Source organism: Lissotriton vulgaris, chromosome 7, assembly GCF_964263255.1.
Source record: "Lissotriton vulgaris chromosome 7, aLisVul1.2, whole genome shotgun sequence".
Taxonomy (NCBI): Eukaryota; Metazoa; Chordata; class Amphibia; order Caudata; family Salamandridae; genus Lissotriton; species Lissotriton vulgaris.
Window position 1 is genome coordinate 807,183,228 of NC_141695.1, and position 1,153,433 is coordinate 808,336,660.

General features: G+C 48.1%; 2 protein-coding genes across 2 annotated transcripts in view; both read left to right on the forward strand.

Annotated features, from left to right (window-relative positions):
* Positions 1–39,906: 39,906 nt before the first annotated feature.
* Positions 39,907–675,468, forward strand: CYTH1 (cytohesin 1). The gene is made up of 11 exons (XM_086931079.1): positions 39,907–39,971; positions 64,784–64,850; positions 68,161–68,279; positions 222,142–222,222; positions 222,944–223,056; positions 263,733–263,881; positions 410,072–410,183; positions 469,789–469,865; positions 480,418–480,489; positions 542,465–542,619; positions 673,101–675,468. The coding sequence occupies exons 2-11, from the start codon at positions 64,791–64,793 to the stop codon at positions 673,177–673,179; spliced, it is 1,017 nt and encodes a 338-aa protein (XP_086787205.1). The 5' UTR covers positions 39,907–39,971; positions 64,784–64,790; the 3' UTR covers positions 673,180–675,468.
* A 234,017-nt stretch (positions 675,469–909,485) lies between these two features.
* Positions 909,486–1,153,433, forward strand: part of DNAH17 (dynein axonemal heavy chain 17) — a 15,539,113-nt gene continuing 15,295,165 nt past the window's right edge. The window contains exon 1 of the mRNA XM_086931082.1: positions 909,486–909,960. Coding sequence (XP_086787208.1) covers positions 909,619–909,960 — 342 coding nt within the window. The 5' untranslated portion in view covers positions 909,486–909,618. The remainder of the gene's footprint in view (positions 909,961–1,153,433) is intronic.

Below are 1,153,433 nucleotides of genomic sequence, written 5' to 3' on the forward strand. Positions count from 1 at the left end.
CTTGGATCTCGTCTTGCGAGAGACTGGTTCTTTGCCCCTCAGGGGCCGTGTTGGTATTTTTCGCGGTGCTTTGCTCAGGGGCTTCGACATCCCCGGTCTCTGCCCAAGACTCTAGGGCATACTTAAAATCGTCCTTGGTACTTAGTCCGGTGGTAGCGATACCTAGTTCGATGCAGAACTGCTTTAGTTCACGATGGCTGTATTCCTCTAGTTTTTCCATTTGGAACTTCTCAGTTGATCCGCTCTCTTTAGTCGACATTGTTGTTCGTTGTGGGGTGAGCTACTCTCTGTACGTTATGCGGTGATTCGGATCGCGCCGCTGGCCACCAATGTTAGACGGACCGGGAGGGTCGGCCGAGATTACGGGGAGAGGTCTCCAGGGAGAGCCGTCTCCAACGACTGTACAGATAAGTAACTTCCCCCCCACAGACGGACACCACACAAGATTGAAGGTTAACGAGACTTTATATGCAATTCTTAGGTTACGTCGATATGATACAAGGAGGTCTGGACTCAGGGGTCCCCTCGGTTCTGATCTCTGGTTGAGGAAAAAGGGTAGCGGGACAGTCTTAGTTACCAATGAGTTAAATAGCTCTCAATCCTCGAGCTCGGCGTGGTTGCTGATCGGGCCGTGGAGGAGCCAAGCAGATCCCGAGATGGATGAAGGATGGTCGACGGGCCGTGGAGAAGCCAAGCAGATCCCGAGATGGATGAAGGATGGTCGACGGGCCGTGGAGAAGCCAAGCAGGTCCCGATGAAGATGACGGTTACAACGGTCCGCGGCCTCGCCAGCAGATCCGGACGACGGTGAAGGATGAAGGTTACGACGGCTGTGGCAGCGCCAACAGGCAGGACGATGGTGCACAGGACAGAGCTACGGCAGCGCCAGTAGTCCGTCCAGGATGAGTTCCTCTTACGTCTCTCGACTCCAAGATACAACTGACCTCCTGCTCTGGAGCTGCCCCAGTTATAGGGCTGGCGTGCTTTGATGTCCGGACCCTCGCACTTGGAGGTCGGGAGGTCCGGGATGAGGGAGTCCAGACACCCAGCAGGGGGGTGGAGCCAGCGCCCGGGGAGGCGATGGGCGAGCGGCACTGGGCGGGGGGAGAGCCATCGGCACCTCTTTCTCCCATTGACTTGCCAAGTAGCCCGCTCACCTCCTGGGTGGAGGGTGGTGCCGGATTGTCTGAGGCTGGGCTAGGCCCAGGGTTGAGGTCGATCGGGGGCCAGGCGGCCTCGTGGCGAGGTGTCCAAGATGGCGGCCCGGGCTGGGTGCATGGGCCGGCAGTGGATCGGACCCACGAGGTTATCATGTTCGAGGGCAGGGGTCCCTGAGGGGACGTAGGGCGTGCAATGGTGGTGTGTGGTGCTTGTGTGACTGGGCTCGGGCCTGGTCGAGCCGGGGGAGAGCGGCCCGTCATGTGGCCTGTCCAACAGGAAACATACCTACAAAAAGAGAAGACGAGAGGGAAACGAGGGGGGGGGAGGAACAACGTAGGTAAGGCAACGCAACCAAGCGCAGCCACGCGAGGATCCAGGAAGACAGCACCAAACAAGGAAGGGTTCCTGTGGAGACAAAGAGGGGAAAACGAGAACAGGTTACAAACGCCGGTCAAGCAAATACCATGAAGCAAACAATAACAATGCAACGTAAGGGAGGTAACAGTCAAACAAGTGAGACGTCATAGGAGATAAACTATGACCAAAAACGAGAACATTATAAAGACAAGCGGGGTTTCAGCTTAGCCAGGACAAGAGAAGGAGGGTCCAGAGGCGTCCATAGCGGTGGTCTTATGTGCGCTAATAAAGCTCTGCAATCGCACCGGATCTTCATAAGTGGTCGTTCTGTTGTTGTAGGTGACTTTAAACAGGCAAGGATGATACAGTCCATAGCGAGCACCCTTGGAGCGAAGGACATCTCTCATGCCCAGGAAAGCCTTCCTACGATTCGCAGTTGCTTTGGCATAGTCCTGAGCGAAGAACAGAGAAGAGCCAGACCATGCTAACTTGGGAATAGCCTTGGCAGCTGCTAGAACTTTCAAAAGGTCAGTATACTCCAGAAAGTAGAGAATGACCCCTCTTGGTCGCTGTGACATGGACGCAGAAGTAGGTAGACGGCCAAGACGATGAGCACGCTGGATGTTAAGAGTCATGCCTTCTGGTAAATGAAGCAATTTGGGGAGGAATGATTTGAAGAAAGCAAGCGGGTCCGAGCCCTCAAGACCTTCCGCCAAGCCGTAATTGCGAAGGTTATTCCGCCTGCTTCTGTTTTCCAATTCCTCCACCTGCTTCTGTAAAGTGCCCACCTGCGAGGTTAAATGTGAAACTGTGGTCTGAGTTTCCTGAAATGATGAGACTGACTGTCGTTTCGATTTGTGACCAGTTGTCCGTAAGAATCTGAAGCTTGGCATTAGTTTCCTCCATAAAAGGGCACAATGTCCCGATCTCCTCTATAAAAGGGCGAAAAGACCGTATCTCTTCCAGCAAAAGTTCCATAGAGACAGGTGTGGATTGCTTGAGTCGCGAAGTGGGGTCCTTTTTTGGTCGTTTAGCGTGGTTTTCCCCGGTGCTGGCGGAGAAGATTCCATGGCTGCGTCCGAGCCAGACGAGGCGAGAGAGTCCTCTAATTTAGAGAGAGCAGAACATATTTTGGAATTTTTCACAAAGGCCACCTTCGTTGGTGTTTTGGAGGGTAGGCGCGACATAGATTTGAGTCGTCCCATAAAGAAGCAATTGGAGAGGAACAACTGCACAACGCGCTCAGTCAGTGCAATAAGAGAGATTATGCCACCAAGGAACGTGAGAGCTATGAAGGACGCCCCCGAAGTGAGAAGGAGGCACTGTTGATGATGAGATAAGTCACTTGATGAAATGCCGAATACAAGGTGCTAATCAGAGGCTGTATTAATGTAAGCAAGGAGCAATGGTAGCATCAGGCACATCAGCAATCAAGAAGTAGAGCAATAAAGCCAATGGAAATCAAAACCAGCAACTGGTCAAGTGAGAGTCAATAGAAGGCAGGAGCGCAGACACAGACATGATGAAAGGAGTCTGAGGAGCCCCGACTGTTGGAACATGGAAACCTCCAGGCAGAAAATGCGAAGATGATGAGGTCGTAATTGCGTCACAAGCCACATAGGGAGGACATCATTGCCAGTGGAAGCAACGACAAACAGGACTCTCGGGTCTAAGGGCACCGCATAAAGAATGCCCAAGTAAAGGCGCAACAGTGTGTAGAGAGCAGGCGAAGCATACAGGATCACCAACAAGCCATAGACTTCAGGGCCCGCAGTAACTGTGGTTTAATGCAATGTCCATCCAGTTGAGAATTGCCTAAGTAGACATATGGGGCATGAAAGAAAGTCTCTTGAAGTATTTGAAATAACCGCTATGCCAATGCGTAGGCGACAAGCAATCTGCCGCACTTACACAGTGTCAAAATGATGCCAAGAACATGCTACGCCAGCGAGATGAAACATATTGTGAGGCGTCATGGAAAGCAAGCCAAAGTTAGAGAAATTTGAGAGGCACAGTACAGCTCGGCGTGGAGAGCGCGGTGCGCCAGGTTCCACAAAATGGCGGCCGCGCTTAAGATGGAGACGCTCACACTCACTTGAAAAAAGGCACTTCGTCCGGAGGGTTGCAAAGGGGCTCCAAACATCACATTAGCAGCAGGAATGTTCGGAGTTCGGCAACAGCCGCCAAAAAGGAGATGTCGTGGAAGACGTGCACAGCCCTAAGAAAGGAGCAAAGAAAGTCAGCTCACCTAAGATGGAGGCCGCAACCATGTAGATAGTCCTCCGACAACAACTCGATAAATTATGCCGCCTCCGGTGAATGCGGGAACACCTCAGGGGTCGCGAAGCATTGCAGAAGGATTCCGACGACCAACCATCGCCTCCAGCTAGGAAACCGGGAACTCTAAGCAGTAGGTCTCCCAGAGCCGCGACAGAGCCTCACTCGGGCGCCACCATTACCTTTGGGCGCCAAGCCTCGCCCCCCATGGTAATTATTGTTGGTAAGTGTGTATGTATGTATGTATGTATTTATATCTATATATAATTACCTACTGGCAGGCGGGCAACTGGAGCCAAATTTCGGGGGGGGGGGGGGGCTGAAAAATATTTCGGGGAGGGGGGGGGCTAATTCTTCCAACCACAGACAGAGTGGCTGTAAGAAGGGGTGAACACACAACAAAAGCCTCATTTACAATTAATGGTCTTTTAAAGACCTGTTAAGTACTCTGGTGCTGCTGCAGAGTACTCGGGTGCGGCTGCAGTTAGATGCTCGCCAGCCCAGGCTGACACACACAACGGGGGGGGGCTGAAGCCCCGTGAGCCCAATGGGTATTGCGCGCCTGCCTACTGGCATTCGCCAGTAGTTAGTAATAGTTAGAACCTTGTTTCTATTCAAAAAGCGTTTTTTCCTTTGCCAATAACTTTGGCGCCGTTTGACAAATCTTCACGAAATTTTCAAAACAAATGGCCACACTTGGGTCAGCTGCTGTCTTGAAAGTTTCAGGGTGATTCGTCAAGCGGGGGCCATGTTAATTTCCATAGGAAATTTTGGACAAGGCTACAGCCTGAACTGCTGAACGAATTGCACCCGAATTTGGCAACAAGGTGATTTTGGTCCAGAAAGCATGCTTTTCTTTAAATTGTGTAAATCCGTTAAGTAGTTTTTGAGATATTTAAAGATTTAGAGATATCGATACTTGAAAATTGTGAGATCTGATTGGCTGCTAACACTTCAAACCAGGAAGTGTTGGCAGCCATGTTGTGATTCTGTACCGAGTGAGAAGCAAAAAAGTGAGGGAAACATAAAAAAACAAGGAAAGGGGGCAGGGTCAAAACACCCTGACCCCCTAGGCCTTGTGAGAGGGGGTCCTTGTAAAAAGCATTGTTTTTTACATTATCAACCCTGAAGCAAAGCAGAACTTCTTTTGGACATGTTAGCAGCTCCCTTTGCCCAAAAGCAATGCCGGCTCCCGCAGGATGCAGGTACCACAGTGGTATTGGTGCTCCTCCCTTTGTCCCCATCGTGTGGCCATGCCCCGCGGGATGAGGTTCCCAGGGCCAAAGGTGACCCAGGAAACGAGGCCACAAGAGTCCCCCTCCTGCAATTAAATAAATAAATAAAAAAATGAAAGAGGCAAAGCCCCGGGATATGCGGTCCCCGGAGCCAAAAATGGCTTCTGGAGGGGGGCAGTGCTGGCCCCTCCTATAAAGTGTCAAATAAATTAGTGGCCATGCCCTGGGGATTGCTGTTGTACTACGGAGCTGTACATGTCAGAATCCAGCAAATTACTATCCGGATGCCTGATAAATGTGATGTATTGATGATTTCTGGAAAACGTCTCTAAACCCCAATAAAGAATGTTTACAAAAAAAATGCCCGGGGGATGGGGTCCCGCAGCTGAAATCGACCTCTGGATGGGGCCATGAGGCATAGAGTGTTCCTCCTGTACCTCAGGCAACGTCTCGGACAACAGGGAGGTATTAAGAGTGATTGATTTATCGGTGTTAATTTTGAACCCGGAGGCGAGCGCGAAACTGTGCAGTTCAATAAAAAGCGCGCAAAGAGATTGGACGGGGTCAGTGAGGGAGAGTAAAATATCATCAGCGTATAGGCTAATCTTGTGTGTGTCCCCTCTGAATTTAATTCCTTTGATGAGGGCATGTTGCCGAATCCTTTGCACCAGCGGTTCCATGTATAGGGCAAACAAGATACGGGAGAGGGGCACCCTTGTCTGGTCCCCCTGCCAATCGGGAAGCGAGAGGATGTATGCCCATTGACGCACACTGCAGCATTAGGCAGCTTGTAGCAATTCAAAATACATGTGCAGAGAACGCCCCCCAGACCAAAGAGGTGCAAGACCTGTTCCAGATAGGGCCAGTGCACCCTATCGAAGGCCTTTTCGGCATCTATTGCTAGTAGCATGCAGTCTGGTCGCATGCGTGACCATGCTTCAATGAGGTGGAGTACCCGCTTAGTGTTGTCACTGGTTTGGCGCTGAAGTATGAAGCCGACTTGGTCCGGTTCCACCAGCTGTGACATGTAGGGTGCTAACTGTCCTGCCAGAATGCCCGTGTACAGTTTGAAGTCAATGTTCAGGAGCGAAATCAGTCGATACGAGCTACAGCGAGTTGCGTCCCGGTCGGGCTTCGGTATAACCGTGATCGCTGCTTCTAAAAGTTCTGCAGGGATCGCTCCAGGTTGGGCAAAAGAGTTAAACAGGGCTCGCAACAGGGGGGCCACCTGGTGATGGAACGTTTTGTAAAAAATCGCCTGGTATCCATCGGGCCGGGGGATTTCCCAAGTTTCAGGCGTGAGATCGCTGACACCACTTCCTCGAGGCCGATGGGTCTGTCTAGAAAATCCGCCTGAGCTGAGTTTAGGGAGGGAAGGCGCGCACCCCGCAAGTATTCCTGACGCGCCTGCGGGTCAAGGGTTTCACCGGCATAGAGGGACTCATAAAATGCCCCAAAGGCCTCCACTATTGCCACGTCATCCGATACCAAGTAACCTTGATCGGTTCGTATGGCCTGTACTCCTTGTCTCTGGCGCTGCTCACGCAGCTTGCCGAAGACGGAGGGGCGCATATTCCGCTCTGTCTTGGTCCAAAGCCGCTAACATTTTCCTCTCTGCGCACAGTTGGCGCCAGGCCCGTGCTGCTCCTGTACGCTGGTGCATTTGCTCCAGTTCGGCTACCCTCTGCGCAATTTCCGCCCGTTTTTGCGCACGCTCTTTGTTATTGGCCGTAGCAATAGAAATAAATTTGCCCCGCAATACAGCTTTAAGGGCAGCCCACTGCGTTGCACATGAAGTCTCAGTGTTGTGGGTGATTTAATCTGGTCCACCGTCGATGGGGTATGTAGGAGGGATTCCCTAAGGCGCCAGTGTTGGTGCGGCTGGGAGTAGGAAGGTAGCTACCATCGGGGGATGGTCAGACAGTGATGCCGGCATGATGTCTACCTCCTGTGCTCGCGGCACCAGAGGGGAAGAGCAGAGAAAGTAATCAAGCCTAGCATAGGACTTATGAGCCCCCGAATAGTAGGTGTAAGCTGTACTGCGTGGGTGTAAGTGTCTCCACAAGTCAATGAGGCCTAGGTCCCGGAGGTGCGCATGTCCGGACTTAGAAAGAGCTCCCACCTGACCCGACCTTTGGCAGGAGTGGTCTGTCGTGTTATGGAAGACTTAAGTTAAGGTCGCCCCCCAGCAGTAACTGTCGTTCAGTGTTGGCCGTGACTGCTGCTAACGCTTTCTGGAGAAAGACTTCTTGCCCCTCGTTGAGTGCGTATACAGAACCCACCACTACCTGCTATTAGGAAACGATACACCGTTAGTCGCCCTTTTATCTCTGCTTCTCGGTGGAGGACTTTGCCCGGAAATGATCTAGATACCAGAATTGCGACCCCTGCCGCTTTCTTGAAGGAAGATGAGAAGAGTTGCGTGGGGAAGGCACAGGACTTAAGTCGATGCTGGTCTTTAGGTAGCAAGTGAGTCTCCTGGAGAAGGCATAAATCAGCTGTGGGGTGCTCTAAAAGGGACAGGACCGCCTGCCGTTTTATGGGGTTGTTTAGCCCACGCACACTATGGGAGAGAATCTTAAGTCGGGAGCGAGTCATCGTCTCTCAATGTAGACTTTGGAGCTCTGTGTAGCCTGTGGGAATTGAAACATAAAAAAAAGTGGACAGAGGGGTGCCCCCCCTATAACAAACCCCAACTCACCCCTTCCCACCCCAACCCGCTCCCCGCAACCACCATGTGGTACCCCAACAAACAAACATAGTCTCAGTCCTATCCTCTTAGCGCAGGGCTGTGGTGCGTTACCTGTGAGGACGTGCAGCCATGTCGCTTCCCGTGGCTCCCACCCCCACCCCCCGGACTCGCGTAATGACTGATGCTAGTGAGTACCCCTCCCCTCTCCCCGGAGAACAATCAATCTTAAGAGGTGGTGTCTTTGGCCACCTCCTGGATGGTGTTGTCCATCTCTTTCTTAATGGTATGTGTGTCCGGCCTCAAGCTCGCCGCTAGCGAGCGTCGCCTAACAATTTGCTGCCAGCCATCCCTGGAGGGCTGCCGAGTTGTTCGGCGATGTACTCTCCTCCGTTTGGGTGATGCCCAGCAAAGTGCATGTCTCCTCGAGGGACCGAAGCTGGTGCAGGGCACCGTTTCACTTAAATATCAGGCGAAAAGGGTGCCCCCAGGAGTATGGGATCTCTTTGCCTCAGGAAGTCTGTCGCAACCTTGAAGGCCTTGCGCTTTTGTAGCGTGATCGCTGACTGGTCCTGAAATAAGGCCACTGCATGACCCTGGAAGCGCAGGGGTTGCTTCCGTCGCGCCTCCCTGAGGATGCGTTCCTTGAGAGTAAAGTCCGGTAGAAAGGCCAGAATGTCTGGAGGCGAGGCGTATTCACCTCTCGCCATCCCAACTCTGTGTGCTCTGTCAATCCTGATGTCAAGGTCCGCCGTTTCTCCCAGGATGTCCCAGAATAGGGCCTGCAGGTAGCCCGTGATGTCTGTTCCTCCCTCTTTAGGTGGAACTACCTGGACCCGAATGTTGTTCCGCCGGGACCTATTTTCCAAATCTTCTGCATGTGCTTGCAGATCCACTTGTTGTTCCTTTAGTCGTAGTAGGTCCTGCTGCAGTTGTTCCACTTCCTCACTTCTTGCGCGGTCCGCGTCCTCGATGGTGGCCACTCTTTCTCCGAGTCCGTCTACCTCCCTCCTGATCTCCCAGACCTCCCCTGCAACCTCCTGCTTCAAGGCGTGGAAGTCATCTCGGAGGGAGTTGAATAGAGTCTTGATGATGGGTACCTCGCCTTCATTGGGGTCATTTTGCTGCCTGGGCGCCCCTGGGGACGACTGACCCTTGTCGCCTTTTGGCCGTCCTTTGCCGAGCATTTCTGGGAGGGTGCGGTCTCCTTTCTTCCTCTGGCCCGCCATGGTGCATCCCCCGTCGGGGATTACTGCGCCTCTGTTCCTTCTTCTCTGGATGGGGACCCCGCCGGACTCCCTTTGCCCTGGGTGCTTGCCACGACCTGTGGGGGGATCGATTGGGCCTTTCCTCCTGGCTACTCCTGGTGCCCCTTACATCAAGTTCACTGTGGATATTGCCCCTGCACCGGAGTCCTTGGGTGCTGTGCCTCGTGTCGGATGCCCGCCTGTAGCGCGAATGTGGGGCCGCTACCTCATCAACTGCCTCCCCCGCCTCTCCTCTCCTCACCTCTTCCTACCGCTCTGTGTTTGGGGGCCGTGGGGGGTCACCGGCTGCTCCTGTGTGTGTTGGCCGGCGGTCGCGCTCCACGTGGCTGCCGGGTCCTCGGTACCGCCACCGGCCTCCTGCCTCTTGTTTCCGTCTGCTCGGGCCCGCGTTCTCTCTCGGGCCGCAAAGAATGCAGGTGGCCTCTAGAGGGTCGCTCCGCTACTCCTTGGTTGTTTCTGTGGCCCCCTGCCGAAGTCTGGAGGGGCCAATCCCCAAAGCAGGGTAGCGTGTGTAGGTCCGGGCACCTTCGGTCATAGGCCGCGTCCCGGCCTCAGTTTCGGCGTTCACCCTCAGGCCGCAGGGGACGCCGGCAGCTGTGAGTGAGTCGCTTCACCACTCCTTGGTTGCTTCTGTGGCCCCCTGCTGATGTCCAGAGGGGTCAGCCCGCGAAACAGGATGGCGCAGGTAGGCCCGGGCACTCCGGTCGTAGGCCGCGCCCCGGGCCTCAATTTTCAGCGCTCACCCTCGGGCGACTAAGAATGCAGGCGGCCGCGAGGGGGTCGTCCTGCCACTCCTTGTCACCTTCTGAGGCCCCCTCCAGATGTCTGGTGGGGCCAGTCTGCTGGGCAGGGCCGCGCGGGAAGGTCCGGGCACTCCCAGTAGTAGGCCGCGTCCCCGGCCTCAATTTCTGCACCGCTACTCACAGGACACGTCTCAACCGCCGGGCCGCCCCCCCAGCACCTGTCCCGGGTCGCAGCCCCTCCGGAGGCAGCAGCGGGGCCGCAGGGATCAGCGTCGGGAGTCGTGGGGGCCATCGCCACCCCTCCGATCACCTCGGGTGCTGCAGCTGCAAGGTCTTCTCGTTTCGTGCCTCGGGCACAAGCGGCTCCCGTCACCTTTCTGGCGCCAGTCGCTGCCGTTGGCCTCCGTACGCTCTTGCCACTACCGACCCGGAATCGGCAGCTTCAGCTCTCCCAACAGCCAGGGTGAGCCTCCTCTCTCTCCTGCCCCGGTTGCAGCTCTATGGGGGGGAGAAGTGCGGTGTAGACGGTCCGGGAAGGGCAGAAGCTGAGGAGCGCCCGGGATGTGCGACCTCTCACGCCTCCTCTAAGGTTTTCTAAATGCTAATTTCTAACTACAACGCCCCTGAAACTTATGATTTTTCCAGTGAGAGTTTAAAAAAAAAAAAATATATATATATATGTATATGTATAAAATTTTATTTATCTCCATCCTACTGGTGGTCGCCAGTTGTTAGTTATAGTTAGGACCAAAGTTTCCATAGGAAACCGTTTTTTAGGTCTCGCTATAGCAATTGCGTAAGCAATGCTTTGCGAGAATTAAGTAAGGGGCTTTTAAAAATGCTCCCAAAGTCTGCAGGCAGATCAGGCATAGTGCATGTGTGCCGGGCGAGCGCACCATTTGTCCGCCTGCAGCCTTTGGGAACAATTTGGCCGCCGCTTTGATGTTCAGTGAGCCTCGTTGCCACTGAGAATATCAAAGCGGCTGCGAAAGTGCTCACCATTTGCCACCCCCTCCCTTATCCCACTTCCTGAATGTTTATTATTCAGACCACTGCTTCAAATATGCTCAAATCGATCTGTTTGCTAATAGTTGTGCAATAACTTCACAGCTCCAGCTTAATTTTTGTTGAAGTGGCACAAATGAACTGCGATGTTTGAAAAATTATAATTCTGCTCTTGTAGTTGGGCATGATTCATAAATTTGCAAGTACAAGAGAATGCAGAAATCCGATGTTTTTTTTAATATGTCTTTGATTTGAAATTATTCTGTAAAAAGCCATTACTGTATGTGAAAAAATGTTTGAAAAAAGTCTGCATAGAGAATATTCCAGAGTTTTGTTTAAACAAAACCTTTTTCTCACACTACTGTTAAAATGTTTTTAAAATGTAATATAGTCCACAATTTCTCAAAAATTGAGGAACAAAGGATCTTCATCTTCGCACACCCATAAAATGAACATCTATAATGATATCGTTTTCTTAGAGGTCAATGTCTCATTTAGAGAACAGTCTTACCTTCCCACCTGCTCCAAATTCGAGCCGGGGCAAATAGTGTGGGGAATCTTTTGTGGGGAATCTTTGTCCCCTGTTGACGACACAAGTTCCCAAGAGTCACAGTCCCACAGATTTTTCAGGCACTAATTCCACTCTAGACCCCTCATTACGAGTGGTCAATAAAATAAGACACCTCAGGTGCTTCGAATTTCTCAGGTGCGATAATTATTACCTTTTTAAATTTGGTTCTTTAAAAAAATGGGGGATAACATGCACATTTTGGTGTTCAGTGCTCCAGAAACTACAGGTCATTGTAAATACTGTACTCTTGTCACCTAAAGAAATTTAATAAAGGGTGTGGAATTTAAAGCAGCTGGTAATTACTGTGGGTGGTACAGTCCCCACAAGTCAGAAATCTGGCCAAACGGAAAACTCAGTCGCACTCATAATCAGGGCTTTAGTCGCTGAGAAAAGTTTTTTTTTTCAGTACAAATATTTTTATTACTGTAGTTAAAAAGAAATCTATCTCTATCTATCTATCGCCCCCACTCTATCTATCTGTCGCCCTCACTCTATCTATCGCCCTCACTCTATCTATCTATCGCCCTCACTCTATCTATCTATCGCCCTCACTCTATCTATCGCCCTCACACTATCTATCGCCCTCACTCTATCTATCTATCGCCCTCACTCTATCTATTGCCCTCACTCTATCTATCGCCCTCACTCTATCGCCCTCATTCTATCTATCGCCCTCATTCTATCTATCGCCCTCATTCTATCTATCGCCCTCACTCTATCTATCGCCCTCACTCTATCGCCCTCACTCTAGCTATCTATCGCCCTCACTCTAGCTATCTATCGCCCTCACTCTAGCTATCTATCTATCGCCCTCACTCTATCTATCTATCTATCGCCCTCACTCTATCTATCTATCGCCCTCACTCTATCTATCGCCCTTACTCACTCTATCGGTCTCACTCTATCGCCCTCACTCTTATCTATCTAACTATATATCTATCTATCTAACTATCTATCTTATCTCCCTCACTCTATCGCCCTCACTATCTATTGCCTTCCCTCTATCTATTTCCCTCACTCTCTATCTATCTATCTATCTATCTATCTATCTATCTATCTATCTATCTATCTATCTATCTATCTATCTATCTATCTATCTATCTATCTCCCTATCTCCCTCAATCTATGTATCTATCTCCCTATCTCCCTCAATCTATCTGTCTATCGCCCTCACTCTATCTATCTGTCACTCACTCTATCTATCTATCTATCTATATCTATCTATCTATCTATCTATCACCTTCACTATCTATCGCCCTCACTCTATCTGTCTATCGCCCTCACTCTATCTATCTGTCACTCACTCTATCTATCTATCTATATCTATCTATCTATCTATCTATCTATCTATCTATCTATCTATCTATCACCTTCACTATCTATCGCCCTCACTCTATCTATCGCCCTCACTCTATCTATCGCCCTCACTCTATCTATCGCCCTCACTCTATCTATCGCCCTCACTCTATCTGTCTATCGCCCTCACTCTATCTATCTGTCACTCACTCTATCTATCTATCTATATCTATCTATCTATCTATCTATCTATCTATCTATCTATCTATCTATCTATCACCTTCACTATCTATCGCCCTCACTCTATCTATCGCCCTCACTCTATCTATCGCCCTCACTCTATCTATCGCCCTCTATCTATCTATATATCGCCCTCACTCTATCTACATATCTATCTATCTATTGCCCTCACTCTATCTATCTGTCACCTTCCCTCACTCTATCTGTCTGTCGCCCTCACTCTGTCTATCTGTCTGTCTCCCTCACTCTGTCTATCTGTCTGTCTCCCTCACTCTGTCTATCTGTCTGTCTCCCTCACTCTGTCGCCCTCACTCTGTCTGTCTGTCTGTCGCCCTCACTCTGTCTGTCTGTCTGTCGCCCTCACTCTGTCTGTCTGTCTGTCGCCCTCACTCTGTCGCCCTCACTCTGTCTGTCTGTCTGTCGCCCTCACTCTGTCGCCCTCACTCTGCCTGTCTGTCTGTCGCCCTCACTCTGTCGCCCTCACTCTGTCGCCCTCACTCTGTCTATCTGTCTGTCGCCCTCACTCTGTCGCCCTCACTCTGTCTATCTGTCTGTCTCCCTCACTCTATCTGTCTGTCGCCCTCACTCTGTCGCCCTCACTCTGTCTGTCTGTCTGTCGCCCTCACTCTGTCTGTCTGTCGCCCTCACTCTGTCGCCCTCACTCTGTCTGTCTGTCGCCCTCACTCTGTCGCCCTCACTCTGTCTGTCTGTCTGTCGCCCTCACTCTGTCGCCCTCACTCTGTCTGTCTGTCTGTCTCCCTCACTCTGTCGCCCTCACTCTATCTGTCTGTCTCCCTATCTGTCTGTCGCCCTCACTCTGTCTATCTGTCTGTCTCCCTCACTCTGTCGCCCTCACTCTGTCTATCTGTCTGTCGCCCTCACTCTGTCGCCCTCACTCTGTCGCCCTCACTCTGTCGCCCTCACTCTGTCGCCCTCACTCTGTCGCCCTCACTCTGTCGCCCTCACTCTGTCGCCCTCACTCTGTCGCCCTCACTCTGTCGCCCTCACTCTGTCGCCCTCACTCTGTCGCCCTCACTCTGTCGCCCTCACTCTGTCGCCCTCACTCTGTCGCCCTCACTCTGTCGCCCTCACTCTGTCGCCCTCACTCTGTCGCCCTCACTCTGTCGCCCTCACTCTGTCGCCCTCACTCTGTCGCCCTCACTCTGTCGCCCTCACTCTGTCGCCCTCACTCTGTCGCCCTCACTCTGTCGCCCTCACTCTGTCGCCCTCACTCTGTCGCCCTCACTCTGTCGCCCTCACTCTGTCGCCCTCACTCTGTCGCCCTCACTCTGTCGCCCTCACTCTGTCGCCCTCACTCTGTCGCCCTCACTCTGTCGCCCTCACTCTGTCGCCCTCACTCTGTCGCCCTCACTCTGTCGCCCTCACTCTGTCGCCCTCACTCTGTCGCCCTCACTCTGTCGCCCTCACTCTGTCGCCCTCACTCTGTCGCCCTCACTCTGTCGCCCTCACTCTGTCGCCCTCACTCTGTCGCCCTCACTCTGTCGCCCTCACTCTGTCGCCCTCACTCTGTCGCCCTCACTCTGTCGCCCTCACTCTGTCGCCCTCACTCTGTCGCCCTCACTCTGTCGCCCTCACTCTGTCGCCCTCACTCTGTCGCCCTCACTCTGTCGCCCTCACTCTGTCGCCCTCACTCTGTCGCCCTCACTCTGTCGCCCTCACTCTGTCGCCCTCACTCTGTCGCCCTCACTCTGTCGCCCTCACTCTGTCGCCCTCACTCTGTCGCCCTCACTCTGTCGCCCTCACTCTGTCGCCCTCACTCTGTCGCCCTCACTCTGTCGCCCTCACTCTGTCGCCCTCACTCTGTCGCCCTCACTCTGTCGCCCTCACTCTGTCTATCTGTCTGTCTCCCTCACTCTGTCTATCTGTCTGTCGCCCTCACTCTGTCTATCTGTCTGTCGCCCTCACTCTGTCGCCCTCACTCTGTCTATCTGTCTGTCGCCCTCACTCTGTCGCCCTCACTCTGTCTATCTGTCTGTCTCCCTCACTCTGTCTATCTGTCTGTCTCCCTCACTCTGTCTATCTGTCTGTCTCCCTCACTCTGTCTATCTGTCTGTCTCCCTCACTCTGTCTATCTGTCTGTCTCCCTCACTCTGTCTATCTGTCTGTCGCCCTCACTCTGTCTATCTGTCTGTCGCCCTCACTCTGTCTATCTGTCTGTCGCCCTCACTCTGTCTATCTGTCTGTCGCCCTCACTCTGTCTATCTGTCTGTCGCCCTCACTCTGTCTATCTGTCTGTCGCCCTCACTCTGTCGCCCTCACTCTGTCTATCTGTCTGTCGCCCTCACTCTGTCGCCCTCACTCTGTCTATCTGTCTGTCGCCCTCACTCTGTCGCCCTCACTCTGTCTATCTGTCTGTCGCCCTCACTCTGTCGCCCTCACTCTGTCTATCTGTCTGTCGCCCTCACTCTGTCGCCCTCACTCTGTCTATCTGTCTGTCGCCCTCACTCTGTCGCCCTCACTCTGTCTATCTGTCTGTCGCCCTCACTCTGTCGCCCTCACTCTGAACAAAAGGGATTTGTTTGCGTCTCTCGAGCTTTTGGATGCATACTTCCACATTCCCATTCACGCCAAACACCGTCAGTTCCTGAGATTCGGGGTGCCACTATCTGTTCAAAGTTCTTCTTTTTCTGCCTCCGCTCAGCTCCCAGAGTTTTCACAAAGTGCAGGGCTCCGGTAGCAGTTTTCCTGAGAAGGCAGGTCCACCAGGCGTTTCCCTACCTGGACGATTGGCTGGTAAAAGGTTTCACGTTCCGGTCTGCAAGAAGATCTACATCGGCCTGTTGCCAGCTTATCAAATATCTAGGCTTGCTACTAAATGTAGAGAAGTCCTGTCTGATTCCAAGCCAGGAAAAAATATTTCTCGGAGCGGTATTAGACACCAGAATAATGAAAGCAATTCCCACTCCAGAGCGAAAGCACATATAATGCACTTGGCAGCCCTACTGCATGCAAAAGAGTCTACTTCAATAAGAGTATACAAGTCTATGCTGGGAATGCTTTTATTACTCTTGGCATCTCTGTGATAGTACAGCCCCAAATCCTATATTAATCGGTTCCGTACTCAAGAAGCAAATCAACCCTTGGTCAAAACTATCTAAGGTAGGCACTTTTTTCAAGTCATACTTGATCCTACAGAACTTTGCTTCATACTGAGTCTCACAGAAACTTCATATGTTTTTGAGCTGTTGCCTAATGTTATACACCTTGTCTGCAAAATTAGGGATACATTTTGCGCAGTACTTGGCCATCCCCAGGAACGACCTTACCTCATCCTTTTTTGCAGGCGCTGGGGCCCCTGTAATAAAATGTTTGAGGCATATGAGCTGTAGATCGTATACTTTTACATAGATCGCCATCTGGTGTTGGGCTCCGATGTTTGCACTTTGTTTTTGTCTTGGAAGAAGTATTTTGTAGTAATGAGGTAGGTGACTCCTTCTTAGGACGATAGTGCGAATGGGCATCGATCCATCTCCAGATTCTTTTTTTCCGCCATCGGGTATGGATGTGATTTGATGCGCTCCGGGTCGGTGTCTGTTTCGAATCCCCCTTTGACGCGCAATCCCTCTACACTCAACGTTATTGTCTCGATCGCTTTTCCCTTTCGACGTGCATCTTTAAAATCAAACTCCTCGATCTTTGACGCGGATCGTTGGGCCTATGCAGTCAATGGAAAAGACTCCTTTCAAAAAATGCCCCAGGTGTGGTGCTAAGTTCCCACACCCGGACTTGCACGAGGTTTGTAACTTCTACCTCTACCCGGACCACAAAGACAAGATCTGTGAGGCCTGTTCATCTTTCAGGTCGAAGAAAACCATCTGTGATAGTCGGGCTCGACATCACAAAAGGTCACGCGGAAGCAGCTCGATTCCTGACATCTTCAGAGCAGATCCCAATGTCAAGCAGGAGCAACAAGGTGATGATGAAGAAACCATCTCCATCTCGTAGACTGACGACTCCGACGTCGAAGAGGAGACACTCACCCCTGCTCAGCGGTCCATGAGTTCCGAAACCTCTCTCCCCATAAACAAACCTAAGGCTCCGGTAACGCCCTCGCCCACGGGCTCGGGTTGACACTGGCAACATGTCCCAGACGCCCTGCCCTCGGGCCCAGCTATCAAACATAAAGAGAAGCCTTCTGGCTCGGGCTCGAGCAAACCCCATTCTCTCGACGAAAAGTCACCTTCGGCACCAAAGCACAAGACCAAAGATGTGCCACACCCATCTTCGTTGGCACCGAAGACAGCCTCGACGCCGAAGCCCTTGGCGTCCAAATATACCAAAGATAAACATTCGTAACCGAAAAACTCTTTGGAGACGAAAAAATCTTTGGGGGCGGAAAAAGTCTTGGACTCACAAACTCCTATAACAAAACCTAAGGAGAACAAAACCTCACAGAAAACCTCAGAAACTCAGTCCAAAGAACTTTCGGATTCAAAATCTTCTGCAACGAAAAAAGACACTTTACCCACACAAGAGGTACCTGATTTTTCGGATCCAAAACAAGACTCTTTTTATTGACCCAGAGAATGGCAAAGTCGTTGCCAAGCCTCCAAAAAAGAGGAAACTGGCACTTAAGAGGAGTCTAAAATACCCTTGAAGCAAAAGGAGATGAGTACTAACACCTCACCTCCTTCTCTTCCTCCAGTTGATCCAAATCTTCTGAGTTCTCCACCTCACTCCCCACAACATACTTTTTCACCTCAAACATCTGACACTGAGGATGATCATACTGAAAGGGGAGGGAATATAGATCAACATGAGGATGATGATGCACATACCATCCCACATGACATAGACCCTTGGGATGACTACAACACAGATCCCGACCCACACAATGACCCGGACCTCTATCCCTCTAGGCCATCACCACCAGATGACAATATTGGGTTCGCCCAATTAATAAATAGGGCTGTCCAATACCATGGGGTACAATTACATTGTGATCCCTTAGAGGAAAACTTTTTACTTGAAACCTTTGCACCCTCGCAAACGTCCACACACACCCTGCCAATGTTAAAAGGTATGCATAAACATGCCCCAGAAGTTTTTAAAGACCCTGTCAAAGCCAGGATTCTCAACACCAGGATAGATAAAAAATATAAGGAGAGTGGAGAAGTGTGGCTCACGGTGTAGAGCAGGCAGACCCGGAAGCTGAGGTCAGACCCGGGACCAGGGTTCAATTCCCGACGCGGCAGAGTCTTGAGCTCAAATGTCCACGGACTCGATAATTCTCGCTTCGGTGCCTGCTCTAATCATGGGTTCTCACTCTGCAACTCTGGGCATTAAGCTTGCTTAATCTCCACAACGGCCCCCCTGCGACGGGATGCCTGGCTTTCACCTTGGGGATGCCCTGTAGGGGCTATCTCACAGGGAAAAGCCAGGACGGGTTCCCAAGGCAAGCGCCGGGAAACCTCCGGGTAGCTGTGCGCTCAATAAATGCAATAATAATAATAATAATAATAATAAGGCAGCTCCCAATGACCCAGTTTATATTAAAGGTCAAATCCCTTTGGATTCTCTTGTGGTGTCTAATGCACACAAAAGGGCAAACTCACAGAGTACAGGCGACAAGACCCTCCTGGATTGCGTCACAGGCTGCAAATCATTGACGGATAGCCAGTGCCCAAGCTTTATTGGCCAGATACGACAGGGCCTACTATGAGGAGCTTGAAAGGGTCATGCAACACCTTCCTGACCAGTACAAACAAAAGGACAACAACCTTATCCAAGAAGGGAAATTGATAACAAACACCTCAATCAACGCAGCTGATACAGCATCCCGCGCCATTTAACACTAGCGTTTTGTTGCGCAGGCACGCTTGGCTCCGGATTCAAACAGGAGGTGCAATCTGCTATCCTAAATCATCCCTTTGATCAAGAGCATCTTTACGGGCCTTCAGTTGACACATCTTTAGAAAAGATGAAAAAAGATACAGAAACTGCTAAGTACATGGGGGCCTTACAATTCCCTTCCCCTAGAGGCTCTTTTTACCACTCCTTAAACAGAGCTGGTTCCAAAACCTTTGGCTGAGAACATCCCTCTTTCACCAACAAGAGCCCCACTCAAACGTCCTCCAAAGGATACTTTCATGGAGGCTACAGAGCAACAATGGTAAAGGAAGAGGTCGCGGCAACAATAAACGTACCTCCCCTACCACTAAACTGTGACTTGCCTGCACTTCCCCCCCTATCATTCCACTCCTGTCGGGGACGTCTTTCACAGTTCCTACCGGTCTGGAATTAAATCACAATTAACAGGTGGGTCAGACAAATTATCCAGTATGGTTACTGCCTGGAACTCACCTCTACCCCCCCCCCCCCCCCCCCTCCCCAACATTTCTCCCAGACAACGTCCAATGTCCTTGGAACATCTAACACTTCTCAAACAAGAGGTTCTCTCTCTATTACAGAAACGTGCAATAGAACAAGTCCCCTTGCCTCCCCAAGGCACGGGGTTTACTCCCTCTATTTCCTAATTCTAAAAAAGGTCAGATCTCTCAGGCCCATATTGGACCTCAGACTGCTAAACCTCTACATTCAGTCAGATCACTTCCACATGGTCACTCTCCAACAGGTGCTCCCACTACTTCAACAAGGCGATTTTCTCTCCACTCTTGATTTAAAGGATGCCTACTTTCATATTCCCATTTACCCTGCTCACAGAAAATATCTCATGTTAGTGGTAGATGGTTAACACTACCAATTCAAAGTCCTCCTATACGGGGTGACTACAGCACCCAGAGTCTTCACCAAATACCTTGCAGCAGTTGCAGCCCACTTAAGAAGACAGCACATTCATGTCTTTCCTTATCTAGACGACTGGCTCATAAAAGCCAAGTCACACAGCAGCTGTGTGCAACACACACACACACACAAAACAATTCAACTGCTTCACACCTTGGTATTCACGGTAAACCTTACCAAATCCCATCTCCAACCATCCAACATTCAACAGTATCTAGGGGCTACAATAGACACTTCAAAAGCTCTAGCATACCCCAACCAAGTCAGGATACGCACCATACAAGCTCTAATAGCAACATTTCAACCTCAACAATCACTACCAGCGCAAATGTTCATGCAATTAATCAGGATGATGGCCTCTTGCATTCTCATCGTCCCTCATGCAAGACTCCAAATGCGTCCCTTGCCGGAGTGTTTGGCACGTCAGTGGAACCAGGCTCAAGGTCAGCTAACCGATCTGGTGTTGGTAGACGACCGCACCCATCGCTGTCTGCAGTGGTGAAACGCACAAAACCTTTCCAAAGGGTGGCCGTTCCTCGACCCGGTTCCACAGATAGTGCTAACAGACTGGGGAGCTCATCTTCAAACCCATACTATTCAGGGCATATGGACCCCCAAAAAAAACAATTCCACATAAATTACCTGGAATTGTTGTCAAAATTCCTAGTGTTAAAATCTTTTCAACTCCACCTCTTAAGTAAAGCTGTCCTAGTCAGTACAGACAACATGACAGCAATGTCATATATACAAAAACAGGGGGACACACTCTTTCCAGCTTTCTCACACGGCTCAAAGCATATGGAGATGGGCCATTCCTCTAAACATATATCTCCTTGCAGAAAACCACCCAGGAGTACACTATCAAATTGCGGATCTACTCAGTCGCCAAAATCAGCAGATCCGCGAATGAGAACTTCATCCTCAAGTTCTGCTTCCATTCTTTCAAGTGTGGGGCCACCCAGAAATAGACCTGTTTGCCACACACCAAAGCGCAAAATGCCCAAGCTTCACATCCAGATATCCACACCCATTGTCCAAAGGCAATGTGCTATGGATGAACTGGTCAGACTAATTTGCTTACGCTTTTCCGCCTCTCCCACTCATTCCGCTAGTGGTTTGGAAACTCAACAGCATTCCCTCACTGTGATCCTAATTGCTCCAACATGGGCCCGACAACCATGGTTCACAACCCTCTTGGAACTATCTGTAGTTCCTCATCAAAAGCTACGACTCTCACCCAAGCTTCTCACTCAGAACCATGGAGAGATAAGGCATCCAGATCCCAACCAACTCAACCTTGCAATCTGGCACCTGAAGTCTTAGAGTTTGGCTACCTTAATCTCCCAGAAAAGGTGAGACATGCGATGTGCGAGCCACCTAAGAGTTGCACAGCCTTGTGCACATTTGTGATCAACATTCTACACGTATTCAGAAGTATTCAAAAAAGTTTAATCTGTTTATTTCTTCTCATTTTTCAATCTTTGTCCGTCACATCAAATGTACGAGGTTCCATAATTTCAAGCATTTTATTTGCACAGGAACTGACCATCTGGACCTAATCGCGGGCATAATAAGAAACTCGAATTTTCCATTTACATTTGAATTCACCCAATGCATTTTGGTCATCTTTTAACTTCGTCAGGTGTATCTACAATAGTTAATAAATGTCAGCCAAACAAAATGGTTCTTGTACAGCAACAGTAAATTAACAAACCCCTGCCCCTTAAACGAAAAATTCAGTGTTACTGGAACTAATATTTAATACCATCTTACATGTTCAGTACCAATCACCCCCTGTCCTCCATTTGTTACCAACCACAAACCGCGAAGCAGTGCTCCGTAACCTTAAGTGCAAACGTAACTATCCTGTTCAAGTTCAAGTTCAGAAATTTGTATAGCGCACTACTCACCCGGAGGATCTCAAGGCGCTTGAGGAAGGGTGGATGTGTTATTTGTCGAATAGCCAGGCTTTTAGCTGCTTTCTGAAAGAGAGGTGGTTCTGTGTGAGGCGGAGGTGAGTGGGGAGAGAGTTCCAGGTCTTGGCCGCTAAGTAAGAAAAGGATCTTCCTCCCATGGTGGATCTATTAATGCGTGGAATTGCGGCGAGGGCTTGATTGGATGAACGTAGTTGGCGGGTGGGTGTGTAGAAGGATAGTCGTTTGTTGAGGCATTCGGGTCCTAGGTCGTAGAGGGCCTTGTGTGCGTGGGTGAGGAGACGAAACTTTATTCTCTTGTTGACGGGGAGCCGGTGGAGGTCTTTCAGGTGACCGGAGATGTGCTCTTGACGGGGGATGTCTAGTATAAGTCTGGCTGAGGCGTTTTGGATGCGTTGGAGTTTTTTCTGTAGTTTGGCTGTGGTTCCGGCGTAGAGGGTGTTTCCGTAATCTAGTCGGCTAGTGACTAGTGCGTATGTGACTGTCTTTCTTGTTTCGGTGGGAATCCAGCGGAAGATTTTTTTAAGTATGCGCAGGATGTTGAAGCATGATGATGAGACGGCGTTGACTTGTCTGGTCATCGATAGGGAGGAGTCAAGGATGAAGCCCAGGTTGCGTGCATGGTACGTAGGAGTGGGTGCGGTTCCCAGAGCCGGTGGCCACCATGAGTTGTCCCAGGAAGAGGGGGATGAGCCTAAGATGAGGACTTCCGTTTTGTCCGAGTTCATTTTTAAACGGCTGTTCTTCATCCACTCGGCTACTTCTTTCATTCCTTCGCGTAGGTTGGTTTTGGCGGTGTTAGGGTCTTTGGTGAGGGAGAGGATCAGCTGGGTGTCTCAGCGTAGGAGATGATGTTGAGGTTGTATTGTCGCGCGATGGCTGCGAGGGGACTCATGTATACGTTGAAGAGGTTGGGACTGAGTGATAATCCTTGTGGTATTCCGCAGATGACTTCGGTGGCCTCTGATTTGAAAGGGGGGAGGCGGACTCTCTGGGTTCTTCCGGCGAGGAACGAGATGATCCAGTCCAAGGCTTTTCCTTGTACTCCGACGTCGTTGAGGCGTTTAATGAGTGTGTTATGACAGACTGTGTCGAATGCGGCGGAGAGGTCGAGTAGGATGAGGGCAACTGTTTCTCCGTTGTCCAGTAGCGTTCAGATGTCATCCGTAGCGGCGATGAGGGCGGTTTCGGTGCTGTGTTTGGCTCGGAAGCCAGACTGTGAGGGGTCAAGAGAGTTGTTGGATTCAAGGAAGGCGGCGAGCTGACTATTGACGGCTTTCTCGATGACTTTGGCCGGGAAGGGGAGGAGTGAGATGGGGCTGTAGTTCTTGAGTTCAGAGGGGTCCGCTGTGGGTTTCTTCAGAAGGGCGCTGAGTTCGGCGTGTTTCCAGCTTTCTGGGAAAGTAGCGGAGATGAAGGAGCAGTTGATGACATCGCGGAGATGGGGTGTGATGATGAGGTCTGCTTTGTTGAAAAAGTGGTGGGGGTAAGGGTCAGTTGGCGATCCCGAGTGGATGGAGGTCATCAAGCGGATGGTATCTTCAGTCGTGATTGGGTTCCAGGCGCAAAGGTTGTGAGGGTGTTGTTTAGTTCGGAGGTGGGTGGAGTGGGTTGTTCTTCGGACAGGTTTACAAAGCTGTTATGAATGTCGGCAATTTTGTTGTGGAAGAAGGAGGATAGAGAGTCGCAGAGGTCCTGGGAGGGAGTGATGTCGTTGGTGCCGGCGGTGGGGTTGGTAAATTCTTTGACGATGTTGAATAGTTCCTTGCTGTTGTGGGTGTTGTTGTCGAGTCGATCCTTGAAAGCTGATTTCTTAGTGGATCGGATCAATTGGTGGTGTTTGCGGGTGGCGTCCTTGAAGGCGATCAGGTTGTCAGTAGTTTGGTTTTTTCTCCATGTTTTTTCGAGGATACGACGTAGCTTCTTGGATTTCTTAAGGTCCTCGTTGAACCAAGGGGCCTTTTTGTTTCCTTGTTTGAACTGGTGGTTTTTAAAGGGTGCTAATTCGTCAGCGCTGTGGGTGATCCATTGTGTGAGATTAGTGGCAGCTTGGTTTGGGTCCGAAGATCTGGCGGGGGGGTTTTGGTTAAGCGATGTGAAGAGATGGTCAGTGGTGATTTTGTTCCAGTTTCTTAGAGGAATGGGTTTTGGTGGGATGTGAGTCGTGGTCTTTTTGTATCTGAAGTGGACGCAGCTGTGGTCCGTCCAGTGAAGGGCTGTGGTGTGATCGAAGGAGATGTGTTTGCTGGAGGTGAAGATGGGGTCGAGCGTGTGTCCGGCTAAGTGGGTTGGGGTGTCAACAAGTTGTTTGAGTCCGAGATTGGCCAGGTTGTCCAGAAGGGTGGTGGTGTTGCTGTCGTTTTTCTTTTCCAGGTGGAAGTTGAGGTCTCCTAGTAGAATGTAGTTTGCGGAGGTGATGGCATGTGCGCTGATGAAGTCAGTGATGTCTTTGTTAAATTGTGATCGGGATCCTGGTGGTCTGTAGATGAGGGTGCCTCTAAGTGTGGTTCTGGGGTCGGTGTGGATCTGGAAGTGAAGGTGTTCAGCGCTCGCGAGGTTGTCGTCAGAGCTGGCCGTGATTCGGATGGTGTTCTTATGGGCGATGGCGATGCCTCCTCCTGTTTGGTTTGTGCGATCTATTCGGATGATCTTGTAGGCGTCCGGGATGGCTATGGCGATGTCGGGCGCTGAAGAGGTGTTCATCCATGTTTCTGTAAGGAAGGCGACGTCCGTGATGTGATGTCGAGTAGGTCCCAGAGTTCGGTGGCGTGTTTGTGGACTGAGCGAGTGTTCAGCAGGATGCATTTCAGGTGCTTTGAATCGGAGCTGTGTCTGGAGGTGGAGGATTTGGTATGGGTCTTGATGCAAGTGAACTTGCAGGAGAAAGGTGTGTCCTGGGGTAGTTTCGCAGCATTGTGGGGTGCGACCGGGGTTAAGGGCAAGGAGAGTAGCGGCGTCATACGTTATGCGGGTGGAGTGGATTTTGCGGGTGCCAGGGGGTATGGCAATTGGCTCGGTCCAGGCACGGACGGGCGCAGACTGGCTTACATTTGGCGCACCTTCGGCGCGCATTGGGCACGACCGCTGCGTGTGAACGCTGCGCGCAAAAGCATCTGTCATATGTGGATAGTGGAAGGGGAGGGGCGAGGGAGGGTCAGCTGGGAGGCGGGGCGGGCTGTAGAGGACGGGCTCCGAGGCGCAACAACAACTAAAATGGCAGCGAAAACGAAACTAGAGATAGGCTGGGGCACAGAGATTAATTAATGACTGAGACAATGTGTCTTGAAAGCGCGACAATGATCGAGTGAAAAAACAGGCAATGCAAATTCCAATAAAGCAACACAAATAGCGCTACAGCTGGGAAAGCGCGAATCAAAGCACAGTGCTAAAATCTCCTTAAAGCGCTACAAATATTTCTTATTATTCCACAATGGTAATCGCGTTACAGCGCTATGCTATATAGGAGCCAGCAGATTTGAGAGCAGCAGATCAGTAAAGAGCGATACCAGATGAGAGCTGGGAGCATGGGGAGCGACCGCTTCTGAGAGCGTCAGGACGGTCTCAGAAGCGATCATGTGCAGCTTGCGAAGATTCTGCTAGTAAAACTAAATATAAACCACTGACGCCACCTATAAGAATCCTCCCCGATTTACAGCTGACCGAATCTGCTATCTTAAACGTTTCAGTCCCTGGGTCCCACCTGCGGTAATCCTGCCACATTACAAACAGCGTACCTTCCTTCTCTATGCTCGAGCATAGTCAAATTTGAATCAACCCCGTGCAACTGCTTATAAAACCACACGTAACATTCTCCAGCTGTAAACAGTCCATGTCACCTGATCATATGCTCCACCCTCTAGGATTCTCCTACAACCCAACTACAATACCCACAATCCATCTTACTTGAAATACGCATTGTCATGCACCCCATGCGACTGGAATTCCACAAAAGACAAACAGTGTCTCCCAAGGATCAATGAGGTTGAAACTCTGTGGCATAAAAGGCACCATAATGAGCATTCTTGATGCAAGTGAAAAGATCTATCTAAGTCACACCACACTAGTTGCAGCAGGGGACGGCCCTCCACCCGAACCTGTCCAGCCTCCACTTCCTTGCGTGGAGATTGAGCGGTGGCAGTTGACTTTGTTTGACCTGCCTCCCGAAGTCTGCGATGTAATCTTGGCAGCCAGGCGTCCCTCCACTAAGACGGTATACGCCTGTCGGTGAAAAAAATTTGTGGCATGGTGCACAGCGAAGGCTGTGGACCCCCTCCCTGCCCCTCTTTCTGAGGTTCTCTTGTTCCTCCTTTCTTTGGCTCAGCAGGCGTCTCATGCTTAAGACTGCTTTCCTGGTTGCCATCTCCTCTGCCAGGAGAGTGACTGAGCTCCAGGCTCTTTCATCAAAACCTCCTTTCTTATCTGTCCATCCGGACAAAGTGGTCCTTAGAACCCGTCCATCCTTCTTGCCAAAGGTCGTCACTACCTTTCACATCAGACAGACCATCACTTTTCCCACCTTCTTCCCACCTCCTCCTCCTTTGAAAGAGGAGGAGAGCCTCCACGGTCTGGACCCAAAATGTGCGCTTTCCTTCTATTTGGATCGCACAAAACCGTTCCGGATGGATGACCAGCTCTTTGGTGGGTATTTGGGTGCAAAGAAAGGTCAGGCCGCATACAAACAAACTATCTCCGGATGGGTCGTTTTGTGTATCAAAGCAAGCTAATCTCTGGTGAAGAAGAAGCCTCCAATGGGGATGCGCGCCCATTCTACCAGGGCGACGGCAGCAACTACTGCTCTGGGACGAGGTGTTCCTCTAAATGGCATCTGTCAGGCAGCTATGTGGGCCTCGCTGCACACGTTTACAAAACACTACTGTCTTGACGGTCAAGTCCGGCAAGACAGCTTCTTTGGCCATTCTGTTCTCCAGGACTTTATGGTGTGCGATTTATTCGCAGACCCACCACCGGAGTTGGTATTGCTGGGTTATCTATTCTAAGGTAAGCAATCTATAACTAACGTGTTTCTTTTAGATGAACAAGTTACTTACCTTTGGTAACAATATATCTGTAATAAACATTAGTTAGTTATAGATTCCTTACCGCCCCACCCATCCTCCCCGTTCTGCAAACTGATTTCTATGGTTAAGGTTATCCTTTCAGGGCCCTAGTTTTGTGCACCAGTGGTCAGTGTCTTGCATGGCTCTGTGTTTCGGGCACAGAAAGTCTTGTACAGAGCTGACGTCCGCACTCGAGGGCAGTGTTTACGTAGCTGCTGCAATGTCATCCCAGCAACACGACTCCAACGAAGGATGCGGAGCCGACCGACGCCACCTTCCGACGCGCAGAGATACTACTGAGGAAAAAACTTTCCGGATCCAGTCTGATGCCTGGGGGTAATTCTAAGGTAAGGAATCAATAACTAACTATAAATAACTAACTAATGTTTCTTACAGATATATCTTTAGCGACGGTAAGTACGCTAAGAGGACAAGAGACTGCACTACGATCTAAAAATCATCAGGCGGAATAAAAGGTTGGATTTTCTTGATATTTTTAATAGTGTACAATACTCCTTTGACTGAGTTGTTGATGTGGTCTTTCATTGATTGATTTTTGTCCAGAGTGATGCCCAAGGACTTTACGGAGTTGGATAGTGTAAGAGAGCAGGAAAGGTGTCGACGTTAGTGAGCCAATCGTGGATTCGGAGAGGGTTGTTATTCGGGGAGAAAAGTAGTAATTCAGTTTTGTTGATGTTCAACTTTAAGTGGTTGGTGTTAAGCCATGTTTGCACCTTGATTAGTGTATCATTCAGATGAATGATGTCACGTGGTGAATTAATGTTGTAATAAAGTTGAGTGTCATCGGCATAAAAGTGTTATTTTTCCCTTGCTTGGTTCAGGATAAAAGTAAGGGGTTCCATGAAGAGATTGACAAGAGAAGGAGAGAGAATTAAGCCTTGGGGTACACCATGGGAAACAATTGTTGGTTTTGATAGTTGTTGATTTTTAGGTCTCGTCTACGCAGCGCGCATGCACTGCATAGGAGACCTTTAGTAATAGTCTCTTTTTCTGGTAAGAATGTGAATGCTTTGCATTGCTTTCAATGGCAACGCATGCACCTTTAGCGATTCCCTTGCGGGAGCGAGCTTTGATACCATCTGTTTGTAATTAACAGATGGTTCCTGCTCGCTCCCGGAAGGGAAACCGGCGCAGGCCCTATCCTCTCTCCCCTCTCCCTGCTGCTTCCTCCTCTCCTAGTCTTTTTTTTTACTTTCAGAGCGAGGCCTGCACGCTTGTTTAATTTGAAATGTGATTAAATAAAGCACCAAACTGAGCTTTTGCCAACATCCCTCGAAACCTTGAATATAAAAAAACTCCAGATATTTTGTATTTCCAAGAATTTTGAACTCCTTTGACCTTGCGCATTCTCTGCTAACTAAGAAACCGGGCCACATCCTTCTGTGTAAAACAAGCTGTGCTAGGTTGCTGCTGGAAAATGGAACTATAAAGACAAGAGGGTATAGCGGCTGATATTAAACACACCCTCGAAGGGCAGGCCCTTCCCACAGTGAATCTGACTGAGAGGCAGAGAGGACGCCACGTTGGAACAGTTTTTAAGAAACGCACCCCACTAGGGACTGAAATGTGGCAACTTGTCCTGTCTGGAAATGAAATTTACATGCGTGGGGAATCTGTGGGGGAAAGAGGGGGGGGAGGACAGGCTCCAGCAACACTTCCTATCCCTGATTGCCTCTTACAACAAATCACCCAACCTGCGGGCGAGGCTTTGCATTAAAACCGTGCAGGTTATCTCCTGTGCTCCGAGGACAACTTTAACATGCTTAGTGGGGGGTCAAAGGCTAGCAAGGTGAGGCGCAGCCCTACGGCGAAGATCTGTGGCGGGAAACATCTCCAACGGACAGGGGCTTGAATGACATTTTCCGCCCCAGACCTGAAACATGGCGCTGGAGGGCACTGCCGACGCAGGTGTTTGCACCTTTGTGCCTTATTGCCCCACCTCCACGCTAAGCCCTCGAACATCTCTGTGATCTGGCAGGTCCGGTTAATCTCGCGGCAGGGGAAATGACGATTCGCCGTGTGGTTTACATCTGTTCCGGTTGATAGGCATAGATTTATAGCAGGGCGTCGATTCTGCGTCTGGGGACAAGGTAGCCCCTGCAAAATTCACCCCTAAGTCAAATCGTCGCCCTCAGTGTTGAATGTGCGCGCCCATTTTACCACTTTTACGGTGCACACCCCATTGCATTCACGACTGCGAATTAAAAAAACCCACTGTGATTCACCCCCAGCTCTCGTAGGGTCTGGCACAACAACCCTTCCCCCGGTTCACATTTTTAACACGTGGATTATTCACAACACAGATGAAAGGCACAAAGCACTACAAATATTAGCGCCCAGAGAGCCAGTCTCAACAACTCTCAGCCGCCTTAGCTGGCCCTCACTCCCTAGGAGCACTGTGACATCTTGCCTGGCGTCACTCTCCCTGGGAGCCTCGTTTGGAAACGTCCTATCCTAAAAACATATACTATCTCCTGCACCCGGTTCAACAAGTGCTGTTTGTTGTGTGATTCTATCATGTGTGGGAAAAGCCCTACAGGGTCCTGAAAGTTATAACCGTCAGTATAAGGCTTGTGAGCATCACATTAAAAAAAAGCATTCACCCAGTCATCCATAATGTGTCCATTTCCTCTGTGTCTCCTCCTCGTTCCCGACTTTCCCCCTCCTGTTTCTTCTCAGTGTGTCTCCGGTTGCCTCGCTCTCTCTCCTCCATGTCTGTCTGTCAGTTGGTTGCATTTTTCTCTCCTCTCCGTCTACTTCTCTTCCCTTTATTTTTTCCCTCTGTGCCCCCTTCTAGCTGCCTCTGCCGTCCCTGCACCCCCTCACACGGTATTAATACAAGTTTAGTTTTCAATTAGCCCTCTTTACTACTGTGATTAGGTGCCCAGTGCTGACAAAGATTATACCATTGGAAGCATGGACTATCAATAGAAAGCTAATGACTTCACGCGCAGCCAAGCAGTGAGATGTGCTGCGCAGTCTCCATCTCGCGCGTCTCTCACTGAACCCCTGCCCCAAAATGTCTTTTAATTCACCCTTCATTGCCCACCTCTCGTTCCTTCTATTTCCTCTGTCTCCCCATACTTTACTCATGCTTTATATTAATTCCCTTCCCACCAGTGGCGCTCTCCCCCCATACTCCTTTCCTCTCATTCATAGCATCTCTCCCTCTTCAGCCCGCCCTCCTTCCCGTCAGTGGCATCCTGTCCCCTCCTTACCACATATTTGTCCCTTCACCTCCCTTTCGCCTTAGCCCGCTCCCTGCCCTCAGTAGAATCCTTTCTTCCTCTTCATAACAACTTCTTCCCTCATACTCTTCGTCTCTCTCCCTCTTCATCCCGCCCCTTCCCTCCAGTTACTCCTCTCTCCCTCTCTGTCACATCTTCCCTCCCAGACAAGTGTGCCTCTCTCCCTCCTGATCTCACGCCCCTTCACTCCCTGTCTCAGTGCACTACAATAAAAAACAAGCATTGGCATAGCCAATAGGTCTCAATTTTGGGACCTTATAAGCATTTAGTTATGCAGCACAATATCCTTGGTGCTACAACATTAACTGTTGCATGGTTAAACACTTATAAGGGCCCAAAGGTGAGACCTATTGGCTTTGCCAATGCTTGTTATTTGTTGCGAGCGATGTTTCAAGTACGAGGTGAACCAACTAAGGACTGTCATTGATACCACTGCGGTTCTTGAGTGTCTCAATTAATCCGGGGTAGTTAACAGTATCAAAAGCAGCGGATAGGTCAAGTAGGATTAGGAGGCATGTGTCCCCTTCATCCAAGGATCTGCAAATCTCATACGTGATATTTTGCATAGCAGTTTCTGTGCTACATCCTTTTCTGAATCCTGACTGGAAGGTGTTGAGGAGACGGAATTGCTCTATATGATGGTTGAGTTGTAGAAGGACGCATTTCTCCATTGTTTTGGCTAGGAATGGGAGGTTGGTGATAGGTCAGAGGTTATTGAAGGAATTGGGGTTAGCCTCTGTTTTTTAGGTCTCGTAGGCGTTAGCCGCACGAAGCGCGGTCTCGCCAGAGACCTATTGTCAGCGAGTCTTCTTTCCAGGAGAGGGGACAGGAACTGGCCGCGCGCTCGGAATTGAGCGGGCCACGCGCACGTGAACGCGCTCGCTGTGGCCAGCTCCTGTCTCCTCTCCTGGAAAGCTCCAACACGACACACGCATGCGCACACACAGACACACACAAGCGCCCATACACGCAGGCATACAGACACCCCCGCCGTCGCACACATACCCACACACACACACCAGCGCACCGAGACCTCCACCCCCCCGGGCCCCTCCCCACCCCCGGCGGCCGCCCTAGTGTTTGCACATGATCCAGACGAGCGTTCAAGAAACTCCGAGTCCCAAGAGCACACAGTGATACACGAGAGCACGTACCTGCCCCTACAGCTGCACAGGTCCGTGGAGTAGGAGCCCAGCACAGAGTGCACGATCCCGAGGTACAGGAGGAAGGGTAGCCAGAGCATCTTCACGCCAAGCCCCTGCGCACGACACACGGCATCAGCCTCCACTGGCAGCTTGCATGGTTCCCGAGGATCACAAGAGGGAGGCGCCGAGACTCGCGGAAAAACATCCACCACCAACAACCGCTGCTGCTCGGCTCCCGGCAGGGCAAGGAGGAAGGGGGGCAGGGGCCGGTCAATCTGACAAGGCCGGACAACTTTTGACCAATCAGAGACCGACGAGCCTGGAGGGGGAGATAAACTTCACAAGTCCGGGAGGCGGGCGGCAGGTTTAGTGGGAGAGGCATGTGCATTCCTCGCTCCTCCTCTGACAGCGAATCTGATCCCATCCGAAGAGTTTATTTATTTATTTAGGTGTTTGCCGAGCGCTATTGCTTCGAAGCACTGTTGACTTAGAGTCTTTAATCAGGAGAAAGACAATATTTGGCAGGTAAGGATGCCTTCTCTAGGCAGCTGGCCACCCACTGTCTACTCCCACACATTTTCTTTATTTTTGTGCGTCATGTAAGTTTGCAATGAAATTGTACACATAGTGCAAAAATCAGCCGGGCGTCTTCATGGGTCTTTTTAAACTAGTTTGCTTGTTTCTTACATTCTAGGGTGCTAGTGTATACTCTGCTGTTGAAAACTAGGTCATGCTTGGTAGCGCTAACATTCTCCTATGGGAGCGTTCAACCCACTACAAGTTTGATCTTAGGCTGAAGAAAGTATCCAAAGGCCTCTCAAACAGGATCAGTTTCATTTCGGGCTTCTCAGCACGTCTATGGCAATCAGAATCCCAGCACTTGCCTGACGCTTGGTGTGATCCTCTTTTTTCTTTGCCCAGAGGGTACACAGCTTTGAGGTTACGAAAGGATGCTAGCGCCTTGAAGCACAACCAGTTTCAGTCCCGCGCATTGTTTTTGTCAAACTTGTTGTCAGGTGTGGCACTCCAATTGGTTGCGTTGAAGTTTGCGAAGACTGCAGTCCCCAGAATGCATCTGCTTGATGATGGAAAGCCTGTGCTTTTGTTCATAATGTCATGGAAAGGTTATTCGTACATGTGACCCAGCGCAGCATCTGGTCTAGTATGTCACACCGTTCATGCTTGCGCCAGGACCTTTATTTTTTTGCATTGTGAGGTGCTTCTGTGTGCGCATATGCAAAGATTTGTCTCTCTCCGGGTGATTGTTGCCTGTATTTCATGCACAGAGTGTGAGTTCTATACCTTATCTGGGTGTGTGTGCATTTGGCATTGATGTGTGCGTACACTGACATGACGTATGCATGTGTGTGTTCTAGGAGAGTGTGTGTTGGTGTGTGTATGCTTGTTTTCATTATTGGACTCATCCGCCTGCAGAGGATTCTGTGCTCAGAAATGACTGCTTCAACTTAACACAAGCACAAATAGTTTTTAAATAGAAAAATGTGACAAATCCAGGTTTTGACAGCTCAGTTGGCCATCTCGAGAGAACAAAGTGACACTCTTTGATAGTCCATCTTTCAGCTTCAACATTTCTCACGGCGCTGTGACTACCCGCCCTTCTGAGACGCCGTAGCCCGCCGCCATTACACAGCGGAGCTCTGAACCCGCGCGCGCACGGGCACTAAATTGAATGCAAGAGGCCAAGTTAGTACAGGAACATTTTAAAAGCAGTAAGGTGTCTTTAAAGCGAAACCCTAGCCTGGGTGTCACTTAACCTTTCTTCGTCAGTCCCGGGCGGATGAGAGCCTATGACTGGGGCTGTCAAAAGTAGATTTGAGAGAGTAGATGTACTCACTCAGGATGGGGTGGCATCTGAGGCAGGGGTAATAGCAACTTTGACATATGGCACTTGTGTTGGGCTGTTTCTCTGCTTTTAGCAGTTGTGTGCCCAGCAGTAGTATTGCCTGCAATGGTAAATGACAGAAGGAGATGTTATAGCACAAGTGGTTGATGTGATGATTACAAGTGTTGAAGCAGAGGGGGTGGATGTGGTGACCACAGGTGTTGCAGCAGCGATGGTGGTCATGGTGGCTATACGAGTGTCAGCAGATGTGCTGCTTCCTGCCATGTTTGCGGTCCATCTGATGGACATGTAGGTAGGTGACTTTGAGCGGCTTGTGGCTCATTTTCATCGTCCAAACTCGCCTCGAACACCCAAACAATGGGACAGTCTCGCACCACACTCCATCCCTCGCCCCACACGCCATCCCTCGCCCCACACGCCATCCCTTGCCCCACACGCCATCCCTCGCCCCACACGCCATCCCTCGCCCCACACGCCATCCCTCGCCCCACACGCCATCCCTCGCCCCACACGCCATCCCTCGCCCCACACGCCATCCCTCGCCCCACACGCCATCCCTCGCCCCACACTCCATCCATCGCACACCCTCTATCTCTTTCTCGCCCTGCCTCTATCTCTCTCTCGCCCTCCCTCTATCTCTCCCTCCCTCTATCTCTCTCTCGGCCTCCCTCTATCTATCTATCGCCCTCGCTATCTATCCTATCACCACAGCATCACTCGGCACCACCACAGCATCACTCGGCACCACCACAGCATCACTCGGCACCACCACAGCATCACTCGGCACCACCACAGCATCACTCGGCACCACCACAGCATCACTCGGCACCACCACAGCATCACTCGGCACCACCACAGCATCACTCGGCACCACCACAGCATCACTCGGCACCACCACAGCATCACTCAGGGGCACCACAACATCACTATGCGCTACCAAAATGCTTATTAAGTACAACAGTAACTTACAATATTATTATAATATAATATTATTGCCAACATTGCTTAATATTTTGCAACAGCTATCATCTTGCAAATCATCTTTATACACCAATACAGACTTTGCTAATAATTTAATGCAACACATAGTCATATACAATGCCAATAACTCAAACTTTAATGCTGCGAGACCTATTGCATTGTAAATGCTTGTTTAAGTATGTGTGTGATTTGGCCTAGTTGCAGCGAGTCCGTTAAATTTCCTGAGGAGAAAGAGGCGTTAATGAATTTTGTCCAGAATGGGGCGATGATTTGGTTGAGGTTCTGTACTAATGTCGATGGGAGGGGATCATTGGGTACCCAGTTAGTGTTGCTTTCTGGTCATACCACTCCTTGGTCTGTTCATGGCTTGCCTGAAAGTCTTTCAACCCCCCCCCCCCCCCCCCATCCATCTCTGACTAACACGAGTGGGCCCCACAGTGGGTGCCCAAACTGAAATTTGAAGGACCTGATCTTTACTCCCAACCCTCTCCCTCCGTCTGCAGCTTTTCTCTGTAGACAACAAAAGTTATCAAAAGACATGGCAGGAGAAGATTCCACTTTCCTCTGAGGGGCACTTGCACACTTACCATTATGCTCTTAACAGTCTTGTTAACCTTTCTACCAACCCATTGGTTTGTGGATATATGCTGTGTAGAAGTGGTAGGTCACACTAGCTTTCTCCTACATTTTCTCTACTGTAAGATAAGAGGAAGTCTATTCCCTGGTCGGAAATTCAACCCTTGATGCTATCCATTGCTCTTGTGCTCCTCAGAAGTTCTGCTCGGGGTAGCTGGTGGAATGGTGCACCATAATCAAGATACATTTGATGAAGATTGTGGGCCTCTATCACTCTCATTCCAATCATTCAACACACCATCAATTCAAATACAAACGGAACACTATTCATCCTGTCCCTGTCTTTGAATCTTTGAAATTACAGAGCTGGCATCAGAGCAAGCCATCTAATTGGAGCTTCCTTTGTGTGCTCATATTTTATTTAATCAGCTACAGCCATACCTTCTAAAGACTACTGTACCTTTCATGGGAAAGCAGCTCATTACATTGTTCACCTTGGACACATCTTTGAAAAGCCTATATTTTACAAGCGATTTCAAAGCTGACAAACCAGTCCAAAATATCCTGGCCTTCCACAGCCATATGGTCAGTCTCTTAATGGAACCATTGCAGTTATTTATGTAAAGTTGAAGGCGGAGCCGCCTCCGCAAAATGTATTGGTCTCTGCTGCTACTCTGAACCTTTACTTCTCTAAAGCTGCCCTTTCCCTCTCCAGTTCCCCCTTTCTCTTTTCTTTGCTGTCTTTCTATTTGTTTTTTCTTCCTCCACCTTCCTAGTTATCTCTCTTTCCTCACAGGTCCATTCTTTCGGCTTCTCAGTTTCTTATTCTTCTTTTCCTCTTGTATCTGCTTTGTTAATCTCTACTCCTCCATGCTTTCTTCTCCTTCTCAGTCTTAGCTTTTGGTCGAGCCAGAAGCAAGTTCGGAGTCTCAGGTTAACCCCTTTCAAGAGAAAAACTCCTGGTGTTGGTGACAGTGAGAATCTTGAAATGTAGACTGGCAGGTATGAGCGATGTCTCTGGAAAACTGTGGGGTCACAATGGTGAAACGCTAATATGGCCTTTGTGCAGTTCAATACCTTAGAACTGCTCCAGAGACCAGGTGACCAGTTAACTATGCTGGTTGCTGCTAGCTTTGCTTTCTGATATTGTCTCCTTTTACAAGATACTACACACACCAGGATTATATACTCCACACACCAGGATTATACTGAGTGTTTCCTCTTTGACAGTCTCTCCTCTTGCAGGGCCAGGCACACTACTTCCCTCTCTCAGGTGGCAGACTGTTTTCTAGACACTAGGGGCAGCTCTTTCTGCAGAAAAGGCACACTATGTGATGTCCCCTGACCTTTGGAAACTGAGTAAGAGGCCGACAACAGCCCTGATTACACTGGAGGTCTGAGAGTACTCTGGGGAACACTCCTTTTCTTTAGTCAAGACAAACTTGGAACAGAAACTAAGTTGGGTGGTTTAGGTCGCATTTATCCACTAATTTATCCACTAATTTAGATGTGGATTCTCTGTCTTAGACCTGATTTAGGGCAGTTCTCTTTCAAATGTCGTTCTTGGGCTGCTCTTCGGAGGTAGAGTAAATCTTAGCTTTTCACAGCAGGTAACACGTGGGCTGTCACCATGCAGGAGCACTCGTCACATTGGCATAATGACGAGTGAAACCTCTGTCAGTGTGGCTGCCATTAGCCTGCCAAAAAGCAGTAACATAGGCCTGACAAAAGGGCGGTCCTCCCGTAAAAATGTCTTCAAAGTGAACAACATAAACTGCAGTCACACTGTTCAGCAGTGCTGAAGAACAACAAATCATCAGCCACTTGCTAACAAGGGCTTCATGGAATTTCTCAAGGTAGACCTGTATCCTTTCTCTTCACTTCAGGAATGCAGACAATAGACTTCCACTGTATCGGAAACTGTCCTTGTCCTCCATCTTGTACTATGTTAAACCCAAGGCATCTGTGCATACCCCACTCCTAGTACACTTCATCGAGTGGGGCACCTATAGAGTTCTGATTGCCCGCGCTGTACAGATACACCCGCAGACATTTATCATATGACATGGTCATGTCAGGTCACAGCAAGATACTGGAGGCGAATGGTCGAGGAGTTGACTGAGGTACTGGGTGGGAGGTCCCTCTTGCACCCGAGTCCTATGCCTAGGGGTGTTGGAGGGTATTGGAGGAACAAATGCAGACAAGGCATTCCTGGGGGCAGCCACTATGATCGCAAAGAGAGACCTTGCCGCTGCTTGGAAGAACCCCTGTCCTCCTACGATCTCCCAATGGCGAAGGGGATTGAATTGGTGCTCTGCACAAGAACCGCCAGTATATAATGCCCAGGTTGTCCGAATGAACATAAGAAGGCTTGGGGATATAGTTGAGCCTGTTGGGCTAAGAATGTGCAGGAAATGCCTAGGTATGAAGGATGATTTGTGACGTAATGTTATGTAAAAGAAGCAGTTGAATATGACCTATGTGGCAGAGATGTTAAAAATTCATGTGATGACGTAGTGTAGTTTTTGTTTAACAAAACACCAATAAAGTTGCGTATCAAAAAACAAAACGGGTATTGGCATAGCCAATAAGTCTCGCCTTTGGGTATTTATAAGTATTTAATTATGCAGCAAAAGGGCTTATGTTGAAAAAGAAAAAGTATAAAGTTCCCCCATGCCTTTTGCGTCATGCTGCGTAGGTATCCACCCAGGAGCAGCAGGAGCTAAAGAGCCCCCACCCTCGGACACTGATCAAAGCTAACTAAACACAGCATGATCTGCCTTCAATAAATACCACCCTATGTCCAGATGTCCAGAAGCGACACTGGCAGGGCAGCGTGGAAGGGAGATCGGGGGGGGGGTGGCAGGCAGGATGTCCACCACCCATGCCATCCCCATTCCTAGTCGCCTCCATTGCAAGGTGAGTAAGGAGATTGGAGGGTCTCTGTGCTGGGCAGCAACTTACCTCGCCAGTCTGTTCCTAAAGCAAAGGGGGCATATGAATTCCCATTAACCTCGCTGCCACCAGGAGGCTGGCACTCACTTGGGGCATGGACATAGGTAAGCTTCAAAAGAGAGGCACTTGGGTGCTGTCTAGGCCAGTAAGGGGGAAAGGCCTTCTTCTCTTTTGCCCTCTGCTTCGATGCAGAGCAGAAGGTGGAATTCTCAGGTTCTGAGGGGATGTATGCACTACACGTAAGAGCCATGGGCAGGTGACAACAGTTTCTCAAGGACAACTATGATGAAAAAGGGCAGTAAAAGATGTGAGAGTGTCAGAGAGACTAGGTGACACAGTGGACTCAGTACATGGCATGGCACCTGTGGTCCTTCAGGGATGCCTATTCCTGTTTTCCTACATGATGCCAATCATTGAATTCAATGCATGTGCCTTTCCGATCTCAACAGCATACCGCGTCTTCCCAGGACATAGTGCCACACAAGGCTTCCATTTATTAAGAGCTGCATCCAGAGAGCTTCTGTACATGAACTCTGCAATTCATTCTAAAAAGAACATTTGGTTATCTCTGCGCCAGTTTTAGATTATGCATTCGAACGTATGTTTAGACTTCATTCTCCGTGAACGAGATGAAAAAAGTGCAAGAGAAAGTGACGGTGGGAAGGAGAGAGAAAAAGAAAGAGGGGAAAAAGTGAGAATGAAAAAATGACAAGAAAACAAATAGAGACAGCTAGGGGTGATAAAAGGGGAGTTGAGGGGACATAAGAGTACGAGAGAGGTGAGCGAGGATGTGAGAACCCAAAAGAGCTGGATATACCAAAATAAAAAAAGACGACGATGTGCATGTGACTGAGAAGAAGGGAAAGGCTGCGAGTGTGTTTCGGGGGAACTGTTTGTGCTCGTATGCAAACAAGACATAGAGAAGCCCGGGAGTGGTGCGCGCGTGCTTGTGCCCCACACTGCACGTGAAGAGAGCAGTCTGCTCATTTTCAAGCACTGCACTCATGCTTGTGGCACACCCCTGCTCGTTCCGCCAAGGTGGATGCCGCCACAAGCACAAGTGTATGCTTGAAAATGACCAGAGCGACGACTAAAGGTCCTCCTATGCAGTGCATGCGCTCTGCGTAGGCGAGACCTAAAAACCTGGGGCATCAAAAATTAATAACATCGGTTTTAGTACTCAGATTCTCAGAGACACACACAAAGTCCTACTACAATGCATGTCATGATGTCCGTGCTAGGTCTTGCTTTGCTCATAACAAAGGGCACAATTAGTGCACCACCTCAGGTCACAGAATGGGCCCTAAACCTCGCATTGGTTAAGGCAGCCACATTCTAGTTTAGCATAACACCATAGCCAAAATAGAAGTCAGGATACCAGATTCACCTGCGCTCAGGGCTGTATACCATTCTTGGTACATTCCTACCACAAAGCTTATTCAACACGTGTTTTCAGAGTCACAAACCCACGGTTTCTTATAACAACTACATGTCTACATATACGCCAAGTGGTCTTTCTACAGCTGACAGCACTTTATGACGCATACCATATATGTAGACAGCTGCTTGTTGTGGGTTGAAAATATACCCAGACCACATGATGGTCACTACTTTGGTGGGACTCCACCACCCTTAGTGAATGGGTATCTTACCACAGATGTTTTTCCACTTTTGTATTTTTTTATACATTGGTATGATTCGTTCCGTTTGTGACTTCAATCACCTTGTAGCCTGTCTGCTGTGACCTTGTAGCCTGTCTTCTGTGACTTGAGCCTTGTGCCCTTGAAAAAGTCCAAGTTATCTGAACAAACCACTTTAGCATTTCTATGATGAGTTGGCTGTAATGAAGCAAATCTTTCTTTGTGAAAGAAGAATGAAAATGAGTGGAGTTCATTTGTATGTCTGCATAGTGTGTTTTGCAACAGTTGCCTATGTTCAATTATTGTACAGACTTTTGTGTTTTAAACCTCTGTGTTCATATGTTCTTGCCCAATGTATCAATATGGTTTATAATTATTGCTTGCCAGTTCGTTTACCACTGTTTCAAAATGGGTGCCTCTATTTTTGAAGAAAAAGGTTGTCTAGCCCCATCGTGGTTGCGTTAGATCGGTTTCAAGTCTTTGTGTCCCAGTAACATTTGTTGAGAAAGCACCTTTTTTGGGCGGCTCTATACGACTAAATGATGTATACTTTAGGTGTTAAAGATAATCGATTTATGCCACACTCTTGCATCCAAAAACAGAGTTAAATATGATTTTGCCCATCGATTTTGTTGTACTTCCGCGTGTAACTGCAGGCCGAGGCAAAACGAGAGGTATACCCATCTTCAACCACTGACTCCTTCTCTGCTCTCATGCCCTTTACCCTTTCCGCTCCTGTTACATCTTCCTCCCCTACGTCTGTCTTTTTCCTCCCCCCCAAATTAATTTGCATCATCACTTCCCGTATAGGTTGGTTACTGCTCTTATTTCATCCAAGCCCCATGTTTGTATTGAAACGTATCTCCTTCTCTCTGCAGCGGCTCAAGGATGAGATAGCAGAAGTTACAAGTGAGATTGAAAATCTGGGTTCCACAGAAGAAAGGTGAGTAATGCACCTGTAGGTCCTCATGTAACTACTGCGGAGTGCAAGGTGGGCCGCACTTTGCCGATTTTCCTATGAATCTGCGATCTCTCAGTGTTGAGATCTTTGTCTCTGTGACTTCCCCATGTGGGCTTCAAAAATGGAGGGGTGCTGGATCCTGATTGTTTGCCCTATCTGCGTTCAATGAGGATAATTATATTGCCACTTGTCCTTGGGAATGGTGAACTACTGATTGTATTCTTCATAATGTGGAAATTGGATAACCACATTTGGGAATATTTGCAATGTCTCACACGTTTTTCACCTGTAGGTTATATTGGATTTTATACACTTTCTTTGTGGTTTTATTTAGATTAACCTAACAGCGTTGAAAAAGCCCCAAGCTTGCAAGTCAGTAAGGAGCGAAAACTAGTTGGCTGTGCCTTACAACTGCCTTGGTTTTAGTGATTCTGGGTCTGGTGGCTTAGTGGACTAATGCATCCACTGCAGGGGCCTGTGTTCAACCTCATGGTCACAGGTTCAAATCCTGGCGGGTCCATCCATCCTTCCATCCTTTCTGTTTTGTTGGGTGACAATAAAAATCTATTCAGCGTCAAGAGGCCCCTCTGGGGGTGAAAGTGCGCCTTACAAATAAACATTAGGTTTTCAAGAAGCACCTCTGCCCTTTGAACTTTGATTTTGCAAAATAAACACCAGATGTGTATACTACAATGATTTTTCCAGTTTACTTTGAATACACCCACTTGTTCTGCCACATTTTCGCACTTCCACATGTGCGGTTGGGATATTCATCTGCCGCTGTAATTATCCTATTTTTTTCCAGTTTAGCCACGTCTCGGGTTGTTAGCTCCCAATCTTAAGGCATTTAGAGCTGTGGGCTCCTGTATAGTATTTGAGGGGCTGTGAGCTGTGGGGCACCCAATATGGCAGTCACTCACGGTTTGTTCTAGTGCAGTGGTTGTTAACTTGAAGTCCCCAATACCTTCTATGCAACTTTACTTTTAGCAAATTAATAGAGTATATGTATGGATAAAAATATAAATGTAAGGGCCAGCAGCCGGCGATGGCGGCAGCTTAGGAGGAGAGCTCCGTAACTGAAGCGGCTCCCAGAGAAATCCGACCATTTATCCTTCCACAAAAATTCCCAGGCGGGAAGGCAACGAAGCCCAGGACCGGGCGGCAGCGATCCAGACCAGCGGGACTTCAATCCGAGGTCGGGAAAAGCAGTTTTGACAGCACCCAGTGTGGGCCTGCGTGAAACATCCGGGCCGGGGAGCAGATTGTGCTGCTGACCTGGCAGGAAGCGGACTGTCCCGGGCAGGGTGACACCGGAAGTGCCCGACCGCGGCCGGCGACGGCGGAGAGGGAACCGGAGCGTCCAGCTATCGACACCGGACCTCAGGAGCCCGTACTGTGTGCCCGAGCGCCCGTCCAAGGTGAGGAGGAGGACGACCCGGACAGCCTGCAGGGACGGGTAAAGGCGCGCAGTGCGGCGGCATCGGGACTGGTGTCCGCCATCTTGAGTCCCATTAAAGCCCTGCTTCAGCCGCTGCAGACCCGGCGTGGCAGACAGAGCACTGGGACGGGCGGCGGAAGAACTCGTGCTGCCAAATTGACCGCAGTGTAGCTCCGGGGCCCCTCCGCTGAACAAGGACGCAGTGCGTGGCGGGGAGCCCGGGCGAGCAATAGACCTGGTTGCGCCTCCTCCCGGTGCTGACTCCGAGAGCAGCAGTGCGTCCACGCGGGACGCTTACCTTAAATCCGGACAGATTGACCTGAAGGTGTCACGGGCCCCACACTACCATCAGGGGTACCAGGCGGGAGATCCGACGGCCACAGGACAAGGGCGGCACACGAGGGACTGGAGGGGAGCAGCGGACGCCCTTCCAGGGGGAAAATAGGATATAGACTGCCCCACGTAGGGGTCTGAGTCTCAGCTGGCAACTTCACCCCACCGTCCCCATTTGAAATTGTAAGAGCACCACCAGACTACGGGGACCCTGCAATACCTGCTGTCGTCGCTGGCCGCAGGGGCCACGAACAACTCTCAGGGGCCACACATACCCTCTGAACGCAGCGTGGGCCCTTAGACTGTGTCCGGTAGCTGTCTGGGGAAGGTACGCTTGGGTCGGCCCCAGAGGAACCAGGTGTAAACACGAACGAAAAGTTAGACCGGCTCAGGAGACTGGGACACCGGCTACATTCACCTTTGGCGAGTCCCGCAGCCAAGATGGCCGGCAAGGGGCCGAAAAACGTGGCGGCGCAGTCGCGCCTGGACCGGTTTGCATACGAAAAGCCCGGCTCTCCCTCACCGGACGCCAAATCACAATCGGGCAAGACTGCTGAAGTAGCCGGTGGCAAGAAGGCGACCATAGACGACGTCATGCGGGCCCTCACACAGGTGCAAGCCACGGTGGGGTCGATCTCAGCCGAAATCACACTTATAAGGGCGGACTTTCATAAGATGACGGAGAAGGTGAATAATATGGAGGTGGTGACCAAATCCCTGGTTGAAGACGTATCGGAGCTGCAGATTAGTATGGAACGCATCTCAAAGGAAAATAAGGAACTGCGCGACAAGCTCGATGACCAGGAAGGGCGCTCGAGGCGGAATAACATCCGTATAATAGGTGTGCCGGAATCGGAAGACACGAGGGCGATGGACCTATACGTGGAGAACCTAATCACGCAGACCCTAAAGCCCAAAGGTCTCTCCGCCTTCTTCACAGTGGAAAGGGCGCACCGGGTCCCGGGGGGACGCCATAAGACGGGCGCTAACCCTAGACCGATCGTAGCGAGGCTCTTCAATTTCAGGGATCGGGACGCCATCCTACAGGCGGCAAGGAACTCACCCCCTATTAAGATCCAGAACGCCACACTGGCCTTCTTTCCGGACTACACAGCCGAGGTTGCACGGAGGAGGAGAACCTTTTTCGAAGTCAAAAAGGAACTGAGAGCCAGGGAAATCCCGTACTCAATGCTTTTTCCGGCCAAGCTTCGGATCGTGGCAGATAACAAAACTTGGTTTTTTGATTCCCCGGAGGTGGCGCAGGAATGGCTGGAGGGGTGGAGGACGGCGGGCCTCCCTCGTCGCTCCAACAGGCAGAACAAACACCGTAATGCTGGATCCCGACAGGGCTCACAAGCCAACGACGAGGATGCGGAGATACATTCCCCTTTGACTGATCTTCAAGAGGAGAGCGCCGATGGGGAACAGTGAGTCACTGCTAATGTCTGGCTGAATTGACGACAACGACGACCGGCAGTGCCGTCTTGGACACTGGGCTGAGGGGCCTCCGCGGCCGAAGAAGGGGGCCGCTGACTACGGAGATTCCTCCACCCCAGCGAGCAAGTACTATGTTTTGGGTTGGGGTCAGGCACTCTGCTGAGTTGGGGGGGCGGGCAGTTTGGAGTCCGTTGAGCAGGGGGGCAGGGAGGGGGGAGTTGGGGGTAGGATGTGGTTTTGGTTTTTAGTTTGTACACAGGGTCTAGGAAGATACCATGGGGCACACAAGCGTAGAATGGTAGTGTCGCGGCACAGCGCGCAGGCTCACTTCACAGGCTGCCTAGTCCTCCACGCGCACCAATTATCCTTCCGCTCATCCAAACATGATGGGGGGGGGGCACTAATATGGGGCAAGCATCCCCGCTAAGCCTCATGTCCTGGAACGTGAGGGGTCTGGGAGACAAAATTAAACGTGGGCTGGTCCTACAGAGTATAAAAAGGTTGAATCCCGCCCTGGTCCTACTACAGGAAACACACCTCACTGGCACAGCCACACGGGCCCTAGATAGGAAAGGCTACAGCATGGTTGTCCACTCTGAGTTTACTAAAGGGTCCCGGGGTACAGGGATATTAATGCATCGCTCGTCCAAGTTCATAACCCAATCAGTTAGCATTGACACTCAGGGGCGCTTTGCGGCGATACATGGGCAGTGGGAGGGAAAGCCGCTTAACGTGGTCTCGGTGTATATCCCGCCGGCACTGCACACCATAGCTCTCCCGGAACTGGGGAAATTTTTGTTAGACCTTCCAGAAGGGGATCTCATCGTGGGAGGTGATTTCAATGCAGTGGCAGACAACTCCCTAGACCGCCACCCAGTGCGTACACAAACACCAGGGCCCTCCAGATTGCATGACTTCGTGGAAGCACAGGGTTTAATAGATATATGGAGGCGTTTCCACCCAGAAGACCGGCAATACACATACTATTCGGCAGTTCACGACAGCCTATCACAGATTGATTATTTCCTTACGTTGGGGGGGGGGCCTCCTCAATTTCACTGACTCTCAGATCAGACCGCGAGGGGTCTCCGATCACTCCCCGCTGACACTGACTCTGTCCAGTCAGGAACGAACCCATAGACGCGTCTACCCTATCTACCCGGGATACCTCAGGGAACCGGGTATAGCCAGGGCTTTGAAGAGAGGTACGCGATCGTACCTCACCGAAAATGCAGGTTCGGTGGCGTCACATACCATCCTGTGGGAGGCCTACAAGACGGTTCTTCGCGGGCAGGCAATCTCAGTTATCACGCAGCACAAGCGCACACAGCGTCAAGAATTGGTAGAGCTAGAGGAACAACTTGACAAGGCAACACAGGACCACGAGAGGAACCCGACTGGGGTTACCCAACACACGCTCCGACTGTGCCAGCAGCGTCATACCGACCATGTACGCCGCAGGGTAATGGACAGTATGGCAGCAACAACGAGTAGGGTGTATGACATAGGAGATAAAGCAGGGAAGCTCCTGGCGTGGCTGGAGAAGACACGGGGAGGGCAGAGGGCCATACTGCAACTGAAAGACCCAGCTGGTGAGATACATACCAGTCCGGCGCGAATAGTAGAACTCCTGGCAGACCATTTTCACTCCGTATACTCCCCTGAGTTCGAGGTCACGCAGGAGATGGCAGAAGGTTTCCTCATAGGAGTGCCTACCCGTACTCTCCCGCAAGACAAACGGGACGATCTTGACTCCGACCTGACGGCCGAAGAAATACAGATAGCTATAGCAGCGTTACACCCAGGGAAAGCGCTGGGCCCCAATGGAGTGCCGATAGAATGGTACAAACTCATGTCCGAAACGCTGTCCACACCATTGCTCCATATGTTCAGGGAGTGCCAGGAGCGGGGGCGACTGCCTCCTGATCAGCGCACGGCCACAATCATCGCAATACCAAAGCCCGGCAAACCCCCTGAAGAGTGCGGATCATACCGCCCGATCTCCCTCCTCAACGCCGAGAGTAACATTTTGGCAAAACTATTGGCCACCAGACTGCTGCCCCATCTGGCGCACCTGATACATCCGGACCAGTCGGGCTTTATGCCACACCGGAGTACGGCGCTGAATTTGCGACGGCTGCACGGGGTGCTAGCACGAGCCCCACAGTTGGAGGAGCCGGCAGCGGTGCTGTCATTGGATGCCAAGATGGCGTTTGACATGGTGGAGTGGCGCTATCTCTTTGCGGTCCTGGAACACATGGGTATTGGCTCGAAATTCATATCATGGGTCAGGTTACTGTACACCGAACCCGTGGCAAGGGTGACTGCAAATGGGCATATCTCGAGGGAGCTTCCGCTGGCAAGGGGCACGAGACAAGGATGCCCGCTTTCACCGCTGTTATTCGCCTTAGTGCTGGAACCCCTGGCCACGATTATCAGAACCACCCAGCTACTGAAAGGCATACCGTGGGGAGGTGGATGGGAAGATAGGGTTTCCCTGTACGCCGACGACATGCTCGTCTACCTCACGGACCTTACGAACGGTATCCCGGTCCTACTGGCACTGTGTGAGAGGCACGGTGCAGCTTCAGGCTATAAACTTAACTGGTCCAAGTCCATAATCTATATGGTGCAGGGCGACCCTCCGGTCCTACCTACGGATTGCCAATTGCTCGTAGAACCCATCTCCTTTAAGTACCTAGGGATTCAAATTACAAGGGAACATTCAACCTTTCTAGACCTGGACCTTAAGCCCCAGCTGGACAGGCTGAAGGCAGACGTGCGCCACTGGAAGAATCTCCCCTTGACACTTCTAGGTAGGGCGGCGCTCTTTAAAATGATGGCGCTGCCTCGCTTCCTATATGTCCTGGAAAACACGCCGGCGATGGTCCCCGTATCATTCTTCCGCCAAGTGTCGGCGCAATTGTCAGGCCTCCTGTGAGGCGGCAAACCGGCCAGGGTAGCGCAGTTGAAATTAACTAGAGACTGGTACAGCGGGGGATAGCCCTCCCCAACCTTGAATTGTACTACTGGGCAGCTCACCTTAAGGTGATCAACCAGTGGATCCATAGTGCACAAGATGACCCGGCTTACATGGCGGATAGACGCCAACTGGGCACGACCACCCTCCTGGCCCCACTCTACAACAAAGGAATGGTGAGGAAGCTGGAAGGACCTACCAAACACACTGTATCTCTATGGCATAAAGCTCAGAGGCGGCTTGCATGGGAGGGAGTGATCACTAAACTCACACCACTATGGGATGCCAAGGCCCTCGGTAACTTGCGCAGTTCTAAAGGGTTTGACCAATGGGATAACATCGGAATCTCCACGGTGGGCGATCTATGGACGAGAGAGGGCGTGCTCTCCTTTGCGACCCTGAGGGAGCAGTATGACCTTGGGGTAACTGAAACATACAGATACGTACAAAGCCGGGTGTGACAGTTCCGGAGTCGGCTCCGTTAGAGGACCGACTGTTTACGGACTATATGGAGGCAAGTGCGACTTCCCTCACTTACCGCAAACTACTGAACAACCTACCGGATCCGCTGGGGAAGCTGAAGGAATATTGGGAGGACGAGATAGGGGACCTGGATGAGGCGGACTGGAATGCAGCTCTGGCATCGCCCAGGGAGGCAGGTATATCCACCCGATTCAGATTGGTCCAATTTAAAGTATTACATAGGGTCTACTACACCCGCACGACACTAAATAGAATACACAGGGCAGAACACCCATATTGCCTGAGGAATTGTGGGGAGGAGGGTACACTGTTCCACACTGTGTGGACCTGTCCTAATATACAAGAATACTGGAGGCGTGTAACACGCACGATAAGCCAGACCGTACAGAACCCGTTCACGCCTTACCCTAGGGTTTGCCTATTGAATGTATGGGGCCCAACAGACATGTCACTGCATGCGAAACAATGGGTGATCATTGGGGTGATGCTGGCAAAGCGGGACATCGCAAAAAATGGGGGGGCACTGGAGACACCGACACTGGCGCAGTGGTGCAGGAACATGGATATGCTTATGGTGACGGAGAGGGCGGTGTACCAACAGAGGCGTAATCCACGCAAATGGAACAAAATCTGGACACCCTGGAACACATACAGAGGGGACATTTGTGAGCCTCTGCCTGAGGAGGAAGATGGGGACAGCTCAGGAGAAGACGAGGATATGGAGTAGTGGGTGGGGGCGAGGAGTAGGTATCAGAAGCAGCGCACGACATGAGGCCCTGGGAATTGTAAGTGCAGGCGAGCTTGTTTTTATCAATAAATGTGTAAAATGCCGTTAGATGCTTCTAGACGCGCCAATTGTTATAATGGATTTCTGACACGGATCGTGTACCTTGACCCTTGTAGTAGCAAGTTTAAAGTTGGGGGGGTAAAATTTAAAAAGTTGCTCTATTGATTGAAGGCAGCTAAATGTTGACGCTGCACTGAAGAATGATTCACCGTTACTGTGTACCATGTGATAGCAACAATAAAAACAAATTAAAAAAAAAATATATATATATATAAATGTAAAATGTAAAAACAGTCTGTAAAAATGGGCGCATTTGATATTGGAATCTAAAAATAAGTTGATATCCTTATCTTCATTGATGGGAGCAGCTCAAGCATTGCAAGCAGTAAGTATGGCCACCTGATGACTTTAATTAAAGCATTAGTATGCACCCGCAAACAGAGCATACATTAGGAGTGAAAAAGACAACTCTCTAACCTTCCAATTAAAATTCCAATATTTGTAGATCTTTTTTCTGTGTTTTTTTGAGGGGGACAGAAAGGTGATAAATGTGTACCCTGCCCTGAGTGCCCAACTGTGCGGTTGTCTGGATTCCTAAAGCTGATTTTTTTGTCATAGGCGAAAACCGATCTTGCGTTTGCGACATGTCAGAGGCCTGTCTCATGGATGTTGGACCAGGGAGGGGTCCCCAAAGCGCTACCCTGGTATTGAAGGAAGGCTATTACATTCATCAGGAGTTAAACAGCATGAGCGCGGTGGTGGCCTTATCCCATGTAGTGATCAGTAGTAGTCAAGTGGACCCTTTTTACCATGTGTCCTTGGAGTGAGGCTTACAGGCTCACTCATATTCTTAAATGTTCTACAGCTGGGTCCCCAACTCACCCTTGGTCTTCATCAGCTGGATGTGGAATGCTGCATAGTTCAGGAGTAGTGACTCTGTTAGTTGTACGTATGCCTGTACAGTGCAAGGATGGAGCAGCGCTGTGCAGTACATGTGCAGTTTGTCCATGTACTGGGTGTTTATATGCCTGAGAGGAATACATTACTTGAGAGATGTAGTGCTGTGTAGTTAATCCCAAAGCAAGAGTGGTTCTGGCTAAAGTCAGCTGCACAGGTGCTAGTTCCACAAAGTAATAGTGATCTGCACTCACCCTCTAATGGTCAAACTACTCCAAAACCCTAAATACATTAAAACAGAAACAATTGTATTGTAGAGTTTGTTCTTTGTTTCTTCTCTCTGCCTTTCATGAAGTACACATAGTTCAATGGTGTCAATATCAATGTACTCTTCTCCAAGATCAAAATAACATGGGAGCCATGGTATGAAGTCTTGAAGCAATTCTCTTTATTTATTATTCTTGAATACGTCAAAGAAACACCTCAGCCAACACGTTTCGTGCTACGAGAGGACTTCGTCAGGGTTAATGTTTTTTTTAACAGCAATGTCTCATCTGCATCTCAATAACTTAAGGCCCATCTGTAGGAAACTGGCTCTATATATACTAATCCAAAATGAGGTATAGTGTGTATAGAGTCCAGGTGACCCCAGAGGTAGGCAGAGGTTAAAGTTAGATAGAACCTTACTCTCTATTTGTGGTAGAGTGGTCGAGCAGTAAGGCAGTATCTGAGGACAGTGTTAAGCCTTTGATGTGCACACTCAGTCAGCAAATGAATTCACACACTCAAGAACTGAACTCTAGGCCAATTGTTTTTGTATAAAAAATATACTGTTGTTTTATTTTTAGAACCAAGCAAGCCTGGCACAGGTAAGCATTAAATATTTTTCAGTAATAAGTTGCTGAATGTAAAACAGTTTGAAAATGGAATAGGAATTGTACTTTGTTTGATTTACAGGGGATGCACTAGGTTGCAATACTTAGCAAATACAGGTCATTGAAATGAATAGGCTTTTTCAGTAAATTACTGGAAAGTTACTTTTTACGTTACTTTTCTAACTCCGTGCTGGATACCTAGATTCAGCACTGGGACATTTCCTGCAAACAGGTAAATAAATATGTTTTGATTATTTGAGCAATTTTTAAAGAATACTTTTAGGTTTCAAAACTCCACACTTCGAAACTTTTTGGAAGAAAATTGTCAATGTTATCCTATGGAGGAAAAGAAATGCGTTACTTACCTGTAACTGCAGTTATCCAGTATTGGTATCTTTCATAGATTCACATGCCTGAATCATTCCCCGTCGTCGGGATGAGAGTGCCCGGTATATAAAAATAGTAATGTCATAAAGACATATATACACTAATAGGCCGGAGGCCTCACATTTGTAACCTATCCGAGTCCTTTTGTAAAAATGGACCAAACTTTGGCCAGGAGCCAATCGGCTACTACCACCCTCTAGAACCTTCCTGGAAGGAGCCCTAGTCCCTCAGATTTTCGTAAGCACAGTGCTAAGTAGTACCTACTGAGAGAACCAAGGTGAGCCCTTCCAGGGGAGGCGGGTGGGTTGCATGTAAATCTATGAAAGATACCAATACTGGATAACTGCAGTTACCGGTAAGTAACGCATTTCTTATCCATTATTATGGGTATCTTTCATAGATTCACATGCCTGAATCAGAGTAGCAAGTAGTAGGCAGCACATTTCGCATAATATAGCATGTAAGACACTTGATAATACCTTATCAATAGTGCAACAGAATAAACTGCAAACAGTAGCAGGATAAGAAATGTGCAATTAGGAAATAGGAAAGGTGGGATGAAAGGAAGAAGGCTCACCTCTAATGAAATAGATGACGGAGCACCGACTAGCCCTCTGCTGCATCCTTCATAAGTTTCGAATCCAAGCAGTAGTGCTTGGTGAACGTATGTGGTGTCTTCCATGTCGCCGCTCTGCAAATGTCGACAATGGGCACCCCAGAAAAGAGCGCCATGGAGGTGAAAACCGCTCTAGTGGAATGAGCCCGAACTTCGGCGGGCAGAGGATGGTCCCGCCTGTTGGTGGCAGAAGGCGATGGCCGCAGAGATCCACCTTGAAATGCTCTGCTTTGTCAATGGTAGGCCCTTCCTGGGCCTGCTGAAGGCAATAAATAATTGGTTGGACTTGCGAAATTGTTCTGTTCTATGAAGGTAGAATTTCAGACATCTTTTCAGATCTAAGGAATGTAGAGATCTCTCCGCTGTTAAAGATGGATTAGGGAAGAAAGATCTCAGGACAATAGGTTCGTTTAGATGAAAAGTAGACGGAACCTTTGGTATGAATTTGGGGTTAGTCCGTAGAATGACTCGGTCCTGTTTAAACTGAAGAAACGGGTCCTGAATACAGAAAGCCTGCATGGTTATTTGAGCAATTTTTAAAGAATACTTTTAGGTTTCAAAACTCCACACTTCGAAACTTTTTGGAAGAAAATTGTCAATGTTATCCTATGGAGGAAAACAGGTTATTGATTCGCAGGTAAGTAATCGACTGTGGGAGTTAAGGTTGTGGCGTTAGACTCCGGGGTCCCCCAGGGTCAGTGATGCACTCTTATTACACCCTCAGCGACAGTAGGGCAGCTGGGTGCAGAGTTTTGCAGCCCTATGTTATCCAATGCAGGATAGAGTCCTCCAGATGGTGGCTGCTGGCAAGCAGGCCACTGGGTTGTGGGAGTCAATCTCCTAGGGTTTAGGTCAGGGCAAATGGGGAATCAAAGTAGCATAAAAGGTGCACACTCATCGGCACTGCGGCGGCTGGATGCAGAGTGCTGTTTGGACGTCTGGCGCCCTGTTTTCAATGGAGAACCTCCGGTTTGCAAAAGCACTGCAAGCAGGGAGAGGAATGGCTTCTGGGTGCGACCACCACTTGGAGAGGTAAGTTGGGAAGTTAAGGGTTGGTTAGGCACTGTCCGTTTGGCCACACAAGGCCGTGGGGCGTCGGGTGCAGGGGTGCCTTTTGGGGTCGGATCTTCTTACCATCTCCTTGTCGCCGTTAGGCGGTCCTTCTGGATTTAGGCTGCAGGCGTCGGCTGGAGACTTGAGGCAGCTCAGGGGTCGCCGGATCTCGGGCCAGGATCGCCGGGGTGACCTCCTCGTGGTTTTTTTCCACTCGAGCTCGGGCCGGGGAAGACTGGTGCAGAGTGAGCTGGATTCGCGGTCTCTGGCTGCTGCCAGACGTTGCAGTTGAACAAATCCAGTGTTCACTGGAGAAGCAGTCTTTGGAAGTGAAGACAAGCAGGTCCTCTGGGGTTTTTAAAGGTTGCTGGCGGCAAGACACACTGGGATTTAGCAGGAGCAGGTTTGAGGGGAGACAGGCAGGTAGGGCTCGGGCCAAGTCAGTGGGCGTCTTCTTCTTGTTAGCTGGCTGCACGGCTGTTCGGTCCTTCTTCTTGTCAGGCTGGATCTGAGGAAGCAAGGTTCAGGGTGCCCCCTAAATACTAGAGTTAGGGGCGTTACAGGTAGGTAAAGGGCGGGGACCGATGGATCCCTTCCCTGGTGGGTACACCCGCTATCGTGCCACCATCCAGTGGGAGGGGGGCAGGAGCCTGTCCCTGGTTGGCTAGGTCCCCCCATCCTCAAGATGGCGGGGACTCAGAGATGTTCTTCACCTTGCCCTCCCCCACCTGATGGGTGAAGTTGGCAAAGGTGGGCACACCTCTTTCTCTCTCTTGTTTTTCCCGCTGGTTCTCCCACCCAAAGTGGGGGGTAGAGCCAGTGGGGACCAGTTGCTGAAAGCAGCAAATGGTGTGGATAGGCTGTGTTTCAAAGGTGGTATGCCTTTGAAACTTCCCCTTTGTGAACCCTGCCCATCCTGGGGGAGGAGGCTTGGCACCTCGTCCCAGGATGTGCATTGTTTCAGGCCCCCGAGAGCTGCAGGCTCTTGACCCAGGGATCCAGAAACATGTCTGGTGGTGGCAGCCTAAGCAGCCACTCGGTCAGATCACTAGAATGTGGTCGAGTTTCAGGGGGCATCTCTAAGTTGCCCTCTGTTGTGCATTTTATATTAAATCCCACACTGGCATCAGTGTGGTTTTTATGTGCTGAGAAGTTTGGCACCAAACTTCCCGGTCTTTAGTGTAGCCATTATGGTGTTGTGGAGTTCGTAATGACAAACTCCCAGCACCCTATATTCTTAATGGCAGCACTGCACTTACAATGCCCAAGAATGGACTTGGGCACTGTAGGGGTACAGGGCTCATGCACCTGTACCCTCTGCACTGGTAAAGTGCACCCTGCCAGAGGGGTGACTGATGTAGGCCAGGGCAGTGGTTTGTGGGCATGACACATAGAGATGTGTAAAACCAAAAGGGATGATGGACTGAGTGTTGAAAATTGCAAGCACTCGCCCCCCAGTCAACTGATCTGGGGTTAATCCATCATCATTCTTTAGCTCACTCCACCACCCAAGTTCAGACATGGCCATATGCATATCAGTCTGACCCTGTGCCACATGGGAACAGTCCAGCCCGAACTGCAAATCCATGTCTTCCCTGGACCGGAAACAAGCATCCTGGGACCGGTTTCTGGCTAATCAGCCGTCATCAGCCAGGCTAGCTTGAATCTAGTGGCAAAGTGAGCAAGGGACCGACGTCTGCGCATTCCGTGCCAACTTAGGGCGAACAAAGCAAAACCAAAGGGGATGACGGGCAGAGTATTGAACATTGCAAGCACTCACCCCCAGTCAACTGATCTGGGTTTAATCCAGATAGAGATGTGTGCCATGTTGACTCTTCACTTTGTTCTGCACCAAGACACGCAGCCGGCAAAGGCCGTGTGTGTGTGTGTGTCAGGGGACATGATCTATAAGGGTGGCACAATAAGTGCTGCAGCCCTTAGAGGCCTTCTCTGGTCACAGTGCCCTGGGTACCTGTGGTATCATTTACCAGGGGCTGACATGTGGCCAGAGATGCCAATTGGGTTTAGGCTTCAGTGCAATTTTAGGGAAGGAACATAGGCCCTAGGTACCTGATTAGCAGGAGCCAGGGCATACTCAGTCAAAGAACATCAGCAATTCAGCAAAAAGTGGGGGCATACCATGCAAGAAAGAGGGTACTTTCTCACACCATCTCACTGCTCCCTTTTGCCACGGAAGTCATTGTAAAAGCTGTCAACACCCAGCTAGCACTCCTCATAGAAACCAGCAATATCCTAGATACCTCTCAATCCAGATACCAAAGCTACCACAGCAGCGAGACCGCCCTTATAGCTGCCACTGATGACATCTGCATCCACCTCGACCAAGGCCTCACAGCTGCCCTCATCCTCCTGGACCTTTCAGCAGCCTTCAACACCTTCTCCCACTGCACACTAGCCTGCAGGCTCCACAACGCTGTTATACAAGGCACAGCCTTAGACTAGATTTGATCTTTCTTCTCAGACCAAACACAAAGAAGAAGACTGCTGCCCTTCCTCTCCGAACTGACAGCGATCAGATGTGGAGTACCCCAAGGATCCTCCCTCTGCCCCACGCTCTTCGTCTACATGTCCACTTTTGCAGCCATCGTAAGAAACCATGGCCTCAACATCGTCTCATGGGCTGACGACACCCAGCTCATCCTCTCCCTCACCAAGGAACCCAAATTCACCAGGCACATTTTCCAAGAAAGGATGAAAGATGTCGCAACCTGGATGAGCACCAGCTGCTTGAAGATCAACTCGGAGAAAACAGAAGTCTTCATCCTCTGCTCCACCCCTCCACATGGGACAACACCTGGTGGTCCCCACCCTCGGAAACCCACCCACTCAAAAGGACCACACACGCAACCTCTGCATCATACTCGACTCTTCACTTACCATGAACCGCCAGATCAATGCCGTGTCCTCCACATGCTTCAACACTGTCTGCATACTTCGCAAGACCTTTAAATGTATTCCTACTCGACTCCTGGAAGAACGTCACCCACGCACTCATCACCAGCAGTCAGGACTACAAAAACGCTCTTTAAGCCGGAATCAACAAAAAACTCCTCTGCAAACTCCAGACCTTCCAGAATGCCGCAGCTAGACTTATCCTCGACATCCCACGACAAGACTACATCACCCAACACTTCTGAGGCCTCCACTGGCTCCCAGTCGAAAGAAGAACATTCAAACTGCTCACACACTCCTACAAAGCCCTCCTAACACCGGACCCCAATACCTCAACGAACGAATCTCCTTCCACACCCCCAAAAGAAACCTCCTTTCTGCCGACCTCCCTAGCCACGGACCCTCTCATCCACAGGGTCAGAACAGGGGGCAGATCCTTCTCCTACCTCTCATCCAAGATCTGGAACAAATTCCCTCTTTGCATCCAACAAAGCCCGACACTGCACCAGTTCAGAAAGTACCTCAAAACCTGGCTCTTCGAGTGACCAACGGAGCTGGCCCCCACCCCAGCGCCTTGAGACCCTCACACGCTCCAAAAAACCCTGATTGATTGATTGAAGTCGAAGTGTAAACTGAATCGGATCTCCAAAATTCCTGTAGCACTTGTACTGCTCCTATATTGTTGTAGGGAAATACCATGTGTTAGACGGACCGGGAGGGTCGGCCGAGATTACGGGGAGAGGTCTCCAGGGAGAGCCGTCTCCAACGACTGTACAGATAAGTAACTTCCCCCCCCACAGACGGACACCACACAAGATTGAAGGTTAACGAGACTTTATATGCACTTCTTAGGTTACGTTGATATAATACAAGGAGGTCTGGACTCAGGGGTCCCCTCGGTTCTGATCTCTGGTTGAGGAAAAGGGTAGCGGGACAGTCTTAGTTACCAATGAGTTCAATAGCTCTCAATCCTCGAGCTCGGCGTGGTTGCTGATCGGGCCGTGGAGGAGCCAAGCAGGTCCCGAGATGGATGAAGGGTGGTCGGCGGGCCGTGGAGAAGCCAAGCAGGTCCCGATATGGATGAAGGATGGTCGACGGGCCGTGGAGAAGCCAAGCAGGTCCCGATGCAGATGACAGTTACAACGGTCCGCGGCCTCGCCAGCAGATCCGGACGACGGTGAAGGATGAAGGTTACGACGGCTGTGGCAGCGCCAACAGGCAGGATGATGGTGCACAGGACAGAGCTATGGCAGCGCCAGTAGTCCGTCCAGGATGAGTTCTTCTTTCGTCTCTCGACTCCAAGATACAACTGCCTTCCTGTTCTGGAGCTGCCCCAGTTATAGGGCTGGCGTGCTTTGATGTCCGGACCCTCGCACTTGGAGGTCGGGAGGTCCGGGATGAGGGAGTCCAGACACCCAGCAGGGGGGTGGAGCCAGCGCCCGGGGAGGCGATGGGCGAGCGGCACTGGCCGGGGGAGAACCATCGACACCTCTTTCTCCCATTGACTGGCCAAGTAGCTCGCTCGCCTCCTGGGTGGAGGGTGGTGCCGGAATGTCTGAGGCCGGGCTAGGCCCAGGGTTGAGGTCGATCGGGGGCCAGGCGGCCTCGTGGCGAGTGTCCAAGATGGCGGCCCGGGCTGGGCGCGTGGGTCGGCCGTGGATCGGACCCACGAGGTTATCATGCTCGAGGGCAGGTGTCCCTGAGGGGACGTAGGACGTGCAATGGTGGTGTGTGGTGCTTGTATGACTGGCTCGGGCTTGGTCGAGCCGGGGGAGAGCGGCCCGTCATGTGGCCTGTCCAACATGCGTCCCCCCCAGCTGAAGGCGGGGAGAGTTACCCATCCTCTTGGGGACTCTCTTCGTCGAGGCGGAAAAACCGGGACAGGCCATCCGCGTTGGCGTGGTCAGACCCAGGCCGGTGTTCAACGGTAAAGTCCATACCTTGCAAGGAGATGGACCAGCGTAGCAGCTTTGGGTTTTCCCCCCGCATATGCATCAACCACTGCAGGGGTCGGTGGTCAGTCTGCACCCGGAAGTGGGTGCCAAAAAGGTAGGGTCGGAGCTTCTTGAGGGCCCATACCACAGCGAAGGCTTCCCTCTCTATGGTGCTCCAGCGTTGCTCCCGTGGTAGGAGTCTCCGGCTGATGAAGGCCACCGGTTGATCAAGGCCTTCGGTGTTCACCTGGGACAGGACCGCCCCAATGCCCTGGTCGGAGGCATCCGTCTGGACGACGAACTCCCGGCTGTAGTCTGGGGCCTGGAGTACAGGAGCGGAACACATGGCGGCCTTTAGCTGTTCGAAGGCCGCTTGACACTCTGGGGTCCAGTTCACCTTCTTGGGCTGATTTTTCGACGTGAGTTCGGTGAGAGGCCCCACGATGGTACCATAGTCTTTCACGAACCTTCGGTAGTAGCCCGTGAGGCCCAGGAAGGCTCGCACCTCAGTTTGAGTGTTAGGGGGTTGCCAGTTCTGGATGGCGGCAATTTTCAGTTGAAGAGGGGCCACTAGACCGCTTCCCACTTGGTGTCCGAGGTAGGTCACTGACCCTTGTCCAATTTGACATTTGCTGGCCTTGATCGTGAGGCCAGCTCGCTGAAGGGCTTGCAACACTGCTTGGAGGTGGTGGAGGTGCTCGGTCCAGTGGTGGCTGTACACGGCGATGTCGTCCAGGTAGGCGGCGCTGAACTCTTCGAGCCCCGCCAGGACCTGATTGACGAGCCGTTGGAACGTCGCTGGGGCATTTTTCATGCCGAAGGGCATGACCGTGAAGTGATAGTGGCCATCGGGGGTGGAGAAGGCAGAACGTTCTTGTGCTCGGGGTGTGAGGCCGATCTGCCAATATCCTGCCGTTAGATCGAAGATGCTGAGGTAGCGGGCAGCGCCCATTCGGTCGACCAGTTCATCTGCCCGGGGGATGGGGTGTGCGTCCGTTCTGGTGACTTCATTCAGGCCCCGGTAGTCGACACAGAACCGGAGTTCGGGTGTGGTTCCGGGGGCGGCTGCTTTGGGGACCAGTACGACCGGGCTGGCCCATGGACTGTCGGAGGGCTCGATGACCCCGAGCGTGAGCATCTTAGTTACTTCCGCCTGGATGCAGGCCCGTACCCGATCAGGTACGCGGTAGGCCCGGTGGCGGATAGGAGGGCTGTCTCCGGTGTCCACATCGTGCACACACCAGGAAGTGACACCTGGGGTGAGGGAGAACAGGCTGGCAAACCGTGATAGGAGGGCTTGGCACTCTTGGCGTTGTTCCTGGGAGAGGGTCTCCGAGAGTCGGACCCCATCCACGGAGCCGTCTTGCTCCTGGGTCCGCAAGAGGTCAGGGAGAGGCTCGGAGTCGTCCTCAACCCCGTTGTCTGTGGCCATCAAGAGGCTGAGTTCTGTTCGTGCAAAGTGGGGTTTCAGTCTGTTGGTGTGGAGGACTCGGAGCGGATTCCGGGCGGACTCCATATCGATCAGATAGGTGGCGGGTCCCTTGCGCTCGATTACTTTGAAGGGTCCCGTCCATTTGTCTTGGAGAGCGCACGGTTCTGTGGGGGACATTACCCAGACCTGTTGCCCCGGCTCGAATTCAATAGATGAGGCGTTCTGGTCATACCATCTCTTCATGTCCTCTTGACTGGCCTCTAGGTTGGCTTTCGCTAGGTCTCTGAACCGCTGGGACTGGTTGCGGAGGGTGAGGAGGTACCGGAAGACATCTGGAGGACTCTTGGCCGGAGGCAACTCCCAGCCTTCTTTGATCAGGCTGAGTGGCCCCCGTACTGGGTGCCCATAGAGCAGCTCGAATGGGCTGAAGCCTAGGGACTTCTGTGGGACCTCCCGGTAGGCGAAGAGGAGGCACGGCAGCAGCACGTCCCACTGGCGACGGAGGGGTTCTTCCAATCCCCCGATCATCCCTTTTAGAGTGCGATTGAACCGCTCAACAAGTCCGTTTCCTTGGGGGTGATAGGGGGTCGTGAAGCGGTAGGTGACCCCACACTGTTGCCAGAGGGACTTCATGTATTTGGAAATAAAGTTCGTGCCTCTGTCACTGACGACTTCTCGGGGGAACCCCACACGGGAGAAGATCCCCATCAGGGCCCTGCCGACCACTGGGGCTGTGACGGTCCGGAGAGGAATAGCCTCAGGGTAGCGGGTGGCGTGGTCCACTAGTACTAGGATGAAGCGATGGCCTTGTCTTGTACGTGGGTCTAGGGGTCCCACAATGTCTATTCCGACCCTCTCAAATGGGGTCGTGACTACGGGAAAGGGTTGCAGGGGGGCCTTTAATTTGCGGCCGCTCTTCCCACTGGCTTGGCACGTGGGGCAAGATCGGCAATGCTGGTGCACATCGTTTCTCATTTTTGGCCAGAAGAAGTGGGTCACTAGGCGGCTGTAGGTTTTATCTTGTCCCAGGTGCCCTGCCAGGGGGACATCGTGGGCCAGATTTAGCAGGAAGTCTCTAAAGCGGAGTGGCACCACTAGTACTCGGTTGGCCCCCAGCTCGGCGATTCGTTGCTCGCTGTACAGTAGGTCATTGTCCCAGTAGACCCAATGAGTTCCGGAGGTATCCCCTGCGCTTTGGGCGAGCGCTTGTTGTCGGAGTCCCTCAAGGGAGGGACAGGTCTTCTGCTCCTGACGAAATTGTTCTTGTGTGGGCCCCCCTTCTTGAGCCCACTGGTCGAGATTAGCAAGGTCGGAAGGTTGAGCAGGTTCGAGGGGGATGCCCTGGTCGGGGGTCTCGGCGGGGGCGACCGGAGGCGGAGGCGCCGGCCATTCTGGTTCTTCCGGGTGATGGTTGGCACGGGCGGCCATAGACCGGGTGGTGACGCACGCCCAGTCTGGGACGCCCAACATCCCCAAGTGTTCTTTTCGCTCCACGGCTGCCCACGGGGAGCTTTCCAGGTCATTTCCGAGGAGGCAGTCCACGGGGGCGTCGTCTCGGACCGTTACTTTCAACATGCCGGAGACCCCTCCCCACTCAAAGGGGACGCAGGCCATCCGACACAGACTCTCCGAGTTGTCGGCTGATCGTACAGGGCAGAGAATGTTCGGTAGATATTGTTCTGGGGTCACCAGATGACAGCGGACGGCTGTCACACTGGCCCCGGTGTCTCGAAGGGCTTCGGCCCGTTGTCCATTGATGCTCACCCATTGGCTGTACTTCTGGGTGTTAGCGGGTAGGGGGACCCGCGGGACCATGTCTCTTCCCCCTAAGCACGCGAGAGTCATGGCGGCTGGCTCCCACCCTTGATACTCTTGCTCGTCTGTTTCTGGTTCCTCGGAGATCTGTTCTTCCCCTAGTGCCGCGGCGGCCACCTGGCGGGGTCTTGGGCTCGGATACTGCGGGCAGCTTGGGTCATTTGCATAGTGGCCTACTCGTTGGCATCGGTGACATGTAACATTGGCTCTGTATCCCGGTCGCGCCGGGGTGCTGCCCCGGTTGGCCGGGGGGGTGGTGCTGGTAGTGGGGGCGGCCGGAGTGTTGTCTCTTCCTCGTCCTTGGCCCCCTCCTCCTCCTCTGGATCGGTGGTGACCATTGTTGTTCCTGTTCTGCTCGTAGGACCCATTCCGGCCCACTCGGGTGATCTCCCACCGGTCAGCTTCGGCTGCGAGCTGCCGGGGATCGGTTAACTTGCTGTCGAGGAGGTGTTGGCGTAGTTCAATGAAGCAGTTGTTGGACAGATGCTCCCATACCATCAGATTGAACAACTGCTCGTAGGTCGTGACGTTGTTCCCTCTGATCCAGCCTTCGAAGGCTCGGCTGAAGTACGTTACATAGTCCACCCAAGTTGTACCTGGAATGCGTGTGCAGTCTCGGAACCTCTGACGGTACATCTCGGGCGTGAGGCCATAGCGAGTGAGGAGGGCCGCTTTCATATGGTCGTAGGAGGTCATCTGGTGGTCTGGGAGCTGTAACAGAGTATCGCGGCCCTCATTGAGGAATTTGCCCCATAGGCCGGCTCCCCAGTCGGCTCTATCGATCCGGTGCGCAGTCATCGCGATTTCATATGCCTTAAACCATTGCTGGATGTCGTCTTCTCGAAAATATTCTCGGACCACATCCTTGGGGATGTGCACTTTTTTGTCCGTGGTCCCGGGGGTGGACGGTCTGTCGGGCACCCCTAATTCTTTATTCTGTTTGCGCAGGTTGATCTCGGCTAGGTTCCGCTCGTGCTCGTACGTTAGTCTTTTTTCCTCGAGCTCCCTTTGCCTCTGTTTCTCCTCTCTTTCTTCTCGGAGGCGAAGGTGCTCTAAGTTTATTTTTTGCTCGGCCAATTTGAGTTCTATGTCCATCTTGAGTCGGGCCATTTCAAGTTCGTGTAGTCGGGCTTTTTCTCTTTCTTGGATCTCGTCTTGCGAGAGACCCGTTCTTTGCTCTTCAGGGGCCGTGTTGGTTTTTTTCGCGGTGCTTTGCTCCGGGGCTTCGACATCCCCGGTCTCTGCCCAAGATTCTAGGGCATGCTTAAAATCGTCCTTGGTACTTAGTCCGGTGGTAGCGATACCTAGTTCGATGCAGAACTGCTTTAGTTCACGATGGCTGTATTCCTCTAGCTTTTCCATTTGGAACTTCTCAGTTGATCCGCTCTCTTTAGTCGACATTGTTGTTCGTTGTGGGGTGAGCTACTCTCTGTACGTTATGCGGTGATTCGGATCGCGCCGCTGGCCACCAATGTTAGACGGACCGGGAGGGTCGGCCGAGATTACGGGGAGAGGTCTCCAGGGAGAGCCGTCTCCAACGACTGTACAGATAAGTAACTTCCCCCCCCACAGACGGACACCACACAAGATTGAAGGTTAACGAGACTTTATATGCACTTCTTAGGTTACGTTGATATAATACAAGGAGGTCTGGACTCAGGGGTCCCCTCGGTTCTGATCTCTGGTTGAGGAAAAGGGTAGCGGGACAGTCTTAGTTACCAATGAGTTCAATAGCTCTCAATCCTCGAGCTCGGCGTGGTTGCTGATCGGGCCGTGGAGGAGCCAAGCAGGTCCCGAGATGGATGAAGGGTGGTCGGCGGGCCGTGGAGAAGCCAAGCAGGTCCCGATATGGATGAAGGATGGTCGACGGGCCGTGGAGAAGCCAAGCAGGTCCCGATGCAGATGACAGTTACAACGGTCCGCGGCCTCGCCAGCAGATCCGGACGACGGTGAAGGATGAAGGTTACGACGGCTGTGGCAGCGCCAACAGGCAGGATGATGGTGCACAGGACAGAGCTATGGCAGCGCCAGTAGTCCGTCCAGGATGAGTTCTTCTTTCGTCTCTCGACTCCAAGATACAACTGCCTTCCTGTTCTGGAGCTGCCCCAGTTATAGGGCTGGCGTGCTTTGATGTCCGGACCCTCGCACTTGGAGGTCGGGAGGTCCGGGATGAGGGAGTCCAGACACCCAGCAGGGGGGTGGAGCCAGCGCCCGGGGAGGCGATGGGCGAGCGGCACTGGCCGGGGGAGAACCATCGACACCTCTTTCTCCCATTGACTGGCCAAGTAGCTCGCTCGCCTCCTGGGTGGAGGGTGGTGCCGGAATGTCTGAGGCCGGGCTAGGCCCAGGGTTGAGGTCGATCGGGGGCCAGGCGGCCTCGTGGCGAGTGTCCAAGATGGCGGCCCGGGCTGGGCGCGTGGGTCGGCCGTGGATCGGACCCACGAGGTTATCATGCTCGAGGGCAGGTGTCCCTGAGGGGACGTAGGACGTGCAATGGTGGTGTGTGGTGCTTGTATGACTGGCTCGGGCTTGGTCGAGCCGGGGGAGAGCGGCCCGTCATGTGGCCTGTCCAACACCATGTGACCTTATATAAATATCACAGCTTAATATCCACACCCCATTTGGTTCTGTAAACTCAGACAGGATAATACGACACACCAACAAGGTTACTGACCTTCGGTATGGCGATATTTATATATGATCACCATTGAACTATGTATACTTAATGAAAGGAGGAGAGTAGAAACAAAGAGAACAAACTCTACAATACAGTTGTTGGACTCTTGAGTTCCCAAAAAATTGTCCTCTACCAAGCAGCCATACGGGCTGTGTGAGAAAGGGAAACTGCAAGGTGTCTGCCTGTGACTAGGACTGGTGTCAAAGGCCTGCTAGTCTCTCTGCTGGGTAAGGGGACATGACCCAGGACACCAAGCTCACCAGCCCTGGAGCACCATCACCTGCCTAGTTGCCAATACCAGTGTGCCCTGTGAGGGAGAGGAGAGTATTGGAGGGAGAGAGGTCCAGTGGGGAGCACTGCACGAGGATTTCCTAAGCGAAGTGTGAGGCTATGCACTGCTTGACCGTGAGATTGTACACTGCTGGGTTTTGCTGTGTCCATCACCAGTGACCTGACTTCGCCATATGGATCTGGTCTTGGGAGCACCGGTGGAGAGACCAGTCACTGCACACTGCCATACCGCCTAGTAGAAAAGACTGAAACAAGGCCTTTTGGCCCCTGGGGGACTTGCTTCTAACTGTGCTGCGGAGCTAGATACACTTTTCCCTAAGTTCCTAAAAGCTTAGGAGGGAGAACTCTTGAGTATGACCTAATAGTTTGTATTCCCTGATGTGTCAACTAGTGAATGAGAAATAACCCTGAACATGTTACAAGAAGGAGGGTGGGATAGGGATTCGCCTAACAGCTACTAAAGACCAGGCCTCAAGGGGATTTGAATGTTGCATCTCTTTGCATCTGTAGAATCAGAAATAAAATGTTTTTGCTCAAAGTTTCCACCATGGAAGAGAATAATCGCGCACTCACATGGGCTTTTGGATTCTGTATTAAATGAAACGTAGACAAACGCATTTCGTCTTGTCAACTTTGTCAATGTCAATAAATACTTTTTATTTTTATTTTTTTAAAGCAAGTATTTGGCTATACATTGATTTATTATCCGTACTGTTAGCATTTAGGGTTACGAGTCGTGTTTTCTGACCTGTATCTACACCATCCCCCTTCCCCTGAGGGAGACTACACTGCTCGATCACTGCTCTCACTACAAGTGAAGTGCAGAAGGAGTACTTGGCTTTGTTGAGTGGGGTCCACACATATTAGGTCGGGCCCCGGGACATCAGGAGTAAAAGGCCTCCACCACCACGATTGGGCCTAGTAGCCCCTGTGACATTTTATAAGGGACTCTGAAGAGTATTGAAGAAAATTATCATATTTTATGTATTTGTTTAATATACACTTGTTTCTGTTGTTTGTTTGTTGATTTGAGGTTCACATTGTCGAAATTGCTTCGGTGGGATGATCCCAGGTTTTCAGTAGCCATTCATTGGGTTCCCAGAAGTCAAAAGGTTAAGAAAAGTTGGTGTAGTGTATTATGGCGCTTCTCTCTCGGTTTAAAATCATAGGGGAATGGGAGGACTCGGTGTAGGACCCAGTGGAGTGGTGGTAGAAGTGTCTTGCACATTAAGCTTATTACAATGAAGAGTGAGGGATAGCATCCCACGTCTTAATTGCTATTATGAATTCAAGATGACTTTAGAGCATAATTATTCCCTATAGAAGGTGTCCATTGCTAACATGTCCGGAAAGAGAAATAACTCCCTTCCAATTGGGTATTTGATGGGAGTCTACCTAGGCCCAACTCACAGAGGTGCTGTTAACAATATGAACTACACTGAGTCCAAGAAGTAACGCTCAAAAACCCCGGAGGCCCTCTTAAATCTCAAGTAACATTTTAAGTGCATACAATGTAATTCTTGTCAACTAGAAAATGCTTATCGGCTTGCACACCACCTTTGATGTGCTGTTGTCCTAGTAATTTTTTTATGTCAATTTTCCGGAGCACAGTGGGAGCATACAAGTGCAACCATGGGTCAACGGGTAGCCAGACTTCAAGAGTGCCCTTAGCCTATGTGAGATTTTAAAAATGCTCTTTCAATTAATTGTGAAGCAAGAAAATGCCACATGCATTGAATAACTCAGCAATCAAGCAATAGCTGATGAATGTGACTACAACCAATGACTTAAGTGGCCTTTTGCCACTTTTCTATGAAAAGTCCTGTAAACTTTGTTTGGGTCTCTTTTGGGCTGAGAGCTTCCGGTGAAGCAACCTCTTTCGACATTGCTCCTAAGTGCTCTCAGAGTTTGTTGCTGTTATTTTTCCAGTGTAATACCCTATTATTACCCCATCCTATAGAGCTATGCTCTCCCTGTGTAGGATCAAGGGGGGCTGCGAGTGCTCAGTGTAGGGCCCTGTGGAGCTCTGATCTTGCGTAATGCACCCCTATGGTGCTGGTCTTCTATTCTCTGTTCAAGGGCCCTCCAGTTCTTTGATCCTCCAGTACAGTGCCTAATGCAGTTTTGGCTTATTCTACAGAGGTGTGAGCTCCCAGTGTAGGACGTTTGGTACTAATTTCATAGTACAAGACCCTTTAGACGACTAACCTCTTGTGCAAACCAGAATGAGCTCTCAGAGTCTGATATTACCGAATAAGTGAACCATGCTCCTGTTCACAATTTAGCAGCAGGGTTGACGGTAGTTTCTATAGCAGTTTTGAGATGTGTTGGAGGGGTGGTGGGCCGTGGGTGGGGATGGGGATTGTGCTGCTTTGGGACTTGGATACTGTGGTAGAGAAACAAGCAGAATAAAAGAAACTGAACATTTGTCTTTATTTTTTTGCAGGAAAAATATGCAGAGGAACAAACAGGTGGCAATGGGAAGGAAGAAGTTCAACATGGACCCTAAGAAGGTATTGGAGGAGCATATGTTGGTTACAGTGTGGCATGGCATGGCCATAGTACCAAAAATCAAGAGGGCCAGAAGTGGAGGACGACGTTTTTCTTATGTTGCCTCCAAGAAATGGAATGATCTTCCGGAACATATTCGGTTGACAAAAGATCATCTTTCTTTCCGAAAAATGTTGAAGACCCATCTATTCCCAGCCAGATAATCAGTTCTTACCTGTACGCTCTCTTCTTAGTGCTGGGAGGCCTACGGGTAGCCAAGCGCTTTATAAATGTCTCTTTCATTATAAATGTCTCATTTCACAGCAGAGAGGATATAGGATGGTAGAGGGTATTTCAGGATGAAGAAGAGAGCAGGGGGTTGACGGGAAAAGTTAAGGCAGTGGACAAGAGACTTTGTTACATTGTCAGGAAAGCATAGTGAAGCATGACAGGAGACATGGTAGCAGGAGCTAATTGGAGCAGAGGTAGAAGAAAGTAAGTCATCCGTCCAGGAGAGTGTGGAGGTGAAAGTTGCATGAGCTAATCGCGCTGGCTCAATGAACATAGGACATAGTGAAACTGAGAAAATTAGCTTATGCATAGACCAGTAGAGGATTAGCCAGTGGGAAGGTTGTAGCAAAGATGGCGTGTCGGAGGGTAAGTCAGAAAAGGCGCCAGTGGAGAATGCTGGAGAAGCGAGGAGAGTGCATGGACATTGGCAGTAAGTAAATAATACCTTATTAGTTTCAATTAGTTAAAATTGTTACAAAATGTTATGACACTTAAAATACAGATAAAACAACATCCATCGCACTTGAAAGCTTTTGGCTATATGAATGTAAATTACGTTAGTCTTGGCACTGCCCAATAAAATGTAATTTATTTATGCATTGTTATTTGTCAGTCAAACTGTATATATGAATGGCTTTTTGACATTAACAGTAGAGAGCATGCTATTGAAATGAGTGATGGGCTTTGAAAGTTGGCAAAGGGGATAATAAAGAGTTTGAAAATGGATGCTTTGAGAGAGGTGGGGTACAGGAATTTGAGGCGTCCTCTCCATCGACAAGTAGTGGCTGTAATTGTGGTGGGAGCATAAGAGCACTGCCCTCCACTGTCTCTGTCATCAGTGGTCCAGCCCTCGACAAGACTCAAGTTCTGAATTGACACTTATTTTTTTGCCTCGTGCTGGTATGAATGTTTCTAACATCTGTTATAACCAGTACCTAGCCATTTGCACTAATGTTGCCTGGCCCCTTGCATGACCTTTGCTTGGCTCCTTGCATGACCTTACCTAGCACCCTTGCCTGATGGTTGCCTCCCAATGCGAGTCAATTGCTTGCCCCATGGGTACAGATTGTATTGATTTGTAATTGCATTTCATTCCCTTTCCCAACTGTTGTCTACACTTGCATAATCATCTAATTCCTCCATTCATTACATGCATCCCTAAAAGAACTGGTTGGACTCCCAAGTATGCTCTCTAATATCCCTAACTATACTTTTTCTCTGCCCACTTAGGACATTTCAAGACCATGCATACTATTAGCAGTGTTGATTAGGACATTGTCGATGTAACCCTTGGAAATGACACTTATCTTTTCTGATGTCCCCCGGAATACACTGATTGATCAGATGATCGCTAAACCAACTGTAGCAGAGCTGAATCAGAGCCATGAGATAAATCATGAGAACTAACTCTTCTTCCTCTGTCCAGCGCTTAGTGAGTCTATCTCTTGTGGTCATTATCTCAGAGTTATAACCAAAACCTGAGCAGCAGCCTGGTACTATCAGCAAAGCACATTTTATGTATAAAGAGACCCAATCAAGGAAAAATATATTACATATACCATGATGCCCGATACCACACAAATAGATAGTGTGATGTCCACTGGATCTTGATCAGAGGGTAAATAAAACTTGTTATTGTAGGAGATGGTCATCACACTTGGTTGTTTGCTGGCATCATCAGAAGAAGGGCATGGACATAGTAGCCAGACTAAGCCTGATATAGAGTTTGGTTTAACTGTTACTCTGTCACAAATGTGACGGATAGCCTGTCCACCATATTACTAGGCCATTCTATCTTATGGCACCTGTAATACAGTGGATTAATGTCAGTCTTATTTGTGACGGGGTTAACCCTTTTCCAAACTCGAAATCGGGGCCCAAGACTCCTCTAAACTGTGCTTACTGAAAAGCAGTAATTCTAAACAAAGACAGTGAAACAGAGTAGCTATTTTCGATTGGAGAGCAACCTGTCGTGCAGAGCACTTATTCCCTCGCTGACAGACCAACAGTGACAATTGCATAGCACTCTAGTAGATCAATGGTTATAGGTGAAAGATGGAAAAAGTTCCAGCCAAACATACCTCACCAGAGCCTCTCATCGCCATGTCAAAAGAGCCCCTCAGTATTTTTCAAATATGAACATATCATATTAGTGACATCGCAAGAGCCTCCATATTTTTTCTTCGTGGCTGCTCTGCCTCAAGTTAAACTATTGTTCAGATTGAGGAGTGTCAATAGCTGTTCTCATGAAGCACATGGTCAAGGCTGATTTGCATATGGCTGGGTCCAAACTGGGCTGGCATGGTGAGTAAAAGAACAATGGATTTAACCCAGATCTCTTGACTGGAGGGTGAATGTTTTATTTGCTCTGCATTCCGTCCATCATCTATGTGTCATTAGCAACTTAACGAAGCAGAGTTCCCACCAGCATGCATGCATAGAGTCAAATTTCTGACTAAGTTTCCCAAAGTTGAAAGAGAAATGCACACAATAGACATGGAGGAATGTGTAGCAAGAATCGACTAATAACCGGGCCCCTAGCTGTTGTTAACAAACACAAGTGGTGTATGAAAATTAACCATATTGATAAATTCCAAAATTGAGAGTCCTCCAAAATGGGCTCATAAATTTGGTCAGTTATATAGGATAATAAGATAGATGCAATGTTTCAGAGTATAGTGCAGAATAGAGTCCATTCAACATGTGAGAGTTCTCAGAGTTGCTTGGAGGACGCCGCATAGTTGATCTATTAGTTGCCTTCAGAGGCTTGCTATTGACAGCTCTGGTCTTTGCAAGCCATCTTTACCATTTTCAACTTTGAATTCAAGCAAAATAAACAGGTGATCGAAGCAGCTGCCTGTGTTCTAAAAGATTCTTAGCCCTGCCCTTTGCTCCGCCACATTCTTGTCAGTTCATCAGGTTAACAAGAAGGCAGATAGATCAGTCTGTCTTTCTTTTGAGAGAGCCCCCTTGTATAAACTGGAATCCTCCAACCTAGCAGGATCTGGACAAAATTGTTTATGCTTCCATTTCTCTTCCCAGGGTATCCAGTTCCTGATTGAGAATGACCTGTTAAAGAAGACATGTGAGGACATTGCGCAGTTCCTTTACAAAGGAGAAGGTCTGAACAAGACGGCTATTGGAGATTACCTGGGAGAGAGGTACATACAGGATAATGATCTTAAGGATACCAGGTTTAGTGGTGGTCCTAAGGCATCAATGATGAGTACTGGTTGATGGACCCAAAGAACCTAAAGAAAACGGGTGGCAGAGAGGACTTCTTCTGAACCATCTTTGCATTATTTCTTTCCTCACCTCTGTCTATTTTCATTTTCATTGTGATGTTTATCTCGTCTGACTATAATGTTTGTGTTTTGGCATAGAAGTAATTAATACCTCTAAAGGGAAGTAGACTATATGTAAAATATTGTTCGAGGCATGTGTGCTCTAGATACACATGATTTGCATACTCCTGCCATTTAGTGTTGGGTCCGGATGTTTGCAAGTTGTTTTTCTTAGAAGTCTTTCCATTCACGAGGTAAGGTGATTCCTCCTTTCGGTGACCGTGTGAATGGGCATCGACTCCATTGTTAGATTATTTTTTTGCGCCAACGGTTTCGGACGTGTATTGCTGTGCTCCAGTTCGAAAGCGTTCTTTGGGTTCCCCTCTGTGCGTAATGCACTCTACCCTCGACTGTATTCTTTCCGTACGTGTTTTACTGTTCTCCCCATTCAAATTGCTTGCCAAATTCTCAATTTTTGATCGAAAACCTCGTGGGCGGCCGTGGGTCCAGCCTTCTGCCAATGGAACGGATTCCATTCCAATTCAGTCCTCGGTGCCACGGTAAGTACCCTCGCACGGATGTATGACGTTACAACGCATGCTTTTACCACGCATGCCTTTACAACGCGGTTTTTACAACGCATGCCTTTACAACGCATAGTGCTTTGGGGCGCTGGATAGTGAATAGTTTAATTTACTATTCCAACTCCAGTCCCCGTGGATAGTAGAGAAGGTGTTGGATAGTACATTAAACCTATTCTCTATCCTAGAGCGCCCCCCAGCGCAATGCGTTGTAATGGTTTGCGTTGTAAAAGTTGCGTCGTAATGGTAGTGCGTTGTAAAAGTTTCGTTGTAAAGGTTGTTTACCCCCTCGCACTAACCTACATCGCTTGTAACCTGTGCCTCTCCCTGGAGCACAAGGAGGAAGACTGTGATGCCTGTTTATCGTTTCGGTGCATGAAGACACTACCCTATCTTCGGGCTCGATGACGAGAGAAGCAACATCAAAGCATCTAGCACACTCCAGATATATTCAGGGAAGAATTTGCGCAAGAGGAGATAGTCGCATCCACTGCAGAAAGAGAGTCCTTCTGCGTTCCAGAGTCCGATTTAGTATTAAATCTTTTATTGAGCAGAAAATTAGTCGCACTGCACCTCACAAAAAGCATCAGCGCCGACCTCGAGGGGAGGCAGTCTAAGCCTGAGGCATTGCTTACGCCCTACATAGTGATACCAGACGTAGTTAGTTAACACAGCAAGTCGCCTACAACCCAACCGGGCCGGCAGCGTCAAAAGAGGTGCCCAAGAGGTGCAGGCGGAGCCAATAAGAATGCAAGAATGAACAGGAGTCTTGAACACAAGACAAAACAACCCCCAAAACCCCCCCTCCTCCCACACCCCCCCCCCCCCCCCCCCCCCCCTCTCCTTGTCCAATAGTCAAGCATGGGGTGACACGCCAGCACTGCCTCATCTACGAGCCAATCGGAGCCACACGCGCTGGGCCCTTATGTTTATGTGTGCGCGTCTTAGGCTCCGGTAGTGGGGTATCTGCGAGGCGCAGCAGCCGCAGGTACCGGGGGCAACTCACCTCCCGGAATTTCCCAGTCAACAGGGAGAGGAAGGGTTGCCATAAAGCTGCAAAGTCAGACCCCCTCCCTGCCGCGGTCAGTGATAGCTTCTCCATTCCCAGGAACGCCCATAACCGATGCAGCCAGCCTAGCTGCAGCGGAGCCTGGGCCGCCCTCCAATGAGCCACAATGTTCTGTACCGCCGCCCCCAATGCCAGTGCGATCAGTTTCCCCCTCCAGGATTTCAGGGGGTACATAAGGGCGTTGGGCAGGCCTAGTATAATGTAGGCTGGGAAACGAGGCAGCTGCGTGTCTAGGTGAGAGTCAATTAGATCCAGAATGGGAGTCCAGTACGACGAAGTTTGTCACAGCTCCACAGTAAATGCTCCAGTGTCCCCAGTTCCCCGCATCCCCGCCAGCAGCGATTGCTCACCTGGGGGTCCCACCGGTGCAGCCTCTCGGGTGTATGATACCAATATGTGGCAATTTTGGTCATCGTCTCAGTGAAACCGGCATGGTGTGCTGAATGTCTGGCCCTGTAGTAAACACCCTCCCATTCCTTCAGTGTGAGTTGGCGCCCCAAGTCCCTTTCCAATCTGATCCTGCCCGCGTTGTATGTGTGGGTGTTGGTGAGGAGCAACTGTTGGTAGAGATCTGAGATCAATTTCTTGTCCGACGTGCGTGTCAGCAGCCACTTCTCATAGTGTGTGAGGTGTCGTTGGGCGCCTGGCAGGATCGAAGGGTGAAGGACCCAGTGTCGTACCTGCAGATATTGCAAGCGGTCCGCCTCGGCAACACCATAGTCCTGTTTCACCTTGTGAAATGGGAGGATACCCTTAAGGTCAAACATGTGTCCCACATCTCTGCAGGGGGTCGCTCTCCATGCCGCAAATGCCCTGGTGTCCAGGCCCGGTGTGAAGTCTGGGTTATCGAAAATCGGTGTCATCGGCGACGGGAAGGAAGTCAGCCCTTTCGTCACGGCCACCCTGTCCCAGACTCCAAGGACAGTGCTCGTGATTTCCGAGGCGTACAAGTTGGGAGGTCTATGGCACCGTGGGAGGAATGGGACTCCCTGTAGTGGGCGACCGGCCACTGCCTGGTCTTGAAAGAGCCAGTGTTTGCCCGACTCTAGTTGATGCCAGTCCACCAGTGTGCGTAGTTGAGCCGCCTGAAAGTATAGCGCGAGGTCGGGTATCCCCACTCCCCCGTGCTCCGGCGGTAGGGTCGCAATAGTATGTTTGAAACGCGGGCGCCGACTGTTCCAGATAAACCCCGTTAATTCTGTTTGGGTTTTCTTCAGCCACTCGCGTGGTGGTCGCAAGGGGAGCGTCTGGAACAGGTACAAAATCTGCGGGAGCAATGTCATCTTGACAGCCGCGATCCGGCCGAGCCAGGACAGCGTGAGCGGCCTCCAACGCCGCAATTGATCACGGACCTTGTTCGTCAGGGTCACGTAGTTGGCCTCCGCTGTGGCCCGCACCGTCGGGGCCAGCTGGACCCCTAAATAGGAGATGGAGGTGGTCGACCACTGTACCTTGAACTCCGCTTTGACCTCTGCCAGGGTGTCAGGGGGTAGCGAGATGTTTAGGGCCTCCGATTTCGCCTCATTGATTTTAAAGCCCGAGGCCTGCGCAAAGGCGTCGAGTTCCACAAAGAGGGCTCGCATCATTGCATCGGGTCAGTGAGGGACAACAGTACGTCATCCGCGTATAAACTAATTTTATGCGTGTCACCGCCGAAGCGGACACCAGAGATGCGGTCGTGTTGTCGCACTCTCTGTGCCATCGGTTCCATATAGAGGGCGAACAGGAGGGGGGAGAGCGGGCAGCCCTGCCGGGTATCTCTGCCAATGTCGAATCTCGGAGATGTATGGCCGTTAACTCGCACCGCCGCATTGGGACGTCGGTAGCAGTTGAATATGCGGTGGCGGAGGACTTCCCCAAATCCGAAGCGTTGCAGTACCTGTTCAAGATAAGGCCAGTGTACCCTATCGAACGCCTTTTCTGCGTCGATGGTAAGGAGCATGCAACCTGGTTTTGTACGCGAGCCAGCCTCGATGAGGTGGAGGACTCGCCGGGTGTTGTCACTAGTCTGCCTTTGGGGGATGAAGCCCGACTGGTCAGGGTCGACCAGTTGCTGCATGTACGCCGCTAGGCGACTCGCGAGGATGCCGGTGTAGAGCTTCAGATCCACGTTCAGCAAGGAAATGGGCCAGTAAGAGCCACAGTCCGCCGGGTCACGGACGGCCTTAGGGATCACCGAAATGGCCGCCTCGAGCAGGTCAGGGGGGGGTGGCACCGGGTCGATCGAATGTATTAAACAGGTCGCGCAGGATAGGGGCAACCTGTGGGCAAAATGTTTTATAGAAGGCCGCTGTGTAGCCATCCGGACCTGGGGATTTCCCAACTTTAAGGCGGGATATCGCTGATATGACCTCCTCCAGGCCAATGGGCCGGTCTAGGAAGTCCGCCTGCGCTTGGGTGAGGGTGGGAAGCGATGCGCCGTGCAGGTAATCCAGGCCTGCCTTCGGATCAAGGCAATCCGCATCGTAGAGGCCGGCGTAGAATTTACCGAAGGCCGCCGCTATGGCTGCATCCTCCGTGACCTGTGTCCCGAGCGCGGAGTTGAGGGAGCGTACGTGGCGTTTCTGATCCTGCGCCCGTAGTCTGCTCGCCAAGAGCTTCCCGCAGCGGTCACCTCCGGTGTAGTACACGTGCTTGAGACGCATGGCGGCGTATTCGGCCACATCCTGGTCCAGGGCTGCGAGCATCTTTCGTTCAGTGCACAACTGGCGCCACGCCCGCACGGCCCCGGTGCGTTGGTGCATCTGCTCCAATTCAGCCACTCGCTGAGTGAGTTCAGCCCTTTTCAGAGCCCTGTCCTTATTATCGATTCAGAAAACGGTGATGGATCAAGCCCTGATCTTTGGACTGGGTAAGAGTGGTCTGCTTAATTCAGACACTGTTCATCACCACCCCCTTTTCTGAATCGTTTTTGTCCACCATAAGCGTGGAAGGGTATACTCAGATGTGAGTCCCTTGCTCATTGCACCATCAGGATTCAAGCAAGCCGGGCCGAAGACGGCTGAAATGCCAGAAACCGGTCCCCGGTAGCTTGTTTCCTTCCCAGTATAAGAATTGGCTTGGTAGTTTGGTCTGCCCTGTTCCCATGATGCACTGGGCCAGGGACAGACTAATTTGCATATAGCCAGGTTCTGAGCTGGGATGGTGCAGTGAGCTAAAAAACGGTGATGGATCAAGCCCTGATCTTTGGACTGGGTAAGAGTGGTCTGCTTAATTCAGACACTCTGTTCATCACCACCCCCTTTTCTGAATCTGTCCTTATTATCAGCGGCGGCAATGGAGATGATCTCGCCCCGCAGGACCGCCTTGAGCGCCGTCCATTGAGTAGCTTTGGTCGTGTCATCATTGGCATTGTGAGCCAAGAATTGCGTGAGTGCAGTCTTGAGCCTGTCCTGTACGGCGGGGTTCAGTAAGAGCCCATCTCGGAGCCGCCAGTGACGCCGCGGTGTTGGCGCGGATGTCACCCGGAAGGTCGCTACCACCGGCGAGTGGTCAGACAGTGAGGCCGGGAGGATCTCTACGTCCTCCGCTTGCGCCTTCAGCTGTGAAGAGCACAGAAAATAGTCCAGTCTCGCATAGGTCTTGTGGGCCGCCGAGTAGTAGGTGTATGCCACCATGTGTGGGTGGAAGTGTCGCCATAGGTCAGTGAGGTCCAGGTCAGAAAGGTGTGCATGTCCTGTCGCTGAGAGCGCCCCAACTTGTCCAAACCTTTGCCCTGTGCGGTCTGCCGTGTTATGGAACACCAGGTTTCGGTCCCCCCCCAAGTAGTAAGTGTGGATGTGTAGTGGCGGTGGCAGCCTCCAGTGCTGTGAGAAGGAACCTTTCCTGACTTTCGTTCGGTGTGTAAACCGATCCCACTAATAATGTCTGACCCGCCACCTGAAAGCTGTGGATGACGAGCCGCCCCTTGATCTCAGCTTCTTTCTGCATGACCCGTCCCTCAAAGGTCCTGGCTACCAGTATAGCTACTCCAGCAGCCTTTTTCTGGGTGGAGGAGAAAAACTGCCATGGGAAAGAGCGCGACCTCAGCCTGTGATGGTCCTTTGACACCATGTGTGTCTCTTGCAGGAGGCAGATGTCGGCCTTCGAGTGGTCTAGGAAGGACAAGACCGCCCTGCGTTTGACCGGGTTGTTGAGGCCTCGCACATTAAGGGAAAGTATTCGCAATGGACGTGTCATGGTGGGCGTAGTGTGTGGAAATCTATGGCCGGCGCTTGTGTTATGGCAGCATGGTGTGGAGCAACCTCTCGTCTAACGCATATCCAGCTCGGCACTCCCATTGGAGTACCCAAATCCCCTGGACAAGGAGAGCACTCTGCCCCTCCCCCCCCTCAACCAACTCCCTCCCAACTCCACGATGCACAACACCCCCCTCCCGCTCCACCCTCCCAGCCCTCACCCCAACTATGAAAAAAATTCGATCCAACATAGTCCCAAGTCCAGTTAATAGGCCACTGGACCTGTGGTAAAGTGAGTCCGTAGATTGGAGGCAGTGGTGACGGTGCGAGCGAGTCAACCCTTCCCCCGTCCACCACTGGCGGCGAAGAGTCAATGTCTCCGCCAGGGAAGAACGGGAAGCACTCAGTCACCGCCCCCGCCGCCGGCCCAAGCAGGTCCGGCCCTACATCGCTCGCCAGGGCCAGCGCGCCGTCCTCGCGGTGATCAGCTATTGTCCGATTTCACCAGGCCCTGCGCCACGGTTTCCACTGCAGCCCGTTGCCCCTCCTCTATCTCAGTAGCTGCGGGGCGTCGGGGCCTGCGTCGGCGCCGCTGTTGTTGCCATCGCCCCGGGATCACCTCGCCAGAGGCACCTTCTCCCGTGGGTTCCTCGTCGACCGTTGGCTCCTCAATGCCTAACAGGCGGCAGGCGGCCCTGAGGGAACGTGGTTGGTGGAGAATGTTGCCGAGCCGGAACACCAGACGGAAGGGATGTTCCCAGCTGTAGGAGATACTGCGCTTCCGCAGTTCCGCCGTAACTGGTCGAAAGGTGCGTCGCTTCTCCAGGGTGATCGCGGCCAGATCCTGATACAAAGATGGGGAGTGGTCACCATAGGTGATTGGTGCCATCTGGCGCGCTTTGGCAAGGATCTCTTCTTTCGTCCTGAAGTCCTGTACACAGACCAGAATGTCCGCCGGGTGGGCTGCGTTGGCTCTAGGTGGGCCCGTCCGGTGGGCCCTGTCCAATCGCAACGGGGTGTCCGCTGGCCGGCCCAGAACCTGGTTGAAGAGACCCTGCGTGAACTTAAAGAGATCTTCCGTGTCTGGTGACTGCTTCACTCCCCTGATCCTAATGTTGTGCCGCCGGGAGCGGTTTTCCAGATCTTCGGTATGCGTCTGGAGGTCCACTTGCTGATCATGTATGCGGGCTAGCTCCTGTCGTAGGGCCTCCATCTCCGTGTCCCGTGCGTCGCTTTTGGCCTCCAGGTCCGCTACCCTCTCCCCAATGGCGTCGGTGTCACGGAGAACTTCCTTTATATCCTCCTGAAACTCCTTCTTTAAGGCGTGGATGTCTTCCCTCAGGCCGGTGAACAGGGACTCCTGGAAAGACCGTGTGACTGGGCCCTCGGGGTCCGCCCGTCCAGAGGGCGGTGTGACTACCGCCTTCTTCTCTGTGTCCCCCCGGTGGCCGGTCGTCGTGGGGTCCGTCCGCTTCCCCATTGAGGTAGGGGTGAAGAGGTCCTTTATGGTGCGGTCTTTCCGGAGCCGCCCGCCGGACATGCCCCCTGCGGAGCCCCTCCGGAGTGCCGGCCGATTGCCACCAATGACAGTTGCTTGTGGGGCTCAGGGCCTCGAGTGTGGTCCGCTCCACAGGGTCAGGGTGCAAGGCGTCGACGAGGACCAGTCGCAGAGCGGTAGACTGCTCCCAGGGATCCCAGGCGGTCACCTGGCACCAGCCACGGCAGCCGCTGATGAAACCGCCAGGGCGGGAGACCTCGCTAGTCCAGCACCGCGTGGCGGCGATCCTCTGTGTCCCCCAGCCAGCAGACGTCCCTCAAGTTGTTAGGCTGCCGCCGCCTCTCGATAAAGCGGCCAGAGTGGGGGGCCTCCCCAGGTCAACACCACGCGGGGGTGGCTCTTCGTGGTCCCCCAGCCAGCAGTCCCCGCACAAGCTGTAGGGCCGCCGCCACCCCCTGCCGGACCCACAGTCCCGAGGTCGTGGCAGTGTACAGTGGGCTCTGTGTGGCGGGGGCAGAGCCGCAGGAGAGAGCCAGCAATGAGGGGGGTGGGCGCGAGGCCGGGCCCGGGTAAGGCGCGCTATGTCTCAAAATGGCGCCTGTATGCTGACCCACCGTGCCGCCAGGGCCCGCGGCGGGGGCAGCCACCCCATAGCCCCCGAAGGAGTTCCGCGTGACAGCTGCCGTCCCTCCGCAGTCACCGCTCCACTGAGGCAGACTCGCTGGGCGCTGGGGGGCCGCCCGTCCACCCCCGCTCCTCACCTCCGAGTTCAGGGCGTCCGCCGGGCACCTCCACGCGATCCTCCAGCAGGCGTCGGTGAAGGCCGTAGCTGTCGGGGCCGAGCCGCCGATGTGACGGGAAGATGTGGCAAGCCCGCAGAAGCCCCCGCCCTGGGATCGCAGGGGGCCTCGCGCACCACAGCGCGGGTCGGGTCAATTGCCGCTGCAGCTGCCAGCTTCGGGTGCACCTGAGGCGGCCTCCGGACTCCGCCCACCACGGCCTCGTTTTCGCTGCACCACTCTCCTCAGGCCTCAACGGCCGCCACCGCACCGGGCAGGGGCAGCGGGGATCACGCGCCGGTGATCGGCGATGCTACTCTCCAGCACTCGGTCGCAGCAGTGCCGGCTGCAGGCCCGCCAGGGAAGCGCTCGGGCCGGGTCGAATGCTGTGATTATTCTATTAAACGGCGGCCGGCGGCGGGAGCTCGGCAATGCACGTCTGCTCACACCGCCATCTTCAGCTAAAGCCTCCCAGAGTCCGATTTAGAGCTCGAGATTTATCTGGATTCCGAAGATGTGCCTCCGGGACAAAGTGCTGTAAGTATTTGAGACCCCTTGCCCCCTAAATCCTGTTCCAAAACACATATGGATACGGCACCACCTCTGCCTTCTGGCCAAGGTCGGCACTGAGACAATGTTTCCGACTCACCGCCCGGCACCAAAACAAACCGCCAAGCCTTCCAGTTTGGGACCTAGTCTAACGAAATTACATTCGGATCCAAAACCATCAGGCTCCAAGGACAAATCTAGTTCTGAGACGAAACCCTCCACTACGAAACAAAAACATGCTTCAGAACCAAAACCCTCTGCTTCCAAACAAAAACCTGCTTCAAAGCCGAAACCTTCCACTACCAAAGACCAGTCGATTTCGACGCAGAATTCTAAGGACAGTCTCTCCGAACCTCTCAAACCAATTTTAGACGTTCTTGAGGCCAAATTGGATCCTAAGCAGAAAAAAGATTTATATTAATCCTGACACTGGACTTTGTTCTGTTAAAACACCAGCAAAACACAAACTTCCTTCAGAGATCACTGCCAATAAGATCCTTCTATAGAAGGACATGGCTGTCAACCCTGTTTTTCCTGCCCCACAACTCTCTACGCCTCCATTATGTTCTCCACAGTTACTAATGTAAGATCAGATACACATAACACCTCGGATCTCCACATACAGATCCAGATGGAGATTATGGTGATGATGATACTCATGTGCCTGTAGACCCATGGAATGTTTAAACCATTGACCCTCCAGTAGATAACGACCCTAAACTTTACCCTGCAAAACCATCACCACTAGACGATAATATGGTTTCCAACAACTCATTTGTAGAGCAGCAGAGTATCATGGGGTGGCCTTACATAAAAAGACCTTAGAGTATTTTGTATTTGAAACACTTGAGTCCACACACAGGTCATGTCAAACACTCACTATGCTTGAAGGCATGATGAGGCAGGCAGATGATATCTTTAAAGACCCTGTTCGAGCACGTATTTTAACTCCAAGAGTAGATCAAAAATATAAACCCTCACCATCGGATTCTGTGTTTATCAAAGGTCAATTACCTCTTGACTCCCTAGTGGTGTCCAGTGCTCGCAAGAGAGCTAATTCGCAAACCTCTGGGGAGGCACCTCTCCCAGACAAGGAATCTAAACTTATAAGATGCCTCAGGAAAGCAGGTAGCTGTTCAAGCCGCTAACAACTAGTGCATTTTCAAGCACACAGTGCCTACTAGCTAGGTATGACAGGGCACACTGGGAAGAGATTGAGCAACTGCTCCAGTATCTCCCAGTCAAACACAAAACTAAGGCACAGCAGTTAGTTGAAGAGGCAAAACTCATCCCTCATCCCTCACTCCTCAATCAGATGTGCTTTAGATGCAGCTGACACTGCAGCTAGGGAAATCAAACCCAGCATCCTCCTCAGAAGGCATGTATGGCTTATGATCTCTGAGTTTAAGCCTGAAGTTCAACAGTCCATTTTGAGCACCCCCTTTGACAAGGAACACCTGTTTGGTCTTGTAATCGACCAGTCATTAGAAAAGATGAAAAAGACACCGAAGTGGCAAAGTCTATGGGAGCGCACCAGTCCCCATAAAATAGAGGCTTCTTTCGCCACTCATTTTATAGAGCAGGGTCTAAGACAACACCCCCAGACCCAAATTCTTCCTCTTATAAAGGCAACAATCAATCCTTTCCCTCCAGAGGTTCCTATAGAGGAGGATATAGAGGAAACAATTCCAAAGGTAGGGGTAAAGGGACCACACCACGTAAAACCCCTTCCCCTAGTAAACAGTCACTAGCCCACACTTCCCCCAATCACTTAACACCTGTCGGGGGAGTCTTTAATAGTTTCTCCCCATTTGGCAATCTAAAACAGCTGACAAATGGGTGCTTGACTGTGTCCAACATGGGTATTGCCTGGAGCTAACCTCCAATTCATCAAACATTACACCTCGCGTTCACAAACCTTTCGTCAGACCACATACGGTTACTCAAACAAGAGGTTCAATCTCTCTTAGAAAAGGGAGCTGTAGATCCTGTTCTGTTTCATTACCAAGGTTCAGGGGTTTACTCTCTCTATTTTCTAATCCCCAAAAAGGACTGCTCCTTAAGACCAATTTTGGCTCTCAGAGAGTTAAACCAGTACATACTGTCAGAACATTTCCACATGGTAATGCTTCAACAGGTCCTTCCACATATGCAGAAAGGAGATTTTATGTACACACTAGACCAGTGGTTCCCAAACTTTTTCGACCAGCGACTCCCTTGGGCTGTTGGCTGCGGCTCCCTAATATTTTACTTTTGTTTGGCGGGTAGTAGGGATGTAAGCTCAGCCTCTGCAGTACTTTCATTTTTCTCCCTGAAAATAATTGAGATGAAGGTATTATAATCATAGATGTATTCCTATCCTATCCACTGCAGAGCCCCATGCAGTGTCAACGACTGATTGGAGGGATACAGAGATCTCAAAGAAGTAAATTGTTACCTCATTGCCATGTAGAGCTCTTTAAAGAGGTGCATCTTTAGCTCATTCATGAGCAGGGTTTGTGAGGCCCAATAGAAAGAGGAATGTTGTTACAGAATGGTGTCCAATCTGTGCGACGCAGCACCCAGGTGGGCCATCAAAACTAGCCAGGGGCGCCGCGCACGAAAGGTATCCGTAGAGGACATGAAGCGTGCAAATGAGCATCACTCCGTGTTCGCCTCCAACTCTTGTGTGATGCTTCTGGCTTTGTGGCTTTATGTAGCTCATGTGCATGTCTCCTGCCATGAGAACTATGTATATTATCACATGTATGCATCTGCCAGTGCCCTCAGCTACACAACAAATCTGTGTGCCTATAGTTTCTTTCAAAGAAAGATTAGCGGCTGATAACTATCTCTAAAACTGACCAACAAATGATGAAGCAGAAAAGCATCTCAAGCAAACAAGCAACAGGGTCTAATCCACTCTAGGCATTTAGTTTCTCTGCAGGACTTGTCTGTTCCTGGTTCTGTGTCTTCTTGTGTGAGGACTAAAGAGATTGTTATCCAGTATTAGGGGTGTCTTTCATAGATTCACATGCCTGAATCATTCCCCGTTGTCGAGACGGGAGCCTCCGGTACATAAAAAAGTAATGTCCTATAGACATACATAGAGAAAAAGGGCCTAAGGGCCTCCCCTTAGTAGCCTTTCCTTGTCCTTATGTAAAAAGGACCAAACTCTCATAGTCAGCCAATCAGCTCCGACCTCCCTCTAGAACCTTCCTGGGAGGAGCCTCAGTCCCTCAGATTTTCTACCGCACGTTGTGCTAGGGAGTCTCCAGCCTGAGCTCTCCTCAGGATTCCTTCAAATTCAACAAACTTTCTTTGAAAGTGATATCTGAACCCTCAACTCTTCAAGGATTACTTCACTACACTGTCTTAGCAGTAAGTGATTTCTTTCCACTGCTTCTTCCATGTCTGAATCACAGAAGAAAGCCCTTTTCAGGGCCTGCTCTTCCTGTGGGAAGAAAAGGATCCATGTGGATGATCAGCACGACCTGTGCTTGTATTGCCTTTACCCGGACCATGTCTCAGACAAATGCAAGATTTGTAGGTCTTTTCCTAAAAAGACCGTGAGAGATAGGGAAGGTCGCCTTCTCATTTGGCTTGACAGGCTTAAGGACAGAGACAACCTGGACTCCTCTGTGAGCAGCGTTTCCAGGACCTCAGCTGTCTCTCAAAAGAGGCCTAGGGTGTCTTCCCCTGGCCCCTCAGACACTCCTCCTAAGAAGACCCACAGGAAGTCTTCAGAGGCGAGATCTGCGACATCTTCAGTGTCTGCTAAGGATGATCAAACCTTCAAGAAGCCTGCTCCGTCATCTAGACAAGCCCAGAGGACTACCTCAGTCACGACCACAGTGTCTACCACATCAGCGTCGTCGCCTTCAGCGTCGACGACGACGACTACATCTTCCTCATCTTCAGGTAGACCGGTTTCCTCTATTATACTCCTAAAATCGGCGTCGACGACAAAGACCATGTCGACAACGAAGACTACATCGTCGACGACGCCGTCGTCATTGACGAGCCCATCGTCGTCAAAGACGTTGCCAAAGATCCCACCGTCGACGACGAAGATGTCGACGAGAGACTCGACGACGAGGACGTCGTCTACGAAAACACCGTCGACGACGACTTCGCAGTCGTCGACGACCAAGAATCCATCGCCTACTCCATCGTCGACGAAGACCTCGTCGACGACTCCGTCGACGAAAGACTCGTCGTCGACGTCGAAGACCCCGTCGCCGACGAAAGACTCTTCGTCGACGGCGAAAACTCCGTCGACGAAAGACTCGACGACGACAACACCGTCGACGGAAGGCTCGTCGTCGAAGATGGCACTGTCTGAGACATGGAAAAAATCGAAACTGGTGGAAGTATCGACCCTCATGCTGCCGCCGTCGACGGCTCCCTCGACGACGACAGGCTCTGATGCGAAGTCTGGCAAGCCAAACAAACTGCAAATTACCCCGGAAACAACATCTCCGAGCAAAGTGGAAACGCAGCCACCTCAGGAAATCTTCCAAAGTGAGGAATCCGAAGAGGATGACCACCTGGATCCCGCTACTTCGGTCTCGGACCTTAATATCAAATGCCAAAGCACTGATGAAGAACAGGAAGACTTCACCTATCAGGAACACTCTGTCCATACTAGCGTCCGCACGGAAGTCACCCCCATGATATGCTTACCGGCGACCCTTGTCAATGACTTGAGATTCCTTGTACAGGATTACAAACAACGCTTTCCGGATGCCGACAGAGGCAGTCAAGCGCCTACGGTTCAATCGCCTGAGGACAAGGGGAATCAGACACCTACAGTCCAAGTACCAGTGTCCGCCCCAAAACAAACTCACCCTCAACCTCAAACCCACCGTGACGTCCAGCCTCAGGTGGTGGTCTCTTCAGACGAAGATGAGGATGAGGAGGAATTGGAGGAAGGAGAGGTCCAGGAGGTACACTCGGACCAGGATGAAGAGGATGAATATGTGGCATCATCCCCAGCTTCACCACAACCACGTCAAGTGGACTCCCCGCCTGTGGACATTGCCGGCTTCCATAAGCTTGTGGAGAGGGCAGCAAAGAGATTCCATATGGCTGTGGAATCAACAGAAACGGACTGCTTCTTGCACGATTTCAAAGAACAGACACAAAAGTCCACTAAATCTATTCCGATTATAGAGTTCTTGTGGGAACAAGGAAAGAAATTAATGCTGACACCTGCTTCTGTACCGGCGGTTGTTCCACGCCTGGACAAGAAATACAGAGCCCCACTTACTGCGGCAGCTTGCCTCAATGGTCACCCCAAACCAGACTCGGTGGTGACACAGGCAGCCCAGAAACACTCCCGTAACCCTTCCTCCCCACTGTCCGCTCCCCCGGACAAGGAAGGCAGGAAACTTGACACGATTGGAAAACGCTTCACAACCACATCGGCCATGACCATCAAGGTGGCCAACTCCATTGCCTTGTTGGGACGTTACAATCGCCAACTCTGGGAGGACATAGCCCCTTACGTGAAGGAACTGCCTGACACAGTCCAGGGTGAGGTAAAGGCTCTCCTGGTGGAAGGTCAATCTTCAGCGGCGGAACTAATCGACTGTGCTATCGACGCAGCCATGACAGGCTTCCGTCAGCTTGCGGGGGCTGCAGTCCTGCGACGTCAAGGGTGGCTGAGAGCGACATCATTCCGCCAGGAAGTGCAATCGAAGGTTCTGGACATGCCCTTTGACGGACAACACCTTTTTGGGGAAAAAAATCGACGAGGCACTGCAGACCATTAAGAAGGACACCGACACGGCAAGGGCACTGGGCACTCTGCAGTCCAGAAACCAGTCCTTTCGAGGCAACAGATCCAGAGGTCAGTCCTCTTATCGAGGTTCCTATCAGAACAGGTCCTCGTATTCATACAATAACAAAGGTCAATACCAACACAAACAGCAGCAAGGCCGCCAATCTTCGTTTGGAAGATCTGGCTACAGAGGAAAGAATACCAAGAGGGGCGCTGGCGGCCGCCAGTGACCGATTACTCCAGCCAGTCCAACCACCCTCTCCATCCTTTCAAATTGGAGGAAAACTGACCCATTTCCTCACCAATTGGCAATACATCACCACGGACCGGTGGGTCCTTCAAATTATTCGATTCGGCCATTCTCTCAAATTCACCTCCATCCCTCCCAATACACCTCCACGCAGACGGACGCACAAACACCTGCGCCTGCTTCTCAAGGAACTTTCGATAATGCTACAGAAGGGAGCAATCGAAAGAGTGCCAGCATCCTCAAAGGGGAAGGGATTTTACTCCCACTTCTTTCTTGTACAACAAAAAGAGAACAAGTGGAGGCCCATCCTGGATCTCCGGGCGCTCAACGCCTTCCTACGGAGCCAATCGTTCAGGATGGTAACGATTCAAGAAATTCTGGGCATTCTAGAAAGAGGAGATTTCATGACATCCTTAGATCTCCAGGATGCCTACTACCACATCCCCATCCTCAGAAGTCACCGGAATTCCTGAGGTTCGAGGTGGCGGGCCGTCACTATCAGTTCAAAGTCCTGCCGTTCGGCCTCAAATCCGCGCCGCGGATTTTCACGAAGTGCCTTGCGCCGGTGGCAGCCTTCCTACGTCAACTGGGTCACCAAGTCTTCCCCTACCTAGACGATTGGCTGGTGAAAGCACCCTCACCTGGAGACGCAGCCGAATCCTCCAACGCCTGCACCAATCTTTTTCAGAGGCTGGGATTAACGCTCAAACTCAAAAAATCCTGCATGGTCCCCACAACGAAAATTACCTTCCTAGGGGCCTCCTTGGACATGAAGTGCACAAGAGCCTTCCCCTCGAAGGAGAGGACGGACAAGATCCTATCTCTGGCCACGGCTGTGGCGGCAAAAACACACCTAAAAGTTCGGACTTACACCTCCCTCCTAGGGATGATGTCTTCCTGCATACTCCTCAACCCGCACTGCAGACTCAGGATGCGCCCGTTGCAGGAGGCACTCACGAGCCAATGGACTCAAAGTACTGGCTCCTTCGAAGACATTATTCGGATCACACCAAAAATGTCCAAAGGTCTGGAATGGTGGAAACGTCGCAAGAATCTAACCGTAGGGTTACAGTTTCTCCTTCCAGCATCACCTCTGGTGATAACCACAGACGCCTCCCTAGAGGGATGGGGCGCTGTTCTCCAGGACCTTCAGATCAGCGGCAAATGGGACACTCAGGAAAAATTGCTCCATATAAACCTTTTAGAGCTGAGAGCCGTGTATCTGGCTCTCCAGGCCTTCTTGCCACGCATCCAGAACTCCCCGGTGCTCGTCAGGACAGACAACACCACGACGATGCACTATCTCAACAAACAAGGGGGAACGCGTTCGCTCTCTCTCTCACGCGAATCGCAAAAGATCTGGAACTGGCTAGTGCTGCACGGAATCCCGCTCAAAGCGGAATATGTACCCGGAAAGGACAATACCATCGCGGACGCCCTGAGCAGGCAAAGATCCCTCTCCCACGAGTGGGAACTATGCAACAGCGCTCTGACTCACATCTTCTCTCAATGGGGAGTCCCGAACATCGACCTGTTTGCCACCAAGGGGAACGCCAAATGCCCAAGCTACGCAAGTTGGCATCCCCAACAAGGGTCACTAGGAAATGCATTTTCCATCGGATGGTTCAGCGCCTTTGCATACGCTTTTCCTCCATTCCCGATGATCCCGAGGCTCTTCAGGAAGATGAAGGCGGAGCCCTGTACCCTGATCCTAATTGCCCCGTTCTGGCCGAGGCAACACTGGTTCTCGGATCTGCTTCGACTCTCCATCAGATCACCGATTCGCCTGAAACAGCACCCGAACCTCCTGACGATGTCCAACGGGCAAGTACAGCACCCGAACCTCCAATCGCTCAAATTATCGGCCTGGCTCCTGAGCACAGAGAGTTCGGTGGCCTGAATATCCCACAGGACTGCAGGGATGTATTAGCTAAAGCAAGGGCGGACAGTACAAACAAAACCTACACTCTCAAATGGAAGAGGTTCTGCATTTGGTGTTCGGAACGGGGCCTGCGGCCCCTCACCATCACCCCTGAACAGATATTACCATACCTCCTGCATTTGGCTCAGTCGGGACTAGCGCATGCGTCCATTAAGGTTCACCTAGCGGCTATCTCGAGGTTCACCAGAACTGTCACAGGGCCTTCTCTGTGTTCCAGTCGGCTAGTCAAGCAATTCCTGAAGGGACTCTACAGATCCTTTCCGAGGCCTCGGAAAGTCCCTCCTACATGGCAGCTTAATCTGGTACTCAACCAACTCATGCGTCATCCGTTTGAGCCCATTCATCGGGCATCTATTAAACACATCTCATGGAAAACAGCACTCTTGCTCGCTCTAACATCTGCCAAAAGGGTTAGCGAGCTGCAAGCTTTGTCCATTCAGGAACCATATATGCAATTCAGACAGGACAGGGTGATACTGAGACCAAACCCTAAATTCATTCCAAAAGTGCCTTCGGACTTTCATCTCAATGAACCGATAGTCCTTAAGTCCTTCTTTGCCAACCCTTCAACAGCAGCGGAACGGTCGCTGCATTCTTTGGACCTTATGAGATGCCTGAAGTTCTACCTGGACAAGACTAAGGCTCTCAGGAAATCTTCACAACTGTTCGTGGCATACAGCAGACCGAGAATGGGCCTGCCTCTCACGAAGCAAAGCATCTCCAGATGGATCTCCTCTGCGATTTCATTCTGCCACGACAAGGCCGGCCGGCCTTTGAACGATCATGTCACTGCTCATTCCACCAGGGCGATGTCCACGTCAGCAGCACTGTTCGCTGGAGTGCCGATCCTGGACATCTGCAGAGCGGCGACCTGGAAGTCACCGCACACTTTCTCCAGACACTACTGCCTGGATATCGAACTCCAGAAGGATGCAGCAGTGGGCCAGCCGGTGCTTCGCCATCTCTTTCAGTAAGGTGAGCCTTCCTACATCCCGCCATCCAGGTATGCACATTCTTGCTCTTGTGATATTCTATCTATGCTGTCTCCATGTTGTATGATATTATATGCTTTATCTAACATGACGGCAGAGCAACCTTACTTTACAAATGTGCTCCTATGATTGCTAGCTATTCTGATTCAGGCATGTGAATCTATGAAAGACACCCCTAATACTGGATAAGAAATGCGTTACTTACCTGTAACAGCAGTTATCCAGTATTGGTGTCTTTCATAGATTCACATGCAACCCTCCCGCCTCCCCTGGAAGGACTCACTTCCCTCTCGGACTATATTACGCCAACCTAGCTGGGTGCGTACGAAAATCTGAGGGACTGAGGCTCCTCCCAGGAAGGTTCTAGAGGGAGGTCAGAGCTGATTGGCTGACTATGAGAGTTTGGTCCTTTTTACATAAGGACAAGGAAAGGCTACTAAGGGGAGGCCCTTAGGCCCTTTTTCTCTATGTATGTCTATAGGACATTACTTTTTTATGTACCGGAGGCTCCCGTCTCGACGACGGGGAATGATTCAGGCATGTGAATCTATGAAAGACACCAATACTGGATAACTGCTGTTACAGGTAAGTAACGCATTTCATACATGACTTGTGGCGTATCTCTGTGCTTGTTACATGACTACTGTGGCATCATTCTCTTCTTGTTGTGTGATTGCTGTAGCAACTCTCAGTTCCTATACCAAGATTGTATTTGCATGTGCATCACCTCTGTGGTTGTAACGTCTGCTGGGGCATATTGTTGGCCTCATGTCAGTGGGTTCCTGGATCACCTTGTTTTGTTCTTGAATTATAAACATATTTGTATTCATTCTTGTCAATGTCATGTTGCTCTTTGGTCCACATGGATCACAGTTTGTGTTTGATTGGTGGGAATTATATACATTATGAATTTATTTGTGTCCCTTATGGGCTGAGCCGCAGGGTGCCAGTGACCTTCCCCACACTCCTATCCACTGAACAGCAGCGATAGTGCGCTCCATGTGGTCTGGTCTGCTGCCCACAAAGCAAAGCTAATTGAGCACTGAGCAGTAATTGTGAAAAGCTCTGTTGTGGCACACCCCGCCAGTACCAAGGTTGTTTTTGGGGAATCTGATTTTGTGGTAGGAGCAGTGCCAGCCCCCCACATTCCAGTCTTTGCCTGCACAATACTCGATAATACTTTTTGTTTGAGGCATGTGGGCTGCTGAATTCATATCTGTGCATAGATCGCCGCCTATTTTTGGATCCGGATGAATGCACATTGTTGTCCTGGAAGAGTCTTCGAAGTATCACGAGATAGGTGGCTCCTCCCCTGGACTACAATGTGCATGGGCATCCTCTCCATCCTCAGATTGTTTTTTTCCGCCATTGGGTTCGGATGTTACTATCTTAGCTCAAGTTAGGAAAACTTTCTACAAAGCCAAAAGGCTTTCGACACCGTCGGTATTGTTTCGTTCGGTACCGATAACTTTGCTTCGAGAGGACATCGAGGAATTAGCCGGCTTTTTTCCAGACTCGACCCGATCTTCGATCCACGATGGAAAGAAGCCCATTCAAAAGGTGTCCACTTTGTAATGCAAAATACCCGCACATCTATGTCCACCCCGTGTGCAACAAGTGCCTGTCTCCGGATCACAACGAAGAAAACTCTTCGGATTCGACGCGCAGCTCAATTGGAGTCGAAGAGATCAGCGCCTGTTCCAGAAAACATCTTCGGGACCGAAGACGAAGAGGTCGTTGATCTGGAGGATCAGGAAGAACACTCTGATCCGGCTTCGGACCATGACTCCGAGTATGACGCCGAAGATGAAGAAGTATTAGAAGAAGATGAAAACGTCGTCGATGAGGTAGGAGACGACGCAGAGGCCCTTGGGGCCGTAGAAGATAGCTCAGACGAGGAGCTAGGCCCAACCGGCTATACGGGGGCCGACGATGAAGCGCTCAATAAGGCTCATGTCGAGGGATCGCCACAAGGCCTTACCCAAGATTTACAGAATCGTTCTACAGCCCCGCATACAGGCCCGGCTTCGAACGTATATAAAAAGCCATCGGTATCGAAACCGCCATCGGTCGATCCAAAGAAACCGAAAGTGCAGCTGGCTCTGGTCTGCTCCAAGGCCTCGAACCCCTCGGAGCCTAAGAAACAAAAAAAGGCAGTCGATACCGAGAGACTCAAAAAGGTAATTGAGCCGAAGATCGGGGCACCGAAGACCAAAGTCAAGGCTGTCAAGCCAACGAAGCCGACACTGAAGGGAGTCGACACTCACAAAAGGAAGGGTTCAATCCTCGGTCGCAGCCTACGGACAAGACAAAGACGGGCTCCAAGGACCCTGTCGAGTCGACGCAGCCGAGCCCATTCATAGCTGAAGAAGTGTCGGAGTCACTCCCAACGCATCAAAGATAAGGCTACAGCCGTCGGGCCGAAGAAGGCCCCAACACCGAAGCTGGTCGGAAACGTTCAAACCGCATCGACACCAATCCAATTCGGGTTGCCACCGACGGAGCGTCCGAAAATGTTCGAACCAAAGAAAGGTATCGGAGCATTTAAAAAAGTGTCGATGGAAGTGGAGGCCACAGAGGAGCCTGAAGAACAGGAGTCGAGGCAGTTCATCGACTCGGTAACTGGTAGACTATCCATATATAAAAGGAAGATAATACCAGAAACACTCATGGAGTCATACAGGATTCCCTTAAAAAAAAAAGGGATTCAACAACATCGCCAGCTCTTGTGGAACCTCTCCAATCCTATGGACAAGACCCTCAGACTTTTTTCACCCACATACTCAGATGTGGATGCAGGGGATGACGAAAATGAGGATGACATTTATCATGTGGACACTGACCTCGATGATCAAAGCCAACCATGGGCAGACCCAAATGACCCAAAAGATCCACAGTCTGCCCCTGACACACATGTGTACAGTGTAAAAACATCTCCTACTGAGGAAACTACTGCCTTTAACGCCCTCATTGAAAGAGCTGCAAGTAACCATGACGTGCAACTACATGCTGACCCTGTGGAGGAAGACTTTCTGGTCGACACCTTTTCCACTTCAGAACGCACAGTCAAAACCCTGCCCATGCTAAAAGGCGTCCTTAAGCATGCTGGTGACATTTTCAAAGAAACCACCAGGGCCAGGGTATTAAACCCAAGAATTGAGAAAAAATATAGACCGGCACCTGTGGACCCTACTTATATAAGAGGACAGTTGCCATTGGACTCATTAGTTGTTTCTAATGCACGTAAGAGAGAAAACTCCCAGACTACAGGTGATGCTCCTCCTCCTCATAATGAGTCAAAAGTACTGGAGACTTCAGGAAAAAGGGTGGCAGCGCAGGCAGATAACATCTGGCGCATTGCCAACACTCAGGCACTCTTAGCCAGATATGACAGGTCCCATTATGATACCCTTGAGACACTGTTGCAACACCTACCAGATCAGTACAAGGAGGGTGCAGAACTGCTAATCCAAGAAGGAAAGCTTATAACAAATGCTTCCATCAAATGCGCGCTAGACGCAGCTGACACTGCAGCCAGGGCCATTAACACTAGCGTCCTGTTAAGGAGACATGCCTGGTTAAGATTCTCGGGATTCAAACCAGAAATACAAACATCTATCCTCAATCAGCCAGTTAACCCGGACTACTTATTTGGACCTGAGGTTGTCACCACCCTTGAAAAAATTTAAAAAAGACACAGAGACTGCAAAATCTATGGGGGCTCTGCAGTCCCAGCAGTTTCGGGGTGGCTCCTTTCGTCGCTCCAATACTAGAGGACCTTCAAGAGGCCAGTCCGCACAGCAGACACAGTGCAATAAAGGAAATTCACAATCCACCTACAATAAAAACAACAGGGGTGGATATCGTGGAAACAACATCCAGGGCAGAGGAAGAGGAAACAACAGTTCCAGATCCTCTGCCAATAACAAACAGTGACGCCCTGTCACTGTCCCCCGACCATATAACACCCGTCGGGGGGAGACTACAACAGTTCGTGCCGGTCTGGAAATCCATCACCACAGACAGGTGGGTGAGAGACATTGTCCAGTACGGGTATTGTCTGGAATTAACATCCACTCCACCCAACATACCACCAAGACACTGTCCTATGTCCGCATAGCACTTACACTTATTGCAGCAGGAGGTCGTCGGCATGCTGCAAAAAGGAGCCATAGAGCTCGTGCCTGTAGAATACCAAGGCTCAGGGGTGTACTCTCTGTATTTCTTAATACCCAAAAATCACGGGTCTCTCAGACCTATACTAGACCTCAGGCCTCTGAACAGATACATTCTCTCAGAGCATTTTCATATGCTCACCCTACAACAGGTTTTGCCGTTACTCAGTCAGGGAGACTTCCTCGCAACACTGGATCTAAAAGATGCGTATTTCCATATACCCATACACCCATCACACAGACAGTATCTCAGGTTCACTATTCAAAATCAACATTATTAGTTCAAAGTCCTCCCTTTCGGAGTAACAACGGCACCCAGGGTGAACAGCTAAGCTCTCGCAACCACAAATAAAGTTACACAATTCAATTGATTGGTGATATACAACACAAAAAGTAACATAGAAGCAGATCCTTTGGTGTGAATCCTGTCCCAGCAGGATGGAGTTTTAATGGGTCCAGACTTGAGAAATAACAGTCAGCCGACACGTGTTTCGTCGTGTGCCGTTGAGTCAACACGACTCTTCAGGGCTGATGGTATAAAACACAAAGTATGTACATTTACTGGTGCGTCAATTTACAAGTTTGTACTGCATATGGTGACATAAAGTGCATCATACATGCAGTAGTGATACGTGTACCCACTCGCACAAGGAGTGGATGTGATGAATGAAGACTTTCAAAACACTGCGAGTGTCACACTCTACGGAAGTGAGTTGGTTACCGAGAGTGATTGTGCCTTTCGGTATAAAGTGACTAGTATTTCGGTAAAAAATAGTGGCAAGTGTTCTCGTGCACACGGTGGTCCTGTCCTTCTAGGGTTGCAGTGTGGTGAGAATAGGTTCGTAAAGGCAAGCAAATGTGCAGTGAACGTTCCTTTTGTGACAAGTTCTTGGTATCAAGTGGGAATAATCATGTGTAGTTGTACACTGCGTGATATTTTTGAGCCAAAATTCAGAGTGATAAGTTAGAAGCATGCTCTCCCTATTGCGAGTAGTATATTACCTTAGAGTCAACCCTTACGATGGGGTTGAGTGAGGTCTGGGCCTTATAGCGGTGTACCCTGTAGGTAAATTGGCGAGATGCTGTCTAACCAAACGAAAAGGCAGAACAAAAAGGGGGGGGAGAAAAAAGGAAAACATAATCAGGAAGGCATAAAAAGGGGGAGTGTGGTACAGTCCGTCCTAGGAGGGTGGGCTGAAAAAAAGGGAATAACCAGGATACTGGAAAGGAAGTGTCCTTACCACTAGGAGTAGTAGAATTTTGAGAAATTTAGTTGCCAAAGGATGGATTATCCTGTAGTCCCGAAAAAAAAGGTCACGTGCTAATCGACTAGTGACGTCTGTTTCTTAGTGGTATCAGAGATTTCCTGGTGCAGGGCCTCTAGTAGAGAAATATGATTACAAAACACCAAGGTTAGTAAACCATGGGTGATGAATTGTAACGTTCACATGATGAGTTCGGGAAACATAATGTATAAGGATGTAGCGTTAGAAAAGTACCTGAATTAAGTTATGTAGATTACGAAAACCGGGAGGGGATCCATAAAGAAGAAAACCATGGAAGACGGGTGTGCTTCCTGTTTATCGGTGAGCTGGAACAAGAAAGGTTTACACCAATTGGAAATTGCCCCGCGCCGCTGTAGCGTGTTGCTCCTGTAGTCAGGAAGCTCTCATTAGAGGGGGTCTGTTTGGTTCCTAGCGCGTGGGCAGCCACTTACCTATTAATCGGTATCCCTCCTCCGTGTGTTCCCGGTGGCCGTCTGTCATGAGCGGACCCTGGGCTGGAGGAGGAAGTGACGTTATATTGGCAAAAGACTAAAAATCGACGATGTCCGGGAACTCGAGGAGAAACGGTATGCGAGCGGCCGCCATCTTGGAATGGTAAAATAGTACACGGCGAGTGTATCAAGGTCTCTTGTCTGGGAATTGTAAAGCGCTAGGTGTAAGCAGGATTACAATATTCCGGTATTGGCATAGAAGGTCCTATTATAGAAACAATAAGTTTCTAAATAGCATATGTTTCACAGGGACACAGGGTGTAGCCCTATTTCTGGGTAGAGTCTAGAGTTCTCGCCCTATCTGAGAAGTAAAAACGTGAACTTGTCCCGTCCCACAGTAAGGGTGCAAGCATGCCAATGTGACAAAGTGATAAATTCAACTACACCCCCCAATTGCAAATGGGTGCAGAGAAGTAAAACTGTTAAAAATTCATATATCTCGTCCCTTCATGTACGGTATAACATATACCTCACTGTTCATGGTGACAAATCAAACAAGTACAAAATGTGTAAAGATAATCTGAGAAGGGTGACATCACAGAGACAATCATTAGGATTATATAACACACATAAACTGCACATTCCAGTCTGTAATCGGAAGTATTGTTGATAAATCCTATAATGGTGGCCCTCTCACTTACCCATGTTAAAGTATGGGCTGTTATCACAAAGGTAAATACGGTTATAGATTTTCAGTGTAACAGCATATATTCCAAGCTCTGTCTGCTACAAAAGTCTGTTCTAAATTAGTCCCAGGTGACATGGACTCATTAGAATTGAAACACTTCAGGTAGTATGTGTCTATTCGGGGTAGAAAGTATTGGTTTTCATAGGTTAGGAGCCCCCTTAGGCTACTGCTTAGTCGCCTAGAAAGTACTGCATCTCAGGGTCGTAGTTAAGCCCATGTTCAACGCTCTGAAGGCGCAGTATCCATGTGGCCTCTCTGCGTCTGAGTGTCAGTTCCCTATTACCCCCTCGGATATTGAGGGGAATTACATCAATGCCAAAAACACGTACTTTAAAATCTTCCTCCGGGGGTTGGCACTCTGCTACATGTAGGGCTACTGGGTACCGTGGGTCCCTTTTCTGTATTGCTCTCATGTGTTCCGCAACTCGATCCTTGAGTGCCCTAATGGTACTGCCGACATATATTTTGCCACACTTACATTCAATCAAGTAGACCACAAATTTCGTCAGACAAGTGATGTTGTGTTTGATTTTGTACAAGGATCCATCCGGACCCTTGAAAGTGGTGGTTCCATGTTTCCCCCAAATGCACATGGAACATGAACCACACTTGTAGAAGCCCAGACCCTTAGTAGAAAGCCAATCTCGCATCCCAGTGTTAGGAGGCACCGTAGGGCTCAGTTTATTTTTAAGGGTGAAGCCCCTCTTGTATGTGATGGCTGGTCTGTCAGGAAGAAACGGCACCCAGGGTGTTCACAAAGTGCCTGGTGACAGTAGCAGCACACCTAAGGAGACAGCACATACATGTCTACCCTTATCTGGACGACTGGCTTATTCAAGCAAAGACGACCCAGCAGTGGGCCAGCCACATGTCCCACACCATTCATCTCCTTCACAATCTGGGATTCTCGCTGAATTATCCAAAGTCACATTTTCAACCCGCCCACGTGCGACAGTACCTGGGCGCGACAATAAACACTCTGGCAGCCAAAGCTCAGCCAAATTCAGCGAGAATAAACAGCATACAATTGCTGATACAAAAATTCAGACCTCAACACTCGCTTCCAGCAAGAGTGTTCATGCAGTTGATAGGCATGATGGCCTCCTGCATCTTCATAGTCCCGCACGCGAGACTACATATGCGTCCGCTTCAGGAGTGCTTAGCACGTCAGTGGAATCAGGCTCAAGGACAATTGAAAGACCTAGTGTTGGTGAGCTGTCGGGCATACAACTCTCTGCATTGGTGGAACCCACAAAACCTTTGCACGGGCTGACCGTTCCAGGAGTCTGTGCCACAGATTATACTGACAACGGACGCGTCTCTCCAGGGATGGGGAGCTCATGTACTCCACTACACAGTGCAGGGACTATGGACAGCACAGCAAAAGAAGATGCACATCAATCTTCTAGAATTGATGGCAATCTTCATGGCAATGAAGGCTTTCAAAGTACACTTGTGCAACAAAGCCGTGTTGATCCGGACGGACAACATGACTGCCATGTACTACATACAGAAGCAGGGAGGTACACACTCTCCACAGTTGTCTCATCTGGCTCAGAGCATGTGGAAGTGGGCCATTCAAAGGAACATCTTCCTCATGGCGGAACACCTTCCGGACAAGGACAACCAGATGGCGGATCTGCTCAGCAGACACAGTCAACAAATGCACGAGTGGGAGATACATCCATCGGTACTCCAACCGTACTTCCAGCAGTAGGGTCATCCAGAGATAGACCTATTCGCCACACAGGAAAACGCAAAATGCCGAAGCTTCACCGCCAGGTTCCCACATCCGCAGTCACAGGGCAATGCGATATTGATGAACTGGTCAGGCAGATTTGCGTACGCTTTTCCCCCAGCACCTCTAATACTGCTGGTGGCACGCAAGCTGAAGCAACACTCGATGACACCCATCCTAGTTGCTCCAACGTGGGCACGCCAGCCATGGTACACCACGCTAGTAGAACTTTCCGTGGTACCGCATCAAAGACTGCGGCTAACACCCAGACATTTAACGCAGAGCCATGGCGAAATTCAGCACCCAGATCCGCAACAGCTCAACCTGGCGATCTGGCTCCTGAAGTCTTAGAATTTGGCTACCTCAACTTGCCACCAGAATGCATGAACATCATCAAGGAGGCAAGAAGACCCACAACCAGAGCATGTTATGCGGCTAAATGGAAGAGGTTTGTCATATATTGTAACAATAATGACATTAACCCACTGGATGCATCTATTCAAAACATTATCTGTTATTTGTTGCACTTATATAGATGTAATCTAGCGTACAGATCCATTCATATACATTTATCCGCAATAGCAGCTTATCTTCAAAACAGGCAGCACCTCTCACTATTCAGAGTGCCTGCCATTAAAGCTTTTCTGGAGGGACTCAAACGAGTAATCCCTCCCAGACACCCACCTTCACCTATCTGGAATCTAAATGTGGTCCTCACCAGACTGATGGGACCACCTTTTGAACCTCTACACTCTTGTGAGATTCAATTTCTGACCTGGAAAGTTGCTTTCCTAGTAGCCATTACCTCACTAAGAAGAGTTAGTGAACTCCAGGCACTAACCATTCAAGAGCCATTCATACAGGTCCATGCAAATAGAGTTGTACTACGCACCAACCCTACATTCATGCCTAAGGTGATTTTGCAGTTCCACATTAACCAAACCATAGAACTGCCTGTTTTCTTTCCTAATCCAGAAAATGTCGCAGAGCGATCTCTGCATACATTAGATGTCAAAAGAGCTCTTATGTACTATATAGACAGACCTCGGGATTTCAGGAAAACAAAACAACTGTTTGTTGCCTTTTCTCCACAGCACAAAGGCAACCCCATTTCCAAAGCAGGAATAGGAGATGGATAGTTAAGTGTATACAGATATGCTACGCAAAGGCTAAACGCACACTAACCATTCCTCCGAGAGCACACTCCACACGTAAGTTAGGAGCCTCCATGGCTTTCCTGGGGAATATTCCTTTAGAAGAGATATGTAAAGCAGCCACATGGTCCACTACACATACATTTACAAAACACTACTGCGTAGATGTACATTCAAAACAGCAGGCAGCTGTAGGACAGGCTGTTCTCAAAACTCTGTTTCAGACTGCTGCAGCTGGCACGGGCGGCCGCTGCTAATGAGAGGGACTGCTATATAATCTATGCACAGATATGAATTCAGCAGCCCACATGCCTCGAACCGAATGTGCTACTTACCAGTATGCATCTGTTCTTGGCATGTAGGGCTGCTGACATTCATATCGCCCTCAAGTTCATGCCAGAGCCCATCTACACTCCTGTTTACCTCGGAGGTCAAAGTGCAGCTGGGCAGGTATTTTCAAAGTGATTAGTTTATATTACTCATCACTTAGCAAGTAAATGTTGCCTGTTCCGTCCGCAGAAGTTAAAAGTGATTTCAAAAATAATTGAACTTCCCTAAAGAAATGCCTAAACAAGTTCGGGCAGTGTCTTTCTCTTAATACACATTCGGTCTAAAAATACAGATAGTGATGGGTAGTGTTACACCCTGCAGTGGTTCCCAAGCTGTGTGTTTGGTGCGCGGTGCTCCTAGCAGGTTTTGATGGCGCACTGCGGTGCCACGGCGCACAGATTGGGAAACACTGCACTAGACTAAAAAGTATATTTTCACATTCACATTCATCCAGCTGATTTCAAATACCTCAGATCGTGATAGCAGGCAAACACTATCAGTTCAAAGTGCTTCCATTCAGAGGGACTACTGCTCCCAGAGTATTTACCAAATGTCTAGCAGCGGTGGCAGCTCATTTCAGAAGACAACAAATTCATGTCTTCCCATACCTAGACAACTAGCTCATCAAAGCCAGCACCCACCAAAAGTGCCTAGAACACACTCAAACCACACTACACCTACTCTACCAATTAGGTTTCACGGTCAACATTCAAAAGTCTCACCTACAGTCTTCACAGATGCAATCTTATCTAGGAGCCGCTCTCAACACTTACACGGCTCTAGCCTCCCCAATGCAGCCAGAATTTCCAATATCCAAGCTCTATTGCTGCTGTTCCAAACAAACCAAACCTTGCCAGCCAGGGCTTTCATGCGCCTACTGGTAATGATGGCTTCATGCATTGCAATAGTGCCTCATGCAAGACTGCACATGCGTCCACTACAAGAATGCTTAGCATGTCCGTGGAATCAGTCACAGGGTCTATTAACAGATCTAGTGTAGATGGACAGCTGCACCCATAGCTCTCTGCAGTGGCAGAATCCACAAAATGTATCAAAAGGGTGACCTTTCATCAACCCTATTCCACAAGTGTCATCTCTCACTGGTTGGGGTGCACATCTCCATCATTACACAATTCAGGGTCTCTGGGACGACAAACACAAACGTCTACTCATCTACACTCTAGAGCTTCTAGCAGTATTTCTAGCGCTGAAAGCTTTTCAGTCTCACCTCATAAGCAAAGTTGTCATAGTCCGCACGGACAACATGACAGCGATGTACTGTGTACAAAAAAAAGAGGAGACACACACACTCTCTCAAACTCTCACCACTATCTCAGACAATTTGGAAATAAGCAATCCATCACTAGTTTCACCTTTTAACAATGGGGATACCTGCAAGTAGATCTGTTAGCCACAGCAGACTATGCACGATGCCAGACTTCGCCTCCAGGTTCCCACACCCTCTATCCAAAGGCAATACCCTATGGATGATTTTGTCAGGGATATTTGCCTACGCTTTTCCGCCTCTCTCACTCCTTCAGTTTCTGGTTCGGAAACTCGGGCAAACATCACTCACACTGATTTTAACAGCTCCCACATGGACCTGTCAACCGTTGTACGCCACTCTGTTAGAGCTCAAAGTACTTCCACATCAAAAGCTACATCTCATCTCCAGTCTCCTCGCTCACCACCATGGAGAAATCAAGCATCCGAATCCAAAGGACCACAAATTAGCAATTTGGCTCCTGAAGTCATAGAGTTTGGATATTTAAATTTGCTACCCGGCTGTATGACTATTCTGAAGGAAGCAAGAAAACCTACTACCAGTGCTTGCTATGCAGCAAAATGGAAACTATTTGTTGTCTACTGAAATAACAACAACATTCTAGCTCTAGCTGCTTCTGTTCAGAACCCTGTCTGTTACCTTCTGCACCTACAGTAATGTGGGTTAGCTTACACATCTGTTTGATTGCACCTTGCAGCAGTAGCTGCGTATTTGCAAAACAGACTGCATTTGCCTTTGTTCAAAGCCTTTATGGAGGGCATAAAGAGAGTTAAACCACCAAGAATCCCACCGGCACCAGTGTGGAATCCTAACTTTGTACTTACAAGACTCATGGATCCATTCGTTAAACCACTACACAAGTGTCCTTTACAGTTTCTTTCATGGAAAGTTGCCTTCCTCATTGCAATCACTTCATCTGAAAGAAACAGGTTAGTATTAGATTCCTTACCTTAGAATATCCCCGGGCGTCGGACTGGATCCGTAAAATTTGCGTAGCAGTACTCCTGCGCGTCGGTAGGCATCGTCTGCGGCTCCGTCTGCGTCGTTGGCGCCGGGATGATGTCAGAGTACTTAGATGCCTCCCTCGCGCGCTGACGTCAGTTCTTTTTTCGGCGCCAGCAAGCGCAGGTCCGGAGAAAGTGGTACCCTTTAGTCAATTTTTGACTAAACTTTTTGGTTCTTTTTGATCTGTTTTTCGAGTCGAACGACTCCAACGGTGCCGATAGAGATGCCCGGATTCAAACCCTGCGTCGACTGCAGCCGACTGATGTCGGTTACCGACCCCCTTCGCCGGTGTCTTTATTGCCTGGGGCCGGACCACGATGACAAGTTATGCCCCGATTGCCGGGCCTTGATGTCGAAGGCTAGACGGGAGCGGTCCTGCAAGCGCCTCGAGCTCCGGCAGTCGGCCCCGCGGCGTTCGAGGTCCCGGTCCAGAAGGAGGTCGAGGGACCGGTCGCGGGGCCAGAGTCATCTTAGCTCCGGATGTCATCATCATTCCTCGGGCTCTAAGTCCTCAGGTAAGAGGCACAAGAAGTTGAAGAGGCGTCATCGCTCTTCTGACTCCCCCGACGCTCGCGCGACGCGGCAGGGGATTTGGGCGACACTGCACAGACGGCTCCATACCCGCTGGTCCCTGGGCAGAGCGCGACGTCGGAGGAGATCGAGGACTTCCTCATGGCCATGAGGTCGCTCACTCCTCCGTCGGGTTCCGCGGCGCCTTTGGGCCAAGCGGCCCCGACTGGGTCCCCAAGCGGGTCGGGTTCTTCGGCCCCGGCGCCGTCGGGTGCTTCGGCCCGGCGCCGTCGGCGACTTCGGTCCCGACGCCGCAGGGTCCCGTTGAATCCGTATCCGGGTTGTCGCCGGTCGACCTTACGACCTAGCTGGCCCTCAGGGTGTCGCCGGGGGCAACGTCGTCCCTGGTCCTACCCTCGATTCGGGTTCGGCGCCGGAGCGGCGATGCTCGGTGCCGTATTAGACGCCGCTAGGAGATTTTGACTTCTTTGACCCGGGCCCATCCTTTAAACCTGAGTTTCAGGAGATGGGTGGCGAGGAGGATTGGAAGGGGTCTGAGGACCCTCTGGCACCTGAGTGCCAGCCTTATCAGAACTGGGCAGGTGAGCTAGGGGATGCCAGTTGTCTGGACACTTCGCCAGACACTGGTTTTTTCTCCCCTCCTACCGTGGCTACGGAGGAGGAGGCTGCCTATAGTGTGGTGTTGATGCGGGCGGCCAAGGCCTTATCCCTTGAACTCCCCGTCACGGCCGTGAGGACTAACCTCCTCACTGAGGTCCTTAAACCGCAGGCAAGTTCCTCAGAGCCTCTGCTGCCGTTTAATGAGGCCTTATCTGACGTTCTTTTGGGCACCTGGTCCAGGCCCGCTACAGGTCCCCCTGTAGATAGGAACGTGGCCAGACGCCACCACCCGGTGTGAGAAGGTGGCCTGATATGCAGTGCTCACTATTCTAGTGAACACTATGTATCAGTCCAGCAACCCTTATTGATGATTGGTTGTAAGTCAACCTTATAGACCAGCTATCCTAGTAGCGTGGATACGAGCAGTCTAAGGCTAAAGACTCGAGAGGGCGTGTTAAGCCAGCTGTTATACCACACATATACCCCTTGAACACCAAGTGAAAGGACACCACACAAGTGTTATGAAAATAAACAGTTATTTATTAAGTATCACAACAGCCCTGTACTCTTTATGAGGACAGGGTACTAAGCACAAACCAAAACTCTTACAAAAATACTTAAGTTAGCACAGTATATACAAATGCCCGAGGGGCACGGAAAACCATATACTTGAAAAGTGGAATGCGAAATTACTAGCAGGTAAGTACAGTACTAATAGCTTTTGGAATCGCTAGGACTTGACTAGGGAATCGTTAGATTACTTCTAGGAGGCCTAGGGGACTCGGGTGCAGTGTGTGCACTCTCACACGAGATGCGGACAAAAGTCTATGGTAGCTAGAAATTGCAAAGTTAGTGTTCTCGGGCAAACCCGACCTGGTAGGAGGAAAACGAAAGTAGATTCTGACCCTTGAATAGTGAGGCTATGCTGGGGCACCGAAATGCCGAAGTTACCTAGCCCAGGGGCTGCAGCTGCATAGGACTCAAAAGACGTCGGGAATCCTCGTTGACGGACCAGGAGCCTGGAAGAAAGAAGTTGCTGGCAGGCGACCAGTGAAGAAAGTTCGGTGGATCCAAGCCTGGATCGATGGAAGATGACACCTGAAAGCAGAGGGGACCAAGTTCGAGACTACTAGCCAGTAGTCAGTGGGCACCAGGAGGGCACCGGATGGTAGCCACCTCGACTAGGTGAGTGGGTGACGCTGTGCTCGAAGATCTCACGGACCAGGAGGCGTTGTCGGCGACCAGGATGGAGGATCGAGCTGTCCCACGAAGATAGAAGCTGTCGGCGTCGCTGGACCCAGGATTGGGCAACAAAGCCTTGGCAAATTCAAGCCCACGCGGTGGACTCAAAATGGCGTCTGGAGTGGACCAGGAGGGTCCGGGGTGCCTCTCTTCAAGAAGGAAGCAAGGGCCAGTCTGGAGCAACCAGACCAGCAGCAGTGATGTCGTCGGGCGTCGTTCAGAAGGCCACCAGCCAGCCGGCTAGTAGCCAAACAACGCGGTGCACAGCAAACAGCAGAAGGGCACCACGCAGATCGTGGAGATGCAGGGAGGCTGACCTTGGGTGCTGGAGCTGCGCAGGGTCGGGGCTTCTCGGACCCCAAAGCACTCACCAGTGGAGGACACGGTGGGCTTGCAGTAAAGATGTCGTGCAGTCTTGGCGATCGTCGGTCCCTCGAGGTCTCGTCGCACTCACGGTTCTCAGCTGTGCTGTAGAGGTGAGTAGAGGTCAGAGGTGCCAGGGAAGCCGGGTCTCGTCGAGCTGGGTCGTCGGATTCGTGAAGGACTTGCAGCAGACCGCAGTGTTTCTTAGGATGGTGCCCGCTTGATGCAGGGTGACTACTCCTTAGCCACAAGGGAGAATCTTGATGAAGAAATCGTGAAGTCCTTTCGAAGAAAGTCGTATCTTGATTCCAAAGATGATCTAATTTGAACAGGGGTCCCGCTCCTATCTTTATACTAAAAAAGGGGGCTGACCCGGTGACTAGGTCCTGCCTATGGGTGGGACCAGGAGGGGGGTGGTTACACCCCTCTCCCCTGCCGGACTTCCCCAGGCCAGGGGCTGGTGTGCCCCTGGAACTGGTTCTGACTGGCCTATGCGTAGTGAGCACCGGGGTGCCACTCAGCAGTCACCTTCCTGAAAAGCCCTGCCTACCCAGGATACACAAAACCATGTCTGGGACGGTGCTAGCACCGCCCCGGACAGGAAACCCTTTGTCCAGGCCTCCCTCGCTGGAAGGACTCCCAGCAGCAGGAGGTCAGACTCGTGTCTGTGGTGGCAGCATCCATTTTGTGGAGCTGAGGCTTCAGTTAACTTTAACCGGGGTTCACAGTTACATACATGTCGTGTCCCTCTAGAAGGGTGGAATGCTAACCCCGTCGCCAGAATTGGCGAGGGGTTAGTATTCCAATTCGTATGACACCTTACTCGACATGTTTTGATAAAGCAATACCAAAGATAGCATTTAACCGCGAGGATTATAATGCACTTAAGAGTATATGGTATGCGATATCATGGAACAGCTATTAGGACTTGATTCCGCAAGCTGCAGACAGGCTCAGCTCATGCCAGAGCACCATCTCACACGATTCCAAGCACTCTGCCTTCAGGATTGTCAAGGCCTGCCATAGGAGTGACTGATAGGAATCTGTGTGTCCATTTTAGGGTTAGGTATAGGTATACTACACCTACAGCAAAGGGTGATTACACAACTTTGCCCCAGCTGTCATGCAGCCAGTTGTGTCAAATTTAGGAGGTCAGCCAGGGGTGGCATAATACATGCTGCAGCCCCTGGCAGCCCTGGGTACACCTATGCCCTGAGTAACAGGGTCTGATAAGGTGGCCCAGTACCAATTGGTAGATGCACCTAGGGTACATGTTGTAATTTAGAAAGAGAACAGCCAGGCTGTGGGTCTGATTGGCAGGCCCACAGCCAGAGAAAGTCGTAAACCAGTGAAACAAAAGCAAAAAATCTGGGTGATCATAGGATTGCAGACCCTACTCTCCTACACCCGGCTCCGGGCGACCCTTGCTGCCTGTCCACCCACCCCACCCCCGAGATCCTGGTCATACAGGCCTCTAACTCCCAGACCGCATTGCCGACGGCTCCCCCCCCCGATGGGGAATCCAAGAGGTACGAACAGTATGGCAAGAAGATGTTCTCCTCACTAAGTTTGGGGTTGCGGTCCGTTAACACTGCGTGCCTCTTGGGCTGTTATACCCACTCTCTGTGGGACACGGTCGCGGCCGTGCTGCCAAAATGTCCGGAGGAGGCCCGGACTAAACTCGCCCAAGCCCTTGCGGAGGGTCGAGATGCGGCACGGTATTCCATCCGGTGTGGACTGGATAAAACGGACTCGCTAGGTAGAGCGATGGCAACGACGGTGGCGATTCGTCGCCACGCCTGGCTGAGGTCCGCCAACTTTTCGGCTGATGTCCAAAACACACTTATGGACATGCCGTTTGATGGCCGTTGCCTCTTTGGCGACAAGGCAGACAATGCGCTTGAGCCCTTTAAGGACTCCGGGGCTACGACCAAGTCCATGGGCCTGTCGGCCCCGCGCCAGCAACCTGCTGCCTTTCGCTCCTTTCGTGGCCAAGGAAGGGGTGCCCCCACACGTCCTGCCGGCCACGGGCCGCAGACTAACATCCAGCGCGGTGGCGGACGTGGTAACTGCCATGGGGGTGCCCGGGGACAACGGCGAGGCCAGTCCACATCCACCCCCGCAGCATCCGCCTTAAAGCCTTCCTAGTCCGAGCTTTCAGGCCCACATGACGCCAGAGGGGGGGCAGGGTTCGCCATCACTTCCTTCACTGGCACAACATGACTTCGGACAGGTGGGTGCTGCGAATCGTCCGAAGGGGCTACTCCCTCCCCTTCGAGGCGACCCCTCCAGCCATGCCACCGCAGTGCCACCGCATGTCGGGGGATCACTTGAATCTTCTGCGAGAGGAAGTTACGGACCTCTTGGCCAAGGGGGCCATCGAGCGCGTTCCTGGGCCAGAAGTAGGGTGTGGTTGTTACTCCCACTACTTTCTGGTTCCCAAGAAGGGCAAAGGGGGCCTACGCCCTACCTTGGACCTGCGGAACGTCAACGGCTTCTTCCGGAAGGAGAAGTTCAAAATGCTGACTTTGGCTCAGGTCTTAGCTGCCCTAGACCCGGGAGACTGGATGGTAGCATTGGACTTGCAGGACGCTTATTTTCACATCCCCGTCCTGCCGGCCCTCCGGCGTTACCTGCGGTTCACGGTAGGCCACGAGCACTTTCAGTTTACCGTGCTCCCCTTCGGCCTTACCAGCGCCCCAGGGGTGTTCACGAAAGGGATGGCGGTGGCCGCAGCTCATCTGCGCAGGTTAGGGGTTACAGTCTTCCCCTACCTCGACGACTTGTTGTTGAAGGCGGGCTCGCCCCAGACAATCGTCAGCCACCTCCAGACTACGGCCGACCTCCTGCACCTGCTGGGGTTCTCCATCAATGTGTCCCTCTCAGAAGTTCCTCTTCATCGGAGCGGTTCTAGACTCTGCGCAGTTTCAGGTTTATCCTCCCGAGCAGCGGGTTCGGGATATTCAGGCTCTGATTCTGATCTTTCAGCCATTACCCCGAGTCTCGGTCAGGTTGACGCTGCGGCTTCTGGGGCTGATGGCCTCCTGCATCCTTCTGGTGCATCACGCCAGGTGGCGGATGCGGGCTCTGCAGTGGGACCTGAAGTTTCAGTGGGCCCAGCATCAGGGCAACTTGTCTGACCATGTCTTGATCTCGGAGGGCACTGCAAGACAGTTGCAGTGGTAGCTCACGGACCGCGATTGGGTGAGCGGCAGATCCCTCTCCCTACCCCAACTGGAGCACGTAGTTTTGACGGACGCGTCCCTCCAGGACGGGGGGTCCACATGGGAGAGGCGGAGATCAGAGGCCTCTGGTCTCGGGCGGAGTCCCGGCTCCACATCAACCTTCTGGAGCTGCGGGCGATCCGGCTTGCACTAAAGGCATTCCTCCCCTCTGTCCGGGGAGTGTAGTGCAGGTGTTCACGGACAATACCACCGCCATGTGGTACCGCAACAAACAGGGCGGGGTGGGGTCGTGGACCCTATGCCAGGAGGCTCTGCGCCTCTGGCAGTGGCTGGAACATCAGGGCGTGACCCTGGTGGTTCAACACCTGGCAGGTTCCCTGAACTCCAGGGCGGATGAACTCAGCCGTCGGTGCATGATAGATCACGAATGGCGTCTGAACTCGGACGTGGCGCAAGGCCTCTTTCAGCAGTGGGGAGAGCCTTGGTTAGATCTATTCGCCACAGAAGAGAAGGTGCAATGTCATCAGTTCTGCGCGTTGGAATTTCCAAGGCGGCACTCGCTTGGAGACGCTTTTCGTCACGAGTGGAGTTGCGGTCTGTTGTACGCCTTTCCGCCTATACCACTTCTGCCCAGAGTGCTGAAGATCAGACGCGACCGGGCCCAAGTCATCCTTGTGGCTCCGGACTGGGCACGAAGATACTGGTATCCCGAGCTACTCAGCATGTCAGTCGATCCCCCGATTCGTCTGCCTCTTCAGGAGGACCTTCGGTTGCAGCAGCAAGGGACGGTCCTCCACCCGAACCTGTCCAGTCTCCACTTACATGCGTAGAGATTGAGCGGCGGCAGATGAGGCCATTTGACATGCCTCCTGAAGTCTGTAATGTGATTCTGGCAGCCAGGCGTCCCTCCACAAAATCGGTATACGCCTGCAGGTGGAACAAATTTGTGGCATGGTGCACAGCAAAGGCTGTGGTTCTCCTTTCTGCCCCTCTTTCTCTCTCTTGCCCAGCAGGGCTCTGCTCTGGGCACTATCAAGGGCTACCTCTCTGCTATTTCCGCCTTCTTAAGGCTCCCTGATCCGCCCTCTTTGTTCAAGTCCCCAGTTGTAAATAGGTTTTTGAAGGGCATCACTCATATGATTCCTCCTGTTCCTTTCGTGATGCCAGAGTGGGACTTGAACCTTGTTCTGACTTATCTGATGTGCGCTCCTTTCGAGCCACTTCATAACTGTCCTCTTCGTCTCCTTACTCTGAAGACTGCATTCCTGGTTGCCATCACCTCTGCCAGGAGTGAGCACCAGGCTCTTTCCTCTAAACCTCCTTTCCTTTCTGTCCATCCGGACAAAGTTGTGTTGCGGACGCGATCCTCTTTCCTGCCCAAGGTAGTCACAGCCTTCTACATCAGGCAGTCCATCACCTTGCCCACCTTCTTCCGCCTCCCTCGAAAGAGAAAGAGAGGCTCCACCGTCTGGACCCAAAACGTGCGCTCTCATTCTATTTGGATCGCACACGCCAGTTCTGGGTGGATGACCAACTCTTTGTTGGTTACTTGGGCGCTAAGAAAGGTTGGGCGGTGCGCAAGCGGACCATCTCTCGGTGGGTCGTGTTCTGCATCAAGGTATGCTACTCTTTGGCTAAAAAGGAGCCTCCGAGTACAAATATGGCACGCGGCGACGGCGGCTCTGGGCTGGAAAGGAAAGATCACGAAGATGACACCACTGTGGGACTCCCGCGCACTGGGCAACCTTAGGAATACCAAAGGGTTCACACAATGGGACACAATAGGTATCTCTACGGTGGGCGATCTGTGGGAGAGGAATGAGGTGGTACCCTTTGCCTGCCTCCAAGAACTCTACGAGCTCAATGATAGGGAACTATATAGGTACATTCAGATCCGCCACGCCCTGCCTGCGGCCATCCCGGCCGACACGCCACTACCAGAATCTTCGCCCTTAGAGGACTGCTTACTCACAGACTGCATGATAGAACGTGCGACGTCCCTCACCTATCGCAAATTACTTAATAACACCCCCGAACCCACGTCCCACCTGAAAGAGAAATGGGAAGGGGACATTGATGACATGGACGAACACGAATGGAACGAGGCACTTGGGTCCCCTAAAGAGGTGGGCATCTCAGCACGCATGCGACTGTACACGCGGACAATGCTGCACCGCATACACAGAGCACCACACCCCTATTGTTTGCGAGGGTGCGGGGAGGAGGGCACGTTCTTCCACACCATATGGGACTGCCCCAAGATACAGGAATATTGGAAACAAATACACCGCACTCTCTCACAGACACTTAATCACTCTATACTACCTAACCCAAGACGGGGCTTACTGAACATCTGGGAACCCACCGACTTGTCCCGTTATGAGCAGCTGTGGGTCACGGCGGGGATAATGGTAGCAAAGCGGGACATAGCGCAACGCTGGGGGGCAGTGGATCTCCCAACTAAATCCCAATGGTGCCTTAACATGGACCGTGTGATGTTGACCGAACGGGCAGTCTACTCCAACCGAGCCTGCCCGGTTAAATGGAATAAAATATGGCTGAAGTGGAACGAATATAGAGGGGACATTTGCGAGCCCTTGCGGGAGGAAGATCTGGAGGATTCTGATGACGAGGGTGAAGGAGGGTAACTTAGATGGGTTGCAGGGGTGAGATAGCAGCCCTGCTTGCGGCGGGAGGCAGCTTATGGGCACCTGCACTGTGGATCTGTGAGGGGGGAGGGGGGTTCTTGGGACTCGGAGGCGCACAGGTACTGACCAGGGACACCGAATCTTCATGTTCCCGAGGGACGATTGCAATCTGTACTGCACTGATGCATACCAGACCACATAGCCATTCCTACCTGTTAATGTTCTGTGTTTGTTATTTTCCAAAAAATTAAAAAACTCCATCAAAACCTCAATTCCTGCATTGAATAATTGCTCAACATGCACTTTTACTATTCCAGTAGGTCTTGTCATGACCTTAATGTATCTATGACTTCGCTACTTGTTTAACTGGAAACACGCTATGCACTGATCCTTGATAGCGGCCGGCCCGCAGGGTTGTAGGCGTTCCGCTGTGTACTATGCAAAGTGCAATAAAGGTTTTTCTGGAAAAAAAAAAAAGGAGCCTCCGGTTGGGCTGAGGGCCCATTCCTCGGGCCACGACGGCTACTACTCCCCTTGCAGGACATCTGTCAGGCAGCTACGTGGGCCTCGCTGCACACGTTTGCAAGACACTATTGCCTGGACAGCCAAGTCCGGAGACATGGCTTTTTCGGCCGTTCCGTTCTCCAGGACTTTCTGATGTGATCATTGGTTCGCAGACCCACAACCGGGGTTGGTATTGCTGGAGTATCTATTCTAAGGTAAGGAATCTAACACTAACCTGTTTATTTCATATGCACAAGTTACTTACCTTTGGTAACAATATATCTGTAAGAAGCAGTAGTTAGTATTAGATTCCTTACCGCCCCACCCATCCTCCCCGTTCTGCGAACCGATATCTAGGGTTAAGGTCATCCCCTTTCAGGGCCCTAGTTTCATGGCACCAGTGTTGGTTTTTATCATGGCTCTGCGTTTCTGGCGTGGAAAAGCTATGTATAAGAACGGGGGCGGCGTCTAAGTATGATGACGATGTCATCACGGCGCCAACGACGAAGCCGACGACGGACGTGGAGCCGCAGACGCCTACCGACGCGCAGGGGTACTGCTACGCAAAATTTCCAGATCCAGTCTGACGCCTGGGGATATTCTAAGGTAAGGAATCTAATACTAACTACTGTTTCTTACAGATAAATCGTTAACGAAGGTAAGTAACTTGTACAATAGGCTTAGTCAGTACCATCAGGAGAGAGCCTTGAGATCTAATCACCTGCGACTCTTGCGCATCCCCAGGTTTGCTAAGATTTGTCGAGGTGGCAGGTCTTTCTAGGTACCGACTGCTAGGCTTTGGAACACCTTGCCTATCCATCTTCGCATGGCTGAGTCCAAACACTCTTTCAGGAAAGATTTAAAAACCTGGCTCTTTAATCAAATGTAGATATGAGAGGCCTGTTCTTCAGTCTTGCTTTTGAGCCCCGGGATGCTTCTGCTGAGGTATCCCTGCGCTGTACACTTTACTTTGATTTTTTTTTTTTGTACACTTAACTTTGATTGATAGATTCTTCCCATAAGAGAAATTACCCTCTCTCTCTCCCTCCTCCTCCACTATGCACTCCTTAGCATCTATGATAGAGAAAATAATGCCAATCAACTAAACTCGTTTAGAGACAGTTGGATTCTCTATATTTTTCAGACTTGGTACTTGTATGGATAGTTTGGCACCAGTGGCGGCTGGTGAAAAGTGGTGAGGCGTAAAGCAATTGTCGTATAGCACTGTAGCGAGCGAGCCTGAACCACCTACAGGGTGTTTGGGGGGTTCTCACCCGAGAAAATGTTGAAAAAAAGAGTGGGCAAATGGCGCATTTTCAAGCAAGTTTGAGAAAGCAGTGTGTTATGCGACTGTATTTCACCAATAAATCAGCGGCTTCACAGTCATTGCTGGCCATCTCTTTCTTGCCCATTCTGTGCTCTATCGCTTGTTCTGCTGACATCTTTTAACGTGAGGTAGTTTTTTAAAGAAATATCCATGTTTTTATGCGAAGGCTGTATCACAGCGTACTATTTACTTGTAGCGGAAAACGGTACTAAAGGTATGAACCTGCAAGGTTATCCTCCCATATATGATGCTTATAAGTTTTATTTTCAATGAAAATAAATTCATAACCAATAAACCTTGATTAGCTAAACTTTATGTGCCTAGATTTTATGCCTTTTTAGGTCTCGTGGCGTTTAACAGCGCGTAAGCGCTGTGTCCGCCAGAGATCTATTGTCGCTGGGTCTGCTTCCCAGGAGACAGGGCCTGGCCGCGAGCATGGCGATTGGAGCGGGTCACGCGCTCGCTGTGGCTGTCTCCTGGGAAGCTCCAACACACACGCATGCGCACACACAGAAACACACACACAAGCGCCCATGCATGCACGCATACAGAGACACACCCCCCACACATACACGCGTGCGCGCACACAAACATGCACACAGACACACGAGCACACACACGCCGCCGCCCCCCGCCCCCGCCAGGCAGCCTAGCGCTGGATACTGTAAGACGCCGGGCTCTGGCCTGTCACTCAAGGCAACGTGGTAATGACACTAGCGGCCACGGGAAGCCCTCACCTCTAGATCGGACTGGGTGCCTCGGGGTATTAACGGGATCTGCCTCCTCTCCTCGCGGGTTGGTGGCAGTGCGTGTTTCGATAAATGTGCGCCTTGGTGTGAGCTCTGGGCGCCGCGCCTAACTGTACTAGGGCCTTCCCATCAGAGAGGAGGCCCCGCCTCACTGGGCCGACGCCAACAAGCCAAGGGCCTATTACAGTGGCAGGCCGGGAGTACTCTTCCAAACCGAGCTCCTCCCAAATCCTACTCTCGGGCATAACACCGCTCTAGACCTCACAGCTCTCGCGCTCGGGGCGGCCTCCAGATGCAAGCCCCGCCCCCACGCCTCCTCGAGGAACCCTTACTGGTTAGCAGGTGATATTTCAAGAAACAAAAGGCGTGCATTTTTTTTTTTTTATTAACTTTTCTTTGACAACGAGGGCACCAGCGCTTAGACTTTGAACATTTTAAGCTAAAGCATGGGTGTCGCAATACCTTTAAAAGTAAAAAAATAAAAAAATCGTTACTTTTACAGCAATCGCGACACCCAAACTGGCCTAACCTCAGCAAGAATGACAACATTGCGCATGTTCGAGCCCGTCTGCCCAGGCCATAGCACATCGCAGGAACTTCACATGCATGATGTGATGAGCATGCAGGGAGTACGTTTTATTTTAAAATAGTCAACATGAGTGGGTAGTGAAGTGACTACGGAAGCAGTTGGGCAGAGTCTGACAGCGTTTCAAGCAAGAAGCGAGGTACGGTCAGCTGGCAGCACGGAGCAGAGTGACCTGGCAGCAAGGTGGCTAGGTTTGGGAACCCAGCACAGGTCGGTGGTTTGTTATAATGCTCCCGGGTAGTCCCCCCGCACCCCTCGTAGTCGTGCTCGCCGTACTCCCTGCCCTATCGCTGCCTCCAGCCCCGTACCCCCCCCCCCCCCCTCAAGTGTTTGGAGAGGGAGCGGGTGAAAAGCTGCCTCTGCTGCAGGGGTAGTAGAGTCCCGTATGAGCCTTGCAGGATTGCTGGATTGAGGGCCATTTGAGGCTAGTGATAGCGAGAAGGCAGGCATTAGGTTGCGGTCCTCTTGACGGTGGTGAAGAAGTGTCCGGAATCAGCAAGTGCGGTTTGCGCCACATCGAGGGACCAGCGCGCTCATATGCGTGTATTTGCTACTATGCATAGGCTCTCTCACAGTTAACTTCCTGAAAATAAAGAACACCTATAATTTGGAGCCATGTTTAGGTGAGATACAACTGGCCCTAGCCAGGAAACCCTATGTACAGTTTAGGCACGGTTCTCTCCCTCTGCGTGCATTTTTAGGTCTCGGCTAAAAGACGCGCGTAAGCGCGTCTCCGCCGAGATCTTATGTTAGCGAGTAGCAGTCCCAGGAGACACTCCTGGCCGCGCGCAGGCATTTCTAAACTGGCACGCGCATTAGCACGAGCGCTGCGCGAGGCTCCCACACAACACACGCATACATAGAAACAGAAGCGCTCACGCACGCACATACATACAGAACCCCCCCACTCATACACACACACACACACACACACACACACACACACACACACGCGCGCGCACCGGCCCCCCCTCTCCCCTTTAACTTACTGCTCCGCACCGGCAGGGAGAGTTGACGCTGCGGCTCCTATCCCGGGACTCCCTCTTGGTCAAGGGAGCCCCGCAACACGCGTACAACGTCCTGTTGTCGGCCCCGGGGGCTCTCCACGCTCGCAGGAGCCCCGGGCCGCTCCACGCATTTCCTCCGCCTGCCTCCTCTTCCGGTCCGGACGCGGCTCCGCCCCCGTCACAGGCGACCTTGCCTGACTTCCGGTGCGGCCGCGGCGGAATTCCGGGGGCAGTAAGTTATTGTATATTTGGCTGCTAAATGAAAGCGTGTCCATCTGCCACTGACATTTAAATTTACTAAAAATATGTGAATATGCCCTAAATCCAAATGTAAATTTAATTTAGCTAAAAACTATTATTATTTTAAGTGAAATTAATGTTTTCATGTAAATCAAAACCCATGCTGAACAGTTTGTTTCGGCATTACTGTTTGCATGTCATATTTTTATCTTTTTGAAGGAAATGTACTACTTTTGAGTAGAGAAGTAGTCTAAAGCGTGATTTAACACATGCTGCTCGAAATGTGAACTTGGCGTGGTACAGACAGCTTCAGTGTGTTTCCTTGTTTTCTCTGTTTTGACATTATGCACTAGTTCTAGCTGTGGAAGGAAGCTGTAGTGAGTGCAGAGTAGTGAGTGCAGAGTAGTGAGTGCAGAGTAGTGAGTGCAGAGTAGTGAGTGCAGAGTAGTGAGTGCAGAGTAGTGAGTGCAGAGTAGTGAGTGCAGAGTAGTGAGTGCAGAGTAGTGAGTGCAGAGTAGTGAGTGCAGAGTAGTGAGTGCAGAGTAGTGAGTGCAGAGTAGTGAGTGCAGAGTAGTGAGTGCAGAGTAGTGAGTGCAGAGTAGTGAGTGCAGAGTAGTGAGTAGTGAGTGCAGAGTAGTGAGTAGTGAGTGCAGAGTAGTGAGTAGTGAGTGCAGAGTAGTGAGTAGTGAGTGCAGAGTAGTGAGTAGTGAGTGTAGAGTAGTGAGTAGTGAGTGCAGAGTAGTGAGTAGTGAGTGCAGAGTGCAGAGTAGTGAGTGCAGAGTGCAGAGTAGTGAGTGCAGAGTAGTGAGTAGTGAGTGCAGAGTGCAGAGTAGTGAGTGCAGAGTGCAGAGTAGTGAGTGCAGAGTGCAGAGTAGTGAGTGCAGAGTGCAGAGTAGTGAGTAGTGAGTGCAGAGTAGTGAGTGCAGAGTGCAGAGTAGTGAGTGCAGAGTGCAGAGTAGTGAGTGCAGAGTGCAGAGTAGTGAGTGCAGAGTGCAGAGTAGTGAGTGCAGAGTGCAGAGTAGTGAGTGCAGAGTGCAGAGTAGTGAGTGCAGAGTGCAGAGTAGTGAGTGCAGAGTGCAGAGTAGTGAGTGCAGAGTGCAGAGTAGTGAGTGCAGAGTGCAGAGTAGTGAGTGCAGAGTAGTGAGTGCAGAGTAGTGAGTGCAGAGTAGTGAGTGCAGAGTAGTGAGTGCAGAGTAGTGAGTGCAGAGTAGTGAGTGCAGAGTAGTGAGTGCAGAGTAGTGAGTGCAGAGTAGTGAGTGCAGAGTAGTGAGTGCAGAGTAGTGAGTGAGTGCAGAGTAGTGAGTGAGTGCAGAGTAGTGAGTGCAGAGTAGTGAGTGCAGAGTAGTGAGTAGTGAGTGCAGAGTAGTGAGTAGTGAGTGCAGAGTAGTGAGTGCAGAGTGCAGAGTAGTGAGTGCAGAGTGCAGAGTAGTGAGTGCAGAGTGCAGAGTAGTGAGTGCAGAGTGCAGAGTAGTGAGTGCAGAGTGCAGAGTAGTGAGTGCAGAGTAGTGAGTGCAGAGTGCAGAGTAGTGAGTGCAGAGTGCAGAGTAGTGAGTGCAGAGTGCAGAGTAGTGAGTGCAGAGTAGTGAGTGCAGAGTGCAGAGTAGTGAGTGCAGAGTGCAGAGTAGTGAGTGCAGAGTGCAGAGTAGTGAGTGCAGAGTGCAGAGTAGTGAGTGCAGAGTGCAGAGTAGTGAGTGTGCAGAGTGCAGAGTAGTGAGTGTGCAGAGTGCAGAGTAGTGAGTGTGCAGAGTGCAGAGTAGTGAGTGTGCAGAGTAGTGAGTGTGCAGAGTAGTGAGTGTGCAGAGTAGTGAGTGTGCAGAGTAGTGAGTGTGCAGAGTAGTGAGTGTGCAGAGTAGTGAGTGTGCAGAGTAGTGAGTGCAGAGTAGTGAGTGCAGAGTGCAGAGTAGTGAGTGCAGAGTAGTGAGTGCAGAGTGCAGAGTAGTGAGTGCAGAGTGCAGAGTAGTGAGTGCAGAGTGCAGAGTAGTGAGTGCAGAGTAGTGAGTGCAGAGTGCAGAGTAGTGAGTGCAGAGTGCAGAGTAGTGAGTGCAGAGTGCAGAGTAGTGAGTGCAGAGTGCAGAGTAGTGAGTGCAGAGTGCAGAGTAGTGAGTGCAGAGTGCAGAGTAGTGAGTGTGCAGAGTGCAGAGTAGTGAGTGTGCAGAGTGCAGAGTAGTGAGTGTGCAGAGTGCAGAGTAGTGAGTGTGCAGAGTAGTGAGTGTGCAGAGTAGTGAGTGTGCAGAGTAGTGAGTGTGCAGAGTAGTGAGTGTGCAGAGTAGTGAGTGTGCAGAGTAGTGAGTGTGCAGAGTAGTGAGTGTGCAGAGTAGTGAGTGTGCAGAGCAGTGAGTGCAGGTGCAGAGTGGTGTGTATTGGCAATGTAAATGACAATGCCATTTATTTATGATTTAAAGAAAAAAAAATATGACATGAGCAATGCCAATTGCTCTACCTTTAATGATGCCGAGACCATTGCATTGCAAATGCTTGTTTATTTTTATTTTGTTGCTGTGCATGTTTAGCCGTACTGACATCTTTTTGTCTAACACGGCCTACTTTGCAGGGCTGGCATAACGGTGCATAGATGCTTATAGCAGCTACAGGCCGCCCGCTTGTCGCACTCTATCCAGTCTCAGCTCTGTCTTTGTGTTTGTACTTGGATTACTTTCCTGTGTCTGTCCGGGTATTTTTCCGTCGTGTTATAGCTCACATGACCATAACAAAGCATATCCAGTGCATAGAAGGGTGCATTTTGAATGGATTTTTTGTGGGGTGATTACATGTGGAGGGTGTCGATGGGACCCAGGATCTGCACCGGGCTGTCTATAAGATAAAGGATTCACCCTCCCAGAATAAAAAATATCTAAAATAGACCCTTTCAACCCCCTCAGAACACTTTTTTTTGGCCTACAATTTAGTTGGAATATTAAGCAATGCCAAAAGCTCAAACTTAATTACTGCGAGACCTATTGCATTGCAAATGCTTGTTTAATAATAGAATTCAGTTAGAGAAAAAGAACGAAGGAGCAGTGATGACTTTTTTTTTTTTAAGTAGCAATATTTTTAAAACTCCTTCAATCTAAACTGTAATTCAAATTTAGTATTAAATCAAGGTAGCGGGTGCAGCTGTTTAACTTAAATTTGAGATTAATTTTATCTACGGATCTAGAAGACAAGAATGCACGTTTTCAAAAGAATGGTTTAAGGGAGAAGGACGGCATAGTGTTTGAATGTTTCCATGCATGGGAAGCAGTGCTCGAAGGGAGAGGGGCTGTGTAGGGGAAAGAAGGGGCGATGTACGTACTGTCTGAATGTGTGCATGGTGGGAGGAGTGCCTGGAGGGAGAGGGGCTGTGTAGGAGAAAGGAGGGGTGATGTATCAATTGTCTGAATGTGTGCATGGTGGGTAGGAGTGCCCGGAGTGGCTGGAGCGAGGAAAGGAGGAGGGTGAGGACAGAGCTGCGGACAATGCAGACAAGGTCTAGCATAGGCATTGTGCCCTCCCCCCACCCAAAGGAGTGTGCACAAAGGCGAGCAGTTTCAGAATGGGGGGCGGGGGGGGGGGGCCTGGAACTGCGCAGAGTACTGAGGGTGCCGGGGGGGGGGCATTGTTTGGATTGAGCACGGCTGTGCCGGAGGTACGGGGCTGGCAGAGACACTCCCAGGGTTGTGCACACAGAAAGTGAAGGATTCACTCGAGCAGTAAAAGCACTATACTACAGGCGTAGACACGGGGGTTGGGGGTGTGGTCAGGTGTGCACTTGCAGACGGGACATAGTCACAGACAGAACTGTGCTGCGGCGAACGGAAGGAGCACAAGACTGCGCAAAGGAGGTGCAAGGACAGGCTCACAGCCAGGGCTCCGCAGACAGGGTATAGAGGGCAGGCAGGTGCTGTGTCTGTGCATAGGACTGGGGTGCTGTGTCTGTGCACGGGCGGGTGCTGTGTCTATGCACAGGACTGTGGTGCTGTGTCTACACGGGAGGGTGCTGTGTCTGTGCAGACAGGGCCCGGGATGGCGTCATGGGTGTGCAGACATGCCTATGAACAGGCTCTGATGTGCATGGCTCCAGCAGGAGGCTACGGAAAGCGTGTGCGGATGTGCAGACAGGGTGTGGAGGTGGAAAGGGCTGTGCAGACTATGGAAGTGGATAGGCCCTACAAGCGAGGCCACGGAGGGTGCACGGTGTAGTGCAGACAGTGTATGGAGGTGTACAGCCAGGGCTGTGCAGTGTATGAGGCTGGATGGGGTCGTGCAGACAGAGTATAAAGGTAGGAGGGAATCTGACAGTATGAAAGTGCACAAGGCTGTGCAGGCACGGTATGAAGGTGCAACAGCCTGGCGGCAGGCAGGGTCTGATGGCGCACAGGTTTATGCAAGCAGGATATGAAGGTGCACGGGCTTTGTAGGCAGTGCTGTGCAAAGTACACAAGACTGTGCAGGTAGTATATGACGGCGAAAGGGGTGTGAAAGCAGGGGATGTACGGGATTATCAACACCATGTATGACGGTTCACAGAGCTGTGCAGGCATGGCTATAGAGGAAGGTTGCAGGGCTATGGACGGGGGAGGGGATTAGATGCATTTCAAATGACCTCTGTCTTTTGATATTCCTAAAGAAAGTAGCAATATGAAATCTTAAACGAAATACGCACAAATCACACATAAAAGTGACCAAAAACAAAACAATTCTGACAACAAACTCGCCCACAACACCCCCGTCTTGTACACTCCTGTGGGAATCTCACCAGAATATGTCTGGTCCAACTGAAGAGATTACATCACAATCATCTCGGCATTGGGTAGCAGCACATACTAGCGATCACAGTATCAGTGTTACACCGTTAAAGTGGTCACTTACTATTTCGACTTTATAAATGACTCATCTAAACCCGTGAAATCTACAACACAAGTGAAGGCATAGATTTTTCAAAGCACGTGCGAGATGGCACTGCGGCAATTGCAACACAGTCAAACCAAACCCAAACTTACCCATAACTAGGGTGACCAACTGGCATTGGTGCAAATTCAGGACGGTGAGTGTAAAAATTCAGGACAAAGGGTCAAAATTCAGGACACAAATTCAGGACAGGAGGTCAAAATTCAGGACAAAACTTCAGGACAATAGGTACATTTTACAGACACATCAGAGGTCGCGCAATAGTATATAAGTAAGCCCAGCCATTTCCAAACATATTCAACCATTTGCAAACCTATCCATCATGTATCCTTCCATCCATCCTTTCACTCATCCTCCATTATCCATCCATCCATCCATCCATCCTTTCACCCTATCCATCTGTACACTTATCCATCCACTCTTCATCCCATCCATCCATTCACTCATCCATTCAGCCATTTACCCTTTCACTAATCCAGCCATCCTTTCACTTACTAATCCTTCCACCCATCCACTATTTTAGTTATCCATCCTCCCTTTCTCTCTCCATCAACCCTTTCACTTAGCCATCCTTCCATCCATCCATCCACCCACCCACCCATCCATCTACTCATCCACTCATGAATCCATCCATTGACCCTATCACTCATCCATCTATCATTTCACTCCTTCAAACATCTATTCATCCCTTTGTCCATCTACCCTCCCTTTCACTCAATCATCCATCCTTACATCCACCCTTTCACTCATACGTCCATTCATTCACCCTTGCACTTATCAATCCATCAATCCATCCATCATTTCACTCATCCACCTACCCACCCATCATCCACACAACCATCCACCCACCCACCATCCACCCACCCACTCATCCATCATTTCACCCACCCACCATCCAATCCACTGATCCATCTTTTCACCCACCCACTATCCACCCACCCACTCATCCATCCATCCTTTCACCCACTCATCATCCATCCATCCTTTCACCCACCGACTCTCCATCCATCCATCCTTTCAAATGTACAGGTACAGGAATTTTTATATAGCGCAAATCACCACTGGTTTCTAAGCGCTTGCTTAGGGAACCCGTCCTGGTATTCCCCTGTGAGATAACCCCGGCAGGGTATCCGCAAGGTGAAAGCCAGGCATCCCGCCACGAGGGGCCGTTGTGGAGATTAAGCAAGCTATTGCCCAGAGTCGCAGAGTGTGAACCCGTGAGTCGAGTAGGCACCGGAGCGAGAATTGTCGAGTCCATGGACATTTTAGGACTCAAGACCCCGCCGAGTCGGGAATTGAACCCTGGTCCCGGGCTGACCTCTGCTTCCAGGTCTGCCTCCTCTAACCAGTGAGCCACACTTCTCCACCCACCCATCATCCATCCATCCATCCATCCATCCATCCATCCTTCTCCTCATCCATCCATCCTTCCCCTCATCCATCCATCCTTCCCCTCCATCCATCCATCCATCCTTCCCCTCATCCATCCATCCTTCCCCTCCATCCATTCATCCTTCCCCTCATCTATCCATCCTTCCCCTCCATCCATCCATCCATCCATCCATCCTTCTCCTCATCCATCATCCTTCCCCCATCCATCATCCAGCTACCCTTCCACCCATACATCACGCTATTTACATTTTATCTCCATCCTTCCCCTCACTCATCAATCCATCCATCATCTCTCATTATCAATTTATTCAATCTTTCATTCATCCATTCACCCTTTCACTAATTCATCCAGCCATTCACCCATCCCCTCACTTACTTACTCGCCGACCTTTCCATATTAATTTTGAGCTGAGCCCTTTTGAGAAGAGGCCCATCAAGAACTTCACCCTCGCTGCAGGGGCCGTTCCAGGACTGGGACAGAAGCCACCCAGGGCGGAGACAGGGTTCATCACAGGGTGGGGGGGGACAGGAGACATCACAGGCAGGGGGGGGGGGCTGGAGCCATCACATGGGGGGACAGTAGCCATTACTGGGGGGGGGTAAGAGCCATCACAGAAGGGGGAACAGGATCCACCAGGGTGGGCATGCAGTATTCTAGTATCATCTTGGGCTCCTCGCCCCCTCCTGCACAAGACAACGAGAAGACAGGCTCTCTATCCAAAATGCCATCCCCCACTGTGATGTACAGTACTTACAGGAGATGCTCTAAGAGAACTGATTGAACTGATTGTCCTCCATACTCGGTTAATCAGTGTGGGTGCGATTGTGCCATTTCTTTATTTTCTTACATTATAGACTGGATGTTTGAAGAACCAAGGTTTGCTTACAATTTAGTGACAGTAATTACGCTCCGTGAAGAGAACCACGTGCTGCCTCGGTGTAATAAGGGGTGTAATCTGGCCGAGTCTCAGACGTTTGGGGCCCTGGGTAGAAATGGAACGTGTGAGCCCCCCTCTAAATAGCAGAGACAAGACGCATTCAGGGCTGTTTGCATGTGAATAGATGTCGCTGCTCCTGAAGCTGCAGCCCCTCCCTCTCAGTCACCTTCGAAGCACCTCTTAACAGGTCATCCAGGGCTGGAGGTGTGAGGGTAGCCATCCCGCTGTGACGCTTCAATGCTGCGGGGCATCTGAGGAGCTTTGGTGCAGCATTGGAGTGAAGAAAAGAGGTGGGTGCAAGCTGTGCCGGCTTTAGGGTGGAGCAACCGGTGCCCTGTTAAAATGACGGACAAATGGCGTCCGTTAAAGATTCCTTCACGGACAACGGACAGACGGCCGAAATTACGGACTGTCCGTGAAATTTACGGACGGTTGGTCACCCTACCCATAACCTATATGAAGTAGACCAGGGCTTTGAGAGGGATCAAAAAACTGGGGGGTCTCTCAAAGGGGCGTGGTCAATGTAATTAAGGGCGTGGCTTAAAACACGTAAGCTAAAAATCTGTGTTAAGCACAGTGTGCCGCCCGACTTGTATTTTGCTGCTTCTGTCATTGCATCCAGATATATGATGCAACAAGTCAGATCATACCTACAAGTCAGGACTATAGGATTTGTCAATGGTTGTTAGTTGCATAAGATAAATAGGCAGCAACTATGGCTTGTATATAATATTGAAAAAGCTTCCACTTAAAACCCTGTGACACCACGACAATCTTGCTGCTCCTGAGGTTCAAAAAGAAAAGGAAAATGACTCTTTAAAGGATTTCCCTTCTAGAACACTCACCTGGCATGAGGTCATGCCGTAACTTCTCCACTAGTGAGAAGTGAGCAGTGTGAGCACGTGCACATCATGTGCCTGCTGTCACAGCAGTCCAGAAAAAAAACTGGCCGCCTGTGCCAGGGCACAAAACAGAGCCCGATTGAAACCCGTTTCGAGGCCCCTTAAACAAGCATTAGAAATGCAATAGGTCTCGCAGCATTAGAGTTAGTGCTTTTAGAATTGTTTATGGGTTTTTTTGTTGTAAATTTTTTGCATTTTTATTTTTTGTAGCCAATGCTAAAGAATTACAAATCAAAAAAGCAATAAACAATTGTAAAAGCTTTAACTAAAAATCCTGTGAGACCTATTGCACTGTGTGAGGGTGAGGTGTTGAGGGTGAGTGAGGGTGGGGGTGAGTGAGGAGTTGAGGGTGAGTGAGGTGTTGAGGGTGAGTGAGGTGTTGAGGGTGAGTGAGAGTGAGAGTGAGTGAGGGTGAGGGAGGGTTATTGTGAGTTAGGGTGAGGGGTTGAGGGTGGGTGAGGGTGAGGGTGAGGTGTTGAGGGTGAGTGAGGATGAGTGAGGGTGAGTGAGGGGTTGAGGGTGAGTGAGGGTGAGTGAGGGTGAGTGAGGGTGAGTGAGGGTGAGTGAGTGAGGGTGAGTGAGGGTGAGTGAGTGAGGGTGAGGGTGAGTGAGGGTGAGGTGTTGAGGGTGAGGTGTTGAGGGTGAGGTGTTGAGGGTGAGGTGTTGAGGGTGAGGTGTTGAGGGTGAGGTGTTGAGGGTGAGGTGTTGAGGGTGAGGTGTAGCGGGTGATTGAGTGTGAGAGGGTGAGGTGTTGAGGGTGAGTGAGGGTGAGTGAGTGTGTGGTGTTGAGGGTGAGTGAGGATGAGTGAGAGTGAGGGTGAGTGAGGATTTGAGGGTGAGGCGTTGAGGGTGAGGCGTTGCGGGTGAGTGAGGGTGAGAGTGATTGAGTGTGAGTGAGTGTCAGTGAGGTGTTGAGTGTGAGTGAGGATGAGTGTGAGTGATGGTGAGTCATGTGTTGAGGGTGAGTGAGGTGTTGAGGGTGAGTGAGGAGTTGAGGGTGAGTGATGTTCAGGCTGACGGAGGGTAAGTGAAATTGTATTTATGCGTCTCAGAGGACTGAAATCAGTGAACAGCGAAATGGTCTTGAGAACTGTCCAGTTTCCGTAAGGTTGTGGATTTCTTGTTCCTACAGTACTTCCAATGGCTTTATTGGCTTTATTTTGGTAGAGATTTTTTTCACAGCAGACTTACATGTGGGAGAAGAAGTATGGCTTTGGCGTGTTCCTCCGGTCCTTGGCCAAGATCAACTTGATCTCCTGCTCCCTGACGGACCATCGGGGCATTAGGGAACATAGTGAACAAGCTGCAGTGTTATAGTCAGAGCAAATACACCACTTGCAGATGTCATGAGGAACTGATAACGGCAACTATCTTTGGCACTGACAGTAAGGTTTGAACCCTGAAACCTTCAGAGGAGGCATTTGACCAAGATGCGGTTGGAGCTCGTGAAGCATACATAGAGAGCTCAGGAAAAACATGAGCTCATGCCAGCACACTCGTTGCTAGTTATTATATGCCGGTGATGTGATTTCCAGCGGGTGGGATCATGCCTACAGCCGCAAGGGTCGACCTGATGGCCCTGGAGTATTAATGCTGGGGATACCTTTTCCAGATCTGTTTGAGGCCTGGTGAATATTTATAAGATGAAGAATCTGCAGGAAACCGTGTCCATCAAAACTGTCATCTACTAGGCAATGATTTAAAAAAAAAAAAGATCCTAGGAATTGAACAATAATCAAAGCTTCATTTCTGCAAAAAATAATAAAATTAAAAAAAAAGAACCAAGGCAGCAGGTGATGAGATGATATTTTTTTAATAACGTCTATTGAAAACATCCGTTTCCTTGGTGCAATCAAATATTTGTCCCATGGACTGGTGCAAGACCTACCTTTTGCTTATTCTTTTTTTTTATATAGCATCCCTGTATACTTAAAAAGGTAACTATACAGCTTATTGTCCAGCATTGGATTTAATCTTGTAAATCGGACATTGGTGTATTTGTACGTTAGTTATATATGCATATCCACTAGAATACCATGACAACACTTTATTTCACTTAATTGGAGATATTTGTTCACAGCTGCTCATTTCCAAAGAGTTTAAGTAGTTGCAATGTTTTCACAAGCACTGAATGGGCTTGGTATTAATGTATGCGATAGTGAGCTATGCTTATTACTGATCAGGATTATGGCAATGTTCGCGAAAAATAGTATGTAGTCTTTGCAATTCACTGAATAGGTTAAGGGTTTTTTACAATGTTAAAGATTTAGGAGTTATGCGTATTTTGTGTGAAAAGATGGAGATTTCCAAAAAGCCAGAACCTTCCTCTCGGACACAGTATTTCGACTCTCTGGTAGTTAAACAAGGGTAGCACCTAAACAATAACGGACCGGTGCGCTATATTCTCCTCTATTGCTAGGCAGAGTGCCAGAACACAAGTGCACGCGCAATCCACACACGCGCATTGTTTGTCTTTCCTCTCATGCATGCAAATGGACTGGTGAGTTTAGGGAAATTGACTGCCAGAAAATGCTTCTCTTTTCACGCCAATGTTTAAGCGATACTTTGACTAACACAAGATTTGCATGAGTAAACCAGGCTTTATCACGTGTAAAAAAGACACTGGACTGAATGGAGTTCACGCAGGCTGTCTCACTGCGTTCCAATTTTAAACTCTCCTATTTTTAAAGGGCACAAAGGAATATTTCTTGAATAGACGTTTTCTGCAGGCATCTTACGAGATGTTATCTTTGCTTTCGATTCGGAGAAAACTGCTCTAATAACGGCTGTAGCCTGTATTCTTAGAAGTGTAACTGCGTGTGCAGACAGGATAAAATGCAACACATTCTGAAAATGCAGTATTCAAAATGAAAAATAGTCACCCAAATCTGTAGAGCAGTTAAGCACCTTCTGCCCAACGTTGTTCATGTTTTACTTTAGGACACAAATCAAAATCATCTTTCTGAAATTTGCATATTGTACATTGCTCATTGGTGAGCCTATTTAGTGCGGTTGTGTAGATTTGCCGGCGGTTAGAGTGCGCAGGGCCGCCTGCAGCGGGGAGTGAAGCCAGCAGGCGTGTGAGGCGGCCGGGGAGGAGTGCGGGAACAGACGGGAGGAGAGTGGGAGGAGAGTAGGAGGAGTAGGGGAGGCGAAGCCTTCAACAACAGGAAAACAAAAGGGGAACAGCGATACGAGGCAGACATCAGCAGTACTCAAATTATCGGACGTCTGCTCAATCTATACCCCAGACCCCGGGTTTACATGGGTAAATCCACGCAAACTGTATAGTACCAACAAAAAAAAAGAAGCCGGAGGGAAGAGAGGGGAGGGGGGAGGAGAAATGCGACACGAAGGGGAGGGGGCGGAACGGGGGCGGAGAGGGGAGAGAGAGTAGGCAAGGCGACACGGCGGGAGGGGGCGGAACGGGGGAGGGGGCGGAGAGGGGAGAGGTGCGAGTAAAATAAACAAAAAAAAAGAAGCCGGAGGGAAGAGAGGGGAGGGGGGAGGAGAAATGCGACACGAAGGGGAGGGGGCGGAACGGGGGCGGAGAGGGGAGAGAGAGAGTAGGCAAGGCGACACGGCGGGAGGGGGCGGAGCGGGTAAACAAACACGGACGTGCACGCGCCCGTGACTTTTAAGGTCAATGCGCATGCGCATAAGCTTAATGCGCATGCGCATTGACCTTAAAAGTCACGGGCACTGCAAGGAATCGCCACGATTCCTTGCAGTTAGATAAAGAGTTGATGAGCCCCTATAGTCTCGCTTGCTCGATGCGCATGCGCATCGACAGGCGAGACCTAAAAACACTGCCGGTGCTCAGACCCGGTGCGACCCGGCCCACTTAAAGCCCTGAAGTAGACACAGCTGACAGATCCTAGCGCAGATGCATATTACGCTGACCTTTAACCTCCTCACTAGTAAGGAGATTGTACGGGTTCAGTGCGAACTGAATTTAAAAGAAAATACCTAACATTTGAGGACATTTGCCTTTAATGTAGTCTTGGATGAGTTATACACTAAAAATAAATGAAGACGCTGGCCATTAAGTACCAGGAAATGCCAACCGGCCACGTCCTGGATTGTAAAACACACTCCATCGGTCGTGGCCGGCAAGACTGGGGAGATGGGGGGGGGGTTTCGGGCGGGGGGGTTGAGGGGACAACAGCGGGACAATAATAAAAATGTATGTAAAACTTACCTTACTCCTAACGCGCAGCAGCCTCAGCTCCTGCTGCTCCTGGCCGAGCCTGCGTTAACCTAGGCAGGCTCCCTCCAGCTCCCCTAAGTCAATCACAACGCTGCAATGGCAGCGTTGTGATTGGTGCGGCCTGCGCCCAGCTGGGGGCATGTAGGCCAGGGAGCCATTTTCTCTATGTAGGCTGCATGCAGCCTACATAGAGAAAAAGAGAGAGTGCGCAACTGCGCATGACTGGTTTGGTAGGCCCTGGGGCCGAACAAACAGTCAGCACCGCACACAGTCATATTGCCACGCCCCCCCCCCCCCCCCCCCCCACCCGCACTCGCGCAGGAACACGCACCCGCCGTCCCCCAACCAGGCACTCCAGGCACTTCTGCTTTCTCACCTTGCGAGAAGCAGGAACATGAAATTGTCGTTTTACCATTTCATATTTCTGCTTCTCGCAGGGCGCGAAGGCAGTGGGGCCATGCCCCAATGGAGGAGCCGCCACTGTTTGGCACATTTTCCAGACCTACCTTATGTTTTATCCCACTTGGTCCAGCAATATCTGAGTTAATTGAACTTGTTCGATATTTTGGCTGGATGTTAATTTTCTGAATCCTGGAATGTACAATTAGGGTGTGTATCTAAACTATACCCCAACCAATAAGGGAAGTGTCGCTATTGTTCATCTTATTTCTGATGAAAACTTCTACCAGAAAATTCCTAGATCCTCTGCGCTGGCAGACGGAATCACAGCGTCAATACGATTCTGACACCACCTCTTATGTGACATGGAGCTATATAGGGTGTCACTCCAATGCTTGTGACATCAGTTCTGTTTTTTCTACGCTCTAGATTTATTCTTCATTCCAAATGTTTCCTTTATACTTTTCTAACTGCAGTGCTTAGGCACAATGGCATAAAAAGAGGTCAGTTTGCCATACGTGCAGTCCCAGCCATTCTCAGCACTCTTCTTCGGGTTCACACAGTGTTGGTCTTTGGAGTCTACATTATACGTGTGCCTTGAAAGCCACTAATGACTATGGCTGTTTAACTTCATTATCGGTAAACGGATGGACGGCATCTTCTTTCGCATTTGAGGCCACTGCAAACATTGGTACCCCTTCAGATTCCAGTCCTGGCATAGGAATCCTTCCCACTCAAAGTTCAGAACTTACCATGCAGAAGATCCATCTTCGTTTCGACGTTAGTAGCAATTGATGTATAGGTCTTTGGATCTGCAGATTGGTTTCCTGACTACCTACCGTAACATCCTCGTCGGAACGATGTTCTACCATTGTGGACCTAATCCTTGCATTGGTGGTCAGCTGAATTTACTACTAAGCCTAATGCCACTTCAGCGTTTGTGGCAAATCTCCTGCCACCACCAAAGACCTTGTTTCCCTCTTCAGTGTTGGTGTCGAGATTGGCACCCTTTTTTTAGTCTCCCACTGTTCTTGCCATAATTGCAAATGTTACTGTCAAAAGATAGAGGCGGGGGTTCTTTGGGCCTGAAAACAAATTCTTAGCACTTTTGGTACAGTATCTTCAGATGACTTCCCAACAGTTCCTTCTGTGGATTGTGCACATTTTAATATGATATTGAGGGGCCAGCTGAGTCCTTTAATTGTCCCCATTCCTAGGAGAGGTTAAAAGCAACATTTTTACAGAAATTTTGAAGATCGTTTTTTCTTTGTCAAAACCTTCTACAGGTTCTCTGTCATAACCCTTGATGCCTTTTAATGAGATCTTGGAATTAGATATTTCAGTTTAGAATGGGCCGCTTCAGTCAAAGCCTTCCACTATAGTGGCTCATCACCGACTGCCTCATGTTGACCTGGCGTTTCTATCTTCTAATCCGGCTATAAAGAGGGCCTACAGATTCCCACTTTTATGGGTGTCACCGCTGTTACTTTACTTCCTCAACTGACTAGGAGTTTTTGTGGATGAAGCAGATGCTGACGAAATTGTTTCCTTTGGATGTGTGGCTGTTCGCTCGTCTAAGGCTACGTGCAAGCTAGTGCTTTGCTCCCTCACTCTCTGGGAGATGGCACAGAGGGTGGTTCTTCTCATGCCGAATCATGGAGCTGCCACTTCACTGACCTGGTTAATGATGCTTTTGTGGTTGCTAGACAACGTCTTTGTTCTGGTTTTGACATTGTGTAATCTTCTCCCTATTTTTGGGATCCTGTGTTTTCCTTCATAGATGTGCTTGATTGAACTCTTTGGGCCTTCATAAAAATGCTCAGACAAATGTGCTGAATGTGTGCATTGATGATTCTCACCTCTTTATTAAGCAGCCTTCCCTAGCTGTAGGTGATGCAGCCGTAGGATATGCTGATGACCGATGCGTGAGCCCAGCCATAATGACCATGCAACATGGAAGATTTTAATGTTTTACAGAACTATGAACTTATTGGCAGGGTCAGCGCTCCCTTCTTATAACCAGCAAGACCTGCCTTCTCGCAGGTGTAGGGGTCCTGGTTTCTTTGCATAGCAAAGTGATCAGCAGCGCCAATTTTTGTCATCTGGTGAAACCATGCAGAATGCCTTGTTTGGGTGCAAGTTGGAATGGGTTCTTGCGTTCTTGAGAACAGAGATGTTTGTGCTGAGTCTGTATGGATGTTTTTTCTTCGATATGTTCACTTGTTGCACTGTCTCTTTTGCTGTGTTATGCACATTTTCCCTGACATACTAGTGCGTGGAATTTATTCTGTCTGCCATGGAATCTGTCTTTTTAGAAGGGTCCTTTGTGATCTCTGAGTGGGGATTTTACCTTTGTATACTTGTTTCGCAGTTTCTCATTTCATCCCTGGTAGGTGACATTGTTTAGGTACAAACTGGTTGCTAGAAGGTCCTGCTGATCTACCTTGCGACTGGCACAAGTTCAATGCCTATTTCCGTTGTTTGCATCTTAAGGATGTGCTGATGGGGCTGCAGTGCTCATTGAGCAACGGACCGTTGTTTTAACCACCCAGTCTGCCCTTCTGTTTGTGTTATTATGCCTCTTATATTGCGAGTGTGTAACCAAATTCTTCAGTTTGCCTTTGCTGCCTAATTTTCAGGTTATTGGGACTTCGTCACTTGCCAACAGTAGGTGCCTCTTTCTGTAGCAGCCTGGATTAGGTTATGGACCCCCTGCTGCTTCTTCCGAGAGAAAGAGAGTGGGTCAGGTTGGTTGGTAACTAACTAACCTGTGGTTATGGCAGATGCTGGGATACTTTCCTTCATTTGTTGGCATGTGGTGTATCTACCTGTTGAAACTCAGCTGAGTCTTTGCTCGCTCCTTGGTGTTCTCTTTCACAAGTGACTCCAAGTTTTCTACAATTTGTAAGCTCGACAGTTGGGCTCGGAAGGTCCTCCTTTTTATCACGCAATTTCAGTCCTGTAAGTGTTTGTACTGAAGTTGTTGTATGGGCAAAGTGTGCTTCATTTTAGGCCTAAATAGTTCCTTCTGTAACATGATTTTTTTGTCTCTCTCTGCTTGAATAATTCTTCTTCTGCCTAGAATGAATGACGTTGAGAGATGGTGTAGGAAAGTATGATCTGCTTTTATGGCTACCCCCGCATTTGCCTGGTGTTATGCTGTTTCTCACTAGTCTGACTGGGATCCTGTTAATCACGACCCCAGTCTCTGTTCTTTTTCCCCTAAATTGGTTATGATGAGTACTTGGGTACATCCCAGTTTGGCTACTGATGTACGCTTACAAGTCCCTAGTATATGGTACTCAGGTACCCAGGGCATAGGTACACCAGGGGCCCCCCATGGACTGAATCATGTATTATGCCACCCATGGGAGACCTCTCAAACTGGGACTACAGGCCTGGCATATCTGCCTGCATAAGCGGGTGCTAGCACCACTTACGACAAATACAGGTTTCCACAAAACAGAGGTCACATCACTTAAAAACTATGTCACCCCTAAGGCAGGCCTTTCAATCATGAAGGCAGGGTGATCAGTCCTAAGTGTGAGGGTGCCCCTGCATGAGCAGGGCACCCCTACAAACTTTGAAGTCCATTTTCCCAGGTTGTAAGTGCGTAAGCCACTAAGATGTATAGAGTGGCCATGCACCATTACGCGATGACCATCTCTAAACTTGCAGAAACGAACCCGGTCATGTTTTGTGTCAAACATGTTGGAATCATACCCCCACACAATAAACCGTGTGGGAGGTATGATTCCATGCACTGTAAAGCTGCTCTGGGAGGCCCGATGTTCTCCCGGTAATAGTCTTCTAGACCCGGACAGCAAGCTATGGCTTCTGCCGACCAGAGACCGGATTCTGCACTCCTGCTGCTGAGCTAAGCTCGAGCAGAGGAAGGAAGGACAATAGGTACCCTGTCTTCTTGAATGGCACATTTGGTGCCCTCCTTTCATACTCCAGTACAAACTAGCTCAGGGAGCCTTTGTCTCCCACTCTGGCGCGAAACTGGACAAAGGACATGGGAGCATCCTCCCTACTGTCCGACCCCTAACCTGGGAGGGACCCCTGAATCCTCACAACCCTTTCCTTAGGGTACCTTTGGGCTTACCTGTGGGTGGGTCCCTAGATTCGTTGTGGGACAAGATTTTTAACAAGACCACTTCTTCGACTGTCTGGACACTCTGGTCTTTGCTCTAGGCAACAAGACTGCACCTGGGAAGACTCCTGCTGCTCCTGGTCTTGTCATCCTGCTCGTTTTCTGCAGCATATGTGCCTGTGCTCCATACAGGATCCACCCAAGACTTACGGACATTCAAGACACCTGAAAGAATCACCCTTGAAGTGAAGGAGTCACTTCCCTGCATCTGCAGGCACTGCAACAAAGCTGACCTGTCTGCTGATCCTGGACTCCGAAGGGCTCAGCAACACAGGTGGTGGTTCTTCAATTCCCTCAGGGCTGCACTTCCCCTCACCGAGTCTGAAGCCAGTATCCCTCATCGGAACCGGAGGAACCGGACCCTTGTGCACCCCCTTGACTTGTCGTTGGCTCCCCTGATTGCTCGGGGCCTACTCTGACTCCCCTGCTTGTGGTAAGTCACTTGGACCTTGCTGTTTCCGACACCACCTTTTTCGCTTGCCACATTGTTAGCAGTTGCCAAGGCTTGTGGTGTTCCCGATGGACACCGACCCCTCAACTCTCGACATCTGACGTGGGGCAGCTCGTGTACGGCTGGTGGTCTTCCACAGTTCGCCTGGTCCACACAGCTTCAGCTCCAAGGTCACAGTCAACTCTCCTGCAACACCTGACATCAGTGGGCATTCGTCTTCGGTGCTTCCTGGTCACTCCTGGGTGGCATATTCTCTGTCGCCCCTGCTTGCAGGTACTTCTCATCTTGAATCCACCTTTGGATTCCACCGGATACTTTCACCTTTCTCGCCAGCGGCATCTTCCTGAAGTGCTCCATTGAGTTCAACTGCGATTTCTGAAGCCACTACGCACCAATACACCCGGCTTCGCTGGTGTAGGTATCCTGGTTCCTCGGGTATCCACGGGTGGGGTGGCTCTCCAACCTTCTGTCTTCCCCTGGGTTTCTTCAGGGTCCACTGGGATGGGTCCGTCTTTAAAATTGCAACTGCGTCTTACGCATTGACTTGAAATGAGCACATGTGTGACAGTCGGGCTGGGGAAAGGATGGACGCTACGAACTGAGGTGCTCAGATAACCCTTTTATTTATAAGTACACTTGCTTTGGGTTGTCTAGAGTTCAGGAGTCCAATAAGCAAGGTTTCCTTCCTGTGTTGGGCTTCCTTTTCTTGAATCCCCGTCTTGGCTTTCCCTGTGGCTCTTCTCGGGTCCGGTTAGGCTCAGGAAGAAAGGAAAACAAATAGCCGTATTAATGGCTGAAACCAGGGTCAATGAGTGTGAGGGGGGCAGGGGAGTGAGGGATCACCAGGGTTCCACCACCTTCTTAAGTCTTAAGTCGTAACATCCGAGTGACGCTGGGAACAGTGCACGGAGCCAGTGACCACCCTCACCCTACCCCGTCCCACCCCGTGAATTAAACAGCCCTTGAAAACGCCCTCGTACCTTGTGGAGCCACGCTTCTCCCCAGGAAGCGTGGCAGGGCGGCTCGTGGTTCCGTTGGTCTCCTGGCTTGTAGAGTCTCTGCTCCGGCAGTCCTTGCAGCGGCTCTTCGGTACTTCCGTCTTCTTCTTCTTTGGCGTTCTCCTCGCGGGTCAGCTTCTCTCCTGGAGGTTCCGCCCCGGCAGATAGAAACGGGGCTTCCTTAAACGCCCCTGGCTCATCTGATTGGTTTGGGTCAAATGACGAACGCTTTCCTGATTGGTTGAATGTCGGGAATGCCGGGGAACTCCCTTCTATCGTCAAGGAAGGCAGGCCCAGTGACGGGGTCAGCGAAGGCAGAGCTGAGGAAATCCAGGAAACGTCCAAGGGATCCTGCGGACGGGGCGGAAATGGACAAACGTTAGCAGGTACACCCCGTCCGTCCGTGTCAGGGACCATGTCCTCTTGACAACATGGTTGTGTTCCCACACTGCACACGGCCTCCGTGGGGCTCCAGGTAACTTACCTTGGGTGGTTCCTTGGGTCACCAGCACTTCTACGTCTTCTGGGTATTGTCTTGACTTGAGTCGTAGTTTGCATCCCACTATTTTAGTAGAAGGTTTGGTCTACCCTGGCCACCACTGTGTATTCGTGCTACTTACCTGTTTTTATTGCAAAGTATTGTGTGCTTTGTGTATATCTCCGGGTAGGAGATCTTTGTATGTGTTAGGGAGTGTCAGATAATAAATACCTATTAAATATACTGTGTGGTTCTTTTTCACTTTATCTATACCAATAAGATTATGTTATGGTAAAACAACTTGCTTTACACTCCTTCTGAACTAAGCCTTAAGGCTGCTCTCCACAGATACCACATAGAGAGCTTTCTAAGGTTGTCTAATACCACTAAAACCACCATAAGGGTTGTCTGGATTAGTGCAGGGTACCCACCTACATAAGTGTGCACCATATACTAAGCCAGCCTCCTACAGATGGCCTCTCTCCATTGGTTCTGTTGCCTTTTTCCTTGACTAGGTAGGTGTGCTGATGATGAAGAATGTTGGGTTCCTTTAGCTAAGAAGAGTCCTTTTGGGCTGCCTGTATGATCAGGTGGGTGTCACCTCTCCGTCTCCAAGAAGTGAATGTCAACTTTGAGATCATATTTGTTGTGCCCCTTTTACAGATTACCCTCCAATCAGTGTTAGTGGTGTTTTTATATCCTTGTTTTCTCTGGTCCTTTTATGGAACTAGGTAAGGCCTAGTTTGCCATGTTCATGGGTCGTGTTGAGTTCAACCTCTGTGCAGCGTTGTTTTTTTTCTCTGTGCCCTCGTTAGTTGTTGTTCCACCTATTCTTGCCTGATCCTGTTGTTGTAGTCATGTTAATAGAATGTTGTTTCTTGTGTGTTTTCACCTTCTCCGTCACTGGTGAGAGGTGGTATATTGGGGGTAGAAGGCACACTCCTTAAAAAAACATTATACACAGCAACTACCTCTCAAATTGTTTGTTGACTATATCCTTACCTTTGACATTGTACAGTACTCTGTCGTCTATGGCTAGGTTTGTGCTTAGAAATATCACATTGAATCATAGTTGCCTAAATACAAGCAAAGATCAGTTATTATTCCCTGGTGTACGTGAATTGTGGCTTGGCTTTTGACATGTCTATTCTCATGTGCCATTGAGTCTGTATGGACAGGTGGCCTTTCTTGGACTTGACATTCATTACAATTACAGGCTGGATTAAAGAGTCGTTTTCTGGTCTGTATGTTATAGTTTTGAACCTGGGAGTATGATGACATCTTCCCGGAGTTTAGGCCATATGTGCAAATCATTTTTGCTGACAGAAAAGGCCAGATTAATTGATTCGACCCGGTTTCTGACCACAAAAATGCTTTTGCATGTGTACCAATCTCAAGTTGCAGTTAAGTAACGCGTTACTGAATTGCTGTATGTATTTGAGATTCGGTATGTGGAAGGGGCTTGTTAAGTGCATCCCTTCCAAAAACAGATTTGCAGTGGTATCTATCAATTTTTAGCGACCCAATTATGGTCGAAAAGCATACATTTTTTACCGACACATCAAAGGAAGTGGTAACTATTTGCAATTGGGAAGAGGTACTCTAGGGGCCCTGCCCCTTTGGGACTGTTGAAGCAAATATTTTTAAGAGCAGGCAGTGGTCTGCCAACTCTTAAAAAAAGAATGTTAAAGTATCATTTTCCGTTTTGTTTTTTAAACGCATCCGGTTTCCTTTTAAGGAACACGGGCTGCATTTAAAGAAAAAAGGCTTTATTTAAAAGCAATCACAGACCTGGTGGTCTGCTGACCTCAACAGGCCAACTTCCCTGTGCTGGCTGTAGGAGAGTAGGGTCTGCTATCCTATGGTCCCCCCAATTTTTTGCTTTTGCTTCACTGGTTTATGACTTAATGTGGCTGTGGGCCTGCTAATCAGACCCACAGCCTGCTGTTCTCTCTCTAAATTACTGCCAATGCACTCTAGGTGCATCACGAATTGGAACTGGTTCACCTTATTGGCCCCTGTAACAGTGTACCCTAGGTACCCAGGGCATAGGTGTTTCCAAGGCCTACCAGGGGCTGCAGCATATATTGTGCCACCCCTGGCCTTGCCTCCATATTTGACACAACTGGCTGATCACTCAGCTGGGGTAAGTTGGTGTAATCACCTCTTGCTTAGATATAGTATCCCTATATCTAACCTTAAACTGGACACATATGTTCCTATCAGCCACTCCTATGGAAGGCCTCATCAATCCTGGAGGCAGAGTGCTTGGAAATATGTGAGATGGTGCTCTAGCATGAGCCGAGCCTGTTTGCAGCTGTCGGGAACCACTCCCTTAGCTGTTCCGGGATATTGCCATACCATATACTCTTAAGTGCATTATAATCCTCGCGGTTATATGCTAAGTTTGGTTTGGCTTTATCAAAACATGTCGAGTAAGGTGTCATACGATTTGGAATACTATCCCCTCGACAGTTCTGTCGACGGGGATAGCATTTCACCCTTCTAGAGGGACACGACATGTACGTAGCCTTAACCCCGGTTAAAGTTAACCAGAGCCTCAACATCACAAAATGGATGCTGCCACCACAGACACAAGTCTGACCTCCTGCTGCTGGGAGTCCTTCCAGCGAGGGAGGCTCGGACAAAGGGTTTCCTGCCTTGGGAGGTGCGAGCACCACCCCAGACAGGATTTTGTGTATTGGATAGGACAGGGCTGAATAGATTAAGACATGCCCGGGGCACACATGGTGTCCCCGTGCATAAGCCAGTCCAAACCGGTCCGGGGACTTTCCAGACCCAGGCCTGACGAGGAGCTGGACAAAGGAAAGGGGGTGTAACCGCCCCCCCTTCCTGGTCCCACCCAGAGGAGGGACCTAGCAGGTGATCCACCCCTCAGATTGGTAATAAGAGTGGGAGCAGTACCATAGCACCTCAGATCATCCTGAATCAACTTTAAACGAAGAAGACGACTGGACTTCGACATTCTGCTGCACAGAAGACTGAAGAGAATCTCCCTTGTGGCCTAGGAGTGGCCACCCTGTGAACACAGGCACCAACCAGCAACTCGACGTCTGCTTTGCCGCCGCCTCCCGCCGGAGCCTGAGCCCAGAGCCTGACAAGACCCAGACTCCCAGACTTCTCACAGCCCGATCCACAGTCCCTGCAAAGAAGGGACCCGTGGAGGCATCGAGAGACGTGGGACCGGACCTCTTGGAAGACCCCTGAAAAGCTGACTGCGCAGCATCCGAGGCACCCTCGACGTTGTTCTTTGGGGACTGAGAAGCCCCACCACCGAGCAGCCCTTGCACCGAAGATCAGCCCCCCAGCCTCTCCACGATCTGCGTGGGGCCCTTTTGCATTGTGCCACTCGACGCGCCATCCCGGCCACTTGCCACGTGGTCAGCGGCCATCGTGGCGACGAAACCTACAAACTACACTGCGGGTCTGGTTGCTCCAGACTTGCCCACGCTCCTGTAAAAGGGAGCACCCGCTCTGACCTTGCTGGTCCGAGTGATAAGCCTTTTTCGATTCCTGCGTGGCTTGCATTAGCCAAGGCCTGTTTGCTCCAATCAAGTTGCCGACACCGCCAACAGCGAGAAGCCTGCGTGGGACAGCTCGTGATCGACTCCTGGACGTCCTCGACCCCTCGTGTCCACATGGCTGCAGAGAGAAGCTACACCTCATCGCCTGTTTGCATCCGACATCGCCTGGTTCCAATCTGGTTCCACGGTAGTCACTGGCTAGTGACTTTGAACATTGTCCCCTCTGCTTTCAGGTCTTCACAACTTCAGATCCACCCTTGGATGCACCGGAACTCTTCACATCGAGCCGCCTGCAGCATCTTCAGCTCCAAGCACCATCGACCAGCGTGACGAAACCCGACACTACTTAGACCCTATGCACCCACGTCCTGTGGGTGAGGTAACTCAGCAACGCCGGTGTTCCCCCACTGGTACACACCTCTAGTGTCTGTGTCTTAAGTTTCAGCTTTCTAGGTCACTCGGAAGGTTCCTAACTAACTAACTTTATAACTTTTACGCACCATAGACATTGCATTGGTGAGTGCGTGCACTTTAAACACTGCACCGAGTCCCGCAGGCCTTTCCTGACTTAGTCACTGCTAGTCCCGATCAGCTCCAGCGATTCCCAAGGCCCTAGGCCTGTTTCCTTTTCGATTGGTATCTCTTATACCACTTTCTTAGTATATGGTTTAGGTGGCCCCTAGGGCTCATCCATATTGTGCAACTTTTGTGTATTTTAAACTGTGTTTTGTTTAACGCTTGTGCTTCTTGCTCATAAAGAGTTCAGGGGATATTTGTAGTTAGTAAATATATATATATTTTCAATATACATCTGTGTGGTGTCCTTTCATTTGGTATTCAAGGGGATTGTGTATGGTAATACAGCTGGCTTCACATGCCTTTCAGAGTTTAGCCTAAGACTGCTTTGTCCACGTTGTTCACGTTACCACTAGGATAACTGGTCTATAAGGTTGACTTACAACCGATCATTATAAGGGTTGCTTGGCATGGTACAAGGTGATCACTAGAACTAGTGAGCATCATATACCAGGCCAACTTCCGACACTGGCCACGATTGCTAATGAGTCACAAGTTGCAACCTAACTCGTTAATATTCATGAGGTAGGCCTATTTGTGAACCCATTGGAAATCACGTTTTTGGAAATCTTTATTTTTTACATTAGGAATTGAGATTTTGCAATTGTGATTTGGTAAGAATGGTCCTTACTAGTTTGGGATTGATATAAAAAATTTCAGAAGGGAAAAATGACTTGCCTTTGGTAACAATGTTTCTAGTGAAAAAATCATCGTCCTCCGGCTCTCTGGTTCTCATCTACTTTACAAAAAGTGAAGAGTAGGTGTAAAGCATTAGAGAGACACTGGAGTAGAGATTATGCCTCAGAATCTAAAGTGATATATAAACAGTCAATCAGAGATTACCATTCTCAATACTATCCGGGCCGAGTATGTAAGTACTACTATTTCTAATGCTCAAAACTGCCCTATAGTCCTGTTTAACTTGGTTAAGGAACTCTCTGGTGCTGTTTGTCAAGCTCCACAACCAATTCTATTAGATTCGCAATGTGGGGAGCTTGCAATATTTTTTCTTGATAAAGTGGAGCAGATCTATTCTAGTTTAAATACCTCTATGACTTCTACTCTACAACAATGCATGGCCTCTACTGTTTTATCTAATCTTGGAATTCAGTCGGAGGTTCAGGAGGAGACCAGTATAAATAAACTTGAACAATGGACTCTGTTTAACACAATCTCTTTTAATCGTATTTTGAAAAGTATTAAATCAGGTTCCCCTCGGGACCCGCTTCCTATTACTATACTGCAAAAAATGGACTTACCTGCTTTACAGTTGATTAAGGAGCTACTTAATGCTTCCTTACACGAAGCCCTGATTCCTCCTGAATGGAAGCATGCAATGGTTCTTCAGCTGTTAAAGAAACCTAATGTTGACCCGCCCAATTATCCAACTTTTGACCCATTTCCCTGCTCCCAATTTTCTCCAAGTTATTGGAGAAACATGTGAATTCACAACTAACTCGCTATGTGGAAACCCACAAGCGTGAAATGTTGCGTAGTCGTTTGGATGTTGGTGACACTGTGGCGCTCATATTGTTAGATCTGAGCACTGCATTTGACAGTGTCACATACCGTGCTTTTGCAAACACTACGATCCATTGGCGTGACTGGAGTTGCCTTGAAATGGCTGGCAAATTTCTTGTCTGGTTTCTTCGATGAAAGCAGTCTCTGAAATCCATGCTTCCCCCTATGGGGTGGCACAGGGTTCGATTCTTAGCCCCTTATTGTTTAACAGTTATGTTAAACCATTGGCTGACATTGCTGAGGAGGCAGGACTGTCAATTTTTTCCTACGCTGACGACACCCAAACAGTCTTCTCTCTTTCTGCTAAAGGAGCTTCTAGGCCCTCTCCCCTTCAAGATGGGCTGAGTAAAATCATGCAGTGGATGCAAGTTAATTCACTTAAGCTCAATGAGGAGAAGACAGAGGTGCTTATTTTAGGGAAAAACAAAGAGCTCTTCGGCCCCCAACATTGGCCCCCTGAATTGGGTTCCACTCCTCAGCCTACTAAACAAGCCTGTAATTTGGGATTCATAATCGATGATCATCTCTCCATGAGACCTCAAGCCATAAAGGTGGCTGCAACATGCTTCTCCATACTTATGTGGCTCAAAAAGATTTTGTGGATGTTGCCGGACTCCACAAAAAGAACGGTAATCCAGGCTTTGGTCACCTCTCGCCTGGATTACGGCAACATCCTTTTTCTTGGAGCCAATGAGGAGGTGATTCATAAGTTGCAAATTGTCCAAAATGCTGCTGCTCGCTTGCTCTACCAGATTCCTAAATTTACATCTGTCTCTAGTTCCTTGCGTGATCTCCACTGGTTGAAAGTGGAGAATCGCATTAAATGTAATACCTTAACTTATATGTATAGGATTAAAATAGGTAAGGCCACTCAATATCTGAGATCCATGGCTCAATTGTATGTCCCTCCTCGTCCTCTCTGCTCAGCCAATCAGATCAAATTTGTGGTTCCAAGAAATAGGTTATCCAGGGTAGGTGGTCGATCCTTTTCTTATTTGCGTCCTACTTTGTGGAATTCTCTCCCTCTGCCTTTGAGGAATGAGCCTAGCTTTGTGCACTTTCGTAGGATGTTGAAAACCATGGCTTTTTAATCAATAGGTTTCCATCTTTCTTTGGTTTTCAGACCTTCAGGCGGCGCCGGGAAACCCTTGGGTAGCTGAGCGCCTTATAAAAATAAATAACCTAACATGTCCTACCTGGAGATTTCTGTCCAACCTACTTGTCTTCCTATTCTGTGGTGTATGTTGTATACTTATGTGGAGCACTGCATTTCTGACAGAGTGCCACCATCTACCGGTCTGTTATGTCACACCCTGGATAGTACCGGAATCACAGTGCCGCCTGCGAGGACGAGAGCTATTTCCAGATCTAGCCTGCTAAACAGAGAAGATTTAGAAGTTGAGGATACTCTATTGCCTCACATGAAGCGTACAAGGAAGGGAGGTAAGACGTTTTCATTGTTAGCAGCCAAAACATGGAATCAGCTTCCGCTGGATCTCTGGATGCTTCCTCCGGAAGATGTCTACCGATGGAAATTGAAAACTTGGCTCTTTTTTGCCACCCTTTAGGGTCTTCTGTGTGTGTTTGTACTTTTTTGCTCGAGTGCCGAGACACTCTGATTAGTTGTGTGTTTTACATATAAACCTCATTCATTCAGAAATCTAAAGGTAGATATTCAATCATAAATATTATGTTCGTAGCATGTTTGGATATAATCTAATATTGATTTCTCCTGCTGTCAGGGCCAGACGTTCTAGTGCCTGCACTGGCATCAGCAACACATTTTTTTGGGGACTTAAGCTCAGGAAATGATTTAAACCTTCTTGGTACCTGCCATAGAGACTTTCCTTTAGAAAACCAACAGGATTCAAAGCACTGTAACCGAGGACTTCTCATTGGTCCATGACCGGTGACCCTTACAGATGGTCGTCATTGAAAACGCCATGAGAATGTCATTGGAGTGTTATGGAGCGAACACCCTGCTGCTTCTGCCCTATGCGCAACACATAATTCCCCTTGCAGGATTTAAACAGGTTGTGTAACGTGTGCTTGTCACCTTAACACAAAATCGCCACCTGCACTGCCTATAAGGCATTTTGTTTCAAGAAGACACTTGAATGTTTTTGGGAGAGGCGCTAGGCACACTAAAAGATGCAGCATAAAAAATGGTGCAATCCCTTGAGACTACGGGTGGGTTGTACTTCAAGGCTTCGGTGTCATAGCAGGAGGAGTAGCACAATCTCTAAAGGTCCTCTGTTCCAAAAGCTAAGACTACATTCAGAGTCCCTATTACTCGTTAAACACAGGAGGGTTAACCCGACCCTGATGATTTGACATCGAAATCACAGCCAGGAGATCTTTGTATATGTTAAGGAGTGTCATATAATAAATACCTATTTTTATAAATATACTGTGTGGTTCTTTTTCACTTTATCTATATACAAGTCAGAGCACTGCTCCTGAGGGAGTCTGTCATCAAGTCCTGAGCTAAGCCTCAAGAGGCATCAACATTTGGGTGTGGCTTCAGCAACTGAAACCTCTTGACTCTGAGAGCTACCCTGGACTCCAAGCAAGCCATCGATGAAGAGCACTGAGTCACGCCAGCTGTCACCATCACCTCAACCCAGAGGCACTGATAAACCGTCATCAGAACTAAAGTCGATGCCACCAGCCAGATCAACACGATTTGGCACCAAACAAACCCTCGAGCTTGCAGGGCCCAATTGCGCTCAAAATCATGGATGTTATGGACAAAAGCTGTATACCCACCCTTCCACTGGGAAAATCCTGACCAGGAGCACCTGCAGACACCCTTTCAAATCCCCAGGAAGAGGAGGCTAACATTTGAGGAACAACTCTTTTGAGACTCCTCCTCCTACATATTTTGTATGCTTTTATGATTGTTTTGTGAAATAATTGAAAAACCTTTTGAAACGAAACGACTCCTCCTCCTCCTTTTCCAAAGATGGTGTGGGATAGGCCTACCACTCCACTGCTGCTAACGCCTGCACTTACAGTACGTATAATGCATCCACACACCTCCATACACACAGTCTTGCAGTCCCTTCTGGAGGCAGTTCACAGTGACTGCAACCATGAGGTCCATACCAACAGGAGACACTAAATGTATGAGTGTTTGACCCCTGGTGGTGGCTATGACACCTGAGTAGACTACCATGTAGCCCCTCGAGATGAATTCGAGCTGGACCCATACCCTGTTAAGGCTTCCCCATCAGAAAATACAGAGCGCTGCACCGTACATCAATGTTATAATGTTCATGGTGCAGGAGGAGGATGACTTCCTCACTGAGTCAGTCTCTTGAAACTGAGATGTCTGTTCAGTACCTCCCAATGCTTCGAGGCATGGTCAGTACTGTCCCAGAGAACGTTTTAGATTTGGTGAAGGTCACCCCCGAGGTAGAAAAGAAACTCAGTGTATCCTCTGTAACTTGTATTTATCAGGGGTTATGTCCCTCCTTTCTCAATGGTGGTCCACACAGCGAGAAAATGAGCTTCAGCACAGGCCCCTCCTCCAGAAAAGGAGATCAAGAGAAAAGATGACACAAGTGTATGACGGTGGAAGGGCACCACCCAGTGAAGAACTAAAAACTCTTGTCGGCTTGTGCCACCACATCTGGGAGGAAATGCAGAAGTTGAACACCTCTATAGGCCCAAATTAAAAGGGGCCAAGAACTGGTAGCGGAAGGAAGAATAATTTCCCACATGCCAATAGCATGCTTAAAAAGGATAATGGATGACCTGAAAACAGCCAAAATATTTTTGTAAAATCTTCGTAAGAGGAAGCAGTAAAGCAACAATGTCACTGCAGAGGCGAGGCTAACAGCAGCTGCAGAGCTTTCAGGACACCCAGCCAGCACAGTCTTTGGCAAAGGTAGATACAGGGGCAACTAAAAAAACAGAGCTTCAGGGGGCTATTCAAGGAAGAAGTGCATGCGCTGTTCACCAAAGGTGCCATAGAGCTGATGCCACCAACCAGTACATGGGTGGGGGGTTTAACGCTATAGGTTGTCATTTCCGAAAAGTACAGGACCGTATGCCCAATCCTGGGCCTCCAGCCTTTAAATTACTGTCTCCTGTTGGATCACTCCACACGACCACCTTGCAGGAGTCATCCTATTGCCCTGAAAAGGGAACTTCATGGAGGCCCTTGTACTCAGGGATGCCTACTTCCACATCCTCATACATCCAGCAACCATCTGTATCGTTGCTTTGTGGTAAGTGGACAGCGCTAATAGATAAAAGCACTAACTTCTAGGTTTACTAAGGTTCTAAGGGTGTTAAAGTGTCTAGAAGTTGTGACAGCACATCTGCACAAAAACACCATGCATGTCTTTCTGTATCTAGACAACTGACTGATCGAGAGCAGCAGAGAGAACAACCTAGGACTCACTCAGAAAGCAGTGTCTTTGTTGCACATGTTAGAGGTCACCATCTCTGGCAGAAAATCAGCCCCAGCAGATCAGCCCTTTTTGGGGTCGACCTTAAATGCTGTCTTGGAAAAGCCAACCTCAAATAAGAGATGGTGATGGCATCCCCAAAGGTGCTGCTTCTTTTTCAGACAGGACGTCCCCTAATTGTACTAATGGTGATTAGATTGCTGAGGTTGTATGACGTTACCCCGCATGCTTTTACCCTGCATGCTTTTACCACACAGTTTTTACTCTGCAAAATCTTTTACAACGCAGGGCTTTTCAACGCACTCTCTTACAACGCATTCCCCATTACAACACAATTACTATTCTAACTCCAGGTTGGCGTTACTTTGGGGAATGCGTTGTAACAGTTTGCGGAGTAAAGCCCAGCGTTGTAAAAGTTTTTGCGGAGTAAAAAATGCGGGGCAAAGACATGCGGAGTAGAAAATGCGGGGTAAAGGATGCTTCCCGATTGTTGAGGATGATGGCATTAGTATTTTAGTAGTACTGCACACCAGACTGCGTACGTGCACTTTGCAAGTGTCTAGTAAGGCAATAGGGACTGGTGGAGGCTCACCAGCAGGATCTAGTGCTAGTGAAGACCAAAACGCAGCACACATTCCTGTGGTTGGACAACAACAACTTGTTGGTAGGCAGACCTTCCTCAACCCTATTCTGCATGTGACCATTGCCATGGAAGCTTCACTGAGAGGGTACGAAGTATATTACCGACTACATCACTGCACAATACCTAAATCCCCCACTGGTAGGGTTGCCACATTGTACTAACTCTCAAGTTTGATCCAATGGTATTCTCTCTCTAAAGAGTCCTCCCTCTTGCTAGAGATTGAGGTCCCTATGGAACTTATAGAAGCATTGGAATAGACAGAGGAGGATCTAGACCTCCCCCTGCTTTTTCTGCACCCTTCAAGAAGGAACAAAGATGAACCTACCTCTAGGTACACCCTCTGTACCGTCTGTACTATTCCCTGGGGGATCAAAGTTCACCAGGGTGGAGTCATCAGACTCCTCCTGGTTGCTCACAATTAAGGTCACTAGGGGCAACCCCTCCTAACCCATCTTCTGGAGCATCCCCACACACTTGATCCTGCTCTTCTGACCTATCAGGATTCTGTAGGTCTTCTAGGATGAGCAGCTCTAAGAGGTCATTAGTGGTGGTGTTACTACCTGTCTTTAACTTTCTAGAGGCATCCAGGGTCCTTAGTTCCTGGAGCTTAAGACCACTGTAAATGTAAATGTATTTGAGCTTGTAAAGCGCACTGCTACCCGTAGGTTTCCTGGCGCTGTATAACGCTGGGGAACCCGCCCTGGCTTTCCCTGTGAGATGGTCCCTATTGGGCACCCCCAAGGTGAAGCCAGGCATCCCCGGCGTTGATGGGGCCGTTTGTGGAGTTTGACAAGCTATTGCTCAGAGTTGCTGAGTGGGACCCATGGTTAGAGTGGCACACTGTATCTAGAGGGTTGGGACCTACTGGGTTCCATAATTCAAGACATGGTGTCTAGGTGTTGCACCTACCTATCCTAGTGAAAACTAAAGTTCCTAGAGAAAGGGTTGTGCTAGACCCTTAACAACCAATATAAAAGTTCAGTAAAACCTGTTTACGAAAATATGTTATAGGTGCCTGATGCTAATGAGGGTTTTCATTTAATCCAGATATAGATTAACTGGTAAAATAGTGGAGGCCCACCACTGCCACCAATGTAGAAGGCTGGCTTAGTATATGGTGCACACTTAGTTAAGTGAAGCACCATGCAATAATTCAGACAGCCCTTATGTTGATTTTAGAGGTCTTAGAACCATAGAAAGCTCTCTAATTGGTAGCTGTGGAGAGGAGACTTCAGGCTTAGTCCAGAAGTAGTGTTAAGCAGCTCGTTTCACCAGACTAATCGTGTAATGTAGGTTAAACGAAAAAGAACAACACAGTGTAGTTATAAAAATAGTAACAATTATTATACACACTTCCTAACACATTGGTATCTCTCCTACCTGGAGATTTAAACACAATACGCATAATATTTCAAAAGGATAACAGGTAAGTAGCACAAATACCCAGTGGTCTCCAGGGTGAGACCAAACTATATAATAATAAAGTGGAATGCGCACTGCGACCGAAGTCGAGCCTTGACCCATAAGACTTAGAAGAGCTGTGACCCAAGGGACCACCGAGGTAGGACCCAGGAAACCCACCTGGGCGGTATGCTGGAAACACAGCCACGTACTCAAGTTGCAGTTTTGAAGAAGGAACTTCCCAGAGGACCCTGAAGTAACTCTTTGGAAGATTGAAGGTTGGAAAGGTACCCCAACCTTGGATACCCTCAGGAACCGGGATACCTACACCAGGGAAGCCGGGTGCATAGGTGCGAAGTGATGTCAAAAACATCTGTAGACCACAATGGAGGATTTCAGTGAAGATGCCGCTGGTAAAGAAGGTGAAAGAGTCCGCGGGAATCCAAGGATGGATCCTTTCGAGAGAAGTAGCTGTAAGCACAGGGGACATAGTCTAGGCCACTCAGGAGTGACCAGGAGGCACAGAAGACCAATGACCACCGATGACGGAAGATGTAGAAGAGTTGATGGTGCGCTTGTTGTTGCAGCTGTGAGGACCAGGCGATGCTGTGGAAGACCATCAGCCCTTCACGAGCTGTCCCACGTTGGAAGTCGAGAACTAGGAGGTTGTTTGCTGGCGGGAGCACCAACAAACCTTATCAGCAGCAACAGACGTGGGAAACGAAGAAGGTGCAGTGTGGGGACCACCAGGTCAAAGGGACTCAACAAATACAGGAGAGTCGGAGCAGGCCCAGAGCAACCAGTGAAGCCCACTGGAGCCAAAGAAGACCCTCAAGAGAGCCCACAGGCCAAAGGCACAAGAGTCGCAAGAGGACCTCGAGCAGCTCATCAAAGATGCAGGCCCACGTTGCAGAGGATGCGATGAGAATGAAGATCTTGGCAGGAAGAGATGCTGGAGGCTGGAGCTTCTTGAAGCCCAAAGATCTCTGGAGAAGATAATCAACAAGCCTTGGCAACAGCAAGTTGTCGCAGTCCTATTCCAGCAGTTTCAACAAGGGATACTGGCCTCAAACTCGGCGACAAGACAGTGTTGGCCTCCAAGGAGTTGTAGAACCACAACCTGTGTTGCTGGGTCTTTTCTTCAGGGCACATTGATATACCCAAAATAAGTAAGGAGAGTTATGAAAGGGGACAAAAACATATCTGTAGCACTAAAATATACTGGTAAATACATTGATGTGGGTTCGTACTCAAAGATAATATCCTAAAAATAAATAAATAATACTGAAAGTATATAAAGTATTTGACATTATGTGTATACTCGACAAATTGAGAAAACCAATAAATAAACCACCCCCCAAATCACCAATGTAAAGCGAAGAATAAACAGATCACCACTTGATCACCCTTGTGAACACTCAATGTGACCTCAGGCCGTGTCTCTAATACCTTAGATATACCACCACCAACAGGTTAAGTTATGAACGAAGGCATATATAGTGGAAATGTAATTATATGACTCTGATGATAACCATTACCTGCAATAACCACATCAATACCTCATAGTTCAATCATAAACACTTTAAGGCGATCCATAGGAAAACAAAATTCTGGCAGGGACCGGATGTAGGTAAATATATGGAAGTTTGATCCGTACAACATACCATAAATTAGCCAAAGGTTGCCCAATCACAAATAAAAAGAAAAGATTCACTTTCCTTTGCAGAGATCTTGCAATCCAATAGTAAAATATGGAGAATCAATCATCCATTCGATATACTTAGTATATTTTCAGGTGGTTCTTACAGCTTAAAGGTAACCAATAGCCTCAAAAGTATCCATTCTACAAGAAATATTTATAACAACAATGAACCAATCCAAACCCATAAGGCTATTCATAATTCCATATGATACACTAATATCTTGACCACTCATCTCTATAATAGTTCAAACCCACCCCATTGAGGAGCATACATCTATTTGAAAACCTCCCTGTTGCTCTGTACCTCTACCTAATTTGTCTCATGAGTCTTCGAGAAAGGACGATAGGAAGATGCATGATAGTAGCTTACGCACAGGTATATTTCCATCTTTATTAAATGCTCGTATTTCAAGCTTAAGGTAAAAGAAGCCCAATGTAACATCCATTTCAATCAGGAACCTTCTTGTGGCCCGATACCTAGTTTCTGAAATTGATCCCAAAAAAGAGCTCCTTACCTCATTCGACGGCCACATAGTTTGGCATACACGTCTTCTCCAAATAGAGAAATCCAAGATGCCCTGATTTTCCTTTTTTTCCACCTCTGTGCACGTGACCCTAGAGTGTCCGTAAATCTGCTATAATAATGACAAATGTGCTATGAAACGGAGCCACCATCTTGGAATGATTTTCTGGAGGTACTACCAACCAAACATATTCCAGATTATAGCCAATTAGAGTATCATATGCTGAAATACTCACTATGACAGTGCTTCCTTTGCAGTGGTAATGCTGTGTGATACTGAGGTCTTGGACCTACAACTGCTTCTTTTGAGGTTAAAGCAGAGGTCCTAGTGTCTTGTCCCACTTCATCTGAGCCCTTAGTTTCATTCATTTAAGCCCTAACTGATATTCGAAAGGGCACCTGGTTTAAGACTAACTCTTGCCTACTGCTGACAGGCATGTGGCTAGATGCCACAGACTGGTGCTGCAGCATTTTACTCCAGAGAGCCTGGGGGTCCAGGGTCCTACCAGCAAGGTACACCCCAATTCTTTACCTATGACACCCCTGGACAGGGAGTCAAAGAGGATTGAGACATTCTAAATACAAATGTTCGTAGCACGTGTTCCTGTAGATACAGATTTTCTGCATATTCCTTCCTTGTAGTGTTGGGCTTGCACATTTGCAACTTTTTTAGAAGATGTCTTTTGTGTCGTGAAGTATATGGTGGCTCCTCCTTATGCCTGCTTTGGGCATGGGCACCGACTTAATGTTTTTTTCTGTCATCAGGTTCAGATGTGACAATCGAATCTCCAGGATCGAGGCACCCTTTCTTGCTTTCTCCACGGTCCCAGGTCTTCCTTTCGACACCTGTTATAGGATAAAACCATAATCTACTGCAGACTTGCAACTGAGATATCCCGACACCAAGGATCAACAGACTCTACGTCTCTGGGTCCCTGGCCTGGCTAGGGATCTTGAGCCCCTACGCCTTTCAATGTTTCAATGTTTCTCCCTCAAGAATACATAGTTGGTGATGGAAAAGACTCTGTTACAACACTGCTCTCACTGTAACTCGAAATACCCCTCTGACTACCACCAGGTGTGTGTGTAATTTGTGTTTGTCCCCACAACACAATGACACCAAGTATGAGGCCTGCCTCTTTGTTTCCATAGGGACAGATTCTGGGCACATCATAAGATGTACAGACATTCTGCAGAAGACTCCTTGGACCTCTTTTTTAAATGAACCCCCAGTGCTGAAGACATCGAAGGAACAGACCTTTGAACATTCCGGCCCACCAACCGTCACTTGAGGCAACCTTCTCTTCCAGCTCTAACGAAGGAGGAACAATCCCAGCTCGGTTAGAGGTAACAGGGCCACACAGACGGACATCGCCCTGGGCTGTGAGTATACCAGACACCAACACCAAACCCACCAAATCTCCTTGAGGCAAGGTGGTCAGGCCACTATAATAATAATAATACTACGACTTATAGAGTACATGGCTACTTCAGGCGAAGTGTTTCAACTCTGAAGTCCAACTCCTGAGGGTCGAGATCACACCTAATGTATTGTAAAATCAGCACGAGCTAAATAGATAGGTTTTTATATTTTTTGGAAAAGAGCTTCTGACATGGCCTGCGGAATCTGAAGGGGCAAGGAGTTCCACAGTTTTGGCACTAAGTAACTAAATGAGGAACCCCCGATACCTGCACCAGATGCACAGGGCTTTAAAGGAGTCTGTTTCACCTGCAACTTGTGAACCTTAGAGAGTGCAACCCCCACAGGAGCCCATCTGGGAAGATCAAATAGAAGGCGCACCGCCACATTCTGCACTCACTAAAGTCCCTTCAGCTGGGTTTTAGACCTGCCCCAAGCCCCTTACTTCTCTCCACCCCCCACCCCCTCCTCCTCCAGGTACAGGACATAGCCAGTGCCTGGACTATTGTTTACTTTTTTACGGACTCTGGCAGGAAGCAAAACATTTTTTAAAGGTCTTCAATAGCACAATATTATTCCCTGCCTAAGTTGTGTTTTGGCAGTCGAAAGTGAGCTTCTCGTCAAACCAAATGCCTAGCTTTTTAACCCTAGGGTTTGACGTGGGTAAAGGACCAAGACAGTTCGACCACCATGCGGTGGACCAAATGGAAGGCTGTTTGCCCAAGATGAGAACCTTAGTTTTTCCTGCGTTCAACTTGAGACTGTTGAGATCAATTCACTGGGCGACTTCCATGAGGCAAAATACCAACTCGGTAGCCAAGTTGACTGTCTTCTATGACAGGGTTATAAGGAGCTGAGTGTCATCGGCATACATAATGATGTTAAAACTGTGACGCTTGATGACCTCTGCCTGGGGGCACATGTACAAGTTAAATAACTTTCAGCTCGGAAGAGCCCTGAGGCACTCCTTGCTGCAACTGGAAGATCTGTGAATGGAATGGTATTTGAAACACCTGGAAGGAACGTTCCTGCAAAAAGGTGGCATTTATTGCAGGGCTTTCTAACCAACACCGCAACTCCCCAAACGCTCAATCAAGAGGTTGTTGGAAACGGTGTCGAAAGCTGCACTGAGATCTAGCATTAGCAGTGCTGCAGTGTCATCACTGTCCAGAATTTGGCAAATGGATTCTAAAGCAAATAACAGGGCAGAATCCGTACTATAGGAGGGGCAGAAGCCTGACTGCGTTCTGTGAAGTAGATCATTAGCCTCAATGAAAGTGGAGAGCTGCTGATTGACATACTTTTCTGTGACCTTGGAAAAAAATGGTAAAAGTGAGCTGGGCCGATAGATAGATCCCACCAAGCCCGAAAAGTAACAGAGGTTTTTTTTTTAAGCAATGAAACCACAATTCCATGTTTCCATTGCAATGGAACCTAGTCTGATGCCAGGAAGCTATTGAGTAGGTTTTGGAGCACAAGCTAGACAGCTTCTGCCCCTCGCTCCAGTATGGGAGGGGAAGCCGAGTCAAGTGGAGAGCCAGACTTTAGAAACGCAATAAAAGGAGACAACTCCTGTTCAATATGCTTGATATGAAGCAACCTAGGGCACTCATCTGAGGATTCAAACCAGATGTTAAGGCAAGGAGATTCTCTGGACTAGCCCCTCGAAATCGAGCCAACTCTCCATGGCACCATATGGCTGCAGCACAGGTCAACATTAACAGAAGCTCATGGAGCCGGTAGCCCCTGTATTCACAGGCTCTCAACCTACTCGACTGTCTGCCAAAACAAAAATCTTAGCTTTCTCTGCTCCAAAGCCCATGCCGGCATCAAAATTGCCAACCAGCCCCAAGATGCCACTGGCACCGAAATCTCCCTCTGAGCTGAAGCTACAGGACCTGAGACCAACCTTGATGCCAATTATGCCGACTCCTAGAGACTCCACGCTGCTTCTGGAGGACACATCTTTAGTGTCGAGAACCACCTGCTCCAAAAATCCCAGTGATTCGGAACAGCCATTCCTTGAGCATCTTCATGTGGAGCTCTATGCAAACCAAACAAGACTTTATTATCATCACACACTGGGAGGATTTCGTCCCCTTATCACATAAGCAGAAGCCAACTTTTGAGTAGGACTTGGCCTCAGTTCTAGAACCAGTTCTGAACCACAAAGAGAAGGTAAAGACAAGGGCACAAGCCTGATCCACGTTGCCTCTTCCACTCCTCTTCCATCATAACTGCCTCTCTTACTCCTACTTTACCCCCTCCTCTTCCTCCTTTTCCTTTTCCAGACACACTACCAAGTGCATACACTGCGGGGTTCACCTCAATACTTGGCTGGATTGCACAGCCCATACCACCAGCATAAGATACAACATTTCTGGTGGACCAGTTGAGGGGGGAGACCTCTGGGAAGTCTTTACTATAGACCTTCCTGGGTATCCTGACCCAGACTTGTATCACGCCAAACCCCCACCCGAACCCTGTTGATACAATCTCCTACCATTAGTTGATACAATGAGAAGCCCAGTATGACCAAGGGGACCTTCGTGTACTGCAGGAGGGGCTGAATTTTTAGTTGAGACCATCTCCAAGATGGAATATACTGTTCAGTTCCTACCCATGCTTAATGGCATGTTAAAACCTGCTGCAAAGCCATTTAAGGATTGTGTCAAAGCAATTGTAGTAACCCCAAGGATGTAAGGTCTGATCCACCATACTTTAGGGAACATGTAGATCCAGACTCCTTTGTTGCCCAATTTGCACATAAGCGTGCAAACTTTCGGGAGACGGGGTACGATCTACCTTCCGTCAAGAGTAAGAAGTAGGACGCAGTTCATCTGTACCCTGGGTTACGTCACCTTTATTTACTTCTTTCTCTCTCTCCATACCTCGCATATGTTTTGTAATTGAACTCTATTCCTATCCCCCCACCCCCTTCTTGTCACTTGTTATAATGTTCTCTTCATACCTCAGTCCATCTTTTGTTTCTTGCCCTGTCCCATCACTCAACAGTGTCACAGCTAACGGTATAGCCAGTGGAGTGTGCATACATATATATATAAGAATCATGCAAGAACGTCCAGGGATAGTGGCATTACAAGAAACTTGGGCCACTACAAACTTCGATCATCCTGATTACTTTGTTTACGATATTCCAGCTGAGCCAGTTACTCATGGGCACGCAAAAGAAGGAATAGCAATTCTTCTATCCGAAGAATACTATTGGGCCCAAGAAATCATACCCACATATTCTAAGAACTTCCAATGTTTAAAGATCAAAATTGGGGCAGAAAAGACCAAAAGCACAGACAAAATGCTCATTTTTAACGTCTATATACCCCCAGGAGCAAAAATGGACGCACTAGGGTTAAATATTCTAGAGGCCATAGAAAAGGTGGTCGAAAAACCGGATTACCCGTTAATATTCCTAACTGGCGATTTAAATGGGCAAATCTCTAACGATCTTTTGGAAAAAAGGGAATCTGGAGAAAAGGAACAAGCATTGGCAATACCTGTACCACAATTTCCCTCAGGGAGTAAATCAAATAAGAGCGGGAAAATCATTCTATCAATACTTGCAAACCTGAATGGAGTCATACTAAACGGTAATGTCGAAGGAGATATCCCGGCTTCCTACACAAGAAAAGGCGGCCTGAAAGCATCAATTCTTGATTACATGATCTGTAGCTTAGGCCTCTTTGGATCTGCCCTACAACTTAACATAAAATTCGAGTAAGGAAGCGATCATGCAATTCTACAACTATCAACTGGTTTAATATTGAAACAAACTTCTCCTGTGCACATAATGAAATTGCAGAACACGGCACTGGTAAATCCTATTCAAGGTCGGGTAACGTGGAACTCTAGATCCTTTGATAAAATCACTCAACTAATCAAGAACTTAAATCTACTAACAACAATCCACTCTACAGACCCAATAATAAACTTTGAGGCAGTGCTTAAGAAACTGGTCCAAATGCTACAGGAAAGCGTAAAACAACGATTAATAAAAAAACAAAGTATTAAAAGATGGAATACTGAACCCAGGATATAGGAAATAAACAAATTAATCAAGAAACAATTCCTTCATTTTTCTGAGGCAAGAAAACTGGAAATTAACAAGCTAAAAAACTTTCGTAGAAGAAAAAAAGCAAAAGAAAAACAAAAGATCCAAGACAAAAAATGGATAGATTTACAGATAGCAGCTACACAAAAGGACAACCCCTCCTATTGGACCATAATAGCGCTAGAAACTGGAACAAAAAAACAGCTAAAAGCAAACCCTGTACCACCCTCAGAATGGGAAATATACATAACCAACTTATACAAACCAAAATCAAACCTCCAACTGTGACTTTTGCAAACTAATAGAGGGCAGGAAAAAAGCTAACACATCGTGGCTCCAGTACCATCCCAAATAGAATACTACATAAAAAAGGCAAGACCATCGGCTGCAATGGGTCCAGACGAAATTCCAATTACGGTCCTAAAAAGCAACCCAAAGGAAAGGAGTCAGCTTTTAGCATGCCTCTTTAAATACATATATAGAACAGGAAAAACCCCAAAGTCCTGGAATGGAAGCATTGTTCTTCCAATACACAAGAAAGGCTCCAGGCTGCTCCCAAGCAATTACCGCCAGATCGCTCTTCTGGACGCAACCGGGAAGATTTTTGCCGCTGCTGTTTTAGACCATCTAAAAGAGTGGGCCTTCTCTACCGGCTCTATTCCACTTAACCAAGCCGGGTTTAGATCCAAACATTCGGTGACAGATAACATCGCAGTACTCCAAACACTACTAGAAAAATACGTGATCAGAAAGTCGCAGGCAGTGTATGCAGCCTTCGTTGATTTTACGACCGCATTTGATAGGGTTGACCGAGACAAACTTTGGAAAAAAACTGCAGCAAATGGGAATCCCTCAAAATCTTCTTTACCTAATAATCACACTGCACTCTGGGTCATGGTGCCAAGTCCAAATGGGGAGAGAGAAGGGCCTTACAAGTCCAATACCAACTTTAAATGGCCTGCGTCAAAGATGCCTATTAGCTCCCTTGCTGTTTACCTTATATCTGAGTGACCTACCGGAAAACCTTAATCAGGTAAATTTTCCACCTAAGATTGCAAATTTTAAAATCCATTGTTTGATGTACGCAGATGACGTAGTGATTCTAGACCTGACCCCATTTGGGCTCCAAAGAAATCTGTTGGCACTCACTAAATATACTGGAGAAAATCATTTAATTCCAAATGTCACCAAAACAAAAATAGTACCATTCACAGGAAAGAAGAATCATGTCAAATATAACTGGACAATAGGGGGAAACCATTGGAAATTGTAAAAGAATATATATATCTCTGGAGAATTTTCACCCTTTGCCTGCACAACCTGCCTCACTTGCAAAAAATGGGTCGAAAAGCCTGACGTCCACCTAGGAGCCCTCCAAAGATTATACACCTCCACCGGTCAAAGACACTTCTCTTCTTTGTTACAGGTCTACAGCTCTAAAATTCCAGCCGTTCTATCATACGTAATAGAACATATTCCAATCAACGAATGGAAACTAATTGATATCAAAGAAGGGAAAATCCTGCGGAAACTAACCAGGATGCTGCAAGCTGTGCCGGTTCAAGCTCTCCAGCTCGAACTATCATTACTTAGCTCTTTTTCCAGAGGGATCACAAATATAATTAGATGGGCATATAACCTGGTCCATGCTGATCAAGGAACTTTACGAGCTCTGTTAAAAACTGAAACACTCTACCCAGACTCTCCAAAGTATATGTTTTTTAAAAGCTTATGCAGAGCTTTCAAATTATCTTCTGTCACTTTGGATATGCTAAAATCTTGGTCCGCTTTTGGCCACCATAAGTGTGGCAGGGTATGCTCAGACGTGAGTACCTTGCTCACTTTGCCACTGGATTCAAGCAAGCCGGGCTGAAGACGGCTGGAATGCCAGAAACCGATCCTCGGAAGCTTGTTTCCGGTCCAGGGAAGACATGGTTTGGCAGTTCGGGCTGGACTGTTCCCATGAGGCACAGGGTCAGACTGATTTGCATATAGCCATGTCTGAACTGGGGTGGCAGAGTGGGCTAAAGAACGGTGATGGATTAAACCCAGATCTTTTGACTGGGTGTCAATACCCCCTTTTGTACAGCTTAAATCTAACAGCACAATGGAGTTAGAATTTCACTGCTTAGGGTCTAAAATCATGATGAAATGTAGGTTCCAGTACTCTGAGGTCTGTTTACAAACTTTTACCTGCAGGTCTTTGGTAATTAAATGTTACTGTCAAGAAGATGCAGCAGCCTATTTTGTATTTAAATTTTGTGAATCAGCAATCAAAGCATTTAATATGGCAACTAATACTCTGTAATGCTGACTAATTTGTCTGAAGCGGGCGGACTAGATGATTCTTGGAAAAGTTTATTTCGCAGTCATTAAGTCGGAGATACACTCCTTATGAGTCTTTTTTTGTCGAAGTCTGAAATTAGGACGTCTTGTAATCTGCAGATTCATGTTGCCTTTTTCCAATGAACGTCCAAAGCTGTAAAATCTGAAGCTTTACAAGATGGAACAGCACCTCTGTGCCCATTAACTGTCACTGAAGTGGCAGAACCACGCCGTTATCACTTTAAAAAGTTTCCATCACAAAAGTTACAAGAATAAGAGTCGCACTCATGTTGCAGGAATCTTTCAGAATTTAATTGTAGAGAACACAGTCTGCAGCGAAACCCTACACGTTTACACTACAACTACCAGCATGCACTGTATTGAACAACAATGGAACGGAAAAATCTTATATTAAAATGGTCACAAACAGCAAAGTAGGACTCTTTTACAGTCTTGATCAAGGTCCAAGAACGCATAGGGTTTCACTACTGCCTGTGTTCTCTACAGTTAAGTACTGAAAGCTTCCTGCAACTTGAGTGCAACTCTAATTCTTTACTTTTAAGACAGGAGACGAAAGATAGATTCACCAGGGACTTACCTTTCCGCAGATTAGGAGCGGTATCTTCTGTCCACAGCACAGAAAGAGAGGAACGTAGAGCAGGAGGGGGTGGGGGGGCTGAGGACAAGATGGTATTCAAGGAGGGAGGAGGGCTGGGGTGAAGGCGGACCCAGCCCTGCAGTTACCTCTGTTTACATGGTGGTCCCGGGAAGCTCGTGTTCTCGCAGCAAGAGAGAGTGAGGGGGAGGGCAAACACTCCTTCCAAAACACAGCATCGCTGCGAACAGGAACGCTCCCAAATAAAGATTCATTTGACCTAGTTAAACTGTAAACCAGCAACAGAGCGGGAGGTGCGTCTGTAATGATAAAAGATGAAGTGTGGCATCCAGGTACAGGGGACAATAAACTGAGCGGGACCTTAAAAGTGTTTAGCCATGCATCAGTTGATGTTGTTGCACCACGGATATTTTGCTGGATAACTAAACACTTATAAGGTCCCAAAGGTGAGGCCTATTGTCTTTGACAATGCTTGCTGTTCTTTGTTGCAGGGATCGCGCTACATATGGAGGGGGATAGTCCTGACATGGGGGTGACACGGGTAGGCTGGAGTGAACACACACACACCCAGCTTTATACTGAACTTCTTATTTTGAACATTCGGGGGATGGGCTCGGCCACCAAACACCATAACATTCATAGGTATTTGAGGAGACGATGGGTACAAGTGGCTATGCTCCAGGAGACACATCTCACACAGGTGGAAGTGAATTGTTTGCACTGCAAGTGGTGTGGCCAGTTATTTGCTACCTCCTACTATGCCTTTGACCGAGGGTCATTGATCTGGGTTAGGGTTGGAAGTCTGTTTGAACCCGTTCACACCTGCATAGATAGAGAGGGTCTCTATGTCCTAATCAAGGGTGGGTTGCTGGGCCGAGATATCATCCTGGGGAGCATTTATGCCGAGCCAGGATGATACGAGGACAAGGTAGAATTCCTCCACTCCCTTTCAACTTCCCTGGCACCACTAGTGACAAACAACCTCCTGTTGGGAATGGATTTTAAATGTGTAGCAGTTGTGCTGCTTGATTGCTCAACTTCCCCTTTGCCAGACGTGCCTACTCATAAGACTGCCTCAGGGACGGGATGGGACACTATGACTTAAATGATGTTTGGAGGAACAACATGGGAAAACCCGGTATTACTCATACTACCAACATATTTATCAAGTACACACCAGGATAGACAATTTTGTATGCTCCCATAGACTCAGCCCACATGTACTAAAAAATTAATACTTGAGGTGCCCTCTCTCCGACCACAGACCTTTGCTGTTGGACTTCCAGCCAATTGGGAAGCGCCCGCAGATCCCCACGTGGAGAATCAATCCATTGTCCCTAGAAGAAACTTTCTTCCACGATTCTCTGGGGGAGGCAACAGAGTGGTGGATACAACGTAAATGAAGTCCATCAAGGGGGGCCAGGCAGTAGTCCTGTGAGAAAGCACATGGAGGTTACTCTATGTTGAGAATTGATTCTATAGGATAGCGCTTAGAGGTTAATAAACACTCTGTTGATGTAAATAAAGCAAAACTCTCAAAAATATATGCTGAGAAATGGAACTATGGGAAAGAGCTTGGAGATTATAAATAAGCAAAACAAGCACGTTCGGGTAGAGGCATTCTGTGCTTGTAAGAGTAGGCGCCAGTCCAGTTGGAAATCGCAAAGGGGTTGCACACCACTCTATGAGAAAGCACATCACGATTACTCTGCTTGTAGAATGACAATGGCCAGAGCACATGGGGATAAAAGCACTTAGTGCGTGCAAAGGCATTGGCTGATGCCTGGAAACTTGCTTTCTAGTCCGTCTTGGTGAATTGGAAATGCCAGCACTTGCGCAAGGGTATAGAACCCCGTGCTTTTAAACTATGCAGACGGAAGCATTGTGTGTTTGAAAAAGGGAGATTCGCAGTTGCCGCAGGAGCTCGCTTCCTAATCCGTCTTTTAGAGGGGATAATATTAGAAAATGCACACAGGGATGTAAAATCTCTGTGCATGTAAAGTATGCAAACGTGAGAGAACTCGCTTACCTGTATTAGAGCTATCGGGTCACCAGTGCTCTGCTTCAGTCTTGAATACAGCTGTAAACCAGCTGGTGAAATACTGGAGTTGAGTCACGTCACGGCCGGCATGCCGAAGGTGTGCACTGCCTGTGACAGCAGCTAAATACTGTGTTCGAGGCTTGTGGGCTTCTGAATTCATATCTGTGCATAGATCGCCGCCTAGTGTTGGGTCCGGATGATTGCACTTTGTTGTCTTGGAAGAGTCTTCGAAGTATCACGAGATAGGTGACTCCTCCCCTGGACTACAGTGTGCATGGGCATCTTCTCCATCCTCAGATTGTTTTTTTCTGCCATTGGGTTCGGATGCTAACTCCTATACTCCAACTTCGGAATCGAAAACAAAACTTTTCTAAAGGCCAAAAGGCCTTCGACTTCGACGGTATTGTTCTCGTTCAGTACCTCTCTACTCGATCCAGCCTTCCATCTCGAATCAGTCGTCGACGCGGGCCTTTGGGCCTTTTCGAAGCCACGTGAGCCGACCGTCGATGGAAAAAAGCCCGTTTAAAAGGTGCCCACAATGCCACTCCAAGTTCCCACATACTGATAAACACTCCGTATGCAACAAGTGCCTTTCCCCAGACCATAGCGAAGAAACCTGTCCAGCCTGCGCCCAGTTTCGATCGAAGAAAACTATATGAAACCGACGGGCCGCTAGGCAAGAAATGCAGCGACAGGCACCGGAAACGGACAACATCTTCGATGATGACCAGGATCTACCGGAAGCTCCAGACTCGGACCTAGAAATCGTCACCGTTGAGGACTACTCTGACTCCGATGACGAGATCCCACCGGGGCACCCTGCCCCCGACACCAATTAGCCCGTTACCAAAGGCTCCGGTCGAGGCATCGCCAAAAGGCCTTAGCCAAGATCATAAAGTTTCGCCAGCCCCGCCATCCGGCTCGGCTCCGAACCCGAAACCTTCAGAGACCCTAGGGCCCAGTACCTTCGTCCCAACGAAGGTTCCAGAGCCAAAGAAGGTCGTCGACCCGAAGGGCATCGATCCAAAAAAGGCCGTACAGCCAAAGAGCGTTGAGCCAAAGAAGACTGTCGACCCCAAAAAGGCCGTTCAGCCAAAAACTGTCGACCCCAAAAAAGTAGTCGAACTGAACAAAGGCACACAGCCGAAGGGCGCCGAACCAAAGAAGGTCGCCGACCCGAACAAGCCTACTGTTCCGAAATCCGTCGACCCGGCAAAGGGTGCCGTACCGAAGCCCGTAGCAAGGCTGGAAAAACCTGTCGACCCAAAGATAACTGCTCCAAAGACACCAGTCGATCCAAAAAAGAACATCGACTTGGAAAAGGACACTCATCCCAAAAAGCCTACGGAGCACAAAAAACGTGTCGAACCGAAAGTTCCGGTCGGCCCGAAGACACTCATCGACCCGAAAAAAGGGCCTGAGACGAAAAAATCCAACAAAACACCAAAAGTTGTCGAAAAACCAGGTGTTACCGACCCAAAGAAGTATAACACTCAACCCAGGACTGTAGAGGAAGAACTATTCCACCCAGATCCATCAGACGACCAGGCAAAGATATATATTAATCCAGAGACTCGGAAAGCTACCATCCTGCATAGGAAAAAGAGGCCTTTGGACTTTGAACCTCATTCCCCTATTCCATTGAGAAAAAAAAGGACTTTGGGGCTTCTCCCTCTAGACCCTTCATCCCTTTTCAACCCATCATGCCTACTACACCTTTTGCTCCTTACTCTCCTTCTCGCCACGGGGACAATGAGGGGAACACAGGGGATGAGTCACAGCCTCTATATGATTTCCCACAGGATCCTGAACCACAAGAGGAACCTTGGGACGGACCCTACAACACCCATCCCATCCCTGATGTACCTACTTATCCTACTAAGCCGTCACCTACTGATGACACCGTAGTCTTCAATCAACTCCTAGACAGGGCAGCACAATTCCACAACGTGGACATGCATAATGACCCTGTAGAGGAGGACTTCTTATTTGACACATTCCCTACTGCAGAAAAAAGTGTCAAAACACTTCCCATGTTAAAGGGAGTTCTAAAACACGCACCTGACATATTTAAGGATACAGCCAGGGCACGGGTAATCAATCCCAGAATAGAAAAAAAGTATAGGGCAGCTCCTACAGACCCTACTTACATCAAAGGGCAATTGCCACTAGACTCACTGGTAGTGGCTAACGCACGTTAAAGAGCTAACTCCCAGACAACAGGGGACGCACCTCCCCCTGACAAAGAATCAAAAATACTGGAGGCATCAGCAAAAGGGTAGCAGCACAAGCCTCCAACTCATGGAGGATTGCTAATACACAAGCCCTACTGGCTCGTTATGACAGGGCGCACTATGATCAGCTCGAAAGCCTAATGCAACACCTACCTGAGCCTTTTAAAGCACAAGCTGATGATCTCATACAGGAGGGAAAATTCATATCAAACGCCTTCATCGAATGTGCGCTTGACGCAGCAGACACCGCAGCTAGGTCAATTAACACTAGCGTCCTACTACGCAGACATGCATGGCTGCGTATTTCCAGTTTTAAGAATGAAGTGCAGTCCACCATTCTTTTTTTTAATTTTTTTAAAATATTTTTATTTGCATTTTATCAAAACTCAACAATACAGTCGTGAAATCAGCAGTACATAGACCTCTACTCCCACTCACCTCAAAGCCACGAATGTCTGTCACAATGCGTAAGACCCCAGTTCAACTTCCACATATACAAAGTACAATCATCATGTTGTGTCCCACCCGGAGCCCTCTTGTCAGTGCTCTAGTGACCGAATAGCCCGATTTTCAAGTCCCCCCCCCCATCCAACCCATGGTGGTGCCGCCATTTGGTCCAGACCCTCTGAAATTTCTTCGGACACCCCCTTGCTTTATATGTCACTCTCTCGGCTGCCATGTAAAGGTCCAACCCTCTCCTCCATTCCTCCAATACTGGCGACTCCGGTGACCCCCAGTACTTCGCTATATCTCTTTTCGCTACTACTAATGCGAGAACTAGGAAGGTGAGGAGTGGATGCAGTAGGCCCACCTCATTAGTCATACCCAGTAGTGCCAGTTTGGGTTCCTGTTGGAGCGGGACCTCCAACACCTCTCTCAGTTCTGTGAAGACGTGCGTCCAGTAATTTTGTATCCTGTCGCATGCCCAAATGGTGTGATAAAAGTCTCCATCATGTTGGCGGCATCTAAGACAGTGTGTTTCTTCTATTTTCCCCATTCTATGGAGTCACATTCTGTCGTAGTAGGTTCTGTGAAGCACATTGAATTGAATAAGGCTTAGTCTTGATTTAATTGCCACCTCCCGGGGATGCATTAGTACTATGTCCCAGTCCAGGTCTTCCATGCCTTTCGCCTCCGCTTCCCATGTGTGTCTAAGCTTCTCCAGATCACCTAGCATATTGTTAGTTAAGGTTTTGTATGTGAGGGAGACCGCCTTCCCTTAGATTCGTTCTTGGAGGAGCGTCCCTCCAGAGGTGCATATTCTGGGATATCGCTTAGGTGGACATCCTGAGCCTTCCACACATGTCGCAGCTGCGTATATTTGAAGAGCTGTGAATGGTGAAGCCCAAATTCCGACTTTAGGGCCGTAAAGGATTTCAGCTCCCCTTTAGCTATCACATCCCCTATAGTGGAGATACCTATGTCGTCCCATCTTCGGAAGCCGCGTAGTTTGAGCTCTGTTAACCACTGACAGTGCCATAACGGTGTTTGCCGGGTGGGCTTCTTCTCCCATCCCATGCGTTTTGTGGCCTTAGTCCACGCATTTAACTTAAGAATCGTTGCTGGGAGGAGCGGTTCCCATCTAGTGCCCCCATAGAGATAATGTAATAAGTTCTGTGACGACAGTTTAAGCCTCTCTAGGGCATAAGTGGGGTGGTCCGCCGGGGCATGTAGCCAATCATTAATCGGTACCATATGTTACGCCCAGTAGTAGGCCTCCAGGTTAGGGAGTGAGATCCCCCCACTATATTGGTGTCTTTGGAGTGTAGTCAGGGGCACTCTAGGTTGCTTACCCAGCCAGAGAAAAGTTCTCAGATCAGAGTGAATTTTAGCCATCAACGTTGTTGGAAGCGGATAGTATTCATTCTGTAGGGCATATAGATACTTGGGTAGGATGATCATCTTATACATGGCCGCTCGACCTAGAAGTGTAAGTGGGAGCTGTCTCCAGCGGTCCATATCCGCCGCGGAGTTCATTATGATCCGCTCCAAGTTCTTTTGGAATGATAGCGTCTTATCAAGGGTGATGTATATCCCAAGATACTGGAAGCCCTCCACCGTCGTCAGTAGTTGCCCCGGTAGCCGCCCCCATAGGTTTCGTCCCCCTGGGTCGTACAAGATCGATTTGTGCCAATTAATTGTGTATCCCGCTCGTCCACCATATCGCTCTAATTCCCCGAATAGCTCCGGTACAGTGGTCTCTGGTTTCGTAATATACAAAAATACATCATCCGCATAGAGGGATATCTTTTCTTGTGTGGGGTCTGTGTCAATTCTCTCAAAACCGGAAATGTCCGCATTTTGTCAGATCCTGGCTGCAAGTATCTCAAAAGTGAGTGCAAAGAGGAGGGGAGACGGGGGCAACTCTGACGGGTCCCTCTCTGGATCCGGAATTCACGCGATAGCCTCCCATTCACCCTCACCCTGGCTCTTGGTTCTGTGTAGAGGAGCTGGACCCACCTCTGGAACCTAGGGCTAAAACCACATTTTTGCAACACAGCATAAAGGAACGGCCAGTGAACCGCGTCTAAGGCTTTCTCAGCGTCAAGGGAGAGAAACCAGTGCAGGTCATTCTTTCTCCGCACTTCCTGCAGCCAATTGTGGATACGCCTAAGGTTCAGTCTAGTAGCTCTGTCCGGCAGGAAGCCCATTTGGTCCAGATGTATAAGGTCTGGAATCACCGACCTCAGGCGGAGCGCCAAGATAGTCGCTAGAAGTTTCACTTCCGTCTACAGGAGTGAGATGGGGCGGTAGGACGCACAGTCCTCTCTCGGTTTGCCCTCTTTATGTATTGGGACGATCGTAGCCAGGGAGAGGTCTGGGGGGAGCCCCCCTCCTGGTAGGCCCCGGCAAAGAGACCCTTCAACTGGCGAGCCAAGAGGTCTGCCGTACTCTTAAAAAACTCTGCCGGGTAACCGTTTGGACCTGGTGTTTTACCCGGTCTCAGTCTGGCTATAGCTTCCGATATGTCATCTACTGTGATGTCAGCCTCCAACATCAGAAAGGCCTCAGGAGACAGCATGGGCAGGTCAGTCTGCGTCATATAATGTAGGGCTTCCTCACGCGTCCCCAGATCCCTGGCTGCGTAGAAGAGTTCATAATGTGTAGCGAATGTCTCGGCAATTTGTGCGTCAGAACTGACAAGCATCCCGTCTGTATTTCTAATGTGATCCACCCATCTAGTCGCTCTCTCCTTTTTACTTAGCCAAGCTAGTAGTTTGCCTGACTTATCTCCCACGTCGTAGAGGCGGTGAAGGGTGGCTAGGGTTTGAGTTTTAGCCTCATTAGTAACCATCTCTCTATATTTTCTCTGGGCGTCTAGCAGTTTTCTAAGAGTCTCAGCTTGTTTCAAATTCTGATATTCCCTCTCGAAACCCAAAATAGTCTGTTCCAGTGCAGTAACCTCATCTGCCTCATACAAAAGTAACACACAAGGTTCCTTCAACAAGAACACACCCAGAGAAGGTTACAGAGTTAACAATAATAAAGGAAGAGGACGTGGAGGCAATAACACCAGAGCCTCCACTGCCACAAAACAGTGACTTCATTACGCTACCTCCAGACCACTTAACACCGGTCGGAGGCAGACTCCCAACAGTTCCTACCTGTCTGGCAGGCAATTACCACTGACAGGTGGGTGAGAGAAATTATCCAGTCTGGTTATTGCCTAGAACTGACTTCTACACCACCAAACATACCACCCAGACATCGTCCTATGTCCACAGAACACATCACCCTGCTACAACAAGAGGTGAAATGCATGCTGGAAAAGGGAGCCATAGAGCAACTCCCTTTCTACCAACAAGGGACAGGAGTATACTCCCTATACTTCCTTATTCCAAAGGACGGTTCCCTCAGACCAATATTGGACCTCAGACCCCTAAATCAATATATACCATCGGAGCACTTCCATAAGATCACACTACAACAAGTGCTCCCGTTGCTACAACAGGGAGATTTCCTAGCAACACTGGACCTCAAAGATGCATATTTTCACATACCTATCCATCCAGCCCACAGAAAATACCTCAGGTTCACAATAGAAGGTCAACACTACCAATTCAAGGTTTTGAACCGAGAGGATCTAGACACAGCCTTACCGTCATAACAGACAGAGGTAGGAAAATTGTGCCTTTCCAGTCTGGAGCCAGTCACACTGTGCTGCCCCAGGTGGTCTAGTAAGCATGGGAATTAATTTTTTTGCAGAACTGATCTTCTGTTATGTTGAATTTCTGCGGCTCACAGCCCCTCGTGAACAATTGGACCACGAGACCGTAACGCCTTTTCATGAAGGTAACTAGTCCGGTAACTCTCAGCAACCATAGGGGGGTAAAAAGCGACTATTTCCCATTTATTAAAACAAACTTCCTTTATATTCTTATTTGTATAGATCAACTACAATGAAAGAGCCCTGAGGAGAATCTGCGACCTGTTACAGATTCGGAACGCGTCGGCAAACGGCAGACAGGCACTATAAAATATCTGCCCCTGAAGGGATTATTCATTATCTCTGAATTGATTGCTAAACAAAAAATTCAATTCTTGTTGCCATTCTTTCACCTTGTGGGTTTTATAGTGGTTTGAAACTTCGCAAAGAGGAATTATTTGTGGACATAATCACTATATTCTTTTGTAAAAGAAGTTTGTGCATAATTGTTTGTTTAATTGTATATATGTCAATTGTATAGTAGTTGTAAATATGTGTCATTGTGTTTTGTAAAGGTTTTTGTAAAGTGTTCTTCTCGCCTTTGAAATAGGTAAATACTACCAAAATAAGTTCAAAAGGGTTAAATAAAATTACCCTCACAAACAATTGACTCATTTTTGTTTGTAGTCTCAAAATGTTTAGAGACTAAACGATTGAGAGGGCTAGCAACTTTCTTTCTTGCATGATATATTTGGTCCAGCTGCCCCCTCGTCCCAGGACCAGACTCCGTTGTTTTACAATCAAAAGCTGATCCAGGCACCAAAACCGGTCGAACCAAAAAAAGGCATCGACCCGAAAAAGGGCAAACCTAAAACATCGGCGCCAAGGCAAAAGACTGTGGAAGAGGAGATCATCCATCCAGACCCCTCTACATAAGATCAGTCTAAACTATATATTGATCCAAATACTGGGAAAGTGACTGTTTACAAAAGGAAGAAAAGACCAGCGCCTGCTGAAGGCTTTTCTACCATTCCACTCAAAAAGAAAAGAGACTGTGCAACCTCTCCTATTCTTTTCGAGCCTATCTCTCCAGCTATGCCTACTACTCCATATGCACCATACTCACTTACACGCTCTGACTACAAGCCAGATGTAGATCATGACACAGATGCTAATTTTGGATATCCACAAAACCCAGATGTAGACCCCAACTCACAACCATGGGGGATGACCCAGACCCTGATGAGGCTCAACCCATTACAGACACACCTGCATACCCAGCTAGACCATCACCTACAGAAGACACAGTGGCATTCAACTCATTAATAGATAGAGCAGTGCTCTACCATAATCTATGTTGGACTTGGCCCTCTTGGCAGGGTCATCCCTGAAATTTTTGCCTTCCTCCAATATTCTCTCTGACCTGTTTTTGTTGGTTTAATGACTCTGGGCACTTTACCACTGCTGACCAGTGCTAAAGTGCATATGCTCTCCCTGTGCAAAATGTATATGTGACTGAACTCAGACAAGACGGAAGTCCTCATCCTGGGATCATCGCCCTCCGCCTGGGACGACTCCTGGTGGCCCCCTGCCCTGGGCATCACTCCGAAACCAACGGACCTCGCACGCAACCTGGACTTCATCCTGGACTCCTCCCTCTCGATGACCAGACAAATCAACGCCGTCTCATCATCATGCTTCAACACCCTGCGCATGCTCCGCAAGATCTTCCGATGGATCCCCACTGAAACTAGGAAGACGGTCACACAAGCACTCGTCACCAGCCGGCTGGACTACGGAAACACCCTCTACGCCGGAACCACAGCCAAACTTCAGAAAAGATTCCAGCTCATCCAGAACGCCTCCGCACGACACGTCCTGGACATCCCCCGACACAGCCACATCTCCGGCCACCTGAGAGACCTGCACTGGCTCCCCGTCAGCAAGAGAATCACGTTCAGGCTCCTCACCCACGCACACAAGGCCCTTCACGACCTCGGCCCCAAGTACCTCAACAGCCGCCTGACCTTCTACGCGTCCGCCAGCTACGATCGACCAGCCATGCCCTCGCCACCGTACCATGCATCCGCAAGGCCACCGCCGGGGGAAGATCCTTCTCCTACCTGGCAGCCAAGACATGGAACTCCCTCCCCATCCACCTGCGACTGACCCAGGATCACCTCTCCTTCAGGAAGCTCCTCAAGACCTGGCTCTTCGAGCAGTAGCGGACCCCTCCCCCCCAGTGCCTTGAGACCCTTACGGGTGAGTAGCGCGCTATACAAATTACCATGATTGATTGATTGATTTCCATGATTGGTTCATTGGATTTACTGTCAGTCCCCAGTAAAGTGCACCAGGAGTGCCAGGGCTTGTAAATGCCAATACTGCTAGTGGGCCTGCAGGGCTGGTTGCGCCACCCACAGAAGCAGCCTTTTAAAATATGTTTAGGATCTGCCATTGAAGAATCTGCATGCAGTTTAGTACTGTCATGCTGGCTCGGCAAGTGTACACACTTGCCAGCCTCAAAACCTTCCCTTTGCTTCATATTAGTCACCCCTATGGTAGGCACTAGGGCAGGGTGCATTGTAAGTGTAAGGAAGGACAAGCCCTGATGTGTGTGGCATGTCCTAAAAGTGAATTACAGCCAATTTCGTTTTTCACTTTTGGAAGGCTACCTGTTCTCTTAGGCCAAGATGGGCTGCTGGAATTATTACACCCTATAATCCCAGCAGGTTCAGGGAACATGGTAGAAAGTCAAGTTTAGTATGGCTGAACTCAGAATAATAAAATACTTCTTTTAGTAAAGTTTATTTTAATATCCTGTGTTTGCAAATGCTACTTTTAGAAAGTTAGCATTTGCTTGCCTAACCATTTCAGCCCGCCTCTGCTCTTATGTGTATCTGACTCTCTGGGGTGTGTGAGTGACAGGGCTGGGGGATGACAGGTGATGAATGCTAGGATTACACTTTGGTGGGAGGTGGGAGTGCTCCTTGACTCTGAATAGGGCTGTGCTCTGCCACCACATTGCTGTCTCTGCCCCCTGGGGAGCGACTGATGACTCAGCCCGACACCTGGCCCAGGAAGGAGGAAGCCTCTCAACAAGGTACTCCTGGCTGCCCCTTGTGAGAAGGTGGCCTGATATGCAGTGCTCACTATTCTAGTGAACACTATGTATCAGTCCAACAACCCTTATTGATGATTGGTTGTAAGTCAACCTTATAGACCAGCTATCCTAGTAGCGTGGATACGAGCAGTCTAAGGCTAAAGACTCGAGAGGGCGTGTTAAGCCAGCTGTTATACCACACATATACCCCTTGAACACCAAGTGAAAGGACACCACACAAGTGTTATGAAAATAAACAATGTATTTATTAGAATCACAACAGCCCTGTACTCTTTATGAGGACAGGGTACTAAGCACAAAACAAAACTCTTACGAAAATACTTAAGTTAGCACAGTATATACAAATGCCCGAGGGGCACGGAAAACCATATACTCTGAAAGTGGAATGCGAAATTACTAGCAGGTAAGTACAGTACTAATAGGCTTTGGAATCGCTAGGACTTGACTATAGAATCTTTAGATTACTTCTAGGAGGCCCAGGGGACTCGGGTGCAGAGTGTGCACTCTCACGCGTGATGCGGGACAAAGTCTATGGTAGCTAGATTTCACAGAGTTAGTGTTCTCGGGCGAACCCGACCTGGTAGGAGGAAAACGAAAGTGGATTCTGACCCTTGGATAGTGAGGCTATGCTGGGGCACCGAAATGCCGAAGTTACCTAGCCCAGGGGCTGCAGCTGCATAGGTCTCAAAAGACGTCGGGAATCCTCGTAGACTGACCAGGAGCCTGGAAGAAAGATGCTGGCAGGCGACCAGTGAAGAGAGTTCGAAGTGATCCAAGCCTGGATCTTGAAGATGGACGATACCTGAAAGCAGAGGGGACCAAGTTCGTGACTACTAGCCAGTAGTGAGGTGGCACCAGGAGGGCACCGGATGGTAGTCACCTCGACTAGGTGAGTGGGCGACGCTGTGCTCTGCAGATCTCACGGACCAGGAGGCGTTGTCGGCGACCAGGATGGAGGAGCGAGCTGTCCCACGATGGATGGAGCTGTCGGCGTCGCTGGACCCAGGGTTGGGCAACAAAGCCGTGGCTAATTCAAGCCCACGCGGTGGACCTAAAATGGCGTCTGGAGTGGACCAGGAGGGTCCGGGGTGCTCCTCTTTTGGAAGGGAGCAAGGGCCAGTCTGGAGCAACCAGACCAGCAGCGGTGATGTTGTCGGGCGTCGTTAAGAAGGCCACAGGCCAGCCAGCTAGTAGCCAAACAACGCGGTGAGCAGCAAATAGCAGAAGGGCCCCACGCAGGTCGTGGAGATGCTGGGAGGCTGTACTTCGGTGCTGGAGCTGCTCAGGGTCGGGGCTTCTCGGACCCCAAAGCACTCACCAGAGGATCCCTCGGCGGTCGTGCTGGAAAGAAGTCGTGCAGTCTTGAAGATGGCCGGTCCCTCGAGGTCTCGTCGCACTCACGGTTCTCAGCTTGGCTGTAGAGGTGAGTAGAGGTCAGAGGTGCCAGGGAAGCCGGTTCTCGTCGAGCTGGGCAGTCGGATTCCGGAGGAAGGACTTGCAGCAGACCGCAGTGTTCTTAAGATGGTGCCTGCGGATGCAGGGTGACTACTCCTTAGTCACAAGGGAGAATCTTGAAGAAGAAATCTTGAAGTCCTTTCGAAGAAAGTCGTGTCTTGATTCCAAAGATGATCTAATTTGGAAGGGTCCCCGCTCCTGCCTTTATCCTAAAGAAAGGGGTGGGTACGCGACTAGGTCCTGCCCTAGGGGTGGGACCAGGAAGGGGGGTGGTTACACCCCTCTCCCATGTCGGACTTTCCCCAGGCCAGGGGCTGGTGTGCCCCTGGAACTGGTTCTAGCCGGCAGATGCGTAGTGAGCACCGGGGTGCCACTCAGCAGTCACCTTCCTGTAAAGCCCTGCCTACCCAGGATACACAAAACCCTGTCTGGGATGGTGCTAGCACCGCCCCTGACAGGAAACCCTTTGTCCAAGCTCTCCTCGCTGGAAGGTCTCCCAGCAGCAGGAGGTCAGACTCGTGTCTGTGGTGGCAGCATCCATTTTGTGGAGCTGAGGCTTCGTTTAACTTTAACCGGGGTTCACAGTTACATACATGTCGTGTCCCTCTAGAAGGGTGGAATGCTAACCCCGTCGCCAGAATTGGCGAGGGGTTAGTATTCCAATTCGTATGACACCTTACTCGACATGTTTTGATAAAGCAATACCAGAGATAGCATTTAACCGCGAGGATTATAATGCACTTAAGAGTATATGGTATGCGTTATCATGGAACAGCTATTAGGACTTGGTTCCGCAAGCTGCAAACGGGCTCAGCTCATGCCAGAGCACCATTTCACACGATTCCAAGCACTCTGCCTTCAGGATTGTTAAGGCCTGCCATAGGAGTGACTGATAGAATCTGTGTGTCCATTTTTAGGGTTAGATATAGGTATACTATATCTAAAGCAAGGGGTGATTACACCACCTTGCCCCAGCTGTCGGGCAGTCAGTTGTGTCAGATTTAGATGGCCATCCAGGGGTGGCATAATACATGCTTCAGCCCCTGGTAGGCCCTGGGTACATTTATGCCCTGAGTTACAGGGTCTGATAAGGTGGCCCAGTACCAATTGGAAATGTACCTAAGGTACATGGAATCCATTTTACAGAGAGAGCAGTAGGCCTGGGGTCCTGATTGGCAGGGTCCCAGGTCGACTATGTCAGAAACCAGCTAAAACACAGGGCAAAAAGTTGGGGGCAACCATAGTCAGGAGGTACCTTCCTACACCCCTGTCCACACAATGCTGGCTCCACCTCCTGCGGAGCGTCTGATGTCCCTGCCCCTCACACTGAAAGGAAAAGCCAGGAACAGCACAACAGAGTACTTCAAAACTGAAATGGGCTATGCAAAGGGCCCCCTGGCCAGAAAAGACAAAAGAAACTGAGTATAAATATAGGAGCCCTGCTCCTAACAAACTAGATCTGCTTGAAGCCAAGAAGAAGCTCTGCCTGAGGAGGAGACGCCGAGAAAACTCTAAGGAGAAAGACTGTCCCTCTCCTGGGGACTGGCCTGCAGTGGTGAACTTGCTGCGAAAGGAGAGCAGAGAGGAGCCTTTAAAAGACTTGCTGCATCTTAAACTACTAAAGAAACTTGTGCTGTCAACAATCTCCAAGGGCCTGGAAGAGAGCTTGCCACCTGACCTGAGCCACAGGATCATCTGGCTCAACCTGTGCTTTGCCCGTCTGTGATCGCTGTGAGGATTTCTTCCCCGCCGGAGCCATGACCCTGGTGCCCCCACAGCCCCTCGTTGGCCGTGTCTACTGCCGCCTGACCGTTCCCGCAGGGAGAGAGCCCCGCTCTGTTGAGCCGCTCTTCCCCCGCTGGGCCAGGCCGCCCCTGCCACCTCGGCGCTGGAGGCTCGCTGAAGGGCCCCCCCACGCTCCCGCTGATGCCCCCACCGTGACCACGGATCCAAAGACCAGACTCCGTGAAGCTTCGGGAGCCCCAGACGCCGGCCTCGCCCTGCCTAGAGCCGCCGTGCGCCCCGCACCCGCCTTCGCTGGAATCATCAAGAAAAAAAAAGGTACAGTGCGCACCGGACTCGGGTCCCGCAACGTGACTTACCCGTACTTCAGCGCGTAATCACTGCCTGTGTGCTTTGTATTACCAGCAAGTGATTGTGCGCTTAATATTTCAAGTAACTGGGCGTTCTGTATCTCTCATTGCAAGATTGTACGCTACTGTGCGCATCCTCACCCGTAACCTGTGCGCCCTATTCTGCCAAGCTGCTTGTTTGAACTGTACGCTTCAAGGAGTGCACTGTAATGTATGCTTCCCGCCTTTAGACTTGAACTGTACTTCGCCCCGCTGTGCGCATCGTATGGCCTGAGCTAGACTGTACGCTCTCAAAGCTGTACGCCGCGTACACGGCTCACGCGTGATGTGTGAGACTTGGTAGGGTGCCGTGATTTCTCCCGTTCAGAGCGCACAGAAGCGCTACAAAGCGCCCAGCTGGCCTAAAGCACCTACAAATACAGAAGAAGCATTTTTAAAAGGAGTATCAACCTTGCCAAAGAGACTAAACCTGTTTTGAACTATTCTAAAGGAACCTTTATTTAAAAAGTATTGTGGCCCTCTTGAACAACGTTACGGAGTCTTGTAATAAGTCTGCTTAAGAATATATATAAATACTATTTTTATATAAAACCTGTTTGGTGTCCCTTTGTGGTGCAATTGATGTGTTTACTGTGTGTATCTATAAATGCTTAACTTATAACGCCTGGAGTTTAGCCTTGTCTGCTCGCACCACGCACCTAGAGGGTGAGCAAGGGTTAATCTTGAGGGTAATCCTACGCCCTGACTTAGAGGAGAGGGTCCCTGCTTGTCACAAGTGAAAACTTGCGCCAACCAGAGACCCCCAATTCTAACAGTAGAAATGCATGCAGATCCTATAGAGGAAGATTTTCTGTTTGATACGCTTGCAACATCAGGAAAAAGTGTCAAAACACTTCCCATGTTAACCCGTTTAGCGCGTCGAACATTCCGCCCCAGTGCGGACGTTCGATCGCGCTAACAGGATTCGGACGTCCAACGGTCGTGCGCAGCACCAGCGAGGTAGTGCACGCGACGACCGTTGGACGTTCGCAGCACGGAAAGGGCTAAAAGGGGTCCTAAAGCACGCAAATGACATATTCAAGGACACTGCTAGGGCACGTGTCATCAACCCTAGAATTGAAAACAAGTATAGGGCTGCACCATTAGACCCTACTTACCCTACTTATCGCGCCAGGATACTCCCAAGTAATAGAGCGCGCTATAAAATGGTTTATAACATAACATAACATACTTACATCAGGGGACAACTGCCTCTGGACTCCATGGTAGTCTCCAAAATTCTCAAACTACTGGAGCGGCTCCTCCTCCTAATAAGGAGTCAAAGATTTTAGAAGCATCAGGCAAGAGAGTAGCTGCTCAAGCAGCAAACTCGTGGAGAATTGCCAATACTCAAGCCTTGTTGGCTAGATACAACAGAGTGCACTATGACAGCTTAGAAGCACTTCTCCAACACTTACCTGAGCCTTTCAAAGAGCAGGCCAATGAACTTGTACAGGAGGGAAAGTTCATTACCAATGCCTCCATTAAGTGTGCTCTAGACGCGGAAGACACAGCTGCCAGATCTATCAACACAAGCGTACTGCTTAGGAGACACGCATGGCTTCACATATCTGGATTTAAGAGTGAGGTCCAGACCACAATTCTTAACCAGCCAATCAATCCAGATTTTTTATTTGGTCCAGCAGTTGACTCAATTCTGGACAAAATGAAAAAGGACACAGAGACGGTAAAGTCAATGGGGGCTCTGCAGTCACAACAACACAGAGGCTCCTTTCGTCGCTCCAACTACAGAGGAGGTAATGCATCCCAGCAATCCTCCACATACAAAAGTAATACGCAATCCACATACAATAAAAACACAAATCGTGGTGGATACAGAGGAAATAATAACGAGGGCAGAGGGCGTGGAGGCAATGCCAATAGATCCTCCACTAATACCAAACAGTGACTTCTTGGCATACCCCCAGACCATACAACACCATTCGGTGGAATACTACAACAGTTCCTACCAGTCTGGCTAAACATCACTACAGACAAGTGGGTCAGGCAAATTATCCAACATGGCTATTGCCTAGAACTCACATCCGCACCACCCAACATACCACCCGTACACCGTCCAATGTCAAAGGAACATATAACATTATTGCAGCAAGAGGTCATCAGTATGCTGCAAAAGGGGGCCATAGAACCAGTCCCATTAAAACATCAAGGAACAGGAGTATACTCACTATACTTCCTCATTCCCAAAAAGGACAGGTCTCTCAGACCAATATTGGACCTCAGGCCTCTCAACCAGTACATTTTATCAGAGCATTTTCACATGCTCACTCTCCAACAAGTCTTACCACTGCTGCAGCAGGGAGACTTCCTAGCAACTCTAGACCTCAAAGACGCATACTTTCATATACCAATACACCCTGCTCACAGAAAGTATCTCAGGTTTACAATTCAAGGACAACACTACCAATTCAAAGTCCTACCATTTGGTGTAACAACAGCTCCACGAGTGTTCACAAAATGCCTAGCAACAGTGGCGGCGCATCTCAGGAGACAACACATTCATGTCTACCCATATCTGGACCATTGGCTAATACAAGCGCCATCGGCCCAGCAATGTGCCAGCCACATGTCAAAGACCATTCATCTCCTGCACAGCCTAGGTTTCTCGCTGAACTACCCAAAGTCACACCTACAACCCTCCAACGTAAGACAGTATCTGGGAGCTACAGTAGATACACTAGCAGCAAAGGCATATCCAAACACAGCACGGATCAACGGAATGCAAACGTTAATCCAAAGGTTCAAACCACAACACTCATTGCCAGCTCGAGTGTTCATGCAACTAATAGGCATGATGGCCTTGTACATATTCATAGTCCCTCATGCCAGACTACCCATGCGTCCGCTACAGGAGTGCCTAGCAAGGCAGTGGTACCAGGCTCAGGGACAATTAAAAGACCTAGTGTTGGTGACCAGTCGGGCATGCAACTCTGTGCATTGGTGGAATCCACAAAACCTTTGCAAAGGACGACTGTTCCAAGAGCCTGTCGCACAAATAGTGATGACGCATCCCTGATAGGCTGGGGAGCCCATGTACTGCATTACACAGTCCAGGGTCTAGGGACTATACAACAGAAGAAGATGCACATCAACCTACTAGAGTTGATGGCGGTCTTTCTAGCACTAAAAGCGTTCAAAAAACACTTATGCAACAAGACTGTGTTGATCCGGACTGACAACATGACAGCTATGTATTATATTCAAAAACAGGGAGGAACACATTCCCCACAACTATCGCATCTAGCTCAAAGTGTGTGGAAATGGGCCCTTCAGAGGAACATGTTTCTCATGGCAGAACACCTCCCAGGCAAGAACAATCAAATAGCCGACCTGCTCAGCAGGCACAGTCAACAGATGCACGAATGGGAGATTCACCCCAATGTGCTCCGACCATTCTTCTGGCAGTGGGGAAAACCGGAGATAGATCTGTTTGCCACAAGCGAAAACGCAAAATACCAGTACCTTGCCGCCAGGTTCCCACATCCGCAGTCGCAGGGCAATGCGATATGGATGAACTGGTCAGGCAAATTTGCGTACGCTTTTCCCCCAGCTCCATTAATACCGCTAGTGGCATGCAAAATGCGCCAACATTCACTGACGCTAATCCTAGTTGCTCCCACATGGGCGAGGCAAGCATGGTACACAACCTTCCTAGGACTGTCAGTGGTGCCTCATCAAAGTCTGCGACTCACACCCAATCTTCTAACTCAGAGCCATGGAGAAATCCAACACCCAGATCCGCAATAGCTGAACCTGGCGATCTGGCTCCTGAAATCCTAGAGCTTGGATACCGGAACTTGCCTCCAGACTGCATGAATATTATCAAGGAGGCAAGAAAACCCACTACCAGGGCATGTTATGCAGCAAAGTGGAAACATTACGTCATTTACTGCAGTAACAACGATATAAACCCATTAGATGCTTCTACACAAAACATCATTTGCTATCTCTTGCACCTACAACGTTGCAATTTAGCCTACTCATCCATCAGGATACATTTAGCTGCGTTAGCAGCATGTCTCCTAAACCGGCAACACCTTTCACTGTTTAGAGTGCCAGCAATTAAAGCATTTATGGAGGGACTTAAACGAGTAATTCCCCCAAGGCACCCACCTTCACCAGTCTGGAATCTAAACCTCGTTTTAACCAGACTTATGGGACCACCTTTTAACCCACTACACTCATGCGAAATAAAATTTCTTACTTGGAAGGTGGCTTTCCTTTTTGCCATTACTTCATTTACAAGAGTTAGTGAGCTGCAAGCCCTAACTATTCAAGAACCATTCATTCAAGTACATGCAAATAGAGTAGTTCTCAGAACAAACCCTAAATTCATGCCAAAAGTGGTATCCCATTTTCATATAAATCAAACAATGAACTGCCAGTGTTCTTTCAAAATCCACAGACAGTTGCTGAAAGGGCCTTACATACTCTAATGTCAAAAGAGCTCTGCTATACTATATAGATAGAACTAAGGCATTTCGCAAAACAGTTGTTTGTTGCTTTCTCACCGCAACACAAAGGCAACCCTATTTCAAAATCAGGTATAGCCAGATGGATCGTTAAGTGCATTCAAATATGTTATTTAAAGGCAAAACGCACCTTAACAGTTCCCCCTAGGGCGCATTCATGGCTTTCCTAGGAAATAGTCCGTTACACGAAATTTGTAGAGCAGCCACATGGTCAACCATACATACATTTACCAAACACTATTGTGTAGATGTACATTCCAAACAGCAAGCTGCTGTAGGCCAGGCTGTCCTCAAAACTCTTTTTCAAACTGCTGCAGCTGGCACAGGTAGCCACCGCTAGAGGAGATACTGCTATACAGTCTATGCACAGATATGAATTCAGCTGCCCACATGCCTCGAACGGAATATGCTACTTACCAATATGCATCTGTTCTTAGCATGTAGGGCTGCTGACATTCATATCGCCCGCCCTCCTCCCCGGTGCCTGTCGCAGCTGCAGCATTATCTCTGGCATGGCTATCTCTCACTTTACTATCTCCATCTCTGCCACAATGGCGAAAAAATCTGAGGATGGGGAAGATGCCCATGCGCACTGTAGTCCAGGGGAGGAGTCACCTATCTCGTGATACTTCGAAGACTCTTCCAAGACAAAAAAGTGCAATCATCCGGACCCAACACTAGGCGGCTATCTATGCACAGATATGAATTTCAGCAGCCCTACATACCAAGAACAGATGCATACTGGTAAGTAGCATATTCCTATCTCTGGCATCAAAAACGCGGAAGGTCGAAAATCCGTGTAGATGACACTGACGAGTTACTGGTTAAACTCCAGACACGGGAATATATGCAAATCCGTGTGCCGCTTGTAGAAAGTTAACATACTTTTTGAAATTAATAAAAGTGATGTTTGGAGGATACTGACAACTCAATTAGACCGCGTTGTGGGCGATTTAATAATGAAGGGGAGAAAGAACATGTAGTGCAACAAGCCCGTTCTGGTAACGAAAGAATCGGGAAGAGTCCACATCTATGTTTAACCCCTTCGATGCTGATGACGAGCTCAGCTCGTCATCAGCCACGGGGGGCGTGTGCGGATGACGAGCTGAGCTCGTCATCTAACGCAGCTTTTAGAAAAAAGCCGCGTAGGGGAAAAATAACCGCCGCAGCGATGGGGTTAAAAATACCAGATGCCTGTTCTGTTATGATAAGAATCGCGAAAACAAAATCAGAGAGGCGGAGCGAGGCACGCGCGCGCCTGTGATAGCAAGAGGAAAGCCAAATGGCACCTCTGCTCATGCGCGTAACCGCACGCAGTATGCTGTATCTGTTTTAAGTACAAAAGACCACCTTTCTATTGTATTCATTGCACTGGATATGTTGTCAAGGTCATCAATAAAGTATGTATACAGTTTTTTTAAAAATAATTCACAAATATATACATGATGGCGGGTGCAAATACCTAACTGACAACCTCCTAACTGTTCACACTCCAAATGAGCCCAGACACTTTACCCACAATACCCCCATATGCACTAGAAACAGAATATGTAGGTGTAGCTATCAATGGCTTTATTAGGAATCACCACGGTAATACAATCAGAAATATGGCATAATAATCTAATGCAACGCCATAAAAATTACAAAGGACGGTAGCAGCTTGCAATTGCACTCATTAGAGCATGTTATGACTCTGTAACGGCGTGAGACCGTCCCAATTACAGGGAGGTGGGCATGATTCACATAACCAGATGTCTACTACTACCTCTCATTCATTGTACTCTCCACAGAACATCGAGACGGATTTGGACATACAATCAGGACAATGGCCCTTTAATTCTGACTGGAACTACGGATGGGAGGAGTCCCCACAAGACGCAGAGACGTCTTATACCAAAGACGACGAAACAGCGGTGTGTTTATTCACCCGGAGCGAGCGAGAGAGCGGAGCAGCGAAGTGTTTGGCGGAGTTCGAGGAGAGGAGACCGACGGACGGAGCATCAGACGTGATTGAGGAGAGGCCAGGAGGCCACCGACACCACGAGCCGCCCAGCCATACACCCGCGGGAGGTGTATGGCTCACACAGGTACGGGATAAAATCAAGGGCTGGGCCAGTCGTAAGGGACTGTTTAGTGAACAAACCGAGTAAAATCCTCATCCTTTCCCCCCCCCCCCCCCCCCCCCCCCTACCCTGAGCACTGAACCCTCACGTCGGCATTTAGTTATAGCTGTGTGTCACGGGTTGTTTGGATCCTCACTCCCTTTCCCTGAAGGTCTTAGACCACACGAACCACAAACTCATACCCTGTTATCTCCTTCTGTTTACACCGAGTGGCAAGACGGAACCCGACGAGCCCATACCCCGACGGAAACCCGATAGAGGTCGCCGAACGAAGTCTGCAGAATCCGGTATCAGGAAAGCGGCGAGGACTCGATCATCGCGAGGAACTGTATGCAACAGGAAGAAGAGTTCAGATTCCCTATATGTAAAAATAAAGTCTAAGAAGACTAAGATTCACGTGTTGCCTATTTATCCCGCACCCGTAACAGTGGTGGAGAATGCGGGCATAGGCACTGTCTTTGGAGAAAAGATGGAAACTGTTGTAGAACAACTCGTAAAAGGACAGGAACGAATCGAATGGGTATTGGAACAACATTTGGTATTCGCCCAGGCAGATAGGGAAGTGATAAAGAAGGCATTTGAAGATAAAACCGAACAACCATGGGTTGACCCCGTTGCTAGGGGAGGAGCAACCGAGAGAACCATGTCACATGGGACACCAGCCGTGTCCCTACAGAAATATAGGACTGGAGAAGATCCTGATGCATTTTTGCTAAATTTCGAAAGAGCAGCCAGAGCCTGTGGCTGGCCTGTAAGCAAGTGGCCTTTCTTTCTAGCCCCGTTATTAGGAGGAGAAGCCCAGGCCGCTTATCAAGTGGCAAATCCTCACGGAGATAATACGTATGCCGAAATAAAAAGAATTATATTAGACCATTTGGGACTGGATCCTGAGGCTTATCGCCTACGGTTTCGCAAAGGAAGAGGCACAGTTGGGGAAAACCCCAAAACCCTGTTCGTGAGACTAAAAATGGCTGCAGACAAGTGGCTGACACCAACGACTAGCAGCAAAGAAGAGATACTTGATCGCATATACTTAGAGCAGTTCCTTGAAGCACTCCCCTATGCCACACAAAAATGGCCTCAATAGCATCATAATTTAACAACCGCTCAAGCAGTTGAGATGGCCTCCTCATTTTCTCGTGCACAACCGAAAAACCCTCGATTTGATATAGAAAGAGAAAAGAAAATGATAATGCGATCTGAAAGAAATTTTTCTAGAGGAAAAGAACCTGCACGGCCCCGTACTTGGAGGTCCGAGAACAGTGGAATGTCCGGACCACAGTGCTTTGATTGTGGGCAATGGGGCCACATTGCTCGTTTGTGTCCAAAGAAAAGACCCGAAGAGGAACCTATGGAGGTCGGGTACCTCCCCAAAACTGTCCTCTACTCGGCGGAAATGTGCGGTTCCTTCCGAGTAAGTGTAAAAGTCAATGGGTACTCCTTACTGGCTTTATTAGATTCCGGCTGTCGCCAGTCCGTGATACAATCTCCATATGTAACTGCAAAACAATATATTTCCAGGGGTACTGTTAATATTAAGTGTGTGCACGGAGATATTAGACCCTACCCAACAGCAAACATTGTTATAGAACCCACAGTAGGAACTTCACACACGGTAAGGGTGGGAGTTATGTCCAGCTTACCTGAAGACCTAATCATTGGAACCGATAACCCAGGCTTCTTGAATATGTTTAAAAAGACTCTAGAACCTGGTAACAAGGACGAACTTGTGGGAAAAAGTCATGCGACGATGGAGGGTAGAGCGTCAAATGTACAGCCGCGAGAAGTCAGCCTTAACTTTGTAAAGTTAACAAAACATGCTACAAAGCCCACCAAGGGTTCCGCCAAAGCAGCTGGATATGATCTATACAGCGCATATGAGTATGTCATACCGGCTCGGGGAAAGGCGTTGATCAAAACAGACCTTCAAATAGCAGTCCCGCCGGGTTGTTATGGCAGGATTGCTCCCCGCTCCGGCTTAGCTGCTAAACACTTCATAGATGCTGGCGCCGGTGTCATTGATGAGGACTACAGAGGAAATATAGTGATCCTATTGTTTAATTTTGGGTCTGAATCATTTCTTGTCCGGAAAGGAGACCGAGTGGCGCAACTCATATGCGAGAGTATAACTTCAACCGCATTGTGTGAATTGGATGAATTGGATGACACTGATCGGGGATCTAAAGGTTTTGGGTCCACAGACCTGCAAGGCGAGCCGGTACACGCTGTTCTTTAACCTGATCCATGGGTTCTTGATAGGAACTTTAAATTTGCACAAATCAGTGACTCCACTCTCTTTAATGCATGGGAACAGGCCCAACAAAGAAATGAGGATGCCATGGTTTATCCAGGGTTCGTGATTCAAGATGGACTACTATATCGAATAGGGAAACAGGGGGATCCTGCTCAACTCCTGGTCCACGTGTCTTTTAGAGAGCAAGTTCTTTATTTTGGACATAGCCATCTAGTTGCCGGCCATGCCGGCGCCGAAAAAAACACTCAGGGTATCCTCAGACATTTTTTTTGGCCTGGGATTTATAAGGACACAGAATCATACTGTAGCAAGTGCGAGATATGCCAGAGAATGAATATGGTCAAACCCTCGGCTGTCCCTCTTCAGCCGTTGCCCATTATTGGGAAGCCGTTTGAGAGAGTCGGCATGGACCTTATTGGACCGTTACCTAAAACTAAGAAGGGGTTTCAACACATATTAGTCGTGGTCGACTATGCCACGAGATTCCCGGAGGCATTCCCTTTATCTGCTGCCAATTCAAAACAAGTCGGTGACAGAATGATCGAACTTTTCAGCAGGGTTGGTTTTCCTAAAGAAATTTTGACGGACCAAGGTACTCCATTCATTTCTAAATTAATGAAGGAGATATGTAGCACGTTGGACATCCACCAGATCCGTACCTCTTTTTATCATCCTCAGACGGACGGTCTGGTGGAGTTTTACAACCGTACATTGAAATCCACTCTCTGCAAAATGATGGAGGTTAGCGGGGCCGATTGGGACAAAATGTTACCACTAGCCTTGTACGCAATAAGGGCTCAAAAACAGAGCAGCATGGGCGTGTCGGCCTTTGAACTGTTGTACGGGCGGCAACCCCGCTCTCTCTTGGAAATGACTAGGGATGCATGGATTAATGAGACATCGGAAGAAACATCGACAACCCTTGACTACGCTAGAAGTCTAAAATCCAAAATTGGAAAATTGAGGGATTTAGCATGGTCCAACCTTGAGACTAGCCAACATAAGCAAAAAATTGCTTATGACCGGGGAAAGAAGTGGAGGCGGCTACAAGTCAATGACTGGGCCTTGGTTCTGCTGCCTTCCTCCTCTCATAAATTTAAGGCAGAATGGATGGGTCCATATAAAGTGGTCAGAGTAATTGGCAGTACTAGCTATAAATTACAGATCAGCCCACATAAACAACAGTCCTACCACATCAACCTTTTAAAAAAGTGGTGGGTCCCCTCCCCGCTGAAATTCATATGACTGAGGTCTCCAAGACTGATTTATCTACTTGTGAACAACTTGTACAAAACGACAAACTCCCTGGACATCAAAAATTGGAACTGAAAGACACTCTAAATACTTATGGGGCCGTTTTTTCCAATCGCCCAGGGCGTACATCCCTCGCGGAACATTGTATCGTGACTCCCCCTGACAAGAAGGTTAGGATTAGACCATACCGGGTCCCTGAGGCCAGGAGAGCGGCTATCAAAACGGAAGTTGATGAGATGCTGCGCCTTGGGGTTATACGGCCTTCTAAAAGTGATTGGTCCAGTCCCATTGTCATGGTACCTAAACCTGACGGCAGCAGGAGGTTTTGTATGGACTTCCGTGCTTTAAATGACATTTCGCTCTTTGATGCTTATCCCATCCCTAGAGTGGATGAATTAATTGAGAAACTGGGCAACTCGAAATACATCTCTACCCTCGATTTGACTAAGGGTTATTGGCAAGTACCACTATGGCCCGAAGATGCGAAAAAAACTGCCTTTTCAACAGATGAGGGACATTTTGAGTACACAGTCCTTCCCTTTGAGCTTCATGGGGCGCCAGCGACGTTCCAACGTCTAATGAACACTGTTTTAGCGGGGTTGTCCGACTTCACGTCCGCCTATCTGGACGACATTGTGATCTACAGTCCAGATTGGCAGACGCATCTCAGGCACCTGAGCAAGGTGCTGTTGGCCCTCCAGAAAGCAGGACTTACTGTCCACGCCAAGAAATGTAAGATGGTGTTCCAAAAGGTTAAATACCTTGGCTATGTTCTGGGACACGGGTTGGTTGAACCTCAAATTGAAACGGTTAGGGCAATTGCCGACACGCCATTTCCCTCGAATCGGAAAGGATTGAGATCTTTTTTGGGACTTGTCGGCTATTATCATCGATTTATCCCGCAGTTTGCCAATATAGCCGCCCCCCTTACCGATGCTCTGAGAGACACAGGGAAAGCATCTACGCCTGTACGTCCTACAGTACAAATGCAGGAGGCCTTTAGGATACTGAAGTCTATCATTACCTCGACTCCAGTGCTCTCATCACCCGATTTTTCTCGCCCCTTTTCTTTGCATACTGATACATCGGATTATGGCATTGGGGCCGTTCTGTCTCAATGGGGCTTGTATGTCAGCAGAAAGTTGTTACCTCGTGAATTAAAATATGCCACGATTGAAAAGGAATGCCTCGCAATTAAATGGGCTATTGACAAATTGGCATATTAGCTCCAGGGACGTCGATTTGACGTGTTTACTGATCATGCTCCACTGCTGTGGATGGCCCGCAATAAGGCTAATAATGCTAGAGTTCTACGATGGTTCCTGTCGTTGCAGCCTTATGTTTTCTCTATTCATCATAGAAAAGGCACTGATAACGTAGGTGCTGACTTTCTGTCTCGTCACCCACTCACCGATCGTGAGTGTCCGGAGGGGGAGGTATGTAACGGCGTGGGACCTTCCCAATTACAGGGAGGTGGACATGATTCACATAACCAGATGTCTACTACTACCTCTCATTCATTGTACTCTCCACAGAACATCGAGACGGATTTGGACATACAATCAGGACAGTGGCCCTTTAATTCTGACTGGAACTACGGATGGGAGGAGTCCCCACAAGACGCAGAGACGTCTTATACCAAAGACGACGAATCAGCGGTGTGTTTATTCACCCGGAGGGAGCGAGCGAGAGAGCGGAGCGAAGAGGAAGGAGAAAGCGGAGCAGCGAAGTGTTTGGCGGAGTTCGAGGAGACAGACGGACGGAGCATCAGACGTGATTAAGGAGAAACCAGGAGGCCACCGACACCACGAGCCGCCCAGCCATACACCCGCGGGAGGTGTATGGCTCACACAGGTACGGGATAAAATCAAGGGCTGGGCCAGTCTTAAGGGACTGTTTAGTGAACAAACCGAGTAAAATCCTCATCCTTTCCCCCCCCTACCCTGAGCACTGAACCCTCACGTCGGCATTTAGTTATAGCTGTGTGTCGCGGGTTGTTTGGATCCTCACTCCCTTTCCCTGAAGGTCTTAGACCACACGAACAACGAACTCATACCCTGTTATCTCCTTCTGTTTACACCGAGTGGCAAGACGGAACCCGACGAGCCCATACCCCGACGGAAACCCGATAGAGGTCGCCGAACGGAGTCTGCAGAATCCGGTATCAGGAAAGCGGCGAGGAGTCGATCATCGCGAGGAACTGTATGCAACAGGAAGAAGAGTTCAGATTCCCTATATGTAAAAATAAAGTCTAAGAAGACTAAGATTCACGTGTTGCCTATTTATCCCGCACCCGTTACAGACTCACTGTTATGTTTGTGACTGTTAATAAATCAAGCATTTCATTGTTCAGCAACAAAAACAAAGTAGGCAGGTGTCCATGAGACCACTTCAAACTCCTAAATAAACTAAAAAAAATAACTTCTGGGTTTCTTTAAGGAAAAGGGGTTACATTTGCAAAAAAAAAACTTTATTGAAATGTGATCACAGAGATGGTGGTCTACTGACCCCAGCAAGGCACCATCACTTTGATAGCCGTTGGTGAGTCATAGTTTGAGTCCTATGACACAATATCCGCCTCACGCTTCCCAGCTTCCTTCTGCCCTGCTAAACGCATTCACTGTTCTTTTTCAGCGCCATTTCGGTGCACTTCTAAATAGGAGTGGGAAAAGCATTCACATTTCAGGCCATTTACTGTTACCAATTAATTCGGCAGCATTTCCTTTCAATTTACCCAATTTACACATAGCTCGTCTGGAAGGGCTCTTTCTTCACCTGGGAGAAGAGTCAGAATTAATCACTTACAAGGAAGACGACAGACAGTGCTCTTGTTTACAGACTGCAGCCACAACAGAAACAAAAATTAACATGCAATCACTGGCTTCCTCTAAGCGACCATGCATTAGAATTAACATGTGAAAAATGTCACATAGTTTTCCTAATAAATGGTCGGCGGAGAGGAAGCCAGTGGCTGCATGTTAATTTTCGTTTCTGTTTTTGCTGCATTCTGTAGCTAGTCAATATGTTAGAATACCAATTAAGTTAATTGATATTGTAACATATTGACTAGTTTGCAACGTGTTGGGTTTGGTGGTGAGCAGGGTGTGATGAGCCGAGGTCAACCTCAAGCACTTTAGTTCGTTCACTGAAAATGGCCGGGCATGCTTGGTTACTGCAATTTTAGCTTATGCAACGCTGTTTTGGTGTAGCACATCGTTGACTGTGGCATTGCCTCTTGGTACTCTTAAATGGCACAGTGTGCGGACGTGTGCCCACCTCCTGTTGCCAATGGCTGCGCTCATGTTTGCACTGGTTCCTGTCTGAAGGCACATTAATGCACAAGGGCAGGCAGGCTCGCTCGTAACGCTTGCCAATTCTGCCTCCCGGGGGTTAGGTGGACAGGAGAGGCATAATTATGAATGAACCTAAGGGGCGGTGAAGTATTAAATCCCGGGTTTGTATGCTGAGGGTGCGTCGCCTTCCAGTACTAGCTTCTCATTTATTTGTTGGGGTATCTGAGCAGGGTGCCCTCTGAATGCTGTTTTGCTGCTGCTCACGCGAGAGGCGATTTATAGCACCGAGTGGTTCTACGTGATTGGCCCGGCGCAGGCATCTGGTCACACTGGTACTGCAGGTCTGGGGCAGCAGCATTCCTGCCCTGTGCTACAGTGGGTACTTATCAGGGGACCAGCTGCAGATATCCGTGGTGTGGGGTCACGTAACAAGGGGGGGCACAGGCCAATGGCTGGACTGGGAGCCCAAAGCAGCTGTGGCCCGTAGCACATTGTCAGGCCAGTCCCATACGGTGCACAGCGAGAGCAGCGTGCAAGTCTGACCACACAGACACACATCCAAACACAACAACACACAAACACACACACACACAAACAAACACACACACACACACAAACACACACACACACACACAAACACACACACAAACACACACACAATCACACACAACCACACACAGAAACAAACACACAAACACACACCCACACACAACCACGCACACAAACACACACACAAACACCCACACACAAATCCAAACACAACCACACACAATCACACACACACACACTAAACCACACAACCACAATCACACACAACAACCACACGCACAACCACACACACAACTACACACACACACAACACACCGTCACTGCATGCTTTCACCAGGCACACACACACCACCAGCCGTCAGTGCCACTTTCGCCAAGCACAAACCACCAGCCGTCAGTGCACAATTTCATCAGGCACACACACCACCAGCCGTCAGTGCACACTTCCACCAGGCACACACACCACCAGCCGGCAATGCCAATAGCTCCAAGTTAATTAATGCGAGACCTATTGCATTGTAAATGCTTGTTTAGGAACCGAGTTATTTGTATATAGGTGGGTTATTGATTGCCCCCCCCGCCCCCACACACACACACACACACACACTCTTCCGGCACTCTGTCAGGAGAAAACGGCACGGCATCAGAATACAGAATAGTGAAAGGAAACAACTGTTCCTTCAAAAAATTTCAGTTATGGAAAATATGATGACCATGGAACCAGAGCGCCTGATAAAAGAAAAAAGTTAATATATTTATTTTTTATTAATCTAGAAATGCTACAAGAAGCACTGTGACAAACGTTTAGTATTGACACAATAAACGTACCTTTAGTCTTCCAGTACGGGACAATATGACGGGGAGACAAGACTCAGCTTTATGTGACTCTACTAAAGAGTCAAGTCAACCTTTATTGTTAAATCAGCTAAAATTATTACAAAGTGCTAGTGCAAATCAGAACTGTCATTTAAACTTTAAAATTAGTGCAGTAAGTAAGGTGCAAATGCAAAAGGGAACAATACATTTGTTTTAAAATGTGCACTTTAAAAGGAGAATGTGGTTTGTTAAAACTTTACGTGCGGGTACAACTAAAATATTCCAATGTACCCGAAGCCAGTACGTTAAAAGGAGTATGGTTTGATTCCTATCCAAGTGAAAGTTCAATAGCTGTTGCCCTCTTTGTGACCCCCCTTGACTCCTTGGAGGTATTTTACAGTCCGGGAGACTGACCTGCCTCAACTCAGCCGCCCAGGAAGGAATGTGGCTTGTTTGCAGGAGCACACGCCTAGCTGGCTCTAGAGAGGATGCAGCCTTTGTCGATGTAGGCTTAGAGTAGAATGGCAGAGGCTGAAGATGTGCACCAAGTCTTCGGCCGTGAGGCCGCATAGTCGATAGGCCAACCAGGGCGAGTTGTGCGTGGAGGGCAAGATCCCTAGGCGACATTTCAGGTATTTGCTTTTTGTCCTGCAGTTTAGAACTTCTCCCAGGTATTGCTGTGTTTTCAGGATCTTGTAGCTGTTTAATATTGACCAAACATGGGAGGGTTTTTCTAGAGTTGCCCTTTCTCTAATTAAGGGATTATTTTAGTTGTTTTATTGATGGCTCTTTTGAAAATGTTGTGGCTTGCTGCTGCCGGCCATAGTTCTCCTATCCGGAACAGGTCAATCGTTTCATCAAGGTAGTCTTGTGCTGGTGAACTTGGTTTTTAGAAATTTCCTCCTATATATGACAGTTAATTGAGTCTCCCTCAGCGGATTTTAGCTTGTGGCAACAGATGGTGAAGGCTGCATGCCTGGCATAGGTCTGTTTTGTTAACCAAAACTCCAGCCTTATCTGGGCTGGTGATGTGTGGCAGGGAGCGGTAAAGATTTGCCTATATATTCTTGAAATTGTGTTGTCCAGAGTTATTGTGTCTCTGCCCGAAGGGCCTCACAACCATAGGCCACAGTTCGGAACACTTTCGCCCTGATGATTTGGAGTATGGGGCTGAACAAGTTCCCATTCAGGTTCCTAAACATGAACGTGAGCCCTGCTCCAGGGCAATCCCTTTCCTTTTTATTCCCTCCTTCTGTGGTTTGAATGAGCCGCTGTTATTGAAAAGGAGGCCAAGGTATTTATATTTTTCTGTTTCCTCGACCTTGCTCCATTCAAGATGCCAACTAGCATTTCCTTTGAGTGTGCCCTTGGTGAGGATCATGATTTTTGTCTTTTTGCTGTTTATTCTTAGCCCGTTCGCCAGGGAGTATACGTGAGTGGCTCCCAGGAGACGCATGCCGACCCTGGTTCATCTTAGTAACACCATGTCGTTGGCATATCAACCCTAATTTCGAGCATTCAAGTTTACAGAGATGAGTACTGAAGTTAGATCTGCCAGGAATAGATTGTATAAAATGGGTGTCATGACACCCCTGTTTGAGACCTCTTGCTGTTAGGATAGCCCTCAGTGAATTAGCTCTGCTCCTTAGCATGAGTCTAACACGTGTTAGTATATAGGTTTTCGATTGCTTTTAAAAGAAACGAGAGGGAGGCACCAGTCTTTGTTTTCTCCGGAGACTTTAGCGATTTGCTCAGTCAAAGGTGGCTTGGTAGTCAATGTAACCGAGGTAGACAGGCATTGTGTTTGTCGAGGTTCTGGTTTTCCTTTGTGAAGCCTATTTGGTTAGAGGGGATGATTGAATCAGTGACGGCCCAATTACTGAGATGTTCCAGTAGGATTCTGGTGTAGTATTTTGCCTCTTTATTAATGAGGGCTATCAACCTGTAATTCCCCGGCTCGAGTTTGTTGCCTTCTTTGAAAATAGGGGAGATAATTAAGCTTCTCTATGAGGCTGGGATTGTTACCCCAGTTAGAGCGTGATTGAAAATTAGTGCCATTGCTTCTGCCTATTTTTCCCGACCTGTCTTGTAAATTGCCTGGAGGATATTGTTTGAGCCGGGAGCTCCTGTGATACTCCCAATTGTTATCTGCCAGAGTGCATCGTTGGCTTAAATGGTGTTTACTCCCTGAGACTGATCCTGGCTCCTCTGCCGAGACAGTTCCCCCAGGGAGGTCGGCCCCTGAGCCTTCAAAGATTGCGCTTGTGCCGATTTGCGAGTGCAAGTGTGAATATAGATAGGCGACTCAAACGTTTTCTGAGATGTTGGATTCCAGCCTGCAATGGTTTTGTTGGGCAGGGTTTTTACGAGCATTCACTATTTTTCATAACATGTTGGAATTGTGGTGCTTGAGGTCCGAAATAAGATTGGCCAAGAAGGTCTCTGTATTTTGCCTCTTGATAGCCCATATTGCATATTTAAATTCTTGTTTAGCGGGCCTTTGGTTGACGGTATGTTTCTTTGAGCGGGAACCAGTGTACTGTGCGAAGGGCTTTATTGACTTTCCTATTTAATTGTTTCAGAGCGCTAGCCTTGTGCAGTTTTTTGTCTGCTAAGAGGAGTGGGTTCATGTTGGGTCCCAACTGGATTTACTCTAGTGGCGAACTGTTTGTCGAAGATGTTGGTAAATTCCTCCCATTGTTCTCTATCATGTCAGAGGGCCACTTCACTCTTTTTAGATCTGTAGAGTAGATGGAGTCCTCAAGTTCTGATGTGTGTTTGTTTTTGATCAGATTGAAGGTGAGTTCCAGTACCTGGGGGAGGTGATCGATTTTGTGTCTTGGCCCAATTTTGAAGGAGAGGACCGAGTGTAGCAGGGGGAGGGATACCAGTGTGTAGTCTATTACTTAGTTTACATTTGAGGCTGGAGGGATGTCCCCCTTCTAACAGCTGTTTTGGACCCGCAAGCCTAGGTGCTGTAGTTTGCTGAGCAGGTTTAGGCCCATTGAGTCCCTCCTTCCTAACTTAATTTGTGCTTGTTTGGGGATTTTCCATTGATGTTCCCGGGCCTCTATAATTTCATTCCTCATGGATTGGCAGAGCAGTTTCATGTTCAAGTCTCCCGTCACTATTCGCAGTGATCTGAGTGTGACCACTCCCTACTTTGAAGATGTTATCTGTCAGGTTTTTTGATGTCTCTCCACAGTCCTTGCGCGTGGGTGGCCCATAGATATCAGTGTCATAGCCTGTTCCTTCCCACTGTTTCCTAATGTTATATGCAAAATTTGAAGGTTTCCAGAATCTGTTGTTGGTTTCTTGCCTTTGACTTTGGTTTCTGTCGATTGCTATATTCCTAGGCCTCCGCTACTTTGGCGGAAATTTGCGTCTTTGGTGGCCAGGATCAAATTGTGGGAGATACTAGGAATTGAGACTGGCTCCGAGGCCCATGTTCTTGCAGGGCTATGACTGCTAAGGATTGGAGGTATCTTAGTATTTCCAGGTATTCTAACTTGTCCCCCATGAGCAAAGTCTAAAATTGGATGATCTGTGCGCCAGTCTGCCTTCTATAGCGTCGGTTCACTTTAATGGCAGCTCTCGGTTGTTTGTTTCCACGATCCACCCCATACATTTCTTGTGGTCTCCTCTCTGGTTTGAGTAATTGAATAGGTGTTTAGATCTGGACCTGTGAATTTTTTGATTTTGGTGGCGATGCCTCTTTCGCATTCCTTAGGACGGAGTATTGCACAGATAAGCGATTCATGTTCTCCTTGTTAGCGTATTTGAGCCCCCTTTGGGGGTGCAGATACCCCGGTTCAGGAAAGGTTTCCTTTATGAACCCCCAGTCCATGAATTGTTTGCTCTCGTTTAAGACTTTCTGGGATCTGTTCTAGTGTGGAAATCTACTTTAGCATTCTGATGATGTTCCCTTGCTTTTAAATATCTTTTCCCATTGAACGATATTTCGGGTGAAACAGGGTTACCTGTTACCTGTTTAGGAGGTTCGCTGATAAGTTCCTTTAGGCCGACGTCTAGTAGGTTGTGGCATTGTAGGCCAGGATCCTGTTGGGGGCAAATAGACCTTGCGTGGGCTTGTGGTGGGGGATCTATTTGGATGAGTTGGCTTATAGGCAATATGAGCTGAGATTCCTCCCGTACCTACAGGGTCCTTGTCCATTTTTTTTAACCTGCTGTGAGTTATACGACTCACCTTGGTTCTGCGCCTTTTGAGAGAGGCCATGTCCTGCCATGAAGTTACAGACCGTCCTTTTCTAAGGATATCATTTTTTCAGGCGTCGAGTGCGGAAGCCACAGGGCCCTGGCAGGGGGTGTTGAGTGTCCTGCTCTGGTTGCTGTTTGGGTCAGGAAGATGTATGACAGTTTCTGGAGGATTGTTTACCGTGCGAGTCTCTGGGGTCTTGGTCCAGGGGCAGAACAGGGTCTCTGGTGGGGACTTTTTGGGTCTCAGTGTCTGGGTTTGGTTGTTTGAGTGATTTTTTTTTCATTAATTACTTGGTCTGATGTTGCCTTGTTCAGTGGCGGAGGGTCTCTGTTATGTCATCGTGATCTAGGACCTGTGTCATGAAAATGGCATAGTTCTGTACCCAGTTCGTTTTTGGGAAGTATTTCTTTTGTGATTTCAGTTTTTGGCTTAGTTTGGATTTAGTTTTGCATCCATTTACCGTGGTAGGATGGACTCCTTCTTTGGTAAGTAGTTGGTTTTGGAGTAGTTCATCCCTTTTGCTGGCAATCTCAGGAGTTCTGTTTTTTTCTATGGTGCCTGTTATCTCTTCCTTGTCTTTTCTCTGGGAGTTCTCTGTTTTTTGGGTGCTGGATGAGCTGCTCTGATGGTCTGGAGGGGACTTAGCAGGCCCCTCCTTTTTTGGTTTATTTTGTTTAGTATCCAAGGCTTCCCTACTAAGTACTTTGCATTCCTGTCATAGAAGTGGTTCCACTTCGCTTTGACCTTGTTGATCGCTTTTAAGTCCTCAATGATTCCCCCCCCAGGACCTCGGGTAGAGTGCTCCGCTTCCATAGGACAGGGGAACATATACATCTAGGAGTAAGTTCCATTGTGTCGACTTTAGCTCTTTTAATAAGCTTGTTCCATAACTGGATGAAGGACAGCTGCCTCAAGCTCAACTCAAGCAAGACCGAAGTCCTCATCTTGAGCTCCACCCCTCCGCCTGGGAGGACTGCTGGTGGCCCACAGAGCCCGCAACCACCTTCTCTCCCCTGGACCATGCATGAAACCTCAGCATCATCCTGGACTTCTCACTCTCAATGAACCACCATATCAGTACTGTCTTGTCCTCGTGCTCCCACACACTCCTCCTGCTTCGTAAGATCTTCAAGTGGATTTCCATTGAGTTCAGGAAAGCGGTCAGAGATGCACTCATCAGCAGCAGAATCCACTATGGCAATGCACTCTACATTGACACCACTCAGAAACTCCTTAAAAAAACAACAACCACCGCAGAACATCCAGAATGCCTCCGCCATACTCCTCCTGAACATCCCACGCACAGTCACATCACTGGCCACCTGAGACATTCACTGGCTTCATCTCAACAAAATAATTATCTTTAAGCTCCTCACTCATGCCTACAAAGCCCTCGACAACGTCGGACCTGCATACCTCAATCACTGCCTCTCCTTCTACACACCCACTAGATGTCTGCTCTGCCCAACTTGCCCTGGCCACCATCCCACAGATCCGCAAGACCACTGCTGGAGGAAGATCCTTCTCCTACCTGTCTGCAAAGATTTGGCACTCCTTTCCTCTGCACCTCAGGCAGTCACCATCACTGCCACAATTCAGGAAGGACAACCAGACCTGGCTCTTCGACTGAACCGCAGACCATCATCCCTCTCCCCTCACCCCCTCAGCGCCTTGAGACCCTAATGGGTGAGTAGTCATGCTTGACAAGAAACTTAATTGATTGATTGTTGAGGCCTGCAATTGTGCCGTCAATGCTAGCTATGTGGACTGCTACATTGTTAAATAACTAAATCTGTACATCCATTTTGACTGAGTGGTATACCAAGGGATCGAACCTTGATTGAATGGTCTTCAGCACTATTGTGTTTTTATCTAGGAACCTACATTGATATTTCTATTTTATGCCCTTGTACGGTTATAATCAATAATATCCCTATAATGGCATAGGAATCATATCCATATCTAGTTGTAGCCCATGCAGTCACATTAAGCAAGGTTACTTCCCCGGACTCCTAGAAAGCACAACGAGTTCTCTAAACAAACCAAACCTCCAGCAACCTGGGAAATCCCCACTTGCTTTTGTTTTGATTTCGTCCTAGAACTCCTGTGAAGCACTGTGAGAACGGGCAGTTCTTAGTGACATCTTTATTGACGTCTTATGTCCAACCTTACGTCAAACCCGGCACCTTTCAGGTATAAATATACCAACGTTGCCTTAAGCAAACACACGGTGGTGGTTTTGGAGCAGAGCAGCTATCTACTTGACCGAGAGCCCAGCTGATGCGAGAGCCCACGGACGCTGCCCCATCTCCTTCGACGCACTGAGAGAGACGCTGTCTTTTCTCCTGCCGAGAAAATCCAGCTCCAGTGTTCTCAGCCGCCTTCACGGGCTGCTGGGATATCGAGTCCTGAAAGAGAGATACCAGACCTCCTGCATTCTATTACCCAGGTACGGAGCTGACTAAACCCTTAAAGAGAATTCTTGAATCAGATTCTTGGCAAAACCAACTTAACTTAAACTGCTATTTACTTACTCCTTCCCACGTATTAGGCTTAGGTCAGGTACACCGGGGTAGGCGTATTTAGAAGCACCAGCTGAGTACGTTTGTCATTGTATATATGTATGTATATATTTTATCCATTTTAAAGTATCTTATGGCTAAGAAACCATATCAATGCTTTTACAGTATTATTTCATAATACTCTTTTTACTGTATGCACTTTACATTAAGTATTGCAATTATGGCAATTCATTTCTCTTGCATGAGAAAGAAGACTGCTCAATAAATTACACCTTATATTGAAAACGCCTGTCTCTTTTCTCTGCACTCTGGTGAAACTGAGTACGCACAAAGACTGAGTGAAATAGCTGTCTATTGTTTCACACGACTCTAGAGATACACTCTTATTCTGAGGGAGCAAAGTTGTCATGTTATATGGTTGTCAGAAGCTAATCCCTTCTTGTCTATCCAGGGAGGTTAAACTCCTCCTCGCTTATTCGAGAAAGTTTCTAGTGACCTCTGAGCTAGCTGGCAAACCTTAAGTCTAATATAGTCAGTAGAGACCTAGTCGACCTCAGTCCTACGTCTACACTGCTGAGTATATTATTCCAATGTGCAGAGCCTATTGGGAATATAGGAACTACACTACATGGCGCCCAATGTTTGGTAAGGCGATAAAACGAACGCAAGATGTTAGAGTAACTCAGTTGTGCTTTTTCACACAGACCCTTTTTCCCGTAAATGCTCCAAAAGACGTCTGGAGTAGGTAAGAGGTTAAAATCCGCCGGAACTTAGTAGGAAGAGATTCCTATGTAGAGTTTTTGGTTTAGTCAACGTTGAAGGATACAGTGTTCCAAAATATTGTGCACCTAATCTTTGTTTCCTTGAAACTTGATCTGCAACAAAAACTTTCTACCAGTAAAAATGGTGGAAAGTGAAGAAGAAAGGGAGGCAGCTAGAATAGCAGCTCAACTCCTATAGGAGGACACGAGTCTCCTACAGAATGATTGAAATGCTATACTCATTCCGGTCAACATAAGAAAAACTAGAACTCCTAAACTTATAGAAAACGGACTGACATCACGAGGTGGTACGGTCATGTTCGTGGTAGAGGCTCATGAATATCGGCAGACTGAGGTATTCTACTCATGGATAAACTTTCCAGCAGCAAACGCTGTAACACATGAATTCCACTATTACAAAATAGAGGAACCTCCGGATGAATACACTCCTATCGAGGAAGTTGAAATCCCATTAAAATACCAAGAGCACCTGCTCTGGTTTAAAGGCGCCCTAAAACATAATAATCACATTACCAGGCTCGGTCCACTAGGTAGACCAGGAGCAACGTGGCCGGTTCTAGCCAGCTACACACCACATCCAGACATCGAAAAAATGCCAGACCAGGAACTTTTAGCCCAGCTAAAAGTACTAATTAAAATACATAGACAATTAGTCCAATATGTAATGCGGACTTAAACAGTCCAACCAGCTATTAACATTCCACAGCTGATCCCTCATCAGGGAAACACAAACAAAATTACACCGCAGAACATACAATCAGGTCTTGGTAAAACACCCGCAAAACGGGAACAAATTCCATTCTGGCTAACACAAAAGATAACTCAAATAGTGGCAGTATTTCCAGATTCTACCCCTAGTGAGAAACACAGAATTCTGACTATCTGCCTTCCAATGGGGATCGCACCACATGTGGAGGATTGTGACACTTGGGGCACAGTCTTTGCTTCTATTTACACAAAAACACATGGTGTTCCGTCCATGGCGGTAATACCAGATGTAGTAAGACAGATTCAAATTGAATACGGTCCAGAACCTGCTTTAACTCTGGGTATGAAATTACTGAAAGACTTCAAACAGGTCTCGGCTATATTATTAGCCAACATAAAAGGAGAAGCAGCATCTGTGGCGATCCGCCAAAAGCTGAAGGAAACGGATATAGCAGCCCAACCAATTGAACTTGCCAGAATCATAGAAAAATCCTATGAAGAACTAGGTAGATATAGTTTGGGTGGGAAACCGGTAAAACCCCAACTAACTGAAAATCCTGAAAAGATATTTATTAAAAATAATCTAAACACTCCAAAAAAGAGCTAGGATGGAAATAAACAATCCACTCCCAAAGGAAAAAGATTCCAGTCCAGAGGAAGGTCTCCTCAGCGTAGAGAGAGATCTCCAGGCCGAGAAGACAAGTCTCCCCAAAGGGAGCCCTCTGAAAAAAGATACAACCCTAGAGATAGGGATAAAATAAGAAAACCTGACAGATATCATGTTGATACACGTCCCTCTCGATCCTTCTCACTCAATCTTTCTCGATCTTCCTCACAGAAATCGGAAAGAAGAGGACGGTCAGAACAAAGAGAAGAGCACGTCAAGTCCAAAGACAAGGAACCTGCTCAAAGTAAAAAAATCACAATTTCCAATAAAGAAGGTGGCCAGTATTAAAATAATCAAACATGCCGAGGATACTGAGGACACAGCTGAATGCTAGACAGCGCAGCAGAAGTGACAATAGCGCGCAAGATCCTGATGAATCATCTGGAGACAGTGGACAGAAATGAGTACATTCAGGTGGAAACTGCAGATACCAGAGTTAACAAACCTCATAAAATATACGAAATAACATTATGTATAGAGGGAGATGAGACTATGAAAGTAAGGGGTCTGTTTTGGGATAACCTTTCGAAAGGCTATGACATCCTATTAGCTGAGAAAGACTGGCCACCAGAGTTTGTCAGGGAGTGCCCTCATGGCGAAGAAATGATTATGCCTGCCTTCTCAAATCATATTCCAATTCATAGAAAATACATATATGCTAGAAAATGGGCAGTAGCCCAAGCTCCTACATTATATAAAAATCATGTAGGATGGGATGAGGACTCCCCTCCTCACAAAATCCAGTTAAAATGTCAACCCACTGCACAAAGGCAGTACCCAATTAAGCAAGAAGCTAAAAAATAAGTCAGAGAGATCTTAGATCAGCTTGAATACCAAGGGGTAATCGAAACATGCACCTCTCAAATATACAATCCTTTGTTTCCGGTCTCCAAACCAGACGACTCATATCGTCTAGTCTTGGACTACAGACACCTTAATTCATGTTGCAAGACATTTGCAGTACAAAACTCACACAGTGCAGCACTAATAAAAAACATCGTTCTCAAAAAATACAAAACAACATTCGACCTCTCTAATGGATTCTTTTGTCAAAATATTGCACCTGAAAGCAGGTATTTAACCGCTTTCTCAATAATGGGGTCACAGAAAATTTGTCGACTCCCACAGGGATTCAAGAATAGCCCAGGATTATTCTCAGCAAGGGTAACAGAGTTACTACAAATATATGATGATGAGGCATTATCCTATGTCGATGACATCTATCTCACAGAGGATGACCTGGATACTCACTTGAAAAGAGTGAACACCATAATACTTGGGTTCGCAGCAGAGGGTTACAAATTCAACTTTAAAAAGTCACGAATTGCCCATCTAACTGTCCTGTTTTTAGGATATGAATTATCAAGTGAAGGCAAAAGCCTAGCAGACAACTTCTTAGAGAAATGTGCTGTACTCCAAGCACCAAAAACGCTGAAGAACTTACAATCAATACTAGGTTTCCTGAATTTCGGAAGAACTTACATTTTAAATTATGCAGAGAGGGTTAAACCTCTATAAAACCGGATTTTAAACCGATCAATTGTACTCAGAAACACACAGAAATTTTGAGATCATTGCAAACAGACATGTTAGCTAAAACAAAATTACAAACTCTCGACAACACATGCAACCTTGTAATCCGAGTCATCCCAGGAAGATGCGGATTCACGTACCTGACCTCTAATGAGGGAGCAACTGTACCAATAGCTTCCAAATCACATTTGTACACAGAAGCTGAAAAAACATTCAGTCTTTCAGAAAATATTGTAAATGCGGTTCAAACTGCTGTAGCAAAAGAAAGAGCCCAACCCCAAGGCAAAAGAATAACTGTTTTTACAGCAGAATCAGCCCTTGAGGCGTTATTAAGCCCAGTTAATCTAAAAACAGTGGCATTAGATCCAAAATGGATACAGTGGGAAAATTCTCTTTCTGCAGAAGACGTGAAATACTATTTTGACCCGAACATGAAAAAAATGAAAGATCTAAAATATGAAGAAGAATATCCTCTGCCAATCGAAATTCTGCCTCTCCAACAGTACTCTTGTGTAATCTATATGGACAGATTTACACAACATTATAATGTGGATAATAAATCCTACAATGCAGCATGCGCGATTGTTAAAGGTCGCTGGTGCTGTGGTAAATTCAGACCGAAAATAACAAAAACTGAATCATTAAGAAACTGTTCGGCTCAGCGAGCTGAAATCAGATCTTTAAAGATGGCGCTTGAAAATGCAGATCGTGAATTCCCGACACTAATAGTGTGCGATTCACATTTCTGCATCAATTCTTACAATAATGACTTGCAGAACTGGGTTCAAACCGAATACAAGGGTGACACAGGTGCCACAATAAAGCATAAGAAGCTTTGGAAACAAGTAGTTCTTTTGTAGAAAGAACTACGAAAGACTCACGTGATACATACACTGAGTCATCAACGTGATGGCGTTCACGTTGCAGGGAATTCATTGGCTAATACAGCCACAGCAGAAGCAACTCAACCGGCTTCCGTAGCCATAAAAAAGCGTTCAGAAAAATACATAGACGGGGAAACCATGCTGGCGGTAAAAACGTCTTCAAAAGGAGACACTGCAGCACTACCCGTGAACTATCCACTCAATTATACATACATAATTGATGCAAACTCCGTTCCTTTTGCTCGAATCCCTGGAGTGGGGGATAGAGTAATTCCAAACACGAACAGGAGAATCTTTTTAATAGCGGATGCACACATGGAATTGGGTCTAAGGCAACAAGAGATTAAGGAGTCTCTGAAAGAATTACAATCAGAATACTGGTGGCCGGGGATGAGCCTGCAACATCACAAATTTGCAAAGAGCGGTCCGAACTGCAACGAACTGCAACAGAGATCGCAGTAGCGAACCGACCGGAGTATTGCCATGGCCATTCTTGTAGTTAGTATAAGGCTATCTATACGAAAATCCAGCGTCCCATTAATTTCTTTTTAAGACTAGATTCAAAATACAGACACCAGCGCTCGGCTGATGCCAGAACTGTTATAAAAGATTTGCGAGTCTTTATCAGCACATACGCAATTGGCATGCTACATTCTGACCAGGGTCCTGCTTTTAGCTGCAGCATGGGCATTGCATTGCGGTACTCTTGTCCCTTCCATCCTGAAGGAAATGGGATTGTGGAAAGAAAAAACCGGGACATAAAGCAATCTATAACGGCGAGGGTATTAGGTTCGGGTGATGGGTGGGTCCAACATTTAACAAGTGTCCAACGTAGTCTTAACAATCTGCCAAGAAATTCTCTTAAAGGTTTCAGTCTGTACGAACTATTGATCGGGACTAGAATGCATATTCAGGACTTAGATAGTCAGACTTCAGTGGTAGAAAGAAAATGCTTTGATATCAAAGATCGTTTGGCTGTTTTACAGGACTTAAATGAAACAAGAAAAGACCTGAGCAACATAAAGTTAAAACAGCAGCCAACAACCACTGAAGATAAACCACCTGTTTCAACGAGGCCTGTCTGGATTCCAAAGATTGGGGATCTGGTCAGAGAAAAGATCGCAGTGACGAAGAAATTTGGGCCTTCTTACAGAAAAGCAGTACCTGTCTTAGTTGTCAGCGGAACAAGATCAGTTGTACTACCGCCCCTTGCTGGTAAAAAGGAGAACCGAGTTGTATCCATCGACCTGGTAAAACCACAATCATGTGGCCAATAATAAGTAGTAGGCCCAGTGGACTCCCAAGAAATAGCAGAATACCAAAATGTGCTACAATCCAAGAGGTTCAAACTGAGAGACTAATCACATTTGATAAACCTGCAGTGAATAAGAAAGGACTATGCAACAATGTAAATGTAAATGTAAATGTATTGGCATTTATATAGCGCACTACTTACCCGTAGGGTCCCAAGGCGCTTCGACCACTGCGAAACCCTTCCTGGCTTCCCTGAGAGATGGTCCCTTAATGGGTATCTCCAGGGTGAGACCAGGCATCCCCGGCGGTCTGGTGGGGCCGTTAGTGAAGATGAGGCAAGCTAATGCCCAGAGTTGCCGAGTGTGATCGCTGATCAGAGTGGGCACCGAGGCGAGAGAATTATCGAGTCCGCTGACCCTGGTCCAGAAACCTGCTGCGCCGGGAATCGAACCCTGGTCCCGGGCCGTCCTCTGCTCTCGGGTCTGCCGCCTCTAACCAGTGAGCCACACTACTTCACAATGCCATGGAACTTGTGCCTCTTGAACCCAAATTGAAACAGTTCGTCAAGATTCACCTGTCTACAACGATGTAGCCTCAGACTATGCTGATGAAACAAAAAAAGAATAAGCAAAAGAAAATTCGAAAGCAATTCCAACAATTGACAGAACTGCATCTGGCTACTTCATCAATTTCGATAACTTTTCTGAAGATCCAAGCGAACCTGAAGACACACCAACAACAAAAACTTTCAAAGTTAAAGTAACTGAATTCTTTCATCAACTCGAAGAAACCTATCTGATTTCTCCATGGATTGAATTTTGGATTGTGTTAGGTGTACTTTTCCTCCTGCTTTGGCTCATCATGGTACTTTGTTTGGGAAAATTCATTGGGGGAAAATACAGTACAATGGACACAGCAAGTCTGAACATCAACTTGGTCCTAAAGCCACACAAGTCATCTCACATCGAGAAAAGAGAACTATCGTCAGTGAATGTCACAGCCATTCCAATACCCGGTGGGGTAGCTTGGGACAAAACGGATTACGAAATCTATGGCCCGGTTGAACTCTTGAAATATCCACATCAGTTCAAGGTTTCATTGAGTGACTTTGTAAAACCAAGTACTTTCTCTGATGATTGGGACTCTGAAAGCATAAATAATATGATGTCAGATTTAGTAATGTCAGCAAAATTTACAGAACATGATTATTTACAGGGTTCATCGAACTATGAACAAATGTACAGTTACAACCACTATGCACATCACTATTTGCATAAATCTGCTCAACCTAGAGATGTTTTTAAGTATAATCAATGGGAACATTGTGCAACTCCTCCTAAAAGCAGTTCGAAAACATTTTATGAGAAATTCCCATACTTCACAGGGTTTAACACAAGTGATGCAGAAACTTTTTATTTTAAAATGTTAAATAAGACCGGGATAAAAACGATGTTGACAAATACTAAATTGATTTATTCTGAAACATTTTATGAAAAAATGATTACATTTGGTTTTGATTTCTGGAAAAATAACATTGAAACGAAAACCATCTGGGGTACAAAAGAATGGCAGGTCCAAGGTTTAGAAGCATTATTTAGAGCCTGCATGATCCCAGAACAAATTTAATTCTTGAATGACACCATTCAACAGACCAGTTGTCTTGGCCCAGCCAAGATTAAAGACTTAAATAAACAGTCTATTCCAAAGCCGATACCTGATAGTAATACAGATGTTGAGATAAACGTATCCCATATTTTACAGCAAAACAGAACACATCCTGATTGGAAAAATTGGTTGATCTGGCCAACAGACACAAATAACAGTCAAGATAAATTCCTGAACAAAATACAGGGGTTCAAAATGACCAGACCAGACCCGAGATACTCCCAGAGACAACATCCAGGGATAGTTACAACATACAGTGTAGGGAAACTGTGCCTTGAATGGCTAGAAACATCCACACTGGCAGAAATTAAGCAACACTTGACTTCACTTAAAGACGGTGCTGACTTGCGTGATTTCATAATGGGACCACGCGAACAGCGCCAAAAACGTTTCATAGCGGCCGGTATATATGCTGCGTACAACGAAGCTTGGAAAGTAATGCAAATTGAGACAGCAGAAAAAATACGAGAAATTGATCGTATTAATTTGGAAAAATCACTTTCTGTTGTGGACAATGGGTTAATGACTCTGTCCTCCAGAATATATTCACTGGACAGTATTGTATCATCTGCAATCGATATAATAGATCAGGACTTACTAATGTTACAACACGGTCAGTCCCAATTACGTTCTATTGTACAGCTGGGCTGGACGTTGCAAAATCTGCGTTCAGGATACGTGCCATGGCGTTTGATAAACACAACGTCATTATTCTCGATCTTTAACCTTACTGATGAACAAATCAGTTTGGCACAAAAAGGAGCAGACTATACGATTCTGAGCATTGAAAAACTTGAGAGATTAACATTGACAATGTCAGAAAGACCTGTCATTGAATGGATAATACATGGAATAATTACAATTCTGATAACAACTTTCCAATTTAAATAGTGCCAAGAGTATATACCAGCGGGCCAGTATGAAAGGTTGGGTAAAGGGTACATTAAGTCATCATGGAAAGTGCCTTACACACACACATGTTATAGTGAGAGGAAACAGAATGTATTTCTTAGTGGTAACAAATGTAAACATTCACTAAGCGGTATACTTCTGTGTCAAGGTATTAATTTACATGGGACCTGTGAGGGGACTTCAAATAACCTTTCATGTCACCAGCACGGCACACCTGCAACACAAATAGAGCCATTCTTTAGACTGCTTTCTAACAGAAGCTATATTCTAATAGTGGACCACAGCTGTTTTGGCATGATGCCAGGAAAAGCCTATCTCGTAAGCGTTAGTTCCATGGTCACTTGCTGTATGCACGTATTGTATCCAAACAGCACTCCAGATACGGAGGTGACGATTTGGCCTTCTTTGAATATCTCTTCTATTCGAATTGATACTTTAAGCAGAATGAAGTCTGTTCTTTTACAGACAACCGTGCCTTTAACGTCATCTAAAGAAACGTATGATCTTCTAGTTGCAAGGACAGCGGCAGAGATACATACCATTTTATCAACAAATTGCCCCGTGCATTTCGTAGAAATGCTAAGCCAAATCCTAAATATGTCTGATACCAGCGGTATCCCACATATATTTAAGACAATTTTTTCGGGACTGCTAACACCCTTCGAAGCAGTTCTGGGCATTTTTCCCAATTTTGTCCATTCTGTCTTTGGCGGCCTACCACTACTTTTGGGACTCGTAACAGGAATTTTATTTTTGATACTTCTGCTCCGATATGGCAAGCCAAGTCGCAGACAAGACTCCAGCAACGATGGAAGAAACTATCCTAGCTATACGCTATCGGGACCGCATAACTAGAGTCCGTGGAATAGCCAGGCTAAGAGATCTGAATATGACCTGGTTTCTTTCATTCAGACCTATCTGGCAAAATTGCATCCTACCTGTGCTTCGATGTATGCTATGCGGAGAAGAATGCGTGTTGGACGTCTGTCTTACACTACCATCAGCAGTACCATTGGATACAGATACTTTGCTAAGTCCTGTAACGGCTCATGCATCGTTTTGTCCCCAGCGGCTACCCATTCTGATGACGGCATTCGTTGAGACTTCACCACTACGATTAGGTGGCAGTGAAGTACGAGATGAGAGCAGCATCACCCAGGTACGACCTTCTGTGAGCATTGCTGATCCTGACATCGATGATGGCAATCATTCTCACGACTGCACTATTGCGGCACTTTCAAACTTGGTCGAACTTTCACCTGAATACGTAGACCAATTTTTTGCGAGTCTGTCTGAAATGATGTTCTCCCCTGAACAGAAAGAATAACTTTTAAGCAACGAGCACATAGCGTTCCCCTGAACTCTGAATTCGGCCTTCGGCTTTGATAAACAAAAGCTACTTAAAACATTTGGAACTATTTTCTCCCCTGAAAGGGAAATTATTTTTTTTTAACTTCCATAATATTTACCCTTTTCTGGCACATGTACTCTGCTTAAAGTAGAACTATTCTTAAAGAACAGAGCTTCTATTTTTAGGAACTCTAGAGACAATATATTACCTCAGCCTCTAGCACATTTAAAGCAACTGTATTTATATGTGATGGAATGGTCTCGACCTCCTTTTCTGTATTAAGAGCCATTTCATGTGAAAATTTCGCAAAATCGTTCAGCTGATATATATATAAGCATTTTTTAACTGAATAATTGCACTGCTTGAAAAGCATACAGTACCAATAATCACTTTCGTGTATTTCGCATACACCATTTCGAATGCAAAAAATGTATTTTAGGGTGGGTTGGAATGCACATGCATCTTTAAATATTATCAATTGCTTCGTTTTTAGTAATGATGGACATTAGATCGTGGAGTGGGTATAGTGTTTTTATCTAGGAACCTAAATCGATATTTCTATTTTATGCCCTTGTACGGTTATAATCAATAATATCCCTATAATGGCATAGGAGTCATATTCATATCTAGTTGTAGCCCATGCAGTCACATTAAGCAAGGTTACTTCCCCGGACTCTTAAAAAGCACAACGAGTTCTCTAAACAAACCAAACCTCCAGCAACCTGGGAAATCCCCACTTGCTTTTGTTTTGATTTCGTCCTAGAACTCCTGTGAAGCACTGCAAGAACGGCCAGTTCTTAGTGACATCTTTATTGACGTCTTATGTCCAACCTTACGTCAAACCTGGCACCTTTCAGGTATAAATATACCAACGTTGCCTTAAGCAAACACATGGTGGTGGTTTTGGAGCAGAGCAGCTATCTACTTGACAGAGAGCCCAGCTGATGCCAGAGCCCACGGACGCTGCCCCTCCTCCTTCGACGCACTGAGAGAGACGCTGTCTTTTCTCCTGCTGAGAAAATCCAGCTCCGGTGTTCTCAGCCGCCTTCACGGGCTGCTGGGATATCGAGTCCTGAAAGAGAGATACCAGACCTCCTGCATTCTATTACCCAGGTACAGAGCTGACTAAACCCTTAAAGAGAATTCTTGAATCAGATTCTTGGCAAAACCGACTTAACTTAAACTGCTACTTACTTAATCCTTCCCACGTATTAGGCTTGGGTCAGGTACACCGGGGTAGGCGTATTTAGAAGCACCAGTTGAGTACGTTAGTCAATGTATATATGTATGTATATATTTTATCCATTTTAAAGTATCTTATGGCTAAGAAACCATATCAATGCTTTTACAGTATTATTTCATAATACTCTTTGTACTGTACGCACTTTACTTTACATTAAGTATTGCAATTATGGCAATTCATTTCTCTTGCATGAGAAAGAAGACTGCTCAATAAATTACACCTTTTATTGAAAACTAAAGTGAAACTAAGTACGCACAAAGACTAGGTGAAATAGCTGTCTATTGTTTCACACGACTCTAGAGATACACTCTTATTCTGAGGGAGCAAAGTTGTCATGTTATATGGTTGTCAGAAGCTAAACCCATCTTCTCTATCCAGGGAGGTTAAACTCCTCCTCGCTTATTCGAGAAAGTTTCTAGTGACCTCTGAGCTAGCTGGCAAACCTTAAGTCTAATATAGTCAGTAGAGACCTAGTCGACCTCAGTCCTACGTCTACACTGCTGAGTATATTATTCCAATGCGCAGAGCCTATTGGAAATATAGGAACTACACTACAGCACGAAAGACAAGACACCATTATTTAGCTGGCAGTTTACTTTGATGCTTATCTGGGGAATAGGCCGCTAGGTGTTGATAGGATTTCCTCTGTTGTGCTCTCATGATACTTCTCTGATGCAGATGAGGCCAGCAGCTTGTTCCACTTTTCTTGCGTAAAGTCAGAGAGTTCTGTATCTGCCTTAGTAGCATCCGTTGCTGAAGTCAAGTGGTCTTAGGCTGTGTCGTTCCTTACTTTTCTTTTTGGACATGGTGGCTATTTAGGGGGACCAAATTTTGGAACTTCGCCCCATCGTGCAGCTCAAGGGTTGGCTCTCTGATTGCTGGGGGATCCTGTTGAGGTTCTCTGAGTTGCTAGCTGTCTGTGTGTTTGCTTTGGTCTGAGTTTCGTTCCCCCTTGACGTTGCTTGGTTGATGGATCTATTTTTACTCAAACTCGGCTCCAGCTTGAAGTCTTCTTTCTTACTTGCACTATCGTGGTCTCCCCCTTGTTGCTCTGTCTGGGTCGTCAGGGGTTTCCCAGCGTTAAGTGTCTTTTGGCACACTGATGGAAAGATCAAGTGCAGTGACCAGCGTTATTCCAGTGTCGGAGGGTAGAGTTCGGTGAGAAGTTTGACCTCTCGTTTGTAGAAAGAATGGTTGGTGTGAGAAGGACGGGCAGCCCCGCAATTGGTATAACTCAGCTACTATCCCGTTCTCCGACAGCACCAGACAGCCCACCATCTCCTCTTGGACCCCGGCCATGACCGAAAAGACCACCTCGACAATGAAAGGCATCAACTCTGGGGCCCCAACAGACCCCTGCCCACCACACATCTATCTCAGGGCCTCTGCCGCCGTCGCACCAGAATAAAGACGCACCATCAACACAACCTTCAAGACCGGCACCTTCCCCAGCGACTGGAAGCACGCAGAGGTCAGACCCCTACTCAAGAAGCTCTCAGCAGACCCTATGGACCTCAAGAACTACTGGCCCATCTCGCTTCTCCCCTTCGTGACAAAAGTCCCTGAGAACACAATCAAAGAACAAGACTACTTCCTAGATGTGATAAATATACGGGCTCATATAGAGTCCCCAACAATAAAAAATAGTCGGAAGCTCACTAGAACCAAATTATTTTAACATCACACAGCCACAGAGATATTGGAGAAGAGATTTCATTTTTTATTTTATTATTTAAATATGTTTTGTTTCAAAACGTCAGATAGAAAACATCATTATAAATACATAAAAAATAATTGCAATATTCAAACAGCCTCCCACACATCCCTTTCAGTAATCAAATTATAACACTCATACATCAACAAAATTCATTCATCCTCAACACATCACAATCAGATTGCCAACTGATGGATGACTCGGTTCCCATGGGGTCTCATACACAGTTGAGACCAGATGGAACAGATTTGGAACTATCTTCAAACGTAGACGCGTGTTTCGGTGTCAGGCCTGGTTTAGGGCCGCACCTTCATCGGTGCACAGTGGAGAAGGGAGGGGAGCAGCAGCAAAACTCTGGAAATTTTAGAAGGGCTGGAAGAATTTATATCGAGGTCCCTCAGTATTCAGCACCTATGACGCAGGGGGTGCTCGAAAATTAGTCAGGGATAATGTTTCTTCCTATTAGGTAGGCAGAGAATTACGAATCAGCTCCAGCAGATTACAGAAAATAGATCTGGACATGAAGGTTGTTCTGCGTGGTCAGAGTCTTAAGAACACCGACAACAGGCAATATGATCGTCCGGTCATGGTGTCTTTAATAAGTCCAGGCAACCGTGGGATTTAGTTCTTTAAGACGTATACGGTAGCATGGCGCCGCCGAAGGTGTGCCCGATCGTCCAGAGGCTACAGGCTGGCTAATTTAGGCTCACTGCCATGGGAGGCGGCTTCCCTTCGTACAGGACTCTTCAGTAAACGCTGAGAAGACCGTCAATGGCCAACTACCCAGATTCATCGAAGACCGTGCCATCCTTGACCCTTCTCAATCCGGTTTCCTCAGCAACCACAGCACCGAGTCTGCCCTACTCGCCGCCACAGACGACATCCACACCCTCCTCGACCAAGGCCACACCGCTGCCTGATCCTACTCAACCTGTCAGCAGCATTCAACACCGTCTCCCACCGCACACTCGCCACCAGACTACACGCCACCAGCATACAAGGAACCACCCTCAACTGTATACGCTTGTTCCTCACCAGCAGGAGACAGAAGATCAGACTGCCACCCTTCCTCTCCGAACCCACGGAAATCAACTACGGAGTACCCCAGGGAACATCGCTCAGCCCTATCCTCTTCAACATATACATGGCCCCCCTCGTCGCCATCATCAGACAGCATGGCCTCAGCATAGTATGCTACGGCGACAACACCCAAATCATCCTCTTCCCTCACCAAGGACCCCACCACCACCAGACGCAGTTTCTAGGAAGGAATGCAGGACGTCTCATTCTGGATGAGCAACAGCTGCCTGAAGCTCACTCGGAGAAGACAGAAGTCCTCGTCCTTGGAACCACCCAGTCAGCATGGAACAACACCTGATGGCCCACCGCCCTCGGCACCCCTCCCACCTCCACGGACCACGCCAGAAACCTCAACACGGTACTCCACTCCTCCCTATCCATGAACCGACAGGTCAACTCCATCACCTCCAGCTGCTTCAACACCCTCCTCATCCTCCGCAAGCCTTTCAAATGGATCCCCCCTGAGTCAAGGAAGACAGTCCCCCACACCCTCATAACCAGCAGACTCGACTATGGGAACGCTCTCTACACAGGCATCAACAAGTCTCTAATCCGCACGCTCCATACGATACAGAACACCGCCGCCAGACTCGTCCTCAGCCTCCCCCGACACGAACACATCAGCCAGCACCTTCGTAACCTTCACTGACTCCCCATTGAGAAAAGAATCACCTTTAAAATACTCACCAATGCTTGCAAATCCCTCCACAACACCGGACCCCAATACCTCAATGAGAGAATCTCCTTCCACGCACCCAAGAAAGACCTCCGATCCACCAACCTCTCCGAAACCCCACTCATACGCATAGCCAGAACTGGGGGAAGAGCTTTCTCCCACATCGCGGCCAAGACCTGGAACGAGTTCCCGATCGACATCAGACGTGCTCCCTCCCTGAACAATTTTAGGAAGGCCCTCAAGACCTGTCCCCCCCACCCCCTCCCGTGCGCCTTCAGACACTAGTGGGTGAGTAGCGCGCTTACAATTCCCTTATTGATTGAGTAGATTGCGGCACCTGCGTCGTTCAGAAGTTGGAACTTAGTGGTAATTTTTGGCAGACCGTCAGGGGAGACCCCTGTCTCTGACATTTATTAGTGGTGTTGTGCTAATGAGGTGTTTCTTCTGATTGCCTCAGTATTATGTGGATTTTCTCGTTCTTCCCAACCTCCTAGTTGGTTATGGCTGTGATGGCACAACACAATGCTGCGGTGGCAGGGCAGGTTGACAGTGCATGTTGATCCCCAGTCCTGTCCTGTGGGGTTCCGCTGTGCTGCACTGGTTTTCAACTGTTCGCTGTGGCAAGCTTTGTAGTAGACTTTGTTTGATGGTAGCCTCTAGCTTATTACACTAAGGTTCTTAATATTCCTTCAAATTCCCCTATGTAGCTGGTGTTATTTCTGTACCTGGTCCTCTTGGATTTCCCAGTACTCTAGATATATTAAGCCTGCTGGTCAGCTGATCATTTGGTCTTTTATAGGAGTGCCTCCTCACCACCATGCTGTTCCTCCTTTTGTTTAATTTAGTTTCTTATGCTGTCATTGTTGTTTTCTGCTGGAGGCTGGTGGGGGTAGGTGGGATGGGGGGGTGGAGGATAGTTCCCTGCTTCATACCTCAAAGATGCAGGGGATGTAGAATGGGGAGCAGGGTTTGCCTGTGCACTGGTGTACCTGGCAACCATTCCAGATGTCACTCTGAAAAGGGGGTAACCCACAGACAACTGGGCGCTCTGCACGATCAAGGGGATACAGTTAGAATAGCACAGTATATATTATAAAGGGTGCTTCTAGGGAAGAAGATGCGGTTACCATACACCCACCAAGGTTTACCTCAGTAATCCCAAACGTTAAGAAATTACCTCCCGAGCACTCATAATAATGGACACATATTTCATGGATATAGTATAGTAATTAGTCCAGATCAGATAGACACAGTCACCACATACAAAGTCCAAATATAACTCCAATATTCCAGAGTAAGTGATCCAAAAGCGTTTTAATTCTTCAAATTCTCCTTCATCTCAAAAGATACAATAGGTTTCTCCAAAAGTAGCAGCCAACATGTATTTCGTCGTGACTTGAACACATTGACTTCCTCGGGCTGCAACCCAAATAAAAATTATTACAATGATGGAAACCTCCTCTGTATCCACAGTAGACAACCAGAAAACAAAATAAGACATCATAGTTATGCAAGGTCCCAGTGAAAAGAGAGAAAGAAAAAAGAACGGACCCCAAAAGCCCATTCATCAGCAGCACCTCCTTCATGTGCCCAATGTAGAATGCCAGTCACATCAAGTAGAAAATAGATGTCAAAAGTTTTATTAAAGAAATAAGTAAAGCAAGAAAGTCAGTAAGGTGGAAGAACGTCACCTGTTTGTAAAGTACGATAATCATGTTCATCATCCTCCAATATGCATGTCTAACCATCAGAACCACCTGAAATAATAATATATCTTAGTTGTCTGAAACCTTCAAAACGCTGACCACATACGTTTACCCAAACTCATATCCTCAAATCCTGAAACATATCATACACATTCTAATCCCCCTGAATCAAATCGACAAAGCCACCAACCTATTTTGTTAACATTCCAGAAGTCGATTGGGCTGTTGCTGGGCTAAACTGTTGACGATGTGTTGACAATGTGGCAGCTATTAAATTCACATGTTAGGCTGTTGGGCCAGGGTGCTGCCACTATGCTTGTGCTACAATTGTTAATATACAGTGGTTTGTCCACAGGTAGTCCACTAGTTTGTTCACTAGTTCGTAGGTGAAACGAGGAGATGAGCAGAGTAGCGTTGAGACGAGCAGTGAGAGGAAAGGGGTGGGGAAAGGCAACACAGTGCACAAGCCACAGCTGCAGCTGCTCATAGCCTGGCCGCCTCTGCTCACTGTGGCCCTCAATCCTATGGAAGAGCCCCTACTGCACTGCAGCCTCACTGCACTGTATGTGTTCTCGGAGCTCCTGCACTCTGGTCCAAGCTCCCACTCTTTCTCCCAAGTAGCATGTGGCACTGTGTCCTCCGCTGACCCCTCTCCTCTAGTCAGCCGGGATAAGGAGGAGTTGGGCAGGAGAGCGGGCTCGCAGGAGACGGTAGCGGCCACAAGTTGGTAGAACCCCTGTGCGCTCCGGGCCCCAACTGAGCACCAGGGCGGGGCTTCAGGCCCTGCACTTCCTCGTGGCCCCTGCAGCCTTGAAAGCCTTAGTGGGATCCGGTGCCGGAATTTTCCGATCTACTGACGTTAGCCCCACAGCTGCTTACTGATTACTTTCTGCTGTTTCCTGCTGCTTGCTAGACGTCCTGGACACTCTCTTGCGTTTCTGACATTCTGCTGCATGCGTGCACACTGCTCCCAGTTCAGTTTCTGCTTTAATATTTTAAGCAATTTGTTTGGGAATCAATTGGCTACGAATCCTAGATTGAGCAGACCTTCGTTGTAAGCCAAGCTCATACAACAGCGGCTGTCGAATGTGAGGTCCTAGAAATTTTCTTTTAAATTATTTTTCAGAAAACTGTTAAAAATGTCGGGCAACACAGCCGCCCAATGCCTATGAACATCCCTTAAGAAAGAGACAATGGTCCTTTCCTCAAGCAAGTGGAGATTCTCTCATTTTGCCTGACATCCAGTTAGATAGCAAATGTCAGTGACTTTAAACTGACTTTGGGGTGAATAATTCCAATTGGTTTTTGGTTGAATGAAGCCCATGCCTTTTAGTTGAATGAGTCCCATTGCCGTTTTTGATGATTCATTTTTACCTTTTTCTCATTTTTAGTTTTTTCTCATTGTAAGCATAGCAGACATAAACTTTTGGTTAAATAGGACGATTACTCTTGGTTTTATTGCACATCGTTTTTTTTTTTAAGAGTGCCTTATATCGTTAATTGTGGGATAATTCATATGTTTGCTTTGAGAAGACCAACGTGTTTGATTGAGGGGGACCTCTTGTCTTAGATTTTAGCGATTGCTGCTGACCTAGAATTGCGCATGCCCAATGTTTGGTTGATGCCGATCCAGTGTCTTTGGATTGAGGGAGGACTATCATGGTTGTGAAAGGTATGGTCATGATCTTGATGCTTAGTGAGAGCCACATTGGTTGCTCTTGAGAAGAACATTGAGGCGGGCTCTTCCTTTAGTTTGGTTAGTGACGCTTGTGTTTGTCTGAGGGAGGACTATATTGTAGGAAAGTAGCTCTATATATACTGGACCAAAGTAAGGTACTGTGTGTATAGAGTCCCCAGAGGTTTGGCAGAGGCTAAAGTTAAATATACCCGTACTCTCTAAAGTGTTAGCTTGGTCGAGCAGTAAGGCAGTATCAGAGGACAGTGTAAAGCATTTTTTGTACTCACTCAGTCAGCAAATGGTCTCACACACTCAAGAACTGAACTCTAGGCCAATTGTTTAGTATCAAAAGATATAGTTGTTTTATTTTAGAAACAACAAGGTATCAAAATTTACTTTCTCAAGATGAGTTACTTTAGTTAAATACTTTTCAAATAGGCAATAGGCTTTTTGAATGCAATAGTTACAGTTTGTTGCAATAGGCAACACAGTTTCAAACACAATGCAACATTGAGCTCAATGGGAATTTTTAGTTAAATGCCATTAGTTAGGGGGGACGGAGCTTGCTCGCAACCAAGATGGCTGCTTGAGCCGAGAGCTCCGCTAGTCCGCCAGAAAATCCGTAATCTTTCCTGCAGCTGCATCGTTCTGTTGGCGCCACGGAGACTTGCATGCAGTCTTCTGTCACCCAGAGAGATCGACGATGGCGCGGATACGGCTGCCGGATTCCCCCCTGATCGGCACGCCAACTAGCATCCGGCACAGGACTTGCTGCGGCCTGTGAGGGTGTGCGCTGGTAGTGCAGCGTCCGGAGTTGGAGAGGCGGCGACTGGAGTGCGGAGGAGGCCGAACGGGCCTTGCGCGTCCCGAGGGCCTCGGGCGTGAGGCCAGAGCCCGCGAAATATCCGAGGATTGTCCCGCGCTGTCCCTGCGGGGCCCACAGGAGGGGGAGAAACACTAGCGGCCGGTTCGCATCGGAGGAGGAGCTCGGCGGACCGGCAGACGAGAGACTGAGGCCTATTTGAGCTACTCTTAGAGGTTATGAATAGTGCCCTAGAGCACGGTGTATTTCCCTCGGCTTGGAAGAAGGCCATTGTCAGGCCGTTACTGAAGAAATCCTCTCTGGATCCTACAGTGTTAAAAAACTTCAGACCAATCTCTTTACTAACTGCCCCGGCCAAAATGCTTGAGATGCACCTGAACCTTCACCTGTCTGCTTTCCTGGACTCCTCTGGATTCCTTGATCAGACCCAACATGGTTTCAGAAAACTACATAGCACGGAGTCCGCACTCACTGTAGTGACCAATAACATCAGGATGAATGTGGACAAAGGACAGACCACGCTGCTGGTGTTACTGGATCTGACCGCTGCATTCGACAACCTATCTCCCTCAGTCCTAACATCTTGACTGAGGGAGCTGGGGGTGGAGGGGCCTGCCCTTAACCTTCTATCCTCCTTTCTAGAGCTTAGAGAGCAGAGGGTTCAACTGGGCAAATACCTCTCCCCTGTAAAGTCCTTGCAATGTGGGGTGCCACAAGGGTCGGCCTTAAGTCCGACCCTATTCAACATCTACGTGGCCCCACTTGCTAGACTAGTAAGAGCTCAGGGGATGGAGGTAGTGTCGTATGCAGACGACACTCAGATCATGGTGTCCCTGTCCCGGTCGGTCAGCACCTCAGCGTTCAGTTTCAGGAGTTGCATGCAATCGGTCGCCGATTGGATGACGCCTAATTCCCTGAAGCTGAATGGCGACAAGACCGAGGTGCTGATCTTCGGAAAGGACAGGGATGCCTGGTTGAGTGAATGGTGGCCGCCATCACTGGGAACCTGTCCGACTCCTTCACAGTCGGCAAGGAACCTGGGGGTCATTTTTGACACCGAGCTGGCAATGACCCTACAGATCAACAGAACTGTAGCTACCTGCTGGGGAGTCTTAAAAATCCTTCGCCGAATCGCTCACTATTTATCCCCGCAGGCAAGAAAACAAACAGTAGTAGCACTGGTAGGATCGCGATTGGATTACTGCAATGCGCTGTAACCCGAGATTAACAAGGGACTGGTACAGCGCCTGCAAGTAACACAGAATGCAGCGGCGAGATTTGTGTTGGACCTTCCTTGCTCTGCTTCCGCTACACTAGCCAGAAAGAACCTTCACTGGCTACCCATTGAGCAACGAATTTCTTTTAAAATCACTTGCTTAGTTCATAAGGCTCTTAGGGCAGGACCGGCCAACGGCCTGGGATCTCTGCTTTCCAACTATGTACCCAGCAGATGCCTCAGATCCTCACAACAGAACCTCCTTGTAACCCCTTGCACTAAAAAGACAAAATGGGGAGGAAGAGCCTTTGCATCAGTGGCCCCTCGACTCTGGAATGCCCTCCCCTGTGAGCTCAAGGCCCTTTCATCTCTGCCCCTCTTTAAGAGAGCTCTTAAGACCTGGTATTTTAGGAAAGCCTATTATTAAGCATCTCCTGGTCATTCAATATATTATGTTAGGCGCCTTGATGCCCATTGGGCTGAGTTCAGCTCGTTATAAATCTATTTTCATTTCATTTCTTCATTCATTACTCGGGGCCTGTGGACCTGTAAGGGCGACGCGTACCATTGCTGCAGCGGTGGAGCTCTGCCCTAACGATTTACGGTGTGCCACAGGCTGAAGGTTGGTGCCAGGAAGTGGTGATTGAATGTCGCTGGCTGCGTGAGCACTTGAGGGGCAACCTAGAAGCCCTGCGCTACCCTCTTTACGGTGATGTGGTGAGGCCCTGAGTGTGGTGGATGATCCAGTAAATGCACTTTACGTCACTGTTGGGCCTGACCATTTGCTGCGCCCGGGTTGAGCTGTAAGGTTCTGAAGACCCATTTGCTGGGAACCCCCCCACCCCACCCCCACCCCCATTGGATGGCCCTGGGATCAGACAGTGCATAAGCAAGGCGGAGAGACATTGCCTTTTTGCACCCACGGTTTGCCAACGCAGATCTACACAGGGGTTTGGCCTGCCCCGGAGGGCGCTATAAACTGGAGACATAGTTTGTGGAACGTGAGCGCTTTCCGGCAGAGGCTGGGTTACTCGGAGTCGATCTGTGGTGCCCGACTGTGAGCTCGCTAGCTGTCCTGGGCTGGGTCCGCGATTCCCTTTCTACCGGATAGGCGCCAAGCTGTGACGTTCTCGGCGGGGGTCGCTGTGAGGCCCTGTGGCCCTGAAGCGCGTGGCTCCTTGAGGCCTGTTGCCTGTCTGCTACGGTCTGGACCCAGGGAGACGCGTTTGCCGGCCTCCCCCTCCACTGCTGGCTGGAATGGGGCGAGTAGACAGGTCGCAAACTAAACTGTTGTTTGACCCTAAGAGACCCAAGCCTGGGGAGTCCTCCACTGAGGACAGTCTTGGGGAGCAGGAGCAGACAGTGGGCGACCAGCAACAGGACATCCGCAGCTTGTTGGTCACAATGGAGAAGAACCTACAAGGCGGGATGGCCTCCCTGGGCACCAAGATGGATGCGCTTACGTATCGGGTGGACCGCATGGGCGAAAGATTGGATAAGCATGCAGAGAGGCATGATATGTCGGAGCGCAGGATAACCGAGGAGGAAGAGGCTCAAACCGGCCTGGATACGGAGCACAAACTGTTGGGCAGGGTGATACAGCTACTACAGGACAAAACAGAGGACTTGGAAGCGCGTTCTAGGCACTGTAATCTGCGCATCACGGGTCTGCCGGAGTCCACCTCCACGGGGAATATGGAACTCTTTATCGAGCAACTCCTCAAGACACTTCTGGGAGATGCTTCTTTCTCAGAGATGTTCGTAGTGGAGAGGGCGCACCGCTCTCTCGCACCTCGTCCTAAGCCGGGTGCCCCCCCTCGACCAAATATAGTGAAGTTGTTGAACTACAGAGACAGAGACGTGGTCCTTGGATTGGCGCACGAAAAACAGCTGCTGAGCTTTGAGGGGTCCACGATCTCCCTATTCCCGGATTTTACTGCTAGGGTGCAGGAGGCGAGGCGTTTGTTTGCCCCGATGAAGAGACAGCTCAGGGATATGGGGGCTGATTATGCGATGCTTTATCCCGCAAAGCTAAGAGTTAACCGGCAGGGCCGCTCGTTCATCTTCACGTACCCTAAAGTTCTGCAAAAGGCCCTAAAAGACTGGTCGAAGGAACGGCGCAAGTCTCCAGGCACACCTTTACTGGACGAGGCGGCTGGTGGATCCTTGGAGGAGCAGGACTGAGAGGGGAGCGCGATATGACACTGCTGAGTATTCTTTTGTATTGCAACTATGTTGACAAAGAAATATGAGGTCCCTCCACCCCCCTACCCCTGCTTGCAGATTATGTACCCTTTTCTGGGAAAGATGCATTATATTTTGTGTAAAATGTCTTCCGTGCGACCGAGTAATAGATGTTATTGAGACAGTTTGCTTTGACGTATCCTCTAGGGCGTGGGGTTGTGAGGGTAGCGGGTAGGGGGGGTGGAAAGATGTGAGTGAGCTTGGTTTGGGGACCGAGGAAGGGCCTTGGAGGGGTGATCCATGTATGATGTCTTTATAATTTAATTTGATAATTTTTTTGCAGCAGCAAACGCACCTAATTGGCGGTATTCGGGGTGTGGTTATTTGAAACTGCTATTTTGTTTTTCACTGCGAGCTACATCCACCCCTGAGTGAACCTCACCTGGGATGTTTTGTTGTTTGGGTAGGGGGGGGTTCTTTCTGGGGCAGTCGTGGGAGAGATCCAGGGGGGGGTTGGGTGATGCGGGCCTGTTGAGTTTGCTGATGTTAGATATGTTCGCTCGTTGTAGCATTGTAGGGGTCTACATCCATAGATTTCAGCAACAGGTACTGGGCTGCGGTTGGGTGGGTGGATGGCAGGTTGGGGGAATGTTCTATGACGTCTTAGAGTTCTTAGCCTTTAGGTCTACAGCTATGAGGGGACGCAACCCAGGCACACACGCACAAATTACACTTCATTTTCGATCGCAATGGCTTCTGACACACCAGTAACTGCACAGGAGTGTGCTCTAGATTCTATGACCCTACTCACGTGGAATGTACATGGCCTGAATGACCATCGCAAGGTTAGAAACATTTTGAATTATTTTAATAGGCACAATGTGGATGTGGCTCTTCTACAGGAGACCCACCTACGTCCAGACAGCCCCATTTTGCGCTCCAAAGGACTTCTGGGCAATATCCATGCTGCGGGGTTCACGTCGCATGTTAGGGGGGTCCTGATATGGGTGAACCCGAGGTCTGCGCTGACTTTGGAGCCCCTTGTGACTGACCGGGAGGGCAGGTACGTACTGTCTAGATGTAACGGAAAGGGGCTGGAACTTCTCCTTCTCAATGTTTATGGTCCCAACTATGATAACCCTGACTTTTACACAGTTATCCCTAGAGGTCCAGCCATATGCCCAGTCCCAGACTTTGTGGGGGGGGGGGGGAGATTTCAACTTCTTCAGACAGACAGCCTTGGATAGATCGGACGGTCCGGACAGACACCCTTCGGTCGCGGCTAGGGTGGTGGAAACCGAGCTATTGCGCTTTGATATGACGGATGTATGGCGACACAGGTCCCCTCGCCAGGGCGACTACCCGCACTATTCTGCGCAGTACCATATTCGCCTCCTGTCAACTGCTTCAGCAGATCCGAGCGTGTGTAATCCTACCGTGCACATACTCGGACCACTCCCCTCTGCTACAGACATTAGCCTCGCCTAAGAAACGAATCCCTCCATTCCAATGGTGTTTCCCGCCCTATTCCCTACTGGACGCTGCTTTCAGAGAGGAGCTGGCTGAGTCCATTATGATATTTTTTTAGAAGAATGTTGCATCGGTAGACTCCTTCCAAACGGTTTGGGAGGCTTTCAAGGCGTACATTAGGGGTATCACCATCTCTAAGCACGCAGGAGTTCTCAAATCTATACGTGGTAGGCTGGCGACCCTGGAGCGTAAACTAAAGGAACTGGAGTGCACTCGCTCCACTACTCCGACTGAGGATAATACCCGGGAGCTAGCCCAGACTCTACGTGAATTCCATGATGAGGCTGATTCGGAAATTAAGCATCTTGGGAAATACGCCATGGCCAGATCCTATGGCGAGGGTGAACGACCGGGGAAGGTTTTAGCGCAACTCCTCAAACAACGCAGGGATACTACCGCGGTCCCGAATATTGCGTCTGGCCCGGATGCGCCACCATTCGCGGAAGAGCAGGTGGTGGAGAAGTTCCGGGAATATTATGGAAGGCTGTACTCTTCCTGGGGAAGTGGCTCGGAGGAACGTATCCTTGATTACTTGACTCATATTGAGCTGCCCTGGCTGTCTAATGTGCACCGTAAATTCCTGATGCGCCCATAGAGCGCGATGAGATAACTTTAGCCTTATCCAAGATGAGAGCGGGGAGCGCTCCAGGCAGTGATGGTCTCACTGTTTTGTTCTATAAGGCTTTCTTGGATATACTGTTACCGCATTTACTCACATTGTTTGAAGACTTATGCACTTCAGGGACGATGCCCCCGACTATGCGGGAGGCGATTGTGGTCACCATACTCAAGCTGGGGAAGCCCCCAGACGAATGCGCCTCTTACAGGCCTTTATCTTTAATGAACGTGGACACGAAAATCTTTGCAAAGATACTAGCCAATCGACTCCATCCCCTGGTGACCACTCTGGTAGGCCCTGAGCAGGCCCGATTTGTCCCTACGCGTAACTTGACATATAATTTGCGGACTGTTTTTGCGGCTATGAGGCACACTCTCCCAGAAGTTCCTGCGATTGCAGTTTTTCTGGACATGGAAAAGGCCTTTGACTCTGTTGAGTGGCCTTTTATGAGATTGGTCTTGAGCAGAATGGGAGTGGAAGAGGTCTTTTTGCAGTTGCTCGCTACATTGTACTCCGCACCCACGGCCAGAGTTCGGATAGGCTTGTTGGTCACTGACCCCATACCAATCGGCAGAGGTACTAGGCAGGGCTGTGAGAAGGTGGCCTGATATGCAGTGCTCACTATCCTAGTGAACACTATGTATCAGTCCAGCAACCCTTATTGATGATTGGTTGTAAGTCAACCTTATAGACCAGCTATCCTAGTAGCATGGATACGAGCAGTCTAAGGCTAAAGACTCGAGAGGGCGTGTTAAGCCAGCTGTTATACCACACATATACCCCTTGAACACCAAGTGAAAGGACACCACACAAGTGTTATGAAAATAAACAGTGTATTTATTAAAATCACAACAGCCCTGTACTCTTTATGAGGACAGGGTACTAAGCACAACACAAAACTCTTACGAAAATACTTAAGTTAGCACAGTATATACAAATGACCGAGGGGCACGGAAAACCATATACTCTGAAAGTGGAATGCGAAATTACTAGCAGGTAAGTACAGTACTAATAGGCTTTGGAATTTCTAGGACTTGACTATAGAATCGTTAGATTACTTCTAGGAGACCCAGGGGACTCGGGTGCAGAGTGTGCACTCTCACGCGTGATGCGGGACAAAGTCTATAGTAGCTAGTAAAGACAAAGTTAGTGTTCTCGGGCGAACCCGACCTGGTAGGAGGAAAACGAAAGTGGATTCTGACCCTTGGATAGTGAGGCTATGCTGGGGCACCGAAATGCCGAAGTTACCTAGCCCAGGGGCTGCAGCTGCATATGTCTCAAAAGACGTCGGGAATCCTCGTAGACGGACCAGGAGCCTGGAAGAAAGATGCTGGCAGGCGACCAGTGCAGAGAGTTCGAAGTGATCCAAGCCTGGATCTTGAAGAGAGATGACACCTGAAAGCAGAGGGGACCAAGTTCGTGACTACTAGCCAGTAGTCAGGTGGCACCAGGAGGGCACCGGATGGTAGTCACCTCGACTAGGTGAGTGGGTGACGCTGTGCTCTGCAGATCTCACGGACCAGGCGGCGTTGTCGGCGACCAGGATGGAGGAGCGAGCTGTCCCACGATGGATGAAGCTGTCGGCGTCGCTGGACCCAGGATTGGGCAACAAAGCCTTGGCAAATTCAAGCCCACGCGGTGGACCTAAAATGGCGTCTGGAGTGGACCAGGAGGGTCCGGGGTGCTTCTCTTTTGGAAGGAAGCAAGGGCCAGTCTGGAGCAACCAGACCAGCAGCAGTGATGTCGTCGGGCGTCGTTAAGAAGGCCACAAGCCAGCCGGCTAGTAGCCAAACAACGCGGTGAGCAGCCAAAAGCAGAAGGGCCCCACGCAGATCGTGGAGATGCTGGGAGGCTGATCTTCGGTGCTGGAGCTGCTCAGGGTCGGGGCTTCTCGGACCCCAAAGCACTCACCAGTGGAACACTCGGCGGGCTTGCTGTAAAGAAGCCGTGCAGTTTTGGCGATCGTCGGTCCCTCGAGGTCTCGTCGCACTCACGGTTCTCAGCTTGGCTGTAGAGGTGAGTAGAGGTCAGAGGTGCCAGGGAAGCCGGGTCTCGTCGAGCTGTGTCGTCGGATTCCTGAGGAAGGACTTGCAGCAGACCGCAGTGTTCTTAAGATGGTGCCCGCTTGATGCAGGGTGACTACTCCTTAGTCACAAGGGAGAATCTTGAAGAAGAAATCTTGATGTCCTTTCGCAGAAAGTCGTGTCTTGATTCCAAAGATGATCTAATTTGAACAGGGGGCCCGCTCCTATCTTTATACTAAGAAAAGGGGCTGACCCGGTGACTAGGTCCTGCCTATGGGTGGGACTAGGAGGGGGGTGGTTACACTCCTCTCCCATGCCGGACTTTCCCCAGGCCAGGGGCTGGTGTGCCCCTGGAACTGGTTCTGACCGGCCTATGCGTAGTGAGCACCGGGGTGCCACTCAGCAGTCACCTTCCTGTAAAGCCCTGCCTACCCAGGATACACAAAACCCTGTCTGGGATGGTGCTAGCACCGCCCCGGACAGGAAACCCTTTGTCCAAGCTCTCCTCGCTGGATGGACTCCCAGCAGCAGGAGGTCAGACTCGTGTCTGTGGTGGCAGCATCCATTTTGTGGAGCTGAGGCTTCGTTTAACTTTAACCAGGGTTCACAGTTACATACATGTCGTGTCCCTCTAGAAGGGTGGAATGCTAACCCCGTCGCCAGAATTGGCGAGGGGTTAGTATTCCAATTCGTATGACACCTTACTCGACATGTTTTGATAAAGCAATACCAAAGATAGCATTTAACCGCAAGGATTATAATGCACTTAGGAGTATATGGTATGCGATATCATGGAACAGCTATTAGGACTTGGTTCCGCAAGCTGCAGACAGGCTCAGCTCATGCCAGAGCACCATCTCACACGATTCCAAGCACTCTGCCTTCAGGATTGTCAAGGCCTGCCATAGGAGTGACTGATAGGAATCTGTGTGTCCATTTTTAGGGTTAGATATAGGTATACTATATCTACAGCAAAGGGTGATTACACTACTCTGCCCCAGCTGTCATGCAGCCAGTTGTGTCAAATTTAGGAGGCCAGCCAGGGGTGGCATAATACATGCTTCAGCCCCTTGTAGGCCCTGGGTACACCTATGCCCTGAGTTACAGGGTCTGATAAGGTGGCCCAGTCCCAATTGGAAATGTACCTAAGGTACATGGAATCCATTTTAGAGAGAGAGCAGTAGGCCTGGGGTCCTGATTGGCAGGGCCCCAGGTCAACTATGTCAAAAACCAGCTAAAACACAGGGCAAAAAGTTGGGGGCAACCATAGTCAGGAGGTACCTTCCTACAAGGGCTGCCCCTTATCCCCGATACTTTATGCGTTGACGGCGGAACCCCTGGCATGTGCTCTGCATGAGTATCATGGATACAGGGGCATCGGATTTCCTAATTACAGGTTGATAGTGTCTACTTACGCTGACGACACTTTATTATATATCAGGGAGCCCGAGATCAACCTGTCCCCAGTCCTGCACGAGGTGGTTTTGTTTGGTTCACTTTCGGGCATACAAGTGAATTGGGGCAAGTCCATCATGTTTCCACTTACCCCTGCTACGACACGATTAGACCCGGAATACCCACTACAATGGACCACGGATGCGGTGAGATACCTGGGCATCCGGCTCCATACAGTTTCAGAAATTGTTCTGAGGGAGAACTGCGGGGTCGCTACTTCCAAACTGGAGGACGACATTGAAAGATGGATCAAACTCCCGTTGTCTCTGATGGGTAGAATTTCACTTATGAAGATGGTGATACTTCCCCGGTTTCTTTTCCTGTTCACGAACATCCCTATGGTACTGTCTAGGGCCTTCTTCCAACGTCTGCAATCTTTGATGGGCTGCCTGGCGTGGGCTGGCAAGCAGCCGCGAGTGACCTGGCGGATACTGACCCTGCCCTATTCTATGGGCGGACTGGGCGCCCCTGATTTGGCCTTATATTATAGGGCAGCTCAGGGCTCGCATGCATACCATTGGATGCACGGCCCCTCTGATATACCGCACACGCTGATTGAAAATATTGTGGCTGCTCCGGTCCCCCTGCCGGCCATGCTGTTTCAACCACATGATAGGCGTACTGGGATTCTGGACTCTCTTAACTCTGTTGTCCATGCATGGCAGTGGCTGTTGAACGCGCAGGCAGGTAACCAGTTCTACTCCCCATTGGCCCATATCGACTGGTGCCATTGGCTGGCGCCCTGTCGGGACAGCGGTGTCATAGTTGCGTTGTGGATGCTGGATATAAATACGGTTGGGGACCTCTTTGCAAATGGTACAGCACGCTCCTGAGAGGAGGTTTTAGTGGGGAGAGGCGCCCTCCACGCTCGTGCAGTTCCAATTTCACAGGGTGAGGCATGCACTCAGGGATCAGCTCGGCGAGGATATGGCGGAGCCCCGGAGGTTCGGGCCTTGACCGAAATAGTGGGGGGCCACCTCGCCCACCAGGTTGGTTTCAACGTTATCTCGTGCTGTACTCTCCGAGAGGGACGACACATACACTAAGCCCCGTCTGGAATGGCAGAGGGACCTGCAGGTGGAATTAACGGATGACAAATGGCACTATTGCTGTTCTAGTACAAAGCGCATATCGCTTAATGGGAGTCATAGACTGGTGCACTTTAAATTTTTTAACAGGGTGTATTACACTCCGGAGCGTTTACATAGATACGGTCTCGCGAAAGCCTGCAGTGTGAAAGGTGTGGTAAGCTGGTTGCATATTTCGTGCACGTGGCTTGGAAATGTCTCGGTGTTGCTACCTTCTTGGGGGAAGTATTTGCTGAAGTTAACCGCATCACAGACTTGACGCTCACCCCAAATCCGCCTTTAGCCTTACTGGGTTGCTCTAAGCGTACCCTAAATCACATAGGCGACTAGTGGATATGGCCTTTCTCATTGCTAGGCTATGTGTTGCCGTGCGCTGGCTGAGGGGACCGACCCCTACTATGACACAATGGTCTAGGGATATGCTGTTCTGCTGCACCCAGACTGAGGCATACAGTAAACTGCTCCCGCCCCGAAACAGGCCCAAAAACGTTTGGTCCCTATATGTATCTAGAAGACCTGTGCTTGAGGAGCCTGAGATTAGGGACGCTTCACAACCGGGGAAGCCCATTTCTGATGCACCGGAATCAGTCACGTGAATGTGCCCCTGCATCTCACTTCCTACATCACATCCCCTTCTTTCTTGTTATTCCATATCTCTTTTGCGCACATGGGGGTGCATGTAAGTTCATGTGCCTATAACATGAATCAAGTGAGAATTTGTAATGAAGGTCACTGTCATTCTGCTTTTGATATTGTATACTTGGTTGGTGCTATTTAGCCAGGAAGATAACCTGCTGTATTGATTGGAAGTGTGTCTGCGTCTTCTATGAGCTGTACTGTTTTGTTTTAACCCCTTCCGTGCTTCGAACGTCCAACGGTCGTCGCACGCGCTACCTCGCTGGTGCTGCTCACGACCGTTGGACGTCCGAATCCCGTTAGCGCGATCGAACGTCCGCACTGGGGCGGAATGTTCGACGCGCTAAAGGGGTTAATGCTCTTCTGAAAACTTCAATAAAGATATTACATTTTTTTTTTAAATGCCATTAGTTACTTTGTAGATTACTTCTCTAACCACAGGACTGGATCCTAGATTTAGTCCCAGGACATGCGCTGTAAACAGTTAAGTAAATGCGTTTTGGTTACAATAGTTATTTTTAAGGAATATTTTGTATTTTAAAAGTTGACACCGAAACTTTTTCAGTTGAAATTACCTATGTTATCCTATGGGAGGAAATTCAATTTACAGGTAAAGTATGTTCATATTAGTTTTGTAATCCAGTGCTGGACTCCTAGGTTCAGCACTGGGACCTCTATCAAAAACAGACAAGTAATTACGTTTTTATCATTGGCACGATTTTTAGAGAATTTTTGTAAGTTTCAAAAATCGACACTTAGAAACTTTTTCAGCAAAAAGCATACAATGATATCCTATGGAAGGAAATTCAAGTTACTGGTAAGTACGGTTAGAATTACTTTTCAATGTCAGTACTGGGCTCAAAGATGCAGCACTGAGGTCTCTCCTGATAACAGGGGAGTAAATCAGAATTCGTAGTTCGGCTGATTTTAGGTGAATATTTTAAAGTTCCAAAACTCCACACTTAAAAGAATTTCCAAGTGAAACCAGTCAATATTAGCCTATGAATGAAAGTGAGTTATCCGTTTTTAGGGAAGTACTCGACTGGCAGAGTTAAGGTTCTGGGCATAGACTCAGTGGCCTTCCAGGGTCAGGTAGATAAAGTTGGTGCACTCTCAGCGGCACAGGGGCAGCCGGGTGCAGAGGTAGTTAGGCCCAATGTTATCCAATGAGAGGCAGGGGGCCTTCGGTTGGTGGCTGCTGGCTAGCAGACCACGCGGCTGAGGGAGCTGGGCTCCTGGTCACTTGCTCAGGGCAAAAGGGGGAGTAGGATAGGACAAAGGTTGCACTGCCAGGGGCACTCGGGCGGCTGGGTGCAGGGTGCTTTTGAGCCTTCGGCGCTCAATGTTAGTCAACAGAGATCTTAAAAAGGGAACAAAGGCTGCAGGCTCGGGGACGGAGGATCTTCTGGAGCGACCAACACTTCGAGGGGTAAGTTGGGATATTGGAGGGTAGGTAGGCACCCCGGAGTTGGGCACAAGAGGCCGGGGGGGCGCCGGGTTCAGGGGTGTCTTTTGGCATCAGGAAATCTGTCCCTCTTCAGGTCCCGGTCCCTGGTTCTGAGGCTGCAGGCGTCCTCTGGATTGTTGAGGAGGGTCCTTGGGCACTGGATTCCAGGTCAGAATCACCTGGGGGACGGCCTCAGGGTCTTTGTCCACTCGAGCACAGGCCGGGCTCAGCGGATGCAGAGTGGGCTGGATTTGCGATTCCTGGCTGGCACCAGGGGTATTGTTGTTTAAGCAGAACCACTGCTCATGGGAGTCCCAGTCTCTAAGAGGGTCAAGGCAAGCAGGTCCTCCGGGTTTCTCAAGGTTGCTGTCCGCAGGAGACACCGGGTTTTAGCAGGAGCAGGTTCAAGGATCAACAGGCCGGTAGGGCTGGGGCAGAGTCAGTTGGTGTCGTCCTCTTGTTAGCAGCTGCATGGCAGGTCGTCTTCTTCTTGGTCTTCTTTCTTGTTTCGAAATCGGGATATCGGGAAGGAAGGTTCAGGGTGCCTAAATACTAAATTATGGGGCGTTACAGGTAGGGTGAGGGCATGGACCAGTAGGTCCCTCTCCTGGGGTGGGTACACCCCCTAACCTGCTCCTCTACTGTGGGAGGGGGGCAGGAGCCTAGCTGTGAGTGGGTAGGGCTCCAGATCCTCAAGATGGCGGTAGCCCGGAGTCGTGCTTCACCTCGCCTCTCCCACCTGAGAGGTGTAGTCGGCACAGGCTGCCCCCCCCCCCCTTCCCTGACGGAGGGTTTCCTGCCAGTCTTCCCGCCAGAGTGGGGTTCAGAACTGGTGGGGGCCAGTTGCTGAGTACAGCAAATGGCCTGGAGAAGCTCACAAAGGTGGCATGCCTTTGAAGTATCTGCCCATCCTGGGAGAGGAGACCTATCACCTCGCCCAGGATGTGCATTGTTGCAGGCCCAGGAGAGTGGGGGGCTCACCACCCAGGGGTCCAGCAACATGTCTGCTTTGTGGCAGCCTAGGCAGCCTCTCAGACAAGATGTGGATTGTAGGTTAGGTTTCAGGGGGCATCTCTAAGATGCCCTCTGTAGTGCATTTTACTTTAAATCCCACACTGGCATCAGTGTGGGTTTAATGTGCTAAGAAGTTTGGTATCAAACTTGTCAGTCTTCAGTGTAGCCATTATGGGGCTGTGGAGTTCAGAAATGACAACCTCCCAGCACCATATACTCTTAATGGCATCACTGCACTTACAGTGCCCAGGAATGGCCCTGGGTACTGTAGGGGCACAGGGCTCATGCACCTGTGCCCACACCACTGGCATAGGGCACCCAGCTAGAGGGGTGACTGATGTAGGCCAGGGCAGTGGGTTTGTGGGCATGGCACACAGGGATGTGTGCCATGTCGACTCTTTGTTTAGTTCTGCACCAGGACACTCAGCCTGCAAAGGCACTGTGTGTGTGTGGGTCAGGGTGCAGGGCCCCTAAGGGTGGCACAATAAGTGCTGCAGCCCTTAGGGGTCTCCTCTGGTAACAATGCCCTGGGTACCATTTACCAGGGGCTGACATGTGGCCAGAGATGCCAATTGGGTTTTAGCTTCAATACAGTTTTAGGGAAGGAACACAGGCCCTGGGCACTTGATTGGCAGGAGCCCAGGACACACTCAGTGAAAGCACATCAGCAATTCAGCAAAAAGTGGGGGCATGCCATGCAAGAAAGATGGCACTTTCTCACATATGTTGTTTGTTGTTTCGGGTGATTGGCATGTTACCAGAGGGTCAAGGCTATTCGGGTGAAAGATGTTAATTAAAGATAACATTGTAAAATATTTCATGATGGAATTTACCTTGTCAATGTGGATAGTGGTTAACTCATTGCTTGGACTCTCTTTCTACTTCTAGAGATGACTTTAATATCCAGGTCCTACATGCGTTTGTAGAGCTGCACGAATTCATGGACCTCAACTTAGTGCAGGCTCTAAGGTAAGTGGGCAGCTTAGAAGGGTCCGCTGCATCCATACTAAAAATTTTGGAAAGAACATAAGTGCAGAAGAAGAAAAATATCAAGAGGAAGGGTGGTTGGATTCGTATGGTGGATGACCAACGGATATATGTTCAGGCGCAAGATGAGATGTAGCATTGTGGGGCAGGCTTTGCCTGGCAAAGTGTGCAGAATAGTGGATGTGCTAAATTCTGTTCCTGGAGGAGGTTCATTAGGATTGTTACAATTGTAGTTTGTGGCGCACAGTGCAGCAATTTGAGAGACCAGGTGAGCTAAGAAGCATGTGGGGCATGTAGATTGGCTGAAGAACCTGGGGAGCTATTGCAGGCTGAGATTGTGGCTACTGCAGGATGGCTGAGTGGTACATGGGGAGGTCCAGGGAGATTCCAGAGCACATTTGAACTTTAGGTAGACAAGCGATCCAGGCAAAATGAGGAAACGGTGGGAGGTGAAGGCAAACTTGAGACTACATGAAAGTTGGAAGTAGGTCGAGGAGTATGTGGGAAGACCAGAACTAAACAGCAGCATGATGGTAGTTCTTTAGACATTAAGCTTGCAAGAGCTCCTGGCATACTGAAGAACATTGATAAATTTGAGTAGTGCGTTGGCCGTCCAGGTACAATGAAGGTATATGTATTCTCTGCTCAGAGGGAGTACATTGTAGATGCATGCTTTAATTATTTGCTTACTTCTGACCCACAGACAGTTCCTATGGAGCTTCCGGCTCCCTGGAGAAGCCCAGAAGATCGACCGTATGATGGAAGCATTTGCTCAGCGGTACTGCCAGTGTAATCCTGGTGTTTTTCAGTCCACAGGTATGTGCCAGTCCATCTTGAGGGCATCTCGCTTATTGACAGTATAAAAAGTCTTGCATGTGCCACATACTGTCAAACAGAAGCACTTTGTTTGCATGAGTCGTACATTGTGAGCATGTTGTGCTTTTGATGTAGTGTCCATGATGTAGTGATCCTTGTCAATCCATACCTTTTTGTGTGATTTGAAATGTGGCTGCTTTAAGATGCCCCAAAGTTCTCAGGATGTTTATCTGTTTCTTATAGTTTATATTTGTTGCAAGCTTAAGAAGAAGACTGCCTAAAATTCCTCAACCCATAAGTCCCTGACACACTCATTTTGGGGTTCACAGAACTTAATAGTGTCATCTAAGGTCAGAACATAAGTAAGAAAGTTAAAAGCCAATGATCTTTTAGTTTTTCAATGTCCGCGATGATTATGGCAATTCTTTGTAAAGCCTGTCAGCTGCTCTGATGGGCATTTCAACTCTAGAATTCTGCTGAATAGGAACATTCCTAGCAAACATCCAAGTGTAGTTGACTCTGACGAGCAAGCAACAAACTATTCCAAGCATTAGTATGAAAGGGTCTTGTCTTCTTTGTGAACTCTATGAACAGTTGTTATAGCGAGAAGAAACACTGATATAGTTAGGAGCAAGAAAAAACGTGCCAATTAAAAGGAGTTTAAAGAATTAACCAGCCTGATTTGTAGATCATCTAAAAGCGCTTGCACAGAAAGAACTCTCCTGCCTCCAACGAGCCAGTGTAGACCAACTTTTAGGTGAGGTCTCTACGTGTGAGTGAACGGATGAGTTTGGTGGCAACACTTTGTGTCAGTTGAAGTTGTAAGATATTAGGACAGAGCAAGGGAGGCAGTCACCCTCCAGCCTATTAATCCGCATCAATCTGTTCATAGGAGCAGAGGAATTTTACTCATGCTTTTTAAATGCAGAAAGCAGCGGAAGTCTGTTTATTAATCTGTGGCTTGTATGTTAGTTTATTGTTATAGACAAAGCCTAGATTGCAGACTGTTGTAGTGGAAAAGGAAGTGCAGTCCATTTTGTTTGGCACCCAAGTGTCAGACCACGTGAAGTGGAGCCTCCTCGTACAAGAATCACAATCTTATAGGAGTTCCATTTCCTAGCGTTGAGATCCGTCGACATCGCGAGAGCAACTTGAGGAGACCTTTGTGTTATCTAAACAAATATAGAGATGGTTATTATCTGCATAACAACAAAAAATACGCTAAACTAAAATTATCCAGTATTATGGGTATCTTTCATAGATTCACATGCCTGAATCATTTCCCGTCGTCGGGGTGGGAGTCCCCGGTATATAAAAAGAGTAATGTCATAAAGACATATACATAGCAATAGGCCAGAGGCCTCTCATTAGTAACATATCCATGTCCTTTTGTAAAAAGGACAAAACTTTGGCCAAGAGCCAATCCGATCTCACCACCCTCTAGAACCTTCCTGGAAGGAGCCCTAGTCCCTCAGATTTTCTACCGCACGTCGTGCTAAGGAAGTCTCCTCTGAGCTCTGCTCAGTTTCTTTGTATTTCTGGATTTATTTCCACATATTTGTCTCAGAATTATCTTTCTGTGAGTAATCTTCTGTTTAGCCGTGGCTGATACTCCAAAAAGGGACTTTTCAGACCATGTGCCTCTTGTGGCAAAAAGAGGCTTCATGTGGATGACAGGCATGAAGACTGCCTTTACTGTCTATATCCTGACCATTCAGCAAAGGATTGTAAAGTCTGCCGTACTTTTTCGGCCAAAACTCTCAAGGATAGAGAGGGCCGACTGCTGATATGGCTCCAGAGACTTAAGGACAAAGATCATCCAGTCTCTTCAGGTGAGAGTGAGTGTTCCTTCGGGAGTGTACACTCTACTCCTAAAAGGCCTAGAACTTCATCCCCAGGACCATCTGTACAGCCTCCTCAAAAGAAGACACCCAAGTCTTCAGAGGTTCGTTCTAAGGCTACTGCTGTAAAGGTTTCTCTACAAGATCCTGCCTTCAAGAAACCTTTGGTGACATCTTCAGCCCTACCTGTGACAATGTCGACAGCCACGATCTCCACGTCGGTGGCGTCATCTTTATCATCAACGTCGACAACTACTACATCCTCATCGTCGACGGGTAGGTCTGTTCCATCTCTGAATATTATTAAAAAGACCTCGACGGCGCCACCGTCGACGAGTGCCTCATCGTCGACGAAGTCTAAACTGTCGTCGTCGACAAAATCTTCGACGTCGACAAAACTCTCTTTATTGTCGACAAAATCATCACCGGCGTTGAAGGCCCCATCATCGACGACAAGTTCATCGTCGATGAAGTCATCGTCGTCGATACCAGCGTCGACGAGGCAGTCGACGGGCCCGTCGACGGCGATCCCAGCGAAGCCGACGACGACACCAGCGTCGACGAAGCCGTCAACGACAACACCAGCGTCGACGAAGTCGTCCACGAAGCAAACATCGTCGACGACGCTGCCGTCGACGACGTCGTCGTTGAAGAAGACACCGTCGACGACACAGTCCGAGTTGACTGTCAACGTTCCCCCTTCGACGACCATTCCATCAACGGCAGGATCACCTCCATTTGAAGTGTACCTATACACACTTCAGGATGACTACGCGTACACTTACGCCAGAGTTAACCTCGCCGAGCAGGGTGCAACCATTTCCCCCGGCTCATCTCCTGGATGCTGAAGACTCGGATGAGGGCTCTATGTTTCAGCAAGCGACAAGCCCATCTGAACTGCATGTAAAGCTTAACGAAAGCTCAGATTATGAGGAACACGGACAGTAAAGTTTGGAGTACCAGGAGGAATTCCAACCTCCACCGCCTCCACAACAGCCTATGGTGTGTCTCCCAGCTTCTATTGTGACAGACCTGCAGTTTCTCATTGCGGACTACAAGTAGAGGTTCCCGTCCACTGCTCCACCTCTGCCAGTGGTAACACAGCCAGTTGTGACACCTACAGTTGTCACACCGCCACCTAGACCTCGGCCTGCTCCTTTAGTCCTCTGACCAGATCCGACTCCCTTACGTCCTCTACCATCCTCTGATGAGGAAGAGGAAGAAGAAGTGGAGCAACAACGTGAGGAAGGGGAGCTCCAGGAAGACGAATGGGATAAGTATGTAATTTCAGGTCCAGCATCCCCTGTGCAGGCACAAACGGATTCTCCCCCGGAAGACATGGGGGTTTCCACAACATCGTAGAGAGAGCGGCGTTGCGCTTCAGCCTCAAAGTAACGGCAACTCCTCAGGATTGCTTCCTTTATGATTTTAAAGAGCCATTCCAAAAGGCGGTACGATCTATTCCCATCATTGATCACGTCTGGGAACAAGGGGAGAAAATAATGCAAAACCCTTCATCTCTGGTTCCAGTGCTGCCCAGACTGGATAAAAAATATAAAGCCCCGGACACAGCCCCAGCTTGACTTATTGGCCATCCAAAGCCGGACTCTGTGATAACCCAGGCAGCACAACGCAAGTCAAAAAATCCTTCGGCTGCATTGACTGCGCCGCCAGATAAGGAAGGCCAAAAGCTAGACAACATAGGGAAAAGGTTTTCGTCTGTCAGCTTTACAAGTGCGTGCAGCAAACTCTTTAGCTTTACTGGGACGTTATAACCGTCAAATGTGGGCAGACATAGCTCCATACTTGGGTTCTCTTCAAGAGGAGCAGAAAGAAGAGGTGAAGAAGATTCTCCTCAAAGGCGAGCGCTCCGCCTCAGAGATGATTGATGTGGCAATGAATATCGCATCCACGGGGTTCCGACAGCTAGCAGGAGCTGCAGTCCTGAGAAGCCAAGGTTGACTTAAGGCAACATCTTTCCGGCCTGAAATTCAAGCCAAGGTATTGGACATGCCGTATGACGGTCAGCTTCTGTTTGGACAACACATCGATGAGATGCTTCAGGGTATCAAGAAAGATACTGATACCGCAAGAGCTCTAGGTACTCTTCAATACAAAAATCCTTCCTTTCGAGGCTCCAGGGGAAGAGGTCAGTCCTCAAGAGGCACCTATCAGGGATACAAATCCACGTACAGCTCGGGCCAACAATACAAACCCCAGTACCAGCAAAGGCAGCAGCAAAACCAGTCGTCCTACAACAAGTCTTCCTTTTGCGGACGAGGGGGAAAGAAGGACGTAGGCAGAAGGCAATGACTTCTCTCTGCCACAGGTTTCTAGTTTCTCTCCACCTTGCAAAGTTGGCGGGAGAATTTCATCCTTCCTTCACAATTGGCAACAAATTACGACGGATCAGTGGGTGCTCCAACTTGTTCAATTCGGACACTCTCTGGAGTTTGTAGAAACTCCTCCTCAAAAGCCTCCAATCCCAATGCGGCACAGAAATCTAAAACTACTACAATTGGAACTCTCCCTCATGCTCAGAAAAGGAGCGATAGAAAGAGTCTCCTGGAATCAGAAAAACAAGGGATTCTATTCCCGATTCTTCTTAATTCGAAAGGAGAAAAAATGGAGACCTATATTGGACTTGAGAAACCTCAACCAATACCTCAAAAAAAAGTCATTCCGCATGGTGTCCATCCAGGAGGTGCTACAACTCTTTAATGCAAACAACTTTATGGTGTCTTTAGACCTTCAAGACGCTTATTTTCATATACCTATCCACAAGAACCACAAGCAATTTCTCAGGTTCGAAGTGGCGGGCAAACAATACCAGTTTCGAGTGTTGCCCTTCGGCCTAAAGTCGGCACCACGCATTTTCACCAAGTGTCTGTCTCCAGTAGCAGCATACCTTCGCCAACAACATCACCAGGTCTTCCCGTACATAGACGACTGGCTCGTCAAGGCACCTACTTATGCAGGCGTGACCAAGTCCTCCAACGCCTGTCTTCAGCTCTTCAATGCTCTGGGACTTACACTCAACTAAGAAAAATCCGTCCTTCAACCGTCCCAGTGTCTCACTTTCCTCTGAGCTGTCCTAGATACTGCTCAAAGGAAGGCTTTCCCTTCACTGGAATGTCAAGGGAAACTAAGGACCTTGGCCGTCGGGATTCAGTCCAAAAAGTCTATCACTGTGCGCCTATACAAGTCCTTGTTAGGAATGATGTCCTCGAACATCCTGTTGGTCCCACACTGCCGCCTTCGTATGCGCCCACTTCAGGAGGCGCTTTCTGCTCAGTGGATTCAATGTGGGGGATCCTTGGACGACGTCATCCGGATAACTCCTGCCATTGTCCAGGCTCTGAACTGGTGGCTTCATTCACAAAATCTACGGCGGGGCCTATCCTTCATTCTTCCAATCTCGCCACATGTGATAACTACGGATGCGTCCTTGGAAGGTTGGGGGGCGTTCCTTCAGGACCTCCAAATCAATGGGTAGTGGTCCCCGGCAGAGAAGCAACTGCACATAAACCTCCTCGAGTTGAGGGCAGTGTACCTGGCACTAAAAGTGTTTCTGCCCAGGATCAGGAATTCCCCAGTGCTTGTGAGAACAGACAACACCACCACAATGCACTATCTGAACAAACAAGGGGGAACACGCTCTCTATCGTTGTCTCAAGAATCTCCAAAAATTTGGAATTGGCTTCTGCAGCACAACATTTCCCTTCGGGCGGAGTACGTCCCAGGGACAGACAATGTCCTGGCGGACTCTCTGAGCAGGCAACGTTCCATATGCCACGAGTGGGAGCTAGATCATCATCTTCTCAGCTCGGTATTCGCCCGATGGGGCACACCACATCTGGATCTGTTTGCGACGCAACGCAACACAACGCAAAATGCCAACATTACGCAAGCTGGCATCCCCAGAAGGGATCTCTGGGGAATGCATTTTCGATCGGATGGTGCAACATCTTTGCGTACACATTTCTGCTATTTCCCCTGATTCCCAGGGTTCTCCGGAAACTGAAGACAGAGCATTGCACCCTGATCCTAATAGCTCCAGCGTGGACGCGCCAACATTGGTTTACAGAGCTTCATCTCCTATCGCTGGAACCGCCAATTCTATTCAAGACTTGCCCGACTCTCCTTACAATGAACCAAGGTCAAGTCCAGCATCCGGATCCAGCATCTCTCAGATTGTTGGCTTGGCTCCTGAGTTCAGAGAGTTTCAAAACCTAGACATTTCTCAAGAATGCAGGACAGTCTTAGCCCGGGCTCGGGCGGACAGTACCAACAAGACGTATTCTCTTAAGTGGAAAAGGTTCTGTGTATGGTGTAAAGAAAATAAGATACACCCCTTTTCTTCCACACCTGCACAAATTCTACCTTACCTGCTCCATTTGGCGCACTCAGGACTGGCGCATGCCTCTATTAAGGTCCACCTGGCTGTAATTTCTCGCTTCAGGCGTTCGTCATCTGGTTCTTCCCTCTGGTCCGAGAGACTAGTTAAGCAGTTTTTAAAAGGTCTTTTCAGGACATTCCCTCCGGTGAGAGCTTTACCACCCACCTGGCAATTAAACATCGTCCTTGCTCAACTGATGAAACATCCCTTTGAGCCAATACACAAAGCTGACATCAAATACCTGTCCTGGAAAACCGCTCTCTTGTTAGCGCTCACATCAGCAAGGTGTGTAAGTGAGCTGCAAGCTTTCTCTATTCAGGATCCTTTCTTGCAATTCAAACAGGACAGAGTTGTGAGAAGGTGGCCTGATATGCAGTGCTCACTATTCTAGTGAACACTATGTATCAGTCCAGCAACCCTTATTCATGATTGGTTGTAAGTCAACCTTATAGACCAGCTATCCTAGTAGCATGGATACGAGCAGTCTAAGGCTAAAGACTCGAGAGGGCGTGTTAAGCCAGCTGTTTACCACACATATACCCCTTGAACACCAAGTGAAAGGACACCACACAAGTGTTATGAAAATAAACAGTTATTTATTAAGAATCACAACAGCCCTGTACTCTTTATGAGGACAGGGTACTAAGCACAAACCAAAACTCTTACAAAAATACTTAAGTTAGCACAGTATACACAAATGCCCGAGGGGCACGGAAAACCATATACTTGAAAAGTGGAATGCGAAATTACTAGCAGGTAAGTACAGTACTAATAGCCTTTGGAATCGCTAGGACTTGACTATAGAATCGTTAGATTACTTCTAGGAGACCCAGGGGACTCGGGTGCAGAGTGTGCACTCTCACGCGTGATGCGGGACAAAGTCTATGGTAGCTAGGAATTGCAAAGTTAGTGTTCTCGGGCGAACCCGACCTGGTAGGAGGAAAACGAAAGTGGATTCTGACCCTTGGATAGTGAGGCTATGCTGGGGCACCGAAATGCCGAAGTTACCTAGCCCAGGGGCTGCAGCTGCATAGGACTCAAAGGACGTCGGGAATCCTCGTAGACGGACCAGGAGCCTGGAAGAAAGAAGTTGCTGGCAGGCGACCAGTGAAGAAAGTTCGATGGATCCAAGCCTGGATCGAAGGAAGATGACACCTGAAAGCAGAGGGGACCAAGTTCGTGACTACTAGCCAGTAGTCAGGTGGCACCAGGAGGGCACCGGATGGTAGTCACCTCGACTAGGTGAGTGGGTGACGCTGTGCTCGCAGATCTCACGGACCAGGAGGCGTTGTCGGCGACCAGGATGGAGGAGCGAGCTGTCCCACGATGGATGAAGCTGTCGGCGTCGCTGGACCCAGGATTGGGCAACAAGCCTTGGCAAATTCAAGCCCACGCGGTGGACTCAAAATGGCGTCTGGAGTGGACCAGGAGGGTCCGGGGTGCCTCCCTTGAAGAAGGAAGCAAGGGCCAGTCTGGAGCAACCAGACCAGCAGCAGTGATGTCGTCGGGCATCGTGAAGAAGGCCACAAGCCAGCCGGCTAGTAGCCACACAGCGCGGTGAGCACGCAAAAGCAGAAGGGCCCCACGCAGATCGTGGAGATGCTGGAGGGCTGATCTTCGGTGCTGGAGCTGCTCAGGGTTGGGGCTTCTCGGACCCCAAAGCACTCACCAGTGGAGCACACGGTGGGCTGGTTACAAAGAAGTCGTGCAGTCTTGGCGATCGTCAGTCCCTCGAGGTCTCGTCGCACTCACAGTTCTCAGCTTTGCTGTAGAGGTGAGTAGAGGTCAGAGGTGCCAGGGAAGCCGGGTCTCGTCGAGCTGGGTCGTCGGATTCGTGAAGAAGGACTTGCAGCAGACCGCAGTGTTCTTAGGATGGTGCCCGCTTGATGCAGGGTGACTACTCCTTAGCCACAAGGGAGAATCTTGAAGAAGAAATCTTGAAGTCCTTTCGAAGAAAGTCGTGTCTTGATTCCAAAGATGATCTAATTTGAACAGGGGGCCCGCTCCCATCTTTATACTAAAAAAAGGGGGCTGACCCGGTGACTAGGTCCTGCCTATGGGTGGGACAAGGAGGGGGGTGGTTACACCCCTCTGCCATGCCGGACTTTCCCCAGGCCAGGGGCTGGTGTGCCCCTGGAACTGGTTCTGACCGGCCTATGCGTGGTGAGCACCGGGGTGCCACTCAGCAGTCACCTTCCTGAAAAGTCCTGCCTACCCAGGATACACAAAACCATGTCTGGGACGGTGCTAGCACCGCCCCTGACAGGAAACCCTTTGTCCAGGCTCCCCTCGCTGGAAGGACTCCCAGCTGCAGGGGGTCAGACTCGTGTCTGTGGTGGCAGCATCCATTTTGTGGAGCTGAGGCTTCAGTTAACTTTAACCGGGGTTCACAGTTACATCCATGTCGTGTCCCTCTAGAAGGGTGGAATGCTAACCCCGTCGCCAGAATTGGCGAGGGGTTAGTATTCCAATTCGTATGACACCTTACTCGACATGTTTTGATAAAGCAATACCAAAGATAGCATTTAACCGCGAGGATTATAATGCACTTAAGAGTATATGGTATGCGATATCATGGAACAGCTATTAGGACTTGGTTCCGCAAGCTGCAGACAGGCTCAGCTCATGCCAGAGCACCATCTCACACGATTCCAAGCACTCTGCCTTCAGGATTGTTAAGGCCTGCCATAGGAGTGACTGATAGGAATCTGTGTGTCCATTTTAGGGTTAGATATAGGTATACTATATCTACAGCAAAGGGTGATTACACGACTTTGCCCCAGCTGTCATGCAGCCAGTTGTGTCAAATTTAGGAGGCCAGCCAGGGGTGGCATAATACATGCTTCAGCCCCTGGTAGGCCCTGGGTACACCTATGCCCTGAGTTACAGGGTCTGATAAGGTGGCCCAGTACCAATTGGTAAATGCACCTAGGGTACATGTGGTAGTTTAGAGAGAGAACAGCCAGGCTGTGGGTCTGATTGGCAGGCCCACAGCCAGAGAAAGTCGTAAACCAGTGAAACAAAAGCAAAAAATCTGGGTGATCATAGGATTGCAGACCCTACTCTCCTACATGACCCCCCCCCCCCCAAACTTTGGGACAATAAGCTAACCTTGACCAGGTGAGTCTTCTTGTTCTAAGTGGAAATATCTGGAGAGCCCATCGGTATTGCCATGATCAGTACCAGATCTATGTTCCACTGTAAAGTCCATCCCCTGTAGGGAAATGGACCACCTAAGCAGTTTGGGGTTTTCACCCTTCATCTGATTTAGCCACAAGAGGGGCTTATGGTCGGTCTGAATCTTGAAGTGAGTGCCAAACAAGTATGGCCTCAGCTTCTTCAGGGCCCAAACCACAGCAAAGGCCTCCCTCTCAATAGCTGACCAATTCTTCTCTCTGGGGGTCAGCCTCCTGCTTATGAAAGCAATGGGCTGGTCTTGACCATCAAAATTCAGTTGAGATAGAACAGCTCCCACACCCAACTCAGAAGCATCTGTTTGGACAATGAATGGTTTGGAGTAGTCTGGACTCTTAAGGATAGGTGCTGTGCACATGGCCTGCTTTAGGTCATCGAATGCTTTTCGACAGCCTGCTGTCCACTGAACCTTTTTTGGCATTTTCTTACTTGTCAGTTCATTTAATGGAGTCACAATTGATCCATAGTTCCTGACAAACTTTCTGTAGTAACCAGTCAGGCCCAAGAAAGCTCGAACCTGAGTCTGGGTGGTTGGAGGAGCCCAGTCCCTGATTGACTGTATTTTGCTCTCCAGTGGCTGAACCTGGCCTCCACCTACAAGGTGGCCCAGGTATACAACCTGTGTCTGCCCTATCTGGCACTTGGTGGCCTTGATAGTGAGGCCTGCTGCTTGCAGAGCCTCTAACACTTTCCTCAGGTGGACCAGGTGATCCTCCCAGGTGGAGCTAAAGACAGCAATATCATCTAGATATGCTGCACAGAAGTCATCCAGCCCAGTGAGAACATGATTCACCAACCTTTGGAAGGTGGCAGGTGCATTTTTCAGACCAAAGGGCATTACCACAAATTGATAATGCCCACCAGGGGTTGAAAATGCTGTCTTGGGCTTGGCATCCTCAGCTAACCTGATTTGCCAATACCCAGCTGTCAGGTCAAATGTACTTAAGTAGTTGGCAGAAGCCAATCTATCTATAAGTTCATCTGCCCTTGGTATTGGGTGGGCATCAGTCTTAGTGACTGCATTGAGACCCCTGTAGTCTACGCAGAACCTCATCTCTCTCTTACCATCCTGGGTGTGAGGTTTTGGCACAAGAACTACTGGACTAGCCCAAGGGCTATCTGAGGGTTCAATGACTCCCAACTCCAACATTTTCTGCACTTCAGTTTTTATGCAGTCTCTAACATGATCAGGCTGCCTGTAGATTTTACTCTTGACTGGCAGGCTGTCACCAGTGTCAACCTCATGGGTGCACCAATTGGTCTGACTGTGTGTCAGAGAGAACATATGTCTGAAAGACTGAAGAACCTGTTTACAGTCTTTCTGTTGATGCTCAGAGAGGCTGCCACAAAAGACAACACCATCTACTGACCCATCATCAGGATTCTGAGTGAGCAGGTCTGGGAGAGGGTCACTCTCTTCCTCCTGTCCCTCATCTATGGCCATGAGCAAGCTCATGTCCTTCCTGTCGACATATGCTTTGAGCCTGTTGACATGGAGTACCCTGTGGGGGCTCCTGGGAGTTCCAAGGTCCACCAGGTAGGTGACCTCTCCCTTTTGCTCAAGAATTGTGTGGGGCCCAGACCATTTATCTTTGAGTGCTGCTGGTGCCACTGGCTCCAACACCCACACCTTCTGTCCAGGCTGGTAAACAGTCAGGACAGCCTTTTGGTCATGCCAAGCTTTTTGAAGTTCTTGACTGGCCTTAAGGTTTTCAGATGCCTTCTCCATATACTCAGCCATCCTGGAGCGGAGACCAAGTACATAGTCCACTATGTTGGTTGCAGGCTTTTTGAGAGGTCTCTCCCATCCTTCCTTCACCAAACACAGGGGGCCTCTCACAGGATGCCCATACAAAAGTTCAAAAGGGCTGTAGCCAACCCCCTTTTGTGGGACCTCTCTGTAAGCAAACAGAAGGCAGGGAATCAGGACATCCCATCTACGCCTGAGCTTTTCAGGTAGTCCATGAATCATCCCTTTGAGGGTCCTGTTGAACCTTTCAACAAGCCCATTGCATTGTGGATGATAGGGTGTAGTGAACTTGTAGTTGACACCACATTCCTTCCACATAGCAGTTAAGTAGCTTGACATGAAGTTTGCACCTCTGTCAGAGACAACCTCCTTAGGGAAGCCCACTCTGGAGAACACTCCAACTAGGGCCCTTGCCACTACAGGTGCTGTAGTGGTCCTAAGTGGAATAGCTTCAGGATACCTGGTGGCATGATCCACTACCACCAGTATAAACTTGTGCCCTGATGCTGTCTGGCGTTCCATTGGTCCAACAATGTCAATCCCCACCCTTTCAAAGGGCACCCCCACCACAGGCATTGGTATAAGGGGGGGCCTTTGTTGTGCCACCTGACTTACCACTGGCTTGGCAAGTGACACAGGAGCGACAAAACTCCTTGGTATCCTCATTCATGTGAGGCCAGTGAAAGTGTGAGACAAGCCTGTCCCAAGTCTTTGTCTGGCCTAAGTGACCTGCTAAGGGAATCTCATGGGCCAAGGTAAGGAGGAAACCTCTCTGAGACAAGGGTACAACCAGCCTCCTGGTCATGCCAGGCTTGGGGTCTCTTGCCTCAGTATACAGGAGTCCATCTTCCCAGTATAGCTTGTGGGTACCTGTGGCGTTCCCAGCAGCCTCAGCAGCAGCCTGCTGTCTGAGGGGTTCAAGGGAAGGGCAGTCTAACTGGTCCTTCCCCAGGTCTTCCCTTGAGGGTCCCCCTGAGCCCAGGAATTCAACTTGATCAAGTTCAAACTCTTTAGGCTCAGTTTCCCTCAATTCCTATAGGCCAGCCCCCTTGCCCCAACCTGGGGCAAGGGGGAAGGCACAGCCTTAACCCTACTGCTCTTCTTCTTGGAAGGTGTCTGGTCCATTGTTCCAGGATCCAGCACCTGTTCAGTGGGGCATTTCCTGACCTGTGACCTGGTCACAGCAAGCACATGTGCTGGCAAGCCTAACATTTCCATGTGAGTCCTCTGCTCCACTTCTGACCATTGTGATGACTCCAAATCATTGCCCAACAAACAATCCACTGGGAGGTCTGAGCTAACTACAACCTTCTTTTGGCCAGTGACCCCTCCCCAGGAGAAAGCTACAATTGCCATACTGTGACTGGTAGTGACATTGCTTGCATTGGTCACCAGGAAATCTGTACCTGGCATGATCTGTCCAGGGTCCACAAAGTTAGGTGTCACCATTGTGACACTGGCACAAGTGTCCCTATAGGCCTGAGCCATTTTTCCATTAATGAAAGGTGTCTGTCTGTATTTGCCCAAAGTATTGGGACTTATATCAGGGGACATATCCACATCCCCTGTACAAACAAGGACAGCCTGAGTGAGTGTACAAACTAAGTTGTCACACCCCTCAGAACCCAGGGTTAACCCTACTAAACCCTTGGGAGGTGCACTACCACTGCTGACTGTACTAGGGGGCACAGGTGCCTTAGGGGCTGCAGTGGCAGGAGTCTGCCCTCCTCCTTTCTTGGTGCACTCACTAAACCAGTGAGTTTTACTTTTGCAGTATTGGCACCACCTTTTAGATTGGCCTTCTTGATTTTTCTTCTTCTGGGGAGCCTGACCCCCACCCTCTTTGGGTTGTTGGGGACCTGTCGAAGACTTCTGGTCATTTTGTTCCCCCTTTGAATCTTTACCCTTCTGGTCTGCTTTCTTCTGACCACCTTGATTCTGGCCCTGGTTCTGTTTAACTCTTGTTCTGACCCATCTGTCTGCCTTCTTTCCCAATTCTTGGGGAGAGGTCAGATCTGAATCAACAAGATGCTGATGCAACAACTGGTTCTGTCAATTGTTTAAAATTTGTTCTCTCGTGATCAAATTGTACAATCCTGTATAATCAGTAACCTTACTGACCAGCAACCAGCCCTCCAAAGCCTTAGTGGCACAATCTACAAAATCAGACCAATCTTGAGACTGAGTTTTCTGGGTATCCCTGAACAGCACCCTGTACTGCTCAGTGGTTAGGCCAAACCCATCAACCAGTGTGTTTTTCAAGACTTGGTAATTGTTAGCATCCTCCACTCTAGTAGTGAGGACCTTATCTCTACCTTTACCTTCAAAGGAGAGCCACAAGATAGCTGCCCACTGACTCTGGGGAACACCCTGCACAGTGCAGGCCCTCTCCAAAGCAGTAATCCATTTGTGGATGTCATCCCCTTGCTTAAAGGGGGGCACTATCTTATTCAGGTGCTTTGTATCAAAACTCCTTTCCCTATTGCTAGGTACATTGCTGCCACCAGTGGGGGCTACCCCACTTAACTGTTGCTCTCTAGCAAAGGCAAGCCTCTCTTTGGCCAGGGCAAGTTCTTCCCTTTCAATCCTCAGATTGGCTGCCCTTTCTTTAGCTTCATACATTCTCCTCTATGGGGAAGTCATCCTCCTCGCAGCAGAGTTCTGAGAGCCATTGGTTTGAATGGATCTGCCAGAGCCTCTTAATAGAGACCTGACTCGTCCATTCCCAATGTTAAGCTGGCCTGAGAGAGGTCCCAGGGGTCCCCTAGTACCATTCTCATGCCTGCTTAAGTTGGCCCTAGTTAGCTGACTAACTATTTCTGGACCTTTGTCTGCCTCATCTCCAGATGTCTCCTGATCATCATCCTCCTCACCTGAGAGATGGATGAGATCTGGGTCACCCCTGGTTCCTTCTAGGGCTGGCATGTCCCCTTCTGGATGAGAAGAGCTAAGAAGCTTCTCAGCTTTCCTGGCATCATAAGTCTCTAAGAGACCTATCAGAAATTGGATTGTGGGGTTAGACCCCTGTTTTAGCTTCCTGGAGGTACACACTTGTCTCATCTCCTGGAAGCTAAGGGCTGCATATCTAGAAGAGGCCTGTGGAGGGTCCTCAACCACCTGAGGGGTCTCAGTAGACTCTACGTGGTTAGACATGCTTCTAGTGTGGTGTAAGTGATGCACCTACCTACACTATGTCTTTGCCTACTGATCCCTTGCTAAGAGTTGCAGCCAAGGTGTGCTAAGCCTTGAGGAGCTGCAACAGCTGGTTCAGTAGAACTCAGAGTATTCTAAGCTAAGTTATATGTACCTAAAAGTACTTATGTGATCTTTCAGCAAGATATTCTTAGGATAGTGTGGTAAAACAACAGCAAGCTCAAATCCCAACCGCTGCTCACCAATGTGAGAAGGTGGCCTGATATGCAGTGCTCACTATTCTAGTGAACACTATGTTATCAGTCCAGCAACCCTTATTGATGATTGGTTGTAAGTCAACCTTATAGACCAGCTATCCTAGTAGCGTGGATACGAGCAGTCTAAGGCTAAAGACTCGAGAGGGCGTGTTAAGCCAGCTGTTATACCACACATATACCCCTTGAATACCAAGTGAAAGGACACCACACAAGTGTTATGAAAATAAACAAGATATTTATTAAGAATCACAACAGCCCTGTACTCTTTATGAGGACAGGGTACTAAGCACAAAACAAAACTCTTACGAAAATACTTAAGTTAGCACAGTATATACAAATGCCCGAGGGGCACGGAAAACCATATACTCTGAAAGTGGAATGCGAAATTACTAGCAGGTAAGTACAGTACTAATAGGCTTTGGAATCGCTAGGTCTTGACTATAGAATCTTCGGATTACTTCTAGGAGGCCTAGGGGACTCGGGTGCAGAGTGTGCACTCTCACGCGGGATGCGGGACAAAGTCTATGGTAGCTAGATTTCACAGAGTTAGTGTTCTCGGGCGAACCCGACCTGGTAGGAGGAAAACGAAAGTGGATTCTGACCCTTGGATAGTGAGGCTATGCTGGGGCACCGAAATACCGAAGTTACCTAGCCCAGGGGCTGCAGCTGCATAGGTCTCAAAAGACGTCGGGAATCCTCGTAGACTGACCAGGAGCCTGGAAGAAAGAAGTTGCTGGCAGGCGACCAGTGAAGAAAGTTCGATGGATCCAAGCCTGGATCGAAGAGAGATGACACCTGAAAGCAGAGGGGACCAAGTTCGAGACTACTAGCCAGTAGTCAGGTGGCACCAGGAGGGCACCGGATGGTAGTCACCTCGACTAGGTGAGTGGGTGACGCTGTGCTCGCAGATCTCACGGACCAGGAGGCGTTGTCGGCGACCAGGATGAAGGAGCGAGCTGTCCCACGATGGATGAAGCTGTCGGCGTCGCTGGACCCAGGATTGGGCAACAAAGCCTTGGCAAATTCAAGCCCACGCGGTGGACTCAAAATGGCGTCTGGAGTGGACCAGGAGGGTCCGGGGTGCTTCTCTTATGCAAGGAAGCAAGGGCCAGTCTGGAGCAACCAGACCAGAAGAAGTGATGTCGTCGGGCGTCGTGAAGAAGGCCACAAGCCAGCCGGCTAGTAGCCACACAGCGCGGTGAGCAGGCAAAAGCAGAAGGGGCCCATGCAGATCGTGGAGATGCTGGAGGGCTGATCTTCGGTGCTGGAGCTGCTCAGGGTTGGGGCTTCTCGGACCCCAAAGCACTCACCAGTGGAGCACACGGTGGGCTTCTTGCAAAGAAGTCGTGCAGTCTTGGCGATCGTCGGTCCCTCGAGGTCTCGTCGCACTCACAGTTCTCAGCTTGGCTGTAGAGGTGAGTAGAGGTCAGAGGTGCCAGGGAAGCCGGGTCTCGTCGAGCTGGGTCGTCGGATTCCGGAGGAAGGACTTGCAGCAGACCGCAGTGTTCTTAGGATGGTGCCCGCTTGATGCAGGGTGACTACTCCTTAGCCACAAGGGAGAATCTTGAAGAAGGAAATCTTGATGTCCTTTTGCAGAAAGTTGTGTCTTGATTCCAAAGATGATCTAATTTGAACAGGGGGCCCGCTCCTATCTTTATACTAAAAAAGGGGGCTGACCCGGTGACTAGGTCCTGCCTATGGGTGGGACTAGGAGGGGGGTGGTTACACCCCTCTCCCATGCCGGACTTCCCCCAGGCCAGGGGCTGGTGTGCCCCTGGAACTGGTTCTGACCAGCCTATGCGTAGTGAGCACCGGGGTGCCACTCAGCAGTCACCTTCCTGTAAAGCCCTGCCTACCCAGGATACACAAAACCCTGTCTGGGACGGTGCTAGCACCGCCCTCGACAGGAAACCCTTTGTCCAGGCTCCCCTTGCTGGAAGGACTCCCAACTGCAGGGGGTCAGACTCGTGTCTGTGGTGGCAGCATCCATTTTGTGGAGCTGAGGCTTCGTTTAACTTTAACCGGGGTTCACAGTTACATCCATGTCGTGTCCCTCTAGAAGGGTGGAATGCTAACCCCGTCGCCAGAATTGGCGAGGGGTTAGTATTCCAATTCGTATGACACCTTACTCGACATGTTTTGATAAAGCAATACCAAAGATAGCATATAACCGCGAGGATTATAATGCACTTAAGAGTATATGGTATGCGATATCATGGAACAGCTATTAGGACTTGGTTCCGCAAGCTGCAGACAGGCTCAGCTCATGCCAGAGCATCTCACACGATTCCAAGCACTCTGCCTTCAGGATTGTTAAGGCCTGCCATAGGAGTGACTGATAGGAATCTGTGTGTCCATTTTAGGGTTAGATATAGGTATACTATATCTACAGCAAAGGGTGATTACACGACTTTGCCCCAGCTGTCATGCAGCCAGTTGTGTCAAATTTAGGAGGCCAGCCAGGGGTGGCATAATACATGCTTCAGCCCCTGGTAGGCCCTGGGTACACCTATGCCCTGAGTTACAGGGTCTGATAAGGTGGCCCAGTACCAATTGGTAAATGCACCTAGGGTACATGTGGTAGTTTAGAGAGAGAACAGCCAGGCTGTGGGTCTGATTGGCAGGCCCACAGCCAGAGAAAGTCGTAAACCAGTGAAACAAAAGCAAAAAATCTGGGTGATCATAGGATTGCAGACCCTACTCTCCTACACCTCTTACTTTCAGTTATTTTTTCCGGCTCCTGCTAACAGGACCCTGGCATTGAGCTCTTCCTTGTTTCAAGGGTTTATTGGATTTTTGTCACTTTTTTGGATAAAAGTGTTTGTGTATTCTTTCTTGGTGATTCTCTTCTCTCCTGTGTGTTGGTTCAGGCTTTTTAGGGCTCTAAAATGCCTGGTCTTTTCGACAAATGCCCAGCATGTGGAAGGAAGAAGGCCAAGAGTGATCCACACGATGTCTGCATCGTCTGTCTCCCTGACACACATGTCCCTGAAGACTGTGACATCTGCCAGCAATTTTCAGCAAGGACCCTGAGGGACAGGCTGAAGATTAAACTTCAAGGCCTTGAAGAAAGACGACTGCAGGCTGCAGGTGGGTCTGGGCAGGCTGGGAAGGTACCCTCTGCCTCTGCTGAGGCCTCTGGGGGGCTCCCCAGAGGCAGGAAGGCCATCAAACGGTTCCGGTCTCCGTTGGCGTCGATTGCATCGACGACGACGTCGAGAGGGATGACGACGGTTTGTTCCCCATCTCCCCGGGGCTCCGGGTCGAGACGGCGTGAAGATTCGACGTCGAAGGGCCTGGATAGGCCGCCGTTTAAACCACCGTCAACGGCTTCTTCATCGTCGACGTCGGAGTCGACCTATCGACATCGAAGACGGAGCGACAAGCATCGGCGCTCGCCGTCGAGGCGACACCGCCGATCGCCGTCGAGACAACGGTCGGCGTCGAGGGGCTCCTCGACGTCGAGGACCTCGAGAAGGAGGAATCGACGCTCGTCGTCGAGGATGGAATGGTCGATGTCGCGGAGGCGGCGGTCGACGTCGTGGAGGAAGAGATCGATGTCGCGGAGGCGGCGTTCGACGCCGGAGTCGCGGAGGCGACGTTGGACGCCGGAAAATTGACGCTCAGTGTCGAGAAGGAAGAGATCGGCGTCTAGGAGTCGCTCCACCTCTCCTAAGCGGCGCAAGAGGAGTTCTGGCGCCAGAGGTCAGGCTGGATCTAGTGGAGGACGCAAGAGGAAGCGATCGCCTGCTGAAGGGCCTGTGTCACAGTCCCCTTCACCGAAGAAGTCACCGGGCTTGGTGTACTCGGTGGTGTACACACCATCTCGCCCAGGTCGCCCCCTCCGCCTGTACCTAAGGAGGACACTCCCACCAACCCTCCACTTCCGCCAGGCCGACCACTACCACCACTTCCACCGCATGGGCCTGCCCCTCGGTCGGTGATACCTCTGGTCCCTCCGCCGAGGTTGACGTCATTACCTCCTCTGCCGACACCTCCTAAGGGGACCCCGAAACCTAGACCCCAGGACGAACCGAGGAAGACGCCCCCACGGAAACCTGTGGAGCGTCCACGGGCCGGGAGATCACGCTCTCGCTCTAGGAGGAAGGAGCGATCGCGCCACAGATCGTCCATGCGGTCAAGACACCGCTATAGGAGGCACAGATCTCGCTCTCGCGCGAGGTCCTCAGGGACCAGGGACTACTCTCCGACCTTGTCGGGATCACCGGACACGAGGGTGTCTCCGATTGATGACCTGGTGGCGTTCCATGATGTTCTTTTGAGAGGCACTGCAAAATTGGGCATATCTTTGACGGTGCCCACGCCTAAGACATCAGTCATTTTCGAGACACTGCACCAGAAACACCTGTCTCGTCCACTGCTGCCTCTGGTACCGGGCCTGGAGGAACCGGCCATGGACCTTTTTCTCACCCCCGCGTTGACGAAGGCGGTCCTATCAAGATTGCTGAAAAAATACAGGGCTCCCGATTCGGACCCGGCCTTTCTGAGGGCGGAACCTCCTCCGGATTCTGTAATTGTGACTGCGGCCCGCAAACAACATGCCACCACCCCGTCATCCACGGTTCCCCCGGATAAAGAGTCTAGATGGATGGATTCAGCTGGAAGGAAAGTATGTGGAACATCGGCGACCTCTATGAAGGCTGCGAGTGCCACAGCTTTGTTGGGACGCTACGACCGCGGCCTGTGGGACTCCCTCCAGCAGTTTGCGGAACACTTGCCCCGCGATAAGCGGGAAGATTTCCAGGAAGGGCTGAATGAAGGGATGCTGGTAGCGAATCAGATTATCAGCGCTGCAGTAGACTCATCCCTATTAGCGGCGCATGGTTTTTGCCATGGGGTTAACCAGCGACGTCACGCCTGGCTCCGCCTTACGTCACTAAAATCGGACGCACAGCAAAGGATAGCCAACCTTCCTTTCTCTGGCGAGACCCTTTTTGGGAAGCATGCGGATGACGAAATGGCCCGCATGAAGGCGGAGGCCGAAACGCTCACGGCTGTGGGCCTGGAGAAGCCCAAAGGAGCGAAGAAATCATACCGCCCATTCCAACGGCGGTTCGGTGGGCAGGGCAGAGGATGTGGCCAACCTTCGGGACAGTCACAGCAACATCAACAGTTCCGTAAGCCGTTCCAGAAACGCCAGAAGGGCAGAGGAGGCCAACAGTCGGCTCCAGCGACCAAAGGCCCGGCCAGGTCTAGGTCCTGAGCACTTACTTCCCCCGGATCTGTTACCCACTCCGGTAGGGGGAAGCATTCAATTTTTTCTGGCAGAGTGGAGAAAAATTACTCAGGACAAGTGGGTGCTGAATATTGTTGGCAATGGATACAGTCTTCGGTGGAATTGCTGGAGGCGGGCTGCTGAACCGGTCAGCTCGCAGTTTCAGCTGCGCGAGCTCCAGGCGGAGGCAGATATCCGGTTAAGGAAAAGGGCGATAGAAGACGTACCTCTGTCTCAGAGAGGAAGAGGTCTGTACTCCTGGTTCTTCCTGGTTCGCAAGAAGGACAAGAACCAGTTCAGGCCCATTCTGGACTTGCGACAGGCAAACAGATGGATTCGCAGGGAAAAGTTTTGCATGCTGTCGTTGCATCAGATTTATCCTCAGTTGCAACAGGGAGACTGGCTATGTGCTATAGACCTACAGGATGCGTACTTCCATGTGCCCATTGCACACAAACACAGGAAGTTCCTGCGGTTCCAAGTCGGCGCCAATCATTATCAATACACAGTACTCCCATTCGGACTAAAGTCTGTGCCGAGAACCTTCTCGAAGTGCATGGCGGTGGTAGCAGTACACCTACGGAAGAACAAGGTGTTTGTCTACCCGTACCTGGACGATTGGTTGATCAAGGCATCCTCCTTCTCGGAAGCGCGAGCACACTTCCAGAAGACGTGCGTTCTCTTGAACAAGCTGGGGATGCACATCAACATGTCCAAGTCTGTCCCGACTCCGGTCCAATGCATACAGTACTTGGGAGCCTCCATCAATACGCTGTCAGCAAGCGTGTCTCCTTCGGAAGAGCGACGATTATCACTCCTTCGGAAGGCTCAGGCTCTTATGACCACTCCATCTACAACAGTGAGGACGGTGTCTTCTCTACTGGGATCGATGGCCTCTTGTATCTTCCTGACGCCACACGCACGGCTGCACATTAGACCGCTGCAGGAGTGCTTGGAAGACCAGTGGGATCAGAGGAAAGGATCTTGGGACGACAAGATACGACTGTCTCTGCATGCTCTTCAGTCTCTGCAGTGGTGGTGTTCAGCGGAGAATCTCCTCAGAGGGGTTCCCTTCCACAAGGACATTCCCACGCAGTCTGTCGTGACTGATGCTTCTCTCCTGGGGTGGGGAGCGCACTCTGGAAACCTACAGATTCAAGGAACGTGGTCCCCGATGGAGGCCACGTATCACATCAATTTCCTGGAACACAGAGCTGTTCACTTGGCACTGAAGGCCTTTCTTTCGTCCTTTCAGACCAACTCTCTGCTTGTACAGACGGACAATACCACCACGATGTATTACCTCAACAAGCAGGGGGGCTCGAGATCACGCACTCTGTCGCAGGAGACGCAGACGATCTGGCACTGGCTTCTGGCCAGAGGACTGACGATAACGGCTACCCATCTGCCAGGTGTGCAGAATGTTCAGGCAGACGCACTGAGCAGACTGGTTCAGGAAAACCACGAATGGGTCATAAACGACGAAGTACTAGGAGAAGTCTTAGCAAGGTGGGGAACTCCAGACGTAGATCTGTTCGCCACCGCCGAAAACAGCAAATGCCGAGACTTCGCCTCCAGGTACTACCAGCAGGGGACGCTGGGGAATGCGTTATGGATCAACTTGTCGAACAGCTTTCTGTACGCTTTTCCGCCCATTCCCCTGATTCCGGCGGTGCTCATCAAGCTGGCCCGGTCCAGGGCTCGGATGATACTCATTGCCCCGGAAAGGCCCAGACAGTGGTGGTTCACGGACCTGCTTCACCAGTCTCTCCTTCCTCACATTCGGCTGCCGTGCAGGCCGGACCTTCTCACGAAGTTTGGGGGACAGATGTTACACCCCAACCTCTCGTCTTTGAGTTTGGCGGCATGGCTCCTGAGTGCAATATGGCCATCTGAATCTGCCCGATGATTGCATGGACATACTGAAGGAGTCTGAGAGACCTTCCACTCGGACTTCCTATGCTTACAAGTGGAAGAGGTTCTGTATCTGGTGCCAGTCTAAGAACTATGACGCTACGACGTGCAAGGAATATGTCATCCTTCCTTACCTTCTACATTTGGCGCAGTCTGGACTCAATGTTCATTCCATTAAGGTTCATCTCGCTGCATTGACTGCCTACAGGAAATGCCCTTCACAGACTTCCTTCTTCTAGATCCCTGTGATCAAAGATTTTTTGGAAGGCTTGTAGAAAGTATTCCCTCCTGTCAGGCTTCCTTCGCCTTCATGGGAACTGAATGCGGTGCTGTCCAGGTTGATGAAGGAGCCTTTTGAACCTATTCATAAGGCTTCGTTGCAGCACCTGTCCTGGAAGGCGGCGTTCTTCGTGGCCATTACATCGGCCTGCAGGGTGAGTGAAATTCAGGCGTTGTGTAGCCAAGAACCTTATACTGTATTTCATGCTGCTAAGGTTGTTATGCGTACTCACCCTAAATTTCTTCCCAAGGTTATTTCTGATTTTCATGTCAACCAGACCATAACTTTGCCTACGTTTTTTCAGAACCCTTCCTCTCCAGCGGAGAGGTCTCTCCATTCCTTGGATGTTAGGAGGGTGTTGAAAATTTATCTGGATAAAACCAAAGATATTCGTAGGTCTGACCAGTTGTTTATTAATTATGGATCAGTCAGGACGGGTCTAGCGACCTCTAAGCAGTCCATCTCTAGGTGGATTGTGTCCTGCATACAATTATGTTACCAATAGGCTAATAAGACCTTAGGAGGTAAGCCTAAGGCTCATTCCACCAGGGGCAAAGCTGCCACGACGGCTCTGCTCCGTAACGTGCCGATTGCTGAAATCTGCAAAGCAGCCACTTGGAAGTCGGTTTATACCTTTGCTAAGCATTACTGTCTTGACACTGATGCCAGGGCAGATGCTCAGGTTGGACAGGCTTCGCTGCGGAATTTGTTCGCGCAATAGTGGTGTTCATTTCGTTCTCCACCGCCGCTTTGGTGTGGGGATGGGCTTGCCATTCTATTCACTAGATTATGACTATACACAGAGATCCCCTACTATAGAAGGAGTAGTTTCTGTCCTGTAACTCCAGTTCTGTAGTAGGGGTATCTCTGTTATAGTCATAAGCGCCCGCCCTACTCCCCGGTGGAGATATTTCTTCATGTAAGGAATGCTACAGGTCTGGCGTACTGTGCCTTCAAAAAGAACTGAAAGTAAGAGGGACCAGCTATGCATTCTGGGATACTGGGAGAAAGTTCTGGAAAGTTCTCTTAAAGGCACAGTATCCTATTTAAGCCACATAATGGCAGCCTATGGGGCTTGTCTGTCCATGCCTTCCTCTCTATCATTCCAGAGTCTTTTACTGGTGGAGGCAAGTTTCTCTGTAGTAGAAACTGGGCAGGCTGTGTTGTGTGTGGTGTTGTTTGGTGAAATTTCTAGTTGAAGTACTGGACAGTGTAGCCTGTGGATATAGGCTGCATTATTTGTCTTTAAATTCTCTCTTAAGTGTCTTTGCATGATTTGACAATTTAAGAGATTATTTTTGATTGCCGGGGTCCACGGACATGGGCGGGACTATTCACTAGATTATGACTATAACAGAGATACCCCTACTACAGAACTGGAGTTACAGGACAGAAACTACTCCATATTCGTTATCTGGTTTAACCCCCATACCCCTCTTTTTCTAGGCATGAGTTTTAATCTTTTAAACAGTTTTCTAATATTTGATATATATATCTACACACACACACACGCACACGCACACACACACACATATACATACATACATACCGGCTGGAAACCGGTAAGGAGGCACTGACTCAGGTTGTTTCAGTTTAGACCAACTGCTTTTATTTCAGCATGCTCGTCCTAACCCAACGCGTTTCGCCTTCAGCCGAAGGCTTGATCACGGGTGTTGAGCTCTAACACGAGCCTACTTTTATTTCAGTTCACAGTGAAAAAACTGTTCGAGGCATGTGAGCTGCTGAATTCATATCTGTGCATAGATCGCCGCCTAATGTTGGGTCCGGATGATTGCACATTGTTGTCCTGGAAGAGTCTTCGAAGTATCACGAGATAGGTGGCTCCTCCCCTGGACTACAGTGCGCATGGGCATCGCCTCCATCCCCAGATTGTTTTTTTCCGCCATTGGGTTCGGATGTGTTTCGGTTCCCTCTGTCGGAATCGATAGTTGTTTAACTTTCCTTACTTGAGACCAAAAGGTCTTTAGGACTCGCGTCTGTATTGTCTATCGTTCGGGTTGGTTTATTCATCGGCTCCGAACACTTGCTGCCCTTCCGCGTGCTGTCGGCGCGGACGGGCCTACACGACCCTCCAGACTACTTCAACATGTAACGAACTCCGTTTAAGAGGTGCCCGGTGTGTGCCTCAAAGTATTCGCACCTCGACGTGCACCCAGTGTGCAATAGATGCTTGTCGCCGGACTACGACGAGGCCAGGTGTATGGCCTGCTCCAAGTTCCGGTCGAAGAAGACTCTCAAGCTACGTCGGGCCGCGAGACTGCAGGCCCAGTTATCGGCACCCCCTCCAGCGAACATCTTTGAAGAAGATGCTGAAGACGACACCATCCACAATGTTTCGGACTCTAACCCGGCGTCGGAGGAAGAAGACTACGACGCGGGAGACGAAGAGTTCGAGGAAGTCGTCGAGGAGGTAGGGGACGACGACGGGGCCATTGCCACCGTAGAGGATAGCTCGGAAGAGGAGCATCCTCCTACTGACTCCGGGGCCGAACCCCAGCATAAGGCCCAGGTCGAGGGATCGCCTTCGGGCCTTACCCAAGACCTCAATACTCGTCCCACGGCCCCGCCTCCGGGCCCGGCCACGGACATTGGTGATGCGCCACTCCCTGTACAGAAACCGAAAGTGAAGCCATCGGGGTCCACACCATCTGGATCGAAACCGAAAGTGCAAGTCGCACTGGTGGGATCAAAGGCTCCAGAGGCCTCGGCGCCGAAGAAAACAAAGATGGCCGCCGATCTCAAGAGCCACGCCAAAATGGCCGATCCGAAGACCCCCGTGTCGAAGCCGAAGGCGAAGACGCCCGACGCGGCTGCGTCGGCGCCGAAGCTGGTCGACGCTCTGAAGAGCTGCGTCGACGCCAAGAAGGTCGATGACCCTAAGAAAGCCTCTAAGAGGCGTCAGGACGACCCCAAGTCTCTGGCTGCACCGGTCCCTGTCGACAAGGCAAAAGGAGGTGCTGTATCGGCTCCGAAGACTGCGCCTGCGATCGCCGACCCGAATCCGGACTCGGAGGACTCGCTCGAGCTGGTCCGGCCCTCCCCCTCATTTACCAAGAAGGTCACGGAGTCTCTTCAACGTATTCGGAAGGAGGCAGTGGCTCTCGAGCCGAAGGATGTGACGCCGAAGCCTCCACAGAAACCGGCAAAGGCGCAAACGCCTATTCACTTCACGCTGCCGCCAAAGACGACGCCGAAGGCTTTCGCTCCGAAGCATGGGGCCGGGGTGCCCTTAAAACTGGTGTCTACGCCGAAAGCATCCCTGGTAGTGCCGAAGCCACGGCACCAGCCACTAGCGGACGAGGAGCGTCGAGAGGTTGTCATCGACGCCAACACCGGCAAGCTCTCTCTCCTTAAAAGGAAGATCACCCCGGAGCCTGTGTTGGAGCATTTTCATATTCCCCTTAAAAAGAAGTTGGACTCTGCGGGTGCATCTGCCCCTATGGAGCCTGCATCTCTACAAGGTCTGGAGCTCTCACCCACTCACTCTAACGCTGGGGAGGGTGACGGGGACGAGGAGGACGAGTACAGTTACCCAGCATACTCGGATCCAGAGGATGTCAATGAGCCATGGTCTGCTGGAGGCGACCCTCAGGACCCTCAGTCAGGACATAAGCCGCAGCTTTTTGCTGCGAAAACTTCCCCAACAGAGGACTCTGCAGCCTTTAACGCTCTAATTGAGAGAGCTGCGGCCAATCATGATGTCGACCTCCATGCGGACCCAGTGGATGTCGATTTTCTTTTTGACACTTTCTCAGTGGCTGAAAAGACTGTCAAGACATTGCCAATGCTCAAAGGAGTGCTAAAGCATGCGCCTGAGGTTTTCAGGGAGCCCACCCGGGCGAGAGTCATTAATCCTCGTATTGACAAAAAATACAAGGCAGCGCCCACTGATCCAACGTACATCAAGGGACAGTTGCCACTGGACTCTTTGGTGGTCTCCAACGCACGTAAGCGGGCGAACTCACAGACTACGGGTGATGCTCCTCCCCCAGACAAAGAATCGAAGGTCTTTGAAGCTTCAGGGAAACGTATTGCTGCGCAGGCAGCTAATATGTGGCGCATTTCAAACACCCAAGCACTACTTGCACGCTACGATAGGGCACACTATGACACCCTAGAAACCCTTCTACAGCACTTACCTGATCAGTACAAGGAGGGAGCTGAAATGTTGATTCAGGAGGGGAAGCTTATCACCAACGCTTCAATTAAGTGCGCACTAGACGTGGCTGATACCGCCTCCAGAGCTATAAACACTAGCGTGCTACTGCGTAGGCATGCATGGCTTAGAATATCAGGCTTTAAACCAGACATTCAGACTACCATCTTAAACCAAACAGTTAATCCAGACCACCTGTTTGGGCCAGAAGTGGATGCAACCCTTGAAAAAATGAAAAAAGACACTGACACTGCTAAATCTATGGGTGCCTTACAGTCCCAGCAGTTTTGGGGTGGTTCCTTTCGCCGCTCCAATAACAGAGGCACCTCAAGGGGTCAAGCGTCACAATCCACGCAATACTATAAAAGCAACACCCAATCCTCGTACACCAACAAGGGTAGAGGTGGTTACCGGGGCAACAACGTCAAAGGCAGGGGACGTGGAAATAACAGCTCCAGGTCCTCCACCGCCAGCAAACAGTGACGCCTTGTCACTGCCCCCCGACCACACAACACCAGTCGGGGGGAGACTCCAGCAGTTCCTGCCTGCGTGGAAATCCATCACCACGGACAGGTGGGTCAATTCTCTTATCCAATACGGTTATTGTCTAGAACTCACTTCCACTCCACCGAACATACCTCCAAGACACCGTCCTATGTCCGGCGAGCACTTGTTGCAGCAGGAAGTCCAAGTCATGCTGCAAAAAGGGGCAATAGAGCTCGTCCCACTGCAAGAAAGGGGAACAGGGGTCTACTCTCTGTACTTTCTAATCCCCAAAAAGGACGGATCCCTCAGGCCCATCCTGGACCTCAGGCCCCTCAACTGGTACATTCTGTCAGAGCATTTCCATATGCTCACGTTGCAGCAGGTTCTCCCGCTGCTTCGGCAAGGGGACTTCCTAGCTACTCTGGATCTCAAGGATGCATACTTTCACATTCCCCTGCATCCTTCGCACAGGAAGTACCAAAGGTTCACCATTCAAGACCAGCACTACCAGTTCAGGGTTCTGCCTTTTGTGGTCACCACAGCGCCCAGGGTCTTCACGAAGTGCCTGGCGACCGTGGCGGCGCATCTAAGACGTCAAAACATCCACGTCTATCCCTATCTGGACGACTGGCTCATTCAGGCGAAGTCGGAACAACAGTGCGCCAACCACGTGTCCCGCACCATTCATCTCCTGCACGATCTGGGATTCTCACTGAATTACCCAAAATCCCATCTCCAGCCCGCCCACATACGGCAGTATCTGGGCGCGGCAATAGACACTCTGGCGGCCACTGCGCAGCCAAATTCAGTGAGAGTCGCCAGTATGCAGACGCTGATCCAGAGGTTCAGACCTCAGCACTCGCTTCCAGCGAAAGTGTTCATGCAGTTGATAGGCATGATGGCCTCCTGCATCTCCATTGTCCCGCACGCGAGGTTACATATGCGTCCGCTTCAGGAGTGCCTAGCACGTCAGTGGACTCAGGCTCACGGGCAACTAACAGACCTAGTGTTGGTGAGCGGTCGGGCGTACAACTCTCTGCATTGGTGGAATCCACAAAACCTTTGCAAGGGCCGACCGTTCCAAGAGCCTGTGCCACAGATTATCCTGACGACGGACGCTTCTCTCCAGAGATGGGGAGCGCATGTACTCCACTACACAGTGCAGGGACTATGGACACTACAGCAAAGGAAGATGCACATCAATGTATTGGAACTGATGGCAATCTTCATGGCCTTAAAGGCATTCAAAGTACATCTGTGCAACAAGGTCGTGTTGATCCGGACGGACAACATGACGGCCATGTACTACATTCAGAAACAGGGGGGCACACACTCTCCGCAGCTGTCTCATCTGGCTCAGAGCATGTGGAAGTGGGCCATTCAGACGAACATTTTCCTAATGGCAGAACATCTCCCAGGCAAAGACAATCAGATGGCGGACCTGCTCAGCAGGCACAGCCACCAAATGCACGAGTGGGAGATACATCCATCAGTACTCCAACCGTACTTCCAAAGGTGGGGTCATCCAGAGATAGACCTGTTCGCCACAAAAGAGAACGCAAAATGCCAAAGCTTCGCCGCCAGGTTCCCACACCCGCAATCGCAGGGCAATGCGATATGGATGAACTGGTCAGGCAGATTTGCGTACGCTTTTCCCCCAGCACCTCTGATACTGCTGGTGGCACGCAAGCTCAGGCAGCACTCGATGACTCTCATCCTGGTTGCTCCAACGTGGGCTCGCCAACCATGGTACACCACGTTTCTGGAACTTTCCGTGGTACCGCATCAAAGGCTTCATCTCACACCCAGCCTTCTGACGCAGAGCCATGGTGACATTCAGCACCCAGATCCGCAACAGCTCAACCTGGCGATCTGGCTCCTGAAGTCCTAGAGTTTGGCTACCTCAATCTTCCCCCGGATTGCATGGAAATCATTCGGGAGGCAAGAAAGCCCACTACTAGAGCATGTTATGCGGCTAAATGGAAGCGGTTTGTCATTTATTGTGCGAACCACGACATTAACCCGCTGGATGCTTCCATTCAGAACATCATCTGTTACCTGTTCCATCTGTACCAATGCAATTTGGCGTATACTTCCATCCGCATTCACCTGTCTGCGATGGCCGCATACCTCCAGAATAGGCAACACCTTTCGCTTTTCAAAGTGCCTGCTATCAAAGCATTTCTGGAAGGACTCAAAAGGGTCATTCCACCACGGACACCACCAGCTCCAGAATGGAACGTCAATGTGGTTCTTACAAGGCTGATGGGTCCTCCCTTTGAGCCACTACACTCTTGCGAGCTTCAGTTCCTAACTTGGAAAGTGGCTTTCTTAGTAGCAATTACATCGCTACGGAGGGTTAGCGAGTTGCAGGCCCTCACCATCCAAGAGCCTTTTTTCCAAGTCCATGCTAACAGGGTGGTGCTTCGCACTAACCCTAAATTGCTACCCAAGGTTGTGTCTCAATTCCACATGAACCAAACAATCGAGTTGCCGGTGTTTTTTCAAAATCCTGAGTCGCTGGCGGAGCGGATGCTCCACACCCTTGACGTTAAAAGGGCCCTAATGTATTACATTGACAGGACCAAGGATTTTCGAAAGACTAAGCAGCTTTTCGTTGCCTTTGCATCACACCACAAGGGTAACGCTATTTCCAAGGCTGGTATTGCTAGGTGGATCGTGAAATGTATTCAGATCTGTTACGCAAAGGCTAAACGCACTCTTACAATTCCACCAAGAGCCCACTCCACCAGAAAGTTGGGGGCCTCTATGGCTTTCCTTGGGAACATTCCCTTAGAGGATATATGTAGAGCAGCCACATGGTCTACCACACATACATTTACTAAACATTACTGTGTAGACGTGCACTCTAAACAGCAGGCAGCTGTAGGTCAGGCTGTTCTCAAGACACTATTCCAAACTGCTGCAGCTGGCACGGGCGGCCGCCGATAATGGAGGGACTGCTATATATTCTATGCACAGATATGAATTCAGCAGCCCACATGCCTCGAACTGCAAATGCTACTTACCAGTATGCATCTGTTCTTGGCATGTAGGGCTGCTGACATTCATATCGCCCGCCCTCCTCCCCGGCGCCTGTAGCAGCTGCAGTATTCATATATATGCTCATAGCATGGTCATCACTCACATAGTTCACTCCATCTCGGCCACAATGGCTAAAAACAATCTGGGGATGGAGGCGATGCCCATGCGCACTGTAGTCCAGGGGAGGAGCCACCTATCTCGTGATACTTCGAAGACTCTTCCAGGACAACAATGTGCAATCATCCGGACCCAACACTAGGCGGCGATCTATGCACAGATATGAATGTCAGCAGCCCTACATGCCAAGAACAGATGCATACTGGTAAGTAGCATTTGCATTACAGTGAAAATGCATTGCATTGTGGGTAACGTCGTTTTTCATGTGAACAAGTGTTAACGTGCTCCATTTACAATAAAATGCAACTGTTTGTTTGGATTTTGCAGACTTAACAAAATAATTAGAACAATGTTTTTATCAAAGTTCTTGTTTTTGAGTCAGTAATGACTGTCATTCACGTCCGTGAATGTTTTCATGGTTTTTGCTCACTGGTGAGCAATTTCACAATACTCTCGGGTTGATCATGTTTGTTCTTTATGTCTCTCAGTAGTTGTCACGGTTCTTTCTCTCTGGTGAGTGGATCCCATGAAGTCCTTGTGAATTACATCAATTTTGCGGTTTGCTGTTGCTGTCAGTTTCAGGACAGATTACAAATGTACATGTAGTTCTTCCGTCTGGTTGAGGCCGTATGGCTCAAGGGTCCTGAAACTGATAATGTGTTTTGATTCTTTTTGTCTCAATGCCTTTCTTCGATTTCCTCCTCTTTCTGAGCTCGTTTGTTGATCAATTGCGCAGTATTTGAGGGTTTCCCAGTTGTTATTGTGGTGCTGTATCATGTGTTTGGCGATTGCATTGGACTGGTCTTGATGGGTGACAGCTCTTGTATGTTTCAAGGATTCTTTTCTTTGCCTCAAAGATTGTGCTGCCGATGTAACTTTTGGCGCAGGGGCATGTCACCATATAAACTACGAACGTGCTTTTGCACATCAGATGTTGTTTTATTTTCCATTTTTTTCCTCCAAACATAGAGAGTTCTTTCGTCGGTGATGCAATACGGCAAACCTTGCATTGTTTGCACGGCCAAAAACCCTCAAGGTGCATCCAATTTATATTGGGAGATTTTTTGAAGTGGCTGTGGACTAATTGGTCAACCAGATTTTTTGCTCTGCGGAAGGTTACATGCGGATGTTCTCCAATTATTTTTAATAGAGTTGAATCTGTCCGTAAAATACCCCAGTGTTTTTTGATTATTTTCATTAATGTTCCCTTTTCCGCATTGTAAGATGTTATTAATCTGATTTTGATGTCAGTTTTAGTCTCTTGGACTTTGTGTAGGATTTCTTTTCTCTCCGTTTCTACTACTTTTTTGAGGCATTTTTTCACATTGTTCGGTTGGTATTTTCTTTTTATGAATCTTTTTGAGGCTTCCATGCTGTGTTTGAGGAATTCTGAGTTTTTAGAACAATTTCTTTTTATGCAGAGAAATTCTCCATATGGGATACTTCTTTTTAGTTTGTCCTCATGGAAGCTTTGTCCATGTAGTACAGAATTGGTTGCAGTCTTCTACCGGTGTAGTGTGGTTTCAAGGCAGTTGTTCTCAATGTATATTTCTGTGTCCAGGAACACAACCCGGTTGCTGCTTATTTCGTACGTGAACTTCAGATTTGTAGGTGTGTTGTTTAGTTTTTCAAAGTATTGTTTAAAATCTGTTTGTTCACCGTCTATCTAAGCCATAGTATTGTCCTCTTTTTCCACGCATAGTTTTCTGTTTTCCAGGCCTCATTTTGTTCATACCAACCCATAGTAAGATTAGCATAACTTGGTGAAAAAGAAAAGCCCATGGCACATCCCCGTGTTTGTTTAAAGATGTTTTTGTCAAATAGGAAGTAGTTGTTGTGTAGGCATAAGAAGATCATGTGATTTAACATTTCATTATGAATCTTCAATTCTGCCTCATGTTTGCACAGTTCTCGAAGAGAGTCGACTTGACAGACTCGCTCTCCCGGGAGAGCGAGTCTGTCAAGTCGGGATTTGTGGTGAAAGCACAGGACATAGCCACAACACGCCGGGGAGGCATAAAACAGGAAAAAACGCCCGGCCCTGTTTAAGCTCAATTTAAACAACACAACTCTCTTCGAGAACTGTGCAAACATGAGGCAGAATTGAAGATCTAGCCACAGAACCCGAGGCATCTCCGGTACAACAGAACCTCGGTAAGAACCTGTTGTAACAAACAAGCGCTATAACTAAAGATACATAGACTGTGATTAAAACAGCGTCTAAATAGTGTTTTTTCTCCCAAGAATACGTTGGGAGCTTTACACATTATACATAAATTGGAACCCTCTACATAATCAGAGATCAGGGGATTACATATGAATTTTATATAAACAAGTAAGATTCACTAACCCCCAAATCCAAGCAGGATATTGAAATCAGGGTTAACCCAAAGGACCAATAATAATTGAAAAAAGAACCGGCTGGTTCAAAAACAAAATATAAATTAATAAACAAACTCGTCATGGAAGAAAGAGAAGCAAGGAGGATAGCAGACATAAACAACTTTTTCACATACCAGAGCACAAAAAATACAGAAAGGGGCCAAACAGGCACACCCCCGGATACCATCAGAGATAAATTTAAATGGGAATGCTTATCCAAAAGAGAAATCAATAAATGATGGGAACTTCTAAGTCTGCAAAAGTACATGGAAGTAAAAAGAAAACCTCAGGGTTTAAGGCTAACCCTAATGTCAAGTCACCAAGACACAAGTGAATTATTGCAAGAATGGGGTGAGCATCTCTTAGATTCATCCATGGGCTTAATGGTAATCCTCATTAAACACATTGAAAAAATCTTAAAAATAATAACAACGGAACTGAAAACCTTGGAAGATGAAATTAAATCTCTAACGTTAAATGATGACCAACAAAAATTGAAAACAGATATATTGAAAAATCTGGAAAGACATGAAGCACACGTAAAAGCGCTGAAACACAAATTCCAGAGAGATAAAGAGGATTTTGAGGAGGGACGAATCTTCACCTTTGGCAAACAACAATTCCCAAAGAAGGCAAACAACCTGAACAACAAGAAACTAATGAAACCTCAAGTTTTGACTCCCTAACAAGTTTGGAATTAAGTGACCAGGATGAACAGACAACACCGAGCACTGCTCTACCAAAAAAGACCAATTTTTTAATAGAGATGCAAAAGGCATTAGAACAACAACTAGAGGGAGAGGCAGGGGCCGTCCCCGTGGAAAGGGAGGAAAACAAGAAGAGGCCAGAGAGGCCAGAAACGAGGCAAAGGAAGACTCTAGGACCACATCGAGACTCAGACAACCTCGCCGATAACAGATCCATCCTCTGACTCCCAAGAACTAAGTATCATCAACCTCTCAACAAGAATCCTAACAGATGAAGAAAAGGACACACTCAAAAAGGGATTAAACTTCTGCCCCATGACACATCTAAACATTGCAGACACCCGCGTAGATTTGTATAAATATACGCGGAAACTGAAACTTGCAAAAATCCATGCAGAGAAGACCACCAAAAAAACTACCCAATTGAAACAAACGTCAAATATAAATCTGAATGCTGAGGATATTGAGGCACTCTCCACCTTAATGACAATGGGTGCCATGTCAATATCACAGGAAGAAGAGCTCATTGCAATGGAATATTCCATGGAACAAGAAGGTGCCAACGAGAGTGGTTTAAAAGAAAAATCCAAATATAACCCTATACTGCCTCCTGGCAACAAGATTGATTTATTCCAGGAACTTGTAATCGATGAGCTATATAAAATCAAACAAAACCAGACAAAAAACAACGTTTCTTTGAAAGAAAAACTGATCATAGGAAATCTCTCTGAAGATAAAAAAAATAGAGATAAAGCCAGCGGACAAGGGTGGAAACATCATCATCATAGACAAAATAGATTACGCAGAGGAAGCACAACGTCAACTGCAGGATAAAAACTGCTATGAGCTCCTGAACCACGATCCAACTGCAGACTTACAAAAAGAAATTACCGAATTATTAAAGACTTGGACTGATGCAGGCCTCATAAGTGATGATGAACAAAAATATATGACAAATAAATTTCCAACTCTACCCACATTCTATTGCCTCCGAAAAATCCACAAAAACAGCCAGAAACCACCAGGGTGGCCAATAGTTTCGGCAAACAATTCTTTGTTCGAAAGGAATTGTAGGAAGGTACCTCCTGACTATGGTTGCCCCCAACTTTTTGCCCTGTGTTTTAGCTGGTTTTTGACATAGTCGACCTGGGGCCCTGCCAATCAGGACCCCAGGCCTACTGCTCTCTCTGTAAAATGGATTCCATGTACCGTAGGTGCATTTCCAATTGGTACTGGGCCACCCTATCAGGCCCTGTAACTCAGGGCATGGGTGTACCCAGGGCTGCCAGGGGCTGCAGCATGCATTATGCCACTCCTGGCTGGCCTCCTAAATTTGACACAACTGGCTGCATGACAGCTGGGGCAAAGTCGTGTAATCACCCTTTGCTGTAGATATAGTATACCTATATCTAACCCTAAAAATGGACACACAGATTCCTATTAGTCACTCCTATGGCAGGCCTTGACAATCCTGAAGGCAGAGTGCTTGGAATCGTGTGAGATGGTGCTCTTGCATGAGCTGAGCCTGTCTGCAGCTTGCGGAACCAAGTCCTAATAGCTGTTCCATGATATCGCTTACCATATACTCTTAAGTGCATTATAATCCTCGCGGTTAAATGCTATCTTTGGTATTGCTTTATCAAAACATGTCGAGTAAGGTGTCATACGAATTGGAATACTAACCCCTCGCCAATTCTGGCGACGGGGTTAGCATTCCACCCTTCTAGAGGGACATGACATGTATGTAACTGTGAACCCCGGTTAAAGTTAAGCGAAGCCTCAGCTCCACAAAATGGATGCTGCCACCACAGACACGAGTCTGACCCCCTGCAGCTGGGAGTCCTTCCAGAGAGGGGAGCCTGGACAAAGGGTTTCCTGTCGTGGGCGGTGCTAGCACCGTCCCAGACAGGGTTTTGTGTATCCTGGGTAGGCAGGGCTTTACAGGAAGGTGACTGCTGAGTGGCACCCCGGTGCTCACTACGCATAGGCCAGTCAGAACCAGTTCCAGGGGCACACCAGCCCCTGGCCTGGGGAAAGTCCGGCATGGGAGAGGGATGTAACCACCCCCCTCCTAGTCCCACCCATAGGCAGGACCTCGTCACCGGGTCAGCCCCCTTTTTTAGTATAAAGATGGGAGCGGGCCCCCTGTTAAAATTAGATCATCTTTGGAATCAAGACACGACTTTCTGCGAAAGACATCAAGATTTCCTTCTTCAAGATTCTCCCTTGTGGCTAAGGAGTAGTCACCCTGCATCAAGCAGGCACCATCCTAAGAACACTGCGGTCTGCTGCAAGTCCTTCCTCAGGAATCCGACGACCCAGCTCGACGAGACCCGGCTTCCCTGGCACCTCTGACCTCTACTCACCTCTACAGCAAAGCTGAGAACTGTGAGTGCGACGAGACCTCGAGGGACCGACGATCGCCAAGACTGCACGACTTCTTTGCAACAAGCCCACCGTGTGCTCCACTGGTGAGTGCTTTGGGGTCCGAGAAGCCCCAACCCTGAGCAGCTCCAGCACCGAAGATCAGCCCTCCAGCATCTCCACGATCTGCGTGGGGCCCTTCTGCTTTTGCCTGTTCACCGCGCTGTGTGGCTACTAGCCGGCTGGCTTGTGGCCTTCTTCACGACGCCCGACGACATCACTGCTGCTGGTCTGGTTGCCTCAGACTGGCCCTTGCTTCCTTCTTCAAGAGAGGCACCCCGGACCCTCCTGGTCCACTCCAGACGCCAGTTTGAGTCCACCGCGTGGGCTTGAATTTGCCAAGGCTTTGTTGTCCAATCCTGGGTCCAGCGACGCCGACAGCTTCATCCATCGTGGGACAGCTCGCTCCTCCATCCTGGTCGCCGACAACGCCTCCTGGTCCGTGAGATCTGCGAGCACAGCGTCACCCACTCACCTAGTCGAGGTGACTACCATCCGGTGCCCTCCTGGTGCCACCTGACTACTGGCTAGTAGTCTCGAACTTGGTCCCCTTTGCTTTCAGGTGTCATCTTCCTTCGATCCAGGCTTGGATCCATCGAACTTTCTTCACTGGTCGCCTGCCAGCAACTTCTTTCTTCCAGGCTCCTGCTCCTGCTCCGTCTACGAGGATTCCCGACGTCTTTTGAGACCTATGCAGCTGCAGCCCCTGGGCTAGGTAACTTCGGCATTTCGGTGCCCCAGCATAGCCTCACTATCCAAGGGTCAGAATCCACTTTCGTTTTCCTCCTACCAGGTCGGGTTCGCCCGAGAACACTAACTTTGTCATTACTAGCTACCATAGACTTTGTCCCGCATCACGCGTGAGAGTTCACACTCTGCACCCGAGTCCCCTGGGTCTCCTAGAAGTAATCTGAAGATTCTATAGTCAAGATCTAGCGATTCCAAAGCCTATTAGTACTGTACTTACCTGCTAGTAATTTCGCATTCCACTTTCAGAGTATATGGTTTTCCGTACCCCTCGGGCATTTGTATATACTGTGCTAACTTAAGTATTTTTGTAAGAGTTTTGTTTTGTGCTTAGTACCCTGTCCTCATAAAGAGTACAGGGCTGTTGTGATTCTTAATAAATATCTTGTTTATTTTCATAACACTTGTGTGGTGTCCTTTCACTGGGTATTCAAGGGGTATATGTGTGGTATAACAGCTGGCTTAACACGCCCTCTCGAGTCTTTAGCCTTAGACTGCTCGTATCCACGCTACTAGGATAGCTGGTCTATAAGGTTGACTTACAACCAATCATCAATAAGGGTTGCTGGACTGATACATAGTGTTCACTAGAATAGTGAGCACTGCATATCAGGCCACCTTCTCACAGGAATGTCAAATTACATCGACCAATTCCTAGCTCCTCTGGTCAGAGATCTCCCATCATTCATAAAGGATACTACTGATCTTCTAAAACAACTGGAAAAAATGTCTGGAAACCTTCTTTTAAACTAATCACAATGGATGTGACATCATTATACACGAACATCGAGCACACCATTGGTATGAATGCATGCAGATACTATTTGGGGAAAAACGAACATAAGATACAAAGAACATAATGAAATGTTAAATCACATGATCTTCTTATGCCTACACAACAACTACTTCCTATTTGACAAAAACATATTTAAACAAACACGGGGATGTGCCATGGGCTTTTCTTTTTCACCAAATTATGCCAATCTTACTATGGGTTGGTATGAACAAAATGAGGCCTGGAAAACAGAAAACTACACGTGGAAAAAGAGGACGATACTATGGCTTAGATTTATAGACAATCTTTTTATAATATGGGACGGTGAACAAACAGATTTTGAACAATACTTTGAAAAACTAAACACACCTACAAATCTGAAGTTCACGTACGAAATAAGCAGCAACCGGGTTGTGTTCCTGGACACAGAAATATACATTGAGAACAACTGCCTTGAAACCACACTACACCTGAAGAAGACTGCAACCAATTCTGTACTACATGGACAAAGCTTCCATGAGGACAAACTAAAAAGAAGTATCCCATATGGAGAATTTCTCCGCATAAAAAGAAACTGTTCTAAAAACTCAGAATTCCTCAAACACAGCATGGAAGCCTCAAATAGATTCATAAAAAGAAAATACCAACCGAACAATGTGAAAAAATGCCTCAAAAAAGTAGTAGAAACGGACAGAAAAGAAATCCTACACAAAGTCCAAGAGACTAAAACTGACAACAAAATCAGATTAATAACATCATACAATGCGGAAAAGGGAACATTAATGAAAATAATCAAAAAACACTGGGGTATTTTACGGACAGATTCAACTCTATTAAAAATCATTGGAGAACATCCGCATGTAACCTTCCGCAGAGCAAAAAATCTGGGTGACCAATTAGTCCACAGCCACTTCAAAAAATCTCCCAATATAAACTGGATGCACCGTGAGGGTTTTTGGCCGTGCAAACAATGCAAGGTTTGCCGTACTGCATCACCGACGAAAGAACAATGTTTGGAGGAAAAAAATGGAAAATAAAAAACATCTGACGTGCAAAAGCACGTTTGTAGTTTATATGGTGACATGCCCCTGCGCCAGAAGTTACATCGGCAGCACAATCTTTGAGGCAAAGAAAAGAATCCTTGAACATACAAGAGCTGTCACCCATCAAGACCAGTCCAATGCAATCGCCAAACACATGATACAGCACCGCAATAACAACTGGGAAACCCTCAAATACTGCGCAATTGACCAACAAACGAGCTCAGAAAGAGGAGGAAATCGAAGAAAGGCATTGAGACAAAAAGAATCAAAACACATTATCAGTTTCAGGACCCTTGAGCCATACGGCCTCAACCAGACGGAAGAACTACATGTACATTTGTAATCTGTCCTGAAACTGACAGCAACGGCAAACCGCAACATTGATGTAATTCACAAGGACTTCATGGGATCCACTCACCAGAGAGAAAGAACTGTGACAACTACTGAGAGACATAAAGAACAAACATGATCAACCCGAGAGTATTGTGAAATTGCTCACCAGTGAGCAAAAACCATGAAAACATTCACGGACGTGAATGACAGTCACTACTGACTCAAAAACAAGAACTTTGATAACAAAATAATTAGAACAATGTTTTTATGTCTGCAAAATCCAAACAGTTGCATTTTATTGTAAATGGAGCACGTTAACACTTGTTCACATGAAAAACTACGTTACCCACAATGCAATGCATTTTCACTGTAAAGTTTTTTCACTGTGCACTGAAATAAAAGTAGGCTTGTGTTAGAGCTCAACACCCGTGATCAAGCCTTCGGCTGAAGGCGAAACGCGTTGGGTTAGGACGAGCATGCTGAAATAAAAGCAGTTGGTCTAAACTGAAACAACCTGAGTGAGTGCCTCCTTACCGGTTTCCAGCCAGTATTCTTGTGTGCAAATTTTACGACTGGTTCTGTGGTTCTGTCGTTTAAGGAGGGCACCACGCTACTATCAAGAGCGCCGGCGTTTCACACAAAACCAAACCACGAAAAAAAAATATATATATATATATATGTATATATATATAATACATTACAAGTATCAATATAATATGGTCCAATATTAACATTGAGGAGTTCTGGTAACCACAAAAAACCACACATCTAAATCAGAGTGGTAGTAAATGTCTCCAGAACCCAGAGATGGCAATATAGGACCATATAACGCATGTTAACCTTTTATAAATTGTTTTCCCTTTTTACTTGTGTATTTTGGGGTAGATATCTTGAAAAGAAAAGTGTTCTTCAAATTATAACGGGCAGTGATTGCAATTAAATAGGTTTACATTTCATGAATCATTGAAATCGTTGATAAAACAATGGACAGTGGATTTATGCGATTGTCAACTGCAGCATTTACTACTTATGGAATTACTGCATTTGCCACCTAATTTTCTACATAATTATTAGTTTTTGCAAAGAAAATCTATCTAAAATAGATTAAAATACTACTGCCAGAAAATGTGCTGTATAATTTGCATTTTTTTGCTTGCTTCATAATTAAGAAAACCTTGCAGCTTAATTTGGTTCTTCATGTCATATAATCCTAGTAGTCCAGAATATGTAAAAGCTCTTCAGAGTGGTTTGTAGGCTGTCATTATGGTGATAATCTGTATTTCATAGGTAACCATGAAATAATTCCTATATTTGACAGTTTTCTCTGAAACATGGGTTTTATACCACTGCATATTGTATTATAAAATCACCAAATGATGTAACTATTGTGTAACTTTTCTAAAGGTCTATTTATTAATACTTAGTGTTTTTTAATTAATTTAGTTTTTGATACATTTTTAATGAATCATTCTTATTGTTATGTTTTTTGTTGCCTAAACCTCAATTTAGATTTTTAGAACATGCATATTAAAAAGAATATTCCTCTGTATCTATACTTACTTGCAATGTAATATTCCATGCGAAGTAGTCACTCTCGATGTAAAAGTAGGAAAGCTTCTGTGCGATATACTGACTCCCAACATCGAGCCCTTGGAGTAATGGGGGTACACCACACACGGACTAGTAGTCACACATTATCAACAGCACTTACAGAGTAGCAGCCTGAACTTACAGAAATCACTCACAGCCGTCTCATGGAAGTTGACTGAGCGTGGGTTATTGTTAATTGCAAGAAAGAGTTAATTAATGCGTGCAATTATGAGTGACTGAGCGCACAGATGATGAGTAAGTGCATGGAAGGAGGCATTCAGGTGCTTTCACATCTAAGACTGACCTATTAGCTGTGACTTTGCTTGTTAACCTTTTGAAGATGTTACCACCAAAACTGGACATAATACTCTACCTGTAATCTTCAGTAAGTCATACATCAGATTTTGCTTTCAGAACAGACAGTGCTCCACATGTAAGCACCACCACAGGACACATTTCTCCTGATGCGGTCTCTGAAACATGGTATTGGAGAGAAGGCCTCCGAAACTAGACACCAATTACCCAATATGGTATCCAGAACTAAACAACAATTAGCTTTTAGGTATTTTCATCAGGTGTAGCCTTCAAAACTGAGCACAATACTCCAAATTAGCCTTCAGAACTGAGTAAAATACCTTGAATGTACGAGCAGCAGATTTGACTTTATTCCCTTTTCCTGTATGTCTGTTCTGAGTGCTTGAACACCTAAAGCGTGAAGCTGTCTCAACAATTCCATTCCAACCTGTGAAGTATTTTAATTTCACTTTATTATAATGACAGTGACCGATTTCCTTTCATTGGTGTGCTGTTCTCTTCTCTCCCCAGACACTTGTTATGTGTTGTCATTTGCCATCATTATGCTGAATACCAGTCTCCACAACCCAAACGTGAAAGACAAGCCAGGCGTGGAGCGCTTCATTGCTATGAACAGAGGTATCAATGATGGAGGAGACCTGCCAGAGGAGCTGCTACGGGTCAGTACACTGTGGCAAAGCTGGTGCAGTGTTGGGTCATTGAAGAGGCGCTGCAGTACTGATCTTAACAAAGCGAGCGATCTTCTTGACCACATATTCAAAAAGTCTGTTCAGCTAAATTTCTTAATCTTCAAATGCTGAAGAAAATTCTTCCGTTTATTCTAGCAACAAAAATGCGTCTTTTAAGGCATGTGTGCTGGACTTAAGGTAATGTGAGGAAGGACAGGGCTATTGGCCATATATATGCTTTGTCCAGGGCAATTGCAGACGGATTGAGAGGCTTGCTAATTTGCTGCTCTATTGTAATGTGTGCTTGTAGTCCGTGCAGGAAACTGAGCCAGCACAGAGCTAGGTGAGTAAAAGCATGTGGGCCTGGACCACCTGAAAACTGGTGCAGTGCTGTTTGTTAAGTCCTTTCTTGGTTTGTAGGCTTAATAGTGCTCGTTCCTGGATCTGCTATGTGCGGTTAGCCGGGTTTTGTTCAAACAATCCATTCTCATGTGGTCGAAGAAGGATGAGGGCTCGCACAGTGCTGTGTACCAGGTACAATAAAAAAACTTATGAGGAACTTTAGAATAACAAAAGATTAGGAAAAAACAATCCTTTGTGTTTCGGTTTCATGCAGCTGTTTGATGCCGGTTCATATCTCGCCGTAGAAAGAGTGTAGCTCATGATCTACAAGATAAAAATCTATCTCTGTGACAAAAGCAGTTACCGATTGAGCCATCTATGTAAAATACTAATCTTTGATCTAAATCTTATACATTATGCTTTGCAACAGCCTTATTAATCCTTTTTGCTACTCTATGATGTGTCAAAACTCTGACTTTAGACAATACACAGATCTTGCCAGCAAATGCATTAACCACCAGTGCTATATTGTCATTATTGTTATCCCCTAAAATTGCTAGGCACACAAAAATCTTCCCAGCAGGTGCCTTGAATACCGTAAGATATTTTAAAATGGAACCTGTGTGCAACCCAGTTAAGTATGCTGGTTACACAGAAGGGTAAACCCCTAATCACTGAGACCTGGGTACTTGACAGTATATAATGGGGTGGTTCCTAGTTTTTATAACATCACAAGTGTTTGCAGTCAAAGCAAATTTGTAAAGCGAATACTCAAGATAAACAAATCATAACCAACTTTTAGTTAGTGTTATTTATTCACAATGATGCTGATTATAGGTTATTCAGACGGAATAAAACCACATTGAATACAAAATTGTCGATATTACTGTGCCATGGGGACGGGGTAGGAGTGGGGAAGGCTGTGACTCTGGTAAGGTAGTGGGGTGGAGAAAGTGCAAATCGCATATAATGCAAGCACATATTATTGTTGTGCCACAAAAGAACATGAATCACAAACATATAACAGAAGTACACAGTATTTGTACTTGCATGCCATGTAACATATAATTGCTCAGTAATTCAAGTACTGTAGGTAAGACTGGCATTTTACAGTTGTCGACGTTTCGACCCCTTTAAAATTGTAGGCCTCCTCGAGAGCCTTACAGTTGGGGGTCTTCCTCAGGACAGTGAGTGGGGTTACGATGCACCGTTAATGGGGAAGTGAGGTCTACTCACAGATTAATGGTTGGGACAAACATGGCCAAGTGGGCTCATGACACGGGAGGAGTGAGATGCCACTCTGAAAATAAATTGTACCAAGTACTGTCCATGTGGATCAATGGAACAGGTGAGCTAGGATACGAATCCGAAAGTCAACATGCGTCGGAGACCTGAATAAATCAGGGAACCATCTTTGTAAACATGACCTCCCAAGGTTATGTTTACCAAGATGGTTCCCTGATTCCGGGCTCTTGAGGAGACCTACGATTTCAATGGGTTCAAAGTCGACCCTGTGAGGTCTTAGCTACTCACCCCATACCTGAATCCTGCCACACAAAGGGAGCGACGTTAGAATTGTGCGCACATAGCGACGCGCAATGTGATAGAAAGGACATTTTGGGTCCTAAAATCACGATTCCGCATCCTACACAAGACCGGGGGTGCATTGCAGTATAGACCGGAGAAATGCTGTAAGATTGTGGCAACGTGTGCTATGTTGCACAATATAGCCACTAATAGAGGCATACCCTTGGTGGACTCTGATAGCAAGCCAGAACAGGACATACAGCCGACACAACCACCCCATGCAGCAGGCGGCCCAAATGCAGCAGAGGGCAGACAAAGAAGAGCAGAAATCACCAACATTACTTCTGAGGTGAGTAAGCACATGACAACACCGTATTTGCTTGAAGGTTCAAGTAGGCTGCTAAGGCTGGAGGCCTCCTCACTGCCCCCCCCCCCCTCCATGCATGAGGTTCCCACTGGCTGCTGCTGTCTGTAGCCCTTCCACAGCAGTGGCGACCTGGATTAGGCCCCTGGCCACATCCCCACAGCAGTGGTTCATTGCAACCTGCATGCCGACTACACGCCTGTAAAGCGGAGCTGTTGTACTTCTCAGCCTGTTGATGGCCCTGTGTATCCGCGCATGCGCCCCAAAGAATGTTGTTACCTCCTGGCATTAGAGACATCCTCAGCCTGGATGACCCTGCACATCTGTTCAATGGCTGTTTCTACACGGTCAAGTTTCTCAGTGTTCCCTGAGCCCCTCAACAACTGCAGTTGTCTGCTCCTTCATGCAGTCACGTATACCACCCATGTGTGTGACCATTGTTCCCAGTTGCACCTGCATATTACGCATTATCTTTTGCTGCAGGCGCTGGACCCTTAGCATCTTGGACTCCCAGCACACTGCAGGCAGCTTCCCCATCATCCCCAGCAGACCTCAGAAATGCACTCGGCCTTTGCCTGCGAAACGGACTTTGACGTTGCGGGGTTGTTCCCTCTGGTGGTGGGGGTGGTGGTGTATGGGCAGTTCCCTGTGGGTGCGCTCCTGTCTGGTTGTCCTCATCACTATCCAAATCCGGCAGTGATTGGACTCTTCTCCTGTGATGAGTGGGAACATGTAGGGGCTAGTTCCTCATCTGGCTGTTCTGCATGTCCCTCAGAATCGTGGACGTCTGGCTCGTCACTCTCCTGTGCTGCATCTTTGAGGGGAACAGTGCAAGATCATGTGTTTTTTAGAAAAATGAAATATTTATTTTGCACATGTTTGTAACATTGCGCTTACAGGGGTCTCATACATTTACTTCTGTGATGTTAAAAGTCTACTGTTGTCAATGCCTTGCTATACTCTGATGCAGTTGAGCTGTGCTACTCCCTCCATGCTTTGCCATTACATTTGTATGCAAACAACTCCCACAATGCATTAGGGGGTTGCAAGTAAGAGATGGACTGGACTCATGTCTGCTACACTACACTGGATCTGCATTTGTGGCAGTTTGGGCTACATTTCTAGGAAAATATGCTTGGTTGTGCTCTTTGTTTGGGAGACCCCCGCATGGCCTGAGGTGTCAATCTGCATGGTCCCGATAACTGCCTCTGGATGCAGAGTGGATTCCACCAGGTCGTCCAGTGGGGTGTTTGCAGACTGAGTGGATGTTCCCCCTCCTGTTTTTCTTGCTGAGGCCAGCCTTTGAGCCACTCTCTTTTGCTCGGCTGTGAAGGTCATACCATCTCTTCTGTAGGTTGGTGATGTCACGGTGTGTTACCCCCACAGAATTGACCCTGGCTTGTATCTCTAGCCAGATCTTCCTCTTCACTGACTCTGCAACATGCAGAGATAGTTTACCAAACAGCTGGTCTTTTTTTTGCACAACTTCCTCAGTCAGTATTTCCAATTCTCCAGTATTGGGGTGTCTTTCATAGATTCACATGCCTGAATCATTCCCCGTCGTCGGAGTGGGAGTCCCACGGTACATAAAAAAGCAATAAAATGCCATACTAACATAGAAAACCTTGGTAATAACCAACCAGGAAGTAAAGTAGCCCAAGCTACAGGAGAAATAACTTCCACACTCATGACTATCCTAGTCATTTTGTACAGCCCAAACTGCAGCCAATCAGGCGTCAGCACCCACCAGAAGGTTCTCCTCAGATGCTCAGGCTCTCAGATTTTCTACCGCACGTCGTGTGAAGGGAGTCTCCCTGAGCTCTGCTCAGTACTTCTCTATTTCCCTTCTGGAATTTAGTTTTGAGGATGTCTACTTCCAAGAAATCTTTGTTCAGTCGTTGTGACTCTTGTGGTATGCTCTGGCTTTTTAAGGAAGATCCCCACAAGAAGTGCATTTATTGCCTATACCCCGACCATCAGGTGAAGGACAGCAAGATTTGTAGGACCTTCCCTCAGAAGACTCTCGGACAGAGAAGGTCGCCTGCTTTTGTGGCTACAAAAGCTGAAAGATCAAGACTATTCTGTTTCTGAGGTAGGCAGTATTGCCTCTGGATCTACAACACCATCTAGAAAGAGGGCTGCTGAAGAGGTGTTATCTTCTCCTGGGGCTAAAATTGTAAAGAGGCAACAATCTTCTAAGGGGTCTGAGAGGCCTTCCACTTCTAAGGCTACTCACCCTGCTAAGGCCAAATTTGGGCCATCTACGTCCCCGAGAAGAACAACCAAAATTCCCTCAAAAGCTGGCTTCTGAGAAGACTTTACCTCAGAAACAGCCTCCGTCGACGATACCGTCGTCAACTCAGATCCCCGTCGATGCAACGTCTACGGTAACTTTTACTTCACCTAAGCCTGAGATGTTAATGTCGGCAGCGTCTTCACCGTCGATGATGGTCTATGTTGCTGTTAGACCTATCTCGTCGACGAAGGAATCTTCATCTGCCATAGTCAGCGCCTCATCGACGGCCAAGCCTAAGAAGATCCTGTCGACAATAGCTTCGTCGACGCCACCGTCGACGGCTGTTCCATCACCGTCGCTGAACATCCCGTCGTCGACGAGCTCGTCGACAAATCCGACACCGTCTTCGACGAAGACACCGTCGTCGACGAAGACACCGTCGTCGACTAAGACCCCGTCGTCGACTAAATCTTTCTCGTCGGCGAAAATAACTCAATCGTTTTCTTTATCATCTGGAGCCAAACCTCCGTCGACGAGCACGTCGATTGGGGCCTCCGTCGACGCCGCAACTGTCCACATGTACCACCATGCAGGTTTGGGCACCGTCTACAGCTTTTGCGTCCACGCCAAAGCCATCTTTGCTCCAGAGACGCGATTCTGGCCTAGAGCCTTTGTCTCCTCTACGCCTATCGCCTCAAAAGGTACCACTTCAAGTCCCTGACAAGTTGCTGGACTCTGATGACAGTGAGGAGGAATCGGATATGGATGAAAGGTTTGGCACGGCTACAAGTCCTTCTAATTTGAACATCAAATACCGGGAGGACGACCAAGACGACCATCATTCGCCTGAGCTTGTGTCATCTCCTATCACAACTGTTCCCTCAGCTCAGATGCCAGTAGCATTGCTAACAAATCTTCAGCATATGCTCAACAATTATTACAGGCGTTTTCCACCGTCGGAGTTCGCGGACTCTATGCCTCCTACACCTGTGGTGCAAATGGCAATATCGGATTTTAGACCTCCGAAATCTCCCCCACCTGTAGTATCCGATCAGCCTGAAGAACCACATTCTTCTGAGGAAGAAGAGAGAGAAGAAGGGGAAGTTAATGAAGGTTCCATAATGTCGGAGTGGAACGAATATCAAGTTCAGACACCTTCTCCTTCACCTCTGGCTACTTCTGATTCACCTCCGGTTGACGTAGGACGGTTTCATCTTCTCATGGAAAGAGCTACAAAACGCTTTCATATCAACATGGAAGCTACACAACAAGAATGCTTTCTTTACGATTTCAAGGATCAGCCAAGGAGACAAGTTTAATCGATACCTATTATTGATTTCATTTGGAAGGAGGTGGGTTAAAGTCATGTCTACTCCTGCATCTATTCCTCCAGTCCTGCCAAGGATAGATAAGAAATATAAGGCTCCTGATAAGTCCCAGCTTGCCTTATAGGACAACCGAAATTAGATTCGGTAATCATACAAGCTGCACAGAAGCGGTCCAGAAACCCTTCCTCTCCAATCGCAGCCCCGCCGGATAGAGACGGCAGGCGTCTCGATGCAATTGGTGTGTCAACAGTGTCAACAATGGCAGCGACCACAGTCCGGGCGGCTAACTCATTGGCCATACTGGGCAGATATGACCGGCAAATGTGGTCTGACATCTCACCTTATATCAACATGCTTCCAGAGCCCTACAAGTCTGATGCTTTTAAAATCCTGCAGGAATGGGAAAGGATCTCGGCGGAGATGATTGACTCTGCAGTTGATGTTGCCTCAACTGGATTCAGAAAATTGGCAGGGCGGCTTTTTTACGCAGGCAGGGCTGGCTAAAAGTGACGTCGTTCCTCCAGGAGGTTCAAGCAAAGGTATTGGACATGCCTTACAACGGACAGATTTTGTTTGGCCCTCATATTGAAGAAGCCCTTCAAACAATCAAGAAGGACATGGAAACCGCTAGATCCCTGGGCACCTTACAATTTCGGAAGCCGCCCTTTCGAGGTGCGAGAGGGCGTGGATGGTCCTCTAAAAGAGGAGATTATAGTCAGCAGTCCTCCTACAGGCAAGGGAATCAACGTTACCAAGGCCAGCGTTACCAGTCCTATGGTCAGCGCAACACCAATTATTCCCAAAACAAAAGGAAGCCTGCCTATCGTGGGAAGGATAAAAGACAATGAGTGTCATCTCCTGCCACAACTACTGCCGCAGCCTCACAAAAAGATTGGAGGAAAAATCTCAAATTTCTTCTCAAATGGTCCTCAATAACATCGGACAAGTGGGTCCTGGAGATTGTGGCCAAGGGCCATGCCCTCGAATTCGAAAAGTTCCCTCCAAACGTACCCCCAAAGGGCCCACCTCCAGCTCATCTCAAGGAGTTGTTTTCCCAGATCAATTTGATGTTAAAGAAAGGAGCAATAGAAAAGATTCCTCAGGCTCAAAGAGGCTCAAAGAGGAGCAGGTTTCTACTCCAGATTCTTTCTCATAAAGAAGAAGAATGGAGAATGGTGTCCAATTCTGGATCTCCGTGCTCTAAAAAAGTACCTGAAAAAGCTGACGTTCCGGATGCTGTCACTGCAAGAAATACTGCATCTTCTTTCGGAGGGAGAATACATGGCCACCTTAGATCTCCAAGATGCATATTTCCACATCCCCATTTTGCCTCGGCACAGGAAATTCCTACAATTCAGAGTGGCTGACAGGGATTATCAGTTCAAAGTCCTTCCCATTGGACTACGCTCGGCACCCAAGGTGTTCACGAAGGTCCTGGCTCCAGTAGCAGCACTCCTCCGGCTGGAGGGAATACAGATATTTCCATACTTACACGACTGCCTTATCAAGGCGAATTCTTACACAAACACAAGCAACCATATCCTGCGGTGTCTGTGCCTCTTCCAATCACTGGGTCTCTCCGTCAATTACAACAAGTCACAACTAGAACTGTCCCAAAGACAAGCTTTCTTGGGAGCAACCCTGGACACACAGTTAGTCCAAGCTTTCGTGTTAGACGAGAGACAAGACAAGATACAGGACGTTGCTCGAAGCTTACTTTCAAAAAGGTCCGTTTCAGCCTGACAATTCAAATCTTTTCTGGGGATGGTCTCTTCTTGCATTCCTTTGATACCGAATTGCCGTATAAGGATGAGACCAAGAAGAGCTCAGCCTGCAATGGCTGCAGATCTCCGGCTCATTCGAGGACCTCATTTGGATCACCCCTCATATTCGAGAAAATCTTCTCTGGTGGATTCAGAGAAAGAAGCTGAGAGCCATCTTCCTAGCCCTTAAGTCCTTTTGCGCAATTGTTCAAGGGGCCACAGTATTGGTGCGCACATACAATACTACAAGCATGTACTATTTGAACAAACCGGGAGGAACAAGATCGACTCTTCTGTCTCAGGAAGCCCAAGAAATATGGGCATGGGCAATACGACACAGAATTAATCTACTGGTGGTCCATATTCCGGGAACGGCAAACGTTCTTGCGGACACTCTCAGCAGGACAAAGGTGTCCACCCATGAATGGGAACTACACCAACCCACATTGAATTGGATCTTTCAGCAGTGGGTTCATCCGGATCTAGACCTTTTTGCGACCAAGGAAAACAGCAAGTGCCGGTTCTTTGCAAGCTGGCATACCCACAAAGACTCTCAGGGGAATGCGTTTTTGATCAACTGGTATCAAATATATGCTTACGCCTTTCCTCCGATACCGTTGGTTCCCAGGGTTCTTCGGAAGATGAAGAAAGAACTGTGCCGCCTGATCCAGATTGCTCCCAGATGGCCTCGCCAATACTGGTTCACCGAGCTCCTTTTCCTATCAGAGTGCGAACCAATACAGTTTCGACCGATTCCGGACCTCCTCTTCATCCAGGATGGTCAGATTTACCACCCGGACCCGACATCTCTGAAATTAGCAGCTTGGCGCCTGAGTACCTTGAATTCGCCCACCTGAATTTGCCTGCAGATTGCAAAGAGGTGCTAGCCAAAGCTAGAGCACCTGCTACGATTAAAACATACAGACTTAAATGGAAGAGATTCTCTGTCTGGTGTCACTCAGCTGGGATTCATCCTTTTCTAGCCAAGCCATAGCAGATATTACTGTTTTTTTTCCTACATCTGGCAAGGTCGGGATTATCGCACGCAACTCTAGCAGCCATTTCAAGGTACCGCCAGGATGGGTCCACTTCACTCTATTTTTCCAGAATAATACAACAGTTCTTCAAGGGACTTTTTAGAATGTTCCCTCCTGTTCGCCGTCCACCGCCATCGTGGCATCTAAATGTGGTGTTAGCGCAACTCATGCGCCATCCTTTTGAACCAATTCACAGATTGAATTTGAAATTTCTGAAATGGAAGGTGTCACTTTTATTGGCTTTAACTTCATCTAGAAGAGTCAGTGATGTCCAAGCTTTCACGGTCCAGCCACCTTTTCTGCAGTTCACGTCCGATTCAGTAGTGCTCCACACAAATCCAAAATTCATGCCTAAGGTGCCTTCGGACTTTCACCTGAATGAGCCAGTCGTCTTAAAACATTCTTTCCTAACCCGCAATCCCATGCTGAAAGGGCATTGCATACACTAAACATCGAGGTGTTCGAAGTTTTACTTACAAAGGACTTTTGCAATGCGCAAATCAGATCAATTGTTCGTTGCCTATGGAACAATTCGTCAAGGTCATGCAGTGTCTAAACAAACAATTGCAAGATGGAACTCTGCATCTATTGACTTTTGTCATACACAAGCAGGTAGACCTCTGCAGACAACACCAAGGGCTCATCCAACGAGAGCCATGTCTTCCTCGACTGCTCTTTTCGCTGGAGTTCCTCTTCAGCACATCTGCAGAACAGCAACCTGGGCTAGGAGGCATACTTTCACCAAACACTATTGTTTGGACGCAGCCAGCGAGACTGATGCTTCAGTGGGTCAAGCAGTTCTTCGTAATCTTTTCAGATAAGGTGAGCCTCTGTTTCCCTCCTCCTCTTAAAGCTTTTCAGACGCTTTTTTTGATGCTTATTATTATGTACATGCTCATGGTACTGCATTCTTTCATGTTTTAGAATGTGATATTTCTATTATATGTGTAGGAGAGTATGGTCTGCTTTCCTATGGTCACCCCACTTGTTGCTTTTTGCTTCTCTGGTTTTCGCTCTTAATATGGCTGTGGGCCTGATAATCAGACCCACAGCCCAGCTGTGCTCTCTCTAAATTAAATACCATGTACTTTAGGTACATTACCAATTGGGAATTGGGTCACATTATGAGACCCTGTACAGTGTACTATAGGTACCTAGGGCGTAGGTGCATCCAAGGCCTACCAGGGGCTGCAGCATATCTTTTGCCACCCCTCGCTGGCCATCCAAACTGACACAACTGGCTGATCACTCAGCTGGGGCAAGGTCGTGTAATCACCCCTTGCTTAGATATAGTATTCCTATATCTAACCTTATATCTAGACACATATACATCTATAAGTCATTCCTATGGCACACCTTAACAATCCTGGAGGCAGAATGCTTGGTTTTGTGTGAGATGAGGCTCTAGCATGAGCTGAGCCTGTCTGCAGCTTTCGGAACCATGTCCTTATAGCTGTTCTAGGATATAGCCATACCACATACTCTTAAGTGCATTATGAACCTTTTGGCTTTATCAAAACATGTTGTGTAAGGTGTCATCCGCTTTGGAATACTGCCCCCTTTCCAGTTCTGGCGACGGGGGTAGCATTCCACCCTTCTAGAGGGAGAAGACATGTTGTTCCTACTAATCCCGGTTAAAGTTAACCAGAGCCTCAGCATCACAATATGGATGCTGCTGCCACAGACACAGGTCTGACCTCCTGCTGCTGGGAGTCCTTCCAGCGAGGGAGGCTTGGACAATAGGTTTCCTGTCTTGGGAGGTGCTAGCACCACCCCAGACAGGCTATAGTGTATCGGGGCAGGGAGGGCTGTATGAAACGAGACACTGCCTAGGGCACGCAAGGTGTCCCATGCATAGTCCAGTTCAAACCGGTGCTGGGGCACTCCAGCCCCAGCTCTGGCGCGAAACTGGAAAAAGGGAAAGGGGTGTAACCACCCCCTTCCCTGATCCCACACATAGGAGGGACCTTGCAGGTAATCCAGCCCCTAAATGTGGTATATAGGTAGGAGCTGAGTCCCAAGACTTGAGATTAATCCTGACTGAAACTTGAAACGAAAATCTGGACCTTGGACGTTCTACTTGAAGATAGGAGATTGAAGAATCTCCCTTGTGGTCGAAGAGTGACCACCCTGCACAAGCAGGCACTGTGAGAAGTTGGCCTGATATATAATGTTCACTATTCTAGTGAGCACTTTGTATCAGTCCAAACAACCCTTATGGTGATTGGTTGTAAGTCAACCTTATAGACCAGCTATCCTAGTAGCGTGGATACGAGCAGTCTTCGGGCTAAACTCTAGAGGGCGTGTTAAGCCATCACATATACCCCTTGAACACCAAGTGAAAGGACACCACACAAGTGTTATGAAAATAAACAGTGTATTTATTTAGATCACAACAGCCCTGTACTCTTTATGAGGACAGGGTACTAAGCACACAACAAAACTCTTACGAAAATACTTCAAGTTGCACAATTTACACAAATGCCCGAGGGGCACGGAAAACCATATACTATGGAAGTGGAATGCGAAATTACTAGCAGGTAAGTACTATACTAATAGGCTTTGGAATCGCTAGGACTACGTTACTGAACCTTCAGATTACTAGTAGGAGGCCTAGGGGACTCGGGTGCAGAGTGTGCACTCTAACGCGGGATGCGGGACAAAGTCTAGGGTAGCTAGATTTCACAAAGTTAGTGTTCTCGGGCGAACCCGACTAGGTAGATCGAAAACGACAGTGTATCCTGACCCTTGGATAGTGAGGCTATGCTGGGGCACCGAAATGCCGAAGTTACCTAGCCCAGGGGCTGCAGCTGCATAGGTCTCAAAAGACGTCGGGAATCCTCGTAGACGAACCAGGAGCCTGAAGAAAGAAGTTGCTGGCAGGCGACCAGTGAAGATTGTTCGAGTGATCCAAGCCTGGATCGAAGATAGATGACACCTGAAAGCAGAGGGGACCAAGTTCGTGACTACTAGCCAGTGGTCAGGTGGCACCAGGAGGGCACCGGATGGTAGTCACCTCGACTAGGTGAGTGGGCGACGCTGTGCTCTGCAGATCTCACGGACCAGGAGGCGTTGTCGGCGACCAGGATGGAGGTGCGAGCTGTCCCACGATGGATGAAGCTGTCGACGTCGCTGGACCCAGGATTGGGGCAACAAGTCTTGGCAAATTCAAGCCCACGCGGTGGACCTAAAATGGCGTCTGGTGTGGACCAGGAGGGTCCGGGGTGCTCCTCTTTTGGAAGGGAGCAAGGGCCAGTCTGGAGCAACCAGACCAGCAGCAGTGATATCGTCGGGCGTCGTTAAGAAGGCCACAAGCCAGCGGGCTAGTAGCCAAAAAACGCGGTGAGCAGCAAAAAGCAGAAGGGCCCCACGCAGATCGTGGAGATGCTGGGAGGCTGGACTTCGGTGCTGAAGCTGCTCAGGGTCGGGGCTTCTCGGACCCCAAAGCACTCACCAGAGGATCCCTCGGCGGTCGTGCTGGATGGAAGTCGTGCAGTTCTGATGATGGCCGGTCCCTCGAGGTCTCGTCGCACCTACGGTTCTCAGCTTAGCTGTAGAGGTAGGTAGAGGTCAGAGGTGCCAGGGAAGCCGAGTCTTGTCGTGCTGGTCGTCGGATTCCTGAGGAAGGACGTGCAGCAAACCGCAGAGTTCTTAGATGGTGCCTGCGGATGCAGGGTGACTACTCCTTAGCCACAAGGGAGAAATCTTGAGAAGAAGTCGAGAGTTCCTTTCGTAGAAAGTAGTTTCTTGATTCAAAGATGATCTGATTTGGAAGGGTCCCCGCTCCTGCCTTTATCCTAAGGAAAGGGGTGGGTACGCGACTAGGTCCTGCCCTTGGGGTGGAACCAGGAAGGGGGGTGGTTACACCCCTCTCCCATGCCGGACTTTCCCCAGGCCAGGGGCTGGTGTGCCCCTGGAACTGGTTCTAGCCGGCAGATGCGTAGTGAGCACCGGGGTGCCACTCTGCAGTCACCTTCCTGTAAAACCCTGCCTACCCAGGATACACAAAACCCTGTCTGGGATGGTGCTAGCACCGCCCCTGACAGGAAAACCTTTGTCCAAGCTCTCCTCGCTGGAAGGACTCCCAGCAGCAGGAGGTCAGACTCGTGTCTGTGGTGGCAGCATCCATTTTGTGGAGCTGAGGCTTCAGTTCACTTTAACCGGGGTTCACAGTTACATCCATGTCGTGTCCCTCTAGAAGGGTGGAATGCTAACCCCGTCGCCAGAATTGGCGAGGGGTTAGTATTCCAATTCGTATGACACCTTACTCGACATGTTTTGATAAAGCAATACCAGAGATAGCATTTAACCGTGAGGATTATAATGCACTTAAGAGTATATGGTATGCGTTATCATGGAACAGCTATTAGGACTTGGTTCCGCAAGCTGCAAACGGGCTCAGCTCATGCCAGAGCACCATTTCACACGATTCCAAGCACTCTGCCTTCAGGATTGTCAAGGCCTGCCATAGGAGTTACTGATAGGAATCTGTGTGTCCATTTTTAGGGTTAGATATAGGGATACTATATCTAAAGCAAGGGGTGATTACACCACCTTGCCCCAGCTGTCGTGCAGCCAGTTGTCAGATTTAGATGGCCATCCAGGGGTGGCATAATACATGCTTCAGCCCCTGGTAGGCCCTGGGTACACCTATGCCCTGAGTTACAGGGTCTGATAAGGTGGCCCAGTCCCAATTGGAAATGTACCTAAGGTACATGGAATCCATTTTACAGAGAGAGCAGTAGGCCTGGGGTCCTGATTGGCAGGGTCCCAGGCCAACTAAGTCGGAAAACCAGCAAAACACCAGGCAAAAAGTTGGGGGTAACCATAGTCAGGTATCCACCTTCCCACAGGCACCATCAATCGATCAATGGTTTGCTTTGTCGTCGCTCCCGCCGGAGCCCGAGCACAGAGCCTGACAAGACCCGGACTTCCAGACTTCCTTCAGCCCGATCCACAGCCACAGCAAACTGAGACCCGTGGAGGCGATGCGAGACGTGGGACCGGCCATCTTGGAAAGCCAGCGAATTGCTTTCCGTGCAACTTCTGAGGCACCCTCAAAGTTGTGCATTGGGGATTGAGAAGCCCCAGCCCCGAGAATCATCTTCACCAAAGATCATCCCTCCATACTCCTCGAGTGCTGCGTGGGGCCCTTTTGCATTTTCCTGCTCGACGCGTCTGTCCTGTCACTTGCCCGTTGGCTAGTGGCCCCTGTGACGAAGAAACCTTGAATCTACACTGCTGGTCTGGTTGCTCCAGACTGGCCCTTGCTTCCCTGAAAAGGAGAAGCTTATCAGACCTTGCTGGTCTGATTAAAAAGCCATCTTCAATTCCTGCGTGGGTTGCCTTAGCCAAGGCTTGTTGACTCCAATCCGGAAGCAGACACCGCCGACAGCGAGATCCTTCGTGGGACAGTCCGTGCCCAGCTCCTGGTAGTCGTCGACACCTCCTGGTCCTTGTGGCTGCAGAGACGAGCTTCACGACATCACCTGATTGCTTCGCGACATCGCCTGGTTCCTTTCTGGTCACTGGCTAGTGACTCAGACTCTGTCCCCTCTGCTTTCAGGTACTCTTCATCCTCGATCCACCCGTGGATCCAACCGGACACTTCTCTACTGGTCGCCTGCAGCATCTTTCTTCAAGGCTCTATAGGATTCAGCGACGAAACCCGACACACTTTGACACCTATGCACCCACTTCCTGTGGCTGAGGTAACGTGAGTACTCCGGTGCTCCTGTGGGTATTAACTATCCTAGTATCTAAGTTTCAAGTAGCTTTCTCCTAGTCCATCCGAAAGTGCCCTAAAAGAACTAGTTTTCAATTCTTTTGTTCCCATTCTAACTTTATGGTAACTTGTGTGTGTGTAAAGACTCTGCACACGCCTCCCGTGGGCCTCCTACTTCCTATCCTTTGGTAGTACAGTGTAGCCCCAGCGATGCCCTAGGCCTATCCTTTATTCGTGACGTGGTTCTTATACCACTATTTTAGTATATAGTTTGACGTGCCCCTAGGGTGCTACTGTATTTTGTGCAACTTATTGTATGATAATTAAGTATTTTGTTATGTGCTTGCGCCTCTGACCTCATAAAGAGTTCAGAGGGGTTGTGTTAGAAATAAATACATAGGTTCGAGACATGTGGGCTGCTGAATTCATATCTTGTGCATAGATCGCCGCCTAGTGTTGGGTCCGTATGATTGCACTTGTTGTCTTGGAAGAGTCTTCGAAGTATCAAGAGATAGGTGACTCCTCCCCTGGACTACAGTGCGCATGGGCATCCTCTCCATCCTCAGATAGTTTTTTTCCGCCATTGGGTTCGGATGCAAACTCCTATACTCCAACTTTGGAATCAAAAACAAAACTTTTCTAAAGGCCAAAAGGCCTTCGATTCAACGGTATTGTTCTCGCTCGGTACCTCTGTACTCAATCCAGCCTTCCATTTCCAAGCGGTCGTCGACGCGGGCCGTTGGGCCTTTTCAACGCCACTTGAGCCGACCGTCGATGGAAAGAAGCCCGTTTAAAAGGTGCCCACAATGCCACTCCAAGTTCCCACATACTGATAAGCACTCAGTATGCAACAAGTGCCTTTCCCCAGACCATAAGAAGGAAAGCTGTCCAGTCTGCGCACAGTTTCGATCCAAAAAAACTATTCGGAACATACGTGCCGCCAGTCAAGAAATGCAGCGACAGGCACCAGTCCCGAACAACATCTTTGATGATGACCAAGATCTACAACAAGCGCCAGACTCGGACCTAGAGATCGTCACCGTAGAGGACTACTCGGACTCCGATGACGACATCCCACCGGGGCAAATCGTGAGTAACCTGCCGCCCGACACCATCTACCCCGTTAACAGCGGCTCCGGTCAAGGCATCGCCAAAGGGCCTTAGCCAAGATCATGAAAATGTTTTGCTTGCCCCGCCATCCGGCTCGGCTCCGAAACCGAAACCTTCCGAAACCCCAGGGCCCAGTAACATCGTCCCAAAGAAGGTTCCAGAGCCAAAGAAGGTCGTGGACCCGAAGGGCATCGATCCGAAACCGGCCGCACAGCCAAAAAGCGTCGAGCCGAAAAAGACTGTCGACCCCAAGAAGGACGTGCAGCCCAAACCTGTTGAGCCAAACGTTGTTGTCGAACCGAACAAGGCCACACAACCAAAGGGCGCCGAACCAAAGAAGATCGCCGACCCAAACAAGCCTTCGGCACCAAAATCTGTCGACCCGGCAAAAGGCACCGTACCTAAGCCTGCGTCGAAGCCAGAACGACCTTTCGGCCCGAAGACACCGGCTCCGAAAACACCAGTCGATCCAAAAAAGACAATCGACTCGGGAAAGGACACTCATCCAAGCAAACCAACTCCAGTCGATCCGAACAGGAACATCAACTCGGGAGAGAACACTCCTCCGAAGAAGCCTACGGAGCACAAAAAACGCGTCGACCCGAAAGTCACGGTCGACCCGAAAATAAGCCCGAGACAAAAAAATCGTCTGCTAAACCAAAAGTCGTCGACAAACCAAAGTCAAACATTCAACCCAGGACTTTTGAGGAAGAACTCTTCCACAAAGATCCCTCTGACGACCAAGCAAAGATTTATATCAACCCAGAGACTGGTAAAGTTACCATCCTGCATAGAAAAAAGAGGCCTTTGGACTTTGAACCTCAGTCCCCTATTCCACTGAAGAAAAAGGACTTTGGGACTTCTCCTTCTAGACCCTTCATTCCTTTTCAAGCTATCATGCCTACTACTCCTTTTAATCCATACACTCCTTATTCTCCTTCTCATCACGGGGACGATGAAGGTAACACAGGGGATGAGCCACAGCCCCAATATGACTTCCCACAGGACCCTGAACCACAAGAGGAACCATGGGAAGAGCCAACTGACCCTTACAACACCCATCCCATCCCTGATATGTCCTCTTATCCTACAAAGCCGTCACCCACTGATGACACCGTAGTTTTTAATCAACTCAGACAGGGCTGCACAGTTCCACAATGTGGATATGCATAACGACCCTATTGAAGAAGACTTCTTGTTTGACACCTTCCCTACATCAGAAAAAAGTGTCAAAAAACTTCCCATGTTAAAGGAAGTTCTGAAACATGCACCTGACATCTTTAAGGATACAGCCAGGGCACTGGTAATCAACCTCAGAATAGAAAAAAAGTATAGGGCAGCTCCTACAGACCCTACTTACATCAAAGGACAGTTACCACTTGATTCCCTAGTAGTGGCAAAACGCACGTAAAAGAGCCAACTCTCAACCCACTGGGGAGGCACCTCCCCCAGACAAGGAGTCAAAAATACTAGAGGCATCAGGGAAAAGAGTAGCAGCACAAGCCTCCAACTCGTGGAGGATCGCTAATACACAAGTCCTACTGGCTCGTTACGACAGGGCGCATTACGACCAGCTAGAGACCCTAATGCAACACCTACCTGAGCCTTTCAAAGCACAAGCCCAAGATCTCATACAGGAAGGGAAATTCATAACAAACGCCTCCATCAAATGCGCGCTTGACGCGGCAGACACTGCAGCTAGGTCAATCAACACTAGCGTTCTACTCCGCAGACATGCATGGCTGCGTATTTCTGGCTTTAAAAATGAGGTGCAGTCCACTATCCTTAACCAACCTGCTAATCAGGATTTTCTATTTGGCCCTGCTGTCGACACCATTTTAGATAAAATGAAAAAGGACACAGAGACGGCAAAATCAATGGGGGCATTGCAATTTCAGCAACATAGGGGCTCCTTTCGTCGCTCCTCGTACAGGGCAAATACACGAAGACGTACCTCACAAACAACGGCCTCATATAAAGGTAACACACAAAGTTCCCTTACCAAAAACACAACCAAAGGAGGCTACAGAGGTAACAATACCAAGGGACGAGAACGTGGAGGCAATAACACCAGAGCCTCCACTGCCTCAAAACAGTGACTCAATTACACTACCTCCAGACCACTTCACACCGGTCGGAGGCAGACTCCAACAGTTCCTACCTGTCTGGAACGCAATTACCACAGACAGGTGGGTGAGAGAAATTATCCAGTCTGGCTACTGCCTAGAACTGACTTCTACACCACCAAACATACCACCCAGACATCGTCCAATGTCCAGAGAACACTTCATCCTGTTACAACAAGAGGTGAACTGCATGCTAGAAAAGGGGACCATAGAGCAAGTCCCTTTCCAACAGCAAGGGGCAGGAGTATACTCCCTATATTTCCTGATTCCCAAGAAGGACGGCTCTCTCAGACCAATATTGGACCTCAGGCCCCTAAATCAATACATAATGTCGGAGCACTTTCATATGATAACATTACAACAAGTGCTCCCGTTGCTACAACAGGTGGATTTCCTAGCAACACTGGACCTCAAAGATGCGTATTTCCACATACCCATCCATCCAGCCCACAGAAAATACCTCAGGTTCACAATAGAAGGTCAACACTACCAATTCAAGGTTTTGCCCTTCGGGGTTACCACGGCTCCAAGAGTGTTTACAAAATGCTTAGAGACAGTGGCAGCACATCTCAGGAGGCAGCACGTCCATGTGTACCCTTACCTGGACGATAGCAAAATCGTACCAACAATGTGCAGCACACACGTCTCAAACAATCCAGCTGCTACACAGCTTAGGATTCTCAATCAACTACACAAAATCACATCTGCAACCGTCCCACATACAGCAGTACCTGGGAGCCACCATAAACACCTCAGTGGCAAAGGTATATCCAAACTCAGCAAGGATAGCCAGTATGCAGACACTCATTCGCAAATTCCTGCCAAAACACTCTTTGCCAGCTCAAGTCTTCATGCAACTCATAGGCATTATGGCCTCCTGCATTTTCAATGTCCCCCATGCCAGACTTCATATGCGCCCATTGCAGGAATGCCTAGCACGGCAATGGAACCAGGCTCAAGGACAACTAAAAGACCTAGTGTTGGTAGACAGTCGCACTCACAACTCTCTGCAGTGGTGGAACCCACAAAACCTTTCCAAGGGGCGACTGTTCCAAGAGCCGGTTCCACAACTAGTACTAACAGCGGACGCATCACTGACAGGCTGGGGAGCCCATCTCCTTCAATACACAGTACAGGGGCTCTGGACAAACAAACAGAAAAGGCTGCATATAAACCAACTGGAGTTGCTAGCGATATTCCTAGCCCTAAAAGCATTTCAGAAATACTTGTACAGCAAGACGGTGTTGATCCGGTCTGACAACATGACCGCGATGTACTATATCCAGAAACAGGGAAGAACGCACTCTCCACTGCTGTCCCATCTGGCACTAAGCATCTGGAAGTGGGCGATTCCAAAAAACATTTTCCTCCTAGCAGAACACCTTCCAGGGAAGGACAATCGAGTTGCCGACCTGCTCAGCAGGCACAGCCAGCAATTACACGAATGGGAGATTCACCCCCAGGTCCTTCAGCCATTCTTCGAGGAGTGGGGTCACCCAGAAATAGACCTGTTCGCCACAAAAGAAAACTCGAAATTCCAATACTTTGCCGCCAGGTTCCCACATCCATTGTCACAGGGCAATGTGATATGGATGAACTGGTCAGGCAGATTTGCGTACGCTTTTTCCCCAGCACCACTGATCCCGCTGGTGGCACGCAAACTGCGGCAACACTCCCTCACACTAATCCTAGTTGCTCCCACATGGGCGAGACAATCATGGTACACAACGTTCCTGGAACTCTCAGTAGTTCCCCATCAAAGACTGCACCTTGCACCTCAACTTCTAACTCAGAACCATGGAGAAATCAGACACCCAGATCCCAATCAAATGAACCTAGCGATCTGGCTCCTGAGGTCTTAGAGTTTGGATACCTTAACTTGCCCCCAGATTGCTTAAATATCATTAGGGAGGCAAGAAGACCAACCACACAAGCATGCTATGCAGCTAAATGGAAAAGATTTGTTATTTACTGCACAAATAACCAAATCAACCCCTTAGATGCTTCAATACAAAACATTATATGTTACTTGCTGCACCTAAAAAGATGCAACTTAGCATACTCTTCAATACGGCTACACCTCGCTGCCATAGCAGCATACCTTCAAAACAGGCAACACCTTTTATGGAGGGTTTAAAAAGGGTGATTCCTCCTAGGCAACCCCCTTCCCCAGTCTGGAATCTCAATATAGTGCTTACCAGACTCATGGGCCCTCCTTTCGAACCTTTACATTCATGCGAACTACAATTCCTAACGTGGAAAGTTGCATTCTTGGTGGCCATCACCTCACTCAGAAGAGTGAGTGAATTACAAGCGCTTACAATTCAAGAACCTTTCATGCAGGTACATGCCAACAGGGTGGATATTAGACCAAACCCTAAATTCATGCCTATGGTTGTATCCAATTTCCATATCAACCAATCAATAGAACTGCCAGTGTTCTTTCAAAATCCAGAGTCAGAAGCTGTAAAGAGACGTAAAGAGAGCTCTACTTTACTATGTGGACAGAACTAAATCCTTTAGGAAAACAAAGCAACTGTTTGTTGCTTTTGCACCACAACACAAGGGGAATCCATTTTTGAAAATCAGGAATAGCCAGATGGGTAGTTAAATGCATTCAGATATGCTATCAAAATGCAAAATGCACTTTAACCGTCCCCCCAAGAGCACACTCCACTAGGAAAATGGGGGCATCCATGGCTTTCCTAGGAAATATTCCTCTTGAAGATATCTGTAAGGCAGCCACATGGACCACCATACACACTTTCACAAAACACTACTGTGTAGATGTGCAAACAAAACAGCAAGCTGCTGTAGGCAAGGCTGTCCTCAAAACTCTTTTTCAAACTGCTGCAGCTGGCACAGGTAGCCACAGCTAGAGGAGATACTGCTATACAGTCTATGCACAAAATATGAATTCACCAGCCCACATGCCTCGAACGGAATATGCTACTTACCAGTATGCATCTGTTCTTGGCATGTAGGGCTGCTGACATTCATATCGCCCACCCTCCTCCCCGGTGCCTGTAGCAGCTGCAGCATTCTCTCTGGCATGGCTATCTCTTACTTTACTATCTCCATCTCTGCCACAATGGCGAAAAACAATCTGAGGATGGAGAGGATGCCCATGCGCACTGTAGTCCAGGGGAGGAGTCACCTATCTTGTGATACTTCGAAGACTCTTCCAAGACAACAAGTGCAATCATCCGGACCCAACACTAGGCTGCAATCTATGCACAAGATATGAATGTCAGCAGTCTTTCATGCCAAGAACAGATGCATACTGGTAAGTAGCATATTCCATATTTTATATATAACCTGTGTGGTGTCCTTTCATTTGGTATTAAAGGGGTTACATATGGTAAAACAGCTGGCTTCACATGCCCTCTTGAGTTTAGCCTAAGACTGCTTTGTCCATGCTACCACTAGGATAGCTGGACTATAAGGTTGACTTTACAACCATCACCATAAGGGTTGTTTGGACTGATACAGGGTGCCCATTAGAATAGTGGACATCACATATCAGGTCAACTTCTCACAATATGGTCATGTGATATATATATATGTATATATATATGTGTATGTATGTGTGTGTATATATATATATATATATATATTGAAGCTCGTTAGTCTCCCTCGCCACTCGGAAAGAAGACCTTAAGCACTCCGGGTATGGTACTAGATTTTATTCACGGCACACACAGCAAAGATGACAAACGCGTTTCGGACAGCAGTCCTTCCTCAGTGTCGTCGACACACAGTTTCTCGCGACATTTTATGTTCACGCCCCCATAAAGACTGAGAGCGGACAACATAACAGGAGTATTTACGACGTGATGTCAAACAAAGGTAAAAACGTGGCGGCCATATTGCAACCCAAAACACAAAAGGAAACGTTAATGTTAAATCATATTAAAACGTTTTCACAATCCTTTAAATGCAATTTAAACTTGTTAACCTGGTGCAAGTTATTCGCCACTGCCAAAAGGTAGAACATCATAATGCCGTGAATCGGCGTTGAACTGGCCAGCAAACCGAGGAATTAACCCTCGTGCATCTAGTGATCATCTCACTGTACTTAACATACCGAAGACAGAAAAAAGATCTAGCCGTGTATCGGCATGGCTCCGGTAACATAAAATTATATGTCATCCGGAGAAAAAACCTGTCCAAAAGTGCAATTAATTATACTGAAATGCATAGCATAAAAGTGAATTCTAATAACTAAGAGATTTCATAACATATAATTATTTCAACAACACAGAATCATCTTCACATTTCCATTGCTTAAGATGAATATTCAGTTCCCTCAGTTCATATTGGTTGTCGAACTTGTCTTTAGCAAAGAATATATGTGACTATAATTCATGAGATAAACAGGTAATGAAACTTAATCAAAATTCAACGGAAGGCACAAGAGAATAAATACAGAATTATAGGTGGTGTTGCCAAATCTGATTTCAACAGAGAAAATATCATAGTATGTACTCGAATTCATATTGGTTCAAAAGAGAATTACAAACAGCATCTGAGTCTTAAACCTGATGTAATTAAGGAGATTCTTCATCGTCTACCGAGGTGCACTGTTAATTCTTCCCCTATGTTTAACCCAGACGGGTTCTTGGTTTGAAGATCTATGATAAATCTCGATTCTAGTCTTCGGAGACTTAATAATCTGTCTCCTCCTCTGGGGTGTAGGGGCACATGATCGATGCCAAAAAAAGTAGCAATTCCCTATTGCTACCGTGCATCTTGGCAAAGTGTCGGGCAACTGGGTAGGCAGCATCTTTGTTTGAGATTGCCCTTTGGTGTTCCAGTATACGTAGTTTAACGTTATTGATGGTACTGCCGATATACTGTAACCCGCAGGGACAAACCGGACAGTACACCACGAATGGGGTTGTATAGGTGATGAATTTATTGATTGTTCTTGGTTTGCTGAGACCAGGTACCGTGTAGGTTAAAGTTCTTCTACTATTCTCGCAGGCTCTACACTTCCCACAGGGAAAGAACCCCTTCATGTCTTTTAGAGTGTTTACAGTTCTCGGAGGGGGTGGCATGAGGTGACTCTGTACAAGGTTGTCCTTAATCGACTTAGATTTTCTAAAAGTTATCAGCGGTTTGTCTGGGACGTCACTTCCTATGATAGGATCTGTACGAAGGATGTGCCAGTTCCTTGTAAGAATCTGCCTGAGTTGACTAACTTCATCCGAGTATGTGGTGATCAGACGGAATTTAGTCTTGGAATCTGATTCACCAGTGGTTGGAGGTGTCTGAGCTAGTAAGTGTTTCCTAGGAATTCTCAGAACTCTCCTAAGTGTATTATCAAGGAGAGCTTGCTCGTAGCCTCTGACTAGGAATCTAGCAACACATTCATTTGCAGCTCTGATTAACTCTGAATCCAATGAGCAATTCCGTCTTAATCTTAGTAGCTCCCCATAGGGGATGCTACGAATCAGACTGGGGGGTGGCTACTTTCAGCATGCAAAATGCTGTTGCCTGCCGTAGGCTTCCTATAGAGGCTGGTCTCCAGTTTACCTTCATGTACAAAGACCCGTAGATCTAAGTAGTGTACCTCCTGATCACTTATGTCTGATGTAAATCTCAGATTCAGATCGTTTTTATTGAGATCCTCAATAAATTCCTCTGCCTGTGTGGAGGAGCCCCTCCACACCAGGAAGAGGTCGTCGATATATCGACCCCATGTGATGATGTGTTTAGCCCATCGCTGGTTCTCAACAGCTAGGGCAACCTGCTCCTCCCACAAGCCTACGAAAAGATTCGCGTAGCTGGGGGCGAAGCAGGTTCCCATCGCTGTGCCGCTAGTTTGCCTGAATAAGTCACTCTGGAAAAGAAAAATGTTATTTCTTTAACAGAAATTTAAACATTCAATCAAAAATTGTCCATGCAACACAAATTTGGCTGGTCTCTTATCCAGGAAGTATCTGATGGCCTCTAAACCATGGTCATGTTGAATGCTGGTGTAGAGGCTTGCTATATCCAAGGTGATTAGCACATAAGATGGATCCCATACGATTTGATCGAGCTGTCCAATAAAATCCTTAGTGTCTTTCACATAAGATTGTAAGTCAGTGACAAATTTAGAAAGAAAGGAATCAATGAAAATAGATAAGTTCTCAGTCAGGCTCCCCTTCGAGGAGACAACCGGTCGTCCTGGTGGGTATTTAGAGTCTTTGTGAACCTTCGGTAATTGGTAGAAGGTCGGCAAAACTGGGTCAGGATTTCGTAGAAAGAGAAACTCATCAGTATCTATCATGGATTTATTGCGCAATTTTGTTAGTAAGTCGTGATAGGCTTTGATACTGCTCGTGTATTCATCTTTGTTAATTTTTTGGTAATTTCTCGGATCTTGTAGTTGTTTTAAAGACTCTTGGCAGTACTGGTTGCGGGTTAATAAGACCACATTACCACCCTTATCCGAGGGTTTCACAATTATCTCACTGTTATTATGCAAGTTGATCAAAGCATCACGTTGGGCCAAGGTTAGATTGTTCTTCTTTTGAGTTATTTTTCTCCCACTAGAAAGTCTATGAGAAATCAGGTCTTGTGTTACTGCGTCTGAAAAGGTGTCTATTGCATCATATGGCATTTGCGGATTGAATTGTGATGGAGCCTTGAAGATTGTTATTGGTGATTGTTGTTCAATACTCCCCACTTCAGAAGTTCTATTGACATCAGCAGTTCCTGCCTCTTGTTCTATTTGTAGCTCATCCAATATGCGTGCCGTATTCAAATCCTTAATGGAAAGGACATCCGTAGGATACACAGTGACTTTCTTTTTTGTTTTCTTCGTGACTTCCGTGCTTGGTTTAATATATATATATATCAAATAGCGTCTTCCAAGCACCGATATGTACTGCTATCTACTCTGATTCAGGCATGTGAATCTATGAAAGACACCCCAATACTGGAGAAGAACAATTGTTACTTACCTGTAATCTGTGGTTCTCCAGTATTGGTGTCTTTCATAGATTCACATGCCACCCGCCCACCTCTCCGCAGAGGCTCATAAGCCACTTTGTTTACCATCACTCCTGTGAGAGAAAATCTGAGAGCCTGAGCCTCTGAGGTGGATGCTGACGCCTGATTGGCTGCAGTTTGGGCTGTACAAAATGACTAGAATAGTCATGTGTGGAACTTTTTTCTCCTGTAGCTTTAGCTACTTTACTTCCTGGTTGGTTATTACCAAGGTTTTCTATGTTATTATGGCATTTTATTGCTTTTTTATGTACCGTGGGACTCCCACTCCGACGACTGGGAATGATTCAGGCATGTGAATCTATGAAAGACACCAATACTGGACAACCACAGATTAAAGGTAAGTAACTATTGTTCTTCCTTCTCGCTGAATTTAATCTTCCCTCTTCCTGCCTTCTCCTTTTTGCTGGTTTTTTGCTGTGTCCATGGTGTTTGTTTGTCTCAGCTGCAGGGATAAGTGTTTTCCAGGCTGAGCAACAACAGTCTTCCTCCTCCTCAGTCTCTCCCTGTGCACAGGTTTGTGGAATCTCGGAATCACTCCCTGCTTGGAATGTCATCTACATGAGACGATTGGCGTTTTCGCACTTACCGATTCTGTAATTGCGAATTCGCAAATACAGATTCGGTAATTAAGTAATCGGTAAATATTTTAGCGACATTTAAGGAATCGCAAATATTTACCGATTGTTTTTTTTTTTTTTTTTTTTTTTTTTTTCTTGGTGCATTCGGTTTAACGATTCTTATATAGCGATTCCTTGGTTCGAGGCATATGGGCTGCAGATGGTACATTATGAATAGATCGCCATCTGGTGTTGGGCTCGGATGATTGCACTTTGTTTTTCTCTTGGAGAGTCTTTTGTATCTTGGTGACTCCTCCCTTAGTTGGTAGTGCGCATGGGCATCGGCTCCATCCTTAGATTGTTTTTTTCCGCCATCGGGTTCGGATGAGGATCGAGACGCTCCAGATCAACTTCGAAAGAAAGTGATTTATCGGCGCGTATTACCTTTCCAATTCGACGGTATTGTTATCGAACGCGTTCATCTCCATTCCGACGCGTTGCAAATTAAAAATCAAAGAGAAAAACTTGGATCTACGTCGAAGAACAGGAGACCTTTCTCGGCGCAGTCAAGCCCGGAGTCCATGGAAAGGACTCCATTCAAAAAATGTCCAAAGTGTGGTGCTAAGTTCCCACACAAGGACCTACACGAGGTGTGCAACCTCTGTCTGTCGCCGGAACACGAATCCAGGGACTGCGAAGCCTGCGCAGCATTCTCCTCCAAGCTAACGATTAGAAATCGTCGAGCTCGAAGACACGAGGTTTCCAGAATGCAGGCGGAAGCGATCCCGGAGTTGTTCGGAGACGACCAAATCGAAATCGAGGAAGAAGAAGAAGAACAGTCGGGGTCGGAAGGGGACCAGTCGGAGACTGAGGAACTCATCGATCAACAAACCGTGAGTGACGACGTCCCCTTACCGAAAAACCGACCCCGTGCGGTAACGACCCCGCCCTCGGGCCCGGTCAAACCGCTGAAAAAAAGTTTCCGACGCCCCGCCCTCGGGCCCGGCAACGAAACCGAAAGTGAAACCGAAACACTCGGACTCCCACCATGTCGGATCCGACAAAAGGGCGACATCGACTTCGACACCGAGGCTACATGCAAAGGAGAGCTCGGTACCGAAACACTCCATGTCGAAACATAAATATTCCTTATCGCCCAAAAGACACTCGATACCAAGAAAGTCGGAATCGAGCAAACATTCGGTGCCGAAAACAACAAGATCTGACGATCGAAAACAAAAGCACCTCTCGGAACCAGCACCTTCGGTACCGATGCAGGAGCAACAGACAGATCCAAAACAAAAGATCTTGTTTATTGATCCACAAACTGGGAAAGTGGTCACAAAGAAGAGAAAGAGTGAACAATCAGAAGATAAACCTCTTCCTCCAAAGAAGAGAACAATGGGGACTAATATAACTCCTCCTGCTTCTCCTCGTCCTAGGGTCACACCCTCTTCTCCTATTCCTCACAATAGGCCAAATATTCCTACACCTTCCACACCAAGACCAGCTACACCTCAGTCAGATGTAGACAGTGATCTAGGGGAGGGAGAACCTCAGGGGGATGATGAAACCATCCCAGATGAGGAGGACCCATGGGAAAATTATGATGTAGAGTCAGATGAGGACAATGACCCAGAACTATATCCCTCAAAGCCTTCACCACCTGATGATAACACAGGCTTTGTGCAGCTAATTAATAGGGCAGCAAAATATCACAAGTTAGACATGCACACAGAACCTCAAATAGAAGATTTCTTGTTAGAGACTCTACCTAATGCACAGAGAACATCAGGTACTCTGCCTATGTTAAAGGGTCTTCTTACTCACACAGAGGAAATATTCGAAAACCCAGTGAGAGCCAGGGTGTTAAACCCAAGAATTGATAAAAAATACAAAGCGGCTCCAAAGGACCCAATTTTTATTAAAGGACATGTACCTCTAGACTCGCTGGTGGTCTCAAACGCTCGTAAAAGAGCAAACTCACTATCTACAGGAGAGGCACCTCCACCAGATAAAGAATCAAAGCTGATAGATGCATCAGGCAAAAGAGTAGCATCACAGGCAGCGAATAGCTGGCGTATAGCAAATACACAGGCACTACTCGCACGATATGACAGGGCACATTACGATGAGTTAGAGAAACTTCTCATACATCTCCCAAAAGAACACCAGAAAAAGGCAGATCAATTAATACAGGAAGGTAAAATAATAACCAATACTTCCATTAAGTGTGCATTAGACGCAGCAGACACTGCAGCAAGGTCTATTAACACAAGTGTCATGCTAAGAAGGCATGCATGGCTTAGAATCTCAGGATTCAAACAAGAAGTACAAACGGCCTTACTCAACAAACCATTTGATCAAAAAACATTGTTTGGTTCAAGCACAGACGAGACATTAGAGAAAATGAAGAAAGATACGGAAACGGCTAAGTCAATGGGAGCATTGCAACAGCCAACACACAGAGGTTCCTTTCGTAGATCCACCTATAGAGGGGGCTCAAAGAACACAGGAACAAATCAGCAAACCACATCTTTCACACCAACATCACCCAGAGGTAATTCAAGAGGGAGTTACAGAGGTAACAACAATAAGGGTAGAGGCCGCGGAAATAATAACAACCGCAACGCCTCAACACCAAAACAGTGACTTCATAGAACTCCCCCCAGACCACATAACACCGGTCGGGGGACGTCTATCACAGTTCCTACCTGTCTGGGAAAACATCACGTCAGACAAGTGGGTGAGACAAATTATCCAACATGGTTATTGCCTAGAACTCACAGATACCCCGCCAAACATCCCCCCCAAACAGCGTCCAATGAGTCAAGATCATCTAACATTGTTAAGAGAAGAAGTTCTAGCACTTCTACAAAAGCATGCAATAGAGAAGGTCCCAAAGGATCAACAAGGAACGGGAGTATACTCTCTATACTTCCTGATCCCCAAAAAGGACGGGTCCCTAAGACCGATATTAGACCTAAGACCTCTCAATGCGTACATAAATTCGGAGCACTTCCACATGGTCACGCTCCAACAAGTACTCCCTTTACTGAAGAAAGGGGACTTTCTTTCTACACTGGATCTAAAAGACGCTTACTTTCATATCCCAATTCACAAAGCCCACAGGAAATACCTAAGGTTTGTGTTAGAAGGACAACACTATCAGTTCAAAGTCCTTCCGTTCGGTGTCACAACAGCACCAAGAGTTTTCACAAAATGTCTAGCTGTGGTGGCAGCACACCTAAGAAGACAACAAATACATGTCTTCCCATACTTGGACGATTGGCTAATAAAGGCCAAGTCAAAGGAAGAATGTCTTCACAACACACAGAAGACAATCCAATTGCTGCACCACCTACGGTTCACGGTGAACTACAAAAAATCACACCTGCAACCAAACCAGATTCAGCAATACCTGGGGGCTACAGTAGACACAGAGAAGGCAATAGCATACCCCAACCCAATCAGAGTACAGACAATGGTCGGGTTAATACAAAGATTTCAACCACAACACTTACTACCAGCACGAGTGTTTATGCAACTATTAGGCATGATGTCCTCCTGCATACAGCTAATACCACATGCCAGACTACAAATGCGCCCACTACAAGAGTGTCTAGCGACACAGTGGAATCAGGCTCAAGGTCAGATTACAGATCTGGTGTTGGTAAACGACCGGACGCATCGCTCTCTGAAGTGGTGGAACACAGAAAACATTTCCAAGGGACGGTCGTTCCTAGAGCCAATTCCACAAGTGACAATAACAGCGGACGCATCGCTCTCCGGATGGGGAGCGCATATGGACAGATACACAGTACAGGGGAAGTGGAGTGTGCAGCAAAAGAAACTGCACATCAACCATCTAGAACTATTAGCAATATTTCTAGCACTAAAGGCTTTCCTAATACAAATAGCAGGAAAAGCAGTCCTGATCAGAACAGACAACATGACTGCAATGTATTATATTCAAAAACAGGGGGGGACACACTCTCTCCAACTGTCCAGACTAGCACAGGACATATGGAGATGGGCCATTCCTCAAAAGATCTACCTGTTAGCGGAACACCTACCAGGAGTTCAAAATCAAATAGCAGACATCCTAAGCAGACAGTCAGAACAAGTACACGAATGGGAGCTGCACGACCAAATACTACAGCCATTCTTCCAAAAATGGGGGCAACCAGAGATAGATCTGTTTGCCAATCATCAGAACGCAAAATGCAAAGAATTCGCATCCAGGTACCCACACCAAAGGTCCCAGGGCAATGCACTGTGGATAGATTGGTCCAACAAATTTGCTTACGCGTTCCCTCCTCTACCACTAATTCCATTACTGGTTCGGAAACTACAGCAACACTCAATGACAATGATACTAGTGGCACCCACGTGGGCAAGACAGCCGTGGTTCACCACGCTGCTACAACTCTCACAAGTACCACATCAAAAGCTAAGGTTATTACCCATGCATCTTACACAGAACCATGGAGAAATAATGCACCCAGATCCCAAACAACTGAACCTAGCGATCTGGCTCCTGAGGTCATAGAGTTTGGGTATTTAGATTTACCACCAGAATGCATGGAAATCATTAAACAAGCAAGACGTCCTACCACCAGAGCATGCTATGCAGCAAAATGGAAGAGGTTTGCTATACACTGTAACAGTAAGCACATCAACCCTCTGGACGCATCCACTAAACAAATCATTTGCTATCTATTACACCTACAGCAATGTAATCTAGCATATACCTCTATCACAGTTCATCTCGCAGCCATAGCGGCATACCTACAAAACAGGCAACATCTGTCACTGTTTAAAGTACCAGCAATTAAAGCTTTCATGGAAGGACTCAAAAGAGTCATTCCACCAAGAAGACCACCTTCCCCAGCCTGGAATCTCAACATAGTGCTTACCAGACTAATGGGGCCACCCTTTGAACCGATGCATAGGTGTGAAATACAATTCCTCACATGGAAGGTGGCCTTCCTCATAGCTATCACGTCACTTAGAAGAGTAAGTGAGCTGCAGGCTTTTACGATTCAAGAACCATTTATGCAGCTACACCAAAATAAAGTGGTTCTTAGAACAAACCCAAAGTTCTTACCGAAGGTTATTTCAGCATTCCACATCAATCAGTCAGTGGAATTACCGGTTTTCTTTCCAAAACCACAAACAGTAGCTGAAAGAGCCCTACATACACTGGACGTTAAAAGGGCCATATTGTACTATATAGAAAGAACACAAACTTTCAGAAAGACAAAACAGCTATTTGTTGCGTTTTCTCCTACACATAAAGGCAATCCCATCTCCAAAGCGGGCATTGCCAGATGGATTGTAAAATGCATTCAAATATGCTACTTAAAGGCAAAGAGAACATTAACTGTTCCTCCTAGAGCTCACTCTACACGTAAACTAGGAGCATCTATGGCATTTTTGGGAAACATTCCACTAGATGACATATGCAGAGCAGCTACCTGGGTTACACCGCACACCTTCACAAAGCACTATTGTGTAGATGTGCACACAACACAACAAGCTAGAGTGGGACAAGCAGTATTAAAAACATTGTTTCAGACAGTTGCAACAGACACGGGCGACCACCGCTAGGGAGAGAACTGCTGTATAGTCTATTCATAATGTACCATCTGCAGCCCATATGCCTCGAACGGAATATGCTACTTACCAGTATGCATCTGTTCTTGGCATAGAGGGCTGCAGAGTGGTACATGCCCTCCCAGCCTCCCCGGAAACCTGTGTCTGTTCCAACATTATCTTATTTAGATACACTTACATGGGCACTCTTATCTGTATTCTACTATACTACTCCATCTAACCCTAATATGGCAAAACAATCTAAGGATGGAGCCGATGCCCATGCGCACTACCAACTAAGGGAGGAGTCACCAAGATACAAAAGACTCTCCAAGAGAAAAACAAAGTGCAATCATCCGAGCCCAACACCAGATGGCGATCTATTCATAATGTACCACTCTGCAGCCCTCTATGCCAAGAACAGATGCATACTGGTAAGTAGCATATTCCTTTCTCGCTATTTCAGAATCGCTAAATCTTATTTTGATGCAAGGGGGCCTAAGGTTCTTAAACAAGTTCATAAGGACACAAAGATTAAAAATGACATCTCTGCAAGAAGATATACCCCAGATACAGGAGGGGGATTACATGGCAACTATAGACTTAAAAGACGCGTACTTACACATCCCCATCAACAAAAAACACAAACACCTACTAAGGTTTGTGATCAACCAAACTCACTACCAGTTCATAGTGCTGGCATTCGGATTCAAGTCCGTACCAAGTGTGTTTACAAAATGCCTAGCAGCGGTAGCAGCGCACCTAAGGAGGCAAGGAATACATGTATACCCTTACCTCGACGACTGGCTCATACAGGCAAGCTCTTACAGCCAATGCAAACAACACATCCAGCAGGTCATACAAACACTAATCCAACTGGGTTTTTCAATCCATTGGGGAAAGTCTTCAAAAGAACAGGAACAGGTGAAGGTATTCTTTGGGCAGAGATCAACACCATACAGGGCAAGGTGTTCCCCAGCACAAAGAGAACTTTGGCCATACTGAAGGAGACCCGTCTTTACCACAAGGTGTGGTAGTGGGCCTCAGCAAGGCCTACCAATGCTAGGGGTTCTCCCTTCTTTGCACAGAGTCCTCAGACCATAGAATAGAAGTTGGCACAGAAACTGGAATACAAAATACAAAGTTTATTAAACTTCATGAGGTGGAACTATATTCACACAGCAACCTTCGGTAATGTATGAAGTACCACACTGAATGGAAGGAGCTTTGTCCTTTTATACCCACACGGGGGCTCAAATGAAGGCGGTACAAGTACAGAATGCTGGTTGTAAGTACATATAAGGTCATACAGAAAGTGTACATGCAACAAGTGGGAGGAGCGAAGTTAGCTAATTCTGGTGGACACATCCTGACAGTTACAAGTTGAGGACAGCTGTAAGCTCAACTGAGCATGTGCGAAGCAGAAGAGGCTAAATATATCTCGTCTCTAGGCAGATTTCAAGAGCAGTTAACAGGGAGGTAGGACAGAACACATGGCGAGCACATGGCAAACAAAATGGCTGCCAGAAATACAAAATGGTGTCCGCAAAATGGACAAGATAGTCTCTAAATACAAGATGTCTTCTGCTAATGCTTAACCTACTCGCTGCTAAATTATTACAAAGAAGCAAGCTCCAACAGTGAGGACAGTGAGCAAACTAATGGGAATGATGGCGGCATGCATATACCTGGTCCCAAATATTCGCCTCCACATGAGACCATTCCAAGAATGGATACAGTAGCAATGGTCACAGGCAACAGGAAGTTGGGAAGATCTAGTGATTGTCACACACGCAGTGCATCAGGAAAAAGCGTGGTGGAACAAGGAAAACATATCACAGGGGAAACCATTCACACAGTCAATTACAACATTGACCATAACAGACGCCTCCCAGCTGGGGTGGGGCACGCACATGAACAGACTCAAGGTGAGGGGGTTATGGTCACAGCAGGATGCGGTCAAACACATTAACTACCTAGAGCTAAAGACAGTGTACCTAGCCTTAAAAACCTTTCAGAAGGAGCTGTACGGAAACAGGGTGTTGATAAAAACTGACAACCCAACCACAATGTTCCACATCAACAAACAAGGAGAAAAACAATCAGTGGCACTATCAGGGCTAGCGCAGGAAATATGGCCATTCCACTAAGAATAGACCTACTAGCAATAAATCTCCCAAGGAAGGACAATGTGGAAGCAGACAGACTCAGCAGGCAGACGTCAGCATCCCACAAATGGGAGCGCAACCAACAGGAAATAGAGATGAGAAATGGGGTACACTGCAAATAGACCTATTTGCAACACACCTAAATGCAAAGTGCCAACACTCCGCATCCAGACAACCAGGCATATCAGTCCCAAGGGAATGCGCTATGGATCAGTTGGTCAAAGACATTTACCTACGCTTTTCCCCAGATACCACTGATACACAGGGTACTCAACAAATGCAGGATCAGCAACATGACGCTAATACTAATAGCACCTCAGTGGGCCGGACAGTCCTGGTTCTCACAAATAGTAGAAATGGCGCAAGCGCCAGCACACAGGTTTCCTAAAAGAAGGTACCTGTTAACAATGCAGAACAAAATGGTGCTACACCCAGAGCCAGATAGCCTCAACCTAGCAGCGTGGCTCCTGAAGACCTAGAATTTGCACACATCAAACTACCCACAAGCACAATAGCAGTGCTCAGGGAAGGCAACGAGACGTACCACAAGAAAGTGCTACGTAGCAAAGTGGAAAAGATTCTCCGAATGGTGCATTAGGGAGAAATTACAAAGGAAAATTACAAATGAATCAACAGTACTAAAATACTTAACGCATCTTTTACAGAATAAGCTAAGCTACACATCCCTAAGGAGGCACTTAGCGGCGATAGTGGCTTACTCAAGAGTAAAGACAAGAAAGAGTTTCTTCACCTCCCAAGTAGTAAAGAGATTTCTAGAAGGGGCAAAGAGAATCGCACCTCCAAACAGAATGCCAGCACCAGCATGGAAATTCAAAGTAGTGCTAACTCAATTGATGAAGGCACCATTTGAGCCTATTCACAAACCTACACTGCACATGCTAAAGACAGCCTTCTTAGTAGCTATCACATGGCTACGAAGAGTGAATAAATTACAAGCGCTAACACTTCCAAGAGCCTTACATACAAATAGACAATGATAGGATTGTAATGAGAACAGATCCACATTTCACGCCAAAGGTGGTGTCACAGTTCCACACCCCTGTTGGACAGGCCACATGACGGGCCGCTCTCCCCCGGCTCGACCAAGCCCGAGCCAGTCATACAAGCACCACACACCACCATTGCACGTCCTACGTCCCCTCAGGGACACCTGCCCTCAAGCATGATAACCTCGTGGGTCCGATCCACGGCCGACCCACGCGCCCAGCCCGGGCCGCCACCTTGGACACTTCGCCACGAGGCCGCCTGGCCCCCGATCGACCTCAACCCTGGGCCTAGCCCGGCCTCAGACATTCCGGCACCACCCTCCACCCAGGAGGCGAGCGAGCTACTTGGCCAGTCAATGGGAGAAAGAGGTGTCGATGGTTCTCCCCCGGCCAGTGCCGCTCGCCCATCGCCTCCCCGGGCGCTGGCTCCACCCCCCTGCTGGGTGTCTGGACTCCCTCATCCCGGACCTCCCGACCTCCAAGTGCGAGGGTCCGGACATCAAAGCACGCCAGCCCTATAACTGGGGCAGCTCCAGAACAGGAAGGCAGTTGTATCTTGGAGTCGAGAGACGAAAGAAGAACTCATCCTGGACGGACTACTGGCGCTGCCGTAGCTCTGTCCTGTGCACCATCATCCTGCCTGTTGGCGCTGCCACAGCCGTCGTAACCTTCATCCTTCACCGTCGTCCGGATCTGCTGGCGAGGCCGCGGACCGTTGTAACTGTCATCTGCATCGGGACCTGCTTGGCTTCTCCACGGCCCGTCGACCATCCTTCATCCATATCGGGACCTGCTTGGCTTCTCCACGGCCCGCCGACCACCCTTCATCCATCTCGGGACCTGCTTGGCTCCTCCACGGCCCGATCAGCAACCACGCCGAGCTCGAGGATTGAGAGCTATTGAACTCATTGGTAACTAAGACTGTCCCGCTACCCTTTTCCTCAACCAGAGATCAGAACCGAGGGGACCCCTGAGTCCAGACCTCCTTGTATTATAACAACGTAACCTAAGAAGTGCATATAAAGTCTCGTTAACCTCCAATCTTGTGTGGTGTCCGTCTGTGGGGGGGAAGTTACTTATCTGTACAGTCGTTGGAGACGGCTCTCCCTGGAGACCTCTCCCCGTAATCTCGGCCGACCCTCCCGGTCCGTCTAACATTGGTGGCCAGCGGCGCGATCCGAATCACCGCATAACGTACAGAGAGTAGCTCACCCCACAACGAACAACAATGTCGACTAAAGAGAGCGGATCAACTGAGAAGTTCCAAATGGAAAAGCTAGAGGAATACAGCCATCGTGAACTAAAGCAGTTCTGCATCGAACTAGGTATCGCTACCACCGGACTAAGTACCAAGGACGATTTTAAGCATGCCCTAGAATCTTGGGCAGAGACCGGGGATGTCGAAGCCCCGGAGCAAAGCACCGCGAAAAAGACCAACACGGCCCCTGAAGAGCAAAGAACGGGTCTCTCGCAAGACGAGATCCAAGAAAGAGAAAAAGCCCGACTACACGAACTTGAAATGGCCCGACTCAAGATGGACATAGAACTCAAATTGGCCGAGCAAAAAATAAACTTAGAGCACCTTCGCCTCCGAGAAGAAAGAGAGGAGAAACAGAGGCAAAGGGAGCTCGAGGAAAAAAGACTAACGTACGAGCACGAGCGGAACCTAGCCGAGATCAACCTGCGCAAACAGAATAAAGAATTAGGGGTGCCCGACAGACCGTCCACCCCCGGGACCACGGACAAAAAAGTGCACATCCCCAAGGATGTGGTCCGAGAATATTTTCGAGAAGACGACATCCAGCAATGGTTTAAGGCATATGAAATCGCGATGACTGCGCACCGGATCGATAGAGCCGACTGGGGAGCCGGCCTATGGGGCAAATTCCTCAATGAGGGCCGCGATACTCTGTTACAGCTCCCAGACCACCAGATGACCTCCTACGACCATATGAAAGCGGCCCTCCTCACTCGCTATGGCCTCACGCCCGAGATGTACCGTCAGAGGTTCCGAGACTGCACACGCATTCCAGGTACAACTTGGGTGGACTATGTAACGTACTTCAGCCGAGCCTTCGAAGGCTGGATCAGAGGGAACAACGTCACGACCTACGAGCAGTTGTTCAATCTGATGGTATGGGAGCATCTGTCCAACAACTGCTTCATTGAACTACGCCAACACCTCCTCGACAGCAAGTTAACCGATCCCCGGCAGCTCGCAGCCGAAGCTGACCGGTGGGAGATCACCCGAGTGGGCCGGAATGGGTCCTACGAGCAGAACAGGAACAACAATGGTCACCACCGATCCAGAGGAGGAGGAGGGGGCCAAGGACGAGGAAGAGACAACACTCCGGCCGCCCCCACTACCAGCACCACCCCCCCGGCCAACCGGGGCAGCACCCCGGCGCGACCGGGATACAGAGCCAATGTTACATGTCACCGATGCCAACGAGTAGGCCACTATGCAAATGACCCAAGCTGCCCGCAGTATCCGAGCCCAAGACCCCGCCAGGTGGCCGCCGCGGCACTAGGGGAAGAACAGATCTCCGAGGAACCAGAAACAGACGAGCAAGAGTATCAAGGGTGGGAGCCAGCCGCCATGACTCTCGCGTGCTTAGGGGGAAGAGACATGGTCCCGCGGGTCCCCCTACCCGCTAACACCCAGAAGTACAGCCAATGGGTGAGCATCAATGGACAACGGGCCGAAGCCCTTCGAGACACCGGGGCCAGTGTGACAGCCGTCCGCTGTCATCTGGTGACCCCAGAACAATATCTACCGAACATTCTCTGCCCTGTACGATCAGCCGACAACTCGGAGAGTCTGTGTCGGATGGCCTGCGTCCCCTTTGAGTGGGGAGGGGTCTCCGGCATGTTGAAAGTAACGGTCCGAGACGACGCCCCCGTGGACTGCCTCCTCGGAAATGACCTGGAAAGCTCCCCGTGGGCAGCCGTGGAGCGAAAAGAACACTTGGGGATGTTGGGCGTCCCAGACTGGGCGTGCGTCACCACCCGGTCTATGGCCGCCCGTGCCAACCATCACCCGGAAGAACCAGAATGGCCGGCGCCTCCGCCTCCGGTCGCCCCCGCCGAGACCCCCGACCAGGGCATCCCCCTCGAACCTGCTCAACCTTCCGACCTTGCTAATCTCGACCAGTGGGCTCAAGAAGGGGGGCCCACACAAGAACAATTTCGTCAGGAGCAGAAGACCTGTCCCTCCCTTGAGGGACTCCGACAACAAGCGCTCGCCCAAAGCGCAGGGGATACCTCCGGAACTCATTGGGTCTACTGGGACAATGACCTACTGTACAGCGAGCAACGAATCGCCGAGCTGGGGGCCAACCGAGTACTAGTGGTGCCACTCCGCTTTAGAGACTTCCTGCTAAATCTGGCCCACGATGTCCCCCTGGCAGGGCACCTGGGACAAGATAAAACCTACAGCCGCCTAGTGACCCACTTCTTCTGGCCAAAAATGAGAAACGATGTGCACCAGCATTGCCGATCTTGCCCCACGTGCCAAGCCAGTGGGAAGAGCGGCCGCAAATTAAAGGCCCCCCTGCAACCCTTTCCCGTAGTCACGACCCCATTTGAGAGGGTCGGAATAGACATTGTGGGACCCCTAGACCCACGTACAAGACAAGGCCATCGCTTCATCCTAGTACTAGTGGACCACGCCACCCGCTACCCTGAGGCTATTCCTCTCCGGACCGTCACAGCCCCAGTGGTCGGCAGGGCCCTGATGGGGATCTTCTCCCGGGTGGGGTTCCCCCGAGAAGTCGTCAGTGACAGAGGCACGAACTTTATTTCCAAATACATGAAGTCCCTCTGGCAACAGTGTGGGGTCACCTACCGCTTCACGACCCCCTATCACCCCCAAGGAAACGGACTTGTTGAGCGGTTCAATCGCACTCTAAAAGGGATGATCGGGGGATTGGAAGAACCCCTCCGTCGCCAGTGGGACGTGCTGCTGCCGTGCCTCCTCTTCGCCTACCGGGAGGTCCCACAGAAGTCCCTAGGCTTCAGCCCATTCGAGCTGCTCTATGGGCACCCAGTACGGGGGCCACTCAGCCTGATCAAAGAAGGCTGGGAGTTGCCTCCGGCCAAGAGTCCTCCAGATGTCTTCCGGTACCTCCTCACCCTCCGCAACCAGTCCCAGCGGTTCAGAGACCTAGCGAAAGCCAACCTAGAGGCCAGTCAAGAGGACATGAAGAGATGGTATGACCAGAACGCCTCATCTATTGAATTCGAGCCGGGGCAACAGGTCTGGGTAATGTCCCCCACAGAACCGTGCGCTCTCCAAGACAAATGGACGGGACCCTTCAAAGTAATCGAGCGCAAGGGACCCGCCACCTATCTGATCGATATGGAGTCCGCCCGGAATCCGCTCCGAGTCCTCCACACCAACAGACTGAAACCCCACTTTGCACGAACAGAACTCAGCCTCTTGATGGCCACAGACAACGGGGTTGAGGACGACTCCGAGCCTCTCCCTGACCTCTTGCGGACCCAGGAGCAAGACGGCTCCGTGGATGGGGTCCGACTCTCGGAGACCCTCTCCCAGGAACAACGCCAAGAGTGCCAAGCCCTCCTATCACGGTTTGCCAGCCTGTTCTCCCTCACCCCAGGTGTCACTTCCTGGTGTGTGCACGATGTGGACACCGGAGACAGCCCTCCTATCCGCCACCGGGCCTACCGCGTACCTGATCGGGTACGGGCCTGCATCCAGGCGGAAGTAACTAAGATGCTCACGCTCGGGGTCATCAAGCCCTCCGACAGTCCATGGGCCAGCCCGGTCGTACTGGTCCCCAAAGCAGCCGCCCCCGGAACCACACCCGAACTCCGGTTCTGTGTCGACTACCGGGGCCTGAATGAAGTCACCAGAACGGACGCACACCCCATCCCCCGGGCAGATGAACTGGTCGACCGAATGGGCGCTGCCCGCTACCTCAGCATCTTCGATCTAACGGCAGGATATTGGCAGATCGGCCTCACACCCCGAGCACAAGAACGTTCTGCCTTCTCCACCCCCGATGGCCACTATCACTTCACGGTCATGCCCTTCGGCATGAAAAATGCCCCAGCGACGTTCCAACGGCTCGTCAATCAGGTCCTGGCGGGGCTCGAAGAGTTCAGCGCCGCCTACCTGGACGACATCGCTGTGTACAGCCACCACTGGACCGAGCACCTCCACCACCTCCAAGCAGTGTTGCAAGCCCTTCAGCGAGCTGGCCTCACGATCAAGGCCAGCAAATGTCAAATTGGACAAGGGTCAGTGACCTACCTCGGACACCAAGTGGGAAGCGGTCTAGTGGCCCCTCTTCAACTGAAAATTGCCGCCATCCAGAACTGGCAACCCCCTAACACTCAAACTGAGGTGCGAGCCTTCCTGGGCCTCACGGGCTACTACCGAAGGTTCGTGAAAGACTATGGTACCATCGTGGGGCCTCTCACCGAACTCACGTCGAAAAATCAGCCCAAGAAGGTGAACTGGACCCCAGAGTGTCAAGCGGCCTTCGAACAGCTAAAGGCCGCCATGTGTTCCGCTCCTGTACTCCAGGCCCCAGACTACAGCCGGGAGTTCGTCGTCCAGACGGATGCCTCCGACCAGGGCATTGGGGCGGTCCTGTCCCAGGTGAACACCGAAGGCCTTGATCAACCGGTGGCCTTCATCAGCCGGAGACTCCTACCACGGGAGCAACGCTGGAGCACCATAGAGAGGGAAGCCTTCGCTGTGGTATGGGCCCTCAAGAAGCTCCGACCCTACCTTTTTGGCACCCACTTCCGGGTGCAGACTGACCACCGACCCCTGCAGTGGTTGATGCATATGCGGGGGGAAAACCCAAAACTGCTACGCTGGTCCATCTCCTTGCAAGGTATGGACTTTACCGTTGAACACCGGCCTGGGTCTGACCACGCCAACGCGGATGGCCTGTCCCGGTTTTTCCGCCTCGACGAAGAGAGTCCCCAAGAGGATGGGTAACTCTCCCCGCCTTCAGCTGGGGGGGACGCATGTTGGACAGGCCACATGACGGGCCGCTCTCCCCCGGCTCGACCAAGCCCGAGCCAGTCATACAAGCACCACACACCACCATTGCACGTCCTACGTCCCCTCAGGGACACCTGCCCTCAAGCATGATAACCTCGTGGGTCCGATCCACGGCCGACCCACGCGCCCAGCCCGGGCCGCCATCTTGGACACTTCGCCACGAGGCCGCCTGGCCCCCGATCGACCTCAACCCTGGGCCTAGCCCGGCCTCAGACATTCCGGCACCACCCTCCACCCAGGAGGCGAGCGAGCTACTTGGCCAGTCAATGGGAGAAAGAGGTGTCGATGGTTCTCCCCCGGCCAGTGCCGCTCGCCCATCGCCTCCCCGGGCGCTGGCTCCACCCCCCTGCTGGGTGTCTGGACTCCCTCATCCCGGACCTCCCGACCTCCAAGTGCGAGGGTCCGGACATCAAAGCACGCCAGCCCTATAACTGGGGCAGCTCCAGAACAGGAAGGCAGTTGTATCTTGGAGTCGAGAGACGAAAGAAGAACTCATCCTGGACGGACTACTGGCGCTGCCGTAGCTCTGTCCTGTGCACCATCATCCTGCCTGTTGGCGCTGCCACAGCCGTCGTAACCTTCATCCTTCACCGTCGTCCGGATCTGCTGGCGAGGCCGCGGACCGTTGTAACTGTCATCTGCATCGGGACCTGCTTGGCTTCTCCACGGCCCGTCGACCATCCTTCATCCATATCGGGACCTGCTTGGCTTCTCCACGGCCCGCCGACCACCCTTCATCCATCTCGGGACCTGCTTGGCTCCTCCACGGCCCGATCAGCAACCACGCCGAGCTCGAGGATTGAGAGCTATTGAACTCATTGGTAACTAAGACTGTCCCGCTACCCTTTTCCTCAACCAGAGATCAGAACCGAGGGGACCCCTGAGTCCAGACCTCCTTGTATTATAACAACGTAACCTAAGAAGTGCATATAAAGTCTCGTTAACCTCCAATCTTGTGTGGTGTCCGTCTGTGGGGGGGAAGTTACTTATCTGTACAGTCGTTGGAGACGGCTCTCCCTGGAGACCTCTCCCCGTAATCTCGGCCGACCCTCCCGGTCCGTCTAACAACCCCTATTCGAGCTCGGCGGTGATGGGTAGGTGACTCAGCACGGACACGGGTAACTTGAGCCTGATTTATAGGCAATTCCTGCTGTACCGACCCGCCGACTACTCAGGTGGCCATTAGTCCAAGACCTTTAGGCATAGGATTATCCCCTGAGGTAAACCACACGAGATTCATGACACTAGCATGGTTTCTTTTAATTTAATTTTTCACTCACTACATCACTAGGTCCTGACGAATCGCGGGAAATTCCCATGCGAGAAACATGTCGACCGACCTTCACTTTAGTCTTGCTTTGGATTACGCTACTTAACTCTCCGTGACCCTACGAGCTAATTACACCTTTTAATGGTAGCAGGAGGACCTCCAGAATAAAGTGTTTTTCCGGCACCCCCTACTACATTTTAAATCACCCTTTCATTTCAGGATACTGATTGCCCTGGCCCACACACCCGCACTTCACCAACAGGCAGCTGGACAAAAAGATCTCCTCCCCGACGAGGAGCAACCGCCGATGATGAAGCATGACATCCTTCGGGGTGTGTGAGGCAAACATGTCCAACATAATGGATGCCCAATGGTGTTAAATACACACCTTCGGTCAAGCCAATCTCCTTTCAATACCCTTGAGGAACAGTTCAGCAACCCCCTTTTGTTGTTAACATGTATTCTACACGGGCACACGCTGATACTGGACCTTCCACCCTCCCTGGGGTGGTAATCGGTGCCCGTCTGATCAACTGATCTCCCTCCCTCCTTCTTGACGACAGTTCCACATCAATCAGACAATTCAAATACCAAGTTTTTTCCAAAAACCTTCCACAAGCACCGAAAGGGTGTTACACATGCTGGACGCCAGAAGGGCAGTAATGCACTATATAGAAAGGACAAAGGGGTGCAGAAAGACAAAGCAGTTCTTTGTATTCTTTGCCAGCAGCTTTTTGGGAGGACCAGTTACCAAAAATACCATTGCACAGTGGATTGCATAAACCATACAGCTGTGCCACAAAAGAGCAGGGCAACAGTTACAAGGAGAAGCTCATGCTCCCTCAACAATGAAGAAAGGAGCAACAATTGCTTTTCTAGTGAACACACCTATTTAAGACATTTGCCAAGCCGCAACATGATCTACAGTGCACATGTTCACTAAGCACTACTGTGTAGATATTTAAATGAACAAGGAAGCGCAAGTGGGACAGAAGGTCTTACAACACATATTCAGTAACCAGAGCTCATCTTCCACCCAGCCACCACAAAAATAACAAACCTCTACAAAGTCTATGCACAGCATAGTGAATCCAGAAATATTCACACTGCCAGACGTATAGTTTCTTACCTGTCGGTGTAGTTTTGCAGCTTGAAGACTTTCTGGATTCACTAGCGATCCCACCCGACAGAAAGATGAAATAGGAGGAAGAGGATTAAAACAGGAGAAATACTTTAAAGTTAAAAGAAGAAAAAGAGTAACACAAGACAAGAAAAAAGAATCCAAAGATAGCGACCAAAGGTGGGAGCGTCCGGAGGAAGCGCGTCGACGTCACAGTGGACACCAAATGGTGGTATGTCGACTCCCACCTGGGCTACGGAAAAAAAAGAGAAGAAAGACTACAATTCCGGACCCAACCACTAGATGGCGGAATAATGCACAGCATAGTGAATCCAGAAAGTCTTCAAGCTGCAAAACTACACAGACTATACGTTCTACAGATTGTGAAGGGTTTTTGTTCTTATTAGGAAGTCTTGTGTGTACCCCACAATGTCTTCTATTCCGACTCGTTTTAGTTTTTTTTTTTTTTTTGGGGATCCTTGCCACCTTACATCCAGAAGTGTTGTGTGAAACTGGCCGCACGCAGAGCAGAGCGTGCATGGAGAAGAGAATACTGCCCCGCCAAAAAAAACACTTACCTCTCCGTGCTCAAGGCATACAAGCAAGGCATCCTCGATGCCAAGACCTTGTTCTATTCTAATAGGATACTGGCAGCAGAATCCCAAACCAAGGAAATCTTTGCTACAGTACATGAGCTTGCCTCATCTAATAGAGCCACGGCCTCGATCCCCCCCTCCCAACCGCTCTGCGACTCGCTCAACGATTTCTTAGTTGACAAGGTCGCAAAGATCAAGGCGAACATCCCCCTCCCTTCCCCCGCATTCACCAACCCTTCCCCACCTGCTGTCACTTCCAAACTCGCTTCCATCCCCCCCCTGACTAAGGCCACGTTCCTCCCCCTGCTCCAAAAGGTAAAGTCAGGCTCCCCCCTAGACTTTGCCCCTGCTCACATCCTGAGAGAAATCTTCCTAACCTGCCCTACTCCTCCCCTCACACTTCTGAATGACTCACTCAGCAATGGAGTGGTCCCCACTGCCCACAAATTTGCGGCTGTTATCCCCATCTTAAAAAAGCCCGGTGCCGACCCTTCATCCCCTTCCAACTACCGTCCCATCTCCCTTCTGCCTTACCTGGGTAAGGTTCTAGAAACCCCTGTAACCAGCACCCTGAGCACCTATGTGGAAACCAATCACTGCCTCTCCCCCCGGCAGGCGGGCTTTCGCCCCCCTCCACTCCACGGAGAAGGTGGTGACCTCAGTGATGGACAGCCTACGCGAGGGCATTGACACCAACCTCCCGCAGGCCCTCATTCTTTTAGACCTGTCCGCCGCTTTTGACACGGTGGACCACTCCATCCTCCTCACCCGTGTCAGGGCGGCAGGCATAGAGGGCCTGGCCTTCGCCTGGCTTGAGTCCTTCCTGAGTGATAGGGCTCAGGCGGTCCACCTAGCTGGTTTCACTGCTGCCTCCCGTAAGGTTGTATGTGGGGTCCCCCAAGGTTCCTCACTTTCCCCTCTTTTGTTTCATTTATACATCTACCCCCTTATTTTTATGTTACAGCAGCTTGAGGTCACGGTGTTCAATTACGCCGATGACCTCCAGCTAATTTTCAACCTTTCCCACTCTTCCTCATCTTCCCAGAACGTCCAATCCGTCATGTTGTTCATCCAGGATTGGATGAACTGCAACCACCTCAAACTCAACCCGGACAAGACGGAGTTAGTCTTGACCGGAGGTGGTTGCAGTCCCTGGTCCCCTTCCCACTGGCCACTTTCACTTGGTGTTCCCCCGCTCCCTGTCCCCAAGGTCAAAACCCTTGGTATTTTCCTCAATTCTTCACTTTCCGTTCACTCACAGGTCAACTCGGTTGTTTCCTCCTGCTTTTTTTCCCTCAGAACCATTAGGAAGATCTCTCGCTTTTTCTCTCTACCTGCCCTAAAGATCATAGTGATGGCTATGGTGCTCTCGCGCCTTGACTATGGCAACATCATTTACAACGGCGCCCCAGCCTACGCCATTCACCGTCTGCAGCTAGTGCAGAACCAGGCCGCCCGCCTGATCCACGGCCTGCCCAAATTCCACCGTGCTACTCCCTTACTGCAGGCACTGCACTGGCTGCCGGTGAAAGAGCGAGCCCTGTTCAAGCTTGGCTGTACCACCTTTCAGGCCAAAATGGGCACTGCCCCGGAGTTCATCTGCTCCGCCATCAAGCCCTATACACCGGGCAGAGAGCTTCGATCCACCCATCAGGCACTGCTAACCACCCCCCGTTTCAGAAAGAAAAAGGCGGGCGGAACAAAATTTGCAGTTCTCGCTCCTGTGTTCTGGAACTCCCTTCCGACGGAACTCCGCATGACATCTTCTTACACTGAGTTCCGGAAAGGTCTTAAAACCCTGCTCTTCTCCCGAGCCTACAATGTCTAGATTCCCTCCGCTCTTGTTGTCTCCTCGCAATCCAAAAGCGCCAAGAAACCGCGTGGTAGAAGCGCGCTATACAAATGTTTTTAAATTCAAATTCAATTCAAATTCAAATACCACAATATCTTATATTCAGACTCCTTTTCAGGTCTCGCCTACGCAGCGCACATGCGCTGCATGGGCAAAAAGACCTTTTGCAATCGCTTTGGCTTTTCAGCCAAAAACATGCACACGTTCCATTTCCTTCAATGGCAACGCAACCACTTGTGGCAATTCACTTGCCGGAGCGCGCGGCGCCATATGGTAGCAATCATCACTCCTGGCGCTGCTTGCTTTCGTAAGTGAAACGCTTTTTTTTTATGTCATAGTTGGACCTTCGCAAATAATGAATTGTATGGTGCGTGCCCAGTAGAAAAAAATCCTTGTCTTGCCCTTACAATTTGAGTAGATTCAGACCACAAAACAAAATTAAAAAACAAAACTGATAACTTCTCTAAATTACTCTGCTTTTGGTTATTAACCTACTAGCAGTGTACTAATGTTTTTGTGTCAACGTTGACAAAAAGTAAATCTAATGTTTCCACAAACCAGTTTCGAACAGTTTACTTCACATTAGAATAACCCAGTATTGGACTTTAAGCAGATTCATGTTTTAGAGCTCGAAACTATAGCCCCCGCCTTCCCCCAGGTGTTAAAAACATGAACCTGGGACATGGACCTTGGCACAACGTAGTCTTTGTTGCTTTCTGCCTTGCAAAACAATCGGACCCGTTAACATTAGTTGTAAACAACTTCTGGCGCATTTTTAAGAAATGCAGTTAAAGTAAATAATGTTTCTCTTATCAAATCATGTGGAAAAGTAAAGGGTAAAAGAGGGCTTTCTGTGCTCAGGAGTACAGCACTGCACCGTGATGTGCAGGCTCTCAGTCACACGTATATGTGCTTTATTTATTAACTTGACGTTTTGTTTTAGGCAAGGTTTAAAAATAAACCCTTTCCCCGGACTTTGCCTAGGCCTTCTCGCATTACAGCAGAGCTCACATAGATGCTGATCTAGGAATTCGCTGGCTTCTGACATGGCTGTAACATCGGTGGGCCATAGGCGTGTGCCCTGACTGTAGTTGGTGCAGTGTAGATGGACATGTATTTTAGTTGAACTTTGGAAGTAAGCCACCCTTTTATGAGATTTTTGTAGCGAACCAGTATTTCCTCTACCATGTATTGATAATTTCTGTTCTCTGTCGAGCTTTTAACAGATCCCTAATGGACATACAGTTATCAATGGGTCCTTCTTTCTGATTACAGCAGAGAGAACCAAGATCTGTTTTGAACACTGGTAGGAAAAGACTGGCCGGCATTGCTGCTGACCAATGTGTGTAGATTGTCTTAAAATAAATGCCAGTGAGACTGAGGTCCGAGGAGCTAGAGACAGAGCTCCACTATCAACTGTACCTTTTCTCCATGTTTACCTACTTAACTTGCGAGACTCTGCCGCTTACCCTCTCACCCCACCTTACCTGCTAGGTCCTTTGTCTTGTCTCACCTACCTTAGCATCATAAGTGAAAATGTGAATGTTATTGTGACAGACACCAGTTAAAGTAATTTGCATATCCACGTGCCTGTCTATCCCGAGGGTGACACCCTCTTTTATGAATTATTAATAAACAATTATTGCGGAGAGGCTGTGGCAGAACGGCTAGGGTGGTCCACCTCAAAGATGCGCAACCAGGTTTCAGTCTCGGCAGGGGCGCTCAACATCCTGTGATTCTGGGCAAACCACTTACTCTTCCAGTACCTCATAAAACAAGCATTTGCAATGCAATAGGTCCAGCATTTACGCAAGTTTAAGCTATTGGCATTGTAAATGACAACACCTTTTATTTATGTTTTAAAAACCAAAGCATAAATAAAAGGCTTTGCCATTTTCCATGCCAATAGCTAAAAGTCGTGTAAATGCTAGACCTATTGCATTGCAAATGCTTGTTGTTTTTTTCTTTTGGATCCTATCACCTTACATCCAGTCTCCCGTTAAACACTTGTTAACTGGCTGCCCTCTGGGGGGGGGGGGGGGCTATGCTTTTCTTCAAAGGGGTCTCAGGCCATTACTCTGCTTTACTTTCCCTTTCCAGCTGAACTTGGCATTACCATTGAGCAGGTCGCCCTATCGTCTGATTCCTCGAGTCTGAAGCGGGCCACACATGGCATCCTGCAAACAGTTTAGTGTACAGGGAATCCCATGTCGGAGCATATGAAGAATAATACAGTGTTGTCAGAAGGTTAAAATACCTTAAACCACACCCTTTTGAAGTATTTAAAACTTATAGAGAAACCCAAACTCAGGACCATGGGTACCTATCATAGCCCTAAACATTTGATCTGTATCGATATTTTCCACTTAAATTGAAATGCCTCGGTCTCTTCCATGACTGTGTCCCCTTGCCCGTGGTCAGACCATGCCCTGATTTCCTTTTCCCTTTCCCTTAAATCGGCAAAAAAGATCTTGCCGGCCAAAAACACCTGGGCACGGAATTGGAATAGGGTAGACCTTCCCGCTCTGTCATCCTCGCTGTTGAACGCCGCACCCAACTTAGAGGGCTTATCTTCCACCTCTCAAGCCGCAGCAATTGACACCTGGCTTGCTGGAGGCTGTGACACGGTAGCCCCATTACGACGGATTTCGATCCGTAGATCCAAGGAGTCTAATCGGTGGTTTGGTGACGACTTGAAGGCAAAAAAACTGACCCTTCGGCAGGCCGAGAGACAATGGAGAAAGGACTATTGCCCGCTACAAAAAAATCGATACCTGACTTTGCTGAGTGACTACAAAAGAGCCATACTAAGTGCTAAAACTACACACTTCTCAGCAAAAATCCTGACAGCGGAAAACAAATCCAGGGAGATTTTCTCCATTGTCCAGGAATTGGCCTATTCTGACAGAGCCACTCTCAAGCCCCTCCCTTCTCAGTCCCTCTGTGATTCTTTGAATACTTATTTTCTAGAAAAAATTGTCAACATCAGAGCTAACATTCCACCCCCCTCTCCCACTTTTTCTGAGCCCTCTCTCCCGACTATTCACGGTTCTCTTTCTTCTATCCCGTCGATCACTAAAGAAGGGTTTTTGGCAATCCTTCCCAAAGTAAAATCTGGTTCCCCGGCGGACATTTGCCCAGCCCACATTCTGCAACAGATTTACTCCGCTTGTCCCGAACCGCCTATATCCTTTCTCAATAGCTCGCTGGCCCAGGGGGTGGTAATTCCATCTCTTAAATCTGCCACCATAGTCCCCATCCTCAAGAAGCCTGGCGCGGACCCTTCCGCTCCAGCCAACTACCGTCCCATCTCTCTCTTGCCCTTTCTGGGCAAGGTGCTGGAGCGGCATGTAACATCGGTCCTCAGTGCCCATGTAGAAACTAATGGGGGCCTTGCGTCCCGCCAGGCAGGCTTTCGGCCTAGGCACTCCACCGAGTCCGTCGTGGTGTCGGTCCTGAACAATCTCAGGGAGGGCATGGACTATGGCAGTCACCAGGCTCTGGTGCTCCTCGATCTTTCCGCCGCATTCGACACGGTGGACCATTCCATCTTACTCTCCCGTGTCGGTGCGGCGGGGATCGAGGGCTCAGCCCTGGTCTGGTTATCGTCCTTCCTGAGGGACCGCACCCAGGCGGTCCGGTTGGGGGATTTCTCGGCCACCCAACTCAAAGTCACCTGTGGTGTCCCTCAGGGTTCTTCTCTTTCCCCCCTCTTGTTTAATCTCTACATCTATCCTCTGATTGCTGCACTTCAACAACTGGAGGTCACTGTGTTTAATTACGCAGATGACCTCCAGCTTATCTTTAATCTGTCTTCTTCTCCTCATTCTATCTCTAATTTTCAGTCAATTATGATTTTCATCAGAGACTGGATGAACCACAACCATCTGAAGTTGAATCCAGATAAAACAGAATTGGTCCTTACGGGTGGTTCCTCCAGTCCCTGGAACTCTTCTTTCTGGCCTTCCTCTTTAGGTTCCCCTCCTGCACCTTCTTCCTCAGTTAAAACTCTGGGCATTAAACTTAATAACCAACTCAATCTTCATTCTCAAATTACTTCTGTGGTTTCTTCTTGCTTTTTTATTCTTCGAACTATCCGCTCTGTCTCTCGTTTTTTTTCTCCTCTCGCACTTAAGCTAATCATGTCCGCTCTGGTTATTTCCCGGCTGGACTACGCCAATGCCCTCTACAACGGCATCCCAGCGTATAGCCTGCGGAAGCTCCAGCTGGTTCAAAACCAGGCGGCCAGATTGGTGTATGGCCTCCCCCGATCCTGTCACTCTACTCCCCTGCTGAAAGCACTACATTGGCTACCTGTGAGGGAGCGTTCCCTCTTTAAAACCGGATGTATGGTCTTTCAGGCGCGCCAAGGGACTGCCCCGGCCTTCATCTCCTCCTTACTTAAAGAGTACATCCCTGTCCGCGAGCTTCGGTCATCCACACAATCACTCCTTCAGGTTCCCCGGTACAGACGCAAGAAATGGGGTGGAGCCAATTTCTCTTTTTTGGCACCCTCCTTTTGGAATTCCCTTCCTGATCACTTGCGCCTGGCCACACATTACTCCTCCTTTCGCAAAGATCTTAAGACCCTCCTTTTTACCCAGGCCTTTCTTAATATAAACTGATCTTTTTTACTCTCTATTAGTCCTGGATTTTTACTGCTAATTGAGCCTCCAAAGCGCCAAGAAACCGCATGGTGTACGCCGCGCTATATAAATATTTTAAATTCAAATTCAAATTCATGCAATAGAATACAGTTGAACATCAGGCAATTGTAGCCACCCGATTGTCTTCTGATGTTTTTTCCATGATATCCTCGCCCACTTAGAAGCCCATATGGAACTATTATTAATACACTGTATCGTTTGTATTTGCTTATTCCTAACTGTTAAGGGAACTTAGTTACACAGAAAAGTAAACCTGGGGAGGGTTTTCATTATAATCTGAATGACTCTACCATAGATTGTCCAAGGTAGGTTCTGGCATCTTTTGAGCATTTTATTTACCTCATTTGAGGCTTTTTTCCAAATGAATCTGTTCTTAAATCAAGGTTGTATATATCAGGATGCCCAATACCTCAGTTCTAGAATATTCTGCCACTGTATGTTCCAAAACACGACCTCTGTTTTAACCTAATTAATCGCATAACCTGATATTGCCCCAAAGTCACTGGCTAAGCACTTGAAGCTTCGAATAGTTGTTCTGGCTCTATAGTATATATTAAGTCATCTTCGTATAGGCCTTTTTTTGTGTTTTTGTATCCCCATACCCTAAAAAAGCTAATGGCTGGCTCGTTCATTACCCTTTGATCTAACTGTTTGCTATGTAAATTAAATAGTAGAGGAGGGAGCGTGGCCTGAGGCTGATGGAGTGAGCTACGTTACTCGGGGCTCCGCTCAGCTGACCTGCATCCATCGCCATCCTGATGAACTGAGACCAGCTGGAGATCCCTAACTAAGTCTCCACATTGAAAAAATATGTTCGAGGCATGTGGGCTGCTGAATTCATATCTGTGCATAGATCGCCGCCTAGTGTTGGGTCCGGATGATTGCACATTGTTGTACTGGAAGAGTCTTCGAAGTATCACGAGATAGGTGGCTCCTCCCCTGGACTACAGTGCGCATGGGCATCGACTCCATCCCCAGATTGTTTTTTTCCGCCATTGGATTCGGATGTCTTTGGTTCCCTCTTGTCGGGATCGATAGAAAAACTTTCCTTGAGACCAAAAGGTCTTTAGTCTTACGTCGGTATTGTCTTGCGTTCGGCTTAACAACTTTACTTCGGCTCAGAGCCGAGCTCTGTACTTTCGGCGCGGAAGGCCTTGTCGACGCTCCAGACTCATCGACCATCCATCATGGACCGAAGTCCATTCAAAAGATGTCCGGTCTGTAACTCGAAGTACCCACACATAGACGTCCACCCGGTGTACAACAAATGTCTGTCGCTGGACCACGATGAGGCCAAGTGTATGGCTTGTTCGCGATTCAGGTCCAAGAAGACACTCAAGCTCCGTCGAGCTGCGCGCCTGGAGGCCCAGCAATCTGCACCGGCGTCTATGGACATTTTCGATGCTGGGGAGGTCGAGGATGAAGATATCCAGGACGTCTCAGAATCAAACCCCGCGTCGGACGTCGAAGAAGACTACGACGCTGAGGCCGAAGTTTTCGAAAGCGAAGAAGTCGTCGAGGAGGTAGGAGACGACGACGGGGCCCTCGGGGCCATGGAGGATAATTTAGACGAGGAGCTCCCTCAGACTGACTCTGGGGCCGTGCCAATCTATAAGGCCCAGGTCGAGGGATCGCCTTCGGGTCTTACCCAAGACCTCGATATGAGTTCCTCGGCCCCGCCTTCGGGCCCGGCCACGGACATTGTTACCGAGTCACTCCCGGTGAAAACAAAACCGAAAGTGAAATCTACGGTCTCGAAGCCAGATACTGCGCAGGTGCAGATATCGAAACCGAAAGTGCGCATCGCATTGGTCGGATCAAAGTCTTCGGAGGCCTCGGCGCCGAAGAAACCTAAGATGGCCGTCGAGCTGAAAGGCCAAGTCAAGGTTGCCGAGCCTAAGGCTACCTAGTCGAAGACTAAGGTGAAGGTGTTCGACACGGGCGCATCGGCGCCGAAGACGATCGACGCCGGCAAGGGTCGGGTCGAGCACAAGAAGGCTGTCGACGACCCCAGGAAGTCTCTCGGCGACCCGAAGAAGCGGCCCGATGACCCGAAGGTCCTCTCTGCCCCGCTTCCACACGACAAGGCCAAGGGTGCTGCGCCACGTGAGTCGACTCCGATGGTGACCTCGAAGGACTCAAATCCAAAACCGTCCTGGAAGAACTCCGTTGAACCGGCACGTCCATCTGCCACGTTCACGATAAAGGTCGCGGAGTCCCTGCAGCGCATTAAGGACGGTGCCGCGGCAGTCGAGCCGAAGGACCCTCCGCCTGCCAAGCCTCTGGAGAAGCCGGCTAAGGCGTCCACGCCGATCCTCTTTACCTTGCCGTCTAAGACGGCGCCGAAGGCTTTCGCTGCTAGGCCGGGGGCCGGCGTGCCCGAGAAGGTCTCTTCGGCGCCGAAGGCGTCGATGGTGGTCCACGCGCGCGGCCTCGACAACACTCGGAGGAGGAGCGTCAAGAACATTTCATCGACGCCGAAACGGGCAGGCTTTCCCTTCTGAAGAGGAAAATCACCCCAGAACCCCAATTGGAGTCTTACAAAATCCCCCTCAAGAAGAAAATGGACTCTGCTGGTACTCCGGCCTTGGTGGAGCCCCTTTCACCACAAGCTCATGAGGTCTCGCCCACTTACTCCGATGTGGACGCTGGTGAGGGCGATGAGGAGGATGAATATAGCTATCCGGTCTATACAGACCCAGAGGATACAACTGAGCCCTGGTCAGCTGGTGGTGACCCTGGGGATCCTCATTCGGGACAAGACCCTCAACTCTTCTCTGCTAAAACTTCACCTACTGAAGACTCTGCTGCTTTCAATGCCCTCATTGAACGGGCCGCTGCCAATCATAATGTCCAGCTGCATGCTGACCCTGTGGATGTGGATTTCCTCTTTGACACCTTTTCTGTGTCTGAAAAGACTGTGAAAACTCTGCCAATGCTGAAAGGTGTATTGAAGCATGCTGCTGAGTGTGAGAAGGTGGCCTGATATGCAGTGGTCACTATTCTAGTGCCCACTATGTATCAGTCCAGCAACCCTTATTGATGATTGGTTGTAAGTCAACCTTATAGACCAGCTATCCTAGTAGCATGGATACGAGCAGTCTAAGGCTAAAGACTCGAGAGGGCGTGTTAAGCCAGCTGTTTACCACACATATACCCCTTGAATACCCAGTGAAAGGACACCACACAAGTGTTATGAAAATAAACAGTTATTTATTAAAGATCACAACAGCCCTGTACTCTTTATGAGGACAGGGTACTAAGCACAAACCAAAACTCTTACAAAAATACTTAAGTTAGCACAGTATATACAAATGCCCGAGGGGCACGGAAAACCATATACTCTAAAAGTGGAATGTGAAATTCCTAGCAGGTAAGTACAGTACTAATAGCTTTTGGAATCGCTAGGACTTGTCTAGGGAATCGTTAGATTACGACTAGGAGGCCTAGGGGACTCGGGTGCAGTGTGTGCACTCTCACGCGAGATGCGGACAAAAGTCTATGGTAGCTAGGAAATAGAAAGTTAGTGTTCTCGGGCGAACCCGACCTGGTAGGGAGAAAACGAAGATAGATTCTGACCCTTGGATAGTGAGGCTATGCTGGGGCACCGAAATGCCGAAGTTACCTAGCCCAGGGGCTGCAGCTGCATAGGTCTGAAAAGACGTCGGGAATCCTCGTAGACGGACCAGGAGCCGGAAGAAAAGATGCTGGCCGGTGACCAGTGAAGAAAGTTCAGTTGGATCCAAGCCTGGATCTCGAAGCTAGATGACACCTGAAAGCAGAGGGGACCAAGTTCGAGACTACTAGCCAGTAGTCAGTGGGCACCAGGAGGGCACCGGATGGTAGCCACCTCGACAAGGTGAGTGGGTGACGCTGGAGCTCGAAGATCTCACGGACCAGGAGGCGTTGTCGGCGACCAGGATGGAGGATCGAGCTGTCCCACGAAGATAGAAGCTGTCGGCGTCGCTGGACCCAGGATTGGGCAACAAAGCCTTGGCAAATTCAAGCCCACGCGGTGGACCTAAAATGGCGTCTGGAGTGGACCAGGAGGGTCCGGGGTGCCTCTCTTGAAAAAGGAAGCAAGGGCCAGCCTGGAGCAACCAGACCAGCAGAAGAGTTGTCGTCGGGCGTCGTTCGGAAGGCCACAAGCCAGCCGGCTAGTAGCCAAACAACGCGGCGCACAGCAAACAGCAGAAGGGCCCCACGCCGATCGTGGAGATGCAGGGAGGCTGACCTTGGGTGCTGGAGCTGCGCAGGGTCGGGGCTTCTCGGACCCCAAAGCACTCACCAGTGGAGGACACGGTGGGCTTGCAGTAAAGATGTCGTGCAGTCTTGGCGATCGTCGGTCCCTCGAGGTCTCGTCGCACTCACGGTTCTCAGCTTGGCTGTAGAGGTGAGTAGAGGTCAGAGGTGCCAGGGAAGCCGGGTCTCGTCGAGCTGGGTCGTCGGATTCGTGATGAAGGACTTGCAGCAGACCGCAGTGTTCTTTAGGATGGTGCCTGCGGATGCAGGGTGACTACTCCTTAGCCACAAGGGAGAATCTTGAAGAAGAAATCGTGAAGTCCTTTCGAAGAAAGTGGTATCTTGATTCCAAAGATGATCTAATTTGAACAGGGGGCCCGCTCCTATCTTTATACTAAAAAAGGGGGCTGACCCGGTGACTAGGTCCTGCCTATGGTTGGGACCAGGAGGGGGGTGGTTACACCCCTCTCCCCTGCCGGACTTCCCCAGGCCAGGGGCTGGTGTGCCCCTGGAACTGGTTCTGACTGGCCTATGCGTAGTGAGCACCGGGGTGCCACTCAGCAGTCACCTTCCTGAAAAGCCCTGCCTACCCAGGATACACAAAACCATGTCTGGGACGGTGCTAGCACCGCCCCGGACAGGAAACCCTTTGTCCAGGCCTCCCTCGCTGGAAGGACTCCCAGCAGCAGGAGGTCAGACTCGTGTCTGTGGTGGCAGCATCCATTTTGTGGAGCTGAGGCTTCAGTTAACTTTAACCGGGGTTCACAGTTACATACATGTCGTGTCCCTCTAGAAGGGTGGAATGCTAACCCCGTCGCCAGAATTGGCGAGGGGTTAGTATTCCAATTCGTATGACACCTTACTCGACATGTTTTGATAAAGCAATACCAAAGTTAGCATTTAACCGCGAGGATTATAATGCACTTAAGAGTATATGGTATGCGATATCATGGAACAGCTATTAGGACTTGGTTCCGCAAGCTGCAAACAGGCTCAGCTCATGCCAGAGCACCATCTCACACGATTCCAAGCACTCTGCCTTCAGGATTGTCAAGGCCTGCCATAGGAGTGACTGATAGGAATCTGTGTGTCCATTTTTAGGGTTAGGTATAGGTATACTACACCTACAGCAAAGGGTGATTACACGACTTTGCCCCAGCTGTCATGCAGCCAGTTGTGTCAAATTTAGGAGGCCAGCCAGGGGTGGCATAATACATGCTGCAGCCCCTGGCAGCCCTGGGTACACCTATGCCCTGAGTTACAGGGTCTGATAAGGTGGCCCAGTACCAATTGGTAGATGCACCTAGGGTACATAAGGTAATTTAGAAAGAGAACAGCCAGGCTGTGGGTCTCATTGGCAGGCCCACAGCCAGAGAAAGTCGTAAACCAGTGAAACAAAAGCAAAAAATCTGGGTGATCATAGGATTGCAGACCCTACTCTCCTACATGACCCCCCCCCAAACTTTGGGACAATAAGCTAACCTTGACCAGGTGAGTCTTCTTGTTCTAAGTGGAAATATCTGGAGAGCCCATCGGCATTGCCATGATCAGTACCAGGTCTATGTTCCACTGTAAAGTCCATCCCCTGTAGGGAAATGGACCACCTAAGCAGTTTGGGGTTTTCACCCTTCATCTGATTTAGCCACAAGAGGGGCTTATGGTCGGTCTGAATCTTGAAGTGAGTGCCAAACAAGTATGGCCTCAGCTTCTTCAGGGCCCAAACCACAGCAAAGGCCTCCCTCTCAATAGCTGACCAATTCTTCTCTCTGGGGGTCAGCCTTCTACTTATAAAAGCAATGGGCTGATCCTGACCATCAAAATTCAGTTGAGAAAGAACAGCTCCCACACCCAACTCAGAAGCATCTGTTTGGACAATGAATGGTTTGGAGTAGTCTGGACTCTTAAGGATAGGTGCTGTGCACATGGCCTGCTTTAGGTCATCGAATGCTTTTTGACAGCCTGCTGTCCACTGAACCTTTTTTGGCATTTTCTTACTTGTCAGTTCATTTAATGGTGTCACAATTGAACCATAGTTCCTGACAAACTTTCTGTAGTATCCAGTCAGGCCCAAGAAAGCTCGAACCTGAGTCTGGGTGGTTGGAGGAGCCCAGTCCCTGATTGACTGTATTTTGCTCTCCAGTGGCTGAACCTGGCCTCCACCTACAAGGTGGCCCAGGTATACAACCTGTGTCTGCCCTATCTGGCACTTGGTGGCCTTGATAGTGAGGCCTGCTGCTTGCAGAGCCTTTAACACTTTCCTCAGGTGGACCAGGTGATCCTCCCAGGTGGAGCTAAAGACAGCAATATCATCTAGATATGCTGCACAGAAGTCATCCAGCCCAGTAAGGACTTGATTCACCAACCTTTGGAAGGTGGCAGGTGCATTTTTCAGACCAAAGGGCATTACCACAAATTGATAATGCCCACCAGGGGTTGAAAATGCTGTCTTGGGCTTGGCATCCTCAGCTAACCTGATTTGCCAATACCCAGCTGTTAAGTCAAATGTACTTAAGTAGTTGGCAGAAGCCAATCTATCTATAAGTTCATCTGCCCTTGGTATTGGGTGGGCATCAGTCTTAGTGACTGCATTGAGACCCCTGTAGTCTACGCAAAACCTCATCTCTCTCTTACCATCTTGGGTGTGAGGCTTTGGCACTAGAACTACAGGACTAGCCCAAGGGCTATCTGAGGGTTCAATGACTCCCAACTCCAACATTTTCTGCACTTCAGTTTTTATGCAGTCTCTAACATGATCAGGCTGCCTGTAGATTTTACTCTTGACAGGTAGGCTGTCACCAGTGTCAACCTCATGGGTGCACCAATTGGTCTGACTGGGTGTCAGAGAGAACATATGTCTGAAAGACTGAAGAACCTGTTTACAGTCTTTCTGCTGATGTTCAGAGAGGCTGCCACAAAAGACAACACCATCTACTGACCCATCATCAGGATTCTGAGTGAGCAGGTCTGGGAGAGGGTCACTCTCCTCCTCCTGTCCCTCATCTATGGCCATGAGCAAGCTCATGTCCTTCCTGTCGACATATGCTTTGAGCCTGTTGACATGGAGTACCCTGTGGGGACTCCTGGGAGTTCCAAGGTCCACCAGGTAGGTGACCTCTCCCTTTTGCTCAAGAATTGTGTGGGGCCCAGACCATTTGTCTTTGAGTGCTGCTGGGGCCACTGGCTCCAACACCCACACCTTCTGTCCAGGCTGGTAAACAGTCAGGACAGCCTTTTGGTCATGCCAAGCTTTTTGAAGTTCTTGACTGGCCTTAAGGTTTTCAGATGCCTTCTCCATATACTCAGCCATCCTGGAGCGGAGACCAAGTACATAGTCCATTATGTTGGTTGCAGGCTTTTTGAGAGGTCTCTCCCATCCTTCCTTCACCAAACACAAGGGGCCTCTCACAGGATGCCCATACAAAAGTTCAAAAGGGCTGTAGCCAACCCCCTTTTGTGGGACCTCTCTGTAAGCAAACAGAAGGCAGGGCATCAGGACATCCCATCTACGCCTGAGGGTTTCAGGTAGTCCATGAATCATCCCTTTTAGGGTCCTGTTGAACCTTTCAACAAGCCCATTGCATTGTGGGTGATAGGGTGTAGTGAATTTGTAATTGACACCACACTCCTTCCACATAGCAGTTAAGTAGCTTGACATGAAGTTTGCACCTCTGTCAGAGACAACCTCCTTAGGGAAGCCCACTCTGGAGAACACTCCAACTAGGGCCCTTGCCACCACAGGTGCTGTGGTGGTCCTAAGTGGAATAGCTTCAGGATACCTGGTGGCATGATCCACTACCACCAGTATAAACTTGTGCCCTGATGCTGTCTGGGGTTCCATTGGACCAACAATGTCAATCCCCACCCTTTCAAAGGGCACCCCCACCACAGGCATTGGTATAAGGGGGGCCTTTGTTGTGCCACCTGACTTACCACTGGCTTGGCAAGTGACACAGGAGCGACAAAACTCCTTGGTATCCTCATTCATGTGAGGCCAGTGAAAGTGTGAGACAAGCCTGTCCCAAGTCTTTGTCTGGCCTAAGTGACCTGCTAAGGGAATCTCATGGGCCAAGGTAAGTAGGAAACCTCTCTGAGACAAGGGTACAACCAGCCTCCTGGTCATGCCAGGCTTGGGGTCTCTTGACTCAGTGTACAGGAGTCCATCTTCCCAGTATACCTTGTGGGTACCTGTGGCGTTCCCAGCAGCCTCAGCAGCAGCCTGCTGTCTGAGGGGTTCAAGAGAAGGGCAGTCTAACTGGTCCTTCCCCAGGTCTTCCCTTGAGGGTCCCCCTGAACCCAAGAATTCAACTTGATCAAGTTCAAACTCTCTAGGCTCAGTTTCCCTCAATTCCTGTAGGTCAGCCTCCTCTGAGACTTGATCCACAACCTGGGGCAAGGGGGAAGGCACAGCCTTAACCCTACTGCTCTTTTTCTTGGAAGGTGTCTGGTCCATTGTTCCAGGATCCAGCACCTGTTCAGTGGGGCATCTTCTGGCCTGTGACCTGGTCACAGCAAACACATGTGCTGGCAAGCCTAACATTTCCAGATGAGTCCTCTGCTCCACTTCTGACCATTGTGATGACTCCAAATCATTGCCCAACAAACAATCCACTGGGAGGTCTGAACTAACTACAACCTTCTTTTGGCCAGTTACCCCTCCCCAGGAGAAAGCTACAATTGCCATACTGTGATTGGTAGTGACATTGCTTGCATTGGTCACCAGGAATTCTGTACCTGGCATGATCTGTCCAGGGTCCACAAAGCTAGGTGTCACCATTGTGACACTGGCACAAGTGTCCCTATAGGCCTGAGCCATTTTTCCATTAATAAACGGTGTCTGTCTGTATTTGCCCAAAGTATTGGGACTGATGTCAGGGGACATATCCATATCCCCTGTACTGACAAGGACAGCTTGAGTAAGGGTGCCAACTAAGTTGTCACTCCCCTCAGAACCCAGGGTTAACCCTACTAAACCCTTGGGAGGTGCACTACCACTGCTGGCTGTACTAGGGGGCACAGGTGCCTTAGGGGCTGCAGTGGCAGGAGTCTGCCCTCCTCCTTTCTTGGTGCACTCACTAAACCAGTGAGTTTTACTTTTGCAGTATTGGCACCACCTTTTAGATAGGCCTTCTTTCTTCTTTTGGGGAGCCTGACCCCCACCCTCTTTGGGTTGTTGGGGACCTGTCGAAGACTTCTGGTCATTTTGTTCCCCTTTAGAATCCTTACCCTTCTGGTCTGCTTTCTTCTGACCACCTTGATTCTGGCCCTGGTTCTGTTTAACTCTTGTTCTAACCCATCTGTCTGCCTTCTTTCCCAATTCTTGGGGAGAGGTCAGATCTGAGTCAACAAGATGCTGATGCAACAACTGGTTCTGACAATTGTTTAAAATTTGTTCTCTCATCATCAAATTGTACAATCCTTTATAATCAGTAACCTTACTGCCCAGCAACCAGCCCTCAAAAGCCTTAGTGGCACAATCTACAAAGTCAGCCCAATCTTGAGACTGAGTTTTCTGGGTATCCCTGAACAGCACCCTGTACTGCTCAGTGGTTAGGCCAAACCCTTCAACCAGTGCATTCTTCAAGACTTGGTAATCATTAGCATCCTCTACCCTTGTGGTGAGGAGCTTGTCTCTTCCTTTACCCTCAAAGGAGAGCCACAAGATAGCTGCCCACTGACTTGGGGGAACACCTTGCACAGTGCAGGCCCTCTCCAAAGCAGTAATCCATTTGTGGATGTCATCCCCTTGTTTAAAGGGGGGCACTATCTTACCAAGGTGTTTTGTATCAAAACTCCTTTCCCTATTGCTAGGTACAATGCTGCCACCAGTGGGGACTGCCCCACTCAATTGTTGCTCTCTAGCAAAGGCAAGCCTTTCTTTGGCCAGGGCAAGTTCTTCCCTTTCAATCCTCAGATTGGCTGCCTTTTCCTTTGCCTCATACACTCTCCTCTGGGGAGATGTCATTCCCCTTTGAGAGGAACGTTGAGAGCCATTGGTATGAAGGGATCTGTTAGAGCCTCTAGATAGAGACCTAACTCGTCCATTCCCAATGTTAAGCTGACCTGAGAGTGGCCCCAGGGCTCCCCTAGAGTCCCTCTCATGTCTGCTTAAGTTGGTCCGGGTTAGTCTAACGACTTCTACCTGTCCCTGGTCTGCCTCACCCCTAGACTCCAAGTCATCATCCTCATCATCAGCATCATCTGCTTCCTGAAGGGGATGGTCTTGGCTATCAAAGGGACCCTGTAGGGAGGGCATGTTGCCTTCTGAAGTAGAAGGGTCTGGGTTACCAGCCCTTCTTGCATCATGAGTCTCTAAGAGACCAATCAGAAAAGCAGTTGTGGGGTTAGACCCCTGCTTAATCTTCCTAGAGGTACATACTTGTCGTAACTCCTGGAAGCTAAGCACAGCATATCTTGAAGGTATGACCTGTGGAGGGTCAACTGACACAAGGGGAGACTCAGTGTTTCCTCCTTTGTCTGACATGCTGATTCTAGTGTGGTGTAAGTGATGCACCTACCTACACTATGTGTTATCTACTGATCCCTTGCTAGAGTTGCAGCCAAGGTGTGCTAAGCCTTGAGGAGCTACAACAGCTGGTTCAGTAGAACTCAGAGTATTCTAAGCTTTAGTTATATGTACCTAACAGTACTTATGTGATCTTTCAACAAGATATTCTTAGGATACGTGTGGTAAAACAACAGCAAGCTCAAATCCCAACCGCTGCTCACCAATGTGAGAAGGTGGCCTGATATGCAGTGGTCACTATTCTAGTGCCCACTATGTATCAGTCCAGCAACCCTTATTGATGATTGGTTGTAAGTCAACCTTATAGACCAGCTATCCTAGTAGCATGGATACGAGCAGTCTAAGGCTAAAGACTCGAGAGGGCGTGTTAAGCCAGCTGTTTACCACACATATACCCCTTGAATACCCAGTGAAAGGACACCACACAAGTGTTATGAAAATAAACAGTTATTTATTAAAGATCACAACAGCCCTGTACTCTTTATGAGGACAGGGTACTAAGCACAAACCAAAACTCTTACAAAAATACTTAAGTTAGCACAGTATATACAAATGCCCGAGGGGCACGGAAAACCATATACTCTAAAAGTGGAATGTGAAATTCCTAGCAGGTAAGTACAGTACTAATAGCTTTTGGAATCGCTAGGACTTGTCTAGGGAATCGTTAGATTACGACTAGGAGGCCTAGGGGACTCGGGTGCAGTGTGTGCACTCTCACGCGAGATGCGGACAAAAGTCTATGGTAGCTAGGAAATAGAAAGTTAGTGTTCTCGGGCGAACCCGACCTGGTAGGGAGAAAACGAAGATAGATTCTGACCCTTGGATAGTGAGGCTATGCTGGGGCACCGAAATGCCGAAGTTACCTAGCCCAGGGGCTGCAGCTGCATAGGTCTGAAAAGACGTCGGGAATCCTCGTAGACGGACCAGGAGCCGGAAGAAAAGATGCTGGCCGGTGACCAGTGAAGAAAGTTCAGTTGGATCCAAGCCTGGATCTCGAAGCTAGATGACACCTGAAAGCAGAGGGGACCAAGTTCGAGACTACTAGCCAGTAGTCAGTGGGCACCAGGAGGGCACCGGATGGTAGCCACCTCGACAAGGTGAGTGGGTGACGCTGGAGCTCGAAGATCTCACGGACCAGGAGGCGTTGTCGGCGACCAGGATGGAGGATCGAGCTGTCCCACGAAGATAGAAGCTGTCGGCGTCGCTGGACCCAGGATTGGGCAACAAAGCCTTGGCAAATTCAAGCCCACGCGGTGGACCTAAAATGGCGTCTGGAGTGGACCAGGAGGGTCCGGGGTGCCTCTCTTGAAAAAGGAAGCAAGGGCCAGCCTGGAGCAACCAGACCAGCAGAAGAGTTGTCGTCGGGCGTCGTTCGGAAGGCCACAAGCCAGCCGGCTAGTAGCCAAACAACGCGGCGCACAGCAAACAGCAGAAGGGCCCCACGCCGATCGTGGAGATGCAGGGAGGCTGACCTTGGGTGCTGGAGCTGCGCAGGGTCAGGGCTTCTCGGACCCCAAAGCACTCACCAGTGGAGGACACGGTGGGCTTGCAGTAAAGATGTCGTGCAGTCTTGGCGATCGTCGGTCCCTCGAGGTCTCGTCGCACTCACGGTTCTCAGCTTGGCTGTAGAGGTGAGTAGAGGTCAGAGGTGCCAGGGAAGCCGGGTCTCGTCGAGCTGGGTCGTCGGATTCGTGATGAAGGACTTGCAGCAGACCGCAGTGTTCTTTAGGATGGTGCCTGCGGATGCAGGGTGACTACTCCTTAGCCACAAGGGAGAATCTTGAAGAAGAAATCGTGAAGTCCTTTCGAAGAAAGTGGTATCTTGATTCCAAAGATGATCTAATTTGAACAGGGGGCCCGCTCCTATCTTTATACTAAAAAAGGGGGCTGACCCGGTGACTAGGTCCTGCCTATGGGTGGGACCAGGAGGGGGGTGGTTACACCCCTCTCCCCTGCCGGACTTCCCCAGGCCAGGGGCTGGTGTGCCCCTGGAACTGGTTCTGACTGGCCTATGCGTAGTGAGCACCGGGGTGCCACTCAGCAGTCACCTTCCTGAAAAGCCCTGCCTACCCAGGATACACAAAACCATGTCTGGGACGGTGCTAGCACCGCCCCGGACAGGAAACCCTTTGTCCAGGCCTCCCTCGCTGGAAGGACTCCCAGCAGCAGGAGGTCAGACTCGTGTCTGTGGTGGCAGCATCCATTTTGTGGAGCTGAGGCTTCAGTTAACTTTAACCGGGGTTCACAGTTACATACATGTCGTGTCCCTCTAGAAGGGTGGAATGCTAACCCCGTCGCCAGAATTGGCGAGGGGTTAGTATTCCAATTCGTATGACACCTTACTCGACATGTTTTGATAAAGCAATACCAAAGTTAGCATTTAACCGCGAGGATTATAATGCACTTAAGAGTATATGGTATGCGATATCATGGAACAGCTATTAGGACTTGGTTCCGCAAGCTGCAGACAGGCTCAGCTCATGCCAGAGCACCATCTCACACGATTCCAAGCACTCTGCCTTCAGGATTGTCAAGGCCTGCCATAGGAGTGACTGATAGGAATCTGTGTGTCCATTTTTAGGGTTAGGTATAGGTATACTACACCTACAGCAAAGGGTGATTACACGACTTTGCCCCAGCTGTCATGCAGCCAGTTGTGTCAAATTTAGGAGGCCAGCCAGGGGTGGCATAATACATGCTGCAGCCCCTGGCAGCCCTGGGTACACCTATGCCCTGAGTTACAGGGTCTGATAAGGTGGCCCAGTACCAATTGGTAGATGCACCTAGGGTACATAAGGTAATTTAGAAAGAGAACAGCCAGGCTGTGGGTCTGATTGGCAGGCCCACAGCCAGAGAAAGTCGTAAACCAGTGAAACAAAAGCAAAAAATCTGGGTGATCATAGGATTGCAGACCCTACTCTCCTACACTGAGGTCTTCAAAGAACCTACCAGGGCGAGAGTCATCAACCCAAGGATTGACAAAAAATACAAAGCGGCGCCTACTGATCCAACTTACATTAAAGGACAGTTGCCTCTGGACTCCCTGGTCGTCTTGAATGCCCGGAAGAGGGCCAATTCTCAGACTACGGGTGATGCTCCTCCCCCAGACAAAGAATCCAAGGTCTTTGAGGCTTCAGGGAAGAGGGTAGCAGCACAGGCAGCCAACATATGGCGCATCTCAAACACACATGCGCTTCTGGCGCGTTATGACAGGGGGCACTACGATACACTAGAGACCCTTTTGCAACACCTGCCTGATCAATACAAAGAAGGGGCTGAGATGCTAATCCAGGAGGGGAAGCTGATCTCCAACGCTTCCATTAAGGGCGCTCTGGACGCGGCTGACACCGCTGTGCGAGCCATTAACACCAGTGTTTTGCTTTGGAGACATGCCTGGCTGAGAATCTCTGGTTTCAAGCCAGACATCCAAACCACCATCTTGAACCAAACGGTCAACCCAGATCACCTGTTTGGCCCGGAGGTTGACACCACCCTAGAGAAAATGAAGAAGGACACTGACACTGCAAAATCCATGGGTGCCTTGCAGTCCCAGCAGTTTCGGGGTGGGTCCTTTCGTTGCTCAAATACCGGGGGCACCTCAAGGTGTCAGCTTTCGCAGTCCGTGCAATTCTACAAGGGCAACACCCAGACTACTTCTGCCAACAAGAGTCGAGGTGGATATCGCGGCAACAGCGCCAAAGGCAGAGGACGTGGCAACAACAGCTCCAGGTCCTCTACCGCCAGCAAACAGTGACGCCTTGTCACTGCTCCCCGACCACACAACGCCGGTCGGGGGGAGACTCCAGCAGTTCCTACCCGTGTGGAAGTCTATCACCACGGACAGGTGGGTCAGAAAGCTTATCCAATTTGGTTATTTTCTGGAGTTAACATCCACTCCACCAAACATTCCCCCAAGGCACCGTCCTATGTCGGACGAGCACTTGCACTTATTGCAGCAGGAGGTCAACGTCATGCTGCAAAAAGGGGCAATAGAGCTCGTGCCTATGCAGGAAAGAGGCACAGGAGTTTACTCCCTGTACTTCCTGATTCCAAAGAAGGACGGGTCCCTCAGGCCCATCCTGGATCTCAGGCCCCTCAACTTCTATATCATCCTGTCGGAGCACTTCCATATGCTAACGCTGCAGCAAGTGCTCCCGCTGCTCCAGCAGGGGGACTTTCTCGCAACTTTAGACCTGAAGGATGCGTACTTTCACATTCCACTACATCCTTCACACAGGAAATACCTCAGGTTCACCATCCAAAACCAGCACTACCAATTCAGGGTTTTGCCTTTCGGTGTCACCACGGCACCCAGGGTGTTCACAAAGTGCCTGGCGACGGTGGCGGCACATCTGAGGAGACGAAACATCCATGTCTACCCCTATCTGGACGACTGGCTCATCCAAGCGAAGTCAGCCCAGCAGTGTGCCGCCCACGTGTACCACACCATTCACCTCCTGCACGATCTGGGATTCTCACTGAATTACCCAAAATCCCACCTCCAGCCCGCCCACATACGGCAGTATCTGGGTGCGACCATAGACACTCTGGCGGCCACAGCACAGCCGAATTCAGTGAGAGTCAGCAGCATTCAATCGCTGATCCAAAAATTCAGGCCTCAACACTCGCTTCCAGCAGGAGTGTTTATGCAGTTGATAGGCATGATGGCCTCCTGCATCTCCATTGTCCCGCACGCAAGACTACATATGCGTCCGCTTCAGGAGTGCTTAGCACGTCAGTGGACTCAGGCTCACAACCAGTTGAAAGACCTAGTGTTGGTGAGCGGTCGGGCATACACCTCTTTGCATTGGTGGAATCCATGAAACCTTTGCAAGGGCCGACCGTTCCAGGAGCCTGTGCCACAGATCATCCTGACGACGGACGCTTCTCTCCAGGGATGGGGAGCGCATGTACTCCAATACACTGTGCAGGGACTATGGACGCAACAACAAGGGAAGATGCACATCAATGTTCTGGAACTGATGGCAATCTTCATGGCACTAAAAGCCTTCAAAGTACATCCGTGCAACACGGTCGTGTTGATCCGGACGGACAACATGACGGCAATGTACTACATTCAAAAGCAGGGAGGAACACACTCTCCGCAGCTGTCTCATCTGGCTCTGAGCATGTGGAAGTGGGCCATTCAGAGGAACATCTTCCTCATGGCAGGGCACCTCCTGGGCAAGGACAATCAGATGGCGGACCTGCTCAGCAGGCACAGCCACCAAATGCACGAGTGGGAGATACATCCATCAGTTCTCCAACCGTACTTCCGAAGGTGGGGTCATCCAGAGATCGACCTCTTCGCCACAAGGGAGAACGCAAAATGCCAAAGCTTCGCCGCCAGGTTCCCACACCCACAGTCGCAGGGCAATGCGATATGGATGAACTGGTCAGGCAAATTTGCGTACGCTTTTCCCCCAGCACCTCTGATACTGCTGGTGGCACGCAAGCTCAGGCAGCACTCGATGACTCTCATCCTGGTTTTTCCAACGTGGGCTTGCCAACCATGGTACACCACGTTTCTAGAACTGTCCGTGGTACCGCATCAGAGGCTACATCTCACACCCAGCCTTCTGACGCAGAGCCATGGCGACATTCAGCACCCAGATCCGCAACAGCTCAACCTGGCGATCTGGCTCCTGAAGTCCTAGAGTTTGGCTACCTGCACTTACCTTCCGACTGTATGAACATCATTCGGGAGGCAAGAAAGCCCACCACCAGAGCATGCTATGCGGCAAAATGGAAGCGGTTTGTCATTTATTGTGCAGAGTACCACATTAACCCGCTGGATGCTTCTATTCAGAACATTATCTGTTACCTTTTCCATCTGTACAAGTGTAATCTGGCCTATGCTTCCATTCGCATTCATCTGTCTGCAATGGCCGCTTATCTCCAAAATAGGCAGCACCTCTCCCTCTTCAGGGTGCCTGCCATTAAGGCTTTTCTGGAAGGGCTCAAACGAGTCATTCCGCCACGGACTCCACCAGCTCCTGAGTGGAACCTCAATGTGGTCCTTACCAGGCTGATAAGTCCTCCCTTTGAACCACTGCATTCCTGCGAGATTCAGTTCTTGACGTGGAAAGTGGCTTTCCTCATAGCAATTACATCGCTAAGGAGGGTTAGTGAATTGCAAGCCCTCACTATCCAAGAGCCATTTATTCAAATTCATTCCAACAGGGTAGTGCTTCGCACTAACCCTAAATTTCTACCCAAGGTTGTGTCTCAATTTCATATCAACCAAACAATCGAATTACCTGTTTTCTTTCAAAATCCTGAGTCACTGGCGGAGCGGATGCTCCATACCCTTGACGTTAAACGGGCCCTAATGTATTACATCGATAGGACCAAGGATTTTAGGAAAACTAGGCAACTCTTTGTCGCCTTTGCACCACACCACAAAGGTAACCCTATTTCCAAGGCTGGTATTGCTAGGTGGATCGTTAAATGTATCCAGATCTGCTATCTAAAAGCAAAACGCACTCTTACCATTCCGCCAAGAGCCCACTCCACCAGAAAGTTGGGGGCCTCTATGGCATTCCTTGGAAACATTCCTTTGGAAGACATATGTAGAGCAGCCACATGGTCTACCACACACACATTTACTAAGCATTACTGTGTTGATGTGCACTCCAAACAGCAGGCAGCTGTAGGGCAGGCTGTTCTCAAAACACTTTTCCAAACTGCTGTAGCTGGCACGGGCGGCCGCCGCTAATGGGGGGACTGCTATGTATTCTATGCACAGATATGAATTCAGCAGCCCACATGCCTCGAACCGAATATGCTACTTACCAGTATGCATCTGTTCTTGGCATGTAGGGCTGCTGACATTCATATCGCCCGCCCTCCTCCCCGGCGCCTGTAGCAGCTGCAGTATTCACATATACTCATAGCATGGTCATCATTCAAGGAGTTTCACTCCATCTTGGCCACAATGGCTAAAAACAATCTGGGGATGGAGTCGATGCCCATGCGCACTGTAGTCCAGGGGAGGAGCCACCTATCTCGTGATACTTCGAAGACTCTTCCAGGACAACAATGTGCAATCATCCGGACCCAACACTAGGTGGCGATCTATGCACAGATATGAATGTCAGCAGCCCTACATGCCAAGAACAGATGCATACTGGTAAGTAGCATATTCGATACAGAACGTTACACTAGATGTCAGTCTTGTTGTATAGTGATGTTCTGCTGCCCCTTCACAATTCAAGGTTAAACCTGGGCAATAGAGCGCAATGGAAGTTGTGGCCAAGATGAATAGGAAAAGGACGGGATCTGCGTCGCCAGGGACTGATCTTCCCACCCACGAGTCAGACTCACCATGGCTCTAATGCTTCACAGGGTTCGAGTCTGGAAATGTCCAATTTAACACCAAAACAGTTGGACGACATCTGAGCTTAACGAAAAACTGGTTACATGTTGGGGGAACACTACAATAGAATAACATAGTTGTCTCTCCCATAGGACACCTACGAAAGATGCTGAGAGCTGCATAATAGGCCGAACTTGCAATACTATTGAATTGAGCCGGATGGGGGTTTAATAGACGAGAGAGCTCATTGGCTACCCCCCTCACTTATACATAGTGTGGAAGAACTTCTGTGACTGACTCAGTTCTCTTTTATTGTTTGGATGGGTGAGGTTACTCTGCTTGTCCTGAGGAGGGAAAGTTGGGACACAAGTGTTTGTTACAAGTTGGGAATTGATGAGTCGTACAACAATGTATATTGTGCCTATACGGTGCATGCTTGGGTTGAGGGACAGGTGACTGAAAGGGGGCTTGGGTAAAGACTTTTCCCCAAATGAAACCATGTCAGGACAAATGGCATATAAGGGCTTAACGAAGAACATCCGGGGAATGCATTCTATGTCAAACAGCTATAAGGTGTTGTCTTACACGAACAGGAGAGGTATCCAAATAGCATTCCTGCAGGAGACACATTTGACCGATAAAGAAGTACTGCTGCATTGCTGAAGAGGCCATGCGTACTATACCTCATTCTCCGCCTATGCCAGGGGGGTCCTCATTTTGATTAGAGCGGGAAACAAATTGATAGACCCAGAGGGTAGATTTGTAGTGGTAAGGGGCGACTCGAGAGCCATGATGTAACTATAGTGAATGTTTATTCCCCCAAACGTAGACCAGCTCATTGCGACAATTAGCACCATACTTGACTGCTTCATCCATAATGGGGTGGACTTCAAATGCTTATCGGACACCCCTTTGAACTAGTCGCACCCTCCACTCCATAACTCCCCAAACTGTTCATAGAGCCAGTGCTTTCAAAGACTGGCAACAGCATTGGGAGCTCACCAACTCATGGAGACGACTGTACCCAATGAGGCGGGATTAATCCCTATTTTCTGGGCGCCACGAGGTTCATGTCTGACTGCACCTTTTTCTCTGCACCACAAATGTGCATAGGTTAGTGCATACTGTGGAGTATCTCTGCCGCACCATATCGTATCACAATCCTGTCCTGTTAAAGTTGCCATGGGCTGAACCCCGACCCTCAATCCTTATGTGGAAGCTTAAACCAGAGTCACTGGAAGACTAGGTCTTCTGTAAGTCGAACAGAACCAAGATAATCCAGTATTTTACCGATTACACTGCTACGGCTTCCTCCCCTCAGAATGGAATGATTTAAAGACGATGCTTATGGGGTATTCCGTGGCCGTATTGAAAGGTATTAGGCACACACTATTGGGCGATCTCCAAACTTCTGAGAGCTTTAAAGGAAGTAGAGACCTGACTGCTTGGCCATCCTGAGCTACAATCTGAACTCCTAGAAGCTAAAGAGGAGGTGGCGGTGCAGGTAGAATGGCTTAGATGCTTTCACTAAAATACAGTACATGGAAATAACGCACGCTGAGCGAGAGAAATTCGGTTCATTACTGGCTTGGCTCAGGCTGGCCAACCCAGATAAACAGTTCAACAATAGTAGAATTGGAAGACGAAGAGGGTAACAGAATATACTCACATGAGAGTATCAGTGATATATTCGCTCATTAATACTCAACCCTTTATACTAGATCCCCCATGCATGACACAAACATATATCTAGGGGCCTTGCCGTCGACACAGCTCGAGGTTGAGGCGATAGCACTTGGTGGAGATATTACTCTGCAGGAAATAACCTCTGCCATTAAACATGTGGCGGGCAATAAGACCTAGGCACTGATAGTTTCCCGGTGGAATTCTACGCCACAAACTCTGCTGAGTTAATACATTCGTTGGTGGATTTATATATGGCGGCCAAGGCTACCGGCTCCTTACCGGACACTTCTAGAGAAGAAGTGATAGTCTCCATCCTAACATCGGGTAAACCTGCCTATGACCAATCGGCCTATCGACCACTATTGATGCTTAACACAGATTACAAATCCGAAATAAGATTCCGGTAGCTCGGCTTTTAACCTTAATGCCTCAATTGATACATCCAGATCAGGCAGGATTCATCCCATGCCGTAATCCAGCATGAAATATCCGACAGCTATTAGCAATCCTGGATGCTGAAAAGGAAGGCAGAGGGGATGCAGTAGTCTTCGCTGTTGATATTGAAAAAGCATTTGATAACCTGGAGTGGCACTATTTGTACGAAGTGATGGCTCACATGGGTCTGGGTAAGAACTACATTGCATGAGCTTGATTATTTTATACTAGACCTACTGCTAGAGTGCGCACGGGGAAGGTCATTTCTGCGGGTTGTCTGGTGGGACAGGGAACAGGACAGGGATGCCCCCTATCCCCGCTGCTTTTCTCCCTTGCTATGGAGTCCCTCGCGGCTTCAGCTAGGTCTGGACATATGCATAGGGGATTTGCATAGGACCGCATCATCACCGAATTTCGCTCTGTGCAGGTGATCTAATACTCTTCTATCGCGGAGAGGAAGACCTGAGAGGTGCCCGATCCAAGCTGGAGATGTTTGGTTTATTGTCTGGTCTAAGAGTTCATTGGCAGAAATCCAGGCTCTTTCCTACAATACGGAGTGAGAATACTTCAGTCAGCCTAACTTGGCGGCAGTGGGAACCCCAATGCTTGGCCTACCTTGGGGTTTGGATCCATCATAACCTGACTGACATGTTTAAAGGAAACCTGGAGCGAGCGGTTAGATCACTGAGGGCAACATTTGACTTCTGGAGGACGCTACCGCTTTCGGTGGCAGGCAGAATAGAACTCCTGAAAATGGTATGTTCGAGGCATGTGTGCTGTAGATACACATGCTTTGTATACATACTCCTGCCATGTAGCGTTGGGTCCGTATATTTGCAAGTTGTTTTTCTTCGAAGATTGTCTTTCCTAGTTGTGAGGTAAGATGACTCCTTTCGGTGATCGTGCGCATGGGCATCAACTCCATTGTCCGATTGTTTTTTTTCTGCCATCGGATTCGGGGGTGTACTGCTGCGCTCCGGTTCGAAACCGTTCTTCAGGTTCCCTCAGCGTGCATTCCTCTCTACACACGATGGTATTGTTTTCCAACTTGTTTCCCACTTCTCCGCGTATCAACGGAATAGAATTTTTGATCGGAAAGCTTCGTGGACAGCCTTCAGGCCTAATTGCGCAGAGTCCGCTCTCCGGCGAAGGATCTGACTCTGTTTAAATTCTGCCCCGGGTGCCCTACTAAGTACCCTCGCACCGACTCACATGAAGTGTACAACCTTTGCTTGTCTCCCGAGCACAAAGAAGAAGACTAACGGTTGCATATTGTTCAGATCAAAGAAAACTCTTCAAGATTGTCGGACTCGATGTCGAGAGATGCAGCGTCAAAGCATCGAAGATACACTGTACATCTTCGGACAAGAGTCCGGACAAGAAGACATCGATGCATCAGCGGCATAGGAGGAGGAAGCTTTCTCTGAACAAGACTTGGAATCGGAGTTCAAGATAGACCTCAACGCCGAAGAACTGCAGCAGGGACAAGGTGACGTGAGCACAGAAGACCCCTTGCCCCCACAAACTCTGAAAAAACATAGGGCTTCGGTACCACCTCTGCCTCCTAGCCAAGGTCTGCACCGAGACAACGTTTTTGATGCCTTGCCTCTGGGCCAAGCTCCGAAACAGCCAGTCAAGCCTTCCGGCTCAGTACTGAGTCATCAAAAGTCCTCTTCGGAACCGAAACCCTCTGGTTTCAATCAAAAGTCCGGCTCGGAGCCAAAATCCTCTGTGCCGAAAATCAAGCAGCCTTCGGAGCCAAAACCTTCCACACCGAAAGGCCAACTTAAACCGGCACTGAAAACTTTGGCACCGAAACAGAAAGAGACCCCTTCGGATCCGGGAGGGGACATTATTACATTAACACCAGATCCAAAGCAAAGGAAGCTATATATTAATACCCAAGACTGGCCATATTCACACAAAACCTTCTCAAAAACGCATGCTTCATGATGACATTTCTTACAAGATCCCTTTAAAGGAAAAATCTGTGGCTACAATTCCTTTTGATCTACCATCACCACCACCTCCACCGCCTCTTTCTCCACCAGGGAATCCCTTGCAAATTACATCTCAGGATTCCCCGCAATCTCACCATAATGATGATGCTGATGATGGGGGGGATATATCTTCCAATAGATCCATGGACAAATTATACAATTGATCCCCCTGGTGATAATGATCCAGACATTTACCCAGCCAAACCTTCTCCTCCAGATGACAGTGTATCCCATCAAGAACTCATTGCCAGGGCTGCACAGAACCATGGGGTGGCATTGCACAAAGATTCACTAGAGGAAGATTTTCTGTTGGAAACCCTAGCTTCCATACACAGGTTAATCACAAACACCTCCCATGCTTAAAGGCATAATGCAACACGCTGAAGAGATTTTTAAGGACTCAGAGCGCACATCTTGACCCCTAGAGTGGACAAAAAGTATAAGGCCTTTCCAACTGACCCTATATTTATCAAGGGCCAGTTTCAATTAGATTCCCTAGTAGTGTCTAATTCTCGTAAGCTGGCCAATTCTCAGACATCAGGAGATGCTCCTCCGCCAGACAGAGTCCAACTTAATTGACGCTTCTGGCAAGCACATAGCTGCTCAAGCTCTGAGTCAATGGTGCATTGCGAATGCACAGGGTCTTTCAGCCAGGTAAACCTGGCACACTGGGATGAGATGGAGCAATTGCTTCAATATCTCCCAAATGAGCATAAAGCTAAGGCACAGGAAAAGTAGGTAAACTAATTTCTGTTTCCTCTATACGATGTGCTCTAGATGCTGCAGAGACCGCGGCTAGAGAGGTTAGTACCAGCATCTCAATCAGGAGACATGCTTGATTGAGGATTTATGGGTTCAAGCCAGAGGTCCAACAATCCTTCCTTAACACAACTTTTGATAAAGAACATAGGTTTGGTCCGAACGTAGATCAAGCATTAGAAAAGATGAAAAAGGACACTGACATGGCCACATCTATGGAAGCACTCCAGTATGAGTCCAACAGAGGCTCTTTTCGTCGCTCCTTTTACAGAGCAGCGTCCAAAACCCGATCCCCAGATCAAAATACCTTAACATATAAAGGTAACAACCAGTCTTCTCCTTTCAGAGGATTTTTTTTGAGGAGGTTATAGAGGGAACAACTTAAAGGATAGGGTAAAGGGCAACACACCCTGTAACTCTCCTTCCCCCAACAAACAGTGACTTGTGCACGCTTACCCCGACTACACCACACCTGTGGGGGGAGACATCAACAATTTCTCCCCATTTAGCAGTCTATAACAGACACCTCAATCCCACAAATTGTCTCCAGATCACCTACAGTTGCTAGAACAAGAGGTCCAATCTCTCTTGCTAAAAGGAGCAATTGAGCCAGTCCCAATACTTTACCAGGGCTCGGGAGTTTACTCTATGTATTTTCTCATTCTCAAAAAGGATGGTTCCCTATGACCTATTCTGGATCTAAGAGAGTTAAACCATAATATACTGTCAAAACACTTCCACTTGGTTACGCTTCAACAGCTACTCCCACTTTGCAAAGAGCAGATATTATGTCTGCTCTAGATTTAAAAGATGATATTTTCATGTTCCAATTCATCTGGCTCATTGCAAATACCTCAGATTTGTGATTGCAGGCAAGCATTACCAGTTCAAGGTGCTTCCCTTCGCAGTGACTACAGCGCCCAGAATTTTTACCAAATGTCTGGCGGTAGTTGCAGCTCATTTCGGAAGACCGCATATTCACGTCTTCCCCTATCTAGATGACTGGCTTATCAAAGCCAGCACTCACCAGAACTGTCTACAGGACACATCACAATAGATCTACTTCATCAACTGGGCTTCACCATCAATACTAAAAAATCTCACCTGTTTCTGTCCCAGATGTAGCCAGGATACACAATATTCAGGCTATGATTCTGCAGTTTCAACCCAACCAATCTTTGCCAGCGAGTGTGTTGATGCAACGGATGAGAATGATGGCGTCTTGCATTGCAATTGTACCCATGCAAGGTTTCACATGCGTCCCGTACAAGAGTGATTAGCACGTCAGTGGAATCAATTGTAGGGTCTATTAACCGATCTAGTGTTGGTAGACAGCCATATCCATCGCTTTCTGCATTGGTGGAACCCACAAAACTTATCAAAAGGACATCCTTTTATCAACCCAGTTCCACAGATCGTGCTCACGTGCTCACAGCAGACGCATCTCTTAACATTTTGGAGAACTCATCTCAGAGGTTGCACAATACAAGGCCTGTGGAGCAACAAGCATAAGATGCTCCACATTAACTATCTAGAGCTTTTAGCAGTTTTTCTAGCACTCAAAGCTTTTCAAACTTACCTCATAGCCAAAGAACATGACAGCGATGTATTATGTGAAGAAGTAGGGGGGGGGGGGACACACTCTGTCCAACTGTCGACACTTGCTCAAACCATGTGGAATTGGGCAATCCATCACAAGATTTATCTTCTGGCAGAACATCTCCCAGGAGTAAACAAGCAAATTGCCAATCTCACCAGCATAAGAAGGCAGCAAATTCGCGAGTGGGAACTTCATCCCCAAGTTCTCCATTTATACTTTCAACAATGGGTATTTTCACAAATAAACCTGTTTGCCACAGCCGAAAACACAAAATGCCCAAACTTCGGCTCCAGGTTCCCACACCCACTTCCAAAGGGCAATGCCCTATATATGAACTGGTCAGGGATATTTGCCTACGCTTTTCTGCCTCTCCCGCTCATTCCGTGTGTGGTTTGGAAACTCAGAAAAACATCCCTCACACTGATTATAGTAGATCCCACATGGGCCCGTCAACCATGGTACACTACCCTGTTGGAGCTGTCAATATTTCCACATCAAAAACTGCACCCATAGATCCCATAGAAATGAATTTAGCGATCTGGCTCCTAAGTCATAGAGTTTGGTTATTTAAATTTACCACCAGACTGTATGGATATCCTAAAAGACGACCTATTTATATGCATATAAATAACTTTGTCTCTTATTACCCCACAGACAACTTCCTGGTTTTTCTGAGATTCATCTATTACATCTTGGTCCTGAGAAAGGTGGCTTGGCCACTGAAACGCACGTAGGCCAATTTCACCCCCGAGGAGTGGTCCTCGAGAGAAAATGCCATCAGAAGCTGTGTCTGTTGGCAATAACAAATACTGCCCTCCCGAATTCAACTTGGGACCCCTCATAGGGTCGAATCTCTTGTGGTTTGTGTGTATAAGTATAACTGTAGATTGAATGAGTGCGAATGTTTGGCGAGAGTTAACAGGTATAGGTGACTGTGGGTTTATGTATATCTGTATTCAAAGTAACGAGTCCTGGGTAAGCCATTCATTTTGGCGTTACTGTTTTGAAAAGATAACAACAGTACTGTATGTATATATGTATTTTTGTGAAATGTTATTGAAATGTACACAAAAAAGATAAAAATAATAATACAATTTATACAAAAAAGTTTTTAATGTCTAAAGAAAATATGCTATAGATGCAATAAAATAAAGAATTAAATATAATTTATTTCAATTTCTGATAAGTTTGTAGAAAAATGGTGGGTTTATTGGCATGTTAGAACCTGTTTAAGTCACATGGAAATTAATATAGGTCGGAACAGAGGTATATTGTATTAGTAGGAGCTGTCAATAGTTCCACATCAAAAACTGCACCTTACCTCAAGTCTTCTCACACAGAGCCATGGAGAAGTCAGACATCCAAATCCCAAAGAACTGAATTTAGCGATCTGACTCCTGAAGTCATAGAGTTTGGTTATTTAAATTTAGCATTAGACAGTATGAATATCCTAAAAGAAGCAAGAAGGCCGACCACCAGGGTTTGCTATGCAGCAAAATTGAAAAGATTTGTTGTATACTGCAATAACAACAAAATCAATCCTTTAGATACTTCCATTCAAAACATTAACTGTTATTTGTTACATTTACAGCGAACAGTACTGGCTTATACGTCTATTTGTTTGCACCTTGCAGAGGCAGATGTTGCCAGAATAGGCAACATCTGTCACTATTCAGAGTTCCAGCTTTAAAGCTTTCATGGAAGGCTTAAAAAGAGTAATCCCACCAAGCATTCCTCCTGCCCCAGTGTGGAATCTCAACATTGTTCTCACAAGGCTCATGGGTCTACTGTTTGAACCATTGCACAAGTGCCCTTTACAATTCCTCTCATGGAAAGTTGCTTTCCTCATTGCCATAACATCACTGAGGAGAGTAGGTGAGCTACAGGCATTAACTTTAGAAGAACCCTTCTTTCAGCTACACAAGGACAGGATAGTTTTCCTCACCAACCCGAAATTCCTTCCAAAAGTAGTTTCTGCTTTTCATATAAACCAATCGGTTGAGTTACCAGTCTTCTTTCCTCAATCCGATTCTGTCGCAGAACGCGCTCTTCATACAATTGACTTTAAAAGAGCTGTACTGTATGTACTGTACAGTTTCTATGTACTGTACTACATAGAAAGGACAAAAGACTTTCGCAAAACAACTGTTTGTTGCATTTGCTCCACCTCACAAAGGCGATCCTATCTCTAAATCTGGTATTGCCAGATGGATTGTTAAATGCATTGAAACATGCTGTGCTAAAGCTAAAATAACTTTAACCATACCCCCTAGAGCGCATTCCACTCGCAAGATAGGGGCTTCTATGGCCTTTCTAGGTAACATTCCTTTAGCTGACATATGTAGGGCACATACATGGTCTACAGCACACACATTTACCAAACACTATTATGTAGATGTGTTAGCATGTCAATAGGCTAATGTAGGCCAAGCAGTACTTAAAACACTGTTCCAAACAACTGCAACATCTACAGGTTAGCCACTGCTTTGCGAGTATACTGCTTTTTAGTCTATGCAAAACGTGTATCTACAGCACACGTGCCTTGAACGGATTATGTTACGTGCACAGTAAGCATCTGATCATGGCATGTAGAGCTGTAGATTCACATGCGCCCACCCGTCTCCCCAGGTACCTGTAGTTGTTGCCGTTCTTCATTATACATTTATATACATGGACATCTTTATACTACACTTACTTACTCCATTCTCACCCTCTTGCCGGAAAACAATCTAACAGTGGAGTCGATGCCCATGTGCACTGTTACCGAAAGGAGGAGTCGCCTTGCCTCTAGACTAAAAAAGACTTTGAAGAAAAACAACTTGCAAACATCCAGACCCAACACTATATGGCAGGAGAATACAGAGCATGTGAATCTACAGCTCTACGTGCCCAGAACCAGATGCTTACTGGGTATGTAACATTATCCTTCTCCCCGTCTCCTATACAATTTTAGCATACTTTCTGCATTTATCCTGAATGCATTTTTTAAGGAGTTAGACTCATTGATCACTTCGTTTGTTTGGGGCACAGGGCGTAGGCGAGTAGTGCTGATGACGCTGCAACGTCCTACAACTTCTGTGGGGCTCTGCTTTCAAGACTTCTTACATTGCAGCCCAGCTGCAAGGCTGGTCCAGAGACAAAACACTCCTGGGGCCCCTTTGTGCCATCATTGCTTGACCTCCTTCGGGTGTTTCTCAGAGTGAGAAGATCTCTATAACCGACTCGCGAGGATTCAGAGTGCTAGCTAAATGCTGGAGCAGAGGTTTACAGAAGATACTTACTAAAACTCATTACTTAACTGAATTTCCTCTAGATATATTGAGGGCACTTCCACATGGCGGCAGTTAGCCAAGCCTTGACCTCTGGATTGAGGCTGCGGCGACAAAAGTGGGGGATCTTTTTAGAGACTCATAACTGCTCCCGTTCCAGGAATTCAGCGTAGAGTTCGACATACCCCAGGGACACTTCCTACTGCACAGAGCCCTCACGACCGCACTAAGCAAACATTGGCTCACAGGATCTAATGAACCTCCGATATCGCAGAGCTATCAATATATGGCTCTCTCTGCAAGTACCATGAAGACAGTCTTGCTTATATTGAGCATTTCACACAGACCAACAACAGCCATTAGAAAAGCTGCAATCTCCGTGGGAGGATGACCCTATTACAGCAAGGGACTGGGACAATGTTATAGTCCGAACGCTCAATGGTCTCTAGGAATGCACGCTTTAAGCACATCAACTACTATATCCTAAATAGATGCTATCTGACCCCGAAGCGCATAGGTAGGTATTTTTCCAGGTAGCTGACACCGCATGTCCTAGATGCGGTGAGGGTGGGGGCACACATCCTTCACTTGTTTTTGGACATGCCCCATACTGCATACATTCTGGGAAGAGGTCTTCCGCGCGATTGAGGAGATTATCGAGAGAGAGGTTCCCCATACCCCGGAGTATTGCTTACTGGGATGGTTTACCCTCACATCTAAGGCAAAAGTTAAAAGCAAGTTCCAAGACTTAGCGTTTTTCCTTGCAAAACGCTGGATAGCGAGTAATTGGAAGAAACCTGGGGGTCCCAGAGTGCACATGTGGAGAAGAGAAATTATAAAATGGGCAGATTGTGAGAGGAGAATACTCCTGAGGAAATTTCGCCAGAAGAGTCATAGGAAATATTGATCTAGCCCGAGCTTGGGGAACCATGGTAGATAGCTTATCCAACTCGGAAGTGGACACACCCACGAGGTCGCTTGCGGGGCCACCATGATATCTCCTTATAGGGGTGGTCTCTTCTACCCGGGCCTACACTGTGGACCCTCAAACATTTTCTAAGAATGGATACCAAATTCTGAATGTCCCATGTCTCCTTGCTTTCTATGCTGGTGCACTTCCTGAACCACAGTGTTTACTTTCATTTTGTAATGCAGTACTGACTCATGGAGGGAAGGGGGAGGGGAGGGACTATTTTGTATCATTACCATGATTTTTGTTTTATGTACTGAAATTACACAGATCCATGTGGATCACACATAAATATAACAACTATATTGGTGAATGCATAAAAAACAAAATCTGAGAAAAGGGCACCTGTGACGTGTACCTCTGCTAATAGTGAAACTCTCAATTAAATCTCCTTTAGCTAGCACCCTAGCCGAAATATTCTAATAAAGTGCTTTTAACGCCTGTGTGTGTCTCTGGTACAACATTAAACAGAGGCTCATGCGCTGCCCTTTCACTGTCTACCTGGCCTTCCAGTTCATGATAACTCAGACCAAATCCATTCAACACTGGTACTGCAATATTAGTATTAACACCCTGAACCAAAGGGACGAGGGCCTTACTGGGAGAACTGTGTTCAGAGCACCTCCTTGGGCTTTTGTGGTTGTGTTGTCACTTTTGAGAAATCCGACAAGTAGTTTTCACTGACTTAGTAGGTTTAGGGATTTAAATTTGAGCTTTAGACTTTTGTTTAATGCTCTTGCATCCACCCTCATGTTTTTTTCCAGCTATTTTCCCTTTATTTACTAAGTTCTCTCCTTCTGTTGCTGCTATGAGCAAGTGCTGGGGTTCCTGATCAAAGATGCTAAGAAGCCCTTCGCAACTTGCATTGGCTAGAAATTAAGAATAGAATTAAATTTAAGGCTCTATTTTATATCTTCAAGATAAAACAGGGCTCTGCCCCCAGGTATTTCACAGTCTTATTCATGCCTACACACCTAGCCGTACTCTCAGATCTGCAGGTAAAGGAGATTTTGTCGTTCCTAGATTTAGGCTGGTGAAGATGGGCGGCCGCTCATTCTCTTACCTGGGCACCAAATCTTGGAATGCTTTGCCTGTTAGGCTGAAGTTGGAAACTGATCTTATCAGGTTTCGCAAGGGATTAAAAGAACAGTCTTTTTCTGATTGTCCCACTTTTTAAAGCTTTGTAGTTCTTTCCTCTCCAGTCTATCCCTTGGCGCCGGGAAACCCATTGCGGGTAGCTGCGCGACGTATAAGTTTAAATAAATAAATAAAACTGTAAACCCCTCCCTGTTTTGTCTTTGCGGACACTCCACCTTGTTTATTTGAGCATTGTGCATATGTAAATATTTAACTCCTTCTCCAACTCCTTCTCCAATCAGTATCTTGGTCCCCCATAAGTTACCTGGCAGGGTTTGAACTTATGAAGATTTGTCAGTTTGTGGGCTCAAATGTATTAAGTCCTCAGTCCAGCGGAGCTCCCTTCTCGATGCTGTTGCTGTGAGCGCCATGAGCAGCATTCCAGCCTGTGCTGACACCTCCAATGCCTCAGAAGTAGATTCTCCAAGCGGTGAGGTGGTCTATTTAAACTGCTGCTGCAGCCGTCGCAACCTGGAACCAGCTGCTTGCAGAATTGCACATAGGGCACCATGCTGCCCCAGCCACTCTGCTGCAGAACCAGGCTTCAGGTAATCTCCAGTTTCTCGAAGAGCTGTGTCAGCTTAGCTCCTTGAGAAGGGGGAGTTTTACAGCTAGTTACAAAACATTATGACAACCTTAACGTCTTCACAGCAGAGGAAGATCAGCCTGCCATCATGTTCCCCTGAGATGTCTCATTCCAAATTCTTTTTCGTACGAAAATAAGGGAAGTTCTCAAGCTATGCAAACAAAAGGAGATGATGAACAGAAGGCTGAAATTTTTCAGACAAGTATCCTGGACTAGCTTGAATCCAGTGACAAAGTGAGCAAGAGACCCACGTCTGGGCATACCCTGCCACCTTAGGGCGAACAAAGAAAACACAAGAAGATGATGAACGGAGCGCTGAAACCTTTCAGACACTCACCCCCAGACGTGGGTCCCATGCTCATTTTGCCACTGGATTCAAGCTAGCCTGTCTGATATGCGATGTTAACTCAAAACAGGTCCCAGGATGCTTATTTCCGGTCCAGGGAAGACCTGGCTTAGCAGTTTGTGCTGGGCTGTTCCCAGTCAAGACTGATTTGCATGTAGCTGGGTCTGAACTGGGGTGGTGAAGTGAGCTAAAAAACGATGGTGGATTCATCCCAGATCTGTGTATGGGGGTGAGTGTCTGAAAAGTTTCAGCGCTCCATCCATCATCTACTTTTGTTTGCTAAGTTCTCAAGCTACACCTGTAGCTGTCAATATCTTCCAATGTTTCAGAACAGCTTTTTGTACTTTTTTTTGGATATGTGAGCATATGTAGTTACACAAGTGATCCATTACATTTCAAGTCAGTTGTGGGTTTTCGAAAAGAGCAGCTCGATGGTTATGTGTCCTTTTTAAGGCTCGTTTGATAGTCTTATCAGGGTGTTTTTTAGCCCAATGTTTTTGGGTTAATTCTTGTGCGTGCTCATTGAATTTTTTAATTTTGGAACAGTTCTTACGTATTAGAAAACTGGCCATAAGGTACGTTTTCTCTCAAAGTTCATGGATGGTAACTGTTAGACCCGAGGAGACTGTTCTTTTCAATCAGTTAGGATCCCCTCCTCAGTTGCTCTAAACTCTGCGTCAAGGAAAGCAATACTAATTCCCCCGAAAGTGTGAGTACATTTCGAATTCCTATAGTGGATATTCATCCATTCGATAAGTTTGATCACTAAATCCTTCCCTACTGACAAAATCATAAGGATATCATCAATATTTTGACATCATAGTTTGTTCTACGAAATTGTTGTTCTTATAAACGTGTTCCGCCTCAAATTGACTCACATAGATGCAGGCTACACTCGGGGCGAAGGTGCTACCCAAACGTTCTCTATAAACGCTAGTCTGGTGCATGCTACCACGAAATGTGGAGATGTTAGGAAGTCTCATTCAGTGCATCAGAGAACAGACTTGATCACCGCCAGAGCTTGTTCCTGCGGGATGCCGGTATATAATGCTTCGATGTCCAAACTTATTAACACACTATTACTGATATCAGATGTTGTGTCTTTGAAGATTGACAAAACATACTGTTCGAGGCATATGAGCTGCAGAATACACACTATGCATAAATGGCCACCAAGTGTTGGGCCCGGATGTTTGCAGTTTGTTTTGTTGTAGAAAAGTCTTTGGAAGTCACTGGATAGGTGACTCCTCCTTTGGATGATACTGTGCATGGGCATCGGCTTCATCCCCAGATTGTTTTTTTCCGCCACCGGGCTCGGATGTGTTTCCAGCGCTCCGTGTTGGAACCGATTTCCTTCGGCGCGCAATCCTCACCAATTTACAGAAATTAAGTTTTGCTTGCTTTTCCAGTCGACTCTACTCTTCAACACCGAAGACTTCGATTCCGGTAGTCGTCGGCGGCCTTCGGGCCTAACAGGGCCTCGACCCTAGCTCATGGAAAGGACACCATTTAAAAAGTTTCCTCAATGTGGGTCCAAGTTTCCCCACACCGACCTTCATGAAGTGTGTAACCTTTGCCTCTCCCCGGAGCACGAGGCCAAAGACTGTTCCGCTTGTGCCTCTTTCCGCTCCAAAAAGACTATCCAGGACCGAAGAGCGAGGAGAACAATGGCTCGATCTTTAGCTTCGATTCTGGATGACATCTTTGAAGAAGGCGTCAATGTTCCAGAACAACACGACGTCAACAGCAATTTCGAGGCAGAAGATTCCGAAGTCGAGGACATCGCTCCAGCACAGCGGGTCGTAAGTAAGACCATCAACCCCGACCCTTCCTCGACGCACCCAAAGAAGGCCCCGGTCACACCCTCGCCCTCGGGTGCACACCGACACACTGCTTCTACTGCCCCACCTTTGGGCCCGGCTAAGAAGCTAATTAAGCCTTCAGGCGACTCGGGCTCGAGTCGGCCTTTGCACGGTGTCGGCGCACATTTACCGGCACCGAAAAAGACAACTTAACCGGCTACGCCGACATCCAAACCATCTGCGCCGAAACATACCACCACTCCTTTGGCACCGAAACTCAGGCCGGAACCAAGTAAACCCGCTTCGGATTCGAAAAAGCCACCAGAACCGAAAAAACCATCGGATCCAAAAAATATACCAGAGCCGAAAAAATCCTCGGAACCGGAAAAAGCTTCGGAGACGAAAAAGTCTCCTGCTTCTCCGGTTAAAGACATTGCCGAAAAAACAAAACAAACCGCTTCGGTGCCGAAACCTTCTTCTGCACCAAAAGATCGGCCTCCTGCAGAGGACTTACTTTATCCAGACCCTGCTCAGAAGACTCAAGCTAAAGATTCAATCACTGGACAGCTAATTTTGGCTTCAAAAAAGCGACCACAGGGCACACCAGCTCCAGCTCCGCATTCAAAGAAAAAGGACATGGCTACCTCTCCCTTAAGACTGCCTTCCCCTTCTCTTTCGCCTGTACCATCACCACATCCTCCCATACCACAACATTCCCCAGCATCCTCTATCATACCAGACAATGACAACAGGGAAGATAGGTCTGACGACATGCCCGATCCAGCTACTCCTACAGGATCACCTGACCCGTGGGATGATTATAACACCCCAGATGTCCCAAATGTCCCTCAGGATGACTTATACCCCTCAAGGCCTTCCCCACCAGAAGACACTATGGGTTTCCATCAATTAATTCACAGGGCTGCGCAATATCATGGGGTAGACATGCATACAGACCCTGTAGATGAAGACTTCCTAATGGATACCTTTGATAATGCACAAAGGTCTTCATCCATTTTACCAATGCTTAAATGAGTGATTAAGCATGCTCCTGAAGTTTTCAAGGACCCAGTCAGAACTCGGGTCAATAACCCTTGTAAAGAGAAAAAATATACAGCTGCCCCCTCAGACCCAGCATACATTAAGGCCCAGTGCCACTAGACTCACTTGTAGTTTCCAACGCACGCAAGAGGGCAAACTCACAAACATCCGGTGAAGCTCCACCACCAGATAAAGAGTATAAGCTGCTTGAGGCATCAAGGAGTAAGAACGGCGTCTCAAGCAGCAAACGTGGCGTATCGCCAATACACAGGCATTATTAGCCAGATACGACAGGGCACATTATGACGAATTAGAATCATTAATGAGGCAACTCCCCGATAAGTACAAGGATAGAGGAAATGAGCTTATCCAAGAGGGGAAAAATATTACAAACACCTCTATTCGATGAGCACTTAACGCAGCAGATACTGCCTCTAGGGCACTTAACACCAGCGTTTTATTACGTAGACATGCCTGGTTACAAGTCAAATAATGCTTTATTCGAGAGTTCACTCATAAAAGCATGAACAATAAAGAATATTAAATCAGATTAAAAATAATTTCTGTTACAAGGTAAAACTTTAAGTTAAAAAATAAGACTTGATTACTATAAAACAGATTAAAACTTGGATACTGATACAGAGTAAAATTTTATAATAACATTTAAAAAAAAACAAGTATAAAATGCAGACAGACTAAAAATAAAAGACAATCATGTGACTAACAATCTCTGTCTAATAGACCACACCCATCCAAGGTACTTAGCTGTGGCTATTGCTAGGGGCATTAAAGTGCTGGTGCATATAATACGTAGAGCTACGGTGCTACTAGTGGTACCCAAGTTCTTGCACTTTGGAGTTAGCCAAATGCGTCTTGGGTCAGCATAAGCTGTGCAAGAGAACAGGAAATGTCCAATTGTTTCTTTAGCGACACCGTAAGCGGGGCAGCTATCGGTAGAGCCGCTTCCCCACCTTCCTGTCAGAGATCTAAGGGGAAGTGCGCCCGCTCTTAATTGATAAAGGAGCTTTCTGTCGTCCGGTCTAGTTATAGCGTCCCAATAGGGTTTAAGGCAGGGATACAACTTAGCTTCTAAGAATCCTCCAGCCCTGGACGCTGCACTAGAACTACTCCAATTCCGAGTAGCCACCTTCTCCCAATAGATTTCTTTTATGATTTTTTTAGTAGGAAAGATGGTTCCTGCTGGATCTTCCCAAAGCGACCGGAGACCAAGTTAGCTCAGAATTGTTCTAAGTGTTTTAAGCTCCAGCCAATTGCCTATGCCTTAATGTGGCAATATCTATGTGCTGGGACCATTTGAGATCATTAGATACATGGATTCCCAGATATGTAAAGGCATTCACTACTTCTAAAGAACGACCGTTCATGGTCAACTTAGATTTGAAGCTAGGGTGGGGGTTAAAGACCATAAGTTTTGTTTTAGCCACGTTCACTTCGAGGCCATGCTCCCCGCAAAATGGTCGAAAATAGACAGAGCACACTGTAGTCCACTCGGGGTCTTAGATAAAATCAGTGTGTCGTCTGCGAACATTAAAATAGGTATTTTAGTGCCAGCTAAGGAGGAAGCATCCACATTCGAAGACAACATACGAGCCACAACCCCGTTGATATATAATGTAAAAAGTGTGGGTGCCATCGAGCACCCTTGTCGGACACCCCACTCCACCGGGAAGTCTGCAGTCACCCCTCCCTAGCCCCCCCACTGGATTTTAGCGAAGTTAGCTTCGTGGAGCCTCATGATCATTGTCAGCAACTCTCCTGGTAGACCCTGGTTCCTCAGCACCTGCCACAGCTTGGACCTAGGTACTAGGTCGAAGGCAGCCCGCAAGTCGACAAAAGCCGCATACAGGCTGCCCCCGCCCAGCAACACGGTCCTCCACTGCACCAAGGTGAAACGGAGCACCTGATCCACCGTACTAGTAGACCTACGAAATCCCGCTTGGAATGGGGACAGAGCGTTGTCTCCTCAGCCCAGTCAAGGAGCCTGTTTACAACCAATCGACCAACTACCTTTTGAATGGTGTCAATGAGGCTTATGGGCCTATAGTTGCCCGGGTGGGATCGGTCACCTTTCTTGTATACAGGTATTATTACTGCACCCTGCCAGGATGTCGGAATGGATGCACCCTGAGCTATTGCATTGTTAAGGAGATGTACATACTTACACCAATGCTCTTTATCGTTTATGAAGACGTCTGCTGGTACTCCATCTAAACCTGGGGCTCTACCACTGGGCACTGTACTGAGGCCCATCATCACCTTGCTGGTACTAAAAGAATTGTCTTTATAGTAAACTGGACTTAACTCGACCGCCACGGTGGCTGGCTGTGTCTCGGCATACTGGGGTTTAAAATAATTGACCCAATCCTCCTCGGGTACGTTATTATTAGGAGGGTCGGGTACTCCCTCTCTGCCCCACTTTACGATGTTCCAAAAGAACCTGGAGTCTTTCCTATCGCTAGCTGCTTTTAACTCTAACCAATGGAGCTCGTCCCACAGTTTCTTTGCCTTTATTATACTACCTTTATATTCTTTCCTGGCAGAACGAATAGCCACAGGTTGTCTACCTTTAATGGCAATTCCTAGGGCTAAATGTGCCTCCCTGCATTGGGCGTTGTACCATTTTGCCTGCTTGCGTGTTCCCCCTCTGTTGTTTTTCGCAGGTTTCAAAAAACAATTCCTGATGGCAGCAAACAGGGTGTCGTGGATTACAGTGACACTGCTAGTTTCGGGATTGGACAGATTAATTTGTTCAATGGCCAGTATTGCTTTGTCAGCTTCAGTATTAATAGTAGCAATGGCCTGTTGATTGGTTTCAACGTGTGCCCATCTTAACCTGAGCATGTTGTTTTTAGGGACGATCGAAGGTGGGGCAACCCCCTCAGTGTTTGTGATCACATTAACAGGTGTCCACCATTTGTGCTCTATGCACAATGGGTTGTGATCACCATTGTCTGTCCTCTTCGTCCCCAAGGAAATCGTCGTCAATTGCAAGGGGTTCAAAGGTTCGATTTAGATCACCAGCAATCAAAATATTATTATCTTGGGAGTGGGTTTCAAGGAGGAGACCCAGAGCCACTAAAACTTCTGACCCCCGCCCCCCCCCCCCACTACCCCTTGCGTAGATATTGTAGACATCGATCTGACCCTGAATACCTGAGTCTAATCTAATAAGTTGGATGTCTCTGTTTCTGGTGTCTATCGCCTTAATGGTTAACGCAAGGCTCTGCTGGACCCAAATTGATAGACCACCCATAGGTCTTCCCTTTGTACCCTTGGATGCTGGTACAGAGTAGTTTAAGTATCCCTGGGCAAAAGATGGTTCACGTAGCCATGTCTCCTGAAAAATGCACATATCAAACCTGTTAACAAAATTTAGCCAATCCTGGGAATCTTGTTTTGAACGCAACCCAGCAACATTCCATGAAACTAACCTCCCCACACCATCCTTGATACCATCAGATGGTTTTGACATAGTAATTACAGGGATATCTATAGTTTGCCCTCGTTCTAATTCACATGGCATCCCTTTGCCTGGTTACGCATATCAGGGTTCAAACCTGAAGTACAAAGTGCCATTCTTAATCAACCCTTTGATGAGCAACAACTTTTCGGACCTAACGTAGATGTATCACTTCATAAAATGAAAAAGAATACAGATACTGCCAAATCTATGGGAGCCCTGCAGTCGCAGCCTCCCAGACGTTCATTTCGACGCTCATCCTATCGAGGTGCCACCAGAGGATACTCTTTAGACACACCTTCTACCTCATACAAAGCCCCTACACAGTCCACTTACAACAAGGGCTACCAAAGGGGTGGTTACAGGGGGAACAATATCAGGTTACTGAATAGAACTAACATCCACCCCCCAAACATACCACCCAAGCAGTGTCCAATGACACAAGAACATTTAACACTGCTCAGACCGGAGGTAATATCCCTCCTGTAGAAAAATGCAATAGAAATAGTTCCAGAGCATCAGAAAAACAAAGGAGTATACTCTCTATATTTCCTAATACCAAAGAAGGATGGATCTCTAAGACCCATCCAAAACCCCAGACCTCTATACATTTACATAAAGTTGGATCATTTTCAGATGGTCACACTCCAACAAGTCTTTCCACTTCTGGTACTAAACGACTTCCTTGTCACTCTAGATCTCAAGGACGCCTACTTCCATATTCCCATCCACCAGCACACAGAAAATATCTCAGATTTGTGCTAGCACTACCAGTTGAGAAGTGTGGCTCAACGGTTATAGGCGGCAGACCCGGAGGCAGAGGTCGGCCCGGGACCAGGGTTCAATTCCAGACGCGGCCGGGTGCAGGACCAATGTCAGCGGGCACGATAAATCTCGCCTCGGTGCCACTCTAACCATGGGGTCCCACGCTGCAACTCTGGGCAATAGCTTGCTTAATCTCCACTCCGGCCCCATCACCGCCGGGGATGCCTGGCTGCACTTTGGGGATGCCCAGTAAAGGGACCATCTCACAGGGAAAGCCAGGACGGGTTCCCCAGGGGTACAGTGCTGGGACTCTCCAGGGTAACCACGCGCTCTATAAATCCAACATTCATTCATTCAGTTCAAGGTGCTCCCATTCGGAGTCACAACAGCGCCAAGGGTGTTTACAAAATGCCTAGCAGTAGTAGCAGCACACTTAAGAAGACAACATATTCATGTCTTCCCATATCTAGACGACTGGCTCATAAAAGACAGCTCATACAGCCAGTGTGTACAACACACACACAAGCTACTATTCAACTGCTTCACGACTTGGGATTCACAGTAAATCACACCAAATCGCATCTGCAACCCTGTCACATACACCAGTATCTTGGCGCTACAATAAATACCCAACTAACACTAGCTTATCCCTCTCCAGCCAGGATAACAAGTGTATAAACTCTCCTAACAAAATTCAAACCGCAACATTCACTACCAGCTCGAGTGTTCATGCAGCTCATAAGAATGATGGCATCTTGCATATCTGTAGTACCTCACGCAAGACTACAAATGCGTCCACTTCAAGAGTGCCTAGCACGCCAATGGAACCAGGCTGAAGGTCAACTAACAGACCTAGTGTTGGTAGACAGTCAGACTCATCTTTCTGTGCAATGGTGGAACACCAAAAACCTTTCCAAAGTGCGACCGTTTCGAGAGCCAGTTCCTCAAATAGTCATGACAGCCGACGCATCGCTCTCCAGCTGGGGAGCTCACCTGCATCACACCATGCAAGGCAGGTGGACATTGCAACAAAAGTTACTCCACATCAACCATTTGGAGTTGCTAGCTGTGTTTCTAGCCCTGAAAGCATTTCAAATTCAAGTGTCAGGCAAAGCTGTCTTAGTCCGCACAGACAATATGACATCTATGTACTACATAAACAAACAAGGGGGAACACACTCTCTATAGCTCTCTGTTAGCACAGCAGATATGGAGATGGGCTATACCACTAAAGATCTTCCTCTTAGCCCAACACGTCCCAGGAGTACAAAACACTATGGCAGATCTGCTAAGTCGACAAACACTACCGATCCACGAGTGGGAACTTCATCCGCAAGTTCATCACCTGTTCTTTTAAATGTGGGTACAACCTCAGATAGACCTCTTTGCCACCCATGAAAACGCAAAATGCCCAAACTTTGCCGCCAGATACCCACACCCATTGTCCAAAGGCAATGCGATATGAATGAACTGGTCAAAACTATTTGCCTACGCTTTTCCTCCTCTCCCACTACTTCCGTTAGTGGTATGCAAACTACAACAACATTCCCTGACGCTCATTCTAGTCGCTCCAACTTGGGTCAGACAACCGTAGTACACCACGCTGTTGCAGATGTCTGCAGTACCACACCAAAAATCAAACCTATCTCCACGCCTATTAACACAGAACCATGGAGAGATCAGACACCCGGACCCAGCTCAGCTCAACCTAGCGATCTGGCTCCTGAAGTCATAGAGTTTGGTTACCTCAACCTTCCTCCAGAATGTATGAACGTTATCAAAGAAGCTAGACGTCCCACTACTAGAGCATGCAATGCTGCTAAGTGGAAACGGTTTATCATATACTGCCAAAACAAGCAAGTAAATCCTTTAGACATGTCTATTCAACACATCATAGGATATCTATTACACCTTCAAAAGTGTAATTTAGCCTATACATCTATCAGACTACACCTCGCTGTCATTGCAGCATACTTGCAAAATAGACAACATCTATCTCTTTTTAGTGTACCAGCTATAAATGCTTTCATGGAAGGACTCAAAAGAATAATTCCTCCCAGAACGCCACCTGCACCAGTGTGGAACTTAAACATTGTTCTCACAAGATTGATGGGACCTCCCTTTGAACCATTACATAAATGTGAATTGCAATTCCTAACCTGTAACGTAGCTTTCCTAGTAGCAATTACTTCTATCAGAAGGGTTAGTGAACTACAAGCATTTACCATTCAAGAACCCTTTCTGCAAATGCATCATAACAAAGTGGTTCTTCGTACTAATCTTAAATTCCTTCCTAAAGTCATTTCACCATTCTTTCTAAATCAATCAGTTGAGCTGCCCGTATTTTTCTCGCAGCCTCAAACAGTCGCAGAAAGAGCTCTACACACCTTAGATGTCAAAAGAGCATTACTGTACTATATCGAAAGGACACAAACTTTTCGTAAAACAAAACAACTTTTTGTGTCTTTTTCACCGCCACATAAAGGCAACCCCATCTCAAAATCAGGGACCGCTAGGTGGATTGTTAAATGCATACACATATATTACCACAAAGCCAAACGTACATTAACAATTCCTCCAAAAGCCAATTCTGCAAGAAAAATAGGGGCTTCAATCGCATTCTTGGGTAACATTCCCCTAGATGATATATGCAAAGCAGCTACATGGCTTACACCGCACACATTCACAAAGCATTACTGTGTAGGTGTGCAAACTAAACAACATGCCACTGTGGGCCAGGCTGTACTAAAACACTGTTTCAAACAACTGCAACAGATACTGGTGTCGCCGCTAAGTGTGGGTACTGCTATACAATCTATGCATAGTGTGTAATCTGCAGCTCATATGCCTCGAACGGAAAATGCTACTTACCAGTATGCATCTGTTCTTGGCATGTAGAGCTGCAGAGTTGCACATGCCCACCCGCCTCCCCGGCTACCTTTATCTGTTCCAGTATTATCTTAATTGGATACAAATCACATGGACATCACTACCTCTTGTACAGCTCCATCACTTCCCTAATGGCGAAAAACAATCTGGGGATGGAGCCGATACCCATGCGCAGTATCATCCAAAGGAGGAGTCACCTATCCTGTGACTTCCAAAGTCTTTTCTACAACAAAACAAACTGCAAACATCCGGGCCCAACACTAGGTGGCCATCTATGCATAGTGTGTAACTCCGCAGCTCTACATGCCAAGAACAGATGCATACTGGTAAGTAGCATTTTCCTTCTGTCTTTCAAAATGGAGCGGGTGTTATCCAGCAATTGTTTCAGGAACCAGTCGCACAAGCTTGATAGAGGTCAAAGAATGGATATGACACCAGAGAGAATTGGTGTACCTAGAGGCGAGTGTAAAAATTAGGGGTGCATGCATTTTTTGCATCCAAAAAATCTGCTTCTTCATGGATGATCGAGTCATTTAATTTAACTTCTGTTAGCATTTCAAAGGTGATTTTGTGAAGTTTAGGTTTAGGTTCACTTTCCAAGAACTCGTAAGTGGTTCAATCTGAGAGTAGCCTCTGAAATTCATTTTTATACATTTGTGGATTGAACCACTATGGCCCACCTTTATTGGAGGGTTTGATGGTTATGTCTCCATTGTTAATTGAAGACGTAAGGGCTTCCTCTTTGACCTTGGTGAGATTAATAAATGATTTGTTATGAGGTAGGGCCCCAAGTGTTCAATGTAGTTAATAACAGCCTGTTCCAATGGTAGGACAGCAAGGGGGGGTGGGGGAGGGTGGGTGTACTGCATCAGTGTTTGAAAAGTAGATTTCTCAAATCTGTGTTTTTGTTAGTCTTTGGTATCCGCTTCCTCAAAGAAGGACTTGTGGCGTATTTTAAGGGAAACTTCACTAGTTCACATCTCAGGGACAACTCAGGGAAAACATGTCCAGTTTCTAGGTTGGTACGAATCCCAGTCCCTTGTTCAACACTTGCATCTCCATGGTGGAAAAGGTATAGCCACTCAAGTTGGGACACTAGATCACCGTCCAATTCAGCTTGAGATGTGAACTGAAATAATTTTTCCGTAAAAAATACAACTTAAGTTCTTCTTCGAGAAAGTGGATACAGATGACTCTGCATCGATCTGCACAAACCTGGGAAATAGGTCTGCGTAGCATGTAGTGCTATAGTTTCACATGCTCTGCATACCTTGCCACCTGGTGTTGAGTTTGGACGTTTGCAAGGTTGTTTTACTTCAAATAAGTTTTTAGAGTTACAAGGTATAGCAGATCCTCCTACAGCTAGAAATGTGCATGGGCAATAGCTCCATTGTTAGATTGTTTTTATTTCTGCTATCAGATTCAGGTGTGTACTGAACAGTGCTTAATAGTGCCTTCTGCTGGGCCTCTTGGACCATCTGTCTCCTGTTGCTTCGGCACAATCTTCCTGCAATGCCTCTTCATGGCTGCCGATGTTCAGCTGACACCTGCGCCAGCCTCAATTCTTTCAACTGGGGCTTCATCCGCTTCTTGGGGCCTACTCCCCCCCCCCTCCACCATTATCTTTTGGTGGACAATGCTGGGTCAGTGTTGGTAAAGACGCCTTTCCAGTACTGCCTTAGTATCATTCCAAGATCACCAGGATTGACCCCCACTAGTTCTACAATCTCTTCCCTTCCCCTCTAGCACGACAAGACTGCATGCCAGGCCTGTTGCACTTTCTGGTCAAAGAAAACCCTTCAGACCGACGTGCGCGGAGGTGGGCCCATCCCAGGTTGCAGAGACTGGACAATGAAGACTCCTCCGATATCTTCAGTGAACATGTCGTTGAGGATCAAGAGGATGCCAGCCCTTTCTGGGGTACAATTACTTCAATGCCGTTCAGGGGCCAACTTCAATGATGGCACCATCCGTCTCATTGTATGAGAAGACCACCATTACAAAAAGATGTTTCTTTGTAATATTTTGCAGAAGAAGCTTGAAATTCCGTAAAATCCCTTATGTAGTTGTTTAAATTGTTTCACTGTTCAGGAAAAAGCAGTCTGCTTAAGAAACCTTGGGTTCCTACAAAACCCAAGCCCAATTGTAGAGAAAAGACCTGGAGAAGACACAAACTGTGAAAAGGTACACACAAACCTACACTTGCACCTCAGGAGAAACTTGAGGTAGGGAAATATATGTTCATGGAGAAAGTCAACCACCAGATCATAGAAAAGGAACACTGCACCTGTAACATGATGAGGAGGATGCTCTTTGGCTGATAATTTACACAAGAAGAATTGGAAATGTATCTAGATAGGTCATTTCCCCCAAATGATATTGTACTGAATCATGCAGTAGTTTAGTCTGAAGAAACCATTTTTTCCAGTGTTTTTTAGTGTGTTGCAGCCAACTAAAGGGAAGTCAAGCCTGCTTCATCAAGTGCCTCATATAGAAAATAAATAAAGACTATCGCCACAGTTTATAAATTCAACACGTGGAACTTGAGTCCCTGATAGTGACCAAACACAGGGAAATGGCACACAATCCATATGTACTGGGATTACCCCCAATCCGGGACTGTACACTTCTGGATGTGCTAGGTAGAAAATGAGTAGCTGCAACCCAATGATACATTAGTAATTCCAGTGTGCTACTTGATAGATGTGGGAAAACATGCAGCACCTCTCTGAAGAGTTTCAGGGGAAAGAAAATACAATGTTTGAAGAAGGTAAAATAATTTTAAACACTTTTGAATTCAGCTAAACCTACCATTGGGCAATTTCAGGATTTGAACCATATATATATATATATATATATATATATATATATTTATATTTAACCCTTCACTGCTAGGCCTTCCATCATCTCCCCTCACCCCCTGTGCTAAGCCTTTTTTTGGCTATTTGGGGAAGTGCACGCTTAGGCACCCATAACTTTTTATCCACATAAGGTAGTCACGCCACATTTGTGTTCTTTTCTTCCAGCATCCTGAGGATTCTAAAGATACCCAAGGTTTGTGGATTCCCCTGGAGGGGACCGAGCAATTAGACAAAATACACCTAGTTTGATTTTTTGGGGGGGGGAATGGGGAAAAAGGCGCTGCAGAAGAAAGCTTCAATTTTTTTCTCTGCAAATGGTATCAACATCAGGTTTGTGGCGCTAAAATCAGCATCTTCCTTGCTTTCATGAGTAGGCACACTTTTGTCAGAAAACTAACATTTTCTACACCGTGTTGGCATTTTAGTGGGACATAGCCTATTTTTCTTATTTTTTGTTTTCTCAATCTCCTTTCAGATAGTGGTAGTAATGGTTGTGAAACCAATAATGGATCCTGGAAAGCTATAAACGTCTGATACCTCACTTGTGTTGGTGGGCCAAGTGCCTGCGACAGATTCAACAAGCATTGGCATAGCCAATAGGTCTCGCTTTTGGGACCTTCTAAGTATTTAGTTATGCCTCACAATATTCTTGGTACAACAACAACTGTTGCATGGCTAAACACTTAAAAGGTCCGAAAGGCGAGACCTAGTGGCTATGCCAATGCTTGTTTTCATTCCTACGTGGCATTTTGTATACACTTCTGTCTCTTACAGGTTGGACTTCGCACAAACTTTTGAAATGAAAATTACGCTTCAGACTTGTTTGATGTACTTCAGCAAATGTCATGTAAAGAATTAAAAAAGGGAAAAATGCTTCTGATCATTAAGAATGTGGGATTATTTTGCCCTTCCCCTGCTCCGTATATTTATAATTGAGTCTAAGCTGTGCTTTTAGCAAGTCTTGTCCCTTCTTTTTAGTGTTTCACTAATTTCTTTGAATCCCATGAAGCATGTTGTATTCAGTGGTGAATAAACAACCCGCACATGTGAATTATAAAAACGGTGGAGAAGTAGATGTGATGTCAGTAGTGCATAGAAGGAAATGCACCAGGGTACTGTGCTGATGCTGAGACGATGGATGATGGGGACCTTAGACTTCGCATGGTGTGCAGAGATGTCCCAAGAAAGCTGACTGGCGAGCTGGCGAGGGGCTGGATCGTGTGACCTGTGCTCCATCAGTGTTCATTTGCTGCATGCAGTCGCCACTGTTTATACAAACATCCCAATCAAGCACTGTGATAATGACTTCTTTTATTTACTGGTTCTTAAATTGGAAGTGGAATGTATTTTGCAGTTTGGGCGTTTCAGAAGCAGCTAAGCATTCCAGGGTATGACGTATTCCTTTACTTTTCTTCGTGAGGACTAAATACATTGCGGTTTGCAGATCTCAATTGCCAAAAAATAAACGGCCGAGGCAGAGACGGTAATGAACATGGCGGCGCCCCCGGAGCCTGAATAACGCCACGCAGAGGTGACTAATCGGAGTGCCGAAAGACGCGCTCTGTGGTGAGCGAGGGGGAGGGGCGTTGAAGCTCAGCCGGGCTGATAGTGAAAAGACCCGCTCTGTGGTGAGGGTGGGGGGAGGGAGCAGGAGAAGCATAGCGTGCATTGAGGTGCTATGGCCGCGCTGCCGTGAAAGTGACACGGCCGCGCATCGCGAAAGTGAAAAAAATATGAAGAGCTAAAGAGGAGGGAGTGGAAGGAGGTGGGAGGGGAATCACACGCACGAAAGTAAAGAAGCTGACAAAAGCCAGATGTGCACGTAACACCAAGCTGGTGGCCGACAAAAACCTCTGGGTAGCACTTTCAAAACCCGCTTACTAAATGTCTCGCTTGAGGCAGCGCATGCGCTGGCTCAGGTGAGACCTAAAAATTAGGACAACTGTGCTTTGTATGGTTATACCGGGAGACCAAGACTCCCAACATCACTGGCAGAAACTTAGGACTTCGAAAGTTAGGAGCCCTTGTGCGAGTGAATGAGGATGTGTGTTTTTGGTCTGGTTAAATTATCTCTGGCATGCCCTACTGTACCAAATGCCTGCATATTATGGGCATTCTGGGTCACCTCGGCATGGTTGCCCATCAGCGATTTAGTGAAATGTTTGGCTATATCTGTCATGGTGTACCAGACATATTTCTAAGCCTTCTTGGGGACATTCAGGCTGACCTTTGCATCAGGAGCCCGTCAGTGATTTTTTGACGTACTAATCTTGGCAAATTGGCAGTCAGTATAATTTCTGAACATTTTAAGCATGTTAGCAATATTTGCTCAGTCGCCACCCAATGACACTTTTATTACCATTCTAGGCAACATCTGGCTATCCAAGGCATCATGGTGGTAATCCTTCCTGTAAGTGGTATAGCCACCTATAATGTGGGCATGCTAGGCAATAGTTTGACTACCATGACAGAATAGTGGCTCATCCATGCCATATTCTGGCCAAGATTAATAACATTTTTAATATCACTGCAATAACATAAGTCCATCCTTAACTTATTGATCCGATCCGTGCCATAATTGGCATATCTGGAATAATCCTACTGAACATTGTGGATATGTGATCAACATCCCTGGTATGGGATGATAAATCGACATGAAATATGCCTATATTAGGCAATCAAATGTGAAAGTAATTGATGAAAACGAAAATGCCAAGATGTTTGTGGACACAAAATATATTTATTAAAAATCAAAACCTAGACAACATTTCATGACAAAATATTATTTTCCTGGAAGTGAGGAGCTTGTTTTTTTAGGAATTGAGTGCATTTACAAAAACAAAAATGTGTTTCACGATCAATACTTATTTTCAGAAATTCACAAACTGATGTTTTGAACATTTCTGAAGTATATTGAAAGTTAATATTTGACAGAGAATTCATGCCGAGTATGGGGGACTTATTTCTTAATTCAATTCCCTGATACCAAAAGACACTTCCTACCATGCTTATTATTTCATGACTTGCCTGAAGGCATTTTGTCTTCTATATTCATAAAGCTTTTATGATATCACAACTACTGCTAAGACCACGAAGCATGGGGGGTAGGTGTGAAGCATGCAATCTGATTCTGTGTCACTTAGCAGTAAGTAGTGTTGAGCCTGTAGGTTCTGTGTAGCTCTGTCGTCTCCAACATGTGATTCTGAGATTTGAATTACATTTGAGTTGCCCGCCTGCCTCTTCCGTGCAGAGTCTCAGCCACAACAAATGACTGAAAATCGATATGCGGACTTTGGGCCGCATTTTGTTTGCTGGCAGATAATTCGCCGTTTGCACTGCAGTGCCTACTAATTAAATAGCTCTGGTGTTGAAGGTGGCAAACTGCATGGGGGCAGGGTGGGCAGCAGGGGGAGGGGGTAAACACCGACGTTGAGAGTGTGCCAGTGTTTGCCCTGCTGTGAATTGCCTTCCCGAAAATCTGCTGTGAAAGGACTACACTGAAATAAAGGATGGAAGAACCATTTTATATGCATTTTGAAAACTGCTAAGCCACGTTAGCTTGTATTACAAGATATTCTACCTGCCTGTGATAAAGATCTGTGTAGCTCTTTTAGCTAATATTGCATCCATTGTCTTGGCATCATTTTAAGAAAGGTTTCAGAAGAGGCAACATCCCCGGGGAAGGTATGGTTTGTCTCACACTCAACAAAATTATTAAAATGGGTCAACAATGTGCTTTTGACACTGCTCTTTTTACAACCCGTCCTACAGAAGTCCGGCTGAGGTAGGATTGGTCACTTCGTTGCACTCAGTGAGTCCGATTCAAGGAAGGTATTTACAACCAAAAACTTTCAAAGTTTGTCAGCTCTTCTAGGCTGCGATGCACAACGACCACAGTGCCTGCTCCAACAAACCGAAACGATACAGACGCAAAATGCACAAGTCACTCAAACAGAGAAAACAAGAGCGCAGCAGCAGGGGAGGGGGCCTGCGTGATTCCCTTCCGGGAGCGTGTAACCATATGGCGCCGCGTGCTCCCGCAAGGAAATCGCCAGACGTGCACGCGTTGCCCTTGCAAGCAATGCAAGGCGTGCACGTTTTTGCACCCAAAGCTGTGCCGATGGCATTAGGTCTCTCCTATGCAGCGCATGTTTGCTGCGTAGGCGAGACCTAAAAACCTATAAAGATTGAGGGGGAACCACAGTTGGTCCAAAAGGGCAATTTCTTTATAAGTTTTAAGGCTGACTGCTTTGGGCACCCACAGAAGTGAGGTATCATGTTGATCGATAGGCTGAGGGGAACCCTGGGTGTTAAGAAATTTGTGCTGGTGCGGTGATCCTACAACTTTCCCACACAGAAATGTCAGAAAAATTACTTTTTAGCTAAATTTGAGGTTTGCAGGGGCTTCTTGGTAAAGAAAAACACTGTGGGATCCACACAAACCACATTGACAGTCCACGCACAACCAGGCGCGACTGGTGTGCTGGACAATGGACGGGCAGTGGGGTAGGTGGGCTGGCAGGGGAAGGGCATAGGTGCCAGAGGTGGGAAAAATGAATAAATAACTCACCTGCAGCTGGCCGCGTTGCGATCTTCCTCTCTTCTTACCAGGTGGCACAGGCTCCCAGAATGCCCTGCGGCCAAACCTGAAGAGCTTCAGGATTGGCCTGAATGCTCTAGATTGGCTCTCGCGGACAGACTGTGAGTTTTTCCCGACTCTCACCAACCCATCTGTGTTGCTGGGTTGGAGAGAGCTTTTACTGCGCTTTACAGTTTGGCCAGCCTGAGACCGCCGGCTAAACCGCCAAGCGCAGTGAAGCACTACCCTCAGTAACCTCCCTTGGCCCCCCCCTCCCCCCTCCCCAAGACTAGGGAAGAAAGGAAAAATAAAACAAGTGTTTATCATAGTTTTATTTTTCCTTTACTGGTGTTTTTTGGGCGGAGGAGCCACTGATGCGCACACCGCCAGCCAAGCGCAATCCACACACACCGCCAGCCAAGCGACATCCACACACACCGCCTGCCAAGCGTCATCCACGGACACCTCCTGCCAAGCACCATCCATGCACATCGTCAGCCAAGCACCAGTCCATGCTTACCGCCAGACAGGCGCCAGTCCACGCACAACGACAAGCAAGCGCCAGTGTACGCACACCGCCACCAAGAGCTAGTCCACACACACGGCCAGCAAAATACCAGTACACACACAGCCAGCCAAATGCCAGTACACGCAGACCGTCAGCAGAACTCCAGTTCACACACCTAGTAGCCTTCCCTGGTAACTGTAGGAAGCTGGCTCTGTATATACAATACCAAAGTGAGGTATAGTGTGCACAGAGTCCAGTGGAACCCCAAAGGTAGGCAGAGGAAAAATTGGATAGAACCTTACTCTCTATTTGTGGTAGTCTGGTCGAGCAGTAAGGCAGTATCAGAGGACAGTGTTAAGCATTTGTTGTACACACTCAGTCAACAAACGAATTCACACACTCAAAGACTGAACTTCAGACCAATTATTTTGTATCAAAATATTCTTTAAGTTATTTTCTTTTCTAGAACCAAGCAAGTCGGGCCACTCGCGGTTTGGGAAAGGGGGTTCTCCGTGCAGAGGCTGCAGGTGACGTCGGGGAGTCCCAGAGGAGTCAACCCACAGTAGACTCGGACTCTGGAGCACTGTGGGAATTCGCTGGGACCAGTGGGCCACTCGAACTCGGGCGGTAGGCGACTGGTGCATTGGTAGTTCCAGGCGTCTGGTTTCTTTGTCCTCAGCAGGCTCAGAGTCTGTTTTCGGAGTTTCTTTTATACAGGGCTGCTGTTCACAGGGGATCCGGTCTTTGTTGAAGGCAGTCAGTCCTCCCAGGGGTTCTGGAGGCCGCTGGCTGCAGGACAAGACAAATTTTGTCACAGGATCTCCGTAAACTGCAGACGGGCCGGTAGGGCTGGTGCCAAGTCAGTTGTTCTCTGCAGTCTCCTCTGCTGGCCGTCTTCTTTAGTCCTTTTTCTTTAGTTGGGTGAATCTGCTTTCTTGGTTCAGGGCTACCCCCTAAATACTGTATTTAGGGGGCGTTTTAGGGGTCTTGAGGTCAGTAGCCAATGGGCTACTGACCTTAGGGTAACTACACCCTTGGTGTGCTCACCCCACGTGGGGTAGTGAGTGCAATCCCTAATCCTGATCGGGGAGTGCCTGCCATTTGCAAGATGGCGAGCACTGAAGAGAGGGCTTCACCTAAACTCCCCCACCTGAGGGATGGGGTTGGCAGAGATGGGCACACCTTCTGGGCTGGCTAGTGTTTCCCGTCTATCGGCCTGCTCTTGCTAGCAGGAGAGGCTGGAATCGCATTACAAAGGCTGCCAGGCCTTTGGAGCTCCCCTGCCACAGATGGCTCTTCCTGGCCTGGGGGAGGTGTGAATATCTCCGCCCAGGAAAGTCTTTTTCTGGGCTTAGGGAGCAAAGGCTCCTATCCTTGGGGTCTACAAACATGTCTTGTGGTGGCAGGCTGGTGGGTACCAGTCTGGGAACCCACCAGAGGGTGGTCGTTTTTCAGGGGGCATCTCTAAGATGCCCTCTCTGTGCATTTTTCATTAAATCCCACACTGGCATCAGTGTGGGTTCGATGTGCTGAGAAGTTTGATACCAAACGTCTCAGTTTTCAGTGTAGCCATTATGGTGCTATGGAGTTCGTAATGACAAGCTCCCAGCACCATGTACCCTTAATGGCAGGGGCCGTTCTAGGGAGCCCCCCTTCTGACCTACAAAAAATAGTCCCTGGCTTCCTAGTGGGCTTTCTGCTCCCCTGGGGCGGGGGCAGACCGGGGGCTATTGCCCCCAAGGGAGGCAGAGAGACCGTCAAATTAGTTTTTGGGTGGAGGGAGGGGGGGGTGAGGGCACTGGCAAAGTCCAGACCCTTGGAAGGCATACAATGTTGTGCTGCCGGACCCAAACATTGAGGCGCAAGTCACAGCTAAAGCATCATCGCCTGACGACACTTCCTCCTAGTATTGTGTTATTCAGTGTTCTGTTGAATACCATAAAGTACAGATGCATACTACGGACAAAGAAACCGACTTCTTGGTTGAGACACTCTCCAAGACAGAACGTACAATATTTGTCAATGATAGGATCAAGGCTGAAAGTCTCAAAGGAGCTATTCAAAGTCAATGCTTAAAGTTTCAAAGGAGATATTCAAAGACCAAGTGAAATCTAGGGTGCGAACATCATGCATTGAACGAAAATACAAGCCTTCCCCTGCTAATCCACTTTATATCAGGGGACACCTACCAGCTGAATGCCTGGTGTTAACAACTGCAAGGAAGAGGGCAGCCTCCCAGGGTAGTGGAGCCGCATGTCCTTCTGATAAAGAAAGCAGACATATAGATGCAGTAGGAAAGCTGGGGCAGTGGGCCATGCAAATCATTGGCTCATAGCCAACTCAGTAGGTTTGCTATTGCTCTATAACAGGGCCACTTGGGATGACATAGAAGAGTTGCTACAACGTCTTCCAGAGCAAAACAGAAAGAGAGCAGAAGAGTTAATTACATAAGGAAGGCAGATGTCAAATGCAACTATACGCTCCACCCCAGACAGCGCGGACACCGCAGCAAGAGGGATGAACTCTTCAGGCCTCCTGCGTAGGCATACCTTTCTGTGCATCTCCGAGTTCTAACCTGAGGTTCAACAACACCTGCTTAGCGTCCCATTTGATGGGGAACATCTCTTCGGGCTGGAGGTAGACTCCCAGTTAGAAAAAATAGAAAAGGATACAGAGACTGTGAAATCCAAGGGGCACTGCAGACCACTACACCATGTTAGCAGTCCTTTCATAAATATCATGATAGACTAGCCTCCGAGACCTCCGCCTCGGACACCAAGACGTATCAAAGGCAGCGGCAAACATATCACCAGCAAAGGGGTAAAAGTGACTACAGAGAAGGCTTCCAGGGGTGTAACCAGAGAGGCAGAGTTAGGGTAACTTCCAGAAAGGAAGCCTACACCTCCAAACAGTGGCGCACCATACATTCCCCTCTGAGACACAACACCTGTCGAGGGAAGGCTGCAGCAGTTTCACCACCTTTAGCCAGAGATAACATCAGACCAGTGGGTACACAGGCATCAAAGCAAGGGACTATGCTACCTATACTTTTTAATACCCAATAAAAGCTGGGACACTCGGACCGATTCTGGACCTATGCCTTCTCAATCATTACAGTCTGTCAGAACACTTACACATGGTGACACTACAGGATATAATACCTCTGCGGCAAGAAGGCAACTTCATGACGGCGCTCGACCTGAAGGACGCATACTTTCATATACCGATTTACCTTGCACATCGTTGGTACCTCAGATTTGTGGTAAGTGGACCCCATTACCATTTCAATGTTCTGCCTTTGGGCTAACAGCCCCAAGAGTGTTTACAAAATGCCTGGCAGTGGTGGCAGCCCAGCTAAGAAGAAACAATATTCATGCCTTCCTGTTTCTTGCCGATTGGCCGATAAAGAGTGCAATGAGGCAGAGGTGCCTGCAGGATACACAGGCCACCATCAATCTGTTACACAAATTGGGGCTCTCAATAAATGCTACCAAATCACATTTACAGCCTCTTCAGACACAGCTGTATCTTGAAGTAATCCTCAATTTGGTTTAAGCCACAGCATACCCCAATGCCCAGAGGGTTTTCAGTCTTAAGAACCAACTGGCTTTTTCACACACGTGGTCATGTAATGTAATGTAATGTAAGAGACATTTCTACCGCGCAACTTCCACTCCAAGGAGTATCTTGGCGCTCACACAACTCAGATGGGGGAGTTGGAAGGGAAAAGAGTGTCCTGATGTCTGCACACACATGCCCGTCAAAATAGGGAATTGCCTTCTGGGCATGATAGCCTCTTTTATCACAATAGTTCCTCATGCCAGGCTCAACATGCAACATTTACAAGAGTGTTAAGCATCTCATCTGTCGCAAGCAATGGGATTTTGGAGGACCTAGTGTTGGTTCCCCCCATGGTCCATCAATCAATCAATGCAATGGTGGGGCACATTGAATTTCCAAGGACAGACTTTTTTTGGACCCAATCCCACAAGGGACTGTCACCACAGACACATATGCCATAGGGTGAGGTGCTCATATGGAGAACATCATGGTTACACCAGTATTGGAACATTCATAGATTCCCATAGCTTGTATCATTCCCCGTCATCGGAATGGGAGCCTCTGTAAATAAAAAATAACATAGCATTAGGTACAAAAGAGAAAGAAAGGCCTAGGCCACATCTTATTTTGTAGCATATCCACCTCTTTTTGCAAAAGAGACCAAAAGCATGTAACAACCAATCGGATTAGCCTCACCCCATAGAACCTTCCTGAGAGAGCCTCAGATTTTGTACTGCACATTGTGCTAAGGGAGTCTCCACTGAGCTAGATTTCTTTACAACTCTTTGATTTTTCATCTTTTTCTCTTCAAGATAAGAAAAGACTTTACATTGAGGACAAGCATAAAGACTGCATTTATTGATTGTACCCTGATCATAAGGCTACTGAATGTAGGATCTGCAGGACCCTTTCTACCACGACTCTGAGGGACAGAGAAGGACGTCTGTTAACCTGGTTACAGAAGATGTGGTCACGTAAAGAGGTACTATCCAGAGACAGTGAGGATTCCTCCTCAGCTTCATCTTCAAGGAGGTCTAAAAAGAGGGGTAGGACTTCCCCTTCAACTTCGTCTGAACCTCCTTCTAAGGCCTTATAAAAGACCTCTGATAGGTCTGACATGCCCAGTCACAAAACATCTCCTGAACGAGGTGTAAAGGAGAGGGAGGGACCAGTTCCTGAGGTACTTTCAACTTAGAAGGTGAGCCATGTACCTTCTGTTGTCTCTCCACCATCTGAAAAGGCAAATTGTTCAAAAAACCTGCTTCTGTACCTCAGGAGTGAAGATCGGAGAAGAAAATCTGTCCGCCGATGACGACAATATCAGGTATGTCGACGCCGGCATCTAAAACTCACCTGGCTTCGATTCCAGCTCCGTCGACGGGCCCGTTCTCGTCGTGAGCTTTGCAGACGACTACATCGTCGACGCTACAGGCACCTCTCACTATGTTGTTGACGACGTCGACGCCGCCGGTGATGGTGTCGGCGCTATGTAAATGACAACAGCTACGATGGTACTGACGTCAAGCTCGTCGATGGTACCGTCGGCGATCAGCCCATTGTTGTTGACGATCCATTCTCTGTCGACGATTCCTTCGACGACGACCTCGTCGACGACTTAGTCGACAATATAAAAAGTTCATATTTCTATAAAAAGAAGCCAAATCACACCGGAAATGACATCTCCTCGTAGAGTGACACCGTTACCTCCGGCTTTGCTCTTGGATGAGGAATATTCAGAGGACGAGGAAGATCCTTATGGGGATGGTTATAGGCCATCCGATCTTCAAGTAAAGTACCAGGACTCTGATTCTGAAGATTATTATATGGAACAACAACAATACGTTCCACGGGATAGACCACAAGAGCAATCACAGCAGAGTATGGTGGCCATGCCGTCTTCACTTATCAGTGACTTGCAGATCATTTTGTTGGATTACAAGAGGAGATTTCCATCTCAAACCTCTGATCAGCAACCAATGCAACCACCGCCTCCACCAACTTTGTCCTATCCATCGGCTACAGTGGCTCCTTAAGTATCTCAACCTCCGGAGCCAGAACCAGTGGCAGGTCACTAGAATGTTGTCACGGTACATGAGGATGATGATTCATCAGGTGATGATCAGAATGTGGAACAAGTGCCGGATCCGGATAGGGAATGGGACGATTATGTCATTCCTGATCCTGCTTCACCATCACCGGATCCTGTAGATTCGCCTCCAGCAGACATTGGAGGTTTCCATAACCTTATGGAGAGAGCTTCCAAGCAGTTTCCCATTCCAACTGCACAATCGGAATGCTTTCTCTATGATTTTAAGGAGCCTTATAGAAAATCAATCAGCTCTATCCCGATTGTGGAGCATGTATAGAGTGAGGGAACAAAGGTGATGCAATCTACAGCTAGCGTCATTTCTATTCTTCCGCGACAGGAGAAGAAATATAAGGCTTCGGAAGATAGTCCCGCCTGTCTGGTTGGTCAACCAAAGCCGGACTCTGTTATCTCGCATGGGGCTCAAAGAAAATCAAAGAATCCATCGGCGCCCGTTACCACACCACTGGATAAGGAGGGCAGGCTCCTAGGCAACGTGGGGAAGAGGTTTTCCTCTGTCCAGCCATTTTGTTAGAGCTGCTAATGCACTTGAAATTTTGGGACGATATGATCGCCAAATGTGCAATTGTTCTCTATTTATGGATCACCTGCTAGATATTTCCAAGGCTGATGCGAAGAAGATTCTAGAAGGAGAGTGGTCTCCTTCAGAAACTGTAGACTGTGCAATGGACATTGCCACCACTGCTTTCTGTGCCTTGGCATGTTCAGCTGTTCTGAGACGGCAAGGCTGGCTTCGGGCTACCTGGTTTCGCCCTGAGGTCCAGAATAAGATCTTAGACTTGCCGTTTGATGGAGAAATGCTTTTTGGAAAGCATGTGGACGACGCTCTACAGGACATCAAAAAGGACACAGAGACGGCATAGTCCCTGGGGACTTTGCAATACAGCAAAGTGCCCTTCCGGGGGGCAAGAGGAAAAGGTTTTTCTACATACAGAGGAGGATACCAACAACGTTAATGCTCCTACTCACAGTTTTCGCAGTCATACAAACCTCAGTACTCTTAGCGACAAGGCTAATCGGCGTCTTTCTCTCGCCAGCCTTCCAGAGGACGACAATGGCGTCAGGGAAGAAATGTTCTCCAGTATTAGGGGTGTCTTTCATAGATTCACATGCCTGAATCATTCCCCGTCGTCGGAGTGGGAGTCCCACGGTACATAAAAAAGTAATAGTATGCCAAAAATATATAGCAAATACCAGTTATACTAAACCAGGAAGTAAAGTAGCCCCAGCTACAGTAGAAAAAACTTCCACATTAGTGACCATCCCTGTCATTTTGTATAGCCCAAACTGCAGCCAATCAGGCGACAGCACCCACCAGAAGGTTCTCCCCAGAGGCTCAGGCTGTCAGATTTTTTACCGCACGTCGTGTGAAGGGAGTCTTCCCTGAGCTCTGCTCAGTTTCTTCATTTACTTCATTTATATTAATTTTTTTTCTTCATATTTCACAGTTTTGTGATGTCTTCTTCCATGAAGTCTATTTGTTGACCTGTGTCACTTGTGGAAAGCTGAGACCGTTTCCGGTTATCTTCACGAATATATGGATCATTTTCTCTGCCTGTCGCTGACATGGTAGGATGAGAAGGGGATGTTCTTGTGATTTGGCTCTACCCCCCTTCTGATGTGGGAGGATTTTCTTTATTTATATGGCACCTTAATGTTGCAGTGATGTTTTTGGCTTTACTTCACCAACTGAGGTTGCTTCAAAAGTAAAGGGTCTTTGACCTACTCTGAGTCTGCCTCCCACATCTACGCCCACGAGATTTACTCTCAGGCGTTTAGACTCGTTCTGCGCACTTTTCTTCTGAGAACGTGCCAGCTTGTTGACAAGACACTCTTTGTATTTTACGACGACAATCTACCGTCACTGGTGCTCTACGGTGTCAGAGGGCTACAGGATCCTGTTGACAGTGCCCTCTTATGCACTGGTTGTAAGTCGCAGGGAGCTGCACAACCGTCAAAGAGCTTCTTCAACAAACAGCCTCATCTTCGAGTGCATTTTTGCCTCGTCGATGGTGTGCCTCGTCGACAACGAGTTTAGCCTCGTCGACGCTAAGCCTCGTCGACGGTGCAGGTGGTATCGTCGACGGAAAGCATCGTCGACGACGAGGGAGCTCCGTCGACGACGAGCCTCGTCGACGGTGCAGGGTGTCCCTCGTCGACGGTGAAGAGCAATCGTCGACGGTGAAGTGCAATCGTCGACGGTGAGGAGCCTCGTCGACGACGGGCCTCGTCGACGACGAGGGAGCTCTGTTGACGATGAGCCTCGTCAACGGTGAAGTGCAATCGTCGACAGTGAGGAGCCTCGTCGACGGTGAGGAGCCTCGTCGGCGGTGAGGTGCCTCGTCGACGGTGAAGAGCCTCGTCGACGTTTGAGAGCCTCTTCAGCTGACATAGTCACTGAAAGCTTTGGCGACGGTTGGCTCAATACCAGTGGGCCACTGACAGTGGCCCTTTTGACATGTGGTCCATCGGCAGTTGTCCATTGGCAGTGGGCCCAGCATCTCTTGGCTATCAACAGTGGACCTATAAACAGTGCAATTGGGGCCATTAACAGTGGACACATCAACAGTTGGCCCGCAAGCTTTAGGTCCGTGAACAGTTGGCCATTGACGACAGTTCAGCTTAGTTAATAGCAGGCTCGTCAACGACATTCTAAGTCGACAAAATACTCTGTTCATCAATCATCCTCAGAGATGGTGAGTTTTATTATTGAACGTTGGCCAAGTTAAGGATCAGTTTAGTTGACGACAAGAAGTACGTCTACGGAGAGTTTGTAAACTGACAGCATCAGCAGTCACCTCCATAGTAGTTTAAGGCTGCAACAGTTTTCCTATGTGGACACTGAGGGTCATGTTTTTTGGTTGACCTCTTTGATGCTGGACACAGTCCATGGTTAGGTTCGTCGAAGCTTGATCCAGTTGGGTTTCTGTACAGTGTTCCTGTAGCCTACTTATTAGTCGTAGCATCCTTTCAGCAAGATCCTCCGGATGGAGCGATGTCGTTTTACTCGACGCCATATTTTCTTGGAATGGCTTAAGTCTTAGCCAGACTCTTAGCCTCGGTTTCTTGGGACCGGTTCTGCGAAGGAGGCACAACAGGTCCCACGCTGCTGCTGGCCAGAAATCCTGGCCACACCTTGCAACTTCAATAACCTTGGAGCAAAAAACAAGCCTTGAAAGCGTGATCTTGAGAAGGGAATCCCCCCTCTCACAGTTAGATACACTTTAGGGCGTGTAGACACATAGACTACACTACACAACCCTATTTTAACTCACACATATTTTACAGCCCTGATGAAAGCCAGATTAATATAAGGCACGGGCTGAAACATGTTGACACTCTAAGGACGTAGGAGGTCGTAACCCGCCTCTAACGTCCCATAGCCTTATTTTTAACCGCTGACGGAGGCCCTTTTAATAAAGTATCCTCACCTCAGGGACCATCCGCCAAGCCGTTTTAACTTCACATACCTGAACACCCCACACCGCACACACAGTGACATACCTGCTCCGCTGTAATCAGGCGTCGAAGCACACCCGGGACACGCTAGGTGTCACTGGGTGGGCCCGATGATGAAGCATGCCACCAACTAGGTTGGTGGGTGAGGGCTTTCCAAAGACACCCAACAGGTGCCACTGCCAATCGGCAAAACCATACTGAGTCGCTAGGAAAACAATAATAATAATGTCAGATTAACCCCTGCTCTTGAGCTAGTCTCCTTTTGATAAACTTACATATAACCGGGGATCTGGACTAGCTATCTGGTCCTCTCTCTCCCTCTTGATTTTCGCAATCTATGAAAGACACCAATACTGGAGAACCACCTGTTTACAGGTAAGTAACTATTGTTCATTCTAAACGTCAATAGCGGCGTCCTGGCTCTGCCTACTGTTCCTCCACCCCCTGTTAGGGCAGGATATCACAATGCCTCCACAGCTGGGAGATCCTAACATCAGATCGGTGGGTCTTCAATATCATCCGGTTTGGCCACACTTTAGAGTTTCAACACCTTCCACCTTCCAGAGTCCCTCGCACCACCGAATTAAAACATCTACGTCTTCTTCGTCTCGAAGCTCATCAACTGCTCATCAAGGGAGCAATAGAGCCTGTTCCTCTATCCTAACTAGGGAAAGTGTTCTATTCCAGGTTTTTCCTGGTTCGCAAAACAGAAGAAAAATGGCGCCCAATATTTGACCTGAGGGAGCTCAACACCTATCTCATTAAACTCTCGTTTCTGATGGTATCTCTTCGGGATATCTTGTGTCTCCTGAATCCGGGTGATTATATGGCAACTCTGGATCTCGAGAACGCGTACTTCCATGTTCCTATTCACCCAGGAGGTTTCTGCGCTTCACAGTAGCCAAGAGCCACTTTCAGTTCAGGGTCCTGCCTTTCGGACTCCGATCCGCTCCGCGGATATTCACAAAGGTGTTGGCCCCAGTTGCAGCTTTTCTCAGAAGACAGTCACTGCAAGTCTTTCTCTACCTAGACGATTGGTTGCTAAACGCTCCATCTTTCCAAGCAACGATAAGAGCAGTCGAAAGTTGCATTCAGCTTTTCAATCATCTGGGTCCTCAACTCAACAGACAAATCAGTTCTTCTTCCTTCCATCCAGGTCGACAAAGTTTCTGGGTTCCATTCTGGATACAACTTGTTGCAAGGCTTTCCCATCAGAGGAAAGACAGAAAAGGCTGATTCTTTCTGCCCGTGAATTGCAGAAGAAACGAACTTTGTCGGTCCGTCTTTACAAGTCTCTCCTAGGATCGATGTCATCCTTTATTTCCTTAATTCCGCATTGCAGACTTCATATTCGCTCCTTGCAAGAGCAACTGGACATGCAATGGCGCCAGGCGGAAGGCTTGTTCGACGACAAGAGTGAAGTCACTCTTCTTATGAAGGAGCGGTCGCCTGGTGGACCGTCAAGGTCAACATCTTGAAAGGTCTCACTTTCAAAGTTGCTCCAGCTCCTTTAATACGGACCATGGATGCCTCTCTAGAAGGTTGAGGAGTGGTGTTGCAAGACCTTCAAGTAAGCGGTCACTGGACACCCGAACAGCGCACTCTCCACATCAATCTTCTGGAGCTCAAGGCGATTCGTTTAGCTTTACAAGCTTTCCTTCGAGGATTCGGAACTCCACCTTCCTGGTCCATACGGACAATACAACAGCCATGCACTATGTGAAGAAGCAAGGTGGAACGAGATCTCAACTTCTTTCAAAGGAGACCCTAGAGATTTAGGAATGGGCAATTCTTCAAAGAATCACTCTCTCGGCAGAGCATCTTCCAGGTACCTTCAACACAACAGCAGATATGTTGAGTGGTCTGAAATCAGTCTGTCACGAGTGGGAACTAGATCAGGGCACTCTGGATGGAATTTTCACTCGTTGGGGCACTCCGTCCATATACCTGTTCGCTACACCAGACAACAGGAAATGCTGGTTTTATGCAATCAGAGATCACCATCGAGGATCGTTGGGGAATGCTCTTTCGATGGCCTAGTCAGGCGCATTTGTTTACGCCTTTCCGCCAATTCCCCTGATTCCAAGATTGCTCGGAAAACTCAAGTCAGAACCCTGCACAATGATCCTGCCAGATCTTGTTCTCAGAGCTTGTCCTACTCTCCCAAGATCAGCGGCTTCACCTGACGATGTCGCAGGGCCAAGTGGTACATCGGACCCGAACTCACTTCAGTTGACAGCGTGGCTCCTGAGCACCGAGAGTTCCAGAGTTTAAATATCCCTCAAGACTGTAAAGAGGTTTTAGCTCAAGCCTGTGCACCAAGTACAAATAAAACCTATTGCACAACATGGAAACGATTATGATTATGGTGCCACCGGGAGAACCTTCATCCGTTTTCTTCTGCTCCTCATCAGATATTACCCTACATTCTGTCTCTGGCCAAATCAGGTCTGGCACATTCTTCCATCAAGGTTCACCTGGCGGCTATCTCTAGATTCAGACGGACAGCCTCTGGCCCTTCCGTCTGGTCTGCGAGGATTGTTAAACATTTCCTGAAAGCCCCTTTAGAGTTTTCCCTCCGGTTCGGCCTCCACCTCCAATGTGGCAGCTCAGCTTGGTTCTTGCTCATCTCATGAGACCTCCGTTTTGAGCCTATTCATAGAGCGGATCTTAAATTCCTGTCATGGAAGGTGGCTCTCCTTCTGGCCAGAACGTCAGCCAGGAGAGTTGGGGAACTTCAAGCTCTCATGATTAAGGAACCCTTTTTACAGTTCAAAGACGACACTCTAATTCTAAGCACAAATCCGAAATTTATTCCAAAGGTCCCTTCGGATTTACATTTGAATGAACCTGTTGTTCTAAATTCTTTCTTTCCTCGACCTATGACTCCAGCGGAAAGGTCTCTTCATTCCCTGGATGTCCAGAGATGCCTAAAATTGTATCTTCAAATCACGAAGGATTTTAGGAAGTCCACACAACTCTTTGTCGCTTTCAATGCTCCTCGAAAAGGTTTTCCCCTTTCAAAACAAGGGATTTCACGTTGGATTGTCAGCGCAATTCACTACTGTCCTCAAGCGGGGTGTAAGGCTCTAGAAGGATGTGTCCGCACTCAAGCCACGAGATCAGTTTCATCATCTGCTGCTCTCTTCGCTGGAGTTCCTATCAAAGACATTTGTAGGGCAGCTACATGAGCAGTGCCCACACTTTTACAAAACAATACTGCTTGGATTCTTCCACACGGAGTGAGGCAGCAGTGGGACAAGCAGTCCTGAGGAATCTCTTCCAATGAGAGGTGAGCTTTCCCTTTTATCCCTCCTTCCTATTATTGCACATTTTGTATCTGATAATGTTTACTGATTATTATTTCAAGATTTATTATGAAAGTATGGATACAGTGTTGTTTCAGTATTTCTGTCACAAAATGTGCTTCATGGATAACTACTATCTACTGATACAAGCTATGGTAATCTATGAAAGTTCCAATACTGGAGTAAGAAAACAAGTTACTTACCTGTTACTTTGGTCCTCCAGTATTGGTAACTTGCATAGATTCACATGAGCACACCCTTCTCCCCTGGGAAAGCTCCGCCTTCAGCAAATGTGGTTACTGTTACACAACGGTTACGTAAATCTGAGGCTCTCTTAGGAAGGTTCTATGGAGTGAGGCTAATCTGATTGGTTGTTACATGTTTTTGGTCTCTTTCGCAAAAAGAGATGGATATGCTACAAAATGAGATGAGACCTATGCCTTTCTTTCTCTTTTGTACCTACTGCTATGTTATTTTTTATTTACTGAGACTCCCATTCCGACGACGGGGAATGATGCAAGCCATGGGAATCTATGAAAGTTACCAATACTGGAGAGCCAAAGTTACAGGTAAATAACTTGTTTTCTTCAGATTCTTGGACCAGTCATTAGCAAACGCTACATATCAATATGCTGGAGCTCGTTGTGATTCAGATGGCTTTAAAACCCTTCTTCCCCAGTATAACCGGGAAGACCGTTCTTCTCGAAACAGACCACGTAACGGAAATGTATTACATTAAAAAAAACAAGGAAGAACACACTTGATATCAGCTGGCACAGGGCAATTGGAACTGGGCTTTCTGACATCACATCCACCTCCTGGCAGAGTATCTCCCGGGACTCGACAATTTGGTGGTGGACCTGCCAAGTAGGACGTAGCAACAAGCCCACAAGTGCGAATTCTACCCCAGAGTCCTCCACCGCTACTTTCAGTGGTGGGGAACACACCGGATGTGGATCTGTTCGCCACCGTAGAAAACATAAAATGCCAAAACTTCACCTCCAGGTACCACAGTCTATGAGAAATGCTCTTTGGATGAATTGGTCTGGGATATTTGCATATGCTTTTCCACCTCTCACACTCATTCCTTATCTTGTCAGGAAACTCAGACCGACATCTCTCAAGATGATTCTTGTAGCTCCCATCTGGGATCGACAACTGTGGTTCACGACGCTCTCAGAGTTGTTCCTTGTAGCTCACCAGAGGCTACCCAACATACCAAAATTTCTCAATCACAGCAAGGGCAGGGTCAGGCATCCGAACCCTAAAAACACAACCTAGCAATCTTGCTCCTGAAGACACAGAGTTTGGATACTTGCAATTGCCTCCAGAGTGTATGGACATTCTAAGAGAGGCAAAACGCCCAACCACAAGAGCTTGTATGCTGCTAAGTGGAAACGGTTTGTAGACTACTATATAGTCCAGCACCTAGATCCCTGTGCTCCTACTGTATAACAGATAGTATGCTACTTGTTACACCTACAAAAGTCACATCTAGCATTCACCTCCATACATCTGCACCGTGCAGCGATTGCAGCTTACCTGCAGAACTGCGAGCATCAGTCACTTTGTTGGATACCAGACATTAAGGCTTTCATGGAAGGGTTGAAAAGAATAATTCTACCATGTGCACCACGGGAACCCACCTGGAATTTAAATTATGTTCTTGCAAGCTTAATGTCCACACCCTTCGAACTATTGCATTCCTGCCCACTACAGTTCCTGTCTTGGTAGGTTTCTTTCCTTGTGGATATCGCCTCCCCAAGAAGAGTTAGCGAAATTCTTACAATAGAAGAACTTTATTTTCAGATTTTTCAAGATAAAGTACATCTGCGGACAAACCCCAAATTTCTTCCAAAGGTCGTCTGTCCTTTACATTTAAACCAAACAATTGATTTACATGTTTTCTTCCCTAAACCAGACACTGTGGCAGAGAGAGCATTTCATATACTTGTTGTTAAAGGGGCATTAATGTACCACATTCAAAGGGCTAGACCTTTCAGGAAAACTCAGCAGCTTTTTGTGGCTTTCTCAAATCCAAGAAAGGGTAACACAATTTCTAAAACAGGTTTTGCATAGTGAAATGTACTCAAATTTGCTACATGAAGTCAAACTAACTTAGTTAACAGTTTCTATCAGAAAGAAATGTGCTTCAGTGGCTTTCTTGGGTAACATCCCATTAGCTGATTTTTGTAAAGCAGCTACTTGGTCAAATCCACACACATTCACTAAACACTATTGCAGGGCTGTCCTGGCAAGGCCGCAATCTCTTATGGGTTGCTATTTCAAACCTCTGCATGAAATGATGCCTAGTGCCACAGTGTGAGTAGTACTTCTTTACAGTCTATGCATAGGATGTGTATCTGAAGGCAACACATACTGCGAATGGAGTATGTTACCATGTAAGCATCTATTTGTATTGTGTAATGTTGCAGATTCACATGCACCCTGCTGCCTTCCCGACAGGCATACACTGTTGTCAGATTTACATATATTATATATGCACATATTCATTCTTTTATAATCTCTTCTCTAGCTCCTTTCTCACTTGCCATTATGGCGGGAAACGATGAACAATCTTACAATGTAGCCGTTAAACATACTCATTATCCAGTATTAAAGGTGTCTTTCATAGATTCACATGCCTGAATCATTCCCCGTCGTCGAGACGGGAGCCTCCGGTACATAGAAAAGTAATGTCCTATAGACATACATAGAGAAAAATAGGCCTAAGGTCCTCCCCTTAGTAGCCTATCCTTGTCCTTATGTAAAAAGGACCAAACTCTTAGAGCCAGCCAATCAGCTAACACCTCCCTCTAGAACCTTCCTGTCAGGAGCCTCAGTCCCTCAGATTTTCTACCGCACGTTGTGCTAAGGGAGTCTCCCCTGAGCTCTGCTCAGATTCTGTGTTTTTTCACTTAATTTACAATAATTTTGCTTTCTACTATGGATTACCTTCACAGATGAATGAAAGAATTTTATTTTAAAGTCTGCGCTTCTTGTTCCAGAAGGTTGCTTTGCTCTGTTCCTCACACTCACAGGCCAAAGGCTGCAAGGTATGTTGCACTTTCTCAAGTAATTTCTTGAGGAGTCGTGAAGAGAGACTTTTAATATTGTTCAGACCAGAAAGGAGGTTTTTATTTTCTCCAGTTACTGCTATGAGGCGTGGCCCTCAAAGTCCAGGAGACCTCTAAAGAAGAGAATCTCCTCAGACTCATTCCTCAGGGGACCGTCCTGAGAAGGCCCTAAAAAAGACCGCTCAAGGGTCTTCCGGGCGCAGTCCTTCAAAAATCTCCTCACTCTGTGGAAAAGGAGATTAAAGGACTTGCTTTTGGAGAAAAAATCAGGTAAAAAGACGACTTCTGAGCCGTCAAAATCACCTCCACTGGTCATGGGATCATTCAGAAAGGCGTCTTCTATACCTCCTAAGGTAAAGACTAAGAAGCCAACATCGTCAACTGGATCGTCGATGACAAAACCACCATCATTGCCTATGACAGCCTCTTCGTCTACGATGGCCTCGTCTACGCTGGCCTCGTCTACGATGGCCTCGTCTACAATGGCACGTCGACGAGAGCGTCGACGACGACGAGTGCGTCGACGACGAGGGCGTCGACGACGAGGGCGTCGACGACGAGAGTGTCGACGACGAGAGTGTCGACGACGAGAGTGTCGCCGACGAGAGTGTCGACGACGAGAGTGTCGACGACGAGAGTGTCGACGACGAGAGTGTCGACGACGAGAGTGTCGACGACGAGAGTGTCGACGACGAGAGTGTCGACGACGAGAGTGTCGACGACGAGAGTGTCGACGACGAGAGTGTCGACGACGAGAGTGTCGACGACGAGAGTGTCGACGACGGAAGTGTCGACGACGGAAGTGTCGACGACGGAAGTGTCGACGACGGAAGTGTCGACGACGGAAGTGAGAGCGTCGACGAGAGTGTCGACGAGAGTGGACGAGAGTGTCGACGAGAGCGGACGAGAGTGTCGACGACGGCAGCGAGAGCGTCGACGGCGAGAGCGTCGACGACGACTGCTTGTCTATATGACGGCCTAGTCTATGACGGCCTCATCTACAAAGGCTAGTCTATGACGGCGTTGACGGCCTTGTCTACGACGGATCGTCTATGGAGTCGACTGCTCGTCTATGACAACCTGTCTACGGTATCGACGATGGCCTCGTCTACGACGGCCTCATCTACGAAGGCTCGTCTACGATGGCTCGTCTACGATGGCATAGTCCCGACGACCTCGTCTATGACGGCCTGTCTACGGCGGCCTGTCTACAGCGTCGACAAGGGCCTAGTATACGATGGCCTAGTCTACGATGGCCTAATCTACGAGGGCCTGGTCTACGATGGCCTAGTCTACGTGGCCTAGTCTTCGAGGGCCTAGTCTACGATGACCTAATCTACGATGGCCTCGTCTACGATGGCCTCATCTACGATGGCCTCGTCTACGATGGACTCGTCTATGATGGCCTCGTCTATGATGACCTCATCTACGACGGCCTCATCTACAAAGGCTAGTCTCCGACGTTGTCGATGACTGCTCGTCTACGACGGCATGGTCTATGGCGGCGATCTCGTCGAAGGGCTCGTGGACGAAGGAAAAAATCCGCCAATTCTGGAATCTCTTCTAAGGTGGTAGAGAGGGCTGCTCAACGTTTTAAGATCCAATAACCTCTCAGGAAGAGGCCTGTCTCTTGTTCGTCATCGAAGAACCCTTCAAGAAGGCAGTAAGGTCAATACTGATTATCTATTACCCATAGTCAGGAACGGTAAGGGTCATGATGTACCCCTCCTCTGTATCACTGGTGATCCCTCAGTTGGATAAGACGTATAAGGCGCCAGATACAGCACCGGCGTGTTTCACAGGAACATCCTAAGCCGGACTCCGTGGTGACACAGGCGGCCCAGAAGAGCTCCGGGACTCCTTCGGTCCCGTTGTCGCCTCCTCCTGATAAGGAGGGAATAAGAGTGGACGACATTGGGAACAGGCTTTCCCCAGCGAACGCTCTAACGCCCTTGGGACGCTATTGTGAACAATTGTGAGCACACATGCCCCATACCAAAGTGGAGTCTGCTAGATGGTGAAGCATCGGCGTCAAGCCATAGACTGCGCGAGGAATATCGCTATGACAGGGTTCCACCGGTTGGCTGGAGCAGCAGTCTTGCGGATCCAAGGAGGGCCCTTTCCGTCCTGAGGTGCGAACAACGTTTTTTGGGACAAACCATATGATAGCCAGTTACTATTTGGCACAAAAAGTTAACGAAGCAGACAATGCAAGAGCTTTGGCCACTCTTCAGTATAGGAACCAGTCCTTTAGTAGAAATGGAGGAAGAAGACGGTCTTCCTACAGAGGAAATTATCAATTCGAGTCTTCCTGCTCTTCAGGCCAGAATGGACTGCGATGCCCTCGGCGCCAACAATAGCAAAACAAGCGCTCTTCTTTTGCGAAGTTGTCCTTTCAGGGAGAGGACAGCGGAGATATCAAAATTTACGGCTGCTTCTTCGAGAGATCTGGATTATGCTGTAGAAAGGAGCTATGGCGAGAATACCTCCTCATAAGGGAAAAGGATTTTATTCCTGCTTCCTTTTGATCCAGAAAAAAAAAAAAAAAAAAAAAAAAAAGATAAGCGGTGGAGACCAATCTTAGATTTCAGAGCCATCAACAAATTCCTACGGAAGCATTCGTTTCGCATGATAATCCAGGAGGTCTTGCAAACAGGACGCTTACTCCCATGTCCCAATTCACAGGAATAGCTGACCGTACTTACGATTTGCAGTAGTGGGCAGACGCTTGCAGTTTCGCGTTCTGCCTTTTGGGCTCAAGTCTGCGCCGCAAACATTCAAGAAATACCGTTCCCCGGTGGCGGCATATCTCAGACACCAAGTCTTTCAGTATCTGAATGACTGGCTGGTCAAGGCTTCATCCTTAGAAGATGTGTCCAGGTCTTCCAACGCCTGTTTTCAGCTTTGATTGCTTGGATCTCACCCTCAATCAAGAAAACGCCTATTTTCAGCTTTGATTGCTTGGATCTCACCCTCAATCAAGAAAAATCGGTCCTAAAACCTTTTCACTACATAAGTTTCCTAGGTGCAACCCTGGACGCACGGTCAGCAAAGGTTTTCCCTTCCAGAGAGTGATTGTGTATCCTCCTGATTCCTCACTGTCAACTACGAATGAGACCTCTACAGGAGGCGCTCTAGAAGCAGTGGGTCCACTGCACAGGGTCATCTGACGACCACATAAAAAATGAATTCTCATATGGCCGGAGCCCTACAATGGGGGATATCATCTCAAAACCTGTCTCAAAGCTCGTCATTCCTACTTCCGGCTGTTCCTCATGTCGTCACAAAAGGCGTCTCTTTGGAAGGCTCTGGAGTTTTTTCTGCAAGAGCTACAGATATGTGGAAGGTGGTCTCCTATGGAGAAGAAACTACATATCAATCTGCTTGAACTATGGGCGGTCTTCCTGGCCCTTCAAGCTTGCCTGCCAAAAATAGGACGGACAATGAGCTCACAAAGGTGTTGTGCAGCCAGAAAACATCGTCACACGAGTGGGAGCTTGTCCAACAAATCATTGGCCAAATCTTCTCCAGATAAAGCACGCAGCAAATTGATCTATTTGCAACGAGAATGAACGCCAAATGCCCACACTTCGCAAATTGGCAACCCCAGTCAGGGTCCCTAGGGAATGCATCTCCAATCGCATGGCGCAACGTCTTTGCGTAGGCCTTTCCGCCACTCCCGATGCTTCCCATGGTCTTCACTAAAATTTACTTGGAGCCTTGTATTCTGATTTTAATAGCCTCAATTTGGCCGAGGCAACATTGGTTCAAAGAGCTCCACCGTCTATCCCTGGAGCCACCGGCCCACCTGCGCCAGTACCTATCCCTGCTTACAATGAACTATAATCAAGTTCAACGTCCGGATCTGAAGTCTCTCAAGTTAGTCTCCTGGCCCCTGGGTTCAGAGTTCCACCTTCTGAAATTTCCACAAGACTGTGGACATTCTTACCAGAGCAGGGGCGGATACACCTAAACATATTCCCTGAAATGGAAGCGCTTTTGTGTTTAGGGTGCAGATCACGGAAATTGGCCTTTCTCCACGTCACCGGAGCAAATATTGCCTTATCTATTACATCCGGCACAGTCGGACCTAGCCCACTCCTCCAGTAAAGTACACTTAGCAGCAATATCTCGTTATGAAATAATTTCAACGAGTCCATCGCTCTGGTCAAGCGGGCTGATTAAGCAAGTTCTAAAACGATTATACAGATCTTTCCCGCCAGTAAGGATGTTGCCACCTCCTGGCATCTCAATGTGGTTCTTAACCAGCTCATAAAACATCTGTTTGAACCAGTACACAGAGCTGACCCAAAGTATGTCTCGTGGACAATCCACACCCCTCCTGGCGCTCAAATCCGCAAGGAGGGTCAGTGAGCTACAGGCGGTTTTGTATCCAGGATCCTTTTCTGCAGTTTAATAGAGACTGGGTGACTCTGAGATCCACTCCTAGGTTTATCTCAAAAGTTCAGTCGAACTTACACCTAAATGAACCTGTGGTTATGCGTTCCTTTTTTCCGAACCACAGCACGGCAGCTGAGAGATCGCTGTTTTTTTCCTTGGATCTCAAGCAATGTTTACAGTTTTACAGTGACAAAACGAAAACATACAGGAAATCTAACCAGCTATTACGAACTTACAGCAGACCTAGGAAGGGTCTACCGCTTGCCAAGCAGAGCATCTCCAAATGGAATTCTGCAGCCATTGCTTTCTGCCATGACCAAGTTGGACAGCCATTGCATTCCAAAGTGAGAGCGCTCACCATGAGAGCTATGTCCACTTCTATGGTTCTCATTCACATTACAGGGCGACAACATGGAAGTCGCCGCATACCTTTACTAGGCAATTCTGCCTGGATACGGAGCTGATGAATGATGCAGCAGTGGGACAAACAGTGTAACGCCATCTATTTCGGTAAGGTGTAACGCCATCTATTTCGGTAAGGTGAGCCTTCCTCCGTCCCTCCATCCTACCCTGGTATGCACATTTCTTTAGTGTTATTTATTGTGGATACCTAGTGATGGTTCATGCTCTAGTGATGGTTCATGCTCGCAGGATGTCTTATCTAAGGACTTCTATATGCTGTTCCATCAGAAATGTGCACTCTGCATTGCTTGCTACTCTGATTCAGGCATGTGAATCTATGAAAGACACCTTTAATACTGGATAAGAAATGAGTTACTTACCTGTAACTACAGTTATCCAGTATTGGTGTCTTTCATAGATTCACATGCAACCCTCCCGCCTCCCCTGGAAGGACTCACCTATCTCTCTATCAGTGCTACGCCTACTTAGCTTGGTGCGTACGAAAATCTGAGGGACTGAGGCTCCTGACAGGAAGGTTCTAGAGGGAGGTGTTAGCTGATTGGCTGGCTCTAAGAGTTTGGTCCTTTTTACATAAGGACAAGGATAGGCTACTAAGGGGAGGACCTTAGGCCTATTTTTCTCTATGTATGTCTATAGGACATTACTTTTCTATGTACCGGAGGCTCCCGTCTCGACGACGGGGAATGATTCAGGCATGTGAATCTATGAAAGACACCAATACTGGATAACTGTAGTTACAGGTAAGTAACTCATTTCTTCTCTCTCGAAGATGAGACTTAATGTCACATCAGCAATAAAAGACCTCTTTGAGAACAAGTTGTAGAGTTCGAGCTCAAAACTAGATGGCAGGAGTGTGCATGGCTAGGGTAAAGTAAGTAACATGTTTATTGGTATGTGTGGCTGCAAATACTCTTTCTCTGCATACTCCTGCCATTTAGTGTTGAGTCCAAAGTTGTTCAAGTTTTTTCTCTTTGAAGAAGTCTTTCGAGTCACAAGATTGGTTGAGTTTTCCTCTTGGTGGTACTGCGCATAGGCATCGACTCCGTTCAGTGCGACTCTTCGTTCTTTTTACTGTCTTCAACAGTATTGTTTCGATCATGCTTTCCACTTCCTCACTGCTCTCAAATTTCATCGGTTCGGGCTTCCACAGAGCGCCTACTCCCAAGTGCACTCATTCTCCATCGAGGATGCCTTACTGATGGAACACACAATCTTCAGCATTTGCCAGTGTTGCCACGAGAGGTATCTGTACACTTATCAATGCCTTGTAGCAACTTGTCTTTCGCCAAGCTGCCATCGGGAGGCCGACAGCAACATGTGTACGTCTTTTCGGTCCAAGAAAACCCTGCGGGATGGAAGAGCGTGTCGGTTGAAACTGTCTTGCAGAAGCAGAGATGATACCCCAATATTTTCAGGGACGAAAATGACCAGGAGGAGCCAACTTCGGGAGAAGAACAAGGTGTTTTCTCCCCTGATAAAAAGCACTGGCTCCCATGTGGAGATCAATATGGAGATGCATAGCCTACCATCTGGTCAGCGCATGGGCACTGGTGCCCCTGACCCAACTCCAACACCCATGTACCCCTCCAAACATTCATATACAGAGGTCACCTAACCACCACTGCCTTCGGCCCATGGTCGAATCCGAAAGAATGCTTTGGTCACCTCTGGCCCGGCACTGAAATCTAACACCAAGGCCATGCCTTTGGCGTCGACTTCTTCGGACCAAGACCGACCTTCGAGGCCTAGCTGGTAACCAACCACTTCTACATTGGTGATGGCCAAAAAACTATGTTTCATACCAAAACCCTCAGGTCCGAAAACTATGTAGGTGAAAGCTTTTAAATATTTATCAGCTTCTATGTCTCTGCTTGAACCCATTCTCGAGCAAATGGACATTCAACAGAAAATTAAGATTCAGGAAGGTACAGGATGGATCCTTGCTTCTCCACCTCCTAAGAGGAAGCTGTCCTTGCAAGAACCACTGGACAGCCCTATCTCTCAAAAGAGGAAGATGTAGGACAACGCCAACAGTCCAACACAAAAGCCTTCTCCTCCTTCACCTCCTCCACCCCCCTCCTTCACCTCCTACATCCTCATCACCTGCTCACTTGATGCTACACCTCCAGGGTTACCAGGTGCAGATGATGGGGGGGTTGCAAGGGCCATTAGGAGATCCTGATCCATGGGATTCATACATTTTTTAATGAAATTAAAAAGGCCAAAGAACAGTATTTCTTAACAACCATCACTAAGGCAATTAAGACGATAAAAAAAGCCTTTGATATTGTAAAATAGCTTGCTCCCTAGATTTCACAAAATGTGCAGTAGCACCGTCACAGGAGCTGTGCAACAAGTTATCAGGCTTATTCCATAATAAATTGGAGCTATTTCCTAATTATATTAGCAGAGAGAATTTACACGGACAAGGGAAACACCCTATAGCTCTGGCCTCACCTGGGATTCCCTCCTACAGCCCCACAGAGAGACCTCAGCAGTTAGGGCTCGGAGAGAAGGTGTCCAAAATTGAACTACTAAACGAAGGAGAGTTCAACACGTTAGCTATGTCAATCTCTGCCGGGTCACTTCTAGACCCACTATCACACAGGATATAGAGAGAGGCCATGAGCTAATCCCAGACATTAAAAAATCAGCAACTAGTCACTAGAGACAGGGTCGGAACCTTCAGCCTGGAAGAAGGCATTGATCACTCCCTTCCTGAAGAAACCGCAAGCAGACTCACAGGACCCTAGTAACTTTCAGCCAATCTCGCTGCTTCCATATCCGGTCAGGATTGTGGAAAAACACGTGAGCAAAATACTGTTGAATTTCTTAGAATCAAACTAACATCTTGAATCCAAACAGATGGGTTTTAGGCAAGCACATGGCACAGAATTGGCCCTAATTTTAGTAACAGATGAATTATGGGGGCATGGTTGACGGGAAACAGTGGGTTATCCTAATTCTGTTAAACCTGTCGGCAGTGTTCGTCATCATCAACCATCAAATCCTACTCAGTAGATTAAAGGCGACAAAGGAAGAAGGGTTTGTTCCTAAAGTGGATTGAATCCTACTTGTCAGAGAGATATCAAGCAATCTCCCTCCTACCTTTTAAATCCAATTTTAAAGAAATCTTGCAAGGGGTGCCACATGGCTCTGCGCTAAGCCCAAATTTATTCAATGTATATTTACGCCCCCTACTAACACTAATCAAATCATTTGGGTTGGCTTATCAACTAATGCGAATGACACCCAATTGATAGTATCACTAGATAAAGATGACCCTGGCCAGATGGGCGAATTTCACGCCTGTCTAAAAGATGGGGAAATGGCTTAACAATAAAACATTAAAATTTAATGGGAGTAAAACAGAGTTCCTCTGCTGTTCCTCCAGCAAGGTTCCAGGTCAACTTCCAAACAATTTCTGGCTATGGACGAAAGACAAGGATCTGACTCAGTGCGAAATGTAGGAGTAATAATAGATGATACACCTTCTATGGAAGCTCAGGTCAGTAGGGCAGTGTCTAATTGCCATGGACTTATGAGGAACTTGAGAAAAATTGTACTTCTACTCCCACAGCCGGCAAGAAAGCTGGTTGTACAGAGCACGATATTAAGTAGGATTGATCACTGTAATGCCCTCCTACTGGGAATAAGGGACTATGTGCTTAAAAAACTGTATAGAATACATGCGATGGCGGCCAAACTAGCACTCAATAAAACAAGGTTTAATTCAGCAAAAAATACCCTAAGAGGACTCCACTGGCTACCAGTGAGAGAAAGAAGCGTCTTTATGGCAATATGCATAGTTCACAAAGCCTTAAATGGCATTGGGCCAAAACTCCTACAGGACAAATAAATTCACTACAAACCTGCACGGAAGCTGAGCTCTGCCTCAGCTAATCTTGTCTCTATACCAAGGTTTAAAAAAGCCAGGATAGGAGGGGGAGTTTTTCAAGTTATTGCAGCACAACTATGGAACAAGCTGCCCACCCCTCTCAAATCTGACAAACATCTACCCACTTTTAGGAGGAGCCTAAAAATGTGGCTCTTCCGTAAATAATTAAACAAGGTCGAGTATGATCCCCACTAGCCTAGGTTTTTTTGGGTCGAGCATGCTGTATTGGAGTATGACATTGAAGCCCCACCCACTCTCCGCCCGTATCTGCCATTGGCTTGTGTCATTGCCCTTTTTAAATACTGGCTTCTGATTCATTAACAGGCTTGTTAGTCCCTCCTTAGTAGCGTGTTGTCTCCATCTGTAACCTCCTATGAGGACTGGCCCTTTTACTTATGTTGTAACACGATATGTCGTCGTTCGTCTTTAAGCACTATTTTCTTTCATTAGTTTCTCCTACTGCAGGCACAACATGCAACATTTCGCGCACCATGCATGCTTTCACTTTCTGATCGGCCTAGGACAGTGGCTGCCGCTTCGTTGGATAGCTCTTGCATTTACAGGAGTTTGAGCTATTGGCATTGTAAATGACAATGCCTTTTATATATGTGTTTATTAGCTAAACAGATAAATAGAAGGCATTGTCATTTACAATGCCAATAACTTAAACTCTCACAAATGCGAGACCTATTGCATTGCAAATGCTTGTTTCTTTTGTGGTTCGCTAATCGTGCCAGGAGGCCTGCTAGGTGAACGTTGCATTCTATAAATGACAAATAATAATAATAAAAACACTGATCTCTTTACCCCTAACGACCCAGATCTATATCATGCCCATCCCTCACCTCCTGAAAACGTCACTTCTTACTATCAAGTCATTGCCAGGGCAGCTGCATTCCATAATGTTGAGCTTCACAAAGATTCCTTGGAACAGGATTTTTGTTTGCTGCCCTATCTTCCACACATGGACACACAATTTGTACCCGTGCTTCCTGTCATAAGGCATGCAGACAACCTTTTTAAAGAGCCAGTCCGTGCCAGAGTTATTACCTCATGTGTGGACAAAAAATACAAGGCACCCCTTCTGACCCACTTCTTTTTATTGGGGGGTATGTCCCACCGAACTCCATAGTTGCCACAACAGCTTGCAAAAGAGCTAATAGCTAGGCTACCGGAAGCACTCCACCACCTGAAAAAGAAAGTAAGAAAACACAGCTGGAAAAAGTTGCAGCACAGGCAGCTGATCAAGGCGTATTCCCAATTTTCAAACCTTTCTGGCCTATTCGATGAGCAATAGATGCTGCGGATACAGCTGCTAGGAGTGTCAATATCACCGTACTTCTTAGACAACATGCATGGCTTAGGTCTGAAGCTCATTTCTACACCACCCAATATCCAAAGGGGCTATAGAACCTGTCCCCCTTGCACAGCAAGGACGAGAGGTATATACTCTGTATTTTCTCATTCCCAAGAAAGATGGGTCACCTAGACCAATCTTAGATCTCAGACCCCTGAACCATTGCACCTTCTTAGAACATATCCATATGGTTACTCTATGGGATTTTATTCCACTTATCCAACAGGGTGACTTTATGGCTAAACTAGAACAAAAGGACACCTACTTTCATAGACCAGTACACCCTGCACACCCCAAATACCTCAGAGTTGTCATAGCAGGCAAATACTACCAATTCAAACTTCTACCATTCGAGATGACCACAGCACCTCTGGTTTTCACAAAATGATTGGCAGCAGTTTCAGCACATCTGCGCAAACAAAACGTCCATGCATTTCTATACCAAGACTATTGGCTCATCAAAGCCAGCACCCACCTTCAATGTCAACAGTCTACTCAATTGACAGTGAATTTACTTTACAGACTAGAGTTCAAAATAAACGTTCACAAGTCTCATCTTCAACTTCTCTAAATTCAAACTCACCTACGGGCCATCCTCAACACACAGTTAGGGCCAGCTTATCCTAATCCTGCGCAAGTCCAGAACTTTCAGGTAACTCTACCATAGTTCCAGCCAAACAAAACTCTCTCAGTTTGGACAGTGACGGGTCTGTATATGCAATGGTGGAACCCCAATAACCTGCTACAAGGATGGCCTTTTCTGGACCATGTGCCCCACCTCACTCCGACAACAGACGCATCGGAGACTGGTAGGGGTGCTCTTCTATAGGACCTCACAGTACAAGGTCTGTGGCATGTCAAACATCAATCCCTACATATCAACTACCTGGCGCTTCAAACGATCTTCCTTGCACTAAAACCTTTCCTTCCTCAACTTTCTCACAATGTTGTCCTAGTCTGGATGGACGATATGACAGCCATGTATTTTCAAACACATGGCGGGACATGGTCCTCTCAACTATCACAGCTGTCTCAGGCCATATGAAACTGGACTATTCACCACCACATTCAACGATTTAGCAGGCCTCTACAGCAGGATGCAGCAACAGATGCACAAGTGGAAACTCCAACCACAAGCCCTTCTTTCCTAATTTCAAAGGTTGGACTTTTCTCATATATACCTTTTCGCCACAGCCCAAAAGACGAAATGCCCAGCCTTCCCCTCCAGGTACCCACACCCACCATTCAAGGGCAACGCACAATGGATGAGTTTGTCAGGCAAAGGTAATATTTGCCTATTCTTTTCCACCTCTCCCTCTCATGCCCTTTCAGGTTCAGATAAATAGGCAAACATCTCTCACTATGATTCTAGTAGCTCCCACTTGGGCTCATCAGCCCTGGTTCACAACACTGCTGGATCTCTCAGTGGTTCCTCGCGAGAAGCTGCCCAACAGGCTGGACTTTCTCACTAAGAATCAAGGACAAATAAGACATCCAGATCCCAAAGCTCTCAATTTAGCTTCTGGTGCCACAGAGTTTGGTTACCTCAATTCACCTGAAGAATGTATAAATATTCATAAACAAGCATGTAAACCCACACCTAGAGCATATTATGTTGCAAAGTGGAAAACGTTTTGTTTACTACTGCCAACCTATGCAAATCGATCCAGTGAAAGCCACAGTGCAAGACATTATCTGCTACCTACTTCATTTCCAAAAAGCTAGTTTAGCCTCTCCAAAACAGACACTGTGTCTCACTGTTAAAAATCCCAGACATTAAGGGTTTTATGGAAGGTCTGAAAAGAGTCATTCCTCTTTGAGTTCCCCCAGCACCTTTATGGAACCTTAACATTATTCTGACCAGATTGATGAGTCTCCCGTTTGAGCCTCTTCACTCATGCCCCCTTCAGTTTCTCTCTTGGAAAGTGGCATTCTTAGTTGCCATTACTTCACTCGGACGAGTTATTGAGTTACAGGCTTAAACCTTGGAAGAGCCATTATCCCAAATACATAGAGACAACCGTTTTCTTTGTTCTAATCCTAAATTCCTACCTAAGGTAGTTTCTCAATTTCATATCAATCAATCAATGGAGCTCTCAGTCTTTTTCCCTAACCTAGATTCATTAGCGGAAAGAGCTGTACATACTCTAAAAGTAAAAAGAGCACTAATGTTCTATATAGATCCAACTAAAACTTTCAAAAACAAAAAGCAACTCTTTGTAGCCCTTTTTTCACTTCATAAAGGTAAACCTATATTCAAATCCGGCGTAGCCAGATGGAGAATCAAATGTATTGAGACTTGTTACATAAAGGCCAAATTAACTTTACCAGTTACTCCCCGAGCACACTTCATACGTAAACAAGCTTTTTCAATACAAAAGTTTTCGCATTGCCGAAAGTTTGAGCTATTGGTGTTGCTAATAATAACACAGTGCCAATAGCTCAAACTTAAAGTAATGTGAGAACAATTGCATTGTAAATAAATCGGGGTACTCACACTTTAGCTGTAAACATCTTAAGCTAAAGTGTGGGTGCTGCGATTGCTTCAAAAGTAAAGAAATAGAAAAAACCTTTCTATTTCTTTACTTTTGAGGCAGTCTTGGCACCCGCGCTTTAGCTTAAGATGTTTACAGCTAAAGCTCGGGTGCTGCAATTGTAAGAAAAGAAAACGCATTTTAAAAATTGGCAGCCACGTGCTTTTTTTCTATTCATTTACTTTTGTTACAATGTTGGCACCTGTGCTTTAGCTTTAAACATCTTAAGCTAAAGGGCAGGTCCCGCTATTGGTTCAAAAGTAAAGACATAGAAGATATTTTTTTTTTCTTGTTTTTACTTTTTAACTAATTGCGACACCCAAGGTTTAGCTTAAGATGTTTAAAGCTAAAGCGTGGGTGCTGCTGTTGTAACCAAATTAAATAAAGAGAAATAAAAGGCATGGGGACGCTTCGGGTCTTAACTAACCCCAAAAAAGGCACGGCTAAATTATTCCAGCCAAAGTGTGGCGCGTGGATAAATACATTTTTACAGTAGCATTGCGGAAGAAGGTGTCCTGGCAGGACAAAGCTATTTAGGAAAATAGTGCTCTGAGGCTGTAATTAAAACATACCAAGTAGCATGACATTTAACAGGGAGTGTCCTTATGGGGGGTTACAAGAAGAGAAAAGGCGGTACTAAGGAGGAACTACTAAGCCTATTGACCGATGATAAGCCACCATTTACAAAAGACAGTGACAAGAGGCAATTAAAAAGATGGGGGGAAAATGGGCAGAGCTTCATGCCCATATCCTGAATACAGCATGTCTCGAAAAGATAGTGCAAGCGCTGCCTAAGCGAGCCCTAAAAAAGGAGCTACTATGGCCTCTTTAAGGAATAGTCCCATAGACAACATTTGTAAAGCAGCTAAATCATCTCCCCTCACACATTTACCAAACACTATTGTGTGGATGTTTTAGCTTGCCAACAAGCCAATATAGGCCAGGCAGGACTAGGTACCATTTTCCAAACAACTGCAACTCCCACAAGCTAGCCACATCTTCTAAGGAGGGACTGCTTTAGAGTCTGTTTCAGAGCATGTGCATCTACAGCCACACATGCCATTGAATGGATTGTTACTTATCCTAGAAGCATCTGTTCGTGGCATGTAATGCTGTAGATTCACATGTGCCCTCCCTCCTCCCCCAGACGTCTATAGCGGTTGTAGTTACATTTCATACTTATAAGATAGTTACATTTAGCATGGGCATCTTTGTTCTTATACAGTCCCTACACTCCTTTCTCACCCACCTGTTGGAAAACAATCCAACAAAGGAGTTGATACCGATGCGCAGTATCACTGAGAGGATGTGTCCCCCAATCTTGTGACTCGAAAGACTTCTTTGAAGAAACTTGGACAGCTCCAAACTCAACACTAGATGGCAGGAGTATGCAGAGCATGTGAATCTACAGCACAACATGCCACGAACAGATGCTTACAGGATAAGTCACATAATCCACTCCATCTCTGCTAGGATTGTTATGTTGTGATTAACTAATTTTTATTCATATTGTGAAAGAAAAATGAATACATTTGATTTTATATTTTTGTAAATTTGTTTTCATCCCATGTATTAGTGTTTGACTATGAATCATGATGCGCTGATACAGTTTCTTAACTTTTGGCATATAATGAATAGTGTTCTTATCAGGTTATCTGTTGTGCACAATGCACTAAATAAGCACATGAGCACCCATTGACTTTGAGCAGACCGCATCCGTGTCAGCACTGAAGAAGGTTTCGGTTAGGTTAATACCATCGTCTTCTGGGATTTTTAATGGAGCTTTCAAAGGAAGTTCGCCGCTTTGGCAAACTTACTCTCTCGCAGTCTAGGCAGGGCATAGACCCTGACAGTTGTTTCTCTGTTGCCCCAAGTGTTGGTGTCAGATGTGTTGTAGCCATGTGATTTAACTTGCATCCCACCACACGTTCCTTCCACCCCATAGTTCCATACAACGGGCTTCAAACTACTCCCCAAACCATACTTCTGCCAATGCAGGAAGCATCTGTCATCCACTGTCTTTAACACAACTAACATAATACACCACCTATATTTCTTATCCACCATGCCTGGTTACCAGGTGAGATATTAAACCAACAAATGTCCACAGTTCTCCTATTTCACCCTGCTTGCATCGTCCTGTTTCTTTGGTATTTGGGTTTTGATTCTCTGTCTCAGTGCTGTGCATCCGTCTTGGTCTTTATCATACTGGATCATACTTTGCTCCTAGGTCTCTTCACTTGGATATCTGTCTTGTGCTCTCTGCCTCTATTCCTTTGGTCTGTCACCCAGCAGCGTCTGATCTGCTGTGCTTTAAGCCCTGCTCGTCTTGTGGACGCCTGATGTCGGCGACGGACCCTCACCCCATCTGCATGTAGTGTTTGGAGGAACACCACGACTCCACTGATTGTGAAGCGTGCCAGCAGATGAAGCCGAAGTCCCGGCGGGATCGCCGGATGAAGATTCTCTAGGCTCGCAAGTCCAGGTCAGCATCAACATCTTGCCTGGCCCCTGTTTCACGGTGTGGGGGCAACTAGAGCCCAGATGGCTGGCTTCTCCCCCTCCTCCCCCTCCTGAGATGTCAGCAGATCCCTTGCAGTGTGCGGGGCCCTCCGTGGCATCGCCGGCGGCTCCGGCTGGCTCCGATCCAGGTTTGGAGGATGTGGTGCCGTTGGGGCCCGGCCCTTCGGGGTTCCATACTTTGGACCAAGGTGTAGGAAGGTGGATACCTGACTATGGTTACCCCCAACTTTTTGCCTGGTGTTTTGCTGGTTTTCTGACTTAGTTGACCTGGGGCCCTGCTATTCAGGACCCCAGGCCCACTGCTCTCTCTCTAAAATGGATTCCATGTACCTTAGGTACATTTCAAATTGGTACTGGGCCACCTTATCAGACCCTGTAACTCAGGGCATAGGTGTACCCAGGGCCTACCAGGGGCTGAAGCATGTATTATGCCACCTCTGGATGGCCATCTAAATCTGACACAACTGGCTGCACGACAGCTGGGGCAAGGTGGTGTAATCACCCTTTGCTTTAGATATAGTATACCTATATCTAACCCTAAAAATGGACACACAGATTCCTATCAGTCACTCCTATGGCAGGCCTTGACAATCCTGAAGGCAGAGTGCTTGGAATCGTGTGAGATGGTGCTCTGGCATGAGCTGAGCCCGTTTGCAGCTTGCGGAACCAAGTCCTAATAGCTGTTCCATGATAACGCGTACCATATACTCTTAAGTGCATTATAATCCTCACGGTTAAATGCTATCTCTGGTATCGCTTTATCAAAACATGTCGAGTAAGGTGTCATACGAATTGGAATACTAACCCCTCGCCAATTCTGGCGACGGCGTTAGCATTCCACCCTTCTAGAGGGACACGACATGTATGTAACTGTGAACCCCGGTTAAAGTTAACTGAAGCCTCAGCTCCACAAAATGGATGCTGCCACAACAGACACGAGTCTGACCTCCTGCTGCTGGGAGTCCTTCCAGCGAGGAGAGCTTGGACAAAGGGTTTCCTGTCAGGGGCGGTGCTAGCACCATCCCAGACAGGGTTTTGTGTATCCTGTGTAGGCAGGGCTTTTCAGGAAGGTGACTGCAAGTGGCACCCCGGTGCTCACTACGCATCTGCCGGCTAGAACCAGTTCCAGGGGCACACCAGCCCCTGGCCTGGGGAAAGTCCGGCATGGGAGAGGGGTGTAACCACCCCCCTTCCTGGTCCCACCCCTAGGGCGGGACCTAGTCGCGTACCCACCCCTTTCTTTAGGATAAAGGCAGGAGCGGGGACCCTTCCAAATTAGATCATCTTTGAATCAAGAAACTACTTTCTACGAAAGGAACTCTCGACTTCTTCTCAAGATTTCTCCCTTGTGGCTAAGGAGTAGTCACCCTGCATCCGCAGGCACCATCTAAGAACTCTGCGGTTTGCTGCACGTCCTTCCTCAGGAATCCGACCGACCAGCACGACGAGACCCGGCTTCCCTGGCACCTCTGACCTCTACCTACCTCTACAGCTAAGCTGAGAACCGTAGGTGCGACGAGACCTCGAGGGACCAGCCATCATCAGAACTGCACGACTTCTATCCAGCACGATCGCCGAGGGATCCTCTGGTGAGTGCTTTGGGGTCCGAGAAGCCCCGACCCTGAGCAGCTCCAGCACCGAAGTCCAGCCTCCCAGCATCTCCACGATCTGCGTGGGGCCCTTCTGCTTTTTGCTGCTCACCGCGTTGTTTGGCTACTAGCCCGCTGGCTTGTGGCCTTCTTAACGACGCCCGACGACATCACTGCTGCTGGTCTGGTTTCTCCAGACTGGCCCTTGCTCCCTTCCAAAAGAGGAGCACCCCGGACCCTCCTGGTCCACTCAAGACGCCATTTTAGGTCCACCGCGTGGGCTTGAATTTGCCAAGACTTGTTGCCCCAATCCTGGGTCCAGCGACGTCGACGGCATCATCCATCGTGGGACAGCTCGCACCTCCATCCTGGTCGCCGACAACGCCTCCTGGTCCGTGAGATCTGCAGAGCACAGCGTCGCCCACTCACCTAGTCGAGGTGACTACCATCCGGTGCCCTCCTGGTGCCACCTGACTACTGGCTAGTAGTCACGAACTTGGTCCCCTCTGCTTTCAGGTGTCATCCATCTTCGATCCAGGCTTGGATCACTCGAACTACCTTCACTGGTCGCCTGCCAGCAACTTCTTTCTTCAGGCTCCTGGTTCGTCTACGAGGATTCCCGACGTCTTTTGAGACATATGCAGCTGCAGCCCCTGGGCTAGGTAACTTCGGCATTTCGGTGCCCCAGCATAGCTTCACTATCCAAGGGTCAGGATCCACTGTCGTTTTCGATCTACCTTATCGGGTTCGCCCGAGAACACTAACTTTGTCTTTACTAGCTCCCATAGACTTTGTCCCGCATCCCGCGTGAGAGTGCACACTCTGCACCCGAGTCCCCTAGGCCTCCTGCTAGTAATCTGAAGGTTCAGTAACGTAGTCCTAGCGATTCCAAAGCCTATTAGTACAGTACTTACCTGCTAGTGATTTCGCATTCCACTTCCATAGTATATGGTTTTTTCGTGCCCCTCGGGCATTTGTGTAATTTGTGCAACTTGAAGTATTTTCTTAAGAGTTTTGTTGTGTGCTTAGTACCCTGTCCTCATAAAGAGTACAGGGCTGTTGTGATCTAAATAAATACACTGTTTATTTTCATAACACTTGTGTGGTGTCCTTTCACTTGGTGTTCAAGGGGTATATGTGATGGTATAACAGCTGGCTTAACACGCCCTCTAGAGTTTAGCCCGAAGACTGCTCGTATCCACGCTACTAGGATAGCTGGTCTATAAGGTTGACTTACAACCTATCACCATAAGGGTTGTTTGGACTGATGCATAGTGATCACTAGAATAGTGAGCACTGCATATCAGGCCAACTTCTCACACAAGGCGCCTCTGCTTCGCCCCAAACTCCTGCAGGAGTCCCTGTGGTGTCACGGGAGGTCGCCGGGGCTCGGGGCGCACCCCGAGCCCCTCTCTGTCTTCTGGACAGGCGGCGGTCTTGTTCGAGGCTGAGGTGACGCGGCGGCTGCTGGTCCTGTCGGCACTACAGGTGTCGGCAGAGGGCCCCTCTCGCCCCGTAAGGGGACGAGGCTGGCGGGTGATTCCTCGTCCCACCCAGGGTCCCTCTCGTCCCTCCACGCAGGCGGGTGTCTCGTCGGAGGCCAGGTCGGCACCGCTCCTTCGCCGCCCTGGCTCAGGCCCAGCCCCGGACTCCTGCACCGTGCTCTGGGTCGGAGGCCGCCCCGGCGCTGGACGACGACTATGTCCTGCCTCAGATTGAGGAATCTACGGCACCAGGCTGGCGTCGGGCTGTTGACTCATCTTCGGACACCTCCTCTTCTCCAGAGGTTCGGCGTTTGCTGGTCTCATCGTAGCTGGAGACGGGTCCCCGCGTCGTGGCTTTTTCACAGACGTCGTCTGAGAGCGGCTCCTCGCCGTCTCCGAGGCTGCGGTCTTCGCCAGAGGAGCCGCAGGTTCCCCACTCCTCGTTCCCTCTTTCTTCTTTCCGGACCTGGCCCTTCCCTCCTCCGGTTGGCTTAGGGGATGACCGCCTTAGCTTTCAGCCGTCGCCTAACGAGAAGCTGCTTTTACCTCCGAGGAGCCCTACGGAGGCGGGTGTGGCTTTCACTCGCGCTGTTTCCACGGCTGTGGGAATTTTGTGCATGGGTGACCCAGCTACCCATTTCCCTGCAGATAATCTTCTGGAGGTTCTCCATCAGGGCTCTGGTGGCAGGGAGCTGTTGCTTCCCTTCGAGGGTTCACTCCATTCTTCTCTCTTTGGGACTTGGGGCCGCCCCGTCACGGTGGACTCGGTTCCCCAACACCTTATGCACCGCCATCATCTTGCGCCGCGTGATCCGGTGTGTCTTTCCCTTCACTCCTCTACCAGAGGCCCCCTTTTGCAGACTGCTTTTCATTTTCTGCCGCCGCCGTTGTCTCTCCCCGTCACTGGAGGCCCGCTGGCTGGACTATTGGGGGCGCAATATGTTCGCCTCGACCAGTGCAGCTCTGCGGGCCCTTAACACGCTGTGTGTTTTGGCTAGGGCCACTTCTTGTTTGTAGGACTCGGCGGAGTCCCTTATGTCTACTGCTTCACAGGAAGGTGTCTGTGTTGATTTGAGACACCATGTGTTGGATGGCTAGGAGCTGGCTCGGTTTATTCTTCGCTCCGCTCTGGACATCTCAGAGGTGCTGGGTCGTACCATGGCTTCTTCGGTTGCCCTTCGTCGCCATGCCTGGCTTCAGGACAGTGTGTTCCCGGAGAACGTTCGAGAGCAGTTGGTGGACCTTCCCTTTTGATGGTGCTCCTTTGTTCCATGCCCTTGCGGACTTGGCCATCCAGAGGTTCTTGGCGTGGCTTTGTCCTCCTCCTCCTCCTCCTCCTCCTCCTCCTCCTCCTCCTCCTCATCCTCCTCCTCGCACCTCATCCTCATCCTCTTCCTCATCCTTGATCTGGTTCTTGGAGGTGTTTTTCCGTTGGGCGGGTCACCCCGGTTGTCTGTTCTGTGTGCTTTGTGGTCACTTGTGTCCTCCTTGTTGGGACTGTGGCTCTGTTGGCTGCTGGCCAGCCCTTCTTGATTGTGTGTTTTTGCTTTGGGTTTTCTACACCATGATGACCCTGAGATTGGGCCTTCTGTGTTTTCCTCTCTGGCTGCTTGATAAACCTTCTGCAGGGTTTTTGCTGCGGGTCTTTTCTGTTATCCTCTGCTGCAGAAGTTTTTTCCTAAGAGGTTCTCATGTCTTGGGATGTGACCTGCCCTATGTGGCGTACTGGTGGTTGTTATATAGCCCTGTTATGTGCTGGGGAGCTGTGGCCGCCTGCGGTCTTCTGCTCTCCGTGACGTTCTGGTATGTTGCAAATGCAATCTTCTTGCTGATGGCTTGGACTAGCTTGAGTTACACCCCAGAGTGTTCTTCTCTGGGGTCGCTGCGCTGTTGTCCTGGTCTGGCCTGCTGTCAGTGGCCTGGCTTCATGGTCCTGTCCTGTCCCACTTCTTTTTGGGCCGTGTGTGCGGTCTCCTCCCTAGGGCGTGTCCAGACTCTTCTTCTTCGCCTTCCTGCTTTCTGTCTTCAGCTGGCGTCTGGCTTGCCCTGGGTGCTTTGTTCTGTGGTGCCCTCTACATCTGGCAGAGCTTGCCGGTGCCGACCTATTGTTTCTCTGCACCGTTTTGCCTTCTTGGGGCATTAGTGGGAGTGTCATCCTGCCTTGTGCGCTTCTTCCAGTGGGCCTTGCACCCAGTTCTGCCTCTTCGTCCTGTGGTGGGAGTTGGTCTCTGACTTCTTGTCAGTTGGACGGTTCTTCCTAGGTGACCTTGGGTTTTTTCAACTTCTTTCTGCTTCTTGCTGGTGGCACCATCCTGTCTGGTATTGCCTTGGCTCTGCCTCTTCTCCTTGGGGTCTCTAGGTTGCTCTTCTCCTTCGGTGCTCCTCTCCCTTGCCTTGGCCTTGGCCTTGGGCGGAGGTTTTGTTGCCTCGTATGGGCGTGGGGTGTTTGGCCTCCTTTCGCCTTGCCTTGTTTCCTGTGCAGAGTGAAGACATGCTTCCTCTTATCTTCTTTTTCCCGCATCCCCTTTGGGGTTGGTGGTCTTTTGCTGGTGGGGGGTTTCCTTTTGCCTGAGGGGACGGGGCTCTTCGTCCTGTCTTGGGACTCTGCCCCTGAGGGACCCTCTGTTACGACCAGGCGGGTGGGGTCCCCTCGCAGCCCCTCCTTCTCCTTGGGTATGGCCAGGGTATCTATTCTACGTGAAGTAATCTGCGGCTAGTAGTCTCTATCAGATGTACGAGTTACTTACCTTCGGTAACAATGTATCTGGTAGAGACAATTCTAGCCGCAGATTCCTTCACTGCCCTCCGTTCTGCTAGGACTTTTGGCTTGGTTCTTTGCATTTGCCTCCCTGTGGGTGGCTGTGTCTTCTATGAGTACATTCTTCCCCTCTCTCTGACAAGATGTTGGTCCTGTTTGATTGTTCCTTTTCCTCCCCTTTTGGCGTATTGGAGGATAGGTTTATAGGTACTTCTGTGCCTTTATGCTCTGGTTGCTCCAGGTTGGGGCCTACCTCTCCCCCCTTCCCCTTTATTACTGGGGCTCTGGGCCCTCTGCTATCTTCTAGGTGGCTGTGCCTCAGCCCTTTGTTGTCGCACTCTGTGATGCGGCTGTCTTGGAGTTTTGTCGTTCCTTGTGTGTCCCGGACTTGTTCCCCTTCATAGTTTTTGGTTGGGGTTGAAGTCCTACTACATATTATCATGACATTTTTACATATGTCCTTTGTCTCCAGGGGGGCTATCTCCGTACTGGCAGGGTTGCTGCTCAGGGCTGGGCTCTGTTCTTTATCCTTTCCATGCCTTTGGGTGCTGCAGTGCTTGGCACTGCTCTTTATGGTGCTGTTCCTTACCATTCCTTTTTCTGTTCTTTCGCACACTGTTCCTATACACTGAGTTTTGTCTGATGGCTCTGCGTTGTGGTGCGGAAAAGTTCTCAGAAGAAGACTGACGTAGGCGCGCCGGGGTGGGACTTATGTGATCTCGCTGACGTCACGTACGCGGACAACGCTTGGGCGGAGTCGCGTGATGCCGTCCCCTCAGCGCGCAGGGATGCTGGGCAAAAAAATAAGGAAAGTCTCACGCCTGGGAATAATTCTTCATGAAGAATCTGCAGCTAGAAACGTCTCTACCAGATACATCGTTACCGAAGGTAAGTAACTCGTACATCACAGTCAAATTGTTGGAAGCTGTTTTAGTATATGGTGTACACTTATTCAAGTGATGCACCTTGAACTAATCCAGACAACCTAGAAGATGATTTTGCCCCAGTATTGGAACTTTCATAGATTCCCATGCTTTGTATCATTCCCCGTCGTCGGAATGGGAGCCTCGGTAGTATCACAACCATAGAAACAAAAGAGAAACATAGGCCTAGGCCTCATCTCATTTTGTATCCTATCACTCTCTTTGTGTAAAAGAGACCAAACTTTTGCCAGGACCAATCAGAGCAGCCTCACCCCATAGAACCTTCCTGAGAGAGCTCAGAGCCTCAGATTTTTCTACCGCACATTGTGCTAGGGAGTCTCCACTGAGCTCTGCTCAGTTTTCTCATTCTTTCAAGTTATTTCTACAACTTTTCAACTTCAATTAAGACATGTCTGACAAGGAGAAGAAGGCCTTATTCAGGTCCTGTGCCTCTTGTGGGAAAAAACGACTTTTTGTGGAAGATAAGCATGAAAACTGTATATATTGCTTATACCCGGACCACAAGGCCACTGACTGCAAGATTTGTAGAACCTTCTCTACAAAAACACTTAGGGACAGAGAGGGCCGGCTATTGACCTGGCTTCAAAAAATGAAGACTCGGAAGGAGGTGCTTTCATCAGATGAAGAGGATTTGACATCTATGGCTTCCTCTCACAGATCCAAGAAGAGGGGTAGGTCTCCACCTTCTTCTTCTTCAGCTGAGCCCCCTATCAAGGCCCCTCATAAGATCTCTGACAGGTCTGAGAGGGCTAGTCCCATTAAATCTCCTCACGGAAGTGAAAAGGAGAGGCAGGGACAGGCTGCTGGATTGGTTACAGCCACTAAGGACAAAAAGGAGGTTGCTTTCACTTCTCCCCCGTCCAAAAAGGAAAAGACTGGTGAAAAACACTCTACAGTCATTCCAGGGACCGTTCCTGAGAAAAAACAGCGTCCGTCGACGCCAAAAACATCAGGTACGTCGACGACGAGTACTTCTATGAAAATTCCCGCTGTTTCCTTGGCCCCGTCGACGGGATCGTCGTCGGTGGCGGTTTCGACGTCGACGACTTCATCGTCGTTTAAGGTACCAGGTTCGTCGACGATGACTTCTTCCTCGTCGACGATGATGAAGATCTCCGGTAAGGTGCTGTTGAAGGCCTCGTCGTCGACGAAGACTACGTCGACAACAACAACGACGTCGACGACAACGCTTATGGTGATGACGACGAGTTCGTCGGCGAGACCGTCGACGATAATACCGTCGACGACGTCCAACTGTACCGTTGACGATTCCATCGACGATAGCGTCGACGACTAGCGCACCGTCGACGACGGCTCCGTCGATGAGGTCGTCGACGGGTCAAAAATTGCAATTTCCTATTCAAAAGCCGAAGATTACACTTGAAATGACGTCTCCAAGACGGGTTTCAACGCTTCCACCTAAACTGCTTCTGGATGACGAGTCGGATGAGGAAGAGGATGATGGAGGCCAATATGGGGATGCCTACAGTCCCTCAGATTTACATGTGAAATTGCGAGAGACTGACACGGAGGAATATTATGAGCAGGCATATGATCAAGAGGCTCATCGCTATGTTCCTCAGGAGCGACGTCCACCTGGTTTAGGACAGGACATGGTGGCCATGCCGGCCTCTCTAATCTCTGATCTTCAGATTATGCTGCAAGACTATAGAACCAGGTTTCCTTCGGAACCTTTATTGCAGCCTGCGCAACCTCTGCCTCAGGTGTTGCCGCAAGCACAACCAGTGTTCGTGCAGCCTCCTTCGCAAGCGGTGCCTCTCACGCCAGTGGTCATACCAACGGCCCTTTCCCGGACATCGGATCCCGAGCCCGCAATACCATTCAGCAGGATTCCTCTTCTGATGAGGAAGTACAGGTGGATCTTTTGACTGATCCATTGCAGGGCCCAGACTTGGATCCCGGTGACAGTGGACTACAAGATCCAGACGCCACTGGTCGAGATACTTCTATTTCCCCTCCAGTCGATATAGGGGGATTCCATAACCTCATGGAGAGAGCGTCAAAGAGGTTTGGACTACCAATTACAAGAGAAGAGTCTGAATGTTTCCTGTATGACTTCAAATAACAATACAAAAGATCAGTCTAATCCATTCCCATAATTGAGCATGTGTGGGATGAAGGGATAAAGATCATGCAAAATCCAGCCACTGTTATCCCAGTTCTTCTTTGGCTGGAAAAGAAATACAAGGCTCCAGAGGGCAGTCCAGCTTGTCTTCTTGGTCAGCCGAAGCCTGATTCGGTGATCTCCCAGGCTGCTCAAAGCAAATCCAAAAACCCATCACCGCCTTTGACTACGCCTCTGGACAAGGACGGTAGGCGCCTGGATAACGTGGGATAGAGGTTTTCTTCCATGGCCAGCTTGCTTGTTCGAGCAGCAAATGCTCTCGCCATTCTAGGCAGATACGACCGCCAGATGTGGTGTGACATGGAGCCATTTGTGGAACAACTGCCAGACTCCGCGAAGGAAGAGGCTAGGAGAATCCTTATGGAGGGAGAAAAATCTTCCTCCGAAGTAATTGACTGTGTGATGGATATTGCTTCCACGGCTTTTCGTGCCTTAGCAGGGTCAGCAGTACTTCGTCGTCAGGGCTGGCTGAGAGCCACCTGGTTTCGTCAGGAGGTCAAAAATAAGATCCTGGACCTCCCATTTGATGGGGAGATGCTTTTTGGTAAGCATGTTGATGATGCCCTGCAAAGTATAAAGAAAGACACGGACACGGCGAAGTCATTGGGATCTCTGAACTATCGTAAGGTCCCATTTAGAGGTGCACGAGGCAGAGGCTTCTCTTCTTATAGAGGAAACACCCAGCAGAGATATTCCTCACAGTCTTCGCAGTCTTACAAGACTCAATATTCAAATCAACGGCAGGGACAATCAGCGTCTTTCTCTCGCCAGCCTCAGCGAGGGCGTCGGAACCGCCAAGGACGTGACCATGCCAAGAGGCAATAGCGGCCTCCTGGCTCTACCTACTGTTCCTTCCCTCCCAGTAACATCAGTGGGGGGCAGGATGTCCTTTTGTCTGAACAGCTGGAAGTGTATAACATCGGACCAGTGGGTCCTGAATATTGTTCAGAGTGGCCATACGTTGGAATTCCAAGATCTTCCTCCAACAAAAGCTCCGGGCGCCAACCGCACAAAACATCTGAGTCGGCTCCATCTCGAAGCCCACCAATTGTTCATCAAGGGGGCAATAGAACCGGTACCTCTCTCTCAGAGGGGCAGAGGTTTTTATTCCAGGTTCTTCCTGGTTCGGAAGACAGCAGAGACTTGGCGTCCCATACTAGACCTACGAGAGCTCAACACTTATCTCATCAAACTCTCTTTCAGGATGGTCACTCTCCAAGAAATTCTTCCTCTTTTGAACCCAGGCGATTTTTTTGGCATCTCTGGATTTAGAAGATGCGTATTTCCACATACCAATACACCCAGCTCACAGACAATATCTACGCTTTACAGTGGGCAAGAGCCATTTCCAATTCAAGGTGCTTCCGTTTGGCCTTCGGTCTGCACCACAGGTCTTCACCAAAGTGTTAGCACCAGTAGCAGTATTCCTACGAAAACAATCCCTGAAAGTTTTCCCTTACTTGGACGACTGGCTCGTCAAGGCTCCATCTTTCAAGGAAACTTCTCAAGCCGTTTCAACTTGTATCCAGTTGTTCAATCACCTGGGCTTTCAGCTAAACAAACACAAGTCAGTTCTGCAGCCCTCAAGATCCACAAGGTTCCTTGGGGCCATTTTGGACACAACGCAATGCACAGCTCGTCCTTTGGAGGAACGTCAACAAAAGTTAATCGTCTCTGCTCGCCAGGTGCTCAACAAGAAATGCCTTTCAGTCCGACAATACAAGTCCCTGCTCGGGTCGATGTCATCCTGCATTCCATTAATACCGCATTGCAGGTTGTGAATGAGTCCTCTGCAAGAAGAGCTATACAATCAATGGTGCTAGGCAGAGGGATCATTCAACGACAAGGTGTTTGTGACGCAACAAATGAGAACAGCATGCGGGTGGTGGCTAATAAAAGACAATATCGCGGAAGGTCTGACATTCAGGATTTCACCATCCCCCCTGATTATGACTACAGATGCCTCTTTGGAAGGCTGGGGAGCAGTGCTCCGAGAGCTTCAAGTCAACGGACACTGGAGACCAGAAGAGCGCCAGGGCCATATACATTTTTTGGAGCTAACGGCCATTCGGTTGGCTTTGCAGGCTTTCCTTCCCAGAGTTCAAAATCAGACCGTGCTGGTCCGGACGGACAATACGACGGCCATGCACTACATCAACAAGCCAGGAGGAACGAAGTCACAAACTCTACCCAAAGAGGCTCAGAGAATCTGGGATTCTGCGATTCTGCACGGGATCAATTTGAAGGCCGAACACCTGGCAGGTTCTCTAAATGTCACGGCGGATGCCCTGAGTCGCCAGACAGAGGCGAATCACAAATGGGAATTGAATCAGTCCATTCTGGAGAGTGTGTTCTCGGTCTGGGGGACACCGACCATCGACCTCTTTGCCTCTCCGGTGAACGCCAAATGCCTGTTCTACGCAAGCAAAGTTCCCCATCAGGGATCTCTGGGGAACGCTCTTTCGATTGCCTGGTACGGCGCGTTCTTTTACGCTTTTCCGCCAATTCCCCTCATCCCTCGAGTACTCAGGAAGATGAAGGCGGAAGCTTGCAAGATTGTCATTGCACCGGTGTGGCCCCGGCAATTCTGGTACACAGAACTCCTTCTACTCTCCCAGGATCATCCAATTCGCTTGAGACCAATTCCATCCCTGTTATCGAGGAATCAGGGGCAGGTGTTCCATCCGGATCCGAAATCGCTGCACTTGACAGCGTGGCTCCTGAACACAGAGAGTTCCGTCATCTGAATCTCCCCAAGGAGTGTAGAGAAGTGTTATCCCAGGCTCGGGCACCAAGCACTAATAAAACTTACAAGGCGAAATGGAAGAGGTTCTGCCTCTGGTGTCAAAGACAAGGTCTCCATCCTTACAAATCTCTACCGCATCAACTTTTGCCATATATACTATCATTGGCTAAGTCTGGTTTGGCGCATTCGTCTCTGAAGGTACATCTTGCAGCCATATCGAGGTTTCGGCGCAGTTCTTCAGGCCCGTCCTTATGGTCCTCTAGGATTGTTAAACAATTCTTGAAAGGCTTGTTTCGGATGTATCCTCCTCTTCGCCCTCCTCCGCCAGTTTGGCAACTCAATCTTGTCCTGGTTCAACTCATGAAAGCTCCGTTTGAGCCGGTGCACAAGGCGGACTTGAAATTCCTGTCCTGGAAACTTAATGTTAATGTTAATGTAAGCCAAACTTTTAGAGCGCACGGCTACCCCAAAGGGTGTCCCGGCGCTTTAGCAAAGAGGCCCCTAGAAACAGGAAAAACTAAAGGCAAACACACTACAGTTATCGCGGGTTACTTGGTGAAGAGCAGAGTCTTCAGCTCCTTCCTGAAAGCCAAGAGGTTGTTTGCTTTCCGAAGGGACAGTGGGAGCTCGTTCCACAGGCAAGCTGTCACGTGTTGGAAGGAGCGACCTCCCATCCGGACACGTTTGACCACAGGCACCTCCATTTTGGCCAGTTCCGCCGACCGCAACGACCTCCGTGGCACATAGAAAGCAGTACGCTTCCTCAGATAGTAAGGACCAATCGCATGGAGGGCTTTAAACGCCAAAGTGAGGAGTTTAAATCTAATTCTCCCAGCGATTGGCAGCCAGTGCAGCCTAGCTAAAAGCGCTGAGGCACTGGCTCTCCTGGGCAGGCCATAGATGGCTCTGGCCGCCGAATTCTGTACAATCTGCAGCCTAGATAACAGATATTTAGGTAGGCCCGCAAAGAGCGCATTTGCATAGTCCAGGCGTGATCCCACCAACGCCTGAACTACATTCCTACGGTACTGCAGTGAAAGCAGGGGAAGAAATTTCCTAAGCATCTTGAGGATGCTGAAACATTTCCCTGCTAAACCCAGGATGTGAGGACGAAAAGAGAGGTCATCGTCAAACACCACTCCGAGATTTTTTACCTGAGCAGATGGTGTCTCTGGGGGGAACATGTCCTGGGGCCACCATGTCTTCCAGCCCGGGTCTGGGGCACAGCCGAAGAAGAGCAGCTCAGACTTGTCTGAGTTGCATTTCAGGCTGTGCCGCTGAAACCACGCAAAGACTGCGCTCAGACAGTCCTTGATTCTGCCGCCGTTGAAGACCTCTCCCTTCCTGCAGGTGAACAGGAGCTGGGTGTCATCAGCATATGAGATGACCCGGGCCCCAAACGCCTCCGCTACCTCCGCTAGAGGGGCCATATATATGTTGAAAATGGTGGGGCTCAAGATAGATCCTTGAGGCACCCCCACCTCCAGCGAAGGCATTTCGGCCGAGAACGGCGGAGCCCAGATCACCTGTCGGCGGTCGGCAAGAAAGGATTGAAACCAGTCCAGCACCGTCCCTCGCAGACCAATCTCCCTGAGTCTTGAGAGAAGGCCTGCGTGTGGGACGGTGTCGAACGCCGCCGATAGGTCCAACATGACTAACATCGCCTTTCCCCCATGATCGAGTGTCTCCCTGATGGCGTCAGTAACCTCTACCAGAGCGGTCTCCGTGCTGTAGTTTGCACGAAAGCCGGACTGGGAGTCATGCAGCAGATTGTTGTTCTCAATAAAGGTGGATAGAGTATGCTGAACATGTTTCTCCAACACCTTCGCCAGAGCAGGGAGGAGGGAGATCGGACGGTAGTTAGCCCATTGCAGGGGGTCAAGCAGAGGCTTCTTAATCAACGGCAGAATGAGTGCGTGTTTCCACTGTCGTGGGACCACCCCCGAGCTCAATGATAGATTCAGCAGGGGGTTCAGCAAGCTGTTCAACGCTGAGGCCACCCTGCCCAGGCATTTCGCCGGACAGGCATCCAGTGGCGAGCCAGATTTCAGCCGAGATAGCAGCTCCAGCGAGGTTTCGCAGGACAGCTGGGGAAAGACAGATAGTGTGGGCCCTGAGTCAGCCTGAGAGGGATCTAAATAGGTCGGCTTACCCCCTAAAGCGGCGTCGGCCATGCGGGAGTCCACAGATGGAAAGGTGTCCTGAATCTTTAGAATTTTGGCCACAAAAAAGTCGGCCAGCTGTTTGATCCATTCCTCCGTGTGTGAATGGACGGGGGTACCTACAACTGGATTGACAAACTCCTTCACAATTCTAAAGAGTTCCCGGCTGGTATTATCGGCTTTGTCGATTCTCTGTTCGAGATAACTTTTTTTAGCTGCGGCAATCTGTTTGTAGTATGCCTTTATCGCGTCGCGGTATTTCGTTTTCTCCACAAGGTCATACTTGCGCCGCCAGCGCCTTTCCAACTTCTCCCTTTGCCCTCCTCTTAGCTCTAACATCAGCTTGAAGAGTTAGTGAGCTTCAAGCCCTATCCATAGTGCATCCATTCCTTCAGTTCAAAAAGGATGTGCTTATTCTTCGCACCAATCCGAAATTTATTCCGAATGTGTCTTCTGAGTTCCACTTGAATGAACCTTTGATTTTAAAGTCTTTCTTTCCGCGCCCTTCTACGTCTGCGGAACGCACATTACATTCTTTGGACTTTCAAAGATGCTTGAAATTCTACTTAGAACGCACACGACCCTTTCGAAAATCATCCCAATTGTTTGTGTCCTACAGCGCACCACGTAAGGGGTTTCCTTTGGCAAAGAGTGGCATTTCCCGCTGGATCTCAAGTGCGATTCAATTCTGCCATCAGGAGGCGGGCAAGCCACTGGACAGAAAGGTCCGTGCACATTCCACAAGGTCTGTGGCATCGTCTGTGGCTCTTTTCTCTGGAGTCGCCATTAAGGACATATCCAGGGCAGCAACGTGGAGCAGTACTCGTACCTTCACGAAACACTACTGCCTGGAATCTGCAGGACGAGACGACGCGGCTCTTGGTCAGGCAGTTCTGCGGAATCTTTTTCATTGAGAGGTGAGCTTTTCCCTACAGTCCCTCTTTCCTGGTGAGCACATTTTGTTTCTTGTTTTTGCTATGCTATAAGTATTGCTATGTGGTTATGTGATACCATGTATTTACAAAATGTGTCTTGGTAATTTACTGCTAGCTACTCTGATACAAAGCATGGGAATCTATGAAAGTTCCAATACTGGGGCAAGAAAACAAGTTACTTACCTGTAACTTTGGTTCCCCAGTATTGGTAACTTTCATAGATTCCCATGCGCCCACCCTCCTCCCCTGGGAAAGCTCGGTCTTTTTACAGAGTTAGTGGCGGTTTGCACAACGGCTACGAAAATCTGAGGCTCTGAGCTCTCTCAAGAAGGTTCTATGGGGTGAGGCTGCTCTGATTGGTCCTGGCAAAAATTTGGTCTCTTTTACCCAAAGAGAGTGATAGGATGCAAAATGAGATAAAGCCTAGGCCTATGTTTCCCTTTTGTTTCTATGGTTGTGATACTACCGAGGCTCCCATTCCGACGACGGGGAATGATACTAAGCATGGGAATCTATGAAAGTTCCAATACTGGGGCAAGAAAACAAGTTACTTACCTGTAACTTTGGTTCCCCAGTATTGGTAACTTTCATAGATTCCCATGCGCCCACCCTCCTCCCCTGGGAAAGCTCGGTCTTTTTACAGAGTTAGTGGCGGTTTGCACAACGGCTATGAAAATCTGAGGCTCTGAGCTCTCTCAAGAAGATTCTATGGGGTGAGGCTGCTCTGATTGGTCCTGGCAAAAATTTGGTCTCTTTTACACAAAGAGAGTGCAAGGATACAAAATGAGATAAAGCCTAGGCCTATGTTTCTCTTTTGTTTCTATGGTTGTGATACTACCGAGGCTCCCATTCCGACGACGGGGAATGATACAAAGCATGGGAATCTATGAAAGTTACCAATACTGGGGAACCAAAGTTACAGGTAAGTAACTTGTTTTCTTAGGTGTCTTTGATAACTTTTCAAAGCTCTCAAAGTGGTAGCAGTGGAGAGCAGCCATCAGGCTTATCTTGAAGGAGTGAGAAGTAGCTTGTTTTACCAACTTTAATCAGCAGTGTAGGTTAGATGAAAATAAAAAATAAAACAGTGTTTATAAAAGTAGGTCTTATTTATTACACACTCTTATCACTAATATATTGGTATATTTCCTACCCGAAGATATCCACAAAATACACAAGTATACTTTGAAAACAATCCGGTAAGTAGCACAGAATGCAGTCGTCTCTAGGCGTGACCAAACCATATATTAAGAAAGAGGAATGTGAACTGCAAAGGAGAATGAGGCGTGGACCAGAAGACCCACAGGAGCTGTGGACACAAGGAACCACCCAAAGAAAGTACCCAGACACCCCACGGAGGCTGTGTGCAGAGAGGTAACAAAGCTGTGTGGCCAATGTTAGTCAATGGATAAGTGACATTTGCAGTTTTAAAGAAGGACCCTTCCTGGAGGACCCTGAAGAAACCCTTTGGAAAACAGAAGATTGGAGAGCCAACCACCCGTGGATGCCCCAGGAACCAGGTTAATTGCTCCAGGGAAGCCAGGTGCATAGGGGTGAAGTGATATTAGTAACCTGCTGTAGACAGCAATGGAAAACTTTGAAAAAGATGCCTCTGGAGAAGATGGAGAAGGAGTCCAGTGGAATCCAAGGGTGGATTCAGGAAGTGACGAACCTACAAGCAGAAGAAACAATCTATGCCACTCAAAGGTGACCAGTAGGCACCCTATACTTAAGTGAATATGCAACACAAAAAGATGATGGATGAAATGCTAAACACTGTCAAACATTCACCCCCAGTCAGAGATCTGGTTTTACTTCAGTTATTTTGCTCGCCACACCATTCCAGTTTGGACCCAGCCATATACAAATAAGCCATGACCCTGTTCCCCAAGGGAACAGTCCAGCCCGTACTTGCAGACCAGGTCCTTCCTGGACCGGAAAACAAGCATCCTGGACTGGTTTCAGGGCATCAGCCAGGCTAGCTTGAAACCAGTGGCATAGCGACCATAGGACCCACGTCTGGGCATACCCTTCACAATTAGGGTGAAAATGCAACATAAAAAGATAGACAGAATGTTGAACATTGGCAAACATTCACTCAGTCACAGATTTGGGTTTAATCCATTTTTATTTTGCTCACCATGCGTTTCCAGTTTTGACCCAGCCATATGAAATCAGCCTTGACCCTGTTCCCCGTGGGAAAAGTCCAGCCTGATAGATTAAACCCAGATCTTTTTGATTGGAGGTTAATGTTTACATTGTTCAGCATTCTGTCCATCATTTGTTCCTTTTGCATATTTCTGGTACTGAGCACCTAGTTTGCTGTCTTGAGCCTACTCTCTAAGAATTTTTATTTCTCCCTGTTAAATTTGTATTCTCTTCCTAATGACTGCTTTTATGCATTAACTTCCATTATTCACATTTAATACAAATCAATAATTGTGTAAATCACCTCAAAACAGCAGTAAAGTAGTCATATAGCCAGCATTAGAGGCCTGCTCTGTGAATTTACTTATGTTTATTTGTTTCTGTTTCAGAACCTCTATGACAGTATCAAGAACGAGCCATTCAAAATACCAGAAGATGATGGTAACGATCTGACTCACACATTCTTCAATCCCGACCGGGAGGGCTGGTTGCTCAAACTCGGTGAGTGCAAATCTGTCTATGTAGGCGCACTGTACACAACCAAATAAAATCGATAAAAACACTAATACTTTTTGTTATTTTCGCTAAACAGTAAAATGGTTTCTGGCCAACATGCTTCATAAATACTAAAACATGGGCTGAAAACAACTATATATTTTGATTTGTTCATTCTTCTTACACAATATGGATAAACATTAGCCAATAAGAGCGATTTGCATATTCTGTGCCTTGTTCATTTTGCCAAATGGACATTTCGCCTTCTGCACTGCAGCTCCTAACTAAACAGTGCTGCAGTTGGAGCTGGTGAAATGCCCTTGGGCAGGGTGGGGAGAGAAGAGGAAAAGCCACAAAAATAAAACCAAAAACTGCAATCACAGCGATGTCAAGAGTGTGTTGGTCTTTGAACTGCGGTGAAATGTCTGCAAATCACTTGGAACTGAACTCATAATGCATCCTATGAGAGGCATGAGCTAAAATGTAACCATCAAACAACAAACCATCAATGACTATTGGACATCCTTGAGTATTGAAAATACTACTCAGAAAAACATAAAACGTGTATCCGATCTGTAACAATTCAGCTTGGACAAATATTGGGACAGAAACGTATGCTCTGTTTTTTGGTCTATTATCAACAACAATATCTCAATCGGATTCAGTGGGGGGGGGGCAAGTGTATGTGTGTGTATATATATATATATATATATATATATATATATATATATATATATATATCAGCAACGAGAGGCCCAATCTGAATCACCAACGTTTCAGCTCACAGAAAGACCAACAAATCCCAAAATGTTGGCAAAAGGTAGTTTATTCCGATAAAGTTAACAGCAGCGTGGCAGACGACGCGTTTCGGGCGGTTGCCCTTGTTCACATCAGAAATATTTCCCATAATGCCTGTAGGAAGGTACATCCTGACTATGGTTGCCCCCAACTTTTTGCCCTGTGTTTTAGCTGGTTTTTGACATAGTCGACCTGGGACCCTGCCAATCAGGACCCCAGGCCTACTGCTCTCTCTTTAAAATGGATTCCATGTACCCTAGGTGCATTTCCAATTGGTACTGGGCCACCTTATCAGACCCTGTAACTCAGGGCATAGGTGTACCCAGGGCTGCCAGGGGCTGCAGCATGTATTATGCCACCCCTGGCTGGCCTCCTAAATTTGACACAACTGGCTGCATGACCGCTGGGGCAAAGTCGTGTAATCACCCTTTGCTGTAGATATAGTATACCTATATCTAACCCTAAAATGGACACACAGATTCCTATCAGTCACTCCTATGGCAGGCCTTGACAATCCTGAAGGCAGAGTGCTTGGAATCGTGTGAGATGGTGCTCTGGCATGAGCTGAGCCTGTCTGCAGCTTGCGGAATCAAGTCCTAATAGCTGTTCCATGATATCGCATACCATATACTCTTAAGTGCATTATAATCCTCGCGGTTAAATGCTATCTTTGGTATTGCTTTATCAAAACATGTCGAGTAAGGTGTCATACGAATTGGAATACTAACCCCTCCCCAATTCTGGCGACGGGGTTAGCATTCCACCCTTCTAGAGGGACACGACATGTATGTAACTGTGAACCCCGGTTAAAGTTAACTGAAGCCTCAGCTCCACAAAATGGATGCTGCCACCACAGACACGAGTCTGACCCCCTGCAGCTGGGAGTCCTTCCAGCGAGGGGAGCCTGGACAAAGGGTTTCCTGTCAGGGGCGGTGCTAGCACCGTCCCAGACATGGTTTTGTGTATCCTGGGTAGGCAGGGCTTTTCAGGAAGGTGACTGCTGAGTGGCACCCCGGTGCTCACTACGCATAGGCCAGTCAGAACCAGTTCCAGGGGCACACCAGCCCCTGGCCTGGGGAAGTCCGGCAGGGGAGAGGGGTGTAACCACCCCCCTCCTGGTCCCACCCATAGGCAGGACCTAGTCACCGGGTCAGCCCCCTTTTTTAGTATAAAGATAGGAGCGGGCCCCCTGTTCAAATTAGATCATCTTTGGAATCAAGATACGACTTTCTTCGAAAGGACTTCACGATTTCTTCATCAAGATTCTCCCTTGTGGCTAAGGAGTAGTCACCCTGCATCAAGCGGGCACCATCCTAAAGAACCACTGCGGTCTGCTGCAAGTCCTTCATCACGAATCCGACGACCCAGCTCGACGAGACCCGGCTTCCCTGGCACCTCTGACCTCTACTCACCTCTACAGCAAAGCTGAGAACCGTGAGTGCGACGAGACCTCGAGGGACCGACGATCGCCAAGACTGCACGACATCTTTACTGCAAGCCCACCGTGTCCTCCACTGCTGAGTGCTTCGGGGTCCGAGAAGCCCCGACCCTGCGCAGCTCCAGCACCCAAGGTCAGCCTCCCTGCATCTCCACGATCTGCGTGGGGCCCTTCTGCTGTTTGCTGTGCACCGCGTTGTTTGGCTACTAGCCGGCTGGCTTGTGGCCTTCTGAACGACGCCCGACGACATCTCTGCTGCTGGTCTGGTTGCTCCAGGCTGGCCCTTGCTTCCTTCTTCAAGAGAGGCACCCCGGACCCTCCTGGTCCACTCCAGACGCCATTTTGAGTCCACCGCGTGGGCTTGAATTTGCCAAGGCTTTGTTGCCCAATCCTGGGTCCAGCGACGCCGACAGCTTCTATCTTCGTGGGACAGCTCGATCCTCCATCCGGGTCGCCGACAACGCCTCCTGGTCCGTGAGATCTTCGAGTACAGCGTCACCCACTCACCTTGTCGAGGTGGCTACCATCCGTTGCCCTCCTGGTGCCCACTGACTACTGGCTAGTAGTCTCGAACTTGGTCCCCTCTGCTTTCAGGTGTCATCTCTCTTCGAGATCCAGGCTTGGATCCAACTGAACTTTCTTCACTGGTTTCCGGCCAGCATCTTTTCTTCCGGCTCCTGGTCCGTCTACGAGGATTCCCGACGTCTTTTCAGACCTATGCAGCTGCAGCCCCTGGGCTAAGTAACTTCGGCATTTCGGTGCCCCAGCATAGCCTCACGATCCAAGGGTCAGAATCTACTTTCGTTTTCTCCCTACCAGGTCGGGTTCGCCCGAGAACACTAACTCTTCAATTTCTAGCTACCATAGACTTTTGTCCGCATCTCGCGTGAGAGTGCACACACTGCACCCGAGTCCCCTAAGCCTCCTAGAAGTAATCTAACGATTCCCTAGTCAAGTCCTAGCGATTCCAAAAGCTATTAGTACTGTACTTACCTGCTAGGAATTTCGCATTCCACTTTCAGAGTATATGGTTTTCCGTGCCCCTCGGGCATTTGTGTATACTGTGCTAACTTAAGTATTTTTGTAAGAGTTTTGGTTTGTGCTTAGTACCCTGTCCTCATAAAGAGTACAGGGCTGTTGTGATCTTTAATAAATAACTGTTTATTTTCATAACACTTGTGTGGTGTCCTTTCACTTGGTGTTCAAGGGGTATATGTGTGGTAAACAGCTGGCTTAACACGCCCTTTCGAGTCTTTAGCCTTAGACTGCTCGTACCCATGCTACTAGGATAGCTGGTCTATAAGGTTGACTTACAACCAATCATCAATAAGGGTTGCTGGACTGATACATAGTGTTCACTAGAATAGTGAGCACTGCATATCAGGCCACCTTCTCACAATGCCCTCTTTTTAACTAAATCTGTGTGCACCATGTGACCAAAATAAACATAAACAAAATACTGGTAGGTTAACGTCACAAAAAATTCGTCCGGGGCTTTTGCCATTTCTTACTCAATCTTGGATACTTTATTTTCATTTCATGATTGATAACAGTTGTTTGATATCTGCATAAATGCATTATACATATTTGTTCCAAACTAGCATTTATAAAGTGCGATGTGCAATTGCGCATGTGCAAAATGCAAATAAATACCATGCTAAGGACATACATCATATTGAATATATACATAAATAAAAAATATTTTCAATAAATATGTATATAAAAAATCACTTTCCATATTAATTCATGGTTAAAAAGTAATAATATACATACTTAAAAACCTTCAATTTCATCACTGTGAGTATTATTCAAGTGTAAAGCAATAATAATGTAAACTTGACACTCAAATGTGCAATATGGCGCAAAGCATTAAAATACTATTAGGAAACTAATATATCTACATAATTACAATCATGACATTTTTCTGTGTTTACCCAAATACCGGGGACATCTTTGTTGGATGGCAACCCCTACTATGATTACTGTATGAACCTACTTATAGTGTGTATAAATGTGATTAAGTGTCCGCAGGAGGATCATTGATCCATCACAAAACATTTCAAGAACGTGGAAAAAAGAGGAGAGACAGGAATTTTTTAGAAAAGTGCTCATAGCATCATGTATTTGAGGATACATTTTATTCAAAACAGTTAAAGCAGCACTGTGGGCATGGAATGCGGTGGCAACCCAAGGGGGCTTTGTGTACTAAGTGTTAGTGAAGCAAAGAGTGACGTTTCAAGTGACAGGTGGGTGAATGCAGCGAGGACGCAATGTGACCAAAACGCAATATATACAAAAACCAAGGTTGATGGTGCGCCATAAGTCACGCTGTAGAAGGGTCGACGGCGTTTCGATCCTATTTATTTGGGATCTTCATCAGGACTGGGTTTCCAGATTGGTGAGTGAGCAGCCAGAAATGGCAGGGAGTGAAAAAGTTGGTTCTCAGGAGGACTCAAGGCTGTGGGTACAGTCTTTAAATTACCAGAGGAGTTTTGTTGCGGCTCAACTAGGTCTGGATTGCGGTCCAAGAGGGTTGAAGCGTGGGCACAGAAATGGAGCCCCGATCTGGCCCGGGGGGGGAAAAACGTCTTCATCGAATTAGGATATATGGGGTCAGGCTCTGGATAAGTTGGAACTACAGCCTGTAGCGTTAAGAGGTTTCCTCGTGTCGGGAGCTGTCCGCCATCAAAGTCCGGGGGCCGGGGAGCAGTTCGTCAGTGGTGCAAATCCGCGTCGGGCAACTGGGAGAAGTTTTTAGGTCTAGCATAGGCTGTGTATGGTCTGTGTGCAAGACTGTTGTATCGCTCCTCTGTGGGCTTTCTGGCACGCTCATCATTGCCATTTGTTATTTGTTGTGCATTCAGAAAGTCTGCCTTTTTATTGGTGCATTTGCTGTAATTGTCCTTCCTTTGGGTGCTTGGTTCCCTCCCAGTTGATTTCACTAAGTGAATCTTTTTGTTGCCCAGCGCCCCTTGTTTACCCTTCCTTCTGTTACAGTGTGTGATGGTCCCTTCTTCCATTTGGCCATCGCAGCTTCAGTCAAAACACAGTGTTCAGAAAGACACCGAAGGTTTTGTGTGTTTTTATTTTATTAAAATCAGTGCAACTGCTGCTGTGCTTTATCTTTGGCGGCCTCGTGCCTTTGCTGCCTGTTAGCATTCTACCGACAACAGACTCCCTTAGAGCCATTACTTTCCTGGCAAAGACCTGTAAAGTATTTAAATATTGTGTTTTGCCAGAGAGTACTTTTTTATAAGCTTTAAAATTGAGATTGAAAGACTGCAATTGGACAATAAAAGTGTGCTTTCACGTGCCCCATCAAGTACACTGGTATGGACAAATGAAATGGAGATTGTTTTGCTATGGCACACATGCATTTTATTACCACAGCGGAGGAATAGGCATCTCAACTTTGAGAAACGAGAAGTACTTCGAACATTACGTTTTAGCTCAATGAAATTCTGTCATGACATTTAACGAGATTGATCTTTCTGCGTAGAATGTCATTTGTATAAGAGTAGGTGTGCCAGATTATGAAGATTTTTATTCAGAACTGGCAGGTCTGTTCCCAGGAATTAGTTGCATTTAACTCTGAGAAAAAGACCAGCTCAAATTTCAGTTTTGCAGGGATCTTAAGGGTAATGAATCTGTTTTTTTATTTTTATTTTGGCGTGTGGTTTACGTTTCAGGCGGCTTTTAGGAGATCACTGAGTGACTAGGGTGAAGCAAGATGTTAACGCCGGGTTGAAAAATTGGCTGAAATATTTGACAGTGGCAAATGTGCTTGACGTTTGTAGGCCTCATTTGTTTAGTTCCTCATTGCCCAGTCTTTAAAGGAACATTCAGTCGATGCAATACATCTGGTGCCTATATGCAATCCACTTTTCTAAACACTGTCAAGCAAATTATAGAACACTAACAGCGTGAGAACGTTAAGTCGAAATAGAGGTAAAAGCTATTCTGCTCACATGAGGGTCAGAGAATAGCCGAGCCATATTACCAAATTCTACAAATGTTTATACTCCTCCACGATTGATGCCTCCGCGGACGCTGGGGCATTTCTGATCGTGATGTTGTTGCATCTTGATCTATCTTCAAGGTCTTCGGCATGGGCCTGGAGATCTAGCTGCTGATCAGTGAGGCGGATTAGTTACTGTCTGAGCTGCTCAAGTTCCTCGTCTCTGGTGCTCTTGTGATTCTCCAGGGCGTCCACTCTGTCCCCAGTGCTTGAGATCTCCTTCCTGACTCCCTCCAGGTCCTGCGCCAAATCATTCTTAATCGACTGAAGGTCTTACCTAAGGGACGTGAAGAAGGTCCCCAGGTAGGATTAGGTGATTGGTGCATCTCCATCGTCCGCGTCTTCAGAGGGCCGGGGAGCAGCCGAAAGGCTCGGGTGCTCCGAGGCAGGAATCTTGGTTAGCATGTCATTCAGGGAGTGGTCCTTCTTGGCCCAGGGAGCTGTCATATTTCTGTCTGTGGTGCGATTGGCCTGGGCTTTGCGCTACAAGGGTGGGGAAGTCTCTTCCACAGCGCGACAGATCTGTGTCAACAGGGATCCTGCTTGCCCCCACATCCAAGAGGGCGCAGTATCTTAATGTGCGACGTTCAGTTGGGGGAACGCAACCCAGGGGAGCCTCTACCCCGAGTCACAGGCATCCGCGCATTGCCTCGGCCAGGTAGGGTCAAAGTGAAGTAGTTCACAAGGCTCTGGCCGCTCTGCTGGGCATCTCTGTGGTGATCTCAAGGGTCCCCAATGCTTAGTCTTTGAGAGGGGTAGGCCAAGCAGTACGCCCCTTGGGAGCCTAGATGTGTGCAGCACTCATCAGACTGTCTCCCCCTCTTCACCCTTTACCTCACTCGCCTGTCACACTCACTCCAGATGGTGTTGTAAGGGACTTTGTCGCTCGCTCTCCGGGGAGTGAGGTCTGCAACTGGATACTGGCTTCCCCAGAATCTCTCTTAGGAGAGGGCTCCCTCTACCTTCGTCGCTCTCTGTTGCTCAAGGCCTCTTTTCTTGTTGGCCCATTGGGCCCTGGCTGTGAACCATGTATCTTGTGCCCCGGCGTCTGTCTCTCCTCTCTGTCTCTCGGGCCACTAGACCCAATCAGATGTGCTGTCTGTGAGCAAAATTGGGGAAAATATTATCACTGAGTTAAGCTTACTGCTTCATGCTGCTTTGTATAACCAGCTGTCAGACACATGCAGCTGTGGAAAGTCATTAAGGCTTTCATTCTCCTCACGCAGAACAGTTGGCACCATTTGATTGGATATTCTGCAAATGTTATTCATAATCCAGTTTGTGGCTGTGCCCGGTACAAGGTCTATTATGTCCTCATTTATTCTAATGCAGCCGTTTCAAATGTGTTAAGGTAACCTTGTTGTTCCTACTTACATTTCACATGCTTTATATAATCTTTCATTCCCTATGAGTGTTTGCTTTTTGCTGTTGTTACTTATTTTTTTTTTAGGCAGCATATTACTGGTCTTCCCCTCCCTCGTAACCTATTTCCTGGTTCTCGAGTGCCGCTAGGTCATATGAATAACAATAGCGCTATGCAAATATGATCACTCCACTGCAAATAAAAAATTCAAAAATAAAGAATATTGTCATTTTCTACGCCAAGAGCTCTAACTTTCAGAAATGCAAGACCGATTGCATTGCAGATGCCTGTTTCATTTCTCATTACTAAAATAAAATGAATAATTTACCATGGGGCATGGACTAAAAAGATGGGCACCTAGACATTTTTCTCCTGAGCTCCTTGGGGGCAAACTTCAATCTACTTTCATCCAATTCACAAAGCGATCATCCATTATGATCCCACGCGCAAAACAAACCTTTTGAGGATAGGTCGGCTGAGAGGGATGAAAGTTCAACAGGCAACAGAGACTTAAACCATAAAACTCTGAATGAGGCACCAAGGTAGCCCTGAGACTATTGTGAAAGGCGATGCCTGTTTGGAGAGTGGGGCGGAGCTAGTTCCTGGAGTAGCCTGCAGGAGGACGGAGAGACCTGAAGAGACAAAATACGCTCACTGAGTGACAAGGACTGCCCCGGTTTTACGGTGCTAGTGGGGTAGATTGGATTGGTGTGGGGTAAATTGGGATGAGGTGAGGTAGATTGCAGTGGGGTAGAGTGGTGTAGATTGGAGTGGAGTATATTGGGGTAGATTGGAGTGGTGTAGATTGAATTCGGGTGAAATGGAGTAGTTTGGAGTGGGGTAGATTGGGCAGATTAAGGTGGATTGGGGTAGATTGGAGTGGGATATATTGGGGTGGAGTGGAGTGGAGTGGGGTAGATTGGTGAAGAGTGGACTGAAGTAGATTTGGACAGGTTGGAGTGGGGTAGAGTGTGGTGGTGTGGAGTTGATTGGGTGGATTATTTTAGGGTAGATTGGGGAGAAGTGGGGTAGATTGGAGTGGGGTAGATTGGAGTGGAGTAGATTGGAGAGGGGTGGGGTAGATTGGAGAGGGGTGGGGTAGATTGGAGTGGAGTGGGGTAGATTGGAGTGAAGTGGGATAGTGTGCTGCGGGAGCCGAATTCAATCCTTCCTGGGAACTGCAAGACCTCCAGTGGCTCAGTCAGGGCTGAAGACCTACTCTGTTGTGGCGTGCCGATGTGAGCGCTGGAGGTAGCGAGAGTACGCGGTCACTACTGGTTGCGGCCTCTGGGGGTGAGTCGCAAGCAAGCGGCTGGCTCTAAGTGGTGCGCTGGGCCGCGATGTGGCAGCAAATGTGAGGATTAATTAGGCTTCGCCTCCGAATTGGATTGACAACACAGCCATATTCAGGACCCTCGTTGGCTTGTCCCCCCCCTCCCTTTTTTACATTGCATATATGGATCCAATGATTGTGGTGTGGCATGCCTGAAGACTAGGAGACCAGAGTGCCTGCACGCACCAATAAGGTGCATAAGGCACCCTCACGCCCTAGATAATGTGAGCAGCATGTGTGATCCCCTTGCTCTTTAGGGGGGATGTTTGCCACTAATCAAGTGTCATTCTCTTTTACAGATACGCCATTGAAATACAAATCGTATGTATAAAAACGCATGTTTTAAATTAACAGCGCAAAGAAAAATATCAAATCAATCCTATTTATTTAAATATAGGAGTTGTATATACAGGGCTGGACCCTGTATGGTCCTGATGAAAAGCTTGGGGAGCTTGAAACATGTTGACCACAAAACACTGATCTAGCCCAATTCAAGGTTAGATAACAGTGTTACCCCATTTTAATATACCAAACTAGGAGCAGAATAAATTGTTGAGGCCCACTAGCACGGTATTTTTAATCACACAACCACTCCACCACCACAACACTCTACACCACACATAGCCTTTCACAAATATAGTGCTCCTGCGTAGTCCGCTAGTCGCAGCACGCCCCTTTTCGTAGAGAACTGGGATGGCCCCAATGATGAAGCATGTCACTGTGGAGAAACCCCGGTGAGTGAGGGGACTCTAGAAAGAAATTTTTCTTTCTCTTTATGGCAGATACTGACAGAATTACGCAGTAACCATACATACAAACTAGGTCTCTGGACCCATTACTGTGGGTTTCTGACTTTCTGCTAAAACAGACATCGAGAAGATACTGGGCTTATCAAAGACAAGAATGAGGACATTGAAGCGCTTTCAGGACGCAATAATGTACGCATCCTGGGACTACCAGAGTCAACAAATGTAGGACGGCTGGAGGAATACGTTGAAGCTCTATGTTCGAGGCATGTGGGCTGCTGAATTCATATCTGTGCATAGATCGCCGCCTAGTGTTGGGTCCGGATGATTGCACATTGTTGTCTTGGAAGAGTCTTCGAAGTATCACGAGATAGGTGGCTCCTCCCCTGGACTACAGTGCGCATGGGCATCGACTCCATCCTCAGATTGTTTTTTTCCGCCATTGGGTTCGGATGTCTTAGAATTCCCTCTTGTCGGAATCGATAGAAAACTTCTTGAGACCAAAAGGTCTTTAGTATACTACGTCGGTATAGTCTTGCGTTCGGTCTTAGTTCTTCCAGCTCGGTTCCGAGCCGGATTCTCTACACCCGCGTGCTCTCGGCGCGGAAGGCCCAGTCGACGCTCCAGACCTATCGACCGTCCATCATGGAACGAAGTCCATTCAAGAGATGTCCCGTCTGCAACTTGAAGTATCCCCACATCGACGTCCACCCGGTGTGCAACAAGTGTCTGTCACCGGACCACGATGAAGACAAGTGTATGGCTTGTTCCCGCTTCAGGTCCAAGAAGACGCTTAAGCTTCGACGAGCTGCGCGCCAGGAGGCCCAGCATGCTGCACCGGCGCCTGTGAACATCTTCGATGCAGGGGATGTCGAGGACGAATCTATCCAGGACATTTCTGAATCGAACCCCGCGTCGGACGTCGACTACGAGTACGACGCGGATGCAGAGATGGTCGAGGCCGAAGAAGTCGTCGACGAGGTAGGGGACGACGACGGGGCCCTCGGGGCCATGGAGGATAGCTCGGATGAGGATCTTCCTCAATCTGACTCTGGGGCCGTGCCAATTTATAAGGCTCAGGTCGAGGGATCGCCTTCGGGCCTTACCCAAGATCTCACTATGGGTTCTACGGCCCCGCCTTCGGGCTCGGCCACGGACATTGCTGTCGAGCCACTCCCTGGCAAAACGAAACCGAAAGCGAACCCTACGGTCTCGACTCCAGATACTGCTCAGGTGCCGTCCTCGAAACCGAAAGTGCTCATCGCTTTGGTCGGCTCCAAGGCCTTGGAGACCTCGGCGCCGAAGAAGCCGAAGGTGGCTGTCGAGCCGAAGGCTCAAGTCAAGGGCGTCGAAACGAAGTCTGCCGCGCCGAAGACTAAAGTGAAGGTGGTCGAGCCGAGCGCGTCGGCGCCGAAGACGGTCGACGCCGGTAAAAGCCTCGGCGACCCGAAGAAGGCTGTCGGCGACCCGAAGAAAACTCTCGGTGACCCGAAAAGCGGCTGGATGACCCGAAGGTTCTCGCGCCTCCGCGTCAGCAGGACAAGGCCAAGGGCACCGCGCCCCGAGAGTCGACTCCAGGTGTGACCTCGAAGGATTCCATTGAACCGGTGCGCCCATCCGCCGCGTTCACCAAGAAGGTGACGGACTCCCTGCAGCGCATCAGGGACGGGACCGCGTCAGTTGGTCCGAAGGATCCTCCGCCTACGAAACCGGTGGAGAAACCACTTAAGGCGTCCACGCCCATCCATTTCACGTTGCCGCCGAAGACGGCGCCAAAGGCTTTCGCTCCTAAGGCAGTCGCCAGCGTGCCCGAAAAGGTCTCCTCTGCGCCGAAGTCGTCAGTGGTGGTCCCCGGCCCGCGACCTCGACGACCTTCAGTGGAAGAGCATCAGGAACCTTTCATTGATGCTGAAACGGGCAAGCTTTCCCTCCACAAGCGGAAAATCGCCCCAGAACGCTCAATGGAGTCTTACAAGATCCCTCTCAAGAAAAAGAAGGTTCTCTTCCAGGGGATCCTCATCAATAGTCATAAGCACTGAATATTCCCGCCCATGTGCGGGACCCCGGAAACAATATAAAAATATATATGTATAAAAACACATATATCTTGCTCCACATATATGTATGTACATATATCATTTTTCTCACATCAATGCAGCTCTAAAACTGAGGCTAAAACAATGTAAATACATGTACTGCAATTAGTAAGGAAACAAAAAACACATTAGGTCAAAAAACCCTTGAACTTTGTGTTTTAATGAGTCAAACCACTCATAAATCCTGAAAATTGCTTATAAATAGACATTGTTAGCCCTCAGGCTGCATTGCAAAACAATATCATAGAAAATGAAACCATTTTCAACAAAAACCGGCACCGTGCCTTTAAGGCAGCCATGACCCCAGGCTTCCCATCATGCCTCAGGGGTGACAGTTAGGTCAGTTGTTCTTTCCGGCTCCTTCAGTCAGGACCCTGGTGAAACAGCTCCTTTTCTTTTTTGACTTTGTCAAAAAATATTCAAATTTAACTACAATTTTTGCCTTCACTCGACGTCTTTTTGACATAGAGTGTTGCTTAAACCTTTTTTAGGCTTAAAAAAGGTATTATTCCTGTCAAAGATACCTTCTCTCTTTGAACCTTTTTTAGGCTTAAAAAAGGTATTATTCCTGTCAAAGATACCTTCTCTCTTTGACAAGTGTCCTTCATGTGGAAGGAAGAAGGCCAAGACTGACACTCATTCAGTCTGTATCCTGTGCCTACCAGAATCTCATTCCTCTAAAACCTGTGAACACTGCCAGGTTTTATCTTCCAGGACTCTTAAAGATCGGGAGAGGATTCGAATTTATGGGCTTTCTGAGAGAGGAAGATCTCCAAAGAAGCAGAAAAGTCGGAAGGCGCGGTCGACGTCGAGAGAAAACCCGACTGGTTCACATTCGACGTCGGGATCGGCGTTGGAGAAGCAGTCGACTACGACGTAGAAGATGTCTTCAGCGTCTACATCTAAGGTACCTCCGTTTCAGTCAGCGTCGAGGGACAGGTCACCGTCGAAGCGGAAGAGCTCGACGGCGAGCCGTATGACGCCGAAACAGCATCGTCATGCTGTGACGTCGAGGCATTCTCCGTCGACGCCGGGCCATCGGCGTTCGACGTCGAGTCATCCTCCGTCGACGACTGGTCATGGTCGTTCGGCATCGAGGGAGCCTCTGTCGACACATCATCGGTCGACGTCGATGCAACCAACGTCGATGCCTGGACAAGAGCGTTCGACGTCGGAGCGGCATTTGGAGTCGAGGCACGCCCAGTCGCCGTCGAGTCAACGGCGATCGGCGTCGAAACAGCCTCCATCGACGTCGAGCAGACAACCTTCAACGTCGAAGGACAGTCATCGCCACCCGAGGTCGACGTTATAGAAATCACGGTCGACGTCGTGAGAACGCCTACCTGCTCGGCGCTCGGCGTCGATACGACCGCCGTCGATGGATCAGCAAAGATCCAGGGAACGAAGTTCTTCGCAGTCAAAGAACATTACTCCTGCAAGATCAAAGGAGAGGTCACCTTTGAATCAGGTGGTTCAGGACAAGGAAAGTGACTCATTGGACCAGGCTCACGTCCTAGGGCCACAGTTGGGTTCTCCAGGTTCAGCATCGGCTGCGGAGGTGGAACAATCTCCAGTGCAGGATCCTCCTGCCAAGAGACGGAGGATTGCAGTAGAAAGATCTCGGTCGAGGTCTTCCTCTGGATCTCTGGTGAGTCTTTCCTCATCTTCCTCATCATCTCGGAGTGGCAGATCCTCGGATGGACAGAGCGGCGCATCTAATAGGGGGAGGTCCAAATCCCCTGCAAGATCGCAACAGGATCGAACGGATCAACCTCCACGGTCACGTACACCAGTGAAGGATTCCATCCACAAGTCTCCTTCTATTCATCTTTCCCCAAGGTGGAATAGACCTCTGCTCTGTGAGAAGTTGGCCTGATATGCAGTGCTCACTATTCTAGTGATCACTATGCATCAGTCCAAACGACCCTTATGGTGATTGGTTGTAAGTCAACCTTTTAGACCAGCTATCCTAGTAGCGTGGATACGAGCAGTCTTCGGGCTAAACTCTAGAGGGCGTGTTAAGCCAGCTGTTATACCATCACATATACCCCTTGAACACCAAGTGAAAGGACACCACACAAGTGTTATGAAAATAAACAGTGTATTTATTTAAGTCACAACAGCCCTGTACTCTTTATGAGGACAGGGTACTAAGCACACAACAAAACTCTTATGAAAATACTTCAAGTCGCACAATTTACACAAATGCCCGAGGGGCACGGAAAACCATATACTATGGAAGTGGAATGCGAAATTACTAGCAGGTAAGTACTGTACTAATAGGCTTTGGAATCGCTAGGACTACGTTACTGAACCTTCAGATTACTAGTAGGAGGCCTACGGGACTCGGGTGCAGAGTGTGCACTCTCGCGCGGGATGCGGGACAAAGTCTATGGGAGCTAGTAAAAGCAAAGTTAGTGTTCTCGGGCGAACCCGATAAGGTAGGTCGAAAACGACAGTGACTCTGGACCCTTAGATAGTGAGGCTGTGCTGGGGCACCGAAATGCCGAAGTTACCTAGCCCAGGGGCTGCGGCTGCATAGGTCTGTTTAGACGTCGGGAATCCTCGCTGACGAACCAGGAGCCTGAAGAAAGAAGTTGCTGGCAGGCGACCAGTGAAGATAGTTCAAAGTGATCCAAGCCTGGATCGAAGATGGATGACACCTGAAAGCAGAGGGGACCAAGTACGTGAATACTAGCCAGTAGTCAGAGGGCACCAGGAGGGCACCGGATGGTAGTCACCTCGACTAGGTGAGTGGGCGATGCTGGGCTCTGCAGTCTCACGGACCAGGAGGCGTTGTCGGTGACCAGGATGGAGGTGCGAGCTGTCCCACGATGGTTGATGCTGTCGGCGTCGCTGGGCCCAGGATTGGGGCAACAAGCCTTGGCAAATTCAAGCCCACGCGGTGGACCTAAAATGGCGTCTTGAGTGGACCAGGAGGGTCCGGGGTGCTCCTCTTTTGGAAGGGAGCAAGGGCCAGTCTGGAGCAACCAGACCAGCAGCGTTGTTGTCGTCGGGCGTCGTCGAGAAGGCCACAAGCCAGCGGGCTAGTAGCCAGACAACGCGGTGAGCAGCAAAAAGCAGAAGGGCCCCACGCAGATCGTGGAGATGCTGGGAGGCTGGACTTCGGTGCTGGAGCTGCTCAGGGTCGGGGCTTCTCGGACCCCAAAGCACTCACCAGAGGATCCCTCGGCGGTCGTGCTGGATAGAAGTCGTGCAGTTCTGATGATGGCCGGTCCCTCGAGGTCTCGTCGCACCTACGGTTCTCAGCTTAGCTGTAGAGGTAGGTAGGTAGAGGTCAGAGGTGCCAGGGAAGCCGGGTCTCGTCGTGCTAGTCGGTCGGATTCCTGAGGAAGGACGTGCAGCAAACCGCAAAGTTCTTAGATGGTGCCTGCGGATGCAGGGTGACTGCTCCTTAGCCACAAGGGAGAAATCTTGAGAAGAAGTCGAGAGTTCCTTTCGTAGAAAGTAGTTTCTTGATTCAAAGATGATCTAATTTGGAAGGGTCCCCGCTCCTGCCTTTATCCTAAAGAAAGGGGTGGGTACGCGACTAGGTCCTGCCCTAGGGGTGGGACCAGGAAGGGGGGTGGTTACACCCCTCTCCCATGCCGGACTTTCCCCAGGCCAGGGGCTGGTGTGCCCCTGGAACTGGTTCTAGCCGGCAGATGCGTAGTGAGCACCGGGGTGCCACTTGCAGTCACCTTCCTGTAAAGCCCTGCCTACCCAGGATACACAAAACCCTGTCTGGGATGGTGCTAGCACCGCCCCTGACAGGAAACCCTTTGTCCAAGCTCTCCTCGCTGGAAGGACTCCCAGCAGCAGGAGGTCAGACTCGTGTCTGTGGTGGCAGCATCCATTTTGTGGAGCTGAGGCTTCAGTTAACTTTAACCGGGGTTCACAGTTACATACATGTCGTGTCCCTCTAGAAGGGTGGAATGCTAACCCCGTCGCCAGAATTGGCGAGGGGTTAGTATTCCAATTCGTATGACACCTTACTCGACATGTTTTGATAAAGCAATACCAAAGATAGCATTTAACCGCGAGGATTATAATGCACTTAAGAGTATATGGTATGCGTTATCATGGAACAGCTATTAGGACTTGGTTCCGCAAGCTGCAAACGGGCTCAGCTCATGCCAGAGCACCATCTCACACGATTCCAAGCACTCTGCCTTCAGGATTGTCAAGGCCTGCCATAGGAGTGACTGATAGGAATTTGTGTGTCCATTTTTAGGGTTAGATATAGGTATACTATATCTAAAGCAAAGGGTGATTACACCACCTTGCCCCAGCTGTCGTGCAGCCAGTTGTGTCAGATTTAGATGGCCATCCAGGGGTGGCATAATACATGCTTCAGCCCCTGGTAGGCCCTGGGTACGCCTATGCCCTGAGTTACAGGGTCTGATAAGGTGGCCCAGTACCAATTGGAAATGTACCTAAGGTACATGGAATCCATTTTAGAGAGAGAGCAGTAGGCCTGGGGTCCTGATTGGCAGGGTCCCAGGCCAACTAATTCGGAAAACCAGCAAAACACCAGGCAAAAAGTTGGGGGTAACCATAGTCAGGTATCTACCTTCCTACATTCACCACTGGGCAAAGGACAAGGAGACGGCAGATCGCCTAAAGCGATATCGAGACCAACCTCTTCACCGCAGAGAACGGTCTCGTTCTAGGCATTCAAGTAAGAGACATTCTCGTCACAGAGAGCGATCTCGTTCTAAGACGCGTTCAAGCAGAAGATCTAGGTCCAGGAGGACACGTAGCTCTTCAAGTTCGTCGAGAACACGATCTCACAGGAAGTACTCCCCGACTCTTACAAACAATCCACGCTCAAGAGTGTCTCCAACTGAAGATATTTTCTCGTTCCAAGATATCTTGGGCAGGGGAGCCCTGAAGCTGGGAGTACCGATGACAGCTCCACAAGTCAAGACGACTGTCATTTTCGAAACCCTGCAACACAGAACAGCACCCAAACCGTTGTTGCCGTTGGTTCCGGGTATAATGGAACCTGTGAACGAAGTCTTCCTCACTCCGGCTACGGTGAAGTCCGTTCCAGCGAGGATTCTCAAAAAGTATCGTCCACCGGAAGAGGATCCTCTGTTCCTCAAAGCTGATCCCCCGCCAGATTCAGTAATCATTACGGCGGCAAGAAAATCCAATGCGGTAGCTTCCTCATCCACGGTACCTCCGGATAAGGAAAGCAAGGTGCAAGACTCATGGGGGAGAAGGGTGTGTAACACCTCGGCCTCTTTCCTCAAGGTCTCCAATGCGGAAGCCCTGCTCGGCAGGTATGACAGGTCTCTGTGGGACTCACTTCAGAGATTTACCGCAAAACTTCCTCAGGAAGATAGAAAAGACTTTGAGGAGGTTCTGATGGAGGGCAGTCAAGTCTCCAATCAGATTATAGGAGCGGCAGCAGATGGGGCAACACTGGCTGCGCATGGTGTGAGAAGGTGGCCTGATATGCAGTGCTCACTATTCTAGTGAACACTATGTATCAGTCCAGCAACCCTTATTGATGATTGCTTGTAAGTCAACCTTATAGACCAGCTATCCTAGTAGCGTGGATACGAGCAGTCTAAGGCTAAAGACTCGAGAGGGCGTGTTAAGCCAGCTGTTTACCACACATATACCCCTTGAACACCAAGTGAAAGGACACCACACAAGTGTTATGAAAATAAACAAGTTATTTATTAAGATTCACAACAGCCCTGTACTCTTTATGAGGACAGGGTACTAAGCACAAAACAAAACTCCTACGAAAATACTTAAGTTAGCACAGTATATACAAATGCCCGAGGGGCACGGAAAACCATATACTCTGAAAGTGGAATGCGAAATTACTAGCAGGTAAGTACAGTACTAATAGGCTTTGGAATCGCTAGATCTTGACTATAGAATCTTCAGATTACTTCTAGGAGACCCAGGGGACTCGGGTGCAGAGTGTGCACTCTCACGCGTGATGCGGGACAAAGTCTATGATAGCTAGTAATGACAAAGTTAGTGTTCTCGGGCGAACTCGACCTGGTAGGAGGAAAACGAAAGTGGATTCTGACCCTTGGATAGTGAGGCTATGCTGGGGCACCGAAATGCCGAAGTTACCTAGCCCAGGGGCTGCAGCTGCATAGGTCTCAAGAGACGTCGGGAATCCTTGTAGACGGACCAGGAGCCTGGAAGAAAGAAGTTGCTGGCAGGCGACCAGTGAAGAAAGTTCGATGGATCCAAGCCTGGATCGAAGGAAGATGACACCTGAAAGCAGAGGGGACCAAGTTCGAGACTACTAGCCAGTAGTCAGGTGGCACCAGGAGGGCACCGGATGGTAGTCACCTCGACTAGGTGAGTGGGTGACGCTGTGCTCGCAGATCTCACGGACCAGGAGGCGTTGTCGGCGACCAGGATGGAGGAGCGAGCTGTCCCACGATGGATGAAGCTGTCGGCGTCGCTGGACCCAGGATTGGGCAACAAAGCCTTGGCAAATTCAAGCCCACGCGGTGGACTCAAAATGGCGTCTGGAGTGGACGAGGAGGGTCCGGGGTGCCTCTCTTGAAGAAGGAAGCAAGGGGCAGTCTGGAGCAACCAGACCAGCAGCAGTGATGTCGTCGGGCGTCGTGAAGAAGGCCACAAGCCAGCCGGCTAGTAGCCACCCAGCGCGGTGAGCACGCAAAAGCAGAAGGGCCCCACGCAGATCGTGGAGATGCTGGAGGGCTGATCTTCGGTGCTGGAGCTGCTCAGGGTTGGGGCTTCTCGGACCCCAAAGCACTCACCAGTGGAGCACTCGGTGGGCTTGTTGCAAAGAAGTCGTGCAGTCTTGGCGATCGTCGGTCCCTCGAGGTCTCGTCGCACTCACAGTTCTCAGCTTTGCTGTAGAGGTGAGTAGAGGTCAGAGGTGCCAGGGAAGCCGGGTCTCGTCGAGCTGGGTCGTCGGATTCGTGAAGAAGGACTTGCAGCAGACCGCCGTGTTCTTAGGATGGTGCCCGCTTGATGCAGGGTGACTACTCCTTAGCCACAAGGGAGAATCTTGAAGAAGGAAATCTTGATGTCTTTCGCAGAAAGTCGTGTCTTGATTCCAAAGATGATCTAACTTGGACAGGGGGCCCGCTCCCATCTTTATACTAAAAAAGGGGGCTGACCCGGTCACTAGGTCCTGCCTATGGGTGGGACTAGGAGGGGGGTGGTTACACCCCTCTGCCATGCCGGACTTCCCCCAGGCCAGGGGCTGGTGTGCCCCTGGAACTGGTTCTGACCGGCCTATGCGTAGTGAGCACCGGGGTGCCACTTGCAGTCACCTTCCTGAAAAGCCCTGCCTACCCAGGATACACAAAACCATGTCTGGGACGGTGCTAGCACCGCCCTTGACAGGAAACCCTTTGTCCAGGCTCCCCTCGCTGGAAGGACTCCCAGCTGCAGGGGGTCAGACTCGTGTCTGTGGTGGCAGCATCCATTTTGTGGAGCTGAGGCTTCGTTTAACTTTAACCGGGGTTCACAGTTACATACATGTCGTGTCCCTCTAGAAGGGTGGAATGCTAACCCCGTCGCCAGAATTGGTGAGGGGTTAGTATTCCAATTCATATGACACCTTACTCGACATGTTTTGATAAAGCAATACCAAAGTTAGCATTTAACCGCGAGGATTATAATGCACTTAAGAGTATATGGTATGCGATATCATGGAACAGCTATTAGGACTTGGTTCCGCAAGCTGCAGACAGGCTCAGCTCATGCCAGAGCACCATCTCACACGATTCCAAGCACTCTACCTTCAGGATTGTTAAGGCCTGCCATAGGAGTGACTAATAGGAATCTGTGTGTCCATTTTAGGGTTAGATATAGGTATACTATATCTATAGCAAAGGGTGATTACACGACTTTGCCCCAGCTGTCATGCAGCCAGTTGTGTCAAATTTAGGAGGCCAGCCAGGGGTGGCATAATACATGCTGCAGCCCCTGGCAGCCCTGGGTACACCTATGCCCTGAGTTACAGGGTCTGATAAGGTGGCCCAGTACCAATTGGTAAATGCACCTAGGGTACATGTTGTAGTTTAGAGAGAGAACAGCCAGGCTGTGGGTCTGATTGGCAGGCCCACAGCCAGAGAAAGTCGTAAACCAGTGAAACAAAAGCAAAAAATCTGGGTGATCATAGGATTGCAGACCCTACTCTCCTACACATGGCTATGTACACGGAGTTACAGCAAGGAGAACATCTTGGTTACGCCTCACAGCATTAAAACCAGAGGCTCAAGCAAGAATCCTAAACCTTCCTTTTTCAGGCACATCTCTTTTTGGAGCAAGTGTGGATGAGGAGATGCAACGGATGAAGACCGAGTTGGACACCCTCAAAGCGGTGGGACTCGATAAGAAAAAGGAATTCAAGAAGAAATTCCGTTCGAACAACAAAGGTTCTTCGAAGCAGAGGGTTCAAACCCCTCACTCGCAGAAAGGCCAGAACCAGCAAGGCCAGCAAAAGTCACAGTACAAAGGCAAGGGCAATTCCAAGGGAAAGTGAAATCAGCGCCAAGGCAACAACTTCAATAAATCTCAGCAGAAGCAATGAGTCTTCACTTCCCCCAGCGCCGTTACCCACTCCAGTGGGGGGAAGCATTGCGCATCACAGGACAGAGTGGCAGGCCATTACAAAAGATCAATTGGTGTTGTCTACGCTGCAGAATGGGTACTGTCTTAGTTTCCATCGTCTACCTCCACCCGTTTCCCCGATGTCAACATCAAGCCACCAGCTACAAAGGTTAAAGACAGAAGTAGCTACACTCCTCGAAAAAGAAGCCATCGAGAGAGTTCCGGTGTCCCAAAGGGGGAAAGGAGTGTACTCGAGGTACTTTCTGGTCAGAAAAAAGGGCCAAAAGGAAGAATACAGACCCATTCTGGACTTGAGAACACTCAATCTGCATGTCCGAAAAGAAAAGTTTCGCATGTTGGCGCTTCACCAGCTATATCCACATCTCAGGCAGGGGGATTGGATGTGTTCGATGGACCTTCAAGACGCGTACTTCCATATACCTATACGGCGAGATCACAGGAGATTCCTTCGATTCCGGGTGGGGACCTCTCACTACCAGTTCAAAGTCCTTCCGTTTGGGTTGAAGTCGGCCCCCAGGGTGTTCACGAAGTGTGTCGCAGTGGTGGCGGCAGCTCTACGCCGCAGGGGAGTCTCATCACTCACAACTGTGTTCATCCATTCCTCACCAACCTTCCCCCGAGCACTCCCTCCTTTTCCTTCCTTCCCTATCGGGGCACAACAATTCTGTGATAATTGTATGAAATTCCCTTGAAATTGTCAATCAATGTATTGTGAATAATTGACAATACACACTTCTCAAAAGTATAGAATGTTATTTTAGTTTTTCTTTCTAATGTGGTTCTAACTACTTTTTGTTGGTCGTGTATTATAACCTTCTCCCAGACGGGGACCCCCCTTTACATGTACTACTTACCGCCCAGGTCCCCGTGACTGCTTGGGTAAAACCCTCTTTCCTGTAATGTCACCAGATATATCCACATCTCAGGCAGGGGGATTGGATGTGTTCGATGGACCTTCAAGACGCGTACTTCCATATACCTATACGGCGAGATCACAGGAGATTCCTTCGATTCCGGGTGGGGACCTCTCACTACCAGTTCAAAGTCCTTCCGTTTGGGTTGAAGTCGGCCCCCAGGGTGTTCACGAAGTGTGTCGCAGTGGTGGCGGCAGCTCTACGCCGCAGGGGAGTCTTCGTATACCCATACTTAGACGATTGGCTGTTAAAAGGTCCAACTCCAGGCAATGTATAAGGCTTGTTTCCAGCTCTTCCATCCTATGCGCCTTGATGCCCCTGGGCAAAGTTCTGCGCAATACAAATCTATTTTCATTCATTTTCATTCATTAAGGAATCAATTCCAGACATGCATAGAACTTCGTCAGCGTCTAGGACTGCATGTCAACTACAGCAAGTCTGTCTCACAGCCCACTCAGAGGATCCACTTCCTAGGAGCTCTGCTAGACTCCGAAGTAGGAAAAGTGTTTCCTTCGGAGGAGAGTCAGTTTTCGATAGCCCTCAAGTGCCAGCAAGTTCTTCTCCACAGGTCCCAGAAAGTGCGGAAGATAGCCTCACTCTTAGGGTCGATGGCTTCCTGCATCTTCCTAGTTCCGAACGCCAGACTTCGGATGCGTCCTCTTCAGCAGGATCTGGAGGACAAATGGGACCAACACTCAGATCGATGGGACGATCGGATCACTTTGTCGGAGGTAGCTCAATCTTCCCTCCAGTGGTGGACGAAGAAACAGAACATGCAGGTGGGAGTTCTCTTCCATCAACCTCCTCCAACACAAACGATCATCACAGATGCATCATTACAGGGATGAGGGGCTCACATGGGACCCCTACAAGTGCAGGGCCTGTGGTCTCCCAAGGAAAGCACTTATCATATCAACTTGCTGGAATTGAGAGCGGTTCACCTGGCTCTCAAAGCGTTCCTTCCCTCGCTTCAAGAGAAAATGGTTCTAGTACAGACGGACAACACCACCACGATGTACTATTTAAACAAGCAGGGAGGAACACGCTCAAGGACTCTGTCTCTGGAAGCTCAGCGCATCTGGCATTGGCTTCTGGCTCGCAAGTTGTCTGTTCAGGCAGTCCACCTCCCAGGAGAGCAGAACGTGAGGGCGGACGCACTAAGTCGGCACTTAGAAGACAAAGAAGACTGGGTTCTCAACGACGAAGTGCTAGACGACATTTTCCAGTCTTGGGGTCGTCCTTCAATAGATCTCTTCGCGGACGACAAAAACACCAAATGCCCAAGCTTCGCCTCCAGGTTCTATCGACCAGGAACGAGAGGGAATGCTCTTTTAATCGACTGGTCAGGGCAGTTTGTGTACGCCTTTCCACCCCTTCCGCTGATCTCGAAGGTGGTGAGCAAGCTGAGCCACTCGTGCACAACGATGATCCTGATTGCCCCCGACTGGCCGAGACAATGGTGGTACACGGACCTACTTAACCGATCAGTGTCTCCTCACAAGAGGCTTCCATGCAGGCAGGACCTGTTCTCGAAGATGAACGGGAGGATTCACTATCCCAACCTTCCGTCACTGAACTTGGCAGCATGGCTCCTGAGGTCATTCAGTACGGCCATCTAGGACTGCCACAGGACTGCATGTCTATTCTGAAAGAAGCACGACGTCCTTCCACGAGACATTCTTATGCATGCAAGTGGAAGAGATTCTATATATGGTGCATGCAGAATGGTCACAATCCGGTAAAGAGTCAGGAAGAAGCAGTTCTCCCATGCTTGTTGTACCTGACTAAAGCAGGTTTGAAGTTTAACTCCATTAAGGTGCATTTAGCCGCTATTACAGCTTATAGGCGATCACTTTCACAGACTTCTTTTTTTCAGCTTCCAGCAGTAAAAGATTTCCTGCAGGGTCTAAAGAAGGTGTACCCTCCTGTACGGCCTCCTGCTCCGCCTTGGGAGCTGAACCTAGTCCTATCAAAATTGATGGACCCTCCTTTTGAGCCCATTCATAAAGCTACTTTACAGCATATTTCCTGGAAAGCGGCTTTTTTGATAGCGATTACGTCAGCCCGTAGGGTGAGCGAAATTCAGGCCCTATGTACTAAAGAACCGTATACAGTTTTTCATTTGAACAGAGTGGTGCTTAGAACGCATCCTTCTTTCCTGCCAAAAGTGGTATCTGATTTTCATGTCAATCAGTCTATCTCTTTACCCACTTTCTTTCCTAATTCCTCTACTCCAGCTGAGAGGGCGTTACACTCTTTGGACCTGAAAAGGGTTTTAAAGTTCTATCTGGACAGGTCCAAGTCTATTCGACATTCTGATCAATTGTTTGTTAACTACGGATCGATCAGAACTGGTCATGCAGCCTCGAAACGTTCTATCTCTAGGTGGATCGTTTCGTGTATCAAGCTTGCTTACCAATTGGCGCAGAAGCCTTTAGGAGGTACTCCTAAGGCGCATTCTACTAGAGGTAGAGCAGCCACGGCGGCTTACCTGCAGGATGTGCCCATGTCTGAGATTTGTAAAGCGGCGACCTGGCGGTCTGCCCATACATTTACCAGACATTACTGTCTAGATTCTGACACGAGAGCAGATACCCAGGTGGGCCAGGCCTCCCTGAGGAATCTGTTTAACAGCTGAAGATTTGGCTGTTATGATTTGGTTGGGTCATGTACTTCTCATTTACCTGCAGGTGGTTGATGGGCTTGCTATTCTATTCAGTGCTTATGACTATTGATGAGGATCCCCTGGAAGAGAAGGATAAGTTACTTACCTGTAATCCTAGTTCTCTTCCAGGGGTATCCTCATCAAAGTCATAAGCAACCCACCCGCCTCCCCAGGTAAATGAGATTTGGTACTATTTCAATCTTGTGGTTTAGCCCTGTCTTCAGGGTTATGCAAAGAACAACTGACCTAACTGTCACCCCTGAGGCATGATGGGAAGCCTGGGGTCATGGCTGCCTTAAAGGCACGGTGCCAGTTTTTGTTGAAAATGGTTTCATTTTCTATGATATTATTTTGCAATGCAGCCTGAGGGCTAACAATGTCTATTTATAAGCAATTTTCAGGATTTATGAGTGGTTTGACTAATTAAAACACAAAGTTCAAGGGTTTTTTGACCTAATGTGTTTTTTGTTTCCTTACTAATTGCAGTACATGTATATGTGTTTACATTGTTTTAGCCTCAGAATTAGAGCTGCATTGATGTGAGAAAAATGATATATGTACATACATATATGTGGAGCGAGATATATGTGTTTTTATACATATATATTTTTATATTGTTTCCGGGGTCCCGCACATGGGCGGGAATATTCAGTGCTTATGACTTTGATGAGGATACCCCTGGAAGAGAACTAGGTTTACAGGTAAGTAACTTATCCATTCTGCTTTCACTCCAGCCTTGGTGGAACCACTTTCCCCACAGACTCATAATGTTTCGCCCACTTACTCGGATGTGGACGCTGGGGAGGGGAATGATGAGGATGAGTACAGTTATCCTGTCTATACAGACCCTGAGGATACCAGCGAACCCTGGGCAGCTGGTGGTGACCCAGGGGATCCTCAATCAGGACAAGACCCTCAACTTTTGTCTGCAAAAACGTCCCCTACAGAAGACTCTGCAGCTTTCAATACCCTCATTGAGCGGGCAGCTAACAATCACAACGTACAGCTCCATGCTGACCCTGTGGATGCCGATTTCCTTTTCGATACCTTCTCAGTATCAGAAAAAACTGTAAAGACTCATCCTATGCTGAAAGGTGTTTTAAAGCATGCTGCTGAGATCTTTAAAGAACCTACCAGGGCGAGGGTGATAAACCCTAGGATTGATAAGAAATACAAGTCAGCGCCTACTGATCCTACCTACAACAAAGGACAGTTGCCTCTGGACTCCCTGGTTGTCTCGAATGCCCGGAAGAGGGCTAATTCTCAGACTACGGGTGATGCTCCTCCCCCAGACAAAGAATCCACGGTCTTTGAGGCATCGGGGAAGAGGGTAGCAGCACAGGCAGCCAACATCTGGCGCATTTCTAACACACAAGCGCTTCTGGCGCGCTATGACAGGGCACACTACGACACACTGGAGACCCTGTTGCAGCACCTGCCTGATGAATACAAGGAGGCGGCTGAGATGCTGATTCAGGAAGGGAAGTTGATCTCTAACGCTTCAATTAAGTGCGCTCTGGACGCAGCTGATACCGCTGCCAGAGCTATAAACACTAGTGTTATGCTACGGCGACATGCCTGGCTGAGAATCTCTGGATTTAAGCCAGAAATCCAAACCACCATCCTTAACCAAACGGTCAACCCAGATCACCTGTTTGGCCCGAAGGTTGACACCACCCTAGAAAAGATAAAGAAGGACACGGAGACTGCGAAATCCAGGGGTGTCTTACAGTCCCAGCAGTGTCGGGGCAGGTCTTTTCGTCGCTCAAGCACTAGGAGCGTTTCCAGGGGCCAGCTCTCCCAGTCCACGCAGTACTACAAGGGCAACACTCAGTCCACATACACCAACAAGAGTCGAGGTGGACATCGTGGTAACAGCGCCAAGGGCAGAGGTCGTGGAAACAGCTCCGGAACCTCTGCCACCAGCAAACAGTGACGCCTTGTCACTGCCCCCCGACCATACAACACTGGCTGGGGGGAGACTCCAGCAGTTCCTGCCCGTCTGGAAGTCCATCACCACAGACAGGTGGGTCAGGAAACTTATCCAATACGGTTATTGTCTGGAGTTACCATCCACTCCACCCAACATGCCCCCAAGAAACCGTCCTATGTCGGCCGAGCATTTGCACTTATTGCAGCAGGAAGTCACAGTTATGCTGCAAAAAGGAGCAATAGAGCTCGTTCCTATGCAAGAAAGAGGCACAGGAGTGTACTCCCTGTACTTCTTAGTACCAAAGAAGGACGGGTCTCTCAGGCCCATTCTGGACCTCAGGCCACTAAACCATTACATCCTGTCGGAGCACTTCCATATCCTAACCCTGCAGCAAGTGCTCCCGTTGCTCTGTCAGGGGGATTTTCTCGCAACTTTAGGCCTGAAGGATGCGTACTTTCACATTCCACTGCACCCTTCACACAGGAAATACCTCCGGTTCACCATACAAAACCAGCACTACCAGTTCAATGTTTTGCCTTTCGGTGTCACCACGGCACCCAGGGTGTTCACAAAATGCCTGGCGACAGTGGCGGCACATCTCAGGAGACGGAACATCCACGTCTACCCTTATCTGGACGACTGGCTCGTCCAGGCAAAGTCAGCCCAGCAGTGTGCCGCCCACATGTCCCACACCATTCACCTCCTGCACGATCTGGGATTCTCACTGAATTACCCAAAATCCCACCTCCAACCCGCCCACATACGGCAGTATCTGGGTGCGACCATAAACACTCTGGCAGCCACAGCACAGCCAAATTCAGTGAGGGTCAGCAGCATTCAATCGCTGGTACAAAAGTTCAGACCTCAACACTCGCTTCCAGCAAGAGTGTTCATGCAGTTGATAGGCATGATGGCCTCCTGCATTTCCATAGTCCCGCACGCGAGACTACATATGCGCCCGCTTCAGGAGTGCTTAGCACGTCAGTGGACTCAGGCTCACGGGCAGTTGAAAGACCTAGTGTTGGTGAGCGGTCGGGCATACAACTCTCTGCATTGGTGGAATCCACGAAACCTTTGCAAGGGCCGACCGTTCCAAGAGCCTGTGCTACAGATCATCCTGACAACGGACGCCTCTCTCCAGGGATGGGGAGCTCATGTACTCCATTACACAGTGCAGGGACTATGGACGCAACAGCAACGGAAGATGCACATCAATGTTCTCGAACTGATGGCAATCTTCATGGCACTCAAAGCCTTCAAAGTACATCTGTGCAACAAGGTCGTGTTGATCCGGACGGACAACATGACAGCCATGTACTACATTCAAAAGCAGGGAGGAACACACTCTCCGCAGCTGTCTCATCTGGCTCAGAGCATGTGGAAGTGGCCCATTCAGAGAAACATCTTCCTCATGGCAGAACACCTCCCGGGCAAGGACAATCAGATGGTGGACCTGCTCAGCAGGCACAGCCACCAAATGCACGAGTGAGAGATACATCCATCAGTCCTCCACCAGTACTTCCAAAGGTGGGGTCATCCAGAGATAGACCTGTTCGCCACAAGGGAGAACGCAAAATGCCAAAGCTTCGCCGCCAGGTTCCCACACCCACAGTCGCTGGGCAATGCGATATGGATGAACTGGTCAGGCAAATTTGCGTATGCTTTTCCCCCAGCACCTCTAATACCGCTGGTGGCACGGAAGCTCAGGCAGCACTCGATGACTCTCATCCTGGTTGCTCCAACGTGGGCTCGCCAACCATGGTACACCACGTTTCTAGACCTGTACCGCATCAGAGGCTCCGTCTCACGCCCAGCCTTCTGACGCAGAACCATGGCGACATTAAGCATCCAGATCCGCAACAGCTCAATCTGGCGATCTGGCTCCTGAAGTCTTAGTTTGGCTACCTGCACTTGCCTTCTGACTGTATGGACATCATTCGGGAGGCAAGGAAGCCCACCACCAGAGCATGCTATGCAGCAAAATGGAAGCGGTTTGTCGTTTAGTGTGCAGACCACAACATTAACCCGCTAGATGCGTCTATTCAGAATATCATCTGTTACCTTTTCCATCTGTACAAATGTAATCTGGCTTATGCTTCCATTCGCATACATCTATCTGCGATGGCCGCTTATCTCCAGAACAAGGGGAAACTGGGGGAGGCTTGGGCCCTGTCACTGACCGGCCTAGGCCACTATTACTTAGAACAACAAAACAATGGCCGGACAGTATTTGATTAGCGTCAGAGTACACAGACCTAGTGTAATGAATCACTGGGTTGGACAACCATTTGTATTGATTGACTTATTTTTTTATATAAAATATTTTTTGCAAGAAATTCTTTGGCATCAAAAGTTACACCACAACATTTCATAAATATACAAAAACAAATTCAGTGGACTGAACGAAAAATGGTCAAAACAGTGCAAGAAACAAAGAAATTGTCATACATAAATAACATAGACAACTGTGAAAAGGCCTCAAATTAATCACTTTACAGAGGCTCCAATCCTGAATATGAAATGGACAAGGGGAATGTTATGTTTAAAAAGAAAACCTCCTTGTTACAACCATCACGAGACACACAAAAAAGATACCACATCAGGTGCTTAGGCTAGGAAGAACATAGGAACAGTTAAACAATTCCAAAATGGGTTTTAGTTGAATCCTAGCGTGCCCTAATAATTTTGTGTCTCGGAGGTGAAAACGTCGACGCGTTTCGAACCCAATATCATTCGACGGGTTCTCCTCAGGACAGGGACTGGGGGGTCGTTGTCACTGTGAAACAATTAAGACACTGTGTAAGCGAGGAATTGGGCCTTTCATTTGTACCCGACACCCGAATGGATTTCACCAAAGTGAAACTGGAAATCATTGAATTCTTCAGAAAAATCCGTCTGAAATGGTTCTTCAGAGAGTCGACAAACCAACAACAATCGGAAGTTTCGGGCCTCAGGAATAAGTCTTCCTTCTGCCCCCCAAGCAATAACATGGCCAAAAACATCATCACCTTCGAGCAAAAAGTTCTGTCCTCACTGAATGTGTTGGAGAAAAAGAAACGATTTACACCAGCGAATCTCTCGAAAGATCAAAGACAAGCCATCACGACCCTAAAAAACCAACAAGACGTGGTCATCAGACCAGCTGACAAGGGAGGGGCAGTGGTCTTATGGTCGAAGGAACTTTACAAAGCAGAAGGCAGAAGTCATGTCTACAACCTGAACTGGTATCGCCGCATCACACAGGATCCGACAGCGGAAATAACCTTTGAAATAACACGACTAGTGAAGGAAGCAAAAGAACAAGGAATCCTCGGTCCTAAGGAAGCTGAATTTCTGGTGAAACGCTACCCCAGAACTCCACACCTGTACTTTCTTCCAAAAGTACATAAAGACCCCAAGACCCCACCTGGTCGACCGATAGTATCGGGATGCGATTCAGTGCTGGAGCCTATTTCTAAATTTGTGGACGTGTTCCTGAAAGAATTCATCACGAAGGTACCATCGTACCTCCGTGATACTATGGATTTTATCAACAAAGTGGAAGGTGTGGATTTTGACCCAAATACTCAACTTCTGGTCACGATGGACGTTTCGTCCCTATATACTCAGATCCCTCAACAAGACGGAGTCGATGTGATTGAAATGTATTTGGACACCAGACCACGTCCTCACAGAGTACCAACTGAGCTGATTGTCAACTTCGCGGCCCTTGCCCTAAAGAAGAATTTCTTTATGTTTGAAGAGGAAATGTTCCTACAAATTAAAGGATCAGCAATGGGGTGCCCGTTCGCACCCGAGATGGCAATACTGTACATGGCCCAGTACGAGGAGAGGTTCGTTTACAACAACCACCCGTACAAAGCCCATATTGGGCAATGGATGAGGTACATAGACGACGTGTGGTGTATCTGGAATGGTACACCACAAACTCTAGAAGAGTTTCATGACTGGTTGAATAATAGGAGTCCAGATATAAAGTTCAGCCTGTCGTATGACTGCCAAGTGATGCCATTTCTGGATGTCGAGATCAAAGCTACACCTGATGGTCTCCAGTCGACCTTATACCAGAAAAAAACCGATAAGAACAATTCGCTCCATTACAGAAGTTACCATCCTAAGACCCTGAAGAACAACCTCCCCTACGGACAGTTCCTTAGGGTGAGAAGGAATTGTTCAAAAACCGAAGATTTCAGCATCCATGGCCAAGCCCTTATGAACAAACTGAGAGAGAGAGGATACCCGGAGAAACTCGTCAAACACTCCATGAAGAGGGCGAGGTGGACACCTCGAGAACACCTACTCGAGAAAAGGGTGAAGCCACAAACAGATCGGATGGTATGCGTGTCTACATTCGGACCACATACGAATCCAGTACAAAAAATCATTCGGAACAACTGGCACCTTGTGGAGGAAATCATCCCAGATATAGGCAAGCCTTTGTTCGCATTGAAGAAAAACCGAAGTATTGGACAGCAAATCTCATCCACCAGGGGTGCCATCAAAAAAGTGACACAAAGCACACTATTTAATATGGGTCCAGTGAAAGGTCACCACAAATGTGGAACTTGTTCAGTCTGCGGCTTGACGATTGAAGGCACTCATTTCACCGATGGAACTAAACACTGGCGCCATGAGGATTTCACAAATTGCAAAACGAAATATGCAGTGTATGCCATAACCTGTCCATGCGGCAAAATTTATATAGGGAAGACGACACAAGAAGTGCGCCAGCGGATAATCCAACATAAATCCCGTATCAACAACAAAGTGCTCACTGCGCCACTGGTTTCGCACTTTCTGAAAAAAGATCACACCACGAACGATCTCAAGTGGACCATCTTGGCAAGCATAAAGTATGTTCCTGGTTCCGGAGGGGACCCTGATGTAAGACTGGCACAGAAAGAGGCGTACCTCATACTGAAATTCGATACTGCAGCGTCAGGTTTGAACGATCTGAATGAACTTGGCAATCTATGAACTTGGCAATCTATGAATTTTCTGTCTGTTCGCTCTGTCAGTCTGCTTAAGCTGTTGCTACTCACGTGACCGTATCGTACCTAAATAGCGGTATTATGAGATTAACCCATATACAAGTCCCTTGTAGAAGATTTACTATCCCTGTGCTGCGCACCTCCTGTTACAATCTTTTAGAAAAAACTCCAAATCCCATAATGCACCGGGACCACAGGTCGTTTAAATACAGGGAGACACGCCCCCTTCAGCAACAAGCTGTCTCTCAGGAGTCACTGTGTGCCGGACCGTTGCAGCTTCCATTCTGCGCTGAAAAGTAAGTCACCCGCTTGGGATATGTATCCCCTCGTTGGACGATCATCCCAATGCCAGTCTAAACGTGTGCCCCCTTTTTTCTTTAACAGCACGCCAGCCCGTGCGGCGGCCGCTGCCTCCCACGCGCTTAACTTGAATAATTCGCCACGCTAAAAAAGGTAGGATTTCCTTCACCTACTTCACGCGTTTCAAGTGCAGTACTGTGGCTGTAAGAGAAACACTAAGTTCCAACCCTCTCCTCAGATTCTAGATCTACACAGAGAGAAATAGCTAACGGCCGGCACTACGTTCTTGTTCAGCGGCGACTTCGCCCACTGTCAAGGTACGCTTTGATCTTATGTTACAACTCCTTCACAGCACAGCGTAAACAGAGGTAGACTGTATCTAATGTAAATCTCGTATTTCATTCCTCCTGCAGGGAGTGACCCCCCGTTCCACAAATAAGGTACTTTTTTGATTTGTAAGTGGATGAGTCCTCGCGATGAGCTAATTTAAAAAAATTCCTCGCTTACACAGTGTCTTAATTGTTTCACAGTGACAACGACCCCCCAGTCCCTGTCCTGAGGAGAACCCGTCGAATGATATTGGGTTCGAAACGCGTCGACGTTTTCACCTCCGAGACACAAAATTATTAGGGCACGCTAGGATTCAACTAAAACCCATTTTGGAATTGTTTAACTGTTCCTATGTTCTTCCTAGCCTAAGCACCTGATGTGGTATCTTTTTTGTGTGTCTCGTGATGGTTGTAACAAGGAGGTTTTCTTTTTAAACATAACATTCCCCTTGTCCATTTCATATTCAGGATTGGAGCCTCTGTAAAGTGATTAATTTGAGGCCTTTTCACAGTTGTCTATGTTATTTATGTATGACAATTTCTTTGTTTCTTGCACTGTTTTGACCATTTTTCGTTCAGTCCACTGAATTTGTTTTTGTATATTTATGAAATGTTGTGGTGTAACTTTTGATGCCAAAGAATTTCTTGCAAAAAATATTTTATATAAAAAAATAAGTCAATCAATACAAATGGTTGTCCAACCTAGTGATTCATTACACTAGGTCTGTGTACTCTGACGCTAATCAAATACTGTCCGGCCATTGTATCTCCAGAACAGGCAGCACCTCTCACTCTTCAGAGTGCCTGCCATTAAGGCATTTCTAGAAGGACTCAAACGAGTCATTCCTCCGCGGACTTCACCAGCTCCGGAGTGGAACCTCAATGTGGTCCTCTCCCGGCTGATGGGTCCTCCCTTTGAACCACTGTATTCCTGCGAGATTCAATTCTTGACGTGGAAAGTGGCTTTCCTCATAGTGATTACGTCGCTACGGCGAGTTAGTGAACTACAAGCCCTAACTATCCAAGAGCCATTTATTCAAATTCATTTTAACAGGGTAGTGCTTCGCACTAACCCTAAATTCCTTCCTAAGGTCGTGTCTCAATTCCATATCAATCAGACGATTGAATTGCCTGTTTTCTTCCAAAATCCAGAGTCATTGGCGGAGAGAATGCTCCACACCCTTGACGTCAAAAGGGCCCTGATGTATTACATCGATAGGACCAAGGATTTTAGGAAGACTAAGCAACTTTTTGTTGCCTTTGCACCACACCACAAAGGTAACCCCATTTCCAAGGCTGGTATTTTCTAGGTGGATCGTTAAATGTATCCAGATCTGCTATCTGAAAGCCAAACGTACTCTCACCATTCCACCAAGGGCCCACTCCACCAGAAAGTTGGGGGCCTCTATGGCATTCCTTGGAAATATTCCTTTGGAAGACATATGTAGAGCAGCCACATGGTCTACCACACACACATTTATTTACAAAGCATTATTGTGTTGATGTGCACTCCAAACAGCAGGCAGATGTGGGGCAGGCTGTTCTCAAAACACTTTTCCAAACTGCTGCAGCTGGCACGGGCGGCCGCCGTTAATGGAGGGACTGCTATGTATTTTATGCACAGATATGAATTCAGCAGCCCACATGCCTCGAACCGAATATGCTACTTACCAGTATGCATCTGCTGACATTCATATCGCCCGCCCTCCTCCCCGGCGCCCGTAGCAGCTGCAGAATTCACACATACTTCTAGCATGGTCATCATTCACTTAGTTTCACTCCATCTTGGCCACAATGGCTAAAAACAATCTGAGGATGGAGTCGATGCCCATGCGCACTGTAGTCCAGGGGAGGAGCCACCTATCTCGTGATACTTCGAAGAATCTTCCAGGACAACAATGTGCAATCATCCGGACCCAACACTAGGCGGCGATCTATGCACAGATATGAATGTCAGCAGCCCTACATGCCAAGAACAGATGCATACTGGTAAGTAGCATATTCGTTCGGGAGGTATGTGGACCAGACACTCCTTCGAACATGCTGGTGGTGGAGCGCGCTCACAGATCTCTGGCGGCGCGACCGCCACCGGGCGATCCACCTCGGCCCATTATTGCATGACTTCTAAATTTCAGAGATAGAGACACAGTGCTGCGTGTGGCCTGACGGAAAGGAACTGTGCAGTATCAAGAGAATGAACTCTCATTCTATCCAGATTTTACAGCTTCAGTCCAAGCTGTGTGAAAAGAGTTCCAGGGTGTAAAGAAAGTGTTGCTGAAGGAGCAGGTACCATACGCTATGCTGTATCCCGCGCGCCTGCTAATTGGGGTTGATAATGCGGCAAAGATCTTCAGCTATGGACTATGCAAAGTCGTTGAGACGCAAAAAACAGGCATCGGGCAATCGGACAATGATGAGTGACATTACATATCTGTATTTTTATTTCTTCTCTTGTTTGTGGGTTCGGGGGCTGCATGCAATTTCATGTTTGACTTCCAGGCACTAGTTTTATCCGAGCTGTACGGCAACAATAAACTTGTTGTAGATCTGATGACATTGAGTATAGTGCATTTTAGGGTTGTCTAAAGCGATTGGTTGCAAATGGAGGATCACTTCACGTCATGTGTGAATTGGGAACTACTGGAGTAGTATTTACTGTAGTGTATTGAGCACTGCTGAACTGAAGGTTATAATGTTGACTTAGATTGCCACTGTTGGAAGAAGAATATTCAACTGCTCAGGGAAATCTATTAATGTTATGTGTTACATGTCCCTTCTGGACACGGGTGGGTTGTACCAGTAACTATACATCCGGTGGTGGCCCCCTCCCTCTAGTAAGGGAGAGAGATGTGCGTCACTACGATCCCCCTCTATGGGTATACCCCATAATGACTTGGGTGTACAAAGTTTTCTGTTGGGTGGGAAAGTTACCAAAGGGAATGTCTTTGGCTTATTGGGGTTGCCAAAGTGGGTAGGGGGGAGAGGTGGGTTACTGCATAATTTGGGGTTGTTGATATCTTGAATGAAATGGAAACAGACACAGATCGAAATAGGCTTTTGCTGAGCTTGAGTGAATTAGCACCGAAGTATGGACTCACACAACACAGCAGTAGTGATGGGTGAGAGGTACGACTGTATAACGTGGAACATTCGTGGCCTAAAAACTCCTAAAAAAGTAAGACAAGTATTAGCGTATCTTGATAGGCACAACATTCATATAGCCCTCCTGCAGGAAATAATCTATGCAAGCAAAGAGAGAACAATATTGCACATAAATGGGCGGGGTACAATATAGCATCCTCGTTTTCCACATACTCCAGGGGTGTTCCTATTTTAATAAAGAAAGGTATACCGTTTCTCCCCATGCTGTCGCATACTGACAATGAGGGCTGCTGGGCTCTGGTACAGGGCAAGTTAGGTAATACATTGATTACACTCATTAATGTATATTGTCCAGTAGTGGATGAGCCGCAGACTTTTATACAATTGCTGGGAATACTCCGTAAATGGCCGGAAGTGGCGACATTGTTGGGAGGCGACTTTAATACACACCTTGACCCGAGCCTAGACAAGTCCAATCCCCAGGGGGCACGCACTATCAAAATTGCGCAGTGAGTGCGTGATGTTATGGCGGAGTTGGGCCTGGTCGATGCGTGGAGGCTACGCAATGCAACTGACAGGGTGGGAGCACATATAACGCCGGCGTATCAAAGCTGGTCCAGATTAGACTATTGGTTATTGAATGAAGAAGCTAATGGATGGGTAACAAATGTGCATAATTTGCCGCGCACACTTTCAGATCATAACCCAATACTGCTAGGAATCCAAATACCAACTAACATGCACTTTCCTTTCACCTGGAGATTTAGAGCTGAGGCGAGGCATTTCTTGATCCTCTATACGAGGACACTATAAGGCAAGCCATAACGCAATATTTTGAATGAATGTAGGGACAGTGGATAGCCCGGCTGTCTTGTGGGAGGCATTTAAGGTCACGATCCGTGGAGTTTGTATTAGCATCACTTCGGGTATCTTGAAAGATCTTAGGGGTCAGCTGACAAAGCTTGAGAAAACAGTTGAGCGAATTTGAAAAACAATATATAATAGACCCGGCAATAACCCCCTCGACAGACGTCACACTTTATTAAAAGAGTATGATGAATTAACGGACTCTGAGATACGATATAAGTCGCGGCGGCATGTGGCCAGAGCCTATGGTGAGGCTGGCCGCCCCGGTAGGAAGCTTGCTGAGACGCTACGATTTAGAGCGAACCACAATCATATTAGTAAGATAGTGGATGTGGAAGGGGAGGAACACTATAGGCCTCAGGACATTGTGGAACAGTTTAGGATCTTTTACGGAGAGCTGTACGCCACACGTGGCACATGTGACGAAGCTGCCCTGTCTGAATATCTGGATGAGGTCGCTTGTGTGTGGCTTGCGGGCAGACCTCGCGAATACCTTAGTCAGCCTATAGGGGGGTCGGATATTAAGGAGGCAATTAAGTCTCTCCCTAATAATAAGGCCCCTGGCCCTGACGGGCTCACTTCGGAATTTTATAAACAATATGCAGACATCATTTCCCCTTGTTTATCAGAGCTGTATGCGGAAGCTCATGATTCAGGGATCCTGCCACCATCGCTCACACAGGCGCTTTTCATCACTCTTCTCAAGAAGGATAAAGATCCAACATTGTGCAAATCGTATCGCTCTTTGTCATTAATAAACGTTGACGCAAAAATATTGGTGAAAATATTGGCCACCAGATTGCAACCGTTGCTTCCCGGCATGGTTTTACCAGACCAGTCTGGTTTCGTGCCGGGGTGCTCCACCTCCAATAACCTCCCCACAATATTCTTCATGTATCATATTTTAAATCCTGATCTCCAAGCGGCGGCGGTCATGCTTGATGCCGCAAAGGCATTCGACTCCATTGAATGGGTTATATGTTCCATATTCTTAGGAGAACAGGATTTCCCAATGTTTTACTTTGCTGGCTGCAAATACTCTACACCAATACCTCGGCGAGAGTCAGAGTAGGCAGCCTCACTTCCGAGTAGACCGTGGCACCAGGCAGGGATGCCCAGTGTCGCCTCTTTTGTTTGCTATAATGCTTAAGCTGCTACCCTGTATAATCTGTCTGTCAGGTCTGTCGTGGTTGCTCCTCAGGATTGGATCGATGCTATAGGGGGGCCCACCTCTAGATCATCCCAAGTCTGACTGTACAACGTCACAGACTGTTAAGGAGATCAAGCGGGGGAAAAATATAGGTCCGGAGGGGAACAGCTGGGCAACTGGAACCGCAACCTGTAAGTACAGAAGCAAGGGATAAGTGCACCTATAACCTTAAGCTGGAAAACAGGCTAATCAATATACCACGTGCTATCTCACCTGTATCCTACAGGTCTGCATAAACAAAGGAACGATCTAAAGGGCGGCTTCTAAATCCCCTGGTTCTGCTACTAGAAGATATAATAAAGAGAACATTAGAAAACCCCCATGTTCCCTCCCTTCCTTCGGGCTGGACCTTATGGATAATGAAACTGGAAGAACCCCTACCCAGATTTAGGATGAAGATAACCCAACACTGCCCAGAACAAAAAGGAAGGATGAGTACTCTCCTTGACAGAAGATCGCAACCAAATGTTCCTCCTCCGAGGAAATGTATGAAACGAATGTTCCCTGGGATTTTGCAGGAAAAGTTAACCCCAAGTTATTGCATACATTCCCTAAACAGTTTGTTGATTAAAGGAGCAAAAGGTACTAAATCATAAGCCCAGCGTAAAGCAAAAACAAAGCGTCTTTACAGATCCTTCTCTGTAAGCACTAATGGGTAAGTACTGTGAAATGACTGGTTTAGCGGCACCTAAGCCCAGGTGTCCTGCACGAACCGGAGCAAGACGCTCCCTGAAGGTATTAGTATAACTAATACACGAACACCAGGTTCCAACAAAGTAATGCACACACTCAAGAACCCCACTCCGTAATGGAAAACCTGAGACTTTGTTGACAGTTCACGATATGGGCGTTTCCTAAGCCCCACCAGGGTAATCCAGAAAGCAGGTGCAAAGAATCCTGGGGACCGTTCAGATGCAGGCGCTTCCTAAGCCCCACCAGGGTAATCCAAGAACCACAAGCAAAATAGCGCTAAAGCACAGCGCTCGTAGCGGGCGCTTCCTAAGCCCCACCTCGATAAGCCACGATCCGAACCAAACGGACCAACGCTTACCGCCGCCGATATCCAACAAACCTTCAGCTCGAAAACAGGATACACGCTAAGACACTCTCCTCGCCAGCAGGAATAATCGGCAGCGCATCCACCGTAAGACGCCATATTAATCCTTTTAGTCGCACAGCGTCATAGCAGCGTGCCGCGCAAAGGATCATGGGATATGTAGTTTCCCAACCCGTTCCATAATAAAGAGCAGGCAGTGATTTACCAGCGGTCGGGGGAATCGTGACACTGTCAACGTCACGGACAGACAAGACAGCGCTTAATTTCAATCATAGACCGGTTGGGATTTCCATGTACGCAGATGATGTGGTTCTTTTCATACGTTATCCGCAGACCCACCTTTCACCGGTACTGCGAGAAAACGTTCGGTTTGGCCTATTTTTCGGCCTTACGATCAAATGGGAAAAGTCAGTGATTGTTCCATTAACATTGTGCACTTGTCCTTCCCCCTTAGAATATCCTTTAGTCTGGACAACCAAGCCTGTTAAATATCTGGGTGTGTGGGTGCACCTGGATCCAGAGATAGTTATAAAGGAGAACTACGGTAGAGCATTCCATCATTTGGAAGAGCAGGTAAAAAAGTGGATACATCTCCCTTTATCTTTGGCAGATCGGGTTGCAGTGGTCAAAATGGTAGTTTTGCCCCACTTTTTGTATCTTTTCTGTAACATTCCAATTAACCAGACACTTCTTTGATGTGGTTAAGGCACAACTTTTAAAACTTTTGTGGGGAGGGAAACAGGTGAGCATCAGCTGGGCCACATTTATGCTTCCATATGCCAGAGGGGGATTTGGGGCGCCAGATCTATATATTTATTATTTATGTGCGCAGGCTCAATACGCCTATTAGTGGTTCAGGCCACATGACTTCACCCCGCACATAGCGGTGGAAGTCGGGGATGCAAGTCCCATACCGTTGTCAGGAATAATTACTCATGTCAATAGGGGTACACCTAAACAAGAGATTAACCCAATAGATGTGACGGTGGGAGTGAGCTTTGAAATGTCATTATCCATCATTCCCGGTTGAACCACCGACTCTCCATTCTTTGCAGTTATTGCTTGTAGCTCCCACAAAAAAGAAACCAATCACTAAGCTCACTTAGCTTTATAAATCGGTTCAGGAGGAAGCGCTAAAGGGGGTGGATCGCAGCCTTGAGTGTTGGAATTCCACGTTAGAGACCCCACTAAAAGTGAATGCATGGGCACATATATGCACCCTGACTGGGAAACTTTCGCCCAATGGAAATTTACACATTTTTCATTTTAAGTTTCTTAACCAAGTGTATCATACTCCTCTCAAACTGCACAAAATCGGACTTTGAGATTCGGCACAGTGTAGGAGGTGCGGGCATGGTAACGCAGACTTCTGTCACCTTACGTGGAACTGCGCCGCTGTATTCACATATGGGAAAGAGATATTTAGCCAAATACATAAAATGACTGGCGCCAAGTTACAATGCACACCTGCCACATGTCTGCTTTGCTACTTACCACAATTAAAAGGGGTGACAGGCAGATATGTTCGCATTATTCTTTTGCTGGCCAAAAGGCGAGTAGCTATGACTTGGGATGGTCGACTAAGTCCTCAGATAAAGGAGTGGATCAAAGACTTAGTCTACTGTAAAGAAACTCTTGCACTGTACGCTGAGGAGCTGCCTACTACATCTAGGCCTAAAGATATTTGGGAGACGCTTAGGCAATATTTGCTGACTTATGCCACGACCGATGTTACCTCACATTGAACTGTATATCACATGCTACCCTGATTGTTGTATTTTTAGAGCCAGATGCAAGCCTGAGATTTGACTGAAGGTGGATGTTTTGGTCTGTAATGTAAATCAGATACATTAGGCACAAGCCTATCACTTGAGATCCTTTGATTCATGCGCTCTGCGAGGCGGAATGTATGCTGTTTTCGTTGACTCTGAAACTCAATAAAGAGATTTTAAAAAGAAAACAGTGGGGACCAGTTGCTGAGAGCAGCAAATGGTCTGGGGAGGCTCACAAAGGCGGCATGGCATGCCTTTGAAGCTTCCCCTTCTTCAACCCTGCCCGTCCTGAGGGTGGAGACTTGGCACCAGGATGTGCATTGTTTCAGGCCCCAGAGAGCAGCAGGCTCTCGACCCAAGGGTCCAGAAACATGTCTGGAGGTGGCAGCTGAAAGCAGCCACTCAGCCTGGACACAAGTGGTGGGTTAGTTTTGAGGGGGCATCTCTGAGATGCCCTCTGTGTGCATTTTTTATTAAATCTCACACTGGCATCAATGTGGGTTTAGTGTGCTGAGAAGTTTGATACCAAACGTCTCAGTTTTCAGTGTAGCCATTATGGCACTGTGTTGTTCGTAATGACAAGCTCCCAGCAGCATATACTCCTAATGGCATCACTGCACTTACAATACCCAGGAATGGACTTGGGCACTGTAGGAGTACAGGGCTCATGCACCTGTACCCTCGGCACTGGTATAGTGCACTCTGCCAGAGGGGTGACTGGTCTATGCCAGGGCAGTGGGTTGTAGGCATGGCACACAGGGATGTGTGCCATGTCGACTCTTTACTTTGTTCTGCACCAAAACACCCAGCCTGCAAAAGCAGTGTGTGTGTGTGTGTGTGTGTAAAGGTACAGGGCCTCTTAGGGTGGCACAATAAGTGCTGCTGCCCATGGAGGTCTTCCCTGGTCACAGTGCCTTGGGTACCTGTGATACCATTTAACAGGGCCTGACCTGTGGTCAGAAATGTCAATTGTGTTAGTTTTTGGGAAAGAACACAGGCCCTGGGAACCTGATTGGCAGGGGCCCAAGGCACACCTAGAGAATGTGCATCAGTAGTCTGGCAAAAAGTGGGGGGTTACTGCAACAGAAACCCACTTTCCTAAAGATTGACATCAAGTTATTTCTTCAGATCAGTTAACATCCTTGATATTTTGTTTCTTTGTCACCACAGATTGCTGTATAAAACCACTCCTTTTAAATGAAAATGGAAGTGCCATCTTGTCTATTATCGAGTCACAAACTGACTATGCCAGCAAGTCTATATGTGGGTTTTTGATCAATATCCTTAAAAGAATTAATTCACCAAAAGTAATTTGGGTGGCTTAGCTTCTAGGTCTGTGATGCGAATATCTAGAATAAGCTCTGAGATTGCCTTCACTGGATTACTTGATTAGCAAATTTAGACACAAGATTATTCATTTTAGCTTCTTACTTTCCAACTACAGGTTCAGTTGTCCTCTGTTGATCAACAACACTAAGAAACCTCTGACGTACAAGCATTTTATAAATTACAGTACATAACAGATGTTTGTTTGTTTGTTGTAATGCTCATGGTATTGAAAGTAGGAACATGTTAGTAACCCCAGCGAAATTTGTTCCTAAGACCATGTGGTCTAATACAGATCCATGCAGTGAATACATTTCTGCTTTAACTGCCCGAACACACTAATGAGGTGTTAGTCAGAGTTTCACTTGACTCAACAATGAAACTAGTTCTCCATATTTTTGTGGTGAAAGATAGGTATGCTGTAAAACTGACACAGCCACCTCTGCCTTAGTCAGCTTTGCAGGAACGTCTACACGAGGTTGAAATTTGCAGTTGAAAGTGTGAAGACTTAGCTTTCCTCTGTTGACTTTCCTTCATTGTGTTCAGACAGCCATGGCCAAACCTTGTCCTAACTTAAGTAGCAACGGAGCCACGCTTACCCTTGGAAAATCGCAATGATATTTCTCCTACTACCTTTGTAAGGAAACATTTGAGACTGATCCGCTGCATCTTGGGTCTTCTCTGTTCTCAACCACTTCCTTCTGTGGCACATCAAGATATTGAGTATGGCAGAGGTCCTGGAAACTGTTCAAATCAAGGACTGGCTATGTTCAGTGGACAATCCTAATTCTTATATTAATACACATTTTAAAATATTCGTCCCTGCGGCAGCTTTTCATTAGCTCTAGCAAGTTTCTTGGCACCTTCATTGTGGAGTACTTTGTTCAGGGAACTAGTGGGGTCCAGTCTGGACCCTTCTTAATCTTGGGTTTGTACTAATGAACTATCCAAAATCATTCCTGGTCCAACCTAAACAATCTTTCTTTCTGTGTCCACAAGCTTCCTTGGATGATGAAATGCTATTTTATATTATCTTATCTTTACCAAATCAGGGCCTTGTATAGTTTGGGCTAGCTGCTTGTAACCTTTGCTGCAATGATAAATGCAGAGGAACTGATTTGTCACCATTGCTTGATGGATTGCTTCTTGTCTTTCAGATGCATGTACCTTATCCTCTTTCCATTGTCTTGAAGCACTCTTGTCAACTCTATGTCCACTTCCTTGTCTTTTTATAGGCATCAGCCTTTCAAATTTAAAAACTCACACACATTATGCTTTATGTATAAATGAATGCTCTTTAATTTACCTATTGAAGAGTTTGTATATACAGGCGCTTCCAAGAATATTGTTGTCTAGCCTAGGAGTGTTGAACTTTGGTTCATGGTGAGTGGATCTGTTCTAGATTTTCAGGCTACTCACATAAGATATATTTACCGACAGTGATTGTAAATGGAACTTCTTTATATATTGGTTATTAATGAAATTTGCCCTTGCTGGATGACATCACTGGCTTAAGCCTGTGTTCCACTCGCTGCTTTCTCTTCCTTCCCAAATATCATCAGCCTTCTGCCATCCCTTAGAAATCAGTAAATAATAAGTCACTAGATGACTACTTGTTACCAAAGGGTAATGGTATTGATGTGCCTGCAAGCAGATGAAAGGGTCTTTCAGTGTGGCACATGATTGGGAGTTATGGGGCATGCTTTTCCTTTTCTCATTTATCCTTCACCTGTGATGTGGATGAACTTGTCATTCATAACAAAGATACTGTGATTGAGAAGGAAAAATTAATTATTGTAATTCTAGTTCTCAGTCAAGCATATCTTTGTTAAATTCATAACACACTCACTTCCTCGAATAGACCAAAGCAAGGATGAAAGAGGTTTTACTGGATCATGGGCTATAATTGCTGCCTTGAAGAGGATGTACTTCATTTGCTTCCTAGTCCTTTTTAAATAAGAATTTATGCAAAAATAAATATTTTTAATTATTTCAGCCCATTTTGCCTATGAGTATCTTTTTTTAAATTGTAAATTTCTTCCTTTAAAATATGCAGAATAGTACCTTAAGGTACGCTATTGTCGTTGAACAGACCTCATTAAAAGTTTATTTGGGGTGATGCACGTAGGTGGGGAAATTCTATGGTCATTTAAATAAGATGCACATGATGGTTAACAGTAATTACAAGTCAGTATCTCTTAATTTATTGAATTGTCAGTTGAAACTAATTTTCATTTTCTATCTATATCCTTTCATATGGCTACAGAAAAAAGGTCTGAGTTGTGACTAGCTTTTTGGTGCATAGCCAGGCAGGCCGTATAGCCAAGTATGTGTATCATGATTCCCTATTTGATAGTATATTTTTGCTATGCGACCAATATTCCTTACTCTTTTCTGCAGTCAGGACATCCCATGAAACCTTAGGAGGGATATTCCCACTGGTTGTCTAGGGTGTGCTATTTATCCTGATATGTTAGCGTGCTTCCCCTAGCTGGCCGTGGGGTGTGCTTTATGTCCTGCTCTGTTTGAGTATTCCCACTTTCTTGCTCTGGGCTGCATCATGCTTGTTTATTTCCTCTGTTTGAACACATGTATACTGCATAATATGCTGTCTTAGGGTGCTACCAACATCCAGCCATGTGGCACTCTACTTTCCTTTCCCTGCTAGAATATTTCAGTGATATCACAGTCGAATTTTCTAGTTGATTTGCAGCACGTATACTGCATTGCATTATATGTCTGTGGATTCCAAACCTTGGGGCTGAGACATGTTAAATGCCCCAAGCTTTCCTTAAATTCAGTCCATGAGAGTGGCTTTGACATGCTGCATACATTGTCTTGTGGGAATATTTTCATTAAATGACCATAAGGCATTGTTCATACTGTGCTTTAAGCTATATTAGATCCAATGTAGATTGCACTCCCTATTCCAATATTGTAGTATACATTCAAGATTCAGTTATGCTGCCTTCCCAGCTCTATTACAGTTTTACATTATCTGTCCTTGAGGCATACTATATTTGCTGCTGTTTTAGAATAGTTACACACATAAGGCGTACTGCATTCACTACTTTGTTAGGATATTGCCATACATCAAACCAGTGCATGTGCTGCATACCCAGCTTCTTTAGGATATTTCTCCGTCGAGCCGTAAACTATGTTCCATACCATGCTCTGTTGAGCTATTCCCAGTATATGACCATAAGGCATGCAGCGCACACTTCCTTCTCTTTGATAATATTCCTAAATATTTGGTTCTGAACATTGTGAGAAGTTAGCCTGGCATATGATGTCCACTATTGTAGTGGGCACCTTGCACCAGTCTAATCGACCCTTACTGATGGTGGTTGTAAAGTCAACCTTATAGACCAGCTATCCTAGTGGTAGCATGGACCAGCAGTCTTAGGCTAAGACTTCAGAGAGCATGTGAAGCAAGCTGTTTTACCAATTATAATCCCTTGAATACCAAATGAAAGGACACCACACAAAGTATACATCAAATATATATGTATTTATTCTAAACACAACCCTTCTGCACTCTTTGTGGTCAGAGATCGAAGTACATCACAAGTTACTCAATTAGCATACGATAAGTTGCACAAATACAGTTATGCCCTAGGGGCCTCACAAACCATATACTAAAGAAGTGGTATAAGAACCACGTGAGAGTTAGTCAGCAGGCCTAGGGCCTGTAGAATCGTTGGGGCTACACTAAACAACCAAAGGTTAGGAAGTAGGAGGCCCATGGGAGACGCGTGCAGTGTCTAAACACAGTAGCGAGTTACCGTTGACTTATAATGGGAAATGAAGAAATTACAAAGTTACTGTTTAAGGACACATCTAGATGGACTACGGTAAAACCCCTTTAGAGTAGGAGACTTCGAGAGTCAAGGCCCACGGGAGCACCGGAGTTCTCGTGTTACCTCACCCAGGGAAGCCGGGTGCATAGGTGCCTTTTTGGTGTCGGGTTTCGTTGTCGTTTTTTATGGAGAGCTGCAAAGAAGGGCTGCAGGCGCCCAGAGGAAAAGTGTCCGGGTGGATCCAAGGATGGATCGGTTAAGTGAAGAACCTGAAAGCAGAGGGGACAGAGTCTGGGTCACTAGCTAGTTACCAGGAAGGAACCAGGCAATGTTGCGTGCTTGAAGGTGAAGAAGGTGAGTTTGTCTCTTCAGCCACAAAGTCCAGGAGGCATCGACGATGACCAGGAGCTGTATACGAGCTGTTCCACAATGGATCTAGTTGACTGCGGAGTCGGTATCCGGATCGGACCCAACAAGCCTTGGCAACCACAACCCACGCAGGATGACGAGATTGGCTCTGTTGAAGACCAGCAAGGTCTGTGGCGCTTCTCCTTTGAAGGGAAGCTGGAGCAAGCCTGGAGCAACCAGGAATGCAGTTCAGTTCAAAAAGAAAGTCTTCAGGGGGCTCACTAGCCAACGGACAAGGAACCGGGAAGACGCATCGAGCTGAAATGCAAGAGCAGGCCCCACGCGGCACTCGTGGAGTGTGGAGGGCTGAGCTTCGGTGCAAATGGCGCTTGGGTCTGGGGCTTCTCGTACCCCAATGCACAACTGCGAGGGTACCTCAGCCGTCGAGCCGTTACTAAAATGCAGGATGTCCAGGGTGTCCGATCCCACGTCTCTCGTGTCCGCCACGGGTCTCAGCTTTGCTGTGGATGTTGGTCGGAGTTAGAGAAGTCTGAGAATCCAGTTCCTGTGTAGCTGAGTCTTTGGGTTCCGGCAGGAGCGTCGACAAAGCAGACTGGCAAGTAACTGGCGGTGTCTGTTTGCACAGGGTGGTCACTCCTTGACCACAAGGGAGATGTCTTCAGTCTTCTAGTCAGAATAGAACGTCGAAGGTCCAAGAGTTCTGTATCCCAGTTTCTTTCCAGGATAATCTAAAATCCTGGGGACACAGCTCCTATACTTATACTAAGCTAAGAGGCTGGATTACCTGCCTAGGTCCCTCCTATGGGTGGACCTGAGAAGGGGGTGGTTACCCCCTTTCCCTTTGTACAGTTTTGCTCCAGAGCTGGGGCTGGAGTGCCCCAGCAACTGGTTTGAACCGGGCTGTGCATCGAGCACCTTGTGCGCCCCAGGCAGTGTCTAGATGCATTCACTGAATACAGCCCTCCCTGCCCCAATACACATAACCCCTGTCTGGGGAGGTGCTGGCACCTCCCTGGACAGGAAACCTATTTTCCAGGTCGCCCTTGCCGGAGTTTCCCCCAGCACCAGGTGGTCAGACTCGTGTCTTTGGCAGCAGCATCCAATTTGTGATGCTGAGGCTCTGTTTAACTTTAACCGGGTAAAGCAGTAACATACATGTTTTTTCGCTCTAGAAGGGTGGAATGCTACCCCCGCCGCCAGAATTAGTGGGGTGGGGGGTTGTATTTCAAAGTGTTTGACACCTTACACAACATGTTTTGATAAAGCCAAACCAAAGTTAGCATTAACCGCGAGGATTATAATGCACTTAAGAGTATATGGCATGGCTATATCATAGAACAGCTATAAGGAGATGGTTCCGAAACCTGCAGAGGGGCTCAGCTCATGCTAGGGCACCCTCTCACATAAAACCAAGCACTCTTCCTCCAGGATTGTCGAGGCCTACCATAGGAGTGACTTATAGGTGTATATCTGTCTATATGTAAAGGTAGATATAGGTATACTATATCTAAGTAAGGGGTGATTACACCAGCTTACCCGAGCTGAGTGATAAGCCTGTGGTGTCCTTTTGGAGGGCCAGCCAGGGGTGGCCTAATACATGCTGCAGCCCCTGGTAGGCCTTGGATCAATCAATCAATCAAAGACATTTATAGAGCGCACTACTTACCCGTAGGGTCTCAAGGCGCTTGGGGGGGTGGGGGGGGGGGGGGGGGGGGGTGCCGTTACTGCTCGAACAGCCAGGTCTTGAGCTTCTTCCTGAAGGAGAGGTGGTCTTGGGTCAGGCGCAGGTCGGGAGGGAGGGAGTTCCAGGTCTTGGGGGCCAGGTAGGAGAAGGACCTTCCTCCTGTTGTCGCTCTTCGGATGCGGGGGACGGCGGCGAGGGCGTGGCTGGCTGATCGGAGGTGGCGTTTGGGAGCGTAGAAGTTGATGCGGTTGTTGAGGTAGCTCGGGCCTTGATCGTGTAGGGCTTTGTGTGCGTGGGTGAGGAGACGGAAGGTGATTCTTTTGTTGACTGGGAGCCAATGCAGGTCTCTCAGATGTCCAGAGATGTGGCTGTTTCTTGGGATGTCGAGGATGAGTCTGGCTGAGGTGTTCTGGATCCGCTGGAGTCTCTTCTGGAGCTTGGCGGTGGTTCCGGCGTAGAGGGCGTTGCCGTAGTCCAGTCGGCTGGTGACGAGGGCCTGGGTGACAGTCTTCCTGGTCTCGGTGGGGATCCACCGGAAGATCTTCCGTAGTATGCGCAGGATGTTGAAGCACGACGAGGAGACGGCGTTGACTTGTCTGGTCATGGAGAGGGAGGAGTCCAGGATGAAGCCAGGTTGCGTGCGTGGTCCGTCGGTTTGGGTGCGGTGCCCAGGGCGGGGGGCCACCAGGAGTCGTCCCAGGCGGAGGTCGAGGAGCCTAGGATGAGGACCTCCGTCTTGTCTGAGTTCAGTTTCAGGCGGCTGGTCGTCATCCACTCGGCTACATCTTTCATCCCTTCGTGAAGGTTGGTTCTGGCGGCGGCGGGGTCGTTGGTCAGGGAGAGGATCAGCTGGGTATCGTCGGCGTAGGAGATGATGTTGAGGTTGTGTTGGCGTGCGATGGCCGCGAGGGGGCTCATGTAGACGTTGAAGAGGGTGGGGCTCAGCGAGGATCCTTGAGGGACGCCGCAGATGACTTCGGTGGCCTCTGACTTGTACGGTGGTAGGCGGACTCTCTGTGTTGTTCCGTCGAGGAAGGAGATGATCCATTCCAGTGCCTTCTCCTGGATTCCGACGTTGCTGAGGCGCTGCACTAGGGTGCGGTGGCAGACAGTGTTGAATGCCGCAGAGAGGTCTAGGAGGATGAGGGCCGCTGTTTCTCCGTTGTCCATCAGGGCTCGGATGTCATCGGTGGCAGCGATGAGGGCGGTCTCGGTGCTGTGGTTGGCTCGGAAGCTAGACTGTGAGGGGTCGAGGGATCCATTCGTCTTGAGGAAGGCGGCCAGCTGTTTGTTGACGGTCTTCTCGATGACTTTGGCTGGAAACGGGAGGAGCGAGATGGGGCGGTAATTCTTGAGTTCGGTGGGGTCCGCTGTTGGTTTCTTGAGTAGAGCGCTGAGTTCAATGTGTTTCCAGCTCTCCGGGAAGGTGGCGGTGTCGAAGGAGGTGTTGATGATGTCCCGCAGGTGGGGTGCGATGACCGCGTCGGCCTTGTTGAAGACGTGGTGGGGTGGGGGTGGACACCAGCTGCCTGAGTCCGAGGTTGTCGAGCAGGTTGATGGTGTTGCGGTCGTTGTTGTTTGGATGCACCTATGCCCTGGGTACCTATGGTACACTATACAGGGGCTCACAGAGATGACCCAATACCCAATCTGGTATGTACCTAAAGTACATGGTCTCAATTTAGAGAATAATAGCTGGGCTGTGGGTCTGATTAGCAGGCCCACAGCCACACTAAAGTCGAAAACCAGAGAATCACAGCAAAAAGTGGGGGTGACCATAGGAAGCAGACCCTACTCTCCTACAAACATGATGCATACCTTGCAGTGTTTGGATTTTATTACTGTGTAGGCTTGAGTGGGGTGGTTCTCTAGCACTTTATCTTAGAGTGGTTCATATGCCGTAAATCGTTTCTACCAGTCGGGCTGAGAATTTGTGTTGTAAATAGTGCATCCATGTTATCTGGGCCAATCAGAAGTAGCCTGTGAGTCGATGACTATTAACCTCTTCCAATGGAGGCAATCACAGATTTCTTTAAGCTTGAGTTCCTTTCGAATTGCACATTTTTGATTTTCCATTTGTATTAAGAGTGTTTGTTTACCATACATTTGCAACATCTGTGTGATAAGTCTTTGCCTGTACAGATTTTTTTTAACATGGCTTACAAGCCTTCATGATGATTTATGGATTTGCTTCGAATGTTATTAGATTGTGCATCAAAGTGGATGCATTCCTTCAGCTTTTAACAAGGAGGGTAGCTAGATACTGCATTAAGCGGCAGGCACAAAGATTCTAACTGCTTCTCTTATTAATCTGTTACTTTTGCAAAGAAAAAGTCTTCAGATAATCTGAAGAGCTTTTTTAACCTCTGATTTGAACGCAAAGGGGTGCCCCTTTTTAAATCTGAAATTGCCAGACAGATCACCTCGTCCATAGGACTTTATTAAATGTAAGTGATAATACCCCTTCTTAGAGAAAATAAGAGTATCATTGAAAGGCAGATTATTAGCAGCAGCGCAATATACCAACATATCATTGTAGATAGTAGTTAAGCTGTTTTAAAGACAATTTTCCCTCTGTATTGTATGTAGTTCAAACGATCCAAATGTATCAAACAATCAAGCTTGGAGGAGAATCCTTTTCTTGCTTAATAGTACAGTTCATATATTCACCTTGTACAGCCTCTTTGCTTGTGACTCAACATGACACTAAAGTATACTCAACATGCTCGTAGTTTAGACAAAGGGCCTAATTTAGATCTGTCCTGATGGAGATACCGTCCGTCTAATTTAGAAATCAAAACTGAACTGACGTTTCTAAAGCATATGCAGGAGATCGTCAGCAGTTCCTGTCAGTGCTGTTAACAGTTTGGTGCAGGGCTCCGTCAACATGACCGAGCCCTGCACCAAACCGTTTTATTTTTAATTTTCAAAATGAAAATCCTAAAGGGGTTAAAAAAAAAATTTCCCTCACCATGGGACTCTTCTGCCATTGCGAGGGAAGCATTTAACAGTTTTCTCTGCTTCCTACCATCAAGATTTTTGTGCCAGTGACTGGCAGTGAAAACCGACCTCAAATTCCACCCATCTTAATTAGGTAGGCAGAATTAAAGGCCTGTGTCAGACAGCCCTTACTACATAGGGCCCTCAGAGGGGTTTAATCACAGCAGATATAGAGTAGTCGCTACCGTGATTAAACCTAAGTTCTGCCTGCTTTTACATTTGGCAATGTGTGTTTATCTTGGTAGTATATATACACCGTCCTTGTGATGGACTATACATGCCGCCAAGATATAAATAGGGCCCATAGTCTAAGATGTCCTATGAGGATGAGGCCAGAGAAATCCACTAAATAACTAGTATTGGAAAAAGTACTAATGATAATGTTAGTGGGTTCCTGTTTTAAAATTATTTTTAAAACTGCTATTGTAAATTACAAGGATCCCTAAGTCAACTATTCAAACCATCTTATTCTAGGAAATTTACAAACACTGGAGAATTGTAGTAACAGGTAAGTAGCATTTTCGTTACCTGCTTTGTCCCATGTATGCCGCAAATCCTGCTCTCATAGGATATTTTTGATATTTTGTTCCAAGTGTGCTGGATAGCCCCCTCCTCTGTTGGGATGTTTCTTTCATCTGTCTTTTAGGGGTGGCGCATTCTCTGTTCTGGTAGTATAGTTCCACAGTCATGCTTCGCCACGCTTTTACCCTGCTCTGTTAAGACATCCTGATGATACTCGGGCATGCTGCATACCCTTTTCTTTTAGGCTATTTTCTCTGCCGGAATGTCTCCATTCTCACGTGTGCTTTAAACTTTTCTCTGTTACACCATTTTCACTAGCAGTGCTGAAACATGCTTGTAACCCCGCCACAGTAACATTTTGGCACTTTCGAGGCTCAGAAGTGTAACATACCATGCTCCATAAGAATATTCTCACTATATGTCAAGGTGACTTGGTGCATACTTCATTATTTCAGGATATTCTCATCATTCGTATTCTGGCATTTTGCATACCCTACTCAGTTTATTAGTCTACTCCATCTGTTTGGGCCTGTGGGTGCTGCATTTACTTGTTATGAACTACTTTTACACTATTTGAGCTGAGGTGTGCGGTATACCGTATTTTGTTAAGGTCCTCATGACATGCACTTTATGCACTGCTCTATTAGAATAGTCTCACTGCTGGTCCTGAGTATCCTGCAAACCCTACTCCATTAAGATTTTGCACATTTCTAGGTTGGTGCATGTGGCAATCTCTGCTCTGTTAATCCCACTTCCCTTCCTCAGATGTGCTGCATACCCTACTTTGTTAATATATTGCCTTTCTAAGAGCCTGGAGTGTGGCCTGTGCGGCTGCTCTTATAGGATATTCCAAGTGCACTGCCTGATTCCTTTGTTTTATTTTTTTTTTCTCCCTTGTTTATATGTTCCCATGATTTATGGCTCTTCCCTTCCTCCCCCACACCTCAGGAGGTACGTAAACCTGCGCTCTGCTGCCCCTGCTCTCTTGTACTTGGCTGCCTGCCTAACATTTTCCTGTGGGTGCTTTGCGGTTCCATGCCTCACTCCCACTCTGTATGCTGATTTGTGCTGTTTTTTGCTGGTGCTTAAAATCAATGCACAGTCCCTAGGGAAGTGTACATGGGAGCATCTTTTGAAGTCATGTGTGATTGTCGGATGGTGTTTGGGATTTGGAAGTGGTTATGTGTGTCAAGCACACTATGGAAACCTGATGCGGAAACAGTGGGAGATAGTAATTATGAGGGGTTTTAGAGGCCTTCTCTAATGTGCCAGGAGCCAGCGGCAGTCCAGAATAATATTATGTTCCCACTAGTGTTTGGACACAACTAAGCATTAAACACCCTGTCCCATTGTATTACATCGAGCACCTCATTTATGTCCCCTCTCTCCCTTCTTCCTCATCCTTCAAATATGGTTGTTTCTAGAATTCTGGGCAGCTCCTTACTGTTTTAAGACAAAGCATTCACCTGGAGGAAAGGTCAGCCTGCGAAATTATCCCTCAGCTGTTGTGGAATCTGAGCAAGGCAATCTGCTATATCTGACGAAGGTGCAGATCAAGAACAAGAGCTATAGAGAGGAACTATGTGGGTGTTAACACCAGTCCATGAGGCATAGAACAGAGAGAGGAAATTTAGGGACTGTAATCCCAGGATACAGCAAGAAAATCTCTTGCCTGGTTCCCAATGACTAAGAGGCAGATATAATTGTACCTTTGCAAATAAAATAAATCTTTGTATTATCTTAAGGTAGAAGGGTTAAAACTATGGTAAACCAGCAAATAATTCAGGGAAAAGTTTAGGAAGCCTTATTACATTTTAAGCAGATTAGGGTATTCTTTGGTGACTGCTAACCATGGTGCATCCAATACAAAGGAAAAAAAACGAGACATTTAATTATTTAGTGCATACATTACCATGCACTAAATTTGGCCAAACAGCAGAGACAAAGTAAGAGCAAGTTTTATACTATATTTCATTTTTTTGTTGGAATTTCATCTATAATTTTATCAAATCATAATTTACAAAACAGTGCTCAACATAAGTGGCCTTTTCAAAGGAGAATGATGATGCAAGGCCATTGCTAGAGAGGCAAATTTGATTCTATCCAGTTGGTCCGCATTCTTGACCACTAATCCAGATGAGGGTGTTGCAAGAAGGAGATAAATTGGTAAATTTTCAGTTCCCCTCAAAGTAGTGCTGGAGTTTGTTTTATAAAAGCCATAATACTTTTCAGTTCAACTTTGGTGTACATTCTGAGGCTTTCCTATTGCAAATGGATTGCTGTTTTGTATTTTTAGGCTGCTGGTATTTAATCAGCAATGTACTTGGCCCTCTGTAGTGGGTCCAGTTGTGCAGGCATGCCCAACTGGCAGGTTGCACTAGTGCCAAATTTTTGCTGGATGAACGGTAGGATGCACTTAATTACTTTTATTGTCTTGTGGAAGGAGATGGCCTTGCTGATCAAAGCTGTTAGCACAGAGATTTACCGGCTTTGGTACTGTGTATGTGAGTGCATATACCTGACCAAGCCACACTTTCTAGGCAGATGCACACTTTGTTAGCTGATTTGTGTGGACTGGAACTTGCTTTGATTGTGCTCTGCAGATTTGTGACATGGAGCCACTGCTATATCTATGGTTTGGGTTTTATCTGCTTTCTCCTTTTTCTTCTTTTTCTTTGGCTGATAAAGACTGTTTCACATTATTCAGGATTACAGATGAAGTACCACAAGCAGGTCGCATCAGTTGGTCTATTATTTTATGTATAGGTATCTGGATTAGGTCTCACAAAGTGTCTGGGGCGTAGGATGGGTGTGGGTTAGAAGAGTGGTAGGCACAGTAATGAGAACATCCTGGAAACCAGGCATGGTACCAAGCACTCTATCAGTCTGTGAAAAAAAGCAGGACACACTATACCGCATGAAAGTCGCCTACATTGGGGAAAGAAAATAGCAAATCCAAAAAGTCTTAAGAAGTTGAGAAGGCTGTCACACACAACCATCCTTCTTCTGATACCTGGTAAATTGTTCTGGCTGAATTTTATTTTTACGGTCCATGGAATGGTCTTCTGAGACTGCACCTTCCTTTGCTCCAAGATCCAGTTACATCATTGAGTTGGGATCATTTTTTTGTGTTGGTGTGGTCTCAGGAAAGGTTTCAGCTCACTGTTACACTGTGGGTTCAGATATGTTTCAACTGGGCGCATTAGTATGAAAAGTTGTTCCAGGAGCTGGGAACGTCTCCATCCATTGGACCTTTTTTGGAGGCCAGGTCTTCACTGTTCTCTTGACATTGAGAGAATCAACATTGTGTATCTCAAGTCCTCCTGCTGCTGGCGCCCATGAAGTCAGCCACAGTCTGACGAAACTTGCTACTGACTCGTCAAGTTTCAGCCCTGATACTGGATAGCACAGTATTACATAGGCTTGATATAGGTTTACAACTCACCAGTTTGCACATGCCATTGGAAGAAACCCAGGAGTTGCAAATGTATGGCACCTATCTCTGTCCTTCTTCACCAAATGAGTATACAACACTGCCTTCCACTTTTTACCAGATCTTGACGTTTCTCTTCATCACTCCTCCCCTGCCATATTTCGATTTAGCCTAGCTTGGACTCTTCCGCAGCTTTCGTTGTCTGCCTCAGGCAAATCATTTCGATACGAGTCATCTTTGACTGTAACCTTCTTTGGAAAGTTTGGATCGCTGGAGGATGAAGCAGCATATTCGCCGTCTACAGATTTGGATTACAGGGACTATGAGAATGAGTTCCAACTTATCATTGCTTCTGATATGGTATTCCTTCTTTGATGAATAAAGTACCAAGCAGAGTTTCAGAGATGTAGCAATTACCACATGTGCACCTCAGATATCGACTGTTTCTTTGCTCTGTCATTCTAGTAAAGATAACACATTATTCCTTTTGCTCCCAACTCTAGTGTAGACAATTCCTGCTCTTGTACTAGTACTCTGGGCACAAAATGTCATATTTGCCACTCTTGTTTTGGAGATGCAGATAAAAAGGACAACACTCCTAATGTAAGGTACTTTTTGTTCCACACAAAAGCCCTGCAGGCACTGTCATTTATAACAAGAATGGCAAACAGGGAAGCAAATTACTGAGATGCCCTCATACTCAATAAATAAAACACAAAATCTCCTTTATTACGACAGATGGGTTTGCAACAGGATAATCGTCACTCTCTAGATACCAAATATTGTGCTTGGTCTCCCATTTGCTAAATGTTCAAGTAGAGCAAAGCCAATGACTAATGTTTAACTGTAAAAGTTAACAGGAACCATAGTAAGCTATGATATAAGCTAATGTGACATATGTACATCCTCCTCGCAGCACAGCTGTCCTAATGTTGTCCCCTGCTTAGATAAGTTGATTGTTGAGGAAAACACTTATTCTCCCAACCGTCTCTTTTTGTGTCATACAGATGTGTGGCCCGGATATGCTCATTTTACTGAACATGCTGATCAATAGTGTGTAGCTAGTGCCAGGCTCCTGAACTAACTAGAGGGAACAAGGAAAACCTATGCATTGGGCAAGAAGGATTGAAAGGACACTGACAATTGGGCAAGGAGCTCAACAGTCTCATTAACTGATGATGGCATGTCCATACATTTTAAATCAGTTTTCAACATGTTTCAGTGTAAATTGGGTGAAGCAAATCATCGCTTTCTTCAGGATATGAACACCTGAATTGCTACTTGCGGAACATAGAATGGTGTCATGGTCTCCACTGAAGCTTAAGAACAGATTTTCTTGAAAAGAGGCTTACTCGTTTTCTTGCTATTTAATATTAACTCTGCTGAGAGTGGGACTGTATATTCGCTGGTTAATTTGTTGTAATTTATAAGGTATTCTTCACAGGTTAGTGCTCATCCAAATCGGCCACAGACCTGTCCTTACTTTAGCTGCTGTATTATAGCCAAAACAGAAACTGAGGACTCCACAATAGTAGATATTTATAAGACCTACTAAGCAATTATGGGAAGCCCAATGAATTGACTCAGTGAATCATGTCCTGCCTCAGCAAGACTACCACATGTCATCAGACTGGCCTGTTAAATTTGTTTACCTGGTAAGGCCTACTAACATGTAGCACTCGAGCCTTGTTCCATCATTTCTCATGCACAGCCTTTTCATGGCTGTTTGATATATAGAATTGATTTCGTGTAAAGTAACGTTCTCATGTGCCGTTCCAAGAGCAAAGTATTTCAGCAAGCTACAAGACATCTGTGGCTCTGAATAATATACTAATTTCCACTGTGACAAGGTGACACTCTAGGCACATCACTCATTCATTGGAAAGGTTTTAGATAAATTTCACTTAAAGGAGATTTAACTTGCATTCCATTAGTTCACGCCTTCACTCTTGCTTGCTCAGGAGGTGTTAAATAACATCATTGTCCAGCGTTCAGTTCACTTCTATCTGTACTCAATCAGAGATACCTCGGTTTATAACCAGCTTGTCATAAGATACAGTGAACCTGACTTAGAAAAGGCTACTTCACAGACTATTATTGCCAGATTGGTTCCATACTGTGTATTTCAAAGCTACTCCTTATAAGGGCAATCGCCAAGCTTATATGTCCCTACACATTCCACCAGTCGGGCCGGAGCTGTGGCCAAGGAAGATGGAATGCAGGTACACTGCCCACCCCACTTGAATTCTGCATTCCTTCTGCTCTTGATGCTTCATCCAGTGGTTCTGTGGTGATGCAGATCATATCTATGCCTGTTTGCTTAGTTTGTTGATCGTCCTATCCAGTATTTACCCTCCACTGCCTCTTTGTTCTTCCCGTGGAATGCACTCCAGTTACTGAATTTCTGCCTTTGTATCCTTGCTGACATGTGTACTACCAACCACAAAGCTCTTTATTGATAGCTATGAGATATGGTTTCAAGGCCATTATGTGATCGTCTTTCATTTGTCTACCTGTCACCTTTGTAAAATCAGCTGAAAATGTGGTTATCCTTGACGTAGACCAGAGTATCAGCTACCAAACCAGTGCAGACACAAAAGCAAGTTTTCTCCTCCTGAAAAAAGCATGAAGTTGTATTATAGCTACGAACTTAATCATAGTCTTTCTGTTCTCTCCCGTTCTTAATCCTTGGGTATCCTGCCACACAAATGCAGAAACTATTAACTATATGGGTGCTGTTTTTCTGTCCTCTTCAAAAGGATCTATCTCTGTTATTGTTCTTACTGATTGTCGAAAGATAGGCAAGGGGGTGCTGGGAATTAAAGAGCCAAAGCCTAATACTAATGAATGACAAAAAAGATAACTTTATCCGACTATTATGCCTAGTTTCTTACCTCTTCTGTGACTGGAATACATGGACGAACAGAATCTGAAGTTTTTGGAATAGATGTTGCATTATAACCAGTTTGTGGTATTTATTCATCGCTCTCTGTCCTCCTTTCCTATTACCAGAGAGCATGGTAAGTTGTTCTTTATGAGTCAACTTATCAAAATCTGCCAAAGGACAAACCTTGTGGACTTTGTAGTTCTAGGACACGGGCTTTGGGTTGATGTGAAATCCTCTTGGGGTGGTAATGGAAAAGCACACTGCTGGGATCAAAAGGCCACCTTTAGTATCATGACACAGGACAAGCTTTAAGTGGAGAAATCTGTGAGATGTGTAATACAAAGACAATTAACACGTGTCTGAGAAGAAAACATGAAGGACTGTAAAATAAGAGCAGACACATGAGACTGCCAAAAAGAGACGTGACTATTGTAATAACAATGCATAAGAGTGAAATCACAGAAACTATTGGACTGTAATGGCATGGCAGATGGTAGGAACTAAGTGGACAACCTCTATAGAATGTACATGCAGAACCCATTAGAAAGAAAAACCTTGTGAAGGCTGCAATTCCAGATCCCAGACAGAGACCAAGAGAGGATAACATTGGCACTCCAATATCAGGCCACAGGTATAGGAATGGTTTTGGGAAGTAATAAGTACTGGATACCTGGGCACAGGAATGGTACTTTGAGAGGAACATACTTGTAAAATAACAAAGCACATGAGTGGGTCCGATAGCTGGAAATTTGAATAACAATATAACAAATGTGTATTAAGGTTACCAGCCTCCATTCATAGCCTTCCATATCTCTCGTGTCCTCCCTTTCTTATTCTTTCGCTCCACACCTCAGTCTATCTCTCTGTGCTCCCTGGTGGATGGATTGATAATGAGTTCCAACTTTGTGATCTGCGCAAGGCATTTGAAATGGGATGAATCCAGGGTTACTTCTTTTAGCTCACTGTGAAGTAGTTGAAAAACAAAAGAGATGCACCAGGGATTTCTCCACTCGGAGTATGTGGGGCTTAGCCTGCAGCAATTGTGTTACTTTTTGGAGCAGTACAATGATGTAAGCCTGAAATGGGGTAGTACTCTGAGTCTGCCGTGAACGTAGTAAATGCTTCTAAGTGAAATATGATTGTTCCAGGATTTACCACCTTGAGCATATTACATGGTGCTTAATCTGCAGTCTTTTGCGACAGTATGTGGTGCTTGGTTTACATTGGGATAGAGAGGGGCTACTTCCTTGAGGACAATACAAGGCTGTTAGCTACTATAGGATGGATTGGGTTTACATCTTTGGGGATGGTGTAACATGTTGGCTTACAATGGAATTTGTCAGGGACTTCTCAGAAAATATAAAACTTATTCATCCTTGTTGCTTAATTACAGATACTTCCTTGGGGACTGTACACATGCTCCCAGCTTCTCAAACCCATTTGCTGCTTCCTTATTTTGTGGTTGTTTGTTCTCTTATTGCGGGCACCACCCAGGGTATCCGAATTCCATTTCCTCCATTATGCCAGCTGCATTTGTCCTTTTGCTTTATTGGGGTGTTTGTGATGCTTCTTCTGTTAATGCATCCATGCCCACATTCGACATGTCTGACAAAAGCTGTGCTGAATAAAACCTTTCAATATCTACTAAACGTTTGTCTCCCACATGGACACAGTGATCTAGCTAAGCATGGTTGCATGCAACTTGGCTTTTATATTTTCAGTTCTCTTTTGTGGATGCTGACTGGGCTGTACATCTTCTGTGTGTTGGGAATGCTTGATGCTTGCCTTGCTGCTGTCAGTGTTGTGTTTACTCTGTGCGTGAGGGATGTGTCCACTGCTGTTATCTGTGCTGTTTTTATTTTTAAAGGGCACTTGCATTGCTCCTGCCTAGTCTGTATATGTTCTGTGCATTTGTGAAATTGCTGTGCTGTTGTATGTGATCTACCTGTACTAAATGTGGAGGAATCTGCCTCTGTGTTGTGTGTTTTATGGGAAAGGGAAGTTTACACTTCTTCTACTAATGTTGTTCTGTTTAAATATGAGTGAGGAAAACGTGAACTGCTGCGGCCTTTTGGGGTGAAAAGGGGTTGATATGCTGGTGTATGAGGCATGCACTGCTGCATTGTGAAGTGTAAATTAGGAAATTAGGGCAATCTGTTTCAGTGCATTACCCTTTAGCTGTGGATTGAGTGCGTCCCAAGCCCTCATAAGGCCCCTAATTGAGGAGACTGCATTGCATGTCTGAGAGGGATAATGCTGGTGCCAGAAAGGGATTTCTTGACTACCAAAAAAGACACTTGAAATATCCGTAAATACTACTGGTTATTTAACATTTTCCTCCTTTCCAAAATAAATAAGCCTTATGCCAGCCCCACATATCCTTGTAATTTGTCTACCGTGTTGGAGATAAGCACAGTGACAGTACAGGGTGGAATCTGTTTCCCTCTAGCTCCTAAAACTGGACTTATTAAGTCTTTTTTCACTGGCATCATCTGTTGCCGAATGTAACCCCATATATGAAGTTCCCTATGGTAAAATTGTGAAGGTGTTAAGAGAAAGATGCCCCTGAGTGCCTAAGAATCTCTTTCCACCAACCATTAGACGCTTCTTGCTCTCCATAATCCCCTGTGTTTTCTCAGTATATTCTTTCACGCTTTCCCTTGAATTGGATCCATGGCAGCTGCTTTTCTAAATCAGAACAATTCTCTTCCTCCTTCCCCACGTTTTGCCACTCTGTCGCCAGCTCACAGTCATTCTCCCACTTCTGTTTCCTCTCCTACTTCCACCCTGGTTTCAGGGGATGCCTGGCTTTTGGACAGTCCGACCTGCTTGTTCGACACTGGTTCTTGCATTGCTTTGAGCATTAAGCTTTGTATGTTTTTATGTTTTTCAATCTGACTTTTATCTGTACAATAATTGTAAACTTGTAGTTTTCCCGTGCCATGCTTTTAATCCTTGAGGCCTCCTCTTTTTCTGGACTCTCCTCTAGTAATTAACACTTCCTGCTTTGTGTCTGTGCTTTGCTTTGTTGCCTTTTTGTCGAACGTCCGTCTCTTCACTTTACAGGTGGACGTGTCAAGACTTGGAAGAGACGCTGGTTTATTCTGACCGACAACTGTCTTTACTACTTTGAATACACCACGGTAAGTACACAGTAATTTTGATATTGGGAAGGGAGGCACTGCAGGGACTGCCCAATGGCCATTACAGATGTCCTAGAATAGGTCTCACCGTGGTTCAAAAATCTTCTGGGCTTCTACAAAGTGTAATAGTGCACATTTATATGAGGAGTTGAGGTTTGAGTATAGCCTGTTGACCTTTTTGGGCTAACAATGCAGCGACATGTGGCACTGCGAAAAATAGTACTGTTTACCTCAATTCACATTCAGAAATTTAAATGTGACCACGCTAGAGCTGGGTATAACTGACATTACCAATTTGAGGCACTTTAATGTAGCTGATGGCAGGAGTATCTATGCATCAGTATTCACTTGAATTACTGTTGTGGATGTCCTGCTGGGTTTGTCCTGAACAAAATGCATGTTATTTCCTATAATTACTTTGGAACCACAAAACCATAAGTGCCACCACCTTCATACTGGTGTGATGTCACAACTGACCGCAAAAGTGCCCTTCACATATGTGGACAACGAGACCCATGTGCATGCTCACTGCAGACTCTACTCTTCTATATTTTACTATTTTTCACTCTGCCTACACATCCCAGTGCAGGTAGAGGTAGATGGTAAATATATATATATATATATATATATATATATATATATATATATATATATATATATATATATATATATATATATATATATATATGAACCTACTCACTAGTAGTAGTTTCACTAGTGAAACTGGGCATCAGCTTGTGAAGGGATGTTCATCATGCAATGTTTACTGAACATGGACCTCCAAAGAAACGTGATGCTAAAAATCAATTGAGGGTGACTTTGCTCTCATTAAACACACCAGATACTCCTAAAGAAAGAAGACAAATTCTAGAGATGCGATAGACTAATCAGTGAACAATAAAGTTACTTGAGGCATATTTCATTGAAAAGGCAGTACAAGTTTGTCAGAAGGCGCTCCAGGATCTCCCAAGTATATTTTAAACATTTTCCAACATTCAGAGTGTGCAGGTTTGCCCCAGTATTGGAACTTTCATAGATTCCCATGCGTTTGTATCATTCCCCGTTGTCGGAATGGGAGTCTCGGTAACAAAAATACCTTGCAGTAGGAGCAAAAGAGAAAGAAAAAGGCCTAGGCCTCATTCCCTTTTGTAGCATATCCGCCTCTTTTTGTAAAATAGACCAAACTAAGCATCAGCCAATCAGAAGAGCCTCGTCCCCTAGAAGCCTCCTGAAGGAGCCTCAGATTTGCTACTGCACGTTGTGCTTAGGGAGTCTCCTTTGAGCTCTGCTCAATCTTCTACTCTTATGAGGTTTTTCTTCAGTTCTTTCTTCAGGATTGTTGGCTGTTCCTCCCAGAATGTCTGACAAGGAGAAGAAGGCCCTTTTCAAGTCATGTTCCACCTGTGGCAAGAAAATGCTGTATGTAGAGGACAGGCTTAAGGACTGTATATATTGCCTGTACCCGGATCATAAGGCTGCGGACTGCAAGATCTGCCGCAGCTTTTCTACTAAGACCCTCCGGGACTGTTAGGGTCGGCTCCTCACTTGGCTCCAGAAATTGAAGTCTAGAAAAGACACGGTGTCCAGCGACAGTGAGGACTCCTCTTCAGCTTCATTTTCTAGAAGGTCAGTCAAAAGGGTTAGGGTTTCCCCTTCACCTTCTGTGGAGCGTCCAGTGAAGGCCTCGAAAAGACCCCCCCGTGAGTCTGAGAGCCAAAGTCCTGTGAAATCTCCTCACCACGGTGTAAAGGAGAGGGAGGGACCATCTACGCCATCCACTGTGATGAAGACTGCCCCAGCCTTCAAAAAGCCATCTTCTCGGTCATCTGAGAAGTCAGACAAAAGTTCCAAGTCGTCGACGACGCTGCAGAAGGCTCCGTCGACGAAGGCGTCGAAGTCCAAGGTTAAAGTGGTGCAGTCGATGGGCTTGTCGACGGTACGGTCGACGTCGACAGGATTGTCGGTGTCTATGGGATCGTTGACGGTGGTGGCAGCGACGTCGACGGGAACATCGACGATACTGTCGTCGACGGAGAAAATTACTATTTCTTTGAAAATAATTACTCCGGACATGATGTCTCCAAGGAGGGTTACCCCCTTGCCTCCCGCTTTGTTGTTAGAAGAGGAAGATGAGGATTCTGATAATGATGATCAGGACTCGTTTGGGTATGCGAACAGTCCATCCCAACTGCTTGTTAAATGTCAGGAGACAGATTCGGAGGGAGAGTTTCTTCAGGAGTGTTCATATCAACATTCTTCTCAACCGCAGTGGTTCACAGGCCAAGAGATGAAATCTGTTCCTACTTCTTTCTTGCAAGATCTCCATAACATGTTGCAGGATTACAAATCAAGGTGCTCTCAGCCTGCTGCTATTCTGGCTACTCAAGCCTTGCCTACCCCTACAACCCCACTGATGATCTCTCCAGAATTGCCAACTCAGGTGGTCTCTCAGCCACAGACACCTGCTCCACATGTACCTTCAACACTACCTGACATACAGGATGATTCCTCGGATGAGGATCAGAATCTCGGTGACAGGCCTAATCTGGGTTTAGAATGGGATGAGTACGTAATCCCGGACCCGGCGTCACCATGTCCAGACCCTGCGGATTCCCCTCCGGTGGATATCGGGGGGGTTTCATAAGTTAATGGAAAGGGCATCTAGCAGATTCCAGCTGCATATGTCTTCTGTTGCCACTGAGTGTTTTCTCTATGACTTTAAAGAGCCATATAAAAAGGTTACCAAATCTATCTATTGTACAACATGTATGGGATGAAGGTCTTAAGGCTATGAAGAACCCGGCTACGGTGGTCCCTGTCCTACCGCACCTGGAAAAGAAATATAAGGCGCCTGAGGATGGTCCGGTGTCTTTGACTGGGCACCCAAAACCAGACTCTGTGATTTCATAGGCGGCACAGAGGAAGTCCCGCAACCTTCGGTTCCTTTGACTACCCCCCCTGATAAAGAGGGCAGGAGACTAGATAACGCTGGAAAAAGATTCTCTTCAATGGCTAGTATTCTGGTAAGGGCAGCTAATGCCTTGGCGATACTGGGCAGGCATGATCGCCGTTTATGGTGTGACCTTTCACCTTATTTAGATCAACTTCCCCAAGAAGCGGAAGGTGACACGAAGAAGATACTACAGGAAGGGGAAGCAACATCAGCAGAGGTAATCGATTGTGCCATGGACATTGCCACAACAGCTTTTCGCTCACTAGCTGGGGCAGCGGTTCTACGTCGCCAAGGATGGCTCAGAGCGACTTGGTTCAGGCCGGAGGTCCAGAATAAAATCTTGGACCTTCCTTTCTATGGAGAGGCATTGTTTGGAAAACACATAGATAATACCCTCCAAGATATTAAGAAGGATACAGAGACGGTTAGGTCTCTTGGTACGCTTCAATACCGGAAGGCTCCTTTCAGGGGTGCCAGGGGCAGGAGTACCACATACAGAGGCTCATACCAGCAGCAGCGGTACTCGTCATATGGATCAGGGTCACAACAGTATCGCCAGCCCTATCATCAGAAACTGGGTCAAACCTCGACTTTCTCAAGATCAAATACCAGAGAGAAACAGAACCACCAGGGATGTGATACGTCCAAGAGGCAATAGCGGCGTTCTGACTCTTCCTGCTGTGCCCAACTCCAGGAAAGCATCTGTAGGAGGCAGGGTATCACAATACCTCCTCAACTGGTCTCAGATAACATCAGACCGTTGGGTGCTCAACATAATTCGAAACGGTCATACCTTGGAATTCACTCAAATCCCACCTTCTAAGCCCCCTGCTGCCATTCCATCGAAACATCTGCGTCTCTTGAAGCTTGAAGTTCATCAGATGCTACTGAAGGGAGTTGTGGAGCTGGTTCCCTCATCTCAAAGAGGGAAAGGGTTTTATCCCAGGTTCTTCCTGGTGAAGAAGACGCTGGAGAAATGGCGCCCTATTTTAGACCTCAGGGAGCTAAACACCAATCTCATTTCCCAATCCTTTCGAATGGTTTCCCTTCAGGATGTCTTACATCTCATCAATCCAGGGGATTTCATGACCACTCTCGATCTAGATGATGCGTATTTTTACTTTCCCATTCACCCAGCACACAGGAGGTTTCTACGATTTACAGTAGCCAAGAGCCACTTTCAATTCAGGGTTTTACCCTTCGGGCTTCGCTCTGCTCCAAGAAACTTTACCAAGGTGCTGGCACCGGTGGCAGCTTTCCTGCGGAGACATCACTTTCAGGTCTTCCCTTACCTGGACGATTGGTTGCTGAAGGCACTGTCCAGGGAGGCTGCGAGGGAAGCGGTCAACGCATGTACGAACCTATTCCAGAATTTGGGTCTTACTCTCAACAAGGGAAAATAATCTCTGATTCCGTCCAGGACAGCGCGTTTCCTGGGTGCCATCTTGGACTCAAATCTCAACAAGGCTTTCCCATCCTTAGAAAGGCAGGAAAAACTGCGAGCCATGGCACTGCTCTTGAGAAAAAGGTGTCTTTCAGTACGCCGTTACAAATCCCTTCTGGGGTGATCTCCTCATGCATCCCTCTAATACCTCACTGCAGATTGCTGATGCGGCCTCTTCAAGAGCAGCTAGACAAACAGTGGAATCAAATTCACGGTTCATTCGACGACAAGGTGACGATAACTTTTGCAATGAAAAGAGCGGCCTTGTGGTGGACAAGACAGGAAAACCTTTCCCAAGGTCTATCCTTCGTAGGGAATCCGTCTCCTCAAGTGGTGACAATGGATGCGTCACTGGACGTCTGAGGTGCGGTGCTTCAGGATCTTCATGTCAGTGGGCATTGGTTGCCCCAGCACCGTCTTCTTCACATCAACCTCCTAGAACTCAGGGCTATCAAGCTGGCACTTCAAGTATTTCTTCCTCTGCTGCAGGGGTCGAAGGTTCTCATCCGAACGGACAACAACACGGCCATGCACTACATAAACAAGGAAGGGGGTACCAGATCTCTTCCGTTGTCTCAGGAAGCCCAGAAGATTTGGGAGTGGGCCATTCTGCATGGAATAACGCTACAGGCAGAACATCTACCAGGAATTCTAAACTAAAAGGCGGACAGGCTCAGCAGGCTATCTTCCGTCAGTCACGAATGGGAGCTGAACCAGGTGGTCTTGGAGGAGGTTTTCCAACGATGGGGCAAACCCTCAATAGATTGATTTGCCACCCCGGCCAACAAGAAATGCCGGTTTTACGCAAGCAGGCTTCACCATCGAGGGTCGTTGGGGAATGCGCTTTCGATAGCTTGGTCAAAAGAATTTGTGTACGCCTTTCCCCCCATTCCAGTGATCCCCAGGCTTCTCAGGAAGATCAAAGCGGAACCGTGCAAGATGATCTTGATAGCCCCTGCGTGGCCACAACAGTTCTGGTTCACGGAACTTCACCTTCTGTCTCTCGTCCCTCCTCTTCCTTTGTGGACGATTCCGGACCTTCTCACGATGTCCTGCGTGCAGATTTGGCATCCGGATTGTTAGATCTGGGGGTCTCTAATTGGCAGAGGTAAGTACCTTAGAGTAGGGACCCTTGCTTCTAGTCAGGGTGAAGGAATACACACAGTAGATAACCCCTGCTCACCCTCTAGGTAGCTTGGCTCGAGCAGACAGGCTTATCCCCAAGGCAATGTGTATAATAAATGCACTTAACACAAAACAATGATCCCCAATCCACCACAAACTGAGACCACACAGGTAAGTATATTTATAGAAATATAACTATCTAGTTGCAGCAATAAAAATCAACAGTACACTATGGTTGCTTCTTTAGTAGAAGGTTGCACTTAATCTTGATGGTTGCATTAATGTTAGGAAGTTCTTACTCTTAAAAACGAATCAGTCTCAGTGTCACTTTAAATCAGTAGGGAAAATACTATCACTGATCTATATACTTCAGTCAGCTCTTCAAATTATTAGCCAACGCAATATCTGGAGGTTATTACCCTGTTCCCCTCGCTGCCGTGTTTACTCTAGGAGCCTCGGCGTGGGCGGAGCCTTCATCGACAGCCCCGGCCGGTCCCGACTGCTCTCCCGCCCGCTCTCGACAATCCAACGAGCGGCGGGGAGATCGAGCAGCACTCTTTTGGAGGGTCAACGGGCCAGGGGCTGTGAACTCACACGTGGCTCCCTCGGCGAGATCGGGTCCCGGAGAGGACTCGACGTTGGATCCCCCGCTGGTCGCGGCTCTCAATGGTGGTGACGCCGTGGGCCAATCCGGTCGCGGCGTTCTCGGCAAGCCTCCACACCCACCCAGGAATCAGCCAATGGCAGTGCGGCTCCCGGGGCAGGCCCTTGATGACGCTAACGCCGGCAACCACTCACCACCCGGCTTCAGCGATGACGCGTCGGCGCTCGGGCCAATCCCGTCGCGGCGTTAGTGAGGGGGCTTGGCTCTCACCTCCAATCAGAGAGCAGCGGGCTCGCTCTTGGCTTCGATGGTACCGGCACTTGGCGGCACAGGGTTTCTGGGGGCGTAGGTCGCAATAGACCGCCCTCACGATCACAGATCTTCTTTGGGCCACAACCCACGAGCAGAGACACCACGATCTCCCAGACCTCGTGGAATGCGTGCCGATGAGCACACCGATCTCGGCCCCAGGCCCGCAGTTAAAACTCACACACCCAAACAATCTGCAGCACGATCTTCACAGCGTTTTCAGTTGCAATGGAACCTTTTGACCCTGGGTTCCAGGACAGGAGGCCAGCTCTTCTCAGGCCCTTGGAGATTCAGTTAAAAGACACAGCACACAGCAAAGTCTCTGTAGTTCAAGCAAGCAGGGGCACAGCACACAGCAAAGTCCCTCTTCTCCTCAGCTTCAGTTGGTCAGCAGAACAGGTCAGCCCTTAGAGCACACAGCAAGGCAATCTTCCTTCAATTCTCCAGCGGTCCTTCTTCCAGAAGAGGTTCCTCTTGATTGTAGAATCTAATTTTCTGTTGTCAGGGGTCCTTCTCTTATACCCCTAAAAGTCTTTGAAGTCTTTGTGCAAGTGGGCCCTGAACCCGGTCCAAACCAGTTCTGGGTGTTGCTGGAGCCCTTGGGCTTCCTAGCTTCCTTCTTTCTTTCAGTGTGAGGGACAGAGGTGACAGTCGCCCAGCGGGAGGTGGAGCCAGCATTGTGGTCAGGCAGGCACAGCCCTATTCACTCCCAGGTGCTATCTCCTCCCACTTCCCTGGCAGCAGATGCATCATTTCAACCACGGGCTGAATCAGACAACCTCCTGGGGGCTCTGCAGCCCCTGTCACCCTCAAACCAGACAGTCAATCCACAAGCAGGCCCAGGCACACAGAAAGAACAGCCACTTTCTAAAAGTACTATTCTCAAACACAGAATTTAAAAACAACCTTTCCTAAAAGATGTGTTATTAAATTATGAGTTCAGGGATATCAATCACTTATGTCCCATCTTGTTCCTATGGGAAGATAGGCTGGTATCCATTGGGACCAGCCTCCCCCATGTTAGTCTATGGAGCAAGATAACCTTGCAGCAGTGAGCACACAAAATGGCTGCTGCTCACTACCAGAGCATGTTACCTGCACTAGTACATGCTCTACCTTACCCATACACTGCACCCTGCCCAGGGGGGTACCTTGAGCCTTCCATAGGGGTGACTGATGTGCACAGACAGGGAAGGGTTAGGCCCAGCCAGTGGGGACACTGGCCAGGCGGACATGGCAGTCCACTGACTGCACACGGGCACTGCGCTGGCAGGCCTGAGCAACCATTTTAGGGCTACTTATGTGGGTGGCGCAATCTGCGCTGCAGGCCCACTAGTAGCATCGGTTATCACCAGCCCTGGCACACACAGTGCACTTTACTAGGGACTTCATGGTGATACAAATATGCCAATCAGGTATACCCAATCAATATGACAATTTACATAGGGAGCACTTACAATCTGGAACTGATCAGCAGTGGCAGAGTGTCCAAAGCATCTAAACCAGCAAAAACGAAATCCAGCACAGCATCAAAAATACAGGAAGCAGAGGCAAAAAGATGGGGGAAAACCACGCCAAGGGTGTCAGGTCTAACACGGATCCACACTCATTACACCTGACTGCATGGCTCCTGAGCAGCGAGAATTTATGAACCTTCCCATCTTGAATGAAGTGAGAGAGGTTTTGTCTCAAGCTAGAGCTCCTTCTACAAATAAAACTTACCATTTTAAATGGAAGAGATTTTGCATTTGGTGCAGGAAGGAAAGTGTTGACCCCTTCACGTCTCAATCACATCAACTTCTACCTTATCTCTTGTCTTTGGCTAAGACAGGATTGACTCATTCATTCATAAAAGTTCACCTGGCAGCGATCTCTTGCTACAGACGCTCTGCATCTGGACCTTCTCTTTGGTCTTCAAGAATAATTAAACAGTTTCTCAAGGGCTTATTCAGCGTCTTCCCCCGATGAGGCCTCTGCCTCCCACTTGGCATTTGAATTTGGCCCTCCAACAGCTCATGAAAGATCCCTTCGAACCTATTCATCGGGCAGACATGAAATTTCTTTTGTGGAAAGTCTCTCCTCTTCTTGCCCTCACATCAGCAAGACGCATTGGGGAATTGCAGGCTCTCACAATTCAGGAACCTTTTCTCCAGTTCAAAAGAAATACCATGATTTTAAGAACGAATCCAAAGTTCATACCTAAAGTGCCTTCGTACCTTCACTTAAACGAACCTGTGATTCTCAAGTCTTTCTTTCCTCAACCTTCAACTCCAGCGGAGAGGTCACTCCATTCTCTGGATGTGCAGCGGTGCTTGCAATTTTATCTGGATCGCACCAAAAGTCTTCCCAGTTATTCATTGCTTTTGGTGGTCCGCGCAAAGGCCTTCCACTTTCGAAGCAAAGTATTGCAAGATGGATCTCCAGTGCCATTCTATATTGCCATACAACAGCGGGTAAACCACTGGACAGCAGGACCATGGCACACTCCACAAGATCTGTGGCTTCATCTACAGCTCTCTTTGCCGGAGTGCACATCAGAGACATTTGCAGAGCTGCAACTTGGAGCAGCGTACACACCTTTACGAAGCATTACTGCTTGGAAACCTTGACACAGGAAGACACTGCTGTGGGCGAGGCAGTCCTGAGGAACCTCTTCCACTGATTGGTGAGCTTTCCTTACTATCCCTCCTTCCTATTTCTGCACATTTTGTATCTAATGTTGCTACTTTCTAATGTGTATTCTAATGTGTATTTACTTCTTCTCTTATGAGAGTATGCAGACTGAGATGTTTTTGTATTTACGCCACAGAATGTGCTTTATTGCTACTGCTAGCTACTCTGATACAAAAGCATGGGAATCTATGAAAGTTAATACTGGGGCAAGAAAACAAGTTACTTACCTGTAACTTCGGTTCCCCAGTATTGGTAACTTTCATCTGCCCACCCTCCTCCCCGAGGAAAGCTCAGCCTTCAGCAGATGTGGTTACTGGTACACAACGGCTATGAAAATCTGAGGCTCTGAGGTTCCTTCAGGAAGGTTCTAAGGGATGAGGCTCCTCTGATCGGCTGATGATTAGTTTAATCTCTTTCACAAAAAGAGGCAGATATGCTACAAAAGGGAATGAGGCCTAGGCCTTTTTCTTTCTCTTTTGTACCTACTGCTATGTTATTTTTGTTACCGAGACTCCTATTCCGACGACGGGGAATGATACAAAAGCATGGGAATCTATAAAAGTTACCAATACTGGGGAACCAAAGTTACAGGTAAGTAACTTGTTTTCTTACTCAACATCAGAGTCAAGTTTCAGCAGAAATTAAAGAACCACAATCTCCTGTTTGGCAGTTCTTTATTAAGATTATCACACATGCAATGACTGTGTGAGCACAAACCTAAACATTGCTTTACAAATTACAGAAATTTCCATGACAGAATATATTAACAGCAAAAGATTTTTGCACCTGTCCAAGAAATCCTCTTCACAATATAAAATTGATTCACTAAATACAATAAGAACGGGAGGGAGGGAGCAGGCGGGGTTAAAATGACTTGGAAAGGGGTGGTCAGAGAGTGCTGAAGACAGAGTCTGGAAAGCAGACATAATCTTACAGTGACCTATAAAGCAATCATCAGTGTTTAGGCATGGCTCTTGGAGGATGTATTGTCAGCACTGTAATCAATATCAATGAAACTTAAAGGTCAGTGAAAAGAGAACAGCAGGGCAAAAGTCACATCCCTTGACGTATACAGTCTTCATCACAATCCACCCTTCATCCTGCCTGAAAGCATCTATAGATTGTAGATCTCATCTAATATTAACCAGTTGACAATGCACAATACACCTTGTGCACCATGCTATACTCACTCAACACTCCAGTTACATTCTCGCCTCCTGTGCCCAAAAAAATTTAAGAAGTGTCAAAGCCTACGTGCATTGCCCACTAAGGGAGAAGTTACAGTACATCTTGTAACCCGAAAGCCTTCTTAAAAGAAAAACAATTTACAAACCTCGAATTCCAGCTCTAGATGTCTGTAGTATGCAGAACATGTGAATCTACCACACTGCATGCTACAAACAGATACATATCGATTTCAATGTTGTATTTCTTTTCCTTGTAGGACAAGGAGCCCCGCGGAATTATACCCTTGGAAAACCTGAGTATCCGAGAGGTGGAAGATGCAAAAAAGCCAGTGAGTCAATATCTATGGGGGAGAGTGCGAGCAAACTAGGCAACTTTGATAAGTTTCAAAAATTTATGGAACACTGATTTGTGAATTTCTGGTACTAGGGTAAATCTTCAGGGGGAGGGGGTGGAAGGAGCGTGGGGTGTCACTTCCTCACCTTGAAGAGGTACATTTTCAGATTTCTAGCCTTAAAGTTGTGTTTCACCTATGATCAGCCTCCCCTTGCTACACATGATGGAGCAGTGATCCTTAACAATCCGGTGCAGAGAAACCTTTAACATTTAAAACTTTACTACTCTCCCTTTATGCCATAAGAGCATAGTTTTTTACTTGACTGTTCCAAATTGGGTACTTTGGTGTTCATAGACATCCAATGGTGAATCCCTTTCCAGTGACCGGGAAGAAGGAGAGGAAGGGAAATACTGATGGTCCGTGTTTAGCAGAGCTTCTGTGTTTTATGATAGTGAGGAGGGATATGGAGAGGACGAGATGGACAAAAGTACACCTCATCACTCCTGGTATTTGTGAGGGAAAGTTATATTTAAAGCCTCCAGAATGTGTGCACTGGATTCAGCCGAGAGCTGCATGCAGTGGGTAATTTGTGCACCCGGGAGGTGGATGGCTTAGTCTTTCCTGGTGCCAGACAGTAGGGACGTGGGAGGTGACTGGCCTGTGCGATCGGGCAGGCGCCTGCTGGCCAAACGTGTAGGTCACGTAACTTTTTGAGAAGTCATTAGTTAGTTGGTCGGCCCTAGTGGCCAAATGATAGTTACCACACATCTGTTCTAGTATCTCCATGTTTGGAGGTAATATGGAAAAGCACCAGTTCAACTTTATATTGGATGTTTACATGGGTGCAAAAATGGGGTGGGTAGGGGATGAATGCACACCATGAGGTACCCACCTTAGGGCGCGAAGAGATCACGGACACCGGCCGACTGGAACCCCACACAATGCCTTACAGAGGCACGTAGAGCCAGGTGGAGCACCGGTTACCACCAGACAATGGCTAATGACAGAGCAGAAGTGCTATGCATGGTGACCTGGAATGTTAAGGGCCTCAATGCATACACCAAACGCTATAGGTCACAGACTTATCTCCACAGACATGTTATACATGTTGCCATGCTGTAGGAGACACACCTCACTGAGGAGGAGGCATGCAAACTAAAGAAAAATACGGGCGGAGACATACTCCTCGACTTAATTCTCCTATGCATGGGGGTGCTCCTGTGGCTGGTCCCTGGTGTAAACCTTTACAGCATCACTTTATACATTGGAAGGTGGAGGGCAGCTATGTGCTCCTCTGCTGTCTGCTGTACGGCAAAGAGGTATGTTTCCTGAACTCCTGTGCGCCCAACACAGACGGCAGGTAGTTATATTGGGTTCTGCTGGATCTATTACTCCTGTACATGAATGTCCCACTTATTTGGGGGGAGGTGGGGTGTCGATAACTGCGTACTGGATGGACAGCAGTTTGGACAGGAGTCCCTCTAGGCAGGGCACTAAACCAGGGATGACATTGGCATTGACTGAAGTAATAGCCATACTCGGTTGTATTAACATCTGGTGCACTCTATATCCCATCCTTGCGCAAAACTTTGTCACTCACCCACCCGCAACACATATAGCAGGTTGAACCATACATTAGTGACTCACACCCTGGGCCCCCAAGTGTAAGCTGCACAGTATTTAAATAGATTCCTCTCGGATCATGCTCCTCTACTGGTAAAATGTGTGGGACGTGGAGGGCACACAGTACCGCCCTTGTGGCAACTGCCCTCAAAAGGCACTGAAGGTCCAGCCCTTCTGAACGGGTGTTAGACAGATAGTGGAGGACTACCTGAGGCATAATTTTGGATTGACACAGGTGAATGAGTGGGAGGGGCTGAAGGCAGTGATGAGGGGGGAATGTATGTTAAAAACCTATGGTATTAAGAAAGATCTGGCATCTGAACTGAAAAAGAAAGACCACTCAGGCTGAACTACAGTCTCAAAGTGGGGCTGAAAGGCCCATATCAAAATGTCTCCTTGTGTTATGCCGAGAGATTGCCGATTCGTGGGACGCCCTCAATAATTATACTACATGTAACTATAGACCGAGGCTGCATGCAAAGGGAGACAGGTCGAGCCAAATGCTGGTGTGGCTTCCGAAACAGCAAGCCCCACACATTGATTTTATCCTTTTAAAAAGCATGCAGGAATTAATAGAGAACTTTCTGCTTACCTGGCAACTCTCTACACAAGACTGCCGAACACTGAGCATGGGGGAACGAGGGCTTTCTGGTAGACCTTCATCTATGACAATCACCACGGCAGGTAAGGAGGGATTGGAAGCTGTGCCCACACAAGAAGTGCTGGTTACAATTAAAGGCCTAGCCATGGAGAAGATGCCAAGAAGTGATGGCTTTCCCCCTGAAGTCTACCAGGCATATGCAGACATCCTTTCGGACTGCCTCCTAGAAATGAACTTTGAGGCGATGCGTGGCGGCAGTCTCCCTGTCACTATGTAGGAAGCTATCGTTGTGATAGTACCTAAGCCAGATAAGGACCGGATGGCAGTGGCCTCATACAGACCTCTTTCCATGTTAAATGGAGGCACAAGAGTTTCTGGCTAGGGTTCTTGCGAACCGTCTTCTCCAAGATGAGGACATTAGTACATGAGGACCAATGTGGGTTTATCCCAGGGAGGAACTCCATGATGAATCTGTAGCGCCAGCCACGTCCTCCGTTCTGTGAGGTATGCCACAGGGGCCGGGGGCTGGTGGCATTAGACTTTGAGAAGGCATTTGATTGCCTGAGCTGGGACTACATGTTTGAGGTCCTAGCCAGGTTGGTATTTGGGCCCCAAATTCTGAAATGGATACAACTGCTGTATACCGAGCTGATGGGGAGGCTCCACACAGGTGGACAGCTCTTGTCGCTGTGGTCTATAGTTGCCTTTGGCTCTGGCCATGAGACTGCACAGGGTGCTGCAGCCCTGGGGATTGAGGATAGAGGACGTGACATATGTCTCCATGTACGCGGATGACACTCTGGTATACCTAGCATGACCAGTGGAATCTCTGCCATTTCTATTCCACAAACTGGCTGCATTTGAAAAAGTCTCCAGGCTCCGTATTCATAGGCAGAAGAAGGCCCTACATCCATGTGCAGCCCTAACTGACACCCCTTCAAAGGCTAAGCTGGGAATCCCATATGAACACACTGCATTCCGTTACCTTGGGATATGGGTGAGGGATAAACTTGAGTGATCTCATCGGCTCAATATGGAGAAGATACTGCAGGGACTCAGATCTTCCTTTGACTTCTGCACCATATACAGACGGGTGGCACTTGCCAAAAATGGTCCTGCCCCCAAGATGCCTTATATGTATTCCAAAACACACTTTATACTGTTCCAATCTCGTTCATTCAGGAACTGGATACATTGTTAACCTCCTAAGTGTGGGCTGGAGGACTAAACAGGGTCTGTGTTGAGTTACCAAAGCTGAGAAGGGGGTAAACTCTGCCTGCTGGACCTAGAGCTCTACTATATGGCTTCACAGCTGCAACACGCAGTGCAGTGGTGTGTGAGTGAGCTCAACTGGGAAATGTGTCTCCTGCGTGGTCTGGTAGGGAAGGAGGCCCTCCCCGTCTGTCTGATACAGACGGGAGATGGGCTGCTGGAGTTACGGTGGTGGTGGCACAGGTTGCAGCAGTATGGGACAGGATGCTTAGGCATCTACTTGAAGATCAGTTCCGCTGGACTGGTTGAGACCGTACCGAAAAATCAGGCATTATGACACTGAATGAGTGGACGGCAGGCTGTTTCCTCCTACTGAGGAGCCTATACCCGGAAGAGACGTTAATCACATTTGAAGAGGCCAGGGAAGCATTTTGGGTCACGGCGAGGCAGTTTCTGCAATTTGCAAAGTGAGCGCATACGTAGAGGGAGATCTGGACAAACTTCCCGAATATAACACCAATGTCCCAGACGTTGGCGATACTGCTGGAGGGGGCATAAGACGACTAATTGCCATAATATATCGGAATTTTACAGAGGATTGCCCAATTTACACTGTTCAAAGCGCGATAGGCGTGGGACATGGACATGCACAGCCCCCTAACTGATGTGGAATGCGCATCTGCCTGTGTACAAGTACAGGAAATCGCCAGTGACACCCGGTTGAAACTTACTTCCATTACAGTTGATAGTCTGAGTGCTCTAAATGTCACGAACCAAGCACCATGTTCATCCGCATGTCCTGGAAGTGCAGGATAGTGTTGAGTTACTGGGAAGAAGTGACTGGAAAACTGATGCAAGTGACTGGAATATATATATTCAGTGGATGGTGAGGTACTGTTTGCTGGGAATTATTCCTATGCCCAAAAAAGGGTGATGCAATACAGATTTACGAAGCTGTATACTCTTGCTGGTGAAGAGATGGGTGGCAATACGTTGGGTGACCATAACGGACCTACAGTGGACAAATGGCAGCAAGACCTGTTGAAGTGGGCACTGGTGGAAGAGGTCCACCGTAAGCAGATACGGATGGATGACCAGGTTGAGGAAGACCTTGAGCTGACATGTTGCACCGTCTAGTCGGTGGCCTTGACAGAACTAATTCAGATGTATAGTCTTGGGTTAGGCGGTCACAAGGGGAGCATTGGATATCTTAACCCTTGGGGTTTGAAAGGAATGGGCTGAGACGGCAGGAGGGTGCAACTGAACACAATGGTGAGTGAAGTCACTTAATCTTGAGGGAGGGTACCTGGGTGTGTGGGGGTGCGGGGCTAGGGGGTCGGATTATTATTTACAGGTGTTTTTGTTTCTACTGTAGGACTGGTATCTGCTGATCCGGGATAGGACGGATAGATGTGGAATTGTCAGGGCAAAACGTTGTTGGTTGTTTTCGATAGCACTGCTATCCAATTTGTGCCATCAGTAATGAAGGTTGTCTGTAACTGATAGCAATATATGTATTTCTGAAACCAGAATAAATAGAGTTTAAAAAAAAAACACTGACACAGAAAGATGCATCTTGAATACAGGAAGTCCTCCTCAACTGTGGATTAATTGGTAATGGCTTGAAGATACCCACACATTTATATTGGAGATCAGAGGCATCTAGGTACACCTGTGCCCTCCCCCGCCACCACCTTTATTAGCTTGTTAGGGGTGGATGCCACTAGGCATTGTGTGGAACATAGAGCTTTTAAATGATGTTTATTGTTCCTTTGAGTTTAATCAGAGACACTGGTCTCCACACAGAATCTCATAAGGCCACTGCAAGATAATAGCTTGATGGTTCTGTGGAATACGGAAACAAATGTAAAAAAAAGGGCATGAAAGGAAGGAAGACGTGGCAGGATGAAGAGAAGGAGGGGGAGATTAGGATGGATGGAGAAATGGGTGAAAGAATGCGCAGGATGATGAAGAGATGGATAGTGACAACAGATGGATGGAAGTAAGGCTGGGGAGAAGGAAGGGTGGATAGATGCATGGAAAGATGGATGGATCCATCAGTGAAGAAAGGGAAGTAAGGATGGATGAAGAAAGGGATGAAGCATGGAGCAAAGGTTGGATGAATTTATAGAATGGTAGGTGGATGAAGAGAAGGAAGGATGGATGGAGAGAAAGACGGAAGGAAAGGTGCAGGATAAGATGGATAAATGTCTCAGTTGATTGAAAACTGAGATGTAACAGGGAACATACTGGCCATATTGTTTTAGGAGAATTCCCTCCAGGAAGCCAGTCAACGTGTACCAGGCTTGCTAACCTCACTCAGTGTCTTTCAGAATGTTGTTCAAAGTGTAGCTTAGTTTTCTGCTACTACTTGGAGATGAAACAGAAACATAAGACAATTGATAAGAAGAATAACTCCTGTACCTTACAGCTGAAACACCTGAAAGAATTTCTACATAAATGGGTCACCGAAATAATACGTTATGATTGAAAGGAGCATGTTATGCGTATATCATTCCTTCTAATGAGAAGTTTCTTAAACAAATATTGGACATTGTATAAGCTAAGAACAAAAACCTGGAAACATATTCAAGCCATTTAAAATAATGATAGTAGGCTTGGTGGCATCTACATTGATACAAAGACAGTAGAAGTTTCACGTTGCTCCTCTCGGATATCCTTGGCAGAGACAATTTCTCTTCCATGTAACGAATTGAGAGGCCGCAAAGGTCTCTGACTGCCTACACCCATCCAGGAGTTCCCTCCCAGACTAATTCAGTTAAATCAAGGCACCAAACTTTTCACTCTCCCTATTTTACTACTGCAGTCCAGGAAGCCAGGAAGGTGTTTGGTGACATCAAGAAGCAACACTGTGGCACAATGACACTTAATAATGACAAGGTTTCTCATGGGCTCTATGTAAGTGATAGCCAGAGCAGTTTTGTATTCGAGATGTTCAGTTATTAAAAGGGCAGATTGGAACAGAGTAAAGAGAGGAACAGAAAGTAGTGCTCATAGCTAAAGAAGAATAGGTAGATGACAGATTACACTGAGTGCTCTACTGGCTCACTAAGGTCCGAGCCTAGTACTACACTTGTTTAACAGAGGAATATGATGTGCCTTCATACTGTTATGGGGGTTAGGTAATTGCAGCAAAAAGGCCATTTTAATCCATAATCTATTTCCCGTTGATATGTATTAATGGTGTTCTATGTACTACACAAATCGGACCTATGCTCACCACATGTGTACCAATAGTTATTTAAAGTTCTTCCATTCCGAGAGAATGGATTTCATCCCATAAAATGTCACATTTTCAGATACAACCCAATAAGGCCAAAACATGTCAAGGCACAAATGGCTGTAATAAGTAGCAGTAATGTGTCAGAAGACCTATTTAGCAGTATGTGATTGATAGTAGGAGGTCATATTAGCATTAAGAGGACGCATTAGATTGAGTATTGGTCCTAAAAGGAGCCAACAACAATACTTCAACAACATAGTAATCATGGTTTATTTTCTTCAGTTGCAAACATGATATAATCAGTTAAGATCACATCTTTGGTAATAGGGTCTGCTATGAACAAGCATTAGATTACCTCATTAGCACTGCAAGTATTCATTAAATTGAGGATTAACCTTAATAGGTGATATCAAGCCAAGGATAATAGTACATATCGTAGTCTTCGCTAGAAGAAATTGTCATAACAGACTCAACATATGTATATTCAAAAGGATACATATTAAAAAAAGGCCTTTAGAAACAAAGCAGCACGGGTTGAGGGTTACCAGCAGGTCATACTATGTAATCATTTCTGACTCCTTAAGGTTCAAAATATAGGAGTCTAAGAGATCTGGGTCCTCACAAAGGAGGGTTTCCTTTTGTGCATTATTTTGAACCGTTCTGTGATGGAGAAGTGTTGTCCTCTGTGCTAGAAAAGCTTTTCGTTGTTTGATAGTGTACTTGGGATAGCCCTGAGTTACACAAATTTTGTTTCCATTCCCAGTAACAAGTTGGTTTTTCCTCATACGTGCAATAGATATAGTTATATCTCAGGCCTATGAAGATGCTAGCTTTTGGTGTTAAATTATTTGTTACAGATTTACAAATCCATGATCTTTTTTTCCATTGACGTAATTTTATTAGAAAATGTGTCCATGCTTTTTTTTTTTAGCTTTTCGCCTTCTGAGCAACTAATTTTCATCTCTGTCTCAGCAGCTCTGTATCCTAGACTGCAAAGGTCTTTCCTCATCCCGATAATTTCATTTTGCAAGATAACTGTGTTTATTTTGGTAGAGTGCTCTAGATTGTGAAGTGTTGGGAGCCTTGGAAGAATCACCTCTATAAAGGCACCAGTATCTCCTTTGCTTTTAATAGGTGATTTTGGTACAAGACACTCCAAAGTCATTGAGCACATAATATACATGTACATGGGCCACTTGCAAGCAGGCAAAGAGTCCCAACATTCAAAATGGTTGGTCAACACATCAACTAGCTGAGTAGTGCTCTCAACAGCTGGACACTGCAGATCCGTACATTCAGAATGGAGAGATATTAGCAGTCAAGCGGCAGCTGGTGCAACTAAGTTGATGAGTTCACAGACATAAATTACACTGATGAAGAACAAATAAATGTCGCCAAATGAAGGCAGCCCATGTGTGTCGTACCTTCGTCAACAGCGGTGACCTGTGGAGAGATCAGATAGTACACACAGCACATTCTTCAGTCTAGATTGCGCTCACCGCCCTCTATACTACGGCTCTCCAGCCACCTGGTAGGAACTGGCTGCCATCATCTGTCTAAACTGGTCAGTACAGCTAGGTCTGAACCGGAAAGATGCTGTTTAACAGAGAAAGCACCATATTAGTGGTGGAGTGGTACAGAACTCTACTATCAAGTAGCCCTTTTCTCGGGCATTAGCCACGCACCCATATATTAAAAAGTAATGAATGACTAGTCGTAGATAAAGTGATGTGGTGATTACGGATAACTGAATTTGCAACGGAGTTACAAGAACATCAATTAGGCACATGGGTGAAATTGCCTTCGTTCACAGCAGTTCATATGCAATTAAAGCTACTGAAAGTTTTCTTTTGTAAATATATCAAATCCATTAGCCAGGGTTTATATATGTATATATATATATATATATATCACATCGGAGATCTATGCTATCCTTCTGCCGGCTGGTAAATAACCATGTGGTTTAGATGGAACATTATGATAAGGGAGAGTTTACTCCTCCGCATACTGAGCTATGTTTCTATGCTGCACAGACTGAGTTCAAAATGTATTAGACCCAAGCTTACACAGTTAGTAGATATTTTTAGTTGATAAAGCTACTCTACAAGAATATCTTAGCTGCTCACTCTTACACACAATGCACAGTGATTGATATTGCCGAAACTACCAACTGTCCAATATAACATACGTCAATTATTGTATGCAGCCAAAAGAGAGATTAACCAACGCTTACATGCGAGTACTCTGATTCGCTATCACAAAGTTTCCAGAATCCCAAGAGGATTGCGTATGCCACTTAAATCTACACTATGCAAGAACAACATAAAATTTACAGAAAGGTGGTATGGAATCCTTAACAAGTCTTCACTTGATTACATTTTATTGATTGTTGAAGAACTGTCCAAAATGTTAGAAGATCTTTCCACGGAAGTAGCTCAATTGAAAGAAGAATTAAGCTCCAAACTCACCACAGAAGAGTTAGGCCAAACCCTTGATGACGTCAATGCACAACTTGAAAAATATACTAAAGAGATCAATGAACGCAAGCTGCGCAAATTCAAAAGGGATACAGTTGATTATAAACTTGGGGAGGTCTATAATTAGGCCGGAATCTATGCGGCAAGAAGACAACACAGATCACAATTTAATAAATCCACTGACGGCGATACATCATCCTCTGATGACTCCACACGCACCAGACAGCCCAGGCAAGATCCACGTCAACCTTCACGCTCGACACAGCCTCAACTAAGTGGCGTTCCAACCAGTCAGCCACCCCAAAGTGGCGCCTCTACGAGTCAACCTTCAACCCAAAGCACTGGACCAGTGCCTTTTTTAGGATTAGGTACAGACCCAACCGGCGATCCAGGCGGACGCTGTTCAACAGAGCCACAGCGCCCTATAGCACAATCACGGGGAGTCACAGAATTTAATCATCAACATCTCTCAAACCACCATTTCAACAACACAAATGAAGGTCCTTCAAAAGGGCATTTCTTTTGTTCCAACCTATACCCCCAATGATCTAGAAACTCAAGTGAGTTTTTACAGGTTCATGCGAACATTACAATTAAAACATTTCTTCTCCAATGTTTGCGCAGCGCCCACACCAACTGAAGAGAATACCATGATGGACCTACGTCCCAAAAGCTCTTTTCTGGCTCCAGTTAGCCATAAAACTCTAGATTTATTTGAAGCACTCGTGCACAAAGATCTTGACATCATCAATCAGACCACAGTCCAACACAAACAGAACCTCACAAGAAATGAAAAAACTGCCTTAACCCAACTAGCTACCAACAGTAACATCAAGATCTGCCCCGCAGACAAGGGCGGGTCCTTGGTAATCATGGATACTCAGTTCTATCTAGACAGCGTGAATAACCATCTTCCGGATGCAAATACGTACATGGAGATAAACTCTGATCCCACAAAGGAATATTCTGCTATCCTCCAGTCTCTCATTGATAAAGCAGTAGCTTATGGAACTATCACCACCAAAGATCGCAATTACCTCATCAAAACTCATCCAAACATTCCATACCTCTACATGATTCCAAAAATTCATAAAGATCCAGTCAAACCTCCATTCAGACCCATCGTAAGCACATGTTACTCAATCCATGAACCCATCGGAACCTACATAGATCGACACCTTCAACTTTCGGTCACCCAAATGGAAAGTTACCTACAGGACACCACGGATTTCTTATCCAAACTCATTAACATCACCATTGACCCACAAACACCCGTGCTACTTTGTACCATTGATGTGAACTCTCTTTAGACATCCATCCCCCATAATCTTGGCATCCAGGCCATAGAAGCGGCTCTACTCAAAACCAACAAACCGAAGGAGGAGCCAAGCCAGCGACCGAGATGGCCGCATAGACGCTCGGCTCCGTGAGCCCTCTCGCCCCGTGCATACATCCTGGCACTTATCCTGAGCCGTGACGGCATATATAAGTAGGCGAAGGAGAACGATCACTTACCGTCTGCTCCTGAGGCTTCTACGTGCGGCAGACCCAGAGAAATGTCCCCGACTGTTCTGAGGCCCTCGCGGTGCTGGGACCGGGGTGTCGACTGAGATGAGCAGCTGGCCGCGACTGCAACAACAGCGGCCACTGGTGGCGGTGAGGAGTCGGTCGGAGGGTGCCGGTGACTTGATGGGCCGATGGCGGCAGTGACGACCCAGTCCACTTAGCGGAGTGCCTTGGGGGCTGCGTGGCAAAGCAGGGTCGAGGGGGGTGCACGATATCTGGCCCCCTCCCCAGTCTCTGTGTCCGGGCATAATCAAGGATTGCCCCCGGAATCGGCGGGCGGCTCCCGGGGAGCGGCAGAGATTTTGTTTAGCCCTTTGGTGACTCTTCTCCGGGGAGCCTGCCTTGCAGTTTTGAGTCCCGGTTGTGAATCCTGTAGCGCCCTGGTTTGGGGCCCGGTCCCTGAGGTGAGGTGAAGAGGGACGAGGCCGGACTGGCTAAGATGGCGGCCGGCGCCCTCCTCTGCGGACCACGTCCAGGTCGAACAGCTGCTGTGCGGATGAGATCGGGGTACTGGCGGCGCGAAAAGGACTCCACGTCCAAGGATGTATTGGCTGCTCTAACGATCCTGCACGAGACCCTGATCAGTAATGCCCGGGACTTGGGAAGAAGGATGGCCGCCATTGCTGGCCCGCCGTTCCAAACGGGCACAGTTCGATCTCAACGGAGTGCCGACGTGCCCGCTAATATGTCCACGAAGAGAGCTCCAGCTACGCCTAGGTTCCGGGAGCCGCCGCAAGACCCGGCTCCTGTGATCGCTCTGGACAGCACGGATGTACATGAGAGTGTCTCTTCGGGGCACATGTCCACTTGGCGGCTGGGGAAACAACGCCGATTTATTTGTTGGGCTGCCCCGGCGTTGTCTCGGCGCTTGCCGGATTGTGTGACTCTCCTTTCTTGGATGGTGAGACTGTGTTCGGACTTTGGGATGCTCTCGGGGTCAACATCGACACTACCGGATTTCCGCCATACATGCTCGGATGGGTTTGGGTTGCTGAATTCTTATGAAGCGGTACCTCGGCCTGGCCCGCCCGGATCACTTGGACCCTCCACGCCGCTCTGTATACCGATTGATAAGTGGACGTATGTTGGTTCCATTGATAGACAAGGCCAGGGATGATACCGTCCAGAGTCTAGTGGACCTATTGTTGGCTGACGGTGCTTGGGGGACATTCGGCCGGGATTATATTGCTGCTGTGGTCGGTGTTTGATGTTCTCCATGGATATTCTGATTTTGCTTTTGGGATGTCTCCTGGGTGCAGGGGTGAGGGGCGGGGCCGGGCGGCAAGATCGAGGGCCCTCCTCCACTTTTTCTTCTCTTCCTCTTTCTCCTCTTTTTCTATATTTCGGGTCTCCATTAGGGCGACAGGCACGCTGCTGGGGGGGGTAGGCCCTGGCCTTCTGCAGGGGTGCAGGGTGGGGGGTAGGGGGTTGGGGTTTGTCAAATTGTCCGTTATTTGTTTCTATGGCCCTTTAGTCTTTTTCCTCCTTTTTAGTGTCGTCGTTCTTCATGTTTCCTACAGTATGTTTCGTTTTGAGGGGTGGGGTTCAGATTTGCTACGTAACAGGTTTGTGCCTACATTTATCCTGACTTGCGTACCTTACCCCCAATACTTTATTTGTACTATTTGCGGATATCCTGATTTATGCTCAGTATTGAAGGACCATGTATGACCGTATGGCACTTCTTTTTAATTTTCCTTATTATAAAATGAACCTTTATAATCCTGAATTCAGACCTGTACGCCTGACTACAAGTTATGTCCTGACATTTGTATGACCCCGGTTTTTGAACTGCTATAACTTTCCACATTGCTTTGCTGTACTTCTGCTCTGACTAGCGGCCGGCCGGGGTGGTTGTAGGCCCATACTTGTAATTGCTTGAAGTAATAATAAAGGTTCCCAAAAAAAAAAAAAAAAAACACCTGATTTACAAGTTTTCCTCATGTAACTCATTCAATTCACCTTGCTACACAGTTACTTCAAATACCAGGACACATTTTTCATTCAGCTTTCAGGCGTAGCGATGGGGAATGTGCAGCCCCATCGTATGCGAATCTTTTCATGCATGATTTTGAAACCAAACATATATTATCTATCCCACATTGGCAAGATCATCTCAAAATTTACTACCGGTATATAGATGACATTTTTCTAATTTGGACTGGCACTGAACAACAATTCATCTTTGCTATCAACCACCTCAACACCATCAATGACCGAATTCAATTCACCCACAATATTAACCTGGCCAGAATTTCATTCTTAGACGTTGACATTACCATCAAAGATACCAAACTGGAAACATCTATATACACCAAACCCACCGATCACAATAACTACCTCCATTATTCAAGTTTCCACCAACCCAGTCTCAAGAAACACCTTCCGTATTCACAATTAATGCGAGCAAAGAGAATCGCTTCCTCAGATGAAGCCTACGCACTAGACAGCACTATCCTCATCAACAAATTTCTCAACAGAGGTTACCCTAACCAAGTTGTCCAAACTGCTCAAGCCAGAGTCAACACCATTGATCGATCCACTTTACTCAAGTCAAAACCTAAAACTATTTCTAATGACCAACAAAACGTTTTTGTTTCCAAATTTTCCACTAAAAGTCATTTGATTAAAAAGTGCATCACCACTCACTGGCAGATACTTCAACTGGAACCTGACTTCAACACCATTTTTAATGAGTTGCCAATTTTCGCGTACCAACGTTCAAAAAATCTACGGACAATAATAAAACCTCGTACCATCCATCCACTGTCTACAAAGGAACAATTCCTTGTCATAACTGTCAGAATTGTCACAACATAATTCCAGGGAACAGCATAACTCATCCCAGCAAAGGCACGCAAATTTTGTTACAAGTTAATGCTACATGTGACACCACGAATGTTGTGTATTTATTGAAGTGCCCCTGCGGACTACCCTATGTGGGGAAAACTGAACGTAAAATCAAAACCAGACTAAATGAACATCGGAGTAACATCAGAAACAAAAATCTGAAATCTTGCGTATCTGCTCACTTCACACAACAGAACCATAACATCAGCCAAATTCGCTTCCTCATCCTTGAGGTAGCCAACAAACCGGAGGGCATAGACCCCAAAAAACATCTTCTCCAGAGAGAACTGTATTGGATATTCAAATTGGGCACGGCCCACCCCAAAGGACTCAATGAACGTCTGGAATTAAGCAGTTTCCTTTAACCTGCATCCTCAATTCTGCTTAATTCGTTTGTTGGTTTCCTTTTCTGACTGCATTCATATATTCTATCTGTATTAACGTTCCTTTTTTCTTGATTTGGTCTTCCTTTTTCCCTATCTTTCCTGCTCACCCTCTCATATTTCCCCCTTCTTCGCATCTTGGTTTCCACCCACATCATTCTCCACTCCACTATTTTCTCCATTCATACTAGATCGCAAGTATCCTTTTGTCATATTTTTTCACACTGCATTTTCTCTAAATCTTTTCTAAATTTACCGTTTTGGTTTCAGCTCTTATCATCTTTTCTCGACTTCATTTGCTAAAAACTTTCTATTATTCCATTCATCAATTGTTTTCCTTTTTTTATTCATTTTTTTCTTCCCCTCATTTCTTCTTTCACTCTCCTCGACACTGTCTGCTGCACTTGGGTTATTTTATTTAACCTGTACATTGTTTCTTATGCAAGGGAATTATCCGTTTGTTTGCTCATACATGTATTCATACATTGTACTCCTTCTCTGCATCCATTGCCCACTATTTTTTTTATTTTGGAGTTGTTTTATTGAGTCACCCGTTTCACTCGCAGTTTCTTTCCTGTTCCACCACCACAGTCCACTTTCTATTTCACACGGCCACGATATTTCACGCATGCGCAAAGCTCTTCGGCACTTCCGCACTCCCGGGCGGCATTTCACCGTGTTTGCAGCTCTTGTACCTACACGTTCACCGCGCTACACTTTAGGTAAGCAAAGTATTTTCACCGGCAAGATACAATTTCATAATAAGGGGCACCAGGCTACTAATGTTCACTTTTAGCCATTTCACTCGTCATATTTTGTTTATTGCAGACATGCAACATTAACGATTTTCTTTCGTGTCTTGCATGGCTTAATCACTATACAGTTGGGGCTTTTCCATTCATTGATGTCACCATTCACATTTTATACTCCACGGTATAACCTTTACGCCACTTTTTAATTTCGGTAATCATCGGGTGCACCTACAGTCATTAACAGTTCCCTTGGTACCATTTTCAGATCGTATTCCTTTAACCTCACGTCCCTTATCTATTTTTTGTCACTTTCTCCATCCGCTATTACCTGACTAAATCACCATTGTTTTCTTATCATTTTGATTACTCCCATTTCACTCGGGTCCTGATTAGTAATTTCGGATTTTCCTCCTTTTTCCTAGAACATATTGACCTCCTGAAGAAGAGCTCTCTAGCTCGAAATGCATCGGGGGTACTGACTCATGTTGTTCATATTCACAGCCACGATGTATTGAATTTTTGTGATTATGGAATTATCAGGCAATGTTTAATTCGAGCCATCTCTATCTAAAGGATTACTTTTGATTCAGAAGGATGAATCATATGTATCAAACTACAAAGTGAATAAAACTTTGAATATTTGAATATCTGCGTGTAACCTTGCATCTATCTAGCACAAAGGAGTGCTCAGGTTTCTCACCTTACGCCTGTAAGGTCTTCCTTGCCAAACTACCAACTGGCCATGACACAGTCTGTGAAAGATATCTGCCCTGACGCAGATATATTTACTAGTGTTAGTCCTTGTAAAAATAAAATCTGAGGCATCCTCCCAAAGGTTAGCAAGTGGTGACACTGTGCTGGCTAAGCTTGGAATTACTCTCAGAGGGCAGCTGCATAGAGTGAGCAATATGTATAACGTTGCAGCAGTTTCAAGAGCACGGACACACCACTTTGTTGGATTTATATATATGTGTTTGAGGCATATGAGCTGCAGATTACACACTGTGCATTAGATCGCCACCTAGTGTTGGGCCCGGATGTTTGTAGTTATTTTTGTCCTGAAAAGTCTTTGGAAGTCACGGGATAGGTGACTCCTCCTTTGGACAATAGTGCACATGGGCATCGGCTCCATCCTTAAATTGGTTTTTCTGCCATCGGGCTCGGATGCGTTTCCTGCTCTCCGGTCTGGAATCGATTTTCCTTTGGTGCGCAATCCTCACCCAGTTCTATGGTATTGTCTCAATCGCACTTCCAATCGACGCGACTCTTCACGACTTTCGAAGTCCTCGATTCCGGCGGTCGGCGAACGCCTTCGGGCCTATCTGGGCCTTTCTCTCTAGCTCATGGAAAGGATGCCATTTAAGTAGTGCCCTCAATGTGGGTCGAAGTTTCCCCACACCGATCTATATGAGGTGTGCAACCTTTGCCTCTCACCGGAGCACGAGGCCAGAGACTGTTCCACTTGTGCCTCCTTCTGCTCCAAAAAGTCGATTCGGGACCGACGAGCTCAAAGAATCATGGCTCGCTCATCTTCTTGATCCCGGACAACATTTTCCAAGAGGGGGTCTGCGTGCCAGAGCAACAGCAAGAACATGGCATCGACAGCGACGCCGAGGCCTACGACTCGGACGTCGAGGACATCACTCCGGCACGGAGGGTCGTAAGTACACACGCCGACCCCGACCCTTCCTCGACACCCTCCAATAAAGCTTCGGTCACACCCTCACCTTCGGGCCCGGGTGCACACCGAGAGACTGCTTCACATGCCCCATTTTCGGGCTCGGCAAAGAAGCCTAATAAGCCTGTAGGCTACTCGGGCTCGAGTCAGCCTATCCCCGGTGCCGGTACACTACCGGCACCGAAAAAGAAGCCATCTTCTTCCACCTCCACCCCAGCTGCTTCCACATCTAAGCACTCGGCACCGAAGACTGGCACCGGCGTCTCGGCACCAAAACCACACTTGGAGCCGAGCAAGAAATTGCCGCGGAAAGCACCCGATTTCCATGCTTCGTAGCCGAAGAAACCGTCTGAGCCGAAAAAATACGGCCCACCGGACAAAGACACTACAAAGCAAAAAGATTCGATCAGTTCGATCCCGAAAAAGCCTACCGAACCGAAAACCTCGGCACCGAAGAGTCTACCTCACACAGAGGAACTGTTCCATCCAGATCCTTCACAAAGGACTCTTGTTAAAGATCCCAAAACTGGTTGATTGACTCTCAGTTCTTAAAAACGACCATTGGAGAAGCCTGCACCAGCTCTTCATCCTAAGAAGAAGGACATTGCAACCTCTCCTCTAAGGATACCTTCCCCGCCTCCTCCTCCTCCTCCCCCTCCTCCCCCATACCACATCACTCCCCTACACCATCCCCTACTCCAGTGGAAGATGATGATGACGAGGATAACATCTCTGATGACACAGGGGGTGGTGCAGATAATGAGCCACTAGATAAGCCTAGTCCTCCTGGCTCACCTGACCCTTGGGAGGATTATAGTACCCCAGACGTCACTAATGTCTCACAAGATGACATATACCCCTCCAGGCCCTCCCCACCAGAGGACACTATGGGATTTAACCAACTTGTCCATAGAGCCGCCCAATATCATGGGGTTGACATACATACTGACCCAGTAGAGGAGGATTTTCTTATGGATACCTTTGATACCACTCAAAGGTCCACCTCAATTTTACCCATGCTTTAAGGGGTTATTAAGCATGTGCCAGAGGTCTTCAAAGAACCTGTCAAGGCTCGGATCATCAACCCCCGAATTGAAAAGAAGTATAAGGCTGCCCCCTCATACCCAGGCTACATTAAAGGGCCAGCACCACTAGACTCTCTGGTAGTCTGCAATGCACGCAAAAGAGCCAATTCCCTAACATCAGGCGAGGCTGCCCCACCAGATAAACTTCTAGACGCCTCAGGCAAAAGAACAGCTTCACAGACAGCAAACATTTGGCTTATTGCTAATACTCTGCACTATAAGCAAGGTACGACAAGGCACATTATGAGTTAGAATCTATAATGCAACACCTTCCTCATAAGTACAAGAATAGGGCCAATGAGCTTATACAAGTGGGTAAAACTATCACCAACACCTCTTTTCGTTGTGCCCTAGATGGAGAAGATACTGCTTCAAGGGCAATTAATACCAGTGTCCTTTTGCGTAGACATGCCTAGCTACGCATTTCAGGTTTCAAACCCGAAGTACAAAGTGCCATACTCAATCAACCCTTTGATGAGCAGCATTTATTTGGACCTAATGTGGACGTATCTCTTGAAAAAATTAAAAAGGATACGGACACAGCTAAATCGGAGCCTTGCAGTTGCAAACTCCCAGACTTTCTTTTCGTTGCTCATCCTATAGAAATACCAATAGAAGCTACTCCTCAGATAGCCCCTCTACTTCTTACAAAGCCCCTACCCAATCCACCTACAGTAAAGGCTATCAAAGAGGGGGGTTACAGGGGCAACAACAATAAAGGCAGAGACAAAACTAACAACTCCCGCTCTGCCTCCACCCCTGCCCAAATACTTCCCTCCACTTTCCCCACCACATTCCACTCCAGTTGGGAAAAGACTACAACAATTCCTTCCTGTCTGGAACAACATCACATCAGACGGGTGGGTGCGACAAATAATTCAAGCAAGTTACTGTCTCGAATTAACATCTACCCCCCAAACAACGCCCAATGTCACAAGAACATTTGGTATTGCTCAGGTAGGATGTAATATCTCTCCTACAAAAAAGCACAATAAAACCAGTTTCACTGCATCAACAAAACAAGGTAGTTTAATCCCTATACTTTCTTATCCCAAAAAAGGACGGCTCTCTAAGGCCTATTCTCGACCTCAGACCACTGAACCTGTACATACAATCAGACCACTTTCATATGGTCACATTACAGCAGGTTCTGCCTCTCCGTTTACAAAACGACTTCCTTGCCACTATAGATCTTAAGGACTCCTATTTCCACATTCCCATTCACACAGCTCACAGAAAGTACCTCAGATTTGTATTAGACGCACTATCAATTCAAAGTACTCCCAATTCGGGGTCACAACAGCACCAAGAGGGTTTACCAAGTGCCTTTCAGGAGGGGCAGCGCACTTAAGAAGACAGCACATTCACGGTTTCCCATATCTCGACGACTGGCTCATAAAAGCCAGCTCATACAGTCAGTGTGTACAACACACTCACAACACCGTCCAGTTACTCCACAGCTTGGGGTTCACAGTAAACCACACCAAGTCCCACCTGCAACCGTCTCACGTACAACAATATCTAGGTGCCACAGTAAACACCTCAACAGCGCTAGCTTATCCCTCTCCTGCCAGGATAACAAATATGCAAGCTCTAACCAAATTCCAATGCAACACTCTCTTCCAGCTCAAGTGTTCATGCAACTTATAGGAATGATGGCCTCTTGCATATTCATAGTGCCTCATGCAAGACTACAGATGCGCCCTCTTCAAGAGTGCCTTGCACGACAATGGAACCAGGCTCAATGTCAATTAACAGACCTAGTGTTGATAGACGGTCGAACACACCGCTCTCTGCAATGGTGGAACACCAAAAACCTTTCCAAAGGTCGACCGTTCCTAGAGCCAGTTCCCCAAATAGTCATGACAGCAGACACATCGCTCTCTGGCTGGGGAGCCCACCTCCTGCAGCACACCATGCAGGGAAGGTGGACACCGCAACAAAAATTACTACACATCAACCACCTGGAGTTACTAGCCATTTTTCTAGTCCTAAAATCATTCCAAAAGCACATATCGGGCAAAGCTGTCGTAGTCTGCACGGACAACATGACAGCATGTACTACATAAACAAACAAGGAGGGACACACTCCCTGCAACTCTCAGTTACCGCAGCAGATATGGAGATGGGCTATACCTCTGAACATCTTCCTTCTAGCCCAGGGATACAAAACACCATAGCCGATCTGTTAAGTCGTCAGACACAACAAATCCACGAGTGGGAACTTCATCCACTTCTCCGCCAGGTATCCACACCCCCTGTCCAAAGGCAATGGGATATGGATGAACTGGTCTGGCAAATTTGCGTACGCTTTTCCACCTCTCCCACTGCTTCCACTAGTGGTGCGCAAACTTCAGCAACATTCCCTCACTCTCATTCTAGTTGCTCCAACAACCGTGGTACACCACACTACTGTAACTTTCTGTGGTACCGTACCAAAAGCTATACCTGTCTCCACGCTTCCTAACCCAGAACCATGGAGAGATCAGACATCCGGATCCAGCTCAGCTCAACCTAGTGATCTGGCTCCTGAAGTCCTAGAAATTGGTTATCTTAACCTTCCTCTTGACTGTATGAACGTTATTAAAGAAGCTAGACGCCCCACCACTAGGGCATTTTATGCAGCCAAGTGGAAGCGTTTTGTAATATACTGCCATAACAACGACATCAATCCTCTAGATGTGTCTATTCAACACATCATAGGATACTTACTACACCTCCAAAGATGTAACTTAGCGTATACATCTATTAGACTGCATCTTGCTGCCATTACAGCATACCTACAAAATAGACAACATCTATCACTTTTTAGAGTACCTGCCATAAAGGCTTTTCTGGAGGGCCTCAAAAGAATAATTCCTCCCAGAGCACCACCTTCACCTGTGTGTAATTTGAACATTGTTCTCAAAATTCTAATGGGACCTCCCTTTCAACTTTTACATAAATGTGAGCTACAATTCTTAGCTCCAAAAACAGACCACTAGAAGCGCCTGCACCGGCTCCTCATCCTAAATAAGAGACATTGCACCCTCTCCATTAAGAATCGATTCTCTTCCTCCTCCTCCACCGCCACCTCTCCCCACCCAGTCACTCTCCTACACCATCCCCTACTCCTTTAGACGATGATGGCTGGGATAACTCTTCTGATGATAAAGGGGGAGGTGCTGATGAACCACTAGGGAACCCTAGTCCTCCTGATTTCCCTAACCCCTGGGATGATTATAACACCCCAGATGTCCCTTATGTTCCTCACAATAATATATAGACACCCCTCCAGGCCTTCCCCCCACCAGAAGACACTATGGGCTTTAACCAACTTGTCCATAGGGCTGCCCAATACCATGTGGTTGACCTACATGCAGACCCAGTGGAGGAAGATTTTCTCATGGACACTTTCGATACCACACAAAGGTCCACTTCAATTCTACCCATGCTTAAGGGGGTCATTAAGCATGCACCAGAAGTATTTAAAGATCCAGTCATGACTCGAGTCCTCAACCCCCTGATCAAGAAAAAATATAAGGCTGCCCCTACAGAACCTGTCTACATTAGAGGCCCCGCACCACTAGACTCCCTTGAAGTCTCCAATGTGCAAAAAAAGTGCCAATTCCCAAACATCAGGTGATGCCCCTCCAACAGATAATGAGTCTAAACTTCTTGACGCCTCTGGCAAAAGAACGGCGTCGCAGGCAGCAAACATATGGTGCATCGCCAATACTCAAGCACTGTTCGCAAGGTATGACGGGGCACATTATGATGAGCTAGTATCCATAATGCAACATCTCCCTGACAAATATAAAAATAGGGCCAATGAACTCATACAGGAAGGTAAGACTATCACCAATACCTCTATCCGTTGTGCCTTGAATGCGGCAGATACTGCTTCAAGGACAATTGACACCAGTGTCCTTTTGCGAAGGCATGCATGGCTACGTATTTCAGGTTTTGAACCTTAAGTTCAGAATTCCATCCTCAATCAACCATTTGATGAGCAACACCTATTTGGCCCTAATGTTGACGTATCCCTTGAGAAAATGAAAAAGGATATTGACACAGTTAAATCTATGGGAGCCTTGCAGTCGCAAGCTCCCAGACGCTTCTTTCGTCGCTCATCCTACAGAGGCACCACTAGAGGCTACTCCTCAGATAGCCCCTCCACTTCTTACAAAACCCCTAGCCAATCCACCTTCACTAGGGGCAATCAAAGAGGTGGTTACAGGGGGGAACAATAACAAAGGCAGAGGTCAAACTAACAACTCCCAATCTGCATCCACCCCTACCCAATGACTTCCCTCCACTTCCCCCACACCATTCCACTCCAGTTGGGGGAAGACTACAACAATTCCTTCCTGTCTGGACCAACATAACATCAGACAAGAGGGTGCGACAAATAATTCAAACAGGTTACTGTCTGGAAATAACATCTACCCCTCCAAACATACCACCCAAACAGCGTCCAAAGTCACAGGAGCATCTGTCACAGCTAAAGCAGGAGGTAATATCCCTCTTACAAAAAAATGCAATAGAACCAGTTCCCCTGCATCAACAAAACAAGGGAGTTTACTCCCTGTACTTTCTTATCCCAGACCCCTGAACCTATACATACAGTCGGACCATTTCCACATGGTCACACTTCAACAAGTCCTTCCTTTCCTTTCACAAAACAACTTCCTTGCTACCATAGATCTCAAGGACCATTACTTCCACATTCCCATTCCCACCGCTCACAGGAAGTATCTAAGGTTTGTAATAGACGGTCAGCACTATAAATTCAAAGTACTCCCATTTGGATTCACAATACCAAGAGTGTTTACCAAGTGCCTAGCAGTAGTGGAAGGACACATGAGAAGACAGCACATTCACGTCTTTCCATATCTCGATGGCTGGCTCATTAAAGCCAGCTCATACAACCAGTGTCAAACTTCTACACGACCTGGTGTTCACAGTAAACCACACCAAGTCCCACCTGCAACCGTTCAACATACAACACCACCTCGGTGCCACAATAAACACTTCAAAAGCCCTAGCTTATCCCTCTCCTGTCAGAATAGCAAACATGCAAGCTCTTCTCACAAAATTTCAACCAGAGCACTCCCTTCCAGCTCGAATGTTCATGCAACTCATAGGGATGATGGCCTCTTGCATATTCATAGTGCCTCATGCAAGACTCCAGATGTGTCCCCTTCAAGAGTGCTTAGCACGACAATGGAACCAGGCTCAAGGTCAGTAAACCAATCTAGTGTTGGTAGACGGTCGTACTCACCGCTCTCTGCAGTGGTGGAACACCAAAAACCTTTCCAAAGGGCGACCATTCCTAGAGTCAGTTCCTCAGATAGTCTTGACAGTGGACGCATCACTCTCCAGCTGGGGAGCTCACCTACTGCAACAAGCCATGCAGGCCAGGTGGACACCACAACAAAAGTTACTCCACATCACCCACCTGGAGTTACTAGCCATATTCCAAGCCTTAAAAGCATTCCAAAAGCAAATATCAGGCAAGACTGTATTAGTCCGCACGGACAACAAGATAGCCATGTACTACATACAGAAACAGGGCGGGACATACTCTGCAATGCTCTCAGGTAGCACAGAGCATATGGCGGTGGGCGATACCTCGGAACATTTTCCTCTCAGCTCAACATGTTCCAGGGGTACAAAATACCATGGCAGATCTGTTAAGCCGCCAGACACTACAGAACCACAAGTGGGAAGTTCATCCACAAGTTCTTGAACTGTTCTTTTGATGTGGGGACAACCTCAGATAGACCTCTTTGCCACCCACGAAAACGCCAAATGCCCAAGCTTCGCCGCCAGATATCCACACCCACTGTCCAAAGGCAATGCGATATGGATGAACTGGTCCGGCAGATTTGCGTACGCTTTCTGTCTCTCTCACTCATTCCACTAGTAGTGCGCAAACTCCAGAAACATTCCCTAACCCTCATTCTAGTTGCTCCAACGTGGGCCAGACAACCGTGGTACACCACATTGCTGGAACTTTCCGTAGTACTGCACCAAAAGCTATACCTATCTCCACGCCTCTTAAGCCAGAACCATGGAGAGATCAGACACCTGGACCCAGCTCAGCTCAACCTTGCGATCTGGCTCCTGAGGTCCTAGAATTCGGTTACCTTACTCTTCCTCCTGACTGCATGACGTCATTAAAGAAGCTAGGTGACCAACCGCTAGAGCATGCTTTGCAGACAAGTGGAAGCGTTTTGTAATATATTGTCACAACAACAACATCAATCCCCTAGATATGTCTATTCAGCGCATCATAGACTATTTATTACACCGCCAAAGATGTAAGCCTACACGTCTATTAGACTGCATCTTGCTGCTATGGCAGCATATCTACAAAATAGACAACATCTATCACTTTTTAGAGTACCTGCTATAAAAGCCCTTTATGGAAGGCCTTAAAAGAATAATTCCTTCCAGAGCACCACCTTCACCTGTGTGGAATTTAAACATTGTTCTCACACGGCTAATGGGACCTCCCTTTGAACCTTTACATAAATGTGAGCTACAATTCTTAACATGGAAAGTTGCTTCCCTAGTAGCTATTACTTCTCTAAGAAGAGTTAGCAAACTACAAGCACTAACCATTCAGGAACCTTTTCTGCAAATGCATCATAATAAGGTTGTTCTCCAAACTAATCCTAAATTCCTTCCTAAGGTCATTTCTCCCTTCCACCTCAATCAATCTGTGGAACTGCCCGTATTTTTCTCGCAGCCACAAACAGTTGCAGAATGAGCTCTTCACACCTTAGATGTCAAAAGAGCATTGCCATACTACATTGAGAGAATACAACCTTTTCGTAAGAGTAAACAACTTTTTGTGTCTTTCTCACCACCACACAGGCAATCCTATATCAAAATCTGGGACAGCTAGGTGGATTGTCAAATGTATACAAATTTGCTACCACAAAGCTAAACATACGGCTCGAGGCATATGAGCTGCAGATTACACACTATGCATAGATGGCCACCTAGTGTTGGTCCCGTATGTTTGCAGTTTCTTTTGTTGTAGAAAAGCCTTTGGAAGTCACGGGATAGGCGACTCCTCCTTTGGATGATACTGCGCATGGGCATCGGCTCCATCCCCAGATTGTTTTTTTCTGGCACCGGGCTCGGATGGGTTTCCAGCGCTCCGTGTTGGAACTGATTTCCCTCGGCACGCAATCCTCACCAACTTACAAAACTTAGTTTTGAACGCTTTCCAATCAACGCTACTCTTCAACATCGAGGATCTCGATTCCGGTCGTCGTCGACGACGGCCTTCGGGCCTAGCTAGGTTTCGACTCCAGCTCATGGAAAGGACGACATCTGAAAAGTGTCTTCAATGTGGGTCGAAGTTTCCCCACACCGACCTTCATGAGGTGTGTAACCTGTGCTTCTCTCCGGAGCTTGTGCCTCTTTCCGCTCCAAAAAGACTATCCGGGACCGAAGAGTGAGGAGAACAGTGGCTCAAAGATCCTGAGCTCCGATTCCGGACGACATCTTCGAGGAAGGCGTCAACGTCCCAGAACAGCACGACGTAAACAGCAGCTCCGAGGCAGAAGATTCCGATGTCGAGGACATCACTCCAGCGCAGCGGGTCGTAAGTAAGACAGTCGACCCCGACCCTTCCTCAACACAGAAGGCCCCGGTCACACCCTCGCCCTCGGGTGCACACCGTCACTCTGCTTCTATTGCCCCACCTTCGGGCCTGGCTAAGAAGCCAATTAAGCCTTCAGGCGACTCGAGCTCGAGTCGACTTTCACATGGTGCCGGCGCACATATAACGGCACCGAAAAAGACAACTGCACCGACATGCAAACCCTTGGCACCGAAACGTACCACTTCTCCTTCGGCACCGAAACCCAGGTCGGAATCAAGCAAACCTGCTTCGGATTCCAAAAAACCACCGGAACCGAAAAAGCCATCGGATCCGAAAAACCATTGGATCCAAAAACCATACCGGAACTGAAAAAAATCGCCGGAACCGAAAAAAGCTTCGGAGCCAAAAAAGACTGCTGCTTCCTCAGTGAAAGACATTGTCAAGAAACCAAAACAAGCCACTTCGGTGCCCAAGCCTTCCTCCGCACAAAAAGATCAACCTCCTGCAGAGGATTTGCCTATCCAGACCCTGCTCAAAAGACTCTAGCTAAGGATCCAATCACTGGACACTTAATTTTGGCTTAAAAAAGCGACCACTGGACACACCAGCTCCGCATTCAAAGAAGGACATGGCTACCTCTCCCTTAAGACTGCCTTTGCCTTCTCTTTCACCTGTACCATCACCACATCCTCCCATACCACAGCATTCCCCAGCATCCTCTATCATACCAGACAGGGATGATAGCTCTGATGATATGGGGGGGTAACATACCTGATCCAGCCACGCCCACAGGATCCCCAGACCCATGGGATGATTATACCACCCCAGATGTCCCAAAAGTCCCTCAGGATGACAAATACACCTCAAGGCCTTCCTCACCAGAAGACACTATAGGGTTTAATGAATGGATTCACAGGGCTGCACAATATCATGGGGTAGACATACATGCAGACCCTGTTGACGAAGACTTCCTAATGGATACATTTGATAACGCACAAAGGTCCTCATCCATTTTACCGGTGCTTAAAGGAGTGATCAAGCATGCCCCTGAAGTCTTCAAGAACCCAGTCAGAACTCGGGTCATTAACCCTCGTATAGAGAAAAAATACAAAGCTTCCCCCCTCAGACCCAGTGTAGGAGAGTAGGGTCTGCAATCCTATGATCACCCAGATTTTTAGCTTTTGTTTCACTGGTTTACAGATTTCCCTGGCTGTGGGCCTGCCAATCAGACCCACAGCCTAGCTGTTCTCTCACTAAATTGACATGTGTACCTTAGGTGCATTATCCAATTCGTACTGGGCCACCTTATCAGACCCTGTAACTCAGGGCATAGGTGTACCCAGGGCCTACCAGGGGCTGAAGCATGTATTATGCCACCCCTGGATGGCCATCTAAATCTGACACAACTGGCTCCACGACAGCTGGGGCAAGGTGGTGTAATCACCCTTTGCTGTAGATATAGTATACCTATATCTAACCCTAAAAATGGACACACAGATTCCTATCAGTTACTCCTATGGCAGGCCTTGACAATCCTGAAGGCAGAGTGCGTGGAATCGTGTGAGATGGTGCTCTGCATTGAGCTGAGCCCGTTTGCAGCTTGCGGAACCAAGTCCTAATAGCTGTTCCATGATAACGCATACCATATACTCTTAAGTGCATTATAATCCTCGCGGTTAAATGCTATCTTTGGTATCGCTTTATCAAAACATGTCGAGTAAGGTGTCATACGAATTGGAATACTAACCCCTCGCCAATTCTGGCGACGGGGTTAGCATTCCACCCTTCTAGAGGGACACGACATGTATGTAACTGTGAACCCCGGTTAAAGTTAACTCAAGCCTCAGCATCACAAAATGGATGCTGCCACCACAGACACGAGTCTGACCCCTGCAGCTGGGAGTCCTTCCAGCGAGGGGAGCTTGGACAAAGGGTTTCCTGTCAGGGGCGGTGCTAGCACCATCCCAGACAGGGTTTTGTGTATCCTGGGTAGGCAGGGCTTTACAGGAAGGTGACTGCAAGTGGCACCCCGGTGCTCACTATCTGCCGACTAGAAACAGTTCCAGGGGCACACCAGCCCCTGGCCTGGGGAAAGTCCGGCATGGGAGAGGGGTGTAACCACCCCCCTTCCTGGTCCCACCCCTAGGGCAGGACCTAGTCGCGTACCCACCCCTTTCTTTAGGATAAAGGCAGGAGCGGGGACCCTTCCAAATTAGATCATCTTTGAATCAAGAAACTACTTTCCACGAAAGGAACTCTTGACTCTTCTCAAGATTCTCCCTTGTGACTAAGGAGTAGTCACCCTGCATCCGCAGGCACCATCTAAGAACTCTGCGGTTTGCTGCACGTCCTTCCTCCGGAATCCGACTGACCAGCTCGACGAGACCCGGCTTCCCTGGCACCTCTGACCTCTACCTACCTCTACAGCTAAGCTGAGAACCGTAGGTGCGACGAGACCACGAGGGATCGGCCATCATCAGAACTGCACGACTTCTATCCAGCACGACCGCCGAGGGATCCTCTGGTGAGTGCTTTGGGGTCCGAGAAGCCCCGACCCTGAGCAGCTCCAGCACCGAAGTCCAGCCCCCCAGCATCCACGAGATCTGCGTGGGGCCCTTCTGCTTTTCGCTGCTCACCGCGTTGTCTGGCTACTAGCCCGCTGGCTTGTGGCCTTCCCGACGACGCCCGACGACATCACCACTGCTGGTCTGGTTGCTCCAGACTGGCCCTTGCTCCCTTCCAAAAGAGGAGCACCCCGGACCCTCCTGGTCCACTCCAGACGCCATTTTAGGTCCACCGCATGGGCTTGAATTTGCCACGACTTGTTGCCCCAATCCTGGGTCCAGCGACGTCGACAGCATCAACCATCGTGGGACAGCTCGCACCTCCATCCTGGTCGCCGACAACGCCTCCTGGTCCGTGAGACTGCAGAGCCCAGCGTCGCCCACTCACCTGGTCGAGGTGACTACCATCCGGTGCCCTCCTGGTGCCATCTGATCACTGGCTAGTGGTCAAGAACTTGGTCCCCTCTGCTTTCAGGTGTCATCCATCTTCGATCCAGGCTTGGATCACTTCGAACAATCTTCACTGGTCGCCTGCCAGCAACTCTTTCTTCAGGCTCCTGGTCCGTCAACGAGGATTCCCGACGTCTTAACAGACCTATGCAGCCGCAGCCCCTGGGCTAGGTAACTTCGGCATTTCGGTGCCCCAGCATAGCCTCACTATCCAAGGGTCCAGAGTCACTGTCGTTTTCGACCTACCTTATCGGGTTCGCCCAAGAACACTAACTTTGCTTTTACTAGCCTCCATAGACTTTGTCCCGCATCCCGCGTGAGAGTGCACACTCTGCACCCGAGTCCCCTAGGCCTCCTACTAGTAATCTGAAGGTTCAGTAACGTAGTCCTAGCGATTCCAAAGCCTATTAGTCCAGTACTTACCTGCTAGTAATTTCGCATTCCACTTTCATAGTATATGGTTTTTCGTGCCCCTCGGGCATTTGTGTAAATTGTGCAACTTAAAGTATTTTCGTAAGAGTTTTGTTGTGTGCTTAGTACCCTGTCCTCATAAAGAGTACAGGGCTGTTGTGATCTAAATAAATACACTGTTTATTTTCATAACCCTTGTGTGGTGTCCTTTCACTTGGTGTTCAAGGGGTATATGTGATGGTATAACAGCTGACTTAACACGCCCTCTAGAGTTTAGCCCGAAGACTGCTCTTGTCCATGCTACTAGGATAGCTGGTCTATCGGTTGACTTTCAACCAATCACCATAAGGGTTGTTTGGACTGATACATAGTGATCACTAGAATAGTGAACACTGAATATCAGGCCAACTTCTCACACCCAGCATATATTAAAGGTCCAGTACCGCTAGACTCACTTGTAATTTCCAATGCACGCAAGAAAGCAAACTCACAAACATCAGGTGAGGCTGCACCACCAGATAAGGAGTCTAAGCTACTTGACGCATCAGGGAAAAGAACAGCGTCTCAAGCAGCAAACATGTGGCGTATCGCCAATACACAGGCATTACTAGCCAGATATGACAGGGCATATTACGATGAGCTAGAGTCATTAATGAGGCACCTCCCTGACAGGTACAAGGATAGAGCAAACAAGCTTATCCAAGAGGGGAAAAACATCACAAACACCTCCATTCAGTGTGCCCTCGATGCAGCATATACTGCCTCTAGGGCAGTTAACACCAGCGTTTTACTACGCAGACACGCCTGGCTACGTATATCAGGGTTCAAACCTGAGGTACAAAGTGCCATTCTTAATCAACCCTTTGATGAGCAACACCTATTTGGACCCGAAGTAGATTTATCACTAGAGAAAATGAAAACAGATACAGACACCGCCAAATCTATGGGAGCCCTGCAGTCGCAGGCTCCCAGACTTTCATTTCGTCGCTCATCCTATCGAGGTGCCACCAGGGAATACACTTCAGACACAGCTTCTACCTCGTACAAAGCCCCTACACAGTCTACTTACAGCAAAGGCTACCAAAGGGGTGGTTACAGGGGTAACAATAACAAAGGCAGAGGTGAAAATAACAACTCACACTCTGCCTCTACCCCTGCCCAATGACTCCCTTCCCCTTCCCCCGTCCCATTCCACTCCTGTCGGGGGAAGACTACAACAATACCTGCCAGCCTGGGAAAACATCACATCAGACAGGTGGGTGCTCCAAATAATTCAATCAGGTTATTGTCTGGAACTAACATCTACCCCCCCCAAACATACCACCCAAGCAGCGTCCAATGTCACAGGAACATTTAACATTGCTCAGACAGGAGGTAATATCCCTCCTGCAGTAAAATGCAATAGAAATAGTTCCAGAGCATCAGAAAAACAAAGGAGTATATTCCCTAATACCAAAGCAGGACGGATCTCTAAGACCCATCCTAGACCTCCGACCTCTAAACATTTACATACAGTCGGATCATTTTCATATGGTCACACTCCAACAAGTCCTCCTATTACTGGTACTAAACGACTTCCTTGTCACTCTAGATCTCAAGGACGCCTACTTCCATATTCCCATCCACCAGCACACAGAAAATATCTCATATGTGTGCTAGACTGGCAACACTACCAGTTCAAAGTGCTCCCATTCGGAGTCACTACGGTGCCAAGGGTGTTTACCAAATGCCTAGCAGTAGTAGCAGCACACTTAAGAAGACAACATATTCATGTCTTCCCATATCTGGACGGCTGGCTCATAGAAGCCAGCTCATACAGCCAGTGTGTGCAACACACTCACGCTACTATTCAACTGCTTCACGACTTGGTATTCACGGTAAATCACGTCAAATCGCATCTGCAACCCTCGCACATACAACAGTATCTCAGCGCTACAATAAACACCCAACTAACACTAGCTTATCCCTCTCCAGCCAGGATAACAAGTGTACAAACTCTCCTAACAAAATTCAAACTGCAACACTTGCTGCCAGCTCGAGTGTTCATGCAGCTCATAGGGATGATGGCATCTTGCATATTTGTAGTACCTCACGTAAAACTGCAAATGCGTCCATTTAAGAGTGCCTAGCACGCCAATGGAACCAGGCTCAAGGTCAATTAACAGACCTAGTGTTGGTAGACGGTCGGACTCCTCGTTCTCTGCAATGGTGGAACACCAAAAACCTTTCCAAAGGGTGACCGTTTCTAGAGCCAGTTCCTCAAATTTTCATGACAGCGGACGCATCGCTCTCCGGCTGGGGAGCCCATCTACTGCATCACACCATGCAAGGCAGATGGACACCGCAACAAAAGCTACTCCACATCAACCACTTAGAGTTGCTAGCTGTGTTTCTAGCTGTAAAAGCATTTCAAACTCAAGTGTCCGGCAAAGCTGTCTTAGTCCGCACAGACAATATGACAGCTATGTACTACATAAACAAACAAGGGGGGACACACTCTCTGCAGCTCTCTGTTAGCACAGCAGATATGGAGATGGGCTATACCGCTAAAGATTTTCCTCTTAGCCCAACACGTCTCAGAAGTACAAAACACTATCGCAGATCTGCTAAGTCGACAAAAACCGCAGATCAACGAGTGGGAACTTCATCCGCAAGTTCTTCATCCATTCTTCCAAATGTGGGGGCAAACTCAGATAGACCTCTTTGCCACCCACGAAAACGCAAAATGCCCAAGCTTTGCCGCCAGATACCCACACCCATTGTCCAAAGGCAACGCGATATGGATGAACTGGTCAAAACTATTTGCGTACGCTTTTCCTCCTCTCCCACTACTTCCGTTAGTGGTACGCAAACTACAACAACATTCCCTGACGCTCATTCTAGTCGCTCCAACTTGAGCCTTACAATCCTGGTACACCACGCTGTTGCAAATTTCTGTAGTGCCACACCAAAAACGAAACCTATCTCCACGCCTATTAACACAGAACCATGGAGAGATCAGACACCCGGACCCAGCTCAGCTCAACCTAGCTATCTGGCTCCTGAGGTCATAGAGTTTGGTTACCTCAACCTTCCTCCAGAATGCATGAACATTATTAAAGAAGCTAGACGTCCCACTACTAGAGCATGTTATACTGCTAAGTGGAAACGCTTTGTCATATACTGCCAAAACAACCAAATAAATTCCTTAGACGTGTCTATTCAACACATCATAGGGTATCTATTACACCTTCGAAAGTGTAATTTAGCCTATACGTCTATCAGACTCCACCTTGCTACCATCGCAGCATACTTACAAAATAGACAACATCTATCTCTTTTTAGAGTACCAGCTATTAAGGTTTTCATGGAAGGACTCAAAAGAATAATTCCTCCCAAAACGCCACCGGCACCAGTGTGGAACCTGAACATTGTTCTTACAAGGTTAATGGGTCCTCCCTTCGAACCATTACATAAATGTGAACTGCAATTCCTAACCTGGAAAGTAGCTTTCCTAGTAGCAATTACTTCGATCAGAAGGGTTAGTGAACTACAAGCATTGACCAATCAAGAACCCTTTTTGCAAATGCATCATAACAAAGTGGTTCTTCGTACTAATCCTGAATTCCTTCCTAAAGTCATTTCACCATTCAATCTAAATCAATCAGTTGAGCTGCCCGTATTTTTCTTGCAGTCTCAAATAGTCGCCGAAAGAGCTCTACACACCTTAGATGTCAAAAGAGCACTGCTGTACTATATCGAAAGGACACAAACTTTTCGTAAAACAAAACAACTTTTCGTGTCTTTTTCACCGCCACATAAAGGCAACCCCATATCAAAATCAGGGATCGCCAGATGGATTGTTAAATGCATACAAATATGTTACCAAAAAGTAAAACGTAAGGTTCGAGGCATGTGGCTGCTGAATTCATATCTGTGCATAGATCACCGCCTAGTGTTGGGTCCGGATGATTCCACATTGTTGTCCTGGAAGAGTCTTCGAAGTATCACGAGATAGGTGGCTCTTCCCCCGGACTACAGTGCGCATGGGCATCCTCTCCATCCTCAGATTGTTTTTTTCCGCCATTGGGTTCGGATGTACTTTCTTTACTCAAGTTCGGAAACTTTTCTAAAAGGCCAAAAGGCCTTCTGGGTAGTCGGTATTGTTATTTCGATCGGTGCCGAGTACTTTGTTCCAGTTTTTTTCAAGCAGGACGTCGAAGAGAGCCGCGTGGCCTTTTCGACACCAGAGGACCGATCGTCGATGGAACGGAGCCCGTTCAAACAATGCCCCCTTTGTAACTCTAAGTACCCGCACATCGATGTACACCCGGTGTGCAACAAGTGCCTATCTCCGGAGCACAATGAGGCCAACTGTCTAGCTTGTGCTCAATTCAGGTCGAAGAAGACGCTTAGACTTCGACGCGCAGCGAGGCAGACGATGACGAAGCCAGCGCCGGACCCGGTGAATATCTTCGATGAAGAAGACGATGAGGTCGTCGAGACTGAGGATCCAGAACAGCAGCCGGTTCGGAGCATGACTCCAACTATAATGAAGATGACGAAGAAAACGTAGAGGATGAAAACGTCGTCGAGGTAAGGGACGACGCATCACCCATCGGAGCCGTTGATGACGACTCGAGCGATGAACCAGGCCCATCAGTGAGTACGGGGCCTGGAACAGACACTGAAAGACTTCCAAGAGCTCAGGTCGAGGCATCGCCAGAAGGCCTTAGCCAAGATCATGACGAACATTCTATAGCCCTGCGTCTCGACCCGGCTAAGAATATATCACACGAGCCATCTGTCGAACATTACCAGTCACTAGCAAGAAGCTCTTGCTATGGCCCAGCTAAAACAATGGGTTGAGGCGCCCACTCACTCAGGTGGACATATCCTTGACCTGGTTTGCACTAATTTTAATATTGACATGACCCTCCCTGAAATAGTGACCTGGTCAGACCACATGCTGATTAGGTTTACCTGGACCCTGACCCGCCCTGCCGAGAACAGCTCCCCAGCTGCTCACACACGGAAAATTAACGCTGATATCTTGTCCGATTATCTAGACACCTCCCATCCAACTCTTCCTCTTGAAATTGAATCAGCCGTTAGTTCATTCAACTCATGGATTGAATGTGGGACTGCTGCATCAATAAAAACAGGTCGGGTTTGTAGAATGCACTCTACCCCTTCTAAACCTTGGTTCTCCCATTCTCTCCGTGATCTTAAATCAGGTTGTAAAAAACTTGAACAGTTAAGGAGACATGCCTATCTCCCCGAGGCAAAGAAGGAATTGAGGGTGGCACAAAAGAAGTACTATGCAGCTATTAGATCTGCCAAAAGGCAATATTACGCAGGGCGTATAACTAAGGCCAACAACAATAGCAGGCAAATCTTTGCCATTGTAAAAAGCTTTGTTTCACCCTGTGCTGCCCAACCTCTACTGACCTCATCGTAGAAATGGTGCGAAGAACTCTCTGTGTTCTTTGTTGACAAGATCAATAAAATCCAGGACGATCTACTTACTGTGTGCAACAGCTTTCCATCTCCACTGGTCACTCCGTCCCCCATGATGCCTGTCCACACTGAACAGTTTGCCAATTTTACCCCAGTAGAAAAAACGGATATTGTAAAAATTCTTGCTGCCTTACAATCAGGATCTCCCTCTGACCCCTGACCTGCCAGAGTGTTTGCTGGTCTTGCAGATACAGTTGGCTATGAGGTGACACATATTATCAACTGTTCTTTTCTTACTGTTACCGTCCCGGCCTGCTGGAAGCAAGCTAAACTGCTGCCACTCTTGAAAAAAAAATGGCTTAGATCCCGCCGTCCCTGCTAACTTCCGGCCCATATCATTGTTGCCGGCTCTTGCCAAAATATGCAAAAAAGTTGCTATTACACAACTGGACAAATTTGTCGAAACTTCCCAGGCGCTCCATCCAGCGCAATCAGGCTTCAGAGCAGCCTTCAGTACGGAGACTGCATTAGTTGAAATATCCGAGGCTATCCGGGAATGTCTGGACGGAGGTGGCAGAGCGGCTCTGATTTTATTGGACCTCTCTGCCGCCTTCGATACGGTCCCTCATTCCCTTCTGCTCACCAGACTAGCGGCTATAGGCATAACAGGCTCTGCCCTTGACTGGCTGACATCATTTCTAGACAACAGATCTCAACAAGTCTGGATGCCTCCCTTTGCCTCCTCCCCCAAGAAACTTACAACTGGTGTCCCTCAGGGCTCTACCCTCAGCCCTCTGCTTTTTAATATTTACCTTACCCCTCTCATTTATCTTGCAGAACAGCTGGGAGCAAAAATTATGGCCTACGCTGACGATACACAACTTTTGTTCACATGGTCAAAAAATAACTTGGATACGTCAGGAGCCCAATCCTGCCTATCATCTGTCTTTCGTTGGCTAGCCCTCGCCCAACTAAAATGTAACGAAAGTAAATCAGTGATCCTGCTGTATGGTTCTTTTCCAGACAACTTTAGCGACTCTCTTTGGCCTGCCGATCTGCCATGCCCTAAATCCATCGGCGGCCCTGCAAAAAACCTAGGAGTCTGGTTTAATAATGACCTCAAATTCGAGGATCATCTAAAAAAACTCACTGGGGTCTGCTTTTCCACACTTAAAACGTTACGCAGGTTTTTCCCTCTCCTTCCGAGAGAGGCCAAGGAGACTGTCATTCGCGCCCTTATACTATCCAGATTGGATTACGCGAATGGCCTCTTCTGCGGTCTACCAGCCTATCTGATTCATCGCCTCCAGGTTATTCAAAATGCCGCCGTGCAGCTCTTGTTTAACATACCCAAAAGCTCCAGTGTCCGTCAACCTCTTCGCGCCCTTCATTGGCTCCCAGTCGCCCACAGTATTTTATTTAAAATCCTTGTCCTGGCATATCGTGCTGTCCATCAAACCGGCCCAGTTTATTTGAGAAAAAGATTCTCTCTTTATGTCCCCAACCGACCCCTTAGGTCAAGCAATTTGCACCAAATGACTGTACCAAAATTTAAATACAGCAGGCTTGGCGGTCAATCCATCTCTGTCAGAGCTGCGAGAGTTTGGAACACCCTTCCTCTCCATTTGAAGACAGCACCTTCCATCACTGTGTTTAAGAAAGGATTGAAGACCCACCTCTTTAACATCACTGTATAGGACTCTCACTCCTTTCTCTGCGCTGGATTCACTCTACTCTGCATTCTTCCTCTACCGCGCCAGGATACTATTTTCTTAGTAATTGAGCGCGCTATAAAAGCCTCTATAATAATAATAATAATAGGTAAATCGAAACCGAAAGCCATGGAGTCGAAACCGAAACTGCTGGAGACAGTCTTCGGATCGAAGAGTTCATAACCATCGGATTCAACAAGGAAGAAAAGTGTTGACGACCCTGCGGGGTCACAAATAAGGGGTGTCGAACCGAAGATTGGTACGCTGAAGTCCATGACTTAAAGTCAAGCACGTCGAACCGACGAGGTCGGCGTCGACGGACAGCGACACAAATAAGGGACTCGAGTCTCGGAAGGTTCTCGATCCGAAGCAACGAGTCGACAGGCCACAGTTCGTCAAAGGCCTCGAGCCGAAGTCCAAGAGCGGCTCGAAGGAGCACGTCGAGTCGAGGCAGAAGAGCGCGCCTCAAACGCAACAGGCGCCTAAGTCGACGCAAGGCCAAAAACATATTGGCGAAAAGACAAAGTCGGTCGGACCAATAACGACGCCGGCCCCGAAGAAGGTCACTCTGTCTACAAAAACTATGCCACCGATAAACTTCGGACTGCCCCCAACTGCACGGCCTAAGGCGGTCGATCTGAAAACTGGGATCGAAACGTCCAAGAAGGTGTCGATGGGGAAAAGGAGTCATTCTCTAGAAGAGGACATTGTGTACCAAGAGCCCTCCTATGATGAGCAGTCGAAGCTACATATCGACTCCGACTCTGGCAGACTTACTATTTGTCAGAGGAAGATCAGGTCAGAAAATCCTCTTGAAACATATAAAATTCCACTCAAAAAGAAAAGGGATTCTTCCACATCACCTGTCCTTATTGAGACTGTAAGAGACCATGGCCAGGACACTTCTGCATACTCACCCACACGCACTAATGAGGATATGGGGTATGACTACAATGAAGAATTTAATTACCCTGCGGACACGTATCAGGATGACCAGACTCAAGCCTGGACAGACCCTGTTGACCCGGGGGAGTCACAGACTATTCCTGACACTCCTTCTTATCCTGTCAAGACTTCGCCAACAGAAGATACAGCTGCGTTTAACACATTAATAGAAAGGGCAGCCCACAATCATGATGTGGAAATGCATGCTGACCCAATTGGAGAGGACTTCCTATTTGACACTTTCTCCACTTCAGAGAAATCAGTCAAGACATTGCCAATGCTGAAAGGTGTCCTTAAACACGCAGGAGACATTTTCAAAGAAACCACAAGAGCAAGGGTTGTTAACCCCAGAATCGAAAGAAAATACAGACCGGCACCTGTGGACCCTACATATATTAAGGGACAGCTGCCATTGGACTCTTTGGTGGTATCAAATGCTCGTAAGCGTGCCAACTCACAAACCACTGGTGATGCTCCTCCTCCAGACAAGGAGTATAAGATATTAGAAGCTTCTGGAAAAAGGGTGGCTGCTCAAGCAGCTAATATACGGAGAATTTCTAATACACAAGCCCTATTAGCCAGATACGATAGGGCTCATTATGACACACTAGAGCAACAGCTACAACATTTGCCTGATGTCTACAAGGAGGGAGCAGAAACACTAATACAAGAGGGAACTCGTATCTAACGCACCCATTAAATGTGCGCTAGACGCAGCAGACACCGCAGCCAGGGCCATCAATACAAGTGTCATGCTCAGGAGACATGCGTGGTTACGCATCTCTGGGTTCAAATCTGAGATTCAAACCACATTATTAAATCAGCCTGTGAACCCTGATTATTTATTTGGTCCTGATGTGGACACAATATTAGAAAAGATAAAAAAGGATACAGACACAGCCAAGTCTATGGGTGCCTTGCAGTCACAACAATTCAGAGGAGGCTCCTTTCGTCGCTCCGGTAACAGAGGAGCTACACGAGGCCAGGCATCTCAGCAGACTCCATACAATAAAGGGAGCACGCAGACCACCTATAATAAAAACAACAGAGGTGGATACCGTGGCAACAGCAACAAAGGCAGAGGACGAGGGAATAACAACAACAGATCCTCCGCCAATACTAAACAGTGACGTCTTGTCACTGCCCCCAGACCATGTAACACCGGTCGGGGGACGATTACAACAGTTCCTGCCATAGAGCACATACACTTATTGCAGCAAGAGGTCATCAGCATGCTGCAAAAAGGGGCCATAGAACTCGTACCTATATAACAACAGGGTACAGGGGTATACTCGCTGTACTTCTTAATCCCCAAAAAAGACAGGTCTCTCAGGCCAATACTGGACCTCAGGCCCCTAAACCACTACATCTTGTCAGAACATTTTCACATGCTCACATTACAGCAGGTTCTACCATTACTCAGTCAGGGAGATTTCCTCGCAACACTAGACCTAAAAGACGCATATTTCCACATACATCCGGCACACAGGAAATATCTCAGGTTTACCATACAGATCAGCACTACCAGTTCAAGGTCCTGCCTTTCGGGGTGACAACAGCCCCCAGGGTGTTTACCAAGTGCCTAGCGACAGTAGCTGCGCACCTACGGAGACAGAATATTCACATCTACCCCTATCTGGACGACTGGCTTATCCAAGCAAAGTCAGCCCAGCAATGTGCCAGCCACATGTCCCGCACTATTCACCTCCTACACAACCTCAGATTCTCATTAAACTACCCAAAGTCTCATCTTCAACCCGCCCACGTACGACAGTACCTGGGAGCGACAATAGACACTCTGGCTGCAAAGGCACAGCCAAACTCAGCAAGTATCAACAGCATTTAATTACTGATTCAGAAATTCAGACCTCAACACTCGCTCCCAGCACGGGTGTTTATGCAGTTGATAGGCATGATGGCCTCCTGCATCTTCATAGTCCCTCACGCGAGACTACACATGCGTCCGCTTCAGTAGTGCTTAGCACGGCAGTGGAACCAGGCTCAAGGACAATTAAAAGACCTAGTGTTGGTGACCGGTCGCGCATACAACTCTCTGCATTGGTGGAAACACAAAACCTTTGCAGGGGACGACCGTTCCAAGAGCCTGTACCACAAATAGTGCTTACGACGGACGCATCTCTCCTGGGATGGGGAGCGCATGTCCTCCATTACACAGTGCAGGGACTATGGACGACACAGCAAAAGAAGATGCACATCAACCTGCTGGAACTGATGGCAATCTTTATGTCAATGAAGGCGTTCAAAGTACATTTGTGCAACAAAGTCGTGTTGATCCGGACGGACAACATGAATGCCATGTACTACATACAGAAGCAGGGAGGGACACACTCTCCACAGTTGTCACATCTAGCGCAAAGCATGTGGAAGTGGGCCATTCAGAGAAACATATTCTTTATGGCAGAACACCTCCCAGGCAGGGACAACCAGATGGCGGATCTGCTCAGCAGACACAGCCACCAGATGCACGAGTGGGAGATACATCCCTCAGTGCTACAACCGTACTTCCAGCAGAGGGGTCACCCAGAGATAGACCTGTTCGCCACAAGGGAAAGCGCAAAATGCCAAAGCTTCGCCGCCAGGTTTCAACATCCGCAGTCTCAGGGCAATGCGATATGGATGAACTGGTCAGGCAGGTTTGCGTACGCTTTTCCCCCAGCCCCGCTCATACCACTAGTGGCACGCAAACTGCGACAACACTCGATGACACTCATCCTAGTTGCTCCAACGTGGGCGAGGCAACCGTGGTACACCACGTTCCTAGAACTTTCCGTGGTGCCTCATCAAAGGCTGCGATTAACACCCAGTCTTTTAACGCAGAGCCATGGAGACATTTAGCACCCAGATCCGCAACAGTTGAACCTTGCTATCTGGCTCCTGAAGTCATAGAGTTTGGTTACCTAAACTTGCCTCCTGACTGTATGAATATTATCAAGGAGGCAAGAACCTACAACCAGAGCATGCTATGCAGCAAAATGGAAACGATTTGTCATTTATTGTAACAATAATGACATAAATCCACTAGATGCATCAACTCAAAACATCATATGTTATCTGTTCCATTTACACAGATGCAATCTAGCCTACAGTTCCATACGTATACATTTAGCTGCGGTGGCAGCTTATCTTCAGAACAGGCAGCACCTTTCACTCTTCAGAGTGCCTGCTATTAAAGCTTTCATGGAGGGACTCAAACTAGTGATTCCTCCAAGACACCCAACTTCACCTGTCTGGAACCTGAACGTGGTTCTAACCAGACTGATGGGACCACCTTTTGAACCTCTACACTCGTGTGAAATACAATTCATAACGTGGAAAGAGGCTTTTTTAGTGGCGATTACATCACTCAGAAGAGTTAGTGAGATGCAAACCCTAACTATTCAGGAGTCATTCATCCAAATTCACGCAAATCGGGTAGTGCTACGTACAAACCCTAAATTTATGCCAAAGGTGGTTTCCCAGTTTCACGTCAATCAAACAATAGAACTGCCTGTGTTCTTCCCAAATCCAGATTCAGTAGCAGAAAGAGCTCTACATACACTAGACGCTAAGAGAGCTCTCCTGTACTATATAGACAGGACAAAACATTTCAGGAAAACTAAGCAACTGTTTGTTGCCTTTTCACCACAGCACAAAGGCAACCCCATTTCCAAATCAGGTGTAGCCAGATGGATTGTTAAGTGCATACAGATTTGTTATCAGAAAGCTAAACGCACATTAACAGTTCCCCCAAGAGCGCATTCAACACGCAAGTTAGGGGCATCCATGGCTTTCCTAGGAAACATTCCTCTAGAAGAAATATGTAGAGCAGCCACATGGACAACCATACATACATTTACTAAACACTACTGTGTAGATGTACATTCAAAACAGCAAGCTGCTGTAGGACAGGCTGTTCTCAAAACTCTTTTTCAGACTGCTGCTACTGGCACGGGTAGCCACCGCTAAGGGAGAGACTGCTATACATTCTATGCACAGATATGAATTCAGCAGCCCACATGCCTCAAACGGAATATGCTACTTACCAGTATGCATCTGTTCTTGGCATGTAGGGCTGCTGACATTCATATCGCCCGCCCTCCTCCCCGGTGCCTGTCGCAGCTGTAGCACTCAGAATTAATCTCTAGCATGGACATCACTTACTGTATCATGCTCCATCTCTGCCACAATGGCGAAAAACAATCTGAGGATGGAGAGGATGCCCATGCGCACTGTAGTCCGGGGGAGGAGCCACCTATCTCGTGATACTTCGAAGACTCTTCCAGGACAACAATGTGCAATCATCCGGACCCAACACTAGGCGGCGATCTATGGACAGATATGAATGTCAGCAGCCCTACATGCCAAGAACAGATGCATACTGGTAAGTAGCATATTCCTTAACAATTCCTCCAAAAGCCCACTCAGCAAGAAAGATAGGGGCTTCAATGGCATTCTTAGGGAACATCCCCATAGATGACATATGCAGAGCAGCTACATGGCTTACACCGCACACATTCACAAAGCATTACTGTGTAGATGTGCAAACTAAACAACAAGCCACTGTGGGCCAGGCTGTTCTAAAAACACTGTTTCAAACGACTGCAACAGATACCGGTGGTCGCCGCTAAGTGTGGGTACTGCTATACAATCTATGCATAGTGCGTAATCTGCAGCTCATATGCCTCGAACCGAAAATGCTACTTACCAGTATGCATCTGTTCTTGGCATGTAGAGCTGCAGAGTTACACACGCCCACCCGCCTCCCAGGCTACCATTATCTGTTCCAGTATTATCTTAGTTAGATACAAATCACATGGACATCACTACCTCTTGTACAGCTCCATCACTTCCCTAATGGCGAAAAACAATCTGGGGATGGAGCCGATGCCCATGCGTAGTATCATGCAAAGGAGGAGTCAACTATCCCGTGACTTCCAAAGACTTTTCTACAACAAAACAAACTGCAAACTTCCGGGCCCAACACTAGGTGGCCATCTATGCATAGTGTGTAACTCTGCAGCTCTACATGCCAAGAACAGATGCATACTGGTAAGTAGCATGTTCCTTATCAGTTCCTCCTAAAGCCCACTCTACAAGAAAGATAGGGGCTTCAATGGCATTTCTAGGGAACATTCCCTTAGATGATATCTGTAAAGCAGCTACATGGTCTACACCACACACATTCACAAAATACTAATGTGTAGATGTGCAAACTAAACTACAAGCTACTGTGGACCAGACTGTACCCAAAACACTATTTCAAACTACTGCAACAGACAATGGTGGTCTCTGCTAAGAGTGGGTACTGCTATATAATCTATGCAACAGTGTGTAATCTGCTGCTCATATGCCTCGAAAGGAAAATGGTACTTACCAGTATGCATCTGTTCTTAACATGTAGAGCTGCAGAGTTACACACGCCCACCCCCCTCTCCGGCTACCTTTATCTGTTCCAGAATTATCTTCATTAGATACAGCTTACATGGACATTCTTCCTTATTTCTTACAAAGCGCCATCATTTCCCTAACGGCGAAAAACAATTTGAGGATGGAGCCGATGCCCATAGGCAATGTGATCCAAAGGAGGAGTCACCTATCTCGTGACTTCCAAATAACTTTTCAGGACAAAAACAAGTGCAAACATCCGGGCCCAACACTAGATGACGATCTATGCAACAGTGTGTAACTCGGCATTTCTACATGCCAAGAACAGATGCATACTGGTAAGTAGCATTTTCCTTATCCAGTATAGGGGTATCTTTCATAGATTCACATGCCTGAATCATTCCCCGTCGCCGAGGCGGGAGTCCCACGGTATATAAAAAAGCAGTGCCAAAAGTAAATTACAGTAGTAGGCCTAAGAGAAAGGCCTGAGGCCTAAACTCTAGTAGCCTATCTACCTCATTATGCCAAAAGGACCAAAGACTTTGTCCCAACCAATCATTTTACAGCACCCTCTAGAACACTCTCTGCAGAGCCAATTCTCCTCAGATTTTCACCGCACGTCGTGTGGAAGGGAGTCTCCCTGAGTTCCTACTCCGTTTTGTTTCTTTCAGGATGTCTGACAAGAAGGCCTTGATTTGACCTTGCAGGACCTGCGACAAAAAGAGAGTCCATGTTGATGATCCACATAAGGACTGTATTTATTTCCTCTACCCAAAGCATGAGGCAAAAAATTGTAAGACCTGCCGCACCTTCCATTCTAAAACCTTAAGGGATAGGGAGGCCAATGTCCTTTTATGGCTCAAATCTTCTTCTGCTGAAGATGATGACAGAGCTTCGACCTCCAGCAAGAGAGCAAGATCTCAGGATACTTCGTCAAGTGAGGGGAGAAAACATCTCAAAACCTCCCACTCTACTTTTAGTCCTTCTCAGAGATCTCCTTCACCTTCATCAGAAGCTTCAACTCTCAAGGATTCTAAGAAGCATAAAACAGTGAGTAAAAGCTGCTCTGTCTCTTCAGCTTTACCTATGACGACCATCTCTGTCACGTCTTCAGCTCCTTCGTCGACGGTGACAATTTCTACTTCACCTATCACCTCTCCTATCCTGTCAACTAGGATTTCCATTGTGACGAAGAAAATCATCGTCGACGATCCGTCGACGACAGCCTCATTATCGAAGTCAAAACACTCGTCAACGATGGTACCGTCGACGAAGCCTCAGTCGTCGACGAAGACATCTACGGTGCCGTCGACGAAGACATCAAGCCCGTCGACGATGGTTCCGTCGACGACAGTCCCGTCGACGATGATCCCGTCGACGATGTAATCAGACAACTACAATCAAGAGCCCATTGACAGCAGCTCTGTCTCCGCTGCGTCCATTGTCTACCATACCATCTACGACAATAGATACTGCTTCTACAAAGTCTTTAGTAGCAATACAAACATTTTCTACTCCTGTCTCCTCGAAGGCTTTTCAACTTAGATCTTTCCAAAGACAAGAATGTTCTTACATCTCTCCACTTACGCCATCTCACCTCCTCGACACTTATGCTCATGAAGAGGAGGATGACTATAATGATGATAATGAAGGAGCTTTTGGAATAGCTCGCCATCCTTCGGAATTGAACATTAAGTGTCAAGATGATAACTACACTGAACATTACTATCATGAGGACATTGTTGTTCCTCATCGTTCAGGATACCAGAGGCAGTCTCCGGCTTCAGAGTCCAGCCATCTGCCCCCGAACCTCATTCAGGACTTACAGGCCATGTTGGCAGATTATCAGCAACCTTTTCCACCACAGCAGGTCATTTCCCCGCCTCCGCCTGCGGCAGTTCCAGACCCTATTCCTCAACCTGAGATTTCAGCACCTATGTCTACGGTCACGGAGCCACAACTGCCTGTTCTGCCTACTCAAACTCTGGATACATCTTCTGATGAAGAAGTAGAAGATGGCGAATTACCAGAAAATCCTCCTTTGGATACGTGGGATTCTAATGTTATCCCCATGCCGTCTCCACCAACTCAGCAACAATCGGACTCCCCACCAGTAGACATAGGTGGGTTTCATAACCTTATGCAGCGAGCCGTGGATAGGTTTCAACTGCCAGTAACAGTGGAACAATCGGAGTGTTTTCTACACGATTTCAAAGAGGAAACTAGAAAGGTTTCCAGAGCCATTCCAATAATAGACTACATATGGAAGGAGGGCATTAAAATAATGAAAAATCCTGCTTCTGTACCTGCTGCGCTTCCACTGATTGATAAAAAATATTGTGCTCTTATCAATAGCCCCTTCTGCCTTATTGGTCACCCTCGGCCAGATTTGGTCATTTCACAGGCCGCACAACAAAGATCAAAAAACCAGCCACTCCCATCACTATGCCACCAGATAAAGAAGGACGTCGTCTGGATCTTATTGGTAAGAAATTCTCTACCATGGCTGCCGCCTCCATCAGGACAGCGAATTCTTTGGCCATTATAGGACGTTATGATCGCCAAATGTGGTCAGGCATGGCTGCTCTGATTGACCTAATCCCAAAGGATAAACGTCAAGAGGCTCGGAAGATCTTAATGGAGGGAGAGCGCGCGGCTGCAGAAGCTATCAACTACGCTTTGGATATTGTGAACACAAATTTTAGGCAATTACCTGGGGCTGCAGTTCTCAGGCGTCAGGGTTGGTTGAAGGCTACCACCTTCCGGCCGGAGGTTCAACTAAAGATTTTGGATATGGCCTACGATGGTGAGTCTTTGTTTGGAAAACATATAGGCGAAGCCCTCCAGGCAATCAAGACACTGATACCGCAAGGTCTTGGTTTCCCTGCAGTACAAGCGAGGATCTTTTAGAGGTGCTAGAGGGCGTGGCTACTCCTCTAGAGGAAGTTACCATCAGCAAAACAGACAATATCAACCTCAATACCGGCAAAATTATCAATCTTTGTACCGCCAATCTAAAACGGCTGGTTTCTCTCGCCAAGGAGGCCGAAACGCTCCAACAATCAAGGGCGAGATGCTCACAGAAAGCAGTGAGATCAGCCGGGCGCCAACCATATTTCCTCCCCTCCCTGTGGGCGCAAATATATCTTGTTTCCTACACCAGTGGCAACAGATTACCTCCGACCAAAGGGTGCTAGACCTCGTTCAACATGGACACACCCTAGAGTTTGTCACCAAACCAACAACTACTCCGCCCAACGGACCCCCTCCCCCACGTCTTCACTTATTGTTCAAGGAGGTTTATTCAATGTTCCTCAAGATCGCTATAGAAAAAGTCCCAATTCATCAGAGGCGGACAGGCTTCTATTCCCGTTTTTCTTCATAAAGAAGAAATGGGGGAGTGGCGACCGATTCAGGACCTGCGCAACCTCAACAGGTATCTCAAGAAACAGGGTTTTCGCATGGTCACCCTTTCAGAGATCCTAAGCTGCCTGAACGAGGGAGATTTTATGGCTTCCCTGGACATGGAAGACGCATACTTCCACATTCCAATCCATCCAAAACATCGAAAGTACCTCCGATTCACTGTGGCTGGCGCCCACTATCAGTTCAAAGTGCTTTCGTTTGGCCTCAAATCGGCTCCAAGGATCTTCACGAAGTGCCTGGTTCCGGTAGTGGCGACGTTACGTTCTTGGGGAATCCAGATCTTCCTGTACTTGGACGATTGGCTAATCAAAGTTCCTTCAAAGAACAGTGTACAGAACGCCATGACAACGTGTCGCAATCTCTTTGCATCCCTGGGTCTCACTGTGAACACAAGCAAATCTCAATTACTTCTGTAAAGGATCCTGCCTTTCTTAGGTGCTCGTCTAGACACAATCCAATGTACAGCATTCTTTTCTCAAGAACGACAACTCCGCCTGCAGAAATTAGCAATTCAAGTGTCAAAAAGAAAGTCACTTTCTGTTCACCTGTTCGCTTCACTCCTGGGAATGTGTTCCTCAGCCATAAATCTCATCCCACTGGCGTGTCTGAAAATGAGGTCTTTACAGGAAGAACTACATCTTCAATGGTAACAAGCGAGCGGCTCCTTCAACAACATCATCAAAGTCACCCCACGCATGGTGGATGCTCTTCAATGGTGGTCGCAACTACACAATCTGAAGCAAGGGCTCACGTTCATGCAGATTCCTCCGGACTTTGTTCTAACAACGGATGTGTCCATGGAAGGATGGGGAGGTCATCTCCAAGATTTACAAGTACAAGGCAAATGGTCTCAGAAATACAGACAATGTCACATCAACAGCCTGGAATTGAGAGCCATCTTTCTATCCTTGCAGGCGTTCCTTTCCAGAATCGCAGGATCTTCAGTTCTGGTCAGCACAGACAATACCACCAGCATGTTTTATGTGAACAAGCAAGGAGGAACAAGATCGACTACGCTATCAAAGGAAGCTCAGGAGTTCTGGGAATGGCTTACACTTCACAATATAGCTCTGAAAGCAGAGCATGTCAAGGGCCTTCACAATACTCTAGCGAACAAGCTCAGCAGATCCCTATCAGACTGCCACGAGTGGGAATTAGACCACATTCAATTAAACACAGTGTTCCAGGCTTGGGGCAAACCAACGTTGGACTTGTTTGCAACACAGCAGAACAAAAAATGCCGGTATTACGCCAGCAGATACCCTCAACAGGGATCAAGAGGGAATGCCCTGTCCATGCGATGGTCAGGGATTTGTGCTTACGATTTTTCTCCAATCCCGTTGATTCCAAGAGTGTTGCGCAAGATGAAGTTGGAGAGTTGCTGTCTCATCCTGATTGCCCCCAGGTGGCCGCGCCAGTATTGGTTCCAGGAGCTCATGTTACTATCCCAGGATCCTCCAATCCGTCTCCTTCCGACTCCAACGCTGCTATCACGCAACGAGGGACAGGTACTTCATCCAGATCCTCAATCTCTGAAATTACACGCATGGCGCCTGACTTCTTAGAATTTCAGGACCTTCATATTCCTCAGGATTGCCGTGACATTTTAAGAAAGTCGCGAGCCCAAATCACATTGAAGACTTATCATCTAAAATGGAAGCAATTTTGAGGGCGTGGCTAGCAGCTGATGGTAATGGCGGCGTAGCTGCTGAGCTCCGTAGACAAGGCAACCTTCTAAGACAAATCCGCACATTCATCCGCCACATTTTTCCCCCCGAGGCGAGGGCTGAGGTCCGGAGCGGAGCCGGATTGCTTGAAGAAACCGAGAGGCGATTTGCCGCGGCGATTTGAGGGGGGAGAACGGCGAACACTAAGTACCTTCCTGCCAGCACACAGCCGCGACCTGCCGCATCACAATAGCCGGGCGGAAGTAAGAGGAGACCGGACGCCGCGGACCCGGAAGGACCCTTCCTCCGGACGGTTGGAGCGCACCCACCTACAAAACCAAGTTACACACAATCATTAGACACTTACACCCACGCCGCACTGCACTTCTCGGGGGCGGTATCGGATTCGACTACTAGAGGCGCAGGGCACAGACGTGGGTGGCTCCCGCCGACCTCAACAGCGTTCTGCACGACATCTCCTTACCAGCTGATATTTCTCGCCCCCCCTTCCTCAACAGCGCGGTGACACCGATCAGAGTCACGGAGGCGCCCGGCCAGCTGCCCGACACGTCGCACTACACGCGCAGCATCACGCGCTCCAAAGGGGCGAACTGGCAGCGGTAACTGTAAGCAAGACCGATCCAACCGCAATTGCAGGAAGCGGGACGCACGGCGAACACAGCAAGTAGAACAAAAGCCTGATTGGGGATCTGGGGGCCTCCGTTGGGGTGCACTTGCTGTCTACTGATGAGAATGGTGAAGGAATAACCCAGACCCCTCCCCCCCCCCTTTCCAATTCTTAAACCCCGGATGCCATATCAGTTGAGGCGGCCTGGACTGGGTTGCAAATCGGGCGACTCCAACGTGGCCCTGCCTGCAGAGCCGAGACTACCAATATACTAAGACTTGGGCAGACGCCTGCGGTGAAGCCTGTGCCCCCTTCCGCACCATCCGGTAGGCAGACTCTCCCGCTGACTGTTACTGGTGCGCCGCTGCAGTGACTGCAGCTCCGCCACTCCTCCTCATCGAAGATTAACTTGCCATCCGATTGCCCCCCACGCCAACGTCCCCGCAGAGACCTTCTCGGTGGACACAATATGTCAGGTAGAGGTCCGAGGAACCAGTCAACCCAGGCAAAACTGGATAAATATGCCTATGAAAAAAGCAACCCACAACAATCGGAAGGACGACTATCCACGGGGAAAACGCAGGAGGGGCGAAAAAGGTCACCTTGGAGGACATTATGAAAGCGTTAACGGCGGTCCAGACGACGGTAGGAATGATATAGACGGATGTCTCCTTACTAAGAGCGGACTTCCACAAAATGTCTGAACAAGTCAAAGAAGTCGAAATAGTTGCGAAATCGCTAGTGGAGGACACATCGGAATTACAGAGAGCAATGGCGCGGATCGAAACAGAAAATAAACTTTTGAAAGAAAAACTGGATGATCAGGAAGAGCGATCAAGACGGAACAACGTACGAATTCTTAGTCTTCCCGAAACAGAAGGGACTCTGGCGATGGACCTATATGTGGAGGAATTAATTAAATCTAAACTACAACCTAAGGGACTATCTCACTTCTTCTCAGTTGAAAGGGCCCATAGAGTCCCGGGAGGTACACCGAAACCGGGGGCGCCCCCAAGACCGGTGCTAGCCAGACTGTTCAATTTTCGCGATAGGGACGCAATCCTACAAGCAGCAAGAACATCCCAGCCGATCCGTGTGCAAAACTCCACACTTGCGTTCTTCCCAGACTACACGGCGGAGGTGACCCGTCGCAGGAGAAGTGTCCTGGAAGTCAAAAAGGAACTGCGAGCACGTGGCCTGCTATACTCCATGCTATTCCCGGCTCGGCTCCGAGTGGTGGCCGACGGTAAAACGTGGACATGGCATATGACTGGTTGGAGGGATGGCGACCGGTGGGAACACGGCGGCGCACCAACGGGAACCAGCGACAGCAGCACGAAGGCGACCACGTTGGAACCCAGGAACATGAGCAGGAAGGACCGAGCCGCTCACCGAGACCGGAGGCAGATGAAGATAGACTGGAACAATGAACATTAGCCTCTAGGCACCAGCCGGTTTCCAACGCTGCACCGCCTATTCGAAATGGCCTGACTCTAGCTTCTGGACTGAGGCATGCCCGGGGGACATGCGAGGAGGGCCGCCTCTACGGACCTTGAACCCCGACAAGCAAGTACTATGGTTTGGGATGGGGTAAAGCTCTCTACCAAGTTGGGTTGGCGGGCGGTTCCAAGCCCGTTGAGCAGGGAAGCAGGGAGGGGAGGGATGGGAACGTTTTGGTTACTTCATGTTTTAATGTTGGACAGGAATAGATGGCAGGCACAAGCTACAATCACACAGGAAGAATATTTGCAATATGACTGAGAAAATAGGAACACAAGCGGTGGGACCGCGGCGACACCACAGACGTTTAAATGTCAGCACACGGCAGCGCATCCCCCACATCCGATAGACATTCCATGGCGCACAGTCCACGAGGCGACGTCCGTCCTGATGCGACACAAAAAAAAACGTACCCCCCCCCTGAAAATACTGACATGGAATGTGAGATGTCTGGGTGACTAAATTAAGAGGGATCTGGTACTGCAGGCTCTGAAAAGACACAGGCCAACAGCAGTCCTTCTACAGGAGACTCATCTCGTAGGCAAACCTTGTCAAGCGTTAGACAGACGGGGGTACAAGATGGCGGCGCACGCTGAGTTCACTTCAGGCTCGAGAGGGACAGGTATTCTCTTTAAAAAGACCTCATTGTTTATACCACTGCAGACTAAGACAGATGACCAGGGTCGCTTCGCAGCGGTCCAAGGCAATGGGAGGGGAAACTTCTCAACATAGTCTTGGTGTACATACCTCCGGCACTACAATCGGTGGCATTGCCCGCACTAGGGGCATTTCTCCTAACCCTACCGGAAGGGGACCTCATTCTGGGGGGCGACTTCTACACTACCATGAACACGCAGTAGACAGATTTCCGGCGCAGCCACAGGTGTCGGGCTGCTCCCGCTTCCAGGGCTTTGCACAGGCACTGGGATTAATAGACGTTTGGCGCCACACGCACCCAGCAGCGACCCAGTACACATACCACTCCACAGTACACAATAGTTTATCGAGGATTGACTACTTTCTAATGGTGGGATCAAGGCTACAAAGTATCAAAGATGTAGAAATCAAACCCAGAGGCATCTCGGATCACTCGCCTGTATTGTTGACCCTCTCTTGCAGGGAAAAATCACGCAGGCGGATTTACCCCATCTACCCTAATTATTTACAAATCCCAGGCATACGGAAAGAACTTAAATCCACCACTAAGCACTTCTTTGCTCAAAATACCGACTCCATGGACTCACCATCCACATTGTGGGAAGCATATAAGACGGTCCTCCGACGGCAGGCTATAGCCTCCGTCACGGGGCATAAACGATCACAGCAAAGGGAACTGACTGAAATAGAGCTCGCCCTACACACAGCACATATAACACATATGGCGGATCCCTCCTTAGACTCGGCCCATGACCTGCAGCTACAGCAGCAGCGCTACTAAGACCATTTGAAACACCAGACCGTAAACTACATCACTGCAACAGCACACAGAGTGTACGACATAAGGGATAAAGCCGGGAAAATGTTGGCATGGCTGGATAGCAAACGAGCTGGGCCTAGAGGGATACAAAAACTGTACTCGAAGGATGGTGTCTTACAGACACACCCGGAGGAGATAGTGCATACCCTGGTGGACCACTTCGAAGACGTCTACACCCCGGAAAGGGAAATAACAGAACCTGAAGCCCTCACCTCACTTGGCCACATAGAAACCTGCACCCTCCCACCCCAGGCAGTCACGGAACTTGAAGCAGACCTTACGACCGACGAACTGCAGTCTGCTATAGGAACCATACAATCTGGGAAGGCGATGGGCCCTAACGGGATCCCCATAGAATGGTATAAGCTCATGTCTAACACGCTTAGTGCACCGCTGCTGGCCATGTATAATGATAGCCTAAAGGTAACTATGCTCCCGCTTGACCAGCGCACAGCAACGATCGTGGCGATTCCCAAGCCAAGTAAACCCCCAACAGAGTGTGCCTCATATCGCCCAATATCCCTCCTTAATGCGGAAGTAAATATTTTTGCGAAGGTACTGGCAAATCGACTAATGCCCCACCTTCATCAGCTGATCCACCCGGATCAATCTTGCTTTATGCCACACTAAAACACCGCTCTTAACCTCCAGCGGGTACATGGGATACTGGCGCGTGCTCCGACACTTTCGGAGCCTACAGTGATAATATCACTGGATGCTAAAATGGCCTTCGATCTGGTGGAATGGCAATACCTCTTCGCGGTCCTCAGACATATTGGCTTCGGCCCTAAATTTCAGGCCTGAATACGACTCCTCTACGCTGAACCGGTGGCCCAGGTAGCAGCCAATGGTCACATATAACACACTATGCGGCTAGCCAGAGGAACACGCCAGGGCTGCCCATTGTCGCCATTGTTGTTTGCATTGGCACTGGAACCATTGGCCACTTTAATTAGAGCAATCCCATTACTGAAAGGCCTTCGTTGGACGGAGGCCTGGGAAGATCGTGTCTCCCTCTATGCCGACGACATGCTGCTCTACCTGACGGATCCTAATCATAGTATACCTGAAATTCTTAAACTCTGTAATGCACATGGGCACATATCAAGATACACGATAAACTGGTCCAAATCAGTACTATTCGTCTTACAAGGTCCAGATCCTTCACTCCCCGCCGACTGCCCAATAGTAATAGCCAACGACTCCTTTAAATACCTGGGTATACAGGTCACTAGGGAAGCCGCAGACTTCATCAAAAACAATCTGACACCTCCTTTAGAACGCCTAAAACGTGATGTCAAACACTGGGCGTCTTTGCCTCTAACATTATTGGGTAGAGCAGCCTTATATAAAATGATGGCTCTGCCAAGGTTCCTCTACGCTCTAGATAATACGCCATTTCCAATACCACCGCGATATTTTAAGCAAACTGCGGCACAGGTTTCGGCCCTCTTGTGGGGCGACTTACCGCCAGGCACAGCCCAAACTAAACTGAATAGGAGCTGGTATGATGGCGGAATTGCATTACCGAATCTGCAATTGTATTACTGGGCAGCACAACTTAAAACCATCAACCAGTGGATTCATACTCCCCAAGACGATCCGGCATACCGAGCAGACAGAATACAATTAGGCACGAATAACATGCTGGCGGTACTATACAATAAAAGTCAGGCCGCGAGACTAATAGGACCCACAAAGCAGACGGTGGCAATATGGTACGTGGCGCAGGCAAAATTGGGGTGGAAGGGAATCGTTACCAAACTCACCCCGCTTTGGGACACCAGAGCATTAGGACAACTAAGAAACAGTAAGGGCTTCACACAATGGGATAATATTGGGATTTCCACGGTGGGAGATATGTGGGATAGGGGAATTCCTTTTTCACAACTGCAACAACATTATGATGTAGGACCGGCTGAAACATATAGATATGCACAAATTAGGCATGCCTTACTAACAGCGCTCCCAGCAGATACTGATGTCCCACAGGCTTCACCATTGAAGGACCGTCTGCTCACAGACTTCATGCAACAGCGTGCTACATCCCTTACTTACCGTAAACTCCTTAACAATATGCCCGACCCCACACTTAAAATCCGAGACCGATGGGTAACAGAGGTGGGAGATATGGATTGACTTGGAGTGGCAGGCTGCCCTGGCGTCCCCTAGGGAAGTGGGCATTTAGGCCAAGTTCCGACTTATACAATTAAAAATATTACATCGTGTATATTACACCAGGACCACCCTACACAAGATACACCGCGTGACACACCCCTTCTGCCTCAGGGGATGCGGAGAGGAAGGCACATTATACCATACCCTGTGGGATTGTCCTATTATAATAGAATATTGGCGACAGGTCCTGCGCACCATTTCACAAACGTTAGAAATCTCCATCCTGCCTGAGCCACGAAAATGCCTCCTCAATATCTGGGACCCCGCTGACCTCACTCGCTACGGCCAGACCTGGTGTACCCTCGGCTGCATAGTAGCAAAAAGAGACATAGCGCAGAGATGGGGCGCGGCAGACCCCCCACGTTAGCATTATGGTGTAGAAACATGGATTTACTCATGATAACTGAACTCACGGTATATGAAAGCATGGGAAGTCCACGCAAATGGAACAGAATTTGGACATTTACAAGACATAACTGCCTGCAATCGACAAGTCAAGAAGATGCGGCAGTTGGTCAAGCGGTCTTACGTCATCTATTTCAATAGGAACAACTTCAGGTAACCCGTGTTCCTTCATTTAGTGATTAAAATATATATATTTAAATATATTTATATATAATATAGATAGGTACAAACGTATTTATAGATGAACTGTGTATTGTGTATATAGACATACTTCAATTTGCCTACTTATTATGTGTGGTGTTACTCATCCTGGTTGATACTCTATGACTGCTCCTTTTGAATCTAGTCATGTTTTACCTTTTACTTGCTTCACACTGGTTGGTTGTTAAATATGGGAGTGTATCAGTATAAGTCTCCCACCATCCGCAACCGACTCTTACCTGGCATACTGCTTGCTACTCTGATTCAGGCATGTGAATCTATGAAAGATACCCCAATACTGGATGAAAAAACAAGTTACTTACCTGTAACTTCAGTTATCCAGTATTGGTGTCTTTCATAGATTTACATGCACCCACCCTCCTCCCCGGAGAGTCAGTTCTCTATTTTGGGGATACTCATTTCCCACTTGTGCTAACGAAAATCTGAGGAGAACTGGCTCTGCAGAGAGTGTTGTAGAGGGTGCTGTAAGCTGATTGGTTGGGACAAAGTTGTTGGTCCTTTTGGCATAATGAAGTAGATAGGCTACTAGAGTTTAGGCCTACTACTGTAATTTACCTTTGGCACTGCTTTTTTATATACCGTGGGACTCCCGCCTCAGCGACTGGGAATGATTCAGGCATGTGAGTCTATGAAAGATACCAATACTGGATAAAGGAAGGTTCGAGGCATGTGGGCTGCTGAATTCATATCTGTGCATAGATCGCCGCCTAGTGTTGGGTCCAGATGATTGCACCTTGTTGTCCTGGAAGAGTCTTCGAAGTATCACAAGAAAGGTGGCTCCTCCCTTGGACTACAGTGCGCATGGGAATCCTCTCCATCTTCAGATTGTTTTTTTCCGCCATTGGGTTCAGATGTTTCTCCTACACTCGAAGTTTGGAATCGAAACAAACGTTTTTTAAAGGCCTTCGGAATCGACGGTATTGTTTCCGCTTGGTGGCTATTACCTCTGATAAACTTCCTTCTTCTCTCCGGTCGTCGACGCGGCCCGTTTGGCCTTTCGACGCCACGTGGGCCTATCGTCGATGGAACGGAGTCCATTTAAATTCTGCCAACAATGCCATTCCAAGTACCCGCATACTGACGGACATCCAGTATGCAACAAGTGCTTGTCACCGGACCATAAAGAAGAAGATTGCCTGGCTTGTGCCCAATTCCGTTCCAAAAAGACGATCCGGAATCGACGGGCCGCTAGGCAAGAGATGCAGAGACCAGCACCAGACCCGGAAAACATTTTCGACGACGACCAAGAGCTCGTCGACGTAGAAGACTCTGATCTAGAAATCGTGGCCGTCGAGGACGATTCGGAAGACGAACAGATCCCGCAGGGGCGAATAGTGAGTACACTGCCCCTGAAATCCACTCTACCGAGAACAAAGGCTCCGGTCGAGGCATCGCCAACAGGCCTTAGCCAAGATCAAGACACTGATTCAATAGCCCCGCATTCAAGCTCGGCTACGAATACCAAGAAAAAGCCTTTCGACACTCCAGGCCCAAGTCACGTTCTCAAAAAACCAAAGGTTGTCGATCTGAAGGCTGTCGGACCGAAGGTCATCGTACCGAAAGTCGCAGACCCAAAGGCCGCCGAGGCTCAACGTACCGCGTAAGCCTTTACAACCAAAGGTCGTCGACCCGAAAAGGGGTGTCGACTCGAATGTCGCACCGAAAAAGCCGGTCGAACCGAAACCGAAAGTCGACGAACCGAAAGCAGTCCAACCAAAGAAGGTTGCGCCAAAGCCGATCGACCCGAGCACAACTGCTCCGAAGAACCCAGTCGAACCGAAGAAACCAATCGATTCAACAAAGGGCAAACAACCAAAGAAGGTCGAACCTCCGAAAAAAACGGTCCGACCTACAAGTCCGGTCTATCCGAAACCAAGCCTCGACCCGAAGAAGGCTGAAAAGACACCTAAGCCTATCAAACCGACAAAACCTGTCGATCCAAAAACAAACGTCGAACCAAAAAAGACAAAACCCAAGGATTCGACTCCAAAACCAAGGACAGTGATCCTATAGAAGAGGAACAATCAAAACTGTACATAGACCCTGAGACTGGCAAGGTAACAGTTTACCGCAAAAAGAAGAGACCAGTGGACACTGAACCTTCTTCACCAATTCCTCTAAAGAAAAAGAAAGACTCTGCCACTTCTCCACTTAGACCTTTCGAACCGGTCTCTCCTACTATGCCTACCACGTCTTATGCCCCTTACTCTCCTACACAGTTAGAGTATAATGTAGATTATGCAGAAGAGGATCCGGAGCAAGATTATAACTATCCACAGCGCCCAGAGACACAGGATAACACATGGGACAATCAACAAGATCCATATGATACACATCCCATCCCTGACACCTCCTACCCAGTTAAACCATCACCCACAGATGATACAGTAGCATTTAATCTCCTAGTGGACAGAGCTGCACTATACCACAATGTTGATATGCATAGTGACCCAATAAAGGAGGATTTCCTTTTTGACACATTTGCCTCTTCTGAGAGAACAGTTAAAACACTCCCTATGTTAAAGGGTGTACTAAAACACGCCACTGATATCTTTAAGGATACAGCTAGAGCACGTGTTATCAACACTAGGTTTGAGTAAAAAATATAGTCCTGCCCCTACAGACCCCACATACATTAGAGATCAACTACCACTTGATTCACTAGTTGTAGCTAATGCACGAAAAAGGGCTAACTCCCAAACAACTGGAGAAGCACCACCTCCCGATAAAGAATCAAAAATCCTTGAAGCCTCAGGAAAAAGAGTGGCTGCACAAGCAGCCAATTCATGGAGAATAGCTAACACGCAGGCTCTACTAGCTCGCTACGATAGGGCACACTACAATAGACTAGAGAGCATACTGCAACATCTACCTGAGCCATTCAAAGAACAAGCTGATGCTCTTATTCAGGAGGGGAAGCTCATCACAAATGCTTCCATTAAATGTGCATTAGACGCTGCAGATACCACAGCAAGATCCGTTAACACTAGTGTCTTGCTAAGACGACACGCATGGCTACGCATCTCAGGCTTTAAGAGCAAGGTGCAATCTACTATTCTAAACCAGCTGGTCAATCCAGACTTCCTCTTTGGACCAGCAGTAGATAATATTCTGGGTAAATTGAAAAAAGACACTGAGACTGCAAAATCAATGGGTACGCTGCAGTTCCAACAGCATAAAAGCTCCTTTCGGCGCTCATCATACAGAGGAGCTGCACGAGGCAACACGTCACAAGGTGCCTCGGCATATAAAGCCAATACCCAGTCCACCTTCAATAAAGGTCCCAATCGAGGTGGATACAGAGGAAATAGCAATAAGGGGAGAGGACATGGAGGCAATAACAACAGAGCCTCCACTGCCACAAAACAGTGACTTCAATACACTACCTCCAGACCACATAACACCGGTCGGAGGAAGAATACAACAGTTCCTACCAGTCTAGAACAACATTACCACAGACAGGTGGGTAAGACAAATTATCCAGTATGGCTACTGTCTAGAACTGACTTCTACTCCACCCAACATACCACCCAGACACCGTCCAATGTCCACGGAACACATCGCCCTGTTACAACAAGAGGTGACAAGTATGCTGGAAAAGAGGGCCATAGAGCCAGTCCCTTTCCAACACCAAGGAACAGGAGTATACTCACTATACTTCCTCATTCCAAATAAGGACGGGTCCCTCAGACCAATACTGGACCTCAGACCCCTAAACCAGTATACACTTTCGGAGCACTTCCACATGATCACTCTACAGCAAGTCCTCCCGTTGCTAAGGCAAGGAGACTTCCTAGCAACCTTAGACCTCAAGGATGCGTACTTCCACATACCTATACATCCTTCTCACCGGAAGTATCTCAGGTTCACAATCCAAAACCAGCACTATCAATTCAAAGTTCTCCCCTTTGGGGTGACCACAGCTCCAAGAGTGTTCACAAAATGTCTAGCGACAGTAGCTGCACATCTAAGGAGACAACACATTCACGTTTATCCATACCTGGACGATTGGCTGATACAAGCAAAATCGTACGAACAGTGCAAGAGCCACATGTCTCAAACACTTCAGCTGCTACACATCTTAGGCTTTTCCATAAACTACTCTAAATCCAACCTACAGCCATCCCACATACAGTAATATCTGGGAGCTACTATAAACACCTCGCTGGCAAAGGCATATCCAAACGCAGCGAGGATAGCCAGTATGCAAATGCTCATTCGCAAATTCCAACCACAACACTCCCTGTCAGCTCGAGTGTTCATGCAGTTCATAGGCATGATGGCCTCCTGCATTTTCATTGTCCCTCATGCCAGACTTCACATGCGCCCACTGCAGGAATGCCTAGCAAAACAGTGAGCCAAGCTCAAGGACTATTAAAGGACCTAGTGTTGTTAAACAGTCGTGCGTACAACTCTCTGCAGTTGTGAAACCCACAAAACCTTTCCAAAGGACGACTTCCAAGAGCAGGTTCCACAAATAGTGATAACAGCGGACGCATTACTGTTAGGTTGGGGAGCCCACGTACTCCAATACACAGTGCAAGGGTTTCGGACAACCCAGCAGAAAAAATAGCATATCAACTATTTGGAGTTGCTAGCAATATTTCTAGCTCTAAAAGCATTCCATAAACACCTGTACAACAAGACTGTGTTGATCCGGACGGACAACATGACAGCCATGTACTACATACAGAAACAGGGAGGAACGCACTCTCTACAACTGTCTCACTAAGCGCAAAGCATATGGAAGTGGGCAATTCCAAAAAACATCTTTCTCCTGGCAGAACACCTCCCTGGGAAGGACAATCAGATAGCGGATCTACTCAGCAGACACAGCCAGCAACTACACGAATGCGAGATTCACCCTCAAGACCTCCAACCATTCTTTCAAAAATGGGGGCACCCAGAAATAGACCTGTTTGCCACAAAAGAAAACTCAAAATGCCAATGCTTTGCCGCCAGGTTCCCACATCCGTTGTCACTGGGCAATGCGATATGGATGAACTGGTCAGGCAGATTTGCGTACGCTTTTCCCCCAGCTCCATTAATTCCACTAGTGGCATGCAAACTCCGGCATAAGTCAGTCACTATGATCCTAGTTGCTCCAACATGGGCAAGGCAGCCATGGTACACAACGTTCCTAGAACTCTCAGTAGTGCCTCATCAAAGGCTAAAACTCACACCCAGTCTTCTGACTCAGGGCCATGGAGAAATCAAACACCCAGATCCCAATCAGTTGAACCTAGCGATCTGGCTCCTGAAGTCTTAGAGTTTGGATACCTTAACTTGCCTCCAGACTGCATGAACATCATTAAGGAGGTAAGAAGGCCAACTACTAGGGCATGTTATGCAGCTAAATGGAAAAGATGTGTTATTTACTGTAACAATAACCAAATCAATCCATTAGATGCTTCTATACAAAACATCATATGCTACCTATTGCACCTTCAAAGGTGCAGCCTAGCTTATTCTTCTATAAGACTACACTTAGCTGCTATAGCAGCATACCTCCAAAACAGACAACACCTTTCACTGTTTAGAGTACCAGCAGTAAAAGCGTTCATGGAGGGCCTCAAAAGACTAATTCCTCTAAAAAACCCACCTTCACCAGTCAGGAATCTAAACGTTGTACTCGCCAGACTTATGGGGCCTCCTTTTGAACCCCTACATTAATGTGAACTACAATTTCTCACATGGAAGGTGGCTTTCCTTATTGCTGTTACCTCACTTAGAAGAGTTAGCGAGCTACAAGCACTAACTATTCAAGAACCCTTTATGCAAATACACGCAAACAGGGTAGTACTTAGAACAAACCCTAAGTTTATGCCAAAAGTCATATCCAATTTCCACATCAACCAATCTATAGAACTGCCAGTGTTCTTCCAAAATCCAGTCAGTAGCTGAAAGAGCCCTACACACCCTATATGTCAAAAGAGCTCTGCTATATTATGTTGACAGAACAAAGGCATTCAGAAAAACAAAACAGTTGTTTGTTGCTTTCGCACCACAACATAAAGGAAATCCCATATCAAAGTCAGGAATAGCCAGATGGATAGTTAAATACATTCAAATATGCTATCAAAAAGCTAAACACATTTTAACAGTCCCCCCAAGAGCACACTCCACGCGCAAAATGGGGGCATCCATGGCTTTCCTAGGAAATATTCCCCTTGAGGATATCTGTAGAGCAGCCACATGGTCTACCATACACACTTTCACAAAACATTATTGTGTAGACGTACATTCCAAACAGCAAGCTGCTGTAGGGCAGGCTGTTCTTAAAACTCTTTTTCAAACTGCTGCAGCTGGCACAGGTGACCACCGCTAGAGGAGATACTGCTATACAGTCTATGCACAGATATGAATTCAGCAGCCCACATGCCTCGAACGGAACATGCTACTTACCAGTATGCATCTGTTCTTGGCATGTAGGGCTGCTGACATTCATATCGCCCACCCTCCTCGCCGGTGCCTGTTACAGCTGTAGCATTCTCTCTTTTGCATGGACATTTCTTACTGTACTATACTCCATCTCTGCCACAATGGCGAAAAACAATCTGAAGATGGAGAGGATGCCCATGCGCACTGTAGTCCAAGGGAGGAGCCACCTATCTCGTGATACTTCGAAGACTCTTCCAGGACAACAAGGTGCAATCATCCGGACCCAACACTAGGCGGCGATCTATGCACAGATATGAATGTCAGCAGCCCTACATGCCAAGAACAGATGCATACTGGTAAGTAGCAGATTCCTTACAGGTAAGTAACTTGTTTTCATATGTGTGTGTGTGTGTGTGTGTGTATATGTGTGCGTATATATATATATATATATATATATATATATATATATATATATATATATATATATATATATATATATATATATATATATATATCCTACTGGCGGTCGCCAGTAGGTAGTTATAGTTAGGATTTTTTTCAATGTTAAATCTCAAAATTCTATTTGGAATAACTTTGGCGCCGGTTGATGAATCTGCCTGACAATTCCCTCAAAACGGCCTCGCGGCGCCCTGGTCCTTCCCTGAAAGTTTGGGGGGGATTTGTCAAGCGGGGGCTGAGATAAAAGGGGGGGTCCCAAAACATGTTTTCCCCATGTTAATTTCCATAGGGCGGTCGACCTCACTTTTAGCCCGAACGGCTGAATGGATTTCCACCAAACTTGGCAAATTTGTAGGGACTGGTAGCCCTTTGCTATGTCTCAAGATATGTGCTCCAGTGGATTTTGAGTAATTTAGGTTCCAAAAAATATATATATCTATGGCAGCGCCCCGGTACGCGCACCGGGCGCGCCACGCGACTTGCGCACGGAAAGCTGATTGGCTCTCGGGTGTCGATAAACATTCCAAACTGTCCGGAGCGGCCGCCATCTTGTGTCTCGGTAGGATCGAGACACAAGAGGTGGCCAAAACAGGGGGGGGGAAAGACCATTAGGGGGCAGAGTAGACCCCCCTGACCCCCTAGGTTTCATGTGGGGGCTATTAAAGGGCCCCGCGGGGCAAAAAAAAAAATAAAAATAAAAATATTCGATTTGCGCGGGGGGAGCGCCCAGTACGCGCACCGGGGAGCGCACCGGGGAGAAAAGAGAATGGCAGTGTTTAAAAATGTAAGTCATTTTATATAAATGGGAGGTAGTTCTGAAAAGAACTGTTTTTTTTCTTTTTGTTGTTTTATATTTTTATTTTTGAATTTTTTTTTACTTTTTATGCCTTTTCTGAACAGTTTTATATTTTTTTTGTACGGAATTGTAAATGGCTCAACTGGAGCAAAAATAATTCTGCAAAAAAGTAGGGTTTTTTCGGGCACTTATGGTTATCCCCAGCACAGATGATAAGTTTATTTTTGAATATGTGTTTCAAGGGTTACTTTACAGTGAAAGGAGGTCTGCCACTCTGTCACAAGGATGGTGTCATCAGTGATGTCATGAGTGATGTCACTGACCATGTCATGAGTGATGTAATCTGTGACGTCATCAGCAGTGCATTGCAGGCGCGCAAGTTATAGTGAGTCCAACTAACTATAAAGTGGAATTTCAATGGTTTTATGTCAGTATAATTTCCAGCTAACTATAACTGGTGTGAAACCTATGGTTTTTTCAGTGAATATATATATATATATATATATATATATATATATATATATATATATATATATATATATATATATATATATATATATATATATATATATATATAGTATCTATTCAATCACATTGATGAACATTACAGTTACTAGGGACATTTGCCTGAAGTACATAATTGACCATCTAAGATTAACTCTACCTGTTTAATGACCAGACAATTGGAGAGATGCTGAGAAGAGTCTTTGTTGACTATATATGAGATTCCATGCTGTCTCTGTACCTGATGGTATATTGCATTATGTTAACTTTCATAAAAGTCAATGATAGAACTTCTCTTGACTTTTCTGTATTTTCTTCCTGCCTCTCCCTCTTTTTCAATGTTCAGAACTGCTTTGAGCTGTACATACCAGACAATAAAGACCAGGTAATTAAAGCCTGCAAGACGGAGGCTGATGGCCGAGTGGTGGAAGGCAATCACACTGTGTATCGGATCTCTGCACCCACGACTGAAGAGAAAGAAGAGTGGATAAAATGCATCAAGTGAGTGATACTCTTATAACATTGACTGCAGACAGACGCCGATCCTCTTATCACATTGCCTATAGATAGACGCCCTGTGCCTCTACAATCTCTAAAATTAAACATGGAACATTAGGAACAATGTGTAGTAAAAGAGTTACCATCATGAGAACCTTTGTTATTCATAAACTATATTAATCTCCTCTGCTCTTATATGATCCTACAACATATTCTTAAATATACAAAGTACACGTTTTTCAAAAGTATTGTTCTCTCGTAGGAGATTTCCATGTATAGTTATAAGTCCTTGAATAGTCCCGCCCACCTGCGGAACCCCGGAGCACTTCTTTTAGATATGTCTTCTTAAATGGATATTGTTCGCCTTTCTTCAGGAAAGCTGGTAAAGACACTTAAGAGATAGAGAGGCAATAATGTAACCAAAATTCATAAGCTACATTGGCCACATCTTCATCTTGAAGTGAAAAAAGGATGCCAGTACACTATATTTTGCGCAATTTTGCAGTGTGTAACACAAAGAAGAATTCCCTCTAACCCCATTCGCAGCCGACTGCCCCCGCCAAAAAGAAAGGCAAATGCATGGATTCTCAGGGTATCCTAATGGGGAGTGATTCGGTTACGGACTGCGGAGGCTGGAATCAATATTAAGTTGCCACGAAACAGTGCCTCCCACACCCTAGATTGTGCTTATTTCATCGGCAGGGAGCTACAATATTACTACTAGTAGGTAGTATCTTGTAGCTCCCTACCCATGAAATAAGCTCAATCTATGATCTGGGAGGCACTGTTTCGTATCAATTGTATTCTCAGGGTAAGCACTTTTGGCAGCTGTTTCCCACCATATTAAAAGTTGCTTCCTCTTCAGTTTTGTTGGTTTGCTACAACTGTACATTGTGGAACTCATGGAATGTTTTACTGAACATCTTTCAAGTGGTATGAGTCTTCAATGAAGGCATGCTCATTTCTGACAGTCATCAACAGTGCATTTGTTGCTGTTGACCTTGATACGCTATATTATGGCCATGGCCTGTTAATGTGGTATACCTCTTATTTGTCCCTCATAACTATTATATTTCTTTTTATTAAACAAAACAAAAATCGACATTACAAGGTAGTTCTTAGTATAGAATATGCATAGGGTATGACATTTAGAGTCAGGTCATGATTATAAGCTGGTAACTTAGTTATGGCGATGGTGGATCATCCTGATTCAGGGTGGTCGGGGGGGCACATATATTACCTCGAAATACATTCCATATTTGTGACCACTTCCTGGGGCATCCCCTTGCTACATATACTGTCTTTTCTCAGAACATGCACCAATCCATGTCCCTCTTCCATGCTGCAACGGTCGGTGATAACCATTGTTCCCTTTAAGGTGCGCGCGCACCTCTCTCACTGTTCGTGAGGGGCTGTGATTAACATGAATACTTCAACTAAAGCTCACAATATGCCCTGCACCGCTCTTTTCTATCAAACGAGTACAGCAATAGCTTAGGCTGTGGTCTTAGGTTTCCAGTAGTGATTCACGGAGAGGCCCACAGAAGTCATAAGATTAAGACCTGTGGAGGAAATTCAACTGCAGCACAGGAAGACTCGGCTTAGCAGTGCTTAATATGTTAAGAAAAAAAGCCAGTAGCCCAGAATTTTTAGGAGCCCACCTCCCATGCTTCTTAACTGGGTATTGCTTTGTATAAAGATTGTCTGTTTGTGATTCCATCCACATGCTTTTCTTCCATTATCCTAAACGTCCTGTCTCTTCCTCAATCTTGCATGTTATTTTTCATCATTGCTTTCTCCTTTTGCTACTTCTTTGCTGGAATTCTTTTTCTCCTTTATACTCTCGTTTCTGCCTTTCTCACTTGAACTCTGGGTATGTATCATTGCGAACAATAAGTCCCGGCCCCAAAAATGAGTGCTGGCACTCACCACCTACAACCACCTGCACAAATTAATTGCTGCTTGTTCAGCTTATAATAATCCGGGCAGTCTGCCTTTTGTTTACATTGACTCCTTCACTCAAAGACATGAGTAGTATCTACTTTAGAATCTGCCTCTCCAAGCTTGAGAAATGCGAAGACTTACTATCCTAGTGTGACTGCTTTCTAAGGGTGCTGCCTAAAGTACATAGAATTCTACTCTAGAAAAAAGTGCTTCTGGGCTTATCTTTGTTTTTCCATCCTGTGCATGGCTATTAGGTGCTCATGGTATGTCAGAATTTCAGCACTTCATTTGGTATATAGTTATGAATATGCTCAAGCTACCATTTTTAGGTGTCACTACAGACAGCTTGACTTTTTTGAAGTCTCATTGTTTCCAGTACATTGCATATACTTAGGGTCTGCGAGCCATGCTGTATTGGAGTATGTAATAGAAGCCCCGCCCATATTTGTCATTGGCTTGTGTCATTGTCCTTCATAAATGCTGGCTTCTGATTTGTTAATAGGGTTGTTAGTCCCTCCTAGTACCGCCTTGTCTTCATTTGTAACCTCCCATGAGGACTGGCCCTTTTACTTCTGCATTACATGGTAAGTCTTAGTGTGTAAGCGCTATTTTCTTTAATGAGTTTCTCCTACAGCAGGCATGACATGCTTTCCTGCAGCATTCAGCGCCATGCATTTCATTTTCCGAGCAGCCAGGACAGTGGCAGCTGCTTCTTTGAGATGAAAAAGTTCTCGGATTTCTCCAGTATTAGGGTGTCTTTCATAGATTCACATGCTTGAATATTCCCCGTCGTCGAAGTGGGAGTCCCACGGTAAATAAAATAGCAATAACATACCAATAACATATGTATGTAAATACATAACACATGAAATAATACTAGAAAATACATAGTAAATACTTAAAAACAATTCCTACGAGGAATATATGGTAGAGAGAGAAAACACTTGTAACATATTCCTGTCATTATGTTAGTCCAATCTACAGCCAATCAGGCGCCAGCACCCTTCCAGAACCTTCTCCTCAGAGCTCAGACCTTCAGATTTTCTACCCACGTCGTTTGAAGGGAGTCTTCCTGAGCTCTGCTCAGTTTTCTCAACTTCAAGTTTTCCAGTCTTCACAGCATGTCTTTAAGTAAGAAGTCTTTATTTAGACCCATGTTAAAAATAAAACAAGGAGAGGTGGGAAGAGCCGAACGCAGATGGAGAACAAACTACTGCATCGAATACCGGAATAATTACAAATCAATCAGAAGCGCATATCATGCACTGATTAAACAAGCCAAAACCAACTTTTACACCTCGGAAGTAGAAAATGCCAGAAATAAACAAAAAATTATTTTTAAAATTGTCAATAGCTTCAATAAACCCAAAATACTAGAACAAGAAATCCCGCCTTCGGAGCATCTATGCAACACCATCGCAGACTACTTTGAAAACAAGGTACTAGCACTTACCAAGGATTTCATCACTTCTGAAGTTAGGGTAGATTAGGAAATCATGGGAAGGGACAGGTTTGGAAACTTTCCATCCCATCAGCTTGGACGAGACCCATAAGGCCATCTTAGCTGCTAAGTCAGGTTCTCCGTTCGACCCATGTCCTCCTGCACTGCTAGACATTATGGTCGAGGTAACTAACCCTGTGATTAACAGTATTGTGAACTCCTCTTTGACCACAGCAATAGTCCCAGCTGAATGGAAGCTAGCGGCAGTCAAACCACTACAAAAAAAGCCTCTCCCTGACCCTACCACTTTATCCAATTTGAGACCAATATCTCTCCTCCCAATGCTTTGTAAAATCACTGAAGCCTGTGTAAACAAACAGATCACCAAGTTCCTGGAAGGAAACGAAGCCTGGCATCCCAATCAATCTGGCTTCAGGGCACAACACTCAACGGAAACTGCCCTCCTGCTCACCTCAGATACCATCCGCATGGCACTGGACCAGGGTAAGAAGGCCGTCCTGATTTTATTAGACCTGTCGGCGGCCTTCGACACTGTGTCGCATGCCATCCTGATTAATAGACTTGAAACATCTGGCATCTCTGGTACAGTGTTGAAATGGATTAAAATCTTCCTGAGTGACAGAAGACAAGTAGTTACCCTCGGCGAATTTCGCTCCAAGGAAAAACTAATAAAGATGGGCGTCCACAGGGCTCGAGCCTTAGCCCAACACTGTTTAATGTTTACACTGCCCCTTTAATTAAACTAATATCGTCATTTGGAATTGATGTTGTGGCTTATGCCGACGACACTCAATTGATATTGGTCCTGGACAAAGACACACAGGAATGGGAAGAAAAACTTAAAGGTTGCCTCACGGCAACATTCGACTGGATGAAAGTCAATCACCTAAAATGCAACACAGGCAAGACAGAAATCGTGCCTATGGGCCCAAATAACAACTTCACGCCCAAAACCTGGTGGCCGGAAAAGGCAGAAATCCCACCAAATACAACTCAATCGGCACGAAACCTAGGGATCACATTTGACAGCAACCTATCTTTCAAGCAGCAAGCCCTGAAAGTCGCAGGTAACTGCTTTGCCATCATTAAAGGACTCAGGAAGTTTTGTGACCTTCTCCCACTAGAGGCTAGGAAGACGGTAACAGTTGCCTTAGTGACGTCGAGGATAGACTATTGTAATAGTCTATATGCAGGTACTACTAAAACCACCACACATAAACTTCAAATGGTACAAAATGCTGCAGCTAGGTTAGTCCTCAAATGGCCGAGGAAATCCTCCGCATCATCTGCACTAAATACACTGCATTGGCTCCCAATAAATAAGAGAGTCCTTTTTAAAATATTGATTATTACCTTTAGAGCCACCCACGCTCTTGGACCAAAATACCTACAGCAGAGATTTGCCAGATACCACCCTTCACGCAATCTCCGATCATCCAGCTCAAATTTCCTGTCAGTACCTAGGTTCAGGCTCAGCACGAGAGGTGGTAAATCCCTCCCAGGACTCGGAGCAAAAGCCTGGAACACTCTTCCACCCTCCCTACGTGCCCTAGACAAGGAAAAAGATTTCAGAAAGGGACTGAAAACCTGGATTTTCAAGCTACAGGACACCTGTGTTAGAGCCCTAGTGTAACAGTTGGGTGAGCTTCCATCTACGCCCTACCTGTTTCCTACATCTCTGGATCAGTATCTTGCGCCTTGATGCTCCTTGAAGTGGCTGCTGCGCGGTACAAATGCTCTTTTACATTACATTACATTACATTACCTTGCTCTTCTTGTGGGAAATTACGTCTTTACTCTGAGGACACCCACAAGAAGTGCATTTATTATCTTTATCCCGACCATGAGGTAGGTAAATGCAAGTTTTACAGGACTTTCTCTACAAAGACCCTTAAGGACAGAAAAGGCTGTCTTCTTATTTGGCTTCAGCGACTTAAGGATAAGGATTCGGCACTGTCAGATGCAGAAAGTTTGCAATCTGGACCTTCAAAAGTATCCTCCAAACGTAGTAGTGTGCAGGATAAGCCTTCATTTTTTCTAAAGAGGAAGAACCTTTCCCTGTCTGTGGCTCCTGCAGTGTCTTCACCAACTCCTACTACCTCTACGCCCACGAGACCTGGCTCTCCGGCGTCTTCTGCTGCCTCCCATCATGTTTCTGCTCCGAAACATGTGTCTTCGTCGAAGCGTCGACGATCGTCCCGACGACAAGATCTGCCATCGTCGAGGACGGCGTCAGCCTCCGGATAGTCGTCGTCTTCCATGTCGACTATTGTATCGCTTAGCTTAAAGACTGTCTCGTCGACGATACCTATCACCTTGTCGTCGACGAAGAAATCTGCTTCGTCATCCGCAAAATCATCGTCGACGAAAGTTCACAGGAAATCTTCGTCATCGGTCCCGTCGACGACGACGGCTTCATCAACGCCGACGACTTCAACGACCTTACCGTCTACGATGGTTCCGTCGACGGCGTCTCCGTCGGTGGATCCTTCTGCAGCAACTTCGTCGACGCCTCTGCCAGCGTCGTCGTCGGCACCGTCGACGACACAGTCGACGGTGGTTCCTTAATCGTTTGCTTCATTGCCTTTGGTGCCCTTGTCTTCCACCGGGTCTGGCTCTTTCACCGCCGACCCCTTGCACCATCGTCGTCAACAGCCAGTTGACCAGCTATCCATCCCAGATCCGCAGCCTCCCTCGCCCAGGTTTGCCACGGGCTCTGAGCAGGATTCTGACTCTGACAATGATGTGGGTGATTCCTTCAGAGTGGCACGCAGTCCTTAGGATTTGACTATTAAGTGCCAGGATTACGGCGATGATGATGACGACCAGTATTCTCGGGCAGAAGAACATTCTGTACAAGTTCCAACTGCGACACTGCCTTTGTCGCTCATCTCAAATCTCCAACATATGTTGGATGACTACAACTGGCGTTTCCCGCCCTCTCCACAGGGTTCGCCTTTGCCTCATGTGCCTGCGGCTGCGGCGGCTCCTGTTCCGCCACCAACGCCTTCTCCTCAGGTTCAGACGTCAGTGAAGATACACACTACGGTGTACCCGGTTGATGGTGATGATGACGTCATTCCAGAACGGGAAGATGGAGAAGTCCACGATAATGATGATGACGTCACCACCCACATGGCTGAGTGGGACGACTACCAAATCCAGACGCCTTCCCCTCCTCCGGTAGAGCCCGGGGATTCGCCTCTGGTGGACATTGCAAGTTTCCATAAGCTGGTGGATAGAGCGGCCCAGCGCTTCAAGCTGCCCAGAGTCCAGAGGGAGGAGGACTGTTTCCTCTATAATTTTAAAAATCAACCATTCAAGCAAGTCCACACTATAACTATCATAGACTTTATATGGACTGAAGGGTGAAACTCATGCAAACTCCAAATTCGCTGCCAGCACAATTGCCTCGCCTCGAGAAAAAAATAGAAGGCACCCATAGGTTCTCCAGCGTGCCTTGTCGCTCATTCAAAGCCTGACTCAGTGGTTACTCAAGCTGCACAACGTCGTTTCCGTAATCCGGCATCTCCAATTACGGCTCCTCCGGATCGGGAGGGTCGTCGCCTGGACGCTATTGGACGCAAATTCACCACTATGGCATCCACTACGGTGAGGGCGGCTAATGCTTTAGACATCTTAGGCCGCTACGACCGCCAGATGTGGTCGGACTTGTCTGCCCTGGTGTACCTCATCCCTGGCGCTTCCAAGGCGGAAGCTTTAAAGATTCTGCAGGACGGAGAGAGGACATCGGAGGAAAATATTGTAGCGCAGTTGACATTGCGTGCACTGGCTTTCGTCAGCTTGCTGGGGCAGCGGTCTTGCGAAGGCCCACCTCTTTCCGCCAGGAAGTACAATCCAAGATCCTGGATATGCCTTACGACGGTGAGTCGCTTTTTGGAGCGCACATAGATGAGGCTTTGCAGTCCATTAAAAAGGACACTGATACTGCTCGCTCATTGGGGACTTTACAGTTTCGGACGCAGCCATTTTGTGGTGGACGTGGCACCTCCTCAACTTTTCGTGGCAGAAACACTCAATATCTTTCCTACCACCAAGGTAACCAACGTTACTCATCCAACCAACAACAGTCCACTCGACAGCAGTCGTCCAAATCCTACAGGGGAAAATCCTCATATAGAGGATCCACTCCCAAACGACAATGGCTTGTGTATCCCCCCCAGTGTTGGAGGTCGAATCTCTCTGTTCCTTTCAACAGGTACCTCAAGAGCCAATCCTTCCGCATGCTTACACTAGTAGAGATCCTGCGTCTTCTCTCCATGGGCGACTTCATGACCACCATCAACCTTCAGGATGCTTACTTCCATGTTCCAATTCTTCAAAAGAATCAGCAGTAATTGCGCTTCCGGGTGGGCCGGAGAGACTTCCAGTTCAAGGTGTTGCCCTTCAGCCTCCGGTCCACCCGTCGTGTCTTCACGAAAGTATTGGCTCCAGTAGCGGCTTACCTGCCTCTCCAAGGCGTCCAAATCTTTCCATATCTGGACGACTGCCTCCTCAAGTCACAGTCTCGCAGACAGCTTCTTCAACACACGCGTCTTTGTCAGGACATGTTTCGATCTCTCGGCCTAGCCATCAATGCCGACAAGTCTCAGGTCAAACCGGCTCCCCGCAGGAATTTTCTGGGAGCCACTTTAGACACAATGCTTACAAAGGCATTTGTGTCCCAAGAGCGTCAACAAAAGATACTCCGCTTGGTGTCTCTGATTCGGGCAAGACTGTCCGTTTCAGTCCGGATCTTAAAGTCATTTCTGGGGATGGCCTCGTCCTGTATTGCACTGATCCCAAATTGCAGACTACGGACTCGCCCCATTCAGGAGGAATTGGACGTACAGTGCCGTCAGGTCACCGGTTCTTTCAACGACCTCATGGGTGTCACCGCTCGCATGAGAACAGCTCTCCAGTGGTGGGCGCAACCGTCCAACCTTGCGACAAGAACTTCTTTCCTCTCCATCACTCCAGAACTTACGCTCACAACAGACGCCTCATTAGAAGGCTGGGGTGCTCACCTTCAAGGCCTCTCCATCAATGGCAAATGGTCTCATCTTCAACGTTCCTGGCACATCAACAGGCTGGAGTTGATGGCAATTTTTCTGGCACTCATGTCATTCCTTCCTGTGATTCAAGGGGAATCGGTGCTCATTCAGACGGACAATACCACCAGTATGCACTATGTCAACAAGCAGGGCGGAACCAGGTCTCCACTCTTGTCTCGGCTGGCTCAGTCGATCTGGAATTGGGCAATCCGTCATCAAGTTACCCTGGCGGCGGTGCATCTGCCGGGCGTCTCCAACATCCTAGCAGATTCCCTCATCAGGTCCACGTCATCGACCCACGAGTGGGAGTTGCATCAACCAACTCTCAACCTTGTTTTTCAACGATGGGGTCGTCCGTCTCTGGATCTCTTTGCAACCCCGGAGAACCGGAAATGCCCATCTTATGCAAGTTGTCATCCCCACCAAGGGTCGTGCGGGAATGCCCTTTTGATAAATTGGTGCGATCTATTCACCTACGCTTTTCCTCCGATTCTGTTGGTGCCTCGTGTGCTGTGGAAGATGCGGAGGCAGCCCTGCCACATTCTCCTGATCGCCTCCAGATGGCCCGACAGGCGTGGTTCTCGGAGTTGCTCCTTCTGTCTGCAAGACCATCCTCCTCCATCCTCGGCCGGACCTCCTCTCGATGGACAAGGGTCAGATTTGCCATCCGAACCCCTTCTCTCTACAATTGTCGGCCTGGAACCTGAGCACCTTGAATTTGCGCATTTAAATATCTCGCTGGAATGCAGAGACATTCTCGCTCAGGCCAGAGCTCTGTCTACCATTAAAACTTACAAGCTCAAATGGAAGAGGTTCTGCCATTGGTGCGTGGCTACTAATATCCATCCTATCCATTCCACTCCGGAGCAGCTTCTTCCGTTCTTATTGCACCTGGCTCAATCAGGGCTTTCCCATGCTACTTTAAGAGTTTTCTTGGCGGCAATCTCTCGTTTCCGGCAGGATGATGGCTCCTCCTCTCTCTGCTCTTCCAGAGTTATTCGTCAGTTTTTCAGAGGACTGTTCCGGAAGTTCCCACCTCTTTGGCATCTTCCTCCCACTTGGCATCTCAATGTTGTCTTAGCCCAACTAATGAAGGCGCCATTCGAGCCTATCCATAGTGCGGACTTAAAGTTTCTGACCTGGAAGGTAGCCGTTCTCCTTGCTCTGACATCATCTCGTCACGTGAGTGATCTTCACGCTTTCATTGTTAAACCTCCTTTTCTCCAATTCAAACCTGACTGTGTGGTGCTTCGCACCAACCCAACTTTCCTTCCGAAGGTGCCTACGGATTTCCATCTAAATGAATCTGTTTTCTTAAAGACCTTCTTTGCCGATCCTCAATCTCCGGCAGAGCAGCGTTTGCACTCTTTGGCCATCAAACGATGCCTTAAATTTTACATCAGCAGGACCTCCCCTTTTCGCAGGTCCGATCAACTGTTCATTGCCTATGGACGCATGCGTAAAGGGCGCCCTGGTACCAAGCCCACTATTACACGTTGGATTTCTTCAGCCATTGTCTTCTGCCATCAGCAAGCCTCTACAATCTTCAGTGAGGGCTCATTCCACCAGGGCGATGTCATCCTCTACCGCCCTGTTTGCTGGTGTGCCGCTTCATCAGATCTGCCGAGCAGCCACGTGGTCCAACAGGCATACGTTCATGAATCACTACTGCCTGGATGCCAGTGCTTAATTTGTAAAATTTGAAGTGCAGGTGCTCAAATCTTTGTCGGAGGCCACACCTACTTTTCGCTGGCTCCACCCACTTCCTCCATTTTCCACCACCAGCAGCAGCGCAGCGCAGGCCAGGCCAGTACAGTAGTACTACTAGTCAGAGTGGCGCCAGCACCAGCACGCTACGGCCAGTGGGCCTTAAGTGAGCCTGACTTTCAATTGCACCGGTTCGGCGGGACATTCTATCTAATCAGTATGGAAGGGAGCTACTGCCTCTCCCCCATATCCCCCCCTCCCCATGCCGGTGGTCTTACAACCGGAGTCTGGACCCGGCTTGGTACTCTCAATGGCAGGATAATGGGTGCTGGAAACTGCAGAGGCCTCCTGACGCGAGCCCTGGCACTTATTTTTTCACAAAATATGCACTAGGAGGTAGATCACTAAGAGATCAAGACCCAAAGCTGTGGAATACATTGAATTCAATCTTGAGAGCGGAACCCAACTATCTAATATTGAGGAAACTCCTAAATGAAAAAATATTCAGAGAAGTCTTTGAGTAAATATATAGATTTGGGAGTGAGTGAAAAATACAGGTCTGAGGAAGTATCCTGTGTCTAGTACAATTCAGCTACGGTAATAAGGCTAGTTAGATTGGTTACGGAAGAGTTTACTTTATTTACTCATGAAGCTCATCATTAGATTTCTAAATCAAGTCAAAAACATGTTCTTGTATTTTAGTTTAAAAGCACTTATTCTAGTATTGCCAGGAACAGCATTTCCACGACTCAGTTTTCAATTTGTGGTCTGCAGCCGGATCTCCAGAGTTTTGGAATTAGTCTCCACCCTAACGTGATAGCATGATTTCTCCACTCAAATCCGTTCTCATCAATGTGTGGAATAGGATAGACAACTCTTTACAGTACAGCCCATTACCATGAGAATACTTTCTTTCATTTCTGCCCAAAACGTGTTTATCTTGTCACAACAAAAACATGTTTATAATTAGCAACAGCTGCTTTGATTTGCCAACATTTGTCTGACTTATGGAGTTGTGATTTTTGGAACTCTGTGGAGTTCAGTCCAATCCTTTGACGGCAGCAAATGTGCTACCCATCTGACCTTGCTATGGTGTGTGAGACAAAGTTGTGATCCAGTTGAACTTTGGTCTCATTTATTTCCCCATTATTAACAGACTAATTTGTTCTGCATGAGTAGATAGAGGATAGTATTGGGAGAGAGAAAGATGTCCGTGTCTCAGAAGAATACCGTGGTGAGTACATGTTGAGATTTTAGTCAATCACACACAATCTATCTTTTAAAATGCTGAAATCTATTAAAACACAGATTACTGCGCAGTTTATTTAGAAAATATATGCCACTGTCAAAGGTGCTGATATTTCTGAGAGACAACCCGTTCTCAGCTGGCATGCTCTGATCCCTAATTCCAAAATTGCAGAGTTTTTGGGATGTGTAAAATACAGGGACATGCGAGCATGAACGTCCAAACAAAATTCATAAAATTATAGAAATATTTATTAGCTAACAAACGTGTAATAACTGGTGGAAAAGGAATAAGTGTAAGTGTAGAAAATGGAGTGTAGGCATTTTATAAAGGAAATAGTAAACCCTCGGTTAGAGGGTGCCCAGTCAAATTCAGTGGGGCCGTTCATTATCATGGAGGCGTGTGGGACCCTATACAAGTCTATGAGAAAGTAAATCAAGCACTTAGAATTCCAACTGGTAGGATCCTTCGCGTCCCTATCTCCAAGGCCTAGGCATCAAACAAAGACAAACTGGGTTTCAGAGAAAGGCGTGGCTAAGCAGGTACCCTACTGTATACATGATAAGTATGCTCGCTTACCCCAAGCCATCTCAACTGTGCAAGGAATCCTCTCAGAAGGACGTGAACAAAAGAGGGGCCAGTTAATAGACAGCAAGTGTGCATAAGAGCATCTTTTTTTCCAGACAGTTATGAGTCAGGACCCTCTCATATTAACAGGTATCAAGGATCCAAGTAAAACGTGTGCCAATAGTCTCAGACAGTATATAAATGAATTATCTTGGGCAGTAAATGCACACATTTCCTCAGCTGTTATGTGTACTTGTAACAACTGTCAGTCTGTGCATCCATTGTTCCATCTAATGAATGTGTATCAATGTCCACAAACAGTAATAAGTTTAGTGGCACCACATAGCAACGAGAATTAATGTTCCCATACTGTAACAAGCATTCAGAGGAGGTGGGAGTAAGATAAAGTCTTCACGAGTAAAACAGAATAAACAACTCTATGGCTGACAGGAGATCAGACAGACACACAGCCGGGGCACCGCAACAGACCTGTACAAAAGTGTCACACAAGGAGGGTGCAGGAAGCATGCACATCACGAAAACCATGGCAGCCGCAATGTGCACTGCTGTGACCTCTGTGGGCCCCTAGGGACCGCTGCTGTAAACGACCCCCTCCCACCCCCACCCATGGCAGCCCTATGATTTGAACCTTTAAACTTCACCCCAAATACATAAACAAGTATGCATCAAATAAATGCACAAGTTATGGGACATTGTAATCATCTCACAAATAAAAAGTGACAAATTTGAATGGAAAGGATGGAGTCTTTCAAATGTTGGCTTTATTTCTGAAAGACGAAATGTTTTTGGTGAAGCGCTCTGACACCTGACCTTCGGGTAAAGCCTGCGCTATATAAAAATGCATAAAATAAATACAACCTTCAAAGTAAATTCGTATGAACAGCAATAAGCATCCCGGCCTCACTCCAAATCACACGACTGTGCTGCAGGTCATGCGGGCGGAGGCATGTTAACTTTTATACACATTGCCCTGGGCTTTAAGTGGGACGGTTCCACTCTCAGCACCGGCAGTTCTAAAAGCAGGTGGTGCTGAGAGTGCATGCACAAAAGTAATGTGCTCAGACCCCCCCCCCTACCCCCCTCCCCCCCCCCCTGGCTGAACCTGGTCCCGCCGCGGGGATCAATACAAAGTAATACATCGTGCTTGTTGATTGCATGATTTTGCACGATTCATTTGACACACAGTCACACACACTGTCAGTTACGAGTGACAACGCCCATGTACACAACAACAATTTTACTATAACGAAGTTCAAAAGTTGATTATACTAAAAAATAATCAGTTTGTGACCTCTCCTGGCCTCAGACTAGTCTAGTGCATATTGTAGCTCGCACCTACCTTTCTGTGTGCGGCGCAGCGCTCCCGCCCACCCTCTTCTGTGTACGATAAGGATCTCTATTGATGATGACTCGGCTGATGATATTCCCGTAGTTCTGTTAGAGCAGAGAGCTAGGAGAGGCCGGCTCCTCCATGAGGGTCCCAGCCGCAGCGTTCTTTCCTTTCCTTGCTCAATTAATAGTGCCGGACTTCCTGATGATAAGGAGGGCTTGCGGCGTGCGGTGGCATTTTAAAAAGGTTACGCACGCACGCACGCAAGCTGCCGCCCCGCCTGTCGCAGCCAGACATTACCAAATTCAGCCCAATCAGAGACCCCGCAACACAAAATGAAGGCACGGCTCAGCTCTTCACGGGCGACAGAGTGAGAGCGCAATGCGAATCTTATGAAAACCCGATTGTATTCATTTTTTGACGCACGCTGTTGAATGAAAGTTGGCGGCAGTGGCAATCTAGTATAGACCCGGCCCTCATAAATAAGTGCCGGTGCTAAGCACCGGAAAGCACCGGCACAAATTAAGCCCTGCTGGATGCCATCAACGAGGCGGATACAGCAGTGGGACAGGCAGTACTTCGTCATCTTTTTAACTAAGGTGAGCCTCTGTCTTCCCTCCTCCACAATGGTGTTATATGATTGCTATCAGTACTTACATGACTGTATTATTATTGTCTCATTGGTTTCTCCATGCTGTTACATAGCATTCGAGCCTCTTCGGCTGTTACTGCTCTCTATTCTATTCAAGCATGTGAATCTATGAAAGACAACCTAATACTGGAGAAGAACAATTGTTACTTACCTGTAAACAGGTGGTTCTCCAGTATTGGTGTCTTTCATAGATTCACACCCACCCACCTCCCCTCAGAGGCTCGCTTCTCCTCATCGACTCTTTTGTCACTCTTGTGCTACGAAAATCTGAGTGTCAGAGCTCTGAGAAGGTTCTGGAAGGGTGCTGGTGCCTGATTGGCTGTAGTTTGGACTAACATAATGACAGGAATATGTTACAAGTGTTTTCTCTCTCTACCATGCATTCCTATGTAGGAATTGTTTTTGAGTATTTATTATGTATTTTCTAGTATTATTTCATGTGTTATGTATTTACATACATATGTTATTGGCATGTTATTGCTATTTTATTTACCGTGGGACTCCCACTACGACGACGGGAAATATTCAAGCATGTGAATCTATGAAAGACACCAATACTGGAGAACCACCTGTTTACAGGTAAGTAACAATTGTTCTTACAAGAGTTTGAGCTATTGGCTTTATAAATGACAATTCCTTTTATTTATGTGTTAATTATCTAAACAGATAAATAAAAGGCATTGTCATTTACAATGCCAATAGTTTAAACTCTCGCGAATTAGATACCTATTGCATTGTAAATGCTTGTTTAAGTAAACGTTTAGTGACAATTGGCGCTGCACACATGCGCAGTCTAGCTCCTGGCACAAGTAGCCATTGTTGCAGCGCACTGAGACCCTCCACTGCCGCACACAGAGAGAAAAAATTAGAGGGAACATTGGTGATGACTATTATTTTTCAAGCACACAAACTATTCCAGGGGTTCATTGCAGGGAAGGCACCTGAACCTCAAACAATAACTTCTTTATTCTGCTTCACTACTCAGCACCTCTCTGGGAGGGTACACATACACTATTTCCCTTCTTGCCAGAGGGTAATGAAAGAGAAGATGCTAAACATTGCACAGAATGGGAAGAAGGTTAGAGTTCCAGTTTCCCCCATACAAAATTCCACAAAGGATTTTGAAACTGTTTAGCTTAGATGGACTGAATGAGAAAGCAAATATCCACCCTGAAACACAAAAGGAACCAATACAACCACCTGTGCTATTTACTTGTCAACAGCAACTACAAATGTTCCTTGATATGAAAACCACAAATACTAGAGGCAAGCAAGTGAAATTCTGGATATTGGTACAACATCAAATAGTCACACATTTCCAGAGGTGGATTGCATGTGGGTCCCCAGACTTAAGTAGCATATGCAAATCTTCCATTCAGAAATGTAGACCCTAATAATGGAGAATTTAACCTGTGGTTTAGTTAGTTTGAAATTAATGCAGTCCATAAAAATACATAACCTCACTGATTATATTTTTTAACTTCATTTGCCCTTTAACTTTGTTGTATGTTTATTGAAAAGTACGTTTTTTGATTTTCCTTGTCTTTTTTCATTTTTTATTCTTTTATGGTGTAAACCCTATACTCTTTCTTCAACTCATCATTTTTTCTCCTAAACACAATTCGATCTCAACATCCTGACCACTTTGAGCCACTTTTATCCGTCTTTTTGTGCTTCTTTAACCATCTGCCTACTGGGGCCCTGAACCCCCTGCTTCTTATCTCTGTTTTTTGAGGTTTGTGGGAATTTGTGATTATCCAGTATTATGGGTATCTTTCATAGATTCACATGCCTGAATGATTCCCCGTCGTCGGGGTAGGAGTCCCCGGTAAATAACAATAGTAATGTCACATAGACATATACTTAGTACTAGGCCAGAGGCCTCACATTAGTAGCCTATCTAGGTCCTTATGTAAAAAGGACCAAACTTTGGCTAGGAGCCAATCAGCTACCATCACCCTTCTCACCTTCCTGGAAGGAGCCCTAGTCCCTCAGATTTTCTACCGCACGTCGTGCAAAGGAGTCTCCACTGAGCTCTGCTCAGGTTTTTTCCTATATCTTTGGATTTTTGCCTACTAACTCTTCAGGTTCAGTTGGAAAAGGAGTATTGATATTTAAGATGTCTACTACTCCTAAAAGAGGACTTTTTAGACCATGTGCCTCATGTAGTAAAATGAGGTTACATATAGAGGACAAGCATGAAGACTGCTTGTACTGCCTCTATCCTCAGCATTCTGCCAAGGACTGTAAGATTTGTTGCACTCTCCCGGTCAAGACATTGAAAGACAGGGAAGGGCGACTGCTTCTGTGGCTCCAGAGACTGAAGGACAAAGACCAAGTCTCCTCAGGTGAGAGCGAGTGTTCCTTCAGAAGTTTCCACTCCTCTCCGAAAAGGCCTCGACAGACATCCCCAAGTCAGTCTGCTGTGCCTCCTCACAAGAAGCCAAAGTCCATGGAGGGTCATCCTAAGGTCAAGCCTTCTCTTCAGATGACAGCCTTCAAGAAGCCTGCTGTGGTATCTTCTGGACTGCCTGTGACGATGTCGACAGTATCCATTTCGACATCCACGGCGTCTACTTTCTCCATGGAGTCGACTGCTACAACATCGTCGACGATGGGTAGGTCAATACCTTCTGTTATTCCTCTCACAAAACTGTCGACGACGCTCCCGTCGACGTCTGCTTAATCGTCGACGAGGGCAAAGCTTCCAGCGTCGACGAAAATCCCATCGTCGACGTCGAGTTCATCGTCGACGAAGACTTCATCGTCGTCGAAGACACCGTCGACGAGGACACCGTCGACGTCCACGCCTTCGTCTACGAACCCGTCGACGTCGAGACCTTCGACGAAGACTTCCTCGTCGACGAAGACTACATCGTCGACGAAGGCACCGTCGACGAGGACACCGTCGACGAGGACACCGTCGTCGTCGACACCATCGTCGACGAGCCCGTCGACGACGACACAGTCGACGAAGCCATCGTCGTCGACTTCTACAGTGTCGACGCCGCCGTCGACGAGGACATTGTCGTCGTCGTCGACGAGGACATCATCGACGTCGATGCAGTCAACGATGAAAATACATGATAAAATGTCAAAAATCGTAGAAGCTCCACAGTCGGACACCATGTCAACGAATCTACAATCGAAGGGCTCTCCATCAGTGAAGTATTCCTATACCCATTTTAAAATGTCATCATGCATGGTGACACCAGAGATGACCTCACCTAGCAAGGTCCAGCAACTGCTGCCAACGCAGTTTCTAGAAGCAGAGGATCCTGACGTAGAGAACATGTTTCCCATAGCATCCAGTCCCTCTCATCTTAATATCAAGGTTCATGAGAGTTCAGACTGTGAAGATCTTGAAGAGATTACAATTCAAGAAGAAGTTCGACAGCATACCACTGTTCAGCCTATGGTATGCCTTCCAGCGTCAATTGTCTCTGACCTACAGTTTCTAATTTCAGACTATAAGCAAAGATTTCCATCTTCTGCTCCTGCTTCAGGAGTGCCAGCACAGCAGGAAGCTCCAACTCCTCAACATCGCCAGCGACCACCTCCGCTGGTTGTGCATCAGGAACAAGAGAAGTTACCTCCTCAAATTTCTTCGGATGAGGATGAATATGAGGAAGAAATGAGACATGATGAGGTCCAAGATGAGGAAGGTGAAATCCATGATGAGGATTCTGATGATAACGCCAACCTGGATCCGGCATCCCCAGAACAAGTACAGGATGATTCACCCCCTGAAGATTTAGGGGGATTCCATAATATAGTAGGGAGAGCGGCTGCAAGGTTCAACATCCAAATAGCTTCGGAAACGCAGGACTGTTTCCTCCATGATTTTAAGGAATCCTTCAAAAGATCTGTTCGATCCATCCCAGTAATCGATTATATATGGGAGCAAGGACTTAAAATTATGAAAAATCCTTCCTCTCTCATTCCAGTGCCGGCTAGACTTGAAAGGAAGTACAAAGCCCCGGACACTGCACCCGCATGTTTAACTGGCCAGACTAAACCGGACTCGGTTATATCACAGGCCGCTCAGCAGAAGTCTAGCAATCCGTCGGCGGCAATAACAGCGCCTCCTGATAAAGAGGGGAGAAAACTTGATGCCATTGGCAAAAGATTTTCATCCATGTCCGCCCTATCAGTCAGGGCTGCAAATTCTCTGGCATTACTAGGTCGCTACAATCGACAGATATGGGCAGATATAGCCCCATATCTAGGGGCAATCCCAGAAGACCAGAAAGAAGAGGTTAAGAAAATTTTGCTGGAGGGCGAACGCTCTGCCTCAGAAATGATCGATGTGGCCTTGGATATCGCTTCCACAGGATTTCGTCAACTGGCAGGAGCAGCGGTTTTGAGACGCCAGGACTGGCTTAAAGCCACAGCATTCCGGCCTAAAGTTCTAGACATGCCATTTGATGGAGAACTGCTCTTCGGTGACCATATCGATGATATGCTGCAAGGTATTAAGAAGGATACCGACACGGCGAAAGCCCTAGGCACCCTACAATACAAAACTAATTCCTTTCGAGGTTCCAGAGGTAGAGGGCAACAGAATCGAGGCAGCTATCAAGGTTACAAGCCCGCTTACAACTCTTCTCAACAGTACAAGCCTCAATATCAGCAGAGACAGCAACAAGGACGAGCTTCATACAACAAGTCGTCCTTTCGAGGGAAAGGAGGAAAGAAAGATAATTACAGACGCCAATGACTGCTTTCTCCAGCATGCCTCCACCTCTTCTCCACAATTCGTAGTTGGAGGAAAAATTACCAACTTCCTTCACAATTGGAAACAAATTACGACAGATCGTTGGGTGTTGCAGTTAGTTCGCTTCGGACACACTTTGGAGTTTGTGGAGCATCCTCCTCCGAACCCACCATGTCCTATGCAGCACAAGAATCTAAACCTACTTCAACAGGAGCTCTCTCTAATGCTCCAGAAAAGAGCAGTGGAGAGAGTTCCTCGAGGTCAGAAGGGGAGAGGATTCTATTCCCGATTCTTCCTGGTCAGAAAAAAGGAGAAGAAGCAGTGGAGACCAATACTGGATCTGAGAAACCTAAACATGTACCTCAAGAAGCAGTCCTTCCGTATGGTTACCCTCCAGGAGGTATTACACCTACTCAATCCAAAAGACTATATGGTATCCTTAGACCTCCAGGATGCCTATTTTCATATCCTCATTCACAAGAGTCATCGACAATTTCTGAGGTTTGCAGTGGCAGGCAGACACTACAAGTTCAGAGTTTTACCATTCGGCCTAAAGTCAGCTCCACGCATCTTCACGAAGTGTCTGTCTCCGGTAGCGGCATACCTTCGCCAGCATCATCACCAAGTCTTTCCCTACCTAGACGACTGGCTCATCAAAGCTCCGACTCGGACAGGCGTAGCCAAGTCCTCTTCGGCCTGCCTTCATCTATTCGAAAATCTGGGCCTAACACTCAACCAGGAAAAGTCAACTCTCCAACCGTCACAACGTCTCAATTTCCTGGGGGCAACGTTGGATACACAACAAAAGAAAGCCTTCCCTTCCAGAGAACGTCAGGTCAAGCTGAAGACCCTGGCCGTCCACATTCAGACCAAAAAGAGAGTCAAAGTTCGTCTATTCAAGTCGTTGTTAGGAATGATGTCTTCCAACATTTTTCTCATTCCTCACTGTCGCCTACACATGCGGCCTCTACAGGAAGCCTTAACAAATCAGTGGATCCAAAGTACAGGGTCTTTCGACGACTGGATCAAGATCACTCAGGTCATGAAGAAAGCTCTGAGATGGTGGCTTCTGGGCGACAACTTAAACAAGGGTCTCCCTTTTCTTCTCTCAGTCTCTCCTCATGTGATAACCACAGACGCTTCACTGGAAGGATGGGGGGCGTTCCTGCAGGAACTGCAAGTGCACGGTCAATGGTCAGTGGCAGAAAAACAACTCCACATCAATCTGCTAGAGTTAAGAGCAGTGCGCTTGGCACTTTGAGCATTTCTGCCCCGAATCCGGAACTCCCCAGTGCTTGTGAGGACGGACAACACCACCACAATGCACTACCTGAACAAGCAGGGGGGTACTCGATCCAGGACGTTGTCTCGAGAATCTCAGCAAATTTGGATCTGGCTGGTACAACACGACATTTCTCTGCGGGCAGAGTATGTCCCAGGAGTAGACAACACCCTGGCAGACTCGCTAAGCAGGCAGCGTTCACTTTGTCACGAGTGGGAGCTCGACCAGCAGACGCTCGACTCGGTGTTCTCCCGTTGGGGCAAACCTCACCTGGATCTCTTTGCGACGGAAGTGAACGCGAAATGCCAACATTACGCAAGCTGGCTTCCCCAGAAAAGGTCCCTAGGGAATGCCTTTTCGATGACATGGTGCAACGTCTTTGCTTACTCTTTTCCACCGTTTCCCCTGATCCCCAAGGTTCTCCGGAAACTGAAAGCAGAGAGTTGTACCATGATCCTGATAGTCCCAGCGTGGCCGCGCCAACACTGGTATACAGAACTACACCTTCTATCGCTGGAACCTCCAATTCTATTCAGGACATGCCCACATCTCCTCACAATGAACCAGGGACAAGTCCAGCATCCGGATCCAACATCTCTAAAATTATCAGCTTGGCTCCTGAGTTCAGAGAGTTCCAGGATTTAGATATTCCACAGGAATGCAGGGTCGTCTTAGCCCGGGCTCGGGCTGAAAGTACTAATAAGACGTATTCCCTCAAGTGGAAAAGGTTCTGTTTGTGGTGTAAAGCTCAGAATTTGCATCCGTTCACTTCTACTCCAGCACAAATTCTGCCCTACTTGCTCCACTTAGCCAATTCAGGACTGGCACACGCTTCAATAAAGGTCCACCTGGCGGCCATATCCAGGTTCAGACGATCTTCATGTGGAGCTTCACTATGGACCAACAGACTAATCAAACAGTTTCTGAAGGGATTATTCAGATCTTTCCCTCCAGTTAGAGCACCTCCACCTACATGGCAACTAAATGTGGTACTAGCTCAACTAATGAAACACCCGTTTGAGCCAATCCACAGAGCAGATCTAAAATATTTGTCATGGAAAACGGCTCTATTGCTGGCGCTCACGTCAGCAAGGAGAGTGAGTGAATTGCAGGCTTTTTCTGTGCAAGACCCCTTCATCCAGTTTAAGAACGACAGGGTCATTCTACGGACTAACCCTAAGTTTATACCGAAGGTTCCGTCCTCTTTCCATCTCAACGAACCTATTGTCCTACGCTCTTTCTTCCAGAATCCATCATCTGCGGCTGAAAGATCTCTCCACTCATTGGACCTCAAACGATGTCTCAAATTCTACCTTCACAGGACGGAGCAATTTAGAAAGTCCAACCAATTGTTTGTTGCATTTAGCAGGCCCAGAAAAGGCTTAGCTTTAACAAAACAGAGCATTTCCAGGTGGATTTCAGCGGCCATCGCCTTCTGTCACCAACAGGCGGGCCATCCTCTGCCTTCAAAAGTTCGAGCACACTCCACTAGAGCGGTATCCACCTCCATGGCGCTCTTTGCTGGGGTATCCATTGTCGACATTTGCAGAGCGGCGACATGGAAGACACCACATACGTTCACCAAGCACTACTGCTTGGACTCTGAACTTATGAAGGATGCAGCAGTGGGGCAGGCTGTCTTACGTCATCTATTTCATTAGTGGTGAGCCTTCTTCCTATCATCCCACCTTCCAGGTAATTTATCGCACATTTCTTATCAGGTTGTGAGTATCATGTAAACTGTGTAACAACTTATGATAAGATTATTATGTCTTTACGAATGTATTATGCGAAATGTGCTCATTATTGCTTGCTATTCTGATTCAGGCATGTGAATCTATGAAAGATACCCATAATACTGGATAAGAAATGCGTTACTTACCTGTAACAGCAGTTATCCAGTATTGGTATCTTTCATAGATTCACATGCAACCCACCCGCCTCCCCTGGAAGGGCTCACCATTCCCCTCTCAGTAGGTACTACTTAGCACTGTGCTTACGAAAATCTGAGGGACTAGGGCTCCTTCCAGGAAGGTGAGAAGGGTGATGGTAGCTGATTGGCTCCTGGCCAAAGTTTGGTCCTTTTTACATAAGGACCTAGATAGGCTACTAATGTGAGGCCTCTGGCCTAGTACTAAGTATATGTCTATGTGACATTACTATTGTTATTTACCGGGGACTCCTACCCCGACGACGGGGAATGATTCAGGCATGTGAATCTATGAAAGATACCAATACTGGATAACTGCTGTTACAGGTAAGTAACGCATTTCTTACGACTCTGTAACAGGACCGAAGTACTCATCCTAAAGTGCAGTTGCATACAGACCCCTTAGAGGATGACTTTGTATTCTAAACGCTCTCCTCTGCGCAACGCTCCTCAAAATACCTGCCTATGCTCAAAGGCATGCTTTGTCATACCACTGACATTTTCAACGACTCAGTCAATTCTAGAGTCATAACACCAAGGGTCGATCAGAAATATAAGCCATCACCTAATGACCCTATATATATTCAAGGTCAACTACCACCAGACTCTTAGGTTGTAGTGATGACGCGTAAATTAGCCAATTTGCAAACCTCTCACAGCACCTCCTCCAGATAATGAGAGTAAAAAAGTAGATTGAGCAGGAAAAATGGTGGCTGCCTAATCTGCCATTCATCGCCGCATTGCCAACTCAATTATCCTTCTATCAAGGTATGATAGAGCTCACTGGGAGGAGATGGAGGAGATACTTCAACATCTCCCAGAACAATATAAAAAAGAGCATACCAAATTGCCTCAGAGGGGAAATTAATATCAAACACTACAATTAGGTGTGCACTCGACACTGCTGATAGAGCAGCTGGAGGAGTAAATTCCAGTGTACTCTTATGAAGGTATGCTTGGCTTCGTATCTTGAGTTTCAAACCTGAAGTACAACAAAGCCTTCTGGCTTTACCATTTAATGGGGAACAACTTTTTGGGTGCTAAGTAGATACTCTCCTTGAAAAGATTAAAAAAGATAACAAAACATTCAAAGCTATGGAGGCCCAACAGACACCATCTCATGGTTGCCTCTTTCGCCGCTCCTCTTACCTTGAAAGTTCCAAAACCACCTCCCCTGAATCCTCCACCTCCTACCAGAGGACTCCGACACAAGCCCCCTCATTTAAGGGTTACTTCAGAGGCTTATAAAAGGGTAACCACTCCAGAGGCAAGGATGGATTTACAAAGTCATTCACCACATCCAGAATGACCTGACTCCCCAATCATCCCCTCCGATCACACAACACCTGTTGAGGGAAGCCTACAAGCTTTCCTACCGGGCTAGCAGAATACCACTTCTGACCATTGGGTGTTGGATATTATTCCACATGGTTATGGTCTGGAACTCACTTGCGCACCTCCCAACATACCACCTTGCACCCACATACTTTCCCCAATTCATAAAGGACCGTTAGTTAAATGGGTGTTAAATTCTTACTTTTCAGATTTGTAACTAGTTTGTCATTGTACTGGGCCCCAGTTGTGGTTGTGTCATGCTGCACGTTTGTACCTGTGTGTCCTCAGTTTCCCACTGTACCCTGGAATCTTTTCTTCTCCTGCCTCTGCAGCCTTGTCCTTTGCCTGAAAAAAGAGGGTGCTGGTTTGTGAAATGTGTAGACATTGTCCCATGGTCTTCGTCTATTTCCTTGTTTATAACCACATTTTGATCTGTTACTACCCCATTAATGAGAATCGGAAGAACATCTTCTGATGAATTTGACCCCGTGTAATCAGAGTTACCCTCTGTTGGTATGGTAGTCTGGTGTAGTGTATGGCTATACCTTGCTAAAGGGAAATGTTTTGACATCTTTCTGTAACTTTTTGACTTTTGACTGTGTTAAGTAGTCTTTGTAGTCATTAGTTTATTTCTTTCTTCAAATCTCTTTTTTTTTGTCAAGCATATTTTTATTGAAGATTTTTCAAGTACATCATAGGTTATTACCATCATGCCACACCTCGCAGGGAGTGTTACAGGTTTCGACAGGACGGAAGGTGTACGTAGGTACATAATGCTAGGTATTGACCCGGCCCCAATCTCATTGTACTGCTTAAATGAAGGGTACAGTTTCTGACAACAGTGGGGCTTGGGCCAAACCTTATGATCCTTATTTGAAATCAAACAATTTAAGTAGGTGTTCGATCTTTCTTTTGTGATGGTAATTGTCCAAATCCGTCCAACCGGAAGGTGACATATGAGGCATAATAAAGTAATTAAAAAAAACTCCCAACCAGGGAGTAACAAAAGACCCTCCCCCCACCCCCTTCCCTAACAATGGTGGTGGCAACATTAAAGTGACATATTTACTTATGGTAATAGACGGTAACTCAAAATTGAAAGAGGTGAAGGGCTCTGACGGAAGGAGGACAGACAGCCAATGGTAGTACTCGTGAAAGGAAGGTAACTAATGGGCCCCATTGGAATTTAAAATTCTTGTAATTATCCCTAAAAAATATCCAACATTCGTTCCAGGCTGAGTAACTTCCATAATCGAGAGTGCCAAAGGGAAATTGCCTGAGCGTCCCTCTTCTTCCAGGTGGCTGCCAGTCACTTTCGCCGCACCTAAACAAAGCCACAAGATTGTCTTATCTGCTCAGGTCTGATGTTCCAGGGTGGGGTCACAGAGTCCCAAAAGGACTCCTGCCATGGTGGTTGGGATGTGGTATCCCAGCATGTCCTTGATGTGTGCGAGTATTTCTTCCCAAAAGGGATGTATAGTAGGACAGTCTCACCAAATGTGCTGAAAGTCACCCAGAAGCCCGCAACCCCTCCAGCATCTATCGGAAGTATTGGGAAAGATCGGCTTGAGCCTGGACAGATGGAGATACCAGTCCATCATGGTCTTAAGATGAGCCTCCCGCAGTTCTATGGAATGATTGAATCTTGTGATGTCGGTCCATAGATGTGCCCATTCGACCTCGGAGATACCGAGCTGTAATATTCCCTCCCACATAGACCTATATCGTGGCCGTGGAGAGAGTGTGGTAGTGAGTAGGAAGTTATATATAAACGAAATCACCCCTTTCATAGTAGTGGTCTCGGCAAGGAAGGACTCAAATCTTGTAGTTAGACGGGTTGCCGCCTCTCGCACCTGAGGTGTAAGGGCACAGTGCATCAACTGATTGTATTGGTATCGTTCTGTACTCTAGGCCATAGCCCCGCTTGCAGTTGTCAAAGGTGAGGGGATCAAAATTATGAAAAAAGGTGTGTCAAAGCAAGGCATCCTCCCTCCCTCCAAGCGTCAAAGGGTCCCTCTTGTAAACCTGGAGGGAATGCAGGGTTAAAATGGAGTGGTATATATGGCTAGGGGAAAGAGGTTCATCTGTCATATCCCACGACCGAGTCCCACACTTTCAAGGTGGTACGCGTAGGGGTGCTAATGTATTAATTCTTGGGTCTGTCCTTTTTGGGGCGACAAGCCAGATCCCAGATAGTCCTCCCCGCCACACTGCGATCCATGTGTAACCAGTGTTTATCGGATTCCTGTTTCGACCACTCAGTCAGGACTCTCAATTGCGCAGCTTTATAGTATAGTGTTATATCTGGGAGCCCCACTCCACCCTCTGGTCGAGAGCAACGCAGTAGGGAGAAAGAGAAGCGGGCACGTCCCCCATGCCAAATGAAGTGCAGAATCATAGTTTTAACTCGCCAAAAGAAGTCCCTTTCTAATTCAATGGGCAGGGCCTGAAATAAGTAAAGGAGCTTAGGAAGGAGTGCCATTTTCACAGCGTGTATCCGGCCAAGCCAGGATAAAAAGAGAGGTTTCCACTTCGCGAGCTCTGTTTAGATACGAGTAAGAATGGGGAGGAAGTAAGCAGTGTAGAGTCCCTCTACCCTAGGTGTTAGTTGGACTCTCAGGTATTGTATAGAGGAAGTGGTCCATTGGAGGGGAGTGGAAGACTGGAGCCTGCGGATTTCCACTTGTGGAAGTGTGAGGTTAAGGATGTACGATTCGCCAAGATTTATTTTAAAGCCTGCTACCGCTTCAAACCGCTCAAGTTCCGATTGTAAAGGTGGAAGAGACGCTGCAGGTTCGGAGAGTGACAAAAAAAAATAGTCTGCGAAGAAAGAAATGTTGTGTGAGTCCCCACTGAATGGTATCCCTTGGATGTCAGACTTGGCTCTAATCGCCATTGCTAATGGCTCAATTCTAAGGGCGAAGAGTAGGGGTGCGAAAGGACACCCCTGTCGGGTGCCTCTAGAGTGGAAGAATGAGGATGAGTGTACTCCATTGACCGCAACTTTAGATCGAGGTTGAAGGTAATTAGCTCGAATCATGTTAAGAAATGTAGGTGTAAATCCGAAGCTTCTGAGGGTATTAAATAAGAATGTCCAATCCACCCTGTCAAAAGCTTTCTCAGCGTCTAGCCCTAGCAATACAGCAGGGATTTGATGTCTGTTGGCCTTACCCCAGTATTGGAACTTTCATAGATTCCCATAGCTTGTATCGTTCCCCGTCGTCGGAATGGGAGCCTTGGTAAACAAATAAATACCATAGGAGTAGGTGTAAAAGAGAAAGAAAGGCCTAGGCCTCATCTCATTTTGTAGCATGTCCACCTCTTTTTGTAAAAGAGACCAAAAAACTGCAACAACCAATCAGATCAGCCTCACCCCATAGAACCCTCCTGAGAGAGCCTCAAAGCCTCAGATTTTCTACTGCACATTGTGCTTAGGGAGTCTCCACTGATCTCTGCTCAGATTTCTCAACAACTCTTGGATTTCTACTATATTCTCTTCAGAATGTCTGATAAAGAAAATAAAGCTTTATTTAAGGCCTGTGCTACTTGCTCTAAAAAAGGCTTTATGTGGAAGACAAGCGTAAGGATTGTATTTATTGCTTGTACCCGGATCACAAGGCTACTGATTGTAAGATCTGCAGGACCTTTTCTACTAAGACCCTGAGATAAAGGGAAGGACGACTTTTAACCTGATTACAGAAGATGAAGTCACAGAAAGAAGTAATTTCAAGTGACAGTGAAGATTCCTCCTCAGCAACATCTTCAAGGAGGTCTAAAAAGAAGGGTAGGTCTTCCCCTTCCACTTCAACTGAGCCTCCTGCTAAGGCCTCTCAAAAGACCTCTGATAGGTCTAGCAGGCTCAGTCCCAAGAAATCTCCTCACCGAGGTGTAAAGGAGAGGGAGGGAATTGTTCCTGAGGTACTTCCATCTCAGAAGGTGATTCTTGGACCTTCTATTGCCTCTCCACCAACTGAAAAGGCTAAACTTTTCAAGAAACCTACATCTGTACCTCAGGAGGGAAAATCAGAGAAGAAAACCCATTCGTCGACGACGATAATTCCAGGTACGTAGACGACAACTAAAAGCCACCAGACGTCGCCTACGGCTCCGTCGACGGCGGCTATGATGGTGCTGACGTCGAGCTCGTCGACGATCAGTCCACCGTCGACGATGATCCTTCCACTGACGAAGATGCATTCTACAATGATGATTCCTTCGACGACGACTCCGTCGACGGTGCAGAAAGTCAAAATCTCTATTAAAAGACGACAAATAACACCGGAAATTACATCACCACAGAGGGTAACACCATTATCTCCTGCATTACTTTTGGACGAGGAATACTCAGATGAGGATGATAGTCCTTATGGAGATGCGTACAGCCCTTCTCAGCTCCAGGTGAAATACCAGGACTCAGATTCTGATGATTATTACTTGGAACAACGGCAACTTTCTCCTCGGGATAGGCCTCAAGTACAGTCACATCAAGGCATGGTAGCCATGCCTTCTTACCTTATAAATGACTTGCAGGTTATGTTAGAGGATTATAGGAGGAGATTTCCTTCTCAAACCTCCCGAGTCCATTCAACCTCCTTCACTGCCACCACCGCCACCTCCATCTACGTCTCAGCCGCCAGAACCAAAACCTTTGCAGGAACAACGGGATCTCATCTCAGGACAGGATGATGATGGTGATGAACAGAATGTTGAAAATGTTCCGAATCCGGATAGAGAATGGGACGATTATATCATTCCAGATCCTGCTTCGCCTTTACCGGATCCTGTGGATTCGCCTCCAGCATACATCGGAGGTATCCATAATCTTATGGAGAGAGCTTCAAGGAGATTTGGCCTTCCCATTCCGGTGGTCCAATCGGACTGTTTTGTATATGATTACAAAGAGCCTTATAGAAAATCCATCCGTTCTATTCCCATTATAGAGCACGTATGGAGTGAAGGAATTAAAGTTATGCAATCTCCAGCTACCGTTATCCCTGTTCTACTGCGACTGGAGAAAATATATAAGGCTCCTGATGGCAGTCCTGCTTGCCTGGTTGGCCAACCGAAGCCAAACTCCGTTATCTCTCAGGCGGCTCAGAGAAAATCGAAGAATCCATCTGCACCCCTTACCACACCACCAGATAAGGAGGGCAGACGACTGGACAATGTGGGCAAGAGGTTTTCCTCCATGTCTAGCCTCTTGGTTCGAGCCTCCATTGTACTAGTAAATGTGGTGCGATTTGTCTCCATTTGTGGACCAGCTGCCGGACAGTTCCAAAGCTGATGCGAAGAAGATCCTTAAGGAGGGGGAACGATCTTCCTCAGAAATTATCGATTGTGCTATGGACATTGCCACAACTGCTTATCGCGCTTTGGCAGGCGGCAAGGCTGGCTTCAGGCTACCTGGTTTCCCCCTGAGGTGCAAAATAAGATTTTGGATTTACCATTGGATGGAGACATGCTTTTCAGTAAGCATATAGATGATGCCCTACAAGACCTCAAGAAGGACACAGAAACAGCAAGGTCCTTGGGCACTTTACAATATCGCAAAGTACCTTTCCGAGGGGCTAGAGGGAAAGGTTTCTCTTCCTACAGAGGAGGTTTCCAACAACACTACTATTCTCACTCTTCACAATCATACAAGTCTCAGTACTCGCAGCGCCAAGGTCAATCGACGTCTTTCTCTCGCCAACCTTCAAGGGGTCCACAGGGGCGTCAGGGGAGAGATTCTTCCAAACGCCAATAGCGACTTCTCTGCTCTAGCTACTGTTCCTCTACCCCCGGTAACATCAGTGGGGGGCAGGATATCACACTGTCTACACAGCTGGAAGATCATAACATCAGATTGGTGGGTTCTCAATATCATCCGGTTTGGCCACACATTAGAATTTCAACACCTCCCACCTTCCAGAGCCCCTTGCGCCACTGAATCAAAACATCTAAATCTGTTATGTCTCAAAGCTCATCAATTGCTCATTAAAGGAGCTATAGAGTCAGTACCTCTATCACAACGAGGAGAGGGGTTCTATTCCAGGTTTTTCCTGGCTCGCAATCCGGAGGAGAAATTGCGCCCAATGTTAGACCTGAGGGAGCTCAACACCTATCTCATAAAACTGTCGTTTCGGATGGTTTCCCTTCACAATATTTTGTGCCTTCTCAATCCAGGAGACTATATGGCGACTCTGGATCTCGAAGACGCATACTTACACATACCAATCCACTCAGCTCACAGACGTTTTTCACGCTTCACAGTAGCCAAGAGCCACTTTCAATTCAAAGTCCTGCCTTTCGGGCTCAGATAAGCTCCGCGGATATTCACAAAGGTGAAACAGGACCAAGTTGTATCAAAAAGATATATATTTTCCTTTATTTTTTTCAATTTTTCAGACAGCCAACGCGTTTCGCTCCCCAACCATGGGAGCTTCGTCAGGGCAAAGATGTAAGTAGGTCTTGAAACGACGCAATAACGTAGACAAGGAAAATATTTCAGTTGCATAAAAGTATTGTTGATTTTGTGGAATATGATGGGCATATGTGCATGCCTTGGTAAGCTGCTACCACAAGCTGCTACCACAAGTGCTCCATAGTTCGGTTTCCGATAGTGGCCCGTGACGGATAGACTCTATCCGTCACGGGCCACTATCGGAAACCGAACTATGGAGCACTTGTGGTAGCAGCTTACCAAGGCCTGCACATATGCCCATCATATTCCACAAAATCAACAATACTTTTATGCAACTGAAATATTTTCCTCTTGGCTATTGAGGCCATTTACCTAAAGGCCCGTGACGCATGTTTATATCCTTATCCTGACATCAGAATCTCTATATTGGCATTTGTACTACTTCATTGGCCAGTTGTCTTGTCTACGTTATTGCATCGTTTCAAGACCTACTTACATCTTTGCCCTGACGAAGCTCCCGTGGTTGGGGAGCGAAACGCGTTGGCTGTCTGAAAAATTGAAAAAAATAAAGGAAAATATATATCTTTTTGATACAACGTGGTCCTGTTTTACTTTACGTTTGGTGCTGCCTCCATTCTTTCTTTAAAGTCTTCATCTGGAATTCCAGTGGGACCAAACCGCAGCAGGTCCTGGAGGTTTTCAGCACAACTAAAACTGAATATTCAGAGGGACATTGGAAAATAGAGGTGCTGGTGGCTTGATCCGCTGTGGAACTTTCTTCTTTGGATATTCACAAAGGTGTTGGCCCTGATGGTAGCGTTTCTCAGAAGACAGTCTCTACAGGTTTTTCCCTACCTAGACAATTGGTTGATAAACGCTCCATCTTCTCAAGCAACGATAAAAGCAGTCAAAAGTTGAATTCAGCTTTTCAATCATCTGGGTCTTCAACTCAACTAGGACAAGTCGGTCCTCCTTCCATCCTGGTCGGCCAGATTCCTAAGTTCCATTCTGGATACGAGTTGCTGCAAGACTTTCCGATTGGAGGAGAGACAGAAAAGGCTGATTCTTTCTGCTAGTCAATTGAAAACAAGATGATCCCTGTCGGTCCGTCTATACAAGTCTCTCCTAGGATCGATTTCATCCGCCATACCCTTAATTCTGCATTGCAGACTGTGTATGCGCCCCTTACAGGAAGAACTGGACAAGCAATGACGCCAGGCAGAAGGTTTGTTCGAGGACAAAATAAGGGTCACTCCTCTTATGAGGGAAGCAGCCAATTGGTGGACGGTCAAAGACAATATCTCAAAAGGTCTCATTTTCAAGATTGCTCCATCTCCCATGGTTCTGACCACGGACGCCTCTCTGGAGGGCTGGGGAGCTGTTCTACAAGATCTACAGGTGAGCTATCATTGGACGCCCAAGCAGCATACTCTCCACATCAACCTTCTGGAGCTCAGAGCAATTTGTTTGGCTTTACAGGCTTTCCTTCGGAGGATTCGGAATTCCACAGTGCTGGTCTATACGGACAACATGGCGGCCATGCATTACGTCAACAAACAAGACGGAACAAGATCTCAAATCTTTTCAAGGGGGGTCCAGAAGATATGGGAATGGGCAATTCTACTAGGGATTTCTCTATCAGCGGAACACCTCCCAGGTACCCTCAGCACGACAGCGGATACATTGAACCGTCTAAAATCAGTCTGTCACGAGTGGGAACTGGGTCAGGACACTCTCGACGGAGTCTTCACACGTTGGGGCACTCCTTCTGTAGACCTATTCGCAACCCCAGACAACAGGAAATGCAGGTTCTATGCAAGCAGGGATCACCATTGCGGCTCGTTGGGGAATGCTCTTTCGAAAGCCTGGTCCGGCGCATTTGTTTACGCCTTTCCTCCAATTCCCCTGATTCCAAGGCTCCTCAGGAAGCTCAAGACAGAACCCTGCACAATGATTTTAATTGCACCAGCGTGGCCCCGCCAGTTCTGGTTCACAGAGCTTCTCCTGCTCTCTCAGGATCAGCCGATTTACCTTAGTCACATTCCATCTCTATTGACAATGTCCTGGGGCCAAGTGTTGCATCCAGATCCGACCTCGCTGCAGTTGACAGCGTGGCTCCTGAGCACCGAGAATTCCAAGGTTTGAATATTCTTCAGGAGTGTAAAGAAATCTTATCTCAAGCCCGCACACCAAGTACGAATAAGACCTATCGCGTGAAATGGAAACGGTTCTGCTTATGGTGCCACCGAGAGAACCTTCATCCAGTCTCTTCTGCTCCTCATCAAATATTACCTTACATTCTCTCTCTGGCTAGGTCAGGCCTGGCACATTCCTCCATCAAGGTACACCTAGCTGCTATCTCAAGATTCAGACAGACACCCTCCGGTCATTCTCTCTTGTCCGCTAGGATTGTCAAACAATTCCTGAAGGGTGTGTTCAGGGTTTTCCCTCCAGTTCTGACTCCGCCTCCAATGTGGCATCTCAATTTAGTTCTGGCTCATCTTATGAGACCTCCATTCGAGCCTATTCACAGAGCGGATTTGATGTTTTTATCATGGAAGTTAGCTCTCCTTTTAGCTTTCACGTCAGCTAGGAGAGTTGGGGAACTGCAAGCTTTCTCCATAATGGAACCCTTTTTACAGTTCAAAAAAGACACCCTAATTCTAAGGACAAATCCGAAATTTATTCCATTTATTCCCTTATGATTTCCATTTGAACAAGCCTGTAGTTCTGAAATCTTTTTTCCCTCGACCTACGACTCCTGCAGAAAGGTCTCTGAATTCCTTGTATGTCCAAAGAGGTCTCAAATTTTATCTTGAATGTACAAAGGATTTCAGGAAATCTTCACAGCTATTTGTGGCTTATAGTGCTCCTCGAAAAGGATTTCCCCTTTCAAAATAAGGAATCTCACGTTGCATTTCAAGTGCAATTCACTATTGTCACCAGGCGGCGGGTAATCCGCACGAGCTCATTCCGCGAGATCAGTTTCATCTTCCGCTGCGCTCTTCGCTATCAAGGACATTTGTAGAGCGGCAACATGGAACAGTGCCCACACATTCACGAAACACTACTGCTTGGACGCTTCCACAAGGAGTGAAGCAGCAGTTGGGCAAGCAGTCCTGAGGAATCTCTTCCAATGAGCGGTGAGCTTTCCCTTCTATCCCTCCTTCCTAATATTGCACATTTTGTATTTACGGACTATGATTTCAATGTCTATTTTCTTCTTATAAAGGTATGGATACTAAGGTATCTCAATGTTAATGTCACAAAATGTGCTTTATTGCTTACTGCTAGCCACTCTGATACAAGCTATGGGAATCTATGAAAGTTCCAGTACTGGGGTAAGAAAACAAGTTACTTACCTGTAACTTTGGTTCACCAGTATTGGTAACATTCATAGATTACCATGCGCCCACCTTCCTCCCTTGGGAAAGCTCAGCCTTCAGGGGATAGTGAGTAAATCAGTCCATTCAGGGGAGACCTGAGGCAAGTGTAGTGTCCAGAGATAATCCCGTTGGGTTTCTGAATCTAATCGATCTCTAGTGTAAAGGGTTTTATAAAATGAGCCAAAGATCTCTGCTTTTTCCTCATCTCTATGTGTGAGCCCCACATTGGGTCCCTGTATACCTCCTATGTACTCTCTCTCGTTTGTCTTTTAGCTGTCTAGCTAGGTGCTTGCCAATCTTGTTGCCTTGGGAGTAAGATAAGTGTTGCAGTTTGAGGAGTGTGAATTCTTCCCTATTGTTATAAATAGCTCGAAGTTTGCCCCTCAGCGCCGTCAAATTGCGAAGAGTGCCTTGTGGGATTCAATTTGTGGGTATGTTCAATAGAAGCCACTTCCTTCTCCAGCATTTCCCGCTCTCTGGTGCGTTGCGCATTTAGCGCCGAGTTAAGAGCGATGCATTTCCCTCGAAAGACTGCTTTAAAAGTATCCCAGGTGGTATACTCCGAGGTATCCTCCGGTTTATTAATGTCAAAAAATTCAGAGATTGTTTCTCTTAGCGGCCGGAAAGTACCATCTGGGAGTAGTCGAGGCAGCATTATTCCAGGACAAACACATTGAGAGTAAGCTTTGATCCAATACTGAAAGAGGGAATATTTTAGCCTCTTGAAAGGCGCCCATTAAAGATTGGCTAATGAAAATATAGTCAAGTCGGGAGTACGTATGATGTGTATGTGAATAAAAGGTGTAGTCTCTGGAGTAGGGATAGAGAGTGCACCAAGCGTCCAGAAGACATATGTCTTGGAATTGTTGCTGAGTGTCAGTGAAAAAGGAACCCGTTTCAGAGCGATGTGGGTGCGTGCTATCTAGGTCTTCCTACCAGGTCAGGTTGAAGTCGCTCATGAGTATCATCGGCCCCTCCACTAAGTCTAGTACCTTCTCCATTAGCGTTTTTAAGAAAATCGTCTGACCAGTGTTGGAGCGTATACTGCTATGAAGGTTCACATTTTCCCCATCAGACAACCCCTGACCATAATCCAGCACCCATCTTTATCACTCTGAATGCCCAGCGGCTGGACTATTGTCTAAGAATGGAAAAGAATCGCCACCCCTCTGTTTCGTAGGTGCAGAGGATCTGTATATCGGTGGATAGTGCTAGTGTCGGAGGCGTGTGGTCTCTGCTCTGGCTAAGTGTGTCTCTTGCAGGGCCACTACATCAAGATGATGATCAATAATATACTTCCATACCTTTTGGCGCTTTTGAGGGGAGTTAAGACAACGTTCCAGGTTCCAATGGTGATCGTCATTGTGTTAAAGGGGAAAACATTATCTCATTGGTTGTCCTATCTGCCCTATCGTGTCTTGTGTCCCCGTGTGTCCCCAGAAGTGAGTATACAACAATCTAGTGTCCCCCGTAGATACATTGAGGTCAGAAAACCTGTCTGAATAAAATATTAAAAATCCACCACCATGTCCCTCCCGTCCCCTCCCCTCAATCCCCGGAAAAGTTAAAACCAACATTAAAAAAAATGCGATAGAAAAGTCGCTGCTAGCTACCTGTTTGGGGGGTACAAAGCCCCTCCGGGACATGGGGGGGACAACAGGTCCGAGGACCCAGTCGGCGCCCATACCGGTCGCAGCTCAAAAAAACATATTTGTGCGGCTGAAGAATAGCCATTAGGACAGTTCCATACCTGGTAGGCATAAGCAGACAGTTCTCCTGTATATAAAGACAAAACATGGCGCATTTCCACCAGATCATTGTTGTGTGCCGTTACCCTGGTGGGGTGGTTCACAGATGTGTCCGAGTCTCAAGGGAGCGCAGAGGATAGAATTACAACCAGCACCCCACACCCCCCTTAAAAGTTTAGGTACCATCATTATGTGATTATGTGAACGCTCCAAGACCAAGAAGCGAACTCCGGCAGTAGGGAGCCATCTCCACTCTTAAGTGGGCTCCACTCCAGGAGCATCAGCTGGCGGAAAAGAAAGCGAGACGGTCCCCTATTAAATCCCTCGTAATAACATTTGTTCTTTGAGCCATTTGGTCATTAGCGTCCCATGGTCGCATAAGGCGGAGTGTGGCTTTTGACTCCTCAGTGGATGGCGGAGTGTTATGACGCCTGATTCGTCTTGTTCATTAAGTTCAGCCAAAGGAAGCGGATTGAGTCCTATTGTTTGGACATCGTGGGTAGTGGGGATCATCCCCGCAGCCAGCGTGCCATTAACCCGGTTTGTAAAGATGGTGCTGACCTAGATCCTATTTTTGATTCCCACGTGACCCCGTGGACCAAGGAGCAACCGAGGAGCTGTTCCCCAGGGCGTCCGTTGATTTTGACCTGCTAGGTCTGGCTTCCTCCAAGGGGATACCCAAGAGACCCAGACCCTCCCTCAGATCTGAGATGTGTCGCTGTTTATTGTTAAGTTCAAAGCTCAGTCCAAACGGATAGGTCCACCTGTACTGTATTTTGTCATCGCGCAGCTTCGAGGTGATGGGTCTGAAAGAGCTGCCTCCTTGCCAACGTGGCTGGTGCCAGGTCTTGGTACACAGTGCAGGAGTTTCCTTGAAATGAGATCGACCCCATTTTCCTGGCAGCCATTAGTACTGCTTCCTTGTCTTTGTAGGAGTGAAATTTAGCCAGCACATCACGAGGACGTTTCTTTTCTCCGGTCCTCAGCCCTCCCACACGATGGACACGATCTATCTTAATCTTAAGCGTTTGGGAGCTGGGGATTTCTGCAAAGAGCCCCTCCATGAAAGCTTCGAGGTCGGGTCCCTCCGCTCCCTCCTCCAAGTCTCGAATTTGCGATTTTCTCGTCTGGCCCGGTTTTCAAGATCCTCCGCCTTGAGTTGAGTCCGGTGGAGTTGCTCTTGTAGGGTGCGTCCCTCCTCATGAATTTCAGTGGTTTGCCTAGCTTGATCTTGGATTTGTGCCTCCATGTCCAAGGCCCTAGTACCAACTGAGTCTACATCTTGCTGCAGTGAGGCTAGTCTGTGAGGTCGGAGCGTAGTTGTTCCATCGTGGCTTTAATGTCTTGCCCAAGATCAGACCGAAGCTCTGCTTTGAAGTCTCAAAAACATGGTCAGGATATCGTCCTTTGTAATAGCCATAGCGTCTGTCTCTCGGGTTGGCCCGCTTGTGGTCTTTTGTCAGTGGGCGGGAAAAAATCTGAGACCTTGTTTGTTTTTAGGTCTCGCCTGTCGATGCGCATGCGCATCGAGCAAGCGAGAGTATTGGGACTTATCCACTCTTTATCCACTGCAAGGAATCGTGGCGATTCCTTGCAGTGCCCGTGACTTTTAAGCTCAATGCGCATGCGCATTGAGCTTAAAAGCGCGTGCACGTCCGTCTTGTTTTACCCGCTCCGCCCCCTCCCCTTCCCGCCGTATCGCATTTCTCCTCCCCTCTCTTCCCTCCGTCTCGATTGTTTATTTTACCTGCTCCGCCCCCTCCCCTTCCCGCCGTGTCGCATTTCTCCTCCCCCCTCCCCTTATCTGCTTTCCCTCCGTCTTTTTTTTTTTTACCCGCTCCGCCCCATCCCCCAGCTCAACTCGTAAATGCTGCAAAGTGACATGATCAGACCTACCAGACCTGTTTTCTTCCTCTGGCTTCTAACGTTGCCTTGTTTATCTCGAATTGCATCCCCCTCAACTCACAGCCCCGGAACAGAAGAGTTTGTGAACATCGATGATGTTATGTGATTTTTTAGAGCGTGGCTAATAACCAGCAAGGGTATCCAGGCACTGATAGGTAAGATAGATTAGTTGATTGTAACACTTGCTGCTGGGGTGAGTAACCTGCAGGGCACAGGTTCAAATCACGACACGTTTATCATCTTTCCAAGTCTGATAAAACAAGTACCTTTGATTATAAGGTAAAAACACACACTATTAGACCAAATGCAGTAAGTGGTGAGAGGTATACGAGTAGTGCATGTTATGTTACTATTTTCAGGAAGCACGTGTAGCTTGTTTTTACCCTATTACTATCATAATCAGTTAGTCTGTTACATAGATTGCTTCCAAGCGGTGCTCGATAGGCACCAGGCTGATCACTTGTGCTGCTATAGATTTGTTTTTACCGGGAAGCTTTGATAAATATAATATTATATATATTATATTATATATATATATATTCAGCTACAAAGACTTATGAAACCGAGTCGCCTGCCTAAGACTGCATATAATTCTGCTTCGCAAACACATTATTCCTCATACTCTCATGCACTTGGCTAAAGTATCCTTTCAGTATGCATAGCCGCCAATACCTTGCGCCTCATTTGCTAGGCTGAAAAGCCCCTTCTGCACTGTTGTCACAGCCCGGTCTAAGATTCTAATATTCTGTTATGCATTCATCCCAGCCCATTCCTCGGAGTCTCAAAAGCTATAGTCCTTTCTGTATCCCTACCTGCCTATTACTCATGGTACACTGCCCACGGCTTTGTTGTCCTTTCTGCATCAACAGACTTTTCTTAGCAGTCCGCATGCAAACCTATGCAGTCCACTCTGAATCCTTAGAACCTAACCCCTCCGCCCCCTCCCCTTCCCGCCGTGTCGCATTTCTCCTCCCCCCTTCCCCCTCCCCTTATCTGCTTTCCCTCCGTCTTTTTTTTTTTACCCGCTCCGCCCCATCCCCCAGCTCAACTCGTAAATGCTGCAAAGTGACATGATCAGACCTACCAGACCTGTAATACCTGTGCCAAAGATGCTGAATACTGATTAAGAAGCCCCGCTGGCCTTTTAACAACAAAACATGCTCTAATGTTGGCCACTGTACCGTGTGTCTGTGATGTCATACTCCTCTGACGTTAGTAAACAGAATACGGGTATGTTGAAGCAAATGGCAGGTTGTAAGACCCCCTGGCCTTTACATATCGCCTTGACGCGAACGCGCGGCTCTGACTGCGTGTAACAATATGGGTTGCCAGCTGGAGGGGGTGTGGCTGTACATACGTGTGCGCCCTGGAGAGCATGATTGGCAATATATGCTTGATTAGAAGGACTTAAAGAATAGCGGGCCTGCCGGGATTCGTACACCTTTTAGACTATTGGAGATCTCTGCAGTGGATGCAGTAGTCCACTGAGCTATTGGAGTTCTGGACTTTTTGGTTCCGTCCAGAGGTGTCAGGGAACAACACCCAAAGACCCCGGAGTTCCACCTGCCTTGGTGCGCAAATGAACAGAAACACGGGCTTCTCGATGGTGGCGTCAAAGACCAAAGGTTTATTACTGCAGGGACACAGAAGTCACAGAAACTACGCATGGGCAGTGTCTAGGAGCCTGTTCGATTTGTACATAGAGGGTTGCTCCTTATATACTAAAAAATTGTGCTCCAGGCAAATATTTCACATGTTAGTACATTCCTAAACCTTTGTGTCTTACACAATAAATATTTGGCGTTACACAGGAACTGTCGATAATATCTGATGCCAAACATCACGAAGAGGGGTTCCCACTAGTTCATCACAATCCCTTGTCAATATTGCATTCAAGAGCCGGACCGCCTCATCGTAAATTTCGTTACCTCCCCCTAATAAAGGCCCAGAAGGAAAGGAGCAGAGCCAGGTGCAGAAGATAGGAAAGCGGGATAAGAGATGTTTGTGGGTTGTAAATGGGCAAGGCTACCGGCTTCGGCCGCCTAATCATGATCGGGACAATGGACAAGAGAACCAGTTCAGGTGGGCTGGCCTCGGGCAGAGGAGGCAGCCTTTGTCGAGTCATGTAGCTACAGCGTGATCTGGTTCAAGGTGCACGTGTCATGAAAGAGGTGAATCTCCGGCTAAGGCTACGTGTCCTTAATCGAAATGAAGTGATCAGAGGTTATTGCATATGTGAGGGCAAGAAACACAAAATGGCGGCCATGATCTAAGATGGATGCCGTGGGTAGATCAGAAATGTGTTCATAACAGGAGTGCTCTTGCTCGTATCGTAGCGAGAACACCAGGATATGCTAAATGGATCATTTGCGGTTCGCTGATACTAATATTATGTATTTCCGACAATATTGAAAACACGGGTTCAAATCGTCACGGAACCTCAGACCCTCCTTTTGCCCTTACATAGGCAATTACTCAGTCTATATCAGAGTCTAGTTCTATACTCATCAGGTCAGTGACATGTTGTTGTATCATCATCCTTTCTCGTGCCTTTTCTCCAATTGCAGGTGGTTTCCTAAAACAGGTTGCAGCACAAAGACTACACAAAGCGGGACCACACTGGATAATCAGGCAGCATGAGAATAGGAATACTAAGATGACACCGATGACCATTAGAACCTTCCATCCCCACGCTGAGATCAGAGTCCAAAACCACTCCATGAAAGACCAGTTTCCCTCGTCTACATGTATAGAGTCGGAAATCTTGTGTAGCTTAGAGATCGCCTCATAGACTGTTGGAGCATTATTAGGAATAAAGACACAGCAGCTCGATTGGATCATTCTACATACCCCACCTCGGTCTGCAAGTATAACGTCTAGAACCATACGATTCTGCAACGTCATGAGTCTATCCGCCTGAAGCTCAGCTGTCAAATTACTAAGGGCACCAGCAGTTTCGGTAATAGTAGATTCAACTACCCGTGTTAGCTGACGTATGTTTCTACTATTGGCCATAGGCCCCCAGAACGGAAGGAAACCTTTGAAGAAGTCTCCAGCTTCCTGACCAGCAGTATCTTCCTTGCTGAAGACACCTCTCGCTACTCTGGTTCTGTGGTAATCAGATGAAGCAGTGTATGTTGGAGGCAACAATCGAGCAATATAGCATGAACCTGAAAAGTCGGCGGGTAACCATGTATATGCCCGGTCTCGACAAATGAAGTAGGTACCCCTAGCAGTAAGGAAGGCAGGGGAAGAGTTAGCCGGAAACACATAAGTCTCAACGCACTCACTCCTCCCCAGCTGAGCTCTTGGATTTCTCCCGTTACCTTGCAAACAGACCTGACCTCGGTGTGGTACGACCCAGATTGGAGTTGAGCTTTTACGCTTGCTTTCTCCTAAACTAAGGCGATACTCTGAAGTATTCCAACTTAAATACACTCGCAGTTCGTCTCTAGGGTATGATGGAGTATTATTGACGTCCTTGATCATATCAATAATTCCCTGGACTAAAGCTTTGTTGGCAGAGTTATATTTAGTGGAACGTGGTGGACGTGGAGGATAGGTCTCAAGGGCATAAGCAAAGATGGTTTGAAGGGCCTGAAATGATCCATTGTAGCTGAAAGGCAAAACCAGATAGGGAATACCTTTATCCATAGTGTGGGGTATCAAGCCACACACCCAGCAGTCTGTAGTGTTAACTACTAGTTGGTGTTGGTGCAAGAGCTGTACAAAAGTGTTGTTAATGAACTCTGAGCGTCGAGCTTGCTCATGTTCCGGAAACGAATGAAAAGAGTGTATAGAAGAAACAGTAGAAATAGCGGGATCAAGGGGAGGTACTGTAGTAACTGGCACAAAAATCAAATTTATACTGAAAACAGTTCCACCCACCAATGTTGTTAAAATAATCAAGAATGTAATGGCACATTGCATCAAAAAGCATTTGCTATGAAGAATTCTGTAAAGTCTGTTTCTGCGAACGTAAATCACATTTTCTCGTTGCAGCGCAGGAAGCTCCATCTTCTACAATCCGCTCGCGACCACTGATGATGTGTACGTAGATGAAAATGCCTCTATCAGCCCTGGGAGTTCCCAGAACCAACAGAAAGATCGACCTTGTGTCAGACCCCTGCAAATCCAACTAGGCACACAGCCACGACCCTACGGCTACCCAGACGGCAAGGCAATTTTTAAAACAATAAAACAATAGCAAACTTCCTGGCTGAGGGCAAAAGTTCAATATTTCAAAAATATCACAGTATGCAGTTGCCTGCTTTATTTGTCCATATTACGGCTTCTCAAGTTATATCTCTGCTTCGCAGGTACTGTCTGATCGGCAAATAGCGTTTCACTGGTAGTTGTTGTAGTGTTCAAGTTCGCAGATGGCAGAGTTTCTTCTGATGCAGGAGACAAATGTTCAGTGTTAAGAGGAGTCTTTTCGGAAGGAGAGTCAGAGCTTGGAGTGTCAGTGATTATTTCGGCATCGCTGAAAGGGATAAACTTCGGAGTTCTTTCAAATTCGGAGGAACCAATTCCCTTCTTCACCCAGTCGTCGTAAGGAAGCGGCAAAGGGACACGCTTAACATGGGACGCGTGCACCCAGTGCTTGCGTCCAGCCACACGAACTGCTGTCCTCGTTGAAAGTAGGACCTGGAAAGGACCGACGTAGCGGGGCTGAAGATTCTTTGTCCTCGCAAAGTTCCTGATGACGACAAATTCTCCCGGTTTCAGCTGATGCCCTGGACTCTCCGGAGGTTTTGGTAAAGCATCGAAAACCTGTTGATGAATAAGACTCAATTTAGCAGTCAAGTCGTAAAGGTAGTCTATCAACATAGGATATTCTAGAGAACTAAATTCCTTAGGCCTTGGCACACCCCAGATATTTGCTGGGCGGCCAAAGACTATTTCATATGGGCTAAGCCCTACTCTAGAATGTACAGTTGCTCTCGTTGATAACAAGGCCAAAGGAAGTGCGTCTGGCCAGGCTAAACCTGTGGATGCTTGTATTTTAGCTATTTTCAGCTTGAGGGTACCATTGTAACCCTCCACTAAACCAGCTGACTGGGGATGGTTCGCACTGTGGAATTTCTGTTTCAAACCTAGGCCTGCACATACACTCTGCATAACTTTCCCTATAAACTCACTTCCGTTATCTGACCATACAATCCGTGGCATTCCAAATCTAGGGAAATATTCCTTGAGAAGAATTTTGGCAGTTGATAAGGCAGTATTGTCCTTCAGTGGGTATGCTTCTATCCACCTGGAAAAAGCACAAACCACCACTAGGACATATTTTAAATTATTACAGCGGTCCATGTGAATGAAGTCTAACTGAATCACTTCAAAAGGGCAGGAAGGAGGAGCGAAATGACCAGCAGGAGTTGGAGTTCCCTTGCCAGGATTATGCATCAGGCATACCATACAATTTTCCACCACTCTCTCTGCACACTTACTGATTCCCTCATTTTTCCAGACCGGAGCCAACATCTTACAGATTCCTTTAGAACTTATATGCGCTACTCCATGCGCCATTGTCACCACTGCAAGCACATACGCATCCGGCAACATCCAACGCTGCTGTTCTGTCAAATCAATCCAACAACCATTCGAATCCAACTTGCCCGTACTCTCTCTCCATTCTCGTTTCTCTTCTTCAGTTGCTTCCTTCTGAATCTCTTTCACACTTTCCATAGTATCCTCACACATTCCAGATTCAGCAATCCATCTTGCAGACGTTGCAACATACATTCTACTCATCATGTCTCTAGCTGTCTGTTTAGCAATTTCATCAGCAAAAGCATTCCCACGACCAACATCGTCCGTGATTGCTTTATGAGCACTGCACTTCACAATCGCAACTTCAGTCGGCAAGGTTAGAGATTCCAACAAGTCGTTAACTAGCTGACCATGTTGAATCTTAGTCCCATGGGACGTAATGAAACCTCTTTCTCTCCACAAACGGCCAAAACTATGGGCCACGCCAAATGCGTACTGACTATCTGTAAAGACATTCACTCTCTTTCCCTTAGCTAAAACACACGCTCTGGTTAAGGCTATTAATTCTGCAGCCTGGGCAGAATTCTGACTCACTCTTGCAGTCTCCACAATCGTCTTCAAAGTCGTTACTGCATAGGCAGCAGTCACATCACCATTTTCCAATTTAAAACATGATCCGTCCACATACAGCGTACCATCTGGATCTGATAATGGAGTATCCCTCAAATCAATGCGTCCTTTTGTCTCTTCCTCCGTTTTGAAACAACAATCATGTGGCTGCTCGGAATCACTCGACTCTTGATTAGCCGGCAACAGCGTTGCTGGATTCAATACATTACATCTTTTGATCTGAATATGACTCGCTAGTAATGTCAGCTCGTAACCAGATAGTCTCGCACTAGTAAGGTGTTGTGTCTTCGTTCGATTCATGAGTGTGTCCACTGCATGAGGAACCATGACCACTAGCATGTTGTTCATCACCAAACCAGCAGATTGTCGAATGGAAGCCGCAGCTGCCGCTGTAGCCCTCAAACAACTAGGTAACGCTCTAGCTACCGGATCCAATGTTGATGAAAAATACGCACAAGGGCGTTGTTTATCACCAAATTTCTGTGTCAGAACACTCAACGCGCAACCTTCTCTCTCGTGAACGTAGAGCGTGAATGGTTTACTGTAATCGGGTGTACCCAATACAGGAGCCGAACACAAAGCTTTTCGTAATTCAGAAAAACTCTCTTGACATTCATCAGACCATGGCACCGGACTCGGAACATTTTTCCCAGTCAAAGCTACCAATGGTTTCGCTAAAAGAGAAAAATTTGGAATCCACTGCCTACAGTAAGAGGTAATACCTAAAAAGGCACGTACTTCTCTCTGTGTGCGTGGAACACTCATTTGCGTAATTGCTTTTATTCTTTCTGGGGTCAACTTCCTTCCCTCCTTTGACAAGAGATGACCTAGGTAGGTCACTTCTTGGCAGCAGTATTGCATCTTGGAAGGTGATACCTTGTGATTCAAATTGGACAAGTGATGTAATAACGAAACTGTAGCTGCTTTGCAAGTTTCCTTGTCATCGGCAGCCACTAGAAGATCATCTACGTACTGTACTAGGGCAGAACCTGGAGGAAGGACAAAGGAATCTAACTGACTTTTTAATGCTTGACTATAAATAGACGGACTCTCACAGTAGCCCTGTGGAGCGCGTTTAAATCTGAAACTTCGACCTCCTAGACAGAAGCCGAAAATATCTCTACTTTCTTCGGCTATCGGAATGCTGAAAAAGGCATTCTTCAAGTCGATGACTGAGAACCAAGTGGCTGTTGCAGGAATCAATGTTAACAAGGCAGTAATGTCGGGAACCACAGGAAACTGCGGAACCACAATCTTATTAACTTCTCTAAGGTCTATGACAAACCTGTACACTGGAGGTTTTGTAGGATCAGTTCGTTTCAAAATCGGTAATACAGGACTATTACAAACATTTCCTCTAGTTTCTTCAACCACACCTTTCTTAATCAAATCTTGCACAATCAATAAAAGTGCACGCTCTCCTTCACTAGATATTTTGTATTGAGGAATTCTTGGAAATTTTACATTTGCTTTCAAAGTGACTACATATGGTGGTATTTCTAAAAGGCCTACATCATTAGGACCAGTCGCCCAAAGAGAATCAGGGAGTGAACGCAGCTCTGGTGGGAGTGCATCCATTGACAAGTACATCGGGGAAGTGGTATTTTTACCCAATGTAAGCTGTACCCCTTCCGGAGAACAGTACAATGTCGCATATAGTCGTTTTAACAAGTCTAAACCAAGCAGATTTTCATTACAACCCGTCGTCAAAATCAAGGGTGCTTTCAATTGACACGGTCCAACAGAAATAGACAAAGGACCAGATATGGGGTTGTAAACAGGGGCGCCTGAAAAACCTACAGAAACATTTGTTGAGCCAGACAAAGGTGCGCCAGGGAGTTTCGCATGAATTATAGAACTTTTTGCGGCACCAGTATCCAACAGAAACGGTTCGACTACACCTGATGTTGCTACTGCGACATAAGGCCCACTCTGATCCACTGGAACTGATACTACTCCCTCTCTTTGTCCATGGCTGTCCTAGTACCCATTTTGCTGAAATCCCTCATCCACTTCACAATAGTCTTCAACAAGATATTGTTGAGATCTATTTTGCTGAGCTGACTGTCCATTTCGTTGATCAAAGTGATTGGAAGGACGATCATTCGTCTGCGGAGGCATAGCACCTCGCCCTCGACCTCTAGAATTCTGCACAAAACCACCACGACCTCTCTGAGCTGCTGCCGCATTATTTTGTGCTAAGATCGGACACTCATTCTTGTAGTGACCCTCTTTCTTACAATACGCACACTGGTTCCACTGATATTGAGGCCTCGTTGAACTATAATCTGTCCTCTGATAGGAACCCTGTTGCATATTAGACTGATTCGTGCGAGGCGGATACGCCTGCTGCAAAAGAACCTTAGTCTTTAAATCTTTCGTTTTCTTTTCTGATTTCTCCTTTTCTTCTTTATTTCTATTTTCGTAGTACTGTGCAGTCGCAAGTATTTGCGCAGTTGTAGAAACAGCCCACGCACTTTCTGAATCCTTTAATTTATTGCATAATTCAGGTAACAAATTATGCACAAATTTATCGACAAACAGTCTCTGTCCTCCTTCTGTGCTCATATCCTGACCACTATGATCTACAAAAGTCTCTTCGAACCTCGTGAAGAAGTCGGAGACACTTTCGTCTTTCTTTTGCTTGCATGCAGATAACTTGTCCCAATTAACACGCAATGCGGGCATCAGAGTCTTCATTAAGTCGATTATCCTACCTGGAAGATTAGCAATTAGGGGCTCAGGTTTTGCGCCACCCGTTTGCTGACCATCCGCTGCAGTGATGGCTGCCCAATCACCACCTAAGGCTACTTGATGATCCTCCCTACGAATTTTAGCCCAGACTGGTTGAGGAACTACATTTCCAAATAACATATCAATGTCTGCTAAGTTCATTACACAAGCTTCAACCGTCTGTGTTAGTTCCTTGTAATATCCAGCAGGATTCTTACGCGGGTCTGGTAAGGCCTGTTTCACTGCTAGCACTTCAGCTTGTTTCCACGGAATGTGTATCCACACTCTTTGGAACCCTGCTGGAACAGCTGCAATACCAGCATTATTATCAGCTGCCACTGCTTCGCGTCAAATTGGAGGAACCTCCCTCATTGGATATTGGCGACTTAGTTTCGTCTTACCTTTCTCTAAATCTCTCGGTGAACGAAGAGATGGATCATTCCTAAAACTTAAAATCAGTTCCATCGCTTCTTCTATATTTTCACCCACTATCATACCAGCAGCAAACTCTTTCTGAACCTTAATTAAGTCTTCTAAATTTGATTCAATATCATCTTCCTCCATCTCCTCACGTAACAACGAGCACATCTCATCAAAGACGTACCGTTGCGTTGGTTCCTTCCACTGCATAAATGTTTCTAGTACATCTCTCGTACTATATCTTCTACTCTTCGAAATCCATCTGAGAGCCGTGGAATCTAAAATTCCCCGTTCCTCAATACTTGGATGCTGACTACGTCTCTCAACAGAGTCAGAAGCAGGAGTCCTAATTAAACTTTTATAGAAAGGAGACAGTATATTAGACACAGAATCAGTGATTCTTCGACGTACAGAAAGTGGAGTCAACACACTCGCAGACGTAGAGAACACAGTGGAAGTAGGAACAGATAGCGAGGCAGTCGGAGTATCGAGAAGAATAGTTTGTGAAGTAGTAGGTGTAAGCGAGACAGATACAGGTATAGAAGTTGACAGTCCAGGAAGAGGAGGAGCCGTAGGAACATTCACATTAACCACAGGAGGTACAGGAACTTGATTCTGAGGAGCAGGAATACTAGGTTGTCCAGCAACCGGCAATTGAACATTCGGTACAAGTGGAGCCGTAGCACCTTGTGCATACGGTGGAGGTGACCGTAACAAATAAGACAGCAGAGGATCATTTTCGGGGTCCTCTAGTATCCTAGCTGTTTTCGATGGCAAGGCAGGGTAGCACTTGTCGATCGCTAAATTATGCTCTCTAATGGCCACCTCTATAGCCTTCTCACACTCATTATCTTGCAGCTGTTTAGTTGCTTGCTCTAGAGTCAACTCTTCTTTCTCTTTCTGTTCTTTCTTAAATTTCTTCATTTCTCTCTGTTTGGATTCTTTTCGCCAGTAACGGAAAGAATCAAACATTGCCGGCCGGGCTTTCTTCCTAAACAATTTCGCTTCTAAGTTATCAAGAATCTCGGGCTCAAAACTACCATGCAGTGGCCAACTAAGGACACCGTCTTTCTTGGTGTAGCGGACCCACACCTCATTATAGGATATAGGACCCACACCATGTTTACAATATAAGTCATATAGGGGAGTCCCAATCGGAGGAACCAGACATGAGTCCTCCAATCGTGAGTCACTGTTGTAACCGAAACAAGACAACATACAATTTCTCCGACTTACCATTTTCAGTCCGGAACACAAAACAAACAAAACACGAAACAAATATGTGCACCTGAACCAAGAACTTAGGCCTACCAAAACCAAACTAATGTATCGATACCCAAACTGAACCAAAATAGATTATCGTGACCAGAACAACTAGTGATAATCCTACGAAACCAAACCAAACTAAGAACCAATCAAGGATTATAACAACCCTCACAAAGTGACCAACTAGCAACCACTAAATACTTAACTGAGGCACTGAAGACGTCACCAAGGAGAAACCCGTCACGTTTCGCTGTACTAAGGGCTGCACCTCGGGTCCAAGACAGGGCGACGGTCAAGGCAACGGCCCACTGCAGCCGTCCTGAACGGGAACCCTCGTGGAAGAGAACTTCGGGCCACTTTTGCGATATGCCGGGATCGATGAAGTGGGGCGCCTCCCTCAGGAATCTTCACACGAAGCTTCTCGAATTCTTCAGGCTTTTGGACCGGTACCGAATGACGTCGCCCCACGTTGGGCGCCAATTGGAGTTCTGGACTTTTTGGTTCCGTCCAGAGGTGTCAGGGAACAACACCCAAAGACCCCGGAGTTCCACCTGCCTTGGTGCGCAAATGAACAGAAACACGGGCTTCTCGATGGTGGCGTCAAAGACCAAAGGTTTATTACTGCAGGGACACAGAAGTCACAGAAACTACGCATGGGCAGTGTCTAGGAGCCTGTTCGATTTGTACATAGAGGGTTGCTCCTTATATACTAAAAAAATTGTGCTCCAGGCAAATATTTCACATGTTAGTACATTCCTAAACCTTTGTGTCTTAAACAAAAAATATTTGGCGTTACACAGGAACTGTCGATAATATCTGATGCCAAACATCACGAAGAGGGGTTCCCACTAGTTCATCACAATCCCTTGTCAATATTGCATTCAAGAGCCGGACCGCCTCATCGTAAATTTCGTTACCTCCCCCTAATAAAGGCCCAGAAGGAAAGGAGCAGAGCCAGGTGCAGAAGATAGGAAAGCGGGATAAGAGATGTTTGTGGGTTGTAAATGGGCAAGGCTACCGGCTTCGGCCGCCTAATCATGATCGGGACAATGGACACGAGAACCAGTTCAGGTGGGCTGGCCTCGGGCAGAGGAGGCAGCCTTTGTCGAGTCATGTAGCTACAGCGTGATCTGGTTTAAGGTGCACGTGTCATGAAAGAGGTGAATCTCCGGCTAAGGCTACGTGTCCTTAATCGAAATGTAGTGATCAGAGGTTATTGCATATGTGAGGGCAAGAAACACAAAATGGCGGCCATGATCTAAGATGGATGCCGTGGGTAGATCAGAAATGTGTTCATAACAGGAGTGCTCTTGCTCGTATCGTAGCGAGAACACCAGGATATGCTAAATGGATCATTTGCGGTTCGCTGATACTAATATTATGTATTTCCGACAATATTGAAAACACGGGTTCAAATCGTCACGGAACCTCACTATCTTACTAACAAATATATATGTGATGTGTTCCTGCGTATGCCTCCTCTCTTTTTGGTAGAAATAATACAGCGCTTGGGATTTTTTTTAAACCACCCTTTCAAGACGTGCCTCTCGCAAGTGTTGATGAACGGGCACATTTAGTTCCTCGACCGTGTTCCAAATTCTCTTATGTGTATGCACCAGCTGTTGGCTGGCAAGTGATGCTCATTTGGTCATTTAAACGCTCCCCTCTGGCCTTTTTGTGTGATTATCCAAATCATTATTTCGATAGCAGTTCAGCGTGTTCTGTGACTTGCAGTTTCACCAGCGTGCACAGAAAAATGAATAAATACTAAAGTTATGTTGAATCGAAAAAACTGTGCTGAAACAGCGGCCCACGTCTAACACGTCTCCACGTCAGAATTCACGTTTCCGCGTAGCAGGTACAATGTGACCCTCACCCACCCTCAACCCCTCACCCTCACTCACCCTCAACCCCTCACCCTCACTCACCCTCAACCCCTCACCCTCACCCTCACTCACCCTCAACCCCTCACCCTCACTCACCCTCAACCACTCACCCTCACTCACCCTCACCCACCCTCACTCACCCTCACTCACCCCCTCCCTCACTCACCCTCACCCACCCTCAACACCTCATCCTCACTCACCCTCAACCCCTCACCCTCACTCACCCTCAACCCCTCACCCTCAACCCCTCACCCTCACTCACCCTCAACCCCTCCCCCTCGACCCCTCCCCCCCTCACCCTCACTCACCCTCACTCACCCTCAACCCCTCACCCTCACTCACCCTCAACCCCTCACCCTCAACCCCTCACTCTCACTCATCCTCACTCACCCTCAACCCCTCACCCTCACTCACCCTCAACCCCTCACCCTCAACCCCTCACTCATCCTCACTCACCCTCAACCCCTCACCCTCACTCACCCTCACCCACCCTCAACCCCTCACCCTCACTCACCCTCAACCTCACTCACCCTCACTCACCCTCACCCTCACCCACTCTCAACACCTCATCCTCACTCACCCTCACTCACCCTCAACCCCTCACCCACACTCACACTCACTCACCCTCACCCTCCCTCACCCTCAACCCCTCACCCTCAATCCCTCACCCTCACTCACCCTCACCCTCACTCACCCTCAACCCCTCACCCTCACTCACCCTCAACCCCTCACCCTCACTCACCCTCAACCCCTCACCCTCACTCACCCTCACCCACCCTCACTCACCCTCACCCACCCTCACCCTCACTCACCCTCAACCCCTCACCCTCACTCACCCTCAACCCCTCACCCTCACTCACCCTCAACCCCTCACCCTCACTCACCCTCACTCACTTTCACTCACCCTTACTCACCCTCACCCACCCTCACTCACCCTCAACCCCTCACTCACCCTCAACCCCTCACCCTCACTCACCCTCAACCCCTCACCCTCACTCACCCTCAACCCCTCACTCACCCTCACCCTCACTCACCCTCACCCTCACTCACCCTCACTCAGCGCAACCACAGCATCTTAAACTAAATATATTTTATAAACTTTAAGCTATTGGCAATATAAAATAAAATCCATTTTATTTACGTATTAATTTTTTTTTAAAGCCATTGATTTTTTTTATTTCAATACATATAAGTCACATATAAGTCCCGTTAATACAAAACATGTTGCTTTACAAATGCTAGAGGTGTCACATTTACAAAAATTATAACTATTGGCTTTGTAAAGAAGAAAGCTATTAATTTCGCTATTTAGAAAAAACAACACATAAATAAAAAACAAAAAAATAAATAACACCTATAGCTCAAACTTTACTACTGCGAGACCTATTGCATTTCCAATGCACATCAGTTCCCTCAGCCGCACTCCAGGCCCCTGCTGCTTTCACACCCCCTTCCCGCTCCGCCCCCTCCCCTGCCCGCCGTCTGTTCCCTCAGCCGTCTGTACCCTGCTGCTTAACACCCTCTCCCCCGCTCCGCCCCCTCCCCGCCATGTCGCATTTCTCCTCCCCCCCTCCCCACAGCAATGCCCTCCTAACAACACACACACCCTCTCCCCCGCTCCGCCCCCTCCCCGCCATGTCGCATTTCTCCTCCCCCCTCCCCCCTCCTGGGTCAGGTTACCCTGCTTTCTCTTTCGCTTTTTTTCAACCACATTCCACCATGGACTGGGACTTGTTTACTGTGCTTGTGTTAACATGTCTCTAGCTCAAATGGATCAAAAGTTACAAATAAATGTGTTGATAAGTGTTTACCCGCATTGGAAGATACTTTTCAAAGGTGTACTGGTCATCTTGCAGTTGCTTATTTACCCTCACCCACACTCACCCTCACTCACCCTCAACGCCTCACCCTCACTCACCCTCAACACCTCACACTCACTCACCCTCACCCTCTCTCACACTCTACCCTCACTCACCCTCAATACCTCACCCTCACTCACCCTCACTCACCCTCACCCTCACTCACCCTCACTCACCCTCACTCACCCTCACTCACCCTCACTCACCCTCACTCACACTCACCCTCAACCCCTCACCCTCACTCACCCTCAACCCCTCACTCACCCTCACCCACCCTCACCCTCACTCACCCTCACTCACCCTCAACCCCTCACCCTCACACAGTGCAATAGGTCTCGGAGCATTTGAGTTAGAGCTTTTAGAAATGTATATGGCTTTTTTTTTTTTTTAATTCTTTAGCATTGGCTACAGGAAACAAAAATGCTAAAGATTTACAAAAAAACCCATAAACAATTCTAAAAGCACTAACTCTAATGCTGCGAGACCTATTGCATTTCCAATGCTTGTTTTGTTTGTCTCCTTCTTAGGGGGCATAAGGACGGGTCTAGAGGGACCCCCGTGAAGACGATGGAAGAGCTGAAGTGCGATGAGTCTAATGGTTGTCTAGTTAATGAGACACTTTGTAGAGAATTGTCAATCGCTAATTAGGGCCCCAATCACTTTCGCGGAGATTGCCTAACTGCTCATCAGTATGTCTCTACTGTAATAGAGTCCAAAATCCTCCTCTCAGTACTCCTCCCCAGGGGGTGCCACTGACGCTGCTATGTATTGACTAGGCAGGAGAAGCTTACTGAGATCAAAGATACCTAAGGGCCCAGGTTGCATCGGCCGCCACGCTGAGGCCCATCCATGGAATTCCTTTGGCTCCGTATAGAAAGGGGATGCCGAGCCCACGAGGTGGTAAGATATTTGGATTTATCAGAAGCGGGCGAGGTAGTTAGCTTAGAAGTCCCCTAAGAAGGCGGCCATTCTTGTTCCCCAATGAGGACAGGTCTTATCGTGTGACATCTCCCCCTTGCTATCACCATGGGTCTTCTCTGGAGTGGGGGCAGAGTCCTTAAGTATGCGGGTGGGACTGCAGCACCAGGGTCCATACTGGGGGGCGGGTGAAGGGGGGAGCCTTAGAATAGGTTGATACTCAGCGCTCAGAATCCCAGGGCGGCTGCCATCTTAAGGTCAGGCGGCCGCGTGGAGAAGCATATCCCCGCAAACTGCACTCCTGCTCCTCACAAGGATCTCGGTGATGGGGAGGGTCCGCAGAACGCCTCCCCGTCTCGATGAGTAGATTAGGGCGCCAGCCCTTATTTCCCAGTCACCGCGCTGCCTCAGAGGTCGTGCCAGCGCTCGTCAGGCATAGGGCGCCATTTTGTCCAGTATCGGTTCCGTGCAACTCTGGCTCATTCGGGCTGCAAAGGCGGCATCAGCAGTAATATGATGGGTCCTGACGTTGCCCCTTACTTTCCTCTTCATGTAGATGTGCTTCTCAACTGCCAGGACCCCGCAGGGGGCGCTACCAGGCAGTCCGGAATAGCGCGCGGACCGGAGCCGAGACGAACTACGTCCGATCGGCCATCTTGCCCGGCCTCGCCCCCCTTCATATCTTTTTTAAAAGGCTGTGACTGTTGCTCTTATTTCACTTTCTGTTTGTATCTCCACCAGAACCTTGTCTGCCAACCTTTGAGGTGTCTTAATTATTAGGATGAGCCAGTCTTGTTCAATGCCAAGCTATCTGGGCCCATTCTTCTTGAAAGATGGCATCTTCTAGAAAGATTCTGGGTGTGTTATAAACCAATAGACCCCTAGAAGAGGCTCTTGCTCTGAGGTACTCGGCCATAATCACTCTATGTATTATGACTAATACTATTTCTTTTTTTTCAGTCAGGGTTTTCCGGCCATGGGTTTGAGCAATTGTTTGTGTCACATTAATGTCTGATAGTAATGAAGGTCCTGCCAATATTTGATTCACATCTTCATCCGTGAAGGATAAACCAAACTTTTCTGCCATAGTAGAGCCTTTTCCTAGAATGCATTTAAACCACATCCGAGAAGAACTACAATTCCCACAAATTTAGTAGTTCTGTAGAAACAAAAACATGTTATTTACGACGTAATCACTATTATGAATCAAAGCCTAAAATATTGGCTATTGATCTACATGACAGAGACCAATAAGACACTGATTGAAGAATGAAGAAAACTGAGCAGAGCTCAGAGGAGACTCCCTTAGCACGACGTGCGGTAGAAAATCTGAGGGACTAGAGCTCCTTCCAGGAAGGTTCTAGAGGGTGGTGATAGCTGATTGGCTCTTCTCTAGAGTTTGGTCCTTTTTACAAAAGGAAATGGATATGTTACTAATGTGAGACCTTTGGCCTATTACTCTATATGTTTAATGGGACATTACTTTATTTATGTAGCGGGGACTCCCATCCCGATGACGGGGAATGATTCAGGCATGTGAATCTATGAAAGATACCAATACGGGATAACTGCAGTCTCAGGTAAGTAACGCATTTATGGTCAGGCCAGTTTGCATATGTTAAGGTCATGCATACACCTGAGAGGTTTCAGAATAAAAGACAACCCATCTTAATGATCTTGGCACAATCTACCGGACATGTGGTCTTCCTCATCGTCACATCAACTCTCTATTTTGGCTAAATATAAACAAACTCTTATTAATTATATAAAAAATAAGAAAGTAATACTAACGGTCATGTTCATGTGGTGCATAACACTTATGTCACATTTAGTGGCGTCTTTAGGCTTTGGAATTACTTCTCTCATGGAACCAACATTTGTGCAGATTTACTATTGGGTGTTTTCAGAGTGTGCCAGAGGGGTCACTCAAGGGCATGGTTTTTAAACCTCAAATTATCCACTTTTTTTTTTTTTTTTTAATTTTTGAAAACCTTTATTCGTGCATTTAGAGAAGTACAAATAGTGGCCTACAACCTTCAGGCCGGCCACAAATATTATTAAGCACAGGTGTATGCAATATCAAGACGCGACAGCATATCGATAGTAAATAACATATAGTCAGCAGTTACACTGTAAAGCACGTGCCTTCGCGCCTCAGGAGTGATGAAGGTCATTTTTAAAGTTTTCATGGCTACTAGTAGGGACCAACTATTTTGCAATAATGATTAGAATACTAACGAAAGAAAGGGAAAAAGAACAGGGTCCGCGTAGACAGAAGATGGCAACATCAGCAGAGGCATACACAGCCCAGCATTTCCGAGGGCAAAACCCACAATAGGTATCATGACGGCCAAAAAATTGCGCAACCAGGATAGTGGACCCGTGGTCCCATCAGCATCCACCGCCACCCGCCCATCAACATCAGCGACACGGACCCAAGACAGAGGAAGAAGAAATAAAATAAGAAGAAAAAACAAGGCACCATAGGAACATCAAAAAATAAAACCCGTCCCCCAACCCCCACCCTATACGCATGCGAGGCTACGGCCTACCCCCCCCCCAGCAGCGCACCTGTCGCCCCTTAAACCCGAAATATAGAAGAAAGTAAGAGAGAGAAAAAGAAAAAGGACACCTTTGATATAGGGAGCAAGAAAGGAGAATCCAGTCTAAAACTCCCACAAAACCTAACCCCGGGGGAGGGCCATTTTGTTCATGTCACGGACTCCACTACCCGCACTAGAGTCACAGCGCAGCAACTACAGCAAGCATATACAAAAGTCATCTTCCCCAATGAGGGAGAGATTCTCAGCCAGGGCCCCCGTGTGCGGCCAGACACTGCAGCAATCCGAGTCCCCCCCAGCCGAACAAAGCAGTGCAGGGCCATCTCAGCAACCATTGTCCCCGGATCCCCCGCCCGTGAATACCACCACCCCATTAGGAAGGACAGAACCAGGTACCCCCTCCTCGTTGACCGACCAGGCATGAAGTCAGAAATTAGCCATATGCAACAATTATCCCCGGTCTCTAGTCCGCAAAGGCTACCACACCAGTAAACAGGGCCAAAAGAGCTGACACATATTCACAGCCTGTTATGGATAAGAACCATTAAAAGCAGCACATATAGAGTCGCAGGATAGCGTCCCGTTAGCAGATCGAGAAGTGCAGCACAAGAGCGGGCAGTTCGGGGGAACACAGTCAAGAGGAGAGTGCAGCAACGTGACGCAAACAGTCCGGCACACCAGGCAATTGTAGTTTCAATGGATGTAGCAAAAGACAGTCCGAGTCAAGTCCCACCAGCCAGCTTTTAAGAGTGTTGAACGGATTCCCTTCAGCCCTGGCCAGATCTTGACTGACTCTTCGGAAATGGCCGACAGGGGAGGTCCGGGTCAGACAATGCAGGAAGACAAGATGGCCACCACTGGTGAAGAAGAAGGAGGCAGAGGCAAGATGGGCGCCTCCCGGCACTTTCGATATTGTAGACACACAGGAGAAACACCCCAAAACTCAAAAATCGCTTTTCACACCACCGTCTTAGAAAAGTTCTTCCCAGGGCTGCAGATGTAAAGGGGAACGAGACAGACGAAGGCAGAGTCTGATACACTAACCTTACAGTCGAGAAAGTTGCAATGTTCGACTGGAGGGGAAACATTGTAGCGCCTCTGAGGGTATCGTCCCGTCGCTGAAGGTGAAGTAGGGAGACAGGGAAAGGCAACAACTCTCCGCACAAATTCTGCGCCTCAGAGCCCCCGGATAAAGTCAGCAGGGGCGAGCCAGCACAGTTCTGGTAGCTGGTCGGTCTCCCGGGACTCAGAAGAAGAACATCGTCGAGACGCCCACTTATCCTTTGGAAGGAGGCATAACAGTCATGGCGGAGCTTGGTCAATGCGGCAAGAACGGTCCCGTATGTCGGCTCTGAGGTTAGGGCCTCCAGTCCCTTCTCAGGGGACTGCGTGGGTGTCGCATCCTTCAGGTCTTCGGTGGGCCGGACGGCATAGTCGTGGCACAGGACAGCCCCAGCTCGCACGGGGAAAGTGGCCGCCATCGCTTCCTCCCAGGGGTGTATGCACGAAGAAGGGGCTAGGCACGGTATGAAGATAGCACCAGTCGGGCCGTCGTCGCATACACCGCTCACGGTTCCGGAGCGTCGCACAGGAGATCCCATTGTCAATCCGCCGCGAGAAAATGCAATCGCCGGAGTGACCAGCAGAAGAGAGGCAGTTGTTGGCTCTGCGACCCTCGGCGGAGCGGAGGCAAACGGGCGCAGGTCCAAGGTTTCGGCGATGATTTCTCCGGTAGTATAGCTCGCAGGAATCCCGGAGGCACACGGGCAGACTCAGCGCGGACACAGCATCACGCCGCCACGGTCAGAATACAGGATATGAGACAGGATTACAGCGCTGGAAGTACAGGCTCGCGGAGCCGAGACTCGGCACGTCCGTTCAGGTCGCCATCTTGGCTCCTCCCCAAATTATCCACTTTTTAACTAAAAAATGTAGGCTCTCAATTTCATGCACACAAATTGGCACATTCCACTTGCAGGGTGCTGAATTTGTGACAAATTAGGGAGTGTGAGTGCATCTTAAGATGTATAATTTAGGTTTGACATAAGATTATACACTGTCACATTTTCACACAATGATATGCACTTATTTTGGACTACTTCTAGCAGCTCTTCACTTTGATGAATTATGATCATCCTTAGCACAGTGATACAGAGTGAGGTGCCCAGGATCACACAATCGAGGCAGTTGCTCTGAAGACTACTTCTGCAGCAAATCACTGACCGACGCAACATAGATTTTCTTGCAGTGATAAACTGAGAGTGTTACAGACATTTTGTTGTATAATGGACACAGTGCGGTGCTGTGAATTGAAGTGAGATTAGATAACACAAAACAGAGGAATGTACGTGTGATTGGGACAGTAAAAAAATACAAGTGCTTTTAAATGACATATTTACATGAAACATAAAATGAGTACCACTGCAGTGGGTACCAATACACCTCTGTTATGTAGCGTAGAGAAGCCTCAGAGGTGAATATGCACTTTTACAAACATGCATGTTACGTTCAAATTTATATGCGCTGGCAAATTAGACTTATCTGCCAGAAATGAAAAGATTGTTGTTGAACAGCAATGGGCATGAGTAAAACCTGCATCTCCCAGTCCCGCCACTTGCCTACCCTGCAAGCACGCCTCTTACTGTAGCAGCCCTCCAAAGAGACGTAATGTGAATGAGTGTGTGCAATGCACACAGACTGCCACACTTCAAAAATTTAGGATTATAAAGGGACCTCAGAGCTAAATGGAAGATTTTACTTGGCATGCAAGCCTTCTCTTTCACTAGGCAGCAGTGTGAGTGCCTCACTGTAATCTACAACCTCCCCCATGCTTGCAACAATCCTCTTTCCAATCAAAGAGCCTAACAGGCTCTGTGAAGTATGCTAGCAACTTAGGCATGCAACACAGTGTCATGGGCTGTGAGAGACAGAGCGCACAAGAGAGACCTGCACAGAGCAGAGGCAAGGTAGAGTGGTGACAGGGAAGCATTTGACAGATTAGGGGCCTGTTAGCTGGGTATGCTGATGGAAAAGGAGCGAGAGAGAGAGATGGATTAAGAAGGAAAAGAAAAAAGAAAATATCACAGGAGTGGAGAGGATGTGGGCAGCGGCCACTGCTGCTGACTCGAGTGCTGGGGATCACGGTTAAAGTCTTGGCGTAGCAACCGCATGTATTGTATTGTATTGTATTGTAATTGCATTTATATAGCGCTTTTTGCCCGTGACAAGGCGTTGAAGCGCTTTTTCGGCGAGTAGCACGCTACTCCGGGACCCATAGAGGATTAGTGTTGAATTAGTATAGTGAAACATGCAAGTACATTTTAAGTGGTGGATAGGTTAGTCAGTTATTTGGATTTGGAATGATAGCAGAAGGATAGTGAAGTACCAAGGATTGTATTTATATAGCGCTTGTTGACGCACACTATTCAGGAAGCCTTCAAAGGATTAGTCGTGAATTAATATGGTGAAATATGAAGTAATTTCAGTGGTGGATATTAGTCAGTTACTTTGAGTGAGAAGGATAGCGGAGGGATAAAAGGGGAAGAAAGATTTGCATCCATATAGCACTTGTTACCCCTGATGGGTGTTGAAGCGCTTTTCTGGCGAGTAGCACGCCACTCCAGAACCCATAAAGGTTTACTGTTGAAAATTAGTATAGTAAAAAATAAAAAGTAATTTGAGTAGTGGATCTGTTATTCAGTTATTTGGGTAGTATAGTTTAATATGGAATTTGAGAAGTGAACATGTTAGTCTGTTAATTTTGATTGAAAAGGATAGTGAAGGGATAAAAGAGTGAAAGATTTTTATTTAGGTCTTAGCAGTAGGAGGAGGCTTTTGAATGAGTAAAAAGGAGTTTTGGAGGGGAGGACTCAGAGGGAAGGCTTTAGAAAGGTTTGGTTTAGGGGATCGGTATAGTAAAAGAGGTGTCGGATGATGCATTGAGGGGTAGAGTAGGAGAAAGTCTAGAAAAGGGTTATTTTGGCAATCACAGTAGTGGTATCTGGTTTGGGATCAATGAGAGAGTGGATGTAGAGGATATATTGATGTATAGGATGAGAGATAGGGTAGTGCATTGGAAGGAGTAGTAGTAGAAGAAGTGTGAGATGAGTCAGCAGGTTGGGCTAGAAGATATATTGAGCGAAGTATAGTCTGAGAAATGGGGTAGTGCATTGGAAATGCTAAATTAGAAGAGAGTGATAAATATATAGATCCATAATTACATTGAAAGTATATAGATACATAAAGGAGGTAAGTATATGTAGATTAAATATATTGATAGAGGCACCGGATGAGAAATAGGGTAGTTCATTGGAGACGCTTTTTCAGGAGACACACAGATCCAAGTACATGGAAGGTACATAGATGCACAATGGAAGTATGGACATGTAGACCAAAGATGATTTTTATTTATTTATTATTATTATTTTATCTCTCAACAACATAATTATTTTACATGTGTATACAAAGTAATACACAAAGATAGGTTCATATATTTAGTGAAAAAAAATGCTTGTATACAGAGGGATATGCTGTAAATTTCTGTTTGCGTATGGTGCTTATGTGGGGAAGAGCCAAATCTTAAGTCGTTTTCTGAAGATAAGGTGGTTGTCGGTGGACCTTATATTGGAGGGTAAAGAGTTCCATAGTTTGGCTGCTTGAACAGAGAAGTATGTGCCACCTATGGTATTTTTCTTGAATGGTGGGATTTTGAGGCAAGATGCTCCTTTAGAGCGGAGGTTCCTTCGTTGAATGTGTTTGGTGATTTTATTCCTGATGAAGTGTGGTCTCATTCCATGTATTGCTTTGTGGGTGATACAAAGCAGCTTGAACGTGGATCTTTTGGCAATTGGTAACCAATGCAGGGCTTTCGAGGCAGGGGAGATGTGGTCTTGTGGTTTGATATGCAAGAGTAATCTGGCAGCCGAGTTCTGAATCCGTTGTAGTCTTTTTATGGTCGTTAAAGGTGATCCGTGGTAGAGGTTGTTGGCGTAATCAAGTTTGGACAGAACCAGGGAGATAGTAGCTTGGACCTTGTGTGGAAATCCCAAATGAGGGAAAATTCGTTGCAGCGTTTTTATTGTAGCAAAGCTTGATCTTGCTAGTTAATCCACTTGGGCATTCATCGACAGCTTGGAGTCCATGGTCATTCCGAGGTTTCTTACTTCCTTCGATTTTTTAGGCAGTGATCCCAGTTCATCAAGCCATGCGACAAGCGGGTTGTAATGTTTCCAATCGCCACACATGAGTATTTCAGTTTTTGAAGCATTCAATTTGAGATGGCTCCAGGTCATCCACTGATCCACGGCTCTGAGCCAGCTGAAAATTGGCGATTTTCCAATGTCTTTGGGGCATTCCAGTTGAAGGAGTATTTACGTGTCATCTGCATAGTTATAGCACGTGAGGTGAAATTTATTGATCAGTACTGGTAATGACTTCATGTAGATGTTGAAAAGCATGGGCGAGATGATAGAACCTTGAGGGACCCCTGCTTTTGTGGAGTACGGTTTGGATGAGAAAGGTGGGGTATGGATGACATTAGTTCTGCAAAGGTAGGACACGATCCAGTCTAGAGCAGTTCCCTCTATACCGGCTTCATAGAGTCTTTGTTTCAGTGTGTCATTTTCAACCATGTCAAAGACAGCGGAGAGGTCCTAGAGAAGTAGCGCAGCAACCCTGTTGCGGTCAACTGTATTCTTTAGGTCATCCCAGATGGCAAGGAGGGCAGATTCAGTGCCTCTGCACGGACGGAATCCTGTTTGGAAGTCTGAAAGTAGTTCATTCTCTTCAATGAATTGTGACATCTGGGCGAACGCTGCTCTTTCTATCAGTTTGCCCAGGAACGGTCCATTTGTAATAGGTCTGTAGTTGTCAGGGACCATTGGGTCCAAGTTTGTTGTCTTCAGTAAAGGGCATATGTATGACTTGTTGAGTTCTTCTGGAAATATTCCGGTAGTTAAGGAATCGTTGATGATTCTTCTTACTGGAGTGGCAGCAGAGGTTGTTAAAAGAATTGTCTTGAAAGTTTGTGGCGGACAGGGGTCAGAAGGGCTGCCGGCAGGTCTGCTTGCTTTGACCAGGTCCATAAATTCATCATGTGAGATGTGTTGGAAGGAACGGAGAGGCTTGATTAGAGCATTATTGGATTGATGTTTTGTACAAGGGTTATTGCTGGTGCTTTGTTTCTGTTTTAAGTACGATTCCAGCGTGTCTGCTTTGTCCGTGTAATGATTTGCCAGTTTGTCTGTGAAATCTTGAGTAACAGGATGAGTTCCTTCTGGGCAATTTGGTATGCGAAATTCATTGAGTATTTTATAGAATTCTTTATTTGCATATTTAGCGTTTTAAATTCTGTCTGAATAGTACCTTTTCTTAGCTTTTTTTATAGCCGACTTGTATAGTCTGTTAATTTTCTGTAGGTAAAGTTTGTCTTGTTTGGCGTTTGTTTTGAGCCAGGTACATTGCAGCTTTCTAATTTGTTGTTTTATGTCTTTTATTTCTATGTTTCTCCAAGGCGCTTTTTAGGTCGAGGACTGCGTCGCACTGCGTAGCAGTGGGCGGAGCTCAGAAGTTTTATGTTTCTTAGTTATGGGGCTTGAACCCGCCCCACTTCTCCATTGGCTGGCCTCGTAAATGCTGGCCAGCCATTGAAGGAGAGGGGTGTCACTCCCTTTAAGCCCTGTCTTTTTCAGATTCGGGTGCGTGTTTTTTGCGTTTTTTCTATCTGACATCATCCATCACTCAACAAAAAACACGCCCCCGAACCCAGAGTCAGTAAGTTTTCTTTCCTGGCTGCGCTCGTCTTTTTAGAGCAGTGTGCGACCCAGCGTTAGGCGCTTGTTAGAATGTCCCTCCGGACAAGGTAGCTTGTTTTCCTTTTGTCGAGCCTCTGTTTATGAGGAGAGAGCAGCTGCAGTGAGATCACCGCCTGCCCCTCCTCCTCCCCCGCCCACCTGAGCTCTTCTGCCTCCCGTGCTTGGCTGTCCATCTATACTAACTACAGACCAACTCCGCTGTACTTTATAAACACTAGCTTTAGGCCTGTTGTGTTGTGCTATGCTTGTCTCATTATTGCAGTCAGTGCCTGTTTCTGGGGGAATCTACGCCGCGCGCCTCCACGCTGCCAGCACTCTCCACGTGCATGTGTACATGTGTGCAAGTCTCGGCGCTCGTGGGCAGAGCAGAGCATTACTCATGCCCTATTTGTGCCAGGGCCGCTCACTCTTGCTGCATTTCCTCGGCTCCACGCCCTCCCCCCCCCCCCATTCTCGGGGCCGGGCTGTAATAAGTGAGGTAATTAAGGGTCAAAGGAAAGCTAGGGTGCAGAGGAGGGGGCTGTGTGTGGGGGTTCTGTGAGGAGGGGTTCGGGGATTGTGGGGGCCGTGTTACCCATTTCATTTGCAAGGGGCCCGGATAATGCATGTTAATAGCCGGCAATCATCCCGGCTGATCGGCGTATATAATGCAATTACAATTCAATACCCACACAATTAGCTAGAGACGCACACTCCGTTCACCCCTCTGATCTCAGACAGGTCCCGGCCCTCTACCTGCTGCTGGTCACCTGTGTACTCCGCTGGGTCCCTAGACGCGGGAGAGGGCTGTGGGCAGGGTCTTGGCAATCCGCGGAGGTGAAAAAGATTTATTCCGGGAAAGGATCAAACCTCCCCCTCCCCCGGGAATGGGCAGGCCACCTGTAGACATCCTGCAGTGCAGGAGGGGGTGACTGACTGCACCTAGTCTTCAGTGTGATACAGGGCGAGACTCCATACGCCGCAGCACAGCACTCCTCACAGAGCCTGAGAAACTACAATGCTGCCGTGGCATAAGGCGCTAAACAGCGAGAGGCCAGGATAAGAGAGTTGTAAGTCTAGTATACCCACTAGGCCACACTCTGTGATCCTGGGCAATTTACTTCTTCTCTCCCTGCCCACGTTCCACCCCTCTCATCTCTTTCGCCCATGTCCCTCCACGCCCCCTGCCTCCTTGACATGTCACGCCTTCTGCCTCCATCCACAGGCTGTGAGGGTCGGTGATGGAGGGAGGTGTGCGCGCGTGCTTTGTTTTCTTTCCACTTTAGTCGCCGATTAAGAGGCTTATCGCCCCTTCCTTTGAACTGCTCCCCCCCTCTATGGAGAGACAGGCTGCAGTCTGTCACGTGTTGGCCACCTGAGCCCAGTCTGCGCCCTCCTCGGGGGACAATTCCGTTAGCGCCTTGAAACCGCTTTGGTGCTTAGTGACGCTAGAGACCCGTTCCTTAAACATGTGGTTTTATAAGTGCACAGTGACGCCTCCTTTCGGGGTGTGCGACATATAGAAAGTCTGTTCTGCCTAATGCGGAGCTGCTAAGTGTCTGGCGCCACAAGTCACCTTTCTGCCACTCCTAGCTTTCAGTCCAAAGCGCTCTGCATGTTGGGACATGTAGTTCCACACGTGTAGTGGCGCTACTACCCCCAGAATGCTGTTGCCTGCCTAAGAGTGAATTGGTGATTCCCTTGTGGGTAGAAGCACACGGGTAGAAGCATTTTTTTAAGAATTAAAATCTCTTTGAACAGTACAGGGCGTAGTGCGCCAGGTTGTCTATAATTGGGCACACAGAGTTTGTTTCTCCCTTGCTTCGTTCCTACGGTAAAGCGCTCTGATACCTGCAGGTCAAGCAGAGCTATACAAGGGTGAATGCCAATGTCGAGGAGCCCCATCGCTGTGCTTGCTTCCCTGCCCCCTCGCTGTGCTTGCTTCCCTGCCCCCTCGCTGTGCTTGCTTCCCTGCCCCCTGGCTGTGCTTGCTTCCCTACCCCCTGGCTGTGCTTGCTTCCCTGCCCCCTGGCTGTGCTTGCTCCCCTGTCCCCTGGCTGTGCTTGCTCCCCTGGCTGTGCTTGCTCCCCTGGCTGTGCTTGCTCCCCTGGCTGTGCTTGCTTCCCTGCCCCCTCGCTGTGCTTGCTTCCCTGCCCCCTCGCTGTGCTTGCTCCCCTTCCCCCTCGCTGTGCTTGCTCCCCTGCCCCTTCGCTGTGCTTTCTCCCCTGCCCCTTGGCTGTACGTGCTCCCCGCCCCCTCGTTGTGCTTGCTTCCCTGCCCCCTCGTTGTGCTTGCTTCCCTGCCCCCTCGCTGTGCTTGCTCTCCTGGGTGTGTATGTGGCTCTGGGTGTGTATGTGGCTCTGGGTGTGTATGTGGCTCTGGGTGTGTATGTGGCTCTGGGTGTGTATGTGGCTCTGGGTGTGTATGTGGCTCTGGGTGTGTATGAGGCTCTGGGTGTGTATGAGGCTCTGGGTGTGTGTGTCGCTCTGTGTGTGTGTGTGGCTCTGTGTGTGTGTGGCTCTGTGTGTGTGTGGCTCTGTGTGTGTGTGTGTGTGGCTCTGTGTGTGTGTGGGGGGGCTCTGTGTGTGGGGGGGCTCTGTGTGTGGTGGGGGCTCTGTGTGTGGGGGCTCTGTGTATGTGTGTGTGTGTGGGGCTCTGTGTGTGTGGGGCTCTGTGTGTGTGTGGCTCTGTGTGTGTGTGGGGGGGGCTCTGTGTGTGTGTGGGGGGGTTATGTGTGTGTGGGGGGGCTATGTGTGTGTGGGGGGCTCTGTGTGTGTGTAGGGCTTTGTGTGTGTGGGGGCTCTGTGTGTGTGTGTGGGGCTCTGTGTGTGTGGGGGGCTGTGTGTGGGGCTTTGTGTGTGTTACTTTGTGTGTGGGGCTCTGTGTGTGTGGGGCTCTGTGTGTTGAGGGGGCTCTGTGTGTGTGGGGGGGCTCTGTGTGTGTGGGGGGCTCTGTGTGTGTGTGGCGCTGTGTGTGGCTCTCTGTGTGTGTGTGCGGCTCTGTGTGTGTATGTGGCTGTGTGTGGGGGGGCTCTGTGTGTGTGGGGGGGGCTGTGTGTGTGGGGGGGGCTCTGTGTGTGTGGGGGGGCTCTGTGTGTGTGTGGGGGGGCTCTGTGTGTGGGGGGCTCTGTGTGTGTGTGGCTCTGTGTGTGTGTGGGGGGGGCTGTGTGGGGGGGGCTGTGTGTGTGGGGGGCTCTGTGTGTGTGGGGGGGGCTCTGTGTGTGTGTGGGGGGCTCTGTGTGTGTGTGGGGCTCTGTGTGTGGGGGGGGTTCTGTGTGTGTGTGGGGGGGCTCTGTGTGTGTGCCTGTGGCTCTGTGTGGGTGGCTCTGTGTGTATATGTATGGGTGGCTTTGTGTGTGTGGTTCTGTGTGGTTGTAAATGCGATTAAGCTATTGGCATTGGCCAGTGTGTGGGGGTTATGTGTGTGTGGGGGGGCTATGTGTGTGTGGGGGGCTCTGTGTGTGTGTAGGGCTTTGTGTGTGTGGGGGCTCTGTGTGTGTGTGTGGGGCTCTGTGTGTGTGGGGGGCTGTGTGTGGGGCTTTGTGTGTGTGACTTTGTGTGTGGGGCTCTGTGTGTGTGGGGCTCTGTGTGTTGAGGGGGCTCTGTGTGTGTGGGGGGGCTCTGTGTGTGTGGGGGGCTCTGTGTGTGTGTGGCGCTGTGTGTGGCTCTCTGTGTGTGTGTGCGGCTCTGTGTGTGTATGTGGCTGTGTGTGGGGGGGCTCTGTGTGTGTGGGGGGGGGGCTGTGTGTGTGGGGGGGCTCTGTGTGTGTGTGGGGGGGCTCTGTGTGTGGGGGGGCTCTGTGTGTGTGTGGCTCTGTGTGTGTGTGGGGGGGGCTGTGTGGGGGGCTCTGTGTGTGTGGGGGGGGCTCTGTGTGTGTGTGGGGGGCTCTGTGTGTGGGGGGGGTTCTGTGTGTGTGGGGGGTTCTGTGTGTGTGTGTGGGGGGGCTCTGTGTGTGTGCCTGTGGCTCTGTGTGGGTGGCTCTGTGTGTATATGTATGGGTGGCTTTGTGTGTGTGGTTCTGTGTGGTTGTAAATGCGATTAAGCTATTGGCATTGTAAATGACAATGCCATTTATTTAACGATTAAGCTATTGGCAATGGAAATGACAGTGCCATTTATTTATGATTTAAAAAAAATAAAAAAAATGTCATGAGCAATGCCAATAGCTCTACCATTAATAATGCTGAGACAGTTGCATTGTAAATGCTTGTTTCTTTTGTTCTGTTGTGTGGTTTTGAGTGGTATCAGGATGTCAAAAGCTTTCTGTAGCCACTCAGATAGATTTTGAACAGAATTGATGGTTTCCAGATTTGTTCTGAATGTGAGTTGTGTTTCCAAGTGTTCCAAAATGAGTTTGTTTCACGGCCGATAGGTGGATGGATGCAAGGTAGTTTTAGGTGAGTCGCTTAGCGTTGTTTTATGTTGGAAGGCAAGCAAGTGTTGGTCTGACCATATGACTGGAGTTATAGTTTGAAAGGTAACTAGTTCAGTATTAGCAAAAATGACATCTGGGATATGTCCAGCGGTGTGTGTTGGATTGTGGACAATCTGATGCAGGTTCAATGCGTCTAGCCCTTTGATTATTGTTTTTGTATGGGTCATATTGGGTTTATCAAACCAAATGTTAAGGTACCCCAGAACGCATAGGTTGGAGTGTATTGTTATCAGATTTGAAACTGTGTCTAGAAGTGCGTCTGGGAATGTTGGCTTGCTAGGTGGAGGTCTGTAAAGGAGCAGGAAGTTACAGGAGGAAGACTGTGTAGGATTGCATCTTATTAGAAGAGCCTCTTAATTATTTATGGAGATGTCAAATTTAGTGATATGTATTGTTTGCCTGAATACAACAGCTAGACCACCTCCTTTTTTTTTCTATACGATTTTGGGTGATTATTTGATAGCCTAGAGGAATGGCTTCATGCGGGACTGGAGCCATATCTTCTCCCAACCTTGATTCTGTTATGAATAGTATGTCTGGTTTTGCATAGGTAAGAAGGTCGTAGATGTGATGCTTAATGTCTCCCAGAGGTAAGTTGCACTATATAAATCTTCTGAAAGATGAAAAAGCAGAAAGCAGCAAAACTTTAGTTCCACCAAAGCGGATGTGAACAGTGTTTCGGCAACAGGAAACTGATAAGAGAAGCAGAGAAGGAACAGGCATTGGTAAATGGAGGGAAATGTTACAGCTAGTAGAAATGAAGGAAAAGTTAGTGGCATCACAGGAACCGATGAAAAGCCAGGAAAAAGAGGAGGCAAGTGGAAGCCCCTTTTAACTTTATATTAAAAACAAAAGATTTAGCAAACAGCGCAAGCGCTGTGCAGGCGAAACCTAAAATGGAGCTTCAGTACCTATAGCTGATATATGGAAGGCAGCTACAGGTCTACCTCTCCTACATCTAAAAAACGTCAACGAGCCAGTGTGGGACTAGCAGTCCTACGGACATTATTTCAAACAACTGTAACTCTCACAAGGTTACCATCGCTTAAGGAGGAGAACTGGTTTTCAGTCTATGCTAGGCATGTGTATCTACAGCTTCTCATGCCTCAAATGGAAATGTTACTTGCCCAGTAAGCATCTGTGACATGTAGATTCACATTTGCCCACTGTGTTTGTTACAGTTACTTACATAGTTACTTAACAAGAGACTCCTTTATCATGGACATAGGCTGATACTACTCTATATATCGCCTTCTATCCTCACCCGTCATGCAAGAAAACAATCTAACAATGGAGTCGATGACCATAGTAGAGGACCATAGGTTTGGTCAAGGTTAGCAATATTCGGGAACATAACCAAATTGGCTTCTGTTCTGCATGTCTGTTCAGTGGTCTGAGAAAAGGAAGGCGCTTTATGTGACTGGGGAATTTAGATAAAATACAAGTGCCCCCGTAATTACTGAACCAACCTGAAAGGATGGCACATTTACTAGCTTACACAAAGGGCATAGCATTGCTTCGTTTGTTTAAGTGTGGAGATTCCAAATCATGCTGCCTGGCATATGTTTGTGCAGGGTGCATTATAGTTCCCTCCGAAAACCCATGCAGTCAACATTCTTTGCTCTTTTTAAGGAGGGGAAAACAGAAGGAGCGGGGTATAAACCAAGGCTGAATTGGCACATTGCGGGTTCTTCTACATGCCCAGTGTGACACTTCATCCATTGATGTTGGCACATGGTTCCTGAAGTCTGATATGGAAAAGAGATCGTCCATTCGTTTTTGAACCTGTAATGAACAAGGGTCTGGCGACTCTGGCTGCATGCAGGTAATGATGAAATACTGTGCTGGATCAATGTTTCATTTTATGTTAAGCGTTGAAAGAGGCACATAAGTTCAACAGAAGTTGATGCAAAAGATCATGAAATCATTCAGCAACCATTTTATCAAATTGTACGTTCATTTACGTTTGTGACGTTATAGCTGTGCATGGACAGTCTCCAATTTCTCTGTGTATCACTTTATTTAATCGTAACCTATGTTATTTTCTCTTCCACTGTCTATCAAACTTCTCAGTTGGTCAACGGTTTTACTAAGATTTTGTGTATTTGTGTATTTTGGAGCAGTTAGAACATACAATATTACACATTTTTACTGAAGTGTTCTCAAACACAATACCATATTTACCACGAGGTTCGAATATGCCTATTTACACAAGATACTTTGGCCATGCTGCTTTTCCAAAAGTTTAGATAAGTTGCCTCCACCTTAAAAGAACATTAAAAACAAATTCATTATTTTAAGAGCATTATTCAAGTTTTAGAAGATTGATGTTGAACATAATTGTTTTATAGAATGAACTGTAGATTAGGTTTCGCAAAGGTATTGCTAGAATGTCACTCTCTTTGGTGTTACAGGAGAAAGGAACTGCAGAAAAGGATACACACTAATTGCATCTATTCTAGTTTTAGGAAACTACCGATTCGATAGAGGTTTCCCTGTTAGTAGCATGTGATTAAAAAGTGCACTCACATTATTCTTTAAATACTTCTTCATTAACTCCTCAATCTTTTTTACTCAACATCTTTCGATTTTACCAAGGCTGGAGTGTGAATTAGACTATGTCATAGCTATCCTCAGCAAATAGATACAAAAAAGATTACAGGAGTCTATTATGTTGCACATATGCACATAGTTGAAACAGATCAACTTTCTGGTAATTTGCTCTTTAGCCTATTCCTAATGTACAAACCATTCCTGATCTCCGGCTTTCCATTTCATTCCTTGTGTTCTTGTCTTTTACCCCTGTGCACTTTTTTTTACTACCTTCAGGGCTGTGGGATTTAATAAAATATCTACTTGACTATGGGACAGGTTGCTTCATAAATATACTTTTCCTATAAATAAATCCCCTTGTCCATTTGGTGCCATGTAGTGCAGCAACAAATTATAGCAGCGTTGTCATTATATTAACACTCTGACGTTAGCCTTTCTGATTACGCAAGGGCTCGTTCTATAGTAGGGTTTGAATTCTAGCAATTTCCTTATTTTTTCCACCTTTACGCAGATCTATGTACTGGGGCTGGAGGTAGCTTTAAGCAATAGTTTCAGGGTTGGAATGCCCTTGTGAGTCTGTGCAAACCTTCTTAATTGCAGGGCTTTTCGACCGCTCTTCTCTAATCTTTTCGCATACCGAGAAAGGCTGGCAATTTACTTCTTCCAGGTTTGGGAAAAAATTGCCTGGAGGGAAAGTGTACTTGTAAACGCCCAACAGTTTTTCACATGAGCAAATCTTCACCTGCATATTTGTTTGTGCTAAGAAGCAGTTCACAATTTTTTTCTAGGGAGACGATTTCCTGGCCTACTCCAGTAACTTCTTATGAATTCATGAAAGCCGTAAATCTGCACTAATGCAAGGGCCATATACCATGGGTGCAATTTGTGACTTTCTTTAATAATTAGGCCCTAATTAGGACCTTTTGTTTTTATTAAAATGTGATCTCTCTCGCTCTATTCATCCATCTATTTACTGGCTTCTGCTCTTTCACAAGGAGTATATTGGCACACAAATAATTTTTGTTCAGTGCCAGGGACTACTGTGCCAATATGTGCTTTTTAATACCAAAAATATTATTGCTTTTTGCCAATGTTTATGATAATGGTGAAGGCCTGGCAGCTATTGTAGTGATGGCCTGGCTGCTCCCTCAAATATTTAGAAAAATCATATCAAAACAAAGCACACATTGATAAAAACTAAAAGGCTGACCAGCAATATCAGACCTATTGGCTTTGCCAATGCTGGTTTATTTGCATGTTTACAAATATTTTGTTGAAACTAGTTGCAGTGATTTTCCAATATTGTTGGGAAATACTAGCATGCATCAACCTATTTTACTAAATGATGCTTCAAAGAAATGTTGCTTACAAAGTTCACAATAGTTTAGCAAAACGTTTTTCCCCCCTAGTTGCATTTTTTTCTGAACATTTTATTTTGAAAGCAAAGAATCATCAATCTTGCTTTCAAGATTGTGCAGTTATTTACTCGGGGAACATTGTACATAGCCTCATATTGTTAACATTTTCAAACATTTGTTCACACTTTTACAATGGAACCATTCTCATTAGTGCTGTCTCAGCTTACATTCCCTTAGAATTCTCAGCCTAATATGAAAGGCTTTGTATTAATGAACCATCAATTAAAGTTCGAACAGCATTAACATATGGAGACAAATATTACCTTAACTGCAGATAATGCCTTTCCCTGATCCATAATGTGGTACTGTAAACTGGCAGCCAAAATGGTTGGGCCTGATTGTCCCAAGGACAAAACGAAAATGTATTGCCCTTGAGCCCAGACAATATGTCCTGGGAATCAGACTATAAGAATTCCACACCCCTGACCTTATTGAAGGGGTGTGTGTCCCACCACACTACGGGCCAGATGTATGAGGTGCAAAATAGCGCCTCGCAAATTGCGACTCGCAATTTGCAAGGTGCTATTTGGCATGTACAACAGTGTGTGTAACACTGTTAGCGATTCCCAATGGTGTTGCAAATTGCGAGGCTCTTGACTATTAATGAGCCTCTTGCAATATGCGAGCCCATTGGGAATGACAGTCCCTCCCAGGGATGGTGGCCTGCTGGGCTCAGCACACCACCATGTCTGGGACTGCTTTTAAATAAAGCAGTTTTTTTTTAAATGCAGCCCGATTTCCTTAAAGTAAAACGAGATGCATTTAAAAGAAGAAAAATGAAACGTTTTAGTTTCATTTTTTAAGGGCAGGTAGTGGTCCTTGGGACCACTGCCTGTCCTTAAAAAATATTTTTAGAGACAGTCTCAAAGTGGACGGGGGGCCCTTCTTCAAGAGGGTGGTAATTTGCGAGTGTTTTGCGACTGCAATTACTGTTGCAAAACATTCATACATGGGGTTGCGGTCGCTATTAGGAAGGGAACGCCCCTTCCTAATAGCGACTCGCAATTCCTAAATAGTGAGTCGCAAATAAATTGTGACTCGCTATTTAGGAATTGTACGTAGCCCTTTCACATTTTGCATGTGCAAACATATCACAGATCCGTTTGCGCATACAAAATAGGGTCAAACATCTGGCCCTATGGCTTCTAGAGTGGCATGCTGTGCATATTCAGCCATTTAGTGGTTGGAACCGGAAAGTCCTACTTCTTTTAACCTTTTTTTCTCTCCCTCTTCTTGGACATGGGTGTGTCTGATGAAACAAGATTCCTCGAGAGCAGCTTATTAACCACCTTCACTTTGTGTGGCCAAGCCTTCAGATGATTTTTCTGCTCGGAGATGCCTGCTATGCTGCAGGAAGCAATACCAAAAGGAATGATGGACGGAGCGCTTGAACAAATCAAACACTCGCACCCAGTGAACTGATCTGGGTTTAATCCGTCATCATTCTTTAGCTCTCTCCGCCACCCCAGTTCATACATGACCATATGCAAATCAGTCTGACCCTGTGCCTCATGTGAACAGTCCAGCCCCAACTGCCAAGCCATGTCTTCCCTGGACTGGAAACAAGCATCCTTTCTGACTAATCAGCCGTCATCAGCCAATCTAGCTTGTATCCAGTGGCAAATGAGCAAGGGACCCACGTCTGGGCATACCCTGCCAACTTAGGGCGAACAAAGCGATACCAAAGGGGATGATGGACGGAGCGCTTGAACAAATCAAACACTCACACCCAGTCAACTGATCTGGGTTTAATCCATCATCATTCTTTAGCTCTACTATAGGAGTCTTTTCTCAGACTAAGTGGAGTTGCCCTCTCTGGTCCCCCCTCTCCACTCCTCATACCCAGACTACCATGATCCTACAAAGGAGATTCTAGAGCTTGCCCTAATACAAATTGCTTTCCTTCTACTCTGATCTTAGTTGTGTTTGCTCGGTCTCTAAAAGCTTAGGCATGGAAGCACTATAAACATCCTCTCTCGAACTGGGATAAGTTACTATCTTTATGCTGGCCTGCCTGAGAAAGTCATCCGTAGGCGGGAATAGGAAACCTCCTGTCCCCAATGCCACATCAGCCATTATCCTCTACCCCGGATAGGGCCATATATTTGTTGTTAGATTAAAATTGCTCAGCATGGTACAATGGTTGAAATGACATTTTTCTGTTGGTGAGATCAGGTCAAGATGTTTATATATAAAAAAAAAAGCCTAGAGGTAAAGTCTTTACTATTCTAGATTAGACAGTCTTGACCTGGCTTGAGCCATAATCTTCCTAATACCATGGGGTGATGAAAGTTCGCAATTATACAATCCCCTATAAACGTCCTAGGCAATGGTCCCTCTCCACCCACCCTGCATACAAAAAGGATTTCATTGTGAAGATTAGTATCACACTTTACGTTACACTGAAGCTAATGTGTCACTTAAAATTCAACCCTTTCAGGAAGCAGTATTTAGTAGTCACCAGCAAGGCTTACCCCAGTTAGTCAAGAGTGTAAGCATTCCAAAGTTGATACGGCTTTTTTTGTTGCCAAGTCGTCAATTGATGGTTAGCACAATTAAGCACCTTCTTAGAATTAGGTTGTAATGCCTAGCCATAGTTCCTTATACCAGGCTTCACATGCATCTGCTCCAACAATGCCTTGCTCTCAGGGCGGGGAGTGCAACTTCAGCCCTTGACCATTCAGGGCATGTGATTGCAGTAGCAATGAGCTCCACATCGGTTACCTTGAGCCCCTGGCCATCCAGCTAGCTCTCAAGGCTCTTTTTCACCTGTTTCAACGCACTGTTGTTTATAAAAACAGAGAACACAACTGCAATGTATTAAGTCTGCAGTTCAGAATATCGTCTGGTCCCTCCTTCATCTACAGAAACCAGGCCTCGCTTTTACTTCTATACAGCTTCACTTAGCTGCTTTTGCACATTACATGCAGAACAGAGAAACCCCTTCTTTGTTCAAAATCCCTGTCATCAAGGCTTTCATAGAGGGACTCAAGGGTATTCCACCTAGGGTACCCCACCACACCCGTCTGGAACCTTAATGTTGTCCTTCGCAAACTGCTGGGCCCACCTTAAGAACATTTACACCTATGCCCATTAAAATGTATTTCCTGGAAAGTTGCTTTCCTCGTCGCTACCATATCTTTACGTGTGTAACAGGCCCGGTTCTAGAGGGTGGGCCGGGCCCACCCAAGGAAGATCCTGGCCCACCTAAGGCCATCCAGAAATGGAAAAGCAGGTCCACATTATTGGGCCAACTTTCCTGCTGGTGCACAACCCGAAAGGCTGCTACAGCTTGGCTGTCACTCTCAGCAAGACAAAGAGTCAGGCCAGTCCATTGTTATGGGCAGAATGAAGGTGGCCAGGCAGAGGAGGCACTGCATGGTGAATATCCTCCCATCCCAGGCCTCTGTAGATGACTTTGAGCCTTTGGGAAGCTGCTGATGCTTTTGAGCAGCACAATTAACAAGTCTTAGGTGAGGCACGTTGGCTCGCAGCAGATCACAACGATTGGATAGTTAAGCTAGGGAAGGGGAGCTTTCGTGGTTTAGAAACTGTGTAGTGACATACCAGATGTAGATTGGAAGTTTAATTCTGTGCACAGCGAAGAGCGATGGAACTTAAGAAATAAAACAATAAGGACTGAAGTACCCTTACATATGACTAGAAATGGGAAAAAGGACAATTCGATTTTGACAAAGTTGCAAGAGTGACAAAGATCCAGTGAAACAATTAATGCACCCTCTGTTGGGGCAAAAGGAGAGATGAGAGCAGTGCAGAGATAAAGAGAGAGACAGAGACAACAACAACATAAGAGAGAGAGTGGGGAGTAGAGACTAACAGGGAGAGAAAAGAGGGAGAATTTATTGAGGAGAGAAGAGAGGAAAGAGGCTAGAGGAGAGGGAAATAATTATAGATAAGCACATTGAGGGAGTGAGACAGGGAAAAGAGAGTGGGAAGCTGCCAAGGAAAAGATGAAGTGAGGACAGACTAAGTGGAGCGAAGGGTAAAACAAGAGATTGGTAGAAAGAGGGAAGGGTAGAAACAAAAGTGGAGAGAAGGGTGAAGCAAAGGGATGAAAAGACAGTGAATGACAGAGTGAAGGCTGGATGTTGAAGAGGATATTAGAGGTTTACTGGCCAGTAATAATAAGGAAAGGAGGGACACAGCCTCACAAACACTTCTTAGTTCTGACGTTCCAGCAGTCCACAGCTTGGTGACACCTAGAGGAAGTGCCATATATGGAGTAAACCCCAAGAAAGGCATAGTATGGTCAAATAAATGCTGCCTGTGGATTCTCTACTGTTTCTAACAATTCCTCCAGAAATAGGTGGATTTTCCCCTACCACTCAACAATAAAACATACTTGTGGTTTGATCTCTACTAAAGGTAGAAAAAGCCCTCCACTTTCCAGAAATAATCTTTGGGAGCTGCAGACATGAAAGCACTCACAAGGCAGGAATCTAAGTAATGTCTACAGAGAATGGACTTCTGCAATTGTCAAGGTTTGCTAAAAACAGGTAGTTACTGACAGCAGCAAGCCAGTAAATGGGACACAATGAAATATAACATTAGGTGTAAGACACAAACAAGTCATTGGGCAGAGGGAAATGAGGGTAGCTGGCATGAGAAAACACAATTGAAGAAAGGGAGAATTTTTAAGACAGGAAAAAGAACTGAAATAAAAATCAAAGATGCAATAGAAATTTAGAGAGTGAGGAATAAGGACATGGGAGGTAGAAAAAGAATGAAGGATAGAGTGTGTGTGGGAAACAAGAGTGAGAAAGAGGGGGAGCTCACAGACTAAAAGAGATTGAGGGAAATAGTGCTGGGGTTATGGAAATGAGAAATATCAGGACTACTACAGAGAGAGAGGGGGGAAAAAAGAGATGAAAAACAGCAGAGGCTGAATAATGGGATGGGGAATGATATAGGAGTGGATTAAAATAGAAGGGCTTGTAGAATGGGGAAAAAACAGAGGGTGGGCGAGAGAATGAAAAGTTGGTATGATATATGGACAAGCATACAGAAACATAGAAAATCTAATAGATGTGGGTGAGAACATGAGAGTACTGGTGAAATTAAAGAGTAAAGGGAAGCAAGGGATAAACACTAGAAGGAGGAATGAAGAGCTGTTCATACATATGGGGGAGGGAAAGAGCAAGCACGAGCACATGTAATATATAGAAAATTAAAAGAATGGCTTTAGTTAAAGTGATTTCCTCCAGCATGTCAATCAGAGTCAGATCATGTCTATTCCCACAGTATAAATGTCACCAAGTACCAGGCAGTGTCACACCCCCTAAGACATCACACTCAAGGAGACTTCTTCTGTGTGCAGTAGAGTAGCTAGACACTTTGCCGCCCGTGGCGGTCCCTGTCTTTCCTGCCCCGTGGCCATGCTGAAGAGCGCGGGGATGCTGGCGAAGAATACTGCGATTGCCACCTGTGCAGCAAACTCCTGTAAGAGCGGGAGGAGATGCTGCCGCCCCTAAAACCTGTGCTAACCGGGGCAAACCCCCCCTTGTTACGCCACTGCCTGTGTGGCAATCAAAAGGGTCCATGAAAGACTTGGATGTGTACAGCCACTGAAGCCTGGAGTTTAGCAGTGCGTTTTCTGACTTATTAAGGGTGGGCAAAGATATCAGGGGACCTCGGGGTGGCCAGGAAAGTCAGTGATCTGAAGGGAAACATGATCTTTTGCTATGTAAAATTGAGAAGAAGATACAGCACCTTGAGGATTTTATGTTCCCCAGGGGACTAAGGTGGACCAAAGCTCCAATGATTAATGTCTTGATAAGGAACCTCTGGGCACTTGAGCTTGTCTAGGAGCCACAAGTAAATGACACTGAGCAGGAGCCTTATCATCCCCTGGTGAGAAGAAGAGATAGGGACAAGCAGGAGCCTTGAAAACCTTTGGGTGAGCAGGATTTTGGGCAACTTGAGGTGGGCATAAACCTCCGGACCCTGAGGGTCAGCTTGAGGGTCAGGGACCTGAATTGAGCAATGCCCCTGAGGTATATGTTCACTCCCATTGCGAGGATTGAGGGCGAGCAGGAACTTTAGCTGTCTAGCGGTGACAGTACACCTCATGCCCTTAGGGTGAGCAAAATATCAAGGAAGCTATTCGGATATAAAGGGTTTGCGGAATATCATGGTAAATGTAGGAGAGTAGGGTCTGCTTCCTATGGTCACCCCCACTTTTTGCTCTGATATACTGGTTGCTCGACTTTAGTGTGGCTGTGGGCCTGCTAATCAGACCCACAGCCCAGCTGTTCTCTCTCTAAGTTCATACCATGTACTTTAGTTACATACCTAATTGGGTATTGGGTCACCTTTGTGAGCCCCTGTATAGTGTACCATAGGTACCCAGGGCATAGGTGCATCCAAGACCTACCAGGGGCTGCAGCATGTATTATGCCACCCCTGGCTGGCCATCCAAATTGACACAACTAGCTGATCACTCAGCTGGGGCAAGGTCGTGTAATCACCCCTTGCTTAGGTATAGTATCCCTATACCTACCATTACATATTGACACATATATACCTATAAGTCACTCCTATGGCAGGCCTTGAAAATCCAGAAGGCAGAGTGCTTGGTTTTATGTGAAATGGTGCTCTAGCATGAGCTGAGCCTGTCTGCAGCTTTCGGAACCATGTCCTTATAGCTGTTCTATGATATGCACTCTTAAGTGCATTATAATCCTCGCGGTTAATGCTAACTTTGGTTTGGCTTTATCAAAACATGTTGTGTAAGGTGTCATACACTTGGGAATACTAACCCCTCCCTAACTGACCTCCTGCTGCTGGACGAAACTCCGGCAGGGGAGGCCTGGACAATAGGTTTCCTGCCTTGCATCTCCCCAGACAGGCTATAGTGTATTGGGGCAGGGTGGGTTGAATGAAATGAGACACTGCCTGGGGCACACAAGGTGCCCCATGCATAGCCCGGTTCAAACCAGTTGCAGGGGCACTCCAGCCCCAGCTCTGGCGCGAAACTGGGCAAAGGGAAAGGGGTGCAACCACCCCCTTCCCAGGTTCCACCCATAGGAGGGACCTAGCAGGTAATTAAGCCCCTTAGATTGGTATAAAGCTAGGAGATGTGTCTAGAGATATTAGATTATCCTGAACTAAAACTCTGAAACGAAACTCTGGACCTTCGACATTCTACTGCAACTAGAAGACTGAAGAATCTCCCTTGTGGTCAAGGAGTGACCACCCTGTGCAAACAGGCACCATCAGTGACTTGCCGGTTTGCTTTGTTGACGCTCCCGCCAGAACCCGAAGACTTAGCGACGCAGCCTCTGGACTTCCAGACTTCTCGACCCCGACCCACATCCCCAGCAAAGCTGGGAACCGTGGCGGACACGAGAGACGTGGGACTGGACTACCTGCAGTACCTGCTTTTTGCTAACTGTGCAGCTTCTGAGGCGTCCTTGAAGTTGTGCATTGGGACTTGAGAAGCCCCAACCCCGAGCCGTAAGTGCACCGAAGCTCAGCCCGCCACACTCCACGAGTGCCGCATGGGGCCTGTGCCTGCATTTCTCCTCGACGCGTCTCCGCGGTTGCTAGCCCGTTGGCTAGTAGCCCTCCTGAAGACATCCTTGTGAATCAACGCTGCTTGCCTGGTTGCTCTGGGCTTGCTCCTGCTTTCCTGTAAAGGGGAAGCTCCTCAGACCTTGCCAGTCTGAACAAGAAGCCGATCTTCCTTCCTGCGTGGATTGCCTTTGCTGAGGCTTGTTGACTCCAATCCGGAAGCCGACACCACCAACAGCGAGATCCTTCGTGGGACAGTCCGTATCCAGCTCCTGGTCGTCGTCAACGCCTCCTGGTCCACATGGCTGCAGAGACAAGCTTCACTTCTTCACCTGTTTGCATCTTGACATCACCTGGTTCCTTCCTGGTCACTGGCTAGTGACTTCACTGCTCCGATCCACCTTTGGATCCACCCGGACATCTTACTCCTGGTTGCCTGCAGCATCTTTGTGCAGCTCTCCATAGGATTCGACGACGACAAAACCCGACACGAAAGAGCACCTATGCACCCGGCTTCCCTTTGTGAGGTAACTCGAGTACTCCGGTGCTCCCGTGGGTAATATCTATCCAAGTGTCCTAGTTTAACTGGGTTTTCCCGTAGTCCATCCAGAAGTGCCCGAAATCAACTACTTTGTAAACTTTACGTTCCCTTTGAAACTCTATGAGAACCTGTGTGTATTTAGACACTGCACACGCATCCTGTGGGACTCCTACTTCCTAACCTTTGGTTGTTCAGTGTAGCCCCAACGATTTCCTAGGCCCTAGGCCTACTCACCTTTCCTGAAGTGGTTCTTATACCACTTACTTAGTATATGGTTTGTGAGGCCCCTAGGGCAGAATTGTATTTGTGCAACTTATAGTATGCTTATCGAGTCACTTGTTCTTATCTCGAACTCTGACCTCATAAAGAGTGCAGAGGGGTTGTGTAAGTAATAAATGCATATATATTTGATATATACCTTGTGTGGTGTCCTTTCATTTGGTATTCAAGGGGTTATTATAGGTAAAACAATTGGCTTCACATGCTCTCTGAAGTATTAGCCTAAGACTGCTTTGTCCGTGCTACCACTAGGATAGTTGGTCTATAAGGTTGACTTTACAACATCACGATAAGGGTTGTTTGGACTGATACAGGGTGCGCTCTAGAATAGTGTCAGGCCAACTTCTCACTTTGGTGTGCAGCGGTTGGGATAAGAGCTTGCTGATTGTTTTACCATATCTTGAGATATCATTTGAAAGATCACATTAAGGTACCTAGAGGTACATATAAATCAAGTCTTAAATACTTAAGTTCTACTGAACTTAGTTGTTTTTTTTTCTTCTTTTTATCCTCATTTGCCGTCTTGCCGCCCATAACTTCGTTCTAATCCACCACTGGGCTGTTATTGTCTCTTAGACTGGATTAGAGTAGAGTAATGGGGCGTAGACAACACATATTTTTGAGTCTGGCCTTCCTCTAAACTATCCTTCTTGACCACCTGACCCAGCATGTGTGTCCTCCACCATCTCTATTTATCGTCCTAGGATAGTCCATATACCAGCGAGACAGGCACGGGCTTAATCATCGGACTTTAACATAAATATAACTTAACCAAAATTTAACAGGAAGGGTATCCAAAAACCTCTATTTCTTTTAGAGCGGTCTAACATATCAAGCTTAGCCATGTACCTCATGGCTAAAATCCAGTCCATTAAGATGGGACTAAGTGGTGAGACCCATAGTTTACATATCTCTCGACGTGCTAGCAACATAGCATAAAAAATAAGTCTAACGTTGTTACTCAAAAATCTGTTTTGTAAATCATATCTCCCAGTAATAATTAATTCAGGGCTTACCTCAATGGATTGGTTCAAAGATTTGGAAAGAGAATTACTCACGTCAATCCAGAATTGCTTGATATTTGGGCAAGATACAAACATGTGTAAGTCATCAACATTTGGAGCTTTACATTTTGGACATCCGACAATCCCTCCATCCTTAAATTTAGAGAGTCTATACGGAGACCAGTATGCCCTGTGAATGGTAAATAAAAGGTTTCGCCTTAGGTTTGCAGGTTTAACAATTCTGTATAGCATGCACATAGTTACTTGCCATTGGTCTTCTGTCGCGATCCTTGGCAAGCTATCCTTCCACAGGGTCTCTGGTAGGTCAAATGATCCATCCTCCATTTCTAGTATTCGCCAATACCAGAAAGCTACTTCCTTCTTGAAAGCCCCTGTCTCCAACTTTAACTCAAAATCATTTTCCATTCCGATCTCCGATTCTAAATGATTTGCCCAGCTTTGAATCTGTAAGTATTTGTATTTTGAAAAAACTGGGCCCCACATTTGCTGACAAAAACCCCAAGAAATTAAATTGCCGTCTTGAAACAAATCTTTCCACCTTTGCAAAGCAGGTTCCTTTTTCAGGTTTAAAGCTAGCGCATCTCTTGTCCAGGAAGGAGCTCCAGGAGATTCCCATATTGGAGCCATATAGCTAAGATAAGGGATCTTAGATATTTTCCTGATTTTATACCATATCTCGGCCAAGTCTCTCAGAGCCTTGAGTTTCACCTTTTTAAAAAATGTAGGGTCTGCAAACTTATATAAAAAACCAAACTCATGATATCCTGATCTCTTCAGCATTATCCCAAAAAGTCCGCCAATCTGAGAACTAAAAAGGGTACCCAACAACATCCTGCAGTTTTTTAAACAAAAAGCCCATGCATATATTTGTATATCTGGAGCCGCCAACCCTCCTTTATTTACTCTCCTCCTTATTTTCTTCCATGAGATTCGAGAGGCCTTTGACGCCCAAATAAATGATATTATCATGCTTTGTAGTTTCGCCAGCCATTCCTTTTTAAAACCCAACGGAATAGTCTCAAACAAAAAAGTAATTTTAGGTACAATCACCATCTTTACAAGGTTAGATCTTCCATATATTGACAGAGGTATATTCATCCAGCCTTTTAGCGTGTCACCAACCTCTTTTTTCACTCTATCAAAATTAGTTTTTGCCAAATCTTCAATTTTCTGAGTAATCCTAACTCCAAGGTACCTCATTTCTGTTGTAGTTTTTACCCCTCCCGTATTAAGATTCCAAGTCATTATTTCAGTTTTATCTTGATTTAACTGATATCCAGAAATCTTACCAAAGTCCTTTGTTGTCTTCACTAAATTTTCCAAAGAACCGACTAAATTAGTAGAATAAACAATAATATCATCCGCATATAAGCCAAGTTTCTTTGACCAGTCCTGAACTTAGTTGTTGTAGAGCAATGGGCCTAGCACACCCTGACTACAACTCCTAGAGAGGTTTAGTAGGTAAAACTTAGTGTAGGTAGGTGCACACACCGCACCTCACTAGATCATGTCTCTGAGAGCAGAACCAAGTGGATCTCTCCCAGTGGAGGTAGATCCTTTAAGGATACCTTCCAGTTATTATACCCTAACTTTCCATGATTTGAGGCACTTGTGCACATCAAGAAAGTTAAAACGGGGGTGTGGCTTACTGGGCCGACATGGCGAACGTGTGCTGAAGAACTCCGTCTAGCCCTTAGATGATCCTTCAATTATCCTGGCCCCCTCGGACGACATTCAGGTCCTTCAGGGAGCGCCTTGACTGCTGACTCCGGAGGCGACTATCTGTTCCTGATCCGGCCGACCGGCGGGGCTGTGAGCGGGCTCGGCGGCCCCGGGGACTGCGGCCTAGTCACCGCGTGTGCAGCCGGGAGGTGCCGTAATAAGTGACCCGGGTGAGAGCGGCTGGAAGACGGGTGGCGGCAGCCGGCCGGAGGCTGCGGCTTGGCAGCGCTGGGTCCCTGCCGGAGGCGTAGCAGCCTGTACCCCTGGTGGGACGCCCCCCGAGGGGGGCTCTGGAGGAACAGTGCCCGGTCCGGTGTGTGGGGCCAGGTCTGGCCTAGTAAAGGTGTCTGCGGCAACGGGGACCTGGAGGGCCGCGGCCCTCCGGCGCAACCATTGAAGCAGGAGAGGTGGCCAGGAGGCGACGAGCGGAGAGCGGCCCACGGCCGGTGCAGTTGCAGGACTGATTGGTGCTCGGTGGCTGGGCCGGGCCGCACCGGTGCGCTGCGGGCGGTGGACGCCGCCAAGGCTGTCGGCCAGGCCCATATCCTCGGGGTGCAGATTGGGGTTGCACGAGGGGTCCAGGAGTGGAGGGCCGAAGGGGCCCCCTCCCCCACTCCTTGCAGGAATGTCTGGAGGCGCTGCGGGGACATCTGACCCTGTGAGGGACACACAAGACGGAGAGGCAAGGACTGGCCCTGAGAAGAGATCGTTGAGGTGGCATCGGTGGGGTGGTCTTCCCCTCCCCCCGCTAGACGACGGCGCTCGCTTGTTGGCGGTGGCCCAGGCGGTGACACGCTCTCATACTGCGTAGTGGAAGGTACGGGCCATTGGCGTGTGGGAGTGCAGTGACCGGCGGATGGCCCGACGTGTGGAAGTCAGGCAGGCAGGTGGCTGGTCCGCCCCCTGTGGGCCCCGGCAGGGTGCCCGTGGGCGCTGAACATGACAAGGGGCAAAGGAGGCAGTGGCCCGGCAACACATGGCCCCATCGATAAATTCACTGGCCCCGGGACGGCGGCCGGAACGGCCGGCTCTACACAAGGGACCCCACCGGACAATGCAGCATTACTGGTGGCAATCACCCAATCGCGGGACATGTTGGACGCCAAGATTGGTGCGTTGGGTCGGACGTGATGCTGCTGCGGCAGGATTTGTGCAACACAGTGTCCCGCATTACAGAGGCGGAGGCACGAGTGTTGGGGGTGGAGGACGATATCACTATCCTCCAACAGAAAGCGGTGAAGCTGGAGAGTACTCAGAAGGGCCTGGCGCTGCGGGTTGAAGACGCAAAAGGGAGGGCCCGGCGCAATAACCTGTGCTTTGTGGGCTTTCCGGAGTGATGTGAGTCAGGTAACATGGAGCGGTTCCTCACACAGTGGTTGGAGGGCTGGCTCCCTCCGGATGCCGTGTCCCGTTGCTTTGTGATCGAGCAAGCGCACAGGGCGCTCACACAGAAACCACTGTGGGAGCCCGACCTCGGCCAGTTATTGCGAAGCTCCTGAACTACCTGGACTGGGACACGATCTTGAAACAGGCCCGGGCCAAGGAACCCCTGCTTTGACAACCATTGCATCATGGTGTTCCCTGATTATACGCGTTTGGTGCAGCAGCAGCGCCAGTCCTTCCAGGGGGCCAAGGCCCAGCTGCGGGAGCTCAAGTTGCCATATGCCCTGCTATTCCCGGCGCGCCTTCGTGTGGTGTTCCAGTCCTGCACCATGTTCTTCGATTCTCCGGAGGACGTCTTCAAGTGGACGGATGAAACAGTACGAGTAAGACCTCACACGCCGCCGGACATACACTCGGACTCCTCATTGAGTGAAGGGACGCGGAAAGGCTCACAGAGGCCGCGTAGGCGCGGCAACCGACAATCTCGTTCCCAGAGGCGGTCGCTCTCCTGCAGTCCGGCGCTGGTGGGAGACAACGGATCACAGTCGCAGGACACTGGCACATCCGTCCCGGTGGGCAGTCACCGGGCAGAAGAGGCCTCCTGATTGGACCTTGTGGGACACCTTATCCAAAATGTCTGAGGGAGCTCTGAGGTGGGCTTCTACCCTACTGACTCAACACCCGTAGGCAGCAAGTGGGACTGTAATGGGTGGTAAGTTAGGGATCCATTGGTGGGACGGGCCCGGGTTCCCCCGTTGGGGGCTTGGTCCCCGTCTCGCTGCAACAGGTACTTCAGAGTTCTTTGAGGTATGGGGTGGGGGGGTTGTTGGGGGTAGAGGAGGTTTTGTTGTGGAGTTGAAATGCGCATCCATTCTGGGTTCCTGTTGGAAGGTTTCCTCTTCATTGGGTCTGCAAGATGGGGTAGAGGGATTGTGTGTTTTTGAATGGCTAGCGGATGGCTGATGGCCCCGGGATCCTTGGGTACACTTTGTGTTGTCAGCTGGAATGTTCGAGGGCTCCTTGATAAGATTAAGCGGGGAGCCGTGCTACGCCAGGCCAAGAGGGTTGGTGCTGATGTCCTGTTACTGCAAGAGACTCACCTGATGGGCTCCAAGGTTTTGTGTCTGCAGCGTTCTGGCTATCAACACATTTTCCATGCTGGTTTTTCACAGGGGTCCAGGGGGGGTAGCCATTCTACTACACCGCAGGGTCCCTTATGTACATATGCAACAGTGGGTGGATGGGCAGGGGCGTTATGTCTTTATCCGGGGCACCATTGGACAGGCTCCCGTAGTCTTCGGCTGTGTTTACGCCCCTCCTCCCCTGCAGTGGCACTTAGTAGAAAGGTTGCTGACAGTATGGGCTGATATACCTGAGGGGATCTCCGCCATAAGGGGGGATTGGAATGATGTTATGGACCTTTCCCGAGACAGACGTAGGACCGGTGGGTGTTGAGGGGGCTCTTCGACCACTCCGCCATATACGTGGTGCTGCAACTGGATGGGCGGCGGTCGCCCTTTCGATGGCGCCTCTCGGTATAGCACCGGCTAAATGAAGACTATGACAATCAAATGAGGAAGGCGATTGCAGGCTTCCTGGCCACGAACGTAGGCTCAGTATCTGGAGTGACAACTTTCTGGGAAGCGATGAAGCCCACCCTTCGGGGGGTGGATATAGCCTGGTGTTCGGAGGCTCGCCGGCGGCGCCGAGAGGAGCTGGTCAAGGCAGAAGCAGAGATTGTGCGACTGGAACGTCGGAGTGGGGAGGCAGATGGGGGTAGGGGGGTGAGATGCCTGATGCAGGCGCAGCAGTCATACGCCTCCCTCTTGTAGGAGGAGGCGAGGCAAGCGTGGCTGGCGACGCGTAGCAGAATCTGCCAGTGGGGAGACAAGTCCGGCAAAATGTTGCATAGGCTCTGTCAGGGCACATTTAGTCCCCAGGTCCTTCCGGGGGCGCTTGATGTTGGCGGAGAATCACTAGCGGTCCCCCAGGCTATCGCAGATAGCTTCGCCGATTATTACGTTGCCCTTTATGCCCCCCGGGAGTGCCTGGCTGCGGAGTGGGTAGACAAGTTTCTCGCAGACCTTCCGCCCAAGGCAGTCACTGACGAGAGACGGCAGCAACTAGAAAAAAGTCCTAGCTAAGGCCCTGGCAAACCGCCTCTTGCCGCACATATCAACCTTGGTGCATCCGGATCAGGTCGGATTTATGCCCCAGCGGGCGACCCGGCATAACATTCGGAGGGCACATGTTGCGCTGGCGACGGCGAGAAGGCTTGGGGTCCCTGCAGCCTTCCTGCTTGCAGACATGGATCGGGCATTTGACTCCCTCAGCTGGGTATATCTGTTTGCCCTACTGCGCAGACTAAACTTCGGTCCCAGGCTTCTGTCATATATTCATCTTTTATATACCGACTTGACAGCATCGGTCAGAGAAGCCGGGGTTACATCATCAAGCTTCTCAGTACGGCGCGGAACTAGACAGGGCTGCCCCTTGTCGCCCTACCTCTTCGCTCTGTCGATGGAGCCGCTGGCGGCCTGGGTGCGTATGGATGCGCAACTGAAGGGACTGGAATGGGCACCCGGTATATCGGACAGGATCGCATTATACGCCGATGATGTTCTTTTATTTTTTAACTGAGTTGGACAAATCAGGTCCGAGGATCCTGGAGATCATGCGCATCTTTGGGGAATCCTCCGGACTGTACATGAACCCCCAGAAGTCCACCTTGCGGGTACTGGGTGACCCTGGGTTGGTGGGCTCCTGGGCCTCTGCTCTGCAGCGGGCTGATGGCGGCCTCAAGTATTTGGGGTAGGTCCTTTCCGACACGGCGGAGGTGGCGTGGGAGAGAAACCTAGCGCCGGTGTGGGAGCGGGATCGAGCTGATATGAAGCTCTGGTCGCGCATGCCTCTTACCCTTTATGGCTGATCAGCTATTTTTAAAATGGTCACACTCCCCCGGTTGCTATATCAGCTTCAGAACCATCCATATCCGATTGCACCAAAATGGTTCCAGCAGGTTAATTCTGCTCTGGGGCAGTTTCTTTGGGCGGATGGAGTGATACGAGTGGCAATCCGCAAATGCTTTCTCTCCACCTACTGCGGAGGGCTGGCAACCTCCAATATCCTGTCCTACTTCCAGGCTTCTCACCTTCTCGTACTGAATGACTGGTGGTACGGGGACAGAGGGGACCCGACTTACGCGCTGGAGCGCGGCCTGATGGACCCACACTCCCTGCATACCATTCTATACTCGGCGCCTCTGTTAAAAGAGCTACCACCGGGCACAAGACTGATCTTCCGCATCTGGAGACAGTCACTGAAGTGTATGGGGTGGTGGAATACCCTTGCGGGGGAAACCTCGCTGTGGCATAATGGGCGCCTACCAGAGCTGGCGGCCCTACAAGGCTTTAGTGGATGGGATGCCATTGGGGTCTCGACCCTGGGCGATGTGCTTAGTCATGGGACACTCAAGTTCTTCACGGAGCTCCAGAGGGAGTTTGACATGCCAAGGACACAATTCTTCCGTTACCTACAGCTCCGTCATGCGCTGTCCCCCTACTTGGAGGGAGTGGCCACGCTTCCGGAGTTTAGCCCCCTGGAGGCCAAGGTCTTCATGGGCGATCTGGAGGCCAAGAAAATAGCAAAGATTTACCAATCGCTGGTCACCCACAGCGCGCCGACCCTGGAAGACCTGAGAAGGAAGTGGGAGGAAGACGTAGGCACTTTAGAAGAGGAAGACTGGAGAGAGGCACTGGCTGCTCCGCGGGGGGGCGGCAATAGCCATGCGTCTCCGGCTGATACAGTTTAAGTACCTACATCGGGTCTATTTTACGAGGGCACGGCTGTGGCTGGCGGGTATGGTGACCTCCCCGGAATGCCTTCGCTGTGGACGGGAGGAAGGCACGTTCTTACACACTGTCTGGTCATGTCCTATGCTGGATCGGTTTTGGTGGGGGGTGTTCTCCTGCCTGGCGGAGGTCCTGGGGTGGGAACTCCCGCGCACGCCCCAGCTTGCCCTTCTGCATGTCATGGAGGGAGTCGGGGGCAATGCCTATAAGCGACACCTGTTACTCCTGGGGCTCACCTTGGCGAAGCGTGATATTGCAAGGAAGTGGAAGGATGTCCAGGCTCCACCACTATCGGCCTGGAAAAATGGCCTTGACTTTAATATGGGGCTGGAGCAACCAGTCTTCCAGGCCCGTGGATGCCTGCGCAAACATTATAAAATATGGAAGAGGTGGGCCGATTATAGGGGATTATAGTTGGATGCCCCGGCTGTGCCTGCTGATCTCCCTAGGGGGTGACCAAAGGGACCTACTAGTAGGGGATGGGTATGACTGAGAGGGGAGGGCCTGGGGTAGGCGGGATCTTGGAAAGAATGCAGTTTCATGGATCTGTTTATTTACTTATTTATCACCCATGTCCTTTGACCCTGAATTGTGTTGTGATCTGAACCCAATGCAATGTTCCGCAAGTTGGTGGGGGGGGGGGGGGTTATTGTTCTTATAGTCTTTGAAAGTTTCCCCTTTTTTTTTTCCTTTTTATTTCTCTGAACGGCTCTAGTGCTCCAGCTCCCTGGTGCTCTTGAATGTATACCCATTGGCGATGCGCCCTCCGGTACTCGTTAAGGGCTGCAGCAGTGGTTTCTGGGTTACAGAGCCCTGCATACACAGAGCGCTATAGTTTAGGAGCCCTATGTGATGGAAGTTTACCTTAATAAAGAGCATATATGATGGGCAGCGCTTGTAAGCGGTAGTGCTGACCGGCGGGGATGCCTACCTATGCAATAGACGCTGAAAGGGAGCCACTGAACTCACTACTGCACAATACTGTACACTGTAAGGGTCATAGAGCCACGGGGGTTGGGGTGGGGGGGAAGGTGTTTGGTTTGATATGTATTTTTTATTTGCAGTGCTATGGAAATGATGATCCTATGCACCAAAGACTCAGCATTCGCAGAACGAACAATGTGCACTTACAGCTTGGACGCCCCAACAGCTATTATGGGGGGACATATTCTAGCTGTGTTATACTTCTGGGTGGGGGCGTGCGTAGCCAGGTTATGCAAGGTATGGTGCAACGCTTTATGATGTACTGTCATTTTCTTCATTCAATAAAATGTGTTAAAAAAAAAAGAAAGTTAAAACAGGGTTCAAAACCTACCCTCAAGCACCTGATAGAACTTATGGAAGAATATGATGCTAGGAAAGCATCTAACACAGGTATTACAGGCATTGCAGAAGAGGGTCAGCCCTCAACAGAGGATTCCCCTGATCACAATCTAAATGTGAGTGAAGTAGAGGAGGACTCTGGGCAGGATGACAATGGCCAGGTCAAAGTGGGAGTACTTAGCCAGGCCAACCTAAGCCTACATGGGAATGGAGAGGGCCTAGTACCTTTCAGACCCCCAAGCAGGCTTAACTCTGAACACAGAAGGAGGAGATCCCTATCCAGGGAATCTCAGCACTCTGGTGTCTCACTAGGGTCAGATGTTGTTAGGAGAATGTCTTCCCTGAGAGAAGGGAAAGTCAGGCCAGAATGAGAGAAGTCAATCTGAGGATTGAGAGGCAAGAACTTGCCCTAGCCAAAGAGACTTGCTCTTGCGAAGGAGCAAAAGTTAAGTGGGTAAGAACCCACTGGTGGCAGCAATATCCCCAAGGATAAAGATAGGTCCTATGATAATAGAAACCTAAGCAAGATTGTCCCTCCCTACAAAGTTGGGGATGACATCCACAAATGGATAACTGCTTTGGAGAGGGCTTGCAAAGTACAGCAGGTACCCCAAAGTCAGTGGGCAGCAATCTTATGGCTCTCCTTTTCAGAAAAAGGTAGAGACAAGCTCCTCAGTCAGTGATGAGGATGCTAACAACTACACAGTCCTAAAGAGTGCTCTGATTGATGGGTTTGGCCTAACCACTGAACAGTATAGGTTGCTGTTCAGGGATACCCAAAAGACACAGACTCAGGACTGGACTGATTTTGTAGATTGTGCCACTAAGGCTCTGGAAGGCTGGTTGCTGGGCAGTAAAGTTAAGGACTATACAGGATTGTATAATTTGATCATGAGAGAACAAATACTTAATAATTGTCAGAACCAGTTACTACATCAGCACCTGATTGACTCTGATCTGACCTCTCCTCAAGAATTGGGAAAGAAGGCAGACAAATGGGTCAGAACCAGGGTGAAGCAGAAAAACCAGAACCAAGGTGGTGATAAGAAGAAGCAAGACCAAAAGGGTGGGGATCAGAAAGTAAAAGACCTGAAGTCTTCAACAGGTCCCAAAAAAGCTTCTACTGAGGGGGTTCTAAGAAATCCAAGAAGAAAGATGGCCAAAGAAAACCCTGGTGCAATATCTGTAATAGTAATACTCACTAGACCAGTGGTTGCACCAAAAAGGAGACCGCTCCAACCACCATTGCCCCTAAGGCAACTGTTCCCCCTAGTACAGCTAATAGTGGTGGTTCTCAACAGAAGGGTGTAGTAGGGTTAACCCTGGGAACTGAGATGGACTCTGGCCTAGTCAGAGTACCAACTCAAGCTGTTCTTGTCTGTGATGTGGACATGGCTATGTCATCTACTGTGAGTCCCAATAACTTGGGCAAGTACAGACAGACTCCTTTAATTAACAATAAAGTGGCTCAGGCCTACAGGGACACGTGCCAGTGTCACCATGGTGACGCCTAACTTTGTGAACCCTGGACAGATCATACTAGGTGAGAATTACCTAGTGACCAATGCTAGCAATGCCACTACCACGCATAGTATGGCAATTGTTAACTTCTCCTGGGGAGGGGTAACTGGCCTCAAAAGAGTTGTTGTAAGTTCAGATCTCCCTATAGAATGTTTGTTGGGCAATGATTTAGAGACTTCAGTCTGGTCTGAAGTGGAGTACAGGACTCATGCAGAGATGCTGGGCATATCAGCACATGTCCTTGCTGCGACCAGGTCATAGGCCAAAAAGTGCCAAACTGAACAGGCCCTGGATCCTGAAACTATGGACCAGTTGCCTACCAAGAGAAAGAGCAGAAGGTTTAAGGCAGTGTCTTCCCCCTTGCCTCAGGATGAGGATCAGACTTCACAGGAAGCTGAGTGAGAGACCCAAGAGGGAACTGTCCTAGAAGAACTTGAGCCTGATTGATCAGGTTGAGTTTCTTGGGACAGGGGGGCCCTCAAGGGCAGACCTGAGGCAGACGCAATTGGGTTGCTCCTCTCTTGAACCCATCAGACAGCCAGCTGCTGCTGAGGCTGCTGGGAATGCCACAGGTACCCACAGGGTGTATTGGGATGAAGGGCTCCTTTATTCAGAGGCTAGAGACCCCAAGCCTGGTGCTTTCAGGAGGTTGGTCATACCTTTGGCATTCAGGGGCTTCCTTCTCACCTTGGCCCATGATATTCCCTTAGCAGGACATCTTGGCCAGAACAAGACTTGGGACAGGCTTGTCCCTCACTTTCACTGGCCACACATGTCAGAAGAAATCAAGGAGTTTTGTCGCTCCTGTGTCACCTGCCAAGCCAGTGGCAAATCAGGTGGCACCACAAAGGCCCCCTTTATACCACTACCTGTGGTGGGGGTTCCCTTTGAGAGAGTTGGGATAGACCTTGTTGGACCAATGGATCCCCAAACAGCATCTGCGCACAGGTTTACTCTGGTGGTAGTGGATCATGCCACCAGATACCCAGAAGCTATTCCCCTAAGGACCACAACAGCACCTGTTGTGGCCAGAGCCCTCCTGGGAGTTTTCTCAAGAGTGGGTTTTCCGAAGGAGGTTGTCTCAGATAGAGGTGCAAACTTCATGTCTGGGTACCTAACTGCTATGTGGAAAGAGTGTGGAGTGAACTATAAGTTCACCACACCCTACCATCCACAGTGCAATGGTCTGGTTGAAAGATTCAACAAGACCTTGAAGGGCATGATCAAGGGTTTACCTGAAAAGCTTAGGCGAAGATGGGACATCCTTCTGCCCTGCCTTCTGTTTGCTTACAGAGAGGTCCCACAAAAGTCCTTTTGAACTTTTGTTTGGGCATCCTGTAAGGGGACCACTATGTCTGGTGAAGGAAGGATGGGAGTTACCTCTCAAAAAGCCTAAACAACACATAGTGGACTATGTACTTGGTCTCCGCTCCAGGATGGCCGAATACATGAAGAAGGCTTCTAAAAACCTCGAGGCTAGCTAGGACCTTCAAAAAGCCTGGCATGACCAAAAGGCTGTGCTAACTGTGTACCAGCCAGGACAGAAAGTGTGGGTGTTGGAGCCAGTGGCCCTAGCAGCACTCCAAGAAAAATGGTCTGGACCCCACACTATTGTTGAGCAAAAGGGAGAGGTAACCTACTTGGTTGATCTTGGGACTCCCAGAAGCTCCCACAGGGTGCTTCATGTCAACAGACTGAAGGCATATGTTGACAGGGCAGGCATGGGCTTGCTCATGGCTACAGATGAGGGACAGGAGGAGGAGAGTGACCCTCTCCCAGACCTGCTTTCTCAGAACCCTGATGATGGTTCAGTTGATGGAGTGGCTTTGGCAGGTAGCCTCACTGACCAGCAGCAACAGGACTGCAGACAAGTTCTACAGGCCTATAGACATATGTTTTCCCTGACCCCAAGTCAGACAAACTGGTGCACACATGAGGTGGACACTGGTGACAGTCTACCTGTGAAGAATAAAATCTACAGGCAACCTGACCATGTCAGGGACTGTATAAGGACAGAGGTCCAAGAGATGTTGGAACTGGGAGTTTTTGAGGCCTCAGAGAGAGAGCCCCTAGGGCAGTCCAGTAGTCCTGTTGCCACAGCCTCACACCCAAGATGGTAAGAGGGAGATGAGGTATTGTGTGGACTACAGAGGTCTCAATGCTGTCACTAGGACAGATGCCCATCCAATACCCAGGGCAGGTGAGCTCATTGACATACTGGCTTCTGCCAAGTTTTTGAGCACATTTGACCTGACAGCAGGCTACTGGCAAATCAGACTAGCTGATGATGCAAAAGCCAAAACAGCATTTTCAACCCCAGGAGGTCATTACCAATTTGTGGTCATGCCCTTTGGCTTGAAGAATGCACCTGCTACTTTCCAAAGGTTGGTGACCCAAGTCCTCTCTGGGCTGGATGACTTTTGTGCAGCTTATCTAGATGATATTGCTGTCTTTAGCTCCACCTGGGGCGATCACCTGATCCACCTGAAGAAGGTTTTGGAGGCCCTGCAAAAGGCAGGCCTAACTAACAAGGCTACTAAGTGCCAGATAGGGCAGAGTAAGGTTGTGTACCTGGGCCACTTTGTAGGTGGGGGTCAGGTTCAACCACTGGAGAGCAAGATCCAGACCATCAAGGACTGGGCTCCTCCAACCACCCAGACACAGGTCAGAGCTTTCTTGGGCCTGTCTGGTTATTACAGAAAGTTTGTTAAGAACTATGGGTCCATTGTGACACCACTTAATGACTTAACCTCAGAGAAAATGCCAAAAAAGGTTCAGTGGACAGTAATCTGTCAAAAGGCATTTGATGACCTGAAGCAGGCCATGTGCTCTGCACCTATTCTGAAAAGTCCAGATTACTCCAAGGAATTAATTGTCCAAACAGATGCTTCTGAGTTGGGTGTGGGAGCTGTTCTTTCACAATTGAATAATCAAGTCAAGTCAAAAACCACTTTATTCGATTTAGTTAAAAATCATAAAAGCATGCTACAATCAATTAAAAAAAAAAGGGCAATTCAATTTCATACAAGATTTCATACAGCAGTAGCAATATATATACACAGTTTAAAAAACAGCTAAAAATAATTACTAGCTAAAATTTTTCAGATACACTGAAAAAGAAAACATTTCATCCTCCATCACAAACCCCTATATTACATTTGCATTCTCCTCCTCCTTATCCTGACAGCAGCAACAAGGTAATTAGCCAAGCTAAACATAACCAAGGGTGATTCTAACATTTGTAGATACAGGAGAGCTGGTTTTGCCTGTAGAAAAGCTTTGCCCTTCAATAAAGGCACCAAATACTTCTGTCTTGGAGTATTGTAAAAATGGCAGAACAGCATTAGATGCATATTATCTTGGAGAGAAAAATTGTCGCAATTGCACACAGGTGCATCCTCAAGCTTGTACCAACCATGGCTATCACAGAGAACCGTATAAATCTGGTTAAACCGAAATTTAACCAGAAGCCACCTGTGAAAAGGGATGTTTACTGTGGCAAGATATGGTTGAATAGCTAAGCAAGTAATCGTCAAAAAAAGGGCTCTGACCGTGGGTTTTGTAAGTTGATTTTCCTCTCTCTCCAAGCTCTTCAGTTTAAAAAAGTTAAGCTTGACCCAATCTAGATCTGCTTTTTTCAAACCCAGAGGGGAGGAAAATATCTCGGGGCGACCAAGTTCCACGGAACACTTATAAATATATGACAGCCAAACAATATCTTTAAATTTGTCCAGTTTTAAACAATCCATCAGTATTTTATGATTCAAACCTAGGTTGTTATTGGTCCAAATCCTAATCCATAGAAGAATAGGTGCCATTGAAAGGATATCGGTAATATACCCAAAACCAAGCTCCTGATGAACTGAGAATGTGGCTGTCGACTGGGGGAGCCCTAGTATAGACCGGAGGAACTTGTTCTCCTCCCTTTGAATGGTTTCACTTTTCACATAGCCCCACAAACTGCTCCGTACCTGGCTATTGCCAGAGTTTTTGCCCTGTACAAGCTTAGTAATGCACCGCTCGGCTTCCCTCCAAGTCTCTTTAAAAAGCTTAAAATTGCATTTACCGAGCTCCTCACTGCTTTGGTTTTGGCTGTTATTTGTGGGATCCAGCTACCCTTATTATCAAAAATTACACCTAAGTAAGTAAAAACTTTGACATTAGTGATCGCTTCACCATTACAATAGAAAGATTTGGTGTTATTTTGACAGCCCCAAATGCCATAACATGGGATTTAGAATTATTTACCACCTAGTCAAGTGAGGACATAAATTCACTAAATGCATTTAAAAGTCTCTGCAGACCTAAATGTGTCCGGGCTATTAAAGCAGCGTCGTCCGCGTACAGGAGAACAGGAATAAGAGTATCCCCTGCACGCGGTGTATCCAAGGTAGCATTTAAAAGATTTTTCTCTAGTGAGTTTATGTATAAAGTGAACAGCATGGGGCAAGGATGCAGCCTTGCCGTACACCCCTGCTCGATTTAAACCAAGCTGTGCGATTTCCTTCTTGGTCCATTCTAATAGATGCCTTTAAGACTTTGTGAAGTTCAGCCAGAAAGTGGACAAGTGGAGGGTCAAGTCCCATTTTTAACAACATGGACCACAGCCGAGCTCTGTTAACTAAATCAAAGGCCGTGGACAGGTCCATGAACGCAACAAAAATTGATCCCTTTGTTGCCGTTGTATATTTTGAGATTATCAAATGTAGATTTAAACATTGATCCTCTGTGCCTCGTCCTGAACGGAACCCGTACTGAGCATCCGATAAAATATCATTTTCCAAAGTCCACGTATTAATTCTCGCAAGTAATAATTTACCCAGGACCTTCATGGAGGAATCCAACAAGGATATAGGGCGGTAGCATTTGGGATCACTTCTTTGCCCTTTTTTAAAAATAGGGACTATGATTGAGCATGACCAGGTTTTAGGAAAACCCCCTACAAGTACACAGTTAAAAACATTGGCTAATATCATTGCCCACAACTCTGAGTTTAATTTATAAAGATCCAAAGGGACCCCATCTGGACCGGGGGCTTTATTCTCAGCGGAACCTTTGATCGCAACCTCAACTTCAGTTATACTAAATTTTAGTTTGGGTAGCGAAATTGAATGACAAGGCATACAAAATGTCTCAGAAATTTCATTACTCCCATATATTTTAGAGAAATGTTTAAGCCACTCTGCTTCCGGGATATTTACTTCAAGATCTATATTTCTTGATTGGGCAAATAGAGGATTATTAATTATAGACCAGAATTTAGAACTTTGTTTGAGGGTGGTTGAATCCATTAAAGAATCCCAGGCTTCTTCTTTAATAACTTTTTTCTGAGTCTTTACCGCCTCAGCGTATTTCTTCCTCAGTTGTGCTACCAGTAACTTGTCTCTGGGGGAATGTTTAAGCGCTTTCAACAGAGCGGAGTGTGCTTTGGAGCATGTATGATCAAACCAACCATAAGCTGGGTCAGGACCCCTCTTTGGTCTAACTGTGAGCTCTTCTTCCACTCTGGCACAGATAGCCTCAAAGGCGGTAACTACCTCTTTCCCCCCCATGTCTAGATCCCTACATGTCTCAAGTTCCACTGCCATTTTTTGTTCAATTAGACCTAGAAAGTCCTCAGGACAAACTTTACACCATTTTAGACGCCTTCCTTGGTCTTTACTCTTTACATCCTTCACAGAAGTGGCCAGCAAGGCCCCTTTGCTTAGACCAAGAGAGCCGTCCATAACTAGCGACACCGGGTTATGATCACTGAACCCACTTACTATGGCATTATAAAACAATACATAGCGGAGAAGACCCGGGGACATAAAAAAATAATCAATAATCGATTCACTTCCTCTCGCATTATATGTGACCACACGGTCATTTAAATCAGAAAACCCCGGTTCATATAAATCATTAACTGATAACAGATCTTCCATTGCTGCACCCTTTGAGCTATGCTCGAAATGTGGCAGAGTTGTGTGGTCAGGACCGGTATCATCCTCAATCTGGCAATGTAGCCCACACAAATGAACATTAAAATCTCCCATTAGTATGAGTTGAACAAAAGTGGTTTGTTTTGACATATAATTAGTTAAAAAAGAAGATAGACCTTCTAAAACAAAATTTGGGGGACCCCCCTGCATAGAATTGTAGCAGTTTATTAAAACTATCTTATTTTTATCTGCTTGGTGGATTTCCAACAACTGAAAATAATATTAGGAGCTGGGAATTTCCTTAACACTGCCTGCTATGTTAACTGAAACTAGAAACAACAGGCCCCCTCTGTCCCTTCCCGCCGGGGAACTCTGAGCTTTAACAAAGAACGATGTATAGCCATCTAACCAGAAAACATTTTCTCTTGCCCAAGTTTCCTGTAAGGCCACTATATCATGTTCTTTTAGCTTTTGTAGCCAAATCGGGTCTTCCTGCTTTGCGCATTTGATGACCTGAAGCAGGCCATGTGCTCTGCACCTATTCTGAAAAGTCCAGATTACTCCAAGGAATTAATTGTCCAAACAGATGCTTCTGAGTTGGGTGTGGGAGCTGTTCTTTCACAATTGAATAAAGATGGTCAAGACCAGCCCATTGCTTTTATTAGCAGAAGGCTGACCCCTAGAGAGAAACGTTGGTCAGCTATTGAGAGGGGGGCCTTTGCTGTGGTTTGGGCCCTGAAGAAGCTGAGGCCATACTTGTTTGGTACTCACTTCAAGATTCAGACAGACCATAAGCCCCTTCTGTGGCTAAATCAGATGAAGGGTTAGTTTAATGTCCCTGCGTTTGGGGGGGGGTTGTGTAGGAGAGTAGGGTCTGCTTCCTATGGTCACCCCCACTTTTTGCTCTGATATACTGGTTGCTCGACTTTAGTGTGGCTGTGGGCCTGCTAATCAGACCCACAGCCCAGCTGTTCTCTCTCTAAGTTCATACCATGTACTTTAGGTACATACCTAATTGGGTGTTGGGTCACCTTTGTGAGCCCCTGTATAGTCTGCGCTCGTCCGCGATCAGGACGCAACTATGGCCGGTCCCCCTGCCCGATCCTCTAGCCACAACACCGCGTCTTATACTCGGACCGAGCTGCTGTCCTTATGACCCCCCGCCTGCGCGACCCACCCCTGCTCCACCTTAGACGTTTTGAGCCAGGACTATGCCTGCACAGTCTGTCACTTCTCCTTTTCTGCGTCAGACTTAATAACTCACCCAACCCTTGCCCCGATTTTGGCTCCTATTCTCGGAGCCTACTCCCCCCTGTCCCTTAGATCTGCCCTTATCAACTGCAGATCACTTAGCAAACACGCCATCGACATCTGGCAGTCCCTCCGGGACAACAACTGGGACTTGCTCTTTTTAACTGAAACGTGGCTCAACGATACACGAATCCCGCCATTTCCCTTGCCGTACCGGAGGGCTACAGTATTATCTGTGCCAACAGATCCAATGGTAAGCCGGGGGCGGTGTCGCCTTAATCCACAAATCCACATGGACAGTTACCCTTCCTCCATTTGATCAAATTGAATGTATAGAAGGCCTGCCTTTCAGCATCCAAATCTCTCCGTCCTCTTCCTGTTCGGGAATTCTTATCTATCGCCCCCCCCATTCTAATACTTCGCACTTACCGGCTCTGATGGACTATATTATTCAGCTTAGCACACGTTATGCTAATTTCACTGCCTTAGGAGATTTTAACCTCCACGTTAACAACGAATCCTGTCCACATAGCAGCCACTTAATTTCCACGCTTGCGGCCTGCAACTTAGTTCAAATAATAACCCTACCAACGCACAAAGCGGGTCACACACTCGACCTAATCTGCTCCAACTTACCTTCTATTCGGGCCCCCCCCCCCCCATTCCAGTTATTTGGTCGGATCATTTCCTTATCTCTTTTGAGATTAATATCCCTCGCCCCACCAGACCCATCATTACTCCTAAAATATCAGGCAGAAATTGGAGTCGCATCTCCTCTGATGCGCTCCGGGAACATCTAAAAAATACCCAACCCTGCCCCTCGTCTGACCCCGACCAAGCGATTGACCATTTGGACACATGGATCGGTCAGGCCATAGACGCCCTGGCCCCCCTTAAACCCATTAAAACCCATAGGGCGGCACCTTCAGCCCCTTGGTACTCCGATGAGCTTCGGCAGAAAAAGGCCTCTTGTAAATCTCTCGAGCACCTCTGGAGACAGAAGTATTCCCAGGATAGTAAAACCATCTATAAAACTGCCCTCAAAGAATATCGGAGAATGATTGAGGAGCATAAACGGGATTTTCTGGCCTCCAGAATTAAACTTGCTAGCAATGGCGCCAGGGAGATTTTCAACATTGTTAGATCCTTCACAGACCCTAATGCGCTGATTTGAGCCCAGCCTGCCTCACAGACGCTATGTGATAAACTCTCACAATTTGTCAAGGACGAAATCGAGACTATTTACTCATCCTTCCCCACCCCCTACAGAGACGGACGAGAAGAGCAAGCCATTTCTCTCTCACCCCTGTCCTCCACTCTGTCCGATTTTTCAGCCATATCGGAAGCCGATTCCATGACAGAACTTCTTAAATGTAAATCAGGTTCCCCAAATGACCCATGGCCAGCCAAGCAATACAAAAAACTTGCACCCCTACTCAATCCCTACCTGAACCATATCTGGAACGAATCCCTGAGAACGGGTAGCTTCCCTACTAAATGGAAACATGCCTCCTTAGTCCCCATTTTGAAGAAGCCTAATATGGACCCCGACCTTCCCAGCAATTACAGGCCTATTTCCCTTTTGCCTGCTCCAGCTAAGATCCTGGAAAAGCTGGTACACTCTCAGTTGGCGAACTACATCGAATCCAATGGACTTCTTCATGAATCCCAGCATAGCTTTAGGTCGGGCCACAGCACGGAGTCAGCCCTTATTGAAATGGCTGACTCAGTGAGGTGGACGCTTGACCGAGGGTCGAGGGCGGTGTTAGTGCTGCTGGATCTCTCAGCAGCATTTGACACCGTCTCTCACAAGATCTTGCTGAGAAGGCTGGAGGACTTGGGTTTGGGTGGCTCTGTGTTGAAATGGCTTTCATCTTATCTTTCTGACCGCACACAGCAAGTTTTCACCCCTCCTTTCACTTCCTCTGCCAGACCACTTAAATGGGGAGTCCCACAGGGTTCTTCCCTAAGCCCCGCTTTTGTTCAATGTCTTCTTCACCCCCCTGGCCAAACTGATTGCTCAGACTGGGATAAAATCCACTTCCTATGCTGACGACATTCAGTTACTTTTTACTTTCGACACCGCCTCCGCCTTCGACCCGCTGAAATCCTGCCTTAGGGAAATCTCTAGTTGGATGGATGCCAACTCCCTCCGTCTTAATGCAGGAAAAACAGAGATCTTGTTCTTCAACTCACCATCTCCCCTCGATTCCAGTCTGTGGTGGCCGGAGGATTTGAGCCAAGCCCCCACGCCCAAAGACTCGGTGAGAAACCTAGGAGTACGCTGGGATAACCACCTCAGTTTCAACACCCAGGTACAAACTGTAGCAGCCTCCTGTTTCGCAAAAATCAGAACTATCAAACGGCTCATCAACTATCTGCCGGTGGACTGCCATAAGACTGTGATCCAGGCATTAATTATATACCACCTCGATTATGCCAATGCCCTTTACCTTGGCATCACAGCTGGTCTGTGTCACAAACTACAGACGGTTCAAAACGCCGCCGCCCGGCTGGTGGAGAGAATCCCTGCCAGACATCACATCTCTCCACACCTCCGTAAACTGCACTGGCTACCCATTGCTAAAAGATGCGTCTTCAAGGCAATGACGCTAGCTTTCCGGGGGTCCAAAGGCAATGGGTCGGCCCATCTGAAAAACACCCTGCGACCGTACGTCAATTCCAGGGCATTACGCTCCAATTCCCTGTTTTTCCTGGAAAGTCCGTGATTTAAACGATCTCGTGCAGGTGGAAAAACCTTTGATGTTTGTGCCACTCAGCGGTGGAACAAGCTCCCGCTAGCTCTTTGCACCTGCCAAACAGAATCAGTATTCCGTAAGTCCCGTAAAACCCTTTTTTTTTTCTCTTAAACTGGCACCCCGATTCTGTACCTCCTGTTTCCAGAGTTCTCAGCGCCGGGACGCCCTGTTGGGGCAGCTGTGCGCTTTACAGATTACACAAATAAAATAAATAGTGTACCATAGGTACCCAGGGCATAGGTGCATCCAAGGCCTCCCAGGGGCTGCAGCATTTATTATGCCACCCCTGGCTGGCCATCCAAATTGACACAACTGGCTGATCACTCAGCTGGGGCAAGGTCTTGTAATCACCCCTTGCTTAGGTATAGTATCCCTATACCTACCATTACATATAGACACATATATACCTATAAGTCACTCCTATGGCAGGCCTTGACAATCCTGAAGGCAGAGTGCTTGGTTTTATGTGAGATGGTGCTCTAGCATGAGCTGAGCCTGTCTGCAGCTTTCGGAACCATGTCCTTATAGCTGTTTCATGATATAGCCATACCATATACTCTTAAGTGCATTATAATCCTCGCGGTTAATGCTAACTTTGGTTTGGCTTTATCAAAACATGTTGTGTAAGGTGTCATATGCTTTGGAATTCTACTGCAACTAGAAGACTGAAGCATTTCCCTTGTGGTCAAGGAGTGACCACCCTGTGCAAACAGGCACCATCAGTGACTTGCCGGTTTGCTTTGTCGATGCTCCAGCCGGAACCCGAAGACTTAGCGACGCAGCCTCTGGACTTCCAGACTTCTCTGACCCCGACCCACATCCACAGCAAAGCTGAGACTCGTGGCGGACACGAGAGACGTGGGACCGGACTACCTGCAGTACCTGCTTTTTGCTAACTGTGCAGCTTCTGAGGCGTCCTCGAAGTTGTGCATTGGGACTCGAGAAGCCCCAACCCCAAGCCGTAAGTGCACCGAAGCTCAGCCCTCCACACTCCACGAGTGCCGAGTGGGGCCTGTGCCTGCATTTCTCCTCAACACGTCTCGCGGTTGCTAGCCCGTTGGCTAGTGGCCCTCCTGAAGACATCCTTGTGAATCAACGCTGCTTGCCTGGTTGCTCTGGGCTTGCTCCTGCTTTCCTGTAAAGGGGAATCTCCACAGACCTTGCTGGTCTGAACAAGAAGCCGATCTTCCTTCCTGCGTGGATTGCCTTTGCCAAGGCTTGTTGACTCCAATCCGTAAGCCGAGACCGCCAACAGTGAGATCCGTCGTGGGACAGTCCATATCCAGCTCCTGGTCGTCGTCGACGCCTCCTGGTCCACGTGGCTGCAGAGACAAGCTTCACTTCTTCACCTGTTTGCATCTTGACATCGCCTGGTTCCTTCCTGGTCACTGGCTAGTGACCCCGACTCTGTCCCCCCTGCTTTCAGGTTCTTCACTGCTCCGATCCACCCTTGGATCCACCCGGACATCTTCCTCCTGGTGGCCTGCAGCATCTTTGTGCAGCTCTCCATAGGATTAGACGAAGAAACCCGACACGAAAGAACACCTATGCACCCGGCTTCCCTGGGTGAGGTAACTTGAGTACTCCGGTGCTCCCGTGGGTAATAACTATCCAAGTGTCCTAGTTTAACTGGGGTTTCCCATAGTCCATCCGGAAGTGCCCGAAATCAACTACTTTGTAACAGTGGCGGCTGGTGACATTTGATAGTGGTGAGGCGTAAAAGTTTGTGGCGAGTGAGAACAGCGAAGAAGCCTGAGTGTCACAAGGTGGGGATTTGGGGAGCACCCCCACCCGAGTAAATTTTGGATTTTCAAGCATATTTGTGAAAGTCAGAAGGTTAATATAGCAATTGCGAAAGTTTATCGTCTTGTAGCAGCATTTATATAGTGCTTCCTACCCTTGGAGGTGCCAAAGTACTTGGGCCGTTCTCCCCTCTGTGCCGGGTGCTTGGTACACAGTAAACCCTCTCTGTGCCCAGTGCCTGGGAGAAGGAAGTTACCCTCCTCACTGCCTAGCATCGGGTACACAGTAGCATCTCCCTCTGTCCTTGGTACGCAGCAGTTGTGTCCTCCTCTATGTCAGGTGCCTGAACATACACAGCAACTACCCCGTCTGTATCTGCCTCTAGTAAATTGCATTGCAATATCCCATCTATTTCTGGTTACGACCGGCAGTCTCCCCCACCCCCCCCCCACCCTCAACCCCCCGTTGATCAGACAGGCGGTAATTAAAGTAGTTAGCCCATCCGCCTCATCTTTCTCTGCTCTGTGTCGACAGAAAACAACATTACTGCCACTTTCCGTATACTTGTACAAGCTTATAACACGCTGACATCACAGCGCTTTAAAACGGACCGCTTGGCAGAGTCAGGCACTGGTTCAGTTATCTGAACACACTCATTCCAAGGGCACAGTGCATAGAGATCATGGACACACTGATTTAAAAGGGCTCGTGACTAAGAACTGTGCACTGGCTGGTACAGCAAGTAGATGACAGCTGGGGGCACCAGTTAAAGGAGCACAAGGCAGTGAGTGAAGGGCACACTGTAGAGAGTTAGTGGATTAAGGACACAGTGCTGCTGCAAATTCTGTGTGCCTCCAACATCCACACACTTTACCGAGGACGGGGAAACTGAAAGTGAAATGGCCGAACTAAATGCTCCACTGCTTGGGGGTGACAGGAAAGGTCCCACCCGAGGTTCACTGGCATACCGGCCCTGCCGGCCTAGTTTTATGCCCTGGGGCTGTTTCTAATTTAACTTCCACGTAATTCTGACACTTTTTCCTTCAGCACAAACTATTAAACAGATGGCTGTCAGGTATGTAAATCTGTCAAAGAAGACACATGCTCGAGACAGAGGCGAGCGACTACAGTGAACTGCATTAAAACAAATTAAGGGAACTATTATAATGCACTGCACAATGGGGGTGAACTTGTCCTGGAGGTTCGCCTTGATATCTGCTTTTGTAATTCTACCCCTCACCCGGCCACAAGTACCATATTGGCCTTTCTGCACACTATGCTTACAAGAGAACAATGTGAGCGCAGGTGCCCTGCTCGTGCTTGGTAGAATCGCCTGCTTGTGCGCTGCACTATTAAAAACACCGAAATGTGGACCAACTCTCCTTTTGCCGCACTCTTTCACAAACAGGTGGATGGAAACAATCCTCATATTTTTCAAATCAGAGAGGGGGTGTTGGGTCACTGGTGAAGACTTCCATCCACATTCCAGCCATGTGCAAACACTGCTGCGCAAAAAATGCTATCAGCCTTGAGCCTTCCATAAAGGAAAGCTATTTCCAGCGAGCATTCCCAAAATCGAATGGAGGAAAATACGGAAAGCAAAGACAGTCATGCAGTTCTGTGCAAACCGTGCAGTTCCTTATTCTATAATTCCATTGAGAGGAGAGAGCGTCAGAGATGAGATGAGCGAGACAAAGGACGGATAGAAAGAGAGAGGGGGGGGGCTGCTTTGAGCATTTGTCCCAGGGTTGCAGTCGGTTTGCAATCCGGCCCTGCGCTACTAGACTCTACCAGTGAAATGATAGACCGGGGCATGTGCAAAGGCACACACCATCAGATTAGTGGCCAGCACTTAAAAGAGAAACGGCTGCATTAAGTGAATGACACTCACCGTTCGTCTCTCTCAGCAACGAGCACTCATGACGTGCCGGGAGCACAGAAGTTATGACCTCCCTCCAGGCTGTCCAGCCCCGACCTGAGCCAATCATCCACTCTGCTCCCTTTCTGTTTGTCAGGAAGAATTTAAATACTTACTTACTTTCGTCGTGAACTGAAGTCTTGTCCAGTCTCTTCTTTACCGGAACACCGTCGCATGACTCACTCGAGCCACCAGCACCACCATCCTCGTGCGCAGTAACTAACTCAGCCAATCCTGGCGCAGCATAACATCGCCACTGCGCCAGGATTGGCAAAAGAGCAGGGCTAATACTGGCCGTAATGAGACCCGGCTCCCCCGGGTCTCTGCCTGTGTGACGGCTGGGGGAGGAGGAGGCGGGAATTGGCTACTGCGTGTGTGCGCATGCGTGGGCAAGTCATGAAAATGATTTGCCCTAAATGAGCACACTGCTGCTGCTATCAGAGTCACACGCTGCCAGCCTGCCACTTACTGCCGCAGGCCCGCCCCCCACCCCAGTTCCGCGATCACAATGATGACGTGACTCCGACCGGAAACCTCAAATCATTATCGGGCTGCGCTGCGCTCATAATTTTAAATTTTGAATGCGCAGTGTGTCAGTGACAGTGACGGTCGTCCATGGGTAGTGGGGCAACGCCCCCAATGGACGAACCGCCACTGCTTTGTAAACTTTACGTTCCCATTGAAAGTCCATGAGAACCCGCGTGTGTGTTTAGACCCTGCACACGCATCCTGTGGGACTCCTACTTCCTAACCTTTGGTTGTTCAGTGTAGCCCCAGCAATTTCATAGGCCCTAGGCCTACTCGCCTTTCCTGAAGTGGTTCTTATACCACTTACTTAGTATATGGTTCGTGAGGCCCCTAGGGCAGAATTGTATTTGTGCAACTTATAGTATGCTTATTGAGTAACTTGTGCTGTATCTCGAACTATGACCTCATAAAGAGTGCAGAAGGGTTGTGTTAGTAATAAATACATATTTATTTGTTATATACCTTATGTGGTGTCCTTTCATTTGGTATTCAAGGGGTTATTATTGGTAAAACAATTGGCTTCACATGCTCTCTGAAGTATTAGCCTAAGACTGCTTTGTCCATGCTTACCACCAGGATAGCTGGTCTGTAAGGTTGACTTTACAACCGTCACCATAAGGGTTGTTTGGACTGATACAGGGTGCCCACTAGAATAGTGGACATCACATATCAGGCCAACTTCTCACAGTAAACTTTTGGGAAATGAGGATGTCCCAGAGCTTTCAGGTAAGAGTGAATAAGAGCTACAGGGTCTGACTGGGAACAGGGAAATCAGGTGACCAGATGATGAGCTGGAATCCAAAGCCACCGGAGAGTGAGCTCGAACATTAGGTATCTGAGCAGGAGACTCGGAGGACCGGAGAGTGGAAATTAGCTTACTCCAGTACAGGAACTTTCATGGATTCCCATAGCTTGTATCATTCCCCGTCGTCGGAATGGGAGTCTCTGTAAAAAAAAATAACATAGCAGTAGGTACAAAAGAAAAAGAAAAATGCCTAGGCCTCATTCCTTTTTGTAGCATATCCACCTCTTTTTGCAAAAGAGACCAAAGTAAAGCAACAACCAATTAGATTAGCCTCACCCCATAGAACCCTCTTGAGAGAACCTCAGAGCCTCAGATTTTCTACCGCACGTTGTGCTAAGGGAGTCTCCTTTGAGCTCTGCTCATTTCAACTCTAGTTGACTACTTTTTCAGTATTTCTTTTTCAGAATTGTTTGGTATTTTATCTGGAAATGTCTGATAAGGAGAAGAAAGCCCTCTTCAAGGCTTGTTCCACCTGTGGCAAGAAGAGGCTGTATGTGGAGGGCAGGCATAAGGACTGCATTTATTGCCTGTACCCTGATCATAAGGCAGCGGAATGTAAGATCTGCCGCACATTCTCAACAAATACTCTCCGGTAACGTGAGGGTCGCCTCCTCACTTAGCCCCAGAAGCTGAAATCGAGGAAGGAAACTGTCGAGTGACAGTGAGGATTCATCATTTGCCACGTCATCTAGAAGGTCAGTGAAAAGGGGTAGGGCTTCCCCTTCACCATCCTCAGCACGTCCTATAAAGACCTAAAAAAAAAACCCTGTGAGTCCGAGAGCCAGAGTCCTAGCAAATCTCCTCACAATGGTGCAAAGGAGAGGGAAGTTCTATTTTCAGCTACAGCAGTGGTGGTCTGCTAAAGCTTTTAAAAAGCCCTCTTCTCTAACATCTGAGAAGTCAGAGAAAGATTCCAGTTCAATGCTGCAGAAGACTACGTCGACGAAGACATCCAAATCTCAGGTGAAAAAAGTTGCACCGTCCATGGGCTCGTCGACGGTACCTTCTTCTCTCCACATATCGACGTCAATGTAGACGGGAGCGTCGACGACGGTTACAGCGACGACGACGAGTGTTGACGTCGGTAGCGGCGACGACGGCACAGTGACGTCGAGGAGAGCGACGATGACGACGGCAGGAGTGTTGACGGTTTCGTCGGCGGCAGTGTCGATGACGCCCATCTCGATGACGCCCATCTCTTCGTCGGCGATTCAGCCGTCGACAGTGGATCTTCCGCCGACAACCTAGTCGATGATGGTTTCTCTTACAACCTCATCGTCGACGGTATAGTTGACGACATCTTTGTCGACGGAGAGGATCACTATTTCCTTAAAGAGGATAAACCGGAAATGACGTCTCCAAGGAGTGTTACCCCCTTGCCTCCCGCACTGTTGCTCGAAGAAGAAGATGACTCTGATGGAGATGAACAGGATTTTTTGGGCTATGCTCATACCCCCTCTCAATTGTTGGTTAAAGGCCAGGACACTGATTCTGAGGGTGAGTGCCTTCATGAGTGCTCATACCAGCAATCCTTTCGTCGTCAGAAAGGTGCATGCCAGGAGATGATTTCAGTCCCTTCTTCCCTCCTGGCTGATCTCCAGCGCATGTCCAGGATTATAAGAAGAGATTTTCTCAGACTACTCCTCCTCCCTCTGCAGTGGTTTCTCTGTAAGATCCATCCCACATGGTTTCACAGCCGCAGGTATCCAGCCCAGGTATACCTCCAGTGGTTCAAGAAGTGCAAGACGATTCCTCGACGAGGATCAGGATGATGGCAACAGATCGAACCAAGGTGTAGAGTTGGATGATTGTGATCCCAGACACAGCTTCACCTATTCCGGATCCAGTGGATTCTCCCCCTGCAGAGATTGGGGGGTTCCAGAAACTGATGGAAAGAGCCTCCAGTAGATTTAAACTTCCTATGCCTTCGGTTCAGACAGAATGCTTCCTTTATGATTTTAAGGAGCCCTACAGGAAAGTGGTCTGTTCCATCCCCATTGTCAGCCATGTCTGGGATGAGGGGTTAAAGGCAATGAAGAACCTGGCTACTATCATTCCAGTTTTGCCACGCCTGAAAAAGTACAAGGCCCCTGAAGATAGTCCAGCTTCGTGGATAGGTCAGCCGAAGCCAGATTCAGTGATGCCGCAGACGGCTCCAAGAAAGTCACGCAATCCTTCTGCACCCCGGACGACGACTCCTGCTAAAGAAGGCAGGCGCCTTGATAATGCAGGGAAAAGGTTTTCCTCTATGGCCAGTCTTTTGGTAAAGGCAGCGAATGCTTTGGCAGATATGATCGCCAAATGTGGTGCGATCTATCACCATATTTAGACCAGCTCCCACAAGAATCCAAGGTGGAGGCCAAGAAGATTTTACAGGAGGGAGAAACTATAGCAGCAGAAGTGATCGACTGCACAATGGATATTGCCACAACAGCTTTCCGTTTGCTGGCAGACACAGCTGTTCTTCTTCGCTAAGGCTGGCTCAGGGCAACATGGTTCTGGCCGGAGGTCCAGAACAAGATCCTGGACCTTCCGTTTGATGGTGAGGCATTATTTGGCAAATATATCGACGATGCCCTCCAGGACATAAAAAAGGATATGGAGGTGGCAAGATCTCTAGGAACTCTTCAGTATCGGAAGGTTCCTTTCCGTGGTGCCAGAGGGAAGAGTACCACTTCCTCCAGAGGTTCATACCAACAACAGTGGTACTCTTCTTATTGTTCTACATCTCAGTCGTATCGACCACCATACCAACAGAGACCAGGCCAGACCTCTTCTTTCTCTAGGTCCAACGCAAGAGGAAAACCGAATCGACAGGGACGTGACACCTCCATATGGCAATAGCGACGTTCTGGCACTGCCTGCTGTACCCACCTCCCCATTAACATCTGTGGGAGGCAGGGTGTCTCAATACCTCCACAACTGGAAACGGATAACATCAGACCGTTGGGTGCTCAACATCATTCAAGATGGCCTTACGCTGGAGTTTATTCATATGCCGCCTACCAAGCCCCCTGCACCATGCCTTTAAAACATCTGCGTCTTTTGCGGCTCGAAGTTCATCACATGCTCCTGAAGGGAGCGGTGGAGCCAGTTCCCCTTTCTCAAAAAGGGAAAGGTTTCTCTTCCAGGTTTTTCCTGGTCAAGAAGACGCTGGAGAAATGGCGTCCCATTTTAGATCTCAGGGAGCTAAACACCTATCTCATAAGTCAATCCTTTCGGATGGTCTCTCTCCAGGATATCTTACGTCTCCTCAACCCGGGAGACTTCATGGCCACTCTCGATCTCAAGGATGCATATTTTCACATACCCATTCATCCAGCCCACAGGCGTTTTCTAAGGTTCACAGTCGCCAAGAGCCACTTCCAATTCAAGCTCTTACCCTTTGGACTTCGCTCTGCCTCGAGAATCTGTACCACGGTGCTGGCACCAGTGGCAGCTTTCCTAAGGAAACAACATTTTCAAGTCTTCCCCTACCTGGACGACTGGTTGCTGAAGGCCCCTTCCAGGTGGGCAGCGGAGAAGACAGTCGATACATGTATGGCTCTGGTCAGTAATCTGGGCCTGACTCTCAACAAGGAGCAGTAGTCTCTCTACCCGTCCAAGAAAGCTTCATTCCTTGGGGCTATCCTGGACACATCTCTCAGCAAGGCTTCTCCATCCTTCAAAAGGCAAGAGAAATTGAGGTCACTGGCACATCTGTTGAGAAAAAGTAGGTGTCTTCAGTACGCCGTTACAAATCCCTTCTAGGAGTGATTTCTTCATGCATTCCTCTGATACCCCACTGCAGGTTGTGGATCCGAACTCTACAGGAGCAGCTAGACATGCAATGACAGCAAGTGCACAGCTCCTTTGACGACAAGGTAGTGATTACTGCGGCTATAAAAAAAGCAGCCTTGTGGTGTACAAAGGAAGATAATTTATCCCAATGTCTATCCTTTGTAAGCAATCCGGCTCCTCAAGTGGTGACTACAGGTGCCTCGCTGGAAGGCTGGGGTGTGGTGCTTCAAGACTTACATGTAAGCGGGCATTGGTTGTCTCAGCACCATCTCCTTCACATCAACCTACTGGAGCTCAGAGCGATTAGTCTGGCACTGCAAGCATTTCTTCCACGATTGTAGGGTTCAACGGTTCTCGTCCGCACGGACAACACCACGGCCATGCACTACATAAGCAAGGAAGGGGGTACCAGATCTCTTCCGTTGTCGCAGGAAGCCCAGATTTGGGAGTGGGCAATCCTACAAGGAATATCACTACAGGCAGAACACCTTCCAGGTGTGCTAAACGAAAAGGCAGACAGGCTCAGCAGGCTGTTGTCAGTCAGCCACGAATGGGAACTAAACCAGACGGTCTTGGAGGAGATTTTCCACCGATATGGCAAACCCTAAATAGATCTCTTTGCCACCCCGGTGAACAGAAAATGCCAGTTTTACGCAAGCAAACTACACCATCGCGGATCGCTGGGGAATGCGCTTTCGAAAGCTTGGTCAGGAGCATATGTATACGCCTTTCCCCCCATTCCGTTAATACCGAGGGTACTAAGGAAGATCAAAACGCAGCCGTGCAAGATGATCCTAATAGCTCCAGCTTGGCCGAGGCAGTTTTGGTTCACGGAGCTTCACCTCCTTACTCTGGTCCCTCAATGTCCGCTACGAACGATCCCGGATCTTCTCACGATGTCCCAGGGCCAGATCTGGCATCCGCATCCTCGTTCCTTACACCTGTCAGCATGGCTCCTAAGCAGCGAGAGTTCCTAGATCTTCATCTCTCGGAGGAAATAAGAGATGTTCTCTCTCAGGCTAGAGCTCCTTCTACTAACAAGACTTAACCGTTTGAAATGGAAACGATTGTGTATCTGGTTCCAGAAGAATGATATTGACCCCTTCTCGTCTCAACCTCACCAGGTTCTTCCTTATTTCCTGTCCTTGGCTAAGACAGGCCTGGCTCATTCATCCATAAAAGTTCACTTGGCTGCAGTTTCTCGCTACAGACGCACGGAATCTGAACCTTCTCTCTGGTCATCCAGAATTGTCAAACAGTTCTCAAAGACCTATTTAGAGTCTTTCTTCCAGTGAGGCCTCCGCCTCCCATGTGGCATTTGAACTTGGTTCTCGAGGCATCCCTTTGAACCGGTTCATCGAGCAGATATGAAATTCCTCTCGTGGAAATTGGCTCTCCTTCCTGCTCTCACTTCGGCAGGACGTATTGGAGAATTACAAGCTCTCACAATACAGGAACCTTTCCTCCAATTCAAAAGAAATACAGTGATTCTAAGTACAAATTCAAGGTTCATACCAAAGTTGCCTTCGGACTTTCATTTAAACGAGCCAGTAATTCTCGGGGCTTTCTTTCCTCAGCATTCTACGCCGGCGGAAAGGGCACTCCATTCACTGGACGTGCAGCGATGCCTGAAATTTTATCTGGACCGTACTAAAGAATTTCGGAAATCTTCTCAATTGTTCATCGCATTTAGTGCTCCCCCCAGAGGGCTTACCCTTGTCTAAGCAGGGTATTGCTCGATGGATCTCCAGTGCTATACAGTTCTGTCATTCTGCAGTGGGTAAGCCTCTAGAGGGCAGAGTTAGAGCACACTAGACAAGGTCTATGGCTTCCTGTACAGCTCTCTTTGCGGTAGTACAAATTAAGGATATGTGCAGGGCTGCGACTTGGAGCAGCACGCACACCTTCACAAGACATTACTGCCTGGAGGCCTCGGCACAAGAAGATACGGCTGTAGGCCAAGCAGTCCTGAGGAACCTCTTCCATTGAGTGGTGAGCTTTCCTTTCTTCCCTCCTTTCTTTCTTATTGTTATTTGCACATTTTGCTATGTTTTCTTTATGTGATTGCACTGTTGATTAATGTTTTGCTTTTACAAAAATAAAAAGGAATAAAGGAAGAGATGTCGTTGAGGGAGCAAAATGAGCTTCTTACTGCTAGCTACTCAGATAAAAGCTATGGGAATCTATGAAAGTTCCAATACTGGAGTAAGAAAACAAGTTGCTTACCTGTAATTTTGGTTCTCCAGTGTTGGTAACTTTCATAGATTCCCATGCGCCCACCCTCCTCCCCTGGGAAAGCTTAACCCTCAGCAGGTTTTTGGTTATAGTTACACAACGGCTATGAAAATCTGAGGCTCTGAGGTTCTCTCAGGAGGGTTCTATGGGGTGAGGCTAATCTGATTGGTTGTTGCTTTACTTTGGTCTCTATTGCAAAAAGAGGTGCATATGCTACAAAAGGGAATGAGTCCTAGGCCTTTTTCTTTCTCTTTTGTACCTACTGCTATGTTATTTTGTTTACCGAGACTCCCATTCCGACGACGGGGAATGATACAAGCTATGGGAATCTATGAAAGTTACCAATACTGGAGAACCAAAGTTACAGGTGAGTAACTTGTTTTCTTTGGGGATCTTCTAATAAGTGGATAGTTAAGAGGGGGGGGGGGGGGCGCTAGAGGGCGCCGAGCAAGATGGCCGCACGTAGGTGAGGCTCTACCGAGACCATCCAATATTCGCTAATTTATCCTGCATATCCCGCCTAACCTGAACCCCAGCTGTGTGCCAAACAACGTCCGATGTGCCTGGGAATCCGATGTGGAGCTTTTTGCTTGCCGGAAAGTTGACGGGGCCGCCTCCGGAGACGAGCCGTCCTGCGCTGTGATCGCGCCTGGAGAGACCCGACCTTACATCCTGCGCCCGCCCCGAAGCTGCACGGACGGAGGACCTCCTCCACTGCCTGCGGAGAGAGTCCGGAGAGAGCGGTGCCCCGCGCTGAGGGTGGCGGCGCTTGAACGGGACGAGCCGTGCAGCACCCGGAAATCGAGCGGCCTGGCCCGGCCCTGCTGGTTGCGGTGAGTGGGGGCGGGGAACTAGGCGAGCCCGGGGCTGCGGAGGTGGCGCTGGGCCGCGCGAGCTGTGGCCGGCGGGGACACGAGGGGGGGCCTAACCCACGGCGGAGTGGCGAAACTGTGGTACACAGACAGCGGCAAGACCGCGGGAGTGATCTATTGCAGTGCACTTGGCAGTTGGGTGCGTTAACATTTTGGTGCGATATCTCCACCAGGCGCCATTGCTGACTCTGCCCCTGGCTGGGGCTAGCTGCGGGGCCACCGGGATATACTTTGGTACATGGACTCTAATAAATCTCCTGCGACCTACTGGGGCGCTTTTCACTGTACTCCTCCTGCATAACTGCTGTGCCTGGGCGAGGGCACTGCTCGGATCGGCGCCATGGGCAGGCCGAAACGAAATCAACCAAAGATAACATTTGAAACTAAGAAAACGGCGCTAACCTCTTCGCAGACGCCACATGACTCGGAGACTGGGGGGGCAGTTGGGGGCACCCCGAATCTAGAGGCTACATTGGTGGCAATGCAAAAAACACTACAGTCCATAGAAGGCACCATGGAGGCGGTCAACCATCGCCTTGACCACATGGCGACTCAATTCGACCGCCAAAATGAGCGGATGGGGGAAATGGAACAGAGAGTGTCTGCCACGGAGGATGGGCTTGCCACGGTCACGACTAAGGTGTTTAATATGGAGAGGGTGTTGGCGGTCATACAGGCGAAGAATGAGGAGTTGGAAGGGAGGTCCAGAAGGAATAATATACGCGTTACGGGCCTGCCAGAATCCACAAATGTTGGCCGGATGGAGGACTTCATGGAGCGCATGCTAGTGGATATTTTTGGAGCGGACCAGTTATCTCGTGTCTTCATCATGGCACGTGCCCACCGCTCTCTGGCGCAGCTTCCAGTGCCTGGAGCACAGCCACGTCCTATTATAGCTCGTATCCTGAACTACAGAGACCGGGATACCATACTACGCCTTGCAAGGGAAAAGGGCACTATTGAGTACCAAGGTAACAAACTGGAATTTTATCCTGACTTTACCATGGCGGTGCAAACGGCGCGCAAAGAATTTACCACAGTGAAACAGCTATTGCGTGCCGAAAACATCCAGTACGCCATGTTGTAGCCTGCACGGCTTCGGATAGGGCCCCCGTCAGACAACAAAATCTTCGCCTCCCCTAAGGCGGCCATGGACTACGCAAAAAAACAGAAAAAACGAAAAAGGGACTCGAATGGGCAACGAGATGGGGAGGAAGACAGGCAGGACGAGGTGGCTTAGACTGTCGCAAACTGACCGCCGAACTCACAACGCAGCCATGGTGTCCTGATTTAATACACACTGTTTAAATTTACTACTTGTTAATGCTACCCATACCTTAGGCGAACTGACCCCTAGATTGTGGACGGACGTGCCCGAGCATGTTGACACCTGATATATTTTCTGGCCCATGCCATCGACGCTTGACAAGCAGTGAGTGCTATTGAGTGGACCATATGTACTACAGGAACTATTGGGGCCTTGCTTGGTTGTTGCGGACGAAGGGGGATGTATTCGCATACTGCATTGCCTGCTTGTGACATGGTCTAAATATAATGGTACCTCTGCTGAAACACAAATGGGTGGATTGAAGCCCCTGTGGCGGTATATCGATAATTGATTGCTGGTTATTGCTCCTATGGCCATGCAGATGGGGTGGGTGGGATGGGGTTGTTCAATGGTGAGTGTGGTCTGCACTCTCGTTAGTTCACTGACGGGAGTTGTGTGCCACTGCGCCCCCGCATATGGGAGATCCCCACACACGTTTGAATGCAATGTTGGGTTTTGTAGGGGGGGGGACGGCTTTGGCAGGTTGGGGTTGCTGAAGTGGGTGGTGGGATGGTTGTGGATTCTTTGACGTTTGGGGTAGGGTTGCTGTGTTTCCTGGTCTGTGGTGGGGGATTTGGGAGGTCTGAAGGGCATTTGGAACATTGTTGGTTTATGTACTGCTTGACTTGCAAGGCGGTTTGTGGCGTTACTGGATTGCTGGTTGGTGGATACCAGGACGTTGGGAGGTATTTGGAAGGTGTCTACTGGCTGCTGGGTAGCTTGAAAGCCTGGAAGTATGGATAGGGGGGGTAAACTCTCTTGTATTACTTGGAATGTCAGGGGATTGAATCGACCGCAGAAGACTAGACAGATGCTAGCGTTCCTGAATAGGCATGGGGCACAAGTGGTTTTCCTTCAGGAAACGCACCTTCGGGGAAGGGCGGCGGAAATTGTGGGCAAGCAGTGGGCGAGTGTACGGCTGGCGACGGCCTATTCCTCTTATGCACGTGGAGTGATGATCTTAGTTAAGAGAAATGTACCATTTGAAGTGATCCATGAAGAGATCGACCAGGATGGTCGATATATCATTGTACATGGTAAATTATGCGGGACACTGGTCACCCTCCTTAATGTATACGGGCCGAATGTGGATGATCCTGACTTCTATGTTACACTTTGGAACAAAATTTATATGCTCCCCCCCATCAGCTGTACTCTGTGGAGGAGATTTGAATGTCACATTGGATATAGAGTTGGACAAAAAACAGGATAGGCCTTGTGTGCGGAAGAAAGCTGCTGATGCGGTGTGTGAGGGTATGCATGGACTAGGGTTGGTGGATGCTTGGCGATTGAGACACCCTGGTAGGCGGGAGGGAACATGCTACACGTCGGCGCATGATACATGGTCGAGATTAGATTATTGGCTGGTGACTCGTGATGTGAGTGGATGGGTTCTGGATGTGGAACATCTGCCTCGCACGATCTCTGATCATGCGCCGGTTCGTCTGGTGATGCAATTATCGACACATGCACCGGCTCCTTTCACTTGGCGGCTATCGCCAGGTGTGTTGTCTGATCAGGTACTGCGTGAGCGACTGCGACAGATCATTGAGGAGTTCTTTAGCAACAATGTGGGATCTGTTAACAATATGAGCACAGTGTGGGAGGCCTTTAAAGTGACTGTAAGAGGGGCGTGTATTGGCCTCCGATCGGGAGTGCTTACGTCATTGAGAGATTCCATGTCCAGGTTGGAAAGAGAATTGTTGGTGCTGGAACGGCAGCTGGAAGAATGTTCGGAGGAAACGTTATTGGTTGAAATTAGATCGAAAGTCACTGAATATAACGAACTGGCGGATCAGGAGGTGAAGTTCCTGTCCAAACACACTAGAGCACGATATTATGGTGAAGGGGGTAGGCCGGGGAAGGGACTGGCGGACCGTGTAAGGGACCCCTGGGCACGACACTGCACTGTGCAGGAAATAGAAGACGGGGAGGACGTTGTGACTAGCACAAATGGTATTCTGGCTTGCTTTACGAAATACTACACACAGATGTATGAGCACAGAGAAACAGCAGATGAGGAGGAAATAGATCGGTACTTCGAGGACATCGCTTTGGTGTGGCTATCGAGGGGGCAACAGGAATTCCTTATGCATCATATCACGGAGGAGGAGTTTAGAGAGGCAATAGCTGCTCTCCCAAACGGCAAAGCAGCCGGCACAGACGGTTTGCCCTCTGAATTTTATAAAGAATATGCAGATCAGTTGCTCCCACACTTGGCAATGGTCCTGGAGGAAGCGGTAGACCGTGGTCAGTTACCAACTACAATGAGAGAGGCGCTACTGGTAGCGCTGCCTAAGCCGGGAAAGCCCCCAAATAAATGTGAATCATACCGCCCTCTCTCCCTCATGAATACAGATGTCAAAATAATAGCTAAGGTTTTGGCTACTAGACTGCGGTTACTCCTCCCAGTCATGGTGCTACCGGACCAATCAGGATTCATACCTCTTCGGTCCACTACCCACAATCTGCGGGCTCTGTTTGCGGTATTACATCTGCTTAAGCCGGAGTTGGCTGCGGTAGCTGTCATGCTTGACACTGCTAAGGCCTTTGACTCGGTGGCGTGGCGGTATATGATAGCCATACTACACCGGATGGGGGTGCCTTTCTTTTTTACATCACTGATAACTCTTCTATATACCAATCCCATAGCGAGAGTGAGGGTCAATGGTCATGTCTCCAGCCCATTTCCGGTTCAGAGGGGGACGAGGCAGGGCTGCCCTCTCTCGCCTTTGCTTTTTGCTATTGTGATGGAACCGCTGGCCTGTATCTTGAGGCAGAGATATGCGGAGGCGGCGTTGAAGTTCCCTCTCAGGTCTCTAGCGGTTTCCATGTATGCTGATGACATGGTCCTCTATGTACGTGAACCTGCTCTATATCTAGAAGCTATACTCCGAGAGTTTATCAGGTTTGGTCGTCACTCCGGTCTGACCATCAACTGGGACAAATCTGTTGTGCTGCCCCTCACGGATGCTACTCATCCGTTTCCCTTAGAATTTCCGTTGGAATGGGCGACAGATTCAGTTCGGTATCTGGGCATCTGGGTGCATCGGGACAGCCAAGAAATTATAAGGGCTAATTATGGAGTGGCTATCTCTAAGTTAGAGGATCAGGTGGCGCGTTGGACTCGACTCCCTCTTACTTTGGCAGATCGAGTGTCTTTAATTAAAATGGTAGTATTGCCGAAATTCCTCTATCTCTTTGTCAACATTCCTATCCCGCTGAAATCACACTTTTTTGCCAGGCTAAGATCCCTGCTGATTACTCTAACCTGGGCTGGTAAGAAGCCGCGTGTGACATGGGAAGTGTTGACTAAGCTATACGAGTTGGGGGGTTTTGCTGTACCAGATATGAAACTATATTATTTGTGTGCACAGGCGCATTTTGCAGCCTACTGGCTGTCTGCTCCTCCATATACCCCGCATGGGGCGCTTGAGGCCAGTGCTGTTCTGCCAAATCCACTGAGGGCCATGCTAGTCAACGACCATTCAGTGTTTGACAAAGGGGAGGTTGACACGGTGAAATCCACAGCGAACGCCTGGCGGGAACTGGTCAGACGAGCAGCCAGGTTGCCATTGTATGCGCCTGCTATGCCGCTTCTCTATCACTCAGAAATCTCGGTCTCGGGCGAAATTGGAGGCTTGCAGGTCCTACAGGGGGCTGGGCTACATACTATGGGGGATCTATTCCCTGGGGCCTCGTTCCTCTCCTTACAGTCTATGACGGACCGCTCTGCTAATGCAGTTATGTCTACTTTTACATACGTCAGACTTCGGGCTGCCGTTCATGCTCTATACCCTACGTATCCGGAGGAGCCGTTGCCTTGCAATTGCTTTACACTACTACGGACAGGGCTAAGTTGCTTTCTAAACTATACCGAGCTGCGCAGGAGGATGAAGGGGGAGGCGCGGTACTGGCCAGGGCTAGATGGGATAGGAGTCTTCCAGAACCACTGAGTGATGATGAGTGGGCCGAAAGTTGCTCTATGACTGGGGGATATGTGGCCAATGGCAATTTTCGTCTTCTTCATTATAGGTTTGTGCATCAGTGGTACTACACACCGGTCCAGCTGGTTCGGTATGGCCTTCGAGCGAATGCTCAGTGTGTCCGGTGTGGTGAGGATGATGCCGACTTTGTACACCTGGCCTGGGGATGTCCACGTGTGTATGCCTTCTGGACGGCTGTCTCTAAGGCACTAACTGCCTTGAGGTCGACTGAATTTGTGTTGGATGTGCGCCTGTGCCTCCTGGGAATAGCCTCTGGAATATCTGTGAAATCGAGACGTTTCATTGTGTTGGCGCTACAATTGGCTAAACGGAGAGTTGCTATGGAGTGGGGGGGAAGGAGAGCGCCTGATGTCCAAATGTGGCTGTCTGACATGGCTTACTGCAGAGATCAATTGAATTGTTACTATGAGGGAGTGCCGGCGAAGGCCAGACCACGAGATATATGGGCTCCATATACGCAATATATGCTTTCCCTAGCTGATGATGATAGCACCAGGAGTGGGAGTGGAGGATCATTGGAAGGAGGGGGTGGACCTGAGTGAGTACTTAACGCAAAAGTAACTGTCATGTGACATATTTGGTCTGAGCGACCCATGCGTCTGGATTTGGAAGGTCGCATAGGCCTTGAGCATTTTTCACAGTAGAAATTCCATTTGTGAAGCTGATGTTTCTTGTAAGATGATGGGAGTAGATAACAAGGACTGTATGCCCTGTTTGCTCGCTTTCTTGCCACTCAAAGGGTTGAGTGTATCTTTACCATTCTGCCTCAAAGACTCGGAATACTCACTGTGACCAGGAACCAGGAATGACCAGGTGGGAGTTGGGGGTTAATGTTATTTGAATTTGTTTAAAAAAAATGTAAAATGAGACCGAGATTCCATAAGGGTGTTACGGCTGCAGTATTACAATGAACACAGAACGCTGACTCTTGATGCCTTGGTGGACTTGTCCATGCTATATACTCTTGCTAATGATTATTATTTACGAGTTCAGCTACATTGGCTATTATACTGGTTGCGGCCGGCCCTCCCAGTGGGTTGTAGGCACACCGCTGTGTATATGTATTATGTGCAATAAAGGTCTACAAAAAAAAAAAAGTGGATAGTTAAGAGACCAACAGATGGTGAGCAAGAGTCTGGAGGCCTTAGGATGAGCAGCACTCATGGATTCTTAAGTGTGAACAGGATCCTACAGACAAGAGGATTCTTAAGTGTGAACAGGATCCTACAGACAAGAGGATCCACATGAACTTCGGGCGTCATGTTGGTCAGGGCCAAGCAAGGATCCATAAGAACTGCCAGGAATTTTAGGACCTGATTTCTGAGAGAGGATTTGGAGATCGGAGGATGAGTAAGGGTTTAGAGGATCAAAGAGTGAGCAACTGATTCGAGAACATATTAGTTGGAAGACGTGTGAGTGTGCTGCAGGGCAATAATAGGGTTTCCAGCACTGGATAATGTTAATGGTTCTATAACATTTGGAAAGTTTAATTTACCACAAATGTCTCCCCAAATTAGCTCCCTGATACTAACCAAGCAATGTTTTGTGAAAGGTTATGATCTGTAAATGGTGGGCCACTTGTATTTGGGTGTCCTGGGCAATTTTGGCCCTGATTCATCCCTGGACATAGGCTACTTTCAGGCCCAGGGACAAGTGTGATGTCAGCAGGGAGGGTAGCTGCTGTTTGCACAGACGAACAGCACAGATGTCCTGAACACTCTCACTTATTCGCACAGATGAGACAAAGGCTCCAATTTCATCTATTGTGCATCATAGCACTGTGATTGTTTTGAAAAGCACCTCACCTGATGTATTTCAGTGCCTTAAAGATAGGTCTTTTGAGGTTCATAGGTCTCACCCTTTGTACCCTTAACTCCTGTGGAAGTCTTTTTTGATTATTTGAATGGCTAAGCAGAGCTCTGTAGTTCATATTGTAGTGTTGTCTTTTCTGAGCATGTTTGTTTAGTATAGGGCGCTGCACTATTGTTATCCTGAGAAAAGCATATTTTATTACTTGGTATACGTTAATTACCCTTTTTACACATTGCAAACCAAATGCACGCTACAAAACAACCAGACAACTCATTACTAGCAGTTCAAGCATGTTGTTACTTTTTCCATTAAGGGAGAGATGTGAATTCTGAAAGTATTACCACTACAGGAAAGCCTGCTAGAGGCCACAATGGACAAAAAAGCAATTTCTCAGAAAAAACATGTATGGTCTCAAAACAGATGGGAGAATGACCCAGGCCCAGTAGAGTTGGTTTTGCACATTTGTCAAAACCATAACTCAGTTTTAACTGTGTTTTTGTTTAATGAGCATGTGCATAGAAAGGGAGGATAAATAGTTGTGATGTCTGCATTATTGTATTAGGTAGGGGTGTGCAACGTTGTCAGAGGGCTTACTGCACCGCATTTGTAAATGTCAATGCTTCGCAAATGCAAACCTGAATATATATATATCTGCAAAGAGATATATTGCAGCAGGAATGTTTTTACACATGACCAGGAGCAGGCTGCAGCCCATCTACATACTGCATCTCTCCCTTTCAGCATAGGCAGAAACGCAGCAGGGAAAGCGTCGTAAGTACCTTGTTGGTTGGTTGTTATGGTTTTAAAACGTCAAAGGTCAACAATGTCTGTACCTAAAATATCCGATCTCTGCAATACTTTTTACCACTGTCCATTCTCATTTTCGTGGCCCACCCAATCTTGTTCATGGCCCTCCCTGAGCAAGAATCCTAGAGCCAGGTCTGGTATTTATTTATTAAGTTTTCTATAGCGCAGACATGACCCATGGGTATCAGAGCGCTTAATCATATGGTATGGGTTGAAAACACAATGTACATAGAGCAGTAAAATCTTACAGACTTAAATATAGTAGTTTTCGACCTAGCAACTAAAAGGCTAGTATAGGGGAACAATAAAGGGTCGGTATTGATTAATACATGAGCTAACAACGTTCCGAAGTAGTATTTCTTCAAGGCTATATCATTTCTATTCCCCTATCGGGTATCTGGTCATCAGATCAGTGATAAGTCCTCGGTGGTGTTTGTCTTGTCAATGGGAGGAACTTATTCATAAGAAAGATCTTAATTTCTTTCTTGAATGTTGCAGTGTTTGTAATTTTTCTGATGTTTGCGGGAAGGGAGTTCCAAATCCTGGGAGCTACGCCTGAGAAACTCCTCTCATATGTTTTTTTCTTCTTGAAGATGGGTGGTTTCAGGAGCAGATAATTGGCACTCCTGACACGTCTGTTTATTCCTGAAATTTCTATTTTGTGGGCGAGATATTTAGATGTGTTGTGATGAATCGCTTTATGGGTGATACAAGCCATTTTCAACTGTACTCTGGCTTCGTATGGTAACCAGTTTAAGGCTTTCAAGTCAGGCGAGATATGGTCAAATTTCCTCGACCCTGTAATAAGCCTTGCCGCTGCATTAAGGCAGGCTTTTAGGGGTGCTGTGGAGATTCTTGGTAGATCAGCAAGTGTAGTACAACCATATTCAATCCTAGAGACAACCAGTGATTGCTCAGCTAGTTTCAAGTCTGTCTCCGTTAAAAAAGATTTCATCTTTCTCAGATAGTTCAAGTGGAAACGGGCGTTTTTTGCCATAGTTTTAATGTGGTTTTTCATGTCCAGGTTCTCATCCAGTGTGATTCCGAGGGATTTCGCCGAGTCAACTAGGGTAGGGCTGAAGTTTAATGCTGTGATCATTTTGGACCATTCTTTCACTATGGGTTGATTTTTTTGTGGTGTGATGAGTAAGAATTCTGTTTTGTTAGCTTTAAGCTTGAGATGGTTGTTGGATAGCCATTTTAGCAATATTTTGAGGGCATCATTCATTGTGGTTATGTCTTCTAGGCTAGCAATCTTGATGTAAAGTTGCGTGTCGTCTGCATACATGTGGTAGGAAATTTTTGATTTCCGCAGAATTTCTGTAAGAGGTTCGATGTATTAGTTAAACAGTGAAGGAGATAAAGTGGATCCTTGCGGTACTCCGAGAGTGTTTGGGCATGATGGCGATAGTGATTGGTTCACTAGGAATCTCTGAGTTCTGTTCTTTAAAAATGATTCGAACCATTTCAGTACTGTGCCAGACATTCCCATCCTGTCGTGAAGTCTGTTCAGTAATTTTTCGTGGTTAACCGTGTCAAATGCTGCTGACAAGTCTAGGAGGATAAGTAGGCAAGATTGATTGTGATCTAGAGCTTGAAGTGCATCATCGACAATGTGTAGGATTGCTGTTTCTGTGCTATGATTTGCTCTGAATCCCGATTGGCAGTCATCTAACAATGAGAAGTTGTCTATATGTTTACTCAATTGGTTCTGTACACATTTCTCTATCAATTTGGCAAGAAAAGGGATGTTGGTCACTGGGCGGTAATTGTTTGGATCTGTTGGGTCCACTGTGGGTTTTTTGATGATCGGGACTACTTGTCCAGTCTTCAGGCTTTCTGGGAGGCACCCCTGTTTGAGTGAGGCGTGTATGATGTCTGTCCATATTGGAATCAAAGTATGGCTGATTTCTTTTAGGCATTTCGATGGTAGTGGGTCGTTATAATGGTTGTTGGGTTTCGTGGTCGCAAGCGTTTTAGCAATTTCATTCTGGTCTAATAATTTGAAAGTGTTCCAGTGGGCTTTGTTTTTAGTCATCTTGTTTGTATAATTCGGATCAGATAGTGATGGAGGCGTATTGTCTTTAATGTTATCTGCGGCGGTCCTAAGTTCTTCTTCCAACTTATTGGCTTTGTTAATGAAGAAGGAAGAAATTCATCACAACTTAGTTGTGTTTTAGTGACCTCTTGGACAGATTTTGCCAACTTGTTAGATTGTTGTTTTATGATTTCGAATAATTTCCATGGTCTGTTTTTGGCGTTATCCAATTCTGTTCTGAAAAATTCCTTTTTCGTGTTGATGATCTTCTTGTTATATTCATTTCTGATTTTTCTGAGTGCATACAACGTAGGGGACGATGGGTGTTGTCTCCATTTTCTTTCTGCTTGTCTCAAATTCCGTCTTTCTTCGGTCAGTATTCCATTAAACCATGGATTTTTAGTCTTTTCCGTAACTCTTTTTAATTTGAGTGGTATGGTGGCATTGACTAGTTCCGTTACTGTGGTGTTGTAATGGTTCGTTAGCTCGTTCACATTTTTCAAGTTGTCAGGTGGGTTTAGTTCTCTCTTGCAACTTTCAGATAGCAAATCCATATTTGAGTCTCTGGTATCTCGGATCCATCTTTTCAAGTTGTCAGGTGGGTTTAGTTCTCTCTTGCAACTTTCAGATAGCAAATCCATATTTGAGTCTCTGGTATCTCAGATCCATCCTTTCATTTTGTTAGTTTGAGTCGTTTTTATTTTCTCCCGTGATGGTATTAGGAAGGTTATGACCAGTCGCACGGTTCAATGGAGAGGATTGAGATGTCCTTGTTCATCGAGATAATCCAGTCTTGTGTAGCTGCTTTTGAGTGTGTTGGTTGAAGACATGCTTGGGATAGTTTTAGATCAATTAAAAATTCTTTGAAGGCGTTGACCTGTTTGTCGTCGTTGTCGTTCCAACGTAGATTGAAATCACCTAAAAATATATTATTGATGTCGGAGTTGGCGTTAGCAGTGATGATCTCCATCAGTTGGTTAATGAATTTCAGATTGTTTCCTGGAGGGTGATACAGGGCATGTAAGTTGCAGATCTGTTTGTTTTCCAATCTAATGTTGAGCCCTAGGTATCCGCATGATTCGAGGGGGTCGAATTGAAATTGGCCGACTTCTAAAGTCGATCTATGGATACAGGCGATACCTCCCTCTGTCTTTATCTGTCTGTCCAGTCTTAATATGTTGTAGTGCGGTGGTACCAGAAGGTCCAGGATTGGGGACGAGGATTCAGATAACCAGGTTTCAGTCAGGATTGTTATGTCTATTTCTTGATTGATGATGATGTCGGCTATGTCCGAAGCATGTTTCGCTGCAGATCGACAGTTGAGCAGTAGACATTTTAGAGGTTTCTCCGTTCTGGTTGTGGTCATGTTTAACGGATCCGTAGTTATTTGGATTTGTTGTAAGTTGTTGAGGTTTAATTTCCTTTCATTCCTTGTGGACGTTCTGTTTACGTCTATCGCTACTCTTGATTTCCTGTACTATCATGGGGTCTGATGCTTCATATTCTTGGAGTAGTGATGTTATGATTTCTTCGGTTAGATAATTTTGGTTCCTATCTGGAAGACCCTTTCTTTCAGGATCATAACAGCATAATTTTGCTTGTGAACAAACCCTAAACTCCTTACTAAGGTGGTCTATCCCCATTCCACCTTAATCAAACAATTGAGCTCCCTGTGTTTTTCTCTTTACACCCTTGATGAGAAGTGCCCTCATGTATTACACTGATAGAACCAAACACTTTGACAAGAAATTGCCTCCTTTGTTGCTTTAGCCAAGCTGCTCAAAGGACACACCCTTTCAAAGTTAGGCACAGTGAGATGGATTGTCTAATGTATCGAAACCTGCTGAATAAAGGCTAAAAGGAATTTGCCTTTCTACCCAGGCCTCATTACACGGACCAAAAAAAAAGAGGCACTATGGTTTTCCTTGGAAACATACCCATGGCTGACATATGTAAGGCGGCTACATGGTCCACTTTGCACACATTCACCAAATACGATAGTGTGGACTCTTTGGCGCACCAGCAAGCAAGAGATCGCCAAGCTGTTCTAAGAACTGTGTTTCAGTCCTCCTCAACATCCTCCGGCTAGCAACCGCTTGGATAGTACTGTTTTACAGTCTATGCAGAGCATGTGTATCTACAGCCACACATACTTCGAACGCAATAGGTTACTTACCTTTTAAATATCTGTTTGTATCATGTAATGCTGTAGAATTTCATGCCCCTACCAACCTCCTTGGAAGCCTTTGGTTGTTGCAAATTTGCATTTCTCTTACTTAAATTCTTGATATATACCTTCTTGCATGGTCCTTACTTTCCTATCTAACGTTTCATCTTGATGTTTACCGGCTGTATGGGAAAACAATCTAACAATGTAGCTGGTGCCCATGCGTATTACCAACTAAAGGAGGAGTTACTATACTTTGTGAATCATCACTACATGCTACAAACAGATGCTTACAAGGTAAATAATGTATTCCTTTTAAAGCTGTGTTCTCAAAAGCTACTATTCCAAAGAGTTATTGACCTTCAGGATTTAGGATTCCAATGGCTGTATCTACACGCACACTAGAACAGACAGTTTAAGCTGATGCATCCCAGTTAGTGTCCGTGTAAAGCTGATTAAATACCCACACAGGTAGTAGAACGTTTGGGGAATACATTCACCTGACTTTGAAATTCAGCAAGTCACACCAGAGTGTTGTGTCTTTTGCATTTACATCTGCACAAAAGCCACATGCTTCTTGGTCGATTCATTGACTAAGCACTGCATGCAGACCATAATCCTATCCAGGAGCCAGTAGTGGGACAGACATTTTTGAAGAGTCAGTTTGGTGCCACTTACCTGTGTCCCTCTTCTCCGAGTATAGTTTTGCAGTTAGAGAAGTGTGGCTCAATGATTAGAGCGGCAGACCCTGATGCAGAGGTCTAGCCCGGGACCAGGGTTCAATTCCCCTCCTCGGCGGGTCTTGGGCTCAAAAATTCCACGGACCTGATAATTCTCGCCTCGGTGCCTATTCCAATCATAGAGTCCCACTCTGCAACTCTGGGCAATAGCTTGCTTAATCTCCACAACGGCCCCCGACTCCTCCTTTGGTTAGTAGTGCGCATGGGCATCGACTCCATCCTTAGATTGTTTTGCCATCTGGTTCGGATTTAATATTCTGAACCCCGGGTCTACGTCGTTTCGATTCCCCTTCGACACGCAAAACTCTCACCGATCGATGGTCTTGTTTTTGATCGCGATCTCTCTCGACGCATATCCAGTGCCAGAGAACTTTTTGAGTCCGGTCGTCACGTGGGCCGTTGGGCCGATCTGCGCCATCAAGCAGCATATGGAAAGGACTCCATTTAAAAAATGCAAGTGTGTGGCTAAATTTCCACACACAGCTCTCCACGAGGTCTGCAACCTTTGTCTCTTGCCAGAACTCGAGAGTCGACACTGCCAGGCCTGTGACTCTTTCAGGTCTAAGAAGACCATACGTGATTGCCGAGCTCGATGTCCTGAAATGTCCAGATCAACAGTTTTGGCACCGGAAGACATCTTCGAGGCAGGCACCGAAGTCTGGAACCAGAGACGGGAGATAAACAGCCCAGCGTCTCCGAAGCAGATGATTCTGACTCAGCAGACCAGACGATTACCCCAGGTCAACGGAGCGCGAGTACTGACGTTGACGCCCCTACCCCGAAAACACAAAAGGCTCCGGAAAAACTTGACCTTTGGGTCTGGGTCGACACCGAGACAAGACTTCAGAAGCCCCGGCTCCAAAGCCCACAAAACCTTCAGGCAGCTCAGAATCGAGCCAGCCACACCACGGTGCCGAAAAACCATCTTCGGCACCCAAACATAAAACCAAGGTCCAATCGACCCCAGAATCTTCGGCACCTAAAGTGAAACCAAAAGAAACAGACTCTTCGGCACCAAAACAAATTCAATCGAAGTCCTCGGAGCAAAAAAAAAACAACTAAATCTTCTTAGTCGAAAACTCCACCTAAGCTAAAGGAGACCAAACCCACTCCTAAAGCTAAGGAAGACAGGCCAAAACACTACTCGGAGCCGAAGTCCTAGGCACCAAAAAAGACTGTGGATCCAAAGAACTTTTCCATCCAGATTTACCGGTTCCTAAGCAAAGAACACTCCATATGGACCCCATTACTGGCCAAGTCACCTCCATACCACCTAAGAAGAGAATATTGGACACCTCAGAAACTCCTGAGATACCTTCCAAGAAAAGACTCCTCAACCTTTCCTATGAAGCCTTTCTCTCCACCTCCACAACCAGCAAACATTATACCCTCTCCGGCACACTTTCTAGTGCCTCCTCTTTCACCTGCACCACAAGAGAATGATGAAGATATAGGGGGTGAGGATGAGCGAATAGACCCGCATCACAAAAGATACTGATTATTACTCACAGTACACCCCCTTATGACCCTTGGGACGATTACAGTGTCCCAGATGAGCCTGAGCCGGATTTATTTCCCTCCGGACCACCCCCCAGATGATGATGTAGGGTTTGCGCAACTGATAAATAGAGCTGCGCAATACCGTGGGGTTCAACTCCATTCAGACCCTCTAGAGGAGGATTTTTTTTAGAGACATTCTCCCTGCCACAAAAAACGACAACTACTTTCCCTGTGCTCAAGGGGATGATTAAGCATGCCCCTGAGGTTTTTAAAGACCCTGTCAAGGGTAGGGTGCTTAATCCTAGGATTGAGAAAAAATACAAGCCAGCTCCAAGCGATCCAGTTTATATTAAAGGTCAACTCCCTCTGGACTCATTGGTAGTGGCAAATGCCCGCAAACTGGCAAATTCCCAAACCACAGCCTATGCCCATTCTCCAGACAAAGAATCAAAGCTCCCAGACACATCAGGTAAAAGGTTACGTCCCAGGCAGCAAACTTCTGGCGCATTGCTAACACACAAGCTTTACTTGCAAGGTACGACAGGGCTCACTATGATAAGCTTGAAAAACTCATGCAACATCTTCCAGATGAGTACAAGACCCAAGCAAATGATCTCATACAAGAGGGAAAGTTAATCACGAACACCTCAATAAAATTTGCCCTGGATGCTGCAGATGCAGCATCCCGCTCAATTAATACAAGCGTGTTATTATGTAGACATGCTTGGCTGCGCATATCGGGTTTTAAGCAAGATGTGCAGTCTACCATCCTCAATCAACCCTTAGATCAGGAACACTTGTTTGGACACACTGTGGACACATCTTAATAAAAGATGAAAAAGGAGGCAGAGACAGACAAATACATGGGGGCTCTACAAGCAACAACTAGTAGAGGTTCCTTTTGTCGCTCCTCTTATAGGAGCGCCTCCAAGACCACTGGTACAGACACCACTTCCGCTTATAAAAACCCCACTCACACTTCCCCTAACAGAGGTTATTTTAGAGGGAATTACAAAGGCAACAACAACAGAGGGAGATTGCGTGGTTCTAATACCCGCACCTCCCCTACCATAAAACAGTGACTTCCTTCCACTCCCCCCAGACCATTCCACTCCAGCCGGGGAAAGACTATCACAGTTCCTACTTGTATGGAATTCCATCACCACAGACAGGTGGGTAAGACAACTTATCCAGTATGGTTACTGCCTGGAACTCAATTCTACTCCACCCCATATACCTCCCAAACAACGTCCAATGTCCGCAGAACATCTTGCGCTTCTGAGGCAAGAAGTTCTCTCCCTCTTGCAAAAACATGCAATAGAACTGGTTCCCATTCATCATCAATACACAGGGATGTACTCCCTTTATTTCCTCATTCCAAAAAAGGATGGCACTCTCAGGCCAATAATAGACCTCAGACCGCTAAACCTGTACATTCAATCTGACCACTTCCACATGGCACTCAGGTCCTCCCCCTGCTTCAACAATGCGATTTCCTTGCCGCTATAGATTTCAAGGACGACTACTTACTCAATCCTATTCACCCTGCTCACAGGAAATACCTACGGTTTGTTGTGGACGAACAACATTACCAGTTCAAGGTCCTACCATTCCGAATCACAACAGCACCCAGAGTCTTTACAAAATGCCTCATGGTGGTAGCAGCCCACTTAAGAAGACAACACATTCATGTGTTTCCTTACCTAGATGACTGGCTAATCAAAGCCAAGTCATGCAACCAATGTGTACAAGACACACACAACACAATAAGGCTGCTACACAACTTGGGATTCACAATAAACCTCACCAAGTCGCATCTATACCCGTCCCACACCCAACAGTATCTAGGTGCAATAATAGATTCTTCCAAAGCCCTAGCATACCCCAACCCAACCAGGATAGCCTGTATGCAAACCCTCATAACAAAATTTCAGCCACAACACTCACTACCAGCTCGAGTGTTCATGCAGCTGATAGGGATGATGGCCTCTTGCATCTTAATCGTTGCTTACGCAAGACTCCAGATGCGTCCAGTACAGGAATGCCTAGCACAACAATGGAACCAGGCTGAGGGTCAACTTTCAGATCTGGTGCAATGGTGGAGCACTCAAAATCTTTCCAAAGGGCGGCCGTTCTTAGACCCGGTTCCAGAAATAGTGCTTACAGCGGATGCATCGCTCACCGGCCGGATGGGGAGCTCATCTCTTAAGCCACACCATCCAGGGTATATGGACCCTTCAACAAAAACTCCTCCACGTCAATCACCTGGAGTTACTAACCATATTTCTCGCTCTAAAGTCATTCTAGAAACATCTCACAGGCAAAGCTGTCCTCCTCCGAGCAGACATGACAGCAATGTATTATATACAAAAACAGGGAGGAACACACTCTTTGCAGCTGTCACGCCTAGCACAAAGAATTTGGATACGAGCCATTCCTCAAAAGATATACCTCTTAGCAGAGCATCTACCTGGGATTCACAATCAAATTACAGTTCTGCTCAGTCGTCAACAATAACAGATTCACTAATGGGAACTTTATCCGCAAGTTCTTCATCCATTTTTTCAAATGTGGGGCCACCCAGACGTAGATCTGTTTGCCACAGATCTAAACACAAAATGCTTAAACTTGGCCTCTAGGTATCCACACCCATTGTCCAGAGGCAATGCGATATGGATGAATTGGTCAGGCAGATTTGCGTACGCTTGTCTGCCTCTCCCACTCATTCCACTATTGGTGCACAAACTCAAACAACAGTCTATCACAATGATCCTAGTCGCGCCAACATGGGCCCGGCAACCATGGTTCACAACTCTACTAGAGCTCTCGGTAGTCCCACACCAAAAGTTGCACCTTTCCCCAAAGCTTCTCACCCAAAAGCATGGAGAGATAAGACATCCAGAACTAGCGCAACTGAACCTAGCGATCTGGCTCCTGAAATCTTAAAGTTTGGTTACCTCAATCTTGCACCAGACTGCATGAACGTTATTAAAGAAGCTAGATGTCCTACCACTAGAGCATGCTATGCAGCTAAATGGAAAAGATTTGTTGATTACTGCAATAACAACACAATCAATCCACATCCATACGAGTATATCTTGCTGCTATAGCAGCTTACTTGTAAAACAGACATTTGTCATTGTTTAGGGTACCTCCCATCAAAGCTTTCATGGAAGGCCTTAAAAGGATAATCCCCTGGAATTCCACCCTCTCCAGTATGGAATATAAACATTGTCCTTACTAGGCTCATGAGTCCCCCATTTGAACCTTTACATAAATGTGAGTAACAGTTCCTCACATGGAAGGTTTCTTTCCTAGTGGCCATCACATCTGTCAGAAGAGTGGGTGAACTCCAGGCATTAACCATACAAGAACCATTTTTGCAAATAAATCACAACAAAGTGGTTCTTAGGACAAACCCTAAATTCTTACCAAAAGTAATTTTGACCTTTCACCTCTACCAGTCTGTTGAGCTCTGTCTTTTTTCCTAAACCAGACTCAGTAGCAGAACGAGGTCTTCATATGCTTGACGTCAAAAGAGCTATTCTTTACTACATTGGAAGGATAAAAAGGTTTCAGGGAAACTAAAAAACTATTTGTAGCTTTCTCACCACCACATAAAGGCCATCCAATATCAAAAGCTGGAATTGCCAGGTGGATCGTTAAATGCATTAAAATATGCTACCAAAAAGCAAAGCATACATTATCCATTCCCCCTAGAGCGCATTCCACACGCAAGCTAGGGGCATCCATGGCATTCTTTGGAAACATCCTCAAGGATGACATTTGCAAAGCCGCAACATGGTCTACACTGCGCAATTTCACAAAACAATACTCTGTAGCTTTGCAAGCAAAACAACAAGCTAGTGTGGGCCAGGCTGTACTAAGAACACTTTTTCAAACTACTGCAATGCATACAGGTAGTCACCGCTAACAGGGGAACTGCTGTATAGTCTGTGAAAAAGTATGCGATCTACAGCTCATATGCCTCGAACGGAAAATGCTACTTAACCAGTATGCATCTGTTTTTGGCATGTAGAGCTGTAGATCCGCATACGCCCACCCGCCTCCCCGGACATCTATATGTGTTGCAGTACTATCTTACATGGATACATTACACATTGACATCTTTCTATTTCTAACTAACTCCATCATCACCCTTCTTGGCAAAACAATCTAAGAATGGAGTTGATGCCCATGCGCACTACTAACCAAAGGAGGAGTCGCCTATCTCGTGACTACAAAGACTTCTACAAAAACAAAGTGAAAACATACGAGCCCAACACCAGATGGCGATCTATGCAAAAGTATGCGGATCTACAGCTCTACATGCCAAGAACAGATTCATACTGGTAAGTAGCATTTTCCTATAGATACGTAATCTTTTCCCACCAACTTAATTTTCTTCCTGCTGGTATCTTAGATTCCCGTATAGCCCTACAGCAGACTTGTACGTGCTCATAGTGTGCTTGGAATGGCAAATGTGGTTAGAGTAAAAAAAAAAGTTTCAGGTTAATTTAAATCACTGCTGATTAGGGTGAATTTAAAGCACTGCAGCTAGTACTAAATAAGTCTTGAAAAATGAAGTGCCATGTCCAAGTTTTATTTTCTTAGGGTTCCATGTTTGTGAACTGTTTATTTAACCAAGTACATTTGTAACAATACTAGCATTAGGGGAACACCTTGAGCATGTATCCCAGCCCACAGATATTCTTTTAGGAATTTTAAGTGGGCGACTACTCTGTCTCGATGGGAATTTGTCTGTTGGTGTTTTGTTTGTGAGATCAATTTAATATGGCTGATCATGCTTCACATCTGTGCTGCACCAACTTATCTACTCCGGAAAGAAAAGAAGTCTGCTTTCACACTGTGAGAGACCTCAGTTCATCTGCGTATCGCTGCTAGAGATGACCTGTTCTTGACTATTCTGCTCTTGCTTCTCTCCTCTGATCATCTACTTCCAGACTTAAAACTTTATATGTTATTGCAGGCATCTTTTACGTGCTCTCGTCCTCGACTTCTCTCTCTCCCTCATTCTCTTTCAATTCTCTCCTCTACTGCTGTGCAGAAATCTATCTTTGCATTCTGTCGCGATTCCTATTACTCTTCTTTTCTAATGATGCACCTTCATCTTTGTTTCTAATCTGTACTGTTAGTTTCTTTCCTGTTCTCTTCCACCCACCCTCATTCTTTCCACCTTGTGTCTTTTTTCTTTACCCCATATGTCTTTTTTTATCCCCATCTCGCTGTTTGCCTGTCTCATCTTATACTATTGGCTAGACCTTCTTTCTGGTTTTAATGTTGATTTCCTGTTTCTGCTTACTCAGTATGTCTGTTTCTTTTCTTTAACTCCGTTGAGCTTTCATAGCAACCTCAGTATCCCTGTCCCATTTTACCCTTGCCATTTCTGATTTAATTCTCTCATTCTTTGCTCTTCTTCCTTAGGGCCGCTATCAGCAGGGATCCCTTCTATGAGATGCTGGCAGCACGTAAGAAGAAGGTGTCATCAATGAAGCGCCATTAGCTACGGGCAGCATCAGGACAAATCACTGATCTGGGATAGAACCATTCGTGGTACAGTTTGGAAAGAGACTAGGTTCTCCGGATAAACAGTGGGCATTCCGAAGGACTTTGCTTCAGCTTTTTGCAGTCGTTTTTTTAATGGGAAGTCTCTGGGACCGGGAGGTAGACTTTATGCTGCTGATGACCTAAGGCCTTCCTGGGCCTGCAAAGCTTGAAGGAGCTAATGGTCCAGAAAGTCCACTTACCACTTCTGGCAACAGGTGTGTTCACGGGCTCTTTTGCCTCCAGTGCCTACAGAGTGTAGGGATTAGAGTCCCTCCACGACACAACCTTCTACAGAGATGAAAAACAGAAGACTGTGCTCACACTGTATACAAAGAAATTCTTTTTATAATATGTTGGATGTGTAACTGTCTGCTAGATTGTCAGTATGTCATTCTGCTCTGGATCGCTTGAGTCGCCCAAACATACAACCAGTGGAGAATCCTGCAGATCGTGCTGGCTGTGACAGCTTATATTTATGGTGGAAATGGTAGTCGCAGGAAGAGCGCCTGTTGGTTTTGAGGAGAGGTTGGTGTAAGTATTTATTCCCATCACCTATTGGGAGGAACCAGCGCCTGCTTTTTGTGACTTTTGTGATTTTTTTTTATATGGTACCTGTCACTGCCCCTCTGTCTTGTAGACAATGGCACTTCCTTCTGCAAGGCCTGTCAGAGAGACATTAGGCATAGCCTAGAAAACAACTTTGTAAAATGCTAATTCAGTATTATTATCTGGTTTTGCCCCTTGATTTCACAATATGTAGTCCTAGGTTGAGCTCGGTGCCACCAGTTCTAGGATTCTCTTGGCTTCTTTTTTTTACTACTTTTCAGCCACTGTTTGCCTTTCATGCAAGATGGGTTTCTTGTATACAATCCAGAGCAGATTGACTGTCTTGTATTTAGCTCTCTAGAGGAACAAGGGTGTATTATGTACCTCCGTGTAACCTCTGAAAACCAGTGTCCTATGCACTTCACGAGGCCCTAAGAATGTCATTTTATTAAGTTGTCCGAATTTCAGAAGGCCGAGTGAGCTTCTCCAAACATTGTCAGTGGCAGGTCACAGTCTTGGTTCTCTGATTATTTCAAAAATTATAATCCTTTTAGCCAAGGAGTCTATTTCATAATTTCTAAGTATGGTTTTTATTGTAACATCCTATTACCAGGTTGCTCAACAATCTGAGAGTGATTTATTAGGTAAAACGTTCTTAAATTCTCTAAGTATTGCTAATCGCTTACTGGGTAATCAGGCAATCGTCAATCAGCAAATATAAACAGTAGAAGCAATACAGAAAGTCTCTGTACTGTACGTATTTCATCTTGCACGGTAACTGGCATGCAGTCAGTCTTGACAGTTGCTTTGGCACCTAAGTCGCAGTGTGCTTCACGAGCTGATAGATTAGCAGTCCTGGAATTTATGCGTTCTGTGTCAGTGTGCGCAGCCTCAAGCTAGAAGTCTGCCAGCTGGGAAAGCAGTGCTAGCTCGCTCCAAACCTGCTTAGAATTATTGGAAATTAACTACGTTACAACTTGCTCAGCATTTTAAGGAACAAGCAGTTGAGAACATTTCGTTCCCTGCTGTAGTCCAGGTTTGTTATCATTGTGAGGAAAGAGTAAAAGAAAAAAAAGGCATTCCGCCCGCCATATTTCTGCAGATTTAATTGTTCTGAGAAAGGAGCTGCTCAGAAGATTGCCATGCCCTCGATGTTGGTGTGCTCGGCACTTTAAAAATGCATTCTGCATTTATCGTCTCCATTAAAATTGTAAAAAAAAAAACAGGGTTGCTTTGTGGGAATTCAAGCTGGTACAAAGAAAAAAAAGTAAATTCATCTCTGTTGAGCATTACATCATAATCTTCAGCTTCATCACTGTTATAAAAGGCATTCAGTGCTTGTACATTCATTTTTAGTTGTCATTTGTTTGTCCCGCTGCCGTTCAATGCACTGGTTCTAAAAAAATATATATATAAAATTTTAAAATATATATATATATGTGTGTGTGTATGTGTGTGTAAACGGTCAGTTAGCGCCCAAGGAAAATGCAGTTCGAAAGTGTTATCCTTTATTTATCAGAGATGTAAATTATTATTGTATAGGTTTTTCTTATTTTACATTTTCCCTTTATTTTAAACATATTGTTTGCAGAAATTTGCAGATGGGAGCGTGGTAAAAAATTTTATTGGGGTTTTCTTTGCTCCCTGCCTTGTAAGCAAAGCTGATTTCAAAACTCCAATAAAAGGAAACTTTTCCAGAGTGCTTGTGTCCACTGTTGTGTCTTTGTCAATAAGGCATAGCCGAGAAAGGTGGTACTTATTAACAAGTGTTGGTGGCAGGGAAGAGAGGGTCTGAGGTCGAACAATAATCGGGAAGGCAGAGATGGGAGAAAGAGTGAAGTGGATAAAGGTAGAAGAGATCTTGCAAGGTATAACAAGCATAGGCATAGCCAATAGGTCCCGCCTTTTGGACCTTATAAGTGCTTAGTTATCCAGCACAATATCCTTGGTGCCACAACATCAAGTGTTGCATGGCTGAACACTTATAAAGTCTCAAACGCGAGACCTATTGGCTATGCCAATGCTTGTTCATTACTAAAGGTTGTGCAGTACTTCATATTGCTTACAGTGTTTGCAATATTTCCACTTTAAACCTTTCAAAAGGTTCTGTTGTGCTTTATACAAGAAGTGGAGTGTAGGTGGCATACACTAGCTATGGAATAGAGGAATGGAATATTTGTAAGGTGAGAAAGTGACGTGCAGGCGACCCTAGAAGTACTATCTCCCTAAACCCCATTCTGGAGATGGGTTGAAGACGCTGCATTTCTCATGGCCCAGGTTCCTTACTATCCACTAAATTGTATGTCATTTGTAATGAGACCAACCCGTAATTCACAAGTAAAACACAACGTCTAATGTTTGTATTTCAGAAACTCACTTGCCCATGATCATGAAAAGTCAAAGATTAACCTTGGTGATGATTGCCAGACTTTATTGCCTCGTGAAAACGCGATCCATTTTCAAAGTGTTTTTGGCATCCCTCCTGTTAAATCAACGAGCAAACAAGCCTTGGAAAAACCAATAGGTCTGGCTTTCATTTTTTAGTCCTAACTAAAACATTACAGAAAAGCCTGCTGCAGCAAATAAAAAGTGAAAGAAAATCCGAATATAATCTGTCATGAGTCAGTATACTTTTGAGATGTGAAATGCAATGCGCAATGCAATGACGCCACCTGAGACTGATTGATGCACAAACTGCAAATAGCATGAGGGAGACAGTAAAATTCATCTAGGTGCAGTCAAAGAGGGCTCTCTATGTTTTAAAGACTTCGTAACAACAGGACTCTAAGTCAGCTGCAAGGTCAAACTAATCCTAAAAAAGTGGGGTTTATGAGTGAATGATGCAGTGAGTATGCCAATGAAAGTATACAGGAGCAACAGCAAGTGATGCACAGAATCTTTACCGATATATGCAGAGAGAGTAAATTAAATGCTAATTTAGGTAATACTTGAGTAGTTGTATATGGGCCGGTCTCCTTGGGGGACAGATTGCTTCAGGGACTGGACAGATTGGAGCTGTGTCTGAATACCCGTATGTTGGCAAGCTGATGCTAAAAGAAACCGCGGTCCATTGTTTGAAGCTAACAAATCATATGCATTGTTGGTGAAGAATGGGTAAACTTGCTTCATACCAAATGGGGTGCGGGAGGCTAACTGTACTCCCACTGAGGAAGCCATATGAGGCAAGCTTCAGTTTGTAGAATGCCGATGGGTCGTAGGATGAGGGTACTCTCATAAACTATCCTGTTGGAAGTAAGCTTACTGTCTGATATTTTCTTACTACCATATGTATTGTGTACCCTCCAGTTGGTTTATGCTTCTATTGTGCCTTTGGGACGAGCCCCAAGAGTGGTTATTGGAGTCGGACTAATGCACCTACGGGTCATGAGACGTTTCTATGCACAGATGTTTGATTCAGCGGACTTATATCAATCAATCAATCAAATCATCTTTATTCGGTTTTCAGAGAAGGCCATAAAAGAACAATAAAAACATTTTTCCAATAAAAATACGTTAAAACATATTAAAAAATTAATTTACACATTGATTGCATTCATTAAGACATAATAGTCATTCGATATTAAGATTGGGATGGTGATTGATACAGAATTTAAAGAAGGAAACAATCGATTTGGAATATATTTCATTTTCCAGCATTTGCAAGGCTAAAAAGGCTGGACGGCATGTTCGAAGACCCATAATCTTTACTATTGGAACTATCCAATAGGTACGGGGAGCCGCGAAAAATTTGCAAAAATATACTGTATGAATATTACTTTGGGTGGAAACAGAATCACAGGGACAGGGTAAAAGGTGAATCGACCAGTCATTTTGTTTTGGGAACGAGATAAGCCGATAAAAATTGTCCAATCTGAATCTGGTCAATAAAAAATTTTCAAAATGGTTAAGCTCATATTTTAAATATGGCTCTAACAAGAAGGAGGTTTCAATAGACAGTAGGTGTTGAACTGAATTTTTGCCAACTTCTTGAGCCAGTCTAAGATCTCTCATATGTGACAGACATGACCTTTTAACTTCTTTTTTTGGAATTTTAGAGATCGAAGTAGGGTTAGAGAAATAAGTCTGGATGCCGAGATCGTTAGAAAACACTTTTTACGTATTCCAGCCATCTTATTTTGTGCGATTTGTCTAGTGACATACAGTCCTCAATAAGGGCTCTAGTTAGTAGGCATTAGTCATTCGTCCAGATGCGCCTCCACATCATTATGGGTTGGATTTTTAAGATGTCCGAGATGTAGTCCATGCCTAGTTCCAGGTGGGACCCGTATGTCGTGGTGCTTCTCGGGACTGAGAGGAGATAACGAAAAAAAGAATTCTCCACTCTCTGTAGGTCGTCTGTATTTGAATATCCCCATACACCCGTGCCGTAACTGGCAACGCTGATACACTTGGCCTGGAATATTTATAACATTTCCTCGGGGGCTCTCTTTCCCAAGTTTTTGGGCAAAAGCGGTTAGCGCTGCTGTAGCACTAAGGAAAGATAGCTTCCTTGAGTCGATGGCTTTTGTCCATGTTAGTTTGCTATCTACTAAAATTCCTAGGTAAGGGTAGGAAGTCGTCGTGTCCAGGGCAGTATTATTGATGTATATGTCCTTTTTTTAACTCTATTTCCTTAACCCCGCAGTCATAGTAAAAGTTTTCTTTATGTTTACTTTTAAGTTCAGAGACGACATGTACTCGCAGTATCTGTCCACCGATCGCTGAAGTTGGACAGGGGTTCTCGCTAAGATGACAGCGTCGTCGGCGTAAAATAGTGCTGGTATTGGACGACGCTGAATGGCAGGCAGGTCTTTACTATCTCTCACCATTTCTTGTTCAAGGCTGTTGGTATACAGAGTAAATAGGAAGGGGGCCAGGACACACCCTTGCCTGACTCCCCTCTGTACCTTGAATGATTTGGTGAGATCTCCATCCAGCCCAAATCTGACCCTTGCTGTAGCATTGTAGTAGAGTTCTCTTAAAAAGTTGACCAATGCGGGTTCGACTCCCATGTCCATGATTTTAGCCCAAAGTTTTGAGTGGCTTACACAGTCAAATGCTGCGCTAAGGTCTACATAGACCATGTACAGAGGCCCACCTTTTGCTGACACATATTTTCCCATTAAAAGGGTATGGTTTAGTACTTGGTCAACTGTCCCGAGCCCTTCCCTGAAGCCGTATTGCAGGTCTGAGACGATGCTGTTTTCTTCTGCCCAGCATTGGAGTCGTTCCTGAAGGATATGCCCTGCTATTTTACCTAGTGTGTCCAAAAGCGAGATGGGCTGATAGCACCCTGGGTTATTACGGCTTTTTTGAAAATAGGAACCAAAATCGATGTTGACCAGGATTCAACTAGTCCTGCCTGGGTGGTCGTTCAAGTACTCTTGTCAAAACGGGGGACCATAAATCCGGTTCAGATTTAAATAGGTCTACTGGGACCCCGTCCGGTCCTGGGGCTTTTCCAGATTTTGACTTGTTAAGAGCTTTGATGATTTCATTGTGTTCAAAGCTAATCTGGATGGGGTATGTTGGTTGTATGGAATTATCAGGTAGGTCCAGTGTTGAGTCTTCATCTTGTTTAAAGATGTTTGAGAAGTGGTCCACCCAAGCATCAAGATCTACAGCTACTTCTAATTTTGGGAATTCCTTATCAACGCAGAGAAACGGTGCTCTAATTGTTCTCCAGAATGTAATGGAATCCTTCGCAACACTTCTTTGATGAAGTTGTTTCCATACGAGTCTTTAATCTGGGCTTGGCATTTCTTTTGGGCTAACTGATAGGCCTTTCTCAAGTCGGCAATCTCTTGCCTGTCCCTTGTGGTTTTAGTTAATGCCTTCTTCAGACTGGTTAGCGCTTTCGTGCATTCAGTGTTAAACCATCCCTTTAATTTGGACCTATTAGATTTTCTAGTGATGATTAGCTCATCTCTTATTACTTTAGTAATGTTCTTCATAACTGGAAAGTATTGTCTCGGGGCTGGAATTCTGGTCTAAACATGCATTTACTGCTGGGAGAACCTTCCTTAGAATGATCGCCAAAAAATTCCTTTTGGTCTACATTTGCCCATTTTTGCGTGAAGCCATTTACCTTGTGTACGTTAAGAGATTGTTGGTCCAAGAGGTTCCAATAAACCGTCTCCGTTACAATGAGGGGAATGGATATTTGGACGCTATTAGGGGAATGATCACTAAATATATTTATGGAGGTTTCGAATTTATGGAGTCTTGAGGCCGAATAGTTAGAAACTAATATATAGTCAATTATTGTGTTTGTTCCCCGACCATTAAAGGTAATTAAAAAGGGAACTGGTGGACTAACCAAGTCATTTGCGTAACCCAGATCTGCGATGGCCATGATCTCGTTCATTCGATTTCCTGTGGCTGTATGTTCAAAATGAGATAGGCTGTTGTCGAGCTCGTCCTGTATGCCACAGTTGTAAGACCACTGTTTTTGCATAGGTGCAGATTAAAATCGCTTCCCCATATTAACATGATTGACTTATTAGAGTATCTAGTATATAAATTTTGAAGCAGTCCTAAGATACTATTTAAGATCTCGTTTAAGTCGGCTGTCCCAAGGTTGTTATAAAAGTTAACCATTAAATAGATGAACCTTTTGGGTCCGGTTATCTTTAAGATCTGAAAGTTGTGTTCTAACATCAGGACTTCAATTTTACCCAGGGAGAGAGTATTTGTTATATATGTTATAAGACCTCCTTTTGGTCTACCCGAGGTCGACGGAATTGCTTCCGAAAAAAAGGTTTTATAGCCCAAGAGATAGGAGGGTGAGCAAAGCCAAGTTTCCTGTAAAGCAATTACTTCGAATGATGTTACTATTAGTCTCCAATTGCTATCTGCTATTTTGTTTTTTAGCCCTGCCACATTCCAGAAGATAATGTTGAGTGTAGTTTGATTACTCGTTTGATCAGGATTTATACTTGTTTTTTGTAAACAGGGTTGTATCCGATATTCTGGTACTACGTTTGGATTTAGTTTTTTTGGATTTGTAATCTTATCCCTTTGTTCTACGTCTACTGTTGGTATTATAGTTGTTTTATGGGGGGCGCTTGATAGATCCGAACAGGAGGGATTAAGTTAACATTTTCCTCTCCTTCTATTGGTAGTATTTTAAGTGTGTTGAGGGCCACAGGGGTGGCAATTGTTTTCCAGATAGGAGTATCTATTGTCAGCTTATTTATACCTAGTTCCAATGGTAGTTCTATTTTAGTTGGGGAGGGTATGGGCTTAAATGTATCACATAAGGAGGACTGATCGATAGCACCTTCTTCTGGGGGTGCCCTTCCGGTCAATAACAGTCCTTTTGCTTGTTGGCTCAGAGGTGGATAGTGTTATGCCCATAAGGGCGTTTGAAATATTCACCATACTTAATCCACTTGGGGCCATGGGTAGTACGTTGGTGAGTCAATCGACCTCATCCAACCCTACGAAGGGAGAAAATCTGTTTGAAGTTTGAATGTTAGGGACTATCCCCCCAGGTGTTGTCATAGTGAGCTTGCTTCTCCTTTGTTGCCGGGGTATTAATGACCTAGGATAGAAATAGCTCAGGTCATGTATCCTTATCCCCTCCCCGCCACTCTCAGATTCCTGGAACCAATCGTTTAGGTACAGGATGACCCTATGGTCCCTGAAATGTATGATTATTACATCTCCCTGTGTGTCTTTGGGCCTTTGACCTACCCATCCCAGTTTTCTATCGTTTATGATTTCCCCATTAATATTGGGAGGTAGTGGTCTGTTATTCACCAACCAATTAATTACCTTGTTTTTGAGGTCAGTGTATCCTTCCCTTTTTCCTGGTTTCAGTTCGGGGACCCTTGTCAGTATTGCCACATAAGGGGCAGCCTCTGGGGGCAAATCGATCTGTACATTAGAGCCTATTGAGTGTCTGGGGTCTAACTTCTCCCCATTGCTTTCTCCACGCTTATCCACTGTTTTACTTAGATGTACATCTGGTCCCTTCGAGCTAGATAATTTAGATGTTTGTGGGTCACTCTTAGATTTGGAGGTGGGCTGTGTGTTTTCCAGTACCTGGGGTGTAGGTTTTACAGTTTTCTCCCCTTTACTTAAAAGTAACGATTTTGCAGATTTATCCCCTTTACTGAGGTTGAGTGTTCCAGATTTCTCACTGTTATCTAATAACAAACCTTTTAATAGAATTGTATTAGAGGTGATAGTTTCCTCTATTGAGTCCAAATGAGTTGCTAACCTTTTAACTCTTTCCACCAAAGGTAATATTAAGGATTTGACTAAAAAAGTCTCTATGTTCCCTATTAGGTCTTGATGTGGGGGGGGAGCCGGTATCTGTGCTAGGGGTGTGTTATCAAGCCCTGTCTTTCTCGTCATTGGGGGATTCCGGGTGTTATTAGGTAGTTTTGCCTGCCTTCCCTTATGACTGTTCCCCCCCCCCCCCTCTTTCTCTTTAGTGTAGGCTTTTTAGTTGGTTGTGGGGGTTGCAAGTTGTTCTTTTGGTTCAACATTAAGGGGTGGAGTATCAGGGATTCTTCCGGGATAATTTCTAGCGAGGGGTATATACTGGAGCTCCTATTGCTGTGAGATCTACTGGGCTCCGATACTGTTGTAGGTTCGAGAAAAATTGAGGGGATGCTAGTATCACCGTTTGGAGATTTATCCTTCCTATTGTTCGAATTAGGAGAAGTGACTAGTTGGGTTGGTCCTAACGAAGAGCGTCTATTCTGAAGCTCTGTAGACAGGCGGCGTTCAGCCATTGCAATCTCTTGTCCCAGGGCTGAAGTCGCTTTGGTAAGGTACTGCTCAATGGTGCCCCTTAGCGACCCTCCCTCTAGAGATTTCCTACCTTTATCTGCCTTTCCCCCCTTTGAGGACATTGTTAGAGGACGCTGTTTTCCAAGCTTACTTTCACAAGAAATGTGAACGCTGTTATAGTAGTGAAGGCAAACAGGGAAAAGTGAGATGTTAAATCAACCAGATACTTGGAGCCCCAATCGATAAGAGTTATTTTGTAGCTTTTTGGTTCTTTTTGGGGGGCACTGGTTTTCGGGGGCGTGGATGTTAATGGGGTGGCCCGACCCGGCCTCTGAGGGCCACAGAGGGCCCGCCCTTTGCACGGCTCGTCCCCCGCGCGGTCCTGCGACGCGGGGGAAGACGCTGCAATTTGTGCGCCTCCTGGCGCGGTTTCCGAGCGCTTGGAGTGCTGGGAAATGTAGTCCCGCAGGCCCGCACTCCGCTCAGCGGCCGCAACTGGATGGTATAATGTGCGGCAGTGGGAGGCGAGCTTCGGGGGCGGCGTGGACACAAAAAGTCGATAGCAGGTAAGACCCAGGGTTTGCACACAGTCACAAAGATTCTCCAGGAACAATCCCGGACTTATAATAATGAAATCCTAAATTATTGTCTAAGAAATGCCAAAACCCTAGAGTTATGCTGTGCACGCATTAGGCTGATGCGCACAGGTTGTCAGTCTTTCTTGGGAGATCCACGCAAACTTGTGGTGAGGAGAGGGTGTGTGTTTTAGCCTGGGCCCCATACACTGTAGGATCACGAGGGGCCTTGGGCTGGACTCGCGTGGCTAAATCACACAAGCAAATAACGTCCTGTGTCCGTGCCCGGTATGGGAGCTGCAAGGACACTGTATTTGATACCAATATTAATGAAATTTGGTGTAATTGCCGAGATGATGGTTTGAAACATTACGTGTCTCTCTTCCATTATGCTATGAATGTAGATGACTGTCTGCGCTCATTAATGATTCGAACGAGATGCCTTTCTTCCATTTGAAGTAAAATGTGTATTTTTGTTTCTGTTTCCTTATGCTTAATAAAAAGACGTTTCCTTCGTTTGCTCTGTACCAGTGCAGGTACATGTATAACGCGCATATTACGGTTCAAACTATTTCTAGGCGCTGTGGTGTGGAAGAGCATTACATATTCACCTTTATCCCTTGTGCTGCTGCCTTCCCTCACTGTGCGTAACGGAGGTGGGATGTCCCTCGGGCCCGGCCGGGGAGGAATCTATACTATCGTCATTGGCATCACAAAATAGAACTAATGTTCAGGGTCCAGGTTTTTTTATTGCCAATTCCTGTAGAAAATAACTCTTGTGTTTTTAAGACTTTCATTGATAGTCGTACATTTTAAATATTTCCACACATGCACAGGATCCAAAGCACTTTTAACCAAAGGTTAAATCTCTGGAATAGGAGAGGGAGAGAACACATGCAGAGGAAGTAGGCTTTTCCGGTTCTTTATATTATCCACAGAAAACAGAGAATGGATACATTAATTAGACTAACAAAATGATTGGCAAGCTTTTGTGATAATCTATCACGTCATTAGGGTTTTTGTGAGCACAAATATAAGTAGTATATGTGTAGAAGTGCTAATTATGATATGCTCTGCTTATGGCTATTACTTCCTGCAGATTGCCCACCTTATGATTATCACAGGCACCAAACTGCATCCGGAAAACTACTCCAAGCGATATCTGTCTCCATTTACACCAAGTGACTCCAGTCGCAACCCTGACAATATTGCACTACATAGTATGCCAATGGGTGCACTGGTGTAATTTTCTGTTTTTCTACACTAAAACAATGCAACTCGAGCACTTTTTCGTTTTTACATAATATTTCCACTTTTGTCTATGCTGGCAACAAGCTTAGATCAGATGTCGTCTCCCAAAGTATCAGGGTTTAAACTTTACCTAAAATGTTGCTAGTAGATGTTCCTTTTTGGCCTAGACAACATTTGTATTTGGTGCTGGTGTTAGACCACAACCCTTCATCCTGTGATATGTGTGCATCCATTTACTCCAAGGCCAGGAAGGAGAAGAAAGCCAAGTTATTCGTGGCTCGGGCCCGTTAATAGACTTCGATATGGCCCCTCTCCTCTCCTACAAAGTCAGCTGCTCATAAACAGTCCACCATAGTGTTCTCCCACAAAAAACCTAAAAAGAAACACATAGGAGCGACAGCTCTTAACTCTTGAGAAAAACCTGATGATCCTTGATCTAGTAAGTAAGACAGCGGCGCTGTTCCCCAAAGCTAGACTACTCGTATTCTTCCCGTAAGTCAATTCCAGTTCAGATGAAACTCTGCGCCAAGTTTCTGACTGTCTGCTAGCACCTTGCAGGTGAAGGATTTTCATTGTGCCAAGTTGGGCCTCTTCGAGACTGCCTCTCCCCCATTTGCATAACCTCCGAATCTCAAGGGTGTAACCCCTTCTATGGGTCCAGCCTCAGTACCTCCACACTCTACCCATCTGCAGGCTGCAGCTTGGGTGCCACCTGTAGGAGGCTAGCCCAGCATATAGTGTCCACCCATGGTGAGGCACTGTGCACTGAGTCCAGACAACCCTTAGTGCTAGTGTTTAGCTCCCTGAAAACCAGAGCTCTCAAGGGGTAGGTGTGGAGAGCAGCTAAGGCTTATTCAGGAGGGTGTAAAGCAGGTGCATTTACCACCATAGTCCGTTAGTAAGCTTTTCACACAAGAAAGGACCACACCAGGTGAGTATAAAAATACTTTGTAATTATTAACACACACTAGACACTGACTTGGCATATGTAATACATGTGTATTCGCTCTAGTGTTTTTAGAATGCTTTTACTTCATGCAGAATGTACTTACTTCATGCAGAATGTACTTCTCTCTTCTGTTCCATGTTTGCCTCTGATTTATGAGTTCTGTTCCACGGCAGTTACTGATTGCCTCCGTAGTGGAGAGTCCGCTCTTGTCTCTCCTCTGTATCTTATTAAAGGACTTTCCTAACTTCACCTGGATCCTGTTCTCTCTATTTACTACAATCTTTGACAACGAGATCTTCTACCCACCATGCAACTCTTTCCAGTCCTTCAGAGGTTTCATGACAAGAGCGGACAAGAGGACCCCTGCCGACTTAAACGCATCACACGTGGACTTCCCACAAGCAGACCCAAGGCAATGGAATATATGAGAGAGCCAACAAAGTGATCAAAGGCATTATACAAATGGCTTCTCCCAACGGATCTATTGTGCAGAAAATGGTTAATGAGATGTTATGGGCCTATCGCACTACTCACTTGGTTGATGGTCAGCTTTCGCCTTTCCAACTTATGAGAGGGCGAGCTCCAGGTTTGAAATTTGTACCAGCTTGGTTGGATGAAGCATGTTGTTACTTTACAAACCAAAGCCCCAGCCTTGCCTTCTTCTATGAAGGTGTCATCTCCTTTCATGGTAGGTGATCTTGTCAAAATTAAGAGTGGTAGAGTGCAAAAAGGGTTGTCTAAGTTCAAAGGACCTTTTACTGTGAAGAAAGTTCTTGATCATTGTGTGATCCTCAATAATAGCGAATGTTGGAATTTCAGGAGAGTGGCACTATGTAAAAGAGGTGTTGCGACTTCTCTCAAGAATGGGGCATCTTCCACTCTCAGTACTAGTGGCTATCTTTTAGCATACACGCCTGTCGACACTGTTTCTTTAGTTCCAACAGGTGAAGCACGCAATGTGGGAAGTGGAGATGCTCCCAATTCTGAAAATAATTTACCTGATTGTGGTTTGGTCAGTGATCGTGCTCCAAGGCTTCGCAGATCACCAACTTATTTACAAGATGTTATCTGCTAGTAAGTTCTTTGTTGGTTGCTTTGTATTTTCATTAGTTAAACTTTCATAATTTTTTTTTTCTAAACAACCGGAAGGAAGAAGATGTGTAATACATAGGAATTTGCTCTAGTATTTTTAGAATGCTTTTACTTCATGCAGAATGTACTTACTTCATGCAAAATGTACTTCTCTCCTATGTTCCATGTTTGCCTCTGATTTAGGAGTTCTGTTCCCCCCGTGAGGGCAACGGCAAGTCTTCATCCAGGGCCGCTGTTAGGGGAACGGCCATTGCGGGACCAAAACCACAACTCCCAGCAGCCCCTTGACATCGGCGGCGCACAACTGACGCGCCAGCCTGCGCCCGAAGGCGCTACTAAACCGGCAAGCGCACCACGCAGCGCACCACGCAGCGCGGGACGCGCTAACTGATTTTTCACTCACCACGGACGCCGTGAGGGGAACGACCAGCACTCTCCTGGTGTCCCGCCGTGAGGGCAACGGCAAGTCTTCAGCCAGGGCTGACTTCCGCACGCCGTGAGGGAAACGGCCATTGCGGGACCAAAACCACAACTCCCAGCAGCCCCTTGACATCGGCGGTGCACTCCTGACGCGCCAGCCTGCGCCCGGAGGCGCTACTGAACCGGCAAGCATAGCGCGGGACGCGCTAACTGAATTTTCACTCACCACGGACGCCGTGAGGGGAACGGCCAGCACTCTCCTGGTGTCCCGCCGTGAGGGCAACGGCAAGTCTTCATCCCGGGCCGACTTCCGCAAGCCGTGAGGGGAATGGCCATTGCGGGACCAAAACCACAACTCCCAGCAGCCCCTTGACATCGGTGGCGCACTCCTGACGAGCCAGCCTGCGCCCGGAGGCGCTACTAAACACGCAAGCGCACCACGCAGCGCGGGACGCGGGCGGGCTAAGCCCAGGCAAAGGGCGGGGCCGTCTGTGTCCGGAGGAGGCTGGGCTGGGCCACCCCCCTAATGTTTCTGACAACCTGCCCTCTGTAACCAGGACCACCTGGAAGGTACTGTGCTTGTATGTTCTTTTTTTGACTGCTGTGAACTGTAAAGGCATAGTTTTCCCTGGTTATCTTATATATCGTGAAGGAGTACTTATTTGTAACCCGCCCCAAAGTTGAAGCCATCTTACTGAATAAATAATAATATGGCAAGGAAGCGGGTAAACAAACCCTTGTTGGACAAAACATGCACCACCATAGATACTTATTTGGTAAAAGCAGTAAGTGCTTTATCCGAAGAAATTAACCGTACAGAGAGACGACTGTCTATGGGTCCTAGCACTGTACTTGGTGACAAATCTAGAGAAGAATTTATTTCGGCCACTGAAGAAGGAACTATTATTTCTGGGTCCACCTTCATCACGGAAGATGTAATTGATCATGTTGTTGATATAAATGATACTATTGATGACCCCTCTCGCATCTCGAATTCACCCACATTATTTATGCAGGTTACCCCGCCTAATATATCTCTTACCCCACCACCGAAAGTTATTGGCAATAAAAAGAAAATAACTGGTAAAGAAAATGTCAAGGCTAAGAAAGATAAGATATCCTACCAGGGGTGGCACAGCAAAGCTAAATACCGAACAAGCTGCAAAAGTCACATTGAACACTGTATCTTTGGAAGACATTTTTGACAAACTAGTTGTATTGCTTAGGCCACTCAATGACAGGATAGATAATATTGCTAAAGAGGTGCATAAATTTAGTGGCAGCCTTGAGAAAATCTATGCCAAAATCGAGAAGGGTAAACCAGAGGTAGATAATAACAGAAGGGGTCCCAATCTGAATGATGACAATGGTGGTAAATCACTTACAACTAATCTAAATAACCAACACATTGTAAATGTACCAAATGGAAATTCAAATTATATCCACAAGGAAGTGTCTAAAGAGAGTTCTGTACAGAATAAAATTAAACCTGTTTCCACCGCCAATTGTGATAAGATCCAAAGGGAGAAATCGAATGTAAGGGTTAGGAATTTGCCTGTAATAGATACAACTGGAACTGGCAACATTAACCCCGCAAGCAAAGCCCCCCTATCTATCGATCTGCCACCCGAATGTGGAGCTTATGTGGCTGTTCTGGTCAGTGTACCTAAACTGGGGATAGAGCAGTGAGAAAACCATGCCGCACTCAAGAATAAAACCCTGCATTGGTTTTCGAATAATTGCGGCTTTCCGGCAACGGACAAACCAGATACTACTTACACAACGGGTGGGATGGATTGGACCACTTAAGAAAAAATTTGACGGTGACTGCATTATCATCAATTTGAAATCCCCGGTCTGGGAACGGAATGCCTTGGCAAATGCCCCCTTACCATCCCAATGGGAGTGCAATATGACTCTATTGCCGTTGGGATATTTTTATAGACACCTAATGATGAACACCAACCTGGGCACATCAAATAATAATTATAATACAGCTCAACATGCACCTACACTAGTACCTCCACCTTGTCCAAGTATCCCTTTATTTAAGAGGTATCAGATACTGGTTTCAATGGAAGATAGCGATTGACTTATTCCAGAAGAGGGAATAGTACAAAAGCTTACTCCAATAGGGGGTCAGACTGTAGTTGCCCCAAAAGCAGTACAAGAGGTTAATTTGCCAACTGTTTTACATATTAAACACCAAGACTACAGCAAACCCAAGTCCAAATTGGCCATAACTTTAGCTAAACAGAATTCAGGGGGGACGTTAGATAGCCAGGTTTTGCCCAGTGTTGCAACTCAGGTGCCTATAACCATTGAGAGTCAAATTGTCCAGCATCCATCAGGTATCCCTACATTAATCAATGTAAATGAAGGTTATACAATCATGACATGGAACATAGCAGGCCTTAATAGAAAACTAAACACACCATTTTGGAAAGACCTTATTACATCAAATGATGATATAATATGCCTGCAAGAGACCTGGTATAAAGATCCAATCTATGTAGAAGGTTATACATTGAATTGGATTAAAGCCACTGACTCTGTGTCGGGTAGGGCTAAAGGAGGTCTCGTGATACTTGTTTCCAATAAACTGACGGAAGGCAAAATAGTAAGTTGCGTGACAAAAGATTCTCACTGTCAGTTAATGAGGCTTCGGTTTCGTAAGGGTAAAGATCTGCTTCTAATTCATTATTATAATAACATCTTTAATTATAATAGGGGCCGTGTAATTTTAAATTTAGAAAATGAAATTGATAGGGCTCTGGAAGCACCAAATAGACAAGCCATTATCCTTTGGGTTGGCGATTTCAACATCCAGGCGTGCCCATTGGCCCATACAAAAACTTGTTGGTTTACTAAGGGTCACATCAGAGAAGACACTGTTGGTTTTATGCATTTTTTTATGATGAATATGGCACAGTATTAAATTCTGTAATAGCCAAATATGATCTTGAACTTTGAGTTGCACCATGATTAAGGACAAGACCATATGCCCAACTTTTACCGGTAGGGGTGCTGCTACAACTATTGACCATGTCTTAATATCGTGTAACAGTGACTACGCTAATCTTTGGATCACAGAACAGGTTGTCAGTGATCACAATAGTATCTCGTTGTCACTGTTAAGTTGGGGTAAAGGACAACCAACTAGTCCTAAATGTATCACCAATATTACCCCAACAAGAACAAATGGCATGAGGTTAAAATGGGCAGGCGTTGATCCACAAAAAATTCATAAGGACGTGGTTACTAAATGCAGACAAGAAATAGACCAGTGTCTTAACGAAGAGGCTAACTCAGTGTCATTGATTTCTAATTTTCTTAGGATTAATGAATTCAAAGAAGGTCTTTTTACTAAGAATTTTAAGACAAAAAAACAAATACCAACTGGGTGGTTTGATAGAAGCTGCACCCAGGCCCTACATAATTTGAAGATAGCTCTAGCAACTAAGCCACGTGACAGAGCGTATATTCAGAAACTACGTTTTAACTACAAATGTACTATTGAGGTACAGAAAAAAGAATTACAAGGCGAAGCATGGGAGAAACTTAGCTTAGCAGCAGCAACTAACAACAGTAAACTTTTTTGGGAGACAGTTAATAGTCCCTTTTTAAAGGATGATTGCAGACCAGAACTAACCTCGTATGTAAATAGTAATGCTTGGACCGAACATTTTACCAATATTTTTAATCCAGATAGAACCGATATTTCCTTACATAATGATTCTACCTGGCCCATTCTACTGCTACTGATTAACATTGAAGAAGTCTATGAATGGTTAGCGGATAGCAAAGGGGGTAAGGCCCCAGGGCCCGATGGGGTGCCCATTGATTTACATAAGAGGGAAATGGATTTATGGGCCCTGATTTTAGTTAGGATTTTTTTTTTTTTCAAAACCATTTTTATTAGAGGTTCAATCAAGTGCAGGCACAGTCCTCCACAATCAGGAGGAGACTGTCAACAGTAAGCATGAAAAGGCACATTTATGGCATAGCATCGAACCCCTCGGATATAGCAATTTTCAAAACAAAAGATACATAACCACCCACTAACCCCCCAGAACCCCCCCCAATCCCGACTACTGCCCACCCCTTATCCCTCCCTAACCCCGTGCACGTGATCATTAGTCAACCAGAATAGAAGATGTACATAGGCGGGGCCGGCCAACGGCCTAATGCGCAGGGTCCACATCTTGAGGCAAGGCATCGTCCATGTCCATAGGAGGGTCGAGGGGGAGGCCCCTATAGTCCGCCCACCGTTTCCATATCTTGAAATGTTTGCGGGGACACCCCCGAGCCTCAAAAACAGGCTGTTCCAGTCCCATGATAAAGTCCAGGCCCGCCTTCCAGGCACTAAGGGGAGGGGCTCGCTCGCTTTTCCAGGCCTGTGCCAGGTCCCTCTTTGCCACCACCAGTCCCAGCAGCAGTAGGTGGCGCTTGTAGATGTTGCCCCCAATATTTTCCAACACATGCAGAAGGCCCAACCGGGGCGTACGGGGCAGATCCCAACCCAGCACCTCAGATAGGCAATCCCAAACCCCGGCCCAAAACCGAGTCAACCGCTCACAAGACCACACAGTATGAAGGAGGGTGCCCCTCTCTGAACCACACCGCAGACATTCCGGGTTTGCAATTAGGCCCGCCCGCCACAGCCGCTCCCTCGTAAAATAGGCTTGATGCAGATATTTGAATTGGATAAAGCGGAGGCGGGCTGCAATGGCAGCCCCCCGGGGGGATTCAAGGGCTTCGCGCCAATCGTCTTCGTCCAAGGGGCCGACATCGGCTTCCCATAGGGCCTTCAGTGTCGAGAGTGAGGGGGAGCAGTGCGTGACCAGGGATCGGTAGATCTGGGAGACTTTTTTGTCTCCCAATTCACCCATAAACAGCTTTGCTTCTATGGGACTGAAATCTGGAAGCTGCTCCAGCCCTACTAGGCTAGGAGTAAGGGCGTGGCGAAGTTGGAGGTAGCGAAAGAACTGGGACCTGGGCATGTTGAATTCGGTGCTGAGCTCCTGAAAGGATTTAAGAGCGGTGCCGGAGAGGACATGCCCCAAGGACGAAACCCCAATTGCGTCCCAGCCATCAAAGCCCTGCAGCGACGCCAGCGCCGGCAGCAGGCCATTACGCCACAGCGGAGTCTCCGCCGTCAGTTTGCCCCACCACCCCATGCGGTGTAGGGCCCTCCGCCAAACGGCAAACACTACCTGGGTAACACGTGGGAGCGACCGTCTCCTCCTGGCCGAGTACAGCAGAGTGTGCAGGGAGGCGTCGCCCATCAGAGCGTGCTCCAGGGCGTAGGCCGGGTCACTGCGGTCCCCATACCACCACTCATTGAGCACCAGGAGATGGGAGGCCTGATAGTAGGACAGCATATCCGCGGTGGCCAAGCCACCGCAGTAGGTAGAGAGGAAGCACGTACGGAGCGCCACTCTAGAGGCACCTCCAGCCCATAAGAACCTGCCTAACACGGAGTCAACACTGCGAAACCACTGCGGGTCAATCGGGTAGGGATGATTCTGCAGCTGGTAAAGAAGACTGGGCAAGGCCACCATTTTGAAAATGGCCGACCGGCCGTAGATGTTAAGGGGCATACGTGTCCACGTTTTGATGTCCAGCTGGACCCGGTCCCAGACCGGCTGAACGTTCCGGCCCCACGCCTCCGCAGGAGAGGCAGAGAGGAAGACTCCCAAGTATTTCACCCCCTCCACTGCCATCCGAAGGGAGGCTGCCCACTGAAGGTCCACCGCGCCATCACCCAGCACCCAGAGAGTCGATTTGCGTGGGTTAAGATAGAGTCCCGACGCCCGGCCGAAATCGTGCATCAACTCCAAAACCCGGGGGCCCGTATTCCGAAGGTCGGACATTAAGAATAACACGTCGTCCGCATATAATGCGATGCGGTCCGTGAGGTCCGTATTCCAGACGAAGCCCCGATACAGCGCGTCAGCGCGGACCCTAGCAGCCAGCGGCTCCATGGCCAGCGCGAATAGGTAGGGGGAGAGTGGACACCACTGACGTGTGCCCCGGGTGACCGGGAATCGTGCCGAGGCCGCCCCCGAGATCCGCACCGAGGCAGTAACCTCCGTGTAAAGCAAGCGGACGTAGGAGATGAAGACCGGGCCAATGTTCAATAGCGGTAGAAGAGTGAACAGGAAGGTCCAACTGACTGAGTCGAAGGCGCTGTCGATGTCGGCCAGCAACAACGCCGCCTGGTCCTCTGAAGCACCGATAGCATCAATCGCCGCCTGCGCCCGCCGTATGTTGTGTCGTGTCGCCCGATGCGGCATAAAGCCAGCCTGATCAGGGTGAACAAGGGCAGCGATGTGGGGGAGCAGGCGGTTCGCGAGTGCTTTGGCCAAGAGCTTGGCCTCGAAATTAATAAGGGAGATAGGTCGGTAGGAATCGTGACGGTCCGAGGGTCGCCCCGGCTTCTGGAACACAACGATCTCGGCATGCCGCCAGTCCGGTGGGAGGCGGCCCTGCCCGCGCGCCGTCTCCAACGCCCGTAGGTAATGTGGCCCGAGCTGCAGATGGAATTTTCTATAGAACTCACTGGGGAAGCCGCTCGGTCCAGGTGCTTTGCCCACATTCAACTGACCCAGCGCGTCTCCGAGTTCCTCTGCCGTCAGGGGGAGGTCAAGAGCATCCCGCACCTCATCAGACACCGCAGCTGGGGGGACCGAGGCAAGATAGTCAGCGACGGCAGCGGGAGCCTCCCGGGAGGCATATTGACACCTATAGTAATTCGCAAAGCTTGCGGCCAGAGTAGCCGGGTCCGTGATAGCCACACCCGCAGCGTCCACAAGGCCTGGGAGCGTGAGGGGCTGCAGGGTTTGTTGACATAACCGATGAAGCATCGTGCATGATTTGTCGCCCCACTGATACACCCGGCTACGGGTGGCCAGCCACGCTTGTCGAGCCTCATTCAATAAGACCGAAGAGTGCGTTTGCTGCGCCTGCAGGAGTCGTCGCAGGGTGACATCATCCGCCGCAGCTCTGTGGCGAGCTTCTAGTTCTTCCACTCGCTCCGCCGCCGCGGCAATGCCCTCCAACCGTGCCCGGCGAGCCGACGCGCACCAAGCCAGATCGATACCCCGCAATGTGGGTTTCATGGCTTCCCAGACTGTCACCGCGTCTACCCCTACATTCAGATTATCCTGCCAGCACTGGGCAATAGAAAAATGGCCAGCAAGGGGTTTTGTTTTTCTAAGTTATTTACAGCACTATTAGGACTTGTCAAGGTTTAATCACAGTACCTAAACATGAATTCAATCGGTGGCTGTTAGATTCAATTCAAATGAAACAGAAATCATAAGATGTTACCACACTAACATCCAGCTTTGGCAAAAGTGCTCAATGAAACAAGGAACCAGGGTTTATTGTCTAAAAGTTATTATTAAACTTCAAGGCAAAAAATATAAATTTCTGTACAAAAACAATGAACAATCATAAAAAATAGGGTGCATACATGGATATAATGAGGATATTCAAGGTCTTGGTTGCTTTTCCTTGGACATATCCAGATTTAAGTCCAGACTGCTACGTCACAGTAGTTGGTTGGTTATAACTCAAAGTCAGAAGAAAATCAAAAGATGACTTGAGACAAACTAGGTAGAATTGGACTGAACAGGTCGACGTTTCGGTCTTGTTATGGTTACTCTTAAGACCATCATCAGGACTACAAAGTGGTATATACAATTGATGACCCTTTTTTACAATAGAGACGGTGTCAATGAAAGGATCTTGGTGGCACCGGTACTTGAAAATAATGACGATGAACTTAGGCACAGAAATGAATCAATGGCGCCAAGCGTACACTTGCAACGAGTTAAGCGAAGCAGTGGATGGGATCTGACAGTCAGTCCACTTTAAGTTGAAGATCAGCTGTAACAGATTAGAAGTTGAGAGAAGTCAGCATCGGCACGTCCGTAGGGTACGATCAAAGCGATGATCGTACCCTACGGACTGTCAGATCCCATCCACTGCTTCGCTTAACTCGTTGCAAGTGTACGCTTGGCGCCATTGATTCATTTCTGTGCCTAAGTTCATCGTCATTATTTTCAAGTACCGGTGCCACCAAGATCCTTTCATTGACACCGTCTCTATTGTAAAAAAGGGTCATCAATTGTATATACCACTTTGTAGTCCTGATGATGGTCTTAAGAGTAACCATAACAAGACCGAAACGTCGACCTGTTCAGTCCAATTCTGCCTAGTTTGTCTCAAGTCATCTTTTGATTTTCTTCTGACTTTGAGTTATAACCAACCAACTACTGTGACGTAGCAGTCTGGACTTAAATCTGGATATGTCCAAGGAAAAGCAACCAAGACCTTGAATATCCTCATTATATCCATGTATGCACCCTATTTTTTATGATTGTTCATTGTTTTTGTACAGAAATTTATATTTTTTGCCTTGAAGTTTAATAATAACTTTTAGACAATAAACCCTGGTTCCTTGTTTCATTGAGCACTTTTGCCAAAGCTGGATGTTAGTGTGGTAACATCTTATGATTTCTGTTTCATTTGAATTGAATCTAACAGCCACCGATTGAATTCATGTTTAGGTACTGTGATTAAACCTTGACAAGTCCTAATAGTGCTGTAAATAACTTAGAAAAACAAAAACCCCTTGCTGGCCATTTTTCTCTTGCAAATCTTGCCCAAGCCCGCAAGGGTATATTGGGTTGCTCACCTTTTTGTAAATAGTACTGGGCAATAGCGCCACGAATATGCTGGGAGTAGTCGGGTCGCTGCAGATGCCACGTGGACATCCGCCATCGGAAGGGCTGGCGTGGTCTGTGCAGGTCTATCTGGACCGCCACCGGGGAATGGTCGGAGAGCCCGCGAGGCCGTATCGCCGCCCCTTTCACTCTGGCGAGGGAGGCCCATGGGACGAAGACATAATCTAAGCGCGAAAGGGAGCCATGGACCGCGAGACGTATGTGTACTCGCGGCGCTCTGCATGCAAATGCCTCCAGACATCAGCCCAACCCAGCACATCCAACATAGCGCCCAACCGCGTAGGAGGGGGGACAGGCGCCACCCCGAGCCTCCGCTGACGGTCCACAGCCACATTCACAACATCATTCCAATCGCCGCCAATTACCGCCAGGGAATCAGGGAGTTCGGCCCATAACGCGAATAGCCGTTCAGCCAAAGCCCACTGCAGAGGGGGGGGGGGAGCATACACACACCCAAACACCACCGGCTCCACACCCACTCTCCCTTGGATGAACACAAAGCGCCCCTGAGGGTCAAGCCACTGGCGCTCGTGTGTGTACGCCAGGCGCCTATGTACAAGAATAGCCACCCCCCTGGAGCCCCTAGCAAACCCTGCATGGAACACCTGGTGGAAGCCAAAGCGCTGGAGACTGAGGGCCTTCGTACCCAGCATGTGTGTTTCTTGGAGCATGAGCACGTCTGCAAGATCCCTTTTGGCCCAGCGTAGTACCGCCCCCCGTTTTATCTTATCTAAGAGACCCCGGACATTCCAGCTAAGAATATGCATGGCGGCGCCAGTAGGCGCCAAGCGAGGGACGTCAGCCATCATCACGATACATCAAACCCCACTCACCCCGGCCCCCGGCCCTGGCCCCAATCCCCACAGTAGCATAGGTCAGAAAGATCACGTGCACCCCAACAAACAGTACCCCAATACCCTCACCCCTCATACTGCCAACCCCCCCAACACACCACCAACCCATCCCAGACCCCCCACCCCCACCCCAATACCTCAAGAAACAATGAAGTACCTGTCGCGGCATGCTGTAGTTTAGGCACTAAACAGAGCACCAAAAGTTAGGCACGCCAATGGATCCCACTCAACCCTCAAATACTAACCAAGCACACACCCCAAAACAAGAACCTCCCCAACCCCAACAGCAGGAGGCAGCCCACCAAACATGCCCTTCCCCCCCCCCCAATCAATAAGCAGCAGTGATAACATCACGAATACAGTGCATTGGTCCACAAGAGTCCCGCTGAGGCCCGTACAGGCCAAGTAATACTGCACCAGAACCGGCCCGGACCGTTGAACAGCAATCCGCTGTCTCAGCAGGTGGCCCCAAGAGAGATGTAGAGATCAAGGGTCAGCCGTCAGGAGTCACGACCCCCCGCCAGAGTGGTCCGTCTCCGGCTGTGTGTCGCCCAAAAGAGGGTCCCGAGACAGGGATCTCCGCCTCGACCGGGACTTGCGGTGCCGCTTCCCTTTGGCCCGCTGATCGCCCCGCTCCTGAGAAGAACTGCGGGAAGAGCCGGAGTGGAGCCCCGGCTGAACATGCGGGCGAAGCCGGACCGCCTCGTCAGTCCAAGCAAAGACGGCCTCCGGGGTATCAAAGAAGTGTGTCCTCGAGTTATAGATGACCCGAAGGCGGGCCGGATACAGCAGGGAGTATTGGAGTTTTAGGCCCCGGAGCTTGGCCTTGGCCGCCAGAAAGGAGTGCCGCTGCTGTTGAACTAACTTTGTATAGTCAGGGAAAATCATGATTTTGCAATTATCGAACAGTAGGGTGTCCTTGAGCCTCGCCTCTCGGAGGATGACATCTCTGTCGTGGTAGTTCAGGATCCGGGCTATGATCGGGCGAGGCCGCTCCCCAGCCGGAGGCTTCTGTGTCAGGGCCCGGTGGGCTCGTTCCACCACAAAACAGTTTGATAGGACGTCCGGGGGCAGCCAACTTTCCAGCCATCGGGAAAGGAAGACGTCCATAGGCCCCTTCTCGCAGCCCTCCGGAAAGCCCACAAAACGGAGGTTATTTCGCCGTGCCCGCCCTTCGGCGTCCTCCACCCGGAGCGCTAGGCCCCGCTGCGTCTGTTCCAGATCGGCGACCCTCTTCTTCAGGGCATCGACATCACCCTCCACCGTCGTGACCCGGGTTTCTGTCTCCATGATGCGGGTCACCGCGTTGCGGAGGTCTTGGCGCAGTAACATCACGTCGGCGCCCACCGCGCCGATCTTCGCGTCCAACATGTCCCGGGATTGCGTGATGGCCGTGAGCAACGCTGCATTGTCCGGGCCGGCCGTCTGACTCCCCCCGGCCGCCCCAGCACCATTCCCAGGGCCGGTAAATTTGTCGATGGGTCCCGTTGTGGCCGGGTTGGAGCCGCCTTTGCCCCTCGTCATGGCCGCCAATGGGGCGGACCGGTGGAAAGTATCCGCTTCGGGTCACCTCGCAGAGACAAGCAGCAGGAGGAACGAACACAGGTGCAGGCCGTCCCACGTCGTCGGGAGAGAATGCCGACCCTGGAGCGATGGGGGGCTCCCCCTCTCACCGAGGCGCCGGGGCCACCAAGCCAGGGCCCTACGCTGGATCCTCCGTCTCCGGGCACGCCGCAGTCCCGCTAGGGGCAGGACGGGGCGATCAGGATATGCTGTAGGTTCCCCCAACGACGTGTCGGGTCCTCTCTCCGCAGGGCACGGTCACGAGCCCCTGACTCCGGCTCCAGCGACTCCGCCCCGACAGCGCGGGCTAAGATGACTGAGGCCCAGCCGGCCCGTGGCGCCACCAGCGGGCGGATGAAAATCGAGGCCCCGGCTCGCCACGCGGCAAGTAGGCCCAGGATGGACGGCCCTCGATGGTCGTGCAGGCGGGCGTCTGGGGCGCAAAGAAGCACACCACCGGGATCCTCCGGACTCCAGCAAACTCCTGCACTAGCAGAGATGGGGGAAGAGGAGGTAGGGCCAGGATAAGTTAGCGGATAAAGAACGGGCCGGCAGGAGCTCTACAGAGCCGCGTCCGCCATCTTCGCCCTCGAAGCCACGCCCCTCTTAGTTAGGATTTTTAATGCCGCCGCAGAAGGCCAGTTTCCGCCATCTTGGGGCCAGTCATTAATCAGTCCCCTTTTTAAAAAAGGCTCTAAATCAGAGGCCTGCAACTACCGATCGATATTGTTGCTGGACTCGTCTATTAAAGTTATGAGTAGGGTTATGTTGAAAAGGCTAGAGATATGGGCCCTAGATAACAAAATCCTTTCACCAGCTCAATATGGGTTTAGGAAGGGTTTAGGCACTTTGGAACAGTGTGTTAACTTGGATCTTCTTATTAGTAAATATACGCTGGCCAAAGGGGGTAATCTGTTTTTATGCTTTGCGGACCTTATTAGCGCCTTCGATCTTGTGGACCACTCTATACTGTGGCAAATTTTACTGGATACTGGTGCGCCGAAAGAAATTGTATTCTTTCTGGCAAGGGTATATGAGAGATTATCCAGTAAAGTGCGCTACGGCCCGGCAGGCGAATGTACCCCCCCCCCCTGTTTAATGTTAAAAGGGGCATCCGGCAGGGTTGCTTGCTTGCTCCACTGTTGTTTTCATTATTTATTAATCAAGTAGATGCAACACTAAAACATACCCGCGGATGCCCCCGCGATTAATGGCCAGCCTGTTCCAATTTTATTATATGCCGATGATGCGGTTTTAATATCACGAACCCCTATTGTCCTACAGCGTCTTATCAATAATTTCTTACTATTTATTAATGGCAGAAAACTTTTAATAAATAAATCTAAAACTTTTTTCATGATTTGTGGAAAAACAATACCCAAATTATGTAAGGCTTTTTTCCTGGAAAATACAAAAATGCAATCGGTTAAATCCTTTTGTTACCTTGGTGTCACATTTGCAGGAAATGGAAAATGGTCATGGAATTTTAGAGAATATTCACCATAACATGAGTAGGATCCCCAATAGTATTTTCAGATTTTCTGCAAAAGTTAGAGCAAGATTTAAAGATATGGTAACAATATATAATGCCAGATGTGTATCTTCTGCACTTTATGGTGCAGGAATTTGGGGCCATCACTCTGAAAAGTCATTACAGCAAGATGAAAATAATTTTCTTAAACGCTTGTTGAGTGTCCCACCATCGGCTTCCACAAATTTAATACATCAGGAAGTAGGACTCAACTACATTTCGGATTTAGCCGCTTTGCGTCCCCTTTTATTATGGCGTTCTATATGGGTAAAAGAGGAAACCGCATTCACACAAAGTATTATTAAGGACTGCCTGGAGCTTGACCACTGTGTATGTATTCCATGGCTAAGCTTTATCCAACAGTGGTTAAGTCTTTTATTTAATTGCGATAATTATACAGAACCAGAGTACGTAGCCTCAATTGGGAAAAAAGAGCTTAAATAAACATTCCTAGCCTATAGAAAAGAGACCCGAGGGAGATTAACTATGCATTACCCCACCCTCGTATTTTACCAGCAATTAAATCTCAAAAATGGTTTTCAGGCGTATTTGGATGAAGTTACAAAAAAAAACCACCGTTTTGCCTGACACGCCTAAGGCTAGGGATAGCTCACCACCTTGTGGCATTCCTGATTATGAAAAGAAGTTCTCGCTCAGTATGCCCATGCGACAATATATCCAAACAAAGTTCCTGCCATTTTTTAATGTTCTGTAAATTTTACTACTTTTTAAGGACATTTTATCTGAAACCATTGTTTTTAAAATATCATGTTCGGTCCACGAAAAATGAATGGTATGAGGCTAGTATCCACACTGGAAAGTCCGGATATTTGCTTTTTTGTTGCATCTTATATTTTAAAATGTATTGCTGCTATTAAATCCATTACTTTTTAAATTTGATATGGTAGAATTCTATTAATCTATGATAACTTGCTTTTTATGCATAATTTGCACATAAAAAGGAATTCTAGTAGGCACATGACACCTTATAGCGTTATTTGCATATTGTATATAATGTCAGTAATTGTACATTTTATAGCGTTTTTTGCACACAGGATATAATGTTAGAACTGCTGCTTATGACTGCACTAGTATGATATGCTCTAAATGTGTATCCTATAAGCACTAGTCACTTTATTGTGAAATTTGCACTTTTTGCCTAAACAGCAAAGCATAAGTAGTTATTTTTATGGTTTGACTGTTATGTATATATATGACATTACAAGAACTGCATAGTTCTGTAAACTGTTTTTGCGAATTCTTACACAGAGGTAACATACATAGATTGTTTTTAATGAATTGTTTCTCATGTTAAACTTCATTTGATTCAAATAATGTTATGATGGTTGCAAATGTGTTTTTATTTCGCTTATATGGTTGTATCACAAACCGAATAAAAGCTTTTGAACTGAGTTCTGTTCCACGGCAGTTACTGGTTGCCTCCATGGTGGAGAGTCCGCTCTTGTCTCTTCTCTGTATCTTATTAAAGGACTTTCCTAACTTCACCTAGATCCTGTTCTCTCTATTTACTACAGCATACTTCCTATCCGGAGATATCAACTACACACAAGAAATAATAGCGAAGTAGCATAAGAAAACACATAGGGCCCAACTGAGGGCAAAATCATACACTAAAATAGTGGAATGTGAAGTAAGTATCAACACGGCTCTAGCACCCAAGAGTGGAGTACCCCAGGGTTATCATGGAATGACCCAAGGTGAGTTGCTAGGGACCCCAAGGCGCCCGGGTACAGAGTGGTTGCACCGGGTCAAGCGTCCATAGGATAACGCAGGATAAGCCGCGGTTACATTTTTACAGTTATAGGACTCTTCCCAAAGGACCCAGAAGGAAACTCTTTGATCCAGGAAGGTTGTAGAGCCACTCCCGTGGATATAGCGGGAACCGGAATACCTACATCAGGTAGCCCAGGTGAATAGGGATTAAGTGGCGTTGGAACCGCCCGTAGACACCAATGGAGGTTTGTGGAAGATCAGCAGCTACAGAGTCTCATGGACAAGGCCGATGGAACCAGGATGTGGAATTCAGACAAGACGACTCTGAAAGCAGAGGGGACAGAGTCCAAACCACCTAGAGGTGACCAAGAGGCACAGGAGCACAATACCAACCCTTGTCTGAGGCTCTTGCTGTAGCCCAGTGAAGTTGAAGCAGCAGATGTGGAGCCCAGGTGACGATGCAGGAGCATGAGTTGTCCCACGTGGGTCGATGAGCGCAGGTGGGTCTGTGGCTGGCAGGACCACCAACAAGCCTTGGCAAACGAAAACAGATTGCTTGTGAAGGTACTGTGTTGCAGACCATCAAGGTCTGTGTTACTAACCCAGCAAGGGTAAGTTGGGGATAGCACTCAGGACGCAGGAGAGCTAGCAGGAATCGGTGGAAACCCCTCAAGGACCCTCTGGCTACAGGCGCAGAGAGTCGCGGAAAAGACTCCGCACACATGAGATGAATGTCCATGATGCAGAAGATGTTGGAATGAGATTGTTCTTGGATCTGAGCGATGCTGGAGACAGAGGTTTCTTGGAGCTTAAAGATCTTTAGTGAAAAGAGCCAACAAGCCTGGATAACTGCAAACAGATGTGGTGCTGTCAGTTGGATAGGAAATACAGTCACCCTAGTTGCAAGGAAGACTGGACAGGCCTCTGGAGAGCTAACAAACCACCACCTGTGATGCAGAGCCCGGCGATGTACGTGGGACAACTGGATCAGCCAACCACTTGTCGTCATAGAAGTGCCAGGGAATGTAGGGAATTGAACCCTTCACTTCAAGGGAGATTCCTTCTGGCTTGGATGCAGGCTGAGTCCTTGGTGACTTAGAGGATGCACTGTCATGGAGTTGCAGAACTTGAAGAAGCACAGGGATGAAGATGCAGCAGGAATCTTCCCACCGAAAACATTCTTGTCTTTGGTTCTGGTTTGAAGAACAGCTGAGTTCCAGTGTCCACCAGCAGAAGTCTTTGAATAGTTTTCAGATGACAGGCAGTCGGATCTCGAAGTTGTTGTCGGGACACATATAAGGACCTATGGACCTACCCTCAGGGGAGCCCCTAAGTAACCCTAAAAAGGGGAAGGACCTCTTATGTGGTGACCCGTCTATCAGAGGGGGGCCTAGCCAGTCAGATGCTCCCAAGGGCCAATATTCTACATGAAAGCACTCAAACTGGGGTCCTGATGAGCAGGATCCCACTGAACAACAGTCAAAACACACTGACCCCAGGCATAATATGAGGGTATCTATGCCAGAAAGATCCCACTTTCGTACACCACCACTTCACGAGCCTGCTCATGTGTCATTGGTATTAGAGTGTCTGCTGCAAAGCTGTCCTCAACCTTGCCTTCTGCGCCAATGCTTTTGAATTGTCAGAGATCCTCCGTTCTGGCAAAAAGAATAACTAGGCTTCCTTGGAGACCCAGCCATTGACAGATCCTCTCCACAGGGTTCAGAGATAAGCTAGCCTTGAAGTGCATTTTAGCTCTATCTCTGATGCACTGGGAATGCCGAAAGTAAAGTTGCAGTGCACCTGTGAAGACAATTCAGATGCTGATAACCTACTATCTCTTTATTCAGATGATGGGTTTTACTTGAACTTCCAAGAAGCCAGATGCTTCAGTATTTCATCTAAAGAGGATATTCCTTGCCCCTCGATCCTGCTTTCTGAGGGAGTTTTTTCTTTCTCAGCTGCAGTATGTAAAGCTGTAGGGGCACTAAAGCTGCCCTTTCTGACTTTGGAATCCAAATCAAATCCCCAATCAGAAATGTTGTAGCCATTTTTGGGGGGGGTTCCTCCTGCTGCCTTAAAATGAGGCCTTTATACAGTTTATCAACGAATTACATGCAACCACAGAGGCTGTGCAGTCTGATCCTAATTTATGTCAGTCCATCCTTTACTTCAAGTCCATGGCCTAACCTATTATATCAGTTGACAGTGAATCAAAATGTTTAGATGCCACAGGAAGGATTTTTTTGTGTATGGGAACCTTGCTCCACATACACATGGGAACCTTGCTCCACATACACCCAATTCCACATGCCATTAGGAAAAATATGCTTACGTTCTTTCGGACAGCTAATTTGGATACTGTTAGACTTACTGATCACATGAAAGGGCTATTTTCCCAGCTGACCTAGAACTGGCTAGAAGCCACTAGACCAGTGGTTCCCAAACGTTTTAAAACAACAGCACAGCACATGGAAGACTAGCTCTGCCGCCTTGGTCCTTTATCTCACCTTGATGACTGGATCTGACATGCTTACCAGTCCCAGGCTCTGGACATCCACAGAACCGAACCGTGAGCAAGGTCACCGCTTTCCAAGCGTACCATTGCTTTTTTCCTTCAATTGCGAGCTTCGGAGATCAGTCGTTACCAGCCTTCCACCATTAAAATGGTTGCCGTCTCGACGCAACAACAGTCTCGGTGACCGAGGCAGAGGCTGAAGTGCTTAAAAAGTAAGGTTCCCTGGATAGTTCTGAACTCTGTCTGGGCAGCTCTTTCCTCCCCTACTCGTAAGGTAGGATGAAAGTCTGTGGTTTTCTGGAAATTCCATGCCTCTTAAATTATTGGCCTGACTGACTCAAAAATGGTGCCAGCAAGCGAAGCATTCTGTGTACTTTGAGCGGATACAGGCTGGTTATCTACCTGTGGTCTGAGGTACATTGTACATCCTCCCAACAGAGAGGGGTATATTGTATATTGTGGGGACTAAGTAGGCTGCCAAAAAGCTTTGAAGAACCTTCACCGGGCTCTGCCTGACCTCAAAATAGTGCCCACACACGAGGCGACGTGATCGGTGCACCCGTCTTGTGCAGAACCACTCGGCCTAGCCTGTTTTGCTTGTTGGGACCAACCAGATCTCTATCTATTCTCTGTCTGAGAGCTAAAAAATACCTACAAATATCTGCAAAATACAAAGCGATGCACAATAACTATCGGACTATGTCTTAATTTTACAGGTCAGACAAAAGGGAGCTCTTCCTCCATAACCACACCACTGGTGTTTTTGGCGGATACCTGTCTGTGCCCCTCTCCCCAACTTCTGTGACAGAGGTTGTGTACAACAGCTTAGCACACTAAAATATTGCAGTCTACTGTTATCAAATACAGTGGCAATCTGAACCTTTACAATAAAAGCCTTACTCCAGACAGGTCAATACATTTATAGGCTGTGTGGGTTGGTAACCCTAACATCTACACTACTCAAAACTGGCATCTGCTCTGCACTGCCTCACCAGCCTCCCCCTTGCAAAAAACATGGCAGACAAGAGACCAAACCGAACAACAAATGCACCAAACCTGATCCACTTCTGCCTGATTCGCCTGTTAAAGGGAAGTCCGAAATTAATAATACCATGGACATGATCCTTAAAAAATAAGCTGAAGTACATGACTTCATGAAGTCTACAAAAATCAATACAGACATGATGCAACAGGCATTATCCGCGATTAGAGCTGACATAAATAGCATCAACGTCAGAGCAGCAGAGGCAGAATCTCGTTTTAGCACCTTGGAGGACAACTCCACCTCTTCAGACATAAACAAGCTACTGACCTCCTCTAAATCCCTTCAGAGAGAGTTATACGAGTTGGAGGACAGGAATCGCAGAGGGAACCTGCACATTTTTGGCCTTGGGTTCGGAGGACTCTACGGACTCTTGCATCGGTTTCCTTGAGAGATGGATTCTACAAATAAAAAGCCTCTTTTTAGGTCTCGTCCAATTTCATTCCGCAAGGAATGAATAGGACGAGACTATTGGGGCTAAACTAAGAGCTAAACTAAGCTCTCAAAAATGCGGATTTCCAGAAGTGCATGTGTCCCGTGCACGCGCTTCTATCCGCCTGCCTGCCTCGCATCACCACATCAATGCCAGCCATCTCATGCTTCCCCAGCGTGGTGCCGCCAGCAGCTTCACTTCAAAGGGATCCGCTCCACCCCCTGCTGCATCAAAGGCTTTCATTTTGCGACCGTGTTTATTTACTTTCATTTTGCGGCCGCGTTTTTTCTGCCCCTGTTACGCTCGTTTTTTGTGCCTTTCTGCCCCTATTATACTCGTTTTTTCCAGTTTTTCTGCCCTTCTGCCTCTGTTAGACTCGCTTTTTTGTGCATTTCTGCCCCTGTTAGACCCGTTTTTTGTGCCCTTCTGCCCCTGTTAGGCTCGTTTTTTGTGCCTTTCTGCCCCTATTAGACTCGTTCTTTTCGTGCTGTTTTTCATTCTCTTAAACCATCTTCCACTCTCCCACAAAGTCTTTTATTCCACTATTTCTTCTTTTACTCTCCCATTTCACTTCCTCTATCCTGTTGTACCATCCAGATCCCACCAAATCTTCCACCACTTAATCCATTATCATTGTCTTCCTCTGTTTATTGCCTTCATATTCCTCCCACCATCTCTTCCACTCTGCTGCGGTTTCTGTCTTCTCCTGTCACCTCTTTCACTGTTCTCTATTTTACTCCCCGTGTGTCTTTCATTCTGTTGTTTCTTCGTCTGTTCTCCCACTGTCTCTTTCGCTACTCTGTTGTTTGTTACTCTTTCCTTCTACATCTTCCACTCTCACATTGACTTTTCCTTTCTTCCAATACCTATTTCACTCTCAGATAAACTTTTCTACTCTCTCACAATCTCTCCCACTCCCTAACATATTTACCGCTCTTCACATCTCTCACATCCTGCCAGCATCTGTCCTCTTTCCCAGTTTTTCTCCATCTTTGATGTTCACATTCTATCAAGTTTATGAAGCTAATTTGCACTTATGATGAGTAACCCGACAATTGCCACTTGTTCAACTCAAATATTCTTAATCTAAATGCTAGAAAAGGAACAAAAGTGGCAACTATATAAGTATGAAGACAGAATATGATGCCCTGCTCATTCTTCAAAACCGCACATGTAACAAGACACACACACAACCCCCCACAACCCCCACACACAACCCCCCACACATACAAACCCACAACTACACACACACACACACCCACAATTACACAACCCCACACACACAACCCCCCCACACACAACCCCCCCACACACATAACAAAACAAAACATAGCATAACATAAAACATAGCATAACAAAACACAACATAGCATAACAAAATAAAGCATAGCATAACAAAACATAGCATAGCATAACAAGACACAACTAAACATAGCATAACAAAACATAGAATAGCAAAATAGCATAGCATACCAAAGCTCAGCATAACAAAACATAGCATAACAAAGAATAGCATTTCGCAACAAAACAGAGTAGCATAGCACAACAAAAAATAGCACAACAAAACATAGCATAGCATAACAAAACATAGCATAGCATAACAAAACACAGCAAAACAGCATAGCATAACAAAGCACAGCAAAACAAAACATAGCATAACATAATACATAGCATAGCATAACAAAACATAGCATAGCATAACAAAACATAGCATAGCAAAGCATAGCATGACAAAACATAGCATTGCATAACAAAACATAGCATAACAAAACAGCATATCAAAGCATAGTATAACAAAACATATCAAAGCATAGCAAAACATAGCATAACAAAACAAAGCTTAGCATAACAAAACATAGCATAACAAAGCATAGCATAACAAAACATAGCATAATAAAACATAGCAGAGCAAAACAAAGCATAGCATAATAAAACACAACATAGCATAGCATAACACAACAAAACATAGCATAACAAAGTATAGCATAACAAAACACAACAAAACATAGCATAGCATAAGAAAACACAACAAAACAGCATAGCATAACAAAACAAATCATAGCATAGCATAACAAAACATATCAAAGCATAGCATAACAAAACATAGCATAGCATAACAAAACATAGCATAACAAAACATAGCAGAGCAAAACAAAGCCTAGCATAATAAAACACAACAAAACATAGCATAATAAAACATACCATAGCCTAACAAAGCATAGCATAGCAAAACACAACAAAACATAGCATAACAAAGTATAGCATAACAAAATACAACAGAACATAGCATAGCATAAAACAAAGCATAGGATAGCAAAACTAAACATAGCATAACAAAACAAAGCATAGGATAGCAAAACAGCATAGCATAACAAAACATAGCACAACAAAACACAACAACACATAGCAAAACACAACAAAACATAGCATAGCTTAACAAAACGTAGCAAAACATATCATAGCATAGCAAAGCATAGCAAAACATAGCATACCAAAGACAACAAAATATAGCATAGCATAACAAAACATAGCATAGCATAACAAATCAAAGCATATGATAGCAAAGCATGGCATAGCATAACAAAACAAAACATAGGATAGCAAAACAAAACCTAGCATACAGAATCACTCAGCACCACCACAGCATCACTCAGGGGCACCACAACATCACTATGCGCTACCACAGCATCACTGAATGCCACAGCATCACTCGTTTATTACCACAACATCACTCAATGCCACCACAGCATTAATCTGTGCAACCATTCAACAACAACTGGGTCAAATATGTTCTCTCAATGTTTCAAGCTTTATTACAAATGTCACAAAAATATGTTAATATTTCACTTCTGTTCTTGGATTTTCGTCACAATAAAACACACTGAACATAATCTTCACAAAAGTTATTTACAAATGTTTAAGCTATTGCCATTATGCATTACAATAACTTTTATTTAAGTATTAAATATTTTAAAAAAATTAAAAGCCATTGTTATTTGTAATATCAATTCATGAGTCACGTAAATACAATACATATTGTATTACAAATGCTATAGGTGTCACATTTGCGAAAGTTATAACTATTGGCATTGTAAATGACAAAGCTATTTTGCTATTTTCAAAACCAACACCTAAATAAAAAAATGTGTCATTTACAATACCAATAGCTCAAACTTTCCTAATGCGAGACCCATTGCATTGCAAATGCTTGTTTAAGAATTTGAACTCGAAAGAGCACACTGTTTTCCCTCATTCAAGTCTTCAAACAAAAAACAAAATCGCCAGATCGTCTGTCGTCCGCTGAAATATCAACACACAGAGCTAATCCTCCGCTATATCCGCAAGAAAAACTATATATATATTATGGAATGGCCCAAAAATTTTCATCTCACAAAACAGCTTCAAACCTATGATCAAGACCAGGGAAGGCTTCCTAGGGCTGCGACCCAGACTGAAAAATTCCAACATACAATTCTCGTTCATCGCTACAGCTAAATTCAAAATCCTTGTGGATGGAAGACACAAGATCTTCAATGACCATAGAGATCTACAAGACTTCTTAATCAAACGTGAGGGTTCCTCAATGGACACTCACCCAGCACCTCCAACCAGTCCAAGTATTGATACAAAAGGCCTTTGCTGATCTCATCCATAACTTTTTGAACTTGCTGGTTAACTTACTTGGTTCATGCTTGGCGCACTTAGGTGCTCTCTTTCGCTATTACGTTTTTATCCACTGTACTCTTATTGGGCTGTTTAGACTTTAATGTACACCCACAGTACTGGCTCACTGTTCTCAGCTGTTTGTTCACAGACCGAAATCTGTACCTGTCATACACGGTTTTTGTTCCGCTGTTCCTGTATTTTATACAATATAGCAATAGTTCCTGTGGTACCTTACTCCAAGGTGGCTCTCAATTGTTACAACCTTGGACCATAGTTTATCATAAGCCTCTTTCCACACTCGAGTGTTGCTCACACATGAAATGAGAGGGGCCGGTTCCAAAATCCACTCGCCTCAAAAGTACAACATGAAGAACTTGTATTCTTGTTCTTTGCCTAGTTCTTTTCCTTAAGCTTCTACTAAGTCTCTCCTAACGTTGGATCCTTATCCTTATTGCACAGTTGATAGCTCTGCTGTACCCCGCAGAACAAGTTCCACCACGCTATTGCCTTCTTCCCAGTCAGTGTTTGGGTCGGTAGGGTGGGGGGAGGGTTCGGAGATGGGATCATTTCTGTTACCATTTGTATTTATTTGTTGTTTCTTGTGACATCTTGCTTTTACTTCTTATGTTCCCTTCTGGTTCACATCCGTCCTTTCAGCCAAACAGCACCTTTGTGTCGCAGACTACTCAGGTTGACCTGCTGTCCCAGCACGCAAGCACTGAGATGCGTGATCGCCCACACTTTCTTCCTGTGGGGCCACTTTCTGATCACACATATGGTGAGTTACTCCAACATCACGTCTACATAGGCAGACACCTTCAGTATGAGTATCCCCGTGCTGATATGAATCTGAAAGTCGTCTCACTAAACATTAGGGGCCTCAATTATCCGGTTAAACGAAAAAAGATCAAGAACTACCTGTACAAATTCAAAGCAGATGTGTTCCTCTTGCAGGAAACAAAAGTATCTCACAGGGAAGTTTGGGATTAGCTGGCTCTCTGATGTCCTTTGCTCCCCCGCCAGCAATAAAAAAGATGGGGTAATTACACTAATTAAAAAAAACTCTGCCCTTACAATAGACTCCCATGTCACTAATGACAAAGGTAGATGGATCCTTACACAACTATCCAAAAATAAGTTTTCACATCCTCAGTGTGTACGGCCCAAACAATGACGCCCAGATTTCTGGGATTCCATAGCCCTGCTGCTGAACCAAATCCCCTCTAATTCTCTCCTCAGTTTTGGCAGTGACCTTAATTTCCTTATGGACTTAACTATAGATCAGCAATCCAAGTCAGCACTTAACTCCTCCAGGTCAAATAAATCGCTTCTCAAATTATGCGCCAGATTCAGTCTTCTTGATTTATAGAGGTTACAACACCCAGACACTAGAGACTATACTTTCTATTCCAATCCTCATTACTCTTACTCCAGGATCGACTACCTATTGATCTCGAAGTCCCACACGCACACCAAATAAATCAGACTGACATCTTACCCAGGCTAAGTCATGGGCACACATTCTTGGGTAATGTTCTTGGTTAGCAAAGTATCGCAAACTGAGAAAATGACCGGTGTGGTCGACACAGGTATATTTCTTAGGTTTCTTTTATTCCTCATTGAAAAAGACCAGCCAACATGTGTTTCGTCACCAAGGTAACATAACCTGTGACTTCTTCAGGGCTACAATTGAAGATGTGTAAGGTCTATAATGTCTGAAAAAAGAAATAGGGAGGTAGATAAAGGGCAATATAAAGGGAGCTCACAACCGTGTGAGGAGCGACAAAATTTAAAAGAAACAGTTCTCACCACTCTGCTGGTGAGAATTCCGACCCGGCTGGTAAGTAGTAAATACAAAGTAAAGTGGGATGGAGGTAAAGATAGAGGGATAAACCTGAATGCCGGTGATCCCCAGGAGTCAAGTGACTGTGAACGCGGTAGAGGAAGGTAAACCACTCTAACCGTCGACCTCCACAGAGTGCGCTGCAAGCAGTCTTGACACTGGTTCCGTCTCTGCTCAGTGTACTAGAGAGAGTGCCATACTTCCTGATATTCCAAAACCCTTCACAGTGACATTATCTTACCCAGGCTGATCTCAGATCACTCAGCCATTACCTTGTCTCTCACGTGCACCAATGCAAGATCTCCTAAAAAAAAAAGTGTGGAGATTCAACTATGAATCAATCAAAGACGCGGCTTCTAGATCCACTATTGAGGCTGGTATAAATAACTATCTGATGGAAAACATGGCGTTCGAGGCATGTGAGCTGCAGATCCCATGCTGTGTGTATAGCCCGCTATCTAGTGTTGGGTCCGGATGTTTGCACTTTTTTTTTTCTTCGAAGAAGTCTTTTCAGTCACGAGGTAGGTGACTACTTCGGTAATAGTGCGCATGGGCATTGACTCAATTGTTAGATTGCTTTTTTACGCCACCGTGTTCAGGCGTCTATCGCTGTGCTCCGGTTTGACACCGTTCCTTCGGTTTCCCTCGGTGCGCAAGATATTCTTGACGGTATTGTTTTCAATCAGTCTCCCTTTCTATTGCGTATCGTATTTACTTACTTAAACTAATCTTTCGATCGGAATGCTTGTGCAAGGCCGTCGAGCCGACCTGCAGTCGATGGAACAGACTCCCTTCAAATTCTGCCCTCTGTGTCACGCAAAATACCCGCGCACAGACTCGCACGAAGTGTGTAACCTGTGTTTGTCTCAAGAGCACAGAGGACAAGACTGCAACGTGTGCCAGGCTTTCCGCTCCAAGAAAACACTTTGCGACCGTTGGGCTCGACGTCGCAACATGCAGTGCCAGCACACAAGCTCCATTCTGGACATCTTCAGGCACCAATTGAACTCAGAGGCCGGGGAGGCCATGGGAACTGAGGAGGAGCAGGTTACCATCTCCGAGCTCGACTCTGACCAAGAGGACGACATCCCAAATGGACAACGTACCATGAGTACATTCAGAAATCATCACACACTACCCATGCTCAAAGGGTTGATCAGGCATGTAGATGACCTCTTTAATAACCCGGTCAGAGCTTGTATTCTTACCCCTAGAGTAGACAAGAAGTACAAGCCAGGACCATTGGACCCGGGATATATAAGGGGACAGTTACCACTAGACTCCATGGTTGTGTCCAATGCAAGGAAAAGAGCCAACTCCCAAACAACAGGAGATGTCCACCCCCTGATAAAGAACCCAAATTTATTGATGCTTCGGGGAAAAGAATGGCCTCTCAGGCATCGAACTTCTAGCATGTCTCCAACTCTCAGGCATTGCTAGCAAGTTGCCACCATGCACACTGGGATGTATTGGAGCAATTGCCCCAGGAACACAGATTTAAAGCACAAGACCTGGTGCGTGAAGGACAACTTATATTTAACAACGCAATAAGATGTTCCCTAGATACTGCAGACACTGCTGCTAGCTCTATAAGCACCAGTGTCCTCTTAATGAGGCATGCCTGGCTTCGCATGTCTTGGTTCAAAACTGAGGTTCAAACCTCCATGTTAAATACACCCTTCGATATGGAACATCTCTTTGGCCCAGTGGTAGATTCTTCACTAGAGAAAATGAAGAAAGACACTGAAATGGCCAAATCCATGGGGGCCCTTCAGTCAACACAAAGCTGTGGTTCCTTTTGTCTCTTTTTACCACGGAGGTTCTAAAAAATACCTCCTTGGAGACCACCGCCACCTATAAAGGCAATAACCAACCCTCTCCATCTAGGGGTTACTTCAGAGGGAGTTACAGAGGTAACAAAGGCAGGGGCAGAGATTTAAACACAAGCGCCTCCCCCAATACAAAGCAGTGACTTGCCTCCACTTCCTCACGGCCACTTAACACCTGTCGGGGGAAGACTGTCTGATTTCCTACCAATCTGGCAGTCAATAACAACAGACATTTGGATACTACAAATTATCTGTTCTGGTTACACTCCTTCAAGATCACCTACACCTCCTCAAACAAGAGGTTCAATCTCTACTTCTAAAAGGGGCTAGCGAGCCCATACCACCCCAACATTACGGGTAGGGCGTGTACTCCTTTTACTTCCTAATAACCAAAAAAGATGGTTATCTCAGACCAATATTAGATCCCAGAGAACTCAATCTTCACATTCAGACAGATCATTTTCACATGGTAACACTTCAACAAGTACTTCCTCTGCTGCAGAAATGCGACTTTCTGTCTACTCTAGATTTAAAAGACGCCTATTTTTATATTCCAATCCACCCCTCTCATCGCAAATTCCTCAGGTTTGTGGTAGCTGGTCAGCACTTCCAGTTCAAGGTACTCCCATACAGTTTCACCACGGCCCCCAGAGTCTTCACAAAGTAACTGCTCCCCTAAGAAGACAAAGCATCCATGGGTTCCCATAGTTGGACGATTGGCTCTTTAAAGCCAGCACGTACCAGCAATGTGTTCAGCACACTTTCAGAACGATTCAGTTACTACATCAACTAGGGTTCACAATCAATGTGACAAAATCACATCTCCAACCAGCAAATACTCCGCACCACCTAGGAGCCACGATAGATACTCACAAACCAGAATTCGAAATATTCAGGCTTTAGTTCTCCACTTTCAACCCAATCATTGGATTCCAGCTCAAGGTTTATATGCAACTGCTGGGAATGATGGCATCTTGTATCATAATCGTCCCCCATGCCATAGTAGTTATCCCAAAAGAGGATAAGGATCCTCCACTTGTGAAAAACTACAGTCGTGTGTCACTAATTGACTTAGATGCAAAAATGTATGCCAAAATACTCTGTAAAAGACTTGAACCTTTGTTGCCATCCTTAGTTGATCACTCCCAAGTGGCTTTCATGAGAAATAGACTGTTTAGCGATAACACCTGTCTTCTTCGCAACATTATTTAGAAAGCAAAACTATCAAACTCAGACACTGTAGCCATCACCTTGAGAAAATGCTGGGAAAGCATTTGATAGGGTCTCTTGGTCATTTCTCTGAGAGACCCTATTGGATTATAACCTCTGTGACAACTTTACAAGAATGATCATGGCCCTGTATAGTGTCCCCTCCGCTAGAGTATAATCAGATGGTCTCTTATCCTCAGCCTTCAGTTTGTAGAGGGGCATCCGACAGGGGTGTCCCCTGTCTCCACCCCTTTTCATCACAATAGAACTTTTACTTCACAGGATCCGAACAAACCCCTCGATATCTGGTGATTTCTTCAGCAATACGAAAGTAAAGGTGGCCGCATACACCGATGATATACTGATTTTGACCGAACACGCATCTCACTCAATCCCCTCCCTGCTAGAGTCAATCGAAGACTATGCTTGAGTGTCTGGGTATGAACTCAATAAAGACAAGTCTGAAATCATTGGTCTGAACCTTCTCTGCTCGAGTGATCTGTTAAAATTCACTGGTTTAGCCTGATGACCCCTTTACATTAAATACCTTGTCCTAGAATTTAATGTGAAATTATTAGAATCGCTCCGCCGCAATGAAAAATTTACAGAAAAAAAAATGAAACACAGTTGGATTCACAAATTTCTCACTTGGTGGGGTCGCAGCGAGACCATCAAAATGATGATCACCCCGATAGTCAACTATCTTATCAGTATGTTAACCCTTGTTCTAACAGAGTAATTCCACCACAAAATGGACAAGTTATTAACAAAATTCATTTGGCAAAATAAACGATTTGGAAATCAGTTGTATTCCACAAGATCTCTCTCGTACTTTCTCAAAGTACTGGATTCTGCATATAACATTTTGGTCTCCGGCACGGCTCCATAAAAAGGCCCTTAGAGAAGACCCAACATGTTGGAAATGTAACGCAGTTAACGGAGACCTCTATCATCTCCTTTGTTACTGCAGTAAAGTCTCTTCACTTTATCTACACTCTCATTGGGATCTGTCTTACAAAAAACTTTCTCTCACTAATTCAGGGTTGTTTAGATCCCCCAAATCCACTCACAGTATGATTGGCTTCTAGTGGACATAATACTGACCTTGGTTTGTAAGCCGATATTGGCCAATTGGAAGAACACAGCTGCTACCACCTTCAGTGCCTGGCTGAACTAGATTACCTTCCTAAGAGAAGCAGATAATATCACTCTCTCAAACTCCCCTTGGAAAACACAAAGTAACAATGCTGGGAGTCTCTGGACAATTATTTTGCCATGACAAAACCCCCATGACCCCTCCATCCCCCCCCGACCCCTCCTTGCGGGTTGTAGACTGTCCCTTTACCGGGACTTGGACAGCAGGTCACCCATCTAACAATATGCAGTCATACTCTGCGTACCAAGTGTGTATCCTAAATATGTACAAATATGGACCCAATAGGCAACACTGTCACTGCTAAATGTGTTCTACTCTGGTACAAATATCCCTATACTCGGCTGTTGTTGGACTTGGGCCTTTTGGCAGGCTCACCCCTAGACTTTTTGCCTTTAGCCTCTGGCATGGTGGTAGTGATTTTAGGCCTCTGCGCACTTTTAGCACTGTGTCCCAGTGTAAAGTGCATGCGCACTCTGAGAGCATGTGGTGAGATGGCCTGCCCTCCCATAGGAATGCAAGGGGGATATGTGTGTCCATGGTAGTTCCTGATATGTGGGGAGTGCAGGGTCGAGTTTGGTATGTGTGAACTCGTGAGAATAAATGCTGCACAATGGTGTGCGCAGATTGATTGTGTCTAGTGGAGAAGTGCCACTTTTAGAAGTTGGCACTTCTGTGTGCTGTGAGATGTGAATTGCCTGTCTGGATTGTGAGTGACAGGGACTGGCTGGTCTGGCTGGCTCCAGGAGCCATGATGAGTCTGCCCTGTGATGAATAGGGAGATCTGCATGTAGATGGGAGAGAGGAGTTGCACCTGGGACCTGAAAAAGGCTGTGCCTTCCCTCCACAATGCTGGCTCTAACCCCTTTGGTGTGTCTGATGTCTTGTGAATAGAGAGGGGAGCTAAGCATAAACAAAGTGCTCCAGAACCAGTTGTATCTGGTTCTCCCCTTGCCTGCACCTTTGAGAACAAAGGACTTAGCTGTATAAAGGGAGGGGCTGTGACCCCATGAACATGTTCTTGTTTGTGGACTTGAATCTACCAGTGGCCTGCTGCTGCTGGGGCTCAGGGGAAGGCTTGCCTCAATGGGCCCTGCCCTGCCCCTGGATGCCTGGAGGACTCCTTTTCCTGGGACCCTAGAAAGACATTGTGAGCCCCTTTTTGCACCCTGGGAGCGCTGTGCTCCTTTCCCTTGTTGGCCCCTTTAAGAAGGAATCCCCAGCGGAGGGATTCCCCCGTGGTACCGACCTTGCAGGTGTGAGAAGTTGGCCTGGTATATAATGCTCACTAGTTCTAGTGATCACTTTGCACCATGCCAAGCAACCCTTATGATGATCGGTTGTAAGTCAACCTTATAGACCAGTTATCCTAGTGGTAACGTGGACAAAGCAGTCTTAGGCTAAACTCTGAAAGGCATGTGAAGCCAGCTGTATTACCATACACAACCCCCTTGAATACCAGATGAAAGGACACCACACAGATATATATTGAAAATATATATATATTTATTAACTACAAATATCCCCTGAACTCTTTATGAGCACAGAAGCACAAGCGTTAAACAAAACACAGTTTAAAATACACAAAAGTTGCACAAAATGGATGAGCCCTAGGGGCCACCTAAACCATATACTAAGAAAGTGGTATAAGAGAAACCAATCGAAAAGGAAACAGGCCTAGGGCCTTGGGAATCGCTGGAGCTGATCGGGACTAGCAGTGACTAAGTCGGGAAAGGCCCGCGGGACTCGGGTGCAGTGTTTAAAGTGCACGCACTCACCAATGCAAAGTCTATGGTGCGTAAAAGTTAGAAAGTTAGTTAGTTCGGAACCTTCCGAGTGACCTAGAAAGCTGAAACTTGAGGCACAGGCCCTAGAGGTGTGTACCAGTGTAGGAACACCGGCGTTGCTGATTTACCTCACCCACAGGAAGCGGGTGCATAGGGTCGAAGTAGTGTCGGGTTTCGTCACGCTGGTCGATGGTGCTTGGAGCTGAAGATGCTGCAGGCGGCTCGATGTGAAGAGTTCCGGTGGATCCAAGGGTGGATCTGAAGTTGTGAAGACCTGAAAGCAGAGGGGACAATGTTCAAAGTCACTAGCCAGTGACTACCGTGGAACCAGGCGATGTCGGGTGCAAACAGGCGTTGAGGTGTAGCTTCTCTCTACAGCCACGTGGACACCGGGGGTCGAGGACGTCCAGGAGTCGGTCACGAGCTGTCCCACGCAGGCTTCTCGCTGTTGGCAGTGTCGGCAACTTGATTGAAGCAAACAGGCCTTGGCTAATGCAAGCCACGCAGGAGTCGAAAAGGCTGGATACTCGGACCAGCAAGGTCAGAGCGGGTGCTCCTTTTTACAGGAGCGAGGGCAAATCTGGAGCAACCAGACCCGCAGTGTAGTTCTTCGGTTTCGTCGCCAAGATGGCCGCTGACCACGTGGCTAGTGGCCGGGATGGCGCGTCGAGTGGCACGATGCAAAAGGGCCCCACGCAGATCGTGGAGATGCTGGGGGGGCTGATCTTCGGTGCAAGGGCTGCTCGGCGTGGGGGTTCTCAGTCCCCAAAGCACAACGTCGAGGGTGCCTCTTATGCTGCGCAGTCAGCTCTTCGGGTGTCTTCCAAGATGTCCGGTCCCACGTCTCTCGGTACCTCCACGGGTCCCTTCTTTGCAGGGACTGTGGATCGGTCTGTGAGAAGTCTGGGAGTCTGGGTCTTTGTCAGGCTCTGGGCTCGGGCTCCGGCGGGAGGCGGCGGCAAAGCAGACGTCGATTTGCTGGTTGGTACCTGTGTTCACAGGGTGGCCACTCCTAGGCCACAAGGGAGATGCTCTTCAGTCTTCTGTGCAGCAGAATGTCGAAGTCCAGTCGTCTTCTTAGTTTCAAGTTGATTCAGGATGATCTGAGGTGCTATGGCACTGCTCCCACTCTTATTCCCAATCTGAGGGGTGGATCACCTGCTAGGTCCCTCCTCTGGGTGGGACCAGGAAGGGGGGCGGTTACACCCCCTTTCCTTTGTCCAGCTCCTCGCCAGGCCTGGGTTTGGAAAGTCCCAGGACCGGTTTGGACTGGCTTATGCACGGGGACACCTTGTGTGCCCCGGGCATGTCTCAATCTATTCAGCCCTGTCCTGTCCTACCCAATACACAAAATCCTGTCTGGGATGGTGCTCGCACCTCCCAAGGCAGGAAACCCTTTGTCCAAGCCTTCCTCGCTGGAAGGACTCCCAGCAGCAGGAGGTCAGACTTGTGTCTGTGGTGGCAGCATCCATTTTGTGATGCTGAGGCTCTGGTTAACTTTAACCGGGGTTAAGGCTACACACATGTCGTATCCCTCTAGAAGGGTGGAATGCTATCCCCGTCGACAGAACTGTTGAGGGGATAGTATTCCAAATCGTATGACACCTTACTCGACATGTTTTGATAAAGCCAAACCAAAGTTAGCATATAACCGCGAGGATTATAATGCACTTAAGAGTATATGGTATGGCAATATCCCGGAACAGCTAAGGGAGTGGTTCCCGACAGCTGCAGACAGGCTCAGCTCATGCTAGAGCACCATCTCACATATTTCCAAGCACTCTGCCTCCAGGATTGATGAGGCCTTCCATAGGAGTGGCTGATAGGAACATATGTGTCCAGTTTAAGGTTAGATATAGGGATACTATATCTAAGTAAGAGGTGATTACACCAACTTACCCCAGCTGAGTGATCAGCCAGTTGTGTCAAATATGGAGGCCAGGCCAGGGGTGGCACAATACATGCTGCAGCCCCTAGTAGGCCCTGGAAACACCTATGCCCTGGGTACCTAGGGTACACTATTACAGGGGCCAATAAGGTGAACCAGTTCCAATTCGTAATGCACCTAGAGTCCATTGGCAGTAATTTAGAGAGAGAACAGCAGGCTGTGGGTCTGATTAGCAGGCCCACAGCCACATTAAGTCATAAACCAGTGAAGCAAAAAGTAAAAATTTGGGTGACCATAGGATAGCAGACCCTACTCTACTACAGCAGGTGCCTACCCCGCTTATTTGTATATGTAGTTGCAGGTGCCCACCCTGCATGATGGCCGCCTATTTTTTAGGCAGGTGCCCACCCTTCGTCCTCGTTTTTATTTTTTAACTAATGCCGTTGCCCACCCCGCTCATTTGAGTCCTAGCGGGTGCCCACCCAGCACACTAACTTTATTTTCATTCTCAAGGGAGCCAACCCCTCAATCTCCGCCCAGAGAATCACTGACGCGGCCCGTGCGGCCGAATCGGAAGTCAGGCGCCCCTTGCCCAGGACGTGGGCGGGGCCTGCTCCGGACGGAAGCGAAACCGGCGTGCAATGCTGACGCGGGGCTCCCATGCTGAAGGGAGAGCCCTGCGGAGGCAGTCGGAGTGGAGACGAGCCCCGGGTCCCAGGAGGGGTCCCAGGTGAACAGGAGAAGGCGGCCGGGGGCCGCCAACAGCAGTGCGGGGCTCCCCGGAGTCTAAGGAAGCCCCGCAAGAAAAGTACTGCAGCTGCCCGGAGGAGCCCCCGCCAGAGGAGAGCAGCCCGGTGAGTGTAGACGGGCTAGAGGACTACAGGCGGGTATCTTGGTGCCGTATCGAGATTTAGAGCGGCCCCGTCTGTCAGCGGGCCGCTCCCACGTGGGCATTGTGATTCTAGGAGCCAGATGACGCACACAAGGCCACCGTTTATTTAAAGTCCCCGCGAGGGGCTGGGGACATAATTACTTTGAGGGCATATTTCATTTTTAAAGCGCTAGTGCGCTCCATGAGTGCTTAGGTATTTTAAGAACCTGGGGCGCTCCCATCTGTGGCAAAACCTTGACTTTAGCACCAGTGCCAGTTCTTTCTCTAGTTTGCGCACACTTATTGCAGGAGCCAGTGTGCCCCAGGGGACACGATTCTCAGAGCCAGATGGCTCCAATGTTTGGCGCATTTGTGTTAAGGGCTCCTGAGAGCCCATGCCGCATTTTCTAACTTTCACAGCTGCCCAGCAAGTAGTGGGCAGCTACACTGTTTAGGTCTTTCTTTCTTGTTAGGGGACATGTCTTGGACTCAGGAGTGAGACACTCCTTTGCCCCCATCTCTACCTGCACAGCTGCGCAGCACTTGGTGCCAGCTGTAACGTTAGGCCTTCATTGAGACGCCCAGCAAGTAGTGGGCAGCTGCCACGTTTAGGTTTTGCACCAAGTGCACCCCCTTGACTGTCGCTGCAGTGGCAGCGTGCCCCGACTCTGGACAGGGCATTTGAGCCCCTTAAGGATGGCCAGTTGGCCCTGGGGACTATTAGGTTTATAGGGCGCAAGGCCCTAGTGTGCTTTATATAGGTGCTAGGAAATGTGATGTTTATAGTATGTGTTATGCACCTTGATTTATGCTTAGAGATGTGCTTTTAATACTTATTAGGTTTTACCTACTGTTTTATTTCTCTACTGTGGTCTAGGTTTGATTTATTCCCTACTAAAGGTCATGTTACTAAGTTTATTTCCTGATGCAAGTTATGTTTGGGAGATTATGGTTTATCCTACTTTAGCTTAGGGGGTTGGCGAAGAATAGAGTTCCCGCCTTATGTGATACTGTGCCTGTAATGATTTATGTTACAGGTTGACGCTGAGTATAGTGTCTGCCAGTGATTACTGGCTGTGTTCTAAGTTCATATATATTCTTACTTATACTATTCTTTACCAAGTGCTAATTCTGACAGTGGCCCACGTGGCCCTGGCATGTGTAAATAATCCCTTGTAAATATTGCCTGTGCCAGTTGGCACAGTGTATATTGTGTGATTACTATCTGATGTGTTTTTATTATAATACAAAGGCTATTTTTATTTAACCTTGTGTGGAGTTCCTTTTGTGGTGTGCCTAGTGTGTTGTTACTGTGTGTGTTGTGCAAATGCTTTACACATCGCCACCGGGATAAGCCTGACTGCTTGTGCCAAGCTACCAAGGGGGTGAGCATGGGTTATCTTTGACGTGTAACTCCCAAGCCCTGACTAGAATGGTGGTCTCTGCCTGGCTTTGGCGCAAGCCTTAGCCAACCAGAGATCCCCTTTTCTAACAGCTGTTATAAAAGCATCCACCGCGTAGACGCCAAGGGGTTGCTCAGTGTACCACTCCTTAATTTCCTTAATTTTCTTTACTTTTTCCTTATTGTATTAAAGCCGTGCTCTGAATATTGCTTTCTCACTTTTGAGAGTTGTTTTCTGTTATTGTAGACTCTACAGCTCATCACCTGATCCTATGTATGTATCCTGCTTACTATGTATCCTGCTATGCAATCATATTGTTGTTGCCTTTGTTTTGTTGTTTTGAAAAACCCAATAAAATCTTTGTGAAATAAAAAAAAACACAAAAAAACTTTTAATGCCAGATACTTTCATGACCCACTTACCTTTAATGGAATGAGGTTGGGCAGTTTTTGAATGTAACTAAATCATCAGGTGGAATGTGTGGAATCCGGTTTCTGTGAATATTCATGTGTGCATCATCAGCTAAGTGTCCTGATTGGTTTTGATCCCTTTAAAATCTTTTTCCAGCACACTTCAACATTACAAACAATTGACTTCATTTTTTCTTTTCTAACTGCTGGATGGGTACAGTTTATTTACAGGCATTTACGTATTGGTGTGTATTGCAAAAAATAACACCCTACATGTGAGAAGCTGGCCTGGTATATAATGTCAACTTATGTCAGTGGGCACCTTGCACCAAACCAGACAACCCCAGACAACCCTTATGGTGATTTAGGAGGTGTTAGTTAGATAACCTTCAACCAGCGCCAGGAAACCTACGGGTAGCAGTGCGCTTTACAAGCTCAAAAATTAATTAATGTAATTAACCTTAGAAAGCTCTGTAAGTGGTAGCTGTGGAGAGCAGCCTTCAAGCTTAGTCCAGGGGGAGTGTAAAGCAACTTGTTTTACCATATTCCTGGACCTCAGCATCTTCCCACGGGTATGGGCTCTGCACACAACCACACACATAAAGGCAACAGCGAAGAATTGCCTCCTTCTGTATGACAGTTTCCACCCGAAGCATCTGAGGGACAATCTCCCATTTGGCCAATTTCTGCGGCTAAGGAGAAACTGTTCAGACCTGAAGGATTTCAAACAACAAACAGAAGACTTACGTCATAAATTGGTGAAAAGGAATTACCCCCCCCTAAAGTGGTAGACAAAGCCTTGAAACGTGCATAAAACAACCACAGGGACGCTTTGTTGGAAATAAGACAGCCAAAACTGAAGCAGGAGAGACCTATCTGTATAACGACATACAACACAGGGTCCAACCAGGTGAGCAAGATAATCATCAGACATTGGTCCATATTGAACTGTGGTAAATTAAATTTCCCAAAACCAATGTTCTTACACAGAAGGGGTAGGAGCCTAAGAAATGTGTTAAAACATACCAGACCACGAAAACCCAGGTAAGATGAGGCGTTCAAGAACTTCCTCTCGCCCCTCATGGGTCATTATCCCTATGGCAACCGCAGTGTGTGCCACCTGACCACGAAGAGCAAAACCAATATTGGGAGTAATCAGTCCAGTAGACCCATCAATTTGCCCCATATACTTCCATGTTTGGTCGGTCACCCCGTGCTTCATTTATTGCTTTTTTTTTTGACGGTGCACTAGTCCACTCTTCAAAATCAAAATGGCTGTTCCTAGAAACAACTTGTCGGCCCGGGAGCCGTCCATCCTGTCATCATCCCCAGGAGAAGGGCAAGGGGATTAAGAGAGACTTTCATCCCCAGTATGCCAATCAGTTCAGATACAATTAATGCCTAGTATTTGGATAGGACGGCGCAGGACCAGAACATATGGAAGAAATCGATTGGTTCTACCCCAGAGCTGTCTGAATATAAAAAAGGGTTGGTTGAAGTTCGGGAACTGGACACGTGTAACAAGATTTTTTGGTTTAAACATGTTAAAAGTTGGCTAACAAAAATGGGTTTATCCCATTTCTGGACTCAACCTGAACTACTGACTGTGTCCTCAAAGAAAATAGTCAAACTCTCTTTTTGGGCTCTAGTGAGCCATGATGCTGTATATGTTGGAGCACATGGCCCCCTAACCGAAAGATTTTTATTGGTGAAAAATGTAGCCAAGTTTGAAATGTTTCTTGATGAGATTCAACCACCTTTAGCGAAAACCTTGTATATAAAGTATAGGTACGGTATACTAAGAACTCGGGAAACCGAGTCTAAATGGGGGACAACCAGTAATGACAAATGCACTTTATGTACAAACAATGCAAGAGAAGACATTTTTCATATCTTGTTTTTCTGTCCAAGTTATGTAAAAACTAGAAAAAAATGGATAGTGCCATTGTGCCGTAATATTGGAACAACTTCATATAAGGAAGCAGGAAGAATATTACTTACGGACACTAGTCAAGTAATAGTGTTTGGTATCAGTAGATTCCTTTTGGCAGTAAAATTCATTAGGCAAAAATCATCACTGGCATTTTAAGTGTCTGGCTGTTATATATCAATTTAATGTTTTTTTAACCTTGTAAATATTTTAAACATCTTTTTAACTATATTTATTGATGATTGTTTTAAAGCTCACTCTCGTGATTTAACTAAGAAGGTTAGGGACAACATTTTGGTCATGCATTAGCACTTTCTGAATTATATATCATGTAAATTTGCTGATGACATTGTGGCCATGTATAACTATGTGTATTATGTATTTTCTTTTTATATGCATTATTACATATACTGTGTTTTTGTATATCTTTTATGATGCAATTGCAACGAAATAAAGATTATTGAATTGAATTGAATTGATTGGTTCTCCCCTACAGTGTGGACATTACGGGATTGGGAGACATCTCGCTTTGTGAAGCCGCGTCGGTGTAAGATATGCACAGTGAAGATAATACATTTGAATGAGGCGGAGCTTGGCATATATAGTGAGTGTCCTGGGAGCCATCAGAGCGTCCCTCAAGTCTTCATCTTCCAATGGGCCCATCCATCATTCCCAACGGGGTCTGAGAGGGTCTAGCGTGCATGGGGTATTTTTGTTTATCAGGGATCGATGCATTTTGATATCCTTCCCTTCCCTAGGTTTCCCATGAGGAGCGGGGCCTCCAGTAGGCTAAACTCCGGAAATGCCATACGTTTAGGAATAGGGAGAGCCAGGGCGTGAGGTAGTTGGAGATACCTGAGGAATTGTGTAGAATGTAAGGAGTATGCCTGTTGTAGATCTTGAAAGGAGGACAAGTGTTCTCCCTTCCATACATCCCCCGGGCAAGTTATGCCTATGGGATCCCATGTCTGAAAGCCTGTCAAGGTCCTGACCTGGCGCATCCATGTGCCATGCCACAGTGGTGTTTGCAATGTGAGTTTAGTGTTCCAGTGGATGTGTCTCAGTGTGGAGCGCCATACCAGAATTGCTGTACGGATGACTATTGGTAGGGTCTGAGGGATTGGGGGTCCATATAGCATAGCTTGGGCCCGAGAGAATCCAAGGCGCCCCAGCTCAAGCCTATATGCTGGGTCCAACCACCCACCGTTGAACCAATCATATATCACTGAGTTGCTAAATAGTATAAGAAAGGGTTTGTCATCCCCATTCCTCATTCATACGTGGTTCGTTGGCTGGTCGTGAGAGGCAGAGGCGCTCTTGATGCCCCCGAAAGGAAAGTGGTGCTCAACCTATCTAAGTCGCAGAACCAGCTGCGAGAGAGGTGGAGCGGGAGGTTTTGAAGGACATATAAGAGGCAGGGGAGAACCATCATTTTGAAGAGAGCGACTCCCATGGGGATTGAGAGGAGGTTTTTGCCATCTACGGAGGTCGTCTTTTGTATGTTTGGGAAGTGGGCCGACATTGAGGGACCAAGTCAGCTCCAGGAGAAGCGCCACCCAGATACCAAGGTATTTAAATGAAAGCTGCCGTATGGGCATGGTTGTTTGCCAGTCAAAGCATGTTCTAGAGGCACCACTGTGGATTTGACCGGAATGAGGCGTAAGCCTGATGCTCTCTCAAAAGAGTGAAGGATCTGAAGGCCTCTCGTTCCGGATCGGGCCGGGTCAGGCAGGTATATGAGGACATAGTCTCCGTAGAAGGCGATTCGGTCCCCTTGAGAGTCCTGCCAGCGCCACCCCTGCACCCAGTTGTCCGTCTGGATGTGGCAAGCCATAGGCTCGATCGCAAGGGTGAAGAGGAGAGGGGAGAGTGGACATCCCTGTTTGGTTCCCCCTGCAATCGGGAAGACCTCCGACAATGCTCCGTTTATAAGGACCATGGCTGATAGGTTAGAGTAAAGAACTCCTACCATTTTCCAATAGCGAGGGCTGAAGCCCACTCTCTTCAACACACTCCTCATGTATTGCCAGTTGACCATATCAAAGGCCTTCTCGAAGTCGAGTAGAACTAAGGCCATATAAGGCGAAAGGAGGCCACGGTGGGTGAGGGCTACATGCAGGCATCTAAGGCAGTGGCGTGTGCTGCGTTGTGGCATAAAGCCGCATTGGTCAGGGTTTATGAGAGTGTGGAACACTCGTTTCATACGGGTGGCAAGAATCGAAGTGTATATTTTAGTTTCAGTATTGATGAGCGAGATTGGGTGATACTGAGCACAAGAAAGCCGGGGTGGGTTTACCTTGGGTATGACCACAAGGGTGGCTGTGTCTGTAACAGAGGGGAATGTGCCGTTCTCTATGGCTTCTTCAAATAGGGCATGAAGTCGCAGGATCAGAATTTCGCAGAATGCTGCATAGTACTCGGTGGGAAGCTCATCTGGGCCCGGGGTCTTGTGGGTGGCCTCACCAACTTCCTCGGCTGTGATAGGCTCGTCCATGGTTTTACATTCTATCTCTGAGAGCCCTGGGAGGGGGGATATCTTGTAAGAAGGAGGAGCTATCATACGGTGTGTGTGTGGGATCCACTGAGTACAGTGTCTTATAGTAGTTGACAAAGGTCTGCGCAATTGTTGCAGGCGTACAAGAGATTCGTCCTTGCATGTCGCGAATTTCAGGAACTATTCGGTTGGCCATGGGGTGAATAGGGAGCCAGTGGAGTAGTTTTCCGTTCTTATCTCCCCAGCTGTAAACTCTGGCCACCGAGGACCTCCAGATCAATTTAGCTGATTCGATGGAAATACTTTTGACCCCTTCCCGTACTGGTTGTAGCTGTTGGTGTTCTGCCTCCCCCCTCTGCCGTTGCTGCTGCCATTTCCAGACCGAGTGCCCTGGCTTCGAGTTGAGAGAGTTGGTGGTCTTGGATCTGACGCCTGCGTTTGAGGAATCCCTTGACGTATCCCCTCATTAGTGCGAAAGTAGTTATTTCAACAGGACCGAAATACCTCAGGACTACCTTATGTTACCCAACGATTACTGAGATCATTTTCTGAAAACCTGCTAGCACCTCCCCGCTTTCACTTGACGTCCAGAGGGGGAAAATCGATTCCAGTGTTGGGGACCAAAGCATGGAACATTCTTCCCACCCATCTCAGATTTCCTTAGTCAGAATCTGTTTTCAAAAAACTTTTGAAAACCTGGATCTTTGCAGCCCCAGATAATCTAGTGTTCTCACTTATCTGATCAGTTTCTTTGGACCTCTCTAATGTCTTCTTATTCTCGACCTCTCCGCATTAGCGCCATGATGATCCTAGGAGTGAAAGCTGCTGTATATAAATGACAATCATTCATTCATTTAGTTTTTTCCCGATGTTCTTTTTGTAATCTTGGTCCTGGAGGAACCAAGCATTTAGGCGCCATATAGGTCTTAGAGCATTTGTGGGCCCCCCCTATTGTAAAAGGAGCGGGGACGGTCCGGCAATCCGGGGCGTGCATTAACACAAGGTCTATATGGGCGTGAGTGTGTTGCACCGCAGAGGTGTGCATGTATTGTCGTGTTTTAGGGTGCCAGATGCGCCAGACATCACAAAGACCCAGTGTGGAGGTCCAAGACGCTTGGCCCCTAGTTTTCTATGAGAGGATGGGGGACCCGTGACTTCTTCAGTGGGTTCAGGGACAGCATTAAAATCACCCCAGTTACAGCCAGGCCCTAAGGGAGAGAGGATATTATTTTCAGCGCAGTTTGAAGGGTGGGCTCTAAATTTGCCAGAGGGGCATACAGTGATATTAGATTAATAGTGGAATCCCCTTGGGTACCAGAGAGGGGAATGAATCGGCCCAGAGGTCATCAATCACCTGGGTCATGTTGAAGCGAAGGGAGTGACGTAAGAAGATTGCAATACTCTGTTGAATCCCTGCCACACTAGGAAGGGACAACAATTCCCCACTAGGTGTGTCTCCTGTAATAGTAAGACCTCTGGGTTAATCCTTCTGGCATATTTTAAAATCTGTTTGTTTGATTTTCTCTAAGAGGCCAATAACATTCCATGAGCGAATTCTCAAGTTTTCACTCCCATTGCATGGACCTGGCATTGTAGCAGGGTGGTTATGTTTGGGCCTGGAGATTTGGAGCTCTCTAGTGGATCAGGTAGTTAGGTCTTAAGGGAAGCTGCGTGTACTCAGGTTTACTGCCTCGGCTGCTCAAGGGAGATCTTGAATGTGTTGCACTGTGTTACCGTAGAACAAAATAACATAACTAATGGCTGGGAGAACGTTCCCAGTTGAAAACCCCAACCATCCCCCACCCCATACTTTCCCAAATGAAGCATCTGTCACCCAGTCAACAAAGGCTTAAGGTGTGAACAAGAGGCTTAAGGTGTGAACAAGTTAGTTATGGGTCAGAAGATAATTAAACTATGTTAGGGGTGCACAGCTCACAAAGTCCAGGAAGCCAAATGTATATGCAAACAGTCACTTCTTTATTGAAAAATTATTTTGTGTTTTAGACCATTCAGATCAAGATATCAGCCAACGCGTTTCTCTCCCACATTGGGAGCTTCCTCAGGGCGGTATAGATAAGACGGAATAATCACAATTCCCACATGTATTGGTCCATATGACGTCGTACTTAATTCAATAGAAGGCAGAGCAAGAGTATTGTGGCCTACAATCCTCCATGTAATCCTGGAAATCAGCTGTATCTAGTTCTGTCCAGACGTAAATGAAGGTAGCAGGAGGATGAAGTATCACAGGTCACTAATTCTGTGTTTCAGGCTAGTAGTATCCAGCGATAGCGATCCACGCCAATTTTTAGGGTGAGCAATAAGAAAAGGAAATGCCCGATAGGGTCTGTGTATACTGGTAACTATAATAGATGTATTCGTGGCTCGTCCTCCCGTACGAGCTCGTACAGGAGTATGAGCCACGACTCAAAGAAACACAAGGCTCTGGATGACGGGTGACGCTATGTAATACCTGCGGATGTCCAGAATCACGGTCTCCAGGGATTGCTTCTGAATACATCTAGTATAGTTACCGGGGCGTGGCTTTGGCGTGAAGCGGAATGGCTGCCTGGTGAAGGAGCTCCGCTAGCCGGCAATCTCATCCTGCAGTACCATCCTGTTGCAGAGCCCCCACCCGCAGACAAATAGCAGTGTGAATGTGGCTCGTGGGTCAAGGACTATATCGGAGCGGTTTATACGGCTGAAATTGTACACCGAATTAGCCACAAAGGTGGTGAAAAGTGTACTAGTGGTGCCAGGCTTCTTGTTTTTTAGCAATACCAATCACACAGATATAAACAGAACGTTTTATGCAACTCAATTCACTGGACATAGGCCAACCATAATGGAGATTTATCAAAAAACAAATTATAACAATATAGCACACATGTTACTTATATTCAGTCTAAGCTAGAGAAAAAACAGGAAAATTGTTTTGGAAAAATATATCATTTGTGTATTTATTCAAGAATACAAAATTATCACAATAGTAACAAATAGTTAAAAAATATGTGCAGTATATTGTACATTTAATTAAAAACATATAAAATCACAATGATAAACAAAACCAATTTATACAATGTGGGTTAAAAAATATTCGCAAGAACAGGGGTCGACGCGGCGTTTCGGTTAAGGAGAAACAATTAACAACCTTCTTCAGGACCAAGTTCTAGAAGGAAACAAACAATTACTTTTTTGTGTTTACAGATTTTTGCAGACAAAGCATATTACCAGAAACATTTCCTGTTGGCTAATACTATACATTTATTTCAGAAAACAGAGGTCCGTAGGGTTAAGTTATCAAAAGGACAGATACAAATATAGACTCCAATCAGTACTATATTTTGTTTTCAGTACGCAGCCGGGCCTGAAAATTTATTTCAAAATATCAACAAGTTTAAAAGACCATCAGAGAGGTCTGGTGCGAACGTTGATAGGGTACAAGCCTGTACCTATCCAAAAGTACATTCAGAAAGGAATGAAAAAAATGGGCAAGAAAGCAAGAAAAAGAGGGTAAAGAATATCAGGCAAAAAGAACATGGGAGCCAATTGTCCCTTGCATCAGTGACATATTTGCATGGCAAGTTCAGACAACAAATTCATGTAACAGTTTCAACACTATGGTAAGGTTACAGAATTTGGCAAAGTGTCGACGACGTTTCGATCCCCGGCTCCTAGTGAACTGGGATCATCATCAGGACATAAACATTGTTTTGCCTGTATGTGCAAATTACCATTTTTTTCATTCCTTTCTGAATGTACTTTTGGATAGTACTGATTGGAGTCTATATTTGTATCTGTCCTTTTGATAACTTAACCCTACGGACCTCTGTTTTCTGAAATAAATGATTGCCCAAGGTCCTTAGGTACTTATTTGGGTTCCCCTTGTTTGTAAAAATATACTTGAGCGCAAACGCTGGTTTGCAAGGGCTCTCGATTGTCCAAACCCCTAGTGGTTTTGGGTCCCCTAGTACCCCAACCCTCTTTATACCTCTCCATCCCTCACCCTGTTATTCCCTTATCCTCTCTCCCTGTTTACTCTGCGGCACTATGTCAGGTCATGCACCACTGTATACAGATGAATACCTAAAACAACTTTGCTCTGGCCCATCCCTCCTGTCAGATAATTCAGAAATCCCTAGTCCAGAGAATACCACAATCCCGGAGCAATTAGAAAAACTCCGCAAGAAGCAAGTCCGTTTGCAACTAATGATATTGATGCTAACGGACTATTTGAAGGCAGAGGTAATTCCCGTAGGATTACAAGTCCGCAACGTGCCAGGAATCTTCACAGATAATCCCAAATATATAACCAGCTTTAGCTACATTGGAACGACTTGTTCACGTCATTGGCTTGCACTTGGAATCGACACTGCTGTTGAGACGCTAAAGTCACTTGAAACTGAGATCGCGGACATTCTAAAACAGATCCAAGACTCAGGCACTACTGAGGATAGTAAGAAACTCCTAGAGCAAGTTGACAAAACTATTGCAGAGTATCACAGAATAGAACAAAATAAAAAGTCCAACAAAATCAAAAAAGATATAAAATCATACAACACAGAAGTCACATATCCTTATTTACAAAAGGACTTTTATACCAACCGAACATATTCTAACCCTCAACAGTACAGACCCTGGGGTAGGTACTATAGACGGAGAAATTTGGTAAATTTCTCAGAAACCTCATCCGAATCCTCCGACAATTCGGACGCCGGCGAGGGCAGTAGCACAGCTCGAAGGGGCGGGTCACACCAGTCCGGTGGCACAAATCCTTTTTTACAGAGAGGCCAACAAGGCACACCTCAAAGAGGAAAAGTGAAGAAAACCCAAAGATGGGTCAACCCACCGGGGGAACGCCGGACGAGGAACAATTTCTATCAGTGGTAGAGTCTCCGCCCGCAGCCATAGAAGCAATCCCAATTTTTAACATCTCCAACTACTCCTTAGGAGAAGACGAATTGTCTCTCCTCAAAAAAGGACTGACTTTTGTGCCCACTACCCCTCCCAACTATTTAGAACTACAAACCGAACTAATGAGGTTCTTTAGACGGATCCGGTTAAAAGCATTCTTTCAATTACATCCTGGCCAAGAGAGTAATGCCTTAACCCCTTTCCGTCCACCGTCAACTTTCTCTCCTACTTCAGGGATGATTCCCCCTGAAATAGTCACCTTCGAGAAGTTGATATTGAAAGACTTTTCAATACTACAAAATTCTCATGCCTTCATTCCATACAATATTTCGCTCAAAGAAAAACAGGCCATTACCACACTCAAAATGAACGACTCGTTGATCATAAAGAGTGCAGATAAAGGTGGTGGAATTGTTCTACAAGACCTAGATTCCTACACTTCAGAAATACTAAAACAGTTGGATAATAAGGAACACTATCAAAGGCTAGCGTCCAATCCCACAAAGGAAATTCAAGTATTGATAAAGAAAATCACCACGGATGCACTGAATGAAGGGTTTCTATCTAAAAAAGAGTATAACTACTTGAACATAAAAAGCCCCAGAACGCCAGTGATATATACTCTTCCGAAAATCCATAAGAGTCTCACTGCACCCCCTGGACGTCCCATTGTCTCAGCTTGTGGGTCCATTTTAGAGCCACTGGGAGCCTTCATAGACTTCTTTATAAAGGAGTTTGTCCCCGCCACTCCCTGTTATGTCAGAGACTCCATGTCCATGATTTCACTGGTTGAGAATTTACCCTTTGACCCTACAACAGACACTCTCTGCACCATGGACGTGGAGTCCCTGTATACAAACATTCCCCAGGTAACGGCCCTGAAGGTGATCCAAAAAACCCTGGATACACGCCCACGCCCCCATGCAATACCAACATCATTCATCTTACAGTTACTTGAAATATGCCTGACGAGAAACGTCTTTACCTTTAATGGTCTCTTTTACCAACAGATTAAGGGGACAAGTATGGGAGCAATTTTTGCTCCCAATCTGGCTATACTTTTCATGAACGAAATTGAAACTGAGGTTATACTCTCGCCCTCCAATCCCTTCCACTCAGGAATTGGACTATGGCGCAGATACATTGACGACATCTTCATGATTTGGAGATGTGAAGTCAATGATCTGCGCCATTTCCAACATTGGATGAATAACAATTGCTGTGGCCTCAACTTTACCCTCACATCAAACAAAATCTCTATTGACTTCCTGGATCTCTCCATTTTTCACCAGGATGGAGTCCTTTTGACGCGCCTATTCAGAAAAACCACAGAGCGGAATACACTATTAGATTATTCCAGCAATCACCCCAGAGCCTTACGGGACTCATTACCATTCTCGCAGTTCCTGCGAATTAGGAGAAACTGCTCATGTAGGCAGGACTACTTCAAAGAAAGTGCCATCTTAGCAGCCAAACTCAAAAACAGGGGCTACCCTAGACGCATTGTCAAGAATGCCCTCAAAAGAGCATGGTACAGACCGAGAGAAACGTTGCTAACTCCAATCCAAAAAACCCCACAGGAAAGAATAGCTTGTGTCACTACGTTCTCCCCAGTGTCAAACAAACTGAGAAAAATGATACTCCGCCACTGGCCTGTTATTAATGCGGGCGCACTAGAAATTGAGCGTCCCCTATTCGCTTTCAAAAAAAGCAAAAATTTGAAAGACCATTTAGTCCGGGCCGCACTACCCAGTACCAGTCAGCCATCCACACTTGAAGCTGCATGGGGTCTGTCCCCCATTGTAGGGCATGTGAAGTGTGGCAATTGCAGTGTATGTGACATAACTATTGAAGGAAAGACCAGGGTATTTAATAACATCACGTTTACCAGTTCCACACTGTCAAACTGTAATACTTGCAATGTGATTTATTTGGTACAATGTCCATGTCTAAAATTGTATGTAGGACAAACTTCACAGAAGGTGAAAACCAGGATTTGCCAACACAAGAGCCGCATTCGCTGCCAAATCCAGAATGCTCCACTTGTGGAACATTTCATCAGTGCAAAGCATACAGAAAATGATTTAAAGTGGACTGTGCTGAAGGCTCTAAAGTTACCACCCAGAGGAGGTTGTATGGCCCAGCTTCTCAACAAGGAGGAATTAAAATGCATTATATTGCTGGATACAATACAAAATGGACTCAATCGAACTGAGGACTGGGTTGGACTGCTGTAAATTGTCAAAGACTGTTCCATAAAGCGAAATTGAGGTCCAAAGTTAATTCCACTTTTTGATAAGTTGCAATCTGCAGGTATTCATCTAATATGAACGGACAAACTGACCAGGTTAAATTGCCATGTGAATATTTGCTAAATTCTTTTTCCTTTCATAGCAATCTGTACCAGAACTGCCTAAAAAATAATGGTTTCAGCAAGCTTATCCAAACAACACCATTCCAAGATGGCCGCGGTTTGGACACCCTTGTTGCACCTCGCAATCCCTCTTCGATGCTTATCTCACCCATTGCTAATGCCATGTAACTGTTTGCTAATCAGTACCAAAAAGACGCAATGTTAATGCCATGTAAGTTTATACCAGATGTTAATGCCCTCGTATACGAACTAAGGTTTTTTTAAAAAAGCATGCCCACCACAATCACGCAAAATGAAACCACTCTAAGATGGCTGCCACCGAGAAACCACCCTCTCGCCACTCCCACTGCGATCCTCGCGCCACTCCCACTCCCGCCACAATGTCCGGCACTGGTTATTATCCACGTATGTGCACTGACGCTTACTTCCACAATCTTGGGAAGCCGGCGGATGGCCATCGAGCACACCGCCCGTTCTTCAATCGAATCTCGAGTGAAGAAGCATCGACTTCGTGGTCGATTAGGCACCTCCATCGGCATGCCCTGATAAGCTCTAAATTCACATGAGCCTGCACCACGTAACAACTGATCACTAGCCACAATGGTAGTCACCATCACATTAGCGCCAAACTCTCACGGTACGATGAACCGAACCAGCTTCCACCAGTCGGCACAGCATGAAATTGGCACATTGGAAGATAAGTTGTTTGAAATCAACGTCACAATAGTATGAGATCAATGTATGGTTTGTGTATTGCCTGTAAAGAACAATTTAATTAGTGCCATATTTAAACATATTCTTTTCTTTTCTCTTTTTCTCCCATTTTTGTTCAATGTCACATATATCAGAAAAAGCACATACAGGCAAAACAATGTTTATGTCCTGATGATGATCCCAGTTCACTAGGAGCCGGGGATTGAAACGTCGTCGACACTTTGCCAAATTCTGTAACCTTACCATAGTGTTGAAACTGTTACATGAATTTGTTGTCTGAACTTGCCATGCAAATATGTCACTGATGCAAGGGACAATTGGCTCCCATGTTCTTTTTGCCTGATATTCTTTACCCTCTTTTTCTTGCTTTCTTGCCCATTTTTTTCATTCCTTTCTGAATGTACTTTTGGATAGGTACAGGCTTGTACCCTATCAACGTTCGCACCAGACCTCTCTGATGGTCTTTTAAACTTGTTGATATTTTGAAATAAATTTTCAGGCCCGGCTGGGTACTGAAAACAAAATATAGTACTGATTGGAGTCTATATTTGTATCTGTCCTTTTGATAACTTAACCCTACGGACCTCTGTTTTCTGAAATAAATGATTGCCCAAGGTCCTTAGGTACTTATTTGGGTTCCCCTTGTTTGTAAAAATATAGGCTAATACTATACAACATTTTAGAACTATTAAGTGGTTGGCGCTAGTCAAAAACGGATTATTGGTATCTATGGCCGGTCGGCTATTTTCAAAATGGTGGCCCTGCCTCGGCTCCTCTACCAACTACAGAATCACCCGTATAAAATAGACCCGCAGTGGTTCCGTGGTGTCAACTCGGTGCTGGGCAGATTTCTGTGGGCCGGGGGTGCCTCTAGGGTGGCACTGCGTACCTGCTTTCTCTCTACCTACTGTGGCGGCTTGGCGTCCGCAGACCTGCTATCATATTACCAGGCCTCCCACCTTCTAGTGCTCAACGAGTGGTGATATGGGGATCGTAGCGATCCGGCCTATGCACTGGAACACTCCTTGATGGGCGGTGCCACACTCCACACTCTGCTGTACTCGGCCAGGCGGAGGAGGGCTTTGCCAAGGGTCACCCAGGTGGTCTTTGCGATCTGGCGGCAGGCTCTGCGCCGTATGGGGTGGTGGGGCAGACTGACGGCCGAGACGCCGTTGTGGCATAACGGTCTACTACCAGAGCTGGCCTCCTTGTCCGGGTTCGGCGGCTGGGACGCGATCGGGATTTCGTCCCTCGGTAATGTTCTCAACGGGACCACACTTAAGTCCTTCCAGGACCTTAGCTCCGAGTATAATTTGTCCAGGACCCAATTCTTTCGCTATCTTCAGTTCCGCCATGCCCTTGGCCCCAGCCTGGTGGGGTTGGAACAGCTCCCCGACTTTAGTCCTATTGAGGCTAAACTGTTTATGGGCGACCTGGGCGACAAGAAAGTCTCTCAGATATACCGCTCCCTGGTCGTCAACTGCTCCCCCTCCCTCTCGGTTTTGAAGGCCTCCTGGGAGAATGATGTTGGCCCCTTGGATGATGACGATTGGCGGGAGGCCCTCGAATCCCCTCGGAGCGCAGCTATAGCCGTCCGTCTTCGGTTCATTCAATTTAAGTACCTCCATAGGGCCTATTATACTAGGGAGCGGCTGTGGCGTGCGGGCCTCATAGCTGCCCCTGAATGTCTGAGGTGTGGTGCTGAGAGGGGGACACTTTTCCATACCGTATGGTCCTGTGAGAGGCTGACCCGATTCTGGGCGGGTGTGTGGGACTGCCTGTCGGAAGTGCTGGGGTGGGACGTTCCCCGTACCCCTAGGCTGGGTCTCCTTCATATTCTGGAAAATGTTGGGGGTAACATTTACAAGCGCCATCTACTGCTGTTGGGACTAGTGGTGGCTAAGCGTGATCTGGCCCAAGCATGGAAGTGCGAACGTGCCCCCCCCCTGAGTGCGTGGAGGGCAGGATTAGACTATCTGATGGGTTTAGAATTACCAGTGTTTGTGGCCAGGGGGTGCCCCCGGAAACACTATAAGATCTGGAAGCGGTGGGCAGACTACAGGGGTCTGGACCTCGATCCCCCAGCTGATATTGATGATGTACTGGCCCTTGATGTGGACCCCGGGCCCTAGGCTATTAGCCGACTCTGACATTGCTTCCGTCTCCTGTTGCTGACTTGCGATCACGTGCACTGGGTTAGGGTGGGATAAGGGGTGGGTAGTTGGAAGGGGTGTTGGGGGATGCTGTTGGGGATGGGTGGGTTGGGGGGCTTAGGGGCGTGCCCCTTTTGTTTCCATAAAACTCTGAGTTCACTACCATGCCTTTCTCTGTCTGTGTTGTTGACAGTCTCCTCCTGATTGTGGAGGGCTGTCCTGAATCTTGCTTGAACTCTTAATAAACACGGTTTTGAAAAAAAAAAAAAACGGATTATTGGTAACTTTATTGGTATTGTCAAAATACATCACCTTCTATCAAGGGCACCGTTAGTGAATACCAGCATTTGTTTATCGGGAAGCATTTACGATAGTGACATCACCTAATACGTGATGTCTAACAGAGACTTAAGTTACTTGTATTTTATTACTGGCTTCCAGATATATCCTAGAGGACCAGGGGCCCGGTTATGGAATCCGGGTAATAACTGTACTGTATGTTCTCAGTGCTTTTGATATAGCATGTGCAGTACTAATGTCTGAAAATAATAATAGGATATGGATCAATATGCTGTATGCTCTGATTATCTTGGCATTTGTAATATTCATGACAGGCATCTACCTTATGCTTGTATTGGGAAGGCTCATGCTCTGGTAGTAGGAGCCACCGATATTGGTTTTCTGTTTGGCTGTAAGTCAATACACATCTATTACCATATTGCACTCAAAGAAGTGATTCCCAACTGTCCTGGAGAATTCTATTGTCCGCACTTACCCAGGTTTTAATAACTGGCAAATTGATAATTCACGAGCTTTTCAATTGGCTTGTGTTGCGGTTAGGCGTTCATGTAATGGCGGGGGTTCTCCTGCCACTGTTGGTGTAAAAGGAGGAAGTTTTGTAAAATTTGATACTCGTTTTTGAATTATTAATTATAGTTTAACATAGGGTATCTGATATATACCTCTTTACTTAAATATATACACACATTCATGGTGCATTGCTTGTAGCGTATTAATAATGTCAAGCCTACAGGTAATTCCATCTTCCTGTTGAGGCACAGCGTTGGTGCATTTGCACCAGTTAGTATAAAGCACGATTTCTCAGATCTTTTAAGGTTTTCCTCTCTGTCTTAAATCTATTTTACCAGCCTCAAATCTACCATTTAATATTGTTCGGGGTTATAGCATTGTCACATCAATGTCTCTACGAGATGGCTCTTTCAGCGTATATTGTTAATACAAGCATTGCGGGTTTCTTTACTGTTATGTTAAATATAGCTGCTTAGAGTAATTCATGGCTGATGCACTTTAACTAACTTAAAGTTCTGGGGTGCGTAACGAGTCTTGTAGCTTGTAGGTTACCAAAAGCGAGTAGGTTACCAAAAGCGAGTCTTGTAGCTTGTAGGTTACCAAAAGCGAGTAGGTTACCAAAAGCGAGGCTCTATTAAGCGCAATGCGGGTCAAGTGAGAGAGGGGCCGGTCGCGCTCGGCTTACCTAGAAGTTAGAATTCGGCCTCCCTGCTCCTACTCCGTCAGCGTCCCATGGATTCTGTAAAAGTTGAAAGTTTAGAGTGGACGGGGGTTGGGGCCTTTTTATGGTACAGCGCTACTGATTGGGCGAACAGACATGCGCTCGCTGATTGGTTGAATAGATGTCACCTGACAGCTCGTTTGTTTACAAACAGGCATGTGTGGCGCGCTAGACAGCGTCATTGCCACTGTATAACCAGCTTAACACATGGGGTATTGTATCGCTTTTTAAAGGTGTTTTGCGGTAATTCGGGATCATGAACGATAGAGAACTACATGTGTTCGGAGCACGATTATAATATGTGAATAGAGAAAGAAATTCTGTATATTCTCACGTACCGGGGTAGAAACTATAAGTCATCTAATGATTATGTGCCACTCTCTAGCCCACGTGCATGGTGTGGTTATATCTATCAAAAGTTGTGTAGAGCGCTAAGGGGCGTCATTGCTAGATAGTAAGCTAATAATATGCCAGTGCTGCTGGGAGTAAGTACTAGAGTATTATTAGTTGATTTGGCATGATTCATCCAAGGGGTGCCACACTCAAGTGACTCCTAAATAAAGTGCCTTTACATATATATCGGGGGCTATGGATATTAATGTATAATTATTTGTAATCTTTGGATCATATAATGCATATATATACCTATATTATCGAAACCTTACTATAAGTATCGATACCTTATCTTAACTTATCCTGGTTATTCCTTATCACTACTGCTCCATTATTTAAATTATCTTTTCCCAGTCTTCTCTGCTATTGAGTCCGATGTGAACGCTATTACACTTGGACATATAGAATTGTTCGCGTCTTTTTCTTTTTTGGGTCAGGTTTCCACCTCTTGTGCTAAGACTAACATGCTCTAAACAACACCAGCGAAGGTCACTGATCTCATGCTTTGCTGTCTTCCAGTGTTCAGTTAGAGGGGCCCCTATCTTGTTGGTACGAAGGGCTGATCTATGCTCGTTCAGTCGTATACGGACCTCTCTGGAGGTTTCCCCAATGCAAATAAGTTTGCAGGGGCAACTGATCAGGTAAATTACATTACTTGTCCGGCAATTCATGAAGCTAGTCGGTTTGATTACTACATCTTTGATGGTGATGGTGTTCCCTCGGATAATATCTTTACAGTTACTGCAACCTGAGCACGGGAAAGTGCCCGTTGGCATTGGTGCATTATCAAAACAGGGCTGGTTGACTCTTTTAGTTTCCCTGTATGTATGTACTAAACTATTTCGGATTGTCCGGTTCCTCCTGTAGGAGAACATAGGTTTGGGCAGTCTATTGTGATGTTTATCATTAACTAGATGCCAATTTCTGTTTATGATATTTTTGAGTTTGTTGCTAATTGGGTTATAATTGGTAACATAGATTATGGGCTGTTTAGTAAGCTCTTTCTTCTCTTTGAGCAGAAATAGATTATCACGATTGTAATATTTAGCGTGCTTGTAAGAGTGTCTTATTAGTCGTTTAGGATATCCGCGTTCTAAAAATTTTGTTTTCAGAACACTGGCATGTTTTTCAAAGTCCTGAGATGTGGTACAATTTCTCTTAAGGCTCAGAAATTGACCAAATGGGATATTGTTTACTTGACTAGGAGGATGGTTACTTTTGTGATGAAGCATAGTGTTTCTGTCAGTCGGTTTTGTAAAAAGTTCTACGTTTAGGGTCCCATTAGTGTGTTTGATAATAAGGTCAAGAAATTCACAACTATTGTTGTCTATGTGGGAGGTGAACTTGAGATTATTGTCACCAAGATTCAGCCATGTGATGAACTCTCTTAGTGTCTCTATAGGGCCCGTCCAGATGAAAAAGACGTCGTCTATGTAACGAGACCACACCGAGATGTTTTCATAGAACGGTGATACTGTATTGTAGATATGGTGTTCTTAGAAGTTTGATACATACAAACAGGCCAGACTAGGGGCACAGGTGGCCCCCATGCTGGCTCCCAGTATTAATATGATTCCTAAAGATATAGAAGCCTTCGAGCGAAGCGTAGATAAGAGCGTGGACGAGCTATTGAAACACAAACACTGGATTAGTCACAACCTTAGTAAAGATGAGGTATTAGCATTACAGACACTACAGAATAACATCGAACTGACCATTAAACCGGCAGACAAGGGGGGTGGCATCGTGGTGATGGACACCCCCGATTATAACAATAGAATGCTGAGCTTACTAGAGAATAAGGAACATTACATGATAGCACACATGGATGAATGGACATCCCTGAAACTATCCATTGTTACTCTCTTGAAACAGGCTAGAGATGACGATATAATCTGCGAAGAGGAATATTCTTTCCTCCATAATCAGGATCCTATTATCCCAGCCCTTTATGGACTTCCGAAAGTCCATAAGGACATACTGAACCCCCCAATGAGGCCCATTGTTTCCAGCATTGGGTCCCTTACGGAACCACTCAGCAAATACGCAGATGTTTTTCTGCAACCCCGTGTTACCACCCAAAAGGCGTACATTAAGGATACAACGGACATTATCCAGAAAATAGAAGGCCTAGCTTTTGATCCCCATTCTCAGTTTCTTGTCACGCTAGACATAGAAGCATTATATACTAATATACCCCAGAATGCAACAATTGAAGTTATCACTTCCATGCTAAACAACGAAGATAGGGACCATACAGCTCATGAACAGTTCATTATAGACTGCATCTCTTTGGTATTGAAAAACAATCTGTTCTTATTCAACAAACAACTGTTTAGACAGACGAAGGGGACCAGCATGGGGGCCACCTGTGCCCCTAGTCTGGCCTGTTTGTATGTATCAAACTTCGAAGAACACCATATCTACAATACAGTATCACCGTTCCATGAAAACATCTCGGTGTGGTCTCGTTACATAGACGACGTCTTTTTCATCTGGACGGGCCCTATAGAGACACTAAGAGAGTTCATCACATGGCTGAATCTTGGTGACAATAATCTCAAGTTCACCTCCCACATAGACAACAATAGTTGTGAATTTCTTGACCTTATTATCAAACACACTAATGGGACCCTAAACGTAGAACTTTTTACAAAACCGACTGACAGAAACACTATGCTTCATCACAAAAGTAACCATCCTCCTAGTCAAGTAAACAATATCCCATTTGGTCAATTTCTGAGACTTAAGAGAAATTGTACCACATCTCATGACTTTGAAAAACATGCCAGTGTTCTGAAAACTAAATTTTTAGAACGCGGATATCCTAAACGACTAATAAGACACTCTTACAAGCGCGCTAAATATTACAATCGTGATAATCTATTTCTGCCCAAAGAGAAGAAAGAGCTTACTAAACAGCCAATAATCTTTGTTACCAATTATAACCCAATTAGCAACAAACTCAAAAATATCATAAACAGAAATTGGCATCTAGTTAATGATAAACATCACAATAGACTGCCCAAACCTATGTTCTCCTACAGGAGATACCGGACAATCCGAAATAGTTTAGTACATACATACAGGGAAACTAAAAGAGTCAACCAGCCCTGTATTGATAATGCACCAATGCCAAAGGGCACTTTCCCGTGCTCAGGTTGCAGTAACTGTAAAGATATTATCTGAGGGAACACCATCACCATCAAAGATGTAGTAATCACACCGACTAGCTTCATGAATTGCTGGACAAGTAATGTAATTTACCTGATCAGTTGCCCCTGCAAACTTATTTACATTGGGGAAACCTCCAGAGAGGTCCGTATACGACTGAACGAGCATAGATCAGCCCTTCGTACCAACAAGATAGGGGCCCCTCTAACTGAACACTGGAATACAGCAAAGCATGAGATCAGTGACCTTCGCTGGTGTTGTTTAGAGCATTTTAGTCTTAGCACAAGAGGTGGAAACCTGACCCAAAAAAGAAAAAGACGCGAACAATTCTATATGTCCAAGTGTAATAGCGTTCGCATCGGACTCAATAGCAGAGAAGACTGGGAAAAGATAATTTAAATAATGGAGCAGTAGTGATAAGGAATAACCAGGATAAGTTAAGATAAGGTATCGATACTTATAGTAAGGTTTCGATAATATAGGTATATATATGCATTATATGATCCAAAGATTACAAATAATTATACATTAATATCCATAGCCCCCGATATATATGTAAAGGCACTTTATTTAGGAGTCACTTGAGTGTGGCACCCCTTGGATGAATCATGCCAAATCAACTAATAATACTCTAGTACTTACTCCCAGCAGCACTGGCATATTATTAGCTTACTATCTAGCAATGACGCCCCTTAGCGCTCTACACAACTTTTGATAGATATAACCACACCATGCACGTGGGCTAGAGAGTGGCACATAATCATTAGATGACTTATAGTTTCTACCCCGGTACGTGAGAATATACAGAATTTCTTTCTCTATTCACATATTATAATCGTGCTCCGAACACATGTAGTTCTCTATCGTTCATGATCCCGAATTACCGCAAAACACCTTTAAAAAGCGATACAATACCCCATGTGCTAAGCTGGTTATACAGTGGCAATGACGCTGTCTAGCGCGCCACACATGCCTGTTTGTAAACAAATGAGCTGTCAGGTGACATCTATTCAACCAATCAGCGAGCGCATGTCTGTTCGCCCAATCAGTAGCGCTGTACCATAAAAAGGCCCCAACCCGCGTCCACTCTAAACTTTCAACTTTTACAGAATCCATGGGATGCTGACGGAGTTAGGAGCAGGGAGTCCGAATTCTAACTTCTAGGTAAGCCGAGCGCGACCGGCCCCTCTCTCACTTGACCCGCATTGCGCTTAATAGAGCCTCGCTTTTGGTAACCTACTCGCTTTTGGTAACCTACAAGCTACAAGACTCGCTTTTGGTAACCTACTCGCTTTTGGTAACCTACAAGCTACAAGACTCATTACGCACCCCAGAACTTTAAGTTAGTTAAAGTGCATCAGCCATGAATTACTCTAAGCAGCTATATTTAACATAACAGTAAAGAAACCCGCAATGCTTGTATTAACAATATACGCTGAAAGAGCCATCTCGTAGAGACATTGATGTGACAATGCTATAACCCCGAACAATATTAAATGGTAGATTTGAGGCTGGTAAAATAGATTTAAGACAGAGAGGAAAACCTTAAAAGATCTGAGAAATCGTGCTTTATACTAACTGGTGCAAATGCACCAACGCTGTGCCTCAACAGGAAGATGGAATTACCTGTAGGCTTGACATTATTAATACGCTACAAGCAATGCACCATGAATGTGTGTATATATTTAAGTAAAGAGGTATATATCAGATACCCTATGTTAAACTATAATTAATAATTCAAAAACGAGTATCAAATTTTACAAAACTTCCTCCTTTTTCACCAACAGTGGCAGGAGAACCCCCGCCATTACATGAACGCCTAACCGCAACACAAGCCAATTGAAAAGCTCGTGAATTATCAATTTGCCAGTTATTAAAACCTGGGTAAGTGCGGACAATAGAATTCTCCAGGACAGTTGGGTATCACTTCTTTGAGTGCAATATGGTAATAGATGTGTATTGACTTACAGCCAAACAGAAAACCAATATCGGTGGCTCCTACTACCAGAGCGTGAGCCTTCCCAATACAAGCATAAGGTAGATGCCTGTCATGAATACTACAAATGCCAAGATAATCAGAGCATACAGCATATTGATCCATATCCTATTATTATTTTCAGACATTAGTACTGCACATGCTATATCAAAAGCACTGAGAACATACAGTACAGTTATTACCCGGATTCCATAACCGGGCCCCTGGTCCTCTAGGATATATCTGGAAGCCAGTAATAAAATACAGGTAACTTAAGTCTCTGTTAGACATCACGTATTAGGTGATGTCACTATCGTAAATGCTTCCCGATAAACAAATGCTGGTATTCACTAACGGTGCCCTTGATAGAAGGTGATGTATTTTGACAATACCAATAAAGTTACCAATAATCAGTTTTTGACAAGCGCCAACCACTTAATAGTTATAAAATGTTGTATAGTATTAGCCAACAGGAAATGTTTTTGGTAATATGCTTTGTCTGCAAAAATCTGTAAACACAAAAAAGTAATTGTTTGTTTCCTTCTAGAACTTGGTCCTGAAGAAGGTTGTTAATTGTTTCACCTTAACCGAAACGCCGCGTCGACCCCTGTTCTTGCGAATATTTTTTAACCCACATTGTATAAATTGGTTTTGTTTATCATTGTGATTTTATATGTTTTTAATTAAATGTACAATATACTGCACGTATTTTTTAACTATTTGTTACTATTGTGATAATTTTGTATTCTTGAATAAATACACAAATGATATATTTTTCCAAAACAATTTTCCTGTTTTTTCTCTAGCTTAGACTGAATATAAGTAAGATGTGTGCTATATTGTTATAATTTGTTTTTTGATAAATCTCCATAATGGTTGGCCTATGTCCAGTGAATTGAGTTGCATAAAACGTTCTGTTGATATCTGTGTGATTGGTATTGCTAAAAAACAAGAAGCCTGGCACCACTAGTACACTTTTCACCACCTTTGTGGCTAATTCGTGGGACGCTCTTGCTTTTCAATGTTACTCCCCTGTCCCAAACTTGACAGATAAGGGGGCCTCCTTTACTTTTTATGAAATTGTACACCTACAGCAATATTGTGTCACAAAGGTTGGAACAGCTTCGGAAAGAAAATGGCGGCGGCGAGCCGGTGACGGCCGAGATTGTGGGCCGAGGAATCCTGGAGGTGCGCGGGCTGCCTTGCATGCCCAAGTGACGAGGGACAGCGGGCCGGGAGAGGAGGATACGCAGCACGGTGTGCACTGAGGTAGACGCTGCGGGAGGTGTCTGGACTCCAACATTTCAAGGACCTCGGCGGAGTGAGTGCCGTGCGTGTCGGCGAGGACCTGCGACTGGAGGCAGCGTGAGGGGGAGAGCGCGGCTCCCCTGAGACACAGTGGCAGTCTGAGAAGACATTGCGGCGTGGAGGAGCAAAGGCGAGGCTACCCTGGGGGGCGCGGCTGGAGGAGCCCGGACTGGGTAAGTGAGGCGACTGATCGGACCAGGCCTGGGCTGCTGGGTGGCGCGGCTGGTGCCGGGCGCCATTTTACTGGTGTACGGTGCGGTGCGGGCCTAAAGTTGCGCGCACGTGGACCTGGGACTGGCTTTGGGTCGGCTCCTGGAGGCTGGGGGGCTCTGTCTGTGGGCATCGGGATCATCCCCGATCTGAATTGAAGGTCGGGGGGGTCTAAGTGGTAGCGGGGGTCACCTGGTTAACAGGGGGGACACCGGATCAGACTGAGGAACCTTAGCGTGTGGAGGTACTAGGTGCTATGTCTGGGCTTCGAGGCTAGCTCACCTTGAACAGCAGTTGCGAAAGTGCGCACCTAGAAGGGTTGGAACTGGCACTGGGACAACTCGCTGCGAGGTGTTGAAGTGGACAGTGTAACTCGGACCTGGGTGCTGAGACGGGAGAACTGCTAGCTGTGGAAGCGGGTAGCTGACTAAGGCGTGCATATAGAGACACATCAGTACACAGAGCAGCAACGGCGCCTAGCATGGGGAAGTCAGAGCCCAAGCAGGCCAAATTGCAGTTTGAAAAAACGCGCAATACACGGGCTGCAGATGGCGTGGGCGAACACGGAGAGCTGGGAGGAGCTCAGGGTTCGGAGGAAAGTGCAGCTGATGACACCATATCTATGTTGTTGGAACTCCGAGCTGGCAGAAACGATTGACAGTAAAATAGACGCACTGGCTACTGGGTTGGATATGGTCAAAAAGAAGGTCGAAAAGCACAGGTTAGATGTCCTTGAAAACCGAGTCTCGGACACTCATGATGCGCAGGCTGAATCCAGGACGCAGATCTTGCAGATGGAAAAGATCCTTGTGGTTATTATCGCAAACAATGAGGATTTGGAAGCGCGCTCTAGGCGTAACAATCTGCGCATCTTAGGCCTATCGGAAACCACACCCATATCCAAAATGGAGACTTTTGTTGAGGAACTGCTGCGTGAACTGTTTGGCCCTGCACTCTCTGCGGTAATGATAGTGGAATGGCCGCACCGATCATTGGGGCCCAGGCCCAAGCCCGGCGCGCCGCCTCGGCCGATAATAGCGCACCTTCTGAATTATGCTGACAGGGATGTGGTATTACGCGAGGCCAGGGCTAAAGAACCAGTGATGTATAAAGGCGACAAGCTATCCTTCTTCCCTGACTACACACCAGGAGTTCAAGCGGCCAGTAAGGAGTTTGTGCCGGTAAAAAAACTGTTGCGAGAGGCTTCAGTCCCGTATGCCATGTTTTATCCGGTAAACTGAAAATTACTCGCGAAGAACAGGCACACTTCTTTACTGATGCAAAATCAGCGTTAAAATTTACAAGACATATCTGCAAGGGCAGACCGGTGAGTCATATGCGAGAAAGGTCGCCTGAGGGCTCCGGATTGAATGACGCAGACTAGGTAAAAGGAGAACCCTCATCGACAAACTGGAGAAGTGTGATGACAGCAGAACTCTATGGGGGAAAATCAGATATTATATGAACGCTGTCTACAAGGTCGAAATGAAGGACATGAGGAAGTGTACCTAGTTGACATTGAACATTGTTTGTTTGTGTACTATGTGGCAATCATACTTATAAGATATGGCCTTTTAGGAACAGGCGGGTGGGGGGGCAGGCTGTTGAAGGCCGGCAGCCACACTAAGGTGTGGATATTCGCTGCTGATCCGCTTCCCCTAGTGGGTGCTCCCCGACTGGTGGGTCTGTATGGAGTTCAATACAAACCGTTGGGAGGGTAGTTGGATTTATTCTCGACCTGATTGGGAGGTTGGAGTGGGTGGAGGGGGAGCAGGATTGAAGTGGGGTTTTATGTCATCTATGAGTTATATGTTTCACACTGTACTTTTTCACATGACTACAATGATACGTACTGCAAGTGGATGGATGCGGAGAAAGCTGAACCGTCATGCGAGGTACCCTTCTGGGAATGTGCGATGTAGAATTGATTATTGACGCTTAGAACAGTATGGCTGATGCATGCAGAATGCTGACCTGGAATGTCAGAGGCCTGAATTCGCCGAAAAAAGTTACAGGTACTAGCGTATTTAGTTTGCCACGAGATTCATATAGCACTTCTACAGGAGATGCATCTCACTAAATATACGGATGGAGGAGTGGCCAGTAGGTGGGCAGGGTACAGACTGACCGCGTCATATTATTCCGATGCCAGGGGGGTCATGATACTTGTAAAGAGGGGAGTGGACTTTCAACCTCTGCACACATATAAGGATGAAGAAGGTAGATGCGCCATGGTCTGAGGTAGATTGACCGGACGAGTGGTTACTATAGTGAATGTGTATGGTCCTATTGCGTATGATGTGACATGTGTAAAGCGAATATGTGGGGTGTTGCGAGAGTGACCGGAGACCCCAGTGCTGTTGGGAGGCGACCTAGATACATATCTAGATGCAGAACTGTACAAATCTAACCCTTTGTCCCACCGCACTCCTAAAGTGTCCCAGATGCTGAACTGTGCAATGGAAGAGTTTGGTTTTACGGATGTGTGGCGTGTTAGAAACCCACAGGTGAGGGCAGGGACACATGCGACACCCACGCACAGTAGCTGGTCAAGGTTGGATTATTGGTTAGTAGGGGAGGAGGTGATGAGCTGGGTGCGGGAGATTACTCCGCTAGCTTGCGCGTTATCAGACCATAACCCAATCAAGATGGAAGTGCTCTTCCCTTCAGTAAGACGTCCGCCTTTTACATGGCGCCTGCATTCCGAAGCTTTGCTAGATTCAGTATATGAATCGACAGTTCGAGCTACCATTACGCAGTATTTTGAGCTAAACAAGGGCTCGGTTGCGGAGGCTGCTACACTGTGGGAGGCCTTTAAGGTCACAATACGAGAAGTCTGCATTAGCACAGCGGCGGGTATACTAAAAGACATACGTACACAGCTAGGGAACACTGAGGCTGCACTGCGAGAGCGGGAGCGTAGATATGAGGCAGACCCTAGAGCGGACACATTGACGGACTTACAGAAGTTGCTCAAAGATTTTGAGGAACTGGCTGACGCCGAAGTGAGGTATCTATCACGGAGGCACACGGCTAGACGTTATGGAGATGGGGGTCGACCAGGATGGGACTTGGCGCTTCTGATCAAAACACGCATAGAGCAACCGCGAGTAGATAGAATTGTGGATGGCCTGGGGGATGAACATCTTGAACAAGGAGACATATTAGAACAATTTAGGTGGTTTTATGCAGACCTGTATAGGTCCCATGGAAGGTGCTGGAGACAGAAATTGATGACTACCTGGATGGTATAGCGTGCGCATGGTTATCTGATGCTCATAGAGAGTATTTGTGTCTGCCGATAGATGAACAAGATGTGAAAACTGCGATAGCGGCTCTGACCAATGGTAAGCGCCTGGTCCAGATGGACTGACAGCTGAATTCTATAAAACATATGCAGACCTTCTGGCACCGCATCTTCTTGAAATGTTTGCGGAGGCTCACGAATCTAGTGAACTACCTCGATCTCTGCGAGAGGCGCTGATGATCACGTTACTCAAAAAAGACAAGCCGCCAGACAGGTGCAAATCACATCGCCTGTTGTCTCTGCTTAATATAGACACTAAGATTCTGGCCAAGATACTTGCGACTCGCCTACAACCACTGATGCAGAGATTGGTACTGCCAGATCATACCCAAACGCTCCACGTCCTATAATTTGCGAACGGTCTTTAACATGTTCCATGTTTTGGAGCCGGGGCTGCAGGCGGTGGCGGTGTTCTTGGACGCAGCCAAAGCCTTTGACTCGGTCAAATGGCATTATCTTAGGTACGTGCTGCGGCGTATGGGATTCCCACCGTAGTTTCTGCAGTGGATCGCGGTGCTATACTCCAAACCGACCGCGCGGGTACGTGTGGGTGGCCTTACATCGGACACCTTTCTCATTGGAAGAGGCACGCGTCAGGGGTGTCCCATGTCGCCACTAATCTTTGCACTCATATTAGAACCTTTGGCGTGTGTGATCAGGCAGCGGCATAGAGAGGCAGCACTTAATTTTAACTTCCGACCGGTGGTTATATCACTTTATTCAGACAACATGGTCCTCTTTGTTCGAGAACCATCTAAATATCTGGCACAACTACTCAGAGAGTTTGTCCGATTTGGCCGCCTGTCCGGGCTTGCTATAAATTGGGATAAGTCTTTTGTCATACCATTGACTACATCGACTACTTGCCCAGATTTGGAATTCCCATTGGTGTGGACCGCAGATCCGGTTAAATACCTAGTAGTCTGGATGCACAGGGACCCGAAAATAGTAGTTAGGGAGAATTATGGCAGGGCATACTCGGCACTGGAAAGACAGGTAGATGCATGGATAGCGTTGCCACTGTCTCTAGCAGACCGAATTGCCTTAATTAAGATGGTGGTGCTGCAGCAGTTTCTCTATTTGTTTCTCAATATTCCCATAGTGCTTACACAGCAGTTTTTCAAGACTTTAAGGAGTCAGTTGATTAGGCTAGCATGGGGAGGTTGACACGCTCGCGTACAGTGGAAGATACTGGCTAAAGGGTACGAGAGGGGTGGGTTTGAAGACCCTGATTTTTATGTTTATTATGGGAGTGCGCAAGCGCAATATCTGTATTATTGGTATAGACCGCACACCTTTACACCGCATGTCGCGGTAGAGGAGGGAGACGCAGCCCGGACCCCGCTTCACAGTGTGATCACTTAGCGCAAACGTGGCACTCCAAAGGCGGAGATTAACTCGGTGGACGCTATCATCGCTGCTTGGTGGAACATTGGGCATCTGGCGCAGAAGCTGCCGCTCTATGCACCGGCTTTATACCTGGAACATCATAATGCATTGTCTGTGGCACAGGAGACGCCATCGCTCCGTCTGTTGCATGAGGCGGGCCTCAGACATATGTCGGATGTCTATGTGAATGGCTCTGTTCTGACGGAGGAGGATTTGGCCTATATCAACAATCAGTCGTTGCTGTTTCGGTTCGCAATACACCGATTGAAGCATGCACTTAAGGTATACTATCCTACATACCCACAAGAACCCCCTGCGCTGGCGTCGTTGCAATATGCGCTCACTACCGCTAGCAATAAAAGTTTAGTTTCAAAATTGTATAAAATGATAAAGCTCGAAAGTGTGGAGGTTCCCAGATCGTAGTTGGGAGCGCTGGTCTGCTTGTTTGAACCCATTACTGAGACAGACTGGAAATAATATGTGGCCAAACAGAAACGCTGAGTATGAATGGGAATCTGAGGATAATTCATTTCAAACATATACATCAAGTGTATTATACCCCACTACGATTGCATTGGTATGGATTGCGCGCCTCTGTGGAGTGTAAACGCTGTGGTCGTGAAAATGCGGATTTTATGCACTTGGCTTGGGACTGTCCAACAGTATGGGAATTCTGGGAAAAAGTGGAGAACTGTCTGAAAGCAATGGTGAGTGTGGAGCTGCACTGTGATCCGCTCGCCTGTCTATTATGTTGTGTACCACACATTAGAGGAATAACGGGCAAGTTTGTGCGCCTGGCACTGCTGATGGCGGCTCGGAGAGTGGCAATGACGTGGGGGGGGCAGATGCAAACCAAGAGCGGACTTATGGGTCAAAGACCTGGTCTATTGCAGGGACAATCTGGTGACATATGCTGAGGAGTTACCCGAGATTTCGAGGCCCAGGGACATATGGGAACCGCTGAGGTTGTATCTGCTTAATCAGGAAGAGTCTACAGATGTTCAGTGTTAAATGGAGAAGGGTGCACTAATCGCTATGTTCGGTTTAGCTTGCAGCTGTTACAGGATGGTAAGACTAGATACAGTACATGGTAGCTGATGTGGAACGTTTATTTTTCTTTTTCTGTTTGGGGTGTCCTTGTTTTATGGGGGAATATTACATATAAGTCGGAAGAAATTTGTATTCGGTTAAGATTGCAGGAATCTGTGTTAGATGACTAGATGATGTATAAGCTCTTCAGACACCTGATGGTGCAGAAAAATCTACTGTACAAATGACAAAGGAGTATTTTGATTTTGTAATTGCCTTCTATTTTCATTTAATATAGCTTTTAAAAAAAAAAGAATATATAATATAGTAACCATCTCCTGTGCTCCACAATGTGACGCAACGGTTTCTGGATTCAAAAAGCCGTTGTTTGAAATACATCAGATTTAGCTGTTCTAGACCCTATTGGGCACTCCTTCTTGAATTGTGTTTTTTACAAAGCGGCAGTTTATCCTTTCTGTTGGAAATTACTAGCCTGCAACACAGACCCTATCGGGCATTTCCTTTTCTTATTGCTCACCCTACAAATTGGCGTGGATCGCCTTCGCTGGATACTTCTAGCCTGAAACACAGAATTAGGGACCTGTAATACTTCATCCTCCTGCTACCTTCATTTACGACCGGACAGAACTAGACACAGCAGATTTTAGGATTAGATGGAGGATTGTTGGCCACAATACTCTTGCTCTGCCTTCTATTGAATTAAGGACGACGTCATATTGACCAATACATGTGGCAATTGTGATTATACCGTCTGTTAACTATACCGCCCTGAGGAAGCTCCCAATGTGGAAGCGAAACGTGTTGGCTGATATCTTGATCTGAATGGTCTTAAACACAAAATAATTTTTCAATAAAGAAGTGACTGTTTGCATATTCCTTTGGCTTCCTGGACTTTGTGAGCCGTGCATCCCTAACATAGTCTAATTATCTTCTGATCTGGAGCACATTTGCGCCATCCAACAGCTGGCGTAGGGGCTGCTTGCACGGCAACGTGAACAATTTTGGAACTGGTGTGAGGTGCAGCATCAAGGGCCCGCTGTTGCTTCCACTGCTTAAGTTATGGGTCGTAGTAAATGGCTACTTGCTGAGCCCCTCTGAGCTCTAGGATTAGTGTTCCTCCGGTTCAAATTCTCCACAGTGGCAATACTTGGGTTCAGATGTGGGGGCTGAGAGACAGGTCTGTGTCATCCAAGCTGAGCCCGAGAGAGCCGCCGGGATCCGCCTCAGTCGGCAGGTCTAGATCATCTGAGTTATTTTCTCTGACTCCGGCAATCAATTTCTTCCTTGGGTGGAGCTAGCGGGTGAGGCGGAAGCCGTTCCTCAGGTCCTGCCCCTCTACGGGATCCTGCACGTCGCCCATGGGAGGTTGCAGAATCTTTCCCCAGTGGCCCTTTTGTGGGGATCGCCGCTAGGGTGTTCTTCTTTGGGCGGATTGGGTATTCCTCGGTGGCCCAAGTCCAAGCCGCCTCTGTTGTATCAAAGAAGTAAGATTTGCTTTGAAATATCACTTTGTGGAGGGCCGGGAAGAGGAGCATATATGGCAGGTTGTGGGCCTGCAGCTTTTGTTTAGCCTGGGTGTATGATCTTCTGTGAGCCTGCACCTCCTTAGTGTAGTCAGGAAAGATCATGATCTTGACCCCTTTATAGAGGAATTCTGTTTGAGAGTGGGCCTCTTGCAAGAAGGCGTCGCGATCCCTGAAGGGATCCTCACAATTATTGGTTGTTGTGGAGCTCCCGGTGAAGACTGAGGGGCGAGTGAGCGGTGGGCCAGCTCCACAACAAATACAGAGAGACAGGGCGTCTGCGGGCATCCAAGATCTGAACCAGTCTTCAGCAAAGGTGTTGACTTGAGTTGGTTCTGTTCCCTCTGGAAGGCCGACCAGGCGAACAATATTCTGGCTGGAACGGTTTTCTGCATTTTCAGTCCATTTGTGGAGATCCGACGTATGGTATAGAAGTTGCTTCACCTGTGTTTTTAGCGTTGAGATGTCATCTTCCACTTCTGACAGGCGGGATTCCGCAACTGTTCTGTTACAAGGGCCGTTGCATTGCGGAGGTCCTGGCAGATGAGAGAGCATTGTCCACGCGGACCTCTCCTATTTTGCTTTCCATTGACTCTTGACATGTCTTTATGGCTTGTAATATGGTAGCCAGGTCTCCTTTAGGTCGGCCGGTCATGGAGGGCACAGCTCCATCCTAGGTGAGTCCACTAAGAGTTCATTGTTCCATTCGAGTTTGAGTCAGGCAGGCCTACGCTCCCCTGTCTTTTCCCATGATGGGACGGACCCCCAAGAGGGGTTTCGACTTGACTACACATCTCACGCTCCCGTTCTGGTTGCCAGAGTGCTGGTTGTTTCAGCTAGGTAGGACGGTAAGGATTGGCCGGTCCGGTCTGGTGCGATCTCAATGGTTAGGTTCCTGAGCTTGTGTAGGTGGTCCAATGGTCTGAGGATTGAAGGGGTGTAGGGCGGATGAAGGCGGCGCGAGTTCCCGGTCAACGATTTCAGGTACAAGTGGATATGTGTCCCATTGCCTTTTTCCAGTGGATGCCAGCCGGGCAGCGGGCCCTTGTTCTCGCCAGGTCTCTTGTTGCAGTCGGACCCACTCTCAGGCAGATCTGAGGCCCACACCTCACACCACAGATCAATGCCTCCCTCCCCCGCTCTGTCAGCCAGCGATTTGCAGTGAGTAGTTCGCCAGATGCTCCTGACGGTGTCTGGTCATCCCCGGGACACAGAAGCGAGCTCATGTGGGGTGCTGGATTCCACCGGAGGGGGGGCCCTCTCCCAGGGTCGAGGATGTCAGTCCGCTAAGTGTGGATTGATTGGTGTCTGCCCCTTGCGGCAGCGGCCACCGTCTGTGAGGTTAGATGGTCTCTATGGCGTATTCATTGCTCCGGGGTCCCTGGAGGCCACCCCACCGTCGAATACTGGCACACTGGGATTTCCTTTCCAGGGGGGAAGACCCCGTTAAGCCTCCAGGCCCTCCTGCCGTTGATGTCTACCGGCGGCGGCAGGAGGCTTCGCTGCTCGGGGCTGAAAAGAATAACTTTCATGGTTTGGGGCCCAGTATGTGCGCTCCAGCCACAGGCCGCGGCACCACTGGGCCCTCGTGAGGCATTCTGCCGGTCGCTGGTTGAGCGCCCTCACTGACAGTCTGCAGCCGGTCCCAGTCCGCTCGTCAGGGGCTATCACCGCCACAGAAGACAGTGTAGCGGCCTCGCTGCTGATTGTGATGCCCCCTCCTCACCTTGAGTATCCGCAAGGGCTGCTAAGTCACCCATCCCAGGTGCCTTGGGAGTCTCAGGACAGCAGGTGATTTTGGGGCTTCCCGCAGGCACAGGAACGAGGTCCTGCTCAGATGACACCAGTCAGGCGGCGGGGAGCTCCAGGCACGCCTCCCATCTTCACCCAGCCGGTCTCCCAGGCTCAGGGAGGCGCCATTTTGTTACAGGTTCAGGACCCCCATGGGTGGTCATCAGCGAGATTAAATAGTCTCTATGGGGTGTTCATTGCTCTTGGATCCTTTGAGGCCACCCCACCGTTGATTACTGATGCACGGGGACTCCCCTTCCGGGGGTGGGGGGAGACCCCATTAAGCCTGCGGGATCTCCGGCCCTCAATATCCGCCACCGGGAGACTTCACTTTTCAAAGCCAACAAGAATCACATCCGTGGTTTGGGACCGACATGCAATGCGCACTCTGACTGCCGAAGGCTCCGCCCTCCAGCCACAGGCAGCGGCCCCACCAGGCCCTCATGAAGCGTCCTGCCGGTCGCAGGTCGAGTGCCCTCACCGGCAGTCCGCAGCCGGTCCCAGTCCGTTTGTCAGGGGCTATCGCCGCCACAGGAGATGGCGTGGCAGCCTCGCTGCTGATTGTGATGCCCCCTTCTCACCTTGACTGTCCGCGGGTGCCACCTCGCCCGTCTCAGGTGCCGCAGGAGTCTCAGGACAGCGGGTGATTTCGATGCGTCCCGCCTGCCGGCATGGGATAGAGGTCCTGCTCATGCGGCGGGGAGCTCCAAGAACGCCTGTCTTCATCCAGCTGGTCCCTCGAGCACAGGTCAGGTAGGCTCCATTTGGTCGCAGGCTCCGAACTTCTTGGATGGTTGTCTGGCATCTCCACTGCTCTGCTGAGCTCCCGTTCAGGGTATCGGACTGCCACTGATGCAGACACTAAAGATAGCGGTGTCTTTTTTGGCTGATGAATATTGGAGGTTCAGGATGTCGGCGGATTGTATAGGGGTCTGGAGCACTCTGAGTGCAACCACCATCTTGGCTCTCCAAGCCACGCCCCTGCCATTTTACAAATTGTAACTCGAAAAATGTTGTCTATAATGCAGACTCCATTCAAATCAAACTTTATTCGGTTACGCAAAGGCAACCATAAAAGTAAAAAAAAAATGTACAATACATAGAAGGATTCAAACATAGAAAAAAAACACCATAAAAACAAGCCCACTCAAAAGTACTACTCAATTTAAAGTGCGAGGTGCCAAAAGTATCATGATATACAAAGCTACTAATTCATAAGGAACGGAAGCCCCATAAAACATCATAAAAGTTAAAAATGAGTCTACTTTCCTTTTACACCTTAAAGAAAGCTAGGTCAACATACTATACATTTCCTGTGGACCAGCAGCCCCCACATTATACATCCATACAAGCCCTTGATTTCACTATAGATTTTAAATACCCCACAACAAAGAACAAACAATCATTCAATAGTTGTAAGTGCAAGAGGGCTGGGCGAACTAGTCTAAAATTCCACTATTTCAAGATAGGGACCAGGAAATATTTCTGTGGAACAGAGTAAAATTTGCAGAAGAACATAAAGTGCAGCAAATCCTGTGGAGACAAACCGTCTCAGCCACAGGACGCTAACACTTGACCTCTGTGACAGTCCTTCGGTCTAGCCAGCAAAAGATGGAACAGATTCATCCTGAACCTGGTTAAGATCAACTTCTGATGTGTGTGGACAGGGACCCCAGGAGGTAAGGCTCCGTAAATGGGGCTCTTTTGAGCATTATGAACCTGCGGACACTTACTTTCTTGTGTTCCTGCTCTTCCCTATCCAGTTTCTTTAAAGTCAGATGGGCTAACTTTACGGACTCCACGTCCTTCTTGGTGATTGTTACAGGCTTATGAAATAGCTCTACACGTCCTATCTCTTCCAGGCTTCTTTTGATATAATTAAGCCATGGAATTTGAAGTGCTTTATCCATAATCAAACACTCCCTCATTATAGTGTGAGTAAGATTTAACTCGGGATTCAGCCAGCATTTTTTATTTTATAATAAAATTTTTATTAAGCACATAAAGCAGCACAATCCGTCAGATGAAGCATACCAATTGAAGAAGAAATGGTCACAGTATGACAGTTCGACATAATACAGTTTTGTACAATATTTGTGAGTGTGGTTGAAATACCACCTACTTACAACTATACAACATAATAATGAAAAGGTAGGTTGGCCACTACGATGACACCAATAACGATACAATCAATTAGGGTCATTATGTACGATTCTCGACCTATCCATAGCCATGTCAGTTGTGGGAGAACTACAAATCTCACCCCTGTATGTGTTCCATGTACCCCTTTTTTTGTCCCATTTCTTGGGGCACCCCCTGAGCTTGTAAACAGTTTTTTTCGGCAATCATAGCCCTATCCATCTCTGCAGTCCACCCCACCACCAGAGGACGATCAGGGGACCCCCACTTCATTGCAATGGATCTTTTTATGAGAAGACAACCAAAGGCCAACCACTGATGTTCCATCTCAGTCAGGTCTGTTGCTTCCCACACATTAAGTAGTCCCCCCTTGGGGGACAATGGGATCGACTTCCCCAGCGCTTCCTCCATTTTCTTGAACGCCCCAGTCTACAAATGCTGGACCACGGCACATTCCCACAGGGTGTGATAGAAAGTACCAGTCAGGCCACACCCTCGCAAACACATGTCGTTCGGGCGCCTGCCGAGTTTCGCGAGCAGGGGGCCAGACATGTATGCCCTATGAAGGATTTTTAATTGTATCAGGCGAAAACGGTGGTTGATGGCCGATTCCCTGGGGGACATCAGCGCTGTTCCCCAATCTTCCTCCTCTAGGTGTTCTACATCTACTTCCCACTTGTCTCGTAGGCCCTGAAAATTGTTGGGTAGGTTATTACAAAGTTTCCGGTACGTACATGAGATAGCCTTCGTCAGGAGGGGTTCAGAGAGTAACCTATCTTCGAGGGGTGAGGCCTCAGGAACGGAAGAGAGGTCAGGTATAGGCGTATGGATAGCGTGTTTAATCTGAAGAGAACGAAAGGTCTCCCCTTGTGTAAGTGCATATTTCTTCTGAAGCTCTGGGAACGAAAGAAGCTGTCCTTTGTGTAGCACGTCTCCCAGGGTGGATATACCTATGGTGTCCCACTTGTCGAAACCCAGATGGAAGCACAAGGAGCCAAGGGCCTGAGAGGACCAGAGGGGAGTGGCTTTGGTGAACTTATTAGCCCATCCCAAACTCTTCGTGGCCGCAAGGCTGTCGTTTGGCGCATTGGACCTATATATCTGTTCCGAGCTGGTTTACTATAAAGGGCTCCCAAGTACCCCTCACGTCCCGTTTGGTATATCTCTAGATGAAAATCTGGGTTTGTGGGTGGACCGTGTAACCATGAATTAACAGCCACCAGTTGTGAAGCCCAATAGTACAAGCGCATGTCAGGCAATGCGATACCACCGTCATACCACCCCTTAGTCAGTTTGCGGAGAGCAATGCGTGAAGCCTTCCCGTCCCATAGTAGCAAGCGTATGTCTCCTTCCAGTGCAGTAAAAAATGATTCAGCAATGGGAAAGGGGCAGTTCTGAAAGGTATATAAAAAGCGTGGGAGGACCAACATTTTGAACAGGGCTGCCCGTCCGGGCAGAGATAGTGGTAATGACCTCCAATGTGAGATATCATCATGTAGTCTTTGCAGTGTTTTTTTAGGTTGTGGTCAAAAAATAATTTCGGGTCTGGAGTAACGAAGATCCCGAGGTATCCGAAACCATCGGACGCCAAGGAAATTGTGTAACCCCAGGGTAAGATAGGTGGGGGGCCATGCAATAGGTAGAGGACTGATTTCGACCAGTTAATGGAAAAACCTGAGTATTTCCCAAAATTCGTAACCACATGAAGTAAACTGTTAATGGAGGATGGTGGGGACGCCATGTATATCAAAATATCGTCTGCATAGAGGGAGATTTTATCAATGACGTCATCCTTCCACTTAAGGCCGTGTATAGAGTTATCAGAACGGATCCAGTGAGCTAACGGTTCTAACGTGAGGGCAAAGCGTAATGGCGACAGGGGGCAGCCCTGCCTGGTCCCTCGATGTAACGGAAATTGTCTGGAGGTGTGGTTGTTTACTCTTACCTGTCCTAGTAGGTTGGTGTATAGTAGTCTAACCCATTGTATGAATTTCGGGCCAAAACCAAATCACGCCAAAACAGCGAAGAGGTATGGCCATTCGATGGAATCGAAGGCCATTGTCGCATCAAGTGAAAGAATAGCGGCATCCTCTTGTATATATGGCTTTCTGCCCAACACGTTGTTGACTCTACGGAGATTTAAGGCCGTATTGCGATCTGGGAGAAAGCCCGACTGATCAGCATGTATCAGTGACGGAAGGACCGCGAGCAGTCTAGTCGCAAGGAGTTGGGCCAAGAACTTAGCCTCTGAGCTAATTAACGAAATCGGTCTGCATGATCTATAGTCTGTAGGCGGTTTATTCGGTTTTAGGAGAACTACTATGGAGGCCAATCTCTGATCTACCGGTAAGGAGCCTTTCTCCAGGCTTTCTTCAAACATTTGTTTCAGGCGGGGGGTTATACCCAATGCCGTGGCCTTCAGGAATTCAATGGGAACGCCATTGGGACCCATGGCCTTACTGGATTTGAGAGCGAATACAGAATTACTGACTTCTGTGATCGTGAGATCCGCATCTAGTTCTTCCCTCTCCTCCTCTGAAATGGAGGGTAGGCGCATCTCATCTAGGAGTTGCAGCGAGTCCTCAGCTGTATACTGAGCTCTGGATGCGTAGACCTGCTCAGAGTGATCTGCAAAAGTTTCGGCCACAGCTCGGGGGTCTGTGACCCTTGAGCCATCGGACAGGAGATGTAGGGAGACCCATCGCAAGCCCCGCTCACGTCGCTCCAGCCATGCCAGCATTTTCCCTGCCCGGTCACCCACTTCGTAAATTCTGTGGTGAGTGTGGAGGAGCCGTGCTTGCGACAATTCAGAGGCCAGTGTTTTAAATTCAGTTTGCTTCGTTAGAAGCCGGCGGGCCGAGTCCTCCGAAGGATCAGTATTATGGGCAGTTTCAAGGAGGAGCAGGTCCGATTCTACCTGATTTACCTGGTCATTATATTGACGTATATAACCCACTTTGAGGGACAAAGCTCTGCCTTTAAGGACAGCCTTATAAGCCTCCCATAACGTTATGGCTGACAATACCGAGCCGATATTTTCAGAAAAATAAAGGTCAGTGTGTTCGATCAGGTCGTCTTTTATATCGGGAATTTTAAGGATCCAGGGGCTGATAAGGATCGGCCCTCGAGAAAATTGCTGGTGGTAGGTGAGATCAATACTAAGGGGAGAATGATCGGATATCGCACGGGGGAGTCCCCGTATGTTACAGAAGTAACCTACATGAGCCGCAGGGCATAGAAAATAATCAATTCGGGACATACTTTTATGGGCATTCGAGTAGTGAGTGTAGTGCGGAGTTGTCGGGTGTTGTAGCCGCCAGAGATCTTCAAGACCCAGTGCTTGTGTGAAGTCCGACAGGTCGGAGCTTGGCTTGTGGGATCGTTTCGTTGGGTGTCTGTCCAGTTGGTCATTCATGGTCAAATTAAAGTCACCTCCTATAACCAGTGTCCCTACGGGGAGGTCGAGCATGAGTTGCCCAAGAGTCCGCAGAGCCTCCCCTCCCAACGCCGGTGGGAGGTAGGCGGAAATTACATTCAAATTTTGACCTTCCCAAGTCACTTGAAGAACTGCAAACCTCCCTGATGGGTCAGCCCAAGTGCGTGTGGGTATTAGTGCAAGGGTTTCTTAACGAGGATCCCTGTTCCACAGGAGCCTGATGTGAAACCGGCATGAATCAATAATTTATATCCCCCCGCTGGAGTGCCCGGCAACAGTTCCCCACCAAATGCGTCTCTTGTAGGAGGACCAGGTCAGGGGCATGGCGTCTAAGGAACTGGAGGACCACCCGTCTCTGAATTTTATTGCCTAGTCCGTTAACGTTCCACGTCATGATCGTCAGTTTGCGACTAAGGAGGTCTGACATATTGAAGGTGTGTATGAAAGCGGAACGGAGAGGTGGGTTTCACGTCTCTCACCTCTACGGGCCGTATCAGGATCAATACCCAAGAAAAACATTGTGACCAGTGTGCTTCAAAACTGCTGTGTGCTGTGCATCTGAACAAAAACGAAACAAACAAACCACTCCATTCCCAGTTTCCCCCTCCACCCCCCCCCAACCTACCCTGCTTCCCTGCCCGCGGACCTGAAACTATCCACACCCCAACTCGGCAGAGTGCCTGTCGCCCTCCCAACCATTAGCGGGGTACCTGGTGAGCCGTTGATGCCTCTCGCCTGAAATTAGAGGAATCATTTTGGTAATGAAGATTCATAACAAAACATATCGTTGTGCACTTCAGTATAATACAAAGAGCGTACCAGTTCTAATTCAACCATGAACGTCTGGGTAAAGAGGGTGGGGATTGGGTCAAGGAATCGAATACGAGGCCTAGGTTGCCCCCTGCCACCCAATTTAGGAATCATACCATACAGGACAACATGGAAAACAACATCGTGGCAGCCCCATCAGCCAAACCTCAAATGTTCTGTAGATCTCATTGGTCATCGTGGTTGACTGCAGTGAACAGTTCAGGGCTCTCCAGCCGTGGATCTTGATCGGAGCGATCGTCCGACGCTCTACGCTTGCCCGAAGTTTGTCTCACCTGGCGCCAACCTTCCAGCCAGTCCCATACCTCACTCTGGGACAAGAAAAACCAGACCTTGCCCTCCGATTCCACACGTAGCTTAGCCAGAAACAGCATGGAGTATTTTATTTGTTGGAAGAATGTGATGCGGGCGTTGTCCAGTTGCAGTGGTGTCCCTGCCCTGGCTGCCTGATGGATGACGTCCCGGTCTCTGAAGTTGAAGACCCTCGCTATGATTGGTCGAGGGGAGGCCCCCGGTTTCGGTTTTCCTCCCGGAACTCTGTGCGCTCGCTCAATCGAGAAATAATTACACAGCTGTTTGGGCTGGAGGTGTTTTAAGATCAAGTCTTCAACAAAGAGGTCAGCTGCAGGCTCTTCCATCCTTTCCGGAACCCCTAGGATGCGGACGTTGTTCCTTCTTGCCCGTCCTTCATAATCGTCCAGGAGGTCCCCCATTTGCTACTGTTGTTTCTGAAGCTGTGCCACTTGTTGCTGTAAAGTAGAAGTGTCATCTATAAGGGCTGCGGTTTTTATCTCAATGTCCTTTACCTTGAAGTCCATTTTGAGGAGGTCTGCGTGCAGCAACTTAACCTCTATATTCACAGAGTCTATACGAGTTTCTAATGAGGACCGGACCCCAGCGATTGCTTTCATGACATCTTCTCTGGTGAGGGTTTTTGCAGCAGGCGGAGGGGACATAACTTTCGTGGGCACAGCTGATGTTAAGTCTCTGTTGTCCCTCTTAGATCCCCAAGAGAGTTTATTTATCTGTTTCTGCGTGGACTGTCTGTTTCCCCTATTGGAGGTCATCAGGGAGGCGAACAGGGGCCCCTATTCCGGGCCCGTTCCCACCACAAAAGAACGGCACTCAACAGAAAACACGTGCCGCAAAACTGGCCAGATCTGCCACTTTGGTCACCCACCGGAGAAGAGATTTCAGAGAGTCCACGGTTAATAATAATGCAGCGATATTCGTCTCTCTCCATGTGGCGTAACTCGGAGAGTCAAAGGAACCTTCACTCACTGTAATATCCCTTATTGCACTTCCCACACGTGTTCCGCTGGAGGAATTAAGATCTGGGTGTTGGTTTCAAGTGTCCACTCACAGGGCCGAGGGGCCTAGCAGCTCATTATAGCCATACGTGTCCATAGCTTCAAGATGTACCGTTGAGGCTGGACACTTTCACGTGCTGTGATGTGAAAGATAGTGGTCCGTCGCGTGTCCCAGAGTAACAACTTTCTGGGGATCGTTTCTCCCCACTCTCTCTCCAACCAGGGGGAAGCCATGTATGAAGGCCTGTAGTGCGAGTCGTGCCGCGATTAGGCCCCAGAACAGCGTCTGTAGGGGCCGGTGATATTGCAGCGTGGTAGGGCCCAGGGGCGTTGCGGCGGCGAAGCGCGAGGGCCCTTAGTTGCGGGACCCACCGCGGTGATCGCGGGGGGTAGCGCCTGTCGTTTCACCGCCAGCCCCCCGGGCACCTTGTAAAGCCGGGTGTAGTTATGGGCCTGCGGCCTACAGGGGAGTCGCCAGAAAGTTCAGGGAAAGAGAGGGTTCCGGGTGCTGCCAGTAGTGAGCTGTTGTGCAGCCGCTTCCGAGGTGGTGCTTCGGGAGTGAATTCCGAGCGGCCGATGTGTGGGCCGTGAAGCCGGGGTGTGTCGTAAAGTCCACCCCGGGGTCCGGGCCGTGGTTCTCTTCGCCTTTGTCTTGCCGCTGTGTGATTCCTGGACGGCGCCGTACCGCCAAGGTGACAGGGGAGGGTGTCCGGCTCACACCGGTGGCCACCGGAGAGTGAATCTTAACTGTGGCTGGCTAGTATTGCGCCCCAGGTATCGGCGGGCTTCCGGGGCTCCGGGCCGATGCTGAGCTCAGTCTGCCATCTTGACGGAGCCGCCCAGGGACGGCTCTTCTCTGGTCTCTCCTGCCACCCTAGCGCTGGTACAGGGTTCAGCAGGGAACTGTAGAGGTGCACACCGGGCGTCGTCTCTGAGCCTCCCGCTTACCGGGGAGTCTCAAGCCCAAAAATGGATCGTGGTGACGGATATTCAGGCAAGGGCCGGCGAGGCGCACTAACAGGCGACCATTCCCTTCGGCTGCTGGCCACGCCCCCCTTCAGCCAGCATTTTAACCAAAATACAATAGGGTGCAAGCCTAGAGTATCACACAAAAACAGAACCCCTAGTTCTTCGTGGGCTGACAAATTAGAAAGGCTTTGTGGGGCGCACATCAGGCGCTTTAAGAATGTGTTCTCTGCCACCTATAAGGGGCTCACCATTGTGTGACCCCAGATTTAATTCCCGTAACTGGCTATAGCCAGGCTTTTAGCCTGATATACCTTTAACATGGCACCTATTGGTTTCCTCCCTATCTTTGTGGCAACATTTAAAATTGCAGCATTAGCCCTAATCATGGCCCCCCTGTTCTTAGTAATTTGGGGTCCCCATTGTAACTGGTCATCCAAGAAAACCCCTAGATATGAGAAAGCATTCGTACGGCGGATGGGGGGGAAGAGCCAACTCTAAATTGGAAGCTTTTTTTGGGTGCAATCCCACTTGCATAACATACGATTTCGTGTGGTTGGTGGCCAGATTCCGGTCAGACATAAAGCTAGAAAAAGCCTCCAGTAAAGTTTGGAGGCCTAATGCCGTCCTCGCTATAAGGACGGCATCGTCCACATACAGTAGAACAGGAAGTCCACGTCGGCCTACATATGGGAAATCTACCTCCAGGTTACTTAAGACTTTGTCCAATTCATTTATATATTAGTTAAATAAGAATGGGGCAATTATGCATCCCTGTCTAACTCCCCTTTTGCTGTCCAGGTCCCTGGTAACCCTCAGGTGCTGCGAGAACCTAACATTGGCATTTGATGACCTATGCAGGTCTTCCAGGAAGTTGACTAAGCTATTCTCTACCCCCATTGCCCTCATGGCCTGCCACAGCTTGACCCTGTGTACACAGTCAAAAGCTGAGGACAGGTCCATGAAGGCAAGGTATACAGTACCTGGGCGAGCAACTGTGTATTTACTCAGTATCAGTGCGAGATTGAGGCATTGAGCCACCCTGGAACGCCCAGGACGGAAGCTAAACTGACTCCATTACATCGGCATGACCACACGCACAATAATAACATGCATATTTGAACACAGGAGTATCATCAGGTGCAAAAAAGCAACAACAAAAATGTTGTCACACTACATGGAGGAGACCCACACTATACAGGACCTACGATGGACTGTCATAGAACAAGTGAACAAAGAGTCCCTACTTTTTGAGAAGGAACAACGCTGGGTTTTTCGCCTAGGAACACACACAAAGGGACTAAATGATGACATACCCTGGGGTCACATCACGTAGATCTGTTCACTAATGCCCAGCACTGTTTCCAAGAGAACCCTTACAAATTTGGCCATGACTGTATCCCATTCACCATGTACCGACAGGAAATGTACCTGTTATTGTACCACGGTGTGGTCAATAATATATCGCACCTGGCTGTTGTAATAATAAAAACATAGTAATAGTAAAAACTTACAAATTAACCTACACCAATACACCTAATACGGTTCACAGCGCATTAACTTTCGAAACCTATATATGTAATCACATTGCCGCCCTCTGTGTGTAAATAAACACCTTTCAAAACTTCTAATCATTTGCAAAAAATTCCTATCATGTCCAATTTGTTTTTCTAAAAACCAGGCCCACATATCTATCAACTTCCCCGAGGCCAGGCTCAAACCCACATCTGCCGAAAACCAAACCTTGAAGTAGTGCCACCATCGGGCGGCCATTTTGAAAGGTTAGCGTTCCAGTGTCTACAAGCGAACGCAAGCAGAAAGTTGCTGGTTACTTAACACCTTAGCTGCTATGGAACGTCCAGCTCCAGTGCTGAACGTTCCATTGCGCAGGTGCAGCTGGAACGTCCAACGGCCGACTGCAGCACTCCCGAGGTAGTGGTGCCGTCGGCCGTTGGACTGGGCGCAGCACTTATGAGGTTAACCGGGCGACAGAAACCAAACCGTGTTCATCGGAGTCACGAGTAGGCATCTAAGAGTGAGGGTGCAGCTTTGACGATGAAAGTACGGCACAGCCGCTCCCCTTCGGCAACGAGCATTTCGCGAAAAAGGCATCATTTAAACTCTTTTTTAACCCGATGTTTCGATCATTTTTCATGCAGTGTGTGATTACAAGTGTCCCTCTCCTCCCGTGAAAAGCTCAGGGGGCCCTTGTTAGGCACCCAACATGTACGTTTTTTCTAATTTACCATCATGTTTTGTGTAGCCAGACACATCGAGTCACTATTTTGTTTTCATAGCTAAACACATTGAGAGCATCGGAATTAGGAGTCGTTCTATTGATCTAAACAAATGAACCTCATATAGAGTGTGTGATTTTTGTTAAATGTGTTGTATTGTTTTGTTCGTTTGTTTTAAAAGAAGGGCAGCATGGCACTCACATATTACAATAACGAGCAGTTGTGCACGAGTGAAAAATATATCACTTTTATTTACCTTCCACAAGTTTGGTGATGTGGTTTCCTTAGTGTAATTTGAATGATGATTTAATGTCATGTTTTGCTCTATCTTTCCAGATTGCTTAGAAGGAATATATAGATTAGGTATTGTATTTATGCATGTCTATATATACATTTCACCTTGATAGTTATCAGTGAGACCAAATAGGTTATTAAGGAGTGGTCAAAGGGATCTATCAATTTGGTCCTGAAGAAAAGCCTAGGGGAAGGCTTGAAACATGTAGACCAGGGAGAAAACCACTCATTAGAGTGTACATTTCTCCTCTCCCCATTTTTAACAATGCCAGCCACAGGAAGTAATAAAGTCTAGGTTCCACGTAGCCAGGTACTTTTCAACTCACAACTTTCCTTGACCCTTCAACTCTCACAATAATACATAGCAATCACTCACAAAAGTGCTCCCACGTCTCCGTCTGTCATAGCACGCCCCATCCCGTAGCGGGGCGGGAAGAACCTGATGATGAAGCATACCAAAAAAGGACCTCTTGGTGGGTGAGGGTTATTTTAAGAAAACTAGTCGTTTCCTTGACAAACAAGAAGCAACTACTGGAAGGATAGTCATTTATTGATGTAAGGGTGGACTTTCTTTGATTTTTCTCGAGTTAAAAGGGAGGTTGAGTCCACAGCAAATCTAACCTCTTTCTCCCTCCCTTGTTCTTTATTTCATCAGCTAAGTGTCATGATTTGTTTTGATCCTTTAAAAATCTTTTTCCAGCAAGCTTCAAAATTACAAACAAATTACTTTATTTTTTCTTTTCTAACTGCTGGATGGATACAGTTAATTTACAGGTATTTACATATTGATGTGTATTGCACAAAATAGCACCCTACATGTGAAAAGCTGGCCTGATATATGATGTCCACTTATGTCAGTGGGCACCTTGCACAAGTCGAGACAACCCTTATGGTGATTTAGGAGGTCTTAGAACTTAGAAAGCTCTCTAAGTGGTAGCTGTGGAGAGCAGCCTTCAGGCTTAGTCCTGGAGGAGTGTAAAGCAACTTGTTTTACAAGAATGTAATCTTATAGAAGAGATTAAGTGAAAAAGAACCACACCAAGTTTTTGTAAAAATATGTATTTATTATATAATACTCTCTAGTTCGGTCCAATATCTTCGACACAGAGAGAAACACAATGCACACAATACTTTAGCAAAAATACCACAGTAAATAGCACAAAATACACAGTGGCCCCAGGAGGGGACCAAACCATATACCAAGAAAGTGGTATAAGAACCATGACTCGAGTCAAGATGGTGTCGAGAGGACGTAGAAGTGCTGGGACTCCAAGGAACTACCTAAGGTGAATAGATAAGAACCCCACGGAAAGCGTGTGCAGTGTAGAAAAACAACTGCATGCTCCGTACAACTCTATGTGCAAGTCGTGGTTGGATTTTAAAAAATTAAGGACCCTTCTCAGTGGACCCTGAAGAAACCCCGTGCAAGACAGAAGGTTGGAGAGCCACCTCACCCATGGATACCCTAGTACCCACGTTACCTACACCAGGGAAGAAGGGTGCATATGTGTGAAGTGGTGTCGGAAACCTCCATTTAACCCAATGGAGGACTTCAGGACAGTGCTGCTGCTGGAAGAGGAGAAAGTGTCCTTGGGAATCCACACGTGGATTCTTGATGAGTACCTGAAAGCAGAGGGGACAGAGTATATGCCACTTAGGAGTGACCAGGAGACTTAGAAGACGAATGCTTTCCGATGTCGGATGCTTCAAGGAGGATGACAATGACCTTGACTATACAGCTGTGAGCCATAAAGGATGTTGTGTGCTAGGGGTTGGTGTACTGTGGGTGCAACAACAAGCCTTGACAAGGGCAAGCCACACAGGAATCAAAAAAGGAGCAATGTCAGGACCAGCGAGGTCCAGGGGACTCACCAAAGGCAGGGGAGTTGGGCAGGCCTCGAGCAATTGGGGGCCCAAAAGTAACAAGTGTGACCCTCAAGTGGACCCATAGACCAGAGGCACTGGAGTCACAAGAGGACCTCAAGCAGCTCACCAAAAGAAGCAGTCCACAATGCACACAATGAGTGTGGCTGAAGATTCGAATCACCGAAGGTGCTTGAGGTTGGGGCTACTTGGAGCCTGAAGATCTTCTTGCAAAGAAGCCAACAAGCCTTTGCAACTGTAAGTTGGATGCGGTGCACAGGGGTTCGGTTATTGCAACTCCCACGAGGGATACTGGCCTCCAGCTTGGTGAGAGGGCAGGGCAGGCCTTGTGAGCTGTGGAAAACCACCAGCTGTGTTACAGAGCCCACGGAGTCCGGAGGAGTTCAGGATCTGCAGATCGGTGGACTTAGTTGCAGTGCCTGCAAATGCAAGGGAGTGACTCCTTCACTGCAAGGGAGATATCTTCAGGTGTCTTTGATGCTTCACAGGCCTTGGAAGGTTCCTGTATGATGCACAGGCACAGACGATGCAGCAGACTGGAAGGGAGATGAAGTCAGGCCCAAACAAAGTCCAGCGAAGTCCAGAGTGCCCAGACGGTAAAAGTGCAGTGGTGTCTATCTGAATCTTATCCCACAACAAATCTAGGGACCTACACCAAGTTAAGCCCTTACCCCTTGCGTGCGTGGGCCAACGGCTGTTGCAAGCACTACCTTGGTAGTGCTGCGCACATCCGTTGGCCGACACGGCCCCGCCCACTCAATTAAACTCCCACACAGTGGCGGAATTCGCACTGTGGTTAAGGAGTTAAGTACCCTAGGGTTGTGAAGATCCAGGGGAGGATCTGGACAGGTGGGAGGTTACTCCCATGTCCTTTGTCACGCCAGAGCTGGAGCCAACGGCTCCCTGAACTGCTTTAAAATAGACTATGCACAGGGATACCAAATGTGCCCCTCATGCAGATTGAGTGGCGCTGGCAAGCGCACCCACCTCATCCCAATACACTAAATCCTGTCTGGGAGGTGGTCACACCTTCCTGTGACAGGATGCCTATTGTTCCACCTTCCTGTGCTCGAGCTTCGCTCAGCAGCAGGAGGGCAGAAATGTGGCTCTGGTCAGCAGCAACTATTTTGTGCTGTCCAGGTCTAGAAGGCTGGTTCCGGGAACACTGAGAGCCTAACGGCCGGCTCTTCCAGTGCTTGGAATCATACCTCCCACACCGTTAATGGTGTGGGGGTATGATTTCAACATGTTTGATACCAAATATGATAGAATTTGTTGCAGCCATTTTCAAGATGTTCATCTTGTAATTATCGAGTGCCCTTCTATATAGTATATGGCTGCTTCACTGACAACCCGGGTGAATGGACTCCGTAGGCTGCAGTGGTGTCCTGCTTATGCAGGGGCACCCTCTCACTTAGAACCAAGCACCCTACCTACAGGATTGCAAAGATCTGCTATAGGGGTGACTTATAGGTTTTAATTGCAGTGAACCTTCGATATAGGAAACCTATATCTTAAGTAAGTGGTGCAAGTACCAACTTACACAGGCTGCAATGGCAGACCTTTAGATCCATTTTGCATAGTCTCCCATGGGTGGCACAATTCATGCTTCCGTTCATGGGAGACCTATAGGGTTCCTAAGCCCCGGCTGCCTTAGTACCATATACTAGGGAATGATAGGGGTACCCCAGTATACAATCTGGAATGTACCCAAGTACTCAACACAACAATTTAGGGAGAAAGCAGGTAGACTGGGGTCCTGATTAGCAGGATCCCAGTCAGGCTAGTCATAATACAGCTTTGCACCAGGCAAAAAGTGGGGGTAAACATGCAGAAGGATCCTACCTCCTACACTACATTATCCCATTAATCACTTTATAAACTACGTTTTCTTTGCAGTCAGAGAAAGAAAAGTAAGCACCAATCACCATGTTAAAATAATAAAGCAGTCTGATGTTTGACCTGCCTTTGACTCACCTGCAAATGAGACAAGTTAGATATAGAATTTAAAGGCATTATTATTTATTGCTGGACTTTACCTCACTGGACCTGCTGTTCTCTAACAATGAACCTCTAGTATGTAAGGTATCAACTTCCCTCACTTGGACAAATAATTTCTTAATTACTTTTCACATTCAGTCTCTTCATCCTTCCATCACAAAGAGTAATAGTAGACCGGCACCACATGCCTACAGACCATGGAATCAACGTACTCCTGGGGCTTTTAGGGAAGCTTTCCATTTCGGCCTGCCGCAAAACAATCCCGAGGTCACCAACCTACTGGAGTCCTTCAACACTGCCCTAACCAAAGCCCTGGACGATACAGTCCCCTATAAAAATCACTGCCCCTTCAAACAGCACCCTTCTGCCCCCTGGTTCTCCTCTGAGCTAAATCTGGAAAAATCAAGGTGTAAGAACCTAGAGAGGTGCTGGCGTAGAAGCAAAATGCCTCAAGATAGGGATAGTTATAAACAAGCCACGTCTTGCTACCGTCTTAATATTAAGCTTGCAAGACGTAATTCTAACATTAATATAATGAAACAGTCTGGAAAGACCCCTAAAGTTCTTTTTAATATAGTTCATGACTTTACTACCCCCGGGCACATTTCCAGCCCTCATCTGAATCCCAGAAACTATGTGACTCACTGGGCACATTTTTTTCAGGAGCAAAATTGTACCTCCCTTCTTCGCCTAGGGTAGGGACTACTAGTTCCGACTGGGATCAGTTAAAGGAGTCACCCTACATCTTAGACAGTTTTGTGCCCATCACCCTGTGGGAAATTTGTATCTCTCCGACGACAGCTAAGTCAGGCTCGCCTTTGGACATCTGCCCCCCCCCCCAAAAAATAATGCCTCTGCTGGCCAACTACCTTGCCCCGACAATCCTACTAGAGATCTTTAACTGCTCAGTGGAAACAGGCTCCATTCCGGGGCGTGGAAGACTGCATGTGTACGTCCTATCTTAAAATCCTGGACCAAAGGTCCCTGGCCAATTACCTGCCTATATCTTTGCTACCTCTTCTGGGCAAACAGCTTGACAGTCTAATCAACAAACAACTAGTTACCTATCTAGAAACCAACCAAATCCTAGAGTCCTCCCAATCTGGCTTTCGACCAGGCCATAGCACGGAAACAGTGCTCCTGGCTGTGACTGACTCCCTGCGCCATGGGCTGGACGCAGGCAACCCAGTAATGCTCGTGCTGTTTGATCTCTCAGCAGCTTTTGATACAGTCTCTCATACGAGGCTGCTGGAAAGTCTGCGAGGGATCGGCATACAAGGCCTTGCACTAAAATGGCCCCATCATTTTTTGGAAGATAGACATCAAACAGTCATCCTGGGCCCATATTCTTCTTGTTGAGCCATACACTTTTTAACGTCTATATGGCTCCCCTTGCTAGGATTGCCGAGGGTTTTGGCTTTGAAATATTCTCACATACGGATGAACCCAGTTGATATTTACATTTGACACTGACCCGATAGCAGCTAAACAAAATTCACCCTGGGCATGCTAGCCATCTCTGATTGGATGAACATAAATTATTTCTAATTAAATGCAGATAAGACTGAGATCATGGTGTTTGGGAAAGCTTCCTCTATTTGGACAGATGATTGGTGACCTCACCAATTGGGCTCCATTCCTGTGTCCAAACAGGCTGTACAAAACCTTGGCATGAAAATAGACCAGGCACTAACAATAAAAGAGCACATTTTGGCCATCTCTAGAGTATGCTATCATAGCATGCCCCTTCTGCGCAGAATATTCCCCTACCTTCCAACCTCTGCCCGTAAGACTCTAGTCCAAGTCTTAGTAATTAGCAGGTTGGACTACTGCAACACCCTCCTAGCAGATGTAATACTGTAGCCAGACTTGTTCTTGATTGCCCTTCTGGCACGGCATCTGCTTCATTGCTGAGGGAACTGCACTGACTGCCAGTGAAGAAAAGATCCTGTTTTAAGATCTGATGCCTTACCTATAATGCCCTAATAGGGAAAGGCCCATTATAGCTGAAACAAAAAAGAAGACACACTCTAGGCCGCTGCCTAAGATCTTGTGATAAAGCCTTATTGTGTGTTCCTCGCATTCGTCTGACTCGCAGTGGAGGAAAGACTTTTACTATCTTGCTCCCTACTACTGGAACAAGCTTCTACTCCATGTTTGCACATGTCCGAACAACTGCAAATTTGGGAAACTTCTCAAATCCCACCTATTTTGATCTTCTCTCCTCCTCTGCGATCCCTGTGTTCGCAACGGCGTCGAGATGCCCCCGGGTGAGTGTGCGCTATTTTAAATATAAAAAACAAAACAAAAATATTGCTCTGATTTTCGTGACCCACCAAAAATTTACTTGGGACCCACGAATGTGTTACAACCTGTGACAGGTCAGCAGTTCTGTTTGACCGGCGTGAAGCGTCTCATCTGCACCCTCGGGCCAGGTGTGTCCCGAGGCTATAAATAAAGTTGGGGATGATCACTCGTGGTCATTGGGGCACTAACTGTGTATTTGTGCCCTGGTGTATTGTGTCCCGCGCCGCGTGCTAGGCCCGCACACACTACAGACATAATTGTCCCCACTACACTGCTGATGAGGGCGGAAACGAGCTCACTCACCAAAGCACCTCCACCGCTGTCCCCAGTCCTGTGACAGCCGAGAGACTGCCTGCGTAGGACGACGAGACGCGTTGCCTCCCGAGACCTGAGGCACTGCAACAGCATGTGAAGACGTGCTCACGTCGGCAGCAGAGGAAGTTAGGAGCGACCCGACTGCAGCCCTTGCACTGCCCACCAGGAGTCCTTCCCTGTTCGCGTGGAACGAGCGTGAAGTAGCCCAGCCCCAAGCACGAAGCAGCACACCAGGAAGAATGCTGCACTGCTCCCGAGACAAGGCCCAAGCCCAGACACTTGGCAGAGGCGTCTCAGACCATTGTGATCTGCACCGTGCATCACCAGAAGAAGGAGATAGGGGTAGGTCCCAACACGAAACATAAAAGAAAGGTGAAAGGAGAGGCTCAGAAGATGGGGCTAGAGAAAGTGAGGAGGTGCATGCCAAAGTCTGAAAGAGAGAGAGGACATAGAAAAGGAGACCGGCACAGCAGGGCAAAACAAGGAAAGAGCCAGTAAGAGAAAAAAGCTTATAGAACCCTGCATAAACAGGCAAGATGAAAGAAGATGCTAATGCAGCCCTGCAACCAGCACACACTGTATGCAACGTGCCCTCACAGGTGTCCTGACCCCGTTCACCGAGCTGGCCGACCCGCCACAGCGTCCCCAAGATGGAAGACATGGTTAGGACGTCTAGAGAACTACTTTGTGGTGACAAGGGAGATGGATGCTACTTCTCCACTGTGAGGGCGAGGAGGTCTATCTTCTGTTCAAGCACCTACCGAAACAATGGCAGCCACCGATTATGATGCCACTGTGACGGTGCTCAATGCACATTTGGATCCACATCTAAACCCGGTTTCAAAAGGTTTAAGCTGCACCAAGCTTGACAGAGTGAGGGAGAATCCATTGATGCCTTTTATGTGAGACTACGAGAACTCGCAAGCACCTGCACAGCCGATGACCAGGCCAAAGAAATGTGTGCGCCGGTCAACCAAGGCTGTCGCAGCAAGACTCTACGTGGGCTGATCCTGAGGCAACCGAACATAGCCCTGGAAGACCTATTGATCCTAGCCAGATCGCACGACCTATTCGCTGCAAGGGCTTATGAAATTGACCTGGCATTGACACGGGCGCCAGAGAGAAGCGTGGTCATCAAGACTGAACGAGCTGATGCAGTGAGAGCACGGGAGAAAGGAAGAGGGTCTCAAAGCTGCCCACCGCCAACATCCGATGGGCAAGTGTGGATACTGTGGGCGGGAAGAGCACCTTATCCAATTGTGCCCAGCGCAAGGCCAGATGTGTTCTCACTGCAGGAGTTCGAACCATTTCGCAGCAATATGCCGAAAGTAGACCCAAAGAAGAGATGACAGGTGTTACAAGCCAGTGAGAAGGATGGTATGCCAACTGTCGAACACCGCCCTCAGGCCAGCAAGCAGCGCAAAAGGTGCCACGCAGTCAACTTACCAGGTGGAAGACTCCACAACAGAAGACCACGAAGAAGTAGAGACATTCCTCGTCTCCTTCACATGAGTTAAAGAAGCGAAGGATGCCACAGCCCACGTGCACAGTGAAGATAGCTGGGTCGGAGGGAAAGGCGATCATCGACATTGGGGCCTTGGTGAACATCATGGGGATTCAACACTACAACTGTTTATGGCCCATGCTTGTGCCCTCCAAGACCAAGATATTTGCCTACAGCAGTGACTCGCCCCAGCTCCTACGAGGCCGAATGACTGTGCCTATCCAGTCAGAAGGAAACTAAATCACAACGACCATTCATGTCATCAATCAGGAGGCGGACACGCTACTCAGCAGCCACGCGGCGCAGGCCCTAGGCTTGGTGACATTTGCTAGGAGTGTCAGGTCGAATCAAACCGACGAGCTGCTGGAACACTTTGCGAGCCTCTTTGAGATTCTAGGGTATATCAAACGGGCCCCTGAGAAGCTGCACATCGACGCCTTGGTGACACCAATGGCACTCCAGCGGGCCCCCTTCCATCTCCGTCCTCTGGTGGAGCGTGAGCTGCAGAAGTTGGAAGATCAGGGAATAATTGAGAAGGTGTCAGGACCAACTCCCTGGGTGTCACACATGGTCATGGCGGAGAAGCCACAGCAACCTGGAAAAATCAGACTGTGCATCGATATGCGCCTCCCATCCAAAGAGAACTCCACCTGACACCAACGATGGACTAGAGCATAGCTGACGTCAATGGGTCCCGGTGGTTCTCCAAGCTGGATCTGAACGTGGGGTATCGCCAACCGGTCCTGGTGTAGGAAAGGAGATATATAACAACGTTCAGCGCGTAACTGGGACTATGTCGCTATAAACTCCTAAAATCAAATCAAATCTGCTTTATTCGATTTTTGTATATTAAAAACCATAAAAGCACAGTACAGAATAACAAGCACTTTCATATTTCACATATTATTACTATCTTGCCAATTTATAAGAACAGCTCATGACATTTAAAAAATTATAACACATACAAAGGATGCTATGGACAGATTTTTACATAGTATTCCTGTATCTAATAATCGCCTTTAAAAAAACGAAGTGCCATGATTATCTGTTCGTTTTCTAGGGTTTGTAGCCTCAGCAATGCTATTCTACATTGTCTAAGACCTCACTTCTTTAAAATAGGAATTTAAAACCTTTTCCTTGGTAAAACATAGTACTTGCAAAAAAACATACAGTGTAATGTGGATTGTGTAGAGATGTCATCACACAGGCATAGTGACAGATTTCTAGACCAATTATTTGTTTCTGGAAAAGTAACCATTCTGAAGAAAGACCCGCAGCGAAACTGGTTTAAAAGCATGCGAGAAAAGCTACTCCGAACCTGTAATAGAAAGGGTTGTATGCCTAAACATATCGTCATCAAATTATTCTCCGTGACTGTTTTCTTTGCTTTCTCAGTAAGCCAACGCTTGTTCTCTAGATGGTTTAAACTATTTAATTTCAGAATTTTTCTCGATATCATTTCCATGCTATTTGGGGTATCAAAGTATTCGGGTGGCCAATATTATACGATAATTTTTTTATATAGTTAATCCATGGTATACTGGCTACCCCGTCTAATTTGAGACAATCCACAATTACATCTCTATTAAAACCTGTCTCGGCGGGGATTTATTTTTAATGACATCAGATATGTAAGACATACCAAGTTCCCTATGGCACGCAATTGTAGCAGTAGAACCAGCGACGGCTAAAAGATAACGTATAAAAGCATTTCCACAACGTTGAATTTGTTGGACGTCTGCAAGGCCCCTGATCCCCTCCCCATATATTGCAGTAGATACCCATTTAGATTGTCCAATAACTCCGGGACTGGTCTGCCACCCAGTTTTTTTGAGAAATTAAGCACTGCACCTATTGTTCTTGAAAAAGATAATTTTCTCGCGTTCACGACCGCTATCCATATCCAGTCCTATCAAAATGAATTCCTAAATAGGAAAATCTATCCATACTTTCTAGTTTTTAATTCTCAATTAAAATATTACATGTTTTGCTCCTTTTTATCCTACAACTCATGGTATAGGTCTTACTAATATTGACTTTTAAACCTCTTGCTTTCATATAGATAACTACGTTAGTAACAGCTCTTTGGAGGCCTAACTGCATCCGCGCCATGATAACTGCGTCGTCCGCACACAATAAAATAGGAACAGGGGTATTCTTGATATTTGGGTAATCCTGCCTATATTCTGTCAGGTATTGTCCTACACTATTTATATATAGGGAAAACAGAAAAGGGGCAAGTATACAACCTTGTCTTACCCTCTTTTTTTTTTTATACTAAATTTAGTTGAACATTCCCCCTGTTTCCCATACCGAACCCTCGCCCCGCTCCTCTATACAATTTCTTAATAAATAATAGCAAATTGGGGTCGACATCCATCTCTGTTAGGGTACTCCATAGCTTGTCATGCTTTACGCAATCGAAGCCTGAGCTTAAGTCGACAAACGTCAAAAAAAGCTTGACCCTTTTTGCTAATGAATATTTGCCAATAATTAATGCTAGGTGTAATCCCTGCTCGGTTGTTCCCAAACCTGCTCGGAACCCATATTGAAAATTTGATAATATGCCTGTGTCTTCTGCCCAGATTTGTAATTTATTTAAAAAGACCCTCTCGGCAACTTTCATGAGTGCATCCAGTAAGGAAATTGGGCGATAGCAACTAGGTTCGTTTCTTTCTCCCTTTTTAAAAATAGGGATCACAATTGCATCCGACCAAGTGGGGATAAACCTATGGCAATTACAGCTAATTAGAACATTGGTTAAGAGCGGGGCCCATAGTCCAATATTGGACTTGTATACATCTACGGGGACGCCGTCCGGTCCTGAAGCTTTCCCTATAAACTGCTTAATTTTGGGATATCAGCCGCAGAGGTATTCCAAAACGCCATATGTGAGATCCTGAACGGACTGCCCTGCGTGTTGAACGTCAGCTATGACATTCTCATCCTATCCAAACAATATTATCTTTGTGCACACCTATTGTAACCAAATGCTTAAAACAGTTCGTGTTGGCGCAATCCTTGTTGCACTGTGTCTGCAGTGCCTTGAAGCGATTTAGTACCAAATGTGGTTGACAAACCACCAAGAATGTGCTCCTTTTTAAATGAAACTGCTGGGTTTCTTCACTCACTTATTTATATACTTCATCGATTTTCATTACGTTCCATTGAATTATAACATTACAAATGTGAAGTTCATCAGTTTCACAATTTCTTTTATTAATTCATCTTTTCTTTTTGAAATTTCGACATCATTAGAGAAAGTTCATTGTATTCATGAAAATTCACTAGTTCATGTTATGCCAAATGCATTTCGGGTTAACGGAAAGTAACCCTTCGTCAGGGGCCTGTTGGAAAATGATCATAAGAAAACATTCAGGACCTTAGCATTCAGTAAAAAGCAAAAGTACACGGATATAACATGTGTAATCTGCAGCTAAAGAATTCTTACAGGGTAATGTATTAGTATCAGCGTTATAGTAAACTAAAGAGACTGCCATTTAGCATGTTTGAAGAAAGAACCTGCCACCGTATTCAAAACACTGAATACACTGATGACTGAATTGGTTTGGGGCTCCGGGAGGCGACGTATCGGCCTGAAGAAATTGCAGCTCCCCACGACTGCGGGTGGTATGGAGGTCCCAGACCTCCGGGCATATAACTTCGCATGCCAATTGCAATGGCTCGCCTACTGGCTGGCAGGACGCAACCTACACGAAATTGACATTTCAGACTCGGAATGGAACAAGGGGAGTGTCCATGCCCTGCTACTCCCGAGGGCGGAGGTCCTGAGGTTTTCACCTCCCCTGCTCCGCATAGCGATTGAACACTGGAGGCGAGCAGTGAAATACACTTCCTCCACGTCAACTTATGCCCCCACGATACCACTACTAGGACTACCAGCCAGACTGAGAACACTTTTGAATCAAATGCTTACAGACTGGCATGACTTGGGAGTGACACAAGTAGGGGATTTCTTTAGTGATGGCAAGATGATGACATTCGAAGACTTTCGCACTACACACCTCACACCCGGAGGGTCGTTCCTGCTACACGCAGGAGTGAAATGCTACATAGCACAGGTATGGGCCCCGGATGGGTTAGAGCCACCCACAAACTCACTACTCACGATGCAGTATCTGATGGGATCTGGTGGCCATCTGACCAGATGGATAACACACGGTATAAGAGAGGGCAGGGCTATTTCACTGCAACCCATACGGGATAAGTGGGAACACGACATTGGGAGACCGCTCAGGGATAAGGAATGGGACCGGGTTTTGAAATATCCTAAAAAGGTATCGAGAAACCAGAAGTTCAAATTCATACAGCTTATGCTCCTGCACAGAGCATATCTGACTCCCCATCGCCTACACACTATGTTCCCTGATACCCCTAATACATGCCGAAGATGCGGGGCGGAGGATGCCCGACTAGTACACATGTTATGGACCTGCCCCAAACTAGGGTATCACTGGACTACAGTACAGAATGACCTGGCTAGACTAGTCCCCGCCAAACCATACACCGCATTGGAATACACCCTTCTGGGATTGGACCCCGTGGAGCGGAAAAAGAGTGTAGGCACGCGATTCACAGATCTGGCCATGATCTTAGCGAAGCGTGCCATAACCATGAGGTGGAAGTCGCCCAGGCCGCCAGACCCTGAGATATGGAGGGCGGAGTTAGTGAGATGTGGGAAGGCTGAGAGCGCGACATTGCAACGCGAAGAACGTAGAGGGCTCAGGAAGCACCCCATTTCCCTGGAATGGAATACGTTGCTGGGGTCATTTGAGACAGGGAATGACACAGACTCAGATCACACCATAGATATGGGACAACAGGAATGAAGACAAATACAAATAATACAACGCCCCTCATAAGGCTTATACCAAATAGGATGGGCCCGTTGCACGCAACTGCAGGTGCTCGAATAGTGTCTAATAAATGTGAAACATCCTATATGCCTCCAGTACGGTTATAGCAGGGTTTCCACATGCGATGTCCATGTGTAAGAGTGACCGGCACCATGAGAAAATGTAACTATGAGTAGGTCAGTGCCGGGGGGGGGGGGGCCGGGGGGTAGAGGGAGGGAATGTTCAGGTTGGGAAATTTTTCAAATATAACGAAAAAATTGAAATGTGTATATCCTGTCAGTGCGATCATAAACATACAAATGTGTAACTTATGCATTGTGAATAACCTGCACTGTTGCCCACAAATTCATCTATCCTGTTAATGAAGAAATTTAAAAAAAAATTGTTTGAAGAAAGAAGACTAAAATGAAAACCGATTCGGGCTAATTCATCAAAAACAAAGTGGCTGCGTGTAACAACATACACTCTGGATGTTACGGTAATTTCAAAATTAAATAGCCAATCAAAACAAATTCAATGGTCTGAGGTTGGTGGGATATACGAGGAGTATGCCAGATAACGAGCGTGGAGATGAACTTACGTGTTTCTTCAAACTGTGTGTTCAAATCCGTGTTCCGGGTCACGTGGGTGTGCTTAAAGCCTATAGGGGGGGGTTTTAATGTGAAGAAATGGTCACTTGTTGGTTAAATGGGAGGATCGAAATCGGCAGCCTCAAAACGTAGCTTGGACTGAAATGGTTTTGAAGCCCCGTCACCGGGTTAAACGTGGATTAAAAACTGAATGCACTTGAAAAAAATATATATGTAATAGACTCAGTGAATGAGCAACTAACGTGGCGGTAGCCATGGTTACGTACATCCAGTTCTATAATTGGACAAAGGTCCGATCACGTGTTGATGACGTCGAGGAGTCAGGGGATTGTGGTGCTGTGATTGGACAGTAGTCCGATCACGTGTTGATGACGTAGGAAAATCTAGAAGTGGTGGTGGAAATGATGTGTACATCAAGAAGTAGTATAGGGATGAGTCTGAATAATAAGAAATAATGCTGTGAAACAGGGACAAGATAACTTAAAATTGCAACGAAGATGATGGTGATATAGAGCGAAAACACACACAAAAATTCCAATGATATTACTCGTTGGTTAATCACATCAAAATGACAATAATGAAGATTATGATGTAGATGTAACATGGGTATTAACATGGCTGGCAAACTCATACATTTGTAGGTTAACATAAATAAAATTTATGTTAACCTCTGTGCCGCTCGCACAGAGGTTTTGCCATTTCGAACTCTGACCGGAGCTACAGGAGTAGCCTATTTGTTCTCCAGTCCTTTTCTGCTTATCCAGTGCCCAGCGTGAGGAGGAGTCTTTCATCGAGGCCGCAGAGGAGGGACTGCGAGGACCAGCAAGCAACACCAACAGCTGTGTCCTCTTCCCGCGCGAGCCGCGCCCCCTCCCAGTGCCACACCCCCTCTCAGTGCCACACCCCCTCTCATCTAACAGGAATTTAAGTGAGTGCATTACCGCGCAACGCGGGACGCGCGCGGGTCGCAGCCCGGGCCAAGGGCGGGCCCGTTGTTGCCCGTTAGTGCCCGGTAGAGACCGGACCGGGCTACCTCTCTTGGTTCTTTTATTGTCTAAATAGTCACCTCATAAGACTCCATATATGTCTGTCATGCCTGGAAGAACAAGAAGTAAAACTAAATCAGCGATGGCTGTAGCCCAAATCACTGAGCCTATAGATCAATTTATCTCCCGGGTTAACGAGACAATTGATCATAGTATTTCTTTACTGGAACGAAGAGTATCTTTGGACCTTATGAACGCTAAACGCTCGTCCTTGGGCCCTTTAACAACTGCAAGGTCACCTGCCCAGCAAATTTTAACTAATCGTTCCCTTCCTTTACCTCACTCTGTTGCTGGTACACTCACAGTACCAAACTCAGTAGACTTATCAGTGTCTCAATTAGAGTCTGATTCATCATTTGTTGACCTAGAGGCCACTCCAGACCTTGAAGCTTGCCAAACACTCGAAAGGCCAGAGTCTACTATAGATAAATGTCCTCGAGGATCAGGGGAAGGAGGGATTCCTGTATTGCCAGAACCAAGGAATATACCTAAGACCAAGAATAAACCTAAAACTAACACCAGGAATCATAATCTTGTGTCACCAGCCCCAAATTCAGCATCAGGCATACCTTGTTGGGTTGAAAATATGGTAGCTGATCTAAAATTAGATCTTGAAGCTACAATAACGGCTCAAATCAAGCCCTTAATGTCCAAAATTGATAGACTAACATCTTTAATCAACACTAAATGGACTAATAAGGCAAGTGGAAATGTGTCCACACAGATACAAGTGAAAACAAAAGAAGCGCCCCTGGTGAATAACATCAATAGCAACCTACCAAGAGATTCCACCGCAAAGGCTAATACTTTATCCGACAAACCAGGAGCAGCAACGCACCATTTGTCTCAAAGGGGGGAAAAAGCTGCTGCGTCCTTACCAACTCCTAGCTGTGTAGACCCTATTACAAAGCCCCAAACACCTTCCGGTTCCAAAAAAGTGCCTAATCAATCTGCTATGGGTTCTAAAAGTTCAGCCACCAATTTGACAGCAACTACTTCCCCAAACAAGACTTATGATCCAAAAACAAGGCCGGCTCGTTTTAAGTCAATTAACTCACCGCCGGAAGTCTCACCCTTTGTGGTTGTACTGACTGGTGTGCCACCACTGAAGGAGGGTAGAAGAGAAACCCTGTTGAACTAAAAAATAAATGTGCCCAGTGGCTCCACCTGCACAAACCACTACCCATTAACATGTGTGGCGAAATACATGCAGTTAGAAGAGGAGATTGGGTGGGTAGAAATACTAAGACCATAGCAGGAGATGTTATAACTATCAACTTTAGGGATACAGGGGTAGTGAATTTTATTTGTAATACACCTAGTAGTGGGCCGGCTACTCAAATTCACCCACTTCCCTTGTCCTACTTTCTACCCATGCCCCCAAGACAATATCCCCCTCGATTCAGCTTCCCAATAAATAGAGGGTACACACATGCTCCACAACATACTATCCATCAGTGGCAGCAACCATGGCAAGGTCCACCTCCTCCTTTTGACCCCTTTGTATCTCAGTTTGCCCACTGGAATAGATTCAGTGCGTTGGAAGAGGTAGACTGACTTAATTCTGATGAAGCTTCCCCCATGCATTTTGCCACCAATAGGGGCGAGGAGGAGGGCTCTCCAGTCACGTCTTACCCGTTATGCCCTAATTTTCCAACTGCGGCAGCCACTAGCCTGATTAAGTCACCATCTTCTGCTTCAGAGAGGGAATGTATAGAATCCCTTAGCCTTAGAGACATCGATGGTACTAGAGGAGAAACCACCAAGGATAAAATAAAAATCCTTAGTTGGAACCTTGCGGGCATTTATAGGAAATTGGGTCTGCCTGAGTGGAGTGATCTGGTTGAAGCACATAAGATCTGTATGTTTCAAGAGACCTGGAGTACAGAACCACTCCACCGGGTTGGGTTTGTTACCTTCTTTGTCCCAGCAGAGAAACCCATACATGGGAAGGGGCGTCCATCGGGGGGTCTTATTACTTGGGTAAGCATCTCCCTGAACTGCCGAATAACATCTAAGCAGATAAATAATCCAGACATTTTAGGCATTTTACTATGCAATCCCTGTAGAGGTTCTACTCTAGCTCTTTACAATGTTTATGCTAGAGGCACAAAAAATGGGTGCACCTCACCTGTAATATCTGATCTTGAGGTGCAACTTAGGGATTGTAAAGAAGCTGATTATACCTTAGTAGCAGGTGATTTTAATTGCACCTATGAGCCACTTCCCCTAGATGGCATCCCTGACCTGGGTGAAGAAGACAGTAGATGGGGCATCCCTTCACTTTCCATCCCTCCGATCAAGCGCTGGACCCGCAGTGCAGTGCAGTTAAATAAACTGACTTTAGAGTTTGGGCTAAGAGCCACCGATGGCCGTACACCTTCTGACCGGATGGGCGCCCCGACGTTCAACAGGGTTGGTCACACTTCGAGGATTGACTATATCCTGTTGGACCTGGGGCTTTGGAGCAGGGTCGAAGATATGACAGTCATACCGACTGTTGAGAGCGACCATAATTCGCTTTCCCTAACTATCACGAATCCCTGGTCTAATGAAGCATTGGCAGCACCTTCTAAATGCTTGCACAAGGTCACTGTCTCCTCCTGTGGAAGGCGCCTAAAGTGGAACAAAGTTGCCAGTAACCCTGACAAACTTGCTAATATAGAGGTGGTACTTGTGGCCTCACAAATAGAATTTGATACCGTTGATTTAGTCACGGCAGCGGACAGGGCAACACCCATTTTTGAAGCTGCTGTCAAGACTATAGGGGAAGTTTTTTGGGTAAAGGGTAACTCAGGGAAGATTATGTCCCAGAATAAAACCAAGGGAATGCATGACTGGTATACAGTAGCTTGTAGGAAAGCTAAGTCTCGGCTAATTGAGGCAGTTAAGGGCAAATCTCAACCCCAAATACAGTTAGCCAGGAAAGAACATAAGAGAATACTGGGGCTAGCAAAAAAGGAGTGGGAAGAGGCCTATTGGTCTATCCTTCAAGAAGCTAGCTCTAATAAAGACTCAAAATGTTTTTGGGATACCATTAGAGCTCGCAATAGGCCTGATAGTGATTTAATAACTTGTAATATCCCAAGCCAGGCATGGGTTAAACATTTCTCAAAGCTCTACACCCGCCAAGCTGACCAACCTCTGACGAGCGACCCTCAAGGGGGGGTTGTGGCCCCATCATTGCTCCCTCCAATCTGGAACATCCAGCCCAGCGATTTCGACTTTACCATTAAGGAGGTCGAATACGCAATAGGCACTATTATTCCCCAAAAAGCGGCTGGCCCGGACGGTATCCCTGGTGACCTCTTAAGATCAGATACTTTAAAGTGGGGAAAACTGATCCATTCCCTACTCGTCGCTATCTGTAGGGGCGCCCCTGTCCCCTCCTCGTGGAAAGGGGCGGAGGTGGTCCCTATTTATAAAAAAGGCCCCAGAGAAGACCCGTCAAATTATAGGCCCATTAGCCTGCTAGACATCAGCCAAAAAGTAGTCGGCAAGGTTCTACTGGTAAGAATTTTAAATTGGGTAGAAGAAAACAAAATCCTTACTGACTACCAGGCGGGCTTTAGAGTGGGAACTGGGACAATCGAGCAAGCTTTTAGGCTCATGATGGTCTATTGGAAAGTTGTGGTCATAGGCAAGGGCAGTCTTTATCTCGCGTTCATCGATTTAAAGACTGCCTTTGACCTTGTACCTAGGGAGACCTTATGGAGCGTATTGGCCGATATGGGGTTGCCGCACTACTTGCTTGTATTACTTGTTAGGTTGCACGAAAATAGTTTTGCCCAGATTAGGTGGGGCCCAGGGGGGGAAAAAACTAATAGTATCCCGGTTGAGAGAGGTGTCCGCCAGGGATGTGTGTTAGCTCCCACCCTTTTCTCCCTTTACATCAATGGGGTGGTTGAGCATCTTCGGAAACATCCCTCAGATGAACCATCCCTGGCTGGCGAACGTATACCAACCCTCCTCTTCGCGGATGATACGCTTTTAATATCTAAAACCCCAATAGGCCTCCAAAGGCTCCTAAATAACTTTCAATCCTTCTGCGCTAACCGAGGCCTGGTAATCAATACAAGTAAAACAAAATATCTTGTACTGAATCCTCCCAAAAAACCAGTCCGCTCTCCTATCCTGAATGCTGAACCCCTGGAGAGGGTAGAAGTTTTTGACTATCTTGGGATACGCCTTTCACATAAAATGGATTGGACACCACACTTGGACAAAATGCTCCTAACCCATAAGAGAATAACAGGAGCTCTTTTGAAAGAACAAAGCTCCTGTATAATAAGACCTATAGCTACAGTCCTAGAGATCTATTCGGCCAAGGGTGTCAGCTCTGCTCTCTATGGGGCCGAACTCTGGGGGTCATCCATTTCTGATGCTCTATCAAGATCCGAGATGAAATTTTGTAGAGCGATTATGTCTCTACCGCAGGCAACTCCTACGGTCCCGCTAATGTTGGACTTAGGCTGTCGCCCAATTGATGACCTTGCAAAATTTCGTCCACTATTGCTATGGGCGCGTCTGTGGCGTGTGGAGGAACTCAGCAAATATGCTCAAGGCCTTGCAGAAATCATGTCACTACCAGGGTGGCACAAAATTAAATGGTTGAGAGACATGAAGTCGCTGCTAGTTAATCTGGGCCTAAATGAAGCGTGGATAAATAGAACTTCACCCCCGAAGTTAACCCTCAAGAAACTTTATTGGGACTGGATCTCCACACAAAGAAACACTAGTACCACTATGGGCAGACTTACGGAGGATTTTTTTGAAGTTTAAAGATCAACCTAAACGGGAAGTGTATCTTGACACTATTGAAAAACCCTTTGATAGGGCTTTATACTTTAAATTTAGAGCAGTTCGAGTTGGAAATCCTGTGCACAAACCACAGAGCTTTGCCCAGCGTGTTTACTTAAACCAGAGTCATTGGCACATTTTATGTTTGAGTGCAGAGAGTATGTAATACCAAGGAGGGTTTGGCTCAAAAACTTATGCCGGCAGTTGGGTACCAATAGTCATGTGACTGCAATCAGGATATTAATGTCTGATAGCCGTGCCACTTATGCTTGTGCCTTAGCCAAATTTTTATCATGGGCTTGGTCCATCCGAATCAAAAGGCTAAAATTGACTGTTTAATTCTTTTTTTTTTTTAAAGTTGATTGCTTAATGAACTGCTTTGTAAATTTGTAAAAATGTTTTACATATGCTCTTCTGATTTTATAAATTGTTGTATTGTGATTTATGTGTTGCTTTTATGATAATTTTTTTATCGAAATAAAGCCTTTTTGACTTTGACTTTGACTGTTTAGATTGGCTATTTAATTTTGAAATTACCGTAACATCCAGAGTGATGTTGTTACACGCAGCCACTTTGTTTTTGATGAATTAGCCCGAATCGGTTTTCATTTTAGTCTTCTTTCTTCAAACATGCTAAATGACAGTCTCTTTAGTTTACTATAACGCTGATACTAATACATTATCCTGTAAGAATTCTTTAGCTGCAGATTACACATGTTATATCTGTGTATTTTTGATTTTTACTGAATGCTAAGGTCCTGAATGTTTTCTAATCATCATTTTCCAACAGGCCCCTGACGAAGGGTTACTTTCCTTTAACCCGAAATGCTTTGGGCATAACATGAACTAGTGAATTTTCATGAATACAATGAACTTTCTCTAATGATGTCGAAATTTCAAAAAGAAAAGATGAATTAATAAAAGAAATCGTGAAACTGATGAACTTTACATTTGTAATGTCATAATTCAATGGAACGTAATGAAAATCGATGAAGTATATAAATAAGTGAGTGAAGAAACCCAGCAGTTTCATTTAAAAAGGAGCACATTCTTCGTGGTTTGTCAACCACATTTGGTACGAACTCTCATCCTATCCGCCACTGCAGATGAGCACTACAGGCACCTCTGAGTGGCGCTAAAGCACCTCTAGAACCACAGGATCACCCTGCACAGAGAGAAATGCATGTTTTTTCAACAGATCGAATTCTTTGGTTACATTTTCAATCAGGATGGTATCTAAGTAGATCCTCGGAAATCCAAGGTCATAAAGGATGCACCACCCCCCACGACTGTGTCCAAAGTGCAGAGTTTCTTGGGGATCGCCACATATTATTGCTGTTTCATTCCAGACCTAGCTACCATCACAAAGCCACCAAGGGCCCTCACTAGGTCAGACACTGAGTAGAGGTGGGAACATCAAGAGGAAATCTCCTTCCAGCACATCTAGAGTGCTCTCCTTGACGACACCAACCTGGTATATTTCGACCCAGCAAAGCACACTGAACTTCTCGTGGATGCCAGCCCGGTGGGTCTTGGAGCAGTGCTAGCCCAAGAGAAAGAACCAGGAAGATGGGCTGCTCTAGCATTTGCCAGTAAATCGCTATCACCCACGGAAACACAATATCCCCAAATTGAGCGGGAGGCCCTGGCCATAAGATGGGCATGCCGGCAATACCACCTGTACATCAGCTTGCAGCCATTCAAGGTTATTCAGACCACCAGCCACTAGTGCCCCTCTTCAAAGGATCGGTGCCTCATCCGCCTCCCTGGATGGAAAGATGGGCCATCGGGCTACATCAATACCAAATGGAAGTTGTATATCATCCGGGCGCGAAGAACCCTGACAATTATCTCTCCCGCCACCTGGTGCCAAGAGAACCTCAGGAGGATGCCCTGGAGACCAAAGTGATGGAAGCACACATCAACATGGTCTCAGCGACCGCATGCCCAGAAGCCCTAATCTTAGCTGACATCACGGAAGCCGCAGAAGCAAACCCAGTCTTCGTCAAGGTATGCAACACTGTTCAAGGAGGGGAATGGCCGCACTTCCTACGGGATGCCAACGACTGGTCGGGCAGGATCGTGAGTACCTCACCAGGATGTGGAGAGTAAGGGAGGAACTGAGCACGACCCAGGAAGGCATCTCACTGCGAGGCTCCGGAATTGTGATTTCTGCAGCCCTGCACCACCACGTCACCCATTTGGCCCACGGAGGACATCAAGGGTCCGTGAAGATGAAGGCGAGGATGTGGGAGAAAGTCTGGTTCCCCGGGCTGGAAGAACGAGTAGAGGAAACCATGTGAAGGTGCCCAGCATGCCAATTGACCAGAGTGCCAGAACGCCCTGCCCCCATCCAGACAGAGGTGCCCCGGAAGACTTCCTGAGAAAAAGTTAGCATTAACTTTGGGAGCTTCCCAGACGGGAGAACAACTCTGGTCATGATGGACAACTACTCAAAGTACCTAGTGGTCCAAGTAATCGGCTCCATTGCATTCCCACGAGTAGTCAGAGTACTAGAAAAGGTGTTTGCAATGTTCAGCTGCCCCGATAAGATCAAGAGCAACAACCGGTCGCCGTTTCAAGGAGCGGAATTCTGCGAGTTAATGAGACTGCACAAGGTACGGCACCACAGGATCACCCCACAATGGCCACAGACAAACTGCGAGATTGAGAGGTTCATGCGGATGCTCAATAAAACCTCTCGCCTTTGGGACCTTTGTTTTCTATCAAGAAAGTTGAATAGAGGCAGTTGAACAAGCAGACTGACCTATACTGATCTTTCTCTATTAAGACCGTTAAATAGAGGCAGTTGAAGAGAATCAAAAAGTCACTAAGCGGAAGCAGACAGGTCCTAGGGCTGATTTCCAGAGCCCACAAAGTACATACACATATAAGTATATACAGAGGTCTCGAATGCTCAACCTAAAAAGGGACTGAGTTGAGATTGGGTGTGACAAGTCAGCGGTCCTGTTGTTTGCCCTACATGAAGCCGGAAGGGCGGGGCCTGAGGCTATAAATAAAGTTGAGGATATTTGCGTGTGGTCAGTGGCCCACTAACTGTGTATCTGTGCCCTGGTGTATTGTGTCCATGCCGCAAGCTAGGCCCGCATGCACTACGGACAGAGCTGCCCCCACTACACAACCCACAGTTTGGGCAAAGCTGCACTATGTATGGTATTGCTCTGTGAGAGAAGGGCACATGTAGATTTTCAATTTAAAAGTTGGTACTCCCATTGGGTGTGACTTGCTTCCGAGCGTAATGGCAGCAGATCCATGCCATCGCCAGTCCACCATACCCTCTCACCTAGAGGCACATGTTTTTGGACACAATGGAGGTCGGAAAACTTCCAGCATTCATCCTGGACCCCATTTGCGGTGTTCATAATAACCAGCCACTAGAACGCCTGCAATCCGATGTACACCGGCCTAACGTGCGAATTGGTCGCAAAATGGCAACCGCCTTCAGTGATTTGGTGAGACACTTCCCCTGACGAACCAGCCAGCCTCCTGACAACAGGTATGTGGATGAGTGTAGGGAGTTGGTGCTCTGGTGTTACACACCCTCACAGTTATGGATACCAAATAAATAACTGATCAGAGGCGCAACTAGAGCCAAATTTCGGAGCGGGTGCGGGTAATTCTTCCAGCATTAGGCAGAGTGAAGAAGCTGGGGCTCTAAGGAGTGAAAACCTTGTTAATATGTAAATGGGCTTTTAAAGACCTGTGAAGTACTTAGTACTTGGGTGCGGCTGCAATAAGACGGTCGCGACGCCAGCCCAGGGCTGACACACACGACGAACGGGGTGGGGGGGTGTAGGAAGGTACCTCCTGACTATGGTTGCCCCCAACTTTTTGCCCTGTGTTTTAGCTGGTTTTTGACATAGTCGACCTGGGACCTTGCCAATCAGGACCTCAGGCCTACTGCTCTCTCTGTAAAATGGATTCCATGTACCCTAGGTGCATTTCCAATTGGTACTGGGCCACCCTATCAGACCCTGTAACTCAGGGCATGGGTGTACCCAGGGCTGCCAGGGGCTGCAGCATGTATTATGCCACCCCTGGCTGGCCTCCTAAATTTGACACAACTGGCTGCATGACAGCTGGGGCAAAGTCGTGTAATCACCCTTTGCTGTAGATATAGTATACCTATATCTAACCCTAAAATGGACACACAGATTCCTATCAGTCACTCCTATGGCAGGCCTTAACAATCCTGAAGGCAGAGTGCATGGACCCGTGTGAGTTGGGCTCTGGCACGAGCCGAGCCCGGTTGCAGCTTGCGGAACCAAGACCCAATGGCTGTTCCATGATAACGCGTATCATATCGGTAACCTCGGTATTGCGTTATCAAGACATGTCGAGTAAGGTGTCATACGAATCGGGATGCTGCCCCCTCACCAATTCTGGCGACGAGGTTGGCATTCCGCCCTTCTAGAGGGACACGACATGTACGTAACTGTGAACCCCGGTTAAAGTTAACTGAAGCCTCAGTTCCACAAAATGGATGCTACCACCACAGACACGAGTCTGACCCCCTGCTGCTGGGAGTCCTTCCAGCGAGGAGAGCTCGGACAAAGGGTTTCCTGTCAAGGGCGGTGTTCGCACCGTCCCAGACAGGGTTTGTGTATTCTGGGTAGGTGGGGCTTTGCGAGAAGGTGACTGCGGAGTGGCACCCCGGTGCTCACTACGCATCTGCCGGCTAGAACCAGTTCCAGGGGCGCGCAGCCCCTGACCTGGGGAAAGTCCAGCAGGGGGAGAGGGGTGTAACTACCCCCCTTCCTGGTCCCACCCTTAGGGCAGGACCTAGTCATGTACCCACCCCTTTCTTTAGGATAAAGGCCGGAGCGGGGACCCTTCCAAATTAGATCATCTTTGAATCAAGAACTACTTTCTACGAAAGGACATTCAAGACTCTTCTCAAGATTTCTCCCTTGTGGCTAAGGAGTAGTCACCTTGCATCCGCAGGCACCATCTAAGAACTCTGCGGTTTGCTGCAAGTCCTTCCTCAGGAATCCGACGACCCAGCTCGACGAGAACCGGCTTCCCTGGCACCTCTGACCTCTACCCACGTCGTCAGCTCAGCTGAGATCTGTGGGTGCGACGAGACCTCGAGGGACCGGCCATCATCAAAACCTGCAGGCTTTCTTAAACCAGCACGATCACCGAAGGAATCCTCTGGTGAGTGCTCTGGGGTCCGAGAAGCCCCGACCCTGAGCCGCTCCAGCACCGAAGTGCAGCCTCCCAGCATCTCCACGATCTGCGTGGGGCCCTTCTGCTCGCCGCTCAGCACGTTGTCTGGTCACTAGCCGCTGGCTTGTGCCCTTCTTTGACGACACCCGACAACCAACACTGCTGGTCTGGTTGCTCCAGACTGGCCTTTGCTTCCTTCTTTGAGAGAAGCACCCCGGACCCTCCTGGTCCACTCAAGACGCCATTTTAGGCCCACCTCATGGCCCTGAAATCTGCCAAGGCTTGTTGCCCCAGTCCTGGGCCCAGCGACGCCGACAGCATCAATCTTCGTGGGACAGCTCGCACCTCCATCCTGGTCGCCGACAACGCCTCCTGGTCCATGAGACTGCAGAGCCTAGCGTCGCCCACTCACCTTGTCGAGGTGACGGCCATCCGGTGCCTTCCTGGTACCCTCTGACTACTTGCTAGTAGTACGAACTTGGTCCCCTCTGCTTTCAGGTATCAACGATCTCTGATCCAGGCTTGGATCTCTACGAACTATTCAGCACTGGTCGCCGGCCAGCAACTCCTTTTCTTCCGGCTCCTGGCTCGTCAGCGAAGACCCCGACGCCTGTAAGACTTATGCAGCCGCAGCCCTCGTGGCTAGGTAACTTCGGCACTCCGGTGTCCGCATAGCCTCCTTACTCTAGGGTCCTGAGTCCCTCGCTTCCGACTTGCCTTATCGGGTCCGCCCGAGACCATTAGAACTTTCCGTGCCCTCGGGCATTTGTTTTAATTGTGCACTTGAAGTATTTTCTAAGAGCTTTGGTTCTGTGCTTAGTACCCTGTCCTCATAAAGAGTCCAGGGCTGTTGTGATTCTTAATAAATATACCGTTTATTTTCATAACACTTGTGTGGTGTCCTTTCACTTGGTGTTCAAGGGGTATGTGATGGTATAACAGCTGGCTTAACACGCCCTCTAGAGTTTAGCCCGAAGACTGCTCGTATCCATGCTACTAGGATAGCTGGTCTAAGGTTGACTTACAACCAATCACCATAAGGGTCGTTTGGAACGATACATAGTGGTCGCTAGAATAGCGAACGCTGCATATCGGGCCAACTTCTCACATTGGTGAGCAGCGGTTGGGATTTGAGCTTGCTGTTGTTTTACCACGCGTATCCTAAGAATATCTTGTGAAAGATCGCATAAGTACTCCAGGTACATATAACTTAAGCTTAGAATACTCTGAGTTCTACGGAACCAGCTGTTGTAGCTCCTCAAGGCTTAGCACACCTTGGCTACAACTCTTAGCAAGGGATCAGTAGGTAAACCCATAGTGTAGGTAGGTGCATCACTTACACCACACTAGAAGCAGCATGTCAGACAAAGGAGGAAACCCTGAGTCTCCCCTTGTGTCAGTCGACCTTCCACAGGTCACCTCCAGATATGCTGCACTTAGCTTCCACGAGATGCGACAGATCTGTACATCTCGAAAGCTAAAACAGGGTGCAAACCCTACCATTCCGTTTCTGATTGGTCTCTTGGAGACTTATGATGCCAGGAGGGCGGGTAACACCGACCCTTCTCATCCAGAAGTGGATATGCCTCCCCTCGAGGGAACCCGAGGTGACCCTGACCTTATCCATCTCTCCGCCGAGGGCGAAGAGGAGGACGAGGAACCAGAGACATCTGGGGACGAGGCAGACGAAGGTCCAGTCTTAGTTAGTCAGCTAACTCAGGACAACTTAAGCCGGCACGAGATTGGTACTAGGAGACCCCTGGGCCCTCTCTCGGGCCAGCTTAACATTGGGAACGGACGAGTTAGATCTCTATCAAGAGGCTCTAACAGATCTGTTCGAACCAATGGCTCTCGAGGCTCTGCTCGAAGAGGGATGACATCACCTCAGAGGAGAGTGTACGAAGTGAAGGAGCGGGAAGTCAATCTGCGGATCGAAAGGGAAGAACTTGCCCTAGCCAAAGAGAGACTCGCCTTTGCTCGAGAGCAAGAGTTGAGTGGGACAATTCCCACCGGTGGCAGCATTCCCCCACGGGAACCCAGGAGTTTAGACACTAAGCACCTGAATAAGATAGTGCCCCCCTTTAAGCAAGGGGACGACATCCACAAATGGATTACTGCTTTGGAGCGGGCCTGCACTGTACAGTGCATCCCCCAGAGTCAGTGGGCAGCTATCTTGTGGCTCTCCTTTGATGGTAAAGGTAGAGATAAGCTCCTCACTACTAGAGTGGAGGATGCTAACAATTACCAAGTCCTGAAGAATACACTGGTTGATGGGTTTGGTTTAACCACTGAACAATACAGGATGCTGTTCAGAGACACCCAGAAAACTCAGTCTCAGGATTGGACTGACTTTGTTGATTGTGCCACTAAGGCTTTTGAAGGCTGGCTACTGGGTAGTAAGGTTACTGATTTTAAAGGATTGTACAATCTAATTATGAGGGAGCAAATCTTAAGTAATTGTCAGAACCAGTTATTACACCAGCACCTGGTAGACTCTGATCTGACCTCTCCACAGGAATTGGGTAAGAGGGCAGACAAATGGGTCAGAACCAGGGTCAAGCCTAAAAACCAGGGTGGTGACCAAAAGAAGGAATCAACCAAGCCTCACGAGAAGGGTGGGGATAAATCCACAGAGAAGACTTCCCAAGGGCCCCAAAACTCCAACAAGGGTGGTGGGTCCCAGAACACTCCTTCAGAACAAAAGAAACCTTATTGCCATACCTGTAAACAGGTGGGCCATTACAAAAGTGATGCCAGTTGCCCTAAAAATGGCAATAAGGGAAATATACCCCCAGGTAATACTCCTAAACCTCCTGTTACCACTAGTGGTAATCCCCCAGGTGGTGGGAGTGCCCCCAAGAATGTGGTGGGCATTACTTTGGGCAATCAGGAGGACTATGGCCTAGCCAGGTCCCCTGACCACACTCTTGTCTGTGAGACTGGCATGGGGTTTGCCAACTTCACTACTGGACCCCACATTTTGGGAAAGTATAGACAAGAGGTCATAGTGAATGGTCAGAAAGTTGAGGCATTCAGAGACACAGGGGCCAGCATCACCATGGTGATTGACCATCTGGTCCCCTCTGCTCAACTGACCCCTGGTTTTACTTATCAGGTGACAGACATTCATGGAGTGAAAAGAAGGCATCCCATGGCAGTAGTCAAGCTCAGCTGGGGTAATGTCACAGGGCCCATGAGAGTGGCAGTGACAGATAACCTACCTGTAGATTGCTTACTGGGGAATGACCTGGAACTCTCAGCATGGGCTGAGGTGGAGCAAGAAATTCACTCCAGAATGATAGGCCTATCCAGACAGGTTAGTGGGGCAGTAATAGCTACAGCCCCAGTCCAAGCACCATTCCTCCCTGAAAAGGTTGGAAGGGCAGTGGTAGCCACTGCCCAGGCTCAGACAGACTTTCCAGAACAGGATAGGAGGGCTGTGACAGTCACAGCCCAAACACAAACTGAGTGCCCTCCTGAAAAGGTTGGCAAGGTTGAAATGGTCTCAGCCTCTACTCAAACAGATAGTGAGGTTGTGAAGCCTGAAACAATGGATCACTCCACTCAAACAGAGAGCATTGAAAAGGAAGAAGAGTCTTCCCCCTCCCAGACACTAGGTGAGAGCCAGCCTCCTCAGGGAACTGACTCTACCCCTGTTGAAGGAACTGCCCCAGAGGTAGTCAGGCCTAGCCTGGCAGAGCCCCTGATGGCAGTGGACCCTTCCCAGGTGGGACCCGGTCTGGAGCAGGTAATCTGCACCTCTCTACCCTGCCTCAGTCAGCCCAGGGCTGAAGGGGTCAGGGAGGCCAGTGGTGGACCCCAAGGGGCCCCCTGTCCAAAAGAACCCCTTAATCAGCAGATTAGGATCACTGAAGCTGGTAAACCTAGCCAAGTGAAAATAAAACAGACTCCTGAGGGATCCCCCTTAAAAGTAGTTAGGGACCTCCCACAGCTGGACACTGTTGGGCACAGCCAAACCTGGGGCCTAAAAACCCCAAACCTGACCTGTCCCTCCAGTAAGCCAAACAGAGGGACTCAGCCTCCAGCTTTAGGTAGCCAGAGGCTGACCCTGAGAGCTCAGTGCATCTCAGCTAAAGAAAGAAAGGCACACATGATGAATGGTGATTGGAGGAAGTTGAGCCCAAAGGTAGAGGTGCCTCACTTCAGTACTCCATCCCAGCATCAGTCTTTTTCTTTCCCAAGACACACCAGAGACAGAGATTCCCTATGGTGGAGACCTTCAGATACCCTTAGGGTGAGGGGTTGCCTAGTGGACCATGACACAGGGGGAAACCAAGCCAGAGCTGGTCCTTCCTTATATGGCCACTTAGGTAATAGAGGCTTACCTGGACAAGGATAGCCTTATCTCCTTTTGTTTGGGGGGGGGGGGTTGTGTAGGAAGGTACCTCCTAACTATGGTTGCCCCCAACTTTTTGCCCTGTGTTTTAGCTGGTTTTTGACATAGTCGACCTGGGACCCTGCCAATCAGGACCCCAGGCCTACTGCTCTCTCTGTAAAATGGATTCCATGTACCCTAGGTGCATTTCCAATTGGTACTGGGCCACCCTATCAGACCCTGTAACTCAGGGCATGGGTGTACCCAGGGCTGCCAGGGGCTGCAGCATGTATTATGCCACCCCTGGCTGGCCTCCTAAATTTGACACAACTGGCTGCATGACAGCTGGGGCAAAGTCGTGTAATCACCCTTTGCTGTAGATATAGTATACCTATATCTAACCCTAAAATGGACACACAGATTCCTATCAGTCACTCCTATGGCAGGCCTTAACAATCCTGAAGGCAGAGTGCATGGACCCGTGTGAGTTGGGCTCTGGCACGAGCCGAGCCCGGTTGCAGCTTGCGGAACCAAGACCCAATGGCTGTTCCATGATAACGCGTATCATATCGGTAACCTCGGTATTGCGTTATCAAGACATGTCGAGTAAGGTGTCATACGAATCGGGATGCTGCCCCCTCACCAATTCTGGCGACGAGGTTGGTATTCCGCCCTTCTAGAGGGACACGACATGTACGTAACTGTGAACCCCGGTTAAAGTTAACTGAAGCCTCAGTTCCACAAAATGGATGCTACCACCACAGACACGAGTCTGACCCCCTGCTGCTGGGAGTCCTTCCAGCGAGGAGAGCTCGGACAAAGGGTTTCCTGTCAAGGGCGGTGCTCGCACCGTCCCAGACAGGGTTTGTGTAGTCTGGGTAGGTGGGGCTTTGCGAGAAGGTGACTGCGGAGTGGCACCCCGGTGCTCACTACGCATCTGCCGGCTAGAACCAGTTCCAGGGGCGCGCAGCCCCTGACCTGGGGAAAGTCCAGCAGGGGGAGAGGGGTGTAACTACCCCCCTTCCTGGTCCCACCCTTAGAGCAGGACCTAGTCATGTACCCACCCCTTTCTTTAGGATAAAGGCCGGAGCGGGGACCCTTCCAAATTAGATCATCTTTGAATCAAGAACTACTTTCTACGAAAGGACAATCAAGACTCTTCTCAAGATTTCTCCCTTGTGGCTAAGGAGTAGTCACCCTGCATCCGCAGGCACCATCTAAGAACTCTGCGGTTTGCTGCAAGTCCTTCCTCAGGAATCCGACGACCCAGCTCGACGAGAACCGGCTTCCCTGGCACCTCTGACCTCTACCCACGTCGTCAGCTCAGCTGAGATCTGTGGGTGCGACGAGACCTCGAGGGACCGGCCATCATCAAAACCTGCACGCTTTCTTAAACCAGCACGATCACCGAAGGAATCCTCTGGTGAGTGCTCTGGGGTCCGAGAAGCCCCGACCCTGAGCCGCTCCAGCACCGAAGTGCAGCCTCCCAGCATCTCCACGATCTGCGTGGGGCCCTTCTGCTCGCCGCTCAGCACGTTGTCTGGTCACTAGCCGCTGGCTTGTGCCCTTCTTTGACGACACCCGACAACCAACACTGCTGGTCTGGTTGCTCCAGACTGGCCTTTGCTTCCTTCTTTGAGAGAAGCACCCCGGACCCTCCTGGTCCACTCAAGACGCCATTTTAGGCCCACCTCGTGGCCCTGAAATCTGCCAAGGCTTGTTGCCCCAGTCCTGGGCCCAGCGACGCCGACAGCATCAATCTTCGTGGGACAGCTCGCACCTCCATCCTGGTCGCCGACAACGCCTCCTGGTCCGTGAGACTGCAGAGCCTAGCGTCGCCCACTCACCTTGTCGAGGTGACGGCCATCCGGTGCCTTCCTGGTACCCTCTGACTACTGGCTAGTAGTACGAACTTGGTCCCCTCTGCTTTCAGGTATCAACGATCTCTGATCCAGGCTTGGATCTATACGAACTATTCAGCACTGGTCGCCGGCCAGCAACTCCTTTTCTTCCGGCTCCTGGCTCGTCAGCGAAGACCCCGACGCCTGTAAGACTTATGCAGCCGCAGCCCTCGTGGCTAGGTAACTTCGGCACTCCGGTGTCCGCATAGCCTCCTTACTCTAGGGTCCTGAGTCCCTCGCTTCCGACTTGCCTTATCGGGTCCGCCCGAGACCATTAGAACTTTCCGTGCCCTCTGGCATTTGTTTTAATTGTGCACTTGAAGTATTTTCTAAGAGCTTTGGTTCTGTGCTTAGTACCCTGTCCTCATAAAGAGTCCAGGGCTTTTGTGATTCTTAATAAATATACCGTTTATTTTCATAACACTTGTGTGGTGTCCTTTCACTTGGTGTTCAAGGGGTATGTGATGGTATAACAGCTGGCTTAACATGCCCTCTAGAGTTTAGCCCGAAGACTGCTCGTATCCACGCTACTAGGATAGCTGGTCTAAGGTTGACTTACAACCAATCACCATAAGGGTCGTTTGGAACGATACATAGTGGTCGCTAGAATAGCGAACGCTGCATATCGGGCCAACTTCTCACAGGGGGGGCCTGAAACTCTTTGAGCGAAGTAGCCGTTGCGCGCCTGACGACAATATAGTCTCTCAATGCAGTCTGAGGTCGGTCGCAGCAATCACACTTCCTGGTGCTTTATCGCTTCCCCTTTTCCGCGATACAAAGGCTCCTAGGGGCATATTATCAAGGGTGTAATCGCCGCTATTTCGGCACTTAGCGCCAAAAAAGCTGCAATTTTTTTGTGACTGTATCAATAAGGACACGCTAACAAGCGAAAGCACGTCTTTCCTTGCTACTTTGCATGTCAGTGATCAATATCGCTAATGACATGCAAAGTAGGCATTCCTGTCCATAACTCCATGTCAATTCAAGCTGACATGGCTTTGCGCTAGTTACAATCCTGCAGCAGACCCGTGAAGCGATGTAATCCGGCGATAAACAGAAACATGCTAAGTGCGCTTAGCGATGTCATCGATATTCTTTGATAATATGCCCCCTAGTCTTTTCTCACCCGAGGTACACTGTATGCTCCCGATCTCTCCGGCCTGAGGGTACTATGTTCCCAGTGCTCTCCCCTCAATATACATTTGTAGCGAAACTACAACCCACACCTGCCATTGAAGCCCCTGGTGGCATACAGGCCTCATTTCCCTTTAATGATTGCTGGGCGGCTTTGTGAGGCAGATTCGCTGCTGGTATAAGTTTCTAACATTGGGGCAATATATATTAGCAAGAACCTCATTAAAATGATCGCTGTTTTAGCGGCAGGTAACTGCCGCTAAAACGGCGATAATAGGCTTGCTAATATGCGTTATAGAATTCCAATAGAAGCTCAGGTGAGATGTCCTGCTCATCTAACCTGGGCTTTTATTGGAATTCTATAACGCATATTAGCAAGCCCATTATCGCCGTTTTAGCAGCAGTTTCCTGCTGCTAAAACAGCGATAATTTTAACAAGGTTCTTGCTAATATGCTCCATCGTGACTAAGAAGCTGAGGGGCATATTATCAAGACAGACGATTAAATTATCGCCGTTTTAGCGGCAGAAAACTCCTGCTAAAACAGCGATAATGGGCTTGATAATATGCTCTAGGAAATTCCTATTGAAGCCCATGGTAAATGTGAAGGACATCTAATATGGGCTTCAATTGGAATTCCATTGAGCATATTATTAAGCCCATTATCGCCGTTTTAGCGACAGAAAAATGCGGCAGTTTTCCTAAGCGGCGATAATGATCGCCTGTCTTGATAATGAGCCCCTGAAGGCGGGCGTAGACTCGTTCGGCTCTGCTCCACTGAAAAAAGGCTTGCAAGCTTAGAGTCTCCACGGTTACGACCAATCGCTCCCGGTAGATAGAACTATCAAGCGAGATTCGTGTATTGTATCTCTCTGGGAAATAGTTTATAAAATTCGCTTTAACGTTGGCACGCAGCGCTGGCTTGATTAGGAAACTAGCTTTGCGATTACAAGTTTCGGATTTTAGGGTCATAGACAGCTGGTGTACATTTCTCTCATTAAGACTAAGAGACTGAGGCGGGTTCGGCTCCGCTCCACTCTCTGAAAAAGGCGCGGAAGTAGAATCACCTCGCTTAAGACTGTTCGCTCCCGGTAGGTATACTATCGAGCAAGACTCGTGTATTAGATATAGTTTATAAGATTTGCTTTAGCGCTGGCTTGATTGGGAAATTGACTTTGCGATTTCATGTTTGGTTGTGGTTTACTTCTTGCACAATTGTGACTAAAAACCTGAAGGCGGGTTCTGCTCCACTGTCTGAAAAGGGCGCGTAAGCTTAAAATCACCACAGTTATGACCATTCGCTGCGGGTGGGTGGACTATCAAGCAAAGCTCGTGTATATATCGCTCTATGATGTAGTTTCTAAGTTTTTGCTTTAACGCTGACACTGCGAAGGGGGAATGTGATATCTTCACCATACATGCCAACATTTTAGGACAGGACGTTGGAGTTTTAAAATCGGTAGTCTCCCGCCTGAATCGGGTCTGTTGGCATGTATGCTTCACGTGCCCCTATCCTCAATTGTGATATGGTACGGCCCTTGCCGCCATTTTAGCCGTTAAAAAAAAGTTGAGGGGGTGCTGCTCCGTTCTACAGATGCTTGAGACTGGCCGTTTCATAGAGTTGCAGGTATGTTTTTTAAACATGAATTTCCTCGCCTCCAAAGCCTTGACTGTGCCAACATTGCCCCGATCCAAGGACATGGGAGACTAAATTGGTTGAGCGGGTTCGAAGGGCGGTGTTTAGTGCATGTACAGCCTTTCAGAGAACATACCAAAGGCTGGCTAGCTTGACTCTAAAGAGCCAGAGCACGGGCTTAAGTCATCAAAATTATGAAAGGAAAAAAAAGGCAACAAATGTCTTTAAGAAATATTATAGCGAATTGAAAACTGAAAAAACCCATATATTTTCCAACCCTTCTCAGTGTCTCAGGACAACACAATTATAACGCTGAAATGAGTTACAATTACTGAAGGCAATTATTTAAATCAGGTGCGCAACGAGACTCCAAATTCAGGGAGGGTTAACGTGTCAAGTACGGGGATGGAGCCATCATTTTTCTGGATTACTTTAGGCAATAAGCATTTTAAAGCACAGTTGCTTTATAGCGTTTTCAGCATTACAGGATTTATACATAATAAAACTCATAGGGGTTCTTCACAGTTTGTAGCACAATGTATGGCAAATTTATTATAAAGTTGGGCTGGTCAACCTAATAAGGTTCTACTTTATAAAATCTATGCCAAATTACACATTCCAAACACACTGGACTTGTTGCATCAATCTAATAGAATTTAAAAAACACACTTTTAAGAGATATTTGAGCACCCTAACGCAGTGTAAGTTTTGGAAAATTAGTAGCAAACAGTGTAGTTTACGCACATTTCTTTTGTTATTGTTATTGCCATTCTGTATTAACCGCCACAAATACTTTTGTTATTTGCGGCATAGGAGGCTTGTATAATAAACAACTCTTTTGCTGTCTTGAAGGGGATGCCTCTTGTCCAAGCCCTAAAACACTTAAGGGGAAATTTACTAAGCATTTGCGCCGTGTTTGCGTCACAAAAGTGACACGAAAACGGCACAAAATATATCTTTTTTTTCCTAATTTACTTAGCAGTGCTAAACTTGTTTAGCGCTGGAAATCACGTAAAAATAATGCAAAGGAGCTTATAGTGCTGCTTCGCATAACTTTGCACCCTGGGGAGCGTGCCAATGGCGGTGCATGGTCGTTCCCATGCAACCAACCAAGGTTTTGCACACTAAACCAAATTTACTAAACACAGTTGATTGGGTTTAGCGTGAGAAACTACGCCCATTTAAACTAGACTAGGCGCAAGGAAGGAGAAATGCTTTAATTTCTTCTTCCTTTTCAGACTTTGCATGCATGCAGCAAGCATACAAAGAGGGAAAAGTTTTCCCTCATGTATAGATAAAGAATTTTGTACAGGAAGGCTTTCCTGTACTAAACCTATGCTAGACTCTCACACACACAAGTGGTCCTGAGCATACAAGAATAAGGGATAATGATATATATAGATCACAATGGAATTCTATATAGTTCAGGATTCCTTGACCGGCCGGCCAAGGAATGTTTATTGTTCAATAAGTTTATAATCACAGAAATACAACAAATAACCCAAGGAGTAAGGGTTCTATTGGGGCACAGTCCTGTGCCATGCAGAGAGAAGGAAGGCAAAAGGGTAAAGGTAAGTGAGGGAAGTTATCAGGCAAACAAAGTGAGCTAGCAGGTCACTGGTATTAGATATACATTTAGCAGTGTATCCTGGAGTCATTCACACACACAATAGTATCATAAAAGTACATGTATGAATTACTCTAAGGTCGACGTTTCGATCCCCAGCTCAAGTATCACGGGATCATCATCAGGACAAGAAAAAATGATTTTGCCTGAACACAATTATTTATAACACCTGTTTTTGAGAAGAAATTAAAAAGGAAGAAAAACAAAGATATACATAGTCACTGTTTGTATAGTCAGCGCTCACATTGTAACAACAGACTTTGCATTCGGAAACGCAGTGGTCGGTGATGCCATGAGGCGTGAGTATTCCATGCGCAACGTCTGAAATCCATGCAATTTCTGTGATTGGTCATCCGTATTGAGGTGGAGTGTTGGTGATGGGTACTCATTGGGCTTGTGAGTCAAGGTGATTGGGGGACTATAAGTAAGCCGTGAACCAGTGAGGCTTGTGTTAGTGAGGAATTCCAGTATTTGGAGGCGAATTGTGGGGGCCTATGGTGCTTATAAGCCGGGGGACCTACCAGGTTGGTGGCTTGAGGTAGGATTAGCTTCAATTGGGAAGGTCCTGTTCGGGGGCGCACATCTGACTCCGTCTGTTGACAATAAATAGTATTAATGCCGGAGTTTAGAATGCACGGGTGAGGTGGACTTATTGTTAAATGAGCCTAGGTACCTTAGTGGATCAATCGTTCTTCGAATTGCGGTTGGGTTGGAATTCTGTAGAGGCACCAGTTTTAGATTTAATGATAAGGTCCAATCTAAAATAGAAACGTTACATAATCTTACTGAGTGCTCGCTGTTGCGTTTTAGTTATTACCACTGTGGGGAGCTAGAGGGATTACCTTGTAGGTTGTTAGGTAGAGTGACACCGAAATCACGGGTCATGAAATTATTCAGTTAAGGGCGTCTGTACCTCTGCATTTATTTGCTGTGAGGCGAATAAGAGAAAGCAGGCATTAAATTAGTTGAATTGTACTAATGGCTTCATAGAATATCGAATAAGGTACAGTTACCATGGTATGGTGAGGAGTAAGCATAGATCTGGTGCTTTTACCGGAGATGCAGTATATTGTATCTGGTTGGAGCCCAATACGCTGGCCAACCTATGTGAGGAAAGGGCGAAGAGAATTAGCTCAGTGGTTAAGATAGCGGTTCCTGGAAGCGCCTGAGATTCACGCTATTTTACCTGATGTCTTCAGGGCAGGGTCGCCGTCAGGGCAGGGTCGCCGTCCTCGGGCGTCTGGGGATAGCGCCGAGTGAGGGGGTGCGCGGCCAGGCAAATAACTGGTCCGCTGCAGGGAGAATTTAACAGGGATTTAGGCATCTTGGTAAATGGTTGGCGTTCTAAACGGGTTATAAGCAAGAATTCGGCGAGCTTACCGGTGGGAGATAGCAATTCTCCGGGGACGCCGGTCACTGGGGCTGCTCTCAGTGGAACGCTTCCGTGTGCTGAGAATCGGCACTGATTATTGGATGGTGAAGAGGTCATGTGATAAGGGAGAGCATAATTGTTCAAAACTTATGCTTCTAAATTAAATTTTGTTCAATGGGCACACTTTATCCAGCCCAAAATGTCCGCCCTCGTGGACAATGAAGCCATCATGGCTTGTGGCTCCCCCCGTCATGATGTAAATAATTAATTTACTCTCTTAATTTCTATGCAGGTAAGTACTTAATCAATAATAACTCAATCGGAAAGAAGGAAAACAGAGTCCGTGGTGTAAGAGTTTCTAAGGGTTTTATTCCTCATAAAGGAATCAGGATATCATGTTCTGACCACCACACAGGATGTCAGAAGGGATAGATGAGCGCGCCGTCGTTTATTGACAATACATAGCTTATATACTTGATTTACATCATAATGTTCAATGTAAGAGGCGTAACAGCTGAGAGAAGACAAGATAACAGTATACACGTGGTGCTAGTACATCATCAAGAGGCGTAAACTAGGCGTGTGTGCTAGAAACGTCACTGATAGGTGACGCAAGTGGGTGGCACCAAGGGGTGGTGCTAACAGAATGTTGCAATGTCAGCGGAAATCGGAAGCTTGGATGCGCGCGCAGCTGCATGACGTGTGATAGACGGGGTGCAGGGGACTTGACATTTACACTGACGGAAAGAGACAGAAGTCTGGCATGTCAGATCAACTTGTGCTTCTATCATATCTGATATCTGATGTTTAGGAACTGAGCTATCTGGGCAGAAAGGTCTCTAGAGCAGAAGCTATTCTATACTTGCTGTGAGTGCGTGTATAAGCGCCTGAGTGTCTGTATGAGAAGCGTGGGGCATGGGGCCTTCCATGGAAGCATGGCAACAGAGGCTATGAATTACTTGCATAAAGACAGGTCGGCCCTTTAGCCCTGTAGCTGAGGAAGGATGTTTACTGAAGCTAGCAGGCTGGAATGTATCTTCGGGGAGGAAAACAGATAACTCGAAGGTTATAGTCAATCTTGGCAGGCAGCAGGCTGAGCTGAGCACGGAGGGCCGCGCTAGAAGTAAGTCAGAGTTCACGGGTACGGGGGCTGCTTGGGCAGAGGCCCTCGCAGTCAGAAGCCAGAAAAGAGGCTCGGTGGCAGAGATTCAGGGCCTACTTTCAGCCAGGCTGAAAAACGTAGGAGTACACTTCAAAAAGACGTTGGCATAGCATACTTAGGAACGGACCATCAAACCCATTCATGGTGGGTCTGAAAGAGGACAAGTTAACGTTGGACGCAAATGTATTTGCGTCTTCATAGCTGGTACAGGAGGGAAGTTACATGCACTTTTAACTCGTACATGGAGTCGGTGGGGTACTCGCTAGGGAACACAACATGACCATAGAATTTATATTACCTCATTCCCTCCTTGTTCCCTACGGACCCTTCATGATATGTCGATCCTCATAAATCGATCGGTTTGTTCTTGTAACATTATATGTTCGTCTTTCTTTCTTTGACTGTTTGAAAGACAACTGGAATGCTCAATGCAGGATGTGGCACACAGTCCACATATCGCTGGCCCACACTGCAGGCATAGGCAACAACTGAATACTATAACAAGACCAATGCCTAGGAAGGATAAGATCTTCCATCCCCAAGCCGTTAACGTAGTCCAGAACCAACCGGACCAAGTCCAGGTGCCTGGATTCTGATGTATCTGATTTGCAATTTTATGTAAACGGGTGATAGCTTGATAGACAGATGGTGCATTTTGTGGAATGAAAACACAGCAACTTGACCCGATGACCTTACAGGCTCCACCTCTATCTGCCAAGATGACGTCAATCACGAGACGATTTTGAAGGACAACAGTCCGTATAGCAGACTGCTCCTCTGTTAAGTTACCTAGAGCGGAGGCAGTTTCGTTCACTACTGTTTCAAGTGTTCTCGTTAATCTGCGTATTAATTTACTGTTTTGGACAGGTCCTAGGAAGAAAAAGAATCCTTTATTGAAATCAGTGTACTGTTCCCATGCCGTTTCTGTGTAGTCGACAAGGGGAATATCTCTTTTGGGTCTATTCGGTGCTAGATTCGTATTTCTATGGTAATCAGGAGGAGCTAGGAAAACAGGTGGCAGAAGGAATGCAATGTAACAGGTACCATCCCAATCTGGAGGCAAACGTATGTATGCGGTATGACCACAAACAAAGTAGGAATGACTGATAGCTTTAAAGGACGATTTACCATGGTCACTGAACTCGACCACAGTAGTGCATTTACTATGACCTATGTGTACTGAACCTTTCTTGCTAACACATAATTCACCTGTGACTGGTAACACTAACATATGGGGCAGAACTGGAGCAGTTTCAGATTCAACAGTGAGGATCATAAGGCTAATTGTGTAATTACCTAATCCATATACTTCATTTTCTAGATCAGTTCCTATTCGAGTGGGAAGTCCTTCTTGATCAGGATAACAGACGTTGAGCAGGACTAAGTTCAAGTTTCCCCAAACCCAGCCCCCATCGAAAACAGCAATATCAGGATCTAAAGAATTAATTATTTTAAACCATGCTCCACAGGAGCCATTGTGAGTGAATGGGTACGGAAAGAGAGGCAGAGCTCCCTTGTAATTCTGGTAGGGAGGGAGTCGGCCACATATCCAACAGTCTGTAGCATTATTTGTCTGATGGGAATGGTGTAACATACTAATGAATGTATTGTTGCGCAGCGCAAGTCTGTAAGATAGTTCATGTGCGGGAAGTTCACTAAAAGTGTGTTCAGCAGAGACATTGTAAGCAGATTGTTCACGCCTGAAAATAGGCCAGTACATAGGAAGCAGAATGCTGGCAATAATAATTAGAATACTCAGAATAAACATGATTATTAGTGTCACTATGCAGTGACTACGAAGTGATTTGCAATATGTTCTTCTCTTTTCCTCTCTCTCTCTAACTCGATCTAGGGGATACATGTCAGAAACTATTTAACCGATTCACCTAAGGGAGGACTTAAACAATTAAACTGTCTGACTTGCTAGATCGAAGCTTCATTCGGTAAAGTTCTTGAGGAGTCTTTTCTCTTTTAGGCACAGTAACGTCTTGTGCTTCAACACAGTCTTTGGTGGGGGTGGACGAGTCAGAGTCCTGTTTCAGTCCGTTTTTTAGTTCATTGCATAGTTTGATGTGACTCGTGTGGACCCACCCCTTTCTCCCCTCGATTTTCACGGCGGTCCTAGTGGTAAGCAGAACGGTCTTTGGAGACTTCCAGCGGGGCTCCAGCGGACTTTTCCGGTCGAAATTCCGGACGACTACCAGGTCACCTGGGCGGACCTCATGCGCCTTTACATCGGTGTTGTCAGGGAAGGCTGCGGCAACCTGTGAACGACATGATTGGAGTGCAGACATCAAGGAGGCAAGGTAATCTGTCAACATGTTACAATCAATATCAGTGATCTTTTTCGGAACGGGCGTCCCCCACATATTCGGCGGTCTGCCAAAGACCACTTCGTACGGGGATAGCCCTGATCTCGAGTGGGCGACCATCCTCATGTAGAATAGTGCCACGGGCAGGGCGACTATCCAGTCGACCCCTTTTTCCTGACAGATCTTGGCAAGACGGATTTTTAGTGTCTGATTATGCCTTTCTACAAGGCCAGCTGCTTCGGGATGTCGGACACAGTGGAACCTCCACTGATATCCTAGCAAGAGGGAAACTTGTCTCATCAGCTCGGACGAGAACGGCTGTCCGTTGTCTGAATACACGACACGGGGCAAACCGTACCGTGGGAAGAATTCACGAACCAACTGTCTGGCAGTGGTCGGAGCAGTGTAGTCTGGGACTGGGTATGCTTCGGTCCAGCGGGACAGAGCACAAACAATTACAAGGACATACTTAAATCCTCTACAGCTATTCATCTGGATATAATCCATCTGGAGGACTTCAAAAGGGTGATCGGGAGGATGAAATCCACCTTGCTCAACAGGGACGCTTTTACCTGGATTGAACTGACAACAGATCATGCAAGTACGCACTTTCTGTTTTGCTGCTGCTCGTAAGTGTTTGTTGTACCAGAGATTCTGTAAACTGTCTAACATGGCTTTCTCTCCAAGATGGGCAGGACTATGTGCTGTATTTATCATGACTTGAACCATTGAGTCGGGGAGAAACCATATAGATTTTCCCTTCGTCACCCAACCTTGATCTGTCTGAATCCCTCCTAGTTCAGTCCATTTCTTTATCTCCTCTGGAGTAGCATGTGTCTGGATATCAATTACATCTAGGGCGGGATCTCTAACTGCCATACACTGGGTCTGGACTATTGTCTTTGTCACATCAGTAGTCTGGGTGTAAGTCAATGCTGTATGTTTTGCTGTCTGGTCTGCCAGGTCGTTACCCTGGGAAACAGAATCTGTGACTTTAGTATGTGCCTTACACTTCATGACTGATATGCCCGAGGGCAAATGTATTGCTTCTAACAGTGCTTGAATGAGGGGGCCATGTTGTATCTTGGCCCCATGGGAAGTCAGAAAACCTCGTTCTTGCCAGAGGACTCCGAAGTCGTGTACAACTCCGAAGGCATAGCGGGAATCTGTGTATATGTTAACATTTCTGTTCTTGGCTAGAATACAGGCTCGAGTCAGAGCGATGAGCTCTGCTGCTTGAGCAGACAGGGTGTCAATACGATGTGTTTCTTTAATTTCAGTTTCAGTGGTCACGGCGTACGCGGCCACTAATTCTCCTGTACTTGTTCTCATGCATGAACCGTCCACATAAAGTGTCAGGTCTGGATTTGTCAATGGGACATCTGTTAAGTCTCGTCTAGGCTTAGTTACTGCATTAATTATTTCTATACAATCATGCGGAGCTGGATCTGTCATAACTGTAGGTAACAGTGTTGCGGGGTTCAGGATGCTGCAACGTCTGATTTCTATGTGTGGCTGGAATAGTGTTAATTCATAACCTGTCAGTCGTGCTATAGTTAAGTGTTGAGTCTGGGTTCTGTTTAACAAAACCTCTACAGAATGTGGTACTTGAACTGTTAACTGATGACCTAAAACAATTGAATCACTTTGTCTTATTGCTAACGCTGTTGCTGCTACTGACTTTAAGCACGCAGGGAGTGCTTGAGCTACTGAATCCAATGTACTAGAAAAATAAGCACAAGGCTTATGTGAACCTGCTTGGTCTTGAGTGAGGACAGACAACGCTGTGCCATCACGTTCTGTAACAAAAAGTGTAAACGGTTTGCTGTAACATGGTGTCGCTAAAACTGGTGCTTGGCATAAAACTTTCTTTAATTCTTCAAAAGCTTGTGTGTGTTCCTGAGTCCAAGGGAGGACAGTCGAAGTCGCTGCCTCCTGTGTCGTTAACTGGATGAGTGGTTTAGCTAGAAATGCATACTGGGGAATCCATTGTCTGCAGTACGAGGTGAGGCCTATGAAGGCCCGCACTTCCTTTTGTGTCTTGGGTTGCGGCATGTTCACAATTAACTGAATGCGATCGGGAGTGAGCTGTCTCCCCACTTTGGACAGTAAGTGACCCAAGTACACAACTTGCTGAGCGCAGAATTGTAGCTTCGAAGGAGACACCTTGTGTCCCTTGTCAGCCAGGAAATGTAAAACTGTCAGTGATGCTTTTTCACATTCGGGCTCACTTCGTGCGGTGATCAGCAGATCATCGACGTATTGTAGTAAAGCGGTGTTAACTGGCATTTGAATACAATCTAGTTGTCTTTTCAGTGCTTGACTATAGATGCTGGGGCTTTCTGTGAATCCTTGAGGTGCGCGCGAAAATTTGAAACTGCGTCCATTTAAACAGAATCCGAAGAGATATTGGCTCTCTGGATCAATAGGCACGCTGAAGAAGGCGTTCTTGAGATCAATTACAGTAAAGAACGTTGCTTCTGAATCAATAGCAGTCAATAGAGATGATATATCGGGGACCACAGGATACTGTGGGATAATGCATTTATTCAATTCTCGAAGATCAATCACCAGCCGATATACTGGCGGTGCATTGGGATCAGTACGTTTAAGAATCGGAATGATGGGTGAATTACAGATATTGGAGTCGGTCTCGACGACCACTCCTTGGGCAATGAGCTCTTCAATGATTTTCAGTAAAGCCGCTACAGCATCGGGTGGTAACTTGTATTGTCTGATTCTGGGTAATACAACACCTGCCTTGAGGGTAACGCGGTATGGTGTAATGTGCATACATCCTACATCAGTTGGGCCTTTTGCCCACAAGTAATCAGGTACATTTTTCAATCTGACGTCAAACTCACGAAGGACGTAATGACCCTTGAAATCCCGCAGAAAGAGTCTAACTCCCTCCGGGGAGCAGCATATTATAGCCCCTAGAGCCTTCAGTGTTTTAATTCCTAACAGATTTTCCGGACATGATTTTGTTAGTAACAGGTCTGTAACGCGTGATAATGGACCCACAGCCAGGGGAACTGGTTCTGAGACTTCATTTACAATAGGTTGTCCTGAAAAACCAAGGGAAACATTTTGTGAGCCTGAGAGGGGTGCCCCTGGAACTTCGTCATGACTTATTGTAGTGCGACTTGCCCCTGTGTCAATTAAAAACTTTCTATCTTTCCCCAATACTTGACTGTGTACATAAGGACCTTCTTGATCTACAGGAATCTCGATAAGAGGCAAGCCACCTTCCCTCTCTAGGCTGTTTCATGTATATCGGGGATATTCGGGGTAAGCAGACTGGGCATACTGGTACATCTGTTGTGAGACTTGCTGAGTTGCAGCAATGGGCTGTGGCTGTGGTACTGCTACGGTCTGCGCTGTCTGTGCAGATGCATGCATGGGCTGTGTATTCTGTGTAGACTGGTGCTGGTTATGGTCTTGTCTAGGCGGATGCGGTCTCTCTTTAGTTTTACCTGTCGCTATGTTATGTTTCAGAACTGCACATTCGTGTACGTAGTGACCTGGCTGCTTGCAATAATTGCATGTCCCTTTAACAGGAGCTGCAGCGTGACTTGTCTGGGTCGTACCTTTCCTGTGACTGTCGGATGGGACCGTCTGGGCTACTAACATTTTCATTTTCGTGTCTTTCATGCGCTTCTGTTCCTGATCTTGTTCTTCCCTAATTCTATTCTGGTGATATTGTAACATTTGTAACATCTGGGATGGCGTATTTGCTTGCCATGTACTCTCGACTTTATACACTCTATTTTTAACTAACGGTAGGGAATTCTCGACTAACTTTGATACAAAAAGATGTGGGTACGACTCGCTACTTGGCTGGAGGCCACTATTGATAATAAAACATTTCTCGAATCTTGAATAAAAGTCGCTAGTATCTTCATCATGTTTCTGTTTACAGGACGAGATTGCATCCCAATCCTCCTTTCTAGTTGTCAATAATCTGGGCAGGACCTGTACTATTAAACCTGGTAATGCTTTAGTTTTGTCCCCAAGGCCTAACCCTGGAACCCGTTTCTTTTCTTCATCCTCTATTTCTGCCCAGGCAATCTTTGCGTCTCCCACCTCCCAGTCCTTTTCCTTTAATTTCTCGAATATACCCGTAGGCAATAATACTTTCAACATTTTCATGATATCATCATATGTGTAGTCCCCCATCAGTAACATGTCTTTGAGCTCTCTATGAAAACCTGCAGGGTCTTTATCATGGCACGGTACTAATTTCTTCATTTCTAACAGTTCTAATTTAGTTAGAGGCGTGTGTACATACACGCGTTTCAAAATTTTATCCTCACCCATAACAGGGTGCACTTCTCGCAAGGGGTTCTGACTTTCAATACCACCCCCGCACTGCATATGGTACATTTTCCTTTCTGGAGGTGGGGCGGGAACATATTCAGGACTTACAAAGGTGTCATATCTGCGTCGTTGTTCTAGAATTATTTGAACTAATTTAGTGCTTAGGCCTCTCCATCTATCCATCAGTAGTGCTTCTAGTGTCTCATGTAAGGGACCTGGATCGGAATAATGTTTTCTGTACTTAATGAGAAGGTGCTGAATCATATATATACCTGCTAATTTCTGTTCGTCGGGGGAGAGGTTCAGAAATGTCTGTGCTACGGTGTCATCATTATATATGTCTGCATTTTCGGCCCATGATACCGCTGATCGGGCTAATTCTTGTTCATCCATAGAATTGAGTACATGGTACCCAACTCGATCTCGAAGCCGTTTATCAGTTTCCTGGAACTGATGTTCAGCAGAATTCGGATTCGTTAAGGCAGAGAAGAAAACTCTCTTGCTTTCTGGACGGATACCCTTCCTAAGATAAGTTCCCTTACCTACATATGCTATAGTGCTTGTAGTCGGTTCTAGTTCTTCAGATTCTTCTTCCTCCTCGGAGGGAGCCTTTTCTTTCTCTTTCTCGTGTACTGCTATCACTGCTTTCTTAATCTTTTTATACATGGCCTCTATGCAATTTTGTCTGTCATGTTTTCCATCGGCTATATTTTGACCCCACTTGTTCAATGCATCCAATTCACTCTGCTCTGTTCCGGGCCTGTCTCGTTCTCTTATTAGACAATTTATGAAAAATCGTAGTATCAGTGCTTGCATGGTAACTTTCTGTTTCTCCAGGGCATCCTTAATACTGTCGGGGTCCTTTCCCGTTTGAACGAACTCATATATTCTATCTAGGTGCTCCTTCATTCCTGCATAACATAACAAACTATCAGTAGCAGATCTTAACCGTAAAGACGCTAATATCATTAAGTCGTCCTGTCCAGGTTCTGGATCATATCTACAAACTGACATATTTTCTTTTAGTGCATCAAGACGGGATGAATTAGAAGAACGGGGGGATCTGTGCGTAAAAGGACTCTGCATACCTCTGAGATTTAATCTGTGAGTCGGTGGCGGGGTCTGGAGACCCGCGGTCGCACCTCCTGAAGCGGAAACTTGGGCATTATCTCTGTGTGTAGTCAGTATCTGAATTTGTCTTTTAGTAGGATCTGATTGAAGTGGTTTCGGCAGATCAGTTTTAGGTGAGGGAAGTGGCGGAGCTGGCGGAACGGGACTAGTCTTTTTCGGTGTCGGCTGAGAGTGATCTTGGGGGGCAGTACCACCCCCGGCCCTGTCAGTAGGCAGGGCACGAACAGGCAGATTGGTGTAAGCTGGCGCTACATCTTCGAGATATGAATTTAGGAATATGTCTTTAGTAGTCTTATGCATTACTTTAGTTGGAACTAATGGTGACGGCAAATTTTTCGGTATTTCTGAAATGGCGTCAGGGGTACCATCGGCCAAAAGATACATGTTGTTCACTTTGCCATTTAGGATCCGATCTATTTGTTCTACTTTTACTCGAATTCCCTCAGTAACTAATTCGTTTTCTTGGGCCTTTTCTGATTCTTTAAGCCTGTCTTCTCTACGGAGTGCTCTATCAGCACGCTTACGTGATTCCTTACGCCAAAATTCTATGGCGTCTTTCTGAGATTGTCTAGCTTTCTTTTTCCGTAATATTTCTTCTACCTTTATGATGCACTCGGCATCCCATGTTCCGTTAACTGGCCATCGGTATCTTTCCTCTAGGTGCTTGGTATAATCTGTCCATAACTCTAGATACAAGATGGCGTCTATGCCATGCTTATTATACATGAAATTACCTGGAGTGTCCCTAGGGGGGATTGGAATCTCTTCCTCTAACATCCCTTTCCTAGTTCCTATCTGCTTTAATTTGTTAAAAAACGGCATTGTGCCTACTTGATACTGAAATGCTTGATCCTTAATACTTAATTTCGCCTGTAACTATTTAAACAAAAAAACACAATAATACACAAGAACAATCACATTCATACCACGACATTAATCACATGAAACATTTAAAGACATAGCTAACTTCCCCCTACTCTGAATGTACCGCTCAACGATACAGATACACTGCTGTAACAGTGCAGAAATTCGGAATACTTTATATACTGCTAAACAGTACAGATACACTGCCTAAAAACAGTGCAGACCGGACTTGCGTACCCAAACCCGTCTAGATACGACCCAGCAATGGTACTCACCGGGAAGCACGGAAAACAGAAGGCCTCGGAAAACTCGACTGGACTCGACTCGGAACTTCGGAAAACTTCGGAAAACTTCGGAAAACTTCGGAAAACTTCGGAAAACTTCGGAAAACTTCGGAAAACTTCGGAAAACTGGTGGGCCTCTTCACACCTCGGACCTTGCTTCCTTCGGCTGGGCTCTGGTCGGGATCCTCCGCACTCCTCACCGCCTCGTCTGGGCACTGATCGCAGTCTTCGTCACCTCCGTGTGTCAGAGGGGGATGCAGGAAATCCTGCCAGTACACGTGTTGTCCGTCTAACTGATGGCAGGGGACACGGATTGCAACGCACCTTCCGGCGCGTGAGGTGGGGGAGGGGTCCCTATTCGGGCGCCAAAATGATGTAAATAATTAATTTACTCTCTTAATTTCTATGCAGGTAAGTACTTAATCAATAATAACTCAATCGGAAAGAAGGAAAACAGAGTCCGTGGTGTAAGAGTTTCTAAGGGTTTTATTCCTCATAAAGGAATCAGGATATCATGTTCTGACCACCACACAGGATGTCAGAAGGGATAGATGAGCGCGCCGTCGTTTATTGACAATACATAGCTTATATACTTGATTTACATCATAATGTTCAATGTAAGAGGCGTAACAGCTGAGAGAAGACAAGATAACAGTATACACGTGGTGCTAGTACATCATCAAGAGGCGTAAACTAGGCGTGTGTGCTAGAAACGTCACTGATAGGTGACGCAAGTGGGTGGCACCAAGGGGTGGTGCTAACAGAATGTTGCAATGTCAGCGGAAATCGGAAGCTTGGATGCGCGCGCAGCTGCATGACGTGTGATAGACGGGGTGCAGGGGACTTGACATTTACACTGACGGAAAGAGACAGAAGTCTGGCATGTCAGATCAACTTGTGCTTCTATCATATCTGATATCTGATGTTTAGGAACTGAGCTATCTGGGCAGAAAGGTCTCTAGAGCAGAAGCTATTCTATACTTGCTGTGAGTGCGTGTATAAGCGCCTGAGTGTCTGTATGAGAAGCGTGGGGCATGGGGCCTTCCATGGAAGCATGGCAACAGAGGCTATGAATTACTTGCATAAAGACAGGTCGGCCCTTTAGCCCTGTAGCTGAGGAAGGATGTTTACTGAAGCTAGCAGGCTGGAATGTATCTTCGGGGAGGAAAACAGATAACTCGAAGGTTATAGTCAATCTTGGCAGGCAGCAGGCTGAGCTGAGCACGGAGGGCCGCGCTAGAAGTAAGTCAGAGTTCACGGGTACGGGGGCTGCTTGGGCAGAGGCCCTCGCAGTCAGAAGCCAGAAAAGAGGCTCGGTGGCAGAGATTCAGGGCCTACTTTCAGCCAGGCTGAAAAACGTAGGAGTACACTTCAAAAAGACGTTGGCATAGCATACTTAGGAACGGACCATCAAACCCATTCATGGTGGGTCTGAAAGAGGACAAGTTAACGTTGGACGCAAATGTATTTGCGTCTTCATAGCTGGTACAGGAGGGAAGTTACATGCACTTTTAACTCGTACATGGAGTCGGTGGGGTACTCGCTAGGGAACACAACATGACCATAGAATTTATATTACCTCAGTCACATGACTTGCGACCAGCCAATCATAGCGCACTCTCCCTTATGACATGACCACTTCACCATCCAATAATCAGTGCCGATTCTCAGCACACGGAAGCGTTCCACTGAGAGCAGCCCCAGTGACCGGCGTCCCCGGAGAATTGCTATCTCCCACCGGTAAGCTCGCCGAATTCTTGCTTATAACCCGTTTAGAACTCCAACCATTTACCAAGATGCCTAAATCCCTGTTAAATTCTCCCTGCAGCGGACCAGTTATTTGCCTGGCCGCGCACCCCCTCACTCGGCGCTATCCCCAGACGCCTGAGGACGGCGACCCTGCCCTGACGGCGACCCTGCCCTGAAGACATCAGGTAAAATAGCGTGAATCTCAGGCGCTTCCAGGAACCGCTATCTTAACCACTGAGCTAATTCTCTTCGCCCTTTCCTCACATAGGTTGGCCAGCGTATTGGGCTCCAACCAGATACAATATACTGCATCTCCGGTAAAAGCACCAGATCTATGCTTACTCCTCACCATACCATGGTAACTGTACCTTATTCGATATTCTATGAAGCCATTAGTACAATTCAACTAATTTAATGCCTGCTTTCTCTTATTCGCCTCACAGCAAATAAATGCAGAGGTACAGACGCCCTTAACTGAATAATTTCATGACCCGTGATTTCGGTGTCACTCTACCTAACAACCTACAAGGTAATCCCTCTAGCTCCCTGTGAGAAGTTGGCCCGATATGCAACGTTCGCTATTCTAGCGACCGCTATGTATCGTTCCAACGACCCTTATGGTGTTTGGTTGTAAGTCAACCTATAGACCAGCTATCCTAGTAGCGTGGATACGAGCAGTCTAAGGCTAAAGACTCGAGAGGGCGCGTTAAGCCAGCTGTTTACCACACATGTACCCCTTGAACACCCAGTGAAAGGACACCACACAAGTGTTATGAAAATAAACAGTATATTTATTAAGAATCACAACAGCCCTGTACTCTTTATGAGGACAGGGTACTAAGCACAAACCAAATCTCCTTAGCAAATACTTCAAGTGCACAATTAAAACAAGTGTCCGGGGACACGGAAAGGTTAAGGTCTCGGGCGGACCCGATAAGGCAAGTCGGAAGCGAGGGACTCGGGACCCTAGAGTAAGGAGGCTATGCAGGCACCGAAATGCCGAGTTACCTAGCCACGAGGGCTGCGGCTGCACAAGTCTTACAGGCGTCGGGGTCTTCGCTGACGAGCCAGGAGCCGGAAGAAAGGAGTTGCTGGCCGGCGACCAGTGCTGAATAGTTCGTAGAGATCCAAGCCTGGATCGGAGATTGATGAAACCTGAAAGCAGAGGGGACCAAGTTCGTACTACTAGCCAGTAGTCAGAGGGTACCAGGAAGGCACCGGTTGGCCGTCACCTCGACCAGGTGAGTGGGCGACGCTAGGCGCTGCAGTCTCTCGGACCAGGAGGCGTTGTCGGCGACCACGGTGGAGGTGCGAGCTGTCCCACGAAGGATGATGCTGTCGGCGTCGCTGGGCCCAGGATGGGGCAACAAGCCTTGGCAGATCTCAGGGCCACGTGGTGGGCCTAAGATGGCGTCTTGAGTGGACCAGGAGGGTCCGGGGTGCTTCTCGCAAAGATGGAAGCAAGGGCCAGTCTGGAGCAACCAGACTAGCAGTGAGGATTTTCGGATGTCGTCACAGAAGGGCACAAGCCAGCGGCGAGTGACCAGACAACGTGCTGAGCAGCGAGCAGAAGGGCCCCACGCAGATCGTGGAGATGCTGGGAGACTGCACTTCGGTGCTAGAGCGGCTCAGGGTCGGGGCTTCTCGGACCCCAGAGCACTCACCAGAGAGTTACCTCGATGGTCGTGCTGGTTTTTAAGAGCGTGCAGGTTCTGATGATGGCCGGTCCCTCGAGGTCTCGTCGCACCCACAGATCACAGCTGAGCTGATGACGTGGGTAGAGGTCAGAGGTGCCAGGGAAGCCGGTTCTCGTCGAGCTGGGCCGTCGGATCCTTGAGGAAGGACTTGCAGCAAACCGCAGAGTTCTTAGTTGGTGCCTGCTGATGCAGGGTGACTACTCCTTAGTCACAAGGGAGAAATCTTGAGAAGAGTCTTGAGTGTCCTTTCGTAGAAAGTAGTTCTTGATTCAAAGATGATCTAATTTGGAAGGGTCCCCGCTCCGGCCTTTATCCTAAAGAAAGGGGTGGGTACATGACTAGGTCCTGCCCTAAGGGTGGGACCAGGAAGGGGGGTAGTTACGCCCCTCTCCCCTGCCGGGCTTTCCCCAGGCCAGGGCTGTCGCCCCTGGAACTGGTTCTAACCGGCAGATGCGTAGTGAGCACCGGGGTGCCACTCCGCAGTCACCTTCTCGCCAAAGCCCTACCTACCCAGAATACACAAACCCTGTCTGGGACGGTGCGAACAGCGCCCTCGACAGGAAACCCTTTGTCCAAGCGCTCCTCGCTGGAAGGACTCCCAGCAGCAGGAGGTCAGACTCGTGTCTGTGGTGGCAGCATCCATTTTGTGGAGCTGAGGCTTTCGTTAACTCTAACCGGGGTTCACGGTTACGTACATGTCGTGTCCCTCTAGAAGGGTGGGATGCTAACCTCATCGCCAGAGTTGGTCAGAGGGCAGCACCCCGATTCGTATGACACCTTACTCGACATGCCTTGATAACGCGACACCGGAGTTACCGATATGGTACGCGTTATCATGGAACAGCTATTGGGTCTTGATTCCGCAAGCTGCAACCGGGCTCGGCTCGGGCCTGAACCTAGCTCACACGAGCCCACGCACTCTGCCTTCAGGATTGTTAAGGCCTGCCATAGGAGTGACTGATAGGAACTCGGGTGTCCATTGTATGGTTAGATATAGAGCTACTATACCTAAAGCGAAGGGTGGTTACATGTCTTCGCCCCAGCTGTCGTGCAGCCAGTTGTGTCAAATTTAAGAGGCCAGCCAGGGGTGGCATAATACATGCTGCAGCCCCTGGCGGCCCTGGGTACACCTATGCCCTGCGTTACGGGGTCTGATAAGGTGGCCCAGTACCAATTGGTAAATGCACCTAGGGTACATATCGTAATTTAGAAAGAGAACAGCCGGGCTGTGGGTCTGATTAGCAGGCCCACAGCCAGAGAAAGTCGTAAACCAGTGAAACAAAAGCAAAAAAAATCTGGGTGATCATAGGATTGCAGACCCTACTCTCCTACATGACCCCCCCCCAAACGTCGGAACAATAAGCTAACCTTGACCAGGTGAGTCTTCTTGTTCTAAGTGGAAATATCTGGAGAGCCCATCGGCATTGCCATGATCAGTACCAGGTCTATGTTCCACTGTAAAGTCCATCCCCTGTAGGGAAATGGACCACCTAAGCAGTTTGGGGTTTTCACCCTTCATCTGATTTAGCCACAAGAGGGGCTTATGGTCGGTCTGAATCTTGAAGTGAGTGCCAAACAAGTATGGCCTCAGCTTCTTCAGGGCCCAAACCACAGCAAAGGCCTCCCTCTCAATAGCTGACCAATTCTTCTCTCTAGGGGTCAGCCTTCTGCTTATAAAAGCAATGGGCTGGTCTTGACCATCAAAATTCAGTTGAGAAAGAACAGCTCCCACACCCAACTCAGAAGCATCTGTTTGGACAATGAATGGTTTGGAGTAGTCCGGACTCTTGAGGATAGGCGCCGTGCACATGGCCTGCTTTAGGTCATCGAATGCTTTTTGACAGCTCGCTGTCCACTGAACCCTTTTTGGCATTTTCTTACTTGTCAGTTCGTTTAATGGTGTCACAATGGAACCATAGTTCCTGACAAACTTCCGGTAGTAACCAGTCAGGCCCAAGAAAGCTCGAACCTGAGTCTGGGTGGTTGGAGGAGCCCAGTCCCTGATTGACTGTATCTTGCTCTCCAGTGGCTGAACCTGGCCTCCACCTACAAGGTGGCCCAGGTATACAACCTGTGTCTGCCCTATCTGGCACTTGGTGGCCTTGATAGTGAGGCCTGCTGCTTGCAGGGCCTCTAACGCTTTCCGCAGGTGGACCAGGTGATCCTCCCAGGTGGAGCTAAAGACAGCAATATCGTCAAGATACGCCGCACAGAAGTCATCCAGCCCAGTAAGGACTTGATTCACCAACCTTTGGAAGGTGGCAGGTGCATTCTTCAGACCAAAGGGCATCACCACGAACTGATAATGCCCACCAGGGGTTGAAAATGCGGTTTTAGGCTTGGCGTCCTCAGCTAACCTGATTTGCCAATACCCAGCTGTTAGGTCAAACGTACTTAAGTAGTTGGCCGAGGCCAATCTATCGATAAGCTCGTCTGCCCTCGGTATTGGGTGGGCGTCAGTCTTAGTGACTGCATTGAAACCCCGGTAGTCTACGCAAAACCTCATCTCTCTCTTACCACCCTGGGTGTGAGGTTTCGGCACTAGAACTACGGGACTAGCCCAAGGGCTATCCGAGGGTTCAATGACTCCCAGCTCCAACATTTTCTGCACTTCACTCTTGATGCAGTCTCTAACGTGATCAGGTTGCCGGTAGATTTTACTCTTAACGGGCAAGCTGTCACCAGTGTCAACCTCATGGGTGCACCAATCGGTCTGGCTGGGTGTTAGAGAAAACATATGTCTGAACGACTGAAGAACCTGTTTACAGTCGCTCTGTTGATGTTCGGAGAGGCTGCCACAAAAGACAACACCATCTACCGATCCATCGTCAGGATTCTGAGTGAGCAGGTCGGGGAGAGGGTCACTCTCTTCTTCCTGTCCCTCATCTAGGGCCATGAGCAAACTCATGTCCTTCCTGTCGACATATGCTTTTAGCCTGTTGACATGAAGCACCCTGTGGGGGCTCCGGGGAGTTCCCAGGTCGACCAGGTAGGTGACCTCTCCCTTTTTCTCCAGGATGGTGTAGGGCCCGGACCATTTGTCCTTGAGTGCTGCTGGGGCCACTGGCTCCAACACCCACACCTTCTGTCCGGGCTGGTAAACAGTCAAGACAGCCTTTTGGTCATGCCAAGCTTTCTGGAGTTCTTGGCTGGCCTTAAGGTTTTCAGATGCCTTTTCCATGTATTCAGCCATCCGCGAGCGGAGGCCAAGCACATAGTCCACTATGTTGGTTGCAGGCTTTTTGAGAGGTCTCTCCCATCCTTCCTTCACCAAACACAGGGGTCCCCTTACAGGATGCCCGTACAAAAGTTCAAAAGGGCTGTAGCCAACCCCCTTCTGTGGGACTTCTCTGTAGGCGAACAAGAGGCAGGGGATCAGGACGTCCCATCTACGCCGAAGCTTTTCCGGTAGTCCATGAATCATCCCTTTTAGGGTCCTGTTGAATCTCTCAACAAGCCCATTGCATTGTGGGTGATAGGGTGTAGTGAACTTGTAGTTAACACCACATTCCTTCCACATAGCAGTTAAGTAGCTCGACATAAAGTTTGCACCTCTGTCGGAGACGACCTCCTTAGGGAAGCCCACTCTGGAGAACACTCCAACTAGGGCTCTTGCCACAACAGGTGCTGTAGTGGTCCTAAGGGGAATAGCTTCAGGATACCTGGTGGCATGATCCACTACCACCAGTATAAACTTGTGCCCCGATGCTGTAGGTGGTTCCATGGGACCGACGATGTCGATCCCCACCCGTTCAAAGGGTACCCCCACCACAGGCATTGGTATAAGGGGGGCCTTTGTCGTGCCACCTGACTTACCACTGGCTTGGCAAGTGACACAGGAGCGGCAAAACTCCTTGGTATCTTCGTTCATGTGAGGCCAGTGAAAGTGTGAGACAAGCCTGTCCCACGTTTTCGTCTGGCCCAAGTGACCTGCTAAGGGAATCTCGTGGGCCAAGGTAAGTAGGAAACCACGCTGAGACAAGGGTACAACCAGCCTCCTGGTCATGCCAGGCTTGGGGTCTCTTGACTCAGTGTACAGGAGTCCATCTTCCCAGTATACCTTGTGGGTACCTGTGGCGTTCCCAGCAGCCTCAGCAGCAGCCTGCTGTCTGAGGGGTTCAAGAGAAGGGCAGTCTAACTGGTCCTTCCCCAGGTCTTTCCTTGAGGGTCCCCCTGAACCCAAGAATTCAACTTGATCAAGTTCGAATTCCCTAGGCTCAGTTTCCCGCAATTCCTGTAGGTCAGCCTCCTCTGAGACTTGATCCTCGACCTGGGGCAAGGGGGAAGGCGCAGCCTTAACCCTACTGCTCTTTTTCTTGGGAGGTGTCTGGTCCGTTGTTCCAGGATCCAGCACCTGTTCAGTGGGGCACTTCCTGACCTGTGACCTAGTCACAGCGAACACATGTGCTGGCAAACCTAACATTTCCATGTGAGTCCGGTGCTCCACTTCTGACCATTGTGACGACTCCAAATCATTGCCCAACAAACAATCCACTGGGAGGTCTGGACTAACTACAACCTTCTTTTGGCCAGTTACCCCTCCCCAGGAGAAAGCTACAATTGCCATACTGTGATTGGTAGTGACATTGCTTGCATTGGTCACCAGGAATTCTGTACCTGGCATGATCTGTCCAGGGTCCACAAAGTTAGGCGTCACCATGGTGACGCTGGCACAAGTGTCCCTATAGGCCTGAGCCATCTTTCCATTTATGAAAGGCGTCTGTCGGTATTTGCCCAAAGAATTGGGGCTTACGTCAGGGGACACGTCCACGTCCCCTGTACTGACAAGGACAGCCTGAGTGAGTGTGCCAACTAAGTTGTCACGCCCCTCAGAACCCAGGGTTAACCCTACTAAACCCTTGGGAGGCGCACTACCACTGCTGACTGTACTAGGGGGCACAGGTGCCTTAGGGGCTGCAGTGGCAGGAGTCTGCCCTCCTCCTTTCTTGGTGCACTCACTAAACCAGTGAGATTTACTTTTACAGTACTGGCACCATCTTTTGATTGGCCTTCTTTCTTCTTTTGCGGAGCCTGACCCCCACCCTCTTTGGGTTGTTGGGGACCTGTCGAAGACTTCTGGTCACTTTGTTCCCCTTTAGAATCTTTACCCTTCTGGTCTGCTTTCTTCTGACCACCTTGATTCTGGCCCTGGTTCTGTTTAACTCTTGTACGAACCCATCTGTCTGCCTACTTTCCCAATTCTTGGGGAGAGGTCAGATCCGAGTCGACAAGATGCTGATGCAACAACTGGTTCTGACAATTGTTTAAAATTTGCTCTCTCATCATCAAATTATACAATCCTTCGTAATCAGTAACCTTACTGCCCAGCAACCAGCCCTCAAAAGCCTTAGTGGCACAATCGACAAAATCAGACCAATCTTGAGACTGCGTTTTCTGGGTATCCCTGAACAGCACCCTGTACTGCTCAGTGGTTAGGCCGAACCCTTCAACGAGCGTATTTTTCAAGATTTGGTAATTGTTAGCATCCTCCACCCTTGTGGTGAGGAGCTTGTCTCTTCCTTTTCCTTCAAAGGAGAGCCACAAGATAGCTGCCCACTGACTCTGGGGAACGCCCTGCACAGTGCAGGCCCTCTCCAAAGCAGTAATCCATTTGTGGATGTCGTCCCCTTGTTTAAAGGGGGGCACTATCTTACCAAGGTGTTTCGTATCGAAACTCTTTTCCCTATTACTAGGTACATTGCTGCCACCAGTGGGGACTACCCCACTTAACTGTTGCTCTCTTGCAAAGGCAAGCCTCTCTTTGGCCAGGGCAAGTTCTTCCCTTTCGATCCTTAGATTAGCTGCCCTTTCCTTAGCTTCGTACACTCTCCTCTGGGGGGACGTCATCCCTCTCTGAGACGAGTTGTGAGAGCCATTGGTTTGAAGGGATCTGCCAGAGCCTCTTGACAGAGATCTGGCTCGTCCATTCCCAATGTTAAGCTGACCTGATAGTGGCCCCAGGGGTCCCCCAGTACCGCTATCATGTTTGCTTAAGTTGGACCTGCTTAGTCTGACGACTTCTACCTGTCCCTTATCTGCCTCATCCCCAGAGAGATCCTCATCCTCATCCTCCTCCCCATCTTCGTTCTCAGTTGCGAGGTGGATGAGGTCAGGATCGTCTCGGGTTCCCTCGAGGGGAGGCATGTCTCCTTCTGGATTAGAAGAGCTACGAAGTTTCTCCGCTCTTCTGGCATCATAAGTCTCCAAGAGACCAATCAGAAAGGACGTTGTGGGGTTAGACCCCTGCTGAATCTTCCTGGAGTGACACAGCCGTCTCAACTCCTTGAAGCTCAGCACAGTATATCCTGAAGGGATGACCTGTGGAGGGTCAACTGACACAAGGGGAGACCCAGAGTTTCCTCCTTTGTCCGACATACTGTTTCTAGTGTGGTGTAAGTGATGCACCTACCTACACTATGTGTTTACCTACTGTTCCCTTGCTAAGAGTTGTAGCCAAGGTGTGCTAAGCCTTGAGGAGCTACAACAGCTGGTTCAGTAGAACTCAGAGAATTCTAAGCTTTTAGTTATATGTACTAACAGTACTTGTGCGATCTTTCAACAAGATATTCTTAGGATACGTGTGGTAAAACAACAGCAAGCTCAAATCCCAACCGCTGCTCACCAATGTGAGAAGTTGGCCCGATATGCAACGTTCGCTATTCTAGCGACCGCTATGTATCGTTCCAACGACCCTTATGGTGTTTGGTTGTAAGTCAACCTATAGACCAGCTATCCTAGTAGCGTGGATACGAGCAGTCTAAGGCTAAAGACTCGAGAGGGCGCGTTAAGCCAGCTGTTTACCACACATGTACCCCTTGAACACCCAGTGAAAGGACACCACACAAGTGTTATGAAAATAAACAGTATATTTATTAAGAATCACAACAGCCCTGTACTCTTTATGAGGACAGGGTACTAAGCACAAACCAAATCTCCTTAGCAAATACTTCAAGTGCACAATTAAAACAAGTGTCCGGGGACACGGAAAGGTTAAGGTCTCGGGCGGACCCGATAAGGCAAGTCGGAAGCGAGGGACTCGGGACCCTAGAGTAAGGAGGCTATGCAGGCACCGAAATGCCGAGTTACCTAGCCACGAGGGCTGCGGCTGCACAAGTCTTACAGGCGTCGGGGTCTTCGCTGACGAGCCAGGAGCCGGAAGAAAGGAGTTGCTGGCCGGCGACCAGTGCTGAATAGTTCGTAGAGATCCAAGCCTGGATCGGAGATTGATGAAACCTGAAAGCAGAGGGGACCAAGTTCGTACTACTAGCCAGTAGTCAGAGGGTACCAGGAAGGCACCGGTTGGCCGTCACCTCGACCAGGTGAGTGGGCGACGCTAGGCGCTGCAGTCTCTCGGACCAGGAGGCGTTGTCGGCGACCACGGTGGAGGTGCGAGCTGTCCCACGAAGGATGATGCTGTCGGCGTCGCTGGGCCCAGGATGGGGCAACAAGCCTTGGCAGATCTCAGGGCCACGTGGTGGGCCTAAGATGGCGTCTTGAGTGGACCAGGAGGGTCCGGGGTGCTTCTCGCAAAGATGGAAGCAAGGGCCAGTCTGGAGCAACCAGACTAGCAGTGAGGATTTTCGGATGTCGTCACAGAAGGGCACAAGCCAGCGGCGAGTGACCAGACAACGTGCTGAGCAGCGAGCAGAAGGGCCCCACGCAGATCGTGGAGATGCTGGGAGACTGCACTTCGGTGCTAGAGCGGCTCAGGGTCGGGGCTTCTCGGACCCCAGAGCACTCACCAGAGAGTTACCTCGATGGTCGTGCTGGTTTTTAAGAGCGTGCAGGTTCTGATGATGGCCGGTCCCTCGAGGTCTCGTCGCACCCACAGATCACAGCTGAGCTGATGACGTGGGTAGAGGTCAGAGGTGCCAGGGAAGCCGGTTCTCGTCGAGCTGGGCCGTCGGATCCTTGAGGAAGGACTTGCAGCAAACCGCAGAGTTCTTAGTTGGTGCCTGCTGATGCAGGGTGACTACTCCTTAGTCACAAGGGAGAAATCTTGAGAAGAGTCTTGAGTGTCCTTTCGTAGAAAGTAGTTCTTGATTCAAAGATGATCTAATTTGGAAGGGTCCCCGCTCCGGCCTTTATCCTAAAGAAAGGGGTGGGTACATGACTAGGTCCTGCCCTAAGGGTGGGACCAGGAAGGGGGGTAGTTACGCCCCTCTCCCCTGCCGGGCTTTCCCCAGGCCAGGGCTGTCGCCCCTGGAACTGGTTCTAACCGGCAGATGCGTAGTGAGCACCGGGGTGCCACTCCGCAGTCACCTTCTCGCCAAAGCCCTACCTACCCAGAATACACAAACCCTGTCTGGGACGGTGCGAACAGCGCCCTCGACAGGAAACCCTTTGTCCAAGCGCTCCTCGCTGGAAGGACTCCCAGCAGCAGGAGGTCAGACTCGTGTCTGTGGTGGCAGCATCCATTTTGTGGAGCTGAGGCTTTCGTTAACTCTAACCGGGGTTCACGGTTACGTACATGTCGTGTCCCTCTAGAAGGGTGGGATGCTAACCTCATCGCCAGAGTTGGTCAGAGGGCAGCACCCCGATTCGTATGACACCTTACTCGACATGCCTTGATAACGCGACACCGGAGTTACCGATATGGTACGCGTTATCATGGAACAGCTATTGGGTCTTGATTCCGCAAGCTGCAACCGGGCTCGGCTCGGGCCTGGACCTAGCTCACACGAGCCCACGCACTCTGCCTTCAGGATTGTTAAGGCCTGCCATAGGAGTGACTGATAGGAACTCGGGTGTCCATTGTATGGTTAGATATAGAGCTACAATACCTAAAGCGAAGGGTGGTTACACGTCTTCGCCCCAGCTGTCGTGCAGCCAGTTGTGTCAAATTTAAGAGGCCAGCCAGGGGTGGCATAATACATGCTGCAGCCCCTGGCGGCCCTGGGTACACCTATGCCCTGCGTTACGGGGTCTGATAAGGTGGCCCAGTACCAATTGGTAAATGCACCTAGGGTACATATCGTAATTTAGAAAGAGAACAGCCGGGCTGTGGGTCTGATTAGCAGGCCCACAGCCAGAGAAAGTCGTAAACCAGTGAAACAAAAGCAAAAAAAATCTGGGTGATCATAGGATTGCAGACCCTACTCTCCTACATGACCCCCCCCCAAACGTCGGAACAATAAGCTAACCTTGACCAGGTGAGTCTTCTTGTTCTAAGTGGAAATATCTGGAGAGCCCATCGGCATTGCCATGATCAGTACCAGGTCTATGTTCCACTGTAAAGTCCATCCCCTGTAGGGAAATGGACCACCTAAGCAGTTTGGGGTTTTCACCCTTCATCTGATTTAGCCACAAGAGGGGCTTATGGTCGGTCTGAATCTTGAAGTGAGTGCCAAACAAGTATGGCCTCAGCTTCTTCAGGGCCCAAACCACAGCAAAGGCCTCCCTCTCAATAGCTGACCAATTCTTCTCTCTAGGGGTCAGCCTTCTGCTTATAAAAGCAATGGGCTGGTCTTGACCATCAAAATTCAGTTGAGAAAGAACAGCTCCCACACCCAACTCAGAAGCATCTGTTTGGACAATGAATGGTTTGGAGTAGTCCGGACTCTTGAGGATAGGCGCCGTGCACATGGCCTGCTTTAGGTCATCGAATGCTTTTTGACAGCTCGCTGTCCACTGAACCCTTTTTGGCATTTTCTTACTTGTCAGTTCGTTTAATGGTGTCACAATGGAACCATAGTTCCTGACAAACTTCCGGTAGTAACCAGTCAGGCCCAAGAAAGCTCGAACCTGAGTCTGGGTGGTTGGAGGAGCCCAGTCCCTGATTGACTGTATCTTGCTCTCCAGTGGCTGAACCTGGCCTCCACCTACAAGGTGGCCCAGGTATACAACCTGTGTCTGCCCTATCTGGCACTTGGTGGCCTTGATAGTGAGGCCTGCTGCTTGCAGGGCCTCTAACGCTTTCCGCAGGTGGACCAGGTGATCCTCCCAGGTGGAGCTAAAGACAGCAATATCGTCAAGATACGCCGCACAGAAGTCATCCAGCCCAGTAAGGACTTGATTCACCAACCTTTGGAAGGTGGCAGGTGCATTCTTCAGACCAAAGGGCATCACCACGAACTGATAATGCCCACCAGGGGTTGAAAATGCGGTTTTAGGCTTGGCGTCCTCAGCTAACCTGATTTGCCAATACCCAGCTGTTAGGTCAAACGTACTTAAGTAGTTGGCCGAGGCCAATCTATCGATAAGCTCGTCTGCCCTCGGTATTGGGTGGGCGTCAGTCTTAGTGACTGCATTGAAACCCCGGTAGTCTACGCAAAACCTCATCTCTCTCTTACCACCCTGGGTGTGAGGTTTCGGCACTAGAACTACGGGACTAGCCCAAGGGCTATCCGAGGGTTCAATGACTCCCAGCTCCAACATTTTCTGCACTTCACTCTTGATGCAGTCTCTAACGTGATCAGGTTGCCGGTAGATTTTACTCTTAACGGGCAAGCTGTCACCAGTGTCAACCTCATGGGTGCACCAATCGGTCTGGCTGGGTGTTAGAGAAAACATATGTCTGAACGACTGAAGAACCTGTTTACAGTCGCTCTGTTGATGTTCGGAGAGGCTGCCACAAAAGACAACACCATCTACCGATCCATCGTCAGGATTCTGAGTGAGCAGGTCGGGGAGAGGGTCACTCTCTTCTTCCTGTCCCTCATCTAGGGCCATGAGCAAACTCATGTCCTTCCTGTCGACATATGCTTTTAGCCTGTTGACATGAAGCACCCTGTGGGGGCTCCGGGGAGTTCCCAGGTCGACCAGGTAGGTGACCTCTCCCTTTTTCTCCAGGATGGTGTAGGGCCCGGACCATTTGTCCTTGAGTGCTGCTGGGGCCACTGGCTCCAACACCCACACCTTCTGTCCGGGCTGGTAAACAGTCAAGACAGCCTTTTGGTCATGCCAAGCTTTCTGGAGTTCTTGGCTGGCCTTAAGGTTTTCAGATGCCTTTTCCATGTATTCAGCCATCCGCGAGCGGAGGCCAAGCACATAGTCCACTATGTTGGTTGCAGGCTTTTTGAGAGGTCTCTCCCATCCTTCCTTCACCAAACACAGGGGTCCCCTTACAGGATGCCCGTACAAAAGTTCAAAAGGGCTGTAGCCAACCCCCTTCTGTGGGACTTCTCTGTAGGCGAACAAGAGGCAGGGGATCAGGACGTCCCATCTACGCCGAAGCTTTTCCGGTAGTCCATGAATCATCCCTTTTAGGGTCCTGTTGAATCTCTCAACAAGCCCATTGCATTGTGGGTGATAGGGTGTAGTGAACTTGTAGTTAACACCACATTCCTTCCACATAGCAGTTAAGTAGCTCGACATAAAGTTTGCACCTCTGTCGGAGACGACCTCCTTAGGGAAGCCCACTCTGGAGAACACTCCAACTAGGGCTCTTGCCACAACAGGTGCTGTAGTGGTCCTAAGGGGAATAGCTTCAGGATACCTGGTGGCATGATCCACTACCACCAGTATAAACTTGTGCCCCGATGCTGTAGGTGGTTCCATGGGACCGACGATGTCGATCCCCACCCGTTCAAAGGGTACCCCCACCACAGGCATTGGTATAAGGGGGGCCTTTGTCGTGCCACCTGACTTACCACTGGCTTGGCAAGTGACACAGGAGCGGCAAAACTCCTTGGTATCTTCGTTCATGTGAGGCCAGTGAAAGTGTGAGACAAGCCTGTCCCACGTTTTCGTCTGGCCCAAGTGACCTGCTAAGGGAATCTCGTGGGCCAAGGTAAGTAGGAAACCACGCTGAGACAAGGGTACAACCAGCCTCCTGGTCATGCCAGGCTTGGGGTCTCTTGACTCAGTGTACAGGAGTCCATCTTCCCAGTATACCTTGTGGGTACCTGTGGCGTTCCCAGCAGCCTCAGCAGCAGCCTGCTGTCTGAGGGGTTCAAGAGAAGGGCAGTCTAACTGGTCCTTCCCCAGGTCTTTCCTTGAGGGTCCCCCTGAACCCAAGAATTCAACTTGATCAAGTTCGAATTCCCTAGGCTCAGTTTCCCGCAATTCCTGTAGGTCAGCCTCCTCTGAGACTTGATCCTCGACCTGGGGCAAGGGGGAAGGCGCAGCCTTAACCCTACTGCTCTTTTTCTTGGGAGGTGTCTGGTCCGTTGTTCCAGGATCCAGCACCTGTTCAGTGGGGCACTTCCTGACCTGTGACCTAGTCACAGCGAACACATGTGCTGGCAAACCTAACATTTCCATGTGAGTCCGGTGCTCCACTTCTGACCATTGTGACGACTCCAAATCATTGCCCAACAAACAATCCACTGGGAGGTCTGGACTAACTACAACCTTCTTTTGGCCAGTTACCCCTCCCCAGGAGAAAGCTACAATTGCCATACTGTGATTGGTAGTGACATTGCTTGCATTGGTCACCAGGAATTCTGTACCTGGCATGATCTGTCCAGGGTCCACAAAGTTAGGCGTCACCATGGTGACGCTGGCACAAGTGTCCCTATAGGCCTGAGCCATCTTTCCATTTATGAAAGGCGTCTGTCGGTATTTGCCCAAAGAATTGGGGCTTACGTCAGGGGACACGTCCACGTCCCCTGTACTGACAAGGACAGCCTGAGTGAGTGTGCCAACTAAGTTGTCACGCCCCTCAGAACCCAGGGTTAACCCTACTAAACCCTTGGGAGGCGCACTACCACTGCTGACTGTACTAGGGGGCACAGGTGCCTTAGGGGCTGCAGTGGCAGGAGTCTGCCCTCCTCCTTTCTTGGTGCACTCACTAAACCAGTGAGATTTACTTTTACAGTACTGGCACCATCTTTTGATTGGCCTTCTTTCTTCTTTTGCGGAGCCTGACCCCCACCCTCTTTGGGTTGTTGGGGACCTGTCGAAGACTTCTGGTCACTTTGTTCCCCTTTAGAATCTTTACCCTTCTGGTCTGCTTTCTTCTGACCACCTTGATTCTGGCCCTGGTTCTGTTTAACTCTTGTACGAACCCATCTGTCTGCCTACTTTCCCAATTCTTGGGGAGAGGTCAGATCCGAGTCGACAAGATGCTGATGCAACAACTGGTTCTGACAATTGTTTAAAATTTGCTCTCTCATCATCAAATTATACAATCCTTCGTAATCAGTAACCTTACTGCCCAGCAACCAGCCCTCAAAAGCCTTAGTGGCACAATCGACAAAATCAGACCAATCTTGAGACTGCGTTTTCTGGGTATCCCTGAACAGCACCCTGTACTGCTCAGTGGTTAGGCCGAACCCTTCAACGAGCGTATTTTTCAAGATTTGGTAATTGTTAGCATCCTCCACCCTTGTGGTGAGGAGCTTGTCTCTTCCTTTTCCTTCAAAGGAGAGCCACAAGATAGCTGCCCACTGACTCTGGGGAACGCCCTGCACAGTGCAGGCCCTCTCCAAAGCAGTAATCCATTTGTGGATGTCGTCCCCTTGTTTAAAGGGGGGCACTATCTTACCAAGGTGTTTCGTATCGAAACTCTTTTCCCTATTACTAGGTACATTGCTGCCACCAGTGGGGACTACCCCACTTAACTGTTGCTCTCTTGCAAAGGCAAGCCTCTCTTTGGCCAGGGCAAGTTCTTCCCTTTCGATCCTTAGATTAGCTGCCCTTTCCTTAGCTTCGTACACTCTCCTCTGGGGGGACGTCATCCCTCTCTGAGACGAGTTGTGAGAGCCATTGGTTTGAAGGGATCTGCCAGAGCCTCTTGACAGAGATCTGGCTCGTCCATTCCCAATGTTAAGCTGACCTGATAGTGGCCCCAGGGGTCCCCCAGTACCGCTATCATGTTTGCTTAAGTTGGACCTGCTTAGTCTGACGACTTCTACCTGTCCCTTATCTGCCTCATCCCCAGAGAGATCCTCATCCTCATCCTCCTCCCCATCTTCGTTCTCAGTTGCGAGTTGGATGAGGTCAGGATCGTCTCGGGTTCCCTCGAGGGGAGGCATGTCTCCTTCTGGATTAGAAGAGCTACGAAGTTTCTCCGCTCTTCTGGCATCATAAGTCTCCAAGAGACCAATCAGAAAGGACGTTGTGGGGTTAGACCCCTGCTGAATCTTCCTGGAGTGACACAGCCGTCTCAACTCCTTGAAGCTCAGCACAGTATATCCTGAAGGGATGACCTGTGGAGGGTCAACTGACACAAGGGGAGACCCAGAGTTTCCTCCTTTGTCCGACATACTGTTTCTAGTGTGGTGTAAGTGATGCACCTACCTACACTATGTGTTTACCTACTGTTCCCTTGCTAAGAGTTGTAGCCAAGGTGTGCTAAGCCTTGAGGAGCTACAACAGCTGGTTCAGTAGAACTCAGAGAATTCTAAGCTTTTAGTTATATGTACTAACAGTACTTGTGCGATCTTTCAACAAGATATTCTTAGGATACGTGTGGTAAAACAACAGCAAGCTCAAATCCCAACCGCTGCTCACCAATGTGAGAAGTTGGCCCGATATGCAACGTTCGCTATTCTAGCGACCGCTATGTATCGTTCCAACGACCCTTATGGTGTTTGGTTGTAAGTCAACCTATAGACCAGCTATCCTAGTAGCGTGGATACGAGCAGTCTAAGGCTAAAGACTCGAGAGGGCGCGTTAAGCCAGCTGTTTACCACACATGTACCCCTTGAACACCCAGTGAAAGGACACCACACAAGTGTTATGAAAATAAACAGTATATTTATTAAGAATCACAACAGCCCTGTACTCTTTATGAGGACAGGGTACTAAGCACAAACCAAATCTCCTTAGCAAATACTTCAAGTGCACAATTAAAACAAGTGTCCGGGGACACGGAAAGGTTAAGGTCTCGGGCGGACCCGATAAGGCAAGTCGGAAGCGAGGGACTCGGGACCCTAGAGTAAGGAGGCTATGCAGGCACCGAAATGCCGAGTTACCTAGCCACGAGGGCTGCGGCTGCACAAGTCTTACAGGCGTCGGGGTCTTCGCTGACGAGCCAGGAGCCGGAAGAAAGGAGTTGCTGGCCGGCGACCAGTGCTGAATAGTTCGTAGAGATCCAAGCCTGGATCGGAGATTGATGAAACCTGAAAGCAGAGGGGACCAAGTTCGTACTACTAGCCAGTAGTCAGAGGGTACCAGGAAGGCACCGGTTGGCCGTCACCTCGACCAGGTGAGTGGGCGACGCTAGGCGCTGCAGTCTCTCGGACCAGGAGGCGTTGTCGGCGACCACGGTGGAGGTGCGAGCTGTCCCACGAAGGATGATGCTGTCGGCGTCGCTGGGCCCAGGATGGGGCAACAAGCCTTGGCAGATCTCAGGGCCACGTGGTGGGCCTAAGATGGCGTCTTGAGTGGACCAGGAGGGTCCGGGGTGCTTCTCGCAAAGATGGAAGCAAGGGCCAGTCTGGAGCAACCAGACTAGCAGTGAGGATTTTCGGATGTCGTCACAGAAGGGCACAAGCCAGCGGCGAGTGACCAGACAACGTGCTGAGCAGCGAGCAGAAGGGCCCCACGCAGATCGTGGAGATGCTGGGAGACTGCACTTCGGTGCTAGAGCGGCTCAGGGTCGGGGCTTCTCGGACCCCAGAGCACTCACCAGAGAGTTACCTCGATGGTCGTGCTGGTTTTTAAGAGCGTGCAGGTTCTGATGATGGCCGGTCCCTCGAGGTCTCGTCGCACCCACAGATCACAGCTGAGCTGATGACGTGGGTAGAGGTCAGAGGTGCCAGGGAAGCCGGTTCTCGTCGAGCTGGGCCGTCGGATCCTTGAGGAAGGACTTGCAGCAAACCGCAGAGTTCTTAGTTGGTGCCTGCTGATGCAGGGTGACTACTCCTTAGTCACAAGGGAGAAATCTTGAGAAGAGTCTTGAGTGTCCTTTCGTAGAAAGTAGTTCTTGATTCAAAGATGATCTAATTTGGAAGGGTCCCCGCTCCGGCCTTTATCCTAAAGAAAGGGGTGGGTACATGACTAGGTCCTGCCCTAAGGGTGGGACCAGGAAGGGGGGTAGTTACGCCCCTCTCCCCTGCCGGGCTTTCCCCAGGCCAGGGCTGTCGCCCCTGGAACTGGTTCTAACCGGCAGATGCGTAGTGAGCACCGGGGTGCCACTCCGCAGTCACCTTCTCGCCAAAGCCCTACCTACCCAGAATACACAAACCCTGTCTGGGACGGTGCGAACAGCGCCCTCGACAGGAAACCCTTTGTCCAAGCGCTCCTCGCTGGAAGGACTCCCAGCAGCAGGAGGTCAGACTCGTGTCTGTGGTGGCAGCATCCATTTTGTGGAGCTGAGGCTTTCGTTAACTCTAACCGGGGTTCACGGTTACGTACATGTCGTGTCCCTCTAGAAGGGTGGGATGCTAACCTCATCGCCAGAGTTGGTCAGAGGGCAGCACCCCGATTCGTATGACACCTTACTCGACATGCCTTGATAACGCGACACCGGAGTTACCGATATGGTACGCGTTATCATGGAACAGCTATTGGGTCTTGATTCCGCAAGCTGCAACCGGGCTCGGCTCGGGCCTGAACCTAGCTCACACGAGCCCACGCACTCTGCCTTCAGGATTGTTAAGGCCTGCCATAGGAGTGACTGATAGGAACTCGGGTGTCCATTGTATGGTTAGATATAGAGCTACTATACCTAAAGCGAAGGGTGGTTACATGTCTTCGCCCCAGCTGTCGTGCAGCCAGTTGTGTCAAATTTAAGAGGCCAGCCAGGGGTGGCATAATACATGCTGCAGCCCCTGGCGGCCCTGGGTACACCTATGCCCTGCGTTACGGGGTCTGATAAGGTGGCCCAGTACCAATTGGTAAATGCACCTAGGGTACATATCGTAATTTAGAAAGAGAACAGCCGGGCTGTGGGTCTGATTAGCAGGCCCACAGCCAGAGAAAGTCGTAAACCAGTGAAACAAAAGCAAAAAAAATCTGGGTGATCATAGGATTGCAGACCCTACTCTCCTACACTCCCCACAGTGGTAATAACTAAAACGCAACAGCGAGCACTCAGTAAGATTATGTAACGTTTCTATTTTAGATTGGACCTTACCATTAAATCTAAAACTGGCGCCTCTACAGAATTCCAACCCAACCGCAATTCGAAGAACGATTGATCCACTAAGGTACCTAGGCTCATTTAACAATAAGTCCCCCTCGCCCGTGCATTCTAAACTCCGGCATTAATACTATTTATTGTCAACAGACGGAGTCAGATGTGCGCCCCCAAACAGGACCTTCCCAATTGAAGCTAATCCTACCTCAAGCCACCAACCTGGTAGGTCCCCCGGCTTATAAGCACCATAGGCCCCCACAATTCGCCTCCAAATACTGGAATTCCTCACTAACACAAGCCTCACTGGTTCACGGCTTACTTATAGTCCCCCAATCACCTTGACTCACAAGCCCAATGAGTACCCATCACCAACACTTCACCTCAATACGGATGACCAATCACAGAAATTGCATGGATTTCAGACGTTGCGCATGGAATACTCACGCCTCATGGCAACACCGACCACTGCGTTTCCGAATGCAAAGTCTGTTGTTACAATGTGAGCGCTGACTATACAAACAGTGACTATGTATATCTTTGTTTTTCTTCCTTTTTCATTTCTTCTCAAAAACAGGTGTTATAAATAATTGTGTTCAGGCAAAATCATTTTTTCTTGTCCTGATGATGATCCCGTGATACTTGAGCTGGGGATCGAAACGTCGACCTTAGAGTAATTCATACATGTACTTTTATGATACTATTGTGTGTGTGAATGACTCCAGGATACACTGCTAAATGTATATCTAATACCAGTGACCTGCTAGCTCACTTTGTTTGCCTGATAACTTCCCTCACTTACCTTTACCCTTTTGCCTTCCTTCTCTCTGCATGGCACAGGACTGTGCCCCAATAGAACCCTTACTCCTTGGGTTATTTGTTGTATTTCTGTGATTATAAACTTATTGAACAATAAACATTCCTTGGCCGGCCGGTCAAGGAATCCTGAACTATATAGAATTCCATTGTGATCTATATATATCATTATCCCTTATTCTTGTATGCTCAGGACCACTTGTTGTTTTGAAAAATACTTGCCACCCATGGTCCCGAGTGATTAAATGGGTTCCCCTTGTCCTTCTTGAGGACTCTCACACACACATCCAAGCGCTATGGCGCTAAGGTATGTGGGTGGTGCATGGCAGCTGTAATCAGCGCAGGCGCAAGGGAAATGGGAGGAGAGTGTCATATCTTTGAAAATGTGGCGCTCTCCTGCCCCCTATGTGTCACGCAGCACAGCCTCGCGGGGGGGCTGCGCTGCGTGCATTTTTAATAAATATTTCCCATAGAATGTTGAATTGTATTAATTGGTACTGATATAACTCCCATCAAATATTCTCGGTTTAAAATGGCTTGGTAGAAAGTTTGGAAAGTGTGCTGAAATAGCGTGAAAAAAGGATTAGCCATGCTAACCCCACATCACACACATAATTTCATTAGATCATACCAGGTGTAACATTTGCTGCCCCTAGTTTACTCTTTTGAACCATTAGCAGTACTCTTCATACCCATTGTCTCAGGAGTCATGACAGTAGTGGCAGGATCAAAAAATGAGCAGCCCTGTTCCTTTATTTTATTTAGTTTACACTCCTTTCCTTCCACCTAGACAGTGGTCTGTAAATACCTAGATGCTGAAATGCTAGATGTGTATCAAATGGTAAATTTGTGCTGCCATTGGTTGTACAAGGTAGATTTAGTAAATAAATGCCCATGGCATTACATAACTGACTCCCAAACGTGCGTGCAGATGCAAATTGTAATACCTTTCAATTGAAGTATTTGGCAACAGTGCATAAAGAATAACTGAAGCTGGTTTATATAGAAAGCATGGTTAGTATATTTCTAAAGATTCATGTGCAAAGCAAATTAGGATTGAATAAGACTTCTTGGGGGGAAATGCTCAGTAGTTGCACGACAAAGTAATTCCGGAAAGAAGTGTGAATAATACGATTGTTGTCTAACAGGGAGGGGCTAAATCAGAACAACTATGAAAAGGTTTTGGACAAAGAGTATGTTGTAAATAGAAGTCCTTGGAGCCTGGTGTATTATCAGGTTACTTTATTTAGGCTGGATTTCAGGTCAAGTCATTAAGATGGAAATACAGAAGATATAGTGAAGACCCCTCCAGGAGTGACCTCCTTGTCACTCAGCCTGCCTGGTGCCAACTGCCAGTTGAGGCCAAGCAAAGCCCCCAACACTCCATGATGTCACTGTAAAGATGCTAAGTACACAAGATGTGAGGCACAAAGAAGTTAATTAGCATCCAGATCCTTCAGTGCCAACTACCAGAGTGGGCTCACCAACATTCTAAGGTGAGCTTCACTCCAACGTTCTATGCCAGGGAATGTACCAAAGGGTGGGGAGGGAGAGGGGGAACAATGGAAGAGGGAAACTACCAGGTTACAACACACCTCCCTTGGTAGGGGAGCACAAGTGTTAAGCATACAGTATAATAACAAGGATGCCAGAACCTGCTGGAGGAAAGCAAAAGTGGGAAGGTTACAATATACACATTACATGCTGTAATCGGCTTGCCATGCAGGGCATCTACGTTGGCGTGCACTTCTCGCATCACTTTGGACTCTGGGCATGTCACCAAGGTTGCCATTGTCAGGCGGTTTGGAGACATGAACATTAGTGCAGCGAGCCAGGTTATCCATGCTCCATAGATTACCATCTTCCAACACAACAGAGTTATTATGAACCTTCCTAATTCTAAGGGGTCTCGAGAAGGATGAAGCTTTAGACTTGAGCAGAGTGGGTTTTTTGACCACCACCCATTCCCCAACCATCCATTCTCTGTCAGAAGTGCCCCGTTTAGCATCATAGCTATTTTTGTAATTTGCTTGATGTTCTTCTACCTTCTCTGACACAGTGCTCTTGTCTACCCAAACCGGGGATCCTCCATTCAACCAATTGGGCGTAAGTTTAGAACCTGGGTTCCTCCCATTGAGTGATATGAATGGGGAAACTACAGACACTGAATTTGGGGTAATGTGATATGACCACAACATTTTCCTTATGCTGTCTTCAACCGGTTCATGAGCCGACAGTGCAAGTTGAATGGTATCTTTAAGCATTCTATTGGCCCTTTCAACTAACCCATTGGATTTTGGGAGTACAGAGGAGATTTGATGTGAACAATGGACAAACCAGTCAGGAACTCTCATCTCCTCAGAAATTAATTGTACCCCATTGTCAGTAATCAATTCGCTGGGAATACCTTCTTTGGAGAAAGTCTCTTTAAAGAATTCGATTAGAGAGGTAGTGGTGATGGTAGAGACCATTTTCGTCGTTATCCAATGCGAGTGGTAATCGATGAGGACAAACATAAATCTCTGGGAATGCTGTAGGTGATTCAATGGCCCTATTATATCCACCCCAAGTTTATCCCAAGGTTTGGAGGGCATGGAGATAGGAATAAGAGGGGCCTTGCGGACAACCTTGGATTTTTCACTAGCTCCAGCTTTACTTGATCTTCAATTATGGAATCCATATTAGGGAACCAATAACTTTGCTGGATCTTGCTCTTAGTCAGGTTTTGTCGAGGGTGACCTTCATGGCCGATTTGAATGATGCGATCTCTCATTCCCACAGGGGGAACTAACTTGTTACCTCTGCAGACCAGATCATCAACCACTGATCCATCCTTCACAATGCAAAAGTTCTGGATGTCCACAGGTACTTCACTTCTGGTTTTAGGCCAGCCACTGGAAATAACCTTTTTCAACTTGATGAGTGTGTTATCTTTCAACAAGGACTTCTCCCACTCGTCTTTTTTGGTAGCAGGAAATTCAATCGAGAGAATGGTTTCCTCCAGAAAATCCGTGTTGGGATCAACATCCACCAAGGGTAATCTCGACAGACAATCTGCCACGGAATTTTTTGAACCAGAGATATGAACCATAGCGTAATTGAATCCTTGGAGTCCTAGAATCCATTTAGCAATGCGTGCAGTGGTATTTTCTAGAAGCTTGGTGGAAAACAAGGGAAGTAAAGGTTTGTGATCTGTTATCAAACAGAAAGGAATCCCCCACAGGAAATATTTGAAATGTTGAATAGCCCAATAACAGGCTAGGGCTTCTTTTTCGATCGTGGAATAATTGATCTCCGCAGCTTTCAGGGTCCTGGAGGCAAAAGCTATTACCTTTTCCTCACCATTCATCATTTGGGTTAATGAAGCGCCTAGTCCTTTGTTACTAGCATCAGTTGAGACAGTCGTCTTGGCATTGGGATCAAAAGTGTGAAAGATCGGGGCATCACAAATGGCATCTTTGACACGTTGGAATGCCTGTTGATGTTCTGGGTTCCATTCAAATTTAGATCCTAACTTGAGTAACTCCCTGAGGGGTTGGACTTGATCAGCAAAGTTCTTAACAAATTTCGACATATACTCAACCAGGCCTAAAAAGGACTTCAATTCTTCTTTATTTGCAGGAGCTGGCGCCAACTTGACAGCGTCCACTAGACTTGCTTTGGGTCTGATGCCCTCACTGGATATCATGTGTCCTAGATACACCACAGACTCCACACCTACTTTACACTTCTCTTTTTGGGTCGTGAAACCAGCTTTGCTGAGTTTGGACAGCACCTTTTCCAGGATCGCATTGTGTTCGTCTTCCGATGCACCATAAAGAAGTATATCGTCTTGGAAACAAATTACTTTTTCAAGACCTTGAAGGATGTGTTGCATTACTCGCTGAAACACAGCGGCCGCAGAAGCAAGCCCGAATGGTAGTCTGGAGAATTGGTATGCACCGAAAGGAGTTATAAAGGAAGTAAGGTGCTTTGAGTCTGGATGGAGGACCACCTGGTGGTAAGCCGAGGATAGGTCTAAAACCGTGAAATATTTAGCTCCTTGTATGACCGTCAATATTTCGTTGATGTTGGGGAGGGGGTGTCTATCCACCCAAATATTCGCGTTTAAATCCCTGAGGTCAACACAGAGACTGATGCCTCTTCCCCACCCCCCTTTTGCAGCAACCACAATGGGGGCCAACCACTCTGAGCTTTCAATGCGCTCTATGATCTTATTGTTTTCCAGTCTGTCCAATTCTTTTTGTAGAGGTTCTCTTAAAAGTAAGGGGACTGATCTAGCCTTATGTACAACTGGTTTACAATTAGTTTTTAGTTTGATTTTGTGGAGAAACCCTTTAAGCTGCCCTAACTTTTCTGTGAAGACTTCTGGGAATTTTTCACATACTTCCTTTCCCACACATGGCCTGTCAATGAGTAACACAGGTTCAGGTGCATTGGTGTCTAATTTGATACCAAGGTCTTTTTGGTGTTTCCACCCTAACAGATTAGACCCTGACTTTGTAATATACACCTTCCCCAGAGTAGATCTGTCTTTAAAGTTGATGTGCATTAATAACATACCTACTAGGGGTATTAGATCCCAATTATATCCACCTGGTTTAACATCAGGAGGCAAAAGGTTGTAATCTTTGTGACCAGAATTATCATGAAAAGAAGCCTCATTTATAAGAGTGTAGGGGGAACATGAGTCGGCAAAGACTTCATAAGATACATTGTCCAGAAAAATCTACCAGCTAGGATAAGAATTAGTGTCATGTTCCCCAACATTTAGAACTTGGAAAATAATATCATCTTTAGGTTGTTGTATAGGCTCTTGGACCACCATGTGAGTGGTATTTTTCTTTTCATGACATACCTTCGAAAAGTGACCCCTTTTTTTTTTACAATTGCTACAAATGGCACTCCTTGCAGGACACTTGACATTGTTGGCTATGTGGTTTGGGTTTCCACATCTAAAACATCTCAGTTTGCTATTTTGAGTACCTTGCCTATCTGAGTCTAATGGGAATGGTTTTGGTATGGTGTCTTTGTTAACTACTTTGTACACACCATTGTCAGAAACCTGCTTAACATCCATTGCTTCCTTAATTTCATTCATACAGTAGTTTGTGTGCTCTATACTAATAGCAATATCAATGGCCCTCTGCAACTCAGGAGCTTCAGCTAAAAGCTTCTCTTGAATTTTCTTTTCACACGTACACCTAACTAATTGGTCTCTGATAAGGGATTCCGTAAGCCAACCAAATTCACAGGTAGACGCTAAACCCCTTAGCACAGCAATATAATTTTTTACTTTTTCATTCTTTCCTTGAGTGCGTAAGAAGAACTTATGGCGCTCAAGAACTATATTAATTCCTTTCTCCAAATTGTGCTTCCAATTTCTTTACAGTAGTTTCGTATACGTCAAGTTGAACAACGCTCTCACCACCCTTATTGGGATCTACAACACCTTCAACCACCTCAGGCAAATCTTCAAACACATTTCTCCCTTGTTTGCCAAGATTGTGAAGTAAAATGTGTTGTTTGCGCACTGCAGAGAATCTGTCTCCGCCAATTGCAATCAAGTGGGATTCAAACAATTCCAACCATTTCTTCCAGGGGATGAGGGGGTCACCTGCATCATCAAGAAATGGTGGTGGTTGGGACATGGAACATGCAGACATGATAGAAAGAAGGAATAACCAGAAGATATGAAAATTTCAGCAAAAATAAGAGAAAGAAAAGGAGTGCAGAAGGAGAAGAATGAAGATAAAAAAGTACGAGAGAGAGGAAGAAAGAAAAAGAATAGAGGGAGCAGAAAAATGTACGTTGAATAGAAAGATACAATTAAGAGGAATAAAAGCTATGTAGATTCGTGCAGGAATGAGCTGTTGGCAACAGTTGAAACATAACCATACATGAAACAGTCCAAATGAAATGGCCAATATAATAAATGCAAAAATATCTCTGTAAAACTCAATAAAATTTGCACCTCAAATAAATGTTAATAGCTGTGCCAATCAGCGAAGAATTAAACTGCTGGCAAAAATAATAAAAAGAGAACAATTCAATGAAGAAATTGGCCAGTGTGGATATTACCAAGATAGTAGTGTGTCTGAGAGTAGGTGGAAACTAAGTCCAAATGTCAATAACTGTGCCAATAAGCGAAGGAAAAACTGTTGGCAGCGGTTGAAATAATCTTCATCAATATACCCAAGGAGATGGCAGAGAAAATAACACAAAATAAAGATGGGTCAGAAGCTAAATATCCCACAAAATAATTGTTACAGACTGTACCAAAATAATGCTGTGCCTGTCAGCGAAAAGCGACAAGCATAATAATGTCACCTGAAGTAAAAATTGTGTTTTCCCGTAGCTTGAAGTAAGCACTTTGCTTCCACCGCTAACTTTCCACCGACGAGAGAGCTGAGGGTGAAGTGATAATGTGAGGAGATAATGGGGCTAAGTCGTGCGAAGAACGACAGTTACAGACTCCACAGAATTAAATGTTAAATGTCAGTCAGGAACTGACGCCGGTGTTGAGGAAACGTAACTGAGTTAAATAAACAGATGTCAGTCAGGAAATTAACACCGGTGTTGAGGAAACGTGAAAACTCCTCGGAAGGAAACTGACGTTGCGAGGGGGGCGGAGAATGAATCAGGCACTCCTACCTCGATGACGCCGCTTCAGTGAAGAGGTCAGACAGGCGGTGCTCGAATCGCGTCAACCGCTGCTCCGGCAACACCTCAAGAACCAGTAAATCGGCTGTGTGAGGCACAGGAGGCGGGACACACAATGATGCTTTTCCGAGGAGGAGGCAAGACACATCAATGTCGTACCCTGGAACAGAGGGTTCAGGCAAGGAACTTCCGTCGAAGATTTCAATCAGCACCATCGATGACAGCAACCGCTGTAGAAGGCAATATAAACTGGGGAAAGGATCCGACCGTCCCCAGCACGGTAATCGTCGCCAATTTGTAAAGATGCGAAGTACACAGGATGTGAGGCACGAAGAAGTTTATTAGCATCCAGATCCTTCAGTGCCAACTACCAGAGTGGGCTCACCAACATGCTAAGGTGAGCTTCACTCCAACGTTCTATGCCAGGGAATGTACCAAAGAGCGGGGAGGGAGAGGGGGAACAATGGAAGAGGGAAACTACCAAGTTACAACAGTCACCAAACATTCTAGTGGTGACATCATGCGAGTCACAGTGAAATCCCATGGGCAGAAAAGAGACAGGCTAAATATAGCACATCTCCTTTCTTTAGGGAAATCAGAAAAGGTGAAATTGAAATGAATAACATTAACTTCAGTGTACATATCGATATCAAAGTACACAATGCATTCTAAAGATAGAGCATTAAGATAACATTCACACTACCTCACACCCTCAGGTAATTAGTAACAAGTCCCAAAGGTAATTACTAACAAATCTCAAACACAACTAGTCTCATCCCCTTTTCTTGGGAAACACAATCAAACACAAATTGATTTTGTGACAAAATGGAGCCCACTTTGCTCCGTAACGGGGTACATCTCACCCCGGGAACCACACCTTGGAGTACATATTGCTCCGCCACCAAATAAGTAATAGGGTACTCACCACCCCTAAAACTAAAATAGGAGTACACTTTGCTCCGTACTACGGCACTAATCACCCCGTGAGCTAAAAATTGGAGTACTCTTTACTCCGCAACAGGGCACACAACGCCCTGTGAACCATAACTCCATAACTGTGACACACATATAGTACGACAAGCCAGGATGCAACGAGGTGCACCTTGTAGGAAGGTAGATACCTGACTATGGTTACCCCCGACTTTTTGCCTGGTGTTTTGCTGGTTTTCCGACTTAGTTGACCTGGGACCCTGCCAATCAGGACCCCAGGCCTACTGCTCTCTCGCTCAAATGGATTCCATGTACCTTAGGTACATTTCCAATTGGAACTGGGCCACCTTGTCAGACCCTGTCACTCAGGGCATCGGTGTACCCAGGGCCTACCAGGGGCTGAAGCATGTATTATGCCACCCCTGGATGGCCATCTAAAACTGACACAACTGGCTGCACGACAGCTGGGGCAACGTAGCGTACTCGCTCGTTGCTTTAGGTATAGTATCCCTATATCTAACCTCACAATGGACACCCGGGTTCCTATCAGTCACTCCTATGGCAGGCCTTGACAATCCTGAAGGCAGAGTGCATGGACCCGTGTGAATTGGGCTCTGGCACGAGCCGAGCCCGGTTGCAGCTTGCGGAACCAAGACCCAATGGCTGTTCCATGATAACGCGTATCATATCGGTAACTTCGGTATAGCGTTATCAAGACATGTCGAGTAAGGTGTCATACGAATCGGGATGCTGCCCCCTCACCAATTCTGGCGACGAGGTTAGCATTCCACCCTTCTAAAGGGACACGACATGTACGTAACTGTGAACCCCGGTTAAAGTTAACTAAAGCCTCAGCTCCACAAAATGGACGCTGCCACCACAGACACGAGTCTGACCTCCTGCTGCTGGGAGTCCTTCCAGCGAGGAGAGCTTGGACAAAGGGTTTCCTGTCAGGGGCGGTGTCCGCACCATCCCAGACAGAGTTTTGTGTATTCTGGGTAGGTAGGGCTTTGCGAGAAGGTGACTGCGGAGTGGCACCCCGGTGCTCACTACGCATCTGCCGGTCAGAACCAGTTCCAGGGGCGCGCAGCCCCTGACCTGGGGAAAGTCCGGCAGGGGAGAGGGGTGTAACTACCCCCCTTCTTGGTCCCATCCCTAGGGCAGGACCTAGTCATGTACCCACCCCTTTCTTTAGGATAAAGGCCGGAGCGGGGACCCTTCCAAATTAGATCATCTTTGAATCAAGAATACTTTCTACGAAAGGACTTCGAGACTCTTCTCAAGATTTCTCCCTTGTTGCTAAGGAGTAGTCACCCTGCATCAGCGGGCACCATCTAAGAACTCTGCGGTTTGCTGCAAGTCCTTCCTCAAGGATCCGACGGCCCAGCTCGACGAGAACCGGCTTCCCTGGCACCTCTGACCTCTACCCACGTCGTCAGCTCAGCTGAGATCTGTGGGTGCGACGAGACCTCGAGGGACCGGCCATCATCAAAACCTGCACGCTTTCTTAATCAGCACGACCATCGAAGCAATTCTCTGGCGAGTGCTCTGGGGTCCGAGAAGCCCCGACCCTGAGCAGCTCCAGCACCGAAGTGCAGTCTCCCAGCATCTCCACGATCTGCGTGGGGCCCTTCTGCTCGCTGCTCAGCACGTTGTCTGGTCACTAGCCGCTGGCTTGTGCCCTTCTTTGACGACATCCGACAACCAACGCTGCTGGTCTGGTTGCTCCAGACTAGCCTTGGCTTCCTTCTTTGAGAGAAGCACCCCGGACCCTCCTGGTCCCCTCAAGACGCCATTTTAGGCCCACCACGTGGCCCTGAAATCTGCCAAGGCTTGTTGCCCCAATCCTGGGCCCAGCGACGCCGACAGCATCAACCTTCGTGGGACAGCTCGCACCTCCATCCTGGTCGCCGACAACGCCTCCTGGTCCGTGAGACTGCAGAGCCTAGCGTCGCCCACTCACCTAGTCGAGGTGACGGCCATCCGGTGCCTTCCTGGTACCCTCTGACTACTGGCTAGTAGTACGAACTTGGTCCCCTCTGCTTTCAGGTATCAACGATCACTGATCCAGGCTTGGATCTCTACGAACTATTCATCACTGGTCGCCGGCCAGCAACTCCTTCCTTCCGGCTCCTGGCTCGTCAGCGAAGACCCCCGACGCCTGTAAGACTTGTGCAGCCGCAGCCCTCGTGGCTAGGTAACTTCGGCATTTCGGTGCCTGCATAGCCTCCTTACTCTAGGGTCCCGAGTCCCTCGCTTCCGACTTGCCTTATCGGGTCCGCCCGAGACCATTAGAACTTTCCGTGCCCTCGGGCATTTGTTTCAATTGTGCACTTGAAGTATTTTCTTAAGAGTTTTGTTGTGTGCTTAGTACCCTGTCCTCATAAAGAGTCCAGGGCTGTTGTGATTCTAATAAATATACTGTTTATTTTCATAACACTTGTGTGGTGTCCTTTCACTTGGCGTTCAAGGGGTATGTGATGGTATAACAGCTGGCTTAACACGCCCTCTAGAGTTTAGCCCGAAGACTGCTCGTATCCACACTACTAGGATAGCTGGTCTAAGGTTGACTTACAACCAATCACCATAAGGGTCGTTTGGACCGATGCATAGTGGTCGCTAGAATAGCGAACGCTGCATATCGGGCCAACTTCTCACACACCTCACCCTGTGAACTTAAAACAATTGGAGCATATAGCTTCCATCTAAAAAATAAACATGTAACAGGGCATCACTCTGAATTCAAACTGGAACATTACCAGCTATAACAAACTATACGGGGCACTCACCTCCCCGAAAACACACCACCCCACAAATACACAATAGTACTGCACCCACCATTCACTTTCCGCTCACCACACCTTAAATTAACTGCACGGGGCACTCACCACCCCAAAAACACACCACCATCTCCGCTAAAACACACCACCATCTCCACTCACCACCTTAAAATAAATTACACAAGGCACACACCACCCCAAAATAAACTGCAATAAGACTCTATTCACCACTAACTCACCCCTCGCCACTCACTGAACCCACACAGACTACGACTCATACATTAAATTTGCCAGCAAAATAATGTAAGAGAAAGTCTTGTGCTCCGGTGAGCGATCTCTCAGAAGTAGGAAGCGCTATTCTCATCATGCCAGTAGCAGTATTATCCCAGGGAACAGTAAAGATGAAAGTGTCTTTTATCAGTAAACCCCTTGTAATGTCCAATTGATATTTAATCAAAAGCCAGACGAAAACGAACAGCCTCCAATGTTAGCGACATCTCCCAAAAACGGCTTTTAAAGGGTTACTGTCTGCCAGTTCCTTTCTGCTGCAACTACGATCATGTCCCAACAGCCTTGTACTTCACCCGAAGGATCGTTTCCATGGTGACAATCCAAACCATTAATCCAATATAATGCGACATCAATGCTAAGATGGTGGCACGCATAACACGGCGCACCGGGTGGCTCTCTGCACGCCGGTGCTGTAAAACGTGAGGAGGCGGCATTTCTAACTTCCCCACGACGTCATAAAGACCAGAGAATCCGTCCTCGCAGCGGACACACAAGGTAGGATCCATGGGCATTATGTTGCTCGCGCACATCTTTTAAAAATAAACATGACTGTTGAAATGTTAGTCATTGTGCAGTGAAGATAAAATGATTCAAGGAAAACAAAAAAAAATGTAATACCCCAACACTGGCTCATCGCATATCCTCGCAAGTGAAATGTGCGCAGGTTCTCTTAAAATAGCACTTTTTAACAAATTACTTCGTCTGGATGCTGGACTCCCCGCAGCTATGTACCACTTCTTAACGGTGCTTTGGGCTGTGCTTGCAATAACATTAGTGTGTGATCCCCAACAGACGATGACAGTTTCAGATACCAATTAAAAACGCTGCACGAGCGCTTATTACTCACATTTTTCTTTTTTTTTTTTAACAGACATCTGCTTTTCATTTGCCCGAAAACACGCAGTTATAAAAGCGATGTCACAATCCAGTAAGCCACTTCCCTAACAGCAGTATCACTTCTCCTGATGCGTCTTCTTTGTGTCTGGTACACAATAAACTTTGCCAACTTTGACAGGAGATTAATAACATCAACTCAAACACCCTGGGGTTGCAGGCCGTCTGGATTACAAAGGTCACTGGTGGGGTTAACCAGGGCGCTTTTCCTAACTTGTTTCTGTAGTTTCAATATTAATCTTCAGGTTCCTTAAATACACAGACTCTTCTCTTTCGTAGGTTCCTTATTACTTTCTTTTTTCTGCATGCTGTAGGCTCTTTAATTCTTACTCCTTTTCTCTCCACAATGTAAATTCTTTCCAAGTTGTCCAAACGTCGCCAAAAATGTTGTAAATAGAAGTCCTTGGGGCCCGGTGTATTATCAGGTTACTTTATTTGGGCTGGATTTCAGGTCAAGTCATTAAGATGGAAATACAGAAGATATAGTGAAGACCCCACCAGGAGTGACCTCCTCGTCACTCAGCCTGCCAGGTGCCAACTGCCAGTTGAGGCCAGGCAAAGCCCCCAACACTCCATGATGTCACCAAACATTCTAGTGGTGACATCATGCGAGTCACAGTGAAATCCCATGGGCAGATAAGAGACAGGCTAAATATAACCGAGGAGTTATTTTAGTGTGGGGAAAAATACTGGTTTGTAGAGAAAGTAGTATCTACTGTGTCATGATCAGCAGTTAATTGGTCACAGTATCTAGGCCATGCAAATGTAATACCACCCTCATTTTATTTTCAGAGGTTTAGTACTGTCTTGTGAGCAGGAATAAATTACTCCAAAACCAAAAATACCTTCACTTATTATTACATATTTTAAGCACTTCCTCTCCTGCTAACCTTGCTGCTCACATCACCCGCACCTCATAAACCTCCACTAAGCTTCTAATCCGGAAACAAGTACTCTTCAAACTCCTCACTCACACAAAGCCTTAAACAATATTAAGCCCACACACCTAATTATGGGAAACTTCCACAAACCTACCAGACACCTCAGCTCTGCTTGATTCCTACTCGCATATGCACAACCAGATCCGATATTCCCAGGTTAGGCTCTTGTAGCAAAGCAGCTTATTTCTTACATTGTCCTCACAAAGAACATTTCCAAGCTGTGACTGATGTATCTGGGTTCTAATTCTGTTGTTCCTACATGGAACCTTGTACATGGGGGTTCTAAGTATTGTCAGTTGCTGCTGTGATCGTGATGGCTGAGGTTGTTTATTAAATACCTCCAACTACTTCAATCATACTGGCTCCTGGCGTCACCTTATTACACTCGCGACGTTCGTGTGCAGATAATCAGGTGATTTGGAGAAGGGAGAAGAAAAAAGCAACCTCAACATCGAGGAACATTTTCGGGGAAAAACTGAGACATGTGCGACGAAAAAAGCGCTGTTGGGGTGAAGAATACTACTTGAACAGGACCTACCTTGGCGGCGGTGAGGCGTAGTAAGGGACTGGACAGCCGGTAGGTGGAATTTGGAGATGGTGTTCACTAGGCCCCATTTGCGTTTCACGAGTGACGCGTAGTCTGGAGCTGCCTGCGTGATTGAAACGTGAGATCTACGTGCGTGTCAAGCCTCGTTTGAGATTGGAGCATAATGCGTGTGTCTACCGCGTTTCAATCCTCGTTTTGGAGCAAGCTGCAAAGGTGTATCGGAGGAAACAAGCCCCATCATCTTCAGAAAAAAGTCTAAATGCCGCTGTGACGTCATCGGTGGACATTTTGTAAGAATTTGTTTTTTGTTTTTATCGTTATCGCTGCAAAAGGAATAACGGTGACATTGTTTTAATACAAAATGAATAAATAGCAGTTGAGAGAAAATCGGAAGAAGATTGCTCAAAAGGTACTGATATTAGAGAAAAACGAGATCGGGAAGAGATCTTGGGATTATACGGGACGCTTTGCGGTAAAGGAAGGATGGAGAAATCTTTGAGTGAATAAAAATAAGAAGTAGACACAAGTTAAAGAGGAATATACTCACTTCTGTTTTGGTGTGGAAAAGCAAAATTGTTTATGTGCTTGTGCTTACAGTGACAGGCAGACCTCAAGTGTTATTTTGTTTAGTAACATTGAATACTCATTAGCCTATGTACAATTAATTTTAGTTTAAAGTGTATTCATTTAGCTTGGTGCTTGTGAAAACAGTGACAGGCACACCTATAAGCGAATTCAATTAGAACTTAAGTGGTGTTTAACTGAGGTATATTAGTGTAAGGGGGATATCATTTTAAATATTTTTTTTTGTGGTGAGAGAAAATGCAGATTGTGACTTCACCCCCATTCTTTCTTTCTGATCAAGGGGATCCCCCTGTTAGGTGGAAAAAATGGAGGAAAACTTTTGAAAATTATGCGAGGGTCTGAGGAACGAATCTGAGTGCAGAAAGGAAGCATGCAGTTTTGATGCATTGTGTGGCGGGTGAGGGACAGGAAGTTTTGGAGAACTTACCTCCGCTTAGTCAGGCAGATCAAAGGGGGCTATGAGATTTGCATAAAGCAATTGGACTTACATTTCTTACCGAAAGTAAGTACGATTATGGAGAGATATTACTTTGGTTTAAAGGAACAAGGAAAGGAAGAAACAGTCCAGCAATTTGTCACTGCTTTACGCAAGTTGGCATTGAGCTGCAAGTTTGGGGAATTGGTTGAGGAAAGAATACGTGACCAGTTTGTGCTAAGATGTTCGAATGACAAAATTAGGAAGGAACTTTGGTTGAAAGATGAGCCACCTTTGGATGAGGTCATGGTTATAGCTAAGCAGGTTTAACATATGGTCAAATGTGTGGGTGAGACTGGGACTAATGGTGAAAAGGTAGAAGAGGTACAGTGTCAAGAAGTGAAGATCACAGAGGACAAAAAGCGGAAAGATTCAGTTGATGTCAAAAGTAGTTCAGGTGATAACCAAGCTGGTAAAACACCGATAGAGAAAAAAGGTGTGGGTGTTTTTCAAGGCAACTGCTTTAGGTGTGGCAGATTTGGACATATGGCTCATGCTAAAGAGTGTCCGGGCTTGAAAGTTATTTGCAATGTGTGTGGAAAAAGAGGTCATTTTGGGAAGAATTGTTGTTTAAAAAACAGAAGAGATGCTAGGGTTGAGACTAAAGAAGTCACCTTTCAAATAAATGACTGTAAAGTAGAACATCCATCTGAGTGGGTTAATGTGGGTGGTGTAAGGATACAAATGAAATTTGATTTGTGCTCTCACTTGACTTTTGTTTCAAAGCAAGATTTTTTGAAGTTTTTCTCATAGAACATTGTCTTAAAAAATCTGATGTAAAACCAACGGGGTATGGGGGAACACCCATCAAAATGTTGGGATGTTTTAGTGAAAGCATAGAATATAATGGCAGGTTTGTGGTGGCAAAAATTTATGTGGCTGAAAAAGGCTATAGCTTATTAAGCTGGTCGCATCTAGCAGGTTTGGGGGTGGTACTCAATCCTAATGCTAAACCCTCTGTTCAGGTTCAATTGGTGGAGGGTGTAGGAGAAGAACTTGTGGAAAATTTTAAGGATTTATTTAGTGAGGAACTTGGATGTATGTTAGGGTACAAACACCAGATAAGGTTAAAGTTTGGTGCAAACCCTGTTACGGCGAAAGTGAGGCGGATCCCAATTTGTATGCAAGATGCTGTAAAGAAAGAAATTGATAAATTGTTGAAGGCTGGGGTAATTGAGCCTGTGGAGGCAACAGAATGGCTGGCCCCCATTGTCGTTCACAGGAAGCCCAATAACTACATTTGTCTGTGTGTGGACCATCGTGCTTTGAACAAGGAGGTGGTGGTAGATAAATATCCGCTACCTAATATTGAAGAGTTGGTTGCCACATTGGATGGAGCTTGTTTTTTTACAACATTGGATATGGCTTCGGCCTATCATCAAGTCCCACTCCGCAAGGATCACAAGAGTTAACAGATTTTATAACTCCTTTTGGATCATTCAAATTTTTAAGGATGCCTTTTGGCCTGATTTCCGCTGCCTCAGTGTTTCAGAGGATTGTGAATGATTTGTTTAAAGGTGTGACTGGTGTGAAATGTTACCAGGATGATGTGTTAGTTTGTGGCAGTACAAAGGAGGAACATGATGTGAGATTGAGATGCGTGTTGGGGAAAATGTTAAAGGTGGGGTTATCTCTCAGACGTGACAAATGCAAATTTGGTCTAACGGAGCTGGACTATTTGGGACATCACATTTCTGGTTTGGGTGTGAGACCTAAGGAAGATCTGGTCAGAACCATTGAGGAGCTGAAGGAACCATGTTCGAAAGATGAGCTTTCGTCATTCTTGGGAATGGCTGAATTTTACAATAAATTCATTAAAAATGTTGCGGATAAGACGGAGAAACTCAGGAGTGTGATGTGTAGGAAAAGTGAGTTTGTTTGGACGGATGAATGTAACAGGGAGTTTGTTCAAATTAAGAAAAAACTTAAAAATGCTCCGAATCTTCAAGCCTTTATACCTGGTGATCCCACTTTTATTGTCACAGATGCCAGCAGTAAAGGTCTGGGTGCGTTACTGTTTCAGGTGAGGAAGGGTAGTGAGGATCTAATAGCTTGTGCTTCCAGATGTTTGAAGGGTGCCAAACTTAATTATTCAGTAATTGGGAAGGAGGCGCTTGCCAATTTCTGGGCTGTCAATAAGTTTAGAAAATTTGTCTGGGTTATTCCTTTTGTAGTAAGATCAGATCACAAACCACTAAGGGACATTTTGGAGAAAAAAAGGTCTTGATTCTGTGTCTTCCAGGATTAGAAGGTGGGTCATTTCTCTACAAGAATTTGACTTTAAATTTGAATATATTCCAGGCAGTAGAAATGTTTCTGCAGATTGTTGGTCACGCTTGGTGAATAATGTTGAAAATATGGTTTCAGATGGCAATGCTGTAGAGGGTGCTGATGAGTGTGATGTCAGGGTATGTGATATTACTCTTTGTGCCATAAAAGAGGATGAGTGGAAGGAGGAATTAGCTAAGGATGGTGAGCTGGTGGAAGTTATGGACTTGTTGCCTAGGAACTTGAATGGAAAGTTGTCTAAACCTTGGTCTTTGATATCTCATGAGTTGGCCGTTGTTGAGGGTGTTCTGGCAAGGGGCACAAGATTTATTCCTCCAGCGGTCTTGAGAAGTAACATTGTAAACATGGCTCACGAAGGACATATGGGGATTTTGAAAACAAAGGAACGCATCAGGCAGGATTTTTGGTGGCCGGGTCTAGATTTAATGGTTGAGCGAGTGGTTCGCGATTGTGTGCCTTGTTAGTTGAGTGACAAAGTTCTGAAACCGAGATGTCCTCCCATGGTTTGTAGGAAGTTGCCTTTGTGTCCATGGGATGAAGTTGCCATAGACATACTGGGTCTTTTGCATGGTGAACAGCAAACTCCTTACTTGTTCGTGTTGATGGAGTTGTACTCTCGGTGGGTGGAAGTAAGCGATGTGCGTGAAATAACTTCTCGGTGTGTGATTACGTTTTGGATTCAATCTTTAAGAGAGAGAGTTTTCCGAAATCTTTGCTATCAGATAATGGTCCATAATTTGGTTCAGATGAGATGGAGAATTATCTGTCTGCTTGTGGTGTTGTTCACAGAAAGATCTCTTTAGATCATCCAGAGTCTAATGGCTCGTTGGAAAGGTTCAACAAAACGCTGAAAGAGTGTATTCAGTTGGCTAGAGTAAATTGTCTTGATTGGAGGGTGGAGCTACAGAATAGGATCCCTGCATAGCGCTTTTCACCTCTTTCCACCACTGGTAGAGCTCTGTTTGAATTGTTTAGAGGGAGGTCTTCTAATACCAGTTTGTGTGCAGGTGGGATGAATTTGGATAAAAGTGTCAAAGATAATAAGATTGGGCAGTGGAGAGATAAAGAGTTACTTCTACAAGAAAAGAGAAAAGTATACTATGATGTGAGGAAATCTGCAAAGGTTTCAAATTTTAAGATTGGGGACTTAGTTAGAGTTCCTGTGGGGTGCAAGAAATGGTCAAAGTTTACTGATGCTAAAACAATGATCAAACTTTTCAAAAATGCTGTGAAAACGGATGATGGGCGTATTTGGAATCTTAATAGTGTGGCGCATCTGCTTACACGGTATACTGAAGAAGTTCATGCATCCTCTGGTGGTGGTGCATCCAATTCTGATGCCAGTGATGTTACTAACCGCAGGAGTCTCAGAGTTGGTAGAGCTCCTGATTATCTGAAAGATTTTGTAAGATAACATGTCATTTGTGACAATTTCCTTTCTTTTAAGTTTTAATGTATTTGTTCATATAGGAAGGGAGATGTGTGATGTATCTGGGTTCTAATTGTTGTTTCTACATGGAACCTTGTACATGGGGGTTCTAAGTATTGACAGTTGCTGCTGTGACCGTGATGGCTGAGGTTGTTTATTAAATACCTCCAACTACTTCAATCATACTGGCTCCTGGTGTCACCTTATTACAGTGACATTTAGCATACATTTGCATGCACAACAATGTTGGATTAGTTTCTTTGAAACCAAACTTGTTTTACATCTAGCTTCGTACAATATTATCACAATGCCTTGAACATCATGTACAAGTTCTTGTTTCTTACTATATACAAATGTCATCAATATCTTAATGCATTGGGCCACAGGGATATCTACATATCCACAACATCACTTAACTATGCGTACATCCCAAGGCTGCTTTCTATTATAAAAAAATGATCATCCTGATAGATTAGTAGATGAGGTACTTCCGCAGACACAGAGGGCCAGCATGCTATGAAATCACCATGCAGCAACCTCACATCTCAGTTTGTGACCAAGATGGGGGTCCTTCACTCTATCCCATCAAGAAATGGGGTTGGATTGTCCCTTGGAAGGGATTCTTGGCTTTACACCTATACACACTCTAGGTATACTTAGAATAGGGTTTGCATAGTAGATTAGTGTCTTGTTTATATGCCTGCATATGTACAATTGTTTAGCACCGTAGTAGAACTATATCTACTATTTACTCTTGTGATACTTGTAATCATGTTTATCTGCTTCGGTCTCTGAATCATTGCAGCACACGTATTTTATGCAAGAATAACTTTGGTTCAATAAATATTATTGAAAACATCCCACTGTGTATTCTCAGTATATTATTCTGAGAATAAGTGAGCACGAGTGACTGAGCGAAATGTACTGTACTGTTTCCACAATCCCTGAGAAATCAAGGTTGTCATGGTCAGTGGTTGCCAGAAAGCAGTTACTCCCTGGTAGGTTAGGCTTATGTTGGCACTGTGAGCTAGCTGGTCCATAGGCCAACATATCCTGCGGGGGTGTCTGGAATCAGTCTTGACACCAAGCCCTTATTTTATGTTGTCCAAACAATGCGCAGGTCCTACGGATTGATAGGAACTACACGACATAGCTCCGCCAACGTTGGTTAGGCTCTTATTTCATGGTCAAATCTAATTAGTTCAGTCGTGCTCTCTCAGAAGACCCCATCTCACATTTTAACCGGTGGCATCTGTAATGGGAAGGGAAACTAATCTGCCTCAGCTGAGTAGGCATACCCTATGTATTGGCTGTAGGTTAATCAAGCTTGAAAGATTAGAAGTTCCCACACCGCAAATCATATCTCTATAACAAATTGGCCGTACAGGATGAAAACTGTGGAGAACAGAGAAATGGACTAAATATTTCAGAAAATTGCAGGCAGTCAGTTACCATGATTCAACAATATTATTGCAGTACGGTCTCCCGGCAATGGTCGTGGTTGAGGCTCACAAAGCATTCAGGATAGAGGTGTTCTATTATTGGATTGCATTCCCACCTGCAGATGCACACACAAGGTTATTTCATGAATAGATTGAAGATGAACCACTTGATGAGTATTTTTCATACGTGGACTTGGACATCCCATTAAATTATCAAATATTTGGGACAAAGGTGCCCTACCCCATACAACAGACCACATGAGACTCGGTCTACTTAGCAAAGAAGGAACGACTGGGTCAGTCTTAGCATCATAGACACCGCATCCAGACGTTGCTGTCTTAACGCAAGGAGGAATGCTCAAACTATACAGAGATTTAGTAAAGATATACAGGAATCTAACACAATATGTAACGAGAACATTGACAGTCCAACCTGTGGGGACTGCTCAGGCTACACAACCACACAAGGCTACCTCAGGTATTAGCCTGAAGACACTAAATGCGATTATGAGAAAGGTTCCTGCCGGAAAAATATTCCGTTCTGGATGGCACAAAAAACAGCGCAGCTTGAAGCAGTATTTCCCCATATGGACCCATAGGAAAAACACAGAATACTGACAGTTTGCATGCCGATAGGAATGGCTCCCCAGTTAGAGGATTGTGCCACTTGGGATACAGTCTTCGCTGCTGTATACACCACAACACATGGTACCCCTTCAATAGGAGTCGTACCGATGCACTAAACCAGATTAACAAACAAGTAAGTGCCTAACAAAAATTAATGTGTCCTCATGTAACAAAGCCGGTGTTATGTAAAGTGGTCTGATACACAATATCTTCGGGTCTAGTTTGCGCTATATAAAACTAAAAAAAAAAATGAGTACAGAGCAGAGCCTGCCTTAGATCTGGGAATGAAACTACCATTATGTTGAGTAACATAAAATGGGAGGCAGCAGTGGTGGCTATACGCCAACAACTGGGGGAATTTACTCCCACACAGCAGGAGCGCGAATTCCCCAAGATTATCGAAGATACATATGCCTATCTAGGCAGAGATAATCTGGGAACCCAATAGTTAAGAGTAGTTCTGAAAGAGCGAACTCTAAGCAAGCACCCGATACTTCAACCCCTTCGATGCTCACGATGGAATGGTTCCGGCATGAGCATCAGTGCTCCTGTGCTCATGGCGGAACCATTCCGTCATGAGGACAGGGGCACAAAATCCCTGTGCTGCAGACAGCAGAGGGATTTCTTTTTCTCCACCAAAGCCTCAGGAGCTGTGGAAGAGCTTCCCCAGCTCCCGAGCCCCCCGCCCCCCCCCCCCCAGTTTGTGTGCAATGACGATCAGTGCGCATGTCGCGCCGTCATTACACAGAAACTGAAATGAGCCTTTTTAAGTGCTCAGGGGGCTATTTCAGCCCCCCCGGGCATGCACAAAGACGGGAGAGGTATCATTGGAAAGTTGAGAATCTCCTCAGGAGGGCGATCCCCAAGTAGGGGTCCACCAACTAGACTTCATGGAAGGGCCTTTGCTCCACCTCAAATATATTTGGTATAATTTAGTCTTTTTGCCCGCCCCCGGGAGGCAGATGGGGACAGTAGCCCCCAATCTGCCCCCCTGGGGTGGGGGGGCAAAAAGCCCACTAGACGCCAGGGACTTTTTTTGCGCATATATTATTAGGGTGGGGGCTGCCCATAAAGCATGCCCCCACCCGCAAAATTTACAGCCTTTCTGCCCCCGCTGGAGGGCAGATGGGGGCATTAGCCCCTAATCTGCACCCCGGGGGGAAAAAATCCCACTAGACTCCAGGGGCCAGATGTTGGAGCCCCAATACCGGTCGGTAACAGCCGATTTCGGCCGTTACCGACTGGTATTTGGCTTTTGAGATGTAGGGGGCCTATTCGGTAATTTTACCGATTCGGTAAATATACCGATTCGGTAAAATACCGAATCGGTATATTTACCGACTCGGTAAATCCATATGTAGCCGGGACTCCTAAGAGTGCCACAGGCCCTTAAGAGTAGGTATTTTACCACACAATCCTATTGTGTGGTAAAATACCGAATTCAGATGTGCATGCACCTCTGTGCATGCACACCTGTGCCATGTGACACACAGACATGCCCTTAGGGCATGTATGTGTGCCACATGTCACACAAGCCTGTACTTGGGGTGCTAGATGGTGTCAAAGTGACACCCCCTGCACCCTTGCAGGATTCGGTATTTACCGAATCGGTAAATACCGAATCTGTATTTCCCATTGATTCCTATGGGCTTCAAGGCCCATAGGAATCAATGGGCAATACCGATTCGGTAATTGTGTTTAAAAAAATTTGCGGCAAATTTTAATTAGGGCAGGGGCTGTCCAAACGGGCATGCCAATGCCCCACCCGCAAAAATTACAGCCTTTCTGCCCCCCCCCCCCCGGGGGGTAAGATGGGGGCAGTAGCCCCCAATCCCCCCAGCCCACTAGACGCAAACGATTACACTGGCTTTTTTTTATGAATGGGGGTGGGGGCTGCCCAGAATGGGCAAACCAATGCCCCCACCCTCCCAAAAAAATAGCCACGGTGTTTCTGTCCCCCTTGGGGGCATATCGGGGCAAACCCACCCACGATATTCCCCCCAGGGCGGCAGAAAGCCTATGGATTTTGGGCCCTAGCGCAGTTGGCGCATAGGGAAACCTAGACACCCAGGGGAATCCAGTATGGATTTCTGTGGTGGAAAGTTCTGGAATCTTCTTGGATCCACAAAATTCTACCCACTCTGCATGCCCCAAAGTCTTCAGAGAAAAAGGGTACCCAGAAACCCCAGCAAACCTTGATTTTAGCTGAAAAAAATCCCTTTTTTTACACATTATTGTGTGGGAAAGTTGTGGCATCACCAGGCTGACTAGAAAAAAGATTAATTCTGTTTCTTTGTAGAGAGAGTCAGATACAGGCAATACAAACCAACCTGACCAGAGTGGTTCAAAGTTGGGAATCCACTTTGTTGGATTATAATGCCCTCACACACCTGGTAGGGTGTCCTGCTTCATCATCGGGCTGCTCCTCATCGGGTCTGCGTGCAATACCGGACGGGCTCCCTATTGTAGGGGCACTTTAACGGAGATCGTTTACCAACAGCCGTAAGGTGATGTGTGGGTGAGGGACTAGTTGTGTGTAGATGTATGTGTATTTTTACTGAATCTAAAATAGGGTTGGGAGTACCAACGACATTAACTTTAATCAAGAGGCCTCCGACCCTAAGTAAAAGAAGTGATGTAAGGCGCTCAGCTGAGGATTATGTCTCTAGTTATGGTGCTCTTATAGGTGAAAGGTCAACATGTTTCGCGCTGTGAGAAGTTGGCCTGATATGCAGTGCTCACTATTCTAGTGATCACTATGTATCAGTCCAAGCAACCCTTATTGATGATTGGTTGTAAGTCAACCTGATAGACCAGCTATCCTAGTAGCATGGACAAGAGCAGTCTTTAGGCTAAACTCTAGAGGGCGTGTTAAGCCAGCTGTTATACCATCCCATATACCCCTTGAATACCAAGTGAAAGGACACCACACAAGTTGTTATGAAAATAAAAGGATATTTATTATAACACAACAGCCCTGTACTCTTTATGAGGACAGGGCGCTAAGCACAATACAAAGCTCTTAAAGAAATACTGAAAGTCGCACAATTTACACAAATGCCCGAGGGGCACGAAAAACCATATACTATGGAAGTGGAATGCGAAATACTAGCAGGTAAGTAACTAGTCTCAAAGGCTTTAGGATCGCTAGGACTGGACTACTGAACCTTCAGATTACGAGCAGGAGGCCTAGGGAGATCGGGTGCAGAGTGTGCACTCTCACGCGGGATGCGGGACAAAGTCTATGGATGCTAGATTTCGTAAAGTTAGTGTTATCGGACGAATCCGACTAGGTAGAGCTGAAACGAAAAAGGATCTGGACACTTAGATAGTTAAGCTATGCTGGAGCACCGAAATGCTCAGGTTACCTAGCCCAGGGGCTGCGGCTGCATAGGGCTGAAAAGACGTCGGGAATCCTCGTTGCAGTCTATGTAGCCTGAAAGAAGAAGTTGCTGGCAGGCGACCAGTGATGAAGTTCGATGGGATGAAGAAGGATACCTGTAAGCAGAGGGGACCAAGTTCTGAATCACTAGCCAGTGATTAGATGGGCACCAGGATGGCACCGGACGAAGTCACCTCGACCAGGTGAGTGGGCGACGCTGGGCTCTGCAATCTCACGGACCAGGAGGCGTTGTCGGCGACCAGGATGGAGGTGCGAGCTGTCCCACGAAGGTATCTGCTGTCGACGTCGCTGGACCCAGGATTGGGGCAACAACTCTTGGCAAATGCAAGCCCACGCGGTGGACTCAAAATGGCGTCTGGAGTGGACCAGGAGGGTCCGGGGTGCTCCTCTGTTGGAGGGGAGCAATGGCCAGTCTGGAGCAACCAGACCAGTGTTGGAGATGTCGTTGTTCGTCGTCAGGAGGGCCACAAGCCAGCAGGCAAGTGGCCGGACAACGCGGTGAGCAGCAAAGAGCAGAAGGGCCCCACGCAGATCTCGTGGATGCTGGGGGGCTGGACTTCGGTGCTGGAGCTGCTCAGGGTCAGGGCTTCTCGAACCCCAAAGCACTCACTCGAGGATCTCTCTGAGGTAATAGAAATTTTCAGGTAGCCAATGTGTCCCCCACTCGCACCCTATCCATGCACCCATGTTCCTTGTATGTCGTGTAACTTCCTTCCCGTACATGCTAGAAAGACGCATATGCATTTGCGTCCAACCTTAACATGTTAGTTATCCAGTTCTTCAAGAAAATCCCGTTAATTAGGCTTCTAGGCCTATGGTGCCAACGTCTTTACATGGTACACTTTTGAATCACGCACACGTTTTCTCCATGTTTCCTGGCTCAGTCGAGCTAGGCCCTTAAATGAGGCTCCAAGTCTCTTCTGTCTCTGAAACCTGTATGCATCCCTGACCTCTGCCTTACTTCCTGCCCAGCGAAGCGGTGCCCGGCTCAGCCTGGCCTGCCTGCCAAGGATCGTATTTTTGCCTACAGTTATCTGCTCAGCCTCCTCGAAAACACATTCCAGTCTAGTGAAATAGGTAAACATGTTTCCGGCTGCAGAGCAAAGGGCCCCGTTTCCCCAGTTCTCCTTGTCCTCCTTGCAAATGATTTACTGAACCCGTTACCCGTTACCATGGTAGGCCCATGGCCCCGCGCATTGAACCAAGACACGTATGCACGCACTAGCATTCAGTATTGAACGGCCTCTGTCCGAGAGACCTTTTACTTCAGACACTACATCCTCCAAATATGAGATACCAGATATGCTATAGGTACAGGTCGTTATGACATCCCAGACATTAGTCTCCTCTACTAGTGCTAAAGTCAAAGCCCCCAGCTCAGTTGCGTGCGCATCTAGGCCAACGGTTTCTGCTGATCCTGCAAACTCTCTATGCATCCACCCACTTGTGACGTTTCTTGTGACGTTTCTCTGACATGTCAAGTGCACGCCCATGTGTACGCCTTTTTACACGCCTTCTGTTACGCACATGTGTTCTTATCTCTCTCTTTTCACCTGTTACGCCTACTGCATTCATTTCAATTATACTGTTTTACTATATATAATGTGTGATGTTAATAAAATGTTGAATGTCCCTTCCTGAACCTTAGTGGTGATGGAACATGATGTCCTGCTTCTCGAGGAGCATAATTAAAGCCCGTATGACTCAGATACCACGGACTCTGCCTCTCATTTGATTGAGCTGTCCTTTATTGATATTTAATGTATGGAAAAATAGTTCGGTAAATTTATTTACCACATAATCTGGCGCCCGAACAGGGACCCCCCCTTCCCCACTCGCCGGCGATGTTACGCAGGCCTTGACCCCTTCTACAGCCGCGACGGAATCCGTGCACACCTGCGGGTTTTCCTGCTATCTCCCTCGGGCCCACGGAGGAGACGGAGACTGCGGTCCGGCATCCAGACGAGGCGGTGAGGAATGCGGAGGATCCCGACCAGAGCCCAAGTCGAGAGGGCAAGGTCCGAGGTATCCGGAGGCCCACCTGTTCCGAAGTGCAAGCGTAGCAGCCAGATGTCGTAGCAGTCCAGTCCAGTCCAGTCCAGTTTCCGAGGCCTTCAGTTTTTGCTTCCCGGTGAGTACCGTTGTTGGGAACGCATCTAGACGGGTTCATTAATTTGTGCCCGGTCAAGACAGGTCTGGGTACACAGACCTGGTCCAGACGTGTTCACTTAGGTGAATGCGGTATGACGCGTCTCTTTATGGGACCGGTATTGTCTGTACTGTTTTAGCAGTGCATCTAGTAATCCAGTATTCTAGTATTGTATCTCGAGATTTTCAGAATTCATGTTTTCTATGTACCAGGTAATATCAGTCTGAAATGTTTCAATGTGTTTTAATGTCGTAGTATGAATGATTGTTTGCTATTCATTACTGTGTTTACTGTGTTCACGTTCAAGTCAGTCCGAAAATGCCACTGTTCTCGAAATTACGTCAGATAGGAACTAGGAAAAGGATACTCGAAGAAGCAGTTCCCGTCCCGCCTAGGGACACTCCTGGATATTTTATGTACCATAAGCACGGCTTAGATGCCATACTGTACCTAGATTTGTGGGTGGATTACACTAGGGATCTGGAAGAGAAGTATAGATGGCTTGTCTCAGGGACATGGGATGCTGAATGCATTATGAGAGTAGAAGAAGCATTATGGAAAAAGAAAGCCAGACAATCCCAGAAAGATGCCATAGAATTGTGGCGTAAAGAAGCGCATAGAAGAACCGAGAAAGCAATCAGGAAAGCAGAGAAAAGTAGAGAAGAATCTGAAAAAGCCAGAGAAAGAGAGTTACTAGAAGAAGGAGAACGAGCCAGATTAGAACAATTAGACCGTCAAAGAAATGCACTTATTACAGGCATGTATCCTGTTCTTGCCGAGGGCCTGCCCAAGGCGACCCCGGAAGTACCCCGTAACTTGCCACCTCCATTGGTCCCGACTAAACTCCGTCACAAACAGACCGCAGCGGACATTTTCCTTTCTTCCTGTTTAGATGATGTAGCTCTAGCATATACCAATGTACGCGTACCACCTGCTAATAATGTACAGCAGCCTACTCAGCCCGTTCAGTCTGTTCAAGACGCGTTACCTCCACCTCCTCAAGACTCGACTTCCACACCCGTTGTCATTTCCCATCCTGTCACCACTGTCCCTGTCACAACTATTCCTGTCACTAATACTACTACTGTTCCCCCTACTGTCAGTCCTTACTATCCTTTTGCTATACCGACAACTCAGAGTCAGCCTACATTACCTGCACCTACTTTTTAGATTATGACACCAGCAGCAACAACACACCTAGTTGATGGTTACGTTTCCGCTTCAGGAGGCGCCGTAGGAGGTCAACCTGTCACCCCGCCTCAAGTAAAACGAATAACGCTTAGAGAAGCAGCACTACAACGTACACCCAGAGCTGCGACATTCGCATCCCTTAGACAGTACCTTACTGATTGTAGATATGACCCAGTACCAGGCGAAGAAGATATGATGTTATATTCATTACGTTTACGGCGTGTTACAAATTATTTGGTTCTTTTACCAGAAATGACTGATCATTTGGACAACATATATCATTTTATTAGAACAGGGGATAAACCAGAATGCATTCGCGAGGCCATGGCACATCACAAGGTTGAGACACAAAGAATGATCTTACGGTTTCTGATAAATTGTTTGATAAGGGAACGAGATCGGCCAGGTACAAGCAAAGAAGAGATGGACTTACTGATAAATTGGAGTAACAATATAGCTGGTGGTAAACATGATAAACAAAACTGCATAGAAGCCATGTACAGAAAGATCCGTAAAGAAATTGTAATAATACACGAAAAAGAAGATGCGGCTAGAGAAGCCGAGACAGACAAGAATGAAACCTCAGAGGAGGAAGATATAGATACTGCTGTAGAAGACCGAGGCAGAATAGCGTACGTAGGTAGAGCGAGACTTCCTAAACAGTATTCTTTTGACAGACCTTTTGACAGACCCATTCGTCTGGAAAGCAAGAAACGTTTCCTTTCTCCCATACCAGAACAATGTTCTCTTGAACATGTATTCCAAGCCACCGATAAAATACTACAGGAAAGAATAGGTTACAGTGAACTTAGTACCATGCATGATCAGGAACTAGCACGGTCAGCAGTCCAATGGGCTGGAAATGATAGCATATATAAAGATGATTCAGTAGCGCAAAAATTTTTGAGTCTTACCCCAGACGAACAGCGATTAGTTGGTATGTACATGATCCAGCATCTCATTACACTATATGAAAGTCAGCATTCTGATCCAGGTCCCCTATATAATATATTGGAAGAATTACTCCTAAAAAGATGGAGAGGCCTAGGTACCGATTTAATTAATATCATTATAGAACAACGTCACAAATGCAGAACTTTCCTGACTCCACATTTCGTTCCTGTTCCACCCCCAGTAAGACAACCATTTTACATAGACAGACAGAATCCCTTACGAGAAGTTCATCCCGTCCAGACCACGGGGGGTGCGCTTCAACGAGTATTTGTATACACTCCCCTGACTAAAATGGAATTATTGGAAATTAAGAAATTAGTGCCCTGTCATGATAAAGATCCAGCAGGTTTTCACCGTGAATTAAAAGACATGTTACTCATGGGAGATTATACGTATCCCGACATTCTTAAAATGTTAAAGGTATTATTGCCGGCTGGTATTTACGAGAAACTGAAAGAGAAGGAATGGGAGGTGGGAGATAAAAAGATTATTTGGACTGAATTAGAAGACGAAGAAAAAGGGCGAACCCCAGGTATAGGTCTTGGGGACAAAGCCAAAGCATTACCAGGATTGTTAGTACAAGTCTTGCCTAGATTAGTGACAGTTAAAAAGGAAGACTGGGATGCAATCTCAGCCTGCAAACAGAAACAAGACGAAGACACTAGTGATTTTTATTCCAGATTCAAGAGATGTTTTATTATTAATAGTGGCCTGAAAACAAGTAGTGAATCATATCCACATCTTTTTGTGACCAAATTAGTAGAGAATTCCTTACCACAAGTTAAAAATAGAGTACTGAAAGTCGAAAGCACATGGCAAGCTAATACTCCTTCCCAAATGTTACAGTACCACCAGAACCGAATTAGAGAGGAACACGAACATGAACAGAGACGTATGAAAGACACGAAAATGAAAGTACTAGTTGCCCAGTCCGTCCCAGCAGATGGTCAGAAGAGGGGTAACACACAGACTAGTCATCCTGCAGCTCCTGTTAAAGGGAATTGCAACTACTGTAAACAGCCAGGTCACTACATAAATGAATTTGCCGTTCTAAGACACAATATTGCTACAGGCAAAACGAAAGATAGACCGCGTCCACCTAGACCAGAACATGTTCCACAGAATATTTCACTGAATACGCTACCTCCCCAGAATGCACAACTACAGACAGTAGCTGTACTCCAGCCCCAACCCATTGCTGCAACGCAACATGTTACACAGCAAATGTACCAGTATGCACAGTCAGATTACCCTGATTATCAGCAGTATACATGAAACAGCCTAGAGAGGGAGGTTGGCTTGCCCCTAATCGAGGTTCCTGTAGATCAAGATGGTCCCTATGTACATAGTCAGGTATTAGGGAAAGACAGAAAATTTTTGATTGACACAGGGGCGAGCAGAACTACCATTAGTCATGACGAGGTTCCAGGGGCACCCCTCTCAGGCTCACAGAATGTTTCCCTTGGATTTTCAGGAAAGCCTATTGTTAACGAAGTGTCAAAACCAGTTCCCCTTGCAGTTGGTCCATTGTCCCGTACTACAGACTTGTTACTTACGAAATCATGTCCTGAAAACTTGCTTGGTATTAAAACGTTGAAAGCTCTAGGAGCAGTGATATGTTGTTCTCCAGAAGGAGTGAGATTGTTTTTACGTGACTTTAAAGGTCATTATGTGTTGAGAGATTTTGATCCAAGATCGCAAAATGTACCACAGCATTTATGGGCGCAAGGTCCAACTGATGTAGGTTGTATGCACATTACACCCTATCGTGTCACTCTCAAGCAAGGTGTTGTACTGCCCCGAATCCGACAATACAAATTGCCCCCCGAGGCTGTAACAGCCTTACTGAAAATTATTGACGAGCTCATTGCCCAAGGAGTAGTTGTAGAAACTGACTCCAATGTATGTAATTCTCCAATCATCCCGATCCTTAAACGAACGGACCCAAATGCACCTCCAGTCTACAGACTGGTGATTGACCTTCGCGAACTGAATAAATGTATAATACCACAGTACCCAGTAGTCCCCGATATTTCATCATTATTGACTGCCATTGATTCCGAAGCTGCGTTTTTCACTGTAATTGATCTCAAGAACGCCTTCTTTAGTGTCCCCATCCATCCGGAAAGCCAGTACCTTTTCGGATTCTGTTTAAATGGCAGCAGCTTCAAATTTGCACGTGCACCTCAAGGGTTCACGGAAAGTCCTAGTATTTACAGCCAAGCCCTGAAACGACAATTAGATTGTATTCACATGCCTACTGACACTGCTCTATTGCAATACGTTGATGACTTGTTAATCACAGCACGGACCGAACGTGACTGCGAACGCGCATCACTGACAGTCTTGTATTTTCTGGCCGAAAAGGGGCATAAAGTGTCCCCTTCGAAGCTACAATTCTGTGCCCAGCAAGTGGTATACCTAGGACACTTGCTGTCCAAGAGGAGTAGACAGTTGACACCAGACCGCATCCAGTTAATTGCACATCTGCCACAACCCAAGACACAAAAGGAAGTACGGGCTTTTATTGGCCTTACTTCTTACTGCAGACAATGGATTCCTCAGTATGCATATCTAGCCAAACCACTCATACAGTTGACAACACAGGAGGCAGCGACTTCGACTGTCCTCCCTTGGACTCAGGAACATACACAAGCTTTTGACGAACTGAAGAAAGCCCTATGTCAAGCACCTGTTTTAGCGACACCATGTTACAGCAAACCTTTTACACTTTTTGTCACAGAACGCGATGGCACAGCATTATCTGTTCTCACACAAGATCAAGCAGGACACCATAAGCCTTGTGCTTATTTTTCTAGTACATTGGATCCAGTAGCCCAGGCTCTGCCTGCGTGCTTAAAATCAGTTGCAGCAACAGCTCTAGCTATCAGACAAAGCGACTCAATAGTATTAGGACATCCTTTGACAGTACAGGTTCCACACTCCGTGGAAGTTCTTCTGAACCGAACCCAGACTCAACACTTGACCATAGCACGACTGACAGGTTATGAATTAACACTGTTCCAACCACACATAGAAATCAGACGCTGCAACATACTTAACCCTGCCACATTGTTACCCTCAAGTACAACTGATCCAGCACCACATGACTGTGTAGAAGTCATTAATACCGTGACAAAGCCCAGACAAGACTTGACAGACATTGCATTACCAGACCCAGACCTGACACTTTACGTGGATGGTTCATGTATGAGAACAAGCACAGGAGAGTTAGTAGCCGCATATGCAGTGACCACTGAAACTGAAGTCATAGAAACACATCGTATTGATACACTGTCTGCTCAAGCAGCAGAGCTCATCGCTCTGACCCAAGCCTGTACACTAGCCAAAAACAAGAAAGTAAACATATACACAGATTCACAGTACGCATTCGGAGTCGTTCACGACTTCGGTGTTCTCTGGGAAGAAAGAGGTTTTTTAACTTCTCACGGTGCCAAGAAACAACATGGTCCCCTCATTCAAGCCCTGTTAGAAGCAATACATTTGCCTACAGCCATAGCCATTATGAAGTGCAAAGCACATACTAAAGTCACTGACACTATTTCCCGGGGTAACGACCTGGCAGATCGAACAGCTAAACTCACAGCTCAGACTCAAACAGACATACCGACTGATCCGACAAAGACTGAAGTAACTTCACTGACACATTACATGACAGTTAAGGATCCCACACTAGATGTACTCGACATACAGACACATGCAACTCCAGATGAAATCAAGAAATGGACTGAACAAGGAGGGATCCAGACAGATCAGGGATGGATGACGAAGGGAAGAGCCACATGGTTCCTCCCCGACTCTATGGTTCAAGTTATCATTAACACAGCACATAGTCCAGCACATTTAGGAGAGAAAGCCATGTTAGACAGCATACAGAATCTATGGTTCAATAAACATTTACGAGCAGCAGCAAAACAGAAAGTGCGTACTTGCATGATCTGTTGTCCGTTCAATCCAGGCAAAGGTATTCCCGTGGAACAAGGTGGATTTCATCCTCCTGACCATCCTTTTGAAGTCCTCCAGATGGATTATATCCAGATGGACAGATGCCGAGGATTCAAGTATGTCCTCGTAGTTGTATGTGCCCTTTCCCGATGGACAGAAGCATATCCAGTCCCCGATTACACTGCTGTAACCACTGCCAAACAACTAGTCCGTGAATTTTTCCCGCGATATGGTTTGCACCGTGTCGTGTACTCTGATAATGGACAGCCATTCTCGTCCGAGCTCATGAAACAGGTATCACTCCTGTTAGGTTACCAGTGGAAATTCCACTGTGTACGACACCCTGAAGCAGCAGGTCTCGTCGAGAGACAGAATCAAACCCTGAAAACACGCCTAGCGAAAGTCTGTGCAGAAAAAGGTGTAGATTGGATAGTAGCCCTGCCAGTTGCCCTCTTTTACATGCGAATGGTAGCTCATTCTAGAACTGGATTGTCCTCGTATGAGATAATTTTGGGACGTCCCCCGAACATGTGGGGTACGCCTATGCCCCGAAAAATAACAGATGTTGACAGTAATATGCTGACAGATTACTTGGCTTCCTTGATGTCTGCACTACAATCTTGTCGTTCACAGGTCGCGGCTGCCTTCCCGGACCACACCCAAGTAAAACCACATGAAATCGTTCCAGGTGATCACGTCTACGTTCGGAACTTCGACAGATCGAGCCCTCTGGAACCGAGGTGGAAGCAGCCAAAGTTGGTGTTGTTGACAACGAGGACCGCAGTAAAGCTAGAAGGCCGGAAGGGGTGGTTACACTCCAGCCACGTGAAGAGATATCATGGATTGTGTTCAGAAACTGAAATAAAGGTCTGCCCCCTTTCAGACACTGACTCTAAACTCCCCCTGTTAGAGAAAACTCCTCAGCAGGAGTACCGTACCAAGTTGAGGTCTAGTAAGTCAGACAGCGTTTAATTGTTTAAGTCCCCCTCGGGTGAAGCGGTTAGACAGGTTTCTGACATGTATAATATAGACCCAAGTAGTCAGAGAGATAGACGAATTGAAAAAAGAGAACAATATTGTAAAAATCTGCACAGTCGATGCGTTATCGCATTAATTTTCATGTTTCTTCTGAGCCTTACGATCATATGCATAAGTTTAATGCTACATGTTTTCTTTCCTCTTGATTCTCATGTACATACTACCTCTAATGACACTGTAGAGCACACTTTCAGCGACCTGCCTCCCCACGAACTGTCTTATCGTTTAGCAATGCGCAACAATACATTCATTCGTATGTTACACCATTCTCACCAGACCAGCAATGCCACCAATTGCTGGGTATGTGGCCGACTCCCTCCCTATCAGAAGTACTAGGGAGCTCTGCCCCTCTTTCCTTATCCGTTCACACATAATGGTTCGTGTGGTGCATGGTTTACTTTAATGTCTTCCCTAGACAGTAAGTCCACAGTTTCCCAAGGCGATTGGATATGGGGGAACCTGAATATAGTTATGAATAAAATGTTTCCCAGACAAGGAAGGTCTTCCCCAAAGGACAGGGACCGATCTAGAAAATGAAGTGTATGGATTAGGTAATTTTACACTTAACCTCATGATTCTGAATGTGCAGTCTGAGACTAATTCGGACCTGCCGTTTATTACAGTTTTGCCAGTGAAAGGCGAATTATGCGTTAGAAAGAATGGTTCAGTACATCTAGGACACAGTGATTGTAATACTGTGGTCTAATTCAGTGATAAAGGAAAGTCTACTTTCAAAGCTTCCCGCCATTCTTATTTTATATGTGGTCAGACAGCCTATGTACGTCTGCCATTAGATTGGGATGGGACGTGTTATATTGCGTTCCTATTGCCACCTGTTTTCCTAGCACCACCTGATTATCATCGAAATCCACATCTTGTACATGTGAAATATAAGAGAGACCTTCCTCCCGTTATCGACTATTCTGAATCAGCATGGGATCAGTATAAGGATTATATCAAAGGATATTTTTGGTTCATAGGTCCTGTCCAAAATAGTAAGATAATTCGAAGATTGACCAGTACTTTGGAAGCAGTAGTGAATGAGACTACTTTTGCTTTAGGTAATCTGACCGAAGAGCAATCTGCTATGAGACTTGTTGTTCTTCAAAATCGCCTTGTCCTTGACGTCATCCTGGCCGATAGGGGCGGGGCTTGTAGAGTCATCGGATCCAGTTGTTGCGTGTTTATTCCAAATAACGCGCCATCAGTATATAAAGCAATAACAAGGCTCCACGAAATTGCTCACCTGATTCACCAGAATCCAGGCTCCTGGACTTGGTCCGGTTGGTTTTGGAGTGTGATATCCGCCTGGGGATGGAAAGTATTCTCATTCCTAGGAATAATATTGGTCATAGTATTCAGTTGTTGTCTCTGTCTGCAATGTGGGCCAGCGATTTGCGGCTTGTGCGCCACAGCTTGTATTCCCCGTCCAAGTTCACGTTCCCGAATAAAGAAAGATGAACAAATGATGCTATATGAACAGATAGATGGTCTCATGAATATAGATATATCTTAGTAGATGTAGTACGGGCCAAGGAGGGAATGAGGTAATAGAAATTTTCAGGTAGCCAATGTGTCCCCCACTCGCACCCTATCCATGCACCCATGTTCCTTGTATGTCGTGTAACTTCCTTCCCGTACATGCTAGAAAGACGCATATGCATTTGTGTCCAACCTTAACATGTTAGTTATCCAGTTCTTCAAGAAAATCCCGTTAATTAGGCTTTAGGCCTATGGTGCCAACGTCTTTACATGGTACACTTTTGAATCACGCACACGTTTTCTCCATGTTTCCTGGCTCAGTCGAGCTAGGCCCTTAAACGAGGCTCCAAGTCTCTTCTGTCTCTGACAGCTGTATGCATCCCTGACCTCTGCCTTACTTCCTGCCCAGCGAAGCGGTGCCCGGCTCAGCCTTGCCTGCCTGCCAAGGATCGTATTTTTGCCTACAGTTATCTGCTCAGCCTCCTCGAAAACACATTCCAGTCTAGTGAAATAGGTAAACATGTTTCCGGCTGCAGAGCAAAGGGCCCCGTTTCCCCAGTTCTCCTTGTCCTCCTTGCAAGTGATTTACTGAACCCGTTACCCGTTACCATGGTAGGCCCATGGCCCCCGCGCATTGAACCAAGACACGTATGCACGCACTAGCATTCAGTATTGAACGGCCTCTGTCCGAGAAACCTTTTACTTCAGACACTACATCCTCCAAACATGAGATACCAGATATGCTATAGGTACAGGTCGTACATTAGTCTCCTCTACTAGTGCTAAAGTCAAATCCCCCAGCTCAGTTGCGTGCGCATCTAGGCCAACGGTTTCTGCTGATCCTGCAAACTCTCTATGCATCCACCCACTTGTGACGTTTCTTGTGACGTTTCTCTGACATGTCAAGTGCACGCCCATGTGTACGCCTTTTTACACGCCTTCTGTTACGCACATGTGTTCTTATCTCTCTCTTTTCACCTGTTACGCCTACTGCATTCATTTCAATTATACTGTTTTACTATATATAATGTGTGATGTTAATAAAATGTTGAATGTCCCTTCCTGAACCTTAGTGGTGATGGAACATGATGTCCTGCTTCTCGAGGAGCATAATTAAAGCCCGTATGACTCAGATACCACGAACTCTGCCTCTCATTTGATTGAGCTGTCCTTTATTGATATTTAATGTATGGAAAAATAGTTCGGTAAATTTATTTACCACACCTCGGCGGTCGTGCTGGATAAGTGTAGTGCAGTTCTGAAGATGGCCGGTCCCTCGAGGTCTCGTCACACCCACGAATCTCAGCTGGGCTGATGATGTAGGTAGAGGTCAGAGGTGCCAGGGAAGCCGGGTCTCATCGTGCTGGTCGGTCTGGTTCCGGAGGAAGGACGTGCAGCAAACCGCAGGTTACTAAGTTGATGTCCGCAGATGCAGGGTGACTACTCCTTAGTCACAAGGGAGAAATCTTAGGAAGAAGTCTTGAGTTCCTTTCGTAGAAAGTAGTTTCAGGATTCAAAGATGATCTAATTTGGAAGGGTCCCCGCTCCCACCTTTATACTAAAGAAAGGGGCTGGTACGGGACTAGGTCCTGCCCATGGGTGGGACCAGGAAGGGGGGTGGTTACACCCCTCTCCCATGCCGGACTTTCCCCAGCTCAGGGGCTGGTGTGCCCCTGGAACTGGTTCTAGCCGGCCTATGCATAGTGAGCACCGGGGTGCCACTTGCAGTCACCTTCCTATTCAGCCCTGCCTACCCAGGATACACAAAACCCTGTCTGGGATGGTGCTAGCACCGCCCCTGACAGGAAACCCTTTGTCCAAGCTCTCCTCGCTGGAAGGACTCCCAGCAGCAGGAGGTCAGACTTGTGTCTGTGGTGGCAGCATCCATTTTGTGATGCTGAGGCTCGAGTTAACTTTAACCGGGGTTCACAGTTACACACATGTCGTGTCCCTCTAGAAGGGTGGAATGCTAACCTCGTCGCCAGAATTGGCGAGGGGTTAATATTCCAATTCGTATGACACCTTACTCGACATGTTTTGATAAAGCGATACCAGAGTTGGCATATAACCGCGAGGATTATAATGCACTTAAGAGTATATGGTACGCGTTATCATGGAACAGCTATTAGGACTTGGTTCCGCAAGCTGCAAACGGGTTCAGCTCATGCCAGAGCACCATCTCACATGATTCCAAGCACTCTGCCTTCAGGATTGTTAAGGCCTGCCATAGGAGTGACTGATAGGAATCTATGTGTTCATTTTAGGGTTAGATATAGGTATACTATATCTAAAGCAAAGGGTGATTACACCACCTTGCCCCAGCTGTCGTGCGGCCAGTTGTGTCAGATTTAGATGGCCAGCCAGGGGTGGCATAATACATGCTGCAGCCCCTGGTAGGCCCTGGGTACACCTATGCCCTGAGTTACAGGGTCTGATAAGGTGGCCCAGTACCAATTGGTAAATGCACCTAAGGTACATGGAATCCATTTTACAGAGAGAGCAGTAGGCCTGGGGTCCTGATTGGCAGGGTCCCAGGCCAACTATGTAAAAAACCAGCTAAAACACAAGGCAAAAGTTTGGGGGCAACCATAGTCAGGAGCTACCCTCCTACACTCGCCATATAACTAATGTGCGGGCAATTCGTCAGGACCAAAAAACGAATTTAAGCTATATACAACTAAAAAATTAGATGGTCTGTGGCTACACACTCACAACCATACGACTCACTATTCAGATACCTGGTAGTACTGGAACTACCTGCAGAAAGAGAATACATAGGTTAGTACATTACGATTGTGGGAATGCGTATTCTCTTGTATTCCCTGTGAATACTGACTCTCAAACAATCGTGGTGAGCATAAAACCATTTAAAAGCAAAGTGCCACACGGTGAGTGCACAACGTGAACTATAGTGAACTTCACTCTTCGTGGCACACAGCAGCATAGCAGAGAGAGAGCACTTGTACTCATCTTAAGTTGTAAACTAGCCAGGCATCACAGTACCCAGTAGGTTTCAACCTGAGGAGTTCCTCATGTACTGGGTAAAACATGGAAGAAAAATAGTGGGGTAATAGCTTAGAAAACATTTGGCAAAGCTAAGTGAATCTCAAAAGAGCAAGGGGCAATAACAGATGTGTGTGATTATTATTGATACTCAACAGTTGGTCATGGGCCCTGGAAGTGAAATCGACCCATCAACTAATGGTCATACACACACTGCAGTCTTAGTTACAGCCACATAATGTTTAAATAAAACGGTATGCTAGGCATAGTGAACACAACATGCCATAGGGGTATTCCACGCTCATCAATCACACAATAACCCCTAAAGAGCAATAGGGTGACGGGTGTAATTGCAAGGACACACGCCTCTCAAATAATAGAAACCGGAAGAATCCTCAGTGGGAAAAGGGTTTTCCCCAATTACTCTTTGTACAAGTTGCTCGCGCTAATATAAAAATAATAATGTGTGTTCAATTCAGTCTATTGATTCTAAGGGAGTATGTTTGTGCTCACTATTGTCGGCAATGCAGTCTGAAAATGCATGGTGCACGAGTACACCACAAAAGGCACAAGCATCAAATATTGAGTGATCTATGACTGCTAACTACCCCACAATATGTCGAAGCCATGCAAGATCTCAATACTCACTATTGTGCATGTAGCACGTCGCCAGCTGACCTACCCTCTGCTACCGGGACCGGGTGGTGGAGAGATGCATGCCTCTAGCGTATTTCAATGCGCTCGCAAGCAGTTACTTCCGGGAGGCTAGGGGCGGGAGAGACTAGTGCGAGCAGCGCGGTGTTTGCGCCGCCATTTTGGGGGAAAGTCGAACAGACATGTTGGAGTGTTGCACATAAGCGTCATGCTATATATCGAGGAGTGTGGTGTAAAATATTCCAGCTATTAATTTGCGTGAGTTGTAGTTATAAAGGACCTAAACTCTGTCAATTGTCCTGTAGCAATCTTCATCAACATTGTCAATTAATATCATTGAGTACCCCATCAAGGTGATAACGATGGGGGATATGTAACGCGTAATATCACTGTGCATAATAGATCATCACCCTTGTTTGTGACCATAAGATAGTCATTAGGTCAAAGGGTATATAATTGAGAGTCAAAGCAGATTATTATACCGGGGTGATGATGTATATGCGGCCAATGGAGGGTCATGATGGATGTTAAATGATACTCGTGTTTAGAAGGGGTACTCAAGGTATAAGGTTCATTACCCTCAACAGACGTTTAATACAGGAGATGATCCATTGATACAAAAGATGATGGATAGATGGATCATATCCTCAGAGCACCTCAAGGTATATCATCATTTAATCCCTGAGTGTGTGAGGATAATCGATGTATCCATCTTTGCTCCTTCAGAAAGAAAGCATTCTTGGTGATTTTAGTGAACGTCTCTAGGACTACCTATTTAAGCGAATCAGTCGAATGGCGCAATTCAAAGAAGTGGGAGCACATTTTCATGTTTACTTTCTGGCAGCGGTTATTGCTGCTGTGTTCAGCAATCTGTGTTTTTATACGGCGGGTGGTCATCCCTATGTACTGCAAACTGCAGGGACCGATGATCAGGTAGATACAGTTAGATGTATTACAGTTGGTGTGTGACCTCAACTACCAAACAAAAGAGTTAAAAGTGATGGTCTTGTGTATTGAGGTAAAAGTGCATGCCGTGCATGTCCCACAGGGATAGTGGCCCTTGACTGGTGGTAAATCCCATAAAGTTCTTTGGACAGCTGGTGTCAATGTCTTGGGTTTAGTATGAATCAGCATATCTTTCAAGTTGCGTGAGCGTTTGAAAGCAAAGTGCCGGGCTACAAGGTTATGGAACCTGTGTTAAGTATACCCCAGTGCTTCTTGATTTCTTTGTTTAGTGTATTGGAAGCAGGTGTGAAGGTTTTAACACATGTGAGTATATCATTAGGCAGCTTCTCTCTCTGTTTCAAGAGTGCTTCCTGGTGATTGTTCCTCGCTCTCTTTCTGCTCAGGGCTATGCTGCGTGAGGGATATTTCCGTACTGCCAGATTTTTTGCTAATATTTCTGACACAGTTTTGTAGTCTTCAATGTCACTACAATATCTTCTCACCCTTACAAATTGCCCAAAGGGGAGATTCTCCTTTAGAGCACGGGTGGTGACTACTAAAGAGTAACAAACTGTTGCGATCTGTCATCTGTACATTGTGGTCTTAAGCCTTCCTTGTTCAAGTTTGATCGTGAGATCCAAGAATGGTATCTGGTTGTGGGAGAAGGTGCTCGTGAAACGCAGGTACGGATTCAGTGTGTTCATCCACACACAAAATTCTTCGCATGATGTTATGTCACCTGACCAAAAGACGAGTATATCGTCTATAAATCTCTTCCAGAGGCGTATATGCAGACGATAGGGATTTGTATCATGAAAAATGTGCTGGCCCTCAAAAGCACCCATATACAAGCAGGCTACACTGGGAGCGAAGGTACTTGCCATGGAAGTACCATGCTTTTGGTGGTATACCTGTCCTTTGAACTCGAAGACATTTTCGGTAAGTGCCAGGGTGGCACATGCAAGGACAAAGCTAGGTGGTGTGGGGTAGTCCCATGGTATCGAGTTCAATTCCTCCTCTATCACATCTAGAGTTGCTCTTTGTGGGATGTTGGTATAGAGCGCGTCTACATCGAGTGATGTGGAAATCGATGTTGCTCGTAGGTTGGAATTCTGATAGTAAGCGTAATACCTCAGTTCATGTCCTGTATATAGGATAGTATTTGTCTGACCAATGGTTGCAAAAAATGATCACAAAACTGTGATAAGGGTTCAAGTATAGAGTCGATGCCCGATACAATGGGGCGGCCAGGTCCTGGAGTGACCCCTTTATGTATTTTTGTTAAGATATAGAAATAGGTGGTCCTTGGTTCTTTTTTAATGAGAAAATCACCTTCCTATCCAGCCATGGGATTCGGCTTCAAAGACAAGTGCAGTTATAGTTGTGGTTAATCGTGTTATTGGACTACTGGTAAGAGGGGTGTAAAAGTGTTGATTACCCAGTTGTCTTAAACACTCAGTGTCATAATCAGTTGTGGCCATAATCACTGTGGCCCCGCCCCTTTCAGCTTGTTTTATTGTGATAGAAGGGTCATTCGCCAGGGATGTGACGGCCACCAACTCTCCACTGGTGATGTAGCAGGAATTCCTCGAGTCAGATTCCCTCTGTAGATCTTTAAGAACAGCCTGTTCAAATGTGATAACCTTATGGGGTACCATATTGGTGTTCGGAGTGAATGTGGAGGGATTATGTAGGCCAGAGTTGCAAACGTCTTGGGAGGGCATCCCATCGAAGAAGGCTCGGAGCCGTACCTTGCGAAATAATTGTTGTAATTCGCACTGTTGTTTGAACTTGTCCACCCTTGGGGTGGGTACAAAACTCGAACTTTTTTGTAAAACTCTATTCTCCATTTCTGTTAGCGCCCTGGGTGATAAATTCATGATCAGGGTCTCTTCTTGGTGTAGCTCCTGGTCTCCATCACTCGTTGCTGTGGTTTTTCCAACAGTACCCTCTTGTCTGATTGATTGCCTCTTCTTCGCCCGCGGCCTCTGCCCCAGCCTCTCCCTAAAAAAGGTTGTCTCATGCCTTGGGGGCCCTAAGGGAACATCGGGTACTGCCAATAAACAGGTCCCTGGTAATGGGGTACAGGGAACCCTTGGAAGCCTTGACGACCACCCCTTCCGGTATGGTTGCTAGTCCAGTTCTCTGTGCTGGAATTGCTGTTTTTGGATGAGCCCCTCCTGGTGGAGTTGGAGCTTGTGTCTAAGGTGTTGTTGTCTGGAGGGACAAAGTCCTGTTTCAGATATGAATATATTTTCTACTTGTCAAATCTATATTTTTGTAGTTTTACTACTTTTTGCTTCATATGGTATTTCTTATGTTCTGCAGTTTCGTTGTTCAATTCAGAAAGCTTAGATTTGAAACTGGTGGATGGAATAGAGCTTGTCAGAGCACTTTCTGCTGTTTGAATCCAAATTTCCTACCAGCCAGCATTCCCCCAGGTCTCCCGATACAAATGGTGCCTGGAATTCCCCGGGTGTCTAGTTTTCAGAAATGTGTGGGTTTGGTAGGTTTCCCTAGGTGGCCGCCGAGCCCCGGGCCAAAAGGTCATGTGACCCCCTTGCAAAACCAGGTCGTTTTTGGATAGGCAATTTTGATGTCGCCTCAATACGTTTTGGCCCCTGCCTGTCGCGGGTATTCGGGCCTCCCACATGAGTGAGGCACCATTTTTAACAGGAGACCTGGGGAAACGCTGGGTGGTAGGAAATTTGTGTCAGCCCGGTGATGCCATAACTTTCCCACACAGACGTGTGAAAAAAGTTATTTTTTTCAGCTAAATGTCAGGGTTGCTGGGGATTCTGGGTAAGAAAACGTTGGGAGATCCACTCAAGCCATACCTCCCTGGAATTTTCCGGGTGTCTAGTTTTCAGAAATGTGTGGCTTTGGTAGGTTTCCCTAGGTGGCCGCCGAGCTCTAGGCCAAAAAGTCATGGGAACCACCTTGCAAAACCAGGTTGGTTTGTGATAGGTAATTTTGATGTCGCCTCAATAGGTTTTGGGCCCTTTCTTGTCTTGGGTACTTGACCCACCCATGCAAGTAAGGTACCATGTTTGTCGAAAGACTTTAGGGAACACGGGGTGGGTGGAAATTTGTGGATTCACGTAGATTCCAGAAATTTGCACCACAGAAATGTGAGGAAAATGTGTTTAAAATATTTTTTTTAATTATTATTGCAAGGGATTCCGGTTAACAGAACCTGGTGAGAGCCAGTCAAGTCACCCCATCCTGGATTCCCCTGGGTGTGTAGTTTTCAAAAATGTATAGGTTTGCTAGGTTTCCCTAAGTGTCGGAAGAGCTAGAGTTAAAAAACGACAGCTAGGCACTTAGCAAAAATAGGGTAATTTTTCATTGTGAAATTGTGGTGTGTTCACGTTGCGTTATGAGACGTTTCTGGTCGTGGACACTATGCCTATCCACACAAGTGAGGTACCATTTTTATTGGGAGACTTAGGGTAATTCAGATTTGTAAAGCAAATGTTATAACCTATAGACTTTCGATGCATTTCTGCCTTCCAAATGAAAGACAATGTGTAAAAAATGAGTCATTTTGAAAAATGACCGATAATTCTCAGGCTAGTATGATTATTCCCAATTTCGGAAATGTGCAAATATCTACTGTTTCTAAACTCTAAATTGTGTTCCCATTTCAGAACTACATAGGTGTCTTTCATACCGATTTTTCCATGCATACATTTTCCCTGAATAATTGCTATATACCCGGTACATAATAAAATCCATTGCAAGTCGCTGCTCAGTTTTTGGTTCTGGATTCGTCGGGTATAGATCGGAAGAGTGAGTCAAGCTGAAAAAGGTGACACATCCTTCTTCGGATTACATCATTAAACAGAAAGACAGGCGAAAGTATTCTTAACCTCAAATTAAAAAGAAGAAGGTAGCTGAGATTAAAATTAGAAATTCCCAGGCTATTAAGGACTCTGCTTCTGAATGGGGAATGGGCTGTGATGATGCTGGACAGCGCAGCCAAAGTACCCATAGCTCGCCAGAACGTGATGGACTTTCTGGGGGTAGTAGCGCTGAGTGAGCATATCACGGTGGAAACACCTGATACAAGGGTAATTGTCCCACGTTGTTTATACGAAATAGTGCTCCAAATGGAAAGTGACATACACAGGAAGGTAAAAGGTTTCTCTGGTAGAACCTGACCAATGGTTACGATTTTCTTTTGGCTGAAAAGGAGTAGCCACCTGAGTTTGTAATGGATTGCCCAATGGTGTCATGTAGTTCCTATAAATATATATAGGATCTGCGCATTTAAACTACATAAACTAAGGGATTGGTGTCCAGACTGATTCCAGACACCCCTAGAGGATATATCTGAAAGAAACAGGTTAGTGTTAGATTCCTTACCTTAGAATATCCCCAGGCGTCAGACTGGATCCGGAAAGTTTTGCGTAGCAGTATCCCTGCGCGTCGGTAGGCGTCGACTGCGCAGGGAGGATGTCGTCGGAGAACTTAGACGCTGCCCTTGCGCGCTGACGTCAGTTCTTCTTTTTTCCGCGCCATGAAGCGCAGATCCGAAAAAAGCAGAACTTCTTAGTAAATCTTTTACTAACTTCTTCGATCTCTTTTGGATCCTTTTTTTTTGAGTCGATACGACTCTGTGCCGATAGGGATGCCCGGCTTCAAACCCTGTGCCGACTGTAACCGCCTGATGTCGGTTACGACCCCCACCGTCGGTGCCTCTATTGCCTTGGGGCCGACCATGATGACAAGTCGTGCCCCGACTGCCGGGCCTTGACGTGGAAGGTTAGGCGGGAGCGGTCCCGTAAGCGCCTCGAGCTCCGGCAGTCGGCCCCGCGCTGTTCATGGTCTCGGTCCAGGAGGAGGTCGAGAGACCGGTCGCGAGGCCACAGTCATCACAGCTCGTTGAGTCGACACCACTCGTCGGGCTCCAAGTCCTCAGGTAAGAGGCACAAGAAATCGAAGAGACAACACCCTTCTTCAGACTTCTCCCGACGCTTGCGCGTGCGGCCGGGGGTTCGGGCAACACCGCCCACGTGGCTCTGCCGGCGCCACAGGCGCCGCGCCCAGCTCCATACCTGCCAGTCCCTGGGCTGAATGCGACGCCGGAGGAGATCAGCGCCTTTCTCGTGGCCACGAGGAATCGCTCCTCCTTCGACGGGCCCTACGGAGGTGCTTCCGGGCCCCATGGGTCCGTCTGGGTGCCCTAGCGGGCCGGTGGCCCCGGCGCCATCGGGTACTTCGGTCCCGGTGCGTCGACTACTCCGGTCCCGACACCCCAGGGCCCCACTGGGTCCGGATCCGGGTCGCCGCTGGTCGACCTTACGACCCCTCCGCCGGCGCCGACCCCCAGGGTGTTGCCCTCGACGCCGTCCACGGACGATGTCGTCCCCGGTCCCCCCCTCGGTCCAGATCCGGCGTCGGACCGGCATCGCTCGACGCTGCACTCTACGCCGAGAGAAGAGCAATTCTTCTATGATCCAGCCCTATCCTTTGTACCTCACTATCAAGAGATGGGGGGCAAGGAGAATTGGGAGGGGTCTGAGGACCCTCTGGCACGGGAGTGCCAGTCGTATCAGGACTGGGCAGTTGAGCCAGGGTGGGCCAGTTGTCTCCCCTCCTACCGTGGCTACGGAGGAGGGGGCTGTTTACAGCATGGTGTTGATGAGGTTGGCCAAGGCCTTGGCTCTTGAGCTCCCCGTCGCAGCCATGAGGACTAACCTCCTCAAACCGCAGGCATGCTATTCGGAGCCTCTACTGCCGTTTAATGAGGCCCTTACGGACGTTCTGGTGGGCACCTGGTCCAAGCTCGCTACAGGCCCCCCTGTAGATCGGAACGTGGCCATACGCCACTGCCCGGCCCCGGGCGACCCTAGCTTCCTGCCCACCCACCCCACCCCGAGAGCCTGGTTATCCAGGCCTCTAAATCCCAGACCACATTCCCGACTGCCCCTCCTGATCGGGAATCCAAAAGGTATGACCAGTTCTGAAAGAAGCTGTTCTCCTCACTTAGTTTGGGGTTGCGGTCGGTCAAAATCGCTTGCCTTTTGGGCCTTTACACCCACTCTCTGTGGGACACGGTTACGGACGTGCTGCCAGACTTCCCGGAGGAGGCCCGGGCGAAACTCGCTCAAGCCCTTGCGGAAGGGCGAGATCCAGCACAGTCCACTATTCGATGTGGGCTGGATACCACGGACTCGCTAGGCAGGGCGATTTCCACGACGGTGGCGGTTCGCTGCCACGCCTGGCTGAGGTCCACAAACTTCTCGGCTAATGTCCAGAACACTCTCATGGACATGCCGTTTGATGACCGTCGCCTCTTTGGCGACAAGGCAGACAGTGCGCTTGAGCATTTCAAGGACTCCAGGGCTACGGCCAAGACTTTGGGCCTGTCAGGCCAGCGCCAGCCAACTTCGGCCTTTCGCGGCCAAGGAAGGGGCGCCCCGTCACGTCCTGCCAGCCAAGGCCCGCTGACTAACATCCAGCACGGCGGCGGATGTGGTAACCGCTGTGGCGGTGCCAAGGGGGCCATCGAGCGCGTTCCTGGGCCAGAAGTAGGGTGTGGTTGTTACTCCCACTACTTCCTGGTTTCTAAGAAGGGCAAAGGGGGCCTGCGCCCTATCTTGGACCTGCGGAATGTCAACGGCTTTCTCTGGAAGGAGAAGTTCAAGATGCTGACTTTGGCTCAGGTCTTAGCTGCCCTGGACCCTGGAGACTGGATGGTAGCATTGGACTTGCAGGACGCATATTTTCACATCCCCGTCCTGCCAGCCCACCGGCGTTATCTGCGGTTCACGGTAGGCCACGAGCACTTTCAGTTTACCGTGCTCCCCTTCGGCCTTACCATGGCCCCTCGGATGTTCACGAAAGTGATAGCGGTGGTCGCAGCTCATCTGCGCAGATTAGGGGTGTCAGTCTTCCCCTATCTTGACGACTGGTTGTTGAAGGCGGCTCGCCCATGACAGTCGTCAGCCACCTCCTGCACATGCTGGGGTTCACCATCAATGTGCCGAAGTCACACCTGTGTCCCTCTCAGAAGCTTCTCTTCATTGGAGCGGTTCTGGATTTGGCGCAGTTTCAGGTTTATCCCCCCGAACAGCGGGTTCGGGATATTCAGGCTCTGATTCCGATCTTTCAGTCTTTATCCCGAGTCTCGGTCAGGTTGACGCTGCGGCTTCTGGGGCTGATGGCCTCCTGCATCCTTCTGGTGCATCACGCCAGGTGGCGGATGCAGGCTCTGCAGTGGGACCTGAAGTTTCAGTGGGCCCAGCATCAGGGCAATCTTCCGACCACGTCCTGATCTCGGAGGGCATTGCGAGACAGTTGCAGTGGTGGCTCACGGACCGCGATTGGGTCAGCGGCAGATCCCTCTCCCTACCCCAACCGGAGCACGTAGTTGTGACAGATGCGTCCCTCCTGGGTTGGGGGGCCACATGGGAGAGGCGGAGATCAGGGGCCTCTGGTCTCCGGCGGAGTCCCGACTCCACATCAACCTTCTGGAGCTGCGGGCGATCCGGCTTGCACTGAAAGCCTTCCTTCCCTCTGTCCGGGGATGTGTAGTGCTGGTGTTCACGGACAACACCACCGCCATGTGGTACTGGAACAAACAGGACGGGGTGGGGTCGTGGACCCTTTGTGAGGAGGCTCTGCGCCTCTGGCAATGGCTGGGACACCAGGGCGTGTCCCTGGTGGTTCAACACCTGGCAGGTTCCCTAAACACCAGGGCGGACGAACTCAGCCGTTGATGCATGAGGGATCACGAATGGCGTCTGAACTCGGACGTGGCGCAAGGTCTCTTTCAGCAGTGGGGAGAGCCTTGGTTAGATCTATTCGCCACATAAGGGAGCGTGCAATGTCATCAGTTCTGCGCGTTGGAATTTCCTAGGCGGCACTCGCTCGGAGACGCTTTTCGGCGCGAGTGGAGCTGCGGTCTGTTGTACGCCTTTCCGCCTATACCACTTCTGCCCATAGTGCTGAAGAAGATCAGGCGCGACTGGGCCCAAGTCATCCTTGTGGCACCGGACTGGGCACAAATATACTGGTATCCCGAGCTACTCAGTATGTCAGTCAATTCCCTGATTCGTCTGCCTCTTCAGGAGGATCTTCTGTTGCAGCAGTAGGGGACGGTCCTCCACCCGGACCTATCCAGTCTCCACCTCCATGTGTGGAGATTGAGCTGCGACAGTTGAGACCATGTCATCCGCATATAGCGACACAGCGATCTGACGCTGGAAGCAGCGGAACGCTCCCTTGTGATGCAGCTGGCGCAGTCTGCAGGCCAACGGCTCGACAGCTATCGCAAAGAGAAGTGGGGACAGCGGACACCCCTGTCTGGTGCCTCTCGTAATGGCAATCGAGGGAGAAAGGCATCCATTGATAAGTACTTTCGCTGACCCCTGTGTATACAGCAACTGAACCCAGGAAATAAATAATTTAGGGAATCCCATACGGGTCAATACAGTGAACAGGTATGGCCATTCGACCAAACCGAATGCCTTAGTGGCATCCAGAAATACTGCAGCGACCGGGAGATCAGGATGCACCGTTCGAATCAGAGAGAACAGCGTATGTAGATTGTGGGAAGTTGACCGACCAGGGACAACCCCCGACTGATCTGGCAATATAATCTTAGTCATCAGGAGGGATAGCCTGGTGGCTAATACCTTGGCCAGTATTTTTACATCACAAGTTATCAACGATAGTGGGCGGTAAGAGTCACAGGCACTGGGGTTCTTATCAAGTTTTAGGAGAGATGTGATCATGACCTCCCGCATTGAGCGAGGGAGGACTCCGTCAGCCAAGGACTCCTCAAAGACCTCCCGGAGGACAGGAGCCATTATGTCTATATAGGTCTTATAGAATTTGGCTGGTAGCCCATCCAGGCCTGGGGCTTTGCCATTTTTTAGTGACATGATGGCATCTCGAATCTCGTCGAGTTCAAAGGGGGCAGCCAGGAAAGTCCTGTGAACATCGCTAAGCCAGCAAAGAGCTACCTCACAGAGGAAGTCATCATATTGTATATCGCTAGTCGTGGCTGTGGTATATAAGGTGTGATAGTGTGAAGTGAATACATTCAATATGCCTTCAGCATCCCTGACGGTCTGACCCCTCTCATCTGTGATTTCAAGAACCGAGTTATGGGGGTGAGAAGCGCGCGTCAAAACTGCCAGGGCCCTTCCAGGTCTGTCACCCTCGCAGTATTTCCTCGCCGTCCAATATTTCCCCATGAATGTAGCCTCTCTGGCCGCTTCCTCCTCATATTGCGTCATTTTGTCCCGAAACTCCGCATGCGCCCCAGTACCGTCTCCCGTCACCATCTGAGTCTCCAGTCTCTTCAGGTCACTATCAAGTGTACGTAACGTGCGCTGTATATCTCGCAGCACTCCAAAGCTTTTCGACATACAATACCCCTTGACCGTGACTTTGAATCCCTCCCAAATAACTTCCATAGAATCCACAGACCCCTTATTCCTTGGGAAGAAGTCAGCTATCTCCTCTCTAAGTTCAGTGCGAAATACTGTGTCTAGCAGGGCCGCAGGTTGCAGCCGCCAGTGTGGTCTGGGTGATCCCATCCTGGCACCTGTAGGTGAATCAGGACGGGACTATGATCAGAGTACGTTCCGGGTAGGTGTGTCGCCTTCGTCATACCAGCACCCATCCCTCTGGACAGTAAAAAGTAATCCAATCGAGCCCACGTGTCTGTCAATGATGTAAAGTGAGTGCCATCTTTCTGAAGGGGGTGTAGATGTCGCCAGCTATCTACCAATTCACCTTCTTCAATCACTCCCAGCAGAGCCTCCCTGGATCTAGGCTTGTAGCGTGCCGCCCCATCTGCTCTATCTTGTGTAGGTACCAGTGCCACGTTAAAGTCGCCTCCCCAAATGGTATGTTGGGACCCTATGTCCAATATCTTGCCCCATAGCATCGTAAAAAAAAGTCAGCGTGTCTACGTTGGGGGCATAACAGTTCACTAGAGTAATAGTATCACGACCTAAGCGACCCCATATCATAGCAAAACGGCCCTCAGTATCTAGTGTCTCACCAAGCACTTGGAAGGGCACATTGCGCCTGATCAGTATGGAAACTCCTCTTGCATATGTGGAGTAAGACGAAAAAGTTCTGACTTTAGCCCATTTGCTGGCAAATGTGGTGCGTGGCGTTATGTGCGTCTCCTGTAGCATGGCAACCTGAACCGGATGACGGTCTAGGTACGCAATCACATTTCGGCATTTCCGTGCATTATTAAGGCCCCTGATATTCCAAGACATACATCTCAGCTGTGCGTCCGATCCTATCCCCGCCATTGCCTAGAAAACATCATGAAATCGCGACATGCCATAATTCTGACGTCAACATACTCTCTCCTCAGATGAAACATATCCCCATATGATCCTTGCAACTGTCCTGCCCCCCCTGTAAAGCAAAAACCCCAACAACATAGCCATTGCTCCCACCCACTACTGCATCCCAATCATGCCAGCAGCCACCTGTCCCCACCCCGCCCCACCCTCCCACCCTCTGCAGCAGCCCCAACTTGCCGAAGAAATTCTCTCCTTCCCCTCCCACCCTCCCCCTTTACAATCCAAGAACCCCAAGTAGTCAAGTCCCATGATAGGGGTACATCCGTAGGGGGGTCAGCGTAAAGAGCGCACAGCCACGACTCCCTCCTCGAGCCTCTTATCGTATGCCGCCCTTGGGTGGGGCTGAGGAGGGGTAGTGGTCCCTGGAGCACATTACCACTGAAAGAAGTCTGCAGCTCCAAATTCGAGGGACAGATCATGTCCTCATAGCGCAGTTTCCTCAATCTCCGCGACTACATGCTGTCTCATGCGGTCCGGTAGGCACTGCAATACAGATAGTTCAAGCATCTTCATCAGTGTCTGGCGGATGATCGCCGTGCGCAGCGTCCCGGCAATGTCCTCCTTTCTGCGCTTTCTTGACTGCTTTTAAATAGTCCTCCACTTTTTGTGGGTTCGTAAAGAACCGTTGCTTCCCCTGATGCGTCACCCTGAGTTTCGCAGGATATAATAAAGCATAGTCTATTTGTGCAGCACGTAACTTCTTTTCAACATCGATGAACTTACGACGTTCCTCCTGAACAAGTGGGGTGAAATCGGGGTAAATAGAAAAGGTTACGCCATTGTAGGTTAAGTTCTGTTTGGTGCGAGCCGCTCTCAACGCTGTGTCGCGGTCGCAATAATTCAACAGGCGAGCTATTATGGGCCTCGACGGTGTACCTGGCTTGGGCATCGGGCCAAGAGATCTGTGCGCCAGTTCGACAATGAATTGCGGCGAAAAAACGTCTTCCCCAATAGCTGTTTGGAGCAATTTTTCCACATAGAGTTCCATCCTACCCGTGTCAGTGGACTCCGGTATGCCCGTGACGCGAATGTTGTTGTGTCTGCTGCAGGTCTCCAAATCCTCGTTCATCGCCGCGATGACCCGCAGCAGATTGTCCATCGGGGCAAGCTGGGTAGTGTGGGATGCCGTGACGTCATTATTGTCCGAGATGCGCTGTTCGGCAGCCGTGATCCGCTCTTCATGCTGATCCACTTTATGCGCAAGCGCATCCATCCTTGATGACATCCTGTCCACTTTGTCCACCACTGTGGCGAAACTCTGCCGCATCTCCTGCAGTATTTGTTGCATGTCCAGCCCATCAGGGTGGGCAACAGCGCTGGATGCGCTCGCACCGCTCATGCTGGGCCTCTCCGCCGCCGTCTTCTGCCCTTTCTTTGCGGACTCAAAGGAGATTTTCAGTTGGCAGTTGTCTTGTCGCACTATTGCGTCCCCGCACAGCACACAACGTGCACTCTCCTGGCTAATGCGCTTATTTCAGCGCCACCAACGCCCTGCCGGGATGTCCCGGCCATTTGCGCCAAACCGGAGTCTGTGGCCAGTCTTCGGCGCCTAAAGCACCACTATCTTGTATAGCCTGACAGTATCCCACAGGCAAGCAGATCAACGCTCCGGTCAGCAGGGGAACTCGAGCAAGGGGGGCCGCAGTAGATATAATCCTCCAGCAGAGCAGCAACACTTGATAAGGCACTACGTCAGCACCACAGGCTTGTCGCTATCAAGGAGCACCCCACGGGACAAGGGTACATATGGTGAGTTTTTCACTCTGGGCAGTATGATCCCTCCCGACAGAGCTCACTAAAGCACCACCCGTAGCGGCACTCTGCATAGCATAGCGTAGCGAGTGTTCTCACCGCCACTCCGTTGTCCAGTGGTATAGCAGGGCTGCAGGGAATGATATATCCAGGAAATATGGTGCCGCTTCCTCTCGCAGTTCCCCTCAGCCTCGTGTCATGCGCCTTGCGACTTGCCACAGGAGGGGCCTCCTATATCATAGCGCCACAGGGCACCGTGCGCCACCAGGCACAACAGCCAGTTGGCCATAGTGAGGACACGAGGCGCTGAGAGGTATAAGGGAAGCCCAAGTATACCAGCCCCCGCCTGGAAATGGCGGCAGATATGTATATTGGCGCAGTGTGGGGTCACAGCTAAGGCAGACCTCCCTCACCGATTGCCCCACCGAATCTCCCTACCAGCAGAAGTGTCCAGGCATCACGAACACCGTTCTCCTTGGTAGGCACCACCTGCATCAGTATTCACAGGACCTCCCGGAGCGACGAGAAGCCAGCGCCGTCCCATTTTCCCGCAGTCAGCGGTCCGCAGTCACTCCGTGGCCCGTAGTTTCACCAGACCCGCACCGGGGGCGGCCGTCCTGACACCGCCTCCCCACCGTGAGTCCGGAGGTCGTGGACGGCAGCTTGCGGCAGGCAGGGTGGGCCCCGCGGTCCTACAGCGTCCAGAGAGTCGGGCGTATCAGCGTTCCCGGCAGAGGCCGGCTCCTAGGGCCCACCGCCTCGTGGCGATCCTCAGACTTTCCTGGCTCCAGCAGCCCGTCCCCCGCAGCACAGTGAAACCGGCAGCAGCTCCGGGGAAAGCAAGCAGGGCTCCGTACACAGGCACCGCTGTGTGTTTCCGCACCAAACTTGAACCGAGGCAAGAGGGTCTCTTCTAGTGCAGGGAAAACAGCTTTTGGAACCACGCATTCTCCAGCAAGGTAGGATTATTGAAGGATTATTGCTCCAGGGTACAGGAGCCTCACCGTTAGGCGGCCATTCTGTGTGCGCGCCCTCTAGCGCCCCAAGTAACTCTGTTACTCTAGCTGAAAATAACCCAGGACTATTCTTGAATCCCTGAGGGAGACAACAGAATTGACACTATGTCCCCATAATTGAGAAAGCGGTCAAATACTTACTTTCTGGTGCAATGTTTTGACAGAAAAAAACGTTGGAAATATCTAATGTGGTTTTATATTTTTTACGCACAATGTTATTCATTAAAGCTGCACTGTGTGCATTTTGTACTGCAAAAGTTTTGCAACAAGAGTTTAAATGTCTGTAATCCAATATTAGACGATATGTAATGTCTGGTTTGGAGACAGGAAACAAAGAATTGTTCATTGACGAGGTGAATGTTTCAATCACCCCTTGGTGATCTAGTTGATCTAATATCTCCCTGACCTGTTTTTTAGCTTCTTGCTTAACTGGATACTGCCTTTGTGCAGTTGGTTGATTTTTTAGTTGGATTTTATGGTGAGTAGAATCCTCATCCCATCCTACATGATTTTTATATAATGCAGGAGCTTGGGCTACTGCCCATTTCCTGGCATAGGTATATTTTAAATGATTTGGAATGTGGTTGGAGAAGGCTGGCAAAATGATGTCTTCGCCATGTGGGCACTCCCTGACAAATTGTGGTAGCCAGTCTTGTTCAGCTAGAAGAATGTCATAACCCTTAGAAAATCGCTCCCAAAAGAGTGCTCACACTTTTCTTGGTATGTCTCCCTCCACCCGGAGTGTTATTTCATATAACCTATGCAGAGGCGTAGCTAGAGCTTCTGTTGCCCGGGGCTATCCCTCAGATTGCCGCCCATGGCTGGGGGCTGGTGAAAAATGACGGTGAGCAGCGGGTGGATTGGCAGGGTTCAAGTTACAACACCACTCTACTCCACTCCAGGTGAAAGCAAAGGTCGGAGCGGAGGTGCTGCGTGGGTCCACCCACTATTTTCGCAGGGTGAACGCCGTTCACCCTGCCAAGAAGTTGGGCCACACAAAAATATGGTGTCATTTTCAGACTCCTGGGCACGTTCGGCAGCACCTGCACATTGTCTGCTTTTCATTCCCCTCAGCAACGCGCTGGCAGCGAGGGGGGCTTTTTTATCTTCACCTCCAGCTGGGCCAAAGATAAAGGCCAAGTTAAGGCACCATTAGGCCTCCTTTTGATGGAGTGGCCTGGAACCTCACACTTGAATGTAAATGCAACAGAGGAACACAGAAGCACACAGCTTGTTATCTCTTCACAGGTACTTAAGAGAGGCATGCTTTTGACTTTGTTAGGTCCCTTATGTAAGTGCATGAACTGTGAGAATGTCATATGTGTTGGTCTGTCCCAGTATTTACAAACAATTTACATAGCACTGTTATGATTGTGTGTAAATCAGTGTACAAGATGTGTTGCAGGAGTCAGTGAGGGTTAAAAGGTGTATCAGTCACATATCCTACATAGATCGCTATATTGAAAGGCTTACTATTTATGAACTGCAAGTAATGAAAGGATCTGTGTTCAAATCAGTAACCCACTTACCTTGCTACATAAAAAAACACTATCATCTGCATATTACATGATTTACTTTGCAAGCACATTAACCTTCTATACTACTTCGAGTCAGATCTGGGACTACACAAAACAGAAATCTCTCCAAGAAATACTTTAACCGCCTGGGTTATCTCACCAATTATTATTCCACGATATATGCTGGACACCTCTGCACTAGATGTCTTTCCCCATAAACATATTAGAAAATGCAGACTTTGTAACCAATTAAGCATTAAAGCTCTACTAACATGCTTCTCCTTGCTGCTAATTTCTTTGAGGCAAGGTTTTAGAAAATTTGTAAAATTAGTTGAGGCCCAGATTATGCATCAGGATTGCACCACTTTTTTTTAGCACAACCCCAAAGCAAAATCTAATTTGTTAAATCTCATAATGCGCCTAAATGCACTCATGATATGTGATGTCACTTACTGTGATGCCCCGTGTGAGGTCATGCATTGTGACATCACAGGCTGTGATGGCACACACTATGATGTCATTGCATACTGACTAACTAGGTTAGTCCCCCCACATGCTGGAGCTGCAAGAAAGTCCATAGCATAAAAAAATGAAATTAACATATTTTCCCCACAGCAAAGGCAGTTTCATGCTTTCTCATCCACCACATGCATTCCAAAAAGGACTGCACCAGGCGCTTACCTCCGGGTAACTTCATGTGGTCTCAGTCAGCCAGCACTGCAGTCCAGCAGTCATTCGAGACTCCTTTGAAAAGCACCACCACCGACCCACCTGTGGCCCCGAGGTCAAAACTAGAGATCCTTCCAACTGTCAATGTCACCCATTTCCAACACGTGATACCTTAAACTGACAGCCACCTTTAAGTTAAGTTCCTACTGCAGCTGTTTAGGACAGAGGAATAAAAATTCAAATTTAATTCATTTTAACATACCTTATTTAGGCTGTCAGCGTCATAGCAGTCAAGGTTTCAGAATGCTATGTGTGACATTTTCAGAATTTCAGTGTAATTATGAGTGACATTTCAACGACTAGGAGTGACACTTTCTCCCGAGCAAAATCCATCAATGAAGGAGGGAAATATATTAAATTAAATTAGAACAATAAATTATTTTTAAAAATGCTGCAAAGCACCAGAAATGCAATAAGCCTCAGGCTGAGAGACAGAGAAGTCTATGGCATAGCCAGCAACTAGGGCACTGTAGTGTTTATCATTTTATAAATGAGTCTCTCTCAACACTTACACAGTTGTTTAAAAGTTCTTCAAGGAATGGCTTGAGACTGCCAGCATGAATTAGTTAATATACAGATAAAAACGCCCTGCCCCACTTTCCATCCGTGTGCTTTAATAACTAGCGTATTTTTGATGCGCTTCAACTTCAGTTTAGTTAGGCTAGCCATTCACAAACATGGACACCACCTTCAAGAGATACCCATCAGCCTCTCCTGAGCTGCATTTAATTGCCTATCGTGACTTAAGTAAAGCACAGTTGTTGGCTGGCCCACCACGAAGTGAAAGCAAATTGTGACAGACTGCAGCATGCACGCTGGGCATCTGGGGCAAGGCAGCCTCGAGCCAGTTATGGAGGATCATGTGTAGTGGCACTAGTAGATGTCAAGTGAGGGGTCCTGATTCAATTTTCTACAAAGGAAAGCAAAAGTACATAGGTAAGGACACTATAACCTTGAAGAATGTTTGTTTAACTAAAAATGCCCTCAGTGTGCCGCAAAAAGTGACTTGTCAACATGAAAACCGAAATGACATTCCGCCGCTGTTAGTCAGATAGTGATGAACGCTTGCATGAGTCAAAGAAACATCTAATTCCCTGTAAACCAACACCTGTGTTAAAACGAGCTAATGGGGAAAAGAACCAAGAAATATAGAAACGTGCACCGGAGTTGGCATATCAAAACTTCGTGCGGTGACACAGAGTAAAGCACAGATCATTTGGACCATTATTGTCAGCCCCTCTCTAACTTCCAGGGCAGCTAAGCACACACTTACTTTAAAAGAAATTGCAGCTGTGGCCATCTCGAGAGCTCGCCTCTCTCTCCCTGTAGCGACAAGGCCCGCCCACATCAGGCTCGCTCCGGCTGGCTCAGCTGCACTGGCCATCATGGTGGGACATGCTGGGTAGTCCGGCGCGCTTGTCGTGATGCAGCCGGCCTCAGGATTGATTACCTCGCTGTCGCCTCGCCGGCTGTGACCTCAGGCTCAAGCTAGGAGCAATTTCAGAGGTCAGCACCTGCCCATTAACTGAACCAAAGGGAAAGCAGTGTCTCTCTCGAGTCGACTCGAGGCGTCACTGCAGTAGCGCGTGGGCTGGCAAAGAAAAGATGCCCAGGGCCGTCATTGGTAGCGCTTTCGCGCGCTACAAGATTGACGGCCCTGGGACTCACTTAAACGGTACGGCCTGCAGCGCACCGGCGCCGCACCACCACTAGGCTAGGTGGTGCAGGATTTGCTTGCAAGCAGGTGCGCTTGCACTTTCAGATACACGTGTGGTGTACTGACTGCTCAGTAACAGCCGCCACACGTGCCCATCGCCCCCAAAACAGTGCCGCCTGAGGTGGACCGCCCCACCCCCCCTTAGCTACGCCAGTGAACCTATGTTCAACTAACCCTGGAATCTGCAGTTTCAACTTGGATGAATTCATTCAAGTCCACTGTCTCCAGATGATCCTTCAAGTTCTTGCGAGCTATGGTGACTTCTGCTGCGCTGTCTAACATTGTCTGAGCCCATTCTCCGAGATGGACAATATGCTGATTTTGATGGCGCACTTTCAGACGCGGTTAGATGCCATGGCAATAACGCTTCCGTTGCCGGCTGCAGTGCCCGCGGCACCGGGGCACCCACAGTATAGCAGGTTTGGGGGGGCCATGCAAGTTGCACGAATACAGCTGCCAGGGTGGTGGGGTCTGGGGCCATTACAGGGGAAAGGCCAGGGTCCGACGCAGCGTTGGTCACCAACACCGCAGCACCAGTCATTCCTACCATGGGTCAGGGGGACTTTGAACTGGCAACACCATCAGCAAATGCTAATCAAGCGACCGCGCTGAGTTCCCTGCTGACCAGGGGCCCGGGGGCGGTGACGACCAACCCACAATAGCCCAGCACGACCTCCTCCCCCACAGAGCCCCCTAAATCAGCAGCGGTGACGGCGCCCCTGCCACCCATTACTGTGGCACCTTTGGCCCAGGGCATTGCTCACTGTCGTGGCAAGTGCCCCAGGCGGTAGAAGAGGGGATATGGAGGCGGGAATTCATTGATTTCCTGACCTTACTTATGCACGGGGCAGATACTAGGAAAATGGGGAGAAAAGAGGAGGATAAGAAGATGAGATACCAAAGCTGGCCCGAGAAAACAATTGAGAACTGGGTGGAGGCATTCACCATCCTGTCGGCAGTAATTATGGAGAAGTATCCAGAGCAGGGGCAGGCTTTAATGCAATTTTCCCACACCATACAGCAGGAGGCTAAAGTCTCAGGAGGGGTTGGGTAGGTCAACTATGATCAGGACTTCCGTAAGAGAATGGCCATATGCCCAGAGTTAGGGTGGGATCAAAAAGAGATCCAGCTCTGGGTTTAACACGTGTAAATTCACTGCTGAGCACAAGGAAGGGGCGGGCAGGAATCAGAAGGAGTGGGACAATCAGAAAGGGACCAAGCAGACTGGAAAATGCCCTTTCAAACAGCCTTTTCGAGGGAGCCAGCGAGGGGGACAGAAGCAAGGGAGTAGGAAATTCAACTCCGGCACATGCAGGCTGTATAATGCTGGGTCCTGCTCATGGGGCAAGTTCTGCAAGTTTGCCCACAGCTGCAGCAAGTATGGGGCCACACACCCGGCCGTGTCACACACTGTCAGGCGAGATGGTCCTCCGCCTCCCACTGGCAGACAAGATAGCTAGTAACATAGAGGAGACCGAACCACCCACGAATTCCCACCGAACCACCCCACCCCGAGCGCCATCCTGCCAACCTCAAATGTCAAGGGGCCATCACCCATCATCATACTGAACCTCCTCCCCCTGCCAGGTCCTATCCCAACACCAAAGACAGACTGCTCTTAGCTCACAGCTTCATCAAAGGGTTTAGGATTCCATACCAGTGCCCCCTGGGTGGCAGGGACCTGCCGGGAGTAGTAGGGGAGAAGGTCTGGAAGGAGGTGGCTCTGGGCAGGGTAGCAGGTCCCTTTAATCACGCCCCCCTGGAGCATTTCCTTATCTCCCCGCTAGGTGTGGTCCCCAAGAAGCAGCCTGGGGCCTACTGATTGATCCATCATCTGTCCTACCCGGAGGGCGACTCAGTGAACCACTCGCTAGAAGACGGGTCATGTTCAGTCTCTTACTGCTCCCTAGACATGGCAGTGGACATGGTAAGGAGAGCAGGAAAAGGGGCCTGGCTGGCAAAGGCTGACATTAAGTCTGCCTTCCGTCTGCTCCCGGTTCACCCGGACAGCCAGCACCTCCTAGGATTCAAATGGCAGGGCGAAGTGTTCTTTGATCTTTGCATGCCTAAGGGCTGTGCGGTGTCCTGCGCGTACTTTGAGGCCTTCGGCTATTTCCTCCAGTGGGCGCTATCCTGGGTCTACGACATCGAGGGAGTGACAAACTACCCCAATGACTTCCTGTTCATTGGGGGCTTAGGGACCCAGGAGTGAAATGACGGGTTACAGTGCTTCCAAGGTTTGGCAGAAATCTGGGGGTCCCCCTGGCACTGGGTAAGACTGAGGGTCCAGCCCAGGTTCTCACGTTTTGGGCATCAAACGGGACACCATCAAGGGTGAGTCCAGGCTCCCTGCCGAGAAGGTTGAGGATCTGAGGCAGGATATATAGGCGTTACTGGACAAGAGCAAGGCGTCCTTAGGCGCGGTCCAGAGTCTCCTGGGAAAACTGAATTTCGCAGCAAGAGTCATCCCAGCTGGGAGAGTATTTTCCAGAAGGCTTGCTAGGGCTACGGCCAAGGTACATAGGAAACATCACCTGGTGAGGCTGGGCAGTGGGCTGAAGAAGGACCTTTAAATGTGGTCTGCACTTTAATGAGACAGTCATATGGAGAGCCCCCTGGGCGGGTAGCCGGAACTGTGCCTCTTCGCAGACGCTTCAGGGAGAGAGGGTTTCAGTGCCATAATGGGGGAGGAATGGTGTGCTCAGAAGTGGCCAAATGCATAGCGGCAGCTTAAGATAACCTTGAACATAACGGTACTCAAGCTGTTCCCCATTGTGATTGCCCTGCATTTGTGGCCCAAGGCGTTGGTGGACAGGAAGGTTATTTTCTGGTCCGACAACATGGCAGTGGCGCATGCAATCAATGGCCAGACAGCAAGGTGCCCCCTGGTGCTGTGCTTGTTAAGAGAATTGGTCAGTGCAGGCTTGCGCTGCAGCATCCAGTTTAGGGCCAGGCATATTGAGGGGGTAAAAAATGTTGCAGCTGTCGCTCTCTCTCGTTTTCAGTGGCTCCATTTCCGGGAGGCCTGGCCGCGAGCGAGAGCGCAGTTGACACCCTTCCCAGTACACCTATGGAGCATACTGCAGTGGAGCAGCGGTTGAGATCATTGGGGGAACGCTCCTTGGCACCGGGTACCAGGAAGGAGTACAAGGTCCATCTTGACACATTTCTAAGCGTCCCAGAGACTCTGAGCACAGGCTTGCTTGCCTTCGACCAGCACGTTCAGGCGTTTGCTTTATGGGCCAAAGATATGGGGAAGAGCCACTAGTGGGTCTGTGACCACCTGGCTGCGGTGAGCCATGACACCAAGCTGAAGGGGGGGTAGGACCCAACCAAGTCCTTCTTGATCAGAGCGGCCCTCAAGGGATGGGCCAGAGTTGAGTTTAGGACCCCAGACTCTAGGGGCCCCGTTGACTTTCCCACCCTCCAGGGGATACTAGATGTAGTACACCAGGTCACCCACTCGCAATTTGAGGCCAAACTCTTCTCGGCACCCTTCTGCCTGACATTCTTTGGGGCGTTCAGGATGGGCGAATTGGTAGCCAGGTCAAAAACAGATGCGTCTGGTGTCGCCTTAAGCAACCGGGTTGTCAGACTAACGGACAAGCTAGTGATACATATTAGGAAGTCCAAAACGATCAGGCAGGGCGAGGGGCGGATGTAGTTCTGGAACCTCTAGGGGATCCAGGGTATTGCTCATTGGCCAGAGTTAGGGATTACATGTCTGTGCACCCTGCGGCACAGGGGTACTTCCTGATATATGCAGACCTTGGTCCACTGACAACATTTCAGATAGACCGGATCATGGGCATCTGCCTAGCTCGCACAGGCCTTGCCTGCCCCAACAAAAAGTATTCCAGCCACTCATTTAGAATAGGGGCGGCTACAGCGGCATTTAAGGCGGGCATGGAGCCGGAGGGCATAAAGAGTGTTGGGCGTTGGTAATCGCGTTGTTTTGAGTGTTACAATCTCCCATGAATATAATATTGAGTGCCGTGGTTTGTAGTGATCTTGATAAAGTGTGATTCAATAGACATTAAACACGTTTGTAAAAGATGGCGTCCGTTTATTCACCAGGTTCCTGAGTGTGGGTGATCAGCCATTCATTCATTGCCAGGATGGCTCAGTGAGCTGCACGCAGGAATTGGATGCAGGGGTTTACACAAACGCAGTTTGTCTGGATGGGCTTCCTTGGAATGAGATGGAGCAGCATCACTAACAGACTACAGCAACGACTGGCTCTAGGGGGCTTCCTCCCCAGCATCTTGGTGATCCACCTAGTGCAACAACCTTATTCCCATGGGGAGGAGGGCACTATTACAAACCATGAAGTCTGACTTGGGGGAAATCAGCAAACGCATGGGACAATGCGAACTCTGGTGGTCTGAAATCATCCCTCGCAGAAACTGGCATGGGGCCAGGTCCAGCGAGGCGGTGGAACATTCTCGCAAGAGGGTCAATGGTTCCATGCATAAGTTCACAGACCAGAGGGGTCTGGGTTTGGCACGAGCTGATTCAGTCCAGAGTCAAGGGATACTTTGGGAAGGATGGGGTCCACTTATCTCCTGTGGAGATGGACTTGTTCCTGATTGACTTGCAGGAGGCACTGGAAATAGCAGGTTGCAGGTGACATTGTAGCTTGTGTGTGGCGGGCTCTGGCGAAGAGGGGAGCTGGCTCCACAGCTGTGGCGGAGTTACAGGGCGATCTGGAAGCAGACGGGTACAGTAAGGGTACCTCTGCGCAGCACAGTAGGGGTGCCAGAGCCAAAGACCAGGAGCCTCAGGGCAGGTTCCTGGAAAACCGCGACTTCGGGCAGTTGGTAGCCTGACCAACTGGGGGCTTGCCCTGCTACTCACCGCCCTGAAAAGGACATGAGTAGAAGAGACCAACGTGTCACGTGATCCGGAAGAAGATTGCCAAAGGAAGCACTGACTAGGTGTCCCACAGTGCTGGCTCAACAGGCGGGCGGGGTTGCATAGGTTGGTACAGCTGCCCACCCATGTATCGCCCTTAAGATAACCAACATTTTACATACTCTTGTATGGAATAAACCTGCAGCAATATTTTCCCAGAACAAAAGCTGTCTTGTGTATTTATCCATTCTTGCATGCTCAGACTGGGGGTGGGGTAAGTTGCCGATAATGGCAATATGCGGCTGTCCACGGTCCCCGCAGGGGGCCAATCCAAAAGGGCGGCCCTTTAGTGCCATTTGGGCACCACTCACCCGCGCTAGTGGTTAGGGGCTCCTGTAGGAGTACACTCGCCAAGTCGCCACAGTGGTGTCAGATCCGGTACGCTAGGTGGGGGGAGGGTATATAAGTCTCCCCCGCCCCTCCTAGCAGTCTCTGTCTCACCAGCCGCAGCGTCTCCCACCCCACCTCTTACCCGGCGACCTCGCTGGAGGACAGGGTACTCAGAATGTTTTAATGTTTTCTTTTGTGTTGCAGGTGGAGTTACAGGGCGACCTGGAAGCAGACGAGTACAGTAAGGGTACCTCTGCGGCAGACGGGTAGAGTAAGGGTACCTCTACATGGCACAGTAGGGGTGCCAGAGCCAAAGACCAGGAACCTCAGGGCACGTTCCTGGAAAACCACGACTGCGCCCCGTTAGTTCTTCAGCCGGTTGGGGGCCTGACCAACCTGTGTTTTGCCCTGCTATGCTCCACCCTGAAAAGGGTGTGAGTAGAATAGACCAACGTGCCACGTGATCCGGAAAAGGATCATCAAAGGTAGCACTGACTGGGTGTCCCACAGTGCTGACTCACCAGGCAGGCTGGGCAGCATAGGTTGGTACAGCTGCCCGCCCTTGGATCACCCGTAAGATAACCCACATATTGCATACTCTTGTATGGAATAAACCTGCAGCAGTATTTTCCCAGAACAAAAGTTGTCTTGCGTATTTATTCATTCTTGCATGCTCAGAGTGGGGGTGGTGGAAGTTGCCGGTAATGGCAATAGAAGCATGCCACACCAGAGCCCATCCATTGCTGTGCGATGGGCCTTCTGATGGAGTGGTGGAGCACTGAGGAGGGCCTGCAGTGCACCTGGGGCCTGATGAAGGGCAGAGGGACTGCCCCGGCCTAAGGCTGAGCTCAGATTTTGACAAGGTGAGGCCCGGGCGGCGAGGAAGAGAAATCGTCATGAATTGGCTGCCCTGAGATCCCTGAAAGTGTGGGACTCATTGCGGTGCAGCAGGCCTCCTGAGGGGCCAGTGGCACAGTGGAGGGGGCCTGTGGGTAGCACAAGACCTGGCAGGAGACGAAGAGATTATTTGGGCCTTACAACTGCGCTGCTGTTAGAACGGACCTCCATATGGGGGCACAAGACAATAGGAGTGAGATCTAGGCAGCGGAAAGCGGGAGTCAGCGATATTTGGAGACAGGAGCCGCGAGGGGGGAGAGTACAGAGCAGCTGAGAACCACCCACTGATTATAATGAGGAAAATAACGTGCTGGTGCATTATCCGTATACACCTGGCCAGATGGCAACAGCAGGCTCAACGGGAGAGGCACTGAGAGCAGTGCCACCGCCCACCAGATGGTGATCAGGACTGCTGAACACTCCATGATATTATACAGATTATCACTGGTTCTTGAGGGCATTAGAAACGAAGAGTGACGACATAAGGTCTGATCTGAGTCTCTTAAAAGATGACCACAAATGCCTTACATAACGGGTCACAACTGCCAAGCGCATGCTGGCGGAAGTGCCACCAGAGGTGCCCAGTGCGGGATAGACTCACCTGTATGGAAGATAAAGTCAGAATGCTGGAGCTGCAAGGTGAGGACAGTGAAACTAGATCAAGACGTAATAATGTCATTGGCCTGCCAGAATGCACTGGGGGCAACAGTATAATAGACTATTTGGAAAGAAGGCTGTGAGAGGAGATGGCCCCGGAGGGGCTCTCCTCGTTTAATGCCCTAGAGAGAACACGTAGGGTACCAGCTCGCCCACCCCAATAGGGGGCGCCTGTGCCCAATAGTAGTCAGATTCCTCTATTACAGGGATCATGATCATATATCAACACAGACCAGGCTGAAGGAGATCCTTAAAGTACATAACAATAAGGTTGTTATCTTTTCAGACTTTACGAGGGAGGTATAAAAGCAGCGTTCCACTTTTCTGGTGGTTAAGTGCAGACTCCGCCAGATGAACATTTCCTACACTATGTAGTTTCCGGCTCATCTGCGAGTAGTTACACCGGAGGGTGTGCAGTTCTTCAGACCCCTACAAGAAGTATGGGATTGGATTGAGACAGCCAGGTCCTGGTGGGGGCACGTGGTGAGCTTCCAGGTGTTGGAAGTTGAGGAAAATAAGTGGGAGAGCGCTGTCGCAAGCGGAGGTTCAGCGGGAGCAGCTGTGGGTGATCTGGGAGGTGGCAGAAATGAGCAGGAACAGTGTCCTCACTGAGTGAAGCTGGTGGCCCGAATACTGACTGTACCAAAGATTCTGGCTCCGCAGAAGATACAGATATTGAGCTGCCCTGAGTCTCCCCACAGTGGATGACATTGGATGATGTGCACTATGGGAGCTCTATGTTGAATCTGACTGGATACTATATAAAGGAGAGGTTTACTTCCCACTGACTCAAGCTTTACTGCTACAAACTCAGGGGAGCAAGACAGGATATATTCTGCTTCAGATGGGGGGGACCTGACAGAGGTACTGCAGAGGTCACAGGCCACTTTTTACCCCTGTTGAGGTCGTTGTCGGTGCACACACTAATGTATGCCTGTTGGTACTATATTTAGATGAAGGACGTTGTTCTTCTTGTCCTGGGGAGTGGGCGTTTGGGCATGTAGGAAAGTAGGATCTGCTTTCATGGTTACCCCCACTTTTTGCTGGTGTCTGTCTTTTTTTTAATTAGTTTGACGGGGATCCTGCTAATCAGTCACTGTGCTTACTCCCTAATTTAACATGGTAAGTACTTTTGTACCTCCACCATTGGCTACTGGTGTACCCCTGTATGTCCCTAGTATATGGTTTTGAGGTTCCCAGGGCCTAGGTACACCAGGGGTCTCCCATGGGTGGCAGCATGTAATATTCCACCCATGACAGACCACTCAAAATGTGACTACAAACCTGTCATTGCAGCCTGTGTCAGCTGGTGGTAGCACCACATACAACAAATATAAGTTTCCTTATATCTGAGGTCCCAGCACTTAAAACATATAAGTCACCCCTAAGGTAGGTCTTTCAATCCTGAAGACAGGGTGCTGGGTTATAAGTGCGTGGGTGCCCCTACATGGGCAGGACATGCCTACAAACCCTAGAGTTGATTCTCCAGGTATTGTAAGTGCGGTCAGCCATTTTGATAAATATAGTGGCTATCCGTCATTACGTGATGGCTAACTATATAGTGGCTGTGCCGATCCTGTGCATGTTTGGTATCAAACATGTTGGAATCATACCCCAAAGCCATTATCTGTGATGGAGGTATGATTCCATACTCTGGGGATGGGCTACTTCAGGAAGCCCACAGTACTCCCAGTAACGACCTTCTAGGCTCTGCTAGCAAGCTAGTGCTGCTGCCAACCACAGACACGATGTTGCCCTCCTGCTGCTGAGCTGAGCTGAAGCAGGGAAAGGTAGAACAATAGGATTCCTGTCATAGTGAAGTGTGACAACCTCCCGGATAGGACATAGGCTGGGGTGGGAGCGCTTGCCAGCGCCATCAGACTACTTTGAAGGACACATTTGGTGCCCTCCTTGCATACTCCGATTTGAGCCAGTTCAGGGGCCCTTGGCTGCCGCACTGGCCCGAAACTGGACAAAAGATATGGGAGCAACCCCCCCTCAGTCCAGCCCCTCCTCTGAAAGGTACCCCCAAAACGTCCTAACCCTTTTCTTAGAGTATAAAAGAGCTTACTTGTGAGTGGGTCCTCATGTTCATCATTGGACAAGACTCAAGCCTGAAACCACGTCACTCATCGACACTCTGGACAATTGGACTTTGCTGGACTTCGTCTGGAACCAAGACTGCATCAAGGAAGACTCCTGCTGCTCCTGGTCTTGCTGTTCTGCAAGTCTTCTTCGCTGTATGTGACTGTGCTTCTTCCAGGATCTTCAACAGACCTGTGGGCATTAAGAACACCCAAAGGAATCTCCCTTGGAGTGAAGAAGTCACTCCCCTGCATCTGCGGGCACTGCAACAAAGCTGACCGGTCTGCCGCTCCTGACGTCCTACAGACTTTGAAAGGCCCAGCAACACAGGTGGTGGTTCTTCAACTCCCTCGATGCCTGACCTGTCCTCTCTGCAATTTTTAGGCCAGTATCCCTCGTCGGAACCTTTAGGACCCAACCCTCGTGCACCTGACTTGCCGTTGCCAAGGCTTGTTGGCTTTGCACTCCAGAGATCTTCGGGCTACAAGAAGCTCCAGCCTCCAGCATCTCTTCCTGCCAAATACATGTCCTCACCTTATCCTCTGCACTATGTGCCTTCCTTCATGGTGAGCTGCGCGAGGTCCTCTTGTGACTCCTGTGCCTTCGGCCTGAGGGTCTTCTGCTACAGTGGGCTCCCCTGCTTCATCGGGGCCTGCTCTGATTCTCCTTGTGATGAGTCCCTTGGACCTTGCTGGTCCCAACGTTGCTCCTTCTTCGTTCTACACAGCAGTTGCAGCTACCAAGGCTTATTGGTGCTTCTGCCGGACACCGACCCCCCTTATCACCGACATCCGACATGGTACAGATTGTGCATGGCTCCTGTCTTCCTCAGTGTTTCCTGGTATTCACAGCTACAGCGGCAAGGTCACAGTTAACTCATCGGAACCATCCGACATCGGTGGGCATTGCTCTTCTGTGCCTCCTGGTCACTCCTGAGTGGCATAGACTCTGTCCCCTCTGCTTGCAAGTTCTTCACTTCCAGAATCCACCCGTGGATTCCTCCGGACTTCTTCCCGTCTTCTCCACAGGCACTTTCTCCAGGTCTTCCATTGTCGTCTACTGAGGTTTTCTATGTCTGTTCACCCCTATGCACCAGGCTTCCCTGGTGTAGGTAACCTGGTCTCCAGGGTATCCACGATTGGGTTGTTCTCCAACCTTCTGCCCTCAAAGGGAATTCTTTGGGGTCCTATGAGAAGGCTCCTTCTTCTGCAAAACTGCAACTGCGACTTCTCAGTCTACTTCCATTAGGCCCACAGCTGTGTTCTCATTCTGCACACAGTCTCTGTGGGGTTCCTGGGCACTTACCTTGGGTGGTTACTTGTGTCCCCAGCTCCTCTGGGTCTTCTGGTCCAAGTACCTTCTTCTCCTGCAGTTCACATTCCACTTTCTTAATATATTGTTTGGTCTTCCCCTGGAGACCACTGTATTTTGTGCTACTTACCTTATTGCAATTGAAGTATCTATGCGGTACTGTGTTAATATCTTCAGGTAGGAGATAAACCAATGTGTTAGTGAGTGTTGTGTAGTAAATAGAAGTATTTTTATATAAACACTTTATGGTCGTTTTCGTTTAACCTATACTACATGATTAAACTGGTAAAACAAGCTGCTTAACACAACTTAAAGATAAGCCTGAAGGCTACTGTCCACAGCTACCACTTTGGGAGCTTTCGATGGTTATCAAAGACCACTAAAATCACCGTAAGTGTTGCCTGGATTAGTGCAAGATACATCACTCAAATAAGTGTGCACCATATACTATGCCAGCCGCCTACACCCACTATGAAACATTGGCTCACTGCAGGTATGCCCAGGAAATCCATGCTATTCAAATCAATATTACGAGACATATTTTAATATCACATTTGGAATTACTACAGGCAATATTTTCATTGGAAGTCCTGGGACAAGCTCACCAGGGTAAACATGGTGGAATGTGTCCCCACAAAATGACCCAGATTTCGGGAATCTCATACTTACAATCAACCAATCAATCAATCAAAGCATTTATATAGCGCACTACTCACCCGGAGGGTCTCAAGGCGCTGGGGGAGGGGGGTCCGCTACTGCTCGAACAGCCAGGTCTTGAGTTGCTTCCTGAAGGCGAGGTGGTCCTGGGTCAGGCGGAGGTGGGTAGGAGAAGGACCGTCCCCCTGTGGTGGCTCTTTGGATGCGGGGAACGGCGGCGAGGGCGTGGCCGGTCGATCGAAGCTGGCGTTTGGGAGCGTAGAAGTTGAGGCGGCTGTTGGGGTATCCTGGGCCTTGGTTGTGTAGGGCTTTGTGTGCGTGGGTGAGGAGTCGGAAGGTGATTCTCTTGTTGACCGGGAGCCAGTGCAGGTCTCTCAGGTGTCTGGAGATGTGGCTGCGACGGGGGATGCCCAGGATGAGACGTGCTGAGGCGTTCTGGATCCGCTGGAGTCTCTTCTGGAGTTTGGCGGTGGTTCCGGCGTAGAGGGAGTTGCCGTTGTCCAGACGGCTGGTGACGAGGGCCTGGGTGACTGTCTTCCTGGTCTCGGTGGGGATCCACCGGAAGATCTTACGTAGCATGCGCAGGATGTGGAAGCACAATGAGGAGACGGCGTTGACTTGTCTGGTCATGGAGAGGGAGGAGTCCAGGATGAAGCCCAGGTTGCGTGCGTGGTCTGTTGGTTTGGGTGCGCTGCCTAGGGCGGGGGGCCACCAGGAGTCGTCCCAGGTGGAGGGTGAGGATCCCAGGATGAGGACTTCCGTCTTGTCCGAGTTCAGTTTCAGGCGGCTGTTCTTCATCCATTCGGATACCTCTTTCATCCCTTCGTGAAGGTTGGCTCTGGCGGTGCCGGGGTCGTTGGTGAGGGAGAGGATCAGCTGGGTGTCATCGGCGTAGGAGATGATGTTGAGGTTGTGCTGGCGTGCGATGTCTGCGAGGGGGCTCATGTAGACGTTGAAGAGGGTTGGGCTGAGCGAGGACCCTTGAGGAACGCCGCAGATGACTTCGGTGGCTTCAGATCTGAACGGGGGGAGGCGGACTCTCTGTGTCCTTCCGGCGAGGAAGGAGATGATCCACTCCAGTGCCTTCTCCTGGATTCCGACGTTGCTGAGTCGCTGCACTAGTGTACGGTGGCAGACAGTGTCGAAGGCCGCGGAGAGGTCTAGGAGGATGAGGGCTGCTGTTTCTCCGTTGTCAAGCAGTGCTCGGATGTCATCGGTGGCTGCGATCTGGGCGGTCTCGGTGCTGTGGTTGGCCCGGAAGCCGGACTGCGAGAGGTCGAGGGATCCGTTTGACTCGAGGAAGGCGGCCAGTTGCTTGTTGACGGTCTTCTCAATGACTTTAGCAGGAAACGGGAGCAGCGAGATGGGGCGGTAGTTCTTGAGGTCGGTGGGGTCGGCTGATGGTTTCTTTAGTAGAGCGCTGAGTTCGGCGTGTTTCCAGCTCTCCGGGAAGGTAGCGGTGTCGAAGGAGGTGTTGATGATGTCCCGCAGGTGGGGTGCGATGACAGCGTCGGCCTTGTTGAAGATGTGGTGAGGGCAGGGGTCGGTAGGAGATCCGGAGTGGATGGAGTTCATCGTGCGGACGGTGTCTTCGGTGCTGATCGAGGTCCAGGCGCGGAGGGTGGTGGTGGGGGGCGTTGGTTCGGTCGTGGCGTGTGTCGGTTGCGTGCTGAAGCTGTTGTGTATGTCCGCGATCTTGTTGTGGAAGTAGGAGGCGAGGGAGTTGCAGAGGTCTTGCGAAGGGGTGATGTCGTTGTTTCCGGCATTGGGGTTGGAGAGCTCTTTAACGATGTTGAAGAGTTCCTTGCTGTTGTGTGCGTTGTTGTCCAGTCGTTCCTTAAATGCGGTTGTCCTGGTGGCGTGGATGAGTTGGTGGTGTATTCGGGTGGCGAGCTTGAGGGCAGTCATGTTGTCCGGTGTTGGGTCTATGCGCCATGGTCTCTCGAGGGCTCAGCAGTTCTTCTTGGAGCTCTTGAGTTCGTCGGTGAACTATGGGGCTTTCTTGCTACCGGGTCTGTTAGGCGGGGTCTTCAGAGGGGCGAGGTCGTCTGCGCAGTTGCTGATCCACTTCGCGAGGTTGATGGCCGCCTGCCTTGGGTTCGTTGCGCTGGTGGGTGTGTTCTTGCTCAGGGAAGTTGCAAGCTGGTCGGCTGTGATCTTGTTCCAGCTTCTGCGTGCAACCTGTTGCTGGTGGTGGTGGGTCGTGGTCCTTCTGAAGCTGAAGTGGACGCAACACCTGAAGTAACACCAGTTTGCCCCAGTATTGGAACTTTCATAGATTCCCATGCTTTGTATCATTCCCTGGTTCCAGGAGACGCCGTCGACCGCGAGACATCCCGGCAGACTCGAAAAGCATTGCGCTTACGGACACGGACTGAGAAACCTTCCAGCGCGTCCCACCTCCCGGCCTTATCCCGGACTCGGGAGACGCTACCCTATTTGAGACACCATTCACAACGAGGCATTACAGGTGCCTTTGGATACGGATTTTTGAACTAGCCCAGCCGTTTTGAATAACAAGGCAGCTCTCCCCTCAGACCCTCAATCAGTTGCAACCACTCAACTTCGAGGCATCTATCATAACAAGACACAGGTTGGTCTTGAAAATAAAGTAGCTCCATCTTGGACTCTTAATATCTTAAAATTACTCGGATACCCTCAGATTGCAACCCATGGCTTGTTTCTAAGCATTCTGGTCACACCCTGACCTGCAACTCTTAGCAGGAGGTTTGCCCATCCCCTCTCCCCCGCTCGTCCTGAAGAAGACCCGCACTGTAAGGATCAATTATCCTACAATACACTGGGTCAAAACGTAGACTGTTCATCTACCCACCCTCAACTCCTATCACCGGCGTGATTTGTACGGCTTCATAGGAGCTTGACTCTTTTGAAAATTTCCAGACTTTTTGGTTATTGTATATGACCCTGATTGGATAGGGATCATTCAGAATTCATACCAGAATCCTAATGTATGTTTCTTGTTCTTATTGAATGTAAAGTGAGTCACAACTTTCTTGTTAACTTTACTACTTCCCCTTTCCTCCTCCTTCTCTATGGGCACATGAACCAATTACAATTAAGTGTGTAATTTGATCTTCTTTATTGAATAACTCGACTATGATGACATGAATGCATGGTGAATAAAACACTGCATTTCAACAACAATTTTGATTTTTTCCTTTTAAATTTTTTGAAAAATTCCTTGATTTTTCCCTGTTCTTCACCTACTCCATATCTGTTGGGGACCCCTCTGTTTATAACACTTAAATACCCAGCTCCCTTTGACTATTCGGGTTCAACCCTGTTCTGTAATATATTGTATCATTCCCCGTCGTTGGAATGGGAGCCTCGGTAAATAAAAAATATCATAACCATAGGTACAAAAGAGAAAATTAGACCTAGGCCTCATCTCATTTTGTAGCCTATCCACCTCTTTTTGTAAAAGAGACCAAACTATCTGCAACAACCAATCAGACGAGCCTCACCACATAGAACCCTCCTGAGAGAGCCTCAGAGCCTCAGATTTTCTACCGCACATTGTGCTAAGGGAGTCTCCACTGGGCTTTGCTCAGTTTTCTTCAAACAACTTTAATTCAACCCTTTTTTCTTGGAAAATGACTGACAAGGAGAAGAAGGCTTTGTTCAAGGCTTGTGCTACTTGCTCTAAAAAGCATATGCATGTAGATGACAAGCATACAGATGCATTTATTGCTTGTACCCTGACCACAAAGCTACAGAATGTAAGATATGCAGGACTTTTTCATCAAAGACCTTGAGAGACAGAGAAGGGAGGCTTTTAACCTGGCTTCAAAAGATGAAATCCAGGAAGGACATTGCTTCTAGCGACAGTGAGGAGTCTTCGTCAGCAGCCTCATCGAGAAGATCTGTTAAAAGGGGTAGGTCTTCCCCTTCTACCTCTGCTGAGCCTCCTTCAAAATCCACCCAAAGGCTCTCTGACAGGTCTGGTGGTTCGGATCCCCTAAAATCTCCTCACCGAGGTGTAAAGGAGAAAGTGGGAGTGAGTGCTGAGGAGATTTCTTCACAGAAAGGTTCCAAAGTGCCTTCTGTTCCCTCACCATCTTCAGAGAAGTCAAAAGGTTTAAAAAAAACCTGCCTCTCTTCCTCAGGAGTCCAAGTCTGTGAAGAAAACCCGCCCGTTGACGGGGACATCCACAGGTACGTCAACGACGGCGGTGAAAACTCTTCATTCTTCCAGTTTGGCCTCGTCGGCGGGATCGTCGACGATGGCTTCGTCGGCGGCTTTGAAGCCTTCGATGTCGACGATTGGACTATCTTCTTCGTCGACGAGTTTGGTATCCTCAGTGTCAACGAGGATGACGCTGACAGTGGTGTCGACGACGACGAAGACTACGTCGACGACGACTATGACTATGACGACGACGGCTCTGATCCTGACGTCGAGCTCGTCGACGGTGCCGTCGACGCTTGCTCCTCCGTCGGCGATGAATGATTCTCCGTCGATGACGTCCTCACCGACGATGGTTCTGTCGACGATGATTCCGTCGACGATGGTTCCGTCATCTACAATGCTCTCGTCGACAATGGTTCCGTCGACGCCTCTCTCGTCGACGACCTCATCGACGGTCCCTCCTTCAAAGGTGGAAAAGATTAAAATTATTGTGAAAAAAACGCCAGATCACTCCGGATATGACGTCTCCGCGAAGGGTGACTCCCCTTCCTCTGGCTTTACTGTTGGATGAAGATAATTCAGAGGAGGAGGATAAAGAGGATAATGAAGATCCTTATGGAGTGGCTTACAGTCCGTCGCAACTCAATTTGAAGTGTCAGGACTCTGATTCTGATGGTTATTATGAGGAGGAACTGCATCAATCTCCACCTAGACAGCAGATTCCACAACAAGTTCCGCAGGGTATGGTTGCCATGCCTTCATCACTCATATCGGACCTGCAAATGATGCTAACGGACTATAGGAAGAGGTTTCCTTCACAGGCTCCGGAGTCCATTCAGGTGCCTCCTCCATCTTTACCGTCATCCTCTACTGCAGTGGTGCAGCCTCAATCTCAAGAGCAAGAAGAAGTTCGGCAGCCACCTGACAGGTTCAGACCATTCAAGATACTGACGATGATGATGATGATTCTTCGGATGCAGGCAGAGACGATCCAGGAGTCTCTCATCCTGACAAAGAATGGGACGATTACATCATCCAAGATCCTTCCTCTCCTTCTCCAGATCCAGTGGATTCGCCACCTGTCGATATAGGTGGGTTCCATAAACTTATGGAGAGAGCTTCTAGGCGCTTTGGCCTTCCAGTGCCTACGGTGCATACCGACTGCTTCCTTTATGATTTCAAGGAACCATATCAAAGATCTGTCCGCTCTATTCCTATAGTCGACCATGTTTGGACTGAGGGACTGAAAGCGATGCAGTCTGAAGTCTAAAAACCTGGCAGCCCCTCTTACTTCTCCACCAGACAAGGAGGGGAGACGCTTGGATAATGTAGGGAAGAGATTCTCCTCTATGTCCAGTCTTCTAGTTCGTGCCTCCAATGCACTTGCATATTTAGGCTGTTATGACCGCCAATTGTGGTGTGATATGACTCCGTTCTTGGATCATCTACCGGAGGCTGTTAAAGTTGAGGCACGGAAGATCTTAGAGGAAGGAGAACGAACTTCTGCAGAAGTGATTGACTGCTCGATGGACATAACTACAACTGCGTTCAGAGCTCTACCAGGTTCGGTGGTCCTCAGAAGGCAAGGATGGCTTCGGGCTACTTGGTTCCGCCCGGAAGTACAGAACAAAATATTGGACATGCCCTTTGCTTTTCGGAAAGCACATTGACTATGCCTTGCAGGAGATAAAGAAGGACACTGAAACAGCTAAGTCCTTGGGTAACCTCCAATATCATAAAACGCCTTTCCGAGGAGCGAGGGGGAGAATCCTACAGGCCACAATATTCGTAGAGGCAAGGACAATCTGCCTCTTTCTCTCACCAACAACGGAAACCCCGACAGGGTCGCCAGGGTAGGGACAACTTAAAGCGACAATAGCGGCCTCTTGGCTCTGTCTACCGTTCCTACCCCTCCAATACTATCAGTGGGGGCAGGATTTCTTATTGTCTGAAAAGCTGGAGAAATATAACATCAGACCAGTGGGTTTTGAATATCATTCGGAGTGGCCACACCTTGGAGTTCCAACATCTTCCTCCAATCAGAGCTCCTGGCGCCAGCAGCGCAAAACATCCTCGACTGCTACGTCTCGAAGCCCACCAACTCTACATCAAGGGGGCAATAGAGCCGGTCCCTCACTCTCAGAGAGGGAGAGGCTTTTTTTCCAGGTTTTTCCTGGTACGCAAGACGAAAGACAAATGGCGTCCAATTTTAGATCTATGAGAGCTCAACACCTATCTCATAAAGCTCTCATTCAGGATGGTCACTTGCTTGGTACGGCGCATTTCTCTACGCCTTTCCTCCAATTCCCCTAATTCCGAAAGTAATCAGGAAGATCAAAGCGGAACCGTGCACAGTGATCTTGATTGCACCAGCATGGCCCGACAGTTCTGGTACATGGAACTCCTCCTACTGTCTCGGGATCAGCCAACACACCTACAGCCGATTCCGTCTCTGTTGACAATGTCTCAGGGTCAGGTACTTCATCCGGATCCCAAATCGCTCCAGTTGACTGCGTGGCTCCTGAGTACAGAGAATTTAAAGATCTAGATCTCTCAGAGGAATGTAAAGATATCCTGTCTCAGTCCAGAGCCCCAAGTACAAACAAAACGTATCGGGCTAAGTGGAGAAGGTTTTGTCTCTGGTGTCATTCACAAAATCTGCATCCTTACACTTGCCTTATGTTCTTTCCCTGGCTAAATCAGGGTTGGCTCATTCCTCAGACAGGGTGCAGCTGGCAGCCACCTCAAGGTTCAGGCGCACATCTTCAGGTCCTTCGCTTTGGTCTGCAAAGATTATCAAGGAATTTCTGAAAGGCCGTTCAGAGTTTTTCCTCCGGTCCGGCCTCCTCCACTGGTCTGGCAACTAAATTTAGTATTGACTAATCTGATGAAAGTCCCATTTGAACCCATACATAAGGCAGACCTTAAATTTCTGTCATGGAAGCTTGCTTTTTTGTTGGCTCTAACATCAGCTAGGAGGATAAGTGAGCTCCAGGCTTTTACAATTGAAGAACCTTTTCTGCAGTTCAAGAAAGACATTTTAATACTGAGAACAAATCCAAAGTTCATCCCAAAAGTTCCTTCTGAATTCCATCTGAATGAGCCGGTGATTTTAAAGTCCTTTTTTCCACGACCTACCACACCAGCGGAAAGGTCTTTACATTCGTTGGACGTTCAGAGGAGTCTGAAATTCTATCTGGAACGGACTAAACCTTTCAGGAAATCTTCACAACTGTTTGTATCTTATGGTGCTCCGCGGAAGGGGTATCCATTGTCTAAGCACAGTATTTCCCGTTGGATTTCTAATGCTATCCAATTTTGCCATCAGCAGGCGGGCAAACCGCTTCAAAGACAAGTTTGAACTCATTCCACGAGATCTGTGGCATCCTCAGTGGCTCTGTTTTCAGGAGTCCCTATCAAGGACATTTGTCGGGCAGCTACGTGGAGTCGTACCCATATCTTCACGAGGCACTACTGCCTGGATTCGTCCATGAAGGATGATGCAGCGGTTGGACAGCAAGTCCTGAGAAATCTATTTCAATAAGAGGTGAGCTTTCCCTACAGTCCCTCCTTCCTGTGATTGGCACATTTTGTATCTCTTGTTGTATCCCCTACTATGGTAACATTTGTCATTTGATTTACTGTGGGGGTTTTATATATGGACATATAGCAGTATTCATGGAACAAAATGTGCTTTTTTGTGGCTTACTGCTTGCTACTCTGATACAAAGCATGGGAATCTATGAAAGTTCCAATACTGGGGCAAGAAAACAAGTTACTTACCTGTAACTTTGGTTCCCCAGTATTGGTAACTTTCATAGATTCCCATGCGCCCACCCTCCTCCCCTGGGAAAGCTCTGCCTTTTTTACTGAGATAATTACTGTTGCACAACGGCTACGAAAATCTGAGGCTCTGAGGCTCTCTCAGGAGGGTTCTATGGGGTGAGGCTCTTCTGATTGGTTGTTACAGATAGTTTGGTCTCTTTTACAAAAAGAGGTGGATAGGCTACAAAATGATATGAGGCCTAGGTCTAATTTTCTCTTTTGTACCTATGGTTATGATATTTTTTATTTACCGAGGCTCCCATTCCGACGACGGGAAATGATACAAAGCATGGGAATCTATGAAAGTTACCAATACTGGGGAACCAAAGTTACAGGTAAGTAACTTGTTTTCTTCTTCATGTTATTCCCCAATCCTTAAATCAGTCTGTATGGTATTACTTGTACTCCTGTTGTAATTCTGCATCCCAGAATTACCTGTATCTCTGGTATCGATAGGCTGGGTGTGACTCTACTGCATTTTAAATTATCATAGGACTCGTTATGGTTGCCTTAGAGTTAATGCATCATGCAACCCGATTTAGTGTACAACGAAAACTATTACAAGTAATCATGACAACATATGGAAAGGGGTTCCCCAGAGCTCTATACTAAGCCCCACTTTTTTAAACCTATATATGGCCCCTCTGGCAGACAAATTGTGAAACACAGCATTAGTGTTGTGTCATATGAGGACGACACGCAATTGCTGGTGTCATCTCAATCTCATGAAGAGGCAGCCACCAATTTTTCCACTTGTCTACAGTAGCTGGCAGCCTGGATGTCAAGTAACTGCTTAAAGCTAAATTGCAGCAAGACGGAGGTTCTAATTGTGGGTAAGGCTCCCTCGATATGGTTCTTGTCGTGGTGGCCACAGACCCTGGGCCCTACCCCCTCCCCCGGTAACCAGGTTAAGAACTTGGGGATGTAGCTGGACTCGAAGCTCTCCTTTGGTTACCACACTAGAATTGTGGCCTGGAAGTGCTGTGGAATAATGAAAGGGCTTCGGAAGATCTTAGATGTGCTTCCTGTGAAAACTCTAGTCCATGCGTTGGTAACTTCCCGACTGGACTACGGGAATGCTTTATATCTGGGAGCTAGTGGCAAGTGTGTGCAGAGACTTCATTGCATTCAAACGCGGCGGTGCGCCTTGTTCTGATGCTGCCCAAGAGAGCTCCCTCTAGGAATGCCGTCCCTGCCCTACACTGGCTCCCGGTGTAGGAGAGATTACTTTTTAAAACCCTATGTGTCAGTCACCGCATTCTGCAGGGAAATTGACCTAGCTATTTACATAGTCTAATGTCCCCCAACACTCCTACCCGTCCTTGGGGAATGGACAGGTCAAGATTCCAGTAATCAAAAGAGCGAAAATGGGTGGCCGATCTTTCCGCTACCTGGCCGCTAAACACTGGAATGTCCTCCCTCTCGCTTTCCAGGTAGAACCATCGGAAAGGCTCTTTTGAAAAAAACTAAAAACTTGGCTTTTCCACATATAGGTTCAGCTCTTAGCTATATCATGTTACTGCGACAGACAGGGTTGTGGGCTGCAGTGCGGGGACACACTAGTGAGTATAGCCATGCACTTTATGTGCTTACTTAATATTATTATTATTATTAAACCCTCAGGACTGAAAATTCCTGATTCATCAGTCATCAGAGAATAGATGGAGGTGGGGAGTAAGGATCAGGGAGATGAACTTTACCAGGCTATTAATGTTCCATTCCAAATTCCTTGCTAAGTCTTGGAGTGAGTATAGGCAATTTATTATTTGATCTTGCTGATTTTTATTCAATCATGAAATAGACAACAGAGCTATGCCTCAGATAGCTCTGATGTATGAGCCCTGAACATGCAAGGTGTGTTACACTGGTGTGTATGCTCTATAGTCTTAGTCCAGAGTATGTGGTGCTCTATAGTCTTAGTCCAGAGTACGTGGGACTGGATTTTGTAGGCTAGCTTAGTTCTAGGAGGTCTCATGAAGGCGGCAGGTAGTTTACACGGATGGAAAGAGGTTATGGCATGGGCCTACTTACAGTTTCTTGCTGGTAGACCTCCCGTCTAATTGAACCTCATAACTAGGTTGAGCTGGCCTTAGATTACATCTCCAATGAGTGATCATCTACTAATAGAAGCAGACAGTGTCATATTCTGTTTTGTGTTTATCACTTATAGATCAGAGAGGCTTTATTCAGATTCTTAATCAATGAGATTTTTAAAAAGGCCATAGAAGAGACTACTTTCTTCTGACTTGGACGACTCATTCTGATTGCTATTTGAAAAATGTACAGAAAGATGTAGTCATGTTCAGGAAATGAAAAACAACTCTCTGAAAACACTGCATCTTATCTTTGCAGGCAGACACCTCCGCTATAAGGCAGAAAGGGAACATGTCTCAGTGTGCTGTTTTCTGGAACTGATAAACCGCTCGACGAAAAAATCTGCCTTTCCCCACTCCCTTATTTTATAAAGCCTTCTGCAAAAAGTCTGAAACATGGATGACACTGATAAAAGGTTGGAGTTTTTGCAGAATTATACACTGATGTCCTTGAGATTGAAGGTAGAAAAGTGGACAAAGTTCTTGTCAGTGGATGAGTACAAGCAACAGGTTGTGAGTTTCTTAACTCTCGCAGATTCAATGGTATTAGTCATAAGCACCAATCAAGCAGGACAGCTATATGCCACCTCTGGCTTCCCTGCCATTTTGAAAAACAAAGGAGTTTATTTTGTGAAGAAGAACAAAGAACCCGTCACAAAGGACAACATTAAGACTTCCTTGATTGTGGGAGACACCTCCAGCACTCCCGTGGAACAGCTCATGTCAGTGGTGGAAGAGGTGAGTCGAATTTTATAATCTGCTCAAAGAGTCAACTAAGCGTGAATAGAAAGTAGCTCGCATTACAATGTTATATAAGTTTTTTCTGACGTATGCAACTTTTTGAAGAGTAATGTTGATTTCTGTTCTTACGTTTCACTTTAGAATACATATGTTTAACTATAAATATGCACTTTATTTCAAAACTATTGCATAACGCACTATTTCAAACACATTAAGGCATTTTGATGGGTCATATTTCAATTCAGTTTTCAGATCATAAAGCATGTCTCATTCATCTCTAAGTTGACCCCTCACACAGCGTGGATTGGGTTTCAGCCTGCAAAATCGATTTTTTTTATATTGGGCTATCCTCAGTTTCATAAATACTGAAAAGCTCCACTTAATTACAGGATCCTGCAACGTTTTAGACTCATTATTTCAAAGATTTAATTTCTCCAGTATTGAATCTTTCATAGATTCATACGCTGGAATCATTCCCCATTGTCCCAGTGGGAGTCCTATGGTACTATAATAAAGCAAAAAGTTAACAAACATAGGCTATAATGGCACTAGGCCATGAATTTAATAGCTTATCTACGTCCTTTTTTTTTTTTATAAAGGACCAAACTTGACCTATAACAAATCAGACCACAGCACCCTCTAGAACACTCCCCACAGAGGCCAGATCTCTCCGATTTTCTACCACATGTTGTGTTAAGGAAGTCTCCCTGAGCTCTGCTCAGTTTATTCTTTAAACTATTAATTTCAGGACACTTCTTCTCAGGCCAGACAAATATTTCTTTCTAATACCATCCTTGAACATTCTGAGAAGGGATTATTTAGGCCACATAACACCTGTGGCAAAAAGAGAATTTACATTGATGACCCTCATAAAAAGTGCATTTATTGTCTCTTTCCTGATCAGACAAAGACTATAACATCTTTTGCACTTTCTTTCAGAAGATCCCCAAAGACAGGGAGAGAAGACTTATGTTGTGGTTACAGTGACTTATATCTAAGGAAAACCCAGTCTCTGAGGAAAACAGTGATGATTCTTTGAGATCTGGCATATTTCATAAAAGGTATAGATCCTCTGACCAGGAGTCTTCTGAACAGCCTAAGAAGGCCCTTAAGAAATCCCATCATGAGGCATCTGGTAATTCTAAAAAGTCTCAGAAGAAATTAAAGCACACACCTTCCTCAATGGGTCACTCAGAACCTACTAAAAAATCTGAAAAACAAGTGTCTGTCTTCTAAATCCTTTCCGTTGACGATGGGAGCACTTGCTGTAGAAAAAAATAGTCAAGATTTCTCCAATTTTAGTACTGTTGACGACGTTTTACCAATGACATCAATGACCTTGACATCTACCTTCTCTACAGCAGCGTTGCCATTGATAACATCGTCGTCTCCAGTAGCATCAACGACCATAGTTATTTGCAGGTTGTTGTAGATGACGACATCTAAGTCGATTTCACTGTCTCCAGTCCAGTCGATGAAGCATTCATCTAAATGTTCGCCAGCGACATTGTCGCCGGCGAAATGGCGTATTCCATCAACAAAGACATCCAGATCGGTAGATCCATTAAAGAAAACACAGTTGACAGAACTCTTATCAACAACACCTCCGATGTCATCGAGTTTGACAATGTCGTCGACGGCAATTCAACCAGGAAAACATGTCCTACCTAAAAAAATGCAAAAAAACCTCCTAGACGACAGACTTATCGTCGACTGAGGTTCAAATTTTGACATCCTCTGCACCTTTAACACCACTGGCGCCAATATCACTCCTATCATATTCGGATAAACCTATTGCTGATGTGAATTTTCCAACTCACACATCTCCAAGCAAAGTGTCACCTATTCCACAGACTCATTTACTAGATGAGGAATCTGAAAATGAGAGCCCTTTTAGAGCTGCTCCTAGTCCTTTAGAATTACAAGTGAAATGTCAGGCCTGTGATGATGACCAATATTATGAAGAGGATTATCAACAGTATCCTGCGTACATACCACAAGATCAACAGGATAATTCCATCCATATGCCTCTGGATTTAGTAGCCAACCTCTCATTCATCTACAAGAATATTACAAATGGTTCACAGAACCTGTTACTTCTATGTCTACTCCTCAACTGCAAAGAACAACACTATCTCCACAACAAATGCCACTCCCTCGGCCATGCACATTGCAAATCTCAGGTACTCCTCTATCATCTGTACCATTGGCAGATCTGCCTGTTCATGACCCTGACACTACGGATGGTGATCAAGAAGAAGAGGGAGGGATTGTAGATCATACATCCACTATTAATGACTGGGATGACTATTTGATAACTACACCATCTCCTCCTATTCCAACTCCAGTGTATTAACCGCTGGACGGTATAGATGCTTTCCATAACATCATGGAGAGGGCAGCGAAGCATTTTCTATTGCCTTTCACTAGCATGCAAGCAGTCTGTTTTTTATGACTTTAAAGAACCAACAAAAAAGTCAGTAAGAGGAATCCCCATTCTGGATTTTATATGGCAAGGAGGAGAACATATCATGAAAAACCAAGACACTGTGGCAGCGGTTATTCCCAGATGGGAAAAGAAATGTAAGGCACTTGATGATGCTCCAGCACGCCTTAATGTACAACCAAGACTGGATTCCGTCGTCAGTCAAGCAGCCCAGAGAAGCTCCAGGAATTCTCCCACCTCTATCACTACACCATCAGATAGGGATGGATGTCGCCTTGACATTATTGGTAAACGTTTTTCCAGCATGGTGGCAGTAACAGTAAGAGCAGCAAATTATCCAGCAATTCTAGGTAGATTTGATAAATGTGGTCGGATATGGCACAGTATGTCAATCTACTACCAGAGGATGTTAAACCAGACGCCAGGAAGATTCTCTTGGAAGGTGAACAAGCTTCTTCTGAGATAATTGACTTTTCCGTTGATATCTCTTCAACCGGTTTCCAGCAACTAGCTGGTACAGCAGTTCTTTGCAGATAGGGCTGGCTTAAAGCAACAATATTCAGGTCAGAAGTCCAGACAACATTTTTGGATATACCCTATGACAGAGAAGCATTATTCGCAATACGCATTGACGAAGCTCTGCAAACTATTAAAGCGAATACTGACATCGCCAAGTCCCTAGGATTATTACAATTGTGCAAACAACCTTTTCGTGGGGCTAGAGGAAAAAGTTCCTATTCTTATAGAGGAGGATTTCAAAATTATAGTCAAAAATACCAATCTTGGGGGCGTGGCTTAGCGGCTGAACATGGTGGTCGCTTAGCTGTAGGGCTCCGTGAGCGAGGCAGTGACCCCACTACAATCCGACCACTAATCCGATCTTAATCAACCTCTGATCGGAGGAACCCGGCTCTAGGACTGAGCGGGAATCACCCGGAGGCAAAACGGCCGAAATCCGATGCCGGGAAGCGGACTTCTGTCATCCGTCGCCAGGGGGCCTGCAGCGACCCTGCGACACCGGGCCCCGGTGGGACTAGAGGCCGGGCGGAAGTAAGTGCGATTCGGCAGAGGGCGACCGGAAGGGCGCGCTACCCGGCGCCCCCCCCCAGTGACAATCCGAAACCTGTGGCCGGAGCGAGCCCCCTGGCACCCCCGAGTGGCTGTGTTCCAACTCGCCCGCAAGTGAGAGGGGTCAGCGAAAGGCAGCAACGAGGAATCAGCATTGGCGCACTAAGTCCCCCTGCAGTGACCGATACATACGGTGAGAGGCGGACGGAGCGCCCGCTCGGCAAGGGCCCCACGAGACGGCTGCCAGTCTGACCCCCCCCCCCCCTCCCCCCCCCCGAAAATACAAAAGACTGCACACGAGCAACTCGCGGCATTTGCCGCTACGAACAGAACTGTTGAGCAGCGCACTTTGATAGGAGGCGGACCTCGCCCCCACACGCGGCCGGGGGAAGAGAGAAGAGCTGGGGTGCGGCAGAGGGGGGCACGAGGGCCAGAGAGCAACGGAGGCGCGGGGCAGGGGCCGAAAAACGACATATAGACCCATAACCTGCCAGTGGCCAGGGAGAGACGCAGATACCACACCACTCAGGCACAGCAGGCACTGGAAGGGTGGTCTGGCAGTGCAGCACCAGACAATACGATCGCAGCAGCAGGCAGGGCCCGAGGGCAAGGTGGAACTAAGAGTGTCAGGCAGGTTACACGAGGCATTGGGACTGACTCGGGTCTGACTGCACATTCAACACGCAGTGGAAACGGGTGAGCAACGCCACTGAGGCCCACCTTTATCCTGGTAGGCACAGACGCCCCCCCCCCCCCCTTGGGATCACTCGCCACGGAAAAGGTAGACAACAAGGGTACCGAGAAGAAACATGGCTGGCAAGGGCCCGAAAAACGCCTCATCGCAGTCTAAACTGGAGAAATTTGCATACGACAGACAGGCGCACTCCCAGGCAGAACCGCGCACATCGACGGGGAGGACGCCAGAGAACGATGGGTCAAAAAAAGCAACACTTGATGACGTGATGAAGGCGCTGGCACAAGTGCAGGCAACAGTGGGGTCCACGGCCACCGAGGTCTCACTCCTTAGGGCGGACTTCCAAAAAATGGGAGAAAGAGTGAAACAGGTCGAGGTGGTCACTAAATCTCTGATTGAAGACGTATCAGACCTACAATTGGCAATGGAACGAGTGGCGGCAGAGAATAAGACACTAAAAGAGAAGCTGGACGACCAGGAGGGGCGCTCCAGGCGCAACAACGTACGAATTCTTGGGGTCCCGGAATCGGAAGGAACTAGAGCCATGGATCTGTATGTGGAAGACCTGATCAAGACTCAGCTCAAACCTAAGGGTCTATCGCAATTTTTCTCCGTTGAAAGGGCGCACAGAGTTCCAGGGGGACAACCCAAGCCTGGAGCCCCCCCTAGACCCATACTAGCGAGACTCTTTAACTTTCGGGACCGAGATGCGATCCTGCAGGCTGCGAGGAGGGCCGCGCCGCTGCAGGTCCAAAACTCTACAGTAGCCTTTTTCCCGGACTATACTGCAGAGGTGGCGCGCCGGAGGAGGACCTTCCTTGATGTCAAGAGGGAACTGAGAGCTAAGGAACTGCCGTACTCCATGCTGTTCCCGGCCCGGCTGCGAGTGGTCGCAGACAGTAAGGTTTGGTTTTTTGACACGCCAGAGTCGGCGCGCGAATGGTTGGATGGCTGGCGACAAGTAGGACTACCCCGCCGCTCGCATAGAACAAACCAGAGCCAACGCGGTGACAGCCAACCGAGATCTCAAGCATCAGGTGGTGTTGCATCGACACACTCCCAGGCGCAGGACGATACCAACGCACTGGAAGACGTGGAAGAATAGTCGCCCGGCACCAAACGAGATGAACACTGACATGGCTTCGTGGGTGAGACCCGGCTTGGACACTGTCCCGGGGGAGTCCGGAGAGGGCAGGGGTCCTGTTCACTCCGGAGGACACTTCACCCCAGCAAGCAAGTACTGTTTATGGGTTGGGCAAAGCACTCTGCTGAGTTGGGGTGGCGGGCAGTTCTAAGCCCGTCTGGCAGGGAGGCAGGGAGGGGGGAGGAGTGGGGGGGTTGTTTAGCTGTACATTGCAAACCGCAAACTGTGACAGGCTACACACTTTTCCAGGTTCAGTTTGGGAAGGGAGAAGGGAAGTTAGTTGAGTTTTTCAGAGTTCCACAGGATTGGTCGGGCTGCGCTGGCTGGTACCCGCGCTGCTTCATTGGTGGGGAGGGGTGGGCCATAGTGACCGCATTACACACTGGACACATGATCATCTACACGAAGGACCATGGCAGATTACCCACGACGTAGGCGGGTAGAGGGTGCACCTAGATCCCGGGGAGCACCCCTACGCATACTAACATGGAACGTAAGGGGCTTGGGAGATAAGGTCAAACGAGGGCTGGTACTCACTGCACTGAAAAGACAGGGGCCGGCTATAGCACTCCTTCAAGAAACACATTTACAGGGTGGGACCACCAAGGCGCTTGATAGGAGAGGCTATAAAATGATCGCACATTCAGAGCTTACATCAGGATCCCGTGGAACTGGGATTTTGCTTAAGAAATCCTCACAGTTTATACCACTGAGTACGAAGATTGATGGGCAGGGTTGCTTTGCGGCCCTACAGGGACAGTGGGAAGGAAGGCTTATTAATGTGGTCTCGGTATATATCCCACCGGCGCTTCATTCGGTCATGCTTCCAGCGCTGGGTGAGTTCCTACTGGCCCTTCCAGAGGGAGACATCATACTTGGGGGGGATTTTAATGCCACTGTAGATGATACACTTGACAGGTTCCCGGCCGCAGGCATAACCGGGGGTCCCTCACGCTTCCAACGTTTCCTGACCGCTATGGGTCTAGTGGATATATGGCGGCATGCACACCCTAGCATGAATCAATACACTTTCCACTCTGCTGTCCACAACAGTCTCTCGAGGATAGATTACTTCTTGGCACTGGGAGAATGCATACAACACGTAGACACCATAGACATCCAACCCAGAGGCATATCGGACCACTCCCCGATTCTCTTAACACTCGCCACCCAGGAGAAAACACGCAAACGACTTTACCCCATACAGGCAGCATACCTCAAGGCGCCCAAAGTCAGGAAAGCACTCAAAACGGCGACGAAGCAGTACTTCGAAGAGAATCTGGAGTCAGTGCGCTCGGCTGCGACCCTATGGGAAGCATACAAGACAGTGTTAAGGGGGCAAGCAATAACCACACTTACAGGCTATAGACGGGACAAAGCGCTCGAATTGGCCGAAATAGAACTGGCACTGCGAGAAGCGACAATAAGACATGAAACACACCCCACGCCGGACACAGCCCACACACTGCACCTCCAACAACACTCGTATACGGAGTATTTGCGGCATCAAGTCAGAGGGCAGATAACGGAAACAAAGAACAGAATTTATGAGATAGGAGATAAGGCGGGCAGGATGTTGGCCTGGTTAGACAAGAAGGGAGGGAGCACTAAGGGTATCCAACAAGTAAAAGACAGGAGAGGTACACTGCACACGAGCCCGGAGCGAATCGTAGAAATACTTGCAGACCACTTTGAGGGTGTTTACACGTCTGACAGGGAGGTGACAGTAGAAATGGCCAGGGTGGCACTAGAATCTATCCACACACTGAGGCTGCAGCCGGAGGCCTCAGCGGAACTAGAGGCAGATCTAACCATGGACGAAATCCACATAGCGATACGTGCGATAAAACCCGGTAAGACGATCGGCCCAAATGGCATCCCGATAGAATGGTACCAGGCCGCGTCGGAAAGGCTCAGTAAACACCTACTGGCCATGTATACGGATTGCCTTGCAAAAGGCGAGCTCCCACCTGACCAAAGAGTAGCGACCATCATCGCGATACCTAAGCCAGGGAAACCACCGGAAGATTGCGATTCCTATCGCCCCATATCCCTGCTCAATGCAGAAGTTAAAATACTAGCCAAACTCCTGGCTACCCGACTATTGACACACCTGCCAGACCTCATACATCCCGATCAGTCCGGGTTCATGCCGCACAGAAACACGGCACTGAATCTGCGAAGAGTGCACGGGGTGTTGGCAAGAGCGGACTCGATTCTCGAACCAGCGGTTATATTGGCCCTCGATGCGAAAATGGCATTCGATTTGGTCGAGTGGAACTACCTGTTCGAGGTCCTGGCGCACTTAGGGTTTGGACCCAAATTCATAGCATGGGTCAGATTGCTGTATGCGAGACCAGTGGCACAGGTGGTAGCGAACGGCCATATCTCGCGCACAATTCCATTGGGGAGAGGCACTCGACAGGGTTGCCCCCTGTCACCACTACTTTTCGCGATAGCCCTAGAACCATTAGCACACCTGATACGATCTACCCCACTGATTAGAGGGATTTCCTGGGCTGGGGGAGGGGAGGACCGCGTCTCCCTATACGCAGACGACATGCTAGTTTACCTCACTGACCCGGAGCATAGCATTCCAGCGCTACTGACTCTGTGTGATGAACACGGAAAAGTCTCGGGATATACGCCGAACTGGAAAAAGTCGGAAATTTATGTTCTGAAGGGACCGGGCCCGACATTGAATGCTCATTGCCCCTTGACCGAAGCCGGTTCATCCTTTAAATACCTGGGCATACATGTCACCAAGGACCCGGTAGAATTTGCGCAGAAAAACCTGAGGCCACCTATAGAACGGCTTAAACAGGACGTTGGGTTCTGGGCCGGACTACCCCTCACGATGCTGGGTAAGGCAGCATTGTACAAAATGATGTCACTGCCCCGTTTCCTATACATCCTGGAGAATACGCCGTACCCGGTGGAACCAGGTTACTTTAGGAAAGTGTCAGCGCTGGTGGCAAGTCTCCTGTGGAGTAACCGCCCGGCCCGCATCGCGCAGGCCAAACTGCACAAAGGGTGGTACGACGGAGGGATTGCACTGCCAGACCTGAAATTGTATTACTGGGCAGCGCAGCTGAAAATCATAAATCAGTGGATCCACGCCCCCCAAAATGACCCAGCCTTCAGAGCAGACAGGATACAGTTAGGCGCAAGTACCCTACTGGCCCCCCTGTACGACCAACGAGTAATACGCAAACTGACGGGACCCACAAGACTCACAGCGACGATATGGCATAGGGCGCAGGCGACACTAGGATGGAAAGGGAGAATAACTAAACTTACTTCCCTGTGGGACTCCCGAGAGCTGGGGAACTTGCGGAACAGCAAGGGCTTCTCCCATTGGGATGTGATAGGCCTGTCTACAGTGGGAGATCTGTGGGAACAGGGCACGGTGACTCCACTTGCACGACTGAGAGAACAATATGAGCTAGGGCCACGAGAAGACTTCAGATATGCACAGATTCGGCACGCGCTACTTACAGCCATCCCCCCAGAGACGGAAGTGCCAGAGGCCTCCCCACTTGAAGACCGCCTCCTTACGGACTATATGCCAGAGCGAGCAACCTCGCTCACATACCGTAAGTTAAGTAACAATTTGCCGGATCCCATGATCAAACTCAAGGAAAAGTGAGAGGGGGACGTGGCAGCTATGGACGAAACCGAGTGGAATGAGGCAGTGGCTTCACCCAAAGAAGTAGGTATCTCAGCTAAATTCCGGCTCATACAGCTCAAAATACTACATAGAGTGTATTATACTAGAACGACACTACACCTCATACACCGCGCGCAGCACCCATTCTGTCTCCGAGGGTGTGGGGAGGAAGGGACTTTCTTCCACACAATATGGGACTGCCCACGCATTCAAGAATACTGGAGGCATATATTACGCACTATATCACAGACTGTGGGGATCTCCTTGATCCCTGAACCACGAAAATGCTTGCTTAATGTGTGGGAACCCAATGATTTGTCCAGGCATGGACTACAGTGGGTCACCTTGGGCATGGTCGTAGCTAAAAGGGACATAGCACAGAAATGGGGGGCGATGGAGGTGCCGACGAGAACACAATGGTGTGAGAATATGGACAGGGTAATGGTCACAGAAAGGGAGGTGTATGCTAGCAGGGCCTGCCCGAGAAAATGGAATAAGATCTGGACCCCGTGGAATACATACCGGGGTGACATTTGCGAACCCTTGCCAGAGGACGAACCAATATCTTCTGATGAGGAAGGGGAGGACGATTAGCGTTCATAAGAAGAGGTTGAGTGGGGGTAGGAATAAGGAATGGGGGAGACCATGGGAGTCGGGAGGAACGAAACGGAGGGGCACACAGGGCAAGTACCCCGTAGGAATTTCCATGTTCAACTATCATTAGCAATAATTAATATGTGTGACTTTGCAGATCTGAATGTAGAGTACTCTGTAAGAAACTTTGCACGGCATAGTGTATGCGGACTCACTTCAGCACATGACGACCTACCTGTGATTTCTTTGCTGATTTTGCACGTTGTTTATTGTTGAAAAAACAAAAAACCAAACCTATTCAAATTAGAACTTTACTTGTGAATGATGCTCCTTTACTTAAGTACGAAGTAACCAGACCACGAACACAGCAACAGATATACAGACTTTTACAATAATGAGGCAAGTTCAGCAATGATGTGGCGGCCGGCCCGTTGGGTTGTAGGCCAGATGCTGTGTAAGACTAAAAGGAGCAATAAAGGTTTTGGAAAAAAATACCAATCTTATTAAGGGAAATATAAGCCACAATACACAGAACTGTACAGACAACCACCTGCAGCTGCTTGCAAACAATCAACAAAAGGAAAACAACCCACCAAGGCACGATATGTCACTAGAAAGCAATGACCTTTCTCTTGTGCTGGCTACTTACCACAATCCCAGGGAGCAACTAGGAGGTCGTCTTTCTCATTACATCTACCAATGGTCCCTTGCTGTTCAATATTTACGTACGCCCTTTGGCAAACTTAATAGAGGGCTGTGGGCTCACCCTCTTTTCATACACCGACAAAACCAAGATCATTTTCTCGCTGTCCTCGACACAGAGAACTGATCCATCTTTATTGCATCTGGGTATGACGAAAATTGCCGCTTGGCTGAATCAAAACTCTTAAATTTACCAGTGACAAGAACGAGGTCCTAGTTCTAGGTAACAACCCCTCCCTTTGGGGTGCCAAACATTGGCCAGAATTGCTAGGGACCACTCCTATACCAGTATCTAATGTAAGCAATCTGGCCTTCTTTATTGATGATACGCTCTCTATGATGCCGCAGATAGCTAAGGTAACCGCCACTTACTTTGCAGTCCTTAAGTGGCTGGAATTTATTTTGTGGCTTATTCCTTTTGCAGCACAGAGGACAATGATTCAGGCACTGGTTATTTCCTGCCTTTACTTTGGCAACGTGGTGTACGTAGGCGTTGATAAGGCATTTTTACAGTGCCTGCAAATTGTCCAGAATGCTGCTGCCAGATTACTCTGTCTCATTTACTAAAAGAATTTCATTAGGTTAAGTTGTCCAACTGCATTGAATTCAAAGCATTGTGCTATATGTTCAAAGCCAAATTTGACCTGGGACCATAGTATATTCAGGAACTAATATCCCTGTACCAGTCGACTCGGCTACTAAGATCCTTAACCCAGGCCCTGTTCAAGGCCCCCAGTTTTCGATTAACCCTTATGAAGGGCCACTCCTTTTCTTACCTGGGCCCTAAGCTCTGGAACTCTTTACCGGACGACTTAAGGAACTGTAAATCCTTTTTCTTCTTCCGCAAGTTGCTGAAAATGTAACAATTTTAAACCTGCATGGTTGGGACAGCTATCTGCGATCGCCTTGCGCCTGGAAACCCCTTGGGGTAGCTGTACGTATTACAAGTTGCTAAATAAATAAATGGCCCATGATAACATCGGACAAGTGGGTACTGGACATCTTAGCTTTGAGGCATACCCATAAATTCATATACAAGCCACCAAATGTACTACCAAAAAGAAAAAAAAATCCCCATCTTAAACAATTCCTGAAGAAGGTTGCTATTGTGTTACAAAAAGATGTGATATAGAAGGTCCCGAAGTCCCAGAGGAGCATTGGGGTTTACTCCTCAGGGCTCGAAAATTCCACTCGACCGTTTGCATAGTGGAGCTAAATTTAACAAGGTCGAGCTGTTTTTAGGTCCTACTCGCCCTTTCTGGCGAGTAGGAAAACAAACCAACTTTTTTCCTCTGTCTGTGAAAACGGAGCAAATGTGACAAGATAACAAAATTTAAAAGCATTTTTATTGCGCACAAAGTTAATAAGATGCCTTTAAATCTTGTTATTTTGTCACATTTGCTCCGCTTTCAAAGATGGAGGTCAAGTAGGTTGGAGTTAGGTCAAGGACATTTTTTGAGGTACTAGTCCTGCAGGAGTAGTACCATTTTTTAGATTTTTCGAGCCCTGCTCCTGTTTCTTCCTGATCTTCAACAGCGGAACAAAAACCTGAAAAAACAGTCATTTTAGATGGTTACCCTGCAAGACATTTTATACTTTCTAAACCATGGGGACAACATGACCGCTCTTGACCTTCAAGACGCATACTTTCATGCCCCAACTCATCACAAACTTTGGAAATACCTACGTTTCCAGGTAGCCGGCACGCACTATCAGTTCAAAGTGCTCCCTTTTGGTCCTCAATCAGTCCCACTATTATTCACCAAATGTATGGCCATGGTGGCAGCCCTTCTAAGGCTAAGTGGAATTCAAGTTTTCCCGTATTTAGACGATTGGCTAATAAAAGCTGTAATGTAGCAACAAGCCACAGCAAACACAGCACTTTGTCGTTCATTGTTCAAGAAATTGGGTCTTTCACCAAATCTGCAAAAATCGGCCTCCAACCAGACAACAACGTTAACGTTTCTAGGACCAGTCTTAGACACCAAGTCAGGCAAAGCTTTCATCTCTCCAGAGCGACAAAATAAGTTCCAGCTATTAGCACAAAGGCTTTTCAAGAGAAGGTCAGTTTCTGCCCGACTGTACTAGTAGTCCCTGGGAATGTGTTCCTCCTGCATTCCCTTGATAACAAACTGCAGACTACATATGCACCCTCTACAGGAACAGCTAGACAAGCAGTGGGTGCAAATTCAGGGGTCATTTGAAGATGTAATCCTTATAAGCCCAACAATGGTCACGGCTATGCAATGGTGGACAGTGACACACCATGTCTCACAAGGAATAACTACTCACTCAGACAACAGATTTAGTTTTCACCACAGATGCGTCCCTTGAGGGATGGGACACCCATCTTCAGGATCTTTTCCGTCAGTGACAAATGGACTACCTCCGAAAAAAGGATGCATATAAATCTACTAAGCTGAAGACCATAGCTCTAGCTCGGTTCTCATTCCTCCCCAGAATGCAGGTGTGTCTGTACTTATCCATACAGGCAATACCAGAAGCATGCATTACATAAACAAACAGGGAAGGACAAGTTTGCTTGCTCTATCACATGAAGTGGTAACAATTTGGAATTGGGCCCTGCAGAACAATGTACCACTGAGAGCAGAACATGTTCCAGGAGTATCCAATGTGCTGGCAGACACTTTGAGCAGACTAACAACCAGTTGTCTCGAGTGGGAACTCGATCTTCAAGTTCTGCAGGACATCTTTCTTTGCTAGGGCACAGTGCATCTATTTGCAACCAAGACAAACAAGAAATGCTGATACGACTTAAACTGGCATCCCCAGAAAGGATCATGGGGAAATGCCTTTTTGATCAAATGGTCGAAAATATTTGCTTATGCTTTTCACCTATTTCCTTTGATACCCAGAGTACTCCGAAAAATGAAGAGAGAAAAATGCAGATTAATCCTCCTTGCTCCAGAATTGCCCCGGAAATTCTAGTACACGGAGCTTCTCCTTCTTTCGGAACAACCTCACATTCCTCTAACAACCACTCCAAAGTTAATCTCCATAAACAGGGTCCAGGTACTTTATCCCAATCTGACTTCTCTTCATTTGTTGGCCTGGCTCCTGACTACCATGAGCTCAAAACCTTAGCTATCCCCAGAGACTGCAGAGAAATCCTCACTAAAGCGTGAGCAGATTCCACTAACGAATCATAGCAGCGAAAGCGGAAACATGTCTGTGTATGATGTCAAGGAAAATACTTACATCTATTCCTCTCTACGCCAGTGCAAATCTTACCATATCTTCTTCAACTAGCCAAGTCTCACCTTGAACATTCATCAATAAAAGTACATTTCTCGCTTTAGTAGATCGGAAAAGTCATCCTCTCTCCGGTCCGTAAGAATCATTAAGCAGTTCCTCAAGTTACTCTTTATAACTTTTCCACCTGTGAAGGAACCTCCTCCTTCTTGGCATCTCAATATGGTATTAAGTCAATTAATAAAAGCTGCTTTTGAGCCAATCCACAAGGCAGATTTGAAATATCTTTTTCTGGAAAATGGCATTACTATTAGCACTAATATCAGCTAGAAGAGGTAGTGAATTGCAATGTTCACTATAAAACAACCATTCATGCAATTAAAAAAAAACAAAGTACTGTAAAAGACTAATCCCAAATGAATTCCAAAAATTCCATCAGATTTCCACCTTAACTAATCTATTGTTTTGAAAAAAAAAATTCCAAACCCTCAAACTGTTGCTAAAAGGTTGTAACACACCTTAGATGTTAAAAGATATTTTAAGTTTTATCTGCACATAACAAGTCAGTTCTGTAAATCTGATCAGTTATTTACTGCCTATGTCAATTTGTGTAAAGGATTACCAGTCTCTAAACCTTCCATTGCAAGATGGATTGCATCATCCATTCAATTCTGCCATAACACAGCAGGATGACCCTTAACTACTCGAGTTAAGGCTCATTCAACAAGAGCTGTTTCTACATCCACGCCTGTATTTGCTGGTGTGCCGATTCAGCAAATCTGCAGAGGGGCGACATGGTCCACCAGGCATATCTTTACCCAGCATTACTGTCTGGATGCTGCAGATAAAGATGATGCGGCTGTGGGGCAAGCTGTATTGCACCATCTTTTTCAGTAAGGTGAGCCTTTTATCAGTTTCTTTTCCCACCATCCACTACTATTATGTTGTTATTATTATGAACATTATTATTTTTATTCTGACTATCGATAATATTTGCATTATTATCGTATTCTAATATTTGATCATGTTTACTGCTAGCTATTCTGATTCAACCATGTGAATCTATGAAAGATCCAATACCGGAGAAAAAAATAGGTTACTTACCTGTAACTGTAGTTCTCCAGTATGGGTATCTGTCATAGATTCACCTGTGACCCACCCTCCTCCCCTAGAGTCTCCCCTTACAATTTGGGAATGTATTTATTCCTACTTGTACTTGAAAATATGAGGGATCGAGCCTCTGTGGGGAGTGTTCTAGAGGGTGCTGTTGTTTGATTGGTTATAGGTCTAGTTCGGTCCTTATTTGAAAAAAAGACATAGATAGGCTATTAAATTCTTGGCCTAGTGCCATTATAGCCTATGTTTATTGACTTACTGCCTATACAAATATTGGAGACAGTTACAGGTAAGTAACCTATTTTCTTTTAGAATACCTGAACACTCTGGCATAATGCTGGCACCATATGTGGGTAATACCCAAGCTGCCATACCACAGTAACACATTATAGCTACTTGTTGAAACAACAGCATATTTCAGAACCAGAACTTTTTCATGTTACTAACTGAATGAGGGTCAGTGTTTCTCGAGCATTCAAATCTTTCCAAGATTCACACACTTGAATTATCCCTTGTCAGGCTGGCAAACACTTGGTGATCAATGTTAACTTAGCAGTGTACAGACTCACTCAAATAACACTGAAATAGCTGTAGGCTGCCTGTAGCCTATCCACCACATGTTATAACCCAATCACTGGGTTTTTAGTTTTTGAAAGACTCTGAGACTCAAATCGCCAGAGAGCCTTTAAATGTGGAATTTCAAAGCTTTTCAAGAGTAATTTGTAACCTCATGTATGGGAAGGAGGGTGTGACATGTGAATCTATGAAAGACAGTAGATCTAGAGAATTGTAGCTACATGTTAGTAACTTTTCTTCTACATCGATTCATATCTAAATATATTAAAAATCCATGAATTACAACTACTAAAGCAGTATCACAATCAGCATAAGAATAAAAAGGTGGAAATGAGCTTGTTGAATGCAAAATCCATGAAACATTACAGTCCACAACATCACAATAGCAGTCCTTTCATAAATATCAGGGCAGAGGGACCGTAAAGACCACCAGCACTGATACCCAGTGTTAGACCTGGCACCTTGGCGTGAGTCTCCCCCCCACTTTTTGCTGATGTGCCTCAGATGTTTTTGCTGGTGTTCGCTGCTCAGGGCACTGCGCCACGGCCAATCTGTGCCGCAGTGCAAGTGCTCCCCAATGTGAAATATATATGTGATTGACTTCCATAATTGGCTCATTGGATTTACTGTCAGTCCCCAGTAAAGTGCACCAGGAGTGCCAGGGCTTGTAAATGCCAATACTGCTAGTGGGCCTGCAGCGCTGGTTGCGCCACCCCCAGAAGCAGCCTTTTAAAATATATCTAGGGTCTGCAATTGAAGAACCTGTGTGCAGTCTGGTACTGTCATACTGGCTGGGCAAGTGCACACCCTTGCCAGCCTCAAAACCTTTCCTTTGCTTCATATTATTCACCCCTATGGTAGGCCCTAGGGCAGGGTGCATTGTAAGTGTAAGGTAGGACAAGCCCTGATGTGTGTGGCATGTCCTAATAGTGAATTACAGCCAATTTCGTTTTTCACTATTGTAAGGCTACCTGTTCCCTTAGGCCAAGATGGGCTGCTGGAATTATTACACTCTATAATCCCAGCAAGCTCAGGGAACATGGTAGAAAAATAAGTTTAGTATGCCTGAACTCAGAATAATAAAATACTTATTTTAGTAAAGTTTATTTTAATATCCTGTGTTTGCAAACACTACTTTTAGAAAGTTAATGTTTGCTTGCCTAACCATTTCAGCCCGCCTCTGCTGTGTGTGTGTATCTGCTGTCTGGGTTGTGTGATTGACAGGACTGGGGATGACAGGTGGTGAATGGAGGGATTACACCAGAATGGGTGGTGGGAGTGCCCCTTGACTCTAAATAGGGCTGTGCTCTGCCACCACAATGCTGGCTCCGCCCCCTGGGGAGCGACTGATGACTCTGCCCTGCACCTGGCCCAGGAAGAGGGAGGACTGTCATCAGGGTGCTCCTGACTGTACTTGCCAACTGAAAGCTGGCTCCACCTCCTGCGGAGCGTCTAATGGTCTTGCCCCTCACACTGAAAGGAAAAGCCAGGAACAGCACGACAGAGTGCTTCGAAACTTTAATGGATTATGCAGAGGCCCCCCTGGCCAGAAAATACAAAAGAAACTGAGTATAAATATAGGAGCCCTGCTCCTAACAAACTAGATCTGTTTGAACCAAGAAGAATCTCTGCCTGAGTAGGAGGCACCGGGTAAGCTGCCAAGAGGAAGACTGTCCCTCTCCTGGGGACTGGCCTGCAGTGGTGACCTTGCTGCCAAAGGAGAGAAGAGGAACTCTTTAAAAGACTTTCTGCATTCTTTATCTTTAGAAAACTTGTGCTTGTTCAACTCTCTCCAAGGGCTTGGAAGAAGAGCTTGCCCCCTGACCTGAGCCACAGGATCATCTGGCTCAACCTGCTCTTTGCTCGTCTGCTGATCGCCCTGAGGATTTCTCCCCCGCCGGAGCTGTGACACTGGTGCTCCCCCCAGCCCCTCCTTGGGCCGTGACTGTGCCAGGTCGCCCCTGTCACCTCACAGCTGGAGGCTCGCTGAGTGCCCCCACGCTTCCCGCCTGAAGTCCCCACCTCGGCATCAGATCCAAGGAGCAGACCCGACGAAGACAGGACGCCTCAGACACCAGCCTCGTCCTGTGTCAAGAGCCGCTGTGCGCCCCGCCTCCGCCACAAAAAGTAAAAGGTACTGTGCGCACTCTGTCGTAAAGATCTAGGCGCCCCATACTGTGTATGGCATCTGGCCGGTACGGTGCGCATCGAAAAGACTGTGCATGTCAGGAAAGCTAACTGTACGCCTGGCAGCTCACCCGTAGCCTGTGCGCACCATTCTGCCAAGCGGGACTGCAGTTAAAAAGAATCGTGCGCTTCCACTGTACTCTGCCGGATTGCAAACTGTGCGCTTCATATTGCTTTTGGGCAGTGGCGGCTGGTGACATTTGAAAGTGGTAGGGCGTAAATGTTCAGGATGAATGACTGGTAGCGAATGACATTGTTTCTGTACTCCGAGTGTATACTAATAAATAGAAACGTATTTCACCAGCCATTCCCGTTCCATTACATGATAGTACAAAGTCCCCCCCCCCTTCTTCCAGACGCACCCCCTTCCTCCCCACCAGCTGCCTGCTCGCTGAGAAGAAACATTAAATTCTCATTCTTTCACCCCTCCCGCGCCTCCTTTCTGTTCATTTTTTCTGTCGTGTGATTAACGGCGCAAATCTCTTGTGACAGAAAGAAAAGTGAAATATTGTGCTGGAGAATGGACGGACGGGGGAGCCGGAGGGAGGGAGGGAGGGTGAAAGGCTGCGCGTGAAACGTGTGCCCGGGGGAGGCCAGGCTGCCGGCCGAAAAAGAAAGTTTTGTGCTTTCTTTAAGCATCATTTGTGGAGCAGTTTGGCACCCGGCGAGGAACAGCTCGCTGTGCAATGAACACTGGCGTCCAGCAACCTCACTCGTTGGTTGTGTGTCTCACATCTTGGAGCGCGGCCTGCTGTCAAGGAAAGAGTCTCACACCCACAGACTCACTCTATGAATTTCAGTCTCAGAACTGAAGGCGCACTGCTGCACTGAATGAATGACTTATGAACCCCAATGCAGGAATGGCCCTGTAATTACTCCGACTCCTCCACCAGCTGCAGCGATTGCCAAACTGCCATTAAGGTGCGCCAGGAGACAACATGCCAGCTCCACTGCACACCCTCACCGCGCAAGCTAATCAAAACACATGGCACTGGCAAAAATAAATATAAAAAAACTTACCTTGGCTTCCCGAGTCCCGTCCCGAAACTGCAGTGCAGACTCCCGCCTTCCTAGATTTAGAATGCCCGTGCCGCCGCTGCGTCTGACGTAGTCGTGTGGGCTCTCGTCGTCACTGGAGGCTGCAGGCAGCCTCCCTCCCCTCCATGGCAGCCGGCGCTGATTGGTTCGGCCGGCGTCCCTAACCTCGTCATTTTCCCTAGTCTGCATCCTGCAGAATGGAGAGTGGGAGGTGGCTTGGGGGGAGCGGCTTGCCCACTGTTGCTAATACTGTCTGTTTGGACAGCCTCTCAGCTGGGCCGGACTGTGCTCGGCCGGCCCCCCCACCCCCCTCCGGGAGGAGGAGGGGGAAGGGGGGCGCGACAGCGCTCTGTGCCAGGGCCGGTTTTCGGCCGTTTTTGTTACAGGGCCGTTTTTGCTGCAAAAACGGCCCTGTAACAAAAACGGCCCCCAGGGGCCCAAAACCAGCCGCAAAACATGCGGCCCACCGGGGGATTGCCCGGTGCCCGCAACGGCCAGTCCGGGCCTGCCTCTCAGGCTGTCCAAACAATTAGTATTAACAACATTGGTCAAGCCACTCCCCCAAGCCACTCCCCCCCTGCCCTGAGGCTCGAAGTTCTGTTCTGCTGACTGCTTTCTCGCCGTGCGAGAAGGGCAGGCAGAAACAAATGGTAGTTATAAATAAAGAACTACCATTTGTTCCTGCCTTCTTCTCGCACGGCGAGAAAGCAGGGGGGGCGGCGCCCAAACGCCCCCATGGTAGAACCGCCGCTGCTTTTGGGAACTGTGCGCATCATCTCGAAAGGGGAACTGTACGTCGCGTACGCTTGCTCACGCTAGATGCGTGAGTCTTGGTAGGGCCTGCCGATTTCTCCCGTTTTAAGCACACAGAAGCGCTGCGAAGCGCCCAGCTGGCCCGAGACTGGCCTAGAGTACCTAAAAACTAAAGAGTATTTTTAAAGGATCAACACCCTTGCCCAGTGAACTAAACCTGTGTTGAGAAGTGTTCTAGAAGAACCTTTATTTTGAAAGTATTTTGGCCCACTTGAACTACGTTACTGGATATTGTAATAAGTCTGCTTGAGAATATATATATATATATATATATATACTATTTTTATATACAACCTGTTTGGTGTCCCTTTGTGGTGCAGTTGATGTGTTTACTGTGTGCATCTACAAATGCTTAACCTATAACGCCTGAAGTTTAGCCTTGTCTGCTCGCGCCACGCACCTAGAGGGTGAGCTGGGGTAATTCTAAAGGGTCATCCTTCGCCCTGACTTAGAGGAGAGGGACCCTGCTTGTCACAAGTGAATACTTGCGCCAACCAGAGACCCCCAATTCTAACACCCAGTCATATCAGAAGCCAGCAGCAAACATACCATGAGAGGGGAGGTAAAAGTTACTTCATGGAAGGATAGAAGGGTGGTAATCAGAAAGGCCGTGGTAAAGGAGCTCTCTCAGAAAGGGAACCTCTACCTCCAAAAATGACTAACCTCACTAACCGCCCCCCCCCCCCCACACTCAGACACACAACACTGGTCAGGGGAAAACTGCAGGAGTTTAACTGGCTGTGGCCAGAGATAACATTAGACCAGTGGGTACTGTCCATCATTTACCATGGATACTGCATAGTACTGACATCTGCCCCCTCCCTAAATATACTGCCCCACACATAGAACTTCAACCCTCAGCACCTTCACCTCTTAGAGAGGACGTAAAACCGCTCTAGAGAAAAGTGCCATAGAGCCTGTTACAAAAAGTCCCAGGGCAAAGGGGCAAGTTCCCTCTACTTCTAATACTCAAAAAGGACAGGGCACTCAGGCGGCTGATACTAGTCCTAAGGCTCTTCAGTCGTTACATTCTGCCAGAAAACTTTCACATGGTGATATTGCGGGATGTGATTGAAGGCAACTTCATGATATCACTCAACCTGAAGGACTCCTACTTTCATATACCAATTCATCCAACACATCGCTGTTACCTCAGGTTTGTTGTGAGGGCCCGCCATTATCAGTTAAAAATTGTTGCCGTTCTTGGTGAAAACAGCTCCATTAGTGTTTACCAAATGGCTGGCCGTTGTGACATCCCATCTGAGAAGACACAACCTTCATGTATTCTCATATCTGGACAATCGGCTGATAAAGAGACCAGGTAGACAGAAATGCCTGTAGGACACACGTACTACCATCAATCTGTAACACAAATTGGGAATCATGATCAATGCCACCAAGTCCCAATTACAACCTCTCCAAAAATAGCGCTGTCTGGGAGCAATCCTCAATTCTGTCTCAACAAAAGCAAACCCCAGTGCACAGAGGGGTCTCAATCTCCAGAACGAAATGGCTCTTTTTCAGCCGCATCATCTCTTTCCAGTCAGAACAGTGATGCGCCTTCTGGGCATAAAGGCATCTTGTATAGAAATTGTTCCTCATGCCAGGATGCAGTTGTACCCCTTTCAGTGGGCACAAGCAGGGAGCAGTTTAGAAGATTGAGAGTTGGTTATGCCCAGGGTCCATCAGTCATTACAATGATAAAGCACCAGCAGTCTCCTCAAGGGTAGACCATTCTTAGACCCTATTCTGGTTGGAGTGCGCAAATGGGGGCATTGACAGTCCAGGGTTCAGCAGCAAATCAGTGCGCTAGATCTTATTGCTATCCAGATGGCCCTAAAAGCCTTCCATGCCAATATAACTTGAAGGTCTGTACTTCGCCAAACAGAAAATATTACAGTAATGTATTATATCCCAAAAGAGGGTGGGGGGGGGGGGCACACTTGAAGTTGTCTCAAGAAATTTGGCCTTGGGCTATCCTCCATGATGTCCACCACTTGGTGGAATCTCTCTATGGGGTGGATAATTCAGCGGTGGGCCTGTTAAATAGGATACAACAAGTCCATGAGTGGGGACTCCACCTCTAAGTCCTCCACCACTTCTTCCAGCAGTGGGAGACATTGGACATGGACCTTTTCGACACAGTAGAAAATGCAACACGCCAAAACTTTGTCTCCCATCCATAGTCCTTAGGCAATGCTTCGTGGATGGATTGGTCAGGGATATTTGCCTACTCTCTTCTGCCTCTCTCACTCATTCCTTATCTTGTCAGGAAAGTCAAAAAGACATCTCTGAAGATGTTCCTAGTTGCCCCCACCTGGGCACCACAACCCTGGTATGTGACCCTCCTGGAGTTGTCACTAGTAGCCCACTAGAGGCTCCTGAACATCCCAGACCTCCTTACTCACTGCAAAGGCAGGGTCAGGCATCACAAACCAAAACAACAAAAGCTGGCAATTTAGCTCCTAGAGTCACGGGATGTGGATACTTGCAATTGCTTCCAGAGTGTATGGACATTAAGGGAAGAAAGGCACCCAACCAGTTGAGCTTCTTAAGCAGCTAATTGGAAGAATTTTGTTCATTATTACATAGCCCAGCACATAGACCCTTGTGCACCAGCAGTGCAGTGCAGTATGCTAATTAGTACCTTTACAAATAACACACCTAACATACACTTCCATACAATTGTACCTGGTGTCCATTGCGTCATGTCTGCAAAACCGCAAACACCAGTCACTTTTCTTTATAACATTTATTAAGGCGTTTATGGTCGAGTTAAACAGAATAATTCTACCATGTATACCAACGGTACTCTCTTGGAATCTCAGTGTTCTTACAAGGTTGATATCCACACCTTTTGAACCATTACATTCCACCCCATTGCAGTTTCTGGAACTGAAAGTTCATCTAGTGTTAGTGAGATACATGCTTTCACAATAGAGGAACCTTATTTTCAGGTTTTGAGATAAGGTACGACTACAGATAAACCCCAAGTTCCTTTCAAAGGTTGTCTTCCTTTTCACCTAAACCAGGCTCTTGATTTACCTGTTTTTTCCCAAAACCAGAGACAATGGCTGAAAGAGCACATTATACAATTGACAATTAAACAGGCACTCTTGCACAATTTAAAGCCTTAAAACATGACCCACATGCTCCACCATCACCCCTAACCCATACACCTTCCACCCTAAACAGATGCAAACAAAATAACCAACATGCCACTCTTTACAACTTGGCATCTCCATGTCTATTACACAACAAAGCTACTCTACAAAAACAAAACAGCTCACCAACTAACTATCAACCACCATCTCCACTACCTAAACACGCAGAGCTAACAAAATGCCTTCTAAGCCTGCTGAAAAAGAATATGATATGGAAAAACAACACTATTGCTACCCTCATACAGTTAATACCATCACTAATGACACACCTGCAACAAGTTCAAAAAATACTGCTCACTCTTCTAGAAAACAAAGGGTCTGATTTAGATCTTGGTGACACTCCCACCTTCCCTCCATGGCGTATTGCTTTTTTTTAACACAGAATTTTATTACGTTTTCAGTTTTAATACAGTCTGAGGAACAGCATTATAGATCGCATAGCACACAATTAGCACTTTTCCGAGACGCACGAACCATTGTGCTACTCTTCTGGTCCTTATCAAGGTGGCCCACTTTCCCTACGCTCTACACTTTTCAACGACTTCTAGATACTATTGAATCCATTGACTCAGTGAAGTCACTGCCCAACTTTAATAATTGCCCTAATAAAGTCTGAAATCTGTCACATAAAGAAAGAAACAGCAATAAAGAAACTTACTACTATGAACTATATGTCCATTCTTATTGCCTTTGGGGAGGAGCATGCCAGGACAGGGAGCCCTCCGAGTAAAGGAATGAGTGGGGGGAGGGGAGAAAGGGCGATAAACATGTACAGGAGCATATTATTAATCAGCGACATCGATCTCCATGGCGTTGTGTTGACGTAGTCCCACCCGCCGTATTTAAATGTGAGCAGGCTCGTCTTGCTCTGCCGCCATTAGGCCAGCTGTATTCTGCCAAGACGATTTAGATGTCCTCGTTGTGCTGGCGGTGTCCTGGCGGCAAATTGCTGACGGAGTGAGTCCATGGTGGAGTGGAGAAAGGTAAGTACTACTTATTTTCATGTCAATACACATATATGTTGTGTTAGCCTCAAAAACATATTTATGTAATGTGTTATGCCCCTTTTTGTTACATATTGCATGCCACACAAACAACATACACACACATTTTTGAATGTGCACCCACAGACACCACAAGCACACTTCCAAGCACCACAACATTATTTTAAGTGTTTTAAGATAATATGAAAGAAACACATAGTGATAGATTCCTTACATTAGAATTACTCCCAGGCGTCAGACTGGACCTGGAAAGTTTTCGCCAGCAGTACCCCTGCGCGTCGGAAGGTGGCGTTGTGCGCCTCCGTGTCCGTCGTTGGCTTTGTGGTCGCCGAGATGCTGACGCAGCAGCTACTTAGACGCCGCCCTCGCGCGCTGACGTTAGTTCTTTCTTTTTCCTTGCCATCAAGCGCAGGTCCTGGAGAGAGTGGTACCCCAAGTTATTTTTTGACTGTGTCTTTGAGGTTTTTTGTCTCGGTTTTTTTGAGTCGATCGATTTCTGGTGTCCTAGAGATGTCCGGTTTCAACTTGGGGTCAGATAAGAGGAAGCACAAGAAGTCGAAGAAGCGTCATCGTGCGACGACCCCCGCAGGCCCGACTGGGAGTCCTACCCTTCACTGTCGGCGGCTCTGGCATCGCTGTCTGCTCCAGTCCCTGCGCCGCAGGGCCCCCAAGGATCCAGGCCTGGATCTCGGTCGACACTGGTTGACCTTGTTACACCTCCACCGGCGTCAAACCCACCGGCACCACCTCTGACGTCGCCCGTGGCACAAGACGGCGCCGCCCCCGTTTTCAGCCCTTACAAGGACAGGGAGCCGGAACGGTGTCGCTCGACGCTGATTCCAACCCCGATGGGGCCTTTCTACCCCTATGTCAGCCTCCTTATTTTTGGCCTGTACATCAGCCTTCGGAGGAAGGGGAGGACTGGGAGGGGTCTGAGGACCCTCTCACAGCTCAGTGTGAGTATGGCCTGGACAGGGCAGAGAAACTGGGGGATGGCAGTGGTCTCGACACCTCTCCTGACCTTAGCATGCTCACTCCTCCTAACTTGGCTAAGGAGGAGGGTGCAGGTTATGCAGTGGTGTTGCATAGGGTGGCGAAGGCCCTTAACCTCCAACTCTCAACCGTGGCCGTCAAGACTAACCTCCTGACAGAAGTGCTTCAGCCGGAGGCTACCTCTGCAGAGCCACAGCTGCCTTTTTATGAGGCCCTTTCTGATGTTCTTTTGGGCACCTGGTCCACGCCCAACACATGGGCTCCTGTAGATAGGAACGTGACCCGATGTCATCGCCCGGCTTCGGGCAACCCCATTTTCCTCTCCCAACACCCCACCCCTGAGAGCTTGGTTGTCCAAGCCTCAACGCCTGAGAGCACATTCCCTACCACACCCCCGGACAGGGAATCCAAGAGACTGAAACAATTTGGGAAGAAGATTCTTTCTTCCGCCAGTTCAGGGCTGTGGTCTGTGAACACCGAATGTCTCTTGCGCCATTACTCCCACTCTGTGTGGGATAAAGTGGCGCAAGTGCTGCCTCAGTGTCCGGAGGAGGTGCCACATTGCTCTCAAAGGCTATTGCTGAGGGGAGAGATGCAGCCAAGTTCACAATACGATGTGGCCTTGACACCGCCGACTCGCTGTGATGAGTGATCTCCACGACAGTGGCTCTCCGCCGCCACGCCTAGCTGAGGACTTCTGGCTTATTGGGGATGTCCAGAACACCCTGATGGACATGCCCTTTGATGGCATTGGCCTTTTTGGCAACAAGGCAGATAGTGCATTGGAGGGTTTTAAGGACTCGCACGCTACGGCCAAGTCCTTGGGCCTGTCGGCCACTTGCCGTCCTCCGCCTTCTGCTTTTCGTTCCTTTTGTGGCAACGGAAGAAGCACTCCAGCACATTCACTTCAGAGGCACAGGTCTCGGCAGCAGTAGTCTAAGCGGGGCAGCAGACTTGGGAACCACAAAGGCGTTTCATGGGGCCAGCGGGCGGGTCAGTCCACTTCCACCTCAGCCACTACTGCCCCAAAACCTTCCTAGTCCGGTCTTTCAGGCCCATCAAACGCCAGTGGCCGGCAGGATTCGCCATCACCTCTCCCACTGGTGCACCAACACTTTGGACAGGTAGGTTTTACAAATAGTCTGAAGGGGCTACTCCCTCCCCTTCGAGGCTACCCCTCCAGCCATGCCACCTCAGTACCACTTAGCACTTCAACAGGAAGTTGCGGCCCTCTTGGCCAAGGGGGCCATCGAGCGTGTTCCTGCGCCAGAAGTAGGACGCAGTTGTTATTCCCACCACTTTCTGGTGCCCAAGAAGGACATGGGCCTGCTTCTCATCTTGGACCTCAGGCACGTCAATCGCTTCCTCCGGAAGGAGAAGTTCAAGATGCTGACTCTTGCTCAGGTCTTGTCTGCTCTCAACCCTGGAGACTGGATGGTAGCGTTGGACTTGCAGGACGCATATTTTCACATTCACGTCCTACCGGCCCACCGGCGTTACCTGCGGTTCACTGTAGGCCACGAGCATTTTCAGTTTACCGTGCTCCGCTTTGGCCTTACCAGCACCCCTTGGGTGTTCACGAAAGTGATGGCGGTGGTCGCGGCTCATCTGTGCAGATCAGGGGTTCCAGTCTTCCCTATCTCGATAACTGGCTGTTGAAGGCGGGCTCTCCCCAGGCAGTCATTTCCCAACTTCAGACTACGTCCGACCTCCTGCATTTGCTGGGGTTCTCCATCAATGTGCCGAAGAGCTTCGGGCCTATCCTCCCGAACGGCGAGTCCACAATATTTAGCCTATGATCCGATCTTTCGGCCGCTATCCTGGGTTTTGGTCAGGATGACCCTGAGGCTGCTGGACCTCATGGCCTCCTGCAGGTCACTTATGCCAGATGGCATGTGCGGGCTCTGCAGTTGGACCTGAAGTTCCAGTGGGCACAGCATCAGGAGAACCTGTCCGATTATGTCCAGATCTTGGAGGTGGTGGCTCATGAACCAACATTGGGTTCAGGACAGATCTCTCACCCTTCCCCAACCAGAGCACACAGTGTGACGGACGCTTCCCTTCTGGGATGGGACTGTCACATGGGGGAGGCGGAGACCAGAGGTCTCTGGTCTCTAGTCTCTGGCAGAATCCAAGCTCCATATCAACCTTCTGGAGCTTTGGGCAATCCGACTTGCACTGAAGGCATTCCTTCCCCCTGTCAAAGGGAAAATGGTGCAGGTGTTCACAGACAACACCACTGCCATGTGGTACTGCAAAAAACAGGGCAGGTGGAGCCGTGGACCCTATGTCAGGAGGCTCTGCGCATCTGGACATGGCTGGAACAGCAGGGCATTTCCCTGGTGGTTCAACACCTGGCAGGTTCACTGAACGCCAGGGCGGACAAACTTAGCTGCAGGTGCATGATGGATCTTGAATGGCGTCTTAACTCGAACTTGGCGCTAGGTCTCTTTTAAATAAACAAAGAGAGGAGTACCATCATGGGAAAGTCAGAATGAGATTCCTAATGTGGTGGCAGGTTGACAAAAGGAAAGAATTTATCCTTTTTGTAGGAGAGTAGGGTCTGCAATCCTATGGTCACCCCGATGTTTGCTTTTTGCTTCACTGGTTTCCGACTTTCCCTGGCTGTGGGCCTGCTAATCAGACCCACAGCCTAGCTGTGCTCTCTCTAAATTGACAACCATGTACCTTAGGTGCATATCTAATTGGACTGAGTCACCTTATCAGTCCCTGTACAGTGTACCTTAGGTACCCAGGGCATAGGTGCACCCAGGGCCTACCAGGGGCTGCAGCATGTATTATGCCACCCCTGGCTGGCCATCCAAATCTGACACAACTGGCTGATCAATCAGCTGGGGCAAGGTGGTGTAATCACCCTTTGCTTTAGATATAGTATCCCTACATCTAAACTCAAAATGGACACATATCCTCCTATCAGTCACTCCTATGGCAGGCCTTATCAATCCTGAAGGCAGAGTGCTTGGAATTATGTGAGATGGTGCTCTAGCATGAGCTGAGCCTGTCTGCAGCTTTCGGAACCAAGTCCTTTAGCTGTTTCCATGATAACGCTATACCATATACTCTTAAGTGCATTATAATCCTCGCGGCTATTGGTAACTTTGGTATAGCATTATCAAAACATGTCGAGTAAGGTGTCATACACTTGGAATACTACCCCCTCGCCAATTCTGGCGACGGGAGTAGCATTCCACCCTTCTAGGGGGACACAACATGTATGTAACTGTGAACCCCGGTTAAAGTTAACTCGAGCCTCAGCATCACAAAATGGATGCTGCCACCACAGACACAAGTCTGACCTCCTGCTGCAGGGAGTCCTTCCAGCGAGGGAGGCTCGGACAAAGGGTTTCCTGCCTTGGGAGGTGCTAGCACCACCCCAGACAGGATTTTGTATATTAGGTAGGACAGGGCTGAAAGGAATGAGACATGCCTTGGGCACACAAGGTGTCCCTGTGCATACACCGGTCTAAACCAGTTCCTGGGGCACTCCAGCCCCAGATCTGGCGTAAGACCGGACAAAGGATAGGGGGTGTAACCACCCCCCTTCCTGGTCCCATCCAGAGGAGGGACCTAGTCGTAGTGCAGCCCCCTTTAGCCGGATAAAGGTAGGAGCTGGTCCCATTCCAAATTAGATTATCCTGAACAACTTTACAAGAAGAAACTCTGGACTTCGACGTTCTGCTCTATAGAAGACTGAAGAAATCTCCCTTGTGGGCAAGGAGTGTCCACCCTGCACAAGCAGGCACCATCAGTGTCCAGCGGCTTCCCTTTGTCGTCTTCCTGCCAGGATCCAGACTTCAGAGCCCGACGAGACCCGGATTCCCAGACCTCTCCGACCTCTACCTACATCTGCAGCACAGCTGAGATCCGTGGGTGCGACGAGACACGTGGGACCGGCCATCTTGGAAGAAGCAGCACTTCACTCCAGCACGACTTCAGAGGCATCCTCGTCCAAGTGCTTTGGGGACTGAGAAGTCACGACCCCGAGCAGCTCCTGAACCGAAGACCAGCCTCTGGCCAGTGACCTCCTAGACGACGAACTCCGACATCCTCACTGCTGGTCTGGTTGCTCCAGACTGGCCCTTGCGCTCCCTTCCAAAAGAGGAGCACCCCGGACCCTCCTGGTCCACTCCAGACGCCGTTTCCACTCACCGCGTGGGTTGCCTTTGCCAAGGCCTGTTGACTCCGAATCCGAAGCCGACACCGCCGACAGCGAGAGCCTACGTGGGACAGCTTGTGCCTCCTTCCTGGTCATCGAAGACACCACCTGGTCCACGTGGCTGCAGAGACAAGCGTCCCCCTTCACTTGATCGCGACGACGACATCTGGTTACACTCCTGGTTCCACTCCAGTCACTGGCTAGTGACTTTGAACATTGTCCCCTCTGCTTTCAGGTTCTTCTCTTCACTGATCCACCCTTGGATCACAGCGGACATCTTCCTCCTGACCGCCTGCAGCATCTTTTCTTCCAGGCTCCATGCCCTTCAACGCCGGAACCCGACACAACTTGGCACCTATGCACCCGCAGCCTGTGGGTGAGGTAATACGAGCATTTTGGTGCTCAAGGGTAGCTTGACTCTCCTAGTGTCCAGTTCCACAGTCGTTTTGGTCCTATCTAGTCAGGGACGTCCGTACTCACCTTTTTCTTAACACTGTACTGTCCATAGACGTTTGTACGCATCTCGCGTGTGAGTTCACACTCTGCACACGCGCTCCGTGGGCCTCCTATTACCTACCTCAAGTTAGTATAGCGTGGTCCCAGCGATCCTACAGCCTCTGGACAGCTCCAGTCCTATTATCGACTTTCACATTCCACTTACTTATTATATGGTTTGTCGTGCCCCTAGGGCACCATTGTAAATCGTGCAACTTAAACGTATGTTTCCTAAGAGTTTGTCATGTGCTTAGCCCTCTGACCTCATAAAGAGTTCAGAGGTGTATGTTAGTTAATAAATACTTGTTTATTTTCATAACAACCTGTGTGGTGTCCTTTCACTTGGTATTCAAGGGGTTATATGTGGTAAAACAGCTGGCTTCACATGCCAAAAGAGTTTAGCCTAAAGTCTGCTTTGTCCATGCTACCATTAGGATAGCTGGTCTATAAGGTTGACTTTACAACCAATCACCATAAGGGTTGCTTGGACTGATACAAGGTGATCACTAGAACTAGTGAGCATCATATATCAGGCCAACTTCTCACATCGGTGTGCAGCGGTTGGGAGTTGAGCTTGCTGTTGTTTTTACCAAATATAATCTTGAGATATCATTTGAAATATCACTTAAGGTACCATAGGTACATATAACAAGCTTAGAAATACTCTGAGTTCTACTGAACCAGCTGTTCAACTCTTAGCAAGGGATCAGTAGCTAAACCCATAGTGTAGGTAAGTGCACCACTTACACCTCACTAGAAAAGCATGTCTATCACAGGAGAGAACACAGAGGCTCTCCTTGTGACAGTTGACCCTCCACATGTCCTGTCAAGATATGCAGCCCTTAGCTTCCAGGAGATGAGACAATTGTGTACCTCCAGGAAACTAAAACAGGGTTCTAACCCTACAATTCCTTTTCTGATAGGTCTCTTAGAGACATTTGATGCCAGAAGGGCATCTAATCCAGGCCCATCTGACCCTACAGAGGGCAACATACCCCCACTAGAGGAGGACTCCAATTTCCCTGAAACTGATGAAGTGAAGGGAGATGGAGACTCATCTGATGGTGAGGTAAACCATGGTCAGGGAGGAGTCAGCAGACTTACCAGGGCCAACTTAAGCATACATGAGAATGGAACTGGGGGACCCCCAGGCCCATCCTCAGGCAGGCTTAACCTTGGGAATAGACGAGTTAGGTCTCTCTCCAGAGGCTCTAACAGATCTATTCACACCCATGTCTCTCAGGCATCTTCTCAGAGAGGGATGACATCCCCTCAGAGAAGAGAGCATGAAGCTAAGATGAGGGAAGTCCAACTGAGGATTGAGAGGGAAGAACTTGCCCTTGCCAAAGAAAGACTTGCCTTTGCCAGAGAGCAGAAATTGAGTGGGGCAGACCTCACTGGTGGCAGCATTATCCCTAGAGATAAAGACAGGAGCTTTGATACTAGACACCTGAGTAAAATAGTGCCCCCCTTTAAACAAGGGGATGACATCCACAAATGGATGACTGCTTTGGAGAGGGCCTGCACTGTCCAGTGCATCCCCCAGAGTCAGTGGGCAGCTATACTGTGGCTCTCCTTTGAAGGTGAAGGTAGAGATAAGCTCCTCACTACTAGAGCTGAGGATGCTAACAATTACCAAGTCCTGAAGAACACACTGATTGATGGGTTTGGCTTAACAACTGAGCAGTACAGGTTGCTGTTCAGAGACACCCAGAAAGTTCAGTCTCAGGATTGGGCTGACTTTGTTGATTGTGCCACTAAGGCTTTTGAAGGCTGGTTACTGGGAAGTAAAGTTACTGATTACACAGGATTGTATAATCTAATTATGAGAGAGCAAATCTTAAGTAATTGTCAGAATCAGTTGTTGCATCGGCACCTTATTGACTCAGATCTGACCTCTCCCCAAGAATTGGGAAAGAAGGCAGACAGATGGGTCAGGACAAGGGTCAAGCAGTAGAACCAGAACCAGGGTGGTGGCCAGAAGAAAGCAGACCAGAAGGGTAATGAGAATAAGCAAAATGACCAGAAGTCTTCAACAGGGCCCCAACAATCTAAGGAGGGTGGGACCCAGAATTCCCAAAAGAAGAAGAATAATGGTCAGAGGAAACCATGGTGCCAATACTGTAAAAGTAACACTCACTGGTTTAGTGAGTGCACCAAGAAAGGCCAAGCTCCTGCCACTACTGCCCCTAAGGCACCTGCAACCCCTAGTTCAGTTAGTAGTGGTAGTGTTCCTCAAAAGGCTATAGTGGGGTTAACCTTGGTATCTGAGGCAGGCTCTGACCTAGTCAGAGTACCTACCCAGGCTGTTCTTGTTTGTACCGGGGACATGGATTTGACCCCTACAATAAGTCCCAGTACTCTGGGCAAGTACAGGCAAACGCCTTTGATCAATGGAAAAATGGCTCAGGCCTACAGGGACACTTGTGCCAGTGTCACTATGGTGACACCAGCATTTGTGGACCCTGGACAGGTAATACTAGGTTCAGACTACCTAGTGACCAATGCTAGCAATGTCACTACCAACCATAGTATGGCACTTGATAACTTCTCCTGGGGAGGGGTAAATGGCCTCAAAAGGGTTGTTGTTAGTTCAGACCTCCCAGTGGACTGTCTTTTGGGCAATGATTTGCAATCCTCCCTATGGTCAGATGTGGAGTATAGGACTCATGTGGAGATGTTAGGTTTGTCAGCACATGTCCTTGCTGTGACTAGATCACAGGCCAAAAAATGCCCAGCTGAACTAGTGCTGGATCCTGGAACAATGGACCAGACACTAACCAAGAGTAAGAACATTAGGGTTAAGGCAGTGCCTTCCCCCTTGCCTCGAGGTGAGGATCAGCTCTCACAGGAGGATGACCCAAAGACCCCAGAAGGAACTGTCCTAGAAGAACTTGAGCCTGAACAGGTTGAGTTTCTTGGGACAAGGGGACCTTCCAGGGCAGACTTGAGGCAGGCACAGTTAGACTGTTCATCTCTTGAACCCCTCAGACAGCAGGCTGCTGCTGAGGCTGCAGGGAATGCCACAGGTGCCAATAAAGTGTACTGGGATGATGGACTCCTTTACTCTGAGGCAAGAGACCCCAAGCCTGGTGCTACCAGGAGGCTGGTCATCCCCTTGTCTCTGAGAGGTTTCCTTCTTACCTTGGCCCATGAAATTCCCCTTGCAGGTCACGTAGGCCAGAACAAGACTTGGGAAAGACTTGTCCCACAATTTCACTGGCCTCATATGTCTAAGGACACCAAAGACGTTTGTCGTTCATGTGTCACCTGCCAAGCCAGTGGCAAATCAGGTGGCACCTCAAAGGCCCCCCTTATACCACTACCTGTGGCGGGGGTACCCTTTGAAAGAGTGGGGATTGACATTGTTGTACCAATGGACCCCCCAACAGCATCTGGGCACAGATTTATACTGGTGGTAGTGGATCATGCCACCAGGTATCCAGAAGCTATTCCCCTTAGGACCACTACAGCTCCTGTTGTGGCCAGGGCCCTACTTGGAGTTTTCTCCAGAGTGGGGTTTCCTAAGGAGGTTGTCTCTGACAGAGGTGCAAACTTTATGTCAGAATACTTGACTGCAATGTGGAAGGAGTGTGGTGTCAATTACAAATTCACCACCCCCTATCACCCACAGTGCAATGGGCTTGTTGAGAGGTTCAACAAGACCCTCAAAGGGAAGATAAAAGGGGTACCAGAAAAGCTTAGGCGAAGATGGGACATCCTTTTACCCTGCCTTTTATTTGCTTACAGAGAGGTCCCACAGAAGGGGGTTGGCTACAGCCCTTTTGAACTTCTATTTGGGCATCCTGTAAGAGGACCCCTGTGTCTTGGGAAGGAAGGATGGGAGTTACCTCTCAAAAAGCCTAAACAAGACATAGTGGACTATGTACTTGGTCTCCGCTCCTGGATGGCAGAGTACATGGAAAAGGCATCTAAAAACCTTGAGGCCTGCCAAGAACTACAAAAAGCTTGGCATGACCAAAAGGCTGTCCTTACTGTTTACCAGCCTGGACAGAAGGTGTGGATGTTGGAGCCAGTGGTCCCAGCAGCTCTCCAATACAAATGGTCTGGACCCCATACTATCATTGAACAGAAGGGAGAGGTCACCTATCTGGTAGACCTTGGAACTCCCAGGAGCCCTCACAGAGTACTTCATGTGAACAGGCTCAAGGCATTTGTCAACAGGGAAGACATGGGCTTGCTCATGGCTACAGATGAGGTACAGGAGGAAGAGAGTGACCCTCTCCAAGACCTGCTCACTCAGAACCCTGATGATGGGTCAGTAGATGGTGTAGTCCTTTCTGACAGCCTCTCTGAACATCAGCAAAAGGATTGCAAACAAGTTCTTCAGCCCTTTAGACAAATGTTATCTCTGACACCCAGTCAGACAAACTTTTGCACCCATGAGGTGGACACTGGTGACAGTCTGCCTATAAAGAGTAACATCTACAGGCAACCTGACCACGTCAGGAACTGCATAAAACAAGAAGTACAAAAGATGTTGGAATTGGGAGTCATTGAACCCTCAGAGAGCCCTTGGGCTAGTCCTGTAGTTCTAGTGCCAAAACCTCACACCCAGGATGGTAAGAGAGAGATGAGGTTTTGTGTAGACTACAGGGGTCTCAATGCTGTGACTAAGACAGATGCCCATCCAATACCAAGAGCAGATGAACTCATAGACAAATTGGCTTCTGCCAAATTCTTGAGTACATTTGACCTGACAGCTGGTTATTGGCAAATCAGGTTAGCTGAGGATGCCAAGGCCAAAACAGCATTTTCTACCCCAGGAGGTCATTACCAATTTGTGGTGATGCCCTTTGGTTTGAAAAATGCACCTGCCACTTTTTAAAGGTTGGTGAACCAAGTTCTCACTGGGCTGGATGACTTCTGTGCAGCATATCTAGATGATATTGCTGTCTTTAGCTCCACCTGGGAGGATCGCCTGATCCACCTGAGGAAAGTTTTAGAGGCCCTGCAAAAGGCAGGCCTCACTACCAAGGCTACTAAGTGCCAGAAAGGGCAGAGTCAAGTTGTATACTTGGGCCAACTTGTAGGTGGAGGCCAAGTTCAACCTTTGGAGAGCAAGATACAGGCCATAAAGGACTGGGCTACTCCAACCACCCAAACACAGGTCAGAGCTTTCTTGGGCCTGTCTGGTTACTATAGGAAATTTGTCAGAAATTTTTGGAACCATTGTGACTCCACTTAATGACCTGACAAGTAAAAAAATGCCAAAGAAAGTTCAGTGGACAGTTAGCTGTCAAAAGGCATTTGATGACCTAAAGCAGGCCATGTGCACTGCACCTATTCTCAAGAGTCCAGACTACTCCAAACCTTTCATTGTCCAAACAGATGCTTCTGAGTTGGGTGTGGGAGCTGTTCTATCTCAACTGAATATTGATGGTCATGACCAGCCCATTGCTTTTATAAGTAGAAGGCTGACCCCTAGAGAGAAACGTTGGTCAGCTATTGAGAGGGAGGCCTTTGCTGTGGTTTGGGCCCTGAAGAAGTTGAGGCCATACGTGTTTGGTACTCACTTCAAGATTCAGACCGACCATAAGCCCCTCTTATGGCTAAATCAAATGAAGGGTGAAAACCCCAAACTTCTTAGGTGGTCCATTCCCCTACAGGGGATGGACTTTACAGTGGAGCACAGACCAGGGACTGACCATTGCAATGCAGATGGTCTCTCCAGGTACTTCCACTTAGAACAAGAAGGCTCACCTGGTCAAGGTTAGTTTAATGTCCCTAATTTTGGGGGGAGGGTTATGTAGGAGAGTAGGGTCTGCAATCCTATGGTCACCCCCGATTTTTGCTTTTTGCTTCACTGGTTTACGACTTTCCCTGTCTGTGGGCCTGCTACTCAGACCCACAGCCTAGCTGTGCTCTCTCTAAATTGACAAACATGTACCTTAGGTGCATATCTAATTGGACTGAGTCACCTTATCAGTCCCTGTACAGTGTACCTTAGGTACCCAGGGCATAGGTGCACCCAGGGCCTACCAGGGGCTGCAGCATGTATTATGCCACCCCTGGCTGGCCATCCAAATCTGACACAACTGGCTGATCAATCAGCTGGGGCAAGGTGGTGTAATCACCCTTTGCTTTAGATATAGTATCCCTATATCTAAACCCAAAATGGACACATATCCTCCTATCAGTCACTCCTATGGAAGGCCTTATCAATCCTGAAGGCAGAGTGCTTGAAATTATGTGAGATGGTGCTCTAGCATGAGCAGAGCCTGTCTGCAGCTTATGGAACCAAGTCATTTTGCTGTTTCCATGATAACGCTATACCATATACTCTTAAGTGCATTATAATCCTTGCGGTTATTGCTAACTTTGGTATAGCATTATCAAAACATGTCGAGTAAGGTGTCATACAAATTGGAATACTACCCCCTCGCCAATTCTGGCGACGGGGGTAGCATTCCACCCTTCTAGAGGGACACGACGTGTGTAACTGTGAACCCCGGTTAAAGTTAACTCGAGCCTCAGTATCACAAAATGGATGCTGCCACCACAGACACAAGTCTGACCTCCTGCTGCTGGGAGTCCTTCCAGTGAGGGAGGCTCGGACAAAGGGTTTCCTGCCTTGGGAGGTGCTAGCACCACCCCAGACAGGATTTTGTGTATTAGGTAGGACCGGGCTGAAAGGAATGATACATGCCTGGGGCACACAAGGTGTCCCTGTGCATACACCGGTCTAAACCAGTTCCTGGGGCACTCCAGCCCCAGAGCTGGCGTGAGACCGGACAAAGGATAGGGAGTGTAGCCACCCCCTTCCTGGTCCCACCCAGAGGAGGGACCTAGTGGTAGTGCAGCCCCCTTTAGCCGGATAAAGGTAGGAGCTGGTCCCATTCCGAATTAGATTATCCTGAACAACTTTACAAGAAGAAACTCTGGACTTCGACGTTCTGCTCCACAGAAGACTGAAGAAATCTCCCTTGTGGGCAAGAAGTGTCCACCCTGCACAAGCAGGCACCATCAGTGTCCAGCGGCTTCCCTTTGTCGTCTTCCTGCCAGGATCCAGACTTCAGAGCCCGACGAGACCCGGATTCCCAGACCTCTCCGACCTCTACCTACATCTGCAGCACAGCTGAGATCCGTGGGTGCGACGAGACACGTGGGACCGGCCATCTTGGAAGAAGCAGCGCTTCGCTCCAGCACGACTTCAGAGGCATCCTCGTCCAAGTGCTTTGGGGACTGAGAAGCCCCGACCCCGAGCAGCTCCTGCACCGAAGACCAGCCCTCCAGCATCCCTGAGATCTGCGTGGGCCCTTCTGCCTGTTTGCTGCTCGACGCGTTGTCTGGTCACTTGCCGGTTGGCCAGTGACCTCCTAGACGACGAACTCCGACATCCTCACTGCTGGTCTGGTTGCTCCAGACTGGCCCTTGCTCCCTTCCAAAAGAGGAGCACCCCGGACCCTCCTGGTCCACTCCAGACGCCGTTTCCACTCACCGCGGGGGTTGCCTTTGCCAAGGCCTGTTGACTCCGAATCCGAAGCTGACACTGCCGACAGCGAGAGCCTGCGTGGGACAGCTTGTGCCTCCATCCTGGTCGTCGAAGACACCACCTGGTCCACGTGGCTGCAGAGACAAGCGTCCACCTTCACCTGATCGCGACGACGACATCTAGTTCCACTCCTGGTTTCACTCCAATCACTGGCTAGTGACTTTGAACATTGTCCCCTCTGCTTTCAGGTTCTTCTCTTCACTGATCCACCCTTGGATCACACCGGACATCTTCCTCCTGACCGCCTGCAGCATCTTTTCTTCCAGGCTCCATAGACTTCAACGCCGAAACCCGACACGGCACCTATGCACCCGCAGCCCGTGGGTGAGGTAACACGAGCATTTCGGTGCTCAAGGGTAGCTTGACTCTCCTAGTGTCCAGTTCCACAGTCGTTTTGGTACGTACTCACCTTTTTCTTAACACTGTACTGTCCATAGACGTTTGTACGCATCACGCGTGTGAGTTCACACTCTGCACACGCGCTTCGTGGGCCTCCTATTACCTACCTCAAGTTAGTATAGCGTGGTCCAAGTGATCCTACAGCCTCTGGACAGCTCCAGTCCTATTATCGACTTTCACATTCCACTTACTTAGTATATGTTTTGTCGTGCCCCTAGGGCACCATTGTAAATCGTGCAACTTAAACGTATTTTTCCTAAGAGTTTGTCATGTGCTTAGTCCTCTGACCTCATAAAGAGTTCAGAGGTGTATGTTAGTTAATAAATACTTGTTTATTTTCATAACAACCTGTGTGGTGTCCTTTCACTTGGTATTCAAGGGGTTATATGTGGTAAAACAGCTGGCTTCACATGCCAAAAGAGTTTAGCCTAAAGACTGCTTTGTCCATGCTACCATTAGGATAGCTGGTCTATAAGGTTGACTTTACAACCAATCACCATAAGGGTTGTTTGAACTGATACAAGGTGATTACTAGAACTATTGAGCATCATATATCAGGCCAACTTCTCACACTTTTGTTAAAAACCCCTCACTCACCAGCCTAGTGGTGACATGCTTCATCATCGGGGTCCACCCTAGTGGCCTAGCGTCACCTGGGTTACAGTGGAGCAGGTTGTGAATGTAAGTGCAGAAAAAATGTTAAAAATTGTCCTGGTTTGACTTAAATAAATTTTATTAACAAGAAACTGGACAATGTTAAAAAGGGTGAGGTGAGATACTGTGTGGGTATATTAAGAACCAGAGTATCTCTTATATATGTGCTGGTCTACATGTTTCAACCGTGATTGGGATGTACCAGGTTTTCATCAGGACCGGATATTCAGGGAACTGGTAGGTATGTGCCCCCTAAAAGGCACACCCTGTCCTCGTTCTCTGTGACCCAAAATATCAAAAATATGCTATCTGGCGTAAAAAGGAGACTCTAACCTCAGTGGGTGAGTCTCAAAAAAAAAAAAAAAAAAAGAAAAGACCTGTGGGAAAGAAGAATAAAAACAGACATCAGTCAAACGTGAACAGTGTTACATGCCAGTTACGTAGTGCAGTGTCGTGTCATTCGACTCTTCAGGCTTACTACCACTCTCAAATAGAAGGAATCTTGTGAATTTATTGAGTGAAACTATCACCTGCTGAGAATACCCAATGCGGGATATTTGTCTGGATGTTGCACGCATACATATCAAGAGGTGCGTGCTCAACGGCAGCGTGATTGTTGCCGTTACTTAATTTTAATTCAGGTGTTCGTCCTGATTATAAAGGTGTTGTGATATCACTATCTCGCCATACATTAATGGTGATCGCGTATAAGAAGTTAAAAGTGCGTAATTTATCTGTGGCCGTTCAATCGACATACTCGGGCTTTCTTGACATAAAACATAGACAAATACAGACACGGAGGAGCTACGCGGGCATCCAAGATGGTCGCGTGAGCAGAGAGCTCCCGAGACCCGCGCCGTCCTCCTTTATCTATCCTTCACCTATCCTGGTCATTTTGACGGGCTTTTGCAGCACTATCATTGCTGATGCTACTGATCCTTTTCCGGTCGAAATCGGACCTTGGGGACCATTTTTCTGCAACTTGGAACTTTCTGGCCTGCCCGCTGGCGCGACCGGGGACTCGGCTGCCCACTGTGGCCGACATGTAATTGAACAACAACGGCTGCCTGGCATCTGGCCCGCCGGAGGTGTATTGCTTTCACTTTCGGTTTCCTTCCCTTTGTTCCTGTCTCCTCCTACTCTGCCTCGCCTGCTGCCCTCTCGATCTGAACGATCCTCCGTTGGACTGGCAAGGAGGCCGCTACACCTCTGCTTCATTGGCGCATCGGAGTTTCGAGACTTTTCTACCTGTTCGTCACCTCCTTTGGCTAGCCGCCCAACTCTGGAGGCGAGATGGCGACGAAAGTGGAGGCCGAAAGACGCCGGAAAGCTGCGACCCGGGGGGGATCGATCCAAACGAACATGATCGAACGCTATACCCAGCCGAGAGGCTCCCCCGGGGCCGTATACATGGGTGCTGAAGGACTTCAAACGGACACATCGTCCACGTCGGAAGTATCGCTCCAAGACCTAATGGCTGCCATCACTGGACTTAAGGCCGACATGGGCCAACAGTTTGAGGCCGTGGTGACCAAAATTGACACGGTGGCGGTGGATGTGACTCTGATCCGAGCCGACCTGGCCAAAACGAATGAGCGGGTGAAGGCACTGGATCTTAAAACGTCGAGCCTGGTGACCGATATGGCTGAGGCGCAGTCCGAAATTGGCAATCTGCGTGCATCGCACGACTTGCTGCTCAAGCGGATGGAGGACTATGATAACAGGGCCAGGCGGAACAACATACGCCTTGTCGGAGTTCCGGAAGGCGATGGTTCGGTAGCGACCGATCTGCTGGTCGAGGAACTGATAGTCGCCCACCTGGCCCCGGCAGGGCTTAGTAAGTTCTTTGCCGTTGAGCGCGCCTATCGTTTCCCCGGAGGTCAAGCGAAGCTGGGGAATCCGCCGAGGCCTATCATTGCCAAGCTTTTTCATTACCGGGACAGGGATGCTATCCTCCAGGCCGCCCCCGTAAGCATGGTCCCCTGAAGTATGACAATAACTCTATCTCCATATATCCCGACTTCACTCCTCAAGTGCAGCGGCAAAGATCTGGCTTCCTCGGAGTGAAGCGTCGCCTAAGGGACCGGGGACTGAAATATGCCATGCTGTTTCCGGCCCGGCTCCGGATTGAATATCGGGAACGTGCCTATTTCTTTGATCAACCTGAACGTGCTGCCGACTGGTTGGACTCGTTGCCGGCAGACGACTTTGGGAGCGGAGGCCCTGGTGGTGCGGAGGGTGGTGCAGAGGCCCAGGAGTAACAGATGCCCTGGAGGTTCCGATTGAAACTATGCAACGTACTGTACATATTGACTTATTCTCTGATGACTCTGCCCGTGGCGGTGCGGTAACGGGTGATTTCTCCCTTCCTCCTCGGGGGGTTCTTTGTGTAGAAGTATGGGGCGACAGGCACACTGCAGTTGGGGGTGGCTTTTTAGTCAGCAGGGGTGCAGGGAGGGGGGTGTTGTAACGGGTTTGGGTTCTGGGGTCGGTGTTTGGGGACTGGTTTGTGTTTCGTTTCATTTGTTCTGTTCTTTGGTTCATGGTATTTCATATCTTGCAATGATTGTTCATAGTGGGCCCTGCTGGGGGGTGGGTGTGGAATGTTTCTGCCATAATGGGGGGGGGTGAACTGCGGATTCTTTCCTGGAACGTGAATGGTCTGGGGGATAGAATTAAGCGGGGCATTGTACTGCAATTCTTGAGGCGCCACGCCCCTGATGTTGTGTTCCTTCAAGAGACCCACTTGATTGGTAACGCTTGCAAGGCATTAGACCGCCGGGGTTACCGACTGGTTGCACATGCGGGTTTCACTTCGGGTTCCCGGGGTGTGGGTATTATGGTAAAGTCTTCCCTTGCTCTTGCTATTGATGATGTTATCCTTGATGAGCGTGGGCGGTATGCTGCTGTTTCGGGGAGGTGGGAGGGTAAACAGGTCGTGTTTGTTGTTGTCTATATCCCCCCGGGACTGCAGGCTACCACTTATGCTGATTTAGGTAGGACTCTTCTTGGGCTGCCAGACGGCCTGTTGGTCCTGGGCGGGGACTTCAATTCTGTCATGTCCGGCGACTGCGACCGACTACCCCCTAGAGTGTTACCACAGTCCCAGATGTGGCTCAGTGAAATGGCTGACACTTTTGGTTTAGTAGATGTCTGGCGCTCACTACATCCCACGCTCCAACAATACACTTTTCATTCTGGCACGCACGGCAGCCTCTCCCGTATTGACTATTTTTTTATGTTAGCCTCCACTTTGTCCACTGTTCGTGAGATTCGGCACCTTCCCCGGGGTATCTCTGACCACTCCCCCCTGTTGATCACGATTTCTGTGGGTGGTCGGCATGGTAACAGAGTCCCCCCGATTCCCCCCTGGCATTTTAAAAACCCCCGGCTCCGCTCGGAATTGCTTAAAGCAATAGATTGCTATTTTTCTGAGAACCTGGGCTCTGTCACTTCCCCCACTGTTCTCTGGGAGGCCTTCAAGACGGTTATTCGGGGTTCCGCCCTGTCACTCATTGCTACTGAGCGTAGGGTGAAGAGGGAGGCTGTTGTGGCTCTTGAAACTGAAATCACTGCGCTTGAAAGTGAGTTGGGTGGGAATGACACGCCTGCACTGTTGCATGAATTGGAACTGAAACAAGCAGACTATAAGGCCTGTGTCACGGATGCTGCTAAATTGATGCGGTCTAATCAACTTGGTCGACTGTACGATGTGGGTGACAAGGCTAGCAAGCTTCTCGCATGGCTGGATAGGACTGAGCGTGCGAGTCGTGTTGTTCCCTCCATTGTTCGTGATTCTGGTGTTACTGTCTCGGATCCGGGTGAGGTTGTTGAGTGTTTTGTTGACCACTTTCGTATGGTTTATACGCCTGTTAGTGATCGAGATGAGGCCGACTCCAGATTCCTCCTGCGTGACATTGCTCTGCCTACCGTGTCTGATGTGGACTGCCTCGCTTTGGAGGCCCCCTTTACTGTCGACGAGATTGCCCTCGCAATCCGTTCCCTTCGTTCGGGTAAGGCAATGGGCCCTAACGGACTCCCCATTGAACTCTACAAACTTTGCCCTGACAAGATGGCCGCTCATCTGCGTCACATGTTTCTTGAGGCGGTTGATACCGGATGCCTCCCCCTTGAGCAGCGCCTTGCTACCATAGTGGTCATTTATAAGGATGGCAAACCTCGTGACCGCTGTGCCTCGTACCGCCCTATCTCCCTCCTTAATGCGGAACCCAAAATCCTTGCTAAGGTGCTGGCCAATCGGATGCTTGCTGTTATCTGCGACTTGATCCATCCGGATCAATCCGGGTTCATCCCTCACAGGAACACTGCTCTTAATTTACGTAGGCTCCACAGTGTCCTCGCGAGAGCTTCTACTCTCGCCGAGCCAGCAGTGATCGCCTCCCTTGACGCCACGATGGCATTTGACACCATTGAATGGCCTTATCTATGGGCAGTCCTCGCCAAATTTGGCTTTGGCCCCACCTTCATCGCATGGGTCAAGCTTCTCTATGAACAGCCGCTAGCTCAGGTCGCTGTGAACGGGAGATGCTCAGACCCATTTCCTTTGGGCCGTGGCACACGTCAAGGATGTCCCCTTTCTCCGCTTTTGTTCGCTTTGGCACTCGAACTGCTAGCCGCGTGGCTCCGGTGGGAACCCTCGATCAAAGGGATCCGATGGTCCCCTGACCTCGAGGATCGTGTTTCCTTGTATGCGGATGACATCCTCCTTTATCTTACTTCCCCTCAGAAGTCACTCAATGTCCTCTTCGACGTCCTTACGTCCTTCGGTAAGAACTCGGGGCTGGTCATTAACTGGACCAAGTCCTGTGTCTACGCCATAGCTGGTACTCTACCGCCTCTTCCCCGTAGACAAATACAGACACATGGTTTTTGTAAGCGCTTAGCTTACTACTGTTTTGGAGTCCTATCTCATCGGAGGGCGGGAGAGGGTATCCCCACTACTTAACGGATTTCTGTAACAACATGGGTAGATTTGTTAGAGGGCAAATAATTGTTATTAGAAGACCGCTGATTTGCGCCGCGAGGGCGAGTGGGTCGTTTTCAGCATTGGTTCCTGTTGAGGGAAGCGTTTCTACTTACAGTTACTTCATGGTGGAAATGCCGGTTACCTATGTTTATCCTCCGCTGCCCTACTACGAAGCCGGACTGTCTCGTGTGTGATTAAGTGCCAGTTGGGCTTCCGGGTTGGGCGGGGACTGCCTTCGGTCACGTGATTGTTGCTATCGCAACGCGTGAGCGTCTCTATTGTACGGAGGCCGTGGGTTTTCAAAAGGAGGTCAGCAGATTTTTCAGGTTCTTATTTTAGGACAGTAGCCCAAAGAACATTGTCATTTTAAACCCGACTGCCTTGGGTCACGTGATTGTTGCTATCGTAACGAGTGAGCGTCTCTATTCTACGGAGGCCGTGGGTTTTCAAAAGGAGGTCAGCAGATTTCTCAGGTTCTTATTTTAGGACAGTAGCCCAAGGAACATTGTCATTTAAACCCGACTTATTTGTAGAAAGTCTATAAATCCATCTTTGTTCCTTTTCAAATAGATGGTTTTGCAGGTTTGGCCCGGGTTGTACCTGCTCGATGACTGTCCACCTCATGTCATTTGGAGTATGATTTGCTGTCAGGAAGTGTTCTGTCAGCTTGGTGATATTCTTTTTGCAGCGTATTGTGCTCCTATGTTCGCTTATTCGTTATTTTACTTTTCGCGTTGTCATGCCTATGTAAGGTTTTCCACATACACATTTAATCAGATATACCACATTGGCACTGTTGCAATTGTTGTGAGCTCTTTGTTCCCAGATTCTTCCCGGCTCGAGGTTCAGGGTCTTGGTGTTCTCTGTGAGGTGGCATACGCTGCAGTCCCCACATTTTGAGTGTCCTGTCACCGGGGGAAGCCCCCATATTTGTGTTATGGAGGGATTTGCGTTGATGGTTGTGGTTTTTGGTCTAGTGTTGACCAGGCTGTCTTTTAGGCTCTGTCCTTTTTTATATGAGAATAGAGGTTTTTCCCATTTTAAGTTGCCTGTGTTGAGTATCGACCAGTTTTTGTAATGCTTTTGCTCACTTGATTGGATAGCGCATTATAGGTTGTAACTCAGGTTAGTGGTGTTTCTCCAGGCTCACTTGTTTTGTCTTCCAGTAGAGCGTCTCTGGGTTGATTTCTCGCTCTCTTTTGACATTTATTTACAGAAGACCTAAAAACAGAAATCTTACAACTAGTGGAAACAGCTGAGGCAGCTGGCAAGATATCGAAACAGGAAGCTGATTACCTAAGCAAAACGGAAGGCAAGTTCCCGTATTTCTATATCTTGCCCAAAATGCACAAAGGCAAAAATACCCCCCCTGGAAGACCGATTGTCTCAGGGATAGGCTCACTACTTGAACCACTTTCAAGGTTCTGTGATTTTTTCTTGAAAACAATAGTACAAAACACTATAACATACCTGAAGGATACAAAAAGCCTCCTCGTTCTCTTGAAAGAAATCAAGATGAAGACAGATACCATCCTGGTAACCTTCGATATAGAGAGCCTCTATACGAGCATTCCTCAAGATGCTACCATCGCAGTACTGAAAACAACATTGGAAGAAGCCGAGTGGGAACACAAAACACCAAAGAAATTTATACTGGAATGTGCTACACTAGCTCTGAAAAGAAACTTTTTTGAGTACGAAGGATCACTATTCCTACAAATAGGGGGCACTTCAATGGGGAGTGTTTTTGCCCCCAGTGTAGAGGGACTATACGTTTATGACTTCGAGAAAAAACATATTCTATCGCCCAACAATCCTTCCGCCACACACATCAAGTTTTGGCGCAGATATATTGACAATGTCCTAGCAATCTGGGAAGGACCACTGGAGATACTTGCTGAGTTCATAACTTGGATCAACACCTGTGATCCACACCTACGGTTCACACATTGCCACAACAAAGACACAATTGTTTTCTTGGACAATGAGATAAGTAGGGAAGAAGAGCACCTAACAACCACAACCCATTTCAAGCCCACAGCTAAAAATAACCTCTTGAGATATGAGAGCTTCCATCCACGTCCACTCGGGGAAAACCTCCCCTATGAACAATATCTTTGTCTTCGGAGAAACTGCAGTGAACTCGCAGACTACAAGAACCAAGCAGAGGACCTCACAAAGAAATTGAAGCAGCGAGGCTATCCTGCAAAAATTGTAAATAAATGTCAAAAGAGCGAGAAATCAACCCAGAGACGCTCTACTGGAAGACAAAACAAGTGAGCCTGGAGAAACACCACTAACCTGTGTTACAACCTATAATGCACTATCCAATCAATTGAGCAAAAGCATCAACAAAAACTGGTCGATACTCAACACAGGCAACTTAAAATGGGAAAAACCTATATTCTCATATAAAAAAAGGACAGAGCCTAAAAGACAGCCTGGTCAACACTAGACCAAAAACCACAACCATCAACACAAATCCCTCCATAACACAAATATGGGGGCTTCCCCCGGTGACAGGACACTCAAAATGTGGGGACTGCAGCGTATGCCACCTCACAGAGAACACCAAGACCCTGAACCTCGAGCCGGGAAGAATCTGGGAACAAAGAGCTCACACCAATTGCAACAGTGCCAATGTGGTATATCTGATTATATGTGTATGTGGAAAACCTTACATAGGCATGACAACGCGAAAAGTAAAACAACGAATAAGCGACCATAGGAGCACAATACGCTGCAAAAAGAATATCACCAAGCTGACAGAACACTTCCTGACAGCAAATCATACTCCAAATGACATGAGGTGGACAGTCATCGAGCAGGTACAACCCGGGCCAAACCTGCAAAACCGTCTATTTGAAAAGGAACAAAGATGGATTTATAGACTTTCTACAAATAAGTCGGGTTTAAATGACAATGTTCCTTGGGCTACTGTCCTAAAATAAGAACCTGAGAAATCTGCTGACCTCCTTTTGAAAACCCACTGCCTCCGTAGAATAGAGACGCTCATGCGTTACGATAGCAACAATCACATGACCGAAGGCAGTCGGGTTTAAAATGACAATGCTCTTTGGGCTACTGTCCTAAAATAAGAACCTGAAAAATCTGCTGACCTCCTTTTGAAAACCCACGGCCTCCGTAGAATAGAGACGCTCACGCGTTGCGATAGCAACAATCACGTGACCGAAGGCAGTCCCCGCCCAACCCGGAAGCTCAACTGGTACTTAATCACACACGAGACAGTCCGGCTTCGTAGCAGGGCAGCGGAGGATAAACATAGGTAACCAGCATTTCCACCATGAAGTAACTAAGTAGAAACGCTTTCCTCAACAGGAACCAATGCTGAAAACGACCCACTCGCCCTCACGGCGCAACTCAGCGGTCTTTTAATAACAAATATTTGCCCTCTAACGAATTTACCCATGTTGTTACAGAAATCGGTTAAGTAGTGGGGATACCCCCTCCCGCCATCCGATGAGATAGGACTCCAAAACAGTAGTAAGCTAAGCACTTACAACAACCATGAGTCTGTATTTGTCTTTGTTTTATGTCAAGTAAGCCCGAGTATGTCGATTGAACGGCCACAGATAAATTACACACTTTTAACTTCTTATTCAGGATCACCATTAATGTATGGCGAGATAGTGATATCACAACACCTTTATAATCAGGACGAACACCTGAATTAAAATTAAGTAACGGCAACAATCACGCTGCGGTTGAGCACGCACCTCTTGATATGTATGCGTGCAACATCCAGACAAATATCCCGCATTGGGTATTGTCAGCAGGTGATAGTTTCACTCAATAAATTCACAAGATTCCTTCTATTTGAGAGTGGTAGTAAGCCTGAAGAGTCGAATGACTCAACACTGCACTACGTAACAGGCATGTAACACTGTTCACGTTTGACTGATGTCTGTTTTTATTCTTCTTTCCCACAGGTCTTTTTTTTTTGTTTTTTTGTTTTGGACTCACCCACTGAGGTTAGAGTCTCCTTTTTACGCCAGATAGCATATTTTTGCTATTTTGGGTCACCGACAACGAGGACAGGGTGTGCCTTTTAGGGGGCACATATCTACCAGTTCCCTGAATATCCGGTCCTGATGAAAACCTGGTACATCCCAATCACGGTTGAAACATGTAGACCAGCACATATATAAGAGATACTCTGGTTCTTAATATACCCACACAGTATCTCGCCTCACCCTTTTTAACATTGTCCAGTTTCTTGTTAATAAAATGTATTTAAGTCAAACCAGGACAATTTTTAACATTTTTTCTGCACTTACTTTCACAACCTGCTCCACTGTAACCCAGGTGTCGTAGCACACCCTAGTGACGCTAGGCCACTAGGGTGGACCCCGATGATGAAGCATGTCACCACTAGGCTGGTGAGTGAGGGGTTTTTAACAAAAGGATAAATTCTTTCCTTTTGTCAACCTGCCACCACATTAGGAATCTCATTCTGACTTTCCCATGATGGTACTCCTCTCTTTGTTTATTTAGTTCTTCCACAGGGGAATGGGAGTACACTCCGTTCACCTTCAGTGAACACGATCCCTTGCTCTCTCTTTTGTTAGCATATGTTCTGGCAGCGCACAGCTGTGAGAGTTTATTTAAACTGCTACATCTGTTATACATCTAGACACACCGGGCAACTATGGCAGAAAACCAAGGCCTATCTTATTCCACGGACGAGATTGATTCCATCATGAGCAATCTAACAGCATTCGCAGATGCAAATATCAGCAATACCATCTCCCAAACCTCAGATTGGGATAAACTGTCTGAGATGAAACGCAACCGCATAAGAACTATACTACATGGGACAATACTAAAAGAGTATGTAACAAATAACATGGCACCAAAAGGATTATTAGTTACCAACGCTCCCCACATCTTTCTGGATGACCCTGAGTTCAGAAAAGATTGGGCCCTCATAGCATGGCACTGTACACACGACTCGATCATGCTGATCCTTAAAACAGCTTTGCGCCTATCGGAGAAAATCCAGGTAGAAATACAGGTAACCGAGTCACAAATCAAGGCTACAATAACCGTATACAAAAAGAAACTGGACGATCTCAATAGAGAGATCAATGAGTACAGGGATAACCTAACTGAACAAAAAGTTACCAAATTCCAAAAGGATCTGAAGAGATTCTCATTTGTAAAAGCATACCCTTACTCAGACCCAGATTACAAAACGTCCACAGCCATTGATCCGGACTCAGATACCTCAAGCAATACTTCCAACACCTCCAATAGTAGCGGGGGTTCGGGAAACGGGACCCCGAGACAGAGACAAAGACAAAGAGGAGGATACAGGGGTCACTACCAATGGCCACAAAACAACCAAGCCGCTTTCCAACACCCGTTCCAACCACCTCAGCAATTCCCAATGTATGGATGACAACCCCCATTCCAACAATACCCTTTCCCACAGAACCAATTCCGCCCTCCTTTTCCGAACAGAGACAGGCGCGGGAGAGGACGAAAAAAACAGGGTAACAATGTCCAATGGGAGGAGGAAGAACCAATAGGGAGCTATACCAGGAACAAAACCGGATAGAACAAAGCGGGTCCAAGCAATGCGAAGAGCTAATAACTAACCTATCGTCCAGAACCCTCACTGAGACAGAAACCAAGGTTCTCAATAAAGGACTAGGCTTCGTGCCCACAGCTAATCTGGACAAATTCAAATTACACTGCGAATTAGCCTCCTTCTACAGGAAACTCAAATTAAAAGCATTTTTTGAGAAACATGGCACTGATCAATCTGATGAAATGACCAACAAAACTGGACTTAGAGTGAAGTCCACGTTTGTGCCACCACCCCATACTAGCCCTGTCGAGATCAACACCTTCGAGCAAGCTGTGTTTAACGAGATTGAATCAATTACAGTGACCAAACAATACCACAACAATAGCAGAGCAGAAAACAAAGCCATTACAGATCTAAAAGCAGACAGCAGCAACATAATAAAACCTGCGGACAAAGGTGGGGGCCTTGTAATAATGGACAAGGTTAACTATGACACAGAATGTAGAAGATTGCTAGGAGATATCAAGAACCATCAACCTCTCCTATCTGATCCCACAGAAGACCTAAAAACAGAAATCTTACAACTAGTGGGAACAGCTGAGGCAGCTGGCAAGATATCGAAACAGGAAGCTGATTACCTAAGCAAAACGGAAGGTAAGTTCCCGTATTTCTATATCTTGCCCAAAATGCCCAAAGGCAAAACTCCCCCCCCCCCCCCTGGAAGACCGATTGTCTCAGGGATAGGCTCACTACTTGAACCACTATCCAGGCTCTGTGATTTTTTCTTAAAAACAATAGTACAAAACACTATAACATACCTGAAGGATACAAAAAGCCTCCTCGTTCTCTTGAAAGAAATCAAGATGAAGACAGATACCATCCTGGTAACCTTCGATATAGAGAGCCTCTATACGAGCATTCCTCAAGATGCTACCATCGCAGTACTGAAAACAACATTGGAGGACGCCGAGTGGGAACACAAAACACCAAAGAAATTTATACTGGAATGTGCTACACTAGCGCTGAAAAGAAACTTTTTTGAGTACGAAGAATCACTATTCCTACAAATAGGAGGCACTTCAATGGGGAGTGTTTTTTGCCCCCAGTGTAGCGGGACTATACTTTTATGACTTTGAGAAAAAACATATTCTATCGCCCAACAATCCTTACGCCACACACATCAAGTTTTGGCGCAGATATATTGACGATGTCCTAGCAATCTGGGAAGGACCACCGGAGATACTTGCTGAGTTCATAACTTGGATCAACACCTGTGATCCACACCTACGGTTCACACATTGCCACAACAAAGACACAATTGTTTTCTTGGACATTGAGATAAGTAGGGAAGAAGTGCACCTAACAACCAAAACCCATTTTCAAGCCCACAGCTAAAAATAGCCTCTTGAGATATGAGAGCTTCCATCCACGTCCACTCAGGGAAAACCTCCCCTATGGACAATATCTCCGTCTTCGGAGAAACTGCAGTGAACTCGCAGACTACAAGAACCAAGCAGAGGATCTCACAAAGAAATTGAAGCAGCGAGGCTATCCTGCAAAAATTGTAAATAAATGTCAAAAGAGAGCGAGAAATCAACCCAGAGACGCTCTACTGGAAGACAAAACAAGTGAGCCTGGAGAAACACCACTAACCTGTGTTACAACCTATGATGCACTATCCAATCAAGTGAGCAAAAGCATCAACAAAAACTGGTCGATACTCAACACAGGCAACTTAAAATGGGAAAAACCTCTATTCTCATATAAAAAAGGACAGAGCCTAAAAGACAGCCAGGTCAACACTAGACCAAAAACCACAACCATCAACACAAATCCCTCCATAACACAAATATGGGGGCTTCCCCCGGTGACAGGACACTCAAAATGTGGGGACTGCAGCGTATGCCACCTCACAGAGAACACCAAGACCCTGAACCTCGAGCCAGGAAGAATCTGGGAACAAAGAGCTCACACCAATTGCAAAACTGCCAATGTGGTATATCTGATTAAATGTGTATGTGGAAAACCTTACATAGGCATGACAACGCGAAAAGTAAAACAACGAATAAGCAACATAGGAGCACAATACGCTGCAAAAAGAATATCACCAAGCTGACAGAACACTTCCTGACAGCAAATCATACTCCAAATGACATGAGGTGGACAGTCATCGAGCAGGTACAACCCGGGCCAAACCTGCAAAACCGTCTATTTGAAAAGGAACAAAGATGGATTTATAGACTTTCTACAAATAAGTTGGGTTTAAATGACAATGTTCCTTGGGCTAATGTCCTAAAATAAGAACCTGAGAAATCTGCTGACCTCCTTTTGAAAACCCACGGCCTCCGTAGAATAGAGACGCTCACGCATTACGATAACAACAATCACGTGACCGAAGGCAGTCGGGTTTAAAATGACAATGTTCTTTGGGCTACTGTCCTAAAATAAGAACCTGAAAAATCTGCTGACCTCCTTTTGAAAACCCACGGCCTCCGTAGAATAGAGACGCTCACGCGTTGCGATAGCAACAATCACGTGACCGAAGGCAGTCCCCGCCCAACCCGGAAGCCCAACTGGTACTTAATCACATAAAAATAGTCCGGCTACGTAGCAGGCAGCGGAGGATAAACCAGCATTTCCACCATGAAGTAACTGTAATTAGAAACGCTTCCCTCAACAGGAACCAATGCTGAAAACGACCCACTCGCCCTTGCGGCGCAACTCAGCGGTCTTTTAATAACAAATATTTGCCCTCTAACTAATCTACCCATGTTGTTACAGAAATCGGTTAAGTAGTGGGGATACCCCCTCCCGCCCTCAATAGATTCACAAGATTCCTTCTATTTGAGAATGGTAGTAAGCCTGAAGAGTCGAATGACACGACACTGCACTACGTAACAGGCATGTAACACTGTATGTATGTATGTATGTATGTATAGGCATTTATATAGCGCACTACTTACCCGGAGGGTCCCAAGGCGCTTCGACCGCTGCGAAACCCTTCCTGGCTTCCCTGAGAGATGGTCCCTTAATGGGTATCTCCAGGGTGAGACCAGGCATCCCCGGCGGTCTGGTGGGGCCGTTAGTGAAGATGAGGCAAGCTAATGCCCAGAGTTGCCGAGTGTGAACGCTGATCAGAGTGGGCACCGAGGCGAGAGAATTATCGAGTCCGCTGACCCTGGTCCAGAAACCTGCCGCGCCGGGAATCGAACCCTGGTCCCGGGCCGTCCTCTGCTCTCGGGTCTGCCGCCTCTAACCAGTGAGCCACACTACTTCACGTTCACATTTGACTGATGTTGGTTTTTATTCTTCTTTCCCACAGGTCTTTTTTGTTTTGGACTCACCCACTGAGGTTAGAGCCTCCTTTTTACGCCAGATAGCATATTTTTGCTATTTTGGGTCACAGACAACGAGGACAGGGTGTGCCTTTTAGGGGGCACATATCTACCAGTTCCCTGAATATCCGGTACTGATGAAAACCTGGTACATCCCAATCACGGTTGAAACATGTAGACCATCACATATATAAGAGATACTCTGGTTCTTAATATACCCACACAGTATCTCGCCTCACCCTTTTTAACATTGTCCAGTTTCTTGTTAATAAAATTTATTTAAGTCAAACCAGGACAATTTTTAACATTTTTTCTGCACTTACATTCACAACCTGCTCCACTGTAACCCAGGTGTCGTAGCACACCCTAGTGACGCTAGGCCACTAGGGCGGACCCCGATGATGAAGCATGTCACCACTAGGCTGGTGAGTGAGGGGTTTTTAACAAAAGGATAAATTCTTTCCTTTTGTCAACCTGCCACCACATTAGGAATCTCATTCTGACTTTCCCATGATGGTACTCCTCTCTTTGTTTATTTAGTTCTTCCACAGGGGAATGGGAGTACACTCTGTTCACCTTCAGTGAACACAATCCCTTGCTCTCTCTTTTGTTAGCATATGCAAGGTCTCTTTTGACAGTGGAAAGAAACCTTGGTTAGATCTATTCGCCACCGAAGAGAACACGCAATGTCAGCAATTCTCATCCAGGGGATACTCATCAATAGTCATAATTTATGAATAATCCCTGCCTATGTGCGGGATCCCGGAGCATATAGAAAATGCATATAAATATATATGTATACATATGTGAAAACATATATTTGCAGCCTAGAACATTTCCCATCTGGCAAACCTGCCGCAAAATTACAGGAATTAGTATACACACATTTACATTTACATAGGTAAACCTGTAATTGCAGGCATTTGCCAGTAGGATGCAGTAGAGTATAAAGAAACAAAGAAAGACTGACACCTTGCCTTTAAGGCATTAGAGTAGGGGTACCGTGCCTTTAAGACCTGAAGGCGACCCCCTGCTCCCATGATGCACCACAGGTGGCAGTTGGGTCAGTTCTTTTTTCCGGCTCCTTCTATGAGGATCCTGGAGCTTGAGCTCTTCAGTTTTTGACTGAAATTGTTAGTTTGAGTGAATTCTTTCAGAAAAATTGACATCTTCTGGTTTATTAAGGCTTCTTCTTTGGTTTTGTGTGGTATTCCAGAATGCCTGCTTTATTCCGAAAGTGTCCTTCTTATGACAAGGAAATGGCACTGGCTGACCCACACTCAGTGTGCATTGTATGCCTTCCATCTGCACACAATCCTAACCAGTGCCACCACTGTCAGAAGTTCTCTAGACGGACCCTTCGTGACAGTGAACGTATCAGACTCCATGCCATGTTGGAGAAAGACAAAAGTCATCAGGTGGGTGGCCATGGAGGCCCCAGGATGTCGTCTTCAAGCAAGCATGGCCAAAAACGGCAATGTTCCGCCTCTCCTGCCCCCAGGAAGAGGAAGGGAGGACTAAGATCACCGTCGACGTCGCCGTCGAAGAGGCCCAGACGCTCTTCTGGATCACCATCGCGATGTCGTAATTTGACAATGGCCAAGTTAGCGCTTAGCTGTGCTACACGTTTTTTCCCATTAACTTGACTATACTCGAAAAACGCCATTTTGTGTATTACAGCGGCCATTTTAGAGAATGAGCGGCCTCGTGGTCAGCATGCCCTTTAGTCCGTTGTCCGTGCCACTGACCACTCAACTTTGCCCAGCAACAGGCTATTTTTAGTAACGGTCAAGCCTGTCCATGCGCAGTTCCAACTGACCAGTCACCCCTCAGGAATGTGCCACCAAACTGACCAGTGGGGTTGTAACCCCTCCCATGAGTTGGCTGTGCTCCAAAAATGACCATATATGTACATAATCTCTGTAACCTTGTGCCGCCTATCTTTTATTGCTTGTAAACTGTATAAAAGAGGGACTCACACCAACGTTCGGTGTGATACTTCTTGCATTGCCGAAGGGTGCTGTAGGAAAGTACCACCACCCCATGGGGTCTTAATAAACTTGTTCCTTGTACTTTTCAGTTTCCGTGCCAACTGTTCTTTCAGTGTAAGTGGGTTATCTACGGAGCATGTAGGCCTTGGGAACCCTGTACCACAAATTGGCGACCACGAAGGGACTCATCGGCGACTCGGATGCCCGAAGGAGAGGTCGTGACGAAGGTTTGGAAACTCGCCATGGACGCGTACGCTGCCACCGAGTGACCCGAGTCTTGGCACCCACGGTGTTTCTTCCTTTCCTTCTGATCTGACCTTCCAGGTGGCGCCGGTCCCCGACTGAGATCTTGATCGTCTGCGTTGCTATGCAGTGCCTGTTTGGCTGATTCGATTAAAGACCTTGGCAGTTGGAATCTGGATATTTGAAATTGGGTAAGATTTGTGATCGGTAAGGTAGTCTACGGACGCTTACTGAAGTTCTATGATTTGCGATCGGTAAGGTAGTCTTCGGACGCTTGCCGAAGTTCTATGATTTGTGTCTATGATTTGAGTTAGCTAACATTTGTGACTTTGTGACCTTTGAATCATATGTGTAGTGCACTTCACATAGGCAGGCATGTAGAGATGTTTCTCTAATTTTGTTTTTTCCTCTGAGCGGCACATTTGTGTGAAGTACTGTAAGTGCCAGTTTATACGGTATCACGCTTTCGTGATACTTTTCGAACATGCCTGTTTTAAGCACACTCCGAGGGATGTGCTGTCTTGGAAATGGTACCTCAATTAGGTTAGCGGAATCACAGCCGGCTCCCCCAGAAGGAACCCCAAATCGTGAAATGTACAAAAAATTTGTCCTTCCCCCTATAATGTACAGCAAATTATGGCATAAATACACTAAAACCGATCCTGAATTGCAATGGCCACTACATGGGTCGTTTGATTTACGAAAGGTTCAGATGGTGAAGCAATGTTTGTTTCAGCGCAGGTCTAGACAGAATATGTTTGATTGTGTACGAATGTGGGAGAAAGCGGTGCGTGAACGTATGAAACGTGAAGTTGCCTTGGCGGACAAAGAGCAGCGTAAGGCTGCTCGAGATGAGGCTTTACAGCTTGAGGAAAAGGAGGCACAGGAAACGAAAGAAAGGAAGGAACGGGAACGAAATTTGCAAATGATCGGTCAATTTCCTATTCGGCGACCGCTCTATCCTGTCCTTACTAATGAAACTGATGATTTTTCATTACTAGATCGATCACCGCCTCCGTACGTTTCTCCTACGGCTCCGACTGCAGAGTCTGATGATGAAGGACAGGATAAGCCGGGAAAAGGGGACAAGTCCTATGTCAGGTTAACTGCGGAGAGAAGCGCGGAATTGCGTAGTTGGGCTCGTAAATTGAATACAAATTTTGTAACTGTGTCTGAAGTTGTTGCCGAGAGGGGTAAATGGACAGAGCGAGAATTGATGTATTTTTTGGCTACTTTGGCTGATGAAGTTGTTACTACATTTCGTAAATTTTCGGACACGTTAGAACCTAAGGCTGTGTCGGTTCATCGTGAGAATTTGGATAAAGGTTTATTTGTTCTTGCAGATGTCGATACATTTTACAAGCAACTGATCCAGCTGCGGGATGAGACGTCCAGATTGCGGGACGAGCGGAAAAAGAATAAGGAGTCCGTGCCGGGGTCCACTGAACAGTCTAAGGAGTGTTCTCTCCGGGGTTCAGATAAGAATTCTAACGTGCATGTTATGCCTATGCGTGAAGCCGCACCTCTGTATGTTCCCCCTAAGGGGGAGGGTACAGATGAGGATAAAATGTCGAAGGATGCGAAGGGGTATTTTATATATAATTGGGTGTATACGCCTTGGAATAGAGCAGATGTTATGGCGCTTAAAAATTCTTTGCCTGATCTTCGGAAAAATCCAGCAGCATTTTATGAAGGGGTGGAAGGGGCTATTTCGTCCTGTGTCATGACTCTTGTTGATATAGATCTATTTTTTGGGTTAATTCTTCCGCCTGATATGTGGAGGTTGATTCGTAAAAATAATGATGAAACACTGCTCGGATGCATGTAAGCCATGTAAGCCATGTGATTTGATTTTAGACCTCCCAGCGGCCATCCTAACTAAACTAAAAACGCTTGTTCCTTCTAAAAAAATTGATTGGACCATGCTAGCTTCGTGCAAACAAAAGTCAGATGAAACGGTGTCAGATTTCTTTACACGCTTCGAAGAGGCATTTCATGATTACAGTGGTCAATCGTTAACGGACGATACGGGTAGGCATTTGTTTGTAGATAAGTACGTGGCTAATCTCCTATCGGAGATTGCAAAAAGATTAAAGTCGAGTGAAAGTTCCTGGGCCACGGCGACCCCTGCGTCTTTGTTAACTATGGCTCAGTATTATGAGCGGCAGGAATTGGAGGCTAAAGAAAGTATTGATAAGAAAGCGAAGGAATTGAAAACAAAGGTGATGTTGGCACAGGTTCGTGGAACGCAATCTAGAGGGAATGATAGAGGCAGACGAGGAGGGGGTAATGCGTCAAACGGGCGTACGGATATAGCGGAGGATCAATGTGCCTATTGTAAGGAGTTTGGGCATTGGGCTGATGATTGTCCGGTACTTCGTGAGCAGCGTAGTCAGCGTGGTCGTGGAGGTGGACGGTCGAGGGGAAGTTATTTGGGGGCGAGAGGCAGCGGAGGTGATCGTAGCAGGTTTGAGGAAAGGGGCCGTGGCCAGGATGAGCGTAATACCTTTGATAGACGGAACCAGTACCAGATATCGGAGGGCGAGAATGTGGAGCATCAGGATTATGTACATGCATAGGATTGCGTAGGATGGGGTACGGAATCAGTTGAAGTGCCAGTAGATCAAAGTGGTCCATATGTATCAGCGGGCATCTTGGGTTCTACTGATCAGTTTCTAGTCGACACAGGAGCTACTCGTAGCGCTTTGTCTAAAAACTTGGTTCCGAGGGCTCCCCTGTCTGGCGATATGATTACATGTATTGGGTTTGACGGCACACCCACTCCCAGCCCATTATCGAAGCCTCTTGCACTTTGTCTCGATAAATTTTTCAGTTTTGGCCAATTTTTGTTGTCACCTTATACCCCAGATAATATTCTGGGCATTGATTTGCTCAAATACTTTCGAGCGACGATACGTTGCGCTCCGGAGGGAGTGCGAGTTATTTTGAATGATAACTATCCAGATTCAGACAGATTTTTTACTATACAAGAATGTGAAGCATTAGCCTCTCTCCCTCATACGTTGTGGGCGACCTCAGATACGCATGTGGGACAGATGCTTATTCCACCTATTCGCATTACTGTAAAGGAGGGAGTGCTTTTGCCACGTGTACCACAGTATAAGATCTCCAGGGAAGGTGAAATTGCTTTGACACACATTGTCCAAGATCTGATCATTGCAGGGGTAGTGGAGGAAGTCCCCTATAATGTTTGCAATAGCCCTATTCTTCCAATCCTTAAGAAAGATACTGACGACAAGGTCTATCGATTTATTATTGATTTGAGAGAAATTAACAAAATTGTCATTCCCCAATACCCGGTGGTGTCTGATATCACGACATTGCTTACATTGGTCCCCCCAACGGCGACGACCTTTAGTGTCATCGACTTGAAAAATGCGTTCTTTTCCATTCCCATCCATCCCGATAGCAGATACTTATTTGGTTTTACGTTAAATAATAAATCGTATAGATTTTGTCGTGTTCCTCAAGGTTACACTGAGAGTCCGAGTATTTACAGCCAGGCTTTAAAGAGACAGCTTGACTCCTTTCAATTGCAATCTGGAGTTGCCCTTATCCAGTATGTCGATGACCTTTTGTTAGCTGCTGACACTTATGCACAATGTGAGGAGAGTACGCTTGCTTTACTTTCCTTTCTGGCTCAGAACAATCACAAAGTTTCGAAGAAAAAGCTCCAATACTGTAGACCCAAGGTGACCTACCTCGGTCATCTTTTGTCTAAGGAGGGGCGTGCATTAACATCAGATCGAATTCAGGCGATTTTAGATACACCAGTCCCCCGCACACAGAGAGATGTACGTGCTTTTATAGGATTAACGTCCTTCTGTAGACAGTGGATCATGGGGTTTTCGCATATTATCAAACCTTTGTTAGCGTTGCTGTCCAAAACTACACCAATGCCCCTTGAATGGACAGATGAATGTCAAAATGCTTTCGAACAATTGAGACAGGCCCTTTGCTCTGCACCCGTGTTAGGTACACCAGACTATTTAAAGATTTTCACATTGTACGTACACGAGAAAGATGGGTGCGCGTTATCGGTGTTAGTGCAAGCACACGGGGATAAGCAGAGGCCATGCGCATATTTTTCAGCCATTCTTGACCCTGTAGCACGAGGATTACCTACGTGTTTTCGAGCAGTTGCAGCAACAGCAGTAGCTATACGGCACAGTGAGGGGATAGTATTATCGCACAAACTGTTGGTGCTAGTTCCCCATGCAGTAGATGCCCTGTTAAATCAAACGAAGACACAGTACCTCACGAGCGCACGTTTAACAGGATATGAGCTTACACTTTTGGCGCCACACATCACACTGAAAAGATGTGCTACCCTGAACCCTGCCACTTTATTGCCCTATCCGGTTGAGGAGGGTCAGGAAGACAAACATCATGATTGTGTTTTCCTGACCGAGGAACAGACAAAGGGTCGTGTTGACTTACAGGATATGCCACTTCCAGATGTGGATGGGGAGCTGTGGGTTGATGGATCGTGTTTGAGGCTGCCAGATGGCACGACTTCCGCAGCATATGCGATCACGACACTTAAGACAGTGGTAGAAACAGCACGAATACCACAAAAATCAGCTCAGGCAGCAGAGCTGATAGCTTTGACGAGAGCCTGCGAATTGAGTGCTGGCCTATGTGTGAACATATACACAGACAGCCGGTACGCCTTCGGAGTAGCACATGACTTTGGGCTACTCTGGAGAGAACGTGGGTTTTTGACTTCTCATGGAGTACACATTATGCACGGAGAACTGGTGCGTGATCTCCTAAACGCGTTGCTTTGTCCAAAGAAAGTAGCGATCATTAAATGCAGTGCCCATAAAAAGATCACTGATAAAGTGGGTCAAGGAAATGCTTTTGCAGACAGCATAGCGAGACAAACAGCTATGTCCCGAACTGACTCCCCCATGTACGTAACAAAATCACAAGCTGAGCGATGGTACGATGCTAGAGCGGAGATACTAGATATCCAAAAATCAGCGACTGAAGCAGAACTTGCGGCATGGGCGGCAGATGGGGTGCTAGATGATGAGGGTTGTTGGAGAAGCAAAGATATGGAGAAATGGAAATTGCCTGCAGCTTACTTGCAGGCGATGGTTCAGATGACACACGGATTAGCGCATGTGGGAGCTCTTGCGATCGCTCGATTGTTATCACGAGTTTGGGAGCATCCCGAGATGGCCAATACAGCCAAGAGAGTAGTGCAGACCTGTCTGATATGTTTACAACACAATCCTGCGAAAGGGACCCATACTCCGAAAGGAGGATTCGTTCCACCTTCTGCACCATTTGAGGTACTCCAAATGGATTACATCCAGCTTGAGCGCTGCAATAACCTTAAGTATATCCTAGTGGTGGTATGCGCTTTTAGCAAATGGGTTGAGGCCTTCCCCACGAAAGACAATACAGCTTTAACAACAGCTAAGGTGTTGCTCAAGGAGTACTTTCCTCGCTTTGGAGTTTGCAAATTTTTGTGGAGCGATAATGGGCCTCATTTTGTTGGGAAAATTGTGGAGTATGTGCTGAAGGGGTTAGGGATCCAGCAGAAGTTCCATGCTGTGTTCCACCCTCAGTCAGCAGGTCTTGTTGAGCGGTACAATGCTACGTTGAAGCTGAAACTGGCTAAGATTGTGGCGTCCACGTCATTGAAGTGGCCGGATGCCTTGCAGCTAGCATTGCTCTCTCTTAGATCTGTGCCCCACTCTCGAACAGGCCTCACGCCGTATGAAGTGGTGTTTGGAAGGCCTATGAATATATGGGGAGTGCCTAAGCCGCGATTGATACATGATGTACCGTGTATAATGATGAATGACTATTTGGCACGATTAACAAATGATTTGCTTTCTATTCATCAACAGGTTCGAGAAGCGCTCCCTGACAATTCTACTGGAGAGGCTCATAATCTCCGTCCTGGGGATTTTGTGATGGTCAGATCGTTTGAGAGGGCGAACAGCTTGGAACCGAGGTGGCGTGGCCCCGAGCAGGTCCTCCTGGCTACTCGAACAGCTGTACGAGTGACCAACAGAAAGCGGTGGATACACTCAACTCACTGCCGGCGTGTCTCTCCGGACCTGGTGAATCCTGCCGTGCTGACTGACTACAAGGAGATTCTGGATAAAGAAAAGAGCCCAGCTGTGACATCGGCCGAAGTCGAGGGAGCCTTCCCGGACCACACTGTTTCTGGATGACAGCGGTACGATCTGCGGCCACGATAAGGAGAAGATTTTTTTTGGTTTTCGAGACTGGTTGGTTACCGCTCTGGGGTTTGTGAAATGGAAGCCGGGAATCTCAAGGGAGGGGATCAGTTTTGCCAAGAGTAGCGACACCCGTCTTGACCCCGGAGAAGAAAACAACGGCTACCTCGGAGCTCAGCACCGTATTTTTCTTTTTTAGGTATACATTTGAGACATTGTGAACTTTTTGAACTATGGCGTCTTCTGCATCACGAGACAAAAGAATACTTGGTGCCATCCTGTTTGTCTTGACAATTGTGGTGATAGCAGTAATAGCCTGGGTAGTGGAACTTGTGGTGCCTGTACGTGAACATTTGCTGCCGACTACCCCGGCTCCATCTGAACATTTTCACTTCACTTTGCCTTACCATGAAGAACGGCACCGACAGACTTACTTGAACAATAGCTTCATTCAGATTTTGCATCATACTCACAATATGACGAACACTTCAAACTGTTGGGTGTGTGGGATGTTGCCTGGGCATCAGAAGAAAGGGGGCACTCCACTCATTCCACTCCCATTTTCGCATAATGGTTCCTGTAACACCTGGTACACTCTTCTTTTCACTTTGCGATGGCCAACGAAAGGGGGGGTGCTCTTCCGTTTGAACAAAGTCTGTTACAATGATCGAGATGGGTATCCACGAGCTGAGGGTACTCGATTTGAATGGGAAGACTACCGCCCCGACAATGTGTCTGCACCTCGTGTTTACAGTAATCAAAGGAACATTAAAATGTCCAGTACACATGTTATTAATGTTATTACTACTAAGGTAGACCTTTGCATTCGTAATAAAGGCACGATCCCGGTGGGGAAAAGTGAATGTAACACTACACTTACATTTGACAGTCCAAACGGTATATCATTTGTGGCATCCCGAAATACGTACTTTATTTATGGCAATAAAGGTTACCATCAGCTCCCTTTAGGATGGTTAGGCACATGTTATGTATCGTTTGTGTTGCCCCCTGTATTCATCGCCCCACCAATGTACCATAATGACTACATCCTTTACCACAACTTTGTATTAAATCGTGTTAAGCGTGCCGTGATCTTAGATGACATCGATCAGACTGATACTGCCTTACAGCAATATGTGGACTTTAATTTGGGATTATTTTCCTTTGTGGGGGCTGCATTGAATAGCCGGAAAATTCGATGGCTGACCCGTGTTGTTGAGGCTGTAGCCAATGATACTGCTATTGCATTGGGGAACATAACAGAAGAACTCCAAATTTCTAGGATTGTTACGTTCCAGAACCGTATGGTTCTAGATGTGGTTTTAGCTGACCGTGGGGGGGCATGTAGAATCATCGGAAGTAGCTGCTGTGTGTACGTACCAGATAATTCACCCTCTGTTTATGATGCCATTTCAAAATTGCACAAAATAGCAGCTGAAATACACCCGGACAATGGAACTTGGACTCTTTCAGGGTGGTTCTGGTCTATGCTTACCACTTGGGGTTGGAAACTGCTGACGATTTTATGTATCATTGTTGGGATATTGTTCTCTGTATGTTTATGTATACAATGTGGCCCAGCCTTATGTTCCATGTGTTTATCGGCTTGCATACCAACAAGGCGAGCTCTCGCTCAAAACAAAATGATGCTTCATAAAGAAGTAGCTCAAATAATGCTAATTGATATTGAAGATGAACATCCTGATTATGTCCACTATGAGGTAGCTTCAGCTAAACGCTAAAAGGGTCGTCTGTCGTAATTTGACAATGGCCAAGTTAGCGCTTAGCTGTGCTACACGTTTTTTCCCCTTAACTTGACTATACTCGAAAAACGCCATTTTGTGTATTACGGCGGCCATTTTAGAGAATGAGCGGCCTCGTGGTCAGCATGCCCTTTAGTCCGTTGTCCGTGCCACTGACCACTCAACTTTGCCCAGCAACAGGCTATTTTTAGTAACGGTCAAGCCTGTCCATGCGCAGTTCCAACTGACCAGTCACCCCTCAGGAATGTGCCACCAAACTGACCAGTGGGGTTGTAACCCCTCCCATGAGTTGGCTGTGCTCCAAAAATGACCATATATGTACATAATCTCTGTAACCTTGTGCCGCCTATCTTTTATTGTTTGTAAACTGTATAAAAGAGGGACTCACACCAACGTTCGGTGTGATACTTCTTGCATTGCCGAAGGGTGCTGTAGGAATGTACCACCACCCCATGGGGTCTTAATAAACTTGTTCCTTGTACTTTTTAGTTTCCGTGCCAACAGTTCTTTCAGTGTAAGTGGGTTATCTACGGAGCATGTAGGCCTTGGGAACCCTGTACCACAGCGACGTCGAGAGTCTCCGGCGCATCCAAGTAAGTCGGCGTTGAGACGCCACACTTCGGGCTCGAAGTCGGTGGCCGGGATCCCGCACATAGGCAGGGATTATTCATAGATTATGACTTTGATGAGTATACCCCTGGATGATAACTAGGATATCTGAAAGAGACACGTTAGTGATAGATTCCTTACCTTAGAATATCCCCAGGCGTCAGACTGGATCCGGAAAGTTTTGCGTAGCAGTACCCTTGCGCGTCGGTAGGCGTCGTCTGCGGCTCCGCGTCCGTCGTCTGCGTCGTGGGCGCCGTGATGACCTCGTCGGAGTACTTAGACGCCGCCTCCGCGTGCTGACGTCAGTTCTTCTTTTTTCCGCGCCAGCCAGCGCAGATCTGGAAAAAGCAGTTCCCTAGTCATTTTTTGACTAACTTTTTGGATCTTTTGATCTATTTCGAAGTCTTCACGACTCCGACGGTGCCGTTAGGGATGCCCGGCTTCAAGCACTGCGACGAGTGCGAACGCCTCATGTCGATTACGGATCCGCACCGCCTGTGCCTGACGTGTTTGGGCGTCGACCATGACGACGAGGCCTGCTCCGACTGTCGGGCCCTCTCGAGGAAGGCCAGGCGGGAGCGGTCCCGCAGGCGACTCGAGATCCGCCAGTCGCCCCCGCGCCGTGTGAGGTCCCGGTCCAACGGGAGGTCGAGGGACAGGTCGCGGGGGCGGAGCCGTCACAGCTCCGGGAGTCGGCGCCACTCCTCCGGGTCCAAGTCGTCAGGTAAGAAGCATAAGAAGTCGAAGAGACATCATCGCTCTTCCGACTCCCCCCGACGCTCGCGCGATGCGGCCGGGGGTTCGGGTGACACCGCCGACGCGGCTCCTCAGGAGTCGCGGGCGCCGCGTTCGGCTCCATACCCCCCGGTCCCTGGGCTGAACGCGACGCCGGAGGAGATAGAGCGCTTCCTCATGGCCATGAGGTCCCTTTCTTCTCCGACGGGTTCCGCGGCGCCTTCGGGCCCAGCGAACCCGTCTGGGGGCCCTAGTGGGTCGGGGGCTGCGACCCCTACGCCGTCGGGTGCTTCGGCCTCGACGCCGCCGCAGGGCTCCACGATCCCGACGCCGCAGCTGCCCTCGGGCTCGGCGCCGCAGGGTTCAGCGGTCCCGGTGTCGTCGGTGCCTCCGGGCCCGACGCCGCAGGGTGCCGTTCGGCCCTCGTCGGGCGCTGGAACGTCCCCAGTGGACCTTACGACCCCCCCGGGGTCGGTCCGTGTGGTGTCCCCTCCGGCGTCGACCTCGGCCGACGCCGTCCTCAATGCCTCCTCTGTATGGGTTCCGGCGTCGGGACGGGGCCTGTCGGCGCCGATCTCGACGCCGGTCGGGGATATCCATCCCTATGATCCATCCTCATTCACTTACGACCCTGAGTCTCAGGAGATGGGGGAAGAGGAGGATTGGGAGGGGTCTGAGGACCCTCTGACAAGGGAATGTCAGTCTAATATGGACTGGACAGGAGACCTTGGGGAGGCCAGTGGCCTGGACACCTCTCCAGACACTAGATTCGTCTCTCCTCCTTCCGTGGCTTCGGAGGAGGGCGCGACATATAGTGTGGTGTTGATGAGGGCTGCTAAGGCGTTGGGCCTTGAGCTCCCCGTCGCGGCCGTGAGGGCTAACCTCCTCACTGAGGTCCTTAAGCCGCAGTCATGCTCCTTGGAGCCTATGCTGCCGTTTAATGAGGCCTTGTCGGACGTTCTTTTGGGCACTTGGTCCAGGCCCGCTACAGGTTCGCCTGTAGATAGGAACGTGGCCAGACGCCACCGCCCGGCTCCGGGCGACCCATGTTTCCTGTCCACCCACCCCACCCCCGAGAGTCTGGTTATCCAGGCCTCTAACTCCCAGACCGCCTTCCCGTCGGCTCCCCCTGACCGGGAATCCAAGAGGTACGAGGCCTTTGGCAAAAAGGTATTCTCGTCCCTTAGCTTAGGACTGCGGTCTTCCAACACCGCATGCCTCTTGGGCCGTTACACCCATTCTATATGGGAAACGGTGGCGGAATTGCTGCCAGAGTGTCCGTTGGAGGTACGGGCCAAACTCGGCCAAGCCCTAGTGGAGGGCCGGGACGCAGCGAAGTATTCGATCAGGTGCGGACTGGATACAACTGACTCGCTGGGCAGAGCGATGGCTACGACGGTGGCGATTCGACGCCACGCCTGGCTCAGATCCGCCAACTTCTCGGCTGATGTCCAGAATACCCTCATGGACATGCCGTTCGATGGCCGTCGCCTCTTTGGCGACAAGGCAGACCACGCGCTTGAGCGCTTTAAGGACTCCAGGGCTACGGCCAAGTCCTTGGGCCTCTCGGCCCCGCGCCAGCAAGTGGGTGCCTTTCGCTTCTTTCGTGGCCAAGGAAGGGGCGTCCCCACGCGTGCCGCCAGCCACTCGCCGCAAACTGTCGTCCAGCGCGGCGGCGGCCGTGGAAACCGCCGTGGAGGCGGTCGGGGAGGCAAGCGGAGCCAGTCCACACCTGCCCCCGCAGCATCCGCCTCTAAACGCTCCTAGTCCGTGCTTTTCGGCCCATGTGACGCCAGTGGGGGGCAGGGTTCGCCATCACCACTCTCACTGGCGCACAGTCACTTCGGACAGGTGGGTGCTGCAGATCGTCCGAAGGGGCTACTCCCTCCCCTTCGAGACGACCCCTCAAGCCATGCCACCGTAACACCACCGCGTATCGGGGGATCATTTGCGGCTCCTGCTGGAGGAAGTTTCGGCCCTCTTGGCCAAGGGGGCCATCGAGCGCGTTCCTGGGCCAGAAGTAGGTCGTGGTTGCTACTCCCACTACTTCCTGGTACCCAAGAAGGGCAAAGGGGGCCTACGCCCTATCTTGGATCTGAGGAACGTCAACGGCTTCCTCCGGAAGGAGAAGTTCAAAATGCTGACACTGGCTCAGGTCTTGGCTGCCCTAGACCCAGGAGACTGGATGGTAGCGTTGGACTTGCAGGATGCGTATTTCCACATCCCCGTCCTGCCGGCCCACCGGCGTTACCTGCGGTTCACGGTAGGCCTCGAGCACTTTCAGTTTACCGTGCTCCCCTTCGGCCTTACCAGCGCCCCACGGGTGTTCACGAAGGTGATGGCGGTGGTCGCAGCTCACCTGCGCAGGTTAGGGGTTTCAGTCTTCCCCTACCTAGACGACTGGTTGTTGAAGGCGGGCTCGCCCCAGGCAGTCGTCAACCACCTCCAGACTACGGCGGATCTCCTGCACAGGCTGGGATTTTCCATCAATGTGCCGAAGTCACACCTGTGCCCCTCTCAGAAGCTCCTTTTCATCGGAGCGGTTCTCGACTCGGCGCAGTTTCGGGTTTACCCACCCGAACAGCGAGTCCGGGATATTCAGGCCCGATTCCGATCTTCGGGCCGTTATCCCGGGTTTCGGTCAGGCTGACGCTGCGGCTTCTGGGGCTGATGGCCTCCTGCATCCTTCTGGGGCATCACGCACGGTGGCGGATGCGGGCTCTGCAGTGGGACCTGAAGTTTCAGTGGGCCCAGCACCGGGGCAACCTTTCCGACCATGTCCTGATCTCGGAGGGCACTGCGAGACAGCTGCAGTGGTGGCTCACGGACCGCGATTGGGTCAACGGCAGATCCCTCTCCCTTCCCCAACCGGAGCACGTAGTTGTGACGGACGTGTCCCTCCAGGGCTGGGGTGGCCACTTGGGAGAGGCGGAGATCAGAGGACTCTGGTCTCCGGCGGAGTCCCGGCTCCATATCAATCTGTTGGAGCTGCGGGCGATTCGTCTGGCACTGAAAGCATTCCTCCCGTCTGTCCGAGGGAGTGCAGTGCAGGTGTTCACGGACAACACCACCGCCATGTGGTACTGCAACAAACAGGGCGGTGTGGGGTCGTGGACCCTATGCCAGGAGGCTCTGCGCCTCTGGCAATGGCTGGAACATCAGGGCGTGACTCTGGTGGTTCAACACATGGCAGGTTCTCTGAACGCCAGGGCGGACGAACTCAGCCGTCGGTGCTCGATGGATCACGAATGGCGTCTGAACTCGGATGTGGCGCAAGGCCTCTTTCTGCGTTGGGGAGAGCCTTGGTTAGATCTATTCGCCACCGAAGAGAACGCGCAATGTCATCAGTTCTGCGCGCTGGAATTTCCAAGGCGGCACTCGCCCGGAGACGCTTTTCGTCGCGAGTGGAGCTGCGGTCTGTTGTACGCCTTTCCGCCTATACCTCTTCTGCCCAGAGTGCTGAAGAAGATCAAGCGCGACCGAGCACAAGTCATCCTTGTGGCTCCGTACTGGGCACGAAGGTACTGGTATCCCGAGCTACTCAGTATGTCAGTCGATCCCCCGGTTCGTCTGCCTCTTCAGGAGGACCTTCTGTCGCAGCAGCAGGGGACGGTCCTCCACCCGAACCTGTCCAGTCTCCACCTCCATGCATGGAGATTGAGCGGCGACAGTTGAGGCCATTTGACTTGCCTCCTGAAGTTTGCAACATCATTCTGGCAGCCAGGCGTCCCTCCACAAAAACGGTATACGCCTGCAGGTGGAACAGATTTGTGGCATGGTGCACAGCAAAGGCTGTGGATCCTCTCAATGCCCCTCTCTTTGAGATTCTTCTCTTCCTTCTTTCTCTTGCCCAGCAGGGCTCTGCTCTGGGCACTATCAAGGGCTATCTTTCGGCTCTTTCAGCCTTTCTGAGGCTGCCTGACCAACCTTCTTTGTTCAAGTCCCCTATAGTAAACAGATTTCTGAAAGGCATCACTCATACCTTTCCTCCTGTTCCTTTCGTGATGCCTCAGTGGGACTTGAACCTGGTTCTAACATTTCTGATGTGCGCTCCCTTTGAGCCACTTCATAACTGTCCAATTCGCCTTCTTTCTTTGAAGACTGCCTTCTTGGTAGCCATCACCTCTGCCAAGAGAGTGAGTGAGCTCCAGGCCCTCTCTTGTAAGCCTCCTTTCCTTTCAGTCCATCCGGACAAGGTTGTTTTGAGGACTAGGCCCTCCTTCTTGCCTAAGGTGGTCACGGCCTTCCACATGGGGCAGTCCATCCCATTGCCCACCTTCTTTCCGCCTCCGCACCCCTCGAGAGAGGAGGAGAGGCTCCACCGTCTGGACCCAAAACGTGCGCTCTCGTTCTATCTGGATCGCACACGCCAGTTCCGGGCCGATGATCAACTCTTTGTTGGGTACGCGGGCGCTAAGAAAGGGAAAGCGGTGCACAAGAGGACCATTTCTCGATGGATTATCATGTGCATCCAGGCGTGTTACTCCTTGGCTAAGAAGGAACCACCTGTTGGGCTGCGGGCTCATTCCACTCGAGCCACGGCCACTACAACTGCCTTGGGCCGAGGTGTGCCCTTGCAGGACATTTGCCAGGCTGCTACGTGGGCTTCGTTGCACACGTTTGCGAGGCACTACTGCCTGGACAGTCAAGTCCGGAGGGATGGCTACTTCGGCCGTTCCGTTCTCCAGGACTTTCTGGTGTGAATATTGGTTCGCAGACCCACCACCACGGGGATGGTATTGCTGGGGTATCTATTCTAAGGTAAGGAATCTATCACTAACGTGTCTCTTTCAGATGCACAAGTTACTACTTGTGTAACGATATATCTGTAAGAGACATTAGTTAGTGATAGATTCCTTACCGACCCACCCATCCTCCCCGTTCTGCGAACCGATATCTAGGGTTAAGGTCATCTCCTTTCAGGGCCCTAGTTTCTTGGCACCAGTGTCGGTTTTTGTCATGGCTCTGCGCTTCTGGCTCGGAAAAGCTGTGGCTAAGAACTGACGTTAGCACGCGGAGGCGGCGTCTAAGTACTCCGACGACGTCATCACGGCGCCCACGATGCCGACGACGGACGCGGAGCCGCAGACGACGCCTACCGACGCGCAAGGGTACTGCTACGCAAAACTTTCCGGATCCAGTCTGACGCCTGGGGATATTCTAAGGTAAGGAATCTATCACTAACTAATGTCTCTTACAGATATATCGTTACACAAGTAGTAACTTGTGCTACAGGTAAGTAACTAATCCTTCTGCGCATTGGAATTTCGAAGGCGGCCCTCTCTAGTGGAGTTGCGGTCTGTTGTACACCTTTCCGTCTATACCACTTCTGACCAGAGTGCTGAAGAGGCTCCGGACTGGGCTCGAAGAGTTTAGTATCCCGAGCTACTCAGTAAGACAATCGATCCCCCGAACCGACTGCCTCTTCGGGAGGATCTTCTGTCGCAGCAGCAGGGGGCGGTGCCCCACCCAAACCTTTCCAGCCTCCACGTCTTTGCCCGGAGATTGAGCTGCGGCAGTTGAACTCCTCCTTGTCATGCCTCCTGAAGTCTGTGATGTCATTCTGGCAGCCGGCGTCCCTCCACTAAGTTGGTATATTCCTGCATGTGGAACAAATTTGTGCAATGGTGCACAGCAAAGGCTGTGGATCACCTTTCCGCCCTTCTTTCAGAAGTTCTTCTGTTTCTTTTTTCCTTGGCACAGCAGGGCTCTGCTCTGGGCACTATCAAGGGCTACCTTTCTGCTATTTCGGCCTTTCTCAGGCTCCCTGATCAACCCTCTGTTTTCAAGTCCCCTGTTGTAAATATATTTCTCAAAGGCATTACTCATCTTTTCCCTCCTATTCCTTTCGTAATGCCACAGTGGGACTTGAATTTGGTTCCTACATATCAAATGGTGTGCTCCCTTTGAGCCTCTGCACAGTTGTCCTCTTTGTCTGCTGACCTTGAAGACTACTTTCCTGGTTGCCATCACCTCTGCCAGGAGAGTGAGTGAGCCTTCTTTTCTATCTGTCAATCCAGACAAGGTTGTGCTCAGGACACGTCCAACCTTTCCGCCAAAGGTTGTCACTGACTTTCACATCGGGCAGACCATCACTTTGCCCACCTTCTTTCCGCATCCTTCTAGAGAGGAAGAGAGGCTCCACCATCTGGACCCAAAACGTGCGCTCTCGTTTTACTTGAACCGCACACAACAGTTCCGGGTGGATGACCAGCTCATTGTTGGCTACGTTGTCGCCAAAAAAGGTCGGGCTGTACACAATCGGACTATCTCCTGATGAGTCGTCTTGTCTATTAAAGCCTGTTATTCTCTGGCTAAAAAGAAAGCTCCGTTGGGGCTGCGCGCCAATTCAACCAGGGCAACTGCAGCCACTACAGTATTGGGATGTGGTGTTCCCCTACAAGACATCTGTCAGGCAGCTACGTGGGCCTCGCTGCACACTTTTACTAAGCACTACTGCCTGGACAGCCAAGTCCAGAGAGATGGCTTCTTTGGCCGTTCTGTTCTCCGAGACTTCCTTGTGTGATCTTGGTTCACAGACCCACAACAGGGTTTGGTATTGCTGGGGTATCTATTCTAAGGTAAGGAATCTATCACTACGTGTTTCTTTAAGATGAACAAGTTACTTACCTTTGGTGCCAATATATCTGTAAGAAACATTAGTAGTGATAATTCCTTACCGCCCCACCCAGCCTCCCGGTTTTGCGAACTGGTTTCTAGGATTAAGGTAATCCCTTTCAGGGCCCTAGTTTCAAGGCACCAGTGGTCAGTATCATGCATGGCTCTGCATTTTCTGGAGCGGAAAGTCGGGTACAGAACTGACGTCAGAACGCGAGGGTGGTGTCTAAGTAGCTGCTGCAACGTCATCTCGACGACCATGACGCCAACGATGCACACAGAGCCGCACACCGCTACCTTCCGATGCGCAGGGTTGCTGCTGATGAAAACTTGCCGGATCCAGTCTGACGCCTGGGGGTAATTCTAAGGTAAGGGATGTATCACTACTAATGTTTCTTACAGATATATCATTACCGAACGTAAGTTACTTATTCATTTGGAACATGAACATTACCGCAATAACCCTTGGTCCCTCTTGAGTAGCTGAGCGTTCTATAAATCTTTTAACATAACATGTTCACAATTCATAGTTAGACAGTTGTTGCTGAGTCAGAGTCGCTTGGTGTTGTGGTAGAGTCGAAGCCACGAAGAAGGGACCTGGACGATGGAACTCAAGACAGAAACAGAAGTATAAATCAGTATAAAAGGTGAGTTCTTATCTCATTTCCTTCCATTGCGTCAATTCAAAGTAGGTGGTATTCCCCGACAGTTGCCTTGATGGAAAGCCAAAGTGTAATTAGCATGGAGGTCATCTTGACTAGAGTCCTGTCAACAGCCTCTTAAGCCTATTACTCCGTTGATACGGGTGAGAATTCCTGGCAGAGTCGACAGGACTCTGGTGGTTTCTTTTCTATCTGCCCAACAACATCTAAATTGGGCGGGTGGAGTGCCAAGTAGGCGGGCAATGAATCCATCAAAAAAGTGACGGCAGGAAAATTACCGCCAAGATCTAAATCAGGCCCAAAGTCACTTCACCACCAGAAGACAGTATCTGAACTGCCTACTAATGCTCGATCACTTTCTAAAAACAAGCACTGCATCTTCGACCTAATTACTGACACACAACCTGACTTACTCTTCATAACTGAATCAAGGTTGGGAGATGACATGGCTCTAATATTGAATGAAGGTGTTCTTCCAGGCTATCAAACAATTACACAAAATCACATAAAAGAGGAGGAGCACTAGCTGTTATATTCAAGCAAACAAAAAATCTCATCAAAACTGATGACATTTCCATACAAGGTTGTGAGGCCTCACCCCAGATGCAACCCTACACAAACTTCCTCCTGTGGCTTCCTCCTCCTTTACTGACCACCACATAACAATGCAACATTCCCAGACACATTTTTTAGACAGAGTTTCAAGCCTTATAACTCTACACTCCAACGTATGCATTCTTGGTGACCTAAACATTTGGTTTGACTAACCCAACATGCCCCATCCAAAATCTTTAATCAGTGGCCTAGTCATACTGAACCTACATCAGATCGTACACAAACCCACACACATCGCTGGACACATCCTAGATGTAATTTGTACAAATTCAGAACTAGGTATCTTTCAATGAATTACTCCAGTTACATGGTCCTACAACCATTTGGTTGCTTTCCAACATAAAACACCACTAATCAACACACCCAAGACCATTTACATGCATCCACTCATCGCCTGTGGAACAAACTCAATTTTGAATTTTTGAAAACACAGCTAACATCCAGTACAGATCTAGACACAATAAATTCCTTCCAAAAACTTTGAGTGGCCACAGGAAGCCTTTTATGTCATAATACAAATAAGAACAACAAAACAGGACAACATAAAACAAGCATCTTAGAAAAATACAGAACTGAAAAAGATAAAACAACAAATTAGAAAGCTGCACAGCACCTGACTGAACACAAACAGCAATTCAGACAAACTTCACTGGTGCAAACTTAACTGAATATACAAATCTACAATCAAAAAAGTTAAAACAAGATACTATTCGGACATAATTCAAAATGCTAAATATGCAAATAAAGAATTTTATAAAATTCTCACTGAATTACGTAAACCTAAATGAACCGAAGAAACTCATCCCATTACTCAAGAATTCCCAGATAAACTAGCAAATCATTACACAACCAAAGCAGACGTGTTAAACATCTATTTAAGGTGAGGGAAAACTACCAGCATCAACCCTTCTGGCTGCCCTTCTGACCCTTGTCCACCACAAATTTCAAGAACATTCGTCTATCTACATCTGCTGCCACATGAGTAAGAAGAATCCTCAATAATTCCTTAATTCCGGGAATCTTTCCAGGAGACCTAAAGAATGCATAATTCTCTTCCAGGAGATACTCATCAATAGTCATAAGCACTGAATAGTCCCGCCCACGTGCGGGACACCAGAGCAATAGCCAATAATATGCATATATCTACATATATATATAAATACACATAAAAACACCCATATATATGTAGATAATATGCATATACACATACATATGCAGCCTGAAATACACCATACTAGGGTAAAAAAAACTGCCATTATTGTATGTATATGTATGTATAAACTATTTTATAGCGCGCTCCGTTACTGGGGAGTATCCTGGCGCGGGTAGTGGAGAGGCAGACAGTGAGACATACAAGAAGAACTTAACTTACACTCTGGAACAGATGTGTTTTCAGATGCTTTTTAAAAGCAGCCACTGAGGACATAGAGCGTAGCTGGAGAGGAAGAGCATTCCAGGCCCGGGCCCCGATCACTGAGATCGATTGGCCGCCAAGTCTTGCTCGTTTGAAGCGGGGAAGATACAATTTGTGCAGGGTGGAGGATCTGAGGGTACGTGCAGGAACATAGCTGGTAAATCTCTTCCTCAGATACGAGGGGCCTTGATCATGGGAAGCACGAAAGGCAAGCACCAGTGATTTAAATAGAATGCGTTGAGCAACCGGAAGCCAGTGGAGCGTGCGCATCTCAGAGCGAACGCTCTTCCATCTCGGGATGTTAAGTAAGAGTCGGACTGCCGCATTCTGGACAATTTGAAGACGTTTTACCAAATAGGCCGGGATGCCACTGAACAATGCATTCGCATAATCCAGCCTAGCCAGTATAAGTTCTCTAGCAACCATCTCCTATTGCATGTAACACTTTTACATTTGCTAAATAAAGACATATATATTACATTATATGATAATGTAAAGAAGAAACACTGCCCTGGGTTTCTTTGAAACACACAACCTTTATTTTCAAAGGTAAAAACAGGCAGGATCATAGAGGCAGATTTAGCCTAGATAGGCTGCATAGTAACAACTGAAAAACTTGGCGCCGTGCCTTTAAGACCTCCATGAGCCTCCAGGCTCCCATCATGCACCACAGGTGACAGTTAGGTCAGTTCTTTTTTCCGGCTCCTTGTGTGAGGATCCTGGAGCATTTAGCTCGCCAGTTTGTGATATTTTATCACTTTCTTCTGGTATTTCTCTAATTTTTTCATCTTTACTCGACGTCTTTAGTCATTGTTTGACTAATTCAAATTTTTTTTCCTGGTTTTTGACTATTTCCAGTCATAATGCCGGCCTTGTTTGTTTAGTATCCGGCCTGTGGTAAAAAAAATGGCCAAGTCAGACCCTCATTCGGTCTGTGTAGCTTGTTTACCATCTTCTCACAAGCCAGAACTCTGCTACCACTGCAGCAAGTTGTCTAACCGAACTCTCAGGGAGAGGGAGAAGAGCAGGCTACAGTCCCTGTATGACAGAGGAGAAACTGTGGGTGGAAGAGAAGATGTTCATTCCAAGAAGCCTTCTTCTCAGCACAAAGAGCGCAAGGACAAAGGTCTCCTACTACGTCGAGGGACAGATCTTCTTCTTAGGTACCTCTGTGCTCAAAATCAGCATCTAAATCACCATTGCGGCGCCCGTCGACGTCGAAACATCCTTCGCCATCGAAGAAGATCACGCCGTCGAAGCAAGGTGAGAAGAGACATGCGCGTAGGCGGTCCAGGTCCGGCTCGCCTACGGCTGCAAGAGGGCGGGACTCGACGTCGTCTCATCGACGTCGATGGTCGCCGCCGAGAGGCTCGGAACATAAGTCAAGGTCGCCTCGAGAGGTGCCATGACGTCGCGTCGAACCGGCCAGCAGAGGTTTTGATGTCGAAGAGCCCAAGCCAGGTGGCGTCGAGGCACACGACGTCGAGAAGGTCATCGGCGTCGAGGCGCATGACGTTGACGCCTAAGAGACCATCGCCGTCGAGGAAGCCGCCGCAAGGAAATCGGCTCAGAGGAAGTCGACGCCGAGGAAGTCGACGCCGAGAAGGTCGTTGCCTAGGAGAACGCTGTCGAGGAGATCGCCGTTGAGGAGATCGCCGTCGAGGAGGTCGTCTTCTGCGTCTCCTGCAGCTAAGAAGCCTAGGACGGTGTCTAAAGACAGGTCTAAGGTTCCTACTGTGTCTTCTGGGAATTCCTCTTCCTCCCCTGGACTTCAGATTGTGCAAATCTCTCCAGAGCCCTCGAGAGCCCCTTCACCTATTCAGCCGGCAACTAATATCTCGCCTCGATGGCTGGGGGAGATTAGAGAGTGGAAGATAAGGGGAATTAATCTTCCAAGGTCTTATTCCAGGTCACCTGTGTCTGCAAGACCTGCTTCAAGATCAAGATCCCCCTCAAGACAGTTGGTGCACTCTCTGAGAAGACGTGAGCGTACTCCTCCGAGGAAGTCTCCATCAGTGAGGAGGCGGTCTTCACCTTCTTCTAGATCATCACGTACCACTCTTCGAGGAGGCGCGATACTAGATCCTCTACAAGGTCTACAAATTCGAATAGGGGCTATTCGCCGACACTGTCATCAACTCCTCCGAGTAGGATTTCACTGATTGATGATGTGATTACCTTTAATGAGGTTCTCTGTCGTGGAGCAGCTAAACTTAATATCGAAATGCCGGTCTCTACCACCAAGACAACGGTCATTTTCGAGACTTTGCACCAAAAGCTAACGTCAAGGCCCTTACTTCCTCTGGTACCAGGACTGTTGGAGCCAGCGGAGCACAAGTTCTTAACTCCAGCAGCGTTGGGAGCGGTCCCCTCTCGGATCGCTAAGAAATATGATCCGTTCTTTCTGAGGGCTGAGCCAAAACCGGATTCTGTGATTGTCTTAGCAGCACGTAAGAATCAAACAGGAGCGGCGTCATCTTCTGTGCCGCCGGATAAAGACAGTAAGGCTATGGACTCAGTAGGGAAGAGAATCAGTGCCACCTCTGCTTCCTACATGAAAGTCATCAGCGCTTCAGCTTTGCTGGGTCGCTAAGACCGCGACCTATCGGACTCCATGTCTCGTTTCGCAGAAAAGCTTCCTAAAGAGGACAAACACGACTTTCTTGAGAGCTTACGTGAAGGTGGGCTAGTGGCTAACCAGGTGATTATTGCAGCCGCTGATGCTTCTGATTTATCTACGCATGGTTACGCACATGGACTCTGCGCCAGGCGCTCAGCTTAGTTGAGGCTCACGGGTCTTAAGCCTGAAGCACAACACCGGATTCTTAATCTGCCTTTTAACGGAACATCTCTCTTCGGATCTCATGCTGGCGATGAGATGTCGCGAATGAAAACAGAACTTGATACAGTGAGAGCTGTTGGTCTTGAGAAAAGGAAGGATTTTAAGAAAAAATACCGTCCGTACAACAGGAGACAGAACCAGCAGAGGGTTCAAACCCCTCAATGGTCGTCACAGCAGAATCAGGGAAGATCTCAGTTCTCCCAGCGTCGTCCTGGTAGAGGAAGAGGTGGCACTTCCAGGCAGTCTACACCTGGAAACAAGCAACAGCAACAAACACAGTGAGCATTTGCTTCCCCTGGGCCCGTTACCCACTCCGGTGGGGGGAAGTGTTTGTTTTTGCCTGGAAGAGTAGACAAACATCACAATAGACAAATGGGATCTGAATATTGCAAAGAATGGATATACCATCAGATTCAAGTCCCCTCCGCCTTCCGTTCCTCCTCAAAAGACTGTGACCCATCGTATTCATCTTTTGAGACAAGAGGTGTCTGCCTTAATCCTAAAGAATGCCATCGAGGAGGTCCCAAAGACACAGCGTCGACAAGGCATTTACTCCCGATATTTTCTAGTTCCAAAGAAAGGTCCAAACAAGGAGTTCAGGCCCATACTAGACCTCAATTCATTCGGCAAGAAAAAGTTCAGAATGTTGGCGTTACATCAAATAATTCCACTTCTGCATCAAGGGGACTGGATGTGCTCCTTAGTTCTTCAAGATGCTTATTTTCACATCCCCATTGCCCCAAAGCCTCAGAAGTTTTAATGTTTTTCATCCAAACAAGCCATTTCCAATTCACAGTTTTGCCCTTCGGGCTACAGTCAGCTCCTCAGTCGTAGCGGCTTTCCTGAGGAAGAAGCACATTTTCGTCTATCCCTACCTAGACGATTGGCTTCTAAAGAGTGTGTCTCCGATTCTGCTTCAGCAACATCTCACCTTCTGCATACATCAGCTGCGGAGACTTGGCCTGCACGTAAACTTCAAGAAGTCTATCCTCAATCCAACGCAGAGGATACAGTATCTGGGCGCGCTTCTGGATTCAAAGGACGCAAAAGCGTATCCTTCAGAGGAGAGACTATCCTCTATTCTCCTCAAGTGTCAAACTCTACGGAAGACTCCTCGACCCACGGCAAGGCAGATCTCGTCTCTTCTAGGGTCTATGGCTTCATGTATTTTCCTTGTTCCAAACGCCAGGCTGCACATGAGACCTCTGCAACAGTCTCTGGAGGACCAGTGGTCCCAGTTTTCAAATCGTTGGGAGGACAAACTGTCACTACCCCGGTCAGTACAGATCTCCATCCGATGGTGGATGCAGCAGAGTCATCTGGTAGTGGGAGTCCCTTTCCAAGAGGACATGCCCAGACAATCGCTGGTGTCAGATGCGTCCCTTCAGAGATGGGGCGCTCATCTGGGATCGCTTCAAATTCCAGGAGTGTGGTCAGAAAAAGAATGCCGCGTCTTCGCGTCCAGATACCCACACCGAGGGTCCAAGGGGAATGCTCTATGGATGGACTGGTCACAGACATTACTATACGCTTTTCCACCGATTCCACTCATTCCCTTGGTGATCAAGAAACTGTACAAGTCCAAGACAGACATGATCCTGGTGGCTCCGGATTAGCCACGACAATGGTGGTACCTGTATCTGTCCAAAGTACCGCACAGGAGGCTGCCTTGCTGTCCGGATCTGCTGACCAGAGAGAACGGCAGATTGTTCCATCCCAACCTGCCGTCCCTGAAGCTAGCAGTGTGGCTCCTGAGTTCGTCCAATATGGACATTTATGCCTCTCGCAGGACTGTATGCACATTTTGAGAGAGGCGAGGAGAGCTTCTACAAGAAAGTCGTATGCTTTCAAGTGGAAGCGTTTTTTCATGTGGTGTGTTGCTAAAGGTCATGACCCGATTCGAGGTCAAGAACAGGTACTTTACCATACTTACTTTCTTTGGCCAAAGCAGGTTTACAGTATTCTTCTATAAAGGTCCATCTGGCAGCAATAACAGCATATCGAAAGTACCCCACTGAGGTTTCTTTCTTTCAAATGTCAGTGGTAAAGGATTTTCTGGAGGGTCTCAAGAAAGTTTACCCTTCGGTGACGGCTCCCTCTCCTCCTTGGGAGCTGAATGTGGTTTTGTCCAAATTGATGGGTCCTCCATTCGTACCTATTCATAAGGCGTCCCTTCAACATCTGTCGTGGAAGGTGGCCTTCCTAGTAGCTATCACTTCTGCGCGCAGGGTGAGCGAGATACAGGCTTTTTGTTCTACAGAACCTTATCTCGTTTTCCATGCGAATAGAGTAGTGCTTCGCCCTCATCCGAGATTCCTTCCTAAGGTAGTCTCGGATTTTCACATTAACCAGTCAGTTACACTGCCTACGTTTTTTGCTAGTCCGAACACTCCAGCTGAGAAAGCTCTACAGTCTTTGGACTTAAAAATGTTATCTTGACAAGACCAAGAGTGTTCGAAAGTCTGATCATTTGTTTGTGAACTATGGCCCTCTGAATACAGGCTTGTCTGCATCTAAGAGGTCCATTTCTAGATGGATTGTGTCATGCATTATGTTATCTTATCAGTTGGCACGGAAACAGCTCCCGGGCAAGCCAAGAGCTTATTCCACTAGAGGAAAAGCTGCTACGATAGCAATGCTTAAAAATGTTCCTATTCATGAGATTTGTAAGGCAGCTATGTGGCGTTCGGTCCATACCTTTGCACGCCATTACTGCCTTGATTCTGATACTCAGGCGGATGCTCAAGTTGGTCAAGCATCCCTGAGGAATTTGTTTGGGTAATGTTTATTAGTATACTGTTTAGAGAGACTGGTATTCGTCCGCAGGGTATGGGATGGGCTTGCTACTTGTTGGACCCGGCCCTTTGGGCAGGTTCACCCCAAGACTTTTTGCTTTTTCCTAGCCTGTTTCTGGAACCTGGTGGGGTGATTTTAGGCCTCTGCGCACTTTTTCACTGTGGTACAGTGTAAAGTGCTTGAGCTCTCTGTGTATGTGTGGTGAGTGACCTGCCCTCCCATAGGAATGAATGGGGAATATGTATGCCCATTGTAGTTCCTGATGTGTGGGGAGTGCAGGGGCGAGTTTGGTATGAGAGAACTCGTGAGACTGAATGCTGCGAAATGGTATATGCGGCATGACTGTGTCTAGTCTAGAAGTGCCACTTTTAGAAGTTGGCATATTTGTGTAATTTGTGTCTGGCGTGTGATTGGCTGGTGAGCCTGGTCCAGGAGTGCCTGGGCCTGCTTGTGGATTGACTGTCTGGTTTGAGGGTGACAGGGGCTGGAGGGCCCAGGAGGTTGTCTGAGTCAGCCCGTGAATGAAAGGCAGCATCTGCTGCCAGGGAAGTGGGAGGAGATGGCACCTGATAGTGAAGGGCTGTGCCTGCCAAACCACAATGCTGGCTCCACCTCCCGCTGGGCGACTGTCACCTCTGTCCCTGATACTGATAGGACTTCCCTATAACCAGTTCTAGCTGGTTCTTACACTGCCTACACAAAGACTTCAAAGACTTTTCTGTGTATAAGAAGGGGCTGTGTCCCCTTCCAAGTTGTTCTTGTTTCTAACTTGAATCTGCCAGGGGCATGCTGCTGCTGGGGCTCAGGGGAATCCCTGAGCCCTGCCCAGCCCCTGGACTCCTGATGGACTTTCCTTCTCTGGGAGCTGCTGTGCTCCACCTTATGTCCTGGACTGCTGAAGTCCTGGACCCCTGAAGGACTTGGCTGGATTTATGAGCCTTTTCTGTGGCCCTAGCGCTGGGGAAGCGCTTTATCCTGCTTGTAGCGCTGGGAGCGCTCTATTTTCACTTATAGCGCTGGGAGCACTTTCTGTCTGTCCTAGCGCTAAGATCGCTGGAATTCTGACCTAGTGCCTGGGAGCGCTGTTTGTTCACAGCCGGAGCCCACCCGGCATTGGCCCCCAGATCGCTGTTCGAGCGAGTGCCTACCTCGCTGCATATTTAAATTGGAGAGGGAGCCCACCCCTCGTGTGCCCTCACCTCACCGCCGCTGCCCGGGGCCAGGAATATCCCTACAAGTTGCCGAAAGCGGAGGCTGCAGCGCCGAAAATCGGAGCTGCCGCGCTCTCATTGGCTGAGAGAGCCGAGCCCCCTCACCAACGCCGCAACGGGATAGGCCCGTGCGGCGCAACGTCATGGCCCTTGTTGTGCCGTGATTGGAGGAAGAGAGGAGGCTCGTCATCGGAGCCGCAACGGGATTGGCTGGTCGAGGCCGGCCCGGGGAAAGAGGAAGAGTGATGGCGGCTGGTCTGCAGGGCTCCCGTGAGCGGAGGGAGCCCTGCAGCGAGAGGAGCGGCCTGCAGAGACGAGCGGAGGGGGCGCGAGGCACATTGCCGGGGCCTGCCCCCACCGCGAGGCTCCCCGACTGGAGGGAGAGCCCCGAGGAGGAGAACCGGCGATCGTCTGACCGACCGGTGAGTGGGGCAGGAGAAAGGGAGGGGCGCCGGGACACATTGTCGGTGTCCGCCCCCCCCAGTAGCGCGAGCTCACGCTCCGTGTCAGAGGGAAGCCATAAGGGCTTCAAGGGCGGCCCCAGTTGGCAGTGGGTCGCCCCAACGTGAGTCAAGCCATGAGGGCTTCAAGGGCGGCCCCGGTTGGCATTGGGTCGCCCCAACGTGTGTAGAGCCATGAGAGGCTCAGGGCCCACATCGTTATTTAGAGCCCAGTGAGGCTCTTGAGGGCAGTGGTATTTATGAGCCCAGCGAGGCTCGAGGGGCCATGTTTTCAGAGCCTGTGTGGCTCCGTGTGGCGCAGTTGAGGTTCAAGGGCTACTAAGAGCCCATGCCACAGATTTGACTTCTCAGCTGCCCAGCAATTAGTGGGCAGCTGCACCGTTTAGGCGCAATTTCAGGAGAGAGTCCCTGTGTGGGACAGAGAGGGCACAGTGGTGCCAGGCCTTCACAGCTGCGCAGCACTTAGTGCCAGCTGCTACGTTTAGGCTTTCTTTTCTTGAGACTGGCGCTGCATGGCAGCGCACCCTGACATTGAGACTCAGGGCGTCTTAGCCCCAACAAGGCCAGTTGGCCTAGGGACTCCCACGGGTGGTGGCTTATGTAAGTTATGCGCAATGTGATTCCTATGTTTTTAAAAGTAATTGCCTACTGTGTGTTTTTGCGCTATTGTGTTGTTCTGGCACCTCTGAATGTTTTTAGGCATCATGTGTCTTTCTTTCAATGCGCTGCACCTCTGAATGTTTTAGGCATCATGTGTCTTCTTGCGCTGCACCCCTGAATGTATTTTATTGCATCATGTGCTTTATTCTTAACACCTCTGAATGTTTTAGGCATCATGTGTTTCTCTTTATTACTCCTCTGAATGTGTTTCATGCATCATGGGTAATGTGTTCTTGTGTATACCCCTAAATGTATTTTATTCTTAGGTGGTTGTTCTTTTTAGTACAGGTGGTCCTAGTAAGTTCCTGGTTCCTGTTACCAGTGGATACTGGTTGTGATCTTTTTGATTACCATTTTAGGTTTATTATTCCTTATTCTAAAAGTGCTATATCTGATTCTGACAGTGGCCCATGTGGTCCTGTCTTGTAAATAATCCCTTATGAATGTTGCCCGTGCCAGTTGGCACAATGTACATGTGTGATTTTTATCTGATATGTGTTTTGACAATACAAAAGTTATTTTATAATAACCTTGTGTGGAGTTCCTTTTGTAGTGTGCCTAGTATGTTGTTGCTGTTGTGTGCTGGCGCAAATGCATCACACATTGCCTCCGAGTTTAGCCTTACTGCTCGTGCCAAGCTACCAAGGGGGTGAGCAGGGGTTATCTTGGCATGTGACTTCCTTGCCCTGACTAGAATGGTGGTTTCTGCCTGGCTTTGGCGTCAGCCTTAGCCTACCAGAAATAGCCAGTTCTAACATTGTTGGTCAGCGGTGCGGATTTGGACTTGTGTTTGCGCAGTGCCACAGCGACAACTGGCTACATTACAAAACTGCAATTTTTTTCAGATAGTCACATGTTTGGGATTATTGTTTTTGATTTTTGTTTTTCCTCGAGAGTGTCATTTTCAAATGTGTTTCTGCGCTTTATGTTTAGTGGCAGATGAGAGAAAGTGACAGGGCGGGACGCCAGTAGAGGGGGAGGTTCCCATAGCTTAGGAATCCCTTGCTGGGTCCAGTGCCCAATCCCTGTTCCTGTCCCCATGTGTGTGTGTGGGTAGATAGGAGAGAGAAGGGGTGTGGAGGAGAAATGACTAGCTCAGGAGGGTGGTTATCCCCTGAGTGTAGTGTGTGTGTCTGGATTCCCCAGTATGGTAGGATCCAGTGGTGGCAGCTTAAATGTGTCCAGTGCATGTGAAGTCCCATTCCCAGTTCCCAGAGTATGGTGCCTGGTGCTCAGTAAGAGGGGTACAGGTTGTGAGTCAGAGGCAGTGAGGAACTGTCTCACCAGTCTGGAGGGGGGGTGTGTGGATGAGTGGTGTCTTGAACTGGAGGAGTTGGTGTGAGTTTTTTTTTAAGGAGCTTGCACGTGAGGTGTACCTCTGGTGGTGTGCAGAAGGTCCTGCAGAGGCACTGGACAAGAAGGTGGATGTCTGGCGGTGTGCTAGATGTCTTGCAGAGGCATTAGGGAGTGATTTTAAAAGGAGTGGCTTGTGTATCTGATGATCCTGTGAAGGGGAAGAGGTTCATGTGTAACCCAGCTAGGTCCCAGTAGTATGGTAGGGGTGTAGGGGCTCACGCCCTGTCTCAGTGGAGGCGGAGTGAGTGTGGGATGGTGTGTCCCACGTTGGCCCGAAACCCTATCTCAGGGCCTGGAGGGTTCCCTAAGGGAGCGCCAGGTCAGGGGCCTAGGCTGTACATACAGGTCATTTGAGGAGGATCTTCCTGTGTCTAGAGGACGGGGAGTGCCTGTAACCAGAACTCCGGCGGTCCTAGTGTTGGGCAGTACCGCTCCTAAGTGGAGGGTGCAGAAGTCCTGGCTCTCTGAGCATGTGACCGTCTAGAGTGCTTGACCATTTGTGGGGCCTCTGGAGGTCGTTCTCCGAGGAGGGGGGAAAGGCAGGTTGGGGTTGTGGCCTGACCTGGAAGGAGTACTGGAGGAGAGTGTGTCGCTGACACGCCGCTAGCGTGTGCTTTGTCTAGCCTGAGACATACTGGGCCTGTAGTCATGGAACTGGAAGGGGGTGCAGAGGGACGGTGTCCTTACTTCTGACCCCGGTGCAACCTGAGGGTTTAGATCTTAGGTTGGGAGATTAGGAAACTTCTAGGTCAAGAGGAATCTCTGCCAAAGTGGATCAGCTGAAGAGACTGAGGGGGCTGCCCTTGCTGTGTGTTCTGGGGCTCACCTGCAGTTTGTTGTTTCCACTAAGGTAGAGGAAAGGGGACTTTGCTGTGTGCTGTGTCCCCCCACCTGCTTGAAGAGAGACTGTGCTGTGTGCTTTGTACCTCATGAGTGAAATAGTTTCCAGGTGGTAGACCAGTGATGGAGTGAGGTCCTGATCTGGTAGGAGAATTGTGTTCTGGTGAGTGCTTCTCTGTGAGGGTGTGGAAACCCAGAAGTAGAGGTAGGGTGGGGTATTCTTGCCCGTGACCTCTGGTCAGCCTGAGGGTATGGTCCCTAGGTTGTTGGATCATTAGTAGTTGTAGCTACACTGAGAGAGAGAGTGGAGCGTGGCTATTGCGTGCCAGGGGTTACTACCCCCCCTCTGTGGATTGGTTAGGACCTGTGATATTTGGATGGCCTAGGGCCTGGTCTTGGCCGTGGATGACTAGGGAGTACCAGTGGGTATCCTAGTTGTGTTAGAGAGTTATTGTTTAGAGGAAACCAGGTGGGTTCAGAGTGGCGTAGAACCGGAAGGTGTCCCTGCTGTGCGGGTCCATGTCCATGTTGTGTCGCCCAAAGCAAGGAAGCCCATTAGTGGAGTGATTGGTCTACCCTGCGTTTAGGCTGGAAGGGGGTTGTGTTGGACCCGGCCCTTTGGGCAGGTTCACCCCGAGACTTTTTGCTTTTTCCTAGCCTGTTTCTGGAACCTGGTGGGGTGATTTTAGGCCTCTGCGCACTTTTTCACTGTGGTACAGTGTAAAGGGCTTGAGCTCTCTGTGTATGTGTGGTGAGTGACCTGCCCTCCCATAGGAATGAATGGGGAATATGTATGCCCATTTGTGTTCCTGATGTGTGGGGAGTGCAGGGGCGAGTTTGGTATGAGAGAACTCGTGAGACTGAATGCTGCGAAATGGTATGTGCGGCATGACTGTGTCTAGTCTAGAAGTGCCACTTTTAGAAGTTGGCATATTTGTGTAATTTGTGTCTGGCGTGTGATTGGCTGGTGAGCCTGGTCCAGGAGTGCCTGGGCCTGCTTGTGGATTGACTGTCTGGTTTGAGGGTGACAGGGGCTGGAGGGCCCAGGAGGTTGTCTGAGTCAGCCCGTGGATGAAAGGCAGCATCTGCTGCCAGGGAAGTGGGAGGAGATGGCACCTGATAGTGAAGGGCTGTGCCTGCCAAACCACATTGCTGGCTCCACCTCCCGCTGGGCGACTGTCACCTCTGTCCCTGATACTGACAGGACTTCCCTATAACCAGTTCTAGCTGGTTCTCACACTGCCTACACAAAGACTTCAAAGACTTTTCTGTGTATAAGAAGGGGCTGTGTCCCCTTCCAAGTTGTTCTTGTTTCTAACTTGAATCTGCCAGGGGCATGCTGCTGCTGGGGCACAGGGGAATCCCTGAGCCCTGCCCAGCCCCTGGACTCCTGATGGACTTTCCTTCTCTGGGAGCTGCTGTGCTCCACCTTATGTCCTGGACTACTGAAGTCCTGGACCCCTGAAGGACTTGGCTGGATTTATGGGCCTTTTCTGTGGCCCTAGCGCTGGGGAAGCGCTTTATCCTGCTTGTAGCGCTGGGAGCGCTCTATTTTCACTTATAGCGCTGGGAGCACTTTCTGTCTGACCTAGCGCTGGGAGCGCTGGAATTCTGACCTAGTGCCTGGGAGCGCTGTTTGTTCACAGCCGGAGCCCACCCGGCATTGGCCCCCAGATCGCTGATCGAGCAAGTGCCTACCTCGCTGCATATTTAAATTGGAGAGGGAGCCCACCCCTCGTGTGCCCTCACCTCACCGCCGCTGCCCGGGGCCAGGAATATCCCTACAAGTTGCCGAAAGCGGAGGCTGCAGCGCCGAAAATCGGAGCCGCCGCGCTCTCATTGGCTGAGAGAGCCGAGCCCCCTCACCAACACCGCGACGGGATAGGCCCGTGCGGCGCAGCGTCATGGCCCTTGTTGTGCCGTGATTGGAGGAAGAGAGGAGGCTCGTCATCGGAGCCGCGACGGGATTGGCTGGTCGAGGCCGGCCCGGGGAAAGAGGAAGAGTGATGGCGGCTGGTCTGCAGGGCTCCCGTGAGCGGAGGGAGTCCTGCAGCGAGAGGAGCGGCTTGCAGAGACGAGCGGAGGGGGCGCGAGGCACATTGCCGGGGCCTGCCCCCACCGCGAGGCTCCCCGACTGGAGGGAGAGCCCCGAGGAGGAGAACCGGCGATCGTCTGACCGACCGGAGAGTGGGGCAGGAGAAAGGGAGGGGCGCCGGGACACATTGTCAGTGTCCGCCCCCCCAGTAGCGCGAGCTCGCGCTCCGTGTCAGAGGGAAGCCATGAGGGCTTCAAGGGCGGCCCCAGTTGGCAGTGGGTCGCCCCAACGTGAGTCAAGCCATGAGGGCTTCAAGGGCGGCCCCGGTTGGCATTGGGTCGCCACAACGTGTGTAGAGCCATGAGAGGCTCAGGGCCCACATAGTTATTTAGAGCCCAGTGAGGCTCTTGAGGGCAGTGGTATTTACGAGCCCAGCGAGGCTCGAGGGGCCATGTTTTCAGAGCCTGTGTGGCTCCGTGTGGCGCAGTTGATGTTCAAGGGCTACTAAGAGCCCATGCCACAGATTTGACTTCTCAGCTGCCCAGCAATTAGTGGCCAGCTGCACCGTTTAGGCGCAATTTCAGGAGAGAGTCCCTGTGTGGGACAGAGAGGGCACAGTGGTGCCAGGCCTTCACAGCTGCGCAGCACTTAGTGCCAGCTGCTACGTTTAGGCTTTCTTTTCTTGAGACTGGCGCTGCATGGCAGCGCACCCTGACATTGAGACTCAGGGCGCCTAGTTGGCCTAGGGACTGCCACGGGTGGTGGCTTATGTAAGTTATGCGCAATTTGATTCCTATGTTTTTAAAAGTAATTGCCTACTGTGTGTTTTTGCGCTATTGTGTTGTTCTGGCACCTCTGAATGTTTTTAGGCATCATGTGTCTTTCTTGCCATGCGCTGCACCTGAATGTATTTTATTGCATCATGTGCTTTATTCTTAACACCTCTGAATGTTTTAGGCATCATGTGTTTCTCTTTATTACTCCTCTGAATGTGTTTCATGCATCATGGGTAATGTGTTCTTGTGTATACCCCTAAATGTATTTTATTCTTAGGTGGTTGTTCTTTTTAGTACAGGTGGTCCTAGTAAGTTCCTGGTTCCTGTTACCAGTGGATACTGGTTGTGATCTTTTTGATTACCATTTTAGGTTTATTATTCCTTATTCTAAAAGTGCTATATCTGATTCTGACCGTGGCCCATGTGGTCCTGTCTTGTAAATAATCCCTTATGAATGTTATCCGTGCCAGTTGGCACAATGTACATGTGTGATTTTTATCTGACATGTGTTTTGACAATACAAAAGTTATTTTATAATAACCTTGTGTGGAGTTCCTTTTGTAGTGTGCCTAGTATGTTGTTGCTGTTGTGTGCTGGCGCAAATTCTTTACACATTGCCTCCGGGTTTAGCCTTACTGCTCGTGCCAAGCTACCAAGGGGGTGAGCAGGGGTTATCTTGGCGTGTGACTTCCTTGCCCTGACTGGAATGGTGGTTTCTGCCTGGCTTTGGAGTCAGCCTTAGCCTACCAGAAATAGCCAGTTCTAACACTACTCTATTCGGTGCTTATGACTATTGATTAGTATCCCCTGGAAGAGAAGGATAAATTACTTACCTGCAATCCTAGTTCTCTTCCAGGGGTATACTCATCAAAGTCATAAGCAACCCACCCTCCCCCCCAGGTGAATAACCGGACTGTCTATTTTTACATGTTACCCATGCTGTGATTACACTGTTATACGCCGACCTAACTCCCACCTGTGGTGCATGATGGGAGCTTGGAGGCTCATGGAGGTCTTAAAGGCACGGCACCAAGTTTTTCAGTTGTTACTATGCAGCCTATCTAGGCTAAATCTGCCTCGATGATCCTGCCTGTTTTTACCTTTGAAAATAAAGGTTGTGTGTTTTAAAGAAACCCAGGGCAGTGTTTCTTCTTTACATTATCATATAATGTAATATATATGTCTTTATTTAGCAAATGTAAAAGTGTTACATGCAATAATGGCAGTTTTTTTTAGCCTAGTATGGTGTATTTCAGGCTGCATATGTATGTGTATATGCATATTATCTGTATATATATGGGTGTTTTTATGTGTATTTATATATATATGTAGATATATGCATATTATTGGCTATTGCTCCGGGGTCCCGCACGTGGGCGGGACTATTTAGTGCTTATGACTTTGATGAGTATTTATTTATTTATTTAAACTTATAACGTGCAACAGCTACCCGCAGTGTGTTTCCCGGCGCCAGGGACAGACTCATGAAGAAAAAGGACAGGTACACTAAACTTGCTTATATGAGCCCTCACAACCCACTGAAAAAGCCAGGTTTTGAGTCCCTTACGGAATCGAAACAAGTTTGTCTCTGTCTTTAGGGCCGTAGGTAGAGCATTCCAGGATTTGGGACCTAAGTGGGAGAAGGACCGACCGCCCATCTTTACTAATTTAAATCGCGGAATAATGAAATCACCATTATCTGAGGATCTTAAGGTACGACTTGGCTTGTAGGGTTGGACTACGCTCTGTAAATATTTTGGAGCCGAGCCGTGTCTAATTTTAAAGAGATGGCACATAGCTTTGAATTTAACACGGCTCGGGATTCTGAGCCAGTGTAGATCGCAGAGTGCATGGGAGGCAGATGTTCTCCTCGGAACATTGCGAAGAAGTCGGGCAGCCGCATTTTGTACAACTTAATTTAATATTAATAGTTGTCGAATCTGCTCCAAGATAGAGAACATTGCCATAGTCCAGGCGGGATACAACTAAAGCCTGGACTACAGTTCTCTGTGTGGAAGGGGGCAACATCCATAAAAAAAATGTGTAGCCATCTCAGAGTAGCAAAACAAATGGACGCCACCTTAGTGGCCTGCTGCCTCATTGAGAGCTTATCATCAATGAGAAAACCGAGATTGTTTTGCTAGTCAGGGGCGGTGCTAGCACCGCCCCTGACAGGAAACCGTTTGTCCAAGCTCTCCTCGCTGGAAGGACTCCCAGCAGCAGGAGGTCAGACTTGTGTCTGTGGTGGCAGCATCCATTTTGTGATGCTGAGGCTCGAGTTAACTTTAACCGGGGTTCACAATTACATACATGTCGTGTCCCTCTAGAAGGGTGGAATGCTAACCCCGTCGCCAGAATTGGCGAGGGGTTAGTATTCCAATTCGTATGACACCTTACTCGACATGTTTTGATAAAGCGATACCAGAGTTAGCATATAACCGCCAGGATTATAATGCACTTAAGAGTATATGGTACGCGTTATCATGGAACAGCTATTAGGACTTGGTTCCGCAAGCTGCAAACGGGCTCAGCTCATGCCAGAGCACCATCTCACATGATTCCAAGCACTCTGCGTTCAGGATTGTCAAGGCCTGCCATAGGAGTGACTGATAGGAATCTATGTGTCCATTTTAGGGTTAGATATAGGTATACTATATCTAAAGCAAAGGGTGATTACACCACCTTGCCCCAGCTGTCGTGCAGCCAGTTGTGTCAGATTTAGATGGCCAGCCAGGGGTGGCTAAATACATGCTGCAGCCCCTGGTAGGCCCTGGGTACACCTATGCCCTGAGTTACAGGGTCTGATAAGGTGGCCCAGTACCAATTGGTAAATGCACCTAAGGTACACGTGTCAATTTAGTGAGAGAACAGCAAGGCTGTGGGTCTGATTAGCAGGCCCACAGCCAGAGAAGTCGTAAACCAGTGAAGCATAAAGCAAAAAATCTGGGGTGATCATAGGATTGCAGACCCTACTCTCCTACAGCCTACTCTCCTACAGCCATCTACAAGCGTGCCATAATCTCTCATAAACGTTCTATCCCAGATAGAACTCGCACAAAATTCCTCTAGAAAACTGTTTCAAATAGTAAACATCTTATCCACCCCTCCTTCTGTCTCTTCAATTGAACCATCCCAAGACCTCTGTAACTCTGTAGCCGAGTACTTCACCAACAAAGTCACCAACATCTATGCTACCTTTTCCTCATTAGCCCGTTCCACACGCCCTGACCCTCTACTCATTTCTACTCCGGATACTGGTCCTACTATTTGTCTGTTTCATCCTGTCCTTCCGGAGACAATCAATAAATACGCAGCATCCATTACCTCAGGTTCCCCGCTTGACCCATGCCCTCCATCGGTACTTAATTCACTCAGTGGACTCACTGAGATTTGCAATTCTATGTTCCTTATGGGCGAGTACCCACAGATTTGGAAGAAAACAATAATTAAACCTCTGCTAAAAAAAACGTCATTGGACCCTGTAGTACTAGACAGTTACAGACCCATAGCCTGCCTCCCTTTCCCAGCAAAAATCTTTGAAGCACTCATAAACCACCAACTTTCAGATTTCATTGATCAGCACCACTTGCTGGATGATACGCAATTCGGATTTAGAAAGAGCCATGGGACAGAAACAGCACTGATAAAGGCGACTGATGAGATCAGAACTATTCTAGACCACAATGGGGCGGCTGCACTCATATTGCTCGATCTCTCCGCCGCCTTTGACACGGTCGATCACTCCATCTTGATCGACCGTGTCTCAGCACTGGGGGTCAACAATCTAGCCAGAGACCTTATAGCTTCCTTTCTGGCAAACCGCACCCAATCTGTGAAACTTGGTACTTTCTACTCGCCCACATCCACACTACCCTGTGGAGTACCCCAGGGAGCCTCGCTAAGTCCGACACTATTTAACATCTATGTGTCGGACCTGGCGAGGGTCATAAAAACTTATGGGCTGAATCTGACTACCTACGCAGACGACATCCAATTGGTGTTGGCGGTCCATAAGAATGGTTTGGCAGTTGCATCAGGATTCCAGGAGGCTATGCTAGCCATAGGCTCCTGGATGCTGATGAACTGCCTAAAATTAAATTTGGATAAGACAGAGGTGATGACCTTTGGCAACCTGTCGGTATGGTCTGACATCTGGTGGCCCACTGACTTTGGCCCCCCCACCAGCACCGGTTGCTAAGGTCAGGAACCTGGGGGTCATATTCGATACCAAGTTAACATTTATCCATCATGTTAATACGGTGACCTCATCTGCTTTTTTCAGCCTCAGAAAAATCAAAAAACTACTTCCCTACTTACCTCCAGCTGCAGGAAAAACACTGATAACCACCTTAATATTTTCAAAATTGGACTATTGCAATGCCCTCCTGTTAAATGCCCAACAACAGGTTGTGGATAAATTGCAATCAGTCCAAAATGCTGCAGCTAGGGCTCTTCTCTCCATCCCCAAATACCAATCTGTGTCGGCGGCCATACGTCAACTGCACTGCACATCAATAGTCATAATCTATGAATAATCCCCGCCAATGTGCGGGATCCCGGAGCATATAGAAGGTTTGGGTCAAGCGTATTGATCCATGTTATGAATTCATGTGGTGCACTTGCCACTTAGAATTAGTAATCATGTTCCCGCAACATCGTGGCACATTTCTGATGAGCACTATTATAACACGGACGCCATATGCAGCGCGTTCTGTCCTGACTGAGTTGCCGTATCTGAAACACTCCTGGTCACCCAGCAACTGAACCACGCCCTCCGCCCTAGCCCCGCCCACTCCCGGAAGCCACGGCTTTCCTAACAAGCAGCCGGCTCACACGCCACTGTAGCGGGGACATTCGCAAGGATCGTAGGTAATCCACCATATCGGTCTCGGCAAAACTGTAAGTACCCAATGTTTTATGCCCACAGGTTCGATCGGCTGCATTCTAACGGAGCGCTGATCCCGCGCTAGATCTCAGCCCTCCTACGCACATTCACGCCGACCTAACACTCTATTCATTATCTACTGCAGAGTATGTTTACTAGCTGAGAGAAGCCTGTGAGAAGTTGTCCTGATATATGATGTTCACTAATTCTAGTGATCACCTTGTATCAGTCCAAACAACCCATATGGTGATTGGTTGTAAGTCAACCTTATAGACCAGCTATCCTAATGGTAGCATTGACAAAGCAGTCTTAGGCTAAACTCTTTTGGCATGTGAAGCCAGCTGTTTTACCACATATAACCCCTTGAATACCAAATGAAAGGACACCACACAGGTAGTTATGAAAATAAACAAGATATTTATTAACTAACAAACACCTCTGAACTCTTTATGAGATCAGAGGGCTAAGCACATGACAAGACTCTTAAGAAAAATACGTTAAGTTGCACAAGTTACAATGTTGCCCTAGGGGCGCAACAAACCATATACTAAACAAGTGGTATAAGGAAGTCGATAGAAGGAATGGAGCTGTCCAGAGGCTGTAGGATCGCTGGGACTACACTACCCTAACTTTAGGTAAGTAATAGGAGGCCCACGGAACGCGGGTGCAGAGTGTGAACTCACACGCGAGATGCGTAACAACATCTATGGACAGTACAGTTCAAGAAAAAGGTGAGTACGGACAAACCTGAATAGTTAGGACTAAAACGACTGTGAAACTGGACACTAGGAGAGTCAATCTACCCTTGAGCCCCAAAATGCTCTTATTACCTCACCCACGGGCTGCGGGTGCATAGGTGCGAAGTCGTGTCGGGTTTTTGCGTTGAAGTCTATTGAGCCTGAAAGAAATGATGCTGTAGGCGACCAGGAGGAAGATGTCCGGTGTGATCGAAGGGTGGATAAGGAATGCTGAAGACCTGAAAGCAGACGGGACAATGCTCAAAGTCACTAGCCAGTGACTGGAGTGGAACCAGGAAGGAACCAGATGCTGTAGTCGCGATCAGGTGAAGAGTGGACGCTTGACTCTGCAGCCACGTGGACCAGGAGGTGTCTTCGACGACCAGGATGGAGGCACGAGCTGTCCCACGCAGGCTCTCGCTGTCGGCTGTGTTGGTTCCGGATTCGGCGTCAACAGGCCTTGGCAAAGGCAACCCACGCAGTGAGTGGAAAAGGCGTCTGGTGCGGACCAGGAGGGTCCGGGGGGCTTCTCCTTTGCAGGGAAGCAAGGGCCAGTCTGGAGCAAACAGACCAGTGGTGTTGATGTCGTGGATCGTCGTCTAGGAGGCCACTAGCCAGCCGGCAAGTGACCAGACAACGCGTCGAGCAGCAAACAGGCAGAAGGGCCCCACGCAGATCTCGTGGATGCTGGAGGGCTGGTCTTAGGTGCAGGAGCTGCTCGGGGCTGGGGCTTCTCAATCCCCAAAGCACTTCGTTGAGGTTACCTCAGAAGTCGTGCTGGAAGCGAAGTGCAGTTTCTCCAAGATGGCCGGTCCCACGTGTCTCGTCGCACTCACAGATCTCAGCTGTGCTGCAGATGTGAGTTGAGGTTGGAGAGGTCTGGGAATCCGGGTCTCGTCGGGCTCTGAAGTCTGGATCTGCGAGGGAAGACAACAAAGTGAAGCCGCTGGACGCTTGATGGTGCCTGCTTGTGTAGGGTGGACACTCCTTGCCCACATGGGAGATTTAACCGGGGTTCACCGTTAGGTACATGTCGTGTCCTTCTAAAAGGGTGGAATGCTACCCTCGTCGCCAGAATTGGCGAGGGGGTAGTATTCCAATTCGTATGACACCTTACTCGACATGTTTTGATAATGCTATGCCAAAGTTAGCAATAACCGCGAGGTTATAATGCACTTAAGAGTATATGGTATAGAGTTATCATGGAAACAGCTAAAGGGCTTGGGGTCAGATGTAGGTAGCCCAATACCGGTCGGTAACGGCGGAAAATCAGTATTTTCGGCTGTTACGACCGGTATTGAGCATTTGGGATGTTGGAGTCCGAAAATCGTCCGATTCGGTAAATTTACCGAATCGGTAAAGTTACTGATTCGGAAAAATACCGAATCGGAAAATATACCGAATCGGTATAGTTACCGACTCAGTAAAATACCGAATCGGAAAATTTACAGAATCAGTATATTTACCGATTCGGTAAATTTACCGAATCGGTAAAATTCCGAATCGGTAAATAAGAAGTGATAAAATGGAATAATGAGATGTAGGTAAGCACTGAAATACCGAATTTGCTTCAAATTCGGTATTTAAGAGTCAGTATTTACCATGGATTGGAATCAGGTGGTAACCAGGTGCAACCCATAAAAATGGACCCAAAATGCAATTCTTCTTGCACAATGGCGGCATTTTATGTCATTGCAAGACGGCTACGGCTACAGGAGGAAGGAGAGAGGGAATGGCAGAGAGAGGAGCAGGTCTACAGACAGAGGATCACCCTGTTCATGCTCACAGAGGCAGAGATTCTCCAGAGGTACAGGTTGGACTCAAACACCATCTTGGACCTCATCAGGGACCTCCAACCACTGTTGGAGCACACTACCCCAAGGGCACACGCTATCCCACCACATGTGCAGGTGCTGTGCAGCCTACACCTGCTTGCGTCTGGTAGCTACCAGAGTGTGGTTGCTGAGGTAGGTGGGGTGACCCAGAGCAGCCTGTCAAGGTTTTTCCACAAATTCCTTGACGCCATGTTACAGAGGATGGACCATTACATATCTTTTCCTGCAACCCATGCTGAACTGGTCCAAACAAAATCAGACTTTTACCAGATGGCACGATTCCCCAATATCATTGGCTGCATTGATGGCACGCACATTAACATTTGTCCCCCTGCTGCCACCGAATATATATACGCAGTCAACGCACACCATCAATGTGCAGGTGATTTGTAATGCAAAGTGCGCCATCACTGACCTTGTGGCAAAATTCCCTGGGAGTACCCACGACTCCTATATATTTCAAAACAGCAGCATCTATGCACGGCTGACTGCAGGGGAATTTGGTGAAGGATACCTCCTAGGTAAGACACAGTGTGCGACCCCCATAACGCCTATTGCATTTAGAAGTACATGTATGCATGCAAGTAATGTATTCCCATTTCCTTTTAGGAGACAGTGCATTTGCCCTCCTCTCCTTTATACTCACCCCCTACCTCAACCCCTCAACACCCAGCCAAAGGAGATATAACCGGGCTCACAAGAGCACAAGAAATGTAGTGGAACGTACGTTTGGTATCTGGAAAAGCAGGTTCAGGTGCTTGCACAAGAGTGGAGGTGCAAGGCAGTATACCCCCATCACCTGCTGTAAGATCATTGCTGCCTGTGCTATGTTTCAGAAAAGGGGGTGGTGATGGACAGAGTATCTGAATTAAACAGAACACTCATACCCAGTCAACAGATCAGGGCTTGATCCATCACCATTTTTTAGCTCACTGCACCATCCAAGCTCAGAACCTGGCTACATGCAAATTAGTCTGTCCCTGGCCCAGTGCATCATGGGAACAGGGCAGACCAGACTACCAAGCCAATTCTTATACTGGGAAGGAAACAAGCTTCCGGGGACCGGTTTCTGGCATTACAGCCGTCTTCGGCCCGGCTTGCTTGACTCCTGATGGTGCAATGAGCAAGGGACTCACATCTGAGTATACCCTTCCACGCTTATGCTTGACAAAACGATTCAGAAAAGGGGGTGGTGATGGACAGAGTATCTGAATTAAACAGAACACTCATACCCAGTCAACAGATCAGGGCTTGATCCATCACCGTTTTTTAGCTCACTGCACCATCCCAGCTCAGAACCTGGCTACATGCAAATTAGTCTGTCCCTGGCCCAGTGCATCATGGGAACAGAGCAGACCAGACTACCAAGCCAATTCTTATACTGGGAAGGAAACAAGCTTCCGGGGACCGGTTTCTGGCATTACAGCCGTCTTCGGCCCGGCTTGCTTGAATCCTGATGGTGCAATGAGCAAGGGACTCACATCTAAGTATACCCTTCCACGCTTACGGTGGACAAAACGATTCAGAAAAGGGGGTGGTGATGGACAGAGTATCTGAATTAAACAGAACACTCATACCCAGTCAACAGATCAGGGCTTGATCCATCACCGTTTTTTAGCTCACTGCACCATCCCAGCTCAGAACCTGGCTACATGCAAATTAGTCTGTCCCTGGCCCAGTGCATCATGGGTCCCTTGCTCACTGAAATACCAGAAACCGGTCCTCGGAAGCTTGTCTCCTTTCTGGTGAAGAATTGGCTTGGTAGTTTAGTCTGCCCTGTTCCCATGATGCACTGGGCCAGGGACAGACTGATTTGCATATAGCCAGGTTCTGAGCTGGGATGGTGCAGTGAGCTAAATAACGGTGATGGATCAAGCCCTTATCTTTGGACTGGGTAAGAGTGGTCTGCTTAATTCAGACACTCTGTTCATCACCACCCCCTTTTCTGAATCGTTTTTGGCCACTATAGGTGTGGCAGGGTATACTCTGACATGAGTCCCTTGCTCACTGCACCATCAGGATTCAAGCAAGCCGGGCCGACGACGGCTGAAATGCCAGAACCCGGTCCCCGGAAGCTTGTCTCCTTTCTGGTGAAGAATTGACTTGGTAGTTTAGTCTGCCCTGTTCCCATGATGCACTGGGCCAGGGACAGACTGATTTGCATATAGCCAGGTTCTGAGCTGGGATGGTGCAGTGAGCTAAATAACGGTGATGGATCAAGCCCTGATCTTTGGACTGGGTAAGAGTGGTCTGCTTAATTCAGACACTCTGTTCATCACCACCCCCTTTTATGAATCGTTTTTGGCCACTGTAGGTGTGGCAGGGTATACTCAGACATGAGTCCCTTGCTCACTGCACCATCAGGATTCAAGCAAGCCGGGCCGACGACGGCTGAAATGCCAGAAACCGGTCCCCGGAAGCTTGTCTCCTTTCTGGTGAAGAATTCGCTTGGTAGTTTAGTCTGCCCTGTTCCCATGATGCACTGGGCCAGGGACAGTCTGATTTGTATATAGCCAGGTTCTGAGCTGGGATGGTGCAGTGAGCTAAATAACGGTGATGGATCAAGCCCTGATCTTTGGACTGGGTAAGAGTGGTCTGCTTAATTCAGACACTCTGTTCATCACCACCCCCTTTTCTGAATAGCCTGTGCTATGTTGCACAACCTTGCTGTGAAGAAGGGTACTGAGGTGGAGTTGTCAGACTATGAGGATCATGACGACGACATTGCTGTGCCTGAAACACAACCTGCTGGAGTGGCAACACCAAGTGATGGCAGATACAGACGTGATGAGATTACACGCAACTATTTCTGAGTAAGTAATGAGACACAGACAGGTTGTGTATGGGAACAACGTAATTGAATGTTGCCACAACGTACAAGCACGGAAGTGCAACAAAATAAACATTATGTACGTCGGGACTGTATGTCCTGGGTTACTTCACCGTAAAGTCACTTGCGCCCGCGCTTCCCTGAGCCACTAGGATGTTTCACGCTGTGTTTGGCATGCCCTGCAGCCTCAGGTGGGCGCCTGCTACTCCTCCGTGGCTCCAGAACAGCGCTTGCCATGCTGCTCCGGCTACTTCTGTCTTCAGCCTCTGCCACGCACAGGGCTGGATTCTGTGCAGTGTGTGAAATAAGCATAGCGTCTAGTGCACTTGTGATTCTGGCCATGCCCCTGGTGACCTCAGCCGTGTTCTGGGTCAAGGCCTCCTGCATATTTATGCCCCTACGGCAAAGCAGGGATGTGGCAGTGGCCAGACGATTGATGGCCGTATTGTGGACACGGGCCTCCCTGCACCTTGTGTGGGACAGACTGTCTAGTTTGGAGCAGAGCTTTTTAATCTAGTCGCTCATCTGCTGCATCCCAGCTGCAATATCCGCATTTGTTTTTGCAACCTCCCTGTTTGACTCAACAATGTCACTCATGCCCCTCCCCATGTCTCCTATTTTCTCATTCAGGACTCGGAATTGGCGATGGCAGGCTTGGATGGATTTGCCCTGCATCCGTTGTATGCGCACCATGCTCCCCTCCAGCCCACGGAACACAGTGCCATCTCCACGTCCACCTGTACTGCTGGGAGTGCGTTTTGTTCTGCACGCTGTGACTGGCTCATTTGTGGACTGCAGTGCTGCAGAACTCACATGTACATTGATTAGAGCCTCACCCTCACCCTCTGCTGCCTCCATTACTTGTAGTGGGGCCACGACACGCCTCCTGCCTGGTGGGGTTGCAGGAGTGGACAGGAACAGTGATGGGGAGGTTTCTGGTGAGAAAACCAGGGGAGGGGATTGTGAGAGCTGTGGGGAGTGCAGCAACTCTGGGGTCTGTACTGTCTCATCTTCTTGGGAGATAACAGTTGTGTCACCTTCCTCCTGCGAGGCTTGTACTTGGCTTGGCCCTGCTTCATCACTCTCCTCCCTCACTGGTGCAGTCCCTTCTGTTTCTGTGGGTCGACTGGCTGATTTTGCACCTAGGTATAAATAAGCGTATATCAACTGTGTGTTACTGTGTCACAGTCACTACAATAAATGCTTTACACATTTCACTTCATTTATCCTCATTAATTTCAGTGACTTTCTGATGTCTGCGCAGTTACCCATGGTCTTACATTAGCTGACTACATTCCCATAATGCATTGCTCCTGTATAGTGCTAGCAGTACTGGACTGGGGTTGGCTTGTCCACAAAGGGTAAAGGGAAGCAGGTTGGTATGGGGTGTCATGCTGCGCATGCGTCTTACCTTTTTTTGTTGCTCTGGCTGAGCTGTCAACATCTCCAAGTCCCAAGACGCTGTCTGCCTCAATGGATGAGGCCACCAACTCCTCCAGGTCAGTCAGGGGGGGCGCTGGGTTCCTGCCTCCACCGGTGACACCAGCCTGCTTGTGTATTTCAGACATCTTCTTCTTGGTGAGGCTCCTGATGTCATAAAATCTTTTTTTTAGATCCTCAATATTCCTGGGTGTGACTCCCACTGCATTAACTTTTTCTGCAATTGCCAGCCAGATTTTTCGTTTGGCCGACTCAGGAGCAGTGAGGGAGTGCCTGCCAAAAAGTTTGTTGTGCACTCTCACAACCTCCTCCACCAGTACCTGCAGCTCCATGCTGCTGAACTTTATTTTTCTCTTTCTTTCAGCCTTCTGACTTTCACTGCTGCTTTCCATTTTTATTTAGATGAAGTTTCAACAAAACTCTCCCTGCTGCTCTGTGTCCCTGCTCTGCTCTGACTGCCTCTCCAGAACCTTCTAATTAGTTGCAGCTGCCTGGGTAGCCACTTCCTGGTAGGGAGGGGGAGGGTGGTAGCACCTGATTGGCTGTTTTATTAAGTTTCACTTTTGCTTGCTTTCCGATTCGGTATTTACCGAATTGGTATTTACCGAATCGGTATTTACCGAATCGGTATTTTCCGAATCGGTATTTCCCATTCATTCCTATGGGCCTTTTGGCCCATAGAAATGAATGGGAAATACCGATTCGGAAAATACCGATTCGGTAAATTCCGAATGTCCGATACCGAATTTTACCGATTCGGTAAATAATACCGATTTTTTTCCCCTACATCTCATTTACGGATTCTGGAATACCGATTCGGTAAAAATCGGTATTTAAGAATCGGTAAATTGAAGTTCTCTTCCAGGGGATACTCATTAATAGTCATAAGCACTGAATTATCTCCGCCCATGAGTGGGAACCCGGAACACATAAACAATATACATATATATGTGTAAATATATCCAAAAGTACATAGTACTAACTAATAATACACATATACATGTATAATACCATAATATGCAGCCTAACATATATACATAGGCCAATAAAACCAAACCTTACACACGTTCTGAAGCATGAAAATATGCTGTATATAAATGCAATAAATAGGCATGAGCCTAAAATGCATTTCATAACCATGAAAAACCTTTTATTTTCATCAAAGAACCTGTTGTAAACAGTTATTAGCCTAAAAGGCTGCATATGAAAAAATGTCTGTGTACAGAAAATCAGACTGGCACCCTGCCTTTAAGGCCCCAGAGAATCTGCTCACTTTGCCTTTAAGGCCTCCAGGAGAACTCTGTTCCCATCATGCACCACAGGTGACAGTTAGGTCAGTTCTTTTTTCCGGCTTGTTCTGTGAGGAACCTGGAACTTGAGCTCTGCTCATTTGTAGTATTTTCTGTCAGAAGTTGGTTTTTATTTGGCAATATATTGCTTTGTGGTGGTTTTACTATCCTTTTCTGACTAGACTGTTGGTGTTTTTTAGTCAGAATGCCACCTTTATTTTACAAATGTCCTTCCTGTGGGAAGAAGATGTCAAAAACTAACCCACACTCTGTTTGTGTGGTGTGTCTTCCAGCTTCTCATAAGGTGGAAGATTGTTATCACTGCCTCAACCTTTCTAATAGGACTTTGAGAGAAAGGGAGAAAATGAGGTTGCTGGGCCTTTTGGAGAGAGAAAACCGTGGTGAGAAGAGTTCCAAGGGCTTGTTATCATCTGCTAAGCCATCTTCTCAGCCTAAACGTCGAAGATCAACGTCTCCAGAAGGTAGAACTAAAAAACATCGACTCCAGGGAGCGTCGCCGTCTAAAAAGGTGCGCTCGACGTCGAGATCCAGATCGCCGTCAGCAGTGTCGGCGTCGAAGAGGGCTCCGTCGACGTCGAGGACTTCGCCGGTGAGGCAAAGTTCAGCGTCTCGACAGTCGCCGTCGAAATCTTTTTCAACGTCGAGACATTTGGTGTCGATTGCAGTACGGACGACGTCGGGAGCGTAACGTTCGACGTCGAAGGATCGTGAGAGATCGACGTCGAGGGAAGAGAGACGTCCAACGTCGAAGGATTGTATGTCGACGTCGAAGGGTAAAGTGTCGACGTCGAGAGGGAGTCATCGATCGACGTCGAAGGATAGACCGAGGTCGAGAGAGAGACGTACGTCGTTCTCGAGGAAAAGGGCGACGTCGAGAGGAAGAACGGCGTCAAAGGATTCGACGTCGAGACCTAAAAAGAGAAGGTCAAGGTCTCCATCGCGACGTAGGTCGACGTCGAAGCTTGCTTCGGGCACAAAGCATGGAGTGTCCAGGTCTCCCCCACCTGAACACAGGTCGGCGTCGAGACTATCAAGACCAGCCTCTCGGATCTCACTTAGGTCTTGTCGAGGTCAGAAATAAGTCTAGAACCTATAGTGGAGTCTTCACCGCATGATCAGCAAGACGACAGATCTGCGGTGGGGCATGAGAAAGTGCACCAGGACTCTTCTGTGGTGGCTCATTCGGGCTCAACCTCAGAGCAGGTGTCAGATGACAGACAATTGGTGCCCAGACAACGGACTCCTTCTGGCTCATTGGTCTCTGAGCACAGTGCAGCTTCCAGAGCTTCCAAGTCTTCAGCAGGGCTGAACATTGTGCAGGTGTCACCTGAGGCTTCACCTGAGCATACAGAACGGCCTGTTAATATGTCACCGAGGTGGCTGGAAAGTCTTAGACATTGGAAGATGCGTCCGGTGATGGGGGAGAGAGCTCCGGTCCCTCGGACGGAGCTGCATAGAAGATCACGCTCGAAATCCTTAGTGAGAGAGAAATCACGTTCAAGGGAGCGTAGGAGGCAGCGATCGGCAACTCCTCAGAGAAGGCGTAGAACCCCTTCTCCATCTTCTACGTCATCTTTGTCTTCTTCAAGATCTTCAGATAGAGACTATTCTCCCACTATATCATCTACTCCTCCTTCCAGAGTGTCTCCCGTGGATGATTTGAGCACATTTAATGATGTGTTATGTCGTGGAGCGAATAAGTTCAACATCAAGATGGCAGTTCCCCAAGTAGCAACGTCAGTCATCTTTGAAACCCTGCATCACAAGACGACTGGCAGGCCCCTTCTGGCGTTAGTGGCCGGGTTGATAGAACCAGCAACGACAACATTACTAACCCCGGCCACGGTGGGTTCAGGTCCTTCTAGGATTGCAAAGAAGTACAAGGCTCCAGAAGAAGATCCAATATTTTTGCGTTCTGATCCACCTCCTGACTCACTTATTGTGGCGGAAGTCAGAAAAACGCATTCTGCAGCATCTACCTCTTCTGCTCCACCTGAAAAGGATAGTAAGAGTATGGATTCCTTGAAGCGAAGAATGTGCAACGTCGGTCATGCGGGTGGCCAGTGCAGCAGCCTTATTGGGCCGCTATGACCGTCTGCTCTGGGACTCAGTGTCTCGTTTTGCAGATAAACTCCCTAAGGAGGATCAGAAAGACTTCCTGGAAATAGTGGAAGAAGGAGGATTGGTGGCTAACCAGAGCATTAGTGCGGCTGCTGATGCGGCGGATCTGTCAGCTCATGGTTATGCACACGGTGTTTGTGCTAGACGTACAGCTTGGCTTCGCCTTACGGGGCTAAAGCCGTAGGCTCAGAGGAAAATGGTAAATTTACCGCTTAATGGTTCGACTCTGTTTGGATCTCACGCTGACGACGAGATGTCTAAAATGAAAGTGGAGTTGGACACTCTTAAGGCCGTAGGTCTTGAAAAGAAGAAAGAATTTAAACGTCGGGGTAATTTTCGTCCCTATGACAAGAGATCTTTTCAGCAGAGGAGCCAACAGACAAATTGGTCTTCGCAAAATCAAGGCCAGAATCAACAGAGGTCGCAATTCCAACAGCGACGGCCTGGACGAGGCAGAGGCAATGGAAATAGGCAGCAACCATCTGCTACCAAGCAGCCTCAAAAACAATGATCGGAGGCTTCCTCTACAACCGTGTGCCACTCCGGTTGGAGGAAGTATTGTGTGTTATCTGGATGAGTGGAAACAGATCACAAAAGACAGATGGGTGCTAGGTATCATTCAGAGCGGGTACCTTTTGAGATTCAAGAAGCCACCCCCTGTCATGCGTCCTCTAAAGATGGTACAGTGGAATATAAAGCGCTTACAACAGGAAGCGAACGTCCTTCTGAAGAAGAAGGCCATAGAACCAGTTCCATCTCAGCAGAGAGGTCAAGGCCTGTACTCTCGATTCCTTCTCGTAAAGAAAAAAGGTCCAGTTACGGAGTTCAGACGCATTCTGGATTTGAGACGGTTGAACAAATTCATTCGGAAGGAGAGGTTTCGAATGCTGGCTCTTCACCAGATCTTCCCTCAATTACACCAGGGGGATTGGATGTGCTCCATCGATCTGAAAGATGCTTATTTTCATATTCCGGTATCCAGAAAACATTGCAAATTTCTCAGGTTTCAAGTAGCGGCTTATCATTCATCATTATCAGTACGCAACGCTTCCTTTTGGCCTGAGATCAGCTCCCAGAACATTTTCAAAATGTATGGCGGTAGTGGCGGCTTGAAAGAGACATATTTTCATATATCCGTACTTAGACGACTGGCTTCTGAAGATTTCCTCCCCATCGCTACTAGAAGAACATCTGTCGATATGCCTCCAACTCATGTGCAAGTTGGGTCTGCAAGTCAACTACAAGAAGTCCATAATGAACCCCACCCAGAAGATCCACTACCTGGGTGCTCAATTGGACACGGAAGAAGAAAACGTGTGTCCTTCGGAGGAGAGGTGGTCATCCATCAAGGCGAAGTGTTTGCTTCTCCTTCAGTCTGCACGTCCGACAGTTCGGCAAGAGTCCTCTCTCCTGGGGTCCATGGCATCGTGCCAAACGCACGTTTGCAGATGCGTCCTCTACAACAGTGTCTGGAAGATCAGTGGAAGCAGAGGACGGGATGCTAGGAGGATCGGGTTCATCCCCAACAGTCTGCAAGAGATTCCATCCGGTGGTGGATGAAGATGGCACACTTGATGAAGGGAGTTCCTTTTCATCAGGACCCACCAACGCAGACTCTGATCACAGATCCTTCTCTCCAAGGTTGGGGGGCACATATGGGCCCTCTGCAGGTACAAGGGCTATGGTCAGATTCGAGAAAGGATATCACATCAATCTACTCGAACTCAAAGCGGTCCATCTTGCTCTCAAGTCCCTGGCGCCATCGTTACAGACTCGGTCCCTCCTGGTGCAAACAGACAATACAACTACAATGTATTACTTAAACAAGCAGGGGGGTACCAGATCCAGGACTCTGTCCATAGAAGCCCAGACCATCTGGCATTGGTTACTTGCACGAGACCTGTCCATAACAGCAGTTCACTTACCAGGGAGTCTCAACTCACAGGCGGACGACCTCAGCAGAGACTTCGTCGAAGCGCACGACTGGGTTCTCAACGAAGACGTTGCGCACAGCATTTTTCAGGATTGGGGAACTCCAGACATCGATCTGTTCGCAGACGCGGCAAACGCAAAATGCCCCGTCTTCGCGTCCAGGTTCTACCAGAAAGGGTCTCAAGGGAATGCCCTTTTGATAGACTGGTGTCAAAACTTGCTGTACTCCTTTCCACCGACACTGTTGATACCAGCAGTGATCAATCGGCTGTACAAGACCCACTCCAGAATGATACTGATTTTCCCAGAATGGCCACGCCAGTGGTGGTTCCCAGATCTCCTCCAGTTGTCAATAATTCCACACAGGAGATTACCTTGTCGCCCGGATCTTCTGTCCAAACAGGAGGGGCGAGTGTTCCATCCCAATCTGCCCTCCCTGCGCTTGGCAGCATGGCTCCTGAAGTAATCCAGTACGGGCATTTACAGCTGAATCCGGAGTGTATGAACATCCTTAAGGAGGCAAAGCGGCCTTCTACCAGACAATCCTACGGATTTAAGTGGAAGCGCTTTTACCTTTGGTGTCAGAGTAAGTTTCTTGATCCTATTCATGGTCAAGAACAGGTGATCTTGCCTTATCTACTTTACCTTGCTGAATCTGGTTTGCAGTTTAGTTCCATCAAAGTCCATCTTGCTGCAATAACTGCTTATAGAAAATCGCCAAAACAGATATCTTTCTTTCAGATGCCTGTGGTGAAGGATTTTCTGGAAGGATTACGGAAGGTGTTTCCTCCAGTCAGGTCTCCTTCTCCACCTTGGGAGCTTAATGTGGTGTTGATTAAGTTAATGGGTCCCCCCTTTGAGCCCATACATAAAGCGTCTTTACAACACTTATCTTGGAAAGTAGCGTTCCTGGTGGCCATCACTTCTGCTCGTAGGGTGGGCGAAATCCAGGCTCTGTGTTGTAATGAACCGACACAGTTTTTCATGGAAACAGAGTGGTACTCAGGACTCATCCCGCTTTCCTGCCTAAGGTGGTGTCGGATTTTCATATTAACCAATCCATAACATTGCCTACTTTCTTTCCAAACCCTTCGAGTCCGGCTGAACGGGCTCTACATTCATTAGATCTGAAAAGGGTTTTGAAATTTTACTTAGATAAAACAAAGTCTTTGAGGCACACGGACCGTCTGTTTGTGAACTATGGTCCTACGAATACTGGTTTGGCAGCATCCAAGAGATCCATTTCTAGATGGATAGTGTCATGTATCTTACTGGCTTATCAGCTAGCCCACAAGTCGTTATCAGGTAGACCTAGGGCTCATTCTACGAGGGGGAAAGCTTCTACCACAGCTCTCCTTAGGAATGTGGTTATGTCAGAGATATGTAAAGCAGCTACTTGGCGTTCAGTGCATACGTTTACACGCCATTACTGTTTGGATTCTGATGCGCAGACTGATGCGCAAGTGGGACAAGCATCACTCAGAAATTTGTTTGCTACTTCTAGTTAAACACTGTGGTTATAAAGTGTAGCTATGCATTTATCTGTTCGCCCGCTCCTGGTGGGTATGAGCTTGCTACTCTATTCAGTGCTTATGACTATTAATGAGTATCCCCTGGAAGAGAAGGATTAGTTACTTACCTGTAATCCTAGTTCTCTTCCAGGGGTATACTCATTAAAGTCATAAGCACCCTCCCGCCTCCCCTGGCGAGCAGTAGCATTGAAGTTTATCGTTCCAATATGTATTATAAAGGTTTTAAGTGCAGATTCCTGCTAAAGTTTACTGTACCGTACAAAAGAACTGACCTAACTGTCACCTGTGGTGCATGATGGGAACAGAGTTCTCCTGGAGGCCTTAAAGGCAAAGTGTGCAGATTCTCTGGGGCCTTAAAGGCATGGTGCCAGTCTGATTTTCTGTACACAAACATTTTTTCATATGCAGCCTTTTAGGCTAATAACTGTTTACAACAGGTTCTTTGATGAAAATGTTGCGTGTTTATCTAGGTTCCTGATCGATACTGCGACCTTATGCCCCTATTCGGCTATAAATCCATTTATTCCCTATATTGGCATAACCGTTCAAGTGCGATTTTCAGAAAAGTCATCTCTGGCCTCACACGAACAGAGCCACATTCCAGCATAGTTCTCTGCCACTTCCTTTGCAACCAATTAGTGCAATGACAGAGCAGAAGTCACTATCTGATATTCCTAGATTAAAACTCCGAGTTCTTCAACAAGATAAAAACTCAGCAAACCTGGAAATCCCCGCTTGCTGTGTTTTGATTAGTAATGGAACTCTAATGAGCAACTGATAACTATCACTTCCTAGTGACATCTTTAATTGACGTCTTATGTCCAGCAAACTTGCGTCAAACCCGGCACCTGTCAGGTATAAATATTACCAACGTTGCCTTAAGCAATGAGCTGTCGTGCTGTTGTATGCTGCCGTGCACCCTGTTGTTCATCCCATAGCTGCTGCAGGCAGTACGCTGCTGCTGCTGTCCCTTGGTGGTGAAGCTACTGATACCATTATTGCTGCTAAAGCGCGAACGATGGTGCAGTACGCTTAGGAGCTGAACAGCCGTCCCTCTGCGAAGAGCCTAGCAGATTCCAGCTGCCGCGGACGCTGTCCCCCGCCTCCTCCTCCCGATGCGCTGAAGAAGAGCCGCTGCCTTTCTCCTGCAGAGAAATCCAGCTCCAGCGTTTCCGGTCTGCCCTCGCGGGTGACTGGGATATCGAGTGCCCCCTGAAGGAAATATCAGACTTCCATCATTCTATTCAGAGGTATGGTGTTGACTAAACCCTTAGACGAGAATTTTTGAAGCAAACCTTGGCAAAACCAACTTAACTTAAAGCTACTTACTTACTCCCCTTCCACGTGTTAGGCTTAGGTCAGGCACACTGGGGTAGGCTTAGTTAGAAGCACCAGTTGAGTATTTTAGCCTAATGTATATATGACTATATATATGTTTTATTACTTTTAAACCATTGTATGGCTAAGAAACCATATCAATGCTTTTACAGTTCTATTTCGCAATCCTTATCTTACTGTACGTACTTTTTATAATAACAAGTCTTGCAATTGTGGCAATTCATTTCTCTTGTACGAGAAGAAAGACTGTTCAATAAATGTTAACCCTTTATTGACAAAACGCCCGTCTCTCTATTCTCTACATCTCGTGAAAGTAAACTGCACTAAACTGACTGAGTGAAATACATGTCTATTGTTTCACACGACCCTAGAGATTGACTCTTGATCTGAGGAGCAAAGTTGTCATGTTGCACAGTTGTTGGAAAGCTGAATACCTTCTTGTCTGTGCCAGGGAAGCTGATCACTTCCTATACAGAGAAGAAAGTTTCCAGTGACCTCTGAGCTAGTTGGTAACACACCCAATTAAGTTTAGCATAGTCAGTGGAGGCCTGGAATATACGCAGTTCCACGTCGATACTACTGTTTATGTTATTCCAATGCGCAGGGCCTAGTGGGAAACTAGGAACTACACTACAAAAATAAAAGTTTTTTCATGGTTATGAAATGCATTTTAGGCTCATGCCTGTTTATTGCATTTATATACAGCATATTTTCATGCTCAGAACGTGTGTAAGGTTTGGTTTTATTAGCCTATGTATATATGTTAGGCTGCATATTATGGTATTATACATGTATATGTGTATTATTAGTTAGCACTATGTACTTTTGGATATATTTACACATATATATGTATATTGTTTTTGTGTTCCGGGTTCCCGCTCATGGGCGGAGATAATTCAGTGCTTATGACTTTAATGAGTATACCCCTGGAAGAGAACTAGGATTACAGTTACGTAACTAATCCTTATAGACCAGCTATCCTAATGGTAGCATGGACAAAGCAGTCTTAGGCTAAACTCTTTTGGCATGAGAAGCCAGCTGTTTTACCACATACAACCCCTTGAATACCAAATGAAAGGTCACCACACAGGTAGTTATGAAAATAAACAAGATATTTATTAACTAACAAACACCTCTGAACTCTTTATGAGATCAGAGGGCTAAGCACATGACAAGACTCTTAAGAAAAATACGTTAAGTTGCACAAGTTACAATTTTGCCCTAGGGGCGCTACAAACTATATACTAAACAAGTGGTATAAGGAAGTCGATAGAAGGAATGGAGCTGTCCAGAGGCTGTAGGATTGCTGGGACTACACTACCCTAACTTTAGGTAAGTAATAGGAGGCCCACGGAACGCGGGTGTAGAGTGTGAACTCACACGCGAGATGCGTAACAACGTCTATGGACAGTACAGTTCAAGAAAAAGGTGAGTACGGACAATCCTGACTAGTTAGGACTAAAACGACTGTGAAACTGGACATTAGGAGAGTCAATCTACCCTTGAGCACCGAAATGCTCTTGTTACCTCACCCACGGGCTGCGGGTGCATAGGTGCGAAGTCGTGTCGGGTTACTGCATTGAAGTCTATGGAGCCTGAAAGAAAAGATGCTGCAGGCGACCAGGAGGAAGATGTCCGGTGTGATCCAAGGGTGGATAAGGAATGCTGAAGACCTGAAAGCAGAGGGGACAATGTTCAAAGCCACTAGCCAGTGACTGGAGTGGAACCAGGAAGGAACCAGATGCTGTTGTCGCGATCAGGTGAAGAGTGGACGTTTGACTCTGCAGCCACATGGACCAGGAGCTGTCTTCGACGACCAGGATGGAGGCACGAGCTGTCCCACGCAGGCTCTCGCTGTCGGCGGTGTTGGTTCCGGATTCGGCGTCAACAGGCCTTGACAAAGGCAACCCACGCGGTGAGTGGAAAAGGCGTCTGGGGCGGACCAGGAGGGTTGGGGTGCTTCTCCTTTGCAGGGAAGCAAAGGCCAGTCTGGAGCAACCAGACCAGCGGTGTTGGTGTCGTGGATCGTCGTCTAGGAGGCCACTAGCCAGCCGGCAAGTGACCAGACAATGCGTCGAGCAGCAAACAGGCAGAAGGGCCCCACGCAGATCTCGCGGATGCTGGAGGGCTGGTCTTCGGTGCAGAAGCTGCTCGGGCTGGGGCTTCTCAATCCCCAAAGCACTACGTCGAGGTTACCTCAGAAGTTGTGCTGGAAGCGAAGTGCAGTTTCTCCAAGATGGCCGGTCCCACGTGTCTCGTCGCACCCACGGATCTCAGCTGTGCTGCAGATGTGAGTTGAGGTTGGAGAGGTCTGGGAATCCGGGTCTCGTCGGGCTCTGAAGTCTGGATCCTCGAGGGAAGACGACAAAGGGAAGCCGCTGGACGCTTGATGGTGCCTGCTTGTGCAGGGTGGACACTCCTTGCCCACACCTTCTGTGTAGAAAGTCGAAGTCCAGAGTTTCTTCTTGTAGAATTTCAGTTCAGGATTAATCTGATTTGGAATGGGACCAGCTCCTACCTTTATCCTGCTAAAGGGGGATGCACTATCACTAGGTCCCTCCTATGGGTGGGACCAGGAAGGGGGGTGGTTACACCCCCTATCCTTTGTCCGGTCTTGCACCAGAGCTGGGGCTGGAGTGCCACAGCAACTGGTTTGAACCGGTGTATGCACAGGGCACCTTGTGTCTCCCAGGCATATCTCTTCCTTTCAGCCCTGTCCTACCTAATACACAAAATCCTGTCTGGGGTGGTGCTAGCACATCCCAAGGCAGGAAACCCTTTGTCCAAGCCTCCCTCACTGGAAGGACTCCCAGCAGCAGGAGGTCAGACTTGTGTCTGTGGTGGCAGCATCCATTTTGTGATGCTGAGGCTCGAGTTAACTTTAACCGGGGTTCACAGTTAGGTACATGTCGTGTCCCTCTAAAAGGGTGGAATGCTACCCCCGTCGCCAGAATTGGCGAGGGGGTAGTATTCCAATTCGTATGACACCTTACTCGACATGTTTTGATAATGCTATGCCAAAGTTAGCAATAAGCGCGAGGTTATAATGCACTTAAGAGTATATGTGTTAGACCTGACATCATTGGCTTGAGTCTCTCCTCCATTTTTTCTGTTTGCCTCCACTGTTTTCCGATGTTTTGCTGGTATATGCTTTGGGCGCGGTGTCACTGCTGATCAGTGCCACAGCGCAAGTGCTCCCTATGTTAAATTGTTGTATCTAGTGTATCCATGTTTGGCTTATTTGGTTTACTGTCAGTCCCTAGTCTAGTGCACCAGGAGTGCCGGGGCTTGTAAATACAAATACAAATACAAACCGACAGAGATCGCCAGAACGCCAGAAGGCAGAGACTAACAAGACATAGCGGACGTCTCTTCTAATTAGAAGCCATGACGGGACTTCCTTGACAATTATTCACGGAGCGCTAAGCCCGGTCATTTGTCAAAAGAAAGCGCGAACAAGAGCCCCGTGTCCTGCCTTCCCCTTCATTGATTCCTAAACGGTGACATAGCGCCGACAGGCGGAATTTTCACATTCGCCTCGGACGGTGACCTGCATCCCATCCCCTGCTTTAGAAGCTTCACGTTGCACACTGAGAATTTATGTGCATTTCTTCAATTCCTACACTCTGACAGAACTTCACTTGTGCCCTGATGAGATTCCAGAAACTTTTCACTGGAATCGAAACGCGTCGGCCAGTTAGAAAGGAGTTGTTTTGAGTCATTTCGAGGCAGTAGTTATTTTGCTACTGCAAAAGTCACAAATTTACTTTGCTTCTTTCCTACTCCCCCTTTTTTCTTTATTACTTTGCTTGCTTTAACTATCATCCACAGTCCAAAATGTTTCACTGTATGTTACACATGCTTATAATGGTTTTGTCTTGTCTCTGAATTATCACTGATTTTTGCTTTCAAATGGTTTTGCTCAATAGAACCAGGATCATATTTTGTTTTTTTGAATGTATTTCATATTCACATAGTAAATAATTTTTGTATCTATGTGTCTTTATGTGTGAAAACATGTTTGTTTAAACTTGATTAATTCCTAGATTGGTTCGGTATAAATAAAAATACCTTGTTGATCACGACTATTGGTGTGCTCAACTTTTCCGCAAATGTGGTTTAAAATATAGGTGTGAGAGGCAACTTTTTGGTGTTCAGCTCGTGGGCTTGCAGCACGTGTTGTGCCACCCACAGGAGCGGCCTCGTAAAAGAATGTCTACGGGTCGGTCATTGCGAGACCCACGTGCAGCCTAGTGCTGTCACGCAGGCTGCGCAGGTATACCTACTTGCCAGCCCCTTGAACCTGCCCTTCACTTCATGTTAGTCACCCCTATGGTAGGCCCACGGGCAGGGTGCATTGTAAGTATAAGGTAGGACACGCCTGACCAAGTTGGCATGTCCTAATAGTGAATTACAGTTATCTTCGTTCTTCACTATTGCGAGGTAGCCTGCTCTCCATTAGTTAGAATGGGCCGCCGGGATTATTAATGCTATGATCCTAGCTGGCTCGGGGAGCATGGTGCAATGTCGAGTTTGGTATCCCTGAACTCGGGGTTTAATTACGCATCCGTTGGTGTGGATGGTTTTTGGACTCTGGGTTTGAAAATAGCACTTTTAGAAAGTGTCTATTTTCTTGTCTAACCATTTCTGGTTTCTGCTGGTCTTGCGTGTGTGTGACAGGAGCTGGGTGGCTCCACAGGTCGGGATGAGTCAGTGTGGGATGAGTGGGACATTTGCGTTGAGAGTAGGGGGAGAGTAGTTGTTGATAGCCTGCCCTGCCTGATACAATGCTGGCTCCACCTCCTGCCAAGCGGCTGATGGCTCTGTGCCTGCCATGGACGATCCTAGCCCCACCTCCTGCCAGGAGGCCGATAGCTCTGCTCCTGGCAGTGTCAATGCTGGCTCCACCTCCTGCTGGGCGTCTGAGGACCCAGCCCTGCTCAGTGAATAGGCCAGGTGCTTCTGCCTGGCTCCACCCACAACAGACCCAGGATGTTGGGAAAGCCCCCGGCATGGACAAAGGGATCAAAGCCGAAAAGGGGTATAAGAGAGGACCCCTGAACTAAGAAATCAGATCACTTCTGACAAGGAACCCTGTAACCAAGGACAAGAGGCCTGCTGATCTGATGACTTGCCTACCCCTTCTGCCAGTGTGCTGTTGGCTGGGGGGAATCCTGCAGTGCTTCTTTTTTTTTGCCAAGGAACCAGGAGAGAGGAACTTTGTGTGTACTCTCACGCTTGCTAAGAAAATCTCCAAGGACTGGAAGAGTGCCAGTCTCCTGCTGAAGTCACAGGGCTAAAAGACTTCATCTGCTAAAGTGCTATTTGCTGGAACCTGTGAATCCGGCACCTCTGAAAGAACCAGCAATCTCGACGCCGACGGACGTCGCCGAATCCAGCTCGACGTAGTGGGTAACGGCCCCAGTGTCCCGCTTCCTCGACGACCGGCCGCCGGGCCCGACCGACGCCAGCAGCAACGCCAGTGAGTGGGAGTACGGCTCTAGCTCCAGAGGACCTCGTGTCTGCACCGCTGCTGATCGCATCAACTGTGTGCCCTCTCGACGCTGTGAGCGCTGCTCACTCTGTGCAACCGCATCATCGACAACGCCTGCTGAGGCCTGATCGACACCGAAGACGCGACGCCGGATTGCTTGACGCCGCTGATCATCGTGTGCTTCATTTTCCAAAGGTACTGTGTTGTTGGGGGTCCGTGTGACTCCAGGCTCGACGTAGCGCTCCTCGCGGTCGACGCCGAACCTTTGGATTAACTTTGCCTCGACGTCGTGTAGCCCCCGTGTGGGTTACCCTGTTGCTAAGAACTGTATTGCCAAGAAGAAGATTTGCTTTTGATACTAAAGACTTTTGTACTAAAGAAGAAACAACCTTTGAACTATCCTTTTTCCCTTCCCAACGTATTTATTCAGATTGTGTACATTTTTGTCGTTATTTGGTCTTGTGCTAAGCCTTATATAAAAATACTTATTTTTATAATACTACTGTGTCGTGCTCATTTGTAGTGTATTCACTTTATTACTGTATGTGGTCATAAATGCTTAACACACAGCCTCTGAGATAAGCCTGTTCTGCTCTGCCAAGCTACCAAGGGGGTGAGCAGGGGTTATTGAAGGGTGTGATCCCCTTGCCCTGACTAGAAAAGGTGTGTCCCTATTTGTCAGAAGTGTATACCTCTGCCAACTAGAGACAGCCGGTTCTTACAATATGGTACAGCGTTATCATGGAAACAGCTAAAGGACTTGGTTCCGAAAGCTGTAGACAGGCTCAGCTCATGCCAGAGCACTATGTCACCTAATTCCAAGCACTCTGCCTCCAGGATTGTTAAGGCCTGCCATAGGAGTGACTTATAGGAGTATATGTGTCCATTTTAGGTTTAGATATAGGTATACTATATCTACAGCAAAGGGTGATTACACCACCTTGCCCCAGCTGATTGATCAGCCAGTTGTGTCAGATTTGGATGGCCAGCCAGGTGTGGCATAATACATGCTGCAGCCCCTGGTAGGCCTTGGGTTCACTTATGCCCTGGGTACCTATGGTACACTGTACAAGGACTTACAAGAGGGACCCAATACCAATTGGTAAATGCACCTAAAGTACATGGATGTCAATTTAGAGAGAGAACAGCTAAGCTGTGGGTCTGATTAGCAGGCCCACAGCCAGGGAAAGTCGTAAACCAGTGAAGCAAAAAGCAAAAATCTGGGGTGACCATAGGATTGCAGACCCTACTCTCCTACAAAGCCTTCCCTCTGCCCCCACGATGTCGTAAAGACGCACATTAGGAGTAAGCTCCACTTGGCAACTTATATGTTTTACGTGTTCGTGTGTCTCTGTGTGTTTAAGTGTACAACTGGAACTAATGCATGTATTTATGTCCCAGCTCAAGTTCTTAATAGTGAGCACGGAGAGTCACCCTACCACGAGTATGGAAATGCGAGTGACTCACTGAATAAATCAATTAGCCACCTCTCACACACCCATTGATTCGTGTGACTGAGTGAGCTCACTACAGCTCAATTTGAGACACAGGTAAATGAATTTATATACGGTTAACTACCACCTCAACATAATAGACGTGGTATTATACGCTTTTGACAATTCATCATGTCTGGTGCATGTGTAGAATGGGATCCGCATGAAGCATGCAGATACGTGAGAGCCGACACTACGTTACAGGCACGTAAACATGTTTGATCGTGACTGCCTCTCTTTTTCCTCCCACAGGTCTTTTTTCTTTTTCCTCGCCTAGTTAGGCTTGAGTACATGCCGATTGCAGATTTTGGCAATCTGGTACCAGGGATCTAGGACTGGGTACACGTTAGAGTGTGTAGACCGTCCATTTTCCTGCCCCTTGGTCCTGATGAAAACCTAGGATTTGCCACGTAAAGGTTGAAACATGTAGACCACTCAAATAGATACTCACGGTGGGGGATGTGGCCAAGGCGGCGATCATGGTGGACGCAGCTTGAGTGAGCTCCGTCCCGTCGATCCGATATCCTGCATATATTCCCCGCTTCCCTCATCCCGAAGAGCCCGAACCGACGAATCCGCCCACCGGACCTTGTTGCGGGGCAGTGGTGATCGTTTTGGGGCTGCGGTGGATTGCTGTGCGGTGATTTGGGCCCGGGAGCAGTGCGGCCTGCGGCCACGAGTGGAGCCGGGGCTCTCGCCTTGCAGGGGCGGACCGGAAGTGCGGAGCGGCCGGCGTGCCGCAGAGGAAGGAGCCGGTCCCTGACCATCGGGACCCCGGAGGCAGCGGCGGCGAAGGTACCCAGGGCGTGATTGGGAAGGAGGCCGGCGGGTCGACGGCTGGGGGCCCCCGCTCCGCAACACCGGCTGATTTGGAAGCAGGATCGGTGGCTGGGCAGGCTGCTGCGAGGTCGCGGTGGCCGGGCGGTAGCGGCCGCTCTGTGAGGCAGCGGAGAGCCCCCCCCCCCCTCCCCTGGCGACACGACTTTCCCCCCCCCTTCCTCTACTACATCGGAGCGGCGATTTCTGGTGCTGCTCGAAGGGGGGGGGAGTGACATTTGGCCTGGGGACACAAAATCCGGCGCCTATCCCGCAGTGTCCTGGACTCCCCTGGCTCAGAAACACTACAGGGCCACAGGGCAGGCCCATATAAGTGGGGGTGGCAGCAGGCAGCAGCGACCGGCCATACCCAAACATTGCAGCGACTTGGTCCCGTGGGGGCTGTGACCTGGCTCGGCGGTGACGGCCTGCAGGTCGGTGGCGGTGAGCCCCCCTGGAGAGCGCCCTTCGGAGCAATTCACGTGGCCCTGGCGTTGGCCCATCTGCTGGTCGTTGGAGGGTGAGGCAGCCCCGTGGGGGTACAGCTGGAGCGCAGGGGTGCGAGCCCTGGGCAGAAGCGCGTCTTGACCGAGAGGGGGGCCACCTACACCTTGTTTCTTATACTGATAGCGCCCTGAGCCTGATTTCTACGTAACTTGGCAGCGATGACGAGGGGCGGCAATAGCGGACACACCTCAAAGCAGGGTACCATAGACAAATTTACGGGGCCGCCGGGGGGTGCCGGCACGGCCGGGAGACCTCCTGCACCTGTCCCGGATAATGCTGCCCTCATGGCGGCGATAACACAGTCCCGGGACATGTTAGACGCAAAAATTGGGGCTGTCGGGGCAGATGTTACATTACTGCGCCAAGACCTACGCAATGCAGTGGCTCGTATAACGGAAGCCGAAACAAGGATTACTGGGGTGGAGGATGACATCGCGACCCTTAAGAAGAAGGTAGCCAACATGGAGGGCATTCAGAGGGGCCTTACCCTGAGGGCGGAAGATGCTGAAGGGCGCCACCGAAGGAACAACCTACGGTTTGTGGGCTTTCCGGAAGATTGTGAGAAGGGTGATATGGAGGCCTTCCTGACCACTTGGAAAGTTGGATGCCGCCGGAGTCCCTATCGCGCTGCTTTATAGTCGAACAGGCACACCGGGCGCTGACCCAGAAGCCGCCGGTGGGGGAACGCCCTAGACCTGTGATAGCCAAGCTGCTCAATTATCACGACCGCAATGCGATCCTACGTCAAGCCCGCATGAAGGACCCCCTGCTGTATGACAATCATAAGATCCTAATTTTTCCGGACTACACTAAGTTGGTGCAGAAGCAGCGCCAATCCTTCACTGAAGCCAAAGCGAGGCCAGCAGGTGGTGTTTCAATCCAGGACTTTATTCTTTAACACCCCAGAGAAAGTCTTCGCCTGGACGGACGAGAGAGTCCGTATTAGAGTGCACACCCCCCCGGGTCGGGACTCGGACTCCTCCACGACTGGGCCCCCTCGGACTCCACGGCGATCGCGCAGCAGAAGCAACTGGAGGTCCCGCTCTAAGAAGAACTCCTCCACGGAGAATGGGGCGGCGGGAGCTACTGGGGCTCCAGACTCTCGGGATCCGGCGTCTTAGCTCTTGCAGCGAACAGTGATTGCTCCATCTAGAATTGAGGGGAGATGGTTCGCTCCCCCCTGATGTGGACAGCCTTGGCGGACCGTAGCAAAGAACTTCATTTGTACAAGTAACTTTATGGTTTTGGGACTCGGGTGGGGGGACGGCATAGGGAGGACGGACTCGACCCCTCTGTTAGTTCTAGTTTGTTAGTGGGTTTAGGGTAGTGATGGGGGTCCATTGGTTGGGTGGGCGGTCTGTCTCATGTTGGGGGCAGGAGCCACGCTACACCGCGACAGATACTTCATTGTTTTTTGAGGTATGGGGTGGGGGCGGGGGGGGAGTTGTGGGAAGTTGATTGCAGTTGGCGAGGGGTGGTTGGGGCCTGAGGGAGGTGGGGGGGAGAGCTGTCCTGCACACGATTGTCTCGAATGATGCTGTTGTGGCGTCCACGCTTGTTGTGCCTACTGCCTGTTGTAAGAATTCATCTGCGCTTAGATGGGGGCTGAAAACCCTAGGCGGGCGCAAGTTGGTGCCCTGATGAGAGTGATGAGCTGGAATGTGAGGGGTATGCTGGACAAGATCAAAAGAGGGGCGGTGTTGAGACAAGGGAAGAAGGAGAATGTAGATGTCCTAATGCTGCAAGAAACACACCTAATGGGTAACAAAGCACTGAGCTTACAGAGATATGGCTATGATCAGGTCTACCACGCGGGCTTTTGGAGGGGTTCCAAGTGGGTGGCCTTACTGATACATCGTAGACTGGCCTACACTCACACTAAACACTGGATAGACCCCCAGGGCCGTTATGTCTTTGTACAGGGGACGGTGGGCTCCACCCCCACTGCAATGGGCCCTGATTGAAAAACTCTTCACGGTATGGGCTGAGATCCCAGAGAGCCTTGCGGTGATAGGGGGGGACTGGAATGATGTCATGCAGTGTCAAATTGATCGCCTCAGACTCAGGGGGGACCCCGCTGTAGATACCCCCACTAGATTGCATGGCATGGTGAGTGGCCTGAACTGGGTAGACACATGGCGATATTTGCATACACATGAGAGGGAGTTCACGTACGTCTCGGCGGTCCACCGCTCATTTTCGAGACTAGACTACATTTTTGTTCCTGCCGCGGTCATTACCAGAGTGGTCTCGACGGCTATCCTGCCGCAGGGACTTTCGGATCACTCCCCCGTAGTTGTGGAGGTGGCCCTAGACAGGGAGAGACGCCCATTCAGATGGCGCCTCTCCACCTGGCATTTGCAGCAGGAGGCGTATCAGCAAAATCTAGAGGTGGCCATCGCCCAGTACTGGGATGAAAATTTAGGTGCGGTCTCTGACACACGGACAGTTTTGGAGGCTATGAAACCTACGCTGCGCGGGGTAGATGTAGCATGGTGCGCGGCGGCGCGTCGCAGACGACGGGAGGAACTGGTGCGGGCCGCGGTAGAGGTGGTGCAGCTGGAAACTCAATGTGGGGTGGCAAATCGCCTGGAGGACGTAGGGCAACTTTTACTGGCGCAGCAGACGTACGCTTCCCTCCAGTTGTACGAGGCCCGCCAGATCTGGCTAGCGATGATGTAAATAAATAATTTACTCTCTTAATTTCTATGCAGGTAAGTACTTAATCAATAATAACTCAGATCGGATGAAAAAAGACAGAGTCCGTGGTGTTAGAGTTCTAAGGGGTTTTATTCCTTAAAAAGGAATGGTCGTGGCCAAGATATCATGTTCTGACCACCACAGGGGTGTCAGAAGGGATAGAGCGCTGCATTTTATTAACAGTACATAGCTTATATACTTATTGTACACCATTGAAAACAGTATAGAAGGCGTAACAGCTGAGAGAAGACAAGATAACAATATACACGTGGTACAAGTGCGTAATCAAGAGGCGTGAACTAGAGGTGTGTGCTAGAATCGTCACGGGTAGGTGTCACGAATGGGTGGCACTAACAGAAAATGTTGCAATGTCAGCAGAAATCGGAAGCTTGGATGCGCGCGCAGCTGCATGACGTGTAATTGGAGGGGTGCAGGGGACTTGACATTTACACTGACGGAAAGAGACAGAAGTCTGGCATGTCAGATCAACTTGTGCTTCTATCATATCTGATATCTGATGTTTAGGAACTAAGCTATCTGGGCAGAAAGGTCTCTAGAGCAGAGGCTATTCTATACTTGCTGTGAGTGCGTGTATAAGCGCCTGAGTGTCTGTATGAGAAGCGTGGGGGCATGGGGCCTTCCATGGAAGCATGGCAACAGAAGCTATGAATTACTTGCACAGAGACAGGTCGGCCCTTTAGCCCTGCAGCTGAGGAAGGATGTTTACTGAAGCTAGCAGGCAGGAATGTATTTTCGGGGAGGGAAACAGATAACTCGAAGGTTATAGTCAATCTTGGCAGGCAGCAGGCTGAGCTGAGCACGGAGGGCCGCGCTAGAAGTAAGTCAGAGTTCACGGGTACGGGGGCAGCCTGGGCAGAGGCCCTTGTAGTCAGAAGCCAGAAAGGAGGCTCGGTGGCAGAGATTCAGGGCCTACTTCAGCCAGGGCTGGAAAACATAGGAGTACACTACAAAAAGACGTTGGCATAACATACTTAGGAACGGACCATTCAACCCATTCATGGTGGGTCTGAAAGAGGACATGTTAACGTTGGACGCAAATGTATTTGCGTCTTCATAGCTGGTACAGGAGGGAAGTTACATGCACTTTAACTCGTACATGGAGTCGGTGGGGTACGCGCTAGGGAACATAACTTGACCAAAAATCTATATTACCTCATTCCCTCCTTGTTCCCTACGGACCCTTCATGATATATCGATCCTCATGAATCGATCAGTCTGTTCTTGTAACATTATATGTTCATCTTTCTTTCTTTGACTGTTTGAGAGAAAACTGGAATGTTCAATGCACGATGTGGCACACAGTCCACATATCGCTGGCCCACACTGTAGGCACAGGCAGCAGCTGAATACTATAACAAGGCCAATGCCTAGGAATGATAAGATCTTCCATCCCCAAGCGGATAACGTTGTCCAGAACCAACCGGACCAAGTCCAGGTGCCTGGATTCTGATGTATCTGATTTGCAATTTTATGCAGACGGGTAATAGCTTGATAGACAGATGGTGCGTTTTGTGGAATGAAAACACAGCAACTTGACCCGATGACCTTACAGGCTCCACCTCTATCTGCCAAGATGACGTCAATAACAAGACGGTTTTGAAGGACAACAACCCGCATAGCAGATTGCTCCTCTGTTAAGTTACCTAATGCGGAGGCAGTTTCATGTACTACAGCTTCAAGTGTTCTGGTTAATCTGCGTATTAATTTACTGTTTTGGACAGGTCCTAGAAAGAAAAAGAATCCTTTATTGAAATCAGTGTACTGTTCCCATGCTGTTTCTGTGTAGTCGACAAGTGGAATATCTCTTTTGGGTCTATTCTGTACTAGATTCGTATTTCTATGGTAATCAGGGGGAGCTAGAAAAACAGGTGGCAGAAGGAATGCAATATAACAGGTACCATCCCAATCTGGAGGCAAACGTATGTATGCGGTATGACCGCAAACAAAATAAGAGTGACTGATAGCTTTGAAGGACGATTTACCATGGTCACTGAATTTGACCACAGTAGTGTATTTACTATGACCTACGTGTACTGAACCTTTCTTGCTAACACATAGTTCACCTGTGACTGGTAATACTAACATATGGGGCAGAACTGGAGCAGTCTCGGATTCAACAGTAAGGATCATAAGGCTGATTGTGTAATTCCCTAATCCATATACTTCATTTTCTAGATCAGTTCCTATTCGAGTGGGAAGTCCCTCCTTATCAGGATAACAGACGTCGAGCAGGACTAAGTTCAAGTTTCCCCAAACCCAGCCCCCATCGAAAACAGCAATATCAGGATCTAAGGAATTAATTATTTTAAACCATGCTCCACAGGAGCCATTGTGAGTGAACGGGTACGGAAAGAGGGGCAGAGCTCCCTTGTAATTCTGGTAGGGAGGGAGTCGGCCACATATCCAGCAGTCTGTAGCATTATTTGTCTGATGGGAGTGGTGTAACATACTAATGAATGTATTGTTGCGCAGCGCAAGTCTGTAAGAGAGTTCGTGTGCAGGAAGTTCACTAAAAGTGTGTTCAGCAGAGACATTGTAGACAGATTGTTCACGCCTGAAAATAGGCCAATAGATAGGTAGCAGAATACTGACAATAATAATTAGAATACTTAGAAAAAACATTATTAACAACGTCACTATACAGTGACTACGCAGTGATTTGCAGTATGTAATTCTTTTGACTTTTCTCTCTCTCTCTCTATCTCGATCTAGGGGATACATGTCAGAAACTATTTAACCGATTCACCTAGGGGAGGACTTAAACAATTAAACTGTCTGACTTGCTAGATCGGAGTTTCATACGATATTGTTCTTGGGGAGTCTTTTCTCGTTCGGATACTGTAAAGTCTTTTTCCTCAACACAGTCTTTGGTGGGGGTGGACGAGTCTCGATCAGGTTTCAGTCCACAAAATTTCTTCACATGACTCGTGTGGACCCACCCCTTTCTCCCCTCTATCTTCACGGCGGTCCTCGTGGTGAGAAGGACGGTCTTCGGTGCTTTCCAGCGGGGCTCCAACGGATTTTTCTGGTCGAAATTCCGGACGAGTACCAGGTCCCCAGGACGGACCTCGTGCGGCTTTACATCAGTGTTGTCAGGAAAGGCTGCGGCAACCTGTGAACGACATGATTGGAGTGCAGACATCAAGGAGGCAAGGTAATCTGTCAACATATTGCAATCAACATCAGTGATTTTCTTCGGAATGGGCGTCCCCCACATATTCGGTGGTCTGCCAAAGACCACTTCGTACGGGGATAGCCCTGATCTTGAATGGGCGACCATCCTCATATAGAATAGTGCCACGGGCAGGGCGACTATCCAGTCGACCCCCTTTTCCTGACAGATCTTTGCAAGGCGGATTTTTAGTGTCTGATTATGCCTTTCTACAAGGCCTGCTGCTTCGGGGTGTCGGACACAGTGGAACCTCCACTGATATCCTAGCAAAAGGGAAACCTGTTTCATCAACTCAGACGAGAATGGCTGTCCGTTATCTGAATACACGACACGGGGCAAACCGTATCGTGGGAAGAATTCACGAACCAACTGTCTGGCAGTGGTCGGAGCAGTATAGTCTGGAACTGGGTATGCTTCGGTCCAACGGGACAGAGCACAAACAATTACAAGGACATATTTGAATCCTCGACAACTGTTCATCTGGATATAATCCATCTGGAGGACTTCAAAGGGGTGATCGGGAGGATGAAAACCCCCTTGCTCTACAGGGACGCTTTTTCCTGGATTGAACTGACAACAGATCATGCAAGTACGCACTTTCTGTTTTGCTGCTGCTCGTAAGTGTTTGTTGTACCAGAGATTTTGTAAACTGTCTAACATCGCTTTCTCTCCTAGATGTGCCGGGCTATGTGCTGTATTTATCATGACTTGAACCATTGAGTCGGGGAGAAACCATATAGATTTTCCCTTCGTCATCCAACCTTGATCTGTCTGAATCCCTCCTAGTTCAGTCCATTTCTTTATTTCATCTGGAGTAGCATGTGTCTGGATATCGATTACGTCTAGGGTGGGATCTCTAACTGTCATACACTTTGTCGGTACTATCGTCTTTGTCACATCATTAATCTGAGTGTGAGTCAGTGCTGTATGTTTTGCTGTCTGGTCTGCCAGGTCGTTACCCTGGGAAACGGAATCTGTAACTTTAGTATGTGCTTTACACTTCATGACTGATATGCCCGAGGGCAAATGTATTGCTTCTAACAGTGCTTGAATGAGGGGACCATGTTGAATCTTGGCCCCATGAGAGGTCAGGAAACCTCGTTCTTGCCAGAGGACTCCGAAGTCGTGTACAACTCCGAAGGCATAACGGGAATCAGTGTATATGTTAACATTTCTGTTCTTGGCTAGAATACAAGCTCGGGTCAGAGCGATGAGCTCTGCTGCTTGAGCAGACAGTATGTCAATACGATGTGTTTCTTTAATTTCAGTTTCAGTGGTCACGGCATACGCGGCCACTAATTCTCCTGTACTTGTTCTCATACATGAACCGTCCACATAAAGTGTCAGGTCTGGATTTGTCAGTGGGACATCTGTTAAGTCTCGTCGTGGCTTTGTTACTGCATTAATTATTTCTATACAATCATGCGGGGCTGGATCTGTCATACTTGTGGGTAACAGTGTTGCTGGGTTCAGGATGCCACAGCGTCTGATTTCTATGTGTGGCTGGAATAGTGTTAATTCATAACCTGTCAGTCGTGCTATAGTTAAGTGTTGAGTCTGGGTTCTGTTTAACAAAACCTCTACAGAGTGTGGTACTTGAACTGTCAACTGATGACCTAAAACAATTGAATCACTTTGTCTTATTGCTAACGCTGTTGCTGCTACTGACTTTAAGCACGCAGGGAGTGCCTGGGCTACTGAATCCAATGTACTTGAGAAATAAGCGCAAGGCTTATGTGAACCTGCTTGATCTTGAGTGAGGACAGACAACGCTGTACCATCACGTTCTGTAACAAAAAGTGTAAACGGTTTGCTGTAACATGGTGTTGCTAAAACTGGTGCTTGGCATAATGCTTTCTTTAAGTCTTCAAAAGCTTGTGTATGTTCCTGAGTCCAAGGGAGGGCAGTCGAAGTCGCTGCCTCCTGTGTCGTTAACTGGATGAGTGGCTTGGCTAGAAATGCATACTGGGGAATCCATTGTCTGCAGTACGAGGTGAGGCCTATGAAGGCCCGCACTTCCTTTTGTGTCTGGGGTTGCGGCATATTTGCAATTAACTGAATGCGATCGGGAGTGAGCTGTCTCCCCACTTTGGACAGCAAGTGACCCAAGTACACAACTTGCTGAACACAGAATTGTAGCTTCGAAGGAGACACCTTGTGTCCCTTGTCGGCCAGGAAGTGTAAAACTGTCAGCGATGCTTTTTCACATTCGGGCTCACTTCGTGCGGTGATCAGTAGATCATCGACGTATTGCAGTAAAGCGGTGTTAACTGGCATTTGAATACAATCTAGTTGTCTTTTCAGTGCTTGACTATAGATGCTGGGGCTTTCTGTGAATCCTTGAGGTGCGCGTGAAAATTTGAAGCTGCGTCCATTTAAACTGAATCCGAAGAGATATTGGCTCTCTGGATCAATAGGCACGCTGAAGAAGGCGTTCTTGAGATCAATTACAGTAAAGAACGTTGCTTCTGAATCAATGGCAGTCAATAAGGATGAGATATCCGGGACCAAAGGGTACTGTGGAATAATGCATTTATTTAATTCTCGAAGATCAATCACCAGCCGATATACTGGCGGTGCATTGGGATCAGTACGTTTAAGAATCGGAATGATGGGTGAATTACAGATATTGGAGTCGGTCTCGACGACCACTCCTTGGGCAATGAGCTCTTCAATGATTTTCAGTAAAGCCACTACAGCATCGGGTGGTAACTTGTATTGTCTGATTCTGGGTAATACAACACCTGCCTTGAGTGTAACGCGGTATGGTGTAATGTGCATACAGCCTACATCAGTTGGGCCTTTTGCCCACAAGTAATCTGGTACATTTTTCAATCTGACATCAAATTCACGCAGAACATAATGACCCTTGAAATCCCGCAGAAAGAGTCTAACTCCCTCCGGGGAACAGCATATTATAGCTCCTAGAGCCTTCAATGTTTTAATTCCTAACAGATTTTCTGGACATGATTTTGTAAGTAACAAGTCTGTAACACGTGATAATGGACCCACAGCCAGGGGGACTGGTTCGGATACTTCATTTACAATAAGCTGTCCTGAAAAACCAAGGGAAACATTTTGTGAGCCTGAGAGGGGTGCCCCTGGAACTTCATCATGGCTGATTGTAGTGCGACTTGCCCCTGTGTCAATTAAAAACTTTCTGTCTTTTCCCAATACTTGACTGTGTACATAAGGACCTTCTTGATCTACAGGAATCTCAATAAGAGGCAAGCCACCTTCCCTCTCTAGGCTGTTTCATGTATATCGGGAATATTCGGGATAAGCGGACTGGGCATACTGGTACATCTGTTGTGAAACTTGCTGAGACGCGGCAATAGGCTGTGGCTGTGGTATCGCTACTGTCTGTGCTGGAGTCGAAGAAGCATGCATAGGCTGTGTATTCTGTGTATTCTGTGAAGACTGATGCTGGTTATGGTCTTGTCTAGGCGGATGCGGTCTTTCTTTAGTTTTACCTGTCGCTATGTTATGTTTCAGAACTGGGCATTCGTGTACGTAGTGACCTGGCTGCTTGCAGTAATTACATGTCCCTTTAACGGGAGCTGTAGTGTGACTCGTCTGGGTCGCACCCTTTCTGTGACTGTCGGCTGGGACCGTTTGTGCTACTAACATTTTCATCTTCGTGTCTTTCATACGTTTCTGTTCCTGATCTTGTTCTTCTCTAATTCTGTTCTGGTGATATTGTAACATCTGTAACATCTGTGATGGCGTGTTTGCTTGCCATGTACTCTCGACCTTGTACACTCGATTTTTAACTAACGGTAGGGAATTCTCGACTAACTTTGATACAAAAAGATGTGGGTACGACTCGCTACTTGGCTTGAGGCCACTATTGATAATAAAACATTTCTCGAATCTTGAATAGAAGTCACTAGTATCTTCATCATGTTTCTGTTTGCAGGACGAGATGGCGTCCCAATCTTCCTTTCTAGTTGTCAATAATCTGGGTAGAACCTGTACTATCAAACCTGGTAATGCTTTGGTTTTGTCCCCAAGGCCTAACCCCGGGATCCGTTTCTTTTCTTCGTCCTCTATTTCTGCCCATGCAATCTTTGTGTCTCCCACCTCCCATTCCTTTTCCTTCAATTTCTCGAATATGCCCGTGGGCAATAATACTTTCAACATTTTCATGATATCATCATATGTGTAGTCTCCCATCAGTAACATGTCTTTGAGCTCTCTGTGGAAACCTGCAGGGTCTTTATCATGGCACGGGACTAATTTCTTCATTTCTAACAGTTCTAATTTAGTCAGAGGCGTGTGTACATACACGCGTTTCAAGACCTTATCCTCACCCATAACTGGGTGTACTTCTCGTAAGGGGTTCTGACTTTCAATACTACCCCCGCATTGCATGTGGTACATCTTCCTTTCTGGTGGTGGGGCGGGAACGTATTCAGAGCTTACAAAGGTATTATATCTGTGTCGCTGTTCTAGAATTATTTGAATTAATTTGGTGCTTAAGCCTCTCCATCTATCCATGAGTAGTGCTTCTAGTGTTTCGTGTAAGGGACCTGGATCAGAATAGTGTTTTCTGTATTTGATGAGAAGGTGCTGAATCATGTATACACCTGCTAATTTCTGTTCGTCGGGGGAGAGGTTCAGAAATGTCTGTGCTACGGTATCATCATTATATATATCTGCATTTTCGGCCCATGATACAGCTGATCGGGCTAGTTCTTGTTCATCCATAGAATTGAGTACATGATACCCAACTCGGTCTCGGAGCCTTTTATCAGTTTCCTGGAACTGATGCTCAGCAGAATTCGGGTTTGTTAAGGCAGAGAAGAAAACTCTCTTGCTTTCTGGACGGATGCCCTTCCTAAGGTAAGTTCCCCTACCTACATATGCTATAGTACCTGCAGCTTTTTCTGGTTCTTCAGATTCTCCTTCCTCCTCGGAGGAGGCTTTGTCTTTCTCTTTTTCGTGTATCTCTATTACTGTTTTTCTTATTTTCTTGTACATACTGGCTATGCACTTCTGTCTATCATGTTTACCTTCCGATATATTTTGACCCCACTTGTGGAGTGCCTCTATTTCATCCTGGTCTGTCTCAGGCCTGTCTCGTTCTCTTATTAGGCAGTTTATAAAGAAACGTAATATATATGCTTGAGTGTCAACTTTCTGATGCTCCAAGGCATCTTTAATGCTTTCGGGATCCTTTCCAGTCTGTATAAACCGGTAGATTCTGTCTAGGTGTTCTTTCATACCGGAAAACATTAACAGAAAATCAGTAGCGGCACGTAACCGCAATGATGCCATCATCATTCTATCCTCTTTTCCGGGTACTGGATCATATCTGCAGACTGTAAGTTGTCCTTTTAGTGCACCAAGACGGGGTGATTTGTACACGGTGGGACTCCGCAAGTCCCCTAGGGATAATCTGTGCGTTAAGGGCGGGGTCTGAAAACCCGCGGTCGCACTTCCTGAAGCGGAAGCTTGGACATCCTCCCTGTGTGGAGTCTGTAATTGAATTTGTCTTTTAGTAGGATCTGGTAGACGTGGTTTCGGTAGGTCTGTTTTGAGTACGGGAAGAGGCGGGGCTGGCGGAACAGGGGAGGTCTGTTGTGGTACCGGCGGAACATGACCTGGGGGTGGAGTACCACCTCCGTCCCTGTCAGTAGGCAGGGCACGAACAGGCAGATTGGTGTAAGCTGGTGCTACATCCTCTAAGTATGAGTTTAGGAATATGTCTTTAGTAGTCTTGTGCATTACTTTAGTTGGAACTAATGGTGACGGCAAATTTTTCGGTATTTCTGAAATGGCGTCAGGGGTACCCTCGGCCAAAAGATACATGCTGTTCACTTGGCTATTTCGGATGCGATCTATTTGTTCTGATTTTACTCGGATTCCTTCAATAACTAATTCGTTTTCTTGGGCCTTTTCTGATTCTTTAAGTCTGTCCTCTCTATGAAGTGCTCTTTCAGCACGTTTATGTGATTCCTTACGCCAAAATTCTATGGCGTCTTTCTGGGATTGTCTGGCTTTCTTTTTCCGTAATGCCTCTTCTACCTTTATGATGCACTCGGCATCCCATGTTCCGTTAACTGGCCATCGGTATCTTTCCTCTAGGTGCTTTGTATAATCGGTCCATAATTCTAGATACAATATGGCGTCTATGCCATGTTTATGATACATGAAGTTACCTGGAGTGTCCCTAGGGGGAATAGGGGTTTCTTCTTCTAACATCCCTTTCCTAGTTCCTATCTGCTTTAACTTGTTGAAAAACGGCATTGTGCCTACTTGATACTGAAATGCTCGATCCTTGATACTTAATTCTGAATTTAACTAGTTATACAAGAAAACACAATAATGCACATAAAAACAGTCACATTCATACCACGACATTAATTACATGAAAAGATATTTGAGACATAGATGACTACCCCCTATATCGGATGTACTGCTAAACAGTACAGATACACCGTTGTAACAGTGCAGAAATTCAGAAATTCGGAATACTAGATATACTGCTAAACAGTACAGATACACTGCCTAAAAACAGTGCAGACCGGACTTGTGTACCCAAACCCGCCTAGATACGTCCCAGCAATGGTACTCACGGGAAGCACGGAAAACAGAAGGCCTCGGAAAACTCGACTGGACTCGACTCGAAACTTCGGAAAACTTCGGGAAACTTCGGAAAACTTCGGAAACCTGGTGGGCCTCTTGACACCTCGGACCTTGCTTCTTTCGGCTAGGCTCTGGTCGGGATCCTCCGCACTCCTCACCGCCTCGTCTGGGCACTGATCGCAGTCTTCGTCACCTCCGTGGGTCAGAGGGAGATGCAGGAAATCCTGCCGGTACGCGTATGGTCCTTCTAACTGATGGCAGGGGACAGAGCTTGCAATGCGCCAACCGGCGCGTGAGGTGGGGGAGGGGTCCCTAATCGGGCGCCAAAATGATGTAAATAAATAATTTACTCTCTTAATTTCTATGCAGGTAAGTACTTAATCAATAATAACTCAGATCGGATGAAAAAAGACAGAGTCCGTGGTGTTAGAGTTCTAAGGGGTTTTATTCCTTAAAAAGGAATGGTCGTGGCCAAGATATCATGTTCTGACCACCACAGGGGTGTCAGAAGGGATAGAGCGCTGCATTTTATTAACAGTACATAGCTTATATACTTATTGTACACCATTGAAAACAGTATAGAAGGCGTAACAGCTGAGAGAAGACAAGATAACAATATACACGTGGTACAAGTGCGTAATCAAGAGGCGTGAACTAGAGGTGTGTGCTAGAATCGTCACGGGTAGGTGTCACGAATGGGTGGCACTAACAGAAAATGTTGCAATGTCAGCAGAAATCGGAAGCTTGGATGCGCGCGCAGCTGCATGACGTGTAATTGGAGGGGTGCAGGGGACTTGACATTTACACTGACGGAAAGAGACAGAAGTCTGGCATGTCAGATCAACTTGTGCTTCTATCATATCTGATATCTGATGTTTAGGAACTAAGCTATCTGGGCAGAAAGGTCTCTAGAGCAGAGGCTATTCTATACTTGCTGTGAGTGCGTGTATAAGCGCCTGAGTGTCTGTATGAGAAGCGTGGGGGCATGGGGCCTTCCATGGAAGCATGGCAACAGAAGCTATGAATTACTTGCACAGAGACAGGTCGGCCCTTTAGCCCTGCAGCTGAGGAAGGATGTTTACTGAAGCTAGCAGGCAGGAATGTATTTTCGGGGAGGGAAACAGATAACTCGAAGGTTATAGTCAATCTTGGCAGGCAGCAGGCTGAGCTGAGCACGGAGGGCCGCGCTAGAAGTAAGTCAGAGTTCACGGGTACGGGGGCAGCCTGGGCAGAGGCCCTTGCAGTCAGAAGCCAGAAAGGAGGCTCGGTGGCAGAGATTCAGGGCCTACTTCAGCCAGGGCTGGAAAACATAGGAGTACACTACAAAAAGACGTTGGCATAACATACTTAGGAACGGACCATTCAACCCATTCATGGTGGGTCTGAAAGAGGACATGTTAACGTTGGACGCAAATGTATTTGCGTCTTCATAGCTGGTACAGGAGGGAAGTTACATGCACTTTAACTCGTACATGGAGTCGGTGGGGTACGCGCTAGGGAACATAACTTGACCAAAAATCTATATTACCTCAGCGACCAGAAGTAGGATTTATCAATGGGGCGACAAGTCCAGTACCATGCTTCATAGACTCTGCCAAAAAGTGTTCCAGGCACTGGACCTGCCGGGCCTCAGAGACGATACCGGGGCCTCCATTTCAGCTCCAAGGGAACTAGCGAACAGTTTCGCTGGGTACTTTGCTATGCAATGCGCCCACGGGACTCTCTCTCGGCACTTGACATTGATAAGTTTATACACTTTCGGCCAAAGAATTGGGCACGGCACTGGGGGAACTCAATACTGGTAAGGCCCCTGGGCCCAACGGTTTCCCAAGTGAATTTTTTAAGCGCTACCACCTACAACTAGGGCCACACTACAAAGCCGCCCTGGAGGCAGCACGGGAAGAGGGCCTTCTGCCGGCGGACTGGAGGCATGCGGAAATAGTAGTATTTTGCAAACCCGGTCGGCATCCGGACCGCCACGAGTCCTATCGGCCAATTTCTCTTCTGAACATTTAGGCCAAAATACTTGCTAAAGCGCTTGCGAATCGCCTTCTCCCCTGCATATCAGATTTGGTTCATCCGGATCAAGCTGGATTTCTGCCCCGCAGGGCAACGCGGCATAATATTAGACGAGCCCACGTGGCAGTGGAGGCGATGAGTAAAACCGGGGATCAGGCGGCACTACTACTAGCTGATATTGACAGGGCCTTTGATTCTCTGAGTTGGACCTACTTGTTTGCCCTCCTTCCGCGCCTTAATCTGGGGCCCCACTTTATGTCCTATATCCGACTTCTTTACACCGGTCTGACGGCCTCGGTGAGGGTGGCGGGGGAGGCATCGGCAGCCTTCCCGATGGGCCGTGGCACTCGGCAGGGGTGTCCCCTCTCGCCTTACTTGTTTGCTCTAGCTATGGAGCCCCTGGCGGCGTGGGTCCGGATGGATGCACAGCTGAAGGGATTTGAGTGGCAGGCGGGACCGTCGGACAGAATCGTATTGTATGCGGATGATGTCCTATTCTTTCTTACAGACGTGAACCGGTCCGGGCCACGGGTCCTAGACATCATGAGAATCTTCGGCGAGGTCTCCGGACTCTGCCTGAAACCGCAGAAATCCACCCTATGGACTTTGGGAGACCACTTCGAGGTCGGGCCGTGGGCCTCGACACTGCAGAGAGCGATCGGGGGCCTTAAATATTTGGGAGTGTTCCTGACGACCATGCCGACAATAGCCTGGGAGCGCAACATAGTTCCTGTATGGGACAAAGTGCAGCAGGAAATGAAGTGCTGGTCCCGCATGCCTCTCAATATATACGGTAGATCAGCCATCTTTAAGATGGTTGCCCTCCCCATATTACTGTATCAACTACAAAACCACCCATTCCCAATCCCGCCGCATTGGTTCCGACTGGTCAACTCGGCTCTCGTCGCTTTTTGTGGGCCGGTGGCGCGGCGAGAGTAGCGCTGCGGACCTGCTTCCTGTCCACATACTGTGGGGGGCTGGCGACCTCAGATCTATTACCAAGCCTCAAATCTGGTGGTCCTGAATGACTGGTGGTACTGTGGCGGGGGGGACCTGCATATGCCCTGGAACGATATCTGATGGAACCTGACTCCCTACACACGGTGTTGTACTCACCGCAGCTGCGGAAGAGACTGCCGAGAGCAACGCAAGTTGTGTTCCAGGTATGTCAGTAAGCACTGCGCCGCATGGGATGGTGGGGAAAGCTTACGGGGGAGACCCCGCTCTGGCATAACGGGCAACTCCCGGCCCTGATGTCCCTTCCGGGATTTAGGAGCTGGGATTTGATAGATATTTCAACCTTGGGCCAGGTCCTCAGAGGCACCACGCTTAAAACCTTTCAAGACCTCAGTGCAGAGTTCGATATGCCCCGCACCCAGTTTTTTCGAAATCTACAGTTTAGGCACGCTCTGGCACCCGCGCTAGTGGGCTTGAATACGCTACCCGAATTCAGCCCGATAGAGGCAAAGGTCTTTATGGGGGATCTAGAGGATCAAAAGATATCCAAAATATACCAAACATTAGTGACACACTGTTCCTCGGATCTACAGCCCTTGAGAGATCGCTGGGAGCGGGATGTGGGAGAGCTGGAAGAGGCGGACTGGCGGGAGGCTCTTGAGTCCGCCAGGGGAGCAGCAATAGCAGTCCGTTTACGCCTAATACAATTCAAATACCTGCACCGTGCTTATTATACCAGAGAGAGATTGTGGAAGGCAGGGCTGATTGAGTCCCCGGCCTGCCTGCGATGTGGTCATGAGTTGGGCACCCTTTTGCATACAGTGTGGGAATGTAGTGGCCTGGCGAGATTCTGGAAGGGAGTGTGGGACTGTTTGTCGGAGGTGCTGGGATGGGAGCTCCCATGCACGGCGAAATTGGGCCTGCTTCATGTGCTTGAAGGGGTGGGCGGAAATGTTTACAAACGACATTTGCTGCTGCTGGGACTAACACTAGCCAAACGAGATGTGGCACAGGCCTGGAAAGACCCTGGGGCTCCCAAAGTAGCCGGGTGGAGGAAAGGACTGGACTTTTGCATGGGACTGGAGCGGCCGGTGTTCGAGACCAGAGGCTGTCCCACAAAACACTGTAAAATATGGAAGAGATGGGCAGACTATCGGGGATTGTGGCTGGAGCCTCCACCGCCGCCAGGGGGCGAGGATGGGCAGATGCAGTGGGCATATTAAGGCACAGTTATTTCCATGGATGGTTATGTATACTTCCCCATAACAGTGGTGAAGAGACGGAGTGTTGCAGGAGGGAGGTGGGGGGAAGGTTGGGTAGTTGGGGGGTGGAGAGTGGAGAGTATGTTCATTAAATGTATCGCACAATTTGAACCGTGATTGTTGTCACAGCCCATCCGGGGTTCGGAGCACTGTGGATGTTTATTTCTGCGATTCAATAAAACCAGTTTTGAAAAAAAAAATAGATACTCACGGTCATAATCACCTACAAGTATCTCAACACCATTTTTTAATATTGTCCAGTGGCTTACGAATAAAGTTTTTTCCACTAAGTTATACCAGGACAATTTTTAACATTTTCTTTGCACCAATCACTCACAATAACCAGCTCCACTGTAGTTCAGGTGTTGCAGCACACCCTGATGGCATTCGGTCATCAGGGTGGACCCCAATGATGAAGCATGTCACCACTAGGCTGGTGAGTGAGGGGTTTTTATAAAAGGAAAACTTTTCCTTTTCTCAGAAACACAGATATATATATATATATATATATATATATATATATATATATATATATATATATATATATATTAAATTTATAATGCGCAACAGCTACCCGCAGTGGGTTTCCCGGCGCAAGGGATAGACTGAAGAAGAATCTCCTTCTGAGAGGATCCTGGAGCTTGAGCTCTTCAGTTTTTTCACTAAAACTGATTTTGAAGAGATTTTTTCAGAAAATTCGACGTTTTCTGGTTTCTAAAGGCTTCTGCTGCTGGTTTTGTGGACTTCCAAACATTTTTTACAGTCAGAATGCCAGCCTTATTCAGTCAATGTCCTTCCTGTGGCAAGAAAATGGCACTGGCAGATCCACACTCGGTGTGTATTGTGTGTCTTCCATCCTCACACAATCCTGACCAGTGCCACCACTGCCAGAAGTTCTCCAGGCGATCCCTGCATGACAGGGAACGCATTAAACTTCATGCTCTGCTGGAAAAGGACAAGAGTCATCAGGTGGGTGGCCATGGAGACCCCAGGACATCATCTTCCAGCAAGGAACGACAAAAGCGGCGACTTTCCACCTCTCTTGACCCTAGGAAGAGAAAGGGGACAAGAAATTCACCGTCAATGTCGAAGTCGCCGCCGAAGAGGTCCAGACACTCTTCAGGAACACCATCTCGACGTCGAGAGTCTCTGTCGCATGCACGTAAGTCGGCGTCAAGGCACTACACTTCGGGCTGAGAGACCTAAGTCTCCGTCGACGTCGAGGCTTCCGTTGACATCGAGACACTCTCCGCCACCCTCGAGGGGGTCAGCAGCGAGAGTAACGACGGCTAACATCTCGCCGCCGGAGGGCGTGCTGTCGTCAAGAGGATTGTCAAGGTCCCATCACTCGACGTCGAGCAGATCAATAGCGACGCGACGGCATGGAGTTCCCCGTCAACACGACGTCGTGAAATATCGCCGTCGACTCAAAGTCATGGCAGATCACCGTCGACTCAACTCCGTAGCAGATCGACGTCGAAGTCTCCAACTCGACGCCGAAGGTTGAGGTCCCCTAATCGCCACAGAAGATCAACGTCAAGACCATCGAGACCTCATTCGACGCCGATGGTAACCCAGACCTCATCGCCGTCGAAGAACTCGACGTCGAGAGAAGAGGTCATAGGAATTGCGGAGTCCCCGCAGCAGTCAGATCCCGGGTCCAGATTGTAGGAGAGTGGGGTCTGCAATCCTATGGTCACCCCCGATTTTTGCTTTTTGCTTCACTGGTTTACGACTTTCCCTGGCTGTGGGCCTGCTAATCAGACCCACAGCCTAGCTGTTCTCTAAATTGACACACATGTACCTTAGGTGCATTTACCAATTGGTACTGGGCCACCTTATCAGTCCCTGTACAGTATACCTTAGGTATCCAGGGTATAGGTGTACCCAGGGCCTACCAGGGGCTGCAGCATGTATTATGCCACCCCTGGCTGGCCACCCAAATCTGACACAACTGGCTGCACGACAGCTGGGGCAAGGTGGTGTAATCACCCTTTGCTTTAGGTATAGTATTCCTATATCTAACCCTAAAATGGACACATGTATTCCTATCAGTCACTCCTATGGCAGGCCTTATCAATCCTGAAGGCAGAGTGCTTGGAGTTATGTGAGATGGTGCTCTGGCATGAGCTGAGCCCGTTTGCAGCTTGCGGAACCAAGTCCTAATAGCTGTTCCATGATAACGCGTACCATATACTCTTAAGTGCCTTATAATCCTCGCGGTTATTTGCCAACTTTGGTATCGCTTTATCAAAACATGTTGAGTAAGGTATCATACGAATTGGAATACTAAACCCTCGCCAATTCTGGCGATGGGGTTAGCATTCCACCCTTCTAGAGGGACACGACATGTATGTAACTGTGAACCCCGGTTAAAGTTAACTCGAGCCTCAGCATCACAAAATGGATGCTGCCACCACAGACACAAGTCTGACCTCCTGCTGCTGGGAGTCCTTCCAGCGAGGAGAGCTCGGACAAAGGGTTTTCTGTCAGGGGCGGTGCTAGCACCATCCCAGACAGGGTTTTGTGTATCCCAGGTAGCCAGGGCTGAGAGGAAGGTGACTGCAAGTGGCACCCCGGTGCTCACTGTGCATATGCCGGCTCAAACCAGTTCCAGGGGCACCCCAGCCCCTGAGCTGGGGAAAGTCCGGACAAAGGAGAGGGGTGTAACCACCCCCCTCCTGGTCCCACCCATGGGCAGGACCTAGTCGCGTGCCAGCCCCTTTTCTTAGAATAAAGGTAGGAGCAGGCCCCCTTCCCAAATTAGATAATTCTGAATCTTGAACTACTTTCCACGAAAGGAACTCTTGACAATTTCGGAAGACTCTCCCTTGTGGCTAAGGAGTAGCCACCCTGCACCCGCAGGCACCACCTAAGCATCGCGGTTTGCTGCACGTCCATCCTCCGGATCAAGACTGACTAGCTCGACGAGACTCGGATTCCCTGGCATCTCTGACCTCTACCTGCATCATCAGCCCAGCTGAGATTCTTGGGCGTGACGAGACCTGAGGGACCGGCCATCTTCAAAACCTGCACGACGCTTAACCAGCACGACCGCCGAGGGATCCTCGAGTGAGTGCACTGGGGTTTGAGAAGCCCCAACCCAGAGCAGCTCCAGCACCGAAGTCCAGCCCCCCAGAATCCACGAGATCTGCGTGGGGCCCTTCTGCTCTGTGCTGCTTACTGCGTTGTCCGGTCACTTGCCCGTTGGCTAGTGGCCCTCCTGACGACGTACCACGACGATTTCACTGCTGGTCTGGTTGCTCCAGACTGGCCCTTGCTCCCGTCCAAAAGAGGAGCACCCCGGACCCTCCTGGTCCACTCCAGACGCCATCTTGACTCCACCGCGTGGGCTTGCCTTTGCCAAGGCTCGTTGCTCCAATCCTGGTTCCAGCATCGCGGATAGCAGACACCCTCGTGGGACAGCTCGCACCTCCAGCCTGGTCGCCGACAACGCCTCCTTGCCCGTGTGACTGCAGAGTCCAGCGTCGCCCACTCACCTGATCGCGGTGACCTCATCCGGTGCCATCCTGGTGCCCACACAATCACTGGCTAGTGATTAAGAACTGAGTCCCCTCTGCTTTCAGGTCGTCTCCATCACCGATCCAGGCTTGGATCACACCGAACATCTTCACTGGTCGCCTGCCAGCAACTTCTTCTTTCAGGCTCCAAAGACTACAACGAGGATTCCCAACGTCTTTTGAACCCTATGCAGCCGCAGCCCCTGGGCTAGGTAACCCGAGCATTTCGGTGCTCCAGCGCAGGTTCACTATCCAAGTGTCCAGATCCTTTTTCGTTTTAAGTCTACCTAGTCGGATTCGTCCGGAAACAGTAACTTTAGAAATACTAGCCTCCATAGACTTTGTCCCGCATCCCGCGTGAGAGTGCACACTCTGCACCCGATCTCCCTAGGCCTCCTGCTCCTAACCTTAGGGTTCAGTAGTGTAGTCCTAGCGATCCTGAAGCCTCTGGATCTTGTTACTCACCTGCTAGTATTTCGCATTCCACTTTTAGTGTATATGGTTTTTCGTGCCCCTCGAGCATTTGTGTAAGTTGTGCAACTTGAAGTATTTTCGTAAGAGTTTTGTATTGTGCTTAGCTCCCTGACTCATAAAGAGTTCAGGGTAGACTTGTATAAATAAAGATACTTTATTTTTCATAACAACTTGTGTGGTGTCCTTTCACTTGGTGTTCAAGTGGTATATGTGATGGTAAAACAGCTGGCTTAACATGCCCTCTAGAGTTTAGCCTAAAGACTGCTTTTGTCCACGCTACTAGGATAGCTGGTCTATAAGGTTGACTTACAACCAATCATCAATAAGGGTCGTTTGGTATGATACAAAGTGATCACTAGAATAGTGAGCACTATATAGCAGGCCAACTTCTCACACTGATTAGCCAGTAGAAAGTACTCCAGTTGAGTAAAGGTATTGCACAAAACGGTGGCATCTTCGTGGATAACTATGCAGGGCAGGATTCATTTTGGCACGAGGCTCCTGTCACAAAAATTAAACCTCAACAGTAAGCACTTACAGATATAAATAAAGCAGGTGCCCGAGTTGAAGCTCAAATTCAGTAAGGTTTTAATCAGCCCAAAACATTAGTGAGCACGGTCGAGGCCTGGCAAGTGTGCTTTAACCCCACATCTGCCGTAGAAAATTTGCTGTAATACTTGAGGGAGGACTTTGCATCCATGAGTTTCTCGAGCGCAATCCCCGTGTAGTTCCTGTGACCAGGAGGCTGCTTTCTCCTCATCTGCTGCCCTGCTCGCTCTCTGACCCTTTATACACAGGAGGCATGTGAACACGCATAGAAGCCCCGCCACCACACACTAGTGGTATCAAACGTCTTCCCGCACTTTCCCAACTATGATGGGCAGCTCACTCAAGGGACCTCAGCGCCTTTTAGCACGGTGGCAAAGTTACAGGCACACATGGTGACTGGAGACAAATCTTCTGGCCCTTTACGCAGCTGCAGTGTAGGAAAAGCACTATACATTTACTCAACGAGGTAGCACTTACTGATTAGCCAGTAGAAAGTACTCCAGTTGAGTAGAGGTATTGCACAAAACGGTGGCATCTTCGTGGATAACTATGCAGGGCAGGATTCATTCTGGCACGAGGCTCCTGTCACAAAAATTAAACCTCAACAGGAAGCACTTACAGATATAAATAAAGCAGGTGCCCCAGTTGAAGCTCAAATTCTGTAACGTTTTAATCAACCCAAAACATTAGTGAGCACGGTTGAGGCCTGGCAAGTGTGCTTTAACCCCATATCTGGTGTCGAAAATTTGCTGTAATACTTGAGGGAGGACTTTGCATCCATGAGTTTCTCGAGCGCAATCCCCGTGTAGTTCCTGTAACCAGGAGGCTGCTTTATCCTAATCTGCTGCCCTGCTCGCTCTCTGATCCTTTATACACAGGAGGCATGTGAACACGCATAGAAGCCCCGCCACCTCACACTAGCGGTATCAAACGTCTTCCCGCACTTTCCCAACTATGATGGGCAGCTCACTCAAGGGACCTCGGCGCCTTTTGGCGCGGTGGCAAAGTTACAGGCACACATGGTGACTGGAGACAAATCTTCTGGCCCTTTACGCAGCTGCAGTTTAGGAAAAGCACTATACATTTACCCAACGAGGTAGCACTTACTGATTAGCCAGTAGAAAGTACTCCAGTTGAGTAGAGGTATTGCACAAAACGGTAGCATCTTCGTGGATAACTATGCAGGGCAGGATTGATTTTGGCATGAGGCTCCTGTCACAAAAATTAAACCTCAACGAGGTAGCACTTACTGAATAGCCACTTACAAGTAGTCCAGTTAAGTATGGTGCAAATCGCAAAACAACAATTTGGGAAATCTGCAAATTTGCAGATCTTTTTGCGCCAGCCACAGTGAATCAGAGGTCCATGCGATGGGCAGGGATTTGTGCTTACGCTTTTCCACCGATCCCGTTGATTCCAAGGGTGTTGTGCAAGATAAAGTTGGAGAGCTGCCGTCTCATCCTGATTGCCCCCAGATGGCCGTGCAGTATTGGTTCCAGGAGCTCATGTTACTATCCCAGGAGCCTCCAATCCGTCTTCTTCTGACTCCAACACTGCTATCGTGCAAGGAGGGACAGATACTTCACCCAGATCCTCAATCTCTGAAATAACACGCATGGCTCCTGACTTCTTAGAATTTCAAGACCTTCATATTCCTCAGGATTGCCGTCACATTTTAAGAAAGGCGCAAGCCCAAAGCACATTGAAGATTTATCGTCTTAAATGGAAGCGATTTTGCTCTTGGTGTATCTCAAACACTTTACACCCGATTAAAGCTCCTGCAGACATTTTTTTTCCTTATCTATTACATTTGGCTCGCTCTGATCTTTCCTTTTCATCAATAAAGGTCCATCTAGCGGCTCTATCCAGGTTCAGGAAGGTGGCTAACATTCCCTCACTGTGTTCTTCATCTTTAATAAACCAGTTCATGAGAGGTCTTTTCCAAGCTTATCCTCCGGTTAGGCCTTCGCCACCGGAATGGGAACTCAATACGGTTCTCTCACAACTGATGAAGCACCCATTCGAACCTATTCACAAAGCCGACCTCAAGTATCTCACATGGAAGGTCGCCTTACTTCTAGCTCTAACATCTGCCAGAGGAGTAAGTGAAATTCAAGCATTCTCTATAAAATAACCCTTCCTGCATTTCTCACAGGATTATGTCACCAATCCAACATTTATACCCAAAGTACCATCACAGTTCCATTTAAATGAACCAGTGAAGTTGAGAGCTTTCTTTCCAAATCCTACTACAGCGGCAGAAAGAACGCTGCATTCTTTGGATGTCAAGCGATGTTTGAAGTTTTACCTAAAAAGGACAAAAACTGTCAGAAAATCAGATCAGTTATTCGTGGCTTATGGCCAAACTACGCTGGGGAAAGCGGTCACTAAAGCCACAATTTCCAGGTGGATAGCCTCCGCAATCCATTTCTGCCATATCAAATCTAACAGACCACTACGGAGAAATGTCAGGTCTCATTCTACAAGAGCTGTAGCAGCGTCTACAGCGTTATTTGCAGGAGTGACGTTGGAAAATATTTGCCGTGCTAAGACATGGAAAAAGAATGTCCACACATTTACAAGACATTACTGCCTGCAATCGACAAGTCAAGACGATGCCGCAGTTGGTCAAGCGGTCTTACGTCATCTATTTCCATAGGAACAACTTCAGGTAACCGGTGTTCCTTCATTTTGTGGTTAAAATATACTTTTTAATATATATATATATATATATATATATATATATATATATATATATATATATTATTATTATTATTATTATTAAATCATGTGGTTCCGCTAGCGCTGAAACGCCGCCTTGACCCAACCTCTTCACGATGGGGGCTCGTGCTGGGTGGCGAGCCCTGCAATTACTTCGTATTTCCACACACTCCTCCAGGTATGAAAAACACGAGCCCAAGTGCATCCAAAGGTTTTATTTTAGCAAAAACAGCAACAGATTAACTCAACGCGTTTCGGGATAGTCTCCCTTGCTCACGAGTCTCGTGAGCAAGGGAGACTATCCCGAAACGCTTTGAGTTAATCTGTTGCTGTTTTTGCTAAAATAAAACCTTTGGATGCACTTGGGCTCGTGTTTTTCATACCTTGAGGAGTGTGTGGAAATACGAAGTTATATATATATATATATATATATATATATATATATATAGTCGCTCCAGGTTGTCCACCTCTTGTCCACCTCTTGAGTAGCACACGAGTAGCAGCTTAATTTATGTGTAGGTGAGGACGGGGATCCGCTTGTAGATGCCGCTCCGTAATGGATCTGCCTGACGCGTTTCGAAGCTCCATCTGCTTCTCTTCAGGGGCTTTAACGGAAGCGGTGTGCGCACCCGCTGACACACTTCTCCAATTTCCATATGACACACCCGCCGATGGGCGGCTCCGATGAGACTGTGCATTATGGGAAGTGTGGTGCGGAAAGCACACAATCAAGTCCTGTATGGACCCCACAAGTGGGCCCGTCCTCGATCCCATGTACGGCTGCTGTTTCACTTCCGTGACCCCCAAGGGTAACGGGGTGGTGCATACTCCGCGGCTGGACTGCCGCATGTAAATTGTCGCTCCAGGTTGTCCACCTCTTAAAAAGCACACGAGCAGCAGCTTAATTTATGTGTAGGTGAGGACAGGGATCCGCTTGTAGATGCCGCTCTGTAATGGATCTGCCCGACGCGTTTCGAAGCTCCATCTGCTTCTCTTCAGGGGCTTTAACGGAAGCGGTGTGCGCACCCGCTGACACACTTCTCCAATTTCCATATGACACACCCGCCGATGGGAGGCTCCGATGAGACTGTGCATTATGGGAAGTGTGGTGCGGAAAGCACACAATCAAGTCCTGTATGGACCCCACAAGTGGGCCCGTCCTCGATCCCATGTACGGCTGCTGTTTCACTTCCGTGACCCCCAAGGGTAACGGGGTGGTGCATACTCCGCGGCTGGACTGCCGCATGTAAATTGTTGCTCCAGGTTGTCCACCTCTTAAAAAGCACACAAGCAGCAGCTTAATTCATGTGTAGGTGAGGACAGGGATCCGCTTGTAGATGCCGCTCCGTAATGGATCTGCCCGACGCGTTTCGAAGCTCCATCTGCTTCTCTTCAGGGGCTTTAACGGAAGCGGTGTGCGCACCCGCGGACACACTTCTCCAATTTCCATATGACACACCCGCCGATGGGAGGCTCCGATGAGACTGTGCATTATGGGAAGTGTGGTGCGGAAAGCACACAATCAAGTCCTGTATGGACCCCACAAGTGGGCCCGTCCTCGATCCCATGTACGGCTGCTGTTTCACTTCCGTGACCCCCAAGGGTAACGGGGTGGTGCATACTCCGCGGCCGGACTGCTGCATGTAAATTGTCGCTCCAAGTTGTCCACCTCTTGAGTAGCACACGAGCAGCAGCTTAATTTATGTGTAGGTGAGGACGGGGATCCGCTTGTAGATGCCGCTCCGTAATGGATCTGCCCGACGCGTTTCGAAGCTCCATCTGCTTCTCTTCAGGGGCTTTGACGGAAGCGGTGTGCGCACCCGCTGACACACTTCTCCAATTTCCACATGACACACCCGCCGATGGGAGCGACAATTTACATGCGGCAGTCCAGCCGCGGAGTATGAAAGTTTTTAAGCATAGGATTAGCTTATTTTACATCTCGGCAAGGACAGCACTGTACTAGTCCTATGCTTAAAGACTTTGCTGTGTGAATGGCAAAAGACTTTGATAGAAAAACAGACATTTGAGGTGAGCAGATCTAGAGTGTCACTGGTGTTGAGAGTGCTCTAACAGGAGCTGCTTTCCACCTAAACTTGAGAACTACCCAGAGTTCTCTCCTTCTTTTTTTGCGCATATATATATCTATCTATCTATATATATAAACGAAAGAATGTCTGTTTGTCCATTATGCATTACTACACCATTCATCCGATCGCCATGAAACTTTGGGAAGTTGTTGAGTACACTCCCGCGAAGGTTTCTGGCAAAAAAACTTTTTTTTTTAAATGTGTTAAATATCGGCCCCCCAGGGCCCTCATAATCTTTCCAATACTGAACGTTTACAGCTTCCGGTGCGACTCGCTTTTGCAATGACCATCAACAAAGCACAAGGACAATCGCTGCAAGTGTGTGGACTAGATTTGGAGAATCCGTGCTTCTCACATGTACAACTGTATGTGGCCAGCTCACGCGTCGGAAAACCTTCCGATTTATTCGTGTACGCACCAGACAGAAAAACCAAAAATACTGTGTATCCACAAGCACGCGAATAAATAAACAGAATTAAAACAACACTTTAAAATGTTTTCCATATTAAAATGAATAAGTTTCAATAAAAATGACACAATGTAAATTGAATGTTATAACAAGTTTCCTTAAATTTCCTTTCTTCTGAGATCGCAGCAACGCGCAACGGGTAAGCTAATATATATATATGTATATATATATATATATATATATATATATATATATATATATATATATATATATATATTCGACAGGTTGCCCTTAAGAAAGGAATCCACAGGCAAAATTCATAGCTCCTTTTATTTGGACTCCAACTGCTTGTGAATAGCAGCGCACCAACAGCTTCATTAAGTTCTTGCACAAACACCAGACGCGTTTCTGGGACTCCAATCCCCTTTATCAATGGTTGTGTGCTATGAGCCAACTGTTTGTTCTGTTCCATTGCGCTTCAATTGCATATAGTCCTGCCCAGTGGGCGTGGCTCCTGGCCTCTTGGGACATGTAGTGCCTGGAAAATTCGACCTCCAGTGAGTTAGTAGAACCTCGGCATCTTTAATACAATTCAAACCTCAGTGGGCTGAAGTGCTGGCACGTCTCAGCCCTTCACTTTGCTTTGTGTAGAAGTCCCGGATTTTTTGCATCCATTTCACGCTGATTCTTATGGAGCAGCGCTGGTCTGCCATGAGGCAGCGGGATCCTTTCGCGGCCGAGCAAAGCCGCTTCTAATAAATTCGACAGGTTGCCCTTTAGAAAGAAATCCAAAGGCAAAATTCATAGCTCCTTTTATTTGGACTCCAACTGCTTGTGAATAGCAGCGCAACAACAGCTTCATTAAGTTCTTGCACAAACACCAGACGCGTTTCTGGGACTCCAATCCCCTTTATCAATGGTTGTGTGCTATGAGCAAACTGTTCGTTCTGTTCCATTGCACTTCAATTACATATAGTCCTGCCCAGTGGGCGTGGCTCCTGGCCTCTTGGGACATGTAGTGCCTGGAAAATTCGACCTCCAGTGAGTTAGTAGAACCTCGGCATCATTAATACAATTCAAACCTCAGTGGGCTGAAGTGCTGGCACGTCTCAGCCCTTCACTTTGCTTTGTGTAGAAGTCCCGGATTTTTTGCATCCATTTCACGCTGATCCTTATGGAGCAGCGCTGGTCTGCCTTGAGGCAGCGGGATCCTTTCGCGGCCGAGCAAAGCCGCTTCAAATAAATTCGACAGGTTGCCCTTAAGAAAGGAATCCACAGGCAAAATTCATAGCTCCTTTTATTTGGACTCCAACTGCTTGTGAATAGCAGCGCACCAACAGCTTCATTAAGTTCTTGCACAAACACCAGACGCCTTTCTGGGACTCCAATCCCCTTTATCAATGGTTGTGTGCTATGAGCCAACTGTTCGCGCTGTTCCATTGAACTTCAATTACATATAGTCCTGCCCAGTGGGCGTGGCTCCTGGCCTCTTGGGACATGTAGTGCCTGGAAAATTCGACCTCCAGTGAGTTAGTAGAACCTCGGCATCATTAATACAATTCAAACCTTAGTGGGCTGAAGTGGTGGCACGTCTCAGCCCTTCACTTTGCTTTGTGTAGAAGTCCCGGATTTTTTGCATCCATTTCACGCTGATCCTTATGATCCCAAGAGGCCAGGAGCCACGCCCACTGGGCAGGACTATATGTAATTGAAGTGCAATGGAACAGAACGAACAGTTGGCTCATAGCACACAACCATTGATAAAGGGGATTGGAGTCCCAGAAACGCGTCTGGTGTTTGTGCAAGAACTTAATGAAGCTGTTGGTGCGCTGCTATTCACAAGCAGTTGGAGTCCAAATAAAAGGAGCTATGAATTTTGCCTGTGGATTCCTTTCTTAAGGGCAACCTGTCGAATTTATATATATATATGTATATATATATATATATATATATAGGTGCAAACGTATTTTGTAGACATATTTCAATGTGACTACTTATTATGTGTGATGTTACTCTTCCTGGTTGATACTCTATGACTACTCCTTTTGAATCTAGTCATGTTTTAACTTTGACAATGTACTTATTTCACACTTATTTGTTGTTAAATATGTTGTAACTGGGAGTGTATCAGTATAAGGCTCCCACCATCCGCAGCCGACTCTTACCTGGCATACTGCTTGCTACTCTGATTCAGGCATGTGAATCTATGAAAGATACCCCAATACTGGATAAGAAAACAAGTTACTTACCTGTAACTTCAGTTATCCAGTATTGGTATCTTTCATAGATTCACATGCACCCACCCTCCTCCCCGGAGAGTCAGTTCTCTAAGTTTGGGATACTCAATTCCCACTTGTGGTAACGAACATCTGAGGAGAACTGGCTCTGCAGAGAGTGTTCTAGAGGGTGCTGTAAGCTGATTGGTTGGGACAAAGTCTTTGGTCCTTTTGGCATAATGAGGTAGATAGGCTACTAGAGTTTAGGCCTGAGGCCTTTCTCTTAGGCCTACTACTGTAATTTACCTTTGGCACTGCTTTTTTATATACCGTGGGACTCCCGCCTCGGCGACGGGGAATGATTCAGGCATGTGAATCTATGAAAATTACTAATACTGGATAACTGAAGTTACAGGTAAGTGACTTGTTTTCTTATTGATGGTGGTTGTAAAGTCAACCTTATAGAAAGCTATCCTAGTGGAAGCATGGACCAGCAGTCATCAGGCTAAGACTTCAGAGAGCGTATTAAGCAAGTTGGTTTATCAATTATAATCCCTTGAGTACCAAACAAAAGGACACCACACAAGGTATATATCATATATATATTTATGTATTCTAAACACAACCCCTCTGCACTCTTTATGAGGTCAGAGGTAAAAATACAGTACAAGTCACTGAGTTAATATACAATAGGTTGCACAGTATATGTTATGCCCTAGGGGCCTCACAAACCATATACTAAAATAGTGGTATAAGAACCACAAGAGAATTAGAAAGCAGGCCAAGGGCCTCTGGAATCGCTGGGGCTACTCTAAACAACCAAAGGTTGGGAAGTAGGAGGCCCACAGGAGACGTGTGCAGTGTCTAAACACAGACGCGGCTTACCATTGACTTTCTATGGGAAACGTAGAAGTTACAAATATACAATTTAAGGACACTTCCAGATGGACTATGATGGAACCCTTTTAAACTAGGACACTTTAAGAGTCAAGAGCCACGGGAGCACCGGAGTACTCGTGTTACCTCACCCAGGGAAGCCGGGTGCATAGGCGTCTTTTTGTGTCAGGTTTCGTCGTCGTTTTCAATGGAGGGATGCAAAGAAGTGCTACAGGCGATCAGAGGAAAATTGTCCGGGTGGATCCAAGGGTGGATCGAAGATCTGTAGAACTTGAAAGCAGAAGGGATAGTCTGGGTCACTAGCCAGTGACCAGGAAGGTACCAGGAAGGAACCAGGCAATGTCGGGGGATTTCAGGTGAAGAGGTCGAGCTTGTCTCTTCAGCCTCGAGGTCCAGGGGGCATCGAAGATGACCAGGCGCTGGATTCGAGCTGTCCCACAAATGATCTAGTGGACTGCGGTGTCGGTATCCGGATTGGATCCAACAAGCCTTGGTAACCGCAACCCACGCAGGATGTCGAGATTGGCTCTGTTGCAGACCAGCAAGGTCTGTGGCGCTTCTCCTTTGCAGGGAAGCTGGAGCAAGCCTGGAGCAACCAGGAAAACACGTTTGTAGTAAAGGAAAGCCTTCAGGGGGCTCACCAGCCAACAGGCAAGGAACTGGGAAGACGCTTCGAGCTCAAATGCAAAAGCGGGGCCCACCGACACTCGTGGAGTGTGGGGGCCTGTGCTTCGGTGCAAATGGTGCTCAGGGCTGGGGCTTCTCGTACTCCAATGCACAACTGCGAGGATACCTCGGGAGTCGATGCAGTTAGCAAAATGCAGGATGTCCAGGAGTTCCGGTCCCACGTCTCTCGTGTCTGCCACGTGTCTCAGCTTTGCTGTGGATGTGGGTCGGGGTCAGAGATGTCTGGAAGTCCGTGTCCTGTGTCGCAGATTCTTCGGGATCCGGTGGAGCCTCGAAAATGCAGACCGGCAAAGTTGCTGTTGGTGCTTGTTTGAATAGGGTGATCACTCCTTGACCACAAGGGAGATGTCTTCCGTCTTCCAGTCGAAATGGAATGTCGAAGGTCCAGGATTTCTGTATCAAAATTTCGGCCAGGGCAATCTAAAGTGGACACAGCTCCTATACTTATACTAAGGTTGTGGGCTGGACTACCTGGAAGGTCCCACCTATGGGTGGACCTGGGGCAGGGGGTGGTTACACCCCGTTCCCTTTGTCCAGTTTTGTGCCAGAGCTGGGGCTGAGTGCCCCAGCAACTGGTTTGAACCGGGCTATGCATGGAGCACCTTGTGTGCCCCAGGCAGTGTCTGGAAAGCATTCACTGAATGCAGCCCTCCCTGCCCCAATACGCTAAAGCCTGTCTGGGGAGTGTAGGAGAGTAGGGTCTGCAATCCTATGGTCACCCCAGATTTTTGCTTTTTGCTTCACTGGTTTACGTCTTTCCCTGGCTGTGGGCCTGCTAATCAGACCCACAGCCTAGCTGTTCTCTCTCTAAATTGACATCCATTTACTTTTGGTGCATTTACCAATTGGTATTGGGTCACTCTTGTAAGTCCTTGTACAGTGTACCATAGGTACCCAGGGCATAAGTGAACCCAAGGCCTACCAGGAGCTGCAGCATGTATTATGCCACCCCTGGCTGGCCATCCAAATCTGACACAACTGGCTGATAAATCAGCTGGGGCAAGGTGGTGTAATCACCCTTTGCTTTAGATATAGTATACCTATATCTAACCCTAAAATGGGCACATATACTCCTATAAGTCACTTCTATGGCAGGCCTTAACAATCCTGGAGGCAGAGTGCTTGGAATTATGTGAGATAAGTGCTCTGGCATGAGCTGAGCCTGTCTGCAGCTTTCGGAACCAAGTTCTTTAGCTGTTTCCAAGATAACGCTATACCATATACTCTTAAGTGCATTATAACCTCGCGGTTATTGCTAACTTTGGCATAGCATTATCAAAACATGTCGAGTAAGGTGTCATACGAATTGGAATACTACCCCCTCGCCAGTTCTGGCAACGGGGGTAGCATTTCACCCTTTTAGAGGGACAGAACATATATGTAACTGTGAACCCCGGTTAAAGTTAACTCGAGCCTCAGCATCACAAAATGGATGCTGCCACCACAGACACAAGTCTGACCTCCAGCTGCTGGGAGTCCTTCCAGTGAGGGAGGCTCGGACAAAGGGTTTCCTGCCTTGGGAGGTGCTAGCACCACCCCAGACAGGATTTTGTGTATTAGGTAGGACAGGCCTGAAAGGAATGAGACATGCCTGGGGCAAGGTGTCCCTCTGCATACACCGGTTCAAACCAGTTGCTGGGCACTCCAGCCCCAGCTCTGGCGCGAAACCGGACAAAGGATAGGGGGTGTAACCACCCCCCTTCCTGGTCCCACCCATAGGAGGGACCTAGCCATAGTACAGCCCCCTTAAGGAGAATAAAGGTAGGAGCTGGTGCCATTCCAAATTAGATTATCCTGATTTGAAACTCTACAAGAAGAAACTCTGGACTTCGACGTTCTGCTCCACAGAAGACTGAAGAATTCTCCCTTGTGGGCAAGGAGTGTCCACCCTGCACAAGCAGGCACCATCAAGCGTTCCAGCGGTTCACTTGGTCGTCTTCCCAAGTGGATCCAGACTTCAGAGCCCAAGGGGACCCGGACTTCCAGACCTCTCCGACCTCTACCTACACCTGCAGCACAGCTGAGATCCGTGGGTGTGACGAGACATGTGGCACCGACCATCTTGGAGAAACTGCACTTCGCTTCCAGCACGACTTCAGAGGTATCCTTGACGAAGTGCTTTGGGGACTAAGAAGCCCCAGCCCCAAGCAGCTCCTGCACCGAAGACCAGCCTTCCAGCATCCACGAGATCTGCGTGGGGCCCTTCTGCCTGTTTGCTGCTCAACGCGTTGTCTGGTCACTTGCCGGCTGGCTAGTGACCTCCTAGACGACGATCTACGAAAACTACACTGCTGGTCTGGTTGCTCCAGACTGGCCCTTGCTTCCCTGCAAAGGAGAAGCACCCCGGACCCTCCGAGTCCGCACCAGATGCCTTTTCCAATCACCGCGTGGGTTGCCTTTGCCAAGGCCTGTTGACGCCAAATCCGGATCCAACACCACCGACAGCGAGAGCCTGCGTGGGACAGCTCATGCCTCCATCCTGGTTATCGAAGACACCACCTGGTCCACATGGCTGCAGAGTCAAGCGTCCACTCTTCACCTGATTGCGACGACAGCATCTGGTTCCTTCCTGGTTCCACTCCAGTCACTGGCTAGTGACTGTGAACATTGTCCCCTCTGCTTTCAGGTCTTCATCTTCCTTGATCCACCCTTGGATCACTCCGGACATCTTCCTTCTGGCCGCCTGCAGCATCTGTTCTTCCAGCCTCCATAGACTTCAACGCGGAAACCCGACACACTCTGACACCTATGCACCCGCAGCCCGTGGGTGAGGTAACAAGAGCATTTCGGTGCTCAAGGGTAAATTGACTCTCCTAGTGTCCAGATTTCCAGTCGTTTTAGTCCTAGCTAGTCGGAACTGTCTATTACTTACCTTTTCGTAATTTGTACTGTCCATTGACTTTGTTACGCATCTCGCGTGTGCGTTCACACTCTGCACACGCGTCCCGTGGGCCTCCTATTACTTACCTCAAGTTAGGATAGTGTAGTCCCAGCGATCCTACAGCCTCTGGACAGCTCCATTCCTTCTATCGATTTCCTTATACCACTTCTTAGGTTTAAAGTATTTTATTTGGTGCAACATAAATGGACAAACATACAGAGTGTATGAGGCATCAGGTCAGTGCGGACAAGGCCGCGCCCACTGCGTTGTATCTTCAAAGGACAGTTCGATCGTGGGCCAGTCTGCAGCGACATTGAAGGATATGCATTGTTGCAGTGATAGAATAACCTTCCCTTCTCAAACTCCCCCCCAAACCCCAACTCCCGGATCCCCAATTCCCCTGCCCCCCCCCCCACACCCATCGTTCAGTGCGTAGGTCTGCTCCCAGCCGTCTACCTTGGTCGCCCTTAGCGAGAGAGGTGGATCCCTTATCCACTCAGGTGGTCGGTGCTGCAGGGCTCGTGAACCTCAAGAGGCGGAGGTATTTGTGACAGGTGAGTTCCTTGAATTCAGTGAGCAGCAAAGAGTGGAATGGTTGCCAAAGATCGTTAAATTGCTCTACATCCCCCGCCACTGTGAGTGATAATTTCTCCATGCCCAGTACATGCCATAATCTATGTAGCCAGCCCGTGATAGAGGGTAATGTGGTGGTGCGCCAATGTAATAAAATGTTCTGAACTGCTGAACCCAATGCGATAGCTATCTGTCTGCCCCTGAGGGGATACACCAACCCGTTTGGGAGCCCTAACAGGGTGTATGCGGGGAAGCGTGGCAGTTCTGTTTAAAAATGGGAATCCATTTAATCTAACACTTCCTTCCAGTAGGGCTCTAGAAGCGGACAGTCCCATAGAATGTGTGTCAGTGTGCCCTGGTGTCCGCACCCTCTCCAACAGGTGTCGTCCTTGCTACGGTCCATTTCATGGACCCGTTCCGGCGTATAGTACCAGTAGGTAGAAACCTTAGTCAGCGTTTCAGTGAGGCCCATGTGGTATGCCAAGTGTCTTGCCCTGTAGGATATCTGCTCCCATTCCTTGTGGCTCAGTGTCCTACCCAACTCCCGCTCCCAGCGCTCCCTTCCCGGGTTGTAAAGGTGTGAAGAGAGTGGTTGCAGTAGCCTATAGAGATCTGTGATCAATTTCGAATCTGACGTACGTGTCAGAAGCCATCTCTCATAGGGGAGGAGTAGTCTATCGGCCGACCCCCGTACCTGTGGGTATATTGCCCAGTGGCGAGCCTGCATATAGCGGAGTCGTTCAGATTCAGGGAATGAGAATTCCTGTCGGAAGTGCGGGAAGGGGATGACTCCTTCTGGGCCATACATATGACACGGGGCTCGATACCCGGCTGCCCGCCAGTGGGTAAAGGCCCCCTTTCCATCCCCGTAGTAAAGTCCGGGTTGTCCACCAGCGGTGTGAGTGGTGACGGGAATTTCTAATTTCTAATTTCTAGGTTTGGTAAAGCGCAACAGCTACCCCAGCAATGGGGTGTCCCGGCGCTAAGAGACAAACTAACTCTTACAGAACGGGGAGGGGAGGATGAGGGCCCTAGAGAGCGGGGAAGAGGTGGGTCTTGATGGCTTTGCGAAAGGCCGGGAGACAATCTATGGAGCGAATACTTAGGGGGAGACCGTTCCATAGCTTGGGCCCCAGGACGCTAAAGGAGCGGCCACCAGTGCGGCTGAGTCTGATTCTGGGGACTGTCAGGAGGAGTTGGTTAGAGGAGCGAAGGTCGCGGCCGGGGACGTATGGTCGGGCCAGATTTCGCAACAGGGGGGGGTTTCCCTGCTTGACGATCTTAAAGATCGTGATAAGAGCTTTGAATTTCACTCTGTGCTCCACGGGCAGCCAGTGTAGTTTACGGATGGTAGCTCTGGCTGAGCATCTGCGTGGGAGACCGACCAGTGATCTGGCCGCCGTATTCTGGATACGCTGGAACCTAGCTATTTCCGCTTTGTTTGCTCCCAGTAGAAGAACGTTGGCATAGTCCAGGCGGGACAAGATGGTTGCCTGGATAATAAGCTGGCGAGCTTTAGAGTCAAAGAGTCCAAGTATAGGCCGGAGGTTCCTTAGGAGCCCTATGCAGGTGGCTGCCACCTTTTTAGTATGTGACTGGAAGCTGAGATTGGCATCCATCCAGACTCCCAGATTTTTTACACAGTTTTTAGGGGATGGAGTGGTGCCAAGGGATGACGGCCACCAGTGCTCGTTCCATAGGCAGGTGTTACGGCCAAGGAGGAGCACCTCGGTTTTCCCGGCATTAAGTTGGAGGTAGTTGTCCGTCATCCATTGTGCCACTGATGCCATGCCCTCTCTAAACTTGGATGCCGCGGTGGACGGGCTTTCCGAGAGGGTGACGACCAACTGGGTGTCGTCGGCGTATGAGACCAGCGTGAGTCCCCACTCCTTGGCCACATCCGCAAGCGGCTGGACATATAAGTTAAAGAGGGAGGGACTCAACGCTGAACCCTGGGGGACTCCTTGGGCTATGGGGTGAGATTTAGAAAGAAATGGGGGGGCTGACACTTTGAAAGATCTGTCCTTAAGAAAGGATTGGAACCATGAAAGAGCGAGGCCAGTTACACCGGCCATCTCCAGACGCTCCAGAAGGATGTCATGGGATACCGTGTCAAAGGCTGCGCTGAGATCTAAGAGAATCAGCGCAGCACTTTGCCCGGAGTCTAGGATCGTCCGGAGATGTTCGGTGGTGGCCAGTAAGGCGGACTCAGTACTGTGGCCCGCTCGAAAGCCATTTTGGGATGGATCCAGAATTCCGTGGCGGTTCACATGTTTCGAGAGAATGCCGTTGACATGGGCCTCTGCTATCTTGGATATCCAGGGCAGAAGGGATATTGGTCGGTAGTTTTCCGGTTTGGAAGGGTCAAGGGAGGGTTTCTTAATTATTGGTGATACCCACGCTTGTTTCCAAGCGATAGGTACAGATCCAGAGGTAAAGGAGAGATTAAGGATATCCATCATGGGAGGTAGAAAAAGATCCAATGAGTCCAGGAAGTGAGAGGGGCTCATCGGATCAGCTGGGGACCCAGACTTCACCTTCCTGCATAGTTTGGTCAGTTCAGCGGCAGTGATGGCGGGAATTTGGGTGAGAGGGATACGGGTGGGGACTGTGGTTGTAGGCTCTCTGGGGTGAAGAGGGTTCTGCAGAAAGGTTGCATATATTTTTTGAACTTTTTCAACGAAGTATGTGGCAAGTTGCTCACATTGTTCGTTGGATGAGATTTTTGGAGATGGCGCCCTAGGGTTTTGAAGTTCTTTGACTAGCCTAAAAATTACTTTAGATGGGTTTGGGTTGGAGCTAATTTTGTTAGATTGTAGTAGGAAGATTATGTGTGAGGTTGGTGGCATCCCAGACCCGCAGGGGTACTCTGGTGCAAAGGAGGCATACAGATTCGCGGGGCGGTGAGGCCGGCGTAGAAACGGGGCTTCCTGCAGGGGTCGGCCCGCCACTGCCTGATCCTGGAAGAGCCAGTGCTTATCTGATTCCCACCTACTCCATTCTACCAGATAGCGCAGCTGTGCTGCTTGGAAGTATTTGCGAAGATCCGGTATTCCAAGCCCTCCTGCCTCAGGGGCTAACATGGAGAGAGTCCTGCGCATTCTGGGCTTCCTGCCTTGCCAGATAAAGCGCGAGAGGTCTGCCTGTATCTTTTGGATCCACCCGATGGTGGCTGGAGCTGCAAGGCCCGAAACAAGTAAAGAACCTGGGGTAGGACCGTCATTTTGACAGCAGCTATTCTACATAACCAGGAAAGAGTGCTGCGATTCCATCGCCCTAGTTCCTCCCGGATCTTCTTGGCCAGTGCAGTGTAGTTAGCCGTCACCATGGCCGGCAAGGTGGGGGTCAGCTGGATCCCCAAGTAAGGCACCAGTTCCGACGACCAGAGCATGGGGAATAGGCCTTGTAGATGAGATCTAGTGGCTGGCGTAAGGGAGATGTCCAGAGCCACAGATTTCCCCATGTTCATTTTAAAACCCGCGACAGCAGCAAAGGAGTCCAGCTCCTCGATTCATGCCGGAAGGGCCGTCCGGGGCTTGTCTAGCGATAGTATGATGTCATCCGCGTAGAGGCTTATGGTGTGAGTAAAGCCCCCGAACCGCACCCCCGTCGCCGCCAGATTGGTACGTACCCGTTGGGCGAATGGTTCCATATAAAGGGCGAAGAGCAGGGGTGAGAGCGGGCACCCCTTCCTGGTACCTCTCTCGATGTTAAAGCTCCTCGAACTATAACCATTCACTCGCACCACCGCAGTCGGTAATCTGTAACAATTAAGGATCATGGAGCGGAACTTGTCTCCTGTGCCCGCCTTCATCAAGACCTGTTCGAGATAAGGTCAATGCACTCGGTCAAACGCCTTCTCAGCGTCCACCGCCAGCATCATTCTCTCTCCAGGAATCCAGGAGGCCTTCTCCAAGAGGTGAACAATCCTCTTGGTGTTGTCCACTGTCTGCCTCCCTGGAACAAATCCCGCCTGGTCCGGATCTATAAGTCTCGGTAGGTGAGGGGCTAGTCGGGCCGCAAGGATCCCTGTGTACAGCTTTAAATCCACATTCAAGAGGGATATCGGCCTGTAAGAGCCGCAGTGCGTCCGATCTTTCCCGGGTTTGGGGATAACTGTGAGTGAGGCTCGCAGGAGGTCAGGTTGAATGGTCCCCGGAGCAGCGAACGAGTTAAAAAGGCGGGTGAGGATCGGGGCTAATGTCGTGCAGAACGTTTTATAAAAAAGCGAGCTATATCCGTCCGGTCCCGGAGCCTTGCCATGCTTGAGTCTGGCGATGGCGGAGATTACTTCCTCTATTCGAATTTCCCTATCTAGGTGCTCTGCCTGCGAGGGGTCCAGGGAGGGCAGGGTGACCGAGTCTAAGTATGTGGAAGTCGCAGTTTCATCTGGCGGGTCTCCGGCATATAGATCCGCGTAAAATCTGCGGAACGTTTCAGCTATTTGGGCGTCTTCCGTCACCACCGTCCCTGTGGAGTCAGAGATCTCTTTCACTAGCTGACTCTGATGCGCCACTCGGAGCCTATTAGCCAGCAGTCTGCCACAGCGGTCCCCCCCGGTGTAGTATGCATGGCGCAGGCGAAGCGCAGCATACTCCGCGCGGTCCAAGTTTAGGGCCGCCAGGAGTTTCCTTGCCTCCTTAAGCTGCCTCCATATCCTGGGGGCTCCCGTCCTGCGGTGCATCTGTTCGAGCTTGCGGACCCGCTGAGTAAGTTCATCCCTCTTGTTCTGTCGTTCTTTATTTTCAGCAGAGGAGATGGCTAAAAATTCCCCCCTAAGGACTGCCTTCAAGGCTGCCCACTGCATTGCTAGGGTGGTGTCAGGGTTATCAGTGTGGGACAGATACTCTCGGATAGCACCCTCGATGCGGTCAACCACTACCTTCCTGTGCAGCAAGGTGTCGCGGAGGCGCCATGTTCTGGGAGGATTAGACACCGGCGGTAGACACAAAGTGGCAGAGACCGGGGCATGGTCTGATAAGGACAGCATTCCCAAGTCCGACGCCGAGACCAAAGCCCGTACCGGGGTTGTGACCAGGAGATGGTCTAGCCTCGCGTACGTCTTGTGGGCATGGGAGTAATATGAATACCCCCTGTCAGTGGGATGCATGTGACGCCAGAGGTCGTGCAGGTCTACCCCCGACAACTGTGCCTTACACCTGGCTGAGAACTCCCTGACCTGCGGGGAGCGTTGCGCGGATCTATCCATGGATGAGTCAAAGACCATATTAAAGTCTCCTCCGATGATAACATGTCTATCCTGCGAAGCAGTGACGTCTACAAGCGCTGATTGCAAGAAGCGTTCTTGCTGTTCATTAGGGCTATACAGGGACCCAACTGTAAAAGCTATACCTCCGATCTTAAACCGGTATGCTAACAGCCGACCTTTGTGTTCTGCGTGTTTGTGAAGGATTTCCCCCCTAAAGTGTCGGGCCACCAGGATTGCCACCCCCGCCGTCTTAGTGTTGCTAGAAGAGAAAAATTGTGTCGGAAATTTATGTGAGCGCAGTCTGTGAGTGTCTCGTGATAGTAGGTGTGTCTCTTGAAGGAGACAAATATCAGCTTGGGTGCTCTCCAAGAGAGACAATACTGCCCGCCTTTTGACCGGGTTGTTGAGGCCCCTGACATTAAGGGTCACCACCTTAAAAGTGCCGGGAGGCATAGGAGAAGGTGTAAGTGAAAGCGTAATTTCCCCGCCTGAGCGAGGCAAGGTATATGAATGCCGCCAAAGCGGCTAGGACCTGCATAATGCACTGGACGACCCACCCCCTTTCTTCCAACTCCCCAGCCCCTACCCAAAACTCCCCATCCCCACCCCCCCAGCCCTCACTCCCCAACCAAACCCCCAAAACTCCCCACCATCCCTCCCCTCCCCCTTCCCCCTTGACCCTCAACGAGTCCCAAAACGTCATAGTCCCAGTCCGGTCCTCAAGGGACGAGTCTGTGGTAAAGTATTGAAGTGGACGTCCAGCCACTACACCCTCGCCCGCCACCCCCAACCCCTAGAACCCCCAAACCTACAGAATGAGGAAGGCTGTGTGGATGTCCCCCCGGAGTCATCTTAGGCCGTCAGCGCAACATCATTCAGGGCATTGTCTCCAGCCGCCTCCCGCAGTGCACCGTCCATTCCAGCTCGGATGTTGGGTGAGTCTGGTCGAGCAGAGGAGGCAGAAGGCCGATGGTCGGGTACTCTCTGCCAGCCTTCTCTAGTGACACGCCTACGGCGCGGCGTGTGAGCGTCTTTATCTGTCGCGGTGATCCCCAGCACTTCGCAGGTGTCCTGAAGGGAGTGAAGTTGGTGTAGGACTCCATTCCACCGGAAGATGAGTCGGAAAGGGTGTCCCCATGAATACTGCGTCCCGTGGGACCTCAAAAAGTCTGTCGCTATTTTAAACGTTCTGCGTTTTTGAAGCGTGATCGTCGATAAGTCCTGGAAGAGAGCAACCGGTTGCCCCTGGAATTGCAACGATTGCTGTTTCCTTGCTTCACGAAGGATTCGCTCTTTAAGCGGGAAGTTCGGCAAGAAGGCCAGTATATCAGGCGGGGGTGCCGAGGCTCGGCGCATCGCGCCCACCCTATGTGCCCTGTCAATTCTTATAGGAAAGTCCTCTGGCTCACCCAGTATCTCTCTGAACATGCTTTGCAAGTATCCAGCGACGTCCTCCCCTTCCTCTCTGGATGGCACTCCCCGGACCCGGATGTTATTCCGGCGGGACCGGTTTTCGAGATCTTCATTGTGTGCCTGGAGGTCTAGCTGCTGTTCCCTTAGACGCAGCACTTCCTGCTGTAGGTGCCCGATCTCTTCATCCCTGGAGTGTATGGATCCTTCCATGGTAGCCACTCTTTCACCTAGGCTATCGACCTCTCTCCGCACCTCTCGGACCTCTCCGGCTACCTCCTGTTTTAGTGTCTGAAAATCATCCCACAGGGAACTGAAAAGAGATTCCAGGAAGGACCTGGTGACCGGCGGCTCCCTATCTCCCGCCTCCAGCGAGCTTCTCGAGGGGCCTGGCGAGTGTTGCCCCTTGTCTTGCTTCGTCGTTCCTCTGCTCATCATCTCCGGTAATGTCCGTTCGCCTTTCTTGTTCCCTCTGTTGCCGGCCATTGCAGACGTGGGCACCACTAACGCAAGTCTTGTCGGGTCTCCGGCCCGAAGCGGCAGCCAACAATGTGCAGGGGCACCGCCAACCGGGGGAGGGCCCCTCCCTCGACTCCTTTGTTCAGTCCGTCGGCCCCGGTGCGCGCAGCGGTTCGCCCGCCTCCACCATAGATCTTCGGCGCACACCCCGGGTGCAATCACAGTGCGGTATCCACCACCCGCTACTGACCAGTCATGTGATAGATCGTCCAATCTGGTCCAGTTCGGCTTCGTACCCTTCTCAGACCTTGGGCTGCTATCGCTACTTCTGCGGCCTCCAGGCCCACCCGACCTCTGCTGCTGTCTGGCAAGTCCCAGCCCGTATTCCCCGCGAAGCACCGACCTGACTGTGAGCTTCCGTCAGTCGTCTTCGCCGTCGTTGGGATCGCGTGGGCTCAATCCGTGCCTCAGTCCCTCCTTGGGCCTTTGCTGTGTCCTCTCAGTAGTGAGCAACCGGGTCTCCTGCAGACCTCGGGCCGCTTCAGTAGGCCATCCTTGCCCCCGTCGTCATGGGCACCCCGGGGACGTGTCCGTCCGTAGGCCCTCGCCTGCAGCTGCCTCGTGACTCCGCCGCCATTGCCGTCTGCTGGCGATGACCCAATGCGCTCACCAAGCCGCGGGCCAACCGCACCTGGCCGCCGTGCCTGTCGCTCCGGGCCAGAGGCCACTCTCTGCGACACCGCCGGTCCGTGTGCCAGTGTAGGTCGGTGGGGTCCACTTTCGTATGGGGCTGGTCACAGCCGGAGACCCCCAGGTCCCAGTCAGGCCACTCGCTCCGGTGTCCGCCACGTAGTTCGTAGAGGGAGGCCGGCGCTCCCCTCCTGCTTTTAGGCCACCGGTCCTCTCCGGTTAGCGGCCCTACCGCTATCGGCTCTGCACTGCTACCAGGGGCTGGTTGAGATGAGGGGCCCAAAATATGCTGTCAGCCTCTGAAGCGAGGATCGATTGGCCGACCGGCCACGTGAAAAGGAGGCCGCGCTCCTTAGGCAGGCCTGGGCCGGGGCCTATCCCTCCCAGTAATCCTCGTGCCTCGTGTCCCCGAAAGGATTGCTCTCCGCTTCCTTCCCCGCTACCGCCAGCCTCCACCTCACCTCCGTCAGCGGCAGGTCTTGTCGCCGCCCGCTCTGCCGAGGAGTTCCGGGTCGCTCCGGTTATAGGCCGCGTCCCCGGCCTCCCGTAGAGGTCCCGTGCCGGCCGGGTTGCACCGGCAGTGCTGCTGAGCGCTTCCAGTTGTCCTGCAGATTCTGGGTTGGCTCCGCGGGCCGCTAAGGTCGCGCCTCCACAATCCGGCAACCCTCCGCTCCCAGGTCAGTCGTGGGCCGTCTCCCTATGCGCCGGTGTATCGCGCCTCGTGGCTCCTTCCGTGCCCCGCTCCGGCTTTGATCTGTTTTTCGGGGCTCTTTCGGTACGACCTCGGCTTCAGGGCCGTTCTATGGCGGACCAGAGGTTGCTCCTTCGCCCCCGCCGTCTTTCTACGGCCGACCGGGGGGAGATCACCGTAAATTCAGGCTTAAAGGTTCAGGTGTGGGGGAGCTCGCGGAGAGTGCGTCCGCTCACCTCGCCATCTTAGCCATACCCCCTATACCACTTCTTTAGTATATGGTTGTGTGGTGTCCTTTCATTTGGTTTTCAAGGGGTTATATGTGGTAAAACAGCTGGCTTCACATGCCAAAAGAGCTTAGCCTAAGACTGCTTTGTCCATGCTACCATTAGGATATCTGGTCTATAAGGTTGACTTACAACCAATCACCATAAGGGTTGTTTGGACTGATACAAGGTGATCACTAGAACTAGTGAACATCATATATCAGGCCAACTTCTCACATTGGTGTGCAGCGGTTGGGATTTGAGCTTGCTGTTGTTTTTACCAAATATAATCTTGAGATATCATTTGAAAGATCACATAAGGTACCATAGGTACATATAACAAAGCTTAGAAATACTTTGAGTACTACTGAACCAGCTGTTGTAGTAGAAAGGGAGTAGCACACCCTGACTACAACTCTTAGCAAGGGATCAGTAGGAAAACCCATAGTGTATGTAAGTGCACCACTTACACCTCAATTGAAAGCATGTCTATCAGAGGAGAGAACACAGTGACTCCCCTTGTGAATAGTGACCCTCCACAGGTCCTTTCCAGATATGCAGCACTCAACTTCCAGGAGATGAGACAATTGTGTACCTCCAGGAAATTAAAACAGGGTTCTAACCCTACCCTTCCTTTTCTGTTAGGTCTCTTAGAGACATATGATGCTAGAAGGGCTTCTAATCCAGGCCCCTCTAATCCAGCAGATGGAACCATACCCCAGTAGAAGATGACTCTAACCTCCCTGAAACAGAAGATGTAGAGGAGGAGGATGGAGAATCATCTGAAGGAGAGGTAGACACTGGTCCAGTTAGAGTCAGTAGACTTACCAGGGCCAACTTAAGCCTACATGAGGATGGGAATGGGGAAGCCCCAGATCCATCCACAAGCAGGCCTAACCTTGGGAATAGACGAGTTAGGTCTCACTCCAGAGGCTCTAACAGATCTATTCACACCCATGTCTCTCAGGCATCTTCTCAGAGAGGGATGACATCCTCTCAGAGAAGAGAACATGAAGCTAAGATGAGGGAAGTGAATCTGAGGATTGAGAGGGAAGAACTTGCCCTTGCCTAAGAGAAACTTGCCTTTGCCAGAGAGCAGAAATTGAGTGGGTTAGAACCCACTGGCGGCAGCATTATCCCTAGAGATAAAGACAGGAGTTTTGATAACAGACACCTGAGTAAAATAGTGCCCTCCTTTTAGGTAGGAGATGACATCCACAAATAGATGACTGCTCTGAAGAGAGCCTGCAAAGTACAGCAGGTTCCCCAGAGTCAGTGGGCAGCTATATTGTGGCTCTCCTTTGAAGGTAAAGGTAGAGATAAGCTCCTCACTGTTAGAGATGAGGATGCTGATGATTACCAAGTCCTGAAAACGGCACTGATTGATGGGTTTGGCTTAACAACTGAACAGTACAGGTTGATGTTCAGAGACACCCAGAAAACTCAGGCTCAGGATTGGACTGACTTTGTTGATTGTGCCACTAAGGCTTTGGAAGGCTGGTTACTGGGAAGTAAAGTTACTGATTACACAGGATTGTACAATGTAAATGTAAATGTACAGGAATTTATATAGCGCAAATGACCAACCGGTCTCTAAGCGCTTGCTTAGGGAACCCGTCCTGGTATTCCCCTGTGAGATAACCCCGGCAGGGTATCCGCAAGGTGAAAGCCAGGCATCCCGCCGCGAGGGGCCGTTGTGGAGATTAAGCAAGCTATTGCCCAGAGTCGCAGAGTGTGAACCCGTGAATCGAGTAGGCACTGGAGCGAGAATTGTCTAGTCCATGGACATTTTAGGACTCAAGACCCCGCCAAGCCGGGAATTGAACCCTGGTCCCGGGCTGACCTCTGCTTCCAGGTCTGCCTCCTCTAACCAGTGAGCCACACTTCTCCACATATAATCTAATTATGAGAGAGCAAATCTTAAATAATTGTCAGAACCAGTTGTTGCATCAGCACTTGATTGACTCAGATCTGACCTCTCCCCAAGAATTGGGAAAGAAGGCAGACAGATGGGTCAGGACAAGGGTCAAGCAGCCGGTGACAATAGCGTCGAGTCAGGCTGCTTGAAGCTCACTTTGCGCTAGCCTCCTCTGTGTGTATGTTTATTGTATATATTGCTATGGTGTGATTTTCGACACGTGATGCATATTTTAAAACTGTTTTAATTTACTTACTTGCTGCCTCCTTTGCTCCTGACCCCGTTCCGCCGCGGCTGTGTGCCGATCGAGCGGACGGTCATTTAGCGAGCAACACACCCTTCTGTAGTAGGGGATCTCTGTGTATAGTCATAATCTAGTGAATAGTGCCGCCCCCGGCAATCAAAAATAATCTCTTAAGTTGTCAAATCGTGCAGAAACTGCAAAGACACTTAAGAGAGAATTCAAAGACAAAAAATGCAGCCTATATCCACAGGCTACACTGTCCAGCACTTCAACTAGAAATTCCACCAAAAAACACCACACATAATACAGCCTGCCCAGTTTCTACCATAGAGAAACTTGCCTCCCCCAGTAAAACACTCTGGAATGATAGAGAGGAAGGCATGGACAGACACGCCCCATAGGCTGCCATTATGTGGCTTAAATAGGATACTGTGCCTTTAAGAGAACTTTCCAGAACTTCTCCCAGTATCCCAGAATGCATAGCAGGTCCCTCTACTTTCAGTTCTTTTTTCCGGCTCCTGCTTACAGGACCCTGGCATTGAGCTCTCCCTTATTTCAAGGGTTTATTGAATATTTTGGCACTTTTGTGTTTTAAAAGTGTTTCAGTTTACTTTCTTGGTGTTCTCCTTCTCTTTTGTGTGTTGGTTCAGGCGTTTTAGGGCTCTAAAATGCCTGGTCTTTTTGATAAGTATCCAGCATGTGGGAGGAAGAAGGCCAAGAGTGATCCACACGACGTCTGCATCGTCTGTCTCCCTGAGGCTCATGTCCCTGAGGACTGTGTCATCTGCCAGCAGTTTACTACTCAAACTCTGAGGGACAGGATGAAGATTAGGCTTTCTGGCCTGGAGGAGAGACGTCTGCAGGCTGCAGGTGGGTCTGGGCAGTCTGGGAAGGTTCCCTCTGCCTCTGCTGAGCCCTCTGGGGGGCTCCCCAGAGGCAGGAAGTCCAGCAAGCGATCCCGGTCTCCGTCGACGTCGATTGCATCGACGACGACATCGAGAGGGATGACGGCGGTGTGTTCCCCTTCTCCCCGGGGCTCCGGGTCGTGACGGCTCGACGTCGAAGGGCCTGGAGAGGTCTCCGTCGAAGTCGACGTCATCGTCGACGTCGGAGTCTTCCTATCGACGCCGGAGACGAAGTGACAAGCATCGGCGCTCGCCGTCGAGGCTTCGCCGCCGATCGCTGTCGAAGCACCGGTCGGCGTCGAGGGGCTCCTCGACGTCGAGGGCATCTAGAAGAAGGAATCGACGCTCGTCGTCGAGGACGGAACGTTCGACGTCGCGGTGGCGGCGTACGACGTCACGGAGGAAGAGGTCGACGTCAAGGGGTCGGCGTTCGACGTCGAGGAAGAGGAGGTCGACGTCGAGGAAGAGGAGGTCGACGTCGAGGAAGAGGAGGTCGACGTCGCGGAGGCGGCGTTCGACGCTGGAGTCGCGGAGGCGACGTTCGACGCCGGAAAAGCGACGCTCAGCGTCGAGAAGAAAGAGGTCGGCGTCTAGGAGTCGTTCTGCCTCTCCAAAACGGCGCAAGAGGGATTCTGGTCCCAGAAGTCAGACTGCTTCTAGTGGAGGGCGCAAGAGGAAGCGATCACCTGCTGAAGGGGCTGGATCTCAGCCCCCTTCGCCTAAGGGGTCACCGGGCTCGGTGTACTCAGAGGTGTACACGCCATCTCGGCCTCGGTCGCCACCTCCACCTGTTCCTAAAGAGGATCCTCCACCCAACCCTCCGCTTCCATCGGGCGACCCACTGCCACCAGTTCCTCCGCATGGGCCCGCCCCGCAGCCGATGGTTCCTCCGCCGAGGTCCACTTCGCTGCCGTCTTTGCCTGTACCTCCTAAGGGGACCCCAAAACCTAAACCCCGAGAGGAGCCAAGGAAGACCCCACCACAGAAACCGGTGGAGCGGCCACGGGCTGGCAGATCTCGCTCTCGCTCTGGGAGAAGGGAGAGATCGCGACACAGATCGTCCACGCGGTCGAGACGTCGCCATAGGAGGCACGAATCTCTCTCCCACACAAGGTCCTCTGGTACTAGGGACTATTCTCGTACGTTGTCGGAGTCACCGGACACGAGGGTGTCCCCGATTGATGACCTGGTGGCGTTCCATGATGTCCTTTTAAGGGGCGCTGCGAAGTTGGGCATATCCTTGACGGTGCCTACTCCTAAAACTTCTGTCATTTTTGAGACATTGCATCAAAAACACCTGTCTCGTCCTCTCCTGCCTCTGGTGCCGGGCCTGGAGGAACCGGCTATGGCCCTGTTTCTCACCCCTGCGGTGACGAAGGCGGCTCCATCAAGGCTGCTGAAGAAGTACCGGGCTCCCGACTCGGACCCGGCCTTTCTGAGGGCGGAACCCCCTCCAGACTCTGTAATTGTGACGGCGGCCTGCAAGCAACATGCCACCTCCCCGTCATCCACGGTTCCCCCGGATAAGGAGTGCAGATGGATGGATTCGGCAGGGAGGAAAGTGTGTGGAACATCGGCTACCTCCATGAAGGCTGCGAGTGCCACGGCGCTGTTGGGACGCTACGACCGCGCCCTCTGGGACTCACTCTAGCAGTTTGAGGAGCTGTTACCTCGCGAGAAGCGCGAGGACTTCCAGGAAGTGCTGAATGAAGGGATGCTGGTGGCTAACCAGATTATCAGCGCTGCATCGGACTCTTCCTTGTTGGCAGCTCATGGGTTTTGCCATGGGGTTAACCAACGACGTCATGCCTGGCTCCGTCTTACGTCCCTGAAACCGGACGCACGGCAGAGGGTGGCCAACCTACCATTCTCCGGCGAGACCCTCTTCGGGAAGCATGCGGACGATGAGATGAAGGCGGAGGCCGAAACGCTCACGGCTGTGGGCCTGGAGAAGCCTAAAGACACAAAGAAGTCGTACCGCCTGTTCCAACGGCGGTACGGTGGGCAAGGCAGAGGACGTGGCCAGGCTTCGGGACAGTCGCAACAACAACAACAGTTCCGTAAGCCATTCCAGAAGGGCAGAGGAGGCCAGCAGTCGGCTCCGGCGCCCAAGGGCCAGGCTGGGTCTAGGCCCTAGGAACCTACTTCCCCCGGATCTGTTACCCACTCCGGTAGGGGGAAGCATTCAATTTTTTCTGGCAGAGTGGAGAAAAATTACTCAGGACAAGTGGGTGCTGAATATTGTTTGCAATGGATACAGTCTTCGGTTCACCAGCCCTCCTCCAGCAATTCCACCGGTCATCTCGCAGTTTCAGCTCAAGGACTACAAAAACGCTAGAAACGAAGCGTTCTTCATTATTTGTATTTATCCTCTGAGGCGGAAGCCGGAGGACTGTGCTCACCATATTGAATTTTAAAAACTTGTAACTGTGCCTAACTTTGTGTTTTTAAAACGACGAGCTCACCTGTTTAAGCGCTCACACCACGCGCTGACACAGCCCTGCTTCCTCTTCCCTGAGACAGCGGTCCGCGCTGAGACAGGGAACGCCCAAGGCCTAAGCCACGCCCACTGCGATGCCACGCCCACCCTCAAGGACTACAAAAACGCTAGAAACGAAGCGTTCTTCATTATTTGTATTTATCCTCTGAGGCGGATGCCGGAGGACTGTGCTCACCATATTGAATTTTAAAAACTTGTAACTGTGCCTAACTTTGTGTTTTTAAAACGAGGAGCTCACCTGTTTAAGCGCTCTCACCACGCGCTGACACAGCCCTCCTTCCTCTTCCCTGAGACAGCGGTCCGCGCTGAGACCCAAGGCCTAAGCCACGTCCACTGTGAGGCCACGCCCACCCTCAAGGACTACAAATGTGCCGGCCATACCAGCGCAGCGGACGAGCGCAGCGGGAGCGCCGTTTGCGCGCCGAAGTCGTGCCTAAGGCAAGCCCGTCTGCGCCCGTCCGCGCACGACCGGGCCTAGGGCCAGAACCCCTGCCTAAAACATCCTACCCAAAGGTAAGCTACTCACGTAGAGAGCTACTAAGTCTCAGACCCTCAACCTCTTCCTGCGATTACATCCATGATCTAAATGGACCTTTCATTCGCTGCTCTCTATGTAAGCCAGCCCAGCTCACACTCCCTACAAAACCTCACAAGCCCGCCTCCCTCAAACTCGCTTCACTAAACTGTCGCTCACTTCCTAAACAGTTTAACCATCTCATAGAAGACCTGGAGATAGATATCCTTTTTCTTACGGAAACGTGGCTTGCCCCACATTCACAATCAGACATGGCACTAGCAACTCCACCGGGCTATCTGATTCAGTCCCTACTCCGCCCTTTAGGAAGAGGCGGTGGTGTCTCCATTATCCACCGAGACTATCTCCACTGTAAAACCAGTGATGCGCAGATTATGGACTCAGAAAGTCTTCACTTTACCATTAAACTAAACCCAACCAACTCTCTAACGGGAATACTTGTGTACCGCCCTCCCGGTCTCCCAGGTCCCTTCGCTAGTTCCCTCCTAGACTCAGTCACAACTCAGGCCCACTCTCTATCAAATTTTATGATAGTAGGTGACCTGAACATTCATCTTGAAGACCCGGCAGACCCTGTAGCTAACGATCTGATCTTAGATCTGGCGGCACTTGACATCCGCCTACTTAACTCCGGAGCCACCCACATCAAGGGTCATCTACTGGACCCTGTATTCACTAGCTCTCCATCGATGCTACCGAAGGAGGCTCTTCCCCTGCCCTGGACAGACCACTTTTTAGTCTATTGCCAACTTCCTGGAATTTTCAGGAAACCCCAAACACCGCCCACCTACAGCAGAGACAGGACCTGGTCCAGACTCCCCACTGAAGAATGGGCCAAAACCCTAGAAAGGACCACCCCGGCACACGCGGAAGACCCGGCTATTGCCGACAAAAAATTCAGAGAATGGATTACCTCCTCCCTGGACTCAGTGCTCCCAATTAGAACTAGGGAAGACAAAAACGGCAAACCTGGGTCAGCCCCGTGGTATACTACGGACCTCCGAATACTTCGCAAAAACTGCAAAAAAGCTGAACGGCTTTGGAGGAGAAACTGGCAGCACGCCAATAAAGAAGCCTATCAGATCACAGTCAGACATTATAAAGAGGCCATCAGACAAGCCAAAGCCTCACACTATGACACAAGGATACAAGAATCATCCAACTCAGCCAGGGAATCCTTCTTAACTGCTCCAAGTCCCCAATTCCACCACCTCCACCACCCCCAAAGTTGATCGAAGCAATGAACTAGCTAACTACTTTAACGATAAAATCATACGAATCCTGGCTTCCCTCCCACCCCCCGGCCCCCCTAGTCACATGGAAAGCCGTTTATCCCTCGACCAGGCCAAAGGCAATCTGCGCCCCACACTGCCGACATTTCGGCCAGTAACTTGCCTAGAGGTAGAAAGAACCTTGACGAAAATGAAAAGCGGATCACCTCGGGACCCAGCACCTATCAGGTTCCTCAAAACCGTAGCCTCAGTCATCGTGCCCACCGTCACGGAACTTATCAACAGTTCGCTCGCCCACGGATCTGTCCCCGATAGCTGGAAGAGTGCTGTGGTGAATGCACTTTAAAAAAAACCCAGCTAGACCCAGCAGACTTGTCGAATTACCGACCAATATCACTCCTCCCGGGTATCAGCAAAGTAGCAGAGAAATTGGTAAACGCACAATTATCTCAGTTCTTTGAGACCAACAAAATACTCAGGCAATCCCAAACTGGATTTCGCCCGGGCCATGGTACAGACACCGCACTCCTTGCCGTCATTGAAGAAGCAAGGCGCATACTAGATTCAGGAGGATCGGTGGCAGTGATCCTCCTGGATCTAAGCGCAGCCTTCGACACAGTCAATCATCGTGTCCTTCTTCATAGACTGGCGGATGCAGGACTTACCGGGACGGCACTCAGTTGGATTGAATCCTTTCTTACAGGGCGCACGTTCCAAGTGTGGGACAACAATCACCACTCATCCATCCTTCCACTCACAAGCGGTGTACCTCAGGGCTCCTCCCTGAGTCCGACGCTTTTCAACGCGTACATGGCCCCCCTTGAGGACGTGGTGACACCATTTAATATAAAAATGGTAAGTTATGCTGACGACACTCAGCTGGTCGTCTCCCTGTCCCAACTGATCGACCACCCAGAAAACCTGACCAATTGTCTTATAGGAATTCACAACTGAATGAATAATTCATCATTAAAACTTAATGGGTCAAAGACGGAGGTGAGGCTCCTAGGGAAGCAATGGACGACCATCCCTCCAGCACTCTGGCCCGACGTATTCGGGAAAATCACTCCCCCGAAGCGTGAAATTAAAACACTCGGTGTGTGGCTCGAACCAGAGCTGTCTATGAAGACACAAGCAGCAAAAACTTCGGGCACCTGCTTCGGGCTCCTACGCACAACCCGCAAGATTCTCCCCTTACTGCCACCTACTTCTAGGAAACTACTCATCCAGGGACTAGTACTGTCTCGCCTGGACTACAGTAATATGGTCTACCTAGGAGCCCCTGAGGCCACCCTGACAAAACTCCAGCGGACACAGAACGCGGCGGCACGCCTTCTCACCAACCTCCCCTCCAGAGTGTCCGCCAAGCCGGCCCTCAAATCTCTGCACTGGCTCCCTGTGCGCCAAAGGGTGCAATTCAAAGCGATGTGCACAACACATAAGCTGATCAACGGATCTGGCCCGGCGATTCTCAGCAAAATGATCACCCCCTACACAACAACCAGATCCCTACGATCCCAGAATGAGAACCTGGCCAGCATACCTAGATTTAAAAAGACTCGCACAGGAGGACGACAATTCTCCGTTCAAGCGGCTGCTGGATGGAACGCCCTTCCACGTTCCCTCAGACTTGAACCTAACTACCTGGCATTTCGCAAGAAACTAAAGACACACCTATTCCCTAAATAGAGTTCCCTTATAAGTATCTCTCCTCCCCTCCTCCCCCTCAACAGGATTACAAATTTTTATAGCGCTGGGATGCCCTTGGGTCACCAGGCGCTTTAGAAATCGTTATTAAATTAAATATTAAATTAAAATTAAAGCTGCGCGAGCTTCAGGCGGAAGCGGATATCCTGTTAAGGAAAAGGGCGATAGAAGACGTACCTCTGTCTCAGAGAGGAAGAGGTCTGTACTCCCGGTTCTTTCTGGTTCGCAAGAAGGACAAGAACGAGTTCAGGCCCATTCTGGACTTGCGACAGGCAAACAAATGGATTCGCAGGGAGAAGTTTTGCATGCTGTCGTTGCATCAGATTTATCCTCAGTTGCAACAGGGAAACTGGCTATGTGCTATAGACCTACAGGATGCTTACTTCCATGTGCCCATTGCACACAAACACAGGAAGTTCCTGCGGTTCCAAGTCGGCGCCAATCATTATCAATACACAGTACTCCCATTCGGACTGAAGTCTGCGCCGAGAACATTCTCGAAGTGATTGGCGGTGGTAGCAGCACACCTGAGGAAGAACAAGGTGTTCGTCTACCCGTACCTGGACGATTGGTTGATCAAGGCATCCTCTTTCTCGGAAGCGCGAGCACACTTCCAGAAGACGTGCGTTCTCTTGAACAAGCTGGGGCTGCACATCAACATGGCCAAGTCTGTCCCAACTCCGGTCCAATGTATACAGTACTTGGGAGCCTCCATCGATACGCTGTCAGCAAGCGTGTCTCCTTCGGAAGAGCGACGATTATCTCTCCTTCGGAAGGCTCAGGCTCTTATGACAACTCCATCTCCAACAGTGAGGACGGTGTCTTCTCTACTGGGATCGATGGCCTCTTGTATCTTCCTGACGCCACAACCACGGCTGCACATGAGACCGCTGCAGGAGTGCTTGGAGGACCAGTGGGATCAGAGGAAAGGATCTTGGGACGACAAGATTCGACTGTCGCTGCATGCTCTTCAGTCTCTGAAGTGGTGGTGTTCAGCGGAGAATCTCCTCAGAGGGGTTCCCTTTCACAAGGACATTCCCACGCAGACTGTCGTGACGGATGCTTCTCTCCGGGGTTGGGGAGCGCAATCGGGCACTCTGCAGATTCAAGGTACGTGGTCACCGATGGAGGCCACGTATCACATCAATTTCCTGGAACTCAGAGCTGTTCACTTGGCATTGAAGTCCTTTCTTCCGTCCTTCCAGACCAACTCTCTGCTTGTACAGACGGACAATACCACCATGATGTATTACCTCAACAAGCAGGGGGGCTCGAGATCGCGCACTCTGTCACAGGAGGCGCAGGCGATCTGGCACTGGCTCCTAGCCAGAGGACTGACGATAACGGCTACCCATCTGCCAGGTGTGCAGAATGTTCAGGCAGACGCGCTGAGCAGGCTGGTTCAGGAAAACCACGAGTGGGTCATAAACGACGAAGTACTAGGAGAAGTCTTCGCAATGTGGGGAACTCCAGACGTAGATTTGTTCGCCACCGCCGAAAACAGCAAAAGCAGAGACTTCGCCTCCAGGTACTACCAGCAAGGGACGCTGGGGAATGCGTTATGGATCAACTGGACGAACAGCTTTCTGTACGCCTGTCCTCCCATTCCCCTGATTCCGGCGGTGCTCATCAAGCTGGCCTGGACCAGGGTGTAGGAGAGTAGGGTCTGCAATCCTATGATCACCCAGATTTTTTGCTTTTGTTTCACTGGTTTACGACTTTCCCTGGCTGTGGGCCTGCCAATCAGACCCACAGCCTAGCTGTTCTCTCACTAAATTGACATGTGTACCTTAGGTGCATTATCCAATTGGGACTGGGCCACCTTATCAGACCCTGTAACTCAGGGCATAGGTGTACCCAGGGCCTACCAGGGGCTGAAGCATGTATTATGCCACCCCTGGATGGCCATCTAAATCTGACACAACTGGCTGCATGACAGCTGGGGCAAGGTGGTGTAATCACCCTTTGCTTTAGATATAGTATACCTATATCTAACCCTAAAATGGACACACAGATCCCTATCAGTCACTCCTATGGCAGGACTTGACAATCCTGAAGGCAGAGTGCTTGGAATCGTGTGAAATGGTGCTCTGGCATGAGCTGAGCCCGTTTGCAGCTTGCGGAACCAAGTCCTAAGAGCTGTTCCATGATAACGCATGCCATATACTCTTAAGTGCATTATAATCCTCGCGGTTAAATGCTATCTTTGGTATTGCTTTATCAAAACATGTCGAGTAAGGTGTCATACGAATTGGAATACTAACCCCTCGCCAATTCTGGCGACGGGGTTAGCATTCCACCCTTCTAGAGGGACACGACATGTATGTAACTGTGAACCCCGGTTAAAGTTAACTGAAGCCTCAGCTCCACAAAATGGATGCTGCCACCACAGACACGAGTCTGACCTCCTGCTGCTGGGAGTCCTTCCAGCGAGGAGAGCTTGGACAAAGGGTTTCCTGTCAGGGGCGGTGCTAGCACCATCCCAGACAGGGTTTTGTGTCTCCTGGGTAGGCAGGGCTTTACAGGAAGGTGACTGCTGAGTGGCACCCCGGTGCTCACTACGCATCTGCTGGCTAGAACCAGTTCCATGGGCACACCAGTCCCTGGCCTGGGGAAAGTCCGGCATGGGAGAGGGGTGTAACCACCCCCCTTCCTGGTCCCACCCCTAGGGCAGGACCTAGTCGCGTACCCACCCCTTTCTTTAGGATAAAGGCAGGAGCGGGGACCCTTCCAAATTAGATCATCTTTGGAATCAAGACACGACTTTCTACGAAAGGACTTCAAGATTTCTTCTTCAAGATTCTCCCTTGTGGCTAAGGAGTAGTCACCCTGCAACCGAATGTGAGGAAGGAGAGACCGGTGAAGTAGGTCCGTGAACCACCACTGCCTGGGCTACTCCGGGGCAATGAGTATCATCCGAGCCCTGTGTGAGAGGTTGGCCTGATATATAATGTTCACTATTCTAGTGAGCACTTTGTATCAGTCCAAACAACCCTTATGGTGATTGGTTGTAAGTCAACCTTATAGACCAGCTATCCTAGTAGCGTGGATACGAGCAGTCTTCGGGCTAAACTCTAGGGGGCGAGTTAAGCCAGCTGTTATACCATCACATATACCCCTTGAACACCAAGTGAAAGGACACCACACAAGTGTTATGAAAATAAACAGTGTATTTATTAGAATCACAACAGCCCTGTACTCTTTATGAGGACAGGGTACTAAGCACACAACAAAACTCTTACGAAAATACTTAAGTTAGCACAATTTACACAAGTGCCCGAGGGGCACGACAAACCATATACTATGGAAGTGGAATGCGAAATTACTAGCAGGTAAGTACTGTACTAATAGGCTTTGGAATCGCAGGCACTATCTTAAGAACACTGCGGTCTGCTGCAAGTCCTTCCTCCGGAATCCGACTGCCCAGCTCGACGAGAACCGGCTTCCCTGGCACCTCTGACCTCTACCCACCTCTACAGCAAAGCTGAGAACCGTGGGTGCGACGAGACCTCGAGGGACCGGCCATCTTCAAGACTGCACGACTTCTTTCCAGCACGACCGCCGAGGGATCCTCTGGTGAGTGCTTTGGGGTCCGAGAAGCCCCGACCCTGAGCAGCTCCAGCACCGAAGTTCAGCCTCCCAGCATCTCCACGATCTGCGTGGGGCCCTTCTGCTTTTTGCTGCTCACCGCGTTGTTTGGCTACTAGCCCGCTGGCTTGTGCCCTTCCTAACGATGCCCGACGACATCACTGCTGCTGGTCTGGTTGCTCCAGACTGGCCCTTGCTCCCTTCCAAAAGAGGAGCACCCCGGACCCTCCTGGTCCACTTCAGACGCCATTTTGAGTCCACCGCGTGGGCTTGAATTTGCCAAGACTTGTTGCCCCAACCCTGGGTCCAGCGACGTCGACAGCTTCATCCATCGTGGGACAGCTCGCTCCTCCATCCTGGTCGCCGACAACGCCTCCTGGTCCGTGAGATCTGCAGAGCACAGCGTCGCCCACTCACCTAGTCGAGGTGACTACCATCCGGTGCCCTCCTGGTGCCACCTGACTACTGACTAGTAGTCACGAACTTGGTCCCCTCTGCTTTCAGGTGTCATCCATCTTCGATCCAGGCTTGGATCAACTCGAACTATCTTCACTGGTCGGTTGCCAACAACTTCTTTCTTCAGGCTCCTGGTCCGTCAACGAGGATTCCTGACGTCTTTTTGAGACATATGCAGCTGCAGCCCCTGGGCTAGGTAACTTCGGCATTTCGGCGCCCCAGCATAGCCTCACTATCCAAGGGTCAGGATCCACTTTCGTTTTCTTCCTACCAGGTCGGGTTCGCCCGAGAACACTAACTTTGTGAATTCTAGCTACCATAGACTTTGTCCCGCATCCCGCGTGAGAGTGCACACTCTGCACCCGAGTCCCCTAGGCCTCCTACTAGTAATCTGAAGGTTCAGTAACGTAGTCCTAGCGATTCCAAAGCCTATTAGTACAGTACTTACCTGCTAGTAATTTCGCATTCCACTTCCATAGTATATGGTTTGTCGTGCCCCTCGGGCACTTGTGTAAATTGTGCTAACTTAAGTATTTTCGTAATAGTTTTGTTGTGTGCTTAGTACCCTGTTCTCATAAAGAGTACAGGGCTGTTGTGATTCTAATAAATACACTGTTTATTTTCATAACACTTGTGTGGTGTCCTTTCACTTGGTGTTCAAGGGGTATATGTGATGGTATAACAGCTGGCTTAACTCGCCCCCTAGAGTTTAGCCCGAAGACTGCTCGTATCCACGCTACTAGGATAGCTGGTCTATAAGGTTGACTTACAACCAATCACCATAAGGGTTGTTTGGACTGATACAAAGTGCTCACTAGAATAGTGAACATTATATATCAGGCCAACCTCTCACACAGGGCTCGGATGATACTCATTGCCCCGGAGTAGCCCAGGCAGTGGTGGTTCACGGACCTACTTCACCGGTCTCTCCTTCCTCACATTCGGTTGCCGTGCAGGCCGGACCTTCTCACGAAGTATGGGGGACGGATGTTACACCCCAACCTCTCGTCTTTGAGTTTGGCGGCATGGCTCCTGAGATAGTGCAATATGGTCATCTGAATCTGCCTGAGGATTGCATGGACGTACTGAAGGAGTCTAAGAGGCCTTCCACTCGAACTTCATATGCTTACAAGTGGAAGAGGTTTTGTATCTGGTGCCAGTCTAAGAACCACGACCCTACGACCTGTAAGGAAGATGTCATCCTTCCTTACCTTTTACATTTGGCGCAGTCTGGCCTTAATGTTCATTCCATTAAGGTTCATCTTGCTGCATTGACTGCCTACAGGAAATGCCCTTCACAGACTTCCTTTTTCCAGATCCCTGTGATCAAAGATTTTCTGGAAGGATTGAAGAAAGTATTCCCTCCTGTCAGGCTTCCTTCGCCTTCATGGGAATTGAATGTGGTGCTGTCCAGATTGATGAAGGAGCCTTTTGAACCTATTCATAAGGCTTCGTTGCAGCACCTGTCCTGGAAGGCGGCGTTCCTCGTGGCCATTACATCGGCCCTCAGGGTGAGTGAAATTCAGGCGTTGTGTTGTACTGAACCTTATACAGTGTTTCATGCTGCTAAGGTTGTTATGCGTACTCACCCTAAATTTTTTCCCAAGGTTATTTCTGATTTTCATGTCAACCAGACCATAACTTTGCCTACGTTTTTTCAGAACCCTTCCTCTCCAGCGGAGAGGTCTCTCCATTCCTTGGATGTTAGGAGGGTGTTCAAATTTTATCTGGATAAAACCAAAGATATTCGTAGGTCTGACCAGTTGTTTATTAATTATGGATCAGTCAGGACGGGTCTAGCGACCTCTAAGCAGTCCATCTCTAGGTGGATTGTGTCCTGCATACAATTATGTTACAATTATGTTACCAAAAGGCTAATAAGACCTCATTCCACCAGGGGCAAAGCTGCCACGACGGCTCTGCTCCGTAACGTGCCGATTGCTGAAATCTGCAAGGCAGCCACTTGGAAGTCGGTTCATACCTTTGCTAAGCATTACTGCCTGGATTCTGACGCCAGGGCAGACGCTCAGGTTGGGCAGGCTTTGCTGCGGAATTTGTTCGCACAGTAGTGGCGTTATTTTCTTTCTCCACCGCCGCTTTGGTGTGGGGATGGGCTTGCCATTCTATTCACTAGATTATGACTATACACAGAGATCCCCTACTACAGAAGGAGTAGTTTCTGTCCTGTAACTCCAGTTCTGTAGTAGGGGTATCTCTGTTATAGTCATAAGCGCCCGCCCTCCTCCCCGGTGGAGATATCTCGTCATGAAAAGAATGCGACAGGTCTGGCGTGCTTCGCCTTCAAAAAGAACTGAAAGTAGAGGGACCTGCTATGCATTCTGGGATACTGGGAGAAGTTCTGGAAAGTTCTCTTAAAGGCACAGTATCCTATTTAAGCCACATAATGGCAGCCTATGGGGCTTGTCTGTCCATGCCTTCCTCTCTATCATTCCAGAGTGTTTTACTGGGGGAGGCAAGTTTCTCTATGGTAGAAACTGGGCAGGCTGTATTATGTGTGGTGTTTTTTGGTGGAATTTCTAGTTGAAGTACTGGACAGTGTAGCCTGTGGATATAGGCTGCATTATTTGTCTTTAAATTCTCTCTTAAGTGTCTTTGCAGTTTCTGCATGATTTGACAACGTAAGAGATTATTTTTGATTGCCGGGGTCCACGCACATGGGCGGGACTATTCACTAGATTATGACTATAACAGAGATACCCCTACTACAGAACTGGTGTTACAGGACAGAAACTACTCCTACACCACTTCCTGCCTGCCACGCTGTCGACACAGGTCAGCGCGCTAGTTGCTGCAACGCTCCAGGCTATTTTAAGAGGTGGGCTCTTGCGCTCCCTGTGACAATAGCGGCGAGTCAGGATGCTTGAAGCTCACTTTGCGCTAGCCTTCTCCGTGTGTATGATTATTGTATATATTGCTATGGTCTGATTTTCGACACTTGATGCATATTTTAAAACAGTTTTAATTTACTTACTTGCTGCCTCCTTTGCTCCTGACCCTGTTCCGCCGCGGCTGTGTGCCGATCGAGCGGAGGGTCATTTAGCGAGCAACACGCCCTACACCACTTCCTGCCTGCCACGCTGTCGACACAGGTCAGCGCGATAGTTGCTGCAACGCTCCAGGCTATTTTAAGAGGTGGGCTCTCGCGCTCCCTGTGACAATAGCGGCAAGCACTGTTCCCAATAACCCGCGCGGCTGAGCGCGCGCGCATTGAAGGCACCCCTAGCGCGCAGTGCTCATTATTCAGCGCGCACATCCTGATACAGGTCACGCCGCCGCTTTTAAAATGCGAGCGGCGCGAAAACCGATCGTTTGCTGGACACAAGAACAGACGGAGCGGCAGATAAGTGGGTTTTGGGAGGGTGTGCAAATGGCCTTGCACTTGCTGTATTCCTTTCCTTACAGTGCACCGCTGTGGGGCTGATTGTGGGCCATTGAGTTAGTATTCAATGTTAATTGCAGCGCACACGGGCTGCAATTAACATTGAATACTAACTTAATGGCCCACAATCAGCCCCGCAGCGGTGCACTGTAAGGAAAGGAATGCACAGTGTCAAACACACGTCGTGTTTGAAGGCCGTAGCAAACTTTAATTTATTCATCTGTTTTTTGTATAGTAAAACTGCAGCAAACAGTGATAGAGAACTGTGCTCCTACCGCAATCGATACAGAGGCAGCAAATTCGAATATAAATTGTAAAACCATGGGTATGGGAAACATTGGTGTACCGAAAGATAATGGGGTCTTCACTGCAGAATGTGATGTAGGGGCGTTTGGTCTTCCAACACAATGGAGGCGCACTTGCAGGTTATGCAATCATAAACATAAATCATGTCTGCACCTTTTGTACTGTTGTCCTGCCATGATCCACGAAAGGATAATTCTACTCAGGCAATTATTTCTGAAACAAAAAGGCCCGCACCAGCGCCTGGGCAGTTTCGAACATCCCTACAAAGTCCAGAAATTGATATCGAACTATCCACACAAAGGAAGTTGGAGACAAATAATTTCGCCCACAGCACTGGATTCCCAAGGACACCGAAAGAGTTGAAGTAACATCCTTGTCTCATGCTGTTATTGCCTCACCTCGCATCGCTAAAGGCAGGCTCTTTGCAGGAGCCCAGAGTAACCTTATTTGAACCACAATTATCACTAAACTAAGAACGCTAGTTTGAGCAAACTTCAATGCGCCTTAACTTTTCATGATCTTAGAGAATATAACACAGCACCAGCACTTTATTCCGCTCGAATGTGTCCCAAGTAACAGTTACAATGATATAACCCACCTCCCCCAAACAATAGAGCAATCGTTTGTTGAGGGTTCAACACGGGAAAAAGCAAGGCAGGCTCTAAATTTACTTATACATCTGTACAAACTGATTCGTAGTCCTTTTAAAGTTTGTATTCTTTTTCTAAAACTTTTAATTAACTCATGCAAATAAATTAAATTCAAATTAAATTAAATTAGTCTTTCATATGTCACAAATGTTCATTGGGGTTTGGCTAGCTGGGTCCTCCTACTGACGATTTGGGGGCCCTCTCTGCACGGACCTGCTTTCAGCCCCGGAGAGAGAGGGGGTGGGAGGGGTGGGGTCGGGGAGTGAGGGAGAAACAAGGACATGGTCAAGAAGGAGCAATGGAAAAAATGAGTAGAAAAAAGTGAAGGTTGAGGTTGTGGTACAAGGGACTAAAGGAACAAATAGACTAAGAATCTGTGGGTGCACCAGTATCTGAGAGAAATGAGACAAGAAACTAGGGGGCAGATCTACAAGGAAGTACTGCAGCGCGGCACCACAAGCGGTTTGGCTGCTCCCTGCTGCACACTTCCTAAGCACATGGATGCAACATATTTACAAGAATATGTTGCATCTCTGTGCATCTCTCAGCGCAGGTGCACAAACTGCAGCCATGGGCTGGTGCAGGCACCCTTGCACCATGGTGCAAGGATGCCGGTGTCGTGGGGAGATTGTTTTTGTGCAGGAAGGTACCCCTTACTGCACAAAAACAATCACTACAGGCATTCTCTTCTTTCAATGCGTGCCGTAGAATGCAGCACGTATTGAAAGAGGAAAAAACGAGGAGAAATTAAAACATTCATCCTCGTTGCGCCTCGTGACGCCACCTCTAAGGTTGCACATCTTTCAGACGCATCTCCAGATTCACAATTTCTCGTAGATCCGGAGATGTGTCTTGTTACATGGGTGTTGCGTGGGAACACCCAAAGCAACACCCATAGAACGCCCCTTCAACGCAAAGTGCTGCTTGTGAAGGGGCCGTATTTCCAAGGAGAGGAAAACTCACGCAGGATGGCTTTTCTTGTCCTTGTAAATATGGAGGGGCCCCCTGCGCCACCAGTACGTCACAAAAAGTGACATACTTGTGGCGCTGGGGGCTTGTAAATCTGCCCCTAGGTGTCATGAAAAACAACTTGGAGCACTGGAGAAGGTCTTAATGCTAATCGCTTGTATTGGGGCCTATTTTGAGCAAAAAAAATTTGAAAAGGTGAGTCTCTAGACTTTTTCAGAAAGAAAGAATGTTCAGGGCTTATCTTAGATGTGGAGGGATGGAGCTCAAGGTGGTAATAGCAGAGTCGGAAAGGAATTGCTTTAGTATTTGAGATTTCAAATTTTGGGGTTTTCAAAATAAATGAGTTTTTGCCCATGAACTGTCTCGATCTGCCCAAAAAGATCAGCGGGGTGACACAGTAGATTTCAAAATGTACCCCGATTCTAAGGGTAGTCAATGTCGATCACTCAGATCTGTGTTAACGTGGTCAGATTCATTCCTCCCTGCAATTAAGCTGGCAGTAAGATGGAGGATACCCTAGAGGGGGGACAGGAACACCTATGTAGAAAGCCTGCTAGGATGACATTTTTCACATCAAATCTTGAGATGATTAGGGCATGGGCTGTTGACTAGGGCTGGTCATTTGAGAAAAGAAATGTAATTCTCTTTAGTTTGTGAAGATTATAATTTGCAGAATGCACAAGTTTATTTACCTGTGGTAGCAATCATGTTCATCCAAATTCCTAGCAATTTGACTGTATCTGAGGGGGAGGTTACATTTGCAACGTTCAGCGAACAGATTAGGTGTTATCTTATTCTTCGATTTATGGGAGATTAATTAGTAATTCGGGAGGGAATAAGAGAGATTGACAAATTTCTGATATCCAAATATATAATTTCTTCAAACATCCCTGGAGTGTGTGTGGATTGTGGATAGAAAACCTCTTTGTAAACGGGTGTGGGTTGCCAATGTATTTGTACAAATGTATGCCATAGTTTTGAGACGCTAGTTTAGAGGCTCAACATAAAGATTGAACAGGACAGGGTGAAGGAGTAGATCCTTGTGGTATACCGCAGGAAATCTATTTTCATTGTGACAGAAAATTCCAGTTTGATTAAATGAGAGTAATCCAAGAGGAGCCATCTGACCCATTTTAGCACAATATCCTTGTATTCCAATCTCGTCTGCCCACTAAAATGGTCCACTGTGCTGCAGGTCGTTGACAGATCCGTCAATACCGGTATGCACGCCTCTCCTTCATCGAACATACAGTGAATATCATTAAGCACTCTTATTGTCACTGTTTTGGTGCTGTGGCCTTCTATAAAGGCATATTGGCAGGGAGAAAGCACAGCATTTTCCTAAAGGTATTTGTTACATTGGAGAGCAACACATTTTTCAATGACTGTGCCAAACAAATGTAGGTTAGATAAGGGTTTGTAGTTGTCTAGAGAATCAGCGTCTGCATTTGGCTTTCTCACGATATGTATGATATGGTCCAGCTTCAGTCCATTGGGAAAAGTTCCTGACACACCGAGGTCTTTCCCATAGCCAGTCCATGAGGTTTTAGCCTGCAGAAGGTCGTTTTAATTATGTTTGTGGGTAAAAAATCACCATAGTAATATGTAAGGTGCATTGATTTAATTATATCAGACAGGTCCTGCAATTGGCACTCAACAAAAGTGGATCTTTTGTGAGGTGTAAACAGGTGGTTATGATTTTTGAGGAGAAAAATCTGCTTTTATTTTAGAGATTTTACTTGAGAATAAGAATATTGCTGGAATTTGGGTTACTGGTTGAGGGGGGTGTAACCCTACTGAAACATCGACCACAATCTCTGTAAGGATAAAAAAACAAGCAAAGTTAAAATTAACTTGTTTTCAACTCTCTGGTAGCTTGCAACAAAGCAATCAGGTTTAACTTAGAGGCAACGCGGAAAGCATTTCTGCAGTACTTTAAACAGTCATGAAGTGAAAAGACAATGCAAGAAAAATCTCACAGCTTTTTGTACCAGCACCACCCATCTGGAACAGGGACTGCTCGAGGGCACAGTGACCACTAAGGACAGCATCTTGGAGACCTTATCTAGCTTTCACCTTGTCTGACAATGTGTACATGTTGTTCCTAACAGACCTAGTGTCACCTGTATTTATGTATGTTGAGGGTATGCAAATGTGTAAGCCCAGGGGTGAGAGAGAACAGTCAAGAGAACTGCCCCAGTAATTGGCGGTCAGAGTAGGGGAGATTCTTACACCCTCTACTGACCCATCATGCTCTTGGGTAGTCAGAATGTCAGGGAGATGTTCACTCACTTCATCCACCCCATCATCTGTCAACAAGAGCATGGTGATTTCAGACCTCTCAAGTGGTCCATTGAGTTAGTATTCAATGTTAATGTGTATCCAAATTGCAGATCTGCCTTAAGACCTTTAAGGTGGCGCCGTGTGTGTGGAAATGCACTGTCTTTTCAGTTTTTTGAAACAAAAGTTTGGAGGGATATTTGGTGCTGCACACACGCGCGGTCTGGTTTCTGGCGCACATAGCCATGGCTGCAGCGCACAGAGACCCTAAACCTCCGCACACAGAGGAAAAAAATTTGAGGGAACATTGGCGGCGAGTCAGGCTGCTTGAAGCTCACTTTGCGCTAGCCTCCTCCGTGTGTATGTTTATTGTATATATTGCTATGGTGTGATTTTCGACACTTGATGCATATTTTAAAACAGTTTTAATTTACTTACTTGCTGCCTCCTTTGCTCCTGACCCCGTTCCGCCGCGGCTGTGTGTCGATCGAGCGGAGGGTCATTTAGCGAGCAACACGCCCTACACCACTTCCTGCCTGCCACGCTGTCGACGCAGGTCAGCGCGCTTGTTGGTCCCTCCCCTTGGGCTATTTCAGATGGTGATCTGGCGGAAGCGCAGCGGACGAGCGCAGCGAGCGCGCCGACTTCGTGCCGAAGTTGCGCCAAAGTTAAGCCCGTCTGCGCCCGTCCGCGGCCGGTCACGCCCAGCGGCCATGCATCATGCCCATCTGACCACCTACTCCCGCATGGATCTTCTTGCCCTTCAACACTCAGGCCCCCTGGACTCTCGTGCAGCTGGTGCTGCCCAAAACTGTGGTATCTTCATCTCCCCGGGCCCCTCGCCTGGTATTTACGATCTGAGTGCCCCGCTCGACACTCTTTCTCTCCTACATCTTACCTGGCGTAGGGTCCGCTGGGCCTCTATCTCTAGCGGTTGTATATCTTAACACTCGTTCGCTGGTGAAACACCAGCTCGAGATATTTCAGCTGTTGGACGATGATAAAGTGGATATCCTCCTACTCTCTGAAACCTGGCTAACGGAAGATTCTGCCCCGGATATTCTCGCTGCTATCCCCACTGGTTATTATATCTTACAGTCCAATAGGACCGGTGGTAGAGCCGGAGGGGGGGTCGCAGCTATTATTCGTTCCCAGCTTAAGTTTACCACCCTGGAAACTTCCACCATTGCCAAAACTGACTGCCTCACTCTTAAATTCTCCTCTTCTAGGTTTTCTTTTATTTGTGTCCTTGTTTATAGACCCCCTGACAGCATGCCTCTTTTTTCTCAACAGTTTGGCGAACTGGTCTCTAGGCTAGTCATTAACTCCGCCAAAATTCTTATTATTTTTTGGCGATTTTAACTATTGGCCAACTGACCCCCGGGAGAGTAATATCTCCGAGGATTTCACCGATCTCCTACTCGGTATGAATTGCAGTCAACATATTACTGTAGCTACTCATAGTAAAGGTCACATTCTTGACCAAGTGTGGACGACCAACCTTGATATCTCTCCCCCATCAGTGTTTCCTTGCTCTTGGTCCGATCATTCCTTTATTTCATTTTCAATTACCCTCACTTTGCTTCTTATTTTTCCCAGAAAATATTGGACTCCGCCTCTAAGGCTAAGGACATTTTTTCTATTGTTGAGGAGCTCACTCTGCCGGATCGTGTTATTGCCCAACCCCTACACACCCAAGCTCTTTGCGATTCCCTGAATTCGTATTTCATTGAAAAAATTGTCACCATTAACAATACCATCCCCTCCCCTTCCTCCTCCATTCCCCCTCCTTTGCCCCCTATGAACCCCTGTCAATTTGATGTTTTCCCTCCCATCTCCCTGACCAAGTTCACTTCTTTGTTACATTTAGTGAGCTCCGGTTCCCCTAACGATTGTTGTTCCCCGCAAATTCTCAAAGACACTTTCTTGGCCTATCCTGACCCCCCTCTGTCACTGCTCAACAAATCGCTTGCTACTGGCATCGTCCCAGATTCTTTCAAACAGGCTGTCGTATTGCCCATACTAAAAAAGCCGGGTGCCGACCCTTCGGTCATGAGTAACTTTCGATAGATCTCCCTTCTCCCCTATTTGGGGAAAATTTTAGAGACTTATGTCACTCGCTGCCTCAGTGCATTCATCGAGAGCTCTGCCTTTTTGGATAATCAGCAAGCTGGCTATCGGCCAGCGCATTCCACCGAAGCTGTTATTGTGGCTGTGATGGATGTCCTGAGGCAAGGCGCCAACTAGAATATTGCCCAAGCCCTTGTACTGTTGGACCTGTCGGCGGCGTTTGACACTGTCGATCATGCCATCTTGATCGACCGTGTCATCAATGCGGGTATCCATGGCGTGGCCCTTTCTTGGATCACATCTTTCTTGCACCAGTGCTCCCAAGCAGTCCACCTGTCCACTTATTCTGCTTCTTTTTCCCCTTTATCTTGTGGAGTCCCTCAGGGCTCTGCTCTGTCGCCACTTTTGTTTAACCTTTACATGCAACCCCTCATGGCATCCCTTCGTCACACTCCCGTTACTATTTTTAATTATGCGGATGATTTACAACTGATTTTTCCTCTTGATCCCTCCCCTTCGTCCTCCACCAATTTTCAATCCGCTATGCTTGTGATCTCTGAGTGGATGCACTATAGTCAGCTTAAGCTTAATCCTAACAAGACTGAGTTGGTGTTGACGGGTGGGCCAGCTAACCCCTCGACTTCCAGCTTCTGGCCGCCCTCTCTTGGGCCTTCGCCCTGCCCCGTCAACTCGGTAAAGAGCCTAGGCGTCATGATATCTAGTGACCTGTCTATGAGGCCTCAAATTAATGCAGTAACATCTTCCTGTTTTTTCCATCTACGCAGGATCTGCAAAATTCGTAGATTCCTCAACACTGAGGCACTCATTCTTGTCATCATGGCTCTTGTCACCTCGCGTATTGACTACGCCAACTCCCTCTATGTTGGAATTCCTGCTTACCATCTCCATCCGCTGCAGCTGGTGCAAAACCAGGCGGCTAGACTGATCTTTCATCAGCCCAAATTCCAACATGTCTCGCCCTTGATGAGAAGATTGCACTGGCTCCCCGTGGCCCATCGATGCTTGTTCAAACTTGGCTGTACTGTTTTTAAGGCCCTTACAGACCAAGCCCCGGCCTTTACTACATCCAGCCTTCACTGCTACACCCCCTCTAGAGACCTCCGGTCTGCCTCTTCAAACGCAAAAAGCATGGAGGATTGTGTTTTTCTTTCCTGGCCCCCACTATGTGGAACTCCCTCCCTATTTCCCTTAGGCTCTGCCCCTGTTATGTCTGCTTCCGCAAATTACTTAAGACTCACCTTTTTCAGCTAGCCTACTGAGTTATCCTGCTGTCCTGTTCCCCCGCAATTGTTTTGAGCGCCATGAAACCGTCTGGTGACCGAGCGCAGTACAAATATTTTTAACATAACATAACCAGAACCAGGGTGGTGGCCAGAAGAAAGCAGACCAAAAGGGTAATCAGAATCAGCAAAATGACCAGAAGTCTTCAACAGGGCCCCTACAATCTAAGGAGGGTGGGACTCAGAATTCCCAAAAGAAGAAGACTGAAGGCCCAAGAAAACCATGGTGCCAGTACTGTAAAAGTAAGACTCACTGGTTTAGTGAGTGCACCAAGAAAGGCACAGCTCCTACCACTACTGCCCCTAAGGCACCTGCACCCCCTAGTACAGTTAGTAGTGGTAGTGCACCCCCCAAGGCTATAGTTAGGTTAACCCTGGGAACTGAGGTGGGTTCTGACTTAGTGAGAATGCCTACTCAGGCTGTTCTTGTTTGTACTGGGGACATGGATATGACCCCTACTGTAAGTCCCAGTACTCTGGGCAAGTACAGGCAAACTTAATCAATGGAAAAATGGCTCAGGCCTACAGGGACACTTGTGCCAGTGTCACCATGGTGACACCTAACTTTGTGGACCCTGATCAGGTAATACTAGGTTCAGACTACCTAGTGACCAATGCTAGCAATGTCACTACCAATCACAGTATGGCAGTTGTTAATTTCTCCTGGGGAGGGGTACCTGGCCTCAAAAGGGTTGTAGTTAGTTCAGACCTCCCAGTGGACTGTCTTTTGGGCAATGATTTGGAATCCTCCTTATGGTCAGATGTGGAGTATAGGACTCATGTGGAAATGTTAGGTTTGTCAGCACATGTCCTTGCTGTGACCAGGTCACAGGCCAAGAAATGCCCAGCTGAACAAGTGCTTGATCCTGGAACAATGGACCAGACACTACCCAAGAGAAAGAGCAGTAGGGTTAAGGCAGTGCTCAGGGCTGACCCAAAGACCCCAGAAGGAACTGACCTAGAAGAGCTTGAACCTGAACATGTTGAGTTTCTTGGGTCAGGGGGACCTTCCAGGGCAGACTTGAGGCAGGCACAGTTAGACTGTTCCTCTCTTGAACCCCTCGGACAGCAGGCTGCTGCTGAGGCTGCAGGGAATGCTACAGGTGCCCACAAGGTATACTGGGATGATGGACTCCCATACTCTGAGGCAAGAGACCCCAAACCTGGTGCTACCAGGAGGCTGGTCATCCCCTTGTCTCTTAGAGGTTTCCTCCTCACCTTAGCCCATGAAATTCCCCATGCAGGTCACTTAGGCCAGAACAAGACTTGGGAAAGACTTGTTCCACACTTCCACTGGCCTCATATGTCTGAGGACACAAAAGAGTTTTGTCGCTCATGTGTCACCTGTCAAGCCAGTGGCAAATCAGGTGGCACAACAAAGGCCCCCCTTATACCACTACCTGTGGTGGGGGTTCCCTTTGAAAGAGTGGGGATTGACATTGTTGGACCAATGGACCCCCAAACAGCATCTGGGCACAGATTTATACTGGTGGTAGAGGTTCATGCCACCAGGTATCCAGAAGCTATTTCCCGTAGGACCACTACAGCTCCTGTTGTGGCCAGGGCCCTATTTGGAGTTTTCTCCAGAGTGGGGTTTCCTAAGGAGGTTGTCTCTGACAGAGGTGCAAACTTTATGTCAGGATACTTGACTGCAATGTGGAAGGAGTGTGGTATCAATTACAAAGTCACCACCCCCTATCATCCACAGTGCCATGGGCTTGTGGAGAGATTCAACAAGACTCTAAAAGGGGTGATAAAAGGGTTACCAGAAAAGCTTAGGCGAAGATGGGACATCCTTTTACCCTGCCTTCTGTTTGCTTACAGAGAGGTCCCACAGAAGGGGGTTGGTTACAGCCCTATTGAGCTTCTATTCGGGCATCCTGTAAGAGGACCCCTATGTCTTGTGAAGGAAGGATGGGAGTTACCTCTCAAAAAGCCTAAGCTTGACATAGTGGACTTTGTACTTGGTCTCCGCTCCAGGATGGCAGAGTACATGGAGAAGGCATCCAAAAACCTTGAGGCCAGCCAAGAACTTCAAAAAGCTTGGCATGAACAAAAGGCTGTCCTTACTGTTTACCAGCCTGGACAGAAGGCGTGGGTGTTGGAGCCAGTGGCCCCAACAGCTCTTCAAGACAAATGGTCTGGACCCCATACCATCATTGAAAAGAAGGGAGAGGTCACCTACCTGGTGGACCTTGGAACTCCCAGGAGCCCTCACAGAGTACTTCATGTGAACAGGCTCAAGGCATTTGTTGACAGGGAGGACATGGGCTTGCTCATGGCCACAGATGAGGGACAGGAGGAAGAGAGCGACCGTCTCCCAGACCTGCTCACTCAGAACCCTGATGATGGGTCAGTAGATGGTGTGGTCTTTTCTGACAGCCTCTCTGAACATCAGCAAAAGGATTGCAAACAGGTTCTTCAATCCTTTAGACAAATGTTCTCTCTGACACCCAGCCAGACAAACTGGTGCACCCATGAGGTGGACACTGGTGACAGTCTGCCTATAAAGAGTAAAATCTACAGGCAACCTGACCACGTCAGGGACTGCATAAAGAAAGAAGTACAAAAGATGTTCGAATTGGGAGTCATTGAACCCTCAGAGAAGCCTTGGGCTAGTCCTGTAGTTCTAGTGCCAAAACCTCACACCCAGGATAATAAGAGAGAGATGAGGTTTTGTGTAGACTACAGGGGTCTCAGTGCTGTCACTAAGACAGATGCCCACCCAATACCAAGAGCAGATGAACTCATAGATAAATTGGCTTCTGCCAAATTCTTGAGTACATTTGACCTGACAGCTGGTTATTGGCAAATCAGGTTAGCTGAGGATGCCAAGGCAAAAACAGCAATTTCTACCCCAGGGGGCCATTACCAGTTTGTGGTGATGCCTTTTGGTTTGAAAAATGCACCTGCCACTTTTCAAAGGTTGGTGAACCAAGTTCTCACTGGGCTGGAGAATTTCTGTGCAGCATATCTAGATGATATTGCTGTCTTTAGCTCCACATGGGAGGATCACCTGATCCACCTGGGGAAAGTTTTGGAGGCCCTGCAAAAGGCAGGCCTCACTATCAAGGCTACCAAGTGCCAGATAGGGCAGAGTTTACTTGTGTACCTGGGCTACCTTGTAGGTGGAGGCCAGGTTCAACCATTGGAGAGCAAGATACAGGCCATAAAGGACTGGGCTCCTCCAACCACCCAGACACAGGTCAGAGCTTTCTTGGGCCTTTCAGGTTACTACTGGAAATTTGTCAGAAATTGTGGGACAATTGTGACCCCTCTTAATGACCTGACAAGTAAGAAAATGCCAAAGAAATTTCAGTGGACAGTTAGCTGTCAAAAGGCATTCGATGACCTAAAGCAGGCCATGTGCACTGCACCTATTCTCAAGAGTCCAGACAACTCCAAAACCTTTATTGTCCAAACAGATGCTTCTGAGTTTGGTGTGGGAGCTGTTCTATCTCAACTGAATATTGATGGCCATGACCAGCCCATTGCTTTTATAAGTAGAAGGCTGACCCCTAGAGAGAAACGTTGGTCAGCTATTGAGAGGGAGGCCTTTGCTGTGGTTTGGGCCCTGAAGAAGTTGAGGCCATACTTGTTTGGAACTCACTTCAAGATTCAGACAGACCATAAGCCCCTCTTGTGGCTAAATCAGATGAAGGGTGAAAACCCCAAACTTCTTAGGTGGTCCATTTCCCTACAGGGTATGGACTTTACAGTGGAGCAAAGACCAGGGACTGACCATGGCAATGCAGATGGTCTCTCCAGGTATTTCCACTTAGAACAGGAAGACTCACCTGGTCAAGGTTAGTTTAATGTCCCTAAGTTTGGGGGGGGGGGGGTTATGTAGGAGAGTAGGGTCTGCAATCCTATGGTCACCCCAGATTTTTGCTTTTTGCTTCACTGGTTTACGACTTTCCCTGGCTGTGGGCCTGCTAATCAGACTCACAGCTTAGCTGTTCTCTCTCTAAATTGACATCCATGTTCTTTAGGTGCATTTACCAATTGGTATTGGGTCACTCATGTAAGTCCTTGTACAGTGTACCATAGGTACCCAGGGCATAAGTGAACCCAAGGCCTACCAGGGGCTGCAGCATGTATTATGCCACCCCTGGCTGGCCATCCAAATCTGACACAACTGGCTGATCAATCAGCTGGTGCAAGATGGTGTAATCACCCTTTGCTTTAGATATAGTATACCTATATCTAAACCTAAAATGCACACATATACTCCTATAAGTCACTCCTATGGCAGGCCTTAACAATCCTGGAGGCAGAGTGCTTGGAATTATGTGAGATAAGTGCTCTGGCATGAGCTGAGCATGTCTGCAGCTTTCGGAATCAAGCCCTTTAGCTGTTTCCAAGATAACGCTATACCATATACTCTTAAGTGCATTATAACCTCGCGGTTATTGCTAACTTTGGCATAGCATTATCAAAACATGTCGAGTAAGGTGTCATACAAATTGGAATACTACCCCCTCGCCAGTTCTGGCGACGGGGGTAGCATTCCACCCTTTTAGAGGGACACGACATGTATGTAACTGTGAACCCCAGTTAAAGGTAACTCGAGCCTCAGCATCACAAAATGGATGTTGCCACCACAGACACAAGTCTGACCTCCTGCTGCTGGGAGTCCTTCCAGCGAGGGAGGCTTGGACAAAGGGTTTCCTGCCTTTGGAGTTGCTAGCACCACCCCAGACAGGATTTTGTGTATTAGGTAGGACAGGCCTGAAAGGAATGAGACATGCCTGGGGCACACAAGGTGTCCCTGTGCATACACCGGTTCAAACCAGTTGCTGGGGCACTCCAGTTCCAGCTCTGGCGCGAAACCGGACAAAGGATAGCGGGTGTAACAACCCCCCTTCCTGGTCCCCACCATAGGAGGGACCTAGCCATAGTACAGCCCCCTTTAGGAGAATAAAGGTAGGAGCTGGTCCCATTCCAAATTAGATTATCCTGATTTGAAACACTACAAGAAGAAACTCTGGACTTCGACGTTCTGCTCCACAGAAGACTGAAGAAATCTCCCTTGTGGGCAAGGAGTGTCCACCCTGCACAAGGAGGCACCATCAAGCGTTCCAGCGGTTCACTTTGTCCTCTTCCCAAGTGGATCCAGACTTCAGAGCCCGACGAGACCCGGACTTCCAGACCTCTCCGACCTCTACCTACATCTGCAGCACAGCTGAGATCCGTGGGTGCGACGAGACACGTGAGACCGGCCATCTTGGAGAAACTGCACTTCGCTTCCAGCACAACTTCAGAGGTATCCACGACGAAGTGCTTTGGGGACTGAAAAGCCCCAGCCCCGAGCAGCTCCTGCACCGAAGACCAGCCCTCCAGCATCCACGAGATCTGCGTGGGGCCCTTCTGCCTGTTTGCTGCTCGACGCGTTGTCTGGTCACTTGCCGGCTGGCTAGTGACCTCCTAGACGACGATCCACGAAAACTACACTGCTGGTCTGTTTGCTCCAGACTGGCCCTTGCTTCCCTGCAAAGGAGAAGCACCCCGGACCCTCCTGGTCCGCACCAGATGCCTTTTCCGCTCACCGCGTGGGTTGCCTTTGCCAAGGCCTGTTGACGCCGAATCCGGATCCAACACCGCCGACAGCGAGAGCCTGCGTGGGACAGCTCGTTCCTCCATCCTGGTCGTCAAAGACACCACCTGGTCCACGTGTCTGCAGATTTAAGCGTCCACTCTTCACCTGATCGCGACAACAGCATCTGGTTCCTTCCTGGTCACTGGATAGTGACTGTGAACATTGTCCCCTCTGCTTTCAGGTCTTCATCTTCCTTGATCCACCCTTGGATCACTCCGGACATCTTCCTTCTGGCCGCCTGCAGCATCTTTTCTTCCAGGCTCCATAGACTTCAACGCAGAAACCCGACACACTTTGACACCTATTCACCCGCAGCCTGTGGGTGAGGTAACAAGAGCATTTCAGTGCTCAAGGGTAAATTGGCTCTCCTAGTGTCTAGATTTCCAGTCGTTTTAGTCCTAGCTAGTCGGAACTGTCTATTACTTACCTTTTCGTAATTTGTACTGTCCATTGACTTTGTTACGCATCTCGCGTGTGCGTTCACACTCAGCACACGCGTCCCGTGGGCCTCCTATTACTTACCTCAAGTTAGGATAGTGTAGTCCCAGCGATCCTACAGCCTCTGGACAGCTCCATTCCTTCTATCGATTTCCTTATACCACTTCTTTAGTATATGGTTTGACCTGCCCCTAGGGCACCATTGTAATTTGTGCAACTTAATGTATTTTTCTAAAGAGTTTTGTCATGTGCTTAGCCCTCTGATCTCATAAAGAGTTCAGAGGTGTTTTTTAGTTAATAAATATCTTGTTTATTTTCATAACTACCTGTGTTGTGTCCTTTCATTTGGTATTCAAGGGGTTATATGTGGTAAAACAGCTGGCTTCACATGCCAAAAGAGTTTAGCCTAAGACTGCTTTGTCCATGCTACCATTAGGATAGCTGGTCTATAAGGTTGACTTACAACCAATCACCATAAGGGCTGTTTGGACTGATACAAGGTGATTACTAGAACTAGTGAACATCATATATCAGGCCAACTTCTCACAGGGAGGTGCTGGAACCTCCCTGGACAGGAAACCTATTTTCCAATCCTCCCCTGCTGGAGTTTCGTCCAGCAGCAGGAGGTCAGACTAGTGTCTGTGGCAGCAGCATCCATTTTGTGATGCTGGGACTCTGTTTAACTTTAACCGGGTGTAACAGTAACTACATGTCTTCTCCCTCTAGAAGGGTGGAATGCTACCCCCGCAGCCAGGACTGGCAGGGGGGGGGGGGGTAGTATTCCAAAGTGTTTGACACCTTACACAACATGTTTTGATAAAGCCAAAGCAAAGTTAGAATTAACCGCAAGGATTATAATGCACTTAAGTGCATATGGTATGGCTATATCATAGAACAGCTATAAGGAGATGGTTCCAAAATCTGCAGAGGGGCTCAGCTCATACTAGGGCACCCTCTCACATAAAACCAAGCGCTCTGCCTCCAGGATTGTTAAGGGCTGCCATAGGATTGACGTATAGGTGTATATGTGTCTATATGTATATATAGGTATACTATATCTAAGTAAGGGGTGATTACACCACCTTACCCAGGCTGTGTGAACAGACCTGTGGTGTCAGTTTGGAAGGCAAACCAGGGTTGGCACAATACATGCTGCAGCCCTTGGTAGGCCTAACGTGCACCTATGCCCTGAGTACCTATGGTACACTATACAGGGGCTCACAAGGGTGACCCAGCAACCAATCTGGTATGTACCTAAAGTACATGGTATCAATTTAGAGAGAGAACAGCTGGACTGTGGGTCTGCTTGGCAGGCCCACAGCCATACTAAAGTTGAAAAACCAGAGAATCACTGCAAAAAGTGGGATAACCATAGGAAGCAGACCCTACTCTCCTACACTGACTACTCCAATCAATTTATTGTCCACACAGATGCATCTGAGTTGGGGGTAGGGACTGTCACAACTTAATGCAGAGGGTCAGGTTCAACCAGTAGTTTATATTAGCAGAAGCTTGACCCCCCCAGAGAGAAATGTTGGTCAGTTATATAGAGGGAAGACTTTGCTGTGGTCTGGGCCCTGAAGAAGCTGAGACCATACATGTTTGGCACTCACGTCATTGTTCAGAGAGACCATAAGCCCCTCTTATGGCTAAAACAGATGAAGGGTAAAAAAAAACAAATTTTTGAGGTGGTCCATTTACCAACAGGGGATAGACTATTCAGTGGAGCATAGGCCTGGGAGTAACCATGCCAATGCAGATGGACTCTCCAGATATTTATACTTAGAAAAGGAAGACTCAACTGGGTAAGGTTAGTATCATCTCCTTACATTTGGGGGGGGGGGGGTGTAGGAAAGTAGGATCTGCTTCTTATAGTTACCCCCACTTTTTGCTTGATGTGATGCTGTTTTTGACTAGTCTGACTGGGATCCTGCAAATCAGGACCCTAGTCTATCTGCTTTCTCCCTAAACTGTTTTGTTCAGTACTTAAGTACTTCCCAGATTGGATACTGGGGTACCCTTGTCAGTCCCTAGTATATGGTACCCATGTACCCAGGGCATAGGTACCCCAGAGGTCTCCCATGGGCTAAAGCATGCATTATGCCACCCATGAGATGCCATTCAAAATTGAACTCCATGCCTGCCTGTGCAGCCTGTGCAAGTTCGTGCATGCACCACTTACTAAAGATATAGGTTTACTATATCTAAGGCCACTGCACTTAAAACCTATAAGTCACCCCTATAGCAGGCCTTCACAATCCTGAGGGCAGGGTGCTTGGTTCTAAGTTAGAGGGACACTCATGCAGACTACAGAGTCCATTCTCTCGGCCTGTCGGTGAAGCAACCATATACTATATTGAGGGGCATCTCGTAATCACACGATGACCATCTCGAAAATGGCTACAACAAATCCTATCATGTTTGGTATCAAACATGTTGGAATCATACCCCCATACCGTAAATGGTGTGGGAGGTATGATTCCAAAGACCGGCATAGCCCTCCGTTAGGCTCTCAGTGTTCCCGGTATCAGCCTTCTAGTCCCAGACAGCACAAAATGGTTGCTGCCGACAAGAGACACATTTCTGCCCTCCTGCTGCTGAGCCAAGCTTGAGCAGGGGAAGGCAAAACAATAGGCATCCTGTCACAGGAAGTGTGACCACCTCCCAGACAGGATCTAGTGCCATATGTAGGTAAATACTATTTACCAATTCTAAAATACCGAATTTTACCGATTTGGTATTTTAGAATCGGTAAATGGTATGTAGGTTTTGATTCGGTAATTTTTTCGGGAATCGGTAAAATTCGGTAAATACTGTTCGGTATTTACCGATTCGGTATTCCCCATTCATTCCTATGAGCGTGGAGGCCCATAGGAATGAATAGGAATTACCGAATTGGTAAATACCGAATCGGTAATAAGGGGAAGACTTACAAGGGTGGCAGGTTGTCACATTGACACTCTGTTGCACCCCTGAATAGTGCATGGGTGCACATGTGGCACACATACATGCCCTAAGGGCATGTATGTCTGCCACATGGAACTGTTAAAAAAGCCTAAAATTGCTTTGCGGTAATTCGGTAATTTACCGATTCCTTAAATTACCGATTCGGTAAAATACCGAATCCTTGAATTAGGCCCCTACATCTCAAATGCCTAATGCTGGTCTGTAACTGGTTGGGTCTGCTTGCCAGCGCTTGAAAGTCTGCATGAGGGGCACATTTGGGGTCCCTGTTTTGGTGTCCCTGTGCATAGTCCAGTTTAAATCAGTCCTGGGAGCCATTGGCTCCTGCTCTGGCGTGAAACTGGACAAAGGACATGGGAATTACCTCCCCCCTGTCCAGACCCTCCCTTGGGAGGGTCCCCTGAATCTTCCCAAATATTTACTTAGGGTACTTAAGGTCTTACCTGGGTGAAGGTCCCTAGATTTGTCATGGGATAATATTCAGAACTGAAGCCACTGCACTTCTACGGTCTGGGCACTCTGGACTTCACTGGACTTCGGTTGGACCTGACTTCGTCTCTCTTCCAGTCTGCTGCATCGTCTGTGCCTGTGCATCATACAGGAACCTATTAAGGACAACCAGCGTAATCTCCCTTGGAGTGACGGAGTCACTCCACTGCATTCGCAGGCACCGCAACGAAGATGACTGGTCTCCAGATCCCGAGCTACTCCAGACTCCGTGGGCTCTGCAACACAGGTGGGAGTTTTCCTCAGCTCCCAAGGCCTGCTCTACCCTCTCACCAAGTTTGAGGCCAGTAGTCCTTGTGAGGGTTACAATAACCAAAACCCTGGGTACTGCATCCCTTAGCAGTTGCAAAAGTTTGTTTGCAAGAAGATCTTCGGGCTCCAAGTAGCCCCAACGACAAGCACCTCCAGTGTCTAGAATATTCGGCCACACCACATCGTCTACATCCTGCGCTGCATCTTTTGGTGAGCTGCTTGAGGTCCTCTTGCGACCCCTGTGCCTCTGGCCTGTGGGTTGATTTGAGGGTCATCTTTGTTTTCCTTGGGTTCCCCTGATTGCTAAGGCCCGCCCTGACTCCCCTGCTTGTGGTGAGTCTCCTGGACCTTGCTGGTTCCAACCGTGCACCTTCTTGGCTTCCTGCGTGGGTTGCCAAAGCTTGTTGGTGCTCCCGCCGGACACCCACCCCTCAGCACTTGACATCCCTCGTGGCACAGCTCGCATCTGGGTCGTGGTCATCCTCAGCGTCACCTGGTCCTCACAGCTGCAGAGTCAAGGTTACCGCCATCCTTCCTGATGAACCTGACATTGGAGGGCATCCGTCTTCCTTGTTTAGATTCCTCCGGACACTTTCTCCTCTTCCAGCAGCATCACTTTCCTGAAGTCCTCCATTGGGTTTGACAGCGGTTTCTGATGCTTCTTCTGATGGATACATCTGCCAGTGAATTCCTCACCTTGTGAATATCCCCTGCCTCAGCAACATTTGGAAATTCTTTCGTAGCTCCTCACGCCAACATTGACGACGTCAATGTAGCACGGCATCGCGCGCGGCTCCGCTGACGTCACTGAAGTCACTGAATCCATAATAGGACCCCGTCGGCGTGATGACATCAGTTCCTTTTTTTCCATGTCATCAACGCTAACGGTTTTTCTTGGGATCCTCAGTAGCTCGTTTGGTTACTTTGTTACTGATACTTGTTTTGTGTTAAATCTTGTTTCCCGTTGATATGTCATCGAGGAAATCTGGGTTCATGCCCTGTGGGAAGTGTGGAAAGTTAATGTCGATAACGGATCCACACCAGGACTGCGTTTGGTGCCTGTCGTCGGACCACGACGTCCAAGGATGCTCCAGCTGTAATAAGATCAACCCGAAGGCGCTGCGAGAGAGAGAGGCGAAGCTGCTCGTTTCGAAATTGAAGGTGAAGAGAGGTAGGAGGCGTTTGAGGTCCCGCTTGAAGTCGAGATCGGATTCGAGGTCGTCTTCGGGGCATGCTTCTCGATCTAAGAAGAAGAAGCATGGGTCGTGGCGTCACTCTGGAAGAGAGTCGGATCCGAAGTCGAAATCTCCAAAACATCGACATCGGAAGGACTATGTCTCTCCTTCGCCTGTTGCATCGAATCCGGAGTCACAAGGTGAGCCTTCTCCTGTGGCTTCTCCGGAGCATTCCCCAGTGCCGGCTTCGAATCCTTCCCTGGTGCTGACGCACTCTCCATCTCGGGAGGAGGAGGAGGCTCCACTGCCTGAAGGGTCTTCGACTCCGTTGGATCCTCCCTCGGGTCCGGTTGCATCACAACAGGAGCAGTGTCTGGGGCCATACCCAGGCTTTCCAGGCCCGGGTCAAGACCTGACGCATTATTTAAATGCAATGACCTTGGTCTTTTCAAGAGCCATGTACCCCTCTGGAGCAGCATCCGGTCCCATGGGTCTAATGGCCTACAATCTGGGTGTCCCGCAGACTTATGCACAGGCACCGTTTATGCCTTTTCTGCCGGCGGCGCCGTCCTGGCATTTCCCGGCTCCGAGGTCATCGACGCCAATATAATTTTCACCTGCTCCGATTCCGACTCGACCTCGTACGTTCCAGGCTGTACCTCCAGATCCAAGCACGGCGCCGGCTCTGTCGGAGTCGGTTGTGGCTCCATCGACGCCGATCCCGAGGATGAGGTCTAGGTGGGAGGCTCAAAGGCTACTGAACGAGCAAAGGTATCGAGCAGAGGAGATGGAGGAGGGAGAACTGTAGGAGACTGAGGACTTGTTTGAAGAGCTTAAGGAGGCAAGTGGCCTGGAGTTATCTCCGGAGTGGGAGCTCTCTTCGACTCCTGATGTCCCATCAAAGGATGTCGCACCGTACCACATGGCCATTAAAAAGGCGGCTGAGCTCTTGGATTTGAATTTGCCTACTGCAGAGTTTAAATCTAATATATTAACGAAGGTGCTTCATTCTCCCTCTTCGGTTGTGGAGCCAATGCTGCCATTTAATGAAGCTATTACTGAGCCGGTAATGGAGGTGTGGCGTAAGCCCTTTTCATCTCCTGCGGTATCAAAGGCTGTAGCAAGAAGGTATAGGGTTGCTCCTGGAGATCCAGACTTTTTGTCATCAAATCCGTCTCCTGAGAGTCTAGTAGTTCAGGCAGCCTGCTCCAAGAAGTCTACCGGAGTATTCCCTCAAGTACCAAGTGATAGGGAGTCAAAGAGATTGGACCAATCGGAAAAAAAAGGTTTTCTCATCGGCCAGAATGGCCTTAAAATCTACGAATGGGACATGCCTTCTGGGGCGTTATATTCACGCTCTTATGGACTCAGCGCAGCAGTTGGTACCAAAGATACCTGAAGAGGACAGGCTGAACTTCGGTGAGGTTCTAGCAGATACGCAGGCTGCCGCTCGCCAGGTAATCCAGAGCGGTTTGGATACGGCTGACTCTTTGGCAAGGGTCATGGGATCATCTGTTGCCACCAGGAGGGCTGCTTGGCTGAAGACTTCTGAGTTTTCTCCTGATGTGCAGGCGACTTTGATAGATCTCCCTATTGATGGTTCGGGTCTGTTTGGCAAGAAGGCAGACGCGGCCTTGGAAAGGTTCAAGGAGAGTAAGGCGACGGCTAGGTCTCTGGGTCTGCAAAGCAGAGGTTCTTTGAATAAGAGATTCAGAGGATTCGGAAGGTCTTCCTTTCGCTCATACAAACAGCCACAGCAGCAGCAGAATTCCCTGTACAAATCCTACAGGGGCAGAAACAGGGGCCGTGCTCGAGGCCGTCAAGCCTCCTCTTCCTCTTCCCATCCCCCTCCTGCCACAGCAAAGCAGCCCTAGATCCACCATTCTGGATCATGTTGGTCCTGTCGGGGGTCGGCTTACTCATTTTCTACAGGAAGGGGAATCGGTCACATCACACCTTTGGGTTCTCAATCTTGTATAGAATGGGTATGCTCTTCCCTTTCGGGAATTTCCCCCAAATTACCCTCCTTGTCAAGGATTTTGCACGGAGGACCACCTACTTCTCCTGCAGTAGGAAGTTCTGGTGTTACTGAGAAAAGGTGCAATAGAGGTGGTTCCGGAGCAGAAAAGGGGTCAGGGATGCTACTCCCGGTATTTCTTGATAGCCAAGGAGGATGGCAGGCTTCGTCCAATCCTGGACCTCAGGATCTTGAACCTCTTTTTGAAGCAAGAGAAGTTCAAGATGCTCACCCTTGCGCAGGTTCTTCAAGCGCTGCAGCAAGAGGACTGGATGGTGTCGATCGACTTGCAGGATGCGTATTTTCACATTCCAATCCTGAAGTCGCACAGGAAGTATCTCCGATTTATAGTATGATCGCAACATTACCAGTTTGCGGTTCTTCCGTTTGGTCTTACTACTGCACCTCGAGTCTTCACCAAGGTGATGGCGGTGGTGGCAGACCATCTCCTAAGGTCGGGGATACCAGTATTCCCTTATCTGGACGACTGGCTGATCAAAGCAGAGTCGCCAGAGAAGGTGCTCCATCATCTGCAAATTACAACTCAGTTGTTGTACAGGTTGGGTTTCTCGATAAACATGCCCAAATCTCACCTGGTGCCCTCTCAGCGCAACCTGTTCATAGGTGCGGTACTGGATACCACTGTGTGTCGGGAATTCCCCCCTCCACAAAGGATTCTCGACATACAGGAAATTATTCCTTTATTTTAAAATGGAGCGGTCATTCCAGTCCTGAAGGTCCTTCGCCTGCTCGGTCTGATGGCTTCCTGTATTCTGTTGCTCAACCATGCACGCTGGCACATGAGGGCACCTCAGTGGTGTCTCCGCAGGCAGTGGTATCAGCACAACGGAGATCTCGAGGAGTCAATCAGGATCTCCATAGAAGCTGCAGCGGATCTGTCTTGGTGGAGCGTGGAGGGCAATCTGTCTCAAGGAAAGCCCTTCTATCTCACTCCATCGGTGGCCACAGTGATAACGGATGCATCCACTTTAGGGTGGGGTGCTCATCTGGGGGACCTGGAGATCAAGGGTCTTTGGTCTCCAGAGGACAGGTTGCTTCACATCAACCTTCTAGAATTACGGGCGATACATTTGGCACTCATGGCCTTCCTCCCTTTCCTTCGCGGTCAGTCGGTGCAAGTCCTGACGGACAACACTACCGCAATGTGGTATGTCAATAAGCAGGGAGGAGTGGGGTCGCATTGCCTTTGCAGAGAGGCTCCGGTCTTTGGTCCTGGGTTCAGGACCACCAGATTTGTCTCATGGCAAATCATCTGGCTGGAGTTCTGAATGTACATGCAGACAATCTCAGTCAGCAGTACTCGGCCGATCACGAGTGGAGGTTTCATCCAGAGGTAGTTCGTCACATCTTTCGGACGTGGGGAACCCCTCAGGTGGACCTGTTCACCACTCAGGGGAATGCTCACTGCCCGTCATTCTGCAGTCTCCAGTATCCGATGCAGGGCGATTTGGTGGATGCGTTTCAGTTGAGTTGGGGCTCACAACTCCTTTACGCATTTCCTCCCATACCCTTGATTCCTCTGGTTCTGAGGAAGGATCGCCAAGACCGGGCCCAAGTCATATTGATAGCTCCGGATTGGCCAAGAAGGGTGTGGTACACGGATCTTCTCCACCTCTCCTCGTGCCCTCCGCTCCGTCTCCCTCTCAGGGCAGACCTCCTCTCGCAGTCGCAGGGGCAGGTTCTACACCCCCACCTCCAGAGCTTACACCTTCTTGCCTGGAGATTGAACGGGGCAACCTGAATTCTTTTTCTCTCCCACCTGACGTGGTGGATGTTATGTTATGAGCCAGGAGGCACTCCACCAAGTCTATCTATTCTTATAGGTGGTCCAGGTTTGTCTCATGGTGTGGAGAGAAGTCCATTGACCCCTTGAAGGCTCGCTTGTCCGACATTCTTTAGTTTGCACTCTCTTTGGCTCAGCAAGGATTTTCTGTAGCGACAGTGAAAGGTTATCTTTCAGCTTTGTCGGCATTCCTTTGCCTGCCGGACCAGCCGTCCTTATTCAAATCACCTATTGTTTTAAGGTTCTTAAAGGGTCTTACAAATACATTTCCTCCCACTCCTTTTATTGTGCCTCAATGGGACTTGAATCTTGTCCTTACTTTCTTAATGGGTTCACCCTTCGAGCCCTTGCACAGATGTCCCTTGAGGTTTTTATAATTTAAAACGGTCTTTCTGATTGCGATTACCTCGGCAAGGAGGGTGAGTGAGCTTCAAGCTCTAAGTTCAAAACTCCTGTTCTTGACTATTAATGCTAAAAGAATGGTACTCAAGACCAGGGCTGCTTTTCTGCCTAAGGTGGTAACTCCCTTCCATCTGGGGCAGTCCATTACCCTCCCTACCTTCTATCCTCCCCCTCACCATTCCAAGGAGGAGGAGAGACTTCACCGTTGGGACCCTATGAGGGCAGTGAGCTTCTACCTTGACAGAACCAGGGAGTTCAGAATTGATGACCAACTCTTCGTGGGTTTCGTTAGCTGCAGGAAAGGCAGAGCGGTGCACACGCGCTCGCTGTCTAGATGGATTGTCTTGTATATCAAGATATGCTACTCCCTGCCCGGTAAAGAACCACCAGAAGGTTTGAGAGCTCGTTCTACTAGGGCAAAGTCGTCTACATCTGCCTTGTCTAGGGGTGTTCCTGTAGAGGACATTTGTAGAGCGGCAACTTGGGCCTCCTTCCACACTTTTGCAAAGCATTACTGCTTGGACTCCGAGGTGAGGAGGCACGGCCAGTTGCTTGTTCTGTTCTCCAAGACTTTCTGGTATAGAAGGGTGGACACCCTACTCCAGGAATGGGACTGCTGTGGGAATCTATTCACAAGGTGAGGAATCCACTGACAGATGTATCCATCAGAAGAACAAATTACTTACCTTCGGTAACGCTTTTTCTGGTGGATACAGTGTCTGCCTGTGGATTCCTCACTGACCCACCCGCCTCCCCATTGTCCACCCTTGTATACCAATAATAGTTGCTATTGTGCATGTTGTTTTTAAGGCAATGTCTTGTTTCTTTTTGCTCTACTGCATTGTCTTCACACTGTGTGCGTTGCCTTGATTATTTTGTACTGTGTACACTGTGTATATATACTGTTGTTGGTCCGTCCGTGTGCCTCGAGGTCACGAAAAAAAGGGTGTAACTGATGTCATCACGCCGCCGGGGTCCTATTATGGATTCAGTGACGTCAGTGGAGCCGCGCGCGATGCCGTGCTTCTGTGACGTCGTCCACGTCGGCGTGAGGAGCTACAAAAGAATTTCCGAATGTTGCTGACGCAGGGGATATTCACAAGGTGAGGAATCCACAGGCAGATACTGTATCCACCAGAAAAAGCGTTACCGAAGGTAAGTAACTTGTTCTTCACACCTATGCACCCGGCTTCCCTGGGATAGGTAACTTGCGTACCACGGTATACACAGGTGGGGTGGCTCTCTAACCTTCTATCTTCTACAGGATTTCCTTCAGGGATCACTGTGAAGGGTCCCTGATCTTTAAAATTCCAACTGCGACTTCAACATAGGCTTCTACGGAGCACGCAGTCTACTTACCTTGGGTGGTTGTTTGGGTCTCCAGCAATTCTACGTTCTCTCGACATTGTCCTAACTCGAATCGTGATTCTTATGCTGTGCAGAAGCCCATTCTGACATCTTCCCCAGCTTTTGGCGGCGCAGGCTGCCCGTGCCAATATCGGGCTGTAGAATCTTACGGCAAGACGCAGCTTACCGCTACCATTTGTTTTTACTTTCAGATCGCTAAAATTGAGCGGCTGGAATTAACTATTCCTCAAATCATTAAAGGGAACACAGGGACCAACGAGTTTCCTTATCGGGGTGAGTGAGTTGTCAGTTTTTAAAAGTTGTAATGGGCTTCTGCACAGAATACCCATTTGTCTTAGTCAAATAAGTTGCCAGTTAACACATGAGAAGCGGAATGGGGCATTAACTACCATACCCATTTATTTAACAGATTCCACTCGCAAGAGAGCCAGATTCCTTAACACAACCTGTGATTATTTCACACAACCTAGCCTGGGTCCAATCCACAAGGGGTCCCAGAGGTGAGTGCAGAACTAATCCTTGCCGCTCATTGTTTTTAATAATTTTTTAATAACTTTACGCAAACCCTCACCTGGTGGCATATTAATTTAACCAACAGGCTTCACATCCCTTGTTTCCCCCCCCCCCTCCTGCCCCAAAGTCCTGATGAAGACCCGCACCTGACCCACGAATTGGGCTTTCATAGGGTCGAAACGTTGGCGATTTAAATCCATTGGACCAGCTGAGAGTATTCAGTAAACACAAGCCAACGGAAGTGGCATTCTGGAATAACTACAATTGATTGCTAGACTGGCCAAACGATCTTCTGCTCTCCCCCCCCACTCATCTGTATATAAGTCACTAATCCTATGTCACCAGTGCACAACATGTCACTACGCACTTAAAACACGTTCACTTTACTTGATGCGCTGTTTAGCAAAAATTACTTGGTTCTTCAATTATTCTTCATGCATTGACAAAGGGTATTTATGAATGCGAATAATTCATATATATAAAAATCTACTATTACCCCGTTTTTGGTTTGGATTTGCATTAATTGTTTTCTGTAGAGTCTTGATTGAAGCAAGCAATGACTAACGTAAATCTTGAATGAGTTGTTCACACTTTGAAGCAATCAGGTTGCAAACCAGAAAGAACCATTGTGTATATGAAATAGTACTGCCCAGGTTCTGAGGGATACTAGGTTACCCCGTAGCAATTTACACTGTCTGTCTGACAGGGCGGTGCCTCGCGAACGACAAAACCCTTGGATCTGACCGTTTGGTCTTAACAGTCGGCAGTGGAGAATAAACTTGTTTGACCTGTGTGCGCCGGGTTAGTTTGCTTTGGTTCTTTGTGGATATGGTGCCATTTTGATTTGTATTTGACACAGTCTGAGGACAGTCTTTGGACAAGCTCTTGAATTTGTTTGAGTTCTTTATGAACATGGTACCATTTTAATTTGTATTTGATGAGGTCTGAGGACCGACTTTGGTAAGGATATTTGAAAATATCTGCTAGGTATAAATAGCAAACTTGTTTTCTTTTGAAAAATGCAGTGCCTTAGTAAGATGTTTTGTTTGGGCTGTCGTTGTTGTTCTGCAGATGCTTGATTGGAAGAAAGTCAGCCGGTGCCTCCAGAAGGCACCCCGAATTTCGATATGTACGTAAAACATGGTCTTGGCCCTATTATGTTTAGTACTCTATGACACAAATATACGAGCGACAATGCCGAGTTGCAGTGTCTGTTGAGGGGCACCTTTGATGAACAGAAAATCAGCTTTCTACAGGAGAAATTGTTTGCGAAAAGGAGGAGGCAGTCGATGTTTGATTCCCTCAGAACATGGCAAAAGGAAGATAAACAGAGGCGAATGAAAGCAGAGAAAGAGGCCCTGAAGGGGAGGTTGCAAACAGTGACTAGAAGGCTGTAGCGCATGATAGAGAAGAGATAGAAAAAGGAATCGAGTGTGCAGATTGGAGATTTCGATTACAATGTGAAAAGTCTTAAGTTGCCTGAGAAGGGAACAACATCTTTGTGGAGGAATTGCTAGCTGCTTTACCCCTGCCTCCGTATGCCCCGCATAGGGTATATTCCATGCTTCCCCCGCAGACCCAGATTACTGGTTCTTCTGTCTCTGCTACTTCTGCCTCTGCTACTGTTGCTACGCGACGTATGCCTTGACCATGGCACCTCCTGTCCTTTCTTTGTCTTCGCCATTTGTGGCAACAACAACTGTTAGCATTTGTGAAACGCCTATTGCTTCGGCATCTCTTTCACCAGCTCTTACACCCCCGACCCAGCCAACAGCTACGCTAATGCCGACTACCTCTGTTATCACCCGTACTGTTTTCCTCCATTCACCGACATTGCAGAATACTGAGACACCAGTACTTGGCCCTGAGGATAGAGACTGGACTAGATTCAAAGACCGATTGCGGTGAACATTGATACGATCTGACGTGGGAGAGGTTTAAAAACAGTTAGTGGCGGGGAGTGGCCAAGAGGGCAGACTGTTAGGTCACACTTCTCGGCAGCTCCCCGCTCATGGCCCTCTCGCCCGGTCGAATTTCAGCATTAGACCCTGGGGATGCCGCTACAGTTGGCGGAACACTGAGCAGCAGCAAGGTGGCAGCTCCGGAGGCGCAAAACGCTGGGTTGGAGTCCCGATCAGCGCTCCTGGGCGCCCTAACGAGCGGGAGCATTGGCGTGAGGTAATGGCACCCAAGCCGGGCCGCAACTGACGCCACCTACGGGGCAGCAGTGAAGAGGCCCTTAACGGCGGCAGCTGGCTTCAGCCGGGTGCAGGTGAGCGTCCAACGCAGTTGCGGCAGTGCAGGGACAACATCGGAGAAATGCCACGTAGGGCCGGAGACCCGCATGGCACTCTTGGGCGGACAGATGGGATTGTGCAGAGGCGCGAAGTAATGGCGCCTGGGCTGAACTGATACCATCGCCACCATGAAGAGGCCCTCGACAGTGGCGGCTGCTGGGCGCAGGTTTGGGTTTAACGTAGCTGCGGTGGCCAGACGGAGAGGATAGGGCCCCGGTGGGCGGCAGGGTGGACAAGGTCGCGCTGGGAGCCCCGCAGCGCTACTGTGGGAAGAGGGCCGGCGCAAAGTGCAGCCCAAGACACGGACATGGTCATCGCCTGGCGAAGACGCGGCAGAGTACTGCAGAGGCACACAGCGAGTGTCTCCAATCACGGCTGAGGCCGTCTACAGTCAAGAGCACGCCGGGCCTAGAATGAAGGCCTACCATGTTGGCAATCGGGGGAAGAGGCCTCCAACCTTGGTGGCCCGCAGTGCTGAGAGGTCTTTACCTTCAGCGACGCATGGCGAGCTGAGGAGAAGGGGATCAGCACAGCAGTGCAGAGGGCATAGAAGGCTAACACCCAGTCAAGGATATCACTTGGCGGAGGAACGGGAGTGTAAGCAGCCGGCCAGTGGAGAAGCTGGGTACAGGCCGGAGCAAGGAACAGACAAAGTGACACTGCCCCTGAGTGGTCTTTGTTTCATTGGGCACACCTGCAAGGAGGGGGGTAATAGTGGCAGCCTCCCAGGGGGGTCCTGTGTCCTTGGGGCCTGGGGGCAGTGGAAGAGCTCAGCAGTAGCCGAATGTCATCGGCGTGCCCTCAGTCGGTGGAGCAGGGACTGACTGCGGCCTAACGCCGCTCGCTGGGGGAGTCCCACCTTGCCTGACACTATGCGACGGAGGACTTGACAAGCACCAGGCAAGCACGACAAGCGCCAGGTATGAACCTCTACTAGTTTGCGGCCCAGCTATGTTCTCGGTGAGGAAGAAGGGGGAGAGGTCCCTGAAGGAGATGCTCGCCAAAGGCTCCTTGTCATGGGAGAAAGGGGGTAGAACATCCCCAGCACCGAAATCGCAAGCAGACATGGAAGAGGAAGAGGTCCCGATTACCCGCTCCTTCCTGGAATCATTCTTCAACACACTGCAAGAGGATATTCAAACGCTCAAAAGCGAGGTTGCGGAATAGGTGAAAGAGATCCGCTGCGACGTTGACGCAAGCAGTGAAAGAGTAGTTGCCATTGAAAATCGCGAGCAAACCAAGGACGAAGAGATCGAGCAGCTTCAGCAAGATATGATACGCTTACGAGACCAATAAATTGACTTGCAGGCTCATGCGGGGGACCTCGAAAAATGCCCGAGGCGGAATAATATCTGCGTCAGGGGGTCCCTTCAAACGATGAGGGGTCCGACATGGCTCAATACCTCCAGGGACTGTTCAAAGATGTTCTGGGAGAGACACAGGACTTTGAATTCTGCATTGACTGAGCACACCGCGTGGGCCTGGCGAGATGTGCTCCTGCCCCTCCACCTGACATACTTGCCTTCCTTCCAGATTTCCATCTCAAAGAGCGCATTTTGCGAGAAGCCAGGACGAAGCAACCACTCAAATTCCAAGGACATTTTATGGCACTCTACCAGGACCTGGCCTCCATCACATTGCAGAAGAGGAAGTAGTTTAGAGGGGTGACCGCACATTTGGGAGAACAATGTGTGGCTTACTCTTGGGGTCACCCTTTTTGCCTGATTTTCAAGTGGAATTGCAAGCTGTACCAACTCCGATCCATCCAAGAAGCTTGCAAGATCCTCGGCTTGGAGCACCAGAGCTCGGAGGAGGCGCTCAGCCGCACACAGAGGTCATCGGGAGAACGATGGCGGAGAGTGGGCCGAAGACGTTTGCCCACCCTCGGACTATGACCAGACCCTAACACTACAGCGCAAGAGAGGCAGGCGGCCCTAGATACAGTCATCAAAGATACAGCTTCGCCGGATGACTTGTGACTCTAACAGGGACAATGGGTGGCATTGAAATTGAGCTGACCGGGGTCGGGCTGCCGGGGCATGGAGCCTGGGGCACTTGGACCACACGTACTCCCTATCCTTCTACTTCCCACATGCACACGTCCTTGGATGGCGGGCAATGGACAATGTTGGGACCATAGGGTTTCTCAGTTGGTGTTAGGGAGGGGATGGGAGGGATCCAGGATGCCATAGCAATGGGGGGGGACTGGGGGCAGAGGGTGGGAGAGATTGGGACAGATTTGGGGTAGTCACCTGGGGGATACAGTGTTTAATGCTTGTTTGTTGGGGTTAGTGAGGGGGGGGGGGAGAACCGGTTTTCTAATTAGGGCGGGGACCAAGCAAGGGTCTGGTACCGAGATGCACGACGTAAGGGAGACGGGGGACATACACATGGTTGTGGTGACCAAGCTCCAGCAGATTAGACCCACGACTGCCTCATGTCACGATCCACACTTGAGATAATCACCCTTATTGTGAAAGGGCTAAACAACCCCATTAAAAGGAGAGCCATCCTATCCTACCTAGAGAATTCAGGGGCCCTGGTGTTCCTATTGCAGGAGACCCATCTCCTCCCCAAAAATTGTCACCGGATGAGGTCCCGAGCTTTCCCCCAACAGTTCTACTCCTCCACACCTGATAAGAAAGCGGGGTGGCCATATTGATTGCCAGGACATTCCAGGGTTCAGTAGGCGACAAGGTGGCAGAAGTAAAAGGCCGTTTATTGGCCTACAAACTCTAGGTGGGGGTACTCCCCTGGTGGTGGGTTCCCTCTACGCCCCCAACTCAGGACAAAAAACTTTCTCACGACAGCCCTGTCGGAATTTCAACGCTCACTAGACAGGAGATTAGTGGTTGGGGGGGGGCCTTAACCACATGCGCGCTGCTCTTATTCTGCTGCTATGCTAACTTTTTAAAAAACCCATTGTTCATGACGAGCTGGGCTCGTCATCAGTGTTTGAGGAGGCTACACCATGACGAGCCCAGCTCGTCATCAGCCTCGAAGGGGTTCACCTGGTTATGGATGCGAAGAAAGACAGGTCAGGCCAATGTGTCTGTAAACAGGTGCACTGTCCAAAACAGGGAAGGAGTGGTTGAGGGACAGGGGTTTGGTAGACATATGGCAGGTGGATCACCCTCAAGCTTCACAATTTTCCTTCTACTCCAATGCACATCATACATACGCCCGACTAGACCACTTCATAGGCTCCACAGAATTGAATGCGCTAGTAGAAACAGTGAACATTACACTAGTAGCACTATCAGACCACGATGCAGTGACAATGACTCTCAACTTGCCCCGACTCGCAGACCGACAGGGACGTGGTGACTTGAGGAGAACTTGCTCCATAGAGCGGGATTGCCTCAGCAACTCCACAAATGCATTACTGACTACCTAGCGACAAATGACTCCCCGGACACTCCCCTTGCTGCACTATGGGGCCCTCAAAGCTGTAGTGAGGGGTGAACACATAGCCTTTTCTGCTGCTGAATCCAGAAAGCGTAAGGAAAAAAGGGAACTTCTCACGACACAAGTGTTAGAACTAGAACGGGTACACAGTCGGACAGGCGTGCCTAGGGTGTCGCGCCAACTGAAAGCGGCAAGAGCGCAATTGTCGAGCCTTGATTTGGACAGAGCCGAATATGTGACCCTTCCGCTCAAACACTCCTACTACATAGGAGGAGACAAAACAGGCCGTCTCTTAGCATGTAAACTCAGGGCCGCACCCAACGCTCAAAAATCTCAGCTCTTCAGAATGCCAAGGGGGATTCAGTCGAACGCGATGAGGAGATTGCAGAAGCCCCCCGGGACTTCCACTCCACATTGTATGGTAAAGTCCCACAACTTAGCGCCGTCGAGGAGGCCTACTGACAGAGGGCCACCACGACGGCACTGAACGCGGCGGGCGGAAGCTCTAGATGCGCCTCTCAGGATTGAAGAGGTGATAGGGGCGATTTCTCGGCTCAACCCTTTGAAATCGCCGGGCCCGATGGCTTTTCAGCTGGGTTCTACAGGTCCTTCTGCCCACTTCTCGCCCCGATCCTGGCGCAGCTTTTTAACTCCATTCGAGGTCCTGAACCAATCCCCCCGATATGTTGGCCGCTGACATAGGGGTCATCCCTAAACCTGGGAAGGACATGACCCAATGTGGCTCATACTGCCCGATTTCCCTACTTAATTTGGATCTAAAGCTGTTAACAGGGGTCCTAGCGGCCAGATTGGGTCCAGGTATGCCTGGTATCATCAAACGGGACCAGTCCGGCTTCATTCATGCCAAGGAATGTTGGGTCCAATCGGGATTCCGACGCTGCAGCCCTCGACAACCGACGTGGGACAGCTCGAATCCAGCTCCTGGTTGTCGTCGACTCCTCCTGGACCTCGTGGTTGAAGAGTCAAGCTTCACCTACATCACCTAAAAGCACCTGACATCGGCTGGCATCTTCTTGTCGCCTTCCTGGTCACTGGCTAGTGACCCAGACTCTGTCCCCTCTGCTTTCAGATTCTTCAGATCTCCAATCCACCCTTGGATCCATCCGGACACTCTTCTTCTGGTCGCCTGCCGCACTTCTTTACAGTTCTCCATTGGAAACGAAAACGAAACCCGACACGAAAAGACACCTATGCACCCGGCTTCCCTGGGTGAGGTAACACGAGTACTTCGGTGCTCCTGTGGGTCTTGACTCTCGAAGTGTCCAGTACTGAAAGGGTTTTACTGTAGTCAACTCCTAAGTGTCCTTATTCTTTAAAATTGTAACTATAACTTTCTCCATATAGTCAATGGTGATTTGCAGCTGTGTTTAGACACTGCACGCGTCCCTTGTGGGGCCTCCTGCGTCCCTACCTTGGGTGGTTCCTGGTTGCCCCAGCGGTTTTACATGCCCTAGGCCTTGTCTCTACGTTCACAGCGGTACTTATACCACTTTCTTAGTATATGGTTTGTGAGACCCCTAGGGCAAAACGTATACTGTGCTAATTTACTGTGTGCTATTTAAGTTCTTGTATTGTACTTTTGCCTCTAGCCTCATAAAGAGACTAGAGGGGCGTATTTAGAATAAATAAATATATTTTATATATATACCTGGTGTGGTTCTGCTTTCATTTGGTCATTCGTGGGGAAACCACCGTTACAACGCAACTATTACAACGCACACCGTTGGTTATAGACTGGTAAAACAAGCTGCTAAACATTCCTTCAAGGCTTAGCCTGAAGGCTGCTCTCCATAGCTACCACTAGGATAGCTTTCTATAAAGGTTGTCTAAACTTATCATCAATAAGGGTTGTTTAGACTGGTGCAAGGGGCCCACTAAAACAGCGGACATCATATGCCAGGCCAACTTTTCACATACGCCACCTGGTAATTTTGCACCTCCCACTTTCCCTTTTGAGGTCCTACAGATAGATTACATAGAAATGTATCGAGTCAACAATTTTAAATATGTATTAGTGGTTGTTTGTGCATTCAGTAAATGGGTTGAGGCCTATCCAACAAAGGAAAATACAGCCATAGCAACTGCAAAAGTACTCCTGAAGGAGTTCTTTCCTCGTTTCGACTTGCTCCGTTTGATTTGGAGTGCTTTTGAAAGTCAAAATTTTAATTGCAAAGTAATTCAGTTAGGTTGTGAGAGAATACATGTCAGACAGAAGTTTCATGCTGCAAACCATCCCCAGTCCGCCGGTTTAGTTGAGAAGTACAATGGTACTCTCAAACTAAAACTGGCAAAGATTCAGGAGACCACAGGGTTGCAGTGGCCAGATGCTTTACCATTAGCCCTTTCGCCCAGAAGAACTACAGCGCATTCTAGGACAGGGCTGTCACCCTACGTGGTCGTATTCGGGCCCCCAGCAAATGTCTGGTGTGTCCCGCGTCCTTGTAGATTTTCTTAAATTGAATATCCTCTGTTAGCGGTCTATGAGTTGTGAATATGAGTTAACCAAAAGTCTGCGTTCTATTCACCAACAGATCCAAGATTCTCTCCCGCCAGTACCCGAGGGGCCAGGACATGATATTCGGCCTGGTGATTTTATTCTAATCCGTAATTTCCAGAGGAAGAAGAACTTGGAGCCGAGGTGGAAAGGATGAGTCCAGGTCCTGTTTGTCACCCACACATCAGTGAAGGTCACCGGCCGTAAGAACTGGATTCAAGTTCAAGTTCAAGTTCAAGGATTTATATAGCGCACTACTCACCCAGAGGGTCTCAAGGCGCTTGGGGAAGGGGGGTTCAATTTTTGTCGAATAGCCAGGTTTTAAGTTCTTTTCTGAAGGAGATGTGGTTTTGAGTAAGGCGGAGGTGAGTGGGGAGTGAGTTCCAGGTCTTGGCCGCCAGGAAGGAGAAGGATCTGCCACCCATGGTGGATTTTCGGATGCGCGGGACTGCGGCGAGGGCTTGATTGGACGATCTTAGTTGGCGGGTGGGTGTGTAGAAGGACAGTCGAGTGTTGAGGCATTCTGGTCCTATTTTGTGGAGGGCCTTGTGTGCGTGGGTGAGAAGACGGAATGTAATTCTCTTGTTGACGGGGAGCCAGTGGAGGTCTTTTAGGTGTCCGGTGATGCGATCTTGGCAAGGGATGTCCAATATGAGTCTCGCTGATGCGTTTTGGATGCGTTGGAGTTTTTTCTGTAATTTTACTGTGATTCCGGCGTATAGAGTGTTACTGTAATCCAGTCGACTCGTGACCAGTGCGTGGGTGACAGTCTTTCTTGTTTCGAGAGGGATCCAGCGGAAGATCTTTTTGAGAATACGAAGTACGTTGAGGCAGGAGGATGAGACTGCGTTGAATTGTCTGGACATCGAGAGAGAGGAGTCTAGGATGAAGCCCAGGTTGCGTGCGTGGTCTGTGGATGCTGTGCCCAGAGCGGAAGGCCCCCAAGTGTCGTCCCAGGCAGAGGGGGAAGATCCTAGGATGAGCACCTCCGTTTTGTCTGAGTTGAGTTTTAGGCGGCTATGTTTCATCCATTCGGCTACTTCTTTCATGCCTTCGTGAAGATTGGTTTTGGCGGTGTTAGGGTCTTTGGTGAGGGAAAGGATTAACTGGGTGTCGTCGGCGTAAGAGATGATGTTAAGGTTGTGTTGACGCGCGATGGAGGCGAGTGGACTCATGTAAACGTTGAAGAGGGTGGGACTGAGTGATGATCCTTGCGGTACTCCGCAGATGACTTCAGTGGCCTCTGAGTTGAATGGGGGAAGTCGGACTCTTTGGGTTCTCCTGGCGAGGAATGAGATGACACAGCTCAGGGCTTTTCCTTGTATGCCGATGTTGCTGAGCCGTTGTATAAGGGTGCTGTGGCAGACTGTGTCGAAAGCGGCGCAGAGGTCGAGTAGAATGAGGGCCGCTGTTTCTCCGCTATCCAGTAGTGTTCGGATGTCGTCTGTTGCTGCAATGAGGGCGGTTTCGGTGCTGTGTTTGGCTCGAAATCCGGACTGAGAGGGATCGAGGGAGTTGTTGGATTCAAGGAAGGCGGCGAGCTGGCTGTTGACGGCTTTCTCAATGACTTTGGCGGGGAAGGGGAGGAGGGATATGGGTCGGTAGTTTTTAAGTTCCAAGGGGTCTGCTGTGGGTTTCTTCAAGAGGGCGCTGAGTTCGGCGTGTTTCCAGCTTTCTGGGAAGGTGGCAGAGTTGAACGAGCAGTTGATGATATCACGGAGATAGGGTGCGATGATGGAGTCATCTTTGTTGAAGATGTGGTGGGGGCAGGGGTCGGTTGGCGAGCCAGAGTGGATTGAGTTCATTAGGCGGATGGTGTCTTCGGTGGTGATTGGGTTCCAGGCGCTGAGGTTGTTAGTTGGTGGTGTGGGAGCTGAGGGGGGTGGGGAGGGTTGTTCGCAGGGAGTGTTCTCGAAGCTGTTGTGAATGTCGGCTATTTTGTTGCAGAAGAAGGAGGATAACGCATCGCAGAGGTCTTGGGAGGGAGTGATGTCGTTAGATGCTGTGGCGGGGTTGGTGAATTCTTTGACGATGTTGAAAAGTTCCTTGCTGTTGTGGCCGTTGTTGTCGAGACGATCCTTGAATGCTGATTTCTTGGTGGATCGAATCAGTTAGTGGTGTTTGCGGGTGGCTGCCTTGAGGGTGGCCATGTTGTCGGTGGTTGGGTTTTTTCTCCATGTTTTCTCTAGGGTGCGGCATGACTTCTTGGATTTTTTAAGGTTATCATTAAACCAGGGAGCCTTTTTGCTGCCTGAATTGATCTGGTACTTTCTCAGGGGTGCTAATTCGTCAGCGCTGTGGGTGATCCATTGCTTGAGTTTGGTGGCCGCTTGGTTTGGGTCCAATGAGAGGGTGGGAGGGTTTTGGTTGAGTGATGTGAGGAGTTGGTCGGAGGTGATTTTGTTCCAGTTTCTCAGAGGAATAGGTTGTGGGCGGTTGTGTGTCGAGGTGGTTTTGTAGCTGAAGTGAACACAACTGTGGTCCGTCCAATGGAGAGCTGTGGTGCGGTCGAAGTAAATGTGCTTGCTGGAGGTGAAGATAGGGTCGAGCGTGTGTCCGGCTACATGGGTGGGGGTGTCAACAAGTTGTTTGAGTCCGAGATTGGCCAGGTTGTCCAGAAGGGAGTTGGTGTTGCTGTCGTGTTTGTTTTCAAGGTGGAAGTTGAGGTCTCCTAATAGAATGTAGTTCTCGGAGGCGAGGGCATGTGGGCTGACGAAGTCAGTGATGTCATCGCTGAATTGAGTGCGGGTTCCTGGAGGCCTGTAGATGAGGGTGCCTTTAAGTGTGTGTAGGAAGGTACATCCTGACTATGGTTGCCCCCAACTTTTTGCCCTGTGTTTTAGCTGGTTTTGGACATAGTCGACCTGGGACCCTGCCAATCAGGACCCCAGGCCTACTGCTCTCTCTTTAAAATGGATTCCATGTACCCTAGGTACATTTCCAATTGGTACTGGGCCACCTTATCAGACCCTGTAACTCAGGGCATAGGTGTACCCAGGGCTGCCAGGGGCTGCAGCATGTATTATGCCACCCCTGGCTGGCCTCCTAAATTTGACACAACTGGCTGCATGACAGCTGGGGCAAAGTCGTGTAATCACCCTTTGCTGTAGGTGTAGTATACCTATACCTAACCCTAAAATGGACACACAGATTCCTATCAGTCACTCCTATGGCAGGCCTTGACAATCCTGAAGGCAGAGTGCTTGGAATCGTGTGAGATGGTGCTCTGGCATGAGCTGAGCCTGTCTGCAGCTTGCGGAACCAAGTCCTAATAGCTGTTCCATGATATCGCATACCATATACTCTTAAGTGCATTATAATCCTCGCGGTTAAATGCTAACTTTGGTATTGCTTTATCAAAACATGTCGAGTAAGGTGTCATACGAATTGGAATACTAACCCCTCGCCAATTCTGGCGACGGGGTTAGCATTCCACCCTTCTAGAGGGACACGACATGTATGTAACTGTGAACCCCGGTTAAAGTTAACTGAAGCCTCAGCTCCACAAAATGGATGCTGCCACCACAGACACGAGTCTGACCTCCTGCTGCTGGGAGTCCTTCCAGCGAGGGAGGCCTGGACAAAGGGTTTCCTGTCCGGGGCGGTGCTAGCACCGTCCCAGACATGGTTTTGTGTATCCTGGGTAGGCAGGGCTTTTCAGGAAGGTGACTGCTGAGTGGCACCCCGGTGCTCACTACGCATAGGCCAGTCAGAACCAGTTCCAGGGGCACACCAGCCCCTGGCCTGGGGAAGTCCGGCAGGGGAGAGGGGTGTAACCACCCCCCTCCTGGTCCCACCCATAGGCAGGACCTAGTCACCGGGTCAGCCCCCTTTTTTAGTATAAAGATAGGAGCGGGCCCCCTGTTCAAATTAGATCATCTTTGGAATCAAGATACCACTTTCTTCGAAAGGACTTCACGATTTCTTCTTCAAGATTCTCCCTTGTGGCTAAGGAGTAGTCACCCTGCATCCGCAGGCACCATCCTAAAGAACACTGCGGTCTGCTGCAAGTCCTTCATCACGAATCCGACGACCCAGCTCGACGAGACCCGGCTTCCCTGGCCCCTCTGACCTCTACTCACCTCTACAGCCCAGCTGAGAACCGTGAGTGCGACGAGACCTCAAGGGACCGACGATCGCCAAGACTGCACGACATCTTTACTGCAAGCCCACCGTGTCCTCCACTGGTGAGTGCTTTGGGGTCCGAGAAGCCCCGACCCTGCGCAGCTCCAGCACCCAAGATCAGCCCCCCTGCATCTCCACGATCTGCGTGGGGCCCTTCTGCTGTTTGCTGTGCACCGCGTTGTTTGGCTACTAGCCGGCTGGCTTGTGGCCCTCTGAACGACGCCCAACGACTTCACGACTGCTGGTCTGGTTGCTCCAGGCTGGCCTTTGCTTCCTTCTTCAAGAGAGGCACCCCGGACCCTCCTGGTCCACTCCAGACGCCATTTTAGGTCCACCGCGTGGGCTTGAATTTGCCAAGGCTTTGTTGCCCAATCCTGGGTCCAGCGACGCCGACAGCTTCTATCTTCGTGGGACAGCTCGATCCTCCATCCTGGTCGCCGACAACGCCTCCTGGTCCGTGAGATCTTCGAGTCAAGCGTCACCCACTCACCTAGTCGAGGTGGCTACCATCCGGTGCCCTCCTGGTGCCCACTGACTACTGGCTAGTAGTCTCGAACTTGGTCCCCTCTGCTTTCAGGTGTCATCTATCTTCAAGATCCAGGCTTGGATCCGACTGAACTTTCTTCACTGGTCACCGGCCAGCATCTTTTCTTCCGGCTCCTGGTCCGTCTACGAGGATTCCCGACGTCTTTTCAGACCTATGCAGCTGCAGCCCCTGGGCTAGGTAACTTCGGCATTTCGGTGCCCCAGCATAGCCTCACTATCCAAGGGTCAGAATCTACTTTCGTTTTCTCCCTACCAGGTCGGGTTCGCCCGAGAACACTAACTTTCTAATTCCTAGCTACCATAGACTTTTGTCCCGCATCTCGCGTGAGAGTGCACACACTGCACCCGAGTCCCCTAGGCCTCCTAGACATAATCTAACGATTCCCTAGTCAAGTCCTAGCGATTCCAAAAGCTATTAGTACTGTACTTACCTGCTAGGAATTTCGCATTCCACTTTCAGAGTATATGGTTTTCCGTGCCCCTCGGGCATTTGTATATACTGTGCTAACTTAAGTATTTTTGTAAGAGTTTTGGTTTGTGCTTAGTACCCTGTCCTCATAAAGAGTACAGGGCTGTTGTGATCTTTAAATAAATAACTGTTTATTTTCATAACACTTGTGTGGTGTCCTTTCACTTGGTATTCAAGGGGTATATGTGTGGTAAACAGCTGGCTTAACGCGCCCTCTCGAGTCTTTAGCCTTAGACTGCTCGTATCCACGCTACTAGGATAGCTGGTCTATAAGGTTGACTTACAACCAATCATCAATAAGGGTTGCTGGACTGATACATAGTGTTCACTAGAATAGTGAGCACTGCATATCAGGCCACCTTCTCACATTGGTGAGCAGCGGTTGGGATTTGAGCTTGCTGTTGTTTTACCACACGTATCCTAAGAATATCTTGTTGAAAGATCACATAAAGGACTGTTAGGTACATATAACTAAAGCTTAGAATACTCTGAGTTCTACTGAACCAGCTGTTGTAGCTCCTCAAGGCTTAGCACACCTTGGCTGCAACTCTTAGCAAGGGATCAGTAGGTAAACACATAGTGTAGGTAGGTGCATCACTTACACCACACTAGAATCAGCATGTCAGACAAAGGAGGAAACTCTGAGTATCCCCTTGTGTCAGTGGACCTTCCACAGGTCACTTCTAAATATGCTGCTCTTAGCTTCCATGAGATGAGACAAGTGTGTACTCTCAGGAAACTAAAACAGGGGTCTAACCCCACCACTTCCTTTCTGATTGGTCTCTTAGAGGCTTATGATGCCAGTAGGGCTGGTAACCCAGACCCTTCTAATCCAGAAGGAAGTTTGCCCTCCTTACAGGGTCCCTTTGATATCCATCCCCTCCATGAGGCAGATGATGCTGAGGAGGAGGATGAGTTGTCTGGGGATGAGGCAGATAAGGGACAGGTAGAGGTCAGTAGACTAACCCGGACCAACTTAAGCAGACATGAGAGGGACTCTAGGGGAGCCCTGGGGCCACTCTCAGGTCAGCTTAACATTGGGAATGGACGAGTTAGGTCTCTATCTAGAGGCTCTAACAGATCCCTTCATACCAATGGCTCTCAACGTTCCTCTCAAAGGGGAATGACATCTCCCCAGAGGAGAGTGTATGAGGCAAAGGAAAAGGCAGCCAATCTGAGGATTGAAAGGGAAGAACTTGCCCTGGCCAAAGAAAGGCTTGCCTTTGCTAGAGAGCAACAATTGAGTGGGGCAGTCCCCACTGGTGGCAGCAATAATCCTAGCAATAGGGAAAGGAGTTTTGATAAAAAGCACCTGAATAAGATAGTGCCCCCCTTTAAAGAAGGGGATGACATCCACAAATGGATTACTGCTTTGGAGAGAGCCTGCACTGTGCAGGGTGTTCCCCAAAGTCAGTGGGCAGCTATCTTGTGGCTCTCCTTTGATGGTAAAGGTAGAGATAAGCTCCTCACCACAAGGGTGGAGGATGCTAACAATTACCAAATCTTGAAGAATACACTGGTTGATGGGTTTGGTTTAACCACTGAACAATACAGGATGCTGTTCAGAGACACCCAGAAAACTCAGTCTCAAGATTGGACTGACTTTGTTGATTGTGCCACTAAGGCTTTTGAAGGCTGGCTACTGGGTAGTAAGGTTACTGATTTTAAAGGATTGTATAATCTAATTATGAGGGAGCAAATCTTAAATAATTGTCAGAACCAGTTATTACATCAGCACCTGGTAGACTCTGATCTGACCTCTCCACAGGAATTGGGTAAGAGGGCAGACAAATGGGTCAGAACCAGGGTTAGGCCTAAAAACCAGGGTGGTGACCAGAAAAAGGAATCAACCAAGCCTCAAGAGAAGGGTGGGGATAAATCCTCAGAGAAGACTTCCCAAGGGCCCCAAAACTCCAACAAGGGTGGTGGGTCCCAGAACACTCCTTCAGAACAAAAGAAACCTTATTGCCATACCTGTAAACAGGTGGGTCATTACAAAAGTGATGTCAGTTGCCCTAAAAATGGTAATAAGGGAAACATACCCCCAGGTAATACTCCTAAACCTCCTGTTACCACTAGTGGTAATCCCCCAGGTGGTGGGAGTGCCCCCAAGAATGTGGTGGGCATTACTTTGGGCAATCAGGAGGACTATGGCCTAGCCAGGTTCCCTGACCACACTCTTGTCTGTGAGACTGGCATGGGGTTTGCCAACTTCACTACTGGACCCCACATTTTGGGAAAGTATAGACAAGAAGTTTTAGTGAATGGTCGGAAAGTTGAGGCATTCAGAGACACAGGGGCCAGCCTCACCATGGTGAGTGACCATCTGGTCCCCTCTGCTCAACTGACCCCTGGTTTTACTTATCAGGTGACAGACATTCATGGAGTGAAGAGAAGGCATCCCATGGCAGTAGTCAAGCTCAGTTGGGGTAATGTCACAGGGCCCATGAGAGTGGCAGTGACAGATAACCTACCTGTAGATTGCTTACTGGGGAATGACCTGGAACTCTCAGCATGGGCTGAGGTGGAGCAAGAAACTCACTCCAGAATGATAGGCCTATCCAGACAGGTTAGTGGGGCAGTAATAGATACAGCCCCAGTCCAAGCACCATTCCTCCCTGAAAAGGTTGGAAGGGCAGTGGTAGCCACTGCCCAGGCTCAGACAGACTTTCCAGAACAGGATAGGAGGGCTGTGACAGTCACAGCCCAAACACAGACTGAGTGCCCTCCTGAAAAGGTTGAAATGGTCTCAGCCTCTACTCAAACAGATAGTGAGGTTGTGAAGCCTGAAACAATGGATCACTCCACTCAAACAGAGAGCATTGAGGAGGAAGAAGAGTCTTCCCCCTCCCAGACACTAGGTGAGAGCCAGCCTCCTCAGGGAACTGACTCTACCCCTGTTGAAGGAACTGCCCCAGAGGTAGTCAGGCCTAGCCTGGCAGAGCCCCTGATGGCAGTGGACCCTTCCCAGGTGGGACCCAGTCTGGAGCAGGTAACCTGCACCTCTCTACCCTGCCTCAGTCAGCCCAGGGCTGTGGAGGTCAGGGAGGCCAGTGGTGGACCCAAAAGGGCCCCCTGTCCAAAAGAACCCCTTAATCAACAGATTAGGATCACTGAAGCTGGTAAACCTAGCCAAGTGAAAATAGAACAGACTCCTGAGGGATCCCCCTTAAAAGTAGTTAGGGAACTCCCACAGCTGGACACTGGTGGGCACAGCCAAACATGGGGCCTAAAAACCCCAGACCTGACCTGTACCTCCAGTAAGCCAAACAGAGGGACTCAGCCTCCAGCTTTAGGTAGCCAGAGGCTGACCCTGAGAGCTCAGTGCATCTCAGCTAAAGAAAGAAAGGCACACATGATGGATGGTGATTGGAGGAAGTTGAGCCCAAAGGTAGAGGAGCCTCACTTCAGTACTCCAACCCAGCATCAGCCTTCTTCTTTCCCAAGACACACCAGAAACAGAGATTCCCTATGGTGGAGACCCTCAGATACCCTTAGGGTGAGGGGTTGCCTAGTGGACCATGACACAGGGGGAAACCAAGCCAGAGCTGGTCCTTCCTTATATGGCCACTTAGGTAATAGAGGCTTACCTGGGCAAGGATAGCCTTATCTCCTTTCGTTTGGGGGGGGGTTGTGTAGGAAGGTACATCCTGACTATGGTTGCCCCCAACTTTTTGCCCTGTGTTTTAGCTGGTTTTGGACATAGTCGACCTGGGACCCTGCCAATCAGGACCCCAGGCCTACTGCTCTCTCTTTAAAATGGATTCCATGTACCCTAGGTACATTTCCAATTGGTACTGGGCCACCTTATCAGACCCTGTAACTCAGGGCATAGGTGTACCCAGGGCTGCCAGGGGCTGCAGCATGTATTATGCCACCCCTGGCTGGCCTCCTAAATTTGACACAACTGGCTGCATGACAGCTGGGGCAAAGTCGTGTAATCACCCTTTGCTGTAGGTGTAGTATACCTATACCTAACCCTAAAATGGACACACAGATTCCTATCAGTCACTCCTATGGCAGGCCTTGACAATCCTGAAGGCAGAGTGCTTGGAATCGTGTGAGATGGTGCTCTGGCATGAGCTGAGCCTGTCTGCAGCTTGCGGAACCAAGTCCTAATAGCTGTTCCATGATATCGCATACCATATACTCTTAAGTGCATTATAATCCTCGCGGTTAAATGCTAACTTTGGTATTGCTTTATCAAAACATGTCGAGTAAGGTGTCATACGAATTGGAATACTAACCCCTCGCCAATTCTGGCGACGGGGTTAGCATTCCACCCTTCTAGAGGGACACGACATGTATGTAACTGTGAACCCCGGTTAAAGTTAACTGAAGCCTCAGCTCCACAAAATGGATGCTGCCACCACAGACACGAGTCTGACCTCCTGCTGCTGGGAGTCCTTCCAGCGAGGGAGGCCTGGACAAAGGGTTTCCTGTCCGGGGCGGTGCTAGCACCGTCCCAGACATGGTTTTGTGTATCCTGGGTAGGCAGGGCTTTTCAGGAAGGTGACTGCTGAGTGGCACCCCGGTGCTCACTACGCATAGGCCAGTCAGAACCAGTTCCAGGGGCACACCAGCCCCTGGCCTGGGGAAGTCCGGCAGGGGAGAGGGGTGTAACCACCCCCCTCCTGGTCCCACCCATAGGCAGGACCTAGTCACCGGGTCAGCCCCCTTTTTTAGTATAAAGATAGGAGCGGGCCCCCTGTTCAAATTAGATCATCTTTGGAATCAAGATACCACTTTCTTCGAAAGGACTTCACGATTTCTTCTTCAAGATTCTCCCTTGTGGCTAAGGAGTAGTCACCCTGCATCCGCAGGCACCATCCTAAAGAACACTGCGGTCTGCTGCAAGTCCTTCATCACGAATCCGACGACCCAGCTCGACGAGACCCGGCTTCCCTGGCCCCTCTGACCTCTACTCACCTCTACAGCCCAGCTGAGAACCGTGAGTGCGACGAGACCTCAAGGGACCGACGATCGCCAAGACTGCACGACATCTTTACTGCAAGCCCACCGTGTCCTCCACTGGTGAGTGCTTTGGGGTCCGAGAAGCCCCGACCCTGCGCAGCTCCAGCACCCAAGATCAGCCCCCCTGCATCTCCACGATCTGCGTGGGGCCCTTCTGCTGTTTGCTGTGCACCGCGTTGTTTGGCTACTAGCCGGCTGGCTTGTGGCCCTCTGAACGACGCCCAACGACTTCACGACTGCTGGTCTGGTTGCTCCAGGCTGGCCTTTGCTTCCTTCTTCAAGAGAGGCACCCCGGACCCTCCTGGTCCACTCCAGACGCCATTTTTAGGTCCACCGCGTGGGCTTGAATTTGCCAAGGCTTTGTTGCCCAATCCTGGGTCCAGCGACGCCGACAGCTTCTATCTTCGTGGGACAGCTCGATCCTCCATCCTGGTCGCCGACAACGCCTCCTGGTCCGTGAGATCTTCGAGTCAAGCGTCACCCACTCACCTAGTCGAGGTGGCTACCATCCGGTGCCCTCCTGGTGCCCACTGACTACTGGCTAGTAGTCTCGAACTTGGTCCCCTCTGCTTTCAGGTGTCATCTATCTTCAAGATCCAGGCTTGGATCCGACTGAACTTTCTTCACTGGTCACCGGCCAGCATCTTTTCTTCCGGCTCCTGGTCCGTCTACGAGGATTCCCGACGTCTTTTCAGACCTATGCAGCTGCAGCCCCTGGGCTAGGTAACTTCGGCATTTCGGTGCCCCAGCATAGCCTCACTATCCAAGGGTCAGAATCTACTTTCGTTTTCTCCCTACCAGGTCGGGTTCGCCCGAGAACACTAACTTTCTAATTCCTAGCTACCATAGACTTTTGTCCCGCATCTCGCGTGAGAGTGCACACACTGCACCCGAGTCCCCTAGGCCTCCTAGACATAATCTAACGATTCCCTAGTCAAGTCCTAGCGATTCCAAAAGCTATTAGTACTGTACTTACCTGCTAGGAATTTCGCATTCCACTTTCAGAGTATATGGTTTTCCGTGCCCCTCGGGCATTTGTATATACTGTGCTAACTTAAGTATTTTTGTAAGAGTTTTGGTTTGTGCTTAGTACCCTGTCCTCATAAAGAGTACAGGGCTGTTGTGATCTTTAAATAAATAACTGTTTATTTTCATAACACTTGTGTGGTGTCCTTTCACTTGGTATTCAAGGGGTATATGTGTGGTAAACAGCTGGCTTAACGCGCCCTCTCGAGTCTTTAGCCTTAGACTGCTCGTATCCACGCTACTAGGATAGCTGGTCTATAAGGTTGACTTACAACCAATCATCAATAAGGGTTGCTGGACTGATACATAGTGTTCACTAGAATAGTGAGCACTGCATATCAGGCCACCTTCTCACAGTGTGGTCCTAGGGTCGGTGTGGATCTGGAAGTGGAGATGTTCGGCGGTTGCAAGATTATCGTCGAAGCTGGTCGTGATTTTGATGGTGTTCCTATGGATGATGGCGATGCCTCCTCCTGTTTGGTTGGTGCGGTCTATTCAGGTGATCTTGTAAGCGTCCGGTATGGCTATAGCGATGTTGGGTGCTGATGATGTGTTCATCCATGTTTCTGTAAGGAAGGCGATGTCCGGTGACGCAGTGTCGAGTAGGTCCCAGAGTTCAGTTGCGTGTCTGTGGACCGAGCGGGTGTTCAGCAGGATGCACTTCAGGTGGTTAGAGTCGGAGCTGTGTTTGGTGGAAGTGGATCTGGTGAGGGTCCTGAAGCAGGTGTACTTGCAGGTGTGACAGGCGAATGGGCCATGGGTACGTCCTGGGGTAGCTTCGTAGCATTGTGGTGTGCGTCCGGGGTTGAGGGCGAGGAGAGTTGCTGCATCATATGTGAGTCTAGTGGGCTGGGTACGTCAACACTGCTGCAGAGTGCCTCTACCCTTGCCCTGTGATCAGTGTGTCAAGGAAGGAATTGGGGACTCAGAGTGGGAGCAAGTCCTACGATTTGTCCCCAGATGCCAAGCTCACATGGACCCAAACGGAGGCCGAGAACGGCGAGGTGCTAAATGCAGCAGTGCACCCGGAGATCAAGGCTATTCGAGAGCCCTTTTCTACTGGCCCCTCTGTGTCTGAGCCCCTTTTTACTGACCCCTCTCTACCTGGAGTAGCTAGGTACAATTTGCACCCCAGACGGAGGAAAAGTGCACCAATGGAGAAGTCAGATTAGCAGGGACGGACTATGCAAGTTAGGGTGTACTTTACCTATGGTATCAACAGTAGTTTAGGGAGAGGCAAGATTGGTGCATTGTTCGGAAATTGGACAGGATAGATTGAACATGCTCCCCTGGAGGGCGTACATTATCCTGTGCGATGTGGGATTTCATCAAGAGCTAGGATTTAACTGCTCCACACCGGTGCTCAAGAGCAGCAACGTTGATGAACAATAGGAGTCTACCAGTGAGGCTCCGATGGACGGTGGGAGCTCTTGTCTTTGCCATCACTTTTATTGTATTCCTTTTTCCCTGGTCCCACAATGTATCCATTTGGTCTGCCCATTTCTGAAGAAGAACAGCTGTTTGCACCTCTGCGCCCAGAGCTGGGTTGGTCTACAAAAAGAAAAATAGTTTTTCCATCCATAATTGATATCGCACTGATATTTGTATTAGGGATATCTTGGTTCTTGGAGGAAAAGTATCCTGCACATTCTTTGATTGGGACAACTCCTGTCTCCCCTGAACACATGTTTGTCACTTTGATCCCTCACAAAGGAGAGCACTGAAAGTCTTATAAGGATAATGTGTTTTTACAAATGTTGCATGAGGCTCATAATATGTCTAACACAACTAATTGTTGGGTGTGTGGACTACTTCCCTCAGTGACCCATAAAAGTGAGAACTTATTGTCCATGCCATTGTCCTATGTTAGCAGTTGCAAGGGTTGGTTTGCATTGCTTAGTATGGTGGGTCCCCCCTCCCCAATTTGATGCTTTAGACAGAACACATACTGATTCTCGAACTATGATACAGAATGTACATTTCCAGCATATGGCTCCCCCCGGTGCTTCAACAGGCCAAGAACCTGTTGAAGCACCACATGCATGAAGTTCCTGCATGCATGCATACAAGGGGGTGAGAAATGGAACGTGGTCTCGAATGGAAATAGCTGATTTTCTGGGGCTCAACATGTCAGAGTATTTCCAGTCAATCCAGGCTCGTAATGTTACTGAGGATAAGCCAATACCGCTGTCAGTGGTCAACACAACAGCTAGTTTCTGTGTTCAGGGGACTGGGAAGATAAAAGTGGTGGACAGCAGATGCAATTCCACATATAGGTTAAGAACAACTAATAGTCCGCCTTTAATACCACCCCCTAATGTCTATTTTGTTTGTGGATCCCAAGGTTATGTCTGGCTCCCGGAGGGATGGTCAGGCAGGTGTTATCTCTCTTTCCTCCTACCCCCTGTGTATATAGCTCCATCAAATTACCACAAAGACCATCAGCTGCACCGTCGGAGTGTACATTTGCCCCGGGTTTGCAGGGTTATTAACACAGAAGATATAGATCAGACAGATCCCACTTTGCAACAGTTTGAAGATGCCATGAAGGGTATTATACCCTTTTGGGGCCCCATGTCCAATAGTCTTAACATTTGTCGGCTCACAAGAGTTGTAGAAGGGGTTATTAATACAACAGCAGGACATCTGCCCAATATTATTGCTGAGCTTCAGGCTAGGAGGCTGGTTATCTTACAAAACTGGATGGTGTTAGACGTCATCCTTGCTGATCGGGGAAGGACCTGTAGCGTCATTGGTAGTAACTGCTGTGGGTACATCCCAGAGCACGCGCCCAATGTATATGCTGCCATACAGAAGTTGCATAGGATTTCATCTGACATACACCAAGAAAATGGTATTTGGACCCTCTCCGGATGGTTCTGGAGTATATTCACGTCCTGGGGTTGGAAGATCTTATCTTTCTGGTGGTAATTGCTGGTATTATCTTCACCTGTTGCCTTTGCATGCAATGCCTCCCTGCTTGTTGTGCTGATTGTGTGAACACTCTGAAGCCTAAGACAAGCATTACGGTACATGACACTAATGCCACTATCATGATGATGAAAGACATCAATGATCTCATGTTAATAGATGAAGGTATTTTTGAACATTGACAATGCAAATATCAGCTTGTAGTGGCAGTACATATCTTCTGTATGAGGTTATTTGTTCTTAGACAGTAACAAAATTCTTAGCAAATACTAAATGGAGGGTTTGTTGGAATATAAATGTTTTTAGAAAAATTCTCAATGCATTGTACGGTTTAAGTTAGCATTCGCTGCACCATTTTGGGTTCAGACGCCAATTTGAACCATGATTGAAATAACGTCTGTTTCTTTTTCTGTCTGCTTCAGCTGAAAGCAGCTGCAATCGTTTTTTTTGTTTGTCCAAGGCTGAGCTTCGCTGTGCTAATGAATAAACTGTCTTTGCTAGTGCATACCTTTCCCTGTAGATAGGCCTGCTCCCACCCTTAGAGTGGCAGGCGCAGGCAGGTGACCTTGACATTGAGATAGCATGTACCCGGACTCAGGATTTAGACCCATCCTTCTGTACCCCCTTTGTTCACCAGCTACCAACTGGAAATTTCCGGTAAGGGCGTGTCATTACCGGTTCTGAACTGTATTTCATAGGTTGCTATGCTTACTGAAGTCAGTCCCTCTGCAGCAATCCAAGGAGGCTGGTCAGACCTTCACTCAAGTGTACCTCTAATAAATACCTTTGGTTTGTATTCTCTACTGTCTCACCGACTCTTCATTTGTGAGAAAGGCTGAGAGTGACCCCAGTGACCCTAACTAGGTCACTTCCTTCAGCTGGCAAGCAGTGATTATGGGATATTTTCTACTTTTATATTTTAACAAGACTGAAAGAAGAATATTGCTTTTTTTGGATGGCTTCATGATTGAGGTATTTAACCTTTTTCTATCTTTCTTTATTTGGGCACAAACTGCATGCCAAAGGTTACATGTGATGGCATGCTTTAAAACAGAAACTCAAGCAACACGTTATATTTTTGCTTTAATATGATATTGTCAAAATACATCTGTACTTAATAACTCTTTTTATTAGACATTGAATGTAATTTTGAGTTGAGCTGGCATGTTTTAAGTTTGTGGTAAAAAAGAAGAGAAGTTTATTTGGACTTTAAAAGAGTCTATTATGGAGTGAGTTAAGTGGGGAACGTTAGTAGTTATATATTACTAGCAGCCCGTCCCGAAGTTGTCCGGGTATGAATTGCTGCCGGCCAGTAGTATATTGTTTTGTAGGATTTCATTTTGATAGCATTTCTTATCTGTGACAGGCCTGTGAAACGTTCCGATTCACAGTGCACTGCTGATGCACTTAAGAGTGCGCGTTCAGTAGTGTGTGAACTCGAGTTTCCCTACTTTATTTTTCCTTGCAATATTATATAGCGCGAACTCGACAACATGGCATGAGCACAATTTACATTACAGAAGAACACATTATTTTGTGGTAGGCACGGGGAGACAAAGCGATTTGCCTGGAATCACAGGATGTTGAGCTGATGCCGAGATTCGAACGTAGCTCCCCAGCTCTAAAGTTCGCAATTCTAGGAACTTGAGGCGGGAGGTGTGTCTGAAAGTGTATGTCGGTGCTGGCCATCAATGAGAGAGGCCTGTGCATTTTTCAAATCGGTGGTGACAAAATATGAGTATGTTGCTCGAGATGTGGGCCGCCGTGCCACCAATGTACTTACCGGGGGAGGCTAAACACCCATTATTCCGCAACTTTCTTTCCGCATACCATCACTCCGCATACTTTCATTACGAAAGTACCATGACTCCGCAATGCCATTATAACGCATGGCATTACATTTTATATGCTTTTACCACGCATGCATTTACAACGAAATTCATTGTAAATGCATGAATGGTAAAAGCATGTTTCTTTTAATGTTTGGAAAAGGTAAGTATGGGTATAGGGGTATACGTTTTGGGGTACTGAGGTATATGTTTTGGGGTGTTTGGGTATTTTAAGGGTTCAGATATCGTTTTGGGTTATGGGGTACAGGGGTAGTTTTAGGATTTAGGGATAGGTATGGGTTTTGAGGTACAGGGGTATTTTTAGGGTTCAGGGCTAGGTTTGGGTTTTGGGATATAGGGGTATTTTTAGGGTTCAGGGGTAGGTTTGAGTTTTGGGGTACAGGGTTATTTTTATGGTTCAGGGCTAGGTTTGGGTTTTGGGATACAGGGGTATTTTTAGTGTTCAGGGGTAGGTTTGGGTTTTGGGATACAGGGGTATTTTAAGGGTTCAGGGCTAGGTTTGGGTTTTGGTGTACAGGGGTATTTTAGGGTTCAGGGCTAGGTTTGGGTTTTAAGGTACAGAGGTATTTATAGGGTTCAGGCATAGGTTTGGGTTTTGGGCTACAGGGTATATTTATAGGGTTAAGATGGGTTAGTGTTTAAGGGTGTTGGGGTATTTTAAGGAGAAAGGGTGGGTTATGATTAGGGCTCCCGGTTTTATGGTATTTATTTTTTTGCCATTTCCGTCTGTATTTATCCATATTTATTTTTTAGGCATTTTTTCTGTATTTATCCACATTTATTTTTACCACAAGTAAAAGACAATGCTACAGCTAGTATTTTTCCACATTTATTTACATTGACAATGCACACATGGCACCCCTGACCATGAAAACCCAGTACAGGTCCGACATATGGAAGCACTTGAGATACAGTTTAACTCCTTTCTTGACACCCAAACGTCACGGACTATGGCAGGAAAACCAAATCACATCATACCATCCATGAGACCTCCCAGAATTCAGACACTGCAGGGTGTTCCCGATCTGTGGTGTGTAATCATATGAAGCAAATGTAGCGCCTTACCGAATAAGTGCTATAATAATTGGCCTCATAACTCCTGGTTTCCTTTGCAGTGTTGTATTTTAGCTGCCTTGTCTGCTACTATTGCCATACCGGACTATTATCTTAATTGACATCACATATAAATGTATTGTCACTGTGTAATGTGAGGCTCCTGTGGGTGAGTCCACAACATACAATAACCTCCAGAGTAGGCCTTCTCGCCTAGTACACACATGGAGAGTAAGAAGTACAAAAGTAGTGTCTGGTGAAACGAACTGACGTACAACAGCACCCGTGTAGTGACACACAAGTAAAGGGCGGTATCCAGCACCAATACCATCTAGAAGCTAATGACTTCCCGAGAGCGCAACCACAGCCCAAGTGCTCGCGCCAGGTGCAGTCATTGGCCATGATGACGCTGGCACTGCACTCCCTCACTGGCCTACATGCACCAGGACCGCTCTGCAGGAAGCCACTTAAGGAAATGTATTTAAAAACACCGACACAGTTCGCCAGCTTCCAGGCAAACGATAATGCAAAGCGCAAGTTTGCATTAATGAATTCCATGTAGTTACCTGAGACACACAAGATTTGTTTGCGAGACTCTGAACATTGGGCGCAGTTGCACTAACGAGGAAACCCAGGAAAGAAACTGCCCCCTCCGCTCAGTTTTCCCAGCTTGTCTTGTACGGTGTGGGGTGTACGGGAGCACGTGCAGGTGTGCAATAGTGAATCCACATCCCCTGCACGTATCCTAATGCTGGAAAGAAATGCACTGTCCCGTGGGCTGGTGGGGATTTAGTCTGAGCGCTCATTCATGGCACATTGGTGCACCTGCAGTTTCAGGTGTGTGATGTACGCTTTCCTGGCACTTTTGGACGGACTGATGCCTCCCTGGACGTGGCTTCAGTCACAGCCTGCACCTGCCATTGTGGGGGGTTTTAGGCCTTCCTCAGGGGACGGGGTGCAGGGTGCTCACGCGCACACCCTGTTACAATCCCAGATTCACTAAGTATGCACATGTTCACCGCATCTTGAAAGGAGGAATAGACCATCCCATGGCTGGGCACTAACTGAACTGCCTATGTGGTGGGCATGTGCCAGTGGGTCCTTAGAGTGCCCATATCCACTCCCGTAGGACACATGGAAGTGAGCTAACGTCCGTCGCACTGAACATTTTCACCAAACCCCTGGCTGTGTGTTTGGCCATGTGCCTGAATCCGCGTCCGGGAGGGTCCCTCCTGCAGTGCAAAGGTGCTCAAAACCTTTTATCTCTGTTTTAGTGCAGGGAGTAAACACTGGTCTGTAAAAGTGCTAAGCCAGCAATCGTTCAATGAATATTACAGTAATGCTGCATTATTGCATTAATCACTGATCACAATTAGTAAAATAACGAAAGAATACATTTCAAATTGTGCATAAAATTAGATTGCATCCTAAGACTCGTAAAACGTGCCAACAATGAGTACTTTAAAGTACTTATAAATACATTTGTATAGTGAATTCAATGCTTATTGTGCATTAAAAATAATAAGATGATGAACATGCCAGCGCTCACTTCAAATCTACGTCACCCACGGTCAGCATTGATTCACTCGGTCGGTTCGCAGGATGTTTGATTAGGTTAGCCAGCAGTCGAAAGCCAGCAGCTCCCTCTGCTACAGGCTGCCAGGCAGCAGGCTCTCGACAGCGGGTCTTCCTTCCGGGACAGGAGCTGCTACTACTTAACACCAGGAGCCTCAAACAGGCCAAGAAAGAGCTGGTAAACAGACAGTAACAACGATGAAATTATCACACACCCCAGCCTCCGTTCTGGGATGAAATCTCCCAATCAAGGCCTCAGGGCTTGCCGATTGTCACTCATGGGGGAAAATATTCATTTTTCTCCTGCTGCAGCACTGTGAATTGAAGTGCTTAAAACATGCACTTTATGGGGCCTAGGACCGGATGAGCAGGGGCGTTGGAGGAGGCTACGGCATGGAGTGAAAGAAGAATAAAGCCTCATTAACAAGTAAATGGTCTTTCAAAAGACCTGTGAAGTACTCTGGTCTGGTGTGGCTTTATATGCGCCTGGGAAGGAATTTCCAGCAGCAGGAAGGGGAGTTGGCTGGATTCAAGCACTGCAGCGTGGAAACATGTTCTAGTATTTTGCCGTTTCTAAATATAAATACAGACAGAGGAAATATAGATTTCTGTCTGTATTTATATGTAAAAATCCGTAAAAACTGAAAACCGGGACCCCTAGTTATGATTATGGGGTGCAGGGGTATTTAAAGGGAGCAGGGTGGACACCCGGAGCGGGAATGTACAGAACCTGGGAAGAAAAAACAATGAAATATTGGGCACAACGCTCACTTTTTTTTCCGTAATCCCGCGCCCCGCACACGCCCACACCCCCAGCACACACCCACAGCACACGATATGAGACATGGCATGAAGGGCGGAACGTACCATACGCCCCCAGTGTTTCACGCCCCCAGCACACGCCCACAGCACAACGCAGAAACGCCCACAAGGGACTACTTTGCTGGCACGGTTCTTTTACCTTTTAAATGTATATGGTGGGCGTCTGCATAGCCTATGTCCTTCTGCTGCAACTGCCCTTTCCAACGCTGTATTGGGTGTTGTGATTGGTGCTGTGGTTCCTGAGATTACCCGCCTCAAAGGTTTGGGCTCTCTCTTTATTATATTAGTATAGATTAGTCCAGAAGGAAAAATGTCCTAGCTATCGTAAAGGAAAGTTTCAATTCTATTAAGGACACAGAAGTGAGGATTAGGCTTTATCTCTCTTCACGTTATTGTCCATGTAAAACTCCAGCAGCCATTTTATAAGCCATAAAGTCCATAAACAACTAGATTTCCCACCAACACTGGGGAAATTAACAACAACAGAATTCATCCAATCATGTTCTAGTCCAAGGTATAATCCCTTGTGTTGCCCTTCTAGCCTCTTCTTTCTTGCTGCAACGGCTGTAAATCGTCAATCTTGTTATTCCTGTTTGGTAGAGTCTGTTCCTGTAGACAAAGGGATACATGTTACTTGCCATGGTAACAGAAAGCTCCGAGCATCATAAACAAAATATCAGCCAACATTATATCATTAATTACAGCAGATCAATTCATTCATCTATCAACAGTTATACGTCAATCGATAATCAACACATGATTTAAGCCATGGGAAAGGGAGATACTTGTAGAAAATTCTAGGATGGGCTAATCCTTGCATCTGTGTCCTTAATAGAATTGAAACTTTCCTTTACAATAGCTATGAAATGTTTCATTCTATGTCAGGACCCGGAGGCGAGGATTAGGCTGGTTCAAAGCTTATCCACCACCACGCTTGCCAGAGAGGGAATTGGTCTGACATAAAAGGTCTTAAAGGTGGAGTTGTTGACCAGCCAGCTGCGTTGAGGATTTCCTCAAGGCGAGTTTCCAGACACAAGGCTTTTGAGGTCATATCCCCCCCCCCAAAATGGGACATGACCCATCTGGCAATCGTAGGGGATGAAACCGCTTTGTGGGGTTTTGTGATTGCGATTACCAATTATTTCTCCCCATGCGGGCGAAGTTCCTCAGTCATAACTCCGTATGCCTTAATGATTTGAACTGTAGACAACTTCGGATTCTGTTGCTAGGATGGATAAGACACAGTTCTGGAATTGAACGTAGTTCTGTGAGAAATATGAAACAACACCCTTTCCGGGGTAAAAACTCTACCTGTTATATCCAGAGCACGGTCATTAGAGACCCGGCGGCTTGATAACAAACACAGAAGCATTGCCAACTTTGCTGACAGCTGCTTCCTGGATAGATACTTATTACGAGGCCATGATTAAAATAAGAGTTGGACTTTGTTGACGTCCCATATAGATGTGTATTTGGGTTCAGGAGGGACTGAGAGCCTGATACCCCTCAAGAGTTTTCTAAGCATCGGATGCTCCCCAGCCGGGTGATCATGCACCGGCAGATGTCCTGCAGAAGTCGCTGATCTGTATGTATTAATAGACCGATAAGAAAAACCCTGAGAAGCCAGGCTCGCTAGAAAATTCACCATGTGGACAATGTCCACCCCAAGTGATCAATTTGATGTTGATGACACCAACCCAACCATTTTGACCATGCAGAATTATATTGTTTGTTCGTGGTAACTTCCCAGGTCTTGGCGAGCAAGGAGGAAGCTCCTGCAGAAAGGCCTTGGATTTTCCAACTTCGCCTGTAACCCTTCAGGCTATGAGACGGAGAGACCTCGCCAGTACCAGTGGGTGAGGATTGTTCTGGGAATCCTGAAGCAGATCTGGAACTAGGGGTAGAGGGATTGGAAAATCCCAAGAAAGTTCCATCATCACTGGAAACCAGGCTTGAGATCTCCGAATCGGAGTTTTCACAACTACCTCCGCCTGCGTACCTGTGCCGTCAATCTGGTTATCATGGCGAAGGGGGGAAGGCATAAGGTTTTTACTTGCTCCAATCCTGGCATCCAGGGCTGTCGCATGCAGGTCCGGTCTACAACTGCAATATCTGTTGAGTTGGAAATCCAGTGAGGAAGCGAAGCAGTCCATGGAAAAAGGACTCCATCTGATCTGATGAAAGATCTGTGGATACAATTTCCCTAAGCTATCATCTCTCCAATGGCGAGAGTGCCAATCGGCTACCTGGTTGGAGCTCCCTGGGAGGTGTTCCGCTGATAGGGAAATTTGATTGGCTAGGCAGTATTCTCAAAGGGTCCGGGCGAGGTCCGACAGCAACGTCTTTGACCTCGTCCCTCCCAGGTGATTTACGTAGCGTACAGCAGCCACGTTGTCCATCTTGAGAAGGACGGAACATTTCACCTTCTACTTGGTCCAACAACGGATAGCGAAAGAACCTGCCATCAATTCCAGACAATTGATGTGCAGAGATCGTTCAATGGAGGACCATTTTCCTCCGGTGGAGAGATCCCCACAACGCGCACCCCAGTCGGAACAGCTAGTGTCCGACTCGATGAAGAAGTCGTGTTGGGAACTGAAAATCGCTCTGTCATTCGAGACCTCCATGTGGGCAAGCCACCAACTCATGTGCTCTTTAGCTTCGGTCGAGAGTGGAATCATCTTTGAGTATGAAAGGCCCTTCCGGAGATGTTCGATCTTTAAATGTTGCAAAGTCTTGTATTGTAGAGGACCCGGTAAAATTGCCTGGATCAGGGATGACAGGAATCCCACTATTCGTGGCAAGTGACGGAGCGACACATGGGATTTGGAGATGGTTCTCCGCAACTCGTGTCAGATTTTGATCAGTTTCCGACAGCGCAGACTGAGAGTCTCTTCGATAGAGTTTACCATAAATCCCAAGAATTCTACTGATTTAGACAGGACCAGAGCATATTTTTCTTTGTTTATCACAAACCCTAAAGGTTTGAGCAGATCCACTGCTATCTGCAGATCTGTGGAAAGCTTCACCGGGCACTGATCCATAATCAGAATATCATCGAGGTAAATTATAAGTCTTATTCCTCGAGCACGTAAGTGTTCAGTGACCGGTCTCATCAGCTTGATGAAACACCATGGAGCTGATGAGAGACCGAATGGAAGGGCGGTAAACTCGACACTTGGGAATCCCACAAGAACTGCATGAAACGCCGGTGTGGGGGAAAAATTGGTACAGCCAGATAAGCATCTTTTAGGTCCAGACGTACCATCCAGTCGGACATCTGGAGTAGCTCCCCTAGGAGGTGGGTAACCACCATCTTGAAATGACGGTAGAGTAGCCAAGAGTTGAACTCTTTGAGGTTGATGACCGGTTGTTTCCCGCCATCTCTCTTTTCTCTTTTCCACTAAGACATAGGTCCTAAAACTGTGGGGCACGCCCCCCTGGGGGGACGCCGCATCCCTTCAGGGGGGCGCGTACTTCACCCCACATTGTTGCTTCCAGGCACGAGACATGCATCTCAGCCTGGGCTGCTGCATCTCCAGCTGCTGGGGGCACGGCTGAGAGTGTCAAGAGTCACAGGTCTTTAAAGACCAGAGGCGTAACGATTTCGGGTGGGGGGCTAATTCTCATGGTCGTAGAGATGCAGGGGCTCTAAGAACTATTGTGGAAAACAACAAAGCCTCATTAACGCGTAAATGGTCTTTTAAAGACCTGTGAAGTACGCGGCTGGCAGCTCCAAAACTGTCTGTGTGTGTGCCCGGGAAGCTGTCTCAGCTGGGGCTGACACACACAACGGGTAGGGGGGCAGGCATGCAGAAGCCTTTTGAGCCCATGGGCGTTGTGCACCTGTTAAAAACCCAGGGGCTTATTTACAAGCCCCTTGCACCACTTTTGCGTCACTTTGAACATGGAAAAAGTGACGCAAAAGTGGCTCAAGGGGCTTGTAAATCTGCCCCAATGTGCATATTTACATACCTTTGTAAACTGATTAAAGAGGCTGTTTGTTTTCTGGTTCCAGTACCCCCTGTGACCCCACTCTGCCTGTTCCTACATTTTACTTTATACTGCCTTAATGTGAGAACGCATTTCATGAAAAGGAATATAAAGTAGGGTTACCAAAATAAAAATGGCAGCCATGTGCTGTTTAAAGAGCCTACAAAGGCCTTGTCTTGACACTAAATAGGGTTATAAATGAAATTGTATGTATTCCTTTGTAATATGACGTTTCAATCTTTGTTCCCTTTAATTATAAGTCATAGATAATTCAGGCAGCCTTAGAACACAATTAAAATGCTTTCTATGTATTTTTGCTGTTACAAGTGTGCACAGATCAGTGCTGAAAATAGGCTTTAGGGGACTGCTTACTTTTGTACCTTCTGGGACATCAATATAATGAGCTGGCAACCCTAATCGCAAGACTGGAAGTTTATTGCTGGATGAGCACACTATTTATTTCCTCCACCCTAGATCCCTGGACCTTGAATAATGCCATAAAAGCAATTGTTTAACTAATATCTGAAACCCAATGCCAAGCCTCAATAACATGCTGAGTAACTTCAACTGTGTCTGGGAATGCACGCTGCATTCAGACAACTCAATCCTCATTCTCGTCCTTCACTTTCACACTCACCCTGTACTCACAGGGATCACAATGTACACACACTGATCACTATGCACTCAACCCTCCCTCTCACCCTATACTCACAGTGACCACAATGCACTTATGCCACTCACCATGAACTTACACCATTCTCCCTCCACTTACCCTGCGGTCACATGAGCACACCGCACACTCTGCACTCACAGTGATCACTCTGCACTCACAATGCTCTTGCGCTGTTTACCCTGTACCGCACCCTGCAGTCACACAAGTTCACCCTGTACCTCACCCTGCAGTCACACAAGCACACTACTCACCCCGCTCATGCAACACTTCAATCACCTGTCCCTCTCAAATGTGCGATCAGTGTTAGGGCCAGCCCTTTCTGGGAATCTTAGCCCCCCCCCCCCAAAGTTCTGTCTAGTTGCGCCCCATGTTGCTTCCCACGTCGGAAGTATGTTTCACTGCAAGGAGTTTACAACGGTTACATCCTTCCTGAATGTAGGAGAGTAGGGTCTGCAATCCTATGGTCACCCCAGATTTTTGCTTTTTGCTTCACTGGTTTACGACTTTCCCTGGCTGTGGGCCTGCTAATCAGACCCACAGCCTTGCTCTCTCTAAATTGACACACATGTACTTTAGGTGCATATACCAATTGGTATTGGGTCACTCTTATAAGTCCTTGTACAGTGTACCATAGGTACCCAGGGCATAAGTGCACCCAAGGCCTACCAGGGGCTGCAGCATGTATTATGCCACTCCTGGCTGGCCATCTAAACAGACACAACTGGCTGGTAACACAGCTGGGGCAAGGTGGTGTAATCACCCTTTGCTGTAGATATAGTATACCTATATCTAACCCAAAATGGACACATATATTCCTATAAGTCACTCCTATGGCAGGCCTTATCAATCCTGAAGGCAGAGTGCTTGGAAATATGTGAGATGGTGCTCTAGCATGAGCTGAGCCTGTCTGCAGCTTTCAGAACCATGTCCTTTAGCTGTTTCCATGATAGTGCCATACCATATACTCTTAAGTGCATTAGAATCCTCGCGGTTATTGCTAACTTTGGTTTGGCATTATCAAAACATGTTGAGTAAGGTGTCATACGATTTGGAATACTACCCCCTCGCCAGTTCTGGCGACGGGGTAGCATTCCACCCTTTTAGAGGGACACAACATGTACAGAACTAGAACCCCGGTTAAAGTTAACCCGAGCCACAGCATCACAAAATGGATGCTGCTGCCACAGACACAAGTCTGATTTCCTGCTGCTGGGAGTCCTTCCAGCAAGGGAGGCCTGGACAAAGGGTTTCCTGCCTGGGGAGGTGCCAGCACCACCCCAGACAGGACTTTGTATATCCAGATAGGCAGGGCTGAAAGGAATGAGACACGCCTGGGGCACACAAGGTGTCCCTGTGCATACCCCGGTTCAAACCAGTTGCTGGGGCACTCCAGCCCCAGCTCTGGCGCGAAACCTGACAAAATATAGGGGGTGTAACCGCCCCCCTTCCTGGTCCCACCCATGGGAGGGACCTAGTCGCTAGTACAGCCCCCTTTAGCAGGATAAAGGTAGGAGCTGGTCCCATTCCAAATTAGATTATTCTGAACAACTCTACAAAGAAGAAACTCTGGACTTCGACGTTCTGCTCCACAGAAGACTGAAGAAATCTCCCTTGTGGCCAAGGAGTGACCACCCTGCATCCGCAGGCACCATCAAGCGTCCTAGCAGTTCACTTTGTCGTCCTTCCTGGCGGAACCAGACTTCAGAGCCCGACGAGACCCGGACTTCCAGACCTCTCCAACCTCAACTCACATCTACAGCACAGCTGAGGTCCGTGGGTGCGACGAGACACGTGGGACCGGCCATCTCGAAGAAACTGCACTTCGCTTCCAGCACGACCTCTGAGGTACCCTCGAGTGAGTGCTTTGGGGATTGAGAAGCCCCAGCCCCGAGCAGATCCTGCACCGAAGACCAGCCCTCCAGCATCCACGAGATCTGTGTGGGGCCCTTCTGCTTGATTGCTACTTGACGCGTTGTCTGGTCACTTGCCGGCTGGCTAGTGGCCTCATAGATGACGAAATCTTGAAACTACGCCGCTGGTCTGGTTGCTCCAGACTGGCCCTTACTTCCCTGCAAAGGAGAAGTACCCCGGACCCTCCTGGTCCGCACCAGACACCATCTTCACTTGCCGCTTGGGTTGCATTTGCCAAGGCCTGTTGACTCCGATCCTGGAACTGACACCGCCGACAGCGAGAGCCTGTGTGGGACAGCTCGTGCTTCCATCCTGGTCATTGACAACGCCTCCTGGTTCACGTGGCTGCAGAGTCAAGAGTCACCTCTTCACCTGATCGCGACAACATCATCTGGTTCCTTCCTGGTTCCACTCCGGTCACTGGCTAGTGACTCTGAACACTATCCCCTCTGCTTTCAGGTCTCCATCTTCTTTGATCCGCCTTTGTATCACTCCGGACACCTTCCTCCTGGTCGCCTGCAGCATCTTTTCTCCAAGGCTCCATTGACTTCAACGAGGAAACCCGACACACTTTCACACCTATGCACCCGCAGCCCGTGGGTGAGGTAACGAGAGCATTTCGGTGCTCATAGGTAGATTGACTCTCCTAGTGTCCAGGTATCCTGTAGTTTTGGTCTCAACCAGTCGGAACTGTCCTTACTTACCTATTTTGTAAATTGTTTGTGCCCATCGACTTTGCATTGAAACCCGCGTGTGTGTTCTAGCACTGCACCCGCGTCCCGTGGGCCTCCTGCTCCTTACCTAAGGTTAGGGTAGTGTATCCCCAGTGATTCTACAGCCTCTGGGCATACTCATTTCTTCTATCGTTCTATTTAACCCATTTACTTAGTATATGGTTTGTCTTGCCCCTAGGGCACCATTGTAATTGTGCGACTTACGGTATTTTTCTGAAGAGTATTGTTATGTGCTTAGCCCTCTGATCTCATAAAGAGTTCAGAGGTGTTTGTTAGTAATAAATATATTGTTTCTTTTCATAATAACCTGTGTGGTGTCCTTTCATCTGGTGTTCAAGGGGTTATATGTGGTAAAACAGCTGGCTTCACATGCCAAAAGAGCTTAGCCTAAGACTGCTCTGTCCATGCTACCATTAGGATAGCTGGTCTATAAGGTTGACTTACAACCAATCACCATAAGGGTTGTTTGGACTGATACAAGGTGATCGCTAGAACTAGTGAGCATCATATATCAGGCCAACTTCTCACATTGGTGTGCAGCGGTTGGGATTTGAGCTTGCTGTTGTTTTTACCAAATATAATCTTGAGATATCATTTGAAAGATCACATAAGGTACCATAGGTACATATAACAAGCTTTACTCTGAGTTCTACTGAACCAGCTGTTGTAGTAGAAAGGGCCTAGCACACCCTGACTACAACTCTTAGCAAGGGATCAGTAGGAAACCCCATAGTGTAGGTAGGTGCACACACCACACCTCACTAGAAAGCATGTCTATCACAGGAGAGGCCACAGTGACTCCCCTTGTGATTAGTTACCCTCCACAGGTCCTTTCCATATATGCAGCACTCAATTTCCAGGAGATGAGACAATTGTGTACCTCCAGGAAACTGAAACAGGGTTCCAACCCTACCCTTCCTTTTCTGTGAGGACTCTTAGAGACCTATGATGCCAGAAGGGCCTCTAACCCAGGCCCCTCAGACCCAGCAGATGGAAGCATACCCCCCTTAGAAGATGTCCCCGACTCTAACCTCCCTGAAACAGAAAATGTAGATGGTAGGGAAGATGGAGACTTATCTGATAGAGAGGTAGACAATGGCCAAGCTGTAGTCAGCAGACTCACAAGGGCTAACTTAAGCCTACATGGGGTTGGGTTTGGGGGAGCCCCAGACCCAGCCACAGGCAGGCCTAACCTTGGGAATAGAAGAGATAGGTCTCAATCCAGAGACTCCATCAATTCTATTCACTCCCATGTCTCTCATGCATCTGCTCAGAGGAGGATGACTTCCCCTCAGAGGAGAGAGCACCAGGCACAGATGAAGGAAGTTAATCTGGGGATCCAAAGGGAAGAACTTGCCCTTGCCAAGGAAAAACTTGCTTTTGCCAGAGAGCAGAAATTGAGTGGGATAGAACACACTGGTGGCAGCAGTATCCCTAAGGATAAAGACAGGAGTTTTGATAATAGACACCTGAGTGAAATAGTGCCCCCCCCTGTAAGACACAAATGGATGACTGCTCTGGAGAGGGCCTGCAAAGTACAGCAGATACCCCAGGGTCAGTGGGCAGCTATATTGTGGCTCTCCTTTGAAGGTAAAGGCAGAGATAAGCTCCTCACTGTTAGAGATGAGGATGCTAATGACTACCAAGTCCTGAAAAGTGCACTGTTTGATGGGTTTGGCCTAACAACTGAACAGTACAGGTTGATGTTCAGAGATACCCAGAAAACTCAGGCTCAGGATTGGACTGACTTTGTGTATTGTGCCACTAAGGCTCTGGAAGGCTGTGGAGTTCTGGACTTTTATTAAGGCCCAGAGGTGTCAGGGACAACACCCGAAGACCCCTGAGTTCTACCTGTCTCTGTGCACAAATAAACAGAAACACAGGCTTCTCGATGGTGGCATCAGAGACCAAAGGTTTATTACTGCAGGGACACAGAAGTCACAGAAACTACACACGGGCAGATTCTAGGAGCCTGTTCAATTTGCACTAAGTTGGTTGCTCCTTAAATACAAATTATTTAGCTGGGGGCAACATTCTCCACATACTAGTACGTTTCTTAACCTTTATGTCCTAAACAATAAATATTTGGCGTTAAACAGGAATCGTCAATAATATCTGATGTCAAAACATTACGAATGAGAGGTTCCCACTGTTCGATCAATCAATCAATCAATCAGTGTCACTTATAAAGCGCGCTACATACCCGTAGGGTCTCAAGGCGCTGGGGGGGGGGGGGGGAGGGAGCCGCTACTGCTCGAACAGCCAGGTCTTCAGCTTCTTCCTGAAGGAGAGGTGGTCTTGGGTCAGGCGCAGGTCGGGAGGGAGGGAGTTCCAGGTCTTGGCGGCCAGGTAGGAGAAGGACCTTCCTCCTGTAGTCGCTCTTCGGATGCGGGGGACGGCGGCGAGGGCGTGGTTGGCTGATCGGAGGTGGCGTTTGGGAGCGTAGAAGTTGACTCGGCTGTTGAGGTAGCTCGGGCCTTGGTCGTGTAGGGCTTTGTGTGCGTGGGTGAGGAGGCGGAAGGTGATTCTTTTGTTGACGGGGAGCCAGTGAAGGTCTCTCAGATGTCCGGAGATGTGGCTGGTTCGTGGGATGTCGAGGATGAGTCTTGCTGAGGCGTTCTGGATCCGCTGGAGTCTCTTCTGGAGCTTGGCGGTGGTACCGGCGTAGAGGGCGTTGCCGTAGTCCAGTCGGCTGGTGACGAGGGCCTGGGTGACGGTCTTCCTGGTCTCGGTGGGGATCCACCAGAAGATCTTCCGTAGCATGCGTAGGATGTTGAAGCATGCCGAGGAGACGTTGTTGACTTGCCTGGTCATGGAGAGGGAGGAGTCCAGGGTGAAGCCCAGGTTTCGTGCATGGTCTGTCGGTTTGGGTGCGGTGCCCAGGGCGGGAGGCCACCAGGAGTCGTCCCAGGCGGAGGGAGAGGAGCCCAGGATGAGGACCTCCGTCTTGTCCGAGTTCAGTTTCAGGCGGCTGGTCGTCATCCACTCGGCTACCTCTTTCATCCCTTCGTGTAGGTTGGCTCTGGCGGCGGCGGGGTCGTTGGTCAGGGAGAGGATCAGCTGGGTGTCGTCGGCGTAGGAGATTATGCTGAGGTTGTGTTTGCGTACGATGGCCGCAAGGGGGCTCATGTAGACGTTGAAGAGGGTGGGGCTCAGAGATGATCCTTGGGGGACGCCGCAGATGACTTCGGTGGCCTCTGATTTGTACGGTGGTAGGCGGACTCTCTGTGTTCTTCCGTCGAGGAAGGAGATGATCCATTCCAGCGCCTTGTCCTGGATTCCGACGTTGCTGAGGCGCCGTACTAGGGTGCGGTGGCAGACCGTGTCGAATGCCGCGGAGAGGTCTAGGAGGATGAGGGCCGCTGTTTCTCCGTTGTCCATCAGGGCTCGGATGTCATCGGTGGCGGCGATGAGGGCGGTCTCGGTGCTGTGGTTGGCTCGGAAGCCGGACTGTGAGGGGTCGAGGGATCCGTTCGTCTCGAGGAAGGCGGCCATCTGCTTGTTGACGGTTTTCTCGATGACTTTGGCTGGAAACGGGAGGAGCGAGATGGGGCGGTAATTCTTGAGGTCGGTGGGGTCCGCTGTTGGTTTCTTGAGTAGAGCGCTGAGTTCGGCGTGTTTCCAGCTCTCAGGGAAGGTGGCGGTGTCGAGGGATGTGTTGATGATGTCTCGCAGGTGGGGTGCGATGATAGCGTCGGCCTTGTTGAAGACGTGGTGAGGGCAGGGGTCGGTCGGTGATCCGGAGTGGATGGAGTTCATCGTGCGGATGGTGTCTTCGGTGCTGATCGGGGTCTAGGCGTGGAGGGTGGTGGTGGGGGGTGGTTGTTCGGTCATGGTGTGCGTTGGTTGGTTGTTGAAGCTGTTGTGTATGTCCGCGATCTTGTTGTGGAAGTATGAAGCGAGGGAGTTGCAGAGGTCTTGCGATGGGGTGATGTCGTTGTTTCCTGCGCTGGGGTTGGAAAGCTCTTTCACGATGTTGAAGAGTTCCTTGCAGTTGTGTGCGTTGTTGTCCAACCGGTCCTTGAATGCTGTTTTCTTGGCGGCGCGGATCAGCTGGTGGTGTTTCCGGGTGGCAAGTTTGAAGGAGGTCCTGTTGTCCGGTGTTGGTTCCCTTTTCCAGACTTTCTCGAGGGCTCGGCAGTTCTTCTTGGAGCTCTTGAGTTCGTCGGTGAACCATGGGGCTTTCTTGCTGCCGGGTCTGCTGGGCGGGGTCTTCAGTGGGGCGAGTTCGTCCGCGCAGTTGCTGATCCACTTCGTGAGGTTGTCGGCGGCCTGGCTGGGGTTCGCTGAGCTGGCAGGAGGGTGCTGGCTCAGGGAGGTGGCGAGCTGGTCTGCTGTGATCTTGTTCCAGCTTCTGCGGGCGGCCTGTTGCTGGTGGTGGTGGGTCGTTGTTTTCTTGAAGGTGAAGTGGACGCAGCTGTGGTCCGTCCATTGAAGCTCTGTGGCGTGGCTGAAGTCGATGTCCTTGCTGGATGAGAAGACAGCGTCGAGTGTGTGTCCGGCGAGGTGGGTGGGGGTGGTCACCAGTTGCTTGAGTCCCAGGTTGGCGAGGTTGTCGAGCAGGGTGCTGGTGTTGCGGTCGTTGTTGTTCTCCAGATGGAAGTTGAGGTCTCCCAGGAGGATGTAGTCAGCGGAGGGGAGGGCATGTGGGCTGACGAGGTCGGCGATGTCCTCGCTGAATTGTGTGCGTGGTCCAGGGGGTCGGTAGATCAGGGTGCCTCTGAGGGTGGTGTTCGGGTTGGTGTGGATCTGGAAATGCAGGTGTTCGGCGGTGGTCAGGGAGTCGTCGGTGCTGGTCGTGAGATCATAATCCCATGTCATCTTTTCATTCAAGAGCCGGACCGCCTCATTGTAAGCTAGCAAGGTGAATCGCCGGCTAAAGCCTACGTGTCCTTAAGTGAAATGAATTGATCAGAGGTCACTGTGTGTCCATTGACTATGTGAGGGCAAGAATACAAGATGGATGCCATAATCTAAAATGGATGCCATCGGTGTATCGGAAATGTGTTTATAACAAGAGTGCTCCTGCTCGTAGCATAGCGAAAACACCAGGATATACTAAATGGACCATTTGCGGTTCACTTGTACCGAAATTATGGGTTTACGACGATGTCGAAAACACGGGTTCGAATCGTCACGGAACCTCAGCTGGTTACTGGGAAGTAAAGTTACTGATTATACAGGATTGTACAATCTTATAATGAGAGAACAAATCCTAAATAATTGTGAGAACCAGTTGTTGCATCAGCACCTGATTGACTCAGATCTGACCTCTCCCCAAGAATTGGGAAAGAAGGCAGACAGGTGGGTCAGAACCAGGGTTAAGCAGCAGAACCAGAACCAGGGTGGTGGCCAGAAGAAAGCAGACCAAAAGGGTAGTAATCAGAATCAACAAAATGACCAGAAGTCTTCAACAGGGCCCCAACAATCTAAGGAGGGTGGGTCCCAGAATCCCCAAAAGAAGAAGAATGATGGTCAGAAGAAACCATGGGGCCAATACTGTAAAAGTAAGACTCACTGGTTTAGTGAGTGCACCAAGAAAGGCTCAGCTCCTACCACTACTGCCCCTAAGGCACCTGCACCCCCTAGTACAGTTAGTAGTGGTAGTGTACCCCCAAGGCTATAGTTGGGTTAACCCTGGGAACTGAGGTGGGTTCTGACTTAATCAGAATACCTACTCAGGCTGTTCTTGTTTGTAGTGGGGACATGGATATGACCCCTATTGTAAGTCCCAGTACTCTGGGCAAGTACAGGCAAACGCCTTTGATCAATGGAAAAATGGCTCAGGCCTACAGGGACACATGTGCCAGTGTCACTATGGTGACACCAGCCTTTGTGGACCCTGATCAGATCATACTAGGTTCAGACTACCTAGTGACCAATGCTAGCAACGTCACTACCAATCACAGTATGGCAGTTGTTAACTTCTCCTGGGGAGGGGTAACTGGCCTCAAAAGTGTTGTAGTTAGTTCAGACCTCCCAGTGGAATGTCTTTTGGGCAATGATTTGGAATCCTCCTTATGGTCAGAAGTTTAGTATAGGACTCATGTGGAAATGTTAGGTTTGTCAGCACATGTCCTTGCTGTGACCAGGTCACCGGCCAGAAAATGCCCAGCTGAGCAGGTTGCTGGATCCTGGAACAATGGACCAGACACCACCCAAGAGGAAGAGCAGTAGGGTTAAGGCAGTGCCTTCCCCCCTGCCTCAGGTTGAGGACCAGCCCTCTCAGGAGGCTGACCCAAAGACCCCAGAAGGAACTGTCCTAGAAGAACTTGAACCTGAACAGGTTGAGTTTCTTGGGACAGGGGGACCTTCCAGGGCAGACTTGAGGCAGGCACAGTTAGACTGTTCCTCCCGAGAACCCCTCAGACAGCAATCTGCTGCTGAGGCTGTAGGGAATGCTACAGGTACCCACAAGGTGTACTGGGATGAGGGACTCCTATACTCTGAGGCAAGAGACCCCAAGCCTGGTGCTTCCAGGAGGCTGGTCATCCCCTTGTCTCTAAGAGGTTTCCTTATTACCTTAGCCCATGAGATTCCCCTTGCAGGACACTTAGGCCAGAACAAGACTTGGGACAGGCTTGTCCCTCACTTTCACTGGCCACACATGTCTGAGGACACAATGGAGTTTTGTTGCTCCTGTGTCACCTGTCAAGCCAGTGGCAAATCAGGTGGCACAACAAAGACCCTCCTTATACCACTACCTGTAGTGGGGGTACCCTTTGAAAGAGTGGGGATTGACATTGTTGGACCAATGGACCTCCCAACAGCATCTGGGCACAGATTTATACTGGTGGTAGTGGATCATGCCACCAGGTATCCAGAAGCTATTCCCCTTAGGACCACTACAGCTCCTGTTGTGGCCAGGGCCCTACTTGGAGTTTTCTCCAGAGTGGGGTTTCCTAAGGAGGTTGTCTCTGACAGAGGTGCCAACTTCATGTCAGGATACTTGACTGCAATGTGGAAGGAGTGTGGTGTACATTACACATTTATCACACCCTATCACCCACAGTGCAATGGGCTTGTGGAGAGATTCAACAAGACACTAAAAGGGATGATAAAAGGGTTACCTGAAAAGCTTAGGCGAGGATGGGACATCCTTTTACCCTGCCTCCTGTTTTCTTACAGAGAGGTCCCACAGGAGGGGGTTGCCTACAGCCCTTTTGAGCTTCTGTGTGGGCATCCTGTAAGAGGACCCCTATGTCTTGTGAAGGAAGGATGGTAGTTACCTCTCAAAAAGCCTAAGCTTGACATAGTGGACTATGTACTTGATCTCTGCTCCAGGATGGCAGAGTACATTGAGAAGGCAACCAAAAACCTTGAGGCAGCCAAGAACTTCAAAAAGCTTGGCATGACCAAAAGGCTGTCCTAACTGTTTACCAGCCAGGACAGAAGGTGTGGGTGTTGGAGCCAGTGGCCCCAGCAGCTCTCCAAGACAAATGCTCTGGACCCCACACCATCATTGAGCTAAAGGGAGAGGTCACCTACATGGTGGACCTTGGAACTCCCAGGAACCCCCACAGGGTGCTTCATGTTAACAGGCTCAAGGCATATGTTGACAGGGCGGACATGGGCTTGCTCATGGCCACAGATGAGGGACTGGAGGAAGAGAGTGACCCTCTCCCAGACTTGCTCACTCAGAACCCTGATGATGGGTCAGTAGATAGTGTGGTCTTTTCTGACAGCCTCTCTGAACATCAACAGAAGGATTGCAAACAGGTTCTTCAATCCTTCAGACATATGTTCTCTCTGAACCCTAGTCAGACAAACTGGTGCACCCATGAGGTGGACACTGGTGACAGTCTGCCTGTAAAGAGTACAATCTACCGGCAACCTGACCACGTCAGGGACTGTATCAAGAAAGAAGTACAGAAGATGTTGGAATTGGGAGTCATTGAACCCTCAGAAAGCCCTTGGGCTAGTCCTGTAGTTCTAGTGCCAAACCCTCACACCCAGGATGGTAAGAGAGAGATAAGGTTTTGTGTAGATTACAGGGGTCTCAATGCTGTTACTAAAACAGATGCCCATCCAATACCTAGGGCAAGACGCCTGCGGGTATTTGTCGCGCTCTATAAATGCCAATAAATAAATAAATAAACTCATAGATAAATTGGCTTCTGCCAAATTCTTTAGTACATTTGACCTGACAGCTGGTTATTGGCAAATCAGGTTAGCTGAGGAGGCCAAGGCCAAAACAGCATTTTCTACCTCAGGAGTTCATTACCAATTTGTGGTGATGCCCTTTGGTTTGAAAAATGCACCTGCCACTTTTCAAAGGTTGGTGAACCAAGTTCTCACCGGGTTGGATGACTTTTGTGCAGCATATCTAGATGATTTTGCTGTCTTTAGCTCCACCTGGGAGGATCACCTGATCCACCTGAGGAAAGTTTTGAGGCCCTGCAGAAGGCAGGCCTCACTATCAAGGCCACCAAGTGCCAGATAGGGCAGAGTCAGGTTGTGTACCTGGGCCACCTTGTAGGTGGAGGCCAGGTTCAATCATTGGAGAGCAAGATACACGCCATAAAGGACTGGGCTCCTCCAACCACCCAGACACAGATCAGAGCTTTCTTGGGCCTGTCTGGTTACTATAGGAAGTTTGTCAAAAATTATGGGTCCATTGTGACACCACTTAATGACCTGACAAGCAAGAAAATGCCAAAGAAAGTTCAGTGGCAGTTAGCTGTCAAAAGGCATTCGATGACCTGAAGCAGGCCATGTGTACTGCACCTATTCTCAAGAGTCCAGACTACTCCAAAACCTTCATTGTCCAAACAGATGCTTCTGAGTTGGATGTGGGAGCTGTTCTATCTCAGCTGAATATTGATGGTCATGACCAGCCCATTGATTTTATAAGTAGAAGGCTGACCCCTAGAGAGAAACGTTGGTCAGCTATTGAGAGGGAGGCCTTTGCTGTGGTTTGGGCCCTGAAGAAGTTGAGGCCATACTTGTTTGGAACTCACTTCAGAATTCAGACCGACCATAAGCCCCTCTTGTGGCTAAATCAAATGAAGGATAAAAACCCCAAACTTCTTCGGTGGTCCATTTCCCTACAGGGGATGGACTTTACAGTGGAACACAGACCTGGTACTAACCATGGCAATGCAGATGGGCTCTCCAGGTATTTCCACTTAGAACAGGAAGACTCACCTGGTCAAGGTTAGTTTAATGTCCCTAAGTTTTTTTTTGGGGGGGGGGGGGGGTTATGTAGGAGAGTAGGGTCTGCAATCCTATGGTCACCCCAGATTTTTGCTTTTTGCTTCACTGGTTTACGACTTTCCCTGGCTGTGGGCCTGCTAATCAGACCCACAGCCTAGTTGTTCTCTCTCTAAATTGACACACATGTACTTCCGGTGCATTTACCAATTGGTATTAGGTCACTCTTTTAAGTCCTTGTACAGTGTACCATAGGTACCCAGGGCATAAGTGCACCCAAGGCCTACCAGGGGCTGCAGCATGTATTATGCCACCCCTGGCTGGCCATCTAAACAGACACAACTGGCTGGTAACACAGCTGGGGCAAGGTGGTGTAATCACCCTTTGCTGTAGATATAGTATACCTATATCTAACCCAAAATGGACACATATATTCCTATAAGTCACTCCTATGGCAGGCCTTATCAATCCTGAAGGCAGAGTGCTTGGAAATATGTGAGATGGTGCTCTAGCATGAGCTGAGCCTGTCTGCAGCTTTCGGAACCATGTCCTTTAGCTGTTTCCATGATAGGGCCATACCATATACTCTTTTTTTTTGTCCTCATTAGCCACTTTATCGTTCCAAGAATTAACCGACCACCAAGACAAAAGTCCCTGCAAAGGTAGGAGACTAGAAAATAGCTCCATGTCTCCCAGAGGCAGATCAGATATCTTGGCGGGAGGAAACCTCTGTACGATCTTACTCCATCCAAGCCTACGACAGGCTATCGGTCCGCTATCTTTGTGGCATGGGGAGCCTCCCGTTGGACCTGGAGTACTGGGCCTAATCATCGGACCCGGGGGGAAAAAAAACCCGGGTTCTCTGACAGTTTTATCTCCACTCAAGTAGAAAATTCCAGAAGCCCAGACTACGGGGACTACAAGCCCTTGCCATATCGACTTTAGATGTTTCATAAAGTGATGTCAGCCACTCTGCATGAGTCGGCGGATTGATATTGACCCAGTTTTTACAGATTTGTCTTCTTGCTAACAATATGGCATAGTATAAAAATGACCTCTCTAAACCCCCAATGTTATCGCTTAGCCCAAAAATAACTAAGGACCCAGAAAAAGAAATCGAGGTTTTAAGAATTGATTCAAGAGATGTCTTGACTTCTTGCCAGAAACTACTAATATTGGGACACTCCCAAATTATGTGGAGATCTGAGGCTGCTGGGAGGAGGCATTTATTGCAGCACTTCCCTGGTTGGAACTTAGACAGTCTTTGGGGGGGTGTAGTATGCGCGGTGTAATGTAAATAGTTGACTGCGCCTCAACTAGGCAGGTTTGATGATTTTATACAGGAGACTGAAAGATCTCGTCCATTGTTCTTCTGCCTGAACTTCTCCGTTCCCTCCCCACAGTTCTACCGGGAGGCTGAAGTCTCCATCTGCTTCCTCCATAATGTTCCAATAGAAAAAAGCAACCTCCTTACCTCCACTGACTTTCTCAACTAAACTTTTTTCTAAGGAACTGTATCCCCCAAGTTTAACCTTTTTCTTTGTCTGTTCTTGAAACCAGCTTGACAGTTGTATATATATAAACCAAGATAATGGTGAGCTAACCCTCTCTGAGAATACATCCCATTCTAGTAAAGACCCTCCTGCCACCAACTCTGCCCATCTTAATATCCCTGCCTCCAATAGCACAGATGTAAAACTCTCTACATGATGCAGAGAGAGCCCTGGAAGATCCCAGATAGGGGCAAGATTAGAAAAGTATGCCAGCCCAACCTTAGATTTAATTTGAGTCCATTCTTTTAGGAGCAAATGTAGAGTCTTTAGCCTCACTCTCTTAAAAAATCTCTGGTGACCAAATTTAAACAAAAAACCGTCAAGTGGGAGATTAGAGTCCAATAGCATTGCCTTGAACATACAACCATTTGAGTTATCTTTGGGGGTCTTTAGTAACATCCTAGAGTGGGACAGGTGAAAAGCCCAAGCATAATATTCCAGGTCTGGCAGTGCAAGTCCCCCCTTCTCTCTCCTTCTTCTTAACTTCTTCCATGCCAACCTGGTTGATTTATAACTCCAGATGAAAGAATTAATGTTTTGTTGGCATTTAAAAAGTTGCTTAGAATCAAATGCCAGCGGAATGGTGTTAAATATAAATGTGTATTTAGGAAGAATAATCATTTTCACTAGGCTCGTTCTC

Excerpts from the sequence above, each read along its gene's own strand:
- CYTH1 (XM_086931079.1), top strand. The coding sequence starts at position 64,791 with ATGCAGAGGAACAAACAGGTGGCAATGGGAAGGAAGAAGTTCAACATG. Across the intron at positions 223,057-263,732 it reads TGGTGTTTTTCAGTCCACAG|ACACTTGTTATGTGTTGTCA; the intron begins GTATGTGCCAGT and ends TTCTCTCCCCAG. Across the intron at positions 542,620-673,100 it reads GAGTGGATAAAATGCATCAA|GGCCGCTATCAGCAGGGATC; the intron begins GTGAGTGATACT and ends CTTCTTCCTTAG.